Consider the following 975,175-nt stretch of genomic DNA (forward strand, 5'->3'; position numbering starts at 1 on the left):
CCTACACTTTCTGCCAAGTATGATAAGGATACGCCAAATAGTTTTAAAGTACTGGGTACAAATAATTTTTAAATTTTAATCATATGAATCATATCATAAATTAATAAAAATAACTGTGCCGTTTCATATTTAACTTCAACTATCTCGAAAACGAATGACTTTATCGTTACCAATGAAGAGCATATTATTTACGTAGAAAGTATTGGAGAATCTAAAAATAGCACTAGAATAGTAATTCCTCCAGTGGCGTAGAATTTGAGAAGTGTCAACCATTCACCATCCCCTGTCGTACGCCTCTGGTGTCATAATTTAGTAGGGTGTCTAGTAGTCGCACTTTCTGCCAAGTATGAAAAGGATACGTTGAATAGTTTTAAAATGCTGAGCAAAAATAGATTTAAAATTTTTTAGATAAAACACCCTGTAACTCAGTAAGGAAGGAACCACATTTTATTTAAGTGTTTTAGGTTAAATCTTCGTATTTTGTGCTAAGGTTTCTCCAGTTACTATATGGACAATTATTAATGAAACACCCTGTATAGATAGAAAAGCATTATTTTTCTACGAGAATTCGAGAATCTGGTCAAGTTTGGAATTGGAGCGTTGTAAAACCTAGATAATAAATACAATTAAACAACTTTATAGTGAAAATTGTTTATTGAAAAATCCTCTACAAAATCGCTATGATGTTATTTTATTGTGAAATGAACGTAAAAAAAGTTATAAATTTCAAAAGGAAATTTCTTACAAAATTTTCTCTTATTTTTGTTTATAACTTTTTTGTTGGTCACTTTACGATAAAAAGTAATAGATATATAATTGTAGAAAATTTAATTTGCTTCATTTTATATGAAATTAAATTTTCTGTAGGGTAGCTAGTTTACGAGATACAGCGCGAAAGCCCTTTGCACCTCTTTTTCCAAGATGGCGGCCGGGGGACAAGGGCCTCAACCCCAAAAACTTGAAATTAAGCTTCTACTGAACCCCTCCTACATATTAAAAAAAATAAAATTGACTCCTCTAAGAAATGCACACTAAATGTAACATTTCAATGGACTATGTAGAAAATTGACTAAACTTTTTTGGAATTGGGATGAAAGCCACCCCTTCTCGGGGAAAACAACGTACGTTCAAAATAAGTCTGGAAATAGATAAACTGACTAATTCTAAGCAACTTTTCTTCTACAGAGTTTTTTCATTAAGTCAATACTTTTTGAATAATTTGCGAGTGAAAATGTTTATTTTTCATTAAAGAAAAACACGTTCAAAAAAAGTTAAGAATTTATCGAAAAATATATGCTTAGGTTCTCCACTGGAAACAGAGTTACAGCTCACGAAAAGTAGGTTCTCGTTCGTTAAATTACAAATCAAATATTTCAACGTGAAATAACCAAGAAATGAGGAACTTCTCGGGGAAAACTAATTAAAACCTTTTTAAAAAAGCTTAAAAAAAGCTTTATTTTTGTTTTGTATAAAAGTTTCTAGCATCAAAACTAAGGAAGCTACGTTCAAATGGAAGTTGCTCCCTTTTTTATGAAAAAATCGTGAAAATTACCCCCTAATTAGCATCCCAAATGAAATTAATCGTTACCACTTAATTTACTTTACTTATGAATGGTTTATATGATTTGTAAGTTTCACGGGTTCTGGGTGCTTATTTTTGAAAAATTGCAGTTGAAAGGGCTTGAACGAGTCACTAATCATAAGTGTTTGCAAAATTTGAATAGCCATATCTTAACCAATTTCGTATTACAGAAAAAAATTCAAAATATTTAGAAATGCAAAACTAACATTTTTTTACACTTCGATATTTTTGTATCATTAATATATTAATAACTTTTTAGGTTATTTTGAAAAAAAAAACTTTTTTCAAAATGGCAATTTTTTTAAATAACCCAACTTTTTTAAAAATAAGCACAGTGACATTTGCAGAGCATAGAGACATAAGTAAAGTAAATTATTGTAAAGCGGTAATAATAAATTTCATATGAGATGCTAATTAAGGGATGATTTTCACTTTTTTTATCTCAGACACTGTGCATTTGGCAACGTCGAAAATATAAAATTTTAAATCACTGGTTCATCTACCAAGTTTAACTATCTTTCTGAAATTGAAAACAGTTTCGTAATAATTGTTTAAAAAGCAACAGTAAACAATACGATAACGAAAAGCTTAGGAGTATAATAAGGGACAGATTAAGTTGAAATATTTCTGTTTATCTATCAAAAAGCAACGCTGCGGTGTGACCTAAAGCCATCATCACAATTTATAAACCATAATAACAGTTCTTAAGTTAATGAGGGCCTTTTACTTTATCTGTTAATATTTTAAAACAAAAAGGTTATTAATGTATAGGTAATAAAATTGAGAATTTGAAGTTATGAGGAGGTTTTAAATACTGGTAGATTGATTTTAGTGGAATTCCTGATTAACATGAAAGAATTATAATAAAACAGTACCATAAAACTTTCAAGTAGAAATTTCGGACATCTTGGATATTAAAGCACCCTATGTAACACACAGCTGAATGTGGCTGAATTTTTATGTTTGTGCGTCACAGTGTTGCCATGCTGTTTTCTATATATTTCTTTCATAATTTCAATCACTGTTAAATGTACCTACAAGAATAATAGAATAATAACGTTTACTTCTCCGTCATTATACTAGGTATAATGACAAATGAGGTGTCAAATTAAAGCTTATAATCCAAGGATAGTACTAAAGGTGAGAAATTAGACATAGTTTGTCTGTCCGCCTGTCCGTCCGACCGCGAATATAACTCCTCCGTCACTATAGCAGGTAGAATGAGAAATGAGGTGTCAAATGAAAGCTTATAATTCAAGGATGGTACTGAAGGTGAGAAATTTGACATAGTTTGTCTGTCCGCCTGTCCGTCCGACCGCGAATATAACTCCTCCGTCACTATAGCAGGTAGAATGACAAATGAGGTGTCAAATGAAAGCTTATAATCCAAGGATGGTAGTAAAGGTGAGAAATTTTACCTAGGCTGTCTGTCCGTCGAACGGCGAATATAACACCTCCGTCATTATTCCAGGTAGAATCACAAATGAGGTGTCAAATGAAATATTATAATTCAAGGCTGGTAGAAGAGGTGGAAATTTTTCCTAGGACGTACGATTTTAGAAATGCGACCAGATGTGCTGTTTTAAGGTCACTGCACTGGAGTATTACAATACTGGAATATATTATTCGACGCGCCTTCACAAGACGAGAATAAATATACACTTTCGGTTTAATGACTGTCTGTCCGTCTGTCTGTCCGTCCGCGAATACAACTTCCTCCGTTAATAATACAGATAGAATGACAGATGAGGTGTCGAATTAATGCTTATAACCCAAGGTTGGTACTAAAGATGAGAAATTTGACATCGGACTTCCGGTTTTAGAGTCGCAACCGTAAGTACTGTTTTAAAGTCACCGAAATTGTATAAGTGGTATATCATTCGACGTGCCCTAGCAAGATGACAACAAATGTAAAATTTTGTTTTTTATATCATTTCCGGTTAAAAATCTAAGACCAAAATTAGCCATCCACCACCCATGGTCAATATCTCAAAAAATAAGCGTTATATTGGGGATTTCTAATGTCGACATTAAAAGTTGCACTATTTTTTTTTTTCTATAAAACATTTTGATCTAAACCTTACCAGAAAACTTCTTTGTACTCTCTACTCTAAAATAAACGTGATTGAGAAGCTAAATTTTAAACTTCGTCACACAACTTTTGCGATTAAACTTTGCAATGCACAAATCCGCACCTTTTTCTTTGAAAAATTCATAACCTTTATCATGATAAGAATAAAAACTTGAGGCAGATGTTTTTGTCTTCAGAAATGTTAGAGCTATATACTGTAAAAATATCAGAAAAAAATATTAAAATGGAACAGAGTTATAACGAGGTAAACGCAAAAAAACGTGATTTCTTTTTTTTTATTTTTAGGTTAAAATTGCGATTTTGACAATGTTCCCACACATAAAATTCAAAATAAACTTCATTTTCGTTTTCAGCACCCTCGAAAATATAAAGTATGAATAAAATTAGCCATTCATCCCTCTGTGGTCAGTATCTCGAAAACTAAGCGCTTTTTTGAGGGTGTCACGCTCGTGTATAATATCACAAAAATTGTAACGTGATAATATGAAAAAATAGAGGATACGGCAACGATGTCACAAGTGATGGTCGGATCGAACGCCAAAATCTACACAGACATATTAGGGTGCTTTAATATCCAAGATGTCCGAAATTTCTACATACCTATGCTACAGTCGTGATGTCATTTGACATTGCATGGCAAGGTACCCCAAACTTTATTGTTTAACCACATTTAGGGGTGGTCAATAGTAGTATAAATTTTAAAACGTGACTGATTTCCATCGGTGCGTTTGCCGCCGCCTTAAGTTTAGAAACACACGGCCCACTCTGCAGCGCTGCTAGGTAGCGCCACAGAATAGCTTCAGCTGATTGGCCGTAAATTAAAAGTGCTACTCCAGACAAGCGATAGGGGCAACCACTGATCAGTCGCGGGTCTCCGCTACTAGTGGCGTCCACAAGTCGCATGAACCTTTTCAGACGGGCCACTTTTGTAGCTGTCGCAATTTTTACCAGAGTTTACAGCACGTAAAATGTCTTTTGATCAAAAGGTTTTTGATCGAAGAAGGATTTTTTGTTGTAAATCAAACGAGGAATACAAAAATGATTTTTAATTTGAAATATCGAATAAACGAAGCATTTGCGAATATACGTTAATAAATCAAACTGTCGTTATTTTTTCATGCAGAATTACCCCTTTACGTTTGGCATACTTATTTAAAAACACCCTGTATTGATGAAAAAACATGGCTAGTTGTTAAAGTACCTAACATTTTTATTATCCAACATAAGCGAATGAATCAAATAACAGATTGTTAAGACAACCTGGTTTTTAATTTCAGTATTTTATAAATGTTAGAATATTCCATACAGTGTGGCGAACTTTGCGAAAAAAAACACAGTTTGATTGGTACACCCGGTATACAATGACAATTTACCTGTCTAGCAACAATATTATTACAGCGATATTGTTAAAAATTAAGACTATATTATATTGAAAAAATCACTTAAATCAGACAACAGGTTTAGGAAATTCGAGACATCAAAAATTACCACTTTTTAAGGTGTCCCGATTTTGTTGGCCAGAAGTGTATTTCAATATTTCTGTTTAACTCTAACAAAAATAATGCTGCGGTGTGACCTAAAGCCATCATCACAATTTATAAACCATAATAACAGTTTTTAAGCTAATGAGAGCTTTTCAGTTTATCTGTTAATATTTTAAAACAAAAAGGTTATTAATGTATGGGTCATAAAATTGAGAATTTGAAAGTTAAGATACTAAAAAGTGATTGATTTTAGTGGAATTCCTGACGATTAGTAACATAAAACTATAGGAAGCCATCTGTTATTAGTAATGCAGCCAATTGTCTTACGTGCATCTTCCATTCGCTCATGATGGGAAAAGGCATAACTGAAAAATTTAAAGAACGGAGAAGAATGGAAATGGGAAAAAAGGCATTTTTTAAATTATTTGGATGCAAAAAAACGGTGAATACCGGAGAAGGAACAGAAGTCGGAATAATGGAAACAATTTTGAGGCAAAAAACAAGGAATATAACGTAATAAACGTAAAACTGACAAAACACTGACTATGAACACGGACACAAATAAAGTAAATCAAAGAATGAAAAACATAAATCACATAGATACATCAACTAAGAAAAAAATGGGCATATCATTTGGAAAATTGGGGCTTGGAACATAAATAAATGGTAAATAAGTAGAACTAGAAGAGGAGTTTGAGGCAGCAAGTACACCAGCAATATCAGAGAAAAAAGAACAAGGAATAGTAAAAATGGAAAATAAACATACCTAAAGGTAAAGTGGAGTATCAGGAGACAAACGAGCAGCTGCAGGTGTAGGCTGATAATAACACAAAATTCACAAAAATAAGAGCTTCATTTCGAACAAAATTTTTTTTGATAACTTGTGTCATTCTGAGCAAAAAATGTCACTTGTGATTTTTCTCTAAAATTGATTGTTGTCGAGTTATACGCGATTTAAAATTTGAAAAATGCGAAAATAGTCATTTTCAAAAGAATATCGCGTATCACTCGACAACAATCAATTTTAGAGAAAAATCACAGGAGACATTTTTTGCTCAGAATGGCCCAAATTATCTAAAAAAGTTTGCTCGAAGTAAAAAAATTATTTTTGTGAATTTGTTTAAAAAATATTGTTTAAACAATTTTTCAACCACGGCACCGCCTGGCACCCTGTGGATTTGTTATAAGGACCCCTTTTTGAGTAACTTTATGCAAAAAAATTTAATCAAAATAATTTCGCTAACGGGGGCGACGCGCGACGATACAGCATGGACTACGTATAGCGCTAATTGTGATTAATTAAAAATAACGGCTTTGTAATAAAAAATATTGACAAACATTTCTTCAGGTTTGGGGGGGGGGTGAAGGGATCAAAACCACATAAAATTTCTATAGGGTATACAAATTTCACTGTTATATTTTTTAAAAATGTTCCTGCCACGAGAATGCCACATGTCCATTTTCAATAAAAAATCGTTTTCAATAATATATTAAAAAAAATCAATTTTCATTTTGTAACTTCAAAGGGCTGTAACTTTTTTATGTGCACATTTATATAAGGTGAGTTTGGTTCAACCGAACTATTTTTGGTTCCAGATTATGTGATTGACTTTATGACCTGTATTTTTATTAAACACTGTACAACACAACCCAACGAAGCTATGAACATACGAATTTTTAGTTCAGCCTTGTCTTCAAGATGTAATATTTTAAATAGAATTGTAAAGAAATCTATTCATTCCTTCTCGCGCTACACTTTGTCTCAAACATGTTTTGTCTCAGAAAACTATTCAAGACAAAAACTACAACAGAGATATTTTCTCGAGCAAGCATGAGACATGTTATTGCAGAGTTTCATAAAAAAAGTTACTTCTAGTAGTAGTTGTCCCGTGCTTTTGCCAACAAGCCAGCAAAGCATGCATTTCTAGTCGAGTCTGATGTATTTCGATACCGGTAAAATGCTTGCACACTAATAGAGCATTCGCTGTTATTCAGGGAACTGAAATCTTGGAACGAAAATCAAAGAATGAGGGATATTGATAGGCTACTAGCCATTTGGGCTTAAACAACAACTGTTATTGGGGTTAGTAAAAAACATATATTCTAATAAATTTAATCACCTTATATATCTTATCAATCTAATTCTTAGCATATTTTTTATCAAATAATTATTCTCATGTTTATTTTCTCTAATCCGACAAATATAAGACTTATTTAATTGAATAGCTGCCTCTTGATTTTACTTACAACTTATACATTAATAAAAGAGAAGATAGAAAAGAGAAAAGAAGAAATCAATCATCGAGCCCAGTAATCGACGAACGTAATTTAATTATACAGGGTGTCCCGAAAAGATTGGTCATAAATTATACCACACATTCTCGAGTCAAAAATAGTTCGATTGAACCTAACTTACCTTCGTACAAATGTGCTCATAAAAAAAGTTACAGCCCTTTGAAGTTACAAAACGAAAATCGATTTTTTTTAATATATCGAAAACTATTAGAGCTTTTTTATTGAAAATGGACATGTAACATTCTTATGGCAGGAACATCTTAAAACAAAAGTATAATGAAATTGGTCCACCCCATAAAAAATTTATGGGGATTTTCTTCCCTTAAACCCCCCAAACTGTTGTGTACGTTCCAATTAATTTATTATTATGGTACCATTAGTTAAACAAAACGTTTTTAAAACTTTTTTGCCTCCTAGTATTTTTTCGATAAGCCAGTTTTTATCGAGATGCGGCTTCTTTTTCAATATATTTACGTCAAAATTTTATGGGGGTTTTGTTCCTTTAAACCCCCCAAATGTTTGTGTACGTTCCAATTAAACTATTATTGTGGTACCATTAGTTAAACACAGTGTTTTTAAAACTTTTGCCTCTTAGTCTTTTTTCATAAGTCACCTTTTATCGAGATGTAGCTTCTTTTTCAAAATATACCTAAAAATGTAAATTATAAATAATTTTTCAGATTATTAACAGGTCTCTATACATAATCGTACTTAACCATATACAAATATGTGGTGGATTCGACAAATATTCAAAATATATCGATAAACACTGGCTTCTCGAAAAAGTACTAAGAGGCAAAAAAGTTTTAAAAACATTGTGTGTAACTAATGGTGCCACAATAATAATTTAGTTGAAACGTACACAAAAGTTTGGGGAGGTTTAAGGGAACAAAACCCCCATAAAATTTTTATGGGGTGCACAAATTTCACTTTAATTTTTTTTAAGATGTTACTGCCATAAAAATGCCACATGTTCATTTTTAATAAAAAATCTCTGAGAGTTTTCGATATACGAAAAAAAATCGATTTTCATTTTGTAACTTCAAAGGGCTGTAACTTTTTTTGTGTGCACTATTGTATATAGGTAAGTGAGGTTCAATCAACCTATTTTTGAGTCCAGAATCTGTGGTATAATTTATGACCAATCTTTTCGGGACACCCTGTATTATTATAACACAATATTTACAACAAAATCATCTGTATATCTTCTATATTATGTACCAAGAATAGTTGAATTCCTTTTTCTTTTTATTCTTCTTTTTGTATAGACAATAGACATGCCTCTGTTTTTCAATGTACCTTCAGTGCTTCCAGTTGTAATTCCTTCGTTTACATGGTCTTCCCACTGATCGTCTTCCTATTGTGGAACCGTCAACCGACAGTGTCTTACCATCGATTTTTCTAAGGGTTTTCTTTTCATATCTGCTGTTTCTAGCATTCTTTTTGTCCCGTATCAAGTTGACTTTCTGCCACGTATGTCTTTATTGGTCTGATAACTGATTTGTGAATTCTTCCTTTTATTTCTTTACTAATATTTTTAATTCTCCATAGGCTTTCATTCAGGGAATCTAAGTGTCTATTTGATCTACTCACTTGATCTTCGACTTCTCTTTCAATAGGTCTTTCAATTACATCGCTGTTAATTGGCAAGGTTAGCAACCTACACCTACCAAGCGTAAAAACAAATGTGAAATCTCGGAATTGATAGTTGAACTTGGAAGAATATTTATTTATGAGTTAAGAATTCAAACAAAGCTCAAGGAACGAAATTATTCGGTCACTTAACCGTCACAAATAACAAAATTAAAAAGTAAAGAATGCCAATGAAAAATAAATTTCGCCCGAAAGACAACATGTTTGCCAACCAGAGACATGTTAACCGTAGATAAGGCATACTGAGCAAAAAAGCGTAACGCGCGGGCAGTCGATCGGTGGTCTATCTATCTATCTCGTTTTACTAAGCGATACCGCTCATATGACGGACAAAGATGGCTAGACCACTCAAAATGAATATTGACCAATGGCGTCCTTGATATCGGCGTTACATCTCGATGCACAGAGCGGCCCATAGAGCCTAATCTACGGGTTAAAGAAAATAAATAACCAGGCAAGAGTATTCAATTCTTGCAACTTTCTAGTTATGTGATGACATACTGTCTAGATACCATTACGTTGACCATAAAAGCCGCCAACAAAATTAAAATGAGAGTAACACAGCGTGCAGTAGAACGACTTATATTGGGAATATCGGGAAAAGATCGAGTCGGCAATGAAGTAATACTCAGGGTAAAAACATGCTGAAGATACATGGATGAGTGCGGTGTAGGTCGCGATCGCGGTCGCGGTCGCTACATCGATATCAAAACAAACCTTCATTTTCTTATGAGATCACACATACCAAGGATGTGTCACCCGTTCACCCTCGCGACCTTGCATCTTGGTTTACAGCTATTTCGATGCCAAAACAGGATACGGAAAGTATCTTCGGTATGTTCTTCCCGTCATCGATGTAAATCTCGACGGCGATCGCGACCTACACCACGCTCATCCATGTATCTTCGGCATGTTTTTACTCTTAGAAGATCAATAGTAGTGGACGTAGTACAACGAGCTGCTTCATTTAGTAATGGAGTTTAAATATCTAACAATCACAATATTTAGCTATGAAAAGCTCGAAACACAAGTGGAAGATCAAGTTAATAGAGCAAATAGAACAGTAGGGTGCCTTAATGAAACAATATGCAGAAACAAAGATATAGGAAAAGAAATGAAAGGCAGAATTAGACCAAAGCAAAATTAGATCAGACCAATAATGACATAAGCGGCAGAAACACGACCTGACACAGGGAGGACAAAGAAATGTCAGAAACAGACAGTACCGGATTAAGAATCTTAAGGCCCCTAGGCAACCCAAGTTATGAGGCCCCTTAAGAAACCTCCGCACACACGCACATTTTAAGCACACTTCTTTATTTTAGTATCACTCAGTTTTGGAAAAACACCAAATACTGAGTTTACTGACTCGTACGCTGTCAACCTACGACTCAGCTCAGTAATTAGCTTATCCAAAATTGGCAGATACGTTTAACGTTTCTCCACCCTGTAGAAAAACGTCATTAGAATTCTTCTTCTACTTCTACGGCACTACAGCCCAAATTGAGCCTTGGCCTCCTTTATTTTTTGCCTCCACCCTTGCCTGCCTGTGACTGCTCTTCTCCATACACGGACTCCTAAAAGGGATTGTGCGTCGCTGTTTACTGTGTCTTCCCAGCGCTTTCGTGGCTTCCCAACCGGTCTCTTTCCTTGCATTCTAGCATTCAGTGCTCGTTTTGGTAGCCTATCCTCTCCCATTCTTATCACATGTCCGGCCCGTTGCAATCTTTGTATTCTAATGAAGTCTGACAGGGGCGTTTCCTTATAAAGTTGATAAAGCTCGTTGTTGTATCGACTTCTGAAGATTCCGTTTTTCCTCACAGGTCCTAGTATTCTCCTAAGTACTTTCCTTTCGAATGTGTCGAGTTTGTTTTTGGATGTTTCTTTCAGGACCCAGGCTTCACTGCCATAGCATGTTATTGGTCGAATTAAGGTTTTATAGATTCTCATCTTTGTATTTCGATGGACACTTTTAGACCGAAATATATGGGAGAGGGCAAAATAAGCTCTGTTTGCCTGCGTTATTCTCTTCCGTATTTCTCTATCTTGTGATCCGTCGGCATATATTTCTACTCCCAGGTATGTAAACTTTTCAACCGTTTTAATGTCATCTTCGTGTATAATGTTTTCTGAGACTATATTTCTTCTCGTCTGAGTCATTATTTTTGTTTTTTCTGTGTTAGTTTCCAGACCTAGCATTTTTGTTTGTGTTTTTAACTCTGCATATGTTTCCTGTGCTCCTGTTGATGTTCTACTCATAATATTAATATCATCATATAAATATCGTCATTAGAATTAGCATCATCAAAATGTACAGTTGTACAATGTAGTTTTCTTGCTCGTTTTCGTTTACTCTCGTCGGAATATTCAAAGTATTGTAGATCGCGATCCTTTCACTCGTATTAAGCAAAATTATTTCTTTGGGATTTTAACAACTTCAAAAGTGAATTTAGAAGCTGAACTGCAGTTTAAAGTTCAATCTCTTCCCTCTGTAATGATTTACTGACAGAGTTGATGCGTTTTAAAATTGTTACCCAAAATTCATTCATTATGAATGTTTCTTTTTTTGACAATTCTTTCAACAAACACTTAGCCTGATGAACTGTTTCAGCTTTCTGATTAGTGTTTTTAGCAAGAGTATCTATAAAGAGTAGATTTGAAGGCGCTGTTATCTTTAAACAAAGCTCTTGTTGCATCATCCCTTGCACTCTATCTAGTGCTGCTTGATCTTCTAAGGACTAGATCATGGCGAATGAGATTGCTTAGTGGAGTTTCATTTAAGCATGTGATCGTAACTACTCAACGGTGGGTACAAGCTGAAAATAAGTTATATACGGACTCAACAAACCCAAAATACGATATTGCTCCAACGCATCTTTCAGCAGCACTTACTCCAACTAAATTAAGCGAGTGTATGGCACAAGGAATGTAAATTGCGAGTTTGTTAATCTTAGAATAAATAAGCCTGGAGACCATTGTAATTGCCTGACATGTTTGCTGCACTGTCGTATTATTGTCCCCTCATGTCGTGTATACATCAATGCCACAGTCATTTAAAAAGGTTTAAACAGCAGAAGAAATATTTTATTATAGGTGGCATTTGCACTATAGTATAAGTATTAGTAGCATACATTTGGCTTCCTTAATTTCTTTAACAATTGTTTTCAAAACGTGTTTTCCCATTACTGCTTTAAATATTGTAAATTATTGTGCATATTGTAAAAACATTTGTATTTAAAAGTGACGTAATCCTTCTGGAGAGTTAAAATAAAATACTAATCAATCTGATATGCAAATTTTTAAAATCAACTCCTGCACCTAACTACAACGACGACGGTCATTCTCTTCCAAAGAACAAAACCAAACTAAGAAGAAATAAGAGGTTAAATGATAAACTCGGAAAACTAGAGCGAAAGGCATGGGTAGTGAGGGGCGCTGACTCGTTTCTTCCTCTTGCTCTTACTACTTTTCTAAGAAACCGTGCAGACTGATAGGATGGCAGGCAGTACTATTCCTTCTACCAAACGGCATTCATTAGCGACTTATTCTCACAATATAGGCTTTCTATGTGAACAAAAGTATGCATTGTAATGTAGTTTTATACGTGGACCATCACTTTTATGGTATTGCGCGATATTGGAATTTTTCAACATAAATTATTTATAGTTTTTATTTAATTCTAATTATTATTTTTTCGTTTTGGGCCCTGCGAGGCCCCCTTTGGGACCGACGCCCTTAGGCAACTGCCTACTTCGCCTGATTGTTAATCCGGCACTGGAAATAGAGGAAATGAAAACCCTGAGAAAAATCGATAGTAAGACACTGGCACAGAGCTAGAAGTACAGATAAACGACGGTAATGCAAGGTGGAGAATATCAAGAACTGCGTAAGAAATGCAAAAGTAGAATGGAGTGACCACATAAGCCGAATGACAACAAATAGAGTAGTAAGGACAGCGAGAGACGATTCCCCAATAGGAAGACGATCAGTGGGAAGACCGTGAAAGACCCGTGTTGAGCTGCCCCCCCCCCCCACTTGCAAAAATTAAAAAACAAATAGCCCTGATTTATGAGCTATTTATGAGCTCTCATATTCCGCAAATTAAAAATTTTGAGTTCGTTCCACTGAGCAGGAATTTAATATTTTAATGGGGGGGGGGGGGGGCTGAGTCACTTACCCACTACTTAAAAATAGGAATATTAAATCGATTCTTGCGGCAGAATTACGCGCTATTTATGAGCTCTTGAAATGATATAGTTTCGATTTTTGAGCTCATCCCCTTCACCCCCAAACAACCCTTTAATTGATTTAACTTAAGAGAAAAATGCTGAGAAAACGTAAAATATATCGTATTGCGGATATAATTCCTATTCCTATAGCTTATATATTCTAAGAATAAACTATTAAATCACGTACATTTCGATTATTGAGCTACAACCCCTTCGCAAGGAAACTACCCCATCTTCCCGACTTAAGACAGAGTTGTACTTAAAATGCATTAAATATATTAGTCGGCGGCTACATATCATTTAATAATTTATGAGTTCCCAAATTACGCGCATTTAGATCAGTAAATTGCAATTTATTTTGTATAGTGCAGTCACTGAAGGTAAAAATCAACGATTACCTTCAATTTCTGTGAACCTTCATCGATTTTCACGAAAATTGGTCAGTGGTTAGAGAATGCCTCAAGAAACAAAGGTGACATAGTGCCACCTTGCGCCTTTACCCTGAAGGTGGATACCGCCCCTTCTCGGGGGTGAAAATTATTTTATAAAAAATAACTGCACAAATCAATAAAAGGACAAATTATAAGCAACATTTGTTATATAAAGTTATTATAAAATAAGTCAATACTTTTTCGTGTTAAAAATACAATTTTTAGCACTCCATAGAAGCGTTAAAAATGCTACTTTAAGACACTAGTGCTTTAAAAATTTTAAGGCACTGTAGTTAAAAGTGAATTGTCAAATTGTGAAACGTCTAAATATTTATGTTACCATAAAACCTATACCTCAATTAATTACTCCACTACTTAAAAATATTGACCTCAGGTTGACTAGTTCATTTCCTATTCCTTCTCTTCCCCCCTGGACTAAACATCTTCCTTCAATAGACATCTCCCTCGCCATCTTTAACAAACATGAATCACCCAACAGTCTTGTAAGGAAAGCATTTTTAGAAATCATCATACAAAAAAATCATATGATTTAATTCTGTTTACCGATGCTTCTAAAACTACCACTGGTGTTGGCTGTGCTGTCACCACTAAACATGAACTTGTAAGATCTTCTCGGCTACCTTCAACATGTAGCGTTTACACAGGTGAACTATATAGTATTCTGTTGGCATTTCAATGCATCTCCCATCAAAACAGACATGTTGCCATTTGTACGGATTCCCTTTCATCTATCCATTCAATCAATACAATTTTTACTGACCATCCATTGGTTCAAAACATTCATGACATCTTCCAAAATCTCTCTGCTCAAGATGTAACAGTCTCTCTCATATGGCTACCTTCTCATACTGGAATTACTGGTAATGAAACAGCAGATCATTTTGCCAAAGAAGCTACCAACCTCAATACCAGAATAACTACAATTCAACTAGCTAGCGATCTCAAACTCGTTTTGAAAAAGTCAGTAAATGATGCCTGGCAAAACTTATGGCAACGGAGTAAAACAACTCTACACGAACTCCAACCATATATTGGTCATTTCTCCTTGGACTTTCTAACTAGAAGAGAAGCATCGATTATTAGAAGACTTCGAATTAACCACACCAAACTTACCCATGGTTTCTTGATGTCCTCAGAAACTCGTCCAACTTGCCTCCATTGCAATGTTTTCCTGACTGTGAAACACGTCCTCACCGAATGTAACTGTTTCACCAACCTGTATACATCACTTGATATGAAACCTACTGTTAAAGAAATGCCCTACAGAGATCATGAAAACTATATCGTTTTTAAAAACTAATCAGCTATACAAGAAGATTGAATACCATAGTCATTAGTTAAAGTTATATAATTATTATATGTTTTCGTTATTTAATTATGTATTTAATGTTAGTGTTCTTGTACCAATGGCCATAGTTGTCGAGGTACTTTATGTAAATAAAAAAAAATATTTATATTTCATTTATTAACATTAATATTAATAGTACAACTTGCGCAATTTGAAAAAGGTGGTTTAAAAGGTTTTTTAAAATTTAATTTAAACTGTATTATTGCACTTTTAACACATTTGTAGAAAAAACAAGTTTATGTAACGGTATAATATTTTCGCTAAGAATTTTTAGACATTCCCCTCGAGTGTAGACAACCAGTTCTACCTTTTATGGGCCATAGGTTTCATGGTTTCAGCAATTAAAAAAATATTGTATTTTATAAATTTATAACGTTTGTAGAAATAATATTGTATGATATACGTGTTAAAAAATACATTTTTAAGGCACTCATGTGAATTGCAGAATTCGCTTCGCTCATTCTGCAAACTTTCACATGCGTGCCTTAAAATTGTACTTTTAAAACTTATATTATAAATAACTATTAAGTACAACTCTCTCTTAAGCCGGGATTATGGAATGGTTTTCTTGCGAAGGGGTTGTAGCTCAATAGTCGAAATGCGCGTGATTTAAGAGTTTATTCTTAGAATATAAGGTATACGAATTAAACTACTATTAACTTTTTTGTAAAAACTTACAGTTTTACAGTGATTTACGAAAAACCGCTTCAAAACATGCATTTTTTTCACGAATAATTAAAATCTTTGATCTTTAATAACTTAAAAAGTATTGACTTATTTTAATAACTTTATATAACAAATGTTACTTATAATTTGTCCTTTTATTGATTTCTGCAGTTATTTTTTATAAAATAATTTTCACCCACGAGAAGAGGCGGTACCCACCCTCAGAGTAAAGGCGCAAGGTGGCACCATGTCACCTTTGTTTCTTGATCTATCCTCTAACAACTGACCAATTTTCGTGAAAATCGATGAAGGTTCACCGAAATTGAAGGTAATCGTTGATTTTTACTTACAGTGACTGCACTATACAAAATAAATTGCAATTTACTGATCTAAATGCGCGTAATTTGGGAGCTCATAAATTATTAAATGATATGTAGTTGCCAAATAATTAGTTTAATGCATTTTAAGTACAACCCTCTCTTAAGCCGGGAAGATGGGGTAGTTTTCTTGCGAAGGGGTTGTAGCTCGCAGCTCAATAATCGAAGTGCACGTGATTTATTAGTTTATTCTTAGAATATATAAGCTATAGGAATTATATCCGCAATACGATATATTTTAAGTTTTCTCAGCATTTTTCTCTTAAGTTAAATCAATTAGGTAAAGAGTTGTTTGGGGGTGAAGGGGATGAGCTCAAATGTCGAAACTATATAATTTTAAGAGCTCATAAATAGCTCGTAATTCTGCCGCAAAAATCGATTCAATATTCCAATTTTTAAGTAGTGAGGGGGCTGACTCAGCCCCCCTATTAAAATATTAAATTCTTGCTCAGCGGAAGGAGCTCAAAATTTTTAATTTGCGGAATATGAGAGCTCATAAATAGCTCATAAATCAGGGTTATTTGTTTTTTAATTTTTGCAAGTGGGGGGGGGCAGCTCAACACGGGTCCACGAAAGCGATGGAACAACAACTTACTAGAGGCACATTAAAAAACAGACACAGTCATGTCTTTACAAAAAGAAGAAGAAGAAGAAGTAGAAGAATATTCATTTTTAGAAGAAGAATATGAATTATTTAGTTTTCTGAGAATATGGCCTAGGTACTCATTTCCAGTTGGTTCTGATAATTAGTTTTTCTTCTATTTTGCGTTGGTAAAACACTCATTCACAACATTTATATGGTTTTCGACCAGAAAATGTATATTTGAATTTAATTGTTTTTTGCTAGTTAGTTTCCACCCACTAGTTTGCTAGTTGAAATTAATTGTTGCTTTAGACTGGCTATAATTTATAACTATAAATAAAAAACAAACAATAATGTCCATTACGGTATAATATATTATCGTAGTATTTAATTTATATAATTATCGTTCACATAGTGCAAAACAATAGTACAATTATTAGTCATTAATTCCTTAAATATATAAATAAATAGTAAGATTACTCACATCAGGTAACTATAAAAAACAATAGTTTATTAGAAAATCCTCATTTCCTCTTTGACTCAACATCCTTCGCAACCACAACATCCCGCAAATCTTTTAAAAATAAACCGAATTCTAAATTTTGGCAAATTTCATCTTATCAGACTAGTTTCAATAACTCATAATATACTGCCCAACAATAGATAAGAATCATAATTATTATTTCAAATATTTTAAAAGTTTGTTGACGTAGTACCTATTTTTCGTTGGTAATAGTTAGAAAACATATTATTTGTTTATTATTTATTTTTAACAAAAATAAAATATTTTAACAAGAAAAACAATTTATTGCAATAAAGTAACATAAAATTGTGTTCTACAAAATTAAAAATAAGGAGATAGCTGACCAACAAAACTTAAATAAAAAAAGAATGTGTGTGTACTTTGTACGCACGTAAGAAGTTATACTTCTATTATAATATAATTTCAACGAAATAAATATACCTACTTAACAGTTACAATACAAAAAATTAACAATAATTACCAAAAACGAACCAAAACTTAACAATGCCAAATATTAAAAAAAAAAGAAAAAAAAATGAATCGTTCGGGATTTGAACCGGCAATCTCGCGATTTTTTGATCTCTGGTCCAATGCTCTACCAACAAGGCCATCAAGCCGCATGCTACTTACCTTTCAGATATACATAATTATACATCACGGTAACAAGTGAAATATAAAAATAGATGTTTTATTATTTTACGCCCAAGGAAGACAAATCAAAAGACACAAAATTATAATAAAAAACCTTTTAAACCACCTTTTTCAAATTGCGCAAGTTGTATTATTAATATTAATGTTAATAAACGAAATATAAATATTTTGACGTTTCACAATTTGACAATTCACTTTTAACTGCAGTGCCTTAAAAATGTTAAAGCACTAGTGCCTTAAAGTAGCATTTTTAACGCTCCTATGGAGTCCTAAAAATTGTATTTTTAACACGTTTGTAGAAAAATATATTTAAAACACTAATATATTCTTTCCACACCTCATCTGGACTGATACATACATAAATATTAAAACATTTTGAAGTATAACTTCAAAAACATAATATGAAAACTATTTAAAAAGGCAGTATAACTATTAACTAACCTTTGTTGTTTCTCTTCCCACAAATTTTAAAACGCAACAACCATACATAACCAAACCGTCAACCGTCCAAACCACAGCTGCGCTACAGCTGCCATATTGGATAATTTTTGACATGTCATTTGAACATCCAATCAGAACAAAGTTTTAATGCGCATGCGCCGGGATCGTAGGTTTTAACATATAAAAATTCACCCTCATATCGCGCGTAAAGAAGTATAACTTCAAAAATTCTAATATTTTATTCGACCTCCTCGTGAACGAATTATACTTCTTACTATATTAGGGAAGCTCTCAATTAATGCATTCAAAAAAAATTGATCCGATGTGTGCATCACAGCTTCACTTAACTATTGACAGGATTATCTTACACATTTAGTTGTAGTGTTATAGCGGTCCAAACATACTCTATGTAGTCCATATTTGGTGATCGGACTGGCCACTTCATTCTGTCAATACTGTGATGCTATAATCTTTAGTTCACAATTATTCTTGCACGTTAGGGACAGGCATTGTCGTCAATAAGGACAAAACTTTCTCCGTTTGTACCCGCATATGCTACAAAAAGTTTTACAACCATATCTCTATACCTCTGAGCGGTCATTGTAGCATTTGTCAGAACTACTAAGTCGGTGAGGCCATTAAACCAAATACCACCCCAAACACAAAAAGAGCCTCCCCCAAAAGCAGTTGTAGGCACCCTACAATATTCATTATACCTTTTTCCTCGTTCCCTCCAAACCAAAATACGACCATCGGAGTTGTTTATACGAAATCCAGACTCATCTCTAAATAAACAGATGAGCTGTTCTTCAGCCCATAGCCTTTCCAATCCTCGATGTTTCCTGGTTAGTTCTGGACGAGATCTTCTTGCTCTTAAGCCAGTCTTAAGCCTCCTAGTGGCATTACGCAATGCTCTGTGATGCTAGAAGCAGCATGTTGGGTTCCGTCTAGCAATAATTCGATTATATCATCGCCTTTTACCATTAACATACGAGGCTAAACCATTTGTGACATAACGATTTAAAACTCTATTTACAATACTTCATGAAAACTCTAAGGCCGTCCGCACATGGGGCGACGCTCGAACTACTCGACTCGATTCCAGTCGCGTAGGTCTTTCCCCGCCAGTCGTGTTCCTTCGTTGTGGCATTGAGCTCCGTACACGGAGCGTTTAAGATTGCAAATCTCCTCGTCTTGTACCACTCTCGTCCCTTGTGACCCGTATAGCGCACGAGAAAGTTCGAGTGAGACGCACGTTTCCAGTCATGGAGGTAGTTTATTTTATTTGTTTCCTTCGTTTTTTTGTTATTTTTTGCGCTTATTTAAAGTTTAGTTTTATTTAAAGATCGGTGCATGTTATGTCCGTTGATTGCAGTACTAGTATCTACACTCACCGGCAGAGAAAACGGGCAACCCAAAAAATGGGTAATTTTTAATGTCTTGTATTTCCTAAACCTGATATCCGATTTAAGTAATTTTTTTAATTTGTTATAGCCTTATTCTTTATTAATATCGCTGTAATAATATTGTTGCTAGACAGGTACATTGTCATTGCATACAGGATGTACGAATCAAACTGTGTTTTTTTCTCAAATTTTGGAACACCCTGTGGAATGTTCTAGCTTTTATAAAATACTGAAATTATAACCAAATTATAGCCTCAGCTTTTCTTAATATTCTGTTTTTTGACTCATTCGCTTATGTTGGATAATAAAAAAGTTAAGCACTTTAACAACTACCCCTGTTTTTCGTTAATACAGGGTGTTTTTAAATAAGTACGGCAAACTTTAAGGGGTAATTCTGCATGATAAAATAATGACAGTTTGCTTTATAAACGTATACCCGCAAATGCTTCGTTTCCGAGATAGGGGGTGTTGAAATTGTTCTTACAAATTGACGATTTATTTATTTCTCTAAAACGGTTTGTGATATGCAAATTAAATTTGGTAGATTTTAAGAGGTAGTTATTGCGCATTTTTTGGCATACAATTAAGAATTTTATATTCACCATTGGCGTGCATACGGGTATAAATATTTTAGATATATCCCGTATGCACGACAATGGTGAATATAAAATTCTCAATTGTATGCCAAAAAATGCGCAATAACTAGCTCTTAAAATCTACTAAATTTCATTTGCATATCACAAACCGTTTTAGAGCAATAAATAAATCGTCAGTTTGTAAGAACAATTTCAACACCCCCTATCTCAGAAACGAAGTATTTGCGGGCATAAGTTTATAAAGCAAACTGTCATTACTTTATCATGCAGAATTACCCCTTAAAGCTTGCCGTACTTATTGAAAAACACCCTGTATTGACGAAAAACAGGGGTAGTTGTTAAAGTGCCTAACTTTTTTATTATCCAACATGAGCGAATGAATAAAAAAACAGAATGTTAAGAAAATCCGTGGCTATAGTTGGGTTTTAATTTTAGTATTTTATAAAAGCTAGAACATTCCACAGGGTGTTCCAAAGTTTGAGAAAAAAACACAGTTTGATGCGTACACCCTGTATACAATGACAATGTACCTGTCTAGCAACAATATTATTACAACGATATTGATAAAGAATAAGGCTATAACATATTCAAAAAATTTCTTAAATCGGACATCAGGTTTAGGAAATACAAGGCATTAAAAATGACCCATTTTTTGGGGTGCCCGTTTTCTCTGCCGGTGAGTGTATGTGTATATATATTGTTTGTAATATAAAATTCTGAAAACATTGAACTTCTGTTTCTATATGTTTATTATAAAATTCGTTGGGGAACTAGAAAAATACCCGCAATTGTATAAAGTGATACTCAACTTGCGGCCCGCGGGCCGCATGCGGCCCTCTAGCGTTTTTTATGCGGCCCGAAATCTAACTAAAGAGCCCTGTAAACGATCAAATTATTTGTTAAGTTTTACGTGTTTTTCAAATTATTTGATAGTCAACTGTTTTCAATGGGAAATAAGCCACAATTTTGATAGTGTGCCGATGTGTTTGAGGCGTGTTTGTGCGTGACGCAGACAATTCAATGACTTTAATTTTGAAATTATATTGAAATTTTTAAGAACTCTGATTAAAAAGCAGGAATTATTAACTTTTAATAATAAATTATTAAAGTTAGTGAACAAATACTTATTTTAAAAATAATCAATACTTATTTACTAGATTGCAACGACTCATTTAGTAATCACAAGAAAAATTCAGGTCCGGACTAACAAAAAAAATTAAAATAATTGTGACTTTGAAACAACACCCTATATATTGAAATTTTCAAGATTCGTTAGCACATTTGAAAAGAGCACAAAAACTAAGTTTAATTGCTCGCTTCAATTTTTTGTGCAGACAATTTATTGACATTAATTTTGAAATTATATCAAAATTTTTGTTTTGAATGTTCGAGTATGGAGTTCTGAGTTCTTAAAAATTCTGACATAAGTAATTTTAAAATTAAAGTCATTAAATTTTCTTCACAAAAAATAGAAGCGAACCATTAAAATTAGTTTTTTGTGCTCTTTTCAAATGTGCAAACGGGTTTTGAAAATTTCAATACACAGGATGTTGTTTCAAGGTCACAATGAATTTATAATTATGTTTAATCCGAGCCTGGATTTTTCTTGTGATTAGTAGTTAGGTGGTTTGGGTTCTAAATGTGACATATGTGTACCAAATCTAAAAAAATATACAAGGCTATTCTAAAGTTATATGGGTCCAGAGAAAATGGGCAAAATCGGTAAATACCCATTAACTCGGTTATAAAAATCGGTGTGGCAATAAATTCAGTATGTCTAGAACCGCCTCATTTACCTCTATTCATTATTTAAGTATTTCCGATTCCCAATGAAACACACTGTATACTACTTCACCTTGATTGCGGCCCGCACGCTGTTGCAATGGCTACTATGTGGCCCAGGAAAGAAAAAGGTTGAGTATCGCTGGAAGGCTCATTGTATACAAAGTATACTAAAAATGTAACGACGTACTTTTCACATATCGAAATAGTTCTTTGGGTTGATATATAAAAAATGCGTGCTTCTTGGTTGGAATATGTGAGCAAACTGAATTGACCAGTGTGCGGAGAGCAATCGCTTGTGCCGCAGGGTTCGTACAAGACGAGCAAGATGCGCAAACTTCGAGACGTGTCTCCGATCGACCCAGTATTCTACCGAAAGCCCAAACGCAAAAAGATTCATCCACCGTCTGCTCTAATGCAAACATGCATTGACGAACTCCCAGTAGAATACGAAAACATCCTCGAGGCTACCCCGTTAGCCTTCCGTACCCACCTATAACACATCCTCTTCCCTACCCCGAACAGGGAGAAGTTGGTTTTTTGCGGTTTCCCAACTTCATTGCACAATTATACCTGTTCGTCCCTAGAAAATAGCCGCAACTATTTTCATCACTCGAACGCTCACTGTCCACGCTGCGCTCAAAAGCCACCTCCTGACCGCCGACGAGGGCCGCTGGTTCTACCAGTTGGCGTACAAGGGTTTCTAGGGAGACTGGTCGATAGCAAAGCACGGACAGTACACGTAAATGTCTATGGAACCAACAACAACTCCATCAAACTTTCTTCTCTGTTGCCTTTTTAGCCTTCTGGACACCACCGTCCGGCATAACCCAGGAACACCAGGACACGACACATGCCCCAGTGTGTTTTTCGGACTGTTTGCTTTTGCGGCCACTTTTTACATTCACTACAAACCCTGAAGAGGACTAAATCCTAAACGGGGACACTCATTGATAGCATTTCTACATAGCAATTTATTCTATACACGCAAATCAAACAATGAGAAGAAGATCGACCCATGTGCGGACGGCCTAAACGGTGAGCCACTTCACGTTGCGTTAAATCTTCGTTGATCCACCTCACAGTCTGTTGCATTTGTACAATATCAAAGCGTCTCAAGAGGCATAATTTATAACTAATTAATAAAAATACTCCACTATTTAAAACAACTGAGCCCAAACTCTGTTAATATGAAATGAAAATGTTAATATGAAATGAACTTATTCAATTTTAATTTTTAAAAAAAGAAGAAAGCGGATGGCCACAATAACAAAATGTATCATTTTCGTTTAAAATTGATAACAAAGTCGAGGTATTAATATTATATTTAATGTTGTTCAGAAGCTATTTCCTTGTCGCATTTTTATAATAATTAACTATTTAGATGGGAAATAAGCCACAATTAAATTGAAAAAAATAAGTTGAATATTAGATTCCAACACTCAACCCCCATAAAGCTCCAGGATTTGACCTTATAAATGGCGAAATCTTAAGAAATCTCCCAAGAAAAGGTGTCGTCTTAATATCCTAATAACTATTATGTTTAATAGCCTCCTGAGACTAGGCTATTTTCCAGTGCAATGGAAGTATGCACAAATTATAACGATACCTAAACCTGATAAACTTCCAACTGAAGCCAGTTCGTACAGACCAATAAGTCTCCTTCCAACTTTATCAAAAGTTTTCGAAAGGTTAATCCTTAATAGAATAGAAACAACAATACCTATAGAAAACCTGGTCCCAGATCACCAGTTTGGTTTTCGCTCAAATCGCTCAACCATACAACAGTGCCATAGACATAGATTAGTCAACAAAATAAAAGAGAGCCTATTAGGGAAGCAAATCTGTATATCAGCATTCCTAGATATACAGCAAGCATTTGATAGAGTTTGGCACGACGATCTTCTCTTCAAAATAAAAACTTAGCTAACCGACTAAATCTATCTCCTCCTTAAATCATATTTGTTTGACAGATAACTCCAAGTTAAATACGAGGGAACCCTATCCAACTATCACCAAATAAAATCCGGAGTACTTCAAGGCAGTGTACTTGGCCCATTCCTTCACCAAATTTTCACTGCTGATATTCCTATTAGCGAATATACACTAATGGCAACATTTGCGGATGACACTGGTATACTAGCATCAGACATCAACGAAACATTAGCATTTGACAAATTATAAAATCATCTCAATGAACTAGAAGACTGGCTTAGATGCTGAAAAATAAACGTCAGCACAAACAAATCTTGTCAAGTAAATTTCACAAATCGAAGAATTAGATGTCTACAACTTCACCTAAATATGTCACCTATACCTACAAAAACAGAAGTAAAGTACCTGGGCCTACACTAGACGAAAAACTTACTTGGAAATCACTTATTATAGCCAAACGAAGACACCTCGACCTAAAAGTTAAGAATATGAGCTGGCTAAGCAACAGAAGATCATTAGAAAATAAATTTACCATCCATAAAACAATACTCAAACCAGTGTGGACATACGGAATCGAGCTGTGGGGCTGTAGCAAACCATCCAACACCAAAATATTACAGAAGTTCCACTCAAAAAATATTCGTATGTTAGCTGAAGTCCCATGGTACGTGTCAAACCAAACCCTTCATGCAGACCTCAACATTCCTATCATCAACGATGTGATCGCTGATCACTCCAGATAAGAAGACACATCTTATAGACGAATTATTCAACCCGCCACTGATTGAAAGACGCCTAAAAAGACTTTGGCCAGAAGACCTAACTGCTAGGTGAATTCCAGAGAGTCGTCAATGGACGACACCTGCCATAAGCCAAAAACTTACATCATATTAATTTACTTATTACGTTATTGAAGTAGATTTTAAACTAGCAATGAATAAATAAATAAAAAATTAGTTATTTATGTACCGTCAGTAAAGTGACTCTTTATCGAACGAGTCTGATATTACGAGAAGAGCGAGCGAGGCGAGTAACAGACGAGTTCGATAATGAGTCTTTACTGACGTGGTGCATACAAAATTTTATCGCCAACACATATTTTTTTAATTTAATGTCGTCCGAACCACTGGGGTTATGTTATAAACGACAACAATGGAAAATGCATATTAAAAATAAATAGAGATTATAATATTAAGTAAATACATATTATCATCATCATCATCCAACCAATTCACGTCCACTGCTGGACATAGGTCTCCCCCAATTGTTTCCACACTTCACGGTTTTGTGCTGATTGTTGCCAGTTTTTGCCAGTTTTGCCTATATATACTGGCAACTGGCAAATACATATATTATGTACTAACAAAAAGTATACCTGAAAAATTTGTGATACAATTAAATGTCTTTTATTCCTATTTCCGTTAAAACCTGTAAGATATTGTTGATATTTTATTGTCTCTAAGAAGCTCAGATATGTCCCTGGGAAGGTTGAGTTTACTTCTCGTAGTTCTCGTTTGCTGGTATATTTGACAATCGGTTAAGATATGTTTTATTGATATAAAATAATATTTGCCAACATTATTTGATATTGGTTTTAACACTTACTTGCAATTTACAATTTATTAAAAACTTTTTAAATTTTAGACGTCATAATAATTTCATGACAGTAATGACAGATAACTTGCAAGATGGCCGCTTTTGATTTTTAATCGATAGTTATCAATATCAATAATGAATAATTACGAAATCGGTAAAGTTTTAATTTATTTTATATGAATATAATTACAAAATACTACAGCATTTCACTTATTGACATAAATTTAATTGATAATATCGCAAATTGCGTACAATATTTATAATAATGAAAGTAAATAAATTTTAAGTCCACTCAAATACTCGCCATTCGATTACTGCCATCGACCACTTAGATTCAATCTCGGTTAATTTGATTAATAGCGGCAGGTAAAGTAAAATTCTTCTTTCAGTACAATAAAGTGTTACTTTACTGCCGCAAATGAGGGCAAATGAATACAATAATGAATGACTTTGGCTTTAGTGACGGTTGACGATAAAATTAATTGTTGAGCACTGTATAATATAAATATACATATTATTCCACATAATCATATGGGTAAAACCACCGAATCTTCGAAGTGTTCACCAAAAACCGCAAACGTTATATGCCTCACCTTCCTCCGTTCCCACATAAAAGTCACCTTCCACCTCTACACCGCCATAGTGGGGACCGAAACTCCGTCAGGTTTGGACTCCCTCCGGTTTCTCAGTCACGAACCGACTTTAGTGTATCTCAAGATCCTGTCACAAAGCTCCCGGGCCATAACACGCAACTTTTGCACGGAAACTTTTGGAAAAAGTTTTTCGGCCGCAGTAAAAAAGATTTTTCTGGATTTACAGTGTTGGGTGGATTTTTTATTTAGTGGGTGATATTTGTGAAAATGGAAGTGAAAAGGATTTTGCTTGTTTTGTGCCTGTGCGTGGTTTTTACCAGTACCCTTAGCAAGAAAGGTAATTTTTTATATAAAAATTATTAATCGGACAATTGCAATATATACCATTGAGAACTTTTTTATTAAATAAATTTAATAAAAAAAATTAAATAAATTTTTAAGTCGAAAAGTACAAACAATGCGCAAAAAATACAAATCGCTTTTAATTTAACAATAATAATAATTATTATTATTCTACAATAACATTAATTATTTTAATTTTATAATTTTTGGGAAATTATTTTCTAAAATTTATATCAAGATTATATCAAGACCAACAAAAATTCACTACTCAAATTAAGAAATATTTTTTTTTGTATTCTAAAAATTGCCAAAAATATCTACAGAATTATCTCTCTACAATATTCAATAAAATTTTTCTTCCGTTATGTCTGATGAGTTGACTTGCATACAACCAATTTTGGATTTTATGCAATTAAATTATTGTACAGAAAATTAAGAATACATCTCCAAATTATTTTTGCTATTTTTCTTTTGGCCTCAGTTCGTTTTTCTTTCCATATGGGGCAATAAAATTTCGTATCCAATCAATATCACATTCTTTCGAAAAGAATAATTACACCCATAAAAACGTAGTAGGTAATCAAATTCAGGAAGATTTTTTTTATTTTTTTTTCTCAAAATTGCCAAAAAATATTTAAGTAATTACACATATATCTCTCGTCAATCTTCAATCACATTATTTTTCCGATATGTCTGATAAGTTGATTTTTATACAATCAATTTTGGATTATCGTGCAACTAAATTGTACAGAAAATTAAGAAAAAATCGTCAACTCTGTTTTTGCTATTTTTCTTTTGGCTCCGGTTTGTTTTTCTTTCCATATGGGTATCCATATCACATTCTTTCAAAAAGAACTATAAACCAATAAAAACTCAAATGAAATTTAGCAAGATTCTTTTTGTTTTTTTTTATTCTCAACATTGTCAAAAAAACATTTACATAATTATTTCTCATCGATCTTCAAACATTTTCCGATATGTTTGATGAATTATTGATTTTTATACAACCAATTTTGGATTTTCATGCAACTAAATTGTACAGAAAATTAAGAAAAATTCGTCAAATTTATTTTTTCTTTTTTTTTGCTCGGGTTAGTTTATTTTCTTATAGATGGTCATATTCTTTCGAAAGTATTACATGAGCTAATCAAAGCTCACTACTCAAATTGAGCAACATTTTTTTGTGATGGTTTGGTTTTTTTTCTATTCTCAATTTTGACAAAAAAATATTTCCTACATAAATCTGCCTGGATTCTTCTTCAAGAACATTTTTTCTTTCGATATATCTGATGAGTTGATTTTTATACAACCAAATTTTGGATTTTCATGCTACCAAATAGTTTGAATTTTATTATGCGGTTGCAAATTTTACTTTCACGTAATTTTTCGAAGTATTTTCACGATTTCTAAACCCATAAGAAATAAATTCTACATACCATATTTTTTATATTATTAAAAAATTATATAAAATGCAACAATAAATTATTATTTTTATAGGTAAGTATAGTTTTACATAGTTTTATATTTTTAAGTTATTTTTTTCCTTTTTTTTTCCCGCCTTCCTGTCCGTCTATTATTTTTTCTTCTCTAGGTATGTATATGTCTCGCTAGCTATTAAACCCCCTTAATAATATTTTTCTTTGTAATTTTCCAAAAAAACCTTTTTTTTTTTTTTTTTATTTTATTTTTTGATACTCTAGTTATAGTAAAATTATTACCAGAGAACCGCAGTTCTCGTCAGTGACGCAAAACCCCAACAACAATACCCCTACAAGCGACACTATATATACACGAAATTTTTTATTTTCTAAATCTGACTTAATTGAAAATTGGACCAAATCCCATCTTAAAGTTTAGAAAAAGACACCCAACCATATGTCAACTCTCCATTTTGGTCCAAGGGTGTGGATTTTACGGCCCTTCCCATTTAGGGCCTGTTTTTCGTTCTCGTCCCCAAAACTCCCAAAAATTTCAAAAATTTGAGTCCGACCTTTACGGCTTCTGATAATGCTGATCATTACCTTTCCAACGGATGTCAATTTTGAAAATCGGTTAAACCATTCAAAAGTTACCGAGCTCAGAAGTATGACTATATTTTTAAAAAGGGGAAAATGTTTGTGGATATGTGTGTATGTATGTGTGTGGAAAAGTTACACCGATCTGAATTTTTTTTTCTGTGTTTCAAGAGGGTGTGAGAGCCGATTCAGAACCGGTGTAATTTTTGACTTCTGACTCTGACTACCCGTAAGCCAGCTAGAGGGCTAGGGAGATACAAAATAGCATATTTTTTGGGCGTATATATATCTTAGAATCTAGGAGAGACAAGAAAACCGTAAATACACCAAATCAATAGGGTTGAGTTCAACTTTCAAATGATGCCTAAGCCATCAAGTTGAGACATACACACTGCTCACCATAGCAGAAAAACTGAAAAATTAAACTTTGAAAATTTTGGGTTTTCGACAATTACTCAAAATTTCTACCTACGAATTGCGCCAATAACTAAGCGTTTGTAGGAGGTCTTTAGTCGCGTCTAACGGTGTATACCTCATATCTGGGAAAATTCGAATTTTTAAGTTATAGGCTTCATAAGTATGATCAAATCTATTTCTTATGGGAAAAACGGTTTTTCAAGCTCAATAATTCGTGTAATACGTTCAGTTATCATACTTGCTCTTGGATGCATCAGATACTACTTGTCAATACGTTTCAAACTCATGTTTATTGATCAAAATCAGTTAAGCCGTTCAGAAGTTATAGAGCTCCAAAAGTATAATTAGTTCAGGAACTGAAACTTTTCACTTCGCAATTTTTACAGAATGGATCGATTTGCTTGAAAATTTAACAATAAGTAGTGGATAGTCCAAGAATCAAAATCTATATGATGCCGAAAGACTTTTTACCATTTTTATTATATTTTGACCGCAAATGTTGGTAAAAACATTAATTGTAAGCAAAAAAATGTTTTATACATTTTTTTGATAAAATTAATAGTGTTCGATTTATTATTTATCGAAAGTGTTAGTTTTACATAATATCGAAAAAATCAATGTTATTAATCAGTTTTCACCTAATAACTCAAAAAGTTTTTGTTTTTTTGTTCAAAACAACTTTACTTAACGAATATATACCTTTTAAAAAAGAAACAGTGTTTTTTTTTAATTTTCTTTAAGACCAATAGTAATCGAGCTGTACTTTATTATATGTTAGCTTTTCTTCGTCAAATACTAAATATTATAGTTTCAAAGTCAAAAGACGGGAAAACTATGTATTTTTCGAGGATAACTTATAGAAACTAATTTTAAATGTTTAAAAAGATCTATCTTCAAAAATAAAAATAAAGTCTGTAGCTTAAAAATTAAGTGACATAATGAAAAGAATGTCAGTCCCTATTTTTTCAGTCAAAAAGTTATCGGAAACAACCCCCTAATTACCGCCCTAATTAAAATTAGTCATCGACCTTATTCAGTATTTTTTATTTATGTATTTTTAATAGATTACAGAGGTTTGACCGGCTCAAAACAATTAGTTTTTAAAAAACTGGAGTTAAAAGCGAATAACGAATTTTTGCAGTTTCGTAAAACATGCCCTTTCCTTCAGAATAAAAAGATTAGCATCAGAGATGCGAAAAAATGTTTACATATGAAAATGTAGCGTGTTTAATTCTTAAGAACTTGGATTACGAAAATTTTTTCTACGACAAAAATTGAGTGAGCTATAGACAATTAGAACTTGTAATAACATGCAAAAACCACCTTTACAAACCCTTTCAAAGTCACCTCTTTTTTCGACTGAGAATTTTAAAAGGATTTAATATTAACAGACTTATAGATCTTATAAAAACTTCAAAAAAAATTTTTTAACAAATTTTTTATATAAAAAATAAAAAAGGTAAAGTTAAAACACCAATAAATTTTTTTTGAAAAAATAAACGGAAAAATCCAGTTGTAAGCATAATAATGTAAGTTAGCGGTGTTTTTTTGTATGGTGTACGTTAAAAACGTATTACCAGAGAACGGCAGTTCTCGCCAGTGGCGCATAATATCCCTACATGCGAGACTATTTATAAAGCTTAACGTGTATTCGATAAACATTGCATTCAACTTCATACATTTAATTTATAAATAACTTTGAAAAACTCCTGATACAAGAGTAAAAAACCGCTATACGCCGCGCCGTAAAAATGAGTGGCGCATACAATATTCCAGCTACAAAAGAGCTGATATGAATATTACGTGGCGCGATTTAATGTAATTTCATTTTGATGGAAAATAAAATTCTAGTTTTATTTTAAAAGATTTTTCCATAATATTTACTAAATTTGAAGTAAAACACGCCACAAAAGAGCAAATACTTGTTTACTTCAACTTCTTTACTAGTTTTACTTCAAATTTAGCAAATATTATGAAAAAATCTTTTAAACTAGAATTTTATTTTCCATCAAAATGAAATTACATTAAATCGCGCCACGTAATATTCATATCAGCTCTTTTGTAGCTGGAATATTGTGTGCGCACTCATTTTTACGGCGTATAGCGGTTTTTTACTCTTGTTATATATTATAACCGTCTTCTTTACATGCCATATAGAAACATTGTTATACTTTTGAGCCCAATCTCAAATGTTTTTCACTTAATGGTGGTTTCTCCTTGCACTCATTCTTTATCGTTCTCTTTCGAGAATATATATCTTCTTTAAGTGCCGTCTTCCAATCACTATCTTCACTCTACCTACCGCTGTTCTGAAGAGTTTTATTGAACTGCATTTAAATCAGTCCCTTAAATTTTTCAACCATGACACTCTCCTCCTTCTTTCTTTTACATTTCGTGTATTTATTAATCTTAGCATTTAATATCACTGTCCCCTCATTACGTGTAACAGATATTGTAACATTCTTTTAATTGTGTTTATTATTTCGTATTTTTTGTCCATTTCTCGTAATACTTTCGTGTTCGTTTTCTTCTGTGACCATGCTATTATACCTTCTACTTTCTGAAACACATTTCAAATGATTGTATGTACCTTATTTATGTGTTTTTGCTTCAGTGTCCAGTTTTCAAGACCATATTGTAGAGTCAAAAACACGTAACATCTTAGAGCTATTACTCTCAGTTCTAATCTATGTAAGGTCTTTGTTGCAGATAATTATTTTCATTTTTACAAACGTATTTCTTGCTATTTCTCTCGTGGCCTTTATTTCTGTTGTTTGATCATTATCTTTTAACTCCAGGTTCCTAGGTATTTGCATTTAGTTATCAACCCCTTCCATAATTTTGTTTGTTTGTTTGTTTGATGTTTGTATTTATCCCCTAAAAGATCGCCAACATAACATTTTTCCTAAGTTTAGTTAATGCTCCAATAAAATGCTTCTATTCGTTTTTTGTTGATACTTTTAACAACATCTAGGTCTGGATCAAGATGTTCTTTTAGATTCTGGCCTTTCAACTCCATTGAATTGTGATTGTGAATGCATTATGGATAGAGATTAAAAATTTTATTTTATGTTCATTTACTTTGATGCTCTTTTCTCTCCAATTTCACCAATACAATAATTCAGTAAAATTTGGAGGCCCTCTACTGTCTGATAGAATTATTGTACCAACCGTATATCTAAATTCATCGTATCAGCACCACTTAATAATTAGTTGGGTATATATAAAATACAACCCTGCCTAACACTTTTGGTTATTTTGATATTTTATTGTCATAGTTTTAGTCCAAGTAATGAAGCTTAAAATAGGAATACACCTCAAAATTTTTACACAATGGATCGATTTGTTTTAAAATTTGAGAATAAGTAGTGGATAGTCCAAGGATCAAAATCTATATGATGCCGAAAGGCGCTTTTACTATGGGGTTGGTTGTCACCCCACCTTGGGGGTGGAAATTTAATATTATATTTTGACCGCAAAAGTTGGTAAAAACGTTCATTCTAAGCAAAAAATGTTATATACATTTTTTTGATAAAATTAATAGTTTTTGATTTATTCGCTATCGAAAGTGTTAGTTCTATATCGAAAAATCAATGTTTTTAATCAGTTTTCTGCTAATAACTCAAAAAGTTTTCGGTTAATCAAAATAACTTTGTTTAATAAAAATGTACCTTTCGAAAAAATAAACAAAACCGTTTTTTTTAATTTCCTTTGAAACCAATAGTAATCGAGCTATACTTTATTATAATATGTTTAGCTCTTCTTCGTCAAATGCTAAATATTGTACTTTCAAAGTCAAAACACGGGAAAACTATACATTTTTCGAGGATAACTTGTTCAAACTAATTTAGAGTAGGTACCTATTTAAAAATATATATCTCCAGAAATAAAAAAGTCTCTAGCTCAAGAATTAAGTGACTTATAATGAAAAGAATGTCATTCCCTATTTTTTTCAGTGAAAAAGTGATCGGAAGCAGCCCTCTAATCACCAACCTAATTAAAATTAGTCATTGACCTTATTTGGTCGTCTTTATTTATGTATTATTAATAGGTTCTAGAAGTTTGACCGGGTTAGAATGATTAGTTTAAAAAAAATGGAGTTAAAAGCGAATAACGAATTTTTGGAGTTTGGTAAAAAATAACTTTTTTCAGAATAGAAAGATTAGCATCAGAGATACGAAAAAATATTTTATTATGAAATTGTAGTTTATTTAATTCCCAAGGACTTGATTTGCAAAATTTTTTTCTACGGCAAAAATTGAAGGAGATATTGACAATTAAAACTTGTAATAATATGCAAAAACCACCTTTACCAACCCGTTCATAGTCAACACTTTTTGCGACTGAGGAATTTAAAAGGATTTAATATTAATACCCTTATAAATCTTATTAAAACCTACTACAAGATTCTTTTTTACAAAACTTTCTAAGTTAAAAAAGAAAAAAGTTACGGTTAAAAAATCAATATTATTTTTTTGAAAAAAAAAGGAGAAATCCAATTGGAAGCATAATAACGTAAGTTAATGGTGTTTTTAGTCATTGGCCTTATTCATTTTTCTTTATTTTTTATTATTAATAGATTTTAGAAGTTTGACTGGCATATAATGATTAGTTTTCAAAAAACTGGAGTTAAAAGCGAATAGCGAATTTTGTAGTTTGGCAAATGCCATTTTATTCAAAATAGAAAGATTAGCATCATATATACGAAAAAAAATTTAAATATGAAATTGTAGGTTATTTAATTCCCAAGAACTTGGTTTGAAAAAATGTTTTCTACGGCAAAAATCGAGTGAATAGTAAATGAGTATACATATATCGAGATTTTTTCGATATAAAACTAACACTTTCGTTAGCGAATAAATCGAAAACTATTAATTTTATCAAAAAAATGTATACATCATTTTTTACTTAGAATTAATGTTTTTATCAACTTTGTCGATCAAAATATAATAAAAAATGTCCACCCCCGAGATTGGGTGGCAACCACCCCCATGGTAAAATGCTTTCGGCATTATATAGATTTTGATCCTTGGACTATCCACTACTTATTCTCAAATTTTCAAGCCAATCGATCCATTCTGTAAAAATTGAGAGGTGAAAATCTTCGGTTCCTGGACTATTTAGACATTTTCTATAATAGTTGCTAGATAGATTCCAACACAATTTTTTTTAAACGAATTTTTGAAACCCACGATGTACATGAACATATTATGTGTAATATTTTCTCTGATCACATTTTGCTACAGGACGTACGTCTTAAATCTTTTCGTCGCATTGATTCTGCTGTAAAGAATTCTATGGATAAGATTATAGGGTTTATCATATCGATATTGTCAGCATAAAACTCAGCTTGTTCTACTTTTGGTTTCCTGTCTTCTGAAGAGTCAGTAGTTTTGATACATAGTAGTTTCATTATTGTCGCTAACCAGCTCTGCTACTTCATGCATTTGCGACTCTTTTTTTTATTTCCTTCATCAACAATGATTTAGTTGTTACTGTCAACTAGTGCGAATGGAATTTTTCTGTAAAATAAAGCTTCTCATCTAGTGCTTCTCTGTAAAATAAAGCCAGTGCAAATGGTTTTTTTAATATGCTGCTAACATCCATTTTTTATGTACCAAAGATATCTCACCAACTTCGTTTAGAATTTCTTTTTTTTTCGCATTCCACGGGGTTTCTATTAGAACTCGAGAGAGAATCTAAGAGAGTTAAGAGCTTCTTGAAATACATTTCTGTGATCTTATTAGTGACATTACTTTCTTTTTTGGTATTTCATAAAGGCACCTACACTTTGACAGTGTCACGATTAAAAACAGATCTACTATCTATTTAACTAACTTGACATATTTTTCTATTAAGCAGGTATCACAAATCGTACTCACAAAAGTGTTGCTTTATATACAATAACTAGTGTGACCAACTCCAATTCAGTTGAATTCGGGACAAGGCTGAAAAAAATTATCTAAAATCCGGGACTTTTCAATGAAAATCGGGAAATTTTGTTTTTGAATATAGAACTTTAATATGCATCATTTGATTGATTATTAACATTTTTATGTTAACAATGATATTTTTGATTGGATTAATCCGCAATTGGTTGTAATGATAATCACATTTTTGTTAGTTTTTGACGTCTCGACTTTCAATCTGGAAACCGTTCTCAAAAATAGAAAAAAATTGGAAAATCAACTGATATTGGATTTCCATGTAGATATAAGCTTAGGTTAATATAAAAATATATATTGTGGCTTAATCCCATCAAAAATATCATTATTAACATAAAATTGTTAAATAATCAATAAAATGATGATATTAAAGTTCAATATTTAAAAAAATATATTCAAAAATATAATTGTCGAACATGCCAATAGAAAACAGCTTCAGAACATTTTTATGTTGATTACTTTTTACTATCATATTTTTGTCGAACGATTGAATTTGCTTAAAAATGAGAAGAAAACCTTTAAAAATCAATTTTTTGTCCAGGGATAATTTGTGGGGATTTTTGTCCGGACCCCTATTTTTCACCTCAACGAACAAAATATCTTGTTTATACTGTTTGTTTCTTAAAATCATTTGTCTTGCGATGAAATTTGCTTTAGTCCATAGGTGTTTTCGTAATCAATGAAAAAACGCGCTCGACGATCGTTTTGAATGCGGTATTATTAATATTATTAGTATTACACTCTACAAATTGACAATTTTTTTCGTCCTACCAATTCAATTTGATGTGAATTCTCAGAGGAATAGCGTACATATTCAAAAGTTCAAAATATAATTTTACCAAAACTTGAAAAATCGGATAACACGGAAGATAGAGCTTCACGATACTATACAATATCGATAGTTTTTAAGTATTGAGTATTGTATTCGTTATGCCAATGAAGTATCGTATCAAGTATCGATATCGGCAATACTTTCTTATAAAAATATCGCATTGATATTGATTTCGATACGATATCGATACAATACTCGATAAAATATCGACATAAAAAGAATTATACATCTGAGCTTGCTGTGTAGGCCCTTTATGCCCACTTTTGCATGCTTGGCAAATGGACATTATTCTAAAAATATTACGAATATTGCTTATAACTTATATGTATATTCTTATAAAGATTGAATATGGCTGAATGCTTCTTTGAAAGTCGACAAATACTTACTAATTCTGTATTGTTTAAAAACTACTTTTGAAAATATAGGGAAATCCCCGGAGATTCGGAATAAATCGCAATTCGGTATTTGTTAAAAATTATTTTTGAGTCATCATCACTTACTTCCATAATATTGCCACAAATGCCACATGATATAAACAGTGTGTATAAATCATAACAGACATTTACTCACTCTCAAGAATTTCAAGTTCATGCACTCAAGTGTAAAATATTATAACAGCTGATGCTTGGGTTGCAGATCACTTATACTTTTATGTAATAAATAATTATGATCTAAATACCTATTCCACAAAATATAATCAAACAACTGTGGTGTTTTATTTTTTTTTCTTGATATCGATATTTTCAATAATATTGAGGCAAGTGTATCGACAATACAAGAGTATTGTATTGATTTCAGATAATGAGTATCGTATCGACATTAATATTGCTAAGGTATGTAAAGTATCGGTATCGTATTGGTTTTCGATACGATATCAATACAATATCGATATTTTTATCGAATATCGTGAAACTGTAACGTAAGACGGAAGCCTTGTCCGAGTCGCCGGGACACAACTTCGTAATTCGGGCCATGCCCCAGATTTTTCGAACTAGTTGGTCACACTATCAATAATATATGATGAGTAATTAATATTTGTGCCTTCTAATAAAATAATTTTTTCGTTTATAAAATTAATGAACAAGTCAACTGTTGATAAAAGACGCGGACTTGTCATATAGTAATAGTATAATTAACTACTATTCGGTAGAATTTGCTAATGTCGTAATAAAAACCATTGATAGCTTTGGTAACATTCCTTATTGTATTGTAAGGATTGCGTTATTAAAGCTTCTAGATTAAAATCGGCAACCGCGAGAGCGATTACATCAAGCGAACAAAAACCTCGTTATTTTTCTGAAGGGTCTAACTCTAACGTAACGAGCAAAACAATAATTGAATTGCACATTTCAGCGCCTGCACTTTATTTTAATAACACAAAAAACTAGCAAAGCAATTGACTTGACATTGCTACTAGCTCAATAAATGAACATAAATTACGGCGATACCGTGTAATTTTTCGTGTCACAAGCGAATTACATGAAAATTTGAATTTAGGTTCCTTTTACCCTACAATTCTTCTCGGGGATAAAAAAATATACGTTCAAGATAATTTCGAAAGTGGATAAATCGACTAATTCTAAACAACTTTCATTCTATAGAGTTTTTTCACTAAGTCAATACTTTTCGAGTTATTTGCGAGTGAAAATATTAATTTTTCAATTAAAAAAACCACGTTTACAGACAGTTTTTCGCAAATAACTCAAAAAGTAAGTATTTTTTGGAAAAAAATATTCTAAGTAAAAATGAAGCTTATAATAAAAACAAAAAAAATGTGTGTTTTGAAGTATGTTGACCCAGATGAAGCAGAGTTGTATCTCATCTTATAATACAGGGTGTAACAAAAATACAGGTCATAAATTAAATCACATATTCTGGGACCAAAAGTAGTTCGATTGAACCTAACTTACCTTAGTACAAATATGCACACAAAAAAGTTATAGGCCTTTGAAGTTATATGGAAAACTATTAGAGATTTTTTAATGAAAATGGACAAGCGGCATTCATATAGCAGGAACATCTTAAAAAGAAATTATAGTGAAATTTGTGCACCCCATAAAATTTTATGGGGTTTTGCTCCCTTAAACCCCCCCAAACGTTTTTGTACGTTCCAATTAAATTATTATTGAGGTACCATTAGTTAAACACAATGTTTTTAAAACTTTTTTGCCTCTTAGTAATTTTTCGATAAACCAGTTTTAATCGAGGTGCGATTTCTTTTTTAATATGTTCATATAAAAAATTTATTGGGGTTTTGTGCCTTTAAACCCCCCAAATGTTTGTGTACGTTCCAATTAAGCTATTATTGCGGTACCATTAGTTAAACACAGTGTTAAAACTTTTTTGCCTTCTAGTATTTTTCTGATAAGGCACCTTTTATCGACATGTGGATTATTTTCTAATATGGTTCAAAATTTACCTCAAACTGTATGTAGGTAATTTGTAACACAGTATTTCTCATGATCATCTTTCAGTGCGTCACAGTTTTTCGATTTCTTTCTAACGCATTAAATTGTATGTGAGAGAAAAAAAAGGCACGTCGGTGATTACATTTCGTCGGTGACATTTTTATAACATTTCTTCTAGTTATTCTAGTTGTCGATAGATGGCGCCATAATAATAATTTTAATTAGAAAATAATATTACAAATATAATCTGTATAATTTATAAGACTATACAAATCAAAGAAAATACCATTTTATAAATGCAAGAAACACATTTGATTTGTTTTTATTCCAAATTGAAAATAAAATGTGACAACTGTCAGATTTAACTAAAATGTCATGTTAGAATAAATGTCATAAATGTGTATTATCACGGACTTACCCTTTTTCCTATCATTTGTGACGCACTGAAAAATGATCATGAAAAGGACAATAGTTATTTATGAAACAGTTCGTGAAGTATGCTTTTTGCGAACGCACGCGATATTTAGAGCACGAGCGACAACGGAGCGAGTGCTATACATCGCGTAAGTTCGGCAAAAAGTACTTCACGCACAGTTTCATACAATATTTTATCTACAATAAACAAATAAAAAAACTAACTCTTCGTCACTGGAATTATTTCTATTCTACAATTTTTAGAACTTTGACATTTAAAAATCCTAACTACTTTCAAACCACAAAACTGTCAAAAATTTTGTTGTAAGTCATTGCTCATATTGTCATCACCATGACAACGCGAAAGTTAAGGTTATTTGATTATACGAAAGTGTGCCAAAAAACCCATTGAAAGTGTGTGAAAAAGTAAATCCCATTTAAAATACATTGTTACTTCACGCACACTTTAAACCCTTCAAGCACTGCTATCTATAATGACAGTTTTCACAAACTAAAAACTTATACATAATATGACATAGAGTAGATAAATAAACTTTCATATTACATATTACCAGGTCTCTATAATCGTACGCAACAGTATACAAATGTGTTGGATTTGACAAATATTCAAAATATCTCGATAAAAACTAGCTTTTCGAAAAAGTACTAAGAGGCAAAAAGTTTTGAAAACATCGTTTAAGTGATGGTGCCACAATGATCAATTAATTGGAACGTACACAAAAGTTTGGGGGGGCTTAAGGGAACAAAACCCCTATAAAATTTTTATGGGGTTCACAAATTTCACTATAATTTTTTTTAAGATGATCCTGTCAGAAGAATGCCACATGTCCGTTTTGAATAAGAAATCTCAAATAGTTTTCGATATATTGGGAAAAATCGATTTTTATTTTATAACTTCAAAGGGCTGTAACTTTTTTTAGGTGCATATTTCTACTAAAGTAAGTTATTTTAAATCGAACTCTTTTTGGTCCCAGAATATGCGGTTTAATTTATGACCTGTATTTTTGTTACACCCTGTATATTACTGGTTTTTTACGCATAACTCGGTTAGTTTTTCTACGAAATGCTTAAAAAACCATTTTGTATGCTTTTTTAAGGTTAATAAATAAGATCATTTAAATGATTTTTTTAAATCTTTATTTGACAAAATTTTTTTATTGATTCTATAATTGACAAACCTTATATCCATATGAGGTTCTCCATATTCCCTCAGTATTCAGATTGTAATATCTTACACCAAGCCGTGATAAAATCAATTGTGAATGGTCTCAGATCGAACTTCTTAACTAAAATTATCCAATACCTCAATCAACGCTAAAATATATACAGATGGATCAAAAACGGAGCTAAATACAGGTCCGTCAGTTTTTGTTTCAAACATAAATCATATTGAAAAGTACAGAATCTCAAATTATTGTTTCCTTTTTTACCGCCGAGTCCTTTGCTATTGAAAAGGCACTAAAATAGTGTGCAACTCAAATATGCACGAATGTGGCAATAATTTCAAACTCATAATCAACATTACTAGCTAATAGCGGTCACCCAATAAACCAATTCCGAAATGCCTTAATTTTGAAAATTAAAAAATTAATTATGGATCTTAAACAAGAAGAAGTACAAAAACAAGTGAACATGGCCAACAGAGCAGCAGGATGTCTCAACAACACAATCTGGAGAAACAAATACCTCACAACGGAAACGAAAACAATACATCAAAATAATAAATCTATAAAATAAATTGTAAAGCGGTAACAGTTAATTTCATTTGGGGTGCGAATTAGGGGCAGCTTTTCACGATTTTTTTACCAAAAAAGGGACCAAGTGAATTTTGAGCGTAACTCGATTAGTTTTGGTGCGAAAAACGTTTAAAAAATGAAATTAAACCTTTTTTTAGGCATTTTAAAACAGTTTTGTCTGAAAAGTGCTTCATATTTTGGTAATTTCACGTTGTAATATTCTATTTGGAATTTGACGAATAAGACCTACTTTTCATGAGCTACTACTTTGCTTCTACTGGATCCATAGATTTCATAAATACACCATCTTTTTCGTTTTGCTAAGAATATTTTTTCGATAAAATACTTACTTTTTGTTTTATTTGCGAAAAATCATCTGAAAACCTGGTTTTTTGTCGAAAAATTATGATTTTCACTAGCAAATAACTCTAGGAGTAATTACTTAGTGAAAAAAACTCTATAGAATGAAAGTTGCTTAAAATTAGTCAATTTATCCATTTCCGGACTTTTCTTGAACGTATGTTTTTTTCACCCTCTGAGAAGGGTGGCTTTTACGCCTAAGTAAATGCAACCCTGGGCTCAAGTCCAATAATGAAGTAGAGAGTAATAGTAACCTTAATCCAAATTTTCAAGCAAATCCGGCATGAAAAGGAAAATTGCACTGCAAAACTGTCATTTACCGGGCTATAATTGAATTGCACATTATTTCAGCGCCTGCATTTTATTTTATTAACACAAAAAACTAGCAAAGCAATTGACTTGACATTGCTACTGTAGAATTTAATTGGACAGACGTCAGAAAAATTATGACATACGACATAATTAGTGGTTTATGGAATTAAGTAATGAACATCCTTTATCCTTCAAATTGTTGGCATTTTTTACTCATTTGTAACTGGGTCAACTTTTAAGAAGAACCCGTTTGGTTGAACGCGGACCAAAAAAGCAAATGAGTGTAACAACCTTTCAGCTGTTCCGAATTAATTAGATAGTGAAATAACAAATTACAAACACCTGGTAAAATTATTGTTATTTGTGGTAATTCTTACAGATATTAGATTCAAAATCAACTTTAAAAAATTAGTAAGTACAAAATTAAATTGACTATCAAGAGTTCTCACTGCATTCAAACTACCTTTGAAAAAAAATTAATCAAATTTAATGTGTATGCACCGTTCAATATCCAGTCTCTGCTGGCTACGGGCTCACAACAAAATGCAATATCATTATAGATTTCTTGTCAGACACATGCACGGTTCTATAGGATTTTTACTTGAACATGAAATTTTTCATGATCGTGTAGATGTAGATTTATATCCTTTGTTTATCCTAAATGTTATAACACCTTATCCGTGGTCCAGTATTGTTTGTCTACTAAAAATATGTTGATAGTAGCCACCACCCTAGATGAGAAGCAAGTGACCCCGTAGTTTCCCATCGTATTTTCTTCTATTAACAAGTTATCCGATAATTTCGTATTATAGTCCAGGGCGCATCTGTTTTGAGATGGACGTTGAGAGGTGACTCAAATTTTTTTGCAAAAATTGCTTGGAAATAAATCAAATAATAATATTTGAGTTATCCTCCCTCTCAAAAAGGTCCGGAACATTGTTTAAATAATCAAAATGTAAAAAAATGAAGGAAAAATCGATGTTTTCCTTCGTTTTTTGATTATAACTTTAAAAGTGTTCATTTTAGAGAAAAGTTGTACTAACATAAAAGTTGCGTAATTAAATTTCCTACAATATAGAATTGGTTACAAATTTAAAAAATAGTCATCCTAGTTGCAAAATAGCAATACTTGCGAAAAAACCATACAAAAACAAGTATTCGCACTTTACGTTTTTCAACCATTTATGCTACACTTAGGACCTTCATATTTCATCCAAAAAAACTTTATGATACAGTAAAATAATACTGTAAATTTCATTAAGATCGGTTCAATAGATTTTGCAAAATAAATTTTCCAATCCAGCTTTCGCAAAAAAATTCATTTTTTCAAAATGTTACAGGCCTGAAAATAAAGCAGATAGCAAGTTGGAATTTTTTTTTCTCATATAAGTGTACCGTACCTTTCATTTGAAATTTGCAAAATTAAAATCGATTAATTACCACGGCGTCAGAAAATTTTTTAAATAAACATTCATTTTTGGTGCTACGCGCAGGACAGCGGTGTTCGATTCACACAAGTTGATTTCCACCAAAATTTCTTCCAATCTTTATCTAATATATTATTTTCTTACTCTATATTTTGTTGTATTTTAATATTTTAATTCCACAAAAATCAAACTAATTTTATTATTGTTTGTGAAATATTGTTTAAACAATTGCATATGTTTCAAAATAATAAACTTTTATTCTCTAAGTTAAAATATATGAACAAAGAAAGTTTTTGCTAATAAAAGTGTTATTTCAAATGACAAAGTATGTGTTTTTATTTTGTAATAAATAAATTTATTTATTTATATCGAAATGTAATAAAAATTAAAATGTATCAATCATTATCAAAGGTCATTGGAATGCCCAATCAGAGCAAACTATCCGCTGTCCTGCGCGTAGCACCAATAATTAATGTTTAACTTAAAAAAAATCCTGACGCTGTGGTGTTAATTGATTTTAATTTTGCAAAATTTCAGATGAAAGGTACAGTACACTTCTATACACAAAAAAAAATTTCAACTTGATATCTGCTTTATTTTCAGTCCTGTAACATTTTGAAAAAATGAATTTTCTTTGCGAAAGCTGGATTGCAAAATTTATTTTGCAAAATCTATTAAACCGATCTTAATAAAATTTAAGGTATTGTTTTACTGTATCATATAGTTTTTCTGGGTGAAATATGAAGGTCCTAAATGTAGCATAAATGGTGGAAAAACGTAAAATGCGAATACTTGTTTTTGTATGGTCTTTTCGCAATTATTGCTATTTTGCAACAAGGGTGACTATTCTTTAAATTTGTAACCAACTCGATATTGTAGGAAATTTAATTACGCAACTTTTATGTCAGTACAACTTTTCTCGAAAATGAGTACTTTTAAAGTTATAATCAAAAAACGAAGAAAAAAATCGAATTTTTCCTTAATTTTTTGACATTTTGATTATTTAAACAATGTTCCGGACCTTTTTGAGAGGGAGGATAACTTAAATATTATTATTTGACTTATTTTCAAGCAATTTCTGCAAAAAAATTTGAGTCACCTCTCAACGTCCAAATGTACTAATATTTTTACAGATGCGCCCTGGTCTATTAGAGATAGGATTATCTCCAAGAGTTTCCAATTCTTAAGTTTAGTCAGCTTTGCTTAACATATTCCACAGGTTTAGGTTTACAATAAGTATATCAAGCTGTAATAAAAAATTTGCTTTACCTGCTAAGAATCTCAAGCAAAATTTATAAATAAATAGTATTATTTATTTATAAATTTTTAATTAATAGTCTTGTTAATATCTTAGAAATTTAGAGTTGTTGTAAAAATTATATTGATACTTATGTACATTATATTATATGTACAGTCAATGTAACATGAAGCAGACCTTTTTGGCCAAGAAAACGGTTTTAAAAGGGTGAGAAATTATATAGCTAATTAGATATAAATCATATAGGTAACTGTGATAACTAAAAAAACTTGTAGGTACTTAAACTTTAGGTTTTTTAATTCTTGTTATTTACTTTGAGCAACTCCTATTGGAGATTCGAAATCATTAAGTTTATCTTGATCTTATTTACACCGTTGATTTAAAAATCTCATTTGTGGTTCTGCAAAACTATCTCCTTTTTAGCACTTATGGTCGTCTTTCGCCCTACTTATACCTTGTTTTTTTATGAAACAGTAAATACATGTACCGGGTGTCCCAATAAGAATGGCTCTCGGCCATATCTCAGGAACGGTTTATAGTAGAGCTTTGAAATAAAAAATTTTATAACAAAAGTTGCCTCAGGAAAAGCCTGGAAATTATTTTCATAATTGTGGGTCCACCGCTAGAGGGCGTAATTGAATATCAAAAATAAAAAAATCTAAATTTTACAAAATTTTCCTAATGAAGGGGCACTGGAAACCCGATTATTGTATTCCTCATCAAATTCTGCGCATATTTGATTCAACAAGTTTAACTCTACCTTTGAAAATAAGAGGTGGGGGTGAGTGGGAACCTTGTTATGAAAAAATGGCTGTAAGTCCGGTTCTGCTAAATCAAATTTTGAAAACTGGGTCTTGTTGAAGACAGATCTTTTTCTTCAATGTAAGCGTGATAATTTTGAACTATCCTAATAAGTAATAAGCCAGCTGGGAGGCGTTATTTAATTTTTTTCAGAAATCTAGTTTTCTTTGGAAAATATTAAATACAAGTATGCATTTTTAATCATACTTTATAAAATTAGATTAAATTAGCAATAGAATAGCGAAAACCGCATGTCGATACCTTTTGTCTATCTCAAGATATCTCGAGAAATGTGTAAATTTTATACATAACTGTTACTATAACCGGTAAACTAAGTTAATGGAAAGTAGTGTGCTGTGGAAAAAAACAAAATAACATTTTCCAGATGTCAACGTATAAAAATATAATTAATTAAAACAACAATATAAAGAGAAACAATACTATTAAAATTAAATATAACACAGAACAAAAAGAACTACTTAGTGACGACCTAAATATTCAAATTGTTGCCCATCATACACTACTCTAGAATACATTATCCAGAGAATACTAAACGCCATTCAAAGCATATCGAGAGCAGAAATTGAGACTGCTGTTCAATCTACTGTTGAAAGAGTAAATGTTTGCAACGAAAATGATGGGCAAAAATTTGAACGTTTATGTCATCACTAAATAGTTGTTTTTATTTCTTTGTAATAGGGCTTTTCAACGCTTCTCATTTGTTTCGAGCCTCTGTCATATGCCGTATAATCCGTGTATAATATTAATATACGAGATGTGAACGAGGCTCGAAACAAATGAGAAGCGTTGAAAAGACCTAATATACGTTGACAGCTGGAAAATATTTCTTTGTTGTTTCCATAGCACACTACTTTTAATGAATTATTTCGTTTACCGGTGACAGTAACAGCTATGTTTTTAAATTTACACGTTTTGTAAGATATCTCGAGATAGAAAAAAGGTATTAATATGCGGTTTTCGCTATTCTGTTTCTAATTTTGTCTTGTTTTGTAATGTGGTATTAAAAATGCATGTTTGTATTTAATATTTTCCAAGGAACACTAGATTTCTGAAAAAAATTAAATAACGCCTTCTAGCTGGCATATTACTCAGTAAGTTGGTTCGAAATCATAACTTTTATATTGACGAAAAAGTCTGTCTTCAACAAGACCAAGTTTGCAAAATTTGATTAAGCAAAACCGGACTCACAGCCAGTTTTTCATAACAAGGTTCCCACTCACCCCCACCTCTTATTTCCAAAGGTAGACCTAAACTTGTCGAATCAAATATGCGTAGAATTTTATGAAGAATACGATGATCGGATTTCCAGTGCCCCTTCATTAGGAAAATTTTGTAAAATTTAGATTTTTTAATTTTTGATATTCAATTACGCCCTCTAGCGGTGGTCCCACAATTATAAAAATAATTTCCAGGCTTTTCCTGAGGCAACTTTTGTTATAAAATTTTTTATTTCAAAGCTCTACTATAAACGGTTCCTGAGATACGGCCGAGAGCCATTCTTATTGGGACACCCGGTACATATTGTAAACAGTTCTCTTGTAAGGTGCCCCAAATATTCGAGTATCTTATTTTTTGTTCTTTTCCCAGTCGGCCTATTTTTTGTCTGTCAATGAATCATAATAATCTTCGTATATCAATTTAAAAAATATCTTACTCCGGAATACAAATTTTTTGTAAATTGTTATTTGTAGTTAAATTACTTAATTAATATTTCGGGACTGGTTTTTTATATTTTGGTTTATTATTAAACAACAAAAAATTATGGGAATGGAAGTGTGTCTAATAATTTTTAATTTTGCTTAGTTAAACCTAGTGATTTTATTACATAAACCTAAGTAGTGTCCGGTTAAATCCGCGGGGCAATGTATTATTTTATATTATCACCTCGTATGTGCAACAATATTTTTATATCCATTACAAATTATGTATGGTTAGTTTGTTTGTTTTTTTACCTTAGGACAGATCTGCATTTTGCATTCTGAACTAAACGATACTGTGGACTTTTTTATTAATTGCCTGCATATGCATATTAACAAATTGTTGCATTGCTCGTCCGATAGAGCTATTATGATACTTTTATTAATTTTCAATTTATCAAAAAAAATATGATTTACTGACAACGTTCTGGCAATCAATCCTATTTATTTAAACAATGGCTATTAGTTATTGTCAGCTAATTGTTTTGTCCCAATTTATTTACATTTACACTAAACTATAAAGTCTATCGACTATTTACTGACAACTACATTACTCAAATATATTCATTTTAACTTATTAAATTTGTTAGTGGTAGTGTTTTAATAACTTTTCTCATAACGAAACATCAATCATTTAAAATTCACATGTAATACACAAACCCTATGCCAACAAGGGCCGTTGATTTAAATGGCTTCTGGCCATTATCGCAAAACCGCAAACCAGTTGACATAATAGTTGGTGGTCCGGCAAGTCAGTCTCTACACAGCATGCGAACGATTCAGACACACCCTCACTCTCGCTAACAATACCCTTTCGAGATATAAGCAAAACACCACGCTTGTTTACCCAAAATAAATAAATATATTACTATTAGTTGTTACACTTATTTTTAATTAATTCCGTCAACACACACCACCGGAATACTGGTGTTCACCATAATGCTATCTTTTCGTTATATGCTGCTCTAATATAATATCTAAAACTAAAGTGATGTCAATCCGAAAAAACCAAAATGTACGTTAACCTTGCACAATAAATGGGCACATTTTAGAACAAGTCAATAGATTTAAGTACTTGGGATGTTGGAGCGATAGCAGCTTAATCCTGATGTAGAAATAGGATCAAGAATAGAACACGCCAACAAATGTTTCCAAAAAAATAAAAAAACTGCTTTGTGATTCTCGAATAAAACTCGAAATTCGACTACGTTTATCAAAATGCTATGTCTTCTCTATGCAGTTAAGACGTACACCCTTAACACATCAACCGTACATAAATTTCATGCCAATGAACAGGGCTAGATTTTAAACAGCTAATAAGAACAGCTGAAGACAGAAAAGACTTTGCAATTGAAGCGTTTATTTGAAAAAAAAAAACTTTTTTTTTCAAATCAAGAAAAACTTCCCAGATATCTGTTGTTTTTCTAATACTATCCAAATGTTTTATGTAGTTCACTCCGGACATCTGAGATTTTTAGACAAATGAATATGTCAGATGGATAAAGAAACTACTGTTCCATGAGAGGAATACATAAATTCGAATTTGCGAAAAATGGACATCTGTTGTTTTTCAAATAAACGATTCAATTGTAGTAGCCAACCTCCATGTTGGGAAGAGGCCACTTTAAAGTCGTCAATCAGTTGACAGAGGCTCTACACTATCTATCTCGATGGATAAAGGAGTGAGATAATGGTGCATGCTGCCCCCGTTTTTTGTTTAACAGATACTTTGCAAATATCTTGGCACAGCGCTGGAAGAAGAAAAAAGGCATATAGTCAACGGAGTGCACTTAATCCACTTAAATGTTATTAGATATGTTGACAACGGAATAGGTTTTTTGCAGACAGTTTAGAGCAAGGGTGGGCAAAAGCCGGCCCGCGGGCCACATCTCAAAAGCTTGCAGAAGAACAATCCAATAGAGAAGAATATATTGGACATAACATTTTTATTATTATCCCTGTTATTTACAGCGTTCTCCGCCTTCCGGTTGCCAGTTTCCAGCTTCGTCCGTCATTGCATTCGTTAGGGTGAAGGTTCCTTTTCGACATTGCCTTCTGAATCTGAATACCGCCTAGCCAGGATTGTTTTGGCGTTCCTTTCTTCTTTCTTTTCCTTGGCGTCCATTTTAAAATTTGGTTTGGCAGCCTGTGGTCGTCCATTGACGTCGTACATGACTATACCATCCGATATCAGATTTGCAGATTGAATCTTTGCGTTACTCAAAAATTTCCTCATCTTCAAAAAGGTTGCTCTTGATTACTCTATTCTTGATCGAATTTTTGAAGTTCATTTTTTATCTGGATCCTTGTTATGGCTTAATATAATAGACCATATTAAAAATTTCGTAATTTTACTGGGAACAAATTGTTCGCATGTACACACCAGAAAGACAATTTATTATTATTAACAGTCAAATGTCTTTCTCCAAATGCTTTAAAATGATACTTATAGTATTTTTGTTAAAAAAATTTCTTTCTCCACCAAAAACATTAGCGCACGCACATACTGGGTATAGTCCTCCGGCCCGGGAGACATTTTGAAAATTTCATTTTGGCCCGCGCTTAAAAGTATTTGACCACCCCTGGTTATATAATATAGAAGATGGGCTAGATCTTCGAATTGGAAATGGAAAGTTTATAACCAGTAATGTTTTTCTTTATGGCGGGCATTTCATATTGATTCAAGTTAACTATGTATAGACCAGGGCGCATCTGTAAAAATATTAGTACATTTGGACGTTGAGAGTTGACTCAAATTTTTTTGCAGAAATTGCTTGAAAATAACTCAAATTGAGTTATCCTCCCTCTCAAAAAGATCCGGAACATTGTTTAAATAATCAAAATGTCAAAAAATGAAAGAAAAATTCGATTTTTTTCTTCGTTTTTTGATTATAACTTTAAAAGTATTCATTTCCGAGAAAAGTTGTACTGACATAAAAGTTGCGTAATTAAATTTTCTACAATACAGAGTTGATTAAAAATTTAAAAAATTGTCACCCTTGTTGCAAAATAGCAATAATTGCGAAAAAAACATACAAAAACAAGTATTGGCATTTTACGTTTTTCAACCATTTATACTACACTTAGGACCTTAATATTTCACCCAGAAAAACTTTATGATACATTAAAACAATACTGTAAATTTCATTAAGATCGGTTTAACAGATTTTGCAAAATAAATTTTGCAATCTAACTTTCGCAAAAAAAATTCATTTTTTCAAAATGTTACAGGACTGAAAATAAAGCAGATAGCAAGTTGAAATTTTTTTGCTTATAGAAGTGTACTGTACTTTTCATTCGCAATTTTCAAGACTAAAATAGATTAACCACCACGGCGTCAGGAATTTTTTTAAATAAACATTAATTATAATTATTGGTGCTACGCGCAGGACAGCGGATACTTGCATATGGGCATTCCAATGACCTTTGATAATGATTGATACATTTTAATTTTTATTACATTTCGATATAAATAAATAAATTTGTTTACTGCAAAATAAAAACACATACTCTATCCTTTGAAATAACACTTTTTTTAGCAAAAACTTTTTTGTTCATATATTTTAATTTAGAGAATATAAGTTTATTATTTTTAAACATATGCAATTGTTTAAACAATATTTCACAAACAATAATAAAATTAGTTTGATTTTTGTGGAATTAAAATATTCAAATACAACAAAATATAGAGTAAGAAAATAATAAATATATTATTAATAAATAAAATTTACAGTGTTGTTTTAATATATTATAAAGTTTTTCTGGGTCAAATATGAAGGTCCTAAGTGTAGCATAAATGGTTGAAAAACGTAAAATGCAAATACTTGTTTTTGTATGGTTTTTTTCGCAATTATTGCTATTTTGCAACAAGGGTGACTATTTTTTAAATTTCTATTCAATTCGATATTGTAGGAAATTTAATTACGCAACTTTTATGTCAGTACAACTTTTCTCAGAAATAAATAGTTTTAAAGTTATAATCAAAAAACCGATAAAAAATCGAATTTTTCCTTCATATTTTGACATTTTGATTATTTAAACAATGTTCCGGGCCATTTTGGGTGGGAGGATAACCCAAATATTATTATTTGAGTTATTTTCAAGTAATTTCTGCAAAAAAATTTGAGTCACCTCTCAACGTCCATCTCAAAACAGATGCGCCCTGGACTAGTATGCTATCACCAAAGAACATTATTATGTCTGTCTATATAGAGAAATATATGAGCAATAATCTTTTAATATAAGCAGTATACATATTCCAAATTTTATTGTGTTATAAATTTAAAATGAAAAGTCCTGCTTGAAAAATTATGTAACAAAAACACCGACAGACCTTCGCAAAATAATAATATTGACATTTAATTGACTTTGCAACGATTTTATTTACAGTTATTCTTTAACTTATGTAATATTGACCTTTAATATTATCTACCACTATGCACACTTTTGGTTATCGTTTTTTATTTATATTTATTTGCCAGCAAAACAATTTTTGGAAAGTTTATTTATTACAGACGTCAGAACATGTACATTTGAATAACAGATTTTATGTAAAAACTACTATTTTTCGATACATATCTTTAAAGGACATTTTTGTAGTTTACTTTTAACTTTTTCTTTATTTATGTTTTTGATGCATAGAAAGTCAATATAAGTGTGTGTCAAAACATTAAGTGACAATTATCACAATTAATGTTTTACACTTGTCAAAGTGAACACCATGAGCAGGTTTAGCAAATATTCAGACGAAGATGTCAATAAAATACTAGTTAAAATTATATATAAATACAGTTTTATTCATGAAATAATTTTACCGAATTTCACTCGAGCTCATTCGTTCAGTTATTCATTTTCTTAAATGTGACAGTTGTCAAAACTACACAACTCGTTGTTCGTTGTCATTAAACATAAACATATAGTATGGTATAACAGACCCAAACCCAGACATCCAAAGTAAAAGTTATCCTCCAACACCAAATTGTTCTATATGGTCCACATCATGTTTAGAAAAAAGTCACACCATTTTGAGCGTCGTCGGGTTTGGCGGGGAGAGGGGAGAGAAAGCGGTAAATTCGTAGTTTTTCGTCAATATTTCTAAAACTATGCAGTTTAGCATGAACAACCTTCTATATAAAAATATTCTACATAAAATTTGAAATAAAAAAGGCCCTATGCATAATCCTTCTAAAATGAACGGTTCCAAAGTTACGGCGATAGTATATTATAATTGGTCCAAAAAAAGGCCTAACCCAGACATCCAAAGTAAAAGTCTTCCTCCAAGACCAAATTGTTCTATATGGTCCACATATTGTTCAGTGAAAAGTTACACCAATTTGAGCGTCCGGTTTGGGGGGGAGATGGGGGAGAAGTCGGTAAATTAGTAGTTGTTTTACGTTTTTCGTCAATATTTCTAAAACTATGCTTTAGCGTAAATTATGTCCTATACTCAAATTTTCTACATAAAATTTAAAACAAAAAAGGTCCAATACATAATTGTTATAAAATCAACGGTTCCAGAGTTACGGAGGGTGAAAAGTGGAGGTTTTCGATACTTTATATATTTTCTGGGCAATTTATAATATTATTACTGATGAAAGAAATTTTTTTGTAAATAAAATTTGCTATTTCAGTGGCCGATGGTATGTTAGTGATAAGCCCTTAAAGAAACGTCAACTTCACCACCCAAAATCATCATCAATTGTCCAAATACAGTAAAACCTCCGTTAACCGAAATGATTGGGGGGAAGGCCGTTTCGGATAACAAGAATTTCGGTTAAAAATAACATTCTTTTTGGATTTTTCTTCTATCAAATTACATAGTATTTTTGGTCAAAGTTGGTACTAAAAAATACTATGAGGTGATTTCGTAATGTGTTGTATATTTAATTCCGTTCTTTAATTGTATGAAATCAATGTTGACGATGTTGACAAATTAACATAGAATTGTTCCCGTTTTGCGATAAAAATTTACTTTTTTTGAAGAAATCAGTCATTTCGGTTAAACGATGTTTCGGTTAAAAAGGTTTCGGTTAACGGAGGTTTTACTGTAATATAAAAAGTATCGAAAACCTCCACTTTTCACCCTCCGTAACTCTGGAACCGTTGATTTTATAACAATTATGTATAGGACCTTTTTTGTTTTAAATTTTATGTAGAACATTTTTGTATAGAACATTGTTTACGCTAAAGCATAGTTTTAGAACTATTGACGAAAAACGTAGAAAAACTACTAATTTACCGACTTCTCTCCCATCTCCCCCTCAAACCCGAAGCTCAAAATGATGTAACTTTTTACTGAACAATATGTGGACCATATAGAACAATTTGGTGTTGGAGGAAAACTTTTACTTTGGATGTCTGGGTTAGGCGTTTTTTTGGACCAATTACAATATACTACCTCCGTAACTTTGGAACCGTTTATTTTAGAAGGATTATGCATAGGACCTTTTTTATTTCAAAGTTAATGTAGAATATTTTTTTTATAGGAGGTGGTTCATGCTAAACCGCATAGTTTTAGAAGTATTGACGAAAAACGTAAAAAACTACGAATTTACCGATATCTCCCCCCTCTCCCCCCCTAACCCGACGCTCAAAATGGTGTCAATTTTTTTTAAACATTATGTGGACCATATATAACAATTTGGTGTTGGAGGATAACTTTCACTTTGGATGTCTGGGTTATGCCATTATTTGGATCAATTTTATCTTACTAAAAGTACTTTAATTTATTCTCAGTATAATGATGTAAGTAGATTATTCCCATTATAGTAATAATCTGATTGGACAGAATTAAACACGTGATTTACAAATAATCGCTGCAATTTGTGTTTTGTAGGTTTCTATTTGTCAGAATCTCTATGAGAATGAAATAATCAATAATATTGATTATTGAACTTCCCAAAATAAATTACTAAAATCACTATAGACAGTTGTGTCTCAGATTAGGCAATTTTGTAAATATAATTATATTATAATATAGTATTATATTATAATTATATAATATACCAAATTCGCTAATCTGAGACACAACTGTCTAGTGATTTTAGTAATTTTTTGGGGAAGTTAGGTTGCTAGACGTGATTGGAAATTACTCCACAACCAAACATACCTGCTCATAACAATGTTATTAATAGTAAACAGACATAAATAACATAAACCATACGCCAATCAATAATTATTTATTTACACCATTATAATGTATTGATAACAAATGAGAAAATTATTTATTGTACAAAATAAAAATATTTTGAAGAAATAAATTCCACAAAATTTTATGAGTTTAGTATACACTCCCACTATTTCCAATAATTCTTCTTTTTTTAATGAAGGATTTAGTTGATTTGAGCAGTTAATAGTGTAAGGTAGGAATTTTAGTGTTGTATGTTTCCTATTCCGAATGTGGCAAAATAAATTTCGGCTGAGCGAATTCAGTATAAATATAAAATATGTAATACTACTAAAATTCACTACAAAAACTCTGCTCTACAAAAACACTAAATTCAAGAAATGTGTATTTATCTTTGACATATCTTTAGTTTTATACAGTGTCTATATTATTATATCAAAATAATTTTAATAAATTAAAAACTTACCAGTTCTACAGATCTTGGGTTAACATTTCTGAGTTTTCGCTACAGGTTTATAATAAATTCGGAACAAAATCAGTTTATATTTTATAACCGGTTTAACTGCAAGTACACCTTCACTCACGAAGCACATTAGTGTATTTTCTCATTCTCTGTTTCTATTATAATAAACGAAAACTAAACATTACAAATAATTTCTTTGTTGGCCATTTTTAACAAATTACATCACCATTATAAAATATGCACTATGCATTAGTACCACCGATTTGTCAAAACCAAAAAAATATGCGTCTGCGCTGATAGTGCCTTTAAGATGTTGGTATACTTGCCATTAGCGTGTAGTATTATTTTTTAAGGGTTTAAGTATTTTTACTAGTAAAAAGATGAAAAAACGAAAAAAGTGTATTTATTTTAGGAAAATTAAGTAAAAATGATATTCAACACAGCAGATATTAACGAATATTACTGCAATGCATATGTAAAAGTAAACAGCTAAATCGCAAAACAGTGTGAATCAATTTTTAACTAGTGCCAATTGCCAATTAGAAATAAATTGATTTTAACGACTTATATTATTTGTTCTGGTAAATGCTCCTAACCAAATATTTCAGTCTTAACAATACTCAATTTAGGTATATTTTATTCTCTTAGATTGTGCTTCAGACAGTATTGGTTCCTTATTTGTAGACCGACGAATATGCATGGCATGTGCAGTATTCTTAAAAAAATAAGAAAATACGAGTACAACTATTACTATTTAAACAAACACTTGAATAAGGTTACTGATGTATTTTGTATATTTCCGTTGAACACAAAGCGTGTAAGTGTGTTGTTTATTAATAGGCGAGGTACAGCACTAAAAAGCACTAAACCTACCAATTTTGCTCAGCAAAATTAATCACTATCCAACTTTTTTCATTTGATTTGGGAAAGTGTCAGGAAAGTTTAGGGGTCGACAAGACAAGAATTCTTGTCTTGATAACAACTTCTTGTCTTGTCTTCAGTGCCGGTTTAACCTAACTTCGGGCCCTGGGCGCTGGAGGTTTTAGGGGGCCCTTCATTGCTATTCGTTGTCATTTTTTTTACAAAAAAACACATGCATTAGTCTGAATTAACTATAAACGTTTATTGTAAAACCCATACATTTTTAAAAATGTTTAAAAAGATTTTTAAAACAAAAGAGAAAAATAGCAAACGTAAAAATATTCCAAAAAATACATTTAAAAATATAAAAAAAGCAGAAAGTTCTACAGAACAACACATGACAAACAAAAAATCATATTCTAAAAAATATGTAAGACAAAATTAGCTCACTTTTTTTCTTGACTAGGCATTAGCAAACTGCCATATTAATACTATCAAAATTCAGTTGCTCCACTTCTTCATTTTTTACAATACGCTAGTGACAATGCGTCTAGGTTTTCTTGATCCTTTGACCTTCAATATATGTATCTTTATTCTTTTTAGAGCCAAAAAAGACCGCTCGCCTGTCGCATTAGAAATTGGTATCGTCAAATAAACTTTCAGTAAAGTTAAAAATTGGCAAAAGTTGCCCTTACATCCTGGATGACACCAAATCTTAAAATGTTTATTGAAATTTTGGCATAACGTTATATAATGAATAATTTCATTATGCAAGTTCTCTTTGGTTTCATCAACATCTTTTTTATATTACTCGCATAAAATATTAATTCACTTTTTGACTTCTTCTTTATTTAGCGTAAAAAAACATCTAACAGCTGATGTAACATCTTTGTAGCATTATATTCTCTTTAAAAGATCTTGAGAAATATTGTGGCATATAACATTAAATAGGTACTTCATTCTGAATATCTCTTGCCCCTTTAAAATTGTTTCACTTTCAACTGCTTCATCGAAAAATGTTTTTTTTCTTTGTTTTTTGGAGGCCAATTCCATAAAATATGTTTGAGATTATCGCCTTCACAAAAATATATTTTTGGCTCTAGTTCAATTTCGCTTAATTTATTTCTTACATCTCCAACAAAGCTCAAATGTCATTAATTCTACTCCAATTGACACGTCAAAGGCCACCGTTTCTAACGTTTTGCTTGTTGCATTCACTCGTTTTAAAATCCTTGCCCAAATCAGTGTCAATAGAGTATCCAAGTTAACTTGTCTCAAAGGTATCCATTTTATTGTGCAGTGACTTGGCTTCACTTCTAACTGCTAATTTTTTGTCTCTATTATTGCTTAACTGGAAAAATGTGTTTGAAGAATCTGTAGTTTTTAAGTAAAGCATTTACAGCGTCAAAAGTTTCTACATGTTTTGTTTCATCGCTTCCAGGAATTTATTGTAAGTTTGGTCAGACAGATAGCTAACTGAACCTTTTTCTTTATTCGCATTCCGCTGTAAATGCTGAGCTAAGAAGTTGTCAAAAGCAAAGTATACAAGACAACTTAAGTAATTTCCCTTATGACGACTCGTTAAATTCTCATGGGATCAACGAAAAGCTAGTCCTTGAGAAGCAAGTAGTAATTTAATGGTGACAACAACTCTTCTTAGGTCTTAGGACCTTTACTCAATAGTCAGCTTCGCGTTCTACTTGCTCTTTCAAGCCAGCGTCTATAACTCCAATTTAACTGATGATCCATCTAACTCCAACTGATGATCTTGTTATTAATGTAACCATAGAGTTCAGATGAAATTTACTTTCTTCGTGAGATTTGAGTAAACTATTCAGATATTTCCAGTAGGTAAAATATATCCAAAATCAGTTAAACTATTTTTTTTTCAATTGAAAATAATTTGCACGGATAACAATAAACAGCTTTAACACTTTTCTTCGCCTCCATTGGGTTTTACTCTATAAGAGTTGCTTTTATTTAATCTTCTATAATAAGCTTTATCTCCAGCTTCATACATTTTTTTACAATTTTCTAAGGAATCGCTCTTTGGTTTAAAAGTTGTCACAGTTCTTATTTATCAGTCTTAAAATCAGACCATATCGAAATCGCAGGTATTTCGTAGTCTTTTCCTCTATTTAAAAAATATGGTCCTCGATCATTTAGCGGACTTTAATTTGTTATTAATAAAAGGAAGCGTCCCTACGGGCCCCTCCGGGTCCCGGGCCCCTGGGCGCCCGCCCCAAGCGCCCAATGGATAAAACGGCACTGCTTGTCTTGAAAAAAAAATCAAGAAAATTTAAAAAATCTTGTCTTGACGGTTTCTTGACATCTTATATCTTGTCTTGACTCAAGAAATTTCAAGATCTTGAAATTTCTTGATTACCCGATCTGGTGATTCCCCGGCGACTTTTTATTTCGTTGCTTGCCAACACGGCCTCCACTGCCACTGGCTCCCGACTCCGGGGAGTCCCCGATCTGCATTTGTTTCCTGACGAACGCAAAGTTTATGTGCAATTGCTCTGTCTTAATTCATGACTTATCAGTTCTGATTTAAAAATGTGCTAAATTTGTTATTGTTATTTAAAATAAAATATAGTTTACAATTTTATTTTCAACAGGATTAAGTACAACAGGTGAGATTAAAAGCTGAAAAGTTGAACGAGTCAACGAGTGTCGATGACAAACAAAACTTTACACCCGCTCAGTAGCCAAACACTAGGGAGTTGCAATCAAATCATGACATGTTGAAACCATGTATTCGTTCTCAACATTATTTCTATAAGCAGAGGGATATTTTTGTCATTCAATTCTATCAATAAACCTTAGGAAGCACCATATTTATCGCTTTTTCTTATCCATGATTTTACCCATTTTCTTTTTTGCCTTAAGCTTTTCTTTAGTTTTCGTTCTAAAACATTCTTGACTGCATGAGCCAAATAACTAAGCTTGTGCGAACTAATTCCGTTGAAATTTTTGATAAAGCTACAAACACGCAGACACTCTATTTGCAACCAGTATTAGTAGCAATGATGGCACAGGGCTAGTTAACTAGCTTACAGCTTACAAACTCGCCCCGTGTCATCGACGCTGTTGTATCTTTTATTATTTTTATTTTACATTTTTGTAAATGGTTTTGGCCAAAAAGTGTCCAATACATTAAAATATGTTATGTTAAAATATGTTACCTTTTTCACAAATAAACTCATTTTAGAGTTTTCAATATTAGTCAAGATATTTCAAGATTTCTTGTTTTCTTGACAAAAAATCTTGGTATTGACATAAAATTTCTTGTCTTGTCTTGAGATCTAAAATTACTTCTTGCCTTGATCTTGTCTTGAAATCAAGACAAGATCTTGAAATTTTCAAGAACTTGAAAATTAAAATTGCTTTTTGTGCACAAGAAAAATGCAATTCCAAAAGAAAATGAAAAATTTGCAATTCGGAACTCTGAAAATATCGACAGGAATCAGTCCAATGTTTTGTTATCCTCGAGCTAACTAGTGCCCAAGGTGCACCTACACACTGCAGTATACTGCGTAATGACTTCTCAATCAGCTACACAAAATTTTAAATTTAACTGACTCCGTAAAATCATACACAGCTTCTACTTTTACCTTTTTTGTCACACTACCATAGACATTATCTTATTCGTGCTCAGTGACATCGAAAACCACTCACGTAATGATTTTCGACTGATTTCGATTGAACCTAATATAAAATTCCAGGAAATGAGATCCACCCTGTGCACCAGCTAGCTCAAGAACTATCGTTATCATTACAAACTTTTCATTTTCCATGCACTTTGGAAAGGCATTTTCCTTATGCACAAAATGCAATTTCCATTTTACTATCATGAATTTTGTCCACAAACTTTCCTGATACTTTTCCGAATCGAATGCAAAAAGTTCCATAGCGGTTCACCCTGCTACAGAAAATTAGTAGGTTTGGTGCTTCATTTCCTGGCCTTTTAGGATGCTGATGCATTTTTTTTATATTGTTGTTGACCAAAATACAAGAGTGTAAGTATTGCTTGTTAATGTAATTTGTAAAAAAAAATCTTAGTTTTTCGATATTATTTAATAAAATGCCATTTATCTGTGAGTTTATGGAATGGAATTTAACTTAGAATAGTATATTATTCAACGAGCATGTAATGATGGCTATTACTCACGATGATGAAGTTTGCGACACGAGCCGTTGGCGAGTGTCGTAATTCACCAAAGTGAGTAATAGCCATTACATGCAAGTAGAATACTATACTTTTTCTACGGCCTTTTTTATTTGGATTAGTAGAAAAATATAATTATCAACTACTAACATTATTTAAAACGAAATATTTTATTTTTCATAAGAAAATATATTTTATATAACTATGGCAACACTGTTAGAACTACACTGGTTGAGCTTATGAAACAATCAAACAGTTGTCATTATGTCATGGAATGGCGGTGGCTTTTAAAAATAAGACATATTTTAAGGCAATTACATGAAAAAGAACGTGTGCTCTCAATTAAAATCTATTGTACAATGAACAGTAAGTAAAACATAATTTATTGATATGAATTTTCATATCCGTAAGTCCTTTTACGAAATTAATACTTTTTTATAACGTCAATTTTAAAATGTCAAATGTTGAAATTTAAACGTAAAAAATATACTAACCCGTTGTTAAAGTTAAAAATCCTTTTAACATTTTTCAAATTTAATTGTTCATATAAATTACAATGATTATTTTATTAAATAAACAAGTTTAAGTAATTTTATTTGCTAATAGGTAAATATATTAAAAGTACCATGCACCACTTGAATCTAACTTCAACCCGTGAGTAATGACCCGCGAGTAACTTCAGCCCGTGAGTAATGAATTATTACTCATGGGTAAAGTAATGGGTGTTATTATCTATTCAAAAATAGCGAATAATGAGTATATTATTAAACGGTCGTAGCAAAACAAAGTTTTTGTTGCAAAAGTTTCTACGAGAGTTCCCTTTGAAGTACACCAAATAATAGTTATAGCTTGGAATGGGAAACAAACAAATCCCGGAAGAGTGGAGTAGTGGAATTATTTGTTCGCGGCACAAAAAGGGACAATACAGGATATTGGGTTATGTATAAAAACAAGTAAAAAAATATTATAAAATAAAAATGTATACCATTTTTATTCAGTTGCAATGCGAAGGCAAAACAATCTTACTTTTCAATTAGAATACGGAGTGCAGTCCAGTCCCTTGAATCGCGATTTTCGGCTCTTATTGGAGCCCTCATCGGAAGGAACGTAGGCACTGTTAAAAAAAATTTAAAAATATAATAAACTTTTAAAAAATATATAAAAAAGACACTGAATTATTGGTAAAATATTAATAACCTAATTATTGAATTAATAACCTAATTATTGAATTAATAACCTAATTATTAATTTAGGTTATTAATATTATAACGACTGACGAAAAGCTTAGACGATGGAAAGAATATATGGAAGAGCTTTTCGACGACGAAAGAGGAAACCTACAAGACATATCTTTCGAAAACAGAGAAACAAGTGTAGAAATTACAAAGGAAGAAATATTGTATGCACCAAAAAACACCAGTAATGGAAAAAGCCCGGGGCCAGATCAACTGCCTATTGATATCCTTAAAATAATAGAAAATGAGTACATAGATGTCCTCTTAAAGCTCTTTAATGAAATTTATCAGTCGGGTGACATACCCAATGAATGATTGACCTCAACATTTATTTGTCTCCCAAAAAAGAAAAATGCTAGAGAATGCACCGACCACCATAAGCCTGATGTCTCACACACTTAAAATGTTTTTAAAGATCATTCGTGAACGCATTTACCAAACACTTGATCTGGATATTGAAGAAACCCAATTTGGATTCCGTAGAGGCGTAGGTACCCGTGAAGCTCTCTTTGCATTCAACGTACTAATCCAGAGATGCTTGGACGTGAACCAGGATATATACGTCTGTTTCATAGATTGCAACAAGGCTTTCGATAAAGTACGCCACAAACAGCTAATGGACGTCCTCAAAGCAAAACAATTACAAAACAATGACCTTCGAATTATAAACAATCTATATTATAAACAGCAAGCACACCTACGCATTAACGAACACACATCAGAAGAGTTCGAAATTAAAAGAGGAGTGCGACAGGGGTGTGTATTATCACCACTACTATTCAATGCATACTCTGAAGAAATTATGAAAAGAGCTCTTGAGGGAGAAACAGCAGGAATAAAGGTAAATGGAACGCCAATTAACCACATTAGATATGCGGACGATACTATCATAATAGAAGACAACCTTAAAGACCTCCAAAAGCTAATGAACAAGATAGTTGAGTATGGAGAAGAATATGGATTATCAATAAACATCAAGAAAACTAAATTTATGAGGATATCAAAAACCCAAAATAATGATGAAAGCCTGACAATTAAAGGTAAAACTTTAGAACAAGTAGAAAACTACAACTATCTTGGCACAATAATTAATCACACAAACGATTACTCCAAAGAAATCAAAGTTCGAATAGAGAAAGCAAGAACAAACTTCAATAAAATGAGAAAGGTACTTTGTGCAAGAGAACTGAAATTAGACTTGAGAGTTAGGCTGGCAAGGTGTTATATTTTCTCGACTCTGCTTTACGGGATAGAAGCACGGACACTTAACGCGTCGACTACTAAAAAGTTGAAAACATTTGAACTGTGGGTGTATAGAAGAATCCTGAAGATATCATGGACCGAGCATATAACAAACAACGAAGTCATGAAAAGAGTCAACAAAGGACTGGAAATAATGGAAACCATCAAGACACGAAAGCTGCAGTACCTGGGGCATGTTATGCGTAATGAGAGATACAACATACTTCAGTTGATTATACAGGGGAAAATCCAGGGCAAGAGAAGTGTAGGAAGGAGACCAATCTCGTGGTTGCGTAACTTGAGGGAATGGTACGGATGCACATCAACCGAACTATTCAGAGCAGCAGCATCTAAGATCAGAATCGCCATGATGGTTGCCAACCTCCGTCGCGGAGATAACACGTGAAGAAGAAGAATTATTGAATATTCGCTTCAAGAAAGATTTAAACAATATAAATAAATTTTGGAACTAAAATACCACTTTAAATAGACGAAATCGGTGCATCAAAAGCGATACCCTTCCATTATAAGTGAAACTAATAGAGTTGACAACTGAAAAAATACTTTGTCCCTAGTTAATCTTATGACATTTATTTATATATGTCTATGGTAGGTAACTAACTAAAATAAATGAAAATTGAGATTGAAGAATAAGGATTGTACAGCATATTTGTTGATAGGAGTGCGCCAACTATTATTAGAAAAAAATAGTAAAATAAACAGAAAGTTAACAAAAGAATAAAATCAAAAGAAACTTGAATAAAACAATTATTTGAAGAAAAAAGACAAAAATGTTACGTAAGCTGAGTAGAAATAACGGTTGCATTATACTTTTAGGATTTTTATAAAATTCCTTTTTTAGAACAACATTGTTTAAACGGTTTTTGGAAATCTAGAGTTTATAAAATTTGATATCTATTACGTAAAAAAACTAAAAACTGTCAAGTCTAATTAAATATTTGAAAATTTAAAGAACTGGTTATGAATTTAAAAATATAGTTATACATAGTAGATTATATAAATATTGTCCTTGAAGATAAAATTTGGTAACAGTCATTATTCATTGTAAAATACATATTAAACTGCTGTAATTCAAAATTATATTACATGAATAACACGATGGAAAACATGTTAAGGCGATACAACCCGTGGTGAGTATAATGTGTCTACAGTCGCTTAAAATCAATTAATAATATCTTGTAGGTATAAAATCTTGAGTTATACAGGTGTACACAATTTGTATAAAATTAATTTTTTACATATTTTTTCTTCACCGTATTTTCGTTGGTATTTCTTTGCAAAATATACTACCGCTCGTTTCACACACCAAGAATTTTGAACGTGCGTTGGGTGAAGAACGGTGAAGGGAGAAAGGTTCTCGAGCCACTATAGGAATGTCATCGTGCATTTCAACCATCGCACGTTCAAAATTCTTAGCGCTAACACAGAGGGGGCGGTTTACGTCGACTGAACCCCCGCTGAGATGTCGAAAGCGACGCATCCCTTACTATACTTTGATGCAGTGACACACACCAGGCGCTCTTAAAATTTTCGTTGCATCGACGTTCCCGCGACCCATCCTAGAATCCATATGTCGCCAGTCGGTTTTAAAACTTCGACGCCATATCATATGTGAGTGTTGCCAAATATTATTTAATGATGGAAATTAGACTCGAACTTATTTTTACTTGAATTTTTTACTCCCATATCAAATTATTTTTATATTTTGTATTTTTAATTTTTTTATCTTATAACTTAAAGGGCACCTTAATTAGGTACATTTCTATCTGGAAAAAAAGTAATCTAATAAATAAATTATTTTTCAAACTCTTTGAAACTAATTTCACAAACAGTCAAACATAATTTTCAAATCTGTAACCATTGACCAGTTTGACTTGACTTGAGTTATTTGTCAGAAGGATTGACTTTAATAAAAATAAAATTATTGACTCCATAAAAATAAAGATAATAAACAGTTATCTTACCTTATTTATTATTTTATTTGTTATGCTCTACAGGCCTTGTATTTACAATTTTACATAATACAGTTTATACTGATAACTTATATATAATTTTATTTGATGTATATTATGTAAACATTGCTGATCTATGGTTCTCCACTATATCCTATTTTTCGCCTTCTCTTTCCAGTGTATAATTTCCATCGATACTATAATATTCCTGAAACTTTCTTGTAGTCTTTTTCTTGATCTACCTCTTCTCCTAGTCTCAACTGGTCTTCTTAGCAGTACCATCTTTGGCATTCTTTCCTTATCCATCCTCTCGACATGACCTGCCCACCTGATTCTTTATGACTTTGTGTATCTTGTTATACTAGGTTCCTTGTAAAGCATCCTTAATTCTTGATTGGTGCTTCTATGCCAGCCGTCTTCTGTCTATGTATTCTTTCCCCTGAAAATAGCTTTGAGTACGTTCCGTTCTCAACTCTCTATTATTTCTTGTTCTGTTTTATTTAGCACCCATGTCTCACATCCGTAGGTGACTGTTGCTCTTATTACGGTTTTGTATATTCTGGTTTTCATCTTTCTCGATACGTTCTTTGACTTTATATTGAATATTTTTTTTGTTAACATTAATTTGTGAAGCATCACTATTTCCCAATTAATGGGGTATAATAAAGGGGCATCAATTTAACACCTCTATTTGCTCAGTGGCGTACCATACAATGGACAGCCTCTTAGCGTTATAAATAGTTTTTCTTAGGTGATATGCTTTCCCTCATAACGGTGTTATTTCTTGAACATGGCTCTTTAATACGTACTAATAACTCCTGAAAAGATTTTTTTAGACGTTCTTTTAAAATTAACACACTTCTCTGGGCCTTTATTACATTAATTTCGTTATATAATGTGTAAAAAATTCCTTATACTTTCGTTCCTTTTAAGTAAGCTTGCATTTATTACAAAAGACAAATCGTCATAACTTTCAGACATCGTACAGCAGCCAAAGGAAAAATAATATTATATGTACTTATTACTGTCATCAAAACATGATAGTAATATTAAAACAATACAATACACAACACAATATATACAATAAAAATCTCGCTACATGGAATCAACCTATCTACACATTCAGACACGGAGCCATCGCATTTCAATCCAATGCGATAACATTAAACAGCGATACACAGTCACCCGTCCATCCTTCCTACCGCTCACCGCGGTAACGGTTCCGGTAAAACGCCACGTCAATACTGAGGCGCCTACCTACGCAAAGCACCGGCTCAACCCGCCGCATATCTGCCATTGAGCTGTTCTTAATTCAACACGTCAAGAATAACTGATTTTATGATTATCCTCGTTTTAAATACGCTCTCGGAGCCACTTCTCCTTCGGTTTCGTCTAGTTGTGGTATGTAGAGGGGATGCGCCAACACGGATACTCCTTCGATCATCTACGGTCGACCGACCGATCACCAGCTATGGCATCATATCATTACATTACGATGACCTCATCCAGCACCTTTTTACCTACTGAGTAATCTTCTCACTAACAAAAATATTGTCTGGACTAGATCGTCTTCTCCATCTACCGCTGCTGAACGATGGACGTAACTTTGCGCTCGTGGATGAGTTTTAACCCTTCCAACGATCTAGTTTTTCACTATTCTTCAGTGGATACTGTCGAATGAATCAACAAATTTACTACCTAGTTGAACTAATAATAGTAGGGGAGGAAAGTATGCTAAATTTTCAGTTACTCGAACGTTATGAGGACCTATTGGGTTGTGAAGAGTAGGTCCTAAAACCAAAAAAAGTTAAGTTATAGAGGTCCTTCGTGAAGTGGGGGACTTTCCATTTTTTAATTAATTTTTTATTTCCAACAATCGTTTTTTTCCGATTATAGCGCCATCTATCCATAATTCGAAAAAATGCCTCGAATAAAAGTTACTTAGTTTTACGTAAGGACTCCAAATGTGCAATAAAAAATGGGGGCTCCTATTTAAGATTTTAAAGTAACCCCCCACCCCACCTCCGTTGGTCGTGTTTGGTCTCGTTCGATAGATTTTAAAAAAATATTGAATACGTGTATTTTTCAGTTTTTTGATCTGATGTTCATTTCGCGAAATATCGCGGGGTTCGTATTTAAAATTTTAAATTTACCCCCCACCCCTCTCCGTGGGGGGTCGTGTTTGGTATCATTCGATAAATTTTTGAAAAATATTGAACACGTATTTTTTAGTTTTTCGATCTGACGTTCATTTCGCGAAATATTCGCTTTTTTCGTGAAACTTTGTGACTTACCCATTTCCTTACGCCCCGCTCAAATCGTCAAACTTTTGAAATATACAATGTTTTGCATATACTAAGTTATCTTAATCTGACTATTTCGAGTTTTTGTAAGGATAGATTTTTTTTTAACTCCCCTGCATTAAGAGCCAATACATATGGTAAAGGTACATTTTCAGGGTACAAGGTTTCTCCCCATGTGATAATCTGACGCGCTCGAGTAACTGCAAAAATTCCCGCTTTGGCTCCCCTACCACAAACCATGATGGCAAATTATGCCATATATGTCATTCTACAGTGAAATGCATAGTGTAGTAAGGCGGATATACATCGGCAAAACAAGTATTCAGAAAGTGACAAGGAGTCAAGAAAAGTGCTGAAATTACATACTCGCAAAAAATTGCTGACTCTGACTGTTACTAAGAGCATAAAACTTCTTGACGCTCGATAGAGGAAGAGAGTTCTGTTGCAATGTCTAAGTCGGCGAACACAGTGGAGGCGGTTTCCGCTTACGGTTAAACCGCGCGGACCCGCTTTTAAACGTTTTCAAAAAGAATGCACGTCTTTAAATGTACACGAACATAGTCAAAGCAGGTCCGCGCGGGCCAACCGCTTCAACCCGCCTGACCGCTTTTGCTAGACTGAGAATTTAGTTTTTTCCGCGCGGTTTAAATGTTTACTCGAATGAGAATTTAGTTTATTCCCTGTTTTATAATCAGAATTAATAGTTCTCCATGGATTAATTTTATAAATTGTACATTATAATTTATAATAAACAAAAGTAATAAAGTCAATCTTATTGAAACCGTAATTTTGTGTGACTTAGGTATTTCTAAAATCATTCCAGTATTAACTATTAACTAAATAAGTACTTGAAAAATAAATTTACAACAAAACTACTTACCTCAATGTTATAACAAGCCTTTCTTCCGGAAGGATAGCCTGTTTATGTAAATTACACTAGTTTTTAATTAAACGATACTCCTTCTTCTTAAAGTGCCTATCCGTTCTGGATATTGGTGATCATCATGGCTATCTTGACTTTGTTTACCGCAGCGCGGAACAGTTCAGTGGTAGTGGTGTTATACCGCTTTCGTAAAATTTGAAGCCAGGAAATGCGTCTTCTTCCCGGTCCTCTTTTACCATTTACCTTCCCTTGGAGAATTAGTTGAAGAAGGCCGTAACGTTCTTGATTTCTCATTACATGGCCTAGATATTCTAATTTTTTTGTTTTGATGGTTATGAGAATTTCACACTTTCCCCATTCTACGCAGGAATTCCACATTAGTAATTCGGTCAACCCAGGATATACGTAAGATGCGCCTATAACACCACATTTCGAAAGCTTCGAGCCGATTCATAGATGCAACAGTTAGTGTCCACGCTTCCATTCCGTAGAGCAGAACTGTGAATATGTAGCATTTCAACAGACGGTATTTTGTTTTTAATGATATGTCTCAACTGTTGAAAATGGGTCTCATTCTAACGTATGCTGCTTTCGCTTTTATTATGCGCTGTTTAATTTCTGTTGAGTATGCCCATTGGCTATTTAAATTCCTACCCAGATATGTATATTGCTCAACTCTTTCGATATTCTGTTGGTTGACTGTAAGTTGAGCGTTTAATATTGTTTTTAACGATACTCCACTTTCTCCAAAATATATAAAAGTCTCTTGAGTCATTCTCATATACTGGAAGAATCGTTCATTATCTTTTAATTTTTGAAATAGATGATGATATTCTCCATAAATTAATCTTTCTCGATTATTAGGATGTACATAAACTCTCTTTCTTTTCAGTTTAGTCAAAACAGAATCTAAAGCAATTATATCGTCATCGGAAGACCACATTTTGCTATAAGTAGTAGACGCAACTGCCAAATTTAAACGATCTCTCTCGCTTTTACCCGTCTTCATTGCGTTAAGTACCATACACGCGCGCGAGAACCGCGCGGTTTGCCCGTAAGCAGGAACCCGCTTCCACTATGTGTGCCGCCTTAAAATATCTGTACATAGGTAGATAGTGGGATGGAGTCAATAGTAGAATATGAGTAAGGGTTGGGTTAAAGAATAGTTTAAAATTGAAGATGAAAATTATTGAAATCATACAGGGAGAAATATAATATTATTTTTTGCATGTGAAAAATTGAACAATAATTGTATTAAAAGAAACTTTTTTTAAATTAAGTATTCACCACAGTCTTATGAGAGTCATCAGACAAAAGAGATACCCATAGCCTTGGTCCCTGTATCCTCATTTAGATTCTTGGAAATGATATAGCAAAGAGCAGAAAATAAATATTTTCACTGCATTTGAAAGATTAAACAATGCTTCTTCACTGCGATGTTTGAACAACTATCGCTACCGATTAAACAAATAGAACAAATAAAAATATATAAATAAATAGTGTTGCTCTAGATTCTGGCGTTCTACAATAACAACTAATTGTCAATAACTAGAAGAATATGCATCAGTAATAAATTGTTGTTATGCAATACTTCGATCTAACTATTTCATAAAACAGATCTAATGGTCATTAAAATGTTAATGAATGTTAATTTCTGTTAAATATTTTATTAGTGTGACTGTTGACCCATACCTAATAGCAAAGTTCACAGCTATTTCGACGATACAATAACCTGGTTTTTTATTTATATACACTTGAATTAATTATATAGGTTGTTGGCTCGTTGAAAAAATTCTCACACATATGCAAAGAATGGGTGTCACTTAAAACATATTAATGATGTGGAAAAACGGAACAACGCGAACATTTCGTGGGCAAACTTCGTGGATAAAAAATGTATTTGGGAATGTATATCGATGATTGTCATTAATTATAAAGGACAAGAAAGCTAGAGTCTGAATATTCTCCGTGGTTTTGTAATTGAAATGCAGTCAACTCCCGTTTATCCGCGACTCCGTAGAAGTTTTTTTTAAGATTAATGCAAAGTTATTTTATAAACTAGATCTATGTATTATCTTCACCAAGTCTTTGTACCAGAAGTCAAAAAACATTTAAAAGCAAAGCATTTGCTTCAAAAAACTGTGTTGATTGACAACGTCCCCTCACACCCGGAAAGACGTATGTTTAAGTCTGCTGAAGAAAACATATTTGCCAAATTTTTGCCCCCAAATACGACTGCGTTAGTTAAGCCTATGGACCAAGGCGTCATTGCATCATTCACTATTCTTTGGAATGTCATTCACTGGAATGGCACTTGAAATGGCATTGGAAGTCATTCACTATTCTTTTTTTACGAAATCGTATCTGCGTGGGAGTCTGTAAAATCTTCAAAAATGTTGACGTGATGGAGAAAACTGTTAACAAACATCGAAAATTGTGTCGATCTAGCAGTTGGAGAGATAAAAATGAACTTCTTGTCCTTACAAGTTTAATTATCTCAATTCCTGGGGGTTTCCTCAGGAAACCTGCGTCTACATTATGACAAGAGTGGTTAGACTGCGAGGCTACCAACCCGGAATTTGAGCATCTAACGGATGAAGACATTTTAAGGAGAAAACGAGGAAAGTAATGAAGAAGAAGAGTAGCTTCTTTGAACGGGCTAAACGCCGATGTTAAAAGATATAACCTCCGGGAACATGGTGAAACTCTACCAAGAAACTCAATCAACCATCTTGTAACGGTCTCAAATTTACCGCCTTATAAATATATCAGGTCCGATCCTGTAGTGACGAATAAATTTAGACGCATATGTTATAACACGAAACTTTTTTTATATATCCCACAATCTGTGACGATATGATATTTTTCATTGCCGTTTAAATACCGATAAAGAGCACGCGTGTGTTTTCGGCTAAGTATCAAAAGTATTTAATGACCTTTTGGGACAAAAGTCTGGAAATTGTTTATGTTAGAGCTGGAATGTCGACATGGATAACGTCTATAGTATTGATAAAATCCTCAAGTGTCTGAATTCTCAAAATTGGCCGTTGGAATAGAGTCAGCAGTTTTGGTGAGAACGAGAAATCTGTTTACGGAAAATGAGCGTTTTTTCATTGGTTAGGAAGAAGAATTGTAGCTTCAGTAGGATGTTGTTATTATCATTCTCTCGCTATATTATTGGCAGAAAAAATGTTTGGTTTATTCTTATTCGATAAAGTATCTGATGGTTGCCGAAGTGGGAGGTGAATTCTTTTTTTTTTTTGAGAGAAGGAACCTGGGCTTGAAGGAGAGCTGAAAGAGGCAGTTAAGCTTCGTCTGACGAGTCTAGTTTTCTTTGTCTGTGCCAAAGTTAGCCTCAGATGGAATCTTGTGTAGATTCTGCAGTGAAAGTAGCAAGAGTGTTTGTCGTAAATACCATACCGGTACCTTCTTGTGTTGTTGTTCCGGTGAAACAAATGTGGCGTAGAGTATGCCTTTTCCAAGAATAACTTAGTTCAATCTTCGCGGGACGTGGTTTCGATCTTTTAACTAAAGTTTAATTGCTCAAACTAATTTTTTTTATCATCAAATTGATGAAATGTGTCACTAATAATCAAAATAAGCAGTTACTTTTTTTAAATATAAAATAAAACTATGGAATTTTATCTTTCATGTAAAAAAACAACTTGTGTAGTAGTACTTTCAATCAGAAATTGTAAAGTGAAGTGAATTGTCGCCGTATCGCTTTACCAGAGCTCCAGCTGAGCTACACGGGGCCAGCAGCCCACAGTACAACAGCAGATCATCAGGTATTTGTAACAAACTGTTTAATTATTTTTCTTCGAACTTTTGAAAACGCGAAGGACTTAATATGTTTATTCACTTCTTACCAATTCAGTTTTGCCTTTTTAACTATTTTTTTTTTATATAAATAAACAATGAATATGTTTTAAACTTATATGTCTTTTTATTTTGCACAATCTGCCTCTGATCCTTATTGTAATAAAACATACAGACTACCTCAGACATCAATGGTAAGTACCGATTTCTATTCAATGGAATGTCATTGCAAGTAGTTTTTTTTTGTAATTTTCGTATAGACATATGGCAATATATTTTAATTTGTTGATGGCGCCCAATTATTACTATTTTTTCTCTTTATATTAAATTTTATTTCAAAAACTCACTCCCGTAATTCTCTGAGACTGTTAGCTTACCGGGGTAATACGAAAAGTTATGTAGCACGAAATTTGTCAAGCCTATGACCTAACAATAATGTCTAAGTATATTTTTTTATGTTTATTTTTGTCGTGCTTCATAAAATGGCACCCTGCACGTAGGAATTTCTGTCATTTTTTTTTTGTCCTCATTATTAAATACATAAAAATGACATCTGCAACATCATGGCAATTCCTTTTCTTTCTAGTTTTTACACGTAAAAGTTAATTTCCCCGTACTAATTTAATGTATGGCTCATTGCTGTCTTAAAGTGTCTGTACAGAGATTTTGATTCTGTATAAAATTTCCAAAAGATGTGCAAATAAAAAAATAGATGGTATTTTTGATCATGTGAATATGAAAAGAGAAATTCCAAATGTTAAAGAAACGAATAACTGCTAGATTTCAATTTCAATTTTGACATTAAATTTTGAGTTTAAATATTTCTTTTTCTAGAATTTTTTGCATTATTTTAAAAATATATAGTTCAAAATAGAATCCTGTGGTTCAATATTTGAAAAATGATGAAATTGACTATGAATTATTTATACGAGAGGTTAAAACTAAGAAGAATCTTAGCGATAAAAAGACAATGCTACGTTTCAATAATTATAAAGCAACTGAAGGTCAGAACCATACTCAACAAAAATAAATCAGTCCCACCTTATACAGGGTGAGGCAAATAAAGGGCCTATTAGAAATATCTCGAGAACTAAAGGCAACAGAATCATGAAAATTGGAATAAAGGGGTTTTGAGGGATGATCTATTAAATGAAAATATTTTCATCTCTTTGCAACTTCCGGTTATATACCGGAAGTTGCTTATAACTTCGTTTTTTTATGGGACACCCTGTATATTTTTACATTTTTGGATTCTCTTCGATGTCTTCTTTCTTAAAATATGAGGTTTTGTTATATTATACAGGGTATTTTAAAAGATAATTACGTTTTTTTATTAATTTCGTAGCAAAATTAACACCCTGTAGAATTGTAGTAGTTTGACATCTAAAACTCTACTTACGTTCAAATGATTTTTAATATACTCTACTATTGTTAAGAATCAATAGTATAGCTAAATTTTTAATTTTAGTATACAGGGTTGGTCGAAACTCGGAATGAGTATTTTCTGAGTTTTCTTAAATGAAACACCCTGTATTTTAGTATTGTAGTGAAATGATATTTTATGGTACTTTTTTATTTCTTAAGCATTCCCTATACCCAACTGCTTTAATTGGTGCTTAATTGTTAATCGCACCAACAATCTTAACTACGTAGGTATTTTGATAGCTAAACCATTATTGGTAATTTTAAGGACCAGTCTAGATTAATATGTATTTATTTCCGAAAAATTATTTGGGATTGAGTATTTTCACGGCCAACCTAATAAAATTTTACGTATTTTTTTTGCAATTAATGTTTAGCTTGAATCACCAATAACTCACAAATTAAAGCAGTTAGGTATAGAGAATGCTTAAGAAATAAAAAAGTAATATAAAATATCATTTCACTACAATACAAAAATACAGGGTGTTCCATTTAAGAAAACTCAGAAAATACTCATTCCGAGTTTCGACCAACCCTGTATATTAAAATTAAAAATTTAGCTATACTAATGATTCTTAACAATAGTAGAGTATATTAAAAATCATTTGAACGTAAGTAGAGTTTTAGATGTCAAACTACTACAATTCTACAGTGTGTGAATGTTGCTACGAAATTAATAAAAAAATGTAATTATCTTTTAAAACATCCTGTATAATATTACAAAACCTCATGTTTTAAGAAAGCAGACATCGAAGAGAATCTAAAAATGTAAAAATATACAGGGTGTCCTATTTAAAAAAACGAAATTATAAGCAACTTCCGGTATAACCGGAAGTTGCAAAGAGATGAAAATATTTTCATTTAATAGATCATCCTTCAAAACCCATTTATTCCAATTTTCACGATTCTGTTGCCTTTAGTTCTCGAGATATTTCTAATAGGCCAGTTATCTGCCTCACCCTATATACTTTAAACATATAGCACGAAGAACAAAAGCCCTAGAAGAACTGATTGACGAAGGTAAAATCAATGGCAAAGGACAGCGAAGATATCCCACAGCATGGTCGATCCAGCCAGAGGAATTATTTACCATAATCGACATGAATCATCTGTAGCAGCCTAAGACAGAGAAGGATGAAAATCCATGATCTACAGTCGAAAAAATGAAAGATTACCCATGAGTAGGGTTACCACACGTCCGGATTTCGTCCGGACAGTCCGGATTTGAAAGACATGTCCGGATTGGGTCCGGATATGAGAAATGTCCGGATTTTTTTGCTTTACTAAATAAATGGTAAATACTAGGCCCAACGGTGGGAAATTTCATTCTGCGCAGCACCTTAGGTCTAAAGTATGTTAAAACATAGTAAACTGGCAGAGATTTTCAATGTTAGTTGCATATTGTAGCGAAACAGCTGTACTTTTAATGCTGCCATATGCATTTCGCATATATGTACAATGTAGAGGTAGCAACGCAGTCAAATTCACATTTTACATTGTCTACAACCCCTTGGACTACCCCTGTCCGGATTTGGCCTTAATAAATTATGGTAACCCTACCCATGAGCGATCTTATTAAACACATCATTTCTATGTTCCAGAAAGTAATGAAGTAGTACCATTATTATAAGAACAGTTTATGTAACTATTACAACTTTTTGCGTTGGCCATTTTTTTTGTGACACGGTGACAAGAAAATACATCAAGTTTTATATGTTGGCTCATGGATAATCTTTCATTTTTCCTACTGTAAGTAATCGAGTCGTGATTGTCACTGTACCTTGTCAACGACAATAAAGGAGGAAGTACATACGTAGAACTAAATATTTCTACCATTTTCTAATCATCAATGTCAAAACATAAAAAGTTCGAATCCGATTTAAATTCCACCAAACCGGTCCTGTCGCGTGGAAATATTTAATTCCTATAAAAAAACCGCTCACATGTTCAATTAAAAATAACAAGTGCGGACACTGACGAGCAGTACCTGATATTGAAATTCCTCTGAGATTATTCCTTCAGACACGTCAATTAATTCCCTTAACTATACTTGTGAGTTAGAAAATAGTCAGTTGGGGATTGCTGAGAGAAAGGTTCGTTGATCGACGTATCTTTTATCTTTACCTAGTGCCCGCTAATTCCTGATTAGTACTAACTAACTATGCAAATGAAAATATTTCGCTAATGCAACAGAACGCTAAATAGTCGCCATCTAAATACAGTTTCTGGTTTCTAATTTCTTAAGGATAGGTGATACAAAATAAACATAGTCTAAAACCTGTTTGCTGGATAATATTTAAATTATATTACTACCACGTTTCGCTAGAGGTAATACTACTAATCATAAAATTACACTAACAATATTTAGATACGTAACATAATACGAGTGTAAAGACGGGATCCCACGGAACTTGGAACGGCGCTCTTCGCCAGTTTACATCACTTCATGCATCGGCAAAGAGAAATAGATAATAGTGAAAAGAAAAGCGAGCATGGTTGGCGTGCAACGTTACTGTGAATTAATAAACATTTACTTTTTGATAAATTCACTCGACCCACGCCAAAATGTGGTCCCACCATTCCGATGGCGTGTGTCTCCTCTATTATCGAGGGTTTAGTTTAGTCTGTTGTACGCCACCAATGTTGGAGGTAGAATTTTAGTAAGTTGGTTAATTCATACAATGATAAAAATTCTAACACAATTCATTAGACCACTCAATAGTGAAAGTACCACGGCACTGACCGTATCTACCAGTCTCTAGCCGGGTCGGAAGGGTTGGAGGGGTACTTAAGTACCCGCCGCTGTATATCAGTTTCTGACTTTCTTTGACCTTGTTTATCTATCGACAAATGATGGAACTGCCCGCGTCGACCAAAAGAACGGTATTTTACGTTGCGTTAGTTTCCGTCTTTAGCTTTTGCCATTTTCTATTACTACTAGGTACTACTACTATCGCTTATAGCGTTCTCCGACGCCTTTCGACTCCTAACCGCCATTCTTCTCTGTTTAACCATAGACCTGGAGGGATTTCTCTTTCCTCTAGTTCTTTTTCAATTCCCTCCCTCCTGCTTTTTCCCGGCCTTCCTCTTTTCCTTCTCCCTTGTGGAGTCCACGCCAAAATCTGTTTAGGGATCCTGTCATATGGCATTTTCTGTACATGGCCGTACCATATTACTTGTTTTGTTTTTATGTCATCAATTATTGTATGTGTGACTCCCATCATTTCTCGTATTCTCTAATTTGGTATCCGATCTCTTCTTGATTTGCCTGCTGCTCTTCTCCAGAAGTCCATTTCTGTTACTATACTAAATTTACAATCAAGATGCAGTAGAAATAAACAAACCAAGAAACTTTAAATACTACTAGGAGCACTCCCGAATCATAATTTAAAATATATAAACTTTGGAAATCATGATTTGGGATTTACAATGTATATACATTGTAAATTATGACTCGAGAGTGCTCTTAGTAGCTATTAACGTGTCTTGGTTTGTTTATTTCTACTGCATCTTGATTGTAAATTTAGTATAGTAATATTTTCTCTGTTCTTTGTTTCAGCGGCCAAACTTCACTGCCATACACTTTTAAGTATGGTATTGTATACGAGCTGTTTGTTCGCTTTAGATATTGTTTGGTCCCACAGAATGCCGTTCATCATGAATATGGCTTTTCTACCCTGTATGTTTCTGTCTTTTATAGCAGCATCGAATGTTCCACCTTGAGTTACCTTCATGCCAGGTACTTGTATTTATCCCAGTGTTTAATTTCTACCCCATCGTCTAATGTAATGGACTGTTTTGTCCCTCCAATACACATGGATCCCGGCTTAAGGAGTTAGTCATATTATGGAAACTCACACACTCAGAAACTCAAATCGAGCTAATATCTACAAAAGCTTCTCGGCTGAGCAGACTCCAGAGTGTGTATCTAATATTAACTTGTATATTTATCAATTAACTTTTTCTTCTTCTAGTGCTGACTCCACTAATGAAGGTTGTCTATAATCATTGCAAATTCGTCCCTTTCTTTTACTTTTCTTAAAAGCGTCTGTGTGTTTGTGTTTAACTCGGTCCAGTCGAGAATGTTTTTCAGCCAGGATATTTGTCGTCTACCAGGACCACTTTTTCCTTCGATTTTATCCTTCATAATCAGCTGTAACAACTCGTACTTATCATTTCTAAGTATGTCCCCCAAATATGCTGTTGTTGTCCCTTTAATGGTCAAAAGTTATCTGTGTCTACCCATTCTGTGCAACACCATTTCGTTTGTAATATGATCGGTTTTCAAAATTCTCCTAAAAAGCCACATCTCAAAAGCTTTCAACTTTCTCATTAAGTTAACATTAACAATCTAAGCTTCGTCGCCATAAAGAAGAATAGAGTGGATATAACATTTTACCATACAATTTCGGATTTGCAGATTGAGCCTTTGGTTATTCAAAAATTTCCTCATCTTTCGTCATCTTGATTGTTCTATTCTTGATCAAATTTCTGATTTCGGATTTAGATCTTCCGTAATTTAGACTTCTAATATTCATTCTTCATCTTTATTTTTTATCTGGATCCCTCTTATGACTTTACCCTCTTACTGATAACCATGGTTGTTGTTTTCTTTATGTTTATTAATAAACCAAATTGTTCCCCAGTATAACAAATTATGTTTAGTAGCGTCTGTAGATCATTCTGACTTTCAGCGATTTTTCACGATGTTGATATAATTTTTGTCGAGTTTTTTTTCGCTTTAGACATTCCATGAGAATGTTAAGCCAGCACCACACTCTCGGCGAAGTTACTTCGTCAAAGTTGACCGAAGTCTGAAGTACCTCACTACACACTCGTTCTACTTCGCGCGGAACACATTCAAGCGGTGCGATACCGACAAAGATCTCTTTGACTCGGACGCGCCAAACCGACAGAGAACGGAAGTAGAACGAAGCAAGGCAAAGTTGCACAAGGTGGCCGTCTACACTCTCGTACTTGTTGAACCTCGATCGACTTCGGCGAGAGTGACGTATATATTTTTAAAATAAGGGAAAAGAAGATCTAATAAACAAATAAGGATATTATGTATGTATAGCCGTTTGCCATCAGGTATTTACGAATACAAAATGTGTGCCTGGCAATCCTGTTGCATTTGAACTATAATAGATAGCCATACCGTGTAAACGAATCTCCAGGATCAGTAATAATCTACATAATTGTTGCAATAAAATTATTGTCATCATCATCATCATCAACCCGTACGCGTCCACTGCTGGACATAGGTCTCCCTCAGCTCTTTCCATCTTTCTCTGTTTTGTGCGGCTTGCATCCAGTTGCCGACAATACGCTTCAGATCGTCAGCCCATCTGGTTGGTGGTCGTCCTCTGCTCCGTAGTGCTTCTTCTCGTGGCCTCCACTCGACAATACGTTTTTTCCATCGGTTGTCTGACAATCTGGCGACGTGTCCTGCCCAATTCCACTTGAGCGACGCGATTGTAATGATTGTGATGATTATTGTAAAATGGATTAAATTAAATATGTCTAAAACAACTTTAAAAATATTTCTATGTAGTTTTCGCAATGAGAAATTTTTGGTGGAGGCGCTTCGGTCACCACTCCTTAATAATCGTTATTTCTTTATGGACAAAACAGTAAATTCTCGAGATGTACGCTTAGATAGGATCTTTCATTCTTTCTCTATACCTTTTCAGGCAATGTTATTATCGTAAGAATGTCTTGAACTGTACGCCTATCTTTATTACTGTTGCTTAATCGTAAAATGTGGAGTGACACGTCTTGAAAATATTATACCACAACATGAAAATATACACTGAAAATGTTTTGAAACTTTGTATATCGGGATATTAGGTTTCTATAGGATAGTATGTTTGTTGATGTCAACAAGTATGAACTTATTGGATCAGTCTTAGGTTTTATGTGAGGTATGTACCTTATTCAGTGAATCTGTTGAAGATCAAAACATCTGAATTAGAATAGGGATAACATCAATTTCATGAAAGAAGTTTGAGCATAGAGACTTCTTTTTCTTCTTTCTTCGTGTATGTAGGCTTTAAAGCCTGTTTCTCTTTCAATGTTAGCCTCCTAAATTGTTTATCGCACCATCTTTTTCTTGGTCTGCCAATACTTCTTCGTCCATTTGGTGACTTATCTCGTGCTATTCGTACTATCCTATCCTCTGCCATTCTACTAATGTGTTCGTTCCACTCCTGTTTCCGTTTTGTCGCCCATCCATTTATGTCTTCTATATTGCATGATCTTCTTATGTTTTCGCTTCTCTCCCTATCCAACAGACTTTTCCCTGATATCCGTCGGAGTATTTTCATCTCTGTTGTTTCTAGTAGTCGTCCCGTTTTTGATGTATCAGGTCTTTTCTCCGCCGTGTATGTCAATATAGGTTTAATTGCTTCTTTATAGATTCTTGCTTTTGTGTCTTGTCTTAGGTGTTTGTTCTTCCAGATTGTGTCATTAAGAGATGCCGCCGCTTTACTTGCTTTTAAGCGTTGTTGTCGTACTTCCTCTTTAACATCTCCGTAACTGGATATATCGATTCCCAGATATCTAAACCTTGCTTCCTGCATTATTATTTTCCCATCAATTTCGATTTTATATCGTAATGGGTATTTAGATGTTGTCACACATTTGGTTTTTTTGCTGATATTATCATATTGTATTTCTTGGCTGTTGTATTGAAGATGTGTGTTAGTTAATCTTTGGAGATCGTCTTTTGTCTCGGCGATTAATGCGGCATCGTCTGCATAACATAATATTTGGATTTTTTTGTTTGCTTGGGGCTTTTGGGCTTAACGAGTCACCTTGTCTGACTCCGCTTTGTACTGGTATACACTGCGTTAGAGAGAGCATAGAGACTATTGTTCGTATTTATAGAGGGGTGGTCTGAAATCTTCAAAAGACATCTGAGTCCAGGACGCAGCCTGACTGACATTAGTGCAGGGTTCGTAGTCCCGGTGATAGTTCCTGATGTACTATAAAATGACCTCCCGTCGCGGCCGCGCCAAGGCTACGCCGAGCGTCTACCTGCTAAAACAGATTCTCTTTTGTCATACAGCGCTCCGGAAGCAGAATGGCCGCAGTAAGGCCGAGCATTACTTCCGAAGCACTACCTTCGTTTATCCAAAGACTGTCAGGAAAAGAGGCTCCCTCTGCATTTTCCCTATTTTCCATTTTGTGATCACAGAAATTGGGGTTTTTGTGAGAAGAACCTCGTTCCATTCACAGTTCGTAACTCCTTCATATGCCAGGTACCATAGTGTCGGGTCCAAGACAGATCCATGTGGAACCCCAGCCGTCATGTCAACGATCGTACCCTCCTCCACGATAATTTTTTCTCGGGCAAATACTCCGTCACTACATTCTCTCTGCTCCATTGACTTCATTACCTCATTCCACTGCAACGTATTGAATTCAATCCTAGCAGCGAACAACAGCAGGGCCGCACAACGGTGTTCATCCCATCTATTAAGCAGTGCTTCGAATATACTGCTGTTCCTTTTGCAGAAACCAAATTGCCCTGTGGACAAGCCTACTGATCTGTCAATCATGCCATCGATGCTTCCTCGCAGCATCCTTTTATACAGCTTACCGACGTACGGAAGGAGGCAGATGGGGCGAGATGTTCCCTCAGCTTTAGAGAGCAATACCAACCTGGCTGTCCTCCAAGGCTCCAGACCTATGTTCAGTACCACCAGGTCGTGGGTACCTACCCAGTCGGTCAGTATCATGCCGCGAGTGGTGTTAGTCAAACGAAGATCAAAAAAAAATAAAGAAGAAAAAACTATACAAGAAAACAGTGGCAAGAGAATGGGTCGGACACAGATCTTTAAAAATATAAGGTCACCAAAAAGGAAGTGACAGTAGCTGGCGAAAGCCGCTTGAGTATGGCAGGCAGGCGCGTCTCCAGGTGGCGTATAGAAGAACGGCTGGAGACAATCTCTGGCTAGTGGGGCTTCAGGAGGGGAGAAAGAGTGTAAAATCTCTTAATTTCCTACCAAAACCCCACCGTGGACCAAATCCTCCCAATTCCAAGTGAAGGTAACGTGCTGTGGATGGAAGGTCGCTGGAGTAGTAGCGGCCGTAGCGTTCCCCTGGGGGCACCAAGCGAAACCCCCTTGTAAATAATCTTACCCGGTCATGCGGGGCTCTAGCTCATCCCTAGCTACTCCTGGGACCTAAAATGACAAGGAACCAAAAATCAAAACAAAACACTTCCTCTCAGGTGAGTGACTCCCCCAGTGGGGCCACTACTTTTGAACCTGAGGTAGGCTCCTTCACAGGAGTCTCCTCTTTACTATCATCGGAGAGCACCCTCGTGGGGGCCTCCCACAATACAATTGGAGAGCTTCCCTATGGGGGCCTCCGGCACCTCCTCTTCGGTGAGTTCTATTCCAGCTTCCGTGGGAGCTGTAATGACCCAATCTTCCATAAGTTCCGTCGGCCCTCTGGTAGAGGGCCTCTCCTTGGAGAGTGCTCCTTCCGGCGGCCGCGGTGGCTCAGAGGGAGGAAATGCAGACAGTGACATCCCAGTCAAAAAGAGAAACAGATCAGGTCCTGCAAAAAAGCGGGCTCGGGTGGCTCGTCTTAGCTTGTCTAAGTCAAGCGCCTTAATCTCGTGTTCAGAGGGAACTTCCCCCTTGATACCGGGGTGCTGCCGTCGGGTTCCAGAGGGGCACCTTTAAGCTCCTCGTTGGGGGTTCAGGGTGCACATGGTGACTCAGTGGTGACCCTGCAGAAAGGAGGGGACAAAACGTTTAAGAAGCGGCCTAGATCTACAGGAACAACTCCTGAATACCGAAACCAGCAGCTTAAGAAGTCACGCACCGTAAACGCTGTCTGGACTCCTGGAGATTCGTATGCTCGAGCCGTTGAGGGTGGCAGACTTTGACGCATGATTATCCGTGAAGGGCAAGAGGCGTCAGTATTTACAGTGGACGAGTCCCTGGAGTTTAGTGATGCTGTGGGTGACTTATTGAAACGGCCCTCAGAGGGCGCTACCTTGCCAAGGCTCACCACGCGTCTGGAAGGAGGTCGGTTGATGGTAACGGCTGTCGACCAGGCCTCGCTCGACTGGCTCGTGGGAATAATCGACCGAATCCGGCCCTGGGAGGGAGTGCGGATAGTCATGACGACGATTTCTCCTGTACGACTCACCCGCGCCTCTATATATATTCCAGGGCGACATCACCAGACTACCAGCGATGCTCTGGTTAGTCTGGAATTACTACATCCAGGGCTCTCTACCCGCTAGTGGAGGGTCTAAGACCGGCGCGAGGATGAGAGATCCCTGCGCCTGGTTGTGAAGATGGATCCTGAAGCTCTTAACTTTCTGAAGACTCGAGGTTTTCGCCTTCACATCTAGGCGGCGGAGGCCAAAATCACTGTCCTCGAGAACCGAAAAAGGCTCGTTCAGACGGATCCCAAGGTGATAGAGGCAGGGGTCGAGGTGCTCTCTCCCCTCGAAGCAGAGCCAGAGCAGGTTAATCAGACGGAGGACTCGATTACACAAGGTCCCAGTTTTACGCCACCTGCTGCTGAGATGAAGGACTCTGAAGTCTTGCTTCCAGGGACTGGAGAGAGCTCGTTCGTCGGTGACGGACAGGGCTCCTCTGGCCTGGAGCACTTCGAGGAAGAGAATGCGGGCTTGGGTGATCGGAATCCCTCTTCCTCCCCTGGTTAATGATCTCACTACCACAATGGGTTATATCATCCAAGCCAACTTGCAACACGGTAAGGCAGCCTCAGGTGTCCTCTGGAGAAAACTGTCCGAACTGTCAGCAGGAATAGCTCTCCAATGTACAATGTTTCTCGTCCACCTTTCGATATTTTGTCGTGCCACGTGTCCTACCCAGTTCCATTTCAATTGTGCAATTCTTCCAATAAATTACATCTTCCACCTTCGTCCTGCTTCGCACGTCCTCTTTTCGTATATGTTCCCTCAGAGATACTCTCCTAACATAGTTCGTTCGATCGCCGTCTGTGTCATTCTCAATATATTGGACGATACCTCTGTAAGTGTCATAATCTGCATTCCATAGGTCATAACTGGTAGAATACCCTTTTCTTTAGATTTATATTTATTGCTATGTTTTTATTTTTCAACAGGCAGAAGGTTACGTTATTAAAAACTGTAATAAGCCTAAGACTACATGCTCCGAAAATGCATAAAAAATGCTCCGAAGGGGTTTTCTTCCATAATCAAACTGTCGATGTTGAAATGAAAAATGATAGGTTAATATTATAAGAACATGACGAGTTGATATATGTCCTGTAAATATTAGGAGGTAATAATTGGACCTCAAGGTTGAAGCCCGTATATTGATAAAGTGAATGCAGCTAACTATAATAGTCATTATTAACGATAGCTTATAGTATTTTATTTTGACTTTTTTTATCAAAAAATAATTGCAAATATATTAGCCCAGGAGGTAGAGTCAAATTTGACCGGAGCATTTTAGTATGGCTGTTTTCTAGAGACCGACCGAATGTGATTTTTTTGGCCGAAGCCGAAGCCGATGCCGAAGTTCGGCCTGTAGGATACCTTCGGCCGAAGCCGAAGACGAAGCCGAAGGTGACTAAAAATATATTATAAGTCGATGGTCGATGTTTTGCCATTAATATTTAGGTAGTCAAAATACCAGTAATCTTGAGTTTTAACAAATACCATAAAATTATTATAGTTTCTCAGAATTTTACTACGTGAGTAATGTTCAAATGAAGATCTTTGAGACATCTTGGCCTATTGTTAAAATTTATATCCTACCTACTACCTGAAAGTTTTTAAAACGTTTTGGTTTATTAGGGTATAAAATAGGGTGTAAATATTAGTCAAAGTATCAAAGGCTCGCCGAAGCATATTGTTTAGAGATTATTTATATAGTATAGTATACTGACAGAGCATTTTGTTATTCCACCTTCGGCGAAACCTTCGGCTTCGTTTTGGCCGAAGCCGAATGTTGGCCGAAGGTTTAAAAATTGGCCGAAGGTGGCCGAAGCCGATGCCGAAGCCGATTAATCGGTCGGTCTCTACTGTTTTCTTCTTATTTAGTTAGGTGTTCCAAAACTTAACAAATTATTTTTGTCAGCTGGCCGAAAACCAGGGATTTTAGGCAAGAAAAGGTACCTAAAATATGAAACTTGATGGAAAAACGCTACAACATTATATGTCAAATATTTATCTCCGTGACTTACGTGTTTGATGGCCTCGGGTTCGATTCTTGGCGTTCGAATTTTTTTTTTATTTTAAAATTGACATTTTGAAAATTTGAAAAATACATAATTATTTTTATAATACCACGTTTTTATTATTTATACGAGACTTATTTTGATCGAGATTTATACGAGATAAATATACTTTTTTAAACGAGATTTTATTGATCATATTATTATGATTGACCTTAATAGGCACATTTGTTGTACATGAACCCCTGAAGCTTCCTGAGTTGGTGCGGCCCCCTTTTTACTTAGATTGGTCGTACCAACTCAGAAACCTTCAGGGGTCCATGTACAACAAAGGTCAATCATAATAATATGATCAAATGCATAGTTTACGATTCTATAAAAGACATACAGACTTTTTTATATTGTGTCGTATAAATAATAAAAACGTGGTATTATCAAAAAATAATTATTTTTCAAATAAAAATGTCAATTTTAAAAACAAACAAAATTTCGAACTCCAGGAATCGAACCCGAGTCGCCTGGGTGAAAGCCAGTAGCTAGGTATTCTAGGCCATTATACACATAGGTCACGGAGATAAATATTTGACACTTTTCTTGCCTAAAATCCCCGGTTTTGGGCCAGCTGACACATCATTTCTTAATAAGCTTTGGGACACCTGACTAAATAAAAAAAAACAGCCCTGCTAAAATGCTCCGGTCAAATTTGACACTACATCCCGGACTATATGTATATTATCGTTTTCCAAAAAAGCATGAGATTGTGCTATTTTTCAAATGTTCAAATTTATAGTCAGCCGTTACTTTCTTCTCAAAACGCATGTAAGTTTTTAATAACTCTATTAGTTTTAGCCATCAATCTTATCAAACACTATAATTTGTCTAACTAGACTTTCAGCTTACTTGTACGAAGATATTAATCTTAAAAATGGTAATTAAAAAATAGTCGTTTATTTCAACACGTGAGCGCATAACATGCTGAGTCGGAATCAAATGCAGCTTTTCGTCGTGCCTGCCCACGAATTATAATTTTGGTCGTGAGAGGCTTGAGGTTGGGCCATGTTTTCTGCCTCCGATGTAATATCGTTGATTACGTTTTATTTGAAGATAATTGCTGTTCATGGAGACTGGCTGGTTTATTCTTCTGTAAGTGCCTTCGGTTGCCGGATGTCGGTAATCTTCCTGACTGTCGGGTATTTATTAATAAACAATACATTCATCCGGTGAGATTTATCGGTGTGATTTATGATCCTGCCTGGTCTAGGCAGCTGCTTTGCATTTTTTTAATTTTATTATTGCCATTAAAATAGATATTAATTATGACTTACTAATAAATGATCTGATGCTATCTTAATTTTATTTTAAATTGAAATCCAATATTTACTTCTTAATATTCAAGTTGTTTATAATTAAATGGAGATATAAGCGCACTTTCAAAAAGCTTTAAGTTTCCTATAAATTCAAAGTATTTATTTGTACATAATATGTCCCAGAAGGAACAATGACACCCTTTTAATACCTAGCATTTCTTCCTTGGGTCTTTATAACAGTCTGCATTCGTCTTGGCATTGTGTTAATTAAATTTTAAACATGAAGTTGGTCCATATTGTCTAAGCACGCAACAAATCAGGTAAACTCCTTTGGACAGGGTAGCCGAACTTGAATTCATCTTCCCCAGTGTGTTCCATAGATGTTCGATTGGACTAAGGTACGATTCCGAAAGTGGCTGCAGGCTGCAGACCGCAAACTGCAGCGACAGTGTCGTCTGCGATCAGACCAATTCCGAGCAGAACTGCACTGCATCTACATAATAGCGACAACAGTATTGCACGATGGGAATTTATAATAGTATAATATTAAAAGTCGTATAAGTAGGATGTCAGACGCAATGAACAACGATGAATTAATGTTATATCTTTTGATGGAAGAAGAAGATGACGACGATCTTTTACTTTTGCATTATTAAAGAAAAAGGAAGTCAACTAGGTCTCTATTTAAAAATAGACAATTTGAAGGAAGCTTTCGTCGTAAATAACTGAATATTTTTCTACACAATTAATTAATTGCTCTTATTCATTTCAAATACTCATTTTCAAAAGAAATTCAATTCTTTTCACTTTTCAGTCAATTTGGAAACAGCAAAATACATGTTGTCGCTCTGCGGTCGGCGACACTACTTGTTCTGTTCTGGTGCAGGTGCACAGGTGCAGTACTGCGGTCTGCGTTGGCGACGCCGACAGTGCCGCTCTACTCGACATACAGTTCATAAGAAACCATATGAATCAGTAACAGGGGCGTAACAGAGGCCCCGCAGCGTAAAGCTTGCGGGGGGGCCCGATCGAGCAGGGGCCCCATCTTGTCGTCTGATATTATGTAAAAATCTGTTATAGGTATATGATTTTACTTTGTGGGTTTAAATTTAAAAACGTAAATTTCTAAATAGGCATATTCGGCAAGTGAATCATCTCATATCTAGAAAAATATTTTCCGGTCTCACTAACTTTTATGGGTGGCGACAATAAACTATAATGCTTTGTACGTGACTATTCAAAGATTTGAGAATTGTAATTTGCCTAATTTTAGAACAATATTTCTAAATCTAGAAATGGGCTTTCTCTTTAATCTTTACCTACGTTTTAGTATTTCGATACGATTATCCAGAGGCGTAACAGAGGCGCCTTGCAGGATGAAGCTTACGGGGGGCCCCAATATGTCAAGTGCCCCATCTTGTTGTCTAATATATGTAAAAATGTGTTGTTATATTATTTGCATACATACATTTTTTTAAGAAGTGCAGTATTGAAAATGAAGTTGTCCATCCGAATTAATAAAATTGTAGATATTATATTCGCTGATAGTAGATATAGATAGTGCACGAAGAAAGTTGTTCATCTCATAGAATAATACTTATGTAACCATTTAGTAATCTTTGTTCTATTTTATTCTATACCAATAAAGATGAAAAATGTAAGTCGTCATAAACAATGCATGATTACACCAATGCTCAGTAAATGAGAGTTTTGGAGTGAAATTATCAGCGTCGCGACGGACGTATTTGCTTGACAATTTGGATTTAGGTTCTAGTTACACTCCACTTCAAAGTTGGATTTATGCCGTTGGTTGCTTTTACTTCGGGGGTGACACCCCTCCTTGGGGTGAAAAACATACGTTTAAAATAATCCCGGAAATGTATAAATTGACTAATTATAAGCAACTTTTGTTCTATAGAGTTTCTTTTTCTATGTTAATACTTTTCAAGTCATTTGCGAGTGAAAATGTTTATTTTTCAACAAAAAAAAACAATGTTTTCAGACGGGTTTTTCGTAGATAACTCAAAAAAAGTATTTATTGAATTAAATATTAGATATCGAAGACATATTTGTAGCAAAAATGTAGCTTATAAGATATAAAAAATGGTGTACTTATTCATGAAGTCTATCGACACAATAAAAGCACAGTTGAAACTCATGAAAAATTATTCTTATTCGTCCAATTCCAAATCGAATATTTCAACCTGAAATAACCAAAACATGAAGCAATTTTCGGGGAAAACTAATTAAAACTTTTTTTAAATGTTTCAAAAAAGCTTTATTTTTATTTTTTTATAAGTTTCTAGCATCAAAACTATACGAATTACGCTCACAATAAAGTTGGCCCCTTTTTGTTAAAAAAAATCGTCAAAATCTGCCCCTATTTCGCGCCCCAAATAAAATTTATTATAACGCTTTACCATTTACTTTAAATATTTATTGTTTATATGATCTGTAAGTTTGACTGGTTCGAAGTTCTTATTTTTGAAAAAAATTTGATTTCATAGTAAAAACAGTTTTTTTATTTTGGAAAATGCCTTTTTTCGAAATAACTTAAAAAGTATTAGTGATACGAAAAATCTCAAAGAGTAAAGAAATGTAGCTCATGCTTTTATAAATATTTTGGATTTTTTTTTGTTTTTCTGTAAGACAAAAATTGGTTAAGATATCGCTGTTTAAAATTTGCATATACTCGTGATTAGTGACTCGTTCAAGCCCTTTAACTAGAACTCTTTTAAAAATAAGCACTTTGAACCGGTGAAACTTCAGGTCACATAAAAAAATTAGGTAATTTGTAAGGCGATAATGATTAGTTTCATTTGGGGTGCTAAATAGGGGGAGATTTTCACAATTTTTTTTTACCAAAAAATGGGATTAATTGTATTTTTAGCGTAACTGGCTTAGTTTTGATGCTAGAAACTTTTGTAAAAAATAAAGCTTATTTTAAACACTTTAAAAAATTTCTGAGTTTCCCTGAAAAGTATTTCATTTTTTGGTTATTTCACGTTGAAATATTCGATTTGGTATTTGACGAATAAGAAAAACTTTTCAAGAGCTACAACTTTTCTTTTACTGAGTCGATAGATTTCATTTTTGTTAACAATATTCTTTTCGATCGAATACTTACTCTTTAAACTATTTGCGAAACATCGACTAAAAACGTGGTTTCTTTGTTGAACAATAAACATTTTTACTCATAAATAACTCGAAAAGTCTTGAGTTGACCACTTCGGTGGTGACACTGAAAATTACACGGTATCGTCATATTTTACGTTGATTTACTGGTCTGTAACACATAATTATAGGTATTTGTTACACATGTCGCATTTAGTAATTTTTTAAAGGGGGCCCCATTTCCAATTCTGCGGGAGGGCCCCGACTGAGTTTGTTACGCCACTGGGTCTGTCGCTGGTCTGAAGCTTCCTTCAAATTGTCTATTTTTAATAATATACCTAGTTGACTTCCATTTTCTTTTATAATACAAAAGTAAAAGATCGTCGTCATCTTCTTTTTCCATCAAAATATATAACATTAATTCATCGTTGTTCATTGCGTCTGACATCCTACTTATACGACTTTTAATATTATAATATTATAAATTCCCATCGTGCAATGCTGTTGTCGCTATTATGTAGATGCAGTGCAGTTCTGCTCGGAATTGGTTTGACCGCAGACGACACTGTCACTGCAGTCTGCGGTTTGCGGTCTGCGGTTTGCGGTCTGCAGCCACTTTCGGAATTGTACCTATAAAGTCATGAACAAGCGTTATCTTGCAGAAAAATAAAATTAGGTCCTATAAATGGCGTAAAAAGATACAACACTTGCTCATCTACAACAGTTGTTATATACCTGGCTTATAACATATAACATCGATCCACAAGAACTAAGTCACTGCGAGCGTCGGAATTTATACCAGGACAAGCCTTAACTGAGCCTTCTCAGGTTATTCCGTCGGCAATATTGCATTATGCAAACTCTCCTTCTCCACTCCCTTCTTTACCACATTCTTTTGCGGCCGTCTGATGACCTCAAGCCAAACCTGGACTCATCCGATAACAAAACGTTACTCCAATCTGCGTAATTCCAATTTGAGTGTTTCTTTGCAAAAGTAAGTCGAGCCCTGCGGTCGTCCACGGATATCTGTGGACCTAGGGCTGAAACTAAAAGTCGATCATCGCGTGCGGATGTTACTCTCCTATGGAATTATTCTAACCTAGTGTAGCTGCCGCTTTGATTAAACCACTGAACAGCTTTTTGAACAGTACAAAGAGTTACACCTAGCATCTGCGCGGCATAATATTGGCTACTACAACCATTTTGCACTAAGAGCAAAACTGTTACAGCATCAGTTGGTGTTAACTCATGTAATTAAAAGCTCAAAACGTTTTAATACCAAATTGGTCTGGTTGTTAAAATCAGTAAATAGCAAATTTATTTCTTGCTGCTTATCAAACTTAAATGTTTGATAATAATATAAATTCCTATTGCTTATAGGAAATGGCAAAAAAAGTTTAAAAATAATGTGCGGGGTCGGCTTCCCTAATTGCATTTCTCCACACAATTCTATCTTGGGTGATAATGTTAATCCCCTTTACCAACATGTCCTGCCCCCATGTCTTCTTTGGTCTTACTCATTTTTAATTTTATCCTTTTTTGTAACTCCACTCATCCATCTAAGAATTCTCATTTCCGCCACATGTAAAGTGTACTTATTTTTATAAATTTATGTAATATCTACATCTACATAATAAGTCCTAAGTTGTTTTCAAACTCCAATAAATGGGAAATATGGCATGCATCAGATTTTTTTGCACCTAGTGTAAATATGTATGCATATAATAATATAATAAACATTTTTATTTCTAACTTCAACTTTTGTTTTCTGTCCCTGCTTTCTTCTAAATAATAAAAATTCCTCTAGACACTTCCATTTTTTTTAATCATCACTATGATGGGCCTTTCAGGGCCGTTATCTTTATGTACCCTTTCTATTTTAATTTATAACCGGCCATCGAGACCAAAAAAGATCGTCGGAATGGCTTTATTAGTAGGCTGAACAAATTTATTCAGACCTCACAACAAGTCTAGAACTGATAACTGTAATTATTTGGTTGTTTTAGTGTCCAATATCAAGACCTCGAGTCTGATTTATTATGGCGGTAGTCAACCCGTATTCTTTTGTCGATTACCTTATCACAAGAGTACATATTATTATACAGTTGGGTTGAAAACATATTTAGTACAAAGGTTGCCATATCATTTCTTGTATAATTTCCTATTTTATTTTGGAATAAGCCACAATTTGAATATGTTGTTGTGTTGTAAAAGCGCCTATCAGTGGATGCCTTTTATTTAGTACATAGATCTCCATTTTTGATATCCATCCACATTTTCACACAATTATTCCCACGGCCTTCTTTTTTCTGTGCGAGTTAGCTGTGAAGTTCCCTATTGGCTGTATGACAGCCATGAATTAAGATTTTTTCCTTTCTCTTCATTTTTATGATTTTTTAACGTCTCATATGAAGGGTGACCAAACGTCCCATAAAAACGAAATTGTCCTGTTTTTTAACAATCGTATCCGAGGCCCCGAAAAAGTCTCCCGGGACGTCTAAATGCCCCGTTTTTACATTGGGTTGATGATACACAAGAGCTCCAAACGTTTTGTTAACATTTTTTAATAATCCTTTATTTTAAACAAACCTATGGTTTGTCTGTAGCTAATTCAATATTTTTCGGCAAGGAATTAAAAATATTGAAGGTACCGAAGCAGCAATAGTGACATTAATTTATAATCTATTTTGTGTATTGAAAACACACATTTTCAGTGTAGTCCTGTCGCCAGGGGGGGTACAACGGCCTCCTGTATTCAGATGGACTTACCCAAGTTTTTTTTTATGTATTTTGACCTGTAGAACACGAATTTTTTGGGTAACAGTTGATCCGGCTGTCGATAAGATTGTTATAAACCAAGAAGTTGAGGAATCACATAACAGCGATTTCTCGCAAAACAAAACATTTTTTTGTATTTTTTGGTCCATTTTAACCAAAAAATGTTCCTACAAATTTTTTCGTAGGATGCATAGTTTTCGAGATAAACGCGGTTGAACTTTCAAAAAATCGAAAAATTGGAATTTTTGAACCCGAAAAACTTTTAATTAAAAAATAAAATAGCAATTCTGCTTACCGCATTTGAAAGTTCAAGTCAAATTATATCGGTTTTAATTATTTGTATTGCCAAAAATGTATTATTTTATTGTTAAAACAAAGCTATAAACACCTAGTGCTTGAGTGATGTTTCAATGATTTCTCATTTAAAATCGAACGAGTACGTAGAGGAGGTAAAAGTGCAAGCGGGGCTATTTCTAAGTAGCATGCATTAAAACGCATGTATTAGGCACGGGAAACAGTATGTGTTTTTTTAACAATCAAAAAATAAATTTTTAGCAATGCAAATATTCAAAACAGATATGATTTGACTTAAACTTTTAAAGGCGGTAAGCAGAATTGCTATTTTATTTTTTATTCAAACGTTATTCGGGTTCAAAAATTGCAATTTTTCCATTTTTTGAAAGTTCAACCGCGTTTATCTCGAAAACTATGCATTCTACGAAAAAACTTGTAGGGACATTTTTTGGTTAGAATGACCCAAAAAATACAAAAAAATGTTTTGTTTTGCGAGAAATCGCTGTTATGTAATTCCTCAACTTCTTTGTTTATAACAATCTTATCGACATCCGGATCAACTGTTACCCAAAAAATTCGTGTTCTACGGGTCAAAATACATAAAAAAAACTTGGGTAAGTCCATCTGAATTAAGAAGGCCGTTGTACCCCCCCCCCTGGCGACAGGACTAGTGTTTTATAAGACATCTGTATAGCGGCATCTGATGAAATTGACTATTTTAGTTGGGGACAACCCACAAATTTACGTTGAAATTAAGTTTATTTGGCGTTTCGACTTTCACTTCGGAATATTATAGTGTATCAATATCACTTTTCTCAGTCGCCAAATTTCACCATCTACGAACAAATAGAAACAGATCTATTTAGTATTTAGTATAAGAAGTTTCATTGAAAATGGTAATTCGCTCAATAGTGTGAAAATTAATTCATTCATTTATTAATCTCAAACTGTTAAAATAATAGTACAATTTTAAGGCACGCATGTGAAAGTTTGCAGGATGAGCGAAGCGAATTCTGCAATTCACATGAGTGCCTTAAAAATGTACTTTTTAACACGTATATCATACGATATTTTTTCTACAAACGTTATAAATTTATAAAATACAATATATAACCCCTTTTTAACACGCATATCATACAATATTTTTTCTACAAACGTAATTACAGGACAATATCTACAAAAACTTTTACTTGAACTTGACTGGCATTCCAATTTTATATTTTTTTGACATTACATCAAAATTGCATACACGGTCAATACGAACTGCAGTGCCTTAAAAATTTTTTAAAGCACTAGTGCCTTAAAGTAGCATTTTTAACGCTCGTATGGACTGCTAAAAATTGCATTTTTAACACGGTTGTAGAAAAAGATATTTAAATAAAAATTATTTCAATATTTTATATTACCCCTTATCTAATTATTCATTTTTGTTTCAGGTATGTAATTTAATGGTTTACTAAAGTTGGTAAGTTGATTACGGCATATTTTGCAAACACTCTGAAAATAATTATAAATTATATACGCAGTATGTAAAAGTCCAATTGAATAAATTCATTATTTCGTGAACGAACGATTTTGAATTTTACAGTTTGAACGAGTTTAAATTATGATTTTTTGGCATATATATCATACTAGTGACGTCATCGATCTGAGCGTGATGACATAATGCATGATTTGCGAAGTTATACTTCTTTAGGCGCGATTGAGAGTAAAATTTCATAATATTGCGCGCATGCGCACGCGTCGTTTTAGGAAGTATATAAGTTCGGATATATTCTTAGATACTTTATGAGAAACAAAAAAGGTTGTAAGAAAAATTTTGAAAATTGGACTTATGCGCATTACGAACAATACCATAAACATACATAGCGAATCAAAATATCCATTAAAAGAACACTCGACAAATTTGACATGTACTCGAGAGGTCATTACTATAATGTAAAAATAAAATGTTTTAGTACATTCTTTCTCAGCAGCCGACTTCTTTGCTCTGAAATTAATTGTCCTGGTTTTGAGAATAGTAGTCTTCTAATCATATTCATATAACACAACATTCCTGCGTTGCGACGCCTACAGTAATATCGAATATCGTATCCAAACTTTTTAAAACTGTCACCTTAGCACTTATATAAATTTATATAAATAATTGTTTTCATTATTAGTTTTCTAGGAATCTAAACACCAGAATTCTTATCAGTATACATTATTCTAGTAAGACTATTATGTATTGTTTCTGCTGACTGTGTCCTGTGGTATGAGGTAACTCGGCTAAACAAAATTTGCCGAAACAGCACGGCTATTATTTATAAATATCGTAACCAGACAAAAGTATAGAGATAATGCCGGATATCGTGTAAACATAATACCGAAATATTATTTTGACGATATACACTTAACTTTAACGCACCACCTTAAAAACGGGTCATTTTTAATGTCTCAAATTTCCTAGACTTGTTGTCCAATTTAAGTGATTTTTTTTAATATTTCGTCTTATTCTTTATAAATATCGCAGTAATAATATATATTGTTGCTGGACAGGTCAATTATTGTCAGTGTATACTGGGTGTACCAATCAAACTGTTTTTTCTTACTCTGTGGAATATTCTAGCATTATGCTAACTTATTATTCTAGCATGCAATAGCATACTGAAATTAAAGCCCAACTGTAGCCTCAGATTTTCTTAACATTATGTTTTTTTATTTATTCACTTATATTGGATAATAAAAAAGTTAGGTATTTTTTTAACTAGCCATGTTTTTCATCAATACAGAATGTTTTTAAATAAGTATGTCAAACTTTAATGGGTAATTCTGCATGAAAAAGTAATGACAGTTTGCTTCATAAACGTTTACTTTATAAATGCTTTGTTTACCAAATAGGGGGGGTTGAAATTTTTCTTACAAACTGACGATTTATTTATTGCTCTAAAACCAGTTGAGATATGCAAATGAAATTTTGTGGGTTTTAAGAGGTAGTTTTAACTTTAGTTAGTTAGAACATAGGCAGGGATCACTTAGATCGTGGGTTCAAACCCCACCCGGTGTCAGTTGTTTAGATATTTATTAATTTGGCTAGTCTTTACTATGGCTATGATATTCGAGCTTAAAATGTACCTCTCTGTTACGTTGTTCTAAGATATGCAATAGACTAATGGGCAACTGCGAGACTTGCAAGACTCTTGCTGCAAGACCAAGACCGGGAGCGCAATACCAAGATCAAGACCAGTTGTACTGGCACCAGACCAAGACTGTCTAAGTCTCGTCTTGGTCTTGCATTTGGGCAACACTAAATACAATTTAAAGTTTAAAATGCAAATTTGTTTAATTAACTAATAAAATAAAGTATTGGACTGAATGTACAAATTTAAAGAAAGATGTGTAAGGATTTGCAAGGGCTTTTATACTATATCTTATTTTACCCTCATTGCAATAAAAAAATGTTAATACGTGACTGGGTTTTTCAAAAAATGTCGCAGTTCTTAATAATTTCCCTGTGTTGTTTTCGTCGTGCCACCCTGTAGGTAACACCTTTATTAAGTTTTATCACGATTATTTCATAAAAAAAAATGATAATAATGGCATACAATTTTAAGATTTTGACATACTTTTCGGCAACACACTTTAATAAAAACGTTAAGATGTAGTTTTATGGATTTTTTCGTGGGATGTGGAGTGAGAAATGAAAGTATTTTTCTGTGCCTCAAGGCACCAACCTTGGCCTTCTTTTTTGTACATCAGTTATTAATTTTTTTCGTTTGCTAATGGTAAATATAAACAATCTTATTGAGCAATCAAACCGGAATCAACATTAATAATAGTAACGTGTGATGTTTTACACATTAATAAATGTAGAAAACTGAGAAGCAACAACATTTTTAATATTAATTCATCGAATATTTTAGATGTGTGTAGTTGGAATGTACACCATGTGTCTAAAATTATTTTGGAAAAGGTATTTTGTGTTATAGTCCGTTCTTTAACGGTAAAATATTGCAAAACCTCTAAATTTTAAAGAACCGCTTGGATTGACATGAAATTTGGCATACACATAGCTAACAAGTCAAAGAAAAAAAGAGATATTGTGCCGATATGTGCTTTTGCCCTGGGGGTGGTTTTCACCCCCTTTTGGGGGTGAGAAAATATTCGTCCAAAGAAAGTCAGGAAATGGATAAACTGGCTAATTTTAAGTAACTTTTGTTCTATAGAGTTTTTTCACTAAGTCAATACTTTTCGAGTTATTTGGCAGTGAATATGTTCATTTTTTCAACAAAATAACCACGCTTTTAGACGGTTTTTCGCAAATAACTCAAATAGTAAGAATTTTGCCGAAAAAATATTCTTAGCAAAAATAAAGCCTGTAAAAAATTTAAAAAAAAATGGTGTATATATCACGTCTCTACACCTAGTAGAAGCAGAGTTATTGCTAATGAAAAATAGGTTCATATTCGTCAAATTCCAAATGGAATACTTTAACGTGAAATAACCAAAAATGAAGCACATTTTGGGGAAAACTCATAACAACTTATTTAAAGTGTTTAAAAAAGAAATCAAAAATGAATAACCATTTTCAATTTCGTTTTGTTTTCATTCTGGTGGGATATGCTATATGCCATTAGAGTGAAAACTTAGTCTTTTGTTTAAAAAAGCTTCATTTTTGTTTTATAAAAAAAATTTCTAGCATCAAAATTAAACAAGTTACGCTCAAAATAAAGTTAGTCCCTTTTGGTTTTGGTAAAAAAATCGAGAAAATCACCCCCTAATTAGTATCTTAAATGAACTTAATCGTTACGACTTCACAAGTTTCTTGACTCGTGTATATATTGTTTACATTATCTGTAAGTTTCATCGGTTGAAAGTCCTTATTATTGAAAGGGCTGTAGATAAAAGAGGTTGAACGAGTCACTGATCACGAATGTATGCAAATTTAGAAACACCAAATCTTAATCAATTTTTGTCTAACAGAAAAACAAAAAATACATGATATTCAGAAAAGAAAATCTGACTTTGTTTGTTTTTCGAGATTTTTGGTATCTCTAACAATTTTTAAGTTATTTTGAAAAAAAGCATATTTTTCAAAATTTTAATTTTTTAAAATTTTACTTTGAAACCAAATTTTTTCAAAAATAAGCACTTTGAATCGATGAAACTTACAGATCATATAAACACAACATAAGTAAAATAATTTGTGGAGCGGCAACGATTAATTTCATTTAAGTTGCTAATTAGGGGGTGGTTTTCCCGATTTTTTTTTGCAAAAAAAAAGGGACCAACTTTATTTTGAGTGTAACTTGCTTAAATTTAATGCTAGAATTTTTTTGTAAAAACAGGAATAAAGCTTTTTTTAAACACTTTAAAAAAGTTATAATGGGTTTTCCCCAAAAAGTGCTTAATTTTTTGGATATTTCAAATCGAAATATTCTATTTGAAATTTGGTGAATATGAATCTATTTTTCATTGGCTATAACTCTGGTTCTACGAGATCCAGAGACCTAACGCGTACACCATTTTTTTTACTTTTTTATAGGCTATATTTTTGTTAGCAACGTTTTTTTCGACAAAATACTTACTTTTTGAGTTATTTGCAAAAAACCGTCTAAAAATGTGGTTATTTTGTTGAAAAATTAACATATTTGCTCGCAAATAACTCGAAAAGTGTTGACTTGGCGAAAAAGCTCTATAGAACAAAAGTTACTTAAAATTAGTCAGTTTACCCATTTCCGGACTTATTTTGGACATATATTTTTTCACCCCCAAGAGGGGGTGAAAGTCACCCCCAGGGCAAAAGCACACATCGGCACAATATCACTTTTTTTCTTTGACATGTAAGCTATGCGTATGCCAAATTTCATGTCAATCCAAGCGGTTCTTTAAAATTTAGAGCAAAAACCGTGAATGAATGGACTGTTATATTGTATAATTTATCATTATTTTCAGATAGAATATTTTTATAAAAAAATAGGACTCTTTTAGGGGAACTAATTTATGTATCTAGATCTAGATATGGGGGGGGGGGGCGGGGAGAACTTCCAATGACACACATACAAAACCATAAAGAAGACAAAGACACACTACATAAACGACAAAAATAATAACGTGTATGCATTCTTCTTCTAAGGTACCTATCCGTTGCGGATGTTGGCGATTAGCGTGGCTATCCTAATTTTGCTTGCTACTATTCGGAATAATCCGCTGGTAGAGATATTGAATCACTCTCTCAACAAGATTTTGAAGCCAAGATATTCTTCTTCTCCCTGGTCCTCTCCAAATACCTTACCTGAAGGATGAGTTGCAACAGACTCATAATCAACAATTTTTAATTTAGGTATGGCCAAGATACCCTAGTTTGAGATCTTTGATTGTGTTAATAATTTTGCATTTCTTGCCCATTAGAACCTTAACATTTTAGTCAAATTCTTAAAATACGTCTGTATCACCACATCTCGAGTGTTCTTTAAAAAACTTTGAAAAGTGTCCTGGCCTCTACTCAGTTTAGTAACGTAGAGAAAATATAGCATCTGATGATAGAGATCTTGGCAACAAGTGGTAAATTTTGACTTCTTAAATAAAACTTTATCATTACGAATAAATTGGCTGTCCCATTGGCTGTTTATGTAGATACCAATGTATGTGTAGCTGTCCACCCTGTTAACCAAAAGCCGTGAATTTAATAATTCGCGCTTACTGACTACTTATATACTTTATCTTTTTGAAGTTATACTTCTTTACGCGCGATATGAGGGTGAATTTTTATATGTTAAAACCTACGATCCGGGCGCATGCGCATTATAACTTTGTTCTGATTGGTTGTTCAAATGACATGTCAAAAATTATCCAATATGGCAGTTGTAGCGCAGCTGTGGTTTGGACGGTTGACGGTTTGGTTGTGTATGGTTGTTGCGTTTTAAAATTTGAGGGAAGAGAAACAACAAAGGTTAGTTAATAGTTATACTGCCTTTTTAAATAGTTTTCATATTATATTTTTGAAGTTATACTTCAAAATGTTTTAATTTATGTATGTATCAGTCCAGAAAAGGTGCGGAAAGAATATATTAGTGTTTTTAAATATATTTTTCTACAAACGTGTTAAAAATGCAATTTTTAGGACTCCATAGGAGCGTTAAAAATGCTACATTAAGGCACTAGTGCTTTAAAATTTTTAAGGCACTGCAGTTAAAAGTGAATTGTCAAAATTGTGAAACGTCAAAATATTTATATTTCATTTATTAACATTAATATTAATAATACAACTTGCGCAATTTGAAAAAGGTGGTTTAAAAGGTTTTTTATTATAATTTTGTGTCTTTGGATTTGTCTTCCTTGGGCGTAAAATAATAAAACATCTATTTTTATATTTCACTTGTCACCGTGATGTATATTTATGTATATCTGAAAGGTAAGTAGCATGCGGCTTGATGGCCTTGTTGGTAGAGTATTGGACCAGAGATAAAAAAATCGCGAGATTGCGGGTTCAAATCCCGGACGATTCATACTTTTTTCTTTTTTTTTTAATATGTGGCATTGTTAAGTTTTGGTTTATTTTTGGTAATTATTGTTAATTTTTTGTATTGTAACTGTTAAGTAGGTATATTTATTTCGTTGAAATTATATTATAACAGAAGTATAACTTCGTACGTGCGTACAAAGTACACACACATTCTTTTTTTAATATGCGCGACAGTATTCTTTGCAAACCATCTAAGCTATCTGCAAAAAGTACTTCGTCGTCGGCATGTAGCGTTACCAGGTGTCCCGATTTGCGCGGGACGTCCCGATTTTAAGGGGTCTGGGATGCGTACCGATTTGTACCTGATCGGGACACTAAATGTCCCGATTTTCACCCACGAAAATCAATGTCAGGAGGACTTGCAGTGAATTTTATAACTATGTTATAAAAACAATGCACTCCTAAAAGCGGCAAAATCGAATGAAAAATATAATTTTAATAAAAAAGAAATAACTTACTTAATCTTCGATTTTTTTTTGTAATTTCGTCTGATTATTATTATTGTGTACGATTAAATACAGATTATAGAAACACCTTGTAGTCCAGTAAATGAACGGGAAATACGGCGATACCGTGTAATTTTCAGGATCAACTCCGAATTGCATGAAAATTTGGACGGCTTGTGCCGTTGGTTGCTTTTACTCGGTGGCTGACAGTCACCCCCTAGTTGGGAGTGAAAAACCGCGCGTTTAAAATAAGTCCGGAGATGGATAAATTTACTAATTCTAAGCAATTTTAGTTCTATAGAATTTTAACTTATGTAGTTAATACTTTTCGAGTTATTTACGACTGAAAATGTTTATTTTTCGACAAAAAAATCACGTTTTCAAGCGATTTTCACAAATAACTCAAAAAGTAAGGATTTGATCGAAAAAAATATTCTTAGCAAATTTGTAGCATATTATAAAAAAAATTGTGAACTCGTCAAGTCTATAGACCCAGCAAAAGCAAAGTTGTAATGTTGTTATGCAAATCAAATGTTTCAACGTGAAATAACCAAGAAATAAAGCACTTTTCGGGAAAAACCAATTAAAACTTTTTTAATAAAGCTTTATTAAGTTTTAAAAAGTTTCTAGCATCAAAACTAAGCGAGTTTATGCTCAAAATCAAGTTGACTCCTTTTTTTTGTTAAAAAAATCGTGAAAATCTCCCCCTGCTTAGCACCCCAAATGAAATTATTTGTTACCGCTTTACAAACAATTTACTTATGTATTTTTTACATGATTGAAAGGGCCTGAACAAGTCAATAATGACGAGTGTATGCAAAATATGGACAGCCATATTTTAACCAATTTTTGTCTTACATAAAAACAAAATGAATGTATCATATTTATAAAAGCAACTACCTACTTTTTACTTTTAATCCTTGAGATTTTTAGTATCCCTAATACCTACTTTTATTTTTCAATATTTTAGGAATCTTTTTTTAATATAATACCAATTTTTTTTTCAAAACTAAGCACTCACAACCGGTAAACCTTGATCTTATAAACAATACACATATAAAGTAAATGGTAAAGCGGTAACGATTAACTTTATTTACGATGCTAAATAGGGGGAGATTTTCACGATTTTTTTTACCAAAAAAAAAGGGGCCAACTTTATTTTGAGCGTAACTCTCTAGTTTTATTGCTAGAGGCTTTTATATAAAACAAAATTAAAGATGTTTTTAAACACTTTAAAAATTTTAATAGGTTTTGCTCGAAAATTGCTTAGTTTTTTGGTTATTTCAAGTTGAAAAATTCGATTTGGAATTTGACGAATAAGAACGTATTTTTCATGAGCTACAACTTTGATTTTACTGGTTTTATAGACTTTCTAAACAAACAATTTTTTTTTGCTTTTTTAAAGCTACATTTTTACTAAGAATATTTTTTTCGATAAAATTACTCGAGAAGTATTGACTTAGATTTAAAATTATATAGAACAAAAGTTTTTTAGAGTTAGTCAGTTGATCCATTTTGGGACTTACTTTAAACGCGCGTTTTTTACCCCCGAAAAGGAGTAACTGTAACTACTACCCCCCCAAGTAAAAGCAACCAACGGTACAAGTTCAACTTTGAAGTAGATGGTAAGTAGAACCTAAAACCAGATTTTCGTGCAATTAGGAGTTGACTGAAAATTACACTCCTAAACGGTCATTTACTGGGCTATTGTTGTTTATTTGTCCCGATCTACAACCCTAATGGTAGGGGAGCCCAAGCGGGGATTTTTGCAGTTACTCGAGCGCGTCAGATTATCATATGGGGAGAAACCTGGTACCCTGTAGATGCACCTCTACCATATATTGGCTCTTAACACAGGGGAGTTCGTTAAGGGGGGCCCGAAAAAAAAAATCTATCCTTAAAAAAACTCGAAATTGTCAGATTAAGATAAGGTAAGTTAAGTACATGCAAAAGAGTGTATATTTCAAAAATCTGACGATTTGAGCCGGGCGTAAGGAAATGGGCGAGTCCCAAAGTTTCACAAGAAAAAAGCGAATATTTCGCGAAATGATTGACAGATCGAAAAACTAAAAAATATGTGCTCAATATTTTTTAAAAATCTATCGAATGATACCAAACACGTCTTCCCACGGAGAGGGGTGGGGGGTAAATGTAATATTTTAAATACGAATCCCACGATATTTCGCGAAATGAACATCAGATCGAAAAACTGTAAAATACACTTATTCAATATTTTTGAAAAATCTATCGAATGGCACCAAACACGACCCCCCACGGAGGTGGGGTGGGGGTTACTTTAAAATCTTAAATGGGAACCCTCATTTTTATCGCAGATTTGGATTCCTTACGTAAAAATAAATAACTTTTATTCGAAACATTTTTTCGAATTATGGATAGATGGCGTTATAATCGGAAAAAACGATTGTTGGAAGTGGAAAATTAAATTAAAAAATGGCAAGCGCCCACTAAAATGGAAAACTTTACTTAACTTTTTTTGGTTTTAGGACCTACTCTTCACAACCCAATAGGTCCCCAAAACGCTCGAGTGACTGCACATTTAGCATACTTTGCTCCCCTACCATAAATCCCGATTTGTTTTTGCTTATGTACCGATTAAAAACAAATCGGACCTGGCAACACTATCGGCATGTCTAATGTTGTTCAGACGCACTCCGTTGACTAATTGCGACTAAGGTTGGCTTAGACTAAGTTTACTAAGGATTATTGAATTGATATTTATTTTCGTCTGGGGAGGGGTCATGACCTCTGTGACACCCCCCTTGGATCCACCACTGTCCGTATTAGACCATTTAGTTAGTATTAAATAATTTTTCTAGTAATTATTATATTAGTTGTACATATGTATTCATAATCCTGATTTTTTTTCTAATGGCATTGGCAAAGCCAAACGGTCAGTCAAGTTTAATCCTGATCTATATAAGATATGGACAAATTCTCATTTAGACATTTACTTTCATTGCATTGTCAAAATTTTCATCAATGATAAAGCAATCAATCCCATTGCAATAATTATATATCCATTAACAACCTGCTAGGATCAAAGATCACTTCTGAAGATAAAAAACCTGGTGATGAGTTTATCTGTCTCTAAAAATTCTCGATTCGTAAACAGATATTTGAAATAGCTTGTCCTTTAACACTAAAATTTTTATTTGACTCTATTTTGAACTCGTTATCAAAGTCCCAATTATTATAAACAAATTACGTCTATAATTTTCCATAATATTTACTGTTAGATCGATGTAAGTAAGTCATTAATTGTAATTTTTATTAGTTTTTGTTTGTAAGTCGTAACACAATTTTTAATATTACGTAATATCTTTTATAGCTGATGTTATTGGACAGTAATATTTTTACTGTGAGATATTTCCGGGAATCTATATTAGTGAGAAAAAGTACTACTTGTTTTTTATCAATCCTTTCCTCTTCTTTAGTCGTAGTTTGGATATCATCATCACTACCTTTACTCTATCTAGTGCTGCTCTGAAAAGTTCTTATCTATGGAATTGTATTTAAACCAGTCCCTTAAATTTTTCAAGCATGAAACTGTCCTTCTTATATTCCTTCCTCTTCTTATCTTTCCCTGTATTATCAGTCTTAGCATTTCAGTAAGGCCGCATTTCAAATGACTGTAACTTTTATATGTGTTCTCGCTTCAAAGTCCAGCTTTGAAGTCCATATTCGAATAGTTCTAATCTAAGGTATTTATTGCAGAGCATTGTTTTCATTTTTACGAACACATTTCTTTGCTATTTCTATCCTGGCCCTTATTTCTGTTGTTTGATCATTATTCTCTCAAATCCATGTTCCTAAGTATTTGTATTTATCAACCCTTTCTATCACTACTTTCCCAAATGTATGTTTGATTGTATAGTTTATTAAGTAGTAGAATTTTTGTATTTTGGTAATTACTTTATGGTTTGGTTTTCTAGTTCAATATTTTTCAAAATATCCACTCATGTTTATTTTTGACATATGACGTAACTTGTAATGAGTATTCTGCTTCTGTAGATAAAGTGCCAAAAACTTTTCATTCAGCATTGATAAGTTGGGTTATAATTAGTGATTCAGTTTATTTATTATGTTATTTACAAAATCCATACTAAACCAAACTAAAAACTTGGCAATGAACCTGATCTTTAATTACCAAATAAATTAGGCACAAAAATGGCTACTAATAAACTGGATCTTTTTTTACCTATAACAAATTATGAAATCAGTGATACGATTGTATTTGATTTCTGCCAAATTCTGCCAAAAAAATCTGTCAAAATGCAGAATTGTGCTAAAACAAGTGCCTAAATAAAATATGGTTGTATACCCTATTCCACGAACATACGCCTGTTTTGGAATACTTCGACAACGAATATTTCACTGTGCAAAATAAGAAGAACGAAAGTAAATTACAAATTACATTGTTGTTTATTGGAATAATTATTAGCGCCATTTACTTTGCACAGTAAAATATTCGTTGTCGAAGTAATCCAAAACAGGCGTATGTTCGTGGAATGACCCATATAGACAAATTGTAAAGTAATACCATGTAATACGAAATTAAAAAAATAAATTACGCATAGAATTACCACATTCCATTTAAAATAAGAAAGATTACAGCGATTTTCAGTCCAACCAAAAGTATTAATTAATAAAAAAAAAATTATAAGGTGGACCATTTTTTACCTCCCCTTCCTAGTTTAAATTTTAAGAAACATCATCATCATCACCGCAGCCATTCAATCCTAGTGAATTATAGCAATGCCGAGGCATATAATTTTTTTTCAGGTGGATTATTCCTGTTTGGTTTATTTCTAATAGATCTATATCGTCACCCTAATTAGCAAAACTCGTAACTCCAAAACGACAAATTGTTCAGGAGACGCAAAAATTTGAATTTGGAATCAATTTTGCGATTCTGTCAAAATTAATCGAACATTTTAAAACAAAATAATATACCTGATTGTGGAGAATCATGTTTAAAATTTTCTAAAATTTTGTGGAGTTACGAGGTTTGTCCCAATTAAACCTATATTAATTTGGAGTTACGAGATTAAAAGCACACAAGCATTATAAACATAATTGGAGTTACGTGGTTTTCTGAAGTCAAAAGCTGATACGGAGTTACAAGGTTTACTTTTTCGCTTATTTGTATTTGGTCAAAAGACAGATAAATTAATTTACAAACATATGGCGCATATATTCACAAATTGAGTAAAAATGGAGTTACGAGCTTTGCTAATTAGGGTGACGATATGTGACTTTGCAGCGTCGCGCGTCGGTTATGTATTTCCGATCTTTTCTGTTTCTGAATCTTGTCTTCTATATGGTTAAACCATCTTTTCCTGGGTTTTCCTCTGTCCCAGGTCTTGTGTCCAGTTGGTGATTCTTTTTATCATTTCTGTGGGTGCTCTTCTCATTATGTGGCCTGCCCATTCTAGTCGTCTTGCTTTTATGTACTTTACTATGTTATTACCTCCCATTTCTTGTTAATTTCTTTATTGGTCTTCATTTTTGTTTCTCCGTCGGTTGTTCTTTGTGGTCCCAATATTGATTTCACTATTTTTCTTTCTACTATTCTTAGATATTTTTCATCTTTTTTTGTCAGCGTCGTGGTTTCCATTGCGTAAGTGATAACTGATCTAATGTTTTTGGATCTGAGTAATTGTTTATTCCTTCCAAAAGCTTGATTAATCTTCTGGATTCTCTCCTGTATTCTATTTTTTGCTGCTGTTACACCTAGGTAGTTGAACTTGGTTACTTCTTCAAATTTATATTCTCTCGTTATAACTAGTCCTCTTTCAGCTTCCGCGTTCAATTTCATGTATTTGGTTTTGTTTTCATTGATTATTAACCCCACCTTTTTTGCTTCTACACAGCTTTGCTAACTCTTCTCTTTTCTCTGCTACAACTCTGTTAAAGCATCCGCATAAGCGTTAATTTGTGTTCCATTCATTCCATCAGTATTATATCCGTTCCGTTTAGTTTTGCTTCTATCAAAACATGCTCCAAAACCAGGTTAAAGAGGGTGGGAAAGAGGGAAAGATTGGGTCTCCTTGCTTCAAGCAAGCAAGCGAGCAATTTGATTCAACCCAACCTGTGGGAGATGTCCACCCTATCGAAAAAGTACATTCGGTTGTAACAATTCATTGGGGCGAGGTATTTTGACCCGAGTAAAAACAGGGATCACCCCACCTTGCTCCAATGCCCCAGGCCATCCCTTCCCCCCCCCCATAGCACGCTGATGCGCGATGGGGGCACAACTATCGTAGCCAAATGCTCTTCACAATGGAATCCTGGGTAATAAGAAACCAATGTGGTGCCCTAATCGCTCTATGCCCTTATCTTCTAATTACTTATCCGCGTAACTAAAAATTGCTTACGTGGGCCCCAAGTCATTGTACCAAGCCCCACTGAGCTCAGTTCAATGGCTTGGTGCTCAAGTATTTTTTTGTTTTTATGTTTTTTATATTTTTTTTTGTGGCTTACGCCTTTTTTGTTTTTTATATTTTTTTTGGGGCTTGCGCCTTCTATTTTTCTATGGGCTGACTTTACCTGATCGTGATGTTGGACTTACGCTTTGGTTACGTGTTTCTTCGGCACTTGGTGTTTTCGAGCTACGAACTATCTATTTTTACTTATTTTTACTTCATTATCACTTTACTTTCGCTTTCTCTTTATGTCTCTCTTTATTTGCTTTATTTATTTCCCTTTATTTTCACTTAATTTTCTTTACTTTATTCCAGGGGCGTGCGGTGAAATTTGAAACAGGGGAAGCAATTTATAAAAAAATTGTAAAAACATCTATTTATAATGTAATTCAATTCTTCTACCATTTTTCGAAAACTTGTCTATAACTTCCTTGTACAGACGTGGATATTGTGACATTTCTTTAATCAGATTATATTTCATTGAAAAAGAAAACAAGAAAAATCCTTTATAAAAGGTATACATACTACTAGGTATACTGTATACTCCCTAGGGAGTAAAAGTACTTTGTCTCCCTAGGGACGAAAAGTAGGTAAGACTTTCCTCCCTACAATCAGTTCAGGAAATGTATACTTTCGGTAGAGGTAGGTGGAAAAAAATATTAGTAACTCACTGGCAATATTTTCTGTGTCAATACTCAATATCCTCAGTCTCATATAAAGCTATTAGTTCTGAAGGTAATGAAATCAAGTCAAAATATTGTCCATAAAGACGCATCAAAGATTTTGTTTGTTTTTCAGGAAAATGTGTTTTTCTTAATGTATTAAAATTGCACAGCTAAAGAAAGTCTCGGTCATCAAAATTCTTAAAACCTATTTTCCATTCGTTGGCATATTTGATCTAAAATCTGGTAAATAGTATAGTCGGCGGTAGCACGATTCGACATCTCAAACATTATCAGTGCGTACCTAGTCGTTTCCTTTTAGGCTCAAAATTTTCTTGCCATCATATTATTTGAGCATTTTTCAAAGTCATCTCTTTTTGTTAATAATATCTTTAAATACGCTAATTTTTTTACACAGAAACCAATCTCGTTTATCTTGCATTGCAATACATTAAATAAATTATCTGAGAATAGAAGTATTTCTGAAAAAAGCTAAGTTATAAAATAAAATTCAAATAATCTAAACTATCCAAAAATCCTCTCGAGCTATTTATGGTTTCTGTATCCCACTTTTCACGTTTTCACCATTTTCCAAAACACTAATACATATTTTATAATTTATTTATATAAATAATATTTATATTTGGTATTTATAATATAAATAATTCTATGTATTTATTTATATAAATAATTCAATAAAATCCATCTTCATACTTTCAAAAAATCAGTCAACGAAGCCCGTCATTGTCAAATGCTGGTAAATCCCATTTAAATTCACCAAAAACATCTTCATATGCAACTGACAAAACTGCTTATAAGCTAAAGATATACCCCAAATTTGAACTCACCGCTCACCGTGTAACCCCGATGATTTTTAAGACTACAGTAAAATGCAGACCGCCTACGTTTGTTACTGACCAATCACAGCAAACGTAAGCTAGTGACACAGAACACAAAGTAGTGGAATTCCTACGTTCTCTGTGATTGGTCGATGGGTCTGTCTTAATTTAAAATTTGGCGGGTTTCATATTTATTATTAAAATGAAAATTGTGTATTATTGATAACCGCATTTTAGGTTTGCATACACGCAAAATCGTCCCATTTCTGCGTCAACCTCGTATCTAAACTTTTTTTCATTTTTGACGTTGACTTGCTAACATTGTTGTAAACGTTAATCCGCATGTCTGAAAATTATTTGAAACTGCTAATATTAGCCTTTAACAATTAAATTGTATTACTATCAAGTAATTAAAATTATTAAATTTTTAACGACACTAACATTAAACGTTTTTGTTGCCCTCCTGAAAAATTTGCTATTCGTAGTTACGAAGTTGACGCAGAAAAATGTCAAAATATTCAATGTGTTTAAATGTATTCATTTTTCGAATCCTGAGAAAACTACTAAATATTTTTGAATAATATAAACGAAGAATGAAAGATTGCATTTTTACTGAGGGCCGAACGTCCCTGAAAACGCCTTTAATGTTTATTTTAAGAAGCTACAGGGGTGAAAATAAAAGAAAATTTAGTGTAATTTTTAATTGCAAATATTTCATTCAAAAGAAACTTTTTATTTATTCTAAAGGACTTTTGTCCCTCGGTAATAACGTAATCTTTCGTTCTGCGTTTAAATTTTTCAAAAATACTTGACAGTTTTCTCAAGATTGGAAAAAAAATACATTTAAAATTTTGACAGGAGACATTTTGCGCCGTTCCCCTGAAGTTGACTATTGGTTTTACTATAAATGTAATTATTGTTACTTGTTGTAGTTTTTATTAGATATCCAGGTATTATTGTTTTAGCTTTTGCATTAGGAAATGTTTGTTTTTGTTATTACTCATTATTTTTGGAACATTAGTCGATCATAATCACTCTCTTTGCTTTCTCACGTGGAGTCTAAAAAAATCTTTCGAGTTCTTTTCTATCGAAGCTGACTACTCGATCCATATTTGGAATACCATCTTTAAAAGAATATTCTGGTTTTGTCCTATTTAATGTTATCATTTTTCTTCAAGTGCTTGTCTCCACTGCTTTAGTCTTTCTTCCACTTTTCTACTATCACCTGCGTACATTCAATACCAAGCACCTCCCCTTGAAGTTCAGCTGTTATCTGATCCAGCACCTGCACCAATGAGAATAAATACAAGCTTAACACGAAACTCTGATGAACCCTCACTTTCACAAAAATTGTCAGTTTCTCCTGCATTTGTTCTAACTCTCGTTGCTATCCTCCCATGTCTTCCACTTCTTCTTCTTAAAGTGCCGTCTCCTCAATGGAGGTTGCCTACTACAATTGCAAACTCTTCTGTTTTCAGCTGTTCAAATTTAGTCCTGTCCATTGTCGGATATTTCTGAGCCACGATAGTCTTTTCCTTCCTAGTCCTCTCCTTCCCTTTCACTATAAGTTGGGCATATTGGTACTTATTATTTCTCAGTATGTGGCCTAGGTATGATGTTTTTCTAACTTTCACTGTGTTGAAAAGTTCTCTTGCCTTGCATATTCTATGCAGCACTTCTTCGATTGAGGTATGCGATGTCCACGAAATTTTGAGAATTCTCTGGTAGATCAACATTTCAAAGACTTCCAACTTATTTACGGTTGATGTTTCAAGGGTCCATGTCTCAACTGCATAGAGAATAGTCGACCAGACATAGCATTTGGATAAACGTAGTCGAATTTCGAGATTTATTTCTGAACAAAATTAAGTAAATTAATGTTTACTTGAAATAACTATTGCAAATCAAAAAAACACTAAAATAGCTGTTTAAAATTTCTTTATTAAAAATTGGGAGAGGGGGCGCCGTTATTGGTGCAATGGCGAAGGTAAAACCCCTCTAAACCTCGCCTACGGCCCAGTAGATCTCAATTTAAAAATACAACTCATATAAAAGTTATCAAATTACATCTTACTTAACATAGCTTTAAAATTCAGACCTAACTTAAGTAACATAATATATCTTATAAAATTTCACTATATTTATTGCTATTCAAGTAAAATCTGTAATGTTAAATTAACTAATGATCTTGTAAATAAGTCTATAAAACTATAATAAAAATTCAATACAGGTATAAATCAAGAATGCATGTGAGCTACAAAAATTGTTAATAAAAAATGTTTAATCAGTTCTTTTTTTTTTTTTTGAATGAAAATACTCCTGAGTCTCCATTTTTCGCTTCTTCGTAATGTTCTTTGCCTTATTATTAACTTCTTCCAGAATTCCTTGAGTCCTCCTTATATATTCGGTAAAACCTTGGTCATCTAATCCGTTCAACACATTAATGAGATATTCCTGTTGAAGACTTCTTTTGGTTTTTTCCTGGGTCACATTTGTCTGTTCTAGCTTCCCTCTGACAAATTCATTAATTTCCTCCTCATGCCTTGATTTGATAGTTGACATTTCTCCTAAACACCTTGCAGCATCATCTACAACAGAGTTACTACCCAAACGCTCCTCATACATTCTTACCAAGTGCACATGCTGACACAAGGTATTCCTCACCATATAGTCATCACAACTACACCAATAACGGTGAATACAAATCTTACACACTCTACAAAACAATGTCTTACACTCACTCTCACACACTTTTCTAAAATTTACATAACGTAATATATTCATACCTTTAAAGGATTTTACCTCATAATGGCCATATGCAGTCTCCTTAACCAGTTCTTCTAGTTTGCCTTTCATCGATGCTGCCCGTTTGTGTGCTCTTATTGAAAGCCTGTCTTGATAATTATTTGCGCTTGGTCGTATTATATCCACTATCCTTGTCCACATTTTTTCTTCAACTAGCTCATCCATTGTATCCAGTAGCTTCTCAATCCCCACTGCTGCATTCCTCTTTAGGTAATTCGTCTTTAGTAGATTGTTGAGTGATTCAATTGCCATGTTGGTATTAATCCCGGCATTTCTTCTGTAACAATAGGGCCACAATTTTTTTCTGTGTTCAGCCAAGTAATGACTAGAAAAAAAATACTTAAGGGTGTCTTAAAATGTATGATTTCACATAATTATTTACTTTTTCAGATAACTGACAAATTCTATCTCATTTGCCTCTTCTAGTTTGGATACATATTTGTCACATAGTTCTTTAAATTTATCTTCATCTGGTTCTCGAATAATCTGCCTGAGTTCATTTTTCATTTGCGCCTTCAAAGTTGGATCCTGTAATTTTTTCTTTCCTCTAATGTTCCAGTTCTTCACCACATGCCACGTACATAATAGTCTCCTTGGTTCTTGTCTCATTATCTTCTTCCATGCATTATAATATTTAGGATCATCATCACTCATGAAATATTCCGCATTAACTTCTGTCTGTATCTTATTCTTGAGGGCATCTAAAGGTTTTAAAAATATTCGTTAGTTAGCAGTCCTAAATTGTCACTACTTATACAGTGTGTCTGCGTAACTTGGAACCATATGGGAAACTTTTTTAACATAAATTTTACGAATATAAGTAATTCTCTAGAAAGTGCTCTGCACAGTCTTAAACCTAAAGACGCAATCATCAGATATAAAATTTTATCAACAGTGTACAAAGTATGTCAAAAAATATGAATTTCGCTCAAGAGTAAAGTGCCTTTATATTTCACAATATCGAAAATTGTACTTGAGGAAAGTTGTTTGTAATTAAAAATTATGTTATAATCTGCATTTACACTCTTCTAATTGAAAAAAAATTTTTTGAAAATTTTGCTCAAATCACGGACAACCAACATCATTTTTATTTATGACAGCTCCATTATTATTAATTTTGCGAAAAAAAGTTATTCCTTATAGTTCGCATTATATTTAGCAACCAAGATACAATTATAACATATTAAATTTTGTCAATTTTATATGAGGTATGTCAAAAAATATGAATTTCGCTGAAGAGTAAAGTATCTTTATTTTTCACAATATTGAAATTTGTTATTATAAAAAGTTTTTTAGAAGTGAAAAATATGTTTTAATATGCAATTACATCCTTTTAGTGGAAATATTGTGAACTATAAAGGTATTTTACTCTTGAGCGAAATTTATATTTTTTGACATACCTCTTATAAAATTGAAAAAAATTTATATCTTATGATTGCATCTTAGTTTTTGACTATTCAGACATTTTTATAAAGAATAACTTTTTGTCGCAAAATTAACAATATCGGAGTTATTTTAAATAAAAATTAATGTTGCATATCCGTAATTTGAGGAAAATTTTCAATTTTTTTTTTCAATTAGAAGAGTGTAAATGCATATTATAACATAAATTTTAATTACAAACAACTTTTCTTAATAACACTTTTCGATATTGTAAAATTTTAAAGACACTTTACTCATGAGCAAAATCCATATTTTTGAACATCCTCGTATATTATTGATAAAATTTGATATCTGATGGTTGCATCTTAGGTTTTAGACTATGCAGAGCACTTTATGAATAATAACTTTTTTTTCGTAAAATTGATATTAAAAAAGTTTCCCTTATGATTCCAAGTTACACAGACACACTGTATAATACATACCTAAAAAAACTTCTTGAATTTGTTGGTCCAATCTATTTGACAGAAGGAACGCAACAGGGAATCCAGCATTTCTATCGTCTTTCACCAGCAAAATCGTCAAATCCAGTCCTTTTTTATTTGTCCCATGTGTCCCATCGACACAAATTATGTTCGGGAATTCTAGTAGTTTCTCTTCCATCACCGCATTCATGAACCCTACCGCAAAATCTTCTTTTCTCAATATATCATGATCTTCTCCTAATAAAAATAAACCACCAAATTTTTAGTTCATTCAAAATTGATAAGCTTGTATCCCGTGTACAAAAAAAGTTGATTAATAGCAAGATGAAAATTTGTTAATAGCTTAACAGTGTCTAGTCGAACAAACCTTGATGTATGGGAACAGGGGAAGTTTTAATTGTGGGACGTGATTTTAATTGTGAAACATGTTATCCTGACAATTTTATGATAATGAAAACTAGCAGGTTGCAAAAAAAATAGCTGTCTGATTTTTGCATGAAAGTTTAATGAAAGGGTAACAAATCAAGTTCTGTCCAACAAAATACATGGGACGTTTGAAACCTGTAATCTGTACCACAATTAAAACTTCCCCCTATTCCAGTATTCCTGTACCTCAAAGTTTGTGTGACTAGATGCCGTTAAGCTATTAACAAATTTTCAGCTTGCTATTAATAAACTTTGTTTTTGGTATGCGGGATCCAGGCCTAATCGTAGTCTTCAACAAAATTAAAAGCATCCCGGCATATTATATTTAACAGATAATTCAAGATAAATGGTAAGAGACTGAAATTTTATTGAATATTTAAATAGGTAATATTACTTCTATCTTTTAAGCTTGGTTACAGTTCATTGTTATCTACTTATTACTTATAGCATTGCAAATATAACAATATAAATTTCCTATTAAATTCACTATTTTACTTCAGAAATAATTATTTTATTGTAGAAATTAAATAGCACCAGAAAGATATTTTTTAAAGTAGATAACTTTGATAAAAACCCCAAAAATTTGGAGTTACCTAGTTACAGTACCTACTGAACCACAATATGATAGATCATGTGATTATTAATTCAAAGAGGGGCAAAAAATGTTCAGATTAGCATATGGTAGAAAGTATAATAAGAGCCAGAATATAAATACCAACAAAGAAATAGGGTCCAAATATGAAAGGTAGCATATAGAGGGCTTGAAGATAAAACAAAAAAAAAAAAGAATACAAAAGAACATTGAACAACAGATAAAAGGATGACTCGAGGTAGAAGGGACATGTGGAAAGGACAGAAAAAGATGAAAATAAAGGAATAAATGCCAGTTAAACACAACTAATGGACCAAAGATTAGATATTGGGAACAGATAAAGAAAGAAGTACTTACTCTTAAATAGGCCAAGACCCAAAAAGTAGCAATGATGATAATAAAAGGACAATTTAAAACTAAAAATGACTAAAATCCTTTATAAAAGGTAAATTTGTTAAAATCCCAAAAAAGGGCTACATCACAGAACTAGTTTTCAACCGGATGACTGATCATCATCAGTGCTTACGTGATCTAACATGCTAACCACCATAATACAAAAATATATGGGTAAAATTTAAAACTAAACCACATTCAAATATCAAATTCCTAACTATAAACAAAGTTACTATTCATCCTCTCATTCGTCAAGAGGCTGTTAAATGTAATTTATTGCCCTAAAAAAGGCGGATTCTCATTTTACAGGTCCAAACTGGTCAGTCTGCAAATTCAAATTGTAGGTAGCATGTTGGTTTTTAAGAAATACTTCAGGACGACCCTGTTTAGCTTCCATGTGCGTTTGTTTACAGTTGGGAATTTGTAAAATGAATGGACTTTAGTTATTTAAGGGGTGAAAGTTATTGATTTCTGACAAGTGGGAGATTTATTACTTGAGGGAGGCAAAGGTAACAATTCAACCACTAAATTTACCCCATATACCATCACTATGTCCATAACAAAATTAGATTTAATGTAAAAAGTTAATAACTAAAACTTAGCACATTATATTATTTTAAAAATGTTTATTGCTATTTCGTATCAAGGCATAAATGTTGTTAATTCTACTTAAGAGCAAGGTGTGTTATATGAACCATGCAAGGATAACAATTCACACAAGTCAAATTGGAGTACAATTATTTATAATGTTGGTAGCTACAAAACAAAAAAACAAAAAATGGTGTTTACCTTCCTTCTTGAATAAGAAAGCATAATTCTTGTTGTTAGCATTCCATTCCTGAACCTTTAGGGCTGCTGCTATCATATCATTTTGATCTCGTTTCTTGTGTATATTATACTTTTTGGTCAAATTTCTGAGATCCTGACTTGTTATTACAGCAAGTCTATCTAATTGTGGTACTTCCAATTTTCTTGAATCTTTTAAAATTCTAGTGGGTGGCACCCCAGCCATTAATTTTTCTACAACCGTTTTTTCTTCTGCTTTTGACAGATGCATTGTTCTTAATTCTTCTTTATGTCCAACATGCGTTTTCCAATAACTGACAGAAACTTGTCCTTGGTCTCTCAGTTTGCAAGCCAGTCTGGAAGGGCACACTCCTTTTATTCTAATTGATCCACCAGCTTTCTCTGTCCTAATTTTATAGTTGGGCTTATATCCTAAAGATAGATCAGTATAAGTTTTAATTATTGCAAGTAACAAAATACCTATAAGTTTTAATTATTGCAAGTAACAAAGTATTGCTCTTACCATGTAAGTCACTTCTATTGCAATCATAGTACATTATCTTATGTTCCTTTCCACGCTTTGTTTTACTACATGCATAACTTGTCTCAATTTTCTGCATATCTTTCCATGTCTCATATTCTTGTTTGCTAGAAAATTCAAAAGTTATTAGTTCAATACTCAGCTGGTGGCAGTCCTGGAGATGTTTTCGTAATTTCTCATGACTTTCAAAATTAGTTTCTTGATCACATAACGGACAAATAATGTGATTTTGATTCATTTTGTTGTTAGTCCTAGGCGGAACATCTGTTTTGTGTATTCTTTTGATATGACGATTTCGTAATTCCACATTTTTAAATATTTTGCTGCAAAGATGGCAGGCTCCTGGAAGAGAATTTGTTGAAGTAGGACTGGTTGAAGTAGATGGGTAGGTAGAATCCATAATTACTAAAAAGTCTTGGGTAATTAAATTAGGTGTTCTAACGAACAGATTTTTAAAACGATTGAACAAATTAAAAACAAAAATAGAAATGAAAAAAGCTAAAATTGAAATTCTGTATGTGTATGTATGTATAATTGGTGTTAAGTTGGAAAATAACCGCCAGCCCAAAGAAAATTTGGTCTTAAAGTTAAAAACCGCCAAACACAAAAGTCATAACCACACAAAATGCATTAACATGACACTACTGTCACAAGACTGTCACTATTTTAGGTATTTCTTGATATTTCACTACTTTGTGACCTTTGTGTTCTGTGTCCCTAGCTTACGTTTGCTGTGATTGGTCGGTAACAAACGTAGGCAGTCTGCATTTTACTGTAGTCTTGATTTTTACATAGGCTGGAGTCGCTGGAGAGAAGCAACTTAAAAATCAGATTATTATGCCGATATAACTCCGAATACCACCGTAGAAATACGATCATGGTCCGAGTACGGAAGGATGCTGCATGCAGCGCTGCTTATACGAGTATGAGTACCTATTTCATTGCTTTGTTATTTACTGTATGACAAAAATAGAGTAAAATACGTTTCTTTTCTTATTAGGTAGGTACTTGCTGCTTGTACTACATAATTAAATATTCTCGTATGCAACTTAAAATCCTGCTTATTATGTGTTTGTTCATTTTTTTTTTAAATTATCTCAGTTACTCAGTTGGTACGGCATTACTACGGAAACCAAGGGAAGCAATGCTTCCCTTGCTTCCATGGACTGCACGCTCCTGCTTTATTCCACTATTTGTTGTTTAGGACGTTTGTGCTTCCATCGGTGGAAAGCGTCATACCCTAACATCTCTCGCAGTATGGGACTTGGGTGGTGCTCCAGCTCCGCGAATTTGACCCTCGCCTTGTCTGTCATCATTTCGGTGACTCTCACCTGTTGTAATTCTCTGAACAGGAATCTTTCAGCGACGTATCTCGGGACTCTGGCTGCTTCTCTTAGGCTGCTGTTGTGGACCGCTTGTATCTTCTTTTTGTGAGTTTTGCATACTTGTCTCCATGCGAGAGATGCGTATGTTAATACCGGTAATGTTATGCTGTTTATTAATCGTAACCTCGTTTTTAGTTTTAATTTACTTTTTCTGCCTGTGAGTCCTCTTAATGTTGCTCTGGCCATGTTGGCCTTCTGGACTGTGGCTTCTACTTGTTTTTGGAAGGTTAATCCTTTATCCATGATGACTCCCAGGTATTTAGCTTCAGTTTTCCACTCGATGGGGTTGTTCTGCACCGTCAGTTGTTCTTCTGGCTGTTGTCTTCCTTTCTTGTATAGTACCGCTTGCGTCTTTTCGGAGTTGATGGCTATCTTCCACTTTATACTCCATTCCTCGATGTCTTCTAACGCTGTTTACAGGTTGGTCACTGCTATATCTACGTTTCTATGTTTGGTCGCTATCGCTGTGTCGTCGGCGTAAAGGCTCATAAGGGTACCTGGTGTTCTAGGTACGTCAGTGGTGTATATTGTGTATAGCAGAGGTGACAGGACTGCTCCTGTGGCACTCCAGCCTCCGGGTTTCCTAGCTCGGACAGGACGTGTCCTATCCGAACCCTGAAACTCCGGCCGGCTAAGTACGAGTAGATCAGCCTCGTCATCGCCCCGCTGTACCCATAACCTCGCTTTTTGTATATGAGCCCCTTATGCCATACTCCGTCGAAAGCTTTGCTTACGTCCAGGAATGCTGCTCCAGTGTTCTGCTTGTCGTTGAATCCAGCTGCTATATGTACTCAGTTAACCTCCTTGCTTCACACCACTAATGATATTAACTTCGTCTGATATTGTTCCCTAACATTTCATTTTTGCTTTGGAGTTCTGCAGGCACATTTGTTGTAGTTTTATCAGTTTGTTTGGGATTCCTATCTTCTTTAATACAAATTTTGTATATGGTTAAGCAAGATTATAGATTATTTTCATAATATTATTACCAGATCTCTATAATCTTACTAAAAAATATTTGTTGGATTTTACAAATGTTCAAAATATCTCGATAAAATCTCGCTTATCGAAAAAGTACTAATAGGCAAAAAGTTTTAAAATATCGTGTTTACGTAAAATTTCGTACCAATACAATACAATTGTATTGGTACGTAAAATTTCGTACAATAATAATTTAATTGGAACGTACACACATATTTTGGATGGGGGGTATATTCGATATATTGGAAAAAATCTATTTTCATTTTGTACCTTCAATAAGAAGGTACTTCTGCATATTATGAGAAGAGCACTTGAAGCATGGGAAGAAGGCATCTCAATAAATGGTCATAAAATAAACAACCTACGTTTCGCAGATGACACAGTCCTTCTTGCAAATAGTCAAGCAGAGCTGATTGATCTTATACGACTGGTTGAAAACGAAAGTCAAATATTTGGTCTGCAATTAAACATAAACATATCAAAGACAAAGATCATGATAGTGGATAGACTACATAACAATCATCCACACATAACCACAATTGATCGGTTTGAGGTTGTGAGCTCATACTTTTATCTGGAATCATTAATCACAAACACAGGGTCACTACAGGAAGAAATAAAACGTAGATGTGATCTAGCAAAAGTCGCCACAGAAAAAATGACCACAATATGGAAGGACTGTCAAATTTCAAGAGCGTTAAAGATGAGGTTGATCAACTGCATATTCCCAATACTGGCCTACGGATGTAAATCTTGGACCCTGAGAAATTCGGAAAGAAGAAAGATAGACGCCACTGAAATGTTCTGTTGGAGACGAATGCTACGAATTCCTTGGACCGACCATAGAACAAATAATTCAATTTTAAGAGAGCTAAAAGTTAGCCAACGACTCTCCAGTAAAGTCCATCTCCAACAATTAAAATACTTTGGACATGTTATGAGAGCAAACACAGAAAACATGGAAAGACTCGTTATACAAGGAAAGGTGGAAGGCCGAAGATCACGAGGAAGATCCCCAACAAGAAGGATCGATCAAATTACGGGAATATGCAAAAGACCTAGGCATGAGTTAAAAGAAATGACCAGAGACAAATATGTTTGGAGACGGACAATACACGACATCACGTCGACCACTACACTCCCTCCGGGGGACAGGATTGAAGAGAGAGACCTTTAAAGACCTGTATGTACCAAAGCATGGCCAGATGTAAATTACGGCATGTCGAGAGATGAAAATTACGGTGTGTCTCAAGATGTAAATACAGTGTATTGGTGGTTGTTGTGGCTAGATTAGCTACAAATTTGGACCCAGCTCCATTCGTTTTCGACACGACGCCGACGATGGGCCTGTTCGATGTTGCTGTGCGATATTTTACAGCTCAATCGAACTGTTCTTGGTCTGCCTTTTTGTTAAACCCTGTATATGGTAAAATATTACATGTCATGTATATAGCAAGTGTAATATTGGTATTTACTAAAACATCACCTAACGGAAATTCTTCTTGGAGTGTATTCAGCTTAGTGTTCAATGAAACCCAAGTCGTCTATTGTAGGTAGGATGTTTGTCTAAAATTAACCAATGTTTTCTTCCAGAACGGAATTTGGTTTGTGTGGTTAACTGTTTCTGTTTATTTTTTCCTTTGTAATGTCGTTGTTTGTGTTGTTTTTACACGATGTACGGACGTTTCCATTACAAAGGGGGCCAATACGTATGCTCCAGCCGGCGGGCGGCGATAAAAATAACTCAGTGAACCGATAAATATTGGGGCGCCATAATTTACGGTACAGCGTTGTTCACGTACTAGGCACCCTATATTTTACGAAATTAGCCTTTATAATGTATTATTTATTGAGTATATCAAAAATTTCATCTAAAATAAATTGGTAACATCACATGTTTTATTCATTTTTAATTTAGAAACATAAAATTTGTTCTACATCAGAAAAGTTGTTATACTAAACTTAATGAATATAAGAGAGTTTTTCCGAGAACAAAAGGGATTTAGGACATGGTATCATCTAATATAAGTATAACTAAAGATGGTAACTATGAAGCAGAAGTTCAGAGACGTACTGGGATGGCAAAAAATGCGATGAGTCTCCTAACTAAAGTTTGGAAAGAGAGATATTTCTCTCAAAATATCAATATGAGACTGGTGAATGCCCTTGTATTCTCAATATTTCTATACGGAGCAGAGACTTGGACTCTTCGCGCATGCGAGCGCCCAAAAATTTATGCATTTGAGATGTGGTGCTGGAGAAGAATGTTGCGCATACCTTGGACAGCTCATAGGACAAACGTGTTCATTCTGAACCAACACAAGATTAAAAAAAGGCTGTCCACAATATGTCTGCAACGAATACTGCAATTCTTTGGTCACGTGGTTCGCAGAGGTGACGAGAGTTTGGAGAGATTAATTGTTTCTGGGAAACGTTCCGGGGAGAAGATCAAGAGGACGATCACCAACTAGATGGTCCGACCAAATAAAGAATTCAGCTGGAAACTCATTTTGCGAAGCTCTTAGAGCAGCTGAAGATAGAGACCAATGGAGAAACATTGTTAAGAATATTGGAAGAAATCACGATCCTCGGTAATGGGGAAACGACAAGCGAGAGATCATCTAATAACCATGAAATTATTAATTGAAAACGCAAGTAATATCATCCTCATCATCAGTGGCGTTACAGCTCTTTATGAGCCAAAGCCTTCTTCAGAACAATCGTCCAGTCGCCCCTGTCTCTGGCAACTCTTCTCCATGCTCTAATTCCAATAGATTTTAAATCATTTTCAAAGTTGTCTCGGTCTTCCTCTTGCTTATTGTCCTATCAGCCACTCCACTCATCCATCTAAGCATTCTCATCTCCGCCACATGCATTCCTGGTACCTAGTAGTTAAAACTACCTGGTACTAAGTTCCTAAATTCCTAAGTACGTGGTACTTAAAACTATTGATTTTACAATCAGTTCACCATCCAAAGATACCATTTTATTTGTAGTGACTGTATCTTTAAATGAACATTCCAAATACTCTGTCTTTGTCCTACTAAGTTTTAAACCTTTTTCCTCCAGAGCTCGTGTCCACTGTTCCGGTTTTTGTTCTAAGTCTCTTGATTACCATATGAGCGTTGGTCTCTTCACTCAGTTCACTCCTTCACAACAGTTTAGTGAGAAAAGTATGTAAATGTCAAAACAACTTTACCGATTATAAATAATCAATATTGTTTAACAGTAGATTATATCGGGGAACTAATGGAATTTCATAACTTCACGGTGCCTTGAAATTATTTATAAATCTCATTCACATACATTTATTTATAAAAATGATTATTACGAGCATACATAAGTATACACAAAACCTTGGAAATAAAATAAAGTGTACAAGAAAACTACAATATTGCAACTAATATCACGATTATTTGTTTCAAGTCAAGTAAACACATTTAAAAATAACTTTACTACCTTCGTTAATGTTGTTTGTAATAACAAAATAATAACCTTAATATACGAGGATTTTTAATTGGAAGCGTTGGATGATATCGATGTTGAAGTGACTGGCTCTGGCTGTTCCTCATAGTTCCAACCCATATGTCCAGATTGGCGTAACTATTGCCTTATAGAGCAGCAATTTGTTATCCAGAGATAGTATTGATGAACGGCGCGCCGTATTGGTTAAAGGGCCCGCCGCGGTGGGCCCATTACATATACATAATACATATACATATTTCTGAATACATATTTCGATTGGCGATAATACATATTTCTGAATTGGGGACCTAGTTGCTTTCTCTTGGTCCAGATATGTTTCCTCCATGTGAGACTTCTGTCCAAATGAATACTAAGATATTTTTTTACCTCGTTGGCTGAAAGTGATTATTTAAAGTTACAAGAGGACAGGTTCCTCTTCGTGTTGTAAATGTAACATGAATAGATTTTCCTTCGTTGACTGTAATTTTCCATTCCAAAAACAAATCTTTTATTCTGTCTAGAGTTATTATTAATATAGTGTCAAGATTATATTTATAAAGGAATTGTTTTCTCAGGATATAAAGACTTTGTTGTATTGTACAAGAATAAAAATCCTCTAAAAACGCCGTAAAAATGAGTGGCGCATACAATAATCCAGCTACAAAAGATCTGACATGAATATTACGTGGCGCGAAAATGTATTTTCATTTTGATGCAAAATAAAATTTTAGTTTTATTTTAAACGATTTTTCCATAATATTTGCTAAATTTGAAGTAAAACGCCACAAAAGAGTAACTTTGATACAGTTTGAATCTTGAAACTCTTTTGTGGCGCGTTTATTTCAAATGACATCGCACACATTTTATGGAAAATATAATGTCACTCAAATTCAATAAAATTTATACGATTAGATTTGTTTTAATATAACGATCAATTCTTATCATTGCGCCAACTCTTAATTATGATTAATTACGGCGCAAATTGCAATTAAAGTTTATCGAAATCACATTTTTGGAGTCCATAAAATGTTAGTTTACAATCATTATTGCTCTGAGTGCTATTCATAACAGCTTAAATCCCGCTGGGCCTAAGCGGATTAGTGAAACTAATCCGCTGATTTATGGAGTACCGAAAATCTGGGTATTTTCAAATATTTTTTCTCTCTCTAACTTATGTACCTACCCATTTGATTTCAGATTTATTTATATCAATTTCTGCTCTTATTTTTGAAAATAGAGAGTTGGCGCAATGATAAGATTTGATCGTTAATTTAAAACGAATCTATTGGTATAAATTTTATTGAATTTGAGTGACATTATATTTTCCATAAGATGTGTGCGATGTCCTTTAGCAAATATTATGGAAAAATCGTTTAAAATAAAACTAAAATTTTATTTTGCATCAAAATGAAAATACATTTTCGCGCCACGTAATATTCATATCAGATCTTTTGTAGCTGGAATATTGTATGCTCCACTCATTTTTACGGCGTTTAGCGGTTTTTTATTCTTGTATCAGGAGTTTTCAAAGTTTTTTTATAAATTAAATGTATGAAGTTGAATGCAATTTTTCTCGATTACACGTTAAGCTTTATAAATGGTCGCATTATCTCCCAAAATGATCTAGTGTCCATCGAATGTACACTAGATTTTTTTCTATTCGAAATAGATTGAAAAAAAATATTGGGAAGGCCGGTTAATGAACTCGGATTGTCCGTTGCCAGATCAAATTTAGCGTCGTAACCACTACAACTACATCAACCATTTCGGGAATAATCGTTAATTTTATTATACTTTTGTAGCTTAATAACTATTAAACGGCTTAACCGATTTTGATAACTAAAAATGAGTTTAAAAAGTATTTGCAAGTAGTATCTGATGCATCTTAGGTCAAGTATGATAACTGAAGCTATTACAGGAATTATTGAGCTTGAAAAACCGATTTTCCCATAGGAAATAGATTTGATCATACTTATGAAGCCTATAACTTAAAAATTCGAATTTTCCCGGATATGAGGTATACACCGTCAGATTCGTCTAGAGTCCTTCTACAAACGCTCAGTTATTGGCGCAATTCGTAGGTTGAAATTTTGAGTAATTGTCGAAAAACCAAAATGTTCACAGTTTAGTTTTTCAGTTTTTCGGCGCTACTGAGCTGTGTGTATATCTGATCCTGACGGCTTAGACACCATTTGAAAGCTTAACTCAACACTATTGATTTGGTTTATTTGCGGTTCTCCTGTCTCTTCTTGAACCAAAGATATATAACGCCAAAAAATATGCCGTTTTGTTCCTACCAAGTCCTATGGCTGCTTATGGGTGGTCAAAAGTCACAAAATACACCGGTTCTGAATCGGCCCTGACCCCCTCTTCAAACACAGAAAAAAAAATTCAGATCGGTGTAACTTTTCCAGTCACATACATACATATCCACAAACATTTTCCCTTTTTTAAATAGAAATTGAGTCATATTTCTGAGCTCGGTAACTTTTGAATGGTATAACCGATTAGACATGCGTTGGAAAGGTAATGATCAGTACTATTAGAAGCCGCAAAGGTGGGACTTAAATTTTCGAAGTTTTTGGGAGTTTTGGGGACAAGAACGAAAAACAGGCCCTAAATAGAAAGGGCCGTAAAATCCACACCCTTGGACCAAAATGGATGGTTGATATATGAATGAGTGAGTCTTTTCCTGAACTTTCAGATGGGAGTTGGCACAATTTTCAATTCTGTCAGATTTAGAAAATCGAAAATTTCGTGTATGTGTTACAGTTCAAGTTGATTATCCAGTTGGAGTTGACTCCAACTAGTTAGAGTCGACTCTAACGGCTGGTTTCAGTAAAAGTTGATTATAAATATAAAATGAAGATTTATATTCAACATTTACTAGTAAAAGTAGACTCCAACTAGGAAAAGTATACTCTTCCCAATGTCATTTAGTAAAAGTTGATTCTGATTCACACAAACAGCCGATTCTAGAAACGAAATGTTACTGAATATGTTCAAATTAGTCTAGGCTGTATCGTCGCCCCCGTTAGGTAAATTATTCCAGTTCGATTTTTTTTTGCACACACTTACTAAAAAAGAGGTCCTCTTCGACCAAATAACGAATCCACAGGGTGTCAGATGGTACTGTGGTCGAAAAATTGTTTAAACAATTTTTTTAAACAAACTCACAAAAAAAAATTATTTAGGACAATTTTCTTTACATCATTTGGGTCATTCGGAGCAAAAGAGGTCTTTTGTGATTTTTCTGTAAAATTTTGTTGTTCTCGAGTTATACGCGATTTAAAATTTGCAAAATACGAAAATGACCATTTTCAAGGCTTAATAACTCGGTTAAAAATTATTATTATGAAAGTCCGAAAGTTACCAAATAAAATTTTAACGACCCCTCTACAAGATACTGAAGAAATTTTTGTTATTATTTTATTACTAAGCGGTTATTTTTAATTATTAACAATGAGCGCTAGGAGCGTATTGACGCAGCTATCAATGTGAGTGCGAGTGAGATGCACCATTGCACCATTTTGACATTTAAAAATTTAAACTTCTGTTAAACCACAAAACTGTCAAAACTTTTTTTGTAATTTATAGCTCACATGTCATCACCATGACAAGTCGAAAGTTCTTCTTCTTGTGGTGCTTTCTCCTTTAGTGGAGGTTAGCGACTACACTGGCAAATCTGTCTCTGTCCAATGCGGCTCTAAACAAAGATGTTGAATCAAGGCCGGTCCAGTTTCTGATATTTCTAAGCCATGAAATCTGGCGCCTACCGGGACCTCGTTTTCCTTCACTCTTACCCTGGATGATAAGTTGCGTGAGGCGGTACTTTTCGTTTCTCATTATGTGTCCCAGGTAGCTAACTTTTCTGACTTTAATGATTTTTGGCAGTTCCCTATCTGTACCTATTCTCCTCAGAACATATTCGTTGGTGGTGTGGGTTGTCCAAGGTATTTTCAAGTCTCTTCTATAAAGCCAGAGTTCAAAGGCGTCCAACTTGTTCATCAGTGTTGTGTTGTGTCCAGGCCTCCGTTCCATACAAAAGTATTGACCACACATAGCAATGCAGAAAATGACATCTAAGGCTGATATTAATGCTACTGTTACAAAATAAGCTTTTCATTTTGATAAACCCCTGTCGGGCTACCTCTATTCTCGCTCTTGACTTCTTGTTTTTAATCAAGTTGATTGTTGAACCAGCAACTAAGATATTTGTACTGGCTTACGTATTCAAGCTGTTGGTGTTTCACATATTTATTGGAAGAGGTAAATTTTTGTTCCTTGATATTCTTATAACTTTGGTTTTCGCAGTATTGATCTTCATCCCCATTTTTTCACAACTCTCAGTAACCCTATCCAACAGTATCTGCAGACTATGGTCCGAATCAGTCATTAATACTGTGTCATCTGCATAGCGGATGTTATTTACTCTCTGACCGTTTATCCTGATTCCTTCTGAAGGGTGCGATAAAGAGTTCGCAAATATTACCTCAGAGTAGACGTTAAAAGTATGGGTGATAGCATACAACCCTGTCTAACACCTAATTGTATTTCAATTGGCCTTGACGTATTACCATTGGTCTTTATAATTGCTGTCTGATTCCAATAAGTAGCCTCTATAATTTTAGAATCTCTTTTGTCGACTCCGATGTCATTCAATCTTTCTATCAAGGTCTTGTGCTTCACCCCATCGAACGCTTTCTCAAAATCTATGAAACAGATAAAAAGGTCTGCTTGCTGATCTTTGTATCTTTGTGCCAGAGTTTGAAGACAAAATATTGCTTCTCATTTCCCCATACCTTTCCTGAAGCCAAATTGTTCTTGACCGGTGACCTCATCACATTTTTTATAATATATTCTGTTTTGTATGATACGCAAGAAAAGCTTCAGAATGTTATTTAATAGACTTATAAGGCGGAAGTCCTGGCATAATTTGGCGTTCTTCTTTTTAGGCAGTGGTATGAAGACTGCTTCAAGCCATATTTTAGGGATAGTCCCTGTATTGTAAACATTATTAAATAGTCCAAGAAGAAGGTCTAAGTTTTCCTCGTTAATTAACTTCAATAGCTCAGCTGGTATTTCATCTTTTCCTACAGATTTGTTGTTTTTTAGTTGACGTAGAGCATATTTCAGTTCGGACTTTAGTATTGGAAGACCTTCGTCGTTTTCGGTATTTAATGTAGGAGGTTCTCTGATGTCATAGAAGAGTTCCTTTATATAGTCTTCTCACATGTTTATTTGTTCTTCAGGGCTTGAAATCAGTTTGCCTTCTGCGTTGATTAGATTATTTGGTCCTTGTGAGTATGTCGTGCCTGTGAATTCCTCGAGTTTCTTATACAGATGGAAGTCATCATGTTTTTTATATAAGTTTTCGATTTCTTCACATTGTTGTGTTATCCATTTTTCTTTTGCAATTTTTATTTTTTGTTTAATGGTTCTATTTAATGCTTTGTACATTACTCTGTGCTGTTTGCATTTTCTTCTTTCATCCATTAAATCCGATATTTCCTCTGTCATCCATCTTTGCTTCCGTGGTCGCTGTTTTGTGAGCATTTCAGTTGCCGTTGTAAGGGCGTGTCTGATTTCCTCCCGAAGGCGAAAGTTAAGGATGTTTAATTATATGAAAGTGTGCTAAAAAACAGTGCGAAAAAGTAAAACCCATTTAAAATAGGTACATTGTTACTTCAGACACACTTTAAACTCTTCATGTACTGCTATCTATATTTACAATTTTAACACAATAAAACCTTTACATTTTTACATAATATGAGATTATTTTTGAGAATTTGGTTAACAAAAATTGGTTAAACAATTTTTCGACCGCGGTTTCGCGTGACACCCTGTGTATTTGTTATAAGGATTGTTATACGCATGTATTTCTTTGAGTAAGTTTGTGCAAAAAATCGAATCAGAATAATTTACCGACGTTACAGACTATACTAATAAGTAGTTGAAACGGTCAAAACAAAGAAACGCACACTCATCAAAAATGCACTTGAGATTCTCGTATAATCAACATTTACTGAATCGATCCAGGAAGAGTAAACTCCAACTAGTAAAAGTTGATTTAAATTTTTAAAATCAACTTTTACTGCTCGTTTCAGTTGGAGTTGACTCCAACTAGTTGGAGTCAACTCTAACTGAGAATCAACTTGAACTGTAACATATGTATAGTGTCGCGTGTAGGGGGGTGTGGGTGTGCGCCACTGGCGAGAACTGCCGTTCTCTGGTAATATTACTAATTGATCTAAAACATTTTATACTTGCGTTTAACAACTATTTCCTTCTTGTAAAATTTCACTTTCTGGGTACCTTAATGAACCATGTCGTGTTTATAGTATAATAAATTAAAACTAATTGAACCTTATCAAAAATGTTCTAATTTCCCTTGTCAATCACATGAAAACGCCATTTTCTCTATCTTTCACCCCGAATCGCCCTGATGGCGTATAATTATATCAATAAAAAAGGCCATAAACACCACATCTGGATGAGAAGTAAAATAGTCCAGGCAGTATGCTCGCCCCCGTTTGGTAAATTATTCCGATTCGTTATTTTGTACAAACTTACTCAAAGACTGGCGGTACCGCGGTCGGAAAATTGTTTAATCAGTTTTTTTACTTCGGACATTTTTTTTATATTCTTTGTGCCATTCTGAGCAAAAAAGGTCTTTTGGGATTTTTCTCTAAATTTGATTGTTGTCTAGTTATATGCGATTTAAAATTTGAAAAACCGCGATAATGGCCATTTGCAAGGCCTAATAACTCAATCAGAAATTATTATTATTAAAGTTAGAAAGTAACCAAATCAAAGCTCAAAGCTCTCCCTATAAGATCATAAAGAAATGTTTGTCATTATTTTATATTGTACATTTATACACTTCAGTCCATGGTTCTTTACCCGTGCGTCATCATTTTAAAGCATACGAAATAAGTCGGAAAGCTATTCTACGCAACAGCAAGTGACAGAAATTGGCTATTGTTTCGATCACGGATTATATTATAAAATTTGACGTTATAAAATAAATTGAGTTTAAAACTTTGGTGCAGAATTACAGCTACATTTGAAATAGCTTAATAAATTGTTTTACTATCATTAGCGATATTAAATATTTGTTGTAATATAGGTAAATATTTGAAAATAAAATATTTTCTTTTTGTTATTTATTCCACTTTTACGGAAATTTAAACAAAACCATTCCTTAACAACTGTGAATGAGGTTAACTTTGTATGTAAATTAATGGCAAAATAAAATACACTTAACATAAAATTTCAAACTTACAGGGGGTATCTGGTTTGTCTTTAGTTTCATGCGTGGAAGACAATGATTGTAGATAAAATGTATGTGTTTTATCTCTCCAGGTATTAATGACGCACGGATAAACAATCCTCGACTCAACTGTACGCGATTTAAAATAAGAAAAACGCGAAAATGGCCATTTCGAGGTTTAATAAGTCGATTAACAATTATTATTTTGAAAGTCAGAAAGTGGCCAAATCAAAGTTTAAAGCCCCCCTACAAGATACCTACTGAAGAAATTGTTGTCATTATTGTATTATAAAGCTGTTATTTTTAATTATTAATAATGAGCTCTAAGCGCGTATTGAAGCGGCCGTCAGCGAAAGAGATGTACCATAATGGACGGCCGCCTCAATACACGCTTAGCGCTCATTGTTAATCTTCATGATCATATAGGCGGGCTTTAAACTTGGATTTGGTCACTTTTTTACTTTCATAATAATAATTTTTAACCGAGTGATTAAGTCTTGAAAATGGCCACGTTCGCGCTTTTCAAATTTTAAATCGCGTACAACTGGAGAAAAATCACACGAGACCTTTTTTGCTCGGAATGGCCCAAAGAATCTAAAAAAAGTTATTAAAAGCGAAAAAATTGATTTTTTGAGTTTGTTTAAAACAAGTTATTACAAGTCGGTAGGGGCCAATTTGGCCTCTGTTGCCATTTGAAGTTATTGTAGTTTTTTTATTCGAGGCAATAATAATTTTATATTCTTTGACTTTTTATATTATGATATACAAAGCCTTATTTAACACAAAAAAATATTGTTCTCTAATTTATTAAATGGTTTTTCTAACAAATCTACCACAGAAGTCTGAAGGGGCCAAATTGGCCCTGTGTAAGTTATGATCGTTTTCTCGGAAATTCAATCAGCCTTTCTTTCAAATTCCTCTCGGATGGGTAAAGTTATATTTATGTATGTTTGTTGTTTATTTATTATAAATGATTACCCTTATACTGGTACTGATCATCTACGCAATAAAGATACAATTGTTGGTGAACACGTTGTTTTGTGGATAATGGAAAATCAATTGGGAAAATGCAAACATGTTGCGATAGATAACTACTTCACTTCGTTGAAATTGGCCAAGGCATTGCAAAAGAAATTAACAAGTCTTGTGGGTACTTTGAATCGGTACTTTGAACAGAAAGGAAGATTTTCTAAGCGTAAAGTGTGAAAATAGAGTATTTTATATATTACCCTTATATTTCAGAGCGACAAAAAATAACACTTACTGAATACCAATGAAAGAGTGATAAAAATGTGATTTTGTTGAGCTCATTACATCAATCAGTGGATGTTGCCATCAAACCATACATGGGGTTGGTGTAGAGTGTAGACGACCAAATGGCGTGTCTTTATACTACAACAGTTGTTACAAGTAGTGATGTTGAAAAAGTAACTATTCGTTACAACGTACTCGTTACTTACAAATACCTAAAGTAACGATTACTATACAGAGAGGCAAATCGTTACTTTGATTACTCTGATTACTTCGTTACTTCGTATCAATAGTATCAGAGCGAGTAACGACTATTGTATCTACTTTGATTACTTTCTGCTACTACCAATCGTATCAGAGCGAGTAACTACTACGACTATTGTAGTTGTTATATCGGAATACCTATACAAAATACCTACCTACTGAGAAATACGATTCTCTATCTATATGATTACCGGTACTCAAATACAAAAGTAACAAAATAATCATAGTACTCAAAGTAACGAATACTGTAATGATAATTTATACAAAAGTAACGATTTGTAACGAATACTCGAAAGTAACTATAATCAACATCACTAGTTACAAGACAATGGTCTATACGCATGTTTTATTATACTCTTGACTTAGGAGCAATAAATGCATGGATTATTTATAAAGAAGTAGATGGACGTAGACTCAGTCAGTCTTCGTAAGTTTAATCTTCGGACGTGTGAAGAATTATGGGCTCCATACCTTGCCTCCCGAAATATGGTACTACACCCAGCAACACCAGTTCTACTAACAACCAGCACTGTTTCTATCCAAAAACGAAAAAAATGTCACTTGAAAATATTTTGTGAAGGAAATCATACTTCCAATCAGTGCCACGGCTGTGACAAGGCAATATTGGGAAATTTCTAAAACTGCAAACTGTATGGTGTTCCAAATGTTTTTGATAGGCAGCAAACGTGTTAAACAATGAAACTAAAAAATCAAATCAGATTCTATTCTCTAGAGTTGGTATAATTTCTTAAACTGAATTTTTATTGATTTAAGAACTTGGGGTCAAAATGATCCCTTCAGGCTTTTTAGATAATAATAATCAGGCTTCCTTGAAATAATTCACCTAACGGGGACGACCATATAGGTTGGACTAATAATGAACGTAATGGAAGCAAATCATGTTTATTAATTTGATTCAGAATCGGAATTGACTGAAACAGTTTTGTCGAAATGGTCTATTTTTACGGAATTAATGACACCAAATTGAAAATTTAGTTCCGGTAGTCGCCGGAAATTGATGTGTCATTTATGAGTCCAGAAGGGCGTTGAAAATATAATCTAATTATAACATCCCGACGGCTGTTCGAAACTGGAATTACATTTTCGTCTAGAATAATGGAGACAAAACTTTTAACATGTCGTTATTTCTGTTGGTTGTATTGCTACAAGTATGATGTCCATGCCATAAATTAATTAAACCGACATGTGTTAAAGTTATAAAGTCCTGATGCACATTTAGACAAAAGTGATATTATTATTAACAATTTAAAGTTGTATTTCCGAAGATATAAACTTTTAATGAAACCTATTTTTTGATTACGCCTTTGTGGTTTCTATTACTTGCAAACCATACGAATGTTGGATGAAAGAAGACTAAAGGGGAGATCTAAAAATGTGCATCTCACTACCCGTCTATCCAACGTGGCAAAAGTTCAACGAAAAGTAGGTCTCGATACCCAGATACGAGTAAAACTAATACAAAAGAATGTTGTGAAACGAAAGCAAGAGGTGTATTATATTTCAATTTATTCAGAGACTGCCATAAACAATCTTATGAATCTTCTTCTTCTTCTTATGCAATCCACTAATGGATTTGTGGAACTGTGCATAGCAATTGTCGTTCTGTACCAATCCTTCTCAGGATTTCTTCATTTGTTATTCGTGCGGTCCAGGGAACTTTAAGGCTTCGTCGATAAATCCACATCTCAAATGCCTCTATTATTCATTGCTTCAATACTATTCATGCTTATTCATTGTGTTTATTTTTAAAGTCCATCCTTCCATGCCATATAGGAGCACCGACCATATATAGCATTTCGTGAATCTTATTCTTAGGTTCAGGTCAAAGTCAGAGTTCGTAAAGACGTTTCTGAATTTCATAAATGCACTTCTGGCCCAATCTATCCGACATTTAATTTCCATATCCGACATCCAGTTTTCACATAGCCAGGTTCCCAGGTACTTTAATTTTCTTACGCGCTCTACATCTTGATTATTATATGCTAGTCTTGCATTGTAATGTTGACATAATCGACGGCTGATTATAAGGAACTTCGTATTTTTTATGTTGATGCTAAGTTCCATGTTCTCGCTATGTTTTCCAATTTTATTAGGTAGGTTTTGGAGGTCTTCTATATTGTCTGCTATCGAGACCGAGTCACCTTTCGCATTCCTCAAAAGCTTCCTAGAAGATACTTTCTGAATATAAATTGAACAGTAGTGGGGAGAGAATGCATCCCTGTCTTACACCTCTGAGAATTTTTTAAGCTTGCGTTGTTTCATTATCCACCTTGACGACAGCTATTTGATTCCAGTAAAGAGCTGCTATGCAACGAATGTCTTTTTGATCTATGTCAAGTTGTTGTAGTATATGTACGAGTTTATGATGTTGTACTCGATCGAAGGCTTTTTCATAATCTATAAATCACATCATTACATCTTTCCTTTGATCGTAGCAGTTCTGAGCTAGCACTTGGGTTGCAACTAGTGCTTCCCTGGTTAGTGTTGGAAAATTCTCGAGAATGAAAAATCGGAGAATATTCCCGAGAATATTCTCGAGAATATTCTCGATGTGGAGAATTATCTGAGAATGAACCTTATGACCCGCTTATGGATATTTTTAAAGATGAAATAGGGTATTAAAAATCATTAAATTATATACAAAATTATGAGACGAAACAACAGTGAATATATAAGAAAATACAAAAATAACAGAAAACAAAATTTATTTGACAAAAAAAATGAAATTTTCTTAACAGCAAAAAATACTGGATGTGGTGAGCTAATCTGAAAAAGATGAGGCCTCAGATTCAGAATATATTTCTATCATTAGCTCATCCTGGTCATCTACATTCTGCATTTCAATGTACTGATGAGAAGTTGTGGGATTTTGTTTTTCACTAGTCGCCAGCTCAGTCATGGATTGGTCTACGGTCTACGTTTCAATATTTTAAATTGTGAGCAATAAAAGTTACCTTATCAGCCCGTTCACCAGTAAGCCGGTTTCTTTTAGAGGAGTGAATAAAATCATAAGTACTGAAACTTCTTTCAGTCCATGCACTGGATGAAAGCATGCTTACCGTCATTGGACGAACCTAACAACTGTGTTGGCTGAAAAGCAGTTGATGAATGTTTCTGTTGATCCTTTTCAAATAATTGTCTCGCTCCCACTGGACATTTAACACATTTTACTAAATGTTTTGTCATTCTTGTTGCATTTTTCAAGAACTTATTGACTATTACAGAATTTGCAAAAGTACTTATTTTACCTTGTACACTTTTAATTTTACAAATTCCATATATTCCTTTTAAAGCGAGCACCACACTCTCGCGAAGTAACTTCGGGAAAGTTCACCGAAGTCCGAAGTACCCGTCACTACACACTCATTCTACTTCGCGAGGAACACATTCACGCCGGGCGATAAGGACTTCGGTTCCTTTGACTTGGTCTCAAAAACCGCCACAGAATGCAAGTAGGCCGAGGCGCAGCAAAGTCGCATGAACAACCTGTCTACACTCTCGTACTCGCTGAACTTCGATCGACTTCGCGAGTGGTATAGTGAGCGTTTTAGGTTTTTTAGTAAATTATGCTTTACTTCGATCCATTCTAAATATTTGCACGTTAATATAGCACCAAAACAATAAATACTGACACTGTAAATACCCTAGCTAGTGGTTCATATGATTCCCCAGCCCCGGCTACTCAGATTTTCGGCGATTTGAACTAAAATCGCGTGAAAGCAAAAAAGCATTTCATGAGCGGAGCGGCAAGTAGGTGTTTGAGCTTCAAGAATAATAATGTCTGCGGGATGCAAAAAATATACTAGGTGAATTGGCAAAAACAATATGTCCGAGAATATTCTCGCTGAGAATTTTCTGGCCGATAATATTCTCGAGAATATTCTCTTCTAACATCACTATCCCTGGTACCCAGACCTCTTATGAATTAAATCTTCTGAACTCTTCTGAAATCATCTGCGTATAATATTGCGCCATTTCCTTTCGAATGTTGACGATCCAAGTTCTGGCGTCTTCCTAATGATCTTTTAGCCTGTACTTTACCTTCTAATATGATGTGAAGTCACTTGCTACCATACAGTCATGATGTGAACAAGTCATATTCGAGCTCAATTGTACCTAGAGCATGAAACATTGGATATTTTAAACATCCATGTTTAATTTCACATTTAATTTCTATGTTCCTATGCAGTGGTGTCATGGCAAAATTAGCAGTGCGGGAACGCAATGCCGGAACGCACTGCTAATTTTTGTTTACAAAACCTAAATTTTCTATTATTTTTTTTTCTTTTCTTAACCAGTGCGGGAACGGCGTTCCCACGCGTTCCCGCACCATGACACCACTGTTCCTATGACGGATTAATTGTTCCTTTCGATCGATCATCCGATCGAAAACTAGTTCTGTTCTGTGATGTAGCCCTGTATAGGGATTTTAACAAATATACCTTTTATAAAGGATTTTATGTTTTTTTTTTAATTTATATCTATCACCTCTCAACACACGTCCAAATATTGTATTATTTTTTTTTTGATGATTCTTAGTATTTCCTTTTGTTTGCTTCTTTGTTTTATTCATTTTATATTTCGGGCTTAGCTCTAGTAGTTATCATCTTAATTTTTTTCGCTCCAATTGTTTTTTGTTGATGTACTAATAAGAGTATCTTTTCCGATTCTGAGCAACGCGGCCTCGCTCATTTTGTGTGCCACAAACATTAATTTTCGTTAGGCCCGGTTTTTCAGTCAGCGGTTAAAAGTTTGGTTAGCTAACCTAGTTTAAATTTTAACCAATATTTTAACCCTTATATCGTTTTTCAGTGCTTTAAACCAAGATGTGCAATTCTATAGATTTTTGACAGAAAAATAAACAAAATAGAATTTCATAACCTATTTTATAAATAACAAAGAACATAACATTACAAAAATGATTAATGCATTCAAGTTCCGATTCTTCATCTGATGATGAAGATATAATCAAGAATATAATAATACATAATACAATATTTCCCGCGATAACACAAAATGTCATAATTTAACTAACCTCTTCTTTCAGCAAATATAAACGTCTGTCGGAAAATTCGGAGTTAAACCACCTATGATAGCGAGTATCGGTTAAAATCTTGGTCAACTTAAACGGGTTTAAGCGATAACCTAGTACTGAAAAACTTATTAACCATAAAAATTTCGGTGACCGAAAAATCTGGGTTAACCCAGCACTGAAAAACCGGCCCTTAGTGTTACAAAATATATTCGCAACATATTAAAAACATATAAAATATATTTTAAAATCAAGATAATAAAAATTGTCAAAAAAATAAACTAAAACTAATCATTTATCATCATTATCTTAGCCTTATCCCTATGCGGGGTCGGCTTCTCTAATTGCATTTCTCCATACAATTCTATCTTGGGTCATATCAATATTAATCCCTTTTACCAACATGTCCTGCCTAATCGTCTCCCCCCACGTCTTCTTTGGTCTTCCTCTCCTACTCCTTCCAGGAATCTGCACTTCAGCAATTCTTCGTATTGAGTGATTAGCGTCTCGACGTTGAAGATGACCAAACCATCTCAACATATGCTCTCTCATTTTGGCATCAATTGGTGCCACACCTAGACTTCCCATAATATACTCATTTTTAATTTTATCCTTTTTTGTCACTCCACTCATCCATCTAAGCATTCTCATTTCCGCCACATGCATTCGTTGTTCCTCTTTCTTTTTCACTGCCCAACATTCAGTTCCGTACATCATAGCCGGTCTTATGGCTGTTTTATAGAATTTTCCCTTCAAATTCATTGGAATTTTCCTGTCACACAGCACACCACTCGCTTCCTTCCACTTCATCCATCCAGCGGTCCTAATTCTACTGCATGCATCTCCATCTATTTCTCCATTACTCTGTAATACCGATCCCAGTTACTTAAAACTATTGCTTTTTACAATCAGTTAACCATCCAAAGATACCATTTTGTTTGTAGTAACTCCATCTTTAAATGCACATTTCAAATACTCTGTCTTTGTCCTACTAAGTTTTAAACCTTTTTCCTCCAGAGCTTGTCTCCACTGTTCCAGTTTTTGTTCTAAGTCTCTTTCACTATTTCCTACTAACACGACATTATCAGCATACATTAAGCACCATGGAATATTACCCTGTAGTTTCGCTGTTATCTGGTCCAAAACTAATGAGAATAAATACGGACTAAGCACCGAGCCTTGGTGGAATCCTACTTTCACATGAAATTTATCAGTCTCTCCCACACCTGTCCTAACACTAGTCGTTACTCCCTCATAAATATCCCTCACAATCTTTACATATTCACCAGGGACTCCTTTCTTATTGAGTGCCCACCACAGAATCTCTCGAGGAACTCTGTCATATGCTGTCTCAAGATCAATGAATACCTTTACTCCTGTATTGTTCCATCAACTGCCTTATAATGAAAATTGCATCTGTTGTTGATCTGCCCTGCATAAAACCAAATTTATTCTCCGATATTTCGGTCTCTTCACGTATCCGTCTATCAGTTACTCTTTCCCATATTTTCGTGGTGTGGCTAAGCAGTTTTATAGCCCTGTAGTTTGTACATTGTTGTATATCTCCCTTGTTGTTGTAGGCAGATACTAGTATACTGCTTCCCCATTCGTCTGGCATTTGTCCAACTTCCATAATTCTATTAAATACATAATATTAAATTAAATTCTATTAAAATCTATTCTATTAAATTCTATTAAAAAATAAACTAAAAGTAAACTAAAATCAAAAAGTGATTATTATTAAATAATGGGATATGCAAGTCAGAATAAAAAGTTCCTAAAGGAGGCTTCCTACACGCTGGAATTGAAGATAAGACACAAGTTTCCTACTTTCCTAGAACGCTAATGAATATGTCAGAAGTATTGAAATTCCAGAGTTCAAAAAGATTAAGATTATGCACAAAAGGTTTTGTTATGCCGATGTGTAGAGTGGCCTAGGCCTGTAAAGGCCTAGGCCCTAGACTCTAGACGATCTTTGTACAATCTACACAAAAGAAATGTAGGTACGAATTTAAATTTCTTACTGTTTAATTTTGCTAAACCTGTCCAAGTAACGTTTGAATAAAACATTTCTTATTGTAAATATCCCTACAGAATAAAAGTTTATTTCTATTACATTTTAACATGAACTTCTTCGAAGACACTATTTACTTAATAGTTTGATAATAAATTGATATCAGTGTCAGATAAGTGCAGCCCTTACCAAAACACGATGTGAATAACCGATAAACTGAAATTTGAATGAAAAGTATCTAACAGAAATTGATTATTTCCCAATATTAAATATTGAATATTTATTCGTTCATTTTGTATATAATAAAGAAGATATAGTGCTCAACTTTAATCAGAATCTGACGTACTTGCATATTGTTTAGAAGGATATCTTTTACCGGTTATGGAACAACGTTTAAAACGTGGGTAGAAGATTTTGTACTCCAACACCGTCCAACAGGACAGAGCAGGTTGCCATACCACAAAAGATTTTAAAGTGTATTGAAGACCATGGTATACTAATTTTGTGCCACTAAATAAAAAACAATGAGGAAACATCCTGCCAGGTCCGTCAACAAATTTCAACAAATTGAAGCAAAGAATTGGAAGAAACGTGGGATTCATGTATACCAGATTTTTGCCAACTTGATAAAAACTGTGTATTCGAAGAATTTTGGATGTACAGTCGAACCCGCTTATTGGAATAGCCGTCGTGCAAAGAAAAAGTATTCCTATAACAGGGATATTCTAATAACCGATCATATAAACCTAGTAAAAACGTTTTGGGACCTCAAATTTCTATTCCTTAAACCGGGATATTCCTTTAACCAGTATTCTAATAAGCAGGTTCTTCTTCTTCTTAACGTGCCCTATCAAGTCCCCTTGACGTTGGCGATTAACATGGCGAAACTGTCTCTGTCTCGAGCTATTCTAAATAGGTGTTCTGCTTTCTTTATTCCTGTCTACTCCCGGATATTCTTCAACCAAGAGGCCTGCTTTCTACCAATTCCTCTGCGTCCTTCGATTTTACCCATCATAATAAGTTGAAGAATATTATACCGGTCTCCCCTTACTACGTGTCCAAAATAGGCCATCTTTCTATATTTGATGTTATCAAGCAGCTCACGGGTAGCATTTGCTCTCTTAAGGACTGCCACATTTGTCAGCATAGCCGTCCATGGTATTTTTAGAATACGTCTGTGCAGCCACATTTCAAAGGCCTCCAAACGGTTAATGGTGGATATTTTTAATGTCCATGCTTCGACACCATACAAGAGGACTGACCAAATGTAGCATTTAATCATGCGCTTTCGAAGTTGAAGTTGCAAGGTATCATTACAGAAGAATGACCTCATTTTTAAAAATGTCGTGCGGGCTATCTCGATTCTACATTTTATCTCTTTATCTGGATCTAGTTGTTCAGTAATATGGCAACCAAGATATTTAAAACTGGGTACTCTTTGAATCATATGACCATCAACATATAACCGTGAATCTTGATGGGCCAAACGGCTAAATACCATGTACTTTGTTTTTGAACAGTTTATATTTAGGCCAAACTCTCTTCCCACTCTGTCAATGGCATTTAAAAGGTGTTGTAATCCATTCATATCATCACTTAAAATAACTGTATCGTCTGCATATCTGATTATATTTATCAGAATTCCATTAACCTTCACACCCCATTCCAAATTATGCAGCGCTTCCTTAAATATTCTATCTGAATACAAATTGAACAACAGTGGGGACAGTATACAACCCTGTCTGACGCCTCTTTGTATTTTGCATATTTCTGTTGATTTTCCATTTATGCAAGCTGTCGCTGTTTGACGCCAGTATAATTTTTCTATGATTCGTACATCTTGACTATCAACTCCTTTATCCTTTAGTATTTTAATTAATTTGTGATGTTGTACTCGATCAAAGGCCTTCTCATAGTCAATAAATACAGCAAAGACGTCTTTCCTTTGATCTCGGCATTTCTGCAATAACACATTTAGTGCAAAGAGTGCGTCCCGGGTTCCCAGTCCATTTCTGAAGCCAAATTGTGTTTCATCCTGGTCTTTTTCACATTTATCTCTGATTCTACTGTGGATGATACGTAGAAAGATTTTCAAGGTGTGGCTCATAAGGCTTATCATTCTATAGTCGCTACAGTTTTTCGGACGTTGTTTTTTTGGTAGGGTTATGAATTCGGACTTTAACCAATCTTCAGGGATATCACCAGTCGAATAAACATCATTGAAAAGTTTGACTAGTATTCCAATGTTTTCCTCATTTATGAGCTTTAACATTTCTGTAGGTATGTTGTCGGGACCAACGGCTTTATTGTTTTTTGCCAATTTTATAGCATGTTGTATTTCTGATTTTAGTATTTCTGGTCCTTCACCTTCATCTAAAGTGTCCAGTTCTTCGGGTCTATCATCATTATACAGTTCATTTATATAATTATACCAGGTAGTTCGGATTTCGTGTTCGTCTATTATCATTTTTCCCGACGAATCGGTTATAGTATGTGGAGTTTTCTTATAATAAAGACCAGCTACTTCTCTAACTTTTTTAAACATATTAAACGTATCATGTTTTTCATTCAACTTTTCTAATTCCTTGCATTTATCCTCCATCCATTTTTCTTTAGCTACCTTTATTTTTTGTTTAATTAGTTTTTGTTTTTCTTTGTATTCTGTTTTGTTATCTTTCAGTTTTCTTCTCTGCTCCATCAATTCCAGGATTTCATCAGTCATCCATTGTTGTTTTTTGTGCCTCTGCATCGTTGTCGTATATTTTTCCATTACTTTCCAGGTAAGATCTTTAAACGTGTTCCATATTTCTGTATTGTTTTCATTTGTTGAATTCTTTAGCTGCTTATTCAGGTCATTTTCTATTAGCGTTTTGTTGGATGCTGATATATGTAATTTTGGTGTTTTGGGGTTTTCTTCGACTTTTTTGAGCTTCACTTGGATGTCAGCTATTAGAGGGTTATGGTCTGAACCGATATCCGCACCAGGATATGTCGTTGATCTCTTGACACCATTCTTAAATCTCTTGTTTACTAGAATATAATCTATCTGATTTCTAATTATATGAAGCGAGTTATCTCCTGGTCCCTTCCATGCTCGCTTCCAAGCGGGTTCGACTGTAATTAAAAACAAAGGGAATATCACTCAGTGGTAAACTTACACATTTTTTTCCCTTCCAGATTCTCACTTTAGAGATGGAATTTATGAATTGAAATTTCGTTGGAAAAAGTGTATTGTTGTTCAGTGAGAATATGATATACTGAATAATAAAGTGAATTTTAAACCATAAACTTGTAATTTTCTTACCGAACCGCAAAACTTATTAACCAGCTTAGTATCTGTATAGCTGTGGATAACTGACGACAGGCATGTTTGGTCTGTATCAAGAAATCGCGACAAAAAATTTAAAATACAAAGACTGACCCTAGATAAAGGTTGTCCTGAGGCATAGACCGCGGACATCCATTTCAGCTACAGAAAACTTTTTTGGTATATTATTTGTCAGTTTCTGCATTTGAACATAGGTACACAATTTTATAGGTTCTTCTACACATGTTTGAAGTCTGAAGTCGATACCTATACTAATAACAAAAGTACCTATGTATATCTGAACTGAAAATATGATTCTAATTATTTATTTATTCCTGATCATTTTCATAATATAACTAGCTCTACCAATTAAAATAGTGATACAATTTAATTACGACTTTAGCTTTCAAATTAAAGTTTTGATTAATTATTTACCGATAAAATTCTCACAAACCTGATTGCGATGATGATTGATGGCCGTGAGAACCGGATTTATACATATAAACAAGGAAAGAACGACTTGTAGTTAATGCTTGATGCACTCACCAACTTTCGAGTTTTTAACTGTAACTACTCTGTAAGCTGTTAAAAAATGTCAGATGAATGATTTTTAAATTAATAAGTTGTTTTACGGAATTGGTGCATTTAGAAACGGTTCAGTCTTTATTTTTCCACTAAGTAGTTATACTTTTAGTGTAAATTGGACAACAACAAACAAGAGAGTACAACTTAAACTAAGAAAACTAATATGGCTTATATAACCTATTTCACGAATATACGACTGTTTTGGATTATCGCGACGACGAGTATTTTACTTTGCGAAATATGAAGAACGAAAGTAAATTGCAAATTACATTGTTGTTTATTGAAATAATTACACTACATAGTCAACAAATAAACAAAAAAAAGTTGAGACTGATGTTAAAATGACTGTCCGGGGAGCTTAAAGCGTCCTGAATACGAATTCAAACACCAAAATGTTCCACCACGTATATATTTTGAGTTATCTTCTTAAAGTGCCGCGCATTTCTTCGTAGGAGTCCACAGTACATTGTCTGGTCAGGTGAAATGTTAGATTTGGAGTTACAGAATGCATTAAATATGGGTGTTTATTATAAAAATTCTTATATACTATATACACATAAGTTCAGAACTAGAAACAAAACTATATTAGGTCTTTTGTACACAATTTTAAGAGTTACAGAATGCATTAAATATGGGTGTTTATTATAAAAATTCTTATATACTAGATATATACACATAAGTTCAGAACTAGAAACAAAACTATATTAGGTATTTTGTACACAATTTTGTGTATATCCCAATTTTCCCATAACACTATTTGGATTAACACAAACACACATTTTATCCTGCATAGTAAAAAACGGGGATAGCTCCTGGTTACGGTTCCTAAATATTATAAGTTGTCCTGGCTAGTAAATTCCATTAAAAAATATCCATTATTGTATTCTAGAACCTAAGGGTTAAGCATTTCCTTTGGACAAGTGAAGGTCTCGAACTAAATCATGTAATTCGGCTTGTTGGATGCAATAAGGTGCTTTTTCGTCGCTTTCGAGAAAATAAGAATCATTCTTTTCTGATACATCATCAGCATCAGGTTCACTTTTGTTACCATACATTTCCAAATCTTTCTCCCAATTTGACGAGGTCCTGAAACTGGTAAATCTTCTCCATGAAAAACCGGTTTTATTGCTGAGGTAATATCTGGATATTCAATTTTATGCTTGCTCTTCCTTGAAAACCCAAAACTTTTGTCATGCAGGAGTAACAGTCAAGTATATTCAAATGGGAAATAAGCCACAATTTTACCTAAAAATGATTTTATTGACGTTTCGACGCCCAATCGGGTGTCGTTGTCATTTGTCGACTTGGGCGTCGAAACGTCAATAAAATCATTTTTAGGTAAAATTGTGGCTTATTTCCCATTTGAATATACTTGATTATAAAAATGCCACAAGAAAATAGCTTCAGAACAACAATGGAGTAACAGTCGTTAAAATGGTTTAGAACTATATAAGTTTAAATGGTTAGGTTTACTGATTAAGGAGTACCTTTGGTTTATTCTTTATTTAAATGTTAATGTGTTAATTTGATAAGATCACGCCCCGATATATTACAAATGACTGTTTTAAAAAAAAAATCAGTAAAATACTCATAACTTAAAAATCATAACTCATTTTTTTTTGAAAAAATCATAACTCAAAAATCTTACGTGTTACGAACTTTTTACCATCATAATCATATTCAGAGAGCAAAAATTAACAAAAAAACAGCATTTTGCATTCGAGTCGCAAATTGGTTGTAAACTAGTGAGATCAATTTACTTTCGTACTTCTTATGTTGCACACTAAAATATTCGTTGTTGCGATAATCCAAAATAGTCGTATATTCGTGGAATAGGCTATAATAGGAGTATGTATTCATTTGTGGATATGTGTCTTTTAATGTTGATCTTCTTCTTCTTCTTCTTCCTCTTTATAAGCAATTCTTCTTGTTCATTGGCGGGTTGATACCTCTATGGTTCTACCGATTGGTAATTTATCTCGTGCTATTAATTTTGACCACATGGGTCTCCCCATTCTGCTTATGTGATTATTCCATTTTTTCTATATAGTATTCATTCGTTTATACACTGTATGTTACATTTTCTTCTAATGTCTTCACTCTTGTTTTGATCTCTCAGCGTTTTTCCTGCAATTCTTCTCAGTACTCTCACCTCTTCTGTTTCAAGTAGTCTTTGGATTGTGGCTGTACCGGATCTCCGTTGCATTGTCATTATTGGTCTGTGGCGATACGCTTCAATTACTATTTTACTACTTTTTAAATGCTAATTTTAATTTTAATTTTTAATAACTTTTTCAAAATGAAATAAGACGTCCCATTTAAAATTCACATTTAATATACAAACCATATGCATAGAAAGGCCTGTTAAGTTTTAAGAAACGAAATATATGCCTATTAAGATAAAATGCCTTCTCAGCTTTTAAAACGCCAGATCTAATAATTTATCGCCTTTCTGGCCATATGGTAGAACCACATACATAATGACAGATTAGTGTTTGTGGTCTCGCTCAGTCGATTCACAGCCTCCAGTCGGTTCACGCACCCCAGCAGGTGTCGGTCGGTCATAAAACCCTCGCTGGGCAAAACAACAACAAAACCTTACGAGATATGTACAGGGTGTTTGGTAAAGAATGGGCCATAGCTTAACCTCAGGTTCCTGAGGTTAAAATATTCCGATTTAAGCTAACTTACCTTAGTACAAAGTTTATAATAACCGAGATACAGGGTGTCAAAATTAAAAATTAAATTTTTTTTTTATTTATTATTGAATATTTCCTGACAGGCATGAGATATCAACACGAAATTTGGTATGTGCGGGTTTTTTGGGACGAGAAAACTAAATTCTCTACCAAAAATTATGTGTTGCCCAGAGGACGCCACATACGCCTTTAAGCACTCATTTAATACGTTAAATTTTTTATCCACCACTCCGTATAATTTTGACATTAAAATTTTTATTTCCCTATTAGTTTTACTTAAAAAAGGTATACCTTTTCCATCTCCCTAAACTCAACCGTTTTCTAGATAAACGGATTTTAATTCTGCGGTGCAACATAATTTTTAGCAAAATATTGTATTTACACCAGAAAAATAACTTAAAACCATAAAATTTTCCAAAAATGTATCGCAAATTTCTTTAAATGGAATTTGCGATGCAATGACATAAATTTGAAAACTGGCATTATTATTAGGGTTTTAAGTTATTTTTCGGGTGTAACTACCATGATATTATGCTAAGAATGATAGTGTATCGCAGATTTAAAATGCGTTTATCTCGAAAACGGTTAAGTTTAGGGAGATAAAAGAAGTATATCTTTTTTAGGTAGAACTAATAGGAGAATAAAAATTTTAATGTCAAAATTATACAGAGTGGGTGATAAAAAAGATTGAACGTAATAAATGAGTGCTGAAAGGCGTATGTGGCGTCCTCTGGGAAATACATAATTTTTGGTAGGAAATTTAGTTTTCTCGACCCAAAAAACCCCCACATACCAAATTTCATGTTGTTATCTCATACTTGTCAGGAAATATTCAATAATAAATAAAAAAAAAAGTTTAACTTTGACACCCTGTATCTCGGTTATTATAAACTTTGTACTAAGGTAAGTTAACTTAAATCGGCCTATTTTGACCTCAGAAACCTGAGATTAAGCTATGGCCCATTCCTTACCAAACACCCTGTATAAGCAAAACACGTTTTTTTACCAAAAATAAATATATTATTGACAGTTGTTTACGTTTTATTTTAATTTCATTTAATTGTTTCCGTGAAACCACCCACGGAACAGGTCTTACATTGGCTTTATAAATTATTGACTTCATCTCAGTGTTAATATGTGGATTTCGCCATATCGTCGGCCTAATGTGAAAAATGCGTAAGTCCAAAATACCTGATTTTACAAGAGAGACAAAAAACTAACAACTGTGCATAACTCCACTTATATACAAATAAATATAATGTGAAAAGTGCACAAGTCCCTAAACAATTTAAATTCAACGTTTTTCATAATCAATTTGCTTAATTATCAAACCATATGGTATGTCATTTGACCTGGATCCCGCGTACCAAAAAATGTTGATTAATAGCAAGCTGAAAATTTGTTAATAGCTTAACGGTGTCTAGTCGGACAAACTTTTATGTATGGGAACACTGGAACAGGGGAAGCTTTAATTGTGGAACAGTTTAAAAATTTGTAACGTTAGACTACGAAAACGTTCCATGTATTTTGTCGGACAAAACTTCCAATTGATTGGTTACCATTTCAATAAACTCTCATGCAAAAATCCGACTAGTGTTTATCACCAACTGAGCATTTTAATGAGTCACACGAAGAACATGTCAAATGACAGGAATCATGTTGGTTAGTAATAGCAGTCTGATTTGTGCATGAGAGTTTAATGATAGGGTAACAAATCAATTGGATGTTCTGTACGGCAAAATACATGGGACGTTTTCGGAATCTGACGTTCCAAATTTTTAAACTGTTCCACAATTAAAACTTCCCCTGTCCCAGTGTTCTTGTACATCAAAGTTTACTAGACCCCGTTAAGCTATTATTAAATTTTCAGCTTGCTATTAATCAACTTTTTTTGGTACGCGGGATCCAGGCCTATTATGTATACCCTGTAGGTACTCACCCGTTTACAATGAAAATACTTTTTATTGTATAAACATCAGAAAATCACCGATACGTTGAACGCTTAGACCATTAACAAGAGCGGACTTGTGGGACTTGTGCAGATTTCATATGGTTTTCAACATTACAATGGACTTATGCAGATTTCATTTTCACAATTTTAGCAAAATCTAGTAAACTATGTTAGAAGAAAACAGAGCTGTACATAGCTTTTGGATAATGCTAGCAGATGCCATAAAAAGTTTAAAATTGAATATTTTGGACTTATGCATTATTCATATTAGGCCGACGTTGTAGTGTTATTAAGTCATCTTTCCAGTATATTTGCTGCTTTCTCACTTCTTGGTGCAGGTCTCAATAGCTGAACAGTGTAATTCCGAAGTATTTCCATCAATTTCTATTTTACTTCTGATTGGTTGTGTAGAAAATAACACATGAAGAAAATAGAAAATGTAACACCTTGCTAGCTTATTTCTCAAGTATAACTTCAGGTCTCTTGTACAAAGTATTTTTCTCCATTTATTGAAGTTTGTTGCTGCTTTTTCCATACGAACTTTGATTGGTTTGGAGTAATCTCTTGTATGATATTTACTGGTATTTTGTTTTGAGGACTTCCATTAGCTATTTGCTGTAGCCTTTATCGAAAGCCTTGTTGTAATCTACGGAACAGACGACTATGTTTTGGTTATCATCCAAGAATCTCTGGATTAATACAGATTGTCAAAGTGAGGAAAAAACTGAAATTTTCTGTTTGTAAACGTGTCTGTAAAGTGCAGTGGACCTGAGCTTTTTATCAATCAAATGAGCTTCTAAAAAGCTGCACAAGTTGTATGATAATTATGTACTACCAGCGTTACTTTATTATTCTGCAACAAAACATTTTTATAGACTTAGTCAGGACGTTTGAGTTGGAATAAATTCATTATCTCGAGAATGGGTAAATTTGAAGAGAAATTCTGAGACAGGTCGATTTTTATTTTTAAATTACGACTTTTTGGCATCATACTAGTGACGTTATCCATCTGGGCGTGATGACGTAATCGACGATTTTTGTAAATGAGAGTAGGGGTTGTGTGATAGCTCATTTAAAAGGTTATTCAATTCTTTATTCAGTAAAATTTAACAATAACCTAATTATTTATACAGGGAGGTCAAAAAAAATGTTTTTTTGATTAAATTAATTCACACAAAAAGAAGAACGAAGGCAATATATTTAATTTAAAATAAATTTTACTGCTGTCAGAAAACAGCTAATAGTTATTTATGTACCAAGTCAGTAAAGTGACTCTTTATCGAACGAGTCTGATATTAAGAGCAGAGGGAGCGAAGCCAGCGAAGCGAGAAACAGACGAATTCGATAAAGAGTCTCTACTGACGTGGTACATACAAAATTTTATCGCCAATCATAAAAAACATTAACACTTACTTAATTACTTAGATCCTTCTAATGAAAAAAGAGTGTATGTACTTTGTAAGCACGTAAGAAGTTATCCTTCTATTATTATGATTTCAACGAAATAAATATATTTTAAACAGTTTTATGGTATTTTTATTTACATAATATACTAATTTCAATACTTTAAGTAAAATACCAAAAATTAAAAATACCGTTAATAGTTACGTCATTGCTTATGAAGTGTAGCCTCCCGCAGCGAAGTTGCTTTTCCCGTGATGAATAGTAGAAAATCTAAATACATATATTTGCTAACAAATTATCAGTACCTACATATCTATCACCGTCCTATACAAAAACACTATTTCATAATATGTATATTCGCATTAATACGAAAATTAAAAGATTTAAGAATTCTTTTACTTTTACACGAAATAAAAATTTTGTATGACAGTAATGACAGAAGGCTCTTGCATGATGGCCGATTTCGGTGTTTAATCGATAGTTGTTAGGTATCAATATTAAATACCTAATTATTAAATCTGTAAAGTTTTGATTTATGTTTTCTAAATATAATTTCAAAATACTACAGAATTTCATTTTCTGACATAAATTTAATTAATAATAACGTAAATTTTGTACAATATTTTTAATAATTAAAGTACATAAATTTTAAGTTCACTTAAATAAATAATCGATTACTGCCATCGACCACTTACATTCAATCTCAGTTAATTTGATTAATCGCGGCAGGTAAAGTAAAGTTCTTATTTCAGTACAATAAAGTGTTACTTTACTGCCGCAAATGAGGGCAAATGAGTACTACAATAATGAATGACTTCAGTGACGGTTGGTGATAAAAATATATATTTCACAAATAAACATTGCTTTTCGCTTAAATTCAATCTTCAAAGACAGGTGGGTGGCAGCTTTAACATTGCATTTAAGCGAAAACAATATTTATTTGTCAACAAACATTTCTTTCTGTTTTCTGACAGCACTTAAATGTATTTTAAATTAAATGAATTACACACATTCTTCTTTTTGTCTCAATTAAATTAATTCAAAATTAATTTTTTTGGGCACCCTGTATAAATACTTATGCTAACGTTTATATTACTGACTAGAGAATTAAATAACCTCTCAAATGAGCTATAACACAACCCCTACTCTCATTTAAAAAAATCATCGATTACCTCATTACGCCCAGGTGGATGACGTCACTAGTATGATATATATGTCAAAAATCGACCTGTCTCAGGATTTCTCTTAAAATTTTCTTATTCTCGAGATAATGAATTTATTCCAACTCAAACGTCCTCACTGTATATGTATTTGTGTATTGATTTATCTTTCATATTTTATAGGTAATATAATATGTAATTTGATTTTTGAATCTTGCTTATTAGGCTATTGATTATGTACTATAGAAAGGAACTACAACGTTAACGGGGTTTTATTATTTCGTATGGTCAATGAATCTCTATATATAAAAAAACCGCGGAGTGCTACCATTTAAAGTGGTGCGTTTTTGAGAAATGGGTGAATTAGTCCCTGGGCACAGGTTACATTAGGGTGAGTTCTATGCACTTTTGGTACAAACACGTCTACATAAAAATTGTTCCCGGTTAAATTTCCTATCTAAATATAACTTTTTAAAATCAAAGATACTTTTTTTACAAAAATATATTCAAAAGAAAAAGCACAAAGAAACCCAAAAGAAAGAAATTTTGTTTTTTGTCCCATAACTTTTGTCCACGGGGATATAGGTATCGACATTACTTCACAGAAAAAAAACTTATATATTTTCTCTTTAAAATGATGTTTGGTAGAGGTCATTAGGATTTACAGTTTTTGAAATATGATTTTTCAAAGTTCGCCACTCACAGCAATTTTGGGCAATTTTCCTTGTTATTTCGCAAATATTGTTCTGTAACTTTTTTCTACGTAACTTTAGGTATATGCAATGGTACATGTAAGAGGAATAGAAATCAATTACCTTTAAAATGGTCTACTGTATAATGTTGTACGACTTCTTTTAAAGAGGTTATCTCTTTCAAGACTTTATACTTTTAATGAGTTTTTATATTTTCTACGATTATTTTTTAAATTTAACATTATAACTTTTTTTCTATATGGTATATATTATATAATAAAAAAGAAAGCTTATTCTGTTTACTTTAAAATGGTGTATTATAAAAAATTCTAGGGTTATTTTTGAATAAGATATGCTTTTTCAAATTGTAATAAGTACTTGCAACGATTTTTGACTTTAGGATTATTTTTTAAATTCCTCATTATAACTTTTTTATGTGATTGTGTGTTATGATTGAATCTTATTTTTTATAGGTAATACTTTGGATCCACTTGACTCGGCGCGGCAAACTTCAAAATATGCTGCACCACAAAATATACTGTCAAAGCTCCTGCACCACAAGCTTTGCTTGAAAAAATAGCATGTAAATGTACCAAAGGATGTACAAAAAACTGCGGTTGTAGGAAGATACGAATAAGTTGTTCATTATTCTGCAAAGGGTGCATGTGCGTGCATGGGTACTAATTGTGGAACTCTAAGATAACTGAGGTGTCAGAGATGGACTTTGATTTTGAAAATTTTTTAAATGTCAACGTTTAAATAATTTTAACTAAAGTGATGTTTTTTAAGACTAATGTTTATGAAATTTTTGGAAAAGAAATAATTTTAAATAATACAGGTAAAAAAATATCAAAGAATCACTCGTTTTCCATTATGTATTTAAATATAGATAATACACCATTTTAAAGAACAGAAAGTAAGCCCTCTTTGTTGCGCAATATATAGATAGTATATTCATGTACAAGAAAAAAAAGTTATAATGAGAAATTTCAAAAATAATCTTAAAAAAATGTAAAAAATAATATTTTTTTTATATTAGGTATTATATAATATATAATATATTATATAATAATTTTATTTTATTTTTATATTATATTATAAAAAAATCGTTAAAAGTATAAAAACTTGAAAAACCATAATCTCTTTAAAAAAAGTCGTACAACGTTATACAGTAGACCATTTTAAAGGTAATTGATTTCTATTCCTATTATGTGTACCATTGTATATACCTAAAGTTACGTAGAAAAAAGTTACAGAACAATATTTGCGAAATAACAAGGAAAATTGCCCAGAATTGCTGTGAGTGGCGAACTTTAAAAAATCATATTTCGAAAACTGTAAATCCTAATGACCTCTACAAAACATCATTTTAAAGAAAAAATATGTAAGTTTTTTTTATGTGAAGCAATGTCTATACCTATATCCCCGTGGACAAAAGTTATGGGACAAAAAACAAAATTTCTTCCATTTGGGTTTCTTTGTGCTTTTTCTTTTGAATATATTTTTGTGAAAAAAGTATCTTTGACTTTAAAAAGTTATATTTAGATAGAAAATTTAACCAGGAACAATTTTTATGTAGACGTATTTGTACCAAAAGTGCATAGAACTCACCCTAATGTAACCTGTGCCCAGGGACTAATTCACCCATTTCTCAAAAACGCACCCCTTTAAATGGTAGCACTCCGCGGTTTTTTCGTATATAGATGTCCATTGACCATATCAAATAATAAAACCCCGTTAACGTTGTAGTTCCTTTTAGCTATCTTATTTTGAATATAATCAATAATATTTATTGGAGTTAATATTAACATTAACATCACACAAAATTAGGCATATTCTCATCCTCATATCTTGCTGCTTTTTAAATCACGTATTTTTTATACGTCCTAGTTTTCTGTCTCAAGGTCCAACGAAAAAAATGCAAATGGTCTATTCATTAGAGCGCCATCAGCGCCTTTGAAAAACACGATTAAGCAAATCTGCAATTCAGATTGGAATCAGCATATTTCCAGACTGTTAATTTGAATCTACACACAATTACTATACAACAAACAAAAAGTACAAGACCAAGACCATATCGTTCTTTTTCATTTCCTTCGCTTCGGTGTCGTGTCGTCTTCCGACGAAATCCTGTAATTGTCGGCCTTTGAAAGACGTTTCATTTGCATAAGGAATTATTTATTGGTATGTTTTTAATTAGTGTACAGAAGAGGGATTGAAATTGTGTTTTTCGCATATTATGAATTGATCAAACACACATTGCCGAGAGTGGGAGTCACTGTTGTAACATTTCACGCTTTTAACTTTTATTTGGAGTGAAATCTCATTTGAATATCGTTTTCGTCGTGGTTGTGTTAATGTGAAAATCGACCCAATTCCTATCGTACGAGTAATAGAACAAATAGAATAGAAATATGCTTCATTGTCATTGAAAATTGTACAATTTTATAGACAAAGCTTACAAAGGGTCAGAAACAGAAATAACAAATATCTACAATTTACTAAAATTGCATAAATCGGCAATATAAATAAAACAAAAGTTATAAATAACCCCCAAAAGTGATTTGGGGGTTGGTTGTTCAGTCACCTCTCAAAACAATATCATTTGTGCTTCTTTTATTCCTCTTCTGTGCAGCGTACATACTGGAGAATTATATAGTATCTTACAGGCTCTTAAGAATATTAACCTCCCGAACATAAATATTGCCATTTGTACAGACTCTCTAGCTTCCATTTTATGCATTCAGGAATTATTTATCGATCATCCTCTTGTCCAAAATATCCATCATTGTTACCACCACCTTTCTACCTTAAACACTAAGATTACATTTATATGGATTCCGTCTCACATTGGTATACCTGGCAATGAACTCGCAGATCAGCATGCTAAAACGGCTTCAACAGATACCACGTCAACAACCCACATCCAAATTTGTAAATATTTGAAAACAGAAGCATACAGATTCACATGGAGATTATGGCAAACCCACTGGAACTCCTTAAATACATATTTACGTGCAATCCAGCCCTCAGCATATAAGCCACTTTACACTGGCCCCACAGGACTCTGACCTTAGAATTATAAGAAGAATCCGCTTAGGCCACACCAAACTTACTCACGGCTTCCTGATGTCATCAGATATCCGGCCTATCTGTCTAACATGCCAGTGCCAACTTACCGTGAACCACATTATTACCGAATGTCATCAGTTCAGTGTAGTAAGACAACAGCTCAAACTCACTCCGCATCTATGTGACATTCTAAGTGATACCAACCAGTAAGGAGTTCTTCAGTTTAAAAAAATATCATTGTATCATAAACTTTAAATTTTTTTTATGACATAACTTGTTAATGCTCTTTAATTATACCTCTTGTAATCTGTTTGTAATCGTCCCGTGCGAGTGGCCATAGTTGCCGAGCACGTTAATGTAAATAAAAAAAAATAAAAAATAAAACAAAAATAATCTATTACAAAATTTAAATAAATTGCAAATTGCACAATCTACCTTCTAAACTAATAAGTTTAAGTTTAAGCTGCTGCTTATGACACCCAAATATAGATAAAAATATAGTTTGTACATAAGGGTACTGTAATTTCTTAGTTATTCATTAATATCTTTTTGTTCTTTTTTGTAATTTAAAAATAACGTCGTATTGGGCAGCTGTACCAGAACACCAAAAAGGAAGGTCATATCGAATATGAGACTCGAACAAAAAAAATGTGTTTTGGAAGATGCTAAATTAATTTCCTTCGAAACAGATCTTATTGCATAGCAAACTGAGGCTAGTTTCCTACTTAACAAATCGATGTGAAAGGACCATTTAAGGGTGCTGTCTAAAAAAATACCAAGAACTTACAGAATCAACGGTACTGATCTGGTTGTTATTCAGAGGTAAGAGTTGAAGAGCTCCTTTATAGGATAATGCTATTGTTTTATCTACGTTAAAAGAGAGTTAAGTAGAATCGTACCAAGTTTTTATTGTAAGTAGATCAGAAGTTAAATTATAGTAGCATGAAGAGTTGCAATATTTGAGTTGCTCCAAGTGATACTGGTATCATCCTCAAAAAGAAAAATTTTTCCATCGGTTTTTAAACTAGTGATGTCATTAATAAAGATAAGGAAAAGTAGAGGACCCAATACTAAACCTTGTGGTACCACACAAACAATGTTTTTAAGACTAGAATATGTATTATTTGCTCTAACCTAACCAGTTGTTTCCTATTAACTAAGTAAGATTGGAACTATACCTCGAATTCCGTAGAAATTTAGATTTTTAAAATAATCTACTAAGAGACCAAAAATAAAAGTTAATTAATAAATAATAATAGTTATTTATGATATAAGTGTTAAAAGTACAAGTTTAAGGCACGCATGTGAAAGTTTGGAGAATGAGCGATAGCGAGTTCTGCAATTCACATGAGTGCCTTAAAAATGTACTTTTTAACACGCATATCATACAATATTTTTTCTACAAACGTAATTACAGGACAATATCTACAATAGTATATTGTACAACAAGAGAGAAAAAAGACATATTTCTCACGAGCGCAGAAGTTCTCGCAAATCAAGCGAGAGAGAAATATGTCATTTTCTCTCGTGTTGTACACTGTACTTTTTCTATGGATGCGTTTTTGTCAAGAGTTAAAACTTCAAAATTAAATAATTTAGGTGCTTTATTAGGTGAGTATATTATATGCCTAAATTGAAATAAAATACATATTACACATAGGTATTTAATATTCTTAATGTTTATATACTTTATTTATTTAAAGTTATAATTCACAGTTGAACAGTATTATAAAAGGTAATTTTTGATAAGTTTTGACAAGTGTCAACACATTTTATTTGACAAAAATAATTGTGTTTGTATTGTGCATGTTACCATGGAAATGGCGATCATATGTATGTAAACCGGCGGTGAACCCGTGAGAAAAAATATTTCTCACTGCAATGGCCGACTTTTCTCACTGCCTGAGAAATTGTTCGTTTTGAATGTATGTAAGTAGTGAGAGAAGTTGCACATTGTATAGCATCCATAGAAAAAAAACTTTTACTTGAACTTGACTGACATTCCATTTTTATATTTTTTTGACATTACATCAAAATTGCCTATACGGTCAATACGAACTGCAGTGCCTTAAAATTTTTTTAAATCACTAGTGCCTTAAAGCAGTATTTTTAACACTCGTTTAGAGTGCTAAAAATTGCATTTTTAACACGGTTGTAGAAAAAAGGTATTTAATCAGTCCAAATTTTTCTTGACACTTTGTGAAATTCTCTTTAAAAGTAAAATATCAATCCATAGTTTCTGGATGTTAGTCAAAATATGGTCGTCTGTTTCATAAATTACAACAAGGCTTATTTAAAAAAAATATCAGTAGGAACGAAAAATGCTTAGTTAAAACTATTCAATGCTGTTATCTTCAAATTAAACCCTCTTTGTCGTTTCCTCTCTCGTTTAATTTTTACGACGATGATGCAATAAAAACGGTTTTCTAAAACTATTAATCAAACCGAAATATAAATATAACATTACGGTACTAATGTGCTAACCATGTGTGTCCCAAATCCAACCCATTTTGTGACTCCATCGTTAACCCACATAAAAAACTGACACATCACGTTTTAAAATTCAACCACGAACTAAAAAAGGACCCCCATAGACAATAAATATTTTTTTAAGCACTGCTTAAGCTTTCAACTCATCCTCGACAAAGAACCTATTAGTATTTAAAAGAAAACCCCTGCCAACCCCCTAGTGTTACCTCAACAAGATTCAGCGTAACCCTATATTGGATTAAGAATGGAGCGCCATATCTCAGGCTTAAAATGACGCCGCGCTATTTGTTGCCCTTTTCGCATGATATTTCGAATTTGGAAGGCAGGTAGCTATAAATTTTTTTCCCGATCCTGACCTTACTCTTCGATTTTGCCGTTATTCGAACCACAAACAACACGGGCGTACCATTGTTTTACAAGATAAGTCCATCCAGGATTAATGCTAAAAAGATGTGAAACCGTTATTTGTTTTTGCGCTGAAGCAATTTTCAGCGATTTTTTTAACATTTTTAAACATTCAACTTAATATTTCTGGGCCAAAACATTGTATATGGGGCAACATGCTTCGAAAAGATAAATACTCTCTGCTAAGCGTCATCATGCACGGAAGAGTAGAGGGAAGAAAAGTCTCGGGAAGAAAGAAGAGATCTTGGCTGAGGAATATCAGAAATTGGACTAACCTCAGTGCTGAATAGATATTTTAAGCGTTTAAAGGAGCGATCGCCAAGAAAAGTTTGTTAACATTAAGAAATATTTAACTTAAGCCTAATCTATCAATGGAGAAGTTTTGAACAACTTACGTTTTGCAGACGATACAGTAATAATATCGGATAACAACAATGATTTACAGAACGTAATGCAACGCCTTAATGAACGCTGTCATGAGTACGGACTGAAGATGAATTTAAAGAAAACTAAATGCATGATCATGACTAAATCAGCACACGCAAACATCCAATTAACTATTGAAGATACTGTAATTGAGAGTGTGGATAACTACAAATACTTAGAAAGATGGATAACATCAAATGTAGACCAAACCAAAGAAATTAAGACACGTATTGAAATAGCACGTGCATCATTCATTAAACTTAAACAGCCTTATTAATAAAAATTGCTTAGTCCGACGTTAGTCTCGGACTACTTAGTCCGAGAATAAGCGAGTACTAACTTCATTTTAAGATTGTCATTAATAAACACGGACTAAGCTCGGACTAACTAAACCTTCCTTAGTCCTAGTTACAACAAATTTATGTTGGCAACCCTTGCGAAAAAGAAGAGAAATGGAGAGAATTTTGCGAAAAGAAGAAAATATAGAGGATTTAACCTCTCTTTCCTCTAAACCGAACAGCTGTTCAGTGCCATTTCTGCATAAATTTTAGTTAATTTTTGTTGGAGTTCGTTCTGAGAAGGTGCTACCTGCTGTTTTATATTTTATATAATTATTGTATTATTGTTTTATATGTATTTCATGTTAACTGCTGTACCTTTTAAAAATTGGTATTTGACTTTAAATTTACCTTCTAATTCCTCTAAACTAAAGAGTTTTTTTATAATTTTGTATATTTTGATGTGACTCACAAGAGGAATATCGTTCCGCTGATTTCTATCCTCATTTAATTCGTCTATTAATTATCTTAAATCATTAATAAAATAATCTCTCTCCATTATCAATAATAACATAATAATGTTATTATATATTATAAAAGCAAGCAAAAGCAAATACCGAATGTATTTAGCAAGTTTGTAAGGTTATGAATACAAAACGTCAAGTTAGTCTCGGTTTAAACCTGCTATTACCTCGGATTAAATTTTAGTCCGAGACTAGAGAGGGTTTAGCTTAGTCCATCGTTAGTCGCTGTTTATTAATAGGGAAAATGAATGGTATTGACTTAGTCCTCGGACTAAAGTTAGTCGGGCGTTAGTCCGTGTTTATTAATAAGGCTGAAAAAGTTTCTTTGTTGTCGGGATATAAGGTTAGAACTGCGCCTAAGGATGCTTCGAAGTTACGTGTTCTCTACTCGTCTTTATGGCTTGGAAGCGTGGACAGTGAAACAAGTCCATTTGAATAAGTTGGCCGCCTTTGAATTTTGGTGTTACAGAAGAATCCTACGAATATCATGGATCCAAGGAAAGTAAAACGTGGAAGTAACTAGAAGGATAAGAAATCAACCGGAAATAATACCAACTATCAAAAGACGAAAACTTGAGTACTTGAGATATGCGATGAGAGGGCGAAAATACTCATTATTACATTAACTTATTATGCAAGGAAAAATCCGAGAAAAGCGAAATTTGGGAAGACGAAGAACATCATGGCTTAAGAACTTACGGGAATGGTTCGAATGCAGTAGTGCAGAGCTATTTAGAGCGGCAGTCAACAGGGTCCGCATTGCCATGATGATTTTCAACCATCGATAAAAGATGGAACTTAAAGAAGAAGAAGAAGAACTTAAGCCTATTTAATATATCTAAACATTCTCATTTCCTTTACATGCATTCGTTATTCCTCTTCCTTTTTAACTATTTTAACTATTCGTTATTGCTCTTTCCTATTTTTAACTGCCCAACATTCAGTTTCGTACATCATGGCTGGTTTTATGGCTGTTTTATAGAAGTATAGCGATACGCTTTAATTACTATTTTCGCTAATTTTAATTTTAATATTTTTTCTCAAAAGCTAAACAACTTATTCATTCGAAATGCACATTCAAATACAAAAATGTTAAGAGTGACATGACTTTACTCTGTCACCATCTGTTTTCTCACCCACATAAATTAGTTACCATATCAGACCATTATGTCAACAACTCACTTAATGCATCGAAATTGTTTTCTTAAAACTGCAAAAGTGTACGCCAGACCTAGTGATTTATTGACAGCTGGTCAGAGTAAAAGGAACACAAACATATTATCGTTTGTGGTTTCTTTCTTCAGTAACAACTCCACCCTTTCTTCCGAGACCAAAGCGAAACAGATTTTTTGTTACTCCAATAAATAAAATATTTACCGTCGTTTTGTGTACATTTATTACATTCATTTCAATTAAATTCCACCAACACACCTACCGGAATATTGGTGATCCCGACGTGATACAATCAAAAGCAGCTTAGAAAACCCATATCACGAGCCTTTTCCAGTTGTTAAGCGAGGTGACAAGACTTTTGTTGTCCGGGTAAATGGAAAAGAATCAACAATTTCCATAGACAGATTGAATCCAGCGTACGAGCTTCACGACTCTACCCATCACGAAACAAAAGAAATGACAGTATCCAGCAAAATAGACAACAGACCGGGGAGAAGAGCAAGATTTACCGGAAACTACCAAGAGAGTGTCAGTTTACAGTGTATTAAGTGATTTTTCGTTCTCCTCGTATAAACTTTGCATTTCTTTTTCTATTTTCAATTTTCATTATAATTTGTATATATTATGTATTATCTATCGTCTTAGTCTCTCGGAGGGGGGTGTATAGCGATACGCTTTAATTACTATTTTCGCTAATTTTAATTTTAATATTTTTTCTCAAAAGCGAAACAACTTAGTCATTCGAAATGCACATTCAAATACAAAAATGTTAAGAGTGACATGGCTTTAGTTACCATATCAGACCATTATGTCAACAACTCACTTCATGCATCGAAATTGTTTTCTTAAAACTGCAAAAGTGTACGCCAGACCTAGAGATTTATTGACAGCTGGTCAGAGTAAAAGGAACACAAACATATTATCGTTTGTGGTTTTTTTCTTCAGTAACAACTCGGCAGGCAAACGCATCGGGTCTGGTCGTCGCTAACATCCACCCTTTCTTCCGAGACCAAAGCAAAACAGATTTTTTGTTACTCCAATAAATAAAATATTTACCGTCGTTTTGTGTACATTTATTACATTCATTTCAATTAAATTCCACCAACACCTACCGGAATAGAAGTTTCTCTTCAGGTCCATTGAAATTTTTCTTTCACACAACTCACTACTCGCTTCCTTCCACTTCATCCATCTAACACTAATTCTACTGCATGCATCTCCATCCATTTCTCCGTTACTTTGTAATACCGATCCTAGGTACATACTTAAAACTATTACTTTTCGCAATCATTTGACCATCAAAGACATCTTTTTGTTTGTATTAACACCATCAAAGAGGTCTAGAAAAAATAAAATACTACTGGCTGAAGAATGTAAGAGACTGGACAGGTATGGACACACATTCGATACTAAGAACAGCGCAAGATAGAGAACAATTTGGGGTTGCTATAGCCAACCTTCAGTAATGGAGAAGGCACCTTAAGAAGAAGAAGAACACCATCTTTAACTGAATAGTCCACATACTCTGTTTTTTACTCTACTGAATTTTAAACCTTTTTCCTCAAGAGCTTGTCTCCACTGTTCCAGTTTTTGTGCTAACTCGCTTTTACTATTTCCTGTTAACGCTTCACCATCAGCAAACATTGAGCACCGGGGAATGTTACCATGTAGTTTTACTGATATCTATTACAAAACTAATAAATAAGTACTAAGCACTTATGCTTGGTGTAATTCTATTTTCACATGAAATTTATCAGTCTCTCCAGGGGTCCTTATTGAGTATTGAGTGCCTTATCATGAAAATAGTCACAGAGTCACTCTATCATATGCTTTCTTAAGATGAATGAATACCATATGAGCGTTTGTTTCTTTATTTCTGTATTTTTCCATTGCCCTGCAATGCTCTGGCTGCCCTGCATAAAGCCAAAATTTCCGTCTACAATAATTACCCCTTCCCATATTTTCATGTTGTGACTAAATAGTTTTATGGCCCTGGAGTTTGTACATGGTTGTATAACTCCCTTGTTTTTGTAAGCAGGTACTAATATACTGCTTCTCCACCCAACTTTTGTCATCTGGATGTTGTATATATTATATCTTCCGTGTTTTTGTAAACAGGCATTAATACACTGCTTCTCAATTCGTCTGGCATTTGTCCAACTTCCATAATTCTATTAAATAAACCTGTTAGCCAACTTGTTCCTGTCTCTTCCAATGCTCTCCACACTTCCCACTGGAATATCATCTGGTCAACTGCTTTTCCTTTCTTTATTTTTTGAAGTGCTTGAATCACTTCCTCGTTTGTTATTTTGGTGACTATTTGTGTTACTGCCTCCGTTTTAGGTTTTCTGTCTAATTCTTTATTTAATAAACAATCTAAAGTACTTTTTTCATCTCCTTTTGACATACTTTTCGTGAGTTAGTATCTTATTATTTTTATCTCGGATACATCTAATCTGATTAAAATATTTTGCTTTCTTTGCTGTCTGTTTGGCTATTTTATATATATATTTGTTTCTTCTTCCCTGGTATGAAGTTGATCGTATAGGTTTGTATACGCTTCTTCTTTAATATTTGCCTCTGCTACATTCGCTTCATATTTGGCGAACTTAGATCCCTAATCCAGTGCCTATCTGGACAACCACACAAACAAGTCCCAAAACTATTAAACAATTAACACACCAACAGGAAAAACATTGAAAGAAAGAACAAATAGTGGTGAGATTGGAGAACAAATACGAGTAATGGAGAGCAGGTGTATGAAGGTTCATATAATTGAGTAGAAGCAAGAAAGAAAAGAATAGAATAAACGAATTAATAAATTGGCTAAAAATAATGCTAAAATAGCACTAGACATCAATAGCAAGAACAAGTAAAGGTTGTCGTAGAAAGGAATATAATCAGAGTATTTCGACAACATTAAGAGGCAATAGAAAGTAGGCAAATTATCTGTCTTTTCAGCTCTATTTGTCCAAAAAAACCTATAGCACACGCACAAACTCCTCTATATCACTTTAACAAATCATCCCTCTGAAGTTACGCTTATGAACATACCGAAAAGGGCAGCTGAAAAACCAAAATGCCACCCCTATGTGTTTTATTTATAGTTTGTCTGCATTCGAAATTCAAAAGGGTCCTACTAATTGCTTATTCAGAGGTTTTATGAAAAGGAAGTGTTAGAAAAATAGTCATTGCTGGAAATTGAAATGAAAATAGTCATATATTAAACCAATGACAAGTGGATGGGATAGATGTGTGAATGACGAGTCAATATGTTGGCATAGGGGAGATGAGAATTGCGCTCTTATGATATTACTTGATAGATTTTGTATTGAATATACAGGGTGTTTGGTAACCAATGGGTCATAGCTTAACCTTAGATTCCTGAGGCTAAAATAGGTCGATTTAAGCTACCTTACCGTACGAAAGTTGATAATAACCGAAATACAGGGTGTCAAAATTAAACGTTTATTTTATTTATTCTTGAATATTTCCTGACAAGCATGGGATAATAACACGAAATTTGGTAAACGGGGGTTTTTTGGGATGAGAAGTCTAAATTCGCCACCGAAAATGATGTATTGCCCAGAGGCCGCCACATACGTCTTTCAGCGCTCATTTAATACGTTCATTTTTTTATCCCCCACTCTACATACTTTTTTAATCAAAATTTTTATTCTCTTAATATTTTTACTGTTTCATCTCACTAAACTGAACCGTTTTCGAGATAAATGCATCTTAAATCTGTGAGGCAACATATTTTTTTGCAAATTGTAGTTACACTCGAAAAAAAAAACCATAACAATTTACAAAAATGTTTTGGATATTTCTTTAAATGGAATTTGCGATACAATGACATAAATATGAGAACTGGCACAATTATTATGGTTTCAAGTTTGTTTTTCAGGTCTAACTACATACCTACAATGATATTGTGCAAAAAATTATGTTGTATCGCAGATTTAAAATTCGTTTATCTCGGAAACAGTTGAGTCTGGCGAGATGAATGTAGTATAACTTTTTTAAGTAAAAAAATTAAGAGTATAAAAATTTTGATTCAAAAAGTATGTAGAGTGAGGGATAAAAAAAATTGAACGCATGTATTAAATGAGCGATGAAAGATGTATGTGGCGCCCTCTGGGTAATACATCATTTTTGGCGGCGAATTTAGATTTCTCATCCCAAAAAACCCCCGCTTACCAAATTTCGTGTTTTATCCCATGCTTGTCAGGAAATATTCAAGAATAAATAAAACAAAAGTTTAATTTTGACACCCTGTATTTCGATTATTATCAACTTTCGTACTAAAGTAAGTTAGCTTAAATCGACCTATTTTAGGCTCAGGAATCTAAGGTTAAGCTGTATAAGTATATATATTTTTTAAAAGAATTTTTGTCCATTCATTACAAAATTTAAAAAAAAACAAGCAAAGTATATAAATTTAACCGCTTTCCGCGCATGCCAGATATATTCTTGCAATAATTGTACTGCAATAGCAATAACAAGCAATTGTACTGTATCTCTGGTGGCGTTGATAAATAAATATATAAATTGGAAATATATTTAGATAGCATACAGGATTTGATTTTGGTTATAAACTCTAAAGATACTTTTTTACCAAATCGCAAAAACATAAATTTGAATTTGATCGGATTCTTTCTTAATGCAATTAATCGATGTACTATGCTCACGCTCTAACTCATTTATTTTTCTTTGTTGCAGGCAAACCAAAACCTGAAAATGACGAGGACACTTATGGAGCTCTTTTAGACGAAGATCTTCAGAATGACGCTGATGACGACGAATATGGTGTAGATGGTCCGGACGACGGCCCAGATGATATTAGCGAACCTGTTAGCGAGGAAGAACATGCCGAGTTCAGGACGCAGCCTCAGGTGTTGGTGGCAAAAATTGGAGACGTTATCAAGCTACCGTGCCAGGTGTCAAACCACGGTAAGGATAATGTTAACTTAATATAACCAGTTGAATGAAAAATTTTTAAGAAACAGCATATTTTCAATAAATAACTTCTTCTTCGCTATAAGGATTGGGCTTCAATCCTGCTTAGTCCTCAGTCTTGCCTATTAATCTATCTTGGTTCATTCTTTCAATCTGTTCTCTAGAAATATGGTATTCCAAGCAATGGCCTGACGACTGGACAAAATCTACAATAACGACAATGCATAAAAAGGCAGCTTCCATAAATGCGACAACTATAGAACTACCTCCGTTATCTTACATGCTAGTAGAATAATGCTACACATAATCAATGAGAGACTGAAAAGTTTTCTGCAAAGAGAAATACCCGAAGAGAATACTGGATTTACCAAAGGTAGAGGTACTCAAGAACAACTTCTGAACTTTAGACAAATAATTAGTAAAGTCTAGGGATTTCAATATCCCACTATATTTGTTTCCTAGATTATCGCAAAGTGTGCGACAGGGTCAATTGGCAACACTTATGGCATATCCTAATAGAAGTAGGCGTATCACAACACTTAATTTCGCTTATAACTGAAATATACAAACACACTACTGGAACAGTTAAAGTGCTCATACTCTCAAACGAATTCCATACAGAGCATGGTGTCAGACAAGGATGTATACTGTCTCCACAGTTATTTAACATAGATGGGGAGCATATTATGAGAAGAGCGTTTGAAGGGTGGGAAAAGGGTGTTTCAATAAATGACCGAATAATAAACAACCTAAGTTTTGCAGATGATACGCCCATTCGTGCAAATAGTCAAGAGTCAAGTTAATTGATCTCATTCGATTGATTGAAAACGAATGCCAAATATTTGGTCTGCAGTTGTTAAACATACCAAAGTCAAATATAATTGTGGATAGACTACGTATCAACTATCCACACATAACCACGATTAACCGGTTTGTGACTTCATACTTATATCTGGGATCATTGATTATAAATAAGGGATCACAACAGCAAGAAATAATACGTAAAAGCAAGAAATAAAGGAAAATGGCCAAAATATGCAAGGACTCTCAAATTTCACAGATTTTAAAAATGAGGTTGATTTACTGTTATGTTCACAATACAACATGCGTATGTGAATCTTGGTCCATAAGACAAGCGTATTGATTAACTGTTATATCCCCAATACAACATACGTATGTGAATGTTGTTCTGAAGCTATTTCCTTGTGGCATTTTTATGATTAACTATTTATATGGGAAATAAGCCACAATTAAATTGAAAAAAATATTTTATTAATGTTTCGACGCCCAAATCGGGTTTCGTGGTCAAAATACAAAATACTCCGTATAATTGTATCATGCAAAATACTACTAAAATAAACAAAATTGTTATTGCTAAGTAAAAAAATTGTTCTAATAATTTATTTTATCGCCAACCGTCACTAAAGTCATTCATTATTGTACTCATTTGCCCCCATTTGCGGCAGTAAAGTAACACTTTATTGTACTGAAAGAAGAATTTTACTTTACCTGCCGCGATTAATCAAAATAAACTGAGATTGAATGTATGAATAATGTAATACCTAAGTGGTCGATGGCAGTAATCGATTATTTATTTGAGTGAACTTAAAATTTATTTACTTTAATTATTAAAAATATTGTACAAAATTTACGTTATTATTAATTAAATTTATGTCAGAAAGTGAACTTCTATAGTATTTTGAAATTTTTTCTTAACATCCAACGTTTATTGCAATCTGTCTGATCACAAACAATAAGCAATACATAATATTATTGAAAAATAACACAGATGGAAGCCGCCCAGTGGCGAGCACCCAGTAAGACATATAACATTATAATTTTAAAATAAGACATAACAATTACTTGGAACATAATACATAGATAAAATTTAGTATAGTGGACAGTTCAGACAATAAAAATATGATTATTAAAAGTCTAAGGAACATGAATAAAAATACGAAAGAAGTTTAAAAATCACTAAAACTAAAACATGATTATTTCACTGCACTATGACACTGCACTCTGTTGTTGCTCTGATGTCCAGATGTACTAGAGGTCCAAAGGGTCAGGTCTTTTTAATCGTCTTTCATGAGAAATGTTGAGCAGGTCCGTGGCGAGTGGATTTGGATGGCAGGATAGTCTTGTCTTGTATCTAGAATTTACAGCAGATATTGCTTCGCTAACTGTTGGTAGCTGTAGGTCGTGGTGCAATCTCTGGTTCGTAACATACCAAGGGGCATTGCAGATCTGGCGCAACACTTTTGATTGGAACCGTTGAAGTTTTTGAATGTTGGTATTACTAGCTGTTCCCCATATTTGTGCTGCATATAGCCACACCGGTTTTAAAATACATTTATAAATCATAATTTTGTTCTCCAGGCTAAGATTTGATTTCCTACTCATGTACCAATACATTTTCCTGTAGATTAGGCCGAGTTGAAGACGTTTTTTCCAGATGTGGGTGCCCCAATTAAGTTTACTATCTAAATGAATTCCCAGGTATTTTTCGGCGGTATTGACTGGTAGTGGAGTGTTATTTAAAGAAACCGGAGGCGCGACACCTTTTTTTAAAGTAAATGTTATTTGTGTGGATTTTAAACTGTTGACTTGTACTCGCCACAATTTAAGCCAGCCTCTAGTTCAGTCAGATGATTTTGCAATACCTCGGATGCTTCTGTTGCTATAGGATTTGAAGCCATTATAACTGTGTCATCCGCATATGTAGCAATTGTTGTATTAATGGTGGTTGGAAGATCCGATGTGTATATTAAGTAAAGTGTTGGTCCTAATATGCTTCCTTGTGGAACTCCAGAACATATTGGAAACAGGTTAGTAATTTCCCCTCCTCTTTTGACTTGAAAAAATCTATCTGTCAGATAGGATCTTAATAGTGAACTTATGGGATAAGGAAATATGGATTTAATCTTGGAGATAAGACCTACATGCCAAACTTTATCGAATGCCTGTGAGACATCTAAGAATGCAGCTGTACAGTAATTTTTGTGTTCGAGCGAATTTCTGATAGTTTTTACTACCCTATGAATTTGCTCGATGGTACCATGTTGTTTCCTAAAGCCAAACTGATAATTAGGTAAAACATTGTTGCTGTCTAATGTAGGCTCTAGTCTTCTCAGGAAAAGCCGCTCGAACACTTTAGATATAATAGGCAACAAGCTTATTGGACGACATGAAGATACTTCTGCGTGATCCTTATTAGGTTTTGGGATTAGAACAATTTGAGCTACTTTCCATTGGAGTGGAAAGTAACCTGTTTTTAATATTGAATTAAATATACAGTGCTAGTCAAAAGTCCGTACCCTCCCTCGTATCTTTTGAACGGTTATACCTATAATAGTGAAATTTGGAGGGAGAAAATAAACGGACGTAAGCTTCTTAACTAGTCATGACAGGTGACGTAATAGTGACAGATGAGCCACTGTGACCGATAATTTTAAATGGGACCTTATGACAAGTGATACCTTGTTTGAAAGGTATTGAAAATGCCTATTCATTCATACTAATTTCGTTTGAGTTTAAGCTAATTTTAATGAATAAATGAAATAAATATAAGCTTGTAGTTTCGCATTTAATTAATTAAAATTCAAAATTCCGCCTATATTACTTGTCAAAAAGGTTCACGTTGACGTAAAAACTACTAGAGAATTAAAAAACGTCAACTTTTTTGACAAAAAAAAACCATAGGCGGACATTTGAATTTTTATTAATTAAATGCGAAACTACAATATTATATTTATTTACTTTATTCACCAAAATCAAAATCAACTTAAACCAAAAAAAATAGTATGACTGAATAAGTATTTTAAATACCTTTCAAACGAGGTATCACTTGCCATAAGGTCCCATTTAAAATTATCGGTCACAGTGGCTCTGTAACGTCATCTGTCACTATTACGTCACCTGTCATAACTAGTTAAGAAGCTTAAGTCCGTTTATTTCCTCCCTCCAAATTTCACTATTATGGGTATAACCGTTCAAAAGATACGAGGGGTGGTACGGACTTTTGACTAGCACTGTATAAGTAATTAAGCTTACACCTTCGTTGGGTAGATTTTTTAGGACCAAACTAGATATTATATCATACCCAGGTGACTTCTTATTCTCCAGATTATCAATTACTTCTTCTACTTCAGATTTCTTGAAAATTTTAATAGGCGGAGCCATTTGATATGGTGCGTTTATGACTTCATGAATATCTTCTTCTTCTTCAGCTGAGACTTCCCTCTGATGTTGAAATACCTCGCATAAATGATTTGCGAAAGTATAAGCTTTATCTTTGTCAGTTTTAGCCCATGTGCCATTTAGTTTCCTGATTGGCATATTCATTTGTTCGTTGTCTTTAAGTTTTTTTGTTAGTTTCCACAGAGAATTATTTGTATCATCTGAAGGTGAGAGTTCTTTAAATAATTGTTGATTCCATTGTCTTTACGTTGGATCAAGTTTCTTTTGAGTAATCTGCAAGCTCTATTAAAATTTGTTTTATCTTCTGGGTGTCTAGTGAGCTGCCACCTCTTTCTTAGTTTTCTTTTTTCCAGTATAAGTGTATTTATGTGAGCAGGATACGACTCGGAGTTGTTGTGTGTGTAGGTAATTTCTTGAGTGGACGACCAAGCAGCTTGCTGAATAACTGTAGTTAAGTGAATGACTGCATTTTCTATGTCCCTGTCACTTTTAAGAGGCAAGTTTAGGTTAATGGATGATTTTATTTCTTCTCTATACCTATCCCAGTTTGTTCTTTTATTACACAGTGTTAGAAGTTTAGGACAATTGTGATTTTGGCTTAGTAGGTCTATGAAGAAAGGGGAATGATCCGATGATAGGTCAAAAGAAGGAGAAATTTGGATATGGGTGTGTGTTATTCCTTTTAATATAGCGAAATCAATAAGATCGGGAATTTTTTGTCTATCAGTGGGCCAATAAGTAGGCTGTCCAGTAGAGAGAGAAGTTAAATGATTCTCATTAATACTTTTTAATAATTCTCACCCTCGTGAGGTTATGATTCTGGAGCTCCATTTGTGATGTTTGGCATTGTAATCTCCAGCAGCAATGAAACGGTGTCCGAGTATCTCAAAGTATTCAGTAAAATGATCAGCTTTAATTATTTTATTCGGTGGACAGTAAACAGCAGATAAAATAATCGAGCCTTGTGAATCTTCTACCGACACTGATGTAGCTTGAATGTTGACTCTGCTAATTTTGTTTATTTCATGATGCTTAATATTATTTCTTATAATAATTGCCGTACCTCCATGGGCCTTTCCTAATGGATGTTGAGTTACGTAGGTTGAATATTTGGGATTTTGAAATTATATTCATAAAACATAAATCAAAACACAACTATCGATTAAACATCGAAATCGGCCATCATTCAAAAGCTTTCTGTCATCGTCATTACTGTCATACGAAATTTTTATTTCGTCTAAAATTAATAAAATTCTTATATCTTAGGTGCTAAAACCAAAAAAAGTTAAGTAAAGTTTTCCGTTTTAGTGGGCGCTTGCCATTTTTAATTTAATTTTCCATTTTCCACAATCGTTTTTTCCGATTATAGCGCCATCTATCCATAATTTGAAAAAATGTTTCTAATAAAAGTTGCTTATTTTGTCGTAAGGAATCTAAATCTACAATAAAAAATGGGGCTGCCCATTTAAGATTTTAAAGTAACCCCCCACCCCACCTCCGTGGGGTGTCGTGTTTGGTACCATTCGATAGATTTTTCAAAAATACTGATTACGTGTATTTTGCAGTTTTTCCATCTAATGTTTATTTTGCGAAATATCGCGGGATTTGTGTTTAAAATTTTAAATTTACCCCCTCTCCTCTCCGTGGGGAGTCATGTTTGGTATCATTCGATAGATTTTTGATAAAATATTGAACACGTATTTTCTAGTTTTTCGATCTAACGTTCATTTTGCGAATTATTCGCTTTTTCTTTGTGAAACTTTTTAACTCGCCCATTTCCTTACGCCCCGCTCAAATCGTCAGATTTTTGAAATATACACTGTTTTGCATGTCATGAACTTACCTTATCTTAATCTGACAATTTCGATTATTTTTAAGGATAGATTTTTTTTTCGGGTCCCCTTTAAAGAACTCCCCTGTTTTAGAGCCAATATATGGTAGAGATACATCTGCAGGGCACCAGGTTTCTCCCCATATGATAATCTGACGCGCTCGAGTAACTGCAAAAATCCCCGCTTGGGCTCCCCTACCATAATGAAAGGGTAACAAATCAATTGAACGTTCTGTCCGACAAAATACATGGAACGTTTTCGTAGTCTGACGTTCGAAACCTGTAACCTGTTTCACAATTAAAACTTCCCCTGTTTTAGTGTTCCCATACATCAAAGTTTGTCCGACTAGACACCGTTAAGTTATTAACAAATTTTCAGCTTGCTATTGATAAACTTTTTTTGGTACGCGGGGTCCAGGCCTATCACGAATTCAATATTGAAACTTAAAATAACAAATAACTTATCTACATAATCTACAAACATCCACCAAGTTAAAATTTTCCCTCTTTCCTAATTTACTCCAGAATGAGATACACGATCTCAACCCTCTTTTATTTAGCATTCGCTCTCTTAATATTCGACTCCTATCTCCGGCTATAGCTCTCTGCCCTAAGCCTTATTGGGGAATTTGGCGTATTTTTGCCGTACAGCTACTCTTAGATTTAATTATCTAGTCTGTCAACGTAAATCATTATTTTAAGAGGCCACGTGTACAGAGCAAACGGCATTTTCGGTAGACACAAGCCCTTTTAATTGTATCGATTGTAAGGGTAAACTTTAATATCTGGTTAGTAAATAAAGGGATGGTGAATTCGGCTGCTGTTGGTTCATTAGGAGTAGCGGAACGTTTGCCGCTGGTCTTCACTCGATGTTGTTGAAAAGTTCAACTCAATTTTTAAAATGACAAGAAAATCAATATTGCTGGCTGAGAAAAAACTCTTCAAGACAGGGACATTAGTTTATTTAATTGAAGGATTTGACCATTACTTGACGAAAATTCATTTTATCTAACAATAAAACACTAAAAACTTTTGTTTTCAATATTTTCACAAAATTTATTTAAATTAGTTCTCAAGTGATGTGTTTTTACTATGCGTCTACACCAGAGGTTCCCAAACTATTTTTTCTCGTTTAAAAAATATACTGGTTTCGGTGGACCCCCGGTTCTTCTTTTCTTTTCTCAAAATATCATTTTAAGCGATTTTACAATGATTTGGAATCTATTTAAAAAAATTTGCATTTTTTATCGTAAATTATCAATTGAAAAAATAATCAAGTATATTCAAATGGGAAATAAGCCACAATTTTACCTAAAAATGATTTTATTAACGTTTCGACGCCCAAGTCGGGTGTCGTTATTGGTATATTATATATATATTATTATTATATTATATTACCCAATATTGGCAATATCATTTTAAAGTCGTCTACTTTAAAATGTATAATACGTGTCTGAATTGCCGATATAAATGAGTCAGATTAAGAATTTTTTACTAAGCAACAACATTTTATTTATTTAGTATTATTTTGTATTTTGACAACGACACCCGACTTGGGCGTCGAAACGTTAATAAAATCATTTTTAGGTAAAATTGTGGCTTATTTCCCATTTGAATATACTTGATTATAAAAATGCCACAAGAAAATAGCTTCAGAACAACATTGAAAAAATAATATTTTAATAGAAGGTTATCCAAAATGTGATTGTTAGGCATTATAACAAGTTTTTTGTTTTAAAACAAGTTGTTGATCAAACTTTAGCGTAGAAAACGTTAAAATATTGTTTTTTCCATTTCCTCCATTCCCAAAATACATGTTCTTCTATTTGGCTGAAAATTTACCCACAGATAGCCAAAACACAAGACTTTAATTGTTAAAAGAATTTGTATAGTTTTACAATACAAGAAAAGTTACATGCAATAAAGAGTCAAAATTATATAGTACAGTCGGGTTAGCATTTGATCTTGCATGCCGAGCTACCCAAGCAAGATTCTATTTTTCTAATCTTAAGGGGGTCAATAGTGTAAATTTAAAATCGCGAATAAAGGAGAATCGTTTTTGCTCAATATCTCCGCCATATTTAACTTTTCGACAACAAGTGTAAGGACTGAAGTTGTGGAAAATATGATTTCATATAATTTATTCTATTTAAAATTTTTTTGTTCCGTCGATATTTTCCGAGTTATGGGAGAAAGAGTGACAGTTACAGCATAATTATTGAATTATCTTGTTTATTATTAGTTTTATAACAAAAATGTACCTATACAAAAATGTACAGAATTAAATTTTATACAGTTTTGGTCTCTTTCATGTTTTTGTTAAAATCAATATTTCCGGTAGTACGTATGCGGTAAAGGCGCGAGCATAAGCCCTGATTGATTTGATACAACTTTTCGACAAAAATGGTAGGAACTGAAATTAATCCAAATAAATTGTGTTTACAATAATTATTATAATTTTCTTAAACATTTTGTTCGTATGGCCGATATTTTCCGAATTAATTGTACTTACAGTATACGCCTATATTTTTGACTCTGATATTATTTCACGTATTTTTTTTGTATTGTAAAATGATACAAATTCTTTTAACGACTTAAAGTCCTGTGTTTAGGCTATCTGTGGGCAAATTTTCAGTCAAATCGAAAGACATGTGTTTTGGGAATGGAGGAAAATGTAAAAAACGGTATTTTAACGTTTTCTACAGTAAAATTTGATCAAAAACGTGTTTTTAATCAGAATAACTTGTTATGATGGATTATAATAACATTTTTGAGTCACTACTATTAAAATATTATTTATTCCATTGATATTTTACAATAAAAAAATGCAAAATTTTTAAATAAATACCAAATCGCTATAAAATTTTAGTGGACCCCCACTTGCAACTTGTGAATCCCCATTTTTAATTCACGCCAACGTATACCCCCGTTGAGTCCCTCGTGGACCCCTGGGGGTCCACCTGGACCACTTTGGGAATCACTGGTCTACACCAGCGATACTCAACCTTTTTCTTTCCTGGGCCACATAGTAGCTATTGTCACAACTTGCGGGCCGCAATCAAGATGAAGTAGTATACAGGGTGTTTCATTGGAAAACGGAAATACGTAAATGGTGAATAGAGTTAAACGAGGCGGTTTTAGACATACTAAATTTATTGCTCCATCGATTTTATAACCGAGTTACACGGTGTTTTATCGATTTTGCCCATTTTTTCTGGACCCATATTTTTGATATTTGTTACACATATGTCACATTTAGAACCCAAACCACCCAACTACTAATCACAAGAAAAATCCAGGTCCGGATTAAACAAAATTATAAATCCATTGTGACCTTGAAACAACATCCTGTATATTGAAATTTTCAAAATCCGTTTGCACATTTGAAAAGAGCTTTAATCGAGCTTCCATTTTTTGCTCAGACAATTCAATGACTTTAATTTTGAAATTATGTCGAAATTTTTAAAAACTCGAACTTTCAAAACAAAAATTTTGATGTTCTTCTTCTTCTTCTTCTTCTTATAATAGGCCTCTTGGCCTGTTCCTTACCGATTTTGAGCTTGTATTCGTAGCTGTGATGTTGACTGCCAGCTGCTATCTCGCCACCTTTTAAAGGGCTTTCCTATTTTTGATATAATTTCAAATTTTGAAAATAAAAAATTTTGATATAATTTCAAAATTAATGTCATTAAATTATTTATATTTATAAATTATGTGCAGACGAATTTTGAAAATTTTAATATACAGGGTGTTGTTTCAAGGTCACAATTATTTTAATTTTTTTTTTGTTAATCCGGACCTGAATGTTTCTTGTGATTACTAAATGGGTTGTTGCAATGTTGTAAATAAGTATTGATTATTTTTAAAATGAGTATTTATTTGTTCACTAAATTTAATAATTTATTATTAAAAGTTAATAATACCTTGCTTTTTAATCAGACGTCTTAAAAATTTCACTGTACTTTGAAATTAAAAGTCATTAAATTGTCTTCCTCACGTTGAAAAACACGTGAAATTTGACAAATAATTTGATCACAGGGCCCTTTAGTTAGCCTTCGGGACGCATAAAAACGCTAGAGGGCCGCATGCGGCACGCGGGCAGCAGGTTAAGTATCACTGGTCTACACCAATGAACTGTCAACACGGATGGAATGGGCATGAAGCGAATTTAATGCGGCCAGGATGAGAAAGCAATATCCAGGGAAAGACGGAAGATAATCGCCATCTTTCGTAAACAAAGAAATTGATAGTGATAGTCAATGTTGCCAGATTGGGGTATTTTCCTACAATTTTGGAGTACATAATTTAAAAGCGTCTATGGGATTTTTTCTAAGCAGAAATGGTTGGGGGATTTTGTTGGGGGAAGAGTTATGGAAGATTTTAAGGAGTCATGGGAAATTAAGTTTGCGAATGTACATAGAACTGTATGTTATACTCTCATATAATCGAAGAAGGTATGACCTATGAATTATTTCCAGGGCCCTCTGTTGATAAGTAGTATGTATAATTTTGGTTTACTGTTCTCTACATTTGACTACTAATTTATTAACATACGGAAAACATTTTAATTTGGGGGATTTGAGCTTAATTTGAGACAATTACAGTTTCTAAGTGGGGGATTTATAAAATCACATCTGGCAACTCTGGTGGTAATTGTAGATTGTAGGAATATCCAACCAATGAAGAAGTCAAATTTTCCCTTGCAGGCTCTGTCTCTCTCTAGACCTCTCTCTTGTATGTTGGCCGCAATCTCGCTTCACTATTTGAATGGGACGGGGCCATTTCATTGGTCTACACTTTAAAGTCTCTAACTGAATAGCTTGAGCAGTGGGTAGCTGTTTGTCACAAGTTGGTCATTCAGAATTATATCTGCATTTTTTAAATTATTTCCATAGATTCTAATAAAGATAGCTTAAGGCCTTTATTTTGATTAGGAAGAATTTTAAACTGTTCTTTAAAATAATGATTATGATCTAGAAGGTGATATGCGTACAAAGAATCTGTTTTTCTATTATTGAAAGCCCTTTCATATTCTGCTATGCATTTCTCAAAGGTTCTGCCAGTTTGACCGATGTAAGTTTTTGGACAGTCACCACACGTGAGTGGTATACACCACTCTAATTGCTTTTTCTTTTGACTGTTATTGTTCATAATGTATTTTTGTCTAAGTTGTTGTTAGTTCAGAATAATCAGCCGAGAGATCTATGTAGAAAAATACGCTAGTTAACACGAGACTTCAAAGCCAGAACTTGGACCATTGAAGACCACACTGGAACTCTGAGAACAAACAGAGAAGATATAGCAGAGACATGGAGATCGTATTGCAGGGACCTATATAAAGATGATCAACGCCAAGAACCTGTTAACCAAATCTCTGACGAGGTAGAAGAAGAACCTGATATACTTGAAAATGAAGTAAGACTCGCGATCATTAAGCTCAAATGTAATAAAGCACCAGGTCCAGATATGATAACAGCAGAAATGCTCAAAGTCACAGAAGAAACTGGCGTAAAATTACTTTATCTACTCTGTAACCAAATATGGCATTCTAAACAATGGCCTTAAGACTGGACAAAATCTACAATAAAACCAATTCATAAAAAAGGCAGTTTCCATAAATGCGACAATTATAGAACTATTTCTCTTATATCACATGCCAGTAAAATAATGCTATGTGTACATATAATCAATGAGAGACTAAAAACATTCCTTCAAAGAGAAATTCCACAAGAGCAAACTGGATTTACCAAAGGTAGAGATACTCGAGAACACCTGTTAAATATAAGACAGATAATCGAAAAATCTAGGGAATTCAATATTCCACTGTACATATGCATTATAGATTATCGTAAGGCAGTGATACTCAACCTGCGGCCCGCGGGCCGCATGCGGCTCTCTAGCATTTTTTATGCGGCCCGAAGGCTAACTAAAGGGCCCTGTAAACGATCAAATTATTTGTTAAATTTCACGTGTTTTTCAAATTATTTGATAGTGTGCCGATGTGTTTGAGGCGTGTTTTTGCGTGAGGCAGACAATTCAATGTCTTTAATTTTGAAATTATATTGAAATTTTTAAGAAATCTGATCTCATTATTATCTTTTAATAATAAATTATTAAAGTTAGTGAACAAATACCTATTTTAAAAATAAGCAATACTTATTTACTTCATTGCAACGACTCGCATTTAGTAATCATAAGAAAAATTCAGGTCCGGAGTAACAAAAAAAAATTAAATAATTGTGACTTTGAAACAACACCCTGCATATTGAAATTTTCAAAACTCGTTAGCACATTTAAAAAGAGCACAAAAACTAAGTTTAATTGCTCGCTTCAATTTTTTGCGCAGACAATTTAATGACATTAATTTTGAAATTATATCGAAATTTTTGTTTTGAAAGTTCGAGTATCAAGTTCGAGTTCTTAAAAATTCTGACATAATTTCAAAATTAAAATCATTAAATTTTCTGCACAAAAAATAGAAGCGAACCATTCAAATTAATTTTTGTGCTCTTTTCAAATGTGCAAACGGGTTTTGAAAATTTCAATACGCAGGATATTGTTTCAAGGTCACAATGAATTTATAATTATATAGTAGTTTGGTAGTTTGGGTTCTAAATGTGACATATGTGTACCAAATCTCAAAAAAATATACAAGGCTGTTCTAAAGTTATGGGTCCAAAAAAATGGCCAAAATCGGTAAAACACCCTTTAACTCAGTTATAAAAATCGGTGGGGCAATAAATTTAGTATGTCTAGAACCGCCTCATTTACCTCTATTCGCCGTTAAAGTATTCCCGTTTCCCAATGAAACACACTGTATACTACTTCACCTTGATTGCGGCCCGCAAGCTGTTGCAATGGCTACTATGTGGCCCAGAAAGAAAAAGGTTGAGTATCGCTGTAGTAAGGAGTTCGACAAAGTCAAGTGGAGACACTTATGGCGAATACCAAAAGAAGTAGGCGCACCCCAGCACCTTATTTCGCTTATAACTGAACTATACGAACACACTACTGAACCAGTTAAAGTGCTTGACACACTTTCAAACTAATTTCATCCAGAACCGGGTATCAGACAGGGATGTATACTATCTCCACAATTATTCAATATATATGGAGAGCATATTATGAGAAGAGCACTTGAAGGATGGGAAAAGGCATCTCAATAAATGGTCATAAAATAAACAACCTACGTTTCGCAGATGACACAGCCCTTCTTGCAAATAGTCAAGCAGAGCTGATTGATCTTATACGACTGGTTGAAAACGAAAGTCAAATATTTGGTCTGCAATTAAACATATCAAAGACAAAGATCATGATAGTGGATAGACTACATAACAATCATCCGCACATAACCACAATTGATCGGTTTGAGGTTGTGAGTTCATACTTATATCTAGGATCATTAGTCACAAACATAGGGTCACTACAGGAAGAAATAAAACGTAGATGTGATCTAACAAAAATCGCCACAGCAAAAATGACCACAATTTGGAAGGACTGTCAAATTTCAAGAGCGTTAAAGATGAGGTTGATCAACTGCTTAATATTCCCAATACTGACCTACGGATGTGAATCTTGGACCGTGAGAAATTCGGAAAGATAGACGCCACTGAAATGTTCTGTTGGAGACGAATGCTACGAATTCCTTGGACCGACCATGGAACAAATAATTCAATTTTAAGAGAGCTAAAAGTTAGCCAACGATTCTCCAGTAAAGTCCATCTCCAACAATTAAAATACTTTGGACATGTTATGAGAGCAAACACAGAAAACATGGAAAGACTCATAATACAAGGAAAGGTGGAAGGCGTAAGATCACGAGAAAGATCCCCAACAAGATGGATCGATCAAATTACGGGAATATGCAAAAGACCTATGCATGAGTTAAAAGAAATGACCAAAGACAGAGAGAGATCTTTGGAGACGGACAATACACGACATCACGTCGACCACTACACTCCCTCCGGGGGTTCAGGATTGAAGAGAGAGAGTTGTTAGTTCTAAAAGCTGGTGTTACTTCATATATATGGCTTTCTTATGCAGTTTTTGGTTTAAAATGTTTAAATTGTTTGTTCGTTGTACCAATTGTTTATGGCTATTGTTTAATGATGTTCAATTCTATCGAAAGTTATTTTTGACATGGGAATTTTTGTCAATATAAATATGTAACATGCTATGATAGACTTCTAATTCGCGAAAAAGCTGTAGTGGTATTAATTTATAATAAATGTTATGGGAATATTAAAATAATGTTTTTAGTGTTTTATTATTAGATTAGTTTATTTATCTGTAGTATGATGTGATTAATAGGGAACATAGTTTATTTATCTGTAATACAATGTTGGACTTGAAGTATGCAAATGAAAGTGAGGTATTATGTACTTAATAGTAAAAATAGAGATTTATGCAATTAGGAACCTAGAATATTTAATTAAAATGTGAATTATTCATATAAAGGTAATGGCACTAACCTCGCCATCCACAACCAACCTTTCTCAATATGCATTTTAATTGTCACTGTCCGGGGCTTGCTGTATTTAGTTTCTGTTGATTGTTGATGCTTTTTCCACGTATCGTGGTTTTTTTCGATATTTTAAATATTCCCCATGCCATTATTCCATTATTTTCCATGAATACATTCATCATATAGCCTATTGTTCAAGTTAGAAGAAAATATAAAATCTAAATACTTCATATATTTTTTTAATATGATTATTTCATTCATAGAGATTCTGACCAATAAAAAGCTACAGAAATAAAAGTTACAGCGATTATTTTTTGATGATTTTAACTTCCAATCGTATAGTAAGATATTTAATCACGTGTTTAATTCTGTCCAATCAGATTAAAATTATACTGAGAATTATCTACTGTAGAAAATTACCGATAGAATTTTTTTAAGTACATAGATTGTTTCTGTTTAATGGCAACCAGTTTCCTAGTTTTGACAACTGTCACATTTTAGAAAATATCCATAATATACGTATTAAAAAATAATCTTACGAATATCACACGACAGTAAGAATAAATAAGAAAATAATGCTTAATTTTTACTCAAATTTGTTGTCATTGGGCAATATTGCCCATATTGCCAGACAACAAATTTTCGAAAAACTGTCGCATTATTTTCAATTTATTCTCACTCTTTTGTGATATTATACCCGATAATTTTTGATAATTTCCCGTCGTCAATGAAACGATTTAAAAAACAGTTTTATTCATGAAATAATCTTATCAAATTCCACTCGAACTCTTAAAAAGTATCTATTTGTTTTGCCCTCGTGACAATTTGACATCTGTCAAAGTGTCACTCGGGATACAAATCGATAATTTTAGAGCCCTCGTGTAATTACTCTAATTACTACTGATTTGGTCTGTATAGTCTTTGGTATATCCCATTTACAAGGTCTTATACTTGCCTGGGTAAATATCCCCTAAGTCTAAGCCTGCAATTAAGTTAGCAGGCTATTGCGGCCAATACAGATGTAGTTTGCTATTTCGAGTAAAGATAAACATGCAGTTCCCGGATAGTTTTATCTATTTTCATCGACTTTAAGTCGGCTAATTTAATACTTTTAAGTATGTAATCTTTTTCTTCTTCTTCTTTCTTCTTGTATGTAGGCTTTAAAGCCTGTTTCTTCTTCAATATTAGCCTCCTAAATTGTTTAAATTCTTGCACCATCTCTTCTTGGTCTACCAATACTTCTTCGTCCATTTGGTGACTTATCTCGTGCTATTCGTACTATCCTATCCTCTGTCATTCTACTAATGTGTTCGTTCCACTCCTGTTTCCGTTTTGTCACCCATCCATTTATGTTTTCTACATTGCATGATCTTCTTATGTTTTGGCTTCTCTCCCTATCCAACAGACTTTTCCCTGATATTCGTCGGAGTATTTTCATCTCTGTTGTTTTTAGTAATCGTCTCGTTTTAGATGTGTCAGGTCTTGTCTCCGCCGTGTATGTCAATATAGATCTAATTGCTGCTTTATAGATTCTTGCTTTTGTTTTGTGCCTTGTCTTAGGTGTTTGTTCTTCCAGATTGTGTCATTAAGAGATCCCGCCGCTTTACTTGCTTTTAAGATTTGTTGTCGTACTTCCTCTTCAACATCTCCGTAACTGGTTTTATCTAATCCCAGATATCTAAACCTTGCTTCCTGCTTTATTATTTTCCCATCAATTTCGATTTAACATCGTAGTCGGCATTTAGATGTTGTCATGTCAAGTATGTAATCAACAATTTAAATTCAACTACTGTTTGGTTTTGCGGTGCGGTTATTAGCGCAAGTACTTCACAGTTGACTGAAGATGGACTAATATATCCTAAAACGTTCGTTCTGAGCAATTATTGTAATCCATTTGGATTTTAAATTAAATACTTATACCAATTACAATCAAAGATAAAAAGGAGATATACAAAAATGTATATCTCCTTTTAAATGTCTTTGATCTTCAGATGCTGTATTCTTTTATTCTTCATAATACATAAAGTTACAACTGTTCGAAGCTTGAACATAAAATTATTTAAAACTTTTTTTTTCAGATGTTATTAACATTTGGCAGAGGGATGACGTTCTCCTCTACCAAGGCCACGTGGCTGTCGATACAGAGAAGTATTCAAACATACGCGAATTTCCAGATAACGCGTTAGAAGTCAAAATTAACAATGAAAAAGATTATGGCAATTACTCGTGCATCTTAATAACTACGAACATCATCAAGAACAGACCCAGACTAATCCATAGAGTAGTCTCTCCTTCTCCTCCAAAAATCATTGACATCCGGACAGACAAAAATGAGGTAAGGACAGACAAAAATAAAAACGTTTTATCTGTGTTATTAATTTATATGTCTAAAATCTATATGTATTTTGAAAACGATTTTCGAAGTGGTACTCAAAACGTTATTTAAACTTAATTTTAAAGTAAAATTGTGGCTTATGCCCAATAAAAATAGAAAATTGCATTAAAATGCCACAAGAAAATAGCTTCAGAAGAATATTAAGAGATTTTAAGCATTTCTTTCGATATATATTTGTTTCTTGTTGTATTTGGAACTTTCTTAAGAAAACAGTTTACTTCAATCGGCTGACAAAAGAAGGGATATGTGATATACTCACATTACCTTAGATTGAGCTGTGAAGCGAATCGACAGAACTTCTGTGTAGACAACTTTCTTACGATGAATGCTGAAGTCCAAGGAATTGGAATTGAACTGGGTCAGCGAGGAGTACGGGCCTTAATTTTAGAAGAAATTTGCTTCTAACACGAGTAAAATCTAGAACCCTATAATACAGTAAGAATGCAATTGGAATCGACGGAGAAATGAAGAATATAGTAAAGGTTTGAAAAGTGAATGACGTAATTCTTAGAAATAAATAAATTTCACTTACCAAAGTAAATTGGATAATTTAATTAACAGGGGTGGTGACACAAATCGTTGGTTTTAAGAACACTGCCACAAGTCGAAAAGTTCTAATTTTCAGGAGCGACACGTTTTAAAATTTTAATGTGCTAGTTTTCATTATAATTTTGGTAAGATAAAAAATAAGAGGTAAAATCTTTTACAATATTAAAGAGCCCATTATCATTTAAATATAAATAGAAAGACCTTTCTTGTTCTCACCTTTCTACCTGTAATTAGCATTTCGAACAGTTTTTCCCAAAATTTGTTCGAAATGTTACTGTATTGCTCATAGTAATTCTATTCAAACGCACATAACCTATAAGAAATACTTACCTAAGACGCAATGTAACTGTCTTGCATTAAAAATTCTACACAAAATCCCAAAAAAAATACGTTCCTTTTTTAACTCGTAACACTGTTATACAAAAAACACGTGGTAACTTCCACAACAACAAAAACACAACTATATTGCGCCGCTCTTCCATAAAATGTAATGCATGGGTTTAACAAAGTCAAACTATCATAAGTCGCCATCTAGCTGAAATTATGTGAGTGCAACTTCTGACAATTTTTCCCATAATACAGTTTAACATTTAGAGTTGGTTAGAGGGTAAACCTTAAAAATGGCAATTTTTGAGTTGTGAAATTCTTCTTCCAAACCAACGAAATGTTGCAACTTCTTTTGCGGCATACAGATCTTCAAAACTCGATTTCTAACGGAAAATAAATAGAATAGCCAGGGTATGTCCATTTATGGAAATATATTCAAACAATAAAAAATACCGTTGAGTTGCTATGTGATCTGAACAGTCTCTGGGAACATTTTGAAACAAAAAACGTAACGAAACTGAAATTGATCAAACTAACGGGACAATTTTTCTTGCTTTTTTTTGGGGATTACTTTCCAAACAAAAGGGATTTTTGAGGCATTATCTTTACAAACAAAAGCCACAGACAACTTTAGCCAAAACAACTAGGTGCTAGTTTTAACGGGGAATTACATATATTATGGCAACCGATCGGTAAATTTTAAAAAGATTTATTACAGTTAAACCTAACTGTCAAAATGATCCCTTTCTGGTCCCTAATCTACAATATGGTGCATGGAAATTATTTCCAAAGTCAACAATCCCAAAAAATAATTTTATTTATTAAGCGCAACAGGCCTTGTAGGCCTAGGGCTAAAATGTTTACATTTCTGATTACATAAATAATATAATAAATAACTTAGTATAACTTACATAACTTATAAAACTTGTAAATTTTATTTAAATACACTTCAGTCTTTTTATACACTCCTTCACCACCTCTCTCCATCTCCTTCTGTCCAATGCTAGTTCTTTCCATCTCTTAATGTTACTTTTCTTTAAGTCTTCATATACACTGTCCTTCCATCTTTTCTTTGGCCTGCCTTTCCTCCTCTTTTGTATTGGTCTTCGTGAGAGTACCATTTTTGGCATTCGTTTACTTCCCATTCTCTCTATGTGCCCCAAGTATCGTATTCTCTGTGCTTTGATCGTCGTCGTAATCGTTGGCTCTTGATATAGTTCTTCCAATTCTTTATTGGTTCGTCTTCTCCACTGGCCTTCTATTTTCACACCTCTATATATTGCTCTTTGCATTTTTCTCTCCCATCTTTCTAATAGGTCTGTTTCTGACTTTTTGAGCACCCATGTTTCACTTGCGTATGTTACTGTAGGTCTGATAACAGTCTTATAAATTCTTATTTTTGTTTTTCTTGATACGTATTTGGATTTCAATAATGTGCGTAATGCTCCATATTTTTTATTTCCTTTAGCTATTCTTGCCTTTATCTCCCCTTCTTCATGACCATTTTCATCTATTTTGGCTCCCAGGTAAAAAATAAAAGTAACCTAAATTTGGGATTTATTTCCTAATGTTCTTCTTTTCTTCTTTTGGTTTTTAATTTAGAAATGTATAAAAGTATTTTATACATACCTAATATAAATCGCAATTTTTCCTTTTTTTAATTATATAGTATGTATGTACCGGTTGTTACAAAAAGTTTAAATCAAGCGCATGACCAACCTATGATGAATATTTTATTTAATAGCCTGCATGCATACACTTGCTTCGCGAGAAATATTTAAATGGTTGCATTATCGATGCAGTTTCAGCAAGAGATTACCATACTAATTATAAAATTATTTAAATCGTCGTTCTTTATCATTTACCCATGGAAGCCAATGCACACGGTTTACCAATTTTAAGGAGTTACATTCCTGTTCTAAAAATACCTGAAGTAAATTGAAAACGACTACAGAATTGAGAAATTGGTGTCAGACGCTTATGGGGAAATATTAAAAGTATTTTTAGGAGGGAAATGACCGGAAAAAGATTGGGTCAGATTGCTAATGGAACATAAACATTCAGAAAACTGGATATAAACGATGGCATCTTCTAATTGAAATTTTCACTGTAAATCAATTTCATAAACGCAAAATATAAAAACAGGAAAAACTTATTTATTTAATATCAAAATAATCTAAAATAAGGTTCTGAAACTACTCTCTTTTTTTTCCTGAAAGCCGTCTGTTGTGAACCGATTGTACTGCAGCCACTTGGCTTATTGTACATCTTCCATTCGTTTATGAAACCCATTCCAGAATTCTGGAACCCTGTACCAGCTTGTACAGGTCTAGTGGGTGGGTGCCATAAGTAAGTCTTGAGTCTAATATTTTCCCGAGATACTTTACTTCACTCACCAGATTTAAATGTAGACCATTTAGACTTAGAGGACCCAATTCCTATGAATTCCTCCTTTTAGTAAATGTCATGATTTTTGACTTTAGAAGACTGATGTATGTACATTTGAAGTCCATTCTGTAACTACGGTCAGAGCCTGTTGCATTCGATCTCTTACTGTACCATTAAATTTTCCGTGGGCTAAGATGACTAGGTCATCCGCATAGCCCAGAACATGATGCCTATCGTTGTCGAGTCTAGCTATCAGGCCATCCATGACCAGCTTCCACAATAGAGAAGATAAGACTGCCCCCTGTGGGCAGCCTCTGGCTACCTGAGCTGACACTGTATCCCCTAGCAACGTAGCATATACCACACGGCTCCTCAGCATTCAGTCTATCCATCTGTAGCAGATGGATACAGCACGGAACATAAACATTCAGAAAACTGGATATAAACGATGATATCTTCTAATTGAAATTTTCACTGTAAATCAATTTCATAAACGCAAAATATAAAACAGGAAAAACTGATTTATTTAATATCAAAATAATCGAAAATAAGGTTCTGAAACTGCTCTCCTTCTTCTTAAAGTTCCATCTTCTATCGAAGGTTGGATATCAATATGGCAATTCTTATTTTAATTACAGCAGCTCTAAATAGTTGGTTAGCGCTCAGACTAGACCATTCCATTAGATTTAGCTCTTTTAGCTTCTATTTTGCCCTCCATAATCAAATGCAGCAGACGAGGACCTCTGACTAGTGATGTTGAAAAAGTAACTATTCGTTACAAAGTACTCGTTACTTACGAATACCGAAAGTAACGATTACTATACAGAGAGGCAAATCGTTACTTTGATTACTTTGATTACTCTGATTACTTCGTTACTTCGTACCAATCGTATCAGAGTGAGTACCTATTTTAAGTATTGTATCTACAACAATCCACGAGTCAACTCCGTCAACTTCCACGAGTGTTCGGTATCAGTACAGTTAACTAAAATTTTATCTATGAAGGGCGAAGGCTATGAAGAGTTTTACAGAATTACGGGGCGCTGAGAAGTAGCTGAAACAGAGGGAGGTATATCATTTAACAAAGCACAAAGCATGCACCCAGAAACATCGTATGGCTATACATACGATTTGTCGAGGTAGATAATTCACACAATTTCACAGGTCTTAGTTCCTTTGAAAATAAAAATGCAACACATTAAATTTTAATAGTAAATACACACTCTTCTTATTTGCATTTCCACCCATTTTCCACCCTGCCCGGGCCAAAAAAAATTAGTAGAATTTATAAAAAAAAAATCAATTTTAATTATTAATTAGTCTGGACAAAATTATGTCGGGCACCCCTTGTTTTTAATAATTTTTAACAGAATAGATCCATTTTCCAGAATTTCTATCCATTAAATAGATCGGTGAAGGTCGTTGTTACATTATCGGATCTTATACTTATACGAAATACTGAGAAATGCGATTCTCGATATGATTACTGGTACTCAAATACAAAAGTAACAATAGTAATCAAAGTAATCAAAGTAACGAATGCTGTAAATGATTACTTTATATAAAAGTAACGATTTGTAATGAATACTCGAAAGTAACTATAATCAACATCTTTACCTCTGACTACATGACCGAAATATTCAAGGTTCCGCCTCTTAATTGTCTGTATAATTTCGGCGGCATGTCTAATTTAAACATTGTTTTCTTCTTCTTCTTTAAGTGCCATCTCCGCGACGAAGGTATCATGGCTATTCTGACCTTCGAGGCAGCTGCTCTTAACAATTGCCTTGAGCTGAAATCAAACCATTCTCTCAGGTTCTTCAACCAGGAAACGCGTCTCCTTCCTACGCTTCTCTTACCCTCTGTTTTTCCTTGAATTATGAGTCTGAAGATGTTGTATCTCTCGCATCTCATCTCCTCACATGTCCGAGATATTGCAATTTTCTTTCTTTTATTGTGTTTTCCATTTCCCCCTCTCTGCCTATTCTCTTTAACAATGCTATATTCGTGACTGTATCTATCCATAAAATCCTTAATACTCTTCTAAATGTCCACATGTTAAACGCTGTAAGTTGATTTATTGCATTTCGGTTTAATGTCCATGATTCAGCTCCATAGTAAAGCACAATGTGTACATGGGATTAAACCACAGCTACTGATTGTAATGAAAATTTTTTGCTCAATTAGAAATCCAATGAAATCAATTAATTTGTGGTCATCTGATTGAATACAACCAATAAAACCAACATTATACTGAAAACAGATCCCATGGGCTGTTTTTACTCAATCATGTAGCTATGGATACCTACATTTCGTTTCATTTCGATTTTGACATTTCAAATATTCAATATTTCAAAATGTCACGATTTGGTTGTAATACTGATGAGAATATTAATGAAATTATCGAATCAAATATACCAAAGAATACTGTTTACAGTAAAAAATTTGTATGGAAAGCGTTTATGGACTTTTGCAATGATAGAAAATATGAATTAGATGGAAATCGGACGGTGGAAGAATTGTTAATTGCACATTTAAATAAATTGTTTCTGCTCTGTATTTTTTTTTTCATAACCAGCAAAAAATTTTCTATCCGAATAACCCTCGAACATTGATAAATGCTCAAAAATTTTTTAACAACTTTCTCAAGCTTGTTGCTTACAGGCAACAGACCTCCGCCTACGGCGTCGGTCTGTTTCCAAGCAACAAGCTTTCGAAATCTGTTATAAAATTTTTTCGAACAATTATCAATGTCCTTGGGTTATTACTACTGAAAATTACATTTTTAAGTAACTAATGTTTAACATTTCCATTGGAAAAAACTTTAAAAATAAGAGGCAAACTACATTTGTGGCTTTCAGACAGATTTTAGTGCATGCTTTCGGACATTTTTTGAGTCCAGAGGTTGCTTCAATGGCAGTTACACCTTTTCTCGCTGCACGGCTCCATAGTTCTTGATTCCATACCCTGTCAAAGGCTTTGCTTAAATCTAGGAAAGCAACTGCACTATATGCAGTTAGTCGAAGTACTTGATGTTACAAATTGTGATTCAGAAATTATCTTAAGTTGGTCTGTCTCTGTTTGGAATCCGATTTGTATGACCATTTTTACTATTTCGTTGACTGCTGGAAGTAAGCTAATCAGTATTACATGGACTGGTTTCCATCGATTTGAGAAAAGCCTGTATCCCAATATTGCATCTGTAACATCTGTTATAACTATGGCTTTGATTGGGAGATATTTTACAGACTTGTTTGATATTTCGTTCGGTGTAGGTGCATTTTTTGGTGAGCTTTTCCTGATTACCTCAATTATTTTCCTTGGAGGTGTTCTTTCTTCTTCTTCTTCTTAAAGTTCCGCTCCTATCGGTGATTGGAAATCATTCTGGCAATTATACTTTTGTTGGTTACGCACCGGAATAGTTCAATTGAGCTGCATCCAAACCATTCACGGAGATTGCGTAGCCACGAGATTTTACGTCTTCCTACGCTTCTTCTGCCTTTGATTTTGCCCTGCATTATATTCCTTAATAGTTCGTATTTTTCACCTCTCATGATGTGCCCAAAGTATTCCAACTTCCTGATTTTTATGGAATTTAAAACTTCGCATTGTTTTCCTAGTTGTTCGAGCACTTGTGCATTTGTTTTACGATCTGTCCATGATATTTTCAGAATACGTCTATAACACCACATTTCGAATGCTTCCAGGTTTTTAATGTTGGATTGTTTTAGTGTCCATGCCTCAACCCCATACAAAAGGGTGGAGAAAATATAACAACGAAGCATTCTTATCCGGAGCGTTATATTGATATTGCGATTACAGAAAAGTTTCCTCATTCTGTTAAAAATGGATCGTGCAATTTCAATGCGGCATCTTATTTCTTTTGTCTGATCAGTATCTTCTGTGATCCATGCTCCAAGGTATTTGTACGAAGATATTTGCTCAATTTCTGTATTATCCAGTACTAGTCTAACTCTGATGTTTTGTGCTTTTGTAAATACCATGAACTTGGTTTTCTTCAAATTTATTTTTAGTCCATAATCTTTGCAATGTATATTTAGTTGTTGAGCAAGGTGTTGCAATTCTTCCAGTGTTCCCGCTAGAAGTACGGTATCGTCAGCATATCTTATATTATTAAGTGGCTCACTGTTTATTATTAGGCCCTCATTGACTCGGCCAACGCTAATTCTGAGATGGCTTCACTATATAAATTAAATAACAATGGTGATAAAATACACCCTTGGAGCACCCCACGACGAATCTGGATATCCTCAGTCAGTTCATTTTCAACTTTCACTTTTGCTGTTTGATTCCAATAGAGGTTACATATAGTTCTAATGTCTCTACTGTCTATGTTTTTATTTAACAAAATTTCTTTGAGACGATTATGCTGCACTTTGTCAAATGCCTTCTCAAAATCAATGAAACAGGCATATACTTCCTGATTCATATCTAGGCATCTCTGCGATAGAACACTTACTGCAAACAGTGCGTTCCCTGTTCCCAGACCTTTCCTTAATCCCATTTGTGTATCACTTATGCCTTCGTCTAATTTCTTATTCTATTGTGAATCACTTTTAAAAACAAGACATGACTCATATTTCAAGACATGACCCATTAAGGCTATGGTGCGTTGTTCATTGCACTCCTTTGCATTGGCTTTTTTGGGTAGCAGTATAAATGTCGATTGGAGCCATTCTTTAGGTATTATACCTGTTATATAATATATGGTGTTAAATAAATCCAAAAGAAGGTAAATAGGTTCAGTATCCACAATTTTGAGTAATTCGATAGGAACTTCATCAGGCCCGGGAGATTTACCAATTTTAGCTTGTTACATTGCATATTCGACTTCTTCTCGTATAATGTCAGGTCCAGTATCATCTTTAAATAATTTTGGTGCTCCTGTTCTCTCTTTGTCTTCAAAAAGCTGTGCTATATATTGTGTCCATCTCTGCATTTTCTGGTTTATATCTGTCATAAGTGCACCAAGTATTCTTTAATATGTCCGAAATGTGTGTTTTTATTACACCGGCTTACCTTTTATCCACATTTCTCATATTTTGAAAGTCATGCATGATCTTCTTAAAGTGCCCCTTCCTCAATGGAGGTTGGCCACTACAATTGCAAACTCTTCTCTGTCTTCAGCTGTTCTTATTAGCTGTTAGTCTTTTCTATATATTGGTACTTATTATTGCTTAATGGCTTAATATACGGTCTAGGTATGATGTTTTTATAACTTTCACTGTGTTGAAAAGTTCTCGTTCCTTGCCTCACTTCTTCGTTTGATGAAGGTGTGCGATGTCCATGAAATTTTTGGGATTCTCCGGTAGACCCACATTTCAAAGGCCTCCAATTTATTTACGGTTGATGAGCCACTTCTCAAATGCATAGAGAAATGTTAACCAGACGTAGTATTTTGATAAACGTAGTCGAATTTCGAGTTTTATTCGAGAGAAAGATTTTTTGATTGTTTCGAAAGATTTTTTGGCCTGTTCTATTTTGGATCTTATTTCTAAGATATAGACATCCCAGGTACTTAAATCTATTGACCTGTCCTAAAATGTGCCCCTTTATTGGGCAAGTTTGAGGTACATTTTGTTTTTTTCGGATTGACGTCACTTTGGTTTTCAATGCATGATCAGTTTTCAAAAAGATTAACAAAAAATAATAGGAATTAAACACAATATTTATTGAAACGAATAAACGCTAAACTACCCCAGCTAATTGAAATAATATTCGAAAATAATATCTCAACCAACTAAGATAGCTATCGTTCACCCTAGCTTAGCTCAGTCTCTCAGGGTGTGTGTTCGTCTTGTTCTAACCTTAGATATGAACTTTGAAAATTTAGAATGAAAGCAAACAAAACAGTATTTTTAACCGATCATGTTTATTGTTCAATAAAGATATAATATAAATATGACGTATTAAATGCATTAACAAATATATTCAAATTCTTGCCAAAAACTATCAATTCTGGATTATACTTATGTATGGCTTGTGGTACTGGTTCGATGGTAACTTCTTGATGTCGAATGGTACTGCTGTTGGTTCTGCAACGGGCTCTAGGGTTGTAGGTGTTCAGGGCCACCAGGCCTACAGGTGTTGGTTGGTTGATGAAGTGGTTGCAGTCTGGATAACATGTTCCTCGTTCTTGTATCGCCGGCGATTGAGGATTGTTGAAGCTCCCGGAGGGAGGACGGTGATCTTTTATCCCAAAAACTAGAAGAATAATGCGTATAAGTGACAATCAAGAAGTCAAAAATCCAAATTGTACCTTTGCCAAATAGTATTCAAAAACTAGTAGATGGCAAGGGTACATTAAATGGAATTAAGATGAGGGGAATAGTTAAAATTTGATTTACACGTGCATATATATATATATATATATATATATATATATATATATATATATATATATATATATATATATATATATATATATATATATATATATATATATATATATATATATATGAAAATTAGAAAGAAATAGGTATTTAAAACTGACCATATGTCGTAGACATGGAAAGTTAGGTATAGGAAAAAATGACTAAAAAATTATTATAAAAAGCTAGGTATGAAAAACTCACCCCAAGAGAATAAGTGTTGGAATATATCTAATATTCGAATTTCATGCCTTTAAATAAATTAATTCTTCCCTTCCATTTTCAGTTTGAGTCAAGGAGTAGGGATGAACTGTCACTGTAGGGATGAAGTGTCACTGTCATATCAGCGAAACACACAACACAGAACATGAAATTTGAAATAACGACTATAGAACACAAGATGAGATCAGATGCTAGAATGTAAGATTATGAAATATGTTCAGTATGACTTAGATGAAAAGAGAGTTGCCTATAGAACGGGCGCTAAAGAAGTTTTTTAACGAAAAAGCAAGTTAAAACGAATACAGAAGATACTTATTAATGAAATATTAAAGAAAATAAAGTAAAATAATTATTTAAAAATAAAATAGCAAAGATGTGATGTTTGTAACGTTACAATATTTTGAGGGGTGTGCATAAAAGAATTTCACAGCAAGTTTACAATAAAATGCAGTTAGTTAAAAGAGTTAAGCAAGCTCCGCACTACACGCGAAGTTACTCCAGAAAGTTGACCGAAGTCCGAAGTATACGTCACTACACACTCGTTCAACTTTGCGAGGAACACACTCAAGCGGGGCGATACCTTCGATTCCTTTGTTTGACTCGGTCGCAAAAACCGCCACAGAATGGAAGTAGCCCGAGGCGAAGGAAGTCGGATGAAGTAGTACTACACTCTCGTACTCGCTGAACGTAGTATAGTAGTGCACGCTTTTATTTGTACAATAATAATCTCAGTCTACCAAAAACATAGTTTGTATTATAAAATAAAAAAAGTTCTCGGACCGTAGCGGTATTATAAGAAAATGATTATGCAAAAAAAACCAGATCAGATCAGGCGTTCCGTTCTAAAAATCAGAGTGTTAGCTTAGCCAGCTGGTTCTTGTTCTTATACATTGACTGAGGTAGTGAATTTCGTAACATGATAATTAAGTGAAAGATATTTGTGTTGGATAAAGCATGTATAAATAATTGTTATGTGTCAAGGTCTCTACATAGTTAGAAGTATGTACGTAATGTTTGTGTTAAGCGAAAAACAAATACAAAAATACCAAAGGTTTGTTTTGTTTGCTGAAGCCGAAATATATTTTAGCGTTGAAGGATTTCAAAAATAATTATTCAGAAAATATTACGGTGAGAACATATTTTTTCTCAAATAGAATATCGCTGTAGAGGTAGAATAATCGTTAACGTGAAAACAGACAATACGAAGGTAGTTTTATTTGGACTCGATATAGACAATTACTAATTAATTTTGCAATAGAAACTAGATATACTTATGATAAGAAAAGAACGATTTCCCAGGTGGGAATTGAAACATTAACGCTTTTCTAATTAAAAGTTTGATTTATCTCCATTGATTGTTTCACCAGAAAATACACTCAGGTGCAAAAAAAATCGATCCACTGAAAATTTGGTCATTTTTGATGTCTCGAATTTCCTAAACCTGTTGTCTAATTTAAGTGATTACTTTACCATGTTATAGCCTTATTCATTAACAATAGGGCTTTTCATCGATTGTCATTTGTTTCGAGCTTCTGTCATATGTTGTATAATCTGTGTATAATATTAATATACACAGATTATACGACATTTGACAGAAGCTCGAAACAAATGACTGTGAATGAAAAGCCCTATATCGCTGTAATAATATTGTTGCTAGACAGGTAAACTGTCATTGTATACTGGGTGTACGAATCAAACTGTGTTTTTTTCTCAAAGTTCGCATCACCCTGTGGACTATTCTAGCGTTTATAAAATACTGAAATTAAAAACCAACTATAGCCTAAGGTTTTCTATTAAAAGGGCTATACGGGAACGGGCCCACAAAAATAAATTCCCTAGATCTACTGAAAAACTGGGCATTTCACAACATCTGGCAACATCGCCTCTCATAAGAGAGTATGTGTTAGAGTGAGATAGAAAATCAATTTTTCCCCAGATTCTGGGGAAATTAAAAAAAAATTAAAGTCCATTTTGGTCATTTTTTGATCGTTTTGTGGTGGAGGCGCGAAGGCTCGTCGGATCTTGACGTGTGAGGTATCGTTGGAAAGCGGAGGGGGTAACGAATACGTTAACACAAAAAACAAAGCAAAGACATTGCCAAAAGGGCAGTATATCGTATCTCCGTTGTCATTGAACCGATCGTCGCGTAAGGGGTCTCGTTGGAAAGAGGAGGGGGTAACGAATACGTAAACACAAAAAACAAACGCAAAAACATTCTTTTTTTAGGTTCATTCGCTTATGTTGGATAATAAAAAAGTTAAGTACATACTTTAAAAACTGGCCATGTTCGTCATCAGTACAGGGTGTTTCTAAATAAGTGCGACAAACTTTAAGGGGTAATTTTACATGACAAAATAATGACAGTTTGCTTTATAATCATATGTCCGCAAATGCTTCGTTTCTGAGATACGGGACGTTAAATTTTTTTTACAAACTGACGATTTATTTATTGCTTTAAAACCAGTTGAGATATGGAAATTAAATTTGGTGGGTTTTAAGACGTAGTTATTGCACATTTTTTGACATACAATTAAGAATTTAATATTCACCATTAGCGCGCAAACGGGTAAACGGTGTGTCCTACCTAACGATTCTTATACCTTTTAGTATAAGAATTCCTCACAATTAAATAATCCAGTATCAAAAATGCTTAAAAGTCAAAGACAAAAAAGTTATACGATAAAATAACCGTTGCCCCAACCAAAACGGACGCCTATGACTGGTACTAGAAATTTACAATAGACGGAATAGACCTCTGGAAGATAAATATGTGTACGTGTACTAATTTTCGTTTTTCTAGCTAGAAGCGTTCTGGAGGTATTTAAGAAAAACTATAATTACAAGACTCCATCTTCAAAGAGCTCTAGCTCCCTTAGGAAGCATTTTCGGACTAGCTGAATTTGGTTAAATTGTCTTAAAATTATCTGAGGAATCTCCTGTCTTCGTTTGTCGGTAGAGTTTCTGAACACCGTGTATATCCCAATAGTGAAACGAAAGATATAAAGAAAAACTTGATTTGATTACATTTCTCAGCTGTGGTGCTGCTACCTATAGGAGAGTAGCCTGTATTGTTGTACTAATTTACGTTGAAATATTCTGACATAGATGGCGTGGCATGATATAAATTTCTGTTTTAAATTACATATTTAGTTTGTTGATGGCATATCACTGGTATATTGATATTGATGGACATCACATTGATGGACACGGTACAATAATAATTTAGAACACTGACAGAAATTAAGTCACTTTCATCTATTTCAAACAAGTTTTCAAGAATTTTCTTCCCTTTATTGAATTTAAAGTTTTGTTTTTGGAGTATGTTTTGGTGCAGTAATTAATGAATATAATAAATATTTAAAGGTATTTAAGTGAATTATACACACTTTGAATGTGGTTATTCTGCCGAAAATTGGTCTAATTTATCAGGTTCTTGTCAAAAATCCTATTAAGACTGCCTTGAAGCTCCATCTGTTCGTTAATAGTTTTACTATCATGTCGACGCAGTGCATTCTTTTGAAAGAAAAATGTATATGAACGGTGGAAGCATTTAAAAACCTCTAACTAAGGAAAGAATATAATATTTTTTCTAACGGATATTCGGTAATACCTATAATATTTATACAACTCATTTCTAATCATATATTTTTTTAAATTTTAAATAAATGGGTTTTTCCTTCTTTAGATAAAATTCGTAATGACGCATATTATTATGTATTTGCGCCATGTTTATGGTATACAAAATGTGTACCAGTATCATAAAACATTTGCCTAGTTGTATAAATTATTACACAATTAGGTAATTTTTAAAATTTTTGGTATCGGTATTCGGAATAATTTAAGAATACATAATCAGTTTGTTAAATACATAAAATTTGTTCAAGTTTGTGTTATTGTTCAAAAAATTTCCATTTCGTAATAGTCCTCGTGTCTTTCCACGTGACAGAATAGAATTTTCTATTGAAATTAGAATTCCAGTTCCAATGAATAAATGGACCAAATTTGTCAATGAATCGGTACATATTCAAAACAAACACTAATTCGGGGTCCTATTCATATGAAATTCAGGCATACACTCTATTGTTATTGGCCTATTGAATGTTGGGATAAACACTGTGTGTACTGTGTACATAGTATTTGTGTTAAATACCAATTCAGTGTTAATTTCAAGGTTAAAGTGTGTTTTAAAAATTGTTTTTTCTTGTTATTAAGATATTACTTATTCGATTGAAGAGACAATAGGTTCAACTCAAGACTTTTGACAATCATTGTCACAACCTAATCTAATGTTGATGTATTTGTATTTACTAACAACATATATTAAGACTTCATCTACTATCAGACACAGTGTATTACCTATTATATTATTCATAGTTAGACTTAGGCAAATATGCAAATAAAAAGGTATGAAATATGCGCATATATATGCAGTATTTTACCCAAAAATATGCACGTTTATCTAGAAAATATGTATGTAATTAAAAAAATATTTACAGTATTTTTTTTATTTACAAACATATTTACAATATCTCCACATGGTGTATTAATTACCATGTATATATTTTTCAAACTAAGCTAATTAATTAAATATTTAAGTATTTAAGTATTTTAACAAATAAATAATTGATATTATTCCGAATTGTGGTAACAATAAATAATTATCAAATGCTGTTCAAAATTTTCTAACAAATACTTATGGCTTCTATCTGAAAAACTTCTTTCGAGATTAGCTGATGTAATTGGGGCATTGTTCAAATTTACGATAATAGTTGGTTCTAAATTAAGTGGTTCGAAAAATGTTCCAGCTAGTACTTGAACCACTTGAGAAAGAATCTGGTAATAACCACTGTTTTTTTTTTTCAGGGTTGCTTTAAATTTTTGAAAATTTTCTATCCAATATGTAATACTTTTAACGTTTTGAAACAATGATTCAAATTCGTTTATTTAAGAGGAAACAGTAGCGATCAACAGGTAGCGAAAACGCGTTCCAAGATTGCGGCTGTAATTTTGAATATTTTTTCGAGATATTTGCCACACGTATTCGTAATATAATAAAGAATGGCGGTACAGAGCCCAATTTGAAAAATATATTAATATGTGGATTATACTCTGTAATTAAATACAATATTAAAAAAACGAGGCTGTACCGCCATTAAGAAGAACAAAAAAATACACTTTCTTCAAATAAACTTTTTTATCCGATGCCTAGATTTTGTGTCATTTTGGAACTCCTAAAATTTTTTATTTCATTAGTAGTTCCAAAACGACACAAAATCTAGGCATCGGATAAAAAAGTTTATTTAAGGAAAGTGTATTTTTTTGTTCTTCTTAATGGCGGTACAGGCTCGTTTTTTTAATATTGTATTTAATTACAGAGTAATTTCCACATATTAATATATTTTTCAAATTGGGCCATTCAAATTACCGCCATTCTTTATTATATTACGAATACGTGTGCCAAATATCTCGAAAAAATATTCAAAATTACAACCGCAATCTTGGAACTGGACCGCGTTTTGGCTACCTGTTGATCGCTACTGTATCACCTTAAAATGTACTGTCTAACAATGATAATTATTTGGAGGATTCTAATTGAGTAGTAGTTTTCTGTACAAAACTATAGTTTGATTTTATGAGTGACACCACGACACTGAACTGTTTATTTTCGGCATTTTCAAAGCACAATAATTATTCACAATTACGAAGACACGTGTTCACGGCTTATTTTACAACAAAAGCGAAATGGGCCGTCAAAATAAAAATTTTTACCTAGAGATATAAACTGGCTGATTTTGGAACCTTTGTAACCAAAACGTGACAAAACTGTATACATAATATAATAAGCCGCTCTTTTATTAGTTACTACATTCAGGTACCCAAAATTTGAATATGTACCAAGAGATTATAAAACAAAATTAAATATTGAGATTTCCAAGCTACTTGTTACATAAAAATATATGTATAGTTACAACCAAAATTTAAAATTATATGCACTTTATGCAAACTTATATAAAAATGTGCAAAATTGGAAATTTTTGCATTTTTTATGCATTATATGCAGAATGTATCGGTCATCTGTCACTTCATTGAGTTAAACAGTATATGGTGGTACCAGCTATCTAAGAGACTCATTAATATTCAGCTCTGCAGAGCGCTATTGTTTTAGGTGTGAAATTTCATAAACAAGGGATCATTTCGTAAAACAGGTAGATCCCTTGTTTGTGGAATTCCACACCTCGAACAATAGCACCCCGCTGAACTGAATATTAATGTAATGAGTCTCTGAATACTAATGTAATGAGTTAGAATTTTTTAATGTCGAAAGTTCTAAAAATTGTAGAATAGAAATCAATTCCAGTGACGCAGAGTTCCAGTTTTTTTATTTGTTCATCATAGATAAAATATTGTATGAAACTGTGCGTGAAGTACTTTTTGCGAACTTACGCGATGTATAGCACTCGCTCCGTTGTCGCTCGTGCTCTAAACATCGCGTGCGTTCGCAAAAAGCATACTTCACGAACTGTTTCATAAATAACTGTTTTTATATTTTTTATTTATTTATTGAATTATTTTTGTCCTTTTTAGTACAAGATCGGAGAAACACTTAAGCTGACATGTATAGCTACAGGAGATCCCAAACCCATCATATCATGGCACAAAGGAAACGAAAGACTGGAACTTCATGGAGAAACTATTCAAATTCCAAACGTAACTCCCGAAAATGGAGGTATATACAGATGCTTGGCCGACAATGGCTTAAAGGAACCCAGTCACAAACACATCGCCATAAACATTGAACGTAAGTAGATATTTTTATACAGGGTGTTCATTAACAATTGTCCATAACGTAACTGGAGAAACCTTAGCACAAAATACGAAGATTTAACCCAAATCATAAAATATTCTTCCTTACCGAGATACAGAGTGTTTTATTGCAAATATTCTAAAATGATGTTAGTCCACGGTTAAAGCACCTTTTAATATTTTTTGTTCAAACTTGACACAAAGTTTACACATGCTAGGGTACTTTAACTAGTCTTAAAAGCACTGGCGAAGCGTCCATGTAACCACTGTTACCATTGGTAACAGTTAAAAATCTTGCAAATAAATATTTTATGACGATGAATAATTCTATTTACCAATATTTTTACCAATAGAAATATTAGCGAGTTTATGTGACTCAGTTGCACTTTATTATACTCTGTTACCAGACTTATTTCTGGTGACAATGGTTATATACGCACGCTGGCGCTCGGGACCGGCTAGTGACTGAAAATTTTGAAGAAGCGACGGCATAAGCGCGCTGTGTATCAGTAGCGCTGTTACCAAATTTAAAATTGGTGACAGTACCTATAAAAAGTGTGCGTGCAGTTAACCATGGATGAGTGTCGCTTCTTAATCGATCAACTACTTGAAAAGTAATTCTCCTTGTATAATTTTGAAGAAAAAAATGAGATTATTAAAAATGAAAGACCTATTTTAAACAATTTAAAAAAGGAATCAACAAAAGTAGTTCGATATTTAAAATTTAGTTGTACAGTGAAAATCCTTGGTTATATTATCGTTGCAAGAAAAATATACTGTATTGTTGGCCATGTCTTCTGGTTTCTACAGAAAAATGGGTGGACCAGGTTCACGATTTAAATAGTGTTAGATTTTTAAAAAGGAGATATGAAATTTCTCCGTAACCTACATGTAAGATGTATACCCAATTTGATTCAGTTTGGCAAAACAAAAATCAAAAGTTCTCTTAACCAAGCTTTTAAAGCAAATATTGTAAACATAATGAGTTTGTTCAAAAATAGATAGGTATATCCTTAGCACACTTATAATAGATACTGTATGTTTTTGGGCCAAACAAGAACTAGCGTTTCGTGATCATTTTGAGTGCAACGACTCTGACAATTGAGGCAATAGGGCTTTTCATTCACAGTCATTTGTTTCGAGCTTCTGTCATATGTCGTATAATCCGTGTATATTAATATTATACAGAGATTATACAACATTTGACAGAAGCTCGAAACAAATGACAATCGATGAAAAGCCCTATTACGGGGAATTGTTAACATTAATTGCCAACAAAGATCAAAAATTTTGTCAACATCTAGAAACATTTGTTTTTTCGAGAGTTTCAAGTCATATACAAAATGATATTATTGAAGCTACACTCACCGGCACAAAATTCCGCCACCCAAAATTTTTGATTAAGTTTGACAATTTATAACTTTATTATTTGTGCTCCGATTTTCAAGATTCTTGCACCAGTTTGTAGGTACATGTATTCATATTGTTTGGTATTATTCCGGTAACAAAAATTTTTGCTTGCATGTGATTGTACAGGGGTGAAAGGAAGCGTTGTATTTTCTCCTAATTTTAAAAAATTCTGTGGAAAAATGGAATAGCTGATTTTGTTTCAAAGTCCTGTCATATTTTCCCGGAGACATCACCAACATTTTGTTTTTTGAATTATCCGAATATCTTTTTTCTTGTAAGTTTTTTTTGTAAATAAAAACACTGATTGACTCATACAATTGAGGTTGGATTGATAAGATTAGAATGGCCCGCATGCAGCCCAGATCTCAATCATATTGAGCATTTATGGGATGAATAAAAAAAGCTATTTGCCGTCATCCTAGGCCTCCAGAAAAGTTGGTACATTTATGGCCCTAGTAGAGGAATATCAGGCTATTCCCCAGCCAAGGAAAACACATCTTTATTAGATGCTAAACAGATTGCGAGCAGTCGTTGCTGCAAGAGGTGGACATAACCGCTATTGACTTGTTTTGTTTTGTTGTTCAATTTGTTTTGTTTTGTTAATTTTAGTGCGTTTGATATTTTTAATTAAATAAACCTTCAAAGCAGTGTTTTTAATTACAGCTCTTACAAGAAAAGAGATATTCAAATAATTCAAAAAACAAGACCTTAGTAATACCTCCAGGATAATACAAAAGGAGTATGAAACAAAATCAGCCCTCCAGTTTTTCCACAGAATTTTTTAAAGTTAGGAGAAAAAACAACGCTTACATTCACTCCCGTATAATGCCATCTAAGCAAAAAATGTTTGTTACCGGAATAATAGCAATTGACATCAATACATGTACCTACAAACTCGTGCAAGAATCTTGAAAATCGAAGTACAAATAATAAAGTTATAGATTGTCAAACTTAATCAAAAATTTTGGATGGTGGAATTTTGTGCCGGTGACTGTATATATACATTTAGCCATATCTTCATCTTTTTAAATAAGATTTTTTGTATCTGGTTTTGGTAACACTTCAGAAAAAGTCACGCGTCGCCACTGCTTAAAAGATAGTTTTCCGCTGTTACCAGAGGCGTGTTGTAGGGATATATACTTCCTTTTCGCCCCTTTCCCCCCTTACAATCTACGCCGCTGTCGTAATAATCATTTCAGCATGTTTTTTTGATTCTTCGTTACTTTTTACGTAAATATCATCCTTTGTCTCAATGCGATAGAGTAAGTAGTTTTCAAGTTATTTGCGATTTAATGTAATGGATTCAATAAGATTATGTATTTTAAATACATAATCTTATTAAATGTAGTTTATTATGGAATCCATTATCTTTAAACGCAAATAACTTGAAAGCTACTTACTTTATTGCAATGCGACAAAAGGATGATATTTATGTAAAAAGTAACAAGGAATCAAGAAACATGCTGAAATGATTATTACGACAGTGGCGTAGATTGTGAGGGGGAAAGTGGGCGAAAATGAATTATATATCCCTACAGCACGCCTCTGGTAACAGCAAGTAACTGTCTTTTAAGACTAGTTAAAGTACCCTAACACGTGTAAATTGTGTGTCAAGTTTGAACAAAAAATATTAAAAGGTGCTTGAACAATGGGCTAAAATCATTTTAGAATATTTGTAATAAAACACTCTGTATCTCGGTAAGGAGGAATATATAAGTCTTTTTGGTTAAATCTTCGTATTTTGTGCTAAGGTTTCTCCAGTTACGATGTGGACAATTGCTAATGAAACACTTGTAGATATTTATGGGTATTTTGATTAGCACGCATAAACTATGACCAGAATAGGGATAGACGTGAGCTGAGCGCAAATCGGTGGAGGGTTGCGTTGCAGAATTCATTTCGAACTTAAATTACAGAGTTGCCACGCTTCCTACAAGTCGCTCGTCCGGAATAACAGTGACACAATCGAAAAATGTATAATTCTAGTTATCTTGTTAAATTACCTCCAAAAATTCTATACTTTTACCAGCAAAAGTGTCACATATATGTTCACTTCCAACTTTGGAAGATGGTGGTAGTGCCATTATTGATTTGGCTGTAAGATGAATATTTTTATTCCGGAACAATGACATTTTTGAGTTATGATCTGTTGTCCGTCGTGAGCTTATCGTTATTTATCACGAAAACCGTTGTATTTCAAGAAGTAATCTAGGTATGTTTCGTTAATGTTAGATTAGATTATGTGAGGTCGTTAAGGCTAGGCAACCTCTCCGCACTTAGACCTATACAGATCTTTTGTGCATACCTTAATCTAGTTAAACTCTAATCAACTTCATCAAAAGTATTGGCATCCTAGGTGACCGGTTTCCTATGTCAGAGGGTGCTAGGGTGGCCTCTTCTAGGAATTTTAGTCGTTTGCAGAACAGTGCTACGCAGTTGCTTAGTATATGTTCTACCGTTTCTTTTTCGTTGTCACAGGAACGACAGTTCTCACTATCTGATTTGCCCCCTTTTTTAAAATGATATCTGAGAGAGCAGTGATCAGTGAGGTCAGTGATCATTTTTATATCTTTTTTACTCATTTCGTGAAGGCGGTTTGTTCGAGTAGGCGACAATTATATGAGCCTTTTTGCTTGCCTGTGTCCTGGTGTGTTAAATCAGTATAGCTGTAGTTAAATGAGTTCTTATGTCCGGTGTTCCTCTCTGATGTGGCTTTTTGATAGTCCACAGAAGAGTTCTGGACCTTGGAATGGGGTTCTTTTGCGAGGCTATCAGCTTCGTCATTTTCTGTAATTCCCTTGTGAACTGGCACCCACATGAAAGTTACTTTGTTGCGTTCCACCAGGTTCTTGATGTAAACTTTGACTCACAAGTAAATGACTGTAGAGCCTTAAAGGCAGCTTGACTGTGATAGAATAAAGATTTTTGTCCTGTGTCTCGGTTGAGACATTCTTGGGCACTAATGTCTATGGCATGTATTTCTGTCTGAAAGATCGTTGGGGCGTTTCCAAGAGATTTGGATAGACTGAAATTGTGCAGAGTAACACCCACTCCTGCCCTTTGATCTATCTTTGATCCATCCTTGAACCTTCTTTCAGTTTCGGTTCAACTTGTTTACCCATTTGGTGGTTTTTTATGAGCTCTTCAAAGGGTGTTTAGAAGTCGAATTTGACTGGCATGACATCTGTCTGCCTATCGTTAGAATTCAATGGAATTTCTTCCAGGATTTTTAAATGGCCACTAGATCGCCAGGTTTCATTATTTGTATTCCGGTGGAGTGTGTTGACGGAATTAATTAAAAATAAGTATAACAACGAACAGTAATATATTTATTTATTTTGGGTAAACAGGCGTGGTGTTTTGCTTATATCTCGAAAGGGTATTGTTAGCGAGAGCGAGGGTGTGTCTGAATCGTTCGCATGCTGTGTAGAGACTGACTGGCCGGACCCCCAACTATTATGTCAACTGGTTTGCGGTTTTGCGATAATGGCCAGAAGGCCATAAATTACTGCATCTGCCTTTTAAAAGATAAGAACTTTATGTTGATTTAAGTGATATGTTGTTTTCTTTATGTTGTTTCTTTATGTTGTTTTAAGAAGTTGACACGAAGAGTGTGGCAATCTGGCATCGTAATCAATTAGTGTTTCCTTGAAAAAAACATTAATTTTATACAATCTGTTTAGGGATACATTTTCGTTTCTCGAAATCAACGACCCTTGTTGGCATATGGTTTGTGTATTACATGTGAATTTGAAATGACTAATATTGTTTCGTTTTGAGAAAAGTTATTAAAAATTAAGAAAATAAAATTAGCAAAACTAGTAATTAAAGCGTATTGCTATATTTGTGTCTGTCACAGCTTTAAAGCGGTGGTTACTGCCTCCCTCCTTATGCAGAACTGCAAGAGAGGAAGGTTCAGCATCACCTCTAAAGCTGTAGTGGGGCGTGTTGACATTACCAATGTGATTCCTAGACAAGCTAGCCTAGCCGCTGCACTATTTGCAGCTTTTTTTTTGCTTTTTTCGTTTCGAAATCTGTCAATCCGTCTTTAATATTGTGATCGTAGATGACTTGTTTTTTACAGCTACAGCAAAAGTTTTTCAATAACTTTATGTTTTTTTCCAACGAAGCCAGAGATTCCTATTTTCCAAACGCATACTTTCTTTTTTTTCCTTTATAATCAAATTCTTCAACAAATCTCATGAATTTTATTTACATTGATTATTTGTTTTTCAGTTATATGAAAATTAATAATTTGCCGACTTAACAGACCATTTTTAATTGTTCTAATTTTATTTTTGAAAATGTTTTCCGCCTCTTATTAGCAACGATAAAACCGAGCAAATTTTCTGCTGCAATTTTGCTCTTATTAAAAATTGAGATTTTACACAAAACTTGTCAACGTCGCAAATCGCTTCTACAGTCAAACGTCAAACTATCCACATAAACTGTTAAGCGTTCTCCATGGGCTTTGCGCAATTTGAAACTTCTTGAATTTTATCTAACAATAAAACACTGAAAACGTTTGTTTTTTTACTTCCACAAAATTTATTATAACTACGTGACTACAGCCGTTTCGGCAGAGTGCGTTTCTCAAGTGATTTAGTTTACTATGGGTTTGCCTTTTTAAAGTCTTTAACTGAAGAGGTTGAGTATGGGGAGCTGTTTTTCTTGAGTTGGTCATTCAGAAGTATAGCTGTATTTTTTAATTTATTAATTTCCAAAGATTCTAATAAAGATAGCTTAAGGCCTTTATTTTGAATATGCAGAATTTGAAACTCTTTATTAAAAGAATTATTATGATCTACAATCTAGAAGGTCAATTGCGTATGTAGAAGTGTCTGTTTTTAAGTTGTTGTTAGTTGTAAAAGCTGGTGTTATTCCTTTCTTTTTTATGTATCTGGCTATTTTTGATGTTATCTTGCCAGCATATGTGATAGAACAGAAGGTACTGGGTTCTTTCTGTGGTGGTGGATAGACTAATTTCAGGGCTTTCTTATGGAGTTTTTGGTTTAAAATTTTATTAATTGTTTGTTCGCTATATCCATTGCTTACTGCTATTTGTTTAATGATGTTTAGTTTTATTTCGAAGTTATTTTTTGACATGGGAATTTCTGTCAGTCTATGTATCATGCTATGGTAGGCTGCTAATTTGTGTTGTGTAGGATGGGATGATGAATTGTGTATAGTTGTGTCAGTATCCCATCCTACACAACACAAATTAGCAGCCTACCATAGCATGATACATAGACTGACAGAAATTCCCATGTCAAAAAATAACTTCGAAATAGAACTGAACATCATTAAACAGATAGCAGTAAACAATGGCTATAACGAACAAACAATTAATAAAATTTTAAACCAAAAATTCCATAAGAAAGCCCTGAAATTAGTCTATCCACCACCACAGAAAGAACCCAGTACCTTCTGCCTTCTGCTCTATCAAATATACTGGCAAGATAACAACAAAAATAGCCAGATACATAAAAAAGAAAGAAATAACACCAGCTTTCAGAACTAACAACAACTTAAGCAAAAATATTAAGAACAATAAGAGCAGAAAGACAAAACAACTACAGAGTGGTGTCTACAAACTAACTTGTGGTGACTGTCCGAAAACTTACATCGGTCAAACTGGCAGAACCTTTGACAAATGGATAGCAGAACACAAAAGGGCTTTCAACAATAGAAAAACAGACACTTCTACATACTCACTTCACATTCTAGATCATAATCATTATTCTAATGAATAGTTTCAAATTCTGCATATTCAAAATAAAGGCCTTAAGCTATCTTTATAAGAATCTATGGAAATTAATAAATTAAAAAATACAGATATAATTCTGAATGACCAACTCGAGACAAACAGCTCCCCACTCCTTAACCTCTTCAGTTAAAGACTTTAAAAAGGCAAACCCATATAGTAAAGTAAATCACTTGAGAAAGGCACTTTGTCGAAACAGCTGTAGTCACATAGTTATAATAAATTTTGTGGAAGAATAGAAAACAAACGTTTTCAGTGTTTTATTGTTAGATAAAATGCACTTCCATCAAGTAACGGTCAAATCCATCAATTATTCTTGAATTTTGACGGTTTTGTGTATAATTTGAAATCTGCTAGCGTGCATAGTATGTTAAGGTCTATTAATATTCTGGTTGACCTGTACCTATAAGAATTTACTGTCAACTTATAATTTACAGATGCACCAAAGATCTCAATTTCCAAGTACCTAGTAACATCTAACAAAGAAAGAGATGCCGAATTAGTGTGTACTGTAGATGCCTACCCAGATGCAATGGTTTTTTGGAAAAAAGGTGACCAAATCATGAAAAACGACGAGACCAGGAAAGTTATGACTAAGAGAAGACAGCACACCATTGAAAGCATTTTTGTCATCACCAATCTGACTGACGATGACTTCGGTACCTATACTTGTGTGGGCAAGAATAGAAATGGTAAGAAAGAAGAGAAAGTGAGCTTAGTGAAAACTCCTGCAGTTAGGGATTTCATCAAACCTGTAAATGTCAGCAAAGACGTACTTTTGTCGTGGAAAGTTGAATCGAAATCGCCCATATCAGCACATGAAATTCAGTACAGGAAAAAGGGAGTAAGTATTTCAATTTTGATTTACCAAGCACTAATTATTATTAACTCTTAACACGTTCCGTGCGGATGGCATACATGTGAGCCACATGATGCCTTTCATCTATGCCGGACGGCGCGCATGTATGCCATTGACCAGTGACGGTTTAAGGCATCATGGGGCCCTAGGCGGCAATAAGAAGTAGGCCCCTTTATATCAACCATTTACTTAAAACAAATTTACAGATATTTATGTTGTTTTGGGAAGTAGTTACTCCAAAAATAAATTACGACAATGTAAAAAAGATCATTTTTCTTTTTTTTACATTTCGCAACAACTTCTCATTAAGAGTCCATAGCCATACCATATGCCAAAGAAAAAAAGGGATATTGTGTCGCTATGTTATTTTGCCCTGGGTATGAGTGCCACCCCTTCGGGGGTGAAAAAACATACATTCAAAATAAGTGCGGATATGGATAAACTGATTAATTTTTGATTTAAGTAACTTTTGTTCTATCGAATTTTTTCACTAAATCAATACTTTTTGAGTTATTTGCGAGTGAATATGTTCATTTTTCAACAACAAAAAACACCTTTTTAGACGGCTTTTCGCAAATAACTCCAAAATTAAGTATTTATCTAAAAAATATTCTTAGAAAAGATATAGCGTATACAAAATTTAAAAAAAATGGTGTATGTATGAAGTATGTAGACCCAGTATAAGCAGAACTGAAGCTAATGAAAAGTTGTTTCCTTTTTTTGGCACAAAAATCTTGAAAATTTATGAAAATCTTGAAAAAACTTAGTATATTATTTATATGATCTGTAAGTTTCACCGGTTCACAGTGCTTATATTTCAAAACATTGGGATTTAAATTAAAACAAATTTTTTGAAATTTTGAAAAAAAATGTCTTTTTTTCAAAATAACTAAAATATTATTAGTGGTACCAAAAATCTTAAAGAGTAAACAATAGAGGTTTTGATTTTCTGAATATTTCAGATTTTTGCTTTTTTGGAAGATAAAAATTATTGGTTAAGATATGACTGTTCAAAATTTGCATACCCTGGGTAGAGAATTTTTCATTTATTAAAAATTAATAAATGAAAATAGTTTCTACCCTTGTGGGATCGGTACTCACCGGAGGGACAGCAGACGTTCGGATACAATTAGCGTCTCTTTGCAAAAACAATGACGACTTTGCTAAGTAACAAGACATTTACTTAACACACACACACACTACAACACTAGGTACCTGATTGGAAAAATCCACTGTAACATGCCAACGGCCATTAGTTGTCGAGGCATTAAGCTGAATAAAAAAAATTTGCTGAATAAAACACACATTACACAATATCACTTTTTTATTTGACATGTTAGTTATGCTTATACCAAATTTCATGTCAATCCAAGCTTTTGTTTCAAATCCAAAGGTTCTTTAAAATCCGGAGGTTTTGCAATATTTTACCGTGAGTGAATGGACTATAAGGCCCATCGGTGGGTAGAAATTGAAAAAAAAACGTACCATACCAAAACAATTACCAGCTTTTATCAAAATTTGCTTGCAACATTGATTACCAAATTGAGGGAATGATTAGAACATGGAATATAAAAATGCCTTTGAAGATAACTGCTTAATTTGTCTTGAAGTCGGTTGTATTTTTCTGATATTTGACAAAAGACAATGCAAAAAACTGAGTTTGATTGGAAATCATAAATTAACCATTTTCTTTTTTTTTTTTTGTCTCAGTTAGCCCTATTTGATTTTTTTAACATTTTAAATTTTTTTTAAATAACTGTTAAATAATTAAATATTAATTAATGCATTTGTGTGGGATGCGGGCCCTAGGCGGCCGCCTAGTCTGCCTAATGGTTAATCCGGCACTGCCATTGACTATCTTCTTCACGTGCCATATCAGAATTATCCACGTTGGCGATCACCAATGCGAAGGCTTCTCGATCTTCTGCAATATGGGATAATTGTCCAGCATTTGGTCCAACCATTGACTATACCCATTTTAAATATGTATTTTTTTGTCAGTCATGAGTATAGGATAAGTCTTAGGATCAGACACCCGCATGCAATGTGTTAAAAAGCGAAGTTTTTTTACAAAATTTTCTACTTTCTTTCTTTCAAGCCCACTTTAAATAAATAAAAACTGTTTTATTGCTATGGTAACTTTTGTAATTATATTTTCACGTCTGACAACAATCTGAGAATGTTGGAAAAATAATAGCCTTCTCCAGCATATCTTTTTCCACCTTAATCAACAACGAGATGATTTGTTCCATCATACCTTGTATTCTCCGATATTATATTGTAATATCCGAATGAGAAATAAGATGATGTTTGATATACATACATAGTACAGGATTTCCTCAGGACACTCAAAGATCCAGACGAGTCTTTTTTAGTAGATATAGCTGTCTTTTAATTCTTTACTAAATCATTAAAATATCCCGTTCTAATTTTTAATGATGTGCATACAGCTACAAATCCAGAGAATCCATGAAGCCAGCGTAGTAAATAAGTATTAAGTATTTTTAAAATAAGTATTGATTCATTAACATTAAATTATTAAAAGTTGATAATAAATACCTGGTTTTTAATCTCGGAGTTCTTTAAAATTTCAATATAATTTCAAAATTGATGTAATTAAATCAACGGCGTAAAAATTAAAATGAACCTTTAATCACAGTTTTTTATGATCTTTTAAAATGCGCAGACAAATTTTCAAAATTTCAATATACAGGGTGTTGGTTCAAGGTCACAATTACTTTATATTTTTTTTGTTAATCCGGACCGGGATCTTTCTTGTCATTAGTAATTGGGTCGTTCCAATGTGGTAAATAAGTATTGATTATTTTTAAAATGAGTATTTATTCAATTACTTTGATAATTTATAATTAAAAGTTAATAATAGCTGCTTTTTAATGTTGTTGAGTTCTTAAAAAATTCAATATAATTTCAAAATTAAAGTCATAAAATTGACTAGCTGAAAAATTGAAGCGAACCTTCAAACTTACTTTTTTGTGCTCTTTTCAAATATGCAAACAGATTTTCAAAATTTGAATATACAGGGTGTTGTTTTAAGGTCAAAATTACTTTATAATTTTTTGTTAATCTGGACCTGGATTTTTCTTAAGGTTAATATGTCAGTAGTTAGAGTATTGAATGAGACATATGTGTAACAAATATCAAAAAAATATACAGGGTGGTTCTAAAGTTTTGGCTTAGGAAAGAAATGGACGAAGTCGATAAAACACTCTGTAACTCGGTTATAAAAGTCGGCAGGGCAAAAAATGTTGTATATCTAAAACCGGCTTGGTGACCTCTATTCACCGTTAAAGTATTTCCGTTTCCCAATGAAACACCCGGTATATGCCAAAAAATTTAAAAATAAAAATCGACCTGTTTCGGGATTTTTTCCTTAACGTCGCCAGCTTGCGAAATTACGAATTTATTGCTTTTATTTCGACCATACTGTAATGTTTGAAATTAATTTTTTTTATGTAGAACCCATCACCATCCCATGATATTTTTATATGTTATTAAAAACAGTACTAGGTATTTGTAGGAATATTATGAAAATTTTAAACTTTTTGAAAAAAAACTTAATCAAAATTATCAAACTTATTTTTTTTTGTTTGAGAAAAACTTGTTTATCGTAACATCATGTTGCATATACTCGTATCACTGTAAAGAGCTTTAAAAATTCTGCAAAATGACACCTCTCACAGCATTCTAGCTCAATTAGGACAGCTTCTACAACCATTCCAAAAAAGTATGGTCGCGGTGTTTTGGATTTTTTTTGAAAAACTTTACACAGCCATATTTCGGAAACGGCTTAAGATAAAAATTTAGAATTTTGTATTTTTCTTCACCTAATCGTCCACTATGAGTACCTACTCTAAATTTTAACAAAATCTAAATAGGTCAGGAAAAAAATTAATTCAAAGTGTGTTGATTTGACCTGGAATATAGGCCAGGTTAAAGTCAAGCGTCCACAGACCCGCATCGTACGCATCGTACGCAACGGATTTTAGTTTGACAATCGATAATGCGATCCGTACGATGCGGATCAGTGGACGCGGTTACATAAGTTTCTGTACAAGGCAAACTAAAATCCGTTGCGTACGATGCGTCCGATGCGTACGATGCGGGTCTGTGGACGCTTGCCTTAATAAGACAAAAATATACCCTGTTCGTGACACTTCAGCAGCCAGGATACTGAAGCGGTTTTTCGACAGGTAATACCTATAGGAGCAAGTTATAACTATTTCCTACGTAGGATCTGGCGGCCATTTTTATTTATAAACAATTAACTGTCAAAAAATGGCATGGAGACTATGGAAAAAGCTTTAAAATGACGTATTACAAAGTTTGATATACTCATTTATTGTTAATATAATTGCGAACAAAGGTCGGAATTGCAAAAAAATATTTTCTCAAAGAGCATTTTTTTGCAATAACATAAGTCAGAAAAAAATGACCTTAGAACCATTCCACAAGTGTCAAATGAAAGAGCATGAGCTACATTTTCAACATGGTTTAAAAAAGTGAATAAAAAATGAATTTATTAGTAATAAATAATTATGCAAAAGTATCGTCAATTTTTCTTTATAAACTTTTTGAATAACTTTTTCCAAAAAAATTAACTTTTTTACCCTGTTTTAAGTGCACAACTACCAAATAATGTTATCTATATCATAATTGATAAAAAATTGTAATAAATATGTATAATTTCTTATATAACAAAATAAAAAGTTTATAAGGAAAGATTTACGATACTTTTGCATAATTATTTATTACTAATAAATGCATTTTTTATTCACTTTTTTTAAACCAAGTTGAAAATATTGCTCATGCTTCTGACTTATGCTATTGCAAAAAAATGCTCTCTGGGATAAACAATTTGAATCAAATTTAAACAATTGAATGAAACGCTTTGAAATTTTTATGACATAATAAGCACCAAAGAACCCTTATTTGACAAAAATTTCAAAGCTGTACACTAATTTTTACAACAGTTATTGCGAAAATATTTTTTTTGCAATTCCGACCTTTTTTCGCAATTATATTAACAATAAATGAGTAAGGTAAGGTCGCCAATTAACGCCACCTTAAGGTTTAAATATCTGTAATATTTTAATCAGGAACAATATGGGGGAAAACTCTTGTATACGTATTGCCTAGAATTTTAACATTGAGTAAATCTGGAATATTTCGCCTTATTAGGAACTGGTAGCTTAATAAGGCCAGTTTCATTTTTTACACAAATTGAGGTGGATAATAAATTTTAAACCTAAGAATTAAAGAACAAATACAAAATTTAGTGAAAGAAACTTTTATTCATATTAAAAACAAAAATTTGTCAATACATTAAGCACACACATCGCACATTTACACACATCTAGGACAATTGGCTTTATTAGGACACTGTCTACTTTTTTTATTTAACATAAAAAAAATAATAAAAAGCAATATAGAGAAAAAACAGTTCCAGTTCCTTAAAAAGTATTACTATCGCTTTACAAAAAAAAATAATTGGCTTATATTCATTAAGTACCATTTTAGTAATTTTATAACTTACCTAAAATTTATAAACGAACTTCCGCACCATAACAAACACGTGTCTAGTTTACTTGGAGCTGCTATGTGATACTACCGACTGAATGGCGTAGACAATTTTGACTGATAAAGACATTTACGGTGACCTCTAATATATAATATCTATATTTAAGAATATATTTGCAATTGGCCTAATTAAGACACTGGCCTTATTTGGCGACACTACCTTATATCAAACTTTGTAATTCGTCATTTTAAAGATTTTTCCATAATCTCGAAGATATTTGTACTAAAAAAATCATAAGTTTCACTGTTTTCCGTTGATTTGAAAAAAAAGGGGGAAATGCCATTTTTTGACAGTTAATTGTTTATAAATAAAAATGGCCGCCAGATCCTACGCAGGAAATAGTTACAATTTGCTCTTATAGGTATTACCTGTCAAAAAAAGCTTCAGCACCCTGGCTGTTCAAGTGTCATGGAAAAAACGTTATTACCCTGGACTAGTAGCTCTATGATAAATAATTACTAAAATAGTACCCACTCGTAGGAAAACGACTGGAAAATCGCCGTTCCTGAAGTAACCAACGGCGAAAATGACATGTACATCATCAAGTACACATTACGAGACCTTGAAGCGGGCGCATACGAAACGAGGGCGCGCTCACAGAACGAGCACGGTTGGTCGGAGTACTCTGACATAATGCCTTTCGAAGGTGGTAAGTTCTGATTTATTTTCGTTGACAGTTTTTATGCTTTTGGCTTTTGAATGAAATGGCGCTCTAATGTTTTATTTTTTGCTTTTGAACAGTTTTAGCTAAACATGGCTCTTCAGCTCACAAAAATCACCACAAAAAACACCACAAAGAGAAAGAATTGAAAGGTATATTCTAAGTTTACACTATTCTTATTTATTTTATTTATAAGAAATACGAATGGAAAGTTTGCTCGGCATTTGATACTTTAATATTTTTTGATGTTCTATAAAAATCAAATAATCACAAAAAATGTGTAAGTTTTTTTTTAAATCAATTGAAATTGCATATATAGTAGGTATACACTTTATTCGTATTTTTTTATTTTATTTTCATTTTTATTTGTTCTTTATTTTTGCACTATAAATGGTTGACGTAGATGGTTTTTCGTACCAAGTTTTGTATATTATTGTTACAAGATTTATATTTGGTTTAGAAGAATATATATTTCTTATAAAAACCTATTAGACGAAGAAAAAAATAAAAAAAACCTTTTTTGCATACTGATTTTCATGTTTTTATTATACTTATAGCTCTTAGATATATTTTTTCAACAATTAGAAAAATTCAAAGCTAAATTTCAGTTAAATCATGACTGTTTCATACCAACAAAAATAAAAATTTTACCCAGGTATGTTTGCATATAGGGCCCTGATAGCTCAGGCGGTAGGATGTCTGACTTCCACGCAGGTAGGCCGGGGTTCGAAACTCAGCGCCGCGCCGGCGAGAACATCTAGACATTTTTAAAATATCTATGGGTAATATTTTACCTTCTTCTTCTTCTTCTTCTTCTTCTTCTTCTTCTTCTTCTTCTTCTTCTTATAATAGGCCTCTTGGCCTGTTCCTTACCGATTTTGAGCTTGTATTCGTAGCTGTGATGTTGACTGCCAGCTATCTCGCCACCTTTTAAAGGGCTTTCCTATTGATCTCTTGCCTGTTGCCTTCGAATCCCTGGCTATACGGGCTATTCTCTCGCTGTCCATTCTCGTCACATGCTGATTCCACTCTCGTCGTCTCTGTCTTCCCCACCGTACTATATCTTGTATGTTACAGAGATCTCTTATTCCGTCGTTCGGTATTCTGTCTCTCAGTGTTTTCCCAGTTATTGACCTCAGCGTTCTCATTTCTGATGTTCTCAGTATCCTCTTGGTTTCTGCTGTGTCACATCTTGTTTCTATCGCGTACGTCATGATCGGTCTTACACATGATTTGTATATGCGTACTTTCCCTTCCAGCCTCATATCTTTGTTTCTCCAGATGACATCCCTCAGACATCCTGACACGTAATTGGCTTTATTTGCTTGCTTTCGGACGCTCTCTTTAACATCTCCATAACTACATATTTCGATTCCCAAATATTGGAATCTCGAGACTTGTTCAATTAGTTCGTTGTTAATTACTAATTTGCATCTTATGAGTTCCCTTGACACTACCAGGGATTTTGTCTTGGCTGTTGATATTTTCATGTTGTAGTTCTTCGCCACTGTATAGAAAGTTTCAAGTTTGTGCCATTCGCTGTAGGTTATCCTCGTTATCGGAGATTAAGATTGCGTCGTCAGCATAACAGAGGATTTTTATTTGTTTTTTCACCATCTTATATCCCTTTACAGTACCTTTAATGTTTTCTATGATATTGTCCATGACTAAATTAAAAAGCAATGGGCTCAAGCTATCCCTTTGTCTGATTCCCGAGTTGATTTCTACTTCCGATGTTAGTTCATTCTCGACTTTTATTCTGGTTTTGTTCTTCGTATTAATGTCTTTAATTATCCTTATCATCTTGTTGGGCTGAAGTTTCTCCTTTAGCAATCTTAGCACATCTTTCAATCTTACACAATTGAAGGCCTTAGTCAGACCTATAAAGCACATAAATGCTGGTTTATTATATTCCAGTGCTTTCTCAGCAATTTGTCTGGCTATGAATATGGCGTCTATTGTGGACCTATTTTTTCGAAAACCTTGTTGTTCCTCACTAATTGTGTATTCTTCATTTATTTTATTGGCAAGTATTTTTGTGAAGAGTTTAAGAGTTGTGATCAGCAAGGTGATGGTAAGGTAGTTGCTAGGGTCTTTGCTGTTTCCTCTCTTGTGTATAGGTATTGTTACACTCGTCCTCCACTGGTCTGGTACACGCTGGCTACATATTATTTCTTGAAAGAGGATCTCTATGTTTTCGATTAAGGTTTATCCTCCGTATTTCAGGAGTTCATTTGGTATCCCGTCGGGTCCTGGTGCTTTTCTGTTTTTTAATTTACGTATGTTATTCCTTATTTCTTCTTTTGTGATTTCTAGTTCTGTGTTTATGTTGGATTCGTCTTCATTTCCTGTTTCTTCCTCTTCTTCTGGTACAATAGTATCTTCCTTATATAGTTCTTCTATATAGGCGGTCCATTGTTCTACTTCTATTTTATTTAAACTTCTATATTCGTTAATGGGTTTTTTCCTATTTTTTAGTATTTTCCAAACTTTTCTTTGCGCCCCATACAAATCGTGTTCCATTTCTTTGGTAAAGCCTGTCCAATATTCCCTTTTTATATTTCTTATCTTAGAATTGGTGTAATTTCTTGTGTCTCTGTATTGTTGGTAATTGTTTGGTGTTTTGTTAGTGCAGTATTGTAGGTATGCTTTCCTCTTCTCATACGCTAGATCTGTTATTTCAGTATTGAACCAGGGCTTTGATATTTTTGTTGCATTCAGGTTAATTTTTCTGACCCCTATGCTTTCCTTTGCGGCTTGTAATATATTATATTCTATCTTTGCCCATGTCTCATTTACTCCTTCACCTGTTGTTACTGGGTTAATCTCAAATCTTTGTTCTAAACGTCTTTTATACAGCCATTTTGTGTTTTGGTTCTCTAGAGACTCAATGTTTAGTTTTTCGAAGTATTTGGATGGTTTTTTTCGTGTTTTTTGGTATTTTGAGCAAAAATTTTCCAAGCACCATTTTATGGTCTGATCCGATATTGGGCGATGTTAATGCTCTTACTTCTAGTATTTGTTTAGGTATGATTTCTCTATTTGTAATTATATAGTCTATTGTTGATTGTTGGCCTTGCGTGTTTGGCCACGTGTATTTGTGTTGGGGTTTGTGTGGAAAAAACGTGTTGTTTAGTCTCAACAAATTTTGGGTACATAATTCAACAAGGTATTCTCCATTTCGGTTCAATGTATCTTCGTTAAATCGTTGTTTGATATTATCTATGCTGTCGTTTCCTATTCTTGCATTGAGATCTCCAAGAATAATTATTTTTTCGTTCTTCTGTATCTTATCGATTACATCCTGTAGTTTATTATAGAAGTCTTCGGTCTCCCCCTCGGGTTTACTTATATCTGGTGCGTAGACTGATATGATGTGAAGTTTATGGCCGGTTGTTCAAACGCTAATCGACAATGATCACTATCAAATATTTAATTACTGTCACCAAAACTGTCAATGTCAACTTTTATTGGGTTGCTAAAAACAATTGATTATAATTATGATATTAGTTAATCAATTAACATAACAATTATTAACATAATTGATTAAGTAATTTCATAATTGTAATCAATTATGTTTTCAGCAACCCAAACAAAGTTGACATTGACAGTTGGTGACAGTAATTAAATATTTGATAATGATCATTGTTGATTAGCGTTCGAACAACCGGCCCTGTAATGTTTTCCATATTCAAAGTCGTCATCAGGATTCTATGGTTGATATATGTTTTCTATGCTCTTTTCAAATTTCGTGTGGATTGTAAGGCCCACTCCTGAGCTAGCATAGTCCCCCTTGTCTTTTCCGCTGTATATGAGTAGGAAATCTTGGTATTTTGAAGTTCCCTTTCCTTTCTTTCTGGTTTCGGAGAGCGCGCATAAATCTATTTTGTGGGTGTTCATTTCTATTGGTATCTCTTGGTCTCTCTTTGTCCATGACTTAATATTCAAGCATTGACAACTTGTAACAAAAAGAAGTACTTCTGTTGGAGTGAATGTAAAGAGAGGGATAAACTCCAACAGAAGTAAACAAAAGCCAGTGAAACAAAAAAAAAAGACTTCTGTTGGAGTGAAAGTAAAGAGAGGGATATACTCCAACATAAGTAAGGAAAGAGATACTAGATGTCAGCTAATGGATCAAAAATGAAAAGAGGGTGAGGTAATAAAAATACTAAGGAAAACTGAAGTACTTGTATGGGGAGATAATGATAAGATGATGAAGTTGAGGACAGGGGAATTAAAAGGAATAGAAGTAGAAGTATGAAGACCCAGAAGCAAACTGAATAGAGTTGGCTAGCAAGAGATGCAAGAGAACAACTTGACACTCAAGGATGGATACGGCTCGTTTGCATGCCTGTCGAAGAACAGTAGCTCAAAGTAGATAATAATGACTATGAAAGGTAAATATTAAGATAAGAATAATGTACTGAAAATGTATAAAGATGGATAAGTGCTGAAGAAGAACAAATTAAATAACACTAACAAATCATGGGCGCCAAGAAAATGATCTTCGATCACTCTCCCAGGTATCTTACACTGCTGTCAAATATTAAATACACTAAATCAATAAATGTGAACATAAAGGAATAATAAAAATAAATGATATACAAAATAAGTCAATATTTATTAAAAATAACTACTAGATTTTTGACAATCTCTGAGTTACACAAAGTTACACATGTGACTAAAATGACATAAGTTATACAAAAGTTATATGTATCTAAGATAACAACAATAATGTTACCTGTTACAAAATTACATACCTCTTACTTACATATAGGGTACAACTCACATGAGACCTTTTACCACATGGTTATAGTACGCTTGCTACGTACAACTAAATTAAAACCCGAAAAATATGACTAATATAAATAAATAGGCAAAAGCCTGACAAAGAGAAAATATAATAATGAATAAGCAAAATTAAATATACAAATGAATGAAATAGATTGAAGTTACGATAAATCTCTAAACAAACGACTTGAATTGACCGAATAAATGAAGATACGTAAATGAATACCAAAATATCTGAAACGTCAAACTCTCACGGAACACGAATTAACCGTCAAGGAACGATTCAACAACTATGTTCCGTAGACGCTGAAGTGTGACGTCACGTAAGTAGTCCGTTACGATAAAATTAGAGAATTTAATTATTAGATTAAGAGAAAATAATTATTAAAAATTTTTAAGGAGTTCAAAAATGATTTCGTAACGTATCAGACCGTTACAAACTGTTGTGTTGTTTGCATTTTTTTTACAATCATATTATCGAAAAACCATCTAGAAAAGTGAGGTAGCAACTTAAAATTTTACCGAATATGTAAATACTGTAAACACCGATTTTTCGTTGTAAATTATACTCAACAGCTTTTCAAGAACTATTAGCAAAAAAAATTGGCTTTGTAAAAAAAAAATTGCTGCCCTGTACCATAATGTGCTAAAAATATATTTCTCAGCTTTGAAAATTTTATTTATATTATTGTTTTAAAAATGAATTGGAGTTGAAATTATTTAATGTCTTTTTTCAATAAAAAAGTCAGTTTTATTCTAGTGGTGAAAGTTAATCATGTTTTTCTATAATAAAAGGTATTTTTTATCTAAAATTAATCTTAGTCCAATCAAAGAACACTATGACAAAAAAAATGTCAAGGATAAAAATTTGGGAATAGGTAGGTGAAAATATCTATTATTAAATAAATAAAAATTTACATTCCTAAGATACCTCCGTTTTTCAAAAATTTTGCAAAAATGTTTCATAATATTGGACTGTATTTCCTAAAATAATTAAAAAAATATACTTCTAACTTTTAGCAATACAAGGATAATTTGAATTGAAATATAATTATGGGTAGGAGCTAATAAAAGAAATTGAAATATATATAGGTACACTGGATATTGTAGCAATACAAGAAACGAAACAGCCGAGATAAGGAATAATGCACATAGAAGATATGCTTTTCTTTGAAGACAGTGGAGTAGATAGAAAAGTATTTGAAATGTACAGGCTCTTGCGGATGATAAAGAAGAATGAAGGACCTAGTTTATGAGTTAATGGATATAGAATATGAAAGGATTCCTAAACATAACATAAAAATTCTAATGGAAGATTCAAAAGTGGGGAAAGGGAACATTTATAGAACAACGACAGGAAAGCGTAGCAAGCACTACTAGGAGTCAAGTGATAACGGACATATACTTCGTCTAATATACTTACCGTTGCACGTCATCCGCGTCATAGCCCGTGACGTCACCTGATACCAACACGAAATATTTAGGCGGTAGGTTTGTTCTTTTTTACACTTTTACACTGGATTTACATCCACTAGACATACTTTATTATAAACGCGTAGAAATAATATTTGAAGATTTCTATTAATGTTAACTTAAAGAAATACACAATAATATGTTTCATTTAATTTGTATAAATGGATTATAAAGCGTTTTTATGAAGCACATTTGTTCGGAACACTCTGTAACTGTAATCGAACGAAGGTGTCATTTTAGCATAAATTGGTAACATTTATTTGACAGTTGCGGTGATGACACTTCATATTTGTTTTTATTCTTTACTATAAGTATTTGTTTTATTATATTTACTGTTTTTATTATTTACTTTAACTTAAGATTATAACTTAATTCTTGTTCTCTATTTCTAAAGTTTTTATTTATTTACATTGAATATTAATTTGTTTTGTTATATCCACGTTTGCAATAATTATGTGATCTATTTGATTTAAAATGGATTCAAGGATTCTTTTATACTTTGGCAACTATGTCAACTATGCCAACTTAGACCTCTGACGTAGATAATGACGTACAATGGTAAGTATATTAGACGAACTGTAGAGTGATAGCGATTTGCGGTAAAAAATATATATGGTGATGATCAGTACGCAACTTAAACATTGAGATATATACAATGGAACGTCGACATCTTCAGATGAAAAAACCGTCAATCAAATTGATCATCTACTCATCGAAAAACGTCACGCTAATTTCGTCACAAACGTCGGAAGTATGAGAGAGACAGGATATAGCACCGATCACTTTTTAGTAAAAATCTCATGTAAAAGTGAACTGGAAAAATATAGGGACAAAGAAAAGTAAGAAGAACATATGAAATAATAGAATTAAAGAAAGAAAACTGGTTTTGATTTAATCACTATGGTACAATTCTTTGAATAATTTTTCATACTCAATATAAAATTGAATCGATCTTAATTATTTATACGATAGAAAAATACCTTTTATAAAACTTACCACCCATTTTTCATGATCGTTTAATTTAGTACTTTTTCATTTGACGTTTACTATAATTTAACACGGATTGGTTTAGGTTTGGGTTTTCATTAATATTTATTAATTTAGTAGAGGATCCGATATAGGGACGAGACCTGCACTGATTTTTTTAACGGATAAAAACTATTTGATAAGTAATTTGGTATGTTAAAAATTATAAAAAACAAGTGGTACCCTATATAATTTTGTACAGACTATAATTACTTAATAATTAAAAAATTACTCTAAATTCTACTAAAAATTTATCGGTCCGAGAAGATATTATTTTATATTTTTTGGATCATTTGAAACCATAAAGGTTTTCTGTAATTTTTCTCTTTTGAGCATTTTCAAGTTATAAACCATTTAAAACTGATAAAAGAACGAAAAATGACGATTTTCAAGGCTCAAGAACACAAATAAAAAATATTATTTTTGTAATTGTCAAGTACCTGAATTCAAATTCAAACTTTTTTCTATCAGGTTCCATATACCCCAGTATCATATATTTTTTTAATTGTTAATGAGGAAGGTTCATGATGAGAAGACGGCGATCAGGCTACATTAACAACTAAAAAATAATGTTTTAAAATGTAATAAATCCAAAATAGTTATAAAGAACTGATAGAATAACGTTTGAATTTAGGTACTTCGTAATTTCAAACATGATATTTTTGACTTGTTTTATGCCTTAAAAATCATTTTTTGTTTTTTTTTTTAGTTTTTAATTGTTTATATCCCGAAAACGATCAACTTAAGAGAAAAATTACAAAATGTATTTTTTGTTTAAAATGATCAAAAAACTTAAAATAATATCTGGCCTGGTCAAAAAAATTTTACTAAAATTTATAAAAAAGAAATAATTTTTTAATTATTACTAATTGATTATAGTCAGGACAAAATTATATCAGGCAACCCTTGTTTTTATCATTTTTAACATACTAAATTACATATCAAATAATTTTTATTCATCAAATAGATCGGTGCAGGTCGTCCTTAGGTTTATCGGATCTTGGATTAATTGTTTGTTCACTTTGATTCATTTTGTTTATAATTGGTGACTAACTCTTCATTTTGTTTCATTTTTTGGCATTTTTTTGTACAGAAAAACACTCTTCCGTACAAGGAGACACATCTGCACCCCAACAACAAGAAATTAGTCAGAAAGAGGCACCAGTAGGAGGTATTTTTAATTGTTTTTTTTATTTATTTTCCAATATTTTTTTGTTGTTATTTTGGTCACGTCTTTCTTTATTCAATTAGTCCAATCAAGAGGTTACATGTAACTTATGGCGAAAAATAAGTTTAGTTTTGTTGTGGAAACCTTGCGTGGCGAGCTACCCCCAAATTGTCATATTAATCTAATCTTTAGGGGGGTCCGCGGTAGCAACCATCTTGAACTCGAGAAGAACCGATTTTGATCAATGTTTTCGCCATTTTCAACTTTTCGACAAAAATGGTAAGGACTAAAATTGCTGCAAATGCGATTTTCTACAATTTCCTCTTTGCAAATTTTTTCATGCGGTCTATATTTTCCGAGTTGAGGAGGAAATAATGACACAGCATAATTAATTAATTATCTCGTTTATTATTTGCTTTACAACATAAATGTACATAATCAAAAACGGAGTGAATTATAATTATAGTATACAATTTTGAGGTATGATCGAAGCGAAGATCGGTGGGATATGCGCATTTTATTAATGAAATTCGATACTTTTAAGACATTCCAGAAGCCGCTACAGATAAAATGTTTTAACAACCCATTAATCATTCAGAATTACTCGACGGATATTAGTACAGTTAAAATAATTAAGACGTCGGTCTTGACGGTCCAGTTAGCTGGGGCTCAGTCGATCGACAAGTTTAGTGGATTTGCGATTTGCGGTCGCTGGTTCGAGCCTCAGCTAGGTCATGAAATTTATAAAAGGCCAACGCCGTAGTATAAAACTCAATAGAGTCTACGGCTTGGTCTGGAATAAACTGGCGTCTGATCGGCCTATGGAGGAGCGGTACGGGAAGGGATAAGGGCTTCCGGCTTGGTGATACTCCTCCATAGATCCCTACCGAAGGGCGTTGACGCCTAAGAACGGTGTATACAAAAAAAAAATAATTAAGACGATAATTATTTAATGAGTAAAATTCAAAGTTTTTTCTACTTTAATGACAAGAAAGCAAGCTCATTAACAGAACCCAATTAAAAATTATTTTGCACATCATATTTGAAACATTATTTGGTTGAAAAATTAAATTTTGGTTGGCAAAAAATATATTAATTTGTCTGGACTAAATTACAGTTATGTTTATCTTAAAAGGGATATGTTGCTATCAACATTCACACAGTGTTGCCAAACTGAATTTTGTTATTTTGAGTGTAAATTTTCCCAGCGATCTCCGACGGTACAATAAAAGAGCAGCAAAGGTCCTTAAAAACCAAGAATTCGACAACTCACGATTAACTATATTTTCGCCTTTTTGAAAGTTGTTGCACTGTAGAAAGTTTAAAACCACTGGCGCTTTAAAAATTATTTATTATAATCTCTTGTTTGGACTTGTAAATATTTAGAAACGTTTATATGTTTTTTATTGTTGTTGACAAAAAACTGGTAAGTTACATGTACATCAGGGCTCACATTCATTTCGATCATTGTTTTGCACGTTATAGCACAAAATTAGTGTATAGTTGCACAAAAATCATATGGGACTAGATTAGACTAATGTTTATAAGTATAGGTACAAATTATTCGAGATCCAAGGATAACAATTTTACATTATGAAAATTTAAAACAGGAAAGATCAAATTAAAATCAACCTGAAGCGAACACAAACTAAGTAAATACAAGATCCTCTCAAAACTCTGTTTACAGAAGAGTTTTAATGTGTAGGATACTTTGAAGATATTGCAATCGTCAGGGGCAAATTCGCAGGAGATACCGATAGTCAATGCTCGAAAAAGGCAAATCATCAACTTCACAAAAATACAGCGTTACAAGGCCTAACTAAAACCAGAGGTTCTCGGAGGAACAGAGATTTCAGTTGCCCAGTAAACAAGACAACTAGTAATATATTTTGAACATAGGTTTACATGGAATACTCACATACTGAAAACCACCAGCAAATTACTCTGTCCTTGGGCAGATATAGAAGAATGACTATGGTTATTAGACTAATAATAACTTCTGGGTTCGAGACGTGTTGAACAAAGACGCAGCTAGTAGAAGCGAATAGGCTACTGGAAGTAATACACAAAGGCTAGCATGCATGCGTATACGGGGGCCATAGAAACAACTCCTACAGCGGCGTTAGAAGACCTGCTGAATCTACCACCACTACATATTGTAGCGAGCTTAGAGTTAAAATAAAACTCACGGTTCGTTTATACGAATTTATTTATACAACTTTACAGATCGAATGTATCTTATCCTCTGACCTAAAATAACATCGCTTTCGGCTTATATATGAAATAACGTTATTCTCGAGAAATCTGGATTCGCCATCTCTCGTTTTCGCATGACCTTCCGTATATGACACGCCTCTCCTTGCCACTTCCAGTACATATCGTGCTCCCTCCAGAATACTCTGGGCTACATTCCAACACGTTCGAGTTAGAAACCGTTATACGGGGGTCGGTCAAAAGTACCTTTTCGTTACAATATATTTCTATAGGGCGAGGCCAGATCTATAGTGTATCTAAAGATTAATACATAGTCAGCAAGACATAAGCCAGGCGCATAGTGCTGACAGTAGAGATCTAATTGATGAACTAACAGCAGATATCTTAATGGAGCAGCCCATCGATGCAACAGCTTTGACTATAAATTCAAAATCAGGATACTGGGCAGGGAAGACTGGAAGGAAAGTGTACCCATACAAGCGAAAGCTACCACGTACATTGATGTCTCAAAATCGTCGAATAGTGTAGCAGCCGATATAGTAGTGACAAAGCAAAGGATACATTTCGCGGTAACTCTATCTAAGGATGTCAGTACAAGCTGAAATAAGGGCAATCCATCATTGCATGGAATAAATAGAAAAGCAGAAAAGATCGTACCGTTCAATTTCCATCTTCACGGATAGCCAGGCAGCGCTTAACGCTTTGCGATAGCTGTTCATAAGTAGTCTGGAAAACCCACTCTAATGCTTTCGGTCCAAACTTCTTGATTTGCTCTGTATGCAGGACGTTAATATTAAGAAATTGTTATTTTTTATGAGGTGAATAAAACTTTAACTTTAAAACTCTAAACTTTAAGAAAATAAAATTACCAATATGTGTAATTATAATAGATCCACGTCGTTATAATACATCTAATTTAAATGATCTCACCTTCATCAGCATATCTTGGACCGTTGCGTTAGAAAGGTATATAAGCCTATACCAAAGACACAACATAGGCATGTGGGAATAACCGTATATAGCGCTACAAAAGCTCCCAAAATCACTTTCAAACGAAGGTTTAATTTAAAAAAAGCGAACTGGGAAAAATATACTGATGAATTGGAAACGCAAGTGAAAAACATAGTCCCGATCCCCAAAAACTATGATGCGTTCATCAAACTTGTAAAACGAACCTCATGTAAACATATACCCAGAGGATGTCATACAACATACAAAAGACATTATGACAAAGTATACCGAAGAATATAGTAAAGACCCATTCAGCGAAGTTACGGCAGAGATAGGGGAGAGACTGCAGCAAATACTAAGCGCCTCCAGACAAGAACGGTGGAGCGAGACATTAAGTAAAATGAATATGACGCACAGTAGTAAGCAGGCTTGGAATATGATCAAAAAACTTAATGGTGATCCCACAGAGACGAAAGAGTCATGTGCAATAACGCCAAATCAGATAGCCCACCAACTGCTTCTGAATGGCAAAGCAAACCATCGCACAGTGGTCCAAAATCCCGAGAAGCTGGCCAAAAGTCAAAAAAAAAAATTCAACGTTTCGAGAATAGTATTATATTTTCTAAAAGAGAATTAAATTCCCTATTCAGTGTTGGCAACCCTAGAACTATATCTCGTATATCTGAATTTCCAGTTCAGTTCAAAGTTGACCTTCTTACGGAACAGAAGCGCAGTTAAGAATAACGAATATTTTATACGCTCAGTCTTGTGCGTGTATCTCGAAAACTAAGTGCGCAAATTCAATTCTGCGAAATGGAGGATATTTGTAGATCCATCTTTAATAAAAGCAGATAATATCAAAATATATGTATATGTGCTATATTTAGTATATTTTAAGTTAAAATTAAGTAATAAGAGAGTATATATTTTGAAAAAATTAAATTTTCAGATAGGCAAATAGTTATATATTCCATCGAATTCCAAGATGTTACTATAATCATCTTTTAGCTTATATTTCTCTCTTTAAGATTCAAAAAAAATTTGCTGTCACTATCTGCCCCTTTGGTTTTGCGAGAATTTTTTGTACAAGCGCTCTGCGCTATGAGTTTCAATATGAATCGTTAACAACGCAGAATAAACAGATCATGCCGCGGCATTCAGGTAGTTGTTATGACTGTAGATCTCTAGTTATTTCAGTATCATAGGGTGAAATCAGAGATAAAAGGGCCAGGTACAGTATTGTTGAAAAATAAAGTAAAAATTAGTTTTGACTTTCATATGATTAATAGTCGAATTTAACGTTGGAATAAAAATCCGCCATTGTATCCGCCATTTTGTTTTTTGAAATTTCGATTTCGGATTCGTAATCAGCAACCTCAAAAACCCCCGGATATCAAATTTCGACGGTATTACATATATTTAAAATACATAAACCCGCCATATTACATCCGCCATTTTGTTTTTTGCAATTTAGACTTCGGATTCGTAATTAGCGACCTCAAAAACTCCTAGATGCCTAATTTCATGCAAATCAAAAAAAGCTTTCATATTTTGGCCATCTTTTCGGATTTTTGGACCACTGTGCATCGTTGCAAAACGCCAAAGATCATAAGAACTCAAGACCAGGAAACAACTCTCTTGCGAAACCATCGAAGAGCTCAAAAATGGTATTGACTGTATAAAAAATGGAAAATCACCTGGGGTGGACGAAATCCTCACAGAGCAGATAAAACACTTCGGGGAAAAAGCGAGACAATGGGAGTTCGATCTGTTTAACATCTGTCGCTCTACCTACCAGATTCCAAAACGGTGGCGTAAATCAAAAGTAGTAGCCCTTCTGAAACCTGGGAAAGACCCTGAACTACCGGGTAGCTACCGTCCGATATCTCTGCTATGCCGTTTGTATAAACAGTATGAACGCCTCATTTTGAACCGCATCCAGGAAAAATTAGATGCAAAACTAATCCCACAACAAGCAGGCTTCAGACCAGGTAAATCATGCACAGGCCAAGTGCTGAACCTAACAGAGTACGTAGAGGAGGGATTTGAACAGAAAGAGATAGTGGGAGTAGCCTTGATAGACCTTACAGCGGCCTATGATACAATAAACCACAGAACCTTGCTAACTAAGATCTATAACACTGTGCTTGACTATGACCTGGTAAATATCATTAGATCACTATTGTGTAATAGACGCTAATTCTACGTTGTGCTAAATGGAAAGAAGAGCAGATGGAGAACCCAAAAAAAGGCCTACCTCAAGGAAGCGTTCTGGCGCCGTCCCTATTTAACATCTACACCAACGACCAACCAATGCACCCTCAGACTGAGAGTTTTGTTTACGCTGACGACCTTGGTATCGCCGTAAAGGGGAAAAAACTGACACAAGTGGAGTCGACAATGGAAGAGGCCTTAAACATGATGTCAACGTACTACAAACAAAACTCATTAAAACCAAACCCTACAAAAACCCAAGTATGTGCATTCCATCTCAACAACCATCTGGCGCATGTAAAACTGAATGTTTCTTGGGAGGGACAACGCTTGGAACATACTGATAGGCCCAAATATCTTGGAGTGATACTAGACTGGTCACTAACGTATAAATTCCACTGTCAGAGCACAAGACAAAAGGTAACTTCTCCGGAAACTTAGGTAGCAAGTGGGGTGCAAACCCCCAGGTCTTAAAGTCAACAGCTGAGGCCTTATGTTTCTCAACAGGGGAATATGCTTGTCCCGTTTGGGGTAGATCTAGACACGCCCAACAAGTCACCATAGAATATATAAGACCGTTAGTCGTAGGGTTCACTAGCTCTTAGACTAATATTTAATATGGTGTAGGATTGTACTGAATTATACTGAAATATGTAACAAAATTTACTAAGATTTTTAGATACTTATTTACTATATTAGATTTATTTATATTTGCTGAACTTTTAGATATTTTTATTAAAGTGTATTAATATTTTTCAGAATCAACACATCAAGCTGGTTCTTCGATAAAAGCTTCGACAGCCATCTTAAGTATAGCGCTGATTTTGACCTTCTACATTAGGCACTGAAGAGGCTAAGTAAAACAATGTACAACTGAATATCTTCCATGCACTGGTAGCTTAAATACAAGAGAAAAACCAAAGTATTTGACTATTTCTAGAATAAGTAAATTATGACCTTTTGTTGATAGGCCAAAACTTTTTAGTACTTACATTAGAACCAAAACTATCTTATTAAAAGCATACGGGTTTTAAATTTTTTACGCTATAATTTTCACGATTTTTGTATAAAATTTATTTTTGAAATTTTTTGGGTTTAATGTACGCTCCCGCTGGCCTGTTATTTTCGTCTTAAATTCAAGCTATTATATCTTAGCTTCATTTTTTTATTTCTAAACTGACACCCTTGTACATAATTCCTTTATTTTGTGTTCATTTTAATCCATTATGTTTTGGTTATCATGGAAATACGTGATGCTGAGAACTGGTAGCACTGGCTTAAAATTGCTCCAGTTCTTAGTACGCTTTTCTTCTGTGATTTAGCTGTTATAAAAGTACCCATGTTGACGAAAAAATGTTTAGAAATTTTCAGATATATGAACACTTCCAATATTTGACCTGTTATTGCACAGAGTTGCTATCTCAAAGAAAGCAAAAATGTACCTAACTGCTGTGATTCTTTAATAAATATAAAATATATCTTCAACATTTAAATGTAGACTGTCTCTAGAGCAAATTGTGGAAACTAAACATTTTGAGATGTAATATAACCACTTAATCTGTAACACTTCATTTATATCACCTTCACATACTTACAACAAACTTTATGGTGTATAAGTTGCAAATAATATGCTAAACCATACGGTGAGAATGATGGGGAAGTTGGCATTAACCAGGGACTTGAGACTTCGAACAGATGGGAACAGCCATACCTGTGTTCAAGAGTACCATAAGGCAGTAAATATTAAATTTAAAGTCATATACGGAGTTAGCTCACTGATCACATTTCTTCATATGTGTATATGTTCGGTCATCACCATTATCTTTCTAGCTCAAGTCAGTTTTTAGCGTTATCTTGTGTTACTTCGAAGAACGAGTTAATCAGCGACAAGTTATATACACCTAGATTTTCTCTAATATTTCGCCCAGAATAGTTCTGGACCCAGAAATAACATATTTGTTAGCCTTTGAGCTTGGTCACGTCTAAGTACTATTATGTAGGATCTATCTCACTTAAAGTACTTATTTGCCCTGTACATAACTTTTTTTACTGAAGTGGAAAAATTCTAACTAAACCAACTTGGGAACCCGTGTGGAGGACCACATGCTAGGACATAATACCCAAAGGACGCATTATATAAGCCGTATGCACCCCTGACCAGTCGTCTACCAACTAAAACGACCCCTTCTTCGGACAACGCAACTCCCCAAGAGTTCAACCGGTGAACGAAACATTGGGATGCTCTGCGAAGTCTAAAAATTCTTACTGGAAAAACTGGAAAATATTTTTACCTAAAAGCTATAACAACGGCTTAAAATAACATGCAATAACATCCATTCTCTTTGGAAAATAGTGCAAGCAAAAACGCAGTGTTTTCCGTCGTTTATGACTCCTGACTCCACAATCTGTAGGTTGCCTTTGTAAGCAGTTCTCAACGCTTCGTACCATATAGGCGCGCAGTATAAGAGGGTAGCATGTACAACCTAAAGGTACGTTCTTCTTTTCAAGGCATTTTGACTGCCGATGTTTGGCATAATTTTTGTTAATCCGGCGGTTATGTCTTTTGCTCTGTGAACTACTTTCATCGGATGATTTATGAATCTTGAACCTGTGTCTAGTTGGATGCCCAGATATTTAGCATAGTACACAAACTCTATCCTTGTACTACCTATTACAAAAGTCAGATTTGGACGGGCTTTAGAGCCTTTCAAGATCAGATTTTCTGTTTTTCTGATGCCAACTCTAGATCTTGTTTTACCATCCATCTGTTTACTTTTCTGTAGCTTCTGTTGACTAGAATTTCTAACTCCAAGGTGTTTTTGCATTGAATGAGTAGAGCTAGATCTACTGCATATGCAATAGCTTTCCTAATTATATTAGGGATCCATGCAGTATATCTGCTGATATTTTTAGGTTTTGCCACTTGAACGTATCTTTCATTGATGTAGTCATTAATTATATTGATCAAATAATCTGACACATTTGCTTTTTTCAATGCGGTGATGAAGTGTACCCAGTTGGCTGAGTTGAATGGGTTTGTCACATCAAACATCACCTTTCTACAGGGTTAGAACCGTAACACATTTCATTTACCATATCAATAGATGATCTAGATTTCCCTAAGTCCTGTACATACCTGTAAAATATGTAACAGGGTGCATTAGCGTGAGAAGTGGGGACCGTCTGGTATTCAACGGCGCGCAGTGTGGCCATTTATAGGGCTAGACCCACTCTTGAGCATCGACAAAGTCCTGTTACGTAAAAGTAACATCTAATTTAAAACTAAACATGCTGTATGTACGTTTTTTATTATTATTTTAAGTGGTTATATTAACGAGCTTGGGTATAATTAAAGTATGTTGTATATTAATCGCTGATTTTTTGATTCTTTATACAGAAGGGACAATCTGCAGTGTTGCCATAATATACTAAATTATTTTTTAAATGGGGGATCAAAGAATTGGCACGAGAACTTAATACATATAAGAATAAGTTACCTGTTAATATTTTATAAATTCTTATTGTTAGGTCCGGTCAGTATTTTCACTTGATTCGATCTTTGTTCTTTGAAAATTTTTGTAGTTTCCGTCTAGTCTGGGTTATTAATATGGGAATATATTTGTCCACGTAGTTCTATAAATAAATCAAATAATTTTCTACATTTTTTAAACGAAATTTGGAAATATAGTCCGTTTGGCATGTCTTTAGAATCAAATTTTTTGGAGTATATTTCTAAATTTCCAATTTTTTTAATTTTAAGTTTAATTGTACATATTATTTTAGATTTTAGTTGCGTGTGATGTGACGTATTTATATTTTATATTATAATATATTGTACTACCAGAATGCCTAACTAAGTTCCCTATCATCTTTCTATTAGGTTAAATTAAAAGAAGAAGTTATAATGTATCATTTTCCTGAAACATTTTACAGTAATCTTTCGATAAATACACTTCAGTTCAATAAATTATACAATAATTTAGAGATATTATGGAGAATTTTGTAAAAATACATCACTGTTTAAAATAATTATATGAGGTTTCTCAAGTTCATTTAAGAATGCCATTCAATTATGTTACTACTGAAAAGTTCCTGGAATAATTGAAAAAACTACTGGAGCCACTTACTTAAAAATATAATATAATGTATACACCAGAAGATAGAGATCTTCATCTGAAGAACATGTTGATTGGAAGTGTATGAAACCCGTGATACTTTTAGGCTCCGTCAATAACATCACAATTAGAATAGTTCTAATTTTTGTTAACATTGTGGTTTTTAATACCCATGTCTCAAAACCATATAATGGGCTATACCACACATAACTTTTCAGGACTTTCTTGAGCATCGACGAAGTTCTGTTGCGTAAAACTGGTTTCCAGTAAAAGCCTGGTAAAAGCCTTACGTAGTATTTCGATCCTGTTTAATTATCAGAGACTCTTTATCAGAGTGAGTCACAATTTGCATTCATTCAGTTGCTAAAGTATTTAAAAGGGTTTAAACGTCCTATCTCCTCTAAGAGAAAGCAGACCAACTGTAATCGTAATATTTTCAACTGCCATCTACTTTGTCGTTGAAATGTTAATTTTAAGGACTCTCTGATAACTTGCCTCACTGACTAGGTTTAAGATTATCTGCCGATCTGCTGCTCTAAAGATTTATTCAGAGTATAGATTACACTGGGTGACAAAACACAACTGTGTCGTACTCCACCTTTGCTTGGTAGTTTTACCTGTAATATACAGGGTGAGGCAAATAAAGGGCCTATTAGAAATATCTCGAGAACTAAAGGCAACAGAATAATGAAAATTTGAATTAAGGGGTTTTGAAGAGTCATCTATTTAATGAAAATATTTTCATCTATTTGCTACTTCCGGTTATACCGGAAGTTGCTTATAACTTCGTTTTTTTAAATGGGACACCCTGTATATTTTTAGATTTTTGAATTCTCTTCGATGTCTTCTTTCTTAAAATATGAGGTTTTGTAATGATATACAGGGTATTTTAAAAGATAATTACGTTTTTTTATTAATTTCGTAGCAACATTCACACCTTGTATAATTGTAGTAGTTTGACATCTAAAACTCTACTTACATTCAAATGGTTTTTAATATAGTCTATTATTGTTAAGAATCATTAGTATAGCTAAATTTTTAATTTCAGTATACAGGGTTGGTCGAAACTCGGAATGAGTATTTTCTGAGTTTTGTTAAATGGAACACCCTGTATTTTAGTATTGTAATGAAATGATATTTTATGGTACTTTTTTATTTCTTAAGCATTCCCTATACCTAACTGCTTTAATTTGTGCTTAATTGTTAATCGCACCAACAATCTTAACTACGTAGGTATTTTGATTGCTAAACCATTATTGGTAATTTTAAGGATCAGTCTGGATTAATATGTATTTATTTCTGAAAAATTATTTGTGACTGAATTTTTTCACGGCCAACCTAATAAAATTTTACGTATTTTTTGTTGCAATTAATGTTTAGCTTGAATCACCAATAACTCACAAATGAAAGCAATTAGGTATAGGGAATACTTATAAAATAAAAAAGTACCATAAAATATCATTTCATTACAATACTAAAATACAGGGTGTTCCATTTAAGAAAACTCAGAAAATATTCATTCCGAGTTTCGACCAACCCTGTATACTAAAATTTTAAAACTAGCTATACTAATGATTCTTAACAATAGTAGACTATATTAAAAATCACTTGAACGTAAGCAGAGTTTATATTGTCAAACTATTACAATTCTACAGGGTGTGAATATTGCTACGAAATTAATAAACAAACGTAAATATCTTTTAAAATACCCTGTATAATATTACAAAACCTCATATTTTAAGAAAGAAGATATTGAGGAGAATCCAAAAATGTAAAAATATACAGGGTGTCCCATTTAAAAAAACGAAGTTATAAGCAACTTCCGGTATAACCGGAAGTTGAAAAGAGATGAAAATAATTTCATTTAATAGATCATATTTCAAAACCGCTTCAATCCAATTTTCATGATTCTGGTACCTTTAGTTCTCTAGATATTTCTAGTAGGCCAGTTATCTGCCTCACCCTATATATTATTTCTGAGGTTAGTTGCAGAGGTGGTTTTTTATCAATTATCCCAGATTTTTACATCTTAATTCAACTGTAAGTTTTAAAGGATAACTGCTAAAATTTATAAATTAAAACCGAAGAATATGGATAAGTGAATGTTTCTAGTTGTGTAAAACTCAAAACAAAAAAAAACTATAATATATCCTTTAACAAAGAAAAATATCAACGTTTTGAGTAATGTCACTTTTCTTTTAAACCCTTTTTAAACATTGACGAAAAATTCCTAGGACACTTCTTGAAATACAACGGTTTTCATGATAAAAAACGATACGGTCACCTCGAACGTCAGAGCATAACTCAAAAGTGTCATTGTTCCAAAATAAAAATATTGATTTTACCGCCAAATGAATACCGCCATCTTACTAAGTTGGAAGTAAACATCTGTGACACTTTTCCTTGTAAAAGCACAGAATTTTTGGAGCCAATTTTTTACAATGTAACGGGAATTATGCATTTTTTGAGTTATGTCACCTTTCTTCCGGACGGGCGACATATAAATATATACTTTATCGAAAGATTACTGTCAAATGCTTTTCTGAATAGGTAATTAGTGTTGAACTGACCTGGGGAACTGTTCAAATGCCTTACACTCGAATGTTTGGGACGAGAACACAGCGTCTATCAAAATGTTGGTTTTATAGTGTCTTAGAATTTTGAAATTGGGATTTTTGAATGTAAATGACGATATGGTGCTGACTGAAGACTATGAGACTGTGGTGCTATTGGAAAAAGTATCAATCATAACATTTTTTAATTAAACATTTGCATGGATAGGTTTTTTATCTAGTTTAAATATTCATTGTGCCATGCAGATTCTTTTTTAAGAATGGTTTTGTAAAGAGTGTGTAAAACCAACTTTTTTCAAGACAGCTGTCTTTCTAGTGGAATTATTTTTGTCCTCAAAATTTAGAAAAATCGAATGCTGTTTTGAACTACAAATTGGTTGGAATATACTAGACAAAAGAGTGAATATTTGTTATGTTCCTTCTTGCTTAATGGCATTTAAAGACAAGAATGGTGAAGTATTGTACTTTTTCTTTTATTAATCAATCATTTGTTGATCTTTGAAATTCAAATTGTATCCATTAAATTACATTCCAATATTATGCCACAATGGTAATACAAGGTGATTAAATGAAACGGTACGATTTGGCAACGCTGCTGACGATAAAATAGAGGTGCCGCGGGCTTGCGACGTAAACGTTCTGAATCTAGAGAGTGGGAAGTTTAGTTATCATGGAGACGTGGTAAGCTTATTACAAAAATGGTGAAAGTTTTGTGCCTGTACAACAAGCGTTTCGTTTGGACTACCATTTGCCGCCCCGCTGTGCAGTTCATTCTAATATGGTTATTAAGACTTGGGTTAGGAACTTTGAAACTGATGGTTAACATCACGGAAAAGAGGTGGCAGTGTCAGAATCTTCGAGGACTTGCACCGCTTCAATATTATGTGGTGTGCGAGCAGTTCTGATACTGCCACCTCCTTTCTGTGATGTTAAACCACTACTTTTAAAGTTCCTAACCCAAGTCTTAATAGCCTTGTTAGACGGAACTGCAGCGCGGGGCGGCAAACCGTAATCTAACCGAAACGCTCGTTTTACAGGCACAAAACTTTCACCATTTTTGTAATAAGCTTTCATACCGAATACGCATTGTTCACCCCACTACGTCTCCATGACAACTAAACTTCCTTACTCTCTAGATTCACAATTTTTACGTTAAAAGCCCACGGCGGCGCCTCTATTTTATCGTCAGCAGCGTTGCCAAATCGTACCGTTTCACTAAACCTTGTACTTTAAAAAAGCTTTTTGATATTTTAAATTGTTTTCATAAACTCTTCAATAAATATGCAGTTTTTCTAAATATTGAAGACAAATGTAGATCAATAAAATTGTTAATATACTAAAAACACCTCTAAGTAAATATCTATTAAAAATTGTTGCTTACTGTATCAAAGTACGATTTCAAGAACAATTCTCTGTAATTGTTGATAGAACAATCTTAGCTAGGTCCATTTGGTTTTTTAGAAAATAAACTGTTATAGTCTGATGATGGCATATCGCTGTTTTGACAAACATTTACTGTAGAAGATCAGAAATTGTTTTTGAAATTGTATTTAACAATTGTATATGAATGTATAGAGAAAAAAAATAAAAAAAATATTTCAATATTCAATTGTTTCATTTAAAAAAGTTATCAGCATTATGGAAATTAAAAAATAGAAAATTACCAGGGGTCGTATTTTCGAATTCAATATTTTCAAATACCTACGAGTTAACTCGAATGAAAAATTTCGTATACGAACGTGAATGTGTTTTGAACGTCCTTCGAAATGTTATACGTGTACGAGCAGAATTTGCACCGTAAACACTGCAAATTCGAATAACATTGAAATTATTTGTCATCTGAAGAGTCACAATGTTGCCATACTTTTTTTGTCTATTTCTTGTATAATTTCAATCAATGATATTATTATAATCGCCGTATTAAACACAAAATGTTATATTTGTTATACAGTATGTCCCTGTAAGTTGTATCCATATGGAAAACTTTTTTATTATTAATTTTACGAAAAAAAGTTATTCTTTATAAAAAGCTCTGCATGGTCCAAAACCTAAGATTTAACCATCAAATATCAATTTTTTTTGAATATTATACGAGGTATGTCGAAAAGTTTGAATTTCACTCAAGAGTAAAGTAGCTTTATTTTTCACAATATTGAAAATTGCTATTATAAAAAGTTGTTTGGAATTAAAAACTGTATTCTAGTATGCAATTACATCCTTCTAATTGAAAATTTTTTTTGAAAAATTATGGATATCTAACATTATTTTCAGTTATTTTAATTCAGATAACTCTTTTATTATTAATTTTACGAAAAAAAGTGATTCTTAATAAAAAGTTATGCATGGTCTAAAATCTAAAATACAACCATCTTTTGTTAAATTTTATCAATTTTATACGAGGTATGTCAAAAAATATGAATTTCGCTCAGAAGTAAAATACGTTTATTTTTCACAATATCGAAAATTGTTATTATGAAAAGTTATTTAGAATTAAAAACTATGTTTCAGTATGTAATTACATCCTTCTAATTGAAATATTCTGAACTATAAAGGTACTTTACTTTTGATCTGAATTTATCCTTTTTGACATACCTCGTATAAAATTGATAAAATTTGATATAAGATGGTTGTATTTTAAGTTTGAGACCATCCAGAACTTTTTATTAAGAATCACTTTTTTTCGTAAAATTAATAATAAAAGAGTTATCAGAATTGAAATAATTGAAAAAATAATGATAATTATCCATAATTTCTCAAAAAAAAATTTTTCAATTAGAAGGATGTAATTGCATATTAGAATATAGTTTTTAATTCCAAACAACTTTTCATAATAACAATTTCCAATATTACGAAAAGTTACTTTACTCTTGAGTGAAATTCAAACTTTTTGACATACCTCGTATAATATTCAAAAAATTTGATATGTGATGGTTAAATCTTAGGTTTTGGACCATGCAGAGCTTTTTATAAAGAATAACTTTTTTTCGTAAAATTAATAATAAAAAAGTTTTCCATATGGATACAACTTACAGGGACATACTGTATATACTGGGGTATAATGTACAAGAATAAGATTGTATAAGAACGTATAATGTACATATAAAGATAACGACTTTAGTCTGAATAAATTATAAAAAAGGCCAATTTTGGGAAAAGTTGTTTAGCAGTTATTAAGTGTAATCGAATCTTAAGATTGCATAGGTATATTAGTAATATCGATTTGCAAAGTCCTCAGAAAGTGTGCTATTTTGTTTAATATTATTTTTGTATCAAGTATTTAAACTCATATTTTACTATTTACTTTTCAAAACTTTACTTCAAAGCGATTTTTTAAATGCACCTTTATGTAATGTGATAGTATGAAAAAATTGAGGATATGGCAACGGTGTCATATGTCAAGTTTGGAGCTTAGATCCAATCATGATACTATAAATAACTGTTATTTATAGTATCCTGGATCCAATGCTAAAATGCGTACATACAGTTAGGTTATATTTTCAAGGCATAATCGTACAACATGTCCTTTCTTTCTATTAAACAATTATTTAAACCAGCCATTGAAAATAAAGTTCAATGTAAAAATATTGTAGACAGCTACACAATCACAGAATAGGAAACAATTGTTTCCTATTCTGTGACACAATTAACACTATCAGCTAAAACTATCATGACAGCTGAAATCACAACAATAATTCGTACCCATTCATACCCATTCGAGTCGTCGGTCGTATACGAAAAAATTCGTACACGAAGTATTCGAAAATACAAGACACCGGATCTAAAGTAGGTACGGAGGACATGGTCTGACCAAAAAATCTATTAAAACTGATCCTAAAAATAATAGAACAAAACAGAATACCACAACGATATCCCCTTATGGACAAACACACAACCAGATTGACCACATAACCATAGATAAAACATGGAGGCACTCACTATTAGATTTAGAGCAATGAGAGGGGCAGACATAAGGTCCGACCACATGCTGGTTAGAGCCAAAATCAAACTCAAACTAGCTAGAAGTAAGAAAATGCCAATGGAACAACGAGAAAGATATAACGTTCAGTGGCTCAAAGACGTAAATTAAAGTACTGAAGAATATAAGACCAGGTTAAGAGAATTATATCATAAAACTTACAACACAGACAATGCCACGATAGAAGAGCTGTGGGACAAATGCAAGTATGTATATACACAAGCAGCAAAAGTAATTATAGGAATACAAAAAAGATGTAATAAACCATGGCTGTTGAGAAGCACTTGGGAAAAAATAAAAGAAAGGAAACTACTAAAATGTAAAATGCTAAAAAATGATCTAAAAAAAGTGCTTGAAACGACAAAAGGCAATATAACGAAGAACTGTTAATAAAAGCAGAAACAGCAGCAAAAACAACTATATAAAACGACGAAAAAACTAAGCTCGCGCGGAAAGATAAATGTTGAGCATGTAAAAGACAAAAACGGGAAAATATTGAAGAATGAAAAGGAAATAATTGGAGATGGATCGAACATTTCAGAATAGAACACGAAATGAATAATGAAGAACTAAGCTTCACCGAATCGGAATTCACAAAAAAAGAAGTAAGTAAAGCAATACAACAGCTGAAAAGAGGGAAAGCAGCGGGAATAAATAGCATTATTACTGAAAGCAGATAGAGAAACATCGGAAGAAATCCTGTATGTACTAATAAACAAAATATGACAGGAGGAGAGAATACCTGATGATTGGAGAAAATGTATAATTGTAAAGATACCCAAGCCAAGAAGGGAGATCAAACGAATTGCAACAATTGGCGAGCAATAACACTACTATCTACAGTGAGTAAAGGCATGGCAAGGATGACACTAGAAAGGATGAAGGAAACTATAGACCAATTAAGACTAAACCAAGCGAGCTTCAAAAGTAATAAAGCATGCACAGATCATATCAACACATTAACAAACATTGCAGAACAAACAATAGAATGGCAGAACAAAATCTATATAAATTTCATCGACTTTAGACAAGCCTAAAGAGATATGGAATTCCATTAAAATACACTAAGCACCAAAATTAACGCACCACCTTAAAAATGGGACATTTTTGATGTCTTGTATTTCCTAAAGCTGTTGTCCGATTTTAGTGATTTTTTTAATACGTTATAGCTTTATTCTTCAAAAATATCGATGTAATAATATTGTTGCTAAACATATAAGTGTCATTGTATACCGGGTGTAACAATGAGAGTGTGTTTTTTTCTCAAAGTTTGGAACACCCTGTGGAATATTCTGGCGTTTATAAAATATTGAAATTAAAACTCAACTGTAGCCTTATGCTTTCTTAACATTATGTTTTTTGATTCATTAGCTTATGTTGGATAATAAAAAAGTTACGTACTTTAACAACTAGCCATGTTCTTCATCAATGCAGGGTGTTTCTAAATAAGTGCGACAAACTTTAAGGCGTAATTCTGCATAAAAAATAATGACCATTTGCTTTATAAACATATGTCCGCAAATGCTTCGTTTCCGAGATACAGGATATTGAATTTTTTCTTACAAACTGACGATTTATTTATTGCTCTAAAACCGGATGAGATATGCAAATAAAATTTGGTAGGTTTTAAGAGGCAGTTATTATGCATTTGTTGGCATACAATTAGAATTTTATATTCACCATTGGAGTGCACACGGGTCATATTATTCGGTCATATTACCCGTATGCACGCCAATGGTGAATATAAAATTCTTAATTGTATGCTAAAAATGCGAAATAACTACCTCTTAAAACCTACCAAATTTCATTTGCATATGGCAACCGGTTTTAGAGCAATAAATAAATCGCCAGTTTGTAAGAAAAAATTCAACATCCCGTATCTAGGAAACGAAGCATTTGCGGACATATGTTTATAAAGCAAAGGGTCATTATTTTTTCATGCACAATTACCCCTTAAAGTTTGTGGCACTTATTTAGAAACATCCAGTATTGATGAAGAACATGGCTAGTTGTTAAAGTACCTAACTTTTTTATTATCCAACACAACCTAATGAATCAAAAAGCATAATGTTAAGAAAGCATAAGGCTACAGTTGAGTTTTAATTTCAATATTTTATATATGCCAGAATATTCCACAGGGTGTTCCAAACTTTGAGGAAAAAACACACTATCATTTTTACACCCGGTATACATTGACACTTATCAGTTTAGCAACAATATTATTACATCGATATTCTTAAAGAATAAAGCTATAACATATTAAAAAATCACTAAAATCTGACAATAGGTTTAGGAAATACAAGACATCAAAAATGTCCCAGTTTTAAGGTGGTGCGTTAATTTTCGTGCTTAGTGTACATAAGAATCATCAAAAGATTCTATGAAAATTATACCGCACAAATCATGCACAACGGGAAACTCACAGAACCAATAAAAATAGACAGTGGAGTCGGTGGATCGTGAAGAGAGCAACGAAAAATAAAACTGGAATTAGATGGAATGCTTTCGGTCAGCTTGAAGATCTAGACTTTGTGGTTGATATACCTATGTCTGGTATATGAAAAAAGACAACATATGCAGAAAAAATCAAAAAAGGTGACAAAAGAAGCAAGAAATGGAAATTGGACACAATTGGATATAACCAAACAAGCCCTGGATTACCAACCAAGTGGAAAAAGAAAACAAGGCACACCAATGACATTCTAGAAAGGAAATATTAACAGAGAGCTAAAAGACAACGGGTTAACATGGAAAGAGGTGAAGGCACTGGCCAGAAACAGAGATGAATGGAGGGGGAGTGTAGAGGCTCTATGTTCCAAATGGTCCACAGGGCCCTATACTCTAAGTGGAGTAAAGTAACTTACAATTTACTTACTTTAAGTAAGTAAATTGTTTTCATAAACGCATCAATAAATGTGCTGTTGGTCTAAATATTGAAGACAAATGTAGATCAATCAAATTGTTAATATACTAAAAACACCTCTAAGTAAATGTCTATTAAAAATTGTTGCTTGCTGTAACAAAAGTATGATTTTAAGAACAATTTACTGTAATTGTTGATAGAATAATCTTAGCTAGATCCATTTGGTTTTTTAGAAAATAAACTGTTATAGTCTGATGATGACATATCGCTGTTTTGACAAACATTTACATGCTGTAGAAGATCAGAAATTGTTTTTGAAATTGTATTTAACAATTGTATATGAATGTATAGATAAACAAAATATTTCGATATTCCATTGTTTCATTTACAAATATTACTACGATATAACGATCTTGATATGAATTCCAAGATGCCTTCCAAATAAAACTTACGGAATACAAGAGGAAGATATTGTATAGGATGAATGGAGACAATTCGAAATAATAAAAACCGAATCAGCAGAGTAAATTGTCTGTAAAGCCAAGAGACAAAGAAATGCGGAATGGTATGATGATGAATGCACCAGAAATAACAGAGAAATTTATAACGAGAAGAGAATACAAGCGACTAGAATATGCAGAAGAAAAAAAAGAATATGTGTGTACTTTGTACGCACGTAAGAAGTTATACTTCTATTATAATATAATCTAACTTCCTATTATGATTTCAACGAAATCAATATACCTATCTACTTTAAACAGTTTTTTTGTATTGTATTTAAATATTAAACTAATTTTAGAAAGAACAAAAAGAATACCAAAAATTAAAAAAAAGGATATGACTTTGTCAGGATTCGAATAGGGGACCTCTCGATCTCTAGGCGAATGCTCTACCGATCAGCTACCACCGCTTTTGTATTCAGTCGATCATTTCTCGGACATAATTACAATCACGGTGACAGATACATTAATTGAAAATAAACATTTTTAATAATACTTATAAAGAGAAAGGCAAATCCACAGACATAAAAATTATAATAAATATACATACTTACCTTATCTTAATCCGACAATTTCGAGTTTTTAAAGGATAGATTTTTTTTCGGACCCCCTGAACGAACTCCCCTGTGTTAAGAGCCAATATATGGTAAAGGTACATCTTCAGGGTACCAGGTTTCTCTCAATATGGTAATATGACGCTCTCGAGTAACTGCAAAAATACCCGCTTGGGCTCCCCTACCATTATGTTATATTCCGTATATCTAAATGCCATAATTTCGGAATTATTGCTACATTTATTTAAAAAAACAAATTTAAACAAATTATGAAAGTCAATTTTTTCGGCCCGGGTAGACATTATTTTATTTTCTTTGGATCATTGGGAACAAAAAGAGTCTTCTATAACTTTTCTCTCAAGTTAATTGTTTTCTTGTTATAAACAATTTAAAACTGAAAAAAAAAACAAAAATTACTATTTTCAAGGTTCAAAAACACAAATAAACAATATTACTTTTCAAACTACGAAGTACCTAGGTTTAAGTTCCAACCTTTTTTATCAGCTACCGATAAGTAATTTGGGGTGGTTTTATTTTAAAACATTGTTTTTTAGTTTTTAATGTAGCCCGATCGCCCTTCCTCTCATATCCGCTTCATCAACAAAAAAAAAACAATGTTTTGGAATAAAACGGGTCACAAAATTTTTTTGGGGGGCTCATAGAAGAAGGTTTGAGGTTGAATTTTGGTACTTCGCAATTTCAAAAATTATATTTTTTACTTGTGTTCTTGAACCTTGAAAATCGTAATTTTTTGTTATTTTTTTCAGTTATAAATTGTTTATAACTCGAAAACGATTATTTTTAGAGAAAAATTACAAGACTTTTTTCGTTTCTAATGATTCAAAGAACCTAAAATAATGTCTACCCGGGCCAAAAAATTAATTTTTATAATTTGTTTAAATTTTTTTGTTAATAAATGTTGCAATAACTCCGAAATTGTGGCATTTAGGTATAGTGAATATAACATGAAAAATAATCAGTATTTCTTAAGAACTTCAAAAGGTAAAAAATATTCAGAGTGTTCCATTTGAAATAAGAAATTTCATTAGATTTACAGAAAAACGGAAGATCTGACAAGAATGTGATTACGACTGTAATATCGGCCGTATTAGAAAACCCTTACCGACCAAAATCTATAAAAATCGTGCAAGCCGTTTCCGAATTGATGGTTTCCATACATAAAACTCACTCTGTATTATTGCTTGCTAGGATCTCCTAGGGTTACGAGAACGGGACACGTTTTTGCTAAATCGAGGAAGGTTTTTGAAGATTTTCAGACACTGCTTACAAAACGTTGCGTATGCATGCGTAAAATAATATAACAATTTATATAACAACACATTTTGACATTACTCTTATATTATATTAGACAAGATGGGGCCCCTGATATATTGGACCCCCGCATGCTTCGTGCTGCGGGGGCCTCTGTTACGACTCTGAACCCTGTATAACATAGAGTAATGACTATATTGATAAACGGAATAATAAACAATTAGATATATTAATTGAGTCAATACTCGCAATCTTAAGTTTGTATTTTTATTGTTGTTATTTATTATTTGTTATATAATCATGGGGCCACCGGTTTCGAGTCTTACAATATATGACTCATCATCAGGCCATCAGGCCCAGTACAAAAAGTCCTCACAATACAAACTACAAGCTAAAATCACAAAACGAGAGACATGTGCATATACATGTATAAAAACCTAAAAAACAACTTTGTCTTGGTTTTAATCAAATACAATAAAGCCAAACAACTGTATAGTATTGAACTCAATAGTCTATAGCAAGCCAGCTGAGACATTTTGCCATTTGGAGCGACCAATCTGATGAAAATTCCTTGGTATATAATTTATTATATACTACCATCAATCCTTAAATAGTTAAGGGTTGATGGAGTCCTGACAAGATGCTATGCGATCAAACGACATAATATAAAGTTATTAGTAATCGGTATGTACTTACAATATGCAGTACAAAATGTTCAATATGCAGGAATTTATGCCAGGTTCTACATTGAACAAAACAAACAATTTAAGAGACTAAGGGCTGTTTGACTGGTCAACTGTTCTTATGGGGCTGGTGACTTCCAGGTACATCTTTAGCTGTAGAACAGTTTCAGTAGCTGTTATGTAAGTACATACTGATTACTAATATCTTTATATTATGTCGTTTGATCGCATACCATCTTGTCAGGACTCCATCAATCCTTAACTATTTAAGGATTTATGGTAGTATATATTAAATTATATACCAAGCAATTCTCATCAGATTGGTCGCTCCCAATAGCAAAATGTCTCAGTTTACATGCTATAGACTATAGGCTATTGAGTTTAATACTATACAGTTGTTTGGCTTTATTGTATATGATTAAAACCAAGACAAAGTTGTTTTTTATGTTTTTTATATATGTATATGTACATGTCTCTCGTTTTGTGATTTTAGCTTGTAGTTTGTATTGTGAAGACTTTTTGTATTGGGCCTGATGATGAGTCATATATTGTAAGACTCAAAACTGGTTGCCCCATGATTATATAACAACTAATAAAATACAAACTTAAGATTGCGAGTATTGACTCAATTACTATATCAAATTGTATAATGGACTCGCATTGGCAACCCTTTCATCATTTGGAATAATAAACATTTTTTGTGATATTATCATCATCATTTTGGTGCTACAGCCCTTAGAGGGCCTCGACCTTCTCAAGCGTTCTACGCTATTCTGTTCTGTCCCTTGCTTACACTTTCCAGTTGCCGACTCCGATCTTCTCAGCATCTTGTGTTAGCCCGTCCATCCACCTCAAATTTGGGCTGTTAGAATCTTTTTATAATGTTCGATTCAGGGCCCGGGCTACATGTCCTGCCCACTGCAGGCGGTTTCGCTTAAATACAGTGATAATATCTTTTCCAGTTTGCTTTTTCTTCGTCTTCTTCTTTTTGTATAGACATGACTCTGTCTGTTTTTTCAATGTGCCTCTAGTAAGTTGTCGTTCCATCGTTTTCGTGTTCTTCCCACTGATCGTCTTCCTATTGGGGAACCGTCTCTCGCAGTCCTGACTATCCTATTTGTTGTCATTCGGCTTATGTGGTCATTCCATTCTATTCTTTTGTTTCTTACCCAGTTATTAATGTAATACACCTTGCATCTCCATCGTATATCTGTACTTCTAGCTCTGTCCCACAGAGTCTTACCATCAATTTTTCGAAGGGTTTTCATCTCCGCTGTTTTGAGCAATATTTTTGTCCTCTCTGGGTCGGGTCGTGTTTCTGCCGCGTATGTCATTATTGGTCTGATAATTTTGTAAATTCCGCCTTTCATTTCTTTTCTGATATTTTTATTTCTCCGTATTGTGTCATTCAGGCAACCTGCGGCTCTGTTTGCTCTATTCACTTGATCTTTCACTTCTGTTTCGAGCCTTCCGTAGCTAGATAGTGTGATGCCTAGGTATTTAAACTGTATCACTTGTTCTATTATCTGACCTTCCAGCTCCAATTTACATCTTATTGGATCTGTTGTTATAACCATGAATTTTGTCTTTTGTGAGGAAATTAACATGTTAAATTTTCTGACGATTATGTTGAATTGGTGCAGCATACGTTGTATATATTGTAAATAGCAAACGTATGCTTGTAGATATTCTGGAGTTCAAAGTTATATCTACGTATCCATATTCCGTTCTCACAGACCGCTCCGAATATCTTGCGTAGCACCTTTCTTTCAAAAATCGATAGAGCGGATTTCTATGTTTTAGTTAGCGTCCATGCCTCTGATCCATATGTGAGAACGGGGACTATCAATGTTCTATACAACCTTATACGAGTTTCTTGAGACAGACATTTGTTAGATAAGTACTTCCCTAGACCATGATAACACCTGTTTGCAATTATTATTCGCCTTTTTATTTCCTCAGATGTGTTATTATTGGGATTAACCGATGTCCCTAGATATATGAACTCTTTGACCGGTTCAAAGTTGTGGTCATTGATGATTAGATCTGCGTCAACACTTCCAGCTCTTGTGATTGTGTTAGTCGCCATGAATTTGGTTTTATTTTGATTTATATGTAACCCCATTCGTTCTGCTGCTGCTACTAGCTAAGTTAAGATTTCCGCAGTTCTCGCCCTGGTTCTTGTTATAATGTCCACGTCGTCTGCATATGCTAGAATTTGGACTGATCTATTAAATATTGTTCCTCTGTTATCTAAATTAGCGTCTCGTACAACTTTTTCTAAGGCTACATTAAAAAGCTGACACGCCATCACATCTCCCTGCCTTAACCCCCTATGTATTTCAAATGGGGTTGACGAGTCCTTTTCAATTTTTTGTGATAATCTAAACAAATAACTTTAATGGTATAAAATAAAAAAAAAAGTCAAAATGTAAATTCGTACAGGTTAAAACAAATTTTATATCAAAGTTTAGGTGGGTACAAAAGATATTATACTTTCATTAGAAAGTATCCAAATCATACAAGGGATCATTGTTTAAATAATTAAAAAGGGGTCATTTTTGCAAAAAAAATACCTTCTTAACTGCTGAGGTAATTCACTTATTAATGAAGGTCTATGGGATTGTTTTGTAAAGTTGAAGGGTAAATCTTTCACATAAGACTTACTAAATTAAATTTGACCCCCTATTTATTTAAATAATTGTATATAAATCTTTAAAAACAAATTTGCAAAAAATTATTTTTAACGTTTTAAATAAGCACTATAAAATATCTTATTTTACAGACTAGGTGCGCGATGTCACCAGTATTAAGCAAATAAAAATTGGTCGAAAAATGTTTAATATTTTTTGAGATATTGAAATTGTTTATTAAATGTTACTATATTTTCAATTGGAAAAACGCGGTTGTTGCCAAAGAAATATTCACCTGCTTAAGATCTCATTATTTTTATTTTTATGCATATTTTCGATAAATGTATTGATTAATTCAAATTTCAATTAAACTCCCTCCTAAAACGGCATTTGAAAATTATTCAAATTGGTTTATAATTTGTTTTCTTAATAACGTCGCGGAGATTAAGTATTTTGAAATGCCGTTTTGATAATTGGGCTCCTGGGAATTTTTTACCAATTAACAAAATTTTTTTGTCGTTTTTTCTTCTTCTTTTTTTCTTGGAGTTATATTACAACGGGCCCTTTTAGGGTTAAATTTTATTAAGAATGTCGAATCTCTGAGTTGTAGATTCTAGACCTAAAAATATTAAGATTTAACTAAAATCTCTTAAATAAAATGTGGCTATTTACTGAGTTTTATTTAAAAATTTAAAAATTATTGTTATCAAGTACTTTAAAACTATTTGACGTATCCTTATCATACTTGGCAGAAAGTGTGGCTATTATACACCCTACTAAATTGTGATTAATAAACGTTTCTAGCTAGTGCCAGAGGCGTACGACAGGGGATAGTGAATGATTGAACCTTCCCAAATTCTACGCCACTGAGTGAATTACTATTTTAGCGATAGCGAATTTTTTCGATTCTCCAATACTTTGTATGTAAATAACTTTATTGGTATCGATAAAGTCATCAGTTTGAGAGATATTGGAAGTTTAAAATGAATAAATGAATGAATCAAAATAACTATGCCGTTTCATTTTTAACGTCCAATATCTCGAAAACTAATGACTTAATCCTTACCAGTAAAGAGTATATTATTTACATAGAAAGTATTGAAGAATCGAAAAATTTCGCTAAAATAGTAATTCCCTCAGTGGCGTAGAATTTGGGAAGAGTCAACCATTAACTGTCCCCTGCCGTACGCCTCTGGTAGTAGCTATAAACTTTTATTTATCACAATTTAGTAGACTGTATAGTACCCACACTTTCTGCCAAGTATAATAAGGATACGTCAAATAGTTTGAATGTACTTGGTAAAAATAATTTTTAAATTTTTAAATAAAACACCCTGTAACTCAGTAAGTAGCCACATTTTATTTAAGTTCTTTTAGACCAATCTTAATATTTTTAGGTCTAGAATCTACAACTTAGAGATTCGACATTCTTAATAAAACTTAACCCTAAAAGGGCCTGTAGTAATATAAGTCCAAGAAAAAAAAAGAATGTGTGTACTTTGTACGCACGTAAGAAGTTATACTTCTATTGTATGATTTCAACGAAATCAATATACTTTAAACAGTTTCTCTACTACTTTCCAAAAATTTTTATTAAAACGATACCAAAAATTAAAAAAATAAAAGAATAAAACACACACAAACACATTGAAAAATGCCACAAATGATTTCTGAACAATAATTGTTTATTTTGTAATAAAATCTATAAAAAAAAATAAAAAAAATGATATAACTTGCATTGGGCTTGAACCTACTTCCCGTGTATCCCGCAGTAAGAGAGTCGAAGCGATTTCAAACTGCACCACCTTCGCGTATACGTCATGTGGGAATATACACAAACTGAACAACTTTTTGACATTTTGTTTATATGAATTTTTATTAGTTTGATTTTTGTCGAATTAAAATACAACAATATATAGAGTAAGAAAACGATACATTAGATGAAAATTTGTAGAAAGTTTGTTCGTAATCAGATTATGTAAATTAAAGCATTGCCTACTAGGGGTATAGCATAGCAAGTACTAGGTAAGTACATTATTTTTTTTACATTTTCCAAATAGGTATGAAGATAATTTTTTATTGGAATACAACTGAAACATTTAGAATTACGTACCTGTGGCTCTTCAAAACTATTTAAAAAGTGACTATAATTATAAATTTGATTTTATTTCTGTCCTCACAACAATAAAAACTAATATATTATACAACATTTTTGTTTACCGATAACCTCCATATTGAACAATTATTGACAGATCATTTCAACACCCAATCAGAGCCCGTATAAAGACTAACACCAAACTGTCGGTGTGCGCATGCGCGCAGATCCATATAAATTCACCCTCAATCTCAATCGCGCCTAAAGAAGTATAACTTCAAAAAGAAGAGGAAAAAAAGACAAAAAAAATTGTTAATTAGTGAAAAATTCCCAGGAACCCAATTATCGAAACGGCATTTTAAAATATTTAATCCCCGCGATGTTATTAAAAAAACAAATTTTAAACAAATTTGAATAATTTTCAAATGCCATTTTAGGGGGGAGTTTAATAGAAATTTGAAATAGAAATAATGAGATCTTAAGCAGGTGAATATTTCTTTGGCAACAACCGCGTTTTTGCAATTGAAAATATAGTAACATTTAATAAACAAATTCAATATCTCAACAAATATTAAATATTTTTCGACCAACATTTTTTTGCTTAATACTGGTAACATAGCGCAACTTAGTCTGTAAAATAAGATATTTTATAGTGCTTATTTAAAACGTTAAAAATAATTTTTCGCAAATTTGTTTTTAAAGATTTATATACAATTATTTAAATAAATAGGGGGTCAAATTTAATTTAGTAAGTCTTATGTGAAAAATTTACCCTTCAACTTTGCAGAAAACAATCCTATAGCCCTTCATTAGTAATTGAATGACCTCAGCAGTTAAAAAAGTAATTTGTTTGCAAAAATGACCCCTTTTTAATTATTTAAACAATGATCCCCTTGTATGATTTGTATACTTTCTTGAAAATATCTTTTGTACCCACCTAAACTTTGATATAAAATTTGTTTCAACCTGTACGAATTTACATTTTGATTTACAAGTAGTGTAATTTTATTTTACTAGACTAATATCTATTATTTGAAGTGAAACACAATATACAAAAATAAATCAATTTTAAATATTTGTGTCTGTCCACTCTGTAGGTACATATATCGAACTATTTCAGCTCTCCAGTTCACATTAAATTTATTGTCTTTTTGTATGAACATCGATTTATTTATGGGCAGAACACGCATATACCATAAAAGCACTCATTATCAGTCATGAAATAAGGGACGCGCCTTTCCCTCCCTTCTACCACACATTACAGTAAAAGTAAATGTTGCATAGACACTCCTAAATAGACTTTTTTTACATAAAATTTAAAAATATACTAATCTAGGTTATTAGTCCAAAAAAATATAGGTCGTATATAGCGATATCAATGTTGTATACTGCAAAATCATCTAGTGATCTCTCATTAACTGACCTCGTCCGAGATATCAAAATGTTTTTCGAATTGTATTGGCAATATTTTGTGATGGGTTTGATACTTTATTTAGTAGTTAGGGGTGGATATGTATTTTTCAATAAGCAGCAGAAGAAGGACAAATTGAGGATGGAGAAGAAGGATGATGATTGTAGATCTTCGTTTGAACGTAAGTAGAATATTTTTTTTGCTACGAAATAAATGCAAATTGTTTATATATTATTTAAAATCGGTTAATTATGACACGCACATTAATTTGTTAACAGTTTAAGAATAGCTTTTTAATATTTCGTATATAGACTTGAATTTTATATGCACTTAAGTATTAAAAAATAATCTGTCGAATATCACACAGTGTAACGATTGACCAAAATAAGAGACACATCGATCTGACCATTCAAAAATTATGACGAAGAGAAATTTCTGCCAAAGTGCGAAACTCGCCCTGTATATTATTAAACAATGGGAGCAGACACTTTTTAATGGTCATTTGTTATTCCCCATAGGGGCCTCTATACGAGTTAGGAGTATGTACAGTTCCTCATAACTCACCCTGTATAGACTTGAATGTTATATGTACTTAAGTGTTAAAAAATAATCTGTCGAATATCACACGATAGTAAGAATAAATAAGAAAATGATGCTCCATTTTGCTTTTCAAACTTCTTTCCATTTTCGAAACAAGTTTTCGAAAAATTGTCGCATTACTTTCAATTTATTCCCACTCCCTGTGATAATAATATTGATAATTGAAGAGGTCGGGGCAATAAGGGACCTAAGCCTCATTTGAAAAGTTTTGAGTAAATTACGTTTAAAGATTTTGATAAAATCCTGAAATTATATTTTTATAAAAAAAAGACTAAGTTTTCACTCTAATGGCATATAAAACAACATAATGCTATTCTACATCCCACCAGAATGAAAACAATGGGAACCTTCTCTGGTAATGGGAACCTTGAAATATATATTTGTATACTTATAATGTTTACCTTAATTCCTTACGTGCATAATAAATTATTAAATATATTTTTTCAAAAAAAGATACAAAATGAAACTGCATTTTTTAAGAAAAAATGTATTAAACAAGTAAATGTGGCTTATGACCTTTTTGAAAATCACAAAATGAATATAAATTCTAAAATCAAGAATATACCTGTCTACGCTGTCTACTTCCTCTGCCTTATCAACTTGATTATAGTCCTGTTCAATGTTACTTGTATTGTTTCCAATAATACTGATATAAAACTGCTGGTCTATGGGAGGTAGGGGAGTGAAATTAGAACGAAAAGACGCATTGTTTCGGAAAAATTCAAACAAGCTATTTTTCTAAAACTTTTTTTGTTAGTTTATATACATGTTAAAGTAAAAAGTTCTACTCGCAGATTTAGCCGCCAATTGTTTATTAATTGTTTAAACAATAACAATTGTTTTGTATAAATAATTTTAAAAATATCATTTAATTCATCATTTTACTTTGATCAAATAGGTTTCTATTTTGTTTTTGATTATGCTGAATCCGAATATGGCATTACAATTTAAAAATTCTTATACAGAAGCTCTTATACAGTATGTCTGCGTAGCTTGGAACCACATGCAAAAAATTTTTATTATCAATTTTACGAAAAAAAGTTATTCTTCATAAAATGCTCTGGATAGTCAAAATTTAAAACTCAACCGTCACATATCAAATTTTATCAATTTTATAGGAGTTATGTCAAAAATATAAATTTCGTTAAAGAGTAAAGTACCTTCATATTCCAGAATATCAAAAAATGCTATTATGAAAAGTTGTTTGAAATTAAAAACTATGTTTTAATATACAATTACATTATTCTAATCGAAAAAAAATTTTAAAATTTTTTCTCAAATTACGGATACCCATCATCATTTTATTACAATTATGATAACTAGTTTATTATCAATTTTACGAAAAAAAGTTATTCTTCATAAAATGCTCTACCTGGTCTAAAATTTAAGATACAACTAACAGATATCAAACTTTTGCAATTTTATACGATGTATGTAAAAAATATGAATTTTACTTAAGAGTTAAGTGCCTTTATTATTCACAATATTTCAATTAGAAGAATGTAATTGAACACTGAAACATATTTTTTAATTCCCAACAACTTTTATTAATAACAATTTTCGATATTGTGAAATATAAAGGTACTTTACTCTTGAGTGAAATTCATATTTTTTGACATACCTTGTATAAAATTAATAAAATTTGACATTTGATGGTTGCATCTTAGATTATATATGATGCAGAGTATTTTATAAAGAATAACTTTTTTTCATAAAACTGATAATACAAAAGTTATCAATAGGTCTCAAGTTACGCAGACATACTGTATAAGAGCTAAAAAAAATTTTTATATTGAACATTTATTATTTTTGAAGCTTATTATTAAATGTATTTTAGGAAAGTTTTATAGAAAAAAGTTTTGATCACTTTGTATAAACATTTTTTTAACTGGTAATTTTCGGTTTTTGTATTACATTTTTATTATCTTTCTTAATTTTCTCAAAAATAAATAGTTTATTTTATTTCTAAAGTAAAATAATTCAGTGCATTTTAAAGACTACATCATAAACTTTAAAAAAGCACCTATAGAACTGTAATAAATCTGTTCAAACTTGAGTAATACCGTCTTAAATTGGTGGTAATTCTGTAAAACTACAATTAATCACACATTTTAATCACACAAATTATACACGTCGTATAATTTGAATTAAATTTTTGAGATTTTTTTTAGAGAAATATCGTTTAGTAAGATGTCTGAAAGGTAAGCTGTGAAAAATTGAGAGTTTATAAGAAAAATTGTATTACTTACACATTTTTAAATCATTTTTAAACCAAATTCATGTAAGTCTCACTTTCCGCCCACACCGTACTTATGCCTATATATTTTATGTCTTTTTATTACAACCATAAGATAGCTAAATTATTCTTCTCTCATGATCAATTTATAAAATTTCATTTGATCCATTAGTTAAAGAATTACATTAAAATAACTCAACCTTGCACTTCGCAGTACGCTAGTTTACAGTGCGCCAATGTTTGTGAGAAGGGTGACTTTAGAGTTATAAATAAAAAATTATAGAAGCTACAGATTTAATTTTAGAAAAATCTTTATACAAACTTTTTTTTGTAAAATTTTCTGAATTTTTCAACGGTTAAGTCAGTTTTTTTGTATAATTTATATTTTCGGAGTTATTTAAAAAAACATCTAATTTCGCAGTTCATTTGTTTAATAAAAAATGAAGCACCCACTTCTCGAGTAGAACTTGTTGATATGTTGTTTATTAAACATTTCTTAATGAAATTACAAAAAGTTCTATCTTGTTTGATTTTTTCCGAAGTGAAAATCTATATGCACTCCCCTAAGGAATATATTGTAAAAGTTTCTTTATATCGTGAATTTTTTTGATGTCAAGTAATATTGGTCCTCCATATATTTTTTTTAAGTTTCTTGTTGTTTATATGTTGTCACCAAACATTACATCCCTTTTGCCAACATTTACTTCATCAAACGCTCCATTTAGGCTGTGTTTAATGAATATGGAATTTGGGTGTTCACTATCCAACCAAAAAGGGACCAAGCCACCTACTAAATAAAATACTTTTATGCACGACCGGGCGGTAAAGTTCATATTATGTATACATTTGGCGGGCGTAAAGTGCCAATTTAGCGCCCGTGGGCTTCTTTATCGCCCGCCGGGCGGTAATGTTAGATGGCGGGTGTGGTTAGTGAAACACATAGTTTTTGTTTATTGTATTTTATTTTAATAAAGGAATTATAACTTTAGCAATCAAACATAAGTTCCCTACATCTATAATTTTATATTTATAACTACTCCATTGAAATGTTACATTTAGGGTTGCATTTCTTAGAGGAGTCAGTTTTATTTTTTTAATGTGTAGGGGGTTCAGTAGAAGCTTAAGTTCCAGTTTTTGTCGCCACCCTTGTCCCCCGGCCGCCATATTGGAAAAAGGGGTGCAAAGGGCTTTCGCGCTGTATCTTCTAAACTAGCAATCCTACAGAAAATTTAATTACATATAAACTGTAGAAAATTAAATTTTCTACAATTTTATATCTATTACTTTTTTTCGTCAAGTGACCATCAAAAAAGTTATAAACAAAAATAAGAGAAAATTTTGTAAGAAGTTTCCTTTTGGAGGTTATAACTTTTTTCCGTTCATTTCACAATAAAGTAACATCATAGTGATTTTGTAGATTATTTCATTCATAGGAGATTCTGACCAATAGAAAGCTACAGAAATCTGAATTAAATCGATAATTTTTGATAATCTCCCGTCGTTAAGTATATTACGTCAGATGATGATGATTAAAAATTATAAAAGTGATGACTTTCAATCGCCAAATATTTATAAAAACTGTGTGTTTAATGGTACAGTGGAACCCCGATAAGTCGGCCGCCGATAACCCGGAAGTCCGGCTAACCCGGACCGATTTTTATCAAACAAATATTTCAACAATAAAAATGTATGTAATATAATATTTGAGACATAATGGGTATTTGTGTAATTTGAACTACATATACGATAGTAAAAATGACTCATGGTACACGACGTTCATTGTCGTGTTATCGAAAATAACAGGCACCCGTAGTATCCTTTATTTATTTCAAAATGTCTTAGCATTGTTTAAAAAAGACTAAAAGACTATTAAAAAATTATTTTTTAAGCAATGGTCTTAGTCTTCACTGTTATTAACTAACGTAACATCGTTTCGATTGAGACCGTATTGTGTGTAGTACAGTCGTATTGTTGGCTTCCGTTCTGTAATCGTTCGTAAATGTATTCAGATTTTATATTTGCGTGTTTTTATGTCTACGTAATGGCAACAAAACGTAAAAATGTTGTAGTGACAATGGAAAAGAAACTATAAGCATTAGGTAGAATTGATAAAGGCGAATCTTTAAAAACAATTGCAGCATCGTATGCGGTGTCGGTACATCTACAGTATCGGATTGGAAGAAAAATATAACTAAAATCGAAGAATTTTGTTACAAAATGCTAATAAAAGACAGTTTGGACAATCGGTGCAAAGCTAATAAAGCTAAAAATGAGACTCTCGACGACGCTTTGTATGTATGTGTGGTTTTGTGCGGAACGCGAACGTGGTTTACCAGTGTCTTGACAAATTATTCAAGAATCAGCACTCAAGCTGAATAAAATGTTGCCTGATTGTGAACCAAATTTCACTACGAGTCAAGGTTGGCTGGATAGATGGACAAAACGTCATGGAATACGCCAACTATCTATCACTGGCGAAAGTCTATCTGCGGGGATAACAACACTGCTCATGACTATAACAAAAAGTTTTCGGATTTGGTACTGTGCATATATATTTCATGTTATTTCAATTATAACGGAGTTTATCTGTAAGTATACCGTATTTTATTAATTTTTACCATTTTCTCCGGGTTACCCGGATTTTCGATAACCCGGATCGGCCACGGTCCCGATTAATCCGAGTTAACGAGCTTCCACTGTACTTACATAATTAAATTACAATAAAATTTTGGTTTTGAACAGTTTTATTCATGAAATAATCGCAACAAATTGCACTCGACCTCTGAAATTAATATAGAATTTTTGCTCCCGTGACACTTTGACATAATTTCACTCGCCTTCGGCTCGTAAAATTAAAACTGTCAAAGTGTCACTCGGGAAAAATTCAATAATTTCAGAGCTCTTGTGCAATTACTACTGAGAATTTTTCAATGAACAATTTTCACTATAAAGTTGTTTAATTTTATTTATTATCTAGGTTTTACAGCGCTCCAAACTTGACCAGATTCTCGAATTCTCATAGAAAAACAATAAAAACAATACTTTTCTATCTAGATATCAGGCGAGCGGCATCAACCGTTATGCCGACCACGAAAATTAAATTTAAGGTAAATGACCAATTTTGGTCTATTTTTATGTTTTCTAGGTCGCTGAATCCGAATATGAAGTTTATTTTTATCTAGAGTTGGTGGAACATGTTCAAAAATCAAATTTTATACAAAAATGCCAAAAATCAATTTTGATGATTTTTCAAATTTACCTCGATGTGTCTTTGGTCGCTGTAAATATTTCCTTTTGAAAATTTTACTGTGTCATCTTTGAAGTATGTAGATGACAATGGAATTTGTCCAGTGACAAACTTTTTAGTATATAATTTTAACCACCACAACAATAAAATATAGTTCATGAACAAGTTTTTTGGAAAATGTTAAGTCAAAATATACAATAGGAAAAAAGTTATGTTACTTCATAGACAAGCGGCACACCCCAAAAAACGCTTATATCTCGAGATCCTGACCACGGTGTGGTGAATGGCTAATTTTGATCATACTTTATGATTTTGATATCAAGAATCGTTTTTTTTGCTCTTGTTCATTCTTCTTCTGAACCGGCGAATTTGTCCTCAAACTACTTCTTGGGCCTTTTCTATAATATGCTTAGGTCTAATGCTTAGAATAAACTACTATTTGTCTTTGGTGAAACCGACCATATGTCATTTTTCAACAAAAAATTGCAAATAACTCGAAAAGGAAGCATTTTTAGAACAATTTCGATTTTTGTTTTTATTTGTTATTTCGATGACGTACCCACGCCTAAAAAGAGTCTAATTCGCGGAGATTCGGAATATTGTTTTTTGTTATAAGTTATTTGTTAATAACAATTTCCGGCCCATTTGGAAAAATTAAAAGAAATACATTTGAACTTTGAAAAATATATGTAATAAAATAAAAAAGAGGTGTAGAAATGCACAAAAATTTTCGGTTTATGCTCTACTTCTGAGTGTAAACTATTCACCTACAGTTGTCAATATTTTCAGAATTTAAAGCTTCATAATAAACGTTTAAATATGTTTTCTATATAAAACATGCCTGGAAAACACTTAACTCACAGTACAAGAACTAGCATTTAACACTGAGCTGTAAGAGCAGTAAAATGAAGCGCGAAAGATGGGTCCCACGGCAAGTGTAGTAGTAGTATGGTATAACTAGACCCAAACCCAGACATCCAAAGTGAAAGTTATCCTCCAACACCAAATTGTTCTATATGTTCCATATAATGTTCAGAAAAAAGTCACACCATTTTGAGCGTAGGGTTTGTGGGGAGAGGGGGAGAAATCGGTAAATTTGTAGTTTTTTTACGTTTTTCGTAAATATTTCTAAAACTATACGATTTAGCATAAACAACTTTCTATACAAAAATGTTCTACATTAAATTTGAAATAAAAAGGCCCTATGCATAATCCTTCTAAAATGAACGGTTTCAAAGTTACGGAGGTAGTATAGTATAATTGGTCCAAAAAAAGGCCTAACCTAAACACCCAAAGTAAAAGTTTTCCTCCAACACTAAATTGTTCTATATGGTCCACATATTGTTCAGTAAAAAGTTACACCATTTTGAGCGTCCAGTTTGGGGTTGACATGGGGGAGAAGTCGGTAAATTAGTATTTTTTTTAAGTTTTTCGTCAATATTTCTAAAACTATGCTTTGGCGTAAACAATTTTCTATATAAAAATGTTCTACATAAAATTTAAAACAAAAAGGTCCTATAAATAATTGTTATAAAATCAACGGTTCCAGAGTTACGGAGGGTGAAAAGTGGAGGTGTTCGATACTTTTTATATTTTTTGGGAAATTTCCTACTGATTTTCTTTAACAGGATTGGGTTTTATAAATCATATTTACTATTTTAGTGACCGATGGTATGTTAGTGATAAGCCCTTGAAGAAACGTCAACCTCACCACCCAAAATCATCATCAATTGTCCAAAAAATATAAAAAGTATCGAAAACCTCCACTTTCCACCCTCCGTAACTCTGGAACCGTTGATTTTATAACAATTATGTACAGGACCTTTTTTGTTTTAAATTTTATGTAGAACATTTTTGTATAGAATATTGTTTATGCTAAAGCATAGTTTTAGAAATATTGACGAAAAACTACTAATTTGCCGACTTCTCCCCCATCTCCCCTCCCCCCAAACCGGACTCTCAAAATGGTGTAACTTTTTACTGAACCATATGTGGACCATATAAAACAATTTGGTGTTGGAGGAAAATTTTTATTTTTGATATCTGGGTTAGGCCTTTCTTTGGACCAATTATACTATACTACCTCTGTAACTTTGGAACCGTTCATTTTAGAAGGATTATGCATTGAACCTTTTTTATTTCAAATTTAATGTAGAACATTTTTGTATAGAACGTTGTTCATGCTAAACCGCATAGTTTTAGAAATATTGACGAAAAACGCAAAAAACTACGAATTTACCGATTTCTCCCCCCTCTCCCCCCCAAACACGACGCTCAAAATGGTGCGATTTTTTTCTGAACATTATGTTGACCATATAGAACAATTTGGTGTTGGAAGAGAATTTTCACTTTGGATATCTGGGTTATGCCATCTTTTGGATCAATCTTACCATACTATAGATCAGGGGTGGGCAAAAGCGGATCCGGCCCTTTTGCTTACTTTATCCGGCCCGTTGAGAAATCCTGCAAGCAATTTTTTTAAGAGCGTACGCGTAAAATTTCGGGCAAATGTTTTTTAAATGCATTTATTTTTTTTTTCGAATCCTGAGAAAACTAATAAATATTTTTGAAAAATTTAAACGCAGTTTTACTTTATACAGAGGGCCGAAAAGTTCCTAAAAACTTATATAATGTTTATTTTAATAAGTTACAAGGGTAAAAAAAGAGAAAATTTAGTGTGATTTTCAATTTCAAATATCTCATTTAAAAGAAACTTTTTGTTTATTCTAAGGGACTTTCGGCCCTCAGTAATAATGTAATCTTTCATTCTGCGCTTAAATCTTTCAAAAATATTTTATTAGTTTTCTCAGGATTAAAAACAATGAATGCATTTAAAAAGCATTGGTCCGAAATTTTGCGCCTACGCTCTTAATCTCTTTTATGGGATTTTGTTGAAATCAAGAGTATTAGTGTTCGTAGTGTTCATATAAATAATGAACTCTATATTCTGCTTGTCTTAAAATTGTCTGTGTGTTTAACCCGGTCCAGGCGCGAATATTTTTTGGCCACGGCATTTGTCGTCTACCAGGACCCCTTTTCCTTCGACGTTACCCTTCATAATAAGCTGCTGCAACAACTTACAACAACGTACTTATCATTTCTAAGTATGTGCTCTTTCTCTTTGCGCTCTTTCTCCTTTTAATGAAGGTCAAAAGTTCTCTAGTCCTTCCCCATTATATGTAACACCATTTCGTTCGTAATATGATCGGTTTATGGTATTTTCAAATTCTCCTAAAAGCCACATCTCAGAAGTTTCTAGATTTTTCATTAAGTCAGCATTAACAATCCAATGTTTTGCTGAAAATGGGGAAGGAATGCGAAGTCATAAAACCATACAAAAGAGAAAACTGGAATATCTAGGCCACATAATGAGAGGGGAAAAGTACTCCCGCTAAGGCTCACAATGTGTAGGAAACAAAGGTTGAACCTTGCAAAATGGACACAAGTCCGGTTTTATTTTTTTTCTGGTATATCAAGGGGTGCTTATTATAAGACTAACTTTTTCTGAAAAAATTTCGCCCCGGAACCTCCCTTTTCACCCCTTTAAAGGGGGTAATTTGTGGTTTTTGCTGAACGTAGCCCGTCCTGTAACTTTTACAAAAAATTTCTTTTATAGAAATATGAAGAGGACTATATTTTCTACGATCTGTTTCCAACACCATCTCTCTATCATCCACCGTTTAGCGGGGGTGGCGCCCTAAAATTGACAAGTTTTTAAAAAAGATGTTTTTAAAAAAAATTTATTTTTCCCTAACTGTAACCGAAATTAAGAAGAAATCCTGCGGCAATTATTTACAAATAATTGACTGATTTTTTGGTATAGGTTTCACTTAAGGGTAATTGCCCTTTTTTTAATTACAGGGTGTTACATTTTAAAAAACCTCTTTTTATACCATCTGAACCGTTTATGCTAGAGTAAAAAGACTTTCAGCGATTACCCATGTACTGGTGCTATTTACAAATTTGTATAATGCACCCCCATTTTTTCCCCGGAACCACCCCAAAAAAAGAAGAATTAATAAATAAATTGATTTTCTTGGAATCCTTCACACACAATGCCCTTTATTAATATGCTTCATATATCATTTTGTGCACGTTATTATTACCCAGGCATGGACACCAAAAGCAATTTCATAGTGCAACCCCTGTAGCAAAAAAAAAATAAATAAAATGGGGGGTTGAAATTTTTTTTTGTTTTTTGCTTTTTGATCCATATGGGCATATGCTTCATCAATAGTGCTTTTCAAAAATATATATGGTTATTGCAACATCTCTGCGAGAACCACCCCTATCCTTGAAAATATACTGCAGAAACTACCCCTATCCCTTGGCGAGCATGTTTTTACGATTTTCTCATTACCTATGTATTCTTTTTAAACAAAACTTATACAAGGTTAAAGACCACTATTTACTCTAAAAATTATGCCCTATTCATTTTTTCGTATAAGCAACCGTTACGGCACAGTGGCGCCGTAAACCTCATATATGCTTTGGCGGGCTCCAGTTTTTGTTTTTTTTTTTTTCGTCATCTGTTCGTTTTATTGATAAAGTACTTATGCAAAATAAAACAACACAGTGTAACCTACAAATTATGACTTATGCACATTTTACATTCTTTGCTCCCCAAAGCCACAGTGGTGGCCCAAAATAAATTTTTGCATATTTTCGCCACCTACATGCATTTTATTGCATTAATGCTACCTTAACAGCACAATATTTACCCTTAGGTAGTCGCTACGCAGTGGCGGATCCAGGGAGGGGTGATGGGGGTTATCACCTCCCCCCTCTTAAACCAAGTGATATTATATTCAAAGATTATAAAAATATTCATTTATTTTTATAGAAATTTAACCAATTGGCACCCCCCTCTTAACTATGCTGGATCCGCCACTGTCGATTAAGCATAAAAAGTCATTCTTATAAAAATAATATTAATATAATATAAGTATTTCTATAAAAATAAATGAATATTTTTATAATCTTCAAATATAATATCACTTGGTTTGAGAGGGGTGGGGGTGATCGCCCCCATCACCCCTCCCTGGATCCGCCACTGCTTAGCGATCACTTAGGGGTGAATATTGTGCTATTAAGGTAGCATTAACGCAATAAAATGCGTGTAGGTAGCGAAAATATGAAAAAATTTATTTTGAGCCACCACTGTAGCTTTGGGGAGCAAAGAATGTAAAATGTTCATAGGTCATGATTTGTAGATTACACTGTGTTGTTTTATTTTACATAAGTACTTTATCAATAAAACAAACAGATGACGAAAAAATAAACAAAAACTGGAGCCCGTCAAAGCATATATGAGGTTTACGGCGCCACTGTGCCGTAACGGTTGCTTAAACGAAAAAAATGAGTAGGACCTAATTTTTAGAGTAAATAGTGGTCTTTAACCTTGTATAAGTTTTGTTTAATAAAAATGAATAGGTAATGAGAAAATCGTAAAAACATGCTGGATAAGGTATAGGGGTAGTTTCTGCAGTATATTTTCAAGGATAGGGGTGGTTTGCGCAGGGATGTTGCAATAACCATATATATTTTTGAAAAGCACTATTGATGAAGCATATGTCCATATGAATCAAAAAGCAAAAAACAAAAAAAAATTTTCAACCCCCCATTTTATTTATTGTTTTTGGCTACAGAGGTTGCACTAGGAAATCGTTTTTAGTGTCCATGCATGGGTAATAATAACTTGCAGAAAATGATATATGAAGCATATTAATGAAGGGCATTGTGTGTGAAGGATTCCAAGAAAATCACTTTATTTATTAATTCTTCTTTTTTTTTGGGTGGTTCCGGGGAAAAAATGGGGGTGCATTATACAAATTTGTAAATAACACCAGTACATAGGTAATCGCTGAAAGTCTTTTTACTCTAGCATAAACGGTTCAGATGGTATAAAAAGGGGTTTTTTAAAATGTAACACCCTGTAATTAAAAAAAGGGCAATTACCCTTAAGTGAAACCTATACCAAAAAATCAATCATTTATTTGTGAATAACTTCCGCAGCATTTCTTTTTAATTTCCGTTACAGTTAGGGAAAAATATATTTTTTTTAAAAACATCTTTTTTAAAAACTTGTCAACTTTGGGGCGCCACCCTTGCTAAACGGTGGATGACAGAGAGATGCTGTCGGAAATAAATCGTAGAAAATATAGTCCTCTTCATATTTCTATAAAAGAAATTTTTTGTAAAAGGTACAGGAAGGGCTACGTTCTGCAAAAACCATAAATTACCCCCTTTAAAGGGGTGAAAAGGGGGGTTCCGGGGCGAAATTTTTTCAGAAAAAGTTAGTCTTATAATAAGCACCCCTTGATATACCAGAAAAAAAATAAAACCGGACTTGTGTCCATTTTGCAAGGTTCAACCTCTGTTTCCTACACTACCGGGAGAAATTTTGAAAAGGACCCCGCACAAACCTTATGGAAAATAGGTCCCAGTGGATTTCGTTCATACTTTGGAAAAATACTCTTTGAAGCATCCTGATAAAAAGTTCTCATAGGCACAACTCAATCGTATGAAGAATTTTCAAGATATAGAGGCCTAAACTCGGAAAATTATAAGATTTACGGGGTATTCCAATTCCATGGAAAATAGGCCCCAGTGGATTTCGTTCATACTTTGGAAAAATACGCTTTGAAGCATCCTGATAAAAAGTTCTCATAGGCACAACTCAATCGTATGAAGGATTTTCAAGATATAGAGGCCCAAACTCGGAAAATTATAAGATTTACGGGGTATTCCAATTCCGTGAGATACTGGTTATTTGGCAACATGTTGAAGTTTGGATCAAGGAAAGGTACTAGTAGTCTAGGATTTTCTCCTGGCTATCCAATGGCGTCCTTTACTTTGACCTTGACCTTCAACGGACGTCATCTTCTAGAGTTTCGAGGGTTTTAACAGATTACTCATGGGTTTTTGGGATCGCTAAACACGAATATGCCCTCAGAATTGCCCTCCGGATGACGTGGTGGCCAGGGCCTCTGCAAGAGACGTCATCTACAGTTTTGATGGTTTTCGGCATTTAATTGATGCAAATGGATAACTGGAGGGTTTTTTGAGGTCGCTTTACACGAATATGCCACCAGAACCGACTCCCGGAGCACCTGATTTCCAAGGTCAATGAAAGGGGCTCCTGGAGTTTCGAGGGTCTTTGGTACTACATTAATGCAAACGGATTAGTTATAGGTTTTTGGGGTTGCTGAACACGAATACGTGATCAGCACAGACACAGGAGCACCTGGTGCCTAAGACAGGTTATTTTCTGGAGTTTCGGAGGAATCAAATGGATTACTCTTAGGTTTTTGGGGTTGCTCTTTTGGATTACTCTTTGGTGTGTGTACTCACTAAGTGAGTAACTTAAGTACTCAATTGTTTTAATTATTTATAAAAAATATAAACTCAATTTATATCTGACAATGTTTTTCCTTTATTTATTTTAATATCGATTTACTACATTCTATTTTAATAGTGGTATTCATCGTGGCCACTAGATACTCCAGAGTCTTTTGTCTAAGTTATATTTGTGTTCAGCAACCCCAAAAACACAAGAGTAATCCGCTTGCATCAATTTATTACCGAAAACTCTCGAAACCCTAGAAGATGACGTGCCTTACGCACCAGGTACCCCGGTGTCTGTTCTGATTGCGTATTTGTGTTTAGCAGCCCAAAAACTAATGAGTAATACCCATTTGCATCAATTTAATACCGAAACCTGTCGAAACTCCAGAAGAAGGCCTGCCTTAGGCACCAGGTGCTCCGTGGATAGGATATGTTATCGAATTCACGTTCAGCAGCCCCAAAAACCTGTGAGTAATCAGTTTACATTAATTTAGTACCGAAAGCTCTCGAATCTCCAAAGCATGACGTGCCTTTGGCACCAGGTACTCCGATGTCTGTTCTGATGGGGTATTCGTGTTCAGCAACTCCAAAAACCTATGAGTAATCCGTTTGCATCAATGTTGTACCAAAGACCCTCGAAACTCCAGGAGCCCCTTTCATTGACCTTGGAAACCAGGTGCTCCGGGAGTCGGTTCTGGTGGCATATTCGTGTTTAGCGACCTCAAAAAACCCTGCAGTAATTCATTTGCATCAATTAAATGCCGAAAACCATCGAAACTCTAGAAGATGACGTCCCTTGCAGTGGCCCTGGCCACCACGTCATCCGGTGGTTAATTCTGATGGCATATTCGTGTTTTGCGATCCCAAAAACCCATGAGTAACCTGTTTATATCAATTGAATGCCTAAAACCCTCGAAACTCTAGAAGATGACGTCCGTTGAAGGTCAAGGTCAAAGTAAAGGTCGCCATTGGATAGCCAGGAAAAAATCCTAGACTACTAGTACTTTTCCTTGATCCAAACTTCAACATGTTGCCAAATAACCAGTAACTCACGGAATTGGAATACCCCGTAAATCTTATAATTTTCCGAGTTTGGGCCTCTATATCTTGAAAATCCTTCATACGATTGAGTTGTGCCCATGAGAACTTTTTATCAAGATGCTTTAAAGAGTATTTTCCCAAAGTATGAAGAAAATCGACTGGGACCTATTTTCCATAAGGTTTGTGCGGGGTCCTTTCATTTTGGCCCGCACTTAAAAGTATTTGCCCACCCCTGCTATAGATGGACAGACTGAGCGGTAAAATATCGCGCAGCAACATAGCAACATAAGACCCATTTTTCGCGCTTCATTTTACTGCTCTTATAACGCTGTAAATTGTCACTTGTCTGGCCGTAGCCTTAATTTCTTTGGAATCCTAGTTATCAGTTCAAAAGGTAAAAATGACAGGAAGAAAAATAATTATCTAAATATTCTATATCGTCTATATTTGAATACCGTCAAATATGGACAAATTGCTAAGGGCGTAGAAGACACTGATAAGTTGATTGTTGATTGAAATATTAATATTTTATAGGTCAAACTGGAGTCTATTTTGGAAGTGCGTACAAGTCATGCAGTCTTTTTCCAATAAAATATTAATAGACCAGGGCGGATCCGTGAAAATCAGAAATGATTTCCCGACTAGACTAAACTAATAGTTGACTATTGATTTTAAATTAAGGGTTGGTTGTTCCTACATGAATTTGTGTATATTTTTTATTTGTGTTTATGAAAAACATAAGCTATTTTTGTGTAAATAAAAATAGACGGTTTCGTTTTGATTTAATTCGAGTCTCTTGCCATCGCCTGACACGTGTTTCTACGTTTATCCGTTATCAAAGAGGCTTTGCAAGAAGACTGAATTGAACCAAAACTATGTTTGTCTGTTATTTTGACGTAGACTAATTAGAGCTGATATTGTTGGGTGTATCTTCATTGTACGTAGTGTTCAATCTGACTACTATTTTTGTATCCGGTTCTGATATTTATGTCAAGAATTATGATCTATCGACTATTACTGTTAATTAAACTGTTACTGTTACAACAGCGTATATAAAAGCCAAGAGTCGTCAAATAGAGTTAAAAATGAAGAAAAAAAAGAGAGACATTACTAAAAAATCAGGGTACAACCAAGTACCACGTACAAAACCGTACCCAAGCTGCCGTTATATATATTCACACTCTTCGTTTTTAACGAACCATTTTCTATAATAAGGCCATAAGGCCAATCTAAGGTACATTTCCTTATGGTAGAGGAGCCCAACCGGCGATTTTTGCAGTTACTTGTGGGCGTCAGATTATCATATGGGGAGAAACCTGGTACCCTGCAGATGTACCTCTACCATATATTGGCTCTTAACACAGGGGAGTTCGTTCAGGGGTGCACGAAAAAAAATCTATCCTTAAAAATACTCTAAATTGTCAGATTAAGATAAGGTAAGTTAACTACATGCAAAAGAGTGTATATTTCAAAAATCTGACGATTTGAGCGGGGCGTACGGAAATGGGTGAGTCAAAAAGTCTCACAAAAAAAAGCGAATATTTCGCGAAATGAACGTCAGATCGAAAAACTAAAAACTACGTTTCAATATTTTTCAAAAATCTATCGAAAGATACTAAACATGACCCCCCGCGGAGAGGGGTGGGGGTAAATTTAAAATTTTAAATACAGATCCCGCGATATTTCGCGAAATAAACATCAGGTCGAAAAACTACAAAATACACTTATTCAATATTTTTGAAAACTCTATCGAATGGTACCAAACACGACCCACCCCACCACGGAGGTGGGGTGGGGGTTACTTTAAAATCTTAAATGGGATCCCCATTTTTTATTGCAAATTTGGATTCTTTGCATAAAAATAAGCAACTTTTATTCAAAACATTTTTTCGAGTTATGGATAGATGGCGCTATAATCGGAAAAAACGATTGTTGGAAATGGAAAATTAAATTAAAAAATAGGAAGTCCCCACTAAAATGGAAAATTTTACTTAACTTTTTTTGGTTTTAGGACCTAATAATCACAACCCAATAAGTCCCCAAAGCGCTCGAGTGACTGCACATTTAGCATACTTTGCTCCCTACTATTATATCAAATTTTCAATTATTCGTGTAAAAATGTTCAAAAATTTTAATTTGTAATGTCAGCTGTCAAATGTTAACTCCGGACAGAAGAAACATATTTAAAATCCAACATCCAAGTGTCACTCTTTGTCAGTCAACTATTCCTCGTCAACCGTAAGCGCTGTTTCACATTATAAGAATTTAAACGTGCGAGAGCTAGAACGCACGACGACATTCCAATGGTGGCTCATGTAATCATAAGAGCCTTTCTCACTAGACGGTGGTTGGAACGTTCAGTGAAGTAGCCGTGTTTATGCCGTCCCTCGCTTACAACAACAGACGACAGCCTTGCCGTCTTTACGCAACCAGTAGCATAATGGACTTAATGCATCCTTTCATTTGATACTGTCGTTCAGTCACACGAAGGTAGTTTCTTTGGTTGTTTGGTACATTATTTTCATTTACACTTTGTGGCTGTTTGAAGTAGGTGCATATATTTTATATTATGATGTCTCAGATTGATAGTGAAATATTAATAACATTAATTGAAGCGAGACCTATTCTTTGGGACAAAACAATAGAAATATATAAAGATAGAAACTGGACGAGAAATGCTTGGAAAGGTGTATGCCGTGCACTGAACAGTGAATTTGACGAATTAGGTGATGAAAAAAAAACACATTTGGTAAGTAGTAAGTACAGCAAAATTAATTATATGTTACTGATAACAACAGTAATTAAAACTGCTAACTATATTAAAATAAACTTTATTTTACATAGTTATAATTAACGTTGAGTATAGAGGGTGTTACATCAATATGTGTGAATATAAAAATATATAAATGAATTCGGCTCCTCTAATTTCTCTTTCTTCGAAGATAAAGTAACCACAACGCTATAATTTGATTTCGCTTCGTATAATATAAATATACCTTTTATTCTACGAAATTATATTCAGTTTTATAGGGTAAACGACTAGGTGAAGACTGGAGTAGGGCCGTCACGTCTTGTATGAAATTATCTAAAAACAACATTTTAAATGAGGGGAACAACGGAGGGTCTTTTAAATTCTGTACATGAAAAACATAGATTGTAATGGTTTTTGAAGCTAATTTCTTGTGGCATTTTTGTAATAAACTATTCTAAATGGAAAATAACCCACAATTTAGAACAGTTTATTACATATATTGTATGCGCTAATTAGATGAGCTAATCCAAGATCCCACAAATAACTTAGTAGAACAAAGATTATAAAAACAATTTAAGACTTTTAATTACAGTCCTGTTGCCAGTGGGGGTACAACGGCCTCCTTAATTCAGATGGACTTACCCAATTTTTTTTATGTATTTTGACCCGTAGAACACGATTTTTTTGGGAAACAGTCGATCCGGATGTCGATAAGATTGTTATAAACAAAGAACTTGAGGAATCACATAACAGCGATTTTTCGCAAAACAAAACATTTTTGCAGTTTTTGGGTCATTCTAAGCAAAACATGTTTTTACAAGTTTTTTCGTAGGATGCATAGTTTTCGACATAAACGCGATTGAACTTTCAAAAAAATCGAAAAATTGCAATTTTTGAACCAGAATAACTTTTGATTGAAAAATAATATAGCAATTCTGCTTACCGCATTTGAAAGTTGAAGTCAAATTCTATCGGCTTTGATTACTTTCATTGCTAAAAATTAATTTTTTTATTGTTAAACAAAGCTATACACATATAGTGATTGAATGATGTTTTCAATGCATTTCCCATTTGAAATCGAACGAGTAGGCGCGCATACAGGCAATTTCTACGTAGATTACTTACATTAAAACGCATGCATTAGGCACGGGAAACATTATGTATTTATGGCTTTGTTTAACAAATAAAACCTTAATTTGTAGCAATGCAAATAATCAAAACCGATAGAATTTGACTTGAACTTTCAAATGCAGTAAGCAGAATTGCTATTTTATTTTTTATTTAAAAGTTATTCGGGTTCAAAGATTGCACTTTTCGATTTTTTGAAAGTTCAACCGCGTTTATCTCGAAAATTATGCATCTTATGAAAAAACTTGTAAGACCATTTTTTGCTGAGAATCACCCAGAAAATACAAAAAAATGTTTTGTTTTGCGAAAAATCGCTGTTATGTAATTCCTCAAGTTCTTTGTTTATAACAATCTTATCGACATCCGGATCAACTGTTACCCAAAAAATTCGTGTTCTACGGGTCAAAATACATAAAAGAAATTTGGGTAGGTCCATCTGAATTAAGGAGGCCGTTGTATCCCCTTGGCGACAGGACTATTAAAAACATAAGAAATAATAACTGACAAAATAGAAATTTTAAATGAATTAAATACGCATTACAGTACATTATGACAAAAGTGTGGACAAAAAATACCCATTTGTAATGATATATCGTCATGATACTTATCAGACATCGTATCATGTACCTACCTCAGCCACAAAGTATAAGTAAAAATAATATACCAAACAACACAGCAAAACATCTTCGTGCGACTCAATTCTTATTGTGTGAAAAGGGCAAATGCGTCAAAACTATCGCACGAAAAAACCCTCGCACGTTCAAAATTCTTATAATATGAAACAGCCCTAATGGTTGGGTGAAAAAACCCACGTCATGAACAAAGTTTTAATGTCTTTTTAACGTTTGACTGGCTGTTTTTCATGTTTTTTGTTTTCCTGCGCCGTAGTTGCACACTGCGGACAACAACTTAAGCATTTTATATGTTGTAATACACTTAGATAGAATTATAATGTTCAACATGATGCTCACGCATACGACTTTACGTAGTGGTACTTCTTTTTATATACATTGACGTATGTTAAAAAACTTCATGTATTTAGGCATATTTTTCTTATGAGATTCCATTTCGTTAGTAGCATTACCTCCGATGATGACAATTTTGTCGAAATCGCGTAGAGAAGGATACAATAGTTATTTTCCTAACTAGTGCGGAAAGTGATACTTTCACGCACGAGACTGCCGGTGACCCGAACGACGCGATAGCGGAGTTCGGGCAAGCAGTTGAGTGCGGGGAAGACACTTTCCGCATGAGTTAAGAACAATATTTTTTCTAGGGCCGTTCGTTTGGAAAAAAAGCCACAAAAAATAGAGTTACATATATCAATTTTTATTTAGAAGTTAAAATACACAAATTAATTCTTTGACAAGGTTGTCAAAACCAAACTTTCAATATAATGGGTTACCACGACGACGATATTGGTTTATGACGACGATTCAAAACCATTGTAATTGTTTATTGATCTGACTTTTAAATATTATATCAAAATAATTTTATTTCATCGAATTATATCAGTAGTAATTGCACAAGAGCTCTAAAATTCTATATTAATTTTAGAGATCGAGTGCAATTTGTTGCGATTATTTCATGAATAAAACTGTTCAAAACCAAAATTTTATTTTAATTTATTTATGTAAGTAAAAAATTAGTACAATTAAACACACAGTTGTTATAAATATTTCACGGTTGAAAGTCATCACTTTTATAATTTTTAAAACATTAATTGTCATTAATGTCACTAAATATATTTTTTCGTAGCACCGAAGGGCATCTGACGTAATATACTTGACGACGGGAAATTATCAAAAATTATCAATTTAATTTAGATTTCTGTAGCTTTCTATTGGTTAGAATCTCCTATGAATGAAATAATCGCGCTAATTTCATTAAAACATGCACACAATAAGATAAATTTGAAATAAATTAGTAAATAATATCTAAATATTAGTTTATTGCATGTATTATAATATATCATAATGCCATATTACAAGGTATTTTACTTTCCCGCACGCCGTGCGGGAAAATTTACTTTCATGCACGCCGTGCGAGAAAGTGCAACTTTCGGAAACGAAATACGTGCGTGAAAGTGGCTCTTTTAGCACGGCCGTAGAAAAAATACTTTTACACACTTTAATTAATATACTTTTTTCGCTTCCTTTACACAAATACTCGGAGAGATTGAAGCAGATTTTGCTCGTGATAAGTAATATTTACAAACTATACGAGGATATGTTAAATTAATCGTGTACATGATTTTACTCTAGGGGCGGAAACCAGAGTGGGGGAAGAGGGTCGTTATAAGGGGTCAAAGTCGCGGTTTTTATTATTTTTTTGTGACGCTCATGATCGAGATAGTGTACCAAACTTTGAAAATAAGTTGGTAATAACGTAACTAAGTAAAATCTCCAGGGGCGGAACGCTGCGTGGCCGACAAAAGGGGGGATCAGGTGTGAATATAAAAATTATAAAGGGTTTTTTGTGACATTCGTGATCGTTATAGTGCACCAAAATTTGGGAATACGTAACCCATGACATCAATAAGTAAAATCTCCAGAGGCGGTAACCAGAGCAGGGGACGAGGGTAGTTATTAGGGGTCAAAGTCGCCGTTTTTATTATTTGTTTATGAGCATAACGCAAAAATTTTGCATATTTACTCTTGTCGGCCCCTGAAGATTTTAGTTAGTTACGTCATGATCTACTTTATCCCAAATATTTTGGTGCACTATCTCGATCAGGAACGCCACAAAAAAACCCTTTATAATTTTTATATTCACCCCTGCCCTCACCTTTTGGCCTCCACGTAGCGTTGCGCCCCTGAAGATTTTGCTTAGATAAGTCATGATCTACTAATTCCCAAATTTTGGTGCACTATCTCGATCACGAACGTCACAAAAAACTCCCTTGTAATTTTTATATTCACCCCTGCCCCCACCCCTTTGTCGGCCACGCAGCGTTCCGCCCCTGGAGATTTTACTTAGTTACGTCATGATCTATACTTATTCCCAAATTTTGGTGTACTATCTCGATCATGAGCGTCAAAAAAAAAATAATATAAACAGCGACTTTGACCCCTTATAACTACCGTCGTCACCCACTTTGGTTTCCGCCCGTTGGGGAAAGTCATGTACACAACTAATTCAACATATCCCCGTATAATTTGTCCATATTACTTATCACGAGCAAAATCCGTTCCCAGCTCTTAGACTAAAATTAAAAATTCGCCTTTTTCTAAAACAATATTTAATTTTTACATATTTTACGTTAATAACACAATTTGGCAACATCCAAAATCATTACAAAATTAAACGAGTAGGTCAAGTATTTCTAGCTTATCTTTGTATATAAATGTCATCGGAGTAAATTCTAGTTTTTGTAAAAATAACTTCCTTTTGTTACCGAATTCAATGTTTCTTTATCTAATCGTAATACAAAAATAATATCTCTCGCAATTTTTGCAACCGGTTGTAAGGTAAACAGAATAATGTAAAACACAAATTACTATTCCCTACTTGTAATTGTGTGAATAATTGGTCAACTTTTTATTTTTATAGTTTTCAATGTCTGTTCTAATTAAATCCAGAGGAGACAAATCTTTTGACCGAAGGGGCCACCCGCTGCTACCTCTCCTTCCAATCCAATGCCGTCGAAAATTTTGATCTAAATGTTGACAAACAAGTAAAGCATATTGCCTAATAATAAGTTATTAAAAAATCAGATGATCTTTATCACAATTTTGATCATTTTCTGTCATATAAGTTAAGGCAGAATTTAAACACTGTCAGTGGTGAAAAAATACAAATTTTTTTAAAAATATATAAACATTTTCAATTTCTTTGCAACACGAAAATGCAGCAGCTGCATAATACTCTGGTTAAATCGGAGAGTGCAGGAAGAGTCTATACCGGTTTCGGAGGTCTTTTCCCCATCATCAGCAGTCCCATATCCTCTTCTCTCCGATTTCTCCACGTATCACACTTTGGGCCCTTCCCCATGAGGAAGAAAAGACCTCCGAAACCGGTATAGACTTTTCCTGCACTCTCCGATTTAATCAGAGTATTATGCAGATGCTGCATTTAAAATTTTTTCGTGTTGCAAAGAAATTGAAAATAATATACATTTTTAATATACAATAATATACATTTTTAATTCATTTACTCTTTTGTAGGAGTATTAAGGAATATTTCTTGTTGGAACTTTTACCACGCTGAGCAGATGAGTTGTGAATAATTTAAAATTCTCTCATCTTAATTTCCTCGGCATCCTGTATGATTTAAAAATTTTGAAAATCTCAGAAGGTGTAACCAAAGAAAATATTTCACGTGTTGTCAATCTGGTGGTATGGGAACGATATTTATTGTCGTTTTCTGTGCTATTTCGATTGATAACATACTTTACAAAATTTTTTCTTTAAAAGTTAAATAAAAAAATATGAAAAAAAAGTTTTTAGGAAACGCTTTTCTTTAGTTCCGGGTGACTAAAATTATAAATATTAAAAAATCAACTAAAAAGCAAAAAATAAAAAAAATTGAAAAATCCAACACATTCGTCAAAGAAAAGCGTGGGGCGTCTTCATCGAATAAACGGTTTTCGCCCCACGCTTTTCTTTAACGAATGTGTTGTATTTTTTAAATTTTTTTTATTTTTTGCTTTTTAGTTGATTTTTTAATATTTATAATTTTAGTCACCCGGAACTAAAGAAAAGCGTTTCCTAAAAACTTTTTTTCATATTTTTTTATTTTTTACTTTTTAGTCTTACACTTTTCAAACATTAAAATATATCGTCATGATTATTAAAATATGTATATAAAACATATGATATACAAACATAAAAAGTAGTCGGAATCTGCAAAAAATTTGAAACTTCATTGTTTATTTGTGAAGAATAACGTAAACAATTAACGTAAAAAGTGAAATTATGTATAGTTTATATCATTAGCTACAATCCGTAAAAATTTCAAATTTCTAGATTGTAAAAAACAAGAGAATTTAAGCATTTTCCATTAAAATCGTTTTTTTTTTAAACAATTATTAAACATAAACAAATTTTTTTTATTGACTATTCGTGTATTGTTCCCGCGAATGCATATGTCTGCAAATTTTCATTCATTTGCATTGATGAAAAGGCAGGCAAATTGGCCTCTAAAGATTTGGCGCAAACTATTGAACTAAAGAAAAGCGTTTAAAAAAAGAAGAATGTGTGTAAATTAATAAATTTAAATTAAAATACATTTTACTGCTGTCATAAACCAGACAAAAATGTTTATATCACAAATAATCATTGCCTTTCGCTTAAATTGAATGTTAAAACTTCCAAGAGTCAGGTGGCTGGCGGGAGCTGGCTTGAATATTTAATTTAATCGAAAAGCAATGTTTATTTCTGTAATACACATTTTTTCTGTTTACGGGCAACTGTAAAACGTATTTTGAGTTAAATAAATTACATACATTCTTCTTTTTGTCAAATAATTTAATTAAAAAATTATTTTTGGACACCCTGTATAAATAATTATATAAATTTTTACATTACTGAATAAAGAATTGAATTGCCTTTCAAATGAGCTATCGCATGTCCCCTACTCTCATTTAAAAAAATCATCGATTACGTCATCGCGCCCAGATGGATGACGTCACTAGTATGACATATATGCCAAAATATCGTAATTTCAAAATAAAAATCGACCTCTTTCGAGATTTTTCCTTAAAGTCGCCTTTTACGAAATAACGAATTTATTCCTTTCATTTGCATCGTACTGTATAAACAAACATATGAGTGTTCAAAATTTAAAACTTTATTGTTTATTTATGACGCATAACGTAAAAAATTAACGTAAAAAGTGAAATTATGTATAGGTTATATCATTAGCTACAATCCGTAAAAGTTTCAAGTTTCTACATTGTAAAAAGCAAGAGAATTTAGGCATTTTTCCATTAAAATTGTTTTTTTTTATTTAAACAATTAATAAACATAAACAAAAATTTTTTGTTGTCTATTCGTGTATTGTTCCCGCGAATGCATATTTCTGCAAATTTTCATTCATTTGAATGGAAGAAAAGGTAGTCAAATTAACATCCAAAAATTTGACGCAATCTTTTTACTTTTTTTTTTTACTTAGTCCTAAGCCTTTCTACCTTTAGGTGTAAGGCTGGTGGAGTTGAGTTTGGCATTGTAGTCTCCATGCTTTCCGATCTTGCGCTAGGTTTCTTGCACTTTCCAATGTCAATCCCTTCTTCTCGACTTCTTTCCTGATTTCATCTACCCACATAACTCTTGGTCTCCCTCTTTTGTTTTTCCCCTGCACTCTCGTTTCGAACACTCGTTTTGTTAGCCTCTCGTTCGACATTCTACACACGTGCCCGAACCATCTAAGTTGTCCTTCTACTATTTTTTCATTGATTGGTTCTAGTTTTAGGTTTTGTCTAATTGTTTCGTTTCGTATTTTGTCTGTCCTTTTTCTGTTTGCTATTTTCCTCAGGAACCTCATTTCCATAGCATTGACTCTGGATTTTTGTCTCCCCGTCAACGTCCATGTCTCGCTGCTATACATGATTGTTGGTCTAACTACTGATTTAACGACTGCCGTTTTTACTTTTTCCGGTATCCCTTTTTTCCCAAAAAATGTTGTTTTCATAGTGTTAAATAAGCTTCCTGTTCGTCCCATTCTCTCGTTTATTTCCATGTCTTGTTTACCATTTGATTCGATTATTACTCCTAGGTATTTAAAATATTCCACTTGCTCTAGTTGTTTCCCGTCTAATTCTATTGCGTGTGTCTTCCTCGTATTTGAAATTATCATTGTTTTTGTTTTCTCTGTATTAATTTTCATATTTATGTTTGATAGTTCTTCTTCTAGGATTTCAAGATTGTTCTGTAAGTCTTCTCTGTTTTCTGCTATCAATACCATGTCGTCTGCAAATAGTAGCTCCGATAGTTGAGTCTGTTTCATTTGCCAGTATCCTAATGTTAGTTTTCTCATTCTTCTCTTGGCTTTCTTTATCGCTTCATCCAGTACCACTGAGAATAGCAGTGGACTCAGCACGCATCCCTGTTTGACGCCTTGACTTGTAGAAAATTCTCTGGATTCCTCGTTATTGGTTCTTACTGTATTTGTATTATTTTTGTACATATCCTTTATTACTTCTATTATGTGTCTGTCGACTCCCCTTTCTGTTAGTGTCTTCCAAACGTCCTTTCTTCGGATTCTGTCAAACGCCTTTTCCAGGTCAATGAAGCACATATGTATCTCTCTATTTTTCTTGATTACCTTCTCACTTACTTGTCTTAATGTGAATATTAGGTCTTGCGTGCTTCTGTCCTTCCTGAATCCACACTGTGTGTCTTCCATAGTTGTTTCTATTTGTGTTTTTATTCTTGTCTCTAGTATTCTTGCTAATACCTTCCCAGGGATACTTGATATGGTGATACCTCGGTAATTATTACAGTTTCTCTTGTCTCCCTTTTTGTGTATTGGTAATATAATGTCTTTCTTCCAGTCCTTTGGTAATTCTGCTCTATTTATGCTATCATTCATTAGTTCTTTCATGCTATCCATTCCCTCTGTCCCCATGAATTTTATCATTTCCGGGGTGATATGATCCTTGCCTGGTGCTTTGCCCAGTTTTACTCTTTCTATTGCTTTCTCTAATTCCTCTCTTGTTATGGATTCCACTTGTTGTTCTTCATTCCTTTCTTGTATCTCCCCTATGTTGTCCTTGTCTACATGAGTTAGCTCTTTGAAATGTTCTCTCCATCTTTCCATTATTTGTTTTTCTTCTGTTAGTACGTTTCCATTCTTGTCTTTTATATTCGGCATCGTGTACTCTTTCTTTTGTCTGAGTTGTTTTAATGCGCCGTAGAAGAGTTTTTGGTTTTCCCTATAATTTTTTGTCATTTTTTGTCCAAATATCTCCCATGACCTTTCCTTTCCTGCTTTCACCGCTATTTTAACCTCTTTCCTTTTTTCTTTATATGCTTCGTAATCTTCCGGGTGTTTTGTGCTTAGGTATCTTTTCCATTTGTCTTTTTTGTTCTTTATTTTCTCTCGTATTTCTTCCGTCCACCATTCTGTTCTCCTCATGTTAGTGTTTGCTATTTTTGCTTTCCCGCAAGTTTCCTCAGCTGCTTTGATTATGCTGGTTTTTAGATATTCCCATTTTTTTTCTATATTTGTATTTTTTGCCCTACCTTTCAAAGTATTATCTAATTTTTCTTGGAATTTCTTCTTATATATTTCCTCTTTTAATTTGTAACTTTTTATTTTTTCATTTACTACCTTTCTTCTCTTTTCTTCTTTTTCCTCTGTTGTTCTCATTCTCATTATTACTAGATGGTGGTCACTGCCAATCTCCGAGCCTCTTTTCACTTTCGTATCCTGTACTCTTTTCCATTTGTTGCTGCTTACCAAAAAGTAATCTATGATTGATTTTTCGTTTCTGCTGTCTTGTACTCTCGTGTATTTGTGTACTTCTTTATGTTTAAATTTTGTATTTGTTATAACTAGTTTATTCTCCATACATATTTCTATTATTCTTTCACCATTTCTGTTTAGCATTTCTTCTCCTTCTTTTCCCATGCACTCCTCTATTCCGCTGTTGTTGTTTCCGACTCTACCATTTAGATCTCCCATTACAATTATGTTTTCTTCCCCATTATCAATTTGCATTTGGAGCTCCTCGAAAAATTTATCTTTCTCTTCCTTTCTTGCATCTTCATTTACTCCGTAGGCTGTTATTATTGTCCATATTTCTTCGTCCATCAGTTTAATTTTCACCGATAATATTCTCTGGTTAACATATGTTTCTTCTATAACGTGTTGTAGTCTATTCGGTGCAATTATTATCCCGACTCCTTCTTTTGCTCTCTCTTTTGTATCCGCTCCTACCCAAAGTAACCAATATCCTTTGTGTATTTTCTTAAGACCTTTTCCTTTCATCTTCGTTTCTGTTATTCCTAGTATTTCTATTTTTTGTCTTATCATATCTTCTACCAGTTCTTCCTCTTTTCCATTGATGCTTCTCACATTCCATGTTCCCATTTTTATCTCTCCTTTTTTCTGCAATCTAGCTTTCCCCTTTTTCCTATTTTCATCCTTGTTTACCTTTGCATCATCTTTTTCTCTATCGCTTTTCCCATTCATTGCCTTGGTTGTCATTGTTGTGGGTCCGGTCTCATTATTTTCTTTTAGTTTTTTGAAGTCCCTTCCCCGATATTTCTGTGAGTTAGTATAAGTTTCTCTTTATTATGGTCCCATTTCCACTCCTTTCCATTAATCTCCAGTTTCATATATCCTATCTTCGTAGTATTACCTTTGTCTTTTTCTTCTTTTGCCATTTTCCTAATTTTTGCTTGTATTTCCCTTTCCTTTCTTGTTAAATCTGATTCTATATACACCTTTTGTCCCTGTAGATTTTTCAGTTTTCCTTTGTTTTTTAGTACACTCATCTTATCCGTTAGGTTTTCCATTTCTGCTACAAACATTTGGTCGCCGATCTTCACCGCTCCTCTCAGTCTGACCTCTAATTTCAGATTTCTTCCTATGAAGTGTTCTACTGACTCCTTTACAGGCTTTCCGTCGGTAGCATCTAGTGTTAGGCCTTTTAATACTATATTATTTCTCCGTCTATCTTTTTCCAATTGTTCTATTCTATTGTTTGCCATTTTTAAACCTTCTTCCAATTTTTCGTTTTTTTCTTTCAGCTCCTTAATATATTCCATCGTTTCTTTTTGGTCTTTCCGTATGGTTCTTATTTCTGCCATCATTTCATCATTTTTCCACATAACTTCCCGCATCATTTTTATCATCTCTTCATTTGTGTCGTTGCTTTTATTCGGTGTTCGTCTCGTCAGGTTACTCTTTTCAAAATATAATTTATCTTCTTTATATTTTTTCTTCTTAGATTCTTCGTCGCCACTATCAGATAGTTCTTCATTCTTTCTATAGGTTTCCTTTCGGATTGTTCCTGTTCCGCCACTGGCCATTTTAAATTAAATGTTAACCTCAGCACTAATATAAATATTATTATTATACACTTAGAAGTTTATTTTTATTTCGCACAAGAACGCTTTTTAAGTTTAACGATTATCGATAACGATAGGTCTTTTAAAAAACCGGTGTTTTTATTGTGATAGGTTTCGAATTCGAAATTACCTTATCGCCAATACACCTGCCACACGACCTCTCGCCTCGCTTGCCAAACTCGAACTCCTGACGCAATCTATTGAACTAAATAAAAGCGTTTAAAAATCATCGATTACGTCATCGCGCCCAGAAGGATGACGTCACTAGTATGACATATATGCCAAAATATCGTAATTTAAAAATAAAATCGACCTCTTTCGGGATTTTTCCTTAACCCTGGATTGCTACACTTATTTTCTAAACTCAATCTGCTACATCGAGGTACAGTGGTACCCCAAATAAAATCGACCTAAAATATTTATATATGTATGTTTTAAGAACTTATGACAAAAACAATCTTAAGATAACATGCTAAGAATTTATTTTGTATACAAAAATATTTTATTATATTATTATTCACAAGTTTATTTTCATATTTTCTACACCCACTACTGCAAATTGGTGTAACTTACAAACAAGGTTGGGGTACAAGTGTACCCAGGTAGCATTCCAGGGTTCAAGTCGCCTTTTTACGAAATAACGAATTTATTCCTTTCACTTGCATCGTACTGTATAAACAAATATATGAGTGTTCAAAATTTAAAACTTTATTGTTTATTTATGACGCATAACGTAAACAATTAACGTAAAAAGTGAAATTATGTATAGGTTATATCATTAGCTACAATCCGTAAAAGTTTCAAGTTTCTACATTGTAAAAAACAAGAGAATTTAGGCCTTTTTCCATTAAAATCGTTTTTTTTTTATTTAAACAATTAATAAACATAAACAAAAATTTTTTGTTGTCTATTCGTGTATTGTCACCGCGAATGCATATGTCTGCAAATTTTCATTCATTTGCATGGAAGAAAAGGTAGTCAAATTAACATCCAAAGATTTGACGCAATCTATTGAACTAAATAAAAGCGTTTAAAAATATCGAAATTTATCAAAAAAAACATAAAAGACAGAATATTAAGAGACTCCACAAAAAATACCCAACCATCTGGATGGACGAAACACGCGTTATCCGTACCACAAACAAAATGTTTAATGTATTTTTTGTCGAATCTCAATGTTCTCTCTAAGATGTTTTTTTGAAACTTTCGAAGTTTTTTAACTTTTGAAGAAAAACTTTTGTATTTTTTCACCAATGGTATTTCACCAAAAAGATCTTTTTTCTGTTATTTTATTTCAATAGTTTATTAAAATTTCTTCTCTGTTTCAATTAATAAAGCAATTTGCCTCTTTTTACTTTCAATTAACTTTCAACTGAGTCTATTATTTTCACTTAAATTTTTTTAACCGACTCCACAACTAACCCTTTGATTTCTTTATTTTCCTCTCTGCTTTGATTTTCAGTTTCAGGTACCTACATTGATGTTAACTAAATCACATCATATAATATGACTGCTAATACAATCATTTAGTTGATTTTTTGACTGTTTCTTCCTGTGTACGACCACTGCTTCTGGCATAGGAACATCTAGGTTCAAAGATCTTAACAATTAGGTTACAATTTCATAACAAGAGTTAACATCAATTTCAGATATTATCTCTTTTTCATCCAAATGTTGTCAGTCTTACACTCATCAACACATAAATAAATATAAATCTTTTAACAAAAATATAAATAAAACTTTAAAACCGTTACATAAAAAAATTAAATATATCTAAGACATCAATTTTTATTCCATTTCACAAACAAAATAGCAAATACAGATTTGTTGACTGTCTCTCGCCACTTTTCTCCCTACCCTCAAGAACTTGCCCATATACTTGTTAACCTATACAATATTTTCTGTTCATCCAATCAAATCCCCATTATCATAATTTAAGCAATAAATCATGTTATTGAATACTATAGAAAGAACCCCTTGTAGCGGTATGTAAGTACAACACGTTAACATTGCATAATCACAGACTGCATACATTTGCATGTGTTTGCGGGCATAAGACCGTTTGTTACTGCCAGTATGTGTGCAAACATATGTATTTGCCTGTGGTCTTAATTTATGTAATTGTTAAATATTGGCTTGATCTTATGGATCTTTTTGGTATCTTTTTATAACCAGACATTGTTCTAAATCTGGTTTTTATTTGTAGCATTTAGTATACTAGTAACCGTTGATCTGAAGATGCTCTGCATATTATAGAGAGCGAAACCGGTTATCGGAAGTTAACAATAAATGATTGCGAGTACGTCTGTGTTTTACTTCATTCGCTATTGTTTTAATTGTCTGAGATGAAATTGACATAAACCAAAAAGCATCTTTTGGTCCTAAAATATCACTTGGCAGCTTTATATTTATAAAATATGTATTTTTCCTTACAGGTCCTTTATTGTGCCAAAAAAAGAGCAGAAATTAATGGGTGAGGTTTTTGCATGAGTGATAAAGCGATAATATAATTATCCTTGCATATTCTTGCTCTGTTAATATAAATAATTGTATATAATTTTCTAACATAAAATAATTTGAAACGATACCTAAATATCGAATAAACATTATTAGATTATAAGGTGTATTAATTATTGTACATAATAGTTTATTCAGCAACACTACTAGTTCAGAGAAATAAGGAAAAAAAAATATCCTGTTGGTGACACAACCCTCTCCAGGCCAAAATCATTTTTTTTTAGTAGTATGGACATCTATATTAATAACCTAAATGTTTCCTGCAGCCGATTTTGATGATATACATAGTTATAAACAAATGAAGATCAAAAAACGGTAAATTTTCGCTTTTTTCGTCTATAACCAAAAAGTTAATATTTTAAACGAATTTGAGAGTGAGAAACTCATAAATCGTATAAAAAAACTTCAATATGGCGTTCGCTGAATATGTCTATCCCTATTGGTTGCTTAAAAAATTGCAAAATAAATCATAAATTTTGAGTTTTTATAAATATTCATAACTTATGTAAAAATTAACTTTGGATATATATAATAATAATAATTTGGATAATATAATAAGAATGTTCTTATTACACGGAATGCTGAGACTTCTGGTGCTTAAATCATACCCTAAATTTCAAAGCAATTGGTCAAATAGTTAAAAAGTATTTAATTTGTTTATCCCAAATTTATTTTTTTTTGCAACGCTATATGTCAGAAAATGATGAAGTTACACTAATACTTTGGATAGTTTGTGAAAGAAGATTTATACTATTAATTAAATTAAAAATAAATGACAAAAATTAATTCTAAATACTGCAAAATTATTGTGCAAAAACATGTGAATTAAAAAAAGGGGGCTAACTTCGTCCCTAATTGTCCTAGGACAATTGTTTTTCTTTCTAAATGTGTATAAAAATTTAGGCTTTCCAAATATGAAAAAATAATTTTTCTACGGGTAATGGTTAAAAAGTTATTGTAATTGTTTATAAGTAAGCAAGAAATCGACGTGTTTTTGCAAAATAATTTTATGCTGTTTAAAATTACTTTTTGTCATTTTTTTTAAATTAAGTCAATAGTATAAATGTTCTTCTTCCATAAACTGTCAGAAGTCTTATTGTCATAATTTTCTGACTTGTTGCAAAAGTGTTGCAAAAAAAATGAATTTGGGATAAACAAATTAAATAACTTTTAAACTATTTGACCAATTGCTTTGAAATTTAAAATATAATTTAAGCACCAGAAGTCTCAGCAATTCGTGTAATAAGAACGTTTTAAGTTAATTTTTACATAAGTTATGAATATTTATAAAAATTCAAAATTTATTATTTATTTTGCAATTTTCTAAGCAACCAATAAGGATAGACATGATTTATGAGTTTCTTACTCTCAAATTTGTTTAAAATGCTTAACTTTTTGATTATAGACGAAAAAAGCGAAAATTAACCGTTTTTTCATCTTCATTTGTTTATAAATATGTATATCATCAAAATCGGCTGCAGAAAACATAAAGGTTATTAATATTATAGATGTCCATACTACTCAAATAATTTGGTTTCGGCCTGGAGGGGGATGTGTCACGAGAAAAATCTTATTTCTCTGGACTATACATATTTAAACAAATTTATTCATAATTAACTAGTTATTGCATGTAGCTGCTTAATTCATATCGATAATTTTCGTTCTATAAGAATTTGATCACTTTCAGATTTTACCGGTTTGGTAGAATTTGGGTTATGTTGTGAAGTAACAGAAAAAAGTAGGACTTATTGCTGGATTACAATTTATTGATAATATAGTCGCGATAGTATATATTGTAGAATTATTTAAAAGCAGCTACCTTTGATTCCTTCTTGTTTATAATCAACGGGATGCCATTTTATTTGGGAAGCAGGTAGTTAATAGAATTTTCTTCTTCTTTTTGTGTAGACATGACTCTGTCTGTTTTTCAATGTGCCTCCAGTAACTTGTCATTCCATCTTTTTCGTGGTCTTCCCACTGATCGTCTTCCTATTGGGGAACCGTCTCTCGCCATCCTTACTATTCTGTCTGTTGTCATGCGGCTTATGTGGTCGTTCCATTCCACGCTTCTGTTTTTCACCCAGTTGTTAATGTTGTCCACCTTATATCTCCGTCATATATCTGCACTTCTAGCTCTATCCCATAGTGTCTTACCATCGATTCGCCCATCCATATGTCATCCATCCATTTTGGACCAAGGGTGTGGATTGTGGATGTTATGGCCATTCCCACTTAGAGTCAGTTTTTCGTTCTTGTCCCCAAAACTCCCAATAATTTTGAAAATTTAAGTCCAACCTTTGTGGCTTCTTATAGCACTAATCCTTACCTTTCCAGCGCATGCCAAATTTTGAAAATCGGTTATACCATTCAAAACTTACTGAGCTCAGAAATTTTATTCAATTTATATTTAAAAAGGGAAAATGTTTTTTTTTGTTTAACGTTTATTTTGCAATCTGTTACATCATACAATATCAATAAGCATACATGTTGATTGATAAATGTCGTGAGAGAGTTTCTCCAATGATCTACTCTCTGTAGCACTGTGACATTCTTACATTTATGTTAAAAAGGATAAAAATTTATAACTTTACATTATTACATTGATATCAAAAAAAACTATTACAATTTAAAATTATTTCATATGTACAAAATTGCTGTTAAAATAGTAGATCCAAAGATGTTCTTATTTTCAGGCTTCGTGTTTCCTCACTGTTGTAAAGAAGATTAATTGCCAGTGTGTTTGGATGTTGCTCTAAGGGAAAATGTTTGTGGGTATGTATGTATGTGTGTATTGTCACAGGCGCATTTTGAGAATTTCGTGGGTGGATCGTGTGACTAATGTTGAGGTTCTACGTAGAATAGGCAAGGAATGCGAGATTATTAACACAATCAAAGAGCGCAAACTAGAACAGCTTGGCCATGTTATGAGGAATGAACAGAGATATGGCTTGTTGCAACTCATTCTTCAAGGCAAGGTATTTGGAAAAAGCGGACCAGGGAGAAAAAGAATATCTTGGCTTCAAAACCTGAGAAAGTGGTTTAATACATCGACAACCGGACTATTCAGAATAGCAGCAAGCAAAGTTAGGATAGCCATGCTGATCGCCAACATCTGGAACGGATAGGCACCTTAAGAAGAGAAGAAGATGTATGTGTGTGGAAAAGTTACACCGATCTGATTTTTTTCTTTGTTTCAAGTGGGGGTCGATTCAGAACCGATGTAGTTTGTGACTTTTGACCACCCTCGCTGGTTTAGAATTCTAGTGCATTAGAATTTCACTTAGTTACGTCATGATCTACTTATTCCCAAATGTTGGTGCACTATCTCGATCATGAGCGTCACAAGAAAAATAATAAAAACCGCGACTTTGACCCTTTATAACTGCCCTCGTTCCCCGCTCTGGTTGCCGCCCCTGGATATTTTACTTAGCTACGTCATGATATACTTATTCCCAAATTTTGATGCATTATCTCGATCACGTACGTCACAAAAAACCCTTATAATTTTTTATATTGAACCCTGCCCCCAACCCTTTGTCCCCCACAAAGCATTCCGCCTCTGGAGATTTTACTTAGTTACGTCATGCCCTATTTATTCCCAAATTTTGGTGCAGTATCTCCATCATGAGCGTCACAAAAAATATATAAAAACCTCGACTTTTACCCCTTATCCCCCTCGTCCCCCACTCTGGTTTCCGCCCATTGGGGAAAGTCATGTACACAACTAATTCAACATAATATTCCCGTATAGTTTATCCATATTACTTATCACGAGCAAAATCCGCTTCCAGCTCTTGGACTATTACTTGCTTGAACATTTTATTTTGTATATACATATTATACAGTCTGTTCCAACGAAAATTTGCTTCCCCCCCCCCCCCAGAAATTCAGAAACCAAGTGTTTCTTCGAAATTTAAAAAAACACGTCAATTTATAATGGTAGGGGGAAGAAGGGGGGCACATCATTTGAAAGGTAGTTTTTTTCTCTATACGTCACTTTATTTTTTTTTATTTACGTAGTAAGTTTTTAATTTACGTAATACAAATGTAGTATAAATTAGTTAAATCCAAAATTGTCTCCAAAATTAAAAAAAATAAGAGGGTCGTGTAGAGAAAAAAAATTTTCAAATGATGTGCAACTCGACTACACTTGCTATTTAAAAAACTGAGGGGGCAGTAGGGCGTTACATTTGAGGGCATGAATTTTACATGAAAATTCGTCCCCCTTCCAATACAAATTGACGTGTTTTTTTTTAATTGTGAAGAAACTCTTGGTCCCTGAGTTTCTGGGGGCGGGGTAAAATTTTCGTTGGAACACACTGTATATTATATTTTAATTAATGTATCTTCTTCTTCTTCATGTAACATGTCTTTTCAGAACGTTGGTTACCATCATAGCTAGCCTAATTTTATTCACTGCCACCCTAAATACCATACCAATGTACACTGCCAATGTATCAATACCATACCAATCTCGCAAGTTATTCAACCAAGAGGGTCTTTTTCGTCCTGGACTGCGTTTGCCTACTATTTTTCGTTGCATAATATTTTGCAGCAACCTATATTTGGGACCTCTCATTACATGTCCGAAAAACTCCAGATTCCTCTGCTTGATGCTTTTTATTATCTCAGTAGTCTTGCTGAGACGTTCTAGTATTGTGGAGTTTCGAATCTTCTCCACCCAGGAAACCTTTAAAATTCTTCTATACATTTCGAAAGCCTCACAGCTATTTAAGTCTATTTTAATCACAGTCCAGGACTCGACACCATAAAGTAAGACCGAGAACTAGTGGTGTTGATTATATGTAGTTACTTTCGAGTATTCGTTACAAATCGTTACTTTTGTATAAAGTAATCATTTACAGTATTCGTTACTTTGATTACTATGATTACTTTTGTTACTTTTGTATTTGAGTACCGGTAATCATATCGAGAATCGTATTTCTCAGTAGGTAGGTTTGTATAGGTATTCCGATATAACAGCGACCTTCACTAATCTGTTTAAGGGATAAAAATGATTTGATTACTATGATTACTTTTGTTACTTTTGCATTTGAGTACCGGTAATCATATCTAGAATCGTATTTCTCAGTAGGTAGGTACATATTTTGTATAGGTATTCCGATATAATAACGACCTTCATGAAGTACGAAGTAATCAGAGTAATCAAAGTAATCAAAGTAGATACAATAGTCGTTACTCGCTCTAATACGATTGGTATGAAGTAACGAAGTAATCAGAGTAATCAAAGTAGATACAATAGTCGTTACTAGCTCTGATACGATTGGTACGAAGTAACGAAGTAATCAGAGTAATCAAAGTAACGGTTTGTCTCTCTGTATAGTAATCGTTACTTGCGGTATTCGTAAGTAACGAGTACTTTGTAACGAATAGTTACTTTTTCAACATCACTACCGAGAACACGTAGCAGCGAAGTAGGCGGATCCTCAATGGCAATTTTAGGTCTCTGTTACATAACACCTTGGACATCCTTCTAAAAGCGGCTCTGGCCTGCTCTATCCTAGATCTAATTTCTAAATTAATGTATGCTTAACAAATTAAACATGTATTCCACATTTTACCTTATCATGAATGTACTATTGGTTGCCTATCGTTAAAGACAATTTATTAAATTATTTGCTATATTCCTTTACTTTATATTTTTTATGTCAATATGTGATTATTTGTTATCAATTTTAGTTAATTCCCTTTCTTCGTCGTCGTCCACATCTTCCATTGACGAAGAAGATGAAGACCATTTGTTACCAGCCCTTCCCAAAGATCTAAACCACGTGCCCTTAGAATTCGTTAAGCTACCTGTTGACGAGTGTCTAACAAGATCTGAAGAGTTCTTTAAGCTAATGAATAAAAGAAGAACTGTGAGACATTTTAGCGACGAAACAGTTCCAGTAGAGATCATTCATAATATCATTAGGACTGCAGGTATATTATAAAGTAACAAATGTGTAACGTAATGTATGTAAGCTTAATGTAAAATAAAATTATAAATATCAAGTTCTAATCAAGATAAGAAATTAATAATATATACTATTCTTCTTCTTCTTCTTCTTCTTCTTCTTTTTCTTCTTCTTCTTCTTCTTCTTGTTCGTCTTCTTTCTTCTTCTTCTTCTTCTTCTTCTTTTTCTTCTTATACTTGTTGTAGATCTGTCGATCTATTAATTCCGACGTTGAACACTATGAAAGAAAGTATGACATATTCAATATACATAAAAAAGTAAAAGAACTTACAGGAACCCAAAGAAGACATCAAATAAGTTTGCTTAAGGAAAAAGACGGAAATATTATTATAGACTTGAAAGAAAAAATTAATAGATGGAGTGAATACATAAGAGAATTGTTTGAGGACAACAGAAATAACATTGTCCAGGTAAATGGTGAAACGGGACCTAAAATCCTAAAATGTGAAGTAGAAATGGTACTTAGAAATTCCAAAACTGGGAAGGCAAATGGACCCGATGAGGTTCCTACTGAATTACTAAAGCTCTTGAATGATGAATCAATAGGTATAATATTGCACTTATTTAACACAGTATACAATACTGGTATTATACCTCAAGTGTGGCTGCTGTCTATATTCGTTACACTGCCAAAGAAATCCAATGTAAAAGAATGTTCAGAACATTGAACAATATCTGTAATGAGCCATCTGCTAAGGTATTTCTAAAAATCATCCACACCTGAGTTTATCAAACGTTCGAGTCAGATATTAGTAATACACAGATGGGGTTCAGAAAAGGACTAGGTACTCGAGAAGCTTTCTTCGGTTTTAATGTTCTTACACAAAGATGCCTAGACGTTAATCAAGAAGTACATGCATGTTTTATCGATTTTAAAAAAGCGTTTGACAGAGTACGCCACGATAGGCTAAGAGACATTCTTGAAAGAAAAGACATAGATAATAAAGATCTGCGAATAATTCTCAACTTATATTGGAATCAGAAAGCTAACATCAAAATAGAAAATGAGATATCAAAAGCAATAGAAATACGTAGAGAACTACGACAGGGATGCATTTTGTCACCACTGCTATTTAATGTATATAGTGAAAGCATCTGCCAGGAAGCCCTTTTGCACGCAAATGAAGAAATCGTAATCAATGGAGAGGTTGTAAATAATATTCGATACGCGGACGACACTGTACTAGTTGCAAGAACAGTAGAAGAATTACAACGATTACTTACAAACATAAATATTGCTTGCAACAATTATGGCATAAACATTAATATCAAAAAAACCAAGTATATGGTCTTCAGTAAAATCATGACACAACCAGCACATATTAGTATAAACGGCATTCAAATTGAAAAAGTATCAAGTTACAAATACTTGGGAACTTTAATAAACGAAACTGGAGACCAAAACAATGAAATAAAAAGACGTATCGGAATTGCCAGGGCCACCTTCATAGAGATGAGAAAATTCTTCTGCAACAGAGATGTAAGCATCCCTCTACGATTAAGAATGCTAAGAGGCTACGTATTTAACACGCTATTATACGGTGTAGAGGCCTGGACTCTCAAACAGAACAACATAAAAAATATTGAATGTGTCGAGATGTGGTGCTACCGTTGAATGCTGAAGATAAGTTGGGTTGAGAGAATCATAAACCTTGAAGTAATACGAAGGATAGAAAGAGACCCAGAAATTTTGTTAACGATAAAACGAAGAACACTCGAGTATTTGGGTCACCTAATGAGAGGTCATAAATACGCATGCATTACTTCAAAATATAATGCAAGGAGAAATAGAAGGAAAACGGAATCCAGGCCGTAGAAGAATGTCATGGTTGCGGAATTTGAGAGAGTGGTTTGGCTGCACCACTAATGAACTTTCTAGGTCAGCTGTAAACAAGGTCAAGGCAGCCTTGATGATTTCCAATCTCCGATAGGAGTGGCACAAGAAGAAAAAGAAGCTGTTCTATGGGTTCCCCCCTACCACAAGCTTGCATCTAATTGGAGCTTTCGCAATAGTAATGCATTTTGTTTTATGCGTGGATATGTTCATGTTCAGTCGTCGACATGCTTGGTAGAATCGATAAAGTTGTCATTGTAAGTCATTGTCATCAGTATGGCCTGCATCCAATTGGACACTCATTATTATATCACTTCTTCTGTCACCTTTACAAGACGTTTCTTCCACTCGTTGTTCAAAATAATGCGTATTTCATTTCTGTCATGACCGTTTGAGCTACTGTATATTAACTTGCATCCATCTCCAAGATATCTCGACTTATTGCCTTTCCAACGAGTTTCTTGTACACAAAGTACACCAATCCTTCTCTTCTGCATGAAATCGACGAGCTCTCGTTCTTTACCTGTCATACGACGTTGAGCGTTGCAATACTCAATTATATTATAAACCATTTATTATTTTAGGAACAGCTCCTAGTGGTGCCCACACTGAACCGTGGACTTACGTCGTAGTGAGCAATCCTGAAATAAAACAAAAAATTAGAGAGATAGTCGAAGCCGAAGAGGAATTGAACTATAATAAGCGAATGGGAAAGGTGTGGACTACTGATTTAAAACCTTTCAAAACGAACTGGTTGAAAGAGTATCTCACAGAAGCCCCTCATCTCATTTTAGTTTTTAAGCAACTATACAGTTTTAGACCAGATGGGAAGAAGAAGATGCACTATTACAATGAACAGAGCGTTTCGTTAGCTACGGGAATTTTATTGGCAGCTATACATGTAAGTAACTTTTGATTAGTCACGCACTTAAGATACTTTTACAAATTGTACAAAACCGAGTATTCCTTCTGTGCAAAAGTAGAATGGGTAATAAGTAATTTGGATTTAGAGATGGTCTATATAATAACAATAATTATTGTTCTCGAAATTTTTATTATTCATTAATATAAACAAAGATGAAATTAGAAAACAAATTAATCGTTTTTTCATTTGAAGATGTATTTTTTTTTTAATTTTAGCTCTCCTCCCCTGGAGATTTTATTTAGATATGTCATAATTTACTTATTCCCAAATTTTGGTGCACTATCTCGATCAAGAACCTTCAAGAAGAACCTTCAACCGTGACAAGAAAATTGTCACGTCACCTTATAACTTTTATATTCACCCCTGCCCCTCCCCTTTGTCTCCCAAGCAGCGTTCCGCCCGTGGAGATTTTACTTAGTTATGTCATGACCTACTTATTCCCAAATTTTGGTGCACTATTTCGATCACAAATATCAAAAAAGAACCATTCTAAGTTTTATATTCAACATATCTCCGTATAGGATGTCCATATTACTTATCACGAGCAAAATCCGCTTCTATCTCTCCGACTATTTGTTGGTATTCTGTCGGTCGGAATTATGTTTGTGAAAAAGTTTTTGTGTATTTCCCGCAATGTAATATGAATTCGGTATGGATCACTGGGAAACCTAGGGCTTTTTCCGGAGTATACGGGATGAATACGTGTTGACTCTGTATTAGGGACAGAAAAACACAAATCATAGTTTGAATATTGTAAAGATATCACGGCAAGCAGAATTTTCTTTTTATTCAAAAGCAGGTTGGAGATTATCGATAAATCAATTGAAAAGCTTGGATGCCTATAATGAAGATATGATAATAATATCTAGAGTTAAAATTAAGTACCTATCGTATTACAAACAAGCATATTTTTAACATTTTTTTTAAATAAATATTTTAATTAAAAATCCGAATTCATGAACAAAAACAAAAAACAAAATGCTTATAATCTAGACTTCCCTATATGTTGAAAACTTTTATTTTTTTGGGGCACTGTTTGAAAACTACCCGTAATCAACAAGTACCCCGGGTTCGAAAGTAAATAAAAGTCTCTTTATGAAAAGAAACCTCTATTTATCTAAATCAGTTTCTAAATTAAAGTATAAAAGGTCGCCCAAAAACGAATGACGAAAACAGTGTATTTCAAATGGATCTGGGTGTTTATGTTATGATCATTACTCAATGCTTTGAACCTCTTTAATAAAATGATTTAATAAAATGGACGACTTAACGCCTTTGAAATGTGGACCTATAGAAGAATTATGAGGGTTTCATGGGTAGATAGAGTTACGAACAACGAAGTACTGAGGAGAATAGGTAAAGAGAAGGAAGTTGAACTTACAATTACAGAAAGAAAACTACAGTATCTCGGACATGTGATGCGGGGCGAGAAGTATGGCATCCTGCGACTCATAATGCAAGGAAAGATATATGGCAGAAGAAGCATCTGAAGAAGACGAATTTCATGGCTGAAGCACCTGAGAGAATGGTTTGGATGCAGCTCAAAACAACTATTTAGAGCTACTGCCTCAAAAATTAAAATAGCTATGATGATTGCCAACATCCGTAGCGGAGATGGCACCTGAAGCAGAAGAATCCGCACATCAAACAGACAAATGAAATTAATACAATATTTAAATAACTCGAACAATTTTTGATTCAATTAAAAAAAACTTTTATTTTTAAATTTTCAGTATGCTGGTCTAGTATCCCTAACCTCGACACCTCTCAACTGTGGTCCAGCATTGAGAACCCTTCTGGACAGACCCAATTCCGAGAAACTCACGCTTCTAATACCAGTGGGTTATCCAAGAGAAGATTGCCTGGTACCGGACCTAAAACGCAAAAGTTTAGAAGACATTTTAGTAAAGTTTTAAATATGTCACATTTGTGAACGATTTGTTGAGTGTGTAAATTTTTTATATACCTGAGGATATATTATGAGGATTTTATATACCTCCATAGATTCTGACGGTATACATTGGTGATACTTATGCACAATAGTTTAAGATGGTTTTTGAAAAAGTACAAGTTTTAAATGAAATGTATATTGTGTAAGTATATACACCCATACCTCGCTTTACGGCCTAGATACGTTCCAAGAAACATGGCCGCAAAGCGAAATGCCGTGTAACGAATCAATTATTATAATACAAATTCATAAAAATTTAATGGGATCGGTTCCAAATTTGTTAAATATTTAAATCAAAAATACATACAAAAAAGCACATACACTGGTATATAAAATAATATTAGATTCCAGAAACCAAAAATAATCTACAAACTCCAAGCTGTCTTGTTGTATCTCCATACAACGGGTAAATGATTTTTATTTAGTCCTGTAATAGTCCTTGGATTTTTGGACAAATTAGAAGTGGTTTTAGCTTAAAATCACCAGGCATTTGCACCAAGTAGCAAAGTTAATCGTTCTTTAGACCATTTATAAACAGGCGCAGATTTTTCGGTTCTCGAAATGTACGTGCAATCAGGCATTTTCTTCCAACAAAGTCCTGTTTTGTCTACGTTAAACACTTGTTCAAGTTTATAACCACCTTTTTCTATAATCCCCTTTAAAATGTTAAGATATTCCTTAGATGCGGCCTCATCTCATTTTATTTTCAAATTATGCATAAACAAGTGGAAATAGAAAAGAGTGTGCATCGAGATTGCGTTTGCTCGAGAATGACAACATGGGGCCGTTATAGCGAAACATTTTAGGCCGTAAATAGCAAAATGCCGTATACAGAGCGGCCGTATAGCGAGGTATGGGTGTATTTGTTATTTCTTTGATGTATTTAATGATTGAAAAAACATTACCTACAAAAGAATACTCAAAATGTTTTTTAATTTTATAAGCATCTGAACTTTGCCATTATTACTAACCTTCATTGATTACCAAGAGGGGTGTAAATGCACCCCCAATTTTTATTTTATTTATTCACATGTTTCGAGTGGCTATAAAGGGTTAAGTGCAATTAAAAAATAGACATACTTTTATACCTCAAACATTTATTATTTACATGAAACTACCAAAACAAAGGTAAAATGGGTCAAAACTATTGATCAAATAAATTATGTTATTATTAAATCAATAATGTAATCATCACACTTATTCCACACAGTTTAAATTTGTAAATGCTTATACATTTATACAAATTGACTGCACCTTATACACTTTAAAAATTTTCTAAATAATAACGCCACTGTCTGCTCATCACTTGGGGCAGTCATTTTTCTCTTACAATTAATTCTTGCAGGATTAGTGCAGTCACTGAAGGTTTTCACCTCCGATTTCGTTGAACCTCCATCGATTTTCATGAAAATTGGTGAGTAGTTAGAGGATACCTCAAGGAACAAAGGTGACATGATGTTAACTTGCGCTTTTACCCTGGGGGTGGATGCCACCCCTTCTCGGGGGTGAAAATTATTTCATTAAAAATAATACCACAAATCGATAGAGGGACAAATTCTACGCAAAATTTGTTATATAAAGTTATTAATATAAATCAATACTTTTTGAGTTATTAAAGATCGAAGATTTTATTTTTTTCTTAAAAAAAATGCATGTTTTAAAGCTGTTATTCACGTATAACTCAAAAACTATAAGCTTTTGCAAAAAAGTTATTATTACCAAAATTAAAGAAAATAGGAAATTGAATACAATTTCTATTTAAAGAACCTGAGACCCCTGAGACCTCTCTTCCATGGTGTTGATATCGGCGTTATCGAAATGCCTCCCACTTTTGCAGGTAAATATTTTCTTACATGAAATGCCTCCCAGGTACAATCGAAATGCCTCCGCTTCGTTAATCATTTAAGCTGATATTTTGTCTATTTAATCTCTGTATAATGACACAATGTTGCCAAATCATAATTTAAATAGGTAGTATCTATTTATTTTGATTTTTCTAATTCTTAATGCAGTGTAAATAAAAATTGTTTCACATAAATAATTCATAGTAGGTACGACATACATATTTCTTTTTAGAAAAGAAAGTTGTTACCCGACAATCTAATATCCAGCTTTTCTGGGTAATTCCAATTCCGATTCTAATCTCTTCCATATTTATAATTCCATAAATATAGGTACTTTTACCTTAATCTTTTTGTTTGTTTATATTCTCTGGGTATTTTCTGGGTAATTCCAATTGCGATTCTAATCTCTTCTTAACGAATCCATGAATAGGTACTTTTACCTTAATCTTTTTATTTGTTTATATTCTCTTTTGTAAATTGTGCTAATGGGCTAAATGTTGTAAAAATACTTGAAAGATTAGTTCCTGCATCAGTCAGTTTGTCTTTTTGAAGCTGTAGCTAAGCTCAAGTTTGTCTATTTGTCAGTTCGTCGATTTCAAGATCAAATTGTGTTTAAGTTATAACATCCGAAATAATGGAATCAACGATAAGTGTCAGTCAAAAGGGTAAACCTTTACTATATATCAATTGATGGTTTTACATTCGGTTTTCAAAAAATGTTGGCCAAAGATACAGTAATACGGTGAACATGTACTAAAAAAACCTGCAAAGCATTTGTGAAAACACGGGGATGTGAAAATACTATAATTGAAAATTGAATCAATATTAGATCATAACCACGAGAAGTTGTCTGCCGAAGTTTACAATAGAAAAACCGTAAGCAATTCAATAAAAAGAGCAGCCATGGAAGATCTCAGCGAAAAACCAATGAAGCTCATCTGTAAAGAACTTAAGAAGATAAATATAGAGACATTTACTATCAATGATATCAATAGGGTGAGTCAAAATTTATAGTATGCTAGAACCACAAATTCTTTAATTAAACTTCCCAAAAATATATCTGAATTTCATAAAGCTCTCGATTCATCTTCTATTATTAGATACAAATAGAAATGAAAATTTTTTAATTAAAAATGACAAAGATAATCATATTGTTATATTAACATGTTTTTCAAATCTTCGTTTTCTTTCGACTGTTTGTAATGGTAGGGGAGCAAAGTATGCTAAATGTGCAGTCACTCGAGCGCTTTGGGGACCTATTGGGTTGTGAAGAGTAGGTCCTAAAACCAAAAAAAGTTAAGTAAAATTTTCCCTTTTAGTGGGCGCTTGTCATTTTTTAATTTAATTTTCCATTTCCAACAATCGTTTTTTCCGATTATAACGCCATCTATCCATAATTCGAAAAAATATTTCGAATAAAAGTTACTTATTTTTACGTAAGGAATCCAAATATGCAATAAAAAAATGAGTGTTCCTATTTAAGATTTTAAAGTAACCCCCACCCCACCTCCGTGGGGGGTGGTGTTTGGTGGCATTCGATAGATTTTTCAAAAATATTGAATAAATGTATTTTACAGTTTTTCGATCTGATGTTCATTTCGCGAAATATCGTGGGATTAGTAATTAAAATATTAAATTTACCCCCCTCCCTCACCGTGGGAAGTCGTGTTTGGTATCATTCGATAGATTTTTAAAAAATACTGAGAACATATTTTTTAGTTTTTCAATCCGTCATTTATTTCGCGAAATATTCGCTTTTTTCTTGTGAAACTTTGGGACTCGGCCATTTCCTTACGCCCGGCTCAAATCGTCAGATTTTTTAAATATACACTCTTTTGCATGTACTTAACTTACCTTATCTTAATCTGACAATTTGGAGTTTTTTTAAGGATAGATTTTTTTTTCGGGCTCCCCTTAACGAACCCCCTGTGTTAAGAGCCAATATATGGTAGAGGTACATCTACAGGGTACCAGGTTTCTCCCCATATGATAATCTGACGCGCTCGAGTAACTGCAAAAATCCCCGCTTGGGCTCCCCTACCATAATAATTGGTATGTTGACGGAACTTTTGAATACTGTCCTCGTTTTTTCACTCAATTGTTTAGTATACATGGCTTGAAAAATGGACATTATATTCCTCTTGTCTTTTGTTTACTTCAAGATAAAAAGTTATCTTCATATTATCTCGCTTTTAAGTATATCATAGAAGAATGTTTTAAAATTAATTGTCCTGTATCCCCTAAAGTAATAACTTCAGACTTTGAAATTTCCATTCATAATGGTATTCGTATGGCATTACCTGAAGCAGATCTTCATGGATGTCGTTTTCATTTGGGTCAGGCATGGTATAGAAAGGTAAAGCACTGGGATTAGCTCCAGAATACCAGAAAAAAGGTGTTGACTCAACCGATATTACGCATGTTCTGATTTATATTTTTGGTCTTTCATTCTTACATCCTGAAGATGTTAGTGATTTTTTTGCTATAGATTTGGCAGAAATTAAACCAGTCGATGAAAGAGTCACCCAGTTTTGTGATAGTCTTGTTGATAATTACATATCTGAAAATTCGACATTTCCTCCACATCTCAGGGCTGAGCACTCTTCCTCCTTACAAAGAACCACAAACCCATGCAAAAGTTTTCATTTCAAGTAGGTATAATGCTTCTTTCTACTGCCCTCATCCTAACATTAATAATTTTATTGATATAATTTTACAATTTCAAATAAATACCTACATTAAAATGAATTCTGTTTCGACACCAAAAAAAATGTTGCTGAAAGTACAGCAAAAATAAATTTTCTAAATGAAAAAATTTAAAATTAAGATAATGTAAAATAAATAGATTAGAATTTGTCAAAGTAGTATCATATAAATTTAGGAAAAATATTTTTGAAATTTTATATTTCTACAAATTTTGTAATCTTTTCCAAATAAGTTGTTTTGTGATGTTATTTTTAATAAATCTATAAAATACTTATTATGTTTTTGTATTTTTTGTTAAATTATTAATAATAAAAAACAATGGTTATTAAAAAATATATATTATAATGGTTATAAAACTAATTATATAATATGTATAAGTTTATAAGTTAGTTGAAATATATAAATACCGCCTAGTGTCAATAATGTTTAATACATAAAGGTTGAAAATAAAATAAATTAAATAACAAAATACCAATTTTGACAAAAATTTACAAAGGGACGAAGATGTGGCAACGTCTCACCTTCACATAAATATTAGAAGCGTGCAATTTATTTAAAGCTTGGGAGGCAATTCGTATGTGACCATTTTAGCGACAGGTAAGAAATCCTATTTCGGGAGGCATTTCATATGCGGCCGTTGATATCTTGGTGGAAGCGTTCCCCTTGTTCCTCAGTAAGGTCTCCAAGATTTTCTGGGAAACGGTCTAATTGCCTGTAGAGGTAATGAATTTTAATACTCATATGACAACCGTGTTTGTTAATATTGTTAAGCATTTCTTCCACTATATTCCGGTAATTTTCCGATTTATTGTTTCCAAGAGAATTTTTCACAACTTTCACAAAAGAGCACCATGCATTACATTCAATTTCAATCATCGATTCTGTAAAACGCGAATATTTATAAGTTGTCGTATCTGATGCCCATCAAATATTCCGGCTTTCAATTTGTCTTTACTAAGTGCAGGGAATTTGCTGGACAAGTATTCAAAACAAGGACGATTCTGGTCTAAAGCCTTTACAAATTGTTTCATCAGCCCTAGTTTAATATGTAACGGAGGTAATATTATCTTCTCTCAGTCGACCAATGCTTCGTTAACTACGTTAAGGCGGAGATACATATGCGCTCTGCTCGGTGTGCGAGCCGCTCGCGCGCGGCGTATTCGTCAGATTAGTACGTGTTTTCAAGTGACGCACAAATGGCACGCACACGGCGCACCACGATCTAAATTCTGTCGGTTTTTCAACAAACGCTTTGATGGTTCGCAATACATATTTGGACGGGTTTGCGAGTGGTTTGTTGGTTTTGGCGCGCATGAGTTGAATATTTGTTAGTAATGGAATGGTCGGAACTGTCGGAAGGAAATTGATGTTTACCGTGGAAAATCATTATTGTGGGATCCTCAATAAAGAACCATTTAATTTAAAGAAACAACTTAAATCCGATCTGAACGGAAATAGAAGCTGAAATAAAAAAATGTACATGCGGACCTTTTTAAAAAATGTTAGTTCATTGTTGTACTAAAAATAACATGTATTAAAACTAAAGATTTATTATTTTATTTGGGCATAAGCCACAATTCGAGTTTGAAATCAAGTTTACTTGACCTTTCGACTTTCACTTCGGAAATAGTTATCAATATCAAAAAAACATTCATAAGCAGATATATATTATGTGTCACCGGAAAGCGAAATAGGTAACGCACGACTTGGAGAACCTATAGTTTTCTAACTTCGTGTCTGGTGAAGCAACGCAGTTGAAACAAGCGGATATATTATAATTGTGTCACCGGAAAGCGAAAAAGGTAAGGCACAACTTGAAAGACCCAATAGTTTTCTAACTTCGCTTCTGGTGAAGCAACAGAGTTGGAACAAGCAGATATATTATAATTGGGTCACCGGAAAGCCAAAAAGGTAACGCACAACTTGGAAGACCCAATAGTTTTCTAACTTCGCTTCTGGTGAAGCAACGGAGTTGGAACAAGCAGATATATTATAATTGGGTCACCGGAAAACGAAAGAGGTAACGCACAACTTGAAAGACCCAATAGTTTTCAAACTTCGCTTCTGGTGAAGCAACGGAGTTGGAACAAGCAGATATATTATAATTGGGTCACCGGAAAGCCAAAAAGGTAACGCACAACTTGGAAGACCCAGTAGTTTTCTAACTTCGCTTCTGGTGAAGCAACGGAGTTGGAACAAGCAGATATATTATAATTGGGTCACCGGAAAGCCAAAAAGGTAACGCACAACTTGGAAGACCCAGTAGTTTTCTAACTTCGCTTCTGGTGAAGCAACGGAGTTGGAACAAGCAGATATATTATAATTGGGTCACCGGAAAGCCAAAAAGGTAACGCACAACTTGGAAGACCCAATAGTTTTCTAACTTCGCTTCTGGTGAAGCAACGGAGTTGGAACAAGCAGATATATTATAATTATGTCACCGGAAAACGAAAAAGGTAACGCACAACTTGGAAGAGCCTATAGTTTCCTAACTTCGCTTCTGGTGAAGCAACGGAGTTGGAACAAGTAGATATGTTATAATTGTGTCGTCGGAAAGCGAAAAAGGTAACGTACATCTTGGAAGAGCCTATAGTTTCCTAACTTCGCTTCTAGTGAAGCAACTGAGTTGGAACAAGCAGATATATTATAATTGGGTCACCGGAAAGCCAAAAAGCTAACGCACAACTTGGAAGACCCAATAGTTTTCTAACTTCGCTTCTGGTGAAGCAACGTAGTTGGAACAAGCATATATATTATAATTGGGTCACCGGAAAACGAAAAAGGTAACGCACAACTTGGAAGACCCAGTAGTTTTCTAACTTCGCTTCTGGTGAAGCAACGGAGTTGGAACAAGCAGATATATTATAATTGGGTCACCGGAAAGCCAAAAAGGTAACGCACAACTTGGAAGACCCAGTAGTTTTCTAACTTCGCTTCTGGTGAAGCAACGGAGTTGGAACAAGCAGATATATTATAATTGGGTCACCGGAAAGCCAAAAAGGTAACGCACAACTTGGAAGACCCAGTAGTTTTCTAACTTCGCTTCTGGTGAAGCAACGGAGTTGGAACAAGCAGATATATTATAATTGGGTCACCGGAAAGCCAAAAAGCTAACGCACAACTTGGAAGACCCAATAGTTTTCTAACTTCGCTTCTGGTGAAGCAACGTAGTTGGAACAAGCATATATATTATAATTGGGTCACCGGAAAACGAAAAAGGTAACGCACAACTTGGAAGAGCCTATAGTTTCCTAACTTCGCTTCTGGTGAAGCAACGGAGTTGGAACAAGTAGATATGTTATAATTGTGTCGTCGGAAAGCGAAAAAGGTAACGCACATCTTGGAAGAGCTTATAGTTTCCTAACTTCGCTTCTGGTGAAGCAACTGAGTTGGAACAAGCAGATATATTATAATTGGGTCACCGAAAAGCCAAAAAGGTAACGCACAACTTGGAAGACCCAATAGTTTTCTAACTTCGCTTCTGGTGAAGTAACGGAGTTGGAACAAGCAGATATATTATAATTATGTCACCGGAAAACGAAAAAGGTAACGCTCAACTTGGAAGAGCCTATAGTTTCCTAACTTCGCTTCTGGTGAAGCAACGGAGTTGGAACAAGTAGATATGTTATAATTGTGTCGTCGGAAAGCGAAAAAGGTAACGCACATCTTGGAAGAGCCTGTAGTTTCCTAACTTCGCTTCTGGTGAAGCAACTGAGTTGGAACAAGCAGATATATTATAATTGGGTCACCGGAAAGCGAAAAAGGTATCGCATGACTTGGAAGTACCTATAGTTCTCTAATTTTGTTTCTGGTTGTAGGAACAAGCAGATATATTATGGTAGGGGGGCAAAGTATGCTAAATGTGCAGTAACTCGAGCGCTTTGGGGACCTATTGGGTTGTGATTAGTAGGTCCTAAAACCAAACAAGTTAAGTAAAATTTTCCATTTTAGTGGGGACTTCCCATTTTTTAATTTAATTTTCCATTTCCAACAATCTTTTTTCCGATTATAGCGCCATCTATCCATAATTCAAAGAAATGTTTCGAATAAAAGTTGTTTATTTTTATACAAACAATCCAAATCTGCAATAAGAAACGGGGTCTACCATTTAAGATTTTAAAGTAACCCCTAACCTACCTCCATGGGGGGTCGTGCTTGGAACCATTCGATAGATTTTTCAAAAACATTGATACAGTGTATTTGCAGTTTTTCGATATAATGTTTATTTTGCGAAAGATCGCGGGATTTGTATTTAAAATTTTAAATTTACCCCCACCCCTCTCCGTGGGGGTCAAGTTTGGTATTTTTCGATAGATTTTTGAAAAATATTGAACACGTAGTTTTTAGTTTTTCAATCTGACGTTCATTTCGCGAAATATTCGCTTTTTTTTGTGAAACTTTTTGACTCACCCATTTCCGTACGCCCCGCTCAAATCGTCATATTTTTAAAATATAGACTCTTTTGCATGTACTTAACTTACCTTATCTTAATCTGACAATTTCGAATATTTTAAGGATAGATTTTTTTTTCGGGCTCCCCTTAACGAACCCCCTGTGTTAAGAGCCAATATATGGTAGAGGTACATCTACAGGGTACCAGGTTTCTCCCCATATGATAATCTGACGCGCTCGAGTAACTGCAAAAATCCCCGCTTGGGCTCCCCTACCATTATATTTGTGTTGCCAGGAAGCGAAAAAGGTAGTTCCCGAAATGTTCCCAAACTGTGGCTTATTCCACATAAAATAGTAAATTGCATAAGATGACACAAGAAAATAGTTTCAGAACAATACCAAAATAAGATGTAGTAGAAGTACAGGACAGAGACATGATTATCTACAATTACTAAACGTTCGTAAGTTTCCTCTGGATCGTCAAAATGAAAAATTTTAACGAACAATAACCGCGCCACGAACGCGCGGCGCACACACGGCGCGGAGTTCGCGGCGCGGATATGTATTTCCGCCTTTAGCTTCTACTTGAACTATAGTATCTCTAGAACACCATTTTCTTTTACTCCAGTGTTGGTCCGTAGCTCTGCTATCCCAAAGACACAGGAAACAATGATATTTTGTATAGCCACCTTGTTGTTCCAGGAGAAAGTTCACCATCTTAAAATCAACACAGATCACCCACTGATGCTGGCCATACTTATGTTTTTAGCACCAGCGGTATTGTTTTATAGTCTTCTTTCATTTTTGTAGAATGCCTAATTGGTATACTTACATATTTGTTGCCATTATGTAGAAGGATACACTTTAAACTTCGTTTGGAACTGTCGATAAAAAAAAGCCAGTGATCTGGTGTATATTCTGATACACTTTAATTAAGTACACTTTTATTAGAAGTCATTAGTTAGTCCATGTGGTGAGACCGCTCCCGTCTGAAAAAAATTTCTGATTCGGTTTCTTTGTGGATTCCTATTCAAAGATGTCCCCTTTAAACAAATCTGAAGGGTGCCGGGCGGAATTTTCAGGCAGAAATTGTTTAAACAATTTTTTTAAACAAATACAAAAGATCATTTATTTTTGCTCTGAAACATATATTTTTAGATTTTTTGGGTCAGTCTAAACAAGAAAGGTATCTTGTAATTTTTCTCAGAAATTGATAGTTTTGGAGTTATAGGCGATTTAAAATTTGAAAAATGCGAAAATACGCATTTTCGAGGCTGAAAAACTCATATTTAAATTAGTATTTTTGAGATTTCCAGATACTTAAATTGAAGACTGAAGATTCAGCTTCAAGATTCTGAAGAGTGATCGCGTCTAACTTTAATTTATACCGTTGTTGTTTAATTGTTAAATATGCGTGTTTATCCGATTTTTTTGCCGGTGCGGCTCGCTCCATTTCAAAAATCTCCTATTTTTTTCCGAAAAATATTTTTTCTAGATTCTTTGTGATATTCTGAATAAAATAAGTTTCTTGCCATTTTTCTCAAGTTAATAGTTTTTAAGTTATAAGCGATTTAAAATCCGAAAAATGACAAAAAACGCATTTTCGGATTTTAAATCGCTTATAACTTTAAAACTATTAACTTTTGAGAAAAATGCCAAGAAACTTATTTTATTTAGAATGTCCCAAAGAATCTATAAAAAATATTTTTGGGAGGAAAATAGGAGATTTTTGAAACGGAGCGCGCCGCACCGGCAAAAAAATCGGATAAACACGCATATTTAACAATCAAAAACAACGGTATAAATTAAAGTTAGACGCTATCACCTCTTCAGAATCTTGAAGCTGAATATTTAGTCTTCAATTTAAGTATCTGGGAACCTCAAAAATACTAATTTGAATATGCGTTTTTAAGCCTCGAAAATGCGTATTTTCGCATTTTTCAGATTTTAAATCGCCTATAACTCGAAAACTATCAATTTTTGAGAAAATTTACAAGATACCTTTTTTGTTCAGAATGACCCACAAAACTCAAAAATATATGTTCCGGAGCAAAAAAACGTGATCTTTTGTATTTGTTTAAAACAATTGTTTAAACAATTTCTGCCCAAAAATTCCGCCGGGCACCCTTCAGATTTGTTTAAGGGGACATTTTTAAATAGGAATCCACAAAGAAACCGAATCAGAAATTTTTCCAGACGGGAGCGGTCTCACCACATGGACTAAGTATGCATTTGGCTTAGAATTTGTTAAGTTTGTTTATAAACATATTGCAATTATAGTGGTGGAATATACAGATATGTAAGAATATTTAAGTATTTGATAAGTATGTTATATCTCGAAAACTAGAGCTGATACAAAAAAAAGGTTTATATTTTTGGAATCAGCACAGATGAATTAACCAAAATCAGTTGACTTTTTTCGGCAGCAAGACAAAAACTTTTTTTGTTGGGCTGTGTAATCCTCAAAGATTGCTTCTGTGTAGGTTTTTGTTCTTTATGTTTGAAAAGACATGTTAAAAGTTTTTTAGTTGGTATTTAGGAGCGTTTCTGTTTCCCTAGCTCCAACACAAATAATCTATTATCTAAATTATTATTTTTCCAATCTGGGTTTTTTTTCATTCATTTATAAGCATTGATACCTTTTATGTCCAATAAATGAAAAAAATATTATGGTAGGGGAGCAAAGTATGCTAAATGTGCAGTCACTCGAGCGTTATGGGGACCTATTGGGTTGTGAAGAGTAGGTCCTAAAACCAAAAAAATGAATGTGTGTGTACTTTGTACGCACGTAAGAAGTTATAATTCTACTACATAGTATGTGATTTTTAAGACAATACCAAAAATTTAAAAAAATAAAAGAATAAAACGCACACAAACACATTGAAAAATGCCACAAAGAAAAAATGATTTCTGAACGATAATAATTGTTGGCAAAAATTTTAAATACGCATTTTCTGAAAAAAAATTATATAACAAATATACTTACAATCATAAAATGCATAAAAAAATAAAAAAATAAAAACTTGCGTCGGGAATCGAACCCGTGAATTTCTGGGCGCTTTGATTCGTAATCGAAGCCTAGACTCACTCGTCCAATTCCACATTATTTGTCATGTGGAAAAATAGGGTAACTGAACGTTTTACTGTTTGACAGTTGTTTTGAATATAATTAAATTATATAGTTTAAATTTTGTGGAAGAAAATATTAAAATATAACAAAACAGTAAGAAAACAATATATTAGATGAAGATTGGTAGAACTTTTGTTGGTAATCAAATTAAGTATGTAAATCAAAGCATTACATACCTACTAGATAAGTAAATCTACGCCAAAAAATCATAATTTAAAAATAAAAATCGGACCTAATTTGGGATTTCTCTCTAAAATCCCCATTCTTGAGAAAATAAATGTACAGTAGAGCGTCGATTATCCGAGGAAGCGTTAGTAATTGACGCTTAAAATATCTTCAATTTTCTTCAATATTGTATCCAAAAATAATTATGTTGTTGCAAAGACTGCACTTTTTTGTTTAGTTGCTAGTTGTCATTATCAATATATAAATAAATATGTAGATATATAAATATGGCTTTTATTCACTTGTGGATAAATATGTATGACTATAAATATGTATCAATATATTGTAGTTCGATTATCCGAACAAATCGGTTTTCCGAACACCTATGTCCCCCAATTAGTTCGGATAATCGACGCTCTACTGTATTTCAACCTAATCCAAATGTATAATTACAATATGATTATAATAAAAACTACTTACCAGATTAGAATGAGTTTTCCATGTCCAAAATAGTCCAAAAGTCCAAAAATATAGGTATATGAAAACTATTTAAAAAGGCAGTAAGTATAACTATTAACTAACTTTTGTTTGTTGTTTCTTTTCACACAAATTTTAAAACGCAACAACCATAAATAATCTAACTACAGCTGTGCTACAGCCGCCATATTGAATAATTTTTGACATGTCATTTGAACATCCAATCAGAACAAAGTTATAATGCGCGTGCGTCGGGATCATAGGTTTTAACATATAAAAATTCACCCTCATATCGCCGGTAAAGAAGTATAACTTCAAAAATTAAGTAAAGTTTTCCATTTTAGTGGGGACTTTTCATTTTTAATTTAATTTTCCATTTCTAACAATCGTTTTTTTAGATTATAGCGTCATCTATCCATAATTGGAAAAAATGTCTCGAATAAAAGTTACTTGTTTTTACGTAAGGAATCCAAATCTGCAATAAAAAATGGGGGCTCCCATTATTGACTGGGTTCGTGGCGGTTTCAACGCTATAGGGATTGATTTGTTTAGTTTTTCGAAACAAGGGAGCGGCACATATTTTTATATGTACTTATTCCGAATTTTCAATGCTTGACTGGCTTCGGGGTAGTTGTAACTCTGCAGGGGCTGATTTGTTCGATTTTTCCGCAAAATTTTACACATTTTTCTATGATAAAATTAAATATAGATTCAGAATTTTCTATTATTGACGCGTTTAGGAGTGGTTTCAACCATATAAGTGTTGATTAAATAAAATTAAATTAAATAAAATTAATTAAATTAAATAAAATTAATTAAATTAAATTAAATTAATTAAATTAAATCAAATTAATTAAATTAAATAAAGTTAATTAAATTAAATAAAATTAATTAAATTAAATCAAATTAATTAAATTAAATAAAATTAAATAAACTTAAATCACATAAATAAAATAAATCGAATCGGATCGAATCGAATCGAAACGAATTGAATTGAATCGAATATATAAGAAGTATTCACGTCTGTCGGCACTCTTCAAGCGTCACGCTTCCTTTTTTCTTTAAGTTAGAGTATTATTTTGACAATATTTCAGTTGTGTGTATTTTGCTTTAGCGTAAATTGATTTCTGATTTATAAATTATTATATTTCTTATTCCTTTTTTTTCGCCCCAGTTTGTCATCTTTTGATTGTCATATTTAGGCAGATGACAGACATGATATTTCAACTTGAATAATCTTGATTATTAGCCCGATCAAAGAACAATTAAATCTAACCTGTAAAAAGAATTGCAAAAATTAGGTACCCCTAATTAGCAGCCCAAATAAAATTAATCGTTACCGCTTCACAAATTACTTTGCTTATGTATTCTTTATATGATAGAGATAGCGGGAATAGAGAGCCTCACGCTGGACTGCATTGATCGGGGTAGGATTTCATGTGGGAGTCCATGTACGCAGCCCAGGACTCTCATATGATAAGCACTTTGCTGATTGAGAGCCCCTATAGCGCATCAGAGTGCTATCGGGGGGAAAGTGGATGGTCTGGAGCATTGGAGCAGGGTGGAGTGATTCCTGTTTACATGAGTTAATACTCCTCGCCCCAAGGAATTGTATCACCCGAATGTCATTTCAAGGGGTGAGCAAGTCTCTCAGGCTGTGTTAAATCACTATTGCTTGCTTGCTTATTTTTTATATGATCTGTAAGTTTCGTCGGTTCAAAGTGCTTAATTTTGTAAAGGCTGTAGTTAAAATGGCTTGAACGGGTCACTAATCACGAGTGTAAGCAAATTTTGAACAGACATAGCATAACCAATTTTTGAGATATTTTGAGAAGACGTATATTTTATTACTCTTTCAGATTCTTGGTATTACTAATTTTTGTTAAGTAATTTTGAAAAAAAAAAATGGAATTTTTTTCAAAATCAAAAACAAATCGGTCAAGACAAGAATGTTTTTTTTATGTTAAAAACGAACATATTCACTCGCAAATAACTCAAGCAGTATTGACTTGTGAAAGTGAAAAAACTATAAAACAAAAGTTGCTTAGAATTGTTGCTTAGTTGATTAGAATTGGTCATTTTATCCAATTCGGGAGTTATTTTGAATGTATATATTTTCAGTCCTGAGAAGGGGGTATTTCCCCTTTTTGTTAAATGGAGGGGATGCAGAGTTGTAAACTTTTTCTTATATAATAATAGACAATTTTAACTACCTATTCCCAAATTTTCATTAAAATTGGAAAGAAATCCTTTGTAAAAGGTATAAAATTTTTTTATTAAAAATCCCTTAAAAGGGCTACATCACAACAAAACGTTTTCGATTTTTATAAAAAATCATCATCAGTGTTCGATAAACTAGATGCTAGCTGAGCCACAAAAGAAAAATATCTGGGTAAAAACCCTTTACATAAAATATAGATGCCTTAAAAGTGCATACTTCAATAAAAAGGCCTGTGATGGTCACATGGCAAACAGGATAATGCCCTAAGGTAAGGTATACAGGTTTCCCAACACGTGGGATCCAAATTGAGTTGATCACATTTCAATGACTTAATGGCAACTCAGTTGCCATTAAGTCATTGAAATGTGATCAACTCAATTTGGATCCCACGTGTTGGGAAACCTGTATACCTTACCTTAGGGCATTATCCTGTTTGCCATGTGACCATCACAGGCCTTTTTATTGAAGTATGCACTTTTAAGGCATCTATATTTTATGTAAAGGGTTTTTACCCAGATATTTTTCTTTTGTGGCTCAGCTAGCATCTAGTTTATCGAACACTGATGATGATTTTTTATAAAAATCGAAAACGTTTTGTTGTGATGTAGCCCTTTTAAGGGATTTTTAATAAAAAAATTTTATACCTTTTACAAAGGATTTCTTTCCAATTTTGTGATTGATGGTATACAGCCAACTACAGGAAAACTTTTTCTTTTCCTTGTAAATTTTCATCCTTATTTTAATTTTTTTTTTGAGGTTTTCGTAAAGTTTTGTGTTCTTTGATCGGGCTATATGTATTTTACTAAATTCCTAAAAAATAACTCTCCTGTATATATGCAATAATAATATTCAAATAGTTAATTATGAAACAGCTCGTGAAGTATGCTTTTTGCGAACGCACGCGATGTTTAGAGCACGAGCGACAACGGAGCGAGTGCTATACATCGCGTAAGTTAGCAAAAAGTACTTCACGCACAGTTTCATACAATATTGTATCAACGATAAACAAATAAAAAAACTGTAACTCTTCGTCACTGGAATTCATTTCTATCAGGGCCGGCGATAACGGGCCTGCAAGGGATGCACTGCAGGCGGGCGTCCCTGTTTGGGGGCGCCAGAATGAGCTTTTTTCTGCTGGTGTTATGCCAAATATTAAAATAGAAAAATTCATTTTTTAAATGTGGTTATTCCTCATAATACTTTAATCTGTGTTTGTTAGTTTTGCATATCACACATGTAATAGATGTTAAATATACAATATTAAAATATACAAAAATATGCAATGCCACATAGAATTCGTACCATGTAGTTATAATATAATTTATTGGTAGTGTTGCCCAAATGCAAGACCAAGACGAGACTTAAAGAGTCTTGGTCTTGGTCTTGCACCAATACACCTGGTCTTGTTCTTGGTCTTGGTATTGCACTCCCGGTCTTGGTCTTGCAGCAAGAGTCTTGCAAGTCTCGCAGTTACCCACTAGCATATTGCTATTTATTAAACGTTACTTTAGATCCTAGAATAACGTAACAGTATAGGTACATTTTCAGCTTGACTTAACACACAGGGTGAGGCAGATAACAATCCTATTAGAAATATCTCGAGAACTAAAAACAACAGAATCATGAAAATTTGAATAGGGGGTTGTGAAGATTAATCTATTTAATGAAAATATTTTTATATATTTCCTACTTCAAGTTATACCGGAAGTTGCTTATAACTTCGTTTTTTTAAATGGAACACCCTGTATATTTTTACATTTCTGAATTCTCTTCCATGTCTTCTTTCTAAAAGTATGAGGTTTTGTAATGTTATATAGGGTAGTTTAAAAGATAATTACGTGTTCTTATTAATTTCGTAGCAAATTTCACTCCCTGTAGAATTGTAGTTATTTGACATCAAAAACTTTATTTATGTTCAAATGATTTTTAATATAGTCTACTATTGTTAAAAATTATTAGTATGTAACTTTAAATGTTGCATTTTATATACAGGGTTGGTCGAAACTCGGAATAAGTATTTTCTGAGTTTTCTTTAATGGAACACCCTGTATTTTAGTATTGTAATGAAATGATATTTTATGGTACTTTTTTATTTAATCGCGCGACAATGTTAACTACGTAGGTATTTTGATAGCTCAACCATTATTGGTAATTTTTAGGATCAGTCATCTAGATTAATATGTATTCCTAGATTAATATTTGTTCCGAAAAATTATTTGCGATTGAATGTTCACGACCAACCTAATAAAATTTTACGTATTTTTACTTGCAATTAATATTTGGCTTGAATCACCAATAACTCACAAACTAAAGCAGTTAGGTATAGGGAATGCTTAAGAAATAAAAAAGTACCATAACATATCATTTCATTACAATAGTAAAATACAGGGTGTTCCATTTAGGAAAACTCAGAAAATACTCATTCCGTGTTTCGACAAACTCTTTTTTTTATTTTATTTATTTTTATTCTAAAATTAAAAATTTAGCTATACATACTAACAATTATTAACAATAGTAGACTATATTAAAAATCATATGAACATAAATAGAGTTTTTGATGTCAAACTTCTACAATTCTACAGGGTGTGAATAGTGCTACGAAATTAAGAAAAATAATGTAATTCTGTTTTAAACTACCCTATATAACATTACAAAACCTTATATTTTAACAACGAAGACATCGAGAAGAATTTAAAAATTTAAAAATATACAGAGCGCCCCATTAAAAAAACGAAGTTATAAGCCACATCCGGTATAATCGGAAGTAGGAAATAGATGAAAATATTTTCATTAAATAGATCACTCTTTAAAATCCCTTCGTTCCCATTTTCATGATTCTGTTGCCTTTAGTTTTTGAGATATTTCTAATAGGACCTTTATCTGCCTCACCCTGTAGACAGTAAAACCCAACTAAATTATTAAATGTCTAAACAATTCACATCGGGAGGGGTTTGAACCCACGATCTAAACACTATCCCTGCCTATACTCTCACTAACTGAACTATCTACCATATCCTACGGGAGTCAGTCTGTTTCTTTAAACATTTGCATTTAATAACCTTATATTACATATTATGTGCTAAAACATGGTTAAAACACAAAAACCAAAATAAATTACATAAACTTGAGTATATTAAAGAACATTCTCTTCTAAAGCTAAAGAAATAAATTTTGTTTGACCCATTCCATTGATATAAAATTGCACACTATGCAAAAAGGTTAAAAGTACAATGTTTAATAGTTATACGATCTGGTATTTAGAATCCTACTAACGGAAAAACAATTGAGTGTGTGTTGTATTATATTTTTATCAACTTTAAAAAGTTTCAAGTTGCTGTCGGCGTCACAACACAGATTATTTTATGAAAGGACAGCATTCTCAAAATTTAAATAGGCAATTAGATAAGATACAATTAATTTCAGAGCGAAGGTGTGCGTCGCAGCGTCGCCGTCGTCTTCTAGGACAGAATGTATTACTAAATATTTTATTTTTACATTGTAATAATTTATTATGACTTCTGAGTACGTGTCAAATAAATATGTCAAGTGTTCTTTTAATGAATATTTTGATTCGCTATGTATGTTTATTGTATTGTTCATAATCCGCATAAGTACAATTTTTCAAATTTTTGTTACATATTTTTTTGCGTCTCATAGTCTCTAAGCATATACCCGAACTACTATATTCCGTAAAATGACACTCAATCCTAACTGCAAGACGCAAGAGTCTCGCAGGCTTAGTCTTGTTCTTGCTCAAGTCTTGCACGGTCAGTCTTGGTCTTGGTCTTGCTAAAATAAAGCGGTCTTGGTCTTGGTCTTGGTCTTGCGAAAACGCAAGAATAAGACCCAGACTGCAAGACCAAGACCGATTTTGGGCAACACTATTTATTGGTCAAAGGTATCATAATTTCAACCAAACAACTTTGCTCTTTAATGAGAATGCTTTGTTTATTTTCTTCAAATTTCTTGCAAGTTGTTAGTTTTGTATCATCAGTTATGATGAGAGGAAATGAATGATTTCTAGTAAAATAAACAATATTGTGATACATACTGTCTTGTCTTCCTGCTGCCTGTCTAAGTATTATGTACCTATTACCTAATAATAGGTATCAAGTTAAGTGTTAATCCCATAAAGACCATAATATTTTTTAAAATAAACCTTTTACATACAATTTAGTTTAGAGCTCTTTAGATTTAGTTTTATTTCATGTGATTATAATATAGAATAGTTTGTCAGTTGTACTCTGCAGTTAAACAATCTAGCCCTAGCCCTGCATTCAATTAATATAAACTTACATTTGTTAAGTACTCAGTACTATTATTAAATTCCGGTTTCACATTACTGCATAAGCATAATCTTGAGGTTTTCAAGTTATTATTTTTATTTAGTTAAATAAAAATGAATTCAAAAAAATATATGAGGCACAAATCGAAAAAGAAAAGCCGAAAAAGAAGAAATGACAAAAAAACAATCTAATTCTCTTAGCCAATTTCTTAAAAAAATTAAAGTGAAGTTGTTTTGTCAGATGATGGGTCCAATAAAACTGTATCCGAACTTCTAACTTTATTTACCGAGGACATTTTCGGATAGCGGGACAGCGAAATCGGTGCCTCGCTGCTCGGAACACACATTTTTTGGACGAAGTCCAAAATCAAGTCATTAATAGGGAGAAAAGCTCTTGAAGCTACCCCTAAAATCAGGAGGTTTAACCACATAAAGTAATACAGAGGATGTCCCATTACCCAGGCCATCCGAGGTAACGTTCAGTACAAAGCCTCCTCATTTGTTATGTTATGTTGGTACCTACTGCGATGAGGAGGGGGGGTGGTGGTATAGCTTGGGGATCAGATAGATACCACTCCAGGTTAAGCAGTGTGACCGGTTTGATCTTCAGATCCGATGGTCCCGCTGTTTCATTAAAACACACATTGTCCCCGAGGCTGGGGTTGTACAAGTTCTGTGTATATGTGTGTGTGTTTAGGGGGAGGGGCGCCTGTGCTAGTTGTGCAGGCGGGCACCTTATACCCTAGCGCCGGCACAGTCTATTCTACAATTTTTATAACTTTGACATTTAAAAATTCTAACTTCTTTCAAATCACAAAACTGTCAAAACTTTTGTTGTAATTTATTGCTCATATGTCATCAACGCGAAAGTTAAGGATATTTGATTATATGAGAGTGTGCCCAAAATAGTGCTAAAAAGTAAATTCCATTTAAAATACATTGTTACTTCACGCACACTTTAAATCCTTCACGCACTGCTGTCTATAATGACAGTTTTCACAAACTAAAAACTTATACATAATATGAGATAGAGCAGATAAAAGATTTTATCTACTCTATGTCTATTATCTACTCTATAAAATGTGCGTGAAGTAACAATGCATTTTAAATGGGACTTACTTTTTCGCACTGTTTTTGACACACTTTCATATAATCAAATATGCTTAACTTTCGCGTTGTCATGGTTATGACATAATGAGCAATAAATTACGACAAAAGTTTTGACAGTTTTGTGGTTTGAAAGAAGTTGGAATTTTTAAATGTCAAAGTTCTAAAAATTGTAGAATAGAAATAAATTCCAGTGACGAAGAGTTACAGTTTTTTTATTTGTTCATCATAGATAAAATATTGTATGAAACTGTGCGTGGAGTACTTTTTGCGAACTTACGCGATGTATAGCACTCGCTCCGTTGTCGCTCGTGCTCTAAACATCGCGTGCGTTCGCAAAAGGCATACTTCACGAACTGTTTCATAAATAACTATTATTATTAGATGTTCTTAAAATTCTTATTTAAAAAATACAAACATTATAAACCACTTACCTTAATATTTGTATCATAATCAGCCAATCATAACATAAAATATATTTTAGTTTTTTTGTAAATATACAGGATAACTAGGGACACAAGATGTTAAATATATAACTTTATTACATTTGTTTTATATTGTTAACTGTGTGTTTCAGAATTGTTCAATAAAAGTATTAAATTGTGTATTGTATTCCTTCATCAAAACACACAAGAACATCTACAAATAATTCTTTGTGAAAATTACACGCTACAAAGACACCCAGTTTAAGTGAAATTATAAAACTAGGATATGAGTGCATCATAAAAGCCTAAAAATCCCTTGATAATGCCAACCTCTTTGAAGGTATTACACCAGTACACTAGAAAAATAGAATAGCCCGTTATAATAATATTACATACAATAGGAAATATAACAGAAATTGAAAACTACAGATAGTCCAGAAAGCCAGTGCGCATCCGCTAGGAAAAATATTCTAATTCGGATTTTTTGCACAATCTTACTCAAAAAGGACCCCTTTTAACAAATTTGCATGTTGCCAGGACCAAAAGTTGGTCAAAAATTTTTTAAACGTTTTTTTTTTGTTTTTGTCCTAAAATTATTTTTTTGCATATAACATTTTTGCAATTTTTTTTAGGTTTTTTGGATCATTCCAAACAGAAAAGGTCTTTAGTGACTTTTCTCTAAAGTTGATAGTTTTTGACGTACAAGCGATTAAAAATTGAAAAATTGCGAAATCAGCCATTTTTAACCCTCAAAAACTATGTGAAAAACTGAAAACTTGAATGTTGCCAAGGTAGGTAGATATTCTTTATACATCGATTGATGAAATCCCGAAGAGTTTTTTGCAATACAATATCAAAAACCCCTTTGTTTTTTAATTGCCAATCAAGCGTGCGCGACACTATTTTCCACCGTTGCATATGTATACAGTATGGTGCAAATGAAAGGAATAAATTCGTAATTTCGTAAACCCGTGACTTTAAGGAAAAATCCCAAAACAGGTCGGTTTTTATTTTTAAGTTATGATATTATGACATATATAGTATACTAGTGACGTCATCCATCTGGGCGTGATGACGTAATCGATGATTTTTTTAAACGAGAATACGGGTCGTGTGCTAGCTGCTTTGAAAGGTTCTTCAATTCTCTATTCAGTAATATAAACATGTATATTTATTAATACAGGGCGTCCAAAAATTTTTTATTAAATTAAATCATTTGGCAAATTGACAAAAAAGTTAAATTATTGGACACCCTGTATAAATAATTATGTAAATGCTTATATTACTGAATAGAGAATTAAAGAACCTTTCAAATGAGCTAACACACGAACCCTATTCTCATTTAAAAAAATCATCCATTACGTCACACGCCTAGATGGATGACGTCACTAGTATACCATATATGTCACAATATCATAACTTAAAAATAAAAATCGACCTGTTTCGGGATTTTTCCTTAAAGTCGCCGGTTTAGGAAATAACGAATTTATTCCTTTCATTTGCACCATACTGCATACACATGTAACAGTGAAAAATAGTGTCGCGCACGCTTGATTGGCAATTAAAAAACAAAGGGGTTTTTGATATTGTATTGCAAAAAACTCTTCGGAATTTCATCAATCGATGCTTAAAGAATATCTACCTACCTTGGCAACATTCAAATTTTTAGTTTTTCACATAGTTTTTGAGGGTTAAAAATGGCCGATTTCGCAATTTTTTCAATTTTTAATCGCTTATATGTCAAAAACTATCAACTTTAGAGAAAAGTCACTAAAGACCTTTTCTGTTTGAAATAATCCAAAAAACCTAAAAAAACTTTGTTCCATGCAAAAAAAATAATTTTAGGAAAAAACAAAAAAAATCGTTTAAAAAACTTTTGACCAACTTTTGGACCTGGAAACATGGAAATTTGTTAAAAGGGGTCCTTTTTGAGTAAGATTGTGCAAAAATCCGAATTAGAATATTTTTCCTAGCGGATGCGCAGTGGCTTTCTGGACTAAGACCTGTCAGTTTGTTATCTCATTTATATGAGAGATCTTTATGAGAATCATGGCCAACAGACTAGTATCTAGCTTTAGAAGTGGCTTTGAGCGAATGACTACCTACCAGTGGCGTGCTGGCCATATAAATGAATCGGTGCAATCACCGAGAGGCCGCGACCTGTTGAGGCCGGTCAAATAGGTTTTCACAAAAATTTTTAGATGTAACAAAAAAAAATTTTAATGTCTAATCGGTTAATTTTGCTAATAATATTAATAAAATATTTAAAAAAATCAAATTTTTTGTTAATTGTGTAGTACAGTTTAAGTAAATGAGTAAGATTCTATAGTCTATATACATATTATTTATTTTCATACATACAAGTATATTTATGGTTTTCCAATTTCCGTCAAACATGTATGTACTCTGCATAATTAAAAAATGGAAAAACGTCTTGCTCATTTTTGACCGAATTATTGAAAGTATGTAAAAGCGATTTGATCAAGACAAATCAAATTGTTTTATAATGATATAAGCACTCTACATCCTAGAAATTTTGATACAATAAAAAAATGGTATACCTTTGATGGCATTTAAATCATTTACTGAAAAATTAAGAAAGTTTTATCCTACCATATTATTATCTGTGACTGCAATTAGAGAAGAACTTATGGATTTTGCTGATAAATGGAATATATTAAAAATAGGATTTTGCAAAATAATCAGATTATAGAAGATGGAGTTAATGATGAATATGTTCAGCCTACAGAAAATATGAAGGATGATATTATTAATCCAAGTGATAATGAACATGAAGTAACAAATGACAATGTTGATATCGTGAAAACCTCACCTCCGTGTGGTACTAAAATGTGTAAATATTGTATAGCTTGCTGTTACGCTGTTTTGCATAAGTCTAACTTATATCAGTGTGCTTATCCAAATTTAAGTAGTATAATATAAAGCATTTATTAACTCTTTCATTGACACAAGTATCTTGAGAAAAAAGCTTTTCAACATTGAAATACATAAAAAATCGGTTAAGAAGTACTTTAACACAAGATCACTTTTATGCTAATAGCTATAGAAAAATAAGCTTTGTATGAGCTTAAAAATGATGAAATAATCGAGAATTTGCTCAAAAATCTATTTTAATGCGGAAATTATTGATCGAGAGTTAAGTAATTATTTTATAAAATAATTGCAAAAGAATATTTAGATTATTGCGTTCTATTAACATTTTAAATATTGTCAAATTAAAGTATTTGCACTGTACTTGTATTTGTACTCTCTTGTATAACTGATTTACTAAAATGCAACCTAATACATACATAATTGAAAAATTCTCAATTTTATTTTACATGTACCTTAATTACATAAAATTCATATTATATTTATTTAGGAAATTATGGTTTCTGCCTTACTGCATACAATATTGTCATACATGCCAATTATTATTTGTAAGATTTATTATTATTAAATGAAAAAATATAGCAAATTAAGAAAAAAATCATTGAATTCAAAGTTTTATGTTTGATTCAAAAATAATTTATATTTTTGCTTTTTTTTGTTTTTTTAAATACCCAATAAAACATCCTGATAATAGAAGGTAAAATGAAGATAGGAGGCCGCTTTTCTATAAAATCACCGGGCCGCTTGAAAAGTTCCAGCACGCCACTGCTACCTACAAGTAATAAAGTCCTTGTGGGAGACAGTTATAGAATACAACAAGTCATTGATAATTGATACAGGGTGAGTCATGAGGAACTGTACATACTCCTACCTCGTATAGAGGCTCCTATGGGGAATAACAAATGACCATTAAAAAGTGTCTGCTCCCATTGTTTAATAATATACAGGGCGAGTTTCGCATTTTGACAGAAATTTATATTCGTCGTAATTTTTGAACGGCCAGATCGATGTGTCTCTTATTTTGGTCAATCGTTACACTATTACCACCTAATCAACTGATTTATTCAAACTAGAAAAAATCTGGTCCGGCTTTAAAAAATTAGTTCGTTTGTGTCTTAGAAAAAATTTCACAATGTATACGCTTTTTGAAAACTCTAATATGAATTTTACAAATTAGACAAATAGGCAATTAAAATGGCATATTTATTTTTTCCCCATACGATTACTTAATTTTTTATAAAAAAATCAAATTTGACTATGAATTAAAAGTTTGATAAAGTAAACCATAGATTTAAAAAAATTAACTTTTATTACAAAACTTTATTTTTTTAACAAATATTTGATTTATGTTACCACCCAATCAACTGATTTATTCAAACTAGAAAAGAATCAGGTCCGGCTTTAAATAATTAGTTCGTTTGGGTCTTAGAAAAAATTTCACCCTGTATACGCTTTTTGAATACTCTAATATGAATTTTACAAATTAGAGAAATAGGCAATTAAAATGGCATATTTATTTTTTCCCCACATGATTACTTAATTTTTTATAAACAAATCAAATTTGACTATGAATAATAATTAAAAGTTTGGTAAAGTGAACCACAGAATTAAAAAAATTTACTTTTATTACAAAAATTCATTTTTTTTTTTTTGAACAAATATTTAATTTATGTTACCACCCAATCAACTGATTTATTCAAACTAGAAAGAAATCAGGCCCGTATTTAAAAAATTATTTCGTTTTGATCTTAGAAAAAATTTCACCCTGTATACGCTTTTTGAAAACTCTAATATGAATTTTACAAATTAAACAAATAGGCAATTAAAATGACAAATTTATTTTTCCCCCACACGATTACTTAATTTTTTATTAAAAAATCGAATTTGTCAAAATCGGAATTTTAACCTAAAAATGAAAAAAAAAAGATGAGATCACGGCTTAACTCGCTACAACGTTCCATTTAAATTTTTTTATCTGAAATTTTTACAGCACATATCTCTTACCATTGTGTAACACTTGTTGTAGACTTTCAGTCTTCTTCTCGTAAAAGTTATGAATTTTTAAAAATAAAAGGTGCAGCTTCCTGAATTGCAAAGTTAAATCGCAAAAATTAAGTGAAAAAATTTAAAATTTTAAAATTTAAAATTAGTCTATGTTAAACTATAGAGTCCAAAGAGAAGTGTTATGGGGAGTTTTAGATCTAGACGTGTTATAGAAAAAAAATGGTGAAACTTTTAATTTCAAGAAAAACGGTGTTTAATTTTTTTTATTTTTATGGTAAAATTGCGATTTTGACAAATTTGATTTTTTAATAAAAAATTAAGTAATCGTGTGGGAAAAAATAAATATGCCATTTTAATTGCCTATTTGTCTAATTTGTAAAATTCATATTAGAGTTTTCAAAAAGCGTATACAGTGTGAAGTTTTTTCTAAGACCCAAACGAACTAATTTTTTAAAGCCGGACCTGATTTTTTTCTAGTTTGAATAAATCAGTTGATTGGGGGGTAACATAAATCAAATATTTGTTTAAAAAAATTAATTTTTGTAATAAAAGTTAATTTTTTTAAATCTATGGTTCACTTTACCAAATTTTTAATTCATAGTCAAATTTGATTTTTTTATAAAAAATTAAGTAATCGTGTGGGGAAAAAATAAATAGGTATGTCATTTTAATTGCCTATTTGTCTAATTTGTAAAATTAATATTAGAGTTTTCAAAAAGCGTATACAGGGTGAAATTTTTTCTAAGACCAATATGAACTAATTTTTTAAAGCCGGACCTGATTTTTTTCTAGTTTGAATAAATCAGTTGATTAGGTGGTAATAGTGTAACGATTGACCAAAATAAGAGACACATCGATCTGACCGTTCAAAAATTACGACGAATATAAATTTCTGTCAAAATGCGAAACTCGCCCTGTATATTATTAAACAATGGGAACAGACACTTTTTAATGGTAATTTGTTATTCCCCATAGGGGCCTCTATACGAGGTAGGAGTATGACTCACCCTGTATTACTATTGACAGACTTTGATGCGAAATAGTTGGGAAAATATTAGAGTCAATATAAATGGAGAGATTCTGAGCTACATGAGGTTTGCAGACGATATAGTCCTTATTGCAGACAGGGTAGATCATCCCTGCCCCCTGCCCAGTTCTGCAAGATTTGCAGAGCTCTTATACACGAGTTGGCCTTAAGATTAACTTTTCTAAATTACAACACATGAGTAACTTTGTGCCTACTGGCCAAAAACATTTTAATTAATGACATGCAAATTAAACCTGTATAAGTGTGTATATGTACAGTGCGTCCATAAAGTAACGCATAAATTCGTTATTTCGCAAACCGGCGACTTTAAGGAAAAATCCCGAAACAGGTCGATTTTTATTTTTAAATTCCGATTTTTGGCATATATATCATACTAGTGACGTCATCCATCTGGGCGTGATGACGTAATCGATGATTTTTTTAAATAAGAATAGGGGTCATGTGGTAGCTCATTTGAAAGGGTATTCAGTTATATATCCAATAATATAAACTGTTATGATCTGCTTTCTCTTACTTTAATTTTAATTAGTATTTATTTAATTAATTAGTCAATTGTCGCAAATCATACATAAAAATTAAGGAAAATCTCAAGGTGCCTTTTTATCATACAAAAAAAATAACTAAATTATCTTAGGTTATACTTATCCTTTCTTGTGGTTTCAGTATCTCTTATTTGATCCTTATCGGGATAAAATAGGAAAAGGAAAGAAATAGAAATACCATAAATAAGCACATACAAATATCTTTTATTATCAAAATGTAATACTCTGAAAATTTATCAATTAAATCCTGTGGGCATAACTGTCCCAATGAAACTTTTACCACATTAATTAATTTTAATTCAACAAATATTTATCGGTTTGTTCTTGATAACATTGATAAAACAAACTAAACAAACAAATTTAGGTATTCGCAAAACTACTTATAATTCCTATTAACTTTTTGAAATATTGGAATCTTAGTTCATATGCTTTTACTAAAAAAATTTAACTTCTGAACGTAAAGAATATCTATCACATAAATTATTGACTGACCTTTTGATTCACACACAATGATGTCTCCTCTTGACCCAAACAGCTCTTCCTTGTTGATTATGTTAGGCTACCCATCAAAGGCCTCTCCGTTCTCAGCATCAATCCAGCAGCATACCAGCAACTAATTCTCCAAAACACGAGCCAGGCCTCTTTTGACCAGAACTCGTTAACAAAACTCCAAAATTCTCTCCTCTCTTTCTCATAATAATATTCTCTCCCTTGGACTTTACAGAATCAAAGAGGTATTTCTTCTCAATTTGATCTGTCTCTCGTTCCACTTTTCAGCTACACTCTTCACTATCTAACAACCACTGGTACTATTCACGAAAACTTTGACTGCTCTTCTGCGATGCTGGTCACATAATAATCTCCTTTTCCAAAATATCTTAACATTCACCCTTCTCTCATCCCCATTCCACTTTTTTATTGGAAAAACCCATGCATCCTTCCAAAAAATTACTTCTACTCATGATAATTACTTTTCGGGAATTCTACAAATTTACTTGGGGCTTAAAACAAAGAGCCTTAAAATTCCAACTTTCTCTACCTTATTTTTCTAAATATAATTTAGATTAATTACCTGTGGCTTTTGGCCTCGCTCGTAACAAAGCAACCGTTTTAAAATTATAATCCCGAAATAAATTGTCTATTCACATCACTTTATTTACTAATGTCTTTAATTCTTCAGGGAAAAACTCATTAAGGATAAACCCACTACTTAATCAATATACAGGGTGTATCAAATTTATGTGCCGCGGTATATTAAAAAAAAATAAAAATTTTATTCTATCTTTGATTGACAAAATGATACACAATAAAACATTAACATAATTATTTATACAGGGTGTTCAAAAAACATTTTTTTATTTAAAATAAGTGAGACAAAAAGAAGAATATACCTATGTTATTTATTTAATTTAAAATACATTTTACTACTGTCAGTAAACAGAAAAAAATTTTATTTGACAAATAAACATTGATTTTCGCTTAAACGAAATGTTCAAACAGCCAAGAGACAGGTGGGTGGCAGCTTTAACATTGAATTTAAGCGAAAAAAAAATTTATTTGTCAAATAAACATTTTTTTCCTGTTTTCTGATAACAGTAAAACGTATTTTGAATTAAATAAATTACATACATTCTTCTTTTTGTCTCACTTATTTTAATTAAAAAAATGTTTTTTGAACACCTTGTATAAATAATTATGTTAACGTTTATATTAGTGAATAGCAGTGGCGGTTTCTTCATAAGTGCACATGTGCACGTGAACCCCCAAAATTATTTTCACACCAACATTCATATATGTAAAATTTATCATTCTATAAATAACATTTTAATCTAACTATACAGTAATTGAAATTCCAAATAACAGATCCAAGGAGTTTATAAGTATCTAATAGGTAACATTTAATTATTTTTGTTCTATTTCAAAGGAGAAACTTCACCCCGCGTTCACCGCTCTTACAGTGGTTCCTATCCCAATGACTTTTCATACGGCAAAATACAACTCACCACCCACCCCGCTACCCGCTATAGCCCACAAGTTTAGATGGCCACAAGATCACAAGTTGGATGTGATCTTAGGTGGTGTTTTCAACACAGTTTTCAAAGTTCGAATTTCGGAACAATATTAAGAATGGAAGAATTTGTGGATGTAAATGTTAGCGTGGAATATTTTAAATCAATTAAATTTTCTTCATTATATTTAGAAGAAAAATTAAAAATACCGAAACCAAATTTATTAATTAAGAATGTACCAAAGTGCAAACGTCGGGATTATAAATGATTATTTAAAATGGAGATTTGTGTAAAAACTTACAAATTGTGTAGGTGTGAAGCACATATTTGGAGAAGAGGAAGCATAATGAATAAAATAGAAGATACGATTTTAACTATCCGGCGCAGTCCACTTAACTAAATTTTTTATTGAAAATAATTTACAAGACGATTTTTCTGAAATAATTTGAATTCTCCAATTATACCTACTTGTTACTATGCCAGTGACAACTGCAGAAACAGAACGATATCTCTCTGCATTGAAACGTATCAAAACTTTCCTTAGAATAGCTATGGGCCAGGATCGATTAACTGCACTCGCAATGTTTTCAGTTAAAAAAAAATGATTCAAGAAATTCCAAATTTTACTGAATTTGTTTGTGAATAATTTATCTAAAAAATAACAGGCGACTGACTTTCGTTACAAAACTTGCTTGTAACATTTAAACACTAAATTATAATTTTAAGTCAATAAAATACATTATTTATTGTAATTTTTAATAAGGTCCTTTGATTTTTACAATTTGAAGACACTCAAAAAATTTTACCTACGGAAATAGGGTCTCAAGGTCTTTTTATATGTTAACATTATTTGTGCACCCCCAATATTTTACACCAGGCGCCGCCACTGGTGAATAGAGAATTGAATACCCTTCCAAATAAACTATCACATGACCCCTATTCTCATTTAAAAAAATAATCGATTACGTCATCACGCCCAGATGGATGACGTCACTAGTATGATATATATGCCAAAAAATCGGAATTTAAAAATAAAAATTGACCTGTTTTGGGATTTTTCCTTAATGTCGCCGGTTTACGAAATAATGAATTTATGCATTACTTTATGGACGCACTGTATAAGTATCTGGGACATGAGATTAAATTAGGAAGACACAATCAAACAACAGAATATGACTAACATAGACAGCTTACGAAAAACTGGGCAAAGTCTATAGAGCAGCTATTTCCATGTGCTTAAAAAGAAAGGTATTTGATCAGTGTGTACTCCCAGTTCTAATGTATGGAGCAGAGACATTGACCCTTACCAAAAAGTAATTAATAAAATGCAAGTGGTACAGAAAGTAATGGAGGGGTCAATGTTGAATGTTCCCTTGTTGGAAGGTGGCCACACGGTAACGTAGGCGGACTTCGTTAATGGTTGTCCCCTCAACCGATAACTAAGTAAACGTCAAGCAATCCTAAAATTTGACTACGAAAGTCAAAGCAAAAAAATGTCGAAATTCCAACAGCTGGTTAAAATTTTACAACAGGTAAAGAAAACAGATTGGCCAAAAGTTACGTAAAAATCTTCTGGAGTTAATAGCTGCGGAAAATTTTCAATCGAGAAACTCCCAGAAAGACAAGGAATGTAGTGAGAACAAGATATATGTTAATACATTATAAGATAAAAAAATAGCAAAATCCTTTATAAAAGGTATATGTGTATTTAAAATCCCTAAAAAGAGGGTAAAATCCTTAAATATATACCTTTTATAAAGGATTTTACTATTTTTTTGTATTACATGGTATACAGCCAACTACAGGAAAACTTTTTCCTTGTGGATTTTTAACGTTATAAGATATTATAAATTATAACTAACTTTAATAATATCTACTCAATACTAAAATAAAATCAACTCTGGTAGAATCAACAGGTTTGGTTAGGTATAGTGTATCCACTAATAACAAATATACTAGAGCTCTAATAAAGTCGATCATACGCACAGGTGCCATGGGATCTCTCATCCAGGACTTCATGAGCTAATAATTGCCGCGGCTCGCATGAGGCAAACTCAAAAATTGTTACGGAATCTTTCATCCGGGACTTACATGAAGACATACGCACTAAACATAGCTAGTGGTATGTTTATTTGATTTTTCTTTGTCGAGCCAGGACAAACATTTCAGAATCAAACAAACGCAAAAACTATAGTGTTCACAGAACACTAGCTCAAAAAGATCACAACAACATGTCCCAACACTGTACTTGGAAGAAAGAACACTTGCAAAGATCTTGGAGTAATGTTTCAGCAAAATTTGAGATTTAGTGAACATTATCGGATCATCATTGGAAAGGCATACAGAATTCTTGGCTTCATAATTCGTAATTCAAAATTTTTTAAAAGAACTGAAACTCTAATATAGTGCATTATACAATGCACTGGTAAGACCTCACTTGGAGTATGCCTCTATTATATGGGAACCACAAGCCGAATTCAATGTTGATCTGATTGAAAAGGTTCAAAAACGATTCTTGAGGTTTCTTTATGTCAGAAAGTTTGGTATCTATTCCTACATGATTGCCTATAATGCTATGCTAACTTGTTTTAAAGTTCAGCGACTGGATAATAGAAGACATTTTCATTCAGCCCTTTTCATATACTATGTTGTAAATCACATTAAATATAAAGATTGCTTTTTTATAAATAATATTAAATTTCATGTTCCAAAAACACATTTAAGAATTAATAACAAACGACTGTTCTCAACTAATAAGACTGATTGTTCACCCATAAATAAGATGTTAGAAGAATGTAACCATATGATAATTAACTGTGATATTAGACCAGGCAGTATCGTCGCCCCCGCTAGCGAAATTATTCCGATTCGATTTTTTTGCACAAACCTACTCAAAAAGAGGTCCTTATAACGTTTCCACTGGGTGCCGGGCGGTGCCATGGTCGAAAAATTATTTAAACAATTTTTTTTAAACAAATTCACAAAAATAATTTTTTCATTTCGAACAATATTTTTGCAGATAATTTGGGTCATTCTGGACAAAAAAGGTCTCCTGTCATTTTTTTCTAAAATTAATTGTTGTCGTGTTATATGCGATTAAAAATTTGAAAAATGCGAAAATGGCCATTTTCAAGTCTTAATAACTCGATTAAAAATTATTATTATGAAATTCAAACAGTGACCAAATCAAGTTTTAAACCCCTCCTTCAAGGTCCTGAAGAGATTTTTGTTATTATTTTATAACTAAGCTGCTATTTTTAATTATTAACAATTAGCGCTATAGTCCAACTGTATCGTCGCCCCATTAGCGAGACTATTTCGATTAGATTTTTTTTCACAAACTTACTCAAAAAGAGGTCCTTATAACACATCCACAGTGTGCCGGACGGTGTCATGGTCGAAAAATTGTTTAAACAGTTTTTTTTAAACAAATTCACAAAAATAATTTTTTTATTGCGAACGATTTTTTTAGATAATTTGGATGATTCTGAGCAAAAAAGGTCTCTTGTGATTTTTCTCTAAAATTGATTGTTGTCGAGTTATATGGCCATTTTCGCATTTTTCAAATTTTAAATCGCGTATAACTCGACAACAATCAATTTTAGAGAAAAATCACAAGAGATCTTTTCTGCTCAGAGTGTCCCAAATTATCTTAAAAAAAATTTGTTCGAAGTAAAAAAATTATTTTTGTGAATTTGTTTAAAAAAATTGTTTAAACAATTTTTCGACCACGGCACCGCCCGACAACCTGTGAATATGCTATAAGAACCTCTTTTTGAGTAAGTTTGTAAAAAAAATCGAATCAGAATAATTTCACTAATGGGGGCGACGATAAATCCTGGACTATAGCGCTAATTGTTAATAATTAAAAATAACAGCTTTGTAATAAAATAATGACAAAAATCTCTTCAGGACCGTAAAGAAGGGATTTGAAACTTGATTTGGCTACTTTTTGAATTTTATAATAATAATTTTTAATCGAGTTATTAAGCCATGAAAATGGCCATTTTCGCATTTTCCAAACTTTTAATTGCATATAACTCGACAACAATAAATTTTAGAGAAAAATGACAAGAGCCCTTTTTAGCTCAGAATGATCCAAGTTATCTAAAAAAAAATTGTTTGAAATGAAAAAAGTATTTTTGTGAATTTGTTTAAAAAAAATTGTTTAAACAATTTTTCGACCACGGCACCGCCCGGCACCCTGTAGATATGTTATCTTACCTCTTTTTGAGTAGGTTTGTGCAAAAAAATCGAATCGGAATAATTTCGCTAGCGGGGGCGACGATACTGCCCGGTCTATATAGACTTTTTAAATTCTTCTGTGAAACAAATAAAAGTTGCTTCTGAAACAAATTTCTAGTCTACAAAAGTTGTTGTAAAATTTTATTTAGATGTATTTATTTGTATTTAGATGTATTTATTTGTCTAGATGTATTTGTAGTGTTTTTTTACTTGTTTTTACTTGTTCTATTCTGTTTAGGTTTAGTACTTAATATAGGAATTAGTTTTTAGCAGTAGTAAGCACTCTTTTAATTTTAATGTAATAACAATTATTTTGTGTATTAAAGGAGGTTAAATAAATAAATAAATAAACATCACTTGTAAGGGAAGAGAGTTACAAATTCTTTCAAACGAACACTCCCAAATACGACTACCAGCGTACTGGTAAATAATAAGCTGGAAAATAATTTATTTGAACATTTTGGTTTGCTATAGCGTTCTTTGTGCACCGTTTCATATCAAAGTATGCTAATATACACAATACACACGCTTGTAGGAGCTTGCCAGCGCTTGCTCGCAACGCCGGCAACAAGCGTTATATATTTTCGTACCCTTGGAGTCTTGTGGCACGTCCATAGTTCACGCTGGTTTCTGAGTCAGATAGCCAGCGCCACTCGGTGTGCGAATTATAATAATAATAATAATAATAATAAATTGCCTTTATTTAGTCTGTAAAAATTTACAAACACGATATACATGAGGCGAAGTCTAGCTAGAGCTACTCCACTTAACCTCAAGTTTACAAAGTTAGTTTGAAATAATTAGAATGTAAAGTAATTTATAATTCGACATAAAAATAATAATATAATACTGAAATGATAAAAATAGTAATGTGGCTACTAGAAAAATAATATAAAGAAAATAATTTGTGATGTTATGTGATAAATGATAAGAATGATAAATAAAAACAAAAATAATGATAACAATAACGACAACAATATACTATATAATAATAATAACGTTACTGCGATTGTAGTAAAAATTTCTTATAATGCTGCTTCATGAATTCAAGAGATTTACCTCTTAAATTTATTGTTAAACTATTAAACACTAAAACAGCATTGTAAGTAAACGATCTCTGGAAAATAGCTAGTCTATATAGTCTATATTATCATTCGTATTAGTCCTGTCGGCAGGGGTACAACGACCTCCTTTATTCAGATGGATTTTTTTTATGTATTTTGACCCGCAGAACACGAATTTTTTGGGTAACAGTTGATCCGGATGTCGATAAGATTGTTATAAACAAAGAACTTGAGGAATTACATATCAGCGATTTCTCGCAAAACAAAACATGTTTTTGTATTTTTGGGTCATTCTAGGCAAAAAATGTTATGACAAGTTTTTTCGTAGGATGCATAGTTTTCGAGATAAACGCAGTTGAACTTTAAAAAAATCGAAAAAATGCAAGATTTGAACCCGAAAACTTTTGATTAAAAAAGAAAATAGCAATTCTGCTTACCGTATTTGAAAGTTCAAGTCAAATTATATCGGTTTTGATTATTTGTATTGCTAAAAAATTATATTTTTATTGTTAAACAAAGCTATAAATATGTAGTGTGTCCCGTGGACAATACATGCGTTTTAATGCATGCTACTTACTACGTAGAAATTGTCTCACTTGCACTTGTACCTACTCTACCTACTCGTTCGATTTTAAATGGGAGATCATTGAAAACATCACTCAAACACTATGTGTTTATAGCTTTGTTTGACAATAAAAAAAATTCTGCTATTTTCTTTTTTAATCAAAAGTTATTCGGGTTCAAAAATTGCAATTTTTCGATTTTTTTAAAGTTTAACCGCGTTTATCTCGAAAACTATGCATCCTACGAAAAAACTTGTCAGAACATTTTTTGCTTAGAATGACCCAAAAAATACAAAAAAGATGTTTTGTTTTGCGAGAAATCGCTGTTATGTAATTCCTCAAGTTCTTTGTTTATAATAATCTTATCGACATCCGGATCAACTGTTACCCAAAAATTTCGTGTTCTACGGGTCAAAATACATAAAGAAAATTGGGTAAGTCCATCTGAATAAAGGAGGCCGTTGGACTATATTCAGTTGTCAGCGCGCTGGTGCTCTTTACAGGCCCATTTAAATACGAAGAGTTTAGCTACACTGACTAGGCGTCGGTTTTCTGTCTCAGAAATCAGCGTACACTATGAACGCGCCCTTAAAGCGCGTCCATAGTGCACGCTGGTTTCCAAGTCAGAAAGCCGAGTCCGTGTGCGAATAATCCTATTAACAGCGCGCAGGTGCACTTTGGACAGGCCCGTTTAAACACGAAGGATTATTTGCACACGGACTCGGCGCTGACTTCGGAAACCAGCGTGCACTAAGGACGCTCCCTTAGTCTTCGTTTAAAGCCTACAGCATCCTCGCTTACTCGAATTAAGTCCTCTGGATTTAAAACCAAGATGTGGCGATAAGTAAAAATAGTCCTGTCGCCAGTGGGGGTACAACGGTCTCCTTAATTCAGATGGACTTAACCAAGTTTTTTTTATGTATTTTGACCCGTAAAACATGAATTTTTTGGGTAACAGTCGATCCGGATGTCGATAAGTTTGTTATAAACAAAGAACTTGAGGAATTATTTCTTTAATAATTTTTTTGTATTTCTTGGGTGATTCTCAGCAAAAAATGATCTTACAAGTTTTTGCGTAGGATGCATAGTTTTACAGATAAACGCGGTTGAACTTTCAAAAAATCGAAAAATTGCAATTTTTGAACCCGAATAACTTTTGACTGAAAAATAAAATATCACTTCTGCTTACGGCATTTAAAAGTTCAAGTCAAATTCTATCGGTTTTGATTACTTTCATTGCTAAAAATTAATTTTTTTATTGTTAAACAAAGCTATAAACACATAGTGATTGAATGATGTTTTCAATGCATTTCTCATTGAAATCCAACGAGTAGGCGCGCATACACAATTTCTACGTAGATTACGTACATTAAAACGCATGCATTGGGCACGGGAAACACTATGTGTTTATGGCGTTGTTTAACAAATAAAAACTTAATTTTTAGCAATGCAAATAATCAAAACCGATATAAATTAACTTGAACTTTCAAATGCAGTAAGCATAATTGATATTTTATTTTTTAATCAAAAGTTATTTGGGTTCAAAAATTGCACTTTTTCGATTTTTTGAAAGTTTAACCGCGTTTATCTCGAAAACTATGCATCCTACGAAAAAACTTGTAAGACCAAAAAATACAAAAAAATGTTTCGTTTTGCGAAAGATCGCTGTTATGTGATTCCTCAAGTTCTTTGTATATAACAATCTTATCGACATCCGGATCAACTGTTACCCAAAAAATTCGTGTTCTACGGGTCAAAATACATAAAAAAAACTTGGGTAAGTCCATCTGAGTTAAGGAGGCCGTTGTACCCCCCCTGGCGACAGGACTAAAAGCAAAGTTTATAGTATTCTGAAAAACCTGCGAGAACGAATAGATAATGTATATCACATAGTGATATTCTTCATCTTGATGCGCCTATCCGCAATGCAGGTTTATCCACTGGGCGCATGGGGCGGCCGCCCAGGGGCCCGGGCCCCGGAGGGGCACGAAATGGCCCGTTCCTTTTAATTATAAAAAATAAAGTCGCTAAATAATCTACATATTTTTCGAAAATAATCTCATAAGCAGATACGCCAATATACTACAAACACTTATGTTCTATTGTTACATCTCTTCACGCGTATACACAGTGGCGTAGCCTAGCCCCACAGGGGCCCCGTGTCAATATTTGTGGCAGGGCCCTTTTCCAGAAACTACACAAAGTTGTGAGAAAGATGTCTCGATTTGTAGTGAATTTTGCATGTAAATCCAGCTTGGAAGCAACTAGTTATTTCAGAACTGTTCAAAGTATCTACAAGTTTTTTCGGCTTCTCCTCAAAGGTGGAATTTACTGAAAGAAAGCGGCAAATGTGTAAAAATATTAATTGAAACTAGAGGGTCGCCCGATTTGACGCTGTAAATGCATTATTTAGAAACTACGGATCCATCAAACATATTTTTTCTAGCTAAGCAATAATAGAGATGAAAAATCAGCAGATAGAAGTGACGCCAAGGCACTGTACAATAAAATGGATACCTTTGAGTAGAGTTGCACGAGTTTGACTTGAATGTTTGAACTTGACTTGAGTTTGACTTAATTTCAAGTCAAACTCAAGTCAATCCTTCTGACAAATATTTCAAGTCAAGTCAATCTGGTCAATCGTACAGGTTTGAAAATTCAAACTGTTTGTCAAAATGTTTGAAAGAGTTTGAAAAATAATTTATTTAGTAGATATACTTTTTTGTCGAGATTGACATTAGTGTAGGAAACAAAGGTTGAACCTTGCAAAATGGACACAAGTCCGGTTTTATTTTTTTTCTGGTATATCAAGGGGTGCTTATTATAAAACTAACTTTTTCTGAAAAAATTTCGCCCCGGAACCTCCCTTTTCACCCCTTTAAAGGGGGTAATTTGTGGTTTTTGCGGAACGTAGCCCTTCCTGTAACTTTTACAAAAAATTTCTTTTATATAAATATGAAGAGAACTATATTTTCTACGATTTATTTCCAACACCATCTCTCTATCATCCACCGTTTAGCGGGGGTGGCGCTCTAAAGTTGACAAGTTTTTAAAAAAGATGTTTTTAAAAAAAATATATTTTTCCCTAACTGTAACGGAAATTAAGAAGAAATCCTGCGGCAATTATTCACAAATAATTGACTGATTTTTTGGTATAGGTTTCACTTAAGGGTAATTGCCCTTTTTTTAATTACAGGGTGTTACATTTTAAAAAACCTCTTTTTATACCATCTGAACCGTTTATGCTAGAGTAAAAAGACTTTCAGCGATTACCCATGTACTGGTGCTATTTACAAATTTGTATAATGCACCCCCATTTTTTCCCCGGAACCACCCCAAAAAAAAGAAGAATTAATAAATAAATTGATTTTCTTGCAATCCTTCACACACAATGCCCTTTATTAATATGCTTCATATATCATTTTGTGGACGTTATTATTACCCATGCATGGACACCAAAAGCAATTTCCTATTGCAACCCCTGTAGCAAAAAAAAATAAATAAAATGGGGGTTGAAAATTTTTTTTTGTTTTTTGCTTTTTGATCCATATGGGCATATGCTTCATCAATAGTGCTTTTCAAAAATATATATGGTTGTTGCAACATCTCTGCGAAAACCACCCCTATCCTTGAAAATATACTGCAGAAACTACCCCTATCCCTTGGCGATCATGTTTTTACGATTTTCTCATTACCTATGTATTCTTTTTAAACAAAACTTATACAAGGTTAAAGACCACTATTTACTCTAAAAATTATGTCCTATTCATTTTTTCGTATAAGCAACCGTTACGGCACAGTGGCGCCGTAAACCTCATATATGCTTTGGCGGGCTCCAGTTTTTGTTTTTTTTTTTTCGTCATCTGTTCGTTTTATTGATAAAGTACTTATGCAAAATAAAACAACACAGTGTAACCTACAAATTATGACTTATGCACATTTTACATTCTTTGCTCCCCAAAGCCACAGTGGTGGCCCAAAATAAATTTTTGCATATTTTCGCCACCTACATGCATTTTATTGCCTTAATGCTACCTTAACAGCACAATGTTTACCCTTAGGTGGTCGCTACGCAGTGGTGGATCCAGGGAGGGGTGATGGGGGTGATCACCTCCCCCCCCTCTCAAACCAAGTGATATTATATTCAAAGATTATAAAAATATTCATTTATTGTTATAGAAATTTAACCAATTGGCACCCCCCTCTTAACGATGCTGGATCCGCCACTGTCGCTAAAGCATAAAAAGTCATTCTTATAAAAATAATATTAATATAATATAAGTATTTCTATAAAAATAAATGAATATTTTTATAATCTTCAAATATAATAATCACTTGGTTTGAGAGGGGTGGGGGTGATCGCCCCCATCACCCCTCCCTGGATCCGCCACTGCTTAGCGACCACTTAGGGGTGAATATTGTGCTATTAAGGTAGCATTAACGCAATAAAATGCGTGTAGGTGGCGAAAATATGAAAAAATTTATTTTTGGCCACCACTGTAGCTTTGGGGAGAAATAATGTAAAATGTGCATAGGTCATGATTTGTAGGTTACACTGTGTTGTTTTATTTTACATAAGTACTTTATCAATAAAACAACCAGATGACGAAAAAATAAACAAAAATTGGAGCCCGTCAAAGCATATATGAGGTTTACGGCGCCACTGTGCCGTAACGGTTGCTTAAACGAAAAAAATGAATAGGACCTAATTTTTAGAGTAAATAGTGGTCTTTAACCTTGTATAAGTTTTGTTTAAAAAAAATAAATAGGTAATGAGAAAATCGTAAAAACATGCTGGATAAGGTATAGGGGTAGTTTCTGCAGTGTATTTTCAAGGATAGGGGTAGTTTGCGCAGGGATGTTGCAATAACCATATATATTTTTGAAAAGCACTATTGATGAAGCATATGCCCATATGGATCAAAAAGCAAAAAACAAAAAAAAATTTTCAACCCCCCATTTTATTTATTGTTTTTGGCTACAGGGGTTGCACTACGAAATCGCTTTTAGTGTCCATGCATGGGTAATAATAACTTGCACAAAATGATATATGAAGCGTATTAATGAAGGGCATTGTGTGTGAAGGATTCCAAGAAAATCACTTTATTTATTAATTCTTCTTTTTTTTGGGTGGTTCCGGGGAAAAAATGGGGGTGCATTATACAAATTTGTAAATAGCACCAGTACATGGGTAATCTCTGAAAGTCTTTTTACTCTAGCATAAACGGTTCAGATGGTATAAAAAGGGGTTTTTTAAAATGTAACACCCTGTAATTAAAAAAAGGGCAATTACCCTTAAGTGAAACCTATACCAAAAAATCAATCATATATTTGTGAATAATCTCCGCAGCATTTCTTTTTAATTTCCGTTACAGTTAGGGAAAAATATATTTTTTTAAAAACATCTTTTTTAAAAACTTGTCAACTTTGGGGCGCCACCCTTGCTAAACGGTGGATGATAGAGAGATGCTGTCGGAAATAAATCGTAGAAAATATAGTCCTCTTCATATTTCTATAAAAGAAATTTTTTGTAAAAGGTACAGGAAGGGCTACGTTCTGCAAAAACCACAAATTACCCCCTTTAAAGGGGTGAAAAGGGGGTTCCGGGGCGAAATTTTTTCAGAAAAAGTTAGTCTTATAATAAGCACCCCTTGATATGCAAGAAAAAAAATAAAACCGGACTTGTGTCCATTTTGCAAGGTTCAACCTCTGTTTCCTACACTACATGTTAGTTGCCAATTAAGATAAGAAAATTAATAATACAATGAGTGCCACATAAAAGTAACTTAATACGGGAAGCAATTATAATCACAATAGGGTTGTAAATTTAAATTTCTTGAAAATGATTCCTGAATGCTTAGAACTGCTTGCTGGCAAGTTTCGTTTTATCCATATAACTTTCTTATATCTGCGTGTTACTAGATTAAAACAAAGAATTCGTTGGATAGTTTTTTTATCATACAAAGTGTAATTTAATCTACTTTGGGAGCGTTCAGGTTCAAGTATTACGTAACGCAAGTTGAGGGGGGGGGCTCATGTAAAACGTTACGGCGCGTTACACGGGGAGGGGGTAGGATGGTTCGAACAGCGCATTACGTAATAGCGATGTAACGAATTTCATTTTTTGAACATTCGCGAATACGAATGCGAATGCAAATATCTAATAACGACATTCGCGAATGCGGATGCGAATGCGAATGCTCAGTTTTTTTTAATTTGTTTTTATTTTTGAAATGTTTTCTAAATTTGTAATGAGAAGTTAATTGATATTTAGTGTAAATCAATCTGAATCTTAAGCTTTATTACATTATTCCAAATAATAAAACAACGTAAAGGCTGATAATCTGATTATACGAGGTTGTTACCTTTTTTTAATAAAAAAGATGAGAAAGAGAATAGATTTTGATTTTATTAATCTAACTTTATTTTCAAATTATTATTTCTCTGATATTCATATTCGCAAAACATTCGCACAAATTTTGCGAATGCGAACGCGAATGCGAATATGCAAAAAGATGCGGATATTCCCGAATGCGAATACGAATAGGAATATTCGTTACATCACTATTACGTAACATTGTTTTTTAACTTAAATAAAAAAATAATGTGTGTGTGTACTTTGTACGCACGTAAGGAGTTATACTTCTATTATAATATAATTTCAACGAAATAAATATACCTACTTAACAGTTACAATACAAAAAATTAACAATAATTACCAAAAATGAACCAAAACTTAACAATGCCAAATATTAAAAAAAAAGAAAAAAATATGAATCGTCCGGGATTTGAACCCGCAATCTCGCGATTTTTTGATCTCTGGTCCAATGCTCTACCAACAAGGCCATCAAGCCGCATGTTACTTACCTTTCAGATATACATAATTATACATCACGGTGACAAGTGAAATATAAAAATAGATATTTTATTATTTTACGCCCAAGGAAGACAAATCCAAAGACACCAAATTATAATAAAAAACCTTTTAAACCACCTTTTTCAAATTGCGCAAGTTATATTATTAATATTAATGTTAACAAATGAAATATAAATATTTTGACGTTTCACAATTTGACAATTCACTTTTAACTGCAGTGCCTTAAAAATTTTAAAGCACTAGTGCCTTAAAGTAGCATTTTTAACGCTCCTATGGAGTCCTAAAAATTGCATTTTTAACACGTTTGTAGGAAAATATATTTAAAAACACTAATATATTCTTTCCACACCTTTTCTGGACTGCTACATACATAAAATAAAACATTTTGAAGTATAACTTCAAAAATATAATATGAAAACTATTTAAAAAGGCAGTATAACTATTAACTAACCTTTGTTGTTTCTCTTCCCACAAATTTTAAAACGCAACAACCATACATAACCAAACCGTCAACCGTCCAAACCACAGCTGCGCTACAGCTGCCATATTGGATAATTTTTGACATGTCATTTGAACATCCAATCAGAACAAAGTTATAATGCGCATGCGCTGGGATCGTAGGTTTTAACATATAAAAATTCACCCTCATATCGCGCGTAAAGAAGTATAACTTCAAAAAAACTACCGAATCACAATCTTCCACCTTTTCAACTTTCGTTTATATTTTACATAGAACCCCTGGATTGCATTATATTGCCCCCTCACCTCCGCTCATGTTACAATAGGACAAAATAGTATTCAAGTGAAAAAATCTTAAAATTTGTATTTAGCAGATCAAGCACAGTAACATGTGTCTCAATGGACAGCTCAAAATAAAATGATTTGGAATTTTTATGACTTTCTTTATTAAAAAAGGCATTTAAGGGCCAGTTAGAAAAAACATCTGGTACCAATCTGCTAGTTCACTCGAAAATACAATACAAACGTATTGCTGTATATTTGTTGGTATTTCTTTAAAATTCAAAACTAACCATTGGGTTATTAGACCTGGATCCTGCGTACCAAAAAAAAAAGAATGTGTGTGTACTTTGTACGCACGTAAGAAGTTATACTTCTACTACATATTATGTGATTTTTAAGATAATACCAAAAATTTAAAAAAAGAAAAGAATAAAACGCACACAAACACATTGAAAAATGCCACAAAGAAAAAATTATTTCTGAACGATAATAATTGTTGGCAAAAATTTTAAATACGCATTTTCTGAAAAAAAATTATATAACAAATATACTTACAATCATAAAATGCATAAAAAAAATAAAAAAATAAAAACTTGCATCGCGAATTGAACCCGTGAGTTTCGGGGCGCTTTGATTCGTAATCGAAGCCTAGACTCACTCGTCCAATTCCACATTATTTGTGATGTGGAAAAATAGGGTAACTGAACGTTTTACTGTTTGACAGTTGTTTTGAATATAATTAAATTATGTAGTTTAAATTTTGTGGAAGAAAATATTAAAATATAACAAAACAGTAAGAAAACAATATATTAGATGAAGATTGGTAGAACTTTTGTTGGTAATCAAATTAAGTATGTAAATCAAAGCATTACATACCTACTAGATAAATAAATCTACGCCAAAAAATCATAATCTAAAAATAAAAATCGGACCTAATTTGGGATTTCTATCTAAAATCCCCATTCTTGAGAAAATAAATGTATGTATTCCAACCTAATCCAAATGTATAATTACAATATGATTATAATAAAAACTACTTACCAAATTAGAATGAGTTTTCCTTGTCCAAAATAGTCCAAAAGTCCAAAAATATAGGTATATGAAAACTATTTAAAAAGGCAGTATAACTATTAACTAACTTTGTTTCTTTTCCCACAAATTTCAAAACGCAACAACCATAAATAATCAAACTACGTACAGCTGTGCCACAGCCGCCATATTGAATAATTTTTGACATGTCATTTGAACATCCAATCAGAACAAAGTTATAATGCGCATGCGCCGGGATCATAGGTTTTAACATATAAAAATTCACCCTCATATCGCCGGTAAAGAAGTATAACTTCAAAAAGTTGATTAATAGCAAGCCGAAAATTTGTTAATAGCTTAACGGTGCCTAGTCGGACAAACTTAGATGTACGGGAACACTGGAACGGTGGAAGTTTTAATTGTGGAACAGTTTAAAAATTTGGAACGTCAGATTATGAAAACGTCCCATGTATTTTGTCGGACATAACATCCAATTGATTTGTTACCCTTTCATTAAACTCTCATGCAAAAATCAGACTGCTGTTACTAACCAACATGATACCTGTCATTTGACATGTTCTTCATGTTCCACTCATTAAAATGCCCAGTTGGTGATAAACACCAGTCTGATTTTTGCATGAGAGTTTAATGAAATAGTAACAAATCAATTGAAAGTTCTGTCCGACAAAATACATGGAACGTTTACGTAGTCTGACGTTCCAAATTTTTAACCTGTTCCACAATTAAAACTTCCCCTGTTCCAGTGTTCCCATACATCAAAGTTTTTCTGACTAGACACCGTTAAGCTATTAACAAATTTTCAGCTTGCTACTAATCAACTTTTTTTTGGTACGCGGGATCCAGGTCTATATGGTTTTACCTACATTTATCTACAATTTAAATTTCTTTCGGATACAGGCTACAAATGTTGGGTTTCAATTTTTAAAAAATTAATGTATAAATATGCATTAATAGTATGGTATAACTAGACCCAAACCCAGACATCCAAAGTGAAAGTTATCCTCCAACACCAAATTGTTCTATGTATATGGTCCACATAATGTTAAGAAAAAAGTCACACCATTTGGATTTATGCCATTATTTGGATCAATTGTATCATACTATAAGACGCTATAAGCTTTCTTAATAATTATTATCCTAACTGGCGCGCTTATTGGGTTTTATTTGTCTGTCTGCGTTTTAAATATCATATCAGCCAATACATTTCTGTTTATTGAAATTTGTCAAAAAAAATTTTTTGGACCTTGTTGGGATTGGGGGATTTCCCATACCCCTCCCCACCCATTACTCCCCCCCCCCGTTGATCCGCCACTGAACAAATAAACACGTTGCGTAATATTCAAACTTTTCAAACTGTTTGAAGATGTTTGAATTCAAGTCAAACCTAAAGATATCGAAATCAAGTCAAGTCAAACTTTTTTATACAAAAAGTTTGATTTTCAAGTCAAGTCAAGTTTGTTGAGTAAAATCAAACTAGTTTGACTTGATGCATCTCTACCTTTGAGACAGCTCTATTGACACTGATTTGGGCAATATTTTTGGAACGAGTGAATGCAACAAGTTGCAACTAGTTGGGGTAGAATTAATGGCATCTCTTTTGAACTGTGATGTCATCCAGGATGTAAAGGCAACTTTTCCCAATATTTTAACTGCAAATTTATTTGAGGATACTAATTTGTAATGCGTCAGGCGAGCAGTCTTTTTCGGCTTTAAAAAGAATAAAACCATATTTAAGGTCAAATTTGGGTCAAGAAAACCTAGACGCATTATCACTATTTTATATAGAGTATGAAGAACTGGAGAAACTAAATTGTGATAATGATATGGCAGTTTGCGAATGCCAAGTCAAGAAAAATGTTATCTAATTTTTGTCTTTATGTATTTTTTAGAATATGTTTTTTGTTTTTCATGTTTAGTTTTGTGAAACTGTCTGTTTTTGATTTATGTTTTTAAATGTATTTTTTTGGATTATTTTTTATAATAGTCTCCCGTTTTATACCGCTAACGCGGCTTTGGGATTATAGCAGGGTAGTCAAAAAATATTTTATGGATTTTACAATAAACCTTTATAGTTAATGCATGTGTTCTCTTGTTAAAAAACTGACAACGAATAGCAATGAATGGGGCCCCTAAACCTCCAGCGCCCAAGGCCCGAATAAGTTAGGTTAAACCGGCACTGCCTATCCGTGACGAATGTTGGCGATCACCATGACAATCTTTGTATTATCTTCAGCAGCGCAGAAAGCTACACAAATCTTGTATTGAACCAGGTTCTTCAACCAGGATGTCCTTCTTCTTCCTGGACCTCGCTTTCCAAATATCTTTCCCTGCAGGATGGCTTATAGGAGGACATATATGTGTCCAAAGTATTCTAACTTTTGAGATTTCATAGTGGTCAGTACCTCTCGGTTCTTCTTCATTCTTCTGAAAATCTTCTCATTTGTGACTTGTGACCCTGTCAGTCCACGGGATTTTCAGAATTCTACAGAGTGATATAATAAGTGCAAATTGTACAACAACGACCTGAAAATAATCTGTATCATTGTGTGAAAGTTCAAAATGATAATTCTTATAAATAATTCCGTCACGATCGCAATAATAAATCTAACGACGCCTAATACTTTCTAATATTAATAATAGTAATAGTATAGTATAGTTGATCCAAAAGATGGCATAACCCAGACATCCAAAGTGAAAGTTATCCTTCAACACCAAATTGTTCTATATGGTCCACACAATCTCCAGAAAAAAGTCACACCATTTTGAGCGTCGGGTTTGGGGGGGAGAGGGGGGAGAAATCGGGAAATTCGTAGTTTTTTAAGTTTTTCGCCAATATTTCTAAAACTATGCGGTCTAGCATGAACAACCCTCTATACAAAATTGTTCTACATTAAATTTGAAATAAAAAAGGCCCTATGCATAATCTTTCTAAAATGAATGGTTCCAAAGTTACGGAGGTAGTATAGTATAACTGGTCCAAAAAAAGGCCTAACCCAAACATCCAAAGCAAAAGTTTTCCTCCATCACCAAAATGTTCTATATGGTCCACATATTGTTCAGTAAAAAGTTACACCACTTTGAGCGTCCGGTTTGGGAGGGATATGGGAGAGAAGCCGGTAAATTAGTAGTTTTTTTACGTTTTTCGTCAATATTTCTAAAACTATGCTTTAGCGTAAACAATGTTATATACAGAAATGTTCTACATGAAATTTAAAACAAAAAATGTTTGATACATAATTGTTATAAAATCAACAGTTCCAGAGTTACGGAGGGTGAAAAGTCGAGGTTTTCGATACTTTTTAAATTTTTTGGGCAATATTTATGATATAACTATACCAAAAACCCAGACATCCAAAGTGAAAGTTATCCTCCAACACCAAATTGTTCTATATGGTCCACATAATGTTCAGAACAAAGTCACACCATTCTGAGCGTCGGGTTTGGGGGGAGGAGAGGGGGAGAAATCGGATAATATAAAAAGTATCGAAAACCTCCACTTTTTACCCTCGGTAACTCTGGAACCGTTGATTTTATAACAGTTATGTATAAACCTTTTTGTTTTAAATTTTATGTAAAATATTTTTCTATAGAACATTCCTTACGCTAAAGCATACTTTTAGAAATATTGACGAAAAACGTAAAAAACTACTAATTTACCGATTTCTCCCCCATCTCCCCCCAAACCGGACTCTCAAAATGGTGTAACTTTTTACTAAAAAATATGTGGACCATATAGAACAATTTGGTGTTGAAGGAAAACTTTTACTTTGGATGTCTGGGTTAGGCCTTTTTTGGACCAATTATACTATACTACCACCGTAACTTTGGAACCGTTCATTTTAGAAGGGTTGTGCATAGGGCCTTTTTTATTTCAAATTTAATGTAGAACAAATTTGTGTAGAGGGTTGTTCATGCTAAACCGCTTAGTTTTAGAAATATTGACGAAAAACGTAAAAAACTACGAATTTACAGATTTCTCCCCCTCCCCCCCCCCTCCCCCAAACCCGACGCTCAAAATGGTGTGACTTTTTTCTGAACATTATGTGGACCATATAGAACAATTTGGTGTTGAAGGATAACTTTCAATTTGGATGTCTGGGTTTGGGTCTAACTATACCATACTATAAGGAGATTCCCCTTCATCGCCAATTCCTTGCGATTTATATTAAATAATACAGTAAAGTAAATATTGATAATAAAATTTTTAAGATAACTTTAAGCCGACAATCAAGATACACCTTGGACTTTCAAGGTTATTCAGTGCTATTTCACTATTATACACCACGATTGAAAATATTTTGAAGATATCTAAATATTAATAGGTTTTATGATTAAACTGAATTATAATGTAATGATATGAATAATACAAATGTCTAAACGAAATTAATGCAACACACACATTTTTTAAAAACATTCGAAAATAAAACAACTTTTTAGATTAACAGGTTGACTGCCAACGTTTACCATACACCATACTGGACCATACTTAAAAAGTAGAACATAAGCATAGAAGCAATCAAGATAAAAAATTCTACAAAGAAGTAAGGCAACATAAGAAAGGTGCATATAAGAACACTTTGAAAATATTCTAAATGTTCAGGGCGACGCTGATGGAAATAACGCCAATTGTGAGTACCAAACGGCCGAGATAGAAGTACCCCCGCCAAGCCTAGAAGAAATTAGCACCGCGATAGAAACCCTAAAACATGACAAATCCCCGGGACTAGACAATATTGATGCAGATCTGATCAAAAGAGGAGGGCATGAACTATATATACTAAGGATTTCCACAGTTTTTACTGTATTCTTTCACTGAACCGTTCTCTCCAGCTCCTTCTGTCTTGCCAGTCCCCTTCCTGTACATTTCTTCTCTCCATTGCTTCGTGTACTTCACCTCTGAAGGATCTTCGCGGTCTGCCTCTCTTCCTTTTTCCTATCGGGTTCTACTCTGTTATTCGGTTTATCCACCGATTTTGGTCTGCTCTTCTGACATGTCTGTACCAGGTTAATCTCTTCTGTTCGATGTAGTCTATTATGTCTGAGTTCACTCCCATTCTTCTCTTAATCTCTATGTTATTTATTCTATCTCTCCTTGTTACTCTGCAGCTTCTCCTTAGGAATTCCATCTCTGTTGATCTTATTTTATTTTTGGTTTTCTTATTTATTGTCCAATTTTCACACCCATAAGTGAGGATACTTCTTGTCATGGTATTATATATTCTCCTTTTTGTTTTTATGCTGATGTTCTTATCCCATAGTATTGGGTTCAATTTTCGTATGCAGTCTCTTGTTTGTCCTAGTCTATTTTTTATATATTCCTCATTTGTTCCTTTGTTTGATATTATAAAACCTAAATACTTGTACTTATCTGTTCCTCTGATTTGTTTACCTTCGTCTATTTCCAGTTGTTTTATTTCTGTATTCTCCGTTGTTAGGTATTCAGTTTTCTTTAGGTTTCTGTTCCAGTTTCCTCATTATAAAACTGAGGTCATCTTCATCTTGTGCGATCACTATTTGGTCGTCAGCGAAACTTGAGGTATATAGATATTCATTCCTTACTAGTATACCCATTCCTTCGCACTTTCTTTTCCATGATTTCAGGGTCTTTTCCAGGAATATTTTGAACAGGGTAGGGGATGTGGAGTGTGGAGCAGTCCTGTAGTAGTCCCTTTGTCGTCTTAAATAAACTGCATATTCGATTGTCCATTTTGATAGCTACTTTGTTATTTTTGTAGAGAGTGCTTTTACTGCTTTTATTAATCTTCGTGGGATTTCAATGTCTTCCATTGCTTTCCATTGAGGGCATGAACTAAAATACATAAAATAATCAAAAGAAACCGGGGTATCAGAAATAATGCCAAAAGAATGGAGTGTGTATTATCATGCCAGTACATAAAAAAGGCAGAAAAGATACATGTAACAACTACAGGGGAATCACTAATCAGTACTATATATAATATGTATAAGATATTGGCTTCAGAGGTACTACTAAAGCGATTACTGCCATGTACAGAGCTACAGACGAAATTATTGGCGATTACCAGTGCGGCTTTAGGAATGGAAGATCAACATCGACCAAATATTTACTATCAGACAAATGCTAGAAAAGTATTGGGAGTATAATAAAGACGTACCTAGACCAGATCTTCATAGACTGCAAACAAGCATATGATTCCATAGATCGCTTAAAACTGCGGAGTGCAATGGTGGAGCTAGGTGTACCGAATGGTTGCGCGAAAGTGTGTAAACAATTTCTTTGCACAAAATAGAATAGTAGGCAATACTTCAAAGGCGTTCGGCGTGAACACTGGAGTCAGACAGGGAGTCCAGCTGTTCCCATTGTAACGGCCCCACGAATGGAAGCCATTTATATGGCACTATGGCACTATGTATTGGGCGATATTTATATAACATTTAAGGATTAGAAAGAAGAAGAGGTCGACACGTTGGGTGACATTTATATGTAGCACGCCTATGGATAACAAAGGCAAAAAAAATAATATGTAACATGACAAATTTAACAAAATATAAAAATATACTTGGTCCTACTTAACTTTTTGATGTACCTCGGTAGCTCTAAGTCTTCAGAGACTTAGGGGTGTGGATTCTTAATAGATGTTAAATAAAATTGAAACTAAATTGCTCGGGGGCGCCATAATTAAAAAAAGAAAATATAATATATGCTTATTTATAGAAAAAATATAAAACTAAGAATGCCGGTTACTTGGAATATCTGTACTTAACGTAGGCTACTTTCATGCGTGATTACTTTGTAAGAAGGATAGAGATTGTTAAAGAAAATCTAATAATTAAACACAGTTCTTACTTTATTGAAACAAATAAAAATTTAGCAAAGTTGTTAAAAAAAAAGTCTTTAATCATTTTACTAACTGGCGAGAAAACGTAAGAGTTCAACAATTAAAAATAGCGCAAGTACCTTGTTGTGTTCTTTTTCCGTGGGTGATCCATAGTCCATCGATGCAGCAGTTAAAGTGTTAAACATTGTCCTGATATCACGGCACATATCGACACTCATTTTGACAGATAAAGTAGTACAGCTATTAATTATATTAGAGATGAAATTCCATTGTTCGTTTAGGACTCTTTCTCTCGCAAATAGGACTAAACCAAACGAAATTCTGATAGCTATATCTCAGCTCAATATTCTCCCAGGCTTTTTCGCAACGTTCGCAATATTGCACGTGTAAACTTGTTGTATTACATAAACACACTCAGAGCCCTTATCTCCGCAAAGGAATTCACAACATAAACAAATCAGCTTCAAAATAACATATTCCAGTTTCACAGTCGCCAAAAATGCATTAGTAAAAGATTTACGAGTTCAGATTCTTTTGGTGGTATGAAACATATCGAGGTCCCTTGGATAAAAGAGATATGAATATCCACGAGAACACAAGATCAATCCAACATTGTGAGAAACGAATTACGTAATACACTGAAACACAAACATTATTACCGGACTGAGTATACAGGGTGGAGCAAAAATAATAATGCCTTTGGGACCGTTACACCATTACTATTTAAACTAGCATGGGAATATGCAATGCGAAAAATCTATACCAGAGTCAAACCAGACATAACTACCAGAGGAACAAAGATTGTTCTTGCATTTGCAGATGACGTATGTCCAGTAGCACAGACAACACTGGAAGTTAAGGAGATAGTTTCGAACTTTGAAGAAGCATCACTAAAAGTAGGCCTGAAAAGAAAAGAAAACAAATACATGATCGTGCCAAGAAAGGAACGACCGCGAATAAGACAAAACATTGCCATAAACAATAAAACACTGAAAACGTTTGTTTTCTATACTTCCACAAAATTTATTGTAACTATGTGACTACAGCTGTTTCGGCAGAGTGCCTTTCTCAAGTGATTTAGTTTACTCTAGTAAACTACTATCATAGTAAACTAAATCACTTGATAAAGGTTGTTGTAAAGTGATTTAGTTTACTCTAGTAAACTACTATCATAGTAAACTAAATCACTTGAGAAAGGCACTCTGCCGAAACAGCTGTAGTCACATAGTTACAATAAATTTTGTGGAAGTATAGAAAACAAACGTTTTCAGTGTTTTATTATTAGATAAAATGAACTTCTATCAAGTAACGGTCGAATCCATCAATTATTGCCATAAACGATTATAATTTTGAGGTGGTTAAAGAATTCAAATAACTAGGTACAACAATTACCAGTGACAACACAAGAGGACGGGAGGTCGAAATACGAATACTGGCTGGGAATAAATCTTTCTTGGCCGTTCAACATCTAATGATGTCAAAGCTTCTCTGAAGACGTGCCAAAATCCAAACGTACAAAACCATAATATCTACGACCAGCAGTGACATACGAAAGAGAAACATGGACATTGATAAAGATAGAAATCAATAAACTATTAGTATTCTTCTTCAGGTGCCATCTCCGCTACGGAGGTTGGCAATCATCATAGCTATTTTAATTTTTGAGGCAGTAGCTCTAAATAGTTGTTTTGAGCTGCATCCAAACCATTCTCTCAGGTTCTTCAGCCATGAAATTCGTCTTCTGCCGATGCTTCTTCTGCCATCTATCTCAAAATTCTGCGAGTTCTATATGGTCCTTGCAGGGACACTGTGAAAAATAAACGGAGGAGCAGATACAACAATGAATTAGAAACTCTCTACGGACAGGAAAACATCGTGAGATACATAAAAGCCAATAAACTAAGATGGGTAAGTCACGTGGTATGGAGTGATGACGACAGACTGATTAGCAATGTGTTTTGAGAAAGACCAGACGGTAGAAGACCGGCAGGACGGCCTAGAAAAAGGTGGAAAGATGCAGTCAGAGAAGACCTGGAGAAGATGGAAGTGAGACCATGGGAAATAGTAACCAACGGAACCAATGGAAGACAATAGTAAACGGGGCAGACACTCACGAAGAGTTGTTAAAAGAAAAAGATGATGATGATGATCTTGAATCTATACGTGCGTTTTCTAGAAATACAAAACAGCCCATAATTCGGTGGAGTCGAATGCTTTTTGACAATCCGCAAACGCCATATGAATTGGAACATTACACTCAGAAACTTTTTTCTATTATTAGTGTTCTTTCGGTGTGCAAGTTAGTCCTGTCGCCAGGGGGGGTTACAACGGCCTCCTTAATTCAGATGGACTTACCCAAGTTTTTTTATGTATTTTGACCCGTAGAACACGAATTTTTTGGCAAACAGTTGATCCGGATGTCGATAAGATATAAACAAAAAACTTGAGGAATTTTATAACAGCGATTTTTCGCAAAACCAAACATTTTTTTGTATTTTTTGGGTGATTCTTAGCAAAAAATGATCTTGCAATTTTTTTCGTAGGATGCATAGTTTTTGAGATAAACGCGGATGAACTTTCAAAAAATCGAAAAATTGCAATTTTTGAACCCAAATAACTTTTGTTTAAAAAATAAAATAGCAATTCTGCTTACTGCATTTGAAAGTTCAAGTCAAATTCTATCGGTTTTGATTATTTGCATTACTAAAAATTAAGTTTTTATTTGTTAAACAAAGCCATAAACACATAGTGTTTCCCGTGCCCAATGCATGCGTTTTAATGTACGTAATCTACGTAGAAATTCTGTATGCGCGCCTACTCGTTCGATTTCAAATGAGAAATGCATTGAAAACATCATTCAATCACTATGTGTTTATAGCTTTGTTTAACAATAAAAAAATTAATTTTTAGCAATGAAAGTAATCAAAACCGATAGAATTTGACTTGAACTTTCAAATGCGGTAAGCAGAATTGCTATTTTATTTTTCAATCAAAAGTTATTCGGGTTCAAAAATTGCAATTTTTCGATTTTTTGAAAGTTCAACCGCGTTTATGTCGAAAACTATGCATCCTACGAAAAAACTTGTAAAAACATTTTTTGCTTAGAATAACCCAAAAAATACAATTGTTTTGCGAAAAATCGCTGTTATGTGATTCCTCAAGTTCTTTGTTTATAACAATCTTATCGACATCCGGATCGACTGTTACCCAAAAAATTCGTGTTCTACGGGTCAAAATACATAAAAAAACTTGGGTAAGTCCATCTGAATTAAGGAGGCCGTTGTACCCCCACTGGCGACAGGACTAAGTGGTCTATGGTACTAAAATCTTTTATGAATACAGCCTGCTCAGTAGATTGGTAGAAGTCGAGCTTATTTGTTACGCGGCTGGTTATGAATTTGGTTAGTAATTTATACTACATTTTTTAATAACGACGAGGTTCTCCAGCCTACGAATAAACAAAAAGAACTATTAAAGACCGTAAAATAAAAAAAGAAAATGCTGTACTTGTGCGATCTTTGATGTTACGATCTCAAATAGGGGCTGATTCTTTGTTTTCTAAAGGAGTTTTGACACCGGTTCAATAAAAAACTTAAACATGAGCAAAAAAGGAATAAAATGATGAATTAAATGAGGCGCAAAGAGGTCCACTTACCAATTCAATCCCTGCATTTGGTCTTCAAGAGGGCCCTCAGCTGCATTTAACACTGCACCAAGTCCATACACAAAAAAAGCCTTACAAGCTAGGCTGTTACACCGGCAAACTAGCGAGCCGTTGGTTGTCGAGCAACTTGCGAGCCATTGATTGTAGAGGCACTAGCTTCTCTTACTTTTGACGAACACTACTAGGCTCCAGTTTTTGCACTCATTAAAGCAAACCTCTTTTCTATCGCGATAAAAGGCAAAATAACTAGAGTTGGGACTATTTGCCTTCCTCGTGTAAATAAGTTAATTCAAATTTAAATGAAAATACAACATTCTCCCCCACCAAAATGCAGCTTTAAATGGTGCATTTTAAAACTATTACAAGCTAATAAACAAAAAAAAAATAACTTAAATGGTGGCACTTTGGAATAAATCCCAAAAAAAAATTAAACAATATTATACTAATAACAAGATCAACAAAAAAACTAAGGAATTATTTAGATAGGCAGAGGACACAGCTTGACCAGGGGGCGTCGAAGAATTCCCTTTGTGGTCTTAACATCCGCAACTCTTATAATTCCATCCTGTCCCGGAAATACTTGGGATATTCGTCCCAAACGCCATTGCGACGGAGGGACCATCGTTCTTAGTTCGATAGGTTTTAAATTATCGGATGAAGTCCATTTACTGCGCTGATGCAAAGTATGCAAATATTCTTTGCTCCAGCGTTCCCAAAAAGTTTTATGCATTTGATTTATTAACTTCCATCTCATCAAATGAGATGCAGGAATATACGCTCCATCAAGAGGTTCAAACACAGCCGAAAGAGGTTCTAGATTTAAAAAATGACCCGGCGTTAGAACTGACAAATCATTAGGATCAGAACTTATAGGGGTCAAGGGCCTAGAATTAAGATACGATTCAATCTGAATTACAACCGTGTTTAGTTCCTCATATGACAAGATCTGATCACCTATAACGCGAGCTAGGTGCGTCTTTACTGACTTTATTCCCGCCTCCCATAAACCGCCAAAGTGGGCAGCAGATGCAGCATTAAAATGGAAGGAAATATTTTCATTTGAAGCAGCATTTTTCATGAGGTTAAGGTATTTAGCAGCGCCAACAAAATTACTGCCACAATCAGAATATAGATTATCAACCCTACCACGACGAGCTATGAAACGCTGCAAAGATGAGAGAAAAGTCTCACTAGATAAATCACTAGCTAATTCTAAATGAAGAGCTTTGGTGGCCATGCAAACAAAGAGGCACAGATACACCTTACAAGATTTAGCTACTCGATAGCGATTCATCACAACATAAAACGGTCCACCAAAATCCATACCTGAATTCAGGAAGGGTTTAACCTGGGAAATTCTAACTAAAGGTAAGTTACCCATTGGGGGTTGGTAATTTCTCGGATTGTGCCTCCAACATTGCATACATTTTGACAATACCGAGCGTATAGCACGCTTAGGAGACAAAATCCAAAATGACTGAGCAAGCAAAAAACTAACTGTACGCAGCCCAGCATGACAGTATCGTTTATGGTAATAATCAATCAGCAAATAAGTTAATGGACTTTCGCGAGGTAGGATGCAAGGAAATTTCTTATCAATCGAAACAGACAAATATCTAAGACGACTGCCAACCCGTAATACTCCTTGATCATCGATAAAGCAGGACAACTTTCGCAAAGGTTTGGAAAAAACATTTCCCTCGAACTCCCTTTCAAAATATCGATGTTGAGTATATTTAACTAGCATAATCAACGACTCATAAAGTTCCTTTGAACTTAAGGGACCTTTTCTCTTATCATTGGGGAATTTTGAATTCCAAGCAAACCTCACGATCCAAGCTATAAGTCGTCGTATAAACGAGAAATTGGAAATGTCATTCAATAGATTCTCAAGAAAATTATCATCATTAACACAAGCCAAAGTTACCACACGCTCCTCATCAAGCATTTCAGCACACTCAGAAAAGCAACAGGAAGCGTCTGGAATGGGATCTGTGTTATACAAAAACTCAGGACCTGCAAACCAATGAGATTTCTCCAACATTAGAGCAGGTAAAACACCTCTGGAAGCCAAATCAGCGGGATTCTGAGCAGAAGGAACATAAAACCAACTATTAGGAGAAAGGCGTTCCGGTATATATGAAACCCGGTTAGAAACAAAAGTTTTCCAACGATGAGGAGAGGATTTTATCCAACTTAGAGCTACCTGAGAATCGGACCAAGCTACCAATTTTTCGATTTTAAGTTTAGGATCTAATACTCTGACTACAAACTGCATGAGTTTAGATAGTAGAACTGCAGCGGACAGCTCCAAACGTGGAATGCTTACAGTTCTTATGGGAGCCACTTTTGACTTCGCGCAAACAAAAAAGACACAAACCTGACCATCTGGTAGAACAAAACGCAAATAAATAACAGCGGCATAACCCTTTTCACTGCTGTCACAAAACCCATGTACCTCACAACAAATATACCTGGACACGAACATGCAGCCAGGTATTTCAAGCTGTGAAAGGGATAACAGTTGTTCCTTATACTGGTTCCAAACTTTACAAATTGAGCCTGGAGGAGAGTCATCCCAGTCGATTCCGGACAACCATAAACGTTGGATAAGGTGATTCGTGAACAAAGTCATGGGAGCTAGAAACCCTACAGGATCAAACACTCGGGCCAATTCAGACAACATACTTCTCTTAGTACAAGATTTGTCCAGAGCTGTCACTTCAAAAGAAAAACAATCCAACTGTGCATTCCATACAAGTCCAAGGATTTTTAGAGGTGACGAACAACTATTATTATCAAAGGAAATAGGTTTCTTACCAATATGCGACTCCGGTAGACCTTCTAATAATCGCATATCATTGCTCGACCACTTACGCAATTCAAACTGACCTCGAGATAACAAGGATATCAACTCATTCCGAAGATCTAGCGCAATTTCTAAGGTATCACCACCACACACTATATCGTCAACATAAGTACTCGTACGCAAAACTTCAGCGGCAAGGGGAAACTCTCTACCTTCATCTTCACTCAGCTGCAACAAAGTCCTTAAAGCAAGAAAAGGAGCTGATGATACACCATAAGTAACTGTTAATAACCGAAATTCCTGTAACTCTTCATCAGAAGAGAATCTAAAAACAATCCTCTGATCATCACAATGACTTTTCTCAACTCGTATCTGCCTATACGTCTGCTTAATATCCGTAGATAAGACATATTTATGAAGTCGAAAACCCAATAAAATAGTTAAAATATCTTGTTGTCGTTTCTTTCCAGTAAACAAGCACTGATTAAGAGAATTCTGATTTCCAATTCGAGCAGAAGGGTTAAATACAACTCGCAACTTGGTAGTCAAACTATCAGGTTTTAATACAGCATGGTGAGGAATATAGTAACAAGATAATGGACGAGAAGTTTCTGACATAAGCTCCATATGATGCAAATCCAAATAATCTTTCATAAAGGTACAATCTTCCTGATAAACACTAGGATTTTTCAAAAGCCTTTTTTCTAAGGAAAGAAAACGATTTACAGCTAACTCAAACATTCCTGGAAAAACAGGAGATAATTCCCTGAAAGGTAGAGCAACGGTATAACGACCAGAGCCGTCTCGACAAACATTCTCAACAAAATTTTTCTCACAAAGAATATCTTCAGGAGCTGAACATTCTACTTCAGGAACAGTTTCTAAACTCCAAAACTGCTTTACAGACTCCTCCAACGAAACCATTTGATCCACGTGACAAAACAACGAGGTGGCAGATGTCATAGGAACCGAACTACAGGGACCTATAAGGACATAGCCAAAAACGGTATTAAGAGCATCAGGCATACCTCTAGGAGTTTGAACTTTACCTTCTAATAATAACTGAGAAAAGATATCAGCTCCAAGCAATAAGTCCACCTTACCAGATAGATGAAACCGAGGATCTGCCAACTTTAAATTAGCAATATAAGACCAATGCTCAACATCCAAACCAACAACGGGTAGGTCCTCACAAATTTTTGGCAACACAAACGCCTCACAATTAAAAATAGGATCCACTCTATCCACAGGTTTTATCTGAAGATCAACTCGACCAACCACTGTACTTTTTATAGCACCAATACCTTGTACCGATAAGGTAGCAGAAGAGTGTCTAATACCTAACTGACGAATACAAGACTGAGATACAAAAGAGGTCATGCTGCCCCCATCAATTAAAGCTCGAACAGGTTGATACAATCCACAACCATCCATAATTTCTACCACAGCAGTAGCTAACAAAACGCTCGAGTTTTTTGAGGTAACACTACCTAATGATGCAGCATGTGAGCTCAATGTTCCAGTATTAACCTGAGCATCAGAAGAAGCAGTAGTCGGAGCGGCAGCAACAAAAGTAGCGCCGTGAGTGGCACTTTCAGAACTTTTAAAATGTAAAAGACTATGGTGGGATGAATTACAATGACCACAACGAGAGGTGACACTACAACTACGAGAATCGTGTTTTTCTAAACATTTAAAACAAAGACGCATTCTCTTACAAGCGTTGTACCGTTCATAAGGAGATTTATTTAAAAATAAAGAACAATCTTTTAAATGGTGATCGGCAGAACATAACAAACAAGTCGTCGCATTAGGCTTCGAAAAAAAACTATAGCGATTATTGACTTTAGAACCATTTTTATTTGCATTGTGTTTAGAAGGCGATTTATTTTTTCTATTAGAATCCTTGGGAGAACAAGGCAACAACAAGGATGAGTCAAACGAAATGCATTGACTTTCTAGGAAATCAGATAATTGAATAAACGTAGGCATTTCACTAGACCCATGTAATAATTCAAAACGTTGGTGAGTCTCCTCGTCAAGCTTGGTGAGAATTTTGTAAGCTAACACAAAATCCGAAATTTTATAACCCAAATTTTCTAAAGCTGATAAATTTTCCGAAAAGGTATCAATTAAATTACTATAACTATCAGAATTCTTAAACATAGTTGCGGGAGCTTCTTTAATTTTGCACCAATGTGCCATTGCACGCAAACGTTTATTTAAATACCTATTTTTTAATTTATCATAAATCCTAACATAATTTTCTCTAGCTAAAGGCAAGGATTTAGCTAACCTTAAAGGAGGCCCTTCTAAACTTTGAATCAAATACGTTAATTTTTCCGTATCATCAACGTTAGGTCTACGGTGCACAAGCGCATCGAACAAGTCAAAAAAAGTAATTGCTGACGTAAAATCACCGGAAAATTTAACTAATTCTAACTGCGGCAAGCGAACATTACTAGGAGGTTGTACTGCATTCGAAGCGGCGATATTTTCCTCATTCTTTTGACTATTATCATCATCTTCAAAGAGATCCGCGAAATTAGATCATTCAAAAATTGGGAACGAATAATGTCCTCAGAATCTAATTGAGCATCCGTAGGTTCAGAGTTCAAAAGATTTGTAACGATGTTTTGATGATTTTTATTAAAACTCTCCAAAACATCGTCTAATTCTGAGTACCGAACACGAAAAAGCGACTGCTTATGAACCTCTGTAAGAGCAGAATCGGATAAAGACAATAACGTTTCTAAATCGTTCATTGCCATTCTCCTTTGAAAGGTATATTTTTTCAATTTGTCAGCCATTGTGGAGAAAAAAGAATAAAAATTTATTTAACGTAATCAACGATAAAATTAAAAATACAAATAATCAACGATCCCCTGGTCAAGCTGCCACTGGCATAAAGAGAACGCAATTTTAACTATAATTAAATTCAAATAGCTAATATTTTACAAGTTTAATGACCTAAACAATTGAATTTAATAATTTATCAAAAAACAAGAATTTTTATCAAGCGGCCGCAAACTGACTTTAAAATTCGAAACTTACAAAATTCTATGTACCTGTAAATTCATTCAAGGTCAACATTACCTGCTAAACAAGAAAAGAAGCAAAAACTGTACGCAATGTTTTTTGGGCGTTATTTCAAAATGCAAATTTTATTATATTATTCAAAATTAATTGTTAACAAGCAATATTGTATACAAGCGAGGAAAAACAAGTCACCCCAACAATAATTGAACAATTAATTATAAAAGCAATAAAGTTTAAATTCTTTAAAAAACTGACTATCAAAACACCTCAAAAAACAATATCCACGTTCGAAGTGACCAAAATGTGCGATCTTTGATGTTACGATCTCAAATAGGGGCTGATTCTTTGTTTTCTAAAGGAGTTTTGACACCGGTTCAATAAAAAAACTTAAACATGAGCAAAAAAGGAATAAAATGATGAATTAAATGAGGCGCAAAGAGGTCCACTTACCAATTCAATCCCTGCATTTGGTCTTCAAGAGGGCCCTCAGCTGCATTTAACACTGCACCAAGTCCATACACAAAAAAAGCCTTACAAGCTAGGCTGTTACACCGGCAAACTAGCGAGCCGTTGGTTGTCGAGCAACTTGCGAGCCATTGATTGTAGAGGCACTAGCTTCTCTTACTTTTGACGAACACTACTAGGCTCCAGTTTTTGCACTCATTAAAGCAAACCTCTTTTCTATCGCGATAAAAGGCAAAATAACTAGAGTTGGGACTATTTGCCTTCCTCGTGTAAATAAGTTAATTCAAATTTAAATGAAAATACAACAGTACTTGGGTCATGTACTAAGAGGTGAAAGATTCGAGTTACTTCAACTCATAATAGGGGGTAAAAGGTTAGTAGGAAGAAGACAGAATTCATGGTTAAAAGAGAAGGTAGTTTGACAGTTTATTTGCAGAAATTTTTTGTGTTGCAGTTTCTAAAACTACATTGTCCTTTAGATCGACAACCTTCTGAAGGAGATGGCGTAATATGAAGACCAGATTGCAATTACTTAATAGCACTCTCAATTGTTTTTGTTACAATATTTTTCCTGTAACTTACATGTTTTTGTAATACTCTTCGGACTACGGTACACAAGAAAGGTAAAAGGGCCACTGCTCTTCTTCAACCGCCTATTATTACCCCTAGTTTTACTCAAGGTACTTATTTTATTCAGACTGAGTCGACCTGGGGCCTGTAGATATTTTAAAAATATCTAGATGTTCTCGCTGGCGTGCGACGCTGGGATTCGATTTCTGGTTTTCTGTGTGAAAGTCAAATTTTCTGCCGCCTGAGCTACCCGGACCACAAGTTTTATAATCAGTATAAATAAACATTATGTGTGTATGTGTGTGAAAAGATGGCTTGGATTTATTTAGCCACAGATTTTTAATTTATTTTTACCCCAATTTATTAAATTTGTTATATTTATTCCTGGCGTAGCTAAGCGGCAATGTGCTTGGCTCGCGTGCCGATGGTCCGGAGTTCAAATTCTACCGCTGGCAAGAACAACTAGACATTTTTAAAATGTTTATAGGCCCCAGGTAGACTCAGCCTGAATAAAATGAGTACCTTGGATAAAACCGGGGGTAATAATAGGCGGTTGAAGCGTAGCACTGGCCCTGTTACCTTCCTTGTATACCGTAGGCCCTTGATATAGCAGACTACCCTGCTATACTCCCAAAGCCACGTAAGTGTGAGCGGTATAAACCGGGGACTATTATTATTATTTTCATTTAAATGACTATATTTATTTCTTTCAAGTAGTTTATGAATAAATTAAATATTTCCATTTCATGACAACTTAGTAGATATTCTATACTAATTGGAAAATACACTTGTGTTTGGCGTAAATTGTGATATAATTATTGGTCTATATATCTCTTAGGTCTGGATCCCGCGTACCAAAAAAGTTGATTAATAGCAAGCTGAAAATTTGTCAATAGCTTAAGGGTGTCTAGTCGGACAAACTTTGATATATGGGAACACTGGAACAGGGGAAGTTTTAATTGTGGAACAGGTTAAAAATTTCGAACGTCACACTACGAAAATGTCAGATGTATTTTGTCGGACAGAACTTCCAATTGATTTGTTACCCTTTCATTAAACTTTCATGCAAAAGTCAGACTGCTATTACTATCCAACATGATTGGCATGTTCTTCGTGTTCCACTCATTAAAATTCCCAGTTGGTGATAAACACCATTCTGATTTTTGCAAGAAAGTTTAATGAATGGGCAACAAATCAATTGGAAGTTCTGTCCGACAAAATACATCTGACGTTTTCGAAGTCGGAAGTTCCAAATTTTTAACCTGTTCCACCATTAAAACTTTCCCTGTTCCAGTGTTCCCATATATCAAAGTTTGTCCGAGTAGACACCGTTAAACTATTAATAAACTATTAATAAATTTTCAGCTTGCTATTAATCAACTTTTTTCTTATGCGGGATCCAGACCTATCTCGTTAATTTTGCATTCAAAGAAAATATGATTCAAATATCTAACCGAAACATCATCACAAAAGCAAACTGATGAATTAACTATTCCTAATTTGTGCAGATAATAAATAAACATTAGAGATTAATAATAAAAAAGTAAAATAAAAAAAAGAAAAAATTCATTACCTTAAATTAAAACATACTCTGGAAACTTATACAAATGGTTAGTTTGTCTTTCCTGTAACAAACGTATTTATTTTAATCAAAGACCCCACTCTAACGCTGTCAATGCTACTTCTCCAGGGGCGTCATTTGACAGGGGGCAGGGGGGGCATTTGCCCCCCCTGACCCTGAAATTTACAAAAAATAGATCAATTTTGTATTATGTTTGCATATAAATGTATTGTATATATAATGCTTGCCCCCCCCCTATCAAAATTTCAAATGACGCTCCTGTACTTCTCCCCAATCAATTTACAATTTCTTCAATTAACATTGAAATAAAGCTCGCCCTAACTACAGTCCGTCTAATTTACTTACCGTTTCACGTCATTAAATACGCCAGAGATCTAAGTTGACATAGTTGCCAAAGTATAAAAGTCCTGAATCCATTTTAAATCAAATAGACCACATAATTATTGTAAACGTGGATTATACAACAAAACAAAATAATATTCAATGTAAATAAGTAAAAACTTAAGAAATAGAGAACAATAATTAAGTTACAATCTTCTAAGATTTGCAGTGCAAGCGCTTTTGCACTGCATTATTAATAATTAAAAACGACTCCGAACTCTTGGCAGAAGCCGGTAGGTTTCTTTGTGTGTATGTCTACAATAAAAACTAAAAAAGTTGTCAGATACCTGGATTATTCTAACTCGTGATAAAATTAGGTGAAATTTATAATTTTATAGTAGAGGATCTTTTTATGGTAAAGCAAATAATAAAAACAGTACATATAATATAACAGATACTTATAGTAGAGAATATAAACAAATATGAAGTGTCATCACCGCAACTGTCAAATAAATGTTACCAATTTATTCTAAAATGTCACCTTCGTTCGATTACAGTAACAGTGTGTTCCGCACAAAAGTGCTTCATGAAAACGCTTTATAATCCATTTATACAAATTAAATGAAACATATTATTGTGTATTTCTTTAGGTTAGCATTAATAGAAATCTTCAAATATTATTTCTACGCGTATATAATAAAATATGTTTAGTGGCTGTAATTCAAGTGTACTCGCCAAAGTGATTCTAAAAAAGAACACACCTACCGCTTAAATATTTCGTGTTGGTATCATGCAACGTCACAGGCTGTGACGCGGATGACGTGCAACGGTTAGTAAATTAGATGAAGTATATGTAATAATGATATGTTTTACGACTATTAATAAAAAATTAAAAATATTTAGCATAATATTTAATTTAAGTAGCTCATTATCAACAAGCATATAGCAAGAAGTGTGATAAGATTGGCACATAGAACCTAATGAAGAATTATCGTCAGATCATTCACCAATTATTGCAGCAATAATGACAAATCAATCAGAAAAATGTCCACCTCCAAGATTAACGAATAAAGCAACGAACTGGAATATTTTCAAAAAATCCTACAAGGAGAAATAGACCTAAAAATCCAACTAAATTAACCACACAATTAGAAATAGCAATAGAAACACTAACAAAACAGATCCACGAAGGTGCATGCGAATCTACAAAACATAATTTTGAATGAAAAGAGTTCCATAAGGATTGTCCAACAGTAATAAGAACAAAAATATTTAAAAAACGAGAACTTCTTAAAAAATGGCATCAAACTCGTTCACCTCAAGCCAAAATGGAATTAAACGGAATGTGTAGAGAAATAAAAGAACTATTAAAACAACATAGCCACACCAATTTTTAATAATATTAACTAGAAAATTTGACACCTAATTCAGATAGCGATTACTCATTATGGAGGACCACAAATAAGCTGAAGCGGCTACAAAACCAAATTCCACCTATCAGAACAGAATATTTAAAATGGTTAATGACAGATCAGGAAATAGCAGACGCTTTCGCAAAACACCTAGAAAACACCTAGAAAACGTATTTCAGCCACTAATAAACAGAGCTAATGAAGATGACGACATCTATGAATATTTAGATAGTCCTAATCAAATAAATCTACCACCCAAATGGGCAACTCCTAATGAAGTAAACCTCAATAAAAAGAAGTCGCCTCGACATGATCTGATAACGGCCAACATATTAAATAACCTACCTCGAAAAGGAATAGTAAGTTTAACACAGATCATCAACTCGATACTAAGAACAGGCTACTTTCCTGTACAATGGAAGTTATCAGAAATTATTACGATTAGGTAGATAGAAAAAGCATTTGATAAGGTCTGGCATCAATGATTGTTATTTAAATTGAAGAAAGAAATCTCTCAGTCACTTAGTCGCTATATACAATACTAAAAACATACCTCGAAGACAGGCTATTTTATTCAAGATACGAAGAAAGTGTGTCTAACATTCACAACATAAATGCTGGGGTCCCGAAAGGCAGCGTCTTGGGACCAATTCTCTACACAATCTTTACAGCTGATTTCCCAACTGGAGAAGAATCTACAATCGCAACATTCGCAGATGACACTGCAATTCTGGTAAAAAAAACCCAGATCCCATACAGGCTGCTGAAATATTGCAACAAAACATATATTTAATTAAAATATGGGCTAAGAAATGGAAGATAAAGATAAAAGAAGCAATAGCAGTTAACGTAATATATATTCACTAAATGTCACAAAGAAACACCGAATATCCTAATGCATTACAAGAACATTCCTAAAAATGATACTGTAAAATATCTTGGATTATACCTTGACAAGGGGTAACATGGAGAACACACATCTGGATGAAGAGGAAGCAATTAGGAATGAAATTCAAAAAACACTACTGGTTACTCGACCGAAAATCCACATTATCTTTATTTAACAAAATATTAATATAAAAAGCAATCATCCGGCCCATCTGGACATACGCGATTGAACTGTGGGGAACTGCCGCAGGCAGCAACCTAGCAATACTGGAGCGATTTAAATCCACGGTTCTTCGTGCCATCACAAATGCTCCGTGGTTCATTCCAAATGCAGACATTTACAGGGATTTGAAGATGGAGACAATGAAGCAGATGATCGTCAAATTCAGTGATAAATATTTCAAACGACTGAAAGTCACCCAACGAATTAGCAGTAAATTTATTGGACAACTCTAGACAACTAAATAGACTGAACATTAGAACTCCTCTTGACTTACCATTTAGAAAATACTCACACCCAAACTTATATGGAATCATCTGATATTTTTTATTATTTCGTGCGGATTTAAAAAAACGAACACACGAAGTCAAAGAATATTTATTTTAAAGCAATTTATGAATAGTCACAAATACATAACAATTAAATAAAACAATAAAGTATTTAAACAACAAATTGAAACTAGTTGTTTTAAAGTCAATAGCATCAAAAATTTCAATGTAAAACTAATGATTTTAAATTTTTTTTATTAATTTTTTTTTGTTTTTTGGTAGTCAGTGTTATCACCTCTACTCCTTATGCAAGCTTCAGTTTGCGGCGGCACGCTCCTAATCAGATTATCAACATTTTGTTGTTGTAGGTTGCTCCATTCTTGAAGAATGGAGCAACCTAGCAAAGCTTGTACTAGCTGTGCGGTGTTTTGTGGATGTTGTTTCTTTTAAGCATATCCCACAAATACTCAATAGGGTTAAGCTCGGGTGAGCAAGCAGGCCACTCCAAACAAGGGATACCTTCTACTTCAATGATGTCTCTAGTCATTCTAATGGTATGTGGAGGCCCATTATAATGCATGAAAATTAAATTCTCTCCTGTTGCACCTCCCCAGAGCTTAACTACAGGTTATCAACATACCTGTGAGCAGTTAACGTTGATTGGATGAAAATTAAATGAGTTATTTACGGATCACAATTCCTCTACAGAACATTACACTTCCCCTTTTATATTTGTGAACAGATCTGACAGTTTTCGTTCTTGCTTGTCTCTATTTTTCCTTTATTTTTCGCAATAATAACAAGTTTTTTTGAAAGAAATAAATATTGTTTTGAAATACATGGTGATTCCATATAAGTTTGGGTGTGTGTAAGTGTTTTAATGTGTTTAAAGTTTTAAGTGAAAATAAGTGCAGTGGCGTAGCGTAGTGGGGGCGGCAGGGGCGGCCCGCCCTGGGCGGCACTTGTTAGGGGGCGGCAAAATTTACCAATAAATAATAAAAATATTTTATAAGTATTTGAACCATTTTATATTTTTATCGTAACTACAAATTCGGACCGATTGAAAGGAGCACGGAATTTTTCATTACTTATTATGTGACGAATTCGGGGAATTCCTTTGCTTTGAATGATATTTTGTAGCGACTGGCAACGTCTATATGACTTGTGGGAATTCCTCGTTTGTGACTAACAATCATCACAACTTTTTTCGGCACTTTAGAACGTTGCTATTCTTTTTTTCCCTCATCGACACATCGTTGGGAAGTTCTGATAGCAGCTACAGGCAAAAGAAGGATTCCAGACACGCGGTGGAGTGCAAGAGGCGATGCCGTAAATGTGACATGGCATCATTACAAAGACATTCTCGCCACTTTGGAAAAACTGACAGAGGCAGGTGAAAGCTTAAATACTAGGACAGATGCAGGTGCTTTACTAGTTTCGATCAGTCATTTTCCTTTCTTTGTTTTTTGGGTCTGTGGCAACTGGTGCTACATGAAGTGAATGATGCACAAAAATATTTACAAACAAGGGGACTTGACATATAAGATTGTGCGCTCATAAGATATTGACAGAGAAAAGAGAAGAATGGGCAAATGGCGCTGTAGGTTATGCAAAAATATGTGTAAAGAACTTGGAATTTCCATAAATCCTCGAAGGCGCATAACAAGAAAGCATATTTTTGATGCCGGAACTAAAGGTGCTAACTTTTCTTATGAAAATGAGTTGAGACGAAAGCTGTTTTCTTCATTAGATAGAGTTGGTGTAGAAATTCGTGAGCGGTTTCAACAGCTCACAACAGCAGAATTTAACGGATAAGTTTGTTTATCTAACGTCGGCTATATTATTAGATCCAGACAACACTGAATGTAGAAATGTAGAATGTAGACTACGCATCTGACGAAATTGACGAGCAGGGTTTCAAGCTATAAAAACTAACGACTGCGGATTTTCGTTGCTGCTACAGCCAACAAAATTGATTAATGCAGACTCATTTGAATTATTTAAATTTATTGTTATATCCAAGCTGGAAGATACTCTGCCCAATATTTTAATAATATTCCGAATATTTTTCACAGTTGCTATAAGCAATGCCAGCTGTAAAAAGAGTTTTTCAAAATTGAAATTGATTAAAAAATATTTAACATAGACAATGAGTACTCTAAGACTAACTAATTTGGCTATTTTGTCTATTGAGAAAGAGATGTGTGATGCGATAGACATTGACGGTGCAATAAAAGACTTTGCTCTTAAAAAAAGTAGACGTATAAATTTTTAATTGAAGACGGAAGTTTTGTTTTTAATTCTAACAAATACTCATATTACTTTTCAATAAAGTTAAAAATATAACATTATATAGTATCGTTTCTAGTTATAATTAAAAATTGATTTTATTTAATTTTGTCGATCGTCAAGGTGTACCTAATCTTAAGTGATAGGTACTAAGCTATATCAATGTATCTAATTGGTTAAAGTAAAAGAATTTTTGTAAATAAACGTGATTGTAAAACTTAGATAAACTTTTTTTATTTAAAATCCAACCAGTATAATGCAAAATAATGACGACTTTTCTCACCGAAAAGTTCTCTTGTATGTAATGTATAGTATACAATAAATTAAAATACCTAAATAAGAGGGCGGCAAAATTGTCTTCCGCCCCGGGCGGCCGACACTCACGCTACGCCACTGAATAAGTGACTTAGTTTAGTTATTATCTAGTAATAAACCCACTAGGAGTTGATAGTCATTGGACTAAAACTCTTCTTACACATGTTCGTTTAACAAACATGCTTAGTGTTACTTACTGTGATGTAACAGATTGTATTTCAAACAAATAAAAAAATTTCAATTAAGACCCCTTTCTAACGCTGTCAATGCCACTTCCCCTCTTTTAATAAATCAATTTACAATTTCTTCAATTAACGTTGAGATAACACTCGTCCTAACTATGTAATAACGATATGTTTTTACGACCATTAATAAAGAATTAAGAAGATTATTTAGCATAATATTTAAGTAACTCATTATCAACAAGCATATAGCAACAAGTGTGATAAGATTGGTGGTCAGTATCTATCTATTTTTGGACTAGATAAACGAGTATATTTATAGTGGAATTTTTGTAACAAAAAATTTTGGTTGTCTTTACATGCTGATAAAGATCTTTAAACGTGTATTATAATTAAAGACCGGATTATATGTTTTTTGCATATCGATAACCATCAAAGATACAATCAAACGCTTCAGGATGTGGACGAATTATGATAATTAAAGGCGTTTGACACTAATTTAATTTTACATATTTAGAATATTTTCGGTTTTTTAACATATTTTGATGGTTTGAACATATATTCGACCGTTTGACATATTTTGGCATATTTTTGATATATTTTGGCATATTTTTAACATATTTTGGCATATTTTGACATATTTTTGGCTGTAAACAGCTTGACACAGTTAACCATGTAACAATGGTTAGGTTTATAAATGATGCATTCATGAACTTTTTCCTTCCCGACATTGTTCCAGCTAACAAAATCTTGCTTATGGTTTCCGATGCTGCGTCATACATGGTCAAATCTGGCCAACAACTAAAAGTTTTATATCCCAATTTAATTCATGTGACGTGTTTGGCGCATGGTTTAGACAGAGTGGCGGAAGAAATTCGAAATTCATTTCCTACGTTTAATAGTTTAATTAGCAACGTAAAGAAAATATTTTTAAAATCGCCTTTAAGGATTCAGATATATAAAGAAAAATTACCAAGTACTCCTTTGCCACCGGAGCCTATAATCACAAGTTGGGGAACGTATATTTAAAAGCTGCCTGTTTTTATGCGGTTACATTTTCTCCCTATAAAAGAACTAATTTTATGTTTTGAAGAAACAAATATTGGTGCGATTTCAAAATGCAAATCAATTTTAGAAAACAGATCACTGCACAATGAGCTTTGTTTTATTAAATTATGAATTTGTTTATAAAACCATCCTCAATCTTGAAACTGAATCGTTTCCACTACAAAAGTCCCTTAATTTAATTCAGAAATTTAAGGAAAACGCTGAAGAAGTTTCTGGAAAAATTGGACAATCAATAAATAAAAAATGGATTGAAACTTTACAGAAAAATAGTGATTTCAAATTATTATTACAGGAAGCAAACCAAATTATTTGTGGCGATTTTGATGTCAATACCAATTTAAATGCGGAGATTGTTAATGTTATAAAATTTGCACCAATCACATCACTTGATGTTGAACAAAGATTTTCAACATACAAATTACTACTAACGGATAGGCGACATAATTTTACTATTGAAAATATTTAAAAACATTTGATTGTGAATTGTTTTTATAAGAAGGAATAAAATGTAGAAACGTAAGTAATAGTAACAGGTACTAGATAGGTATACATTTGTATATTTAGGTAAATTTTGTTAATATATGTACTTACTATTATTTAATAAAACTTTTATACATTTTTTAATGCACATTTTCTTGGTACTTTAAAATGTTTTTCACATATTCCACATATTTGGAACATATTTTAAACTTTTAGGGAATATTTTCAACATATTTTACTCATATTTCAGACATATATATGCACATATTTCAGTCAAAACAGGAACATATAATCCGGTCTTTAATTATAATGCACCTCAAAAATACATAACAATACCGTAACAGTTGTGTAGTATTAGTAAAGATTACCTATAAATAGCTAGCAATAGATTTTTTATATTAATCTTTCATATTTAGGCCCGGTCTTGACTTTATTGTAAAATAATGTATCTCATCAAATAAAATGTGCATTAAAAATACCTTCAGGGAGTCTATATAAAGTGATCAAGACCAAAAATCGAGATTGTGATAATAGACCAGGGCGCATCTGTAAAAATATTTGGACATTTGGACGTTGAGAGGTGACTCAAATTTTTTTGCAGAAATTGCTTAAAAATAACTCAAATAATAATATTTGAGTTATCCTCCCTCTCAAAAAGGTCCGGAACATTGTTTAAATAATCAAAATGTCAAAAAATTAAGGAAAAATTCGATTTTTTTCTTGGTTTTTTGATTATAACTTTAAAAGTATTCATTTCCGAGAAAAATTGTACTGACATAATAGTTGTGTAATTAAATTTCCTACAATATAGAATTGGTTAAAAGATTAAAAAAGAGTCACCCTTGTTGCAAAATAGCATTAATTGCGAAAAAACCATACAAAAACAAGTGTTCGCATTTTACGTTTTTCAACCATTTATGCTACACTTAGGACCTTCATATTTCACCCACAAAAACTTTATGATACAGTTAAACAATACTGTAAATTTCATTAGGATCGGTTTAATATATTTTGCAAAATAAATTTTGCAATCCAGCTTTCGCAAAAAAAATTCAATTTTTCAAAATGTTACAGGACTGAAAATAAAGCAGATTAGATAGCAAGTTGAAATTTTTTTGATTATAGAAGTGTACTGTACCTTTCATTAGCAATTTGCAAAACTAAATTATTTATATGGGAAATAAGCCATAATTAAAATGAAAAAAATAATTAATATAAATAATTAATCATAAAAATGCCACAAGGAAATAGCTTCAGAACAACATTGCAAAACTAAAATCGATTAACTACCTCGGCGTCAGAAATTTTTTAAATAAACATTAATTATTGGTGCTACGCGCAGGATAGCGGATAGTTTGCTCTGATTGGGCATTCCAATGACCTTTGATAATGATTGATACATTTTAATTTTTATTACATTTCGATATAAATAAATAAATTTGTTTATTGCAAAATAAAGACACATGCTCTATCCATTGAAATAACACTTTTTCCACCTACCTCTACCGAAAGTATACTTTTCCGGACCTGATTGTAGGGAGCAAAGTTGTACTTTTCCTCCCTAGGGAGGAAAAGTAAAAGTGACGTCATGGTATTTCATTCATGAAATGTAACTTATTGACGCCCTGTACAATATCTATTTTCTATTACGTAAGTTTCTATACATTTTAACGTTTATTCATAAAACACTCTGTATTTTGCAGAATGGTAAAAAACAGTAAATTGTTATTTTGATTTAACAATGTTTACATTATTAATTTGACTTATATTTGACAGTTGACAGTTATATTGTACGTACTTGTTAGTTTTAGTTCTAATAAATTTTGTTGGTTAGTTATATAAATAAATTAAGTAAAAATGAAAAAATGACTTGTTATTTGAGGAAGGTGGAAAAACCATATGTATAACATGGGAGTAAAGTGCCTTTTCCTCCCTTGAATGATTACTGCCCTCCGCTACGCGTCGGGCAGTAAACTTCATTCTCGGGAGGAAAAGTAGCACTTTCCTCCCTTGTTATACAAATAGCTATTTTAGCAAAAACTTTCTTTTTTCATATATTTTAACTTGGAGAATAAAAGTTTATCATTTTTAAACATATGAAATTGTTTAAACAATATTTCACAAACAATAATAAAATTAGTTTGATTTTTGTGGAATTAAAATATTAAAATACAACAAAATATAGAGTAAGACAATAATATATTAGATAAAGATTGGAAGAAATTTTGGTGGAAATCAACTTGTGTGAATCGAACACCGCTGTCCTGCGCGTAGCACCAAAAATTAATGTTTATTTAAAAAATTTCCTGACGCCGTTGTAATTAATCGATTTTAATTTTTCAGATTGCAAATGAAAGGTACTATACACTTCTATAAGCAAGAAAAAATTCAACTTGCTATCTGCTTTATTTTCAGTCCTGCAACATTTAAAAAAAATGAATTTTATTTGCGAAAGCTGGATTGCAAAATTTATTTTGCAAAATATATTAAACCGATCTTAACGAAATTTACAGTGTTGTTTTACAATATCATAAAGTTTTTTTGGGTAAAATATGAAGGTCCTAACTGTAGTATAAATGTTTGAAAAACGTAAAATGCAAATACTTGTTTTGGTATGGTTTTTTTCGCAATTATTTCTATTTTGCAACAAGGGTGACTACTTTTTAAATTTTTTACCAATTCTATATTGTAGGAAATTTAATTATGCAACTTTTATGTCAGTACAACTTTTCTCAGAAATGAATAGTTTTAAAGTTATAATCAAAAAACCAATAAAAAAATCGAATTTTTCCTTCATATTTTGACATTTTGATTATTTAAACAATGTTCCGGACCATTTTGAGTGGGAGGATAACTTAAATATTATTATTTGAGTTATTTTCAAGCAATTTCTACAAAAAAATTTGAGTCACCTCTCAACGTCCATCTCAAAACAGATGCGCCCTGGACTATAATGTGGGTAAAGTTAGCAGCAGTATTTTATAAGGCTGAATTCAAACCAAGACTATAATTTTTTGCTAATTTATTGCGGAAAGAAAAAAATTATTGCTGTAGTCGTTTACGAGAAACAATAGGTGCTGCTAACTTTACGGTAAAGCTAGCAGCACCCTAGCTATTAGCTATATCTCGACAAGGAAAAGGAGTACACGGCCCATCTTGGCGGCATATTTTATTGCTAATTAATTGCTGCGGATTGGTACATTGAACAGTCTCCAAAAACTACCCCATCATCCCCTAGCACAGAACTCACCCTTGAAAAAATTATGAAACTAGAAAATTTAACTGCAGAGAATTAGATGCTAATTTATTGCCACGGAAAGATTTAAATCGTTCATTGCTGTAGCCGTTTCCGAGAAACAATAGATGCTGCTAACTTTACGCTAAGCTTAGCAGCACTATAGCTATATCTCGGCTATATCTCGAAAATAAATTTGAAGGAATATCTAACTGGATTTATTTGTTCATTATATTTTCGGGGGTGAATTTTGCACTAGGGGATGATGGGCTAGTTTTTGGCGATTGGTCCATGTACCAATCAGCAGCAATTAATTAGCAATAAAATATGCTGCCAAGATGAACCCTGTACCCCTTTTCCTTGCCAAGATATATAGCCATGGAGCTGCTAGCTTTATCGTAAACTTAATAGCACCAATTTTTTTCTAAACGGGTACAGCAATAAATTTTTTCTTTCCGTAATAAATTAGCAATTAATTTCCTGCAGTTGAATTTTCTCGTTTCATAGAAACTATGACATGACGAAGTAGTTTTTGGGGATTGATCAGTGTACAAATTACCGGAAATTAATTAGCAATAAAATATGCCGCAAAGATGGGTCCTGTAGGTACCCCTTTTCCTTACCTTTCAGTGTAATCAATAATCAGAATACATAACCACTGTCGTGGGTATCTTCATTTGGATTGTAAGTGATAGCTGGGTTAATTGCTTCGATTTGATATTCACGCATCCAACATTCTTCTATTACCTTTACACATTTCCGCGCACTTTTTACCCAAATGGCAGGAGTAGCAGTATTCAATGCTTCTTGCCATGTTTCCAAAACTGCTGCGTCACTTTAACCGTTACGGACAATATACTGAGTTATCATAGTGAGTTTTGCATATTCCCAAATATGTTCAACAGGATTGAATTCACAATGGTAATGGGGCAGTCTTAACACATTATGTCCTATATTAACCTATATTATAATTTTTAATCTTTTTTTGCTAACTGTAGTAATTCCGGCTTGAAATAGTCCTGAGGGAATAAAATATTTTTATTCGTTAACCATCCTTTTATTTTTCCGAATGGTATGGGACATTATCCAAAACTATAACAGATGTTTCATGTAAACGACGACTGGAAAAAAGTATAGTATGCACGATCTATAAAAAAGAAGACAAACTCCAGGGCAAACACTACCTTGGAATTTCTATACTATGTACAGTATATTATAAAGTCCTCATGTATATTATAAACTAGCGGCTCCACGAAAATATTATTGGAGAGTATCAGACGGGCTTTAGATGGGGAAGATCGACAATGGATCAAATATTTACAGTCAAGCAGGTCTTGAGCAAATCATGGGAACACGACATTGATGTTCACAACGTGTTTGTAGATTTCAAACAGGCATACGACTCAGTCAAAAAGGACAGACTATACTATATATTGGCTGAATTGGCAATACCATATAAGCTAATTCTAATTAAGTAATCTGATTCTTAATGAGTCATTAGCTAAGGCTAATGACTCATTAAAGCCACAATGGATGAAACTCAGGCATGTGTACGAATACAAAACCACCGAACAGACTTTTTCAAAATCCCGCAGGGACTGAAGCAGGGAGATGGGCCGGCTCTAATATTGTTAAACCTAGCACTGGAGTATGCAGTTAGGCAAATGTAAACTGGACGAGGAAACCTACTGACCAACTGAACGGTTCAACTAGCCGCTTATGTCGATATTAATATTATGAGTACAAAATCAACAGGAGCACAGGAAACATACGCAGTCAAAAACGCAAACGAAAAGGTTAGGTCTGGAAATTAACATAGAAAAAAACAAAAATAATGATATAGGCGAGAAGAAATAAACATTATACCTACATGAAGATGACATTAAAACTGTTGTAAAGTTTACATACCAGGGAGGAGAAATATATGCCGACGGATCAGAAGATGTAGAAATACTGAAAAGAATAAGGCAGGCAAACACAGCTTATTTTGCCCTCTCCCATATATTTCGGTCTAAAACTATCTACCGAAATACAAAGATGAGAATATATTATAAAACAATAATTTCGACCAATAGCATACTATGGCAGTGAAACATGGGTCCTGATAGATTAGGACTAATCTGTAAAAAACGTGTATTTTTGGATGTGGGCATTCGTATTTTTGCAGATAAAGTTAGGTGACACTTTCAGTAATAATAATTGACTTATGCTCCTTCTCAAATATGCCCGGAACATGAATAAAAAAATTTAAATATTTAAAAATTTCGAAAAACATCGATTTTTTTTTCTGCTTTCTTTGCTTATAACTTTAAAACGATTCATTTTGGAACAAAGTCGTATAGGAATAAAACAAAGATAATTAAATTTTCTATCAGATAAGATTGGTTAAAAATGTCTTTAAAACGGTTCGTTTTGGAACAAAGTGGTAGAGAAATAAAATAAAGATAATTGTATTTTGTATGATATACAACTGGTCAAAAATGTCTTAAGGTATTACCTTTTCTGCAATATAGCAATAAATACAAAATAAGGGGGCAAAATACGCCTGTTGTTATTCAATGTTTCTTAACCACTTTGTTGGCACTTAGAACCTCAGTAATTCGCTTAGAAAATTCTTATAACTTACTTAAATGGTCTACAAAATTTCATTAAAATCGACCTAATAGATTTTGCATAATAAATTTGCAATGTAAATGTTTTTAAAAAAGTTAAAATTTTTTAAAATCTTTCTGAACAAAAAGTAGACCATTTAAAAGTTGGCTAATTTTTTTACATATAAAGAGGTGCTCTACCTATCTAATACACTTTACAGAATTAAAATCGGATTATTTAAGGGGCCTCAGCAATGTTTTAAAGTTACAAACAATTTTTTGGCTTATAAACAAATTTTTGTAGTTGTAATTAGTAATAGTTTTGTTTTATAAACAAATGTTTAATTATAAAAAAATTAATTTTTAGCAATGCAAATAATTAAAACCGGTATAATTTGACTTAGACTTTCAAATGCTGTCAGCCGAATTGCTATTTTAGTTTTTAATCAAAAGTTATTCTCGTTCAAAAATTGCAATTTTTTGATTTTTTGAATGTTCCACCGCGTTTATCACGAAAACTATGCATCCTGCGAAACCTACGAAAAAACTTGAACATTTTTTGCTTAGAGTTACCCAAGAAATACAAAAAATGTTTTATTTTGCGAAAAATCTATGTTATGTAATTCCTCAAGTTCTTTGTTTATAACAATCTTATCGACATCCGGATCAACTGTTACCCAAAAAATTCGTGTTCTACGGGTCAAAATACATAAAAAACTTGGGTAAGTCCATCTAAATAAAGGAGTCCGTAGCACCCCCTCCTGGACACAGCACTAATTTGTTTATAAGCCAAAAAATTGTTTATAACTTTAAAATATTGCTGAGGCTGCTTAAATAATCCGATTTCAATTCTGTAAAGTGCATTAGATAGGTGGAGTGCTTCTTTATATGTAAAAAAGTGACAATTCTTTGTATGTTCTAGTTTTTGTTGTGCAACATTTTAAAAAAATTTAATTTTAAAAAAAAAATTAGATTGCAAAATTATTATGCCAAATCTAGTAAGTCAATTTTAATAAAATTTGGTGGACGGTTTTAGCACATTACAAAAAGTTTCTAAGCGAATTAGGAAGTAAAAAATAAAACTGTATACCATTTTTATTCAGTTGCAATGCGAAGGCAAAACAATCTTACTTTTCAATTAGAATACGGAGTGCAGTCCAGTCCCTTGAATCGCGATTTTCGGCTCTTATTGGAGCCTTCATCGGAAAGAACGTAGGCCCTGTTCTCCATATTTTAACTGATTCGCATCGAGAGGTTTTCCCACCCATTGCAACTGAAGTGATGATAGCAGGTGGCTAGCGCCATCTGGCATTGAAAGACGAAATAGTTTTCAATCCTAATAGTAAATTATTAATATTGAAAATATTAAAAATATTACTAAAAGATTTTTAAATTAACAAACTTATTGGTACACTTTCCTGGTGACACCTCCAAGACTTCTACAATTTGCAAGTCAAATGGATGCTGCAGTGAAGACGAGAGGGAAGGAATTCTACACTATGCAATTCACATCCCCCGTCTGCAGCTGGTAAAGTTCCAACGGAAAAATGCACCTAGTTACTCTACGGAGTAATACGACTATAAAATAAAAATGTATACCATTTTTATTCAGTTGCAATGCGAAGGCAAAACAATCTTACTTTTCAATTAGAATACGGAGTGCAGTCCAGTCCCTTGAATCGCGATTTTCGGCTCTTATTGGAGCCTTCATCGGAAAGAACGTAGGCACTGTTCTCCATATTTTAACTGATTCGCATCGAGAGGTTTCCCACCCATTGCAACTGAAGTGATGATAGTAGGTGGCTAGCGCCATCTGGCATTGAAAGACGAAATAGTTTTCAATCCTAATAGTAAATTATTAATATTGAAAATATTAAAAATATTACTAAAAGATTTTTAAATTGAAAACTTACTGGTACACTTTCCTGGTGACACCTCCAAGACTTCTACAATTTGAAAGTCAAATGGATGCTGCAGTGAAGACGAGAGGGAAGGAATTCTACACTATGCAATTCACATCCCCCTCTGCAGCTGGTAAAGTTCCAACGGAAAAATGCACCTCAATGCAGTAATATTTTTAATATTTTCAATATTAATAATTTACTATTAGGATTGAAAACTATTTCGTCTTTCAATGCCAGATGGCGCTAGCCACTTACTATCATCACTTCAGTTGCAATGGGTGGGAAAACCTCTCGATGCGAATCAGTTAAAATATGGACAACAGTGCCTACGTTCTTTCCGATGAAGGCTCCAATAAGAGCCGAAAATCGCGATTCAAGGGAACTCCGTATTCTAATTGAAAAGTAAGATTGTTTTGCCTTCGCATTGCAACTGAATAAAAATGGTATACATTTTTATTTTATAGTCGTATTACTCCGTAGAGTAACTAGGTGCATTTTTCCGTTGGAACTTTACCAGCTGCAGACGGGGGATGTGAATTGCATAGTGTAGAATTCCTTCCCTCGCGTCTTCACTGCAGCATCCATTTGACTTGCAAATTGTAGAAGTCTTGGAGGTGTCACCAGGAAAGTGTACCAATAAGTTTTCAATTTAAAAATCTTTTAGTAATATTTTTAATATTTTCAATATTAATAATTTACTATTAGGATTGAAAACTATTTCGTCTTCGTCGAATTAGGAAGGTTCCAGGTGTAACCTAAGTGATGGAAAAACATTGAATAAAGACAGGCTTGTTTTGCCCCCGTATTTTATATTTATTGCTATTTTGCAGCAAGGGTGTTAAATTAAGACATTTTTAACCAATCGTATCTGATATAAAATTTAATTATTTTTGTTTTATTCCTATACGACTTTGTTCCAAAATGAATCGTTTTAAAGTTATAAGCAAAGAAAGTAGAAAAAAACGAAACTTTTTGAAATTTTTAAATATTTTATTTTTTTTTTATTAATGTTCCGGGCATATTTAAGAAGGAGCATAAGTCAATTATTATTAACGAAGTTATCACCTAACTTTATCCGCAAAAATCCGAATGCCACCTCTCACATCCACCTAAAAACAGATCCTTCCTGGTCTATGAAAGAAACATCCAAAAACAAACTCGACACAATTCGAAAGGAAAGTACTGAGGAAAATACTAGGACCTGTGAGAGAAAACGGAATCTTCATCATTCGATACAACAACCGCTTTGTCAACTTTATTAGGACCTATATATACCTCTGTCAGACTTCATCAGAATACAGAGATTGCAATGGTCCGAACATGTGATAAGAATGGGAGAGGATAGGCTAGCAAAAAGAGCACTGGACGCTAGAATGCAGGGAAAGAGACCTGTTGGAAAGCCAAGAAAGCGCTGGGAAGACACAGTAAGCAGCGACGCACAAGCACTTTTAGGAGTCCGTGTATGGAGAAGAGCAGCCACAGACAAACAAGGATGGAGGCAAAAAATAAAGGAGGCCAAGGTTCAATTTGGGCTGTAGTGCCGTAGAAGAAGAAGAAGAAAAAGAACATCTGGGCTGTCGAGTGTCTAGTGATAATCTAAAACAGTCGCAAATTCGTGAAATATACTTGTTGCACGTGAAAAATGCGCTTCAGAGTTAATGGTCTAATAGGCTCGGCGCAAATTGAACCTAAGCCAGACACAACCAGCGCCGGCGGGACGGGTGACCCGTGCATTTATTTTTCTAGTGCGCCGCATATTGAACACAACCTAACCCAACCGTTGGCCATCGACGTGGCGAATAGAGACGGGCAAAATCATTGCGGACATGTAACGGTTACTTTTGATACCCGTTCTCAGTGGTACTGAGTTTCAATACTGATTACAAAATAGTGATGTATCTGATCCTTGTACTGAATTGAGTAGGCAACTTAAAATCGGTATTTCCGTACTTGTAACTAGTAACGTTTTAAAAATATATTACACGTCCCTAGTAGTCGTAGCGGTATGACTTTCGAAAACATCGAATTTGATCATAAGCTGGTGCATAAAACGATATCTTACACTGAGTATTTTATTTATGCACATAACACCTACATATTTAAAATAATCTCTCCCCTACTGCTCGGTCTTACTCATATTCCTCAATTTACTGCTCGAATCACAATCATTTACAATTACTGCAGGTCATAATTCATAATCCCTCCGCTACTGATCGGTCATAAAAAATAACACTATTTGTAATAAACAAAAATGTAATATGCCAACAAGTTGAATTTGAGGGTAATACGATATTTTTATCGATCACTGTTTTAAGTAACATGAATATGTTCTAATAAGTGTTTTTGTAAAAGCATAACTTTGATTATTAATTTCGTATAGCCGCTTATTTAGTCTATCAAAAGTTATCAGAATTTAATGACAAAGACAACGCAGTTTTCACTCGGAGTGTTGACTATGCTAATATTTTTATTTGTCATAATAAAATTGTACTTACATACACTTCGCGTCAAAAAAAACTGGTACAACTCTTATAACCGAAAATCGTGTTTTTCAAGTTGTGTAAGTTGATCTTGTCACAAGTGTCATTCTAATTTCTAGGGCAACGTTGCCAGTTCAAAGAAAATATGATATCAAACTAGGTAAAAACGGGGCTGTGCGACAGACCGCATTTTTTAATATACTAAAAACTAAAACAATTGTAATTTTCCGTCATCTCAATTAAGTATCCATACATTGATTCGTGTTTTATTATAATTTATGAAAATATTTCAATTCAAAAATTTTTATGGATAATAAATCTTGACATGACTTTAATTTATTATTATTAACGTCAAATCGAGAGGTGTGATTGGTTTCTCGTAAATTATAGGACAAAACTGCATTAAGTTGTGTAGAATAAATAAAACACACTGGAAAAATTAAAAATTTAATTTGAAATTAATACAAAATGAATAACTTTTACAGTGAACAAGTGTGGAATTTAAATATAATATGTATTACAATTCGAAATATACATTTTAAACGTTATTTTTTTGTATTTAGATTTAGTGCAATTCCGTTATCTGTGATGGCAACAACGACGTGATTCACGAACAATAATTGTCAGTCTGAACACAGGTTTGCATTGGGAAAAAAAGTGTACCAGTTTTATATGACGCGAAGTGTACCATCCGTATTCATTTCAGATACGTCCACCTCGCAAACAATAACAAGTAAAAATAAACATCTGGCGGTGAGTCACGCGTCCCACGGCCCAAGAAAACTGTACGCCGATGAAAAACGTTCCCAAGCTTGACCTGCGAACGAATGAACTGATAGTAGGATGCGCAGAACTGTCTACGCAGTTCGCCGGCGCAGGTTGTGTCTGGCTTAGGTTCAATTTGCGCCGGGCCTAAGCAGAGCCGGCCCGTGGCTAATATTTCACCCGTGCGAAATTCTATTGTGGCGCCCCCCCCCCCCCCAGGGGGCAACTGATTTAGATATAAGAAAGTTGACAAGTTATACAATTAGATTTTATGTAAAAGTCCTGAATACAGTTAGGAAAATGGTTATACAAATTTAATGACTATTAGTCCAGAAAGCTACTGCGCACCCGCTAGGAAAAATATTCCGATTCGGATTTTTTGCACAATCTTACTCAAAAAGGAGCCCTTTTAACAAATTTGCATGTTGCCAGGAACAAAAGTAGGTCAAAAATTTTTTAAACGTTTTTTTTTTTGTTTTTTTCCTAAAATTTTTTTTTGCATGGAACAAAGTTTTCTTTAGGTTTTTTGGATCATTCCAAACAGAAAAGGTCTTTAGTAACATATCTCTAAAGTTGATAGTTTTTGACATATAAGCGATTAAAAATTGAAAAATTGCGAAATCGGCCATTTTTAACCCTCAAAAACTATGTGAAAAACTGAAAATTTTAATGTTGCCAAGGTAGGTAGATATTCTTTAAACATCGATTGATGAAATCCCGAAGAGTTTTTGGCAATACAATATTCAAAACTCCTTTGTTTTTTAATTGCTAATCAAGCACTATTTTCCACCGACAGTATGGTGCAAATGAAATGAATAAATTCGTTATTTCGTAAACAGGCGACTTTAAGAAAAAATCCCGAAACAGGTCGATTTTTATTTTTAACCATCTGGGCGTGATGACGTAATCGATGATTTTTTTAAATGAGAATAGGGGTCGTGTGCTAGCTCATTTGAAAGGTTCTTTAATTCTCTATTCAGTAATATAAACATTTATATAAATATTTATACAGGGTGAACTTCTACTTCTTTTTTTGTCAAATAATTTAATTTAATAAAAATTTTTTGGACACCCTGTATAAATAATTATGTAAATGTTTACATTACTGAATAGGAAATTGAAGAACCTTTCAAATGAGCTACCACACGACCCCTATTCTCATTTAAAAAAATCATCGATTACGTCATCACGCCCAGACGGATGACGTCACTAGTATACCATATATGCCACAATATCATAACTTAAAAATAAAAATCGATCTGTTTCGGGTTTTTTCATTAAACTCGTCGGTTTACGAAATAACGAATTTATTCCTTTCATTTGCACCATACTGTATACATATTACACATGCAGCGGTGGAAAATAGTGTCGCGCACGCGTGATTAGAAATTAAAAAACAAAGGTGTTTTGAATACTGTATTGCAAAAAACTCTTCGGGATTTTATCAATCGATGTTTAAAGAATATCTACCTACCTTGGCAACATTCAAATTTTAAGCTTTTCACATAGTTTTTGAAGGTTAAAAATGGCCGATTTCGCAATTTTTCAAATTTTAATCGTTTATATGTCAAAAACTATCAACTTTAGAGAAAAGTCACTAAAGACCTTTTCTGTTTGGAATGATCCAAAAAACCTAAAAAAAAACTTTGTTCCATGAAAAAAAAATAATTTTAGGAAAAAAACAAAAAAAAATGTTTAAAAAATTTTTGACCCACTTTTGGTCCTGGCAACATGCAAATTTGTTAAAAGGGGTCCTTTTTGAGTAAGATTGTGCAAAAAATCCGAAATCAGAATATTTTTCCTAGCGGATGCGCAGTGGCTTTCTAGACTATATGGTTATTTATCAAACGTAAAAATGAAAAAATAGTTTTAAAATAATAAAAATTGAACTTGAAAATGAATTAAACTTGAAAATGGCAATGTTGAGCTTTGGACATAAAGTGGTAGGCCTTGTAAGGCAATTAGACATGACATTGTGTTTTTATGGTTTAAGTTTAACAAAGTTAACTTTCCTAGATTTTCTTTTGGGCAAACTCATTTACAATTGCATTAATATCAATATTCTCGAGCACTGCAAACTCAATTGACATCAAAGCTAGTCACACCAATCTGTCTTGCGACATGGAAGACCTCAGATAATTTTTTACTATTTTCAACTTGGAGAAACTCCTTTTTCCACTCGCGACACACACTGGGAGAGTAATAAGGATTCGCAGTGCTACACACAGATTAGGAAAGTTCTCCATAAATCCTTTGTCTGCTAAGTAGCTCAACATGTAAACTGGTTCTTTGATTTTGCCTTTGTCTTCTTTTTCTACATTCTGAATCATGCTGTTGACAAGTTTCAATTCAGAATATAGTTGAAGACTATCAATGTCACTGTGTTGGCCATCAGTGAGAGCAATGTGTAGGTCCTTGCAGCATTTTAATGTTTTGTCATTACTTGTGGTCTTTGAATATAGAAACCCAAACAGTTGGTGATAGTTTTGAAGCTGCTCAAATCTGTCTCCTAGAGAAGAGATACACTGATCCAAGCATAGAAGAATTTAGTTTTGAACACGATCTCAGCATCAATAACTGTTTCATCACTTGATTCATAAAAAATCATTTTCTTCTTTTTTCTCGGCCGCAGTTCACTTTCTTCAGGGAATGCTGGGTCAACTTTAATCATTTCGGCCACTTCCCTGCAATCGACTAATATTCTGTTGAATCCTACATAAATCCTTGTTTCTTAAAAAAATTGCTACGTTGAAGAAATCAAAGCAAGAGAGTTTGCTATGTCCATGTCAACCTCTCGAAGTTTCTTGCTTATGAGGTTTATCTTAAACAAAATTATATGCCACGTTACTAAGCAGCAGACGAATCGGAAATATTTCAACTTTTTGGCTAAACTTGTAGCTGTATTTCTTGCATATGCGTCTAGCCTTTTTTGGTCTTGACTACATTCAAAAAGCGCGTCATAGACTTCCCCAAGCTGATATTTCAGTGGCACAACCGCATTAATTCGAGTCTCCCACCTAGTCTCACTCAAAGGTTTCAGGATCAAGTTTGTTACGTGTTGTTTCAGAACATCCCAACGATGTGGTGATCCTGAGAAGAAATTGTACACCTCCTGGATGATTCTGAACATGGAAATTATTTGTCTACAATAAAATTAAAACTTACTAAGGCTTTCTGAAATATTACTAATTCATCATAAATGAATGAATAATTGGCTTAAAAAATTGACATAAATTAAATAATTTATCGCATTTTAATTTTTTTTGGGGAGGGGGCACATTCGCCCCAAACCCTTGGCGCCCTGTGCGGGCGCACGGCTCGCGCGGCCCTCGGGCCGGCTCTGGGCCTAAGAGCTAGTAACGTTTTCGAGAAATCATTTTAAGACGGCTGATTCTTTCATATATTGTTCCATTGTTGGGGTGTTCCATTTAAAAAAACAAAAGGTTGGTATGCCACTATGTTATCGAACACCCTGTAACATTCTAACTAATTTTGTAATGTGAAGCGCAAAGTTAGCTACAATTTTTGTTATTAACTTTTATTGCTATCTATTACTATAGCCGAAAGCTTTTTCACACTAATCAATCACCCTGATTTTGTGTTTACCTGTACAGGTGTGCTGCGCAGTAATGAACGCAACCTGTATCAGTAGCCAGATGGCCGGTACGGTGTTCGAGAAAGCATAGGGAACAATATATGAAAGAATCAGCCGTCTTAAAATGATTTTTATCGACGTTGCTAGCTCTTCGTCCATAACTAGAATTGAACCGTGTTGCACTGCTAATTAAATAGCTACTTACACCACATTATGCGCTATTACAAAATATTGCGACCAAAATATTTACAACATAACTTGATGAAAACTCACATCGGCGATCGATTAATATACAATTTGATTGTTTTGTTTACTAATAAAAAACGTGTGAGTGTGTGAGTAAACGCAGACGGAATTAGCCATCTTTTATAACTTCCCGGTCAGATCTAAAACGTCAAGATAAAATCATTATCAAGGTTTCAAAACTCTCGGAACAGCAAAGCGATGCAGGATGCAGTAGAATCGGTGTGGACTAGCCCACCATTCCTCCAATCTCGCGTTTTGAAGTGACATTTCAGAACATTTATACTCGATTTCTCTCTAAAATAAACAACAATTCTCATCAGATATGATATTAATGTGTACTAGGAACGTTATAGGAACACTAAAGACAAGTTATTTTGAAAATCAATAACTCCGCAGTGCGCGCCCGACTAAAAATTCAAAGTGGTTTTAAAAATATCAAGTGCAAGTCAGTGTGTGGGTGTATTTCCAAACAACAGGTGGTGATTCGTGAATATCATGGAAACTAAAAGTGCAAGTGACGGGGAAAACTTTAGTAAGACGCCCGTCCCCATCTCAAAATCGCCGGCTACCTCACCTTCTATACGCAACATGACACAAACAGTGATTGTTTCTCTGGCTGAGACTGTGACACACGATATTACTTACGGTAAGTGCACTAATAGTGCTGTCAAATTTACACAAAAAATATAAATAAAATTTTGGCGGGATTTTTTTGCTGCCTTTATAGGCGAGTCGCTGTCGTTATTTTGTATTTTATTGTTTAACTATTATAGCAGACACGATTTAAGAAACATTGCGAGTCATGTTTATGTATTTATTTTTATATAGGATGGAAACCAACTATGGAATAAAATTAGGTAGGTATGGCTATCGTTGCTTTAAAAAATTGTAAAAAACGTTAAGACTTGCCGATTTTTATGTATAAATGTGTGCTTTTTAAACATACATTTAAATGTACAGGATGATTCACGCAAGCCTACCATAGTCCATAAGCTTTATTTTTAATGGAACAACTTGTATATTTTTATATTGTTATCAGCTTCTTAACAACCTGATCTTAATATCAACAAAATATATCATGTAGGGTCTATTATGTATAATACACTCACCGGCACAAAATTCCGCCACCCAAAATTTTTGATTAAGTTTAACAATCTATATTTGTACTCCGATTTTCAAGATTCTTGCATCAGTTTGTAGGTACAGTAGAGCGTCGATTATCCGAACTAATTGGGGGACATAGGTGTTCGGAAAACCGATTTGTTCGGATAATCGAACTACAATATATTGATACATATTTATAGTCATACATATTTATTCACAAGTGAATAAAAGCCATATTTATATACCTACATATTTATTTATATCTTGATAATGGCAACTAGCAACTAAACAAAAAAGTGCAGTCTTTGCAACAACATAATTATCTTTGGATACAATATTGAAGATATTTTAAGCGTCAATTACTAACGCTTGCTCGGTATTCGAGTGTGGGACGCGGGAGTCGATAGTTCGTATAAGCGGTCGTTCGGTTGATCGACGTTCGGATAATCGACGCTCTACTGTACATGTATTGGTGTCGTTTGCTATTATTACGTTAACAACAAATTTTTGCTCAGATGGCATTATACGGGGGTTAATGGAAACGTTGTAATTTCTCCTAACTGTAAAAAATTCTGTGGAAAAATTGGAAAGCTGATTTTGTTTCATACTCCTTTTGTGTTATCCTGGAGGTATCACTAAGGTTTTGTTTTTTGAATTATCTGAATATCTCTTTTATAGTAAGAGCTATAAATAAAAACTTGCTTTGAAGGTTTATTTCATTAAAATTATCAAGCGCACTAAAATTAACAAAACAAAACAAAATTAACAAAACAAAACAACTCAATAGCGGGTATGTCCCCCTCTTGCAGCAACGACTGCTCGCAATCTGTTTGGCATCGAATAAAGATGTGTTATCCTTGCCTGGGGAATAGCCCGATATTCCTATAAGAGAGCCAAAACTGTACCAAATTATCTGAAGGCCCAGGATGTCGGCGAATAACTTTTTTTAATTCATCCCATAAATGCTCCATAGGATTGAGATCTGGGCTGCTTGCGGGCCATTCTAATCTTATCACTCCAACCTGTATTTTATTAGTCAATCAGTGTTTTTATTTACAAAAAATGGTACGGCTCTTACAGCAAAAGAGATATTCGGATAATTCAAAAAACAAAATTTTAGTGATGCCTCCGGGATAGTATGACAGGAACAAAATCAGCTCTTCCATTTTTCCACCTAATTCTTTAAAGTTAGGAGAAAATGCAATTCTTCTTCAACATTTTTTGTTACCGGAATAATATCAAACGCTACAATATCTACAAACTGCTGTAAGAATCTTGAAAATCGGAGCACAAATAATAAAGTTATAAATTGTCAAACTTAATTAAAAATTTTGGGTGGCGGAATTTTGTGCCGGTGAGTGTATAAGGTGCAATTTTGAAATTATGTATTTGTCATTCATATTATTTTGAAGATTAGAAAATAATGTTAAAAACAAAAAAAAATGGTCAACATTTAACTAAAAATTAAAAAAGAGTATATTAGCGACATTAGCGTGCATATTCCCATCTCGAGCATCATTATAAACTTAGGAGAGGCAATGAAGCAATCTACCAAATGTTGGCAGTTGGATGCATCTCAATGGGCGCGTTCACCAGATGCAAACGTTGGCAATCAGTTTGCGCTTTATGGTTCTGAACGACTTGCTAACGTCAAACATGTTTGGAAAGCGGTCGCCATTTTTGCAAACATAAGATATTTAAGTTGAACTTTGCAAACGTGTTGAAATATGGCGGGAATTTAAATTGTATATATTGTAAAATATATTGATAAGGGTTTTATATATAAAATAAAGGCTACTGAAGACATTCTGCTACGTTATTATCTATTAAATAAATTTTCTTTTTTCCTTTAATAAAAAAAATAAATTCAAAAACGTATTTATTGAGAAAATTTATTTTAGGTTACGTTCAAACCAAGCAAGCAAAATGTCAAATTTTAACCTAAACAACCAACCGTTCAGTTCGCTGTCAACAAGTTTAGAATCAAAGCGCAAACATTTGTGAATGTGTTTGCATCTGGTGAACGCAGTCAATGAAACTTGTTACAATCGATTTGTAAGAGCCTTAGGAAACTTCGTAAACTAAAGTGTTGATGACTAAATGAAAATTTCATTATTGAACAAGGAAACATTTTGAAATGATGAAAAATGGTAAATTTGTAATTCGGAAGTAATTGAAAAAAAGAGCCCAATATAACTACTCGGGGATTTTTGGGTACGCTGAACAAGAATATCATGACGACGATGTTCTCGGAAGCACCTGATACTCAGGAACGGCAACGATTCCTGTAGTTTTTTGGAAATTCGATACAAAATCGGTGCAAAATCGTTACCCGGTGGTTTTTGGGGTCACTGAACACTAATATCATGTCGCCGATGGTCTCCGAGCCAACTAGTGTCCATAATGGGCATCGTCTCGTGGAGTTTTATTGAAATTCGATACAAAATCAGTGCAAACTTGTTACTCGGTGGTTTTTGAGGTTTCTGAACACAATATTATGCTGTTAGGTTACACAGAAAATAATTATTTAATTTTTATTTTTCATTATAAAATTACATTTATAAAAAATAACTAGGTTAAACAAATATTTTAGATTGCAATGTCTCGTTTTCTTCGTCTCTCCAATCATTTTCATATTTTCGTTATTTGTGCTTGTTTTCTGCACCGAATTTTCACAATCGGTTATGGACCCGCAAAACATCAAGCTCACAATGCTTGGTGGGCTAGCTAATTGCGTCATTTTTATTGGGACTAAAGTTTGTTCTTTAAGTTCTGCTCTCCAGTAAAGCAAGCAACTCTTCAAGTGCTGGGTAATCGCATCGACTGGTGAGAAAATGTTGCTGGGGACAGTTTTCTTGGTGTGGACTAGTGATGTAACGAATATTCGTATTCGCATTCGCGAATATTCGCATGTTTTTGAACATTCGCATTCGCATCCGCATTCGCGAAATTTGTGCGAATGTTTTGCGAATATGAAAACCAGAAAAAAATAATTTTAAGATAATATTAGGTTGATAAAATCAAAATCTGTTCACTTCTCATCTTTTTTTATTAAGAAAAGTTAACTTAACCTCAAACATGCAGATACTCTCAAATGGAAATATGCAGGACACAACAGCAGACAAAGAGACGGAAGATGGAATGAAGCGATAACTCACTGGAGACCTTGGGACTACAAAAGAGGAAGGGCAGACCATAGACGAGATGGTGGGATGCCCTAAAAAGATACGCAGGGACCAGATCGACAGCATTAGAACTGAACCGAGAAGAGTGGAAAAATAAGGGGGAGGCCTATGGAAAAATGAAGGGCAATAGATAGATAGAAGTTAACCTTGTATAATCACATTATCAATCTTCACTTTATTATTTGGTATTATGTAATAAAGCTTAAGATTCAAATCGATTTACACTAAATATCAATTAACTTTTTATTATAAATTTAAGAAACATTACAAAAATAGAAACAAATTTTAAAAAATCTGAATATTCGCATCCGCATTCGCGAATGTCGGTAGCAGATATTCGCATTCGCATTCGTATTCGCGAATGTTCAATAAATGACATTCGTTACATCACTAGTGTGGACTGTGGACTAGCCCACCATTCCTCCAATCCTGCGTTTTGAAGTGACATTTCAGAACATTTTACTCGATTTCTCTCTAAAATAAACAACAATTCTCATAGATATGATATTAATGTGTATTAAGAACGTTATAGGAACACTAAAGACAAGTTATTTTGAAAATCAATAACTCCGCAGTGCGCGCTGGACTAAAAATTCAAAGTGGTTTTAAAAATATCAAGTGCGAGTCAGTGGGTGTATTTCCAAACAACAGGTGGTGATTCGTGATTATCATGGAAACTAAAAGTGCAAGTGACGGGGAAAACTTTAGTAAGACGCCCGTCCCCATCTCCAAATCGTCGGCTACCTCACCTTCTATACGCAACATGACACAAACAGTGATTGTTTCTCTGGCTGAGACTGTGACACACGATATTACTTACGGTAAGTGCACTAATAGTGCTGTCAAATTTACACAAAAAATATAAATAAAATTTTGGCGGGATTTTTTTGCTGTCTTTATAGGCGAGTGGCTGTCGTTATTTTGTATTTTATTGTTTAACTATAGCAATCACGATTTAAGAAACATTGCAAATCATGTTTATTTACTTTTATACAGGGTGGTTCATCTTATTCGCCTCGGTGTCTGTACGGAAAACCACTTGATATTTTAAAAAAATTTCTTCACAGAAATATACAGAGCCTTTAATACTACAATCTAAAAATAATGTGAATTATACAGGGTGCTTCAAAAAAGAGTGGTATATCAAAGTTATATTTTTTCTTATGGAATGCCCTATATCTGGTGACATTACTGAATTGACCTTAAAAAATAAGCTATACTTTCATAAGGGTTCCCTATACCTAAATACAGGGTGTTTTGATTTATTTCGATTTTTATGAAAATGTAAGGTTTTAGAAAAAAATAAATATCTACGAATCTAAGAATCAGTAACAAATTCTTTCTTCGATCTTAGTAATAGACTATTTAGCATACTAAAACAGATGCTTACTGCAACAAAATTTCTTACAGGTTGATCAAAATATGAGATTGTTCTATTAACAAATTCAAGCTGTAATAACTTACTTATTTTAAATAGAACACCCTGTATCTTACTAGTCTATCGCGTAGAAAATTTACTTAGCTTTCAATTTATATTAGGGTTTCCTATACCTATCTTTTACAGGGTGGTCAAAATATTAGATTGTTCTATTAACAAATTCAAGCTGTAATAACTTACTTATTTTAAATGGAACACCCTGTATCTTACTAATCTATCGCGTAGAAAATTTACTTAGCTTTCAATTCTTAATAGGGTTTGCTATACCTATCTTCCTTATTTTTTTAATATATAAAGATTTCCTAATTTGTAAGCTTTAAAAATTAGAATTAAGTACCTATGTCGTGGTTATGTACAACACATCACCAACACCGGCAATATACTTAAATATCTTAGTCAAGATACTTTCGTTAATAAAATTTATATTTTTATCATTTAATCACACAGAGTGTTCTTATTTAAAATGACATACTCGACATTCTATTCTTTATAATGGAAGATATTTAAAATTTCTTTAATTCCATGTAAACATTCTCAATACACATGTTATTCTGTAAATATAAATTTCCATATTATTCTGTAAATACCCATTTTTACATATTTTTGTACAATAGGCTCGTTTTCGTCATAGTAGCCATTGCATTTAATTGTTTGTAATTACGATTCAAAGGTTCAAACAAAAAGTGGTGTTCTTAAATTTACTTAATAACCGTCGGTTTAAGATATGGAAAATACTTATACGGAATGAAATATAATTTAAATATCTTCCAGAATACGGCATCTAATATAGGGTATGCAGTTTTGCAATGTCACATGTAGGCCAAAATCAACTGAAATAATACAACACTCTGTGTGATTACATGATAACAATGAAAATTTTATTAATGGCAGTGTCTTGTCTAAGTATATTGCCTGTGTTGGTGATGTGTTTCCACGACATATTTACTTAATTCTAATTTTTAAAGCTTACAAATTAGGAAATCTTTAAATATTTAACAAATGAAGGGAGATAGGTATAGGAAACCCTAATAAGAATTGAAAGTTAAATAAATTTTCTACGCGATAGACTAGTAAGATACAGGGTGTTCCATTTAAAATAAGTAAGTTATTACAGCTTGAATTTGTTAATAGAACAATCTAATATTTTACCACCCTGTAAAAAGATAGGTATAGGAAACCCTAATACAAATTGAAAGCTAAGTATATTTTATACGCGATAGACTAGTAAGATACAGGGTGTTCCATTTAAAATAAGTAAGTTATTACAGCTTGAATTTGTTAATAGAACAATCTCATATTTTGACCACCCTGTAAAAAACTTTGCTGCAATAAGCATCTGCTTAAGTATGCTAAATAGTCAATTATTAAGATCCAAGAAAGAATTTGTTACTGATTTTTAGATTCGTAGATATTTATTTTTTTCTAAAACCTTACATTTTTATAAAAATCGAAATAAATCAAAATACCCTGTATTTAGGTATAGGGAACCCTTATGAAAGTATAGCTTATTCTTCAAGATCAATTCAAAAATATCATCAGATATAGGGCATTCCATTAGAAAAAATATAACTTTGATATACCAGTCTTTCTTGGAGCACCCTGTATAATTCACAATAATTGTAGTATTAAAGGCTCTGTATATTTCTGTGAAGAATTTTTTTTTAAATATCAAGTGGTTTTCCGTACAGACACCGAGGCGAATAAGATGAACCACCCTGTATAGGGTGAAAACCACTCATGGAATAAAGTTACCTATGTCTATCCTTCTTCTGAAAAATTGTAAAAAACGCTGAGACCCGTCGATCTTTATATATAAATGTGCGCTTTTTAAACATACATTTAAATGTACAGGATGATTCACGCAAGCCTAGCATAGTCCATAAGCAGTATTTTTAATGAACACTCTGTATATTTTTAAAAGCTGCCTAACAACCTGATCTCAACGAACTATATCATGTAGGGCGTAGGGTGTATTATGAATTGTACAGGGTGAAATTTTGAAATTATAAAGTGTGGAAACTGCTTTTGGAATAAAATTGTTTGTGTGCTTATTTTAGGAAATTATTAGTCCTTTTGACTAATAGTTTTTCGAACACTTCATAACATTTCGAAAACCATAATTCAAATTTTATTTTATAAATACAGAAGACAACTGAAAGTGCAAACTCACATCAGCCAGAAACAATTAAGTTTTATTATAATATTTCGTTGAAAAGGTATTTGTAATCATAATATTTACATAAGAAGTGACCTTAGTTGAAGTAGACGCAAACATCATCTATTTTTGACACTTGACTCTTGACATTGAAAGTGGGTGAATGACTTTTTCTTATTACCAAAAATAATGTTCTGACTATGAATATCGAATTACCGATTACGAATACGACTCTCCAAGGATTTCCCTACGTTTTCAAAACGATACACCCATACAGGAAGAATTACATGAGTTAAAATGTACCTATTATAATAATATACAAACGTGTTAAAAGAAATGCATGATAATTTTTTTTTGATGGTAGTAAAAATAAAAGCTAAATTGCATTATCCAATTTATTTTTAAGTAAAATATTTATGTTGATATTATTTTTTTTAAATCCCATTTGAAAGAGTCTGGGAAATTTTTTATAAGTTGAAATGGTTGGGTTAAATTGTATATTATTGCAATATGTATATATTAAGAGCAAACAGTAACGATCAACAGGTAGCAACAAACGCGTTTCAAGATTACGGCTCTAGTTTTGAATATTTTGTCGAAATATTTGGCACACCTATTCGTAATATAATAAAGAATGGCGGTACAGAGCCCAATTTCAGAAATATGTTAATATGTGGAAATTACTCTATAACTAAATAAAATATTGAAAAAAGGAGCCTGTACCGCCATTAAGAAAGACAAAAAATACACTTTCTTCAAATAAACTTTTTTATCCCGTGCCTAGATTTTGTGTCACATTGGAACTACTAAAAATCGATTTTTTTATAGCAAGAAATCGAACGTCACTGTCAGTGTCGAATTACCGACGCACTGTTGCCTCACTTTTGAAAGTTCGCAGAACTTTAATCTTGGACCGCGTTTGTTGCTACCTGTTTATCGTTACTGTGTGCTCTTAATCTTACGCTATATTATATTTAATAATAATCAATTAATATATAATAATAATAAAATAATAAATAAATATAATAATTAATAGAATAAAATGGTTTTATTAAAAATTGTGTTTTATTTATATTGATATTGATGTTCTTTCGATAGTACTAATTTTGATCATATTGATATCGAGTATCGAGTAGAGTGGAGTATCGCAAACTAAAGTGCATTGTAAATGTAACATTGTAACCTATTGGATTAAAAAAACCGAAAACCGGATTTTGGAAAAACCAGTTTTTTGGCCGGTTATAACCGCCAGATTAAACCGTAAGCAAAAAAAACCGGTATAACCGAAAACCGGTGTTTTGTCAAAAACCGCCATCCCTCTGAGATACTTTCCATTGATCGGAAAAGTAACCTAATCCTAATACTAGGGGAGGAAAGTATGCTAGATTTGCAGTTACTCGAGCGTTATGGGGTCATATTGGGTTGTGAAGATTAAGTCCTAAAACCAAAGTAAAGTTTTCCTAAAACCTAAGGTCTTTTAAGTAAAGTTTTCCATTTAAGTGGGGACTTTCCATTTTTTAAATTAATTTTCCATTTCCAACAATCGTTTGTTCCGATTATAGCGCCATCTATCCATAATTCAAAAAAATGTCTGGAATAAAAGTTACTTATTTTATGTAAGGGTACGAACAGAACAAGTGGGTCGCGGTGGAGGTGGAGGTCGCGGTCAATGTCGATATCCATGTAAAACAAACACATTGTCACAGTATAAAGAGGAACAGTAGAACCACTCTCCGAAAAATTGGAAGTACAATCTTCAGTCGCGCATGACGACCGCGCAATGTTGGCAGTCGCTTTTGCCCACTCTCGCATTGCTAGTCGCATAAAAACCTACGGGTTTTAACAGGGAAATCCCGCATCCACCACTGGTGAATTAAAAAGTGCGTACTGTCGGTATTACTTCTTGAGATCAAAGTGCCGACATGAGAGAGGTTTTACTGTCCCTCTTTATACTGTAACATTGTAGTGAATGGAAGAGAACAGAGCAGGTAAGTCGCGGTGGAGGTTTAGCGCGATGCCATCCAGGAGGTTTACATCGATGCTTTTGAAAATAAAATGAGTTTGTTTTACATGGATGCCTACTGCGCGGCCTACAAGGATGCTTCCCTGTAATTGGTCCGTTCGAAGCCAAGTTGTCATTACGTGTGCTATCTGAGTTGATACTTTTTTATATAATCCTTTTTTTTGTATTCAGTTTATTTTTGAATTTCTAAAGTAATTAAATTCAACAAATTTTTGAAATATGAAGGAGGATCTGATTATTTACAGCTAACATTTCGTCACTATCATCACTTGACTGACACAACATCGCAAAAGCACAGTCTTTTTGTCATTCAAATTTCATTAAACTATTTCACTTTATAGTGGTTCTAATTTGACTGACAGCGCAGGTGACCTCAGTGGCGACGCGTGACCTTTTCTGAAGTGTTACCAAAATCAGATGCAAAAAAATCTTATTAAAAAAAATAAAGATATGGCTAAATGTATATATACATTCACCGGCACAAAATTCCGCCACCCAAAATTTTTGATTAAGTTTGACAATCTATAACTTTATTATTTGTACTTCGATTTTCAAGATTCTTGCACGAGTTTGTAGGTACATGTATTGATGTCAATTGTTATTATTCCGGTAAAAAAAATGTTTACTTAGATGACATTATACGGGGGTGAATGTAAGCGTTGTTTTTTCTCCTAACTTTAAAAAATTCTGTGGAAAAATTGGAGGGCTGATTTTGTTTCATACTCCTTTTGTATTATCCTGGAGGTATCACTAAGGTCATGTTTTTTGAATTATCTGAATATCTCTTTTCTTGTAAGAGCTGTAATTAAAAACACTGCTTTAAAGGTTTATTTAATTAAAAATATCAAACGCACTAAAATTAACAAAACAAAACAAATTTAACAACAAAACAAAACAATTCAATAGCGGTTATGTCCACCTCTTGCAGCAACGACTGCTCGCAATCTGTTTACTAATAAAGATGTGTTTTCCTTGCCTGGGGAATAGCCCGATATTCCTCTACCAGGGCCATAACTGTACCAAATTTTCTGGAGGCCTAGGATGACGGCAAATAGCTTTTTTATTCATCCCATAAATGCTCAATATGTGTCAATCTTATCAATCCAACCTCAATTGTATGAGTAAATCAGTGTTTTTATTTACAAAAAATGGTACAGCTCTTACAAGAAAAAAGATATTCGGAGAATTCAAAATACCAAAATGTTGGTGATGTCTCCGGGAAAATATGACAGGACTATGAAACAAAATCAGCTATTCCATTTTTCCACAGAATTTTTTAAAATTAGGAGAAAATACAACGCTTCCTTTCACCCCTGTACAATGACATGCAAGCAAAATTTTTTGTTACCGGAATAATACCAAACACCTACAAACTGGTGCAAGAATCTTGAAAATCGGAGCATAAATAATAAAGTTATAAATTGTCAAACTTAATCAAAAATTTTGGATGGCGGAATTTTGTGCCGGTGAATATCACTTGAAACTCTCATTTGCTTTAAAAGCTTGGTTAAGAGAACTTTTGATTTTTGTTTTGCCACACTGAATCAAATTGGGTATACATCTTACATGTAGGTAACGGAGAAATTTCATGTCTCCTTTTTAAAAATCTAACACTATTTAAATCGTGAACCTGGTCCACCCATTTTTCTGTAGAAACCAGAAGACATGGCGAACAATACAGTATATTTTTCTTGCAACCATAATATAACCAAGGATTTTCACTGTACTAACTAAATTTAAAATATCGAACTACTTTTGTTGATTCTTTTTTTAAATTGTTTAAAATAGGTCTTTCATTTTTAATCTCATTTTTTTCTTCAAAATTATACAAGGAGAATTACTTTTCAAGTAGTTGATCGATTAAGAAGCGACACTCATCCATGGTTAACTGCATGCACACTTTTTATAGGTACTGTCACCAATTTTAAATCTGATAACAGCGCTACTGATACACAGCGCGCTTATGCCGTCGCTTCTTCAAAATTTTCAGTCACTAGCCGGTCCCGAGCGCCAGCGTGGGTATATAACCATTGTAACCAGAAATGAGTCTGTTAACAGAGTATAATAAAGTGCAACTGAGTCACATAAACTCGCCAATATTTTCGTGTCTACGAGTAGTTGGCTATTTACTGAGTTAGGTACTATTACCACATAATATAATAATATATTTCTATTGGTAAAAATATTGGTAAATAGAATTATTCATCGTCATAAAATATTTATTTGCAAGATTTTTAACAGTTGCCAATGGTAACATTTATTTATTTATTATTTATACATATGACCTGGCCTCTAGTGACTAATCCAGGTCGTTTTTTCCTGATGGGATTACAGATATTTTTTTTTTTATATTTTTACATTTTTTACTCAACTATTAAATCTATTTTTACAATAACAATTTGCCATAATCTCTTAATTACGTATAACAAACAAATTTAAATAAACAATTTAAAATATTTTTGGTACTATCAACTCCCTTCTAAGTTATAAAGACAGTCCCTCTATTTTCAGAAGAGAGTTGGTAGTTTTTTTTTTTTTATTTTTTTTTTATTTTTATGAATTATGTATTGAATTATTATTTTTATTTATTTATTTTATATTGAATTATTATTATTATAATTGTAAATATCTATTTTTGAATTTATATTTTATTTTATTTATTTTAACTTTATCTTACTCAACTTCATCAGGGTTGGATTATTGGTTGTCTTCTTCTATTATTATAGATTTCTTGTTGTTTTTTAGATATTATTTGTGCGAGATTGTTTAATATTTCAAAATATTCTTCATTTTGTAATATATCTCTTATTTCAATTCTTTCTAATCTTCTTCTCATTTCTCTGTGTTCTTCATTTTCTATAGTATTTTCACAATGTAACACTATATGTTCTGGTGTACCTAGTTCTCCACATTCACAATATGCATCATCTTTTAAGTTAAATCTTTCCAAATATGTTGGGTACGGTCCATGTCCTGTTAAAAAGTGTATTAAACCTTGTTTTGGATTAAAATAATTTGGAATGTTTTCTAATATTGGTATAAAATTGTATAAACGTCTAGATTTTGTTGAATTTTCCCATTCATTTTGTCTTTTTCTATTTATTATTTCTTTTAATTCTCTTTTATTTCTTATATCTAATCCTATTATTTGTATTATTTTTTCATGTTTTTCTTTTTTTAGCCAATAATTACATGCTCTTTTTTGTGTTTCTAAATGCATTGGCATTACTCCAGTTAAAACTGTGAGTGCCTGTGTTGCAGTTGTTCCAAATGCTCCCGTCATTCTTACAAGAAATCCTCTCTGAGCTCTATTTAATTTTTCTGCGTTTTTTTTATTTATTAATCTATGTGCCCATACACTTGAACCGTACCCTACAATTGATGCAAGTATTGTACTTAGGTATATTCTCATCTGTCGGAACGAAATTCTATATTCCTTCTGTGCTAGACTAGCAATGCTATGCATGATCTTTGTTGCCTTTTCACAGACACAATTCATGTGTTTTGTAAATAATTTTTGTTCGTCTATTATAATACCTAAATATCTTGTTTCCATTTTTCTTTTTATTGTTTTCCCTCTAATTTTTATAATTGGATCTCTTTCTAAATTTCCTTTTATTAAACTATATGTTGTTTTTGAATCTGATATTGTTAATTTTACTTTATTCATCCAATCATTTACTCTTATTAATACTTCATTTGATTTATTTTCTAATTCTCTTCTTGAGTTTGCATCTATGATCAACAACAAATCATCTGCATATGCTATGCTTCCAAGCACTTCAGGATCTATAGTCAATTGTTCCAACAGTTCCTCTAGCATTACATCCCAGAACATAGGTCCACAAACTGATCCTTGTGGACATCCTTTTGTGATATGTTTTGTCTTTTTTCCTGTTGGACAGCTTAGGCTTGCATATCGGTCTTGACAGTAGTTTCTGAGACTTCCGTACAGATTCTTTGGACATCTCATTCTTCGAAGTCTTTCAAAGAATGACGGCCACCAAAGATTGTCAAAAGCCCCAGACACGTCTATAAAGATCATTAAAACATACTTTTTTATGCTTTCGTTTACTATTTCAAATACTTTATTTATTGCATAAATATATATTTACTTTATTTATATGCCAATGGTAACAGTGGTTACATGGACGCTTCGCCAGTGGGTGACCTCCTTGCTATGTGCTGTCGACATCGACCGCGACTTAACTAGTAGCATCCACCGCGACCTCCACCTTCACCTCGACCCACTTGTTCTGTTCTTACCCTAAGAAATGCAAATCTGCATTAAAAAATGGCAGCTCCTATTTAAGATTTTAAAGTAACCCCCCACCCCAACTCCCTGGGGTCGTCTTTGGTGTCATTCGATAAATTTTTCAAAAATATTGAATACGTTTATTTTGCAGTTTTTCGATCTGATGTAAATTTCGCGAAATATCGCGGGATTCCTATTTAAAATTTTAAATTTACCCCCAACCCCTCTCCGTGTAGGGTCGTGTTTGGTATCATTCGATATGTTTTTAAAAATTATTGAACACGTATTTTTTAGTTTTTTGATGTGACGTTTATTTCTCGCAATATTCGCTTTTTTCTTGTTAAACTTTGTGACTTACCCGTTTCCTTACGCCCCACTCAAACCGTCAGATTTTTTAAATATACACTGTTCTGCATGTGCAACTTAACTTACCTTATCTTAATTTGACGATTTCGAGTTTTTCTAAGGATAGATTTAACGAACCCCCCTGTATTAAGATCCAATATATTGTGGTAGGGTACATTTACAGGGTACAAGGTTTCTCTCCATATGATTTTCTGACGCGTTCGAGTAACTGCAAAAATCCCCGTTTGGGCTCCGCTACCATAAGTTTAGAATGGCATTGAATATATCGTCGTTTGGATGCAGAAGTCACAAAATGTTAATTTTACAGGCGAGCATTTTTTAAATTTTTTTCCCAAAATATTATAAAATTCTTTTATCAGAAAATTGTATGACAATATTTAAGCAGCTACTTTCCATACAGTTCATTGCTTTCACGATAAAAGCCACGTTCTAAAAATAAAATGGACATAGAATAGTAAAGTACCAACTGATGTAGTCTATATCCAAATTTGGACATAGAATATACTTACATGGAAGTACTTAGGCTAGTTCTGCTTCATCCATAATATTAATAAACTAATCATGTAGTAGGTATAGGTAAAAATTATTTTAACAAAAACAGTGTACTTACTCATAAATCATATATTGTTGGCTTTCATGTTTAAAAAATAAGTTTTGAAAACAAATGGACCGTGAAAAAAAGACAAAAAATATTATTACTTTAAAAAAATTGAACACATGGAACAAAATAGGAAATAAATCGCATAAATTTAACTTAAAATTAGGAACTAATAGTAAACAGTTATGAAAATTTAAGCATCAACATCTGAGTCTTCCCCTGCTTTTTTTTCGTCATAAGGAAGGTTTTTAAAAAAGTCATGATATTGACATGAAATAACTTTCTTCTGGCAAAGAAATTGCAAATGATCGTATTTCTTTTTTGTTAATGGAATCTGTCTCATATAGTTCGGCTTCAGTTCAATACCTTCTATGTTAATTTGGAGTATCTTTCTACCCTTTTTAACCAGATTAATTTTTTTAAATTCAATGTCTTCAAAATTGTATTTAAATAAACACATGTTTGGATAGTCTGGACGGGTTTGTAGAATTCTTAATTTGTTCCAGTAAACTTTCTCATTGGACTCATCCTTGTCCCAATTGATGGATGTTTTTCCTTGAAGTTCTTTTAAATCAAATATATTTTCTTGGTCTAATTCAATGACGTTATACGGGTTGTTCCTCTTTGCTGTTTTGACAATTGTGTACCATTGATGAGGAGAATAGACTGGAATATTACGTGATGCTCTTTCAATCACACTATGAATACTATCTCCCTCATTTTGTGTGTGCCCTCGTTCCAGAAAGCTGTGACAGATGTTTACCTTATATAATTGAGTAATGTAATTGTATAAGGAAAATAAGTATTTATTTCTGTTTTGCCCGGCACAATTGTCAGAAAAAAATGAAAACTCATTCCTACCTTGTTCAATATTTTGCTTTATAAAATTCAAAAGGCAACTACCTATTTCACAAGAGCCCTCTTGCCTATGGTCTCGTACCACATATAACAAGTGCATTCCTTATTACCCAGATTGAAAATAGTAAAGTTATAAGTTGATAATTTTAGCTTATAATAAGCTAATCCAACTTCCGACTTTGGTACTGTAAGTATTTGTTGTAAATCGAATACTGCACAACAAATCTGTTGATTCTCCTCAGCTCTTTTTTTTTCTGCATCCTTAAATTCCCTGGCTAAATTCTTATTTTTCAAGTGCAGTTGATGCATTTCTGCAGCTGCTAATTTCTCTTCAGTAGACGATTGTTCGAATCCATGACAAATATCGCACAAGTCTTTCTTTGGCTGAAAGAATGACATTAAAATCGGAATTAAAGACAGATCTGTGTACACTTTCCGTTGCTACTTCAGTAATGTTCCTGTCGGAACAATATTCCTTATATAAAGAATACATTCTGGAAATATTAAGAGATGCAGGTAAATATAAACGTGTTGTATTTTTTCTGCAATAGTGACTTTCAATGGTCTGAAAGGAATTTATATGTTCCTGAACTGATTCTTTCACAGATTCATTGAGTAATGAGTTTTTGCATGCCTTTCCTCTTCTATCTTCGGAAACCATACCAGTGGAACAAGTTTTATTAAACACAGTTTTAACTACCTGGGCGCTTATACATAGAGTATTTAAAAAGAAAATCTTACACACAGGTACTTTGATGTTATCTTTTATGAAAGAATAATCATAATGTGAACGCTCTTCTACTCTGTTGGTTTGGAGAAGACGATTCTTCATTTTCCTCTGCAGCAATATTTCCATTCTTTCTTTTAATTCTTGTTCGTTCTTTATTTTTTCTTTGTACTAATTTTGAAATGAAATATCGTTGTCTGTTGATGTCTCCAAGATTCCAGTAACGACCAAATATATATTGTCTTTCTTTTTCAGAAATCTTCTCGTTACATTTCATTCTACAATTACACGGATCTTTCATTTTGCTGGATGGTTGACGTTTATTTTTCCAAGTCTTATATTCTTTGCCGCTATTTCGAGATGACTTTATTACATTTCTCCTCCAGGCAGTCGGATTTCTTTTTCTTTTGCGTGACTTTCTTATTGCGACTTCTTCTCGATCAGGCTCATGATCCAACAAAACAAATTCGGGATCATTTTCATCGTTATCCGAAGCATAAGGATCAGACTCAGAGGATGACATGTACAGATCATTTTCAAATAAATTCGTGTTAACCAATTTGACAGATCTCCTGGTTTTGGAATCACTAGATTGGTCGAACAGTTTTTTTGGCGATGATTTGTGATGCTCACTTGGCCTGAAACTGTTAGATTCTTCAGTATCGTTTGTCTCGATAAATATTTCTCGTAATGGTTTTGTCGATGTCTCATCAAATGAATTGGAATTAAAGTATGTTAAAGTTTCCCAAAAATGTTGTAGCACAGTCGATGGTTCTAAATTTGCAGAATCCATTAACTTAACAGCATATTTTGGAGGTATCACATCATCATTGGCCGCTGAAGTTAACATTTTATCTGAAACAACAATAATGTTTATTGCCATAATAGTTACTATTATCTAAAATAGTTTCATTGAGAACAAACTTAAGACCTACTCACTATAAGATAAAGTCACCCTATATTGACATTCCTGCGTAGAGTTGCACAAGTTTGACTTGAATGTTTGAACTTGACTTGAGCTTGACTTAATTTCAAGTCAAACTCAAGTCAATCCTTCTGAGAAATAATTCAAGTCAACTCAAACGGGCCAATCGTACAGGTTTGAAAATTCAAACTGTTTGTCAAACTAGTTTGAAAGAGTTTGAAAAATAATTTATTTAGTAGATATACTTTTTTGTCGAGATTGACATGCTAGTTGCCAATTAAGATAAGAAAATTAATAATACAATGAGTGCCACATAAAATTATCTTGATAGAGGAAGCGATTATAATCAAAATAGGGTAAATTTTTTGAAAATGATTCCTGTATGCGTAGAATACGCGTAGCTGGCAAGCAAGTTTCGTTTTATTGATATAACTTTTTTGTATTCGAGTGTTACTAGATTAAAACAAAAAATTCGTCGGATAGTTTTTTTATCATACCAAGTGTAATTTAATCTACTTTGGAAGCTTTCAAGTATTACGTATTACGTAACGCAAGTTGGGGGGAGGGGGGTCATGTAAAACGTTACGGCGCGTTATATCGGGGAGAGGGGGTTCGAACAGCGCGTTACGTAACATTGTTTTTTAACTTAAATAAAAAAAACTACGAAATCACAATCTCCCAACTTTTCAACTTTCGTTTATATTTTACTTAGAACATCTGGATTGTATTATATTGCCCCTCACGCTCCGCTCATGTTACAATAGGAAAATAGTATTCAAGTGAAAAAATCTTAAAATTTGTATTAACCAGATCAAGCACAGTAACACGTGTTTGCAATAAATAGCTGAACCTTTCTTCACAACAAAAGATGAAAAAGATACAGATGCGATAAAGAGGTTAGGTTAGGTTACGATAAAGAGATTGTTTCAAAAATTGCGTTTCGTAATACTTGAACGGCTTCTTTAACAAAAATTTATGAAGGAACAACAAAATATTATATTTTTGATAGAGTAGGTTTAATGATTTTTTTGCGACTTTGCAATGTCGTCTTAAAGAATTAGTTCACTATTTGTCATTGTATAACACTGTTCTTTATTTTTACATAATACAAGTATGCACTTTTCAATTTTCATTGTTTTGAAATCACCTGCCGCAGTATATTTATTTTTCTTAATTAATTCTGCTTCGACTACATATTTTTTTCTCTTACTTTTTGCAGTGGGAATACCTTCAAAATCAGACTCAATTTGATCTGGTACTTATTCTGAGCCGAAAAATATGCAGGTACATATATGATTTCACAAAGCACACACTTCAAAACGAACGTAATAAACAAGCCAAGCATATACTTCTTAATATGAACTACAAACTAATTTGCGAAGTAGCAGAGTACAGATTCAGACCTACCCAAATAAGTCAAAACAAAAGTCGGTACGCTCTCAATTAGAATTGGAAATAAACACGTTGCGCAATATGATATTCAAACTTCAAACTGTTTGAAAAAGTTTGATTTCAAGTCAAACGTTAAGATATCGAAATCAAGTCAAGTCAAACTTTTTTACAAAAAAAGTTTGGTTTTCAAGTCAAGTCAAGTTTGTTGAATAAAATCAAACTAGTTTGACTTGATGCATCTCTATTCCTGCGACGTTTTTAAAATTTTTTCATCTAGATCTAGACTATTAAACACAAAAAATAGTTCACGTAATGTTTGTGAAGACCAACTTTTGGAAAGCTTATTAGATAAAATTTTTTTTTTAAAAGTAAGTATTTAAAATATTTAAATAATATTTTGTTTAATGACTTTAGTAAATGTATATTATGTATTACACAAAAGAAAGCTATATGAAAATGATAGGGGATCAACAATGAATGCGAAGTAGATAAGAATGGGGTTATAGGGAGTCAATAATGGATGAACCAGCATTTTTTTAATATTTCCTCTTTTTATCAAGCAATATAATTTTATTAGATGGAAAATGGTAATTTTTGACGTATTCTCAGATTCACGCATAAATAATCTAATCAAAAAATTTAATAAAAATGCTGTTTAACTAAAATATTATAGCCAAATGAAATTTGCCTGTTTGACATAAAAAAATGAAAATAATAGTAAATAGAAAAAAAACGAACAATACATTTTTGGCTTACTTCTTGTTTACTTCAAGCAACTTAAGTATCTTTGTACTTCGTGAGTTCAGGTCCAATAATTTTTGATTGAACATAATATAAATTCTTATCGAGCTACTGTTATCTCAAATCGCGAATAAGCCTATCTCCTCAATATCTTTACCAGTGGTGTCATGGCAAAATTAGCAGTGCGGGAACGCAGTGCCGGAACGCACTGCTAATTTTTGTTTACAAAACCTAAATTCTCTATTATTTTTTTTTCTTTTCTTAACCAGTGCGGGAACGGCGTTCCCACGCGTTCCCACACCATGACACCACTGATCTTTACGTAAACTTATGCTGAACTATTCTATCTTCACGGTAAACTTATGCAGAACTAGTCTATGTCCGCGTAAGCGATGGACATGCGATCGGTTCACTGCCGCGCTCTTACATAGACTGATTCTGCTCTGCATGAAAACTAACAACGCTACTGAACATAGGCTAGTTCGAAGTTTAACCGATACGGGCGCTATTTGTAAAGATTGACTTAAGGGTCGTTTAAACACAGCGATAAATCAAACAACTTATCAAGGTCAATCGAGTTGTTGCAACTTATCATTGTGTGTAAACGGTGCATCGCACAACTTATCAAAGTTGGAGTTGGGTTGAAGGTGGTATCGCATTGAATTGCAGCGTCTAAACAGCGTTTCAACTTGTCATCACAACTAGTTGCTGTGACTTATCGTTGTGTTTAAACGACGCTTTACAATACTTCTGCATCCAATGTAACGATGCTCTTACTTTCAAATGGACATAAAATATCAAATTAGGCAAAAATGGACATAGACTACTTCTGCATCCAAGTGACGATATAAACGTTATAAGTTTTCTGCATTTGGGTGGTAATTCTTTCAACACTTTCCACTGACCAATTCATACCCTGGAGATTTTCGATCATGATAGATAATAATAATAGATAACATGACTCCAGAACGATTTGAATTTCTGAATGAGCAAACTCACTTGATAGGGGCTTTTAAGAAATGAGAATATGTCTCCTTCCACATGTGAATCTGTCATATTGGGAGTAAATACTTCGGAGAAATGCTCTGCAAAACAATACTTTCTCTTGTGCACTACGTGCCCCTTCTCTGTTCAATTTTCTGATTGGAGGTGATGGTTTCTGGGGTTGTTCCAGTTTTCTTGTGGCTTTCCATAGCGAGCAATCGCTATTTTGGTGGAATCTAAATTTTCCAAGTAGTACTGAAATGACTGGTTTTTGAGATCTTGGAATAGTTTTTTTATTCCCGTGTTGCACCATTGAATCTACGCTTATTAGCAGAATCTCTGTTTCCTTGGCATCTATTCCTCAATCTTATTTTTAGCGTAATTTTTTCTTTGACTATTTGTGGCCAGTCATTTGTTATTCGAACTTGTCTTGTGTTGTTGTGTTGGTGTTGCTTGCCAGGCAGCTGATTGGATATTTGTGGTTAATTATTCCACAGCAATAAATAGGTCCTCTTTTTTTTATATTATTAATATGTGCGACATGAGCACACCTCACAAAAATTTGACACCCCAGAGCGTCATGAAAGATAAAATAAGGTAAAGCCTTTTCCTGCATTTATTTAGCTAAGTATATTTTTCACAATAGGGAAGTTTTCTAGTTCTTATTAACAAAAAAACATGATAGGCTACTTGTTATGTCTTTCAAAAACCGTTAGCATTGAATGGGATAACCAAAATTATTGAGAAGCAAAGAAATGCCAGGAGGTAGTGGTTGGTCAAATGGTATATTGGAAACGAAGGAACTTTATATAAAATTATTGAATTGATAATTGTAAGAAAAATGAAAAAATTAAGTAAAGGAAAAATATAATTTCAATCCGATATTAAAGAATAAACATTTGCTATAAATACTTTTTATCTTTTTCATAAAAACAAATATTTGCATCTGATTTATCCACTTTACTTTGATACTTTAAAACTTAATATTATGTAGCAGTATACATTACATTATCATACTTTAATCTAATCTACATACAAGATACTGATTAGGAAAATTTTTATATCTTTTAAAACTAATTAAAATTATTGTTTTGGCATAAATTTTGAAATCTAGTTTTGAAATCTAGTATAGATTAGTTATACATATTTATATCACTATCATTTCGACATTAAAATTTAGAAAAAAATATAAACAAATCTGTCTGGAATCACTTAGAAATTATTAAGGACGTAGGCGCAAAATTTCGCGCCAATGTGTTTTAAATGCATTATTTTTTTTAATCCTGAAAAAACTAATAAGTAGTATTTTTGAAAAATTTAAACGCAGAATGAAATAGTATATTATTACCGAGTGCCGAAAGTCCCTTAAAATAACCAAAAAGTTTCTTTTGAATGAGATATTTGAAATTAAAAATCACACTAAATTTTCTCTTTTTTTTCACTCCTGTAACATATTAAAATCAACATTATAGAAGTTTTCAAGGACTTTCAGCCCTCGTTAATAATGTAATCTTTCATTATGCGTTTAACTTTTTAAAAAATACTTAGGTATTAGTTTTCTCCGGATTCGAAAAAAATGAATGTTGTTCTGAAGCTATTTCCTTCTAGCATTTTTATAATCAACTATTTTCAATGGGACATAAGCCACAATTTTACCAAAAAAATGATTTTATTAACGTTTCGACGCCCAAGTCGGGTGTCGTTGACAAAATACAAAATAATACTAAATTAAACAAAAATGTTGTTGCTTAGTAAAAAATTCTGCTAATAATTTATTTAATCTGACTCATTTATATCGGAAATTCAGACATGTATTATACATTTTAAAGTAGAAGACTTTAAAATGATATTGCCAATATTGATGAGTTGCGTTCCTGGGACGACTTTCTTTTATGAACTATTTTTTAGTAAAGTCGTCCCAGGAACGCAACTTATCAATATTGGCAATATCATTTTAAAGTCTTCTACTTTAAAATGTATAATACATGTCTGAATTGCCGATATAAATGAGGCAGATTAAATAAATTATTAGAAGAATTTTTTACTAAGCAACAACATTTTTGTTTAATTTAGTATTATTTTGTATTTTGACAACGACACCCGACTTGGGCGTCGAAACGCTAATAAAATCTTTTTTTTTGTAAAATTGTGGCTTATTTCCCATTGAAAATAGTTGATTATAAAAATGAATGTGTTTAAAAGACATTGGCGTCTTTACGCTTTAAGAAACAGCAAGGAAAAGTTCAAGTAGATTCAATATCAGTATTATTTCACTCCTACAAGTTAGTAGGTTTAGACAAAGTTTATACTTTTTTTTCTCTGGAACAAGGTTACAAAATTCGTGTAAAGCTAAAAATTGTTGCGAATGTTTGGGAAACCATTATAAATGAAACATGAAATGTCTCCGTCACCCCCACGTACAAATAAGTTGTCATTAGTCTCAATGTTTACTACTACCACACTTATCTAAGAGTTCTGGAACTTTGGCGAGAAGAGCTCATTGAGACTATCCCGATCAGTACTGATGGGTACTCCAATTATAGGTTTGTGTATTCAGGGTATTTAAGAGCTACATAACTGTCATACCTACCTGGTAGAGTGGTAGAAATCGTTCTGTCAAGGCAAGCAACTGTCTGTTCAGACTAAGATCTTCAGTTAAAGCCCAGTTGGCTCACCTACGGCGGTTGGCATGCGATGTCATCTTAGCAGCCATGTGGATCACTCCTACAGCGACTGCTGTTGGATTTACCTTTTCTAGATATTATTGTAGACTGAGAAGTACTGACGACCATCAAATCTCGAAAGTTATAATACTTCGAACACATTATACGGAATGAATCCAGCTATGCTCTCCTAGAAGCCACCCTGCAAGGAAAAATATTTGGAAAGACAGGTCCAGGAAGAAAGAGAACATCCTGGATAAATAAACTCAGACCCTAGTCCAGGGTGCATCTGTTTTGAGATGGACGTTGAGAGGTGACTCAAATTTTTTTGCATAAATTGCTTGAAAATAAATCAAGTAATAATATTTGAGTTATCCTCCCACTCAAAATGGTCCGGAACATTGTTTAAATAATCAAAATGTCAAAATATGAAAGAAAAATTCGATTATTTTATTGGTTTTTTGATTATAACCTTAAAACTATTCACTTCTGAGAAAAGTTATATTGACATAAAAGTTGCATAATTAAATTTCCTACAATATAGAATTGATTAGAAATTTAAAAAATATTCACCCTTGTTGCAAAATAGCAATAATTGCGAAAAAATCCATACAAAAACAAGTATTCGCATTTCACGTTTTTCAACCATTTATACTACACTTAGGACCTTCATATTTTACCCAGAAAAACTTTATGATATAGTTAAATAACACTGTAAATTTCATTAAGATCGGTTTAATAGATTTTGCAAAATAAATTGTGCAATCCAGCTTTCGCAAAAAAATTCATTTTTTTTAAATGTTGCAGGACTGAAAATAAAGCAGATAGAAAGTTGAATTTTTTTTGCTTATAGAAGTGTACTGTACTTTTCATTTGCAATTTGCAAAATTAAAATCGATTAATTACCACGGCGTCAGGAAATTTTTTAAATAAACATTAATTTTTGGTGCTACGCGCAGGACAGCGGTGTTCGATTCACACAAGTTGATTTCCACCAAAATTTATTCCAATCTTTATCTAATATATTATTTTCTTATTCTATATTTTGTTGTATTTTAATATTTTAATTCCACAAAAATCAAAATAATTTTATTATTGTTTGTGAAATATTGTTTAAACAATTGCATATGTTTAAAAATAATAAACTTTTATTCTCTAAGTTAAAATATATGAACAAAGAAAGTTTTTGCTAAAAAAAGTGTTATTTCAAAGGATAGAGTATGTGTTTTTATTTTGCAATAAACAAATTTATTTATTTATATCGAAATATAATAAAAATTAAAATGTATCAATCATTATCAAGGGTCATTGGAATGCCCAATCAGAGCAAAGTATCCGCTGTCCTGCGTGTAGCACCAATAATTAATGTTTATTTAAAAAATTCCTGACGCCGTGGTAGTTACACGATGTTAGTTTTGCAAATTGCAAATGAAAGGTACAGTACACTTCTATAAGCAAAAAAAATTTCAACTTGCTATCTGCTTTATTTTAAGTCCTGCAACATTTTGAAAAAATGAATTTTTTTTGGGAAAGCTGGATTGCAAAATTTATTTTGCAAAATCTATTGAACCGATCTTAATGAAATTTATAGTACTGTTTTACTGTATCATATAATTTTTCTGGGTGAAATATGAAGGTCCTAAGTGTAGCATAAATGGTTGAAAAACGTAAAATGCGAGTATTTGTTTTTGTATGGTTTTTTCGCAATTATTGCTATTTAGCAACAAGGGTCACTATTTTTTAAATTATTAACCAATTCTATATTGTAGAAAATTTAATTACGCAACTTTTATGTTAGTACAACTTTTTTCGAAAATGAATACTTTTAAAGCTATAATCAAAAAACGAAGAAAAAAATCGAATATTTTCTTCATTTTTTGACATTTTGATTATTTAAACAATGTTCCGGACCTTTTTGAGAGGGAGGATAACTCAAATATTATTATTTGATACATTTTCAAGCAATTTCTGCAAAAAAAATTGAGTCACCTCTCAACGTCCAAATGAACTAATATTTTTACAGATGCGCCCTGGTCTACCCTGGTTTAACACAATTTCTGTGCAGCTTTTGCGCTGCTGCATATAAGACAAAGATTGCAATGGTGATCTCCAACCTTCGTCAGGGATAGGACATCAAGAAAAAGATCTTATTATAGAGCACGATGCCATCTTCTTCTCCTTTAAGTGCCATCTCCTTCTCCTTTAAGTGCCATCTCCGCGACGGAGTTCATTTGATGTACATCCGTACCATTCTCTCAGGTTGCGCAGCCACGATATTCTGCGTCGCTCTATGCTTCTTTTTCCTTGAATCTTTCCCTGCATAATCAATTGGAGCAAGTTGTACCGCTCTCCACGTGTAATATGTCCGAGATATTCCAATTTTCTTATTTTGATGGTAGATTTCCATTTCTTTATTCATCTTTCTCAGAACCTCTTTGTTTGTGACGTGTTCTGTCCACGATATTTTCAGAATTCTTCTGTACACCCACAGCTCGAATGATTCTAGTTTTTTCATTGATGCAGCATTCAAGGTCCAAGCTTCCATTCCATCAAACATAGCCATGATAACAGCCTATTGTCTCAACTGCTTTGGATACTGGTTGGGAATGAATGGGCAGATTGTGACATAAGGAGACAAGCCATCAAGTGTTGTCCTATGCTTCCTATAGTACAGGACAGGATGTTCCCTCAATTTGAGTTCTCATCCTCTTTCTTGGTTCAATTTCCTCTCTGAGATGAGTGAATGGAACGAGAACCCACATTGGAGCGAGCTCAAACGAGCGGGCAGGTGCTGGAATGTATGGTATTGGAGTCGGATTTGAGACTAGCTAGGCTCTGGGCTCCGATGCATCAGTTTTTCAAGCCGAGATCTTTGCGATACTGGTATGTGATCAGGAGATAATACATAGGGCTTGCTCAGGTAGGACTATCTCAGTCTTTTCAGGTAAGCTAGTTCTTCGGCCTAAGAGAGCCTTGGCTGATGTTGCGCTATCCAATAGCGTAAACTTGGTATGGGTACTTGGACACAGGTATGAATGAACCTCCCACACTCTGCCTGTGGGACCCAAACGGGTGATTGGACTACCCCGACCAGTACGTTCAGCACTGGTCAAGGTAGTCTCAAGGAGCTTTTTTCTCAAAGGCATAGATCTTAGCCTGAAATAATGATGTATAGGAATCGAAAGCCTGAATCGATTCAAGCCCGATATAATTCGGGCCCGATACGATTATACCGCTGACATTCAAATTTAATGTTTTGCATATGTTTCTTCTTACATTTCATGATCCATACTATCATTCCTAAACTCCAGCTACAAGTATAAAGTGTGTTTGTTATATCAACCATTACCATTATAACCATTTTTTTGGTTTGTTTTCTGGCCTTGGTTTGGAACCTTTAGCCACGTAATTACTATCACTAGCTCAGAAAGTAATGTGTAGTGTATGCATCAACCCACTTGATGTGTTGAGGGTAAGATTTGACATTTTTTTAATAAAAAAAAATATTCTTATCACGCTCTTACCTCCAAATGGGAAACAAACAATTCACCTGATTTGTTGATGTCACCTCTATTATTTAACGCTTATTCTGAGGAAATCGTACTGGAAGCGATTGAATGAGAAACCGTATAGATAAAAGTGAATTGATATTTAATTAACAACATTAGAAATGCTGATGACCTCACAATGCTAGCCTATAATTTAGAAAATCTAGAACGATGAATAAAATATTAAGCTCCATTGATAAATATGCATTCTTCCTTAAAAGTAAAAATCAAGTTCATAAAAATTATTAAGATAACAATATTAACAAAATTTTAGTATTAATATATGTAATAAAAAAGCCAAAGTATCAAATGAGTAAAGACAAAGACGTACACATAGTCTACTTGAGAATAATAATACATATCCGAAAAAAACGAATATACTTAGTGCTAAAATAAAAGTTAAAGTTGAAAAATCTCGTATCAAATTTATAAACATTAAACAAGTTCTATTTAGTAGTAGCAGATATTGACATAAGTACAAAAGATACGATTATTAACCATCTGTTAAGTTAAAGTATACCAGTTATAAAGTGTCTTATACTAAATATACTTAACTCCTTTGAAATGTGACAATCACAGAATGTTCAGGCTCATAATCCAGGACAAAATAGAAATCAAGAGTGGAGGGAAGAACATATTGACTAAAAGCCTAAGAGTTATGGCTACCTGTGATTGCATCTCAAAACAACTTTTTACTCTCGAAGCAACAAGAGTTGCTTCGAAAGTTAGAATGGTCATGACGATTACCAATCTCCATAACAGAGATGGCACTAGAAAAAGAAGTGTTGATAGCATATCGGTAATTTTTTATGTTAAGGGCTACCTTATGCTTTTAATAACTGTTTTGGTATCTCACGCTGATGATTAGATATTATACAAGTATACTAACGAAATAAAAGTGAATGGAAGTTTAATTAGTACCGTTAGGCATGCCGACGATACAGTCATAATAGCTGACAACTTGGAAGACTTAAAAAGAATAATGAACAAAATATTAAGATATAGTGGAGAATACGGACTCTCTCTCTTAACATCAAAAAAACCATATTTATGAAATTTGGCAAGAACAACAATACAAACGCAATACCTATTAACGGCCAGCAGATTGAGGGAGTAAAAAAATATACTTACTTGGGAACGATAATCACAGAAAACAACGATTATACTGAAGAAATAAGAGTGAGAATTGAAAAAGCACTTACGAACTTCGTGAAAATGAAAAAAATGTTATGCAGCAAATATTTGACATCGACCCTCAGAATAAGTCTAATTAAATGTTATGTACATACACAGTGTGCTTTACTATGGAGCAGAATCATGGACATTAAATCGAAATGCAATAAATCGACTTAACGCGTTTGAAATGTGGACATTCTGCTTAGCAGATTATTTTAAGTTGTTTTTCTCCCATTTGGTATCCTTTTTTTGTTTTTCCTTTTTTTATTATTTCGTCCATGATCAGGTTGAACAATAGAGGACTCAGGGAATCTCCCTGTCTTATCCCATTGCCAGCTTCAATTGGGTCAGTTAGTTCGGGTTAGAATATAGAAGTATTAAGGAGAATAGGCAGAGAGAGGGAAATTAAAAACACAATGAAAGAAAGGAAATTGCAATACAGTTGAGTCCGCGAATCTTTACCCGTGCGTCATCATTTAAAGCATACGAAATAAGTCGATGATAAGTCGGAAATTGAAATTTACTAAACGCAATAGCAATTCACTTACTGTCACTTGCTGTTGCGTTTAGTAAATTTCAATTTCCGACTTATTATCGACTTATTTCGTATGCTTTAAATGATGACGCACGGGTAAAGATTCGCGGACTCAACTGTAGCTCGGACATGTGATGAGAGGCGAAAGATATATAACATTTTGATACTCATAATTCAAGTACAAATAGAGGGTAGAAAAAGCGTAGGAAGGAGGTGCTTTTCTTGGTTGAAGAACCTGAGAGAATGGTTTCAGCTCAAGACAACTGTTCAGAGCAGCTTCCATGGAGGTCAAAATAGCCATGATGATTGCCAACCTTCGTCGTGGAGAAAGAAGATACTAACGAAGTGGCAATAAAAAACATCCTTGAGACCACCCTCAGTTCTCTTCACTGGGCCGCTTGTAGCAGTTTCCCGATGGTCTTTTTACGTCTTTGGTCCATCTAGTCGGTGGTAGTTCTTTTATAGTTTATGAGCCTCTACTCCTGCATCTATCGTAATACCTAAAAAACAATTTATGTGGAAGATACAAGTCTAGTGGCAGGTCTTAGTAGAGAACTAATAATTTAAAATAAAGTAAGTTATCAATCGAAGTAGCACAGAAAGCGACAATAAATATCGTTCCCATACCACCAGAGTGACAACACGTGGAATACTTTCTTTGGTTACAACTCCTGAGATTTTTAAAATTTATAAATCATACAGGATACCGAGGAAATTAAGATGCGAGAATTTTAAATAATTCACAACTCATCTGCTCAGCGTGGTAAAAGTTCCAACAAGAAAGATTTCTTAATACTCCTGCAAAAGAGTAAATGAATTAAAAATGAATAAACATTTTCAATTTCTTTGCAACACGAAAATGCAGCAGCTGCAAAATGCTCTGGTTAAATCGGAGAGTGCAGGAAGAGTCTGTACCGGTTTCGGAGGTCTTTCCCTCTCATCAGTAGTCCCATATCCTCTTCTCTCCGATTTCCCCAGGCATCACACGTTGGGCCTTTCCGTATTGCAAAGAAAGAAATGTAAGGAATGAACTAGAGCCATCTACCAAAAAAAAAGTAAGTTATCAATTGAAGTAGCACAGAAAACAACAATAAATATCGTTCCCATACCACTAGTGATGAGCAAAACAAGAACAAGACCAATACCAGGCTAGTCTTGGTCTTGGTCTTGTTCTTGCAAGCTTGGTCTTGGTCTTGGTCTTGCAGCTAAAAGGCAGTCTTGGTCTTGGTCTTGCACTAGCCGGTCTTGTTCTTGGTCTTGGTCTTGCTGCAAGAGTGCTGCGGTGAGCATAATGCTCTGGTTAAATCGGAGAGTGCAGGAAGACTATATACCGGTTTCGGATGTCTTTTCCCCCTCATCAGTAGTCCCATATCCTCTTCTCTCAGATTTCCCCAGGCATCACACTTTGGGCCTTTCCGTTATTAATAACTTACTTTGTTTTTCGGTAAATGGCTCTAGTGCATCCGTGACATTTCTTTCTTTGCAATACGGAAAGGCCCAAAGTGTGATGCCTGGGTAAATCGGAGAGAAGAGGATAGGGGACTACTGATGATGGGGAAAAGACCTCCGAGAACGGTATATACTCTTCCTTCACTCTCCGATTTAACCAGAGCATTATGCAGCTGCTGCATTTTCATGTTGCAAAGAAATTGAAAACGTTTATACATTTTTAATTCATTTACTCTTTTGTAGGAGTATTAAGGAATCATTCTTGTTGGAACTTTTACCACGCTGGGCAGATGAGTTGTGAATTATTTAAAATTCTCTCATCTTATTTTACTCGGCATCCTGTATGATTTATAAATTTTGAAAATCTCAGGAGGTGTAACCAAAGAAAGTATTCCATCTGTTGTCAATCTGGTGGTATGGGAACGATATTTATTGTTGTTTTCTGTGCTACTTCAATTGATAACTTACTTTCTTTGCGACATACATACACATCCGTGACATTTCTTTCTTTGCAATACGGAAAGGCCCAACGTGTGATGCCTGGGGAAATCGGAGAGAAGAGGATATGGGACTACTGATGAGGGGGAAAAGACCTCCGAAACCGGTATAGACTCTTCCTGCACTATCCGATTTAACCAGAGCATTGTACAGCTGCCGCATTTTTGTGTTGCAGAAAAATTGAAAATGTTTATACAACTAATAACTTGTTGGTTGTACATTGCCCCGTAATTTTTAAAATAACCTTTTTTAAACGATTTCCGGAGTGGAAATCAAAACGTCAAACGTTATTTAAAAATGTAATTTTCATTACAGTCCATTTCAGCTTAATCCCATCTAAACAAAAAAAGACCGATATCTGAAGTGGGAATTATATGGTACCCCGTCAAAATAGCCCCGTCAAAAAAGCTCCGACAAAATAGCCCCGACATAATATCCCGCACACAAAATAGCTCCGACAAAATAGCCTGCCGACAAAATAGCCGCGGAATAATAGCCCGCCGACAAAATAGCCCCGACAAAAAAGTTCCCTTCAGAATTCATCATGAAATAATTCCTTAAAAATACATTTTTTCGGAAGTGGTAATTATCCTCTATTCAGATGTTTATCTTAACCACATTAAATAAAAATTGTCTTTTCAGAGAACTCGAGTCCTGTCTTCCATGCCTCTTGGAAGTTTGAACATTTAAGTTAAGCGAAAATCAATGTTTATTTATGATATAAACATTTTTTTATGTTTTCGGGCAACAGTAAAATGCATTTTAAATTAAATAAATTAAATACATTCTTCCTTTTTGTCAAATAATTTAAATTAAAAAAAAGTTTTTGGACACCTTGTATAAATCATTATGTAATTGTTTATAAGAGGCTGTTTTAGCCGGGGCTATTTTAGCCGGGGCTGTTTTGACCGGGGCTATTTTGTGTGCGATTTATATTGTCGGGGCTATTTTGTTTGCGGGCTATTTTGTCGAGGCTATTTTGTGTTCGGGCTATTTTGATGGGGCTTTTCTGACGGGGCTGTTTTGACCGGGCTATTTTGACGGGTCACGAATTATACAGAGAGCACGTAAAGGTTGGAATAAATTCATTTTCTCGAGAATGGACAATTTTGGAAAAAAATCCCGAAACAGGTCGATTTCTATTTTTAAATTACGACTTTTTTTCATATATATCATACTAGTGACGTCACCCATTTGGGCGTGATGACGTCATCGATGCTTTTTTTAAATAAGAATAGGGTCTTGTTATAGCTCATTTGAAAGGTAATTCAATTCTCTATTTAGTAATATAAACATTAACATAATTATTTATACAGGGTGTCCAAAACATTTTCTTTTGAATTAAATTTATTGGCATAAAAAGAAGAATATGTGTAATTTATTTAATTCAAAATACATTTTACTGCTATTATAAAACAGGAAAAAATGTTTATTTGACAAATAAATATTGTTTTTTGCAAATTCAATATTAAAGCGGCCACCCACCTGCCACTTGACAATTTGAGCATTTAATTTAAGCGAAAAGCAATGATTTTTTTTAAATAAACATTTTTTTCTATCTTCTGAGAACAGTAAAATGTATTTTGAATTAAATAAATTACACATATTCTTCTTTTTATGTCAATAAATGTAATTCAAAAAAAAATTTTTTCAACCCACTGTATAAATAATTATGTTAATGTTTATATTACTGAATAGATAATTGAATTACCTTTCAAATGAGCTATCACACGACCCCTATTCTCATTAAAAAAAATCATCGATGACGTCATCACGCCCAAATGGTTGACGTCACTAGTATGATATATATGCCAAAAAGTCGTAATTTAAAAATAAAAATTGACCTGTTTCGGGATTTTTTTTCAAAATCGTCAATTTTCGAGAAAATGAATTTATTCCAACCTTTACGTGCTCACTGTATAATATGATTCTCAAGTCTCTAGCCTCTAATCCCGCTTTTTTTCAAGATGGTTATAAGATGGACACCATATCCGTGGTGATATTTTCCAAATCGAACATTCGCTATCTTTGTTATACAACGCACTGAGTCGAATAGAACATGGTGGCAAGACAGTGGCAATTTTAAATATTTGACATAGCATCGGGAATATTTTGAGTTGGTGATTAAATAATATTGATAGTGTATTTGATAAATAATTGATTTAAGACGTGAACTTAATAAAAAGTTATTTATTGTTTATTATTTATGAAAGATCCAAGCAGAGAATACACCAGGATATATTCCGTGATCCAAGTATTTTGTTGTTAAAGATGTTCAAAATTGTAACCGTTCCATAGTAACAATATATTATTAAAAATCACTTTATCACTTTTCTTCTTTTCTCGATTGAGTATTAGTTTTTGTTGTACAGTATATAAATTATTACAATTACTGAATACTTAGTTAGTGAAAAAATTAACATATTAATTAACTGAATTAATAATTTAAGCAAGTAACAGTTATTCAAGAACATTCAAAAGCCTTCTCTTTTAAAGTTAATCATGACATTGTTAAGTAATGATTACGTATCCATACCAGTAAGAATTTTACTATACGTAATTTGTCGCGTAAAGACAGAAAAAGTAGGGATAGCCGTAAAATATTTGCGCCTTTACTCTTAAGAGTCAAAGTAAAATAATCAAAAATACCGGAAAAATGTTTTTTCTACGGCCGTGCTAAAAGAGCCACTTTCACGTACGCATTTCGTTTCCGAAAGTTGCAATTTCCCGCACGGCGTGCGTGAAAGTAAATGTTCCCGCACGGCGTGCGGGAAAGTAAAATTCCTTGCAATATGGCATTATAATATATTATAATACATGCAATAAACTAATATTTAGATATTATTTACTCATTTATTTCAAATTTATCTTATTGTGTTCATGTTTGAATGAAATTAGCGCGATTATTTCATTCATAGGAGATTCTGACCAATAGAAAGCTACATAAATCTAAATTAAATCGATAATTTTTGATAATTTCCCGTCGTCAAGTATATTACGTCAGATGCCCTTCGTTGCTACGAAAAAATACATTCAGTGACATTAATGACAATTAATGTTTTAAAAATTGTAAAAGTGATGACTTTGAACCGTCAAATTAATATTTATAACAACTGTGTGTTTAAGTGTACTAATTTGTACTTACATAAATAAATTAAAATAAAATTTTGGTGTTGAACAGTTTTATTCATGAAATAATCATAAATTCATGAATTTTAGAGCTCTTGTGCAATTACTACTGATTATTTTATTCATAGGAGATTCTGACCAATAGAAAGCTACAGAAATCTAAATTAGACTGATAATTTTTGATAATTTCCCGTCGTCAAGTATATTACGTCAGATGTCCTTCGTTGCTATGAAAAAATACATTCAGTGACATTAATGACAATTAATGTTTTAAAAATTATAAAAGTGATGACTTTCAACCGTAAAATATTTATAACAAGTGTGTGTTTAATTATACTAATTTGTACTTACATAAATAAATTACAATAAAATTTTGGTTTTGAACAGTTTTATTCATGAAATAATCGCAACAAATTGCACTCGATCTCTAAAATTAATATATAATTTTAGAGCTCTTGTGCAATTACTACTGATAATTCGATGAAATATAGCCATTTTCCTAACTAGTGCGGAAAGTGATACTTTCACGCACGAGACTGCCGTTGACCCGAAGGACGCGATAGCGGAGTTCGGGCAAGCAGTCGAGTGCGGGGAAGACACTTTCCGCATGAGTTAGGAACAATATTTTTTCTAGGGCCGTAAATTTGGAAAAAAGCCACAAAAAATAGAGTTATATCAATTTTTATTTAGAAGTGAAAATACACAAATTAATTCTTTGACAAGGTTGTCAAAACCAAACTTTCAATATAATGGGTTACCACGACGACGATATTGGTTTTTATGACGACGATTCAAAACCATTGTAATTGTCTACTGATCTGACTTTTAAATATTATGTCAAAATAATTTTATTTCATCGAATTATCGCGCTAATTTCATTAAAACATGAACACAATAAGATAAATTTGAAATAAATTAGTAAATAATATCTAAATACTAGTTTATTGCATGTATTATAATATATTATTATGCCATATTACAAGGTATTTTACTTTCCGGCACGCCGTGCGAGAAAATTTACTTTCATGCACTCCGTGCGGGAAAGTGCAACTTTCGGAAACGAAATGCCGTAGAAAAAAATTATTTTGACATAATATTTAAAAGTCAGATCAGTAGACAATTACAATGGTTTTGAATCGTGGTCATGAAAACCAATATCGTCGACGTGGTAACCCATTATATTGAAAGTTTGGTTTTGACAACCTTGTCAAAGAATTAATTCGTGTATTTTCACTTCTAAATAAAAATTGATATAACTCTATTTTTGTGGCTTTTTTTCCAAACGTACGGCCCTAGAAAAAATATTGTTCCTAACTCATGCGGAAAGTGTCTTCCCCGCACTCGACTGCTTGCCCGAACTCCGCTATCGCGTCGATCGTGTCAACGGCAGTCTCGTGCGTGAAAGTATCACATTCCGCACTAGTTAGGAAAATAACTATTCCGCTTTAATCAAAAACTGTTTTGCCGCTGGATTTCTCAAAAATGCTGTCATAGTTAGGTACTAATAATGCCTGAGTTTCGTTTTCGCCGGCCATTCTGTACATATTCGTATATTAAAGTGGAATTTATTTGATCTCAATTCTTCCAAACAATGTTTAGTAAAGTTTTTATAATAGCTATGGTATGTGTCATAAATCAATATCGCTTCAAACAATATAAAACCTATCTATAGGCTCTATTGAACTAAAAATAAGTCACAGGAAGCGAAAATATACCTACGTGCTCTGCTATTTTTGTAAAAGTTCAGACTATGGGTATTATTATGTTATGAACTACACCGTATAATACACTATTATTGGATTATTGCCATAGCGGTTGTCCTTGGTCAACGATTTTTTTTTAAATTCAGTGCATTCGATTTGTGGCAAACGTGCTTGGATATAACCACCAAAACAGTTTACTAATTTATTGTCGCAGTTTCATTTTCGTTTTTAGTCCATGCTGTGAGGATGCTCCCGTATGAAGAAATTTCTGATTCGGATTCTTTGCGGATTCCTGTTCAAAAATGTCCTCTTTAAATAAATCAGAAGGGTACTGGGTGAAATTTTTGGGCAGAAATTGTTTAAATAATATTTTTAAACAATTTTTTTGCCCCGTAATAGTTATTTTCCTAACAAGTGCAGAAAGTCATTCTTTTCCGCACGCGACTGCAGTTTGCCGAACGACGCGAAGCGGGAGTTCGGCAAGCAATCGAGTGCGGAAAAGAGACTTTCTGCAAGAGTTAGGAAGAATATTTTTTCTAAGAGTCTTTAAAAAATTACCAAATCTTAATCAATTAATTTAATTAATATGAAAATACATACACAAATTAATTCTTTGACAAGGTTGTCAAAACCAAACTTTCAATATAATTAGTTAGCATGACGACGATCTTGGTTTGCATGACGATGATTCAAAACGACTGTTATTGTCTACCGATTTGACTTTCGAATATTATGTCAAAATAATTTTATTTCATCGAATTGTCGCGTTAATTTCATTAAAACAGGAACACAATAAGCTATATTTGAAATAAATTAGTAAATAATATCTAAATATTAGTGTACTGCATGTTTTATAATTACTTTAAGGCCATATTAACATACCTAAATTAACACGCGTGCGGAAAAGTAAAAACCGCGTGCGGAAAAGTAACACGCGTGCGGAAAAGTGAAACTTTCTAAACTAAAATGCGTGCGCGAAAGTAGACATTTTTGCACGCTCGTAGAAAAAATACTTTTTAATCGAATAGAAGACGAATCTTTAAAAAAACGAATAGAAGACGAATACAAGGAAATGGAAGCAGAAGAACAAGCAGGAGTTAGAGCCGGAAGATCTACAATTGATCACCTTTTTGCAATCACACAAGTCATGGAAAAGAAAACAGCGGTTAAGCAAGAGATTAATTTCGTATATATTGATCTGAAAAAGGCATACGAGAGTGTACCTTTGGTAAAGTTATGGGAGGCAATGGAGAATACAAATATAAACATAGAAATCATAAAAATAATTAAAAAATTTTATAACAACACGACCACGAGAATTAAACAAGGAAACAAACTCACCGAAGGATTTCTGACAAATAAAGGGCTCAAACAAGGATGCTGCCTCTCTCCAACACTTTTTAAAATATATTTGGAACAAGCTCTTAAAAATTGGAAACGGAAATGCAAGAACATGGGACTCCCACTAAATGACCATACACTATATACCTACTCTTTGTTTCGCAGGCGACCAAATACTAATAGCACAAGACTACGATGTTATTTGTTACATTATGACAAGAATGCTGTTACAGGAAATGGGGACTAGAGAACTGATCAACATAGGAAAAACCAAATATATGAATATCGGTGGAACGTATCAGGACTTGATACTAGAAGGAGGGGAAAAAAGCAGTAAATGTAACGAATATAAATACCTAAGTATGAAAATCACGAATGATGGAACACTGGACGGAGCCATTAAAGAACGAAATACTCAGGGCAGGAAAGCAATGACGCTCCTTAACTCAGTACTCTGGGACAAGCAGATAAACAACCAAAACAAGAAAAAGATCTATAACGACGTAGTGAAAAGTATTATAACATACAGTAGTATGGCCTATGAAGGAAGAATAAAAAAACGAATGTTAGAGGTCACCAAAATAGATTTCTGGAGAAGAGCTGCAGGAAGATCAAGAAGAGAACATGTCACCAATGAACGGATACGAGAAATTATGAAGGTCACACATACAATAAATGACGAAATCAACAAGATACAACTACGATGGTTTGGTCACGTACAAAGAATGCACGAAGACAGAATCCCAAAACAAGTACAAAACTGGAGACCGCAAGGTAGAAGAAGAAGGGGTCATCATCATCATCAGTAGCTCGACAACCCTTTTTGGGTCCTGGCTTGTTCTAGGATTTTCCGCCATTCTGTTCTGTTCCTTGCTTTGTTCTTCCAGTGGGTAATCTCAAGTGTTTTCAGATCTTGTTCCACTTGTTCCATGTATCTAAGTTTGGGTCTTCCCTTTGACCTTCTCCCTGCTGGTGTTTGCTTCATTATATGTTTTGGTGTTTCGGTCTCCAACATTCGTTGAACATGGCCCATCCAGCGCAGACGTCCGATCTTTATATATTATGTTATGACGTCGGGTTCGTTGTATGCTGCGTATAGTTCAAAATTATATCTTCTGCGCCATACGTCATTTTCTTTCACCCCCTTATATATTTGTCTAAGGATTTTTCGTTCAAACGTACCTAATAAGTTCTCATCGCTTTTCGACAGTGTCCATGTCTCTGATCCATATATAAGGACCGGTTTTATCAGGGTTTTGTATATTTTGCATTTGGTTTTTCTCGTGATGTTGTTAGATCTTAGATGTTTAATGAGTCCATTATATGTTTTATTAGCAATATGTATTCTTCTCTTAACTTCTTCGCTGAAAATGTTATCTGCGGTATCTAGTGAACCTAGATATGTAAAAATTTTTACGCTTTCGATGTTATAGTCTCCTATTGTCAGATTCTGTAGGTTTCTTTGGCCTGTCGATTTGCTGGCCTGCATGTATTTGGTTTTTATTTCATTAATATTTAGGCCACTGTTTTGTGCCGCTCTTTCTATAGCATTAAATACTTCTATCATTTCTCTTTTGCTTCTAGGTATGATACCAACATCATCTGCAAATGCCAATATTTGTACACTTTTTGTTATTATTGTTCCTCTGGTGTTACTTTTGACTCTCTAATTATTTTCTCTAATGTGATGTTGAATAGAATACAGGATAGGGCATCTCCCTGTCGTAGGCCCGTTCTAACATGGATTGTATCTGTTAGTGCGTTTTGAATTCGAACCCTCCTTTGTACTTTAAGTGTTTCTTTTACTATATCAATAAGATGAGTTGGAATATTAAACTCTTTCAGGGCGTTGATCAGAAATTCTCGATGAATACTATCATAGGCACTCTTAAAGTCAATGAAGAGATGATGTGTTTCTATATTAAATTCACTAGTCTTTTCCAAGATTTGTCTCAAGAGGAAGATCTGATCTATTGTGGACTTCTGCGTGCATTGATATCCCCCAACTATTTGTTCCGCATATGGTCTCAATCGCTAATACACAATATTTGACAGTATTTCATATGCCACAGTCAGTAGCGTTATTGTCCAGTAATTTTTACATTGAAGCTGATCTCCCTTTTTATGTAGTGGAATTATTACTCCGGTATTCCAGTCTTGTGGCAGTTGTTTATTATTCCATATATTGTTCACTATAAGTTCGTGCAGCGCATTCAATAGGGAGTCTCCGCCTTCTTTTATTAATTCTGCAGAAAAAGAAGGGGTAGACCGAGGAAAAGTTGGCAGGTAGGAATAAACAAAGCCATGGAGGAAAGAGGTCTGCAACTAGATCAATGTGCGGACAGAGAGGAATGGCGAACGGGTATCGGAAGATGGAGAAAAACAGCTTATGTTTCAATTCGGTTCAAAGGTAATGCACCATCCCCATGCGTACGTTTCTGTCTCTCCAGGTGTCTTCTGTGGGGCTAGATGATACCAGAAAGTGCTTCCACGAGAAGTTTCAGAATTATTGTTTAGATCTGGGACTTATCATTTTTCTTTAATAGATGTCGCTACTGAGCGTCCGATACGCAGAATTATTTTCATTTTTCTTCTTAAATAGGCAGCTTGATTTATTTCGTTTCGGTTCAGAGGTGTACATCTAGCCCAGGCGCGGATACAGGGGGGTCAACGGGTCCATGGACCCCCTTATTGTATTTAGTCTATAAGTATTATTTTATTAAAAAAAAACAGTAAAATCCTGTATAAAAGGTATATTTAAAAAAACCCTCAAAAGGGCCACATCAAAATCACATATTGTCCTTTTCATGAGCATTTTTCAGTGCGTAACAAATGATAGGAAAAAGGGTAAGTCCGTGATAATACACATTTATGACATTTATTCTAACATGACATTTTAGTTAAATCTGACAGTTGTCACATTTTATTTTCAATTTGGAATAAAAACAAATCAACTGTGTTTCTTGCATTTATAAAATGGTATTTTCTTTGATTTGTATAGTCTTATAAATTATACAGATTATATTTGTAATATTATCTAATTAAAAAAAAATATTTTTTTTATTATGGCGCCATCTATCGACAACTAGAATAACTAGAATATATGTTATAAATGTCACCGACGAAATGTAATCACCGACGTGCGTTTTTTTCTGTCACATACAATTTAATGCGTTAGAAAGAAATCGAAAAACTGTGACGCACTGAAAGATGATCATGAGAAAAAGAATAACTAGTTTTCGACTGGTTTACCAGTCATCATCAGTGCTTACGTGCAATGTACATGCTAACCACCAAGATAGTATTATACAAAAATATGTGGGTCAAAGCCCAGTAAAAGTAGTCCGTCAAGGAAACATTGGTTTAAAATGCTACCTTAAGCCTGGATGTTCAAAATATTTTCTAATTTGCCCTAGGTAACATCTGAGATGTAGATATGACTTATTCGCATGTTGGAAGTGAGACGGCAAGTGAGACGGAAGTATTATTTTATTATTTATTATTTTTTTCTGTTAACTCTAAACTTTAAGCCATCAGTACAACACTAAATTACACGACAACCGCTTCCAAAGAATTGAAAGAAGCCATAAAATCTAATAAAACAACCTTCTCTGAAAAATAATCTGCAGGCGCATTTGTTTGGGTACCGGTGAAACCATAAACAACGGAAATATTTTTCTCAATTCAAAGAATAACGAAAATGATATTTGAAAATGCAAATACATTACACCGGGTATAAACCTTATCTCATGAAAAGTCACGTTTCAAATTTGCGATACAATAAAGATATAAAAATTTCTATTTTACTAGATAATCCATGCGTACCTACCCATTGATGGTAGAAAGGTTAATCTTTATAGTAAAGAACGACCAGTGAGATTAATAGTCGTGAATTGTCTATCAATCCTTTTGATAGACCGTAGGTATCTGGGATTATATAGTGTATTTGATCCTTAGAGTAAGTGTGAGTCGCATGGCTAAATCTGGAAAATATAATATGTGAGCAGTGTTGCCACAGGTCTTGGACAAAATTTCGGGAGGCTGCTCCTATTTTTCGGTAGAAATCGTCAAATTTCGGTAGATTTCTTTTTTTTGCTTCTTTTGCTATCACATTGCAAAAAAAAATGATACTTTAGGTACGAGTATTTAAAAATAAACTACATTCATCATCATATAATGATCAAAAATCACCATTCATCATAAAAATCATTCAAAATTCAAAATCGGTTTACCTTAAAAAAATGGATTTTCTCGGCTTTCCAGGTACCTATATAGAGCAATTTTCTTCATTTTTTTTAATCCAAAGTAACGCGAGTAGAGCCGTCTAACTAACTCAATACTAAATATCAAGGATGCTTTAGTTTTGTTATAAGGAATTAATTTATTTATAATAAAATATAACTGCATATTTTTTCCTGTTGTATACTTTTTAAAAAAACTTACCACAGGTGTACCTATTAACGTTCAAAATACAAATATTCTTATTTGAAAGCTGTATAATTGTTTAAACAAGTTAAAAAAATTTGTTATAATAAATAATAGTTATAAGTTATTAACATTTATAAATTACTGCAAAAATAAGGGTTTTTTTGCAATTATCTCCAATTGTTTATGTATTTCAGATTAGAAATTATTAAGATCTAGAATATTTATTTGAAACATTTTTCTCTAACATCTACAAGGAATGTTTTGTAGGCAAAAACATGATTTTTTACACTGTTTAATCGTTTAAAAACAAAATAATGTCGGATATTGAAGCAATTGAGAACGAGAAAAATGTTTAATGTTCTTTAGTTATGTCGAAATACTGTAAGTTAAAAATAGTCCTGTCGCCAGGGGGGGTACAACGGCCTCCTGTATTCAGATGGACTTACCCAAGTTTTTTTTATGTATTTTGACCCGTAGAACACGAATTTTTTGGGTAACAGTTGATCCGGATGTCGATAAGATTGTTATAAACAAAGAAGTTGAGGAATTACATAACAGCGATTTCTCGCAAAACAAAACATGTTTCTGTATTTTTTGGGCCATTCTAACCAAAAAGTGTTCCTACAAATTCCTTCGTAGGATGCATAGCAAATCGAAAAATTGCAATTTTTGTACCCGAATAACTTTTTATTAAAAAATAAAATAGCAATTCTGCTTACCGCATTTGAAAGTTCAAGTCAAAGTATATCGGTTTTAGTTATTTGCATTGCTAAAAATTTATTATTTTATTGTTAAACAAAAGTATAAACACCTAGTGCTGGAGTGATGTTTTCAATGATTTCTCATTTAAAATCGAACGAGTAGGTAGAGTAGGTACAAGTGCAAGCGAGGCTATTTCTACGTAGCATGCATGTAAACGCATGTATTAGGCACGGGAAACACTATGTGTTTATAGCTTTTTTTAGCAATAAACACATAAATTTTTAGCAATGTATATATTCGAAACCGATAGAATTTGACTTGAACTTTCAAATGCGGTAAGTAGAATTGCTATTTTATTTTTTAATCAAAAGTTATTCGGGTTCAAAAATTGCAATTTTTCGATTTTTTGAAAGTTCAACCGCGTTTATCTCGAAAACTATGCATCCTACGAAAAAACTTGTAGAAACATTTTTTGGTTAGAATGGCCCAAAAAATACAAAAACACGTTTTGTTTTGCGAGAAATCGCTGTTATGTAATTCCTCAACTTCTTTGTTTATAACAATCTTATCGACATCCGGATCAACTGTTACCCAAAAAATTCGTGTTCTACGGGCCAAAATACATAATAAAAACTTGGGTAAGTCCATCTGAATACAGGAGGCCTTTGTACCCCCCCTGGCGACAGGACTAAAAGGTGCAAAATAAATTTCTCCTGTTTTAAGATTTTAATATAAATACTATTTTTAGTTTGGAATTACTTCTCTATCAAAATAAGCCACAATCCTTCAGTATTCACTATTCAGATGCAGGTAGATACATCTTACTCCCAAAATCATAATATAAAAGGACAAAGGACTGGTCATAAAATTGATATCGGTAAATCCGTATCTGCTGGTTCGCACATTGTGTCACAAGCTAGTAAAAGCAATTCAAGAATTCTTGAAAATTGACTAAACTCTGTTGCCAAATCAATCCGCTAAAAAAAATTTTCTAATAATTTTGATTTTTCGGTAGAAAAATGAGAATTAGATAGATCGGTAGATTTGACAGGTATTCGGTAGATCTACCGAAAAATCGGTAGCTGTGGCATTACGAATTTCACTGAATCACTGAAGACGTCTACGTAGAGAGACAGAAACGTACGTATGGAGATGGTGCATCACCTCTGAACCGAGCTGAAACATAAGCTGTTTTTTATTTTTCGTTTTACTTATATTTTGAGTACACGGAAACAGCTTTTGTTGGAATTTTTCCTAGACGAATAGACGAAATGTGATTGCATATTTTAGAGTCCCTTTGGTCTCTTTTATTCATCGTCTCCTTGCCTTATAAATAGTAAAAGGCAGAGATTAAGGACGTTACCAGAAAATGGTTCCACGAGAAGTTTCAGATTTATTGTTTACATAGATCTGGGACTTCTGATTTCGCTTACTTTTTAAGTTTTTTGGGTCATTTTAAACAAAAAAATATCTCTTGTCATTTTTCTCAAGAGTTAACAGTTTTCGAGTTATGTATAAGGGATTCTGAAAAATACGAAAATACGCATTTTCGAAGCTTAAATCCTCATATTATGTAAATTAATATTTTTGAGGTTGCCAGTTGCCTAAATTGAAGTTGAAACATTCAGTTACAAGGTTGTGACGAGTAATCTGGCCTTATTCCAATTTAGATTGTTGTTTTTTTATTTACAAATCCACGAGGAAAAATTTCCTGTAGTTGGCTGTATACAAAGAATGTCATCAAAGAAAATCCATCAAAGGCTACATCAAAGACAGAACTAGTTTTCGATCGGTTGACCGATCATTATCAGTGTAATCCTAAAATGTGTACAACCAGATAAAATGATGCAAAATATTTAAAATGTTGACTAAGGTTATAAAAAGATATAGGTTATACTCACTTAGAATCTACATGCTAACCACCAAAGTAAAAATATTTAGGTAAAAACCCTTTACAATTGATCCGTCATAGGAACATATGAAGAAGATGTGATTTATAACATGGATGCGTAAAATATCCAATGTTTTACGCCCGAGGTACCAATGAGCTCAATCTGACAAGTTCACATCATGGCTGTATGGAAGCAAGTGATTTTAGCAAATGAGCTATTCTTATTTAAAAAAATAGTCGATTACGTCATCACGCCCAGATGGATGACGTCACTAGTACGATATATATGTCAAAAAATCATAATTAAAAAATCGAATAACTTTTGTATTTTCCATTTTTTTTTTAATTCTGTAAATAAAGCAGTTTACAAGGGGGTCAAAATATAGTGAATAACCCTGTACATTCATTGGAGCCGACCGACCGGCTCTGTTCCGTCACACCGCTGACCGACTATAACAGGGCTCCCCAAACTGTGCGTTGCGGCGCCCTGGGGCGTCGCCGAGTTGTTCCAGGGGCGTCGCGTGTCAGAGCGGACTTTTAAGACAGAAAATATATTTATTACAATACTCTTATTCTGCAATTCAGAAACCCTTTCCAGTTATCCACATCATCGACACTTTCAACAGAGGAAGAACAACAACAGAATTGTCCTGAGAGTCCAGCCTAAAGCTTCAATACAACAAGGACAAACTGTTTGAATTTTGGAGCTCAGTTTATCATGTATATCATGCTATCAGCACTGCAACAGTAAAGGTTTTATTACCATTTGAGACTTTGTACTTGTGCGAAACGAACTTTTCTGCAGTGACAGTAATTAAAAACAAGAACAGGTCAAACATAAACAAAAAAGAAATGAGAGTGGCAATTTCCAAATTAGGCATTCCAAATCACGTGATATAATATGGCTGCTGGATGGCAAAACTGTCATCCATAGGCGTATCCAATTATTAAACCACTTCATATTTAATTTGCTATCACAATTTCACAGACTTCGCTACACAATTAACAAAAAAACAAAACCAAACAGGATATTCTTTACAAATTTGTCAATATTTAATGTAAACATTAGATACGCGATGACCACCCCCCTTATCTATGTCTATGGCCATGTCAGTTTAGCCATCCACCGGCCAACACTGACAGTTCATTGGAATCCCTAATTGGAGTCCCGGTTTCATAAGCTGTGATCAAAAAAGCAAGCACATCCCTCACATTAACCAGTTACATAAAAAAATATCCCTTTTTATTTTTTTTGCCTATGTTTTGATTTCGTTCTTAATTTCTAATAAAAATATAAATGTTCAAATAGTTTTTGTGCTTAACTACTTATAACTATAACCTTTTACTAGGCTAGTACTTACTAAAATTGGTAAGTTTTTATTGAGGGTTGGGTTGAGGGGCGTCGCAAAAAATAGCAAAATCTCAAGAGCGTCAGAGTATGAATAAGTTTTTGAAGCCCTGGACTATAATAACTTTTATTTATATTCAATTTAGAATGTGTGTACTGGTAATCAAAACTTTGATACCCTCTCAGTAACCCCTGTTCTACGTTTCGCTTGACCGACCGCAGTATGTTTCTCTACACAATCACAGTAATCAACTGTGAAAAATTTAGCTTTAGTAAATTCAAAGAGATTTTTCAGCGCTGCCTCTCCGTCTATCCATGCTTAATCTTAATTGCTATTCATTATTTTTGTGCCGAAAAGCGGATTCATGTCGATTGCTATCATGCACTGAGGCTGAGAAACATTTGCGTCTATTGCATTCACGGGAAAACTTTTAGAGAACTATTCGGTAACAAATATTTCTTGGGGATATTTTGTCCGGGAATTGTTGTGGGGATATTTTGTCCAAAAAAATTTGTAGGGATTTTTTGTCCGGGATTATTTGTCCTAGCTTCTTAGTCGAGTAGTGATGAGCAAAACAAGAACAAGACCAAGACCAGGCTAGTCTTGGTCTTGGTCTTGTTCTTGCAAGCTTGGTCTTGGTCTTGCAGCTAAAAGGCCGTCTTGGTCTTGGTCTTGGTCTTGCACTAGCCGGTCTTGTTCTTGGTCTTGGTCTTGCTGCAAGAGTCTTGCTGGTCTTGTTTTTTTGGTAGTAATAATTTGAACCAAACAATTTCGAATAAAATGTACATTGAAATAAATAAAGATGTGAAGAATGAAACTATACTTTTTGCTTTAAAATTTTAACAGAATGTAGAATGTAGTTTCAAACTGATACCAATTTTAACATTATATAAAGAGAGCCTTCGGTTGTGTCACGTTGTGTTTTGCATGCTGTCAATACCTGCCGCCTGCCTTCAGACCACGTCTTGAGTCTGGATTATTGTTTATTGCCCCTGTATTTTAATAAAATGTTAAAGAAAAAGAGCTTCTTAAAGGTGCCACAAATGGTCGGGGACCTTCAATTCACGGATTTTACGAAAAGGGATAAACGGTTTATAGTGGTTAACAGATAATGATCTGCTCCTTTCACTCGAACACTGTAGTATTTATCCTACGAGGGTCAAATTTAAGAACATAAATTAAATTTTTTTAAGAGAACACAAAAATCAAATATTTTTTACTCTATTTAATCATTATTTAAAAAAATTAATTTTTTTTATAATCTAACTAAAACATATTTTTAGTAAATACGTACATATTTACCATACCTATTTATAGACCTAATACTATAACATAATAACTAAACCTAATGGGGAGTTTGACTTAATCAAAACGACTTAAAAATATAACCAAAATATTATCTATTTTAAAAATTCGATATTGTTTAAGGTTTCTTAGAATGTCAGTATATATTATTGAACTAAAAAAATAAAGTTAAATAATAAAAACCAATTTTTCTCAAAAAAGTGCAAGAGTCTTGCAGGTTGGTCTTGGTCTTGCGTGGTCTTGCAAGGTTCGGTCTTGGTCTTGTTCTTGCAAGCTTGGTCTTGGTCTTGGTCTTGCAACCAAAAGGCGGTCTTGGTCTTGGTCTTGCTGCAAGACCAAGACCAAGACCGCAAGACCAAGACCAGTCTTGCTCATCACTATAGTCGAGTAGCTCTGAGTGGAGTAGCATAATGATTAACAATTAAAAAACAACGGTCTAAATTGAAATAAGTCCCAATTACTCTTTAGACTCTTAAAACTTAATGTTGAAATTCATTTTTCAGATTTTAAATGGCTTATATCTCGAAAACTATCAACTTTTAAAAAAATGATAACAGACTTTTTTTGTTTAAAATGACTGAAAATATTTTACGAAGCAAAAAGTTGATCTTTTGAATTTGTTTAAAAAAATTGTTTCAATAATTTCTGCCCAAAAATTTCGCCCGGTACCCTTCTGATTTGTTTAAAGGAGATATTTTTGGACAGAAATTTGTAAAGAAACCGAATCTGAAATTTTTTCATAACGGAGCGGGCTCACAACATTGACTATTTGCAGAAAGAAAATAAACCACCCACACGTGAACACTCACACACTGCCATTTGCATATCTAGTTGAAGCATAGTACGAGAAAATCTAGATTTGATCAAAATATCTGCAGAGAGTAAAATTATACAGGGTGTAACAGAAATGCAGGTCATAAATTAAATCGCGTATTCTGGGGCCTGATTCTAATTAATTTCGATGTCGCAATTTAATTTAGACACCGCCATGATGGTCGCTTATTCATTTCGATATTAGTTCCAACTGGGGATATTAACGTTATCATTTTGACACTGCTCAGAATTTGGGTTGGCGCTCCGGTTTATTGGATGTATTGGCGACGTAGACGCAACCACCGCAACATTTGTTGATAGTCTGGGAAAATTATCGAAAAAATGCCATTTTTGGGAAAAGTTATTTACCAGCTATTTTACTGCTAAAATCGAATCTAAAGATTGCATAGTAATATGGGGTATGACAAGTCCGCCGAAAGTATGGTATATTAGCACTCCTAAACCTTCTTTTTTTTTTAATTAGTGCTCTGTAACTCCTAAGAGTATTCCTTTAAGCGAAAAACACTCAAATAAAAATTAACCGTAATTTAGTACTGCACAAAGTTATCTTTTTCCGATTTCCTTCAACAAAAATTTTACTCGGAAAATCCGAGCTTTCCCAAAAAAATCTGCAATTTTCAATTAAAATTTTAGGGAAGTAAGTTCCAGGTCGACGAAAAATAGTGATAGCTGATCTTTAGTTTTAGGGTGTTTGATATTCCAAATGTTTCTAACAGTGTGACCTTTCTCTTCTATTTCCTTTTTTATAAGATTTTTGTCCATCGAGTAATGCGTGTTCTTAAGAACAACCCTGAAACTGCGCTCGTTTTTTATTTGATAAGTATGAAACTCGTGTCTTTTTTTCCGATAGGGCTTTTGTTATTGTACTATAGTAGTCAGCAGATTTTGGCTGAAGTTTAACTTGGTCGGAGCACGGAGCTAAGAACTTTTAATTCGTAATTATTTTTAGCAATTTGGTTTAGTAATTCGATAAGTGGGGGTATGTGTTTAACCCCCTTAATAAATATTGGAGGCGGTTTGGTTATTTTCTCTTTTTCACTTGTGCTTTCATTGTCATTTATTTTATCATCTTTTGACTCGCTATTTAGTGCCTCGAATCTGTTAGAAGTGGTAGTCGGCGAGTTCAGCCAGTAATCGTTTATTTTTGTTTGCTTTACAATTCTTTTGTCTGGACTAGTTCGATGCCTTTTGTTGGAGTTTTCGACTGTTTTCCATTCGGTTTGATTTAATGAGGTGGAAGGTGGGTTAGTATATTGGGGTTGCTGTAAGGGTTAAGGAGTAAGATGTGTTTAATGGTTGAGAAATTTGCATATTACCTTGTAATTGTTGTTCAGTGCACATTTGGTATTTTGGAGCGTACGCCACTGGCTGCTGGTTAGAACCCATTGCGTCGCATTGCATTGGTTCGTTAGATTGCAGAATATTCTGATTTATCGCCGTCGAAGCGGAATCCATTTTCATTTTTAACCGTCCCATTTTAACGTCCCGTTTTTTCGTCCCATTAACAATCGTTTAATTTGTTTCACCACAAAAACTGGATTTTTATTTTTGTATTTCTATTTAACTACAGATAAGCAGACTGGTAATATCGACTGTCTCGTTCGAAATTCAAGCAATAAAAAAACAATAATAAAAATACAAAATTCTTTTTTACCAAACTTTCCAAGATAAAAAATAAAAAAGTTACGGTTAAAAATAAATATATTTTTTTGAAAAAAAAAAGGAGAAATCCCATTGGAACCATAATTAGTCCAGGAACCGAAGCATTTCACCTCTCAATTTTTACAGAATGGATCGATTTACATGAAAATTTGAGAATAAATAGTGGATATCCAAAGATCAAAATCTATATGATGACAAAAGGCGCTTTTACAATGTTGGTGGCTGCCACCCCATCTCGGAGGTGGAAAATTTTTATTAGATTTTGACTGCAAAAGTTGATAAAAACATTCGTTCTAAGCAAAAAATGTTCTATACATTTTTTTGATAAAATTAATACTTTTCGATTTATTCGCTATCGAAAGTGTTAGTTTTATATAGAAAAAAATCAATGTTTTTCGATATATACTCATTTACCATTCACTAAATTTTTGCCGTAGAAAAAATTTTTTCAAACCAAGTTCTTGGGAATTAAATAACCTACAATTTCATATAAAAACATTTCTTCGTATATCTGATGCTAATCTTTCTATTTTGAAGAAAATGGCATTTTTACCAATCTACAAAAAGTCGTTATTCGCTTTTAACTCTAGTTTTTTAAAAACTAATCATTCTAAGCCAGTCAAACTTTTAAAATCTATTAATAATACATAAATAAAGAAGATCTCATAAGGCCGATGACTGAAAGCAAAGCTAACTTACATTATTATGCTTCCAATTGGATTTCTTTTTTTTTTGAAAAAAATATATTGATTTTTTAACCGTAACCTTTTTAATTTTTATCTTAGAAAGTTTGATAAAAAATAATTTTGTAGGTTTTTACAAGATCTATAAGACTATTATTACCAAATCCTTTTAAAATCCTCAGTCGCAAAAAGTGGTGACTTTGAAAGGGTTGGTAAAGGTGATTTTTGCATGTTATTACAAGTTTTAATTGCCAATACCTCACTTAATTTTTACCGTAGAGAAAATTTTTGCAAACCAAGTTCTTGGAAATTAAATAAGCTACAATTCTATATTTAAATATTTTTTGTATCTCTGATGATAATCTTTCTATTCTGAAGAAAAGGGAATTTTTTACCAAACTTCAAAAATTCGATATTTGCTTTTGACTCCATTTTTTTAAAAACTAATCATTCTAAACCAGTTAAACTTCTAGAACCTATTAATAATACATAAGTAAAGAAGACGAAATAAGGTCAATGACTAATTTTAATCAGGGTGGTGATTAGGAGTTTGCTTTCGATCACTTTTTCGCTGAAAAGGGTCTGACATTCTTTTCATTATAAGCCGCCTAATTTTTGAGCTAAAGATTTTTTTTATTTCTGAAGATAGATATTTTTAAATACTTCAAATTAGTTTAAACAAGTGAACCTCGAAAAATGCTTAGTTTTCCCGTCTTTTGACTTTGAAACTACAATATTTAGCATTTGCCGAAGAAGACCTAACATATAATAAAGTATAGCTCGATTACTATTGGTCTTAAAGAAAATAAAGAAAAACGGTTTTGTTGATTTTTTCAAAAGGTACATTTTTGTTAAGCAAAGTTGTTTTGATAAAACAAAAACTTTTTGAGTTATTTGCAGAAAACTGATTAAAAACATTAATTTTTTTAATATAAAACTAACACTTTCGATAGCGAATAAATAGAAAACTATTAATTTTATCAAAAAAATGTATAGAATATTTTTTGCTTAGAATAAATGTTTTTACCAACTTTTGCGGTCAAATATAATAAAAAATTTTCACCCCCAACATGGGGTGGCAACCACCCCCATGGTAAAAGCGCCTTTTGGCATCATATAGATTTTGATCCTTGGACTATCCACTACTTATTCTCAAATAATTTTCGAGCAAATCGATCCATTCTGTAAAAATTGCGAGGTTTTATCCTATTTTATGCTTCATTACTTTGACTAAATAATGTAAGTTAGCGGTGGTTTTAGTCTTTGGCCTTATTCATTCTTCTTTATTTATGTATTATTAATAGATTCTAGAAGTTTAACTTCTAGAACTTCTAGAATCAAGTTTAACTGGCTTAGAATGATTACTTTTAAAAAAAACTGGAGTTAAAAGCAAATAACGAATTTTTTTAGTTTGGTAAAAAATGCTATTTTCTTCAGAATAGAAAGATTGGCATCAGAGATACAAAAAAATATTTAAATATAAAATTGTAGGCTATTTAATTTCCAAGAACTTGGTTTTAAAAAAATTTTTCTACGGCAGAAATTGAGTGACTTGTAATAATGAGTATATCGAAAAACATCAATTTTTTTTATATAAAACTAACACTTTCGATAGCGAATAAATCGAATCCTATTAATTTTATCAAAAAAATGTATAGAGCATTTTTTGCTTAGAATGAATGTTTTTATCAACTTTTGCGGTCAAAATATAATAAAAAATGTCCACCCCCGAGATAGGGTGGCAACCACCCCCGTGGTAAAAGCGCCTTTCGGGATTTATAGATTTTGATCCTTGGACTATCCACTACTTATTCTCAAATTTTCAAGCAAATTGATCCATTCTGTAAAAATTGCGAGGTGAAAAGCTTCGGTTCCTGGACTTTATTTGAGCAGTTATTTCAATACGAGTGTTCCCTTGCCTTAAAGCAGGGGTTCCCAAACTGGGGAGCGCGCCCCCTGGAGGGCGTGAGGACATATCAGGGGGGGCGCGAGACAAGTTGAACATTAAATTAAATTTAGATATTTTTCTAAAATTCAAAATTAACCGCTTGTTAAACTGTGTCTGGTAACGCAGAGTAAGCTAAAGTTATCTCAAATACCTCTTTTTGACAACACTGTGAAACGCCGCATTGATGATATGACCGAAGACATACAAAACCAGGTAGATGATGTAGTAAAATAATCGCCATTTTTTGCTATTCAACTAGACCAGAGTACTGACATAGCACAATGTTATCAGTTAATTGTTTATGTTCGGTATATTCAAAACGAAAGAATGAAAGACGAGCTACTTTTTTCTACAGAGTTGGAGACTGGAGACAACGACAAAAGCTATTAATGTTATGAAAGCAGTGTGAGAGTTTTTTGACAAACATGAACTCTCTTAGCAAAAACTAATCAGTTTATGTACAGCTGGCGCACCTTCAATGCTTGGTTTTCGCTCAGGCTATTTGCAATTAGTAATAGAGAAAAATGCTGATGTGATTGGGATACATTGTTTTATACATAGACAAGCCTTGGCAGCAAAAACCCTTCCAGATGAACTTATGGCTGTCTTAAAGTTGTGTATTAAAGTAGTGAAGTACATAAAAAAAACAGTGCGTTGAATACTCGACTGTTTAAAACTCTTTGTGAAGATTTAGAAAGTGATCACAAGACACTGCTATTTCATACAGAAGTACGATGGCTCTCAAAAGGAAACATGTTGGCAAGATTATTTGACCTTTGAGATGAAGTAATCACCTTGGAACATCAAAAGCAAAATGAGCTAAACATGGCCTTCAAAAAACATTGTACCCAAGTAATATTGGCTTATTTATCAGACATCTTTGACTCGTTGAACAGCCTTAACCTAAAACTGCAGGGTGGAGACTCAAATATAGTAGTTTCTCATTGTTATGGAGGCTTAGTTACTCAACTTTGGAGGTGTAAAATATCAGCGAACCCCTGAAATTATTCAAATTTCACTAAAGTAGAGCCAATCTCAGAAGAAACACGCTTCAAGGACATTTATGAAGGATCAAGTTTGAAAATCTAAATATCAAACCATTTGGAGAGCCTTATTGCAGAGTTCCAGAAATACTTCCCAAACACTTGGGACAATTTTATTTACAGAATGTCAACTGATCCATTCCATCTCAACATGGACTCCCTGCCTGCACTTTAAGAAGATGCTTTGCAAATAAATCCAAATGATTTTTTGCATGATTCCTCTGCCAAATATTTTGTTATAATGGACAAACCTTCATTTTGGTTAAAATATTTCAAAGTGTATCTTAGTGTATCACGGGGAGCTCTTCATTTATATTTGCCTTTTTCAAGTAACTATTTGTGCGATTTTCAACACTTATGGCAATTAAAACAAAGTATCGTAATAAACTTGATGTTGCTAATGACTTGTGCTGTGCACTTACTAAAACTCAGCCACGAATAGGCATATTATAAATAAAATGCAAGCACATCCATCTCACTAACCAACCTAATCTATTTTTCTTTTAATAATTTTTGTATTTTATGGAAACTGATATTGTTGTATCTTATGGCAGAATAAATAAATGTTTTGTTTTCAAGCTAATACTTATTTGTTTTTGTTTTGTTCCTATTTATGCGCATATTGTAAGGGGGGCGCGAGAAGCTTTCATTTCAACAAAAGTGGGCGTGGTACAAAAACGTTTGGGAACCCCTGCCTTAGAGGATGTTTTGCTTGAAACTTCCTATCTCATTTATAGAACCATAATGACATTCAATATTATAAGACACTAATTCCGGAAAGAAATAATAATTTAATGGTTTTAGATCTGTGATATAGATATGATAATTGCTATTTCAAATATGTAAGATAAGATTTTGAATGAACTTGTATTTCCTCGGAAACAGTTAGCTATTAATTTAAAAATTCTGAGAAAATTAAAAAAAAATAGTGTTTTACTTGTAGATAATTTGTGTTTGTTTAACCAGAAATATAGACACTATAATTTTTTCACCATTATATTCTAAATACTGGACAGAATTTGGAGAAAATATGGAAACAAACAGTATAGAGTATAGAGAATCAAAAACTGTTCTATGGAGTATTAAAATTAATGAGAAAAGAAAGAATTCAAGAAATAGAAAACATAAAGAATAAAACTGGCGAAATTCTTACAGAAGAAAATGAAATAATGAACAGATGGAGAGAATATTTCCAAGAGATGCTACAAACTCACTGCTATCATGAAGAAAACAATGTAGCGAACCAAAGAATAGAAGTAGACAATGTAGACCCTATAACCATAAATGAACTGCAAGAAGCTATTGCAGAAATGAAAAACGGAAAAGCACCAGGCTATGACAGAATAACCAGTGAAATGATTAAAAATGGGACAAAATGCAACAGAGCTATTATTAAAAATATTTAATGCAGTTTGGAGACAAGAAGAGAATACAGATAAGGTTGTCTATATTTTCAAAAGTAATATCATACAGAACTGCTCCTGTTGATTACACAAAGCTACAAAATACAGTAGAAGATTATTAGTAATGGATACAATGAAAAGCTTTAAACATGTGGCAGTGCGTCAAAATGTAAGCACTGAGACTTTACACGGCAAGATTTTTTCAAATGCTGAATTTCGTCTTATTTTGCTTTATTTAAAGGTAAAAGCTCTGGCAGGTGAAAACAGCCTTCTTGTAGTGCAGTTTGTTTCCTCTTAGGCTTAGTAACAATACTTACTTCATTTAGGCCATTAACAATCTGATGATGTAACATCATTCAAGGGTGATGAGAAACAATGCTCAGTTAGCGATGTTCCTGTCACACTCGAGGTAAGTACAAGTGACCTCTGATTGGAAAAACATTGTTATTTTATCAAGAGTCTTAGTATAGTATAGTATAGTTAAAAAGTTAGGTTAAGGCGTTATACGAAAATGGCGTTATACGAAAATGGCGTAAAATTTTAAGCTCTTTTACTTGCAAGTCAAGGTTATTAAGAATAAAATCCCAAAGCAAGGAATAAAACATCTGAGCAACAAACAGCACTAATAGCAGAGACCTCCGTGGTCAGCAATCTGAACTAGGTGGACTGTTGGTGGTTTTTCGTTATTGTTTATTTAAACATCATTGTTATAAGACATTTGTGTTTGCTAATTTGCAAAATTGCAAACATAGATTGTAGAGTAAGTAGGTTCAATAACAATATTAATGCGAAGTAAAAAGTAAAACTGAAAAAAAGTAACTGACTAAACTTTATTTATGTTCAGGTAGTAAGCATACTAGTACTCAGTACTGGTAGACAGTGCTGTAGTACATATTATATACTAACAAAAAGTATACCTGAAAAATTTGTGATACAATTAAATGTATTTTATTCTTATTTCTTTATTTATTTATTGTCTCTAAGAAGCTCAGATATGTCCCTGGGACGGTTGAGTTTACTTCTCGTTTGCTGGTATATTTGACAATCGGTTAGGATATGTTTTATTGATATAAAATAATATTTGCCAACATAATTTGATATTGTTTTTAACACTTACTTGCAATTTATAATTTAAGAACTTTTTAAATTTTAGACGTCATAATAATTTCATGACAGTGATGACAGATAACTTGCAAGATGGCCGCTTTCGATTTTTAATCGATAGTAGTTATCAATATTGAATAATTACTAAATCGGTAAAGTTTTAATTTATTTTATATGAATATAATTACAAAATACTACAGAATTTCACTTTTTGACATAAATTTAATTGATAATATCGCAAATTGCGTACAATATTTTTAATAATTAAAGTAAATAAATTGTAAGTCCACTCAAATAATGGCCATTCGATTGCTGCCATCGACCACTTACATTAAATCTCGGTTAATTTGATTAATCGCGTCAGGTAAAGTAAAATTCTTCTTTCAGTACAATAAAGTGTTACTTTACTGCCGCAAATGGGGGCAAATGAGTACAATAATTAATGACTTTAGTGACGGTTGGCGATAAAATATATTTTTGTAACTCTTTCCCTGATTTTCGAGCGTTTCATGTTTATAAACACATTTTTGCATTTTTTTCCATATTTAAGATAAAGTTTACAGACATGCATACATTGTATTGTAAATTGTAACAATAATGAATTTGCAAATTATTTCTTATAAAGTTTGCACAATTGTTTAGACCAGCGGTTCTCAATCTGTGGTACATGTACCACTAGTGGTACATTTCATTTTTTGAGGTGGTACACAAAACGCAAAAACAGCCAAAATCAGCACCACTATTATAGTTAATTAGATCACCTAGTTAGATATGTATATCAGTTAGGTGGTACCAAAAATAATAAAAAGTATTTGGTGGTACATGACCCAAAAAGATTGAGAACCGCTGGTTTAGACTAAATGGAGTAGTAGTCGAGGAAATGAAGCATTTTGGCTCGCAATTTTTTCGTCCAGAATGGATTTACTTGAAATTTTCACAGAAGGTAGGGAAGAGTCCAAGGATCATTTTTTATATCATGCCGCTGTACGCTAAAACCTTGGGGGGTGGTTGCCACCCCATCTCGGGGACGGGAATTTTTTATTACATTTTAACTATGCAAATCGATGTAAAAAGTGATTATAAGAAAAAAGTGTTTTTTACATTTTCTTCGTAAAACTAATATTTTTCGAGTTATTCGCGCTTGAAAGTAACAGTTTTTCGATGAAAAAATCAACTTTTTTAGAGGGTTTTTTGAGAATACCTCGAAAAATACGCATTCAATCAAAAAACCTGTAGATATCAAAATTGTATCTTTTAGTAACACAAACTAAATTATTTTTCTGTAATATCGCTAAGACCAATTACAAACCGAGATACGGCATGTTAAAAGTTAGCTTTTTTCGTCAAATGCATAATTTGAAATATTCAAAGTAAAATAACGGAAAAACTTTGCATTTTTAGAGGAAAACTTAAATAATATTTTTTCAAGTATATAGTTAGGCCTTTCAAAAAAAAATAATAAAGAGTTTCTAGTCTGAAAAGTAAGCGACTTATGATCAAAAAAAGGTCGGTACCTGCTTTTCTCTATGAAAAAATCAGTAAAAACAACCCCCTAACTACCCTCCTGATTAAAAATTGGTCTTCACCTTTCCGCAATTCCTTTTAAATTTGTATTATCAATACACCCAAGAAGTTTAACCTATTTAAAAGGCCTAATTTTAGAAAAATTGGAGTTTAAAGAAAAATTAATTTTTTTGAATTTCCCATTTTTTACCTTTTACTTCAAAATATCTCCGAAAATACTGGAGATACGAAAAAAATGATAGATTACCAAATTATAGCTTCTTTAATAACTAAAATTCTTTTGCACAGATTTTCATTACAGTGCACAGTTAGCGAGATATAGCTGTTCAAAACCTCTATTTACGAGCAAACACCCCCTTATTCGAGCCTTTTAAACCCACCCTAATTAAAAACGGAGGGATCTTACGGAATTTACAGTCTTATAGCTCTTCAAAAATCCTACAAAGTCATTTTTGAAAACTCTTTTCACCGCCAAAAATGAAGGAGCTATGTTTATAAAACGAATTTTTTTTTTCGAAAAATTCGTGTCCGCTTATGGATAATTTTCAATGTATGTATAATACCACAGAACCGGTTCGTATATTGGAAGATGACTAAAAGACTATTTGTATTTGTACATATTTGTAAATTCGTATTTTTTTGTAAATAAATGTTTTTGTTATTGTTTAATTCTACTTTTTTTCTGTATAGATCTATTAAAATATCTACTTATAAACACTGTAATGTTATTATGGGTGGTTTTAAGGGTTGAAATATTTTGATATTATATCCTAAAGTATAAAACAATCATTATTTACCCAATCAAAACCAAATTTTACCCATATTAAAGTATACAATGTTTTTATATAATTTTTGACAATAAGGGGTTGTTTACACCCCTAAAAATAATCAACGCCCTAAGCATGGTATAGAATATGAAGTACATGGTGAGATGATCCTAATGCCAAATTTTTATGTAAATCGATGCAAGCCGAAATTATTCTTTTAGGATAAGTAAATTTTTTATATATTTAGCTTCATCAAGGGTAGTTTTAAGGGTTGAAATATTATGATAGTATATCTTAAAGCATAAAACATTCATTATGTAACTAATAAGAACCAAATGTTGACAATATTAAAATTTAAAATGTTATTTTATAATTTTTTACAACTAGGGGTAGTTTTCACCCTTACAAAACCAAAAGCGTACAACGGCTCAATATAGAAAATGAACTAGAGGGTGTAATGAGCCTAATCCCAAATTTTTGTACAAATCGATGCTGGACGAAAAAATCACCCTCTATCGCCGGTAAAGAAGTATAACTTCAAAAATTGCGAGGTTTTGCCATTTTTTCAGCTTCATTTCCTCGACTATAGTATTAGCATTAATAATTAACAGCGTGTACTTATATAAATAACGAGTAGCTATAAGGAAAATTATAAACTGTCGAATAATTATCAAAGTTTAAATATATTGTAATGAATTCTATACTTTATTTATATTTTTAACTTCTTCTTCTTCTTCATGTGCCTTGTCCGTTGCGGACGTTGGCTATCATGGTAGCAATTTTAATTTTGTGTGCGGCGTTTCTGAATAACTAGATCGATGTTAGTCCAAACCATTGACGTAAGTTTTAAAGCCATGAGTGTCTTCTTCTTCCGGGTCCGTGTTTGCTTTCTGTTTTACCCTGTATTATCAGTTGGAGTATATGATATTTATCATGTCTCATAATATGACCGAGGTATTCAAGTTTCCGTTTCTTAATCGTGAAAGAGATATCTTTTTGTTTTCCCATTCGGCGCAATACCTCTACGTTGGTGTCCAGGATATTTTGAGGATACGTCGATACACCCACATTTCGAATGACTATAACTTCCTCATTCATGTTTCCGTTAGTGTCCATGCCTTTGCGCCATACAGCAAAACTGGAAATACATAGCATTTTAGCAGCCGTATTTTTAGTGGGAGGGATATGTCGGAATGGGTGAATATATTTCTCATGTTATTAAATGTTGTTCTGGCCTTTTCAATTTTAGATCGTATTTAGGTTGTTTGATCCCATTTCGAGTTGACGACAGTTCCAAGGTATATATACGAGTCAACGTGTTCAATTAATTGGTTTTTTATTTTCAATTGTCTGGAAGGTTTTTGAGTTTTGCTGACCAGCATCAATTTTGTTTTATTTATATTGAGGTTAAGTCCTCTTTCCTCACTCGCTCTTTGTACCCGGTCCATAAGATACTGAAGTTTATCGATACTACTGGCAAGTACGACTGTATGGTCCCCATATCGGATGATATTTGTCAATTCTCCATTGATTTTTATGCATCCGTTTACTTCAACCAGTGCTTTTTTTTAAATTTGTACGGAGTAAATATTAAAAAGGAAAGGGGAGAGAACGCATCCCTGACGCACACCTTTTCTGATATCAATGCACTCTGTGGACGCATTACCGACTTTTACCCTGGCTGTCTGATTCCAGTAGAGACTTGTCACAATTCGGATGTCCTTATCATCAATTCCTATGTTTTGTAGAATGTCAATTAGTTGTTCATGTCTTACATTGTCAAAGGCCTTAGAGTAATCTACAAAGCACATGTAAACATCCTTGTTCATATCTCTACACCTCTGTACTAATACTTGCATACAAAACACTGCCTCCCTTGTGCCCAAAGCGTTCCTAAAATCAAATTGTGACTCGTTGATTTCCGCTCATAGATTTAAGAAGAATTTTAAAGGTGTTTTCATTAATCTAAGTTTCCGCTTCACACTTGTTGTAGATTCTGTTATATGTATATGATTTTGATGAAGACTTTGGTGATATGATTAATAAGTCTTATCACAGTGGCGTAGTGTAGTGGGGGCGGCTCGCCCCGGGCAGCTCTTTTTAGAGGGCGGCAAAATTTAACAATACATAATAAAAATATGTAGTAAATATTTGAACCATTTGATATTTTCATCGCAACTACAAATTCGGACCTATAATTAAAATCAAAAGGAGAGACAAGACGGCTTACTAAGGAATGGTTTTACCGTACATTGACTAACGGCGAAAAAGTTGTACGTACTTGGATGGCTTATTCTCCATCTAAAGCATCATTATTTTGCTTCTATTGTCGTTTATTTGAGAACATAAATACACCGAAGACTTCAAGTTGGAGAGCTGGCTTCAAAAAGGATAGACTATTGACAAAAAAGAGCAAGACATAGTGGCAAAAGAGATAAAGAAATGGCAGGAAATTCTTATCAGAATGTTTGATATTATAAGATTCCTTGCCAAACAAAATTTAGCTTTACATGGACATATAGAAAACGACACCAGTACCAATGGAGGAAACTTTTTAGAATTGGTTAATTTAATTGCAAAATACGATCCTGTATTTCGTGAACATCTTGTAAGTTCTAAAATGTGTGGCAAAATTTCAATCACTTAATATGTCATCACAAATACAAAACGAATTTATTGCCATTTTGCGAAATAATGTTCGCCAACATATATCATCGGACAAATAAAAATGGCTAAGTATTATTCAATTATATTCGACAGCACTCCAGATCTTTCTCATAAAGATCGAACAAGTCAGGTATTAAGATACGTAGTAATTGAAAATAGGAAGTAAAAGTAATGGAATCTTTTATAGATTTCACTAAAACTAAAGACAAAACTGCTGAAGGAATTTCAAAAATAGTTTTGGACAAGATTCAAGCTGATGGCCTAAATATAAGCAACTGTAGAGGCCAAGCCAGTGTTGCCAATCGGCGGATAATTATCCGATTTGCGTACCTTTTTGAGAGTTGTCGTATCTTCTTCGTATCTTTAAATAAATCGGATATTTGCGGATATTTTTCAGTGTATCTACCATCGACTAAAACTCTTTCATCCATATAATATTTCCAAAACCAACAACACATTAATTTTGTTTGGTTGCACCCAAATTTTTATAAATAGCCTATACTGAATGAATGTTAGTGGCATCCGATACTTTTCATCTTTTGACAAAAGGGACATGTGCCGATTCTTTTGTTTAGAATTTAAATGCACAAGTGCATCCACTTAAGGCATACTAATCCAATTCAAATTTCAAAAACCGTTTGCCGTCCGATGTTATGTATGAGTTTTTAGTTTTTAGTCTTTAAACTTATGAAAGCTAATTCACGCACGATTTAGTTTTATTTTCATTTTATATAGTGCAGTGCTTAAGTAAACGTTTCAAGATTTCTCGAACATGAGATGTAGTTAAATCTAGTTCTTTTTTGTAAAGTTCTATCAAATCTAATATCTTAAACAAAACCCTTTCATCAAAACATGTTATACTTACCTAATTAGGTATATTTATGATTTTTTTGAGGAATGTAATGGTACTATGCACAATAGTATATTGTGCAACAAGTGCAGAAAGGTACTAATTTCTCACGAGTTTGAAAAGTTGCGGTACGAGCGCAAGCGAGTGCCGCAATTCAAACGAGTGAGAAATTACCTTTCTGCACGTGTTTCACACTATACTTTTTCTACCAGCACAGTTTTTCCTAAAAATAAAAATCACAATTTCCAAACGACGATTAATTATAATAGGTACCTATGTGATAAATTTTAAACTGTATTTAATTAATACCTACTAATCAATTTAAATTCCTTATACCTAAATAAATTGCACAGAAATCAGTTAAAAATTTAATGCACTGCCTTAATTTGTTTAAATTTAAACAATTATTACACATTATTGACATTATATTTATGCAGTCACGGATTTACACAAAACCTACTTCATTCGACGTCTCTTGCACAGGTTGCTAAATCCTTATTGGTTATTTGATAATTATAAAATGTTTAATAAGAATAAAATTGTAAAATAAAACAGTTGTAACATCCATAATTTAGTTTCTATGCTATAGTTAAATATAATAATTGTCTTATAGGTTATATATTTGTCTAAAGTTTAACCACGGATGTAAACAGAATATAAAGTTACTCAGAATGCGGTAGTCCACGGATGTAAACAGAATATAACGTTACTCAGAATGAGGTAGTCAACTGTGCAGAAAAGAACTTTGCGGCACAGAAACGTCACTTTGCGGCACAGAAACGTCACTTTTCTGCACACTAATGTCAAATATCTTATACTGTGAGAAAATATCAAGTTTGCTAACATAAAACCGTGCAGAAAAGTGCACTTTGAATAGTGGTTGTAGAAAAAAGAACTTTTCGGCACAGAAACGTCACTTTTCTGCACACTACTGTCAGTTATTCGAAAATATTAAGTTTGTTAACATAAAATTGTGCAGAAAAATGCATTTGGAATAGTGGTTGTAGAAAAACTAGTAATATCTAGATATCTACTAATTAACTCAAAAATACTTCAAATTTTTTGCCTATAAAAATTATTTAGTCGGGCATTAACGTTGAATGCACCACGGGTATTATGGATAATAACTTTGATACCTTAATAACTACAAAACTGTCAAATATATTTCTATTGTTGGATTAGTTGTTAAAAGAGCATAGGCGCAAAATTTCGGACCAATAATCTTTAAACGTATTCATTTTTTCGAATCCTGAGAGAAAACTAATAAATATTTTTGGAAAATTTGAACGCAGAATAAAAGATTACATTATTACCGAGGGCTGAAAGTCCGTTAAAATAAACAAAATGTTTCTTTTGAATGAGATATTTGAAATTAAAAATCACACTTAATATTCTCTTTTCCCTTTACCCCTGTAACATATTAGAATATAAATTATAGAAGTCTTCAGGGACTTTCGGCCCTCGGTAATAATGTAATCTTTCATTCTGCGTTAAAATTTTTAAATAATACTTATTAGCTGTCTCAGGACTCGAAAAAAATAATTCATTTTAAAAGCATTGACCAGAAATTTTGCGCCTATGCTATTAATGTAGCTGTAGTTTATTTTGTATTGATTTATTTATTATTTATTTTTCCAGTACCTAGTTTTAGGTAGTTATTACGTTTTAATAAAATAATATTTAAAAGTGTTTTTTTTTACTTAAATAATTATAATAAATTAATATAATGATCCACATAATGAAATATTTAGATATACTTATATATTTAGAATTTAACACTTACTATAATACAAAATACGAATAATATAATAATAGTAAGTAAATAGTATTTACATACATGAATTAGGTAATAATCAGCTAGGACACGATATTTTCATCTATAAACGAAAATTTTTAAACTGTGAAATAGAGAATCCAGTAGATTAAAGGGCCGGTTGTTCGAACGCTAATCAGAAATGGAATCAACTGATCATTATCAAATATTTAATTACTGTCAATGTCAACTTGGATGGGTTGCTGAAAACATAATTGATTACAATTATGAGATTAATTGATTAATTAATTAATTATGTTAATAATTGTTACGTTAATTGATAATTAATAATTAATTAATCAATCAAGTATGTTAATTATCATAATGATAATTGATTACAATCAACTGATTGGCGTACGAACAACGGATTTTTGTTATTTGACGGTTGTTAAAGGGACTAAAAGAATAACATTGGCAACATTGATTTTAATAACAGAATAATTTTTGACCTAGCTTACCTTTTCGTGACAAATCGGATATTTTTCGAGCGATCATCGGATAATCTAGAAAAATGCGATTGGCAACACTGGGCCAAGCATATGATAATGCTGCTGTTATGGCTGGAAAGTATTCAGGAGTTCAGCAAATAATTCAAGAAATAAACCCTAAAGCTGAATTCATACCTTGCTCAAATGATTCGTTAAACCTAGTTTGTTTACATGCTGCCTCAGTTAAGGTGGATTCAGTAACTTTTTTCGGCACTTTAGAACGTTGCTATTCTTTTTTTTCCTCATCAACACATAGTTGGGAAGTTCTGATAGCAGCTACAGGCAAAAGCTTAAAAAGGGTTCAAGACACGCGGTGGAGTGCAAGAGGCGATGCCGTAAATGTGACATGGCATCATTACAAAGAAATTCTCGTCACATTAGAAAAACTGACAGAGGCAGGTGAAAGGTTAAACACTAGGACAGATGCAGGTGCTTTACTAGTTTCAATGCAGTCATTTTCCTTTCTTTGTTCTTTGGGCCTGTGGCAACCTTTGATACATGAAGTGAATAATGCACAAAAATATTTACAAATAAGGGGACTTGACTTAAGATTGTGCGCTCAGAAAGTAAATGCTTTGCAGATAATATTGATAAAGAATTAATAAACGTGATTGTAAAACTTAGATACACTTTTTATTTAAAATCTAACCTGTATAATGCAAAATAATGATGACTGTTCTCGCCGAGAAGTTCTCTATAATTAATATAATATGTAATGTATAGTATACCTTAAATTAAAATATGTACCTAAAAAAGAGGGCGGCAAAATTGTCTTTCGCCCCTGGCAGCCGACACTCACGCTACGTCACTGGCTTATCAGTCTGTGTTGGTCACACAATTTAGTGTTTGGTTTTTTAGGTATGACCACGAAGGTTGATTGTAACCAATTTTCCGGAATTCTGCCGCTGTAGTAGGTATATATTACCACAGTATAAAGAGGGACAGTAAAACCTCTTTCATGTCGGCACTTTGATCTCAAGAAGTAATAGCGGCAGTACGCAATTCGTAATTCACCAGTGGTGGATACGGGTTTTCCCTGTTAAAACCCGTACGTTTCTACGCGACTAGCAATGCGAGAGTGGGGCAAAAGCGACTGGGAACATTGCGCGGTCGCCATGCGCCATCGCCATGCGCAATGACGCAATAATGTATGTGGTACTTAGGGCCGCGTTTAGGTCAATTGACGCCCTAGGCAATTCTCTAGTAGCCGCACTTCAACCATGTACCATTTTTGCGAAAAAAAAAATTACAGAAATTTGCAAAAACACTAAAAATGGATTTAAACTACGATGTGTATATACCTATAACAGAAAAAATTTTCATTCCAGTTCGATTACATCAGAGAAATCTTTTCAAAAAAGACTTTTCAAAAAAAAATTTTTTCTTGACAAAATCGACAAATTGCACACGACAAATTATTTTTAATTCTTGACATTTTCGAAAATGACCTTTCAGCGGAAACGTTGGCACCTGAGATGCACAAGTAAATGTGCACAGCAATGTCAAAATTAGGGAAAATATCTTTCAATCCACTTGGTGCAGTCACTGAAGGTTTTCACCTCCGATATCGTTGAACCTCCATCAATTTTCATGAAAATTGGTGAGTAGTTACAGGATACCTCAAGGAACAAAGGTGACATGATGCCAATTTGCGCTTTTACCGTGGTGGTGAATGCCACCCCTTCTCTGATTACCCCTTCTCTCCTCTTTGATGAAAATTATTTTTTTAATAATTCCATAAATCGATATAGAGACAAATTTTAAGCAAAATTTGTTATATAAAGTTATTAATATAAGTCAATACTTTTTGAGTTATTAAAAATCAAAGATTTTATTTTTTCGTAAAAAAATGCATATTTTAAAGCTGTTTTTGACGTAGAACTTAATAACTATAAGCTTTTACAAAAAACCTATTATTATCAAAATTGAAGATAATAAAAAGCTGAATACACTCCTTGTTTAAAGAACTAAACTAATGTTAATTGAAAGTGAGTTATGGTTAATTGAATGTATATTGTTTCGAGTATTCAAGCGAGTACTCAAATCTAAGTATTCAAGCTTAAATAACGGGAAAAAGATGCATTTTATTAAATATACCTATACTAAACACTTGTCAAAGTACTTCGGAGTACCTATCAAATGAGCTCCAGTAGAAGTCAATATGATCACAATTAAGCAAGTTATGATGAAAATAAGAGAACCCTTTAGAATTTTTAGGAAAAAGTGAAAAATAAAACATACGCCATTTCCACAAAAATTAAAATTTATAGTAATCCTTAGAAGAATTTCTTTATATTAGCATAAATAATGATTTCAACCATTTTGACTGGTTTAGAATACATATTAAAAAAAAGATATAAATAATTTAAAAAAATCAGAATTTTTAAAATTATCGTAATTTTTATTTTCTTTTGATAATAACTCCAAAAATACTCAATATGCGTAAAAAGTGATATATGTATAACCAAATTTTAGTTTTCTCTGCATCAAATATTTTAACTTTATATAACTATATAAAACTATAGGGTTTTTTTATATAAAACTATATAAAACTACAGGTCCAACTTTTTTGGAAAAATTCTTAAAAGATAAATTTTGAAAAATATTTGGTGCATACATTTTAATGTTATCAACTTGTTCGGGTGCTCATTTGATAGATATTTCTAAGTAGTTTGACAAATTAATGTTTAATAAGGTTATATTATAAAATGCATAATTTTCCCGTTATTTAAGCTTGAATACTTAGATTTGGGTACTCGGCGAAAAAAATATACATTCAATTACATATAACTCACATTTAGTTAACATTAAAAGGTCTTTTCAGTAAGGAGTTTACTTCATTTTTATTAGATTCAATTTTGGTAGCATAGTCGGTTCGCTAAACTCAGACACAACTGGCTAGTGATTTTAGTGGATAATTTTATTGTTTTTTGCCAATTTTGCCAAAATTGGCAAAATTACTAACTATGTAGTAATTATTAACTATTTAGTAATTATTTTTTTGCCAATTTTACAACATTGGCCAAATTACTTACTAAAATCACTAGCCAATTGTGTCTGAGTTTAGCGAACGGACTATAATAACCTTTTTGTAAAATCTTATAGTTTTTGAGTTATTTATGAAAAATCGGTTAAAAACATGCATTTGTCTCACAAAAAATTAAAATCTTTGATCTTTAATAACTCAAAAAATTTTGATTTATTTTAATAACTTTATGTAACAAATTTTGCTTAGAATTTGCCCCTCTATCGAATTCTGGGGATATTTTTAATAAAATAATTTTCACTCCCGAGAAGGGGTGACATCAACCCACAGGGTAAAAGCGCAAGTTGACACCATGTCACCTTTGTTCCTTGAGATATCCTCTAACGACTCACCAATTTTCATGCAAATCGATGGAGGTTCAACGAAATAGGAGGTAATAGCTCATATCCACCTTCAGTTACTCCACTAACTCTCTTTAAATATTAAGATATATTATGTCAATATATGTCAATTGGTGATTTTATTGTGGTATCCAAATACATTCCGAATGCATTCATGCATGAATGATGTATCTTGGTCGTCTTTATTTTGTACCGAATTTTCAGCTTCTTTAATAATTTCTTCATTGCTTAATTTTGGAAAATCTGTTAATAACACGAAAACTTTGATAAATAAGTCGATAAGATTCCAGACGTCTATTCAGGTCTCTTATCAGAGTGTCGATTATAATATAGAATGTGTGGATTTTCATCTCATCACTAGCTGAAAAGTTTAGTTCATCATCGGCCCCTTGTCAAATTGAATTTTTCTTTTTCTCTTTCTTATTTCTTTATATGTTTTATTTGGGCACAATTTTTTGACTTCCTTGCGGTAAAGTAATTTGAAAGAGCTTCATACTCTTTAATGACAGAACCCAGATCCATAATTTTTATAGACAAATATTTCTTGTACAGTATTTGTGCCGCCCTCTCATAATGTGCCGCCCTAGGCAGCTGCCTATATTGCCTAATGGATAAAGCAGCCCTGGTGGTACTCTATCAAAGGTTTTTTCGAAATCTATAAAGCAATTAAAGCATACGTAAATAGTTTTCCTAAACAATGCTCTTTGGTAACAGTATTCGCATGCAAAAAAAGAGCTACCAGAGTACCCATAACCGTCTCGGAAAACAAACAACAAACTGTTCATCACCAGTTTGCAGTCAGCAAACCTGCGTTTTGCTAGACAAAACCAAGTATTCATAATTTTAAATTTGTCCTTTTGGCAGAAGAGGAACCAAGGAATCTAACCAAGAAGTTCAGTGCCGGATTAACCATTAGGCGGACTAGGCGGCCGCTAAGGGCCCGCGCACTTGATGGGGCCCGCATTTCACTCAAATGCATTAATTAATATTGAATTATTCAGGCAGTAATTTTTAAAAAATGTAAAATGTTAAATAAATCAAATAGGGCTAACGGAGACAAAGAAAAAAGAAAATGGTTAATTTATGATTTCCAATCAAACTCAGTTTTTTGTTTTGTCTTCTTTCAAATATGTCAGAAAAACACAACCGACTTCAAACCAAAATTAAGCAGTTATCTCCAACGGAATTTGATATTCCATGTTCTAATTATTCCCTAAATTTGGTATCAATTTTGCAAGCAAATTTTGCTTAGAAGTATTTTGGTATGGGTCAAGAACTATTCGTTTTTTCAATTTCTACCCACCGATGGGTCTTATAGTCCATTCACTCACGATAAAATATTGCAAAACCTCCGGATTTTAAAGAACCTTTGGATTTTAAAAGAAGAGCTTGGATTGACATGAAATTTGGCATACACATATCTAACTTGTCAAAGAAAAAAAGTGATATTGTGCCGATGTGTGGAAGTGGATACATTAAGTAATTCTAAGCAACTTTTGTTCAATAGAGTTTTTCAATGAAATGACCAAAAAATCAATCTAGCACTAAAAGTAAGCAAGATACGCTCAAAATAAAGTTGATCTCTTTTTTGGGTACAAAAACTGGTGAAAATCACCTCCCAATTAGCATCCCAAATGAAATTAATCGTTACCGCTTCACATGCTATTTTACTTATGCATTTTTTTATATGCTCTGTACGTTTTGTCGGTATAAAGTGCTTATTTATGAAAGGGCTGTAGTAGAAAGGGCTTGAACAAGTCACTAATCACGAGTTAATGCAAATTTTGAACAGCCATATCTTAAACAATTTTTATTTTACACTAAAACAAAAAATCCAACATATTTAGAAAAGCAAAACCTATGTTTTTTTACACTTGATTTTTGATTATTTTTGGCACCATTATTAATTTTTAAGTTTTTTTTTTTGAAATTAAAAAAATTGTTTTACTTTAAATCCCAATGTTTTGAAATATAAGAAATGTGAACCAGTGAAACTTACAGATCATATAAAAAATACATAAGTACAAACTGGAAGGTGATTTTACCCCCAGTTTTACCAACATTATTTTGAGCTTAACGTGCTTAATTTTGATACTATAAACTTAAAAAAAAAACAAAATTTAAGTTTTTTTAACACTTGAAAAAAGTTGTGATGAGTTTTCACCGTTGCTTAATTTTTTGGTAATTTACGTTGAAATATTCGATTTGAAATTTGTCGAATAAGAATCTACTTTTCATTAGCTCCAGCTCTGCTTAAACTGGATCTACATATTTCATACATACACTATTTTTTTACTTTTGTATATTATTTTTAAGAATATTTTTTCGATAAAATACTTAATTTTTAAGTTATTTGCGAAAAACCTTTATTTTTTTTGTTGAAAAATTAACATATTCACTCGCAAATAACTCAAAAAGTGTTGACTTAGTAAAAAAACTCTATAGAACAAAAGTTACGTAGAATTAATCAGTTTATCCATTTCCGCACTTTTTATGATCGTGTTTTTTTTACCCCCGAAGGGGTGGTACTCATCCTTAAAGCAAAATCACACATCAGCACAATATCATTTTTTTTTTTTGGCATGTTAGTTATGTGTATGCAATGTCAAGCCAAGCAGTTCTTCTATTCGGAGCAAAAACCGTGAGTAAACGGACTATTACTGATAAGTTGTTGCGAAATGTCGTTTAAAATACTTAGAATACTAGATGTTATACCATAGATGGTAAATACAACAGACGTATACTAGATCAGACGTATACTAGATATACTGGTCAGCTAGATTTGATGCTGTTATAGCAGTACAAATGCTATAAATATACTCTTTTGCTCATTATGTGGTCCAAAAATTTTAGAACGTTTTAGTACTGCTAGTAAACATTAAAAATCCTAACTATAAATTTATCAGATGCAGTTATTTTACTTAAATCTTTAGCAAAGCAACAGAAGTAAAAAAGAAAAATGATCTTTTTTACATTGTCGTCATTTATTTTTGTAGTAACTACTTTCCAAAACAACATAAATATCTGTAAATATGTATTTTAAGTAAATGGTCGCTTTAAAAGGGCCTACTTCTTATGACCGCCTAGGGCCCCATGATACCTTAAACCGTCACTGAAGAAGTTACAAACATGCACAAATAGTGATACGACCAATTAGGCACCGTCTTAATTTTACGTATTTTCATCTGAGATACCAACTCTTTTTTCCAATTCTAGGTGTAAACTTTTTAATGTTTGTCAATAAAAAAAAAAGAATAGAAAAAGTTTTATTGAAATATATGTATAGTAGTATTATAGTTACAAGTTACCTATAATACAATTACAATATAATAATAGGTGAAAATAAAATATGTAGGTATTCAACTTTTTATTTTAAATGCTACAACAGGAAATACATGAGACAGCCTATAATTTTCACTTCCTTTGAAGGCAAATGTATATCCCCATAAAATCAATACCTAAAAATAACTCAATTTGTTTCCAAGAACCGTTTAACGCATTTTTGTAAACATTTATATTTACATAATGATGTTTGTGAAGGTATTTACTCCTAATTTTACGAAAAGATTGCAATCGATTTCAACATTTATTTTCCTCATTCAAATATCGTAACCGTCCCTGACAACAAATAGTATCAAGAGCATAATATTTAAAATCAATATACAGAAACAAGTGGGATTGCTTCAAATAGCCGACATATTGTAAGGCGTGTTGCCTAATCAGTAGGCTCGGGACAGCTTTGTTAATTATTTGAATAAAGAATAAAGTGTTGCATACCCTTGGCAGGTATTATTATAATTTTTTAATATTGTGTAATGTTTTGTGATACTGCTTCCTTCAAATACATTATGTACCGGGAGGATAAATATTTAAAACTGTTTAATAAATTGATCGGAAACTCACATGTCAAGATTTTAAGCTGAATTCAATAACATAACTAAATAATAAAAATCGCATGTAAAAATTTAAACTTAATTCATTATAGGCCAGGCAATGCAGCAAGAAAAAGCACTAAACCTACCAATTATTTTCCGTAGCAAGATGAGTCGGTATGCAATTTTTTGTATTCGATTCGGAAAGTATCAGGAAAGTTTGTGAACAAAATTATTTTTCTTCTTCTTTATAAGCAATTCTGCTTGTTCATTGACGGATTGATACCTCTGGGGAAGGTTGCCACTCCTTTTTCGTGGTCGGCCGATACTTTCACCCGGCGGGTGTAATTTCCTCATAGGGTATGTCATAATCCGACAGGTATTTTCCTCACCAAAACTGAAATGGTTGTTTCAGGTAGATTTTACTAAAAGGCATTCAAGGAAATTATTTATCTACTATAAAATTACAGTAGGTACCTATAATAATTGATTAATTAATTTTATAGTATTTTATTTTTAGTCATAATTGGAATTTTGACAAAAATGGCATGTTTAATAGAAAGTAATCTCGGTATTTGAAAATTTTATTTTTTGTAAGGTGAAAGTTTTAGAAAGTGAAGAAGTGTTCTGGAGGCAATAAAATAACTTTTAGTGCGAAATTGAATACTATTGGGCAAATTTTACAATAACTAGAAGTAGCCTACAACATAATCATGAACCAAATCTGCAGAAGACAGATCGAAAAATTGTTTCTAACTCTTGTAAACGTAGAGCCGAAGAGAATATACTAAAAAACCGCCAAAAATCATTCGCCAAGAGCTTGCAGCTAATTTGCCTGAAACAATTACTACGATTGATGTCTGTTACATAAGAAAAAATATATATAATTATCGACGAAAGTGATGCCTGGTCGACTTCCTTCCAATATTGATGAGGTTCAAAAATTTGTGAAGAGCTGTGCTCAAAAAACAACCAAGGAGGAAAATTGTCTCTTTATAAACTGTGTCAAAAGTAAGATAACTGTATTTAGTTGTGAATGTGAAACAAATCTAAGATTTTTAGCAACATTGAATTTTATACAGAGAGGGGCAAAATTATGGAATATATTCATTTTCTCTAAAATGGACGATTTTGGACAAAAAACCCCGAAACACGTCGATTCTTATTTTTAAATCACAATTTTTTGGCATATCTATATTTCATATTAGTCACGTCATCAATCAATCAATTAATCAATCAATCAATAATTACATTAATGTTTATATTACTGAATAGAGAATATAACACCCTTTCAAATAAGCTACCACACGACCCCTATTCCCATTTAAAAAATCATTGATTACGTGATCACGCACAGTTAGATGACGTTACTACTATAAAAATATAGGCCAAAAAATTGTAATTTAAAAATAAAAATCGACCTGTTTCGGGGTTTTTCTCCAAAATCGTCCGTTTTAGAGAAAATTAATTTATTCCATAATTTTGCCCCTCTCGTATATTATATGTATGGCACAATTACCGTACCACATATTATTTGCAATTATTCACTATTCATGGGCCAATTAATGGGCATTATATTTCTTTATTATACTGTTTACTGTCAAACAAAAAAAAAACAGAAACTTAAAACAATCTTTTCTATTTGTTAAAATGAGAAATTTTTAAAGCTCTCGAAATTGAGTTTAATCCTAATAGTAAAGTTTTTGTGGATTTTGAAAAGGCTATATTTATACATAATGCAATCATTCAAATGTGTCCAAACACTGAAATACATGATTGAAGATTTCACCTAAGTACACCAAACTTGGTATAGAAAATTCAGTCTCTTGATTTAACATCAGAATATACAAATGATTCTGAAGTAGGCTCAAACATACTTTTGGCCTTACATTATATAAAACCGGAAGACGTATCAGATTGTTTTGTATTTGATTTTTAATGTCATGCAAACTATAAAATGAATTTTTCTTTATTACTGCAGTCTGCAAGTAAGCTGAGGAAAATGTAGAAAATTTACGTATGACTGGTCTATTATTTGACAAATAATGACATTATTTTGAAGTCTATTAAATACGATATAACGCCCAAGGAGGTGTTATAGAAAAATAACGCCCTATCGCCTATTAAATTTAAATAACGAGTTAAAGTTAAATACTGTCAAGTTGACAAATAAAACTCTAAGTAAAACTATGGTTACCACAATTACGTTACGACTATTTCTGGTAAATGTAATTATTCGAAAACTAATTAATTCAAAATTTATTCAAATTTTTTGCATATAAAGAATAATTTAGTCGGACATTAAACGTTGAAGGCATCACGGGTATTATAATAATAAAATAATAACGCTTTCGGTCAACGTATATACCTCGGGCCGAAGGCCCTCGGTCTATACACTATTGACCTCAAGCGTTATTATCTTTATATACCCCATGGTACCTTAATAACTATAATAAGTTATCAGTCTAATCAAATGACTATAATGGATTTTGTAAAGTGTATTTCTTATTATAGTAAATAATAAATACTTAATAAGTTATACGTTTTGCACATTATCTATATTATAAACTATTATTACAACGTAAGGAAATGAATGTCTTTTATTCGGATTTCGGATGCTTTCATAATAATCATTCTTAAATTAAATCTATATTTTTTATTTTATTACCTGAGTGAGTTGGTGAGGAAAATACCTACCGGATTAATACGAACCCTTAAACTTAGTGAGGAAATTACCTGTCGGATTATATGGTTCTACTGGTTGGTGAGGAATTTACCTCCGCCCCTTTCACCGATTGGTGATTTATTCTTGCTATTTTGACCACACGTCTCTCCCCCATTCTGCTTATGTAGTTATTCCATTATTTTTTTCTATTTAGTGTCCATTCGTTTATACACTGTACGTTACATTGTCTTCTAATATCTTCACTCCTCTTTCGATCTCTCAGAGTATTTCCTGTAATTTTTCTCAGTACTCTCATCTCTGCCGTTTCCAGTAGTCTTTGGTTGTGCCTATCTTGGGTTTTGTTTTTGATGCATACCTATGTCATTATGCAGTGCCGGATTTAGTTCATGGACCGCCGGGGGCTAAGTCATACTACACCGCCACTCTCTGGTAGGTATAGATGCGTCTTAGGTTAACAATTCATTAAAACTATTTTAATATTATTAGGTAATTTATTACAAATATACAAAAACCACAAAGACACAAACTCACAACTTATAAAGTAAATTAACATAATTATTTACAAACAAATTATCCTGAACTTCCTACTTGCAAACAGGTCGATGATTTTATTAAAATCTAATTTTGTAAGCAGATCATTATTAATATTTAAAACAGCGAACGAATTCATTGTTTCTTCCGTCATCGTATTTCTCAAATAATTTTTGACCCGTTTTAAATTGGAAAATGATCTTTCACCAGTTGCGTTAGTAACCATCAACGATAAGAAGATTCTTAGTGCTATTTCTACATTTGGGAAGGTTGCAGATATATTATTTTTATGCACTTGGGTTCTTATTTCTATGGTTGCACTTGGTTTCTTTTATGCACTGGTAATCTTATTTTGTGGTGTAAGGATCTCTTCTGTATCTGCTTCGTCAAACTGTAATTTTCTTTTGCGACTTCTAATTTCTTTGCTGTATTCCATTTGCTGTGATAAGAGCTGCCCCTTTTATTCAAATAAATTACGTTTATCACGAAGAGACTCGTAAAAATGTTGTAATGAGCTATACAAAGACGAACATATTGTATGTAAGTCCATATTTGCGCTTTGTAAAGATTTACTCGCTAGGTCAGTTCTTTCCAGTACTTCGAACCAAAAGGCAACATAAATACCAAATTCTAACGTAGCCATCTTTTCGTGTAAATTGTTTGCTTGACAGCGAACTGGCATCTTCTCGTCGTCGTTAGAGGATAACTCTAAAAGTGCTTGCTTTATATCTTGATAGCATAAATTAAGAGCTTTTAATGCATTAAATCGTCCTGATCATCGAGTCACATTAACTCTTCTTGGAACAAATGTTGTATGGCCACAATTTTTCAATAGATCAGTGAGTCGTTTCCATCTGTAAGTTGAAGCTGAGAAAAAAACATACATTTCTTCAGCAACTAAAAAAAAGAAGTACTTCCCATAGTGCATTCTGCTGCATGTTGCACAATCAAATTTAGGCACATGGTACGTATTTTGCCAAATTATTCCTAGATTTTATTCGGGTTTGGAGACCGCTATAAACGCCAGACATGTTATTCGCATTGTTATACGATTGTCCTCCGCAGTCTTCGATATTTATATTCAGGTTGGACAAAACTTTCAATGCTGGCTTCCATATCTTCGGCTTTGTGGCCAGTGTTGTCTAAAAACTGTATGAACCTCTCGACAGGTGTTCCGGTGTCCGAGCAATACCTAATAATGAATGTCAGTTGATCTGTACGTGTTATATCAGGCGCAGAGTCAACACTGATTGAATAATATTTGCCAAAATGAATTTGTTTTACCAATTCTTCTAATATGTGGTCCGAAAGCACTTGCAAAAATTCAAAACAAATCGTTTTTGATAAATAAGATAAATAATATCCACATATAGGATTAAAACGTGATGGGAGCGACGTACCGCCTCTCAAAATTTACCGCCGGGGGCTAATAGTCCCATAGCCCCTCCTTAATCCGGCACTGTCATTATGGGTCTTTTACACTTGATTTATAAATTTTTGACTTCATCTCAGTGTTAATATGTCGATGTCGCCATATTAGTGTTAGTATTATTAAGAACATCCTGCCGGTCTATTTGGTTTTGTACTTGATTTCTCACTTATTTGTCCAGGTCTCCATAGGTTGACAATGTAATTCCAAGGTATTTTATTTCCATTACTTGTTTAACTTCATAACTTGTACTGTTACCGTTACCATCAATTTCTATTTTACATTTGATTGGTTGTTTACTGATTACTATTGTTTTAGTTTTCTGAGATGAAATTGTCATATTTAATTATTTTATTCTTTCCTATATTAAATCTGTGGACTAATCTTTGCAGACTATCTTCAATTTCTTTGTTTTCCATTCTGTATCCCCTTCCTTTGTTGACGCTTTTGATGATATCATCCATGATTAAATTGAAGATCATAGGATTCAATGAGTCTCTCCATCTTATTCCTCTGCCTATGTCTATAGGTTCTGTAAGCTGTCCAGTTATTCTGACTTCCATTTTGTTGTTTTAGTAGATGTTTTCAATAGTTTTTATGATATCTAGAGAGAGGAGGTCTTCTCTATTATACAGAAGATGAAATGCATCTTTGAGTCTTACTCTGTCAAATGATTTCTTCAAGTCAATCAGACATAGAAATGCCGGTCTATTATACTCTAGTGATTTCTCAATAATTTGCTTTGTGACGAATATTGCATCTGTACACGATCTTCCAGTACGAAAACGCTGTTGTTCATCAGCTAAATTTATCCTCTTATTCATTAGATCTTGTAGAATGTTAGTTGTAAGTTTTAGGATAGTATTTAAGAAGTTGATACCTCTGTAGTTTTCTGGCTGCTTTTTATCTCCATTTTTGAATGGAAGAATTAGTTCGATCGTTCTCCATTTTTCCGGTATTTTGTTGTGTTTGTTTTTTGTTGCTAATTGTTCTGTCATTGCTGCTCCACAAGATTTCAGTAATTCGTTTGGTGTTCCGTCGTTACATACAGCTATGCGGGTGTTATTTGTGTTCCACACTTCGCTATGTGTTATTGGTTATGTGGCTACTTTGTATGCGTCCAAATATTTGTCATTTGAAGTGTGTCAAAACCGACAACTGGACGGATAGGCGTATTTGCTACTCGTGCTTAAGCTTTATGCGTGCAAATAGACGAATGAACCCTTCACACTTCGTATTATGCGGCCCAATAAGGCGCATAACAAATAACTCATAGCGAAGTGGGTGCCGCCATCTTAACCCGGGAACAGTCGCGCTCTTTTCTGTCACGCAGTGGCGTCATTTGATAGGGGCGGGGGGCATTTGCCCCCCCCCCCCGCCCCTGACCCTGAAAATGACTGAAATTTACAAAAAATAGATCAATTTTGTATTATGTTTGCATATATTATGTATTGTATACCTACATAATGTTTGCCCCCCCCTAGCAAAATTTCAAATGACGCTCCTGCTGTCACGTAATCGGTCGCCCGTTAGATTTTATCTAACAATACGAATTTACAACATATTTTTATTTTACAGTATTTTTATTTACTTTTTATGTTAGAAATATCTATATCTAGAACGCTAATTGGTTCTCACCAAAGCCATAAATTCCACAAAAAGAAGAAGAAGAAGAAGAAGAAAAAGGAAACAAAGTTAACCCACGCATTACTATACCCTTCCTCGAGGCTCTTACGAGTGGAAAGTTATGTTGCAAAATTTTTCATCAAGTTATCACGGGAAAGGATAAAATGTTAAACGGCGCGACGGCTCCTGGGTTAAATGAAGCTAGTTGCCTTTAGAGCAAGTTGGGGGGTTTGGGGAGTGGCAAGCAGACCTTACCTTTCGATATTATATATTTTGTATTTTGTCATATTATTGGCGTATGCCGATGACCACATGTATTTTTGTTTAATAAAAAATATCAAAAATTTAGTTTATCAAATTTTTTTCCGATTCCTGTCATTTTAAGCTTTTAAGCAAGGGTTGATGGTCTAAACACGACATATGCAAGCCGATAACATGCAAAACCAGATATATCCAAATTTAAATTTCATTCAAAAAAGCTCCGATGCAATAGATTTATGGCCCACCATTTATTAAGTGTAGAAATAGCCAAAAAAAAATGTGTGTGTACTTTGTACGCACGGAAGAAGTTATAGTTCTATTATATGATTAATCAGTATAAATACAGTCGGAAAAATGAAAGAATAGGTACCCATGAACGATCACATAAATCACTTATTTTGTATTTGCTATCTTTTTCTATAAAAAACGTTTGTTATTTATAGAAAAAGACAGCAAATACAAAATAAGTGATTGATGTGATCGTTCATGGGTATAGGGCTTTTCATCGATTGTCATTTGTTTCGAGCTTCTGTCATGTGTCACATAATATTAATATATCTACATACTACGTCTTCGGTTTCTATCATGGTGGATACCAATAACGTATGACGTAGATATAATAATTTTATGTGACACATGACACAAGCTCGAAACAAATGACTGTGAATGAAAAGCCCTATTCTTTCATTTTTCCGACTGTATGTACTTTAAGCAATTTATTTATATAATTGATGGATTCGACCGTTACTTGATGGAAGTTCATTTTATCTAACAATAAATCACTGAATACTTTTGTTTTCCATACTTCCAAACAATTTATTATAACTATGTGACTACAGCTGTTTCGGCAGAGTGCCTTTCTCAAGTGATTTAGTTTACTATGTGTCTGCATTTTAAAGTCTTTTACTGAAGAGGTTGAAGAGTGGGAAGGGAAGCTGTTTGTCTCGAGTTGGTCACTCAGAATTATATCTGTATTTTTCAATTTATTAATTTCCATAGATTCTAATAAATATAGCTTAAGGCCTTTATTTTGAATATGAAGAATTTGAAACTGTTGTGGTGAAGTGCGTATGTAGAATCTGTTTTTCTATTGTTGACAGAAATTCCCATGTCACAAAATAACTTCGAGATAGAACTGAACATCATTAAGCAAATAGCAGTAAACAATGGCTATAACGAACAAACAATTAACAAAATTTTAAACCAAAAACTCCATAAGAAAGCCCTGAAAATAGTATATCCACCACCACAGAAAGAACCCAGTACCTTCTGCTCTATCACATATACAGGCAAGATAACAACAAAAATAGCCCGATGCATAAAAAAGAAAGGAATAACACCAGCTTTCAGAACTAACAACAACTTAAGCAAATATATTAAAAACAATAAGAGCCGAAAGAGAAAGCAACTACAGAGTAATATTTACAAACTAACTTGTGGTGACTGTCCGAAAACTTACATCGGTCAAACTGGCAGAACCTTTGACAAACGGATATCAGAACACAAAAGGGCTTTCAACAATAGAAAAACAGATTCTACATACGCACTTCACCTTCTAGACCATAATCATTATTTTAATGAACAGTTTCAAATTCTTCATATAGTGCGGCCGATATGTGAAACAATTGCACATTTAATGATACAAGCATATAATTTGGACCGCATATACTACACATATAAAAGTTCAAATTTAGATATGAGGCCATCTCAGATTTTGCCTTTTACAAAAATGGCGGGCATTCAAAATGGCGACTATACATATGTGTTTAATAGTACCATAACTCTTTAACGAAAAGTCCGATTTCAACCAAATTTGGTATATAGGTTATTTTTTTGATTTACAAGATAGATGTGGTGAACCAGAAGAATCGGTTTACCAAAAGTTGTGTTTTTACTGGTTGTCTATGTAAAAATATGTTTTTTTTTTCAATTTTTTTCCTCTGTATATATTAATTTTTCAAAAAGGTAATACCGGAATTGAAAAGAGCGTAAAAATATTCTGTAGAAATTATTTTGAACTTTTTAGATATGTTAATTACCATTTAATAAACGCATAACCTATCTTCACATGTACCTATGTGTGGCAGATTCGTGCAAATATTATAAGAATTATTGTGAATTTAATGGTAAAATCATATAATTTGGACCACATATACTACACACATCAAGGTTCAAATTTAGATATAAGGCCATCTCAGATTTTACCTTTTACATAAATGGCGGGCATTAAAAATGGCGACTATACATATGTGACTAATAGCACGATAACTTTTGAACGAAAAGTCTGATTTCAACCCAAATTTGGTATATAGGTTCTTCTTTTGATGTGTAAGACCAAGGTCTTGAACCGAAAGAATTGATTTACTAGAAGTTGTGTTTTTCCTAATTTTGATGTAAAAACATGTTGTTTTTTTACCAATTCTTTCACCCTGTATATATTAATTTTTCAAAAAGGTAATACAGGCGTTGAAAAGAGCGTAAAAATATTTTTTAGCAAATATTTTGAACTCGTTAGTTATGTTAATTACCAATTAATAAATGCATAACGTATCTTCACATGTACCTATGAACCTATGTGCGGCAGATTCTTGCAAATAATATAAGAATTATTGTGCACTTAATGCTAAAAGCATATAATTTGGACCACATACACTACACATACAAAGATTCAAATTTAGATATGAGGCCATCTCAGATTTCCTTTTACAAAAATGGCAGGCATTCAAAATGAATCTGCCGCACATAGCTGCATGTGAAGATACGTTATGCATTTATTAAAAGGTAATTAACATAATTAAAAAGTCCAAAATCTTTCCAAAAAAATATTTTTACACTCTTTTCAATGGCGGTATTACCTTTTTGAAAAATTAATATATACAGGGTGAAATAATTGACAAAAAAACAACATATTTTTACATAAAAAACAGTAAAAACACAACTTATGTTAAACCGATTCTTCCGGTTCAAAACCTAGATTTTACTCATCAAAAAAAAGAACCTTGGTGTCAAATTTGGCTGAAATCGGACGTTTCCTTCAAAAGTTATCGAGCTATTAGTCACATATCTACAGCCGCCATTTTGAATGCTCGCCATTTTTGTAAAAGGCAAAATCTGAGATGGCCTCATATCTAAATTTAAACTTGTATGTGTAGTATATGTGGTTTAAATTATATGCTTCTACCAGTAAATGCACAATAATTCTTATAATATTTGCACGAATCTACTACACATAGGTACATGTGAAGATACGTTATGCATTTATTAAATGTTAATTAACATAACTAAAAAGTTCAAAATATTTCCTAAAACATATTCTTACGCTCTTTTCAATGGTGGTATTACCATTTTGAAAAATTAATATACAAAGGGTGAAAAAATTGAAAATAAATTATTTACATAATATAAAATAGTTTTACATAAAAAACCAGATAAAACATAACTTCTGGTAAACCGATTCTTCCAGTTCGCGATATAGATCTTGTAAATCACAAAAGGAACCTATGTAGCAAATTTGGTTAAGATCGGACTTTTCCTTCAAAAGATATCGTGCTATTAGTCACATATTTATAGTCGACCATTTTGAATTACCGCCATTTTTGTAAAAGGCAAAATCTGAGATGGCCTCATATCTAAATTTGTACCTTTAGATGTGCAGTATATGTGGACCAAATTATATGCTTGTATGTATCATTAAATGTGCAATTCTTATAATATTTGCACGAATCTGCCGCACTAATATTCAAAATAAAGGCCTTAAGCTATCTTTATTAGAATCTATGGAAATTAATAAATTAAAAATACAGATATTATTCTGAATGACCAACTCGAGAAAACAGCTCCCCACTCCTCAACCTCTTCAGTTAAAGACTTTAAAATGCAGACACATAGTAAACTAAATCACTTGAAAAAGACACTTTGCCGAAACAGCTGTAGTATAGTTATAATAAATTTTGTGGAAGTCTAAACAAACGTTTTCAGTGTTTTATTGTTAGAATTTATTTATAGTTTATTGAAATATTAAACTAATTTTAATACTTACTTCTTCTTCTTCTTGACTGGCTTTACAACTCGGGGTGAGTCTTCGCCGCATCCACTATGGCCCTCCATCGTCTGCGATATTGCGCTTCGATTTGCCATTGTTGTACCCCAATCCTAGATAGATCGGTTTCAACATCATCCTTCCATCTATCTTTTTATGGGACGGCCCACTGATCTTCTACCGTCTGGTCTCTCGGACACTGTCTTTAGCACTCTGTCTTCCATTTTAATACTTACTGCTTTCCAAAAATTTTTATTAAAACAATACCAAAAATTAAAAGAATAAAAGAATAAAACACACAAACATATTGAAAAACGCCACAAGTAAATGATTTCTGAACAATTGTTGGCAAAAATTTTAACTAAATACGTATTTTCTGAAAAAAATTATATAATTAATATATTTACAATCATAAAATGTATATAAAAAATAAAAATTTGCATTGGGGCTCGAACCTGTGTGTCATTAGGTTGTCAAACAAGCACGTTAAAATGCAGCCAATTAGACACGCCAACTGAACGTTTTAAACTTTTTGACAGTTGGTCATATTTTTGCATATTGCGTAAATTAATCAAATTAGTTTGATTTTTGTGGAATTAAAATACACAATATAGAGTAAGAAAACAATATATTAGATGAAGATTGGTAGAAATTTTGTTGGAAATCAAATTGCGTAAATCGAAGCACTACCTACTACATTTTACATTTTCCAAATAGGTATGTAATTTTTTATTACAATACTAAAACATTTACAGTTTACCTGTTGCTTTTAAAAACTATTTAAAAGGTCACTACAATATTATAAACTAACTTTTGTCTCTGTTTTCACAACAATAAAAAACACAACATTTATTTTGTTTACCCACATCCGCCATATTGAATATTTTTTGACAGGTTATTGGAATACCCAATCAGAGCAAACGTATAACGTTTCATCTGCGCGTAGCGCTAAACATTTTTGACGAATTCGCGCACATTTACATTTACTCCGCAATCGCGCCTAAAGAAGTATAACTTCAAAAAGAGAAGTATTCACTTCTGCCGACAGAAGTAAATACTTCTGTCGGCAGAATGTTTCAACTTGATTCGATTCGATTCGATCCCATTCAATCTATTTTATTTAATTTTATTTAATTTATTTTATTTTATTTTATTCAGTTTTATTTTATTTTATTTTTTATTTAATTTTAAGTATCTAATTTTACTTAATTTTATTCAGTTTTATTTAATTTTATTTTATATTCTATAATTTTATTTAATTATATTTAATTTCATTTAATTTTATATATATTTTTATGTTACTTTATATAATTTTATTTAAGTTTACGTGTTTAATTTGATTTAATCTTATTTACTTTTAGTTAATTTTATTTAGTTTTTTTAATTGTTCTTATTTAATTTTATTCAATTTTATTCAGTTTTATTTAATATTATTAAATTTTATTTTATTTTATTTTATAGATATAATTTTATTTAATTATTTTATTTAATCCTATTTATTTTTATTTAATTTTACTTAATTTTATTTTATTGAAATCCTAAATTATTTTATAGGGTTGAATCCACCCCGAGTCCAGTCAGTAATAGAAAATTCTGAATATATTTCGAGTTTTACCCTAAAATAATTTGTCTCACTATATTATTCCGAAAAACTGAACAAATCAACCCCTATACGGTTGAGACCATCCCGTAGCCAGTCATGAATAGAAAATTAGGAATCTATATTTAGTTTTAGTATAACATCATGCATCGCGCTATATTTTTTTGAAAAAATCGAACAAATCACCCCTATAGTGGTGAAAACAAACCAAACTCAGTCAATAATTTAAAATACGAGATCTATACTTAATTTCACCCTGAAACCAGTCAAACAATAGAGAATTCGGGATCTGTACTTAGTTTACTAAGAAAGTGTATATTGTAGATAAATATGTAACGAGCGATCCACAATAATTATTTTCATCAAAGGTAACCGAGCAAAAAATTACGTATGTCGTGTTTTAATCTGAATTTGTATAATTGGTTTATAAATTAATTTTGATTAACACTGTAAAACATGAAAAAGTCTTCTTCTTCTTTTTGTATAGCCATGACTCTGCCTGTTTTTTCAATGTGCCTCTAGTAAGTTGTCGTTCCATCGTTTTCGTGGTCTTCCCACTGATCGTCTTCCTATTGGGGAACCGTCTCTCGCTGTCCTGACTACCCTATTTGTTGTCATTGGGCTTATGTGGTCATTCCATTCTATTCTTCTGTTTCTTACCCAGTTATTAATGTTATCCACCTTGCATCTCCGTCGTGTATCTGTACTTCTAGCTCTGTCCCATAGAGTCTTACCATCGATTTTTCGAAGGGTTTTCATCTCCGCTGTTTCGAGCAATCTTTTCGTCCTCTCTGTGTCGGGTCGTGTTTCTGCCGCGTATGTCATTATTGGTCTGATGACTGTTTTGGAAATTCTGCCTTTCATTTCTTTTCTGATATTTTTATTTCTCCATATTATGTCATTCAGGCAACCTGCGGCTCTGTTTGCTCTATTCACTTGATCTTCCACTTCTGTTTCGAGCCTTCCGTAGCTAGATAGTGTGATGCCTAGGTATTTAAACTCCATCACTTGTTCTATTATCTGACCTTCCAGCTCCAATTTACATCTTATTGGATCTGCTGTTATAACCATGCATTTTGTCTTTTTTGAGAAAATTAACATGTTAAATTTTCTGGCGATTATGTTAAATTGGTGCAGCATACGTTGTAAATCATCTTCACTTTGAGAGATTGGTATTGCATCGTCTGCACAGCAGATTATTTTAAGTTGTTTTTCTCCCATTTGGTATCCTTTTTTAGTTCTTACTTTTTTTAATATTTCGTCCATGATCAGGTTGAACAATAAAGGACTCAAGGAATTCCCCTGTCTTATCCCATTGCCGGCTTCAATTGGGTCAGTTAGTTCATCTTCCACTTTTACTTTTAATGTGTTGTTCTGGTAGATGTTTTCTATCGTTTGAATTATTCCTAGAGGTACCTCTCTCGAGTATAACAAATGGATAACGTTCTTTAATGTGACCCTGTCAAATGCTTTCTTAATGTACACGAAACATAAACATGCCGGTTTGTTGTATTCCAACGTTTTCTCTTGAACTATAGCATCTATTGATTATAACTATAGCATCAGTGCATGACCTTACCGACCTAAAACCTTGTTGTTCTTCTGCTAATGATATAATATAAAAAAGTCATAAGTCATTTCTAAAATACATTTTGATCATAGATCGCTTTTATACATCCGTGAAAACCATTTTTAATAATAATTATATTTACTAAAACTCGAAAAGTCAAATTTGACGTAAACTGACAAGTACATCTGGATTAATGCACTATGTCCTTCAGATCCCACTATGATGACATTAATTTTGGATCACTGGATAAATTACGGTATACCGCAAAGTTACTACACGCATCTCGATTGTTGAATGACGCAAAATACGATTGAAGTCCCGTCAAAGTTCCATACCGAGTTATTAGACGAGGGCATTTAGCACAAGATAAATAAATTTTTAAATACAGCACCTAGAGACTTGCAGTTTTTTGTATTATGTTCAGGATGATGTCAGGAAAAAAGTCTACTATTCAAGAATGGGTGGAAATGCATAATTGCACTGAAAAAGTGCATAAAATGCATCCAAACATGCATAAATATAAAAATAAAGTCAAAATCAGTATACTAAGGAACAAAATTTATTATTTGGGGGTTTTTGGGGTCACTGAATACGATTACGCCATCAGATCTGACCCCCGGATCACCTGGTGTCCAAGCTAAGTGCAAGAGACGTCATCTCCTGGAGTTTCGTTGGTTTTCGGCATTAAATCAATGCAAACGGATTAATCAAGGGTTTTAAGGGTCACTAAGTACTAATATGCCATCAGAATTGACCTCCGGAGTACCTGGTGCCCAGGGTCGCTACTAAGGCATGTCATCTTCTGGAGTTTCGAGGGATGTCGGCACTAAATTGATGCCACTGGACTATTCCGGGGTTTTTGAGTTGGTTAAAAACGAATATGCCATCAGAACAGACCTCTGGATCACCTGGTGCCCAAGGTCACTGCAAGGGACGTCATCTTCTGGACTTTCGAGGGCTTTCGGTATTAAATTGGTGCAAACGGATTACTCGGGGGGTTTTTGAGGTCGCCAAACACGAATATGCCATCAGTATAGACCACCAGATTACCTGGTGCCCAGAGTCACTGCAAGGGACGCCATCTTCTGGAGTTTCGAGTGCTTTCGTTAATAAATTGATGCAAACGGATTACTTATGGATTTTTGGGGTCGCTAAACACGAATATGCCATCAGAATTGAATTCCGGAGTACCTGGTGCCCAGGATCGCTACTAAGACACGTAATCTTCTGGAGTTTCGAGTGTTTTCGGCAATAAATTGATGTAAACGGATTACTCACGGGTTTTTTGGAGTCGTTAAACACGAATATGCCATCAGAACTGAACTCCGAAATAGATGGTCACTGCAAGAGACGTCATCTTCTGAAGTTTTGAAGAATTTCGACATTAAATTGATGAAAATGGATTACTCGGGGGTTACTTACAGTGGCCTTGGGCACCAGGTGATCCTAAGGTCTGTCCCGATGGCATCTTTGTGTTTAACCACATCAATAACCCCCCGAGTAGTCCAGTTACATCAATTTAGTGCAGAAATCAATCAAAAATCCAGACGATGACGTGCCTTTGTAGCGTCCCCAGGCACCAGGTACTCCGGAATTCAATTCTGATGGCATATTCGTGTTTTGAGACCCCAAAAACCTGTGAGTAATCCATTTGCATCAATTAAATGCCGAAACCCCAGAAGATGACGTGATTTAGTAGCGACCCTGGGCACCAGGTACCCCGGAGGCCAATTATTCTGATGGCATATTCGTGTTTAGTGTCCTCAAAAACCCGTAAGTAATCCGTTTGCATCAATTTGATACCGAAACTCCAGAATATGACGTCCCTTGCAGTGACCTTGGGCACCAGCTGATCCAGAGGTCTGTTCTGATTGCATATTCGTGTTTAACTACCTCAAGAAACCCCGAATAGTCCAGTTGCATCAATTTAGTGCCGAAATCCCTCGAAACTCCAGAAGATGACGTGCCTTAGTAGCGACCCTGGGCACCAGGTTCTCCGGAGGTCAATTCTGATGGCATATTCGTCTTTAGTGACCCCTAAAAGCCGTGAAAAATCCATTGGCATCGATTTAATGCCGAAAACCATCGGAACTCCAGAAGATGACGTCTCTTGCCGTGACCTTGGGAACCAGGTGATCCGGGGGTTAGTTCTGATGGCGTAATCGTATTCAGTGACCCCAAAAACCCCCAAATAATAAATTTTGTTCCTTAGTATACTGATTTTGACTTTATTTTTATATTTATGCAATTTTGGATGCATTTTATGAACTTTACAGTGCAGTTATGCATTTCCACCCATTTTTGAATAGTAGACTTTTTTTCCTGACGTCGTCCTGAACATAATGCAAAAAACTGCAAGTCTCTAGGTGCTGTATTTAAAAATTTATTTATTCGGGTGTTTTAGTGCTAAATGCCCTGGTCTATATAAGACGTATTCACTACAATAATATACTTTGATGCAGAAGATAAGCTGATGACATCGTATTGATAACCGATAAAAAAGAAGAATTGTTTGAATTGGAATTGATGAAAGAACTGGACGTAAAAGCTAGAAAGATAGGCCTTAAATGAATAATTACAGCAAGACGAAAATCATAACAAGTGCAGACGAAGACATCACAATGAGGATCGGATAAGATGAAATAGAACATTGATTTTAACAGTGATTTTAATAGGTAATTTTTTTGTTTTTTGCCAAAATTACTAACTCTGTTAGTAATTATTGACTATTTAATAATTATTTTTAATAATAGATCTGATATGCACAGGTAGACCGCATCCTCGGGGTAGACCGCATACTATAGTATCACCACTACCTACTCCTAGTTTTTTACCTATATTATATTATTATCTTCCCAATAGTTTTTCACCATCTTAAAAAATTTCCGCCGAATCATTCCACGACACCAACATTTTCCCCGTTCTGTAGGATTGGTATTCGAGAATTTTTGTCATGCAAATAATGCAAGGATAACTAACTACAAATAGCTAACAAGCAGCTGATTTTGTTGTTAACCATCCGTCACCCTCCAACCAACTTTAATCTCTGCTTCTCTCTTTCCTACGCATCCTGGCCATCTTGACTATTCCGCACTTTAATAATCGCCAAATAATTCCTTGATTCGTTTAATAGACGCTTCAAAATAAGTATTTGCTTGGGTCAATTACTCCAAAGTTCAAATATTTCCATGGTATAAATATCTACTGCCTAAAATAATAAAGATATCTTTTAATGATATTCGAGTCCACAAGCCACACAGGACGAGGTAGATAGTGGAGTGGGGCGCGGTTGCCAGATTGTGACGGTGGACAACAATTATACGAGTCAAATTCAAAATAAATATGTATGGTTCTTTTCATGAGCATTTTTCAGTGCCTCACAAATGATAGAAAAAAAGATTAGTCCGTGATAAATACACATTTATGACATTTATTCTAACTTTCTAACATGACATTTTAGTTAAATCTGACAGTTGTCACATTTTATTTGCAATTTGGTATAAAAACAAATCAATTTTGTTTATTGCATTTATAAAATGGTATTTTCTTTGATTTGTATAGTCTTATAAATTGTACAGATTAAATTTTTTTTATATAGAATAATATAATATTATTTAATATTATATTATTAGCGCCATCTATTGACAACTAGATTAAATGTTATAAATGTCACCGACGAAATGTAATCAACGACGTGCGTTTTTTCTGTCACATACAATTTAAGGCGTTAGAGAGAAATCGAAAAACTGTGACGCACTGAAAAATGCTCATGAAAAGAACCTGTCAACAAATTTTGTAAATAAATATGTACGCATATCGCATATCTGGTAAATTACTGTATGGTATGTACATTCCATGTCAAATCACTCAGGCAAAAAATTGTGGATCTCCGATTTGTCTGAAAATTGGTATATAGCTTCTGCGGGACGTAAAAATAAGATATTTAAGGTCAAAAAATCTTCTTTTTTTCTCAAAATGTGATTTTATGCGATTTTACAGTGATTTGGTGTTTATTTAAACAAATTTGCATTTTCTGTCGTAAAGTATCAATGAAAAACATAATATTTTAATAGAAAGGACTCAAAAATATCATTATATGGCATTATAACAAGTTATTTTGAATCAAAACAAGTTTTTGATCAAATTTTATAGTGTAAAAAACGTTGAAATACCGTTTTTTACATTTTCCTCCATTCCCAAAATACATCATCATCGATTTGGCTAAAAATTTGCCCACAGATATCTAAAAGATAGAACTTTAAATGGTTAGAAGAATTCGAATTATATTACAATACCAAAAAAGTTACATGCAGTAATATCGGACTCAAAAGTATATATTAGTCCAGTCGGGATAGCATTTGACCTTGAATGCCGAGCTACCCAAAATTTTATTTTTCTGATCTTTAAGGGAGTCAATAGTAGCCTAAATTTAAAATCACGAATGAATTCCTCCGTTACGTTAGCCGCCATCTTGATTTTAAAGGAGAACCAGTTTGGTTCAATATCTCCGCCATTTTTAACTTTTCGACAAAAATGGTAGGAACTGAAATTGTTCCAAATAAATCGTATTTACAATTATTACAATTTCTTTTTAACAATTTTTGTCGTGAGGTCGATATTTTCGAGTTAATTTTACTTACAGTGTACGCCTATATTTTTGACTATAATATTGCATGTAACTTTTTTGGTATTGTAATTTAATTCAAATCCTTCTCACCACTTAAAGTCCTATGTTTTGTCTATCTGTGGGCAAATTTTCAGCCAAATCGATTATGATGTATTTTGGGAATGGAGAAAAATGTAAAAAACGGTATTTTAACGTTTTCTACACTATAAAATTTTATCAAAAGCTTGTTTTGAATCAAAGTAACTTGTTATAATGCCATATAATGACATTTTTGAGTCCTTTCTATTAAAATATTATGTTTTTCATTGATACTTTACGATAGAAAATGCAAATTTGTATAAATAAACACCAAATCACTGTAAAATCCCATAAAATAACATTTTGAGATAAAAAGAAGAAGAAGATTTTTTGACCTTCTTATTTGTACGTCCCGCAGAAGCTATATACCAATTTTCAGACAAATCGGAGGTCCAAAATTTTTTTTGCTCCAAAATTGAGTGATTTGAAATGGAATGACCCGTATACTTACTTTATTTATGCAACATTTATTTATCTGATATTACTATAAGTTAATTGTCTCATTGATTTTATGTTTGCCATGTTTTTGTTTAAGTAACTGCTGAGTTCTAGAACTTCTAGGCATATAAATAAAAAAAGAGCAGTGGCGGCTGGTGAGAGGCGGCAAGGGAGGCTTAGCCTCCCCATAAATGTTTTACACATGCTACACTGTTTTGTTTACTTTGCTATTTTGCTTCGCGTTAGGGATATCGGAAAAAGTTATTTGAACAAGTTGTTCCAAATAATATTCTAACCACACATACCAAATTTTATCACAAAATTCGCACTTTTAGTTTTTTCATTATTTGTAGTCAGGATCCTAAAATTGGAGCGCTGGCCGGAAAATCTCACTTCCTAATGCTCCGCGCAGCCCAGCAGCGTTTATGGAGACCCGGTCTCCTTAGAGCTGCATTATAGCTTAACGCACACGCTGCCCGGAGATTGGGCAAGGGCGGCTGATCGGCCAGCAGCCTCCTCTGCAATTTTAGGATCCTGACTACAAATAATGAAAAACTAAAAGTGGGAATTTTGCGATGAAATTTGGTGGGGTTAGAATAATATCTGGAACAACTTGTTCAAATAACTTTTTCCTATATATGTAATGCAAAAGCAATATATCGGTAATTTACCGTGTTTTTTGAATCGCAGTAGGCCGCTTTTAGAATTAAAAAAATTCAGTTGAGTATCTTAAAAAATGTGAACCTTCAACCTGTATGGACTGCAAAAGTTCATATCTGTATTTACTTTGATATGCATATTATATCTACTTATAGAGATAGAATTGTTAACAAATAAACGACACAAACTTTGGTAATACACTTTTACAATTTGACTAACTATTTTTAAAATGATTTGATATTATGAAATTATGAATTATGATGATATTAAAAATTGTAAATAAAAAATGGTCAAAAAATGGGGCCTTAAATTAGATTTTTTTGGCGGATTTTTTTGCTAGTGCAAATTTGTCTAGATATTTTACAGTTAGGTATAGCCTCCCCTATGGTAAAAATCACGAGCCGCCACTGAAACAGAGTAGATAAAGGTATTTACTAAATTATTGTTTACAGTTTGGCATGAACTTAATTACCTATATTAAAGAAACAGACAGATAAGTTCAAATTTAATTTATCAATTTTGTTCTGAAGCTATTTCCTTGTGGCATCTTATGCAATTTACTATTTTATTTGGAAAAATAAGCCACAATTTAAGTGTAAAATTAAATTTATTTGACATTTCGACTTCCACTTCGGAAATCTTTATCAAAATACAAAACATGAATAAATTCAACAAATTTTGTTTTTGTTGCTTGGTAAAAAATTCTTCTGATAAATTAATTTTACCTGACTCATTCATAGTGGCAATTCAGACACATAATATATTATACATTTTGTCGACGGCTTTGCCAATATTAAACAATCAAAAATTGTTTGTATTCGAAACTGGTTTCTTAACGAGTAAACAATGTTCCGATCAGCTCGTAGTTTTTATCAAAATTTAGTTCTTTAAACTTATTAGAAAATTATCTGATGTAATAGTGTAGTACCGTTGATTAGTACATAGTCCTGCTGAATACAATTTTGGGTTCAGACTGTATCTGTATCAGACTGTAGATCATGTTTTTATTATTATCTAACCAACAAACAGCAAAACGGCCATAAATACCAGTACAAAGTTAATTAATATGCTTAATTACTAATGAACATGTTCAAGTACCACGGCCGTAATCAGGAACATATACCCAATATGCAGTAAAATCCAGGGAAAGGAGCTTCTGGACTTCATAATTTTTAAGATGTTACTCCTCCATCGAACCTATCAAAATTATATTCTACTATATATGTATATAACAAGCCATTTTGTTCAATTCACTTCCAAATACTAAAATTGAAGATTATTTAAATGCCATAGCTACTAAAATCGATCCTAATAAAATTTTCGCCATTTCCAGAATTGTAAACGATCGTATTTACATTTATTTTACTACTAAAGAAGCAGTTATAGAATTTTTAGGAACAGATAATGGAACAATAGTAATCAATCAGGGATGTATCCAAGCTAGGAAGTTAGTCACACCAAGCGAAATACTGATAATTTCGAATGTCTGCCCAACAATACCTCATAGTATCATAGAGACTGAGTTACAAAATATTGGCATTCATCAAATAACTCCAATGGATTTTCTAAGAATAGGAACAACTAACTCTTTATTCAAATCTTGAGTTTCCGACGTTATAATACATTGCTCCTAAAAATCTTGAAAAAATTGGTGAGTCTATAGTAATTAATCATAAACAAATTAATTACCGAATTTATTTTCACTTGAAAAACGGCCATGTTACATTTGCAAACAACAAGGTCAACTAGCCTCTCAGTGCACAAATAATACAAACACACAAATATCTATCGAAAATTCACCGCCTACTTCTCAACCAAAATATATCCAAAATTATCACCCCGATGTAACAGATATATAACCAATTATCCATTCTTCACAATCTACACTACAATCAACTAGTTCACAATCGAGAGAAACAACCAAAATTCCTTCATAAGATTCAAATCCCACACAAACACCTATCCAACCAGATAAAGTTTAAATTAATAATCTCAGTCAAAATCAACCTCATCTCACCTCATCAGAAATATCGACTCCTCCGACAACAGTAGACCAGAACTCATTTAAAGAACCTCTATGTAAATCTAAGAAACCAAAAACTATACTTGAAGATAATAAGAATTTAGCAGAAGATCTTATTAATGGCACTAGTTCTTTCTTTCAAGATAATTCTGATAAGATACTTAACCCAGGAAGAATTAATTGATTTCTTCGAGAATGCACACAGTTTTCCCGATCCTCTCAGCATTGCTAAAACGTATGCAGAAGATATCGAAGGACTACTCAATTTTTTAACCGAAATCCATCCAGCACTAACTCCCAAGTATCTTAAAAGTCGCTGTACTAGATTAAAAAATAAAATTATAAAACAGTATGCAATCTACATCTCTAATGTTAATCTTCTTCTTCTTTTTTGGGGTTTTTGGTTTTGCTGCAAGGCGATTACCAGCACGATTTAGAGGCGGCCTTGATGTAGTCTGGCTCTAAGCCATATCAAAATCGCTAACTATGTTAAAGCTTTTTGGTGAGGTGTGATGTAATGATAGGAGTTTAATTAGATCAGATTAAGTATGATTAAAACATGAATGAAGTAGCAACATACAATACGAATACATATAAACAGTTGAGCATTGCAGTTTATAAGCTTATTTTATTAATTGCAAGAAAACACATTATGACACTGACTGATTCTTCCGTTAGTGAACTTAGAATATTGTATATAGAGAGCAGTGTTTTGAATTTCATGGAATAGTTACTTATGAAACAGTTCGTGAAGTATGTTTTTTGCGAACGCACGCGATTTTTAGAGCACGAGCGACAACGGAGCGAGTGCTATACGTCGCGTAAGTTCTCAAAAAGTACTTCACGCACAGTTTCATACAATATTTTATCTACGATAAACAAATAAAAAAACTGTAACTCTTCGTCACTGGAATTCTTTCTATTCTACAATTTTTAGAACATTGACATTTAAAAATCCTAACTACTTTCAAACCACAAAACTGTCAAAAATTTTGTTGTAAGTCATTGCTCATATTGTCATCACCATGACAACGCGAAAGTTAAGGATATTTGATTATATGAAAGTGTGGCAAAAAACCCATTGAAAGTGTGCGAAAAAGTAAATCCCATTTAAAATACATTGTTACTTCACGCACACTTTAATCCCTTCACGCACTGCTATCTATAATGACAGTTTTCACAAACTAAAAACTTATACATAATATGACATAGAGTAGATAAATGAATTTTGTGTATATGTCAACTGCTGACATTTAATAGCACAACCGTGACAAAATGGCAAATAAATTAGAATAATTCAAATTCTTCATTAAGAACCATCAAACAAAGTGTGTTGCCGTCGAAATTCCCTACTAAGAGAAGAGATTAAGTAATCATATTCAGGCTGCGATTTTGACGTACGAAGATCATCAATGATTTTGTAAAAGAAGGAACCTCTTCCGATGTGTTATGTGTATGATAGTGAACTCACAATGTTTAAGTGAAAATAATTCATCTAAGACTCTCAATTTTGAACGTGCCATAGGACTGATTAACCAAATTTAATATTAAGAGGAAACAGTAGCGATCAACAGGTAGCGAAAACGCGTTCCAAGATTGCGGCTGTAATTTTGAATATTTTTTCGAGATATTTGGCACACGTATTCGTAATACAGTATTGCCCAAAATAAACAGTACTGAAACTGAAACACAGATGTATCTTTATGCGCGCTGTCATATTCAAATTAACTAGTATAGACCTGTCGAGTAATCTTTAAATAAATACTTATTAAGGCCTAATTGTTAAAGATGGTGTTAAATACAGAGGAGAAAGTGTTTCTCGTGGAGCATTATTTTCGCTCATACGGAATCGGCCGACGTAATAGTGCAAGTCTGCTATACGTGTGTGATCAATTCACACAACAGTTTAATAAACGTTGTCCAAGTAATGCTGTAATTTTGAAGGTTGTTGAAAATTACAGCATTAGAACGTTTATTAAACCGTTGCGTTGTGTGAATTGATGACACACGTATTGCAGACTTGCACTATTACGTCGGCCGATTCCGTATGAGCGAAAATAATGCTCCACGAGAAACACTTTCTCCTCTGTATTTAACACCATTTTTAACAATTAGGCCTTAATAAGTAATTATTTAAAGATTACTCGACAGGTCTATACTAGTTAATTTGAATATGACAGCGCGCACAAAAATACATCTGTGTTTCAGTTTCAGTACTGTTTATTTTGGGCAATACTGTATAATAAAGAATGGCGGTACAGAGCCCAATTTGAAAAATATATTAATATGTGGAAGTTACTCTGTAATTAAATACAATATTTAAAAAACGATCCTGTACCGCCATTAAGAAGAACAAAAAAATACACTTTCTTCAAATAAACTTTTTTATCCGATGCCTAGATTTTGTGTCATTTTGGAACTACTAATGAAATAAAAAAAAATTTGTAGTTCCAAAATGACACAAAATCTAGACATCGGATAAAAAAGTTTATTTGAAGAAAGTGTATTTTTTTATTCTTCTTAATTGCGGTACAGGCTCGTTTTTTAAATATTTTATTTAATTACAGAGTAATTTCCACATATTAATATATTTTTTAAATTGGGCTCTGTACCGTCATTCTTTATTATATTACGAATACGTGTGCCAAATATCTCGAAAAAATATTCAAAATTACAGCCGCAATCTTGGAGCGCGTTTTTGCTACCTGTTGATCGCTACTGTTTCCTCTTAACTTTGTAATTTGATGTAAATGCAGTTCATTGCTAATAACCCCTTTTCGATGAAGCAAATTGTAAATACAAAAATTTGTTTGTATAGCAGTCAAAAACATTCAAGACATCAGTAACTATGCTATAATTCCACAATTTGGGAGAGTTATTTTATCGTTTGAAGGCGATGAAGTGGCACGGGCGCCCATATAAAAATTTATTTTCAGGGGGGGGGGGGCAGACGTGAAGATGTTGCACATTATTTTTTGTATACTTTGGATAACCATATATAGTTTACACCACCCGAAAAGCTAGGGGCCACGGCCCCTCCTGCCCATGGGTGTGGGCGCCCATGTGAAATGGGGAAAGACGTATAAAGATCCAGTGGCCTACATTCACTTTTATTTCAACGTTAATAATATTATATTTTTTAAATATTATTTGTTCGAAATAGGTCACAATATTCAGGCTTCATCGCCTTTAAACGATGAAATCACCCTAAAATGTGAAATTGCGCTAAACAAAAAATATTTAAAATATTGTTTTGTAAAATTGGTAGAAGCTCAAGTCAGACGGGGATTTTTGCAGTTACTCGAGCGCGTCAGATTAGCATATGGAATCCTGCAGAACCTGGTACCCTGCAGATGTACCTCTACCATATATTGGCTCTTAACACAGGGGAGTTCGTTAAGGGGGACCCGAAAAAAAAATCTATCTTTAAAAATACTCGAAATTGTCAGATTAAGATAAGGTAAGTTAAGTACATGCAAAAGAGTGTATATGTATTTAAAAAATCTGACGATTTGAGCCGGGCGTAAGGAAATGGATGAGTTCTTAAAGTTTCACAAGAAAATAGCAAATATTTGATACCAAACACGACTTCTCACGGAGAGGGGTGAGGGGTAAATTTAATATTTTAAATACGAATCCCGCTATATTTCGCGAAATGAAAATCAGATCGAAAAACTGTAAAATGCACTTATTTAATACTTTTGAAAAATCTATCGAATGGCATCAAACACGACTCCTCACGAGTTTTACTTTAAAATCTTTAATAGGAGCCTCCTTTTTTATCGCAGATTTGGATTCCTTGCGTAAAATAAGTAACTTTTATTCGAAACATTTTTTCGAATTATGGAAAGATAGCGTTATAATCGGAAAAAACGATTATTGGAAATGGAAAATTAAGTTAAAAAATGACAAGCGCCCACTAAAATGGAAAACTTTATTTAACTTTTTTTGGTTTTAGGACCTACTCTTCACAACCCAATAGGTGCCCTTAACGCTCGAGTGACTGCACATTTAGCATACTTTGCTCCCCTACTAAATGTTTGTCACTTATTTACTGTAATTTCCGATGATCTGGCAACGCAGGCGTGGGGATGAAAACCGACCGTGCAGTGCAACATGGATACCTATTTGATTTTAGTTCAGCAGAAACACAGTTACGTGCGCAGTGACAGAATCGGTCGGGGAACATTGTTTTGGTTTTGTAAGTGGTTCAGTATTGTATAAAGGTTTTAACAAACAGATTTTTATAGAAGTGCAAATACTCTAGTTTTTAATAAATTTATACGAGGCGTTAACGTAGTTTTTGATAATAAAAGTAAGTGAATAAGTGCAAGTATTTGACATAACCTAACTTCTGACAACAACAAGGAAATTTAATTTGAAGTTTTCAAACTTTGTGATAGTGTCTTTCGTGACGAACAAAATCAAAGTGGATATTTACAATTTAGTGAGTTATATGTAATATATGTGTATATTCGAGCATCTTGCTACTTTCTTTACTGTTATTTGACGACCTACTTATAATAACTGTTTAAGTAACGTGAAATCAGGTAAATAAATCTCAAAATGCCTGTGGAAATCATCGTTCCCGTTTGTGCACTATGAGTTAAATCGGGTGGTGAAAGAGGTTAATCTTTGTAAATTGTTAAGATGCGTTGCCACAAAAAAACCAAGGAAAGTGGGTTTTTCGAAGGCGATTCGTCTGATACGGACGGTATTAATATGGGAAAAGCCATGAAAAGGACTAATATGTGCAGTACTTCCAGTGAGTCCAAAAGGAAGCCAGAGTATACCCAGGACGAACTGGATTCTCATATCAGGAAAAGTGACCCAGACGGTAAGTCCTAAATATATTCAATCCTCCTTACTTCTTCATAGAATAAACCAACAAGCTATACGCTCCAGAGAAAGCTGAAGCTGTTTTCATTTGAAGATCCTTTGGTGTCGGGAATCGTCCCATTCTGAGTTTGGTTTTATAGTTTCTGGTGTGACTTCGCTCTTTCCTCTACTTTTCTTCATGTTTCTTTTTCTTTGATAGTCCTTCCTACATTTCTAATGTCCACACTCCTAAGTCTTTTTCCACTTGTTGTGTCTCAGTTTAGGTCTCCCTCTGATTCTTTTACCTGATGGTATCCATTCCGTTGATAACTCTTCACGGATTCCTTCTCTCATTATGTTTCCATACCATCTAATATCTATCTGTGCTTTTATTGCTCTAACTATATTCTCGTGACCCATCCATACTTGATTCATCCATTGCCTTGTATCCTCTTCGTTTTCCCTGTTTGGTCAAGTATTTTTCTCATAATTCCTATTAAAAACTTTCAGTTGCTCTTCTGCTCTTCTTGTTAATGTAAATGTCTCTGAAGCTTATACCACTACCAACTATTAGTCTTATAGACCAGAAAGAATCTGTTTTTAGGTGGATGTGAGAGGTGGCATTCGAATTTTTTGCTGATAAAGTTAGGTGATAACTTCGTTAATAATAATTGACTTAAGCTCCTTCTCAAATATGCCCGGAACATTAATAAAAAAATAAAATATTTAAAAATTTCAAAAAATTTCGTTTTTTTTATACTTTCTTTGCTTATAACTTTAAAACGATTCATTTTGGAACAACGTATAGGAATAAAACAAAGATAATTAAATTTTCTATTCTATCAGATACGATTGGTTAAAAATGTCTTAATTTAACACCCTTGCCGCAAAATAGCAATAAATATAAAATAAGGGGGCAAAACAAGCCTGTCTTTATTCAATGTTTTTCCATCACTTAGGTTACACTTGGAACCTTCCTAATTCGCTTAGAAAATTTTTGTAATGTGCTAAAACCGTCCACCAAATTTTATTAAAATTGACTTACTAGATTTTGCATAATAATTTTGCAATCTAATCTTTTTTAAAAAAATTAAAAATTTTTAAAATCTTGTACAACAAAAACTAGAACATACAAAGATTTGTCAATTTTTTTTACATATAAAGAAGCATTCCACCTATCTAATGCACTTTACAGAATTGAAATCGGATTATTTAAGCAGCTTCAGCAATGTTTTAAAGTTATAAACAATTTTTTGGCTTATAAACAAATTAATGCTGTGTCCAAGAGGGGGTGCTACGGGCTCCTTTATTTAGATGGACTTACCTAAGTTGTTTTTATGTATTTTGACCCGTAGAATACCAATTATTTAGGTAACAGTTTATCCGGATGTCGATAAGATTGTTATAAACAAAGAACTTGAGGAATTACATAACATCGATTTTTCGCAAAATAAAACATTTTTTTATATTTCTTGGGTAATTCTAAGCAAAACATGTTCTTACAAGTTTTTTTGTAGGATGCATAGTTTTCGAGATAAACGCGGTGGAACATTCAAAAAATCGAAAAATTGCAATTTTTGAACGAGAATAACTTTTGATTAAAAAATAAAATAGCAATTCTGTTGACAGCATTTGAAAGTTTAAGTCAAATTATACCGGTTTTAATTATTTGCATTGCTAAAACTTAATTTTGTTATTATTAAACAAAGCTACTTGTTTATAAGCCAAAAAATTGTTTATAATTTTAAAACATTTCTGAGGCCCCTTAAATAATTCGATTTTAGTTTTGTAAAGTGAATTAGATAGGTAGAATATGTAAAAAATTAGCAAACTTCTAAATGGTCTACTTTTTGTTCAGAAAGATTTTAAAACATTTGAACTTTTTTTAAAAACATTTACATTGCAAATTTATTATGCAAAATCTATTAGGTCGATTTTAATGAAATTTTGTAGACCATTTAAGTAAGTTATAAGAATTTTCTAAGCGAATTACTAAGGTTCTAAGTGCCACCAAAGTGGTTAAGAAACATTGAATAACAACAGGCGTATTTTGCCCCCTTATTTTGTATTTTTTGCTATACTTATTGCAGAAAAGGTAATACATTCAGACATTCTTGACCAGTCGTATATCATACAAAATTCAATTTTCTTTATTTTATTTCTCTACGACTTTGTTCCAAAACGAACTGTTTTAAAGTTATAAGCAAAGAAAGCAGAAAAAAGTCGATGTTTTTCGAAATTTTTAAAATTTTAATTTTTTTATTAATGTTCCGGGCATATTGGAGAAGGAGCATAAGTCAATTATTATTACTGAAGGTGTCACCTAACTTTATCTGTAAAAATCCGAATGCCACCTCTCGCATCCAAAAATACACGTTTTTTTTACAGATTGGTCCTGGTCTATTATGGTCGTGTTGTATTTTCATTTTTGTGTTTCGGCTTATCTTCTTATCTCAAAAACATTTTTTTTATTTCTGTACAATGCTTTATTTCTCGCCTGAATTCTTTTTTTCATAACTACACTTTCATTTTTTCTTCCGTTGACCAACACTCTGTGAAGCTGTGTGTGTCTATTCTATTGTCAGTTTTGTCATATGTGCCTTCTTTTTCTTTCTTACGTTCATATATTTTGTTATGTTTTCATTTATTTCCAGTCCTCTCGGTTTTACTTCGTTTTCTATTTCTTGGAAGATTATCGTGTTTATCATTTTCTTATGTAATATCTCTTTCTTCTTCTGTTAATAGTAATTTTTCACTCTTTGGTAAGGAGTTCCACCCCAAGCAACTGCATTTTAGGGTTGTGCCAAGGAGTGCAGTTATTTCTAAAGGTTATAGTATAAAGGGTGAGAGATTTTAGTTAGGGCTTATAATAAATAGGGTTGCCTATGATTATTTTGCATCATTGTGTGGTTAAGAATTTCACTGTGTTTCACATTTCCTTCCTTTTGCTTAAATGATTATCTTCAGTGCAAGAGCTGCTGATTTTGATATCACTGAATATTTTTAGCGTTTATGTTATTATCAATATCAAGTGATTCATTTGAAGCCACACTATACATTTCTTCACCATGCGTCCATGCACCTAGATCCGTCCCTTGAAAGGTATATTGAAAATATTCAATTGAGTTGCTTATATATTATTTTTCAATAAATAAATTCGAACATTACTTACTTAAGTAAGTATATAAATATTTTTATAAAAAACATTTCGCACCCTCAGTAATATAAGGGCTCAACTCAAAATTTGTGTTAGTTGTTATTTTGAATGATATGGGCACAAAATGAAATTATCTACCGGTTAGCATTGACAGAGGGAGAAAAAGAACATGAATCGTTGTGTAAATATATTTATGCCTCTCTCACACTCTCCCTTGCAACCTCTGGTTTTTACTGCTACAAGGGAGCAATCAGTAACATGTCTTTCTATGACGAAAATCCTGGTTAGTTTGTGTTTTAACATTCTGTATTATATAGAATAGTTTTTAGTTGAGCCGTTATATTATGCAAAATATAGTAAATAAATGGGTCCAATTCATAATAGATCATTATTTTGCATAAACAGTGTCAGGGCATTAATAATATAAGGGATCAAACTTAAACAGTTCCTTATTTCTGTTATGTTTTTTTGTACTATATGGGACTAACTTGAAAGTTTTTTTCAATTACATTTTTTGTACTGTATGGGACTAACTTGAAACAAGTATTTTTTTCAATTACATGTAATTAATGGAATTTATTTATATTAATTTTTTCTCATCTCTATTTATAGTGCAATTATCAAATAACAAATCTGCCAAATTTCACATTTATAACTTAAATAATAAGCATGTTATTTGAAAAAATAGCTATAATTTTGGAAACCAGAATCTTTAAACGCCATTTCCCAAAAATTTACTTTTTTTTATTGTGCCTTTATATTACTGAGGGTGCAATTTTATTTATTTGAGTTGTATATTACTTTTTTGTATAAGTAAATTCAGACATTATTATTCCTGTTCAACAACTTTCATTTCCTCCCTGAAGGTGAGATATTCCTCTGGAACAGTGGCGGATCTATACATTTGCCTTGGGAGGGGAAATTTGCAATAGCAAAGAAACTTTCAATGAAACATCAAGCAAAAGACATAAAAAATATAAAAATCCAAAGTACATAAAAGACATAAATAATAAGTTATATGCATTAAGTTCCCTTAATTTTCCTAACTAGCTTGTTTATTGGGCTGAATTTGTCTGTCTGTGGTTTAAGTTTCATGTCAGTTAATATAAATATTTTTGTTTCTCTAATTTTTCGATTCTCCAATACTCTCCATGTAAATAATATGCTCTTCATTCGTAACGTTAAAGTCATTAGTTTTTGAGATATTTGAAGTTAAACATGTAACGGCCCAGTTATTTTAATTAATATATTGTGCCGCTTAATTTTTTACTTACATATCTCGAAAAACTAATGACTTATCATTAAATATAAGTAATTATAAGTCATTAGTTATGATTAATACTTATCATTAATAAAAAAAATTGTTTTCGAGATTTTTGAATTTAAAAATTATGCGGCACAATACATTAATCAAAATAACTGTGCCTTTACATTATTGGGGCGTTCAAGTATTACGTAACGCGATTTTTGAAGATTTTTGACAACCCCTCCCCCTGTGTAACGCACCGTAATGGGCGTTCAAGTATTACGTAACGCAATTTTTGAAGATTTTTGACCCCCTCTTCCCCAACCTGCGTTACGTAATACTTGAACGGCCCCTAACTTCAAATATCTCTAAAATTAATAACTTTATTGTTACGAATGAAGAGTACATAGTATTATATTATTTGCAGTGAGAATTTTGAAGAATCTAAAAATTGCGCTAAAATAAACATTCCGCCAGTAGCGTAGAATTTGGGAAGGGTCAACCATCCACTGTCCCCTGTCGTACACCTCTGGTAGTAATGGTAGAATGTTTATTTATTATAATTTAGTAGGGTGTACGTACCTACACTTTTTGTCAAGTATGACAAGGGACAAAGGATATTATGTCAAATAGTTTTAAAGTACATACTTACTTCAAAATTTTTAAATAAAACACCCTATGTAAAAGTGATTTGGGTGAAATCTTAATACGTATTTTGAGGTCTAGAATCTACAAATCCGAGATTTGAAATTCTTAATGAATCACCCTGTACATATATTTTTAATACTTTTCTTCGGCTTGTTATTCTTTTGTTTTTACTTATCTGACAACAAAATTCTGCGAAAATATAGATCAAATTTGCAAAGGTGTACGCATACTTAAGTAAATAAGTTGACATTCGTTTCAAATAAACAAAATATCGTTGTTTTGAATTTGAGGTAGAAGTAAACAAGGTGTGATAAACTCCAAAATGCACATTGTTTATTTGGAATTATTAAAATGTTTGTTGAAAAACATGTTTTTGAGAAAAGATATTTTGTACCTATTTCGTAAATATGTAATATACAGGGTGTAACAAAAATGCAGGTCATAAATTATTAAATCACATATTCTGTGACCAAAAATAGTTCCATTGAACCTGATTACAAAATGAAAACCGATTTTTTCAAAAATATATTTAACTACTATACTTAGCTTTTTTTATTGAAAATGGACATGTGACAATATTATGGCAAGAACATCTTAAAAAAATATAGTGAAATTTGTGCACCCCATAAAAATTGTATGGGGGTTTTGTTTCCCTAAACCCCCTTAAACTTTTGTGTAGGTTCCATTTAAATTATTATTGTGGTATTAGTTAAGCACAATGTTTTTAAAACTTTTTTGCCTCTTAGTACTTTTTTGATAAGCCAGTCTTTATCGAGATATTTTGAATATTTGTCGAATCCACATATTTTTTGTATAATATGGTTAAGTACGATTATAGAGACCTGTTAGTAATCTGAAAATTTATTTATAATTTACATTTTTAGACATATTTTGAAACATATTGAAAAAGAGGCCACATCTCGATAAAAGGTGGCTTATCGAAAAAATACTAAGAGGCAAAAAAGTTTTAAAAACAGTGTGTTTAACTAATGGTACCACAATAATAATTTAATTGTAACGTACACAAAAGTTTTGGGGGGTTTAAGGGAACAAAACCCCATACAATTTTTATAGGGTGTACAAATTTCACTGATATTTATGTTTTAAGATGTTCCTGCCATAAGAATGCACATGTCCATTTTCAATAAAAAATCTCGATAGTTTTCGATAGGTATATTGAAAAAAATGGATTTACATTTTGTAACTTCAAAGGGCTGTAACTTTTCTTATATGCACATTTCGTTCCTGCCATTTCCAACTATCGAATGTGAAAAGTGGTACTTTTCAGGAGAGCAAAATAATTCTTTTTTAGACTCCTAAATCAGCGCATTGACAATTGGGAAAATTTTTATATTCTTTGTATGTAATGTTTAATCCTTGTTAGATTGATAACCAATTTGAACTGCCATTTTTTTCTTTCCAAAAAATCGCATTCGTTACTTTGCTTTTTGTATAAATCAAAGGTAGCGAATGTATAAAAGCGAATAACTCTATAGTCAAATAATGAAAATCCGTTAAAATGAAATCAGTAAACTGCCTCACAAGAATTTCTTGGAAGCGATACTGAAACAAAATTCGCACTAATTGTAAACACGTGCATTTTATTCTTCTCAGCAGTTTAGCATTTTCGACAGTTTACAGATTATAATTATTGAATAACTGTTTATAAATTCCAACATAAACTAACGAATGTGGCACATTCGACATTTAGCGTTGTAAATACAAATATACCTTTAGTTATATTAATTTATACAAAACAAAAGTATCGAATATACCATTTTCGTCAGTTTGCAGTCAACCAAATGGAAAAATGTTCATATTCGATAGTTTAAACAGCATATTTCTGTCGCTCCTAATCAAGCTACATTAACGAGAATTTGCCACAAGATGTATCACGTATAATAAGTGTAATGTATAATGCGAGGACAAAATATCGAATATGAAAAACCCGATTTTTCACATTCGATAGTTTTAAATGGTAGGGACGATTTGTACTATGGTAAGTTAGGTTCAATAGAACTATTGTTGTTCTCAGAATATGTGATTTATGACCTCCATTTTTGTTACACGCTGTATATGGTATATTGCAACTGATTCGAAAAATAATGTTTGATGAAAATGCTAAAAAATTATATGACATGACAGAACTAATATTTATATTCTAAAAATAATATAGTTTGTGGAAAAGATAACAAGTTTTAACGATACACGCAACGCAAATAAAATCGTTAGGAATCACAACAGAAGTTGTAAAATAGTAAATAGGAACCATGTGTAGAAGCAGAATATTTATATACGTAGGTCCTCAATGAAACAAGCTACTGAAATAGACCACGAGACAAACATAGCTTAACTAGAAATAATGAGTGGGAAAATAAAACATTAACTAGTTTAATTCACCAAAAATTAAAAAACACTTTTTAAAGGCCAAAACCTAGAGGACACGCGCCAACTCGTAACTTTTAATGACAACAATTTTCAAATCAAAATGTACACCGGCCAATTCGTAACTTTTTTTACCTGTCCTGCCAACCCGAAACTTTCTTCAAGTGAATTCGAAACCATTGATTAAATCTAATACCTTAAATCTAAACCGAATGTTTCTTGGTTTGCTTAAAAACATTATATTTGTACTATATATACCTATAAAAAATAGCAAAAATTGAAATATCTTAATAAAATAATTGAAACAATATTATAGTGTTTCATTAACACGTGTTAAAATATTATTTCCATCAAGCTCTACACGAGCTTGGTTTTTATCAAGTAATTGTAAATTTAATATTTTTTAGATGTTTAGCAATGATAAATTATTTAAATCCATCTGATAATTTAAAAGCAAAGAGATTTTCCATATATGTTTATTTCAAGTCTAAAAGATTATACCTTTATTTAGTTACGAATTCACCGGTAGTTGATCGGTTACCGAAAAATTACCTGAGAGGGTCAGAGTTACCAATTGGCCTGTAGTTAGGATGGGGGATTAATATAGTTACGAATTCACCGGGACCCAACCTAGAATGAAGGTTTCTGAAAAACAAGAAGGAATATGTAATTGGCAACGGTGAAGTTATCAATAATTTGTGATATACGGACGACACAGTACTTCTAGCTTCTACTCAAGATCTGCAAACATTACTTTGGCAGTGTCCTTGAGAGCTGTAAAGAAGCAGGTCTGGATTTGGACATAGGGAAAACCAAAATACTCTTCTTCCTTCTTGTATGTAGGCTTTAAAGCCTGTTTCTTCTTCAATATTTCGCATCATCTTTTTCTTGGTCTGCCAATACGTCTTCGTCCATTTGGTATTTTATCTCGTGCTATTCGTACTATCCTATCCTCTGCCATTCTACTAATGTGTTCGTTCCACTCCTGTTTCCGTTTTGTCGCCCATCCATTTATGTCTTCTATATTGCATGATCTTCTTATGTTTTCGCTTTTCTCCCTATCCAACAGACTTTTCCCTGATATCCGTCAAAGTATTTTCATCTCTGTTGTTTCTAGTAGTCGTCTCGTCTTCGATGTGTCAGGTCTTGTCTCCGCTGTGTATGTCAATATAGGTCTAATCGCTGCTTTATAGATTCTTGCTTTTATGTCTTGTCCTAGGTGTCTGTTTTTCCAGATTGTGTCATTAAGAGATCCCGCCGATTTACTTGCTTTTAAAGCTTTATTGTCGTACTTCCTCTTCAACATCTCCGTAACTGGTTATATCTATTCCCAGATATCTAAACCTTGCTTCCTGCTTTATTATTTTCTAATCAATTTCGATTTTACATCGTAATGGGTAATGTGGGTATTTAGATGTTGTCATACATTTGGTTTTTTCTGCTGATAGTATTATATTGGATTTCTTGGCTGTTGTATTGAAGATATGTGTTAATCTTTTAAGATCGTCTTCTATCTCGGCGATTAATGCGGCATCGTCTGCATAACATATTTGGATTTCTTTGTTTCCCATTCTGTAACCATGACCTTTACGTACTGCTTCTATTATTTCGTCCATTATTATATTAAAAGAGCAGTGGGCTTAACGAGTCACCTTGTCTGATTCCGCTTTGTACTGGTATAAACTGCGTTAGTTTTACATTTATCTTTGCCTGTATTCGATTATAAAAATATATGTCTTCGATGGTTTGTATAATATTGATTGGTATGTTTCTTCTATACAGTAAATGTAAGACGTCTTCGACTTGGATGCGATCGAAAGCCTTTGTCAGGTCCATAAAACATACAAATACGTCTCAGCAAGATTACTGAGATTATAAAAACCACCAAGAAGACAAAACTGGAGTACTTCGGACTAGTAATGAGAGGTCCCAAATATACTTAGTTTGCTACAAAATATTATGTAAGGAAAAATAGCAGGCCAACGCAGTCCAGGTCCAAAAAACACTTCATGGTTGAAGAACTTGCTAGGTTGGTATGGTATTGATTACAAGAATGCTATTTAAGGTGGCAGTGAATAAACTTAAGATAGCTATGATGGTAACCAACGTTCTGAAATGACATGGTACATAAAGAAGAAGAAAACCTAGAATCGAAGAGAAAAAACTAAAACCAAAACGTAGTTTGACTTTAGGATCGAGTCTCTTATACTACAGGTATAACGACCACTGTGGCCATTCCTTCATGAATTTCTTATATTTTCAATATGTTAAAACCTAACCACTCCAGATAAAGAACGCGACCACGCAACCAAAGATATGAAATGTTTAAAATTCCAAGGAAAAATGCAGAATACATATGAAGGGTCAGAGGGAAAAGCGATGAATGTCAATTTTTGGTCATTTTGAGATTTTTGTGCAATCTGTTAGCTTAGAAAGAGTACTATCAACCTGTGAATGGACAAAGGGAAATACAGATGATTATTTCATTCATAGGAGATTTTGACCAATAGAAAGCTACAGAAATCTAAATTAAATCGATAATTTTTGATAATTTCCCGTCGTCAAGTATATTACGTCAGATGCCCTTCGTTGCTATGAAAAAATACATTCAGTGACATTAATGACAATTAATGTTTTAAAAATTATAAACGTGATGACTTTCAACAGTAAAATATTTATAACAACGGTGTGTTTAAAATTGTACTAATTTGTACTTACATAAATAAATTACAATAAAATTTTGGTTTTGAACAGTTTTATTCATGAAATAATCGCAACAAATTGCACTAGATCTCTAAAATTAATATAGAATTTTAGAGCTCTTGTGCAATTACTACTGATAATCGTCTTAAATCACGTCACAAGATTGAACGCAAGGGGTAAAAACAATGAATATGTAACTTTTTTTCTCATTTTACCGAAAATGCTTGCAGATAGACATTCATCGTTCTTCCCTTGGCCCTTCATATTTCATTGTATTGGTGTAAAAACAAGATTTACCTACTTTCTAAGTACTCATTAAATAGACAAAAGTGTCTTTTAGTCAAGGAATTTATGACGGAGTAACTAAACAAAGCAGCTTATTAAAGAAAAGTCATTACCTTGTTCCCGTAAATGTTTAAATACAGTGGATTAGAATTTTTATCTATTTCCAATTAATTCAGCCAATAAAATAACTACCAGGACTAATTGACTGCAAAGTAATCATCGAAAGAATTTATTACCTTATCGATTTATCACTGGTATCTGCTATGTTTTTAATAATGTGCTGTATAATTTGGCTTTGATCTCTTAGAATTGATGCAGTAATCCGATAGTGGTTTCGCCGTTAGTTAATGAGTCCAGATGGGGTAAAGCATCAATCAGAACACCAGGCAGCTTGCGACCAATTATAAAAGTATTTCTCTTTATCGTATAGCAGAGGAAGAAAAATTCTCGAAATTCAACATGATAGCAGAAGAAGCAATAAAGTAAATTATAATTTCTTTGAATTATGATCATAAAATAATCTCTATAATCTTCAAGATTGCTATAATCTTGAATCAGTCATTCCAAGCTCAAGAGTAACACAACTCAAGTTATTTGAAGATATGAAAATTATAGATTACTGCATTCACTCGAAATTTTTTTTACAAAAAACTGCCGCTGCGGTCGGCGACAAAATTATTTCTTCTTCTTCCTCTTTATAAGCAATTAGCTTGTTCATTGGTGGATTGATACCTCCATGGAAGGTTGTCACTCAGAGGCGTGCGGTCCATGGAAGCGAGGGAAGCGCCGCTTCCCTATACCTACTTCGATATAAGAAAATATATCTATTATTAATTAACACCTATTTAATAACAAAATCCTAAAAAAATTTTCCCTAATCCAAGTAATCTACATATTATTACCTAGGCATACGCATTGAAAAATATTAAAAATTAATCGTGTACGAACGAAATCAATATGCACACAATAATTCAACTACATATTCGGTCCACTCCTGACAGAAGCGCATCTCAAAATCGCCGCTTGTCATGCAGTTGTCCGGTTTAAAAATTGGTCAGGGTTCAATGACCGCAACCCACTAGTCGCGCGAATTTTGGTACTCTGGAAGCGCTCGTTCTAGCGCATCCTAGCGCCTTCTGACTGTTACTGCTGCTGCGGTGGTTAGGTACGTACATGTATATTCGTTTAAAGAATATGTATTTCGATTTAAATTTTTTGCAGATATTTTTCCTTTTACTGATCTTTTATTTGACATTTTACAGATGAAGTCAAATGACATTGCATTTTGTATAAGACAAATTGATGACTTTATTAATACGATAATTAAAAAACGAGAGCAGTTTAAAAATATTTGGGATAAAACTGAAAATATGGGGTTTGAACATGAAAGAAAAATAATGAAGATTGATAATGTCGGCAACAGAGAGACCTTTTGATAATATTCTATAACAAATGAATTCTAACGATCAAAATTTTAACGATTTAAAATTTGTAGAATTATATATAATCTTAATATTTCTAATTATAATTCATCAAAATTTCCCACAGAGGAATTTATTTCACTACGATTAAATAATGAAAATCTTTTGATATCTCAGCTTTGCATTTTCAGTTAAGTGTCGTTTATGAAACAACTGACATTAGTGATAAAGAAATACCCAGAAATCTGGGTATTTCAATCTGGGTATTTCTTTATAACTACTGGTTTAAACAAGTCACTGTGTGAAGTGGTCAAGTTGTGTGAAGTAGTAGGTACAACTATCCCAGCCACAACTGCATCAGTTGAACGAAGTTTTTCATTATTAAAATGCATTAAAAGTTTCAAATTAAGAGTTTAAAAGAAATTCAACAAGCGAAATTTAGCCCTATTATCCATTGAAAAAGACTGTATAGACCTCAAGTATAAATAAGTGTCATATTGTTGACAGTTGTGTGTTGTGGAAAATGCCTCGGAATATAATTTTTTTTAAATAGAACTTTTCTTTAGGAAACAAAGCCCGGCGCGAGGACCCAAGGCCCGAGCTAGCAATATAGATCAATGATAGGTCACTAGTCACTAGAAATAGCGGAAATAGAGTGCCTCACGCATTGATCGGGGTAGGATTAAGTGTGTAAGTCCTTGTACCTAGGACGTCTCACATAAGCACTTTGCTGATAGAGAGCCCTATAGCGCATCAGAGTGTTGTCAGGTGGGAAGTGGCTCGACCCTCGACCCTTAAGAAAATATTTTTATATCCTTATTGAATCGCTTCCCCTTCCGAAAAAGTCACCGCACGCCACTGTTGTCACTCCATATTTTGCGCTCTTAACCGATACTTCTTCTACCGATTGGTGATTTATCTTTTGCTATTTTGACCACACGTGTTTCCAAAATTTTGTTTAATGTGGTTTTTTAATCTATTAAGGGCCGGTATTTCCAACCGCACTTTCAAAGCTTACTTTAAGCCTGAGCTTAAGCCTAGATGTCTGTATTTCCACTTCAATTTGAGGCTTAAGCATAGGCTTAATCCAAATAATTTTAAGCCCGCGCGGGAGTTGGTTTAAGCCTTTGCTTAAAATTTGTTTTCTGTTTTTTGAGGTTATTTCTATCGATTAATAATTTTAGAGTTATTTTGAATACCATCTTTTGCGTAATAACGTTATTAATGGATTATTAACGATTATTAAAATAAAATTATTACTGCATTTGGAAGGTGTAAGCACATGAAAGTTATTTATTTCTACAATGCTTGGTATATTTATTTTACAAAAGTAAACTTACATTCCAATTTGAGATTTTAAGGAATATAAATCCAATAAACAAAATTACAAAGACGGATCTATTGCATATGCATAATACCAATAAAAAATATAACCAGAGAAAATATATGTACACAATATACTAACAACATATTTACCATGTACACAAAATTAAGTGAAGTAAAAATAAGACTGACACAGATGACAAGATAAAATTAAATGTCAACGGTAGTGGTTTTTACCTCAGAACAGTTAGATCTGGCATTTTGACGTATTCAGAGGTACCAAACCAATTAACTTGACAGTTGAGGACGAGTTTAGTTAAGGAAATGATGGAAATACGGCACCCACCTTAAGCTTCTCCATAACTTTTGACAGAGGCTTAGCTAAGTAGCTTAAGTAGCTGTTGAAATACCGGCCCTTACACTACGTCACGTTGTCTTCTAATGCCTTCACTCTTTTTTAGATCTCTCAGTGTATTTCCTGTAATTTTTGTCAGTAGTCTCATCTCTGCCGTTTCCAATAGTCTTTGTGTTGTGGCTGTATCGGGTCTTGTTTTTGATGCATATGTCATTATTGGTCTTACACTGGCTTTATAAATTCCTGACTTCATCTCAGTGTTAATATGTCCGTTTCGTCATATACTGTTATTGAGACATCCTACCATTTTATTTGCTTTTGATACTTGATTCCTCACTTTTTTGTCCAGATCTTCGTAGTTTGACAATGTAATTCCAAGGTGTCTTGGAAGCGGTATCCTAAGAGATACATTGTGCACGCCCACGATTATATGGTGGGAAAATGGAATCCAAATAACAACAGTTTACTGTAATATATTTAGTTAATTAAAAAAGACACATACAATAATTATTGTAGATAGAAGACAGAAGTTTATAATTTTATCATTTGTTATGATATTCATAAATAATTGCAATTCGCAGTTGACCGATATGTAAACCGTGAGAATTTACCAATTAAAGATAACACTTATTACCAATTAAAGAGACAGATGGAATTAGTAATACAAACCTCTTGCGTAGGTGTAAATTGATAAAAATACATTAGTAAGTGGATCATTTGGTGGATGAATGTGCATAATGTAGCAAAAATAATGGTTCAAATTTCAATTCGATGTGCAGAAAAGAGATAAGATAACTCATAAACATTCATCAAAAGAACTTTTGAAATTAGTAAAATATTTTAAATTGAATTTAGCCGTTATATTGTGCTCTAATTAAATTTATTTTTGAACATAATTGAGAGCGTAAAAATCTGAAAAAAAATTACAATTTTCAAACGGAAACAAACTTCAAAAATAAACAGCCAAGAAAATAATATAAGGTTAAAAATATGCGATTTGTAAAAAATAATATTCTACTCTTTGCATGACACTAAGTAGGCGAATTGATAATGACACAATTAGGATCATGCTGCCCAATGTGAACTGTAAGATACATTTTATAAAAGTATATTGCAAATGAACCATAATATATTAGTGCCTAAAACTTGTGAATAATTAAACATAAATAAAATAATAATAAGCGACTTTAATTAGTTTTCATAAAGAACATAATATAAAAGAATAGTAACAGTAAACTGAAGTTACCTCTTGTGTTGATGACTTAAAAATAGCGCGCACTTACAGAACAAGAAAATAAATCAACAAAACCTACTACTTTGACACCTGATAAATCAAATAGAGCTTGACAACTGTATAGAGAAAGAACATCTGAATGTGACAGTCAAGGTTTGAACTATTGGGTGCGTTCGGACGACCATAGCGGCTGGCGGTCAGCAGAAATCGGCTGAGTGGTTGTATCCAGCCGTGATAGGGAAAGCTTAGTAAATCTCTCAGCGGCTGGCTTCCAGCGGTGACGTCTGACAGCTACTGCTGGCTCAGCTGTCCAGCCGCTGTGGTCGTCCGAACGCACCCATTGAAAAAGTCCGCAATATATAAAAAATCGATTATAAAGTCATGTATCTTGTGAGATACATTGGGCTAAAGAGGGTTAAATTGAGGATAATAGGACTTGATGAGTCTCCCTGGCTTATTCCACAAAATTATTTATATAGCTTAAATATTATGTAAATACCTAAATAAATGTATTTTAAGTAAATTCCGGCATAGGAATTCTTGTTCAGATACCGGCAACATTTTGAATATGACATCTGCAACAATATTTTTGAATGATTTCAAATATGGGTACAAAATAGGTCAAAGTATGTCAGTTTATTCAATACAAGGGTGGCCATGAGTCATCTGGCGTCCTCAGAAACGACGTATGGGCGAATTCCATTGGTCTCTTCCGCGTTCAGCGTGCATGACGTGGCAACATGGCCGGCTGGCATAAGTCAGTATAGGTCAGCTTCGAGTGAAATTGCAAAGAACGTTCGCCTTAAGTTAACGTTATAACAGCTTGTGTTTTTATTAAAAGAGTTTTACTGTCGGGATCGCGGTTACGAAGCTAGATTATGTGAAACCAGCATTTTTATGAATGGATCAGTAGACGTGGAAGCGAACGGTGGCCTCCAAGGTCGCCAGACTTTACTCCTATGGATTTCTTAATCTGGAACATGCTTAAGAACAGAGTTTTTGCGCGAAGATCGAAAACGTCGAAGATCTTAACTTTAAAATAACATAGGGTAACAAATTTACGACAACATTTGTAACTTTTACTTTACAGTAAATGATATGACATTTGGAAACAACGAATTTTTTAGCTAATGTTTTGCGTAAACCGTGAATAATAAATCCCAAAATTATTACCAGCTGTGAAACAGTTTCATTTATCTTAACCTTGAATCTCCCGATGGATCTACGATGGCATTGTACCTAATTATTATGTATCCATTATTTGTTATTTAAATATGAATTGCGATTTGTTCAAACAGAATTGCATTTTAATGGTTTTATGATGGCTGAAACTAATGTTTTCGAATTATCCAATGATCTAATGGCTAATCAACCACGACCGCATTGTTCGATAGATTAATGTATACTGGTAATAGATAATAGATCAGACTGTTTAAAGGTTGACTAGAAAATTTGAAAAACTTAAAACAAAGAAGCTTAAAAGCTGGAAACAAATAATCAAATTAATAAACAAACAGGGTGAAATAATAATAAACAGGACTGAGTTGATATGACTCCCACACGTGGTAAGTGGGTCAAAAGGTAACAATTAGGTCATTATGTTACAAGAGGTGACAGGCAACTAAGAAATGAGACTTCAAAAGCAAATCTGTCTGATGTCAGGGCAACAATTGTCAATGGAACTTGAAGTTTTATGAAATGTTGGTTACGCAGCCACTAAATTTAAAGTTGTTTATGGTACAAGCAATGATAACAGCTAACATCAGTGTGTTGGAATTATAAAATACAAGAGTTAGTGAAAATGAATTATCTGAGATGTACAAAAGGTGGCGAATTTGAAAACCCGCAATCATCAATGAGGTGTACTTGAATTGATGAAGCAAAGATAGGCAAACCAAAATACAGAAAGTATGTTTTGTGGTTTGTATTGGAAATAGATAATTAATGTTTGTGACCCAACACAAATGATGGCTGATAAAGCTGGCTAAAATAAGAGACAACTAAATAGGGGTTGTGATATCAAATGCTGAGAAATGTTGTACATAAATGTAAAATTTGTTTATGAGTTTATAGGATATAGATGGATTCATCAACACAAATTTAAAAGACTGGTTGTTTTAAAAGCTTAGTCCAAATTTCTTTATTCTGTCCTTTTATGTTAAATAACATCTAGGGCCTAGGGCAAGGAAAAATTAATACAATTGGATAAAAGTATCTAAGCTATGTCTAAAGTGAGGTCGGATGAAGATAAGTGTTGAGTAAAATTGTTGAGTATGTACCTATATGGGAAAAAATTTTAAAAATTGTGTTTATTTAATTAAATAAGAAGGTAAAACAGAATAAAAGAAAGGTGGATAGATAACTGAGGTTGAGGAATAAAATTAAATTTGATATCAAAATTGAGACTTAATGATAATTATTGAGAGACTGGGAACTCCAGAAACTCGGCAACCAAACAAGCCAGATGAGAGGGTAAAAGCTGGGCTGAATAGAATAACTTGATGTGTGAAACTTGATTGAATTATTGTAAAGTATTGTTAGATGAATGAGTTGGGAATATGAAATGGTTATGATTGGACAATACACGAAGACCAGATTGAAACAGATGATGTGAAGAGAATGGGAGAGATATTGACTAGATATAGTTGTGTAAAAGTTGTGACAAATGAATGTTATAGATATTGTTAAAATGAATTATTTGGGAGAAATTTTGAAGAAAGGATTAAATGATCATCGAAAATTGGGTGGAAGTGTGAATGTGGATAAGAAACAAAGAAATAGGAACAGTATTAATGTAGATGGGAATAGTTAGGGGAAGCAAAGATAATATGAGAAACAGATTTATAATGTAATTTATGAAAAGAGTTGACGATTTAAGGGTTGAAAGTCACGATTGAAAGACACATGGCGATTAACACAATTCGGACTTCTCTGTTTCTGTTTGACTATTTCAAGGTCCTCGTAAAGTTCCAATCTTAAAAAGTTCTTGTCGGGAATGTTGTGTATTAGAGATACGTTATCCGGGATATTAAGAGTATGGTTTTTTTGTTTAAGATGTTGAGAAAAGGTTGATGTATTCTCTCTTTTAGTATGTTCAAGGGAACTGGAGGCAAGTGACCTACAAGTTCTCCCTATACAGCGTGTCTACTTAAGTTGGAAACATATGGGAAACTTTTTTATTATTAATTTTGCGAAAAAAAGTTATTCTTTATAAAAAGTTCTGCATGCCCCAAAACCTAAGATTCAATCATCAGATATCAAATTTTCTCAATATTATACGAGGTATGTCAAAAAATATGAATTTCGGTCAAGGGTAAAGTACCTTTATTTCTCTCAATATCGAAAATTTTTATGATAAAAAGTTGTTTGGAATTAAAAACTAAGATCAAATATGCAATTACATGCTTCTTATTGAAAAAAAAATTTTTTCTCAAATTTATGGACACCCAATATTGTTTTTAATTATTACAAATATGATAACTCGTTTATTATTCATTTTACGAAAAAAAGTTATTCTTCATAAAAAGCTTTGCATGATCTAAAATCTAAGACACAACCATGATATATCAACTTTTATTAATTTTATACGAGGTGTGTCAAAAAATATGAAATTCGCTCAAGATTATAGTACCTTTATATTTCACAATACATATTTCAATTAGGAGGATATTATTGCATATTGAAACATATTTTTTAATTCTAAACAACTTTTTAATAACCGTTTTCAGTATTCTGAAAAATAAAGGTACTTTACTCTTGAGTGAAATTCATATTTTTTGACATACCTCGTATAAAATTAATAAAATGTGATATCTGATGCTTGCATCTTCGGTGTTAGGATATACAGAGTTTTTTATAAAGAATACTTTTTTTTTCGTAAAAGTAATAATAAAAGAGTTATCGTATGTGTAATAAATAAAAACGAAGTCAGTATCAATAAATTTGAGAAAAATTTGGAAAATATTTTTTTCCAATTAGAAGCATGTAATTGCATATTTGATCTTAGTTTATATTTCCAAACAACTTTTCATAATAAGAATTTTCGATATTGAGAGAAATAAAGGTACTTTACTCTTGAACGAAGTTCATATTTTTTGACATACCTCGTATAATATTGACAAAATTTGATATCTGATGATTGAATCTTAGGTTTTAGAGCATGCAGAACTTTTTTTCGTAAAATGCACAACAAAAAAGTTTCCCATATGTTTCCAACTTAAGTAGACACGCTGTATATGTAGCATCACAATCAGAACATTGTAATTTATAGACACCGCTACGATTCATGTAGTTAATAGGGTCTTTGGAGTTGGAGAGACACTGTCCTAAATTACTTGATACTTTGAATGAAATTTGAATGTTATCAACTGATCTTTTAATAATATCTCTAATATCTCCAGACAAACGTTCATGATGATATGGTAAAGAAGTGTAAATGGGTTTGGCGGTCAAATCTCAAATCTCTGGGGAACGCAGCCTCTCTCAAGACTCTTAGTTGTCTCTTATGGATAAACTTGTCGATGATGTTAGGTTCGTAACCATTATTGAAAGCTATTTGTTTAAGAATGTTCAATTCTTTATTGTAATTTGATTGTGATAGAGGGATAGTTTCTAAACGATGTATGTAACTGTGAAATGCTGAATATTTGTCTGAAATAGGATGATTAGATGAGAGGGGTATGACATGATCCGTCTGTGTTGGTTTCCTATAGATACTGAAATCGAAATGGTCATGTAATCTGGTGATAGTGAGGTCAAGAAAATTAATGGATTGGGATGATTCTAGTTCCATGTTGAACTTAATATTAGGGTGGATTTGATTGATTTTAGAAAGAAGTGAATCAGCTGAATTAGAATTCCCGGCTATGAATAACAAACAGTCATCCACATAACGAAACCAGTGTAGAATCTCCGGATTTTTAATGATCTGCGTAGATTCTAGATGATCCATGAAAATATCAGCTAAGAGAGGGGATAGACAGCTCCCCATGGCTAAACCATTAGGTTGTCTATAAAATTTGTTATTAAAAAAAAAGTCTTGAGCTAGACAAAATTGTAATAATTGGATGATAGAATCTGTAGTAGACAAAGTGATTGAACTGGCTCTAATAAGAGAGTGTACCAGATTAATAGTTTCTTGTTTAGGGACAGAAGTGAAAAGATTGCTAACATCAAATGAAAGCATAGTGATATTGGGATGAAGATGTATTTGTTGGAGTTTATTGACTAGATGACTAGTGTTTTTGACTGAAAAACGAGGGGTGAAGTTCGTCAAAGTATTGATGAGGTTCAGTATAAATTTGGAAAGAATAGAGACTGGAGTGTTTATGAAGCTCACAACTGGACGAATAGGAATGCCCTCTTTATGTATTTTAGGTAAACCATACAGTCTCGGTGTCAACGGGTTACTTGGTATTTTATAATAAGGAGCAAACTGTTCTGAAAAAAATTCTTCAAAGTTACTGGCTCACTCTTTTTTCTACTGTTTTTTCTCACCCATTACATTAAACGCCGCACCCTTCCAAACTATCCACTTCGCAGCGTAGTCGCCGGCGCGCGGCGCTAGAAAATCGCCTGTTTCAGCCACTCTGTGGATCCACAGAGTGGCTCGTCTGGTTTGGTTATATCTATAGTTATATCTATTCCCAGATATCTAAACTTTGCTTCCTGCTTTATTATTTTCCCATCAATTTCAAAAAACAATGCTTAAGAACTAAGAATAGCACAAAGAAGGATGGAGCGTTCAATGATAGGCGTAAAAATAAAAGAAATATTACAAACGAAGACCTACCAAACAGAACCAGAGCAACAGATGTGAAGATACCTTATAGATTGAAATTGAGATGGGCTGGCCACGTGACAAGGATGAAGGAGGGAATGTGGATAACAATTTAACCAAATGGAGACCAAGAACTGATAAACGAAACAAAGAAAGACCACCTACACGATGGTAACATGGTCTGCCAAATGTGACGAAAACTTGGATCCATACTGCACAAGACTGGATACAAACAGAAGAAGCTTATGGCCATCATTGGTCACTGATGGTGATGATGATATATACACGAATGAATTGAATGTGAATTTAAAGAAAAAAAAAGAGTCAAACAATGAAATTTTCCGAAATAGCTAACATTGAATTGACAACCCTGATTTTTCCACCGCATAAACACAAATTGATGATCCGTTTAAAATTCCACATGCAAAAATCTGCCCTGATAACGATCGAAGGTAAATCGGTTAAAATAAGGCCGTGTGACATCTCTTTTTAGCCTAATGTGTGTGATACCTTGGAAGCAGCAACCGCAAATAAATAGTTACCGTGTGCTCTGTTGTAGTAGCAAAGTAACTGTTGTATTTATTATTAGTTTTGAGGGACGCACGTGCCGCTCGCGAAACATTTATGTAACTTGGAGACTATAAGTGTGTATAGAGGTGGGACGGTTTTTTGTTGTCACTGTTATAGGTAATTCATATAAAATATTTTTTATGTCATACTGAATACTGCATAGTTCCTTATTGTATTTTTATTGCTTAATTACCAATAATTATATAATAGTACCTATACTTTGTAGTATTTATTATTAAAGTTCAAGATATGGAATTAAATTATTATAACTACATAACATTATTTAGTGGAATTGACATAAAACTGGTAATTCTGGAAAGATCTGGTGATAGATAGATTCTCCTTCTTATGGTGCTGTCATTTTTAGTGGAGGTTAGCCATTACACGGGCAAATCTGTCTCTCTCCAATGCGGCTCTAAACAAAGATGTTGATTCAAGGGCAGTCCCGTCTCTTATTTAGTTTCTTTTCAAGTCGTAAAATCTGGCGCTTAATTACTGGGACCCTGTTTTCCTTCAATCTCACCCTGGATGATCAGTTGCTGGAGGCGGTACTTTTCGTTTCCAGGTACCTAACTTAATAATAATAATAATGACTTTATTGCTTTTTTTCAAAAAAAATACAAACTAGACAAACAGTAATAATTATAATAAAGCAAAAGGCGACGTTCGCTCTTAGATGATGTTCCTAGAAACACCAGCTAAGAAGCGCTCTTCCACGTAACCGCAACTTTTCTAACTTTGATCTTCATCAGCTCCCTATCTGTACCTATTCTCCTCAGAACATTTTCGTCGGTGGTGTGGGTTGTCCAGGGTATTTTCAAGATTCTCCTATAAAGCCAGAGTTCAAAGGCTTCTAACTTATTCATCAGCGTGATGTTGAGTGTCCAGGCCTCCGTTCCATCAAAGAGTATTGACCATACGTAGCAATGCAGAAAACGATATCTAAGGCTGATATTAATTGTACTGTTGCAAATTAAGCTTTTCATTTTGATAAAGCCTTGTGGGTCTACCACTATACCAGCATAGATAGATATATTACCAGCAGCAAATTTGTCGATTCATGATTTATTGCGTATAAAGTTTATGTAAGGAAAGACCATATTCAGAAGGTATGCCTGCCAACATCACTTAAACCTCATTTTTTTAAGATATAAAACCCTCTATAATATACCCTCCAACAACGGACGTGTTTATCAATCCTCCATGCCATTTCAAGAGTTGTAGATGTTCGACGCAGACAGTGGCCTGTATACTTTTCATGATGGCTTAATTTTTTTCGAATCCTGGAAAAACTAATAAATGTTTTTGAAAAATTTAAACGCAGAATGAAAGATTACATTGTCATCATTACCGAGGGTAGAAAGTCCCTTAGAATAAACAAAATTGAATGAGATATTTAAAATCAAAAATCACACCCAAATTTCGCTTCTTTTTCACCCCTGTAGCTCATTAGAATAAATATTATAGAAAAAAATAAAAACCTTATTTTGTAAAAGGTATATGTATTTAGAATCCCTAATAAGGGCTGTATCACAAAACGTTTTCGGAATCAATATTCCATCATCAAGGTTATCACCTAAAATAAATATAACTCTATAAGTAAAACAAACGTGAGGTTAAATTTTGACAAAGGTAAAAAAGTAAATAGATAGTTATATTTACAGGTTTACATGCTTTAAGCCACCAAAATGTATGGGTAAAAACCCTTAAATTGATTTTAAACAGTTGGGGTTACATTATGTTATCAGATTTTGACGGATGTTACAAATATTTTCAGATTAACCCCTGGCATCACATGACATCAACCATATTGGTTGGAAAATTCTAGGTCGAACCTTACATGGCAGAGTTTAGGTGACAACTGATCGGAATGACCCCCGGAAGGATGTCATTACCAGACCGACACCGCACCTTGACAGAATCTAATATGTGTAGTTAATTCAGCCAAAAGAATATAAATTTTATGATAATATTTAAATAACAGTAGTGAAAAATATTTGTTGGGATTAAAAATAATTTACCCTAAATAAGTGTGATGGATGAAAGTTCAGATGAATCAAACAGAAGTGAATTAATACTTACTTTAGGGTAGGCAATTATCATTACATTAGATGGGAAATGATGTTATTAGTAGAGATGCATCAAGTCAAACTAGTTTGATTTTACTCAACAAACTTGACTTGACTTGAAAATCAAACTTTTTGTATAAAAAAGTTTGACTTGACTTGATTTCGATATCTTTAGGTTTGACTTGAATTCAAACATCTTCAAACAGTTTGAATAGTTTGAATATTACGCAATGTGTTTATTTTCAATTTTAAATTGAGACCGCCTACGCCTTTATTTGTTCAGTGGCGGATCAGCGGGGGAGGGGGAAGGGTAGGGGAAATTCCCCTCTCCCAACAAGGTAAAAAAAATATATAATTTTTGACAAATTTCAATAAACATAGAAATGTATTGGCTGAAACGATATTTAAACCGCAGACAGATAAATAAAACCCAATAAACGCGCCAGTTAGGATAATTATTAAGAAAGCTTAATGCATAATTATACATTTTTTTTTAATTTAAACCCAACATTTGTAGCCTGTATCCGAAAAAAATTTAAATTGTAGATATAAAACCATATAGACCTGGATCCCGCGTACCAAAAAAGTTGATGAATAGCAAGGTGAAAATTTGTTAATAGCTTAACGGTGTCTAGTCAGACAAACTTTGATTTATGGGAACACTGGAACAGAAGAAGTTTTAATTGTGGAAAAGGTTAAAAATTTGGAACGTCAGACTACGTAAACGTTCCATGTATTTTGTCGGACAGAACTTCCAATTAATTTGTTACCATTTCATTAAACTCACATGCAAAAATCAGACTGGTGTTTATCACCAACTGGGCATTTTAATGAGTGGAACACGAAGAACATGTCAAATGACAGGAATCATGTTGGTTAGTAATAGAAGTCTGATTTTTGCATGAGAGTTTAATGAAAGGGTAACAAATCAATTGGATGTTCTGACCGGCAAAATACATGGGACGTTTTCGTAATCTGACGTTCCAAATTTTTAAACTGTTCCACAATTAAAACTTCCCCTGTTCCAGTGTTCCCGTACATCAAGGTTTGTCCGACTAGACACCGTTAAGCTATTAACAAATTTTCAGCTTGCTCAACTTTTTTTCGGTACGCGGGATCCAGGTCCAGGTCTAATAATCCTATGGTTAGTTTTGAATTTTAAAGAAATACCAACCAGTACACAGCAATACTAATTTATGTATTGTGGTACATATTTTCGAGTGAACTAGCAGCTTGGTAAATACGACATGTTTTTTCGAACTGGCCCTAAGATAAATAGATGCCTTTTTTAATAAAAGAAAGTCATAAAAATTCCAAATCACTTTATTTTGAGCTGTCCATTGAAAAACCAAACAGTCTTATTTTATTGTAACCCTTAAGGACATAGGCGTAACATGTCGCTTATCAAAATGTTCAATGTGTTTTAAATGTATTAATTTTTTTCAAATCCTGAGAAAACTAATAAGAATTAAAAAAAAATTAAACGCAGCTTGAAAGATTACATTATTTCTGAGGGACGAACGTCCCTGAAAACTTCTATAATGCTTATTTTAATAAGCTACGGGGGTGAACATAAAAAGGAAAATTAAGTGTTATTATTAATTGCAAATATCTCATTCAAAAGAAACTTTTTATTTATTTTAAGAGACTTTCGGCCCTCGGTAATAACGCAATCTTTTATTCTGCGTTTAAATTTTTCAAAAATGCTTATTATTAGTTTTCTCAGGATTCGAAAAAAATAAATATCTACATTTAAAAGTTTTAAATTAAAACACATTGAAAATTTTGACTTTTATGTGGCACTCATTGTATTATTAATTTTCTTATCATAATTGCCAACTAACATGTGTATCTCGACAAAAAATATATCTACTATATAAATTATTTTTCAAACTCTTTCAAACTAGGTTGACAAACAGTTTGAATTTTCAAACCTGTACGATTGACCAGTTTGACTTGACTTGAAATATTTGTCAGAAAGATTGACTTGAGTTTGACTTGAAATTAAGTCAAACTCAAGTCAAGTTCAAACATTCAAGTCAAACTTGTGCAACTCTAGTTATTAGGTAAGCTGATGTTATGAGCTTAATATTTGGTGTAATTTATTAATAGAAGGATCCAACAAAATAGATAAAAGATGATCTATATTTAGTTTGGCTGAAGAACTATGTACTACTAGATGTGAATATAAATAAGAAAAGTAGTAATGAGGAGACTGAGAAATCCAGAGACCCGACATCAAAGTATCTGAAGATGAAAAATTTAAGCAATGATGGGATAGGAAGGATATAAGGTTATTGGTGTGTAAGAATGGAAAAAGAAGTAGTGATGAAAGACAGGATGTAAGTTGATATTAATGAGTTGGTCTGTTACAGAAAATTAGACTGTGAATGAGGTTTAAATGAGTGTGATAAGTCATAGGTATAACTTATCGAAAATGTGGTTTAGAGTCGAAGTGTAAATGAAAATGGACATGTAAAGAGGAATAGACGAGTAGTGGATATCTTGACTATGAGAAAAGTTGGCGATGTAATGGAATGAAGTCTCGATTAAACGATACATGACGGTTGACGCAATTATATCATAGAAGTTTTCAGGGACTTTCTACCCGGTAGTGATGCAATCTCCGGTAGTGATGCAATCTTTCAGTCTGCGTTTAAATTTTTCAAAAATGCTTATTAGTTTTCTCAGGATTCGAAAAAAATGAATGCACTTAAATAGCATTGGAGCCGAAAGTTTACGTCTATCCCCTTAATATTCTGTGTATATTGACTGCATTAATTTGTGTATGTATTTCAAAAATCTTATAGTACTGTTTGTTAATTTTGATTGTGTTGTTATTAACGTTTCAATTTTCCTTATCTATAAAAAGTAATACCATATTAAGAAAATTGATTTCGGCCCAGAAAAATTATTCAGATATTATAGCAAAATATTATACAGTAGAACCCAGCAAATCCGAACCAATTGGGGGGGGGGGGGGGCAAATCCTGTTCGGATTATCCGAAAGTTAGCCTAACTAATAATTCAAAGTTTTCGTTGTCCTTGATTTTGAGTCGCAAAACGTTCTCGCAAGAGTGTGGACAATATTTTTGGAGTTAAGTTGACTGCAAGAGAATTGAAGTAAGTTTATATGTAACGTTTATAAGCACTACGTATCACGTACGTATTCATTTTTAAGAAATTTTAAATGTCAAAGCCCTATTAATTATACATAATACATTGTTCAATTTCTGGTTTTACTATGTATAATAAACATGTTTTTAAGTTTTTGTCGTGAATTTTTTAATTTTGTTCACTTTCTGTTGGTTCGGATTTGCCGAAAGTTCGGATTAGTGGGGTTCTACTGTAATAGTGTCTCTTTAAATTGTAACAAATTGAATATAAAAAAGAGAAAACTTGAATACTTAGGCCACCTGATGAGGGGACAAAAGTACACATTCCTACAAAATACAGAGAGAGTCTGTAAAGTGGAATAAATTCAATATCTCAAATACTAATTGTTTTTTTGGAAAATGCTCAGACCCGTCGATTAGTATTTCAAATTGTCCTTTTTGACATTCAATAATAATGTATACAGGGTGTCCCAATTTAGAGATATGACGTCATCGTCGATTTTCTTAAATGGCAACACTGTCATTTTGATAGCTAATTTGATAGGGTTTGTAAAGTTATACATAACTGCAAAATATCAAATTTTTATTCTCTACCATTTACAAGATAATAGAAAATAACAAAGTTATATCTGTAATTTGGAATATATTCAATAATTAAAATACTAACTGTTTTTTTGAAAAATGCTCAGACCCGTCGATTAGTATATCAAATTGTCCTTTTTGACATATAATAATAATGTATACAGGGTGTCCCAATTTAGAGATATGACGTCATCGTTGATTTTCTTAAATGGCAACACTGTCATTTTGATAGCTATTTTGATAGGGTGTGTAAAGTTATACACAACTGCAAAATTTCAAATTTGTATTCTCTACCATTTAGATGATAATAAAAAATAACAAAGTTATGAAAAAGAAGTAATCAACTAATAATTGAATTTAATTATTTCAATAAATTAAGCAAAAACTCATAATGTTGCCCTCAATTATTGTCAAATTGTCAATGGGCAACGTTATGAGCATTTGCTTAATTAAAATAAATAAATTCAATTATTTGATTACTTCTTGTTCTTCATAACTTTGTTATTTTTTATTATCTTGTAAATGGTAGGGAATAAAATTTTGAAATTTTTCAGATGTGTATAACTTTACACACGCTATCAAAATAGCTATCAAAATGATAGTGTTGCCATTTAAGAAAATCAACGATGACGTCATATCTCTAAAATGGGACACCCTGTATACATTATTATTATATGTCAAAAATGACAATTTGATATACTAATCGACGGGTCTGAGCATTTTTCAAAAAAACAGTTAGTATTTTAATTATTGAATATATTCCAAATTACAGATATAACTTTGTTATTTTCTATTATCTTGTAAATGGTAGAGAATAAAAATTTGATATTTTGCAGTTATGTATAACTTTACAAACCCTATCAAATTAGCTATCAAAATGACAGTGTTGCCATTTAAGAAAATCGACGATGACGTCATATCTCTAAATTGGGACACCCTGTATACATTTTTATTGAATGTCAAAAAGGACAATTTGAAATACTAATCGACGGGTCTGAGCATTTTCCAAAAAAACAATTAGTATTTGAGATATTGAATTTATTCCACTTTACAGACTCTCTCTGTATAATGCAAGGAAAAATCCAAGGACGAAGAAATCCAGGCCGTAGAAGAATGTCCTGGATGAGAAATTTGAGAGAGTGGTTTGGCTGTACCACTAACGAATTGTTCAAAACAGCAGTAAATAAAATTGGAATCGCCCTAATGATATCCAATCTCCGATAGGAGAGGCACTCAAAGAAGAAGAAGAAATTGTAACAAGACCGTCCTGATATATCTGCAATACTATATAAAGACCCTTCCCATCTCTAAAGTGGTCGTTATCGCGGAACAGATATCCTAATAGCAAGGAATGGGACAACTGACAAGGCGAACGTCGCTGTGGCGGGGTTCAAGGTAGTTTTCTCGAGCGGATTATTGATAATGGTAATTATTGCGGGGTCTATACGTTTCATAACTACGAAAATGTAGAATAAATACACCGTACAACTTGACAACTAGAGAGGAGACACGTTCGAGCTATGCCATTTCGCGAACTATCTGTCGCTGTGGAATATTCTAGTCGTTTTTTGTACACACAAACAAATTACATATGTATAATAGTATATATAATTTATTAATTAATTCCGATAAACCAATAATGAACGCATTTAGTTACTAAAAATGTTTTTACACCACTTTTTAAATACCCATAATAATTATGAATAGTATATTTATACAGAGCCGTTGTACACTGTAAAAATATAATCAATTAAATATTTCGTTTTTGTTTTTAACACACGTTAATCGCGAGTTAAATAAAATAAAATTATCCCCAGGCCACCTCGCGATTTTTTAAATTTACATCAATATTTAGTTCTTTGAATATAGTGCAGTCACTGAAGGTGGATATGAGCTATTACCTCCGATTTCGTTGAACCTCCATCGATTTGCATGAAAATTGGTGAGTGGTTAGAGGATATCTCAAGGAACAAAGGTGACATGGTGCCAACTTGCGCTTTTACCCTGGGGTGGATGCCACCCCTCCTCCGTGGTGAAAATAATTTTATTAAAAATAACCCCACAATTCCATAGAGGGACAAATTATAAGCAAAATTTGTTATATAAACTTATTAAAGTAAATCAAAACTTTTTGAGTTATTAAAGATCAAAATTTTTAATTTTTCGTGAGAAAAATGCATGTTTTTAACCGTTTTTTTTTTTCATAAATAACTCAAAAACTATTAGTTTTTACAAAAAAGTTATTATTCTCAAAATTGAGACTAATAAAAAATCAAATAATCTTCTTAGTAGAAAAACCTTTCAATGTTAACTAAAAGTAAGTTATAGGTAATTGAATGGATATTTCTTTCGTCGAGTACCCAAATCTAAGTATACAAGCTTAAATACCGGGAAAATTATGCATTTTATAACATAAACTTATTAAAAATTCGTCAAAGTTCTTAAAAATATCTATCAAATAAGCACTCGAACAAGTTGATAGCATTCAAATTTATGCACCAAAATTTTTTCCAAAAAATGTTATTTTTTTTTGTAAATAACTCCGTTAATTTTTAAGATATTAGGTTCACCTAAAAACTAATTAAAAGCTGATTCCAAGAGCTATTAAATAACGTCTAATTTAGTCTTTTAAACCTCTTACTTTTTTAAAAATAAAAGGTTAAATGGTCCCGGTTACATGGCTGTCACAGCAAAATAGAAATTTTAAACTTTTCTATCTCGGTTATTTTTTACTCTACGGAAATAGTAAAATAGGTAAAGTATTTGAAACAGAAAAAACTAAAATTTAATTATAAATAATTTTTTACGTATATTGAGTATTTTTGGAGTTATTATCAAAAGAAAATGAAGAGTACGATAATTTTAAAAATTCTGATTTTTTTAAATTATATCTTTTTTTAAAAAATATGCATTCTAAACCGGTCAAAATTGTTGAAATCATTAACTGTGTTAACCTAAAGAAATTCTTGTGAGAATTGCTATAAATTTTAATTTCTGTGGAAATGGCGTATGTTTTATTTTTTACTTTTTCCTAAAAAAATCGAAAGGGTTCTCTTGTTTTCATCATAACTTGCTTAATTATGATACTATTAACTTCTACTGGAGCTCATTTGATAGGTATTTTGAAGAACTTTAACAAGTCTTAACAAGTATATTCTATAAAATGCATCGTTTTCCCGTTATGTAAGCTTGAATACTTATATTTGAGTACTCGCCGAAAAAAATATATACTCAATTAAGTACCCATAACTTACTTTGAAATAACATTAGGTAGTTTAGTTCTTTAAGTGGGGACTGTATTAAATTTTTTATTATCTTTAATTTTATTAATAATAATTTTTTTAAAAAAGCTTATAGTTTTTGAGTAATACGTGAAAAACAGCTTTAAAACATGCATTTTTTTAAGAAAAAATAATATCTTTGATATTTAATAACTCAAAAAGTATTAATTTATGTTAATAACTTTATATAACAAATTTTGCTTAGAAGTTGCCCCTCTATCGATTTCTGGTAATATTGTTAATAAAAAAATTTCACTCCCGAGAAGAGGTGGCATCCACCCCCAGGGTAAAAGCGCAAGTTGGCATTATGTCACCTTTGTTCCTTGAAGTATCTTCTAACTACTCACCAATTTTCATGAAAATCGATGAAGGTTCAACGAAATCGGAGGTGAAAACATTCAGTGACTCCACTAATATATTTCAAAAAGTTGATGTATTATTTTACCAATATAAAACATTTTTTGTTGTTTTTTTGTTGCGACACAGCTTAAATGCCACAGAACCTAAAGAAATTTTTGTTGACTGTGGCCATGCGGAGTGCACTAGGTATGCAACTATAGTGCCGCACTTTCCTGTTGCAACCTGTCTATTCGTGGATTTGCATGTTGCATTTTACACTGTTACATCATTCATAATCATATCTTCGGCTAGAGCAGTTTATCATAGTGGTATAGAGTTGAAAAATAAGTTATGGGAAAGAACGTTCTTTCGTTTTATGGCAATATGGCAATTTATGGGGCGAAAATTCTGAAGATGATTAGATGTAGAATGTGTTTAGTTTTTTTTTAATAAACAAACTTCCAAAGCATAGGTATACAATTTTTTTACAATATAGGAATAAAAGCAACCTATCGGCATGTATACTGAGTTCTTTGGTAACCGAAACTTGAAATTCTGGGGAAGTGAGCGACTTGGGTCTGCAAGGCCACATATTTATTACTCCAATATAAATTAATAGCAACTGCGGTGGTATGATAGAAATGCCACGCAATAAAAGACATTGGAACAGCATGCGGTATAACTAGTGTGACCAACTAGCCCGAAAAATCCGGGACATGGCCCGAATTACGAAGTCGCGTCCCGGGCAAGGCTTCCGGGCCATCCGAATTTTCAACGTTTTGGTAAAATTCTATTGTGAAATTTTGAATACGTTATTCTTCTAAGAATTCACATCAAATTGAATTGGTGGGACGAAAAAAGTCGACGATTTCTAGAGTGTAATACTAATATCACATCCAAAACGCTTGCATTTTATATCGTGGTACTTATTACAGTTCTACAAAAACTGAAACCCTGGACTTTTTCCCGTTTCTGTATTTTAATTATCGTCTTCTGAAAGTCGATTCAAAAACATGAATATCAAATAATGATAATTATATTTTGATATTAACCTAAGGTTCTATTTACATGGAAATCCAGCATCAGTTAAATTTTCTAATTTTTCCCTTTTTGAGAACGATTTCCAGATTGTAAGTCGAAACATCAAACACTAACAAAAATGTAATTATGATTACAACCCATCCCATCAAAAAGATGTTTGTCAACATAAAAATATAAAATAATCAATAAAATGATTTTAAAGTTCTATATTTAAAAAAAAATGGCCCGATTTTCATTGAAAAGTCCTGGATTTTAGGTTTTTTTCAGCCTTGTCCCGAATTGGACTGACTTGGAGTTGGTCACACTAGGTATAACTGATGTGCCGCAGAAATTGAACTTATTTTTTAATGCGACACACCGTGAATGCCGCGTGGCAATTAACGTGTTAATATGTGAGTACCCGTTGCTTCTACTTCGATAGTGTAATGACCGTAATGTTGCGCATACCATGGACACATCCCAAATAATTCAATACTAGAAGGACTTAACATAAATACGAGACTTTTCTTCTGCCTTTTTATAATCAATTATGCTTGTTCGTTGGCGGATTGATACCTCTACGAAAGGTTGTCATTGTCACTCTATCTTTTGCGCGGTCGGCCTGATACTTCTTCTACCGGTTGGTGATTTATCTCTTGCTATTTTGGTCGCACGTGTCTTCCCCGTTGCCCATTCTGCTTATGTGGTTATTTCATTATTTTTTCTGTAGTGTCCATTGGTTTATACATTGTCTTCTTTTGATCTCTCAGCGTTTTTCCTGTAGCTCTTCTCAGTACTCTCATCTCTGCCGTTTCCAGTAGTCTTTGTGTTGTGGCTGTATCGGGTCTTGTTTCTGATGCATATGCCATTAATGGTCTTACAATGGGTTTATAAATTCTTGACTTCATGTCAGTGTTAATATTGTCGATTTCGCCATATAGTCTTATTAAGACATCTGCGAGTCTATGTGCTCAAATTTATATGTTACATCTGACTGGTTCTTTACTGATTACTATTGTTCTAGTTTTCCGAGATGAAATAATTAACATATTGAACACTTTGCTCTTATGTTAAATCTGTGGACTATTCTTTGTAGACTATCTTCATCTTGGGCTATCAATGTTGTGTTGTCTGCGTAAATACGAGACTCACCACAACTATCAATCAAAATATACTAACATATATTGGATATTTAACTAGAAAGGAACTCATGGAACAAATAATAGTTGAAGGCAACGTAGCGGGCCAAAGATCCAGAGGAAGATCTCCAGTACGATATTACAGTGGCGGCAAAAAATGTTAAAACGCATAAATCAGAAGAATTATTACTAAGTATTTTAATTTTACAGATTAATACCTACTTTAGTACTTTATCTTATTTACTGTTTATATCAACTATTTTAGTTAGGAATAAGCCAATTTTGTGACTTAAGTTGTTAAATTAAAACAAAAAGCTACAGAATTACAAACAAATGAATACACATTTTTGGAACTGTAAGGGTATAATCTCTACTGTCAAAGTTCTACTGAAACCTACCCAAAAACTCGTATTGTTCAAAATACAATTACTGAACTATAGAGTATGTTACAAAAAAGTAATAAAACAAAATTTTGCTTGTATTAATATACAGAAATGTTTTCGAGATGTCTCGAAATAACAACATTCGAATTGATAGAGTGTCCCAAGCTTGCCCTGCCAAATAGGTGACCTCGTTCGCAAGACCTATTTCCAAAGGAATTCTCTTAATATTTACAAACGAAATGCATTTATCACTGAAACCATGATGCATCTGTCAAACGCAATTTTAAAATCTCTGCATAACTAACATGATGGAGTCAAGTAGGTATATTTGAAAAAAATTCTAGCAAACAAATGAAGTGGCATCAAATAAGTGAAATAGTTTCTGCGTGGAAACAAATAAAAATAAAAATTAGGCCAGTCTCTTGCCATTAGGAGGCGATAGTGTCTAGGTATATTTGAAAAAAATTCTAGCAAACAAATGAAGTGGCATCAAATAAGTGAAATAGTTTCTGCGTGGAAACAAATAAAAATAAAAATTAGGCCAGTCTCTTGCCATTAGGAGGCGATAGTGTCTTAAATACGAAATTTTCTGTTTCAAAGTGGTGTGACAGATCAATACTTCTCATCTACCGTTATGCGTCACTGCAGTTTTGTACGGGTTTTAATACCAAGTCTTTTCTAATTTGGCTCAAACTTTGTCCTCAATGTACTTTGGTCAACGATAATAAGTCGTAATATTGATAGCCCAAAACTTGTTCAGAGAAACCTAGAACAATTGTCATAAGTAAAGAACCAATAAGGTGTAAACTGAAAGTCTACGTAAGGTGTAAACTGAAATTGAACAAGTAATGACAAAAAAATACGTAGGGATTACACTATCCAGGTATGGAGACGTTGAAAAGGAAGTAAGAGATCAAGTACAAAAAGCAAATACACTACTCCAAGAAACGCACCATCTTAAGAATGGGTCATTTTTGATGTCTCGAATTTCCTAAACCTGTTGTCTGATTTAAGTGATTTTTAATATGTTATATAGCCTTATGCATTAACAATATCGGGATGTTGAAATTTTTCTTACAAACTGACGATTTATGTATTGCTCTAAAACCGGTTGAGATATGCAAATGAAATTTGGTAGGTTTTAAGAGTTAGTTATTGCGCATTTTTTGACATACAATTAAGAATTTTATATTCTCCAGTCCAATAAAAGAAAATAACCAAAACATACGCGTTGAAGCATCTCCTATAACTATAAGAATCACGAAAAAGGAAGTAAAGGATATGTGTACTTCACTCGAAAACAAAAAAGCACCCGGACCTGGCAATATACCCTCAGAACTAATAAAATATGGAACTGAAAAACTATATGAGCACCTGACACTACTCTTTCAAAACTGCATAAACAAAATAGAGGTTCCAGCCGAATTTAAAACCTCTACCATTTCAACTTTACATAAAAAAGGAAACAAACAAAATTGCGACAATTACCGTGGAATAGCAGTTACTAGTACCATTAGTAAAATCTATGGGAAAATGATCAAAAATAGAATAGAAAGAGAATACACTGATATGGAGGCAGAAGAACGGGCGGGTTTTAGAGCTGGTAAATCGACCATAGACCACCTTTTTTGTATCACTCAACTTATAGGAAAAAAAAGGTTGCTGTAAATCAAGAAGTCCACTTTTTGTTTGTTGATCTAAAAAAGGCCTACGGTAGCATCCCCAAAAATAAGTTATGGAACACTCTAAGACAAACGAACATCAACTCAAATCTCATAACAGCAGTGGAAAAACTATATGATAACGCCAACGTCAAAGTTAAAATAGGAACGAATGTTTCCAAAGGTTTCGTAGTAGACAAAGGACTGAAGCAGGGATGCTGCCTATCGCCGACACTTTTCAAAATATATCTGGAACAAGCATTGAAACTTTGGAAGCGGAAGTGCAGCTGCATGAGTATACAATTAAATAATAACAACCTGTACACTCTATGTTTTGCTGATGATCAAATTGTGATTGCTAACGAATATGACGATCTGGAATACATGACTCGAAAATTAATCTAAGAATACAAAAAATGGGGATTAGAAGTTAACATAGATAAAACAATGTACATGAACATCGGTGGCAACGAGCAGAATCTAGTTTTAAACGACGGACAACACATTAAGTACAACAATAAATCTAGGGTGCTCGGTAAAAGAAGTATAAGTCAATTTAGTCAACTTTTCAGGAGAAGCAAAAAACGAAAAATAATTTTGTTCTGAAGCTAATTAATTGTCATATTTCCTAAATCGTAGTACACAGAATTGTTATATTTACCTATTTTACTTTGTAAACATTAATCTTGAAGATGGTATATCTTTTTTTTTAATAAATGGAAATTACTAAAAAAAATGTGACATATTATTTGGACCACACGTACCATATGACTTATACTAATTTTTTCAGCCCAAAAAAGCTGTTGTTTATTAAAAAATAAATAAACAAAAACATATTTATGCAATATTTATTAAAAAAACAATACAAAAACATAGAAATAATGGTAATGGAGAAAAGTATTACTCTGCGTCAGATGAATCTTCATCATCTGGAATCACATCAGCAGCATAAGTTGTCTTTAAATTTTTATAAAGGTCGTGAAATACTAGACTTATCAGAGGAAAAAGATTAAAAATATCCTTTTTCTTCTGCACTGCTATAGCAAGAGTGCCTTTATACAAATTGCTGGGCACCAACCTAGCATTAGTTTGTCCTCTACGTAGTACACTTAGCGTCAGAAATTTCTCTTTTTCATCAAGTGATGTTTTATAAACAATAATTCCATTTTCTCTTGTATAACGAAATTATTTCACATCAAACCAGTTGAAAGGATTTCCTCTTATATCTTTTTTACGCATGAGACAGCTACTTTTCAGGAGATCTGAAAAATTTAAGAAATCACCATGGTAAAGTTCTACAACATTGAATTTCTTTTTTTTTCCTGTAGTTCTCACAAGCTGATACCAGTCGTGAGGATGGCTTATTGGAACACTTAACCGTTTTTTTGCTTTTCGATCAATCCATGATCAATATCACACTCCATATGACTGTGCCCACTCACCGTGAATTTATGGTCAATAACTTCTAAATTAGTGATATTTTGCATTGCTACTAAAAATATCATAGCAACATGTGAACTTTTGTTCTGACCACCGCATGTATCCGAGTACAGGGTTACTTTGGAAACATGTGGTGTTAGTGATATTAATTCTTTAAATACATGTAGCTATATTGTTACCTCCCCGGCCTCCTTCACCTTCGTGCAACATGTAACATGCCACACTTCCTTCTCCATTCTCATGAATATGTAGGTAGGTTGTATGTCCATAACTGTCTTTTGTAAAAGGCAACAGAGGAATTTACATATGGAGTTGGGAGACAAGTTTGCAAGTCAAAAGTGAGGCATCTAAAAGTACTACCACATTTTGCTTTTTCTGTGTCGTTGCTCTTCATAACATATGCATTGTCTGCAGCAGTGTGATGAATACTTATCTCATCTTTTATTTTAGTTTTATCATCTTCGCTTTCAGTAACTTTGAGTTTATTACTCAGCACATCACATTTATGGCACGTATCTACTTTAGGTTTTTTAAATGAAATGTTCATTTTATGGAACTCTCTTTCATAGATAGGTCTACAGACAGGTGATTCATTTTCTTCACAGTATAATTTGTACATTATCTTAAGATTAAGATGGCATGGCAAATACAATATACTACTTTCTCGTCGAGTATAATGAGATTCATATAGGGGAAAAGAATTTATGTGGGACTTCACTGCATTAATTTTTTCTGCATTGTGCTTGTAGCAGAAGGATCACGACCACGTTGGTCATCAGTTATTTTCCCTGAAATATTTGAATCCCTATTTGCAAGAGCCAGTGTAATAAACATATTTGTCTCGTCAAATGTGTTCTTAAAACATTTTTTACAAACTTGAATTCTAGCGCCATTCACCTTTAAATGAAAAACAATAGCCACTTTGCGAACTTTTTCTTTATCCGGATCCAAGGTCCTTTTTCTAGTGATTTTAGGTGGTTCGGAGTCTATAAGGCTAACAATATATGCAACACGTTTGTTACAATCACACATATTGCACAGTGGTCCAGGAAATAAACCACTTACTCATCTATTTTAATCAAATTAAACCTACGTAAGAAGTTAGTATTACTTATTCTCGCTGTCCCTATTAAGTGTAATCTTTAATTGGTAAAATTCCCACGGTTTAGTTATCAGCCAAACGCGAATAGTTATCAGCTGTTTCTTGAAAATCTCGTACAAAAAAGAGTAATATTTGCTTAGTAAGCTTGACACACGTATCTGAAAGCGATCGTCTTAGTATAAGTCGACCGCCTCACCTGGATATTATTCAGTATCAATGGTCAAAACAGTACATAATATGTTGACATGTACTATTAGAGCCAAGAATAGTTCACAAACTCGAAGTGTATAAACAGTATAAGTTGACATAAACTGTTTTTACCAAATTAAAAGTTCATTTAAGTAGTTGTACTGAAAAGACCAATTAATTTTATTTAATTTATATTAGCATATTGACTTGTTCTATTGATACCAAGGTAAAGATATAGTCCTTTATAGTTATTCTGCAAAAATAATATTTTGACCATTTTTGACTTATACTCTTTTTACCGAGCACCCTAGAAAGATTCTTATTTATGAGTAGAAATCACGGACAACGGCAAATCAGATCAGGCTATAAAAAAACGAAACATTCAAGGTAGAAGGGCCATGTCGCAACTAAATAGTAATTTGGGATCAACATCCAAAAAAAATAAACATCGAATATACAACACTATTATAAAGAGCATAGTAATGTATGGAAGTGACGTGTGGCAGTTAAAGACAACTACTGAAAGAACACTACAAGCCACGGAGATGGATTACTGGAGACGTGCCGCAGGAAAATCAAAACTCGAAAGAATCAATAACCAACGTATACGAGAGATTATGGGAGTCACACATACGATTGTCGAAGATATAAGAGTACAACAATTAAAGTGGTATGGACATGTGCAGAGAATGCCAGAACACCGTCTGCCCAAACAGATTCTAGATTGGTCACCACATGGAAAAAGAAAAAGAGGCCGACCCAGAAAGAGCTGGAGAGAAGGAATAGACAGAGAGATCCGAGAGAGAGGTTTAGACGAAGACCTTTGGGAAGATAGAGATGCATGGAGATTGGGCATCGGAAGACGTCGGAGGACGTTTTAAACCGATTCTATATATATTCTCCATTGGCGCGCGTACGGGTCATATTACCCGTATGCACACCAGTGGTGAATATAAAATTCCATATTCCATATACCTACTTGGTGTGAATACTTCACATCAATAACGTTATACGTTTTTGATGATTTTTTTTTATGACGTTATACGTAATTATTGTTTGCTTATTTTAATTTTAACTTTAGTTCTGTCTTTCTGTGTATTTGTTTTTATTTGTGCTTTTTAGCTTGTAGTTTTGTTTTTTTTAATCAAACAAAGACTTCTGTTTTGGTGGCTTGATAATGAGACGCATATTATAAATCTTGAAACAGGTAGCCGATCCTTTTTACCAACAATAAACTACCAGTTAAGATTGTTGAGTATCGACCATTTTTCATAACCAATATAGTAAAATATTCCTTGTGCGATATCAGATCCAATATTCAATTAGAACTGGCCTAACCTCTTTGCAGGTTCGTTTATCTCCGAAGATAAAATTAGTACTGAACGGCAAATGCGAAACAATTTTGCCAAGTTCGTTATTCAGTGCCAATGACTCGGAATTTTACCGTAAAAAAGTTATGATTCTTTTATTTTTGAGATAAACGACCTTATTCTTACTGCGCTGCGGTGTGAATGCTTGTCGACAAAAGATTTCATTTTGATTCCTTTCATTTTCATAATAAACACAATGCTTTTCGACAAAATATTTCATTTTGATTCCTTTCATTTTCATAATGAATACGGAAGTTACAATGGGGATAGTATAGTTCTTCCATTCTATCTTTGCATTTCCATGAAATTATTCACGAATTACTTTTTGTACTAGGTCTCTTTTTTACTACAGAAACTAGTATCTGAGATCTAGTATCTAATTCCAAGAGATCGAAATGGAAGAATTATTATCCGAACATACACAAATAGTTGAGATAACAGCCGGAGAGTCAAGCGAGGCCCTCAAAAGATCGAAAAATGGTAAAGCAGCAGGACCTGGAGACATCCCAATTGAGTTGGTAAAGTAGGACCAAACATATTACATGAGATGTTGGTTCAACTATTTAATAGATGCTTAAAAGGACAGAATATCCCTGATGATTGGAATGTTGGATACATCAGCTCAATATACAAGAAAGGAGATAAACGCATATGCTCTAATTATAGAGGAATAACTGTTACCAGCTCAGTAGTGAGGTTGTACGGTCGAATAATAAAAAAGAGAATAGAATCAGAATACGAAGACATGGAAGAACAAAGTGGATTCCTTGCAGGAAGATCGTACACTGATAATATATTCGTTCTGCAGCAGGTAATAGAAAAACGGAAGGCAAGGAATCTATCTACCCACCTATTGTTTGTAGATTTGGAGAAGGCATACGATACGATACCTTTGAAAAAGCTGTCTCAAACATTGACGAGAGTAGGTCTCAGTAGTGAGTATGTGGATGCTATCGCAAATATATACAAAAATGCAAGAAGTGTCGTTAAAGAAGGAAACTTTATATCAGAATCATTTCCAATAATAAAGGGGCTTAAACAAGGATGTTGTCTGTCTCCGAAATATATATTCAATCATCGCTAGAGCAGTGGAGGAAACAAGTATTCGGAATGGGAATAGACATAGGCGGTGGTAAATGTCTAACAACATTGTTTTTCGCAGATGATCAAGTAGTCGTAGCGAATGATGAGGAAGACATGGACTGTTTAGAAAATTTAAGAAGAATACGAAAAATGGAGCCTCAATATAAATATGTCAAAGACCCAGTATCTTAAAATAGGGGTGATGATAAATCTTGAGATGATGATTGATCTTCTCCCCGGAACGTTTCCAGAAACAATTAATCTCTCCAAACTGTCGTCACCTCTGCGAACCACGTGACCAAAGAGCTCTCTACTAAAAAGCTCTCTACTATGGTCTAAAGATATAAAACAAAAAACGAAATTGACAATCTATCGTACCTTGGTAGAGCCTATTATGTCGTATGGGGCAGAAGTTTGGCAGGACACGAAAAAAGATAGAAAAAGAATAGTAGTCGAAATGGATTATCTAAGGAGAGCGTGTGGTATATCCAAAAAAGATCACATCAGGAATGAAGATATTAGAAGGAGGACCCACACTGTATATTCCAGTGTATAGTGTGGTATGGTCACGTGAAACGAATGAATGAAGATAGATGGCCAAAGAAAGCTTTAAATTACATACCACAACAAAGAAGAAGAAGGGGAAGACCTTCAGTTGCCTGGGAAGAAAATGTACGTCATTTCATGAGAGATAGAGCCATCAAAGAAGACGAATGGATGGACAGAAAACGGTAGCGGTTGAAATGCGAGAAGCGGCAGAGGCTGTAGGAACCTCGCTTATGGATAGATAGAAACTAGTATCGCAAAATTAAGCCGCTTGCCCATAGAAACTACAATAAGTTACAAAAATACTAAATCCTTTGCAGAAGGTATATTTAAAAGTCCATAAATACATTACATTAAATGACAGAACGTTTTCGGATTAAAAAATCCATCATCAGTTTTTAAAAAGCCAATATTGGGCATGCCTGAGCCACCAAAATGTTTTGGAAAAAACCCTTTAAATATTGAAAAGTATTATTATATACTACATATCTTTAATAATATTTTGTGATGTTGCAAATATTCCTGGATATTACCCAGGGCAACACAGGACCCACGTGGTTGGAATCTAAGGAGGATTGAAACCTCACATATTGGAGTTGAAAGGCAACTGAACAGTTGCCTTCGTAACTTTCTGCTGCTAGATAGTCCTTGGGCACATCAACTCTTCTTCTTATCGTTTCAACTGAAATACTTACACCTATAGCTAATAAAAGCTGCAGGTTTCAAATGCATGGTGATCCATATAAGTTTGGTTGTGTATATTTCTTGAGACTATTTTACCAAATAGGTTTGGATCCCCCGTATGAAAAAAAGTTGATTAATAGCAAGCTGAAAATTTGTTAATAGCTTAAGGGTTTCTAGTCGGATAAACTTTGATATATGGGAACACTGTAACAGGGGCAGTTTTATTTGTGGAACAGGTTAAAAATTTGGAACGGTCAGACCACGAAAACGGCACATTTATTTTGTCCGATACCGACAGAACAGACTTAAACTCTCCGAACAGAGATTAAACTCTCATGCAAAAATCAGACTGCTATTTATCACCTGTCATAATTCCTGTCATTTGACATATTCTATAGGTTCCACTCATTAAAACGCCCATTTGGTGATAAATAGCACTCTGATTTTTGCATGAGAGTTTAATCTCTGTTCGGAGAGTTTAAGTCTGTTCTGTCGGGCAAAATACATGTGCCGTTTTCGTGGTCTGACCGTTCTAAATTTTTAACCTGTTCCACAATTAAAACTTCCCCTGTTCCAGTGTTCCATATATCAAAGTTTGTCCGACTAGACACCCTTAAGCTATTAACAAATTTTCAGCTTGCTATTAATCAACTTTTTTTTCATACGCGGGATCCAGATCTAAACCTGAAGATTATTCTTTAGAGAAGTCATCAAAGTATTAAATTAATATAACCACTGTTATGGCTCCAGCGCGACAAAATAAAAAAAAAATACCTTCTTCTGCAGCTGTCCCGAAAATAAAACTTTCGTAGTCCAGGGTAATAAGGTTTTTCCCATTACACTCGAGCAGCCAGGGTACTGAAGCGTTTTTTCGACAGGTAATATCTATAAGAGCAAATTGTAACTATTTCCTGCGTAGGATCTGGCGGCCATTTTTATTTATAAACAATTAAGTGTCAAAAAATGGCATTTTTCCCTTTTTTTTCAAATCAATGGAAAACATTGAAACTTATGGTTTTCTTAGTACAAATATCTTTGAGATTATGGAAAAAGCTTTAAAATGACGTATTAAAAAGTTTGATACACTCATTTATTGTTAAATATAATTGCGAAAAAAGGTCGGAATTGCAAAAAAAATTAATTTCGCAATATCTATTGTAAAAATTAGTTTACAGCTTTGAAATTTTTGTCATATAAGGGCTCTTTGGTGCTTACTATGTGATAAAAATTTCAAAGCGATTCATTCAATTGTTTAAATTTTATTCAAATTGTTTATCCCAGAGAGCATTTTTTTTGCAATAACATAAGTCAGAAGAAAATAAAGTTAGAACCATTCCACAAGTGTCAAATGAAAGAGCATGAGCTATGTTTTCAACTTGGTTTAAAAAAGTGAATAATAAATGCATTTATTAGTAATAAATAATTATGCAAACGTATCATAAATCTTTCCTTATACACTTTTTATTTTGTTATATAAGAAATTATACATATTTATTACAATTTTTTATCAATTATGATAGATAACATTACTTGGTAATTGTGCACTTAAAACAAGGTAAAAAAGTTAATTTTTTTGGAAAAAGTTATCCAAAAAGTTTATAAGGAAAGATTTACGATACTTTTGCATAATTATTTATTACTAATAAATGCATTTCTTATTCGCCTTTTTTAACCCAATTTGAAAATATAGCTCATGCTCTTCCATTTGACATCTGTGGAATGGTTCGAACGCCATTTTTTTCTGACTTATGTTATTGCAAAAAAAAATGCTCTCTGGGATAAACAATTTGAATAAAATTTAAACAATTGAATGAATCGCTTTAAAATTTTTATCACATATTAAGCACCAAAGAGCCCTTATATGACAACAGTTTCAAAGCTGTACACTAATTTTTACAATAGATATTGCGAAATTATTTTTTTTGCAATTCCGACCTTTTTTCGCATTTATATTAACAATAAATGAGTATATCAAACTTTGTAATATGTCATTTTAAAGCTTTTTCCATAGTCTCAAAGATATTTGTACTAAAAAACTCATAAGTTTCGCTGTTTTCCATTGATTTGAAAAAAAAGGGAAAAATGTCATTTTTTGACAGTTAATTGTTTATAAATAAAAATGGCCGCCAGATCCTACGCAGGAAATAGTTTCAATTTGTTCCTATAGGTATTACTTGTCGAAAAAACGCTTCAGTACCCTGGCTGCTGAAGTGTCACGAACAGGGTATATTTTTGTCTTATTACCCTGGCCTACTCGGTATGCTTTACTAAATCGAAAGTACCATTTTACACAACTCGTACCGAACGTAAATACTTTCGGGACTAATTTTTTCGCTTTCAGGACTAATTTTTTCGCTTTCAGGACGCTTTTTTTACTTTCGGGACGATTTTGGGTAGCTAGGTAACGACTTTGACAATAACATCAACTTCGTATTTTATTATGACAACGCTTGTCACTTAAGATTCGTGTGTGTTTTCGCTCAGTTTTTCGTTTTTCAATTCTAAGAAATGGAAATCAGCAGTGCAAGTGAAGCCGAAATGATTCCAGATGAGATTAGGGAAACTGCTAAAGCCGCTATTTATGAATATTATTGTTATGATTGTGTTATTAATATTGATAAGTAGATTTTTCTAATGTTGAATTCACGAGAGTATAACTTTAAAGAGTTTAATCAAAGTTCATAAGTAAAGTTTATCCATATATTCTTTTTAACATACAAAATGGCTGCAGAAAAAATATTGTACGTAACACGATCCAAAAGTGATTTTACGAGACTCGCAGGATTCCAGGCTACTCGTCTCGTAAAATATCACTTTCGGAACTTGTTACGTAAATTACTATAATGACTAGCAGCTTCATTGTGGTATATTTTTTCTAATAATTACGTAATAATTCATAAAAATCTAACCTGTCTCAATAGAAAAGTCGCACAACCATTGTCCTACACTCTGAGTTTATGCTTTTTAATTTACAATGGACTATACATATTAGCATTTGGAACTTTTTGTATCAAATTTATAATTATGTAGTTAGATTAGAGATATAAGTTTTAAAATTAACATCCGTGGAAACAACGAAAAGACTAACAAATTACTTCTGCCGAAAAAGAATGTCATTGTAAAAAACGGTCTTGTCAAAAGAGACCAAAAAACTAATTAACTAACCAGTATTTGTTTAGGTATACATGCATAATCTCAAACTTTAATTTAAAATGTTTTTATGCTGTAATCATTTTACTGCATATTTTTCCTCCTAAAATTTAGTCTGCTTGAAAAACAAAGATGCAATGATAATTAGGAATACGATGAACAATGTAATTCCCCCAAAAAATTGCTGTATTATCATCCACTACGTGATTCATAATCCTACATAGACCTGGATCCCGCGTACCAAAAAAGTTGATTAATAGCAAGCTGAAAATTGGTTAATAGCTTAACGGTGTCTAGTCGGACAAACTTTGATGTATGTGAACACTGGAACAGGGGAAGTTTTAATTGTGGAACGGGTTAGAAATTTGGAACGTCAGACTACGAAAACGCTCCATGTACTTTGTCGGACAGAACTTCCAATTGATTTGTTACCATTTCATTAAACTCTCATGCAAAAATCAGGCTGGTGTTTATCACCAACTGGGCATTTAAATGAGTGGAACACGACGAACATATCAAATGACAGGAATCATGTTGGTTAGCAATAGCAGTCTGATTTATGCATGAGTGTTAATTATTTAATGAAAGGATAATAATAAACTTTTTTTAGTACGTGGGATCCAGACCTAACAGAGTGATGTAACGTTTTTATAATGCGATAAAGTGTTTTATAATCTTGATCTCAAGGAAAAGGTCAAATTATTCATACAAGTTAGCCAATGGAGTAGAAAGGAGTATATATAAATATTGTTATGTATTGTAATGATTGACTTATATTAAGGTTCGCAGTCAATATGTCTGTTATTTTCTCAGTTCTTCGTTGTGATAGGGAAAGTATGATGTATTGTTAAAAATGGGGATAGCAGACAAGTGGCATAATATGCCACTTTTGGCAGCATATTATGCTACTTTTCAAAATATTGATTCATTATCTCTATACGGATCAGCTTCCCTTATGGCACTTCTCCATAAGTTGATCCTGAATAATTTTTCTATATATCTATAGGTATATAAAACTCTTTATTTATCTGTAAATATGATTTAATCTAGTACCCTATTTTTTTGGCTTTGTGCTGTCCTTGTAGGTAAAAAATACTTAAATATCAAAATGGGCTATGGGGCACTTTGCTACGCATGCTCAAAACAAGCTTTTTTTGCTTTTTTATATTTTTGTTTATCTGCCAAAAAATTTAAACGAGTTGTAAGAAACTAAATGGGAAATACTAAACTGTTGAATTTCTACTTCTTTAATTATTTTACATCAAAAGTCATGAGAAACTATTTATAGAGAACTGAAATATGCATTAAAAACAAAAAATGTTACAATTGTTCTACGAATTAAACACATTCCAAAATTTTGTAAAAATATACATTTGCCAGAGTACTATTAGTCCAATCGTCATAGTTTTCACTCTGGGGGGACGGAAAACATCGATTTATGAGGAATCTGTTCTTCGTAGGAAACAATGTTTCAAACAAGAAATATAGGTGAGGTAATTTTGAATTAAAATGTTTTTGTGCAAAATAAACCGTTCTCAGTGAGGCAACAATGCGTTGGTAATTCGACACTGACAGTGACATTATACTATCAAAAACAATAATTTTTATACTCATAGGCGCGCTAAATGTTGCCGAGTCAGTCACGTTCGATTTCTTGTTATAGAAAATCGATTTTTAGTAGATCCAATGTGACACAAAATCTACGCATGGGATAAAAAAGTTTATTTGAAGAAAGTGTATTTTTTTGTTCTTCTTAATTGCGGTGCAGGCTCCTTTTTACAATATTTTATTTAGTTATAGAGAAATTTCCACATACTAACATATTTCTCAAATTGGGCTTCATACCGTCATTCTTTATTATTACGAATACGTGTGCCAAATATCTCGACAAAATATTGAAAATTACAGCCGCAATCTTGGACCGCTACCTGTTGATCGCTACTGTTACCTCTTAAACTAAGATTGTACTAATTAAGAATTTTTGTACACCGTGTATTTTACAGCTGAACTTCAAAACAACTGTTTTATGTATTATTTCAAAATCACATTATTACCTAAAAAAATTACATAAAACAGCATTCAGACTTGATGTTTTAATAACAGACGTCGACCAATTAAGCAATATCTCTAACCGAACGACCTCGAGACAACAAAATATAGAAAAATATGAACAAATAATAAAACGGCAGGTAAGGTCGTGCTATTGGGAACTGCCGAATTATTTCTATTTACTAACAAGGTTACTTATATCATTACCGTTATAATGGAATATCCATTTTGACAAAGATGGAGGAAACACAATTAAACACTTAAAAATGTATAATCGCTTTAAAAATACTGTGGGACTGACCTGCAAATAACGTCTAATATACATTAAAAAATTATAAATACTCTGGGCTAATTAGCAAAAAACAAGGAAAAGTTATTTACCAGCAATTTTATTGGTGGAATCGAATCTTATGATTGTATATATTAATAATATAGGTATGCAAAGTCAGCAGATAGTGTGCTACTTTTTTTATAACAAAATGGCACCCGAAAATCGTGTTTTTTTCAATTGTTGCTCTATGACTCCAAAGATTTTAACTTTACACCAAAAACACCCAAATAAAAATTCACCGTAATTAAATTCTGCATAGAGACGTGTTTTTCCCGATTTACTTGGACGAAAATTTTTCCCGGAAAATGCGGGTTTTTCTAATAAAATCTTTAATTTTCAACTAAAATTTTAGATAAGTAATTGTTTATCAATAATTAAGTGGTAATATATCAATTAAACTTGGTAATATAAAAGCTCTTTTCGTATAGATTATAATTCCAGAAGCCGATGGAAATTGAATGAACAATTTAGCAACAATTGAATTGTTAATTAAAAATTTACTGTCGCTATAATAACCACAATAATTATGATACAAATAATAAAGAAATAGAATATCTCGGGAAATATTAAATTAAATCATGAAAACGGCATTGAAAAAAAGCGGCAGGACGCTTCTTTTAAAAGAAAAAACGTTTAATTGTGATGAGTGGTTCCTGAGCAATAAAATTGCTGGTAAATATCTTTTCCCAAAAATGCCCTATTCTCCGATAGTCTGCCCAGACTAAAAGGTAATCAATTAGGAACAAGCCGGCAACAGATGTCTTTATGTCCTTCAAATTATAGTATCGAAACAACTTAAGACATACAAGAATAAAATATCTATAAAATAAAATAAAACTCTATAAAATAGTCATACGACTTGTAGTGATGTATGGTAGCGAAACATGGACGATAACAAACGGAGAGCAACTATGTGACTGAGAAAGGAAAATAGTAAGGAAGATATAGAAAATAATAAGAACAAACATAAAGCTTGAAGAACTATATCCAGACACTAACATAAAAGAAATAAATTCCAGAAGACTCCAGTGGACAGAGTACCCCAGAAGACATTCTGACGAAAGAATAGTATGGTTGGTATGGGAAGTAGAGTCAACTCCTAACTGAAAGAAGACCACGTGGACGACCTCAACTCCGATGGCGAGATAATATAGCAGAAGACTTTAAAGCTATGGGCCTGGAAAATTGAATGGAGATTGCTCAAGACAAAGAGAAGGAGGCTTGTTGCTAAGTCGGCTAAAACCCATGAAGGGTTGTACCTCACGGAGTAAGTAGTTCAGAGGGGGTCCAGACAAATAATCCCCGGACAAAAAATCCCCACAAATTTTCCCAAAAAATCCCGGACAAATAATCCCCACAAATTTTTCGGACATATGTAATATCTCCACAAAATATCCCGGACAAAAAATCCCCAAGAAATATGTGCTGCCGAATAGTTCTCCCGAAATTTTAGCAAATTTCGAATTCCAATTTCATGCCGAAAACTTTAAATTTTACATGACAAAAAATATGAGTTTTTTCAAAAATCTTTCATAGCTGCCCGCGGAGAGGCCAGATGGGAGGAGGTCTGTAGGACGGCCTAGAAAAAGGTGGAAAGATGTAGTCGGAGAAGATATGGAGAAAATGGAAGTGAGACAATGGTAAATAGTGACAGGACCGACTTCGACAAACATGGAAAGCAATAGTAAACGCGGCAAAGACTCTCGAAGAGTTATAACGACATTGATGATGATGACTAAATATTCTTGACGTTAAATTTACAAAAAGGAATAGGTTCTTTTGCATTACTATCAAAATTATCGTTTTCGAGACGAGCAGTTATCACGAATACGAAATGTTTTGAACATAGTTATTCTAAGCAGAGTGAGCAAAAGATTTAAGCAAATAATTGAAACATGATTGTGAAAAAGTGGACTGTGAAAAGTGGTTTCATGGCGATTGCTATCTATAAGTCTCATGCACTGATAGGGGAGTGCATTTAGATTTTCACTTGGGAAAAAATCAAACAAGATAAAACTTTTTGTAATTTCATTAAGAAATGTTTAATAAACAACATATCAAAAAGTTCTACTCGAGAAGTGGGTGCTTCATTTTTTATTAAACAAATGAACAGCGAAGTTAGATGTTTTTTTAAATAACTCTGAAAATATAATTTTTAGAAAAAAACTGACTTGACCATTGAAAAATTCAGAAAATTAAAAAAAAACCTTATATAAAGATTTTTCTAAAATTAAATCTCTAGCTTCTGTAATTTTTTATTTATAACGCTAAAGTCACCCTTCTCACACACATTGGCGCACTGTAAACTAGCGTTGGAAGAAGTGCACGGTTGAGTTTTTTTAATGTAATTCTTTAACTAATGGATCAAAAGAAATTTTACAGATTGGACATGAAAGAAGATGAAATAAGCTATCTTATGGTTGTAATAAAAAGAAATAAAATGTATGGACATAAGTACGGTGTGGGCGGAAAGTGAGCCTTACATGAATTTTGTTTAAAAATGATTTAAAAATGTGTAACTAATAAAATTTTACTTATAAAACTCTCAAATTTGCACAACTTAACAATCATCTTACTAAACGATGTTTTATTAGAAAAAAATCTTAAAAATTTAATTCAAATAATGCGATGTCTCAAAAAATGTAATTTTTGAAAACTTCGTAGTTTTACAGAATTCCCATCATTTTAAGACGGTATTACTCAAGTTTAAATAAATCTAATACAATTTTTTTGCTATTTTTTTAAAGGTTGGGATGTAATCTTTAAAAAACATTGAATTATTTTGGTTTAAAATTTAAATAAACAATTTATTTTTGAGAAAACTAAGAAAAATAACAAAAATGTAATACAAAAACCGAAAATTACCAGCTGAAAAAATGTATATACAGAGTGATCAAAACTTTTTCTGTAAAATTTACCTAAAATACATTTAATAATAAGCTTCAGCAATAATAAATGTTCAACAAAAAAAATTTTTTTTAGCTCTTATACAGTATGTCTGCGTAACTTGGAACCTATTGATAACTTTTTTAATATCAGTTTTACGAAAAAAAGTTATTTTTTATAAAATACTCTGCATCGTATATAAAATAAGATGCAATCATCAAATATCAAATTTTGTTAATTTTGTACGAGGTATGTCAAAAAATATGAATTTCACTCAAGAGTAAAGTACCTTTATATTTCACAATATCGAAAATTCTTATAAAGAAAAGTTGTTTGGAATTACAAACTATGTTCCAGTATGTAATTATATCCTTCTAATCGAAAATTTGTTTTTTTTTATTCTTTCTAATACATTTTAATTTTTAATATTATTGTGAAAATTATTTGTCTATCTTTTTTTTTAAGAATGAAATTCCATATTTGTTTGATTGGATTCTACTTGTTTTTCATTTAAATATCCGCCATTTTGGATCCGCCATTTTGAAATTTAAATTTGTAATCTTTAATTCAGATTCAACAACCTGTTAAAAATAAAGACAATAAATGTTTTACAAAAATGTTCTTTTTTATGTTCTTTTTAGAAAATCCGCATTTTGGATCCGCCATTTTATAGTTTATAATGTTAACATTTAAGTTAGGTTTATCAAAGCACTCAAAAATAAATATATGTAGAAATAAATACATTTTGTAAAGTAATTATGATTTTACAACTATTTTTTAAGTTATCCGCCATTTTGGATCTGCCATTTTATAATTTAAATTATCAAAATTTGATTCAGGTTCAGCAACCTTTCAAAAATATCCATATATAAGCAAACAAACAGGTTTTATAAAAAAAATTCGGATTTTACAACTACTTTTTAAGGATTTTTAGGAAAAAATCCGCCATTTTGAATCCGTCATTTTGAATTTGCAGATTGTAATGTCAGATTCGGGTTCAGCATAATCAAAACTATAATAAAAACATTTTTTATCAAAATAAAATATTGAATTCACCCATATTCTTAACATTATTTATACAAAACAATTGTTATCGTTTAAACAATTAATAAACAATTAGCGGCGAAATTTGTGAGTAGAACTTTTTACTTTTCATATTTATAAACTAACAAAAAAAGTTTTAGAAAAATATAACCTTGTATGATTTTTTCCGAAACATTGTATTTTTTCGTTCTAATTGCATTCCCTATGAGGCTGAAAAACATTTTCGTCGATTGCATTCACGGGAAAAGTTTTAGAAAATTATTCGGCAGCAAATATTTCTTGGGGATGTTTTGTCCGGGATTCTTTTGTGGGGATTTTTTGTCCAAAATAAAATGTGGGGATTATTTGTCCGGGATTTTTGTCAAGGGATAATTTGTGGGGATTATTTGTCCTAGCTTCGTTCAGAGATAGCTTTGTCTATTTTTTGTGGGCCAAAGTAGCGTAGACCTAGGTAGTGAGTTGAGGAAAGTGTGAAATTCGGTAAATACTGCCTTTTTCTCTTCAAATATTTCGAATATTATGTGTCTATCTTTAATAATAAAAGATGCTATAGCCTTTTCATTATAATAATAACTAAATATATTGTAGCCTTCGAAAAATCCTGTATTTTATGTTTCTCAAAATTCTGATTCATAGCAAGTCATTATTCATTAGATCTTAAAATTTGTTGACAAGAGTTAATTCATGAGTAACATTTCAGTTTTGAAATTGGACTTCATTAATTATACTGTCTACTATTTAGGTAATGTTAATGTTTAAACAAAGAGAATAATAATATTTAACGTTAAAATGTTTCCGAATGGTAAATCATTTGTCATCTGTTTTGTTTTATGCCATATTTATCATTTGTCAAGACCTACACTTTCTCGATTGCATCAACCAGTTGCCAAAAATTTGTAAATATTTATGATTTTCTCATTACTATAGCAAAAAGGTAGATAATAGTCTGGGAGGTAGTGTCAAATTTTTAAGGCGATTTTAACACGGTTTATATGAGTTTATTTTGGTAGATAAGTAGTACTTGTCTAACGAAAATGTCTGTCAGCTGGCGAGACAAGAATGTCGGCTTAGGAATATTAGAATTATAGTGCAGGGGTGGCCAAGCTCCTTGATAGCCAGAGCCACTATTCATAAGTTAAAATTTTTCGCGAGCCGCAATTATTAAAAACGTATTCAAAAAGTATGTAAAGAAGGTATGTACAATGCGTATGTACAAACTTTTATTTATTGAAAACAGAAATAAAATTACGAAATAGTAAAATTTAATTACATTTTTGTTTTTCTTATTCTTTTTCTCGGTGTCCTTATGCCCAATAAGAGAGTCGAACTTTGCTATCACCTATCCATATTTTACCCATTTCTTCCACGCCTTCCGGCCTTCTTCCCATTTCCTTTACCTGTTGCGCTGTTTTCCGTCTCTTGGTTCCGATTTCCTGGATTTGTTCCATCCACCTCTTTCTAGGTCTGCTCCTTCTTCTTTTCCCCTGTATCTTGGTATCTGTCATCTTCTTTACTAGTCTGTTCTCGTTCATTCCAGTTATATGTCCAAACCAATTCAGGTTTCTTTTTTAATTTTTTTTTTCTCTGTTGGTCCCTGTCTTAGCATGTTTCTAATGTTCTCGTTCCTTTCCTTGTCCAACATTTGTTTTCTTTCTTTTGGTAATTCTTTAAAATTTGGTGAATAATTTGTGGTAGCACTTCTCAGTAATTCTTTCAGATTCTGGTTAGTTAATACTGATATGGCCCTTATGAAATTAAATGGCCCGTACAAGTTCGTTATTTATAATATGGAAATAATTCGACAAGCATCCTTTTTTAATTTAGATTATGTACTTCGATTTTGGTACAAAGGGCCTAGCCGGGTAAGATGGTGAAAAGTGCCCCCAGCTCGATTTAAATTCCATATAGGCCAATTTTTAGCACATATAGAGGAACTCACTTTCTGAAATTTTTAGACCCCTAGGTGGTCACGTGACCCCCCTAGAGCCTAATTAGGCTTTTTATGTTTTTATTTTTTATCTCAGGTGCATCAAGAGCTAGCCAAAAACTTTATTAAAAAAAGTTGTAAGCTCCAAAAAGATCTATAAGAAAAAAATTTTTTTTTATTTTTTGGCGGGAAATTCGAATTTTTAGAACAATTTTAAACTTTTAAATGACTCTGAAAAAAATACTAAGACACTCGTTTTTACGAAAATTAATTATAATGTGTATTTTTGCACAATCTTTCATCCTGAATTTTTTCAGACTTTTTAAATTGGTGAAACGTACCTTTAAAAATAAAAAACCGCATTTTTTCAGTTTTTTTTTTCGTATTTTGAAACAATTTTATACATATTTTTCAAAAAAGGTAACACTGTTACTAAAATAGGTAAAAAACTGAAAAATAATTGGGGTTTGCTTAATAAAAATTTTTTGTAAAGCCATCCATTTTCAAAATACAGGGCGTTGAAGAAATCAAAATTTTACACATTTTTTACGATTTTGCTGAAACTACTGGCAACATTGTAATAAAACTTGGCGGGATTTAAGAGCTGGTTATTGTGCATATTTTGACATACAATTAATGATTTGATATTCATCATTGGCTCGCATAGGGGTAATGGTCTGAACTTTTTAAAGAATAAAGATAGTACGCCACTGACATATTTCAAATTAACAATCGTTTTTTAATTTCTCGTTCAATTTGTGACAAAACATGTATCTTCTTATTTTTTCATACGACGCGCCATTTTTATTCAAAAAATAAAAGATCTTAACCCTTACAAAGTATTCGAACTTCTAGTAGTTTCTACATCTACATACATAATAAACTGGTACATCCATTATCAAAATTAATTCGAATACTTTGGAAGCGTTAAGATATTTTATTTTTTGCAGCAAAACAGCGCGTCGTATGAAAAAATGAGAAGATAGATTTTTTATTGCAAATTGAACGAGGAATTCAAAAATGATTGTTAATTTGAAATATGTCAGTGGCGTACTATCTTTTTTTCTTTGAAAAGTTCAGACCATTACCCCTATGCGCGCCAATGATAAATATTAAATCCTTAGTTGTATGTCAAAACATGCACAATAACTACCTCTTAAAACCCGCCAAGTTTTATTACAATGTTGCCAGTAGTTTCGGCAAAATCGTAAAAAATATGTAAAATTTTGTTTTCTTCAACGCCCTGTATCTTGAAAATGGATGGCGTTACAAAAAATTTTTATGAAGCATATCCCAATTATTTTTCAGTTTTTTACCTATTCTAGTGACGGTGTTAAATTTTTTGAAAAATATGTATAAAATTGTATCAAAAAAACGAAAAAAAACCGAAAAAATGCGGTTTTTTATTTTTAAAGGTACGTTTCACCAACTTTAAAAATCTGAAAAAATTCAGGGTGAAAGACTGTGCAAAAATACACATTATAATTAATTTTCGTAAAAACGAGTGTCTTAGTTTTTTTTTCAGATTTATTTAAAAGTTTAAAATTGTTCTAAAAATTCGAATTTCCCGCCAAAAAAATAAAAAAAAATTTTTCATATAGATCTTTTTAAAACTTACAACTTTTTTAAATAAAGTTTTTGGCTATCTCTTAATGCGGCTGAGATAAAAAATAAAAACATAAAAAGCCTAATTAGGCTCTAGGGGGGTAACGTGACCACCTAGGGGGCTAAAAATTTCAGAAAGTGAGTTCCTCTATATGTGCCAAAAAGTGGCCTATATGGAATTTAGATTGGGTTGGGGGCACTTTTCACCATCTTACCCGGCTAGGCCCTTTCCCAAATTCGGTAATCGGCATAGACTTATAGTTTTATTTCGAGCTTGATCTTCTTGCGTCTCTATTAATTTTAATTCACCAGTCATATATTGGTAATACAAACAAAAATTCAGCGTATGGACTAGGTATGTATATTTCAAATGAATTCAGAAAAAAATGGAGACGATTTAAAATATTTTAAGCCTTGAAATAATGTTTGGACTTCGGTCAATATTCCTTCTGGTTTTTTTATTTACTCGTTAAGTTTCTAGTTTATCGGAATTTGTTACAAAATTGCATTTGGTCTTTCATATTTGTTTTCAGTAATTTAAAAGACATTCTGAAACACATATGGAACGATAATAATTTTTTTAAATAATAACACAAAATTGAAAAGGATCTCGGGTACATTCATCGAGAGCCACAAGCAATTCTTCAAAGACCCGCATGTGGCTCGCGAGCCGCAGTTTGGCCACCCCTGTTATAGTGTATCAATATCTTTTCTCAGTCGCCAAATTTTACCGTCTACGAACAAATAATAGAAACTGATCTATTTAGTATAAGAAGTTTAATTGAAAATGGTCATTCGCCCAATAGTGTGAAAATTAATTCATTCCTTTATTAAGCTCAGACTGTTAAAATAAAGATACATATTTAAATAAAATTTTATGAATATTTTATAGTACCCCCTATCTAATTTTTCATTTTTGTTTCAGGTATGTAATTTAATGATTTACTAAAATTTGGTAAGTTGATTGCAGCATATTTTGTAAGCGCTCTGAAAATAATTAAAAATTATAAACAGTATGTAAAAGCCAAATTGAATAAATTCATTATATCGTGGATGAACGATTTTGGAAATAAATCCCGAAACATGTAATTTTTGATTTTTAAATTATGATTTCTTGACATATATCACACTAGTAACGACATCCATCTGAGTGTGATGCCGTAGGTAATGAATTTTTTTAAATAAGAATAGGGGTCGCGTGCTAGCTCATTTGAAAGGTTATTCAGTTCTCTATTCACTAATATAAACATTAATCTAATTATCTGTACAGGGTGTCCAAAATGTTTTTTTAATTGTGAGAAAAAATTGACACAAAAAGGAGAGTATGTCATTTATTTACATACATTCAAAATTCAAAATACATTTTGCTGCTGTCAGAAAACAGCAAAATTGTTTATTTCACAAATAAACATTGCTTTTCGCTTAAATTCAATGTTCAAGCTGCCAGACATCTCCCTCTTAGCAGTTTAAACATTTAATTTAAGAGAAAACCTTTTTTTGTCAAATAAACATTTTTTCTGTTTTCTGACAACAGAAAATATATTCTGAATTAAATAAATTAAATTCATTCTTCTGTTTGTTTTAATTATTTTAATTTAAAAATATGTTTTTGGATACCCTGTGTAAATAATTAGTTAATGTTTATACAGTAAGGTCTCGTTTTATGCGGTGGATACGTTCTTCAGAAAAGCGCATATAAAAAAATCGTACAAAAAAAGACTTTACTTGCATTGAAAAAGTAGGGGTACGTTCCGTGCTTTTCTAAAATCATATAAAATGGTGGACGTATGTCCACCAAAAATTGTGTCTGATGTTTTTTTTCCATTGGGCCAAACAAAATTTTAAAGGGGTGATACACACGCGAGTAAGTTTGTTTGTTTATGCCTACCTTGTATTAAATTAAAATAGATCAAAAACAAGTGCTATACTTCACATCATGATTTTGACAGCTTACCACACTTATAAAAAATCAAATTATTCTTCTATTTAACAAAACCTGATCAAAAATTAATCAAACTCTACTAAAAAACACAAGATTTCAGCAAAATTAGGTACACAGAAAATAAACAATTTAACCATGAGGGCAGTTTCTAAATTTTTTGTTACCGACGGCGACCGCGATTTTTAAAACCGCGTACTTTAAGTCTGCCGTGTATCACCGACGGCGAGCCGAGTAAGTCCGCGATCTTTAAACCCGCGTATTTAAAGATTGCGTGTGTATCACGCGCTTTAAAGAAGAAATTAAAAACGCAGACTAACGATATTGAGATTGCAAAAACCTCTTCTTATGGAACATAAAACTTTACGACACTTAAATGTTTCAATCCAGAAATCAAAACGTGCTGTTTATTATACTGCTACTTGAAATCAGCAACATTAAACTCTTAAAGACTTAAACATTTAAATTTAATTTCAACACAATTACAGGTTATAGCTACATGCTACATCATGTAACAAGGGGAATACCCGAATTGCAAATCCTCAGATTACTGACATCTGGATGGGAATAATTAATTATACTAGTTGTTAATAATATAAATTTTTGTATGAAATACAAACTGCATAACTTCAAAATCGCATTAAAAAATCCGCATAAAAAGAGACCTTACTGTATTCTTCTTCTTCTTCTTTAAGTTCCATCTTCTATCGAAGGTTGGAAATCATCATGGCAATGCGGACCCTGTTGACTGCCGCTCTAAATATCTCTGCACTACTGCATTCGAACCATTCCCGTAAGTTCTTAAGCCAGGATGTTCTTCGTCTTCCCACATTTCGCTTTCCTCGGATTTTGCCTTGCATAATAAGTTGTAATAATGAGTATTTTTGCCCTCTCATCACATGTCCCAAGTACTCAAGTTTTCGTCTTTTGATAGTTAGTATTATTTCCGGTTGATTTCCTATCCTTCTAGTTACTTCCACGTTCGACATTCTTTGAATCCATGATATTCGTAGGATTCTTCTGTAACACCAAAATTCAAAGGCGGCCAACTTATTCAAATGGACTTGTTTCAACGTCCACGCTTCCAAGCCATAAAGAAGAGTAGAGAACACGTAACATCAAAGCATCCTTAGGCGTAGTTCTAACCTTATATCCCGACAACAAAGAAACTTTTTAAGTTTAATGAATGATGCACGTGCTATTTCAATACGTGTCTTAATTTCTTTGGTTTGGTCTACATTTGATGTTATCCATGTTCCTAAGTATTTGTAGTTATCCACACTCTCAATCACAGTATCTTCAATAGTTAATTGGATGTTTACGTGTGCTGATTTAGTTATGATCATGCATTTAGTTTTCTTTAAATTCATCTTCAGTCCGTACTCATGACAGCGTTCATTAAGGCGTTGCATTACGTTCTGTAAATCATTGTTATTATCTGTTATTATTAGTGTATCGTCTGCAAAACGTAAGTTGTTCAAAACTTCTCCATTGATAGATATACCTTCTATTGAATTTGAGAGCGCTTCTTGAAATACCGCTTCACTGTAGACATTGAAAAGTAGTGGAGACAGCACGCAACCCTGACGGACTCCTCTCGGTATTTTGATATCTTGGGTGTCCTGGTTGTCAACTCTTATCTTGGCAGTTTGATTCCAATATATATTAGATATAATTTTCATGTCACGACTGTCAATATTTTTGCTTTTTAATATATCTACAAGCTTTTTATGTTGAACTTTATCAAATGCCTTTTCAAAGTCTACAAAACATAAGTACATATCCTGATTCATGTCCATGCATCTCTGGGCCAGCACATTCAAGCCGAACAAAGCATCTCGTGTGCTCATACCATTTCTAAAGCCAAATTGTGTGTCACTGATTGCATATTCGAGAGTTTTAACAATTCTACTGTTTATTATTTTCAAAAATGTTTTAAGTGTGTGACTCATTAAAGATATTGTTCTGTGATCCGAGCAGGTTATTGCACTTGACTTTTTGGGAATTGCTACAAAGGTCGATTGCAGCCATTGTTTGGGGATTGTGGCAGTCTGATATATTAGATTAAAGAGTTCAACCATTACATCAATACAATCGTCATCAATAAGTTTTAATAATTCGATGGGCACATCATCTGGTCCAGTAGCTTTACCCTCTTTCGTGTTTTTAATGGCATAGATGACTTCGTCTCTTAATATTGGTGGTCCGGTATCCTCTGTGATTTCTAATGACAGTTCTCCTCTTTCATCATTAAAGAGTTGTTGGATGTAATTGGTCCATTGACACAATCTCTCCTTCACGTCAGTAATAATATCCCCTTTATCATTTTTAAGGGTATTCGTTCTTGTGCTTTTTCTAGAACCTGTCATTTCTTTGATTTTTTTGTGTAAATTAAAGCTGTCATACTTTTTATCCAGGTCTTCTATTTCTTTGCATCTGTCGGAGAGCCACTTCTCTTTTGCCTCTCGAATTTTATTTCTGATGTTTCTCTGAATTTCTTTGTATTTATTCGGGTCTTTTGTTTTATGTTTTCTTCGTTCTTCCATAAGTTCAAGAATTTCTACTGTCATCCAAGATTTTGTTTTTTCTCCAAGTGGTTTGAGTGTTTCTTTTCCAACTGATACTAAGGCATGTTGAATTTTTCCCCATTTTTGGTCAACAGTCAGAGTTTCCGCACTATCTTCTTTGACTTTCCTTAAGTTCTCGTTTATTTTAAATTTCGTTTCCGCATAGGTCTTGTCTTGTTTGAGCCGCCTTGTATCCATGATTTTATTGGAGCTAGGGCTCTTTACCTTCTTTAGTTTCACTCTCATAGACAAAACAACCGGGTTGTGATCGGAGGATATGTCCGCTCCTGGATAAGTTTTAGATGATATTATAGAATTTCTATATCTTCTGTTGACGATAATATAATCTATTTGATTTCTGACTATTTTGTTGTTATTGTCAGCTGGTGACTTCCATGTATATAGTCTACGTTTAGGAAGTTTGAACAATGTATTTGAAATTATGAGTTCCTCATTGATACAGAAATCAACAAGCCTATCGCCACGTTCATTTCTTACTGTATTACTGATAGAGAATTGAATAACCTTTCAAATGAGCTAGCACACGATCCCTATTCGGATTTAAAAAATCATCGAATACGTCATCACGTCCAGATGGATGAAGGCACTAGTATGTGTCAAAAAATTCAAATCAAAAAATAAAAATTGACCTGTTCGGGATTTTCGAAAAGTGGCCTATTCTCGAAAAAATGAATTTATTCCATAATTTTGAACCTCTATATAAAAAATATTAATTGCGAGTGGAACACTACAGGCTAGCTAGACAATTTATTGTTGACTGTAAGACGACTATTTAGACGGCTTACTATTGGTTTAGTGCAAAATTTGCAAACGTGGTATACAATATTAGACAAGGCGAAAACGGCGGGTTCGAAGGGAAAAATATTCCCATGAGATTTTTTTGCATAATCACATTCGTGAGACATCCCAGAATAAGGTTCAAGAAGTCGCCCATGTGAAAAGTGGGCCAATTTTTTTTAACAATTTTTTTTTAATCAAATTGCAAGAATCAATATTTTTGGCCTGAACAATTTTTTTTTTAATTTTTTGGACCATTCTGGACAAAAAAGTCTGTTATAATTTTTCTCTAAAGTTGATTGTTTTCGACTTATAAGCAATTTAAAATTGAAATAAACGAAAAATGGCGATTTTCAAGGCTTAATAACTCGGTTAAAAGTTATTATTATGAAAGTCAATATATGACTAAATCAAAGTTTAAAGCCCCCCCTACAAGATCCCGAAGAGATTTTTGTCTTTATTTTATTACTAAGCTGTTATTTTTAAGTAATAATAATAAGCGCCATGCACGTGTGCGGGGCTGTAAATGCTGAGTGCGAGTGAGAAGCCATTCCAGCAGTCCAATTGTGCATCTTACTCGCACTCACATTTACAGCAGCGTCAATACGATCTAACCACTCATTGCTATTAATTAAAAATAACAGCTTAGTAGTAAACTCATGACACAGATTTCTTCAGGATCATGTAGCGGCTACTTTAAACTTTGATTTAGTCACTTTCTGACTTTCAAAATACAATAATAATTTTTGACAGAGTTATTAAGTCTTAACAATGGCAATTTTCGCGTTTTTCAAATTTTAACTTGCTTATAACTCGAAAAAGATCAACTTTAGAGAAAAATTATAAGAGACCTTTTTTGTCTAGAATGGTCCAAAAACCCTAAAAAAAATTAGTCCGGGCCAAAAATATTGATTTTTGCAATTTGATTAAAAAAAAATTGCTAAAAAAAACTGGCCCACTATTCTCGTGGGCGACTTCTTGAACCTTATTCTGGGATGTCTCACGAATGTGATTATGCAAAAATATCTCATGGGAATATTTTTCCCAACGAACCCGCCGTTTCCGCCTTGTCTATATACAATGAAAATTTTATTAGATTTAACATTCAATGACAACATAAGAATTTACACCTTATGTTACGAATATTTTCCGAGAGGTTATATGTGATATAACCTTGGTAGAATGAGTGTTATTATTTTAAGAGGCGCAAAATTTCGGACGAATGCTTTTTAAATGCATTCATTTCTTTTTTCAAAGCCTGAGAAAACTAATAAATATTTTTGAAAAATTTAAGCGCAGAATGAAAGATTACATTATTACCGAGGGCCGAAAGTACCTTAGAATAAACAAAAAGTTTCTTTTGAATGAGGTATTACAAATTAAAAATCATGCTAAATTTCTCTTTTTTTTTCACCCATGTAACTTATTAAAATAAACATTATACAGTGATGAGCGCGCTAATAACCGGCAAAATAGCACAAAAGATGGAAAACGTATTAAGTTGTGAGATAAAAAGAAATGAATCTAGAGGAGCTGGGAGATTTAGCGATATTAACCTATGAATTTAATTATAGTGGTTGTTTCCCACTTTTAGACGTATCAGAGGAGTATGTATGTCAACTAAAACTGTCACTGTGACAGTGGCAGTTGCCAAACTCGTCCGATACGTCTAAAGCTGGGAAACAATCAATATAATGTAAATATATAGGTTAATATCGCTAAATTTCCCATCTCGACTAGTTTCATTTCTTTTTATCTCACAACTTAATACGTTTTCCATCTTTTGTGCTTTTTGCCGGTTATTAGCGCGCTCATCATTGTATAAGCTTTCAGGGACTTTCGGCCATCGAAATAATGTAAAGTTTCATTCTGCGTTTAAATTTTTTAAAAATACGTATTTGTTTTCTCAAGATTCGAAAAATAAAGAATGCGTTTAAAAAAATTGGCACGAAATTTTGTGTCTACGCTATTTTCTTGAAATTAATTCTTATTTATTCAAAAACCCAAATTAATCAAAATCTAAACATAAAAAACTAATAAAATTAAAAGAACCTTGTAAGATAAGTTGTGCTTTATATTTTTATTTATAATCAAGAAATATGCTCACTATCAACATGTTTGAAGTTGTATTCAAAAATTAAGAAAGCATTTTAGTTTTTTACGAATTTATCCTTTCAACTGCTTGGATAATCAAATTAAGAAATGTCGAATACTTTTTGGGAAATTTACATTTTTAATGCTTTTTCTCCTGAAAAATTTCATAAAATGGATCTAGCAGGTTTTGATTCCATAGACCTCACATAATATAAAAGGGTAACATAGTCATATAAACCGATTATTATATAAATACAGATTTATAGTCGTATACTTTATACCCTGTTGGTAAAAAAGATAAATTGTACAACCTGAAATGCTTGATTCATTTTATCTACAATATACCTCTACCTTACCATTTGTATTATAATGCGGGGTGGCAAACGAAACATCTGGTATGAAAAATCGGCGAAGCAGGTATAAATTTTTTGTTAGAGAGTATATTACGGCCGTACATGTATTAAGGGATTTTCTAGGATCTACAAAACGAGGCCAAAATATTGGCTGTATGTAGAATATCGAAAAGCACAAGGAAGACTTCTTCCCATAAACAACCAAGATAAAAGGATTTAGCTATATGTATTTGAAAAAGTGTATTTATAGTTTTTTAACACAGTTAGCACAGATAAGCACAATTTTGCCAGCGCCGGAATGAGGTTTTCAAAAAGGGTTTGGTTTGATGGTTTGCCTCTTGGATCTAAGTGTAACTAAAGCATCATACATTTTGAGAATATATTACGTAAATAAATAAATTAATATTACTGGTTCCAGTTTTAGATTATGAATATATGCTATTTATTTTATATTAAATTTATTATGGAGCATATATGTACACAAAACATTACACATTTTATTTTCAAGAATGTAAATTAAAATTTATTGAATATAGAATTTTACAATATTGTAGTAATTGGCAGTAAAAATTATATATTCGCCGGTTAAAACTCTTAAAATTTATATAAAAAAAAACTTACTTCAGTTAGCACGATTAAAAAAAAGAATGCGTTTAAAAAGCATTGGCACGAAATTTTGTGTCTAACGTTATTTTCTTGAAATTAATTGTTATTTATTCAAAAACCCAAATTAATCAAAATCTAATAAAATTAAAAGAACCTTGTAAGATAAGTTGTGCCTTATATTTTTATTTATAATCAAGAAATATGCTCACTATCAACATGTTTGATAGTTAGTTGTATTAAAAAATTAAGAAAGCATTTTAGTTTCTACGAATATTTATCCTTTCAACTGCTTGGATAATCAATCAGTGCTTTACAATAATTTCCATACTCTACTGTCCGAATAAATTTAACAATTCTACAAACTTATGTTATTTAATCGAAACTGCGGATTTCGTTAAGCTGTTTTAACGTTATAATAAAATATAACGAAGCTGCCGGCAACAGATAGACAAAAAGAAGAAAACTAGGGCGGCCTCTTGCAACGAATGCTAGTAGCCAGCGAACCATCATATTCGCAATCGCTTATTTAACTTCTCTGTCTCTCTCTCTCACTCGCAGAGTTCGAGCAATCATCGACTATTATGTACTCCATCTTCGGCAATGCACAGAAAGCCGGGAAACTGTTTTTAATATCCAGTTGATATTTGTAACTAGGAAAATAAATAAGTTGAAAAAGTGAATTAAATGTGGAAATATCTGCATGAGAAAGTTTATATCCACTTAATTTCTTTCTCAAGTGCAATGTAAGAAAATATAACTGATGTTTATACAGTATGTCCCTGTAAGTTGTATCCATATGGAAAACTTTTTTATTATTATTTTTACGAAAAAAAGTTATTCTTCATAAAAAGCTCTGCATGGTCCAAAACCTAAGATTTAAGCATCAAATATTAAATTTTTTGAATATTATACGAGGTACCTATGTCAAAAAGTTTGAATTTCACTTAAGAGTAAAGTAGCTTTATTTTTTACAATATTGAAAATTGCTATTATGAATAGTTGTTTGGAATTAAAAACTATATTCTAGTATGCAATTACATTTTTCTAATTGAAAATTTTTTTTAATTATGGATAACTACATTATTTTCAGTTATTTCAATTCAGATAACTCTTTTATTATTAATTTTACGAAAAAAAGTGATTCTTAATAAAAAGTTCTGCATGGTCTAAAACCTAAAATACAACCATCTTATGTCAAATTTTATCAATTTTATACGAGGTATGTCAAATAATATGAATTTCGCGCAAGAGTATACGTTTATTTTTCACAATATCGAAAATTGTTATTATGAAAAGTTATTTAGAATTAAAAACTATGTTTCATTATGTGATTACATCCTTCTAATTGAAATATTCTGAACTATAAAGGTACTTTACTTTTGATCTAAATTTATCTTTTTTGACATACCTCGTATAAAATTGATAAAATTTGATATAAGATGGTTGGTTGTATTTTAGGTTTTAGACCGTCCAGAACTTTTTATTAAGAATCACTTTTTTTCGTAAAATTAATAAGAAAAGAGATCAGAATTGAAATAACTGAAAATAATGTTAGTTATCCATAATTTTTCAAAATAATTTTTTTTAATTAGTAGGATATAATTGCATATTAGAATATAGTTTTTATTTCTAAACAACTTTTCATAATAGCAATTTTGAATATTGTGAAAAATAAAGCTACATACTTTACTCTTGAGTGAAATTCAAACTTTTTGACATACCTCGTATAACACTCATAAAATTTGAAATCTGATGGTTGAATCTTGGGTTTTGGACCATGCAAAACTTTTTATAAAGAATAACTTTTTTTCGTAAACTTAATAATAAAGAAGTTTTCCATATGGATACAACTTACAGGGACATACTGTATAATATATGAAAAAATGTTTGTCCGACAAATATGTTGAGAATTATAATAAGACCGACACGTAGAAAATGTTAAATGAGAGGAATTATGTTGGTGATAAATTAATAGAAATCTGATTTTTGCACGACAGTTTAATTAAAGGGTAACAAATTAATTGCAAGTTCTGTCCGACAAAATACATGGGACGTTTTCGTAGTCTGACGTTCGAAACCTGTAACCTGTTCCACAATTAAAACTTCCCCCGTTCCACTGTTCCCGTACATCAGTGTTTGTCTGACTAGACACCGTTAAGCTATTAATAAATTTTCAGCTTGCTATTAATGAAACTTTTTTGGTACGCGGGATGCAGGCCTATTAGATCGATTTTTGTTATGCTTTCAATTTTATTGTTAATTATTGTACAAAATAAGCGCAGCTGTCGACTTAATTAATATCAGTTGTTATAAGTTACTAAGCCATAAAATGAAATCTTATATATTTATTTTTAATTTTAATCGTCCTGATAAGGACTCCAAGGACTCAAAAAAGAGTTAGTCAAGATTTCATATTGTCTTAATGCTTTAAGAGGGTAGGCGCAAAATTTCGGAACAATACTTTTTAAATGCATTCATTTTTTTAATCCTGAGAAAACTAATAAATATTTTTGAAAAATTTCTCCGGTGCCGGGCCGGAAGTCTCTTAGAATAAACAAAACGTTTTTTTTTAATGAGATACTTATTTGAAATTAAAACTCCCACTAAATTTCCTTTTTTTTTCACTCTTTTAACTTATTAAAATAAACATTATAGAAGTTTTCAGGGACTATCAGCGCTCCGTAATAATGTAATCCTTCATTCTGCGTTTAAATTTTTCAAAAATATTGTGTAATTTTTTTGTGGGAAAAATATAGTAAATAAATTTATATCAAAGACCACGAAATTATAGATTTTCATCGCCCTGTATATAACCAAAAATTGTAATAGGATAATTTCGTGAGTAATCAGTGTTTTCGCGGAATAGTGAAATCGTTAAGAAGGTGGTTTTTCTTAATGGGTTTTTGAACGGACTAAAACAATGGTGCGGTCAGAGTAGACAATAGTTTTATTTCGCTTTGCAATGGACAATAAGACATTTTATAAAAAAATTCGAAGAAGGTTAAGCGGTAAACAAATTTATTAATTTTAGAATGTAAGACTTTTTGTTCAGCAACGAGAGTAATTTGATGTCTCCCAGAATTTAACAAATTGGAAATACAAATTAAATCGTTTCTTAAGAAATGATAATATGGGTGTACTGGGTAGAAAGGATGTTTGGTGAATGATGGATGGAAGGGATGAGAGTGTTGAGTCTGATTTTGACGAGAGAAAAAATAGGCACTGTGAAATTAATATCTAAAGACAGCAGTCCAGTTTTTGAAAAGTGAGAAGTCAGTGTAAAGTGGTGAAGTTGACCTTTGCGAGCAGAATCAAGTTGAAACGAAATCGTTGACCGGTTTGAGAAGTTACTTTTCCTGTGTCCGAGGAAGATTCCTGTTTCTGTCTAGAACGAGTAGCCGATTGGTATCTATTTGCACAAGATATCGAGCAGAGAGAAAACTGAGTCGAGAATTCGAGTGAGTCCTGTTTGTTTGTGTATGAAGCAGTTTGGACGAGAGGGACCTTTCGCAACATCCAAGAGTACGTGTGGGAGAATCGAGGACGACGCAATCCGGGAAAAGAAGTAGAGAAGAAACAAAAAGGTTAGTCAAATCATTTGTGAAACGGAGAGAGTTTGTTTATATCCACACCATATTTGCGTAATTTTTGTATTGAACAGTTCTATTACATGATTAGTCATTCCAAATTTTAAAGAACAAATAAGTAATCGATTAAAAAAAGAGAGAAAAGTAAATTTTATTAAAATTTGTAAGAATAAATAACTTACTTACTTAAGCCGTCCTCTTGTACCTTACGGTGTCGAGGTAAGTGGAGAAATGAGACGTCTCCATGCCTTTCGGTCGGTAGCTATTCTAGAATAAATAACGAATTATTTAAATAAATTTTTTTGTTAAAACAGAGGAGATATCAGAATTAAAGCTTAATTTAGTAGATGAGAAATAGTTGCAACAAATTTAGATTTTAGCATATTTTTAAATCCTATGTTTATGGTATATTGGATAAATAAATAATATTTTTGACATTTATATGACATTGAGTGTGTTTAATTTCCCTGTTTTTTCCTGGATGGAGTAAGCAACTAGAGATACCAGAAGCCACAAACCAAAGGTAAAGCATCACAATAAAATAGCCCTGAGAATAAAGTTTATTAGAAAATTTAATTTAAATTTGATTTTGTTTTCCATAAGCATTAATTAAAATAATTATTGAGTAATTAATTAAATTAAGAATTTGCTCATCAATCTCATAAAAGAGAGAAATACAGAGCATAACAATATATATTAGTTTTCTCAGGATTCGAAAAAAATGAATGCATTTAAAAAGTATTGGCCCAACACGTTTGTTTGCGTGTCATGTTTACCAATTTCCTCCATTTCTGGTCTCCTAGTTATGCTCTGTTTTGAAATCAATATTCAAACAATAAAATTGTTCCTTTTACTGTACCTACCGGTAAATATCGTATGGGCCTGTAGCAGGAAATACACAAAATCAAGGTAGACAATTTTTAACAATTCGAACAGCTGTGGGCAACGCTTAAACCCATTTACAATGATAATTATCACCTAATTAATTCAGTCGGTATAAATTACCAACAACGTTCTGGCTTTTTGAACCGACATCGACCATTTTGCCGGCCTCTCGCATTCGCATTCGACTATCGGGAATCTTTAATCTTTTAAACATTAACTGTTTATTCAGTTAGCAGTCTAGACTTCGCACGTACGATAAATTAATATAATGTTGTAATAGTCCAGGGCGCATCTGTTTTGAGATGGACGTTGAGAGGTGACTCAAATTTTTTTGCAGAAATTGCTTGAAAATAAATTAAATAATAATATTTGAGTTATCCTCCCTCTCAAAAAGGTCCGGAACATTGTTTAAATAATCAAAATGTCAAAAAATTAAGGAAAAATTCGATTTTTTTTTTCGTTTTTTGATTATGACTGTAAAAGTATTCATTTCCGAGAAAAGTTTTACTGACATAAAAGTTGCGTAATTAAATTTCCTACAATATAGAATTGATAAAAAATTTTAAAAATAGTCACCCTTGTTGCAGAATAGCAATAATTGCGAAAAAACAATACAAAAACAAGTATTCGCATTTTACGTTTTTCAACCATACTTAGGACCTTAATATTTCACCCAGAAAAACTTTATACAGTAAAACAATACTGTAAATTTAATTAAGATCGGTTCAATAGATTTTGCAAAATAAATTTTGCAATCCAGCTTTCGCAAAAAAAATTAATTTTTTCAAAATGTTCCAGGACTGAAAATAAAGCAGATAGCAAGTTGAAATTTTTTTTGCTTATAGAAGTGTACTGTACCTTTCATTTGCAATTTGCAAAATTAAAATCGATTAATTACCACCGGCGTCAGGACATTTTTTAAATAAACATTAATTTTTGATGCTACGCGCAGGACAGCGGTGTTCGATTCACACAAGTTGATTTCCACCAAAATTTCTTCTAATCTTTATCTAATATATTATTTTCTTACTCTATATTTTGTTGTATTTTAATATTTTAATTCAACAAAAATCAAACTAATTTTATTATTGTTTGTGAAATATTGTTTAAACAATTGCATATGTTTAAAAATAATAAACTTTTATTCTCTAAGTTAAAATATATAAACAATAAAGTTTTTGCTAATAAAAGTGTTATTTCAAAGGATAAAGTATGTGTTTTTATTTTGCAATAAACAAATTTATTTATTTATACCGAAATTTAATAAAAATTAAAATGTATCAATCATTATCAAAGGTCATTGGAATGCCCAATAAGAGCAAACTATCCGCTGTCCTGCGCGTAGCACCAATAATGAATGTTTATTTAAAAAAATTCCTGACGCCGTGGTAGTTAATCGATTTTAATTTTTCAAAATTGCAAATGAAAGGTACAGTAAACTTCTATACGCAAAAAAAATTTCAACTTGTTATCTGCTTTATTTTCAGTCCTGTAACATTTTGAAAAAATGAATTTTTTTTTGCGAAAGCTGGATTGCAAAATTTATTTTGCAAAATCTATTAAACCGATCTTAATGAAGTTTACAGTATTATTTTACTGTATCATAAAGTTTTTCTGGGTGAAATATGAAGGTCCTAAGTGTAGCATAAATGGTTGAAAAACCTAAAATGCGAATACTTGTTTTTGTATGTTTTTTTCGCAATTATTGCTATTTTGCAACAAGGGTGACTATTCTATGTTGTAGGAAATTTAATTACGCAACTTTTATGTCAGTAAAACTTTTCTCGGAAATGAATACTTTTACAGTTATAATCAAAAAACGAAAAAAAAAATCGAATTTGTCCTTCATTTTTTGACATTTTGATTATTTAAACAATGTTCTGGACCTTTTTGAGAGGGAGGATAACTCTATTATTATTCGATTTATTTTCAAGCAATTTCTGCATAAAAATTTGAGTCACCTCTCAACGTCCAAATGTGCTAATATTTTTACAGATGAGCCCTGGTCTATAAACCTTTTGTGAGTGGTAAATAATTTACTAATATTCGGGGTTTATGTAAAGGTGCGATTCCATGGAACGTGGCGTGGGACACCAAGAAAAATAGAAAATATGTAGGAGTCGACAAGACAAGAATTCTTGTCTTGACAACTTCTTGTCTTGAGAAAAAATCAAGAAATTTAAAAAAATCTTATCTTGACGTTTTGTTGACATTTTATATCTTGTCTTGAAATTTCTTGATTACCCGGTCCGGTGATTCCCCGGCGACCTTTTTTATTGCGTTTCGTGCTAACACAGCCACTGGGGGGAGTCCCAATCGAAAATCTAAATAAATGCAAAATATTAGATAAAGAATGGGCTCTGATCAGTAAATTTTGTCAGTATCTGAGAAGCTTTAAAACACTTTCTTCAATACTCGAAGGCTCGAAGGGGAAAAATATTGCACACTCCCATTGGTGGTAATTGAAGTAAACTTACTTTCAGACACTCTGGAAATATTGGGCTCAATAACTTGATAACTAAATTGATAGAGACACTCCCGACGAGTAATTAATTTACTTCATTCAAGCTGCGAGAGATAAAATACTGAAACACTATAACAAAACTAATTCGATATACTGTATAGTTCTTATTTTGGATCCTCGGCATAAAGTAGAGGCATTTTCCTCTTTTAAAGCTTCTACAATCGGAGGCAGTACAAAAATTTGAAGAAATATTTACAGCTTACTATTTTAATAAATCTCAGAATGATCTACAATCTACATAATCCAATAGCAGAGCCAGGGCCTCGATTTTTGACCCTTCGCTTCGATATCTAACGTATTCGTTTCGTATCTGTTTAGTACAGTCGAACCCGCTTATTGGAATAGCCTTGGTGACAATAAAAAATATTCCTATAACCGAGATATTCTAATAACCGATCATTGGTCGCTAATAGAAAGGTTTCGGGACCTCAAATTTCTATTCCTTAAACCGGGATATTCCTATAACCGGTATTCTAATAAGCGGGCTCGACTATATACGAAGCGAATACGTTCGATAACGAAGCGAAGGGTCAAAAATCGAGGCCCTGGCACTTAGTCTAAAAAAAAGAAGATAACGAATTTGATTTAGATATTACCATTATATTACTTACCTATTTAAGAACGCTGACAATGATAACTTAAAATCTTGGAAATATGAAATTGAAAAATACATAAATGAGCCTAGGTCAGAATATACTTGATTGGTGAAGAAGACACGAAAATATCTACCCGTCATTATAGAAAATGGCCAAGGATTTTCTCGGAACGCCAGCAACATCTGTACCTGCGGAAATGCTATTTTCAAGAGCCAGCTTTAACAATAACAAAGCCAAGAAATCAGCTAGGCGTTGACTTCATGGGAAGTAAAGTGTTATCTGCTTTAATTCATGGCTTATAAATTCCCATTTAAAAATGTGCTAAATTTGTTATTTAAAATAAAATATAGTTTGCAATTTTATTTTCAACAGGATTAGGTAAGTATCATTAATAATTATTATTTTTAATTTACATGTTTGTGAATCGTTTTGGCAAAAAAGTGTTCAATAAATTAAAATATGTTATGTTAAAATAATGTTATTTTTTTCACAAATAAATACGTTTTAGAGTTTTCATTATTAATCAAGATATTTCAAGATTTCTTGTTTTCTTGACAAGAAATCTTGATGTTGATATAAAATTTCTTGTCTTGTCTTTAAATCTAAAATTACTTCTTGTCTTGATCTTGTCTTGAAATCAAGACGAGATCTTGAAATTTTCAAGAAGTTGGCGACCCTTAAAAATATGTAATCTCCTTCTTGGACCATCACTCCTAGTGGAGTGTTGGGCGCATCTGCGTTTCTTGGATGATGGCGTAAGGCCGATGCCACATTATGCGTTTTGACCGGATGCGTTTCCGCCGCACAGATCGGTCCGGTTGCGTTGGAAACGGATGCGTTTTGTGTCATCGGTATGCGCTTACAAACTGCACCAGACTAAACGCATAGTGTGACAGGTCGGTCCGGTTGCGTTGGAAACGGATGCGTTTTCACCGCATCCGGTCAAAACGCATAATGTAGCATCGGCCTAAGACGGCAGGTGGCCAGCTTAGCGCATCTTCTTTGTGTTTATTCTCTGGTTAATCTGCGCTTTAAGCTCCTTAAATATACTCAAGCTTTCTCGTCTGGATGCTTTTTATTATCTCAGTAGTCTTGCTGAGACATTTTCCACCCTACAAACTTCTGCAATTCTTCTATGGCACCACATTTCGAAAGCCCCAAGGCGATTTACATCAATTTTATTCACAGTCCAAGATTCGACACCATAAAGTAAGATCGAGAACACGTAGCAGCGAAGTAACACGTAATGAGGGGACAGCGATATGTAATGCTAAGAATGAAAATGAAGGGAAATATAAGAGGAGGTAATGATTGAAACATTTAAGAGACTGCTTTAAAAATGCAGTTCAGTAGAACTCTTTCGAGCAGCGGTAAATAGAGTAAAGACAGTGATGAAGATATCTAAGCTCCGATTGGGTGACGACACTTATAGAAGAAGATTATACTGTTATTAAGGGGGGGTATGGTTTGAAATCAACATATCAAGCACATTTTTGTGAATTTTTTTCGAAGCTATGGTACAATTATTTTATTTTTAAATTAAATAAACATATCAAGTACAATTCAAAGAATATTTAGAAAAAATTCAATCCAAAATATTGAAAAGTAAGCCATTGGTGACAAATTTTGACAGGCAACTCACAAAAAAATGTATTTTGCGGTGGACATCAGAACTCGTCACTAGATCATACGAAACAAAAAATTCAAAAAGATTTAATTAGCTTATGAGTTTCACGAGGTCACAACGTCGAGTTTTTTTATTTTTAATGATTTTTGAATTTTTGGTATCACTCAGAAATCAAAAAAATTAAAGTTTTGGTAAAAATTTTGTGAAAATCAACAGATTAATTATTGTTGAACAAAACATAAGCAAAAAAAGAAAAATATCTCGACGTTGTTACCTCATGAAATGTCTCAAGAAAATCTGTGCAAAATATCAGGTAGATAGGCCGAGTAGTTTTTTCAGTTACAATGTCCACCGCATTTAAAAAAGCAGTTTTGAGAAAAATGCGTTTAAAGTTTTGACAACTACATCTTCATCTTCTTATTTGTCTGTCAAATCGTAAAGTGATGCACATTGGAATATGTTTTTTGAATCGAGGAGTAATCTACAAAAGAGAAGGCGAACAGTTGTTCAACGTTTCTCACTACGTTCAAGCCTGCTGGCGCGAAGTCGCGGCAAAGCGAGTGGAAGGTAGAGATATTCAGCACGCAATGGTACATACATGGTAATTTTACTCCGATTATTTTGAAATTTTCAGAGAGTATTCTTGAAAGTATGCACTTTGTTTTGAAATAATAAAAAAGATGAAATATTTCAAACCATACCCCCCCCCCTTAAAGTAGTTTTAGCATATTGTAATACCGCTTTAAGATATGGCATACTTAAGGGTATTATAATATCGCTTAACCAAGTTAAGGACTTAGTAGTAATGTCACTTGCCATTGCCATTACTATTTAAGTCAAAATATTTGTGAAAAATTTCATGAAATTGGACAAGAAATATTTTTGTTCAGTTTCCAAATTGACTTCAGAAACTTGTCCTTCATGTAATTTGTTTAATATTTCCGCTATTCCTTCGAATATAAGGTGTCAGTGAGAATTACTTCAACATTTTAATTTACCACTTATACATCATGATCGTTGACCTCACATTAGCAATTATGTTTTCTTTCTGGAACATTGAAAGCTTTGTTGCGTAACAAAACAGCAAGAACGGGACAGGAGGTACTTACTACTAGTTTTGCGCGACCACTGACCGATCACACCAGCATAGCACCAGAAGGGCTGTTCTTCCTCTCTCTCTTTCTGTAATAACGTCGCGTCGTATTGCGTTTATAGTGTAACATAACGCATTCACTCTTCCGTAATACCGTTGAAATCTTAATTGTGGCTGTGGCTGCCTTGAAATACACAAGTTACACAACAGGCCGATTTTTAATTGTGCCGTGCATATTAGCAGTATCCTGTTCTACATGACGGACGTGAAAGCTGAACTTGTACCGTGGGTTTCTTCGTTTTACACGGCTTTACCAACACTCTCCTCATTCCGTGTTTTATAATGTTGCGAATTTTGTCCATACAATTTCAAGCTCTTTTACACCGCGGTTTAAATATAACGTACTTATGTCCTAATAGTAGGGGAGGAAAGTATGCTAAATGTGCAGTCACTCGAGCGCTTTGGGGACCTATTGGTTTGTGAAGAGTAGGTTCTAAAACCAAAAAAAGTTAAGTAAAGTTTTCCATTTTAGTGGGGACTTTCCATTTTTAATTTAATTTTCCATTTCCAACAATCGTTTTTTCCGATTATAGCGCCATCTATTCATAATTTACTTAAATAAAATAAATAAAATAATTTACTACATAAATAAAAGTTACTTATTTTTACGTAAGGAATCCAAATCTGCAATAGAAAATTGGGGCTCCTATTTAAAATTTTAAATTTACCCCTCACCCCTCTCCGTGGGGGTTGTGTTTGGTGCCATTCGATAGATTTTTCAAACATATTGAATAAGTGTATTTTTATGTTTTTTGATCTGATTCAGTTCATTTCGCGAAACATTCGTATTTAAAATTTTAAATTTACCCCCCACCCCACTCCGTGAGCAGTCGTGTTTGGTATCATTCGATAGATTTTTGACAAATATTGAGCACATATTTTTTAGTTTTTAGATATATCGTTCATTTCGCGAAATATTCGCTTTTTTCTTGTGAAACTTTGTGACTTACCCCTTTTCCTTAGCCCAAATCGTCAGATTTTTGAAATATGCACTGTTTTGCATGTACTTAACTTACCTTATCTTAATCTGACAATTTCGAGTTTTTCTAAGGATAGATTTTTTTTCGGCCCCCCTTAACGAACTTCCCTGTGTTTAGAGCCAATTTATGGTAGAGGTACATCTACGGGGTACCAGAGTTCTCCCCATATGATAATCTGACGCGCTCGAGTTACTGCAAAAATCCCCGCTTGGTCTCCCCTACCATAAAAGTTTTGGCAGAAAATTCATTGATAGAATGGGAAAGAAAAGTATTTTTTAAGTGTGTAAAGTTATTTTTAATTCCTAGCTGAGCGTTTTCGGCTTACAAATCCATCATCAGCGCTATGCTGCAATAAAGGACTCTAATAAGTAACTTAGTTTAGATTTAAAAAAGTTTAACTTACGTCAAAAGATTTAGGCCTGGATCCCGCGTACCTAAATAAGTTTAGTAATAGCAAGCTGAGAACTTGTCAATAACTTTACGGTGTCTAGTCGGGCAAACTTTGATGTACGGGAACACTGGAACAGGGGAAGTTTAAATTGTTGAACAGGTTACAAGTTTCGAACGTCAGACTACGAAAACGTCCCATGTATTCTGTCGCCATTTTTCTTTTCGTATTTGAAAGCGATATAAAAAATTCAATCAATTCAGACAAAACTATTACTAAAATAAAACATTTCATCGAAAACCGCATATTTCTATCTTAAGCCGTTTAGAAGTTATAGGTAGTTAAATTGGGGGAAAATATAAGTGGACACCCGGTATTATAATGCCATATTACAAGGTATGTATTTTACTTTCGCACGCCGTGCGGGAAAGTGCAGCTTTCGGAAACGAAATGCGTGCGTGAAAGTGGCTCTTTTAGCACGGCCATAGAAAAATTTAATTTTCGGACTTTGGGTGCCCTTAATCCAACCTTTTTCATATTTTATACCTTTTTCAATGAAGTGGACGCTAATACAGACGCGGCATTGCAATTTTAATATAAAATAAATTTATGTATATTGTTCAATCTGTGCTAAGAAGGTTTACAGATATATTAAAGATGAGCTTTTCCTTTATATTTTAAAAAGTATACAAACTAGACAAGTAATAAAATAAAATAAAAATAAAATAAAAATAAAATAAAAAAATAAAAATAAAAACGTTTATTGCCTTAATAAAATTTATAATTCATTATCTTAAGATATTTCATTTTCTTCTTTTAAGTGTTCCGCTGGTGCACCACTTCCTTTGTCCTCCATCCTTTCGGCGTTGATTCTTCACTTGTTGTTTCCTGGACTTCTTCTTCTGTAGGTACTTTTTCTGGCATCGTACCTACTTTCCTGACCGGTTTGCAACCACCTGGCTATTGTCTGATCATATAATCGATCAGACGATGTTTTTCACGAAACATCCTCTGGGCCCTGTTATTCTCGAGGATGTTCCTGGTCTTTAGGAGTCTTCTTGTGGCCTGGTGGAAGAAGTACTGTGTCCTTTTCTCAGCCACCTCCCTCAGTGGTGTGTACTGGAGCCTTTCTTGGATGGTTGCATTCGTCACCCGGTCCTGCCATGCTGTGCCGTCGATTATTCTGTAGCATGACGTTTCTGTCGCTTCGAGTTTCTTCCAGTTGCTGTTGGCGGTTGAACTCCATATTGGGACTGCATAAAGCATTGTCGACCTGACGTATGCTTGATATAGTTGAATCTTCTTCTTCTTCGTTAGTGGAGATGACCTGAAAATGTAAGGCAGAATTAGTTTTTTACTAATTGTGGCTCTCTTCTTAATTTGCTTTGTATGCAGATGGAAGTTCATTTTTCTGTCTAGATGGACTCCTAGGTACTTCACTGAGGGCGTGGCTGGTATAACGTTTCCTCTCATCGTCAGTTCTGCCGCTGGTGGGTTGGGTTGCTGCGTAAAGATGGTGAACTGTGTCTTCTCCGCGTTTATCTTGATTTTCCATTTATCCGTGAATTCTGCAATCCTCTCTAGGTGGCCTTCTAATGTTTGGATGATTCTTCTGTCCTGTTTGCCTGAAGTGTAGATTGCTGTGTCATCTGCATACAAAGCTGTACTGGTTCTTGCGTCTGTTGGTAAATCTGAAACAAAAATGTTATACAAAACGGGAGATAAAATACTGCCTTGTGGCATCCCTTCTTGAATTTGTTGTATCCTGGACATCTTTTTGTCAGCTGAAACATGAAAAGTTCTATTAGTTAAATATGTGTCACAAATATTAACTATATAATGAGGTAATCTAGCCTTGTCCATTTTAAAGATGAGTGCTTTCTTCCATACTGTGTCATATGCCTTTTCTATGTCCAGTATTGCCATCCCTGTTTTCTGTTTTCTGTTGAACCTGATTTTGGTGTCGCTGACAACTCTTGCGAGTTGTAGTTCGCAGTTTCTTCCTTTTCTGAATCCGAATTGGTCATCTTGGATGATGTTTCTTCTTTCAGCGTGTTTGATGAGCCTCTTGAATATGATTTTTTCCAGGATTTTTCCTAAGGGTTCCAGCAGTGATATTGGTCTGTAGCTTTCTGGTCTTCTTCCATCTTTTCTTGGCTTCAGGAGAGGTATCGTCTTTGAGTGTTTCCAGTTGTTTGGGAAATGAGCTTTCTCAAGGCAATACTTGAAAATGTAGTACAGTTGTACTATCATTTTCTTCGGTAGTTCCTTGAGGACGATGTTGTGGATGTCTTCCTGTCCTGGAGCTCTGGATCCTTTGAGTTTCTTGATGATCCTGTGGACTTCTGATGGGTGTAGATGGTCTTCTTCTTCTATCACGAATTGATTTCTTTCTGAAATCCTGTTGTAGGCCCTGTTTACTTCGTTTATGGTCTGCTGGTCCGACATGTGTTGATTTTGCCTGTGTGTGGCTTCCAGTTTTCTTGCAATTGCATCTGCTTTTCTTTGGGCCTCGTAGTGTGTTCCTTCCTCGTCCGTGATAGGTGGCATTTTCTGTTTTCCTCTTTTTCTGGCCTTCATCATTTTCCAGACGTTTCCTTGATTTTCTTCGGCTTTTCTGATGATGTTGTGCCATTTGTTCTCGTTGATGCTGGTCAGTCTTGTCCTTATTTCTGCTGACAGTTCGTCGCTGTAGTCCTTGTAGTCTTGTCTTCTTGTCCTTTGGTAAGCCCTTCTTGCGTTGTTTCTGTCTCTGATTAGGTCCTTGACTTCATTTGGAATGATGAGTCCTTTGTTGTTTGTCTTCTCTCTTGGGATGTTGTCCTTCATAGCTTGTTGTATTTTCCTGGTGATTTCTTCTATTTTTCTTTCTATTTCTTCTGTTGTTTCAAATTCTCTTCTCATCTGGAATTGATTGATTTGTCTTCTGAAGTTTGGCCAGTTTGCTTCTTTCCATTTCCATCGTTCTTCTGGTTCAACAGTAGGGAGGTCTGTTCTTGACGTCGTGGTGCCTGTTACTGGTTTGTGGTCAGAACTGCATTCAAAATGAGTTCTGACGTCTTCTACGATGATGTTCTTCGTGATGAATAAGTCCAGTGTGTTGTTGCGTTGTCCTCTTATTGGATTTATCCTAGTGGGTTCGTCAGGTGCGAACAACATTTTTTCTCTGTCTTCGCAGTATCTGAAAAGTTGTTCACCTTCTCTGTCCGTGTCATGGCATCCCCAGTTGATGTGGTGGCAGTTGAAATCTCCAGCTATGACTACTGTCTCTTCTGTGTTGAACATTTCTTCTATTTCACCTAAGTCTAGGTCTACTCTGAAGGGCCTGTAAACTGAAAAAATATTAATGTTTCCTATTTTGATTCCAATATTTTCGAAATTTTCAGTTTCGACGTCTACTTGGTTCCATACGATGTGATTTTTCACGTAGATGGCCACGCCTCTGTGGGTGTTTCTTCCGATTCCCTCGTAGTTAGTTATCCTCGGTAGTTGTGTTGTAGTTTGAAATCTCGTTTCGGACAGGCATATGACATCAGGTTGAAGACGGATCACCATTTCCCTTAATTCGTTTGTTCTTAGCCTTAGGGAGGCTATGTTGAATTGTAGAATTTTTAACTTCTTATTTGTCATTGTAGAGAGCTTCGTATCTTGCTAAGATCTCTCCTCTTGTCCTAAGATCTGTGTGTCTTCTTAATTCATCTCTAAGTTCCTTTAGAAGTTGAATTGTCCTGTCGTAATTGCATAGTTCGTTGATCTCCTGCCATAATTCCTTTATTTCTTCTTGCTTTTGTTGATTAGATGCCTGTCGTGGTTGATAGGAGTTTTTAGCGGTTTGTGCGTATGACATACCGCTAGAAACGTTCCTGTACGTCGATGGGTGTACTGGTCTGCTTGGAGGAGCTGCCTGACGATGTTGTTGGTTTCTGAGATTCTTCTGAGCCTGAAAATCAAGATATTGGATATGTTTAATACACATTTGATAGTTAGATGTGTGGTTTTCACCACAGTTACAACATTTAACATTGTTGACTTTTCCTTTTGGTAAAGGGCAGTCTCTTGTGCTGTGGTTTGATGCACATTTCATGCATCTAGCTGGTTTAAAGCAGTTTCGGGCACTATGTCCAAAATCCTGACAGTTGTAACACTGTGTTGCTCTTTGTGGACGGCTGTATGTATCCCACCTAACTCTGATGTTCTGAACTCCAGTGATCTTCTTTATGTCCTTCAGGTCTTGAGACTTAGGTACCTGCACGAGGTAAGTACTTCCGTCTAAGCCACTTTTAGGTTTTAGTGCTGTTATCTTCGCTTCGATTCCAGCGTCTCTCATTTCTTGTGTAACTTCGTTCAGGTCCATCCTAGGTGCTGCTCGCATAATGATCTTTTTCGTGATAACTTCTTTTTGCGAGAAGGTATGGAATCCTAAATTCTCCTTAACTAGGTTCTCTTTAACCTTGTTAAAATCGTCCATACTTGTAGTAAAGACTCTTGTACCGCTCTTACCCGCAGGGGCAATAGAAAAGTTCTTATGCCCTAGCAAAGCAGTTAAGTTCTTTACTAAGTTGGTATAGTGTCCTATACCATTCTGAAGGACGATAGGAGGAATTCTTGTCTTCTTTTCTTGCTGTGTTGGATTTTCGTTGCCTGAGTTTTGAAGATCAGGACGCTTGAATATTTCGAACACGTTGCTTGTCGGTATACCGGATGAAGTTCCTGCTCTACCGCGTGCGTCGATAATATTTTCGCTTCCTGATTTCTTCGAAACTTTTGCCATCTGGAATCCGTCTTGGTCCATGACTTCAATGTTTGAGGTTGCCATTTCTTCTTTAGGGTCCTTCTTTTCTTCTGTAACTTGTTTTTTGGTTGTTTCCTGTGTTTTCGTTCTTGAAAGTGTACCTCTATTCGAGGTTGTCCTGTAGTTTTTGAATTTGTTAACTAAATCCTTAGTTAAGCTTGTTCTTTTCGTATTAGCAATGCTAGTACATTTGATTATTCTGCCCGACCGTTTAAATGGTTTAGCAGAAGGAATTTGGTTAGTCTTGACAAAGACTAATTCATTGATTTGGGGCACGGATTTCTCCGATTCCTGAATTTTTTCTAATTTTGCCGTATTTTCCAAACCGCTCGGTCTACCGTCCGATCGGCCAGATATACACCAAAACTTAGAAGAAAATAGCTCAGTCTAGTTCGCAAGCGAATAGAGTGACAAGGTTAGAATGTTCAGAATAGTACGTGTTTCCAGTACGAGTCGTCACAGTCTAGTGATCTAACTGACTAGACAAGACATCTTCCACTATCGTTTCTATGTCCTTGTTCCCGATCGCTGTTTAAACCCTCCCTTCATCCCTTCGCCCGTCGCGTCGTTAGATCAACGTACAAGGATAATTTTCTTGTGTGTCGTCTCTCGGCCTCGATCACCCACGCGATCCTGATGAGCATTCGGTCTCGGTCTAGTATAAAATTAGAGCATCTCATAATTATTCGCTTTGGAAAAAAGCTAAACAAGGACGAACGCGCTATTTTTAGAGCGGCGACGACGGTGTGCGAGAATGAGAGGTCCATTCCAAAGTGTCATATTTTACTCTCCAACTGACCGGTATGTTTTGTTGACGAGGGCAGTCTTTGTTTCGCTCCATTGCCAGTAAAACTGCGCATATATGCAACTTTATGTAGTACAATTTGAAATAACTTTTTGAGATTTAGCTTTAGATTTCAAAATACAGTAGCTAAGTTCAGTCCTTGAAAGAGAATAGATATATGGTGACCCTTGCACAATAATTGTTGTGAGTTAATTTTTCACGATAAATAAATAATTCGATTCAAACGAATGTTAGATACAGGCTATCAGTTCAGTTTAGTTAATCTAAATTCGGAGATATTTATGGCGTTTTTTAGTCAAATTTGTAAAAAAGATAGATACTTATTATCTGAATGAATCACCAAAAAATTAATAAAGGGGTAGAGTTGAATTACTAATGAACAAATCGTCGATATAGACAAGGCGAAAACGGCGGGTTCGTTGGAAAAAATATTCCCATGAGATTTTTTTGCATAATCACATTTGTAATATACTCCAGAATAAAGTTCAAGAAGTCGCCCACGAGAAAAGTGGTCCAATTTTTTTTACAATTTTTTTAATCAAAGGACATCGCACACATCTTATGGAAAATATAATGTCACTCAAATTCAATAAAATTTATACGAATAGATTCGTTTTAAATTAACGGTCAAATCTTATCATTGCGCCAACTCCATATTTTCAATAATAAGAGCAGAAATTGATATAAATAAATCTGAAATCAAATGGATACGTACATAAGTTAGAGAGAGAAAAAATATTTTATAATACCCAAATTGTCGGTACTCCATAAATCAGCGGATTAGTTTCACTAATCCGCTTAGGCCCAGCGGGGTTTAAGCTCTTTTGAATAGCACCCAGAGCAATAGTGATTGTAACTGACAGTTTTACTGACTCCAAAAATGTGATTTCGATAAACTTTAATTGCAATTTGCGCCGTAATTAATCATAATTAAGAGTTGGCGCAATGATAAGATTTGACCGTTAATTTAAAACGAATCTATTCGTATAAATTTTATTGAATTTGAGTGACATTATAATATTTTCCATAAGATGTGTGCGATGTCCTTTCAAAAATTATTATTTTTGGTTTGGACAAATTTTTTTTAGGGTTTTTAGACCATTTTGGACAAAAAAGGTATCTTGTAATGTTTCTCTAAAGTTGATGGTTTTCGAGTTATAAGCAATTTAAAATTTGAAAAAGGCGAAAATGGCCATTTTCAAGACTTAATAACTCGGTTAAAAATTATTATTATGAGAGTCAGAAAGTGACTAAATCAAAGTTTAAAGCCCCCCCTACATGATCCTGAAGAAATTTGTGTTATTAATTTATTACTAATCTGTTATTTTTAATTATTAACAATAAGCCGTAAGAGCGTATTGACGCGACTGTAAATGTGAGTGCGAGTAAGATGCCCCATTGGACTTTCGGAATGGCATCTCTCTCGCACTCACCATAAACGGCCGCCTAATACGTGCTGACGCTCATTATTATTACTTAAAAATAAAAGCTTAGTAATAAAATTATGACAAAAATTTCTTCAGGATCTTTAAACTTTGATTTAGTCACTTTCTGACTTCATAATAACTTTTAACCAATTTATTAAGCCTTGAAAATCGCCATTTTTCGTTTTTTTCAATTTTAAATTATTTATAACTCGAAAACGATCAACTTTAGAGAAAAATTACAAGAGACCTTTTTTGTCCAGAATGGTCCAAAGAAATCTAACAAAAATTTGTATAGGCAAAAATATTGATTGTTGCAATTTGATTTAAAAAAATTGGACCACTTTTCACGTAGGCGACTTCTTGAACCTTATTCTGGGATGTCTCACGAATGTGATTATGCAAAAAAATCTCATGGGAATATTTTTTCTAACGAACCCGCCGTTTTCGCCTTGTCTAATACTCTTGCAATAACAAACCAAAAATTTGGACAAATAGTACATACTTACGTACATTGTGTTTCTGGTTTCACAGTATCGTTGTTGAAAATTTATTATTGCTTCTTCTAGTTTTTTATTTATATGACGGTGTATATTCTTGAGAACATGACTTATTAATTAATGAGATTGTTCAGTACTCACTGCAGCCTTTAAACGTTTATATTTTTAGGGATAGCCATTAAGGTGGAAAGTAACCAGTGTTTCAGTATGTGTCCTGTTTTGTACACTGTGTTAAACAAGTCGACTATAACGTCTGTTTCATTATTTATGCATTTTAAGCTTGCTACTGTTATTTGGTCTGGACCTATTGCTTTGCCATTTTTGCTGTTTTTTCATACCGTTTTCATTTCCTCTTTTAATATCTTCAAAGCCACATCATCATCTACTTCGACTTTCATCTGTTCTGTTGTATTGTCTGTTAATTTTTCGTTAGTATTCAACACCAGTTTCCCATTTATATCTTTCGGTAGTCCCGGTTTTCTTTTTCTATTGTTGTGAGTTAATTTTTTAAAATTTTTTTTGTTAAAACTATCATGTTTTTTCTCGTATTCTTTTATTTCTGCGCATTATTCTTTTATCCATTCTTCTTTCGCTTGCTTAATTTTTTATTTAATTTGTTAATCCTCTTTTTTGTACATATCAAAAGCCATAAATCTAAAATCTTCTCCATCATCCGTTGTTTCTCTTTGTATGTGGTTGGTGTCAGAATTTCTTTTTGACTTTGGATCTATTTCTGTCTTTAGTGATAGCCATTTTGTATCTGTGTCTTTTGTGTGTATGTATTTTGCAGAATTTGTTTTTTAACATTCAATAACCGGTTATTGATTTCATCTGTCAGACGTTGTCTTGAGTGGGTTACTTAATTTTTTTTGCTTGAAAAATGGCTTTGGCAGAGCCAATTAGCCAGACTTGTTTGTGATTGATTGCAGATTCATAGTCATAAATTTATTATTTCATAACTTAAGTACTACAATATTATTTTTGTGATACAACATATTATTATATTTTTTTTATTATATATTTTAATTTGTGGTAATCACTTTTTTACTTCTACTTTTTTTGTTATTTTTTTAATTGTTTTTTTTTTATTTTTATTTTTTTTTGTTTCTATTTTTTTTATTTATTTATTTTTTTTGTTATTATTATTTTATTGTTCTTCTTTTATATATTATTTTTTTCTTTTTAATTTTTTCAAACCAAATTAACAAATTATTCCTAGTATACAACTTGTATTTACATAATTTAACATGTTTATAAATGAGATCAAGAATTTCCATATCATTTGTTAATATTAAAGTATTAAGGTTTGTTGGGAAACAACATTTTAAATTTTTTAATTCCTTATAAAGGTCGTATGTTATTTATCTGTAAATGACATTCTAATATGACATGTGTTAGATCTCCGATTTTGCCACAAGTACAATTGGGAGTATCTGCCAAGCCGATTCTATGCATGTAAGGTGGAGTAAGAGCATGATTTGCTCTCAGCCGATTAATGGTCTTTATAAAATGTCTATTATATTCCGTGTAAAACTATCTTCTTGAGGATATCCTAGGGTTACAATGAGCAAAATTTGAGCCAGTATTACATTCTGTTATTACTTAATTTACTTGTTTCGATTTGTGCATCTTTGACAGCAGTAAAGTCCAAATTGATAAATATTTTCAAAACGTTACAATTCGAAGAGCTACAAATATCTGCTCAATCAAATTCTGAAAACCCTAAATAGATGATATTTTTAATAGACTAACACAAAAAAAATTTAATTGTAATTTTTAAACAAAAACTTTCTTGTGATCAAAACTGGCATTACATAAGCAAAAGCAAAAGAATAAACAAAAAGTTTAAAAGAAGACATTTTACACCCTACAAATCATCGAACGTTTTTATAAGAATGTTTTTTTTTTGTTATAGCCTCATCATATTTTCATCACTGCAACTACAAAATGCAGACGAAAAGTTTAAATCACTCTGCCATAAGAGTTTCTCACTTGTTTTGCTTACATTATTATTACTTAATCACTTTATATTCAAACGGTTTTATACGGTACAAGTGTTTAGGTTAGATTAGCTTTTTCAGTATACAATATTACGTTAACGAAGGATACTTCAAATAATATAGATCGTATTTCTGATTACATAGGGGAACACGTGTTATACTAACAAAAACCCCTACATAGGGATTATTCAAACCCTTTTTATCACGCAATAACGTATTACTTCCAGATATCTTACGCTTCGAACATCTGTGTGTATGTACACTGAAAATTTGCTGTAGTAGACCATTTCTAATGAAATGATTACAAAGTTACATACACAATGTGTAACTTTGTAACAATAATATAAGCCTTTTCAGTTACTTTTTTTTTAAGAAAAAGTTTAAATATGTTGTTAAAATACGTTGCTTTGTCTTAAATCGTTTTAATACAACTTTTAGATTTTATTTGTAACTCAGTCAGTCCACAGGATATTAACACGTTGACGGACAGTGCGTCAAATGTATAGACAAGTCTTGTGACACTATACAGAGAGAGTCTGTAAAGTGGAATAAATTCAATATCTCAAATACTAATTGTTTTTTTGGAAAATGCTCAGACCCGTCGATTAGTATTTCAAATTGTCCTTTTTGACATTCAATAATAATGTATACAGGGTGTCCCAATTTAGAGATATGACGTCATCGTCGATTTTCTTAAATGGCAACACTGTCATTTTGATAGCTAATTTGATAGGGTTTGTAAAGTTATACACAACTGCAAAATTTCAAATTTGTATTCTCTACCATTTAGATGATAATAAAAAATAACAAAGTTATGAAAAAGAAGTAATCAACTAATAATTGAATTTAATTATTTCAATAAATTAAGCAAAAACTCATAATGTTGCCCTCAATTATTGTCAAATTGTCAATGGGCAACGTTATGAGCATTTGCTTAATGGAAATAAATAAATTCAATTATTATTTGATTACTTCTTGTTCTTCATAACTTTGTTATTCTTTATTATCTTGTAAATGGTAGGGAATAAAATTTTGAAATTTTTCAGATGTGTATAACTTTACACACGCTATCAAAATAGCTATCAAAATGATAGTGTTGCCATTTAAGAAAATCAACGATGACGTCATATCTCTAAATTGGGACACCCTGTATACATTATTATTATATGTCAAAAATGACAATTTGATATACTAATCGACGGGTCTGAGCATTTTTCAAAAAAACAGTTAGTATTTTAATTATTGAATATATTCCAAATTACAGATATAACTTTGTTATTTTCTATTATCTTGTAAATGGTAGAGAATAAAAATTTGATATTTTGCAGTTATGTTAACTTTACAAACCCTATCAAATTAGCTATCAAAATGACAGTGTTGCCATTTAAGAAAATCGACGATGACGTCATCTCTAAATTGGGACACCCTGTATACATTTTTATTGAATGTCAAAAAGGACAATTTGAAATACTAATCGACGGGTCTGAGCATTTTCCAAAAAAACAATTAGTATTTGAGATATTGAATTTATTCCACTTTACAGACTCTCTCTGTATGTATTTTGCAAAGTAGAATAGGGAATAGGGAAAGTGCAACCTCTATAGACGTTGTGTCTGTGTCACATTATATCAATCGAAATCAGACGTCTATAGACGTTCTGTTTGTCAACGTGTTAAGGGGCTATCCTAGTGTAAAAATACGAAATTCATATACATTTTTTTGATAATTCCTAAAATAAAAATTACTGTACCAATTGTTTTGAAAACTTGCATGAGCATTTACTCTAAAAAAAGTACATATATATATACAGTAGAACCCCGATTATCCGGGTGCGGATTATCCGTGCTGCGGATTATCCGTGCTATGTATTTCTATTACTCAAGTTGCGTTTTTAAGGTTTTATCAAAATAGCGTCATCGTAAATCACTTGACGGAAACTATATGACGAAAGAGAGACTCATAATGAAAGATTTATTTTCTTCTGTTATTTTTTATGGTTGGTACATATGCATGTGTATACGTACATATGTATTATGCATAAGAAATACATGTTCAGATTATCTGTGCTTTTCAATTATCCGTGCCACCCTTCGGTCCCGAGGAGCACGGATAATCGGGGTTCTACTGTAAAACAATTTTCATAAAAAAATATTGTAAATTAAACGATTTATGCGCCATCTACTGGCACCTTGAAAATAAAAACATAGCTTCAGTGCTGCAGTGATTGGGACTAATAAAGATCCTGAAACGTAAATTCAAAGCGATTATTGAAATGTAAGTTATTTTCTATACCATCAACTAGGATTTTTGGAAACATGACGAAATGTTGAAATTTTTTTTAAAATTAGGTAAAACATTTTCAGGTTCAAAGACCGCCAAATTGACATTTTTTATCCGATCAAAAAACTTATAGTTGATGGTATTGAAAATAACTTATATTTCAATAATAACTTTGAAATTTTATGTTTCACCATCTCTATTAGTCCCAATCACTGCAGCAGTGGAGCTATGTTTTTATTTTTACGGTGCCAGTTAGTCCTGTCGCCAGGGGGATACAACGGCCGCCTTAATTCAGATGGACTTACCCAAGTTTTTTTATGTATTTTGACCCGTAGAACACGAATTTTTTGGGTAACAGTTGATCTGGATGTCGATAAGTTTGTTATAAACAAAGAACTTGAGGAATTACATAACAGCGATTTTTCGCAAAACAAAACATTTTTTTGTATTTTTTGGGTGATTCTCAGCAAAAAATGGTCTTCAAAGTCTTTTCGTAGGATGCATAGTTTTAGAGATAAACGCGGTTGAACTTTCAAAAAATCGAAAAAGTGCAATTTTTGAACCCGAATAATTTTTGATTAAAAAATAAAATAGCAATTCTGCTTACTGCATTTGAACGTTGGAAGTCAAATTCTATCGGTTTTGATTATTTGCGTTGCTAAAAATTAAGTTTTTATTTGTTAAACAAAGCCATAAACACATAGTGTTTCTCGTGCCCAATGCATGCGTTTTAATGTACGTAATCTACGTAGAAATTGTGTGTATGCGCGCCTACTCGTTCGATTTCAAATGGGAAATGCATTGAAAACATCATTCAATCACTATGTGTTTATAGCTTTGTTTAACAATAAAAAAATTAATTTTTAGCAATGAAAGTAATCAAAACCGATAGAATTGGACTTGAACTTTCAAATGCGGTAAGCAGAATTGCTATTTTATTTTTCAATCAAAAGTTATTCGGGTTCAAAAATTGCAATTTTTCGATTTTTTGAAAGTTCAACCGCGTTTATGTCGAAATCTATGCATCCTACGAAAAAACTTAATGAAAAACATTGTTTGCTTAGAATGACCCAAAAAATACAAAAAAATGTTTTGTTTTGCAAAAAATCTCTGGATCCGGATCATCCGGATCGACTGTTACATAAAAAATACTTGGGTAAGTCCATCTAAATTAAGGAGGCCGTTGTACCCCCACTGGCGACAGGACTACTAACGATGTATTTGAATTTTAGCTTCTGGTTGGAATAATTATTCTGGTTTGACCCAATGTTCACTAAATCTTGCTAGTGTAGGTTGACATTTTTGCTGCATAGAATGGCTTTTATTTTAAGTAGTTTAGGTCTAGTTACGTGTGGAACAAAATAAAGAGATGTCCCCCTAGTTTTTATTAGTCTGATATTTTTATAATAATTAAACTTTAAATTATTCTTTATAAATATACTATATTTTGCATGTTTTAAAAACCTTGAAATATTTCAAACGCCTGAATCCACAAAACTAATTGTTTAACCATCGATTTAAATTCCTACATCGAAGAGAGGTCAACAAACTTTTCGTTGAACCCCGTAGTAAGTACGCGGTTATTTGTGATCCTAGAATCTGGCGTGCGTTCTCTCCTCCATATACATAAACGCTTTTTCCTCTTTTTTTCGTCCTTTTTTGTGTCGAGAAGCAACTGGTGCTAGTTCAGTTGAGTGAACTAGGCATAGGGTACGATGGATGATGCATGTGGGGTTGGTTGTTCGCGGGGTGAACGCCCGAACAGGAAGTCGAGCGTTGGTTCGAGTTCGATTCACTCTACGAATCGGAAACTAGATATATGTTTTAGTTGCGTTAATGCCTGAAGAAAGGTGTCGTACGATGTCATGAAGAAGGATATATGTTTCGAAGTGATGGGACTTTTGTATACACACATACATTTCCTTTATGGCCTTTCTAAGACCGGATATTGGTATTTTTAGGTTGTTAATTTAAAATAAGCATATTTTAAGGATAAATAGCATTATTGACAGCAACAATTACTTGTTATTATTAGAATGCTAGCACTGAAATACACTGAAGGAGGTTCTAAAACTAGTTGGACTTTTTCAACACGATTCATCATCATCATCAACCCGTACTCGTCCACTGCTGGACATAGGTCTCCCTCAGCTCTTTCCATCTTTCTCTGTTTTGTGCGGCTTGCATCCAGTTGCTGACAATACGCTTCAAATCGTCAGCCCATCTGGTTGGTGGTCGTCGTCTGCTTCGTAGTGCTTCTTCTCGTGGCCTCCACTCGACAATACGTTTTGTCCATCGGTTGTCTGACAATCTGGTGACGTATCCTGTCCAATGCCACTTTAGCGACGCGATTCTTTCGACGGCGTCCGTTGTTTTTGTTCTACGACGTATTTCTTCGTTTGGGATTCGGTCCCTCAGGGAGACACCCAACATCTAGTGCTCCATGGCCCTCTGAGTTATGCTAATCTTGTTCACTACCTTTTTTGTGAGTGTTAATGTTTCCGCTCCATATGTGAGTAGGTGAGTACAGGCAATACACACTGGTCAAAAATTTTCCTTTTTAGGCATATGGGTAAGTCCGATTTAAAGACTCCGAATCAGTCCGATCAGTTTACCAAACGCTGCCCAGGCTAATCCTATGCGACGTGGGAGCTCGCATGTCTGGTTATCTCTTCCCAACCGAATTGGTATAAGATGCAGTCTGCTCAATATCCATTCCATCAACAACAATATTACGATGTTGCACGAGATTAGTCATTATTTGTGTCTTGTTGATGTTAATCTTTAGTCCGACCTCTAAAGAAGCGTGATATAACTTGTTTGTAACGATTCAACATAATATAACAATATTTGTCGTATGAATATTTTCACATTTATTACGTTATAAATATCACATGTATATTATTTGTATTTAAACAATTATTTCATTATCACCTCTTAGTGGAGTCACTGAAGGTGGATATGAGCTATTACCTCCGATTTCGTTGAACCTCCATCGATTTTCATGAAAATTTATGAGTAGTTAGAGAATACCTCAAGGAACAAAGGTGACATGATGCCAACTTGCGCTTTTATCCTGGGGGTGGATTTCACCCCTTTTTGGGGGTGAAAATTATTTTAATTAAAATAATACCATAAATCGATAGAGGGACAAATTATAAGTAAAATTTGTTATATAAAGTTATTAAAATAAATCAAAACTTTTTGAGTTATTAAACATCAAAGATTTTAATTTTTCGTGAGAAAAATCCATGTTTTTAACCGATTTTTCATAAATAACTCAAAAACTGTAAGTTTTTAGAAAAAAGTTATTATTTCCAAAATTGAAGATAATAAACAGTGAAATAAAGTAATTACTAAGAAAACATTTTAGTTTTAATTTAAAGTGAGTTATAGGTAATTGAATGTATATTTTTTTCGGCGAGTCCCCAAATCCAAATATTCAATCTTAAATAACGGGAAAATTATGCATTTTATAACATAAAGTATTAAACATTTGTCAAAGTACCTAAAAATATCTATCAAATGAGTTCCCGAGCAAGTTGATAGCGTTAAAAGTCTATGCACCATAAATTTTTCAAAACTTATCTTTTAAAAATTTTTCCAAAAAATGGTGTTGTTTTTTTAATAACTCCGTCAGTTTTTACGATATCAGGTTCACCTAAAAACCATTTGAAAGCTAATTTTAAGGGATAATAAACCAAGTCAAATTTATGCTTTTATCCCTCTTACTTTTTTAAAAATAAAAGGTTAAATAGTCCCGATTACATGGTTGTCGCAGCAAAATTTTAGTTTTAAACGTTTCTATCTCGGTTATTTTTTACCCTAGGGAAATAGTAAAAACGGTAGAATATTTGGTACAGAAAAAACCAAAATTTGGATAAATATAATTTTTTACGTATATTGAGTATTTTTGGAGTTATTATCAAAAGAAAATGAAAATTACAATAATTTTAAAAATTGTGATTTTCTTAAATTATAGTTTTTGTTCAAAATATATATTCTAAAGCGGTCAAAATTATTGAAATAATTACTTATGCTAATATGAAGAAATTATAATAAGAATTACTATAAATTTTAATTTTTGTGGAAATGGCGTATGTTTTATTTTTCACTTTTTCCTTAAAAATTTCAAGGGCTCTCTTATTTTCATCATAACTTGCTTAATTTTGAGGCTATTAACTTCTCCTGGAGCTCATTTGATAGGTATTCTGAAGTACTTTGATAAGTGCATTGCACGTTTATTTTATAAAATGGATCGTTTTCCCGTTATTTAAGCTTGAATATTTAGATTTGAGTACTCGTCTAAAAAAATATACATTCAATTACCAGTAACTCACTTTGAGTTAACATTCGTTTAGTTTTTAAGCGAGAAGTTTATTTCGTTTTTCATTGGCTTCAGTTTTGGTAATTAGAACTTTTTTGTATAAACTTATAGTTTTTGAGTTATTTATGAAAAATCGGTTAAAAACATGGATTTTTCTCACGAAAAATTAAAATCTTTGATGTTTAATAACTCAAAAAGTTTTTATTTTTTTCAATAACGTTATATAACAAATTGTGCTTAGAATTTAACCCTCTATCGATTTATGGTATAATTTTTAATAAAATAATTTTTACCCCCGAGAAGGGGTGGAATCGACCCCCAGGATGAAAGCGCAAGTTGGCAGTTGGCATTATGTCACATCTGTTCCTTGAGGTATTCTCTAACTACTCACCAATTTTCATGAAAATCAATGGAGGTTCAACGAAATCGGAGGCGAAAACCTTCAATGACTGCACTATCTGTTGATTTTAGTCATTTGCTAACTTTCCGTTTTGTTTTATAATTTTTCTTCTAAAAATAGTTGGCGTCCAAATCTTTTATCAGCTAAATACTCTATTTATTAGGTTTGTTCTAGCATCAGTTTCAAACGGTTTGAAACCATCAGCGAATAGTCGACCAGCGCAAGTAGAGGGGATAGCACTGGTGACTGTATTATGTTCTCTCACTGACCAACTGTTTGCTGACGGTTTCTGACTAGTTTGACTGTTTGCTAGAACAAACATAATATTTTATTTATTTTCTATCATTATCTTTTCCCCGTATTCAAACCCATTCAAACGATAGACATCATATAAATGTTTTATAAGCTTATCTAGTGATACAGTTTATTTGTCAGTTAGCAACTCCGTTCTGTCATGTAGTCTTCCCGTTAATGGAAGGGAATGTTTTTGTAATGTCTGCCACCTAGTTAAGTTGATGTTTGGTTTCATAATCCAGTCACTGGATCATTAGATGATCCAGTCTGATGTTGATGTTTCATTCAGTTTATTTGTCAGTTGGTAACTCCGTTCTGTCATGTCAGTCTTCTCGTTAATAGAAGGGAATGTTTTTTGTAATGTCGGCTGTCCCATTGCAAAACACAGTAACCGTCATTTTTGTCAAAATCGAGTTTTTTATAAATTTGAAGTTGCTGGATTTTGCTCTACCTTCTGATAGTTGTAAAACTAACATCGGACCATAAATAAGGAAGATACGGCATACGCCAAACACAGTAACTGACAGTCTATCGAGGCTTCTCCAAGTGCAAGACACAGTGACTAACAAAACCCATATCAAAACCAAGTAACTGCTAAGTAGTTGCTGGGTTTTGTAATGGTTTTTGTAGTTACTGTGTTTCGATTTGAGATATCGTCTTCAATTTATGCGGAAATTCCAACCCCCTTTACTCTGTAACCATGTAACTGTAAACACATCGTTACAAGATATCGACTCCATGAAATCGTTGTAAGATATCTTAAAAAGGGCCATACTCACATGTCTGCTGATAAATTTATAGCAATATCGAACAAAAAATACTAAGGAACAGAAATATCTATGATTTTCAGGAACTGACTGAACTTGTAAATAACTGTAGAAAAAATGTAGAGGTACTTCAACTAAAAGAGTTTTACTTGTGGCAAAATAAAAAAAGGACAGCAACTAAGAAACTAAAGGATCCTTTAAAGGGTCTTCTATTACAAAATTTAGTAAAAGTTCTGCTTTCACGAGGAAGTAATTTTATAAAATATAAAACAAATTTTGAGGACGATTATAAGGAATTCGATTTTTAAAAAAAAAAAAACACTGTCTAAGCACGTTTACGCCCAAAACTTTAAATATTGGAATCTCATGCGACAAAAAGGCACTTATTTTGGAAAACCTAGTACCATTATTGGCGGAAAACAGACAGTTATTTTGGCAAAGCCTACCAGACTCAGAAAAATCTTTAGACTTGGTGGGTCATGAACAAATGGATGTCATAGATTCCAATATTTAAATAAAATATATCGGTACGTTTGCTTATTTCGTTTCTATAGTTTAGTTTTCTGCTGTTACCAAACCGATGTATTTGTCTATATAGTTCTTTCCGTTTGTCATTTGAGTAATATTATTTGTTTTTTGTAAGTACAGATGGTTTATTTTGTCTGTTTTGTTAGTTCCTCATTTTTATCACAGTTTTTTCATTAGGTATGTTTGTACAGATTTAAATTCTACATTTTATTATAATAAATATTTTTATATCATATAGTTTTAATTTATTTTATTACAGTTACTGTGTTTTGTAATGGGAAAATGGATATTAATTTTTTTTTAAATTCTATGCAAATTTAGTTTTCACCGGCGATCTCTACTTCTATGGAGGATTATTCCCTTCAATAATATTTTAAAAAATGCGAATAAGGGTTGTCTAACACACCGTCAAGTTTTTGTTTGAATTTATTTAATAATTTCTTATGGCTTATACATTTTAGAAAAATTGAATTTTCTCCATTTTTGTAAAAATTCAATTACTGTGTTTTGTCATGGGACAGCCGATGTCTGCCACCTAGTTAAGTTGATGTTTCAGTTCATAAATTCATTTTATTTCTTAAAATCTTTTTTCGAGTACAAACCATTGGATACTTGTAGTTGATATTTTTTTTGAAAATATCTTACATCCTTATTACTTTGTTTTTGTTATAGGTACGTAAGATCCAACCCACTTATCTTTTTAACTTTGTCAAACTTATATGCAGATAGAATCTTTAATTTAATTTTAACTAATTTATTTTAATAATAATTATATTTATTTGATCCTTACCTATTCATCCAATTCGCTATTTTTATTTAATATTTTCTTAAACTTGTAATCTTTAATCTCTCCGTGCATTAATATTATCTTTAATACTTATATGCATTAACTTCCCTTAATTTTCATAACTAGCTTGTTATTGGATTGAATTTGTCTGTCTGTGGCTTAAGTTTCATGTCAGCTTATAAGTATATGTTTATGTTTTAACAATTTTTTTTCTTTATTTTTATTAAAAAAGAAATGCATGCACCTTCTTCTGAAAAGAAAAATATTATGGTGTTGTTCAACAGATCAAGTAGACCGCAAGCTACAGTAGAAACGCGACAGTAGACCGAATACTATAGTGGCACCAAAAGTGCAACGTCTTCCAGACACTAAAACATCAATAAACGTCGCACGCCACTCAAATTTATAATATTTTTCAAAGAATTAATCTTATATTTATCTGAAAATTATTTTAATAGCGCCGGAGTTTTATTTTTGACCATTTCTTCACCCACAAAGCAGCTTAAAGTTATATCTCTACCAACATTTTTGTCATTCCGTCCCAATATCTCTCCCATTGTTATTGCTTTGTCAGTGTCTTTCATGAATAACGCCAGCGGAATCCCAACAACGGTTATAAAAGTTTACTTAGGGCCGCCCAGTCCATTCAACCGAATGTCAATCGCGTCTAGCATTCGATTTGTTTTATTTATTTTATTTCTTGTTTGTGTTTTCTGCAGACGTGTTTGTACCAAAAGTGCATAGAACTCACCCTGTGCCTAGGAACTAATTCACCCCTTTCTCAAAAACGCACCCGTTTAAATGGTAGCACTCCGCGGTTTTTTCATATTTAGAGGTCCATTGACCATATGAAGCAATAAAACTCCGTTAACGTTGTAGTTCCTTTTAGCTCTTTTATTTAGAACATACTCAATAGCCTATAATGAAAAAACTGATGTCATTGGGATAAAGCATAGGATCGGGGGTTAAAATTATTTCCTCACAAATTTTTACCATAGGTTCTTGAAACTGACAGCGACTAAGGAATGTGCACTATTGGTAAATCTATAACCCTGTTTTTAAACCAGGAGGGGTAAACTCAAGAGACATATTTACACCAAATAATGTCACTAGAAAAATCACCAAATACATCTTCTTTTTTGGTTGATCATGTCGGCCTTCGACGGTAATCCATAAATCTTATATTGTACTAATACGTCGCTAAAGAGATCTAAAAACAATTGTTTTTATATAAAAGCAGACTAAAAATCTAAAAATTAAAGGAATAACGCAGAAAACACAAAAAATCGCTGATATAACTTAATTAACCTATGAAATGCCAGTATGTAGTGTCAAAATTTCTTAAATGTCAATAGTGTCAAAATTTCATAACAGTGGAGTAAACTTGCCTGAAGTTGGACCAATTTTACAGACAAGCATTACGGCGCGGTAAATTTGAATTACTCCTCCTAGTTAAAAAGCAGGGTATTGTAATCAATTACTGCAATTTGAGTTATCAAGAAAATAAAAAATTACTTGATATGTTTTTAACCACAATAATTAAAGCTGCAAACGTATTATACTAGTTTCCTTTTACGTCGTCGTTAAGACTATAAGAATTATAAAATTGAAGAGACTTTTACCGAATGGAGATCCATATAGTCCAGAAAGCCACTGCGCATCCGCTAGGAAAAATATTCTAATTCGGATTTTTTGCAGAATCTTACTCAAAAAGGACCCCTTTTAGCAAATTTGCATGTTGCCAGGACCAAAAGGTGGTCAAAAATTTTTTAAACGTTTTTTTTTTGTTTTTTTCCTAAAATTATTTTTTTTGCATGGAAAAAAGTTTTTTTAGGTTTTTTGGATCATTCCAAACCGAAAAGGTCTTTAGTGACTTTTCTCTAAAAATGATAGTTTTGGACATAATATAAGCGATTAAAAATTGAAAAATTGCGAAATCGGCCATTTTTAACCCTCAAAAACTATGTGAAAAACTGAAAATTTGAATGTTGCCAAGGTAGGTAGATATTCTTTAAACATCTATTGATGAAATCCCTAAGAGTTTTTTGCAATACAATATTTAAAAATCCTTTGTTTTTTAATTGCTAATCAAGCGTGCGCGACACTATTTTCCACCGACAGTATGGTGCAAATGAAAGGAGTAAATTCGTTATTTCGTAAACCGTCGACTTTAAGGAAAAATCCCGAAACAGGTCGATTTTTATTTTTAAGTTATGATATTGTGGCATATATGGTATACTAGTGACGTCATCCGTCTGGGCGTGATGACGTAATCGATGATTTTTTTAAATGAGAATTGGGGTCGTGTGGTAGCTCATTTGAAAGGTTCTTTAATTCTCTATGCAGTAATGTAAACATTTACATAATTATTTGTACAGGGTGTCCTACTTCTTTTTTTTTTCAAATAATTTAATTTAATAAAAATTTTTTGGACAAACTGTATAAATAATTATGTAAATGTTTATATTACTGAATAGAGAACTGAAAAACCTTTGAAATGAGCTAGCACACGACCCCTATTCTCATTTAAAAAAATCATCGATTACGTCATCACGCCCAGACGGATGACGTCACTAGTATACCATATATGCCGCAATATCATAACTTAAAAATCAAAATCGACCGGTTTCGGGATGTTTCCTTAAAGTCGCCGGTTTACGAAATAACGAATTTATTCCTTTCATTTGCACCATACTGTCGGTGGAAAATAGTGTCGCGCACGCTTGATTAGCAATTAAAAAACAAAGGAGTTTTGAATATTGTATTGCAAAAAACTCTTCGGGATTTCATCAATTGATGTTTAAAGAATATCTACCTACCTTGGCAACATTCAAATTTTCAGTTTTTCACATAGTTTTTGAGGGTTAAAAATGGCCGATTTCGCAATTTTTCAATTTTTAATCGCTTATATGTCCAAAACTATCATTTTTAGAGAAAAGTCACTTCTTCTTCTTAACGTGCCCTATCAAGTCCCCTTGACGTTGGCGATTAACATGGCGAAACTGTCTCTGTCTCGAGCTATTCTAAATAGGTGTTCTGCTTTCTTTATTCCTGTCCACTCCCGGATATTCTTCAACCAAGAGGCCTGCTTTCTACCAATTCCTCTGCGTCCTTCGATTTTACCCATCATAATAAGTTGAAGAATATTATACCGGTCTCCCCTTACTACGTGTCCAAAATAGGCCATCTTTCTATATTTGATGTTATCAAGCAGCTCACGGGTAGCATTTGCTCTCTTAAGGACTGCCACATTTGTCAGCATAGCCGTCCATGGTCCAAGTCACTAAAGACCTTTTCTGTTTGGAATGATCCAAAAAACCTAAAAAAACTTTTTCCCATGCAAAAAGAATAATTTTGGGAAATAAACAAAAAAAAACGTTTAAAAAATTTTTGACCACCTTTTGGTCCTGGCAACATGCAAATTTGTTAAAAGGATTCTTTTTTGAGTAAGATTGTGCAAAAAATCCGAATTAGAATATTTTTCCTAGCGGATGCGCAGTGGCTTTCTGGACTAATATTTATCTCATATATACAAACTTTTTCGAAAAATGTCACTGTGCACGTTACGTAAGTAGTTTTAGTATAATACGTCATCACATGACATGTTAAGCTACATTTGGATTTCTTAAATTTATTCTTTCTTATATGCTTTACGGTTTGGTGGAATAATTCGGCCAATTTGTGTACTTCAGGGAAAGATTGTCGGGCTTGAAATAGAGTTCCGAAATTCTTTTAAGCCCCAAAGTCAATTATTGCCTACAATTGTGACAAAAATAGGCAACAGATTTTTACAGAATTATAGTGGTAAACTGGGAACGCTGAAACACCGAGAAGAATAACGACTGGGTGGTAAGTACAATAAAACAGGGCCATTCGTGAAAATTATGGAGGAAGTATAAGAAAACATTGCTTAGGAATGTCTTAACATGTTCTTAATTTTAAACGCAAGCATTTTCAATTTTTTTTAAATATCTATGCAAGCAATAATAGAAATTCAGCTAAAATACGTGATATTTGCATTGAATTATTTATAAAAATTCATGGGAAATACGCTACAGGTATTTATAATACTTATATTTTATATATTATAAAGATAATCATATCAACAGCCAATATCATTGTGTATTATTGGATAGATTGAAACAGAATCTCAGAGAGGAACAGACCCATATGCAGAAGAAGAAGTGTTCAGTTTCTCCAAAACATCGATTCACATCAGTTCAATGCATTAGTTCACAAGAGCATTATAGCGATGGCAAAAATTCATGAGTTAGAATTTGAATTGCTTTTTCATCCGACCTATTCTCCTGATTTGGCACCCTCCGATTATTATGTGGTACCAAGTCTGGTACCTCCAAGTTTTATTGTCCAGAGTTAGAAATTAGAACCACAAAAACATGTAATGAATATAATATATATATATATTGTTGTGATCTTGATTATTGATATGAGATAATAATTTTATATGTCATTTAATTTAATCAATGCTTTAATAATAATCTAATTAATTTACCAGATCACATATCAATATGTTTTCAATCTCAGGGCTTTTTTATAAAATTAATTACTTACATACGTGGCTTCTAAGTATTTCTTAATGGTTCCTAATCGGGATAGGAAAGAAAAGAGTAGAATAATAACACATATGGGTTACAATTGTAATCAAAATATTGTTTATTTTATTTAAATGGCAATCACTGCTTAATATTTGCTATATCTTATTATTCTTAAACATAACATTTATACATGGGAATCTTATTTCCTTTTGATTTCCAATTGAAAGTTTTTATTAACATTTAACTATTATGATTTATCAGCAACAATTCTATTTAAGTTTGATGAAGCTTTTCTGATATTATTGATTATGTTTCCTCAATTTTAAATGTGGTATTTACTACGAAAAAACCCATACATTCATGTCCAAACAAATGAGACTGACCTTTTTTTTTGGTGCACTGAGAATGTCTTCACATAAGACCCGTTTCCTGCTGTCCTTGGCTGCAATCAAACCTCGTCCTGGCTTCCAGTAATGTTCTCCTCTGAAACTAACTCGTATAGCTCTCGTTTCCTGCTTCTGTTGTGATGCTGTCTTCTACCTTTTTCGAAACTGCAATCAGCTACCGGGAACTCTTGGCTCAAGGAGGTTCTTTTACTCTCAACTTGGCCTACCTCTCGTTCTACGATAGATACTCCACACTCACGGAACTACACCGACTTTCTCACTCCTCGAACACTACCGTCTACTACTCGACTTCACTTCTCGACAGCTCAAAACATTCTGATCTCTATTTGTCATTCATTCCCCTCCTTTCTAAATATCCCTTCCAGATTCACAAATCAAAATTCCACCACCAACTCTCATTCGCAGTATTCCTCAAAACCAATTTTTAAACTTTCTAAATATGCTTAATGGATTTCAAAGAAAATAGTTAATTCCCATTCTAAAAATTACTTTCTACTAATTACAAAATTTAATGATCTATTATCTACTTTCACTAAGTCTTCTTTAGCATCGGCTAATGATTGAACCTTCCGCGAACAACGATAATGACCTATTTTCGATTTCACTTTAGTTTTATTTTAAGCGCATTGTTCCGAGTATCGTTTTAATCACTTCTTAAAATTAAATATAACAATTTGTTGTATACAGGTTGTTCTAAATTTATATGCCCGTGGTTGAGAAAATTAAAAATATTTTATATTAAAGTGACTTTTGTTTATAATTATCAAATTTTAATTTTTATATCAAATAGAAATATAACAAATCCCCGCCTTGTATTCGATAAAATTTATCTGCATTTTTAAATAAATTTTCTCGAGGCAAAACCAACTCCCTGTATATTTCCTTACTTTAATCTACGTCTTATATCCTAACTTACTATCTACTTCATGTAATTCTGTCTTTCATTCGTGATATTTGTATACATCGTGAATATTATAAATTCCTCGGATCTTTTCCGAGTTCCTGTGCCTCAACTCATAACTATTTATCCCATTTTCATTATTCACGATGTACGGGCCTTCGAAAACAGGCATCAACTTTGCGCAAATGCCCCCAGGAAGATTTGATACTCGTAATGCCCTCACGAGTACTTTTTCACCCTTTTGGAAAGTCACTGGTCTTCTTTTTCTATTTTGTTCCTGTCTTTGGATATATTTTTCGTTGCTTCGCCGTAATCTTCTCTGTACGGTTTCAATCACCTGTTGATATTCTTTTGGCTCTTGGTCTTCCCATGGCCTTATCGGCAGTACACCCTTCATGATGTATTCTGGGGTCTCTTTTGTTACTGTGCTCGGAATTGTATTTAGATACCTTTCTATTTCCGCCATTTTCCTGTCCCAGTGGCGATGTTGACCATCTGTTGCAATGCGAAGAAATTTCGTCACTTCCTGTATGAATCGTTCCGAAGGATTACTCTGTGGATGCCTGATGCTGACAAAATTTGTCTCTATTCCTCGTTCTCGAAGTTGTCCTTTGAAACGATCATTTCGGAAATACGTTGCATTGTCCAGTAGGATCTTTTTTGGTGTTCCTACTATGGCTATAAAATTGTCGATTTTTCTTAATATTTCCTCCCCCTTTGTGGTGCGGCAACTATATAATTTTACGTATTTTGAAAACACATCCACCATTACCAGAATATGTTTGTTCCTTTTAGTGGTCATAATTAGATCGCTTAACATATCTATCGCTACAATGTCTAGTTTGTTTCGGGCTTCAATATTTTTGGCAACATTTTCGTTTTTGAAATTCCGACTCTTATATTTTTGACATACATCGCACTTCTGGGTAATTTCCTTTGCAATGCGGTAATCCTGTCGGCTTATGTAATTTTCCCTAAAAACGAGCCAAACTTTTCTGCTACCGATATGCCCATTGTCCTCATGTAATTTCTTTATTATCTTTTCGGCCAATGTCTGTGTCACTAAATATAGTTCCTTTCCGTCTATTCTCTTAAAATATATGTTATTTTCTACTTCCGCTCTTCTTTTCTCTCTTTCCTCTAGGTCTTCCTGGTTTGTCCTTATCTCATTTAACGAATATATCCCTTCTTCTTGTATTAATCTATTTAGTCCCACCTGTAGAGTAATTGTTTCCTTTTTTCCGGTGTCCTCATCCCGTGTTAGAGCGTCGGCTATTATGTTGTCTTTTCCTTTTATATATCGGAACTCAAAATCATACTCCTGTAATAACAGAATGCCTCTATGTATTCTATTATTTACTAATCTATTCTTCATGATATGTACTAAAGCTGCATGGTCTGTTTCGATTGTGAATTTTGCTCCCAATAAGTAAAACCTCAATTTGTTTACGCAATATAGTACACTGGCAAACTCCAATTCTGTAACACTATATTTTCTCTCATGTGTTTTAGTCACTCGAGATATAAAACATATCGGTACTTCTTGGTCGTTTTGTATTTGAGACAGAACTCCTGCAAATTTTTGTATGGACGCATCAGTTCGGAGTATAAAAGGTAAATTGTAAATGGGGTGGTATATTTTCGTTCCTTTTGCGAATTCTCGTTTTAATGTTTCGAAAGCTTCCTCCTGTTCTTCTTTCCAATTCCTTTTTATTCCTTTTTTAAGCAATTTTATCAGAGGGATTTCCTTTTTGCTCAAATCGGGAATCAGCTTTTTAAAATAATTTATCGTGCCAAGAAAACCTCTCAATGTTTTCAAATTCGTTGGTCTTGGGTATTCATCTATGAGCTTGACTCTGTCTTCGGCTAATCTTACTGTTTTGGTGTCCAATTGAAAACCCAAATAAATGACTTCTTTTTGAAAAAATTGACATTTTTCAATGTTTAATTTCAATCCCGCTGTGTCCAATTCTTTCAGAATTATTTCTATGTGTTCCAGATGACTCTGAGTATCTTGTGAAAAAATTAATAAATCATCGATATAATGAACTATGAAATCTTCATGGCGATTCAAAATGGTATGTAGAGCTCGGACGAGTGCAGCACAAGCACTCTGCAATCCAAATGGCACTACCTTAAACCGGTAGACAATACCATCAATAGAAAAAGCGGTGTAGTTTCTACACTTTTCAGCTAACGGTATCAACCAAAAACTGTGTTTTAAGTCAATTTTCGAAAATATGTGTGACCCGGTGATTCTTCCAAAAATGGCCTCGATGTTTAGAGGTGATTCATATTGTGATACAGTGTGCTGGTTGATATTCCTGGCATCTAAACATAATCTCAATTCTCCACTGCTTTTCTTTACTATCACAATCGGGTTAACATATGGTGAATCACATCTTTCGATGATTTGATCTTCCAACATTTTATTTATTTCTTCTTTCACCTCTTGTCGATACTTGTATGGAATCGGGTAAGTTTTTGATCGAAAATTTCCCAAGTTTTTCACCTCAAATGAATGTTCGTACTTTTTAGCCACTCTGTTTTCCTCATTGATCAAATTTTCGTAGTTTCTTAACATCAACCGCAATTCTTTTTCTTTCCCTTCTCCACATATCAATTTTCTGTCTTTTTTCTCAGATTCTTCACACATGTTTACCGTGCATTCTGCATCCTCGTTTGCATATACCTCCTCTTCAAATACCACTGTTTCAATCATATTCTTTTCACTTTCATTTTTTAGCTTTATTTCTTCTTCTCCTGAGCCCGTCTCTTCTTTTGAGGAATCCCAGGTTTCCTTTGTTTCTGATGCTCTCAAATTTTCTTCTTCTGGGCTCAACTCTTCTTTTGAGGAGCCACAGGTTTCATTTTCTTTTATCTTTTTCTGACCTTTTCTCCTTTTTCTTCTTTGTCCTTGCTTCGCTGCCAAATTCATTTCCACTGTTTGTTCTTTACCTGATTCGTCCGTAATTTGTTTCTCATGTTCCTTGTCCTGTTCTTTTTCTTTTTCTTCTGTTAGTTTCATCGTATTATTTTTAAAATCTATCACTACATGTTTTTCTGCCAATTCGTCCACTCCTACTATCATGTCATGTGACATGTTTGGCATTATTACACATTGTAGTGCATACATATTCTTGCCCAGTCGTACCATTACTCGTATGCCTTCATTTATAGTTGCCAATGTCCGTTTGTTTGCGCCCACTAAATTTACCCTAGGTATTTTATAAATTAAATTTGTTAAGTTAACTTCTTCTATTAGTTTTCTGTTGACCAATGTTATTTCAGATCCAGTGTCTATCATAATTTTAATTGGTTTCTCGTTGATAAATCCATCCACAAATTTTAAATTAACTCCATTTTTCTTTTCGTTGTTTCCTGCCAATTTAATAAACTCCTTGGGGTGACAAAAGATTCCTGTTTGATTTTTGGTTTTTAGTGAGCGCCGTCGTGAAAAGACGCCGGTTGCTCATCGTTGTTTATATTTTCGTCATAATGTCTCTCTCCGTCATATTCATCTGTCTGGGTATTATTTACTTCTCTTCTATTTTCTCTTGGTCTGTCGGATCTGTTTCGGTTTTCTCGATATCCCTGTTCATTTTGTCTACCATTATTTCTGTTTTCTTGATTTGAGCGTGTGGTGTTTCTATTCTGGTATTCTCGATTTCTATCCTCATTCCATTGCCTATTTCTTTGTTCATAATTTCCTCTTCCGTTGTCTCTATTTTCGTTTTCCCTTCTGGGATTAAAATCTCGTCTTGTATAGTCCCTCCTATTTTGATTTCTATCTCTGTAATCTTGTGTTTCTCGGGGCCTGTAATCTTCTCGCGACCTTCTTGATTTTCTTTCTCTTAGACGTGATTCTCTTATTTGTAGGAATTGGCATAAACTATCTATGTCTTTGTAATTTTGCAATGTGATATGGTCTTCCAGCGTTTCCTCGAAATGTCTTGCAATCAGTTCGACTAATTGTTCCGATGAGTAATTATATTGTAAATGCTTTGCATTATTGTAAATTTGTAAAGCATATGTCCTTTCTGATACCCCCATCCTATCATTGTATTTCCCATTTTGCAATTCCTTGTTAATTTCCAATTGTTGGACTTTTCCCCAGAAATAATTCAAAAATTTTTGTTCAAATTGTTGCCAATTGCCGAATTCTTCTTCTTTGCTATCGAACCATAGGCTTGCTTCATATTTGAGATGGTTTCTGATAGTTTCTTTTGCTGTTTCGAAATTTCCGATGTGCTGTATTTTCTTTTTCAGGCTATTTATGAACGGCACTGGGTGTAATCTTCTTACATCCCCGCCAAACCTTATCTTCACGTCATCTGTGCTATGTATAACCATTTCTCTTCTTTCTCCGACATTCTGTTGCGTCCTGTTTTCGGTGACTTGTTTTTCTATTTCTGTGATTCTTTTTTCCACTTCTTCTCTGTCTACTTGAATAGCATTTTCTAACTTATTTTCCAAATTTTCTAGTTCCTTTTTCTGGCCATTCGTTAACTCCTCCATTTTGTTTTGAATTATCATTTCTTGTTCTTTCATGTGATCTTTAATTTTCATTTCTTGCTGTTCTATATCGTTTTTCATTGTTGTCAAACATCCTTTTATTTCCTTTTCATACTTTTCTATGCGTTCCTCTATTTTCTTATTGTTCTCTTCTATTGCTTGTTTTGTTTCCTTTTGATTGTCATCCATTTTTTGCTGTGTTTCATCCATTTTTTGATCCACTTTATCCATTTTCTTTGATGTTTCATCCATTGCTAGTTTTGTTTCCTCCTGATTTTTATCCATTGTTCGTTTTGCTTCATCCATTTTTTGTGACTGGAGTTGCATAAGTTGTAATAGTTTATCTATTCCTGATAATTCTTGCTGTTCTGATGCCATGATTGTCGTGTCTAAAATATCTTCTTGGTCTGAATGTTCTTTTTGTTTTTTGTTGTCCTTGCTTTGGCTTCTTGTCACTGACATTTGTTTTCAAGAAGTACTGTCCCCGCCAAATATGAAATTTTACTAGTATGTTACCAAGACGACTTTTTCTCACCCAAATATTATAAATTGTCAATAAATATATCAAATGTAAATATCGTAAAAATAAAATATTAAATCAGTTATGTAAAATTTGTACCTAAAGAGATCTAAAATTTTATGTTATCAAATGTAAGTATCTCACTTTTTACCACAGGCATATAAATTTTCAAATACCGGCTTTACTCTTTCTATCCTTCAAATTTGCCACTAGAAATACTTTATAATGCCCTCCACGTTGGACGACAGTTGTTGTGATCTTGATTATTGATATGAGATAATAATTTTATATGTCATTTAATTTAATCAATGCTTTAATAATAATCTAATTAATTTACCAGATCACATATCAATATGTTTTCAATCTCAGGGCTTTTTTATAAAATTAATTACTTACATACGTGGCTTCTAAGTATTTCTTAATGGTTCCTAATCGGGATAGGAAAGAAAAGAGTAGAATAATAACACATATGGGTTACAATTGTAATCAAAATATTGTTTATTTTATTTAAATGGCAATCACTGCTTAATATTTGCTATATCTTATTATTCTTAAACATAACATTTATACATGGGAATCTTATTTCCTTTTGATTTCCAATTGAAAGTTTTTATTAACATTTAACTATTATGATTTATCAGCAACAATTCTATTTAAGTTTGATGAAGCTTTTCTGATATTATTGATTATGTTTCCTCAATTTTAAATGTGGTATTTACTACGAAAAAACCCATACATTCATGTCCAAACAAATGAGACTGACCTTTTTTTTTGGTGCACTGAGAATGTCTTCACATAAGACCCGTTTCCTGCTGTCCTTGGCTGCAATCAAACCTCGTCCTGGCTTCCAGTAATGTTCTCCTCTGAAACTAACTCGTATAGCTCTCGTTTCCTGCTTCTGTTGTGATGCTGTCTTCTACCTTTTTCGAAACTGCAATCAGCTACCGGGAACTCTTGGCTCAAGGAGGTTCTTTTACTCTCAACTTGGCCTACCTCTCGTTCTACGATAGATACTCCACACTCACGGAACTACACCGACTTTCTCACTCCTCGAACACTACCGTCTACTACTCGACTTCACTTCTCGACAGCTCAAAACATTCTGATCTCTATTTGTCATTCATTCCCCTCCTTTCTAAATATCCCTTCCAGATTCACAAATCAAAATTCCACCACCAACTCTCATTCGCAGTATTCCTCAAAACCAATTTTTAAACTTTCTAAATATGCTTAATGGATTTCAAAGAAAATAGTTAATTCCCATTCTAAAAATTACTTTCTACTAATTACAAAATTTAATGATCTATTATCTACTTTCACTAAGTCTTCTTTAGCATCGGCTAATGATTGAACCTTCCGCGAACAACGATAATGACCTATTTTCGATTTCACTTTAGTTTTATTTTAAGCGCATTGTTCCGAGTATCGTTTTAATCACTTCTTAAAATTAAATATAACAATTTGTTGTATACAGGTTGTTCTAAATTTATATGCCCGTGGTTGAGAAAATTAAAAATATTTTATATTAAAGTGACTTTTGTTTATAATTATCAAATTTTAATTTTTATATCAAATAGAAATATAACAATATATATATGATGTTCAGTTCTATTTCGAAATAGAACTGAACGTCATTAAGCAAATAGCAGTAAACAATGGCTATAACGAACAAACAATTAATAAAATTTTAAACCAAAAACTCCATAAGAAAGCCCTGAAATTAGTCTATCCATCACCACAGAAAGAACCCAGTACCTTCTGCTCTATCACATATACTGGCAAGATAACAACAAAAATAGCCAGATACATAAAAAAGAAAGGAATAACACCAGCTTTCAGAGCTAACAACAAGTTAAGCAAATATATTAAGAACCATAAGAGCCGAAAGAGAAAACAACTACAGAGTGGTGTCTACAAACTAACTTGTGGTGACTGTCCGAAAACTTACATCGGTCAAACTGGCAGAACTTTTGACAAACGGATAGCAGAACACAAAAGGGCTTTCAACAATAGAAAAACAGACACTTCTACATACGCACTTCACCTTCTAGATCTAGATCATAATCATTCTTTTAATGAAGAGTTTCAAATTCTGCATATTCAAAGTAAAGGTATTAAGTCTTAAGCTATCTCTATTAGAATCTATGGAAATTAATAAATTTAAAAAATACAGATATAATTCTGAATGACCAACTCGAGACAAACAGCTCCCCACTCCTCAACCTCTTCAGTTAAAGACTTTAAAAGGGCAAACAGATAGTAAACTAAATCACTTGAGAAAGGCACTCTGCCGAAACAGCTGTAGTCACATAGTAATAATAAATTTTGTGGAAGTATAGAAAACAAACGTTTTCAGTGTTTTATTGTTAGATAAAAAGTTTTTTGACGAATTTTAATAAACTTTTGATATTAAATCGAACTCTTATTTATGAACAAATGTAGAAAAATTAGTCAACAATCAATGTGACTGGCTGAGTGGCGGCAGCCCATGCAAAAAAAACAATCAATGTCTCTCCTTGTAATGTTTATTCAAAATGTTGCCGATTGATACACTGCTGAGGTATCAATTATTTGGCAGCATTTACGGGTATTAATAATGAAAATCTCGCCACAAACTGTCTGGCGGCAAATATAATTGTTCGTAACCCCCGTGATCGATCAGGTAACCGCCCTTGAACTTGTCGTTGCCCTCGAGCCACCCCTGTACACTTACCCCATGTAGGCCGTTATCCTTTCTCGCTTTCGCCCCGAAATTCTGCGTTCGAAGCCCTCGAAAGGTGCCCATTCGTTCGTCTGGTGTCCTTGCCCTTTATTCAAAAAAATTTTTCGGGGCAAAAAACGTAGACGTCTGCGAGAAGAGATAATGTGGGTCTAAATTGGAGGGGGGATAAAAAATCGTACAGACGGGGCTATATGTCGATGATATTTGGGAAAATTGTGGAGAATTTAAGTAGGGTCAGTGGCACATCGCCGAAAAAATTATAAAAGAATTTTTTTAGTGTCTGGGTCGGGTGTTGCTCTGAAATTTTAACTTGAAAATGTACTTACTCATATGTATGTTATTTTAACGGTTTTTATAATACTTTTTAATTATTAGACAATAATAGTTTTTCTGGCGATAAAGGTGCTTTTTATTAAATAAGAAATATCAATAAATAACTTAAAAAACAGAAAATAATATTCCTTTGGTCGAATTTCGAATTTTAATATGTATAGCCATCTACACAGGCGCTTCTAATGTTGAAAACCAGGTTGGTTCTTTTGCCACTATCACCAACGAAGTTATAACTAAATACCGTCTTCCATATTACTGCAGCATCTAGCCAAACTATATGCTGTCATGAAATCATTCAGTTCTCCAACCAACAAAAACATAAGCCTTGCAATCTTCACGAACTCACTATCCCCCATCCTATCTACCAAGAAAATTCACTCCCAAAATTCATTAATTCAAAGCGTCCACAACGCATGCCACCAATTAAAATATAAAAATATATTGGTTAACATTATTTGGACTCCATCGCGCGTATATATTACAGGAAATGAAAATGTATATCAAGCAGCTAAAGAGGCATCCCGTTTTGATATTTCAATGGGCAAAATATTCAACTTGGAATAGATTACATTACAACATACAATCAATCAAATGTGCTTGAGAGCCTGGCAAAACCTCTGGAATATAACAAGCTCAAAACTTCATGATATTTAACATTCAACGCAGAATCACTACCTTAAAAATATTAGATATAGAAGATAATAAAAGGTACAAATAAAAGTAAAAACTATTTATTTTAACCGAACCGTATTATAACAATAATATACAAACAAAGAAATTAAGGTGTTTCTTCTACAAAATATTCTTACAGACTAAAAACCAAACCGAACTAAAACACATTTCTCGCATTCACATCCCTTATAACATGATACTTTTATGCAATCTTACGTAAGTGGGTATCGAACTGACCTTTATGCATTCGGAGAATTCGGCCACCAATGAAGGCTATTCTAACACTTAACAAAAAAAAAAGAATGTGTGTGTACTTTGTACGCACGTAAGAAGTTATACTTCTATTATATGATTTAAACGAAATTAATATACTTTTTATTTATATTTTGTTTAAATATTAAACTAATTTATACTTACTACTTCTCAAACATTTTTATTAGAACAGTGCCAAAAATTAAAATAATAAAAGAATAAAACACACAGAAACACATTAAACAAGCCACAAATGATGTCTGAACATTAATTGTCGAAAAATTTTTTAACTAAATACGTATTTTCTGAAAATACAATTATATAATAAATATACTTACAATCATAAAATGTATTAAAAAAAAAACAAAAAAGAAAGTTTCTATTGGGACTCGAACCAGCGCTGATAAGAGCGGTTGGTATTGGAATTCATTCGCCTTCTCCGCTTAGCCACGGACACTATGTGTCATTATTTACGAAGATCGACTAACTAAACGGATTAAACTTGTGATATTTTGATATTTTGAAAATTGATCAAATTATTTTAATTTTGAATTGAAATGATTTAGAATTGAAAAAATACAACAAAACATAGAGTAAAAAAACAATATATTAGGTGAATATTGATAGAAATTTTGATGGTAATCAAATTATATAAATAAAAGTATTACATACTATGTATTTTGGCAGATCAAATAGGTAGGTTTATACCCATGATACATTAACAATTATTACGTACCTGTTGCTTTTAAAAACTATTTAAAAGTCACTACAATATTATAAACTTTTTTGTTTCTGTCCTCACAACAATAAAACTAATATATTATACATTTGTTTACCTTTACCTCGAAACCACAGCTGCCATATCGGATAATTTTTGACATGTCATTTGAACATCCAATCAGAACAAAGTTATATTGCGCATGCGCCGGGCTGATAGGTTTTAACATATAAAAAAATCACCCTCTATCGCCGGTAAAGAAGTATAACTTCAATAATAAAGTTGGGTATTAAGTAAATTCCAACAAAAAACACCAGCATATCCACCAGGAGGATCTACGGGGGAGGGGCAATTTCTTCCGGTGCAAAATAAAAAAAGCTGACATGAAACTAAAATCACAGAAGACAAATTCTTCTTCTTCTTCTCGTTGTCCTTATGCCCTATAAGAGCGTCGGACTAGAAGACAAATTCAACCCAATAAACACGCTAGTTAGGAAAATTAAGGGAACTTAATGCATATTAAGTTATTATTTATGTCTTTTATGTTGTTTTGGTTTATCTTTATTATGTTTTTTGGTTGGTGTTGCATTGAAAGTTCCCCCCTAAGGAAATTTTCCCTCCCAAAGCAGATCGGTCACTGAGAATTGGACATTGCCGTCTTACCTGATGGGTCATTTCCACATGGTTACCTGATGAGTCAAAGCAATCATCTTTGGTGCCATATCTACAATATCCGTGTCCCCGTCAAACCCATACTAGTTGAGTGCCAGCTATACACCAACACTCGAAGACTGCACAAACTGGATGAACATCTAACAGCCACTCTTAATGACAATAGTAAATACTAATGTAGTAGTGATAAAATCAAAGACTGTACTCAAAAGACTAAATACAGGGTGTGGCATTAGTGTGACAAAGTCCAATTACTCTTTTGGCGTAAAAGATACGAAACAAAGTTGTTGAGGTAAAAGTTGGGGTATAGATAGGACCATAATTTAAAAATATTTTTAAATATACAGGGCCACCCGTATTGACAGAGTGACACAAACTTATGTTTTTTTTTTAATTAAACACCCTGTATATTGTTACACTTTTGGATTCTCCTCGATGCATTCTTTCATAAAATATAGAGTTCTGTAATATTATACGAGGTATGTAGTTTAAAAGAGAATTACGTTTTTTTGTTAATTTCGTATTAACATTCACACCCTGTAGAATTGTATCTATTTGACATCAAAATGTCGATTTATGTTCAAACGATTTTTAATATAGTCTATTATTGTTAAACATTATTAATATAGCGAAATATATAATTTTAGTATACAGGGTTGGTCGATACTCGGAGTGAGTATTTTCTGAGTTTTCTTAAATGGAACACCCTGTATTTTAGTATTGTAATGAGATGATATTTTATGGTACTTTTTTTATTTCTTTAGCATTCCCTATACCTAAGTGCTTTAATTTGTGAGTTATTCGTGATTCTTTAAGCCAAATATTAATTGCAACAAAAATTACCTACGTGAAATTTTATTAGGTGGCCGTGAAAACATTAAATCACAAATAGTTTTTCGAAAAAAATACAGATTGATGTAGACAGATCCTTAATTTATTAATATTGGATGACATATTATCAGAAACATACAATATTCTACCTAGTTGGCTACGACATAAATTTGCTTAATTGGTTACCATTACTAATGCGAATTTTTCTAATGAGGAACTTCTGGTTTTTGTACTAGGAGAGTATAACAAAAATGTGCTACTCGCCATAAAAATTTATCATCCGCAATTCCCTGACAGACGACAACCAAGAAGAGAAACTTTTGAAAATATATAAAACGGTTTCAACAGATTAGACACTTAGATTTTATGAGAACGGCCGTACTAACATGCAGATCCTCAGTGACACTAAGGATTATATTATTTAATTCATTTTATTCATTTACAATAGTTTTTGTTCGATCAGTTTTCTCTGCGTTGAAAACGTTCTAGTAAACTTTCAAAAGTTCCTCTTCTTGGTTGTCGTCTATCAGGGAATTGCTGAAGATAAATTCTTATTGTTAGTAGCACATTTTGGTTATACAGTTCTAGCACAAAGATCATATTAATCAGTTCCTCATTAGGAAAAATTCATATTAGTAATGGTAAAAAATCAACTGGAACTATAAAAATAGTATAAATAACAAAATGTTTAAGCAAATTTAGCGTCATAGCCAACTAGGTGCAAGTTTTTATTAATATTTTACGCAATAACAAGCTTAACTAGGTACGTAAGTACTTGGTATGTCATCCAATATTAATAAACTAAGGATCAGTCTAGATTAAAGTAGATCAGTATTTTTTTCGAAAAATTATTTTTGATTTAATATTTTTATTGCAATTAACACGTTGACGGACAGTGCGTCAAATGTATAAGCAAGTGTTGTGACACTATATGTATTTTGCAAAGTACAATAGGGAAAAATGCAACGTCTATAGACGTTGTGTCACATTACATCAATGGAAATTAGACGTCTATAGACGATCTGTCCGTCAACGTGTTAATGTTTGGCTTAAAGAATCACGAATAACTCACAAATTAAAGCACTTAGGTATAGAGGATGCTTAAGAAATAAAAAAGTACCATAAAAAATCATCTCATTACAGTAGTAAAATACAGAATGTTCCATTTAAGAACACTCCGAAAATACTAATTCCGAGTTTCGAACAACCTTGTATACTAAAATATAACATTTCGCTATATTAATAACGTTCAAGAATAGTAGACTATATTAAAAATCGTTTGAACATAAATAGAAATTTTGATGTCAAATCACTATAACTCTACTAGGGTGTTGTTAATGTTGCTACGAAATTAAAAAAAGCGTAATTATCTTTTAAACTACTTCGTACCATATTACAAAGCCTTATATTTTATGAAAGAAAGCATCGAGGGGAATCCAAAAATCTAAAAATATACAGGGTGTTCCATTTAAAAAAACATAAGTTTGTGTCACACTGTCAATTCGGGCGGTCCTGTATATTTAAAAATATTTTTAAATTATGGTTCTATATGTACCCCAACTTTTACGTCAATAATTTTTTTCGTATCTCTTACGACAAACGATTAGTTGGACTTTGTCACACTAATGCCCTACCCTGTATACTGTAATCCTTACTTTTGTAACTGTGTCAATGGCCTTAGTTGCCGAGACACGTTAATTTAAATAAAAAATACGTAAATTATATAAAAAAAATTATTTTTTAAACCAAAGAAAATCCTTATGACGCATTTTGAACCAAACTTTATAATTTTGTGCAATGTATTTTACAAAACATAAATTTTCACAAATGAAAAAATATTTATATTTTTCATTTCTTTTTTTGCAGTTAACCTTTCCGGAATTGGAAGGGTTGATATGTCACACTTCGATTTGCTCAAAGTTCTAGGCACAGGAGGTAAGTAATATTTTTTTTTTATTTTTTAACATGATATTTATTTTTGGCCGTAAACCTCCTCTTAGGAGGTTTACGGCCTCTGGGTTTAGATGTATGTGACAGGAGTATTTTATAAAATTCTACTGTCAGAGTGTCAGTTGTCATACTCCTCTAATATGTCTAAAGGTGGGAAACTATGTAATGTAATGTTAATTTATACGTTTATATCGACAATTTTCACCTCTACTAGTTTCATCTCTTTTTGCTTCACAATGTATTGTTTTCCATCTTTTGCGTCATTTTGCCGTTTATTAGCGCGCTCATCACTGTATACAAGTATGTACTCATATATACTTCTTTTCATGAGCATTTTTCAGTGCGTCACAAATAATAGAAAAAAAGGTAAGTCCGTGATAATATACATTTATGACATTTATTATAACATGACATTTTAGTTAAATCTGACAGTTGTCACATTGTATTTGCAATTTGGCACAAAAACAAATCAATTGTGTTTATTGCATTTATAAAATGGTATTTTCTTTGATGGTCTTATAAATTGTACAGATTATATTCGTAGGTATATAATTCGTAAATAATTTTTTTTTCGATTATAGCGCGATCTATCGACAACTAGAATAAATGTTATAAATGTCTGTAATCACGGACGTGCCTTTTTTTCTGTCACATACAATTTAATGCCTTAGAAAGAAATCGAAAAACTGTGACGCACTGAATGATGTCTATGAGAAAAAGAATATCTACACACACGTGTCTATAAGTTAGCTGTATACATATTATTATGCAATGCAATAAGTGTTGTGCTTACATACCGATGCAAGGAATGCTTTGTTGCAAGGAATTTATTGTTTTCTTTATAATACATAGTATAATTTATAGAAAATTTACATTTGAAAACTGATCATAATATCCACCTAATCATTCTAATCTAATGTAAAAGACAACAAGTTTAACATTACTGGCAATATTATTACAATCATAACATAAATCATCGTGTCTTCCACATTATTTTTACATATAACAACTAATTTTTGGTCGTTACTGATGTTATTAAATGTTAACCTTGCAGGTAATATTATTTTTGTTTCCCATAAAAATTATGATAAATCATAAAACCTTAAAACGTGTTGGAATTGATAAAATCTAATTATAGATATTCATTCAAGGTAAGAAAATTTAAAAAAATAATCAAATGACATTTTTTATACACGAACCTCTTCACGTGATACATTTTAAAAAAAAATCAATAGTAATTTAAACAGTTAATCTACTGTTTTACCTTTTTTCCTACTTTTTTTAGACGATGTTCTGTTGTATATACAGGGTTGACCACTCAAAACAGTCCACTCTGATTATCATCATCATTCCTCAACCTCTTGCATCCACTGTTGGATATAGGTTTCCTCTATATTCTTCCATTGTTCTCTATCTTGTGCGTTCTGTATCCAATTTCCCACTGCTTTTCTCAAGTCATCCATCTATCTTTTTGGTGGTCTACCTCGGGGACTTTTTTATCTTATCTAGTTCTCCATTTCATGAGTCTTTTGGTCCACCTATTATCATTTAAAGGTGCTACATGTCCAGCTAGTCCAGAAAGCCACTGCGCAACCGCTAGGAAAAATATTCTGATTCGGATTTTTTGCACAATCTTACTCAAAAAGGACTCCTTTTAACAAATTTGCATGTTGCCAGGACCAAAAGGTAGTCAAAAATTTTTTAAACGTTTTTTTTGTTTTTTTCCTAAAATAATTTTTTTTTGCATGGAAAAAAGTTTTTTTTAGGTTTTTTGGATCATTCCAAACAGAAAAGGTCTTTAGTGACTTTTCTCTAAAAATGATAGTTTTTGACATATAAGCGATTAAAAATTGAAAAATTGCGAAATCGGCCATTTTTAACCCTCAAAAACTATGTGAGAAACTGAAAATTTGAATGTTGCCAAGGTAGGTAGATATTCTTTAAACATCGATTGATGAAATCCCGAAGAGTTTTTTGCAATACAATATTCAAAACTCCTTTGTTTTTTAATTGCTAATCAAGCGTGCGCGACACTATTTTCCACCGACAGTATGGTGCAAATGAAAGGAATAAATTCGTTATTTCGTAAACCGGCGACTTTAAGAAAAAATCCCGAAACGGGTCGATTTTTATTTTTAAGTTATGATATTGTGGCATATATGGTATACTAGTGACGTCATCCATCTGGACGTGATGACGTAATCGATGATTTTTTTAAATGAGAATAGGGGTCGTGTGCTAGCTCATTTGATTTGAAATTTCTTCAATTCTCTATTCAGTAATATAAACATTTACACAATTATTTATACAGGGTGTCCAAAAAATTTTTATTAAATTAAATTATTTGACAAAAAAAGAAATAGGACACCCTGTATAAATAATTATGTAAATGTTTACATTACTGAATCGAGAAGTGAATAACCTTTCAAATGAGCTACCACATGACCCCTATTCTCATTTAAAAAAATAATCGATTACGTCATCACGCCCAGACGGATGACGTCACTAGTATACCATATATGCCACAATATCATAACTTAAAAATAAAAATCGACCTGTTTCGGGATTTTTCCTTAAAGTCGCCGGTTTACGAAATAACGAATTTATTAGCTTTGTTCGTAGTACGATCCAAACGATCAGCAACCGTTGCAAACCATCAGACGCATGCGCAGTTAACAGTTCGTAGACCACGAACGCGCTTGCGTCTGACGGTTGGCAACGGTTGCTGATCGTTCTACGAACAAACCTATTCCTTTCATTTGCACCATACTGTCGGTGGAAAAAACTATCATTTTTAGAGAAAAGTCACTAAAGACCTTTTCTGTTTGGAATGACCCAAAAAACCTAAAAACTTTTTTCCATGCAAAAAAAATAATTTTAGGAAAAAAACAAAAAAAAAACCGTTTAAAAAATTTTTGACCACCTTTTGGTCCTGGCAACATGCAAATTTGTTAAAAGGGGTCCTTTTTGAGTAAGATTGTGCAAAAAATCCGAATCAGAATATTTTTCCTAGCGGATGCGCAGTGGCTTTCTGGACTAAGCCCATCATCATTTGGCTTTGTGCAATTTTTTCTATGAGATCTGTCACTTTTATCCTCTCTCTCACTATCCTATTTGGTACCATATCTCTTCTTCTCTTCTTGTTATTTAGCAATATTCATTGGATTGTGTGAAAATTCCGAAACAGGTCAATTTTTATTCCAAAGGGATCATCTTCTAACGATATATACATCTGTCATTTGTCAACCCCTTCTCTTTTAGTACCTATCACAAATATCAGTTTCAATGGCGTTATAACTCTTCGTGAGTCTTTGCCGCGTTTAGTAGTGCCTTCCATATTTTTATCGGTTCTGTACCACTTTGCCATTGTCTGACTCCCGTTTTCTCCAGATTCTTTCTGACTGCATCTTTCCACCTTTTTCTTGGGTCCTCCTACAGACCTTTTTCCGTCTAATCTTTCCCAAAGCACATTGTTTATAAGGTGATCGCCATTACTGCGTATCACACATCCTGGCTATCTTTTTATATACCTCACTAAATTTTCTCACTTTCTGAAGAGACACTCTAACTCGTTATTATATCTGCGCCTCCATTTTTTTTGTCACGCTATCTTTGCAAGTGTCATATATCACTCGAAGGATTTTGTGTTTCCACACCTGCAGTGTCCTGCATACTGTACCTAAAGTAGAAAGAAAAATTAGAAGCGACCCTGTAATGCAGGACACTCCAGTAAAAACACTGATAATTGCTGGAGTAAACATTTTAACATGGTTTGCATATAATGATGTCGCGCATATCGGATATAAGTAAAGAACACGGACTTGATCTCAATCGAAAAAAACAAAGTACATGGTAGTCAGTAAGCGCGAAATATTAAATACACAGCTTTTGGTTAACCAACAACTAATTGACAGGGTCGACAGCTACACATACCTTGGTACCAACATAAACAGCCAATGGGACCACTCAAGTGAAATAAAACAACGTATAGGAAAAGTGAGATTAGCGTTCATAATGATGAAGTCTCTTTTCAGAAGTCACGATTTACCACTGGGTACCAAAATCTCTATCATAAGATGCTATGCATTTTCTACGTTATTATACGGAGTAGAGACCTGGACACTTTCCGAAGCTTTTTTAAAAATACTTGAGGTATTTGAGATGTGGTGTTCCTGACGCAATTTAAGAATTTATTGGTGGATCGTGTGACTAATGTTGAGATCCTACGTAGAATGGACAAGGAATGCGAGATTATTAACACATCGTTGCAATGTTATGAGGAATGAACAGAGATATGGCTTGTTGCAACTCCTTCTTCGGGGCAACATATTTGGAAAGATAGGACACGGGAGAAGAAGAATATCTTGGCTTCAAAACCTGAGAAAGTGGTTCACATCGACAACCGGACTATTCCGAATATCAGTAAGCAAAGCTAGGATAGCCATGCTGATCGCCAACATCCGGAACGAATAGGCACCGTAAGAAGAAGAAACATTTAAGCAAATTGAATACACATTGGTTGGAAAAAATCCTCAACAAAAAAGTCCTCTAGTCTGAACTTTTTGATTCTTCTGGAAGATAAAGGGTTCATACTGAGCTCATTACATGTATCAGATAGTCTATTCGAACTTTAATTCTTATTACTGTTCCGATTGGTGGGTTACGGAATTAATTAAAAATCAGTGTAACAACGAACAGTAATATATTTATTTTGGGTAAACAAGCGGTGTGCTTGCTTATATCTCGAAAGAGGATTGTTTGTTAGCGAGAGCGAGGGTGTGTCTGCATCGTTCGCATGCTGTGTAGAGACTGACTTGCCGGACCACCAACTATTATGTCAACTGGTTGGCGGTTTTGCGATAATGGCCAGAAGGGTCATAAATTACTGCATCTGCCTTTTAAAAGATGAGAACCTTTTTGTATTTTAAGAAGTTGACATAAGGTCTGATAAGGTAATTAATTTATGGGGAATTCAGTTTGTTAAACTGAACACACCAAAAACATATTATCGTTAAGGATACATTTGGTTTCGTAAAACTTCTTAGCATCTGGTTTGTGTATTACATTTGAATTTTAAATGACTAATGTTGTTTCGTTTTGAGAAAAGTTATTAAAAATTAAGAAAATAAAATTAGCAAGAATAGTAATTAAAGCGTATCGCTATATTACTATGGTCATAAAATTTTGTTTCTATACTTTAGTATTATCCACTAGTATGGTGGTTAGAGCTTTTCCTTATACATACTAGTTAGTCCTGTCGCCAGGGGGGGTACAACGGCCTCCTTAATTCAGATGGACTTACCCAAGTTTTTTTTTATATATTTTGACCCGTAGAATACGAATTTTTTGGGTAACAGTTGATCCGGATGTCGATAAGATTGTTATAGACAAAGAACTTGAGGAATTACATAACAGCGATTTCTCGCAAAACAAAACATCTTTTTGTATTTTTTGGGTCATTTTAAGCAAAAAATATTCCTACAAGTTTTTTCGTAGAATGCATAGTTTTCGAGATAACCGCGGTTGAACTTTCAAAAAATCGAAAAATTGCAATTTATGAACTTGAATAACTTTTGATTAAAAAATAAAGTAGCAATTCTGCTTACCGCATTTGAAAGTTTAATTCAAATTATATCGGTTTTGAATATTTGCATTGCTAAAAATTAATTTTTTTATTGTTAAACTAATCTATAAGCACATAGTGTTTCCCGTGCCTAATACATACGTTTTAACGCATGCTACGTAGAAATTACCTCGCTTGCACTTGTAGCTACTCTACCTACTCGTTCGATTTTAAATTAGAAATCATAGAAATCATCACTCACATACTAGGTGTTTATAGCTTTGTTTAACAATAAAATAATAAATTTTTAGCAATGCAAATAATCAAACTTTCAAATGCGGTAAGCAGAATTGCTACTTTATTTTTTAATCAAAAGTTATTAGGGTTCAAAAATTACAATTTTTCGATTTTTTGAAAGTTCAACCGCGGTTATCTCGAAAACTATGCATTCTACGAAAAAACTTGTAGGAATATTTTTTGGTTAAAATGACCCAAAAAATACAAAAAGATGTTTTGTTTTGCGAGAAATCGCTGTTATGTAATTCCTCAAGTTCTTTGTCTATAACATTCTTATCGACATCCGCATTAACTGTTACCCAAAAAATTCGTATTCTGCGGGTCAAAATATATAAAAAAAACTTAAGTAAGTCCATCTGAATTAAGGAGGCCGTTGTACCCCCCCTGGCGACAGGACTAAGTTTCATAACGTCGAAACGCAAAATTTTGTAATCATTTTTTTTTCGACATATTGTAGATGACTTTCTTGCGATTATGTCTTGTATGTAAGTGTTGTATATTATCGTATTTTAAAGAAGTTAGTATTTATTTATCCACGTAAATAAGATAATTTACATGTAAATTAACAATTGTCGGAAGTACCTGGATTAGAACAACGTCAAAACGATAAGGACACTTTTTTCACGCATTTTATTCAGCAATATGTTTTATGAACATACATATATTTCCACGTTAACTACCGAAATGGGAAATTCGCAAGTTGGCATTATATGTAAATATTGAGCATACAGCATACATAATCGAAATAGCATTTGCCAAGAATAAAGACCTTGGCGAATATTTCGAGATTGAGAGATAATTGCACTCTGATTTATTCATTGAAAAATATTTCCGTTTCACAAAGGGAAGTTACTTAGTGCTTTTAGATTCACGGTCAAATGTCCCACACTATGTGACACACGAACGCCAATTTTCATTGGTTTATTGAAGGAAGTGTGTATTCTTTTGTGTGGTATTTAAGAATATAATAATTCATTAGCCGATAGAAGTACGAATCCGATTTCATGCGGATGATACACACACGTACGTTAAGATTTAGATCATTACAGTTATTATTATACAGGGTGTTTCATTAATAATTGGAAATATTTTAACTGTAGATTCTTGGGCTCAAAATATTAAGATTTAACCCAAGTCACTTAAATAAAATGTGGCTCCTTACTGAGTTACATGGTGTTTTATTTAAAAACTATTTGTACCCAGTACTTTAAAACCGTTTGACATATCCTTGTCATATTTGGCAGCAAGTGTAGGTACTGTACACCCTACTAAATTATGTTAAACAAATGTTTATGGCTACTACCAGAGGCGTACGACGGGGGAAAGTCATTGGTTGACCCTTCCCAAATTCTACTCCACTGGAGGAATTGGTATTTTAGTGCAATTTTTTTATTCTGCAATACTTTGTATGTAAATAATATATACTCTTCATTCATTCGTAACGATAAGTCATTAGTTTTCTAGATATTTGAACTTAAAAACGAAGGTGCATAATACATTAATCAAAATAACTGTGCCGTTTCATTTTTATCTTCAGATATCTCGAAAACTAATGACTAATGATTATCGTTACGAATGACAAGTATATTATTTACATAGAACTGTAGAGTTTACATAGAAAAGTATGGGAGAGTCCAAAAGTTGCACTAAAATAGCAATTCCGCCAGTGGCGTAGTATTTGGAAAGTACGCCTCTGGTAGCAACCAGAAACGTTTGTTTAACATAATTTGTAGGGTTTAGTAGGTTTTAAAGTACTAGGTACAAATAGTTTTTAACTGCCTTCCTCTTTCTTGTTGATCGTTGTTGTTCCCATCCCATATGTAACAACAGGTCTTATTAAGGTCTTATATAGGTTCATCTTTGTTCTCTTACTTAGGGTCTTGCTTCTCAGCAGATTTCTATTCATTCCATAGGTTTTTTGCCTTTCAGAATTCTTTCCTCTGTACTCTCTTTTCCGGTTTTCCCTATTGTTACTCCCAAGTAGCTAAAGATGGATACAGTTTCAAATTTATGGTTCTATGTTATCAGATATTTCTGAGTTGTTGTGTCGTCCTTCCCTATCGTCATGTATTTTGTTTTGTGCTGGTTTATCTCTAGCCTTATTCTCTTCGCTCCTTATCTAATTTTTCAACTGCTTTTATGAGTGTCATCTTCGTCTTCGCTATGATGACTAGATCATCTGCATGCTACTAGTTGAAGTTGATCTGTAATAATGTTTTTGTTTGCAACGTTTGTTCTCCTTATTGTTACTTACAACATCAGGTTAAATAGTGTCGGCGAGATAGGGTCACCTTGTTTCATGCCTTTGTTTACATTGATTTCGTTAGAAGTTGTTCCGTTGAAACTGATCTTTGCTGTGGTGTTCTTTAGGCTCACTGTTAGCATATGTCTTATTTTTTCTGGGATTCCAAGATTCTCTACCTCCTTCATCATTTTCGTTCGATTAATTGTGTCAAAAGCGCTTTTGAAATCTATGAATATTAGTTGTACATATTTCTCTGTTGTATTCTCTCGATTTTTGAATTATTTGCCCCACATGTATGGAATTAATTATTGTCGATCTATCTTCCAGGTCTGAACCCGTTTTGCTATTCTCCCAATATAGGCCAGGGTAATAAGACAAAAATATACCCTGTTCGTGACACTTCAGCAGCCAGGGCACTGAAGCGTTTTTTCGACAGGTAATACCTATAAGAACAAATTATAACTATTTCCTGCGTAGGATCTGGCGGCCATTTTTATTTATAAACAATTAACTGTCAAAAAATGGCATTTTCCCCTTTTTTTCAAATCAACGGAAAACAGTGAAACATTATTTTTTTAGTACAAATATCTTCGAGATTAGGGAAAAAGCTTTAAAATGACGTATTACAAAGTTTGATATACTCATTTATTGTTAATATAATTGCGAAAAAAGGTCGGAATTGCAAAAAAACAATATTTTCTCAATAACTGTTGTAAAAATTAGTGTAAAGCTTTGAAATTTTTGTCAAATGAGGGTTCTTTGGTGCTTAATATGGGATAAAAATTCCAAAGCGATTCATTCAATTGTTTAAATTTTATTTAAATTTTTTATCCCAGAAAGCATTTTTTTGCAATAACATAAGTCAGAAAAAAATGACCTTAGAACCATTCCACAGGTGTCAAATGAAAGAGCATGAGCTACATTTTCAACATGGTTTAAAAAAGTGAATAAAAAATGCATTTATTAGTAATAAATAATTATGCAAAGGTATCGTCAATTTTTCTTTATAAACTTCTTGAATAACTTTTTCCAAAAAAAATAACTTTTTTATCCTGTTTTAAGTGCACAACTACCAAGTAATGTTATCTATATCATAATTGATAAAAAATTGTAATAAATATGTATAATTTCTTATATAACAAAATAAAAAGTTTATAAGGAAAGATTTACCATACTTTTGCATAATTATTTATTACTAATAAATGCATTTTTTATTAACTTTTTTTAAACCAAGTTGAAAACATAGCTCATGCTCTTTCATTTGACACATGTGGAATGGTTCTAAGGTTGAATAAAATTTAAACAATTGAATGAATCGATTTGAAATTTTTATCACATATTAAGTACCAAAGAACCCTTATTTGACAAAAATTGCAAAGCTGTACACTAAGTTTTACAACAGTTATTGCGAAAATATTTTTTTGCAATTCCGACCTTTTTCGCAATTATATTAACAATAAATGAGTATATCAAACTTTGTAATACGTCATTTTAAAGCTTTTTCCATAATCTCGAAGATATTTGTACTAAAAAAACCATAAGTTTCCCTGTTTTCCATTGATTTGGAAAAAAAAGTGAAAAATGCCATTTTTTGACACTTAATTGTTTATAAATAAAAATGGCCGCCAGATCCTACGCAGGAAATGGTTACAATTTGCTCTTATAGGTATTACCTGCCGAAAAAACGCTTCAGTACCCTGGCTGTTGAAGTGTCATGGAAAAAACCTTATTACTCTGGTCTAATATTCGTTAAATCAATCAGACACAGAAATGTTGATCTATTATACTTAGGAGAGAAATACATAGAAGACAAAAAAAAAGAGAAAAGAAAAGCTATGACTTTCAGCAAAACTTAAAATAAAAAACTGCACATAAAATAACAAACACGTGTTAATTCTCATCATAGTGGTAATAATTTATAAAAGATTTTGTTATCATCGTTCTGAAAATTAATTTTCGTGTCCTTTTATTTTAAGATAGTATTAATTTGTTGGTAGAATCTGGTAAGATTAGACACTTTTTGATAACAGATAGAATTTCACGTGTACTTAATCCGTAATCACGATTCCATAAATTAACTGAACAAACCATACGCTTTTCTTCTGATTCCAAGGTCGGTGGAAGCGCTGATAACGACTTACAAAAACTACCGATAAGACTAAAATAAACAAACGGTTTAAGATCTTACTGCTTTGGAGTCAAATTAATCTTATAATAATTTTGGAACAGTTTATCACTGGTTAACGAAATAAAAATGTGTAATTATTAGAACTGTAATATATTATTATACACCAGGGAAATCAGGCAAAAATATTCCATGTTCGGGACATTTGAGCAGCCAGGTTGCAAATGGGTTTTGTGGGTACTATATACCTATGTAATACATTATAAATACAAAAATGCCCGTCACAGTTTGGACGAGAAATTTAGTTATTAACAAATAAGGGTCAAAAATGAGAGTTTTTTCGTTTAAATCGTTACAGCTAAAAATAGGGTAATTAAATGTCTTATTTATAATATTTTTCTTTTAGTAGATGAGCCAAGGTTTAAAATAGCGTTTTTTGAATTTTGGTCCGATTATTTGTTGCTTCGAATATTGCAAAATAAAACTAAAATTTCGAAAATAAAAAATTTGCTATAACTTTTGCGAAAATGAATTAAGGACTTTCATATTGCATGAAAAGTTGAGTCAAACAGTCCATACAATGCACAAAACATTTTTTTATTCAATTTGTTTATCCCAAAGAGCTTTTTTTTTCGCAATGTTATTGTTCAGAATTTTGTGAAAACATCATGAAATAAGAATAGTAATATTTTCAACGCATTTAAAAAAATCATTAAAAGTCATTTTTATCACTCAGAAAACATTTTACTAAAATAGAGTCATTTTTGGCTTGTAAACAATTTGAATAACTTTGTTAATATTGACTGTAGGCTAAACCTACAATGGAATTTGAAAAACTGGTATTTTAATACGAATTTTCAAAGAAAAACGTTTCGCCTAGGTTAATTACGGTCAAAGTTAGCCACTTTTTTTATTTAATTGTCGGCTACTTTGTTTATAACAATTAAGCAACCTAACTAGAGCCATTTTGAAGTTGAAAATATAGAGGTTATGTGTAAAAGTTTAAGTAAACTTTGAACCTCAACAGAGTGATTAATAAAGCTTTAAAAATGGCGTCCGAACGGAATTAATTCGTGGTCGGTGGAGGGGAATTACTAAAATACGTGGACTCAAAAAATGAAACTGATTCTGCAAACATATGCTGCGATTAATATCGCTGGAACTTGTTGATGGATTTTGATCATAATTTTTTTAATTTGTATGTACTCGTAGTCTTATAGAGTATGTTATGTACACACAACCCTACCTAACATTACAAAATGTTAGGGGGAACTCCCCTTATCACTCAGGGATATAAAAAATAGATTACGACCGATTCTAAGACCTACCGAATATACATATATAATTTTATAAAAATCGGTCAAGCGGTCTCGGAGGAGTATGGAAACTAACACTGTGACAGGAGAATTTTATAGATGAGGAGCTTTTTTACAAAACTGCATAAATCCATTTCCGACTAAAATACATGTTTTGTTGAATTTCGAGAGTTTGGCCTGCCCTAGATCTTGTGTATAAGTCTCATGTGTTAAAAGTTAATATTTTCCATTTAAAATGAGCCTAACAATCACGTTAATATTTTCCATTTAAAATGAGCCTAACAATCACGTTTCTTCCACAAAACTTAATTAATCCACTCAAAAACCTTCACCACATGTCCACTCTTTTTTTATACAAATCTTAACATCTCCTTCTTTAGCTAACCATTAAAATTAGTTTTTGTGTTGCAAAACTGCATAAATCCTCCGGTCTGCAGAACTATCCCTCTACTATTTTTGTTTGGTTTTAAAAGTATCCTCTAGAATTAGATGTTGATTCGTGAAACAAAATATAATATTCGTTAGTTCTAAAACTATTCACGGGTCGCACTGACAGTGTGTAGCGTAGCCACGCCATTCCACGCTGTGCCAATCTTTTTTTTACAAAACGCGATATCTCCAACAGACACATGGCTATATTTTGTTAATGCAAATCAATAAAAATAATGATAATTAACGTTTTATTTCTCTAAATCTAACCTCAATTGATTACGTTCTCAGAAATTTCGAAAATTTTAGTACAGCTGCAGCACGTTTTTACGTCTCCTGAAAATTTTTGAAAAGTGGATTTATGCAGTTTTGCAAAAAAGCTCCTCAGATGTAAATATATAGATGGCTATTAACAAAGAGGGGTTGGTGATAGAAGAGTGAAAATTAAGGGTTGTATGTATTTTCTAATTCTACATCAAATAAAATTAAGGTAGATAATTTTGTCCAAAAAAATAAAAAAAATGTCAGGGTGGCAACCCCCCTTATAACTTATGGCTATAAAAAATAGATTAAAACCTTTTCAACGTCCTACAGGATAAACGTGTAAAATTTTATAAACATCGGCCAAGCCGTTTCGGAGTAGTATGGTAACTAACACTGTTACAGGAGAATTTGATGTATATAGAAGTAACTGCGAATTAAATAATAAAAGTGGCTAACTTTGAACCTAATTAACCTAGGCAAAAAGTTTTTTTTTGAAAATTCGTATAAAAATACCAGCTTTTGAAATCCTACAGTAGATTTACCCTATAGTCAGTATTAACAAAGTTATTCAAATTGTTTAGAAGCCAAAAATGACTCTATTTTACTAAACTTTTTTCGGAGTGATAAAAACGACTTCTAATGATTTTTTTCAATACTTTAAAAACATAACTATTATTAAAAAACTCTAACAAGAAGTAAAACCACTTCTATGTAAATTGGTATATTTATTAAAACTTAAAAATCCCAATGGATTGAATAAAAATGTCCAATTCAGAACGTTTTCAGACCTATCGGTCCATCATCAGTGAATCTACAATAAAATAAGTAATCCCACTATTAGAATTGAAAGATGGTTGAAATTTTTAAAAGCTAAAAATGTGGTTAGATTACTTACGTGCATACTTGCTAAATAGCCCCAGAACCAAACAATGGTTGAATTTAAAATTCAATTTACATTATTTAAAAATAATATTAAACAGGCTAAACGCCGATGTTACAGGATATTGCCTATGGGAACATGGTGAAACCCTACCAAAACCTCAATCAACCATCTTAGGCCAACTTTGACTATAAAGTGACACTAATGTCTAAGGAACTGTTTGAAGTGACATTGACAGTAGAGAAAAAGGTAGTCGATTTTCAATGATAATTAACCAAAAGGTCATGACCCACAACAAATGATAAAGATTTTAATATCTGAAAATGTCTAACATTTTAAATCTATTGGTTATTGAAAAGAAATTGTGATATACAAAATTAATTTAGAATATAAGATTATTTATATTGACTGTATACCATAACATTAGATTGATCAAATTGATAGAAAGAAAGTAAGCTGCTGTCAATAAAGATAAAAAGATAAAAAATAAAAATAGATGAAGGTGAGAAAAGAGAAAAATCAATATTAGTTGGAAAGTTATTGTACAAAATGAATAAATTGGTAGGCAATTTAATCTAGTCTAAATTGTATTGGTGGTTGTATATGTAAAAGGAAAATATTGTTATTTAAAAATGCAAGTTTTTGTAAATAATGGATTTGAGTGAGGATACAGTCAAATAATTAAAAGTGTGTAATATGTGAATGTAAAAGAATTATAATTATTATGAGATGGTTTATTTTTTAATTTTATTTCAAAAGTTTTGAGAGAATTCTTGTGACAAAGTGTTGGTATGGGAAATTAGAGATAAAGTAATGTATGATTATAGCTGTTAAGTCCAGTTGATACAAAAATGAAATTAAAATGAAAATAATATTGAAAGTGTACTGAATAAAATAAAACCAAAGTAAGAAAAAGAATATAGATATAATTTAATTGTAATGATAATGGATCTGAATGTGAGAACTGAAATCAAGTGAATGGATGTTAGTTGGAGAGGTAAAAGTTTTCTTGGAAAAGGTCAAAGACAAAAAGCAGAGGGCTGTGGTGTAAGGTATAAAGACAAGAATTTTAAGGGAAAGAGAGGGATAAAGAAAAGATGAGGTGTGGAATTAAACAGAACGAAGTAATGAAATGAAAAAGAAGTAAAAAGATAGTAGGGTGAATTAATGAGGTGATGGTTAATAGGGTTCAATAGTTAATATTGAACCCTATTAACCATCACCTCATTAATTCACCCTACTATCTTTTTACTTCTTTTTCATTTCATTACTTCGTTCTGTTTAATTCCACACCTCATCTTTTCTTTATCCCTCTCTTTCCCTTAAAATTCTTGTCTTTATACCTTACACCACAGCCCTCTGCTTTTTGTCTTTGACCTTTTCCAAGAAAACTTTTACCTCTCCAACTAACATCCATTCACTTGATTTCAGTTCTCACATTCAGATCCATTATCATTACAATTAAATTATATCTATATTCTTTTTCTTACTTTGGTTTTATTTTATTCAGTACACTTTCAATATTATTTTCATTTTAATTTCATTTTTGTATCAACTGGACTTAACAGCTATAATCATACATTACTTTATCTCTAATTTCCCATACCAACACTTTGTCACAAGAATTCTCTCAAAACTTTTGAAATAAAATTAAAAAATAAACCATCTCATAATAATTATAATTCTTTTACATTCACATATTACACACTTTTAATTATTTGACTGTATCCTCACTCAAATCCATTATTTACAAAAACTTGCATTTTTAAATAACAATATTTTCCTTTTACATATACAACCACCAATACAATTTAGACTAGATTAAATTGCCTACCAATTTATTCATTTTGTACAATAACTTTCCAACTAATATTGATTTTTCTCTTTTCTCACCTTCATCTATTTTTATTTTTTATCTTTTTATCTTTATTGACAGCAGCTTACTTTCTTTCTATCAATTTGATCAATCTAATGTTATGGTATACAGTCAATATAAATAATCTTATATTCTAAATTAATTTTGTATATCACAATTTCTTTTCAATAACCAATAGATTTAAAATGTTAGACATTTTCAGATATTAAAATCTTTATCATTTGTTGTGGGTCATGACCTTTTGGTTAATTATCATTGAAAATCGACTACCTTTTTCTCTACTGTCAATGTCACTTCAAACAGTTCCTTAGACATTAGTGTCACTTTATAGTCAAAGTTGGCCTAAGATGGTTGATTGAGGTTTTGGTAGGGTTTCACCATGTTCCCATAGGCAATATCCTGTAACATCGGCGTTTAGCCTGTTTAATATTATTTTTAAATAATGTAAATTGAATTTTAAATTCAACCATTGTTTGGTTCTGGGGCTATTTAGCAAGTATGCACGTAAGTAATCTAACCACATTTTTAGCTTTTAAAAATTTCAACCATCTTTCAATTCTAATAGTGGGATTACTTATTTTATTGTAGATTCACTGATGATGGACCGATAGGTCTGAAAACGTTCTGAATTGGACATTTTTATTCAATCCATTGGGATTTTTAAGTTTTAATAAATATACCAATTTACATAGAAGTGGTTTTACTTCTTGTTAGAGTTTTTTAACTATATGGTATACAGCCAACCTAGGGAACCTCCCTTTTAGTTTATAACTATTATTCTTGCATGTGGTTTCCATCGAATTGCTGTCATTATTATTTTCTGAAGAATAACATTGCGAAAAAAAAGCTCTTTGCGATAAACAAATTGAATAAAATTTAAACTAATTCACGAATCGTCTTAAAATTTTTTGTGCATTATATGGAATGTTTGACTCACCTTTTCGTGCAATATGAAAGTCTTAAGGCCATTTTCGCCAAAGTTATAGCACATTTTTTATTTTTGAAATTTTAGTCTTATTTTGCACTTTCCCAAACAAAAAAAGGATCGGACCAAAATTCAAAAAGTGCCATTTTAAACCTTGGCTCATCTACAAAAAGAAGAATATTATAAATAAGATATTTAATTACCCTATTTTTACCTGTAGCGATTTAAACGAAAAAACTGCCATTTTTGACCCTTATTTGTTAATAATTAAATTTCTCGTCCAAACTGTGACGGGCACTTTTGTATTTATAATGTATTAGATACAGTGTTGCCAATCGGCGGATAATTATCCGATTTGCGTACCTTTTTGAGAGTTGTCGTATCTTCTTCGTATCTTTAAATAAATCGGATATTTGCGGATATTTTTCAGTGTATCTACCATCGACTAAAACTTTCTCATCTATATATTCCCAACACCAACAACACATTAATTTTGTTTGGTTCCACCTAAATTTTTATAAATAGCCTACTGGATGAATGTTAGTGACATCCGATACTTTTCATCTTTTGACAAAAGGGACTTGTGCCGATTCTTTTGTTTAGAATTTAAATGCACATCCACATGAATTTAAAGTGCATCCACTTAAGGCATACTAATCCAATTCAAATTTCAAAAACCGTCTGCCCTCCGATGTTATTTATGAGTTTTTAGTTTTTAGTCTTTAAACTTATGAAAGCTAATTCACGCATGATTTAGTTTTATTTTCATTTTATGTACTGCAGTGCTTAAGTAAACGTTTCCAGATTTCTCGGACATGAGATGTAGTTAAATCTAGTTCTTTTTTGTTAAGTTCTATCAAATCTAATATCTTAAAACAAAACCATTTCATCAAAACATGTTATACTTACCTAATTATATTTATGATTTTTTTGAGGAATGTAATGGTACTATGCAGAAAAGAACTTTCCGGCACAGAAACGTCACTTTTCTGCACACTACTGTCAGCTATGCTGTGAGAAAATATTAAGTTTGTTAACATAAAATTGTGCAGAAAAATGCATTTGGAATAGTGGTTGTAGAAAAATCTACTTATTTGAAACTAGTAATATCTAGATATCTACTAATTAACTCAAAAATCCTTCAAATTGTTTGCCTATAAAAATTATTTAGTCGGGCATTATGGATAATAACTTTGATACCTTAATAACTACAAGACTGTCAAATACATCTCTATTTTTTTAGTTGTAATAAATCTTTAGTTGTTAAAAGAGCGTAGGCGCAAAATTTCGGACCAATAATCTTTAAACGTATTTATTTTTTTCGAATCCTGAGAAAACTAATAAATATTTTTGAAAAATTTGAACGCAGAATAAAAGATTACATTATTACCGAGGGCTGAAAGTCCCTTAGAATAAACAAAATGTTTCTTTTGAATGAGATATTTGAAATTAAAAATCACACTTAATATTCTCTTTTCCTTTTACCCCTGTAACATATTAAAATAAAAATTATAGAAATCTTCAGGGACTTTTGGCCCTCGGTAATAATGTAATCTTTCATTCTGCGTTTAAATTTTTAAATAATACTTATTCTCTTTCTCAGGACTCGAAAAAAATAATGCATTTTAAAAGCATTGACCAGAAATTTTGCGCCTATGTTATTAATGTAGCTGTAGTTTATTTTGTATTGATATTTATTTAGAATTTAACACTTACGATAATACAAAATACGAATAATATAATAATAGTAAGTAAATAGTATTTACATACATGAATTAGGCAATAATCAGCTAGGATACGAGATTTTCATCTATAAACGAAAATTTTTAAACTGTGAAATAGAGAATCCAGTAGATTAAAGGGCCGGTTGTTCGAACGCTAATCAGAAATGGAATCAACTGATCATTATCAAATATTTAATTACTGTCAATGTCAACTTTGATTGGGTTGCTGAAAACGTAATTTATTACAATTATGAGATTAATTGATTAATTAATCAATTATGTTAATAATTGTTACGTTAATTGATCATTAATAATTAATTAATCGGACAACATAAAGTTTAGGGCAACGGCCATGCAACAGCATGAATTTTGTGAACAGTGTTGCCATATCTGTTTATAATTTAGACATATGAATTTAGACCTTGTTTAAAATGTTTTTTTTTATAATTTAGATGTTTAATTCATAGGTTAGTTTATTCATTTAAGTTAGTTTCTTTTTATTACTATTTAGTATTTTAGATATTTTATTAGTTACAGTTTAGAAATCTTCACATTGTTTAATGTTTCTATTAACTATTGCCACTATTGATTTTTATATAATTTTAATGCTTTTATAGTCTGTTCGCTAAACTCAGACGCAACTGGCTACATATTTTAGTCGATAATTTTTTACTAAAATTGCGAAAGTTGCGTCTGAGTTTAGCGAACAGACTATAATATATTTTCTGATTTATATATAACATTTGTTTTCGATTTTTAAATTATATATTGTGTTCTATCCAATTTTGAATTTTAGATGTTACAGTAAGAAATATTTTACAACATGGCAACACTGTCAGTGTTTTTAGATTACCTCAAATGTCAACTACAAATTGGTTATGTTTGGTTGCCCTAAACTTGATGTTGTCCAATTAATCAATCAATTATGTTACTTATCATAATGATAATTGATTACAATCAACTGATTGGCGTACGAACAACGGATTTTGTTATTTGATGGTTGTTAAGGGGACTAAAAGAATAACATTGGCAACATTGATTTTAATAACAGAATAATTTTTGACCTAGCGTACCTTTTCGTGACAAATCGGATATTTTTCGAGCGATCATCGGATAATCTAGAGAAATGCGATTGGCAACACTGATTAGATAGTACAAAAAAAATCCATTTGCAACCTGGCTGCTCAAGTGTCCCGACAAAAACCTTATTTCTCTGGACTATTATATTATAATGAATTTCATTACCTATACATTGCACAATGATTTTTCTTCTTCTTCTTCATGTGTATTGACCGTTGCGGACGTTGGCTATCATCTTAGCAATTTTAATTTTGTTTGCGGCGTTTTTGAATAACTCGATCGATGTTAGATTTTGAATAACTCGATCGCCATTTCATAAGAGTTATAAATAGATTGAGATGTAATCATGCTCTTACCCCCCTTCATATGTACAGTTTGGGTCTCACAGAGTCACCTAACTGTGAGTGTGGAAAAGAAGGTGATCTACTACATATTCTCCTCGAATGTTCACATCAATCAGTAAATATAAACAAATTTTATGATAATCTTAATATATTAAAAATTCCACTTCCCGTCTACCTGAACAATTTAATATTTTCTGAAGATATTAATATATTAAAAACAATTTACGAACATATCAAAAACTGTAAATATAGATTGTAGCAATAAAATTTACCCTGTATTTAAGAAATTTTGTTAAAACAAAGCAGGCATGTTTGTTAAATTAAAACAAAACAAACATGTTTGTTTTGTTGTTATTTTGTTTTAAACCCTGTAGATTTAAGTAATTATTGTATATTATAATTGAAAAAAGAAAAGAACAAAAAAAAGAGAAAAAGAAAAAAAATAAAAAAAGCAACAGAAAAAACTAAGAAGATGTAAACCTCCGCGAGGTTGAATCGGGTTTACGTCTTAGCGTAGTAAAAAAACAATTTATAAAAAATAACAATAAAAAAAATAATAAAAAAAAACAAATTAAGAATATAACAAAAATGCAACAAAAAATACAAAAAAAGGCCATCAAATTCACTCAACAAAAAAAATGTTAGTCCAAATCATTGATGTAAGTTTTGAAGCCATGAGTGTCTTCTTCTTCCGGTTCAATGATTTTTATGTTACGTAAAAAAACTGGTCACCTAAAGACTACAGTAGATTGCCTATTCTATTTAATTTATATTCTATAGAAATAGTTACATTCACGCTAAATGAAAGTGAGATATGCGGCTAATAGAAAACTTCTTTTATAGCCAGACAGCACACATAAAAATAGATATAACGCGCCATCCGAGAATATCAAAATAAAAAGAGGAGTACGGTAAGGTTTCATTCTCTCTGCATCATGCAGAGGTACTGGACAATGAAACAGCTTGCATTGTAGACAGAATCCCTATCACACCCTATCTCTCACAAATTGAAATTTATAGTTTATTGGCTAGAGTAACAATACATACACACACACTTCATGGTACATTGACAGTTTAGTGCTGACATTCTTCAACATACCATTTAATTCAGTTGCTAGTTACTGTCCGTAATGTGAGGATCCATTCTCCGGACAAAAGCAACCCACGTGTCGTGGTTAATCCTGTGGTGCCTGATGTTAAATCCAGGAATATTTTAAACATCACTTTAATTTTAACACAAAAACATAAACATGTGGATAAACAAGGTTGCAGAATGGAGCCAAGAGGAACAAGAAGAATAGGATGACCGAGAAGATCTTTTAAAAACGAAGTCGACGAAGCCATGTCAAAAAAAGGATTGGAAGACAAATTGGGAAGATCTAAATAATGGAAGTCCTGTCTGACGGAAGGGAAACGTAGACAAACCTTTATATTGACAAACATTTTTATAACTATTTGAGATTCAAAGGGGGTTCATCCATATATATTAGTGGCTCAAGCATTTCATTTACCTGCAAGTGCCTCGTGTAATTTTCAACCTTAGTTAAAATTTACCCTTATGTTTGCCTTCATTAAAAAGGTTATATTTATTTCATACACTGACGATGGAATTGATATTCCGAAAAAATTTTGTGATGTAGCCTTTTAAGGCATTTTAATAAAAACATATACCTTTTATAAATGATTTTTGTAATTTTTTTCAAATTGAAATAATTTTATTTATCTTCATTTTAAACTCTTATTTAATTTTATATTAAAAATAAAAAAAATAAGCACAATCAAATGTCTCTTCATAAACTTTTCCTTGATGTTAACAACAAATCATTTCTTATTCCAATTTTAAAGGAATCATGTCAACTGATTGGTGTTATTAAAATCAGTGCATTCCCTCGGTGTGAGCTCATTCAACAGTTCGTTGACTTTTTAATATCAAAAACAAGCAACCGTTTATTATCTGAGCGGTCTTCACACGAAACACCCGCATTTTTGGGCCCGTGTTCCCATTTTTATTCGAATCAACGAAATACTTGGGGAGATAGACCAACTTGACAATAATTTTATACGAAATTATGAATTCTGAATGAATGAACTGTAGTTATGTATATTGTATATAGTCATTTTAGTTTTAGTACTTCTTAAATATATTTATAGCTTTCTTTTTTGTAAAGTTTAAACTTTGCCATGTTTTTTATAACGTTATGCTTTATATTTTAATGCGTCCAACGTGAATTAGACCAACTCATATTCCAAAGTATCTTTTTTTAGATAACAGAAACATGTTTTTCCAGAATGTTCTTTTATTTTATTCCAAATATTCTAATTTTAGCGCCCTTTAACGATTCCAGTGATTTTCCAACTTCTTTTTGCCGTCCGAATACTACGATTGTGGAAAGTCTGTAAAATAGACATTATTTGTTTTGCCAATTTTCTTTAGATTTGGGAATACGTAATAATCGGAGGGGGCCAAATCAAGAAAATAAGCCGGATGAAAAGGCAATTCGAAGCCAACTCATGGATTTTTGCCTTTGTCCTAACGCTCTTGTGAGTCGGTCCATTGTCTTCGGGAAATAACACTTGTTTCTTCTGCATATGGGAAAATCAGGCCTTTGCAATCCCAAAATACAGCGATCATAACCTTTCCGACCTCTTGGGTGCTTAGGAGCACTACCGTGCGTTCATTCTGTTCTATCAAAGAATACACAACCCACAAGTTGGTTGGGGTATTCTTTGGTTCTATGATGTCTGTCCGGTTCTCCCTTTCATGACCTTTCTTGAAGTGTTCCGGTGTAACTGCATCGTAGGGCCGTTCAGTACATAGTTCATCCAATGTAGATATACGGCCACTATAAAATTCACAAAATGTATCATTTATCCAAACACGTCAACTTTATGCCTAAAAAAGGTTTAGTCTTTTGTATTTAAGTAAAAATAGGGAGTGAAATATTGCTTTTCTTTTTCATTTTAAAAATAAAATTATTTACACAAAACTTTCACAAAACAGTAAAATATTTATCTCTAAATCAGTACTTGGTAGTTTGTAAACAAAAATGTTGATTTATATGTTATCGTATAATATGTTGTTAGATAATTTTTAGCAATTTGATAAATTTATATCTGTTTTGGCGAAATTCTCATACCAAATACATATTCAGAAATTTGAAAGAATGTTCCCATAAATGCTTCCCAAAAATTTTCTTTTTATAACATTTTTCGCTATTTTTCATTTCTATTTTCTCGAAATTTTTTTTTGTAATTACGCAAGCAAATTTAAATAAAATACTTAATTGTGAATAATTTTACTTCTATATATTTTTTGGTCATAGTCATGACAGTTTTGATATATCCAGAATAGAGACATGTCTATAAAAATCTATTGTCCCACTCAGTGCAATCAACTCTAAACACGTATTGTCTGGGTTATAAATAATAGAAATGCTTTTTCCTACTTGTTTTAAAGCGAACGCATTAACTCATTTTTTGTGTGGATAATCTGATTTAGGTATGTTTTATGGGAATCGAATGATTTTATATCCAAATGTAGAGAACCAGTAAAATAAATAAGAAAAAGAAAAATCTGTGGAGATAATAAATATGATAAAAATGGGTATTCATAAATGAATATTCCACAGCAGAAGAGAAGCAGAAATAGCGGCATACATATTTATATTTCGTGGAACTTAAGAAACCATTTGACAGGGTAAAATTAAAGGATGTTATCCATTATTTATTGTACGCAAGAGGTACCTCTAGGAGTAACTAAAACGATCGAAAATATCTTCCAGAACAACACAATAGAAGAAGAAGTAACCGGCCCAATTGAAGCTGACAATGGGATAAGACAGGGGGGTTCCCTAAGCCCTCTATTGTTTAACCTGATCTTGGATCTTTATTGTTTAACCTAATAATAAAAAAAGTAAGAAGTATAAAAGGATACCAAATGGGAGAAAAACAACTTAAAATAATCTGCTGTGAAAAAGATGCAATACTAATCTCTCAAAGTGAAGATGATTTACAACGTATGCTGCACCAATTTAATATAACGGTCAAAAAATTTAACATTTAATTCCCCAAAAAAAGACAAAATGCGTTATAACAGCAAATCTGCTAAGAGCTGGAGGACAGAGGCTGTAATTTAGGGAGGGTCAAAATCTTTAAGTCTCATTTCTATTCTAGAAATGAATGAAAGAACAAGAAAAATTTATATTTTAATAATCAATATATAATACAAAAAAATATTAATCGGTAAATAAAAACTGTAATCTCCTTCGATTTTGACCAAATTTATTGAGACGGATTTGTTTTATCTTAAGCTGTAATTATCCAGGGGGGTCGGCGGACCCTCCCTGTCGGCGGGCCTGCTGGTGGGTCAGATAAAAGAACAAGTGATGGAGTTTAACCACTGGCGAAGCGTCCATGTAACCACTGTTACCATTGGTAACAGTTAAAAATCTTGCAAATAAATATGTATTTTATGACGATGAATAATTCCATTTATTATTTTATTTTATTTTTACCAATAGAAATATATTATTATATTATGTGTTAATAGTACCTAATTCAGTAAATAGCCAGACACACGAAAATATTGGCGAGTTTATGTGACTCAGTTGCACTTTATTATATTCTGTTACCAGTCTCATTTGTGGTGACAATGAATGGTTATCTGCTGTCGCTCGGGCGGCTCGGGACTGGCTAGTACTGAAAATTTTGAAGGAGCGATGGGCGTAAGCGCGCTGTGTATATCAGTAGGGCTGTTACCAGATTTAAATTTGCTAACAGTACCTATAATAAAAAGTGTGCGTGCAGTTCACCATGGATGAGTGTCGCTGCGTAATCGATCAACTACTTGAAAAGTAATTCTGATTGAAAAATAAAATGAGATTATTGAAAATGAAAGACCTATTTTAATCAATTTTAAAAAGGAATTTAAAAAATTAGCTCGATATTTTAAATTTAGTTGGTATTTACAGTGAAAATCCTTGGTTATGTGGTTGCAAGAAAAATAGACTGTATTGTTGGCCATGTCTTCTGGTTTTTACAGAAAAATGGGTGGACCAGGTTCACGATTTAAATAGTTTTAGAGTTTTAAAAAAGAGACATGAAATTTCTCCGTTACGTACATGTAAGATGTACAAGATATACCTACCCAATTTGATTCAGTTTGGCAAAACAAGAATCAAAAGTTCTCTTAACCAAGCATTTAAAGCAAATATTGCTAAACATATAATGAGTTTGTTAAAAAAATAGATAGGTACTCGTATATCCTTAGCTCACTTATAATAGATATGTACCGTATGTTTTTTGGCCGAACAAGAATTAGCGTTTCGTGGTCATTTTGAGGGCGACGGCTCTGACATTCGAGGCAATTACAGGGAATTGTTAACATCAATTGCCAAAAATGATCAAAAATTTTGCCAACATCTAGAAACATCAACTGTTTTTTCGAGAGTTTCAAGTGATATACAAAATGATATTATTGAAGCTATATGTATATACATTTAGCCATATCTTCATTTTTTTTAAATAAGATTTTTTGCATCTGGTTTTGGTAACACTTTAGAAAAAGTCACGCGTCGCCACTGAGTTTAACTATGTTGGCATCACACTATCTAACTACGGTAAAAGCTCCAAACAAAAGTGGAATATCAAGTGAAGCACATTGAAAAAACAGACAGTCATGTCTAGACACAAAGAAGAAGGAGAATATGTACAAAGATTTCCTGTATAATTCATTAAATTTAATCGGTGAAAAAAATGAATCGATGTTACATTAGAAGTAGCTCCAGGCTTTACAGGTGCGAATTAAGTAGAAGAAATCACATCGCCCTGGTAGATTATCGAACACAAACATCTGATGCCGCATTGACTTCTTAACAGATTGTTATTCGGTGATTAATTTGTTCGTTTAGAAACAATTAATCACCGAACTTTGGTCTATGCAGAAGAGCGTGGTCGTTTACGGTGGCGCGACCTTGAGAAAGCACCGACCGGATCACGACTATGTCGTCGGCGAAGTTGTTGGGAGTCTCGCGGATGGCGACGGTGAGCAGATCGGCGCGAATCGCCGCAAAAAGGAAAAGCCGGTGAACTGTCAGTGTACCGTTGGTCGGAGGGCCTCCGACCCGAAAAACTTCACTGCCGCTGCCTGCTGGTGGCTGGCCCCTTGAGGATGATGGCCGGCATCTTCGGAACACAACAAAACACGGCGCGGCCAACACACCCGCTGATCGAGGCGTAGAGTGTAACGTCCTAGGAGGTTCCAAACACCAGGAGGTCATCATACACTCATGAGGACGGTGCCATCGGCCGATGCAGTACTCGCGCCGCTAAGGGCTTTATCTAAATAAAATTAATAATTTTAGACAGATTGTCGATAGACATAGTTGATTAAGTTGTTAACGAAAAAATAACTTGGTCGCTAATTGTATTGTCAATAATAACGTCAGTGGGATAGCTCAATGAATTATCTTGGCGTTTGGACAGACTAGACTAAATAAGAAAACGCATAAAAAGGATTAAAATAAAAGCTGCAGGAATATTTTAACTAAATAAATGATCATTGACTCTTAAAAAAGACCATAGTGACGCAATGAGTCACTTGAGTTTTCTACATTGTTTGCTGAATCAAATGGTATATTACACCTGATAAACAGAAAAATCTTTACGATCAAAAAAATCTTGAAATGGGGGCTACCACCGTTCAGAGAAATAGGGAAAAAAATATCCTGTTGGTGACAACCCACTCCAGGCCGAAACCAATTTTTTTGAGTAGTATGGACATCTACATATTATAATAATAACCTATATGTTTCCTGCAGCCGATTTTGATGATATACATATAACTACAAACAAATGAAGATCAAAAAACGGTAAATTTTCGCTTTTTTCGTCTATTACCAAAAAGTTAAGCATTTTAAACAAATTTGAGAATAAGAAACTCATAAATCGTATAAAAAACTTCAATATTGCGTTCGCTGAATTTGTCTATCCTTATTGGTTGCTTAGAAAATTGCAAAATAAATCATAAACTTTGAGTTTTTATAAATATTCATAACTTAAGTAAAAATTAACTTAGAACCTTCTTATTACAGGGAATGCTGAGACTTCTGGTGCTTAAATCATACCCTAAATTTCAAAGCAATTGGTAAAATAGTTTTAAAGTTATTTAATTTGTTTATCCCAAATTTATTTTTTTGCAACACTGTAAGTCAGAAAATGATGAAGTTACAGTAATACTTTGGATAGTTTATGAAAGAAGAAGATTTACACTATTAATTTAATTTAAAAAAATGACAAAAAATGATTCTAAATATTGCAAAATTAGTTTGTAAGAACATGTGAATTAAAAAAAGAGGGGCTAACTTCGTCCCTAATTGTCTTAGGACAATTGTTTTTCTTTCTAAATGTGTATAAAAATTCAGTCTTTCTAAATATGAAAAAATAATTTTTCTACGGGTAACGGTTAAAAAGTTATTCTAATTGTTTATAAGTATGCAAAACATCGCCATGTTTTTGCAAAATAATTTTACACTGTTTAAAATTACTTTTTGTCATTTTTTTAAATTAAATTAATAGTATAAAAATGTTCTTCTTTCATAAACTGTCCGAAGTATTACTATAACCTCATAATTTTCTGACTTATAGTGTTGCAAAAAAAATGAATTTGGGATAAACAAATTAAATAACTTTTAATAGTTATTTTCCTAACAAGTGCAGAAAGTCATTCTTTTCCGCACGCGACTGCAGTTTGCCGAACGACGCGAAGCGGGAGTTCGGCAAGCAGTCGACTGCGGAAAAGAGACTCTGCAAGAGTTAGGAACAATATTTTTTCTAAGAGTCTTTAAAAAATTAATAAATCTTAATCAATTAATTTAATTAATATGAAAATACATACACAAATTAATTCTTTGACAAGGTTGTTAAAACCAAACTTTCAATATAATTAGTTAGCATGACGACGATCTTGGTTTCCATGACGATGATTCAAAACGACCGTTATTGTCTACCGATTTGACTTTCGAATATTATGTCAAAATAATTTTATTTCATCGAATTGTCGCGTTAATTTCATTAAAACAGGAACACAATAAGATATATTTGAAATAAATTAGTAAATAATATTTAAATATTAGTTTATTGCATGTATTATAATTACTTTAAGGCCATATTAACATATCTAAATTAACACGCGTGCGGAAAAGTAAAAACCGCTGCGGAAAAGTAACACGCGTGCGGAAAAGTAACACGCGTGCGGAAAAGTGAAACTTTCTAAACTAAAATGTGTGCGCGAAAGTAGACATTTTTGCACGCTCGTAGAAAAACTATTTTACCAATTGCTTTGAAACTGAAGGTATGATTTAAGCGCCTGAAGTCTCAGCATTCCGTGTAATAAGACTAACTTAATTTTTACATAAGTTATGAATATTTATAAAAACTCAAAATTTATGATTTATTTTGCAATTTTCTAAGCAACCAATAAGGATAGACATATTCAGCGAACGCTATATTGAAGTTTTTTATACGATTTATGAGTTTCTTACTCTCAAATTTGTTTAAAATGCTTAACTTTTTGGTAATAGACGAAAAAAGCGAAAATTTACCGTTGTTTGATCTTCATTTGTTTATAACTATATACATCATCAAAATCGACTGCAGGAAACATAAAGGTTATTAATATAGATGTCCATACTACTCAAAAAATCTGGTGTCGGCCCGAAGGGGGATGTGTCACGAGAAAAATCCTATTTCCCTGGACTAGTAGTTAGAATAAGAGAAAAGTCGATGCTGCTCATATAGATCCTCATCAAAATTCAATAATGATATTTCATTCAAATTTACCTCTGAATTAAACCTGATCAGCTGTTTTTTTATGCTTTACTGGTACTATGTTTATCAAATGACAACACTGCTGTTACTATTGATAAGCAGGAATAAAAACAAAAACAGGTAGGTTTTTGTTGTTGTTTTGTGGTTATGTTCGTTACTTGTTTTTGACAAACTGTGTTGGTGTGAATGTTGTAGCTTTTTGTATTTTAATTCGTGGATAGTTAATTTTTCAATATCATAAAAAAAATTTTACCTAGATTCCATAACAAAGGAAAGGAAGTTTCTTGGCAAACAGCGTACTGGGTCATTGAGAACTCTGAAGTCATTACACATACACCTTTGCAATTCCGGAGTTCTGGAAGTAAACAACCGTCATTTTAAAAAACATGGTGAAATAAGTATTGAAGGAATTGACCATACATTACCTGGTAATGCAATTTTTGTCTGTAGCAGTTCTGAACAGTTCTGTTGTTGTTTTTCCACTCCATTACTTAAATTTTTCGACCAGAACGAGCGTCATCTCCCCGTTCCTCGTGACACTCGACAGAGATAAAAGTAGGATTGAGAATGAAAGATCATATTCATCAAAATGAAAAAGTTTTTCAGTAGTCACGATCTACAACTTAAGGTCCGCTTGTTGAGACGTTATGTTTTCTCCGTTCTTTTGTAAGTAGTGTAATCGTGGACCTTGTCCGAGGCATGAAGAATTAAAGCATTAGGAATGTAGTGCTACAGACGCACACTGAGAATCTCTTGGATGGACTGAGTCACTAATAATGAGGGTATAAAAAGAATGAGAAAGACCTGCGAAATAATCGTAGTTGTAAGTCGACACAAACTGGAATATATGGGTCACGTAATGCCTCACAAACATCGATTACATTCTATTCCAAATAATTCGTTTTTATTGCAATTGAATTAAATTATAATATGTAGGTACTTAGGTGCTTGTAGATCGTTTTTTGAAAACACCAATGATGTTGAAGAGAAGCTATATTTAACTTAGCTTAGTAGCTTATTTTAATTTCAGTACTTATCTATAATTTTTATTGATATTTTATGGTCATTAAACTTTTATTCTGATGTATTGGTCATTTTGTGACTGGCTGATTGATACCTAGTCTGCGGCATAAAAACAAATAATTTTGAGAAAGCTTAGTCAGGAAGTAGAAAAATATGTTTCCATTTTTATTTTAGTGTGCTGAATCTGATAAGGATAAGTTTCATTAGAAACATTGCCAATTCTATAACAAAACTTTCATTATACAGTACATATAGTGCAAATAAATTCGTTATTTCCTAAATTGGCGACTATAAGGAAAAATCCTAAATCCGGATTTTTATTTTTAAATTATGATTTGTTGGCATATATATCATACTACTGACGTCATCCATCTGGCTGTGATGACGTAATCGATGATTCTTTAATTGAGAATAGGGGTCGTGTGCTAGCTCACTAGAATGGATATTCAATCCGTTATCACGGCCCAATAGATGACGTTACTGGTATGGTATATTTATGTTTGCCAAAATATCATAATTTAAAAATAAAAATCGATCTGTTTCGCAATTTTTCCTTAAAGTCGCCGATTTACGAAATAACGAATTTATTCCTTTCATTTGCACCATACTGTATATACTACTAAGTGTTAAATGAATCCAATATGAAACAGATTGTTTACAATGAAGTGTCTATTACAACGAATAATAAAAAGTTTTTTACTTAAAAGTTTTTTTTCATAAAATAATAATAAAGTATTTATTGTTAAATTAATTCAAAACTTCAAAACTCTCAAAATTTACACGTTAAACCCTATTCAGATTGTTCAAATTATTTCCTATATTTGTTTATTTTAAAATGGTGTTATATTTATTTATCTACTACCTGATTTAAGAGCATTGTCATCTGTTTATCAGTGAAGGTCATAATTTTACCGAACTACAGAGATCTACTGTTGCTTTTACAACATAATATTTATTATATTCTTGAGTACACGAAAGATCAGATACCTTTGAAGGTAAATATAGTGGCACACCTGTTGACATATTATAATTTCCAAAATTATCAGTAGTAATTGCACAAGAGCTCTGAAATTATTGAATTTTTCCCGAGTGACACTTTGACAGTTTTAATTTCACGAGCCGAAGGCGAGTGAAATTATGTCAAAGTGTCACGAGAGCAAAAATTCTATATTAATTTCAGAGGTCGAGTGCAATTTGTTGCGATTATTTCATGAATAAAACTGTTCAAAACCAAAATTTTATTGTAATTTATTTATGTAAGTACCATTAAACACACAGTTTTTATAAATATTTGACGATTGAAAGTCATCACTTTTATAATTTTTAAAACATTAATTGTCATTAATGTCACTGAATGTATTTTTTCGTAGCAACGAAGGTCATCTGACGTAATATACTTAACGACGGGAGATTATCAAAAATTATCGATTTAATTCAGATTTCTGTAGCTTTCTATTGGTCAGAATCTCCTATGAATGAAATAATCAATATTATCTGTCAAAATTATCTGGTAAATATATGAATTATCCCTATCCATAATTATTGAATCTCGGTCAAAAAAGCTAGAGTAGGTACCTAGTAAAATTAAACTTTTTATTTTCTTTTATGGGCGACACGCGGCATACTCTTTGTCTCACAAAAGGTTCGGTTTTGGATAGGGTAACGGATATTTTATGGCAGAACTTTTTTGTCTGTAACTTTTAATCATTTTTGACTCTACATTATTAAATGTAAGGTATTCTAGTACTAAAAGGTACTCTTGCTTTAGGTTAGTAGGACACACCGTTTTCTAAAGAAATCGATTTGAAATTTTTTTGTTTTTTGATCGTGAAAAAAATTTTCAAAAAAAAAACCGGTGTATTTTACCTACTTTACTCAACAGTAACTTTTAGTACTAGAATACCTCATAATTTAATAATCTAGAATCTAGATCTAGTGGCAAAAATCCTTAAAAAATAAAGACCAAAAAGTTATGCGATAAAATAACCGTTGCCCTACTCAAAACGGACGCCAATGACCGGCACTAGAAATTCGCAATTGATGGAATCAATTTATCTCTGAAAGGTAAATGTACCAGTTTTCGTTATTCTAAATAGAAGCGTTCTGGAGGTATTTAAAAAAACTATTTAGGCCGCCTAACTTAGGCGTCATCTTCAAACAGCTGTAGCTCCCTTAGGAACAGTGGCGGCTCGTCAGAGGAGGCAACGGAGGCTTAACCTCCCCATAAATTTTTTACACATTTTATGTCATCTCTGGTACATAATTATAATTATTGATGAAATGTCACTGTTTTGTTTATTTTAAATCACGATAAAACAACAAGCGCTCGTACTAATACAAAGTGTAAATTATTGCACACTTGTAACTAACGCATCTGGAAGGCATCTATATACCCACCTCGCTGTGAGCAGCTCCTTATATCCCTACCAAGGGAGGCAGAAACCATACTCGACTCCGTTGTGTTATAAGTTAAGACAAACTTCTCGAAACCAGCAATATAGTCTCCTATGCGTACAATAATACTCGATAGAGAAACGTAATATTATATCGCTTCACGTCATACTACCCAGAAATATAATGCAAGGGAGGCTAAACCAGAATTAGGCTCACTTGTGTTTTTACTTATATTTTATAAGGAAGTTAATAGTCAGGGTATTTCTTGATGTGATTTTATCAGTTTATTTTTTTTAATTAGTGTTTGGTGAATTTTTGTAATTTATATATTTTTATTTGTGCTGTTATTGCCTTGGTAAGGTTATTTTTACAATTTATGTACCGTTGTTTGTTTATATAAAATGGATAAGTTAAACGAAATCAAAATATCTGAAGACCTAATTGACTGGCTGCTCAGGAATAATTTTAATACTTTAAGTCTATACATACAGTGCGGTGGAATAAGTGTTGCCCCCCCCTGTTAACTTGTTTATTTTAAGAATATAAGCAAAACGCTCGGACAGGTCGATTTTTAAACTAACCATAAAATATTATAGCATCAACGTTTCGAACTTTATGCGATCCCTCTTCAGGTGACAGCCATAACTTTGATTTTTTTAAATGGGAAAGTACATCATGTGACACCTCATTTAAAAGCTCTTAAAATACTGATTTCAAAAATGTATAATAATTTAATCCTGTTTGAGAGCGTAGGCGCAAAATTTCGGTCGAATTCTTTCTAAATGCAATCATTTTTTTCGAATCCTGAAAAATCTAATAAACATTTTTGAAAAATTTAAACGCAGAATGAAATATTACAGTATTCTCGATCGTCCAAAGTCCCTGAGAACTCCTATAATGTTTATTTTAATAAGTCACAGTGGTGAAAAAAAGAGAAAATTTAGTGTGATTTTTAATGTCAAATATATCATTTAAAAGAAACTTTTTGTTTATTCTAAAGGACTGTCGGCCCTCGGTAATAATCTAATCTTTCATTCTGCGTTTAAATTTTTCAAAAATGCTTATTAGTTTTCTCAGAATTCGAAAAAAATAAATACGTTTAAAAAGAGTTCGACCAAAATTTTGCGCCTACGATCTCAAAAAGGATTAAAGTAATATACATTTTTGAAATCAGTATTTTAAAAGCTGTTTAATGAGGTGCCACATGATGTACTTTACCATTTAAAAAAATCAAAGTTATGCCTGTCACCTGAAGAGGGATCGCGTAAAGTTCGAAACGTTGATGCTATAATATACTATGGTTAGTTTAAAAATCGACCTGTCCGAGCGTTTTGCTTATATTCTTAAAATAAACAAGTTAACAGGGGGGGGGCAACACTTATTCCACCGCACTGTATAATAAAGCTTATATTATTAAAACCTTAGGAAGACCACAGCCAAATTTACTTACTTACTTACTTAGTCCTAAGCCTTTCTACCTTTAGGTGTAAGGCTGGTGGAGTTGAGTTTGGCATTGTAGTCTCCATGCTTTCCGATCTTGCGCTAGGTTTCTTGCACTTTCCAATGTCAATCCCTTCTTCTCGACTTCTTTCCTGATTTCATCTACCCACATAACTCTTGGTCTCCCTCTTTTGTTTTTCCCCTGCACTCTCGTTTCGAACACTCGTTTTGTTAGCCTCTCGTTCGACATTCTACACACGTGCCCGAACCATCTAAGTTGTCCTTCTACTATTTTTTCATTGATTGGTTCTAGTTTTAGGTTTTGTCTAATTGTTTCGTTTCGTATTTTGTCTGTCCTTTTTCTGTTTGCTATTTTCCTCAGGAACCTCATTTCCATAGCATTGACTCTGGATTTTTGTCTCCCCGTCAGTGTCCATGTCTCGCTGCTATACATGATTGTTGGTCTAACTACTGATTTAACGACTGCCGTTTTTACTTTTTCCGGTATCCCTTTTTTCCCAAAAAATGTTGTTTTCATAGTGTTAAATAAGCTTCCTGTTCGTCCCATTCTCTCGTTTATTTCCATGTCTTGTTTACCATTTGATTCGATTATTACTCCTAGGTATTTAAAATATTCCACTTGCTCTAGTTGTTTCCCGTCTAATTCTATTGCGTGTGTCTTCCTCGTATTTGAAATTATCATTGTTTTTGTTTTCTCTGTATTAATTTTCATATTTATGTTTGATAGTTCTTCTTCTAGGATTTCAAGATTGTTCTGTAAGTCTTCTCTGTTTTCTGCTATCAATACCATGTCGTCTGCAAATAGTAGCTCCGATAGTTGAGTCTGTTTCATTTGCCAGTATCCTAATGTTAGTTTTCTCATTCTTCTCTTGGCTTTCTTTATCGCTTCATCCAGTACCACTGAGAATAGCAGTGGACTCAGCACGCATCCCTGTTTGACGCCTTGACTTGTAGAAAATTCTCTGGATTCCTCGTTATTGGTTCTTACTGTATTTGTATTATTTTTGTACATATCCTTTATTACTTCTATTATGTGTCTGTCGACTCCCCTTTCTGTTAGTGTCTTCCAAACGTCCTTTCTTCGGATTCTGTCAAACGCCTTTTCCAGGTCAATGAAGCACATATGTATCTCTCTATTTTTCTTGATTACCTTCTCACTTACTTGTCTTAATGTGAATATTAGGTCTTGCGTGCTTCTGTCCTTCCTGAATCCACACTGTGTGTCTTCCATAGTTGTTTCTATTTGTGTTTTTATTCTTGTCTCTAGTATTCTTGCTAATACCTTCCCAGGGATACTTGATATGGTGATACCTCGGTAATTATTACAGTTTCTCTTGTCTCCCTTTTTGTGTATTGGTAATATAATGTCTTTCTTCCAGTCCTTTGGTAATTCTGCTCTATTTATGATATCATTCATTAGTTCTTTCATGCTATCCATTCCCTCTGTCCCCATGAATTTTATCATTTCCGGGGTGATATGATCCTTGCCTGGTGCTTTGCCCAGTTTTACTCTTTCTATTGCTTTCTCTAATTCCTCTCTTGTTATGGATTCCACTTGTTGTTCTTCATTCCTTTCTTGTATCTCCCCTATGTTGTCCTTGTCTACATGAGTTAGCTCTTTGAAATGTTCTCTCCATCTTTCCATTATTTGTTTTTCTTCTGTTAGTACGTTTCCATTCTTGTCTTTTATATTCGGCATCGTGTGCTCTTTCTTTTGTCTGAGTTGTTTTAATGCGCCGTAGAAGAGTTTTTGGTTTTCCCTATAATTTTTTGTCATTTTTTGTCCAAATATCTCCCATGACCTTTCCTTTCCTGCTTTCACCGCTATTTTAACCTCTTTCCTTTTTTCTTTATATGCTTCGTAATCTTCCGGGTGTTTTGTGCTTAGGTATCTTTTCCATTTGTCTTTTTTGTTCTTTATTTTCTCTCGTATTTCTTCCGTCCACCATTCTGTTCTCCTCATGTTAGTGTTTGCTATTTTTGCTTTCCCGCAAGTTTCCTCAGCTGCTTTGATTATGCTGGTTTTTAGATATTCCCATTTTTTTTCTATATTTGTATTTTTTGCCCTACCTTTCAAAGTATTATCTAATTTTTCTTGGAATTTCTTCTTATATATTTCCTCTTTTAATTTGTAACTTTTTATTTTTTCATTTACTACCTTTCTTCTCTTTTCTTCTTTTTCCTCTGTTGTTCTCATTCTCATTATTACTAGATGGTGGTCACTGCCAATCTCCGAGCCTCTTTTCACTTTCGTATCCTGTACTCTTTTCCATTTGTTGCTGCTTACCAAAAAGTAATCTATGATTGATTTTTCGTTTCTGCTGTCTTGTACTCTCGTGTATTTGTGTACTTCTTTATGTTTAAATTTTGTATTTGTTATAACTAGTTTATTCTCCATACATATTTCTATTATTCTTTCACCATTTCTGTTTAGCATTTCTTCTCCTTCTTTTCCCATGCACTCCTCTATTCCGCTGTTGTTGTTTCCGACTCTACCGTTTAGATCTCCCATTACAATTATGTTTTCTTCCCCATTATCAATTTGCATTTGGAGCTCCTCAAAAAATTTATCTTTCTCTTCCTTTCTTGCATCTTCATTTACTCCGTAGGCTGTTATTATTGTCCATATTTCTTCGTCCATCAGTTTAATTTTCACCGATAATATTCTCTGGTTAACATATGTTTCTTCTATAACGTGTTGTAGTCTATTCGGTGCAATTATTATCCCGACTCCTTCTTTTGCTCTCTCTTTTGTATCCGCTCCTACCCAAAGTAACCAATATCCTTTGTGTATTTTCTTAAGACCTTTTCCTTTCATCTTCGTTTCTGTTATTCCTAGTATTTCTATTTTTTGTCTTATCATATCTTCTACCAGTTCTTCCTCTTTTCCATTGATGCTTCTCACATTCCATGTTCCCATTTTTATCTCTCCTTTTTTCTGCAATCTAGCTTTCCCCTTTTTCCTATTTTCATCCTTGTTTACCTTTGCATCATCTTTTTCCCTATCGCTTTTCCCATTCATTGCCTTGGTTGTCATTGTTGTGGGTCCGGTCTCATTATTTTCTTTTAGTTTTTTGAAGTCCCTTCCCCGATATTTCTGTGAGTTAGTATAAGTTTCTCTTTATTATGGTCCCATTTCCACTCCTTTCCATTAATCTCCAGTTTCATATATCCTATCTTCGTAGTATTACCTTTGTCTTTTTCTTCTTTTGCCATTTTCCTAATTTTTGCTTGTATTTCCCTTTCCTTTCTTGTTAAATCTGATTCTATATACACCTTTTGTCCCTGTAGATTTTTCAGTTTTCCTTTGTTTTTTAGTACACTCATCTTATCCGTTAGGTTTTCCATTTCTGCTACAAAGATTTGGTCGCCGATCTTCACCGCTCCTCTCAGTCTGACCTCTAATTTCAGATTTCTTCCTATGAAGTGTTCTACTGACTCCTTTACAGGCTTTCCGTCGGTAGCATCTAGTGTTAGGCCTTTTAATACTATATTATTTCTCCGTCTATCTTTTTCCAATTGTTCTATTCTATTGTTTGCCATTTTTAAACCTTCTTCCAATTTTTCGTTTTTTTCTTTCAGCTCCTTAATATATTCCATCGTTTCTTTTTGGTCTTTCCGTATGGTTCTTATTTCTGCCATCATTTCATCATTTTTCCACATAACTTCCCGCATCATTTTTATCATCTCTTCATTTGTGTCGTTGCTTTTATTCGGTGTTCGTCTCGTCAGGTTACTCTTTTCAAAATATAATTTATCTTCTTTATATTTTTTCTTCTTAGATTCTTCGTCGCCACTATCAGATATTTCTTCATTCTTTCTATAGGTTTCCTTTCGGATTGTTCCTGTTCCGCCACTGGCCATTTTAAATTAAATGTTAACCTCAGCACTAATATAAATATTATTATTATACACTTAGAAGTTTATTTTTATTTCGCACAAGAACGCTTTTTAAGTTTAACGATTATCGATAACGATAGGTCTTTTAAAAACCGGTGTTTTTATTGTGATAGGTTTCGAATTCGAAATTACCTTATCGCCAATACACCTGCCACACGACCTCTCGCCTCGCTTGCCAAACTCGAACTCCCAGCCAAATTTAACTATTATTAAATCCTCAGTTTATCATCAAAATCGTGCATTTAATATTAATTGGTATAATAAATCGGACTGGTTAACCGGGTCTATTAAGAGGGAAAAAGTCTTTTGCTATCCTTGTATCTTATTTTCAACACAAACCGAACATACAACGTGGTCTAAAATAGGATATTCAGATCTAAAAAAGTTATCTCGTTCAACTGAAAGACATTCCAAATCTAAAGATCACATATTTTCGTCGTGTAAATTAAAACTTTTTGCTAAACAAAATATAGTAACTGCTTTAGATACAGCTCAAAAAGAGGCCACAATTACTTACAATAATCAGGTTTTTGAGAATGGGATGAATTTAAAAAGGCTTATCGATACAACAATATATTGGGCTTCGCAAGAATTAATTTTTGGCGGACACGATGAAAGTGATGATTCCATTAATCGAACTTCTATCGTTGTGGGGTAAATATAACCCAAAATTCGAAAAATTTCGTTAATTTTAGATTTAATCCTGTTCTTATAAAGTTCTTTTAGTATCAATAATTCTAACAATATTATTATTATTAATTACAAAAGCTATTCTACATCTCAGTTATAAATGCAAGCATGCGGTAAGAGCGAGAGTCCCAGTAAGGTGAAATGTAAATAAAAATGGTCAAAAACAAATGGAGCCTTAAATTACATTTTTGGTGCATTTTTTTGCTAGTGCAAATTTGTCTAGATTTTTTATAGTTAGAGCCTCCCCTATTGTAAAACTCACGAGCCGCCACTGCTTAGGAAGCATTTTAGGATTAGGTGAATTCGGTTAAATTATCTCAAGAGTCTCCTATCTTCTTTTGCGAGGAGAGTATATTTATTTTAGCTTTGTCGATGTCAAATTTGATTAAAATATAGTAATGAAATCCACGATATTCGTGAAGAAAACTAATATACTTACACAATATTTAAAATGTCTACCTTCACTTTCAATCAGAATACGTTCTTCCGATTTTTTGGTGGAATGATTTTGTAGGTGCAACACAGAATCCTTTTTGTGGAAGAACTCGTGGCTAGCCGGTCGTTCTTCTTACTTACCACCTGTCCCACATGTGTAAAGATCTGGTTAGACAGATGGCCACATTTTTTCTCTCACAAAATATCTCCATCTACCAATCGGAGGCCGGATTTGAAGATGCGTCATGTGTTTTGCGTATCAGGTGTTTGTCGACCAGAGATTTTTGTTTTCGACTTTAATTGCAACGAAATTAATGTACTGTGTTTTGTACAGTTTGTTGTTATATTACATATTTGCACAAACGTTATGATTAATTTGCAAACAAGTTAAATCAAAAAGTTAAATGAAACGATATGTAAAATGTCATTGATCTGTACTGTCAATGTGATAATTAGAAAATCTATTATCGGGGACGTATTTTATAAAGTTATATTGTACATTTATATTTAACTATGTTGTAATATATTTAACATCATATAAGTTATAAATTCACTGTCACTGAAAATTGTAGACGTCAAAATTCATAGTAAACAAGGTATCAAAGACATGCAGTGTTGCTTATTATTCTGTGAGTAAAAAAGAGACCTAAAACTAATAAATAAAACCTACCTAAAACTTATAGTATAAAAACTAATTCATGAATAATTTCATGCGCGTGCAAAGAATGGAAGAACTATAGCTAAGCTAACAAGAATTATATTAAAATCATATTAAAGATAGATAATACGCATTGTTGTAGAAAAATAAATTTGTATTTGATAATAATCATTACTTCTGCGCATTTTACATAAAAGATAATGAAATAAGTGATTACCTATTTAAATTTTAAAAATAATGATAGTAAAATTATTGTGCCTCAAAATGGGAGGAATAGGACTTGAAGAAGTTATGAAACAACTACTGAACAAATATCTAGAGAAAAGACTCAGACCTATTATTTGATCTGAATAATATAACTGGTCCTTAAATGCAAAATGGAGGACCCTAGAAATGTAGGAAGAAAACAGGTTTATTGGTTAACAAAGACATTCGTGAATGGACTCAGATCAGATATCAAATGCAGGGCAATTATTTCATGTGGCAGAAGATCAAGGAGCCTTCGCAATGGTGATCGCCAGCATGGCATAATTCTGATATGGCACGTGAAGAAGAAGACTAACGAAAGAATAACAAACAACGAAAACAAATGAAATAAATTATTAATGTACTCAAGCAATTTGGTTAATACTTTTTAGTATGGGTTTGTCGGATTTAAAATAGTGATTCTTTTTGTCGACATCTCCAACCAAATTTGCTTCATTTGATCATCTCAATCACAATAATTGGCGTCCGACTAATTGAAGACCTTGGGACCAGAAGGGGACAAGCCACAATTTCGCCAAAAATGAGTTAAAGTAGAAATCACACACTTTAAGACCATATTAATGTCTCAAATAGAAAATTTCAGCAGTTTTCTCATAGATGGCGCCGCTGTAGTTAAGTCCCGTTGTGTCACCATTACTTTATATTGCAACAGAAGGAGACAAGCCACAGTAGTAATCAACATGGCGGCGGAACATTCCCGTGCATGTAAACGGAAAATAGACTTTTCTGAGTTTGATTCTGAACACAGTGACCAAGATCCGTTTTTAAATAAAAGCGAAGATGACAAAGACTATGCAGTATCCGGAAGTAGCAGCGATTGGGAAAATATAAACTCAGGAACAGTAAGTTTATTTACTGTGTGGCTTGTCCCCTTATGCTCTATTTTTCGAACCTAAAAATATTAGGATTGTTTTAAAGGTTTTTTGTGGCTTATACCTTTTTAGTAAAATACCTCCTTCATTGTAGGAAAATGAATAGGTTTATACCCCACAGACTTCTCAGAAAAGAAGGCGCCTTCTAGATGGAGACACAATAAGGATACCCAACGACATTAGAAATTAAGCGAAAGACAAAAAAATCTAGTTTAAGAATATGTATATAAATACAAAAGGGAAGAAAATAGAACCAAAACAGTAGGTGCACCTTGCGGTTGCAAAAAACAGTGTAGGCAGAAATTGGTGCTTGCCAACAGATTCTACCAGATACTGAGAATAATGAACCACTGGAAGACATTGAACATTAGGTCGACTTTTCAGATATTGAACATATTTACAACTGAATTATTTTATTGTTGCATTTTATGTTCATATTTTAGAATATAATTTTTTATACAAAAGGGGATAAGCCTCATATTTTTTTAAAAAAAGTTCAAAAACTCAAAAACCGTTAAATAAACATTTGTTACCGTTATTGTGTATTTGGTATCATATTTCCAAACGATTATGGGCCTTACTACCAAGAAAAATTTAAAAATTGGATTTCAGGATTTGAAAATAAGTTTAAAATGATGTTTTCTCCAAAATATTGTTTGGTGGCATGCCCTCTTCTGGTCCCAAGGTCTTCAATTATACTCTGAATGTGGTCTAGTACAGCGGTTCTCAATCTTTTTGAGTCATGTACCACCAAATACATTTTATTATTTTTACTGGTGCTGATTTTGGCTGGTTTTGCGTTTTGTGTACCACCTCAAATAATGATATGTATTACCACAAGTGGTACATGTACCATAGATGGAGAACCGCTGGTCTAGTAGTTATTCCAAATATTGTTTCTTGTTTTGTTGGCCAGCGTCAAACATATTTATTCAATTTTATCATCTCAATAACGATTCTGGATTACTCTGGAGTCCGAATTATATACCGAATGTGGTCTAGTCATTGTAGGAGTTATTCGTTACCAAACTTCATTGAAATATCAACACGGAGACAATCATAAATTTGTCCATAACGGCTCTACACGACTACATGCCATATTCAGCACATACCAGTAATTACTAGGCGACGGCGACGACTACAAATAACGAAAATAGACAGAAATATATACATACATACAGATAATGAAAAGGATATTTATCTTCTTATAGCTGACCGCACACTAGCAACGGAGAGGTGCTAAAATGAAGTAAGCAGATTAATATCGAGAGTTTATTTTATTTAATCTCTAATTGAATCTAGTTATCTCAATACTGCATCTACCAGCACTCCTGCTTCTTTGATTAATGTCTCAAGGTTGAAAATCGCCTTCTAGGTGGGCATAGTTGTCGACAAAATATTGCACACATTTATTGCACCAAAATTTTGCTTGATTATCAATCTAAGTAACACTTTTTCGACAGTATTTCAATTGAAACGCATCTTTGGTCAGCTTTGGAAGCAATTGGAATCACTGAACCGACATTCTGCAAAACGGTAGAGGTAGTGGTTTTTGACAAGAGCTGTGAGCAACGCCGATGCAGTACACAAGTTTACGTTTTATTTACAAGGTCATCATCATCATCATAGTCATTAACATCTTAGTAGATGTGTTGTGGTTCATAATTGGGCTTCAGCAGCTCGGACAGTTTGATTGATAATATTTCTCCACTGGTCGCGGTCATCAGTTACATGTATTGTCTCAGTATACTGTTTGTTGAAAAGCTTTTTAGTAATGTCCGCCCATCGCTGTGGAGATCTTCCGCGTTGGCGTTGAGTCTGAGGCCTTCCTTGGACCACCAACGGCTCCATTTTGTGATCACTCCGATGGATATGACCAAAGAACTTTAAAATTCTAGAGTAAACGGTACTGGAGAGACGCTGATCCGGTTTAATTTCATCCAGAACCGAGACATTTGTACGGCGAGCCGTCCATGGAATTCGAAGCAGGCGTCTCCATGTCCACATTTCAAAGGCGTCTATACGTCGTCTATCTGATTCTTTGACTGTCCATGTCTCGCATGCATAGTAAAATATGGAAAAGACCAGAGTTGAAACGAGTCTCTTTTTGTTTGTCATAGTAATGTGACGATCACGCCAGACCCCGTTTAGTTCACTCATTGCTGCTCTTGCTAGTTGAATGCGTCTTCTAATTTCGGGTTCACAACTGCCTGTGTTGTTAACTAGAGCTCCAAGATATATCATAGATGAGACTACCTCGCATCCCGCAATAGTTTGGGTTTCAGGAAACTGTTGTTGGCGATCAATAACCATGATTTTGGTTTTGTTGTAGTTAACCATGAGTCCAAATTTAGCACTTTCTTCCTCGAGTTTTTTTAATAATTCAATAATTTCTTCTGGAGTAGAGGCTAGAAGTGTAGTGTCGTCTGCGAAACGCAAGTTAGATATCTTAACACCACCTAGGTTTACTCCTCCCTCCCAACCATCCAAGACTCTGCGCATTATGAACTCCGAATAGATGTTAAATAATAAGGGAGATAAAACGCATCCTTGGCGTACTCCCTTCTCCAAAGTGCATTTGTCAGACAGGTATCCGTCCATTCGAATATATGCCAGGTTATCTTGGTACAGTTTGCTAATAAGGTGAGTCAAGTGTTTAGGTACACCCATTGTCGTCAATATGTTCCATAGTTTGTCCCATCTAACATTATCATAGGCCTTTGTATAATCGACGAAACATAAATATCGGGATCTGGTATTCTCTGGCTTTTTCTATGATGTTTCTTACATTAAGGATTTGTTCTCTAGTACCTCTGCCCTTTACAAATCCAGCCTGCTCAGGTGCTATTTGCCAACTTATGAAGTTTTCTAGACGCCGTTGCAGTATGTAGAGGATCACCTTACTGGCGTGTGATATTAGAGCTAATAGCCTGTAGTTGTTACAATTATTTGTTGAACCTTTCTTATGAAGAGGTATGATTATGGTCTTTCTCCAATCCTCAGGCCAAACGCCTGTGTGCCATATTTCATTACACAATCGATGTAATATTTTCACTCCACATTCCGGAAGATGCTTCAAGACGTCTGCAGTAATGAGATCATATCCTGCTGCTTTGTTTAACTTAAGTCTTTTTAAAGCGAATTCCACCTCGGAAAAAAGTATGTCAGGTTCAGATTCAAAACTAGTGTGGTGTGTCTCTGTTGAAGGAGAATGGAAAGTGGAGGTCTGGCAGTCAGGTACAAACGGGGTGTCCGCCGGCATCTGGTCCGTATTGGCGTATAAAGACTTACAATACGCCCTCCAAACATCAATAACCTTGTCCAAATCCGTCTGTACATTACCTTCATCATCTTTGATAGACCAAGATTTCTGTTTGAATTTACGTGTGAGTAGTCTGACTTTATCAAACAGTTCTTTGGTGTTATTTGTGTCGGCATGTAGTTGAATTTCTCTGCAGATTTTCTCTATATGCTTGTTTTTGTCTCGTCTACAAGCAGCTTGAATAGCTCTAGATAGCTGTCGGTACTGGGAATTCCTGAGAGGGTTCTCGATTCCAGCAATTTTAAGTTTTCTACGTTCTTCAACGAGGTCAAAAGTATCTGCAGACATCCACACTTTTTTTGGTCCGGTTGAGACGGCATTAGACTGTGCCTCGCAGTCAGCCAAGGTCTGTATCAAGGTATTTTTAAAAGATAACCAAATCTTTTCGGAATCATGAGTGGCGATAGTTGGTAAAATATTTTCGAATCTTTCATTACATTGGCTTTTAAATTGTTGTGTATCTTTTATTTTTGATATCCTCTTGTTTCGGATCCTAGCACATGCCTTGAATTTTTGCTTTAGCGTTGCAAAAAGAAGTTGGTGGTCAGAGCCGCAGTCAGCGCTAGGTCGTGTTTTACATTGGCTAATAGATGTTTTCCAGCGATGTTTAATCATTATGTAATCGATTTGATTTCGGTGTCGTCCGCCAGGTGAGATCCAAGTGTACAATCTTCTGGGGTGGTGCTTATACATAGAGTTCATTATTGTCAAGTCATTGTCAACGCAGAACTGGATAAGGCGGTCTCCCCTTGAATTACGTTCACCTATTCCATATCTACCCACAATATTTCGTATATGTTCGTCATCCATAGTAACACCGATTTTTGAGTTTAAATCACCCATGATGATAGCGATTTCTTTATTTGGGATATTTTGCAGATATGATTCCAGTTCGTTGAAAAAAGATTCAGTTGTATCATCATTAGCAGTTGAAGTAGGCGCATATACCTGAATCAAATGGGTCATAGCTCTTGTCAAAATCTATTACCTCTAATGACTTTCTTTTTTCAAGAATTACTGGCGACGAATGTAGATGTCATTACTGTCTTATATTATCTTGCTATCAAGCAATAAGGCGAAAATGTCCAGATAAGCTCTCACATGGTGCCATTCTTGCGAACGACAATGATCGTCCTCACGCTGTCAAAGTAGTGACAAAAAATCTACAACAAAAGAGACGTAGGATAATATGGAGAATTCTCACGACGAGGTCGAGGCGCGTGTTGAAGCGAGCTTCAAGTGGGTCCTAATTTAAACGTCGGCAAAGAGAGATATAATATATATAATAGTGGAAAAGAAAGAGAACGCAGATACCCTAAAAGACGGTAAAATTAGTAATATTTACTTTGTGATAAAATGTCCCGAATATGTCCCAAAGAATACAGGCAACCAAAAAGTTGACCGTCCTCAGTGGTGGAGATAAAAATATTAGTTGGTTTTTTTAATTCTCACAATGATAAAAATTAGAAAAAAACGTAGTTTGACCATAAAATTACCACGCCACTGATCGTACCCTCGGCTGACGAGACATCCACACTATCCACAGGCTAATAAATTTTAGCAATTGGTGTTATTTTAAGGGTCATAAATACCAAATTTTGACAGAAATTTCTCCATCCCTTCTTGGGTTTAATCTTTTTCACGTTGGGTTGAATCGCGTCTTCAGTTTTTATCTTTTTCTGTTACATTTTTTTATTTCACTCATAATGTCGCAACAAGCTCTGTCAGTTTTCCTCTTTAGAGTATCCGCCCTATTTTATCGCCTTGTGATATTTACATCTTTGGGCCACTGAAAAATGCGCCAAAAAAAGCAATCGTTTTCAGTAGAACAAAGAAATACAAAATGACGTAAAACAATTTTTACGAATGAACGAGAAAAACAAGTTTCTTATCTTCGTTTTTCTTGTATTCAATAAAAAAGCAAACGTTGGGACTATTGAATAATAGGTTTGTTCGTAGAACGATCAGCAACCGTTGCCAACCGTCAGACGCAAGCGCGTTCGTAGTCTACGAACTCGAACTGTTAACTGCGCAGCGCTAACTGTTAACTGCGCATGCGTCTGATGGTTGGCAACGGTTGCTGATCGATTGGATCGTACTACGAACAAACCTAATAATAAGTATTTGCTTTTACTTCCAGTAATGGAATAAAGCATTAAAGAAATGACTCTTAAGTAAATACTTAAATTCGTGTAAGTAAAAGCAAATACTTCTTTTTATTCAATAGACCCATTATTTTGGAATCACATTTATTCCGTTGTTGAATTTCTGTCGATATTTAATCTTACAGTTGTTAAGAATAACTAATGATGGATTTTGATGCGCTTCGAAGACCGCGAAGGCGCATAGTGTATCTCACAGAGATTCAAATTATTAGGGCAATACCTTTAATTCAAGAACGTGTTAGCAGCACGTTAGTCGTGCTGCGGTAAATAGAGCCTGGACCAGATCGTCAGAGATCGTTAAGGTACGTATCCATACAAGGGTGATCCGCGCTCGGTGTAGCTGCACAAATGGATACGGCATGCGTTTCCCTACATATAAACGGCAAACCGGTTGAATCGAAGGGGGTGAGCACCGAGCGGCGATCACCAACGTATCCATTATGTGGAGCTGCTACACCGAGCGCAGATCACCCTTGTATGGATACGTACCTTCACAGTACTGCTCTAACGCTACAAAATGAGTTGGTAGAAGCTACGGTCACAATAGTATATTACTTAAACCAGCGCGGTTCTCAATCTTTTTGAGTCATGTACCACCAAATATTTTTTATTATTTTTGGTACCACCTAACTGAAATACCTTTAGCTAGGTGATCTAATTAACTATAATAGTGGTGCTGATTTTGGCCTTTCTTGCGTTTTGTGTACCACCTCACATAATGATATGTACCACTAGTGGTACATGTACCACAGTTTGAGAACCGCTGATTTAAACTATACGTAATCGACTTCAGAACAAGGGTTTAATGCAAGAAGACCAGTAGCGTATCATCTTTGACACTTGCACATCGTAGAGTCAAGACAGTTTTTTGCAGAAGAACACAGGAATTGGACCATGGTACAATGGAGTAACGTGATGTTTACTGACGAGTCCAGATTTCTTTTAAATCATGTTGATGGACGTGTTAGAGTCTGGGGAAGAACGGGCGAGCGCTTTTTGGATTCAACAATCTAAAAAACCCAGGCTTTTGGCAAAGGTTCAATTATGGTTTGGTGTGGGATATCTGTAAATGACCGCTCTGACCTAGTAGTTATTCGGCGAGTGGCGTTGACGGCAGAGCAGTACATTAACGAAATTCTTGAACCATATTTGCTGATAATATGGGTAATAATTTATCTTTCAGCACAAGAATACGAGACTGCACGTGGCTAGGATGGTGCAAAATTAGTTGACTACCCGCAATATTCAAGTTATGGAGTGGCCAGCGAGGAGTCCAGATTTAAATCCCATTGAATTGAATACATTTGGGATACTCTCGGAAAGCGCTTAAAATATTGTCAGCCACTAATGCCTGGTTGCACCAACAGATCTTAAGCTCCAGCTTAGCTAAGCTCTACTTATAGATAGGGCCTTCTTGAGCATCACTTACGTTGCACCATAATTTTAGATTCTTACCTTATTATCAATTATATCTATTATTATATTGTAAAAGTCCATAGGAGCGTTAAATATGCTGCTTTAAAGCACTAGTGCTTTAAAATTTTTAAGGCACTGCACTTAAAAGTGAATTGTCAAATTGTGAAACGACAAAATATTTATATTTCATTTATTAACATTAATATTAATAGTACTACTTGCGCAATTTGAAAAAGGTGGTTTAAAAGGTTTTTTTAAATTTAATTTAAACTGTATTATTGCATTTTTAACACGTTTGTAGAAAAAACAAGTTTATGTAAGGGTATAATATTATTTTCGCTAAGAATTTTTAGACATTCCCCTCGAGTGTAGACAACCAGTTCTACCTTTTACGGGTCATAGGTTTCATGGTTTCAGCAATTAACAAAAATATTGTATTTTATAAATTTATAACGTTTGTAGAAAAAATATTGTATGATATACGTGTTAAAAAGTACAAGACCTCCTCAAAAAAGAAACAAGAAAGTAATATTTTAGATAAATATCGTTTAGAACTTTTGAGGAGTTATGCGTGTGGCTGGCCTCCACACCATGTAAAACTTTAGAGCCTAGAAACCCCAACGGGCGATCATGGCCCTCCATGGCCTGTCAGCGGTCACCGATGATGATGATGACTTGTTAAAAAGTACATTTTTAAGGCACTCATGTGAATTGCAGAAACTTTCACATGCGTGCCTTAAAATTGTACTTTTAACACTTATATCATAAATAACTATTTAGCAACGCTCTTATTAAAAAAATAAATCGAATTTTTCACATTTATCACTTTTTATTTTTTTTTCTACAGGAAAATTTACAGTTCAGTAACAAAAACTTCTATATTTATGGCAGAAAACCTTAGACGTAATTAAATAAAAATAATATAATCATAAAAAGAATAGGATAAGAATAGAATATAATTCAAACAAAACTACGAACGTAAGTGTCTCCTTTTTCGTTTTGATCAGTGTATAAATGTGTATACATACACAATAGTCGTGATAGTGTATGGTCAGCTTACAGTATGACCTCTCTCTCAGCTCGGTGACGGTTTCGACGGCGGAAATCAGCGAAACTCGGGAGTCGGGAGCCTGGTGGCCATTGGTCGGTGTTGGCAATGTTTGGCACACGGATCTTGCGATTAGATAAGAGCCTCTGCCAACTGGACTTTTCAATTAGCATGGTGATTGTCGAATAGGATTAAATTGTGGACGGAGTGTTGGTTGGAAGGGAATTTTCATTGTCTCGATGTGTAAAACGGGAGTTTGTCGGATCAGTTGATCGGCAAACAGTTAACGACTTTGTGTACTTAACATACTTCGTTAATTTAATTAGATAAATAAGGAGGAACATTTTTATTAGTCGGTTAATGTCAACAGTTGTCAGCTTGTGCACTTTAATAAGTAAACTTAATTACTTCTTATAAAAAATTATTTCTTTTTCTTGACATATCCGCATTTTTCCGATATTACGGGCGCAAAAAGATCGAGAAAATGTGTTTGCCGTTTTGAGTTTATGGTCCAATTTTATTACTTAGAGGTAAATCTATCTTCCAAATCCAACATTATATTGATCCAAACTAAATCAGAAACAACAAAATTCGGTCCAAAACGAACTTCATCTACCGGCACATAATAATATTTCGGCGCTTTTTTTGAGAGACTATATTTTATATTTGCAAACAAAAAGTGTTTGGACTGGATTTGTAGATATAGCAATGTTTAGGTAAACAGCCACAACTATAGCACAATTCGCCTTCAATGCGTTAAATAAAATCCGGCAAACAAGTGAAATATCAGAAGCAACAAAATTCAATGTATTCAATGCTTGTGTAAAAAGCATATTACTTTACGGAGCAGAAACTTGGAAGCATGACGAAAGCACAACAACAAAGAGGCTAAAGACTTTTATAAATAAGAAAGATCCTAAAAACTTACTGGCCTGATAAAATAACGAATGAAGAACTATAGAAACGAACAAAACAAACCAGTATAATAACAACAACTAGACAGAAGAAATGGAAATGGATCAGCCATACCTACATTAAGGAAAGATCCTAGTAACATCACAAGACAAACACTCGAATATCAACCTGAGGGGACAAGAAAGAGGGGAACACCAGATAATACTTGGAAGAAAACACTAACCAGGGAACACAACAGAATCGTCTTAAGATGGGGGAAGTAAAAAACAAAACAAGAATCAGAGGTGAGTGGAAGGAACTGGTACGCAGATTAGCCAGAGAATAAACACAAAGAATATGCACTGAGCTGGCCACCAGTCGTCTTACACCACCCGCCAAGAAACGCAGATGCACCCAATACTCCATTAGGAGTGATTGTCCAAGAGAGAGAGAGAGAGAGAGAGAGAGAGAGAGAGAGAGAGAGAGAGAGATTTTGTTTTATATTATAATCTTGCATGAGTCCTATTATCCACCAAGTGATTAGGGAGTCTTCTTCTTCTTCTGATGCAAATCCACTAATGGATGTTAGCGATCACATTTTCCATTAACTCTCTGTTTCTTGCAATGTGTATCAGATATTGTATGTCGTTAATCCCTGTCCATTGTCTTATGTTTCGGAGCCAGGACATTTTCTTGCGTCCTATTCCTCTCTTGCCTTCAATTGTACCCTGCATTATAAGTTGAAGGAACTGGTATTTTTCGTTTCGCATGATGTGGCCCAAATACGCCGTTTTACTTTTCTTGATGTTTTTGAAAAGCTGGCGTTCTTGGTTGATTCTTTGAAGGACATCTACATTTGTGACTTTCGCCGTCCATGGTATCTTTAGGATACGGCGATACGGCTTCTAATCTGTTTATATCCCTCGTTTTGAGTGTCCAGCCCTCTATGCCATATAACAGCACCAACCACACGCAGCATTTAATACACCTTAGTCCCAGTGTGATTAGGGTGTATCACACTGATTTTTTTTAATTTGCTGCGGATTTGGAAGGTTCTTTTAATGAAATGATTTATCCCAAATGATTTTTTTCCATCAGTAATAAAGTAATAATAATTGAGGGGATTAGATGCTAAGGGGTACAAGTGATAAAATAGTTTTGTTGAGAAAAACGAAGTCAATTCATAGACAAACATAGTAAATTCTACAGCGAACTAATCACTTATGGACTTATTTTGAATTAATTTTAAACATTTTTTTCAAATTTTGCACTTGTTTCTCTTTACCACTTAATACTTTGTCACTTTCTAGTATCCAATACCTTATAGGCAAAGGTATACAAGTGTAGTTATAAGTGTTTGCCACAAACTCTTTTTAAATATTTCGTAAGTAGTCAAACTAGAACCTGCCATATGTCGCCACCGATAGTTTAATTCACCTGATCTCCTTGCCACTAAATTTTTAATACGATCTAGTATTATTTTGTCTACTTAACTCAGTTTACAATATTTTGTCACTTGTATCCCTTAGCATATAATCCCCTCAATTTTAATTGAAACATCTTACTTTATCTACATCGTATGGTATAGTTAGACCCAAACCCAGACATCCAAAGTGAAAGTTATCCTCCAACACCAAATTCTTCTATATGGTCCACATAATGTTCAGAAAAAAGTCACACCATTTTGAGCGTCGGGTTTGAAGGGGAGAGGGGGAGAAATCTGCAAATTCGTAGTTTTTTACGTTTTTCGTCTATATTTCTAAAACTAAGCGATTTAGCATGAACAATCTTCTACACAAAATTGTTCTACATTAAATTTGAAATAAAAAAGGCCCTATGCATAACCCTTCTAAAATGAACGGTTCCAAAGTTACGGAGGTAGTATAGTATAATTGGTCCAAAAAAAGGCCTAACCCAGACATCCAAAGTAAAAGTTTTCCTTCAACACCAAATTGTTCTATATGGTCCACATATTGTTCAGTAAAAAGTTACACCATTTTGAGCGTCCGGTTTGGAGGGGAGATGGGGGAGAAGTCGGTAAATTAGTAGTTTTTTTACGTTTTTCGTCAATATTTCTTAAACTACGCTTTAGCGTAAGGAATCTTCTACAGAAAAATGTTCTACATAAAATTTAAAACAAAAAAGGTTCTATACATAATTGTTATAAAATCAACGGTTCCAGAGTTATGGAGGGTGAAAAGTGGAGGTTTTCGATACTTTTTATATTTACCGATTTCTCCCCCCTCTCCCCCCAAACCCGACGCTCAAAATGGTGTGACTTTTTTCTGAACATTATGTGGACCATATATAACAATTTGGTGTTGGAGGATAACTTTCACTTTGGATGTCGGGGTTTTTGGTATAGTTATATCATAAATATTGCCCAAAAAATATAAAAAGTATCGAAAACCTCGACTTTTCACCCTCCGTAACTCTGGAACCGTTGATTTTATAACAATTATGTATAGATCATTTTTGTTTTAAATTTCATGTAAAACATTTTTGTATATAAGGGAGCGTTCAAGTATTACGTAACGCAGTTTAGGGGGATGGGGGTTTTGTAAAACGTTACGGCGCGTTACATGGGGGGAGGGGGGTTCGAACAGCGCGTTACGTAACATTCTTTTTTAACTTAAATGAAAAAAAAACTACGGAATTTCTTTTATGTTTTACATAGATCCCTGAATTGTATTATGTTGCACCCTCACACTCCGCTCATGTTCTGACAACAGGACAATAGTACCTATTCAAGTTAAAAAATCTTAAAATTTGTAACACAGATGAAGCACACTAACATGTGTTTGTAATAATTAAAGATGGACCTCTCTCCATAACAAAAGATTAAAAGATACAGATGTTATTTAGAGGTTGTAGAGGGAACTACGTGTTCATAAATCATGTATGTTTTCTGAAATCGTTTTCTGCAGTAGGTATTCATTAATGTTTTAAATACGCAAATTTTCAAATTATTTAAAAATGTCTTTAAATAAAAAGCATTAAATACAAAACCCACTATATTGATACTTAGTTTAGAAAATTGATAGATATTAAAAAAAATAATACCCTTATTTAAAGTGTGATTCCTGAATTATTAATTTCAAAGTTTTATGTGATTAATGTCTTGACGAAAATTATACATAATTTCAAAATTTCACCTTGCATTATTCATAATAGACCCTACATAATACACATTTTTGAGATGAGATTGTTAAGCAGCTTCTAAAAACAAAAATATACAGGATGTTTAATTAAAATTAAAGATAATGGACTATGCTAGACTTGAGTGAATCACCCTGTATATTCAAATTTATATTTATAAATATGTAAAACATCCTTATTATTTACATTTAAAGGGTTTTTACCCGATACATTTTGGTGGCTCAGGCATGCAAATTTTGTAAGTATGACCTCTTGTTCTTGAAAACCTCTGTCAATTTTAACTTTTATCTCATTTAATTAGGTTATACTTAATTTTAGGGCTTTTAAACACTGATGATGGATTCCTTAATCCGAAAACGTTTTGTATTGTGACCCTTATTTAGGGTATTTTAATATATACCTTTTACAAGAAACTTGGTATTTTTGTGATTTATGGTATACAGCCAGCTACAGGAAGTTTATTTTCCTCCTCAAATTTATGTTTAAATAGTCCATAGTTGAATTTAAAAGTTGACGTATCCTAGCGTTTTTATAATTTTCTAAAATAATGACACATGACAACAATTTTATTCCATAAGTGGTTTCCATACATTTTAATTTTAAATGATCACCCTGTATTATTCATAAAGACCATGAAATCAGATTGTTAAGCAGCTTTTAAAAATATAAAAATATACAGGGTGTTAAAAAATAAAGCTTATGGACTACCGTAGGCTTGCATGAATCACCCTGTACATTTAAATTTATGTTTAAAAAGTACACATTTTTATATATGAAAATCTACGGGTATCAGCGTTTTTTAAAATTGATTAAAACAAGGACAGAAATAATTTTATTCCATAAGTGCCTTCTTATATATACAGGGTGTTTCAGAAAAAGGTAACACGATCTCTAAGATAGGTGAAAAACTGATAAATAATTGGGGTTTACTTAGTATAAGATTTTTGTAACGGCATGCGTTTTCACGATACAGGGCGTAGAAGAACAAAAAGTTTTACACATCTTTTTCACTATTTTTCCGAAACTACTGGCAACATCGTATAATATTTGTTATACAAAAATTTTTACTAAGTAAAATAAAATATTGATATAATAAATATGTTATTTTATTTTAAGTTTTTATTAAAAAAGATAAAATAGAAGAATGCATGAGAAGAACAATAAAGGATGAAGCCAAAAATGTATGTAAGGATGGGGCCAAGCAGGGAAAATGTAAATGTAAATGTAAAATTAGTAATAAAAGATTCTTATTCTAAGTTTTGGACATATTTCATGTTATGGGACATGAAATTACGATTGGCAGGGATAACCAGACACATGAACTAAAAAGAAAAATTGTTCCTGGGTGGGCAGCATTTGGAAAACTGAGAGAAACTTTTAAAAGTGAGTTGCCCACATGCCTAAAGAGAAAGGTATTTGATCAGTGCGTCCTCCCAGTCTTGACGTACGGATCAGAAACACTTACCTTACCTAAAGCCTCGGCTACCAAACTAAGAGTAACGCAGAGAAGAATGGAGCGGTCAATGTTAGGAATAACTCTGCGAGACAAAATCAAAAACGAAGAAATCAGGAGAAGAACAAAGGTGACTGACGTCATCAAAAGGATAGCCAAGTTGAAGTGGAGATGGACAGGACACATAGCCAGAATGACAGATGGGCGATGGACAAAAAGGTTATTGGAATGGAGGCCAAGAGAAGACAAGAGAAGCGTCGGTTGACCGCCTACAAGATGGACAGACGACGTAAGAAAGCTACATAAAAACTGGATGAGAGCGGCGCAGGATAGACATGGTTGGAAACGAGGGGAGGAGGCCTATGTTCAGCAGTGGATTTTTGAGGCTGAATGATGATTGTAAGTGTTTATTATTACCTCAAATGCGATTAAAATAATAACAAAGTTCTTTTACCGGGTTTCCGGTACTTTTCGTAACCTAGTTTTCCATTTAGGTTCAAATGGCACTTGGGTGTTACGTAACGCTTAGGTAGGGGGGGGGTACATAAAATCGTTACGGTGCGTTACATGGGGGGAGGGGGGTCAAAAATCTTCAAAAATTGCGTTACGTAATACTTGAACGCTCCCTAACATTGTTTACGCTAAAGCATAGTTTTAGAAATATTAACGAAAAACGTAAAAAAACTACTAATTTACCGGCTTCTCTCCCATCTCCCTCCCAAACCGGACGCTCAAAATGGTGTAACTTTTTACTGAACAATATGTGGACCATATAGAACATTTTGGTGTTGGAGGAAAACTTTTACTTGGGATGTTTGGGTTAGGCCTTTTTTTGGACCAGTTATACTATACTACCTCCATAACTTTGGAACCATTCATTTTAGAAAGATTATGCATCATAGGGCCTTTTTTATTTCAAATTTAAGGTAGAACAATTTTGTATAGAGGGTTGTTCATGCTAAACCGCATAGTTTTAGAAATATTGGCGAAAAACTTAAAAAACTACGAATTTACCGATTTCTCCCCCTTCTCCCCCCAAACCCGACGCTCAAAATGGTGTGACTTTTTTCTGGACATTGTGTGGACCATATAGAACAATTTGGTGTTGAAGGATAACTTTCACTTTGGATGTCTGGGTTATGCCATCTTTTGGATCAACTGTACTATACTAACACTATTTAAACTATTTGTCGAATAAATTACTGTTATAGTATCTACCATCATTATGAAACGAAATAGTTAAAATCTACGGTTCTTCTTCTTTTTCTTAACCGATCGGCGTCGATCGACCGTATCATTGCTGAAACATTCTCGAGCCGCCAGACCAGAGACTATTTTTGTGTACATATATTTCCTGGTGATTAACGGGCCTAGAAGTGTCTGTCTCCATTTTACTGCAGAAATATGTTAATCGCAGCGAATGCTTTTCATTGCCAGGTATGAAGATGGACGCGTGGTTTTAATAGAATAGAAAAAGTGAAGAAGCGTTTTGATGGGTTCTTTAGTCTTTCTTTGTTTAATCAAACAATAAAACTTTGTGATATTTCCAAATATTTCTGATATGTAAAGATTGAATCATTTTTTTTATTACCAGTTATTATTAACACCAAAACGGTTTTTTCAAATCAATTTTTTTGAAGTTATACTTCTTTACTCGCGATATGAGGGTGAATTTTTATATGTTAAAACCTACGATCCCGGCGCATGCGCATTATAACTTTGTTCTGATTGGATGTTCAAATGACATGTCAAAAATTATCCAATATGGCAGCTGTAGCGCAGCTGTGGTTTGGACGGTTGACGGTTTGGTTATGTATGGTTGTTGCGTTTTAAAATTTGTGGGAAGAGAAACAACAAAGTTTAGTTAATAGTTATACTGCCTTTTTAAATAGTTTTCGTATTATATTTTTGAATCTATACTTCAAAATGTTTTAATTTATGTATGTATCAGTCCAGAAAAGGTGTGGAAAGAATATATTAGTGTTTTTAAATATATTTTTCTACAAACGTGTTAAAAATGCAATTTTTAGGACTCCATAGGAGCGTTAAAAATGCTACTTTAAGGCACTAGTGCTTTAAAATTTTTAAGGCACTGCAGTTAAAAGTGAATTGTCAAATTGTGAAACGTCAAAATATTTATATTTCATTTATTAACAGTAATATTAATAATACAACTTGCGCATTTTGAAAAAGGTGGTTTAAAAGGTTTTTTATTATAATTTTGTGTCTTTGGATTTGTCTTCCTTGGGCGTAAAATAATAAAACATCTATTTTTATATTTCACTTGTCACCGTGATGTATAATTATGTATATCTGAAAGGTAACTAGCATACGGCTTGATGGCCTTGTTGGTAGAGCATTGGACCAGAGATCAAAAAATCGCGAGATTGTGGATTCAAATCCCGGACGATTCATATTTTTTTCTTTTTTTTTTTTAATATTTGGCATTGTTAAGTTTTGGTTCATTTTTGGTAATTATTGTTAATTTTTTGTATTGTAACTGTTAAGTAGGTATATTTATTTTGTTGAAATTATATTATAATAGAAGTATAACTTCTTACGTGCGTACAAAGTACACACACATTCTTTTTTTATTTAAAAACTCGCATCAGCATTTATTATCTATTAGCGAAAAAAGAAAAATATTAATATCCATAGTATAGTGCAACAATCAAGTTTTGTATAAATAGTTTCATCATCGTCCACTGCTGAAATTAGGCCTCCTCTCCATGTTACTCTATGTCTCCCTGTCTTGAGCTACTATCATCCAGTTTCCGGCAGTTCTTTTTACATCGTCACTCCAGTGCGTTGGTGGTTGACCTCTGCTTCGTTTGTCTTTCCGCGGTCCCCATTAAAATAATCTTCTAGTCCACATGTCGTTCGATGTTCTTGCCACATGACCTGCCCATCTCTATTTCTTTTTATCTACATGTTCTACTATGTTTTTGATTTTTATTTTTTTGCCTGATGGTATTATTTGGTATTCTGTTTCGCCTTGTGATTCCTAGCATAGTTCTCTCCATGGCCATCTGGGTCACTCTTCTAAAGTACGAAGGACAAGATCTAATTAAACAAGTATTAAAACTAATACAAAAAATAATAGAACAAAACAGAATACCACAAGAATGGAGATCAAGCATCCTACTACCTCTTTTCACAAAATGAGACAAATCGGACCCGGAGAATTACAGAGGAATTAACTTATTAAACACAACATTAAAATTAACAACCAAAGTGATAACAAACAAATTGAATGAAATTATAACATTAGCAGAAGAACAACAAGGTTTTAGGCCCGGAAGGTCATGCACTGACGCTATATTTATAATGAGGCAAGTTCAAGAGAAATCGTTGGAATACAACAAACCGGTACATTTATTTTTCGTGGACCTTAAGAAAGCATTTGACAGGGTCACATTAAAGGACGTTATCCATTTGTTATACTTGAGAGAGGTACCTCTAGGAATAATTAAAACGATCGAAAACATCTACCAGAATAACACAATAAAAGTAAAAGTGGAAGATGAACTAACTGACCCAATTGAAGCCGGCAATGGGATAAGACAGGGGGATTACTTGAGTCCTTTATTGTTCAACCTGATCATGGACGAAATAATAAAAAAGTAAAAACTAAAAAAGGATACCAAATGGGAGAAAAATAATCTGCTATGCGGACGATGCAATACTAATCTCTCAAAGTGAAGATGATTTACAGCGTATGCTGCACTAATTTAACATAACTGCCAGAAAATTTAACATGTTAATTTCCTCAAAAAAGACAAAATGCATGGTTATAACAGCAGATCCAATAAGATGTAAATTGGAGCTGGAAGGTCAGGTAATAGAACAAGTGATGGAGTTTAAATACCTAGGCATCACACTATCTAGCTACGGAAGGCTCGAAACAGAAGTGGAAGATCAAGTGAATAGAGCAAACAGAGACGCAGGTTGCCTGAATGACACAATATGGAGAAATAAAAATATCGGAAAAGAAATGAAAGGCAGAATTTACAAAACAGTCATCAGACCAATAATGACATACGCGGCAGAAACACGACCCGACATAGAGAGAACAAAAAGATTGCTCGAAACAGCGGAGATGAAAACCCTTTGAAAAATCGATGGTAAGACTCTATGGGACAGAGCTAGAAGTACAGATATACGACGGAGATGCAAGGTGCATAACATTAATAACTGGGTAAGAAACAGAAGAATAGAATGGAATGACCACATAAGCCGAATGACAACAAATAAGGTAGTCAAAACAGCGAGAGAGGAAGATGATCAGTGGGAAGACCACGAAAACGATGGAACGACAACTTACAAGAGGCACATTGAAAAAACAGAGTCACGTCTATACAAAAAGAAGGAGAAGAAGAAGAATTTGTATCTCGTGTAGCTTGTGTCCTTTCTTCAAGCAGACGCTTTTGTATGATGATCACCTGAGAAAAACGATTGGTAGTACTATCAGACCATAGTTGAAATGTTGGTTTTATCTTAAGTAATTTTGCCTATTTTTTGCGCCATCTGCTATTCCTAATGTCAACTATTTTGCTGTGGAGATGAGTTGAGATCTGTCGATGGAGATTTTAAATAGTAGCGTCCTCTAAGGCTTCTGGTGCATATTTATTTGCCAGATCGTTTCCCGCGATTTCTATATGAGATGGCACCCACAAGAAAGCAATGTTTCTGTGATTTAGATTGTGCAATTCTTGTTTAATGGATTTGGTCACAGGATGGAACGAATAAATTTTAAGTGAGTCTGTAATTATTATTACCCAAAATTCAGGTCTTTTTGCAACGACCTAAAACAGGTCGTCACAAAAAGATGAATATATTGCAACGAGTTCACCTGTTAAGAGTTAAGATATACTAGTCTTTGCTAATTTATATTTCTTTATTTCATCCTTTATTACAAAGGCAGATGCTGCAAAATATTCCGTACTTTCAACACTACAATGGTCCAGCTTTTATGATTAATTATTCCTCTTCTGATCTGTGAAAAAGAAAGAGGAACAACGAATGCATGTGGCGGAAATGAGAATGCTTAGATGGATGAGTGGAGTGACAAAGAAGGATAAAATTAGAAATGAGTATATTAGGGGAAGTCTAGGTGTCGCACCAATTGATGCCAAAATGAGAGAGCATAGGTTAAGATGGTTTGGTCATGTTCAACGTCGAGACGTTAATCACCCAATACGAAGAATAGCTGAAGTGCAGATTCCTGGAAGGAGTAGGAGAGGAAGACCAAAGAAGACCTGGGGGGAGACGATAAGGCAGGACATGTTGGTAAAGGGGATTAACATTGATATGACCCAAGATAGAATTGTGTGGAGAAATGCAATTAGGGAAGCCGACCCCGCATAGGGATAAGGCAAAGAGAATGATGATGATGATCCCGGCACATTTATTCGTCCAAATTTCTGGTGTCCATTGTTTTGCTAGTTTTAGTTTCCAGTTTGTTTGTGGTTTTTTTTTTGTTTCTTCTTTCTGAGCCTTTCCATTTCAAGGCGGCAGCTTTTCCTCCTTTGGATTTCGTGTCGTTATCTTTAACTCTTGTTTTCCTACATTCTCTATAATTGTCACATCAGCCCAGCTTAATTGGCCATATGCCCCATTCCATGGGGTCCATCTTTTTTTGCAATATTTGTCGACCTCCAAGCTTCAGCACTATAAAGTGTGATACTTTTTACAGTTCTATTTTAAATGTTAACTCTTCTCCATTTATTTATGTCTTTGTTTCACCATATATGGTTTAATGTGCTTATTGTTCTCCTCTGCAGTTACATACTTTTGTTTCCTGTCTATATGTTTTATTTTCCTTTTTTATTATTGCATCGAGGTATTTTATTATTCTGCTTTTGACGCCTTCACTCCGCGAGTTACGTCGTTCTTGTCCTAAGATAAGCTCGAACTGTTACATCAACATCTCTCTTATATTGTTCCTCATTTATCAATATCAGTCCGTGTCTTACAAACATATTTTTTTGTTTCAACTTTTGACACTTTTTTGTAGATAATTCGGATAAATATGTTTCTTTATAGATCATAATATGCGTTATCATGTCAACCGTATCTTATTTTTTGTTTTCCTATCACACCCAACAAAAACTATTAATAATAATCACCTCGAAGGTATATTAACCTCAAATACAACTCTAATCTAATAAACAATTTAACGACTCAAAATCTACATACAAATAAGGAAAGATTTTATTTTTAAAAGTGATGCTCGTTTGCCTGTAAGAACTATAATAGTAACGATAACCAGCGTCCATTGTTTATGGTATAGGGATCAATTAAAATTTAATAAAGCAGAAATTTTCCTGGTTTAAATTGAGTGAAATCGAATCATTGAACTTTGCGAATTATGAACGAGCCGTGCTGGAGTATGTATACAGCTAGCTGTTTTATTATGTGAGGTTGTTTCAATTTAAATCCAGAGAAAAGCTTTGTGTCGTTTGTACAATTGGTTCTTAATTTGAGTGAAATGTAATGGTGTAATGTTGTAGACTAGGTACACATAACATTTGAATACAGGACTGATAGTAACCCCGAGTGAAAATTGACCCAATTTCATTTTCATATCTCATCCAGTTTCGGAGCAATAAATAAATCGTCAGTTTAGAATAAAAATTTCAATACCGTGTATCTCGAAAACAAAGCATTTGTGGACGTATGTTTTATAGCAAACTGTCATTATTTTTTTATGCAGAAAGAATAACGTCCTGAAGTTGGTCGCACATATTTACTAACAACCTGTATTCAACATTTGCTAGGTTGTAAGACGTGTCTGCTGTAGATTCAGTCCCATCTCTGCTGTATAAGATACATAATGTGATATAATAATATAATAACAAAGCAAAGGACATTATTTGCAAAACAACTCAGTTATTCTCGTTTCTCATTTTTTAATTTTACTTCTCACTTAAGGGAATTGCTCTAAATCTTTTCACCGTCGTCAAATATTCGTTCACATATTGGTATTCAGACTTGCTAATCTCTCCTACACACTGTACAACGAATCCAAACAAAACACTTGACTTGCTAAATCTATTTATCACCCAGGGCATCTCTCATCAGTAAGAGTGAATGAAAGTAATTCCTAATAATTTTCCTAGGATATCTGGTGTCCCACAAGGCAGCGTTCTGGAACCAATATACGTGCTATGTGTATAGCAGATCTACCCTCCAATAATGAAACCATCACTGGTACGTTTGCAGATGATGCTGTGATCATTGCAGTCGACAGGTACAATTGAATGAAATCGAGACGTGGCCAAACAAGTGGAGAATTAAAATTAATGAAACAAAATCAATCCAAGTGACTTTTACCTTGAGAAGAGACCAGTGCCCCCAGTTTCACTGAACAATATCCAACTTCCTCAATCATCTACCTATGAATACATCTTGACTTAAAACTCAATTAGAATGAACGGATTCTTAAGAAGCGGAAACACATTGACCTAATAATGAAAGATCTAGAAAATCGAAAAGACCCCAGAAAATAAATCCTTGCCTACAAAGCTGCGATAAAACCTATCTGAACCTATGGATTCCAACTCCAAAAACGATTAAAGTGGTCTTGTTCACTGGAGAAGACCTCACCAAGCAAATAGGAGCCCTTTTTATCAAACCTTACTTGTGTTTTGATTGAAAAAGAGTGTGACTTACTAAAAAAAATACTTGCTATTGAAAATCTTTCAAAAGTAAGTTTTGTGCAATCGAACATAAACAGTGAGTTTATGAATAAATATACATATTTTTCAGCAAATTTTAAACAACTAAAAAAATTGTCGGGTTTTCCACATAAATCTTTTGTTGATGTGCAAAGTGTCATTTAAATAGCTGTTTTTCTACCTTCGGTTACAACCATAGATACAGTTTTTCAATTATTTGAAGTGTAAGGTCAACCTTGAAGAGTTTTAACAAAAAAAAATCCTTGACCGGAATGTTGCTTGCATCTATTTAGGTGAATAATGGTGTCGATAATGGTAAATTGCAAACGTTTATCGCAGATTTTCTATAATTAGAATTCAAATGTCACAACATTCAGTAGTAGATATTAACAGTATGAATCAAATAACTTTGTAATCACAATGATAGACGTCTTGTTGAGTTTGGTTATCATTACAGCTATTCGAAACATCCATACAACGGCACGAAAAAGTTGATGGAATTTAATGGAAATTAGTCAATCATCCTATTAAGAGCATAGGTGCAAACAAAATTTCGGGCCAATGCTTTTTAAATTCATTCATTTTTTTTTCGAATCCTGGAAACACTAATAAATATTTTTGGAAAATTGAAACGCAGAATTAAAGATTACGTTATTACCGAAGTCCCTTAGAATAGACTAAAAGTTTCTTTTGAATGAGATATTTGAAGTTAAAAATCATACTCAATTTTCTCTTGTATTTCACCCCTTTAACTTATGAAAATAAACATAGTTTTTTCATAAACATTAAAATAAACAGAAAACAGAAGTTTTCAGGAACTTTCGGCCCTCGGTAATAATGTAATCTTTCATTCTGCGTTTTTCAAAAATACTTATTAGTTTTCTCAAGCTTCGAAAAAAATGAATGCATTTAAAAAGCATTGTCCCGAAATTTTGCGCCTACATTCTTAAGTTTTGGTGCGAAAAGAATAAGGATTAAGTTGTTAAATACAAGAGCACATCTAATCATAAACAAGGCGCGAGAGTAGAAAAGATAAGGGAGATCAAGAAAAGGGGAAATGAATACGAGCCCCTTCCCATTTCAGTTGGCCCACCTTTGGAATTTGCAGTTTATGGCAATTACCACAAACAAAATGTTAATCTACATTTTATAAGTTCGAATATTAATTATTATAGCTTTTTTTATTAATTTTTACTGAAAACATTACCCCTGTGATATTTTATTTAGTTCAAACACTAATAATAAAAAATCGCTAAATCGTGGCCTTTGATCACTTACATCAACATACATTGATTTTTTTCATAAGTATCTTAAAATCAGAGCTAACTGTGCAAAATTATATCAAAAGAATTGTCAATTAATGTCAAATAGATTTTGTGATATTATAAAATCTACTACCGTTTGTCGAGATAAAATTATCAATGGGAATCGGTTGAGGTAAAGTGATAGATGAGAACATTTTTGTTCAATCATCAATAGATTTTTGAAATCTGGATAATCCAATTTGGAAATCACGAATATGTTTCAATTGTCACAGTATTGTGTAAGAAAGATTAGAAGATACAAAACCTCAGGTTTTGGCATTACCAAACCTATAAATGCAGGAAAAATAAAATAAACGAAGCAGATCGAAGGGAATTAAGACGCACTATAGTGAAAAAACGACGTGCAACTTATCTAGATTTAAGTGTTTTGTGAAGTACCTCGTTGGAAGGCACGTTTCTAGATCAACATAATATCACCGAGAGGCCCACAAATTATTATTTGCTTACTTACAAATTAATTGAATAAAGTTGAAAAAATCAATATGAATTGTTTTTGAAAAATTTCATTTTATCTCAGACTAATGACAATTCGAAACATTTCGTTGTTGCTACAGCTATACCATTCCCGTAGATTCTTTAGCCAGGAGTTTCGTCTTCTTCCTATGGACCTTTTTCCTGCTATCTTCCCCTGCATAATTATTCGAAGCAGTTCATATCTTTCGCCTCTTGTAATGTGTCCCAAGTATTGCAGTTTTCGTTTTTTGATCGTAAATATGACTTCCTTTTCTTTATTCATTCTTCTCAAGACCTCGACGTTTGTGACTCTCTCCGTCCATGATATTCTCAAGATTCTGCGATACATCCACAGTCCAAATGCCTCTAATTTTTTGTTATCAATATTTTTCAGCGTCCATGACTCCATTCCGTAGAACAGCACAGAAAGTACGTAACATCCCATCAGGTGAAGTTTCATTTCAAGGCTCATATCTCTTTCACAGAACACTCTCTTCATTTTAGTGAATATGGATCTAGCGTTTTCTATTCTTACTTTGATTTCTGCTGAGCTGTCGTTGTCTTCATTTATTAAAGTGCCTAGATATTTGTATTTGCTACAACGAATTTTTTCGGTCAGCAGTTTCGAAAATACGTATAGCCCTGATGATCGCCAACCTTCGGAACGAAGATAGCACTTAAAGAAGAAGAATGACAATCCAGCCTTAACATTACAACACCAGAAAAATAGGTTAAAATGGTCAAAAGAGCATTGAGGTTGGACAAATTCATTAATGGATTCAATACAATGGAGTGATGAATCCGGATTTGAAGTGTGTGTGTTGGAGTCGAATTGGAGACAGTAGGACTCGAGTTATTCGCATAAAAAATAAAGATTTTCAGCCTTACTCTCTCAACAGAAAAGTCAAATTTCCTACGTTTATCGTGGTCTGATTTTAAATACGGACAAATAATATTTGAAGGTTTTAAATAATCTTTTGCTGATTTTGGAACAGTCATTTAATTAAGTTAAAATCTGCGAAACATTTTGTCTTCCAACGGAATGGCTTAGGTTGCCTTACCTCAAAAGAGTTTAAACTGGATTGGAGACCATGATATACTACTTCTGGAATACGTTTCTAACAGTCTCTGAGAGAAATTTTCGCGTCTCTTTGTGGCGCGAAATACAAAACATTGGGGAAACATCCTGCTAGGTCCGTCAAAGAATTGAAGCAAAACTTGCGAGAAATATGGGATTCGTTTACACCAGAGTGTTGCCAGAACTTTGTAAAAACTATGCCTCGAAGAATTTTGAATCTAATTAAAAATAAAAGGGATATCACTGAGTTGTAAACTTTCACATTTGGTTTGTTAAAATTAGATATTTTTTACGTTTTTTGTTAATTTGTTGTTATTCTGTTTAATTAATCGTTTTTATTAATTTAAAACATATTTTGCATACTTCTGGAATCCACAAATTATCGATGAATTAAAACTTTCAAAGTTTAGGTTGCTTGACTTTTGTATTTGTTCTATAAAATTGGATTTTCTTTTCAATCTGCATTGGGCCAACCGATATGGGAAGGGGCTCGTATATTTATAAAGTATTGGTGTATAACTTTGACAATAACAAACAAAAACTATAAACTTCAAATACAGCTGTTCTATAAACTGTCAACTCTCTGTGTTTATATACATTTTCTAACTTTCTAGACGGCACTAGAAATTTCTAGGTTATTCAATGACATCTCGAATATTCTTCAACTTAACACTTCTTCTTTTACGTCAAGGGACTTTTTCTATGTAGCATAAATCTGTTTACTTCTCGGCATAAAAGTAAACAGTGTAACAAGTGAAGGATCCAGGGCTGTATCAGCTCAATGTGCCCGTGTGTCTACTAGCGTGGCGGTTACTGTATGTTAATACAATGAATATAAAGTTAATAGTGATTTTTTTTTCTATTTCGAACTAAAACCGAAGTGGAAATGTGAACAAGTCGCTTAAGTTGTTTATTTTGTTTCAGCTTATGGTAAAGTGTTCCTAGTTAGAAAACGAGGCGGTTCGGATGACGGCCGCTTGTATGCCATGAAAGTACTGAAAAAGGCAACGATAGTCCAAAAGAAAAAAACGACTGAGCACACTAAAACCGAAAGACAAGTCCTCGAGGCCGTCCGCGACAATCCCTTCCTAGTTACCTTACACTATGCCTTCCAGACGGATGCCAAACTACATCTCATATTAGGTAAGTGCAATATATTAAAGATTTGTTAAAGTACAGGTCGACAGAAGTATCTGAAACCGCCAAAGTCAGACCGATCGAAAAGTTATGCGACGCGACGTTGTCAGATCAATTTAATTGTAATGTCAATAACAGGTTTGTCAGCGCAGCTGTTTCGCGTTGAGTAAATTTTAACACTGTATTATTTCACGGGTTCCTTCTTCTTTTGGTGCCTATTCCTTTCGAATATTGGCGATTATTCTGGCTATAATTATTTTATTGACTGATGCTTTAAATAGATTAGTGGTTGTTGTGGAGAAACATTTCCTCAGGTTCTTTATATTCTTCTCTCAATTCCTCGCTTTTCGAATACTTTGCCTTGAAGTATGTATTACCTTCACTAATCTGTATTTAGTGCCGTTTCTCATTGTGTGTCCGAGATGTTCTAACTTTCTCCTTTTAATGGTATACATCACCTCTCTTTCCCCATTCTTCGTAATATGGTCTCGTTGGTTATCTTGTCCATAATATCTGTATAGCCACATCTCGAAGGCGTCAAGTTTTTTCTCCATCGCTTCAGTGAGTGTCCAGAATTCAACTCCGTAGTATAATATTGAGAAGATATAACATCGTAGGATCCTTACTTTTATCTCCAGATTAAGGTTGTGTCTTTTAAAGAGTTTGGCCATGTTATTGAATGCACTCCTAGCCTTCTCTATTCTACATTTTACCTCTTGTGAGTGATCCCATTGTTCGTTTACTATTGTTCCAAGATAGGTATACTGTTTTACTCGGTCCACTGGTGTAATCTTGATAAGCAGTTGGGCGTCTCTAATTTTATTTTTGCTGATGACTATAAATTTAGTTTTTGATATGTTTACTTGTAGTCCAAATCTTTCACTTACTTCATTTACTTTGTTTATTAGTTGCTGTAAACTGTTCAAACTGCCTGCAAAAATAACGGTGTCGTATGCATAGTGGATGTTGTTTAGGCGTTCTCCAGTTAGGAGTATTCCATGTTCGCAATTTTCCAAAGCTTCACTAAATATTTCCTCTGAATATAGGTTAAATAATATAGGTCGAAGTATACATCCTTGTCTAACGCCTCGTAGAATCTGGATCGCTTCCGTTGATTCATCTCCAAAATGTGTTCTTATTGTGGCTGATTGGTTCCAGTTATTTTTATTTAGCGTATGGCTTAAGTATATCACAGAATATAGTTAGATTTATGCATTATACAATGCATCACAAACAGATGTCCAATTTTTTTATATATTCGATTGACCCTTCGGTTGCCATTACAAAGTCTATAGGGTCGCCTGTGTATGCTCTGCGTGGACAGTCCTGAACAATGTGACTGATCGTCTGTCTTGCAGCGCCGCAGTCACAAGAAGGCGAGGGGAGTTTACCCCATCTGTGGAGGGAGTCGGCGCATCTTCCACAGTTTGTTCGAATTCGATTAAGGGCTGCCCAAATCTTACGGGGACGTTCAAATTCGCCAGGTTTCCCTATGATGTCCGGTAGACTATGGTAATGCGGATCTGTCCTACTTTCCCAATCTTCTCTCCATCGGGTATTTAAGTCAAAGTTGGATTGCTGCAGCGCTTGAGCAGATTGTAGAGGGGGTAACCTGGATCGGAGACGGTTTCCAAGAATATCGGGGATGTCGTTGTGGACTAGAAGCTGGCGACTGTCCATTATTTTGTTATATTCTTTAACCAATGCATGTTCGCGGCGTAGGTTGGGTGGTGCTATATTACTAAGGGTAGGTAGCCACATTGTAGGGGTGGGCTTAATTGTGCCTGTTATCATACGCATAGTACGGTTTAGTTGGGTGTCGACCAGGTGGGTATGCCTGCTATTTAGCCACACTGGAGCACAGTATTCTGCCACCGGATATATCAGGCCAAGAGCAGAGGATCTTAATGTTGATGCTGTGGACCCCCATGTAGTGCCGCAGAGTTTCTGTATTATATTGTTGCGTGTTTTCAATTTTGCTGCTGTTTTCGTCAGGTGTTCTCTGAATGTGAGCGTTCTGTCTAGAGTAACCCCAAGGTATTTCGGGTATTTATTGTGTTTTAACAGCTTGTTATTAAAATACACTCGCAATTCTCTGTTTGCCAACTTGTTGTTTAGATGAAATGCTGATACTTCAGTTTTTGTAGTACTTGGCTGTAGTCTCCATTTCTTAAGGTATTCGCTGAGGATGGATAAGTCATTCGTGAGAGTGATTTCTGTAGTTTCTAAAGATTGGTGGCTTGTTGCAAGGGTCCAGTCGTCAGCATATCCAAACTTCCGAGATTCGGTTTCAGGCATGTCAGCAATATAGAGGCTGAAAAGTAAAGGGGCAAGGACAGAACCCTGTGGAAGACCATTGTTAAGTTTCATCTGTCTACTCGTCTCCTTTCCCATTATAACCTGGAAGGCTCTGTTGGTCAGCATGTTGTCAATGAGGTTAATTATCTTTCTGCAGGGGATAATGCGGGCCAGTTTATATATTAATCCCTGTCTCCAAACAGTATCATATGCTGCTGTTAGATCTATAAATACTGTTGCTGTCTTTTGTTTCTTTTGAAAACTAGCTTCTATAAAAGTTGTTAATGACAGCACTTGGTCCGTACAGCTTCGATGAGGGCGGAAGCCAGCTTGTTCAATGGGGACATTTTCTAGTATCCTGTGACTAATTCTGTTGAGGAGAAGCTTTTCTAATAGTTTATATACCATGCTGAGTAGAGCTATGGGGCGGTAGTTTTCTGGCTTATCGTTTGATTTGCCCGGTTTCGGAATTGCAATTATCTTTGTTCGCTTAAGTGAGAAAGGAATGTTACCTGATGAAGTATATCATTAAAGAACATTGCAAGCCACTGTTTCGTGTATGCACCACTGTGTATCAAGAACTCTGGATGGATACCATCAAACCCAGGTGCTTTACCTGATTTCATTTCTTTCAGCGCATGTGTGATTTCAGAAATAAGTATTCTTGCTGAATATTCGGAGTTCGTTCTGTTCATTTGTTTTAATGCCCTTAAGTCTCTTTTCACGTTGGTAGTATGTGTTCGATCGCGTGGAGCTCTGGATAGAGATACTATATGGGAGGCAACCTTGTTAGGAGACATTTTAGACTCTCTGGATTCCAGCTGGTTAGCTCCTCCAATTTTCCGCAACAAGGACCATGCCTGCCGGCTTGATTTTTTGAAGTCAAGGTTTTCGACAGTCTTTATCCATTTTTGGCGTCTAGCTGTATCGATGTTGTGTAAAAGCTCATCGACTATTTCTCGGTCACCACTTTCGAGAAACTTCGTGTATAAGTCTTCACATGTTTCAGTCCATCCAGGCACATATTCTTTGCGATACCCCCTAGGGATGGTTTTCTTGGCAGTGCTTATTACTGCGCCCACAAACCTCTCATAATGTTTGCTGGTTGGAGGGACCCAGCTCAAGGTCCGGTCTAGTTGTTCAGAGAATTTCTTCCAGTTTGCTTTTCTAAGATTCCACCTGGGTCGAGGATATGATCTAATTATTGGAATTGATATTCCGATGGTGATAAGCACCGGACGATGTTGAGTATGTGGGAAGTCTGCAAGGACACTTCTCGCAGTTGTTAGTGGTCTGTCATTGGTATCTTTTGAGACAAAACATAGGTCTGGGTTATATTCTTTTCTCCATGCAGCTGATTTAAATGTTCCTCTGTCTTTGGCATCAAAAACTAGGTATGTGTTTTGCTCTTCGGACCATTCTACTAGTGCCTCCCCATTTTCATCATTCGTGGTGTACTTCCACATTTCGTGGTGGCTGGTTCCAGTATAAATTTTGTATTATACGCCGGTTTTTTATCGTCCATTTGGGCTTTTGTTAGAACATCCATCATTTTTCGGTGTCGAACTGTATCAAATGCTTTTTATTTGCCTCAATTTATACCGTTAGCCGTTAATCCATTTTTAGATTAAATGAACAATAATTACAAGATTCAAAATCACTATTAAAAATTGAGATTCTACACAAAGTTCGTTAACGTCAGGAGTCGTTTTCCAATGAACCTATTAACATAAGCAAGTAAGCGGTTTTCGATCAATTCAGCGCTCAGTGAATTTTAAACGCGCTCAGAATTTGTTTCTGTCAGAAACGCTGTATGTTTACGTCTATTCGTATTCTGGTTCACAGGCGCGGATACGGGGGGGGGTCAACGGGTCCATGGACCACCCTATTGTATTTAGTCTATAGGTATTTTTTTATTATTTATTATTTTTTTCTGTTAACTCTAAACTTTAAGCCATCAGTACAACACTAAATTACACGACAACCGCTTCCAAAGACTTGAGAGGAGCCATAAAATCTAATAAAACACCCTTCTCTGAAAAATAATCTGCAGGCGCATTTGTTTGGGTACCGGTGGAACCATAAACAACGGAAATATTTTTCTCAATCCAAAGAATAACAAAAATGATATTTTAAAATGCAAATACATTACACTGGGTATAAACCTTATCTCATGAAAAGTCACGTTTCAGATTTGCGATACAATAAAGATATAAAAATTTGTATTTTACTAGATAATCCATGCGTACCTACCCATTGATGGTAGAAAGGTTAATCTTTTGGTAAAGAACGAGCAGTGAGATTAATAGTCGTGAATTGTCTATTGTCTATCAATCCTTTTGATAACGTAGGTATGGTACGTTAAACAGTAAATGGTTAAGTTCAATTAGTTACCACTGTAAACAGCCCGGATTAACCGATAATAGTATAAAAGGCCCGGTTTCAGATAAAATTTATTTTAGGCTTTATTATGGGAGTACCGTCTAGTCAGTGTTAATTGCAAAAGACCAACGCTTTCTACCTCGGTGGCTTATCGCTCCGGGTGGGTCTTAACAATGGGCCAGGTCAGATAAATTTAATAATATTTACGACCGCACTAATTGAATTCAAACCATTTACTGTTGAACAAACCATATCTGGAATTATATAGTGTATTTTATCCTTAGAGTAAGTGTGAGTTGTATGGCTAAATCTGGAAAATATAATATTTGAATTTGAGGTAAGTCTGCCCCCCCCCTTTTTTTGAATTTCTAGATCCGCGCCTGCTGGTTCACCTGTACCTACGTTATTCTGTTCGTTCTGTACGTTAATCTGTGGATCGTATTGAAGAAATAGCCAATATTTTATGTTCCAAATTTCCCCAAAACTTCTTTTGAATGAATGTGAAGGTAGATTTGTTCAAATACACCGTCAAATTTTCTCTTAAGGTATGGTTAACATTAGTTGGTCGTAGTACAACCGAAAAAAATGTTTGTAACCATATGCCAAGTTCTTTATAAACAACAACTTTTGCTTACTTATATAACAATATACTTTGTTTTTATTCATTCATAGTCATAGATTAATTTACTACATTATAGGAGTGAGTAAATCATGGAGTGGGTGGTATTGTGGGAAGTACAATTATTGTGCGAGTCTGTATAATTACAGTATCCAACTAAAACAAGATACGTGGCTTCAATTTTCTTTTTATTGTGTTTTTGTATATTATTATTGTTCAATACTTATACCCCGTCTAAACTTTTGTCCACTTCGATTAATGGTTTCAATTTTGAATTTCTCCAAATCTGCAAAATTATTTCCCTTAGAATTTTCTCTCTGTATATTTTTTAATTTGTTTATCTAGCCCTTGATCTGGTTAAACATGCCCGTTACGTATGAAATATTTGTTCCATTCGAAGAGTATAAGCAATTGGACTTCTTAAGTCCTAGAGTTTTGCCAATCTTTCGGTCATAACTTTTTAACCGGAAGAGATGTAAACACTGCCTTCAAAACAGTACTTTCGGTTGCAACTCTGGAAACTCAGATGTCAAATTTCTCACCTTTAATACAACTTTTCAGTTATACGCTCTCCTTCGAGACCTCATTTATCATTCTATCTCTTCTAATGATGGATTCCTAACAGTGTCCACTTTCTCACAATTTCTTTAAAATCACATCTCTGTATAATTGTATAAATCTCTGTAGACCTATACTTTATTTCACGTTAAGAATAGAACGTTACGCTTATGGATATCAGTGTTGACAAACCTCTCGGGCACGGGTGGCTACTCGACTGCCGATATACGGTTCATTTTAATCAGTACGGCGAGGCATCGGTGCGCTTCTATCGTTCATAAGAAATGCATGGGGCTATCTTCGCAATGTTCTATTCTTAACGTGAAATAAAGTATAGAGATAATGGTTTTAACAAGATCATAGCTTTTGTCAAAATACATTACCTCTACCAGCAAATATTTTATATTGTTGCTTCAGTTTAAAAATATAATTTACTATTTTTGTTGGGAATCACTCTCAATTTTACTTTAAAATAAGTTTACTTGACGTTTCGATTTCCATTTCGGAAATTCTGAGAACCATTATCGAAGTGGAAATCGAAACGAAAATAAACTTATTTTAAAGTAAAATTTTGGCGTAAGGTATTTCAGTACGTAGAGCAACCAAAGCTTTTCAATATTTATTATAATTTATAGACTTTTAATATATCGTTATCTAGTCCTTTAATATTACAATTTGGTTAGTATAAATTAACAATTGTAATGAATTTTTGTTTGTCGAAACATTTAGTTGCTAATAGAAAATCTTAATTTAGGCTAGATCAAAAAAATCAAAACTTCACGTGATGCTGATGGGAAGCATCACGTGAAAAAATTCACGTTATGCTTGATTTCCGTCATAATAGGTAAGGAGATCAACAGTTTGATAAATCTCAACTTTTTGCATTCGATTCGAAAAAGTCTAGGAAACTTTGTGAACAAAAATGATGATGACGACATGAAAATTGCATTTTTAAATAAGGAAAATGCATTTTCCAAAGACATTTCGAAGTGCTGTAAAATGATAAATTTATAACTCGGAAATATTTATAGGAAATGAGTTCAACATTCTTACTCGTTAGTTTTTGGGCATGCTGGACATGAATATCATGGCGGTGATAGTACCTACCCTAGGCACCTTGTGTCCATTCACAAACCATTCACAAAAATACAAAAGAAATATTCACAAAAATTCCCAATCAAAGCCGGAGTCCCGCAAGGCAGTGTCCTGGGTCCCATTCTTATATTATGTATTATTCACGTCAAATAATCCTACGTCTCCACACACTGTCATAGGAACCTTTGCGGACAATATCGTATCTTAGCAATCCTACAAAACATTTTACAGAATGACTTAGCAAACCTAGAGAATTGGGTCAAAAATTGGAAAATAAAAAATAAATGAGGCTAAATCCATCCACGTTAACTTTAACAAGAAAAGATCAGTGTCCATCACTATACATAAATAACAAAATTATTGCTAAAAACAACTCTTCCAAATACCTCGGCATACGTCTAGACTCTAAACTTACTTGGAAAGTGCACATAACAAAGAAGAGAAATCAAATCGACATGAAAGTCAAAGAACTCTACTAGTTAATGGGTAGAAAATAACAACTAAGTTTGGAAAATAAACTACTGATATACAATTAGTCCAGGGCGGATCTGTTTTGAGATGGACGTTGAGAGGTGACTCAAATTTTTTTGCAGAAATTGCTTGAAAATAAATCAAATAATAATATTTGAGTTATCCTCCCTCTGAAAAAGGTCCAGAACATTGTTTAAATAATCAAAATGTCAAAAATTGAAGGAAAAATTCGATTTTTTTCTTCGTTTTTTGATTATAACTTTAAAGTATTCATTTCCAAGAGAAGTTGTACTGACATAAAAGTTGCGTATTTAAATTTCCTACAATATGAAATTGGTTAAAAATTTAAAAAATAGTCACCCTAGTTGCAAAATAGCAATAATTGCGAAAAAATCATACAAAAACAAGTATTCGCATTTTACGTTTTTCAACCATTTATGCTACACTTAGGACCTTCATATTTCACCCAGAAAAACTTTATGATACAGTAAAACAATACTGTAAATTTCTTTAAGATCGTTTTAATAGATTTTGCAAAATAAATTTTGCAATCCAGCTTTCCCAAAAAAAATTCATTTTTTCAAAATGTTACAGGACTGGAAATAAAGCAGATAGCAAGTTAATTTTTTTTTGCTTATAGAAGTGTACTGTACCTTTCATATGCAATTTTCAAAATTAAAATCGATTAATTACCACGGCGTCAGAAAATTTTTGAAATTAACAATAATTTTTGGTGCTACGCGCAGGACAGCGGTGTTCGATTCACACAAGTTGATTTCCACCAAAATTTCTTCCAATCTTTATCTAATATATTATTTTCTTACTCTATATTTTGTTGTATTTTAATTTTTTAATTCCACAAAAATCAAACTAATTTTATTATTGTTTGTGAAATATTGTTTAAACAATTGCATATGTTTAAAAATAATAAACTTTTATTATTTAAGTTAAAATATATGAACAAATAAAGTTTTTGCTAATAGAAGTGTTATTTCAAAGGATAGAGTATGTGTTTTTATTTTGCAATAAACAAATTTATTTATTTATATCGAAATGTAATAAAAATAAAAATGTATCAATCATTATTAAAGGTCATTGCAATGCCCAATCACAGCAAACTATCCGCTGTCCTGCGCGTAGCACCAATAATTAATGTTTATTTAAAAAAATTCATGACGCCGTGGTGTTAATCGATTTTAATTTTGCAAAATTGCGAATGAAAGGTACAGTACACTTCTATATGCAAAAAAATTTTCAACTTGCTATCTGCTTTATTTTCAGTCCTGTAACATTTTGAAAAAATGAATATTTTTTACGAAAGCTGGATTGCAAAATTTATTTTGCAAAATCTATTTAACCGATCTTAATAAAATTTACAGTGTTATTTTATTATGTCATAAGGTTTTTCTGGGTCAAACATGAAGGTCGAAAGTATAGCATAAATGGTTGAAAAACGTAAAATGCGAATACTTGTTTTTGTATGGTTTTTTTCGCAATTATTGCTATTTTGCAACAAGGGTAACTATTTTTTTAATTTTTAACCAATTCTATATTGTAGTAAATTTAATTACGCAACTTTTATGTCAGTACAACTTTTCTTGAAAATGAATACTTTTAAAGTTATATCAAAAAACCAAGAAAAAAAATCGAATTTTTCCTTAATTTTTTGACATTTTGTTTATTTAAACAATGTTCCGGACCTTTTTGAGAGGGAGGATAACTCAAATATTATTATTTGATTTATTTTCAATCAATTTCTGCAAAAAAATTTGAGTCACCTCTCAACGTCCAAATGTACTACTATTTTTACAGATGAGCCCTGGTCTAAATACCATAATCAAACCAATATGGATGTATGGTATCGAAGTCTGGAGATGTGCAAGCAAATCTAATATTGCTATCATCCAAAGGAGCCAGTCAACAATTCTACGCATGATCACAAATGCACCTTGGTTCGTGTCGAATTTTAACATTACATGAAGATCTGAAGGTTCCATTGCCATTCATCACAGATGTCATTAAAGATAGGTACAGCAAACATCAAGGGAAAATGAAAACACAACCAACACAGTGGATCCGCTAGTACAACCACCAATTACTCGAAGGTTAAAGAGACTATGAATGGCTAACTGCCATAGTCTGCCGCTAATCCCTTCACGCCAATGAGGAGCCTAGCTCCCTAGTCAATACTTTAAGTTACATAATCTTCTGATTGTTAAATAAAGTATGAATAAAAATTTGTTTTTTATCATTTCGAAAGGCATCTTGGAAAACGCGTTTTCCTTGTTCAATAATGAATGCAATTTTCCTTTGGTCATCAAAGAGTTTCATTGAGATCCATCCAACTGCAAATATTTGCTAGGTTTTGGGCTTTTTACTGCTTCATTGACTCGCCTATAATGTCCTGTTTTAACCAAAATATACAACTAATGATATTTTTGTCGATAATCATTAACGCAAATCATGTTCATAAACTCGATAATTTATTTTTTGTATACTTATCTATTAGTTAATACATGGTACAGACGGTTTTCCTATCTGTAATAATGTAATTTATGGTAACAAGTTGAGAATTTGGGTTTTTAATCGCCAACAAATTTTCAAACAATTTATCAATGTGAACATAAAAATTATGGTTGTATGACAATATTTTAGCACGTTTATCGCCATATAGATCCATCATATTTATGCAGACGTGGTATGAACGGATTGTTTATTTTTGATTTAAAGTTATTTTTATCGTTTTATTCAGGCCTTCCATGTACACAAAAATATACAAGTTAAAAGAGTTGTAGTTGGTTGAAAGGACTTGGACGGCCACTTATCACGAGTCTATGCAAATTTTGAACAACCATATCTTAACTAACTTTTGTCTTACAGAAAAACAAAAAAACACTCAGGATATTTAGAAAAGCAAAACTTAATTTTTTTTCTTTCAAGATTTTTCGTATCACTAAAACTTTTCAAGTTATTTTGAAAAAAGAATTTTTTCAAAATAAAAAAAAATACTTTTCTTCGAAACAATTTTTTTTCAAAAATAAGCACTTCGAACCAGTGAAACTTACAGATCATAAATAAATAATACATAAGTAAAATAAATTGTAAAGCGGAACACTTTATAAAAGTTTTGATGGGTTTTCCTCGAAAAGTGCTGCATTTTTTTGGTTATTTGACGTGGACATCTTCGATTTGGAATTTGGCAAAAAAATAAGAGCCTACTTTTCATGAGCTACAACTCTGCTTCTACTGAGACTTCATTTTTGCTAGAAGAATTTTTTTTCTATAAAATATACAGGTCTGGATCCAGCATAAGAAAAAAAATTTGATTAATAGCAAGCTGAAAATTTGTTAATAGCTTAAAGGTGTCTAGTCGGACAAACAGGTTAAAAATTTGAAACGTCCTACTAGGAAAACGTCAGATTGATGTATTTTGTCGGGCAAAACTTCCAATTGATTTGTTGCCCTTTCATTAAACTCTCATGCAAAAATCAGACTGGTGTTTATTAACAACTGGGCACTTTAATGAGTGGAACACGAAGAACATGTCAAAAGACAGGAATCATGTTGGTTAGTAATAGCAGTCTGATTTTTGCATGAGAGTTTAATGAAAGGGTAACAAATCAATTGGAAGTTACGTCCGACAAAATACATGTGACGTTTTCGTAGTCTGACGTTCCAAATTTTTAACCTGTTCCACAATCAAAACTTCCCCTGTTCCAATGTTTCCGTACATCAAAGTTTGTCCGACTAGACACCCTTAAGCTATTAACAAATTTTCGGCTTGCTATTAATCAACTTTTTTTTTGGTACGCGGAATCCAGACCTAATATACCTTCATACCTACTTATAAACAAAAGTAGCTTAAAATCAGTCAGTTTATCCATTTTTTGACTTATTTTGAACGTATGTTTTTCACCCCCGAGAAGGTTTCTGTTCACTGTTCACCCCCCCAAGTAAAAGCAACCCTGAACTTGAGGAATCACATAACAGCGATTTTTTGCAAAACAAAACATTTTTTAGTATTTTTTGGCTCATTCTAAGCAAAAAATGTTTTTACAAGTTTTTTCGTAGGATGCATAGTTTTCGATATAAACGCAGTGGAACTTTCAAAAAATCGAAAAATTGCAATTTTTGAATCCGAATAACTTTTGATTGAAAAATAAAATAGCAATTCTGCTTACCGCATTTGAAAGTTCTAGTCAAATTCTATCGGTTTTGATTAGTTTCATTGTTAAAAATTAATTTTTTTATTGTTAAATAAAGCTATAAACACATAGTGATTGAATGATGTTTTCAATGCATTTCTCATTTGAAATCAAACGAGTAGGCGCGCATACGGAGAATTTCTACGTAGATTACGCACATTAAAACGCATGCATTGGGCACGGGAAACACTATGTGTTTATGGCTTTGTTTAACAAATAAAAACTTAGCAATGCAAGTAATCAAAACCGATAGAATTTGACTTTCAAATGCAGTAAGCAGAATTGCTATTTTATTTTTTAATCAAAAGTTATTCGGGTTCAAAAGTTGCACTTTTTTGATTTTTTGAAAGTTCAACCGCGTTTATCTCGAAAACTATGCATCCTACGAAAAAAACTTGTAAGACTTTGCTGAGAATCACCCAAAAAATACAAAAAAAATGTTTTGTTTTGCGAAAAATCGCTGTTATGTAATTCGTCAAGTTCTTTGTTTATAACAATCTTATCGACATCGGGATCAACTGTTACCCAAAAAATTCGTGTTCTACGGGTCAAAATACATAAAAAAAACTTGGGTAAGTCTATCTGAATTAAGAAGGCCGTTGTACCCCCCCTGGCGGCAGGACTAAATAGTGAAGTATAGAGTAAAAGGAACCGAAATTCAAATTTTCAAGCAAATCTGTGGTGACGATGCAAATTATACTCCAACACGGTAATTTACTGTCATAAAAGAATGTATACCCAAAATACAAATCGGAATTACATATTTAAACAAACAGTAATAAAACAGCCTTTTAAAAATTACATTACGGATGTAATCTGCAGGCTAAAAGTTGTTTGAATTATATTTTTAAAACATTTTACCAATTGCTACTTTCATGAATACCACGAATGTATGTAGGTTTTCCAGGAATTCGCTAACAGCTAACATATTACGTACAAGTTATCTGTCAAGAACTATACATTCCCGGTTGTTCCCATTTAAATTATATTATTATTTACAAAAACAAAAAAGACTGCTCTTCGTGTGTGCTGCCGAGTCTATTTCTGTTTGGATGAGATTGTCGGTGTCAAATAACGGGGTCAGTCGCTGTTTGAGCTCGTTAACATGGTTTTAAAAAATTACGGTCACATGAAGGTATTTAATGTCATGAGCGCAAAGATGGCGAATTAATATTTCTTGTGACTTTTTACACGGATTCTACGTATTTGTGAGCTATAGGTAGGATTACCATAATATATTAAGGCCAAATCCGGACAGGGGTAGTCCAAGGGGTTGTAGAAAATGTAAAATGTGAATTTGACTGTGTTGCTACCTCTACATTGTACATATTATATGCGAAATGCATATTATGGTACAATTAACAGTACAGTAGGTCTGGATCCCGCGTATGAAAAAAAAGTTGATTAATAGCAAGCTGAAAATTTGTTAATAGCTTAAGGGTGTCTAGTCGGATAAACTTTGATATATAAGAACACTGGAACAGGAGCAGTTTTAATTGTGGAACAGGTTAAAAATTTGGAACGGTCAGACCACGAAAACGGCACATTTATTTTGTCCGACAGAATAGACTTAAACTCTCCGAATAGAGAATAAACTCTCATGCAAAAATCCGACTGCTATTTATCACCTGTTATAATTCCTGTCATTTGACATATTCTACATGTTCCACTGATTAAATCGCCCATTTTGTGATAAATAGCAGTCTGATTTTTGCATGAGAGTTTAATCTCTGTTCGGAGAGTTCAAGTCTGTTCTGTCGGACAAAATACATGTGCCGTTTTCGTGGTCTGACCGTTCCAAATTTTTAACCTGTTCCACAATTAAAACTTCCCCTGTTCCAGTGTTCCTATAATATCAAAGTTTGTCCGACTAGACACCCTTAAGCTATTAACAAATTTTCAGGTTGCTATTATTCAACTTTTTTTCATACGCGGGATCCAGACCTACAGCTGTTTCGCTACAATATGCTACTAACATCGAAAATCTCTGCCAGTTTAAAATACATATACACCTATTTTCTAACAACATGACAAGCAGTGCGATCAACTTAACTAGGTGCTACGCAGAATGAAATTTCCCACCGTGCTTTGGGCCAAGTGTTTTCAATTTTTTTTTGGTAAAGAAAGAAATCCGGACATTTCTCATATCCGGACACCAATCCGGACATGTCTTTCAAATCCGGAGTGTCCGGACGAAATCCGGACGTATGGTATCCCTAGCTATAGGTATTATTATTATCTCGTGAAAAATAAAATATGAAATCACAAATATGCAAAGCTAGCTGTTTCTGTACAAAAGATCTCTGTAATTATACAATATAATATGTAATACAAAAGTTAATCATAATCATTTTTCTCTTATTCTTCTTCTTTTCCCACTAAGAGATTCGCCGTTTTCGTCCTCCACAGCACTCTATTCTCCCAGTCGCCTTCTCTGAAGTCTGTCTCTATCATAGCACTTCCTATGTTCCTGTGTACGTTTTTCATCTCATAACAAGGTCTTCGTCTCCGTCTTCTTCCCGGCGCGGCGGGTCCCAGTCCAATAACCTTTTCGGCGGCCAATTATGCTCTGGTATTCTTTGTACATACATGCCCATATCATTGCAGGGCTCTGTTTTCTAACTTTTTTGTAATTGAGCATACAACTTGTAACATTAACACGTCAAATGCCAGTGAAACATTGATGGAAAATAAAATTTGACACGATGTTGATATGTCATATAAAGATGTGACGTGTTACACAAATTGGAGAACAAGTCATTGGTTGCTCAGTCTTGTTCTTAACAAGATGTTATTAATACGCTCTTATTAGCTTAGAAATAAAAATAATAGGAAAATCAAAGTAAGAATGTCAAATAAAAAGAAATAAAATATTGGGCGCCACTGGTTACTTTATGGGAACCAAAAATATACAAAAAATAGAAATATTAAAAGAAAGATAGCTAAATCAAAATAAAACAAAAACATAGTCAGATAAAAATATATAAAATACTTTTACGTGAAAACAAATATAGCCTGACTTACCTTGTTGTACTTTACTCAGCCAAATCTTTGTTGAACTTACGAAACAAGAGAGATGGAAAAGAGAAATAATAAGATGGTATTTAGCAAATAAAACATTTATTAAGACAAAAAGAAATTAAATTGGTGATCTCTTATGGTGTACAAACAGATCGTGATTACCAAAAAAAAAAAAGAAAATTAAAAGTTTACAAAAAAATACCTTGTACATAGTTCTGAATCTTCTTATGGTTGATTTTCAAAGTCCAAGGCACTATTCACTCACAAAAGTCACTATACAAATGAATTGACATATGGAAAGTACATTTGCTATGCAATAGTTTTTTTTATGAAACTTTCAGCAATTATTTTCATTAAAACAAATTGGCACTGCTCGAACAAAATATTGAAGTTCTTCAGTATATTAAACTGGATCAAAAGGGCAAAACTGTTTCAGGCTTTTACGGCTATGTTAGAAACTGCTAACAAAAAAACCTCCAAATAACTTCTGACTGTATGTAAAAAAAATACCAAAAGTGGTACAACAAAACAACAGCGAAAATTGCCGGAGTTCCGTTGTAAACCGCAATGCGTCGCCGAGCTGAGTTAAATATCAGCCGGCCGAAGAAACTGGTAACTGGTAACATGTTAAACTGGAAACTGACTGCAACTCAAAACTAGACACTTCATGACGACTCTAACAGAACTGAATGTCCTCACGGCACTCTCTCAACTCTTAACTTCGACCAGATTCCTCAACAAAAACGCCCTTTCAAAAGATCACTCAATCCTCCCATGAATAATCCTCGCAACCAATTACAGATTTAAATTCACTCCATCAATCAAAGTCTTGGCCAATAGAAAAGCAAAACCATTCTCCGCCAAATCTCTAATTCGACGCCATGCATGTTTCTCAGCCAATAAGAAAATACTATCATCTGTAAGCAGTTTCTTCTAGGTTCTCACAAAAAAACGCTGACTTGGACGTATTCACAGCTAAGGCCCGTTCTCATATGCGTCATCAAAAAGAACACTTGTTGGATTACATAAACAAACTCAGAGCCTCTTATCGTTATAAGATAAACATTTCTCACAGTCTCAAAGTCGGTAGCGACAGTAATCTGAGCTCAATGAGTACCACTTATCAACCAAGTTTTAGACTTTTGTCTCGGAAAACCATTAAACTCTTATTCAGCCGAAGGCAAACAAAAAATATCGGATGATCTAATTCCACGCTAAAAATCCTGAGAACCGTACGATCGACAAAATACACAATATTTATCATTGTGAGAAAACGAATTACGTAATACTCTGAAACACAACACATGAATCCAACGATTCTAACATACAGGGTGGAGCAAAATTAATACTAGGGATTCGAAAACGTTAATGACTTTCGTACCCGTTACAAACTTCCATTCTATTCCATATTTTCTCTGTCCTCTAGTGGTTTGCAGACATCTCATAAGTCCAATATTTAGCCCTACTATCTGAAAGATACTTTTTTCTTTGGTTAGAATATTGTTCCAGATCACTCCTTGGAGTGCTTTCGTGGCTTGCTTTCCCCGTGCTATTTTCATATCTATATCTTTCATACAAGTAAATACCATCATTGGCTTATCATTGACCCTATCCTTTTGTCATCTCTGTGTCACGTCGTGTTTCTGCCGCGTATGTCATTATTAGTCTGATGACTGTTTTGTAAATTCTGCCTTTCATTTCTTTTCCGATATTTTTATTTCTCCATATTGTGTCATTCAGACAACCTGCGGCTCTGTCTGCTCTATTCACTTGATCTTCCATTTCTGTTTCGAGCTTTCCGTAGCTAGATAGTGTGATGCCTAGATATTTAAACTCCATCACTGGTTCTATTATGTGACCCTCCAGCTCCAATGTACATCTTATTGGATTTGCTGTTATAACCATGCATTTTGTGTTTTTTGGGGAAATTAACATGTTAAATTTTCTGGCAGTTATATTAAATTTGCAGCATACGTTGTAAATCATCTTCATTTTGAGAGATTAGTATTGCATCGTCTGCATAGCAGATTATTTAAGATATAAGCTATAATGTAGATTATAATCCTTAATTTCGAAAAATTTATCATTACTTTTAAAATGATAGAAAACCTATCAGGTTTCTAAAGAAATGTTTGTTACCTTATACTTTACTTTCATTTGAAATAAATGTTGCAACATATTTGTTTCGAATAATTCAACATAATATGTACTACTCTTTCCATCCAATTTGACACGTGTAGTACACTGTTAAAGAATTTTGTTATTATTTATGAATCATTTACTGCGACAAAAATATTTAGACTTAAACGATTACGAAACTTCACCGTGAAGGTTTGAAGGTTATTATTGATTAGCAAATCCAAAATTATTGTATATTATATGACAAAGATATTTGGATCACAAAAAAGATGTACATCTGAATAAATAAAACAAGGTAAAAATTGTTTTGGAGAAAAAAACCAGTTGTTCGATTGTGCTTTTCCATTTATATTTCGCATATTGCTGAAAGGTCGCGTTTAACTAAAACGGTATGTTTTATGGACATTCTTCGCATTTTTAGCGAAGCCAGTACGTGAGGAAATGCCGATAAATATTTTGGACGATGAATATAAAACAAGGTCGATATGTATTATTAGTTTTTAAAAAATTATTACTTACATATAAATTTTCTTTACTACTTCTTATACAGGGTGTTTCATTTGGAAACGGAAATACTTGAATGGTGAATAAATAGAGGTCAATAACGCGGTTCTAGATAGGTATATATACTTACGGTGACCATATCTTTTTAAAGAAAAATAAGTACCTACAAAAAAAATGGATTAAAAACGCAAAATGTATCTTGTCATTGGACAAATATAACTTTTTGGCATTAAAATAAATAAACTAAGTATGTAGCTAGACATAAAAAATTATATCAATTAAACTAAACATAACATATTACATTAACTTTTAAAAAGTTACAAGCCTGTAATTAAGAGTTTTTACATGAGGGACCTGGAATAGCCTAATCTTCTTCCGGTTTTCTGCATCATTCATATTTTTCTGAACTTAAAATGAATTTAAGAAGGTCCGGCTTCGACTGAAGTAAATGAAACATTTCATACAAGTCTCATAAAAATTTGCGTACGCCAGCATCGCTGCCTTGAGAGTGGATATGGACATTTGTAACTTTTCCGACGTCAAATAATAATTATTTATTACAGAAAATAAATGCTCGATATCCGCACTACATAGTACCCGGAAGACAAAAAATAAATTCGCTTAATATTTGTAAGTTTTTCAGTTTGAATTTATCTACACACTTAAAAACTTGAAGCCATCGATCCTGACTATTTTTTTCTTCTCTGTTCCACTCAGCAATTTATTCACTTGTAGCCATGTCTTTCGAAATTCCCAGTTCGTCAAAGAGTTGATCTTCGTTTAACATGGTTGCCTTGATATACAATTTAAAAGCTTCGAGAGAATAACAAACATCGTTTCATGTTATTTCACTTCTTATGCGAGCTCCACACTCTCGCCGAGGTCGATCGAAGTACGAGAGTGTAGACGGCCACCTTGTGTAACTTTGCCTCACTTCGTTCTACTTCCATTCTATGTTGGTCTGGTCAAAGGGATCTTTGTCGGTATCACAGCGCTCTTTGTCGGTATCGCACTTCCTCGCGAAGTAGAACGAGTGTGTAAAGAGGGTACTTCGAGGTCAATTTTGGCGAAGTAACTTCGCCGAGAATGTGGAGCCCGCTTTAGATCTATGCTTTTGAACAGTTTAAATTCATGAACATTTGTACTCCAGTTTTCTAGGTAGGTTACACATTTTGTGTAAAAATGTTTCACTTGCGCAGTGAAGTTTTGTGTGCGACCACTGCACCATAATCCTGATGTCTCACACACTTAAAATGTTTTTAAAGATCATTCATAAACGCATTTACCAAACACTTGATATGGATATTGAAGAAACAAACTTTGAATTTACACTACTAATCCAGAGATGCTTGGATGTGAACCAGGATATGTACGTCCGTTTCATAGATTACAACAAGGCTTTCGATAAAGTCCGCCACAAAGAGCTAATGGACGTCCTCAAAGCAAAACAATTACAATACAATGACCTTTGAATTATAACAAATCTATATTATAAACAGCAGGCACACATACGCATTAACGAACACACATCAGAAGAGTTCGAAATTAAAAGAGGAGTGTGACAGGGGTGCGTATTGTCACTACTACTATTCAAGGCATACTCTGAAGAAATTATGAAAAAAGTTCTTGAGGGAGAAACAGCAGGAATAAAGGTACCTAAATGGAACGCCAATTAACAACATTAGATATGCGGACGACACTATCATAATAGCGGACAACCTCCAAGACCTCCAAAAGCTAATGAACAAGATAGTTGAGTATGGAGAACAATATGGATTATCAGTAAACATCAAGAAAACTAAATTTATGAGGCTATCAAAAACCCAAAATAATGATAAAAGCCTGACAATTAAAGGTAAAACTTTAGAACAAGTTGAAAACTACAACTATCTTGGCACAATAATTAATCACACAAACGATTACTCTAAATAAATCAAAGTTCGAACAGAGAAGGCAAGAACCAACTTCAATAAAATGAGAAAGGTAGTTTGTGCAAGAGAACTGAAATAGTTAAGACTTGAGAGTTAGGCTGGCAAGGTGTTATATTTTCTCGACTCTACTTTACGGGATAGAAGCATGGTCAATTAACACGTCGACTACTAAAAAGTTGGAAGCATTTGAACTGTGGGTGAAGGTACCTGAAGATAGCATGGACCGAGCCTGTAACAAACAACGAAGTCAGGAGAAGAGTGAACAAAAGAATGGAAATATTGGAAACCATCAAGACCCAAAAGCTGCAATACCTGGAACAGTATACAAAGCAATTTGTTTAAAAGTAGTAAAAGATAAAAATATTCATTTTTTAGAAAAAATAAGTACATTCGCGTGTCCTTAGAAAGGTTTTAAAGTACATTAGGACAATATTTAAAAATAAGTACTGTCCTACTTAAATAAGTACATATGGTCACCGTAGGTATACTACTTTTATTGCTCCATCAATTTTTATAACCGAGTTACAGGGTGTTTATCGATTTTTCTCATTTCTATCTGGATCCATAACTTCTTGTATATTTTTTTGATATGTGGTAAACATATCTCACTTAGAATTCAAACCACCCAACTAATAATCACAAGAAATATCAAGGTCCGGATCACCAAAAAAATATAAAGTCATTGTGACCTTGTGAAACAACACCCTGTATATTGAAATTTTCAAAATATTTTTTTGGTACCCCGGACCTGGATTTTTCTTTAAATAGAGGTCAATAACGCGGTTCTAGATATACTACTTTTATTGCCTTATCAATTTTTATAACCGAGTTACAGGGTGTTTTATCGATTTTGCTCATTTCTATCTGCATCCATAACTTCAAACACCTTGTATATTTTTTTGATATGTAGTACACATATCTCATTTAGAATTCAAATTACCTAACTAATAATCACAAGAAAAATCAATGTCCGGATCCCCAAAAAATATAAAGTCATTGTGACCTTGTGAAACAACACCCTGTATATTGAAATTTTCAAAATATTTTTTTTTTGTACTCCGGACCTGGATTTTTCTTGTGATTCGTAGTTGGGTGATTTGAGTTCTAAATGTGACATGCGTGTACCAAATATCAAAAAAATATTCAACGTGGTTCTAGAGGTAGAGATCCAGAAAGAAATGGACAAAATAGACAAAACACCCTGTAACTCGGTCATAACAATAGGTGAGGCAATTACTGTAGTATAATATTTAAATACATGTTTAAATACACGTATTTCCACCTAATAAAAGGCAACTCAACTTCAACTCAACCAGTTGCTCATTAGTTGCTGGCAGCGCTGCATACCGCCTCGCAGTCGCCAGTTCGTCAGTTGACACTGTTGACAGTTACTCTGTCTATACAGTAAGAGCACAGAGCACCAGCAACTCAACTAAAGTTGCGGTCTTAGGTTGCTTTTGGTGAAAACACGGCCTTAATAACGCAAAGAAAATTGAGTACATAATTAGACCAATAACACCCGTGACCATTGAATTAAGGACGGCCAACTCTAACTTCATCGCAAGCAAAAAGAATTGGCCAGAGAATAAATCTAATTTAAAATGATTCATTATTTTATAAAACACAGTTGTTTACAAGAAATGATTCACTAAAGTTTCAAAGCTTTAATTCCGTCCAATTAGTGAATGTGTTACGAGTAATCTTGACAAAGAATTTTTTTCGTAAATGTTAGACCATTGCACATCGTAATTATACACTTCCTACTTGCCTAATTGTGTAATAGACTCGGTCAGTTAATGACAGTGAATTTTTTAAACTTGCAATGCTATAAATAAGAGATAGAAATATACCGACATTGTTATAACGAGGCCATTTCCAGATCAATAGTTAACTGTATGAATTGTACTAATAGATAAAAGTCTAATGCTACAGCATGCTTAGATCACCCGGTCAAAAAACTAATAAAATAAAGAAGAATGACCAAAAATAGATCCGTCCATCTTGATTTTGATTAAGCAATGGAAGACATCGAAATTCGAACCACGAATATTAATAAAAACAGTAAAATCACTCTACAAGAATAACAAAGGAGCTATCAAAACGGGCAATAGAATATACTATAGGGCTGCTCCACATCCCCTATCCCGTTCAAAATATTCCTGGAAAAAACCCTGAAACATTGGAAAATAAAGTGCGAAGGAATGGGTATGCCAACCATGAATGACTTTTTGTAAATACAAACCCAGTTCACGTGACATCCCATTTGAAAGGTCTCGTATACGAATATTTATTTCTACCCTAAAATATCTCTTTGTACCCGCACTTTACATTCGACTTTTCTCATTGTCATTTTAGTTAATTCTACCAATCCTTCTGTTATTGTAAATCCGATCATAACCGAATATAATTGGGGTCTGTCAGTTTTATACGTTGCCCTTAAAGTCTACGAAGGTGTAGTGGCGTTCTATATCGTACTCCGTTGTTTTTGAATATTTGTCTGATGAATGATGTGTGATCAATGATAGATCTGTTTGTTATAGTTTATGTTTATTTCATAGCTTAAATAAAAACAGGGCAAATAAAAATATAACGCCCTAATTATCATAATATTCTTGTCGTTTATTGAGCAACATAAACTTAACTACCTCGTAAAACATAAATAATAATAATTAAACACTTTACATAAAAATACAATGCAAAGTAAAGAAATACAAATTAATTTATGTGCCAGTTTTTCAGAAACTAGCCTTTCAAACAATGATGTAATTTTCGAGTTCTAAGCCATTTTCCACTTTCATTTAACAGCGGTCATTGATGAGAAATAATTGGCATAAGATGTTGCAAATGAAACCAAACGTGTGAGAGCTTCGCTAACCAATTCGGGGTATTCTTGCATCATTTTGGTCCAAAACTGATTCGGGCTGTGGGAAAAAAAGTCTTGTTTTAACATTCCATCACTAGATACTTCATTAAGATTCTTTTTCTTTTTTCATTTCTTTCTTTTGTTTTCTTTCATTTTTGTTGGAATGTCAGCGTGTTGAAAATAATTGTTAAAAAAAGGATTCAGTACCAGGACCCATCTGTACTTCCTGACTGATTCGCCTTTTTTGGAGAAATATTCACACACCAATGTTGTTCTCTATTTTCCAAAGTAGCTTGTTGTCTGTAAAAACTGGCTAAAAATTGATCATATTATTATATTTGGCTAATTCTTCCATGAATTCTTGATTGCTCAAGTTTGTGATTATACAGTGATGAGCGCGCTAATAACATCTTAAGTTGTGAGATAAAAAGAAATGAAACTAGTCGAGTTGGGAAATTTAGCGATAGAAACCTATAAATTTACATTCTATTTATTGTTTCCCATCTTTCGACGCATCAGAGGAGTATGACAACTAAAACTGTCACTGTCACAGTGGCAGTTGCCAAACTCGTCCGATACGTCTAAAGGTGGGAAACAATAGAATGTAAATTTAAAGATTTTTATCGCTAAATTTCCCAACTCTACTTGTTTTATTTCTTTTTATCTCACAACTTAATGTTTTCCATCTTTTGCGTTATTTTGCCGGTTATTAGCGCGCTCATCACTGTATAGCCGGTTTTATATTCTTATTATGAGTATTTTGGTTTTCCGTATGTTTAGATCCAGACCCGCTTTCTTACAGCTCTCAACGATACTGCCAAGTAATGTTTGCAGCTCTTCTTGAATAGAAGGTAGAGGGGTACTGTAGTAAAGTAGTAACTAACTTCACAATTATTTTTTTCTGTTTTTTTTTTAAAGTGCATTTCTGAAAATTGAATCAAGCCGTCTACGAAAACTAATGTTTGATTCCAATACAAATTCGCAATTATGTATGCGAACATCTTTGTCATCCAAGCCAATGTTTCTTTCTGTAGGAAGCTTTCTAATATGTTAAAAACGTCGGATAGACCAGGGCGCATCTGTCAAAATATTAGTACATTTGGACGTTGAGAGTTGACTCAAATTTTTTTGCAGAAATTGCTTGAAAATAATTTAAATAATAATATTTGAATTATCCTCCCTCTCAAAAAGGTCCGGAACATTGTTTAAATAATCAAAATGTCAAAAAATGAAGGAAAAATTCGATTTTTTTCTTTATATAACTTTATTTAAATTATAACTTTAAAAGTATTAGTTTCCGAGAAAAGTTGTACTGACATAAAAGTCGCCTAATTAAATTTTGTACAATATAGAATTGGTTAAAAATTAAAAAAATAGTCACCCTTGTTGCAAAATCGCAATAATTGCGAAAAATACCATACAAAAACAAGTATTCGCATTTTAAGTTTTTCAACCATTTATGCTACCTTCATATTTCACCCAGAAAAACCTTATGATACAGTAAAAGAATACTGTAAATTTCATTAAGATCAGTTCAATAGATTTTGCAAAATAAATTTTGCAATCCAGCTTTCGCAAAAAAAATTCATTTTTTCAAAATGTTACAGGGCTGAAAATAAAGCAGATAGCATGTTGAAATTTTTTTTGCTTATAGAAGTGTACTGTACCTTTCATTTGCAATTTGCAAAACTAAAATCGATTAACTACCACGGCGGCGTCAGGAATTTTTTTAAATAAACATTAATTATTGGTGCTACGCGCAGAACAGAGGATAGTTTGCTCTGATTGGGCATTCCAATGACGTTTGATAATGATTGATACATTTCAATTTTTATTACATTTCGATATAAATAAATAAATTTGTTTATTGCAAAATAAAAACACATACTCTATCCTTTGAAATAACACTTTTTTTAGCAAAAACTTTCTTTGTTCATATATTTTAACTTAGAAAATAAAAGTTTATTATTTTTAAACATATGCAATTGTTTAAACAATATTTCACAAACAATATTAAAATTGGTTTGATTTTTGTGGAATTAAAATATTAAAATACAACAAAATATAGAGTAAGAAAATAATATATTAGATAATGATTGGAAGAAATTTTGGTGGAAATCAACTTGTGTGAATCCAACACCGCTGTCCTGCGGGTAGCACCAAAAATTAATGTTTATTTAAAAAATTTCCTGACGCCGGGGTAATTAATCGATTTTAATTGTGCAAATTGCAAATGAAAGGTACAGTACACTTCTATAAGCAAAAAAATTCAACTTGCTATCTGCTTTATTTTCAGTCCTGCAACATTTAAAAAAAATGAATTTTTTTTGCGAAAGCTGGATTACAAAATTTATTTTGCAAAATCTATTAAACCGATCTTAATGAAATTTACAGTGTTGTTTTACTATATCATAAAGTTTTTCTGGGTAGAATATGAAAGTCCTAAGCATAAATGGTTGAAAAACGTAAAAGGCGAATACTTGTTTTTGTATGGCTTTTTTCGCAATTATTGCCATTGTGCAACAAGGGTGACTATTTTTTAAATCATTAACCAATTCTATATTGTAGAAAATTTAATTATGCAAATTTTATGTCAGTACAACTTTTCTCAGAAATGAACAGTTTTAAAGTATAATCAAAAAACCAATAAAAAATCGAATTTTTCCTTTATATTTTGACATTTTGATTATTTAAACAATGTTCCTGACCATTTTGAGTGGGAGGATAACTCAATTATTATATGAGTTATTTTCAAGCAATTTCTGCAAAAAAATTTGAGTCACCTCTCAACGTCCATCTCAAAACAGATGCGCCCTGGACTAGGACCCGTTTATAAAAAAGTTCTATCAGCGTATCCAACATTTGCAACGTTTTATCAAGTTAAAAAGTGGATAAATCTTGAATTAACCAAACCAAATTCGAAGAAAGCTTTGAGTACAATCCTGTTAAAATATTTTATAACAACTGACCCGCAGTCCATGCCTATAGTTGTTTTCAACAAGTGTATGTACTTAATTAAATGCCACCAGTTACAAAATAACTCTTTGAAACATTGCTGGCATCGGCCATCTCTCGATTCCCGAATTAATCGCAGACGTCCGCCGTTCCTCTAGGAAATATCAATCGGCGTTTTCGATGAAAGAAAAATGCAAAACATTTCCGAGGAAAGCCTAAATACCACTACAGGTTTTATTTAGTTAGAATCGTTGAGATGCAGATTGTTTGTTAAGGTTCGTGTAGGCAGACAAACAAAATGATGAACATGTTTATTGCGTTTTGAATACCGTTATAAGTAAACAGAGTATAATACTTTGTGTATTTTCTTAGTATGTACAATGTATCCACAATATTGTAGCACAAATAAGTATTGTAAATATACCGCTTAGAAAATATGTGGAAAAACAAGTTGATAAACAATTATTTTCGGAGCACACTAGTTCGCTCCCATGGTCAAAAAACCCTCTTAATTACATACTAGTTCGCTCCGAAAACCATAACCTAGTTCGCTCCCGTAGTTAAGCGGATTAAGTATTTATCTATTCTATTCTAGGAAAATTAATATCAGGAAAATTCGTACTGTGACTTTTGTATTTTATATTAGAAATTATATAAAATATTGGTGGTTACCTATTTATATAAATACAGTGATAAGCGCGCTAATAACCAGCATTGGTAGCATTGTTTTAAAAAGACTCATTCTTTTAAACAATGATAGTATTGTCGTATTAGAAAGGGTGGGTTGTGATTGCGCGCAGCGGTCAAATACCTACTGCGGTTCTCTCACTCTAATACCCGTAAGTTAGGTTTGGACCGAAGGGTTATGTCTCTCTCCTTTTTGACCTTTGCGCGCAATTGCAATCTGCCCAATACAAAGTTTGAGAAATATTTATTAAAAATTTTATTAATAAAATGTATCAAAGTATCTGCTTTATGAAGGCAACATTATCTATTTAAGCTGACCCTGGCTATTCATTATTATTCATTGTGTACCCAGTAAAGACATTATTCAACTATCTTTTCGAAATATATGGCCGGAGCGAACTTACCTATGCCCCTTTTCTGTGGGGTATTAAAATCTGACCGCCGGAGCGAACTAGTATACGCCCATTATTTTGTTTACAAAAATTTTAATTATTTTGTGTGGTTGAAGATGTGCATCTCATATTTTTTCCTAATTCGCTATTGTTGGTATATTCTTGTTGTTACTTCTTCTTTAAGTATTGGCAATAAAAGTCGGCTGCATTCTGCTGATGCATTTGCTACATATTATTCTTAATTTAGTAGGATGAGGACTCCTCATCCAATTTAATTTTTTTCTTTTTCATGTCTGTTTCTTTTATGATTATTGATGCATTTTTCGATTGTACTCTGTGTTCCTTGCCCCCAGGCGTTTGCCTGTTTTACATATATATTCCATGCTCGTTTATCCTGACGCTTAATGGTCTTGCAGTTTCGCCCACATAGAACGGACACGCGCCAAATCGCAACTTTTAATGACAAACATTTTAAAATCAAAATGTACACCGGAAATTTGTAACTTTTATGCTACCTGACCCTGCCAATTCGAAACTTTCTTTCAGGTGAATTCGAAACCATTGATTAAATCTAATACCTTAGGTAGTTAGTTAAAAGGTAAAGGGCCTCATTCATGATCTGATTTGTAGTATTACTAGTGGTACGACAAGAGAGAGAAAGTGATATGTTGGATCTAAAATCAGACCGTGAATGGGTTGTAGTACTACTAGTAGTACCACTAGTGGTACTACTAGCGGTATTACAAAGAAAGTTGGAGCGTGAATGCCGATGTTGGATGTTGGATTAAAAATTTCCACTACACTGAGAGTCATAAGTTAAGGATATAGAAAATGTATGCTCATTTTTATAGTTTATTTTTTCGTGAACAGATTAACGGATTTCGCTAATTTTTGTTTTTATTATCTTAGATATTTCTTTAGTATTTACACAGTTGTGCAAAAATTTAATTAAACTTCTTTTTTGTACTTATACAGGGTGGAAGAAAAGTAATGTTTTTCTTATGTTAAGTTTGAAACACCCGGTAGAGAGAACGAGGTACAAATCTGTGTATAGATCAGAATCGTAGTGTAGTCTTATGTTTTGTGAACATTTTGTTTTTTGAATCTCCCTGATATCTTTAGCTTTCTAAAGATAAAGAAAATAACAAAGAAAATAGGTGGTTTTACTCCTTACCATGTATTTTTACTGAAACAAAACTAAATTAACACTAACAAATAACAGTTAACAAAACTTTAAAAACAGAAAGGCACATAACGTAAACGATTGTCGATCAGGTAAGTGGTATGCACAGCACAACTTAAGAGAGACGAGATTGTTTAATAGAGGCTCTATGATGTTTTGGGGTGGAATTTCCCTGAAAGTATTACGGATTCTGTGTCTACCTGGAGGCTCTTTAAATATCGAGAGTTACATTACACATATTCTTTTTCTTTGAACACTCTTTTTCTTTCGCACTATATATAGGAAATAATGTCGTCTTAGTGGTATGATAAGACGTGACCTCCTCACGTATCGCAGTCGTCAGTTAAAACACATATTAAATAGTAAAACGGTCTAGTTTCTTTGTTATTAAATATATCAGAAAAATTTTAAAAATAAATGATTCACAAAAGATGAGACTACAACATAGTATCGATGCATAACCACCATTTTACCTCTTCCTCCCTAAAGGGTGTCTCAAACTTTAGTTTCGGTTAAAACACAAGTTAGAATACAAAACCGTCTATTTCTTTGTTTCTAAAGATATCAGGCACATTCAAAAAAAATTTCACCAAACATAAGACTATAATACGATTCCGATGCATTATTGTACCTCGTCCTCTCTACAGGGTGTTTCAAACTTAACATAAGAAAAACATTTCTTTTCCTCCACCCAGTATAAGTACAAAAAAGAAGTTTAAGTAAATCTTTGCACAACTGTGATAATATTGTTCGTCCGCTATAACTATTCCCATGCGTCACGATTCTTTTTCAAACAAATTAAGTCAAAACATAACGTCGATGTGTATATACATTTTGTATACTGTATGTGTATACTATGTATATTATACTACACACATCGGCGTACGTTTCACTTTACGTTTTGACTTAATTTGTTTTAAAATGAATCGTGACGCATGGGAAAAGTTATAGCGAAACAATACTAAAGAAATATCTAAAATAGTAAAAAAAATTAGCGGGATCCGTTAATCCGTTCACGAAAAAATCAACTATGAAAATGAGCATAAATTTTCTATATCCCTAACTTATGCCTCGCAGTATATTACGTATGGGATGTCTACAAGTTTCTTTACGCAAACATTCCTATTTTGCAAATATTTAATAGAAAATAAACTGTCACAAAAATTACCCTTATTAAAATACACGATTATTTATTATCTACTTTTTGTTGGGACCAATCATTTTCCTTTCTGTAAATAAAGACCAGTTTCTTATTAATCTAAAACTATTTTCTTTTGGCATCTTATGCAAATTTACTATTCATTTTTAAATGCAAATCCTAGCTCCAGTTTAGTTTACTAAAATAGAATATAACTACCCTACGTCTTAAAAAGTCGTAAAAATTAATTAGTTCATATCAGCCCTAGACAAATGATAGAGAAACGAAACTTATGGCATGCTTAATTATGAAACCTCAACTCATGTACCATGTACCCAATTTTTAAAAACACAAATCCTCCGAATTATATTTTGCATAGACTTTACTCGATACATTTTTTAGTGTACACCACCGTGAAAACAGATGGCTGGAAGGTAAGACCTTTTTTGGCGGCTAGAAAGATAAAATGTTGGGTGGTGAATGGTGTTGTAGTACGACTAGAGGGACCACAAAGTAGTATCACTCTCTCTCTCTTGTCGTACCTCTAGTGGTACTACAAATCAGAGCGTGAATGCCCCGTATAAGAAATAAATTTGAACAGTAACGGATTAAGCCAACACGGGGCCTATAGCAAATGTGAGCGAATGGTTCTTGGTTTGTTTTCCACTTTTTAGCACTTTCTTTAAGTGAAATTTAAAATTATTTACAACCGATAGCTTATTTATCACGTTCACTCATTACGAAATCTGTTAAAAAATTTCAGCCATTTTAACAAATTTTATTTTGGATTTTCTCTAGTAACTATTCCAAGAGACAATACCTAAATGATGAATACCTTTTACACCACCTCCAAAGAGGGTAATTTATACAGGTACATACCTGGAATACCGGTATTAGATTATCAACATCGTTAGAAATTATGTACTTAGAAAATCAAAGTTACATATTCACCGGTACTTAAAGGGTTATCGAAAAATTATCTGAGGGCCAGAGTTGCCAGTTGGCCTGTAATTAGGATGGGGGATTAAAATAGTTATGAATTCACCGGGACCCCATAGAACTTGTTGCATTTACAGGGTATTCTGTGGATGCAGTTTTTGACCTCTTTTGTCATTTGTTGGGTTTGGTTTTGAACAGGAGAAATCTGAGTTTGTTGACTGTTTTAAATGTTACTGTGATATTGTACTTATTTCCTATCCTTCTTCGTTTTTTCTGATAGGCCCTTTACATAATATGGTATTGTTGTCATCCTTGGGTCCCTTCGTGTGGGTGTTGCTGGACTTCTTGAGATGTTGTGTTGCTTTCTTTCTTCTATTTTGTGGAATTCCTTTTTTATAAATAAAAATCGTTAGTCATTCTTTGTTAAAACCTTTGTTAGCAGGATTTTTTCCTGAAATTCCTTTTGTTTGGATCAGGCGTTTTGGACTTTATCATATAATGATTTGGATAATTCCTGTTTTGATATGTTTACGTTGAGATTTAGGTGGACATTTAATTAAGTATATTTTGGTATGAGTTGGCTTTCTGGAAACTGTCTGTATAATGTTCTACTTCGGTTTGCATAAATTTCTATGTTTTTACTTACGTCATCAGTTGCTCTGATTTGCCCCTTGGAGTAATTGATATTTTCCAGTATTTTCTTGTTCTGTAACCAGTACAGATAAACCTGATAAACGGTTTAATATTAACTGCGACTTTCCATTGTCCAGTAAACTATTTTATGATGACTTCAAACAACTAGAAATAAAAGTTGTAGACATTGACTTGTTGAATATCATTCAACAATTGCAGCTTCTTAAATTACCTACTATGCACTAAATGCTTATTTAAGTGGTGGTTTTAAACAGATACATGTCACAGATACTTTATGAAATTCAAATCCGGGCTTTTAGGTGGCCACTTCATAATAACCTGTATAAACCTGAATATTATTTACCTTGCGAAAGCAGGTCACTACTTTATACAATTTGTCAAACATAGGAAAGAGTTTGAAAATCTCAAAATCGCCATAACCACATGGCGATTGTAAGATTTTCAAACTCTTTCCTAGGTTTGACAAACTATGCTTATTATGTGGTCTAGTTGTCCTGCGTAGAGCCCAAAGTTATCAGCTAAAAGATCAGAGTGAAAACAGCTGTAACCAAGAAGCTCCTAAGGAGAACTGAAATGGGAATGCCGAGATCCCTTGCTGGCTGCATTCTTAGCGACCAAAAAGAGGAATGCATTTCTAAGAGAATAATGCTGCGTCCGGGATATCGTAAAATGGGCTAGACAGAAATGTAGGGAGTGGAGAGACCACAAGAACGGAATGGATAATAAGATCCTCGCAAGAATGGCAAGATCTGAAAAATTCAATACTTAGATACCACCTGGGAGACCTCTAACACGAAGGTACGAGAGCTAGAGTCCCAAGACTTTAGTCATAGGAATGAACTGGCCTAATTCTAAATTAAGAGAAAGAGAAGATTGTAATACGCAACTATTTGCAATAAAATATTAGCAATCCGTTTATAATAATTTTTGACAGCTGTCTATATTGTTTCCTAGCTATTTGAAATATTAAAATTGCTTTGCTATTGTATCTTTTCATGTATTATTATCTTGTTTTGTAGATTCCATAGCGAGTATTTAACTCTTCTTATAATTTTTTTAAACTTTATGTCGAAACGATATATAAATCATATTGTTTCCTTATCTTTATCTCACTTGCCCAACGCGCAACGTGTTACATAAATAGCTGCAATTTTTATTGCAGTTTTATGGTTCGTAAAATAATGAAATAAGTACTATAATTTCGTGTAATTTTTATGCTGCGGCTGTGGTAATTCCGGTGAAAATAATCAATTTTCAATAAATTTAACAAATTTTCACGTTTTGAGTAGATTTTGAGCATTGAAACCAAGTACATATCTGAAAATAAAACACATTCAACACTATTGTTTCTACATTATACTCTACTACAGGGGTCGGCAACAGGCGGCCCGCGGGCCGCATGCGGCCCTTTGAAACTTTTTGCGCGGCCCGTCAATGCACTAATGTAATTTTAGGAAAAATCAACAAACTTATGAAAAATAATAAATTAAAGACAGAAAGACAACAGACGCTTAAGGACAACATTTGCATGGACCGAAATTCACTAAAATATAAGGAACTTAATAAGGCAATAAAACATAAGGATAAGACAAGACATCAGGGACTAAAATACCGAACAAATCGAAAATATTATAGGGGAAATCAAGAGTATGAAAGTGTTAAAAACTCTAAATAGGAAAGACCGACAACAAATACATCTGATAACAGATATATGTAAATGGAATCACTATAAATGACAAAAATAATTTAATAAATATTATTGAATATTACTATTTATACAGAATTATACTCGTTCAACATAGAAAAACCAGAAAACCGCGTTATGGAAATATTAAATGTAAAATCTGAACTATTGTCCTTTTCATGAGCATTTTTCAGTGCGTAACAAATGATAGGAAGTAAGTCCGTGATAATACACATTTATGACATTATTTATTCTAACATGACATTTTAGTTAAATCTGACAGTTGTCACATTTTATTTTCAATTTGGAATTAAAACAAATCAAATGTGTTTCTTGCATTTATAAAATGGTATTTTCTTTGATTTGTATAGTCTTATAAATTATACAGATTATATTTGTAATATTATTATCTAATTAAAAAAAATATTTTTTTTATTATGGCGCCATCTATCGACAACTAGAATAACTAGAATAAATGTTGTAAATGTCTGTAATCACGGACGTGCCTTTTTTTCTGTCACATACAATTTAATGCGTTAGAAAGAAATCGAAAAACTGTGACGCACTGAACGATGATCATGAGAAAAAGAATACCAAAATTACTAACGAGGACGTTATAAATGCCTTAAAATAGATGAAAGATGAATATAGATTAAGATCAACACAGAGGTCCATCGAACAAGCTATGTTAGGACTAAGCTGAAAGGACATAAACGAAAATAAGGACGTGTGACGCAGGACGAAGGTAGAAGATGCAATTGGAAAAATTGCGCAAATAAAATGGAACTGGCCATGACAAAGCAATGAAATGTGGACGCGAAACATTATACATTGGAGACCACACTAGCCCGGTCATACTAAAGCAAAACCACAAAAACGATGGCTAGACGACGTCAAAGCAAAAATGAGAGAGAAGTGAAAAAAAGTAACAAAACAGAGAGAAGTGAAGAACTCATGGGGAGACCTTTGTCCAGGGATGGATGCAAACAGACTGAAGAAGAAGACTATTTAAGCTACATTTGAATATGCGGCCCGCATAAAATTTTTTATTTTGAACATGACCCGCCATCCGAAAAAGGTTGCCGACCCCTGCCTACTATAAGAGAATATAAACGGTGCTCATATATACATTAATGGAACTCAGATAGAGCGCGTAAAAGAGTATTGCTACCTGAGAACTATTATAAACGAGCAGTGGAGCAATGTACAGGAAATAAAGTGCCACATAGGAAAGGCAATAACGGTCTTTAACAAAATGAACTCCATCTTCAAAAGCCACAACATAACAAAAGTGAGACATTTGAGATGTTATGGTTTCTCTATATTATTGTACGAAGCGGAGGCATGGACGCTTACAGACACCACTATTAAAAAACTTGAAGCATTTGAGATGTGGTTTTATAGAAGAATGCTGAGAATATCATGGACAGCAAAGATCACGAACAAGGAAGTTCTAGAAAGAATGAAGAAGGAACCGGAGATTGTGTTTACCATCAAACGCATAAAACTGCAGTATCCGGGACACGTTATGAGAAGTCAACACCGGTACTCCCTGCTGCAGTCCATACTGCAAGGTAAAGTAAAAGGCAAGCGAGGACCCGGTAGAAGGAGAATATCATGGCTGCGGAATTAGAGAACTTGGTTTAAGAAAACCTCAACGGAACTGTTTCGAGTTTTAGTGATACGAAAATTTTAATCAGAAATTTTAGTGATACGTTTAGTAAGATAATTCAGCAATCACATAACTTACATAACACAATAAATTGTCTATCATACTTAGTGTGACCAACTAGTCCGAAAAATCCGGTACATGGCCCGAAATAAAAAGTCGCGTCCTGGACAAGTCTTCCGGGCCATCCGAATTTTCAACGTTTTGGTAAAATTCTTTTTTTGAAATTTTGAATACGTTATTCTTCAAATAATTCACAGCAAATTGAATTGGTGGGACGAAAAAAAGTCGACAATTTCTAGAGTGTAATACTAACACCACATCCAAAACGCATGCATTTTATATCGTGGTATTATAGTTCTACGAAACCTAAAACGGTAGACTTTTTTTCGTTTCTGTATTTTAATTTTAATTTTTATCGAACGACGGAAAGCTAGACTTAGAAATTGCAAATGGGACAAAGAAAGCTACGAGAATTATATTATGCGATTAATAATACGATACTGGGAAAAAGGGAAATCAGCCAGGAAACAAAAATACATGTATTTATACAATCACAGTACCAACTCTTCTATATGCAAGCGAGACATGAGTTACCTACAAATAAAAAACATGAAAGTGCCATAAATGCAGCAGAAATAAAGCAAGTAAGAAAAATAGCTGAAAAGATGAAGCTGGACAGGAAAAGGAACGAAAACATCAAAAACGTGCTAAGACAGGAAACAATACAGAAAAAAATTGAAAAAAGAAAATTGAATTGATTTGGAAATATAACTAGAATGAACGAGAACAGAGTAGTAAAGAAGGTGACAGATACGAAAAGACAATGGAATAGATAAAGTGGCAGACCTAGAAAGGGGTGGATGGAACAAAACCAGGAAATCGGGACCAAGAGAGGGAAAACAGTGCAACATATGAAGGAAATGGCAGGAGACCGGAAGGCGTGGAACAAATGGGTAACAGATAGATAGGTGATAGCAAAGTCTGACTCTCTTATTGGGCATAAGGACAACGAGAAGAAGAAGTATTATAACTATCGTCTTCTGAAAAAAACAATGGCCCGATTTTCATTGGAAAGTCCCCGATTTCAGGTAATGTTTTCAGCCTTGTCCCGGATTCTACTGAATTGGAGTTGGTCACACTATCATACAGAATTATTTAAAAAAAAAATTAAACTTTTCTCCTACGATTAATAAATCTATTTTTTACGCATTGCGTACCTGTGGAAACATTGATAAGAAATGAGGCCAAAAGTGTATAGAAATATGGACTGCTTCCAATATCTGTTGTCTTTTCGTTGTAGCACTTGTATGTTAAGTCGCCACTAAATAAATATAAAAAACGAGCACAATACCGATAGTTGAAAAAATCTTGCTTTTGTAGGTTAAGCGATAAACGATATCTTAGTTTATTTATGTATTTAGTCATGGCTTGTTTGTTTATTCATGTAATTGTGCAATATGCAACAGTGTCGATGGATTAAAAAAAGGTTTCTACATGCCATTTGGTGCGTCGCTGTGTAGCTGATGAATATGGAATCGACGATTACAAAGTCCGGGCATTTCCATAAAATAAAGTTTAGTAGAGAACACTTTCGATCAGAGGCGGGTCCGTTTATGAATAAATTTAGAATAGAACCATTCGCATAACATATTTTTATTAAGAAATCCACAAGGAAAAAAATTTTTCCACCTACCTCTACCGAAGGTATACTTTTCCGGACCTGATTGTAGGGAGCAAAGTTGTACTTTTCCTCCCTAGGGAGGAAAATATTTTTACTCCCTAGGGAGGAAAAGTAAAAGTGACGTCATGGTATTTCATTCATGAAATATAACTTATTGACGCCCTGTACAATATCTATTTTCTATTACGTAAGTATCTATACATTTTAACGTTTATTTAAAAACACTCTGTATTTTGCAGAACGGTAAAAAACAGTAAATTGTTATTCTGATTTAACAATGTTTGCATTAATAATTTGACTTATATTTGACAGTTGACAGTTATATTGTACCTACTTGTTAGTTTTAGTTCTAATAAATTTTGTTGGTTAGTTACATAAATAAATTAAGTAAAAATGAAAAAATTACTTGTTATTTTGAGGAAGGTGGAAAAACCATATGTATAACATGGGAGTAAAGTGCCTTTTTCTCCCTTGAATGATTACTGCTTCATTCTCGGGAGGAAAAGTAGCACTTTCCTCCCTTGTTATACAAATAGCTATTCCCGTAGCTGGCTGTATATACCATATATCACAAGAATTTAATGAAAAATCATAGACTTGCACAAGTGTGACTTGAATGTTTGAAATTGACTTGAGTTTGATTTAATTTCAAGTCAAATTCAAGTCAATCTTTCTGACAAATAATTCAAGTCAAGTCAAACTGGTCAATTGTTACAGGTTTGAAAATTCAAACTGTTTGTCAAACTAGTTTGAAAGAGTTTAATTTGTATATATAGTCCTGTCGCCAGGGTGGGTACAACGGCCTTCTTTATTCAAATGGACTTACCCAAGTTCTTTTTATGTATTTTGACCCGTAGAATACGAATATTTTGGGTAACAATCCGGATGTCGATAAGATTGTTATAAACAAAGAACTTGAGGAATTAGATAATAGCGATTTCTCGCAAAACAAAACATTTTTTTGTATTTTTTTGGGTCATTCTAAGCAAAAAATGTTCCTACAAGTTTTTTCGTAGGCTGCATAGTTTTCGAGATAAACGCGGTTGAACTTTCAAAAAATCGATAAATTGCAATTTTTTAACACGAATATCTTTTGATTAAAAAAAAATAAAATAGCAATTCTGCTTACCGCATTTGAAAGTTCAAGTCAAATTATATCGGTTTTGACTATTTGCATTGCTAAAAATTTATTTTTATATTGTTATTCACAAAACGAGCGTACCATTCACCATGACAATGAGTTAGTAAGGGAATTATTCCATAATGGCCCTGTCACAAGGAGACTAGATAGAACCTGGCCTCAGGACCTATTTTAAAATGTTAACATAAATAGAATAAGATGAGACATCATTGGAAGTCTCTTCTTCATGCCCAAAAACATGGAACAAATTTACTTAATACTCTTTTAATGATGTAGGTTGTAAATAAACATAATTACATAAAAAAAATTGTTAAATAAAGCTATAAACACCTAGGGCTTGAGTGATGTTTTCAATGATCTATCATTTAAAATCGAACGAGTAGGTAGAGTAGGTGCAAGTGCAAGCGAGACTATTTCTACGTAGCATGCCTGTAAACGCATGTATTAAGCACGGGAAACACTATGTGTTTATAGCTTTGTTTAACAATAAAAAATAAAGTTTTAGCAATGCAAATAATCAAAACCGATATAATTTGACTTAAACTTTCAAATCCGGTAAGCAGAATTGCTATTTTATTTTTTAGTCAAAAGTTATTCGGGTTCAAAAATTGCAATTTTTCGATTTTTTGAAAGTTCAACCGCGTTTATCTCGATAATTATGCATCCTACGAAAAAACTTGTAGGAACATTTTTTGCTTAGAATGACCTAAAAAATACAAAAAAATGTTTTGTTTTTCGAGAAATCGCTGTTATCTAATTCCTCAAGTTCTTTGTTTATAACAATCTTATCGACATCCGGATCAACTGTTACCCAAAAAATTCGTGTTCTACGGGTCAAAATACATGAAAAAAACTTGGGTAAGTCCATCTGAATAAAGGAGGCCGTTGTACCCCTCCTGGCGACAGGACTAATATACTTTTTTGCCGAGATAGAAATGCTAGTTGTCAATTAAAATAACAAAATTAAAAATACAATGGGTCCCATATAAAAGTAACTTGATAGGGGAAGCGATGAAGTCAAAATAGAAGTCGTAAATTCAAGAAAATGATCTATTTACGCGTATAATTGCTTGCTGGCAAGTTTCGTTTTATCGGTAATTGTTGATAATTTTATGCGGTCTATTCACTTTTTTATATTTCTATTTGAGTATTACTTATTCTTCTTCAGGTGCCATCTCTGCTACGAAGGTTGGCAATCATCATAGCTATTTTAATTTTTGAGGCAGTAGCTCTAAATAGTTGTTTTGAGCTACATCCAAACCATTCTCTCAGGTTCTTCAGCCATAAAATTCATCTTCTTCCGATGCTTCTTCTGCCATCTATCTTTCCTTGCATTATGAGTCTAAAAAAATGCTAGTTTTTCCTGGTTTGTGGATTGTGGTCACATGGGCTCCCTTCCATCGATTAGAGAATAAGAGAATCTTCTGAATAATATTTCGACTTCCTCTTCAAAGTCAAAAGTCTTCTTCTTGGGCGTAGTTAATGGTTTTAATATGTTTTTTCATTAGAAGTTTGTGTTATGCTTTCTACGCTTTCTCTCTTTTAATCGCCACGTTTCACATCCGTAGAACACCACATTTTTTACCAAAGTTTCATAAGTATTAAACTTTTTCTTCTATTACTTATAATGCAAGAGAAATAGTAACCGAAATAAGTATTAGGATAATTACTTAAGTATTAGTTCATTTTATTGGTGTTGTTCTACCACACACTAAATAATATTTTTAAGCATATTTAAAGAAAACCATCACTTTATAAAGTGGGATTATTCTTAGTAAGTTATTCCACCGCTCTCAATATTTTATGTAACAATTAAAGTCATTTCAGTCTATTTATAAATTAACAAATATTTGTTTTTATTTTTAGAACTTGTATCGAGTGGGTGGAGTTATTATTAACAAGCTTCTGTGTGAAATAGTGTAATACAAGGTTGTGTAATTCGTTTATTACAATTAAGAAGTATTCCGTATTCGAGGGCTATACCTGTTTCAGTTTTTCAATGCTGTATTAATATCGATGAGTGACCTCAATAGAAAAATTCTCTCAGAATTGAACATTAATTGAATTCTTTTTATTAGAACAATACATTTCGTATTTTTGTGATCAACAGTTCTTTGAGATGAGCTCTCCCTCCTCAACTTATTCAATTAACAACAACTATAAAATATAAACGTATAGTAAAAATACCTACATCACGTGAGAAAGGCACTCTGCTGAAGTAGCTGTAGTGATAATTAATTATAATAAATTGTGTGAAAGTGTTGAAAACAAAAGTTTATAGTGTTTTATTGTCAGATAAAATGAACTGAATCCATCACTTACTCAAAATATTTTGTCGACTGGTTAAATTTTTTTTCTTAAATATCTAATCTAGTAGGTATATACCAAGAGAGAGTAAGAAATATGATTTAAGCCAAACCTCGTTACAAGCACAGGAACAGGAAGTGGCTGAGACACGTGCTTATCAAGTCTATCGAAGAATTTTCTAATTATTGTTATCGAAAAAACCAAAAACTATTGCGGGCTGGGCCCTTAAATGCATTATGACATTTCTGGTGGTAAATCCGGAACCGTTCCAAACTTTTAACCAAAGAATACTTTATCTGTATAACACGTGTTTGCCTGGAGTTACGAAAAACAAATATATATATTGTTATATTTCTATTTGATATGAAAATTAAATTTTGATAATTATAAAAAGGATTCAATTTAATATAAAATATTTTCAATTTTCTCAACCACGGGCATATAAATGTAGAACAACCTGTATACAACAAATTGTTATATTTAATTTTAAGAAGTGATTAAACGAAACTCGGGAAAATGCGCTTAGAATAAACAAAATGAATGGCGCGTACCATTATCGTTGTTCGCGGAAGGTTCGATCATTAGCCGATGCTAAATAAGACTCAGTTAAATTAAAATGACTCAGGTCATTAAATTTTGTAAATAGTAGAAAGTAATTTTAGAATGGGAATTAACTATTTCTTTTTTGAAATCCATTAAGCATATTTAGAAAGATTAAAAATTGGTTTTGAGGAATACTGCGAATGAGAGTTGGTGGTGGAAGGTTGATTTGTGAATCTGGAAGGGATATTTAGAAAGTAGGGGAATGAATGACAAATAGAGATCAGAATGTTTTGAGCTGTCGAGAAGTGAAGTCCAGTAGTAGACGGTAGTGTACGGAGAGTGAGAAAGCCGGTATAGTTCCGTGAGTGTGGAGTATCTATCGTGGAACGAGAGGTAGGCCAGGTCGAGAGTAAAGAACCTCCTTGAGCCAAGAGTGTCCCGGTAGCTGATTGAAGTTTCGAAAAAGGTAGAAACACGGCATCACGACAGAAGCAGGAACGGGAGCTATACGAGCTAGTTTTCAAAGGAGAACATTACTGGAAGCCAGGACGAGGTTTTGATCGCAGCCAAGGATAGCAGGAAACGGGTCTTGTGTGAAGACATTCTCAGTTCACCAGAAAAAGGTCAGTCTCATTTGTTTGGACATGAATGTATGGGTTTTTCGTATTAAATATCACATTTAAAATTGAAGAACATAATCAATAATATCAGAAAAGCTTCATCAAACTTAAATAGAATTGTTGCTAATAAATCCTAATAGTTAAATGTTAATAAAAACTTTCAATTGGAAACCAAAAGGAAATAAGATTCCCATGTGTAAATGTTATGTTTAAGAATAATAAGATATAGCAAATATTAAGCAGTGATTGCCATTTAAATAAAATAAACAATATTTTGATTATAATTGTAACCCATATGTGTGTATTATGTTACTCTTTTCTTTCCTATCCCGATTAGGAACCATTGAGAAATACTGAGAAGCCACGTAAGTAAGTAATTAATTTTATAATTCGCCCTGAGATTGAAAACATATTGATATGTGATCTGGTTAATTAATTAAATTATTATTAATGCATTGATTAAATTAAATGACAAATAAGAATATTATCTCATATCAATAATCAAGATCACATCAATATATATATCTAGAAAATGCTACAAGACGATATTCTGGTCACTCGAGATAAAAAAAGCGTACATCTTTTTTCCTTTGTGTGTATTTAGTCCAGGGCGGATCTGTTTTGAGATGGACGTTGAGAGGTGACTCTTAATTTTTTTGCAGAAATTGCTTGGAATTAACCCATATAATAATAATTGAGTTATCCTCCCACTCAAAAAGGTCCGGAACATTATTTAAATAATCAAATAAATAATCAGTTTTTTTATTATAACTTTAAAAGTATTCACTTTCGAGAAAAGTTGCACTAAAATAAAAGTTGCGTACACAAGTATTCGCATTTTACGTTTTTCAACCATTTCCGCTGAACTTAGGACCTTCATATTTCACCCAGAAAAACTTTATGATATGGTAAAACAATATAGACAAGGCGAAAACGGCGGGTTCGAAGGGAAAAATATTCCCATGAGATTTTTTTGCATAATCACATTCGTGAGATATCCCAGAATAAGGTTCAAGAAGTCGCCCACGTGAAAAGTGGGCCAATTTTTTTTTAACAATTTTTTTTTTAATCAAATTGTAAGAATCAATATTTTTGGCCCGAACAATTTTTTCTTTAAGAAAAATTATAAGAGAGCTTTTTTGTCCAGAATGGTCCAAACTTAAAAAAAAAATAGTCCGGGCCAAAGACAATGATTTTTGCAATTTGATTAAAAAAAATTGTTAAAAAAAAATTGGCCCACTTTTCACGTGGGCGACTTCTTGAACCTTATTCTGGGATGTCTCACGAATGTGATTATGCAAAAATATCTCATGGGAATATTTTTCCCAACGAACCCGCCGTTTCCGCCTTGTCTAATACTGTAAATTCGGTTAAGATCGGTTCAATAGATTTTACAAAATAAATTTTGCAATCCAGCTTTGGCAAAAAAATTCATTTTTTCAAAATGTTGCAGGACTGAAAATAAAGCAGATAGCAAGTTAAAATTTTTTTCACAAATAGAAGAATACTGTACCTTTCATTTGCAATTTGCAAAATTAAAATCGGTTAACTACCACGGTGTCAGGATTTTTTTTAATAAACATTAATTTTTGGTGCTACGCGCAGGACAGCGGTGTTCGATGCACACAAGTTGATTTCCACCAAAATTTCTTCCAATCTTTATCTAATATATTATTTTCTCACTCTATATTTTGTTGTATGTTCATTTTTTAATTCCACAAAAATCAAACTAATTTGATTATTGTTTGTGAAAAATTGTTTAAACAATTGCATATGTTTAAAAATAATACATTTTTATTTTCTAAATTAAAATATATGAACAAAGAAAGTTTTTGCTAAAAAAAGTGGTATTTCAAAGGACAGTGTATGTGTTTTTATTTTGCAATAAACAAATTTATTTATTTATTTCTAAATGTACTAAACATTAAAATTTATCAATCATTATCCAAGGTCATTGGAATGCCTAATCAGAGCGAACATATCCGCTGTCCTGCGCGTAGCACCAAAAATTAATGTTTATTTAAAAAAATTCCTGACGCCGTGGTAGTTAACCGATTTTAATTTTGCAAATTGCAAATGAAAGGAACAGTATCTTTTATATGTAAAAAAAAATTCAACTTGCTGTCTGCTTTATTTTCAGTGCTGCAACATTTTGAAAAAATGAATTTTTTTTTGCGAAAGCTGGATGCAAAATCTATTAAACCGATCTTAATGAAATTTACAGTATTGTTTTATCATATCATTAGTTTTTCTTGGTGAAACATGAAGGTCCTAAGTGTAGCATAAATGGTTGAAAAACGTAAAATGCGAATACTTGTTTTTTTATGGTTTTTTTCGAAATTATTGCTATTTTGCAACAAGGGTGACAATTTTTAAAGTTTTCAGTTAATCCTATATTGTAGGAAATTTAATTACTCAACTTTTATGTTAATGCAACTTTTCTCGAAAATGAATACTTTTAAAGACCCGTGTTGAGCTGGCCCCCCCCACTTGCAAAAATTAAAAAACAAATAGCCCTGATTTATGAGCTATTTATGAGCTCTCATATTCCGCAAACTAAAAATTTTGAGCTCGTTCCACTGAGCAGGAATTTAATACTCTAGTGGGGGGGGGCTGAGTCAGCCCCCCCACTACTTAAAAATAGGAATATTGAATCGGTTTTTGCGGCAGAATTACGAGCTATTTATGAGCTCTTGAAATTATATAGTTTCGATTTTTGAGCTCATCCCCTTCACCCCCAAACAACCCTTTAATTGATTTAACTTAAGAGAAAGATGCTGAGAAAACTTAAAATATATCGTATTGCGGATATAATTCATATAGCTTATATACTCTAAGAATAAACTATTAAATCAAGAGCATTTCGATTATTGAGCTACAATCCCTTCGCAAGAAAACCACCCTATCTTCCCGGCTTAAGAGAAAGTTGTACTTAAAATGCATTAAACTAATTATTTGGCGACTACATATCATTTAATAATTTATAAGCTTCCAAATTACGCGCATTTAGATCAGTAGATTGCAATTTATTTTGTATAGTGCAGTCACTGAAGGTAAAAATCAACGATTACCTTCAATTTCGGTGAACCTTCATCGATTTTCACGAAAATTGGTCAGTAGTTAGAGGATACGTCAAGAAACAAAGGTGACATGGTACCACCTTGCGCCTTTACCCTGAGGGTGGATACCGCCCCTTCTCGGGGGTGAAAATTATTTTATAAAAAATAAATGCACAAATCAATAAAAGAACAAATTAAAAGCAAAATTTATTATATAAAGTTAATAAAATAAGTCAATACTTTTTAAGTTATTAAAGATCAAAGATTTTAATTATTTGTGAAAAAAATGCATGTTTTGAAAAGGTTTTTTGTAAATCACTGAAAAACTTTAAGTTTTTACAAAAAAGTTAATAGTAGTTTAATTCGTATAGCTTATATTCTAAGAATAAACTCTTAAATCACGCGTCTTTCGATTATAGAGCTACAACCCCTTCGCAAGAAAACGACCCCATATTCCCGGCTTAAGAGAGAGTTGTTCTTAAAATAATTTAAATTAATTATTTGGCGACTACATATCGTTTAATAATTTATGAGCTTGCAAAATATACGCATCTCAATTATTGAATTGCCATTTTCTTTCTATAGTGCAGTCACTGAAGGTAAAAATCAACTAGTACCTTCGATTTCGGTAAATCTCAATTTATTTTCACGAATTGACAATAACAACTTGGGGTTTTAGCCTGGGGTATATGTCACCGCTTCTCGGGAGTGAAAATTACTTTATTAAAAATAACCCCACAAATCGAGAGAGGGACAAATTGTAAGCAAAATTTGTTATATAATGTGATTAAAATAAATCAATACTTTTTGAGTTATTAAAGATCAAATATTTTAATTTTTGGAAAGAAAATGCATGCTTTAGAGCGATTTTTCATAAATGACTCAAAAACTGTAAGTTTTTACAAAAAAGTTTTCATCACTAAAATTGAAGCTAATAAAAAATATAATAAATTGCTTACTTGAAAAACCCTTTAATGTTAATTTAAAGTAGGTAAGTTATTGGTAATTAAATGTATATTTTTTCCGCGACTGTTAAAATCTAAGGGTTCAAGCTTAAATAACGGGAAAGAGATGCATTTTATAACACTTAGGTACTAAATACTTGTCAAAGTACTTAGAAATACCTATGAAAAATAAGATGCAGAAAAAGTTGATAGTATCAAAATCCGCTCACCAATTTTCGTGAAAATGAATGGAGATTTACCGAAATCGAAGGTACTAGTTGATTTTTACCTTCAGTGACTGCACTATAGAAAGAAAATGGCAATTCAATAATTGAGATGCGTATATTTTGCAAGCTCATAAATTATTAAACGATATGTAGTCGCCAAATAATTAATTTAAATTATTTTAAGAACAACTCTCTCTTAAGCCGGGAATATGGGGTCGTTTTCTTGCGAAGGGGTTGTAGCTCTATAATCGAAAGACGCGTGATTTAAGAGTTTATTCTTAGAATATAAGCTATACGAATTAAACTACTATTAACTTTTTTGTAAAAACTTAAAATTTTTCAGTGATTTACAAAAAACCTTTTCAAAACATGCATTTTTTCACAAATAATTAAAATCTTTGATCTTTAATAACTTAAAAAGTATTGACTTATTTTATTAACTTTATATAATAAATTTTGCTTTTAATTTGTTCTTTTATTGATTTGTGCATTTATTTTTTATAAAATAATTTTCACCCCCGAGAAGGGGCGATATCCACTCTCAGGGTAAAGGCGCAAGGTGGTACCATGTCACCTTTGTTTCTTGACGTATCCTCTAACCACTGACCAATTTTCGTGAAAATCTATGAAGGTTCACCGAAATTGAAGGCAATCGTTGATTTTTACCTTCAGTGACTGCACTATACAAAATAAATTGCAATTTACTGATCTAAATGCGCGTAATTTGGAAGCTTATAAATTATTAAATGATATGTAGTTGCCAAATAATTAGTTTAACGCATTTTAAATACAACTTTCTCTTAAGCCGGGAAGATAGGGTGGTTTTCTGGCGAAGGGGTTGTAGCTCAATAATCGAAATGCTCTTGATTTAATAGTTTATTCTTAGAGTATATAAGCTATAGGAATTATATTAGCAATACGATATATTTTAAGTTTTCTCAGCATCTTTCTCTTAAGTTAAATCAATTAAAGGGTTGTTTGGGGGTAAAGGGGATGAGCTCAAAAATCGAAACTATATAATTTCAAGAGCTCATAAATAGCTCGTAATTCTGCCGCAAAAACCGATTCAATATTCCTATTTTTAAGTAGTGGGGGGGGCTGACTCAGCCCCCCCCACTAGGGTATTAAATTCCTGCTCAGTGGAACGAGCTCAAAATTTTTAGTTTGCGGAATATGAGAGCTCATAAATAGCTCATAAATCAGGGCTATTTGTTTTTTAATTTTTGCAAGTGGGGGGGGGGGCCAGCTCAACACGGGTCTTTTAAAGTTATAATCAAAAAACCAAGAAAAAAATCGAATTTTTCCTTCATTTTTTGACATTTTGATTATTTAAACAATGTTCCGGACCATTTTGAGTGGGAGGATAACTCAAATATTTTTATATGAGTTAATTCCAAGCAATTTCTGCAAAAAAATATAAGTTACCTCTCCAAATGTACTAATATTTTTACAGATGCGCCCTGGTCTAATTCCCCATTACTGGATACACAGTTTGTTTGTGCCTGCCCTTGACCTATACATACATAATTGTATGTTTCCACAAAGTATTTTTGCAAGTGTATCTTGGCTATTAAATTAATTATTGTAGAAAGCCTCATCAAGGTTTCAAAAATATATATAATCCATCACAACCCAACCAAAATATATTTGTAACATATTAATTATTAATCTTAATCTTCTTCTAAAGGTGCCTTCTTTTGAATATGTTGGCGACCACATTGACCCATCTCATTCTATTCACAGCAGCTTGAAATATATCAGTTTACGTTAGAACCGCCTTTAGATCCATGTTTTTGAGGTGGATCAGTCCTCCATTTCTTCTCGTTCTTAAACTTCGTTACATATCCGATTCCGGCTCCTTCTGTCTCTTGCTCTTTCTTCTGCATTTCTAATTCCCATGTCCTCTAGATCCCGCTTCACCTCTTCCAGCCATTTGGACCTCGGTCTTCCTCTTCGTCTCCTTGAAAGGGGATTGATGAAGGGTCTCCTTGGATCGAAAAAAAAAGCCAGTTAAATACTCTAATATTAATGTAATAAAAGAATAATTATCAAATGCACCAGCCGATTTTCGTAACTACCTACGCATGGATGAGGTAACTTATCGACATTCTTTTATTAGATTTAATTACACCGTTAATAAAAAGGACTGATACTCTTCTGAAGTGTTCAATTACACCACAACAACGATTATCTGCAACTTGAGGTTTTTAACGACGGGAAGAAATTTATGAAGATCTCAAGGAATCGTCTTATCAGTATTGCCGAATCAACAGTATTGCCGACTAGATTAATAGTGCTGAGTCGTCTATACGTGAAGGAATGTTGTTTATATAAGAAACAGATAATATTCGTTGGTTTCAGTACAGCCCATAATATATTGTTTGTTCCCTAAATAATTAATATTGATTGTTTTTCTTAAATGATTCTCGAAGTTCAGTTATTTATATGCAATCTGCTTAAAGTAAAAACTTAGGCATAGCTTAATAGGGTCGTTTCATTACATCACAAACAGAAAACACAAATATGTACTTTATTTCCTTTTTGACAGACAGAATTTGTGTAAGATTAGTGAGTACAGAAAAGAAAATAATACATATAAATGTTAAAATTTCGCTAAACCAGATTACATAAGTGACAGGCCCGGATGTTCCTAAAAACGAGTTTTCGTCTGCCGAGCGCATGACGTCACTCACAGAGTAATCGCTGGCGAGATATAAGGAAACCAATATAAATAACGTCAAACTTCTCTTATTTTATTCAAATTACAAAAGGTAAAAATCTGAAATTTACACAGAAGTTACTATAATGTAAATACAACTTTTTGTCCAAGAAATTTTAAAATAATTACCCACAAATTAAAATTAAAAAAGGTATTTAAAAGACCAAATAAATTTATATAAGTAACTTAAAAACTAAACAAGTACATAATTACAAAATATGCTCGAGCATTATTTTAAATATTTAGTTAGGTTTGAATAGAGAACATGAAATAAATAAGTGCTGTTTTCGAATTAACGTTTGTATAAATAAAAGTTTTATTCCTACACTTATTACTAAACTTAGGCAAGTATGCTAATAAAAACGTATGAAATATGCGCATATACAGTAGTTTAAATAAAATATGCATATTGTTTTCACCCAATTTTGAAAAAATGTGAAAACGTTGAATTATTTACGTATGTCTGTCCGTACGTCCGTCCGTAGACACAATTCTTCCGTCATTATACCAGGTAGAATGACAAGTGAGGTGTCGAATGAAAGCTTATATTATAAGGATGGTACTAAAGGTGAGAAATTTGACCTAGGACTTCCGGTTTTCGAGTTGCAACAGGAAGTACTGTTTTAAAGTCACCGGAATAGTACAAGCGATATATTATTCGATCCGCTTTAGCAAGACGAGAACAAATATATACTTCCGTTTTCATGACTGTCTGTCCGTCCATCCGTGAATATAACTCCTCCGTTACTAATACAGATAGAATGACAAATGAGATGTCGAATGAAAGCTTATAACCCAAGGATGGTGTTAAAGATAAGACATTTGACATCGGACTTCCGGTTTTAGAGTTGCAACCGGAAGTACCTACCGTTTTAAAGCGATATATTATTTGACGTGCCTTAGCAAAATGAGAATAAATGTAGAGATACTTTTGGTTATTATACCTATAATTTTCGGTTAAAAAGTTCTAACCGGAAGTGCCATATAATATAATCGCAGAAATAGTATCTGTGACATATCAATCAAATCGTATTGAAGAGTCGAGCTTGAATCTTTGAAAATTAAAATTTAAAAGAAAATTAGGTGTTGAAAATTCTGGGAAAATTCTTGTAACCTGAACGAGGTTACGAGACGGTTACTACAGTTTCCCAGAATTTTCAACACTTAGGTAATTTTCTTTTAACTTTTAATTTTCGCGATTTCCGGAATGGAAATCGAAACTCAAACGGTAGTATTTAAGAAATGTAATTTTCGTTACACCAACAATTGTGGCTCAATCCCATATACACATTATTAAGAGCTTTTTATTGTTTTCTAGGCCAAAATTTTTTTCCATTTTCTTTTGGTAGGTAGCTCTCTGGAGGGTAATTGATCTATTTAGTTCTTTTATGCGAATGAACATTCTTGGTCTAAAGAACAAGCGTTTTGCCTTTTCGGGGCATTGAATATCCACACTTTGCAACAAAAGACTTTTTATGAAATTTTCACCACATACTAATCCATCTTTATTATGTGCAGCAAAAAATACCCTGTTGAGACTCTCAATGGCATTCATGAATGCAGAAGATGGTTTTGACAAACCACCCTCGCTCAAATGATCTATCCACGTAAATGATGCACTCGACGAACTTTGCAATGATAAGTCGTTCTTAAATTTATGGCAAATGAATCCTGCCAGATCATTTAACTCCATTCTGTATCTTTTACAGTTAGAGCTCCATTTCCCGCCCCCTATGATTTCCCGGAAATCGGGAAATTTAAAAATGAAGAGAAGAAATTGGTTTTTAATTATTTTTCACTCTCTTTTTTATTTTTCTATTTTATCTTCATTATTTTTCAATGCAATTAGTATTAAAACGTATAAATTTGATTAAATATTGAACATATTTAGAAACAGGAAAATTATAAATTTGTGTTTAATCTGAATTTTCGTTGTTTTTATTATTGAAATAAGTTTTAGGAAAACATAAATTGTTCAGTGTTTGATCTTTCCAGCTGATTCCTTTTTTGTACAGAAATTTGCTGAAATTATAAACACACGTTCGCTTTCTGTTGATGAAGGTCAGAAAGGTCTGATGTTTTTTAGTGCAGTGAGTAATTTTGTAAATGTCCGGTCAGCTGATTTGAATTGTCGTACAACGTGACCTCTTTTTTAATGACCGTTTATAATTTTTCATCGCATTCTTCATAAACATAAATTTAATTAAAAATTAATATTTACGATATAATCCTGGACCCTTCAAAATGAATCAGATCTTTTGCATAAACAATAGAATGTTTAGGCTTTAAAAATGTAACTAAAAAATGAAATATTTTAAGTGGAATTTGTTTCAAGCTTCGGTCATATGTCGTATAATCCGTGTATAATATTAATATACGACATAATATGACGGAAGCTCACAACAAATAAGAAGTGTGGAAAAGTCCTATTTAAAACGAAATATTTAAAAAAACCTCAAAAAACACAATTAAACGAATTTATAAGCGAAAACGTATGTTAACTATATGTGTACTGCAAGCTAACTTTTAAAACAACTCTGTGAGTGACGTATTTCGCGCCAAGGAGGATCCGCCCACAAATGTGTACCATCCTATCTCTGGTTGAGTGTATCGTGCATAAGTGAAGACAAACACAAATACAAAATTTAAAATTATAAGCATGAACTTAAAATATATTATCAGTTAATAAAATATTCATCCACAGAATAAAACGTATTTTGTAATATAAAATCTTTTAAAATCAATTTAAATATTTTCAAATTCTTATGTATTTACTTTACCACACCAATTCCACCCGCTAGGCATGCATGAAGTTGGTGTGTCGTTTACACGTTTATGCATTTGCACCAACCTCAAGCAAATTATCTAACCATCCAGATTTTACTCAAGTCAAATTTTGTGACTTGTGCAAGTCAACAATTTCCGTTTTCACGCTCAAATTTGCATGTACAAGTCAATTGGCGCAAGTTGCATGAGCGTGAAAACGTACCTTTTTATTACAGAAACTGTTAAAAAACAAACAAATCCGAAACCTTGGTTCTTATTTAATGAATTATCAAACGGATAAGCAAAATTTTTGGATGAAGCAGCCATAAATTACTACAATAAATACACTCGGTGCTATAAAATTGATAACAGTGTCGAGTGTATTAGTCAAATGTCAAATGAACCTTGAATATGTTCTTTACTAGATGTTTACAAAAACTAACATCAATTAACGTTCGACATTTTATAAATTTGGATATAAATTATATAAAATGTAAATCTTTGGTTTAAAAACAAAACAATTATTGATGATCAAACACTAATAGCATTTTATGTATTTTCTCATTTGGGTATTTAATTTAGTCGGTTGGGTCCCGGTGAATTCGTAACTATTTTAACCCTCCATCCTAATTACAGGCCAACTGGCAACTCTGGCGCGCAGGTACTTTTTCGATAACCCACTAACTACCGGTGAATTTGTAACTTTCATTTTCTAAGTAATTCTTAACGATGTTGAAATGAAAAATTGCCGATTTTAAGATTTTCCTCTATAAGTTAAAACATTTTACCAAAAAAAAAAACTGAAAAAAGAACCGATTAGTTTATTGAAATAGCTTTAAAATGAGTTGAAGTAAAAAAGAATTGGATTTAATCAATGGTTTCGAATTCACCTGTAGAAAGTTTCGAGTAGGCAGGATCAGGTAGTAGAAAGTTACGAATTGGCCGGTGTACATTTTGATTTGAAAATATTTGTTATTAAAAGTTGCGAGTTGGCGCGTGTCCAGTCGGTTCGCTAAACTCAGACACAACTGGCTAATGATTTTAGCAGGTATTTTTTTTGTTTTTTGCCAATTTGGCCAAAATTGGCAAAATTACTAACTATTTAGTAATTATTAACTATTTAGTAATTATTTTTTTGCCAATTTCATCAAATTGGAAAAATTACTTGCTAAAATCACTAGCCAATTATTGTGTCTTGAGTTTAGCAAACGGATTTACTTAAATGCTTTTGAATGTACCTTTCTTCTTATTTTTCTTCTTCTTCTTGTAGTTCCTTCTCCTATTGGAGGTTGGCTATTATCACAGTTATCCGTACCTTATTGGCGACTGTTCTGAAAAGATATACTGAGCTGCAACTATATCACTCTCTTAGGTTTCACAGACAGGATATTCTTCGACTGCCTATGGATGGATCTTTTGCCCTGCATTATGAGCCTTAATATCACATATTTCGCATCTCTGGTAATGTGGCCTAAATATTCCAGCTTTCTTGTTTTGATACTTCGCAATACTTTTGTAGCCTTCTGAACACTTATGCATTTGTAACTAGTTGGATCCTGGTATTTTCAAAATCCTTCGATAGCACTACATCTCAAATGCTTCCAAGTTCATTATATTATCTACTTTTAGTGTCCAGCTTTCCATTCCATACAACAAAGTCGAGAACACGTAGCATCTTAAGGCTCTTATCTTCAGTCCAGAGGAAGGTCTCGATTAACAAACATTTTTTTCATGTTTATAAATGCTTGTCTTGCAATTTCAATGCGTATTCTGATTTCTCTACCTTGGTCATTGTTTTCATTTACCCAGGTTCCCAGATATTTGTAGTTATTCACTTTTTCTACTTGTTTTCCCTCGATATCTAACGTCCCTACAGTATCTAGCTTAAAAATAATCATGAACTTTTCTTAACGTTCATTTGTAGTCCATATTTTATACTGATTTGATGTAATCTATTTACTAATCGAATATTTTCTTCTACGTTAATGCAAACATTTTTTCTGAAAGTGGCGAGTTCGAACAAAGGTTGTGGAATCGGTACTCACATGAGGGACCGCAGGCGTTGGGATTCAACAAGCGTCTCTTTGTAAAGACAATGAAGTCGACTTTACTAAGTAACAAGACATTTACTCAATACACATACTACACATTACTCCCCTGAGCTACTTACGTGGCTATTATGATGTGACTGGCTGATTGACATCTAGTCTATGCCATTAAAGAAATACAAACAACAACTTTACAGAAGTTATGTCAGCCAACTCGCTAGTTGACTAGCGCCTGCTGACCAAACCTCTTGTGAGAGCTGTTTCGAGCAGTGACATATCCTGGATAGTTAATCTATATTCATACTTTTAAGTATGTAATTTTAGTTGTTAGCGCTGATACTTTTTCAGTGTAGTATTCAAGTATTTCAAAGTTCACTGAAGATGGACTGATAAGTTCGAGAATGTTCGTTCTGAACAAAAATTAACTATTGATTTTTTCATTTAATTTTAATTAAATATGTACCAATTATTACAACGGAAGGTTTCGCTTTAATGTAAAAGTTTTAAAAAAACTGTGTTCCGCTAACGACTCGATATTGATAGCCCAGAATGACGATGGTCTGCAAAGAGTAGTCCACAAGTTTAACCCACTATGACTATATCACAGTATATAGAGGTTCCACAGTAAAATCACTCTTCTGTCGGCGCTTTGATCTCAGGAATGCGGGTTTTCCCTGTTAAAAGCCGTACGTTTCTATGCGAATAGCAATGCGAGAGTGGGGCAAAAGCGACTGCCAACATTGCGCGGTCGCCATGCGCGACTACCGTAGAAGTTAGAAGTAGTCGTTTTACAGACGATTAATTAGTATTATACAGGGTGTTTGGTAAAGAATGGGCCATAGCTTAACCTTAGATTCCTGAGGTTAAAATAGATCGATTTAAACTAACTTACCTTAGTACGAAAGTTGATAATAACCGAAATACAGGGTCAAAGTTAAAATTTTATTTTATTCTTGAATATTTCGTGACAGGCATGAGATAAAAACACGCAGACATCGCACACATCTTATGGAAAATATAATGTCACTCAAATTCAATAAAATTTATACGATTAGATTCGTTTTAATATAACGATCAATTCTTATCATTGCGCCAGCTCTTAATTATGATTAATTACGGCGCAAATTGCAATTAAAGTTTATCGAAATCACATTTTTGGAGTCCATAAAATGTTAGTTTACAATCATTATTGCTCTGAGTGCTATTCATAACAGCTTAAATCCCGCTGGGCTTAAGCGGATTAGTGAAACTAATCCGCTGATTTATGGAGTACCAAAAATCTGGGTATTTTAAAATATTTTTTCTCTCTCTAACTTATGTACCTACCCATTTGATTTCAGATTTATTTATATCAATTTCTGCTCTTATTTTTGAAAATAGAGAGTTGGCGCAATGATAAGATTTGATCGTTAATTTAAAACGAATCTATCGGTATAAATTTTATTGAATTTGAGTGACATTATATTTTCCATAAGATGTGTGCGATGTCCGGTAAGCGGGGGTTTTTTGGGATGAGAAATCTAAATTCGGCACCAAAAATGATGTTTTACCTAGAGGGCGCCACATACGTCTTTCGGCGCTCATTTAATACATTCATTTTTTTTTATCCCCCACCACGAGCGCCCATATAAAAATTTTTAGGGGTGGGGGGCAGACGTGAATATGTTGCACATTATATTTTCTATACTTTGGATAACCATATAGTTTACTGCACCCGGAAAGCTAAGGGGCACGCCCCCCTGCCCATGGGTATGGGCGCCATGTCCCCCACTCAACATACGTTTTAAATCAAAATTTTTATTCTTTTAATATTTTTACTTAAAAAATTTATACTACATTCATCTCGCTAAACTCAACTGTTTTCGAGATAAACGTATTTTAAATCTGCGAACAACATATATTTTGCATAATATCATTGTAGTTACACCCGAAAAATAACTTAAAACCATAATAACTGTGCCCGTTCTTATATTTATGTCATTGTATCGGAAATTCCATTTGAAGAAATTTGCGATACATTTTTGTAAATTTTTATGGTTTTAAGTTATTTTTCGGGTTACAATGATATGCAAACAATTATGTTGCCTCGCAGATTTAAAATGCATTTATCTCGAAAACGGTTGAGTTTAGCGAGATGAATGTAGTATAACTTTTTTAAGTAAAAATATTAAGAGAATAAAAGTTTTAATTCAAAAAGTATGTAGAGTAAGTAATAAAAAAATTTAACCTATTAAATGAGCACTGAAATGCGTATGTGGCGCCCTCTCAGAAATACATCATTTTTGTTAGCGAATTTAGATTTCTCGTTCCAAAAAACCCCCTCTTACCAAATTTTGTGTTATTATCCCATGCCTAGGATGCCATGAATTGTTAGGAAATATTCAAGAATAAATAAAATAAAAGTTTAACTTTGACACCCTAACTGTATTCCGATTATTATCAACTTTCGTACTGAGGTAAGTTACCTTAAATCGACCTATTTTAACATCAGGAATCTAAGGTTAAGCTATGGCCCATTCTTTACCAAACACCCTGTATAGTACCTTATAGGGACAATGTTAAGGTCGCAGACAGACAAATTGTGGCATTTCTCGAATCATTCGTATAAACGGGAATTCCCCGATTTTTCAGTCGATTGAATAACCAGGAAATCCCTAAACGCTAATCTAGAGTTTCCAACTGAATAAGATTGCCCGTTGTTGCATAATCGAACGAAATCTGAACCGCTTTTACCAAATTTTTGTATAGAAATCTCGATCGCTTCACGGTCGGGCCGAAAAATATGAAAGTACCCCAAAAATTTGACGCTCGTGCATTGTTTCCGCAAAGTTACGTCATACTGTGATGGTTTTTTCATTAAAAAATCTTGATTGCGGAAAAAATGTAACGAAGCGGTCTCCAGCGTTCGATGGAGTGTCGCGATACTTTGAGAGTGAAAGTGAACGATAAAACTTTCATACTTTATGTCTATGAAAACGAAGACTTTCTCTTTTCTAACCAGAATTTGAAATTGTTTGTTTCACCTCGATGTACAAGGTCAAGGAATAATAATCAATTCCGTGAAATGGGATTATACAAACTTAACGAACCAGTTTGTTAATTTATATTGTTTCGTTTGTATTTTTAAACTCCAGGGAAATAAACAAAAAGCAAAAGCAAAAAGACCCTGTTCGGTACTTTGAATAATCCAGGGTTCTGATAACTTTTTTTAGTTATTGTAGACCTATAGAACGAGAGCTTTCCTGTTTCCTTCCAAGAGTTCGAAGCCTTATTCTAATACACTCTGGCCAAAATTAACCGGCCACCTTAAAAATGGGTCATTTTTGATGTCTTATATCTAGGGTTACCATAATTTATTAAGGCCAAATGCTGACAGGGATCCAAGGATCCAGGGATCCAAGGAAAAAACATATCCTTGCCCTTGCCTTTTGACACCCCCAAAGTTAGTATTAGCGTTATCAACACAAAGGCAAACTACTTTTGAATCAATAGAGTACTTTTTAATACATTTTAAAACATGTTCTACTAAAAGATCAAATGTTTCACCCGGAAGTTCATCAAAAAATAAAAGTTTCACGTTGACACCTTCATTTTGCTTAAAATAACGAACACATACCGGAGTCAGTTTGATTTCGTTTCTGTTTGAACTATCAATTGTAACCGTAATAAAATTTGCATCTTTGAGATCTTCGAGTAATTTGTTAAATATGTTTTTTAAACATTTTTTTAGTAAAGAAAAAAATCCGGACATTTCTCATATCTGGACGCCAATCCGGACATGTCTTTCAAATCCGGACTGTCCGGACGAAATCCTGACGTATGGTAACCCTACTTATATCTCCTAAACCTGGTGTCCGATTTAAGTGATTTTTTTAATATGTTATAGCCTTATTCCTTGACAATATCGTTATAATAATATTGTTGCTAAACAGGTAAATTTTTATTGTATACCGGGTGTACGCATCAAACTGTGTTTTTTCTTAAAGTTTACATCCCCTGTGGAATATTCTAGCATTTGTAGAATACTGAAATTAAAACATAACTATAGCCTCATGCTTCCTCAACATTTTGTTTTTCGATTGATATGTTGGATAATACAAAAGTTAGGTGCTTTAACAACTAGACATGTTTTTTATCAATACAGGGTGTTTTTAAAATATGTTGGCAAAGTTTAAGGGGTAATTCTGCATGAAAAAATAATGACAGTTTGTTTTATAAACTTATGTCCGCAAATGCTTAGTTTCCGAAATTTTTCTGACAAACTGACGGTTTATTTATTGCTTTAAAACCGGTTGAGATATGCAAATGCAATTTGGTGGGTTTTAAGACGTAGTTATTGCACATTTTTGGCATACAATTAAACAGTTAATATTCACCATTGGCGCGCATACGGGTAATATGATGGCTCAAATTACCCGTATGCACGCCAATGGTGAATACTAAATTCTTAATTATATGTCAAAAGATATGCAATAACTACGTCATAAAACCCACCAAATTGCATTTGTATATCTCAACAGGTTTTTAAGCAATAAATAAATCGTCAGTTTGTCAGAAGAATTTCAACACCCCCTATCTCGGAAACGACGCATTTGCGACATTTTATAAAGCAATCTGTCATTATTTTTTCGTGCAGAATTATCCCTTAAACTTTGCCAATTTTTTTTAAAAACACCCTGTATTGATAAAAAACATATCTAGTTGTTAAAGCACCTACCTTTTTTATTATCCAACATAAGCGAATCCATTAAAAAACATAATGTTGAGAAAGCATGAGGCTATAGTTAGGTTTTAATTTCAGTATTCTACGAATGCTAGAATGTTCCACAGGGTGATGCAAACTTTAAGAAAAAAACACAGTTTGATTCGTACACCCTGTATACAGTGAAAATTTACTGTTTAGCAACAGTATTATTATAACAATATTGTCGAGGAATAAGGCTATAACAAATGAAAAAAATCACTTAAATCGGACAACAGGTTTAGGAGATATAAGACATCAAAAATGACCCATTTATAAGGTGGCCGGTTAATTTTTGCCCAGAGTATAATTATTATTATAATAATTTAGTGCAAAAAGTGTGACTTTTTCGATTTTTTCCACCCATTAAAAATCTAAATAGTTGACATAAAATTACAAAATTTGATTCTTTAGAACATTGAAAAAGCTTCCTCAGTGGTAAGAGCGCCTATCTTTGGACCTAAAGGTCGTGAGTTCGAATCTCACTGGGTGGAGAATTTTACGTTTATTAAAAATTAAGTAATACTTAAATGAAAATATGCATCATATGGTCTCTAACACATATGTATCAACAGATATCGAAATTACAAATCAAATCACATCAACGTTAAAAAGAGAGTAATTAAATCGTAGAGCCAAAATTACTTGTTCCAACGAAAATTCATTTTTACAAGAAAATCAATTGTTAACATCTGTTTTATTAAAAAATTATTATTTTTTATCGTTTATAAATAAGGAATTGTCAAGATTGGATCGAATGGAAGAACAACTTAGAACCGGATCCTATAACATTCACAAGAAATAATACGAGGAAAATATCAATACCATAATATAAAAGAACCATCCGAGGAACTTAAAACAATAGGAAATAAATTCAACATTTCAACAACATTCAAAACAACAAACAAATTTTTGAGGCGTGAAATTTTGGAAATCTTATTTTTAAACAAAACTGAACATTATTATGTAATAAAAAATGTGCAAGTTCCCTATTATTAGCATTTTGAATATGCAAAAAGATTTTTTCTACGGACAATATTTTTAAAGCCATTCTAAATGTTTATAAACTAAAATGTCATAATTTTGCATTGGGATTTTCGACAATAATAAATAATTTTTGTTACCTTTTCTTATAGGTACATATTTTGATAGTTTACGTCTTTTACTTTAATTTGTCATCTGCAGAATTGCCCTTCATTATTTTCTGTTTTATGATATTGCAAAACAAAAAAGGTCTTTGGGATAAACAAAAAGAATAACTTATAAACTAATTGATGTATTGTTGTCATATTTTGAGGTTTTGTTAAGTACCTCAGTAACTTTGGGTAAAATACCAAAGTTCTAGGTTAATTATTTTAGTAACAGTCATTAACAAATACCGATTTTGCCGTATTTTTCAGTTTGAGAAGCAACAAGTTGACTTTGTAAAATCGTCATTTTGAAGCTTTTTAATGGGTGCAAAAAATCCAAAAAATCGCGATTTTTCGCATTAAATTGTTAATTAAAAAACGGCTCCAAACTCTTGGCAGGAAACAGGTAGGTTTACTGTCAGTAGGTCTACAATAATTAAAAAAGCTGTCAGATACCTAAATTATTCAAAGTCCTGAGAGAAAAATCTTACTACCGTGGGCTATTAGTAATCATAAAGTGAATAGTAACAAATACATTTGAAAAATTATTATCTGTGGTATACTTATTTTGCTACATAACAATGAACAGAAACATATAATACAAATTAATATCAACCTATAAACAGTATAAACAAAGCCAGACAAACAAATGCAAACTTAATCGCATAAAATATTGTTGACTATTATAAGAATGCGATAAGCGCAAATGCATCGATTGAACACTGGCTAGGAGTATGGTTGGAGTATGATAGACATGTAATCTGGGCTATTGACGTTTTCCACTGAACGGTAATATGCGATCTAGTGCTTAATTAAATAGGGCGATAAGTAATACATACTTTGTAATCTGCGAATAGGTAAATCCCCCATTTCGTTCCAAGAATAGTTCTTTTATGAAAACACTTCTTGTAGGTACAACAGCAACAGCTATAATATTAAAAATCCAACGAAAATTTGACCCCTCCACCAAAACTCAGAAACTAAGAGTTTCCTCAAAATTTCAAAAAACACGTCAATTTATATTGGGAGGGGGACGAAATTTCATGCAAAATTCATGCTCTCAAATGTAACCCCCTACTGCCCCACATCAACCGCAATTTTTTTTTAAATAGCAAGTGTAGTTGAGTGGCACATCATTTGAAAGGTAAATTTTTTTTTAAATTGGAAAAAAAATTTGTAAAAGTTATAAAATTTGTTTTATTCAAAATCCCTTTAAGAGCTACATCACAACAAAACGTTTTCGATTTTATAAAAAAACCATCATCAGTGTTGGACAGATGGATGCCAGCTGAGCCACCAAAGAAATATTCGGGTAAAAACCCTTTTAATATAATATGGATGCATTAAATGTGCAGAGGTGCATACTTAAATAAAATGCCTTAAGATGGATACATGTCAACAAGGATAATGCCCTTAGGTAAGGTATTGAATTTCCCAACACGTGGGATGCAAATTGAGTTGTTTACATTCCAATGACATCTTGGCAACTAGTTGCCATTAAGTCATTGGAATGTAAACAACCCAATTTGCATCCCACGTGTTGGGAAATTCAATACCTTACCTAAGGGCATTATCCTTGTTGCCATGTATCCATCCTAAGGCATTTTATTTAAGTATGCACCTTTAATTCATCCATATTATATTTAAAGGGTTTTTACCCGAATATTTCTTTGGTGGCTCAGCTGGCATCCAATCTATCTAACTCTGATGATGATTTTTTATAAAATCGAAAACGTTTTGTTGTGATGTAGCCCTTAAAGGGATTTTTAATAAAAAAAATGTTTATACCTTTTACAAAGAATTTTTGTGATTGATGGTATACAGCCAACTATAGGAAAAATTTTTCTTTTCCTGTTTTCTAAGATTTTGTAATTTTTTTTCTCTACACGACAGTCTATTTTTTTAATTTACGTAATAACTTTGAAGATAATTTTGGATTTAACTACTTTATTGGTTGAATATCAGTAATAACAATAAAAACATAACATTTCACCAAATTAACCAAATAAATGTTCTTAGTGACCTCCAATACAACAATTGAATCAACCTGCAAATCTTTTATAGGATGAACTGACTTGCCAACAAGACGGGGCATTACGACGAACTTTCCCACATTATGATTATAAGCGTAAGAGAATTTTTGAATCAACGTTTTCCAGGGCGCTGGATTGGAAGAAAGGGTCCAATAGAGTGGCCGACCAGACCACCGGATCTCTCGCCTTTGGATTTTTTCGTCCGACAAAATAGATGGGACGTTTCGTAGTCTGACGTTCGAAACCTGGAACCTGTTCCACAATTAAAACTTCCGCTGTTCCAGTGTTCCGGTACATCAAAGTTTGTCCGACTAGACAACGTTAAGCTATTAACAAATTTTCAGTTTGCTATTAATAAACTTTCTTTTGGTACGCGGGATCCAGGCCTATTAGACATACATAGAATTACACGAGTTTCATAAGTAGGCAATGTCGGAGTTCAATTATCTTGTGACGCCACCTTTAAATTATTATTTTCGCAACTATAAATTTGTTTTGCCAAAAATTGCAACGATACCTGACGCGCAGCATTAAACTTAGAATATTATCAAGCAGCACAATGTTATAAACAATCGAGAGTCTCGTCTAGAATGTTCACCGAGCCAACATCACTTTCACTCCAAAGGTTTTGTAAATACGAATAAATACATTGTCGGAATAGGGTCAAGTTTAAAAACGAAAAAGATATTACATACGGTTCGGCTAACAGCCGGCAACGATAACCTACTGAACTAGATTCGAAAAAAATCGAGGAAATCTCTTTAGGCAATTTTGACGGTATCTAGTACACCCTCGGAATAAGTCATGGTATACTAAAAATATAGATTTCTTTACGGTCACACGAGCAAGAAGAACCGGCACAAATCCCCAGGAATTTTCTTTATTGTTCTTAATAGACGGAGTCTAGCGATAATTAAATTCCTGCTAAGTATACGAAAATATGTATTTATCATAGAATTTTTCTAATTGACCACAATAATTTTTGAAAATGTTATAAATCATAAATGTAAAAATTATTTAAGTATTTGCGATTATCCTTTCAGCTTCACATTTTCCTATTGTTGAGTTTTTCTAATTTTTGTTACATGTTTGTCTACTTTTTAAACCCTCTTCTCTTCCTAATCCTTTTAGTAATCTCACAACCAATGACCTTTTACATTAGTAGTTTTCAGTTTGGCGGGGATTGGAAGCGAGCCGGGCTATTTGCAAAATTCGACCGCTCGCAAAAGCACCGATTTTAAAAATAATTTTTAATAATTAAATGTAACTATATTTTATAATAATTTTTATTTTAATATAATATAAGTCTTACTTTAGTCAATGACTGTAAAATAATTTCTTAATTTTTATAAATAAAGACACTACGATTTAAGAAAAAAGAAACAATTATCTCGGCTTCAGTTGATTGTAGAAAATTTTTATTTTTTTATAAATCTTCGTTTCGTCTTCAGCAACAATAATCTGTAAGTTAGAAACTCATAGAATGTACAGGGCCGCTTCAGCTCTAAATGTTTATAACGAAATTTGCCCCGTTATTTTCAAACCCGACATTTAGCTCGGCTTCAGTTGGTCGTAGAAATTTTTTATTTTTTTATAAATCTTCGTTTCGTCTTCAGCAACAATAATCTGTAAGTTAAAAACTCATAGGATGTACAGGGCCGCTTCAGCTCTAAATGTTTATAACGAAATTTGCCCCCTTATTTTCAAACCCAAAAATTAGAGGTTTAAAAATGTTTTACGCATTTATTTACATCAGAATATGAAAATATAACTCTTTAGAAAGAGATTGGATGTTTCACCAACTCTCTATGATTTTTTTTTCAAAAAGTTATAGCCTTCGGCATTTGACCTCTTGGGATAAACAATTTATAATATCTAAGCAACAAATTCGTTAATCCGGTCTTACAATTTTTTTTAAGTTTGGAATTAAAAGATCTTCATTTTAAAGCTTTAAAAAATAAAAAAAATTATTTGTACAATAAATAACGCAATTGTAAATAACGGCCATTTTGGACTTTCGCAGGCTGTTTTGCAATAACCAATAAACGAAATTAAACTTACCGTAGCTCAAATTGTAGGTTTTTTAATTTACTACCACTTTCTATTAAACAGTTTTTCTCTAGAATCAATATCCTAAGCTGCAAAATTAAAAATCTTTAAGAATTTCAAATTTAACAAATGAAAATCGCAATTAAAAAAAGCTCACAATATTTTTGGTCACATTTTAGTATAAGTTATTCCTGGCATCGTCCTTTACAACACCTGATAGGTTTCAAAAATTCCTGAATTATATCACGTTTTTTCACCCTCAGCCTGGGGTATTAGGGTGATGGCGGCAAAGGTTCCATTACGTCCAGTTCCAGTTGTGGGGGTGGAAATGGTATTAGAAGTATTTGGATAAATTCTCCCAGGTACCATTATATATACAAGAAGCCTAAAACATTTTGCCATACTAATTTGCTTCAATATTTGAAGTTATTTGCCCAAAGCAATTACATTATGTACTTGAAACAAAAGGACTAAATTGCAGAATAACTGAACAGTGTTCTAAAAACAAATTTAGGCTACCAACCTTTGAAAAATGAAAGTCTGGTTTTAAATGGTAAACAGGGCATAAAAAACAATATATTAGAACGGTTCTCAATATTTTTGAGTTATGTACCACCAAATAGTTTTTATTATTTTTGGTACCACCTAACTGAAATACCTATCTATGTAGTTGGTCTAATTAACTATAATAGTGCTGATTCTGGCTGTTTTTGCGTTTTGTGTACCACCCCAAAATAATGACATGTACCACGGATTGAGAACCGATGATATATTAATATACAATTACAGGTCATGAATTTACATGTTACAGGTAACAAAAATACAGGTCATAAATTTAAACACATATTCTGGGACCAAAAATAGTTCGATTGAACCTAACTTACCTTAGTACAAATGTGCACATAAAAAAAGTTACAGCCCTTTGAAGTTACAAAATGAAAATCGATTTTTTCCAATGTATCGAAAACTATTGAAGATTTTTTATTGAAAATGAACATGTATCATTCTTATGGCAGTAGTATCGTAAGAAAAAATTATAGTGAAATTTAGACACCCCATAAAAATTTTATGGTGGTTTTGTTCCTTTAAACCCCCCCCAAACTTTTGTGTACGTTCCAATTTGATTATTATTGTAGTACCATTAGTTACACACAATGCTTTAAAAACTTCTTTGCCTCTTAGTACTTTTTCGAAAAGTCAGTATTTGTCGAGATATTTTGCATATTATTTGTCAAATCCACCACATATTTGTATATGGCCAAGTACGATTATGGAGACTTGATAATAATAGGAAAATTTATTTAGGATTTACATTTTTAGGTATATTTTGAACCATATTAAAAAAGAAGTCATATCTCGATAAAATGTGCCGTATCGAAAAAATACAAAGAGGCAAAAAAGTTTTAAAAACACTGTGTTTAACTAATGTTATCGCAGTAATAGTTTAATTGGAACGTACACAATCATTTGGGAGGTTTAAAGGAACAAAACCCCCATAAAATCTCTATGTAAACATATAAGAAAAGAAGCCGCAACTCGATAAAAACTGCCTTGTCGAAAAAATACTAAGAACCAAAAAAGTTTTAAAAATATTGAATTTAACTAATAGTATCACAATAATAATTTAATTGGAACGTACACAAAAGTTTGGATGGGTTTAAGGGAACAAAACCCCCATAACATTTTTATGGGGTGCATAAATTTCACTATAATTTTTCTTTAAGATATTGCTGCCATAAAAATGCCACATGTCCATTTTCAATAAAAAATTTTGTAATAGTTTTCGATATATTGGAAAAAATCGATTTTCATTGTGTAACTTCAAAGGGCTGTAACTTTTTTATGTGCATATTTGTACTAAGGTAAGTTAGGTTCATTCGAACTATTTTTGGTTCCAGAATAGGTGATTTAATTTATGCCCTGTATTTTTGTTACACCCTGTATTACATACAATATGCGCTAATTGTATCTTGTGATATTGAGCGAATATTTTCTGAATATAAAAGTACGCTTCCGGATAACAAAAAATTCAGAAATTTGAACATTTAATGTAATCACATGGTGATTAAATGCAATTTAAACCTATAAACGACTTCCTAGACTTTAGTTTACTTTTAGTTTATTTTATGGGATAATTTTTATTATCTTGTTTTTAAAATATAACAATATGTTTTTATTATGCTATACTGCATTATCATTTTTAAAATAATAAATACGTATACGTCCTGTTATATGTACGTATATGCATATTTAAGTGCACATTTGCAGGCTTTTTAATGCATATCTGCATGCACATTTTACCAATTTTAAATGTATAATTATATGAACCCTACTAATAGCATTTAAATTATTCAGAGTTAGACTATTGCTTTGTCGTTTGATGCAGTCCCAAATTAAAATATTTTTAACAAGTTTAGAGAAATAAATGTTAGACTTACTCAGAATGTACGTATTGAACCTTAGGCGACCGGTTTCGAACACTAAAATTTTCTGTTCATTCTTAGGTCTCCGGAAAGGTGTCATTGAAATGCTAAAAATTACAAATTGGAACGATCATGGTTCTAAATAGTGCCAATATTACTTACGTATGCATGGTATTAAATAGTATACAGGGTAGCGAGAAAGTATGGAAACACGGTAATTTCTCGGAAACAGCTAGAACGATTTTTATGGATTTTGGTGGGTAAGGGTCTTTTAATGCGGCCGATATTATAGTGGTAATTACATTGTTGTGAATTCTTCCGTTTTTCTGGAAATCTAAGGAACTTTCTTATTTAAAATAGAACACCCTGTATATTTTTTACGTTTTGAAGTCCTTAAGACATGCTGATTATTTTTCAAGTTATATTCCCTATACCTAAATACCGTAATTTCCGAGTTATTGTTACAGTTATTAAAAAAAAATTTAAACAAATTATAAAAATTAATTTTTTCTGCCCGAGTAGACATTATTTTAGGTTCTTTCGAAAAAAATCGAAAAATGACGATTTTCTAGGTTCAAAACCACAAGTAAAAGTATTATTTTTGTGTATTATATAATAAGTGATTTGGTCTTATTTAATTATTAAAAAAACAGTGTTTTAAAATAAAACGTGTCAAAAATTCTTATAGGGAGCTGATAGAAGAAAGTTTGAACTTGAATTTAATTCGTAATTTCAAAAATTATTTTTTTCTTGTGTTTTTGAACCTTAAAAATCGTCATTTTTGGATTTTTTTCAGTTTTAAAATGTTTATAACTCGGAAACAACTAACTTTACAAGAAAATTACAAAAGACCTTTTTTGTTCCCAACGATTAAAAGAACCTAAAATGTCTACGGGGGCCGAAAAAATTAATTTTTATAATTTGTTTAAAAATTTTTTTTAATAAATGTAGCAATAACTCCGAAATTACGGCATTTGGGTATAGGGAATATAACATGAAAAATAATCAGTATTTCTTAAGGACTTCAAAACGTAAAAAATATACAGGGTGTTCGGTTTAAAATAAGAAAGTTCATTAGATTTCCAGAAAAACGGAAGATTTGACAACAATGTAATTACCACTATAATATCGGCCGCATTAAAATACCCTTACCCACCAAAATCCATAAAAATCGTTCTAGCGGTTTCCAAGAAATTACCGTGTTTCCATACTTTATCGCTACTCGCTACCCTGTATAAATACTTTTTAGCATTTTAATGTAACCTTTCTGGAGACCTGACGATGAACAGCAAATTTTATTTTTTGCTGTTCAATAAATCGACCGGTTCGAAACCGGTCGCCCGAAGTTTAATAAATAGATTGTAAGTAAGTCTAATATTAACATTATGTAGTAGGAGTAGGTACACTTAAATATGCCTTAAATATTTTCCTGTATTAACAAATATTTTTTTATTTCAGGTAAGTCCAACAGCACTGTACACATCCTTTAAAAGTAAGTATGTACTTTGATTGAATAATAATTTGATAGAGATAATTTTTGATACTGTTATATAAAATAATATAGTTCTGAGGAACTTAAACACAGAAAACCAAAGAATGAATAGGCCTGCAACGTTTTTATTCTTCTTCTTCTTCCTTCTTGTATGTAGGCTTTAAAGCCTGTTTCTTCTTCAACATTAGCCTCCTAAATTGTTTAAGCTATCGCATCATTTTTTTTCTTGGTCTGCCAATACTTCTTTGTCCATTTGGTGACTTATCTCGTGCTATTCGTACTATCCTATCCTCTGTCATTCTACTAATGTGTTCGTTCCACTCCTGTTTCCATTTTGTTACCCATCCATTTATGTCTTCTACATTGCATGATCTTCTTATGTTTTCTCTTCTCTCCCTATCCAACAGACTTTTCCCTGATATTCGTCGGAGTATTTTCATCTCTGTTGTTTCTAGTAGTCGTCTCGTTTTAGATGTGTCTGGTCTTGTCTCCGCCGCGTATGTCCATATAGGTCTAATTGCTGCTTTATAGATTCTTGCTTTTGTGTCTTGTGTTAGGTGTTTGTTCTTCCAGATTGTGTCATTAACAGATCCCGCCGCTTTACTTGCTTTTAAGCTCTGTTGTCGTACTTCCTCTTCAACATTTCCGTAACTGGTTATATATATTCCCAGATATCTAAACATTGCTTCCTGCTTTATTATTTTCCCATCAATTTCGATTTTACGTCGTAGTGGGTATTTAGATGTTGTCATACATTTGGTTTTTTCTGCTGATATTATCATATTGTATTTCTTGGCTGCTGTATTGAAGATGTGTGTTAATCTTTGGAGATCGTCTTCTGTCTCGGCGATTAATGCGGCGTCGTCTGCATAACATAATATTTGGATTTCTTTGTTTTCGATTCTGCAACCATGACCTTTACGTACTGCTTCTATTTTTGAGTGAATTTATGGCTATCTTGACAGAAAATGAAAAAATAAATTACGAACAAGTATTCGACGACGAGATGAATAAAACCAAAGAAGAAGATGAAGATAATTCAGAACAAATGGGGGAAGAATTAAGAGAGGTATAGTAAAATTATACAACACAATGAAGAAAACAAGGTTCGATGACGAATGTAGAAAATAATTAGAGAAGCACAGTAATTAGGATCAAAAGATTCTGAATGTGACTACACTGAACAACGAAAAAGAACTAAGAAAATATTAAGAGAAAAGAAAAGAAGATATTATATATAATGAAAAACACTTGAACGAAATTAAGGATAATTACAAAAATATAGATAAAAGAAGGATATTGTGTTAAACCTCTATTTATGAGGGACAAATATGGAAAGAGTCTAATGAAAGAAAAATACATTTTAAACAGATGGAAGGTATATTTTGAAAATTTGCTGAATGGACAAGAAAGTCTGGAGGTAAACTTAGATAACGAGGAAGAATATCCAAATAAGCAGTCAAATCCAAATCATATCGACAAGATACCTCCCACTAGCGAAGAAGTTAAAAATATTATAGAAAAAAAAACAACTTAAGGAAATCGGTCGAGTCCTATCGACTCTATCATATGCTTGCCTAAAATTCACAAACAAGACATGCAGAGTAACTTTACGTTCATAACAAGTAGTTGTCTCAGTGTATCTCCTTTAGGGAGAAGATTTGGTTTATGGTAGATATATCCTTTCTAAAGCAGACCTGGTACTCATGAAGGATTCTTTCCGTATAGCAATTTATCTATTTCTCAGTATTGTTGCCAAGATTTTGTATACAGTATCTGGTAATAAGGTTATAGCTCTATGGTTGTCACACTTCGATTTGCCTGTTTTTTTATGCAGCGGGCATATGAGGGTCTCATACCAATTAGTAACTGATTGATGAATTACATAATGCCAACTGTTTGCATTATTTAATTTTTCCATACTTTCCACTATTAGTTGATATATCCTTTCTGCAGCTAATCTCTACCAAACTTGATCATTTCTATGCATATGTCATTTTCCTCGGTGGCGCCCAAAATCCCGACAGCCAAAATCCCAACGGCCAAAACACCGACACGCCAGAATCCCAACACGCCAGAATCCCGACAGGCCAAAATCCCGACCTGAAACAATCTTCGCATAAGCAAAAATCCCGACCACTACATTTTGAATATGTATTGTTTCCTTTTCAAATGCAAAACCATATCATATTATACAGTATTGAAATTGAAAAATTAATTACGTACTAATAAGTACGGGTAGGTACTTATCGGCTATTGATTATGTTCAAAATAAGACAGCTAAAAGGAACTACAACGTTAACGGGATTTTATTGTCTCCATATAGTCAATGGACCTGTAAATTTGAAAAAACTGCGGAGTGTTACCATTTAAATTGGTGCGTTTTTGAGAAAGGGGTGAAATAGTACCTAAGCACAGGGTGAATTAAGGTGACTGCTATGCACTTTTGGGACAAAGACGTCTACAGAAAAATTGTTCCAGATTAAATTTACTATCGAAATATTACATTTTAAAGTCAAAAATATTTTTATGTCCAAAAATATATTCAAAATGAAAGCAAAAAACAACACGAAAGAAAGTAATTTTGTTTTTTACCCCATAACTTTTTTCCACCGGGATATAGGTATAAACATTGCTTCAGCAAAAAATAACTTACATTCTTTCTCTTTAAAATGACGTTTCGTAGAAGTCTCTAGGATTTATATTTTCCGAAAGAGGATTTTTCAAATTTCGCCGCTCACAGCATTTTTGGGCCATTTTCCCATTATTTCGCAAACATTGTTCTTGTAACTTTTTTTTACGCATTTCTAGGTATATACAATGGTACATTTAGTAGAAAGAGGAGTCAAGTACATACCTTTAAAATGGTCTATTGAATAAGGTTGCTGGACTATTTTGAAGCAAGTTATGCATTTTTAAGGTTTTATACTTTTAATGATTTTTGATATTTTTTATGATTATATTTTAAATTTCTCATTATGACTTTTTTTCTTGTACATTTAGGTATATACATTGTATAAAAGAACACACCATATTTTCTTTACTTTAAAATGGTGTATTCCAAAAAAATCTGGGAATATTTTTAAAAAAGGTATCCGTAGGATATCCAACAGAGTATCCGTAATTTGAAAAAAAAAATTTCAATTACAAAAATATAATTGTATATTATAACATAATTTTTAATTCCAAAAAGTTTTTCTTAATAATACTTTTCGATATTGTGAAATATGAAGGTACTTTACTCCTGAGCAAAATTCATACTTTTTAACATACCTCGTAAACTATTAAATTTTATATCTGATGATTGCATTTTAGATTTCAGACTAGGCAGAGCATTTTATAAAGAATAACTTTTTTTCGTAAAATTAATACTAAAAAAGTTTTCCATATATGGTTCCAACTTAGTGGGACCTATTGCATGTGTATATGTCACATTTTGAAAAAGCATATCTTGTTTAAAAATAGTCCTAGAATTTTTTACAGTACGCCATTTTAAAGTAAAGAAAATGAGCTTTCTTTTTTATTAGACAATGTATATACATATACCCAAATATACAATAAAAAAGTTATAATGAGAATTTTAAAAATAACGTAAAATATATCAAAAATCATTAAAAGTATACAATTTTGAAAAACCATATCTTGCTTAAATATAGCATACGACCTTCTACGATAGAATATTTTAAAGGTAATTAACTTCTCTTTCGAATAAATGTACCATTGTGTATACCTAGAAAGGCGTAGAAAAAAGTTACAGAACAATGTTTGCGAAGTACCAAGAAAAATATCCCTAAATCGCTGTGAGTGGCGAAATTTGAAAAATCATATTTTGGAAATTGTAAATCACAGGGACTTCTACCAAACGCCATTTTAAAGAGGAAGGATGAAGTTTTTTTCGGTGAAGCAATGCCTATACCTATATCCCCGTGGAAAAAAGTTATGGGACAAAAAACAAAATTGCTATCTTTCATGTTTTTTCTTGCTTTTCTTTTGGATACATGTTCGTAAAAAAAACATGTTTTTGACTTTAAAATGTGATATTTCGATAGTAAATTTAACCTGAAACAGTTTTTTTGTATACGTGTTTGCACTAAATGTGCATAGAACTTACCCTAATTCGCCTTGTGCCTAGGGACTAATTCACCCCTTTCTCAAAAACGCACCCCTTTACATGGTATCACTCCGCGGTTTTTTCATATCTAGAGGTCCATTGACTATATGAAACAATAAAACCCTGTTAACGTTGTAGTTCCTTTCTAAAATACATAATCAATAGCCTATTACTAATTATGTTTGTATTTTAAAAGAAAAAATCATTAAACACTTCATTTTATAATATAAAAGCTATACTTACTGAAATGGGATGGTTGTAACTGTTGTAAGTAGTATTGCCAGGTCCGATTTGGTTTTAATCGGTACATAAGCAAAAACAAATCGGGATTCAGGGTTGTAGATCGGGACAAATAAACAACAATAGCCCAGGAAATGACCTTTTTGGAGTGTAATTTTCCAAGTCAACTCCGAATTGCATGAAAATCTGGTTTTAGGTTCTACTTACTGTCTACTTCAAAGTTGAACTTGTACCGTTGGTTGCTTTTACTTGAGGGGTGACAATTACAGTTACCCCATCTCGGGGGTAAAAAAACGCGCGTTTAAAATAAGTCCCAAAATGGATCAACTGACTGACTCTAAAGAACTTTTGTTCTATAAAATTTTTAAACTAAGTCAATACTTTCAAGTAATTTTATCGAAAAAAATATTATTAGCAAAAATGTAGCTTTTAAAAATGCAAAAAAAAATTGTATGTTGAGAAAGTCTATAAAACCAGTAAAAGCAAAGTTGTAGCTCATCAAAAATACGTTCTTATTCGTCAAATTCCAAATCGAATTTTTCAACTTGAAATAACCAAAAAATTAAGCAATTTTCGGGAAAACCCTATTAAAATTTTTTAAAATCTTTAAAATAATCTTTAATTTTGTTTTATATAAAAGTCTCTAGCATTAAAACTAAGCGAGTTGCTCTCAAAATGAAGTTGGCTTCTTTTTTTGGTAAACAAAATCGTGAAAATATTCCCCTATTTATTTTATTTATTTATATACGGTTACAACCATTTACAGAAAAAAAACAATAGAATAAAATATAAATTACATACAATAAACAGGACAAAAAATACAAATTATCAATATAAATATGTTTAGCACCGTAAATAAAATTAATCGTTACCGCTTTTCATTTACGTTATATGTGTATTGTTTATACCTGTAAGTCTTACCGGTTGGGAAGGCTTAGTTTAAAAAAATTGGTTTTATAGTAAAAAAATTTCCTAAAATATTGAAAAATGCCCTTTTTTCAAAATACCTTAAAAAGTATTAGGAATACTAAAAATCTCAAGGAGTAAAAAGAAGGTAGGTTTTGCTTTTATAAATATGATAGATTCATTTTGTTTTTCTGTAAGACAAAAATTGGTTAAAATATGGCTGTTTATATTTTTGCATACACTCGTGATTAGTGGCTCGTTCAGGCCCTTTCAATCATGTAAAAAATACATAAGTAAAGTAAATTGTTTGTAAAGCGGTAACGATTAATTTCATTTGGGATGCTAAGTAGGGGGAGATTTTCAGAATTTTTTTTTACCAAAAAAAAAAGGAGTCAACTTGATTTTGAGCATAACTTACTTAGTTTTGATGCTAGAAACTTTTTTAAAATATAAAAATAAAGCTTTATTAAAAAAATTTTAATTGGTTTTTCCCGAAAAGTGCTTCATTTCTTGGTTATTTCACGTTGAAATATTTGATTTGGAATTTGACGATTAAGAACGTATTTTTCATGAGCTACAACTTTGTCTATTTTGCTGGGTCTATAGAGTTCACAATGTTTTTCTTTTTTTTTATTATGCTACTTTTTTGCAAAGAATATTTTTTTCGATCAAATACTTACTTTTTGAGTTATTTGTGAAAATAACATGAAAACGTGATTTTTTTGTCGAAAAATAAACATTTTCAATCGTAAATAACTCGAAAAGTATTAACTAAGTTAAAATTTTATAGAACTAAAATTGCTTAGAATTAGTCAATTTATCCATCTCCGGGCTTATTTTGAATGCGCGGTTTTTCACCCCCAACTAGGGGTAACTGTCACCCCCCGAGTAAAAGCAACCAACGGCACAAGCAGTCCAAATTTTCATACAATTCGGAGTTGATCCTGAACATTACACGGTATCGCCGTATTTCCCCTTCATTAACAGGATTACAAGGTGTTTCTATAATCTGTATTTAATCCTAAATAATAATAATAATAATCAGACGAAATTGCAAAAAAAATCATAGATTAAGTAAATTATTTATTTTTTATTAGATTTTGCCGCTTGTTTTTATAACATACCTATGTAGTTATAAAATTCACTGCAAGTCCTCCTGAAATTGGTTTTCGTTGGTGAAAATCGGGACATTTAGTGTCCCGATCAGGTACAAATCGGTACGCATCCCCAGAACCCTGAAAATCGGGACGTCCCGCGCAAATCGGGACACCTGGTAACGCTAGTTGTAAGTGACATGATAATATGTATTATATGAAAGTAAACTTGAATTCAGGATTTGATTATATGTACATCATATATTATTGGACTATATTATATTGGCAAAAAAAAATAATTTAATTCATATATAATCATGTTATAATTAGTTCATATTAAATGGTAAATAGAATAAATGTAATTTTAAAAAGGAACTTATCAAACCTATCGGGATTCTGGCGTGTCGGGATTTGGTCTGTCGGGAGTCGGAATTTTGGCTGTCGGGATTTTGGGGTAGAACTCATTTTCCCAGACTTTTTTTATTACCTAAAAATATTGTATTTTTCAAGCTGTGGTCAAAAGAATTACAGGTAACTCTGGCATATGAAATGAAAGGATAATAATATGTTTACTTCTAATCATTTTACAATAAGTTCAAAGTTAGATACTTACCTTACATAAAGAGGTTCCGATAAAATCATTCGGTTGAACGCGCCGATAGGAATCTGCTCTTATAAGCAAAACCTTTGTCGACGTTGCAAAATTAAAATGTTGACAACTTTCTCTCGCACATGATACGTCGAAATGCGATGTCGATATTATTCTTCAGGTTCAGAAGTCAGCAAAAACGTATTCACTGTTGATCGATATATAAATTTTTTTTCTACGTTTTCTTTTATCGATCTAGCTTAATACCTTTCGAGGACTTGTACAAATCGTGACATTCTTCTCCAACTGATTTATGTAAGGATGAAACCCAAAAAAGGACTGTGGAAGTCAACTTGAAGGTTACCAGTGTATTCCCATAAATGCTGCCATAGAGAAATCAACCATCATTACGCCGTAAAAGTACATGCTTACAATACAGGGTTATTGTACATTAATACATGGAAATAAAAGGTACTACAAAGTATTTTAGGAATTAAAAAAAAATTAAATTTTGATCATCAAAAAGCCGTAATGTGTCAACTGTTCTCAATATTAATATAGAGTTAATCAAAATAACCCATATAGGCACCGATCTTCTCATTCAATACATTATATTATGTAGAAAACAAAATACAGTATGGAACAGTAAAAAAGCATCTATCTGTCTGGAAATTAATTAAAATTTACAATACAATTTATATATTGTTTGGTTATATCCTGACCGTTAATTTTTAAATAACTTTTCTAATACAAAAAACTAGGTCATTATTTAAAACATCTCGTCTCGCATTCCGCATGCCCTGTAAGAGTATCGGAACTTGTTGGCATATATCCATCTTTTACTCATTTCTTCCACTCCTTTCGGTCTCCTGCCATTGCCTTCATCTGTTGCACCGTTTTCTCTTTTTTGCTCCCGATATCTGGATATGTTCCACCCACCCGTTTCTAGGTTAACCCTTTCTTTTTTTTCCTAGTCTGTTGGTCAATCAATCTTTAACATCTATTGTTCTTATATCTTCTTCTACTAGTTGATTGGTTGATTGCTAGAAGAAACTACACAATGTACTACGCAGGAGAAAGCAAACAGGGTCGCAATGGAACCGCCTTTGTAGTTAGTAATAGCGTAAGAGACAAGATTATTAACTTTAAAGCGGTTGATGGAAGAATATCATATATAAGAATGAAAAATAAACAAGCAAATTTAGCATTTGTTAATATATATGCCCCTACAGAGAATGCTCCCGAAGAAGAAAATAATGAATTCTATGAGAAACTTGAAGAATTGTACGAAGAGATACCAAAGAACGACATACTAATCCTGTTAGGAGACTTTAACGCAAAGATAGGGAAAGAAGACACGAACAGAGAAATCGCAGGAAAAGAAAAGATCCATCAAAATACGAATAACAATGGCAGGAGAATATGTAATCTAGCAGCAGCAACCAATACTTTTATTATCAGCACCCAATTCAAGCACAAAAAAGAGCACAAAGTAACGTGACTAATACCTGGAACAACAGACGGAAACCAAATAGACCACATCCTAATCTCAAAAAAATGGAGAACAATTGTACAGAATGTAAGGTCTTACAGGGGAGCCAATGCTGATTCGGATCACATTTTGGTGATAGGCGACATGAAATTGAAGATACTTAAAGACAAAACGACAGAAAGAAAAGAAAGAGGTGGAATCGGTCAAAACTAAATACAGATGCAAACAGAAAATTCTGCACTAAGTTGGAAGAAAAACTACTAGTCCTAAAACCATCGAACATAGATGAAACATGGGAAGACATAAAATAGATAGTATCTTAGCAACAGTAGAGGAGAAGATAGGACTAATGGAAGACAATAAAAGAAAAGATTGTACGATGAAGAATGCGAGCAAGCTAGTAAAGACAAGGACAAAGCAAGACACAGGTGGTTGGCCACAGGGAAACAAGAAGATCTCCTACGCTATAAAGAGAAGAAGAAAGAGTCAGAAAAATGTTGCAGAACTAAAAAGAAGAAATGGATTGAAGACTTACTGCTGGAACTAGAAGCTAATAGTAACGATAATGCAAGACTATATAAACACATAAGGCCCAGAATAAGAAAAAGATACAGGCAAATATTGGCAAAAAGGAATGGGAAACACACTATAGAGAATTGTTCAAAAAGAAAGACTTTGCTGAAAATGCAAAAAATGAAGGACAAACAGAAAATAGGAATAAAGAACAATCAGAGCCTCCCTCATACAGCGAAGTATTGGCGACCATAAACAGATTAAAGACAAGGAAAGCAGCAGGACCAGACGACATTATAAGTGAGTTCTTCAAGAAAGAGGGAGAGGAACTAACCCACAGAATCCACAAGCTGATAGAACGAATATGGTAAGAAGAACGAATATGATAAGAAGAACGCATGCCGAACGACTGGAATTGTGGTCTGATAACATCAATCCCTAAAAAAGGCGACAAGACGAAATGCACTAACTACAGTGGAATCACGCTATTAAATACAATGTACAAAATATTAACTAATTTGATCAGACAAAGAATAGAAAAAGAAACGAGAACAAAAATAGGTGAATACCAACATGGATTCAGAGAAGGTAAGTCAACAACACATTGTAACGCAAATCGTCGAAAAAAGTTACGGGCACGGAATAGATCTACATATACTGTTTATTGACTACAAGCAAGCCTTTGACAGTGTAATTAGGGAGGAGCTAATTAATGATATGAATCAACTAGGCATTCAAGAAAAACTAGTAAGTCTCACGAAAATGACGATGAAGGAATCCAAGGCACGAATCTAAACAAGGGAAGGCCCGTCAGATGAAGTACAAATGGACTTAGGTGTCAGACGGGAGACTCCCTGTTAACAACATTATTTAACATTGCCATAGAGGGGGCAGTAAAAGCAGCCAAAATTATGGGAACTATTATCGAATCTTCAGCCCAACTGATAGCGTATGCAGACGATATTGCACTGGGTTACTAGAGATTTAAAAACATGCAGAATATAATATTAATACTAGATAAAGAAGCAAAGAAGAGAGAGCTAGTAATAAACCAAAGCAAAACGAAATACCTCACGTGCTCAAGAGAGAATACGAACATCGGGAAAGAAATTAAGCGTGGCGCGTATACATTTGAAAGAGTACACCGTTTCAAATACTTGGGAGTAATGGTGAATGGCAGAAATGATATAACGGATGAAATAAATGAACGCATCCTACAAGGTAATAAAACCTACTGGAACTACCAAAAATTCTTGAAAGAAAAGCACATTAGTAAGACAACCAAATTAAAAATTTACAAGACTGCAATCAGGCCAGTGATCACCTATGGTGCAGAGACGATGTGCCTAACACAAAAGATGAAATGAGGTTAGAAATATTAGAGAGAAAGATAATTCGACGAATAATGGGACCGGTGAGGATAAGTGTAGGCGAATTTAGAAGATTAACCAATGAAGAAATAAAAGAAGTCATCCAGGGTGAAGACATAATCAAGTTCGTGAAGGAGCAAAGGCTCAGGTGGCTGGGACACACAGAAAGAGCTAACCCAGACTCTACGCTAAAGCGAGTAACTGGCTGGAGACCAACAACAAAGAGACCAAAGGGAAGACCCAAAACAAGATGGAGAGATCAAGTCTTAGGAGACATAAGGAAGCTGACAATCTACAATTGGAAGGAGCGCTGTAAGGACCGGAAAGAATGGAGGAAATTTGTAGACAGGGCCAAGTTACACACGCTGCTATAATAATAAAAGACAACATCGGACTGATTCTCCGCAATAAATGAATCAGAGAGCCCAAAAGGGCGGCAAACACTCCGCCAGGAGTGCATAAGACATGATGATGATCTTCTTCTACATCATCCAGCCATCCTCTTCTAGGTCGTCCTCTACATCTGGGCCATGGTGTCTCTGTATATTCTCTGTATAATATTTCCTATCCATCCTAAGCGAAGAGGTTTCTGACTATATTTTCTCCCTTTAATTCTTCTTAAATTTCGGTGTTTGTTTTCATTCTTCTTTCTCTCTCACTTGTTACATGGTGACCCAGTATCGTTCTCATTATTTTTGTTTCAATTTTCAGAAGGCTATCTTCCTCTTTCTTGTTAATAGGCGTTGTTTCTATCCCATATGTAACAACAGGTCCTATTAGGGTCTTATATAGGTTCATCTTTGTTCTCGTATTTGACTCTTGCTTCTCAGCAGATTTCTATTCATTCCTTATGCTTTTTTGCCTGTCAGAATTCTTTTCTCTGTTCTCCCTTTTCCGGTTTTTCCTATTGTTACTCCCAAGTGGGTACCTAATGATACCAAGTGGATAGATAAGTGTCTCTAAAGGTGGATACAGTTTCAAATTTATGGTGCTGTACTATTAGATATCTTTTCCTTATCTAATTTTCGATATTTTAGTACATGTTATTTACAAAAATTATTTAGTTGCTAAGAACTGTACATTTTTCTGTCCTACGCTTTTATGATTGAACATTGTTATGTTAGTGCATTTTCTAAGATGAATTCTAATACAAATTATAGCTCAAACATCGTTTGAAATTCTTTATTGGTTCTCAATCAATTGACGTCTTCAATAAATTTAATAACAGTAGTCGCCCGAGGCTCACCTTTGTACTTGTTTTCGCGTTAGTCCATTCTTTCACGGTTTTTGCTGTAAATTTTAAAGAACCGCTTGGATTGACATGAAATTTGGCATACGCATAGCTAACATGTCATAGAAAAACAGTGATATGGTGCCGATGTGTGCTTTCGCCCTGGGGGTGACTTTCACCCCATCTCGGGGGTGAAAAAATATATGTTCAAGATAAGTTCCGAAATAAATAAACTGACTAATTTTAAGCAACTTTTGTTCTATAGAGTTTTTTCACCAAATCAATACTTTTCGAGTTATTTGCAAGTGAATATGTTAATTTTTCAACAAAATAACCACGTTTTTAGACGTTTTTTCGCAAATACCTCAAAGCGTAAGCATTTTGTCGAAAAAAATATTCTTAGCAAAACTATAGCCTATAAAAAAGTGAAAAAAATGGTGTTATATTAGGTCCTTATACCTAGCAAAAGCAGAGTTATAGCTAATGAAAAATAGGTTCATATTCGAAAAATTCCAAATAGAATAATTCAATGTGAAATATCCAAATAATGAAGCATTCTTGGGGAAAACATATTACAACTTTATTAAGGTGTTTAAAAAAATCTTTATTTCTGTTTTTATAAAAAAAATTTCTAGCATCAAATGTAAGCAAGTTACGCTCAAATTAAAGTTGGTCCCTTTTGTTTTGGCAAAAAAAAATCAGGAAGGTCACCCCCCAATTAGCAACTTAAATGAAATTAATCGTTACCGATTCACAAGTTACTTTACGTATGTTGTGTTTATATTATGATCTGTAAGTTTCATAGATTCAAAGTGCTTATTTTTGAAAAAAAAAATGGTTTTAAAGTAAAATTTTAAAAATTTTAATTTTGAAAAAAATGCTTTTTTTTCAAAATAACTTAAAAATTGTTACAGATACCAAAAGTCTTAAACAATAAAAAAAGTCGGCTTTGCTTTTCTGAATATTTTGTATTTTTTCGTTTTTCCGTAAGACAAAAATTGGTCAAGATTCGGTGTTTCTAAATTTGCATACACTCGTGATAAGTGACTCGTTCAAGCCCTTTTAACTACAGCTTTTTCAAAAATAAGGATTTTGAACCGAAGAAACTTACAGATCGTATGATCAATACAAACGTGAGTAAAAAACTTGTGAAGTGATAACAATTAAGTTCATTTGAAATGCTAATTAGGGGGTGATTTTCCCGATTTCTTACAAAAAAAAAGGGACCAACTTTATTTTGAGCGTAACTTGTTTACTTTTTATGCTAAATTTTTTTTTAAAACAAAAATAAGCATTTTTTTAAACACTTTAAAAAAGTTAAAATAAGTTTTCCCCAAAAAGTGCTTCGTTTTTTGGTTATGGCACGTTAAAATATACGATTTGGAATTTGACGAATATGAACATATTTTTCATTAGCTATAACTCTGCTTCTACTAGACACAGTGACCTAATATATACACCAAGTTTTTCACTTTTTTACGTGCTATATTTTTGATAACAATTTTTTTTTCCACCAAATACTTACTTTTTGAGTTATTTGCGAAAAACCGTTTGAAAACGTAGTTATTTTGTAGAAAAATTAACATATTCACTCGCAAATAACTCAAAAAGTATTAACTTATTGAAAAAACTTTATAGAACAAAAGTTGCTTAGAATTAGGCATTTTATCCATTTCCGGACTTATTTCGAACATATATTTTTCACCCATAGAAGGGGGTGAAACTAAAAGCACACATCATCACAATATCACTTTTTTTCTTTGACTTATTAGCTATTTGTATGCCAAATTTCATGTCAATCCAAGCAGTTCTTTAAAATTTAGAGGTTTTGCAATATTTTACCTTCAAAGAACGTACGTACTACGTGTTTGTTCTCTACCGATTCCCAGTCAATAAATTGAGGCGTACAATATGCGAAGGTGTGAAAAGCGAAGATTACGCCATGTAAAATATCCCGGACGGTCGAAAGGTTCACTACGAATGCGGTAATTTCAAAATTTTCATGTGGGATCTTAAACCGAGCGAATGAAACGAGAAAAAAAATTCGCTCTCTCCTACTTCGATGGGTTAATTACCGGCGTTTGTGAAGTGTCAGACCCACACACGGCATAATAAAGAATCAGTGGCATGCATAACATGGCTTGGTTTCATAGTTTCTGGGGGGAGGGGTCCAATTTTCGTTGGAACACACGGTATAGGGTATAGCAAACATGTGAAACAATGTTTAATTGGCTTGTTATAAAAAATTATAAAATTATAAAATATTATAAAAAAATTACGTACGCAGAACGCAACTAAAAGAGAATCCAAACAAAAACCTCCGATGTCTGGTATGATGTACATTTTATTTTCAAATCCAATGTTTTTGTTTTAATCTATTGCCTGGATTTCATAAACATATTACAAATCGATCGATTTTTGCAATACATATTCGGAAATTATTATTCATGTAATCATAAAAACATAAAATACCTATTAAAAGCCTTTCAACTGAATATTTTAAAGTAATTTGATTTAAAAGTGGGCACTATCTGCTGCAAGATTTTATCGACCAGATTAATAATATTATTATAAATGTTGCTATGGCTAAAATTTGTATGCAAATATTGAGCAGTATTATCACTTATAATTATTAGGTACACAATGGCTCTAAAATTACCGATATGTATCGCGAGTAACATTTTAACAGTTTTAAATCATGTCAAATTGTCACAAGTCGCTAATTTTAAGAGGCCGAGTGTAATTCGGAAAGATTATTTCAAGAATAGAACTGTTCAAAACAAAAATTTTATTATGATTTATTTATGTACAAATTAGTACAATTTTAAACATACAATTGTTATAACCATTTGACGGTTGAAAGTTTTTAGAAAATTCTATTCTTGTATTAGTTGATGTAGAAGCATTGTCCCTCATATTTAACACAAGAATTTTGTGATATTTTTGGACCATTTAAAGATATATGACTTGATTGGACTAGTATTGATTACTTCTTTAATCTCCTTCTTGATATCTCTGGGTATTTGCCAAACCTTCTCTTGGTGTTCACTTTGACAAGTTGTTAAACATTAATGTCACTGAATGTTTATTTATTTGTATATTTCTCACAACAACGAAGGGCATCTACCGCGCTACTTAACGACAGGTAATTATCAGTAGTAATTACAGCTCTAAAATTATCGATTTGTATCCCAAGGGACACTTTTAATTTCACGGCCCGAAGGGGAGTGAGAAAATTACCGATAGAATTTTTTAAGTAGATTGTTTCTGTTTAATGGCAACCAGTTTCCTAGTTTTGACAACTGTCACATTTAAGAAAATATCCATAATATACGTATTAAAAAAAATCTTAGAATATCACACGACACAAACGAACAAATTTTCGAAAAACTGTCGCATTATTTTCAATTTATTCTCACTCTCTTGTGATATTATACCCGATAATTTTTGATAATTTCCCGTCGTCAAGTATATTACGTCAGATGCCCTTCGTTGCTATGAAAAAAATACATTCAGTGACATTAATGACAATTAATGTTTTAAAAATTATAAAAGTGATGCCTTTCAACCGTCAAATATTTATAACAACTGTGTATTTAAAATTATACTAATTTGTACTTACATAAATAAATTTCAATAAAATTTTGGTTTTGAACAGTTTTATTCATGAAATAATCACAACAAATTGCACTCGATCTCTAAAATTAATATAGAATTTTAGAGCTCTTGTGCAATTACTACTGGTAATTGTCGAGTAGACAAATGGGTGAATGTAATCGCTGTAATCAAGCGATAATTGTCGAGTAGGTGAGTGTAATTTTCGCAATTTTTATTTCTGTCTATTGCTCGGAATATCAATGAATGAAATAATCAAAAAATTGTATCGCTGATTTTTTTTTTGGTTTCTATTAGTCAAAATATTTGTGAATGAAATAATCTATTATATAATTCAACATGGATATCCCGTTTTTTAATCGATTTCGGTAACGCCGATGAAACGGAAGACCTCCACCTACTATTTATATCAGTACCGACATGTGTTTAAGTTGTAAAATAATTCATACATACACTTATAGGCTGCTGTAGTAGTAATTAGTGCCTAGAATATCTAAAAATAAATTGGCCATTTTATTAATTAAGATAACAGTGTGTGAGTGTGAGTGTGAGGACACGACAATCGTTTGTGTGGAACGCTGTAAATGACACCAATAAATTTTTGAATGAAATTTGTAGATTAGCTGGTTGAATTTTATAAAGCAGATGTGATGAAAGAACATTCTTTAGATAAAAGGTTCGCTCAGCTATTTTCATGGTTCCAAGTTCATATTTCTGGTATAAGTTTACCAAATCATGTCAGTGATGATATCACTTTTTACGATTTTATTTATATCGTATGTTTTTTCCTGTTTTTTCTTTCCTCTCTTCCGGTTTCTATTCTACGTTATTTTTATTCTAAGCCGGTGTGTCCCAAGCTTCCCAATACATCATTCAACGGTTTAAGGAAAAACAGCGTTTGGTACGAAGGCCTTACAACCAAGTGTCAGTTACTAACCAGTCTCGCCTGATTTTAGAAGAAGGATCTATTCAGGGCAAAAATAGTAGAAAAATAAGCTAAAACAGAATGAAAGTTCTAATATAATTTGGAGAATATTATTAGAGAGAGAGAGATACTGATAGTGAAATAGATACTTATAAAAACCTCAAGAAAGAAGTTTGTAAATAAAGAGACCTGGTGGTGGTCAAATGCAGTAAGAAAAAATGAAGAAGAATATTTCTATATTCATTTAATAATTTAGTTTATTAACTTAAATATAAACAATATTTAAGTACCTAGTAATATTAATTAATTTTAATTGATTAAAATGTACTTTAATTAATTTTTATTAATGTATAAACTATCAATTTTGTATTTAATATTAACAATACAATTTTGTTTAATAACACTTGACAAATGACCTCTTTCCGATAGTTACGTTTACACAAAATCCTTGTTTATCAAACATTTACCGTTTCTCAAACGATTCGCAGATAATAGTTAAGACATTAAGACTACCCTTATCGATTCTGGTAAACATTCATTAGTTGTAATGCCCACATCCGGGATATTAAAGATAACGACTTAATGGTAAAAGGTAAACGATTGATTGTTTGATTTTTATATAATGGAATCCAAATGGTTTTATCATACTTAGCTTGTTTGTTAAAGCTATTTAGCTCAATATCCATAACTAATAATTAAACTTTTGTGTATCTAGTCCTAAGAGGGTCCTTTTTAAATGTTATTTCATTAATACATGAACATGAAAGAATAGAAGAATTTAGAAGACATCTAAAGAATAGCAATAGAAACTCTACCTCAGGAACTGACAATGTCGATTGATAATAAAAAGGAGATCTTAGTAGCTTCAAGAATTAGCATGCGATCATCATGTTCTAGCCGTTATCGTCCACTCCTGAACATAAGCCTTCTGTAAGTTTCTCCATGCATGTGTTTCTCCAAGAGCGTTAGGGTGCGATAACGCTCTAATAATTACCAAATTCATATTAAAAGGACTGAAATTGGAATTTAAATAAACGGAAATGAAATGAGTAGACATTTTCGGAGCACACTAGTTCGCTCCCATGGTCAAAAAACCCTCTTAATTACATACTAGTTCGCTCCGAAAACCATAACCTAGTTCGCTCCCGTAGTTAAGCGGGTTAAGTATTTATCTATTCTATTCTAGGAAAATTAATATCAGGAAAATTGGTACTGTGACTTTTGTATTTTATATTAGAAATTATATAAAATATTGGTGGTTACCTATTTATATAAATACAGTGATAAGCGCGCTAATAACCAGCATTGGTAGCATTGTTTAAAAAGACTCATTCTTTTAAACAATGATAGTATTGTCGTATTAGAAAGGGTGGGTTGCGATTGCGCGCAGCGGTCAAATACCTACTGCGGTTCTCTCACTCTAATACCCGTAAGTTAGGTTTGGACCGAAGGGTTATGTCTCTCTCCTTTTTGACCTTTGCGCGCAATTGCAATCTGCCCAATACAAAGTTTGAGAAATATTTATTAAAAATTTTATTAATAAAATGTATCAAAGTATCTGCTTTATGAAGGCAACAATATCTATTTAAGCTGACCCTGGCTATTCATTATTATTCATTGTGTACCCAGTAAAGACATTATTCAACTGTCTTTTCTAAGAAATATATGGCCGGAGCGAACTTACCTATGCCCCTTTTCTGTGGGGTATTAAAATCTGACCGCCGGAGCGAACTAGTATACGCCCGACATTTTAAATATTTGGGATTATTTATATAATACAAGGAATACCGTATTAAATCAAATTTAAGAAACAATTGTTTTAAAACTGTATTATTTTATGAAGTAAAAATTTTATGCAATGATCTTTATTGGGAATAAGCCACGATTTTATTTTAAAATAAGTTTATTTTGAAGTTTCGATTTCTACTTCGGAGATAGTTCACAAAATACAAAACTTAATTACAGAAAGAAAATTATAAACTTTGTTAATCTAAGAAAAATCTTGAAAATTCATTGGTTCAATAGTTGAATTATCCCACATATTGGCCCCACATATTGAGAAGAGTCCAAAGTAACATGGCAAGTCAAGCACTCGAATATCAAACCGGGAAAAGAAAAATCAGAAACGGTGTGATTAAGATGGGAGAAGTCAAAAAAGCAAGAAATAAAGGAGAATGAATAGTATTTGTACATAAATTATGCAGACGATTAGCGTAAAATAAAATGTTTAGAGACATCTCACATTACTATCTAGAGACGCAGAAGAATCCAATCTCCCCGAGGAAAAATCGTACTGGATAGAAAGGGAGGAACGAGAATAAATGACTGTGAATCTTATATTAAAAATAGATAAGATTAATAGATATCAAAAACTCTCCATTGAAACCATCAACGTATAATGCAATAGAAAGCGCCAGTTTTGAAAGAACCAGATATTAAAAAAAGAAGAATCGAAGAATCAATTTACTGTAAAAGTACAAGACTCGACTTACACTGTCATGGCGTCATGGTTGTATAGTATGTATTCAGTGGTTCCTAATTGTTGCCGATTGGAGAATACCTGAATACCTATGTAGTGAAATCGTCAGATAAGTAGGACATTTCGATAATTATATTTTGACAACTAATAAAATATGAACTGACATATAACATTACATAACAACTACTATAAAATAGAGGAGGATATTATAGTCTCCCACGCTATTTTGAACTTACAAAATACAAAAGAATTAAAAACCTAAATCTAAAATCTTGAATTGAGGAGTCGAATTCGTTCATATCTTCTTAACTGTGGAAGAGCATTACGTTCTTCAGCAGCAGGTTCATTAATGGGTACCGCAGCAGGTTCATTAATGGGTACCAGTTCATTATCAGGATGATCAGGTTCTATCATTGGATCTACATTTTCGTTGATAGGGTTTGGATGTAAATGAACTGGTGGAACTGAACGGTGGATAGACAGCAGAAGATGCAGGGGGGGTTCTTGATACTGTGGCTGGTAAATAATTACTTCTGGTTCGTTTACAAAGGTCACATTTTTTTTAGGTACCATAGTTTTACGAATTTGGTCAATGTGACGTTTTAGACAATAGCCGTCATCAAGTTGGACTTGGTAATGTAACACTCCATACTTTTTAACAATTGTGCCAAATTTCCAAAGTTCCTGGTTACCTTGGTAATACCGTACTTGTACTCTCTCCCCCACATTTAACTGTCTTGCACCATTGGGTTGATTTTCTGATCTGGTAAGTTTTGGTGGACGTAGTGCATCGAGTTTGATTCAAACATCTGTTCAGGTACATTTCAGCTCGTGATTTTCCACAGGAAAGTGGTGTCGCTCTATATTTTAAAAGAATTTCTTGTACTTTCTTACTCATGGGTAAACGATCAGTGGACAGCTTTTAGTCTCATTTTTAGGGTTTGAACGTTTCGTTCAGCTAAGCCGTTTGTAGCAGGATGACCAGTAGCAATAAACTTTTGAAAAATACCATGGGATGTTGAAATTTTTTTAAATTGATCACTTACAAAAATTGTAGCGTTGTCGGACACCATAACTTGAGGATATTCGTGAGTAGAACATATCTCTAACAGAAGATCGATGGTTTTTTCTGATGTTAGCGCATCCCTAAGAACTTTGATTTCAGTCCATCGTAATTTAGCGTCAACCACAACAAAAAAATAAAAACCTTGGAATGGACCCGCATAATCAATATGGATGCGGTCCCAATTTTCTATTGGAGTATTCCAGTGGTGTAATGGAGCTTTTGAAGGTGATTTTCGAATTTCAGCGCAAGGTTGACATGACTTGACCATAATTTCAATGTTTTTGTCTATGTTTTTCCAATAGCAATATTTTCTTGCAAGTTGTTTCATCTTTGTAATGCCTATGTGAGTTCTGTGGAGTTCTGATAGGACCAGCCGTTGGAGTTGAGTTGGAATAACAATTCTCTAACCTTTAAAAAGGATTTCGTTTTCTAAAGTGAAATCATGTTCATTTTGATTTTGTGATTTTAAATCAGATTTCATTCTTGATAAAATAGGATCTTTGTCTGTGACATCTTTGATACTTTGATAGGTTAGATCCGTATGTTGAAATTTCTTTTATTGATTCATGACAGATACATTTAATTTCTTCGTTAAGCATTTTTTCTAAAGAAGATAAAGGTTGATTGATAGAAGCTCTAGAAAAACAGTCGACGTTAACGTGATCAGAAGATTTTCTGTATTCGATTTCGTAATCAAATCCTGATAAAAATGATGCATATCGATATCGAAGTAGTCTAGCAGAAGTCATTGAAGGTAATTTTGAATTTTGATGAAAAATTCTCGTCACAGGGCTGTTATCAGTGATGAGTTTAAACTTACGCCCAAAAAGATACATGAAGAAGTGATTTGCCGAAAACGTAATTGCAAGTGCTTAATAATAAATAATAATAATTACAATAATTAATTACATAGGAACAGTGTATATCTCAAAAATCTGACGATTTGAGCGGGGCATTAGGAAATGTGCGAGTCACAAAGAAAAACTGAAAAATACGTGTTCAATATTTTTCAAAAATCTATCGAATGATACCAAACACTACTCCCCACGGAGGGGGTGGGAGGTAACGTAAAATTTTAAATAGGCGAATTCCGCGATATTTCGCAAGATGAATTACAGGGGGCTTACTTTAAAATCTTAAATAGCAACCCCGATTTTTATTCCAGATTTGGATTCCTTACATAAAAATAAGTATGTAACTTTTATTCGAGCCATTTTTTCGAATTATGGTTAGATGGCGCTATAATCGGAAAAATAGATTTTTGGAAATGAAAAATTAAATTAACAAATGAAAAATCTCCACTAAAATGGAAAACTTAACTTAACTTTTTTTGGTTTTAGGACTTACCTAATCTTAACAACATAATAGGTCTCCATGACGTTTTAGTAACTGCAAATTTAGCATCCAAGGCTCCCCTACTCGTAGCGTAGATAGATAAAAATTAGTCACACAAGTCACAAGACAAAACGATGCATAATTTGGTCAAATTGTGAAAAAAATAAAAAATTCAGTTGTAGTTAATACCAGAAGTAAACCATTCAGTAAAATCGGTAGAAAGAAAAAATATACCTTTACTTCGAGTGTGACTGAAAAAAAAGTTCATCTTAAATGGTGTCATGGCCCTAACTAACGTCACTATTTTAATCTGAGAAGAACGTTCTTGCCTGGAGTTTATGTCCTGAATCCATCCTGAATCCACAACTTATCTAGTGAATTTGAGATAAAGTAACAAATAATACGGGATTTGCTCATCTTTTCTTAAGAAAGGTATTTTTTTACTCGTCTTATAAAAAATATCGTTAAAACACTTTAGATGTATGCTGTTGCATCCAGTATGAGGTTGGTATAGTCGGTTCGCTAAACTCAGACGCAACTGGCTAGATATTTTAGTCGTTATTTTTTTTGTTTCTTGTAAATTTTGCAAAAATTGGCAAAATTACTAACTATTTGGTAATTACTAACTATTTAGTAACTATTTTTTACCAATTTTACTAAAATTGGCAAAATTACCGACTAAAATATCTAGCCAGTTGTGTCTGAGTTTAGCGAACAGACTATATAATATTATATCTATGTTCATATATTTGACACAAATTAACAATTAAAAAGTGAACCCACGCTAGTGAAAAAAATTTCTAGATCTCACCTGTAACCCTAGCACGTGAAATTGCTACATTGTTTATTATTTTAATAAAACAGTCGTAATATAATAATAATAAAAAAGAGAAATCACTTAAATTGTTTGTATTAAATAACAAAACCACTGAAATGTTGTATAATTAAGAAATTTTCTAGTTTCTCGTTACTGCTTATCCATTTGTAAACGGTTTCTTTATTTTAATTTAAAATTAATTAGTTTAACTTAGCTTAACTTACCTCGACACCGTAAGGTACAAGAGGACGGCTTAAGTAAGTAAGTAAGTAGTTTAAATGTTTAAATGTAGTCTTGCAGGAGACACAACCTCGACATAATCGTTAGATATTATGATGGTATTGCAATTGCAATAAAATATCGGGAGAATTTCCGTGAAACAATATTTAACCGTTTTTTAAACAGAAATAAGCTAATACAGATACTTGTTTATAGAAACACATTTATAGATAGATTTCCATCGATATTTAATTGTGGAAAAAGATCGAGCCCTTCATTGTTCCATCGAGAGAAAGCAATGTTAAGCTTCGACACAATAATTCCACACACTTAAATATTTCTAAAGTCAGCCAACACATGTTACCATGGCCAGTTGCTCTCCCTGATTTTATAATACGAACCTTTCTGCATTCAATAAATGTACACATCAGACAAAATCTTCAAACATAAATTACGTCCTTATTTTCACCGACGCATCCAGATCTGCAAATGGTGGCTTTCACAACGGATAACTAGAACAGTTCCTACCATCTCCCTCTCCAAACCTCCATATTCTCCACTGAAATCTTTACTCTTTGCTATAATCCACTCATTAACGTTTGTCAACAAACAAGATATTTTCTAGTTATATTTTCTAATCATTACAGTCTACATCATTACATTATATTTTCCAATCAATACAAGTTATATTTTCTAATCATTAGTGATTCCCTGAGTAGTGATGTTGATTATAGTTACTTTCGAGTATTCGTTACAAATCGTTAATTTTGTATAAAGTAATCATTTACAGTATTTGTTACTTTGATTACTATGATTATTTTTGTTACTTTTGTATTTGAGTACCGGTAATCATATCGAGAATCGTATTTCTCAGTAGGTAGGTATTTTGTATAGGTATTCCGATATACAGTCGAACCCGCTTATTGGAATAGCCTTCGTGCCAATCCAAAGTATTCCTATAACCGGGATATTCTAATAACCGATCATTGGTAGCTAGTAGAAATGTTTCGGTACCTCAAATTTCTATTCCTTAAACCGGGATATTCCTTTAAGAGGTATTCTAATAAGCGGGTTTGATTGTAACAACGACCTTCACCGATCTTACTTACAGTATTCGTTACTTTGATTACTATGATTACTTGTTACTTTTGTATTTGAGTACCGGTAATCATATCGAGAATCGTATTTCTCAGTAGGTAGATATTTTGTATAGGTATTGCGATGTAACAACGACCTTCACTGATCTGTTAAAGGGATAAATCGTTACTTTTGTATAAAGTAATCATTTACAGTATTCGTTACTTTGATTACTATGATTACTTTTGTTACTTTTGTATTTGAGTACCGGTAATCATATCGAGAATCGTATTTCTCACTAGGTAGGTATTTTGTATAGGTATTCCGATATAACAACCACCTTCACCGATCTGTTTAAGGGATAAAAATGATTTGGTTACTATGATTACTTCTGTTACTTTTGTATTTGAGTACCGGTAATCATATCGAGAATCGTATTTCTCAGTAGGTAGGTACTTTGTATAGGTATTCCGTCACACCCTTAAAACGCTTCATACCGATATCGATATTCGATAACACTCGTAAAATACCGGTCCCATCCGTTACTCGCTGGGATACGATTGGCATTTCTTTATAGAAAGTAATCAAGTGTACTGGTTGTAGATACAATAGTCGTTACTCGCTCTGATACGATTGGTACGAAGTAACGAAGTAATCAGAGTAATCAAAGTAGATACAATAGTCGTTACTCTAATACGATTGGTACGAAGTAATCAGAATAATCAAAGTAATCGAAGTAGAGACAATAGTCGTTACTCGTTCTGATACGATTGGTACGAAGTAATCAAAGTAATGATTTGCCTCTCTGTATAGTAATCGTTACTTTCGGTATTCGTAAGTAACGAGTACTTTGTAACGAATAGTTACTTTTTCAACATCATTATCCCTGAGTGCATTAACAGCCCTAAAGCAATTTTACCCCAAACATCCCGTCCTGTTTTTAATTAAGGCGGTACTCTTAACATGCCAACAAAATCAAAGATTAGTTCACTTTCTTGGGATACCTTCACATTGCGAGATAAGTGGAAATCATAAATCATATTGGCAAAAAATGCAAGTGAGAATCTGTTAGCGGACATCGTAACTAGTATATACCTGTGTTACTTATACTGATTTAAAGGAATATTTTAAGAACATCATGACAAAATGGCAAACAAATTGGGATAATTCAAACTTTATATTAAGAACTATCAAACAAAGTTTGTTGCCGTTGCCGTGGAACCTTTCTACTAAAGCAAGAAGCTTATTATGAACGGCCGGCACGGCACAGCCCGGCACGGCACAGGACAGTCCAAATTCATTTGTATAGTTTTAAATGCAACGTAACCCATTATGAGCGGCCGTCTCGGCCCGGCACAGGCCAGCACGCAAACGGAACGGCCAAAATTCTCCGAGGAGAATAAAATCCGTTGAAGTCGAACGGCCTAAACGGCCAGTCGGCGCCAGTGCGTCATAATTGTTGGTAATAAGCAGATATATTGTTGATTTTTTAATTGAAAGCGCGTTGTTTCTTTTGAAATAAAATAATATGGAAGAACTTTTCATTGAGAGTGTCAGAGAATACCCATTTTTGTATGATCGGACTCAAGTTATCATGATAGTAATAAAAAGGACAATACATGGGTACAAATATCCGAAAATTTTGATCAATGGACAGGTACGTACATTATCTTTTAACCATGAATTCGTTTTTTAATATGATGCATATTCATTAAAATTGTGTAGTTTATGTCTTTTAAAAACTTTTATTTTACGATAGTTTTTAAAATATATGATCATTTTTCCGGTGCCGTGCCGTGCCGGCCGTTACAAATGGGTTTTTGGACGTGCCGGCCTGTGCTGTGCCGTGCCGGGCTGTGCCGTGCCGGGCGTTCATAATGGGTTTCTTGCTTAAGAGAAGATACTAAGTGATCATATTATTTAGATTGCGACTTGAACATACCAACATAAACCATGATTTTATAAAAGAAGGAATCTCCTCCAATGTCTTATGTGTGTGATAGTGAACTAAGAGTGCAACATATATTAATAGACTATCTTGGAATGTACTAGAATAGAACGATCACAATTTTTTACGCGCCATAGGACTAATTAACCAAATTTGATTAACTTTTTGTTCCTCTTTCCCATTTCATGTAAATACAGTTCTATGTCTATGCTAATAACTCTTTAAGGTTGAACAAATTGTAAATAAAAAAAAAGAAATAAGCATTAATACCATAAAACAAGACAGAATATATTTTTAATAGCTGAAACAAAACAAATAAACAAAACAAAGGAAAAATATAATTTATCTAGTAATTAATGAGTTGAACTCCTTCTTTAAGTATCGTCTCCTCATCGGAGTTTCAAAATCTATATATCGATTCTAATTTTATTTAATACCGCTGTTCTAAACAGTTCAATTTAAGTCCAAACCAAAGTTACAAGTGAATTCATATATGGAGCAATGACTCTTGGTAAAGTATCTTCTGATGCTTTTTGATCTTACCACATTACCTGCTCATCTTATTCGGTTAGCTTTTATATGTTTGATGATGTTTTCAGTACCATACAGTCACCAATTCAGCATTACGACGCCTTCTCCATTATCCTGTCAATTCATCTCTTTGAGGACCAAATATCTTTCTGAGAACCTTCCTTTCAAATACCATCAGCTTATTTATTTATATGTAGAGTCCATGCTCAATATCCATTTCATCAACAACATGACATCAACAAATGGATGTTGAGTAGACTGCATCTTATAAGTACTGGGGACATGAAATTCGGTTGGGAAGAGATAACCAGACGTGCGAGCTCCCATGTCGCATAGGATTAGCCTGGGCAACGTTTGGTAAACTGAGCTATGTATTTAAATCGGACTTACCCATATGCCTGAAAAGAAAAATCTTTGACCAATGTGTATTGCCTGTACTCACTTATGGAGCAGAAACATTAACATTCACAAAAAAGATAATGAACAAGATTCGCATAACTCAGAGGGCTATGGAGCGACATATGTCTCCCTAAGGCAAGCCGCACACCAAAGAAACATGAAACGAAAAACATGAAACATGACACGTGAAACATGTTTCATGAAAATAAAACACTGCTTAACAAATCTCAAAGTCCGCCTAACAATGAAACGAATGTGATTCATGCTCATGACACATTTTTATTTTCGGAGAGTTTTATAAATGGCCGGACGTATATTTGTTTAGCAGTGTTTTATTTCCATGAAACGTTATTTACGTTTCAAGTTTCTTTGATGTGCGGCCTAGGGACCGAATCCCAAACGAAGAAATACGTCGTAGAACAAAAACAACAGACGCCGTCGAAAGAATCGCGTCGCTCAAGTGGAATTGGGCAGGACACGTCGCAAGATTGTCAGACAACCGATGGACAAAACGTATTGTCGAGTGGAAGCCACGAGAAGAAGCATTACGGAGCAGAGGACGACCACCAACCAGATGGGCCGACGATCTGAAGCGTATTGTCAGCAACTGGATGCAAGCCGCACAAAACAGAGACGAGTACGGGTTGATGATGATGATGATGATGATGATGATGATGATTATGATGATGATGATGATGAGAGTCCATGGGTCGCTCAATATTCCGTGAGTTTTTTTAATCCACTTAACATATTTTATCCTTTAGTCCAGCGGTTCTCAAACTTTTTGAGTCATGTACCACCTACAGTTATTTTTATTATTTTTGGTACCACCTATATTTTTAGATAATATTATCAAGACTTACTAAGTACTATTATTTAAAAAAAAATTGTGTTTTGTGTACCACCTCAAATAATGATATGTACCACCAGTGGTACATGTACCACAGATTGAGAACCGCTGCTTTAGTCTATTTCTCAAAGATTACAATGTTCGCTCTAACGAATATAAAATTTACTAAAAGATTTATTTGATCGGTTCTCGCCTTTTTTGCGATTCTCATTGTTTCTAATGGATGTAATAGGTACTTCGAATTATCGAACAAGGACGAGTTGATTTGAACGCGAGAAACGATAATGTAGAAAATGACAATTAATTTGATAATGACGGTAATTATCGCAAATTGGACAACTTCTTTATCACCGATTTTAAATTATCACTGTTTTGTAATAACAGTTTTATTGATCATTTACGTTATTGGTCATTTCACTTAATGTTTAAGGAACAAAATACAAAATATAATAGATGCCGGAATGTGAAAGTGACAATACAGTACAACCTGCCATATCCGGACCTGTCATATCCGGACCTCCCCATATCCGGACGGTTCTGCCGTCCGCATCTACCGAAATCTACTGAGAAAGGTAGCCCTGCTGTTGGACAACACACCGTCTCATCCCGACCCAAAAGAACTAAAAGATGGCGAAATAATGTATTAAAGAATCTATAAAACGTATCTATCGACGAAAGTTACTGACGGCGTGGATTACTGGAATGTATGAAGGAGAAAACGTCTCAGAGACACTATAAAAGAAGTGGTCTTGATATCCGGATTTTTTCATATCCGGATAGGTCTGTCGCCACATTGATCCGGATATGGCAGGTTTTACTGTATTTCTATTCGAATTTGATGCTCTATAAACACGACGAAGATATTTGACATCTTCGTCCATTTCCGTACTAGCTCGTTCACTAGCTATTTATTTCCTTGACCTATCAACGATCTGTACCATTTGTGCAGTTACCTTGTATATTTTTAATACCTGACAATATGAAAAACACTCGTCGAGTTAACAAGAACAAACGCAAAAGTACCGCAAGGTAGTACCTACTTAGCACCATTCTGTATCTTATGTATTCATATAATTAGGTCATGTCCTAACTGGCACATTTTACGATTATACAGCGCTCCTTGCAGTAGAACCTGCTAAATAAGATTCATTATAAAAGGGGTGATACACACGCGAGTAAGTACGCGAACTTATGGCTCGACGACCTTTATCGCGCATGTATCACAGCAAGTACGCGTACTTTAAGTCCGCCGAGTAAGTACGCCGTCGATCCAACAAGTTTGAAATCTTACTTTTAACCCGTACGCCGTACGTGTATCACTGTCACGAGCCGCGAGCCTCGAGCCATCATGTTATTGCGTTTAAAGTTACACTTATATTTTCACTAATTAAGCAAATTGCCTAGAAATAATTCAATCGTTTATTGTTGAAAGTAGACAAGTTACATTTTATAAGTTTTGAGAAAACCTTAAAACACTATTTTAAGCTATACTAAATTATCTTTGATTATTTGTTTTTGAGTAAACCTAATTATTTATAGGCTGTTTTATCCTCCTGATGAAAATATTACCCTCTTATCTATGATAGTTTGTTTGTTACCCACACTTTTCGATTTCGTCTTTTTTTATTAGTATTAAAAATATATAACACGATAGGATACGATACGAAGTATACAGGGTGTCCCGAAAAGAATGGTCATAAATTATACCACACATTGTGGGGTCAAAAATAGTTCGATTGAACCTAACTTACCTTAGTACAAATGTGCTCAAAAAAAAAGTTACAGTCCTTTGAAGTTACAAAATGAAAATCGATTTTTTTCAATATATCGAAAACTATTAGAGATTTTTTATTAAAAATGGACATGTATAATTCTTATGTCAGGAACATCTTAAAACAAAATTATAGTGAAATTTGTCCACCCCATAAAAAATTTATGGGGATTTTGTTCCCTTAAACCCCCCCAAACTTTTGTGTACGTTCCAATTAATTCATTATTGTGATACCATTAGTTAAACACAACATTTTTAAAACTTTTTTGCCTCTTAGTATTTTTTTTTGTTCCTTTAAACCCCCCTAATGTTTGTGTACGTTCCAATTAAACTATTATTGTGGTACCATTAGTTAAACACAGTGTTTTTAAAACTTTTGTCTCTTAGTCTTTTGTTCATAAGTCACCTTTTATCGAGATGTAGCTTCTTTTTCAAAATATACCTAAAAATGTAAATTATAAATAAATTTTCAGATTATTAACAGGTCTCTATAACCGTACTTAACCATATACAAATATGTGGTGGATTCGACAAATATTCAAAATATCTCGATAAACACTGGCTTATCGAAAAAGTACTAAGAAGCAAAAAAGTTTTAAAAATAATGTGTTTAACTAATAGTGCCACAATAATAATTTAATTGGAACGTACACAAAAGTTTGGGGGGGTTTAAGGGAACAAAAACCCCATAAAATTTGTATGGGGTGCACAAATTTTACTTAATTTTTCTTTTAAGATTTTGCTGTCGTAAAAATGCCACATGTCAATTTTCAATAAAAAATCTCTGAGAGTTTTCGATATATGAAAAAAAATCGATTTTCATTTTGTAACTTCAAAGGGCTGTAACTTTTTTTGTGTGCACTATTGTATATAGGTAAGTGAGGTTCAATCAACCTATTTTTGACCCCAGAATCTGTGGTATAATTTATGACCAATGTTTTCGGGACACCCTGTATAATACGATAAAATTCCTAAATAGCACAAACCACCGACGGCGACCGCGATCTTTAACCGCGTACTTTAAGTCTGCCGTGTATCACCGACGGCGAGCCGAGTAAGTCCGCGATCTTTAAACCCGCGTACTTAAAGTTTGCGTGTGTATCACGCGCTTAACAGAACACATGCTAAACAAGTTAAGTTAATATTCCACGAACAGACCTGGTCTATAATTTAGTTGGTTGTATGGGTGTGTACTTAACGCCTTTGAAATGTGGACCTATAGAATAATTATGAGGGTTTCCTGGGTAGATAGAGTTACGAACAATGAAGTACCGAGAAGAATAGGTAAACAGAAGGAAGTTGAACAACAAGTAAAGAAAGAATGCTACAGTATCTCGTACATGTGATGCAGGACGAGAAGTATGGCATCCTGCGACTCATAATGCAAGGAAAGGTAGATGGCAGAAGAAGCATCGGAAGAAGACGAATTTCATAGCTGAAGAACCTGACAGAATGGTTTGGATGCAGCTCAAAACAACTATTTAGAGCTAATGCCTCAAAAATTAAAATAGCTATGATGATTGCCAAGCTCCGTAACGGAGATGCCACCTGAAAAAGAAGAAGATGGGTGTGTGAGTGTACAGTTGAAGATGAGTTCTCAGACACAAAAAATTCCAAATCTCAGCCTATAAAATTCGAAAACAATGCATCATTACAATAAGATTGTTAAACTTGATAAATTCACATTACTTGCGTTCATGAAATAATCGTCATATTGGTTATTAATTATTACTGGAAACATAAACCAACTTATCATAGCTATTATCCCAAATTTTAATTGCAGGCATATTTTAATACGACAGATAATTTTGTTGTTTGTTCAGTGTAGAGAGTCATTTATAAAATGACGTAAACCTACCAACCAAAATGACGTTCGATCGTGTGTTATCAAAACAACATAATCGTTTTCTTTATGGTTTATAAGTATTTTTAACATTGATGACATAAATGAACGCCACAACTTGAATTTTACAAGTTTTAAAAAATATACAACTTGGAATAGGTATTTACTGTGAGTACAAATATTAAAATGAAGAACAGATGATAAAACGGTACTGTCTACTTGATAAGACGGTTGAAAAAACATTTAAAATTATCAATAATTAAAAATAAACATATGTATAATCTACATAATTCATACCAGTAGCCAAAGTAGAAATAATAATCCAAGTAATGAAGCTTAAAATAGGACAATACCTCGTAATTTTTACAGAATGTTGTGTATTGAGAATAAGTAGTGGATAGTCCAAGGATCAAAATCTCTATGATGCCGAAAGGCGCTTTTACCATGGGGGTGGTTGCCACCCCATCTCGGGGCTGGAAATTTTTTATTATATTTTGACTGCAAAAGTTGGTAAAAACATTCATTCTAAGCAAAAAACGTTCAGTACATTTTTTTGATAAAATTAATAGTTTTCGATTTATTCGCTAACGAAAATGTTAGTTTTATATCGAAAAAATCAATCTTTTTAATCAGTTTTCCGCTAATAACTCAAAAAGTTTTCGTTTCATAAAAAAAATATGGTTAACAAAAATGTACCTTTCGAAAAAATAAACAAAACCGTTTTTTCTAGTTTTCTTTAAGACCAATAGTAACCGAGCTATAATTTATTATATGTTCGCTCTTCTTCGTCAAATGCTAAATATTGTAGTTTCAAAGTCAATAGACGGGAAAACTATGCATGTTTCGAGGATAACTTGTTTAAACTAATTTAAAGTATTTAAAAATGTCTCTCCAGAAATAAAAAAAGTCTCTAGCTCAAAAATTAAGTGACATAACGAAAAGAATGTCAGTCCATATTTTTTTCAGCAAAAAAGTGATCCGAAACAACTCCCTAATTACCACCCTAATTTAAATTAGTCATTGACCTTATTTGGTCTTCTTTATTTATGTATTTTTAATAGGTTCTAGAAGTTTGACCGGCTTGGAATGATTAGTTTTAAAAAAAAACTGGAGTTAAAAGCGAATAACGAATTTTTGTAGTTTGGTAAATTTGGCCATTTTCTTCAGAATAGAAAAATTAGCATCAGAGATACGAAAAAATGTTTAAATTTTTTATTTTTATGACTTTGTTGTTATTTTTATGACAAATATACATTTGTAAAAAACCAAATAAAACAAGTAAAAGTGAATTATCAGTAGTAATTGCACAAGAGCTCTGAAATTATTGAATTTTTCCCGAGTAACACTTTGACAGTTTTAATTTCACGAGCCGAAGGCGAGTGAAATTATGTCAAAGTGTCACGAGAGCAAAAATTCTATATTAATTTCAGAGGTCGAGTGCAATTTGTTGCGATTATTTCATGAATAAAACTGTTCAAAAACAAAATTTTATTGTAATTTATTTATGTAAGTACCATTAAACACACAGTTTTTATAAATATTTGACGATTGAAAGTCATCACTTTTATAATTTTTAAAACATTAATTGTCATTAATGTCACTGAATGTATTTTTTCGTAGCAACGAAGGGCATCTGACGTAATATACTTAACGACGCACGGGAGATTATCAAAAATTATCGATTTAATTCAGATTTCTGTAGCTTTCTATTGGTAGAATCTCCTATGAATGAAATAATCAGTAGTAATTGCACGAGAGCTCTAAAATTATCGATATTTTGCCCGAGTGACACTTTGACAGTTTTAATTTCACGACCCGAAGGCCGAAGGGGAGTTAACCTATGTCAAAGTGTTACGAGGGCTCGAGGGCAACATATCGATAATAATTTTAGAGATCGAGTGCAATTCGTTGAGATTATTTCATGAATAAAACTATCTTTTTAAATAATTTTAACTATAATATTTTATTCATAACTTCACCTGAATATTTGCTAAGCCTATTTCTTGGTGTTCTCTGTAACAAGTTGTAAAATATTAATTGTCATTAATGTCACTGAATGTTCATTTTTGCGTAGTAACGAAGGGCATCTGACGTAATGCTTGACGACGGGATATTATCAAAAATTATCGGGTATAAAAATATCACAAGAGAGTGAGAATAAATTGACAATAATGCGACAGTTTTTCGAAAATTTGTTGTCTGGCAATAGATACGAGAGCCCACAGGGCTCGAGTGGCTTTGCCCAATGACAACAAATTTTAGAAAGAATGAAGCATTATTTTCTTATTTATTCTTACTGTCGTGTGAAATTCGAAGATTATTTTTTAATACTTACATATAAAATTCAAGTCTTTATATAAAAACAGTCAGTGACATTGATCCCAATTAATGTGACACACATTTTTCAACTTGTCAAAGTCAAAAGCACAGTTTAGCAAATATTTAGATGAAGATATTAATAAAATATTAGTTAATTTATTTATAAATACAGTTTTATTCATGAAATAATCTTACCGAAGTAAATCGAGCTCTTAAATTTGCCTATTTGAGTTCTCCTCGTGACAATTTGACATTAGATGCAGCACTAAAAGTATATTATGGATATTTTCGTAAATGTGACAGTTGTTAAAACTAGGTAACTGTATGCAATTAAACAGAAACAATCTACTTAAAAAAATGCTCACTGTAATTTTCTACAGTAGAAAATTACCGATGAAATAATAATCTGATAGTACAGAATTAAACACGTAATCAAAAAAATCTTACTATACGATTGGAAGTTAAGATCATTAAAAAATAATCACTTTAATTTTTATTTATGTAGCTTTCTATTGGTCAAAATCTCCTATGAATGAAATAATCACCAAACATCTAATTATTAATCCTAGAACACATTTTTTGAGAACGTCACAAGAATTATGGCTTAAAATAGGATTGAGGACTTATTGCGTTTTACAGGTCTGTTCGGAGTTATAGGTCAAGTTTTATGATGTTTTTATCAATTTTGTAAATGGTCATTTCTGAAAATTGTCACATTTTGATATATGACCGTTTATTTCCAAAATAGCGATATGTACAGACTTAGGCGACACACATAGTGAAAGCGGTTTCCGCTAGCGGGCAAACCGCGCGGTTCTCGCGCGCGGGTATGGTAACACAGTGAAGACGGGTAAAAGCGAGAGAGATCGTTCAAATCTGGCAGTTGCGTCTACTACTTGTAGCAAAATGTCGTCTTCCGATGATGATATAATTGCTTTAGATTCTGTTTTGACTAAACTGAAAAGAAAGAGAGTTGATGTACATCCTATTAATCGAGAAAGATTAATTTACGGAGAATATCATCATCTATTTCAAAAATTAAAAGATAATGAACGATTCTTCCAGTATATGAGAATGACTCAAGAGACTTTTTAAATATATTTTGGAGAAAGTGGAGTATCGTTAAAAACAATATTAAACGCTCAACTTACAGTCAACCAACAGAATATCGAAAGAGTTGAGAATATACATATCTGGGTACGAATTTAAATAGCGAATGGGACTACTCAGAAATTAAACAGCGAATAATAAAAGCGAAAGCAGCATACTTTAGAATGAGACCCATTTTCAACAGTCGAGACATATCATTAAAAACAAAATACCGTCTGTTGAACTGCTATATATTCACAGTTCTGCTCTACGGAATGGAAGCTTGGACACTAACTGTTACATCTATGAATCGGCTCGAAGCTTTCGAAATGTGGTATTATAGGATCATCTTACGTATATCCTGCGTTACTGAATTACTAACGTGGAATTCCTGCGTAGAATGGGGAAAGAGTGTGAATTTCTCATAACCATCAAAACAAAAAAATTAGAATATCTAGGACATGTAATGAGAAATCAAGAACGTTACGGCCTTCTCCAACTGATTCTCCAAGGGAAGGTATGTAAATGGTAAAAGAGGACCGGGAAGAAGAAGCATTTCCTGGCTTCAAAATTTACAAAAGTGGTATAATACCACTACCACTGAACTGTTCCGCGCTGCGGTAGACAAAGTAAAGATAGCCATGATGATCGCCAACATCCGGAACGGATAGGCACTTTAAGAAGGAGTATCGTTTAATTAAAAACTGGTGTAATTTACATAAGCAGGCTATCCTTCCGGAAGAAAGGCTTGTTATAACATTGAGGTAAGTAGTTTTGTTGTAAATTTATTTTTCAAGTACTGATTTAGTTAATAGTTAATACTGGAATGGTTTTAGAAATACCTAAGTCACACAAAATTACGGTTTCAATAAGATTGACTTTATTACTTTTGTTTATTATAATGTACAATTATTTATAAAATTAATCCATGGACTATTAATTCTTATTATAAAAGAGCGAATAAACTAAATTATCATTGCAGTAAACATTAAAACCGCGCGGAAAAAACTAAATTCTCATTCTAGCAAAAGCGGTCAGGCGGGTTGAGGCGGTTGGACCGCGCGGACCTGCTTTGACTATGTTCGTGTACATTTAAAGACGTGCATTCTTTTTGAAAACGTTTAAAAGCGGGTCCCGCTAGCGTTGCCCGCTAGCGGAAACCGCCTCCACTGTGTGCGCCGACTTATAGTAATTTCTAATAGTTTTGTTGTAAATTTATTTTTCAAGTACTGATTTAGTTAATAGTTAATACTGGAATGGTTTTAGAAATACCTAAGTCACACAAAATTACGGTTTCAATAAGATTGACTTTATTACTTTTGTTTATTATAATGTACAATTATTTATAAAATTAATCCATGGACTATTAATTCTTATTATAAAAGAGCGAATAAACTAAATTATCATTGCAGTAAACATTAAAACCGCGCGGAAAAAACTAAATTCTCATTCTAGCAAAAGCGGTCAGGCGGGTTGAGGCGGTTGGACCGCGCGGACCTGCTTTGACTATGTTCGTGTACATTTAAAGACGTGCATTCTTTTTGAAAACGTTTAAAAGCGGGTCCCGCTAGCGTTGCCCGCTAGCGGAAACCGCCTCCACTGTGTGCGCCGACTTATAGTAATTTCTAAAGGTTGTTTTCATGTTTACTTTCCCGTCGAAACCCAATAATTGTATTATGCGTTTTCTTGAGGATTACCGTTAAAATTAAAGGAAGTAACGGAACGACAGTTATCGATTAAAAATGTAAATTTGAATCTTCAGGAACGTCAAAGAGCCAACGTTTCACGCACTACCTATAAAATCATAGAACCGACCAGAAATCACGTTTCATGTGATATGCTCCCATCGCAACGTCAAATAACACTTATTTAGAGACTAATAAGGATAATAAATTTCTCGACTTCCATATTGTTATGTAATTAACTGAGATTTCGATAAAATCATTAGTTTACAGTTATCGGTGCCGAGATATCTTGTTTCCTACACTGTTAATATACTATTAGGACGACGACGTCCCAGGAAAGCTCACGTTTTAACAAATAATAAATAATGTCAAATATAATACACTGCCCTGGTAAATAATGAAACACTAAGTTTATTTCAAGTAAAACTAAAATGTACTAGAAAAACTTTAGTTCCAATAATGTTTTATTGTATTTTCAATAATAAACCATAAAATAAAAAAAAGTTTTACCACACAATTTTATTCCAGCGTAAGATAATTGGACATTGTTTCATAAGACCTATTATGAAACTAACTTACCTTAGTACAAATATGCACTTAAAAAATGTTAATATTGGAGATTTTTTATTGAAAATGGACAATTGGCCTTCTTATGGCAGGAACATGTTAAAAAATAATAACAGTGAAATTTGTACATCCCATAAAAATTGTATAGGGTTTTTTTCCCTTAACTATGATACCACAATAATAGTTTAATTGGAATGTACACAAAACATTTGAGGGGTTTAAAGGAACAAAACCCCTATAAAATTTTTATGCAAACATATTAAAAAACAAGCCGCACCTCGATAAAAACTGGCTTGTCGAACAAATACTGAGAGGCTAAAAAGTTATAAAAACATTGTGTTTAACTATATATTGTTATATTTCTATTTGATATAAAAATTAAAATTTGATAATTATAAACAAAATTCACTTTAATATAAAATATTTTTAATTTTCTCAACCTCGGGCATATAAATTTAGAACAACCTGTATACAACAAATTGTTATATTTAATTTTAAGAAGTGATTAGAATAAGCGTACGAAACTCGGAACAATGTGCTTAGATAAACAAAGTGAATGACGCGTACCATTATCGTTCTTCTCGGAAGGTCGATCATTAGCATATGCTAAATAAAACTCAGTGAAATAGATGATAGTTCATTATCGTTTTTCGCGGAAGGTTTCGATCATTAGCCTATGCTAAATAAGACTCATTTGAAAGAGAGAATAGGTCATTAAAATTTGTAATTAGTAGAAAGTAATTTTAGAATGGGAATTAACTATTTTTCTTTTGAAATCCATTAAGCATATTTAGAAAGATTAAAAATTGGTTTTGAGGAATACTGCGAATGAGAGTTGGTGGTGGAAGTTTGATTTGTGAATCTGGAAGGGATATTTAGAAAGTAGGGGAATGAATGACAAATAGAGATCAGAATGTTTTGAGCTGTCGAGAAGTGAAGTCGAGTAGTAGACGGTAGTGTACGGAGAGTGAGAAAGCCGATGTAGTTCCGTGAGTGTGGAGTATCTATCGTGGAACGAGAAGTAGGCCAGGTCGAGAGTAAAAGAACCTCCTTGAGCCAAGAGTGTCCCGGTAGCTGATAGCAGTTTCGAGAAAGGTAGAACACAGCATCACGACAGACGCAGGAACGAGAGCTATACGAGCTAGTTTTTCAAAGGAGAACATTACTGGAAGCCAGGACGAGGTTTGATCGCAGCCAAGGATAGCAGGAAACGGGTCTTGTGTGAGGACATTTTCAGTTCACCAGGAAAAGGTCAGTCTCATTTGTTTGGACATGAATGTATGGGTTTTTCGTATTAAATTCCACATAAAAAATTGAATAACATAATCAATAATATCAGAAAAGCTTCATCAAACTTAAATAGAGTTGTTCCTAATAACTCCTAATAGTTAAATGTTAATAAAAACTTTCAATTGAAAACCAAAAGGAAATAAGATTCCCATTTGTAAATGTTATGTTTAAGAATAATAAGAAATAGCAAATATTAAGCATTGATTGCCTTTTAAATAAAATAAAAAATATTTTGATTATAATTGTAACCCATATGTGTATTTTTTTTACTCTTTTCTTTTCTATCCCGATTAGGAACCATTAAGAAATATTTAGAAGCCACGAAAGTAAGTAATTAATTTATAATTCGCCCTGAGATTGAAAACATATTGATATGTGATCTGGTTAATTAATTAGATTAGTATTAATACATTGATTAAATTAAGTGACATATAAGAATATTATCTCATATCAATAATCAAGATCACATCAACTGTCGTCCAACGTGGAAAGCATTGTAAAGTATTTCTAGTGGCAAATTTGAAGGATAGAAAGAGTAAAGCCGGTATTTGAAAATTTATATGCCTGTGGTAAAAAGTGAGATACTTACATTTGATAACATAAAATTTTAGATCTCTTTAGGTACAAATTTTACATAACTGATTTAATATTTTATTTTACGATATTTACATTTGATATATTTATTGACAATTTATAATATTTGGGTGAGAAAAAGTCGTCTTGGTAACATACTAGTAAAATTTCATATTTGGCGGGGACAGTACTTCTTGAAAACAAATGTCTGTGACAAGAAGCCAAAGCAAAGACAACAAAAAACAAAAAGAACATTCAAATCAAGAGAATAATTCAGACCAAGAAGATATTTTAGACACGACAATCATGGCATCAGAACAGCAAGAATTATCAGGAATAGATAAACTATTACAACTGATGCAACTCCAGTCACAAAAACTGGATGACAATCAACGAAAAGTGGATCAAAAAATGGATGAAGCAAAAAGGACAATGGATAAAAATCAGGAGGAAACAAAACAGGCAATGGATAAAATGCAAGAAAATCAGGAAGAAACATCAAAAAAAATGGATGAATCACAACAAAAAATGGAACAGAAAATGGATAAAGTGGAGAAAAAAATGGATGACAATCAACAGGAAACAAAACAAGCGATAGAAGAGAACAATAAGAAAATAGAGGAACGCATAGAAAAGTATGAAATGAAAATTAAAGATCACATGCAAAAACAAGAAATGAGAATGAAGGACCACATGAAAGAACAAGAAATGAAAATTCAAAATAAAATGAAGGAGTTAACGAATTGCCAGAAAAAAGAAATGGAAAGTTTGGAAAACAAGTTGCAAAACGCTATTCAAGCAGACATAGAAGAAGTGGAAAGAAAGATTGCGGAAATCAATACGCAACAAAATGTCGGAGAAAGAAGAGAAATGGTTATACATAGCACAGATGACGTGAAGATAAGGTTTGGCGGGGATGTAAGAAGATTACACCCAGTGCCGTTCATTAATAGCCTGAAAAAGAAAATACAACACATCGGAAATTTCGATACAGCAAAAGAAACTATCAGAAACCATCTCAAATATGAAGCAAGCCTATGGTTCGATAGTAAAGAAGAAGAATTCGGCAATTGGCAACAATTTGAACAAAAATTTTTGAATTATTTCTGGGGAAAGGTCCAACAATTGGAAATTAACAAGGAATTGCAAAATGGGAAATACAATGATAGGATGGGTGTATCAGAAAGGACATATGCTTTGCAAATTTACAATAATGCAAAACATTTACAATATAATTACTCATCGGAACAATTAGTCGAACTGACTGCAAGACATTTCGAAGAAACGCTGGAAGACCATATCACATTGCAAAACTACAAAGACATAGATAGTTTATGCCAATTCCTACAAATAAGAGAATTACGTGTAAGAGAAACAAAATCAAGAAGGTCGCGAGAAGATTACAGGCCCCGAGAAACACAGGATTACAGAGATAGAAATCAAAATAGGAGGGACTATACAAGACGAGATTTTAATCCCAGAAGGGAAAACGAAAATAGAGACAACAGAAGAGGAAATTATGAACAAAGAAATAGGCAATGGAATGAGGACAGAAATCGAGAATACCAGAATAGAAACACCACACGCTCAAATCAAGAAAACAGAAATAATGGTAGACAAAATGAACAGGGATATCAAGAAAACCGAAACAGATCCGACAGACCAAGAGAAAATAGAAGAGAAGTAAATAATACCCAGACAGATGAATATGACGGAGAGAGACATTATGACGAAAATATAAACAACGATGAGCAACCGGCGTCTTTTCACGACGGCGCTCACTAAAAACCAAAAATCAAACAGGAATCTTTTGTCACCCCAAGGAGTTTATTAAATTGGCAGGAAACAACGAAAAGAAAAATGGAGTTAATTTAAAATTTGTGGACGGATTTATCAACGAGAAACCAATTAAAATTATGATAGACACTGGATCTGAAATAACATTGGTCAACAGAAAACTAATAGAAGAAGTTAACTTAACAAATTTAATTTACAAAATACCTAGGGTAAATTTAGTGGGCGCAAACAAACGGACATTGGCAACTATAAATGAAGGCATACGAGTAATGGTACGACTGGGTAAGAAGATGTATGCACTACAATGTGTAATAATGCCAAACATGTCACATGACATGATAGTAGGAGTTGACGAATTGGCAGAAAAACATGTAGTGATAGATTTTAAAAATAATACGATGAATCTAACAGAAAAAAAAGAAGAAGAACAGGACAAGGAACAGGAGAAACAAAATACGGACGAATCAGGTAAAGAACAAACAGTGGAAATGAATTTGGCAACGAAGCAAGGACAAAGAAGAAAAGGGAGAAAAAGTCAGAAAAAGACAAAAGAAAATGAAACCTGTGGCTCCTCAAAAGAAGAGTTGAGCCCAGAAGAAGAAAATTTGAGAGTATCAGAAACAAAGGAAACCTGGGATTCCTCAAAAGAAGAGACGAGCTCAGGAGAAGAAGAAATAAAGCAAAAAAATGAAAGCGAAAAAGATATGATCGAAACAGTGGCATTTGAAGAGGAGGCATATGAAAACGAGGATGCAGAATACACGATAAAAGTATGTGAAAAATCTGAGGAAAAAGACAGAAGATTAATATGGGAAAAAGGGAAAGACAACATAATAGCCGACACTCTAACACAGGATGAGGACACTGAAAATAAGGAAACAATTACTCTACAGGTGGGACTAATTAGAGTAATACAAGAAGAAGGGGTATAAGACGTAGATTAAAGTAAGGAAATATACAGGGAGTTGGTTTTGCCTCGAGAAAATTTATTTAAAAATGCAGATAAATTTGATCGAATACAAGGCGGGGATTTGTTATATTTCTATTTGATATAAAAATTAAAATTTGATAATTATAAACAAAATTCACTTTAATATAAAATATTTTTAATTTTCTCAACCTCGGGCATATAAATTTAGAACAACCTGTATACAACAAATTGTTATATTTAATTTTAAGAAGTGATTAGAATAAGCGTACGAAACTCGGAACAATGTGCTTAGATAAACAAAGTGAATGACGCGTACCATTATCGTTCTTCTCGGAAGGTCGATCATTAGCCTATGCTAAATAAAACTCAGTGAAATAGATGATAGTTCATTATCGTTTTTCGCGGAAGGTTTCGATCATTAGCCTATGCTAAATAAGACTCATTTGAAAGAGAGAATAGGTCATTAAAATTTGTAATTAGTAGAAAGTAATTTTAGAATGGGAATTAACTATTTTTCTTTTGAAATCCATTAAGCATATTTAGAAAGATTAAAAATTGGTTTTGAGGAATACTGCGAATGAGAGTTGGTGGTGGAAGTTTGATTTGTGAATCTGGAAGGGATATTTAGAAAGTAGGGGAATGAATGACAAATAGAGATCAGAATGTTTTGAGCTGTCGAGAAGTGAAGTCGAGTAGTAGACGGTAGTGTACGGAGAGTGAGAAAGCCGATGTAGTTCCGTGAGTGTGGAGTATCTATCGTGGAACGAGAAGTAGGCCAGGTCGAGAGTAAAAGAACCTCCTTGAGCCAAGAGTGTCCCGGTAGCTGATAGCAGTTTCGAGAAAGGTAGAACACAGCATCACGACAGACGCAGGAACGAGAGCTATACGAGCTAGTTTTTCAAAGGAGAACATTACTGGAAGCCAGGACGAGGTTTGATCGCAGCCAAGGATAGCAGGAAACGGGTCTTGTGTGAGGACATTTTCAGTTCACCAGGAAAAGGTCAGTCTCATTTGTTTGGACATGAATGTATGGGTTTTTCGTATTAAATTCCACATAAAAAATTGAATAACATAATCAATAATATCAGAAAAGCTTCATCAAACTTAAATAGAGTTGTTCCTAATAACTCCTAATAGTTAAATGTTAATAAAAACTTTCAATTGAAAACCAAAAGGAAATAAGATTCCCATTTGTAAATGTTATGTTTAAGAATAATAAGAAATAGCAAATATTAAGCATTGATTGCCTTTTAAATAAAATAAAAAATATTTTGATTATAATTGTAACCCATATGTGTATTTTTTTTACTCTTTTCTTTTCTATCCCGATTAGGAACCATTAAGAAATATTTAGAAGCCACGAAAGTAAGTAATTAATTTATAATTCGCCCTGAGATTGAAAACATATTGATATGTGATCTGGTTAATTAATTAGATTAGTATTAATACATTGATTAAATTAAGTGACATATAAGAATATTATCTCATATCAATAATCAAGATCACATCAATATATAATCTTTAGACCTTCTACCCTCTCGGGTGTAGGTATTAACGTGTGCTCTGTTAACAGTGCACAAATCTCTTCCATTGTTTCCTGTCCTGTGCCATCGCCTTTGCTTCGTTCCATGCTATTCCTTTTTTGTCCAGAATCCTTGCCATCACTTCGTTCCATGTCTCTCTCGGTCTTCCTCTACTTCTTTTTCCCTGCACCTTCGTTTCCCATATCTTTTTAACTGGTACTTCTTTCTGTAGTCGTTGTAGATGCCCCCACCAACTTAATTGTCTTTTTTCAACATACTCCATCATTGTCTCGATTTTCAGTTCTTCTCTTATGTAGTTATTTCTTACCCTATCCCTTCTAGTGACTCCTTGAACTCTGCGTAGATACCTCATTTCTGCTGCCTGTATCTTACTTTTCTGTTGTCTATTTAGTACCCAGGATTCAGATCCGTATGTAAGTACTGGTCTGTATATAGCCTTAAATACCTTGATTTTCGTATGTTTCGATACTTCTTTCTTGTTAATAATTGTTTTTCCTATTGCGTGGTACAATCTATTCACTTTATCAATTCTTTTGTTGATCTCAGCTCCCTGTCTACCTGTTTCTTCAATGGTTACTCCCAAGTACTCGAATGATTGTACCTGTCTAATCTCTGTATCATCTACCTGGACATGCACATCCTCTCTTTCTTTAGCTATTACCATTACCTTCGATTTCCTTTGTTCATAGTCATACCATACTTTTTTAAAACTGTGTTCCATGTTTTTACGCTTCTTTGTAGCTCGTCTTCAGTCGCTGCTAAAATTACTACATCGTCGGCAAATGTACAATCTGCTATCTCCGTGCTTTTCAGATTTCTATACCCTATGTGTAATGGTCTGACTTTTGTTTTTGTTTCTTTTCTTATTTCGTCCATAAAAGTAATAAATAGTAACGGGCTCAAGCTTCCCCCTTGTCTTACACCTTCAGTTGTTCTGAACTGGTCAGATATCATATTTTTACTTATCACACGGTTTCTAGTGTCTGTATATATAGTTACCCGTATAAGTTTCTCTGGTATGTTTCTGTTCTTCAGACTTTTCCATACTTTTGATCTAGGTACTTTGTCGAATGCTTTCTCCATATCGAGGAAACTGAGGTACGTTTTTTTCTTCCTAGATAATCTTTTATTTATTATATCGTTTAACGTAAAAATGTGATCTTGTGTACATCTACCAGGTCTAAAACCACTTTGCGATTCTTCTAAAGTTGGTTCTATTATTTTTCTCAGTCTACTCTCTACTATTAGCTCATAAACTTTCATCACTGTACTTAGCAGAGTTATTCCTCTATAGTTGTTGCAATTCTTGTTGTCTCCCTTTTTATGTATAGGTACAATCAGACCAATCTCCCAGTCTATAGGTATTTGTTCGTCTCTCCAAATCATTTGAAATATGTAGTTCTAATAACTTTTATAGTCCAATATCACCCATGTTTTTGATCATTTCTGCCGTAATTTGGTCATGACCTGGTGCCTTTCCATTTTTTATCTTCCTAATCGCGTCAGTTAATTCATCCATTGTAATGTTTGGTATAGATTCAACTTCTTGTTCGCCAGTTCTTTCTTCATCTTCTTCATTTGTGTTGTGAGGTTCGTGTGTTCAACTAATGGTATCAAAATAATAATGTAATTGGAACGTACGCAAAAGTTTGGGGGGAGGAGGGAAGGTTTAAGGGAACAAAACCCCATAAAATTTGTATATGGTGTACAAATTTCGCTGTTATTTTTTTAAGATGTTCCTGCCATAAGAATGCCACATGTCCATTTTCAATAGAAAATGTGTAAAGTTTTCGATATGCCTATTGAAAAAAAAATCGATTTTCATTTTTTGTAACTTCAAAGGGCTGTAACTTTTTTTATGTGCACATTTGTTGTTGTAAGGTAAGTTAGGTTCAATCGAACTATTTTTGGTCCCAGAATATGCGATTTAATTTATGACCTGCATTTTTGTTACACCCTGTATATTGTAAATGTAAATCCCAAATCATGATTTACGAAGTTTATACATTTTAAATCATGATTAGGAAGTGCTCCTCGTAGCATTCAACGTGTCTTAGTTTGTTCATTTTTAGTGCATCTTTATTGTGATTTTAGCATAGATTATTCTTCCAGTACTTTTTTCCATCTGTCTGCTTCTATCAAAATAGCAAGTTTATAGATACACATTTTTCTTCGGTTTTTAATGTTAAATATTTGTAAAAAAAACATGAAACAAAGAGATCAACATGAAAAGATAGAGAAAAGATCTGCAAGTTACCAAGCTGCACAAAATACATAAAACATTTTCACTAATTGTAGCCACTCTATAATAAATTTACAATCAAGATGCAGTAGAAATAAACAAACCAAGACACGTTAAATGCTACTAGGAGTACTCACGAATCATAATTTACAATGTATATACATTGTAAATCCTAAATCATGATTTCCAAAATGTATACATTGTAAATTACGATTCGGGAGTGCTCCTAGTAGCATTTAACATGTCTTGGTTTGTTTATTTCTACTGCATCATGATTGTAAATTTAGTATAAGTACTTTTTTAATAATATATTTTGACGATTTTTTATTTATAGAAATTCTTTGGATAAAATGTACACTTAAATATAGAAATATTTCAATAAAAAAAAAATGAAATACTCGTGCCTTTGATTTATTTTTAGCAAGGCTACAACAATATTATTGTACAAGGTCAATTGTTGTTTATGATAATCATCTGCTTGCAGGAATTAACTATTATGGATTCATAGACACATGCATACAATGCTTTCCAAGAACCGATGTGGATTTTTTATCCTTTCACAATATTTTCAAAATAGGCTTTTCTAAATACTAGTTTGTTGAGATGAGTTTTTGAATTATGTACTTAAGAAATCCCCTTGTCTATTCCACGTATTTACACATTTATGTTAATTAATGTAATGTTTGTTTACGGACTTTGCTATTTTTTTTACAATAATTCACCTCATTATCTACTCAAATCATTCTATAGTAAACTAGTCATTGGAATTTTTTATAGCCCAATAAATGACCGTTTTGGAGTGTAATTTCCAGGGGCAACTCCGAATTGCATGAAAATTTGGATTTAGGTTCTACTTACCCTTCACTTCAAAGTTGAATTTGTGCCGTTGGTTGATTTAACTTGGGGGGTGACATTTACCCCTTCTCGGGGGATGAAAAACGCGTGTTTAAAATGAGGCCGGAAATAAATAAATTGACTTATTTTAAGCACCTCTTGTTATATAAAGTTTTTTACGTAAGTCAATACTTTTTGAGTTATTCGCGATTTAAAATGTTGATTTTTCGACCAAAAAACTACGTTTTTAGACCGTTTTTCCCAAATAAATCCAAAAGTAAATATTTTATCGAAAAAAATATTTTTTGCAAAAGTGTAGTAGCCTATAAAAAAACGAAAAAAATTGTTTACCAGTAAAGTCTACAAATTGAGTAGAAGCAAAGTTGTAGCTCATGAAAAATACGTTCTTATTCGTCTAATTCCAAATCGAATAATTCAACGCGAAATCACCGAAGAAAGAAGCGTTTTTCGGGAAAACCTTATTAACATTTAACATTTTTAAAGTATCGAAAAAAAGCTTATTATTTGTTTTTTACAAAAGTTTACAGCATCAAAAATAAACGAGTTACACTGAAAAAAAAAGTTGGCCTCTTTTTTTTGGTAAAAAAAATCGTGAAAACCTCCCTCTATTTAGCACCCTAAATGAAATTAATCGTTTGGCTTTACCATCTATTTTAACTGTATGTGTATTGTTTATATGATCTGTAAGTTTGATTGGTTTGAAGTGCTTATTTTTGAAAACATTTGGTTTTATAGTAAAAAATAATTTTCTAAAAATTTTTGAAAAATTTCATTTTTTCAAAATAACTTAAAAAGTATTAATGATAAGAAAAATCTTAGAGAGTAAACAAATGTAGGTTTTGCTATTATAATATGCTAGTTTCATTTTGTTTCTCCGTAAGACAAAAATTGGTTAAGATATAGCTGTTCAAAATTTGCATACACTCGTGATTAGTGACCCATTCAAGCTTTCTCAGTTATAACCCTTTCAAAAATAAACACTTTAAACCGGTGAGACTGACAGATCATATAAAAAATAGATAGGTAAGTAAATTGTTTGTAAAGCGGTAGCGATTAATTTCATTTGGGGAGCTAAACGTGGCGAGAGTTTCACGATTTTTTTCAAAAAAAAAGAGGGCCAACTTTATTTTGAGCGTAACTCCCTTATTTTTAATGCTAAAACTTTTGTTAACAATTAAAACAAAGCTTTTTATAAACACTTTAAAAAAGTTTAAATGGGTTTTTCCCGAAAAGTGCTTAATTTTTCGGTGATTTCACCTTGAAATATTCGATTTGGAATTAGACGAATAAGAACGTATTTTTCATGAGCTACAACTTTGTTTTTATTTAATTGATAGACTTTACTGATACACCATTTTTTTGGGGTTGTTATAAGCTACACTTTTGCTAAGGATATTTTTTTCGATAAAATATTTACTTTTTGAGTTATTTGCGAAAGATCGTCTGAAAACGTAGTTTTTTTGTCGAAAAATCAACATTTTTAATGGCAAATAACTCAAAAAGTATTGACTTACGTAAAAAACTCTATAGGACAAAAGTTGCTTAGAATCAGTCAATTTATCTATTTCCGGTCCTATCTTGAACGTATGTTTTTTCACCCCCGAGAAGGGGTGACTGTCACCCCCCAAGTAAAAGCAACCAACGGCACAATTTCAACTTAGAAGTGGAGGGTAAGTAGAACCTAAATCCAAATTTTCATGCAATTCGGAGTTGCCCCTGAAAATTACACGATATCGCCGAATTTCCCGTTCATTTACTGGGCTATTAGGACTCTATAAATTTTAGATCATCAGCATAGATAGAGAAGAACATTACTATGATAAAAACAATTTTTATTATCATTTACAAAACAATTAAAAAGCAGAGGAGATAAATGTCTACCCTGTGGAACGCTAGAGGTTGCATTGATAGTTGATGATAAAAATTGATTGATTTTTACAACTTGAGCTCTATCAGTGAGGTAGCTCTCCATGCTACCTAATAATCGTTCATTTAAACCCTGCATTAGCTAGTTTAGAGGTTAGGTCAGTATGATTCACTCTATCGAATGCCTTGAAGAAGTCAGTATAAATGACATCGACTTAATCATATCCTTCAAAAGCATCCAACAAAAATTATTCTAAAACTAAAAGATTGGTATGTAATAGTAGAACGTCCCGGAATAAACCCATGCTGGTCAGAGTAGGATTCTATAATCCATAAGGACCAAATTTTGCTGCTACAATTCCTCCAAAAAATTTAGCAAAAACTGAAACTTTAGATATGGCTCTTTCGTTCTTAATATTTTCTCTGTTACCACCTTTATGGACTAGGGTAATATAACTGAAATATTGCAACTCTTCATGCTACTATAACTTCTGATCTACTTACAATAAAAACCTGGTCTGACTCAAATTTACTCTCGTTTAACGTAGATAAAACAGTAGCATTGTCTTATAAAGGAGCTCTTCAACTCTTACCTCTTAATAACAGCCAGATCAGTACCGTTAATTCTGTAAAATTTCTTGGTATTTTTTTAGACAGCAACCTTAAATGGTCCCTCCATATCGATTTGTTACGGAAGAAACTCTCTTCAGCTTGCTATGCTATAAGATCTGTTTCGAATGAACTCAATTTAGCATCTTCCAAAATAACATATTTTTCTTTGTTCGAGTCACATCTTCGTTATGGTCTTCCTTTTTGGGGTTTTGGTACAGCTGCCCAATTCGATGTTATTTTCAAATTACAAAAAAGAGCAATAAGATATCTGTTTGGCCTCAGAAGATCACAGAATTTTAACCCTTCCATCTTTGTATATTTTAGAAACTGTTTGCTTAATTCGTAAACATCTACATGTCTTTCCACCAAGACCTAATCATGACTACTTCACGAGAAATTCTACGTTTGACGTCTATTTGCCGACCCCGTCCTCGGAGTTAGTAAATAAATCGATATTATATTCCGCAAAAAAAATGTACAACCATCTCCCCCTACAACTAAAATCTGCACCATCTTTCCACAAATTCCGTAAACTGACAAAAGCCTACCTGTCTGAAAGACCATATTATTCAGTAGAAGATTTTTTTAGTCAATAACTAAAAAATTACAGTACCCTTTGCACAAGTAGTATTTTTATTATTTTTTTATCTATATTTGGGTGTCATATGCAGCAGCTTAACTTTTTAACTTTTAAACCTTTTTTTATTAATTATTAGGTACACTATGCATTTGCAATTTATTTAAATTTTTGCAATTGATTATTTCTGTTTTAACTTTATTATTGTGGGATCGGTACTCACCGGAGGGACCGCAGACGTTCGGATACAATTAGCGTCTCTTTGCAAAGACAATGACGTCGACTTTGCAAAGTAACAAGACACTTAACACACACACTACACATTACACCTGAGTTAGTGATAAGTTATCCAATTACGTGGCTAAAGGTTCTAGTTCTAAACCAAGGCCAGAATCAGAGAAAAAAAAACTTCATTATTATTATTATTATTTAAATATATTGACGATTTATGTAATTTTAGTAAATTGGTTTGTTACTGTTTTGTTTTTTTTTGATTATTTATAAGCTTTGTCGATAAAATTGTAAAATTTTTCATGGCAGTAAAGCATATTTCTATTCTATTCTATTCTATTCTAACTTTTCTTCCACATCTCTGGAAAGACACATAAATTCAATATCTTATTTGTTTGTCATTATTTTCTTTTTTTTTCAGATTACGTAGCGGGAGGAGAGCTGTTTACTCATTTGTACCAAAGAGATCATTTCACAGAAGATGAAGTTCGCATTTACATAGGAGAAATTATATTGGCTTTAGAACATTTACATACCGTAAGTATCACATTATCTTTGCTACAATAATTTATAATCTATTGCATTCTACACGAAGTCTAATTCTTACTGTACTAAATTTACATTCAAGATGCAGTAGAAATAAACAAACCAAGACACGTTAAATGCTACTATTTAGGAGCACTCCCGAATCATAATTTACAATGTATAAACTTTGAAAATCATAATTTGGGATTTACAATGTATGTATATACATTGTAAATTGTGATTCGGGAGTGCTCGTAGTAGCATTTAACGTGTCTTGGTTTGTTTATTTCTACTGCATCTTGATTGTAAATTTAGTGTTGTTCTGAAGCTATTTTCTTAGGGCATTTTTGCAATTAACTAGTTTTGATGGGAAATAAGCCACAATTTTACTAAAAAACTGATTTTATTAACGTGTCGACGCCCAAATCGGGTGTCGTTGTCATAATACAAAAAATATTAATGAATTAAACAAAAATGCTGTTGCAGGGATATATTATACATTTTAGTAGAAGTAGAAGACTTTAAAATGATATTGCCAATATTTATGAAGGAACGCAACTCATAAATATTGGCAATATCATTTTAAAGTCTTCTACTTTAAAATGTATAATATATGTCTGAATTGCCGATATAAATGAGTCAGATTAAATAAATTATTAGAAGAATTTTTTTACTTAGCAACAACATTTTTGTTTATTTTAGTAGTATTTTGTATTTTGACAACGAAACCCGATTTAGGCGTCGAAACGTTAATAAAATCATTTTTTTAGTAAAATTGTGGCTTATTTCCCATCAAAACTAGTTAATTGTAAATTTAGTATAATACATGAAATTACATTATAGTATTCTCACTAATTTAAGTGATTCGCATACATGAGTCTAACAATAGTCTAATGATCTTTTTCGTATTCATTTTGAACTTAATCCCGTAATTATAAAACTACAATCTCGATTATTCTAAAGCGTTCTCGAACAGTTTTAACGAACGTGTTTTTATCAAGGCAATTATTGATGGATTTAAAAACATAAACCAAGGACAAATACAAACGAAATTGTTTTCAAAGGTTTAATGTAATACTATATCCCTTGTGATGCATATCTCTGTTTGTTATTTGGAAAAATGCATTAACGCAAAAATTTTAGAATCAGCCTATCATGCAAGTAGTTAATGAATTTTATATCATCTGCATTTATTATTATTTGATTATAGCTCGTATACACAAACGTTTTATCATGTGTGACGCCTGACGTGACATCAGTTTTTGATTCGACGGTGACGTTTAAATATACGCAAACAAAACCGCTAATAAATTATTACTACTACTAACTGTCGTTAATAAAATATCTGATAGTTGTATACCAATAAAAAGCTATAGAACAAACCAAGAATATAAATAAAAAATAAAAACAGGAGGGTGCCAACAGATTAAAATAATACCCGGCAAAATAACGCAAGAGATGGAAAACATCATACGTTGTAAAATAGAAACAGATGAAACTAATAAAGGTGTAAAATTATCGGTAGAAACCTATAATTAAGGGATTTATGCCCGGTTGCACCAACAGATCTTAAGCTTATATAGAGAATATCATAAGAATTAATACAATATAATTATAATATATTACCATAAGAATACCATAATATAATAATAGATATAATTGATAATAAGTAAAGAATCTAAAATTATGGTTCAATGTAAGTGATACTCAAGGAGGCCCTATCTAAAAGTAGAGCTTAGCTAAGATGGAGCTTAAGATCTGTTGGTGCAACCAGGCATAAGAGATTTTTCTTTTATTCCGAGATGAGCTGACCAAATACCCTAGTAATTGAGGGCAATAAACCAAAGAATGTGAGTTTAGAATTAATCTTGTAATTTAAATTAAATACATGACGCTATACAGGGTGATTGATTAGTAGGGTAAAGCTCAATAGCTCCGCTATAGTAATAGATAGCAATAAAAGTTAATAACAAAAATTTTAGCCACCTTTGAGCTTCACATTACAAAATTAGTTAGAATGTTACATACATGGTGTTCGATAACACAGTGGCAGTCCTAACTTATGTTTTTTTAAATGGAACACCCTATATTTTATTTTATATTCGAAATCCTGTTAACTTCTCCATCATAAAAATATAAAGGTTTGTAATGTTATACAGAATATTTACAAAGGTATAACCAATTTTGTATGAACATCGTAACAAGTTCAACTCCCTGTATAAATAAAAATAAGCACAACAGCAATGGTTTATTAATGCCATATTTTTTTATTTATTGTCAAAATTTTTAAGAATTCTTGATATTGCTCCATTTGTGTGTTCCATTGGGTGTTCCATTTAAAATTACTGAGAAAATAATGTACTTGCGTTTTGACTCACCCTGTATTTGATATAAAGAAAATTAGAAATATCGACCATTCTTGAAAATTTTGAAAATACGTTAAAAAATATGGCATTAATAAACCATTGTTGTTTTGCTTATTTTTATTTATACAGGGAGTTGAACTTGTTACGATTTTCATATAAAATTGGTTATAACTTTGTAAATACCCTGTATAACATAACAAACCTTTATATTTTGTGATGGAGAAGTTAACAGGATTTCGAATTTAAAATAAAATATAGGGTATTCCATTAAAAAAAAAACATAAGTTTGGTCTGCCACTGTGTTATCGAACATTCTAACTAATTTTGTAATGTGAATCTCAAAGGTGGCTAAAATTTTTGTTATTAACTATTATTGCTATCTATTACTATAGCGGAGCTATTGAGCTCTACCCTACTAATCAATCACCCTGTATACCACGAAATAATTTGTTTGTTCTCTCGATACCTCCGTAAACTCTACGGGACAACAGAGCAAAGATAAACATTCAAATTTAACGTTTACGTCAACAGAGTCATTAAAATTCATTTAAAAGCAATAATTTATTCAAGTTAGTTTAATAGATAAGTCCTGACCTGCAGCATTATCTCTCGTATTGTAAAAACAGCATTTTTTGCATTTAGCTTGATGCATTTGCGCTTTTATAAAAATGAAACGTAACTACTTCTGACGTTGTAGTTTCTAAGTACGCCAAGCTTTAATATTTTGGTACAATGTAACGCTTTGATTATGTACTAAAACCTTCCATGATGGAAAATTTATTAGAGGCGCAAAGTGCAGAGAGCATAGAGTAAATACGATTTTGTTGTTCTCTTTACTTAATTTTTTAAGACCTGCTGTGATGGATGTTTCCTATTATATCCTCATTCAGGACCAGGGATGATTGTGACAATGTATCTTGACAAAAATAAACTACATATTTTGCTATCTTTGCTGTAAGAATAGTTGGTTATAAGGCATTGCAAATTATAAGAGGTGTAATTCTCGAAGTTTATAACTATTCAAAAATAGCCAGGGCCGTCAGAAATAGAGGACCTTTTCTTGATAATATGATTTTGTTTCTAAAAGATTTCTTAAGAAATGGTCATTGTATTTTGGGATTCTCTCTCTTCAATCCTGACCCCCCGAAGCAAGGGCGGATCCAGAAGTGCCAATTGTTAGAACGACCTTGGCAGCCATCAAAATGATATCAGTTTCCATATTCTGTACACACAAAGAATAAATAGAAGAATAATAAGAAAGAAGACTGAAACATGTGGTCACAATAAAGAGATGACAGCCCAAAACCTTGCCACGAAACCTTAAACATCTTTCCCCAAACTCATGGGCACAGACGGAGCCATACACCCATGAAAAAACATCATAGCAGAAGGAGTGTGTTCAGGTTGGGTTGGATTTTCTACAAAGTTATCGCAACCCGAAAAAGTCAGTCATTAACTAGATATAAGTACTCTCAGAGGTCTAAATAGATACAAGAACATAGAGAAAGAAATATTAGAGTCTATCTATAGTGTTCTTAGGTCGACTAAATATTCCTTAAGGGGCCATCGTGATGATGGCCTTCTGCTTCTGGACGAAGATGTATCTGGACCTATCAATGAGGGAAATTTCAGGGAATTGTTAAGGATTAAAATCGCATTAGGAGATGAGACTCTTAAAAAACACCTATCCACAGCATCTTTCCGAGCAACATGTACATATTGCGGTGAAGAAATAATTGAACATTAATGAACCAGGTTCAAAGTTCAACTTATTACTGTCATATTTGACGAAACGACCGACGTATCCCACGTGGAACAGCTTTCTCTAAATTTGAGATAAATACACAATAACAACATTCGTGAAGATTTAATCAACTTCATTGACGCTTATGAGAACATAAAAATACTTGGTGAAAATCAAGAAAGAGGGGAAGAACAACGCCTGACAGGAGAAGCCTTGGGAAAATAGTATTAATTTTACAAAGTCAAATACAGATATAGAGCACTGAATTTATTTAATCTTGCCCAAGTATACTTTCCTTTCTGCTTCCATCTTGAAAAAATGTAGAACCTTACCAGGCACTCAATTTATCTGTTTGTCCTTTGTTAAGTGTGTAGTTATATTTACCTAAATTTAAGTTGCCACCAAACTATTTATTTCATATTAAATGACATTCGAGGATAATACCTTCTTTTTATTGACAAAATGCCCCTGAAGATGCTCTAGATTGCGAAAGTATACTTGGGCAAGATTAAATAAATTCAGTGCTCGATATCTGCCTTTGACTTTGTAAAATTCATATATTCGAGCATTCAACCATTTCCTATTTTAAAAATAGTATTAAACTTGTTGAAAGAACTGCACGTGGATCCGAAGAAATGTGTAGGAATCGGTACTGACTTTAATGGTACTTTAATAACGATAAGTTTTGAGTGTCTTTATGCCACTCAAAAGTGTGTGAAAAATGCCTTAAACTCATCACTTTAGCCATATTTTTTTTTTAAATTCCTCCAGTCCCCCGTTACTCTCTCAAAAAAGCCCATGGCCCCCACCGAAAATCGGCCCTGGATCCGCCCTTGCCCCGAAGGGAGTGTAGTGGTCGACGTGATGTCGTGTATTGTCCGTCTCCAAAGATCTATGTCTTTGGTCATTTCTTTTAACCCATTCATAGGTCTTTTACATATTCCTGTAATTTGATCGATCCATCTTGTTGGGGATCTTCCTCGTTTAGTCTTTCCATGTTTCCTGTGTTTGCTCTCATAACATGTCCAAAGTATTTTAATTGTTGGAGATGGACTTTACTGGAGAGTCGCTGGCTAACTTTTAGCTCTCTTAAAATTGAATTATTTGTTCTATGGTCGGTCCAAGGAATTCGTAGCATTCGTCTCCAACAGAACATTTCAGTGGCGTCTATCTTTCTTCTTTCCCATTTTCTTAGGGTCCAAGATTCACATCCGTAGGTCAGTATTGGGAATATTAAGCAGTTGATCAACCTCATCTTTAACGCTCTTGAAATTTGACAGTCCTTCCATATTGTGGTCATTTTTGCTGTGGCAACTTTTACTAGATCACATACAGGGTGAGTTTTTAGTGCAGGATCGGTCGATAATTCCATTACGGTATAGAATATCGAAAAAAGTTATTTAGAAAAAATGTAGGCAATGATATTCTTTACGCTTGGAAAATATGTCCATTTCTACAGGGTGATCAACAACAGCGTGGTATATCAAACATATAATATTTTAAATGGGACACCCTATATATTTTTTCATATTTATATTCCACTCATAATTCTTGTTCATATAATATTGGGTTTTGCATTACTATACAGAGTATTTAACAAGTTATGACCATTTTTATTTCGAAATCCCATGAGATTAACACCCTCTATATAAAGAAGTAATTTATAGACAATAATTTGTTTTATGTAGTAAGATAAACAATATCCTGTAGTTTTTAAATTAAGTCCAATTGAAATCATTGACGAATGTTTGTATACAGGGGGAACTACAAAACCAAATTACGATTTTCTCTATTTTTTTAAATGGATCACCCTATATTGTATTTTTCAAAAATATTGTATTTATTATACTCTTTCATTTTTATATAGCATTCCCTATATCTAAACTTATTACTTTCGGAGATATTTTTAGTTTTCTTCAACTTTCGGGAATACATTCAATTTTTCTAGTAGAAATAAGTTGGTATTGAATGATAATTAAACAAAATTATTTTTATTCAATAAATAACTAACACAAAATATAAACCATAGCAATATGCAATGAATGTATCAACAAATGTGATATTAAGGAATTATCATATTTCCCTAATATACAAGAATCATACAATTCCTACAAAAAAAATATAGGTATTTTGTGTATAATAAAATTACAAGATTATTTTTCTTTAATAAACAACTCACACAAAACATAAATCAAAACAATATACAACTAATTTAATAGTTTTTAGATTATTATATCAACAGCATTCTAAGCGAAGAAGTTTTTAGTAACACATTCCTAATTGCAGATTGTGACCCGCAGTTATTAATAATATAATTTTCATATTAAATTTCATTAATATGCATCAAGAAATCCCTACTTTGTTAACACTCAAACTAGGTGATCTATAAATGTTTAAGGTGATATTGTTAGAGATTATGTGATTGGTCCACATTTTTTGACGGTTGAGGTTTTTATACGACGGTGCTCCAGTTCTTCCAAAATTGATTTTTTTCAAGTTTTATTTCACATATAAAAAACCTTGTATACCAGAAGCATCCAACAACGCTTGATGATATGAAAAATAGAATAAAAGAAGCATTTAATAATATTGACTTACAAAAATGTTAGAAATGTGGCTCGGTCATTTGAATATCGGTTACAAAATTGCATAGACGTTGAAAGGGGTCATTTTCAACATTTACTTTAGACTTATATCCTTAACATCACATTAATTGGTACATTCATTAAATTTTGTTATGGTTTGTTATTTTTTGTTAGTTATTTATTGAATGAAAATATTTGTTATATTATTACATAATACTTATTTGTTAAGTTATTTATATTTTTAAGAACTGAATGTATTCCCGGCAAATGAAGAAAACTGAAAATATCTCAGAAACTAATAAGTTTAGGTATAGAAGATGCTATATAAAAATAAAAGAGTATCATAAATACAACATTTCAAAAAAAAATAAAATATAGGGTGATCTATTAAAAAAAAATTGAGAAAATCGTAATTTTGTTTTGTAGTTTAAAAGTGCTTATAAAAATGAATATTCTACTAAAAAATTATTGGCATAGAATGCTGTTGATATACCAATCTAAAAACTGTTACATCAGTTGTATATTGTTTTGATTTATGTTTCATGTAAGTTATTTATTGAATAAAAATAATCTTGTATATTATTATATACAATACAAAGTTTTTTTGTAGGAATTTTACGATTCTTGTATATTAGGGAAATATGATAATTTCTTAATATCACATTTATTGGTATATTCACTGCATATTGCTATGGCTTATATTTTGTGTTAGTTATTTATCTAATAAAAATAATTTTGTTTAATTATCACTCAATACTAACTTATTTCTACTAGAAAAATTGAATGTATTCCCGAAATTTGAAGAAAATTAAAAATATCTGGGAAAGTAATCAGTTTAGATATAGGGAATGCTATATAAAAATGAAATAGTATATTAAATGCAATAATGTTGAATAATAAAATATAGGGTGATCCATTTAAAAAAATAGAGAAAATCGTAATTTGGTTTTGTAGTTCACCCTGTATACAAATATTCGTCAATTATGTGAATTGGACTTAATTTAAAAACTACAGTATATTGTGTATCTTATTACAAAAAACAAATTATTGTCTACGAATTATTTCTTTATATACAGGGTGGTAATCTCATAGTGATTTCGAAATAAAAATGGTCATAACTTGTTAAATACTCTGTATAGTAATGCAAAACCATATATTATATGAACAAGAATTATGAGGGGAATATAAATATGAAAAAATATATAGGGCGTCCCATTTAAAAAATTATATGTTTGATGTACCACGCAGTTACTGATCACCCTGTAGAAATGGACATATTTTCCAAGCGTAGAGAAAATCATTGCCTACATTTTTTTTAAATAACTTTTTTCGCTATTATATACCATAATGGAGTTATCGACCGATCCCGCACTAAAAACTCACCCTGTATATGTTTTATTTCTTCCTCTAGTGACCCTGTGTTTGTGATCAATGATCCCAGATATAAGTATGAGCTCGCTAGCTCAATCCAGTCAATTGTGGTTATGTGTGGATGGTTGTTATGTAGTCTATCCAGTATCATGATTCATGATCTTTGTCTTTGATATATTTAATTGCAGACCAAATATGAGACTGCAAAGGCATAATTTTGATTGGCTCTCTTGGAAAAGATAAAACTGTCAATAGACAATATATAGCACAGGAACTCAGGAACTGAGAAACGGAATAAGCAAAAGAAAGAAGTATTGTTTCTCCAAGACAATGAATCGGCTAACAGTTATAACAAAAACAAAATTTCATGAGTTTGGCTTCGAATTACTTCCCTATCCGGCTTATTATCCTGATTTGGTCCCCTTCGATTATCATTTGTTCTCAAATCTAAAGAGATGACTTGTAAACAAACACTTCAGTTCACACAAAAGAGATCATTGGCGAAACAAACGCCTATTTCTTAGAAATTCCAGGATCATATAATTCTCACGACGAGGTCGAGGCGCGTGTTGAAGCGAGATTCAAGTGGGTCCTAATTTAAACGTCGGCAAAGAGAGATATAATATATATAATAGTGGAAAAGAAAGAGAACGCAGATACCCTACAAGACGGTAAAATTAGTAATATTTACACTTTGTGATAAAATGTCCCGAATATGTCCCGAAGAATACAGGCAACCAAAAAGTTGACCGCTCTCAGTGGTGGAGATAAAAATATTAGTTGGTTTTTTTAATTCTCACAATGATAAAAATTAGAACAAAACGTAGTTTGACCATAAAATTACCACGCCACTGATCATACCCTCGGCTGACGAGACATCCACACTATCTACAGGCTAATAAATTTTAGCATTTGGTGTTATTTTAAGGGTCATAAATACCAAATTTTGACAGAAATTTCTCTATCTCTTCTTACGTTTAATCTTTTTCACGTTGGGTTGAATGCCGTCTTCAGTTTTTATCTTTTTCTGTTACATTTTTTTATTTCACTCATAATGTCGCAACACGCTCTGTCAGTTTTCCTCTTTATTCAGTCGGCATAAATAAGTTGGAAAATAATTGTATTGACCTAAAAGAGACTATATTGAATAAAATAATCTAATTTTCATCATAGTATATAAAGTTTTATATAAAACAAATATACCACTTCCAGAACGAGTTTTCTTTTCAAAGCACCTTTTCTTTATGAAATTTTGATATTCAATAGCTATAAAGAAAATGAAATATAGCTATAAAAAGAAAATTGACGGGAGGAGATAGGTACGTAGAGCCATTTCCGTTTTTACTGTATGGTTAACGCCCCGAAGAATTTTCGGTACCATATGTTTTCACGCTACTTTAAGCGTCACTTGAGTATGACTACTACACGTAACTGTTTTTGACATGTAAATAAGGTGTTCCGCTCTTTAATTTTATGTATCACATGTTTTCATTTAACCAGTTATTAAGTACGCGATTCTGTCACAATATTTCTTTTTTTTTATTTTTCTCGAATTTTAATATTTTGGAGTATGTAAGGAAACTAACAAATTCAATCTAAATACAAAAAAGTAGCGATATAAAGGTATGATTGACGTACGTTTAAGCCGAGGTCAAAGAACTATTCCTTTTCTATAAGATCTGGACCTTTTTGTGTACTTCAGTTTTAAAAAATAGGAATAAGTATCTATTCGAAAACTAACTGAAAATCAAAAAAATGTTTAAATTGATGTTTTTAGCTGAACATTTTAGCTGCCTTTTGTCAGCTTTTATAAAAATTGACAGGCATTTATATGAACTGCAAGTATAGGACTGTCGAGAGCTATAGAAAAGCAAAAATGTGACTTTGAGACAAGTAAGCGAGGCGATGGACTACCCCAGCTAATTGAAATAACATTCGAAAATATTAACTCAATCATCCAAGATAGCCATCGCTACACCCTTAGCTAAGCTCAGTCACTCAGGTGTGTGTTCGTCTTGTCCTAATCTTAGAAATGAACTATGAAAGTTTGGAATGAAAGCAAACAAAACAATATTTTTAACTATTCATGTTTATTGTTCAATAAAGATATAATAAAAATATGACTCATTATATGCATTAACAAATATATTCAAATTCTTGCCAAAAACTAACAATTCTGGATTATACTTATGGCTTTTGGTATCTGATGGTAACTTCTTGATGTCGAATAGTACTGCTGTAGACTTCTTGTAGGCCTGGGCGGATGTTCGGCCCTAGGCCCCTGCATAGAATGGGTAAAGAGCGCGAACTAGTCGTAACCATAAAACGTCGCAAACTGGAATACCTGGGCCATATAATGCGCAATGAACAACGATATGACTTACTTCGGACCATACTTCAAGGTAAAGTGCATGGGAAAAGAGGTCCAGGACGAAGAAGAATATCCTGGCTTCATAACCTGCGAAAATGGTTTAACTTAACCACTACCGGAATTTTCAGGGCAGCAGTCAACAAAGTCAGAAAAGCCATGTTAGTGTCCAACATCCGTAACGGATAGGCACCATAATAAGAAGGCCCCTGCAGCTAGAGATGGTGGTCGTTGCAGTCTGGATGTCATTGTCTCATTCTTGTCAGCCTTGTAGTGATGCATCGCCGGCGATTAGCTTTATTCTCCCGAAAGGAGAAAAGTAGATCTTATCCAAAAACTATAAGATAAAAACACTTATCAAACATCAAGAAGAAAAACCAAGATGTACCTTTGCCAAATAGTATTCAAAGAGTAGTAGATGACAAGGGTATATTAAATGGAATTAAGATTGATACTACTAGTTAAAATTTGATTTACACGTGCATATATGAAAATTAGAAAGATATATGTATTTAAAACTAAAATATGAGAACACATGCTTTGACATTGGAGGTTAGGTTAGATATAAAAAATTTTAGAAAAAGCCGTTAGATGTAGAAATGTAATTACAAGAAAAAATAATTAGACTACACAACTCACCCCAAGAGAATAATTGTTGATGGAAAATAAGTCTAATTTTCAAATTACATGCCTTTTTAAGAAATAATTTTTCCCTTCCAGTATATGTCAGGGAGTAGGGATGAAGTGACACTGTCATTGAAAACGACATTTGAAATGACGACCAAGTACTATGAAGTAGCAGGCATGATGACTTAGATGTTAGATGATTTAAATAAAAAGAGATATAGTAAATAGAAGATAATAAAAAGGATAATAAAAGAGACTAATAAAAGAGGTCGCCAAACAAGTTTTTAACGAAAACGCAAGTTAAAACGAATAGAAGATAATTATTAATGAAATATTAAAGAAAATAGAATAAATAATTATTTAAAAATAAAATATCAAAGATGTAAGATGTTTGTAACGTTATAACTTCGACTACATTTATCAACATGCTACGTCTGGTCGACCCTTTTCTATGCAGTTGAGACATGGACCCTTAAAATATCAACCGTAAATAAATGGGAGGCATTTGAAATGTGGATCTAGAGGAGAATCTTCAAAATTTCATGGACATCGCATAGCTCAAACGAAGAAGTGCTGCATAGAATAGGCAAGGAAAAAGAACTATCCGCATAGGGATAAGGCAAAGAGAATGATGATGAATGGAACAGTAACATCAGTAGAATAATGGACAAAATAGTCATTAAAGTAGCAAAGGACAAATCACCAAATATATACCGACCGTGCAAAAGGTCCAAAACTTCCATATAGGCAACAACACGGTGAAAGTTATAAAACCATCATACCTAGGCCACATACTGAAAAATAGTAAGTACCAATTCTTCTTCTTGATGTGCCTATCCGTGACGAATGTTGGCGATCATCATGGCAATCTTCACTTTATCTGCAGCAACGCGGAAAAGCTGCACAGATGTTGTATTGAACCAGGATGTTCTTTTTCTTCCTGGACCTCGCTTTCCAAATATTTTTCCTTGCAGGATGGCTTCTAGGAGGGCATATCTGGATTCATTTCGCATAATGTGTCCACAGTATTCCAACTTTCGAGATTTGATGGTGGTCAGTACCTCTCAGTTCTTCCCCATTCTTCTAAGTACCTGCTCATTTGTGACCCGATCAGTCCATGGGATTTTAAGAATTCTCCGAATAGCCACATCTCAAATGCTGCCAACTTTCGGCACATATCATCGTTCAAGCTCCATGATTCAACACCATAAAAATGGACACAGAAGACGTAACATCTCAACATTCTTACTTTTATATCAAGAGAAAGGTTGTGGCTCTTGAAAAACGCGCCCATACGGTTGAAGATTGGTCTAGCTTTTCCGATGCGCGCTCTTATCTCTTGGTTGTTGGTCCATTCTTCATTTATTATGGTGCCGAGGTAGTTGTAGTGCCTCACTCTTTCTACAGGGGTTTGGTTGATATACAGTTGACTTTCTGTTATCTTTTTCGTGCTAAGGATCATAAGCTTTGTTTTCTTTACGTTTATATTGAGTCCATATTGTTGACTATAATACGTGATATTGTTAATGAGGACTTGTAGGTCTTCGTAAGTACCAATATGCTCAACTAGTAGTGACAGGAAAGATCGATGGAAAGATAGGACTAGGAAGGAAAAACTATTGTGGCTAAGAAACTTCCGACAATGAACAGGGCTAAATTTTGAACAGCTAATAAGAACAGCTGAAGACAGAGAAGAGTTTGCAATTGTAGTAGGCAACTTCCATTGAGGAGAGAGCAGTTTAAGAAGAAGAAAAGTAAAAGTGGTTGTGGAAAATATGGTATAGTGCGTTGCAAATTATAAGTGACAGGAAAGTCCAAAATGAAAACAAGGTTTTTCCGGTTTTCTCCGATGACTATAAGGACAGATGGATTGCATATGACTTAAAGGATACCTTATGTCGATCCAATTAATTTCATAAATTTCAAATCTGGAACACTATATTCCGATAGGTGAGTTGCCGGAATTTAATTAAAAATGAATATAATAAAACAAACGGTAATTTTATTGTTGTAACGAAAATGTGTTTCGTTAGGTCTCTCGGAGAGGGTCGAGTCGGTGTGTGTGTGAACCGTTCACGTGTTGTGTAGTGACTGAAGAAAAAACCACAAACGATAATAATGTTTGTGTTCCTTTTCCCCTGACCTGACCAGATGAGCAAATAAATCACTAGGTCTGGCGTCTACTTTCGCAGTTTTAAGAAAAACAATTTCGACTGCATTAAGTGAGTTGTTGACACAATAATTGTCTGATAAAGTACTTAATTAATGAGGGTGCAGCTTGTTGCACCGCACAGACGAGAAACAGATGTGACAGGGTGAAGCCATGTCTCTTAACATTTGTATTTAAATGTGCATTTCGAATGACTAACGTTGTTTCGTTTTTGAGGAAAAATATTAAAATTAAAATTAGCAAAAATAGTAATTAAAGCGTATCGCTATAACTATTCGTATAACTTTGGTCGTGAAAGCTCACGTAATGAAAACTCAAGTTTTGTAATCATGTACATAATTATTCTTACATGGAATAAAATAAAGTTTGAAATCTAAATTTAACTTTTATGCAATTCGATTTACAAACAGTTCTTTTAAAACTGAAAAAAAAAATCACAAAGTGCTTTGTCTTGTCGTTTTCCAAAACAGTATTCTTAGTCCACCTCAATCGAATCATATGGTAATTTCAGAAATTGTTGTATACCTGCTATGTCCATTGTTTACAACATGTACCGCTTATAAGACTTACTTTTAAAAAAATTATTGTTAATAAAGCGCTTTTAACATGATTGGCTCGGGCTATCGCATGTATTGGGACCGTGCAAGTTCGGAAAAGCGACACCTGGTTTCATAGCTCAGCAACATTTTTAGCACTTTTAGTTATATTGGCCAATTATATTAGTCCTGGTTACTGGATAATTGTCAATGTCATAGCCCAAAAAAAGAATTAGACGAAAAGGTAAGATTAAGGTTATGTTATTAAAACGTAAACATTGTAGGTATGTAGTAAATAAAATTAATTATTAAAATGCAGTACTACAAGCAAAATGCAATTTAAATTCACTTTAATATTGCATATCACATCAATATTGTGGAGCAACATATAATAATTTATAACACATCATTTGCGAAATCCCATTTTCTTCAATGACAGAAATATACGTCAATTTGACAATATGAATTATCCAAGCAATATTTAAGAAAGTTGCAAGTTTTCTCCGCAACTCACGCACAATCGTTGCTCGTATCCCCTCCAAGTACTTGCACACAGCGAATAAGAGAGAGATACAAGATTTATGCCACACATTTTTCCTAGTTTGAATTCTCTATTTGAAATAAAAATAAAATTATAGTTTCGCATTTATTTAGTAAAAATTCAAACTCCGCTTATGGTTACTTGTCAAAAAAGTTGACGTTGACTTGAAAACAACTAGAGAATTGAAAAACGTCAACTTTTTTGACAAGTAACCATAGGCGCACGTTTGAATTTGTATTAATTAAATGCGAAAGTACAATTTAATATTTATTTAATTTATTCATCAAAATCAACTTAAACCCAAACAAAATTAGTATGATTGGATGGGTATTTTCAATTTCTTTCAAACAAGATATCACTTGCCATTTAAAATTATCGGTCAAAGTGGCCCTGTAACGTCATCTGTCACGTCAAGCCTACGTCCCAGGGTTGCAAAAAAACATGTTTTTTTAATTTTAAACAAAACACATGTTTTTTTGTTTTAAACATTTTTTTTTGTTTTAAACATGTTTTTTTTTGTTTTTAAATTACATGTTTTAAACAAATAAAACTTGTTTAAATAAAACACACGTTTTTTTTTGTTTTAAACGTTTGTTTTGCTTTACACATGTTTTTTTGTATTTAAATTTCATATTTAAAAAAAAATAAAACTTAGAAGAAAACATTGTTTAAATCATATTTTCTTAAACGTAACATTAATTGAAGGGACTTGATATATTATTCTACTAAATAATAGATAAGAAAACCAATTGCAAAATTAGGAGCTATTGTCTGGGGAACTCCAGACTATTATACTATTTATAAATTGGAATTGCAAGTTGGCTATTGCAATAACGTCTACTGTCAGTTATTTTGTGGTGTTTCTTGTGGTGCTCAGGGCCTCCATATACGGACTGCAAAGTGCAGTCGCGATCCAACTGCATGAGTGCGGTCGCGTTCAGTTGGACTCGACTTCAACCTGACTGCACCCTGCAGTCCGGTTGAAGTCGTGTGCACAGTATATAGAGGTTCCACAGTAAAATCACTCTTCTGTCGGCGCTTCGATCTCAGGAAGTAATACCGGCAGTACGCAATTGGTAATTCACCAGTGGTGGATGCGGGTTTTCCCTGTTAAAAGCCGTACGTTTCTATGCGAATAGCAATGCGAGAGTGGGGCAAAAGCGACTGCCAACATTGCGCGGTCGCCATGCGCGACTACAGATTTTACTTCCAATTTTTCGGAGAGTGGTTCTACTCAGTAACTGTCCCTCTTTATACTGTGGTCGTGTGCAACTGCAATACGAGCGCACCTATTCAATCAGTTGCAATATGGATTCGGATGAAGAGAGTCTACTTCTTTATTTGTTATTACGTAAACGAATGCGTAGAAAATGTCGTAGAATGTGGGTGCACGCTATAGGTATTGCAATCTAGAGAACAGAATGGAATATTTCATACTTTGTATCCTCAGCTCGGAGAAGATGATAAAAAGTTTTTCAATTACTTTAGCATGTCTGTACACACATCAGTCGGACATTCTTACAAAAAATTTAAGAAGTTTAAACGTTTACGGTTCCTATAATGTTATGTATCTTTTGGCACTGACTGATAAACGTATTTTTGATTTGATTTTGTTTTTCCTATATGACTGTAAAATTAAGTTATAGAACGACTAGATTAGGCTTGTAACCTTAAATGTCTTTCCTTTTGATTGCCTACATGCCTGCCTTACCGTGTGGGGTGGGTATATAGGTAATCAATAATTATTAAGAAAAAAGAAAAACCCTTGAATGAGAAAAGTGTGACCCTTGTCCTCATCCCAAAATTTTTATTAAGATTAATTTAGCAAAACTTCACTTTGAAAATAAAATGATAACCTTAACTTAGATCACTAGTTAGATAGTTTAGATAAGATATATTATGTTTATGTATGTACTATTTACTTTGTTTCTGGCCGCATGGTCTAATCCTAAAGCCTAAAAAAAAGGTCTAAAAAAAAGATGTCTGTTTAGAATCTTAAGTCCATATAGATTCATGTGATTTAATTTCATTTATAAACAAATCATCATCCAAATCAGCTATTATATTTTGCATTTTTCTTGCTTTCTTGAAAAATTACTATGATACTGAAACTGTTTTGAGAAATTGATTAACTCTTGTATGTAAAATGTTTTTTAAGTTTTCCAATTTTTTTTGTGTTCCGATTATTAAAAATAGTATGTATGTTATAAAGTTTATATAATGTATATGATAATTTTTGTTGATGTTCATTAAATACATATTAATAAAGAAAATGAAAAAAAAACACTTGTTTAATTTAAATGTTTTAAACTGTTTTAAACACAAACAAATGTTTAAAACATGTTTAAAACACTTGATTAAAACAAAATGTTTAAAACGAAACAACCCAGCTACGTCCGTTTATTTCCTTCCTCCAAATTTCACTATTGTAAGCATAACCGTTCAAAAGATGCTAGGGGGACTGGACTTTTGACTAAGTAGTACTGTATAATTTATACGTTAAAATTCAATAATACAAAATAGGCGTTTTAATAAGATACAAAAGGAAACTTTTCAGAAAATCAGGCATCATTATCGGTATCATATTACGGTCCTAAACGGGAGGAAAATATGTATGTATCATAGCGGTGTTTTCAACGCCGAAAGCGTAAGTTGATTAGGATAAAAATAATACTTCGAACGGGTTATAACGGCACACGATTCTCGTATTTTATAAACATGTAAAAGACAAATCAATAGCTATTATGCGGTTTGGGTAATAGGATGTCTAGCTTTGCAATCTCACAATATAATTGAATTCAATGGATTGCGCAATACAGTACAAGAACAAAATAGTTAGACATAGGTACCTAATAATCGATTCGTTTCATTTAATAGTAGCGAACATTATCTTGTATTATATCAATATTTACCGCCGAATGATCTAAAACCAGTACAGTACAGGATATACGTGTACATTTTCAGCATCAGTGAAAGTGTATATTTTTTTGTGCCTACTTTAAGGTACTAGTTCACTTTACACGACCAAAAATAATTATTTTTTTCAAGAATTTTTTTTCGCAGAACCCTTATTAAAAATGAACATAAAACTTTTTACATATTAATATCTAACTCTTAGAGAGTACAAATTTTTTTTTTTTTTTTCATTTATGCACGTACACGTACACTAACATTGTAGAGGGCGCGAAAGTTGAGGCCTCAAAAAATGATGGCGGACCGTTAATGTCAGGATTGGGATATCTGAAACAAAAAAATCGTACTGAATTTGAAAAAGGAAGGTTTCTTACGTGACAATTTACCACAATTTGACCAAAAAATAAAAAATAAATATTTTTTAACCATGAAAAACTGAAGAAAAACGGGCGATTTTTTACAAAATTTTTTCAAATTTCCGTAAAATCTTTTTTTGCGGAATTTTTCACTAACGGTGGTAAATTGTTACGTAAGAAACCTTCCTTTTTCAAATGCCGTACGATTTTCTTTGTTTTAGAGATCCCAATCCTGAGATTAACTGTCCGCCATCGGAACTACTTTTTTTCGATGCCTCGACTTTAGCGCCCTCCACAATATTAGTGTACGTGCATAAATGAAAAAATATATGTTTTTTGTATTCTCTAAGAGTTAGATATTAATATGTAAAAAGTTTTATGTTCATTTTTAATAAAGGTTCCGAGAAAAAAATCTTGAAAAAATGCTTATTTTTGGTCTTCTAAAGTGTACTAGTGTGTTTATCCTTTTATTTTAGAAGCCGTTTATTGTTATAACCGGGAAATACTGCAGCAAAAAAGTGTCTCAGTGTTAACGACTTCTTCCACAGCCAGGACCGACAACTGTACGTGCTCTCCGCATGATTAGTAGCAAAGCTTGGTTTTTTGAAGTTCTTTGACTTTTGTTTATTTCTATTAGTATCTCTTTGTCCAAGCCTTAATGAGATATCAGGCTGGACATCTCATTGAGAAATAGAATACTTAAGTGCTATGTTTTCTCCATCTTTCTCTATGGTGTTGAAGCCTGGACAATGACAGAAGCAACATAAAAAATAATCCAAGTATTCGAACTCTGGTATTACCGTAAAATGCTCAGAATATCCTACATGAGCCATACGACAAATGCTGAAGTCTTGCGGAGGATGAACAAGGAAAGAGATCTTATGCCTATAATAAAAGAGCGGAAAACACAATATTTTGGTCACATCATAAAAATCAAAGTACCTATGAACTGCTCCAACTTATAATCGAAGGTAAAAATCAATAGCAAAAGAGGACCAGGAAGAAGACGCAACTCTTGGCTTAAATTTTTATCTTTTTGTTTATCATTATTATTAATTAACTCATTCTTCCTTTTTAATTAATTTGATCAGTTTAGTTTTACAGCCAATTTGTAGTTAACAGATAAATTAAAATAATTTTATATTTTAAAAATTTTGTAAAACACAATTTTCTTTTCTTTTTTAAAAAACAATAGATTTAAAATCTTTACCATATCATTGTTTTGAATCATGACCTTTTGTTAAAAGCTTTGAAAATCGACTACCTTCTTCCTTTATTGTCAATGTCACTCCAAACAGCTCCTTACAAACCTTTGAGACTTAGCAGTCAACGTTGGCCTAAGATGGTTGATTGAGTTTCTCGATTAGAGTTTCACCATGATCCCGGAGGTTATATCTTTTAACATCGGCGTTTAGCCTTTTAAATATTACATCAACATAATGTAGATTGAATTATTATTACAACCATTGTTTGGTTCTGGGGCTATTTCGCAAGTATTTGAGTAAGTAATCATAACCACATTTTTTTAACTTTCAAAATTTCAACCATCTTTTCAATTTTAATAGTGGGATTACTTATTCCATTTTAGATTCACGTATGATGGACTGATAGGTCCGAAAACGTTCTGAATTGGACATATTTTATTCAATCCATTGGGATTTTTTTAAATTTTTAGTAAATACATATATCTTTTACATAGAAGTGGTTTTTACTTCATGGAGGTATGTAACTATATGATATACAGCCAACCTAGGGAACTACCCCTTTTTAGTACATATATTCTTATTAAACTTGATTTCATGTAATCGAATGAACTATCTTCAAATAACGTCGTCCCAGGAAGGCAACTCAGAAATATTAGCAATATCATTTTAAAGTCGTCTCCTTTAAAATATATAATTTCTGAATTGCCGATATGAATGAGTCAGATCAAATTAAATTATTAGAAGAATTTTTTTTAGATAAACAAAATTTGTTTAAAAAGGGTTCAAGGCAGGTTTTGTTTATATTCGATTCAGAGTTGGACTACCATCTCCATATAGCAACTATTTCAGCATCCTTATGCATCATCAGTGAAGATTATGCAGTCACAACTCTGAAGGGAACATAAACATTCTGCCTCTTTTAAGGCAAAACATCGCGATGCAATGAACCCACCTTTTGAGACGCAAATCAGCGACATCTCTCGTATTACGAGGAAAACAACGAAAAACCCCAGTTACAAAGTTTACTACTTTTTAAACAATTAGAATAATTGAAATAAAAATATAATAAACAATATTTTAAATCTAAGACTTTTCGTTAATAAACTGCTTTCTGGCTGCATCCCATATCTCCGGATTTTACAATATATAATCACGTAGAGACCACGAAAATAGGATCGTAGGACGACGAAAATATCTTTTTCATTTTACTCAGTTTTTGAGTATTTAGAAACTGTCTTTCGGTCCTTTTCCTAGACGAAGAGAAGGTAAATGCGTGGCCTAAGTGTCCTCTATTTGCTTTCTCCTATTTTCGTCGTCTCTACGTGATTATATATTGTAAAATCCGGAGATATGGGATGCAGCCAGAAAGCAGTTTATTAACGAAAAGTCTTAGATTTAAAATATTGTTTATTATATTTTTATTTCAATTATTCTAATTGTTTAAAAAGTAGTAAACTTTGTATCTGGGGCTTTTCGTTGTTTTCCTCGTAATACGAGAGATGTCGCTGATTTGCGTCTCAAAAGGTGGGTTCATTGCATCGCGATGTTTTGCCTTAAAAGAGGCAGAATGTTTATGTTCCCTTCAGAGTTGTGACTGCATAATCTTCACTGATGATGCATAAGGATGCTGAAATAGTTGCTATATGGAGATGGTAGTCCAACTCTGAATCGAATATAAACAAAACCTGCCTTGAACCCTTTTTAATCTTTTTCATTTTACTCAGTTTTTGAGCATTTAGAAACTGTCTTTCGGTCCTTTTCCTAGACGAAGAGAAGGTAAATGCGTGGCCTAAGTGTCCTCTATTTGCTTTCTCCTATTTTCGTCGTCTCTACGTGATTATATATTGTAAAATCCGGAGATATGGGATGCAGCCAGAAAGCAGTTTATTAACGAAAAGTCTTAGATTTAAAATATTGTTTATTATATTTTTATTTCAATTATTCTAATTGTTTAAAAAGTAGTAAACTTTATCTGGGGCTTTTCGTTGTTTTCCTCGTAAAATTTGTTTAATTTATTAATATGTATTTTGTATTTAGGTAACGACTTCTTCAGTGGAAGTCAGTAGTGGCTTATTTCCCAATAATTAATCTAGGAAATTGCATAATTATTGTGCCGTCAATCAATTAATTTATTTACATTATTACTACAAGAAACTAAAATGAATTTAAAACTTGTGATTTCTAAGAATAAAAGTATACTTCTGGTTGGTATTTTGTAGGTTATATTTCTAATGTTTTGATAAACCTTTATGTTAAAAATATGTTTTCCGCAAATCGCCAGGAAATTTTGACATTCCTGTCAAAATTTCTTGAAGAAAAAGTCAGGACTTCCTTACTGTAAGGAAATGTCATTTCCTTACTGTAAGGAAATGATATTTCCGTACAGTTGTTAGTGTTCTACATAAATGATAATTCAACCTCAATACGTTTCCATAGTAACCCAAGTAATTTTATTAGGAATTTCAAAGCACCATTTATTTGGGAATAAAATTATCGCGTTTTTTTTAAATCAATCAATATCTGTCGAATTTTAAACGATTTGCGGAAAAATAGTATGTTTACCTCGTAGGAAAAGCCACATTCCTGGACTCTGTGTTGCTAAGTCTCGGCTTGCGCCTCGACTTAGCAATCTTCACAGTCGTCCAGGAATGTTAAGCTTTTCCTACCCGGTAAACAATGTACTATTTCGCTGTGTTTACAATAATAGAATAATGCAATATTTACCATAAAATAAGTAAAAGCACAAACATCCTTTCAATACTAGAAATTCCGAAAAACATCTACAGCGAATGCTTATCATTTTGAAAAAAAAAATTGAAAACAAATTCCCACACCGGATGAGATTCGGAGATTTGCAAGGTCGACAATAACTTTTTAACTATCCGTCTCTGTTTAACCTATGCGATTTTTTTATACACTTCGATTTGGCTGTTGCTAGGTTGCGAAAGGTCAGGCACGCGAAAAAATAACTCCGATCGCCAATAGACTAAGAGCCGGATAGGAAAACTTTGCTAATCATTTTAGACACCGTAAGAGATCATCATCATCAGCCTCTCTCGATCTACTGAGACATACCTCGTATACAATTGAAAAAAATTGATATCTTATGATTGCATCTTAGTTTTTTGACTATTCAGACATTTTTATAAAGAATAACTTTTTTTCGTAAAATTAATAATAACCGAGCTATCATAAATAAAAATGATGTTGGGTGTCCGTGATTTGAGGAAAATTTTCAAAAAAAAAATTTTCAATTACAAGAGTGTAAATGCAGATTATAACATAATTTTTAATTACAAACAACTTTTCTTAATGACAATTTTCGATATTGTGAAATATAAAGGCACTTTACTCTTGAGCGAAATTCATATTTTTTGACATAAGTACCTCGTATACTGTTGATAAAATTTGATATCTGATGATTGCGTCTTAGGTTTTAGACTATGCAGAGCACTTTATAAAGAATAAGTTTTTTTTGTAAAATTGATATTAAAAAAGTTTCCCATATGGTTCCAAGTTACGCAGACACACTGTATAACCTATAAAAAAACCTTGATTTGATCTATTAAGTCTATAAAATAGGGAAAATCCCCAAAAACCCATAAAAATCAGGTTTTCGGATTTTTTAAAATGGCGAACCTTACGGAAAAATAAAAAAATTCAGAAATATAGGGTTAAATAAAATACATACACACAATAAAAAAAATAAAGCTGCAGCATCCCAAAAAAAGTTGTACGCTTTTTATAAATAAAAATTGTGGTAATAAATGTACACTGAACCTACGGATCTATAAAAAATAAACATATTTTGTAAAAGCCTCAGTTATGCGGAAGAGGGGTGGTGGGTTAAAATTGGGCTGAGTATTATTTTTTAATCATAGAGAATGTAAAAGAATTGAATTCTGGGACTGAGGACATTTTGCCCATCAAGAGCATATGAGTAAAATTTCGAATCGATACTTTTTAAATGCATTCATTTTTTTCGAATCCTTAGAAGAATGTTTGAAAAATTTATACGCAGAATGAAAGATTACATTATTACCGAGGGCCGAAAGTCCCTTAGAATAAACAACGTTTTTGTTGAATGAGATATTTGAAATTATAAATCACACTCAATTTTCTCTTCTTTTTCACCCCTGTAACTTATTAAAATAAACATTATAGAAGTTTTTAGGGACTTTCCGTCCTCGGTAATAATGTAATCTTTCATTTTGCGTTTAAATTTTCCAAAAATACTTATTAGTTTTCTCAGGACTCGAAAAAAATGAATGTATTTAAAAAGCATGGGCTCGTATACCCCTTAACTTATTTATCCGGTCATAAGTGGAAAGTTTGATTTTCCACTGTCGGCCTATGTGCCACTGAAGATTGACGTTTATTTAGGCTCTACTATTTAAGTTATCGACTTTAACGGTGATTAGCAAGTTTTTTTTTCGGCTCTTAGTCTATAAGACAAATATTTCAACATACCAAGTTTGATTTTTACAGCTTATGTCTATTTTTTAACTTTCAAAAATAAAACAAGTAAAAGGTGAATATTGCCAAAAAGTTGAACGATTAATAAGTCTTTGTGTGGATATTATTTGACAGTGGAGGTCACGAGACGTGTTTATAACTTTTACTGTTTTTCGAATTCATTTATTCAATTGCATTTTCTGTAAACAGAAAAACAAGTGATAACATATTTTTTAACATTGGAATTAAATGAAAATACCTACGAAGAATGTCGCCTTTGTAGTTTTATTACTAGAATAGTCACAATGTTGCAGAACATTGTGAAATATGACGTTTAACCAAATCCATTCAACATGTTGTTGTCATAAATAATCAAATTCTAAAATCCGTAGAAAAGTACGCAGACTCAGTATTAAGGATCGTTTAAACACAGCGATAAATCAAACAACTTATCAAGGTCAATCGAGTTGTTGCAACTTATCATTGTGTGTAAAGGGTCGTTTAAACACAGTGATAAATCAAACAACTTATCAAGGTCAATCGAGTTGTTGCAACTTATCACTGTGTGTAAAGGATCGTTTAAACACAGCGATAAATCAAACAACTTATCAAGGTCAATCGAGTTGTTGCAACTTATCATTGTGTGTAAACGGTGCATCGCACAACTTATCAAAGTTGGAGTTGGGTTGAAGGTGGTATCGCATTGAATCGCAGCGTCTAAACAGCGTTTCAACTTGTCATCACAACTAGTTGCTGTGACTTGTCGTTGTGTTTAAACGACGCTTAAACGGTGTATCGCACAACTTATCAAAGTTGGAGTTGGGTTGAAGGTGGTATCGCATTGAATCGCAGCGTCTAAACAGCGTTTCAACTTGTCATCACAACTAGTTGCTGTGACTTATCGTTGTGTTTAAACGACGCTTAAACGGTGCATCGCACAACTTATCAAAGTTGGAGTTGGGTTGAAGGTGGTATCGCATTGAATCGCAGCGTCTAAACAGCGTTTCAACTTGTCATCACAACTAGTTGCTGTGACTTATCGTTGTGTTTAGGCTATTGATTATGTATTTTAGAAAGGAAATACAGCGTTAACAGGGTTTTATTGTTTTATATAGTCAATGGACCTCTATATTTGAAAAAACCGCGGAGTGCAACCATTTAAATCGGTGCGTTTTTGAGAAAGAGGTGAATTAGTCCCTAGGCACAGGGCGAATTAGGGTGAGTTCTATGCACATTTATTGCAAACACGTCTATAGGAAAATTTTTCCAGGTTAAATTTACTATCGAAACATTTTAAAGTCAAAAACATGTTTTTTTACAAAAATATATCCAAAAGAAAAGCAAGAAAAAAACATGAAAGAGCAATTTTGTTTTTTTGCCCATAACTTTTTCCACGGGGATGTAGGTATAAGGATTGCTTCACAGAAAAAAAACTTCCATCCTTCCTCTTTAAAATGGCGTTTGGTAGAAGTCCCTGTGATTGACAATTTCCAAAATATGATTTTTCAAATTTCGCCACTCACAGCGATTTTGGGATATTTTTCTTGTTACTTAGCAAACATTGTTCTGTAACTTTTTTCTACGCATTTCCAGGTATACGCAATGGTGTATTCACAGAAAAAGAACTTCCATCCTTCCTCTTTAAAATGGCGTTTGGTAGAAGTCCCTGTGATTGACAATTTCCAAAATATGATTTTTCAAATTTCGCCACTCACAGCGATTTTGGGATATTTTCCTTGTTACTTAGCAAACATTGTTCTGTAACTTTTTTCTACGCATTTCCAGGTATCAGCAATGGTACATTTAGTAGAAAAAGAAGTCAATTACCTTTAAAATGTTCTATCGTAGAATACCGTATGGCTATATTTAAGCAAGATATGGTTTTTCAAAATTTTATACTTTTTTTACTAATGATTTTTGATATATTTTACGATTATTTTTAAATTTCTCATTATAACTTTTTTTATTGTATATTTGGGTATATACATTGTGTAATAAAAAGGAAAGCTCATTTTCTTTACTTTAAAATGGTATACTGTAAAAAATTCTAGGACTATTTTTAAACAAGAGATGCTTTTTCAAAGTGTGACATATACACAATGCAATAGTTGGAACCATATGGAAAACTTTTGTAGTATTAATTTTATGAAAAAAAGTTATTCTTTATAAAATGCTATGCCTAGTGTGAAACCTAAAATGCAATCATCAGATATAAAATTTTTTTAATAGTGTACGAGGTATGTTAAAAAATATGAATTTGATCAGGAGTAAAGTACCTTTATATTTCACAATATCGAAAAGTCATATTATAATATACAATTATATTCTTCTAATTGAAAAAAAAAAATTAAATTTTAAATTTTTTTCAAATTACGGCTCCTCTTGAATATCCTACGGATATCTTGTTTAAAAATAGTGCTAGATTTTTTTTGGAATACACCATTGTGCACCAATATACACAGCATATAAACACAGCTTTACTTTAAGTAAAGAAAATATGCTGTTTTCTATTATAATATAATAATAATATAATATAATATAAAAATGTATATTCCTAAATGTACAAGAAAAAAAAGTCATAATGAGAAATTTAAAAAAAAATCATAAAAAATATCAAAAATCATTAAAAGTATAATACCTTGAATAAGTAGAACTTGCTTCAAAATAGTCAAGCAACCTTATACAATAGACCATTTTAAAGGTAATTGATTCCTCTTTCTAATAAATGTACCATTGCATATACCTAGAAATGCGTAAAAAAAAGTTACAGAACAATGTTTGCGAAATAATGGGGAAAATGGCCCAAAAATTCTGTGAGCGGCGAATTTTGAAAAATCCTATTTCGAAAAATATAAATCCTAGAGATTTCTACTAAACGTTATTTTAAAGAGAAAGAATGTAAGTTATTTCTTGCTGAAGCAATGTCTATACCTATATCCCCGTGAAAAAAAGTTATGGGGCAAAAAACAAAATTGCTTTCTTTCGTGTTGTTTTTTTGCTTTTCTTTTGAATATGTTTTTGTAAATAAAAATATTTTTGACTTTAAAATGTAACATTTCGATAGTAAATTTAACCTGGAACAATTTTCCTGTAGATGTCATTGTACCAAAAGTGCATAGCACTCACCCTAATTCACCCTGTGCCTAGGGACTAATTCACCCATTTCTCAAAAACGCACCCATTTAAATGGTAGCACTCCGCGGTTTTTTCAAATTTAGAGGTCTATTGAGTATATGAGACAATAAAATCCCGTTAACGTTGTAGTTCCTTTTAGCTCTCTTATTTTGAACATAATCAATAGCCTAATATCCCCATTGAGGCCATTGATGAAACAAAATAATATAAATTTTAGACTTTAGAATTTAACTCTGAATCTAAATGTCAAAACGAAGGGATTGATGGACAGAAAGCTTGAATAGCAAAAGGAGACAAACATTATGGAAAACTAAGAATGTTAATACATAATTATTAATCCAACTATTTATTTAGGAACAAAACTAAAGTTATAAACAACTCTTACTAACACCAGTGAAAATAAAGTTAATAAGAAAATCACAATAAAGAATTTTGGAGGAGTTAAAGAGATTTGAATTAATTGAAAAAAAAAGGACGAAAGAAGGGTGGGAAACAACAACAAACAAAGAACTAGAACCATGCCATGATAGATTAAATATTAGAAATTTCGTTAGAACACATAGACAACTATGTATATTTGAGGCACGTGTAAAGGATGACGAACAGAGAAAATTAAAATTGGAGAAAAATGGTATAAAAATGTCTTAAAATTGTCTAATGGAAAGAATTAGTAGCCAACAAAAGTGAATGGAAATATGAAATAAAACCCTATTGGTCAAACATGAAGAAAAAAGAAAAAATAAATAATGTTACAATAAATAATCTAACTATGCCTTTCTGTGTTAAAAATGTAGTTACTTTTTGTTAACAATAATAACTTACTTAATTCGGTAGTTATTTTTGGATCCTAGTTATTTTTACGTTTTCTAATCAATTTATAAAATATATGAATAATAATATAAAATGATATTGTTCTGAAGCTATTTCCTTGTGGCATTTTTACAATCAACTGTTTTTAATGGGAAACAAGCCACAATTTTCCAAAAAAAAAAAAAGATTTTATTAACGTTTCGAAGCCCAAATCGGGTTTCGTTGTCAAAATACAAAATACTACTAAAATAAACAAAAATGTTGGTGCTAAGTAAAAAAATTCTTCTAATAATTTATTTAATTTGACTCATTAATATTGGCAATTCAGACGTATATTATAGTGTAGTATGTTAAAGTAGAATACTTTAAAATGATATTGCCAATATTTATGAGTTGCGTTCCTGGGACGACTTTACTAAAAGATAGTTCATTCGATTACATGAAATCAATCCCAACTCAAGAATATCCGTCACAAAAAAATCATAGCATGTGATCAGTCTTTAAAAAGACAATCAAATGCAACGATGACTGTAAAATTCTCGCGTTAGAGATTCCATAGTAAATCACGAGGGAAAACCAGGAAAAAACCTCGTGATACTATCCCGACATCGTAAGTATTTGGTCTTACATTTAATTTACTTTCAAAAAACGAATACCAAATTCTGACTTTAATATGTTTAAATTATAAATAATATTAATAATACATAGATATACAATCAGTAATTCTAAAATATAAAATTTGTACTAACTCGATATGTTATTGACTTACTAATCGTGGTATTTTCTTTCTATTGATTTCCTCTTTCAGTATGGGTAACCACATCCTACTGCATTCTACCGAGGAATTTGCGACACAATTGGTTTCATTTAGTATAATTAGAGCCGCTTCTTTGATTCTTCTCTTTTTACTATCTGATTCTTTCAGGACTATACTTGAATCTCTCCACTGAACTCTATGTTCATTATCCCATGCGTGTTGACATATTTGAGATCTATAAAATTCTCTGTTTTTAATATAAGACTGATTTTCACTTATTCTAACGTTTAATGGTCTTGATGTTTCACCTAAATAAAATTGTTCGCATTCACAAGGTATTTTATAAATGCAATTCTTTGTTCTTTCTTGTTCATTGTTAGGTTTAGTTTTAGATAGAATAGATCTTAATGTGTTTGTTGTTTTGAATGTTGTTGAAATGTTGAATTTATTTCCTATTGTTTTAGGTTTCTCGGATAGTCCTTTTATATATGGTATTGATATTTTCCTCGTATTATTTCTTGTGAATGTTGTAGGATCCCGTTCTAAGTTTTTCTGTTCCATTCGATCCAATCTTGACAATTCCTTATTTATAAACTATAAAGGATAATCATTTTTTAATAAAACATATGTTAACAATTGATTTTCTTCTAAAAATGAATTTTCGTTAGAACAAGTAATTTTGGCTCTATCATATTATAAGGATTTAATGATCCCTTTGTAACGTTGATGTTGTGATTTGATTTGTAATTGAGATATCTGTTGGTATGTGTTGGTTTTCTATACACTTGAGTCTCATATCCAGTATCCTTGAGACTAAAACATCGAGGAAAGGCAGGGTATTATTATATTCCTTTTCCATTGTAAATTTTATTGTCTCTTCTTGATCGTTTATAGTTTATAATATTACAAAGTCGTCCCAGGAACGCAACTCATAAATATTGAAAATATCATTTTACAGTCTTCTACTTTAAAATGTACATATAATATAAGTCTGAATTGACAATATAAATGAGTCAGATTAAATAAATTATTAGAAGAATTTTTTTACTAAGCAAAAATATTTTTGTTTATTTTAGTAGTATTTTGTATTTTGACAACGAAACCCGATTTGGGCTTCGAAACGTTAAGAAAATCATTTTTTTTTTGGTAAAATTGTGGCTTGTTTCCCTTTAAAAATAGTTGATAATATAAAATGACTCTCCCTGTACAAGCATTACTCATATGGAGAACTTTCGGCATCGCGCAGGAATGAAAAAATGTCCAAAAGCGATTTTTTCAGACTGAACTGAGTTCAACGCCTCTAAAACAAGCAAAAGCCAGCAATAAATCGACACAATCTTCGCATGATCCGGATATATCAAGCGAGCTGAGCAATTTCCGGTCTAGAGTTGCACTGTTAAGTTTTTTTGTTGTGCCTCGTTCTATGGCGCTTGTTTGTGGATATTTTTACCTGCTTGTAGAGTCAGGCTGTGTCTCTTTCGCGTATACACAGTGACCACATTAAAACAAATTAACGAACATGACAAATATATCTATAAAATATATCTACAGGATGATTGATTAGTGGGATAAAGCTCAATAGATCCGCTATAGTAATAGATAGCAATAAAAGTTAATAGAGAGATATCGAAACCCTAAGTTAAAAATTGCTTTATTACAGGATCTTTTAATAAAGGACAAATACAGGATATGTCTAATGAGAGTTATCGGAAACGCAGTTTTAAGCAATCTCTTATTTTGACAAATGACACATTAAATATTTTTGTAAATATAAAAATAACTTATAAAATTCTATTTGTTGATAAAAACATAAATATATAAGTGAAGTTAGACGCCTTTCTTTTCTTGTTTCTTCACATAATTTGACAAATTTGTCACATTTTTGACACGTTACGTCAAAATAAAGGAACCTTTATTAAAAGATTTTTGTCCTCTATTTTTCCTTAAATACGGGCGGCCTGTATTTTATTACAGGACAAAAATAAAGGGCGTGATACTGCGCTTGCGTATATATCAAAATAAAGGATCTTTTATTAAAGGACGATGTTAAATAGGGTTTCGATATCTCTAATAACAAAAATTTTAGCCACCTTTGAGCCTCACATTACAAAATTAGTTAGAATGTTACAGGGTGTTCGATAACACAGTGGCAGACCAAACTTATGTTTTTTTAAATGGAACACCCTATATTTTATTTTAAATTCGAAATCCTGTTAACTTCTCCATCACAAAAATATAAAGGTATGTTATGTTATACAAATGTTATACGGTATTTACAAAGTTATAACCAATTTTATATGAAAATCGTAACAAGTTCAACTCCCTGTATAAAAAAATATAAGCAAAACAGCAATGGTTTATTAATGCCATATTTTTTTTCGTATTGTCAAAATTTTCAAGAATGATTGATATTGCTAATTTTCTTTATATCAAATACTGGGTGAGTCAAAACGCAAGTACATTATTTTCTCAGTAATTTTAAATGGAACACCCTGTATTTTATGTCACTATTGAGTTAAGTACCATTACCGTACTTTAATTTTTAGATGACAGTCCCTATGTCTAAATTTATTAGTTTTCGAGATAGTTTCATTTTTCAATGGATCAGTAGCGTGGCCACCCAAATCACCAGAATTTAATAAACTGGACCGATTTTTTTGGGGTTACGTTAATAATGAAGTTTGTAAACTACCTCCAACAACAAGGGATGAGATGAAAAATAGAATACAAAGTGTATTTCGATGTGTTACATTACAAATGCTTCGTAGAGTAAATATCTCATTCAATGATCGTTTTTAGGCGTGCAAAAATGTGTTAGGAGGTAATTTTGAACACCTTATGTAATTAAATATTAAAAATATTTTATTAAAAGTAACTTCTAATTTTTTCAAACATGTTCTTTTTTGCAAAATGTATTACTGATAAATTATTGTTTGTTCTTTATTTGTTACATTGTTACATACAAAAGTAGTGTTTAATTGTCTTCACAAAATGTTGTATTTTGTGTTTGTGTTTTTTTTTGTAAAATTTATTACTAATTTTCTTTCTTTATTTGTTACATTTACATAAAAAAGTAGTATTTAATTGTTTCAAAAATGTTGCAAGTGGTGGTTGTGTTTTTTTTTTGTAAAATGTATTACTAATAAATTATTTTTATTTCTTTATTTGCTACATTGTTACATTGATACCGGATTGATAATCAGTAATCGTCAATAAATTGTCAATTCAGTCATGGCCTAATTAAAATTTAGATACATTTAGACACCAAAAATAATTTATAAAAATAATTTAAACAGGAAAACTTTTTCCTTGTGCATTTTAAAATAATTTGCTCTGACAATTGAAAATATCTCGAAAACTAATAAATTTGGACATAGGGAATGTTACATAAAAATTAAAGTACGGTAATGTTACTTTTCAACAATTTTGACTCACCGTGTATTTGATAAAGAAAATTAGCAATGTCAATAATTCTTGAAAATTTTGACAATAAATAAAAAAAAGCAGTAATTAACCATTGCTGTTTTACCTATTTTTATTTATACAGGGAGTTGAACTTGTTACGATTTTAATACAAAATTGGTTATAACTTTGTAAATACCCTGTATAACATAACAAACCTTTATATTTTTGTAATCGAGAAGTTAAGAAGATTTCGAATATAAAATAAAATACAGGTTGTTCCATTAAAAAAACATAATTTTGGTCTGCCACTGTGTTATCGAACACCCTGTAATATTCTAACTAATTTTGTAACGTCAAGGCTCAAAGTTGGCTACAATTTTTGTTATTAACTTTTATTGCTATCTATTACTATAGTGAATTTATTGAGCTTTACCCCACTAATCAATCACCCTGTATAATCCGGTTCAGTAGTTATTTTAGTAATGACAAATTAAATTTTTAATGACAAATAAAAAAGTAATGACCGCTGATTAAGATTACAGTGAATTATAAAATAGAATAGGATGAAATAGAAGATCAGAGTGGATTCTGTACTGATAGATCTTGTGTTGATAATATGTTTGTACTTCAACAAATTATAGAGAAAATAATAGCCAGAAATTTACCGACTCATTTAGTGTTCGTTGACTTAGAGAAGGCCTATGATGATACAGTAGGTACCCTTAAAAAGATTGTTTGAAATATTGAAGAAGGCAGGCCTAAATAATGCATACATACATCAACGCTATAGGGAACCTGTACATAAATGCAAAAAATGCCGTTAAAACGGAAAATAAAACTTCAGTGCAATTCCTGTCACAAAAGACAAGGATGTTCTTTGTCCCTAACTCTATGCAACATCTATATTCAGAAAGCATTAAGAGCAAACAGTAGCGATCAACGGGTAGCAACAAACGCGTTCCAAGATTGCGGCTCTAATTTTGAATATTTTGTCAAGATATTTGGCACACATATTCGTAATATAATAAAGAATGGCGGTACAGAGCCCAATTTCAGAAATATGTTAGTATGTGGAAAGTACTCTATAACTAAATAAAATATTGAAAAAAGGAGCCTGTACCGCCATTAAGAAAGACAAAAAAATACACTTTCTTTCAAATAAACGTTTTTATCCCGTGCTTAGATTTTTTGTCACATTGGAACTACTAAAAATCGATTTTTTTATAACACGAAATCGAACTTCACTGACTTAGCAACATTTCGCGCCTATGTGTATAAAAATTATTGTTTTTGATAGTATAAACGTCACTGTCAGTGCAGAGCCTATTTTACTTCAAATCAGGCCCGAGGCACTACACAATTTTCGGGCCCCTAAATATGATTTAATAATAATAATAACTTTTTAAATGAATTAATTATTTAATAGAAATATAGTTGTACTAGAAATTTAAATTTTTATTAACAATAAATAAAATTTATATTTAAACAATTAAACATTGTTTAAATACAGTGGGTTGTATTTAAGATGAAGACAGCTCTCTATGTCGGCTATCAAAATAATGTACATGATTTGAAGTTTTGCAGTCAGGTAGGTGAAATGTTCATATTTTTTAAGACACATCAGCTGAAATTTAAGTTTTAAACACAGCCTACTGCGACTCCTCAAACAGGGTAAATTTTCGATATTTTGCTTTTTAGAGATATCGGAAAAAATTATTTGAAAAAGTTGTTCCAAACATTATTTTAACCCCACATACTAAATTGCATGACAAAATTCACAATTTTAGTTTTTTCAGTACTTGTAGTCAGGACCCTAAACTTTTTCTCGGCTGTCCCAGATGCATCTCGGGCCAGCCAATTAAGTTCAAGGGTCCTCACTGCCACTGCAAATAATGATATATTAAAAGTACGAATTTTGTCATTAAAATTTGGTATGTAATAATATTTGTAACAACTTTTTCAAATAATTTTTTCCGATATTTCTAACGCGAAGTAAAATATCGAAAATTTACCCTGTTTGAGGAATCGCAGTAGGCTGCGTTTAAAATTTAAATTTCAGCTGAGTATCTTAAAAAATGTGAATATTCAACCTCACTGTGCAAAACTTCAAATGCTGTATTTATTTTGATAACCAAAATATAGGGTTGTCTTCATCTTAAATGCGATATGAGATGTCTACATCTTAACAATAAACGCGGCTGCACTTAGCACTGTACACTCATAGAAAAAATCGCTCTTTGCAAATGTCAGGTTTTATTATCTATTATCCAGTTGTGTAAATAACACATTCACTAATTTTATCAATATTATTAATTCGGTCGATTATTTACACAATATTGTTGAAATTCCATATTTAAATGTTTTGGCCAATCCCCATATCGCTAGGAAAAGGGTTAATTGATATTGTCGTTTTTTATAGATGACGGAGATGTACTTGTGACAAGTGAAGTCGCTTGAAAAACAGTGGAGTCATCATTTATCATTTTCTGTTCGTAAAATGAAAGCATTTTGAAAATTTATTTTGTTATTGCAATAAGAATTTTTTTTTGGTGATCTTTCCGGGCCCCTTTAAAATGCGGGCCCGAGGCAGGTGCCTCACGGGCCTAGTGGTAAAATAGGCCCTGTGTCAGTGTCGAATTACCGCACTGTCGCCTCACTTTTGAAAGTTCGCAGAACTTTCGAAATCTTAGCAATTATGGCAAATGATGAGGAAGGCATGGATTATATGATTCGAAAGTTAACCGAAGAATACAAAAATTGGGGACTCACAATCAATACATATAAACAAAACATAATATCTTAAAATAAAGGACGAAGAAAGAGACTTAAAACTCTGGATTAGAGATATAAAAAAATGCGAAGAATTTAAATACCTAGTTTCCGTTTCCGAGAACAAAAATGCAGTTTTCTCCGAAGATTCAGGTAGTGTTGAAGACTTTTTAGGGACAAGCGCCAACTCGCAACTTTTATTGACATACATTTTCAAATCAAAATGTACACCGGCCAATTCGTAACTTTTCTACTACCTGACCCTGCCAACTCGAAACTTCCTACAGGTGAACTCGAAACCGTAGTTAGGTTAAAAGTTAAGAAATAAATTTGAACAGTAACGGAACAGTACTATAATACATGTTTTGTGCTTTTTAGCACTTTCTTTAGGTGAAATTTAAAATTATTTACCACCAATAACTCATGTTCACTCATTACGAAATCTGTTACAAGAATTTCAGCCATTTTAACAAAATTTATTTGGATTTTCTCTAGTAACTCTTCCAAGAGACAATACCTAAACGATAAATACTTTTTACACCACCTTCGAAGAGGGTAATTTATACAGCTACATACCTTGATAATCTAATACATATTACAAAAATTGAAGAAAAAGATCTTCTGTGTAAAAGGTATATTTATTTAAAACCCCAATAAAGGGCTAAATTAAAAATGTATTAGGGTTTTTTTGGGGTTTTATTATTTATTTATTTATTATTTATTTTATTGTTGGGGTTTTAAATAAATATACCTTTTACACAGAAGATCTTTTTCTTCAATTTTTGTATATAATGGTATACAGCCAGCTACAGGAAATTTTTCCTTATGGATTTTATCGTTAAGGACTACTTAGAAAATGAAAGTTGCAAATTCACCGGTAGGTGACGGGTTACCGAAAAATTACCTGAGGGCCAGAGTTGCCAGTTGGCGTGTAATTAGGATGGAGGATTAAAATAGTTACGAATTCACCGGGACCCCTTTTAGATGCTATTATTTATAGTAGGGGAGGCAAGTTTGCTAAATTAGGTCCTAAAACCAAAAAAAGTTAAGTTTTCCATTTTATTGGGGACTTTCCATTTTTAACTTAATTTTCCATTTCCCAAAATCGTTTTCTCCGATTATAGCGTCATCTATCCTTAATTCGAAAAAAAATCTCTAATAAAAGTTACTTATTTTTACGTAAGGAATCCAAATCTGCAATAAAAAAATGGGGGCTCCTATTTAATATTTTAAAGTAATCCCCTTCCCCACCTCCGTGGGGGCTGGTGTCTGGTGTCATTCGATAGATTTTTCAAAAATATTGAATAAGTGTATTTTACAGTTTTTCGATCTGCTGTTCATTTCGCGAAATATCGCGGGGTTCCTATTTAAAATTTTAAATTATATCCCCCACCCCTCTCCATGGGAGTCCTGTTTTTTATCATTCGATAGATTTTTGAAAAATGTTGAACACGTATTGTTTAGTTTTTGATCTGACGGTAATTTCGCGAAATAGTCGGTTTTTTTGTGAAACTTTGTGACACGCCCATTTCCTTACGACTTGCTCAATTTTTAAAATGAGATTTTTAAAATATACACTGTTCTGCACTTAACTAACAAACTTACCTTAACTTAATCTGACGATTTCGAATTTTTCTAAGGATAGATTTTTTTCGGACCCCCCTTAACGAATTCCCCTGTATTAGGAGCCAATATAGGGTAGGGGCATATTTACAGGATACAAGGTTTCTCCCCATGTAATTTTCTGACGCGCTCTAGTAACTACAAAAATCCCCGCTTGGGCTCCTTTACCATTATTATTACAGTATATTATATGCTACTGCCGTTTAATAATTGCTATTAGAAATAAAAATAATTTTAAAAAGTGTGCAGTATCTTTTGTGTGTTAAAAAAATATTTTTAATGGACCAAAATGTTCTTAGAATTTAGAATACTTAACACTGTATTCTAATTGCTTCAGAGGAGGTCTTGTGATAATACCAACGAAAAAGCGTATCATCTTTCATCTGGAATTCTTCGCCATATGCCAAGCGTTAGCTTCATTCACGTATCAAATTCTATGGTAACTGTACCGAAAAATGACAACAAAATAAACCATCACGTAAACAACATACGCGGCCATTCGAAAAGTACATGTACAGTTGAGTCCATGGTTCTTTACTTTACCCATTCGTTATCATTTAAATTTAAAGCATACGAAATAAATCGGAAATTTACCCCGTGAGAGACAGTGGCTACTGCTCCGACACGGCTTACCTATATTATAAAATTTGACCTTATCAATTAAATAGAATGTAAAATGTTAGTTTTCCTTTAAAATTTTGGTGCAGAATTGAACTTTTTCTAATTCAAAGTACTCGATTAAATTTAAAACAAGTTCTTGTGCTTGTGGAGTTTTTCAGGTATAATCTAAAAAAAATCAATAAAATATTTTCTTTTTGTTATTTCTTTCACTTTTGCGTAAACTTAAACAACACCATTCCTTAACTGTATGAACAATATAAAATTAGTTGTAAAAACAACTGTTTGTGTAATACATATTAAGAACTTCTACATGCAAAAACAGGACAACAGAAAAACAAAAAATTCAAAAAACTGACAGCTACAAGTAAACAAACCAGGAACGCCACAAATTGTACTTAAAATCTGAAAACGTCCTCAAGCGTCTTTTTTGTGCCTGTATCTTTTCGATGTATTGAATCTATAAAGCGTTTATAAAAATAACATGTGTCTTTACTTAATAGCAGGCGGTAGCTGGTTTGTCTTTAGTTTCATGCATAGAAGACAATGATGCTAGATAAAAAGTATGTGTTTTATCTCGCCAAGTATTAACGACGAACGGGTAAAGAACCATGGACTCAACTGTAGCAGACATTGATAGCAATTCAGGTCAACCGTTTATATCGCGACAAACCGGCACTCCATTGTAGCTCTGTTGTGCTTTTATTAATCGAACTGAACTGATCATTTGACAGTTATTACGACATGCACTTGATACGAAGAAAGCAAAAATTCACTTGTTATGTGATAACCACTGAATTAATCGTGTCTGGTGTTGTATATAGATAGGTAAATGGGATGTTTTATTATGAAGAATGAGAATATGTCAAACAGTAATAGTTTGAAACAATTCAGACTCGAGTATGTCGATAATTTATCTACGAATAGCAATACCACAAATTTTCCATTGGAAATTTTTCCTATAATAACCGCAAAACCAGTCATTAAGCAAGCAAGCAATAGTGGTTAACTCAGCCTAAGAGGCTAGCTCACCTCTTAAGAATAACATTCTTGTGTACAATTCATTGGGGCCTAGAGGATTAACTAATTTAAGCAGGAATCCCTCAACTTCTCCTCAGTGCTCAAGAAAGACCATCCACTTCCCCTCTGACAGCAATCTGATCTGATGCGCTCTAGGGGCTCTATCAGCAAAGAAGGCACTATCACGTGGAAGTCCTGGGTAGTACAAGAACTCAGACCAGCTTGAGGCGCTCTATTCCTGCTATCTCTATTCTTGCTCTTGCTTATATTGCTTGTTCCGGACCACGTCCAGTTCGGTGACTCGGTGCTCGAGTCAGCTCGAGGGTGCCCCTCTTCCCCGTTTTTGGGTTTTGTTACTATTTTTTATGGCTTGCGCCTTTTGTTAGGCCGCTTACAAACGAACCACTTTTTGAAGTCGAAGTCGGCAGCAAAAAGTCGAGCTTTTGTGGTTGTCTGTCGCTACTTGAAGTCCTCACTTAACAATAATGTAAAACGCATTTTCTTTTCACACAAGGGTTTTCTCGACTGCACTACAACTTCTGTCGTCCGTGTGAAAAGGAAATGCGTTTTGCATTATGGTTAAGTGATGACTTCAAGTAGCGACCGACAACCACAAACGCTCGACTTTTTGCTGCCGACTTAGACTTGAAAGAGTGGTTCGTTTGTAAGCGGCCTTAGCTTGTTATTGATTTTTTTAGTTGCCGAAGACGTTTGTGTTTTTTGTAGATTTTTTGAGGGCAGTCTGAAACATATAAAATCAACATTAGTAAATACACTGCCATGCTAAAAGTGGGCGCGTTGTCTTTTTTGATAGAACTACGATTATCTAGACTTCAGTATATATTTTCCGTTTGGGTCTTCTGTGCTTCCATCTGTGGTATACGTCATACCTTAATATTTCTTACAGGATCTGGTTTGGGTGGTCTTCTAGCTCAGCACATTTTGTTCTGGCTTTTTCCTCCATCCAATGAAGAAACCAAGACAGAGTGAATTTGTCATATCAAGCAATAATAAATTAACGGGATGAACATTTAGAAATATGGATAATCCTGCTAGGTCAGGTATTAGCAAATACCTCAGAGTAATCGAGGGATTACTCAATACCTAATAATTCTGGATGCAATCTGGAATGGATTTAATAAAATTAAAAATGAGGACCAAACTATAAACATCAGAGAGAACACATTAACTCTGATCTGGCTCTGGTTCAAAATCGATCTGATTATTTCAATACATTTCGATGTAACTTAGGAATTAAAAATAGCAAGAACAGAAGTTGAAGCTTCTGAATTATTGGTCTACAGGCGCTTGTTAAACGTAATGTCCGGAGGTAGACCAACACTATGCTATTATATAGAAACCTGTGATTCAAGAAATAATTAGATAATTAGATAATATTATCGTTTTGTTTACATTTTGCTTAACCTAAAGTATTAGTCTGTTTTATGGATAACATACATCGATTATGCAAATAAAAGTGTGTAAATTGTTCAAGAATAATATTTTCTGGTTCAAATAAAAATCGTGAGTATTTGGCAGTAACCTGACATGTCTGTGGTTTCGTGTGTTCACCTTTGAGGTGAACGCTCTAATTTCAGGGTTCTTCATATTTTTTATTTGCATAAATTTTATATAAAAAGTGCAATACTCGTGAGCGTTCAGTAAACAATATTTTGAAGTATCCCTGCGCTATTAATAACAATTATAAAACAGTTTAATGGCAGTGTTGTTTAGATATAAATAATACAATAACAATCGTGCGTTTAAATAAATATTTTGTACTAATGACGATAAAACCTAGACGGTATTCGTTCGGTGGAAGCGATAACGATTTTGTAGTTAATATTCGTATTTTTTTTTCAATTACCAAGTAAATTATTTACAATTTTTTCCAGTATGATACTACCCATATTCAATATGAGTACACATTATTTAATTTCTAGGATAGACAAAAACAGTTTCGAATTTTCAATAAATAAAATACTAAGAAAACCATAGTCGGTTCGCTAAACTCAGACACAAGGACACAACTGGCTAGAGATTTTAGTCTGTAATTTTTTTGATTTTTGCCAATTTTGCAAATTTTGGCAAAATTGGCAAAATTACTAACTACTTACTAATTATTAACTATTTAGTAATTATTTTTTTTTCGCAATTTTATCAAATTGGCAAAATTACTTACTAAAACCACTAACCAGTTGTGTCTGAGTTTAGCGAACCGACTCATTCATCATCATTCTATTTGACTTATTCCTATGTGGGGTCGGCTTCCCTAATTGCATTTCTCCACACAATTCTATCTTGGGTCATATCGATGTTAATCCCCTTCACCAACATGTCCTGCCTTATCGTCTCCTCTCAGGTCTTCTTTGGTCTTCCTCTCCTACTCCTTCCAGGAATCTGCACTTTAGCTATTCTTCGTATTGGGTGATTAACGGTTCGACGTTGAACATGACCAAACCATCTTAACCTATACTCTCTCATTTTGGTATCAATTGGTGCCCTCCTAGACTTCCCCTAATATACTAATTTCTAATTTTATCCTTCTTTGTCACTCCACTCATCCATTTAAGCATTCTCATTTCCGTCACATGCGTTCGTTGTTCCTCTTTCTTCTTCACTGCCCAACATTCAGTTCCGTACATCATAGCCGGTCTTATGGCTGTTTTATAGAATTTTCCCTTTAGCTTCATTGGAATTTTTCTGCCACACAACACACCACTTGCTTCTTTCCACTTCATGCATCCAGCCCTAATTCTACTGCACGCATCTCCATCTATTTCTCCATTACTCTGTAATAACGATCCCAGGTACTTAAAACTATTGCTTTTTACAATCAGTTCACCATCCAAAGATACCATTTTATTTGTAGTAACTCCATCTTTAAATGAACATTCCAAATACTCTGTTTTTGTCCTACTAAATTTAAACCTTTTTCCTCCAGAGCTTGCCTCCACTGTTCCAGTTTTTGTTCTAAGTCTCTTTCACCATTTCCTACTAACACGACGTCATCAGCATACATTAAGCACCGTGGAATGTTACCCTGTAGTTTCGCTGTTATCTGGTCCAAAACTAATGAGAATAAATACGGACTAAGCATAGAGCCTTGGTGCAATCCTACTTTCACACGAAATTTATCAGTCTCTCCCACACCTGCCATAACACTAGTCGTTACTTCCTCATACATATCCCTCACAATCTTTACATATTCACCAGGGACTCCTTTCTTATTGAGTGCCCACCACAGAATCTCTCGAGGAACTCTATCATATGCTTTCTCAAGATCAATGAATACCATAATATGAGCGTTTGTTTCTTTACTCCTGTATTTTTCCATCAACTGCCTTATAATGAAAATTGCATCTGTTGTTGATCTGCCCTGCATAAAGCCAAATTGATTCTCGGATATTTCGGTCTCTTCACCTATCCGTCTATCAATTACTCTTTCCCATATTTTCATGGTGTGGCTAAGCAGTTTTATAGCCCTGTAGTTTGTACATTGCTGTTTATCTCCCTTGTTTTTGTAAACAGTTACCAGTATACTGCTTCTCCATTCGTCTGGCATTTGTCCAACTTCCATAATTCTATTAAATAGATCTGCTAGCCACCTTGTTCCTGTCTCTCCCAATGCTCTCCATACTTCCCCAGGAATATCATCTGGTCCTACCGCTTTTCCTTTCTTTATTTTTGAAGCGCTTGAGCCACTTCCTCGTTTGTTATTTTGGTGACCATTGCTGCTACTGTCTCCGTTGACTCTACAGGCTGTCTGTCAAATTCTTCATTTAATAAGCTGTCAAAGTACTTTCTCCATCTCTTTTTGACATCCCTTTCGTGAACTAGTATTTTATTATTTTCATCTCGGATACATCTAATCTGATTAAAATCTTTTGCTTTCTTTGCTCTCTGTTTGGCTATTTTATATATCTTCGTTTCGCCTTCCCTGCTATCAAGTTGATCGTATAGGTTTGAATACGCTTCTGATTTAGCTTTTGCTACTGCTACTTTCGCTTCCTTTTTCGCCACCATATTGTTTTGAAGATCTGTGTCGGATCTGGTTTCTTGCTACTTTTTATATAATTTTCTCTTCTCTTTTATTTTTCCTTGTACTTCGTTTGACCACCACCAAGTCTCTTTATCCTCAATTTTTTTTCGTGACGTTTTCCCAGTTTAGCGAATCGACTATACCTTCTAAAACGTTATCCCTAATTGAAAAACTTAGTCCAGAGAAATAAGGTTTTTCTCGTGACACATCCCCCTCCAGGCCGAAACCAAATTTTTTGAGTAGTATGGACATCTATATTATTAACCTATATGTTTCCTGCAGCCGATTTTGATGATATACATAGTTATAAACAAATGAAGATCGAAAAACGGTAAATTATCGCTTTTTTCGTCTATTACCAAAAAGTTAAGCACTTTAAACAAATTTGAGAGTAAGAAACTCATAAATCGTATAAAAAACATCAATATGGCATTCGCTGAATATGTCCAACCTTATTGGTTGCTTAGAAAATTGCAAAATAAATCATAAATATTGAGTTTTTATAAATATTCGTAACTTAGGTAAAAATTAACTTAGAATCTTCTTATTACACGGAATGCCGAGACTTCTTGTACTTAAATTATATTTTAAATTTCAAAGCAATTGGTGAAATAGTTATATTTTTTTTGCAACACTATAAGTCAGAAAATTATGAGGTTACAATAATACTTCTGACAGTTTATGAAAGAAGAACATTTATACTATTACCTTAATTAAAAATAAATGACAAAAAATAATTTTAAACAGTGTAAAATTATTTTGCAAAAACATGTCCATTCTTTGCTTACTTATAAACAATTAGAATAACTTTTTAACCGTTACCCGTAGAAAAATTATTTTTTCATATTTAGAAAGACCGAATTTTTATACACATTTAGAAAGAAAAACAACTGTTCTAGGACATTTAGGGACAAAGTTAGCCCCCCATTTTTTTAATTCACATGTTTTTGCAAAATTATTTTGCAATATCTATAATTATTTTTTGTCATTTTTTTTAAATTAAATTAATACTGTAAATTTTCTTCTTTCATAAACTATCCAAAATATTACTGTAACTTCATCATTTTCTGACTTACAGTGTTGCAAAAAAAATTAATTTTGGATAAACAAATTAAATAACTTTTAAACTATTTGACCAATTGCTTTGGAATTTAGGGTTTAAATTAAGCACCATAAGTCTCAGCATTCCATGTAATAAGAAGGTTCTAAGTTAATTTTTACATAAGTTATGAATATTTATAAAAACTCAAAATTTATGATTTATTTGGCAATTTTCTAAGTAAAAAATAAGGATAGACATATTCAGCGAACGCCATATTGAAATTTTTTATACGGTTTATGAGTTTATTACTCTCAAATTTGTTTAAAATACTTAACTTTTTGGTTATAGACGAAAAAAGCGAAAATTTACCGTTTTTTGATCTTCATTTGTTTATAACTATGTATATCATCAAAATCGGCTGCAGGAAACATATAGGTTATTATTATAGATGACCATATTACTCGAAAAATTTGGTTTCAGCCTGGAGGGGGATGTGTCACCAACACGATATTTTTTTTCCTTATTTCTCTGAACTAACTGTGTAATCACTAATAACGTTAATATATTATGTAACTACTGCGACTAGTATGTACTAGTAAATAGTCGTAAGAGAAATAAGCAAAATTTATGTGAGAATTATGCTCAATTGATATGATATGATATGATATGCCCAATTAATAGTGAAAGGAAAGATCGGGAGAAAGAGCGGAACTTAGAAGGAAAAGTCCATCGTAGCTAAGAAATATCCGACAATGGATAGGACTAAATTCTGAACAGCTAATAAGAACAGCTGAAGACAGAGAAGAGTTGGCAATTGTAGTAGCCATCCTCCATTGAGTAGAGGGCACTTTCATAAAAGAAGAAGTGAGGATTTTGCAGCAGCCAGATATTTGAAAGAGTTTTCCGTTATTACATACCTATAGTAAGAAAATCTACCCGTTTTCTGCAGTAATTTTGGCGTTATTTTCTAAATTTTTAAAAATGTAGTGCGAAAAATACGATCTTTCAGAATTTTCGCTTTCCATTAAAAGGGCCTATCCATTTATACTTAAATATAACCATTTCTCATTTTGTGAACTCTTTTTTATGTAGTAGACCTGCAGCATAAGGTGTAAACTAAACAATCAAACAATTATTGTAAATGATCCATAGGTCACGGAGGTGTACTTCATGTTGTTTACTTATTTGTTCAAGGAAACACCAAATTTATTAGGTATGTTTTGTTTACAATTTGTATATTTATTTGTCGTTCTGTTCAATTTACACTTTTTAACCTTTAAAAGTTATTTATTGCCAAATTATTAACAATTAACAAAAAGTGTCAACAATGATATGTTTTAACATCAGTTCAATTAAAAACATGTAATTGTGTATGTTTAATAAGAGTATTTCGTTAGCTTTGTAATATTCACCTTGTAACTTTAGATATTTTAGTTTCTCGAGTGTATCGTGGTTTCATTCATTCTTTGCACCCAGTATGCTCAATGCTTTTTTTTTAATCTTGAAAGTTTTCCCTTTTTTTTTGATTTTGTAAACATTTAAAACTGGCCCTTGCTATATGTAATTGAAATTCTTATAAAGGGGATTTCCCATAATATACATAAATACATTAATATTCCAATATTTCTGACTTTGTCAAGGTAATCTACAACAAGTATACAACTAACTATCAATGTGAATAATAAATATTCATTTATTTATCGGTCACTTGTTTCGTATTCAAACGATTTTAGTATGATAATTTTGGGATATATCTGGTTTAGAACCGAAAGTTTTAGGCCTAGATCCTGCGTACCAAAAAAGTTTATTAATAGCAAGCTGGAAATTTGTTAATAGCTTAACGGTGTCTGGTCGGACAACCTTTGATGTACGGGAACACTGGAACAGGGGAAGTTTTAATGATGGAACATGATTTTAATTGTGGAACGTGTCATCCTGACAAGTTTATGATTGCGAAAACTAGCAGGTTGGTTTTAAGTTTATTCAATAGCAAACTTTATATAATATATGTATATGAAAAAATGTTTGTCCGACAAATATGTTGGGCATTTTAATTAATCAAGTCCGACACGTAGAACATGTCAAATGACAGGAATTATGTTGGTGGTAAATAGCAGTCTGATTTTTGCATGAGAGTAATGAAAGGGTAACAAATCAATTGGAAGTTCTGTCCGACAAAATACATGAGACATTTTCGTAGTCTGACGTTCGAAACCTGTAACCTGTTCCACAATTAAAACTTCCCCTGTTCCACTCTTCCCGTACATCAAAGTTTGTCCGACTAGACATCGTTAAGCTATTAACAAATTTTCAGCTTGCTATTAATAAACTTTTTTTTGGTACGCGGGATCCAGGCCTATTAGACATACATAAAATTACACGAGTTTCATAAGTAGGCAATGTCGGAGTGTACAATTTACAGAAATACCGGCAAAATCATTTAAATGTTATAGTTGAATTAAAGGGACATACAGTTAAGAGTCTAGATAATTGGTGGGTGTCGAAACAGAGCTTCCTTCCAATTAGATGAATCGGCAAATTATCCGATATACATAATATGTACATATTACATATACTAATTGTTTACACATACTTGGCATGTTTTTTTATGTTTACAAAAAATACATATTCATAAAATTGTTCTTACTTAATAAATCTAGATTAGATTTAGATTAGATTATGTGAGGTCGTTAAGGCCATGCAGCCGCATTTCGACCTTTGTGCATACCCTAATTTTATATTCTATTCTATTAGATTATATTGAATATTATATTTAATTATGTAGTAGAGACCTCAGCCTAAATCTTAGAAAGCGAGTACTAAAATGATATGTATTTTCTGTTCTTTTGTATGGTGCGGAGACATGGACTCTTAATAAAAAAAGTCTCAATAGATTGGAAGCATTTGAAATGTGGACATATCGAAGAATGCTGAGAATCTCCTGGACAGACAGAATAACCAATGAGGAAGTACTAACAAGAATACATAACAGCAGGGAGATACTGGATACCATCAAAATAAGAAAACTTCAATACTTGGGTCATATGTTATATACGTGGTGACAGATATGAACTCTTAAAATTAATTATGCAGGTAAAGATTCAAGGAAGGCGCAGCAAAGGTAGGAGAAAAATGTCCTGGCTGAGAAATCTCGGAGAATGGTTTGGATGCCAAAAGTTACAATAGCAATGATGATTGCCAACCTTCGTCGCGGAGATGACACGTAAAGAAGAAGCATACCTTAATCTAGTTAAACTGTACTAGGATGCCAATACATACTTTTGATGACGTTTATTAGGTCTGGACCCCGCGTATGAAAAAAAAGTTGATTAATAGCAAGCTCAAAATTTGTTAATAGTTTAAGGGTGTCTAGTCGGATAAACTTTGATATATGGGAACACTGGAACAGGGGCAGTTTTAATTGGGGAACAGGTTAAAAATTTGGAACGGTCAGACCACGAAAGCGGCACATTTATTTTGTCCGACAGAACAGACTTAAACTCTCCGAACAGAGATTAAACTCTCATGCAAAAATCAGACTGCTATTTATCACCTGTCATAATTCCTGTCATTTGACATATTCTACATGTTCCACTCATTAAAACGCCCAATTTGGTGATAAATAGCAGTCTGATTTTTGCATGAGAGTTTAATCTCTGTTCGGAGAGCTTGAGTCTGTTCTGTCGGACAAAATACATGTGCCGTTTTCGTGGTCTGACCGTTCCAAATTTTTAACCTGTTCCACAATTAAAACTGCCTCTGTTCCAGTGTTCCCATATATCAAAGTTTGTCCGACTAGACACACTTAAGCTATTAACAAATTTTCAGCTTGCTATTAATCAACTTTTTTTTCATACGCGGGATCCAGACCAATATTAGATTCTATAGACGAAGGTGATTCGTTTCCTATTTCAGAGGGCACTAGTTTGACCCCTTCTAGGAATTTTAGTCGTTTGCAGAACAGTGCTATGCAGTTGCATAGTATCTGTTCTACCGTTTATTTTTCGTTGTCACAGAAACCACAGTTCTCACTATCTGGTTTGCCCATTTTTTTGATATGATATCTGAGCGGGCAGTTACCATTGGGAAGGCCAGTGACCATTTTGATATATTTTTTTACTCATTTCGAGAAGGCGAAATAATTGCAGAAGGCGACATTTTTATGAGGCCCTTTTGCTTGTCTTGGTTCTGGTGTGTTAGACCAATGTAGTAGTTGATTGAATTCCCAGGTCCGGAGTTCCTCTCTGATGTGGCTTTTCGACATTCCACAGAAGGGTCCTGGACCTTGGAATGGGGTATTAGCCCCTTCTTCCGCATTTCTTGCAATTCCCTTGTGACCTGGTACCCACATCAAAGTTACTTTGTTGCGTTCCGCCAGCTTCTTAAGGGATTTTTTACAGTCCCGAACCAACTTTGACTCACAAGGAAATGACTTTAGAACCTTTAAGCTAGCTTGAGTATCTGATAAAATAAAGATTTTTGTCTTACGAGTGTCTCGGTTGAGACATTCTTAGGCACTAATGTCTATGGCATGTATTTCTGCCTGAAAGATAGTTAATAAATCTAAGAATTACTCTCTAAGTTTTTGGACAATCTACCATGGAATGACAATTTCTTATGGCATAAGAACAAAAACAGAAAAAAAACGCTTTTGGCACATATTATGTTAGAAATTGACAAATGTATACTTAAATATGAGAAATGTATACGTGAGTATGATAGAGAAATACGAAGTTCTTCATGTTTAAGTATATCTTCTTTAATTTTAGGCACATTTTAAATCTGTTGTCTTTATATGGATCCAAACTCCTTTGAAATCCAGTCCATGTATTAGTACAAATGTGGTTTCAAAATTGGTGTTTGCAATTGCCTTCGCATATACATATATTGGCCTTAAATAAAATAATGTGAATTGGACTGTACTATTATTAACACCCCCAACCAAAAATTCCCGCACTAATCATCGTAAAACCATACCTAGCTAGACACCCATATCCCACATACTCAACCCCCCGAGTAGAAAAGGAAAGAGAAGCAAAGGTCTCACATGAAATTCGCCATCACCAGCTGTCACTCGTGGCGTTAAACAGTCAGAACACCCAAGTGTGACCGACCGGCTCTGCTTACAGAAAATAAAAACCTGATGCTGGCCGTATTTCGAAGAAACACCTGGCCGCGGTGCCGGCGAGACACAATAGAATGTAATGACCTTTTTAGGGGTATACAGTGTATGGTGACTGATTTCCTGGTTCGAAATTTGTCGAGTCAGTTGGATGGCTGAGACAATTATTTTTGTACACATTTTGTGTTAATTGTAGTGCGAAGCAACATCTAAAACTAATATTAAAAAACAATTTATCTTAGAAGTAGTTTTTTTTTAATTTTTGTATTGTCAAATGTATCTACAATATCACCTGTAGTTTTCTTCCGAATCCACTTCATAATCATTCTCTTTGCCTTATCCCTATGCGGGGTGGGCTTCCCTAATTGCATTTCTCCACACAATTCTATCTTGGGTCATATCAATGGTAATCCCCTTTACCAACATGTCCTGCCTTATCGTCTCCCCCAGGTCTTCTTTGGTCTTCCTCTCTTACTCCTTCCAGGAATCTGCACTTCAGCTATTCTTCGTATTGGGTGATTAACGGTTCGACGTTGAACATGAGCAAACCATCTTAACCTATGCTCTCTCATTTTGGCATCATTTGGTGCCACACCTTGACTTCCCCAAATATACTCATTTCTAATTTTATCCTTCTTTGTCACTCCACTCATTCATCTAAGCATTCTCATTTCCGCCACATGCATTCGTTGTTCCTCTTTCTTTTTCACTGACCAACATTTAGTTCCGTACATCATAGCCGGTCTTATGGCTGTTTTATAGAATTTTCCCTTCAGCTTCATTGGAATTTTTCTGTCACATAACACACCACTCGCTTCTTTCCACTTCATCCATCCAGCCCTAATTCTACTGCACGCATCTCCATCTATTTCTCCATTACTCTGTAATACCGATCCCAGGTACTTAAAACTATTGCTTTTTACAATCAGTTCACCATCCAAAGATACCATTTTATTTGTAGTAACTCCATCTTTAAATGAACATTCCAAATACTCTGTTTTTGTCCTACTAAGTTTTAAACCTTTTTCCTCCAGAGCTTGCCTCCACTGTTCCAGGTTTTGTTGTAAGTCTCTTTCACTATTTCGTACTAACACGACATCATCAGCATACATTAAGCACCATGGAATGTTACCCTGTAGTTTCCTGTTATCTGGTCCAAAACTAATGAGAATAAATACGGACTAAGCACCGAGCCTTGGTGCAAGCCTACTTTCACATGAAATTTATCAGTCTCTCCCACACCTGTCCTAACACTAATCGTTACTCCCTCATACATATCCCTCACAATCTTTACATATTCACCAGGGACTCCTTTCTTATTGAGTGCCCACCACAGAATCTCTCGAGGAACTCTATCATATGCTTTCTCAAGATCAATGAATACCATATGAGCATTTATTTCTTTACTCCTGTATTTTTCCATCAACTGCCTTATAATTAAAATTGCATCTGTTGTTGATCTGCCCTGCATAAAGCCAAATTGATTCTCGGATATTTCGGTCGCTTCACGTATCCGTCTATCAATTACTATTTTCCATATTTTCTTTCCCATATGGTGTGGCTAAGCAGTTTTATAGCCCTGTAGTTTGTACATTGTTGTATATCTCCCTTGTTTTTGTAAACAGGTACTAGTATACTGCTTCTCCATTCGTCTGGCATTTGTCCAACTTCCATAATTCTATTAAATAGACCTGCTAGTCACCTTGTTCCTGTCTCTCCCAATGCTCTCCATACTTCCCCAGGAATATCATCTGGTCCTACCGCTTTTTCTGTCTTTATTTTTTGAAGCGCTTGAGCCACTTCCTCGTTTGTTATTTTGGTGACCATTGCTGCTACTGTCTCCGTTGACTCTACAGGCTGTCTGTCAAATTCTTCATTTAATAAGCTGTCAAAGTACTTTCTCCATCTCTTTTTGACATCCCTTTCGTGAACTAGTATTTTATTATTTTCATCTCGGATACATCTAATCTGATTAAATTTGCTTTCTTTGCTCTTTGTTTGGCTATTTTATCCACTCATTCCTTCGTATTCCACTTATATTCGTATCCACTTATATCCACTTCGTATTTTATAGTTTCATATTTAACATGTACCTTAGTCATATCATTTTGTGTTGTCTATTATTACAGTACGTAGAATCTGTTTTTCTATTATTGAAAGCCCTTTTGTGTTCCGCTATGTGTTTGTCAAAGGTTTCACCAGTTTTGGACAGTCACAACATTATGTCAATTTGTATATAGGTACACCACTCTGTAATTGTTTTTATTGTGGCTCTTATTGTTTTTAATGTATTTGCTTAAGTTATTGTTTGTTCTGAAAGCTGGTGTTATTCCCTTCTTTTTTATGTGTTTGGCTATTTTTGTTGATATATTGCCTGTAATGTAATAGAGCAGATGGTCTTTGGTGGTGGGTAGACTAGCTTTAGGGCTTTCTTATGAGATTTTTTGTATAAAACTAGTTTTCCTACCACCCCAGAAAAACCCAGTACCTTCTGCTTTATTAGATATATTGGCAAGGGAGCGTTCAAGTATTACGTAACGCGGTTTTTAAAGATTTTTGACCCCCCCTCCCACCCTACGTAACGCACCTTAACGGGGCGTTTACGTATTACGTAACGCAATTTTTGAACATTTTTAACCCCCCCCCCCCTTTAATGAACAGTTTCAAATTCTTAATATTCAAAATAAAGGCATTAAGCTATATTTATTAGGCTCTATGGAAATTAATAAATTAAAAATACAGATATAATTCTGAATGACCAACTTGGGACAAACAGCTCCTCACTCCTCAACATATTCAGTTAGAGACTTTATTGGCGTAACCAGGGGTTGGTTTTGGGGGTTATACCCCCCCCCCCGTTTGGATGTACTTTGAGCTCTATACGCTTAACACCATTATTATTCCATACCCCCCAGAGACCTTCAAGTAGATGTAACCCCCCCTTAGGATCATCCTGGTTACACCAGTGGCGGCTCATGACCTCAGTATGCGGGTAGGCTACACATATACTTCGGGTAGGCGACAAAAAATATCCTACAATTTGTAATACATTTTGAGCCGTCTTGCAATACTAAATGTAATCTATGAGCGCAACAATGTGTAAAAATTGCTTTTGGAGCATCTACTTTAATTTTTGATTGTAATCCGTTTAAAGAGCCAGCCATTACACTTTCACCATCGTAAAATTGAGCAATTAATTTATTTTTGTAATCATATGGCTCAAGCACGTTTGAAATGAAACTATATAGAGCGTCTGCAGATCTATTCTCGCTAACATCAAAAAACCCTAAAAATCTTTCTGTTACCTGACCAACTTTGTTAACAAAACGGATTGTTAAAGTACACTGTGATTTTTCGGTTATATCAGTAGTATCGTCCGCTAGTATAGAAAAAAATTGACTTTCATTAATTTCTGTTGAAATTTCATTTTTACGTAATCGGCCTGGCAATCTATTAAATCATTTTGTATTGTTTTTGACAAACCCGTGAACACCCCTTCTATTTTTTAACATGATCCTGGATTTCCTGATCGCGTTTAACTACTAAATTAAAAATTTCTTTAAAATTACCCATGTTTGAAGAATTATGGCTCTCATCACGACCGCGAAATGCAAGTTGTTGTTTTACTAACAGAATTGTAACATCAATTTCTTCTACTTCTTCAATATTTTTCAACTTCTTCATTATATATCTTATTAGATAGAGAAATTTGTCCAGCTAAAGCACTGTCAATAGTTTGTTTATTTTTTTCTGACCGTTTTAAACCTAAGCAGTTGTTTAAATGTTCTTTCGAAGATTCATGTTTTTTTACACTAGCTGATAAATTTTTCAAATCTGAATATCCCTGACTCACCCAAACATTTTGCTTCAAATTTGAGAGCAACAGACAAGGCCAACAGAAAAGTGAATTTTTAAAATAACTTCCGCTTAGCCATTTATGATTTTCATACCATATTGTTTTAAACGATCTCGAAAATGGTCGATTGTCTTTTGTCTTATCTGTGGATAAAATTGTTTTTGGTAAAGGCCGGCCCATTGAAATAATTTCTGATCTTTCTTGATTTTGGCGCCTTGAAAAAGGCGTCTCGATCAAACTGCATATTACATCGTTTAAAATATTCATATTCAATAAAAATATAATGGACGACTGACAAATAACTATTCACATATTTATTTGTCGTTAGTGAATTATTACTAAATTAATATAAAATTAAAATGCCCTTCAATAGACCGATCTGAAATTTACCTGTTTATTATTCAGTTTTCATAAACAAATTTAAATTGTCCTACCTAGTTTTATTCAATACTTAACCTACTAATAACAGCCAAAATCAAAAAACAATTATTTAAAACAGTTTCACAAGACACAAGAGAAGCAACTGATAAAATTTTGTAGGTCCGGCTATAAGACTCTGTGCCTATCCGCCCTTTCAAAATCGTAGAATACGGTCGCTACCAATAGACCTGCAGCAGGTCTGCTCGCGTAAACGGAGAGAGATCGCACGTCAATTCGGTGTTGGCGTCGTTCTATTTCAGGCTACGTTTTCAAGTGCCTGACTCGGTGGCCTGACCAAGGAAGAATATAGAATCTTATACAGTACTACTGATAGTACAAGGAGCGTACAATAATTATAACTACGGAGAAAATTTTTTGGATATTTTTAAAAATAATTTGGATAATTTTTGCTATTTTATTGTAGGTATTGTGTCTTCTTCTTCTTCTTCTTAGCCTTCTATCGTCCACGTTTGGACATAGGCCTCTCCCAACTCCTTCCATCGGTCTCTATCCTGAGCAACATATTTCCAATTCGTTCCGGCTACTCTTTTAATATCATCAACCCATCTCATCTGTGGTCTTCCTCTCGGTCGTTTACTTTGGTAAGGTCTCCAATGTTGTATCGTTGCATTCCAACGTTGGTCTTTTTGTCTAACAGTGTGGCCTGCGAAGCTCCATTTAAGTTTGGCAACTTTTGTTGTTATGTCCTCGACTTTTGTTTTTGATCTTACCCAGTCGTTCCTCTTTTTATCTGACAGTCGTATACCTAACATTGCTCTTTCCATAGCTCTTTGTGTTGTGGCTAGTTTATTCATATTTGCCTTGGTTAGGGTCCAGGTTTGACACCCATATGTCATGATAGGAAGGATGCACTGGTTGAACACTTTGGTTCTCAAATATTGAGGTATTTTGCGGTTCTTAAGTATCCAACCAAGTTTTCCAAATCCTGCCCATGCTAGTCTTGCTCTTCTATTAATTTCCGCACTTTGGTTTTCTTTGTCTAGTTTCAGGATTTGGCCTAGGTAGATATATTCCTGGATTTTTTCTATCTCACTGCCATTTATAGTTATGCGTCTGGGGTCATCTGTGTTTGTCATTATTTTTGTTTTCTTCATGGTATTGTGTCAAAATTTATAAATTACAATTTTGAAATAAGTAATTTATATTAATAATTTATATTATTGTACTACATTTGAAGAGAGTAGGCGGCGCCTACCTTGCCTACCCCGACGGGCCGCCCCTGGGTTACACCTCTGAGAGACTTTAAAGTGCACACATAGTAAAATACATTACTTGAGAAACGCACTCTGCCGAAACAGCTGTAGTGACATGACTTGATAAGTTTTGTGGAAATATTGAAAACAAAAGTTTTCCAGTGTTTTGTTTTTAGATAAAATGAATTTCCATCAAGTAACGGTCGAATCCATCAATTATGTACTACATCTATTATTGTCAACTTAAATGTATTTATTAAAGAATTGTAATATCTTTGAACTCTTATCGGAAAAGCGTAATTTCCTGCGAAAATAATGGTTATGCAAATCTATATTGTGTGAGTGATGCTCAAGTGGGTATTCCATTCATCGGTGATTTTCAGAGTCGTGTTCAAATTACCTACGCATGGTCGTACTCCTTCCGGTATTTTAGATCGTTAGAATACAATTATCTAAACGATCAATGGGATATTAACGGAATGCAGATATAGACGCAAACAAAGTAGGTTAAATGTGTTTCAGCGGATGCGACAAAAACAAACAAACGGAAGAAAATGCACCAGAAAAAAGACCAGTTATTTTCTATTACATTATCCCATTATCGTGAAATAGGCCTACGTATTTGTTTGCTTTTGGAAATGTTGGCAAATATGATACGTAATAATTAGAGAGCGGAATATATGCATTACTTTTACTACAAATATGCAGGTATTTTTTCTAAATTTGTCTAAATATGAAAATGCATATTAAAAATACTCAAAAATAAAACAATATATTAAGTCGTAAGATCTTCAGAAAAGTTGCCTTCAAAAATACAACTTTCCTCAAACAATCGAAACCCTCATTTTTTTCTAAAACATTTTTTAATTTATTTCTAATTGTAATCCCTGTATTTCCGGGAATTTTTTGACAATGAGCAGAAAAAGTGTTAACAAGATTAACCGAATCACTTAATTGTAAATTCCTTTGTTCTAATGACTTTATTAGATCTGGTAAAAAACTAAAATTAACTTTTATGAACATAAGTTCTTTAGCAATTTGTAAGTTACTTAAAGAACAAAGTACGTTACTTAAGCTGAAGAACAAAAGCGGAATTGTCTACAATTTGATGGATTTTTGTATTTTGATGCTTCTCTCTATGTCCGTCTTTATAGAAGTAAAAGCGAATTTGTCGAATAAAAACACTCTTTTCAGAAAAATGTCTTTTGTGAGACATGCTTTTGTTTGTCAGTTCCTCATTTAAAAAATGAAATGTGAAAATTAATGTAACTTACGATTTTGGAACAGGCCTTGCAAAATACTTTGTCTCCACTTAGCTTTAACTCGAGAAAACACTTTATCCAAGCACTTTTTTGAATGGTAGACATATTTAAATTTAATATATACCAATCACTTCAAAAACACTAAATACGATACGTTTACTTTAAACAAGTGTTGGCCGGAAACTGACAAAATAATTATTAGACCCTTAAAAGCAGGTAGGTACCTACGACTTGCTACGCTAATAAAATAATATTTTTCTGGGAACACCCATAATTGTTAAATTCAGGTAGTAATGGGAAAGTCCAGATGAGCGATAGATAGATAAATAGAGAGCGGAATATATATGCAACACAACATTACCAAAATATGCGCATATATATGCATTACTTTTACTACAAATATGCAGGTATTTTTTCTAAATTTGTCTAAATATGCAAATGCATATTAAAAATACTCAAAAATAAAACAATATATTAAATATAAACATTTATGTTTAAAAAATTCAACCTACATTTATGTTTAATACATATTTATTTTTCACATAAAAACAAATGAAATGACACACAAAAACTGATATTATAATTAAATTAAGAATCTCAATTATAGTATGAATTTATAATCAAATATTTTTCAAAATTTTCAACTAGCAACTTTTGCCTTCTATCACTAAAAACGTGTTTGGACACAGAAAAAGTTCGTTCTACATCTACTGATGTTATAGGACATAGGACAATATTTTAATTTAGGCAGTAAACTAATTTGCCAAGTCGTAAGATCTTCAGAAAAGTTGCCTTCAAAAATACGTACAACTTTCCTCAAACAATCGAAGCCCTCATTTTTTTCTAAAACATTTTTTAATTTATTTCTAATTGTAATCCCTGTATTTCCGGGAATTTTTTGACAATGAGCAGAAAAAGTGTTAACAAGATTAACCGAATCACTTAATTGTAAATTCCTTTGTTCTAATGACTTTATTAGATCTGGTAAAAAACTAATGAAAATGAATGTAACTTACGATTTTGAAACAGGCCTTGCAAAATACTTTGTCTCCACTTAGCTTTAACTCGGGAAAACACTTTATCCAAGCACTTTTTTGAATGGTAGACATATTTAAATTTAATATATACCAATCACTTCAAAAACACTAAATACGATACAACGTTTACTTTAAACAAATGTTGGCCGGAAACTGACAAAATAATGATTAGACCCTTAAAAGCAGGTAGGTACCTACGACTTGCTACGCTAATAAAATAATATTTTCCTGGGAACACCCATAATTGTTAAATTCAAGTAGTAATGGGAAAGTCCAGATGAGCGATAGATAGATAAATAACGAGCTCGTTCATATCGAAGTTATAAAATTCCAACTAAGAGAGGAAAATTTTAAACGTTTATATAATTTATTTTTAAAATATGCAAAATAAATCGTGTTTAGCTTAAATATGCAATGTTGTGTTTGTTGTCTGAAAATATGCAATATATGCATCTATATGCACTTTGCATATATTCCACTCTCTAGTAATAATATACCGATATAAATTAAGATTTTTTGTAAAATGCCCTTTTTGACCTTCTTCTTTTTGTATAGACATGCCTCTGTGTTTTCAATGTGCCTCTAGTAAGTTGTCGTTCCATCGTTTTCGTGGGCTTCTCAATGGTTGTCTTCCTATTGGGGAACCGTCTGTCGCTGTCCTTACTACTCTATTTGTTGTCATTCGGCTTATGTGGTCATTCCATTCTACTCTTCTGTTTCTTACCCAGTTATTGATGTTGTCCACCTTGCATCTACGTCGTATATGTGTACTTCTAGCTCTGTCCCATAAGTGTTGGCCGGAACGTGTGTGTGAGTCTCTTCGGTTTGCCTGTTCAAGTTTTGACTTGGTTATCGCGTCAGTCGTCTTATTTGGTAAGTTTCGTATTTAGTTTTGCATACAATTATAGTAATCTGGAGGATCTGAAGTTAATTCTGTTGATAATCTTTGTGTATTTCTTTTTATAAGTCAATCTTTACACCAATTTTTGTGTTTCCCTTCTTTTTATACTTTATAGCTACTAACAGTTGCCATTTTTAACTGAATTAAAATCTTTAGGTTTACCTTAACCTAAGGCTAAGGCCACACGGGTGATAATGTACGGCGCCGTAAGAGCAGTAAACCTGACGAGGCATTGGTTGACTTTCATCTACAATTGGTGGAGGAGTCAGTCAACCAATGGGTTTACTGCTCTTACAGCGCCGTAAATTATCGCCCGTGTGGCCTTTCGCTTAGCGAATTGGGAACTAACTCCTATTTCATCTACGCTTAGCAAAAGACCACACGGGCGATAATTTACAGCGCCGTAAGAGCAGTAAACCCATTGGTTGACTAACTCCTCCACAATTGTAGATGAAATAGGAGTTAGTCAACCAATGTCTCGTCAGGTTCACTGCTCTTACGGCGCCATAAAATTAAGCGGCAGTAAGCGCTGTACAAGGATGGCCAGACGGGGATGTAAATTACGGCGTGTCGCGAGATGAAAATGCAGGTTTTTGGTAGTTGTTGTGGCTAGATGAGCTACAAATTTCGTTCAGTACTCTGCATACTAGGTATCTTGGTGTTTATTTTTTATTTCATGCACTACGCGACGGCTAATAAAATGATTTCTTCCCTTCGTTTGCGACACGACGCCAAAGATGGGTCCGTTCGATGTTGCTGCGCGATATTTTACAGCTCAGTCTGGCCATCTACTACTCTCACCTTGAGACCCATTTTCGCGCTTCATTTTACGGCTCTTACGGCGCCGTAAATGATCGAGGGTCTGGCTTTAGGCTTAGCGTGTCTGTGCTCTCGGCTGCACAGGTATGTACCGGAACGTGGATAACCGCACTTAGACTACAATAATATGATTCCGATGTATACTCACATTTGTTCCTCGCCCTCCCTCCCTACAGTCTCAAACTTAATATAAGAGAAACATTTCTTTTCTTCCACCCGGTATAAGTACAAAAAGAAGTTTAAGTAATCCTTTGCCCAAATGTGTAAATACCAAAGAAATATCTAAAATAATAAAAAAAATAGCCGAAATTATTTTTAAATTTTTTGTGCAATTTTCAGTGTCTAATTGAATTTGTATTTTATTATTTATTTATTTTTCTATTATTTAGAGATTGAAAAGAGTCACTGTAAATTTTGAAATACTCCTACTGGCTAAACATTTTCATCTCTGTATCACAAAAATACAATCAAATCTTTTTGTTTACACATTACGTAGATATAATTTTAACTCATTTTGGTTGTGTGTATAGGCTGGAACTCGTGTGTGTGTGTGTGTGTGTGTGTGTGTGAATGCGCGTGTATAGCAAGGACGAAACAAAAATTATTAATGAAGGTTTTTTTTCTGTCAACACAAACAAGTGTGTAAGTAACTAATTTAGTCACATGTATATCTTTTGTATCCCTATTATGAGTTTTTTTATATTTTCGATAATAATTGCTACCATATGTCAATTATAATTCAATACTTAAAGTTTATTAAAATTTATTCCAAACATTTACATTAACAACTATGTATAGTTTAGATTAGACTCTTTAGGAATGCGAAGATCTAAAACATATAATGAGAAGTTTTAGAGCCGAAAATCTAAAACGTCTATCGTTGGAACCAAGAGTACTCGTACTGAGTACAATAGTCCAGGAACCAAAGCTTTTCACCTCGCAATTTTTACAGAATGGATACATTTGCTTGAAAATTTGAGAATATGTAGTGGATAGTCCATGGATGATGCCGACAGGCGCTTTTACCATGGGGGTGGTTGCCACCCCATCTCGGGGGTGGACATTTTTATTATATTTTGACCGCAAAAGTTAATAAAAACATTCATTCTAAGCAAACAATGTTTTTTACATTTTTTTGATAAAATTAATAGTTTTTGATTTATTCGCTATCGAAAGTGTTAGTTTTATATCTAAAAAATCAAAGTTTTTCGATATACTCATTTACGATTCACTCAATTTTTGCCGTAGAAAAATTTTGTCAACCCAAGTTCTTATTAAATTAAATAACCTACAATTACATTTAAACATTTTTTCGTATCTCTGATGCTAATATTTTTATTCTGTAGAAAATGGCATTTTTTACCAAACTACAAAAATTCGTTATTCGCTTTTAACTCCAGTTTTTTAAAAACTAATCATTCTGAGCCAGTCAAACTTCTAGAATCTATTAATAATACATAAATAAAGAAGAATGAATAAGGCCAATGACTAAAAACACCGCTAACTTACATTATTATGCTTCCAATTGGATTTCTCTTTTTTTTTTTCAAAAAATATATTGATTTTTTAACCATAACTTTTTTATTTTTATCTTAGAAAGTTTGGTAAAAAATAATTTTGTAGGTATTTACAAGATCTATAAGCTTATTGTTATTAAATCTTTTTAAAATCCTCAGTCGCAAAAAGGGGCGACTTTGAAAGGATTGGTAAAGGTGGTTTTTGCATGTTATTACAAGTTTTAATTATTTTCAATAGCTCACTTAATTTTTGATGTAGACAAAATTTTTGCAAACCAGTTTCTTGGAAATTAAATACGCTACAATTTCATATTTAAACATTTTTCCGTATCTCTGATCCTAATCTTTCTATTCTGAAGAAAATGCCATTTTTTTCTCAACTAAAAAACTCGTTATTCGCTTTTAACTCCATTTTTTTTTTAAACTAAGCTGTTCAAACTTCTAGAACCTATTAATAATACATACATAAATAAAGAAGACCAAAAATAAGGTCAATGACTAATTTTAATTAAGGTGGTGATTAAGGGGATTGCTTCCCATCATTTTTTCGCTGAAACAAAATAGGGACGGACATTCTTTTCATTATTAAGTCACTTAATTTTTGAGCTAGAGACTATTTTTTATTTCTGGAGATAGATATTTTTAAATACTTTAAATTAGTTTGAACAAGTTATCCTCTAAAAATGCATACTTTTCCCGTCTTTTGACTTTGAACCTACACTATTTAGCATTTGACGAAGAAGAGCTAACATATTATAATAAATTATAGCTCGATTACTTTTGGTCTTAAAGAAAATTAAAAAAACGGTTTTGTTTATTTTTTCAAAACGTACATTTTTGTTAAGTAAAGTTATTTAGATAAAACGAAAACTTTTGGAGTTATTAGCAGAAAATTTATTAAAAACATTGATTTTTTCAATATAAAACTTTTCTAAAACTATAAAACACTTTCGATAGCGAATAAATCGAAAACTATTAATTTTATCAAAAAAATGTATAGAACGTTTTTTGCTGAGAATGAATGTTTTTACCAACTTTTGTGGTCAAATTATAATGAAAAATTTCCATCCCCGAGAGGGGGTGGCAACCACCCCCATGGCAAAAGCGCCTTTCCGCATCATATAGATTTTGATTCTTCGACTATCCACTACTTATTCGCAAATTTTCAAGCAAATCGATCCATTCTGTAAAAATTGCGAGGTTTTGTCCTATTTTAAGCTTCATTACTTGAACTATACAACGTCTAACGGCAAATTATTTTATATAATTTTGCTTAGTAAGACCATTTTGGCTTTGCAAAATCAAAAAGATTGAAAAACACTGCTCTCTCGTATGCTTTCTGTAGGTCGATAAAGGTCATCTGTGTTTCAATATTTTTCTTGGTCGTTGGACCAACAGTTGGTTGTTAATACCTCTCACACTCTCACCAACGCATCACGTGCCTTCATTCGAGCAGGGATGAATTACATCCACATGTTGTATCTAATTTTAAATACATACATCGACTTAATGTCGCATTAGTTTTAATGTTAAATACTTTAACAATGTAACTAACAAGTTTTCGGACCTGTCAACGTAGCTAGTTTCAACTACTGTACACTGGACGTTTCACACTGAGGATGGTCAGTTTTGACCGAAAACGTTATGTGATATTCCATAATCCATTTGGATAATTATTGTTAAATAAATTTTAATAAATTTTGTCAACATACAACAACAGAAGTTGTTACTTCATTATTATGTTGTTTTAACGATGGTATACAGCCAAGTTTTCCCTTTTAAAAATATTAAATATATTTTATACGGATTATATTTGTCTAAAACTGAGGATAATTCTAAAATAAACCACCTCAAGAACTTCTATGGTTCTAAATATAATCGTTTTATCACATTAACCGCGGTACCTAGTCATTGATTGAATTTTTAATAAGTTTTTTTACGAATAGTAATGTACCAGTGATAAAACATCAAGGTCTGTGAGGGAACTGGTCGGTTATCAAAGTTTTTCCAGTTTCGCAATATCGTTTCGTTAATTGAATAGAGATAACACTTTTAGTATTATGTAACGTGGAATACGAACTGAAATTATAATTTCCGTATTTAAGATAAAGTTTATATCAATAAAACCATCGTAAATATCATACAGACTCAGCCAGTTGATAAACATATCTTAGATTAAGACAGCGGAAAATGAAGAAAGTAATCTCAGTGTTAAATATTGTAAATAAATCGCACACCTAGTTCAATAGTGCCACAAGTGCAAAACTAGTGATGTAACGAATGTCATTTTTTGAACATTCGCGAATACGAATGCGAATGCGAATATCTGCTGCTGACATTCGCGAATGCGGATGCGAATGCGAATATTCAGTTTTTTTTTAAATTTGTTTCTATAATGAAAAGTTAATTGATATTTAGTGTAAATCAATCTGAATCTTAAGCTTTATTACATAATACCAAATAATACAAAAAGTGAAGGCTGATAATGTGATTATACAGGGTTAAGTTATATCTATCTATTGCCCTTCATTTGTCCAAAGTTGAACGTAGGCCTCCCCCTTATTTTTCCACTCTTCTCGGTTCAGTGCTAATGCTGGTGCTCGATCTGGTCTCTACGTATCTTTTTAGGTCATCCGACCATCTCGTCTGTGGTCTGCCCCTTCCTCTTTTGTAGTCATAAGGACTCCAGTACTCCAATGAGTTATCGCTTCATTCCATCTTCCGTCTTTGCATATTTCCATTTGAGAGTAGCTGCATGTTACCTTTTCTTAATAAAAAAGATGAGAAGTGAATACATTTTGATTTAATCAACCTAATATTATCTCAAAATGATTTTTTTCTGGTTTTCATATTCGCAAAACATTCGCACAAATTTCGCGAATGCGGATGCGAATGCGAATATGCAAAAACCTGCGAATATTTGCGAATGCGAATGCGAATACGAATATTCGTTACATCACTATGCAAAACACAAAATTCTCGAGAAATGAGCAAGACGTTCTGTAGCAAACGCGTTATGCTCTGTAAATAATTTATTTTGAGAATGACTGGCTTCAAAGTTACAATTTAGGTAGCAAATTATACGTTTATTCGCTGGATCTTATTACAATTGATTACAAATAAATCGTTAATTTTATTTTGATAGTTATGGCGATATTGCATTGTGAAGAAAGTCATTTATAAAACGATACCTAGGAGATACGGCGGCAATATATTAAAAAAATCAATTGATTTTTGCAGTTGTGGCCGTATTGAATTACATCGGTTGTATTGTGGCAGTGTATATTATCGCCACATCTCCCAGTTATGGCCATATTGCATTTTCAAAACCTCCAAAAACCCATCAGTGAAATACCGAAGTAACTTACTTTATACTTATCCAAATTAATATTTTAGTTCAGGCTGTATTGCATTAGATGGGGCATTATATAGGCAATATTTTACAGCCCTAACTCAAAATTCGAATTTTTTGCAGTTGTGGCACAATTGAACTAGGTGTGCGAAATGTTTTATGCTCTTCTTTTTTTCTCTCACTTGTTTACACATTCGCCCAGTCAAGATCTTACAGGTAAGTTTTTGTTCTTGATTCATCTTCTTAGGGTGCCTGTCCGTTCCGAACGTAGCCAACATTCTGGTTATGATGATTTTGTTGGTTGCTATACGGAATAGTTGTGTTGAGGTCTTTCTATACCATGCTCTCAGGTTAGCAAGCCAGGATATTCTTCTTCGTCCTGGAGTCCTTTTTTCTTCAACTTTACCTTGCAAAATGCATTGGAGTAGCTCGTATCTGCCTTGATTTCTCATTATATTATGTCCCAAGTACTGCAGCTTACGGCCCTTCATGATGTTGACCAAATCTGCGGTTGTGTTCATCCTCCGTAGCACTTCTTCGTTGGTGACTTCGTCTGTCCATGGTATCTTCAGGATCCTTCTGTACAACCATAGCTCAAAGCCTGAAGTTTTTATAGAGTCTCCGCCTTCAATGTCCACGTGTCTACTCCGTATAGAAGCACTGAGTACATGTAACATTTAAGGGGCCTTATTTTTGTTTCTAGGGTGAGGCTCTTGAACACAGAGCTCATAGTCAAGAATGCACTTTTTGCCTTTTCGATGCGACATCTAACCTCTCGGGTATTGTCCCACGACTCATTGATTATAGTTCCCAAGTAGTTGTATTGTGAGACACGTTCAACTCTCATTTGGTTCTCATACAGATTTGTTCCAGTTATGTTTTCCTTGCTGATGGTCATTAGCTTGGTTTTGCTGGTGCTTATATCCAGTCCATATTTTCTACTTGTTTCCGTTATTTTCTTCATTAAGTTTTGCAACCCTTCTATGGTATTGGAAAACAATTATTGTTTTCATTGGACAACAATGTTCTTGATTACAAATCGTTAACATATAAAGAGTATTTCTAAAGGAATACGAAATATTTTTATGAGCGTTTCACACTTTAACCCTCCAAATGACAGAGAACATAAGGGGAGCTCCTTGGCCAATGCTCTTTGTTGGTGGTATCGTGTTAGCAGAGGAGAGCAAAGAAATATTGGAGAAGAAGTTGTACAATTAGAGAATGGCTTTTGAAGAGGAAGGTTGGCACGTTGAACGCGAAGTATATGTGGTTGTGGGGAACAGTAATGGTTGACATCGAACTTCTTGGAGAAAAACTAGGACAAAAGTAGAAGAAATTGGGTAGGAGAAACTGGAAAAGAAACTGGAATGAAAGAAGATGGAGGTAGATGAAATCAAAATATTTAGGTGGATATTGAGTAAAACTAGAAGGAACAGGATCAGAAAGAACCGAGGATATTAGTTTCAAAAAAAAAGATTCAATAACAAAAACGACAATGGTTTGGTCACTTCATACGTACAAATAAAAGATCGTAGACTATGACTATGATATTCAGAATTTTCATTTTCCCTTTACCTTCGTTATTGAATTTATTGAAGTTATTAAATATCTTATATTGGTTGGGCCTATATCTCTTGTATGGGCACACCTCGTGTATAATAGATCTCCAAGAATGAACTGCCATGAGGATTAAATAATTAGCCATTTAGCTGTATAATACTGCTTTCATCAATCGATTCAAAGTTGACTAAAGCTTAAAATATCTATAATAATGTAATGTATCAGATCTTAGGAATGATATTTAAAATAAAAGCAGTATTTATTGCAAGAAGGACAACGACCAATTCTCAAGATCCATGTTCGTTCGAACCGAATGTGGGTGCGATTTTCAATAAATATTCAAGTCGGAAGGCTGTTTAAGTTCAAATACTCCATTTTGTATTTACTTTCGACTCCCACGTATCTAAAAATAGTGCAGAATAGTGACCTCGGCTCTTGTTTACATCTGGACTATTATTTGCACTAGGTACAAAAACATTAATATCTCTAATTGTTCCGGAATCCGATCATTACAACTACAACGCAGGTGGCTGGAGCTTACTTTATGACTAAGGAAAAATTACAACTATTCTGAAAACTTCCTATTCTGTCTAAAAAGAATTTTTGAACAACAAAGGATTGTTTTTATTGCAATTTGCACGTAGGAATGAAATATGTAATTCATAATAAATAAATATCATCAGGCAAACCTTAAAAGAAATAAATAATGATGTACTAGAAGGATTCAACAATTACGTGGCATAATAGATTGACTGATGGATGAATATAGGATTTTTAGTCTAAATTTTGTGGTTCATTCCCAACTAAAATAGGTAATTAAGTTAATTGATATGACAAAGTATTAATTTGTAAAATTAAAATTATAATTCTTCCGATTTGTACAGGGTGTTTGGTAAAGAATGGGCCATAGCTTAACCTTAGATTCCTGAGGTTAAAATAAGGTCGATTTAAGCTAACTTACCTTGGTACAAAAGTTAATAATAACCTAAATACAGGGTGTCAAAGTTAAACTTTTATTTATTTTTGAATATTTCCTGACAGGCATGGGACAACAACACGAACTTTCGTAAGTGGTGCTGGTATTGTACAATCTACTTAATTATGTTAAACAAACATAACTCTTGGCTACTACCAGAGGCGTACGACGGGGAAACGTGAATTTTTTTATTCTCCAATACTTTCTATGTAAAAAACATACTCTTTATTCGTAACGATAAAGCCATTAGTTTTCGAGATATTTGAAGCTAAAAACGAAGGAGCATAATACATTAATCAAAATAAGTGTTGTACCTTTTCATTTTTAACTTCAAATATCTCGAAAACTAACGACTTTATCGTTACGAATGAAGAGTATATTATTTACATAGAAAGTATTGGAGAATCTAAAAATTATGCTAAAATAGCAGTTTCATCAGTGGCGTAGAATTTGGGACGGGTCAACCATTCACTTTCCCCTGTCGGAAATATTCAAAAATAAATAAAATAAAAGTTTAACTTTGACACCCTGTATTTCGGTTATTATCAATTTTTTTACTAAGGTAAGTTAGCTTAAATAGACATATTTTAAGCTCAGGAGTCTAAGGTTAAACTATGGCTCATTATTTACCAAACACCCTGTATTTATGCGTTTTATTCACTGCGTAAAGATTTTCATTATTGTGTGCAAACTCTTCTGAAAAAATATTATTGTGTTATTTAGCCGGGTAGCTATAAAATATTATGTTCTTAGCAGGTATATAGTGCTGATCTTTACAAACGTGAATAAAACGCATAAATCAGAAGAATAATTATTTTAATTTTACAAATTAATACATTGTCCTGTCAGTTTACTATTTTTTTTTGTAATAAATTGTATGACTTTTATGATGCGTGCTTGGGCGCATAAAGGAGTCATAAATATTGATTTGTTTGCAGAATTGTTTGATAAAAATACTTTCCATTTACTGGTAATATTGTCCTACAAATTTTTAAGCGTGGTCCAGTTGTCGAGCGTATCAGTTTAGAAACCTAGATGTTTACGAAATACCCCCCTCGAAAATTTTCCGAAATAGAAAAGTTGTCGGACTCGACATAATAGGTCTGGATCCCGCGTATGAAAAAAAAGTTGATTAATAGCAAGCCGAAAATTTTTTAATAGCTTAAGGGTGTCTAGTCGGACAAACTTTGATGTAATTATGGGAACACTGGAACAGGGGAAGTTTTAATTGTGGAACAGGTTAAAAATTTGGAACGTCAGACTACGAAAACATCCCATGTATTTTGTCGGACAGAACTTCCAATTAATTTGTTACCCTTTCATTAAACTGTCCTGCAAAAATCAGACTGCTATTTATCACTAACTGGGCATTTTAATGAGTGGAACAGGTAGAACATGTCAAAAGACAGGAATTATGACAGGTGACATTATGAAGGGTAACAAATCAATTGGAAGTTCTGTCCGACAAAATACATGGGACGTTTTCGTGGTCTGACGTTCCAAATTTTTAACCTGTTCCACAATTAAAACTTCCCCTGTTCCAGTGTTCTCATACATCAAAGTTTGTCCGACTAGACACCCTTAGATAGTTAACAAATTTTCAGCTTGCTATTAATTAACTTTTTTTTCATACGCGGGATCCAGACCTATAATAGTATGGTATAGTTAGAACCAAACCCAGACATCCAAAGTGAAAGTTATCCTCCAACACCAAATTGTTCTACATGGTCCACATAATGTTCAGAAAAAAGTCACACCATTTTGAGCGTCGGGTTTGGGGGGAGAGGGGGGAGAAATCTGCAAATTCGTAGTTTTTTATGTTTTTCGTCAATATTTCTAAAACTAAGCGGTTTAGCATGAACAACCCTCTACACAAAATTGTTCTACATTAAATTTGAAATAAAAAAGGCCCTATGAACAACCCTTCTAAAATGAACGGTTCCAAAGTTACGGAGGTAATAATTGGTCCAAAAAAAGGCCTAACCCAGACATCCAAAGTAAAAGTTTTCCTTCAACACCAAATTGTTTTATATGGTCCACATATTGTTCAGTAAAAAGTTATACCATTTTTAGCGTCCGGTTTGGGGGGGAGATGGGGGAGAAGTCGGTAAATTAGTAGTTTTTTTAGGTTTTTCGTCAATATTTCTAAAACTATGCTTTAGCGTATGGAATGTTCTATAGAAAAATGTTGTACATAAAATTTAAAACAAAAAAGATTGTATACATAATTGTTATAAAATCAACGGTTCCAGAGTTACGGAGGGTGAAAAGTGGAGGTTTTCGATACTTTTTATATTCACCGATTTCTCCCCCCTCTCCCCCCCCCAAACCCGACGCTCAAAATGGTGTGACTTTTTTCTGAACATTATGTGGAACATATAGAACAATTTGGTGTTGGAGGATAACTTTCACTTTGGATGTCTGGGTTTTTGGTATACATAGTTATATCATAAATATTGCCCAATAAATATAAAAAGTATCGAAAACCTCGACTTTTCACCCTCCCTAACTCTGGAACCGTTTATTTTATAACAATTATGTATAGAACATTTTTTGTTTTAAATTTCGTGTAGAACATTTTTTTATATAACATTGTTTACGCTAAAGCATAGTTTTAGAAATATTGACGAACAACGAAAAAAAACTACTAATTTACCGGCTTCTCTCCCAGCTCCCTCCCAAACCTGACGCTCAAAATGGTGTAACTTTTTACTGAACAATATGTGGACCATATAGAACATTTTGGTGTTGGAGGAAAACTTTTACTTTGGATGTTTGGGTTAGGCCTTTTTTTGGACCAGTTATACTATACTACCTCCGTTTGGAACCATTCATTTTAGAAAGATTACGCATAGTGCCTTTTTTATTTCAAATTTAATGTAGAACAATTTTGTATAGAGGGTTGTTCATGCTAAACCGCATAGTTTTAGAAATATTGGCGGAAAACTTAAAAAACTACGAATTTACAAATTTCTCCCCCTCTTCCTCCCAAACCCGACGCTCAAATTGGTGTGACTTTTTTCTGGACATTGTGTGGACCATATAGAACAATTTGGTGTTGAAGAATAACTTTCACTTTGGATGTCTGGGTTATGCCATCTTTTGGATCAACTATACTATACCGGAATAAAAAAGTGTCATGAGGAAGTTAATATTTTTTTAAGTGTGGGTCCAAGGTCTATATACCAAGAGCTTCTGTATGTAATAAAATAATATAATGTTTGGAATATAACAGCAGACTACCTACCTAGTAATTGGTGTCTACGGTTCGCCAATTATAACAAGTTACGACGCACTAAATAAAGACTCTGAAATACACTGTTGTACAACAAGTTTTTCAAATTATAAATAATTTTCCGAAAAAAGAAACCAACACAATAAGTAATGATGGACATCTGACCTTAAGGTATCTTCTATACAAAACATTCTTCTTACGCAAGCACTTCGAATAAAAGAAGAATACGGTTAATCAACACACTCGATGCTTGTCCGTATTTGTTAATTTTTTGCATATTCTCGATGCAAATAACAGTTTTTGCAATCGCTGGTTTCAAAAGGCCGAATGACAGGATGTGGTAATATCGTGCACCTCCAACTATCGTGATTAGAGGTTTGAGCCGGGTATGCATATGGCCGGGATCACAATTACGGACGGTACTCCTGAGAGAGGAGTACCGTTTTGACGAAAAACGCGTGATTCGAGAAAATACTGTAATTAGAGTAGGAATCTGTCGGTTTTTGCTATGCTAATTGAAGAAAAATATTTTAAAATGTAAATTTGTTGTGCAGGTCATCAACGGATCGCTAGACAAGTAGGTACTGAAAAAGATGCCGAACAATATGTGATAGCAGCTGAAAGATGAAGATGAAAGATACTAGTTACACCAGAAGTTTCACTTCATTGTAAAGTTTTTATTTATTTATTAACTTCTTTCGACCATCCCTAGTTTATTATAAGCCTGTATAGAGCCATTTTCGTTTAATTATCTTTATCTCATTATCTTCCAATCTGTTATCCGTCTAAAATAGTCAGGTAGTTAGGGTCCAAATCCTTCTTTGATTTCGTATTATTCAACGTTCGCGTTGAATAGTAAAAAACCGAAAAAACTAAAAGCACTACCAGATCGACTGTCGCCTCTAACGAAAACCTGCATCAAATAACATAAATAAGAGAATTTGTATGAGACGGACTCAGTCATTATCTTGCTGTCGCGTGTTATAAATGTAAATAAATGTCGAAAATAAATAGTACAAAATAATTGTATATTAATACAAGAATAAAAAACCGCTAAACGCCGTAAAAATGAGTGGCGCATAAAATATTCCAGCTAAAAAGATCTGATATGAATATTACGTGGCGCGAAAATGGATTTTCATTTGATGCAAAACAAAATTCTAGTTTTATTTTAAAAGATTTTTCCATAATATTTGCTAAATTTGAAGTAAACGCGCCACAAAAGAGTAACTTTGATACAGTTTGAATTTTTAAACTCTTTTGTGGCGCGTTTACTTCAAATTTAGCAAATATTATGGAAAAATCTTTTAAAATAAAACTAGAATTTTGTTTTGCATCAAATGAAAATCCATTTTCGCGCCACGTAATATTCATATCAGATCTTTTTTAGCTGGAATATTTTATGCGCCACTCATTTTTACGGCGTTTAGCGGTTTTTTATTCTTGTATCAGGAGTTTTTCAAAGTTATTTATAAATTAAATGTATGAAGTTGAATGCAATGTTCCCCTATTACACGTCAAGCTTTATAAATGGTCATCTTTGTTGCATTATATCCCAAATGATCTAGTATCCATCGAATGTACACTAGATTTTTTTCTATTCGAAAATAGATTGAAACAAAAATATTGAGATGGCCGGTAAATGAAGTCGGATTGCCCGTTGCCAGATCAAATTTAGCGTCGTAACCACTACAACTACATAAACCATTTCGGGGATAATCGTTAATTGGATTATACTTTTGAAGCTTAATAACTTCTAAACGGCTTAACGGATTTTGATCAGTAAACATGAGTCTGAAACGTATTGACCAGTAGTATCTGATGGATCTAAGATCAAGTATGATAACTGAAGCTATTACAGGAATTATTGAGCTTGAGAAACCGTTTTTCCCACAGGAAATAGATTTTATCATACTGATGAAGCCTATAACCTAAAAAATTCTAATTTTCCCGGATATAAGGTATACACCGTTAGATTCGTCTTGAGTCCTTCTGGCGCAATTCGTAGGTTGAAATGTTGAGTAATTGTCGAAAAACCAAAATTTTCAAAAGTTTAGTTTTTCGGCTATACTGAGCTGTGTGTATGTCTGATCCTGACGGATTAGATACCATTTGAAAGCTTAAGTCAATACTATTGATTTGATGTATTTGCGGTTCTCCTGCCTCTTCTTGATCCGAATATATATACCTCCAAAAAATATGCCGTTTTGTACCTACCAAGTCCTATAGCTGGATTTTGGGTGGTCAAAAGTTACAAACTACACCGGTTCTAAATCGGCCCTGACCCCCTCTTCAAACACGGAGAAAAAATATCAAATCGGTTTAACTTTCAAACACACATACATACATATCCACAAACATTTTCCCTTTTTTAAATAAAAATTGAGTCACATTTCTAAGCTCTATAACTTTTGAATGGTATAACCGATTTTCAAAATTAGACATGCGTTGGAAAGGTAATGATCAGTTCTATTAGAAACCGCAAAGGTTGGACTTTGAATTTCGTGTATATAATAGTGTCGCGTGTAGGGGGTGTATTTCTGCGCCACTGGCGAGAACTGCCGTTCTCTGGTAATTTTTTCGATATAAAACTAACAGCTTCGATAACCACTAAATCGAAAACTATTAATTTTATCAAAAAAATGTATAATGAACATTTTTTGCTTATAATTAATGTTTTTACCAGCATTTGCGGTCAAAATATAATAAAAAATTTCCACCCTCGAGATGAGGTGGCAACCACCCCATGGTAAAAGCGTCTTTCTGCATCATATAGATTTTGATCCTTGGACTATCCACTACTTATTGTCAAATTTTCAAGCAAATCTATCCATTCTGTAAAAATTGCGAAGTGAAAAATTTCAGTTCTTGGACTAATTATACATTTGGAGCTCTATAACTTCTGAACGGCTTACGTGATGATGATCACTAAACATGAATTTGAAACGTATTGACAAGTAGTATCTGATGCATCCAAGATCGAGTATGATAACTGAACGTATTACAGGAATTATTGAGCTTGAAAAACCGTTTTTTCCATAAAAAATAGATTTGATCACACTTTTGAAGCCTATAACTTAAAAATTCGAATTTTCCCAGATATGACGTATACACCGTTAGACGCGTCCTGAGTCCTTCTACAAACGCTCAGTTATTGGCGCAATTCGTAGGTTGAAATTTTGAGTAATTGTCGAAAAACCAAAATTTTCAAAGTTTAATTTTTCAGTTTTTTGGCTATGGTGAGCAGTGTATATGTCTCAGCTTAATTGCTTAAGTGCCATTTGAAAGCTTAACTTAACCCTATTGATTTGGTGTGTTTGCGGTTTTCCTGTCTTTCCTTGAACCTAAGATATATATGCTCAAAAAATATGCTATTTTGTATCTACCTAGTCCTCTAGCTGGCTTAAGGGTAGTCAGAAGTCAAAAATTAGACCGGTTCTGAATCGGCCCTCACACCCTCTTGAAACACAGAAAAGAAAATTCAGATCGGTTTAACTTTTCCACACACATACATACATACATACATACATATCCACAAACATTTTCCATTTTTTAAATAAAAATTGAGTCATATTTCTGAGCTCGATAACTTTTGAATGGTATAACCGATTTTTAAAATTACACATGCTTTGGAAAGGTAATTATCTGTGCTATCAGAAGCCGCAAAGGTCAGGCTTAAATTTTTGAAATTTTTGGGAGTTTTGGGGACGAGAACGAAAAACAGGCTTTAAATGGGAAGGGCCGTAAAATCCACACCCTTGGACCAAAATTGATGGTTGACATATGAATGGACGAGTCTTTTCCTAAACTTTAAGAAGGGATTTGGCCCAATTTTCAATTCAGTCAGGTTTAGAAAATCGAAAATTTCGTGTATATATAGTGTCGCATGTAGGGGTGTTGTGCGCCACTGGTGAGAACTGCCGTTCTCTGTGGATGTATATGTTTTAGTAGAAATAGGTGTGTATAAATAAATTAAAACTAAAGACTAATAAATTCAGTAAAGAAATCGTTTCAATATAACACTTCAAAAGATACGAGAGGGAGGGGACTTTCAGCTAGCACTGTATACCAATTTTAATAGAATTAATTTTAATTTTTTTTATAAACTTTCGACATTCCCTAGTATATACTATCATATCCCTGTATAGAGCCTGCCATTCTCGTTTAATTAACTCATTATCTTCCAATCTGTTATCCGTCTAAAACAGTCCATTACTTTCAAAGCCGTAAACCCAACGAGCGAGTACATTTACGAGCGGAAAAAACTGATTTGTGCCAGAATATTACAGATTTGCGGTAAGAAATAGTTGTAGTTTCAAATTGAGTTCGCCGATAAAACGTTGAAACAGAGTGAATTTTAGGAGGGAGAGAGTCTGGTCTCGACAAAATACATTGGGGGAGGGTTAATTCATACATATATTTCGTCTGTATACCACTCCTGGGGTGAAACGGGTCAAAGACCCGTCTGGTGACTAAAATTTTTGTGTATGGATTGTTTGTGTGTGTTTGTCGATTAATTTTCCACGCTATTTTTTGGACTCGTTTAAATTGCATAGTCTGTCGTCTCGCAAATTAAGTCTATGTCTGTACATTAACATTTTTGTACAGGTTGGATTTCCATAAATACTGCAACAATAGATATCTAGGTATACAGGGTGAGTCACCGTTGGCGCAATGTTTTATCATGGCTAAACACTAAAAATTTAGGAAATTCTAACCATTCAGTGAAACGTGGTTTATTTAGGGAATATTTTAAGATCATGATTTTTTGGTTTTGAGTTTATTATATATTTCATATATTTAAGTTTCTGTTTAGACATTTGATTTTCCGGAAGTTACAAAATCCAAAAACAATTCATAACTCTCAAAATCAATAAATCTAGCCAAATACCATTTTAATGTTCAATAATAAAGCATATTCTTGCCCTGAAATTCTGTTTAACGACAATTTTTGTTTCTAAGAAAAATAAGGATTTCTAAGGTGTTCATAAGTAATAAGGCATAACTATATTTGCAAATTCAAAAGAATGAACATAGGCTCGTAAACATAATAGTCCAGAGAAATAAGATTTTTCTCGTGACACATCCCCCTCCGGGCCGAAACCAAATTTTTTGAGTAGTATGGACGTCTTTATTAATATCCTATATGTTTCCTGCAGCCGATTTTGATGATATACATAGTTATAAACAAATGAAGATCAAAAAACGGTAAATTTTCGTTTTTTTCCTCTATTACTAAAAAGTGAAGCATTCTAAACAAATTTGGGAATAAGAAACTCATAAATCATATAAAAAACTTCAATATGGCTTTCGCTGTTGCTTATTTGTTGCTTAAAAAATTGCAAAATAAGTCATAAATTTTGAGATTTTATAAATGTTCATAACTTATGTAAAAATTAAGTTAGAACCTTCTTGTTACACGGAATGCTGAGACTTCTTGTGGGGGAGTGCAATTAGAACGAAAAGATACAATGTTTCGGAAAAAATCAAACAAGGTTATATTTTTCTAAAACTTTTTTTGTTAGTTTATAAATATGTTAAAGTAAAAAGTTCTACTCACAAATTTCGCCGCTAATTGTTTATTAATTGTTTAAACAATAACAATTGTTTTGTATAAATAATGTTAAGCATATGGGTGAATTCAACATTTTTTTTGATAAAAAACGTTTTTATTTTAGTTTTGATTATGCTGAACCCGAATCTGACATTACAATTTGCAAATTCAAAATGGCGGATTCAAAATGGCGGATTTTTTCCTAAAAATCCTTAAAAAGTAGTTGTAAAATCCGAATTTTTTTTATAAAACGTGTTTGTTTACATATATGTGGATATTTTTGAGAGGTTGCTGAACCTGATTCAAATTTTGATAATTTAAATTATAAAATGGCAGATCCAAAATGGCGAATAACTTAAAAAATAAGTTATAAAATCATAATTTCTTTACAAAATGTATTTATTTCTACATATATTTATTTTTGAGAGCTTTGATAAACCTAACTTAAATGTTAACATTATAAACTATAAAATGGCGGATCCAAAATGCGGATTTTCTAAAAAGAGCATTTTTCTAAAAAAATTATTGTCTTTATTTTTAACAGGTTGTTGAATCTGAATTAAAGATTAAAAATTAAAATTTCAAAACGGCGGATATTTAAATGAAAAACAAGTAGAATCCAATCAAACAAATATGGAATTTCATTCTTAAAAAAAAGATAAACAAATAATTTTCACAATATTAAAAATTAAAATGTATTAGAAAGAATATTAAACAAAAACAAATTTTTGATTAGAAGGGTATAGTTACATATTGGAATATAGTTTTTAATTCCAAACAACTTTTCTTTATAAAAATGTTCGATATTGTGAAATATAAAGGTACTTTACTCTTGAGTGAAATTCATATTTTTTGACATACCACGTACAAAATTAACAAAATTTGATATTTGATGGTTGCATCTTATGTTATATATACGATGCAGAGTATTTTATAAAGAATAACTTTTTTCGTAAAATTCATATTAAAAAAGTTATCAATAGGTTCCAAGTTACGCAGACATACTGTATAAGTATGGGAAATAAGCCACAATTAAAATGAAAAAAATAATTTTATTAACGTTTCGACGCCCAAATCGGGTGCCGTTGTCAAAATACAAAATATTACTAGAATAAACAAAAGTGTTGTTGCTAAGCAAAAAAATTCTTCTAAAAATTTATTTAATCTGACTCATTTATATTGGCAATTCATACATATATTATACATTTTAAATTTTTTTTTTCATTTTAATTGTGGCTTATTTCCCGTATAAATAATTAATCATAAAAATGCCACAAGGAAATAGCTTCAGAACAACATACTGTATAAGAGCTAAAAAAATTTTTTTTGTTGAACATTTATTATTGTTGAAGCTTATTATTAAATGTATTTTAGGTAAGTTTTACAGAAAAAGTTTTGATCACTATGTATATACATTTTTTCAGCTGGTAATTTTAGGTTTTTGTATTACATTTTTGTTATCATTCTTAGTTTTCTCAAAAAGAAATTTTTTATTTCATTTTTAAAATAAAATAATTCAGTGATTTTTAAAGATTACATCCCAGGCTTTAAAAAAATAGCAAAAAAATTGTATTAGATTTATTCAAACTTGAGTAATACCGTCTTAAAGTGGTGGGAATTCTGTAAAACTACGAAGTTTTCAAAAATTACATTTTTTGAGACGTCGTATTATTTGAATTAAATTTTTGAGATTTTTTTTTTAATAAAACATCGTTTAGTAAGATGATTGAGAGGTAAGTTGTGCAAATTTGGGAGTTTTATAAATAAAATTTTATTAGTTACACATTTTTAAATCATTTTTAAACAAAATTCATGTAAGGCTCACTTTCCGCTCACACCGTACTTATGTCCATAAATTTTATTTCTTTATATTACAACCATAAGATAGCTTATTTCATCTTCTTTCATGTACAATTCGTAAAATTTCATTTGATCTATTAGTTAAAGAATTACATTAAAAAAACTCAACCGTGCAATTTTTCCAACGCTAGTTTACAGTGCGACAATGTGTGTGAGAAGGGTGACTTTAGCGTTATAAATAAAAAATTAAAGAAGCTAGAGATTTAATTTTAGAAAAATCTTTATATAAGGTTTTTTTTGTAAAATTTTCTGAATTTTTCAATGGTCAAGTCAGTTTTTTTCTAAAAGTTGTATTTTCGGAGTTATTTAAAAAAACATCTAACTTCGCTGTTCATTTGTTTAATAAAAAATGAAGCACCCACTTCTCGAGTAGAACTTTTTGATATGTTGTTTATTAAACATTTCTTTATGAAATTACAAAAAGTTTTATATTGTTTGATTTTTTTCGAAGTGAAAATCTAAATGCACTCCCGTATTGTGATTAAATTATATTTCAAATTTCAAAGAAATTGGTCAAATAGTTTAAAAGTTATTTAATTTGTTGATCCTAAATTCATTTTTTTGCAACACTATAAGTCGGAAAATTATGAGGTTACAGTAATACTTCGGACAGTTTATGAAATAAGAACATTTATACTATTAACTTAATTAAAAAAAAAATGAGAAAAAGTAATTTTAAACAGTGTAAAATTATTTTGCGAAAACATGTCGATTGTTTGCTTACTTATAAACAATTAGAATATCTTTTTAACCGTTACCCGTAGAAAAATTATTTTTTCATATTTAGAAAGACTGAATTTTTATACACATTTAGAAAGAAAAACAATAATTGTCCTAGGACAATTAGGGACGAAGTTAGCCCCCTCCTTTTTTAATTCACATGTTCTTGCAAAATAATTTTGCAATATTTACAATTATTTTTGTCATTTTTTTTAATTAAATTAATAGTGTAAATCTTCTTCTTTCATAAACTATCCAAAGTATTACTGTAACTTCATCATTTTCTGACTTATAGTGTTGCAAAAAAATTAATTTGGAATAAACAAATTAAATAACTTTTCAACTATTCATTGATCAATTGCTTTGAAATATAGGGTATGATTTAAGCACCAGAAGTCTCAGCATTCTGTATATAATAAGAAGGTTCTAAGTTAATTTTTACATAAGTTATGAATATTTATAAAAACTCAAAATTTATGATTTATTTTGCAATTTTCTAAGCAACCAATAAGGATATACATATTCAGTGAACGCCATATTGAAGTTTTTTATACGATTTATGAGTTTCTTACTCTCAAATTTGTTTAAAATGCTTAACTTTTTGGTAATAGACGAAAAAAGTGAAAATTTACCGTTTTTTTATCTTCATTTGTTTATAACTAAGTATATCATCAAAATCGGCTGCAGGAAACATATAGGTTATTATTATAGATGTCTAGAATACTACTCAAAAAATTTGGTTTCGGCCTGGAGGGGGTTGTGTCACCAACAGGATATTTTTTTCCTTATTTCTCTGAACTATAAGGGCTATCTGACATCCCTCGTATATCACAATAAAAATCTGACCAAGTATATTCAAATGGGAAATAAGCCACAATTATATATTTTAAATATATTTTAAAGTCGTCTACTTTAAAATGTATAATACGTGTCTGAATTGCCGATATAAATGAGTCAGATTAAATAAATTATTAGAAGAATTTTTTACTAAGCAACAACATTTTTGTTTATTTAGTATTATTTTGTATTTTGACAACGACACCCGACTTGGGCGTCGAAACGTTAATAAAATCATTTTTAGGTAAAATTGTGGCTTATTTCCCATTTGAATATACTTGATTATAAAAAAAAAATGCCACAAGAAAATAGCTTCAGAACAACATTAAAAATCTGACCTTTTATTTGATAGATTCGAAACGCGTGTATCGGAATTTCTTCTTTAATTTCTGAAAAGTTGCTATATACTTCTGAAAAAATGTGTCTATCCAAACAATAAATTGCTTCTAGGAATAAATGGAGCGCACGTGCGCTAGTTGTTTCGATCGATCAATTTTTTAAATGCACACGCGGTCGTATCGAATTTGACACGAGTTTATGATTCAGTGCAATTGGGTAATCAAAAGAGACGAACGTGCGGATAGTTCCGCACAAACAACTGCCATGTTGTTTAGTATAAAACAACAAGAATTGTGTAACTGAATACTTTCTCGAGTATATTCATTTCTCTTTGTTTACTCTGGTATTAGCAGTTTCAAACGTTTCATTGTTTTTCGTTACGATATAATCAATAGTAATAAATAAGCAAGTGGTTAAAGTTTACTATTATTGACTTCTTCTATAAGACCTTTGCTCTGTTTTTGTCCGATGTATTTGTAATGGTGGTTTTCCACTTAAGGGACAAAACACAAACTCGTGTCGAATATAATAAAACTGCAACTTTTCGCAAACTTTTTTAAGACTAACGTGTTCTGAAAGAGTTGGGCGAGAACCACACGCTGCAGCGCTACGCTGTGGATCCACAAAGTAGTTTCCGATGATTAGCCGTAAATTCCTATGCAAATCAAACGTACTACAAACAGTGCCCAGCCACAGTCGCTCGTCTGGGATGGAACGTCCACTCCACATAAGAACCCACGGCCAATCATCGGAAACTACCACAGTATATAGAGGTTCCACAGTAAAATCACTCTTCTGTCGGCGCTTTGATCTCAGGAAGTAATACCGGCAGTACGCAATTGGTAATTCACCAGCGGTGGATGTGGGTTTTCCCTGTTAAAAGCCGTACGTTTCTATGCGAATAGCAATGCGAGAGTGGTGCAAAAGCGACTGCCAACATTGCGCGGCCGCCATGCGCGACTACAGATTTTACTTTCAATTTTTCGGAGAGTGGTTCTACTGTCCCTCTTTATACCGCATTTATACTCAGTCCTCTTGGACAGGGAATTGGGTAGTGAAGTGGGTAGCGTGAATGTGTAAATAGCTCACTCGCGCTGCTGCTCGTCATGCTATTGCCATTGCACCTACATACCCAAAGAGTCGGTTTTTGTGGCGGAAGTCAAAAGAGAGGCAGCGCGAATACGAGTGGGTATTTACATTCAGCTACTCTCTCTCTCTCTCTCACTTGCCGCTTAAAGCCTGGGTTTCCTCGAAAGCGGCACCGACAAACAGCGATCGTAGCACTGCGATGAATTACGTCAGATTACGGTGAAAAATTCAAGGTTCTTCACTGGGGCAATGGAATGTGCAAGCTCAGCAAGCGGTGGCTTCCAACGCATCCTTGGAAACCAACGCTATTATTTTGCATGGTACAGTTTTTTATGGTCATTCATCGCAGTGTTACGATCGGAGGTTGTCGGCACCGCTTTCGAGGAAACCAGCGCTTAAGGGAGCAAGACGATGTTGTTGTCACATTCCTTTCTTGTGAGTCGTTCGGTAATGAGTTGTGAGGACATTGGCGAGGAACTGATGTGAACACCTCACTCGAGTCGATATCATATTTCGGGCAATATTTCCGTCAACGGCAGCAGTAATGGCAATAGCTGAGTATAAATCCGGCATATATTGTCCTTTTCATGATCATTTTTCAGTGCGTAACAAATGATAGGAAAAAGGGTAAGTCCGTGATAATACACATTTATGACATTTATTCTAACATGACATTTTAGTTAAATCTGACAGTTGTCACATTTTATTTTCAATTTGGAATAAAAACAAATCAATTGTGTCTATTGCATTTATAAAATGGTATTTTCTTTGATTTGTATAGTCTTATAAATTATATAGATTATATTTGTAATATTATTATCTAATTAAAAAAAAATATTTTTTTATTATGGCGCAATCTATCGACAACTAGAATAACTAGAATAAATGTTATAAAAATGTCACCGACGAAATGTAATCACCGACGTGCCTTTTTTTCTGTTACATACAATTTAATGCGTTAGAAAGAAATCGAAAAACTGTGACGCACTGAAAGATGATCATGAGAAATACTGTACTATGAAACTACTTTGTGGATCCACAGCGTAGCGTTGCAGCGTGGTCGGTCTGTTTTGAACCTTATGCAGCCGAACCAAATGAGGATTTATCCCTAAAGAGACTTGTGACTCTTTTGTGAAGCCACAAGGTTACTAAACGGTTGGACATTCGGAACGGCATCAGGAAGAGCTTAGATTGGAGCCTCTGCTGATTCTAGCAGATATGGGAGTCTGGAGCAGCCTGAGCCCCAGAAAGGCCTTCTTATTCTTAAAGTTCCCTCTCCTATCGGAGGTTGGATATCATAATGGCTATGGTCACTTTGTTTGCTGCTGCTCTGAACAGTTGTAATGAATTACAGTTAAACCATTCTCTAAGGTTCCTCAGCCAGGAGATGCGTCTTCTTCCTATGCTTCTTCTTCCTTGGTTCCTTCCTTGCATAATAATTCTCAGCAACTCGTATTTTTCTCCTCTGGTAATGTGACCCAAATATTCCAGTTTTCTAGTTTTTATACTCTTCATAATTTTTAACTCCTTATTTAAACGTCGTAGCACTTCAACATTGGTAATCCTTTGAACCCACTGAATTTTCAAAATTCTTCTGTAACACCACATTTCGAACGCTTCTATTCTTCTTATGTGTTGTCTCTTCAATGTCCAAGCTTCCATTCCGTATAGCAATATAGAAAATATGTAACATCGTAGAGCCCTCAATCTGAGAGGCAACTGAAGGTCTTTGTTTGTAAGCAGTGTCTTCATTTTTATAAATGCTTGCCTTGCAGTTTCAATTCGGACTTTATTTCTTTGCTTTGGTCATTTTTGTCATCGACCCAGGTTCCCAGATATTTGTATGTCTTTACTTTTTCTATTTGGGTTTGCTCTATCATTAACCTTTCAATTCCATGTTCTGTTTTTGAGACGATCATAAATTTAGTTTTTTTCTTGTTTATTTTTAGTCCGTATCGAATGCAATAATCGTTAATTATATTTAGAAATTCTTGTAGCGATTCCAGGGTGTCTGCCGTTATAACGGTGTCATCAGCGAATCTTATGTTATTTACTATTCTTCCGTTTATAGAGATTCCATCACTTAGCTCCGCTATCGCTTCCTGAAATATGGTTTCACTGTATAGGTTAAACAGTAGCGCCGACAGAACACAACCCTGTTTTACCCCTCTCTTTATATCAATATTCTCGGATTCTTGTTGTTCTTTCTTTATATTGGCGTCTATATCCCTGTTTTTCAATAATTCTATTAGTTTTTCTTGTCGGACCCTGTCGAACGCTTTTTCAAAGTCGATGAAACAGGAATAAATATACAGGTTCGTATCTAAGCATCTTTGAGAGAGGACATTAAACGCAAACAATGCCTCTCTTGTTCCAAGTCCTTTGCGGAACCCTACTTTTGTGTCATCCATATCATATTCTAGCTTTCTGTATAATCTTCCATGAATCACCTTTAGAAATATTTTGAGGGTATGGCTTATTAATGATATTGTCCTATAGTCCGAACAATCTTTGGCATACATTGTTTTTGGTATTGTTACAAAGGTGGACACCAACCATTCCTGAGGGATTTTTCCGGTTTTATATACTTCATTAAACAGATCCAGTAGTACAGGTAGAGTTTCATCGTCTAGACATTTCAGTAATTCTGCAGGTATTTCGTCTGGACCTACAGTTTTTCCGTTTTTTGCGTTTCGTATTGCTTGTTCGATTTCCTCCATTATGATCTCTGGTCCCAGAAAGGCCGAAGACCCCTTATGAACTAAGTCCGCAAGATGGGGGTGATACAATGGACACGCCTTAGGAGATAAGTGTCTGAAGGTCTCACAAATGGGCCCTGTACCGATCTACCATAACCACAATAGATCATATCTAAAGGTGGTAAAGTTTTCAAAAAGCTGTGGACTGCTGAAGAAATATGTACCTTAATAGATGCTTATCGGGAAAATAGATATTTGTGGTACCCAATAGTAACTATAAATTTAAAATTAAAAAAAATGGACTCCTACAAAGGAATTGCCCAATTGTTTGACACTAACTGGTAGAAATTTAAAGAGAAATTAAAAGCATAATTTCACAATGTCATCGTGAAAGAAGCTATAAAAAAGAAATCTGGTGCAGGACAGAATTTGACATGTAATTTTGAGTTTTGTACATGGTAGAAATAAACCCTATTTTCCAAGAAATTCAGTATTGACCAGACACGACTAAAAACAAAAGTCTCTGTCTCTAAACATGTTGGTTGGTTCTAGAAGAAAAAACTGAACAAAATGTAGGTAGTCCGCTTAATGGAAACAAGAGTTTTCTTGTTCTTAAACTCTTAAGCTTCTTAAACTCTATTAAACTTTTATTAAATCTTCTGTGACACAATTATGTCACCTTACTGTTTTCAGCTCCCAGACTAACAGGCGCCTAAATAATAAAATAGTAGTCAACCGCGTAAAGTCAGTTTTGTAACACTTCACTAACATTCTTTAGAAATCAATCATTTTAGAAATGCAGAAATAAGGCTACTTTCAGAAGTAAGGTCATAAATTACATCAAGTTTAAATATAAAAAGTCACAAAAAATCGAACTAACTATAGTTTATTCGCTTAAGCTGTGCACTAGATGTAAACAATAGTTCACAGCGATGTCGTCATCGGCAACGAACGAGATGGCTATTCCGTTCAGGTTTTGAATATTTTTTGATAACAGTTACTTGTTAATCGCGTAAATTATTCATTAATTTAATTAATAGGACTATTTGTTCACTATCTGTGTATTCATTGATTACAATAATTCATATACTATAGAATAAAAACTAATAATCGAGAAAAGGGAAAAAGTGATACACTGATTTTAATATATTGTTACTATGGAACGAGCAGATAAATTTTGAACACCTTTAACAACTGAAATCGTTGTTTACATGCAATTAATGAAATTTAGATTTTTTTTATACATATATTAATTTCAACAGTAATCTATTTCTATCATTACATATATTTTTTCTTTTCAGTTGGGCATCATCTATAGAGATATTAAACTGGAGAACATCCTGGTGGACGAAACGGGTCACATCGTTCTCACGGACTTCGGATTAAGCAAGGAGCTCCCGAGGGAGGATTCCAAGCAAAGAGCATATTCCTTTTGCGGGACCATCGAGTACATGGCGCCCGAAGTGGTTAAAGCTGGAACTCAGGGACACGACATCGTGAGTGTTTTTCCTTTTTTATTAGTTAATCTAAAAGATTATTGCATGTATTTAGTGAACATTCCGCTGCTCGCCAGCTTTTACAAGAAGCTCAGAAACGTAATGTAGGTAATTCGTAAAAATCCTAACTACTTTGCAGTTAATAGTAATTTAGTACCTTGGTATACTGTTGGTATATTTTTAACAATTGTTTACAAACAATACTAAAATAAAAACACTTTTAAAGTTATCGCCCAATGTTGAAATTACTCCACATTCCAGTTTTTCCCCTATTTTACAATTCATCATTACTACATGTTAGTATTAGTAACATCTATTTGAGTTTTTCTCCAATGAATATATTGTACAACTTTTCTATTTTTCTTCATTATAGCAACCACATAGCCTTGAGTCTAGTTTTGTCCTCTTCATTTCCACTTGCAGATGAATCAGTGATCAGACCAAATACTTTGTTCTATATCCGAATAGCCATCTCTTTCTTCATTGTGTTCTAATGTTTCGGTTTCACAATTTTTCTCAAGTGCTTCGGAATCTTTTTTTCTTTGATTATCGTCATTACCTCTAGATTTTGCGTTTACATCGTCCCATAAAAATTTCAGAAGTTTTTCCCAATCGTTCTCATTGGTTGGATCATAAAACTTTTTTCTCGATGTCGTATTGTACTGTTATGGTTATGGTAGGCCGGTATAGGGCCCACTTGTGAGCTCTTCAAACTATTGTAGGTCCAGGTATAAGGCGGATCCATTGGTTCACCCCCTATCATACGGACTAGGTTCATAAGAACCTGGTCTTTGACGTTTCTGTGGTCCAGGGTGCTCCGGACTTCCATATCTGCTACAATCAGTAGAGTCCTCGAAAATGAGTTCTTCCTGCAGTTCTGAATGTCTATTCCCTTAGTAATCTTATGGCCTCACAGAAAGCCACAAGTCTTTTTAGGGAGATAACTCCTTCATTTGACTCGGCTGCTTAACGGCCGAACCTAGGATATGCCGGTACTGGGCACTTCCAGAGGACTTATGAGTAGGTTTCCTCCTCCCCATCACATAGACTGCACCGTGGGCCATCCGCCGATCCAAGCAGATGAAGGTGCCTCCTGAGTCTACAATGCCGGTAAGCATAGTGATCACCGGAGAGCATCTTCTACATTCTACGGTGTAGAATGTCTGGAAGAAGAAGTTGGGCTGTAAGACTTTTGAATGGCCGCACTATGTGGAGCATAAGCCTGTCTCATACCTCCACAACTGGCCCAGGAGCCCTGGAACCTCTGCAAAAGAATCTCCTTGAGACTACCCCGACCAGTACTGAAGGTTACCCCAATTACACTGAATGGATGAGCCCTGTCTTGCCAAGGTGTCAGACCGTTCGTTCCCTTCCACACCTCTGTGTCCCGGTACCAAGTTAACCATATTGGTCAGCGCAACATCAGTCAGTGCTCTCTTGCAACCAAAAATCAGCTTAAAGCTGACTTTGGGTGCTATCAAAGCCCTTAACGCTCCTTGACTGTCAGAGCAGATAGAGATGATTCTGCCTGAGCACGCCCTATCTATTATCTCATGAGCACATACTAAGATCGCAAAGATCCCGGCTGACTTTGTGCACTTTCAAAGCCTTTAGCGCTCATTGACTGTCAGAGCAGATATAGATGGTCCTGTTTGAGCAAGCCACTATTATATTATTAGCGCATACTAGGATCGCAAAGGATGAAAACTCAAATTGAGGGGTCATGCTGTCCTGTATCATAGAGAGCACGGGGTAACTCTCGATGGCCTGTCTCTTAATGTCACAATGGCTCCATATTTTACCAGAAAAAGAAGTAAATATTGTTTTCTAACATGAGTACTTACAGTTTATCTCACAGTTACATCACTTATCTCTTGTGCGTATACATATAGTATAGAATGTCATTCCTCCTTCTTCTTTACGTGCCATCTCCGCGACGAAGGTTGGCAATCATCATTGCCATTCTAACTTTTGACACTCATACGGCCCGAAAGAGTTCAGTTGAGCTGCATCCAAACCATTCAGTGAGATTTCTCAGGCAGGACATTTTTCTTCTATCTATGCTGCGCCTTCCTCGAATCTTTCCCTGCATTATTAATTTTAGTTAATATCTGTCACCACGTGTTATATGACCCAAATCATTCCTCCCTTTACTTAAAAATCTTTATAACTTAAGAGGTCAGTTCTAAGCTCTTAAGTTGGTGATGCTTCTTTGTAGAAAAGATAATATTGTTCGATTATTCTAAACTTTTCATCTTTAAAATAAATTTAGTACCTATTTATATTAATATTTTTTTAAAACAACAATTTTTAAGTTTGACCCTTACTCTTTATTATTTACATAATAAACGAGACTTATATAAGATAAAACTCTATCCTAAACAATCATCTAATGAACATAATCATTAAGAACAATACCACTATCTCCCGTTGTGTGCCTTGTTTTTATGCGTACGGTCTTCGGTAAAATATAGCCGGCCATACCAACATTAAGTATCAACCACAAACAAGAACATCGTCGTGGTATTGTTGTAAGTGAATATCCAATTTCCTAATAATCCGTTACCTTCACAGATCTTGCGTCCGCGTAGGCACAGATTTCAATGAATTAATAATACTCGATCCCAACGCACCTTGTGTCTTCGTTCATTCATTGTTTCTCTGCGAAGAGATAGTCCATGTCTAAACAAATACTTGCTGTGCAGGTACGGAATTTGACTAGTTCGTTACTGCTTAGTTATTGATTACTCATTATTAATTTTTTTAACAACACCTACGATATAATATAAGTTTGCATAATTTTTTAATAATGATTCCCATTTTTGTTTGTGAAAAATAAATCACATTATGCTAATTAGTTATTTGTCCGGGTACTTCGTAGAGTAATAAAATTTAGCAACATCCTATTTCGTTATTATTAATTATAATAACAATGTAGAATGAAAATGTCCTACTTTACGAGATATGGGAGATATCTTCAAAGGAGTGTCTCAGTTTTTTGACAGTTTTCACTCAAGGATTTTTTCCTTTCTTTCAGCACTTCAAAGTATGTAACTTGTTTCATTCGATTAAACACAGATATGTAGAACGCTATCGTGCTATAGATCGTGCTTACACTAATCTATAAAAAACTCATTCTCATAATCCCATAAGCCTCCTCTTTTACTTGTACATAACTCCGAAACAGAAGAAATTTATAAACAGTGACAGTCTCTCCTGCGTCTTCTTCACTTTTAGTCTCGAGCAATCTAGCTAAACGTTTTAATACTGTATCCTGCTCGCACTGTTTCTTTTTCATGCTAACTTCCTTCTTGGTCCTGGTCCTTCTCTCCTCGATAATCTTTTTGTTTCTACTTGAATCTCTTCCTTATTACATTGTGGTGAAACCACTATTATTGTGTGCAGACATTTTGAGTACAGTAAAACATTTAAATGTATAGAAACTAGTAGTCCCTGAAACCACACGTCCACGTTAGTGGACGTCCTAAAGGAGATACAGAAGAAGTGCCAAGGCAAGCAAACAAGTAAAAATAAAAACTCACAGAAGATACAAGAAAGCTAATGTTAATGAATGATGAATGAGAAGAATGTTAATGAATGATAAGTAGACAACGAACATAGCAGAGGTAAGAAATTTAAACAAAACCATTTCAAAAGTCGTTAGGAAAGATATAAGGAACTTTAACACTAAAGAAATAACTCATACCATAGAACAAAACAAAACTTAAAAAAAAATCAATGGGAAAATCCCAGTAGCTGGTTGTATACCATAGTTAAAAAACTAATACAGAAGTAAAAAAATTCGATTTGTATATTGGTATAAAATTTTTATTAAAGAACTTCTTAAAATGTCATCCAAAAGGATTGCAAAACGTTTTCGATCTGAATCAGACGATCTTCAGTGCATTCCGCTAAATAGATGAAACTAGCACACTATTAAAAGTGGTAACATCGAAATATATGGTTTACATAATATGATCGTACAAAATATAACGACTCCAAGTCGATGTTCCCTGCTCGAATAGAACGCGTGGTTCTTGCCAGTTCAATGGGCATAGACCAACTGAGACAGACTTCAGTTAGTTTCATCTACTTAGCAGAATGCACTGAAGATGGTCTGATTCAGATCGAAAACGTTTTGCAATCCTTTTGGATGACATTTTAAGAAGTTTTTTAATAAACATTTTATACCAATATACAAGTCGAAGTATTTTACTTCTGTATTAGTTTTTTAAAACTTTGAAAGTCCTGAAACAAAAGTTGAAGACAGGAACGAGGAATATTTAGAAGTTAAAAAATAAACAAGGACATGCCATATATGAACAACAGGAGGTCCTGAAAACCATCGAAGAATACTATACTACATTATATAGCCGAGATGATCCCATTCCAGAAATAGAAATCTCAGTAATACAGAATCAAGGATTAGAGGAACTTCCGGATATAACTAAGAAATTGAGTCAGCCTTAAAAGACATAAAGAAAAATATAACACCTGGAGAAGCTGGCGTTGTAAGTGAAATGTTAAAACTAGGATGCACATGCGTCATAAAACCATTAAAAGCTCTGAAGAAATTACAACACAAAAATGGAATAATGTCGTTATGATAATATTGAATGAAAAAGGAAGATAGATAACAGATTTGTTCCAATAATCAACTATTGTACTGTTCATAAATCATCACAAAACTGCTGGTACCGTTGTGTATGCGCATGTGTACCATTCATATTGTCCGAAGACGGTAATTCGAAAATCTAGAGAATACGGCACAACGAGTATTTGCATTTGCCCGATTACTGAAATGATCGTAGCTTCACGGAACAATCACAATTTTACGCGACATGTTTTCGTTATTTTTGAACAAACCGAATATCTACTCAATGTAACATCACTACAACATTATTTTTACTTTTATAATTACATATTACAGTCGAACCCGCTCTTGGAATAGCCTTCGTGCCAAAAAGCAAAAGTATTCCTATAACCGGGATATTCTAATAACCGATCATTGGTGGCTAGTAGAAACGTTTCGAGACTTCAAATTTCTATTCCTATAACCGAAAATTCCTATTAGGTCTGGATTCCGCGTATGAAAAAAAAGTTGATTAATAGCAAGCTGAAAATTTGTTAATAGCTTAAGGGTGTTTAGTCGGACAAACTTTGATATATGGGAACACTGGAACACGGGAAGTTTTAATTGTGAAACAGGTTAAAAATTTGGAACGGTCAGACCACGAAAACGTCACATGTATTTTGTCCGATAGAACTTCCAATTGATTTGTTACCCTTTCATTAAACTCTCATGCAAAAATCAGGCTGATATTTATCACCAAATGGGCATTATATTTAGTGGAAGACGTAGTACATGTCAAATGACAGGAATTATGACAGGTGATAAATAGCAGTCTGATTTTTGCATGAGAGTTTAATGAAAGGATAACAAATCAATTGGAAGTTCTGTCGGACAAAATACATGTGACGTTTTCGTGGTCTGACCGTTCCAAATTTTTAACCTGCTCCACAATTAAAACTTCTATGTTCCAGTGTTCCCATATATCAAAGTTTGTCCGACTAGACACCCTTAAGCAATTAACAAATTTTCAGCTTGATATTAATCAACTTTTTTTTCATACACGGGATCCAGACCTATATAAAGGGTATTCTAATGTAATAAGAGGGTTTGATTGTATCATGAATTTATCCTGCACACCAATTTAAACTATTTTAAGAAGTGTTAGTATTTTTGATACCTACATGGGCCAGTTCGGTCCATGGGCCTTTAACAAGGAGGTGTGGTTTCGTCCAATTTAGTTCTCCGGTCATCGTTTGACCTCCTTAAAACCGAAGAAATAAAAACGAATGGCAACAATCTGCATTCTTAACGGTAATGGGAAAGTGAGGAAGGAACGGAATAGAGATAGAGACTGAGACGGAAATGTGCGACACGTCCAGCAAGCCAAAACAAGTGGAAGATTATTTCATTGTTTGGTTTGAATTGTATGTACTTTAACAAGGAATATTTATAGTTTTTTTCCATTTTAACATGTTAAGTCTCTAAAGCAATTTCTTGTTATTTATCTTTCAAGGTACAGCAGCTTTCCAGAAATTGTAATAATTTTCATTTTATGTTCTTCCCAGAAACTTCCTAGTTGATTTCCAACTATAACGAACTTCTTAGAAACCATACTTCAAATTATAAGCAGTAAGTATTTCTTACTATCGTTAAGGCAAACCTCTCACAAAACCTAGAATATGAAACGGGGAAAATTCTGAGAAATTTCTGTTTTCACAAATTGTTTTCTCTTGGAAAACATTGCAATGTTCATATTATTAAGATTTACAACTGTCTAATTAGAGAGGCATTTGTATCCTGGGCGTACTTTTTCAATATTGTATGGATTGAAAATATGTACATATGAATTGTCTGTTTTAGAATGGTATTTAAAATTTTGATACTTTTCAGAATATTAGTAAACGCTCTTTGATAGTTCCTGAAACATTTTCTAGAAATGTTCCTTCCATTGGTCGATTCATGTAGAATCTATTATCTTATGTCGTTTATACAGGGTGTTTAATTGAGAAACGGAAATACTTTAATGGTTAACAGAGGTCACCGAGCCGGTTCTAGATATACTACATTTTTTGCCATGCCTACTTTTATAACCGAGTTACAGGGTGTTTTATCGATTTTGCTCATTTCCTTCCTAAGCCAAAACTCTAGAACCACCCTGTATATTTTTTTGATATTTGGTACACATATGTCTCATTCAAAACCCAAACGACCGACATACTAACCATAAGAAAAATCCAGGTCCGGATTAACAAAAAATTATAAAGTAATTGTGACCTTAAAACAACACCCTGTATATTCAAATTTTGAAAATCTGTTTGAATATTTGAAAAGAGCACAAAAAAGTAAGTTTATTGGTTCGCTTACATTTTTCGGCCAGACAATTTTATGACTTTAATTTTGAAATTATATTGAATTTTTTAAGAACTCTGATATTAAAAAGCAGATATTATTAACTTTTAGATATAAATTATTAAAGTTGATAAATAAATACTCATTTTAAAAATAATCAATACTTATTTACCACATTGGAACGACCCAATTACTAATGACCAGAAAAATCCAGGTCCGGATTAACAAAAAAATATAAAGTAATTGTGACCTTGAAACAACACCCTATATATTGAAATTTTGAAAATTTGTTTGCGTATTTTAAAAGAGCATAAAAAACTGCGTTAAAGGTACATGTCAAGTTTTTGCGCAGATAATTTAATTACGGCAATTTTGAAATCATATTGATTAATTCTGTCAAGGTCACAAGAAGCTGACAGAAAAATGAAGAACAATCCCAATGTAATTAGAAAATCGATTCGAAATCTTTTAAAACGAGCAAGGAAATGCATCGAAGAACATGGCGGACATTTTGAGCAACTGTTATAATTCAAATATTTTTAATTTATGTTAAATTGTTGAATTGTCTAAACGAATTTTTTTATTAGATATAGCTGTTTTTTAATTCTTTACTAAATCATTAAAATATCCCAATTCTCGCAAGTCTAATTTTTAATGATGTGCATACAGCTACAAATCCAGAGAATCCCTGAAGCCAGCGTAGTAAATAAGTATTAAGTATTTTTAAAATGAATATTGAGTTCTTTTTTAATCTCGGAGTTCTTTAAAATTTCAATATAATTTCAAAATTGATGTAATTAAATCAACGGCGAAAAAATTAAAATGAACCTTTAATCACAGTTTTTTATGCTCTTTTAAAATCCGCAGACAAATTTTCAAAATTTCAATATACAGGGTGTTGGTTCAAGGTCACAATTACTTTATATTTTTTTGTTAATCCGGGCCTGGATTTTTCTTGTCATTAGTAATTGGGTCGTTCCAATGTGGTAAATAAGTATTGATTATTTTTAACCTTTAACTACCGGCGCATCAAGTTATAACATAACTACACGCGTGGCGTACTTTATACGCCACAAGAAAATACACTTAAAAACAGCGGATTTGTTTATTTTTTTTGTAAATACACTTATTTGTTTGTTATAAACCTTATTCGGCATCAGTGAATACTTGGAGTTCCTTCTCAGTAAGCCAATTGAGATTTATAACTGGAATCATGGAATAACTGGATTTCATGATAAATAAAATTACTAATAAAATTTTTTTTGAAATGTGATTTTTTACAGGCGAAAAAGTATTGTTTATAAAGAAAAATATATTTTGTGCCATAATGACTAAAAAACAATTGAAATATGTACTTATATTACTACTTATATTAATATAATCGTGGCGTATATTGTCCACCACAGGAAACAACAAATAATAAACTGTAGATTACGATCTTCCCAGAACGCCGATTATAACGAAACTAAAACCAAATTGTAAAGCACATTCCAGTGATAGGTTAGAGAGATAAACAAGGTCAAAAATTAAATTTTTAAATATATTTGCAGTAGAATTCTTATATCTAGCGTACAAAATACGCCAGCGCGTGTAGTTAAAGGTTAAAATGAGTATATATTCATTAACTTTAATAATATATAACTAGAAGTTAATAATACCTGCTTTTTAAAGTCAGAGTTCTTAAAAAATTCAATATAATTTCAAAATTAAAGTCATAAAATTGTCTAGCCGAAAAATTGAAGCGGACCATTAAACTTACTTTTTTGTGCTCTTTTCAAATATGCAAACAGATTTTCAAAATTTGAATATACAGGGTGTTGTTTTAAGGTCACAATTACTTTATAATTTTTTGTTAATCCGGACCTGGATTTTTCTTATGGTTAGTACCTATGTCGATCGTTTGGATTTTGAATGAGACATACGTGTACCAAATATCAAAAAAATATACAGGGTGGTTCTAAAGTTATGGCTTAGGAAAGAAATGGGCAGAATCGATAAAACACCCTGTAACTCGGTTATAAAAGTCGTCAGGGCAAAAAATGTAGTATATCTAGAACCGGCTCGGTGACCTCTATTCACCACTAAAGTATTTCCGTTTCCCAATGAAACACCCTGTATATATTTTGTCTTGAGGATTTTTAGCATTTCTATGTTTGGCTTGGCATTATCTTATGTTTCCTTTTGTCGAATATTTAATTTCTCATAAGTATTGAGCTTTTATCTTCTTTATTTCCTTTGTGTGAATTTGATGGCCTTGGCCGAGCCAATTAGGCAAACATTTTGTTATTTTAAAAACAAAAAATTTTTTTTTTCAATCAGGAATTTTTTCTGTATTTCTAACTCTAACATAACAAACTAACATATTACAATTATTATCTAAATAATACACTGTTTTGGTTGTAAATATTTTTTTGTAAATATTTTTTTTTGGATATTTTTTATATTTTTTATTTGTTTTTTTTTATTGTTTTTTTTTACTACGCGAAGGCATAAACCCGATTCAACATCTTGAAGGTTTACATCTTCTTAGTTTTTTCTTCTCTTTTTTTTTTGCTTTTTTTATTTTTGCTATTTCCTTGTTATAACGTATATATTCCTACCTATCGTGTGTCTATCTCTCTTTGTTTAATGCTTGGCGGCATTTTAGATAAGCTTACTTTTTTTTCAAATTTCTGAATATCCTCGGTTTTCCGATCAGTGTCTTCCCTGTAAATATACCCTTCCAGAATATTAAGTTGTTGTTCCATTTCTTCCACGTGATTTTCCTCAATCGTTTAGCATCAGCTATTTTGTCTGTAGTAAGAATGATGCCATCTGCGAAAGAGTTAATCTTTCTTTTAAAAGGTGTAAGATTTACAACATGATTCCCTTCTTTTGTTGCGTATTCGTTTCGAATATTGGCGATCATTCTGGCGATAATTATTTCATTAACTGATGCTTTAAATAGATTAGTTGTTGTTGTGGAGAACCATTTCCTCAGGTTCTTCAACCATGATATTCTTCTTCTCCCAATTCCTCGCTTTCCGAATACTTTGCCTTGAAGGATTACCTTCAGTAATCTGTATTTAGTACCGCTTCTCATTATGTGTCCGAGATATTCTAACTTTCTCCTTTTAATGGTATACATCACCTCCCTTTCTTTTCCCATTCTTCGTAATACCGTCTCGTTGTTTATCTTGTCCTTCCATATCCTTACCATTCGCCTGTATAGCTACATCTCGAAGGCTTCAAGTTTTTTCTCCATCGCTTCAGTGAGTGTCCAGGATTCAACTCTGTAGTATAATATTGAGAAACTATAACATCGTAGGAGCCTTACTTTCATCACAACATGATGGGGACACCAAATGAAGACTCTGGTGGGAAATTTCTCCTAAAAAGCCATCTGTCACAGAACGGCAGCCAATGGAGACAGAAAGCTAACAAGATTTAAATTAATCTGTCTATACATACCTAAAATACTTGTAGAGATATGTATACAAGCTATACGATCCCGAGGAAGCTGCAGCTGTTTTCACCTGAAGATCATTTTTGTGGGGATTATCCTATTCTGAGTTTAGATTTACAGTTGTTGATGTGACTTCGCTGTTTCCACTACCTTTCTCCATTCTTCTCTCTCTTTGATTGTCTTTTCTATATCTCTAATTTCCATACTTCCTAAGTCTTCTTAAACTTGTTGCCTCCATCTCAGTTTAGGCCTGCCTCTTATTCTTTTATCAGGTGGTATCCATTCCGTTATAACTTTAACGGATTGTTCTTCTCTCTTCTCACTATGTTCTCTTCACCTATCCATTCTTGTATTTCGTGATTCATCCATTGTCTTGCATCCTCTTCGTTTTCTCTCTTTGGTCCCAGTAATTTTCTCATAATTTTCCTCTCAAAAGCTTTCAGCTGTTCTTCTTTTGCTGTTAATGTAAGTGTCTCCAAAGAATATATTGGTCTTACGGTCGTTTTGTAAATTTTCATTTTTGTGTTTCGGCTTATCTTCTTATCTCTAAACATTCTGTTATTTCTGTAGAATGCTTTGTTTCTTACTTAAATTCTTCTTTTCATATCTACACTTTCATTTCTTCTGTTGACTAATACTCCCAAATATTTGAACGTTTGTATTTTCACTACCTCTTCGTGTATTGTCATTTCTGTCATTTGTGTATTCTTTTTCTTGATTACATTCATATATTTTGCTTTATTTTCATGTCATTCCAGTCCTTTCAGTTTGGCTTCGTTTCCTATTTCTGGGAAGGTGTTCTTTAAAGTCAAAGCCCTTTTACCTGTTGCTACATGGTTATATCGTCCGCATAATCTATTATTTGCACTGCATTCTTATTTATAGTTTTTGCGTTTGACAGATTTTTATTAGATAGATACATAATTGTATTTAACTTTTACAGATAATTGTTTTTTAATTCAAGACTCAAATTGGGCATTTAATACCCTGTATTAGACTGTTATTAGACGTAATTGTATAATAGTACGGAATATTTTTAATGGAATAATTATAAGGATAATTAACTTGATGATTCTTTCTAAACAATGGAATAAAACAATCGTTACGCAAAATAGTAACGCAACAAACCCATACTATACGGCGCGCATAAGTTCAATTATCAATAAAAACAATAGGACAAATCAATCAAAAACGTTCAAGGTAACCAAACGATATCGACAAGTTAATAATATCATTTGAGACCGTTAAGAATCAGATTGTTCGCACCAAGTTGCGGACCCCGACGGAAATGTGGGCCACCAAAGTGGGCCACAGCATAGACGGAATTTATCTATGATAAATGTTTTGTCGAAACCGGAGAATGTTTATTACTATGTACTTAAAACAATCGAATAATAGTCCAGGCTGTATGCTCGCCTCCGTTCGGTAAATTATTCCAATTCGTTTTTTTTTGCACAAAGTTACTCAAAAATAGGTCCTTATAATAAGTCCACAATGTTTTAAAACATATATTATATCGGTTTTATAGCGTTCTACGCCTTTTCGTTCCTAATCGCCACTCCTTTCTATTGTGGCAGTCTTCCTCTCTTAGATTTCTTTCAGACATCGCCTTGGAGATGCCCTTTATCCATGTAGTTGCTGGTCTTCCTCTATTTTCGCTTTTCTGTGGGGGTCCATTCTAACACTTTTTTGGGGATTCTCCTTTCGTCCATTCGTCGTCTATGGTTGTTCTTTCTATTTCCATTTGTTGTCTAATGTCGTCGTTTCTTATGTGTTCCAGTCTTGATCTTCTTGCTGACCTTCTCCAAAAATCCATCTCAGTGGCTACTAATTTATCTTTGTACTTGTTGGTTAATTGCCAGACTTCAGCTCAATAGGTTAACACTGGTTTTAATATTGTGTTGTAAATTCGTTTTTGAAGTTATACTTCTTTAGGCGCGATTGAGAGTAAAATTTCATAATACTGCGCGCATGCGCACACAGACAGTATGACGTTTAGTTGCTGAATTTTTCAAGTTATGTATAAACATATCAGTGCAAGAAAAGGTGTGAAAAGAATATATTAGTGTTTTTCGTAAACATATTTATTATAATTTTTGTGTCTTTGGATTTGTCTTCCTCAGGAGTAAGATGAGTATTATTAAAACATTTTATTGTATATTTATTATACTTCAGCTTGTCTGTTTGTTACCGTCAATTGTCGTTAGGTACGTCCGAACCGATACAGACACAGTCCTCGTAGCGTATTTGGTATAGCATTCGGCCAGAGATCGAGAGGTCTTGAGTTCGAGTCCGGAGCAATCCTGTACTCTTTTTTTATTTTTTTTAAGCGGTAAGCACAAAATTAGTTTGGTGTTTAAAAAAATTAAAGCAAACTGTTTAAAGTATATTTATTTTTAAGAAATCATATAATAGAAGTATAACTTCTTACGTGCGTACAAAGTACACACACATTCTTTTTTATTTTCTGTTCTTATATTTTTTTGCCACAGTACCGAATTCATCGCTCCTATCACCTGTTTTCCCTTTACTAGCCTTTCCTTAATATTTTCTTCGTTTCGTCCTGGACTAGTTAGTTAGTTTTATTCCCAGATATATGTATTCATTGCAGCTTGTAATTGTCTCCTGTTCCAGGTTCAGGTTCTCCGTTTCTTCCCGTCCTACGCATAGATATTGTGTTTTTTTGGTATTCACCTCCAGGCCCCATTTTCTATATTCCTATATTAGTTTCCTTGCCTAATATTCAAGATCTTCCTTGTCCTGTGCAATTACAATTTGGTCATCTGCATAATGCAGCGTATAGAGTATCGCATCTCCTATCGGTAGTCCCATTCCATTGCACTTCTTCTTCCATTGTCTAAGGGCTTCATCAATATCTATGTTACGGTCAATGATGTAAATTGGCCATTGACGTTAATGACCGGCCATTGTCGTGAATGTCCGTTTATCCTGGTTATTAGCGACAATGCCGGGCCATTAACGACAATAAAATTAGCTATTGGCCAATGTTGTAAAAAAATAACCTAAAATTAGAGTTTTCATCAATGACCGGGCAATAACGACAGTGGCCAAAAGCAAATGGCCAATATTGATAAATAAATAAAATTAGGTATGATGTCCTATTATTTTTTTATATAAGATAGCTTTTGAAGGCTTTTTATTTTGACAAGATAGTAAACCATGGCATTTTGTAACACTTTTTACATAAATTTACTACGAGTAATTTCAGCACGAGCAAAGAAATGAAGCAAATAATAAACATAACCTATCTTTTAGTCTAAATTTCAACATTGACCGATTAACAATGGGCATTGTTGACATTGACCGGACAATGATGGAAATGTTATCAAGAATTTAAAATTATCATAAATGTCCAGTTTCTATGGACAATACGGCCATTGTCGACAAGGACTAGTTCAACAGGCCATTGTCGATATTGACCGGTTATTAACGTTATTGGCCAGATTTACGTTATTGCCCGTAACATATATTTATATTGAATAATACTGGCGATATACAGCATCCTTGCCTTAGACCTTTAGTGGCCAGGAACAGGAAACCTTTTGATATTTTATTTCCGCTTTTAATTTTGGATGTCGAGTTTCTATATAGTTCTTTGAGTGCCTGTATAATACATTTATGCTGGTCTTTTCTAGTACTTCCCAGTCTATTAATGGGGACCGTGTCATATGCCTTCGTTAAATCTTCGTTAAAACAAATTCAAAAAATCAATTTTTTCACTTTGGACAATTTTTTTAGATCCTTTGGGCCATTATGAGCAAAAAAGGTCTCTAATTTCTTCAGGATCTTGTAGAGAGGGCTTTAAACTTTGATTTGGTCAGAAAGAAAATAGGAAGGTCGCAGATACTGAATACATTACGTATTAAAAATAATATACATACACTAATTTAAATCTAGAAACCTTCCTTATTAGAAGCATTCTCTGTTAACATCCTGAATGTCTGCCTTATACAATGTACATGGCACAGACACAACGAAAATAGAAAACGCAAAGGATTCTACAATATACAATATGCAATCACATTCCGTTTTCCTTCATCTAGGGAAATTCACTTTGACTTGGTCACTTTCTGACTTTGATAACAATAATTTTTATATTAAGCCTTGAAAATGACCATTTTCGCATTTCTCAAATTTTAAATCGCGTATAACTCGACAACAGTCAATTTTAGAGAAAAATCACAGTGCTCACAATCACCCAAAGAAATTTGTCCGATGTGAAAAAATTGATTTTTTGAATTTGTTTAAAAAAATGTTTAAACAATTTTCCAACCACGGTACATCCTGACATACTGTAGATTTGTTATAAGAACCTCTTTTTGAGTAAGTTTGTGCAAAAAAAACGAATCGAAATAATTTACCTAACGCTGGCGATCATTCAGCCTGGACTATTAAAACAATCGGATAATATAAATATAGTGGTTGATTATTTCGCGGTTGCAAAAATTTTAATGTGAGCATTTTAACTTTTGTAATCATGTAATGAATAATTCTTGCGATTGTCTCTTCTATTGTAATAGATAGTTGAAAATGTCGCATTGTTCGTGATACCTACCTTCCCAATTAATTAACTACATGCAAGCTAATGTAAAATGCATAAAACATACAGAATGCCAGTTGTAAAATAAACTTTACCATCACTTTATTTGTTATTATATTAAGATAAAATTTGATTGACATAGTTTTAAAAAATAGTTACTTGAAACTCCAAATAAATTTACTGTTATAAAAAAGCACCGGGACCAGAGGGAGCTAAAATCAGTGCACTAAAAAATTTCTCAGGAAAGCGATTGTATACATCACCCAAATCATAAATGTGATCCTTTTATGGTTATAGTAAAGTGAAACATGACCCATTTATGAGCCCTTCAGACACTTAGACCTCCTAAGTTGGGTCCATTGTATCACCCATATCATACGGTCTACTCGTAGACCCCTCAGAACCTGGTCTTTGTCGTTTCTGGAGACTGCTCCGAGATTCCATATCTCCTAAAATCAGCAGGGGCTACAAAGCTGAGCCTTTCTTGCCGTTCTGAACGTCTAATCCTTTAGTAACATTGTGGCACAAGTCCCTCTCCTCATCCCCTCATTACATAGGCGGCATCGAGAATCGTCCGCCACTTCAAGCAGTTGTAGGTGGCGCCTGAGTCTGCAATGGCTGGTAAGCATATTGACCACTAGAGAGGCTGCCTCAGGTGTCCTGGAACCTCCTCAAAAGAAGTTCCTTGAGACTACTTCGAGCAGTACTGAAGGACACTTCAATCACAGGTTCGGCGTGTGTCAGCCTGTTGGTTCCCTTCCACACACCTGTGTGTCCCGGTACCCATATCGAGTTAACCCTAGTGGTCAGCGCAACGTCAGCCAGTGCTCTCTTGCACCCAAGAACCAGCTAGCAGAGCTGACTTTGGGCCCTTCAAAAACTCTTAGAGTTGCTTGATTGTCCGAGCAAATAGTTCCAGCCAGAACAAATTGTATCTATTATCTCCTGAGCACATATGAGGATCGCAAGGATCTCGGCCTGAAATACTGATGAGCCTGGCTAAACTCAAATTCGATTCCAGTCCCGTATATTCCAGCACCTGCCTGCTCGTCCATTTTGGGCTCATCTGGGAACCAAGTGAGCCTGCTCCGACGGCTCACTGCTGATTTTCGTTCCATCCACTCATCCTAGTCTTGACCAACCAAGAAGGAGCATGAAAAATCAAAATGGTGGTCATGCTGTGCTGCACCATAAGGAGCACAAGACAACACCCGATGGCTTTTCTTCAAATGTTACAATGGCGCATCCGACCAGTAATTCCCAACCAGGTCCAGAACAGTTGACACGATAGGCTGTTATCGTGGCTTCCTGTTCTACAATAAGATGTAGAGAAGGTAAATCCAACAGAGCCTCAACAGCCAACTGCTGGAGGTGAGGCCTCAACTGGGCCTTGCCTGAAGCCAGTCTAGCACGGAGCAACCACACAATGGCCGAATTCGTCAGTATAGGCTTTATCATGGATTGGTACATCTAATAGAGGATTCTCGGCTGCAAACCCTATTTTTCTCCGAAATCTCTTCTGCACGCCCAGAAAGCTGCAGCCGCCTTCTTTACCTTGATGTCCAGATGTCCCTTCCATGATAGTTTATAACTACATGATCAATCCTAAGTATTTCACTGACTTGGAAGCCGACAGAGTTTTACCATAAAAAGTAAGCTCTCTGCCTCTGGTCGATCCGATGGCCCCTTTCCATGTAAACGGAACCGTAGCAGTCTTCTCAGGATTAACCTCAAGTGACGGCTCCCGGCATAATTCCTCAACGAGCAACGAGCCTGAGGCCCATCTTAGCGACCTCATGCACTGTTTCCCGGGAACAGCTCCTCAACTCAAGTTTGCTGCGATCGTTGAAACTAAGGAAGGATTCCTATGAAATGGAATGAAGCACAAGTGATAATGCTTCAGAAAGCAAGAAAAAGTGGAACGTTTCATCAAAATTCCAGACCAATTAGCTTACTATCATCAATAAGCAAATTTGCAGACGGTAATAATAATCGTTGAGAACATTCATATTAATTTTTATAAACTACGGAATACAAAAGAAAGCATCTCGATATTAGAGAATGACGTCATTGTAATATGATGTCATTTATCTCGAGAACCGTTCACTATAATTGGAGAACGTCGCAAGTTCATCATCTAATTGTGGAGCTTTCGTCTTCTTCTTCTTCTTTAGTTTGTTCCCCTTATTCACTTACAATTTTTTACTTAGTACATTACACAATCTGCTTTTTCTTCTTCTTCTTCTTCTTCTTTAGTTAATTGGCAATTTTGAGTTGGTATAAGAAAATACAACAAATACAATAAGCTAAAAACTTTTCACGCTCAGGGGCAACTGCCGGTCATTACACAGTCTTCTTCTTCTTTAGTGTATTAGCAATTTTGAGTTAGCATGGGACAAATAGAACAAAGGTACAAACTTCTGTGGCTCTGGGTCAGCAGCCATTACCCTTCATACGGTTGCCTCGGATAGGTGTAGTGAAGATCCTGGTGATTACAGAATGTGGTGCATTCATTTGACTCATACTTTGACTTTGAGTGACGATTTTGTTTATTTTACTGATTTTACATACTTTTGTGATAGATCATAAAAATCATGTAAAGACAAACCATTATCCACATTAGCGTACCGTATGAACAGCTACTTTAACGTATTCAAAAAGCTACTTCTATAGTGCAGAACCCGTTCAATGAATCCTAAGTGAATTATATTAATTTTACCCCACTTAGCGTTGCACTAAGTAGTTAATGGTTTTGTAATTTATATAATAAATCAATAAGGAGAGAGTTTACGTGTTTGCCTGTTTCAAGTGAAAGTCATGAAAAATATGTTAATCCATTCATCATTGTAACGGTGGCTATATTTAGAAGTTCCAACGAAAATATTTGCTCATAATTAAATAATATCTAAAATAACGAAAGTCTGCAAAATAAAAATTGGTATCTTATTTTGGGATGCACATAAAACAAATAAAAAATGCAAATAAGCCTAGAAATCATAAATATTATATCAGTATACAGTATCTTATTAGTTCGTTTTTCTCTACATACTGCATACAATGGGATTAACCCTAAACTTCAGTTGTTTCTTCAGTTAATTCTCTATTGAATCAAGGTAGAATACGCACTTCTTTATTCTAAACATTTTTTTTCTTCTATCACTTAGTCCTTTACAGTCTCTTCATTCTTTTCTTTCTGTCGTTAGTCTTCTAATTGATAGATCAGTTTATTTTTATCTCATTCTTTTTGATGTTGATGTAGAACCTGTTCCTATTTATATTCTATTATCTCGGCTCTTGTGATATTGATGTGCTGGTGCAGCGTAATACCACCTCTTTAGGGGGTCTTCCTAGTGGTAATCTTCTATTAGGTTTGTGTTTTTGTCCATTTCGCGATTATTCCTGGGTCCCTTCCGTTTACCATTTTACCATATCCTATACTCCTAAACCTTGAAATTCCTTATTCTATCTCTGACAGAAATTCCTCTTTTGGTTCTTTTCATTTCTCTAGTCAATCCTTTTGTTCTTCATAATATGAAGGTCGGATCGGCTGTAGATATGTTTCTTGTTCGTCTACTATGCCTACGGTCTTAATTAATTTCTGTGACAAGATTTTTTATTCCTCTGTAATTATTTTGCTCGGTTGGTAGGCCTTTTTTGTATATTGCCCAGATTTAGCCAGACGGCTCACACTCCCTCTAAGGGGAAAATTGACTCATCCCAGATAGTCCTGTCGCCAGTAGGGGTACAACGGCCTCCTTAATTCAGATGGACTTACCCAAGTTTTCTTTATGTATTTTGACCCGTAGAACACGAATTTTTTGGGTAACAGTCGATCCGGATGTCGATAAGATTGTTATAAACAAAGAACTTGAGGAATCACATAACAGCGATTTTTCGCAAAACAAAACATGTTTTTGTATTCTTTCGGTCATTCTAAGCAAACAATTATTTTACAAGTTTTTTGGTAGGATGCATAGTTTTCGGCATAAACGGGGTTGAACTTTCAAAAAATCGAAAAATTGCAATTTTTGAACCCGAATAACTTTTGATTGAAAAATAAAATAGCAATTATGCTTACCGCATTTGAAAGTTCAAGTAAAATTCTATCGGTTTTGATTATTTTCATTGCTAGAAATTAATTTTTTTATTGTTAAACAAAGCTATCAACACATAGTGATTGAATGATGTTTTCAATGCATTTCTAATTTGAAATCGAACGAGTAGGCGCGCATACAGAATTTCTACGTACATTACGTCCATTAAAACGCATGCATTGGGCCCGGGAAACACTATGTGTTTATACCTTTATTTAACAAATAAAAACTTATTTTTTAGCAATGCAAACAATCAAAACCGATGGAACTTGACTTGATCTTTCAAATGCAGTAATCAGAATTGCTATTTTATTTTTTAATCAAAAGTTATTCCGGTTCAAAAATTGCACTTTTTCGATTTTTTGAAAGTTTAACCGCGTTTATCTCGAAAACTACGCGTCCTACGAAAAAACTTGTAAGATCATTTTTTGCTGAGAATCACCCAAAAAATACAAAAAAATATTTTGTTTTGCGAAAAATCGCTGCTATGTAATTCCTCAAGTTCTTTGTTTATAACAATCTTATCGACATCCGGATCAACTGTTACCCAAAAAATTCGTGTTCTACGGGTCAAAATACATAAAAAAAACTTGGGTAAGTCCATCTGAATTAAGGAGGCCGTTGTACCCCCCCTGGCGACAGGACTAAGATACCTACGGCATCAAAAGGATTGAGCTCTGGTGGGACTCTTTCCGTGTTATCGAGCCCTAGATGACTTGGTATGCAGGTGTATCTCCCAAGAATTTTCGTACACATCTGGCCGTTGCGAGTAGTACAGCTTTCACTCCCTCTAAGGGGAAAATTGACTCATCCCAGATACCTATGGCATCAAAAGGATTGAGCTCTAGTGGGACTCTTTCCGTGTTATCGAGCCCTAGGTGACTTGGTATGCAGGTGTATCTCCCAAGAATTTTCGTACACATCTGGCCGTTGCGAGTAGTACAGCTTTCTGCATGGTCTTGTACAGATGTTCATTTAGACCCAGCCTTTTTATGCTTTCGAGGAGGATCTTCGGAATGACTCCAGTAGTAGACATAATAATAACATTATCCAGATTTAGCCATACGGCCCGCACTCCCTCTAAGGGGAAAATTCACGCATCCCAGATACCTAGGGTATCAAAAGAATTGAGCTCTGGTGGGACTCTTTCCGTGTTATCGAGCCCTAGTATATTGTTATTATTATGCTTATTTTTCATTCCTCTGGATGGTACCATGTAATATTATTTTTAGAAATATCTTTGCCAGTTCTGGCACGATCTTGGACTACCGTATTTAATAAGCTCGTTAGTGGTACCATCAGTTTCTGGTGATTAGTTTATCTTGCTGAAACGAATTATAAGTGTATGACGAAACTTATACAATGTACTATTTTTATAATGTATTGCAGTAGGTACATACTACTTTTCTTTGTAATTTTTATTTTTAATCTTAATTGTCCTTTATCTGCTTATCCTTATTATCATTTTACCAATCGTTCATTCCTTGGTGTCTCACTATGTTCCACTACCAAAAATTATTCTTTGTTCAAAATACAAAAGTGAGGAACTAAGCAGCAGGATTGTCACGTATGACAAATACATTGGAGCAAAGAGAACGATGAAGATGTAGCAAGATTTAGACGGAAATTATGGAAGAGCATCAAAAGATAAAGTCTCCTTACTCAAACAAAAAACAATGTACAAAATACTATTCATCTTACACCTAAATAATCTTCGTACAATATACCTCTAAAAATATCTCATGCTAACTCTTCCTTCGCATGGAAAATATAATACATATTATCATTTTGTTATCAAATAAGTCATAAAAATTTATATTTTTTTTGAGCTCGATTAAGTGCCCATAGACACTTTTTTTTTTCGAAATTTCATGCTAAAACTTTCAAAACAATCCCTGCAAACAGAACTGAGAGGTCAACGAAAGAAAAAGTCTCAGAAAGATTCACAATAATGCTACATCCTACATCAAATCTTACATCTTAAGAACTATTTGAGATTCTAAACTTCGAACCTAAAATTTTCAAAGCTCTTTGGTTATCCTTACAAAATTTCCTCATCCAAATATCTACAAAAATCACACTTTAACCAACTACGTAAATGTTAATTCCTTAAACTTGAGGGGCCATTTTGTGTCATATTCGAACAAATCTATTTTGGCATTTGTTGTGTGACTTTTACGGTGTATAAAGTTCTATATTTTTCTTGACTGTTGAATTTTGAATCTATTTAAATCCGCCATTTTGAATATAAATATAAGATGTTGAAAATTAATAAAAAAATTGTTTTGCCTATTTTAAGAGTGCCAAAAAATTAGAACCTTATGAATCATAAAAGTCATACAATAAATTCCAAAGTATATTATTTTTTTTTTTTCGAAATTTACACATAATATATAGTCCAGGAACCGAAGCTTTTCACCTCGCAATTATTACAGAATGGATTGATTTGCTTGAAAATTTGAGAATAAGTAGTGGATAGTCCAAGTATCAAAATCTATACGACGCCGAAAGGCGCTTTTACCATGGGGGTGGTTGCCACCCCATCTCGTGGGTGAAAATTTTTATTATATTTTGACCACAAAAGTTGATAAAAACATTATTCTAAGCAAAAAATGTTCTATACATTTTTTTGATAAAATTAATAGTTTTCGATTTGTTCGCTATCAAAAGTGTTAGTTTTATGTCAAAAAAATCAATGTTTTTCGATATACTCGTTTAAGATTCACTCAATTTTTGCAGTAGAAAAAATTTTTTCAAACCAAGTTATTGTATCTCTGATTCGTATTTTTTTGTATCTCTGATGCTAATCTTTCTATTCTGAAGAAAATGGCATTTTTTACCAAACTACAAAAATTCGTTATTCGATTTTAACTCCAGTTTTTTAAAAACTAATCATTCTAAGCCAGTCAAACTTCTAGAATCTATTAATAATACATAAATAATGAAGAATGAATAAGGTCAATGACTAAAAACACCGCTAAGTTACATTATTATGCTTCCAATTGGATTTCTCCTTTTTTCAAAAAAATATATTGATTTTTTAACCGTAACTTTTTTTATTTTTTATCATAGAAAGTTTGGAGAAAAAGAATTTTGTAAGTCTTTACAAGATCTATAAGCCTGTTAATATTAAATCTTTTTAAAATTCTCAGTCGCAAAAAGAGGTGACTGTTAAAGGTGGTTTTTGCATATTATTACAAGTTTTAATTGTCAATAGCTCACTCAATTTTTGCCGTAGAAAAATTTTTGCAAACCAGGTTCTTGTGAATTAAATAAGCTACAATTTTATATTTAAACATTTTTTCGTATCTCTGATGATAATCTTTCTATTCTGAAGAAAAGGCCATTTTTTTTCAAACTACAAAAATTCGTTATTCGCTTTTAACTCCATTTTGTTAAAAATAAATCATTCTAAGCCGATCAAACTTCTAGAACCTATTAATAGTACATAAATAAAGAAGACCAAATAAGGTCAATGACTAATTTTAATTAGGGTGGTGATTAAGAGGTTGCTTCCGATCACTTTTTCGCTGAAAAAATTAGGGACTGTCATTCTTTTCATTATAAGTCACTTAATTTTTGAACTAGATACTTTTTTTTATTTCTGAAGATACTTTACTACTAGATACTTTAAATTAGTTTAAACAAGTTATCATCAATATCAATATCAATAGAAAATCACCAGGTCCGGATAATATACCAAATGAATTAATTAAATACGGAGGTACAAAAATAATAGAAGAGATAACAACATTATTCCAAAAAATTGTAAACAACATGACAGTACCAGAGGAATGGAGAGAGAGTATAACAATACCCATCTACAAGAAAGGCGTAAAGACAGATCCTACGAACTACCGAGGAATTACACTACTCAATTCTACATCAAAACTATTGACAAAAATTCTATCCCAAAAAATATATAAGAAAGCCGGTGTATCGGAAGAACAACAGGGTTTTCCCCAAACAGATCTACAATAGACGCTATTTTCATAATGCAACAATTAGTTGAGAAATCAATAGAATTCAACAAGCCCATGTTCACATGCTTTGTAGATCTGAAACAAGCATTCGACAGAGTACGATTAAAGGACGTGCTCACTATCCTTGAAAAGAAAAACATAGGTCAGAGGTATAGAAACATAATCAAAGAGCTCAATAGATCCAACAAAACACGAATTAAAACCACACACGGGCTCACGGAAGAAATCAAAATCAATGCAGGCATTAGACAAGGGGACAGCCTCAGTCCATGCCTATTTAATTTAATAATGGATGAAGTTATAGGTAGTGTTAACATAATGAATCAGGGATACAAAATGGGTAACCGAACCATGAGAATACTTTGCTACGCAGATGATGCAATCTTAATAGCCGAAAACGAAGATGACTTACAACGCCTACTACAAAAATTCAAAATAACCGCCGAAAAGTATAACCTGACACTATCCAAAGAGAAAACCCAATCGATGGTAATATCCAGGAACCCAATTAGATGTAAATTAGTTGTGGACGACCATATAATCGAACAGGTAATGGATTGCAGATACTTAGGTGTGGAAATATCTAGCGACCGGCATCTGTGGCAAGAATCAAAACAGCAGGCAATGAAAGCAGCGAGAATATCTGGTTTCCTGAGGGATATAATGTGGCGGAATAAATATATGAGCACCGAAAGCAAAGTCCGCATTTATAAGACATGTGTTAGACCCGTACTGACATACGCAGCTGAGACAAGGGCCGAGACAACAAAGACCAAACAAATAATGAGAACAACAGAGATGAAAACCCTAAGATCCATAAGAGGTATCACACTCAGAGATAGAATACGAAACGAAGACACATTGAGAGAGCTAGGCGTTCAAGACGTAGTGAGATGGACAAGAGCGCGACGACGCATGTGGAGAGACCACGTAGATCGGATGGACCCTGAACGTATGGCGCATTGGGCGAAAACACAGAAGCCCAACACCAAGCGACCCATAGGAAGAACCAAAAAACGATGGTACGAGAGTTGGAGCTCCGGATCGCAGCAACAGAATAAACAGGACATAGTCCTATTACAAGAAGAAGAAGAAGAAGAAGAAGAAGAGAAGTTATCATCGAAAAATGCATAGTTTTCCCGTCTTTCGACTTTAAAACTGCAATATTTAGCATTTGACGAAGAAGAGCTAACATATAATTAAGTATAGCTCGATTACTGTTGGTCTTAAAGAAACTTAAAAAATGGTTTTGTTTTTTTTAAAGGTACATTTTTGTTAAGTAAAGTTGTTTTGATAAAACGAAAACTTTTGGAGTTATTAGCAGAAAACTTATTAAAAACATTGATTTTTTCTATATAAAACTAACACTTTCGATAGCGAATAAATCAAAAACTATTAATTTTATCAAAAAAATGTATAGAACGTTTTTGGCTTAGAATGAATGTTTTTACCAACTTTTGTGGTCAAAATATAATAAAAAATTTCCACCCCCGAGATGGGGTGACAACTACCCCCATGGTAAAAGCGCTTTTCAGCATCATATAGATTTTGATTCTTGTACTATCCACTACTTATTCTCAAATTTTCAAGCAAATCGATTTATTCTGTAAAAATTGCGAGGTTTTGTCCTATTTTAAGCGTCGTTTATTAAACACAACGATAAGTCACAGCAACTAGTTGTGATGACAAGTTGAAACGCTGTTTACACGCTGCGATTCAATGCGATACCACCTTCAACCCAACTCCAACTTTGATAAGTTGTGCGATGCACCGTTTACACACAATGATAAGTTGCAACAACTCGATTGACCTTGATAAGTTGTTTGATTTATCGCTGTGTTTAAACGACCCTTTAAGCTTCATTACTTGGACTAATATTATGATGAGTACCTTTAAATAAAATTATGCATTGTGTCCAGTAATTTGTGATTTTTTTACTATCTATACAACGATTGAAATCGATAAAATAATCTGTAAGTTCTTATTAATATTTTCTAAACGACCACAAATAACTTCCTCGACATGTCGTGAACTCCGTTAGCAGATATTTTAATTCGTTGGAGGAAAGGCGGGGAACCTCCAAACCAAACCGCCAATCAGTTCGAGTACTCGTCGAAGCAAAACGACCCAGCACTAGCACACTATAATCTTTTACGAAATTCTTTAGAAAAACAGGTCGATGTTATTTCGAAAGATTTACAGTAACTAAGCTGTCTTGCGAAAGATAGACGACTTGTTACAAGGGCTAATACACTATGAAATTTAAAAGGTATTCTACCATTTATTTTAGAGCCACATGAAGATTAAATTTATATTACTTAACAGGTATATTGTTACAGTATTACTTAATGTACAGTAAAAAACGAATTTGTGTATGTCAAACGTATTCGACAATTTTAATGCCATGTTAAGATTAAATTTTATTAACATAATTATTGTACCTATTCCAATCTATCTATCTAATTAGCCTTCTTCCGTTCATCTTTGGATATAGATCTCCCCAATCCTTTTCCATTCTTCTCCATCTGTCGTTACAGTCATCCACCTAGAGCCCACGTGCTTCTTGATGTCATCTGCCCATCTTATTTGGGGTCTTCGTCTTCTTCGTTTATATTCCCACGGTCTCCAAATTATAAGAATTTTGTTCCATCGGCCTTCTTTTTGTCTTATATTGTGTCCGGCAAATCTCCATTTCAATTTTGAAATTTCTTGTCTTACATCCCTAACTTTTGTTTTCTCTCTTATCCACTCGTTTCTCTTTTTATCCATTAGTCATATGTGCAACATTTGTCTTTCCCTTGCTCTTTGCGTTTTTATGATTTTGTCCATGTTTTCTTTTGTAAATATCCACGTTTGGGAACCATAAGTGAGGACAGGGAGTACGCATTGATTTTATTCCAATAGTATAATAAAAAACAGATTTTTGTATGCCAAAAATACTTCCTGTGTAACTGAAAATAGCTAAAATCTAAATTCCTACTGCTAAATACATACGTAATATCGTCATGAATCATAATCAAAATCATTATCTGCCCTTAATTCAGAATATGTGGTTTTGCTTAAGGGTATAGGCGCAAAATGTCGCCTGTCAAAATTTTCAATGAGAAAACTAATAAGAATTTTTGAAAAATTTAAACGCGCAATGAAAGAATACGTTATTACCGAGGGCCGAAACTTCTATAGTTTTTACTTTAATAAGTTACAGGGGTAAAAAAAAGAGAAAATTTAGTGATTTTTTATTTTAAATATCTCATTCAAATAGTTATTTATGAAACAGTTCGTGAAGTATGCTTTTTGAGAACGCACGCGATGTTTAGAGCACGAGCGACAATGGAGCGAGTGCTATACATCGCGTAAGTTCGCAAAAAGTACTTCAACCGTCGAAAGAAGTGACCATAAATTTTGAAAAAATCTATGAAGGTTTTAGGAGATGTGTGGATAACGATAAAATAATAACAATTTGTATAGCATGATGAATGATATCACATAAAGTTGAGTATTGTGTTACAATCCTTAGAATAGATATTCAAAGATTAATAGATGTTTTATAAATCAAGGTTTTTAACCAATTTTTTTTTTGTTTACACAAAATACCCGCATCAATTACTAAGTGTTATTAGCTGGGGGGACATGCACAGACAGTAGGATACAGATTATTGCATAAAAATACTGTACAATTTGGTATATAGTTAAGTTATTTTGAGATTTTAAATTGTCACTAAGGGCACACGCGATCCTTTTGTTTTGCTAGACTGAGCACTCTATTATGTTTCACTGATAATTGTGTGTTGCGTTTGGTACACATCGGAGCAGCCTCCTTGTTGAAGATTATGTTCGTGCGTACGTAAAGTATGTACAATATGTCCTATTCGGAATCTGTTTTAACCGACGTTTTAATCCGATATTTTATATACGATTTTGTATTTAAATTTAAGTTTTCTCATTCTTCTGAAAAGTGATCTTGGGGCAGATTCATACCATCACAAGGAACTTGGTTCTTTGTTAGTACAATATTCATTGTTAGTATTACCTTGTAAATAAATTACTTGTATATTCTTCACAAACTACAGTTATTAAGCATGTAAGCCAAGCTCTTTAGATTTTCAAGCATCCAATCGCCTCCTCTTCTGGAATGTTTTTTCACTAGATCGAATTGACGAGAGTCCAATCTCTCTCCAAAGATCTGGTAGCCAAAGCCGGAACCAACTCTCTCATCTGTGCTTCTTTGAGAAGAAAAAGAAAAGAAGACTTTGCCTTATAATTTTAATCTTTTAACATCGAGTCTTATTAAATTCAAATGGCTTCAAATATTTAATTTAAAGGGCATTGTGACCAATTTCTCTGGAGAGTTTCAACTACAACGATCTCGAGTCTGGAGAGTATAACCTGATGATGGCCTGATAGGCCGAAAATGTTGTGTGATGTACTTTTAGTCCAATTTGGATAATGTTTTTAATGTTGTTGGATAATTACTTTTTAACAAATTTATATACCAGTTACAAAAAGAAGTCTTTTACTTTTTCAGTATTACTCGTATAAATTATCAATTTCTCAGAATGTGTACACAACATGATATCGTCTTAATTTTATTCACTTGTTGAGGTGTAAATGGTAGTTACAAATGTTAACGTTGTCGCTAATCGTTCAATTTGCCAGGATTGTGCAACATGAGTCTTCGAAATATTAAATAGCTTCCCCTCTCTCCCCCTCGATAAGCTTTACAGTGTTGACCTTTACCTGTGCCAATACAAATATGTCTGCCGCCGCCATCCACCAGGTTCGGTGTAGGATTATCATGGAGCCTTGAAAGTTGCTAATTTTTTACGTCTATGAATAATACTTATTGAATTAATTGGTGGATTCGACGGTTACTTGATAGAAATTCAAATAAATTTTAATGAAAGAAATCCTTTATAAAAGGTATATTTATTAAAAAAACCTGAAAGGGCCACATATTACCACAGAGCCACCAAAAATACAAAGGTAAAACCCCTTTGAATATTAAAAAAATGTGTTACAATGACATTATTATTGAAAAATCCAATAGATCAGGGCTTCCCAAACTGTGCGTCGCGACGCCCTGGGGAGTCGCGGCGTTGTCCCAGGGGCGTTGCGTATCAGCGCAGACTTTTAGTACAGAACATATTATTTATTTGATTTTAAATGAGTATAAAATATATGTATTAATAAATAAATGAAATAAAAAAATAACATGGCACAAGATGTTAATTAGCACATTGATTGTGAGAAAACTTTCAGTAGTAATTGCACAAGAGCTCTGAAATTCTATATTAATTTCAGAGGTCGAGTGCAATTTGTTGCGATTATTTCATGAATAAAACTGTTCAAAACCAAAATTTTATTGTAATTTATTTATGTAAGTACCATTAAACACACAGTTTTTATACATATTTGACGATTGAAAGTCATCACTTTTATAATTTTTAAAACATTAATTGTCATTAATGTCACTGAATGTATTTTTTCGTAGCAACGAAGGGCATCTGACGTAATATACTTAACGACGGGAGATTATCAAAAATTATCGATTTAATTCAGATTTCTGTAGCTTTCTATTGGTCAGAATCTCCTATGAATTAAATAATCAGGTTTATTTGCCATTCAACTGGACTGGGCGACTGATAGTAATGATGATGCTTAATTGATACATTATGTACGGTACAAACAAGAAACAAATATATGTGAGGATTTGTTATTTTGCAGAAAAATATGTGAAAAGAATATTAACTGGGATAACTGTGTAGGCGTGTGTACGGATGGTGCTCGAGCAATGTCTGGACAGTATGGAGGACTACAAGCTCTCATCAAAACCAAGGCTACAAGTGTAAAGTTACATCTGGCAGCAAAGAACATTACACCTAATTTAAGTGTTGTAATGGATAGCATTATTAAAGTGGTGAACTACATTAAAACACGATCCGTGAAATCAACACTTTTCCATAAACTTGGTGAAGAAATAGAGGCCGAGCACACCTCTTTAATTTATTATTGCAACTCTCGTTTTGGCTGCCCAAAGGCAACGTACTCGCACGTGTATAAGAAATAAAAAAATAATTTTACACGTATCTACATACAGAATCACATAATGACGCTCATAACTTTATTAATTCAGAGTTTATAATAAAATTAGCATACCTCTGTGACATATTTAACACATTAAATGATCTTAATAAGTCTTTGCAGGGAAACAATACTCATATCCTGCAATTGGTATATAAAATTACTGGGTTTCAGAAGAAGTTGCTCTTATGGAAGAGAAAATTGGAAGATCAAGAAAATTTACTGTTTCCCTGCTTTAAAATATATTCTCCAAGAAAAATCGATAGAAATCCTCGGCCCCCCTTTAAAAATTAGGTTTACACAACACATGTTATCATTGAGCGAACACTTTGAGAAATATTTTCCCGAAGATCTGGAGCAATATGACTGGGTCACAAACCCTTTTCAGTCATCCACACCATCGACACTTTCAACAGAGGAAGAAGAACAACTTACATTGTCCTGTGATTCCGGCCTGAAGCTTCAATACGACAAGGTCAAACTGAATTTTGGAGCTCAGTTTCTCATGAATATTTTCATGCCATCAGCACTGTTGCATTAAAGGTTTTATTACCATTTACGTCTTCGTACTTATGCGAAACGGGCTTTTATGCAGTTGCAGTAATTAAAACAAGTACAAGTCAAACATAAACTTAGAAAAAGAAATGAGAGTGGCAATTTCCAAACTGGAGCCCCGGTTTCATATTCTTCTTCTTCTTCTTTTGCCACTCCTGCCGGAGATTGGAAATGATCAAGGCTACCCTGACCTTGTTTATAGCTGATCTAAAGAGTTCGTTAGTGGCGCAGCCAAACCACTCTCAAATTCCGCAACCATTCGCTCAGTGAAAGGCCACACGGGCAATAATTTACGGCGCCGCAAGAGCAGTAAACCTGACGAGGCATTGGTTGACTAACCAATTATATAGATGAAATAGTAGTCAACCAATGCCTCGTCAGGTTTAGGGACCGTTCAAGTATTACGTAAGGCTGCAGGTTGGCGGGGGGGGGGGGGGTCAAAAATCTTCAAAAATTGCGTTACGAAATAGTTAAACTCCCATAAGAGTGCGTTACGTAGGGGGGGGGGGGGTTGCTCCCTTACTGCTCTTACGGCGCCGTAAATTATCGCCCGTGTAGCCTTTCGCTAAATCTCACCCTAATGTTGTTTCCCTGAATAGGTCCTACTCAAACGATTTTATTGATTTATTTGTGTTTTATAATGGTGCTAACATCTCAGGTCTTAGAGTATAAAACTTTGCTAGAGATACTTAACATTCTGACTTCATACATAGCATAATATGAACTGTCATTAAGTTGACCGGCATTCTTTGCACCGGCACTGTCCACCTCCACTAACATATGTACTTTCGAGGTCGTTATATAACATAACGTAACGTATAGAATTAAATCCGATAGACGCCGACCCCCTTAGAGGGAGTCTGACCCCGTTACATGACAACCAGTCGGCGAATGTAGGTTAGAGCGCAGTCTTTGAAATAGAGATGGGTCCGACTGTTCTTCGTTCCGTTTCACTTGCAATTAAAAATAATTTGGCTACATTTAATAATGTTGCTGATATATGTATTTAACCTAAAAATTCAGCGTAGCTGTGAAAGAATTCGCGAAGTTAATGAGGTGAAAGCGAATGTTTTTGCCAAAAACGGTTTTGTTTTGGCGAAAGCTGATGTTTTAATTCTTGATGCTTTAATTCACAATGTTTTACAATTATTACTATGTGCCGTTAATACCATTAATTGGACTTGTTGTTTATGTGATTGAGTTCTTGGTCAATTAAAACCTGTTTAATTGGAAAATCGTTTTTTAGAACTGTAAATCTTGACGATTTAATTGCTAACTATAAATTAACGTCATACATGAGGTAACTGGTTGAATATTTCATGGGTTCTCCTTTTTATTTGTAGCTTATTATTTGTTCAAATAGTTTATTGAAGTTATACTTCTTTAGGCACGAGGGTGAATTTTTTCATTTTCTGGCGCATGCGCACATCGACGTTATCTTATTAGTCGCTCAAACATTATACGGGATCTTATTGGGTGTTAAAATCATCTGTCAATAATTGTTGGATATTATGGATAAACAAATGTGTATAGTAGTTTTTATTGTTGTGATGGCAGAGAAAAAAGCAAGTTTACAATTGTAGTGACTTTTTAAATAGTTTTTAAAAGCGACAGGTAGGTACGTAATAATTGTAAATGTATCACTATCCTAATAAAAAATTACATAGGTACCTACCCTATTTGCAAAATTTAAAATGAACATACCAAAATAGTATGTAATGCTTTGATTTACATAATTTGATTACCATCAAAATGTCTGTCAATATTAACCTAATATATTGTTTTATTACTGTATGTTTTGTTGTATTTTAACATTTTCAATATTCTACAAAAATCAAACTAATTTGGTTAAATTTAGAACTGTCAAAAGTTTAAACCGTTTAGTTCGTCGATCCTCCCACATAATGTATGTGCCTCCGTGGGTAAAAGTGTAAGATGAATGAATTCCAATACTAAATTCGCAAACATAAGCGGGTTCGAACCCCAATAGAAATTTTTATTTTTTTATACATTTCATGATTGTAAGTATATTTATTATCTAATTTTTTTCATTTCTCGAATAAATTAGGGAAAATATTGTACTTTGTAATTCTATATATAAGGTGTTGAATAAATAACATTAAATAGTTATAATCAACCAAATTGGTGCACATTTACCACACGCTATTTGTTTTGCTTAAACTCCATTCAAATAAAACAATTAATGTACAACGCGCAGTTTAAATTTACATTATGAACTTCAAAGTACAGTTAATTAATAGAAAGTAAATTTATTTATTGACGTTTCTTTAAAACAAAATGAACCACTTAAATTATACGTAGAACCGATTTGAGAATCAATCAGATAAATGTTATTCCGAAAATAAAAAAAAATAAGATTTAACGTCTAGGCGCCATGTTATCAGGACAACAAATTGAGATAATTTTTCTTCAAAGGACATATTTTGACATTTTAAATCTGTAACGGTGTGGCAATTTAATATGTCCGATTTTTTCCAAAATGATAATTATTTGCTTGATACATTATTTAGTAACATTCCTTCAAGTTGGCAGAGTTTGATATATCTGTGGTGACGGTAAATCTGTTAAAAATGAGAATGAAATCTAGGATATGTCAGCTGTGGTACTTATTGGATACGGCAGAACCTGATGTCACATATCAAGTCGAAAATCTATGACTATGGGTAGACATATTATGTATGATATGTCACACACATATAATGTTTTTCCACTTAAGACATTCGTAAACAAAGCTTAAGAAAACAAGTGATATGTCACATATCATGTTTTGCCAATCGTGTGGTGTTGGTATTTTTCGTTGTTCGGTTGGCAAAACATGATCTGTCATACTATTCTGAAGAAAATTATTAAATCAAGGTACTTACTACACAATTAGTTAATACCAGTTAATAAATTTCGTTGCACAGGTAATGTGGTAAGTTGAAAACACATTGGCAATTCACTTTAAAATTTTCAAGAATTTAGAGAGCCTTTCAAACTTTCAAAACGCTAGCGCGCTTTACTGAAAAATTAGGCTAGAAACTATTGCCATAACGGTACAAAAATAGCACACATGTAATCTTTGATTCTAACTCAAATCTATATAATACAGTTCATCGTTTTGAGCTTTATATGATTATTTCTCATCTCTTATATTTTTTGTTATTAGAATAACTACCTATTTTTATGCAACACTGTGTTAAATTTGATACTACATGCAAGGCCAACCATTTGTTAAATTCTGAAAACTAACTAAATATTCAGAATCAAATAGGCAGTCTGACAAACAAACAACAATAACTTAATTAAATTCAAAATGATTTAAAGCAAGTGCATCTGAATAAGTTGGCTGCCTTTAAATCTAAATAAGCAGTTGTTACAGAAGAATCCTATGAATATCATAGATTCAAAGAATGTCAAACGTGAAAGTCACGAGACGAATAGGAAAAGAAGCAGAAAGAATACTAACTATCAAAAGACGAAAACGCAAGTACTTAGAACATGTGATTAGAAGGCAAAAATAGGCATTCTTACAACTTATTATATAAGGCAAAATTTGAAGAAAGCAAAATGTGGGGAGACGAAGGATATCCTGGCATAAGAACTTGAGGGAATGGTTTGAGTGCAGTAGTGTAGAACTATTTACAACGGCAGTCAATATAGCCATGATGATTTCCAACCTTCTATAGAAACTGCAACTTGAAAAAGAAGATATTGCCTTATGAACTAGAATCTTCTGCATGTTAGCTATATAGATAGTATTTTCTGCCTTAATTCTTCGCTGTTCGCAAATATATTCTTTTTCTAGGTAATTTTTACCTAAATGAATATCGAGATACTTTATTTCTTCTATTTGGGGAATTTTATGTACTTCTTTTATTATCAATTTCAATACCAGTTCTGTCTAGTTTGTTCCCTTTGCTAAGATGTCTTTGTTATAATTTGCAATTATACATAGAAGTAGGTTACAGATATTTTCTTGTTTTAATATTCACCAGTATAAATACTAATTAAAGATCTGAAATTATTATTAAACCCACAAGAATTATTGTATGAAATTATAGGTAACTGGATATATGAGATTTCTAAGTTCCGTTCCAAAATAACGGTCCTCCCTCTACTCGCGACACGCATCAAGCAGATGGATGTGATCGCGTAATATTTGCATCTATCTCTTATTTCTTCCTTTCGTTCGTCTTCAACTACCACCAATGATTTCACTTTCACTGCCGAAACAATACAGGTATAGCATTTCACACCGGTAAAGCCACGTAGGTGCTTTCGAATATCCAAGGCGTAGGTCAAAAGTAAGAAGTCAGCTGACTCACTGGGAATTATTGTTGATTTTAAATACGGTATTGCTGTTTTGGGGTTATGTAGCGAGAATTGAAGATGAATCATTCGCGAAGATTATTTTCTGACCTTTTATGGGATAGAGTACATATTGCAAAAGATTAGCCTAAATCTCTAGTAGTAATTTTTAAATTGTATTCCTTTCTCTACATATTATTCTGTATTATGTACGAAGGACCCAATCAAAGCAATCGTTTAATAGCTTAAAAGTTAAAAGACTCATGGCCGGTTGTTCGAAAGCTAATCAAGAATCTATAGGAATAAAAGGCAGGTTTCGAGCATCTAGTTTATTAAATCTGGCCCAAGTATACTTTCGCTAACTTAGTATCATCAGGGGCATTTGGTCAAATTAGGAAGATATCCCAGCAAAGTGCAACATTGGCAAGAAATTTTAAAAATTTGAAACTAATAAATACATATAACACACACTGGACAAAGGACAAACAGATCAAAATTAATTAAATAAAAATTATGCTACATCTTAGCAAGTCAAAATGAAAGAACATGATTGTGTCCCGAACATGGTCTATCTCTTGCTTATTTCCCTGGAGTAGGAGTAGGTAATATTCATTTTGTATAATATCCAATATCCTTCAGCATTTATGTATAAGTTTCGGTATTATTAAACCGTAATATTGTTTAATATTTATATAACATAGCACCTCAATTCAACTTGAATAATAAGAATCTTACGAAAGAAGAAAAAACATTTTAGTACGCACGGTAAATAAAACGAACCGATTAAATTTTTCGTTTAAATTTGGAACACGAAAGTGGGTCACGCGTTTTTTCCACCAGCCGCCGAAATAATTTATGTATTGAAATATTGTACCTATTAGTAAATTTGTAGTAAGTAAATGGGGTTTTAATAAAGTATTTAAGCTTTCCGTGTTTTACACTTATTACTTACTTACCAATTATTATCGGAATTAGTTCATTTAAAAGATTTGACGAACCGGAACAAAAAACATTTTAGTCAATAATATACGGGGTGTAATAAAAAGGCAGGTCATAAATTAAATCGCATATTCTAAGACCAAAATAGTTCGATTGAACCTAACTTAGCTTAGTACAAATGTGCACATAAAAAAAAGTTACAGTCCTTTGAATTTCCAAAATTAAATTTGATTTTTTCCAATATGTATATCGAAAACTATTAGAATTTTTTTATTGAAAACGGACATGTGGGCATAATTCAATCAACAGCAATTTTTCGTGGAATTTTAAGAATCAACGTCGATTCCATTGAAAATTTGCATTTAGGTAGTATTTACGAGTACATATTTACATAATAACGTAAAGCACGTAAAATCGATTTTTCTAGTATAATAACAAAAGAACAATTATTAGAAAAAGGTATGTAAACAATTTGATCGAGATCTTTCTTTAAATTAGGGTCCCTCATAAATCAATCAACCACAGGTGCATAAATCATTGTATAAAAAAAGGTTCTTGATAAACATCTTCGGCGTCTGTTAGGCAGGGAGCTGAAAACAGTTGGGTGACATAATTATGTCACAATATCATTCAGTAGACTCATAACTCGAAGGCTTCTAATTTGTCCGAAACATCTGTCTTTATCCGCAATGAAGGATTTCCTGTAGCTTGCTGTATACCATTAATTACAAGTAAATTTAATGAAAAATTCGTCTTGGTAAAAGGTATATTAATTTAAAAAGCCCCTAGAAGGACTACAAATATAAAAACAAAACATTTTCGCTCGGTAACAAGAGCATCATCAGTGTTACGTAAAATAAGTATAACCGTATTAATTAAGACAAAGATTTTAAAGTTAAAATGATGACCAAGGTAAAAAAAAGTTTGGTTATATTTACAAGAACATGGTGAGCCACCCAAAAATACAAAGGTTAAAAACCTTTTAAAAATAGACTAAAAGTCTTATATAAGTGTATACATAGTAAAATCCAAAGGATGAATATAATTCCTCCTTTGGATAGGGCAACCACGACCTTAGGGCAACATATGACTCCCACACGTGGTACAGGTAATAATTAATTCGGTCATTATGTTGAAAGAGGTGAAAGACAACTATTAGGTGAGAGTTCAAAAGCGAATCTGTCTGATCTTTCTTTAATGTCCAAGCCTCCAACCTATAAAATAATATGGAGAACACGTAGCATCTCAGTCTTTTTAAAGAAATTGTAATGTCCCTGCTACAGAATACTTTTTTTTTCAGTTTGTTAAAAGCATTTCTTGCCTGTCCAAGTCTTGCGTTAATCTCTTCTGTGTACTCATTATTTTCATTAATTATTGCACCCAGATATTTATATTCTTCAACTTTTTTAATTTGTTCTACATGTATTGTTACGTTTTCATGGCGCTCTTGGCTTTTTGTAATCAGAGGTGTAACCAGGTTGATCTTAAGGGGGGAGGTGACAACCACTTGATGGTCTCTGGGGGGTATAAAATAGTAATGGTGTTAAGCGTATAGAGCTCAAAGTACATCCATATGGGGAGGGGGGGTTAAAACCCCCCTGGTTACGCTGATGTTTGTAATTACCATATATTGTGTATTTTTTTACCTATTTAAGGTTTTTTTTCTTAGATTTTCTAAAGGACATTTCCGTTCCAGTTCCTTTCAATTTCCAGATTTTCTTCAAAGTTCTTTTTAATCATTGATTAGTCCAGGGCCCATCTGTTTTGAGATGGACGTCTTGAGAGGTGACTCAAATTTGTTTGCAGAAATTGCTTGAAAATAACTCAAATAATAATATTTGAGTTATCCTCCCTCTCAAAAAGGTCCGGAACATTGTTTAAATAATTACAATGTCAGAAAATGAAGGAAAAATTCGATTTTTTTCTTCGTTTTTTGATTATAACTTTAAAAGTATTCATTTCCGAGAAAAGATGTACTGACATAAAAGTTGCGTAATTAAATTTGCTACAATATAGAATTAGTTACAAATTTAAAAAATAGTCACCCTTGTTGCAAAATAGCAATAATTGCGAAAAAAAACATACAAAAACAAGTATTCGCATTTTACGTTTTTCAACCATTTATGCTACACTTAGGAAATTCATATTTCACCCAGAAAAACTTTATGATACAGTAAAATAATACTGTAAATTTCATTAAGATCGGTTTAATAGATTTTGCAAAATAAATTTTGCAATCCAGCTTTCGCAAAAAAATTCATTTTTTCAAAATGTTACAGGACTGTAAATAAAGTAGATAGCAAGTTGAAATTTCTTTTGCGTATAGAAGTGTACTGTACCTTTCATTTGCAATTTGTAAAATTAAAATAGATTAACTACCACGGCGTCAGGAATTTTTATAAATAAACATTAATTTTTGGTGCTACGCGCAGGACAGCGGTGTTCGATTCAACAAGTTGATTTTCACCAAAATTTCTTCCAATCTTTATCTAATATATTATTTTCTTACTCTATATTTTGTTGTATTTTAATATTTTAATTCCACAAAAATGTTTAAACAATTGCATATGTATAAAAATAATAAACTTTTATTCTCTAAGTTAAAATATATGAACAAAGAAAGTTTTTACTAAAAAAAGTGTTATTTCAAAGGATAGAGTATGTGTTTTTATTTTGCAATAAACAAATTTATTTACTTGTATGTAATAAAAATTAAAATGTATCAATCATTATCAAAGGTCATTGGAATGTCCAATCAGAGCAAACTATCCGCTGTCCTGCGCGCAGCACCAATAATTAATGTTTATTTAAAAAAAATCCTGACGTCGTGGTAGTTAATTGATTTTAATTTTGCAAATTGCAAATGAAAGGTACAGTACACTTCTAGGTCTGGATCCCGCGTATGAAAAAAAAGTTGATTAATAGCAAGCTGAAATTTGTTAGTAGCTTAAGGGTGTTTAGACGGATAAACTTTGATATATGGGAACACTGGAACAGGGGCAGTTTTTATTGTGGAACAGGTTAAAATTTTGGAACGGCCAGACTACGAAAACGGCACATTTATTTTGTCCGACAGAATAGACTTAAACTCTCCGAACAGAGATTAAACTCTCATGCAAAAATCAGACTGCTATTTATCAGCTGTCATAATTCCTGTCATTTGACATATTTTACATGTTCCACTCCTTAAAACGCCCATTTGGTGATAAAAAGCAGTCGGATTTTTGCATGAGAGTTTAATCTGTTCGGAGAGTTTAAGTCTGATCTGTCGGACAAAATACATGTGCCGTTTTCGTGGTCTGGCCGTTCCAAATTTTTAACCTGTTTCACAATTAAAACTTCCCCTGTTCCAGTGTTCCCATATATTAAAGTTTGTCCGACTAGACACCCTTAAGCTATTAACAAAATTTCAGCTTGCTATTAATCAACTTTTTTTTCATACGCGAGATCCAGACCTATTCTATACGCAAAAAAATTTCAACTTGCTACTTGCTTTATTTTCAGTCCTGTAACATTTTGAAAAAATGAATTTTTTTTGCGAAAGCTGGATTGCAAAATTTATTTTGCAAAATCTATTGAACCGATCTTAATGACATTTACAGTATTGTTTTACTGTATTATAAAGTTTTTCTGGGTGAAATATGAAGGTCCTAAGTGTAGCATAAATGGTTGAAAAACGTAAAATTCGAATATGTACTTGTTTTGTATGGTTTTTTCGCAATTATTGCTATTTTGCAACAAGGGTGACTATTTTTTAAATATATCGCCAATTCTATATTATAGTAAATTTAATTACGCAACTTTTACATAAATACAACTTTTCTCGGAAATTAATACTTTTAAAGTTATAATCTAAAAACGAAGAAAAATATCGAATTTTTCCTTCATTTTTTGACATTTTGATTATTTAAACAATCTTCCGGACCTTTTTGAGAGGGAGGATAACTCAAATATTATTATTCGAGTTATTTTCAAGCAATTTCTGAAAAAAAATTTGAGTCACCTCTCAACGTCCAAATGTACTAATATTTTTACAGATGCGCCCTGGTCTATGTTGTTCTCATTAAACAAAACATCTAATATAAAACAAATACTACCGCTTATACCCGCCCATTTACTTATTTATTTATTTATCAAAATTTACAGGAAATTCGGTCGGCCCCTCCCAAAATGTAGGCCGACTTCTCAGCCCAAATTGAAACCTCGTTCTTGACCCGATTTTTAAGGAAATTAGAAGTAGGTAGTGTACACCTTGTTCCGTATTTACTTCCTTTGTTCTATTGTAATTGTAATTTTTAAGGATTCCTTAAGAAAGCGGAAAAAATGGTGACAATTTGATGTTTGTCTCGAAAATTTGCATTCACACGAAGGTCAAAATTATAATATATGAGCTATATTGGTCATATTGTGACTTTTTTTAGTATTTTTGGGAGCAAAAAGATTCTAAACAATATAGTAATATTGGTCCATGTGGTGAGACCGCTCCCGTCTCGAAAAATTTCTGATTCGGTTTCTTTGTGGATTCCTATTCAAAAATGTCCCCTTTAAACAAATCTGAAGGGTGCCGGGCAGAATTTTTGGGCAGAAATTGTTTAAACAATTTTTTTTAAACAAATACAAAAGATCACGTTTTTTTGCTCCGGAACATATATTTTTAAGTTTTGTCGGTCATTTTGAACAAGAAAGGTATCTTGTAAATTTTCTCAAAAATTGATAGTTTTCGAGGTATAGGCGATTTATTATCTGAAAAATGCGAAAATACGCATTTTCGACGCTTAAAAACTCATTCAAATTAGTATTTTTGAGGTTGCCAGATACTTAACTTGAAGACTAAATATTCAGCTTCCAGATTCTGAAGAGTGATCGCGTCTAACTTTAATTTATACCGTTGTTTTTTAATTGTTAAATATGCGTATTTATCCGATTTTTTTGCCGGTGCTGCGCGCTCCGTTTCAAAAATCTCCTATTTTCCTCCGAAAAATATTTTTTCTAGATTCTTTGGGACATTCTAAATAAAATAAGTTTCTTGACATTTTTCTCAAAAGTTAATTGTTTTAAAGTTATAAGCGATTTACAATCCGAAAATGCGTTTTTTGTCATTTTTCGGATTTTAAATCGCTTATAACTTAAAAACTATTAACTTTTGAAAAAAATGTCAAGAAACTTATTTTATTTAGAATGTCCCAAGGAATCTAGAAAAAATATTTTTCGGAGGAAAATAGGAGATTTTTGAAATAGAGCGCGCCGCACCGGCAAAAAAATCGGATAAACACGCATATTTAACAATTAAAAACAACGGTATAAATTAAAGTTAGACGCGATCACTCTTCAGAATCTTGAAGCTGAATGTTCAGTCTTCAATCTAAGTATCTGACAACCTCAAAAATACCAATTTAAATATGAGTTTTTAATCGTTTCGCATTTTTCAGATTTTAAATCGCCTATAACTCCAAAACTATCAATTTCTGAGAAAAATTACAAGATACCTTTCTTGTTTAGATTGACCCAAAAAATCTAAAAATATATGTTCCAGAGCAAAAAAAACATAATCTTTTGTATTTGTTTAAAAAATTGTTTAAACAATTTCTGCCCAAAAATTCCGCCCGGCACCCTTCAGATTTGTTTAAAGGGGACATTTTTGAATAGGAATCCACAAAGAAACCGAATCAGAAATTTTTTTCCAACGGGAGCGGTCTCACCACATGGACTATATAGTTTAAAAAATATACCTAATAAAAAGAACAAAACCTTCATGATTATAATCAAATAAAGATTGTCAAAAGCGTGGAACGGGAGAAACATAATAGAAAAATATAAACCCATCCATCATAACAATAAAAAATTTGCTCAATTGTAATTGGTTTTATACAAGACGAAGTATAACTACTGGGACATATACCTACTAGAATCAGGTTATTTTGATAAAAAAAAATAATTGAAAATTTTTTTTATGAAAGTTTTTTTAAAGAATTTTGATAAAATGTTGTGAAAGTAAATGGCATAAATGCCGAAAAACTTAATCCAAATTTGTCATTTAGTGTGACTCATGAATGAGCATGTTTTTTCGATAAGACAGTTCATTGGTTTAAAAAATTTTCTCTGATGGACTGACTGCTTGGCAGAATGATTATTAGATAATTAAAGAGTCGGGAAGAAATAGATATTTAAAATTAAAAATTGCTTGGTTGTACTAGAACGGTACCAGTATATAGTATAGTATAAATAAATGCCGTATATGTTAAGAAGAGCATATCAAAGTGAAATTTCTCTACTAAATTGATATGAGTAGCCAAAATAATAATTTCACATAATGAATAATAAAGATAGTTTTCCCTATTTTGTTTATATAAAAAGATGTGGCAAAAATATTATTTTCTCCTTATTCCAAAAAAGCTCCTAGATGTGTTTCAGCTAAAAATGCAATAATTGCATTTAATTATTGTTGTTTACAAAAAATCGTGGCCGTGGCTAATTCCATATAAACACAATATTTAATTTCGACTCAAATCAACTCAAAAATTTAACTAATAAAGTTTTATTTTTTTCCGCAAACTGTAAAAGGCTTTTTCAGCAATTTGGCAATGTCAACTCAATAATAGGGAACTTGCATAAATTTTTAAATTCGGAAAAAATGTTATAAATCACAACAGAACATAATTTAAAACATGTATCAAAGATAAAAAAGTTTTGTTTGTCTTTCGTTTGGCCCCTAAAGACGATTAAAAATTCAAATTAAAACAGGTGGTCCAAAACGCATCGTGACGTCACTTGGTTTTACATTTACATTTTTCCAATAAAGTAAACAGAATTTTTTTTCTTATATGTAGTTACGTGGCTAAAGGTTCTGAACCAAGGCCAGAATCAAAACAAAAAAAAAACAGAATTTTAAATTAGACGTTATAAACGTCAGTAGAAAATACATTTATGTGACGTTATAAGTGTTTTTGATCGTTTGAACTATTCATAGAAAATTTGTACTTTTACAAAATGGTTTTATTTTCAATAGTAAACCTTCGTTCCTTTCCTTCAAAAACAGTATAAATCTACAATTTTAACAAACTGGTATATATTATTACAATGACATACGATAAATGTCATTAGAATATAAATATTTTTGACTTATTCCACGACGATGAGCTTGCCAAATACCCAAGTAGGTGGAGGCCAATAAACTAAAGAATGAGAAGAAGAATATACCTAAATATAAGGTTGTGTCTAGGTATACGCTAACGTGTACGCAAATAAAAAAGTTAAAGTGTCAGTGATTTCTTATTTTTTATTTGTTTAGTGTTTGTTTTTAAATTAACTACGGAGTGCGGACAATTATTTAGTTCTTTTAATGAGTTAGTTAGTTTTTAAAGACCACTTTAAAACAGTACGCAAAAGATAAGAGACTATAAATTAATATATATATATATATATATATATATATATATATATATATATATATATATTTTAGTTATAAATGAAATAGTATTACCGTAAAAGATTAAAATAAAAGGAAGACCTAAAGCTTTCACAATAATAATTAACTTGTTTTGAAGCTATTATCCTTGTGGCATTTTTGTAGTCAACTATTCTAAATGGAAACTAAGCCACAATTTAACTAAAACATTGATTTCATTAACGTTTCGACTTCTAAACCGGATGTCGTTGTCAAAATACAAAATATTATTAAATTAAACAAAAATGTTGTTGCTTAGTAAAAAATTTTTTCTAATAATTTATTTAATCTGACTAATTTTTGTATTTTGACAATGACATTTGATTTGGACGTCTAAACGTTAATAAAATAATTTTTTAGTTAAATTGTGGCTTATTTTGCATTTAGAATAGTTGATTATAATAATTCACTTACGTATAAAAATTATTTTAACAATATTTTCTACCTACATGTCATGTCAACTAAATACATATAATTATTTTGCTAACCTAAATATATACTTTTATATATACACATTGATTTATTATTATAATTAAGTTTGAAACATCTGAATAGTTCTGCTTCCCTTCCCTTAACAAATATGTTTCCATCAAACAAACACTAAACATATCAAAATAGCATGTACCAAAATATATAGTCACTGCGCAAGCTAAATAATGACGTCACTGGCTTGATGAAGTTTAATTCGCGTCTATTGTCCTTTTCATGATCATTTTTCAGTGCGTAACAAATGATAGGAAAAAGGGTAAGTCCGTGATAATACACATTTATGACATTTATTCTAATATGACATTTTAGTTAAATCTGACAGTTGTCACATTTTATTTTCAATTTGGAATAAAAACAAATTAAATGTGTTTCTTGCATTTATAAAATGGTATTTTCTTTGATTTGTATAGTCTTATAAATTATACAGATTATATTTGTAATATTATTATCTAATTAAAAAAATATTATTTTTTTATTATGGCACCATCTATCGACAACTAGAATAACTAGAACAAATGTTATAAAAATGTCACCGACGAAATGTAATCACCGACGTGCCTTTTTTTCTGTCACATACAATTTAATGCTTTAGAAAGAAATCGAAAAACTGTGACGCACTGAAAGATGATCATGAGAAAAAGAATACCTAACTTTTTTATTTGCGTACACGTTAGCGTGTACCTAGACACAGCGAAATATAACCATAATAAAAACTAATGCAAAACTATGTGACGTCACGTGCCGTTTGAACTATTTTATACCGCAGAAGACTTTAAATATGTATTTCTAAGTTATTACGAGTTTTTGAAGCGTGAAATTTTGGAAATCTCATTTTTAAACAAAACTGAACATTATTATTAGGGCTGGATGGATGAAGTGGAAAGAAGCGAGTGGTGTGTTGTGTGACAGAAAAATTCCAATGAAGCTGAAGGGAAAATTCTATAAAACAGCCATAAGACCAGCTATGATGTACGGAACTGAATGTTGGGCAGTGAAAAAGAAAGAGGAACAGCGAATGCATGTGGCGGAAATGAGAATGCTTAGATGGATGAGTGGAGTGACAATGAAGGATAAAATTAGAAATGAGTATATTAGGGGAAGTCTAGGTGTGGCACCAATTGATGCCAAAATGAGAGAGCATAGGTTAAGATGGTTTGGTCATTTTCAACGTCGAGACGTTAACCACCCAATACGAAGAATAGCTGAAGTGCAGATTCCTGGAAGGAGTAGGAGAGGAAGACCAAAGAAGACCTGGGGGGAGACGATAAGGCAGGACATGTTGGTAAAGGGGATTAACATTGATATGGCCCAAGATAGAATTGTGTGGAGAAATGCAATTAGGGAAGCCGACCCCGCATAGGGATAAGGCAAAGAGAATGATGATGAACATTATTATCTAATTAATAAGAAAAAAATGTGCAAGTTCCCTATTTTGTCAATTTTTGAGTTACGCCGTTATTGCATACAGGCATGCTATTAAAAGCGTCGTTTTCAGCGCGTACAAAAAAATCCACGTGTATTTGTCTACCTGTTATAACACAGAAATCGCATTAACAGTTTCGACAAACAATGATATTACTTAATAAATATAAAATAAAAACAATGTTTCATCAACACTCCTTTTTTTTCTCTCGTGATCATGAAAGACAACTACGTTATGTAGGTTAGTGTGTCAGCGTAACAGCAGTAGTCGTGCTTTTTGATTGAACATCGCGTCGAGTCGCAACTTGCTGTATTATTTGTAATAGTTTTATTACCAAATTATCGCAATGAAGGTTTTCAGTTTATATTATTTTAATGTTAATGGCGTAAAATTGTTTCGCTTTTTGGGAAGTAGGTATGTAATCGTTTCGGGCAAAAAACCGCATATTTGAATATTTTGGGACTACCGACAATGTCTCAAGATACCGGCAAGACATTCCTATAAAAGTCAAAATTTTATAGAAAATATTTCTCAAGTGATATTCACTAAAATAAATATGTAATCTATAACATGCGGAAACAGAAATAAGACAACAAAAATGCTTTGTTCTATTTTTATATCTGATTGCAAAAAAGTATGATGCTTTGACTTTGAACAGACTTGCTTGTCTTTATCTTACACGAGCCCTGAGGGATATCTACTTTTTAAATCAATTCTACCTGTATCTCTGAAAATCCTCCGATCTAACATAATTTGTCTATATTCTATATGTTATTAATTGGTATACTTAGTCCATGTGGTGAGACTGCTCCCGTCTGAAAAACATTTCTAATTCGGTTTCTCTGCGGATTCATATTCAAAAATGCACCCTTTAAACAAATCTGAAGGGTGCCGGACGGAATTTTTGGACAGAAATTGTTTAAACAATTTTTTTAAACAAATACATAAGATCACCTTTTTGCTCAAAAAAAATATTTTTAGGTTTTTTGGATCATTCTAAACAAGAAAGGTATCTTGTAAAACAGTTTTCGAGTTATAGGCGATTTAAAATCTAAAAAATGCGAAAATACGCATTTTCGAGGCTTAATAACTCATATTTAAATTAGTATTTTTAAGGGTGTCAATAACTTGGATTAAAGTTTAAACATTCCTTTTCAAGATTCCGAAGAGTGATCGGGTCTAACTTCAATTTAGACCGTAGTTTTTTAATTGTTAATTATGCGTGTCCATCCGGTTTTTTGCCGGTGTGGCGCGCACTATTTTCAGAAATCTCATATTTTCCTCCGAAAAATATTATTTCTAGATTATTTGCGACATTCTAAATAAAATAAGTTTCTTAACATTTTTCTCAAAAGTTAATAGTTTTAAAGTTATAAGCGATTTAAAATCCGAAAAATGACAAAAAAACACATTTTCGCATTTTAAATCGCTTATAACTTTAAAACTAGTAACTTTTGAGAAAAATGTCAAGAAACTTATTGTATGTATTAGAATGTCCCAAAGAATCTAGAAAACATATTTTTTCATGAAAGTAGGAGATTTTTGAAATAGAGCGCGCCGCACCGGCCAAAAATCGGATGGACATGCATACTTAACAATTAAAAAACTACGGTCTAAATTGAAGTTAGACCCGATCACTCTTCGGAATCTTGAAAAGGAATGTTTAAACTTTAATCCAAGATATTGGCACCCTTAAAAAAGCTTATTTAAATATTAGTTTTTAAGCCTCGAAAATGCGTATTTTCGCATTTTTTAGATTTTAAATCGCCTATAACTCGAAAACTGTCAATTTTTGAGAAAAATCACAATATACCTTTCTTGTTTAGAATGACATAAAAAACCTAAACACATATTTTTTTGAGCAATGAAAGGTGATCTTATGTATTTGTTTAAAAAAATGGTTTAAACAATTTCTGCCCAAAAATTCCGTCCGGCGCCCTTCAGATTTGTTTAAAGGGGACATTTTTGAATATGAATCCGCAGAGAAACCGAATTAGAAATATTTTTCAGACGGGAGCGGTCTCACCACATGGACTACCTATCGAGTTCAAAAAAACTCATTCACATTTGTGTTTTACCTAATTTTCTTATAATCCTAAGTCAGTGAAGGATCTAGGAGCGATCATGGATTCTAAACTGTCATGGAAGGAACATCTGGACATCAGAACATCTGCAGCTTACTGGGCGTACAGTTGGTTCAGTCTTGAGCTAAAGTCCAATTGGCTCACAGCGGTTGGCATTCCCACAGCGGCTCTTTGGGCTCTGTTGGATTTACGTTCTCTATATCTTATTGTATCTAATGTAAGCAGCATAATGATGACAGACTATCGTCTGAATATTGGTTGGGAATTAATGGGCGGATAGGACATTGCGATATTTCGAGACAGGCCATCGAGTGTTGTCATGTGCTCTCTATGAGCTCATGAGCTTTCATCCTCCTTCTTGATTCAATTTGCTGACCGGGATGAGTGAATGGAACGAAAATACTGCTAGGTCAGAGAGCGGGCTCACCTTGTACACCGATGGGCCCAGGATAGACGAGCGGACAGGTGCTGGAGTGTACGGTGCTGGAGTCGGATTTGAGTCTAGCTAGGTCTTCGGCTCCCATGCATCAGTTTTTCAAGCCGAAATCTTTGCGATCCCGATATGTACACAGGAAATAATAGCTAGGCCAGGACCATTTCTATATGCTCCGACAGTCAAGCAGAGCTAAGAGGCAAGACGGGCTCATCTACTTTGTCAGTGGAACCTGGACCTGTGATTGGAGTGCCGTTCAGTGCTAGACGGGGTAGTTTTAAGGAGCTTCTTTTGCAGAGGTTCCAGGATTCCTGGGCATATGGCCCACGTGTATGTAGAGGAAACCTCCTCAAATGTCCTCTGGAAGTGCCCGGCACTGGCTTACTAAAGGTGGCAGATGCTGGGTTCCACCTTTATGCAGTCGATCCAAATGAGAGAGTTACCCGTAAAGAGACTTGTGGCTTTCTGTGAGGTCAAAATGTTACTAAAGAACAGGTCCTTATGGACCTAGTCCTTATGATAGGGATGATACAATGGACCCGCCCTAAGAGGCCCTAAGTGGGCCCTGTCCCGATTTACCACAATAATCACCCATAATTATCTTTTTCCAGATTTAGCCATACGGCTCACACAGGTCCGTAAAGTTGGCTTGTCCACTTTTATATAACAATAAAATTTTCATGCCATAATTTAGTGCTCATTTAGTGCTAATTTTGTACCGCAGTCCCGAATTTTGTGCTCTTTATTTATTTAAAAAAGCAGGTGGACAAGCCAGCTTAACGTTAAGCTGGCTTGTCCACTCTTAGTACACAATGAAAAAATAAAATTATTCAGATTCTAAATAGGCTATAATTTAGTGCTCATTTAGTGCTAATTTTGTACCATAAACATTATAATGAAATATTTGTTTAAACAATTTGTTATAAACAAAATTTTAAAAAATTAAAAAATAGAAAATTTTTTTATGCTAGAATTTAGTGCTCATTTAGTGCTAACAAAATATCCATATCCTGAATTTTGTGCTCTTTATTTATTTAAAAAAGCAGGTGGACAAGCCAGCTTAACGTTAAGCTGGGTCCACTCTTAGTACACAATGAAAAAATAAAATTATTCATATTCTAAATAGGCTATAATTTAGTGCTCATTTAGTGCTAATTTTGTACCATAAACATTATAATAAAATATTTGTTTAAACAATTTGTTATAAACAAAACTTTTAAAAATTAAAATATCGAAAAAAATTTTATGCAATAATTTAGTGCTCATTTGGTGTTAATTTTGTACCATAAAGATTATTATAAAACATTAAAATTTTAAACAGTAATAAAAACGAAAATTTTTAGTGATCCAATTTAGCGCAAATTGTGTGCAAATAACTAAATAAGACATCGTGAGATTAAATTTGGTGCTCTTTATTAATGTAGAAAAGAATTACAGTCTAAATATAAAGGCATGGTGATACAGTTTTAATTGATTTTATTTATATGTTTTTTCAACTTTAATGTATATTACAAATTCTATGTTGACTTTTTTGTCCACATCTTTGGTTAGAGTTCTTTGTGTTCCTGCATTGAGATCATTAAACTCGGTCCACAGATTATTTCTGCGACAGATTGTTGTGTAGTGTCCCATGGACAGTTTTCCTAATCCATTAGTCGACGTAAGGTCATTGTTAATGTAACGGATTACTCCTACCAGTAAATAATAATCAGAGGTCCCAAGTACATCGGGAAATTTTATCGGGATGTTATCCAGATGAGTTAAGGTCCTGATGTCCGTTAATTGAATTAAGATAATTGACATGTAAAGAAATTATTTTAAGTATATGGATTTTCTTTAATTTATGTGTACACGTGAAAAATAAAATACTTTTGTTGATTTTAATCATTTAAAACGTACCACTTGAATCATATTGCACTTCTGATTGTCCTCAGCATCCTCTTCTGCTACAATCTCTGTCAGCTGTTAATGCTTCTTGCATTTCCACTTCCCTTAAAGCTTCCTTAAAGAGTAAGTTATCCAAAAAAATAACAATTCGTTTCTCGGGTTCTTTGAGGGCAACCATTATTACAGTTTATGACTATTCTGTTAATTGGTAATTTTTCAATTAATTTTAACATCATGTCAAAAGCATTTGTGTTGCAGTCTACGTGTATTACTTTTTGAAGTTCATTATTTGTTTTGTTTAGTGTCTTCTGTATAGCACTTTCATGAAACTCCAGTAAAATTCTGCCTCGTTTTACATAAGATTGTGCAACTCCCACCTTTTTTATATATAGTGCAAGTGCAATAAATGGACAATCCTTTTGTAATGTTTTTAATGCATTTTCGACTTCAGAAGGGTCTATTGCTCCAACAATAAACGATTGTACAATTGAATCTATTGCACACGTGTTATAAAATGAATACAATTGTTTTTTAATTTTCACACCCTAGAATAAAAGAAACCGGTATAAAATTTTAAATATTTTAATTTTTTGTTTATCGTAATAAATTCATAATTTGATTGAACTGAGTTCATTTAAATTAAGTAATTATTCACTATTAACTATTTTGCAACACAAAGTAATATTTAATATAAACTGATTAATTTTACCTTTAAATTTAAAGCATTTCCATTCTTCAGAATAGGCACTTTCTGCAAATTATCTTGAAACAGTGAATCAAAAGTAGTTTGGTTTTGATCCAAGTATTTTGATAACTTTGCAGATTTTGTTCTCGATTTTTAGTTGTATTTTTTGATGCCTTAGTGACTTGACCACGCCAATTTTCTTCTTTTCCTAAGTCGATTATTTGTTGTACGTTGTTTACAGCATTGCAGTTGTTGCACAACATTTCACTACTCCCTTTTTTTTTGTTGTGCACAACTGGATGAACACAATTGGCATATTATTTCTTTGGTATTAATTATTCTTACGTTCTCTTCTTGAATTGTATCTGTAAACATGAGAGAAAATAAAAATAGTTGTAAAATATATAACAAGGTGTAATGAATAAGAAATACCTACTTCAGTTAGAAGCTTTTACATACCTTTTACGAATTCTTTATCTTCCTTAATTGAGATTGACTTTGGTTCAGTAGCAATTATTAAATTTCTTTCTGCATCAAGATCTTTCTCCGATTCATTTCCAGATCCTTTAGTAATTTCAACGTTATCTTCTTTGTTTTCCATTGCATCAGCTTTCGCTTGAATTATATTAGAGCGACCAACCAGGTACTCTAAAATCGCATTAACTGCTGCATCTGCTCTCAATTTTTTTTCAAATAAATCTTTTTTATATTTTTTATTTCGCTTTCTACTGCAGAACTGGAAGCCGGAATTTTACCTAATCCAAATTTTTGTACCCAAATACAAGACCATAACGGGAAGCTTTTAATGTCTTTCTTTAAACGTGCGCAAAATTCTGGCAAATTAAATGGATTGTCATGTATTCCTATTTCTTTTGTTTTCACCACTTCGACTTCTTTTTCAACATTTTCAAACCAATCTGACCAACAATTTATTGGTTTATCTGTTAAGTTTTCACTTTCTTCGTTTGTGTCGTCAAAAATAGATTCATTAGTTGGCCTCATTGATTCCCATTTTTCTGTTACTTCTTCGTCGAAAAGAGCCTCTTCTAAACCATGTGGCTGAACTATATTTTTTAAAAGTTGTTTTTGCGTTTCACAACTACTGTCTTCATTTGTATTAATGAGTAATCCATCTGTTTCGCAAGAAGCCACTATTAAAATTGCTTTTAGAATAGTGGTTGCTCTTTCTATAGTTTGACATAATATTAATTGTCCTATAGCAGCTTTATAAAATACTTTAACTTTCTTAGATTTTGTCAAGTCACTCAAAAAATTAACGTACAATTTAATGAAATGAGCAACATTTATTCTAATAAAACATTGAGGGAGGTCAGAAGCATTAACATATTCTTCGATGGTGCGGTACTGGGTGAATGCTTTAATGCTGGCGATTATGAGCGCTTTTCCTCCATCACACGTGAATTCTTTAGGTTGAGGGACACCTAAACGAGTCCACTCGTTAAGGAAGTACATAACTGCATTAGTATTATATACTGAGCTCAGCATTTGTGCTACACTAAATTGTCCTGCATCGTTGTTAACAACAAATGCTGAGGAGTCCGACATTGAAGATGAATTTATCATAGAACAGGCAGACGAGTACGACTCAGACGAGCATATAGAGAATGAACCTCAATCTTCAAGCAAAATTTTGATATCCAAGGATGGAACTGAATGGAGTAATGATCCAATGCGCAGTGCTCAAACAAAACCTCGCAATAGCCTACGACAAAAAGATGGGCCTGCAGCTAAGAGTAATTTATTTACACCTAAAGAAGTATTCATGTCAATTATGAGCCCAGAAATTTGTGACATAATTTTAATGTGAAACAAACAGAAAAGGCAAAAGAGTCTGTTAGGCTTTTAACAAAGAATTGGCGCAAAGATTCCAGAATGCTTCAAGACGGCCTCCACAAAAAAATTTTTAACCATTTACTGAATGTGAGCTCAACGCATTTTTTGGTATTCTAATTGTTGCTGGTGTACATAGAAGTAACAAAGACAACTTGTGTGAGATGTGGAGTATGGATTCTCTGCCGTTAATACGTGCAGAAATGTCTCGTGATCGTTTCAAGACCATGTTACGATTTATCAGATTTGACAATGAAAGTAACCGGGAAGAACGCAAAAAACCGATAAGGCTGCACCCCTAAGATATATCTGGACAATGCTAAATAAAAATTTGCAACAAGGCTACAAACCATTCGAAGACATAACCATCGACGAACAATTGTTTCCGTATAGAGGCCGTACAAGTTTTACGCAATACATACCTTCCAAACCCGCTAAATATGGTATCAAAGATTTTTGGGCTTGTGATGCATCAAATGCGTATCCCTTACAAGGTCAGCCTTATACTGGAAAACCAGCAGCTGGTTCACGACAAGTTAACGTTGGCGAACGAACAGTTTTGGATCTGGTCACATCTTATAAAGGTTCTGGTCGGAAAGTTACAACAGATAACTTTTTTACCAGTTTTGAACTGGCTAAAGTCTTGAACTCATGGCAAATGACTTTAGTGGGCACAGTTAGAAAGAACAAACGATTTCTACCCACCAATATGCTAGTAAATAAAAGGAAAGAGCTGTTTTTTCTACTAATTTCGCATACAATCCTTATGCTACTGTATGTTCTTATGTGCCAAAGAAAAATAAAGCAGTAGTGTTACTTTCGTCCATACATACTACAGGCAAAGTAGAAGACACTGAAGTAGCGAAGCCGGAAATTATTAAGTACTACAATGAAACCAAAGGGGGGGGGGGTTAACACTATGGAAAAAATGCTGAGTGAGTATACGGTCAAGCGTCGAACATTACGTTGGCCCTTGGCCTTTTTTATAATATGATTGACGTCACTGGCTTAGCATCCTACATTATATATCGAGAGCACAATCCATTACCAAAAACAAAGGACCAACGCAGGAAATTTTTGAACGATCTTGCTAAAGATCTTTGTTTGCCTTCAGTTCAATCTCGAAGTAAAAACCGGATGATGATGAGGAGTCATTTTCTTCGTAGTGCTGTAGAAATGGTCCTTGGTCGAAACATAATATTTTCTATAGTTGCTCCACCTCAAGTATCTCACAGTACTCGTAGATCTACGCCAATAACCGGAAGTTGCCATGTGTGTCGGAACGAACTTAAAAAAAACAGCGTAAAACGAGGAAAAGTTGTGTAGTGTGTTCTCTACCTGTGTGTGACGAACATTCTTCGTCTAAAACGACATGTATGTCTTGCGAAAATCCACAATAACATTCAGTTTTGTATTTTTATTTAAATAAACTCTCATTTAATAACAAAATATATTGTTTTTATAACCTTTATTTAAAAAAATTAACAAGGTACAAATGTACCTATGCCGTCTTTTATGGGGGTCGGAACTATCTAGGCCTTCTTCTAGGAACTAAATAAATATTTTTTTGTTATATTTGGCTCACATAATCTACTGGATAAATGTAAAGATGTCACAAAGTTTCAAGTCTCTACCTCTTTGAAAAAGAAAGTTATCACAATTTGAAAACTCAAAAGTTACAATTGTACCTATGCCGCCCGACGAAGGTTAAAGTCTCCAATTTTTTCTACTGTAGTTAAAAACCATGAGAAAACACTATTGGAGGTATATTTCACGCATAAAAGTTCCTTTCAATACAAAAGGGTTTATGACGTGCCATCTTTAAGGATGTGATATCCTGGCTCCTAAGGTCAAATTATCTTAAACGGAATAAACTATTTATAATACATGACAGTATATAAATTATTAAAATATTTTTTTATATCACATAATATGATTTAGGCTCGATTAAAATAAATAAAGAACACAACATTCAAGAAATATATATTTTGTTAGCAAAAAGTAAGTTATTAGTTACTATTACAGTAAAGGACCGAAAATAATATATATCTGGGTTTTACTGTAGTTGCAGAATAAAAATATTTACATTTTTATACCTTTTTAAAGTTTTGTTTATAACAAATTATTAAAAAATAATTTATTTTACTATTTTCAAATTTAAAAAAAATTTATTTATAACAAATTGTTTAAACAAATATGTTATTATAATGTTTATAACTATCTGAGCACTAAATTATAGCCTACTTAGAATCTGAATAATTTTATGTTTTCATTGTTTATACTAAGAGTAGACAAGCCAGATTAACGTTAAGCTAGTTTGTCCACCTGATTTTTTAAATAAATAAAGAGCACAAAATTCGGGATATGGATATTTTGTTAGCACCAAATGAGCACTAAATTCCTGCATAAATTTTTTTCGATATTTTAATTTTTAAGAGTGGACAAGTCAACTTAACGTTAAGCTAGCTTGCCCACCTGATTTTTTAAATAAATAAAGAGCACAAAATTCAGGATATGGATATTTTGTTAACCCTAAATGAGCACTAAATTCTAGCATAAAAAAATTTTCGATTTTTTAATTTTTTAAAATTGTGTTTATAACAAATTGTTTAAACAAATATTTCATTATAATGTTTATGGTACAAAATTAGCACTAAATGAGCACTAAATTATAGCCTATTTAGAATCTGAATAATTTTATTTTTTCATTGTGTACTAAGAGTGGACAAGCCAGCTTAACGTTAAGCTGGCTTGTCCACCTGCTTTTTTAAATAAATAAAGAGCACAAAATTCAGGATATGGATATTTTGTTAGCACTAAATGAGCACTAAATTCTAGCATAAATTTTTTTTCGATTTTTTAATTTTTTAAAATTTTGTTTATAACAAATTGTTTAAACAAATATTTTATTATAATTTTTATGGAACAAAATTAGCACTAAATGAGCACTAAATTACAGCCTATTTAGAATCTGAATAATTTTATTTTTTCATTGTGTATTAAGAGTGGACAAGCCAGCTTAACGTTAAGCTGGCTTGTCCACCTGCTTTTTTAAATAAATAAAGAGCACAAAATTCAGGATATGGATATTTGGTTAGCACTAAATGAGCACTAAATTCTAGCATAAATTTTTTTTCGATTTTTTAATTTTTTTAAATTTTGTTTATAACAAATTGTTTAAACAAATATTTCGTTATAATGTTTAAGGTACAAAATTAGCACTAAATGAGCACTAAATTATAGCCTATTTAGAATCTGAATAATTTTATTTTTTCATTGTGTACTAAGAGTGGACAAGCCAGCTTAACGTTAAGCTGGCTTGTCCACCTGCTTTTTTAAATAAATAAAGAGCACAAAATTCGGGACTGCGGTACAAAATTAGCACTAAATGAGCACTAAATTATGGCATGAAAATTTTATTGTTATATAAAAGTGGACAAGCCAACTTTACGGACCTGGCTCACACTCCCTCTAAGGGGAAAATTGACTCATCCCAGATACCTACGGTATCAAAAGGATTGAGCTCTGGTGGGACTCTTTCCGTGTTATCGAGCCCTAGGTGATTTGGAATGCAGGTGTATCTCCCAAAAATTTTCGTACATCTTTTCGTTATCTTTATTATTATTATAAAATAATATCGAGCCAAAGCAAAGCTTATATGGCTCAAAATACAAATTAATTGTAGGTCTCAAACTAAATAATATAACATAAAACAAATTCTTACAAAATAAAAATTAAATTAAAATAAATATTCAAAAGAATTGGTTTTTACAAAAGTTCTTACAATAGCAAATTAAAAAAAAAAAGATACAAAAATTAGAAAGTATACATAAACATTACATTTTTTTTTCATTTAGAGAAAACATATATAAAAAAAAGAGAAAAAGATATATCCATACATTTTATAACAAATATTATCACAAAAATTGTTAACATTACACATATAGAGTTACAATGTCCAGTTATTTCTCATCAAACCTGTTTTTGAAACTATTTAAGCTAATAGCCCCTACGATGTCATCACTTAAACTGTTCCATTTATCAAAAACTCGATTAACCAAAAAGTTTTGTCTTACAGTGGTTTTAAAAGATTCCTTTTTCAATTTATAGTGATGACCTCGCAGTCTAGCATTTTCGCTGATATTAAAAAAATTTGATGTTCCCCAAAATTGCCCCCTAAGAATTCTATAAGTAGATATTAAATCACCTATTTCTCTTCTATGAGTCAATGGAGACAACTTAAGCTTTCTTAATCGAGTTTCATAGTTTAATCTTTCATAATTAAAAGGTAGCTTAGTAGCTCTTCGTTGTACTCCTTCTAATAAATTAATATCTCTTTGTAAATGAGGTGACCAAACAGATACTGCAAATTCTAGGTGAGGTCTGACATAACTTTTATAGAGTTTCAAAAACAAGTCCGGAGACATTCTGGGAAAAGCTTTTGATATGAGGTATAAAGCAGAGTTAGCTTTTGTTTGAGTTGGTTGCTGTTTGAGTAGACCAACTTAACGTTTGGTTGACCATAACGCCCAAATCATTAACTTCCTCTACCGATTTCAGAGTAACTCCATCCAAAAAATATGTTATATATGAATTATTATATCCACATTTAACGACACAGCACTTACGCGTATTTATTATTGGAATAGCCCATTTCATGCTCCATTCTGATAGCTGGTTAAGGTCACTCTGAAGAGTATTAACAATATCGGGACAGTAATATAACTTTAAATCGTCGGCATATGAAACCGATTTTGACTGCCATCCGCACGTTAAATCAGTTACGTACAGCAAGAACAGAATCGGCCCTAATATTGATTCCTGAGGGACACCACTGGCTACTATCTTATCATTAACTTTGCGACTAGGCTTCTATTTAGCTCTATATATGTGTGATTCTATTCCATGGATTATCTCAATTACGATTTTTTTCGATCGCTCTATACTACCATTGCATTGCATTATTGCATTAGATGGAAAATTTCCAAACAACATTTTCTGGATATCCTATAAATTTTCCTCATTCAAGTATATTAAAGTGTACTTTTTCCAGGACTTTACGGTGTATTATCTAATCCGGATAAAATTGTCGCAGAGCGGCGATATATTAATGAAAACATGATGGCCGTATCGCAGACAAGTAGTTCAGACGAAATCGAGTACGCTGAATATTCATTTTTCATCGGAAAAACTAACTATATGTGTCAATGTTGTATGATTAACGAGTCGTTGCGTTTCTAGAACGATTAACGCGCATTCGAAACACTGTTTGAGGTTAAACTAATATGTTGGTATTATGTACTTGTTTATTAATCAATCTAAACAAGGTATCGATATACGGGGCCAACGAAAAAATCTTTGAAACACTAAATATTTGAAGAAATTCGATTAAAATCTAATTGGTTTCTCAAAACTATATTTTGTTGCAAAAGCTTCAATTTTGAGGTACTGGAGATTGAATTAACCACAGGTGCAAGTTTTCTGCATCCATATGCATAGTCAGTCTTCTTTTTTTTTTGTTTTGTTATCGTACCTAAACTATATAGAACGATAAACAATACAATAAGAAGGAAAATCAGAGAAGCGCTGAAAAGATGCCAAGAAATTGAGACTACTGTTAAATTGCGATAGTCACAATATGCATAGAACAGTTAAAGAACTTACAGAGAAAACCTATAGAAACTGAAGGTCAAAGAGATGGTCAAACACCTTTGATCCAGAAGACGACGTAGTTGATGGACTAAGAATATTGCAGCAGGAAATTTATTCTGCAATAACACAGACGGATGGTAAAGCAGCAGGCCCCGATAACCGATAATATACAAGCAGAACTACTCAAAGTAAGGGACAACGAATCAGTAGCAATAATCACAAAGATACTCGACACCATATATAACTCTGGAGAAATAGCAACAGATTGGCTGAAGTCGTTTGAGTTTATTGCACTTCTAAAAAAGGCAGGATCCAAGAAATGCGACGAATACAGTAAGGATAAGCCTCATGAGTTATCTCCTAAAATTGTTTACAAGAGAGGCATTGTTCTGAGTTCAAGTACAGTATGCGGCAAAATAAAGAGTACTGAAATGAATATTGAAATGTTTATATTTATTTATATATCTAGTATACATGATATAGCCTTGCAAACATTATTCACGACGACGCACGTTCCCGATAAAACAGATGTTAAAGATGCCCTCTGGCCAGTGACGGATCTACGGGGAGGGAAAATGAGGAAATTTCCACTCCTAACAAGGTTCATAATTAAAGAAAAAAAATTGTTCAAACATAAAAATATATTAGCTGAGACGAAACTGAAACCACAAAGGCAAATTCAACCCAATAAACACGCTAGTTAGGAAAATTAAGGGAACTTAATGCCTACAAGTTATTATTTATTTCTTTTATGTAATCTGAATCTGAGTTATCTTTTTTATGTCTTTTGGTTGGTTTTTCATTGGAAGTTTCCCCTCCTAAGGCAAATTTCTAGATCCGCCACTGTCTCTGGCACGAAAAAATCTTTAGTTCGAGTCCGCAATTCCGAAATGACAGACGATGGATCTGTCTGACTCCTTGAGCATTCCCCATATATGTACGCATCTAATGGCTTTAGTTCTGGTGAGTGGCAACTCCCAAAATTATCGCACAGTATTCGAAGAGGCTCCCTGGCAGTGTGACAGGTTGTCCCGTCCTGCTAAAAACCATTGTTGATTTTAAGCTTGGACCGTTTTCTTGACCTTTTCCGTATGACCGAAAATAGTACTCCACCATACAAATTTTTTCTGCAAAATTGATTAAGAACTAAGATCTGAAGAAACTAAGATCTGAAGAAAAAGATAACAGAAGGTCAATTTTACGTCAATCTAACCTCAGTAAAAAGAGTTTTCTCAGGATTCGAAAAAAATGAATGCATTTAAAAAGCATTGGCCCGAAATTTTGTACTTGCGTTCTTAAAAATCACTGGTCTATATTGAAGTAAACCCCGACTACTCATAAGAAGCTTGAAATTGAATGTTTCAACTTTAATTTAGTCACATGGTAACAACCTCAAAAATAATAATTTACATGTCGTCGCGACGGTTGAAAGGTAAAAGGTTGTAACCCACACATCAACTTTTTAGGAAGTAGAAAACACGTTCCATTTAAGTAATTTGATGAGGAATTAACCTAATAATTTTTTTCATTAATTATAGATCACTTATTGATCTAAAAATTAAATTACCTTAATGTAACGTTTTTTCTACTCCCTGAAAAAGTCGATTTGTGGGTTACAACCTTTTACCTTTCAACGATCGATATGAGTTTCCCAGCCTCAAAAAGCATATTTGTGCATATTTCAGATCTTAAATCGCTTATAATTCGAAAACTATCACCGTTTGAGTAAAATGAACACCCAGTAAACCTAAAAAAAAAATTCTGCCCAAAAATTTCGCCCGTTACCCTTCTGGTTTGTTTAAAGGGGACATTTGTTAAACAGGAGTCCGTAAAGAAACCGAATCAGAAATTATAGTCCAAGAGGCAGCGCTGAAAAATTTCTCTAAATTTACTAAAGCTAGTTATTTCTCATTTGATTACTGTGATTGTGTAGACGTAGAGAAACATACTGAGTTGGTCAAGCGAAACGTAGAACAGGTGGTACTGACAGCTTATCAAAATTGTTTACCTGCGGAGGTAATTAAATCCATTTACTAAAGTTGAAAATCAGTACACACATTCTAAATTGAATATAAATAAAAGTTATTATAGTCGGTTAGCTGTATGACGGGACAGGGCCGGTCGGTCAGCCCCAATGAATGTACAGGGTTATTTACTATATTTTGACCCCCCTCTAAACTGCTTTATTTACAGAATTAGAAAAAAATGTAAAATACAAAACTTATTCAATTTTTAAATTATGATTTTTTGACATATATATCGTACTAGTGACGTAATCCATCTGGGCGTGATGACGTAATCGACTATTTTTAAAATGAGAATAGGGGTCGTGTGCTAGCTCATTTGAAAGGGTATTCAATTCTCTATTCAGTAATATAAACATTCATGATTGTCTGTACAGGTTGTCAAAAAAAATTTTTTTGGACACCCTGTGTAAATAATGATCTTAATGTTTATATTACTGCATAGAGAATTGAATAACTTTTCAAATGAGCTAGCACACGACCCCTCATTAAAAAAAATTGTCGATTAGATGGATGACGTCACTAGTACCATATATATGTCAAAAAATCATAATTAAAAAATCGAATAACTTTTGTATTTTACATTTTTTTCTAATTCTGTAAATAAAGCCGTTTACAAGGGGGTCAAAATATAGTGAATAACCCTGTACATTCATTGGGGCCGACCGACCGGCTCTGTCCCGTCATACAGCTGACCGACTATAATAACTTTTATTTATATTTAATTTAGAATGTGTGTACTGATTTTCAGTCCCAGTAAATGGATTTAATTACCTCCGAAGGTAAGCAACTTTGACAAGCTGTCAGTACCACCAGTTCTATGTTTTGCTTGACCGACCGCAGTATGTTTCTCTACACAATCACGGTAATCAACTGTGAAAAACTAGCTTAAGTAAATTCAGAGAGATTTTTCGGCGCTGCCTCTCCGTCTATTATTTCATACGGTAACGACCTCACACCGTGGTCTAAAATAGCTAAACGGATTTCTATTTCTATATTGGTAAGTGTTCAATTCACAATGCAAAAATCATCCGTAGGTATTGGGTAATATGTTAGTAAAACGTTGATGAAATACCGTTAAAAACCTAAGTAGCAATTTCCACATGGTCTGATAAGAATCCAGAGCACTCAAAACGATCTTGCCTCGTGTCGTTGGGTGCGAATGTGCGAACAGAGAGGTCTTGGAAACAAGGCAACAATAATATGCCTACTTTCACTGTTAACGGCGTGTTAGACAACAGTTAAGCACTCTCTTAATTATGTTTCTATATCACAACGATTGTTTGATTTCGCAATATGCATTGAAGCAGGGCCGTACCGAGAATACGCCACATTGGTGATCACGTCAGGCAGCCATGTTTTCTATTCAAAATAAACAAATATTTGGAAAAGCAGCTTCTGGATAATGTCTATGTTATGTCCATAAATTGTATACGATTTTTCCTAATTTCTTTGGGGTACTTTATGGTGTATTGTGATTTATTTAGGAATGCACAATTTCTTGCAAAAAATACCATTTTTATAATATTCCAAATGCAAAATGTCTTATCGAAATTATTTTCTAGGAATAGCTATTTGTATAACAAGAGAGGAAAGTGCTACTTTTCCTCCCGAGAATTAAGTTTACTGCCCGACGCGTAGCGGAGAGCACTAATCATTAAAGGGAGGAAAAGGCACTTTACTCCCATGTTATACATATGATTTTTCCACCTTCCTCAAATAACAAGTATTTTTTTCATTAAATAATTTATATATGTAACTAACTAACAAAATTTATTAGAGCACTAAAACTAACAAGTAGGTACAGTATAACTGTCAACTGTCAAATATAAGTCAAATTATTAATGTAAACATTGTTAAATCAAAATAACAATTTACTGTTTTTACCATTCTGCATAATACAGTGTGCTCTATAAACAAACGTTAAAATGTATAGATACTTACGTAATAGATAATAGAATATTGTATAGGGCGTCAACAAGTTATTTCATCAATGACATACGTCACTTTTACTCCCTAGGGAGGAAAAGTACGACTTTGCTCCCTACAATCAGGTCAGGAAAAGTATCAGGTAGGTGGAAAAATTATTTCAATTTGTTTCTATTTTATTCACCATTCTTCAATAATGTCAAAAATGATTTATTACAAATGTCACTTATAAATGTTTAAATTGAAAATTATGGTAAAAATGGATAAAACACCTTTAAAAAATCATTATAATTCTCATAGAAAACGAAGTTCGTCAAAAGAATCCCATCAGAAATTGTTTGCAATCCTTTCTTGAATAGTATGAGAGATTTTCGGAGGTCCCATAACAAAATTTAACAGTAACTGAATTAGGTGAGAAGAGGAGCCCAAATTTGAAGTCAGATGATCGAAAAAGAATATATTTTATTCCTTTTTGTTATTTAATATACTTAATCAAAATTTAACCCTCACGCACAAGTTGTAGTCTATGTGACTAACAACTTTAGTGAGAAACTGGGTTTATTTATAATGTTGTTAGCTGCTACAAATAAACTCTATTATTATATTATTATAGTATTATTATTCTACTTTTATACATTTCAAGTATCTTTCAACATTATTCTATATTTGACGCAGCGTCTCTTTTCTCTTTTTTACTGGTTTTCGCTGCAAAACTAATTTTAGCATCTTTTTTTTTATAGAAATAGAAATAAAATTTATATTTCTTTAAAAAAATCAATTAAAATAAACGGTATATAATTTATTAAAATTCCATTAAAGGGCTACATTACATTTACAGAACGTTTTCGATCTTAATACAGATCATCATCAGTGCTGAACGGGATGTTCACATGCTAAGCCACCAAAATTGAAAATATATGGATAAAGACCCTTTAAAATGATACAGTCATGAAAACATTGACAAAAATTGTTTTAAATAACATGGATGTTATAAATAATAATAGATTAAGCACCGGGCATCATTTGACCCTCACCTGAGTTGGACACATCCTGAGGTTCAGCTACCTCAGTTTTTTAGACAGCAACCTTAAATGGTCCCACCATATCGATTTGTTAAGGAAGAAACTATCCTTAGCTTGCTATGCTATAAGATATGTTTCGAATGAACTCAATTTAGCATCTTCCAAAATAACATATTTTTATTTGTTCGAGTCACATCTTCGTTATGGTCTTCCTTTTTGGGGTTCTGGTACAGCTCCCTAATTCGATGTTATTTTCAAATTACAAAAAAGAGCAATAATATATCTGTTTGGCCTCAGAAGAACAACACATTGCAAAAGTTACTTCAAAGATCACGGAATTTTAACCCTTCCATCTTTGTATATCTTAGAAACTGTTTGCTTAATTCGTAAACATCTACATGTCTTTCCACCAAGACCTAATCATGACTACTTCACAAGAAATTCTACGTTTGACGTCTATTTGCCGACCCCATCCTCTGAGTTAGTAAAGAAATCTATCTTATATTCCGCAAAAAAACTTTGCAACCATCTCCCCCTACAACTTAAATCTGCAGCATCTTTCCCCAAATTCCGTAAACTGACAAAAGCCTACCTATCTGCAAGACCATATTATTCAGTATAAGATTTTCTTAATCAGTAACTAAGAAATTACAGTATCCTTTGCACAAATAGTATTTTTATTATTTTTTTTTGTCCATATTTGGGTGTCACATGCAGCAATTTTTAAACTTATTAATTACTAGGTAGACTATGCATTTGCAATTTATTTATATTTTGTAATTATTTCTGTTTAACTTCATTATTATTATTATTGTGAAAATATTGACGATTTATGTAATTTTAGTAAATTGGATTGTTATTGTTTTGTTGTCTTGACTTTTTATAAGCTTTGTCGATAAAATTATACAATTTTTCATGACAATAAAGCATATTTTTATTCTATTCTATTCTACCTCACACCTTGAACGGTCGAAGGCAACCAGAAGTACCATTTTAAAGTCAGCGAAATGGAATAACTGATATATTATTTGACGTGACTTAGCAAGATGAGAACAAATGTATACTTTTGGTTTTTTATATAATTTCCGGTTAAAAAGTTCTAACCGGAAGTATCTTATTGTAGTCGCAGAAATAGTACATGTGACATATCAATCGAAGCGTATTGAAAAGTCGAGCTTCAATCTTTAGTTCCGGTTTTGAAGTTATTTCCGTTTAAACAATTATGACCGAAAGTTTAGTAAAAATTACTCAAAACTAGTAAATCGTATATCAATCGACGCAAAATTACATGAAGAGTTAAAATATCGACTTCAGGATCTACTTTCGATCACTTTGGGTGAAAACCTAGGACTTACGAAGTCCAATTACTTGTTTTCAAAAATAATTTCGGGTCGCCAGTGACCCCAAATTGTGAAAATCGTTCCACCAATTTCACCTTGTGGATTTAGGTTATAGGGTTAACCCTCGTAACGCGGTGCTTAGATTCTTACGTAAACGACGGTGCGGGGTGCATTTGCACCCCATCCGTATATCCATTTTTTTATGTGAACGTCGGGGAAATTGATTTGAAAGATAATTAGGACTTGTTTATTATACTATGAAACATAATTTTACAAAGTACTCATTTCTTCTTAAAAAAATTTATTATCGTTGCAAGACAAACACATGAAATTTTTCACAGAATGAGCAACACAAAGTTTTTACACACAATACAGTCATGCCAGGACTTTCGGTCTTTTTTCTCTGACATAAGTAACATCGACCTTGTCCCGTAGCTCTGTTAGCTCCAGGTGGAACATCAGAAACGTCCAATTCAGGATATTATGAAATTTTCATCATTTGCACCCTACAGTCATTTTTACAAAAAAGCACGTAAACGCAAAGAGTTTTAAATGCTGTGATGGGTGAAATGCGTTTAGAAGTGAATTTAATACGAATAAAAAAATGGACAAAAATAAAAAAAAATTATTAAAAAAGATAGGTGAAAAAAACGAGGTCTGCAGTGCACCTGCACCCCAGCCACTTACGAAGGTTAATTGAATGTCTGCGTCTTGTAAAATAAACAGACAATTAAATAATACGTGTGTGTTGTAATTGTAATTGTAATTTTATAATGCTGGAACCACAACCCAATATTTTTCATAAACTTTGCGCAAATTCGAACGTTTTTTTTTATATAAAACTATAAACGACATAATTTGCATCATAAATTCAAGAGACAACAACAGTTTATCTATCGTTAATTGCCTGGATACCGTCCTGTACCAACCGAATATTTGACTCACTCACTCTCTTCTCGCTCGCGTCATGTCGCGTTGAGGTTGTCCTTGTCTTCGGAAATGAGGACACGGCCTAACGGAACAAATTTCGGTAGGCTCATGATACAGTTAGTTCCGAGACTTCCTTTTTTAATTCTTTCAGCGGCCGCCACTTGTTTTTTAAATAATTTTCACTTTCTCGGCACTTGTTCTCAGATTTCTTTCGCCACGTAATTGTTTGCTGCATTAATTGGGCTTAATGAGTTAAAACATGTGTGACACAAGAATAAACAGGTATTACAATAATTACAAATAGGGGATAAGAAAATAAATAGTTCTAAAGTAAGCATATAAAGGTTGGGATAAATTAATTTACATATTTGTGAATTGGCGATTTGAAATAACTCCCGATATTTTTATTTTTAAATTATGATTTTTTGGCATATATATCATACCAGGGACGCCATCCATCTGGGCGTGATGACGTAATCGATGATTTTTTTAAATGAGAATATGGGTCGTGTGCTATCTCATTTGAAAAGTTATTCAATTTTTTATTCAGTTATATAAACAATAACATAATAATTATTTATACAGAGGATCCCAAATTTTTTTTAATTAAATTAATTAAGACAAAAAGAAGAATGTATGTAAGTTATTTAATTCAAAATACATTTTATTGCTGTCAGAAAACAGGAAATATGTTTATTTGACAAATAAACATTGTTTTACGCTTACATTCAATCTTAAAGCTGCCTCTTGGCAGTTTGAGTATTTAATTTAAGTGGAAACAAATGTTTATTTATAACATAACCTTTTTTTTCTGTGTTTTCATGACAAAATGTTCAATGACAAAAGACAAGATAAAAAACGAAGATCTATCAAACAGAACCAGTTACAGGTGTGAAGAGAGCTTACAGATTGAAATGGAGAAGGACTGCATAGATACTAAATAAAAAATGGAATAACTACATAAGCATAATGAAGGAGACACGTGTGGTCAAAATAGCAAGAGGTAAATCTCCTATCGGTAGAAGTATCAGCCGACCGCGCAAAAGATAGAGTAGTTCAGAGAAGTAAGGAAAAAAATATCCTGTTGGTGACACAACCTTCCTCCAGGCTGAAACCAAATTTTTTGAATAGTATGGACATCTATATTAATAACTTATATGTTTCCTACAGCCGATTTTGATGATATACCTACATAGTTATAAACAAAAATGAAGATCAAAAAACGGTAAATTTTCGCTTTTTTCGTCTATTACCAAAAAGTTAAGCATTTTAAACAAATTTGAGAGTAAGAAACTCATAAATCGTATAAAAAACTTCAATATGGCGTTCGCTGAATATGTCTATCCTTATTGGTTGCTTAGAAAATTGCAAAATAAATCATAAATTTAAAGTTTTTATAAATATTCATAATTTATGTAAAAATTAACTTAGAACATTCTTATTACACGGAATGCTGAGACTTCTGGTGCTTAAATCATACCCTAAATTTCAAAGCAATCGGTCAAATAGTTTAAAAGTTATTTAATTTGCTTATCCCAAATTAATTTTTTTTTCCAACACTATAAGTCAGAAAATGAAGTTATTACAGTAATACTTTGGATAGTTTATGAAAGAAGAAGATTTATACTATTCATCATCATCATTCTCTTTGCCTTATCCCTATGCGGGGTCGGCTTCCCTAATTGCATTTCTCCACACAATTCTATCTTGGGCCATATCAATGTTAATCCCCTTTACCAACATGTCCTGCCTTATCGTCTCCCCCCAGCTCTTCTTTGGTCTTCCTCTCCTACTCCTTCCAGGAATCTGCACTTCAGCTATTCTTCGTATTGGGTGGTTAACGTCTCGACGTTGAACATGACCAAACCATCTTAACCTATGCTCTCTCATTTTGGCATCAATTGGTGCCACACCTAGACTTCCCCTAATGTACTCATTTCTAATTTTATCCTTCTTTGTCACTCCACTCATCCATCTAAGCATTCTCATTTCCGCCACATGCATTCGCTGTTCCTCTTTCTTTTTCACTGCCCAACATTCAGTTCCGTACATCATAGCTGGTCTTATGGCTGTTTTATAGAATTTTCCCTTCAGCTTCATTGGAATTTTTCTGTCACACAACACACCACTCGCTTCTTTCCACTTCATCCATCCAGCCCTAATTCTACTGCATGCATCTCCATCTATTTCTCCATTACTCTGTACTACTGATCCTAGGTACTTAAAACTATTGCTTTTTACAATCATTTCACCATCCAAAGATACCATTTTATTTGTAGTAGCTCCATCTTTAAATGAACATTCCAAATACTCTGTTTTTGTCCTACTAAGTTTTAAACCTTTTTCCTCCAGAGCTTGTCTCCACTGTTCCAGTTTTTGTTCTAAGTCTCTTTCACTATTTCCTACTAACACGACATCATCAGCATACATTAAGCACCATGGAATGTTACCCTGTATTTTCGCTGTTATCTGGTCCAAAACTAATGAGAATAAATACGGACTAAGCACAGAACCTTGATGCAATCCTACTTTCACATGAAATTTATCAGTCTCTCCCACACCTGTCCTAACACTAGTCGTTACTCCCTCATACATATCCCTCACAATCTTTACATATTCACCAGGGACTCCTTTCTTATTGAGTGCCCACCACAGAATCTCTCGAGGAACTCTATCATATGCTTTCTCAAGATCAATGAATACCATATGAGCGTTTGTTTCTTTACTCCTGTATTTTTCCATCAACTGCCTTATAATGAAAATTGCATCTGTTGTTGATCTACCCTGCATAAAGCCAAATTGATTCTCGGATATTTCGGTTTCTTCACGTATCCGTCTATCAATTACTCTTTCCCATATTTTCATGGTGTGGCTAAGCAGTTTTATAGCCCTGTAGTTTGTACATTGTTGTATATCTCCCTTGTTTTTGTAAACAGGTACCAGTATACTGCTTCTCCATTCGTCTGGCATTTGTCCAACTTCCATAATTCTATTAAATAGACCTGCTAGCCACCTTGTTCCTGTCTCTCCCAATGCTCTCCATACTTCCCCAGGAATATCATCTGGTCCTACCGCTTTTCCTTTCTTTATTTTTTGAAGCGCTTGAGCCACTTCCTCGTTGGTTATTTTGGTGACCATTGCTGCTACTGTCTCCGTTGACTCTACAGGCTGTCTGTCAAATTCTTCATTTAATAAGCTGTCAAAGTACTTTCTCCATCTCTTTTTGACATCCCTTTCGTGAACTAGTATTTTATTATTTTCATCTCGGATACATCTAATCTGATTAAAATCTTTTGCTTTCTTTGCTCTCTGTTTGGCTATTTTATATATCTTCGTTTCGCCTTCCCTGGTATCAAGTTGATCGTATAGGTTTGAATACGCTTCTGCTTTAGCTTTTGCTACTGCTACTTTCGCTTTCTTTTTGGCGACCATATAGTTTTGAAGATCTATGTCCGATCTGGTTTCTTGCCACTTTTTATATAATTTTCTCTTCTCTTTTATGTTTCCTTGTACTTCATTTGACCACCACCAAGTCTCTTTATCTTCAAACTTCTTTCCTGACGTTTTCCCAAGTATTTCAATAGCCGTCTCTCTAATAATATTGGCCATTTTTCTCCAAATTGTGTTAGGGCTTCCTTTCATGTTCCAACATATTTTTTCTACTATTCTTTCCCTGAATAGACCTTCCTTCTCATCTTTTAGCATCCACCACTTGATTTTTTGTGGTCCTCTCCGATATTTTTGTTTAGTTTCGCTTTTTACTTCGATGTCCAGAACAAGCAGCTTATGTTGTTGGCTTACTGTCTCACTAACTATTACCTTGCAGTCCTTGCATTCACGTATGTCTTCTTTCCTTATCATGAAGTAGTCTATTTGGGATTGATGTTGTCCACTTTTGTAGGTAATAAGTTGAGTTTCTCTCTTTTTAAAGAATGTGTTAACAATCGCCATATCCAATGCTGTTGCTAATTCTAGCATGTCATCTCCAGCTTCATTTCTAGTTCCAAAGCCTAATCCCCCATGTATTGTTTCATATCCTGTCTTGGCTTGGCCCACATGTGCATTGGGAAGATTTATACTATTAATTTAATTTAAAAAAAAATACAAAAAGTAATTCTAAATATTGCAAAATTATTTTGCAAGAATATGTGAATTGAAAAATGGGTGGGGTCTAACTTCTTCCCTAATTGTCTTAGGACAATTGTTTTTCTTTCTAAATGTGTATAAAAATTCAGTCTTTCTAAATATGGAAAAATAATTTTTCTACGGGTAACGGTTAAAAAGTTATTCTAATTGTTTATAAGTAAGAAAAAAATCGACATGTTTTTGTAAAATAATTTTTCTACGAGCGTGCTAAAATGTCTACTTTCGCGCACGCATTTTAGTTTAGAAAGCTTCACTTTTCCGCACGCGTGTTACTTTTCCGCACGCGGTTTTTACTTTTCCGCACGCGTGTTAATTTAGATATGCTAATATGGCCTTAAAGTAATTATAATACATACAATAAACTAATATTTAGATATTATTTACTAATTTATTTCAAATATATCTTATTGTGTTCCTGTTTTAATAAAATTAACGCGACAATTCGATGAAATAAAATTATTTTGACATAATATTCGAAAGTCAAATCGGTAGACAATAACAGTCGTTTTGAATCATCGTCATGGAAACCAAGATCGTCGTCATGCTAACTAATTATAATGAAAGTTTGGTTTTGACAACCTTGTCAAAGAATTAATTTTTGTGTACCTATGTATTTTCATATTAATTAAAATAATTGATTAAGATTTGGTAATTTTTTAAAGACTCTTAGAAAAAATATTGTTCCTAACTCTTGCAGAAAGTCATTCTTTTCCGCACGCGACTGCAGTTTGCCGAACGACGCCAAGCGGGAGTAGGTACACTTGTTAGGAAAATAACTATTTACACTGTTTAAAATTACTTTTTGTCATTTTTTTTTAATTAAGTTAATAGTATAAATGTTCTTCTTTCATAAACTGTCCGAAGTATTACTGTAACCTCATAATTTTCTGACTTATAGTGTTGCAAAAAAAATGAATTTGGGATAAACAAATTAAATAACTTTTAAACTATTTGACCAATTGATTTGAAATTTAAAATATAATTTAAGCACGAGAAGTCTCAGCATTCCGTGTAATAAGAAGGTTCTAACTTAATTGTTACATAAGTTATGAACATTTTTATAAAATCTCAAAATGTAAGCAAGCAAGCATAGTGATTTAACCCAGCCTGAGAGACTTGCTCACCCCTAGAGAATGACATTCGGGTGATACAATTCATTGGGGCGAGGAGGATTAACTCCCGTAAGCAGGAATCACTCCACCCCGCTTCAATGCTCCAGACCATCCACTTACCCCCCGATAGCACTCTGATGCGCTATAGGGGCTCTCAATCAGCAAAGTGCTTATCATATGGGAGTCTTGGGTACACGGACTCCCATATGAAATCCTACCCCGATCAATGCAGGCCAGCGTGAGGCGCTCTATTCCCGCTATCTCTAGTGACTTATCTTCGATCTGTTTTGCTTGCTCGGGCGCCGAGTCCCCGCTCTGGGCTATGTCCAGTTCGGCGACTCGGCGCTCGAGGATGTGGGCCCCTCATGCCCTTTTTTGGGTTTTGTTACTAATATTTTTTTTTGTGGCTTTTGCCTATTGTTAATATTTTATTGATTTTTTTAGTGGCTGAAGCCGATTTGAAGTTTTTTTGTATATTTTTTTTGAGGGATGTCTGAAAATTATAAAAATCAACATTAATAAATATAATGAGATGCCAAAGGTGAGCAAGTTGTCTTCTTTTGATAGAGCTACGATTATCTAGCCTTTATTATATATTTACTAATATTTGTTGTTTGGGTCTCCTATGTTTCCATCTATGGTACACATCATACCTTAATATCTCTTGCAAGATCCGGTTTGGGTGGTCTTCTAGCTCAGCAAATTTTGTTCTGGCTTTTTCCTCCATAATATCCAGTACTCTTATTTGTTTTAGGTCTCTAAATAAGAACCGTTCGGCGACGTATCTGGGCACGTTTGCAGCTTCTCTGAGGCAGTTGTTGTGTGCCGCTTGTATCTTCTTTTTGTTACTTTGACTTATGTGACCCCATGCAAGAGATGCGTATGTAATTATTGGCAGTATAATGCTATTTATCAGTCTTAATTTTGTTTTCATAGCTAATTTGCTTCTTCTTCCTGTGAGTCCTCTTATTGCCGATCTGGCCGCTGCTGTTTTCTGGACTGTTGCGTTGACATGTGATGTGAATGTAAGACCTTGGTCCATTGTGACTCCTAAATATTTAACTTCGTTTTGCCATTCGATGGGTCTGTCTTGCAATGTTAGCTGTTCTTCTGGGTTATCTCTTCTCTTTTTGAAGATAACCGCTTGGGTCTTATCTGGATTTATTGCTATTTTCCATTGGATACTCCATTCTTCTATTGTATCCAATGCCGTCTGTAGATTTCTTACAGCTATATCTAGGTTCATGTGTTTTGCTGCAATTGCAGTGTCGTCTGCATAAAGGCTGATCAATGTTCCGGGTGTTCTTGGAACATCTGCTGTATATATGGTATACAGAAGGGGTGATAAAACTGCCCCCTGTGGTACTCCAGCTTCCGGCATTCCGTGTTCTGATAGAACTGGTCCTATCCGGACCCTGAACTTCCGGTCGCTTAGGTACGAGGAGATGAGTTTCGTCATGGCCCCGCTGTATCCATAATCTCTCATTTTGTATGTCAGTCCTTCATGCCACACTCTATCAAAGGCTTTGCTTACATCCAGAAAGGCTGCTCCCGTATATTGTTGGTCATTGAATCCAGCTACTATATATTCGGTAAGTCTTAATATTTGAAGTTCGCTGGAATGTTGAGCTCTGAATCCAAACTGTGATTCTGGGATTATGCCTAGCCTGTCTGTCTCTGATTGGAGCCTGGTTTGGATGACCCGCTCCACTAGCTTACTGACTGCTGGAAGTAAGCTAATCGGCCTGTAATTTTGAGGAAATATGTGGTTCTTTCCTGGCTTGGGTATCATAATTACATGGGCTTCCTTCCATCGATTTGGGAAGAGCCTGTATCTTAGTATTGCGTTTGTTATATTTGTCAAATACACAACTGCTTTCGAGGGAAGATACTTCAGAGCTCTGTTAGTGATTTCGTCTGGACCAGGTGCTTTCTTTGGTGAACTTTTTCGAATCAGTTCACTTATTTCTCTTGGTGATGTGGGATTTATTATTTCTTCTTGTTCTTCGGGCGTTTCTAGTTCTGTTTCTTCGACTTCTTCGATAAAGTCTATATCTTCGTAATCTCAAAATGTATGACTTATTTTGCAATTTTCTAAGCAACCAATAAGGATAGACATATTCAGTGAACGCCATATTGAAATTTTTTAGACGATTTATGAGTTTCTTACTCTCAAATTTGTTTCAAATGCTTCACTTTTTAGTAATAGACGAAAAAAGCGAAAATTTACCGTTTTTTGATCTTCATTTGTTTATAACTATGTATATTATCAAAATCGGCTGCAGGAAACATATAGGTTATTAATATAGATGCCCATACTACTCAAAAAATTTGGTTTCGGCCTGGAGGGGGATGTGTCACGAGAAAAATCCTATTTGTCTGGACTAGAGTGACAAGCTATCATAGGTGTATTAATCCGCCAGTGAACAAGCAGAATTGTCTATAAAGAGAAAGAAAAAGAAGAAACATCAAAATTAAATTATGAATGTGATTTACCAGTAGCTTTTGTATTGATTTTAAAGCAGCTCTTTAGAGTTAAGTGTAAAAATTATTTATATGCAGCAGTTTAAAACAATATTGTTCTTAAAGTAAGCAATAAGCAAGCAATTTCTTAATTACTTTCCATAAACCGGCTCACGGCAATCGTTATCTCCTTGCCTTAATATCACGCGCCTTCCTCGTCTGTGCAGCTTCTACATATCGACTCCAGAAGTTTGCCGCAACGACATACTTTCCAGCAGAGTTACGTTTCCTTTGTGCTCGCTTGGTCGACTCGAAACGTGGAAAATTTCCGCAATAACAAAACGTGGAAGTCGGAAAATCGTTTCATCCGTATTGGAACAGGAGGAACTGGACTCCAACGTGAAGCGATATCACGTTTTTCATAACACGAAAGATATTAAACAGACATCGGAGACAATTAAATACGCTTTAGATGATTTAAATGACGCTGTTAATTATTGTACATGACTTTAATTTTATTTGTATTGAAAGGCGGAAGAACACAAGAGAGGTCTATACGAGGGCCATTTGTAAAATAAGGTTCCCATGAATTTTAAAAATAGCTCTATTTTTGTTTTTCGATTTATACACCATTTTAAAACTTAAACCTTAAGCTATTTTTTTTAAATAACTGCCGTTTCTGTCCATGGTAATAAAAAACACCAAATGGGTGAAGTTGAACCGAAACTGGAAGAAGATTCACTCGTATGGTATACGGATGGATCTAAGGTAGATGAAAGGGCAGGAGTGGGTGTTACTGGTCACAATTTCAGACTATCCAAATCTCTTGTTAACGCTCCAACTATCTTTCAGGCAGAAATACATGCCATAGACATTAGTGCCCAAGAATGTCTCAACCGAGACACTCGTAGGGCAAATGTCTTTATTTTGTCAGACAGTAAAGCTGCCTTAAAATCTCTAAAGTCATTTACTTGTGAATCAAAGTTGGTTTGGGACTGTAAAAAATCCCTCAAGAAGCTGACGGAACGCAACAAAGTAACTTTGATGTGAGTGCCAAGTCACAGGGGAATTGCAGGAATGAGGAAGCTGATAGCCTCGCAAAAGAAGGGGCTAAATTCCAAGGTCCAGAGCCCTTCTGTGGACTATCAAAAAGCCACATCAGAGAGGAACTCCGGACCTGGTAACTCAATCAACTGCAACTATACTGGTCTAACACATTAGGAGCAAGGCCAGCGAAAAGGCTCATAAAAGTGTTGCCTAATGCAACAAACCGCCTTCTCGAAATGAGTAAAAAATATATAAAAATGGTTACTGGCCTTCTCATTAGTCACTGCCTTCTGAGATATCATCTCAAAAAAATGGACGAATCAGATAGTGAGAACTGTCGTTTCTGTGACAACAAAAAGAAAGCGCAGAACATACTATGCAACTGCATGGCACTGTTCCGCAAACGACTAAAATTCCTAGAAGAGGTCAAACTAGCGCCCTATGACATAGGAAACAAGTTAACTAGAATGCTAATCAATTTAGAAGTATTGGTATCCTAGAGTTTAACTAGATTAAGGTATGCACAAAAGATCTCTATTGGTCGAAGTCCGGAGAGGCTGCATAGCAACCTCACATAATCTAATCTAATCTATCTCCACGCATTCATACCTCTATGGGTTTTGACTTCTTGAGTGCTGTTCACTTTGCATTAATGTGGTGGCGACTTTGTAGCAGTCGTAACCTCAACCCTATTGAGCATTTACAGATCCATTTTAAAAGAAGAGTTCAATGTTCAATTATGGCATCATCCTTTGACCACCATTCAAATGGCCCACGCAGTAAGTCTGAGAGAAAATATTCCTCAGAATAACATAGAGAACAGTAGCATAATAATTAAGTTTGCTTTATTAATGTAGTTGATCATTATCAAAAGGTTTTCATCTGCTAGGGAGATGGTTTATGTTTCGGATTCTTATAATATCAGCAGTGGTAAAATAAGGATTTTGTATGTCGTTAATCGAATACAGGCAAAAATAAATGGAAAAAGGAAAACTAACACAGTTTATACCAGTACAAAGCGGAGTCAGACAAGGTGACTCGTTAAGCCCACTGCTCTTTAATACATATAATAATGGACGAAATAATAGATGCAGTACGTAAAGGTCATGGTTACAAAATGGGGAACAAAGAAATCCAAAACATTAATCGCCGAGACAGAAGACGATCTCCAAAGATTAACACACATCTTCAATACAACGGCCAAGAAATACAATATGATAATATCAGCAGAAAACAACCAAAAAAAACAACACCTAAATACCCACTACGATGTAAAATCGAAGTTGATGGGAAAATAATAAAGCAGGAAGCAAACTTTAGATATCTGGGAATATATATAACCAGTTACGGAGATGTTGAAGAGGAAGTACGACAACAAAGCTTAAAAGCAAGTAAAGCGGCGGGATGACACAATCTAGAAGAACAAACACCGAAGGCAAGACACAAAAGCAAGAATCTATAAAGCAGCAATTAGACCTATATTGACATACTCGGCGGAGACAAGACCAGACACATCTAAAACGAGACGACTACTAGAAACAACAGAGATGAACATACTTTTCAGGGAAAAGTCTGTTGGATAGGGAGAGAAGCGAAAACATAAGAAGATCATGCAATGTAAATGGATGGGTGACAAAACGGAAGCAGAAGTGGAACGAACACATTAGTAGAATGACAGAGGATAGGATAGTACGAATAGCACGAGATAAGTCACCAAATGGACGAAGAAGTATTGGTAGACCAAGAAGAGATGGTGCGAGAATTTAAACAATTTAGGAGGCTAATATTTAGGCTTTAAAGCCTACATACAAGAAGGAAGAAGAAGAAGAAGTATGTCGTTATTTTTTGTTCTGATTTTTAGCTGTAAGTTTGTAAGTATAGCAGTGGCGGCTCGTACCACTTTAAGAAGGTAGTGCCACAACTCGGGCAGCCGCCAAAATTTTTAGTGACGGATTCACGATATTGTCAAAAAAAGGTATACTGCCAACAAAAACTAAAAAAAATATGCGCGGATACTTTTATCTTATGTACATATCTTAAGTTTATTGATCTGAGGTGCCAAGCAATTGTCCAACATTGATCAAAACAGTTCCGTAAATTAATTAATAATAAAAACCTCTTAACCTACCACCAGCATTTACTGCTGATAGTGCTTGAAAATTGTTATTACGATTTAGTCTCTATTTACCAATTTATAAAAATAATACTATTTCATTATTCACACACATGCACAAATTTTTGTAATGTCACTTTTAAAGTTTACGATATATGAAGTTCATTCTTCTATTTTTTGGTTGCAAAGTTTTCAATGACTTTATAATTAAAATTATCAATACAATTTACAAAATGCTTTTCTGCAGATAGCATACCTAAAGCACTAGGTTTCCATGTAAACATCGAAAAACAGCGTTCTGCTTCAGATGTTGATATAGGAATGGTAACTAAAATACTTAAAAGTTTAATAGTTTCTTCAAATGTGCTTTTTGAACCTTCCCTCTAATAAAACCGATAGCGAAACAGCCCCAGAGGTAGTACTTAATTCGTCTCGCTAATACAGTACCTACTTCTAATTCAGTTTTAAACCGAGTTTTGCTTAAAAATTAAAATTGTCTTCATGGTTCATTAAGAAATGATTCGGAGAACTGATGCTTATAAGCAGAAAACTTCTCCGACATAAATAAATTAGAAGCAACTAAATGTCCGGAGAAGGTAGACCTTTGAAAGATCTGGTACTTTGAATAATATGAACCTTTAAGTCGTTGTCTAATTCGGCGCTAAAATTGACCAGCTCCTTAAATATGCCTCTATTTTCTGAATTTTCTTTTTCGTCGTGACCTCTTAAAGCTAACTCGAAAGCTCCACATTTATAGTGTCCACTTATAACATTTGTAGTTTTTTTTTTCTAGCGAAAAACCACCAAAAAAATTTTTAAAATACTAATCTTTATTGTCAATTAATAAATTAAACTTAAGAAATAATCAAAATATTATCAAAATACCCACGATCATAATGCACCAAAAGTTTAATTATAAATACAAAAACTTCTTAACAGAAAATATACATAATAAAAGCGACAAACCAGCACGTAAAGAAACTCAAAATAAATAGACCTGGCTTCATACCCTTGTGCCTGGCACAGAGATTCTAATGTTAAGGTATACTAATAGTCCAATATAGCTCTTTCTCTGTCACTTACATATAATGCTCGTAAAATCTTTCTCTCTTTACTCGTGCCAGTACTGACTTCGGCGCGAAGGAGATTCTCCTGTTGAATACTCTCCGCTGTCGGCAGGGATTGTATTGCGCCCATAGTTGCCATATTTTATATAATTTATGAAGATCAAAAGAAATACACACAAAAAAAGTAATAGGAATTAAAAAGTTTTGAAGATAAAAAATATGTTTATGGATAGTTAGCAAGGTAGTGCCATGGCTCTATGGCACTACCTCACGGGCCGCCACTGAAGTATAGATACTCAAGCCAAAATAGTACTTATTTGCTAGAATGATCTTCCAGAGAGCAGAGAGCACCCTACTCCAAAACTCTCATGTTCTCTAGAGCTAGGGTTTACTTTGTTGTATGTGTGTCGGTAAAAGTAAGATCTATCTCGGTTGTTGAGTATTTATCGCTTTCATTTGTTCTTCAATTTATTTGCAGGTCCATAATTTTTGAGGCAGTTGATAAGTAATAAGCATTTCTTTAACTGTTGTGTTCTGCCTATTAATGTATAAACCTATTAATGAGTTTATTTTAGTTTAATAAGGTGCTGATGTGAATTAAGCACATGATTCTCTTGTGATTTATATTCAAGCAACTATATCTAATAGAAAGGTCGTCTATATAATAATAAATGCAATCTACCTGTGTACTTGATCTACAAATCTAAAATAAACTTTGGAGAGAGGCTGGATTAATTAGCGATGCTATTTTTAGCCGTCGTGAAGTGTAAAAGCGGCTGGTTCTTTTAAACGTTAAACAAACTGGAAACAATACCAAATCATCGGGTATCTCCGCCATATTTATTCCGAGTTCTTATCGAATCCTCCAAACAACCATGACCTAGGACTTGTGCGAAGGACAAAAAGCGAAAATATTTTGCGACTTGTTTTTATGATATATCTTTAGTAAATAACTCAGGTTATAACATTTAGACCAGTTTTAGAAAAACATAAAACTTTGTAGTATCCCACTGACTGCTGAGGAATCGTTTGTTTCATTTGTTATGTTACATTTGGTTTGTTTTTAGCATATCGTCCTATTAGAGGTAAAACTCACTAACTACACTTTTCAGAAAGTGGAGAAAAATCGACTTAAAGGTACAAATTGTTTTTTAAAGTCACCTGAAACATGACTGATTTGGGTGGATAGACGCCTGGCGGACCACCGGATGGTTAGATGGTAGCGGGAGGCCACTGCGGCTACCGTCATTTTGTTATTTGTGGTATAAGTACTAGCTGGATGGTCGCCAGGCAGGTATCTACCATCCACCTTCCTACCAAACTTCCTGCAGTGCGGCATCGGCCTTAGGCGTAGTATGTCGATACCCAACTTAACAGCACCGTGTTAATGGTAACCGGATCGTTGAGATGCACCCCACTCCAATGGCTTCCCATCCTATCGGGAATAGTCCCACCTGGTATATCTGGACGAAACGCCTTTGTAAGAGAACATAAAAAGATCAATCATAATCCAGACTTACCGATTCATCAAGATATTTCCGATTTGGGAAGGAACAGACTGAAACCTAGAGATATGTTATTAGATAGGTTATTAGAGAGCATATAATAGACCACATATTCATAGAGTACCTCATTAGCATTTGCAAGACATAGGTGCCTCTAAATAGAATGAGGTCTGGATGCGATAGACGTGATCACAACCTAAAGAAGCAGGGCAAGTCTGTGTCTTCAGCTTGTGGCTGCGATCATCCAAGACAAACTATACAACACATTTCTTTAGAATTCCCACTCCGAGCATATCTAGGTCCATGGCGGGGCTTCCTTGAACCAACACCAGAGGCAATAATCTGAATAGATAGTTTCAATGTCAACGTCTATAATATTCATATATGTTAGTTTGTTTTGAATTTTGTATAAATACTTTTATTTGTATTGGATTTTTGTTTTTTCATATAAAAGGTATAATGACTCATAAATAACATCAATAATATCGGTATTTTATGTATAGTCAAAACGCATATTGTGTGGGAAAAATTCAGAAAAAAGTTGAAATATATATATAATAATAAATCTTTGAAAATCTCTGAAAGCCAAAATTAAAAAAAAGAAATATCCATGAAAAAACAAATATGGAATATTAGTCAATATGAAAAATAACTAGCAAAAACAGTATTTCGTTTTAATTGGGCGCTATTCAGCATAACATTCTTTCTCTGAAACGTTTACAAATGTAGAAAACATCGAATCACGTCGATCTCCGCGAATTCTATGCTCTGTTTACTGGTCTAATTCCAGATACCGAAAATAACTTGTTTGGGAGCATCTCTACAAAGACAAAGATCAAGACAAACGCGTGGGGATACAAAGTTCGCCTTTGTTGTATCCAAACAAATATTGTTCACACTCATAGAGATGCTTTTGTAAAAGAAAAAAACTATTTTGTACATATGTACCTATATGACACTTTCTTTAGGAATTTTGACGATGTTAATAAACGCCAGCGAAATGCGTAATACTTTTTGAGTTTTAAGACGTTAATATTTGGTCAGATTTTTGGCTAAGTTTGACGTTGGTATGTTAATAATTGTCAGCTTGCATAAGTTTTGCAAGTCACCCAAGATTTGATCAATAAATAAAACACTAGGTATTTTCGTTTATCGTTTTTTTACTGCGCAGTGAACACAAATTTATCTACAACGTGGTAACAAAACATTATGTGTTTTTTGCAGTTCTCGCGAATATAATGTAACAGCAATACAGGCCTTAGAGGCACTTGACTTCTATAGCATTGACTAGATTTCTTCTATGTCAGTCCGGAAGGCATCAAACCACCTCTTTCGTGATCTCCCTATTCTTTTCTTGTCTGATTCTCCTGTTGCAAAACTATTAGAATGCTTCTTTCTTCGTGACCCGTCAAAATAGCCCTGTCAAAACAGCCCCGTCAAAAAAGCCCCGTCAAAATAGCCCGAACACAAAATAGCCTCGACAAAATAGCCCGCAAACAAAATAGCCCCGACAAAATAGATCGCAAACAAAATAGATCACACACAAAATAGCCCCGGTCAAAACAGCCCCGGCTAAAATAGCCCCGGCTAAAACAGCCTCTTATAAACAATTACATAATTATTTATACAAGGTGTCCAAAAACTTTTTTTAATTTAAATTATTTGACAAAAAGGAAGAATGTATTTAATTTAAAATGCATTTTACTGTTGCCCGAAAACAGAAAAAAATGTTTATATCATTTAACATTGATTTTCGCTTAACTTAAATGTTCAAACTTCCAAGAGGCAGGGAAGACAGGACTCGAGTTCTCTGAAAAGACCATTTTTATTTAATGTGGTTAAGATAAACATCTGAATAGAGGATAATTACCATTTCCGAAAAAATGTATTTTTAAGGAATTATTTCATGATGAATTCTGAATGGAGCTTTTTTGTCGGGGCTATTTTGTCGGCGGGCTATTATTCCGCGGGTATTTTGTCTGCAGGCTATTTTGTCGGAGCTATTTTGTGTGCGGGATATTATGTCGGGGCTATTTTGTCGGAGCTTTTTTGACGGGGCTATTTTGAAGGGGTACCCTTCTTTCTTGTAGCATTCGTAGAATATGTTCCAACCATCTAACTGTCTGTCCTCATTCTTTGTGTCATTTTGGGTCTTTTTTGGTACGAATGCTACAAGAAAGAAGGTACCCCGTCAAAATAGCCCCGTCAAAAAAGCTCCGACAAAATAGCCCCGAGATTCTTTCTTGTAGCATTCGTAGAATATGTTCCAACCATCTAACTGTCTGTGTTCTCATTCTTTGTGTTATTTTGGTTCTTTTATACATCTCCATTAGCATCATCCATTCTTTTATACATCATCCATTACATCTCCTGGTTTGTTCGTTTGCGTCATTCAATTTTAGCCTTCTTTATACCACCAAAAACTTATCTCAAGATTTTCCTCTCCCAAATCTCTATCTCTTTTTTCTTTCTGATTCTTTTTCCAAATTCCATATCCATATAACCCCGTTGGTCTCATTCTTATTATTTCATAGGTTCGAATCTTAGCTGCCTGGGACGTGCTTTTTGCCTTCAAGAGTGCGTTTATTGATGCTACTACTTTGTTTTCCTTTAACCACCGTTTAACTATATCTTTATCTTCGACTTCTCTATTTGTAACTGTTTCTCCAAGGTACTCCAATTGTGATACCTTCTAGTTGTTTTCTGCATACTCTTTATCTTTTTTTTTCTTTTGGTTTTAAAATGCTCATTACTTTTTTTGTGTTATTTCTAATCTAATATTTTCCCTTTTTGCGTTGTTCCTCTGCGATAGGATTCTTTTGCAGTCCTCATCAAACCAGTGTTTTTTCTTTTCTCTTTCTGCTTTCCCAATCCTAAGGTCTGCCTCTTCTCACGATTGTTTGTATTAGTTCCCATTCGTCCTCAATGTTCTCGTCGTGATTCTTTCAATATCTTATTTTTTCCTCTGTTCTCTTTGTTACATGAGAGCTGCTCTAATTGGTATTTTTTCCGTTGTTTCCTTTTCTTGGTTATTTGGGAATTTCTTGCTAAGATTGTCTATTGTCACTATACTGTCACTGTCAGCATCTGCTCATTTGTAGCTTATACAATCAGTCACGGATCTAGTTCAATGAGAACATGGCCTATTTAGTTTCTCATTTTCCCAGCAGGCGAGATCCAGGTTATAATCATACTTATTAGTCCTTGAAATATGTGCTCAGCAAAATTGCATATACCATGAAGAGATTATGTGGGAAACTGTAACAATCAGTGATGTATTGTGCAAGTATGAGTGAGTAGGTTAATATATATTTTTGCAAATTTTCGCTTGAATGGGTTAGATCTTTAGACTTCAAAATGGTGGAGTTTTTATTGTCAAATGTTAAGAAGACAAGTCAACAAATGAATGTTTTAAACTTATCCCCAGAAAGCAGAGTTCACAGTTTGAATGTGTATGTATCTTTCTACTGGTGATTGGTGAATTTATGATGCTTCAATCGGAAATACTTTTGGCGCCTTGTTGTACCAGTCTAGTGGCAAAACTAAAAAGATACGATCTCATTTGGCAAAGAAGATAGTGCTTTTCCATAAGGATAACGCAGCTGCCTATAGGTCTTGCGATTGTTGTAGTCAAAATTCATGAATTGTATTAATGACAAGCCCTTTCCCCAGATGTGAATAGAGTTCTTTATTTTTTATTTTCTTTATTATCTCATACAAATATTGAAAAATTATTGTTATAAAGCATATATACAGTGCGCTGGAATAAGAAGTGTTACCCCCCCTTATTAACTTATATATTTCTAGCACATAAGCAAAACGCTCGGACAGGTCGATTTTTAAAATAATCATAATATATTATAGCAACATTGTTTCGAAGTTTACGCGATCACTCTTCAGGTGACAGGCATAACTTTGATTTTTTTAAATAGGAAAGTACATCATGTTGCACCTCATTTAAAAGCTTTTGAAATGCTGATTACAAAAATGTATATTACTTTAACCCTGTTTGAGAGCGTAGGCGCAAAATTTCGGCCGAATTACTTTTAAATGCATTAATTTTTTTCGAATCCTTAGAAATTTAATAAGTATTTTTGAAAAATTTAAACGCAGAATGAAATATTACAGTATTATCGATGGCCTAAAGTACCTGAGAACTTCTATAATGTCTATTTTAATAAGACACAGGGGTGAAAAAATGAGAAAATTTAGTCTGATTTTTAATTTCAAATATATCATTCAAAAGAAACTTTGTGTTTATTCTAAGAGACTTTCTGCCCTCCGTAATATTGTAATCTGTCCGAGCGTTTTGCTTTTGTGCTAAAAATAAATAAGTTAATAAGGGGGGTAAGACTTATTCCAGTGCACTGTATGACCCGGAAAGAAGTTAGCCTCTTGGCATAAAGGAAATGGAAAAATGTTGTTTTGGGCATTCCTTGAGAAGATTTTTATTCCATTTCACCAGGAGAATTCAACAATATGAATATAATAGAAATAATAATGCTTGTGTTTTATTCTCAATCTAAATCATGTCGTAAACAAACATCACCTCTATTGTATTTGCTTTCAACAGGTACTCCTACGTACTGTTATTTCTCTTATCTTGTATCAGCTTGTAACCCAATAAAAAAATTACAATCGATTGTATCTTCTCGATGCAATAAATAGCAATTTCTCTAACAGCTGTTTGGATTGGTGGACGTGGTAACTGTGATCGTGTGCATTATATTATTAATAAACTCATGAAGCGAGTGAGTAAAACACTCTTGTAACTGTAACCTGTAACGGAACACGAACAACGATTTCAATAAGGATGCTAGATGACTTTCATTCAAAATGAATATGCCCTACTTACGGATAATCGGGAAAGATTTCGCGAATCCGGTTTAAGTATCATAAAAACGAATCTTTGCATATCATTACGTAAAAATTTAAGCTTTTTTTTTTAAATGAAAGTGATGAACAAATTTCAACATTATATTCAACATTATAAAATATCATTATTATTATTTATTAAACTCAACAGGCCTTGAAGACCTAGGGCTGAAAGATTTAATTTTTTCTTACAATAATCACTATTGCATATTATAATATTTTCAAAACTATATCCTATACTACTGTATACAATATTACATTCATTCATATAAAACACTTAATTAGTCTTTCCATACATTTCTTGACAACTTCCTTCCTTTGTTTTCTGTCCAAAGCTTTTTCTTTCCAATTCACAATATTACTTTTTTGTAAGTCTTCATATACGCTGTCCTTCCATCTCCTTCTTGGTCTACCTATTCTTTTTTGTATTGGTTTACGTGATAGTACACGTAAAAAAGATATCAAAATGGTCACTGGCCTTCTCACTCGACATTGCCCTCTAAGGTATCATTAAAAAAAAAAGAATGTTCTGAAGCTATTTTCTTGTGGCATTTTTATAATCAATTACTTTTAATGGGAAATAGCCACAATTTTACCAAAAAAATGATTTTATTAACGTTTCGAAGCCCAAATCGGGTTTCGTTGTCACAATACAAAATACTACTAAAATAAACAAAAATGTTGTTGCTAAGTAAAAAAATTCTTCTAATAATTTATTTAATCTGACTTATTTATATTGGTAATTCAGACGTATATTATACATTTTAAAGTAGAAGACTTTAAAATGATATCGCCAATATTTATGAGTTGCGTTCCTGGGACGACTTTACTAAAATATAGTTCATTCGATTACATGAAATCAATCCCAACTCAAGAATATCAGTCACAAAAAAAATCATAGCATGTGATCTGTCTTTAAAAAGACAACCAAATGCAACGATGACAGTAAAATTCTCGCGTTAGAGATTCCATAGTAAATCACGAGGGAAAACCAGGAAAAAACCTTGTGATACTATCCCGACATCGTAAGTATTTGGTCTTACATTTAATTTACTTTAAAAAAACTAATACCAAATTCTGACTTTAATATGTTTAAATTATAAATAATAATAATACATAGTAAATCTATGTATTAGATAGATGTAGAAATTAGAAGAATTTTTTTACTTAGCAACAACATTTTTGTTTATTTTAGTAGTATTTTGTATTTTGACAACGAAACCCGATTTGGGCTTCGAAACGTTAATAAAATCATTTTTTTGGTAAAAGTGTGGCTCATTTCCCATTAAAACTAATTGATTAAAAAAAGAATGTGTACTTTGTACGTACGTAAGAAGTTATACTTCTATTTTATAATTTCAAAGAAATAAATATACTTAACAGGTTATTTGTATTTTATTTAAATATTAAACTAACTTTCTTACCTACCACTTTAAAAAAATGTTATTAAAACAATACCAAAAATAAAAAAAATAAAAAAAAAAAGAATGTGTGTGTACTTTGTACGCACGTAAGAAGATATTCTTCTATTATATAATAGGTAATTTAAACGAAGTAAATATACTTAAAAGGTTATTTGTATTTTATTTAAAAATCAATCTAACTTTCTTATCTACCACTTTCAAAAAATTTTTATTAAAACAACCAAAAATAAAAAAAATATGAATCGCCCAGGAATTGAACCCGCAACCTTCCAATCTCAGTGCTAACGCATTTCCCACTATTCCAACGAGGCCCTAGAAATAGACATGTAAGTTTCGGATATAATTACACAACACGGCGACATATAGTGTAAAAATGTTATGCTTACATAATATTTCATTATTTTACTACAGGGAAACACAAATCCAAAAACACAAGAATTATAATAAATAATACATTTCCTAAAACCACTAATATATTCTTTTAATGACTTATTTGCACGGTTACAGATACATAGGTACATACCTATCTTAAAAGATTAGCAATGAACTACATACTGTCAGAACTACATACTGTCAGTGTGCGCAGGCGCGCGGATCATGTACAATTTTACCCTCAATCGATTCGCCGCTAAAGAAGAATATCTTCAAAAAGAATATGAATCGTCCGGGATTTGAACCCGGGACCTCTCGATCTCCGGTCACACGCTGTCCCACTGAGCTATATTCCCTTCGCTTTGACAGGTTACAAGATTTCTCATACATACTGACAAATTTAATAGACCAAGTGAAGTATACAAAAATACTTTAAATATACTTACTGTTATTATAAAATATCTTATTCCCGAGGAAGACAAATCCAAAGACACAAAAATTATAATATAATACATTTACTAAAAACACTAATACATATATCCTTTTAATGCGCGCAAGCTCACAGACAGATATTTTAAATATTGATTTCTATGACGTAACTATATTTTTAATCTCTACATATTTCCTTTTTGTTAATACATATTTGACAAAAAAATATTCAGTTTTATTTTATTTTTTTCTAGGCTGTCGATTGGTGGTCAGTTGGTGTCTTAACCTATGAACTTTTGACTGGGGGATCTCCGTTTACAGTGGAAGGCGAGAAAAATACCCAACAAGAAATTTCCAAAAGAATATTGAAGTCAGCTCCTCCGATTCCAAAATGTAAGTAGGCCATAAAAATATAATAGGTACGTGTACTTATGTTAAAAAAAAAACGAAAACTTTCATTTTTTCAGTTTTTTCTGAATTACAATATCTTTTCTTCTTCAGGTGCAAATCCACTAATGGATGATAGCGATCAAATTTTCCATAAACTCTCTGTTTCTTGCAATATGTATCAGAGATTGTATGTCGTATGTCGTTAATCCCTGCCCATTGCCTTATGTTTCGGAGTCAGAACATTTTCTTGCGTTCCATTCCACTCTTGCCGTCAATTTTACCCTCGATTATAAGTTGGAGGAACTAGTATTTTTCATTTCGCATCATGTGACCTAGATACGCCGTTTTCCTTTTCCTGATTGTTTCGAAAAGTTGGCGCTCTTGGTTGATTCTTTTCAGGACATCTACATTTGTGACTTTCGCCGTCCATGGTATCTTTAGGATACGGCGATAAAGCCATATCTCGAAAGCTTCCAATCTGTTTATATCCCTCGTTTTGAGTGTCCAGCCCTCTACGCTATATATCAGCACCGACCATACGTAGCATTTAGTAAACCTTAGTGTCAGTTGAAGATCGAACTCTGAACAAGTCAGTACCTTCCTGAATTTTATGAAAGCTTGTCGAGCTTGCTCAATGCGACATTTTACTTCCCTATCCGATGCCCAGTCTTTAAAAAGCCACGTTCCTAGGTATTTAAATTTGCTCACTCTTTCAATGGACTTGGCCAGTGCTATGGTTGAGTTTCAAGTGCATCCAAGTTTCTGGAGATGATCATGAATTTGGTCTCTTTGGCATTAATCTCTAATCTCATTCGCTTACTGTATTCTCCGATTATAGTGACAAGTTGTGGAAGATCGACTATGTTGTCACAAATTAAGACACCATCATCAGCATATCGTATGTTGTTAATCAATACTCCATTCACTTTGATTCCCATATCTGCATCTTCCAAAGACTCTTGAAATATAGCTTCCGAATAAATAAATAAAAATGTCAGATGTTGCGAACACTTAAGTGTCACTCCTCACTTAGGAAGACGATCAAGAACAGTTCCAAATTCAGCGGTATTCCAACATATGACGGATTCTGACCACCCTATTAGTCGTAAGGACTTCTCAATCATTGATCATGCAAGTTCTCCAACGGAACTCAGCATCAAGGAGGCATTATCCATATTTCTTTTGAAGCCACCCTTAAACACGCAACAAGACATGGCGTGTTTGAAATTATTGACTTAACCCAATAATTGTCAATGTCATTTTTACGTTTTCATTAATTATTGTTTGTTCCTTTAAAATTATTTTAAAGCATCCGCTCAAGAAACTTATTATTCTGACGATGATTAAAGTAATAATTCAAACGTCACCATAAAGTTTAATTTAGTTATGGGTTTTATCTTTAAGTTTATTATTTTTATCAAATAAATAAAAGACAGGAAAGCACAAATCCCTGTCGGACACCCCTTCTTATATGCATGGGTTTGAATATAGAATTGTCTATTTTTAATTGTGCCGTTTGATACCAGTACAGGTTATACAATTACAAAGTCACAATAACTAAATGTAGTCAAATTATTCCTCCCTTACGTCATCATCCCTTATAGTAGGGGAGCAAAGTATGCTAAATGTGCAGTCACTCGAGCGCTTTGGGGACCTATTGGGTTGTGAAGAGTAGGTCCTAAAACCAAAAAAAGTTAAGTAAAATTTTCCGTTTTAGTGGGCGCTTTCCATTTTTTAATTTAATTTTACATTTCCAACAATCGTTTTTTCCGATTATAGCGCCCTCTATCCATAATTCGAAAAACTGTTTCGAATAAAAGTTGCTTATTTTTAAACAAAGAATCCAAATCTGCAATAAAAAATGGGGGCTCCCATTTAAGATTTTAAAGTAACTCCCCACCCCACCTCCGTGGGGGATCGTGTTTGATACCATTCGGTAGATTTTTCAAAAATATCGAATAAGTTTATTTTGCAGTTTTTCGATCTGATGTTTATTTTGCGAAATATCGCGTGATTTGTATTTAAAATTTTAAATTTACCACCCCCCCCCCTCTCCGTGGGTGTCATGTTTGGTATTCTTCGATAGATTTTTGAAAAATATTGAACACGTAGTTTCCAGTTTTTCGATCTGACGTTCATTTCGCGAAATATTCGCTTTTTTTTGTGAAACTTTTTGACTCACCCATTTCCGTACGCCCCGCTCAAATCGTCATATTTTTGAAATATACACTCTTCCATGTACTTAACTTACCTTATATTAATCTGGTAATTTCGAGTATTTTTAAGGATAGATTTTTTTTTCGGGCCCCCTGAACGAACTCCCCTGTGTTAAGAGCCAATATATGGTAGAGGTACATCTGCAAGGTACCACGTTTCTCCCCATATGATAATCTGACGCGCTCAAGTAACTGCAAAAATCCCCGCTTGGGCTCCCCTACCATTATGCTTATCATGCCTTTTTACTTCATAGTGTGCCACATCCTTGTGTGACTCTCTTTGCAGCAGTTCTGAAGAGTTCTGTTGATGTTTTTCCACTCCACTGCTATAAATTTGTCAAAATCTGCATCCCTTTTCTGCTGTCCAAAGGAATATCGTATTATCAGCATATCTTGGGATTATTCACTAGTTCCGTTAATTGGTGTGTCTTCATTTTCGCTTTCTATTGCCTCTTTACTCTTTAGTAAAGAGGACAGTAAACATTCTTGTCGTACTACTCGTATTATGGCCTTCTGATATCAGTATAAATTGATAATGATTATCACATCTTGATAATCTATTTCTGTGTTCCGTAATAAAACGCTTCAACCGCCCTATTAGAGTATATTTTCCATTTCTTCAAGTTTGGTTTGTTTTATCAGATATCTATTTCTACTGCTGTTTTCTTTTAGGCCTCTCTTCAATCCTAACCCCCCGGAGGGAGTGTAGTGGTCGACGTGATGTCGTGTATTGTCCGTCTCCAAAGATCTCTGTCTCTGGTCATTTCTTTTAACTCATGCATAGGTCTTTTACATATTCCTGTAATCTGATCGATCCATCTTGTTGGGGATCTTCCTCGTGATCTTCGGCCTTCCACCTTTCCTTGTATAATGGGTCTTTCCATGTTTTCTGTGTTGGCTCTCATAACATGTCCAAAGTATTTTAATTGTTGGAGATGGACTTTACTGGAGAGTCGTTGGCTAACTTTTAGCTCTCTTAAAATTGAATTATTTGTTCTATGGTCGGTCCAAGGAACTCATAGCATTCGTATCCAACAGAACATTTCAGTGGCGTCTATCTTTCTTCTTTCCGAATTTCTCAGGGTCCAAGATTCACATCCGTAAGTTAGTATTGGGAATATTAAGCAGCTGATCAACCTCATCTTTAACGCGCTTGAAATTTGACAGTCCTTCCATATTGTGGTCATTTTTGCTGTGGCGACTTTTGCTAGATCACATCTACGTTTTATTTCTTCCTGTAGTGACCCTCTGTTTGTGATTCTTTTAGGTATATACCCAAATTTCAGTTCAAACAATTTTGTTAAGTTCTGTTAAGACCGAAGACATAGGCTCTGAAGGACACACTGTCCTTCAGACCCTATGTTTTCGATCAACTCTTGAATCCTCTTCTTTTCCTGTGCGTAAGCTTTGTAAGAGTGTTATGGTTTGGGAAACATTTCTTTAGATATAATTTTGTTTATCTTGTTTTTTTGTTTCAATTCATTCATCTTCTGATTGCGTTGGACCACACTGAATTTAAGGAGTGCGATCGGGAAACATCTTATTTATTCTTGTTAGGATTTGTTTTCCATTACTGACTTTTGCTTTCTTTTAGCTGTGGGAAAAGATGTAGCAGATTTTATTAGCAAATTATTAGTAAAGGATCCTAGGAAACGCTTAGGAGGTGGAGAGGAAGATGCCAAAGAACTGAAACGACATCCGTTCTTCAAATGCTTGGATTGGAATAAGTTAGCCAGAAAGGAAATACCCGCTCCATTTATACCTGTGATAAGGTAAACACTATTATTATATAAAATTTAAAAAAACATTACTTATTGAATATCATAACTTCATGAATTCACATCTACCATCTTACCATCTACCATCATCTTACATCTTGTAAGTACAGAATTGTCGAAATATTTAAGGGGACTTTTACTTTCTACATTTTCAAAAAGTCGATTTTGTTTTTGTTTTACCTAATAATATTCTTTGGTATCACAGAAATACTGTCCTAAAATTTTATTAAAAAATTCGAAATAGAAATGAAAAGTTGAAGTAGAAAGTTATAGCTGTATTTATAACGGTATCTACTCAAGCTAAAACTCTTTTTTTTTAATTTTAAATTTTTATAAAATTGGATGGTTTTACAAAACCACCATTTGTTTGCGTACGTTTCAACCTCTTAAAACAATGTCCCGGGAAAGCAGAAAAGTGTCTCCCAAATTAAAATGAATATTTTATAAGACAACGCATCCTGCAGTGGTGAACGACAACTAAGTGTTTAAAAAAATTTTAGTATACAGTCGAACCAGCTTATTGGAATAGCCTTCGTGCCAAACAAAAATATTCTTATAACCGGGATATTCTAATAACCGATCATTGGTGGCTAACCGTAATAAGTGTACCGAATATACGTACAGTCGGAAAAATGAAAGAACGATCACATCAATCACATATTATTCAGATTATTAATAATCCTTCTCTCTCGTTTGTTATTTATGAAAAAAAAAACAGCAAATACAAAATATGTGATTGATGTGATCGTTCATGGGTATTCTTTCATTTTTCCGACTGTAATAATAGTACATACTATGTTAATATGTATATTATGTATATGGTTTTAGGTATTTTTATGTCAATACATAATACAATAGCGTAACGTATTTATTAAAAAACCAAATTACATTATATTATGTGAATGCATACAGTAATTAATATGAAATGTATGCAATATACAGATTATTTAAATATTTTCGTATTAAAATACATAATATACTTAATAAGAAAATTATTTATTTAGTCTTGAAAAATAATCGGTAATTGTAGCTTGTTTTTTTGTTACATAAAATACTAGTCACTTTTGTTGCTCGGAATTATAAAAATTAGAAAAATTTACAATGGTTTGGGTATCCCGAAAACGTTTTATAACTTTACAAGCAATTAGTATGGGCAAACTGTTTCTTAAAAATTTTATAGCAGGCAACTGGGTGGCTATATGTATAGTTTGTAGACAAAGGAAATTATTTTACGACTGAATTTGTCGGTAAACGATTGAATTGGTACTCATAACAACGCCATAAAATATTTATTGCCTATCTGACAAACCCAAATAATATAAATAAAACAGCACTACAGGCCTTCGAAGCCCTTAGCGAGCAACCATAGTACAAGCATAATTTAAATTTTTAGGAAATTCGAAATTGTAATTAAAAATTTATTCGTTGACCTCAAAAATATTCTAATAAGCGTTATTGCTTAATTATTACATATTCCAATAAACGGATACATATATTAAGGAGTAAATGGAAACGTTTCGGGACTTCGAATTTATATTCCATAAACCGGGATATTCCTATAACCGGTACTCTAATAAGCGGGTTCGACTGTACCTCAAAACCTTCTAACAATGCATACAAAAATATTAATCATAAATGCAATAGTTTTTTAACAATATTTAAAAACTGTCTTTTTTCCAATTTAGAAAATACCCTTAAGAAAACTATGAAAATTTGGAGAGGCAATGTTAGCCTACACAATAAGAACTGTTACATTACAAAACATATTTATTTTTTTTTTCTATTTTTTTAGGAACGAATTGGACGTGTCCAATTTCAGCGAAGAATTCACTGCTTTGCCCCCAACAGACTCCCCGGCCGTCGTTCCTCTCAATTATGACAAGATCTTCAAGGGATACTCCTACGTCGCACCTTCCGTTCTCTTCAGCAAAAACGTCATATCGGATGATCTCCTTCGACCCAACAAAGAGCACGCTAACATCAAGAACTTCCGTTTGAGTAACAGTCCATTTTTCCAAAACTTCGATATCGACTTCAATGAAGAGATCCTTGGAGACGGTACCTTCTCCATCTGCAGGAAATGTGTTAATAGGCAAACCGACAAAGAATATGCTGTGAAGATCGTGAGTAGAGCTAGAGATTGTACCCAAGAGATCAATCTGTTAAGAGCCTGTCAAGGTAATCCGAACATAGTAACCCTGCACGATGTTGTCCAAGACGATAGTCACACATATCTCATCATGGAGTACTTAAAAGGAGGAGAGCTGTTCGATCGAATAAGAAGAAAGTCTAAATTTACTGAAAGTGAAGCTTCTTTAATTATGAGGAAACTGGTATCGGCTGTGAGCTTCATGCATTCGCGTGGGGTGGTCCACAGAGACCTTAAACCTGAGAACTTAGTATTCACGACTGAAGATGACGACGCCGAAATTAAGATAATTGATTTTGGCTTTGCTAGACTGAAACAGGAACAGGAATCACTTCATACTCCATGTTTTACCCTTCAGTATGCAGCTCCCGAAGTTTTGAAAGGAGACGTAGAAGGATACGATGAAAACTGTGATTTGTGGAGTCTGGGAGTCATACTCTATACCATGCTTTGTGGTAAGTACATAAATTCACACTATTTGACTCCATCGACAACTTTTTTCTTAACACATTTACAATATTACTTCTCACCCCCTTCTACTGCTTCGTTCACATGTTCACATTCACACTTATAATTTATCTGGTACAATTCTCAATAATCTTGTTTTCATCTTCACCCATCAAACCATTTTCATCTATCCATAAGAGGAATATCATCATCCACACACATCCACATTATATAAATTTTCATCTATATACAACCCACCACCATATTCTACATATGACTATCCTCACCCTATCTATTCAATCTGTCATTACCAACATATAACACTCATCTATAGTAAAACCAAATCAAAAGTCTAATTTTCTTTCTGGGTCCCGTTCTTGTTCCATTCTCCATTCCCATTAATCTCATCATAGACATTTCATACCCATTCCCTCCTCCCTCCCCCTACTGTCATCTTCTTCTTATGGCGGTTTGGTTTTTAGACCCCTAGGGAACCGGGCAGCCTGCGGGGGCATTAGGAATTGTCGCCTAAGTTTGAGCTTGTGCTTTATTAATGATTCATCCCCCTAGATTATTTAAGACTTTGTTACACCTCAGTCACCTCCATTGTGACCTCTTTTCAAACCTACACAAATTCCAACAGCCACCACTAAGTTAAATAAATTCCATACCTTTAAATCAACACAAAATTGCTTTTTTAAATCTTAGGTCTTTTGACAACAAGTTTCTTTAGTTTTCGAATACAAACATTTGACAATATACGTGAATACATTTTTAACTACAACATTTAGTTTATTATATTTTAAATGATTATTTTTCACAATGGAGTGAGTGTTGTTACATCATTTCTTATTTTAACTAGCTGTACATCATAGTCTTTAAATATGACAGGTTAATTTTTCAACTTCCTGTGGAACTGTCACTTCTGTCATGTCATCGTTCATCCATCTATTTCATTGTCACTTGCTGCCATACTGTCACTATAGGGCTTTTCATTCACAATTACTTGTTTCGAGCTTCCGTGATATTTCGTATAATCCGTGTATATTAATATTATACACGGATTATGCGACATTTGACAGTAGCTCGAAACAAATGACAATCGATGAAAAGCCCTATGTGAACCTGAATGTTACCTGGGGCGTATTAACGAAATATTTCTTACATCCATGCTTAAGTGGAAACAGTAGCGATCAACAGGTAGCAACAAACGCGTTCCAAGATTGCGGCTCTAATTTTGAATATTTTGTCGAGATATTTGGCACACATATTCGTAATATAATAAAGAATGGCGGTACAGAGCCCAATTTCAGAAATATGTTAGTATGTGGAAATTACTCTACAACTAAATAAAATATTGAAAAAAGGAGCCTGTACCGCCATTAAGAAAGACAAAAAAATACACTATCTTCAAATAAACTTTTTTATCCCATGCCTAGATTTTGTGTAATCTTGGAACTACTAAAAATCGATTTTTTTATAACAAGAAATCGAACGTCACTGACTTGGCAACATTTCGCGTTTATGTGTATACAAATTATTGTTTTAGATAGTATAAACGTCACTGTCAGTGTCGAATTACCGACGCACTGTTGCCTCACTTTTGAAAGTTTGCAGAACTTTCGCAATATTGGACCGCGTTTGTTGCCACCTGTTGATCGCTACTGTATCACCTTAAGTTAGCATTTAACCGATGTTTCCTTGACGGATCACTTGTAAAGGGCTATGACCCACATATTTTTATAAAAATATATCTTGGTGGTTAGCATGTAAATTTCAAGTGAGTATAACCTACAACTTTTCGTAATCGTAGTGAAAATTTCAAAATCTTTGCATTATTTTACGAGGTTATATTCATTTTAGGTAAGCACTGATGATGATTGGTCAACCAATCGAAAACTAGTTCTGTGATGTATCCCTTTGTAGGGATTTTAAATATATGCCTTTTATAACTTTTATAAAGGATTTTATTGTTTTTTTCACTATTTGTCTTCTTCTTATATTAGGCGTCTTGACCTGTTCTTAACCGATTTTGAGCTTGTATTCGTAGCTGTGATGTGGACTGCTAGCTATCTCCCCGCCTTTTAAAGGGCCTTCCTATTGGTCGTTTGCCTGTTGGATTAATTTGAATCTCTGTCTATACGGGCTATTCTCTTGCTGTCCATTCTCGTCACATGCTGATTCCACTCTCGTCTTCTCTGTCTTCCCCACCGTACTATTAGATGGAGAGGCAGCGCTGAAAACTCTTGGAATTTACTAAAGCTAAATTTTTCACAGTTGATTCATGTGATTGTGTAGAGTGTAGAGAAACATACTGCGGTCGGTCAAGCGAAACGTAGAACAGGGGTTACTGAGAGGGTATCAAAGTTGCTTTCCTACGAAGGTAATTAAATCCATTTACTAAGGCTGAAAATCAGTACACACATTCTAAATTGAATATAAATAAAAGTTATTATAGTCGGTCAGCTGTATGACGGGACATCTGGGCGTGATGACGTAATCGACTATTTTTTTAAATGAGAATAGGGGTCGTGTGCTAGCTCATTTTAAAGGTTATGCAATTGTATATACAGTACTATAAACATTAAGATCATTATTTATACAGGGTGTCCAAATTTTTTTTTTGAATTATTGCTTAAACAATTACTTTAAATATAAATTTTTTTTTTGGACACCCTGTACAATTAATCATGTTAATGTTTATGTTACTGAATAGAGAATTGAATAACCTTTCAAATGAGCTAGCACTCGACCCCTATTCCCATTTATAAAAATAGTCGATTACGTCATCAAGCCCAAATGGATGACGTCACTAGTACGATATATATGTCAAAAATCATAATTTAAAAATCAAATAACTTTTGTATGTTACATTTTCTTCTAGTTCTGTAAATAAAGCAGTTTACAAGGGGGTTAAAATATAGTAAATAATCCTGTACATTCACTGGGGCTGACCGACGGGCTCTGTCCCGTCATACAGCTGACCGACTATAATAACTTTTATTTATATTTAATTTAGAATGTGTATACTGAATGTTACTTCCTAGTTTGTCTTCTTTGAAGAGATAATTGCAGTGCCATGTATGTTTTGCTTTCTTGACTATAGTTGACCATGTTTTTGTTTCCTTTGATTTTTTCCGATTCTCGTATTCCTACTTCTTTTATATCCTGGTAAATATCATCAATCCATCTCTTTCTGGGCCTACCTCTCGATCTCTTCTCGTTTAATTATTTTCTAAGTATGTACTGTTTTTTCTATTTCTCTTATCAGCCTGTAAGCAAGTTGGTTTAAACATAAATGTTGGAAAGACACAATACATGACAAACCTGGTACCAAGCGAAAATCTAAAAGTCGACTTCAACGAAATAGAATTGTTCCATAAATATAAATACTTAGGGCAGAGAATCAAACTGCCGAACTACAAAAAAAATCACCTTAGCATGTGCCGCATATGGAGCTCCATCAGACATCTTCAAGAGCAATATGCCAAATTATCTGAAAAAAAGATGACGTTCGACCAATGTGTGCTTCCAGTCATGACTTACGTTGGCGAAACACTGTCGTTAATCCAGTCCACGGTAAACAAACTTAGAGTGGCTCAAAGAAGAATGGAACGGTCACTACTTGGACTGACTCTCATGAGGGTTAGAAACGAGAAGATCAGAAGAAGAACAGGCGTCACAGATGTCAGAGCGAGTAGCAAGGCTGAAGTGGAATTGGGCGGGCCATGTAGCCAGAATGAAGGACGGGAGGTGGGCCAAAAAAATTACAGTGTGGATACCACGAGCAGACAGAAGTAGAGGTAGACCACCTACACGATGGACAGACGACGTCAAAAGGGTTGCTGGGAATTGGTTGTAGTAGGCGAAGACTGACAAAACTGGAAGACATTAGGGGAGGCCTATATTCAACTTTGGAGCAAAGGATAATGATGATGTATTAATATTTAATTAACTGTAAAATTTATTGATGTATAATGTTTTGTACTATTTTAGGTAAGGCTCCGTTCCACGCTAGGTCCAGAGACGAGACTGTATCTTCGATAATGACCAGAATCAAAGATGGAGACTTCAATTTTGATTCTGCCAACTGGCAGGGAGTCAGTAAAGAAGCCAAATTCGTCGTCGAGGGTCTTTTGACAGTGGACCCTTCTCAAAGACTGAGAATGATCGATCTCCAGAACAACAACTGGATTCAAGGCAGTCAGAACTTCTCTCAAACACCTCTCATGACGCCTGATGTACTTGGATCTACTGCTGAAAGGTTTGTGGAATGTTTGATATTCTTTTCGAAATCGGAATGCGTTGTCTATGTTTCCTTTATAATAGGAAACTTACATGCAATTTTAAATTCGAACAAATGCTATAAATCACAACAGAACATAATTTAAAATATATATCAAAGAAAAAAGTTGTTTTTGTCTTTCGTTTGCCCTAAAAACGATTAAAATCAAGAGAAAATTCAAATTATAGCAGCCAGTCCAAAACGCGCCCTTATTGGTCGTGACGTCATAAAGTTAAAAATGTTTAAGTTCGACCCATTCGTAATGGGTCATATTACCCGTATGCACGCCAATGGTGAATTTTTAATTGTATGTCAAAAAATGCGCAATAACTACCTCTTAAAACCTACCAAATTTCATTTGCATATCTCAACCGGTTTTAGAGCAATAAATAAATCGTCAGTTTGTAAGAAAAAATTCAACATCCCGTATCTCGGAAACGAAGCATTTACGGGCATATGTCTATAAAGCAAACTGTCATTATTTTTTCATTCAGAATTACCACTTTAAAGTTTGTCGCACTTATTTAGAAACACCCTGTATTGATGAAGAACGTTGCTAGTTGTTAAAGTACCTAACTTTTTTATTATCCAACATAAGCGAATGAATCAAAAAGCAAAATGTTTAGATGGCCTAAGGTTACAGTTGAGTTTTAATTTCAATATTTTATATACGCTAGAATATTCCACAGGGTGTTCCAAACTTTGAGAAAAAAACACACTATCATTGTTACACCCGGTATACAATGACACTTACCTCTTTAGCAACAATATTATTACATCGATATTCTTGAAGAATAAAGCTATAACATATTAAATCGAACTTTTAAAAATCACTAAAATCGAACAACGGGTTTAGGAAATATGAGACATTAAAAATGACCCATTTTTAAGGTGATGCGATACTTTTTTGGCGGAGTGTATTACTAAAAAGATTTAACTAGGTGCAAAGCTACAATAAATGTTCAAATTACCTCCTTTAAAGGTGACAGAATAATTTTATATTCACCATTGGCGCCCGTACAGGTAATGGTCTGAATTAAAAAAAAGTACGCCACTGAGAAACGTCAAATTAAAAATCATTTTTGAATTCCTCGTTCAATTTACGACAAAAAATCATTCTTGTCTATTTTTCATATGTCTTTATACAAAAAAATAAAACATCTTAACGCTTACAAATTATTCGAGGTAGATTCCATATCCCTTTCAGGCCTGAATTTTTTTTTAGTGAAAATGAAGTTTCCCTTTGAATAAATATGATACATGGTATCTAAAAAAGGTGTAAAAAATGCAGGAAAAAAAATTCATTGTTTGAATCTGTCACAAATAACATGTCACGTTCGTGCGCTCTGGGCTTATGTTCTATGAATGCGGGATCGTAATTGTATGAAAAAATTCATTTTTATTAAACGTAAAACACCATTAGGGCCAAATAAAAATTATTTTTATAATTGTTTAATATGCTATTACGTACTAACTAAAATAGAACAAACATTTTTTGCTGAAATGTCATGTCTTTCCATTGCCTCTTTGCTGAAGAAGAGCTCGTTGAAGGAACAGGTTCTTCATCCAATACAGGTTCTTCATCTAATACAGTTTCTTCAATATCCTTGTCATCGGTGTTATTTTTAAACATCTGAACGTCAAAAGCAACATCATTTTCGCCATCTAAATCTTCTCTTTCGGACTAGTTACCATCATTTAACACCTCTAGAGCCAAATCGTGGGTGAGAGGCACACCTGTAATAATTAAAAAACTACTTTTATCATTAAAATATAGAAAAATTAATAAAAAGTCAAACCAATAAATATTTAGTATTTTAATTTCCTGCTTTGAAAATTTAATGTGTGACGGCAACTCGCTATCGTGATATTCAAATTTTACGGGACAAGATCTCTACAAACAAACCAATAATTTCTTAAATCTTGTTTATTATCTTGAAGTTGAAACTTTATCTATACCACAACCCCGTTACAATAACATAAACACTTATAAAAAACAAGATATCTTTTACTTACCTTTATCGGTTTTGTCGTCAAAATACACAGCCTTCTTTATAGGATATTCTATTGTAAACTAAGCGCGAATTCGTTAAACAATTTCAGTTACTCTGATAATACACGATAGGCACAACATATTGATATCTTTCCTAGTAAAAATATGTTTATTTTGATATTGATACCCACATAAACATGAGCTCACGATCGTGTGAGCCGGTCACGAAAGGTCACTATTCTAGCGAGGGTGTGACCGCGCAGTGTGCCAGCTGTGACTCTACTAAACTAGACCACAAACACTAATCTGTCATTATGTGGTTCTACCATATGGCCAGACAGGCGACAATTTATTAGATCTGGTGTTTTTAAAACTGCAAAGGCATTTTACCTGAAATAGGGATATATTTCGTTTCTTAAAACTTAACAGGCCCTTCTATGCATATGGTTTGTATATTAGGAACGAAACACATGTGAATTATTTCGTTTAGAAAGGAAAGTTCAATATTTAAAATTAGCAATTAAAAAATAGTAAAATAGTAATTGAAGCGTGTCGCCACAACAGTACTATTAGTACGTAGACTTTATAGATTACTTTATTAATTGCACGATTCTCATACAACGTTCTTTTCATTTTTAGAATTCTCCAGACGACCTTCAGTGCCTTCCATAAAGCGGAACGTGAAGGGTTCCGGCTTCAAGACGTCCTCAATGCCAAGTTAGCGCAGCGCAGACGAATGAAGAAGAGTTCCTCCGATAATAATAGCTCCAGTTCGTCTTTCACCAGCGAGAGCTCGCTGAAGAGCGGCGCAGTTACCCCTGCGCGTTCGAAGCTCTCGCTCGAATTGATAAAGACTGAAGAACTCGTCGCTCCCGAGCCCCAGGAGACCACAAGAGTGAACGAATCGAGCAGTTCTGATTCCAGAACTTCTGACGCCTTTAGAGAATCTACCAGCTCTAGTGGAATCGTTGTATCAGACAAAAATTCCGTCGATAGTAAGACCGAGAAGAAAAAGAGAGGCAGGAAGAGATATATCCAGTCCAGGCAGAGCGAGAGGATACGAAGAACTAGGTTAGAAATCGACGGGGAACCCCCTATGGAATTCATCTCCCTGCCGAATAGGACTAGGAAACGTAAGATCGAGGAAATTGATGGACTAGAAGAGCACCCTGATACACCTCAATCAAAAATCAGAAAGAAAGTTTCTTCTATGAATAGAAAGAAAAAGCGGTAGACTATTTTTATTACGTTATATAGTTATTATTAGTTACAAGTCATTTGTAGGTGTTAGATTGAGGTGCAGACGCGTTTTGCCCCCAGATTGTACGTACAAGCTGTCCCAAATTCTAGGTAATTCGGACGAAAGAATGTATCTTTCGTCAATCGTATTTAAATTTGAATAAGTGTGTATTTATTATTGTTTATAAGAACGATCAAAAACTCTTTTTGGGACGTCCTGTACTAAAACTCAGTATTTTGAGAAAATCGTTGGGTATACGCAAAAATTTGGGGAAGTAGAGGTTTGTTACCATATAAAAAAATCTAAAAATGTGATAAAAATGGTTATATATAAATTTAAAAAATCCCTGTAAGATACACTTTTTGGTTACTTAGATAAAAATGCGAAGCTCTGTAGATTGCGATGGAGTCTAGTGAAACGATTTGGTTCTATTGATAATTGTGAAAGGCTGTGATGATGGATTTCTCTAGCAATTGTGAAAAATGTACAAAAATACAAAATCCAAATGATACAATGCAAACTACTAACCCAGATGCATATGAATTGAACCAAAACCAATATGCAGCACAATTTTGTTTTTCTGCATTAGAATTTATTTAACTACGTGGGCTATCCAGAAAGTATGTACATTAAGTTTTGGAATAGAAAAAAAAAACGAGCCCAAGAAAAAGATTTTGTTATATACATTTGAAAGAGACACTCAAGTACTATTTTTCTACATAATCTCCCAACAAATTCAGGTACTTATGAGATTTCAACTGGTGTCTTTATAGACGGAGAGGCAGCGCTGAAAAATCTCTTTCAATTTACTAAAGCTAGATTTTTCACAGTTGATTACTGTGAGTGTGTAGAGAAACATACTGCGGTCGGTCAAGCTAAACGTAGAACAAGGGTTACTGAGAGGGTATCAAAGTTGCTTTCCTACGAAGGTAATTAAATCCATTTACTAAGGCTGAAAATCAGTACACACATTCTAAATTGAATATAAATAAAAGTTATTATAGTCGGTCAGCTGTATGACGGGACAGAGCCGCTCGGTCGGCCCCAATGAATGTACAGGGTTATTCACTATATTTTGACCCCCTTGTAAACTGCTTTATTTACAGAATTAGAAAAAAATGTAAAATACAAACGTTATTCGATTTTTAAATTATCATTTTTTGACATATATATCGTACTAGTGACGTCATCCATCTGGGCGTGATGACGTAATCGACTATTTCTTTAAACGAGAAAGGGGTCGTGTGCTAGCTCATTTGAAAGGTTATTCAATTCTCTATACAGTACTATAAACATTAAGATCATTATTTATACAGGGTGTCCAAAATTTTTTTTTAATTATTAATTAAACAATTAATTAAAAAATTTTTTTTGGACACCCTGTATAATTAATAATGTTAATGTTTATATTACTGAATAGGGAATTGAATAACCTTTCAAATGAGCTAGCACTCGACCCCTATTCCCATTTAAAAAATAGTCGATTACGTCGTCACGCCCAGCTGGATGACGTCACTAGTACGATATATATGTAAAAAAATGATACTTTAAAAATCGAATAACGTTTGTATTTTACATTTTTTTTAATTCTGTAAATAAAGCAGTTTACAAGGGGGTCAAAATATTGTGAATAACCCTGTACATTCACTGGGGCCGACCGACCGGCTCTGTCCCGTCATACAGCTGACCAACTATAATAACTTTTATTTATATTCAATTTAGAATGTGTGTACTGATTTTCAGCCTTAGTAAATGGATCTAATTACCTTCGTAGGAAAGCAACTTTGATACCCTCTCAGTAACCCCTGTGCTACGTTTCGCTTGACCGACCGCAGTATGTTTCTCTATACAATCACAGTAATGAACTGTGAAAAATCTAGCTTTAGTAAATTCAAAGAGATTTTTCAGCGCTGCCTCTTGGACTGTTACTTCAACTGAGACTTCGACCAGGTGTTCAGCTGTCCTGTAGCTGCGCATCGTCATCAAAGCGCTGCGTTGTAAGCCATGTCTTCATTGCTCGAAACAGGTGGTAGTCGCTAGGTGCAAGGTCCGGACTATACGCCGGATAAGGAAACACCTCCCACTTGAATTTTGTAAGGACTTCTCCAGTACGATTTGCCGTGTGTGGTCAGGCATTGTCATGCAACAACAAAATTTTCGAGCTCAGCTTTCTTCTGCGTTTGTTTTGTATCGCTCTTCGTAACTTTTCCAATGTTTCACAATATCTCGCCGAGTTAATTGTTGAGCCACGTTCCAGGAAGTCCTTCGCTGATCCAGAAAACTGTTGCCATAATCTTCCTTGCAAACAGGATTTTTTGGTTTTTAGGGGAATGTATGTCTCCGCACTCCATAGACTGCAATTTCGTTTCGCAATTGACATGTTTTACCCAAGTTTCATCTCCAGTCACAATTCGATCATGTAATGAGTCACCATATTTTTTCCAAGAGTCCAAAAAACGTCAATGAAGCAGCCATACGCAGATTTTTATGGGTTTCTGTCAAGAGTTTTGGTACCCACCTTGCACAAAATTTGTGATAACTTAACTTTTGTGAAACAATTTCATGCAACAAACTTATTAAAATTTATGGAATTTTCTAGTCGACTTTAGAGACAAGTTCATCAGTCACAATGCTTGGCCGTCCACATTATTCGTATAAACAGCTCAGATTTCGCGATAAATTTCAATTGGTTTGTTGTTTTTAACCAACAAGAACCGTTTTACCGATCGCACCTCACAAGTCACAACTGGCGGGGTTTTCGATCGCGGCACATAGCACGGCTGGACATCTACTGAACGGAGGAACGCTACGATGCTAAGATGGCCGCGCTAGCCCCGCCCCTAGCGGCAAAATTTCTGAATAGCCTGCGTATATAATATTTAAATAAATTCTAATTCGGAAAATAACATTGTGTTGAATATTGGTTTTGGTCCAATTCATATGGGACTAGCTCCTAAAACTTCCATTTTTTACTTTTTTCGAAATTCCGACGACAATTTTTAAAACTGTTTTTGACAGATTGTTACGCCAACTGCCGGAGAACTCTTTGAACCTTTTTGAAATCTCTGTCGCATCTTCGAGCATCGATAAAATCAAATTCCATTTTTATTTCACAACAAACTTGTTAAGTGCACTTCTTTATTAGGATGAATGTTTAAAAATTTTTCTACAGAGTGCCATTTATCGTCAAAAAGAAATCTTTTAAAAAAATATCGAGGGTTATTAATTTTTATTGTAGTTCTATTTTACACGTTATTTTTTTTAATATACTTTGTATGCTGATACCTTTACAGCACAATTCTTGAAATGTTGGACAAGGTTACGGCATGTAACCTTTGACCCAAATATATATGTTACAGTTCAAGTTGATTGTCCAGTTGGAGTTGACTATTCCTAGTTCGAGTCAACTCAGGCCGGTTTTAGTAAAAGTTGATTATAAATATAGATTTTTATTCAACATTTACTAGTAAAAGTAGACTCCAACTAGGAAAAGTATACTCTTCCCAATGCCATTTAGTAAGTCAATCATTAGATCAGTTTTTCCCAATCATTAGGTCAACACTTACTAGTCAAAGTAATAGTGTCAAAGTAAATTAAGAACTTGTGCCCTCAAGCTTTTCATGAAAATGGAACCATCATAAATAAAAACACCAGATTCTATAAATAAAATTTTACGAGTTGATAACAGTCAAAATAAAACGCACGCATCACAAATCACATGCGATTCTAAATTTACTGAATAGATCTAGAAATATTCAACTCAAACTAGTAAGAGTTCATTCTCTCTTCCCGGGATCTACTATCACTAACAAAGGTTAGGAAGAGTCTACTTCAATTAGTAAAAATCATAATTTTATTGAATAGATCTAGGAATAGTCAACTCAAACTAGTAAGAGTTAATTCTCTTCTTCCCGGGATCTACTATCACTAACAAATGTTAGGAAGAGTCTACTTCAACTAGTAAAAGTCATACTTTTATTGAATAGATCTAGAAATAGTCAACTCAAACTAGTAAGAGTTAATTCTCTTCTTCCCGGGATCTACTATCACTAACAAAGGTTAGGAAGAGTCTACTTCAATTAGTAAAAATCATAATTTTATTGAGTAGATCTAGAAATAGTCAACTTAAACTAGTAAGAGTTAATTCTCTTCTTCCCGGGATCTACTATCACTAACAAAGATTAGGAAGAGTCTACTTCAACTAGTAAAAGTCAAACTTTTATTGAATAGATCTAGGAATAGTCAACTCAAACTAGTAAGAGTTAATTCTCTTCTTCCCGGGATCTACTAGTACTAACAAAGATTAGGAAGAGTCTACTTCAACTAGTAAAAGTCAAACTTTTATTGAATAGATCTAGGAATAGTCAACTCAAACTAGTAAGAGTTAATTCTCTTCTTCCCGGGATCTACTATCACTAACAAACGTTAGGAAGAGTCTACTTCAATTAGTAAAAATCATAATTTTATTGAATAGATCTAGGAATAGTCAACTCAAACTAGTAAGAGTTAATTCTCTTCTTCCCGGGAGCTACTATCACTAACAAAGATTAGGAAGAGTCTACTTCAACTAGTAAAAGTCAAACTTTTATTGAACAGATCTAGGAATAGTCAACTCAAACTAGTAAGAGTTAATTCTCTTCTTCCCGGGATCTACTATCACTAACAAAGATTAGGAAGAGTCTACTTCAACTAGTAAAAGTCAAACTTATTGAATAGATCTAGGAATAGTCAACTCAAACTAGTAAGAGTTAATTCTCTTCTGCCCGGGATCTACTAGTACTAACAAAGATTAGGAAGAGTCTACTTCAACTACTAAAAGTCAAACTTTTATTGAATAGATCTAGGAATAGTCAACTCAAACTAGTAAGAGTTAATTCTCTTCTTCCCGGGATCTACTAGTACTAACAAAGGTTAGGAAGAGTCTACTTCAACTAGTAAAAGTCAAACTTTTATTGAATAGATCTAGAAATAGTCAACTCAAACTAGCAAGAGTTAATTCTCTTCTTTCCGGGATCTACTAGTACTAATAAAGGTTAGGAAGAGTCTACTTCAACTAGTAAAAGTCAAACTTTTATTGAATAGATCTAGGAATAGTCAACTCAAACTAGTAAGAGTTAATTCTCTTCTTCCGGGGATCTACTATCACTAACAAAGGTTAGAAAGAGTTTTACTTAAACTAGTAAAAGTTGAATTCAAGTTTTCAAATTAACTCTTACTTCTCGCTTTAGTTTGAGTTGACTCTAACTAAGAATAGTCAACTCTAACTGAGAATCTACTTGAACTCTAACATATATTTTTTGAACGAAGACTTTCATTTTTATAACGAATATTTGAAAATATTTCTTTTTACATTTGAGAAAAATTGTCTAATTCTTCTATAGCTATAGACGTGCTTTCTTTTGGTTTCTTTTGTACGTGGATGACGCTCTGTACGAAGAAAAAATACCAAAAAACTGTATATATTATTATTATACATACAATATAATTAATAGAAAATTTTTTGAAAAATCGTTTATTTCTCGTTTATTGCTGTATGAAATTGTTTTTATACAGATTTTTAAGGAAAAGATCGTGAGAAACGGATCAATGTTGAAACCATGTTTTGTTAATTTTTTTAATAGATGGGAAGGTTGCAATATCGGAGCGTATCAAAAAAAATTTAATGTTTCGTGTAAGACCGATATGTCAATATTCCAAAGTATTTTCTAATCGTCTGTTATTTTATTAAGTATTACTTAAAAATGATTGTGCGAGTTTCAGTTTTATTAGGCGACTTGAACAATACATGTAAGAAGACAAACAAAAGCTCAATCTGATGACGTTAGTGCTAGTCGATCTTTGATAACTACATATCAAGTCTACATGAACAATGATGATAGTGGTTTAAATTTATAATTCCAGATTTCGCTTGCGCTACACAATACACAAAATGAAGTTATCTTCCTCACAATAGGAGTGTTCCGATGGTGGGTGTTAACGGAATCAATTAAAAATAAGTGTAAACAACGAACAGTAATATTTATTTTTATTTGGTTAAAATGCGTGCTTATTCATCTCGTAAGAGGGTTGTTTATTGTTTTGGGGCAGCGAGGGTGCGTCTGAACTGCCTGCCTGCTGTGACGATACTGCAGAGACCACAACACGGTCATCACGTTTGCGGTTTTACAATTTTTAAGGCAATAAATTACTACATCTGGCGTTTTAAAAGCTCGGAACTTTTCTGTAGTTTTAAGAAACGTCTTCGAATGCATTTCCAAAGTGCGTTGACATAAGGTCTGATAAGGTAATTAATTTATGGGGAATTCAGTTTGTTAAACTGAAGACAACAAAAACATATTATGGTTAAGGATACATTTGGTTTCATAAAACGTCTTAGCATCTAGTTTGTATATTAAATGTGAATTTATATGACCGTTTTGAGAAAACTTATTAAAAAATAAAATTAGCAAAAATAGTAATTAAAGCGTGTCGCCACAGGAGTATTCAGGCTTAATATGATCAATGATTTTCTGTGAAGGAAAAACTTGCTCCTCTTGCTTCTCTTTAAATACAAATCAAGATATTTATTATATAAACACGTTTTTTGAGACAGCACCAAGTAAACCGGAAATAATACTAAGTATCAAAAGACCAAAACTTGAGTACTTGGGACATGTGATAAGAGGGCAAAATTACTCATTATTACAACTTATTATGCAAGGCAAAATCCGAGGAAAGCGAAATGTGGGAAGACGAAGAACATCCTGGCTTAAGAACTTACGGGAATGGTTCGAATGCAGTAGTGCAGAGCTATTTAGAGCGGCAGTCAACAGAGTCCGCATTGTCATGATGATTTCCAACCTTAGATAGAAGTGGAACTTAAAGAAGAACAATAGTTCCATAGTATTCCACTTTTGACATACAAAATACCTAATGAACTAAAGGAAATATAAATTTATTATTGACACAGAAATACATAAATTAATTGACTTTGAATTCGACACAGTAAACTCCATTTTCCAGTATACAATAGAAAGAAAGGTGTGATATGTGATATTTGGACATAATGCCTAAAAAGACATTCACAGAGTCCCGTGTGCCAATATATTTATCATCGTTCTCTCCATTTCTACAGTTTTTCCTAACTGTTGGAAGTCCCATAAAATTGATTTGGTTGTTTAAATAGTTCGAAATTATGTCCCTTTTTTTTCCCTTGTCGACGCCGGTGTTGTTCCTTGCTATCGAAATTCGCATGTGTCGCGAAGAAGAGGATGGGACGCTTACCATTTGAGATCCAAAAATTCTTCCCCTATGATATAAGGAACGAGATGCCTTGAAAACTCGAATGTGTACAGACGTGTAATAGTTAGTGAATTCGTTCGTTTGTTTTTCGATCGTTGTGTCTCCAGCCAGACGGGGTAAGCTTGACCTAAATTGAATTACCTTTATTTCCATTGTCTCGTTTTTGAATTATTTAGCAACAAGCCAATTTGAATTTGTGTATTATTATTGTATTGCGCTTATGGAGAAATTCCGCTTTCTCTCAATATTAGAGCTATCAGAAGGGATAGACTTTATAAGCAGGTGTTGTAATTAGTGTTTATTGCTTATTTTTGATGTTATCACTTGTTTCGTTCAATACCTTCTAGTAATCACACACTAACTTTTCGGTTGAATAGAGTAGGCCGATAGATAACTAGTACGGTGAGCAATAGGCTCTTGTGGTTCAGTTATATTTATTCGCTGCTTTCTCCGGAAGGAGTTAAAAGTGAGCAAACCGGAGATTATAGTATATGATTGTTTAGTGTCTACATGTTGACTTCAACCGCCTAATAATTTTATTGCATTATATGATATTTTGTGATCGGCCATGATTGCTTGTTTGTAAATAGTGCAACCGACTCATTGTTAAAATGTTTAATAATTTTTATATTTATTTAAAATATTTATTCTTCGCAATTACCTGATTAGGATGAGCATTGAATTACTCCTTGAGCTCAAAATATGAAGATGATATTTTTATCGATTTTAGGTGTTATAATAAATCTTTTTTATGTCAATTTTATTCTGATATACAGGATATTTTTTAAAGATTATTGAATTGACCTTATATTTTATATCAGATCGATTATAATGTTTTGTAGCGACAAAAACAGGAAGATGACTTAAGGGGGTAAGCGCAAAATTTCGGCTGCAATGCTTTTTAAACGCATTCATTTTTTTTTCGAATCCTGAGAAAACTAATATGTATCTTTGAAAAATTTAAACGGAGAATGAAAGATTACGTTTTACCGAGGGCTGAAGGTCCTTGAAAATTTCTATAATCTCTATTTTATGAGTTATAGAGGTCAAAAAAAATAAGAGAAAGTTTAGTGTGATTTTTAATTTTAAATATCTCATTTAAAAGAAACATTTATGGTTATTCTAAGGGACTTTGGGTTCTCGGTAATAATGTAATCTTTCATTCTGCGTTTAAATTTTTCAAAAATATTTATTAGTTTTGTCGGGATTCGAAAAAAATAAATGCATTTAGAAAGCATTGGAACCGAAATTTTGCGCCTACGGCCTTAACTATGCGCTTCTATATACATCAAAATTAAATCTGTTTGATAAAGTATTATGAAATTAAAAAAAATATTGATTTTGGAGCGGACTTAGTCAGTTTTTTTATCACTTATTTTTTATTTCAAGCAACAAAACACGAAGTGGTGGTCAAAAATTAACGATATTAAAAATTCTTTTGGTAGGTGTACACAGACTAGTAGTCTGTGTAGGAGGATACGTCTAAAGTTATCGGCTAATAGAGGTTATGGTTATGATAGATCTGGGCAAGGCCCACTTGTGAGCCCTCCAGGCTCCAAGACAGGAGTCATATAATAATGGAGGCTCTTTTTCACTGAATTTAGATAAAGAGTAGTACATACAAAAATGTTTATTTCCATGAAAAGTTTCAGCAAAAAAAAAATAAATAAACTTCCAAATCTGCTCATATTGACTTCTTTAAAATATTTAAATAACTTATAATTAACTTCTTGAAGTATTTATTATTAATATTGACACTTAATGCATGACTTTATCCATGACTGCTTCAAAAAAAACTTAGTGTATTACACACTAAAACTAACCAGCTTTTTGCCTGAACGCATCAACACCATGATTTCTTCATAAAACTTCGAAATCGGCTACATTCTCACTTAAGTTCTCAATCAAACTTCCACTTCAAAAGCTCAAACTAAAAATTCAACTCAACTCTTCAGAAACCGCCATAAGCGGTCTCCGACCGAAGCTACAACCAACCTCTGACTTCAACTTCCAAAACTTGAATCCTTTAATCTCACAACTTGAATGCATCTCCTCAAACCAAAACGCTTCCTTCCAAAGACCCACTCCATTTCTCTCATTCTACTCTACTCATCCAATCAACCAATAAGAAAAAAGTTTAATCCTTCTTTCATCCATGACTAATAAAAAAATAACCAAGCTTCCTACATGTACTATCGACCAATAGGGAAAAACAAAATATATTTTAAGCCCAACCTACTTAGTAGGGAACCATCAAAAAATCATTTCGCAAGTCGGCAAAACTCACTTAGTTCTACAGTTCTCAAGAAAAATACTGCTGAGTGCACAATCCTACACCTGCGCTTCTCTGATACCAAAGCAGCACGTATGTGTATCTAACTCCCAAGATTCGTGGAGCCAAAACGATCATTAGCTGCAATGTAACTCTTTTTTAATCACAAACTGAACACAGGAAATAGAATGTAGATACCTATGACTGTAAACTAAATTAACGTCTTTCTTTAACAAGACGGATAAACTACAATTGAATTATTCTCACGTTCTTTCAGGACAGAAATACATTCCTAAAATTTACTTGGCATATAAAGCGACATTCCTACGTCTACAGGGTGAGACAAAAATATGTAACAATGACATTTACGCTTTTTGGTTTCTGGATGAAACTAATTAAGAAATTAATTAAGTTCTTTTGAACCGTTTTAATACAAAACTACATGCTAAAACAAACCTAATGTCTTGTTGAATACTAGGGCTAGGAATCGTTAAACAAAAGATGTACGAATAAAGAGTAAAATTATTATGTTTTAAAATTAAATAAATTTAGAGTGTTTTATTTGGAAGTATAAAAAGTTTAAACCGCCTGTTGATAATCCTGATAAGATTTTTGAAGAAATATTTTTAATATCGTTGGTTGTTTATCCAGTAAGTTCGCTTTTGTTTTGTTTAATTTTGAAATTTATCATAAATTATCAGATTCTGCGCTACTTCAGGAGCAGCTCAATGCTTTTAACACTTGGATCATTGCAAGTCCAGTTTGTAATAGTATTGATGATACAAACACTGGTATTTTTGTTTTGTCTATGAGGCATTGCAGTTACTACGCTGGGCAAATAAGACTGTTCTGGGAATTGATAAAATAACAATATTTCGTCCATCTCTATTTTACGTTTTAACGATATTTTATAAAATGCATTTCTTTTTGAGTGAAAAATGAAGAAAAATGTAGAAGTTGAGGAGCTTGAAGTTAACACGTTTTTTTTAGTCCTATAATATCATTTCATATCACTTTTATTATATTAAGGCCTCTCTGGTCTTATAATTATATTTCTGATAGTAGTTTTGAGCATATATTTTCTATTTTTCTCTATGAGACATTAAATTTGTTTGCTGATGTTTTATTGTGATAAAAGTGTCGGCTCAATACATCAGGATGTAACCTATTTGTTTTTATGTCTATTATACTCTTTGTCTAAAATGTTCACCTCATACTTCAATAACATTACATTTCAAAAGAAATGAAACAGGAGATTAAAAAAAATGAATTAAAAATGAGCTTCATTACTTGGCTACAAAAAGGGCACAGGACATAGAAAAACATGAGTACGTAACATAACTTTCCTTCAGTATACAAAAATGAAGGTCAAACGTACATTAACCCTTTAAGGCAAAGAACTACATAATTGTTTCTTTTTACGGGGAATATTTGCGAAAATTGTTAAATTAAATAGAAGGTAATGAGTTACCTGATAGAAAAAACGGAAATTATCTTTAAATTTATTTTTTTCGGGGTGGTAAATATTGCTACCAGTAGGTGTTTGTGAGCATTTACGACTGGTAAATATTTCTACCACTATATCTACACGCTAAAAGAAAAGTTGTAAAAGAGAAAATATGTATTTCAAATTTCATTTCTGATGATATATGTATTGAAAGACATTCAGTTATTACATCTATGATAAGAGCCCTTGATTTTGCCTTTTTGGACAATTTGAATTCCGAATTTTTTTCGGATAAAATCGCACTATTTATGTCACAAATCACAAAAATTCTCGTGTATTCATGGAAAACAGTTGTAAAGCTTCTTAAAAAAATTAGTAAGATGTGTTGGCAATGTGAAATAGATCGGAACAACTTTCAGAAATCATTTTTTCATTTCATCAATTTTAATGAATAAACTAATAAAAAAAATAAAATAAATTACTCTAACATTAATACTGCTGAAGTACCCTACACAAATACTTAGTGGTAGCTCTTTTTACTGCTCAAAGACCCTTGGATTAGTACAGGCATACGTGAGTCGTGTGGTCTCTAATTTTACCAAATATCCTTTGCAGCAGTACTGTTTGTGCTTACGATCTAGTACTACTGCCGTAGGTAGACAAAAATAACCTTGAATAATAGTGGTAAATATAGCTACCATGTACACTTAAAGGGTTAATGAGACAGATGCTGTAGGGTTAATGAGACAAGGAAATTTGAGAGTAGGTAAAAACAAAATAAGAACACTGTATGATTTCTGTTATAGACGTTGGCGGAAGGATCATACAATAGTAGGAGAGAGAGAAGGAGGCAAGTCGTATATCGAGACAGGTCTGTGCTAACCTGCGTCTATAGCTTCAAATTAAGATATATTTTTCAGCAAATATTGACAAATACACTAACGATGTTCGTTTTCATAGTTTTTAAATCACATAATAATGGACAAAACTGTTAACTTCTTGACGAGCCGATATTTTAGAACTGGTATTAGGTTTTTTATGATTTTAGCTACTAGGTGGACAGTATTCGCAGCTAATGCTATATGTATAGATATTAAATGAACAGTTACAAATAATTTTCTTTGAATTTGTGCAATCTCTCATCCAGCAGTAACTACAATGTCGTTTTACTGATTTTTATTTTAGTCATTATATTTATTAAATTGGGTTAGTTCATTGGCGTTTTTCAATGTATAGAAGGGGGGACTCGAAACTGTCAAAATCCCTTTACGTAGTTTGAAAATTTACGAAAAAAAAAAGAATCTATTTTTGTTAGATGTCAAAAAAAAATTATATGTACCTATTGGAGCCCTCGCTCGATTACGCCAATGAGATAGAATGATTCTCTTTGTCTTCTGCTAGTTTATTTTCGCACTCAGGTAATACAGTATGATTGTAATTACGAGACATAGATGTGGCGAATGAGGGATAAAAAGACATGTTGAAAAATTGTGTTAAATTTGATTTTTTTAATGAAATTTAAAAAATACCTAATGTTGTTTGATGCTTAAATAGGTAGAAACCGATTTGATGTGTTGCTGAATTCATTTAAACTTTGTCATATTATATATGAACTTGTATCAGCCTTTTCATTCATTCATTTTTTTTGTAAAACGGTGTTCCTCAAAAATCCAATTGAGATTTAGTTGAATAACTGTTTCGACATTTCTCATATAATAAAACTTATTAAAATTTTGCATCAAAATATGAAGATGCGTTTCTTTAAACCACGAAACGTTATTTCTCGTATAGCGACATCTATGTTTAAAAGGAAATAACCACTTACTTAGTATTTAATTTTATATTACTTACAGATATCGTTCATTTGTATATGGTATTTTTCTGTAACTGATGGGTATATATGTATATTTATATGTGAAAAATATTGAGAAAATTTGAAAAGAGACCAAGTGGACAGTGCCTTTACATTAACCTCTGACGATGGAGGGAGTTATGCTTGTTTAGGGCAAGATACATATTATGATTGTAATATGCCTTAATTATGTTAGTATTAAATATTTAATTCTTTAAATATCGAGTTTTACTATCCTTTTAACCCTTTTTCCACGTAATATTTCCATTAATATTTCCACGTAATAATAATTTCCTTTAACGGAAATTTATAAAATCTGTATAATACAGAATGGCAAATAAAGAAGTAAAAATACTCTGTTACGCAGACGACGCAATATTCATAGCCCAAGATGAAGATTGCTGGTATAAGCAATCCCCCCACTTACTGGCCAACGGCTTCGGGCGGATGAGCTGATAAGTGGAAGGGCACCTTTTTGTCCTGAGATTGATAAATCGGTCTCGAAGGCGGATGAACCTAATAACAACGTAACGGTCAACGGCATAAAGATGCAGAAGGCAACGGGGAACCACTGCATTAAAGACTCGGAGAGTACCCCTAGTACAATTAGCATGACTACGACAAATCATAGAAACGATATTACTGATCATGGAACTCGGATACCAAGATCCGGCAGAGAAGGACAATCACAAGACGGCAAGGCCTTCTCGGTCGCCAGCAGAAGAAATCCTTGCCAATATAGTGTAAAGATAAACCTCACGATCTGCACATGGAACGTTAAAACATTATACGAGGCAGGTAAGACTCATAATGCAATCAAGGAGATGGATAGACTATCAGTAGACATAATGGGAATAAGTGAAATGAGATGGACGAACTCTGGGCAATGTAAAATTAATGATCATCACATATATTATTCAGGTAACCCTAATGGAAGACACGAAAATGGGGTAGGTATAATCTTAAAACAAGAAACTGCCAGACATGTTAAAAATTTTGTACCTATATCGGAAAGAATACTCCTCCTTCAACTTAATACCTACCCAATTACAACTAACATTATCCAGGTATATGCCCCTACAGCTGACAAACCGGACGAGATAATTGAAGCATTTTATAATGAACTATCCAACACCTTAAAATGCCTCCCCAAAAAGGATTTAACTTTGATTATGGGTGATCTAAATGCTAAGATTGGTAGGGGACAATCGGGAGAATTCATAGGGCAATTTGGACTTGGAGAAAGAAATGAGCGAGGAGACCGACTGGGTGAATTTGTGGCAGAAGAAGAGTTTGTGATTACTAACACTTACTTCAAACTCCCTTACAGAAGATTATATACATGGAAATCACCTCAAGACACTCCAGGCCGCATAGTGAGAAATCAAATAGATTACATCATGATTAATAAAAGATTCCGTAACAGCATAACATCAGTCAAGACATACCCAGGAGCTGATATCAAGTCAGACCATAACCCACTGATTGGCAAAATTAAGCTCAGGCTAAAGAAGGTTAGACGTAGTGTCAATCCAAAATTCGACATAAGGCTATTAAAAGACCAAAACACAGAACAGAGTGTAAAACGGTATATACAGAACAACTTGAATACCGTTATTCAATCGGATGTAATGGACCAGGAGATAGAAAAGTTGCATACAGTTTCACAAGACATACGTGAGAAATTCCTCAAACCACCAAAAATAAAGAAGAAATCGTGGATGACAAACGAGATTTTAGATATGATGGAAGAGAGGCGAAAGTCCAAAGATCAGGACATGTCATTATACAAAAGAATAGATAAAGATATCAAAAAAGCAATTAGAATAGCTAAGGATACACGACTAAGAGAACAGTGTGCGGAAATCCAGCAATTGCAACATAAACACGATTCATTCAATATGCACAAAAAAGTTAAAGAAGCTGCAGGCTTATACAAACCTAGAAGAGTTGGGTGTTTGGCAGATAACCAAGGCAAACCACTGTTAAGTGTGGAAGAAAAACTAGACACGTGGAAGAAATATGTGGAAGTAACTTTTGCAGATGAAAGGCAGAATACCATTGAAGACATTGAATGCCAAACAGGACCCCCGATTACCATTGAAGAAGTCACGTCAGCTATTAAAACAACTAAAGATGGTAAAGCTGTAGGGCCTGACCAGTTTTATGTAGAATTCCTAAAACTTATGGATGAACAAGGAATAAAATGGATAACAACCGTATTCAACAAAATATACGTAACTGGAAAAATACCCCAAAGCTGGTTAAAGTCGACCTTCGTAACTTTACCCAAAAAAGTAAATGCCAAAACATGTGAAGACTACAGAACAATTAGCCTAATGAGCCACTTACTCAAAACGTTTCTGAAGGTGATACATGGCAGAATATATAAAAAATGCGAACAACAGATATCATGGACGCAGTTTGGATTCCGCGATGCCTTAGGCACCCGAGAGGCTCTATTCGCTGTCCAAGTGCTTATGCAAAGATGCAGGGATGTTGACTGTGAAGTGTATATTTGTTTTATCGACTACAAAAAGGCGTTTGATAGAGTAAAACATGATAAACTCATAAACATCTTGAAAGAAGCGGGAGTAGATGATAGAGACTTGAGAATCATATATAATTTGTATTACAACCAAACTGCCAATATTAAAGTGGAAGACCAATTAACAGAGGCAGTCTCCATAGATAGAGGAGTGAGGCAAGGATGCATCCTGTCCCCGGTGCTGTTTAATATATACTCTGAATGTATCTTCGAGCAAGCGCTGGGAGAACTACAGGAAGGAGTATTAGTCAACGGAGTGCGTCTGAACAACATTAGATATGCCGACGACGCTATAGTTTTTGCAGACAGTCTAGATGGTTTGCAAAGAATAATGTCGCGCATATCAGATATAAGTAGAGAATACGGACTTGATCTCAATACGAAAAAAACAAAGTATATGGTAGTCAGTAAGCGCGAAATATTAAATACACAGCTTTTGGTTAACCAACAACTAATTGACAGGGTCGACAGCTACGCATACCTTGGTACCAACATAAACAGCCAGTGGGACCACTCAAGTGAAATAAAACAACGCATAGGAAAAGCGAGATCAGCGTTCATAATGATGAAGTCTCTTTTCAGAAGCCACGATTTACCTCTTGCTACCAAAATCTCTATCATCAGATGCTATGTATTTTCTACGTTATTATACGGAGTAGAGGCCTGGACACTTTCCGAGGCTTCTTTGAGAAAACTCGAGGCATTTGAGATGTGGTGTTACAGGCGCATTTTGAGAATTTCGTGGGTGGATCGTGTGACTAATATTGAGGTTCTACGTAGAATAGGCAAGGAATGCGAGATTATTAACATAATCAAAGAGCGCAAACTAGAATATCTTGGCCATGTTATGAGGAATGAAAAGAGATATGGCTTGTTGCAACTCATTCTTCAAGGCAAGGTATTTGGAAAGAGAGGACCAGGGAGAAGAAGAATATCTTGGCTTCAAAACCTGAGAAAGTGGTTTAATACATCGACAACCGGACTATTCAGAATAGCAGCAAGCAAAGTTAGGATAGCCATGCTGGTCGCCAACATCCGGAACGGATAGGCACCTTAAGAAGAAGAAGAAGATGAAGATGGTGTGTAAAGAGTAGTCGACGGATTACCACACATTAACAGAGCCAAAGGATTTAATATGACTAATAAACCGGGAGATATTAACAGAACTTCAACCACGATTTTCTGAGTCCTGCCCTTTGCAATACTGGAAGGTTAGAAAAGGTACTTACAATTTATGGAAAAATCCACGGGTTTCCTGTGACATTTTCGTGTGAAAATTAGATTTTCCACGAGTAAAAAATGGGGAGTTGCATGAACTTCTGAGTCCTGCCATATCCATAGAATGACAGGATACTATCAATTTTACGAAGAAAATTTTTTGGGCAGGAGGGTTGCAAAAGGACTAAGGGAGTATATTAGGGTGGCCCTTAAAAATGAAATTTAACGATTGTTACCTCTCACCCCCTAAAATTGTTCCAATTATGGAGAAACTTAAAAATATAAATTTTTATTGAAATATGAAAATATTTAAAGGTGGCCCCGGGCCCTTGAGACCCCATGCAATTGAAATTAGTCATGTACTACGAATTTCTGCCAATAATGTAAAATATATTAATAATTAATCGCCTATCAGTTACAATTAAGCACAGGAATAAAGAATATTAAAATTGGTGAAGGTTAAATGGACTTGGACAACAATGATGATGCTAACGTTGGTGCGGCTGCGACTTCTGAAGGTGAAACCTTACCTAAAAGAGCACGAATCAAAATCATGACTTCTGAACTTTCGTCTTCCCTCGATAGAACCCAGGTATCGTACAAGACAGCCACATTTATTATTAGTGATGTAATATCCAGTCTTGGTCATGATGTAAGCTCGTTAGTCATCAATCGCAACTATATTCAGCGCGAGAGAGAGAGATAACTTGATTCAAAATTGCAACAAAATTAAAAAAAGACTTTTTAATTTCTGGACCTGTTATTGTTCATTTGGACGGTAAGCCAATGGAGGACTTAACTTCCAAGAAATGTGGATCGCCTTTCTGTTGTTGTGTCAAATGTCAATCGTGGATATGAACAGCTGCTGGGTGTTCCAAAATTACACAATGGAACGGGAATTGCCCAGGCAAATGCCATTTTGGAATGTTTGTAGGAATGGGGTATTGTTCATGAAGTCGCAGCTCTATGTTTCGATACTATTGCATGCGACTCAGTGGCGAAGTCTGGAACATGTATCATTCTTCAGCATAACTCCAGAAAGGACTTACTTTTTTTAGCCTGCCGCCACCACAGTTCGGAACTTATAGTTAGATCTGTGTTTGATGAGGCAATGAGTAGTAAATCATCTAGCCTCCAAATAAGTATTTTCGAAAGATTCAAGACAGCTGTTCAATTATAGACAATAGTACTTTTGAATTGGCTTCCAACTGGTTCGTTTTTATTATCCTGGAGCCATGCACAGGCGAGATGGAGGTCTAAAGTTATCTATGCTATAAAGATGTGGTTGCTTCACAGCCAATTAATCACAGCTTCGGAGCCGAAGGGAATTGTAAATCAGCGCTACAGATACAAGCACCGTTAGCTATTGAAGCGCCATTCAATGATTTCCACTTAGGAAATAGCTCCTTAACGAAAGAAGTGCCATCGTAACGAGCCAAAAACTTCAAAAACACTTATGATATCTATCTGAACATCTCTTTCCGATGAGTCTTTTTGATTCCAGGATACTTCCAGAATCCAAAAGATTAATGGTTGCAGCTATGGAGAATGAAGCTGCTGAACACCCTCTAAAACGTCTTACTGATATGAAATCTTGTGCATTTTTGGAGAGCAAAGGTCTGAAGAAGTTTTTACTGTAAACTCCAAATAATTCTTCAACATGCTTGGACTTCCTGATGACTTTTTAAAAAGAGATCCGGTTCAATGGAAAGATGATGAAAGTTTCAAGGCAGCTTAAAAGATGGTGAAGAATTTCGTGACGACAAATGATAGGACAGAAAGAGGAGTTGCACCAATTCAAGACCTTAACAAAAACTCACTAATAAGGGAGAACAGTTACAATACCTCTTGCAAGTAGTCGCGGAGCATCGAAAAATGTTTCCGGGCTCTATAAAAAGCGAAATCTTGAAAACAAAACAGCATAAGAAGTAATAACTGTAGTGAATCTTTCTTATAGGTGTTAAAGATCATAGAAATTATTTATTTTTATTAATAAATTATTAAAATTAGTCCCGACACTGAAAAGTAAAAGGGACTCAAAAGACTATATATATATATATATATATATATATATATATATATATATATATATATATATATATATATTATTAAAATTATTTTATATATCCCATTATTTTATAATGGCAATATACTAACATGAATAACGAATTTACGAAACTTCCAGACCCGGGACCACCTCTAAATATTCACCGGTTTTCATGAAATTTCGCACGTTTAAGTTTGATGTATAATGGAACACTTCTGGGGGGGGGGGGGGTTGAGGGTGAAATTTCAAAATTTAAATTTTCTTACATATGTTAAGGGCCACCCTATAGAGTATATGGATATACGAACATGTAATGAAAATAATGAAATTTTCATAATTTTCTAAGTCCTGCCAACTTAATAAATTAAATATAATTATTTGAAAATGATTGAAAAATATGTTGGCATGACGTCTCCTAATGTTTAACTGTACTTGTCCCTTGGAAAATTCTGTGGAAAATTTTCACCCAGGTTCCGTGATTTTCTGAGTCATAAAATAAATTTTATAAAATAAATAATTTAAGTACGACATTATTCAAAATGGCAGGATGTTTAGTTACACCTTTTTTACTATACATAGTTAAAAACTGTGTAAGAAAATTCGTTGAAAGTTACACGATTTTCATTCCATTTTGAAGTCATGCCATTTTGGACATATCTCAAGAATGTTAATATAAAGCTATTTACAAAGAGGCAAGATGGTTGTGTAGTTATTTCGTATATAAAAATAAAATTTTAAGTCAGTAAAATTATTGCAGGTTGTTATACAAACATTCATATCACCACAATTTTCTGAGTCATGCCATGTCAAGTATGCTTAAAAAACACTAATCTAAAACCGTTTACAACGTGGCAGGATAACCGGAAAGATATTTAATACATAAAAATTAATTTTTATATCGTTAAGAGAATCGTACGGTATTTAATATTATTTTCCTGAGTAATGTCTCGGATTTTTACACACCTTTCAAATCTAATATCAAACTGTAACATATTTATTTTAAGCGATTAGATCAAATTTGTATCTAAGTAAACGTAATAAAAGTAATAGGAATAAAATCAATAATTTTACAATTAATTGGTTATAGTAGGGATTGTACCTATTATACAGAGTGTCCAGAAACTCTTCTAACAATCGAAGCCCGGAGATTCCTGATAATTTTAAGAAAATTTAAACCAATTCACCTCGTCCGAAAATGCTTCATAAAGCATTTTTTTAATACCTCCAGAACACTTCTATTTAGAAAAACGAAAACTGGTGCACCTATTTATCTTCCAGAGATAAACAGATTCCATCATTTGTCAATTTTTAGTACCGGTCATTGGCGTCCGTTTACGGTAGGGAAACGGATATTTTATCGAATAACTATTCTGTGTTTAACTTTTAAGCATTTTTGACTCTGGATTATTAAACTATGGGGTATTCTTGTACTAAAAGGTACTCTTGCTTTAAGTCTGTAAGACACGCAGTGTTCTAGAAAAATCGATTTGAAAAATTTTTCGGTTTTTTAATTTGAAAAAAAAAAAAATAAAAAAAACTATTTAGAAAAGCGAAAACTGGTACGTTTATTTCTCTTCCAGAGATGAATATTTTATTAATTGTGAATTTCTAGTATCGGTCATAGGCGTCCGTCTTCGGTAGATCAACGAAATCTCATAACTTGCTTTAATTTTTAAGCATTTTTGACAGTAGAGTATTAAATTATGAGGTATTCTAGTACTAAAAGTTACTCTTGCTTTAAGTCGGTAAATACACCGTTTTTTGTCAAATTTTTCTTAAATTCAAAATACGAAAAATTTTGAAATTTATTTTTCTAGAAAACTGTGCATCCTACCGACTTAAAGCAAGAGTATCGTTTTGTACTAGAATACCTCACAATTTAATAATAAATATAGTGTCAAAAATGCTTAAAAGTTATGCGATAAAATAACCGTTGCCCTACCCAAAACGGACTCCTATGACCGGTACTAGAGATTCGCAATTGATGGAATCGATTTATCTCTGGAAGATAAAAAGGCGGACCAGTTTTTGTCTATCGAAATGGAAGCGTTCTGGAGATAAAAAAAATCCTAATTACAAGGCGCAATCTTCAAAGAACTCTAGCTTAGGAATCTTACAATTACAGGGTGTTTCATTAATAATTGTCCATATAGTAACGGGAAAATCCTTAGCACAAAATACGAAGATTTAACTTAAAACACTTAAATAAAATGTGGTTCCTTACTGAGTTACAGGGTGTTTTATCTAACAATTTAAAAACTATTTTTGCTCGGCATTTTAAAATTATTCCACGTATCCTTTTCATACTTGGCAAGAAGTATAGGTACTATACAAGCTACTAAATTATGTTAAACAAAAGTCTCTGCTATTACCAGAGGCGTACGACGGAGGAAACTGAATGATTGACCCTTTCCAAATTCTACGCCATTGGCGGAATTGCTATTTTAGTTCAATTTGTGGATTCTCCAATACTTTCTATGAAAATAATATACTCTTCATTCGTAACGATAAAGTCATTAGTTTTCGAGATCTTTGAAGTTAAAAATGAAACGACACGATTATTTTGATTAATGTATTGTGTCACTTCATTTTTAATTTCAAATATCTCGAAAACTAATCATTTTATCGTTAGGAATGGAGAGTACATTTTTTACATAATAAGTATTGAAAAATCAAAAAATTACACTAAAATAGCATTTTCGTCAGTGGCGTAGAATTTGGGAAGGGTCAACCAGTCACTATCCCCTGTCGTACGCCTCTGGTAGTAACTAGAAACGTTTATTTATCTTAATTTAGTAGTTTGTCTAGTACCTACATTTTCTGCCAAGTATGATAAGGATACGCCAAATAGTTTTAAAGTACTGGATACAAATAATTTTTAAATTTTAATCATACGAATCATATCATAAATTAATCAAAATAACTGTGATGTTTCATATTTAACTTCAAATATCTCGAAAACTAATGACTTTATCGTTACCAATAGAGAGTATATTATTTACGTAGAAAGTATTGGAACATCTAAAAATTGCAGTAAAATGGTAATTCCTCCAGTGGCGTAGAATTTGCGAAGGGTCAACCATTCACTATCCCCTGTCGTACGCCTCTGGTAGTAGCTAGAAACGTTTGTTTATCATAATTTAGTAGGGTGTATAGTAGTCGCCCTTTCTGCCAAGTATGAAAAGGATACGTCGATTAGTTTTAAAATGCTGAGCAAAAATAATTTTTAAATTTTTAGATAAAACACCCTGTAACTCAGTAAGGAACCACATTTTATTTAAGTGTTTTAGGTTAAATCTTCGTATTTTGTTCTAAGGTTTCTCCAATTACTATATGGACAATTATTAATGAAACACCCTGTATATACAGGGTGTTCCATTTAAGAAAAACATAAGTTTGTGTCACCCTGTCAATACGGGTAGCCCTGTATATTAGAAAATATTTTTAAATTATGATCCTCTCTTTGCCCCACGTTATGCCTAAATAACTTTTTTTCGTATCTCTTACGACAAACGAGTGATTGGACTTTGTCACACTAATGCCCCACCCTGTATACGAAATAACTATAAAACCATCCTGCCTCTTTGTAAATAGACTTATATTAAGATTCTTGAAACATATGAAAAATGGCATGACTCAGAACATCGTGGAATTTTTCACGAATTTTATTACAAATCTAGGACTCCTGCCGTCTTACAAGAACCGTTTAACCTTCCTGTCGAGTACCGAAAAAGTATTGATTGCATTTGAGTATTATAACTTTTTAAAGGCAGGACTCAGAAAATCACGGAATCAGGGTAAAAATTTTGCGCATAATTTTCCAAGGGACAAGTATACTTAAACAGTAGAAGACGTCATGCCAAAATTTTTTTTGATCATTTTGAAATAAATATGTTTAATTTATTTAGTTGGCGGGACCCAGTAAATCATGAAAATTTCATTATTTTCCTTACATGTTTGTATACATATGAGTGGCTCAGAGGCAAAGGTGCCTAACCCCAAAAATTTATCTTACTAGGTTAGGCTTAATAATTGCTTATAATTTCTGTAAAAATCGTGTGCAGAATCAGCTTAAACTATATTTTTGTTGGAATGGTGTCCCCATCTATAAATTGGTCTTCGCACTAACAAAATGTCATAGAAAGCTTGCGGCAAAACTGACTAACCAACACAAATATGGCCGATGTACACATGAGCAGTGACGCATCAGAGCCTTTTTTATCCGATTTCAGCGATTTAGATAGCGATTATAATCCAAATTCTTCAAATGGCGAATCTTCAGGTAAGACAGTTACAATATTATTACTTGTTAAATATAAAACAAGCAATATATTCTTCAATATACCCATTTATAAACAAATGTGGCTTAAGCTGCTTTGCCGCAAACTTACTTGTAATATATTTTTTTATTGTTCTAGACGAGGATAATGGCGAATCGAGCGAGAAAACCCCAAAAAAATGAGTTGTAGAACAGTAAGAATGAAGACAATGATGAACCAGAAGACATATCGCACCAAAATTCCAGAAAGTGAGTAAGAAATCTTGAGAATCATGCAAGGTATAAAAGGAAGATCACCATGGAGAAAGGAGAAGAATATGTCACAGAAGAAGGAAAACGTAAAATGCTAAAGAACTCGTAGTTGGACCATGTTCGTGCAAAATGAAGTGTCATATGAAAATTTCTAACGAACGAAAGCTAAGTATCTTTAAAAATTACTATTCGCTTAACTGGTCAATGAAAAATGCTTTTATTCAAGGGCAAATAAAAGTAGAAGACAAAAAAAAAAAAAAAAGAAAATTGATACCAAAAATCCAACTTCACGTAGGTCTAAAACTCGTGTATATACTTTACCGGATGAAAATGGTTGTGACCAGGTGGTATGTAAGATCTTTTTTAAAGACACAGTTTCCATTACAGATGGAAAAATTTCATTAGCTTTAGCACGAAAACAAGAACATGGGACACCTCTTCAAGATGCAAGGGGTAAACATCCACCCCATAATAAAACTAATATTGAAGACGAGCAGTGTTTATGTGGCTTCATTGAACTGTTCCCAGCATATGAATCCTATTACTCCCGACAGGATAACATAAAAAAGAAAATATCTTTCACCAACTTTGAACATGTCGATCATGTATCGAGAATATGAAAAAAAAAATGCACAGAATACTTAAGAAAACCCCTCTCGCTGTTTATGTTCCGCAAAATTTTTAACACTAAGTTTAATTTGCATTTTCATGCACCACATAAAGATACTTGTCAAAAGTATCATGATTGGGTTTCCATAATTCAATCGGCCAAAAAAAGAAATCCAAAATTTCAGGTCAAAATAATGAACTCACTAGAGTTTTTTAGTAGCAAGACCCTTGAGAATAAGATAACAAATAGAAAAGTTACTATAACTGGCGAAAAAGTTGAATGACTTAAAATCCAACAGATAAGGTATCTTAAAAATGAACCAAAAAAAAATATCTAAAATATACAGCACAGGATATGGGTTTGTTTCATGAGGTTGATTTAAGCAAGAAAACCAAAGGCCGCCCATCATCACCTACTGTAATGTACAACCTAGATATTATATATATCCAAATGGAAGAGCAATAACAAAAGAAAAGAAAAAGGATTTAATGGACTTACTTAAGTTTATTCCGCCTGAGTTCCACAGCTTTTATTCTGGATTGAAATATAGTTCCGAAGCATTAGATGAGGGCTTAGAAGAAGCAGTTATACATGAAAATTAAAAATACGCACTAAAATATGTTTTTACGGACATTTGTTTTCTGTTTATCTTAAGTTTTGTTTTGGGCAATTTACTTATTTTAGTTTTCTTTATGGCAAATGTGCCTAAACATAGCTTAACACACAAATTGCTCTAGAAATATATTTTCTTTGTAACGGCAAATGTGCCTATACTTTTTGAACATATAATTAAAACAATCAAACTTAAGTGACATTTTTTCTTGAATTTGTTTTTAAGACATTAGCTTTTCCTTAAAAAAAATAAAGTGTTACATTTTTTTTATCATAAAAATTGTATTTTTCATTTTAAGTTAACTTTGAGATGATTTATCTCAAAAACTACACTTTGTGGCTTAGTCACCTTTGCCTCTGAGCCACTCATATATACTCCGATAGCCCGTTTGCAACCCTCCTGCCCAAAAGATTTTCTTCATAAAATCCATAGTATCCTGTCATTCTACGGATATGGCAGGACTCAGAAATTCATCGCAAAACCCTATTTTTAATTTTTGGGAAAATCTAATTTTTACAGGAAAGGACATCGCACACATCTTATGGAAAATATAATGTCACTCAAATTCAATAAAATTTATATGAATATATTCGTTTCAATGTAACGATCAATTCTTATCATTGCGCCAACTCTTAATTTTCAATAATAAAAGCAGAAATTGATATAAATCTATCTGAAATCAAATGGGTAGGTACATAAGTTAGAGAGAGAAAAAATATTTTAAAATACCCAAATTATAGTTAGTTCATAAATCTTCTCGAGCTCTTAAGCATCTTATTATAATAGTTTCACTAATCCGCTTAGGCCCAGCGGGGTTTAAGCTGTTTTGAATAGCACCCAGAGCAATAGTGATTATAACTGACACGTTTATAGACTCCAAAAATGTGATTTCGATAAACTTTAATTGCAATTTGCGCCGTAATTAATCATAATTAAGAGTTGGCGCAATGATAAGAATTGACAGTTAATTTAAAACGAATCTATTCGTATAAATTTTATTGAATTTGAGTGACATTATATTTTCCATAAGATGTGTGCGATGTCCTTTGTGGATATTTCCACAAATTGTAAGTACCTCGTCTACCCTTCCACTATTGCAAAAGGCAGGACTCAGAAAATCGTGGCTGAACTTCTGTATAATATCTCCCGGTCTATAATCTCAAATAAGAAAACTAAAACAATAGTAAATTAAGGACTGTTTATATTTTAAATCGATTCCGAGGTGACCGTCATCCTCTTACGTACATTTCACCCTCTTAAGGCTCTTGAGAGAGGCTCTATCGTCTACTCTGAACCAAAAAAAAACAATCTGACGGATTGACGGTCCGACGGACTGACGAATCGACGGTCAGACGGACCGATTTAAAGTAGAAAGCAGCAATTATTATTCAGATATCATTGTGGTATTACGTGGAATAATATTTTTTAATATAAACACAAGTATATTACAATTTTGGTGAGAGCATTTTTGACGGAGCAAATTTCGGCGAGAGCGTTTTTGACAGTGTAAATTTTGGCGAGAGGTAAATTCAGTTTTTAGAAATTGGAAAAGTAGTAACTAGATGTCGACACTAAAGTTAGTGTGTTCTTGATTGCATAAGCAAACATATGAGCTGCCATATTTTTTAAGTTTTAGAACATTATCTAAATGTAGGTACTTACAAAGTTTCAAACATTTATATTCTCAATAAACAAATATTATATTAGCATTGTATTTTAAATGATTTGTATTCTAATTGTATTTTACATAATGTTTACGTCAACCATTTAATATTTTAGTAGTGACATCTCTACATCCATAACGGAACCAATACAGAATTTATTCATTTATTTTTAAGATTAATCCTTGGATTAATCCAGTCCTCACAAAAAGTAGTAGGAAACTGACTAATTATTAACCCAGATCTATTAGAACAGAATACTGTAATTATTATGAAATATAAAACAATCTCAGTTCAAAATGCAGCAATCATTCATTAGATCCTCGGGATGCCATACAGAAATAATATAATTATGTAAAAAATATTTAAATATCACTTTTTTGTAGAAAATCTACGTTTTTGAGTTTTTATGATTTATAAAGGGAAAGGTAATTAGCCCAATAAATGACCGTTTTGGAGTGTAAATTTCAGGGGCAACTCCGAATTGCATGAAAATTTGGATTTAGGTTGTACTTACTCTCCACTTCAAAGTTGAATTTGTGCCGTTGGTTGATGATCAATGACAATCACACCTTCTCGGGGGTGAAAAAAGACGTGTTTAAAATAAGCCCGGAAATAGATAAATTGATTGATTATAAGCAACTTTCGTTCTATAGAGTTTTTTATGCAAGTCAATACTTTTCGAGATATTTGCGATTGAAAACGTTTATTTTTCGACAAAAAAACTACGTTTTCAGGCAGTTTTTCGCAAGTAACTCAAAAAGTAAATATTTTAACAAAGAAAATATTGTTAGCAAATATATAGCTTATAAAAAAACGAAAAAATGGTGTATCAGTAAAGTCTATAAACCGAGAAAAAGCAAAGTTGTAGCTCATGAAAAAAAAAACGTTCTTATTCGTCTAATTCCAAATCGAATTTTCAACGTGAAATCACTGAAAAATTAAGTAATTTACGGGAAAACCTTATGAACATTTCTTAAAGTATTTAAAAAAGCTTTAGTTTTATTTTTTACAACAGTTTCTAGCATCAAAAATAAACGACTTACGCTGAAAAAAATGTTGGCTCCTTTCTTTTTGGTAAACAAATTGTGAAAATTTCCATCTATTTAGCACCCTAAATAAAATTAATCGTTACCGCTTTACGATTTATTTTAAATGTATGTGTATTGTTTATATGATCTGTAAGTTTGACGAGTTTGAAGTGCTTATTTTTGAAAAAATTTGGTTTTAGAGTAAAAAAAAAATTCTAAAAGTTTTGGAAAAAATTACTTTTTTCAAAATAACTTCAAAAGTATTAGTAAAAAATGTAGGTTTTGCTGTCATAACTATGCTGGTTTCATTTTATTTTTCTGTAAGAGAAAAATTGGTTAAGATATTGCTGTTCAAAGTTTACTTACACTCGTGATTAGTAACTCGTTCCAAGCCTTTTCAACTATAACCCTTTCAAAAATAAGCACTTTAAACCAGTAAACTGACAGATCATATAAAAATAGATAAGTAAAGTAAATTATTTGTAAAACGGCAACGATTGATTTCATTTGGGGAGCTAAACACGGGGAGATTTTCATGATATTTTTTTCCAAAAAAAAGGGGCCTAGTTTATATTGAGCGTAACTCGTTTATTTTTAATGTTTGAAGCTTTTACAAACAATTAAAATAAACCTTTTTTTAAACACTTTAAAAAAGTATAAACGGGTTTTTCCCGAAAAGTGTTCATTTTTTGATTATTTCACGATGAAATATTCGATTTGGAATTGGAAGAATAAAAACGTATATTTCATGAGCTACAAATTTGCTTTTACTGGATCTATGGACTTCATGAATACAGAATCTTTTCGTTTTCTTCTAAGCTACATTTTTGCTAAAAATATTTTTTTCCATAAAATATTTACTTTTTAAGTTATTTGCGAAAAACCGTCTGAAAACGTAGTTTGACTTACGTAAAAAACTCTATAGAATAAATGTTGCTTATAATCAGTTAATGTATCCATTTCCGGGCTTATCTTGAACGTATGTTTTTTCACCCCCGAGAAGGGGTGACTGTACCCCCTAAGTAAAAGCAACCAACGGCACAAATTCAACTTTGACGTGGAGGGTAAGTAGAACCTAAATCCAAATTTTCATGCAATTTGGAGTTGCCCCTGAAAATTACATGGTATCGCCGTATTTCCCGTTCATTTACTGGGCTAAATAAAACGAAGTACGAAATATAACAAATAGTTCATTCATAAAGTTCATAAATGTATTAATTTTTTTCGAATCCTTATAAAGCTAATAAATATTTTTGAAAAATTTAAGCGCAGAATGAAAGATAACATTATTACCGAGGGCCGAAAGTCCCTCAGAATAAAGAAAAAGTCTTTTGAATTAAATATCTGAAATTAAAAATCACACTAACTTCTCTCTTTTTTTGTCACCCCTGTAACTTATTAAAGTAATTAAAGTAGGTAAACATTATATGAGTTTTCAGGGACATTCGGTAATAATGTAATCTTTTATTCTGCGTTTAAATTTTTCAAAAATACTAATTAGTTTTCTCAAGATCCGAAAAAAATTAATACATTTAAATAGTATTGGACCAAGATTTTCCGCCTGCCCCCTTTACCTTTTTTGTCGAGCGTTTATCATATTTTTTATGTTTTTAAGATATGGCAAAAATATTGCAGAATTGCATGGTATAAATTTTCCATAAAAAAATAATGATATAAATTTTTTTGTAAAAAAGCTACATGATCTAGAGTTTATACGATTTATCAAGGGAAAAGCACTTAAAGAAAAGCTACAGTTCATCAAAAAATGAAAGTGAACATTTTTGTCGAAAATTTATCATTTTTAATGTTTTTATGATTTGCGAAAAATACGGCAGAGAATCAAAGCTACGAGAAAATGATGATAAATTTTTGAAGTTATTTATAGGTAGCGTTCTTTGGTCGCGATTGCGAAAAATGTTAAGAGTGAATTTTTATAAAAGCGACAGTAAGAAGTACGCGCATACCGACAGTATGAAATTAGTTGCTAAATCTTTCATGTAGGTATGTTTGTTCAACAGTAAATGGTTAAATATAATTACTGCGGTCGTAAACATTATTAAATTTATCTGACCTGGCCCATTGTTAAGACCCACCCGGAGCGATAAGCAACCGAGGTAGACAGAGTTGGTCTTTTGACAATTACAATAATTACGACTACAAAAACCAAAAAACATTTGATGTAAAATATTTTGCTTTGCCTTATATACCCGAATAGAAATTAATGTTTTCAAATGAGTTTTAAAATAAATTAAATCTATTTTAATTGCTAAGATTATAGAAAAACAAACATTCAAACATTAATAATAATTTGTGGTTCTGAAAAGAACCGTTTTTTTAATAGTAACATTTGTAGATTTGATGAAAGTATCACTCCACACATCGTTCCGTTTCGCTATCGCTATCCTCATCTAAATTAATTATGATCGGTCCAATTATATTATGATGTACACGAACATATGAATTTTCTTTACCTATTACGTGTCGGACTGAATTTCTCCAACTATTTGGAAGAATATCATTGACACATTTTCTTATTAACTCTACAACAGTACTACTTAACGTTGGAGAAATATTTTGTGACCTCACGTTAGACTTCAATTCGTGCCACATATGTTCTATGGGATTAAACATACAATAATAGGGTGGAAGCCGCAGCACTGTATGTCCCATTTCCTCTGCCAATGTATCACAAACATATACATTTTTTTTTATAGAAAATGCCTTTAAAACTTCTAAAAGCTCTTGTTTGGTATAACATTCTTCAAAATACATATCATTAGTCTCCATGTAATTTTGAATTTCCAATTTAGTGTTATTCGAGTTTGGAGCCTTACTTAGTTGGCGACTGTGATAGCTTGCATTGTCCATTACTATCACGCTATTCTGAGGAATGTTTGGCATAAGATTATTTTTGAACCATTCTTCAAAAAGTTCTGCCGTTGTATCTTCATGATAGTCGACGCAGGAGTCTTTAATGTTTTTTGCAGAAAGCCACAGGGCATTTGGAACCCAACCATTTTCTGATCCAGCGTGTAAAATCGTTATTCTTTTTCCCTTTATTTGACGGAGCCTTTGCCTTACATTTACCGGACGGATCGGCAAATCCTTTAGGTCGCGTTGAATGTGTGTCAAACCATGTCTCGTCGAGGTAAATTATCGGACGATTTTCGGAACGGAATTTTCTTATCGAAGTTATATACTCATAACGCCATTTTTGTAATCTATGAGATTCCATAATTACTTGTCTTTTGTCAATTATACGATATCGAAAGCCCATACTTTTCAAAATTGTCCATAAGCTGGTCAGGCTACAGCTTATTTGGGTTTCGTCAACATTGAGCCGTTGCTTCAGAGCTCTTAATGTAGGTATGCGTTGCTCTTCGTACATGGTATAGACTTTTCGACGTATCAAGTCCTTATCGGCTTCGTCCATACATTTGGTGGAACTGAAATCTTTACGTTTTTTTCTTGTTTCTATGGGGTTTGATGTAATTCTTTTTACTGTGGTCAGAGTAATTTTCGTCAAATCGCATATTTCACTCGTAGCGGAAGTTGTGTCAAGTCCTCTTTTAAGTAAGGTACTCTATATAGTTTTTACAATTTGCTTTGCATCTACAGATAAATGTTTCTTCTTTACCGGAACACTAGAAGAAGCCCCATTATTACTATCCCACGGACGCCACATAATGATAGAAAACGTAATGAATAAAATGAGTAATACTACTTAACACTTCCCGTGATACATAAAGACTAACAAATTTTATCAAGAAATCGTATTTTAATACTGGTTGGTTTTCAGTTCCATAAACTTATATAAATACCTGAAAACCACTTAAAAGGTGATTAAATAGCAACCCCGTCGCGCACTACAATCGAATTCGAAAAACCCTTTTAGCGGTACAGTTTCGTCAATATAAGCCTAATCTGTATTAATGAAATTGTAATGAGTTTGGATTGTACGCAATTAAATCAACATTAAGAAATGAAGATTGACAAATTTTACCAGAAAACATATTTAAATTTTACCTGAAACCGGGCCTTTTATACTATTATCGGCTAATCCAGGATGTTTATAGTGGTAACTAATTGATCTTAACTATTTACTGTTTAACATACCATATCAATGCAATTGCAAATAAAGTGTGAAAAAAATATATTGGTGTTTTAAGTAAACATATTTATTATAATTTTTGTGTCTTTGGAATAATTGTCTTCCTTTGGAATAGGATAATTAGTATTAAAATATGATGAAAAGAAAATTAAACATTTGTGTAGGAAATCTGACGTTTTTTAGATTTTCCACGATTTATCAAGGGAAAAGTAATTGCGGGGAGGCTACAGTTTATAAAAGATGACGTATTAACGTTATTTTTATTTTTGGTATTATTTTAAGTACTTAATAAAATTAGTTTAATATTTAAATGAAATACTTACAATAAACTGTTTAAAATATAGATATATTTATTTCATTGAAATCATAATAATAGAAGAATAAATGCTTATCTACTTATTTATTCCTCTTCACTACCTGTGGAGCATAGGACGTCAACTACTGTCTGCCTCCAATCTGTCCTATCCTTTGCACTAATCTTTATTTCTGCCCAGGTTTCCCCAATAGCAATAATTTCTTTCTTTCTTTCATTTTACGTTTCTACGGGTCTAAGAATGTCTGTGTCAGGTCTCCTTAGTGTGTGCCCCATCTAACTCCATTTCTTTTTGCATATTTTCTTAGAAATAGGTACCTGGTTAGTTCTTGTCCATAACTCTTGGTTTGATATTCAGTTTGGCCAGTAAATGTTAAGAATCTTCCTTAGACATTTATTTATGAACACCTTCATCTGTTCGATACATTTTCTTGACACTTTCCAAGTTTTTGCTCCGTATAGTGGTACGGTCTTCACGTGGCTGTTGAATAATCGCATCTTGGTTTTACTTGTCATCTGACGTAAAAACCACATTTTCCTTAGCATATTGAATGCGTTTTAAGCTATTCCTATTCTCCGTTTTACGTCCTCCTCCGTCTCTCCTTTGTTGTTCAAAATACTGCCCAAGTAGTTAAATTTCTCTACCGTTTCTAATTCCGTGCCTCCCAGTGTTATTCCCATTTCTTTTGGTAGAACTTACTTATTATTATATCTTATTTATTTTCATTATCTTAGTTTTTCTGCCTCTGCTACTTTTTCAGTATTGCGTGGCATGTGTTGTCTTTTTTCTGTTAAAAGCCATATATCATCTGCTAATTGCAAGTCCTCAATTTGGGTAAAAACATTCCATCTGATTCAAGTCTTATTACTAGTAGCCTTTTAGACATTATACCGTCGATTACTATCAGGAATAAGGTCGGAGAGAGCCCACAGCCTTGTCTTACTCCTGTATAAATATCTATTTGTTCTGTTAACTTCCCTTCGTGGACTAAGCGTACTGTGGACCCTTCGTAGAAAAGTTTTATAATTCTGATATACTTGGGAGTCATTCCGTATTTCTCTAGTAATTACCATAAGGCTTTCCGATCTACACAATCAAACGCTTTCTCGAAGTCTATAAAGTTCGCATATAGATTATTCTACCACTCTAATGATTGCTATATAACCGTTCTCATCGTACAAATGTGGTGAATGCAGGATCTTAGTGCTCGGAATTCAGCTTGGTTTCTCTTAAAACTTTATCAATTTCCTTCTTCATTCTTTCAAGCATGATTCGGGTCATTATTTTGCTTTTTGTGCAAAACCGGTCTCCAATTTTCACATTTGGATGTGTCGCCCTTCTTAGGAATTTTTACAATTAAGCTTTGCGCCCACTCTATGAGTAGCTCCTCGGTTCTACAAATTTTGTGTACTGTATAGATGTGAACGTTTCAATTTTGCTTTGATTGACTCAGGGATATTGTCTATTCCGGCATCCTTTATCTCTTCATGGGTGAATTCTTGGGTGTTCATGTTCATTGGGTATCTGTTCTCTTCTATTTCGTTTGTTACATTTCTTCATACATTTCTTTGAAATACTCCATCCATCTATACTAAATTTACAATCAAGATGCAGTAGAAATAAACAAAACACGACACGTTAAATGCTACTAGGAGCAGTCCCGAATCATAATTTACAATGTATTGTTATGCTCTACTTTATCTCTTTTATTAGATTGATTAGCAAATTCTTAATTTAATTAATTACTCAATTAATTTAATTCCTGCCTATATAAAACAAAACGAAATTCAAATTAAATTTTCTAATAAACTTTATTCTCAGGGCTAATTTGGTATTCGATGCCTTTGGTATGAAATACCTTTGATTTGTGGCTTCTAGTATCTCTAGTTGCTTACTCCTTCTAGGATAAAACAGGGAAATTAAACACATTCAAATCTAAATTTGTTGCAACAATTTCTTACTTAATCAATCAAGCTTTAGTTCTGATGTCTCCTTGTTTAACAAAAAAATTATTTAAATAAATTATTATTTATTCATACTAAATTTAATAAAATTTACTTTTCTCCTTTTGAATTGATTACTTAAAGTTGGAATGACTAAATGAGTTATAGAACTGTTCAATATAAAAAAAATAAGCATATATGGTGTGGATATAAACAAGCTCCCTCCGTTTCGAAAAATGATTTGACTAACCTTTCTGTTTCTTCACTCCTTCTTTCTCCAGATTGCGTCGTCTTTGATTCTCCCACACGTACTCTTTGGATGTTGCGAAAAGGTCCCTCTCGTCCAAATGCTTCAAAACAAACAAAACCAGGACTCGTTCGAATTCTCTACTCAGTTTCTCCTTGCTCGATATCTTGTGCAAATAGATACCAATCAGCTACTTCTTCTAGACAGTAGTGATGTTGAAAAAGTAACTATTCGTTACAAAGTA

General features: G+C 33.1%; 5 protein-coding genes and 1 long non-coding RNA gene across 15 annotated transcripts; 4 read left to right on the forward strand and 2 right to left on the reverse strand.

Annotated features, from left to right (window-relative positions):
* The first annotated feature begins 26,350 nt into the window (after positions 1-26,350).
* On the forward strand, positions 26,351-230,587 carry LOC114337594 (lachesin-like). Of its 4 annotated transcripts, XM_050661061.1 has the most exons (9): positions 26,351-26,621; positions 160,357-160,587; positions 177,167-177,423; positions 193,947-194,160; positions 201,777-202,183; positions 208,278-208,446; positions 208,539-208,610; positions 216,842-216,919; positions 223,055-230,587. In XM_050661061.1, exons 1-9 carry the CDS (start codon positions 26,552-26,554, stop codon positions 223,141-223,143), a joined length of 1,587 nt encoding a protein of 528 aa, XP_050517018.1. In that variant the 5' UTR covers positions 26,351-26,551; the 3' UTR covers positions 223,144-230,587. The 4 variants fall into 4 exon arrangements, with proteins under 4 accessions (XP_050517018.1, XP_050517020.1, XP_050517019.1 ...); XM_050661063.1 differs by lacking the exon at positions 216,842-216,919; XM_050661062.1 differs by lacking the exon at positions 208,539-208,610 and having other exon boundaries at positions 26,352-26,621.
* LOC126891787 (uncharacterized) lies at positions 108,296-114,406 on the reverse strand. Its single transcript, XM_050661060.1, has 5 exons — positions 113,765-114,406; positions 113,245-113,673; positions 111,045-111,281; positions 109,562-109,880; positions 108,296-109,504 (listed from the first exon to the last, which is right to left on the reverse strand). The coding sequence occupies exons 1-5, from the start codon at positions 114,180-114,182 to the stop codon at positions 108,655-108,657; spliced, it is 2,253 nt and encodes a 750-aa protein (XP_050517017.1). The 5' UTR covers positions 114,183-114,406; the 3' UTR covers positions 108,296-108,654.
* A 14,248-nt stretch (positions 230,588-244,835) lies between the features above and the next one.
* On the forward strand, positions 244,836-291,300 carry LOC114337596 (iodotyrosine deiodinase 1). 2 transcript variants are annotated; one of them, XM_050661067.1, is made up of 5 exons: positions 244,836-245,151; positions 275,773-275,810; positions 281,555-281,797; positions 284,251-284,567; positions 286,325-291,300. In XM_050661067.1, exons 2-5 carry the CDS (start codon positions 275,807-275,809, stop codon positions 286,505-286,507), a joined length of 747 nt encoding a protein of 248 aa, XP_050517024.1. In that variant the 5' UTR covers positions 244,836-245,151; positions 275,773-275,806; the 3' UTR covers positions 286,508-291,300. The 2 variants fall into 2 exon arrangements, with proteins under 2 accessions (XP_050517024.1, XP_050517023.1); XM_050661066.1 differs by lacking the exon at positions 275,773-275,810 and having other exon boundaries at positions 244,844-245,151.
* A 46,604-nt stretch (positions 291,301-337,904) lies between these two features.
* Positions 337,905-346,430, reverse strand: LOC126891566 (uncharacterized). Its single transcript, XM_050660742.1, has 5 exons — positions 346,190-346,430; positions 344,237-346,145; positions 343,270-343,945; positions 342,638-342,897; positions 337,905-338,049 (listed from the first exon to the last, which is right to left on the reverse strand). Exons 1-5 carry the CDS (start codon positions 346,428-346,430, stop codon positions 337,905-337,907), a joined length of 3,231 nt encoding a protein of 1,076 aa, XP_050516699.1.
* Positions 346,431-371,759: 25,329 nt separating this feature from the next.
* LOC126891786 (ribosomal protein S6 kinase alpha-5-like) lies at positions 371,760-942,104 on the forward strand. Of its 3 annotated transcripts, none has more exons than XM_050661058.1 (10): positions 371,760-372,182; positions 580,504-580,572; positions 645,098-645,316; positions 759,644-759,759; positions 841,876-842,070; positions 926,962-927,100; positions 930,908-931,085; positions 932,884-933,695; positions 937,684-937,951; positions 940,605-942,104. In XM_050661058.1, the coding sequence occupies exons 1-10, from the start codon at positions 372,032-372,034 to the stop codon at positions 941,197-941,199; spliced, it is 2,742 nt and encodes a 913-aa protein (XP_050517015.1). In that variant the 5' UTR covers positions 371,760-372,031; the 3' UTR covers positions 941,200-942,104. The 3 variants fall into 3 exon arrangements, with proteins under 3 accessions (XP_050517015.1, XP_050517016.1, XP_050517014.1); XM_050661059.1 differs by lacking the exon at positions 371,760-372,182 and adding an exon at positions 376,565-376,646 and having other exon boundaries at positions 940,605-942,101; XM_050661057.1 differs by lacking the exon at positions 371,760-372,182 and adding an exon at positions 467,748-468,454 and having other exon boundaries at positions 940,605-942,094.
* A 694-nt stretch (positions 942,105-942,798) lies between these two features.
* LOC126891789 (uncharacterized) lies at positions 942,799-954,276 on the forward strand. 4 transcript variants are annotated; one of them, XR_007700564.1, is made up of 3 exons: positions 942,852-945,629; positions 945,994-946,115; positions 946,238-954,276. It is a non-coding gene; the product is annotated as an uncharacterized LOC126891789 (long non-coding RNA). The 4 variants fall into 4 exon arrangements; XR_007700566.1 differs by having other exon boundaries at positions 942,859-945,141; positions 945,264-945,629; positions 945,994-954,276; XR_007700567.1 differs by having other exon boundaries at positions 942,867-945,263; positions 945,386-945,629; positions 945,994-954,276.
* Positions 954,277-975,175: the final 20,899 nt, after the last annotated feature.

This window comes from Diabrotica virgifera, chromosome 9, assembly GCF_917563875.1.
Source record: "Diabrotica virgifera virgifera chromosome 9, PGI_DIABVI_V3a".
NCBI classification, from domain to species: domain Eukaryota; kingdom Metazoa; phylum Arthropoda; class Insecta; order Coleoptera; family Chrysomelidae; genus Diabrotica; species Diabrotica virgifera.

Excerpts from the sequence above, each read along its gene's own strand:
- LOC114337594 (XM_050661061.1), top strand. The coding sequence starts at position 26,552 with ATGGAAGTGAAAAGGATTTTGCTTGTTTTGTGCCTGTGCGTGGTTTTT. Across the intron at positions 208,447-208,538 it reads CATAATGCCTTTCGAAGGTG|TTTTAGCTAAACATGGCTCT; the intron begins GTAAGTTCTGAT and ends GCTTTTGAACAG. Across the intron at positions 208,611-216,841 it reads CAAAGAGAAAGAATTGAAAG|AAAAACACTCTTCCGTACAA; the intron begins GTATATTCTAAG and ends TTTTTTGTACAG.
- LOC126891787 (XM_050661060.1), bottom strand. The coding sequence starts at position 114,182 with ATGGATTCTACCTACCCATCTACTTCAACCAGTCCTACTTCAACAAAT. Across the intron at positions 109,881-111,044 it reads AATTCAAGAAGTTTTTTTAG|ATGCCCTCAAGAATAAGATA; the intron begins GTATGTATTATA and ends TAAAACCTTTAG. Across the intron at positions 109,505-109,561 it reads TTTGTCAGTTATCTGAAAAA|TCATTACTTGGCTGAACACA; the intron begins GTAAATAATTAT and ends TTTTTTTTCTAG.
- LOC114337596 (XM_050661066.1), top strand. The coding sequence starts at position 244,938 with ATGTTGTATACTGCAAAATCATCTAGTGATCTCTCATTAACTGACCTC. Across the intron at positions 245,152-281,554 it reads TTGTAGATCTTCGTTTGAAC|TTAATTCCCTTTCTTCGTCG; the intron begins GTAAGTAGAATA and ends TATCAATTTTAG. Across the intron at positions 284,568-286,324 it reads TTTTATTGGCAGCTATACAT|TATGCTGGTCTAGTATCCCT; the intron begins GTAAGTAACTTT and ends TTAAATTTTCAG.
- LOC126891566 (XM_050660742.1), bottom strand. The coding sequence starts at position 346,430 with ATGGCTGACAAATTGAAAAAATATACCTTTCAAAGGAGAATGGCAATG. Across the intron at positions 343,946-344,236 it reads TTGCATCATATGGAGCTTAT|ATTCTCTTCTGATGAAGAGT; the intron begins GTCAGAAACTTC and ends GATTGTTTTTAG. Across the intron at positions 338,050-342,637 it reads CTTATAGCTTGGATCGTGAG|GCCTACTTTTAGTGATGCTT; the intron begins GTTTGCTTGGAA and ends TTTTCTTTTCAG.
- LOC126891786 (XM_050661057.1), top strand. The coding sequence starts at position 468,268 with ATGCGTTGCCACAAAAAAACCAAGGAAAGTGGGTTTTTCGAAGGCGAT. Across the intron at positions 759,760-841,875 it reads CTTTAGAACATTTACATACC|TTGGGCATCATCTATAGAGA; the intron begins GTAAGTATCACA and ends TTTTCTTTTCAG. Across the intron at positions 931,086-932,883 it reads CCATTTATACCTGTGATAAG|GAACGAATTGGACGTGTCCA; the intron begins GTAAACACTATT and ends CTATTTTTTTAG.